Genomic DNA, 1,151,669 nt, shown 5'->3' with positions numbered 1-1,151,669 from the left:
TCTTAAAACACTTTCTGAGCTACTCTGGTCTAGGCCTTGCGCTAGATGACCAACACGATATAAGGAACCAACATGGTTCCCTGCCTGTCCTGAGTGAGCCAAAATCTTGAGCAGGAGATGAGTCTTTACAACACCATGGGTGCAAGGGCTGTGACCACAGGGCCATGGGGAACACAGCCACTGCCCAGATGGAGAACACTTCGCTGGGTCTGAAGGATAAGCAGGAGTTAGAAGAAAAGGTGGGGGTGGAGGGGAGGGAAAGGCGGGTGGACAGTGCCACAAGAAGAGACCGCTGCAGGGAGATGAAAAACAGCTTCTTACAGGGAGGACCACAAACAGTTCACTGTTGCTGGATAATAAAATGTGAGGCAAAGAGCAGAGGGAGGTGAGGCTGAATACCTAGCCGAGAAGCTTTGGCATCACCCCGAGGGCAGCAAAGAGCCCTGGAAGGGTTTCAGTGCTTCGGTCAGGTTTGTGGTTTAGAAAGCTGGCCCTGCCTGCTGGTGAAGGGCGGGGTGGAGGAGTGAGACGGAGACCAGGTAGGAGGCTGTTGTGGGATCCATGGAAGGGAGGACAGTGCCTGGGCAGGAGAGAGGTGCTGGGGCTGGGATGGACGTTGGGCTGAGGAAGAGGGGGGAGTCTGGTGGAGCTGGTGCCTCATGGAGTGACTGAGGGGAGAACCCAGGAGTTTCAGCTGAGCTGAGTCTCAGGCGAGAACCCCAGCCTTTGGGTATATTATGGTCTAGAAATGAGGCTGGGCCAGAGACAGAGATTTGGGAGCTGTTGGCCTGCAGGTGGTACCTAACACCTGGAGATGGGAGATGCTGGCCTGGCAGAGACTATAGACTGAAAAGAGAAGGAGGGGACTGGGACAGAGCCCTGGGGCATCAGCAGAGGAACCACATGGAGGCGAAAGAGAAGTCAGGAGAGTGTGTGGCTGAGTACAACAGATGAGACCTGTAAAGGGCTCTCCACGGCGAGAGGGGGCTTCTGGGGACCGTGGCAATGGGCCGTTTCAGGGGAGCTGGGAGGCAGGAGCAGGTTGCAGGTGGCTGAGGCAGGGTCTGGGAGGTGAGGAAACATTGAGTGGTGAAAGAGGGGAGAGAGGCAGGGCAGTGGCTGGCAGTAGACATAAGATAGAAGAAGGGGGTTTTTCAGACAGGATTTAAGCAAGTCTTGGTGATGAGGAGACCTCATGGGAGAGGAAAAAGTAGAACAAACAGGAGTGAGGATGGAGGAAGGGAAGGTTTAGGAACAAGCTAAGATCCATTCATACCAGGGGCTTCCCTGGTAGCTCAGCTGGTAAAGAATCCACCTGCAATGCAGGAGACCCTGGTTCAATTCCTGGGTCGAGAAGATCCCCTGCATAAGGGATAGGCTACCCACTCCAGTATTCTTGGGTTTCCCTGGTGGCTCAGCTGGTGAAGAATCCGCTTGCAGTGTGAGAGACCTGGGTTTGATCCCTGGGTTGGGAAGATCCCCTGGAGAAGGGAACAGCTACCCACGCCAGTACTATGGCTTGGAGAATTCCATGGACTGTATGGCCCATGGGGTCACAAATAGTCAGACACGACTGGCGACTTTCACTTTATCAAGATCCATTCTTCCTCAGTCACTAACTCCCTGCCTGAGAAACTCATGGCTCCCCATGAGTGTGATGGGGGAGGGGGATGGAGTGGTCTCCTGGGGCTCCCCAAGACTGCTGTAGGTAGTCCCATGGGATCTGCCATCCTGCTTGGTGGCCAGGCTGGGCATAGCCTGGGCTCTGGATGAAGCACGTACATCCCTTCCCACATGCACGGTCAAGTCCAATGTCTCATCTGATGCCCAGGACGACCCAGTGAGGTAGAGACTGTCAACTACATAGTGAAGAAAAAGAAACCTCTGGGAGAGGAAGTGACCTAATCAAGATCACACATTAGTAAATGGCGGGGGTTGTTGGTGGGGGTGGATTCTACGGGAAGGTCTGGGATTCTGCACCTGAAGGATCCCAGAGCACTGGAAGGGCCAGGTCTTGGGCTAGGACAGGCACAGCCTCTGCTCCACTCAACTTTCTCACGTAGCTTTCTGGCCTCCAAACTTGATCATCCTGTTATAAGGCCAAGCCTGGCCTCCAGGTTTCCTGGAGAGGCTCCCTCCTCCTTCTCCTCCTCTCCTCCTCCTCTAGCAACTGTGAAACCACCTCCCCTTGTCCCCTCACGAACCCTGGGCTCTGGGAAATGGCAGTATTTCTGAGAAACAGGACGTGGCCTGTGGTTTGGGGCTGGCCTGGGGGTGAGGGAAGGCCTGGGGCCCCACTAGGCACAATGGCATCTCTCTCCAGGGCAGGCCTGGCCACCCTCCTTCCCCTCACCCTGGTCCCTGGAATAGACCCACTGCTGGTCTTCTTCTCCTGCAGGGTCAGTTTGTGGAAGATGAACAGGAAGTGCCTTAGGAGGTCGGCTAAGGTTGGGAAGGGGTGGGGTGGCATGGGTTTCTACGCACAGGAGTTATCTTCAAAGTCAAAGTGTTAGTTGCTCAGTCATGTCCGACTCTTTGTGATCCCATGGACTAGAGCCCGCCAGGCTCTTCTGTCCGTGGGATTTCCTAGACAAGAATACTGGAATGGGTTGCTGTTCCTTTCTTCAGGGGATCTTCCCAATCCAGGGATTGAACCCGGGTCTCCCACATTGCAGGCAGATTCTTTACCACGTGAGCCATGACCTTCTCTAATGGGAACTGGGATGAGGAACTCTGGCCCCTAGCTCAAGGCTATTTGAATGACCACATGACATCAAATGTCTCTCTCCACATTTATCCATCGCCAGCACAAAACAGAGCCCACATAACTCGCCCAAAGTCAAAGAGCTATGAAGAGCTGGGGCTGTGACTGGAACCCACAGGGTCTGACCTCAAAGTCTGCCCCTTCCCTCTGGCCCATAATATCTGGGGTGAGGATGAGATCAGTCTTCTCACCAGGCCCCTGTCTTCAGCCTCTCCTCTTCACCCCTTCCCCTTCCTAGCAAGTCTTGCCTCCTATCAAAACAGAATGATCTTAAAAACACAGATCTCACCTTGTCTCCCTTCCATTAAGTACCTGCTTTAATGTCTTCCCTTTGTCCTCAAAATAGTATCGAAACTCCCTCTCCTGGCCCTTGGGGATCTGGCTCCTGCTGCTCCAATTCTCTCACCTCTTCTCCCAGCTACATCCCAGGGTCCAGTTTGCTGCTTCATCTGATCAAGCTGGGATGAATTTGGGCTCTAGGGAGATTTGGGTCACAGGTTTCAACACCATCAGGGTGTTCTCTCTCTCTCTCTATTTCACCCTGCATATCAGCACTTCCTTTCCAACCAACTCTTTTAAGAAGCAGACATACTGTGAACTGTTCAGCATCCTGATAGCTCCCAGTCAGATAATATACAAAGGCTCCTCCCTTCCAATTCCAATAGAAAGATCCTAGGAAAGGACTCAGATGGTCTATCTTGGGTGATCAAGAAGGAGGTATTAGAATCCTGTGATTGGATTGGAGGAGTAGCCTCCCCAAATAAGAGTGTGGATAGCACACACAGGGTCAAAAGGAATCCCTGTTTCCAGGCTATCATTTCTTGAACTACTGTCCTCTCTTCCATAACTTAAACATGCTGTTCCCACTTTTTGGAATGCTTTTCCCTACTCTCTGCCTATAGTGGCCCAGCTTAGATTTTAAGCCCTCCTCTGAATAGCTCTCCTGGTCCCCTCTGCTGCCCCCAGCATTGTACGTTCTTTTGTAATTCAAACTTTTGTATTGCGAAGATCTGTTCCTGAGCCTTTATCCCACTGGTCAGTAAGCTTCTTGAGCCAGAGACCACATTGCAGTCATCTTTGCATTCCCAGCCCCTAACACAGCCCCTACAATACATGCTTTTTGAAGAAGAAAATGGGGGAAATAATGATGGTGAAGACAATGGTGATGTGATGTGGTTGACTACTGACCTATAATGGATGTTCAATAAATGTTGAGCCTTCAAATGATCACCACCACCATTTTCACCATCATCACCACCATTTCCACCACCATTGCTGCTCCCTCCATCACAAAGACCACCCCTCTCATTTGCAGGGTCCAGCCAGGAATACAAATGGAGCCTACTTATCATATCCTAAATATTTAAAAGCTATAAATCAAACTAAACAAACTATTAAATAAATATCTTCTCTCTTCCTACTTTGACAAACGTAATTTCTTAATGACCTGGAAGGCCAAATTTTAAAATATCTGACTTCTCTGAATTCTTTGCCAGAACATAGAAGCACAGGAAGGGCAATCCCCAGGTTCCAACTCTTGACCCACCTCTCTTCTCGTTCCAGCTCTGCCTGAACTGTGAGGGGGCCTCATACACACACGGACTAGGTGGAAATACCTAGCCTGCATGTCTTTGGTGGTTTTAAAACATGTCTAACATGTCTATAAGTGCTTTTATACTGCTCTCATTGAGAGGTGTGGTCCATGTCCCCTCCCCTTACATTTGGGTAGGCTGTGACTCATTTGTAACCAACAGATAATGCTGGGTGACTTCCAAGGCTATGCCAGGAAAAGCAATACAGCTACTTCTCTGTTTACTAAGATACTTGCTCTAAATAAGAAGTCCAACTACTCTGAGGCCACCATACTGTAAGGAAGCCCAGAGCACAGGGGGAGGCCATACATAGATGCTTCAGTCAACAACCCCAGCTGACCTCCTAGCCAACTACCAGTATCAGCCATCAGATATACAGATAAAGACCCCTCCAGATGACTCTACCCCCAGTTACTGAGTCGTCCCAGCTGAGGACCAGACATTATGGAGCAGAGATGCACCATTCCTACTGTGCCCCATACAAGTTCTTGACCCACAGAATTCACAAGCATTAAAAAACAATTGTTTTACAAATAGTTCTGAAGTTTGTATTGAAATAGAAAAAACCTAATAGACAAAACAATCTTGAGAAAGAAGAACAAAGCTAGAGGTATGGTGCTTCCTGATTTCAGACTATACCACAAAGCTACAGTAACCAAAACCAAACACAGACACATAAATCAGTGGAACAGAATAGAGAGAATGAACTCACACTTATATAGGTAATTCAGTTCAGTCGCTCAGTTGTGTCCAACTCTTTGTGACCCCATGAACCACAGCACGCCAGGCCTCCCTGTCCACCACCAACTCCCGGAGTTTATCCAAACTCATGTCCGTTGAGTCGGTGATGCCATCTAGCCATCTCATCCTCTGTCGATCCCTTCTCCTCCTACCCCCAATCCTTCCCAGGATCAGGGTCTTTTCCAATGAGTCAGCTCTTTGCATCAGGTGGCCAAAGTGTAGGAGTTTCAGCTTCAACATCAGTCTTTCCAATGAACACCCAGGACTGATCTACTTTAGGATGGACTGGTTGGATCTCCTTGCAGTCCAAGGAACTCTCAAGAGTCCTCTCCAACACCACAGTTCAAAAGCATCAATTCTTCGGCGCTCAGCTTTCTTCACAGTCCAACTCTCACATCCATACATGACTACTGGAAAAACCATAGATCTGCCATATGACCCAGCAATCCCACTGCTGGGCATACACACCGAGGAAACCAGAATTGAAAGAGACGCGTGTACCCCAATGTTCATCGCAGCACTGTTTACAATAGCCAGGACATGGAAGCAACCTAGATGTCCATCAGCAGATGAATGGATAAGGAAGCTGTGGTACATATACACAATGGAATATTACTCAGCCATTAAAAAAATACATTTGAATCGGTTCTACTGAGATGGATGAAACTGGAGCCCATTATACAGAGTGAAGTAAGCCAGAAAGAAAAACAACAATATAGTATACTAATGCATATATATGGAATTTGAAAGATGGTAACGATAACCCTATATGCGAGACAGAATAAGAAACACAGATGCATAGAACAATTTTATGGACTCTGAGGGAGAAGGTGAGGGTGGGACGTTCTTGGAGAATAGCATTGAAACATGTATATTATCATATGTGAAACAGAACACCATTCCATGTTCGATGCATGAGACAAGGGCTCAGGGCCGGGGCAATGGGATGACCCAGAGGGATGGGATGGGGAGGGAGGTGGGTGGGGGGTCCAGGAAGGGGAACACATGTAAACCCATGGCTGATTCATGTCAATGTATGACAAAAACTATTACAATATTGTAAAGTAATTAGCCCCCAACTAAAATAAATAAATTAATTAAAAAAAAAAAAAAAAGAAAGAAAAACCATAGCCTTGACTAGATGGACCTTTGTTGGCAAAGTAATGTCTCTGCTTTTTAATATGCTGTCTAGGTCGGTCATAAGTTTCCTTCCAAGGAGTAAGCGTCTTTTAATTTCATGGCTGCAATCACCATCAGCAGTGATTTTGAAGCCAAAAAAAATCAAGTCTGACACTGTTTTCACTGTTTCCCCATCTATTTGCCATGAAGTGATGGGACTGGATGCCATGATCTTAGTTTTCTGAATGTTGAGCTTTAAGCCAACTTTTTCACTCATCTCTTTCACTTTCATCAAGAGGCTTTTTAGCTCCTTTTCACTTTCTGCCATAAGGGTGGTGTCATCTGCATATCTGAGTTTATTGATATTTCTCCCAGCAATCTTGATTCCAGCTTGTGCTTCTTCCAGCCCAGCGTTTCTCATGATGTACTCTGCATATAAGTTAAAATAAAGGAGGCAAGAACGTACAATGGGGAATAGACAATGGTATTGGGAAAACTGGAGAGCTACATGCAAAATAATCAAACTGGACTATTTTTTCATACCATACTTAAAAATAAAGTAAAAATGGATTAAAGAATTAAATATAAGATGTGAAATCATAAAACTCCTAGAAAACATAGGCAGTACCCACTCTGACATCTGTCCTAGCAATATTTTGGGGGATATGTCTCCTCAGGCAAGGAAAACAGAAGCAAAAATAAACAAATGGGACTACATCAAACTAAAAGGTTTTGCACAGCAAAGGAATTTATTAACAAAATGAAATGGCAGCATAAGTGAATGGAAGAAGATATTTGCAAATGATACATCTGATAAGGGGTTAATATGCAAAATATACAAAGAATTCACATAACCTAACATCAAAAAAAAAACCAATTAAAAAATGAGCAGAGGATCTGAATAGTCATTTTTTCCAAAGAAGATAGACATATGGCCAGCAGACAAATGAAAATATGCTCAGCATCACTAATTATCAGGGAAAAGCAAATCAAAACCACAATAAGATATCACCTCACAACTGTCAGCATGGGCATTATCAAAAAGACAGCAAACAACAAGTGTTGGAAAGGATGTGGAGAAAACTGAACATTTGTGCACTATTGCTGGGATGATAAATTGGTGCAGTCACTATGCAAAACAGCATGGAGATTCCTCAAAAAATTAAAAGCAGAACTACCATATGAACCATAATTCCACTTCTAGGTATTTATCCAAAGAAACAAAAATACTCATTGAAACATTATTTATAATAGCCAAGATATGGAGACAACCTAAGTGTTCATCAACATATGAAAGGATAAAGATGTGATATATATACATATACACAGAACAGAATATTTCTCAGCCATGAAAAAGAATGAAATCTTGCCATTTTTGACAACATAAATGGACTTAGAGGGCATTATGCTAAGTGGAATAAGTCACACAGAGAAAGAGAAATACCACATGATCTCATTTACATGTGGACCTAAAAAACAAAACAAACAAGATAAAAACAGACTCATAGATACAGGGAACCAATGGGTGGTTGCCAGAAGGGAGGGACGTGGGTGGTGGGCAAAATAGGTTTAGGGGATTAAGATTACGAACCTCTAGTTATATAATAAATAACTCACAGGAATGTAATATACAGTACAGCATAAAGAATACAGTCAACAACATTAGAATAACTTTATATAGGAACAGATGGTTACTAGACTTATAGTAGTAATCATTTCATAATGTATACAAATGTCAAATCATTATGTAGCAACCTGAAACTAACATAATATTGTACATCAATTACATTTCAATAAAATATGTAAAATCCCCTCCAAAAATATTTGTTTTAAGCTAAGCTTTGGCATAATCTGTTATGTAGCAATAGTAACTAGAAAACTGTCCAAATTTCATCCAAACCCTCTTCCCTCTGCCCATTCCCCCCAAACAAACTCCCCTCAGGCTTAGAGAACAGACCTGGGGAAGAGGACTGCACCGTCCTGGAAGCAGACTTGGGCTGTTTGGGCAGAGAATTCCAGAATCCTGGGTTCCCTGATCTAAAAGCGTTGAAGGGTAAATATCCTTTTGAACCTATGGATTCCTTGCACTACATGGGTAGGGGTGCAGCTGAAAGGGGGTCAGAGTGGGGCCCTCTAGAGGGTGTGGTCCAGGATGGTGGTCCCCCCTGCCTGGATCTAAGGGTGGTCCTACCCTTCACTATCACCACCAACATCACCACCCATTACTACCAGCACTGGTGATGTAACTGTCCACCGTGTCCCAGTGTACTCTCAAAAATATCCCAGTCTGTTGAGGAAGAAAGACATAAATATGACAGCTGAAGGTGACAAGCACTCTGATAGAAAAAAGCACCAAGGGGCTGTGAGAAACCATGGTAATGGGGGAGGGGGTTCAGAAAAAGCTTCCCAGAAAAGGGGATACCCAACTAGTGACTTTAAGGGAGTAGCCAGAGAAAGTGGGGAAATCACATTCCAGCCCTAGGAAACAACATGTTCAGAGGCCTGGAGACAAATAAGTGTGGTACATCTGGGGAAGTGCAAGCAGATCAGCCCAGCAAAGCAATCGGGCTGGGCAGTGGAGGTGGGTGGTACAGGCAGCCGGGAGCAGGGACAACAGGCTCTAGAGGGAAGCCTGGAGAGGTAGGCAGATGCCAGCCCTTCCAGGGCCCTCGGAACAGGGATGGGGCTCAGGGAGGATGCCTTCCCATGGCTGTCAATGCTGGTGCCTATTCTGATTGCCCAGAGCCTATGCCAAATCAGTAGTAATTCTGAATATCACCCCCATTTTTTTTTTTAAGCCTGGAAGTGTTTTCAGCAAAGAGGTGACTCAATCAGATTTGTGTTTTACAATGATCCCTCACGCTTCTGTGGGAGAAAAAGCCTTGGAGGGAGCCAAGAATGGAAGCAATGCCATCCATGAGTAATTTATCATAGCTATCATGAGAGAGATGATGGCAGCCGGGACTAGGGTGTGGCAACAGAGATGGAGAGAAGTAGATGGGGTTAAGCACCATTCAGAGGGTAGAATCAAGGGAGGCAAATGTAAGTGAGACATGGCCTTTATATTCAGTGAGTTCACAGTGCAAGAAAGAAGAAACATGTGGACATGCATAGCAATTAAAACCAGTTCATTTCATCCTCATCATGAATCTCAGAGGCAGATACCAATATTTCTCTTTTGTAAATATTCTGTGGCAGATGCTGTTGGTTGCCCCCTTGGCAGCCATTCCCAAACCTCCTCTTTGCTAACAGAACCCCATTTGTTCAGGTGTTCAGCAACTGGAGTGAACCATGACTGACCAAATGCAGCTTTGGCAACCCAACACTCCTCTGTCAGTGACTGGTCTAGGGTTTGGCCTCAACCCCATTTCTGGTGGGATGTCAGTGGTGGGGGGGGCGGTAACAGGGATTTTCCTCCACATTGTAGAGTCACAGGAGAAGAAAATCTTCTTGCTGCTGCCCTCCCTCTGCTTCTTGCTTCAAATGCTATCAGTTAAGGACATAAGATGTGGAGCTGAAGCAGCCATCTTGTGACCATGAGGCCAAGGATTATGAAAGTCAGCAATGCTGAGGAAGGCTGTAGGTAACTGAATTGATGAACCAACTGAGCCAATCTGGGGACCACTTACATTTTTTTTATTAAAAAAACAACATATATCCTCATAGCTTAGGCCACTGTAGCAGTACTGCCAATGACCCTCTCATCCCTTCCATATTTTCATACTTATACACTTCCAATGTGTTTTTACTCCCAACAGTCAGTATCGATTTTTTCTTATCAGAAGACTACCCTCAGGTTGCTGGAGCCCACATTGCCTGTGAGTGTGGAAAGCCAGAAAGTCTGGGAATTTACACACCCCCTCCCACTCAAAGGTGTCCCTTAACCAGTGATGGATGAGTATGGAGGTATCGGTCCTCCAGCTTCCTTGCACTGATCTGTATAGCTCTGAGGAGAGGTCTGTACTATCCCCAGAAATCCTCTGCAAGATGGCATCAAAGTTACCTTTTGTGGGACTTGGCCTGATATCATACTTGCCCTCTCAGTCCCACTTCTCTACTTCCTTACTACTGGTTTGTCTTGGAAATACTTCCTAATACAACATTTTCACTCTACTTTTCATCTCAAATTCTGCTGCTGGAAAGCCATCATTAGTCAAGTTTCTGTACTTGCAACCTAAAGCATCCTAACAGATATAACCCAGCAAGGTGAAGGTCTCATAGCAAGTTTGCTCAAATGTAGGTTTCCTGCTTGCAAATTCTATTTTTTAAATTCACTAATTAATAAGGGGAAGATTAAAAACTTAATTTTGTAAAGTGCTATATTTTAAGCATAATAACAATGGCAACTAATTACAATCATTTACTGAGCATCTCCCATGAGCCTGGCACCAAGCTAAGGCTTTACGTTGTGTGTGTGTGTCAGGTCGCTTCAGTCGTGTCCAGCTCTTTGCAACCCTATGGACTGTAGCCCGCCAGGCTCCTCTGTCCATGGGATTCTCCAGGCAAGAATACTGGAGGGGTTGCCATGCCCTCCACCAGGTGAATCTTCCTGACCCAGGGACTGAACCCATGTCTCTTGCATCTCCAGCATTGGCAGGTGGGTTCTTTATCACTAGTGCCACCTGGGAAGCCCAAGGCTTTACTTTAGTGACCTCTTGATCTTTACCAGAACCCCACAGAGTAGATACAATTTATATCAGTTTTTTAGACTGAGTAACAAACTACCACAAATTTAGAAGCTTAAAACACATTTATTATGGATGGGGCAATGGGCAAAATAGGTGAAATAGGTGAGAGGGATTAAGAGATACAAACTTCCAGATATAAATAAATTACAGGACATAATCTACAGCATTAGGAATATAGTCAGTAATACTAATAACTTTGTATGGTGGCAAATGGTTACTGGACTTGTCAAGGTGATCATTTTGTAATGTATTTGATTGTCAGGTCACTATATCATACACCTGAAACTAACATAATATTGTACATTAACTACTCTTTTAAAAAAAATACATTATCTCACAGTTTATATAGGTCACAAGTCTGAACACAGCTTTGCTGGGTTTTCTGCTTTACAGTCTCACCAGTTCATAATCCCCATGTCAGTAGGGGCTGAAGTCTCATCAAAAACTTGACTGGGGGAAAGATCCATTACAAAGCACTCTTGGGTTATTGGCAAAACTCAGCTCCTTGCGGTAACAGGATCGAGGTCCCTGTTTTCATGCTCACTCAGCTAGGGGCCACTCCCGGTTTCTAGAGACCACCACATGCCCTTTACATGGGCCCTCTTACAACACAGGGCTTCCCTTGTGGCTCAGCTGGTAAAGAATCCGCTTGCAATGCGGGAGACCTAGGTTCAATCTCTGGGTTGGGAAGATCCCCTGGAGAAGGGAAAGGCAACCCACTCCAGTATTCTGGCCTGGAGAATTCCATGGACATATAGTCTCACAATATAACAACTTACTTTTCAAAGTCAGCAACTAAGCGTCTGACTCCAAGGAGAGTCTAGTTCCTTTTAGGAACTTTTACTTTATTAAATTAGGCCCAGGCAGGATCATCTTCCTTTTGAGTAACTCAAAATCAACTGATCTGAGACCTTAATCACATCTGCAAAATCCCTTCACCTCTGATATACTCCACTGGCCAGAAGCAAATAACAGGTTCCACTCACACTCAAAGACGGGCATTGTACAGGGTATGAAATCACAAGGGCCATCCCACAGTCTATTCGCTACACGAATATTATCCAAATTGCATAGCTGTGGAAACTGAGGCAAAGAGGGATTTTAGTAATCTTACCCTAAGTCATAGGCTTCCCAGGTGGCTCGGGGGTAAAGAATCCACCTGCCAGTGCAGGAGACTTGGGTTTGATCCCTGGGTCAGGAAGATCCCCTGGAGGAGGAAATGGCAACCCACTCCAGTATTCTTGCCTGAAAAATCCCATGGACAGAGTAGATCCATAGAGTCACAAAGAGTTGGACACAACTGAGTGACTGAGCATGTACCCAAAGTCATACTGCCAATGAGTGGAGGTAGAATGTGGTTTCAAACCCATGACCTCTAGTTCAAAGCCTGAAGCCTTAACCATGACACTGCAGTGACTGCCCCAAGCACTTGCCCTTTCCTTAAGTCCCTGAATCCCCTCAGTAATCACAAGGAGGAACTAGAGGCTCAGAGAGGTTAAGGAACTTGCCCAAGGCCACACAATCATGGCAACAAATCAGGTTCATCAAACTTCCAAACTCAAGGTCTTAACCAGTGTAGATGGTAATTAGTGCTTTAACAGAGGACTAAATAAAGAGTGCTGGAGTAGTTCACAGAAGACTGACGCAGGGGCAGGGTGGGGCAGGAATGGAGGTTGCCCTTCAACAGGATAATAAAGCAATGACAGAATTTGTCTATTTGAAAATGGGGGAGATGAGAGAGGGAGGAAGTGTTATGTCCAACTGGGACAAAGGCAAGGAAGCAAGAAAACACAGGTGTCTGGGACAGGGTAGGGATGCTGTTTTGGACCAAGATGGGGGACTGTGAGAAAGGAGGCTGGAGATAAGGACATGACCCAATTTAGAACGTTAGGTTGAGGAGTCAGAGTCTTAATTTGAAGGCAGTTGGGATTCACAGAAGGGTGTTGAGCAGCATCAGTCATGCACACACAAAAATGCCTTTAGAGGGGTTGATTAATGGCAGTGTGTGGGAGAGGGGGCTGTTTAGAGTTTCCTTGCCGCTAATACCCTTTCCCACAAAAGGGCACCTTTACTCCTCCCAGAGCCCCAAAAGGGAGGGTGGATGAGCCAGGCTGTGCCCATTTTACCGGCAAGGACACTGAGGTCTAGTGAAGGACATGCTGCTCTATGAGGGGAATGAGGGGCTCAATGTCCCACTTCAGTCATGGCGCTGGGGGAGTGGGGACCAAGGATTACATTTTTTCCTGCAGACTATGGAACTCATAGTCTTCATTCACCCTCTGCACATCCCATATTCGCCCACAAGGACCAACATGGGGACTGTTCCAAGCGTGGGTTCTGGAACCCCAGGCCATAGGTTGAGATTCAGCAGGTGTGGAGTAAGGCCAGGCGTTGGCATTTTAAACAAGCATCCCAGGCAGACCTGAAGGTCCTGGCTACTCTTTATGAGGCCTCAAGAGTATAAGGGTCAAACCTCAGGTAGTAGAAGGCTGCCCATGGTGGGACCTTCCCCCTCAAGTCCCACCAACCCCCCCCACCCCGGCTCTGGTGGCTGCCTCAGCCCCTCATATGGGCCCTCACAAGCCACTGCCTCCAGTCCCAAGCCTTCAACTCCCTCCGCTATAGGGCAGTTCCCAAGTGAACTTTCCAAAGAGCCAATCTGCCCTTTCTCACCCGTGTACACACACACACACACCCCACCACCACACCCCCCAACCCCTTTCCTCAGCCTCTTCTCTAAGAAGGGTTTTCGGTGCCTTGCTCCAGGGCTAGCCCTCCTATTTTCTGATGTAAACCCTCCCAGCTCCCACTTTAAGAGTAGGCTGACCGGGTGAATGCTATTATTTATGGACACACCGAGGTTCAGAGCGCCAAGAACGTGCCCCAGGTCCCTCCACTGTAAAAAGGCGAGATTCGAACTCAAGGCGGCTGCTCGGGAAGGCTCCAGTTCCCGCAGCAGCCAGCAGGGGTACGCGGAGCCCGGGGGATCCGGGAGGCTAAAAGGCGGGGGTCGGGGCGGGGACGCTGGAAGAACAGGGGCTTTGATTCCCATCTCCCGGCGCAGACCCAGACACTAATTAAAATCGCCTGGGCCGCGGGGGCGGCGGGGCGGGCACAAAGCCGGCTTTGACCTGGCGGCGGCGGCGCTGGCGGGCGCGGGGCCGCGCGGCACAGGGGCCGCTTGTGGGACGTGTTTGTTTTCGCTCGTAAAGCGCAGCAGCCGAGTGGTGCCCTGGCGGCGAGGGGGGCCGGGGCAGGAGAGGGCCCCTGAGGCCACGACCGCCCGCCCCTGCCCGGCCTGCCCCCCGATCGGCGGCTCTCGCCACCCCTCCACCCCACCCCAATCGGGGGGCCACCTAGAGCCCCATCTCTTCCCGCTCGGAGTGTCCCCATGCGGTCCATGGTAAGGATGGTAACCTAGTAGTATCACTAAGAATTCAAATTTGTTGAGCGCTTACTGTATTCCAGGCCCTGGGCTAAAACTTCTCCCACTTTACTTTATGTCTCCAACCCTCATAGCTCAGTTGGTAAAGAATCCGCCTGCAATGCCGGAGGCCCCGGTTTGATTCCTGGGATGGGAAGGTCCCCTGGAGAAGGGATAGGCTACCCACTCCAGTATTCTTGGGCTTCCCTTGTGGCTCAGCTGGTAAAGAATCCGCCCGCAATGCAGGAGACCTGGGTTCTAATCCCTGTCTTGGGAAGATCCCCTGGAGAAGGGAAAGGCTATCCACTCCAGTATTCCGGCCTGGAGAACTCCATGGGCTGTATAGTCCATGGGATCACAAAGAATCGGACGTGACTTTCACTTTCACTTTTCAACTCTATTAATAGCCCCATTTTATAGATGGAGCCTGGGGAGATTGAGTGCCTTGCCCAAGGTCGCAGAGTTCTAAATGAAGAGCCAGGCCTGGAATCCAAGACCGGTGACTCCAGAAGCTACAGGAGGCTGCCTCTCAGCAGAGGGGGACCAAGGCTCGGGCTAGTGGGGAGTGTCACAGGACGATGGGTTTCAGCAGGAAGTATTTTCCTGGTCAGAACCTGCTCCCTGCCTGTCAAGCCGCAGGTCAAAGTGAGCTCCCCAGTGCTGGAGTATTCAAGCAAAGACCCAGCAGGAGCAGGGCGGCTGTCTGAGGTCCCTTCCAGACCGGTCACTAGGATCCCCTGAGAATGTACCAATGGCACTGCCCTCCAAGTGAGTCTTTCATCCTGGGCTGTCCTGGGTGGTGGGGTGGAATGGAGTAGTGTGTGTGCCTGCAGGGTTGTAGGTCGGTGTGGGTGGGTGGGGACCAAGGAAAGATGGGAGCCTCCTCCTGGGGAACCCCTGTGTTTGGAAGGTTCCCCTGGCCGCTCAGGTCACAGAATCACTGAACGCTAGGCCCACTCGCTGGGCCTTTACACCAGGGCCTCCTGTGATGACAACTTGCTCCCACCATGTAGAAGTCCCTTCCAACCACTTTTTCACCTGACTTCTACTCATCCTTCAGTTGTCAGCTCTAAGCAGGTGGCACCCTCTCAGCACCCTGGGAAGATACACTGATTGAGCAGTATGTCAATTCAAGGCATTTCTGGTGCCTCGGGATCAGAATTCAGCCTCAGTCAGAACAGACTCAGTGAAGACCGGGGAGGGGACTTGGGGTGAGGGTGGGTGCCATCAGAGAGATACAGAGCCTACTGGGGGTCTGGGTTCATCACATGCATGCAGTGAGGGGTTGGGGGGGATGACAGACCAGGCAACTGACAGTTTCCATCCAGTGACATGAGCACTGACAGAAGGGTCCTGTGTCTGGGACCTTCCCCTCTCAGACTGGGCCTCTGACGATCCCAGCTATAAGCCTCTTCACCTCCCTTCCCCCACATCAATCCCCCCGCATTTGCCCTGTGTCTGCAGATGGCTGGCTGGGGAGGGCTCTGATTTGGTGGAGTCCTCCACTGATCCCAGGCACCTGTGTGGAGAAGAACACTAATGAGGAGGAGGGGAGGAACAAGGAGGGAGGGAGTTCTTCTCAGACTCTGCCTCCCTAAGCCCTGGGAGCCAGAGTTTGGACAGAGACACTATTAACACAAAATTTGCAAACATGGCTTCTAAAAATAGCCCCAGCTGGCAAGGCCCACCTGGCACATGCTGCACCTTTGCGGCTGCTGGCCTGCTCCCCTCAGAGCGCCGCCTTGGTCTGTCAGCAAGCGTGTCACTCTGCCCTCCCCCCACCCAGGGTGAGGGCAGCCACAGCCCCGGGTCTCCAACCCAAGGGAGAAGCTGAGACTTGTCCCAGTCTGATGGGGGCTTTGGGGATGTGCAGGCTGAGGGGGAGGACAGTTTTGCCTATAAGGTGGTTGGAGGACACGGCGCAGCCTACAGGGAGCTCCCCAAACCAGGGTAGAGGTCAGGGATGGGGGTGAGAGGTGGGGGAGTTAGGACTCATAAGTACAAAGAGACCAAAGTGGTATTTAAACGCCTACAAAAGAAAACAGCCCGATTAGAGTAAAACATACCAAGAAGATGAAGGAAGAAAACAGGAGGGGAGGAGGGCGGGACCAGGAGAATGGTTCGTGGATGCAGATGCGGGTGAGTATGTGGTCAACTCCCAGCAAATCCTTAGGCCCTCAGAACTGAGAAGCAGCCTGAGGGCTCTTCTTATCCAACCCCTTCGTTGAACAGATGAGAAAACTGAGGCACAGAATGGTAGTCTGACTTGCTCCAGGTTCCTTAGCAAGCCAGTGGCAGGACTGGGTCTGCTGGCCCAATGCCGTTTCCACAAGGCACCTTGGTCTCCTCTGTTGGCTGATGGAGTGACCCTTGTTAATAATGAGTCTCAAAATGCTCCTTTCCCATTATTGGCTTGTTCAGTAAAGATTTACTGAGCACCTGGTGCATGACAGACTCTGGATTCACAAAGGTGAACTGGACAGGCAGGCCCCTGCTTTCTGGTAGTCCTGTTACACTCTAATGGCCAGAAGTGCTCAGGTGTGCCCAGAGCTCTGCTGTGTTCAAGGTGCTTTCACATGAACTCACAAAACAGAATCCATATTGTGTTTCCCAGGTGACAGTTGAGGAAACCGAGGCTTGGGACAGTTAATGTCTTGTCCAAGGTCAGGCAGTAAAGTTGGGATTGGAGCCTCTGCATATTACCCCAGGAGGCCTTGGATTCCTTCTCTATCAGCAAAGACAGCCTGTAGGAGGCGTCACTTGCCTCTGGAAGCCTTCTGTCCTGGATGTCCGTGTGGATGAGAGCTGAGAGGGCACTGGGACGTCCTGTGACTAGAAACACCAGATTGCCCTCAGTGCCTCGTCTTTGGCTGGATTCAGTGGCAGCCTCTGGACACGTTACACAGGTCGATCCCGGCCCTCAGAGAGTCAGGCAGAGCCTGGCTGCTCCTTACTAGTAGCTTCTCCCTGACGCCCCCATGAATCAGACCAGATGCGAAGGCCTTTTCCTGGAATAAAAGCCAGAGCTGTAATCTTCCTGGCCCTCACACAGGCCACACGCAGGGTCTAGAGCAGGAAGGGCCAGTGGTCAGCAGCGCAAAGACACCTGACTTCCCTCCAGGGGGCCTGACTATGCCGGGTCCCTCACCAGAGCCCTGGGCATTGCCCTCTGTGGTCTCTAGAACCCCAGGCTCATCTGGGGTGGGGGTCCTGTGTACCATTTCTTCCTCTTTTGATCTTGCCACAGTGAATTCTACTCTGCAGTGGGCTCGTTCCAGGTGAGCTTCTCTGGGGCCTGCACATTCACTCTAGCCATTCCCCTACACCCACAGGGGCACCTAACCACATGTGCACCTGCCGACTTGTTGCCTAGAACTTTCCAGAACACCTTGATGCCACAATTGCCTGGAGCCCTCATCTATCACACATCTGGTTGGCTGACAGGGCTCTGACCGTGAATCCAGGGAGTCACTGACTCTTTCACTCTGCTCACACTCTGAGACTCATCTACAGTGAAGAGATAACTCCTGCCTCGGGGAGCCTGCTACTCGCATAGCCCCTGCTGACGAAAATGGCTCCTGTGGACATATAAATTTCCTGGTTTGAGTTATATGCCCCTTCTACCCACTACACCTCAGGCAAAAAAAAACGCATCAGTAGACTGGACCTCAGAGAGACTAGTGTTCACACTGGCCTGGGAATCCTGCTCCCTAAGGGCACTCCAGGATAAGTAGTTGTTCAGTTGCCCATTCGTGTCCGACTCTGCAACTCCATGGACTGCAGCACACCAGGCCTCCCTGTCCCTCACCATCTCCTGGAGTTTGCCCAAGTTCATGTTCATTGCATCAGTGATGCCGTCAAGCCATCGCATCTTCTGAAGCCCTCTTCTCCTTCTGCCCTCAATATTTCCCAGTTTCAGGGACTTTTCCAATGAGTCGTCTGTTCACATCAGATGACCAAAATACTGGAGTTTCAGCTTCAGCATCAGTCCTTCCAGTGAATATTCAGGGTTGATCTCCCTTAAGATTGACTGGTTTGATCTCTTTGCTCTCCAAGGGACTTTCAGGAGTCTTCTCCAGCACCACAGTTGAAAGGCATCAATTCTTCGGCATTCTGCCTTCTTTAAGGTCCAGCTCTCAGAACCTTACGTGACCACTGGGAAGACCATAGCCTTGACTATATGGACCTGTGTCAGCATAGTAATGTCTCTCCTTTTCAACACACTGTCTAGGTTTGTCATCACTTTCCTGCCAAGAAGCAATCGTCTTCTGATTTCATGGCTGCAGTCACCATCCACAGTGATTTTGGAGCCCAAGAAGAGGAAATCTATCACTACTTCCACATTTTCCCCTTCTATTTGCCATGCAGTAATGGGGCCAGATGCCATGATCTTAGTTTTTTTAATATTTAGCCTTAAGCTGGCTCTTTCACTCTCCTCCTTCACCCTCATCAAGAGGCTCTTTAGTTCCTCTTTCCTTTCTGCCATTAGAGTGGTATCATCCACATATCTGAGGTTGTTGATGTTTCTCCCGCCTATCTTGATTCCAGCTTATAACTCATCCAGCCCCCTCATGATGTGCTCAGCATATGGGTTAAGCAAACAGGGTGAGAGCAGACTGCCCTGTCGTACACCTTTCTCAATCTTGAACCAATCAGTTATTCCATACAGGGTTCTAACTGTTGTTTCTTGACCCACATACAGGTTTCTCAGGAGGCAGGTAAGATGGTCTGGTATTCCCATCTCTCTAAGAGCTTTCCAGTTTGTCATGATCCACACAGTCAAAGGCTTTTAGTCAATGAAACAGAGATAGATGTTTTTCCCTTGCTTTCTCTATATGCTTTCTCTATGAAATTCCCTTGCTTTCTGTATAATCCACCGAATGTTGGCAATTTGATCTCTAGTTCCTCTTCCTTTTCTAAACCCAGCTTGGACATCTGGAAGTTCTTGGTTTGCATAATACTGAAGCCTAGCATGCAAGATTTTAAGCATGACCTTATTAGCATGGGAGATAAGTGCAATTGTCCAATAGTTAGCATATTCTTTGGTACTATCCTTCTTGGGAATTGGGATGAGGATTGACCTTTTCTAGCCCTGTGGTGACTGCTGGGTCTTCCAGATTTGCTGACATAATGAATGCAAAACCTTGATGGCATCCTCTTTTAGGGATCTGAATAGTTCTGCTGAAATTTCATTGCATCCACTAGCTTTAATAACAGCACTGTTTCTTAAGGCCCGCTTGACTTCGCACTCTAGAATGTCTGGCTCTGGGTGACTAGCCACACCATCAGAGTAATCTGGTTCATTAAGATCTTTTTTATACAGTTCTTCCATGTATTCTTTCCATCTCTTCTTGATCTCTTCAGCATCTACTAGTTCTCTACCATTTTTATCCTTTATTGTGCCGATCTTTGGGCGCAAATCTCCCTTGATGTTTCCAATTTTCCTGAAGAGGTCTCTAGTCTTTCTCCGTTTGTTGTTTCCTTCTATTATTAAACACTGTTCATTGAAGAAGGCCTTCTTGTCTCTTCTAGCTATTCTTTGGAACTCTGCATTTAATCAGATATTTCTTTCCCTCTCTCCCTTGCTTTTTGCTTCTCTTTGTCTTTCGCTATTTGTAAAGCCTCCTCAGATAACCACTTTGCTTTCTTGCTTTTCTTTTTCTTTGGGGTGGTTTTGTTTGCCGCCTCCTGTATAATATTACGGACCTCTGTCCATAGTTCTTCAGGCGCACTGTTATCTAGATCTAGTCCCTTGAATCTATTCATTACCTCCACTGCAAATTCATATGGGATTTGACTTAAGTCATACCTGACTGGCTTAGTGTTTTTCCTGGCTTTCTTTAGTTTAAGTCTGAATTTTGCTATGAGAAGCTGATGATCTGAGCCACAGTCAGCTCCAGGTCCTCTTTTTGCTGACTGTATACAGCTTCTCCATCTTCAGCTACAAAGAATGTAATCAGTTTGATTTCAGTATTGACCACTTGGTGATGTCCATGTGTAAAGTTATCTCTTATGTTGTTGAAAAAGGGTATTTGCTATGATTAGTGCATTCTTTTGGAAGAATTCAGTTAGTCTTTGCCCTGCTTCATTTTGTTCTCCAAGGCTGAACTTGCCTCTTACTCCAGGTATATCTTGACTTCCTACTTTTGCATTCTAATCCCCGATGCCATCCGGTCCCATCACTTTATGGCAAATATATGGGGACACAATGGAAACAGAGACTTTATTTTGGGGGGCTCCAAAATCACTGCAGATGGTAACTGCAGCCACAAAATCAAAAGACACTTGCTCCTTGGAAGAAAAGCTATGACCAACCTAGACAGCATGTTAAAGAGCAGAGACATTACTTTGCTGACAAAGGCCCATCTAGTCAAAGCTATGGTTTTTCCAGTAGTCATGTATGGATGTGAGAGTTGGACTATAAAGAAAGCTCAGCACCAAAGAATTGATGCTTTTGAACTGTGGTGTTGGATAAGACTCTTGAGACTCCCTTGGACTGCAAGGAGATCCAACCAGTCAATCCTAAAGGAAATCAATCCTGAATATTCATTGGAAGGACTGATGCTGAAGCTGAAATTCCAATACTTTGGCCACCTAATGCAAAGAACTGACTCCTTGGAAAAGACCCTGATGCTGGGAAAGATTGAAGGCAGGAGGAGAAGGGGACGACAGAGGATGAGATGGTTGGATGGCATCACCAACTTGATGGACATGAGTTTGAGCAAGCTCCAAGAGCTGGTGATGGACAGGGAAGCTTGGCATGCTGCAGTCCATGGGGTCGCAAAGAGTCAGACGCGACTGAGTGACTGAACTGAACTGAATCCCTGATTATGAATAAAACATTGTTTTTTAGTTCTAGGAGGTCTTCTAGGTCTTCATAGAACTGATCAACTTCAGCTTCTTTGGCATTGGTGGCAGAGGCATAGATTTGGATTGCTGTGATGGATAAATAGAGACAAAGTCGATCTGAAGGCAGTAAGGATGTTCATACTGGCTCAGTGGTAAAGGACCCACCTGCCAATGCAGGAGACTCAGGAGACATGGGTTTGATCCCTGGGTGGAGGAGATCCCCTGGAGTAGGAAAATGCAACCCACTCCAGTATGCTTGCCTGGAAGATTCCATGGAAGAGCCTGGTCAGCTACAGTCTATGGGGTCACAAAGAGTCCGACCTGACTGAGCACATGGATAAGGATGTTCACAGCCTAACCTGTCCAACATTTTCTTCTAGTAAAGCAGTTACCCTGAACTCTTTCGAGAAAGTACTGCTGGGCAGGTGTTTTTGTCCAAGGAAGGCCACCGATCCATCGAGAGGTCAGGAAAGCATCAGCTCCCAGGGTCCCTGGGTCCCTAGTTGGTGTCTGAGAAGGGTCGGCTGGTGAGATGATTAAGCTCACCAGTGGTGACTAGCTCGGCCTGTCTGCATGTGCCCTGCAGGGGTCTGGACTGAGTGTGTTAGAGCAGTGGTATGTGAGAGTGGAGTGGGTGGAGGGCTGCCTTGGTGCCTGAGCTCTTCCCAGTTCCAGACCATGTGTCCCCCCAATGCAGAAATGGATTCCTAAAATGGCCTGAGAGAACTGGTGCTCCTTGCAACCAAAACGCTTGTCTAGCTAACAGATTCTGTGTTTTCAGGTCAGTTCAGTCGCTCAGTCATGTCCGACTCTCTGCGACCCCATGAATTGCAGCACGCCAGGCCTCTCTGTCCATCACCAACTCCCGGAGTCTACCCAAACCCATGTTCATCGAGTCGGTGATGCCATCCAAACATCTCATCCTCTGTCGTCCCCTTCTCCTCCCGCCCCCAATCCTACCCAGCATTAGGGTCTTTTCCAATGAGTCAACCCTTCGCATGAGGTGGCCAAAGTATTGGAGCTTCAGCTTCAACATCAGACCTTCCAATGAACACCCAGGATTGATGTCTTTTAGGATGGATTGATTGGATCTCCTTTCAGTCCAAGAAACTCTCAAGAGTCTTCTCCAACACCACAGTTCAAAAGCATCAATTCTGCGGCGCTCAGCTTTCTTCACTGTCCAACTCTCACATCCATACATGACCACTGGAAAAACCATAATCTTGACTAGACGGACTTTTGTTGGCAAAGTAATGTCTCTGCTTTTAAACATGCTATCTAGGTTGGCCATAACCTTCCTTCCAAGTAGTAAGCGTCTTTTAATTTCATGGCTGCAGTCACCATCAGCAGTGATTCTCGAGCCCAAAAAAGTAAAGTCTGACACTGTTTCCACTGTTTCCCCATCTATTTCCCATGGAGTGATGGGACCAGATGCCATGATCTTAGTTTTCTGAACGTTGAGCCTTAAGCCAACTTTTTCACTCTCCTCCTTCACCTTCATCAAGAGGATCTTTAGTTCTTCTTCACTTTCTGCCATAAGGGTGGTGTCATCCGCATATCTGAGGTTATTGATATTTCTCCCGGCAATCTTGATTCCAGCCTGTGTTTCTCCCAGCCCAGCGTTTCTCATGATGTACTCTGCATATAAGTTAAATAAGCAGGGTGACAATATACAGCCTTGACGTACTCCTTTTCCTATTTGGAACCAGTCTGTTGTTCCATGTCCAGTTCTAACTGTTGCTTCCTGACCTGCATACAGGTTTCTCAAGAGACAGGACAGATGGTCTGGTATTCCCATCTCTTTCAGAATTTTCCACAGTTTATTGTGATCCACACAGTCAAAAGCTTTGGCATAGTCAATAAAGCAGAAATAGATGTTTTTCTGGAACTCTCTTGCTTTTTCGATGATCCAGCGGATATTGGCAATTTGATCTCTGGTTCTTCTGCCTTTTCTAAAACCAGCTTGAACATCTGGAAGTTCACGGTTCACGTATTGCTGAAGCCTGGCTTGGAGAATTTTGAGCATTACTTTACTAGCATGTGAGATGAGTGCAATTGTGCGGTAGTTTGAGCATTCTTTGGCATTGCCTTTCTTTGGGATTGGAACGAAGACTGACCTCTTCCAGTCCTGTGGCCACTGCTGAGTTTTCCAAATTTGCTGGCATATCGAGTGCAGCACTTTCACAGCATCACCTTTGAGGATTTGAAATAGCTCAACTGGAATTCCATCACCTCCACTAGCTTTGTTCGTAGTGATGCTTTCTAAGGCCCACTTGACTTCACATTCCAAGATGTCTGGCTCTAGGTGAGTGATCACACCATCGTGATTATCTGTGTCGTGAAGATCTTTTTTGTACAGTTCTTCTGTGTATTCTTGCCACCTCTTCTTAATATCTTCTGCTTCTGTTAGGTCCATACCATTTCTGTCCTTTATCGAGCCTATCTTTGCATGAAATGTTCCCTTGGTATCTCTAATTTTCTTGAAGAGGTCTCTAGTCTTTCCCAATCTGTTGTTTTCCTCTATTTGTTTGCACTGATCGCTGAGGAAGGCTTTCTTATCTCTCCTTGCTATTCTTTGGAACTCTGTGGAATTCTGTGTTTTAGGGGGTTTAAATGGGAGGTACAGAACACAGGCAGGAAAGAGAAGCAGAGACTGCAAGAGGCTGGGTCATGGGACCAGGAGGGACCTCTTGAGGGGGCTGGAGGGGCTGCTAGGCCAACAAAGCCACAGTTCAGACCCTGGTATCAAAAAGGCCATTCCTCCTGAGAAGTCCCATGCTCTCTCCCCACAATAATCAATGTACCCACAATAATCAATGCCGTGTACCCACAATAATCAATGGGTCTCCATTCCTTGCAACCTGGAGCAACCCACACTTAGCACTGGACTCCTGCAAAAACCCTCGGGCTGGAAGGGAGAATGCCCCAGCCATGGCATTAACTGCCAGGTGACCCAGATCAGTCACTTAGCCTCTCTCAAGCTCAGTTTTCCCATCTGGAAATTGGGGCGACCAATCCCCATTTCTCCATATCCTTTTGCAAAACATGATGTTAGCAGGCGGCGGGGCTGTGCAAATAAAATGAGATCACAAATTGGAAACCACACGGAGATTCAGCATCCAGTTACACGTGATTCATCGTTTATGACCTCAGCCGCGTGAAAACACCAAATGGCAAATCCTTGCCTTCTTCCCTCTCTCAGGTTAGAAGATTCTTCAGTCACTTGGTCAATGGTTCAGAAAAAAAAACAAAAAAACCTTGGGAGCCTGGCACCATTTGGGTCTGACGGGCAGAAGAGAAAAAGACCCTAGCACAGTCCTCCAAGGGGTCATTGTCTGGGAAGATGGGACTCACACAGAACATAACTGCCACCATTTTGGAGAGCACCCACTGTGCCAAGCGTCATGCAGAGGGTGTGCTCTGTACATGATATTTCATGGAATAAATCAACCCCATCAAGAGACTACCCCATCAGATATTATTCTCAGGCTGCGGATGAGAAACAGATTCAGCAAGGCCACTGGGAGGCTTGTCCCACTTTGTACTGTTAGTGGCAGAGAAGCTGTGCTGTGCCCAGGAGGAGCTGTCTCTGAGTATGTGGTCTTTACAGCATCCCTGTCTGCCTGTGGATTATCTTGAGAGGGGTCTGGATGAAGCAGAAGGGGCTGCCCACTGTGACTCCCTAATGTCTGCTCTACCCTGGCCTTGTGCTGGGAACCGGCATCCAGAGCAGAATGTTGAACTTTTACCCCCAAAGAGCATGTGGATCTGCTCCCGTCCTAGCATATCTGATCTGTCAACAGTAAGAATCACAGCATGCACACCGCTAGCTCCTCAGAAAGACTGTGAGTTCTGTGACAGGTTAGAGAGAAGGAATCCCCCTCACTTTTGACCCTCCATGGTGTCAAGCCCAGAATGGGACATGCTTATTAAGGTCTAAGGAATTGGGTACAGCTCAGGGTCTTGGCAGAGCACCCAGTGTGAGCCCAGGACATCTGCTGGAGACACACAGGTGCCCCTTACTGTAGGTAAATGTGTGTGCCAGGCTCTGTGCTGGGTGCTCACTCTACACCATCTTATTTAACCTGCACATTATATGTCATTGTGATCCAATTTTACAGACGAGCGAATGAAAGCTCAGGGATGTTCAATGACTTGCCCAAGGTCACACAACTAGTAAATGATGGAGCTGGGTCTCCATCCTGTCTCTTGACTTGCTACACCTCACAGCATCCTTTTGGGTAAAGATCAAATTCATCTGGCATTCGCGACCTTTTGCAGAAAGACCTCTAAACCATGCGGCGGTCTGGTCTCTCTCATCACTGTACTCAGGCAGGCCCGCTCATTCCCACCAACACACATCTGTGTTTCAGGAAACTAGAGAAAGGGGACATACGAACACTGGAGGAGAGGGCGTGTCTCCTTGGGACTCGTGAGTTTCTTTCTCCCCAACAGTATGCCAGTTTGGGCAGACAGTCAGTAGGAATCAGGTGACTGAACGCCACAAACTATGCGTGTCATCCTGGGCAAGCACAGTCCCTCTGCGCTCTGGCTCTCTTCTGTCTGGAAGGAGTGGGCTTCAGATGATCTGAGACCTCACCAGAGCTGAACCTCTTCCCCTGAATGGATGCAGCTCCCAGGTCTCGGCTGGTCCCCGTTCACACCTCTGCTGCAGGCGCTCCCTCGCTCCAGACACATGACAGTGGCAGTGACTGACACCCCATCCTCAACACACAACACACCAGTTCCCTGGAAGCAGGTTTCTGGGAGTGGTCCAGCTCTAGTGGGTGGTGCCCCATGAGAGAGGTCTCAGGAGCACTGAAACAAGAGGTAGGAACATCTGCTTTCTGTTCTCTGTTATCTACTCTGCAAAATGATGCCAGGCAGATTGGTTCTCCCCTCTCAGCCAATTTCCTCAGTAAACTGGGGGGAACAGAGGATACTGGATGGTCTCTTAAGTGTGCTTTCAGTCCTGATCACCAAGGAGTTCACTGAAGTGAAGACATTTCAGACATCAGTGGGGAAGATGGGAGGGACTTGGCAACTCTTGTGCAGCAGGACTTCTGCTAGGAAGCAGAGCTGTTCTGTCCACCTGGGCAGCTGCACGGCCCAGCTGAGCAACTCAGTGAGGAGGGGCAGTGACCTAGAAGAGGAGAGGTGCCCGAGACAGGTGGGACAACCAGGGGAGGGACTGACAGGAGAAGGCAGTGAGGCTGCGAGGGGAGAAAGCAGAGAGGTGGAGCCGAGAGGGAGGATGGAGAGCACAGAAAACAGACAGGAGGGGAGGGAATGGGGATGGGGCTGCACTGAACCAGGTCCTCAATGGCGCACTTGGGGCAGGAACCACCAAGGGTGACGTGACATTGCTGATCACCCAGAATCAGATGTGCAGACGTGGAGCCGGTCCAAAGCCACTTTCTGTTTTCCATAAGAAAAAAAAACTCAGAACCACTAACTGAGGGAAGGTTGGAGACACTCTGCTGTCTCTCCTAAACTCTTCTGGAACAAAATTGTAAAATCACAGTGACATCAACTAACTGAAAACAATATGCATGAGAGAAGCCTGGAAGGACCTCTTGTCAGGGAAGGAAGAAATACAATGGGAAACAGATACACCAGACTTCGATTATATACATAACTGTTTATTTCTCAAGCTGGAGGGTGGGTACATGGTTGTCAATAACATTACTCTTACACTTTTTCATATGTTAAAATATTTCATATTTTAGATCTCCTTGTAAGGAAATTGGGCTTCCCTGGTGGTTCAGACAGTAAAGAATCTGCCTGCAATGCAGGAGACCTGGGTTTGATCCCTGAATCGGGAAGATCCCCTGGAGAAGGGAATGGCTACCTGCTCCGATATTCTTGCCTGGAGAATTCCATGGACACAGGAGCCTAACAGGCTGCAGTCCGTGGGGTCACAAAAGAGTTGGACATGACTGAGCGACTAACACTTTTCATAAGAAAATTTGCTAAAATCTTAACAGTGAGTGGTTCTTTGGGACTATGGAATTATTATGATGGCTTTTTTTTATGGTAAACATCTCCATTTATTTAGGTCTTTAATTTCTTTTAACAATTCACTCTAATTTTTAGTGAAGTTTTTCCTTATTTTGTTACATTTATTTCTAAGTATTTCATGTTGTTTTGGTACTATTATAAAAAATTTTAAAAGCTTTTGATTTTATATTGGAGTATAGTTAATTAACAATGTTGTGATAGTTCCAGCTGAATAGAAAGGAACCCAGCCGTAAATATACACGTATCCATTCTCCCCCAAACTCCCCTCCCATCCAGGCTGCCACATGACATTGAGCAGAGTTCCTTGTGCTGTACAGTAGGTCCTTGTTGGTTATGGAATTATCATGATTGTCATATCTTCTTTTTGCTTTTAGTATTTTCCAAATGTTCTACATTGAGCAGATATGGAAAAAATAACTAAACCTTTTAAAATAAATAGATACACTCCTCCTGCCATGACCATAAGTTTAATCTTTAGTGGAAATTAAACACAACTGTTTGAGCCACCTCATCCTCACGTTCTTTCCCTCAAAGATTCCCAGGCTCAGTAAATCACTAGCTTCCTCTTTCGCCCTCCATTGCTACCCTAAAGCTGATATTTCTCCAAAGTAAAGCTTCCAGGCCTCTTATTTCTCCAGGCCAATAACCCTTTAAGTTGAGAGGAAAGACATTAGGTTTATAATAAGAAAGACACAGGTTTGAAACTTAGCTTTGGTAGCTACTGGTTGGTCATTTAACTACTCTAAATCTTAGTTCCCTATTTTTAAAATGATCCAAGGTTTTCATGAAGATCAAAGGAAATCATATATATAAAATACCAGCACTAATTAGCAGTGCCTGGAACATAGGAAGTATTTAATAAATTATCATTATCATCATCATCATTACCATCATCATTGTTGACTGCCTACCACTTCCTCCAGGAAGCCTTCTTGACTTGATGAAAGAAAGACTTCAGTCTGACTTGAGCACCAAGCTGGCCTTCTACTGCAAAATGTCTGGATTCCAATCTCAGCTCCATCACTGTGTGACAGGGAGGGTAAGTTCCTTCTCTTTCCTATGTCTTCATTTCCTCATCTACAAAATGGTAGGCTTGGACTTCCTGCTGTAATAGTCTGTGACTGGGGTAACCATACAATTTATCCTTCAAGCCAGAATACTTCCAAGAGTGAAAGGGGTGTTGTTATCAGTAATCACCCTGGGATGACAGGTTTAAGCCAGGATAGCTCTGGGCACAATGGTAAGTCTGATCACTCCACCCTGGACAAAAATCCATTACCTTCCTGCCCACCAGTGTGATAGGCAGAATAATCCCGCCCCTCCCACCCTGTCCCCACACAAATATCTGCTTCCTAATCCCTGGAACCTGAGGGTTTGTTAGATCACATGGCAAAGAGAATTAAGTTTGCAGATCAGCTGCATGAGATGAGAGATAATCCTGAATTATTTAGGTAAGCCCAATGGCACCCCACTCCAGTATTCTTGCCTGGAAAATCCCATGGACGGAGGAGCCTGGTAGGCTGCAGTCCATGGGGTCGCGAAGAGTCTGACACGACTGAGTGACTTCACTTTCACTTTTCACTTTTATGCATTGGAGAAGGAAATGGCAACCCACTCCAGTGTTCTTGCCTGGAGAATCCCAGGGACGGCGGAGCCTGGTGGGCTGCCGTCTATGGGGTCGCACAGAGTCGGACACGACTGAAGCGACTTAGCAGCAGCAGCAGCAGCAGCAGCAAGGTAATCATGTGACCTTAATACACTGACATAGGAGGCAGAAGAGGAAGAGTCAGAGTGATGCAGTTTAAGAGAGACTTGACCAGCCATTGCTGACTTGAAGATGGAAGAGGGCCTTGAGTCAAGATATAGAAGTCTCTAGAAGCTGGAAAAAATAGGAAAATGGGTTCTCCCCTAAAATTTTCAGACAAGAATTCAGAACTGCCAGTGTCTTAGTTTTAGCCTAGTGAGACACATTGTGAACTTCTGATCTCCACGACTAGAAGATAAAAAATATGTACTATTTTAAGCCTCTTAAGCTTGTGGTGATTCATTACAGCAGCGATAGGAAACTGTATACACCCAGTGTGGCTCAGTGGGTCCATTTGGCTGGCTGCTCCAGCAATTCTGTCCTTGGAGTGTGAGAGAACTAAACTCCAGGAGAGTTGGGTTCTAGTCCCTGCTCTGATCCTAACTCATCCTGGGACCTTGAATAGCTCAGGAATTCCTCTTGGGACTCTTGTTTTCTCTCTGTAGTATGGAGGTTAACACTCCTGCCTCATCTCTCTTTATGGTGGGTGGGAGGAAGGGTTGTCAAACATTCAGTGGCTAAAGCTATGGTCAGTTCTGTGCTCAGGCTCAGCTCTGTGCTGGGGAGGAAGGCTCCTAAGTGAACCAGATCTGATCCCAACCTCAATCCCTGCTCTTGAGAAGCTCCTATTCTAGATGGGGGAACAGACAGACTTGTAAGCCAGTAATTAAAATACAGTGTGATGAACACAAGGATAGATGATTATGAGCATGCAGAGAGGACATAGATAGACCCACCTGCTGGGAGGATGGTCAGGGAAGGCTTCCTGGAAAAGGTGACATGGGAACTGGGCCTTAAAGAATGAGTAGGAGTTAGCCAAATAAAGGAGACAAGGAAGATTGGGAAGAAGGAGAAAAGAACAATCCAGGGACTTCCTTGGTGGTCCAGTGGCTAAGACTCCTTGATCCCAATGCAGGGGTCCCAGGTTTGATCTCTGGTCAAGAAATTAGATCCCACATGCTGCAACTAAGAGCTTGCATGCTGCAACTTAAAAAAAAAATCCCATGTGCCACAACTAACAGCTAGCACAGCCAAATGAACAAATAAATATTTTTTAAAAAGAGAGAGAACAATCCAGACAGAGGAAGCAGCAGAAGCAAGACCCCAGAGATGTGAATCAGCACGGCGGGGGAGACAGAGGTACAAACAGCCTGGTGGTGTTGACTCGGAAAGCCTGAGTGTAAACGGGATGCCACAGGGATTAAGTGGGATGACGGGCGAAGGCATGACGTGAGCATAAGGCTGCATTATGGGTCTGTGTGTCCCCCAGACCAGTGCTGGGTCAGGAGATGGTCTGTAACATACAATTCCCTTGACCTGGCTTGAAGTGATCCCTTCTGCTCGTCTCATCCTCACATTTCCTCCAGACGGGTGCCAAAGCCTGGCAGCTTCCCCAGTCTGCTGGGGGGGGGGGGGCGGGGATGGTGCCGTGCAAAATTACAGCCACTGCAGAGAGGCCGGTGTGACCTTAGGAGATGGGTTTCATCACTCTGAAATCATGCTCCTGGCCTTAGCCAGAGCCAGAGAGGAGGGGAGGGGAGGGTGGGAAAGCAGAGTGGGTGGCAGCAGGTTTGGGCAAGGTGCCGGGGCTGGAGGAGAAAGCAGCTGGGACCAGCGGGGGGTGAGACTCCAACTTGGGTGCCATCCATTGTGCTGTGTGACCTCAGGCCACGTCCTTGCCCATTCTGGGTCTCTCTGGGTAGTACAGGTCCTAGGTACCATTCCCAAGGCCCATGTCCCCTGGAGCCTCCTTGCAAAGGGCAAGAGGCTTGGACTCGTGAATTTAGGGGGGGACACATCTTAGCCCATAACACTGGGCTTTTCCAGTATTTTCTGACCACCAGTGGTGCCTTTTTTTTTTTTAATTGGAGAATGATTGCTTTACAATATTGTGTTGGTCTCTGCCATATTATCAGGTCTTCCCAGGTGGCGCTAGTGGTAAAGAACCTGCCTGCCAATTCGGGAAATGTAAGAGATGCTGGTTCGATCCCTGGGTTCGAAAGATCCCCTGGAGGAGGGTACAGCAACTCCAGTATTCTTGCCTGGAGAATCCCATGGACAGAGGAACCTGGCAGGCTACAGCCTGGCGACCATAGGGTCACCAAGACTCGGAAAAGACTAAGCGACTGAGCCCGCCCTCCCATATGTCAACATGAATCAGCCATAGATATAAGTATGGCTGAACCTGCCTCCCACCTCCCACCCCCAGTGGAGACTTTCTAAACACAGATGTCTAGGTCCCTACCCAGAAAGTCTGAGTGTAAGCCCCTTGTGGGCAGGGACTTAGCACATGGCTGCATTCCTACTGCCTAGAACTGTGTCCAGTATGTGGAAAGTGCTCAGTAAAAATTTGGGGAATGAAGGGATGGTTAGTAAGTTTGGGATGAGGCCCACATGTTTGCCAGTAGAAAGTTCCATGGTTGATTTTGATTCATCTCAGGGTGAAATCCCCTGAAATGTGATTGGGTTTCATCCTTCCTGTTGCCGGATGGGAAGCCTAAGGCTCAGTAAGGAACAGAAATACCAGGCCTGGCATCCCAGGGAGAATGTGGGCTCACTGTACCTACCCAGTACCTCTCCAGAAGGCCTTGGCATCTGAGGAAAGGAAAAGGGTTGGACTTGATAACCCTAGGCTCGCCAGCCCCAGTCCCCTTGAGTTTGGCCTTTACCCCATAAGCCAGAAGGGTGTTTCTGGAATGCATGTTTGATCATTTCCCTTCCCTACTCAAAACGTTTCTTTGGCTTCCTAGTCATTAACAGGGTCAAGTTCAAACACCTGCTGTGATGCTGTGGTTTATCATAAGAAATATATATTTGATCTTTATCCCTATTTCTGGCACTAAAATCCATGGAATTTTCTAAGAGAGCTGCAAGTGTGTCTTTTATTATTTATAACAAGCACCTTTCCAGCACACCTGAATTGTTGCCAGAGGAGCCCACCCTAGATTTCAGGGTTTGAAACTTTCAATCTCACTACCCCCCATATCTGACCTCTGGGGAGGGGACGCGGGTTAGGGTTTGAATCAATCACTGATGACCAATGAGTCAATCAACTGTGCCTCCATAATAAAGCCTATATACAAAGCTCTGAACTACGGGGTTTAGTGAGCTTCTGGGTTAGTGAACATGTCCACATGCTGGGAGGTGGGGATGGGACACCCCAGTTCCATGGAGACAGGAGCTCTTGCACTTGGGGCCTTTCCAGACCCTGATCTTTGTACCTCTTTATCTGGCTGTTCATTTTTATCCTTTATAATGCCCTGTCTAATAAACTGGTGCTGTGCTGTGCTGAGTCGCTTTCAGTCATGTTGACCCTTTGTGACCTCATGGACTGTAGCCCACCAGGCTCCTCTGTCCAAGGGATTCTCAGGTAAGAATACTGGAGTGGGTGATAAGCTGGTAAACATTAGCGAATGTTTCTCTGGGTTCTGTGAGCCACTCCAGAAAATTAAGTGAACCTGAGGAGGAGGTTATATGGACCACCCACTCTCAGCTAATCGGCCAGCAGCACAGGTGGGGGTGTTCTTGTGGATCGGAGCCCTTCACCTGTGGGATTTGACGGTAGAGGACTTAAAAATTGCGTTAATTGTTTGGTGATGTTGGAAAACACATTGTGGACCTGCCAACAGCTGTCTTCTATTCCCGTGGCCTCAGCCTCACCCCTGCTCAGCCTGTGGATCGAGGCACGTGAACCCCGCACCATCCCCTGAGCCTGTCCCCCTCCTCACCTCACTGTGCCCTAGGAATTGTCTCCTCAAGCTCCCACTGAACTTGAGGCCTTCCCTCATGGGCTGGGCTAGGGGCAGAGGGGCCATCCCCGGGCCTCTCCGCTGTTCTTCCCTCCCTCATATACTGCTCATGCTGGCAGCAGGGCATTCTAGTGTCTCCTCAACCGGACAGACTGTGCTGGTAAGTTGTGTCTGTGTCTTGGTGCATGCAGGGGGCATGGCGCTGGGTCTAAGTCCTCAGCCGGGCTTCGGGGAAGGAGGATGAACTTTGAAGGGAAGAACAGATGCTCTGGGAGGTAGCATCAGGAAGGGCAGAAGAAATTCTAGCACAGGGCCTCAATGGAAGAGTCATTCTGCAGAAGGTGACATTCCTTCTGTGCCTGTTCCTCCTCAATAGTGGCAGAAGTGGACCTGGTGATCAGGGGCTCCTGACCCCCACCCCTTCCCCTGCGTCATCTGCCCAGGGAGGCCTGTGCACCAGACAGGTAGGGAAGCAGAGGCTTAGCCTCAGGCTGGTAGGGATGGCCAGGCAGCTCAGGGAGGTGAAAGAGCAGTGGTCTTGAGGGAAAGAGGCTAGAAAATAACAGTAATGGGGAGAGGTAGATGGCCAGGGGTGCTGGAGTCCTGATTTCTGCTCTCTGCACCATAGTTCAGCCTCAGAGAAGCTCCCCTGATCTGACCTTCCAGTAGGTTCTTGTCTCTCCAGGCCTCAGGTCTTCAGCTGAAAAAGGGGGCAAGTGGGCTGGACTAGGTGGTGGCTGAGGTTCTCTCTCGCCCTGGCCTAGAAGCTTTGCAGAGAGTGTGACTGCCTCAGAGGTGCTGTTTGAGGGGACAGTCTCCAGGCTGGCACATAAATTACCGGGGCTCACATCTCGCCAGGCATTGGGGAGACGTGTCTCTGGGCCTGGAAGGAACTGGAAGCAGCTCCCTCAAGCCTCCTGCACTGGACTTTGTCCCGCAGTGCTGGCAGGCCCAGGGCGGCCCTGGGCTCTAATGAGACTGGCCACCTGGAGAGTCATAGGAGCCCAGCTTGGCCTATTTCATGGTGAAGCCATGGTCATCTCTCTACCTAACCCTGAAGTGGTGCTTCCAAACGTGGCCTTAGGGAAGGGCAGCACCCTTCACGGGCCACCTGGGACCCTAAGGAGGACATCTGGCTGGGCAGGGCCTGCCGGAAGCTCCAACCCACAGGGTCCCAGGGACCAGGTCTCTGGCCATGTGGACAACCTCCATTGGCCCCACACTCCCTGGGTCCCGCCTGGCCAGGACAGAGCCTGCTGTCCTGGGCCCGTGCCTGCAGCCATTCCTTGGGCCATGATTTCAGATTCAATTGGTGAAGACAGGCCTCCTGGGATGAGCCAGTTGGCCCCTGTCTCTTATTTGCTTCTCAAAGTTGGAAAAACTACGCTGTGCACCTGGCAGTACTTGCTGCTGCTGGTTTTTCTTTCTCCCCCCCCACCTTTTTTTTTTTAAGAAACAGAAAGTAACCCCTGTGCTTACTGCAACCAAATCCATTTTATTGGCCTTCTGCATCTCCCACTGCAATAATAATAATCCCTTACATTTGGTGAGTCTTTTACAGTTTACAAAGCACTTTCTTATGCTTTCTCCCTTTTTAGTCCAGGCAACAGTTTGGGGAGGGAGAGAGAGCTGGCATTATTGTCCCTGATTACAGGTGAGGAAACTGAGCCTCAAACAGTAAGATCAGCTTCCCAAGGTCATGTAGCAAGATAGGTCCTCAGACCCAAGCCCTGGGTTCTGTCCCCTGCACCACACATCCCTCTTGTCACTTGAACGCCCAGGGTCTCAGACAACTTCTTCCAAAAAAAAAAAAAAAGGGCAGAAGGCTCAGGTGCACCCCTGCCCCTGGCTCTTTTTATTTCTGAACTTTTTGCCTTGGTAAACTTAACCATCATCTAACCAAGACTATCACCTGTAAGTCAATGACTCCAATCTGTGCTTCCCTCTGAGACTCAAGATCTCCAGAGCCTACTAGGTCTCTCCAGGTATCTTTCATGCTTCCATCTGCTCCTCATTCACCCAGCTTAGAAAACTCAGCATTACCTTAGTTTTTTCTCTTTCATCTTCTAAATCCAGTTGGCCAGGTTCTGGGCATTTAACTTAATTCCTTTATTCATTCAGCAGATACTGATTGTATGCTATACCTTTTCAGTCTACTCTGCATCCCGTTGTTACATAATACACAGTCTCGTGTTCCTGTCTTCTTTTGCTTAGTATAAGATTTATCAGATTCATCCATGTTGTGGCATGTATTAATACTTCATCCCTTTTTATGGCTGAATAATGCTTTGTTGTATGGATATGCCACATTTTATTTATCTGTTCATCAATTGATGGACATTTAGGTTTTTCTACTTTTGGGCTATCATGAATAACACTGCTATGAACATTTGTGTACAAGTTTGTGTTTTGACATAAGCTTTATTTCTTCTGGATATGTATCACTACCTAGGAGTAGAATTTCTGGGTCATATGGTAACAATTATATGTTTAACTTCTTGAGGAACTACCAAATGGTTTTCAAAATGGGCTGCACCATTTTACATTTCCACGGGCAAGGCATGAGGGTTCCAAGTTAATCCATATCCTCAACAACACTTGTTATTGCATTTTTTATTAAAGCTATTCTGGTGAGTGTAAAGTGTTTTCTTATTGTAATTCTCATTTGCATTTCTCTAATGACTAATGATGCTAAGCATTTTTTTTATGTGTTTATTGGCTGTTTGTGTATTTTCTTTGGAAAAATTCTATTCCTATTCTTTGCCCATTTTTCAGATAGGTTATTCATTTATTGTTGAATTGTAACAGTTCATCATATATTCTGAATGCAGTTCCCTTATTAGATAAATCATTTACAAATATTTTCTCCCATTCTGTGGGTGATCTTTTTATTTTTGAAAGCATCCTTTGAAGTCCAGTTTAACTATCTTTTCTTTCATCATTTATGCCTTTGGTATTTTAAGCAGGCTTTATTTAACCCAAGTTTATAAAATTTTAAGAGTTTTATAGTTTTAGCCCTCATATTTAAGTCTATAATCCCCCTTGAGTTAAATATTTTTTATTAAAAACTTTTAAATTATAAAATATCCATTACATAAAATTTACTATCTTAACTATTTTAAAGTACACAGTCCAGTGTGTTAAGTACATTCATACTGCTGTGCAATCAATCTTTAGAACTTTTCATCTTGTGAGGCAAACTCATATTAAAGAATTCCCCATTCACCCCTACCTCCAGCCGCTATTCAGTTTGCTTTCACACATAATGCAGGAAAGGGACCCAGGTTTATTTCTTGGCATGTGAATATCCAGTTATTGAAAAGACTATTCTTTTCTCATGAAGTGTCTTGGCACCCATGTCAAACATCAGTTGACCATAAATATAAGCATTTAATTCTGGACTATGAAATCTGTTCCATTGATCTATATGTCTATCCTTATGCCAGCGTCAAGCTGTCTTGATTGCTTTATCTTTGTAATAAGTTTTGAAATCAAGAAATTTGAGACTCCAAACTTCACCTTCCATTTTGAGATGGTTTTGACAATTTATGGCCCCTTATATATGCATATAAATTTCAGGATTGGCTTGTCAATTTTTGCAAAAAAAAAAAAGCCATCTTTTGCTAAAAGATTTTGATAGAGACTGCATTGAATCTGAAGATCAGTGTAGAGAGCATTCCCATGTTAACAATATTAAATTTTTTGACTTATGAGAGTGGGGTATCTTTCCACTTACTTGGGTCTTCTTTAATTTCTGTTGACAGTGTGTTATGGTTTTCAGAATACAAATGTTACATTTCTTTGTTAAATGTATTTCTGTTCTTTTTGATACTTATTCTAAATGGAACTTTTCTAATTTCATTTTTAGATTGTTCACCTCTAGTTTGTAGAAATACAAAAATTGACTTTTGTATATTGATTTTGTATTCTGAAATCTTGCTGAACTAGTTTATTAGGTTTAGTTTTTTAGTGGATTCCTTAGGATTTTCTACTAGAAGTTTATGTCTTCCGGATATAGAGATAATTTTACTTCTTTCTTTCCAATATGGGTCCCTTTTATTGCTTTTTCTTGCTTAATTGCTCTGGCTAGAACTTCCAGTACAACATTAAATAGAAGTGGTAAGAGACATCCTTGTCTTGTTCTTGATCATACAGGGAAAGCTTTCAGATTTTCACCATTAAATATGATGTTAGCCATGGGTTTTCGTCAGTGACTTTTATCAGGTTGAGGACGTTCCCTTCTATTCTTTTTTTTTTTTTTAGTGTTTTTTATTTTTAGATCATGAAACAATGTTAGATTTTGTCAAATACTTTATCTGACTCTATTGAGATAATCATGTAGTTTTTAACCTTTATTCTAATGACAAGATGTTATAGTAACTGATTTTCAGATGTTTAATCAATCTTACATTCCTAGGATAAATATCACTTGGTCATGGCATGTAATTCTTTTTATATGTTGCTGATTCAGTTTGGTAGTATTTTGTTGAGGGTTTTTGCATCTTTACTCATAAGAGGTACTAGTCTGTAGTTTGCTTGTGATGTCTTTGGTTTCTGGTAGTAGGGTAACAGTGATCTCATAGAATGAAATGAGAAGTGTCTTCTCTTTGAATTTTTGGAAGAGTTTGGCAAAACTGGTGTGAAGTCTTTAAATGTTTGGTAGAGTTCATTCCTTTCTATTGGTGAGTTGTATTCTGTTATATGAATATAGCATAATTTGTTTATCCATTCACCTGTTGATAGATATTTGGGTTGTTTCCAGTTTTGGAATAAAGCTGCTATGAACATTAGTGTAAAAATCTTTATATGGACATATGTTTTCATTTTCTTGGGTAAATATTTACAAGTGGAATTGCTGAGTCATTTGCTAGGTACATGTTAACTTTATGAGAAAGTTCCAGACTAATTTTCAAAGTGATTGCATCACTACACTTTACACTCCCACCAGCAATGTATTTTGCTTACTCTACATCCTCACCACATTAGGTGTTGCGAGCCTTTTAAATTTTAGCCATTCTAGTGGGCGTGTTGTGATATCTCAACGATGTTTTCACTTATTTTATTGATAAATAATGATATTAAGCACTTGTTCATGTGTTTATTGGCCATTTGTTTATCTCCCTTTGTTTAGAGTCTGTTTATCTTTTGCCCACTTTTTAAAAATTGGATTTTAACTTGGTGTTCTTAATGTTGAGTTGTAGGAGTTGTTTATATATTCTGAATAAAATTCCTTTGTCAATATAGATATGGCTATAGATAAATGTATAGTGACTATTTACTCTATGGCTTTCCTAATCATTTTCTTAATGGTGTCTTTTGATAAGCAGAAGTTTTAAATTAAACTTTTAAATTTTGATGAATGCTATTTTATTGACTTCTCTTTTATGATTATTTCTTTCTGGGACCTGCCTAGGAAATCTGTGCCTAGCCAAAGATCATTAAAATAATCTATGTTTTCTTCTAGAAAACATTTGCATAGCCAATTGTTTCAGCACTGTTTGTTGAACAGACTTCTTTCCACATTGAATTGCTTTTGCTCTTTGGATGAAAATCAGTTGTACGTGCTACGTCTCTTCAGTCATGTCTGACTCTTTGTGATCCTATGGATTGTAGCCTGCCAGGCTCCTCTGTCCATGGGATTCTCCAGGCAAGAATACAAGAGTGGGTTGCCATGCCCTCCTCCAGGGGGTCTTCCCCACACAGGGATTGAACCTGCATCTCCTGCATTGCAGGCAGATTCTTTACTGCTGGGGAGGCCTGAAAATCAATTAACTACTCATTATTTCTGGACTAAGTATTCTGCCCAATGATCTATTTTTTTCATCTTTATACCAGTACCACACTGTCTTGATTACTGTGGCATTACTGTAAGCTTAGAGATCAGGTAATGTAAATTCTTCAACTATGTCCTATTTCAAGATTGCCATTTGTGACAACATGGATGGGCCACAGATTATTCTAGATCTTTTATATTTCCATATAAATTTTTTCCCAATTTTATTGAGAAATAATTGGCATATATCATTGTATAAATTTAAAACATATAGCATGACAGTTTGATTTACATATATTATAAAATGATTATTGGAGAAAGAAATGGCAACCCACTCCAGTATTCTTGCCTGGAGAGTTCTGTGGACAGAGGAGCCTGGTGGGCTGCTGTCCATGGCGTCATATAGAGTCAGACGCGACTGAAGCGACTTAGCATGCATGTGTGCATTGGAGAAGAAAATGACAACCCACTCCAGTATTCTTGGCTGGAGAATCCCAGGGATGGAGGGGCCTGGTGGGCTGCCATTTATGGGGTTGCACAGAGTCGGACACGACTGAAGCAACTTAGCAGCAGCAGCAGAATGATTATACCACATTTCATTAACATCTATCATCTCATATATATACAGTAAAAAGAAAAGAAAAAAGTAATTTTTAAATTTATAAATGTTATAGGAGATAAAGACTTAATAACTACACCTCTCCTTCCTCATCCTCTTCTCCAAATTTTATCATAATTTTAATTATATTGATAATTAGCTTTTGCATCATTATAACAATGTAAATATTATTTACTGTAGAACATCTTAGAAAACAGTGGTTACATGTCCTTTTTTGTTGCTGCTAATTGAAGTGTAATTGATCTACAACACTATGTGAATTCCAGGTACACATTATATGATTTGATATTTCTATAATTACAAAATAATCACAGTCTAGTTACCATCTGTCACCATATAAAGTTACTATAATATTATTGACTATATTTCCCATGCTCTACACCTATGACTCCTTTATTTTGTAACTGGAAGTTTGTACCTTTTAATTTCTCTTGCTTATTTCATTCATCCCCCTATTACCTCCCCTCCGGCAACCATCTTTTTGTTCTCTGTATCTGTGAGTCTGCTTCAGTTTTGTTCTATAAAACATTATAGAACACACACCACATCTTTATCCATATATCTAACAATGGACACTTAGATTCTTTCCAAATCTTGGCTTTTATAAACAATGCTGCAATGAACAGTGCTGTGCCTATATCTTTTTGAATTAATGCTTTTATTTTCATCGGGAAAATATCCAGAAGTGAAATTACCAGATTGTATTGTAGTTCTATTTTTAATTTTTTGCGAAACTACCATGTTGTTTACCATAGTGGCTACGCCAATTTGCAATAGCACCAACAGTGCACAAACATTCCTATTTTTCCACATCCTCACTGTTATGTATTATTTGTTGTCTTTTTGAGGATAGCCATCTTGACAGTGTGAGATGGTATCTCATTGGTGTCTCATTTCCCTGATGATTGATGATGCTGAGCATCTTGTCATGTGTCTGTTGGCCATATATGTGTCTTTGGGAAAATGTTTAGTCAGGTCCTCTGCTCATTTTTTAAATTGGTTGGTTGTTTTTTTGATGCTGAGTTGTATGAGTTCTTCATGTATTCTGGATATGAACCCCTTGTCAGATATATCATTTGCAAATATCTTCTACCATTCAGTAGGCTGCCTTTTCATTTTGTTGGTAGTTTCCTTTGCTGTGCAAAAACTATTTAGTTTGATTATTCTCATTTGTAATGGTAAATTCTTTACCTCTGTTCTATTTCAGGATGGCTATATTCTAGATCTTCTATATTTCCCTATAAATTTTAGAACTAACTTGTCAATTTCTTAAAAGAGGATTGCTAGAAATTTGATATTGCTTTGAACCTCTTTATCAATTTGGGGGGAACTGACAAATTAACATACTGGGTTCTTCCAATCCATGAACATGATATTTCTCCATTAATTTTGAATTTAATTTCTCTTTTCAGTATTTATGGTTTTTGATGTAGAGGTCTTGCACATATTTTGTTATATTTATTCCTAAATATTTTGTTTCAATGGTATTATGGATAGTATTTAAATTTTTAAAAAATTTAAGTTGCTTATTACTAATGTATGTTAATACAATTGATTCTTGTATGTTGACTTGGTATCTCACCACTTTACTAAATGCACTTAGCTCCATAGTTTTTTTTTGTTTTTCTTGGTTGTTTAGAGTTTCTTAGGTTTTTCTATGTTCATGATCATGTTTTTTGAGAATAAAGAAAATTTTACTTCTCCGTTTTGAAGGCATATTTTCCTTTTTTATGTCTCTTATTTAGTTGTTTTATTCTATTGGCCAGAACCTCCAATGATAAAATATTGAATGAATTAATAATGGCCAATATTACTACCTTGTTCCTAAACTTAATCAGAAAGTGTTCAGTATTTCACTATTAAGTATATAATTAGCCACAGGTTTTACATACATTCTGCTTTACAGATTTAGAATGCTTTGTTCTTTTTCTAATTTTTGGAAAATTGCGGGTATTTTTTCCCTTTTTATCAAGAATAGGTGTTGAATTTTGTAAAAAGATGCATGGCTTATTTTCCATGCACAGTTGAAAAGAACAGATATTCTGCAGTTATTGAGTGCAGTGTTCTGTAAATGTCAATCAGGTAAAATTGGTTGATAAGGTTTTCAAATCTGTGTATTGTTGTATTGACTGCTTTTCCCCCGTGAATATGGATCAACTTTCCTATTTCTTTGCATATCTCATTTCTTGTGTTTGTTAGATAATATATTTTAGCAATTCTGAAATCTGTTCTTTCTTCTTTTAGGGGTTGTGTTGTTTTTGGTGGTTTAGTAATTTGCCTGGAATAAATCTGTGGAACCTATAGTGTACAGCCATTGGTATCTGTCTTATTTTTGTTTTGTTTCTTGAATTCTTGACTTTGTTTTTAACCCTTGCTTCCTAGGGATTGCCTCTGTGTCAGCATTGCTAAGTAGTCAACCAGTGACTGGTTAGAGGTTGTATTCAAACACCCTAAGCCCATAAGATTTTTGTTTTCTTCACTGGTTCTATGATGAATCTAATGTGTGGGTTAGAAAGTACATCCAAAATCATAGCAGTTTACAAATCTGCCCCAGCTCTTACTTTCTGTTGAGTGTGCTCATGTCCCCTCTACCTGTTTACATGGCCTTAAGTTCTACCAGGAATATGTGCATGGCCAGGGCACTCTTTGGTCTTTCCTGTGTTTTGGTGGAGCTGTTTGGGAGTTTATCAAGGCCCACTATATTGGCTCATTCCTGGTATATCCCTATTAAATTTCTGGTCCTTTGCTTGCCCCAACCAACACTGCAAACTCAGGCCACCTGAGTTGTTGGCTTTCCCTGTTTGTGTGTGTGTGTTCAGCCACTAGTGTCTTTCTTATTTTTTGTTTTGTTTCTTCCTCTGCATGACCTGACCTCCTTTTAAACCTCTTCAGCCTTGAATCTTGCCACTCTGAGCTTTCTTGACTTTGCTTCAGCCATATTGGACTATTTTCTTAATCTGTCCAGGCCTTTACACTGCCTTCTTCTCTGTATGAAACTTTATTATTATTTTTTTAATTAATTTATTGAAGGATAATTGCTTTATAGAATTTTGTTGTTTTCTGTCAAACCTCAGCATGAATCAGCTGCAGGTATACATATATCCCCTCCCTTTTGAACCTCCCTCCCATTTCCCTCCCCATCCCACCCCTCTAGGTTGATACAGAGCCCCTGTTTGAGTTTCCTGAGCCATACAGCAGATTCCTGTTGGCTATCTATTTTGCATATGGTAATGTAAGTTTCCATGTTACTCTTTCCACACATCTCACCCTCTCCTCCCCTCTCCCCATGTCCATAGGTCTATTCTCTATGTCTGTTTCTCCATCGCTGCCCTATAGATAAATTCTTCAGAACCATTTTTCTTGATTCCATATATGTGCGTTAGAATACGATATTTATCTTTCTCTTTCTGACTCACTTCACTCTGTATAACAGGTTCTAGGTTCATCCACCTCATCAGAACTGACTCAAATGCATTCCTTTTTATGGCTGAGTAATATTCCATTGTGTATATGTACCACAACTTTTTTTATCCATTCATGTGTCGATGGGCATCTAGGTTGCTTCCATGTTCTAGCTATTGTAAATAGTGCTGCAATGAACAATGGGATACATGTGTCTTTTTCAACTCTAGTTTCCTCAGGGTATATGCCTAGGAGTGGGACTGCTGGGTCATACGGTGGTTTTATTCCTAATTTTTTAAGTAATCTTCATACTATAAAACTCTTAGAGGAAAACATAGGCAGAACACTTGATGATATAAATCTAAGCAAGGTTCTCTATGACCCACCTCCTTCAGTAATGGAAATAAAAACAAAATTAAACAAATGGGACCTGATTAAACTTAAAAGCTGTTGCACAGCAAAGGAAACTATAAGCAAGGTGAAAAGACAGCCTTTGGAATGGGAGAAAATAATAGCAAATGAAACAACTGACAAAGGATTAATTTTCAAAATATATAACCAGCCATTGGAGAAGGCAATGGCAACCACTCCAGTACTTTTGCCTGGAGAATCCCAAGGACAGAGAAGCCTGGAGGGCTGCAGTCCTTGGGGTCACGAAGAGTTGGACACGACTGACTTCACTTTCACTTTTCACTTTCATGCACTGGAGAAGGAAATGGCTCCAGTGTTCTTGCCTGGAGAATCCCAGCGACTGCGGAGCCTGGTAGGCTGCCGTCTATGCGGTCGCACAGAGTCGGATACGACTGATGCGACTTAGCAGCAGCAGCAGCATAAGCAGCTCATACAACTCAATACCAGAAAAAACAAACAACCCAATCAAAAAGTGGGAAAAAGACCTAAACAGACATTTCTCCAAAGACATTCAGATGGCTAACAAACACATGAAAACATGTTCAACATCGCTCATTATTAGAGAAAAGCAAATCAAGACCACAATGAGATATCACCTTACACTGGTCAGAATGGCCACCATCAAAAAGTCTGCAAACCATGCTGGAGAGGGTGTGGAGAAGAAGGGACACGCTTGCACTGTTGGTGGGAAGGTAAGTTGATGCAGCCACTATGGAACTTGATTTATATCCACAACTTGGCTTACTGATTTAGAAATCGGCATCACTTTATTCACTTCTCCTTTTGTTTATTCACTAATCAAGTGTTTATGGAGGCCCATCATATAGCCCCCCTGGAGGAGGGCACGGCAACCCACTCCAGTATGCTTGCCTGGAGAATCCCATGGACAAGAGGAGCCTGGGAGGCTACAGTCCATAGGGTCGCAGAGAGTCGGACATGACTGAGCAACTAAGCAGAGCACAGCATCATGTAGCAGGTGCTATGATCTAGCAGTGAAAAAGGTATACATAGTCCTTGTCCTCACTGAAATTTCCCCTGCATCCTTACCATATGCACCAAGTCTCGACTTGAGGCCCCTTCTAATCAAGAAGTTTCATGGTGTCCTGTACTTCTCTCTCATAGCCCTTCTCTTAAATATTGTAATTATTATATTTCTTACCAACAGTTAACCCTCACTAGATTGTAAACTCTGTAGAGGCATGAACCATGTCATCCTGATCTTCAATTTATTTCCCCTAGCACCACATTAAACATTTGTTCAATCAACAGTAAATTGCTGAAAAGTCAGCTTGGCTCTGAAATATACCCAGAGCGTAGTCTGCAGGGCCCTGTAGGAGACAAAAATACAGGCCTCTCTCACCAGCCAAGTGTGGGTAGTGAGCACCAAGATCTCTGACTCTTGGGCCCATAACCCTACTCGGGGAGCTAACAAGCCCATTATGATACTCTCTTGAGTCTGCTGGCAGTGGTCACTCATGCTGATCTCCCTACCAACTCAGCTTCTACTGGAGTTTTCTTCCTTCCCAGTACTTACTTTCTTTATGACTGTGCTGGGTCTTCATTGCTGCTTGTGGGCTTTCTCTAGTTATGGTGCAAGGTCTTTTCATTGCAGTGACTTCTCTTGTTGCAGAGCATGGGCTATAGGTATGGAGGCTTCAGTAGTTTCAGTTTATGGGTTCTAGAATGTGGATTCAGTAGTTATGGAGTACAGGGTTAGTTGCTCCATGGCATATGGGATCTTCCCTGACCAGGGATCAAACTCGTGTCCCCTGCATTGGCAGGAGGATTCTTAACCACTGGACCATCAGGGGAGTCCCTTCTTAGTACTTTTTTGCCCCCAATCCACAGGGTTCTATCAGCTTCACAGACCCTCCACTTATATCTGCAGGAACCACACCACATTCTAAGAGGCAGCAGCCACACACCTGAGTACCTCACTGTCAGTGAATGACCAGACCCCATGTGAGGCAACTTTCAGCTTCCTCCTAGGCCTCGGCGAGTTTCCTGCTTCCTATAGCTGTTCCTGTTCCCTGTCCCTGTAGCTATAGAGCGAGGAGTGGACTGAAAGGTCAAAGATGAAGTTTTGCCACTGACATGCCCAGTGGTCTTGGTAAGTCACCTGGCCTCCCTAGGCCTGGTTCCCTATCTACAAAATGGGGTGCTATCTGTCCACCTATCCTAGGATGGAAGGAAGGGGTACAGATTTCCCTTTTGACTGTACTAGGGCTCTCTCTGTAATGGCAGGTCTTGTCTTCCATGGTTTCCCTTTGCCTTTAGAATGACACAGTCCTTTCCACAGTCACAGGCTTCTCAATAGTCTGGCTCAGCCTACCTCTCTGGCCTCAGCTTGGGTACAATCTTCCTGTCAATCACTGCACCCCAGCCACATTCTCCCACCAGGGCCTTCACATGTGCCTGAAATCCTTTACCCCCTTTGCCTGGCCAACTCCTACTTATCTGTAAAGTCTGAGCTTAAATGTCACTCTTGCTGGGATAGCAACCTGGATGATCCCCAACATAGTTGGGCCCATTACATCTTGTCACAGTGGCCTCTAGAGATCCTTTGTGGGTCTTATCACAGCAGTCCTTAAATACCTGTGCATGCCATAATTTATTTGGTCGCCTCTCCCTTTCAAAACTCTATGAGGGCAGGTTCTGTTTCTGACTCATTCATGACTGCATATTTTCAGGGATTGGCAGAGTGTCCATCCCAGAGATACAAGGTAACTTTATATATATATATATATATATATATACATACATATATATTTGGCTGCACCCGATCTTAGTAGCAGTACATGGGATCTTCTGTCTTCATTGTGGTGTGTTGGGGTTCTTTAGTTATGGCCTGTAGGATCTTTAGTTGCAGCATATGCAAACTCTTAGTTTTGGCATGTGGGATCTAGTTCCCTGACCAGGGATGGAACCCTGGCCCCATGCTTTGGGAGTGTAGAGTCTTAGCCACCAGACCACCAGGGAAGTTCCAAAGTAACTTTTTTAAATGAACGAACTCTTATCATCTTAGAGCTTCAGGGATAGAGATCTAATGGCTTCATTTTACAGCTGACAGAATGAAGGCCCAAGGAAGGTAAAATGACTTTTCCCAGATCACATGGCCAGTGGGTGGAAGAGGTAGTTTTAGAATTCATTCATTCAAGAAATCTTCTCTAAGAGCCTACTATGTTCCAGGCACTGTCCTAGGTGCTGGAGATGCAACTATGGCCAAAGTAGGCCCTGACCTCCTAGGACTGACAACATTGTGGTGGAGGAGATAAGCAGATAAACAAATAGCACTTATCATCATTTCAGGTGTTATATATCTGTGAGGAAAGAGGTGCTCTGAAGACAAAATCCCATAGGCAGCGAGGACTCAAACCCATGTTTTCTGCTTCCAAGTGCAGACTCTTTCCACTACACCACACTGCCTGCCCTAAGTAAACAAACAAAACCATAATTTATGAGGCTCCTTCAGCTGCCTGTGTGTGTGCTTGGTGGGGTGAAACCCTCATGAAGTCCATGAAAAAGGGCCAACATCATCAGAAGCAGCAGCTGACTGGCTTGCCTGCTAAAGCAGGTGTTCCAGCATTAGCCAGCCTGGCCTCTACTGCCTTGAAACTTCACATCTGGCGCCCAAAGAGAGAGGGAGTGTGTTTAAATAAGACAGTTATTGACCAAGTGGATTGAGGAGGTTGGAGTTGGCTCGTCTCTGGGAATGATGCAAACCACAAGGGGACAGTACTCAGGAGGCAGACAGAAAAAACAGATGGGCTCAAACTGCAGGCGTGACTGTGCGCATCCCAGCCCCCATCACTGGAGGAGGCAAGAGGAGGCCTCTTCGCCGCCGGAGATCTGTTTACTTTTCACTTATAAAAGAGCCTCTGATGCCTGTTTTTGGAGAAATAGAATATGCACTCAGACCCCTGGCTTTCTTCTAAACTGTTTCAAGTAGAAGAGTGGTTGAAACAAGAGTTCAGAACATATGCAGAAGGACACGTCAGCCCACCGAGAGGGACAGGTGCTGGTGGCTCAAGGATCGGACAGGTGATCGGAATCACAAGGCCGACCACTCGAACCACTCCCTCCTCACTTTGGCAGAGCACCAGATGTGATAGGCCAATGTGTTTTCTATAAAAAAGGTTAGCTGAAAAACAAACAAATGAAGGATGACAACTCACTTTTCTCACATAGGTAAGATTAAAGTCCAAAGCACTGCTTTGAAAATAATGATAATTATTTACTGACCAAACACTATGAACTGGACACTTCCTGGTCTCTCACCCTCATACTGATCTGCTTATAGATACTCATATTATCTTCATCTTACAGATGAGCAAATCAAGGCTCAGGGAAGTTCAGTGACTTCTGAAAAGTCACACTGGTAGTGAATGGGCATTCAGCTTCAGTCTGTCTCAACTCTAAAATCCAAGTACTTTCTATTAATACAAAACCAAGAAGTGACATTCACTTGCTTGAAAGCAAAAAGTGACACTTTCTAGCTGCTCAGCTGCTTCTAATGTGTCATTGGCTAAGAAGTTTCACAACTTAAGCTGTGAGTTACACACAATTCTAAGTAAGGGTGGGGGCTTCATGCAAAGGCTTCAGGATAGCTGGTCCCTTATTTTAGGGTAAACCTAGGACTTTGCAGCCAAAACTCCTCACTGCTAGAGTAGAAGCCTATCATTGTCCAGTCCCAAGCATAATGGCTGTTCAGTGAATGCCTGATGTGAACCCTCATTACAATACGCAAGACGGCTTACTGTGTTCCATCCCACTGGAAAAGAACTCATGTCAGGAGAGGATGGTGATGGGACCCTCAGTCTGCCCCTCAAACCCCAGCTCTGCCAATGCTAGCCAGGTAGCCTCTCTTAATTTCTTAATTCACAAAATTGGGCTGATATCTATACTTCACAAAATTATGAGTAAATGATAAAGTATATGAAAGCACCTGGTGTGTAATAGGTGTACAGTAAATACAATCTTAGACATATTTATTCATTATTCATAGGAGATGAGTTTAGTTGACCAGTCTGGGACTATGGGTCATTTTGGCCCAGAAAATTCCAGGGAGATACAGTCAGTTCCAGGTCTAAATCAGAGTGTGTGTTCGTGCGTCAGAGAATGGCCTACATGGTTCCTTAGTGGAACCGTGGAACCAATCCCATCTCCATGGTTTAACGAGCACCATGGCTCAGGCAAAAGCCAGAGAATTTCCAAGCATGAGATGACCCAGCAAAAGGCTACTCAGTCCACATTTGAAGTCACCCCAATCCTCTCCTGTCCTGAGTTTCCAAGGGGATCACAGAAATTTGCCTAAAACTGAACTAAATCCAACTTCATATTATGTTTGTCTGCTTGTTCTATCTCAAGATACAAGTGCAGTTTGGCTTTGATTTATGAGCTATTTCAGATTGGTGATTCTCTCTTCAGGCTACAAAGGGCGATTTTTCTAATGTATGAATATCAGATGTTACAATTTATCAATGGCTTTCTATTGCCTATAAAGTCTAGACTACTTAGCAAGCCTCTGTGATGTGGCCCCTACCTACTTGTCTCAAAACCCACTATTCCGTCCCTCACTAAACCACTTGTGTCTGTGTTCTCAGTCACATCTGACCCTTTGTGACTCCATTAACACACTGTGCTTTCTCATGTGTCTGTGCCTCTTATGCAATATGTCCTGTTCCTTTCGCCTGGGGTGCCCTTCACTTTCCCATTTGACAAACTTTTATTCTTAGTTTAAGAACTTCATCCTGTGAACCCTTAATCCCTAAGGCAGTCAGAGACAACCCTTCTCTGGGCCCACACCGACCGTGGGCATATACTTCCTTTACGCAGCGGAGGGAGGACATGACACAGTGGAAAGAAAATAGGTTTCAAGTCAGAAAGCCTAGAGTTTAAACTCTGGCCCTCCTCCCGGACCAGCTGGAGAGATGTGGCCTTCCAGCCTAATGTATAGTCCACTCATGTAGTTCCCCTTATGTAAAGACAGATGCAGGGGCCTGTAGCCAAAAGATTTAGTGACCTGAACCACCAGTAAGGTCATCTCTATCTGACAATTCTGAAGTTGTAATTCATTTTACTCCTTTTGTTCCAGACTCCACATTGGCCCACACACCCATCTGACAGGGAGTCAGCTTCCTATACAGGTTTGCTAATCGCAGTCACTCAAGTATTCTAGTTCCTCCAATTTTTCATTATAAATTTATTATTGAAAACAAATGCATCTCACCTCAGCCACTTACTGGCCAAATCATTTAAACTCTGAGCCTCTGTATCCTTTGCAGATGAAAAGTGTTGTGAGGATTAAAGAAAATAGATATAGCACAAATTCTGGCCCACAGTAAGCACTGTTTTATCATTATAGCACATTTTAACATTTGTCTATGTCTCTCCCTCCACTAATTCCTCAAGGGCAAGAAATTCATCTTTGTATCCCCAGCATCCAGCACATAGTAAACATTTGATAGAAGTCTGTGAGATGCACAAGACATACATGTTTGGCCTTTACAATGACTTTCAGTTCCAGCAAGCAGAGAACTTGTCATGTGCTTTTCTTTTATCTTTCAAAGCAGCCATGACTGTTGGGCAAATCAGTAAGCATTCATTCAAGGCACATTCATGAGAAGACCAACACATTCTTCTTAGCAGTTGCTCTACAGTGGAAAAGTTACATGATGTGAAGTCTGAAGACCTTGGTTCTAGCCTTAGTCTGCCCCCTTACTGGGAAGGGGGTTGAGCATACTTGATAAATGACCTGGGCTTGTTTTCTGCAAAGCAGGGGAGAGAAAAACCTTGAGGTTTATCACAAGAGTGAAATAATATCAAGTGAAGCAACATGAAAAGGTGGAATATAACTAACAGGGACAAGGGAAACTCTCCTATCAGGCTTCATGGTTTCAGGAAAATGGTTCTGCTTCCTGTACCTCCCATACCAGGAGATGCTAAAAAAAAACCCCCACAATACCAGATTATGCTGTTTATGTAATCATCACATATCTTTTAGGAAAACCTGGTTTGGGGAAGACTCCCTTGGTCTAATCCAGAGCCATCAGAGGCTAACAAATGTCCTGAAGCCATTTTACTACCTGTGAACTCAACATGGCTTCAACAGGGCAAAAAAATGCCAAATTTCTTGATTTTCTTACAGAGGTTAAGTCAAAGGCAAGGCCAAGAATTGGCCAATCTTTTCCAAGAAAAAACAGTGTTCTTGATTTAGACTAAAAGCAACTAAATGGATTACTTAACAAACTATGTTCTATTCAGAAGAATTTCCTGATGATCTAAAAATTAATCATAAAATTTCATTCTAGCCTCTCTTTAAATTCTTCCTAACATTTATTAGTTTACTTATCTAACTATGTAATTTAGTAAGTATGGTATACTGAACATAATTGAATCTTTGTTTATAGATTCAAGACCACTTGGCAGGAATGCTATAGAGAAGACTCAGGCAGAAGATGGGTGGTTGAGTTGGATAAACAGTAAGATCGCCTTCAAATCTGACAGCCTGGGATGGGATCTGAACAACCTAACTGTAGTTTCACTTGTAAAAATGAACATGAATCATAATCAGGCAGTATGGAAGTGTGAACTAATATAGAGCCAAAAGCGGTATAGCATAGTGGTTAAGGCTGCACGCACTGAAGCCAAATTGTCAAAAATGATAGCTTGCCTGTCACTTGCTGACTCTGTGATCTTGAACAAGTTGCGTTATTTCTGTTTCAGTTTCCTCATGTGTAAAATTGGAATAAAAGAAAAAAAAAGTACTTGTCTCAGGGTTGCTGTAAGGAATTAAGAATTAATATATCCGGGAGGAAGAGGCAAGATAGGAATAGGAGATTAAGAGGCACAGACTACTAGTATAAATAAGCCACAAGGATTTACAACACAGGGAATATAGCAAATATTTTATAATAACTATAAACTGTAACTTTTAAAAATTGTGAATTACTATATTGTATACCTAATATTGTACATCAACTATACCTCAATTTTAAAAAAAGCTAATACATTCAACATTCTTGGAACAGTAACTGCCACACAGTAAGTGTCCTGTTTTGTGTTAGCTAAAGTGGAAGTGAAAGTTGCTCAGTCGTGTCTGACTCTTTGCGACCCCATGGATTATACAGTCCATGGAATTCTCCAGAATACTGGAGTGGGAGCCATTCCCTTCTCCAGGGGATATTCCCAACCCAGGGATCAAACCCAGGTCTTCTTCATTGCAGTCAGATTCTTTACCAGCTAAGCCACTAGGGAAGCCCTTGTGCTAGCTAAATATATGTCAAAACGGGGCTTCCCAGGTGGTGCCAGTGGTAAAGAACCCACCTGCCAATGCAGGAGACATAAGAGATGCTGGTTCGATTCCTGGGTCAGGAAGGTCCCCTGGAGAAGGAAATGGCAACCCACTCCAGTATTCTTGCCTGGAGAAACCCATGGACAGAGGAGCCTGGCAGGCTACAGTCCATAGCATCAGAATCAGATACAACTGAAGCGACTTAGCACAGTATGCATGTCAAAATACTAGGGTCTAACTGCCCATGCATCATTTTATTAGAGCCTGAAAACAACCCTTTACGGTAGATGGTATAGCTCATTCTAAAGATGAAGAAACAAGTTCTTGGGAGATGAGTACCTCATTTGATGTCAGTGCCTGGCACAGGGTTTGAATCCAGAGCCCACTGCCTCCCAACTTGTGTTGCTTCCATGACAGCTCCCTGCTTCCCCAGTATGTCAAAATTGTTTTGTGTGTGCAAAACTTGAGTTGAATTTACACTGATCCAATATGTGTAGATCCTGCCTTTTGGAATAATCCTGGGTACATGCTTGCTATCTTGTCAATCTTCTCACTTTTAAGGCAGGGCGGAAATAACCCCAGTAAGGATTCACTTTATCATGGTTTACTGACACCATGATTATGTAAGTGGTCATGTTCAAACAGCTAGATAAAAATCCTCTAAAGTGGTGAACCTCCCTCAGCCTGTTTCTTGTCTTAAATCCTTTGTTATTCTTTACACGGGACTATAAATTTTGCCCATTATGATTATCCCGGTTCTCTTCTGAATTAAGTCCCTCTTCCCACTCACCTAAGCACCATCTCAGCTGCTATACAATGCTATTTAGTGTGCTTATGCTCCACTCCAAAATGCTAACCTCTGATCTCTTGCAATCCCTCAAGTACCTTATCTAGGACTAAATATAACTAGTATTCAACAACTCCTTGACCCCTTGGATTTGAATGACCCAAAGTAGATGCTGAACAATGTGATTTTTTTCCATTCTTCAAGAGCAGTTCGGTAGTAGACATAAGAACCTTGAGAAAGCAAGCCTAAAGGACCGAAAAAGAGACTAGCCGTGAAGAACTTTGAGTGTTAAAAAAAAAAAAAAGAGGGGGAGAAGCCAAAGTGAAGCCTCAAGAAACAAGAAGTCTGGCAAAGAGCAAATGAGAAAAAAGAAGGGCAGAGGTGGTGGAGGAGCCAGACGATAGTTAGGGGTTGAAATGAAGGGGAATTCTAGAGTTAAGGTGGGTTTGGATCAGAAGCCTTCCCAAGTTTCTCAGGCTCAAGAGCCTGGGTGGCAATCTGTGGGTGGCCCTCACTTAAGAACACACGAAAAAAAACTGGACACAGACACAAGTGGTGAGAAGTGTCAAGCAGCAGGGAGTGGCAAGAGTCAATCCTAAATGCAGTCATTTGGGTACAATGTGCCCTTCAGAGAGGGCATGGTGACAACATGGGCTGATTTACAGAGCCGCCAGGGTAATAACTCAGAAAGCAATACTGCCTTTTCCCAACAAAACGAGGCAGCCCCAGAATGTTTCATGGTGGTAAAAAGCTGCATGACAGCATAGTGAGGTCCCAGAACCAATGAAAGGAGACAAGTTTACCAAAACGAGTCTTGACACAGAGTACGTTTCTGGCAAATACGTTATTATGCACTCACTCTACTCAGGTCCTGGAGCAACTATTTTGTTTCCTTATATGGCCCTTCTCTGCAGCTCTCTCCTGTATAATAACTGATGTCTTCTTAGAGAAACAAAGAAAAGGAATAGAACTGTTCCACTCGTCCTCTGTTTTTTTCAGGGAAATGAGTAGAGGCACATATCACTGAGATGTCAGAGGAGGACTACCAGTTTTTTAAAATCACTTTTTAAAAACTTGAAATCACTTCTGCTAGAGAAAGCTGTGTTGATGCAGGAAGACAAAGGAAAATACTGCAACTGCCTATCCTGACTGCCAGAATTAAGCAGTCTTACTTTAACCAGGACATTTTTCTTTAATTCCATTAGAACTTTAAATACCACTAGAATTAAGATACAATGTGAGAGCACGGGTAGAAACACTCCCTATATGGCACACAAAATCAAAGAAAATGCCAGCTGTCATGCTTAAATAAAAATCAACTTCTAATGTTACTCTTCTTAAAGTTCTTCAGTTGGCCCCCACAGTTTTCAAATAAAATCCAAATTCCTTAGCAAGACCCCGACTTCACTTCTCGGTGTATTTTCCTCCCTATTCCCAAATTCTAACAGTTCATTTTCCCCTAAAAGTCATGCTCCTCTGCCTGGAAAATCCTTTCATCTTTGCCTGGTAGAATCCTACTCATCCTTCAGAAAAACTGCTTAGTTTTCTCTCCTTTGGGAAGACTTCCCCAACACCCACCCTCCCATGGGCTCTCAGAAGACCCTGTGCTCATTTACGATTGCACTCACCATGTGATGCTATAATTTCATTTTACTTCCTTCTTTCTTCTACTAGTTCCTGAGGACAACTAGTAGAAGAAACTAGGATTTCTATAGAATTTCTAGGATTCTATATTCTAGTGGTCACAACAGAAGCCTGACATGATGCACAATGTTTTCATGAGTAGTAAAGATAGTCATTTGTGAATCTTACTTTCTCTCAGTAGGAAAATATACTCTCTAAAACCTTGCATAAAACAGTATAACAATCTTCCTTCCCTCTTTGACTACATTTACAGCCAGAATGATGATTTTGAAAGAGTACAACATCTGGGTCATATCCTCGATAACACTTCAGGAAGCTGGTGGCTAATTGCATCATTTATGACATCAAGAAGGAAGCCATCATTTGCAAAGCACCTACGTGTTCTGAATTTATTCTGTATATAAATTACTTCACTCTTGACAATCCATGGTAACTTGTCTGAGCTCTAGTTTGATAAAGAACCTGAGGTTTAGAAATCTGCCCACGGTCATACAGCAAGCGGTGAAGCCAGACTAACACAATGTGCAGGATCAGGACAAGATTTTCTTCTGAAGGAACTAAAAAATGAGGTTGGCTGAAACTAAGATTTCCCACAGGGCTGAAAGTGATGAAGACAGCAAATAACTTGTCCATCTCAGACCATGGGTATGCTATTTTAACAATATAAACTGAAAACCAGCCTTCTTCCTGTTCAGAGTTTGAATAATTGCATGCACTGTTGCCGTCCTGTCAAATAACAGACTCATCAGACATTGAGTTTGAAGCACTGTTTTAAAACAACTTCTCAAATTTATTTAACTCATGTGATAACATGGTAGGTTTTTTTTTTGTTTTTTTTACAAAAAGAAAAAAAAACAGCCAGTACTTACTACTTAACAAGCCTCACAGACGGCTCAGAGTGTAGGCAGCATACTGGGCACAGTGATCACAGGATTTGCATTATCCTTGCAAAGACAGAATTCCACCAGCACCAGAGTTTTCCAATTCAAAATGTGATTTTATTAGAGATCCCAATGTAATTTTTTTTTAAATGATTGGATTGTTGCTTTTTTCTTTAATTTTCCATTTCTAGTTAGAAAAATGACTAGAGGCAATGACAAAAATAACCATTTAAAAGGGATTCCTCTCCAGAAATCTTTTTGTAAAGGTTTAAGTTCAGCCTTTCCAGCCTACTCTCTGTCCTTTTATGCTTTAAAAAGAAAGGAGTTTGGAATATGTCAACCTTTACTCAGCTTGCTCACAAAACCTCTGTCTTCTCAAGTTGTAGACATAACGCCGAGACTCATCTCCCAAACCTCTGGTTTTAATCAAGTCCATGGGGTGCCTGGCTGGAGGGGCCTGGGTGACAGCTGCTTAAAGAAGCTCCTATTAAGTCAAGGTCAGTCACAAACCTATCCTTAAACAGTAGATGGCTGACTGCATCACTTACGACAAACACCAGGCGAAGGTGGAAGGAGCAAGAGGCAAGTCAGACATCCCTCCTCGGTTAGTCATGAGTCAGGCCAGCAGCTGAGCCTGTGTTCCTTCCCTCAGAGCTCACTGTGCAAGGTCACTGCCACACCACCTCCATTCCCCAAGCTCACTGTCCAGCCATACAGGAAGTTGCTACCAAGTTTTCACTGGAATAAATGATTTTCCACAAGTAAAAAATGAAAATGTTTAGATGCACCAATGACTTGGCTCTCTCCATCTCTTCTTGGGGAAACTCTACTTTTAAGCACGTGGGGAGTTAAAATTACAGAGGAGCGACACTGACAGACAAGGTGCTTTACCTCTTCCTCATTACCTTTCTGGAAAACTGCTGTTTCTAACATTCAGGTTCCTTGAAAAGGAGAAATTTTACTTAACTGTTGTACACTGTGTGTAAGAAGGGACTTCTCTTTTTAGCCTTAATTTCACTGTGTGGCTTTCCCTCTCCAGGTCTTGAGAGTGGGAAAGGGAAAGCGGAGAGGAGACAAAAATCACAAAGAGCAATATACAGCACACCTTATGTCAGCAACATGACAAGTCCTCTAATATCATCAGTGCTGACTCTAAGTAATTTCTGGTGGGGTTGAATACATCATTACTTTCTATTTGTGCTCTGCCTCAGGCTTTTCCCTAACCACTAATTGCAAGTAAAGGTCTAGAGAGTAAGAGCTTTTGTGAAAGGGCTAGAACACAAGTAACATGCTGGTCTGTGGCCAGGTGTCAGTGTACTTTATGATGGAGGAAAAGAGGATTACAGGCAGATTTTTGTTTCAGCCTTAGTCAAGACTTAAAAAGACTTACAGAAAATACTTCACACAGAAGGGTGGTAGTGGGGAAGGTAGGGTGGGGGAATGATAGACACACCCAGTAAAATTCAGGGATAAAAGAATACCTGTACAAGTCGGAATACAAAAGAACAAGGAGGATCACTTCCTGAGCCATACATGGATGGATAAGGGCAGAGGATGGGTAGGACACAGTGGATTAGCCACTAATGGCTTCAGTGATAATTCAGAAACCCGTTCCAATTTATTTTTGGGTGAAATCTTCTCTTGGACAGGTCAAAATTGTGCTTAAAAAGTCATTAGAAGGTAACAGCTTTTCAAATATTCTTTTGCCTCTTGCGTCCAGGTGATTTCTTTTTTGTTGAAAACCAGAAGCCGTATATACCTTACAGTGTGGAAGAACAGTCTTTTGACACAGGTGAGGCGAGGCGCTGGATGAACTTACACAGTAAGTGAGAGTCTGTACGTCCTGGGCTTGTCCCTTGACCACACCACATCTCTGACCTAACAGAGATGGCAGTTCACTTTCTCTGGAAGAAGCCAGTAATGGCCACTTGTCTATTGGCTTTGCCCATAGCAGCAGTTCCCTTCTTTGGGCCCTTTCGTTCCTCTTTGGGTTCCTTTTTCACAGCCATGGCAGGAGGCCTATGGACAGAGGAAGTCTTCATCTTAAGCTCTTCTTCACTATCTGTGCAGGATTCACTCTCGTAGACTTTCTCAGTCACTGGCAGAATGAGGGGAAAAACAGGATATGAGTGGGTTGAGTCATTCAGAACACTGCTCTCGCGAGAGAATAGGCTCTCTGGTTCACTCCAGTCCCCTCAGTCCCACTGACCAAGGGAGGTGTGCTCACCAATCACCGCAGCTTAATACTGCTGGGAGATCAGATCCCACCTCAGGTAGGAGGTAGTATCTTGAGCTCACAGCCTCAAGCTGTGGCTCAAAATCAACATTACCCCTTATTCTGTCACTGCTGTGTCCCATGACTTTAAGTGGGCCAGTATCATTGATTGCCCAAATCCTGCACTTGGGCCTTGGTCTGTGCTACCTAACTGCCTGAACTCATATCAGAACTATCTGCTTCTGTATCTCAAACACCTGCTTCTACCTCCATGCTTTCGCTGACTTCTTCAGTCTCACCTCTCTGACCCACAGTGCTGCCATTTCCATCTCTGGTTTTCCTGCTCTTAATCTTGGTTGTACCTGCTAGTTCCCATCCTGTCTAGCTAGGCTCACTGCCATGGTACCTCCTGGCTAGCCCTGCCCTGATGTCACTGAGGGTCCGCATATCCTAAGTACACAGAACTGAAGATTAGTTAGTTCCTCCCTTGTTCAGGTCTTGGTTCACAGTGACCCAAGATTTAGTAGTGGTCTACATCATGAAGATACTATCTCAGGCAAACTCAATCAGATGACAAACTTGATAGTTTTAAGGAAAGACAATGATAAAATGAGAAAGTTACCAGTGCTTTTACTCCTTGTTGGCCAAGGGCATATTTTGCCTTTTCTCCTACCAAAAAATTCACTGAATTCTTCCCACAGGAAACTTTAAAAAAGTTTACACGAGTGAGGAGTCACTATAAGAAAGCTCCACAGGGCACAGGCAGACAATGGCTTCCAACAGTGATGTTCCAGAACCGAAGAGGTTCTTCAGTACTACTGCAGTGTACACGGTGCAACCACAAGAAATAGTACAATGCCACCCTCCTGTGACTTCAGAGAGATGCAGCAGCTGTACAACCAACATCATCTAAACCCTTTCTCAGCAAATGATGAAAAACAGAGAACACCTTTTCTTAGCGGAACAGAGTAACCTAATATGCATAATAAATATTAAAATGGAGCAAAGTGAGGTATTTTTTTCCCATTAAGGAACAGTGGTAGTTTTAAGCTCTCAATTATTGACCATTTCTTTCAAATAAAATATGTCAGTCACTGTTCTAGAGGCACAGACTTTGGAATCAAATACACCTGTGTTCTAATACCTAGTCTGTCACTTACCTAACCTCAAATTTTAATGTGTATCAGAATTACTTGAAGCCTTGTTTAAACATGGCTGGCTGGGCTTTATTTCCAGAGTTTTAGATTCAGTAGGTCTGGGGCGGACCTGACATGTTCCCAGGTGATGCTGATACGCTGCTGGCCTGGGGACCACACCTTGAGAATCACTGTTCGTTGCTTCCCCGTAAAAGGTCATTTGCTGCCTCAGAGAAAGTACAAATACATCCAGTAATCTCTGGCAAGCTCTCTTTATTGCTATATTTTCCCCTCACAATTGGCCATGCTGGAGATCAACTGGCTCTAGCAGTGGCGTATTCCTTCACCTTATCCATCTATTCTTATTAAGACTGCATAATTAACAGTAGTCCTCCCACCCCCACCCCGCAAGAGTTCCTAGGATTTATCATTACTTTCAAGAGCCTAGAATTCACTTTGGCTGATTCCTGCCAACTTAGAGGCTAAATAAACACTAAAAAGTTTTAAATATATATTGAGCGTTCTTGGAGGCCTTAAGGCTTCCCAGACCAGAGGCATTAGCATCTCCCATGAGCTTATTAGAAACACAGAATCTCAAGTCCTACCCCCAGGGCCTACTGAATCAGAATTTGAAATGTGGCACAATCTTCAAGTAATGTATATACTCAGCAAAATATAAGAAATGTTGCTCTCATATTTAGAGAACTTCCATGGTAGGCCTATAGTACAACAATTATGATCGCAGAACATCATCCCCATCCTGATGCCAAAGTACATAACTGGATTTTGGAACAAAATTATGAGCTGTTATTTACTCAATACCTCAAATCAGTCAAGTCTGAAGAGCCATCTACCCATACAGAAAAGACAGGACTTACTACAAAACTTGTTACTCCATAAGCTATATTCTGTATTAAACTGGTGGCATGTCTATAATATGAAACTTCAGCATCAATTAGCTCTTTATTTCATGACTAACCACTGGCTGTCTCATTGCCAATTCTGTGCAATCCATTGCTTAAAGGAGTTAAAAATCAGTCAGGGCAGCATCAACAGAATTTCTTAAGCAGAACACTTGGTATAGCCCTTAAGAGCTAAAAGGAGCATTTCTATATTCAAAGCTGTAGCTACTTCAAACTACAGAACAAAGGAGATTTCAACTTAAAAATACAGGACCTTTATTTTAGCTGAACAACATGCCACTTTTCTGGGCTGCCATAAAATAAAAAAAAGGCCCAGTTTGGGGGGGTAACAGAATTCTTTTCCACTCAACTGTTTTGCTCTTATAAATCTACCCTGTCCAGAAGTCCACCCCACACATATCTCAGGGGCCCAACTCCCCAGTCCCTGCAGTGAACTTACAGAAAGGGAAAGATCAGCTTTTTAAATCCACAGAGTAACTGCTATCCAGCACAGGACAGGACAAGCCCCCTGAGTTGGTACGTTTGGAACAGTCTGAGCACAGAAAGGAAAGCAGAACTCTTTTGTTGGTTACAGGAGCCAAGATTCATTAAGTTGAGCTTGGAATAAAAACTTTTAAAAAAAAATGTGCTATGTGAGCACAGTTTTCATTGTTGCATCCAAGGCTCTTAATAGGCCTGTCTGGAGACAGAAATACAAAAAAGTTCACATCCCATACCTGGCCAAAACTTGAGAACTGTGTTTTGAACAAAGCAATATGTAATTAGCCACAAATTCCCAATGAACTCTTATAAAGGTATTTTTGATGCTTTTCTTTTGGGGTAGCAGGAGGAAAAAACTAGCACTGATGCTTCTGTCCTCTTAAATTTAAAATGAAAATGAACAAAAAAATTCAACAGTAAATACATAAATTACCATTAACAGTCAAACCAAGAGACTTGAAATTCATGACTAGAAGACTGAAAGCAAAAACAAATAAAATAAGACCAAAGTCCAGAATTCATAGGCTCACAAGAAAGTTAGCATTGCAAAGACAAAAATTTCCTGTGTAAGGAATTTTACTCCCCAAGCATATGCTACAATGAAAATGGCAGAGGCCTTTTCAGATGAGTGAGGTAGGGAACCCGACAGGCTCAAGATCGATGAGATGTCTTCACTAGTTTTAACAACCACACTGTTTGGAAAAGTTGATTCTTCATAGTCAATTAAACCTTTTTAAGACAAAAATGTGAACCAGAAAAGGAAAATCAAGAAAGGGAAAAAATACTTCTCTACAAGAGCCGAGGTGTGGCAGGTTTCACAGGAAAAGAGAAGTGACACTTACGAGCTATCTCACCAACCAGAGGTGGAAGAGCCTAAACCCACAACTCTTCACAAACACAAAAGATAGTACCAGGATTTGAACATTTCATCGGGACTCAAGGGATGACTCAAAGCCCGAATTCCATTTTCCCTCTGGATCTCTGTAAAAGGAACATGCTTTTATCTAACATGACTTACAAACCAGGAAACACACAGGAAGTGATATGGAAGTCATATCCCTCTACAGAACAAATGGGACAAAATATGAAGACGACTCCTGACACTCTCTTTAGAGTCTAATCATCTGCAGGAGGCTCTTTTCCACAGTTCAAATGTATAAAACAAATGTTCAAAACAACCCCACCTGTTTCTCACTGTCTTTGATAATACTTAAAGTTGGTATTGTGGTTTCCATCTTGAAAGTGTTTTTTTAAATCTATTACTTCACATGAATCTTCACAACAATCTCACATGTAGGCAAAATGGCTATGTTCCCCTCCACGCCGCAGATCAAGAAACTCCCCAGCCAGAAACGCTGCAACTTTTCTCCGTATGAACCAAACAGGAAGCACGTACTCTGTAGTTGCAGTGTTCCTCGTACTCAGCTACTCAGTGTGGGCCACAGCCAAGCAGCACAGCTTCACATGGGGATGAGGTGCCCTGCTCTGTGAGGGATTAAGGTGCTCTCTACGGTCATAACTCTATCCCTGGAGCCAAAATTTTTTCTTACCCATGCAGCCCTCTTCATCCATAAAGGTTTTAGATTTTAGCACGCGTTTTCGTTTTCTTTTGTTTTCTCCATTGGAGCCCTAAAAGGTCACAGGAAGATCAGAGGATACAACATTAAACTAACAAATCAAGCTGTAGAGAAGAATAACAAAAACATTTTTATCTTTTAACAATCACCCTCCAATATTTTATGAGGATAAAAAGTTAAACAAGGTATCTACAAATTTTCCTTTAGGGGACCAGCCCAACCACAGACAAGTTATGCTCACTGATACCTCATTATGAGAAGAGAAGCAGCATGTTGAGCAAAGAATTGTGTTCATTCAGTCAACAAACTTTTGTTGGAGAGAGTAGGCACCATGGTTAAAAAGACCAATAGGACAATGGCCTTAGTTGGAGGAGAGAGACAAGGAAAACAGACCACTGCAGTCCACTGTGGCAAGGGCTTTAATGGAAGGCCACAGCAGATACTGGAAGCGCCCAGGGAAGGCCTCTAGACTGCAGGTCTCCAAGACATCCACCCTTGCTGTGGATACCTGCTAGTTCAGCCTCGACACTGCAACATTACAACTGTCTAATTTAGCATCAAAAAGGTTTTACTTATACCAACTTCTTTTTCTCTCCACTGGTCTTTCACTCCATTTTCTTTTAAGCTAATGAGGAATTTAATGCAAAATTTAAAAGACAGTCAATGAATTAAGGAAAACTAATAATCATAAAGGAAAAAAAAAACCCATCTTCTCAATCCTTCATTATTTACACTCAAAGATGCAGACAAGACCCAGCTGAAGATTACTGAAAACTGTATTTCCCTATGTGCAGCCCTTTTCTAGAAGAGCAACAAACACACATAAGTTGTTTGTTCTACCCTGTCTTTCACAAACTCTGCTACACTTAACTGTGCACAATGCCAACAGAAGTTGGATAGCACAGCTGCTCTGAAACTGGAAGTCATGAGAAACTTAAAGAGACCCCAGGATTGACCTTGGCTACATTCCTGAGATGATGCCTTATGGCTAAACTTGCCCTTCCTGTGAGAAGAGAGGGAATGCCCATTCTGTACCACCTACAGGAGAGCAGGGTGAGACAGGAGCCAGCTACTGCCACACGTGAAGTGAAGAGCAGAGAACTAACGCAGCAGAGTGGCTTCATCCTTGGGCGATAAAGGACACATCCCAGTAAAGTTTTACCTTGACGGGAGAAGGCTCCAGCTCAGTCTTCAGCACTGGTTCAGGAGAAGGAGAAGGAGGAGGTGGGGATGGTGACTCAGCTTCATAAGCTCCAGGAGAGTCTGGTATGACTGAAATAGGGGAACAAGCTTAGATAAGAGAACCACGGCAGTGTCTGGTACAATGTCCTCTCCACTAGTTCTCTACACTTCCATGTCCAGCAAAGGGTATTTTGCAAGCAGTAATTCATGATAATCAAGGACTCTGCAGTTATGTATCTATCTATTAATATATAGATAACTAGACAGATATCTTTAAAATACACATTTTATCAATTTTCATACAAAGAGAATCAAAGAATCAAAAATTATTAGAGCTGACATCATAAAGCAATTATAGTTCAATTAAAAAAATTATTAGAGCTGGAATGTGCCTTAGAGATCATCTTAGCTAGCTTCTAATTTTATAGATAAGTCAGGGTATACAGTTGTTTTAAAAATATCCACTGATTATCTACCATGTGTCATCTATTTCACCGACATTACTTCACTTTCTCCTCACAACAAACCTAAGAGACAAATACTATCATTCATATATTAGAGTTGGGTAAACAGAGGGTTCAGAGAGGTTGATTAACTTGCCAGGGGCACAGAGCTTGCAACTGAGGCAGGAGGTTTTAAACCCCAGTCAGTCTGATTCCACAGCCTGACTATTTCAACTATCCCATGCTGCCTACCGCTCAGGGAGAGACATTTTCTTAAGATCAAGTAAGTGGAGAGAGTCCTCAGATTATACCAAGTGTGAGCACCTTTCAACTGAAGAGCTACAAATCCATTACAACTACATTAGAAACACACCAACACATCCATCATTCCTTATGCTTCTGTCACTAAAAGCATACTGAAGGAGAACACTTGGGTTAATAATAAAGACTAAGACAGACCAATATGAATCCTAGCATACGAATGTGGGCAAGTTTTTAAAAAATCTCTTTGAGCTTCAGTTGTATGCAATAAATAATAGTAACAATGATTTTGTGACTGTGATTTAAAGATTATTTGCAATCACCTGAGATGTCTGTTAGACTTAAATTTTTCAGCTGACATTGAACAGCATAAACCATAGAGTTGTGAAATCATCTTTGAAACGATGATCACAATTATAGCTCTAACAACTAAGACTTGCTTATTAATATGATCAGCAGGAAAAGAATATCTTAAGGAGAGAAATATCGCTATGGAAGTGATACCACCTGAAAAGAGAGCACCACCAGAGGGATCCCATCAGTTCTGAACAGTTCCAGGAACAGTGGTCTTAGTTTAAGGCCCATGAGAAGGGAAGTGAAAATCCTCAGCTGACCCATTGCTTAATCACCGCAAAGAAACTGCTGGTCAAGGGACTGGGGAGCTGCTTAGCCTCACCTGCTCCCTGAATCTCCTGGCTGTATTCAAATTCTTAGCACAAGTCTTGGATCTGAAATTCTCCCAACTCATTAGGTCAGTGTTAAAAATTATGACAGTGGAGAGTTCAAGGCCAAATGACCTAAAGAGGTGAAGCAGAACAACAGCCAGAAAGAAACAGTAAATTATACACTTCAAGTATGAAACAGGCCCCCAAACTTTATAAACTCTAGGAAATAGAAACATAAAAGCAAAGTGGTCCAGCTATTAACCAGCACTGGGAGGCTAAAATATGATGGGAGCTTGAGGAAGAAAAAGTCCAGTCAAACCACCAGAACCAAGCACCCATTTTCCTGAAGGTATAGCTATTAAGAAAGCTGTGAAGCAATGAGTTACAGTGGTAGGAGAGAAGTTTACGCAGTGAGGATGCCCAAGAAAAGGAATTTTGAGTACTCAGTCATAAATTTATGAGTTCTTATTCTGTTTCCAGTTCTGCAACCACGACTTAACCAAGGAGAAAACATAATCCCAGTGGCACCTTCTAAGACCCCCTCTCACTGCATGTATAGAGCTGTTTAGAGTCCCCCTTCAGATTCCAAGCTCCATACAGGCAGAGGCGCCACCATTTCCCTAGCACTGAATATACAGTAACATTTTTCTTTTTAATAAAAGAATCATTTTCTGAACTATATTTGGGATGAGGAGCTTCTAAGTCAAGGAAGATTCAGCATATGCCTCCCTCTCCCTTCCACACACCCTCACTGAGAAACTACAACAATAATAAAGGAAAGAAATGTTGTAACCCCCTCATAATAGGGAAGAGAACATCACAGGAGCCAAGAGCTCTTAAGGAATAAGAAATTTCAACAAACCCTTGGAAGATGGAAGACGGATGGGAAAAAGTTGACAAGAGAAGCATCAGTCAATTAGGTGAGTCTGATAGGAGAGGTTACTATTAATATATAACACTTGTACTTTATCTGATTTTTGAAATTGTATGTATGTATTACTTAAATTTTTTAAAAAATTATAATATTTTAAGAAAGGATAGGGAAAACAACTAGAATTTTCTGGGCTTACAAACAATCATTCATTTTTATAATAACCCCACAAAAATCACTATTACTATGTTTTATACAAGCAAGGTTCAAAGAGATTAAAAAAAAAAAAAAACTTGCCCACATTCATATGCTAGAAGCCATGTCTGTCTGCCTTAGTCTTTATTACCAAGACGACTGTACTCCTTCAACATATTTTTAGTGACATAAGCTATGAAATGATGGATGCGTTGGTGTGTTTTAAATATATTTGTAACTGATTTTGCAGCTCTTCAGATGAAAGGTACTCAAGTAGTGAAACATCACTTATTCCAGGAAAGCACCCTTCACTTGGGCAGAATAAGAACTGTGGTAAAGATAATTGCAGGGATCTAGCAATGTAACCACTATTTATCAGTTTTCTGGAAGAGATGGGTAATTAGAATTCCTGGAAACCATTCATAGCTTCCTAAGAAATTTTTTAAACTACTTATCTTAACCTTCAAAAAAGGGGTGGGGATGGATCATTTGCTTACCATTCTCTATAAACAATTTGCAAGGTCTGAAAACGGTAGCAAAGACTAAAACATACCAGTTAAAACTACTTTTTCCTAGCAATATAGATATTACTCTTAATGTTATTTCTTTCTGGGTCTGGCCTTTCTTTACAAAGAGAGTATACAGAACTGCTAACAGTGCTTATCATTCTGCCAGAGAGAAAGAGAAAGGAATACTTTCTCGGGTATACAGTTAAGAATATGAAGTTGAAGGGAATTTTCTGAGAGAAGGTACTTTCAAGTATATTATTACCATTAAAAGCTTACTAAATTTCAACAGGAAAAGTGGGGTGAATATTAAAACTGATTATATGTTAAGCATTGTCCTGGCACTTTGGAAACAGCATTTTATTTGATGTTCATAAAAGGCCTATCTTATGTGATAACATCCTATCTTAGAGAAGAGAAAACAAGGAACTGAAGAAGTTAAGTAACATGCCGAAAGTCACACAGTCAGTAGTGGAGGTAAGATTTTAAACCCAGGTCTGTCTGACTTCAAAGTCTCTGCCATTTGCTCCATTCTTGTTGCTAACTTCTAGCTGAAGATAGCATACTGAACTAACAGCACATATTCAGCATAGCAGAAATAAAGCAATAATAGGTTAGATACTGTATGAAGGTTTAAAGTAAAATCCAATTGGCTCTGAGACAAAGAAGAAATTTAGGAATAAAATGGCAATAGTTTATAAATTTAGTCAGATGCCAAAAATTATCTTTCCCAGAAAAAAAAATCTGAGAGCCTCTGTTCTATATCATGTTATTATAGGTTGTCCACCTCTTTCACATTTCTTCTCCCTTCCAGACTAAATAACCCCACTCTTATTTCTAGTCACTTAAGAGTATCATTTTTGTGAGCTAAGGATCAGAACTACAGAGAGAATTTCAGAAGTATGTAAAGAGTATTCAATCAATCACAGGATTACAGCTGACTCCTTCACTAATACTAGAGTATCTGCTGCTGCTGCTGCTAAGTCGCTTCAGTCGTGTCCGACTCTGTGTGACCCCATAGACGGCAGCCCACCAGGCTCCCCTGTCCCTGGGATTCTCCAGGCAAGAACACTGGAGGGGGTTGCCATTGCCTTCTCCAATGCCTGAAAGTGAAAAGTGAAAGTGAAGTCGCTCAGTCGTGTCCGACTCTTAGCAACCCCATGGACTGCAGCCTACCAGGCTCCTCCGTCCATGGGATTTTCCAGGCAAGAGTACTGGAGTGGGGTGCCATTGCCTTCTCCACTAGAGTATCTAGTTTATTTTTTAATGTATATTAAGGCTGATGGTTTCAAAGACTTATCTAGAATCTTCCTCAAATTCTTTTCCTGGTTGGAATTAGGGATGACTGCTCCAGTTAGCACACATTCCTAAGTTACCTCCTAAGTTATTTTCCTGTGTGTCTGCAGAGTTGCCTCTATTTCCTCAACTCTTAACCAGTCAGAATGTTCCTTGATGGTTGTTTCATCTACACACTTCAAAATCTTCCTGTCTTGGTTAAAGCATTTTGATAAATGATATGGAACGAGGATTCAGCATCCCACTGGGATGCTCACAATACCATATCCCTATCTGTTTCACAGTCAACAAAAACCCTAAGTCCAAGGGAGGAGTCAAAGGTGCAGCTCTGCCATAGACACAGTCAACCTGCTTGTACAGTTTCTTAGGTCTGTTCATTTCCTTTGTGTGACTGTCATCTATATATATAATTTGTTTTTCAACTCACTTGAGTTAATACCCCCCAGTTTGGGTTGCCTCTGTTACCACTTTTAGTACTTCTTACAGTAGTTTCTGGTAAGACTGGAGTTTAACAAGTTTAGCTTTGCCCTTCAACAGCATAGTAGGTTTCTTTTTTTTGCATTCATTTTTCTTTAATCTCTTAAAGAATCTCTCAGTTTGTTTGCTTTCGTCTACCTTTATATGATGCTGAATCCCTTTGGATGAGAGTTCTGGCCATTTTCCTAAAATGCTTTCTACGCCATGAATTCATGGAGAATCAATCATAGCAGCTCAAGCTTTTCACCACCAGTTCTCAGAGCAGGCTTTTCAGAGTTGAAGTCATATGGCATATCAGCCCAACCCAGGTATCTTTCTCTTTGGTCTTTTTTTAAAAAATATTTACTTGGCTGTACTGAGTCTTAGTTGCAGCACTAAGGGATCTATATTGCCATGTGCATGAAGAATCTTAGTTGCATGTAGGATCTAGTTCCCTGACCAGGGACTGAACCTGGGCCCTGTGCACTGGGAATGCAGTCTTAACCACTGGACCATCAGAGAAGTCCCTCCTTTTTCTATATATTTTCGTTTACACAATTTGGGAAGAATACTTGAATTGGCTCTTAGACTACTTGATATTCTCTTAAAAGGCACATTAATTTTCCAGGCAAGATTCTTGCCCTTACTCTGTTCACTTATTTTACAACAGTGTCTACAGCTTAAAACTAGGAGGGTCCACAGTGTCATTCCTTTTCAACAACAACAATGCAGATTCATCTTAGTGTGGTTTTACTTATGTGGTACAAAACAGCACCATTACCCCTGATGCCTACAATCACACCCATTTTATAAGACACACATGAAGGTACCCAGAGGAAGAGCTCCATTTTATTTTTTAAAAAAGAAAATGTCCTTGATAATAAATATAATAATAATCCTTATTCTCCTCCTCTTTGTGTTTGCTACTTTCACAAATTACCAGAAGATTATGGTTCTTGTTAAAAGGTAAAACTTGGTTTTGAACAGAAATAGGTACACTGTGTCTCTCAGTCCTAGGATTACTATTGTCACTGCAACCCATAATAAGCAACTTTTTAGCTTCTTGAGCTAAAGTCATCATAAGAAGAATTGACCCTTCTGTGGACCGAATATTTGTGTTCCCTCAAAATTTATATGTTGAAGCCCAAATCCTCAATAGTAACAGGAAGGGGACCTTTGGGAGATAAAACGAGGACAGGATCGTAATGAATGAGATTAGAGACCCAAAGAAGATGATTTCCTTCTCTACCATGGAGGAAACAGCAAGGAGGTATTCTTATACAAGTGAGGAAGAGAGCCTTTCCCAGGAACTGAATCAGCTTGTACCTTGATTTTGAACTTCTTAGCCTTCAGAACTGTAAGGAATAAAGTCCTATGGTTTACGCCTCCCAGTCTATGGTATTTTTATAACAGCAGCCCAATTTGACTGAGACAATCCCACTGGCCAAAAATTTAAATTTTAAATTAAAATTTAAAATAAAAAAATTAGGAATGCCCACCTTCATCTTCACTGCTATCAGACTCAGGAAGTTTGATTCTTCTCCTCCTTTTCTTCATGTTTTCAGTTTCTTTTGTCTCATCATCAGATAACTCCGCTTGTTTCCTCCTGTTGCCATTTGGGAATAATTTAAGCATGTTACACAAAACAAAAATATAAGTATTCGTATGCTACTATTGGCCTTGCTTCATAGTTCATGAACTTAATTCCAGAGGGTAGAAAATAAAAGTCATAAAAGACCCAAAGGATACTCTGCTAACTGACCACACACAACTAAGTCACTTCAGAATAAAAACTTCCTCTAGCTCTCTAAAGACCACTGTAAGCTACTTACCAGGTTATTGAAAATTTCTCTAAATTCCTTACTTCTCCTACTTTTGATTCATTAATTCAACAAGCATTATGAATGCAACAGTTGAATGACTGTTGATTCAGTCATTTAATAAGTATTAAATAAGCAGCTACTACTTACATAAAGACTTTTTGCTAAACACCCAGATGCAAAGATCAAAAAAGTACCATTGTTCTCAAGAAGCTCTGGCAGGAAAAACAGATACAAATACCACTGACTATAAAATACAATATGATAAATTTTTCTGAACAAATAAATGTTAAGTGACATGAGTCTTATTTTAAAACTTCAAAATCTAAACAGTTTATCAGATAGAAAAGGGAGACATAATTTTAAAAAGAAAGAACAATATGAACAAAGGCACAGGCAGGAAATATTAAGGTAATTCTAACTCTAAAGATCACTGTGGATAGTGACTGCAGCCATGAAATTAAGATGCTTGCTCTTTGGAAGAAAAGCTATGACAAACCTACAAAGTGTATTAAAAAGCAGAGATATCACTTTGCTGACAAAGGTCCATATAGTCAAAGCTATGGTTTTTTCCAGTAGTCACATATGGATGTGAGAGTTGGACCATAAAGAAGGCTGAGTGCCAAAGAATTGATGCTTTTGAACTGTGGTGTTGGAGAAGACTCTTGAGAGTCTCTTGGACAGCAAGGAGATCAAACCAGTCAATCCTAAAGGAAATCAACCCTGAATATTCATTGGAAGGACTGATGCTGAAGCTGAAGCTCCAATACTTTGGCCACCTGATGCAAAGAGCCAACTCACTGGAAAAGACTGACACTGGGAAAGACTGAGGGCAGGAGGAAAAGGGGACGACAGGGGATGAGATGGTTGGATGGCATCACCGACTCAATGGACATGAGTCTGAGCAAACTCCAGGAGACAGTGAAGAACAGGGAAGCCTGGTGTGCTGTAGTCCATGAGGTTGCAGAGTCAGACATGACTTAGCAACTGAACAGCAGCAATGACATAATAAAAAAACCTAAATCCATCTTGACATTATTTAGCTCTTCTATCTAGATACTCCACCACACTATTCATTCAATCAACAATAATTTATCAAGGGCCTACTGTGTGTTACAGACACAAATAAGGACAAGACACAGTTTTTGCCTTCAACCATATTTCTTATACAACAAATATCAATACATTTTTTAACCTTAAGCTAGAAAAAGAATAAACCCAAGAAAAAAGGAAATATTAAAGAGCAGAAATCAATGAAATAGAAAATTTAAAACGGTAAAAATTATTTTTCAAGAAAACTAGCCTGGATCCACTGGTGAATTTTATCAAATTTTTAAGAAAAAAACAATACATATCTTACATAAACTCTTTTGGAAAACAGGAAGAAGAAACTCCTCTTAACTAATCACATGAAATGAGCATAACTTTGATACTGAAATCTGGTAAAGACATTACCAGCAAAGATAATATAACTGATTATACCCCCATAAACGTAGATGCAAAAAATTCTTAACATTAACAAATCAAATCTAGCAATATATAAAAAGGATAATGCATCATGACCAAGTGGGGTTTATCTCAAGAATGCAAGGTTGGTTTAAAATTCAAGAACCAGTCGGTGTAATTCACCACATTAACAGAAATACCATACATTTACCCCAATAAATGTAGGAAGAGTATCTGTCAAAATTCAACACTCATTTATAAACACCATACATTCACCTCAATAAATGTAGAAGTATCTGTCAAAATTCAACACTCATTTTATAAAACATCAAACTAGGAACAGAAAAGAACTTTCTGAATCTGGTAAAGTTGATGTGTTAAAATGCCGACTCTTTGCGACCCCATGGACTGTATAGTCCATGAAATTCTCCAGGCCGGAATACTGGAGTGGGTAGCCTTTCCCTTCTCCAGGGGATCTTCCCAACCCAGGGATTGAACCCAGGTCTCCTGCATTGCAGGCGGATTCTTTACCAGCTGAACCACAAGGGAAGACCATGTGTTAAAAACATACAGTTAACATCCCACTTCGTGGTGAAATACTGAATGTGATCCTAGCAATAACCATCAATGAGTGTTGTACTCATGGTAGGAGACATTTTAGTCCATCCGTATCACATATTCTGAGGAGGTGAGGCCCACTGGACAGAGCTCTGACCCTCTGAAACTTCAGCATTTTGTTTATGTTTTCTAATAGAGTAGCTGCAACCTTGCCACAAAAGTCAAGTATTTCTGGGCCTATCAGTGCTGACAGTGTCCTTTAGAATTTCTTTCAACAGACTAGTTCCTACCAACTATGAGGTAGTGTCTCAAATTCCTGGATTCATTTTTAACAGCTTGTGTGCTTTTTATTTTCTTTTCTAATTACATTTTACCACTTGAAAAATAAACTCATTGATACAAAAAGAAAACAAAGAACTTTTTCTCTTAAATTTCACTGGAAATAGTAACCCCTCATTTGGCAATCTAAGGTGAAAAACAGACACAGAGATATATACTCAGGCACACTTATGCCATGTCCACGAATATAAAATGAAGTAAAGGAGAAAAGACAATCAATTTAGATCAATGGGGCCCAAAAAAACTGGCTTTGGGCTCTACATTATCCGAACTGGTTGATTCAAGTTCTGCTTCACTAGATAAGCTATGGAGCGTCTCTCTTCATTTTGGTTATACAGCTGTATCCCTAAGGCATTAAGTAGGATTTAGTACTCAACTGAAAACTGCCTGCCTGTCAATAAGCCCAAACAGACCTTTTCACCCCCAGCAGAGACACTCTTCCCTCACAAGCAACAAAATTTTCCTACCTTTTTTTTTCTTTCTGTTGCATCTTAACAGGCTCTGCTTTTTTGCTAGATTTCTTCAGACCCACAGGGGCTGCCAGCTTTGGTTCAGTGACAGACAGTGGAGGTTGCTCCATTTTTTTTTCTTCTTTCACTTCTTGTTCTGAATCCAAATTGACTTTAAGTTTATCTATAAATAAAGTATAGCAGATGATATATAACCCCGTCATGCAATATTAATTTATCATTCCTTTGACAGTTTACTAAGTGCCAGGTAATATATTAGGAACATGGGCTAAAGGGATGAAAAACAGTCCCCGTCCTAAGAGAGCTCATGGTCTAGTCAAGAGAACATTTCTCCTTTCCAACTACCACTCTAGTTGAAACTGTTTTCATTTCTGCCTCCTGCTAATCCCTCATTATATCATAGCCCCCAGGCCAAATGATAGTAAAAGTAGGACTTAGAAAAAAATCAATACAAATTTATGAAGTACCAACATTCTCATTTGTTAGATGAGGAAATTAAGAGTCAGAGGGATTAAAGATGTTTCCCAAGAGTATGCAGCTTATGAATTATGACAGCAGAAAAGCATCTCCTTTTTATACTCAAAAAAATATGAAACACCTTTTTAAGCAAAGAAAGATAACAGATGACGACTTTCTAATTTGTCACCAATGCTGCAATTTGTAAAAATACATAAAACATTAGGATGTTTGTTACTGAGACAGAATTCATATATCATAAAATTTACCCTTATAAACTGTACAATTCAGTGCTTCTTAATTCCAACACCACTATCCAATTTTAGAACATTTCATCACCTCTAAAAGAAATCCTATACTCCACAAACCATCCCTTAACAACCACTAATAGACTTTCTGTCTCTATAGGTTTGCCGATTCTGAACCTTTTGTATAAATGGAATCATGTAACATGTGGCCTTTTGTGTTTAGCTTCTTTTATTTTGCCATTTTCAAGGTTCATCTATTTTGTAGCATGTATCAGTACTTCATTGCTTTTTATGACTGAAAAATATTCCATATATCATATATTGTTTACCCATTCATAAGATGATAGACCTTAGCATGATATGTTTTCACAGAAGGAGGGAACCCTCCTTATGCATTGTGTGTACATGTGCTCAGTCATGTCTGACTCTGTGCAACCCCATGGACTGTAGCCTGCCATGTTCCTCTGTCCATGGGATTTTCCAGGCAAGAATAATGGAATGGGTTTCCATTTCTTCCTCAAAGGAATCTTCCTGACACAGGGATCAAACCCGCATCTCTTGTATCTCCTGAACTGGCCTTATGCATTGGGCCTGAAATAATACAATCATGCTTTCCCAGTAACCTGAAAGTAGCAAATTTTCATTATTTTTTTCAGAATATAAAAATGTTTTCTGATAGCTTTTATGGAAAATAAAAAAACTATCACCCCAATCTATCCTCCAACTACTATTTTGACCATCACAGAAAAGCAGATTTCTGACTAATATGCTTGCACAGGCATGTAACAAAAATGCTTCCCACAAAATCTTTGTAAAGCATTATGCTCCAAGAAGTGTGCCATAATTACCCTGCAACTCCTGCATTCTTCCTGGTATTCTGGCCACATACCCTCAGGGGATGTGTATTTGATACGAGAAGAAAGGAAATATGTGATTATTGGTTCTTTTTGTTTGAAAGAATTCTCATCCAAATATATATTTTTAAATAAAGGAGATTTGCTTTCTCAAAATGTAAATATTTATAAATGGCCATTACTACCTGGGCCCTCCTAATTCAAACTGAGGTCTAGTTCATTACTGTAAGTAATCTGCAAAAATAAGAAAGGCAAAAATTTGTTTTTGTAGCCCCTTGGGAAACAGAGGTAAAAATGGTTATACCAGGCAAACTGACAAAGCATCCAAGATATTAATACTACATTGTTTAACCAAGCAACTTCCCTTTTACTTTAATGACTTATTTTCAAGAACCCTATGAAACAAATATTTAATTCTCTTTCCAAGGCAGGAAGTAAAATCAGAAATTAGTCAACTATCCTTCAGGAGATCGCAACCAAACCCAGCTCACCCGTAAAATCCATTGTTCCAGTTGGTTATGTTCATCAATACACAGGTTTGTAGACTGCAAATTTATGTCAGGATGTAGGAAAACCACATAGTAGTGTGTTAGATGGGTAAAAACTGGACAAGGTGGCCTTCACCTCAGATAAAAGGTCATTATATTAACATTTATATATTAGTCAAAGGAAGGTAAGAACATGCTTACTCATAGCAGCTTTTCCAAAAAAATTGCTTATGACATTCCCTTTCCCTGGTGCTTTGGGGCCTACCGAAGATGCCTGAAAGCAAAGCAAAAGAAAACATACATGATTTTTTTTTTCTATGTTTAGGCTGTTCTTCAAGAAACGGTCAAAAATGTCAATAGTAGAACACACTGTCGTGATCATAGAGCCTCTATATTATCATGCCAAAATGTGTACAGACACTAGGTATAAGAACAAAGCCAGACCATATAGCGTTTGGTATTCATCTCCAAAGCTTAGTTTCTCATAGTTTTTATAAAATTATTATCCATGAATGTGTCTAAACATTTTTTCATTATATTTAAAAACTACTTACTTTGACAGAATTAAAACAGATCAGAGGCAGTATGGTACAAAACGGGGAAAAACCTCCAGAACATTACATTTGTAATCATAAGTGGAACTGAATTCTGGTTCCACCACTTAACAGCAACATGACATCCAAATTACTTAACAAGATGATCTCTCCCTCATAGAACGGAAAATGAGGATTTAAACAAAGATCAAACTATCGGCCCAAGAATTAAACGATTTACACCAAAGTAGAAAAAACTAGAACTAAATATCAGAACCTTATATAATTAAACTACAAACACTGGAATTATTAAATGCTTTTCTAGTTATCCATTCTGAGCTGTAAAAGCACATTTTTATAAAAGACTTACATTCGTTACTTCTTTAGCCTCTGTTTTGGTTTCCTTACTGGCATCTTGGGCTTTAGAAGCAGCTTTAGAAGCAAACATGCCCATGATTCCTTTGGGCTGCTGGGAACTCTGTTTGGGAATAGGTGGGCCATGACCATTGGTGGTCAACTCATTACTGGCTTGTGTCTCAGGTGATACCGGAAGATCTGACTGCTCAAACTTTTCAGAAGATGGGGATTCAGCAGTAGCTCTAGGGACTGCGGCTGCACACTGGATGGCACTAAACCTGAGGACAGAAATGTTACATTAAATTAACTGTCAATATCAAACCTTATTTTCAAACTCTTGCTTCTTCTACACAATACTTTCTAACCCTAATACTATAAAATTAGGAAATTTTAGAACTAAAATGGATTTTAGAAATGAGTTTGTGCAACAAGTACTGGAGAGATATGAGTGAAGTTCTAGATTATATACATTGTTGGTAATAAAACTAAGACTGAAAACAGGTGTCTTCTACCAAACTGTATGGGTATTTTCGCTTTTTTGAAAAAAGCACACTAATTCAAAATAGTAAGAATATACCAAACAATAAGAAAATATTAGTAATTTCACCAACTTTGGTAAACCAAATGGTTATCTCTTATTTTTAAAGACCTCCACCTTTTAGGGCTAGATATACCATAAATATTGACTGAATCAAAATTAAAGCTTTAAATATTAACAAATTTCCTGGCAACTCTCCTGACCAGAATGGATCATGCTTTAGAACACGAAATAAGCTGGGAACAGAGCCACTAGCTCCTGTGGCTCCTTTATAGTCATTTGTTAATAATTTATAATAATCTCAACTAACAGCACCAGAGAAGTATGCCCATAGCCAAGTGAAAAATTTGGCACAATTTGCATGCCATATTAAAAGGAACATTCATCTCTTCCTCTGTAATCATTGTAGATGTGCCTGTTTCACAAAAATCCATAATATAGTGTTCTATGTTATAAATGGGTAACTGATCCATCCTTCTCAAATGGTTGTACTTAAAGCAAAGTTTTCCAACATTTCCTGACAAAGAACATTTTATTTCCCTCAGTCTTTTGCTTATTGAGGATAGGTGAGAGCTCCTTGAAGTTAAGTGTATTATTCATCTTTTGTATTTCAGGTACCTAGTACAAGACCTGGCACATACAAATACAGATTCAAAGAGAGATTATTTAAGACACTGAAAGTGAGTCTTCTGGCTTCTCTGCCTTCTTTAGTGTATCATCTCAACTTGGGATGGGAGAAGATGGAGGTTAAGAAACTACACGATGATAGCAACTACCTTAGAGATCAACCAGGCACAACTTTGAGATTAACTGGCCTAAGGAAAAAAACCTGGATAAAATCATTTAATTTTTGAAGTAACTTTAGGCTGAACAGCCCCAAGCTAGAGTTCACAGCTCCAAAAACCTTCCACTGATTTATTACAGTCTACATAGAAAAACCTCACATTAACACAAATATTTTGTGCATCAGAGTTAAGAACAGACGGAAATCATTTCCTTTCACCCACCATTCTTCCTCTCTGGCCCTGCAATGCTTCCATGTACAAGGAAAGAGAGCAATGTTTTATTTCATTGTCAGCATCTAAAGTTGGCCCCAAGACAACTCTTTCTCCATTTGGTCTACATTTCCACACCTTAGGGTCAGGACCAGGAACTGGCAATGAGGAAGAGACCAAGTTAGACTGGGACATGTCTGAAGAGAGAAGAATCTGCTCAATCTAAAATTTCAACTTTCTTCCTGTCATAGCACTTCTTAAAACACATGAAACAATGAGTCAGATCTCAGTTGACCCATAATTCTCAGGACCAAATACAAACTTCTTTATTGGAAATAAATTCTTCACATTTCTTTTTTATTTATTTATTTTCTTCACATTTCTACTGAGGATATTTAAATACTTAAGTATTTAAGTAAAGTTTTATTAAAGGTGCTTCCTAGTATCACATTTCTACTTGCCATGTTTATTTTAGTGGTCTCTATGCAAATTTAATTTTGGATTTCTGTGTCACTTTTATTCTAGTTTCCTTACTTGCTAAATACAATAGAATTGATTTTTAGAGCTTGACATGCCAAAACTAGATTTTAATACAGATTATTTTTGAAATCTAATAAATTACATAAACATATCAGGGTGTTTATGTTTTTTTATAATCCTTCTCTAAAAGACACCAGACATAAATTACTCTTTAGCAGTATAATTATATTTATTTATCTAATAAATATTTGTATGCCTATTACATTCAAGGTTTTAAGCAGAAGGAAAAAAAAGAGTCAATGTCTACCATTAATTCACTCAACAATTACTTATTTAATAGTTACCAGGCTCAGATGGTAAAGCGTCTGCCTACAATGTGGGAGACCCAGGTTTGATCCCTGGGTTGGGAAGATCCTCTGGAGAAGAAAATGGCAACCCACTCTAGTACTCTTGCCTGGAAAATCCAACGGACGGAGGAGCGTGGTAGGCTACAGTCCATGGGGTTGCAAGGAGTCAGACACAACTGAGCAACTTCACTTAGGCACCGTTTTAGGTATCCAGTGGTTAACAAAATAGACGATCCCTATTCTCACGGAACTTACAGAAATTATTTTTGGCAATTCTATATCCACCTGGATACAGACCCAACTGTATCAGTTAATCCACCTCTGTCAGTATCTTCAACCATTTCTTCTTTTTATGGCTCTTTACTAATAATACAAGTTCAAGGCATTCTCAGCTTTAAAAATGGATACATTTCCCCCATCTCCAAGTCTCAATTCCTCTGTAGCAGGTTACTTCTCTTTTTCCTCTGTTTTACCATCAAATTTCCTAGAAAGTTATCCCTATTTGCTATCTCATTTCCTTATATACCCATCTACCCAGGTGACCAGAGTCTGGCTGCTCCACTGAAACTGCTCTTACTAAGGCCATCACTTTTCAGTTCCTATTACATTCCACTTCTCAACAAGGTTTGATACTGTCAACTAGTCCCTGCTTCTTGAAACTCTCTTCTTAAGTTTTTAGAAGTCCATACATTTGTGATTTTCCTTTTATCTCTGGCTGCTCCCGCTTCAGTTCAGTTCAGTCGCTCAGTCGTGTCCAACTCTTTGCGACCCCATGAATCGCAGCACACCAGGCCTCCCTGTCCATCACCAATTCCCAGAGTTTACCCAAACCCATGTCCATCGAGTCGGTGATGCCATCCAGCCATCTCATCCTCTGTCGTCCCCTTCTCTTCCTGCCCCCAGTCCTTCCCGGCATCAGGGTCTTTTCCAATGAGTCAACTCTTCACATGAGGTGGCCAAAGTATTGGAGTTCCAGCTTCAACATCAGTCCTTCCAATCAACACTCAGGACTGATCTCCTTTAGGATGGACTGGCTTGATCTCCCTGCAGTTCAAGGGACTCTCGAGAGTCTTCTCCAACACCACAGTTCAAAAGCATCAATTCTTCTGCACTCAGCTTTCTTTATAGTCCAACTCTCATATCCATACATGACCACTGGAAAAACCATAGTCTTGACTAGACGGACTTTTGTTGGCAAAGTAATGTCTCTGCTTTTTAATATGCTATCTAGGTTGGTCATAACTTTCCTTCCAAGGAGTAAGCATCTTTTAATTTCATGGCTGCAATCACCATCTGCAGTGATTCTGAAGCCCAAAAAAATAAAGTCTGACACTGTTTCCACTGTTTCCCCATCTATTTCCCATGAAGTGATGGGACCAGATGCCATGATCTTAGTTTTCTGAATGTTGAGCTTTAAGTCAACTTTTTCACTCTCCTCTTTCACTTTCATCAAGTGGCTTTTTAGTTCTTCTTCACTTTCTGCCATAAGGGCGGTGTCATCTGCATATCTGAGGCTATTGATACTTCTGGCAATCTTGATTCCAGCTTGTGCTTCTTCCAGCCCAGCGTTTCTCATGATGTACTCTCCTTCTTTTTCTGTCCACCCCTTAAAAAATAGCTATTACTTAAATAGTGCTTACTGTGCTAAGCACTGTTCTAAGTGCTTTACATGTATTTATTCACTTAATCCTCTACAGCCCTGTTAGTCACTCAGTCGTCTCCAACTCTTTGTGACCCCAGGACTATAGCCCACCAGGCTCCTCTCTCCATGAATTTCCCAGGCAAGAATACTGGAGAGGGTTGCCATTTCTTTCTCCAGGGGATCTTCCCAACCCAGGGATCAAAGCCGGGTCTCCTGCATTGCAGGTAGATTATTTCCTATCTGAGCCACCAGAGAAGCCCCTACAACCCTGAGGTTGATACTATTATTAGTTTCATTTCAGGAAAATGAAGCAGAAAGGTTAAATAATTTGCCCAAGGTTACACAGATAGTAACTGTGGCTAGAGTTTAACTTTCTGCTCTTCTTTCATCCTATACATTCTCTCTGCATGACTGTATCTACTGCTGTAGCCCAATTAATTACCTCTTTTCTCTGATTCCAAAATGTCTATCTTTACCTATTTCTCTCCTTAGCTCTAGACCCTGTATCTACTGCACTGGACATCTCCACTTGGACTCCCCATCCAGTACTCAAACTCAACATATCCAAACCCAATTCATCATTTTTCCCTTCTCCCAAAGCTTGCTCCTCCTCATATATTCCCATTCTTAGTGATGGTATCATCACCCATCCAGCAATTCAAACCAGAAACATGGCCATCATCCTTAATGTCATGAACCCTCCCCCCATCTCCACCATAACACACTCTCTTGGTCCCTAACCACTACCATACTATCCAGGTTTTGATGGTATGACTCTTTAACCTATGTACCTCTCTACTCCCGTATCATTATTTCCTGCCCCTCACTCTAGTTTTCAGGTATAGAAAACTACTGTGGTTCTGCATAAGCATCATGTTTCCTCTCAGCCCTGTCCTTCCTCTCCTACTTCCCTCTGACTGGCTACTTCTACTAGGCCTTTAAGCCTCAACTTAGATGCCATACCCTTCTACAAGCCATCTCTGTCTTGACTCCTCATTCCACCCCAACAAAAAAGGCGGGGACGAGTGGCCCTTCAACATCCTCCTACACATTTATTCCTATTGTAGCACTGTCACACTATACCATAACTGCTTCCCCATAAGACCATCAGTTCCATAAGCAGGTACCAGGCGACAATCACTCTACAGTATGTGGCAAGTCACACATACTCATCAGATCTTTGCTGAATTAATTCAAATTATCTTGCTTAGTGCATGTCAAAGTAGTAGGTGTTCAATATATGTCTGAGAATCTGCTCTGAACCCTCCCTACCACCTCACAAAGTAGGCATTATTATATCCAATTTAAAAATGATGAAACAAAAGCCCAAAAGAGTTTAAGTAACTTGTCCAAAGCCACTGGGCCATTAGCAATGAAGTCAAAACTCCAGCCCATGATCATTAATTTCCAAAACCACGTACATTATAGACCACCTCCTCCCCATGCTGTGAAGGATACAAAAGATGAATAAGATCTGATACTGGCTGTGGAAGATCAACTGATTTTGGATGGAAGGTAGAGGGATGTCAAATTAGGAATAGTTTTTTGAAGGACAACATGTCAACTGGTTCTTGAAGGGTGGGTAGGAATTAGACAAGCAGAGACTAGGGTAAAGGAGTAATGAGGGGGCACGACAAACAACATTTCTGGTGGCAGTGACAGGATAAATACATGAGAAGTAGATTTATGGGGAGTCTACTGGGGTTTTCAATATGGGTTGTGGCTATTTTTCACCTTATGATGTACTAATAAAACCAGGCATGTGTCTTACTGCAAGATAAATGAGGTTTTACTAGACTTGGCGTTCACTCTTAAGAGGCAGCCACTGTGTAAACATCTTACAAAATCAATTCGTAAAGAAGCCCACAAGGAACATTAAGGAGCTCACTTGCTGCAGTTCTGCAAGTTGCTTTTAAGGATGTCATAGTCGGTATTGAACAGAGGCCCACTGTCCTTTAGCATGGCTTTCTGGATGCTGTACACATGTACGCTGGCAGTCACCGCTAGCTTGGACTTCACTGCTACAAGTCAACAGGAAAAGCAGTCTGTTAATACACAAACTTCATAGCATGTGGGGACTTTAACAAGAAACCCTTCTGCATTAACACCATTTGTAATCGGTGGTGGTCCAAAAAGGCTCTAAAAGGCCAAACAGTCATATATACAGTATAGTATCAACTCTTCTGTCTGTGACAAGGACATAATGATAGGTAGGTGATGGTGAGTCAGTTCTAAGTACAGTACTGTGAGGGTATCACTCATCCAGTGGACACTCAGTAAATATTAATGAATAACTGATGATACTATGATGTGTGTGTGTGTTTTTTTTTTTTTCAGTCAGGGTAGAATCTTAAACTCTAGCGTATATACATAGCAACTGAGGAATAGGTAATTTCTACCCGAGAAGTCTTCAGTTTTAGTTTATAAAAAGAAACTCTATATAACAATACTACTACTAATCAGATAAGTCTTCAGAGGAAAATCACAAGAACAAATTTTAGGTTCCATGACGGAAGGGACCATGCCTCACTTGTTCCAAGTCCCTAGTGCCTAGCATAGAGCTTGACATAGAGTAGATACTTACTATGTATCTATTGAATGAATAAATCTACCACTGTGGGAATTCAGAAAGAAAATATTGGACATTTTCACTATCTTGAGTAATTCAGTTAATTTATAAGAAAACACTTCAGTGGTAGGCACCTTTATATACAAAGTATGACAGTAGGTTTTGTCTTGAGACATCCAAGATCATGTGGCTGTTACAAAATTCCTTTGACTTGGGTATTAAAAAAATAGAACAGTAGCATTAACAGTCTTGAAATGGGTAGACAAATTTACCTTAGAAGTTGTACTACACCTTTCTGACTTTATAAAATCATTCTTTAATTTTCTTCCTAAAAAAATTGCTAAGGAATACAACACAATATTTAGAGATCATTGTCTTTTTATAGTTAATGAGGTGTTCCTTATGGTATTCATAAGTGTTTCACATGTCTATCACGAGTTTTGAAATTCTGTGATAAAAGTGCTTTATAAATGTTAGCAGCTATTGGCCTTAAAAATGGGAAGTTAGTGTAGTATCATATTTTAACATGTTTCAGAAACTACTAATAAAAGAATGTATGGCTCTCCAGTAAAACAGGTAAATATATATATGCGATGTTAATGACACTGATGCCCTAAGAGGAAAAACTTGCTAAATCGCTAAAATACTTACCTTCCAATTTATCTTCTCGCACTACTGCAACCTTGTGGCACTGTAAGGAAATAACACTTCATTAGTATTTAAAGTATTAATAGTGCAACTTGCAGTTTTAAAGTTTCCTTACCAATAATTCCATTGCACTGGGATGTAAAATTAGAAACATTAGGTTCCTCTGAAAATATATGTTCCAGACTCAATTTTAACTTGCTTTCTTTAAAACTTCTCAATCAGGTTAAGGAAAATGAGAGAGTATACATATATCAGTAACAAAAACAAAAAAACCCCAAAAACCCAAATTTAAAAAACACAGCATCTTAAACTCGCACTTTCCCTACTGCAAGGAAAAGAGGAATTTTCAGTAAGTAACATAATGAGAATTACTGTATAATTATATGGAACCAGTTAAAAATTGGATCTGTCTCATACCATACAAAAAAATAAATTCTAAATGGATCAGAGATCTAAATGTAAAGAATTAAATCATATATGCACAAGAAGAAAACATGGGTGAATTCTTCTACAAACTAATATAACCTGAGAATAAAGAAAAGTTTCTTGACTGCAACTCAAAACCCAGAAGTAACTGAAATAATCCATAAAAACTAACAAATCATTTTTGGATAACAAAAAACCAACAATTTTAAGTAAAAAGATAAATGGTCAAGCGGGAAAAATATCTACAACTTACATCACAAAGGGCTAACATACAGCTTCTAAAATAGAGAAAACAAAGACTAACAATCCTTTAGAAAATAGGCAAGAAGTATGAAGACACAGTTCACAAAAAAGAAATGCAGATGATCCTGAAACAGGACCACAAGTACTGTGTAGAAACAGGTGCTCTCATACATTGCTGGTAGGAATGGAAAATGGAGAGGTATTTGGCAATATTCAGCAAAGTTCATATATAGCCTACCTCTAGGCACATAACCCTAAAACACTCTGGCAAAAACATACAAAACACATACACATTGAGATATTCACTGTGGCACTGTATGTAATAATCAGATTGTAAATAACTCAAATAACTATCAATAAGGGACTGCTGAATACACTAAGGTATATCCATCAATGTAGGATCATGTGACTGTAATGAGGAATGAGAAATATTTCTATAACTGCCATATCAATAAGGGACTGCTGAATAAACTAAGGGATATCCATCAATGTAGGATCATGTGGCTGTCATGAGGAATGAGAAATATTTCTATAACTGCCATAGAGTAATGCTCGGGATCACTTACAAACCTTAAACTGTCTTTAGTCATCATATTGTTAGCAAAATTATTGGTTTTACTTTGCTAAATCTCATGTATCTGGCTAAAGCAAATACATATTCATTTTAATGTTAGAACAAGCAAAGTTCACAACGTAAGAAAAAAAGAGTATTATAAAATTGAATAAGTTTTAAAAAAATGTAATTGTAAATTTGAACTGAAAATATTGGTATGTCTTCATAATGCATTTTCTCTTAGAAAAAAAAAACAAGCATTCTTAAAAAATGTCATGTTCTACAAAATTGTACAATAAAAATTACAGAGCTTATGAGAAAAAGAGCATTAGGAACTAATCACTCAAACCTATGTAACAGGAGCCCTAAAAACAATGATTGGTACCCTCAGGAGAAAACATGGCCACTGAGACAGTATAGTTATCTCTAAACGCTGCCTTAGGGGATGTTAGAAATGCATAAAAACAACACAGTGGAAATGCCAATGCTAAAACAATGTAAATGAGAGTAGAGCTCTGATTCAGTGGGTTCCTGTCAAGGGCAACACAGGAGTAAGTTCAGCATCCATAAACCCAGAGCCTGGCTGGGGGTAGGCCCCTTGAGCTGTTTATCAAAAAAAAAAAAAAAAGGAAAATATGGCTAGTTGATGAGAGAAAGTTTCTCTTTATAGAAACATTCCAGTGAGTAAATCCAGAAGGAATAACAGAATTAGAACATCACCATTTTGTAACTCCTAGAGAAATAATGATCAAGGTAATGATAAAAATCAATCTCAGCTAAAATCATTATACGAAAAGCTAATGGAGAACCTAATAAAAACTGGATCAGGCCAACAACCTCTAACATCACAAAAAAAATCAACCAAACATTTCCTTGAAACATACAAATAATCTTTTGGAAGACTCTGCAGGATGACATTAGAAGGAGATTTCTACTTTCTATGTATTATTAAGCAATTTTTATAATAATAATAATCACTAGAAAAATAAAAATTACTTACATGTTTAAAAAGCCATAGAAAACCTATGCATCTTTGAATCAGGTCTGCTTAATCTTGTTTCTGATATATAATGACATCTGATTTCATCTACACTTGCAAATATCTAATTAACATCTGGCTTGCCAAACAGCTTACCAATAAGGAAAGAATATGCTAGTCATAGAATCTAAGTATCTGATTGCCCTAGCAGTTCTGTTTCTCCTTGTAAATTACTAAATTGCCATTCCAGTCTGGAACTTAGATTCTTAAGACTCTATTGATACAAGACAAATCCAGTAAGTATTTTGATAAATCTGGCTTCTGAACGTATGCGTCACAGGGAAGTCAAAAGAGAAGAGGAAAACATGCATCAGTGATTCTCTGAGGATCTTGATCCTTGGGCTAAATTCTCTAGGGCTGGTGGTATGGGAGCAAAAGAACCTTCAGGTGAGGTTTAGGAAGTGAGAACAGAAGAGGTGTTCCTCAGTTTGGGGAGGAAGCGAGAAAGAAGGAATTAAGTTCCCAAGAATCAGTCCAGTACAGGAGAAGGAATGGAGTTATTTCAGCAGAGTTTCTGGGGTGAAAGCTCAAACTAAAATCAAGTTCACTTAAAAAAAAAATTGTCATTATCCTGCTGAAAGAAAACCTGTTGATCGTTTCTTGATTTTGCCATTTATGGGGGTAAAATCATGACGGATTGACATGAACAGTTGATGGAAAAAAAAAAAAATTGTACTTGCTGAACACCTGTGTGGCTTGACATTTGAACAGGCTGGAAATTAACCACCATTGTCCCCAATATAGCTTCAAAAAGGAGAAAAAGGAATAGAAGCAGTCTGGACTGTCTTGTTGCCTAGGGAAATTGTACAATGATGATAATAATCTCTGTATTGATATTACCCAAACTTCTCGAGAGTTTAAGGTTTAGTCTAAAAATTCAAAATAATCACTGTCTTCAAGTAGTTTTTAAATGTCCATAATACTGGATCTTGTTGTTTTTGCCCTGTGTTATGTTACATAACATTATTAATAGCTCAAACACATTTAAACTCATTATAAGATTCTGAGAACTTACAGAATGTCCATTCTGAATGAGACTGCCAGACACTAAATAGGTGACATGCAGTTGGGCTCCTGAATTTTCCTTTCGCTTCCTTTCAACGTAATCATAGAGCATCCTGTTACAAACAAAATGCACAAGTAAGTCATTAGTAAAAGTTTACCTTACCAACTCTTAATTCATGACTTAAAAGTTAGGTATAGTAAATCTGACAGTCCATCAAACATTATACAGAATATTTTTGCTCTGTTCACGGACAAAGAATTAAAAAAAGATGAATGGAACATAGAGGGTGGGGTCAACTTGTATACAGCCAGCACAGTGACCAAACAACTGAAATAAAAGAAATCTAATAATCGGTCAAGTGAGACTGAGCCTGCATTAAAGTGAAGTGAAGTGAAGTGAAGTCGCTCAGTCGTATCCGACTCTTCGCGACCCCATGGACCATAGCCTACCAGGCTCCTCCATCCATGGGATTTTCCAGGCAAGAGTACTGGAGTGGGGTGCCATTGCCTTCTCCGCATTAAAAGAAGACATAGAATGGCTAGAATAATCAATCAAGAATAAATTCAGTCACTATCTAGCCATGTGACCCTGGATAAAATAGTTTTTCTAGGCCTCTTTATATCCTGAGGTATAATTACAGAGGGCTGTATGAGATTGGCAGTTCTTTTACCCTGGGATTCATAACCCTTCACCCCTCAATATTGTAAGCAGAATGTGTGTTTTGCAAGGGTAAGGAAGTGGGGAGAAGGTGGAGATAGTTCAAGGTTTTCAACAGATTTGCAGAAGGATTACTCCAAAACATTAAGAACCATCTTGTAGATGATCACAACTGTCCTGCTCTGAAATTCCAATTTTAGGATCATTCAGAATCAATGCTGTTTCAAAACCACAAAGTAACAGTTTACTCACACTGCCCAGTATTCATTAACCTAAGACTGCCAAATATTCAATATAGAAATAATGTTGCTTTTAGTAACATTCCCTAAATCCGTTTTTATCCTTGCAATCTGACTGGCATCAGAAGCTGACTCCCCTCAATAACTTACAGTTTAACATCAAGGAAAGAGACATCATTTGCGTTGTTTATTTCAAGAAACATTTACCAAGCCTCTATAACATGTCATACTTCTGCCAAGGAAGGTTAGAAACAAAAGTTCCAAGAGAAACTCAGCCTATACTGTGGACTACTCTCTTGGCTTCCTTGATCCAATGCCTCACTGATCTCCTGCCACTCTTGAACTGGCTCTGCTCTACTTCCTGCACAGACTTGACTTCCTCCTCCTCTTCTGAACTGCTGGGGTTGTCTTCAGCTACTTTTTCACTCTATATTAGAGTGACCAATCATCTGGGTTTGCCTGGATCTGAGGTATTTACTGACATGGATTTTAGTGCTAAAACCAACAGTCTTGGGCACACCAAGGATGACTGGTCACCTTACGACATACTCTCCTTGACCCATTTCATTCATCCTCCTGGCTTTGTTTATTCCCAACAACATCATATGCTCAAACCATCCAAGCCAGAAATCTGGGAGTCATTATCCCTCACTTCTCCCAGTCTGATGAGGTGCCAAATCTTGTCAGTTTTACCTCCCAAGTAATTCTTGACTCCCTGCCCTCTAAATCTCTTGACTGGACTATTTCAATTCCAAGTGTCAATGCCTTCCTCACACCCCCTTCCCATTCACTATCCACAAGGCTGCCAAGGTGAAGTTTTAGAAATGCAAATCAAGTCATCTGTCAACAAAACTTAACTGGGTGGCTACTTCATGCTCTATGCCTTGGGGATAGAATAGTGAACAAAGCAGTCAAAGTTCTTACCCATTTAGAGTTTGTACTGCAGAAAAGAGAGACAAATAATAAGCAAACAAATAAGAAGTCAGATGGTAGTAAATCTATTGGGGGGAAAAAAGACTAGAAGAATAGAGTATCTAAGAAGTTTTGCTATTCATGTAAGATTAGGGAAGGCCTCATGAACAGAGCCCTGTGGGAAGTTACAGAGCCACCAATGTGGATATCTCAGCAAAGAATGTTCTAGGTAGAAAAAACAACAAATTCAAAGGTTCTGAGGCAAGAATGTAAGCAAGGTGCAAGGAACAGAAAAGGTAAGTGTGCTGAATAAGGAAGAAGGAAAGAAGAGAGCCAAGCGCCAGACATGTAGAGCTTTATGGCCCATCTAGGAAGGAAGTCATTAGAAGGTGAGGAGCACAAATAACATGATCTCACTTTTTAGGAGGATTTCTGACTGCTGTGTGGAGAATATACTATTAAGGAGCAAGGAAGGAAGCAGGAAGACCAGTTACAAGGCTACTGCAGTAATTCAGGCTAGAGATGATGGTGGCTCAGACTAGGGTGGTAGTAATTAGTGGATGAATTCTGGGTACATCTTAAAGGAAGAAACAACAGAATTTGCTGATGGACTGATTGTGAGGTATGAGAGAAAGAGAAGTCAAGGATGACTGGACTAAGCAACTCAAAGAATGAAGTTGTCATTCACTGAAATGGAGAAAAGCAGAAGGAAGTGATGGAGGGGGTGGGTGGAGAATAATTAGGAATTAAGTTTTGGGGCATGTTAAATCTGAGATGCCCATTAGCCATTAAATGCTGTTGAAAAGGTAGCTGGTTATTCTTATCTGAAGTATTACTCTTTGTTCAAAAGTTTTCAGTAGCGCCCTATCCCCTAAGGAGCCACAGGTCCATCAGTGACATGTAAGACTTTTCTTCTTCTGGCCCCTGTATTTTTCACCATTCTCCCATACTCACACTGTTTTCAGCCTTATGAAACATTCTGCAGTTCTCCTAGCTCTTTTGTATGCCCTTCCTTCTGCCTAGAATGTTCTTCTCAGACCTCATCTACCTAATTCCTCATCAAGACAGCAGCTCAGTTATTATCTCCTATGTGAAGCCTTCCCTAACACCACTAAGCGGGCAGGGCAGCCTTGCCTTCTAAGTTCTAACAGAAGCTATCCCACATCTGTTATTATAGCACTTACCACACTGTATTCTAATTGTTTATATATCTGCCATCCCCACTAGACTATAAACACCCTCAGGGGAAAAAAAAATCAGCATTTTTGTTGATTCCTCTCTCCTGTTCTCTTTAGTATTTCCTTCCATGCAGCAATTATGTTATAAAAGATGAGGAACACAGAGTCATGAACATTTTGGTTTATTTATGCTAGTTAGGACCATACCAGCAGAAGAAATGGTAGGCAGGGACTGTACCAAGATACTCTCAGCTTGCTGGTGAAATGCGTTGCCTTTTATCAACAACTCATAGTCTTGCTTGCATCATTACAGTCATTGTCCTCTCTCACCAGATCAACCAGTTCTGTTTTATATTAACAAGATGGTCAACACTGCACAAACTCTTTAAAATTTTCTGCATGTCTTTTGAATCTCTAAAACATGTTCATCTAATTTGATTATGTCAAACATCTCAGCAACTAAACATGCAAAATATTCTTAAATATGAATGACAATAAATATGACTTCCTACGAGATGCACTTCCTACCCACGATTAACTATACACCTTCTCATCCCTCCTGATCAGTTCCACCCATAATTTTCCCTAAGATATATAAGGTGTATAGTCTATATTGTCTTCTCTAATCTAATTCCTTCACAGCATTTTTACAGCCTGAAATTATCTTAAGTCAATGATGGGAAAGACCTTATCTGTCAAGTTTGCTGTTTTATAACAGAGCCTAGAATAATGCTAAAAATTACTAAAACCTGAAAAAATATTTCTTTATTGAATCCAGGCAAACAGTAACAACCATGCCCAGTCACTGCCCTCAGTGCCAACAATGATAATTTAAATGCTCTCACTACAGATAAGAGAAAAAAGGATGACAGGACACTCTAAGTCTGTTTTCTCATGTGTTAAAAGAGACTGATAACACCCATTATATTGGATTGTCATAAAGATTACATGAGATAAAGATTTGTGAAAATATCTACCACAGTGCCCAGTACTCACTCAACAAATATTCACTGGCACCTATTATGAGCTGGGAAAGATGGAAGACAAAAGGAGAAGGGTGTGGCAGATGATGAGATGGTTAGATAGCTTCACTGACCCAATGGACATGATCTGAGCAAATTCTGGGAGATGGTGGAGGACAGAGGAGCCTGGTGTGCTGCAGTCCCTGGGGATGCAAAGAGTTGGACATGACTTAATGACTGAACAACAATATTATGAGCCAGGTGTGAAGATACAATGATTGTGGCAGATTGTATTTTCCAAAAATGGCTGCCACAACATCTCCCATCCTTCATGCTCTTCTTCATCTTCCCACAGACAGGTGGAGTCATCCTCTCCCCTTGAATCTGGGAAGGCTAGAGATTCATTGTAACCAAAAGAATGAAGCAGACACACACTGCTTGACTTCTGAGGCCAGTAAGAAAAGGCAATCGGCTTCTGCCTTGCACTGGAATGTGAGTTTTTACAGCCATGAATTGCTGGGTAAGAAGCCTCACTACCTGAAAATATGCTCTTAAGAAGCCCAGGCCATATAAACAGGTCACACACAATGACTGGTCAATAGCCCCTACTGAAGTCCCAGCTGACAGCCAGCAACAACTGCCAGACATGAGACTAAAGATGCCTACACATGATCAGGCTTCAGTCACTGACGCCTCTCAGCTGAGGCACCAGACATCATGGAACAGAGACAACCATTCTCACTGCGCCGTGCCCATGTTCCAAACCAGAGGAATCTACGAACATAATAAAATGGTTGTTTCAAGTTGCTAAATCTGGGGGCAATTTGTTACAAAGCAACAGTAACTGGAACAGTGATGAACCTGACAAACATGTTCCCTGCCTTCATGGAGTTTATATTCTAGTGAAAGGAGGACATACAGTAAGCGAGAAAATGTCAGCTGGAAATAAGAATTATGAAATGCTGGAACACTGGATATCCACATGCAAAAGAATGAAGCTGGGCCCTTTCCTTACACCATATGCAAAATGATGCCTGAAAAAATAGTTATTATTTATAGTCATACCCCAGAGATATTGTAGGTTCACTTCCAGACCACTGCAATAAAGTGAATATCAAAATAAAGCAAAGCAAATAAATTTTTGGTTTCCCAGTGAATATAATAGCTGCTGCTGCTGCTAAGTCACTTCAGTCATGTCCAACTCTGGGCGACCCCATAGACGGCAGCCCACCAGGCTCCCCCGTCCCTGGGATTCTCCAGGCCAAGAACACTGGAGTGGGTTGCCATTTCCTTCTCCAGTGCATGAAAGGGAAAAGTGAAAGTGAAGCCGCTCAATGGTCCGACTCTTAGCGACCCCATGGACTGCAGCCTACCAGGTTCCTCCATCCATGGGATATTCCAGGCAAGGGTACCGGAGTGGGCTGCCATTGCCTTCTCTGTAATATAATAGCTATGTTTACATTATACTGTAGTCTATTAAGGGTGTAGCACCATTATGTCTACAAAACAATGTATACACCTTAATTAAAAAATAATTTATTGTTGACTTCCCTGGTGGTCCAATGGTTAAGAATCTGCCTTGCAATGCAGGAGACACATGTTCAATCCCTGGTAGGGTAAGTGAGATTCCACACGCTGCAGGGCAACTAAGCCTGCACATCACAACTGGAGAGTCTGAGCGCCACAACAAAAGAGCCCATATGCCACAAGTTAAGACTCGATGAGGCCAAGTAACTAATTTTTTTTTTAATTTATTGCTAAAAATGCTAGTCATCCTCTAAGCCTTTAGCAAGTCATAATCTTCTTGCTGATGGAGTGTTTGAAACATGATGAGAATTACCAAAATGTGACACAGAGACAAGAAATAGGCAAACGCTACTGGAAAAATGGCACTGATAGACTTGCTCAACTCAGGGTTACCACAAACCTTCAATTTGTAAAAAAAAAAAGAAAGAAAGAAAAAAATGTAGTATCTGCAAAATGCAATAAAGTGGAGTACAATAATATAAGGTATGCCTATACACATTTTAGGGCTTCATTTATAACCTACCTTGAACCAACATCTAATTTGAAAACTATAGTGTACTCTTACTGTGAGGAAGTATAATAAGAACAAAATATGTAGAAATGTTAAAGTGATAATTACTGATTTAAGAGCTAAGACTATAGACTTCTCAGAAGAAAACACAGAATTAAATCTTCATGATTTACTTGGGTTAGACTAAGCCGCCTTAGATACACTATAAAAAGCACAAGCAACAGAAGAAAAAAAATTGGACACTACAAATAATAAGAACTTCTGTGTTTCACAGGACACCATCAAGAAAGTGCAAAGACAACCCACAGAATGGGTGAAATCATTATCTGATCAGGGCAGTGTATCTAGAATATGTAGAGGGACTTCCCTGGTGGTCCAGTGTCTAAGACTCAGCACTTCCAATGCAGGAAGCTAGGGTTCAATCTCATATGCAGCAATTAAGAGTTTGCATACCGCAGCTAGGAGATCGCATGCTGCAACTAAAAACATCCCACGTGACACAAACAAAAAGGATCCCTCACGCTACAACTAAGACTCAGCACAGTCAAATAAATAAACAAATCCGGACTTGAATACATAAAGAACTCTTACAATTCAATAACAGTAAAGACAAAAAAAAAAAAAAAACCCATGGAAAAGAATGGGCAAAGGATCTGAACGTGTATTTCTCCAAAGAAGATACATGTATGGTCAATGAGCACAGGAAAACATGATCAATATCATTAGCCATTACAGAAATGCAAATCAAAAACATAATGATAAAACTTCATACTCACTAGGATGGCTAAAATTAAAAGACGGATGGTAGAAAGAGTTGACAAGAATGTTGAGAAAGTAAAACCTCATACCTTGTTGGTGGGATTGTAAAACAGTATAGCCACTCTGAAAAACAGTTAATCACCTCAGCTCCTCAAAATGTTACATATGACCCAGAAATTCCAATCTTAGGTATATACTAAGAGAACTGAAAACATATGTCTACACAAAAACTTGTACACAAATGTTCACAGTAGCATTATTCATTAAAGCCCCAAATGTGGAAACAATCCAAATGTCCATCAGTTGATGAATGGACAAATAAAATGTTGTATATCCATATGTTATGGGTTGATTTGTGTCCCCTCAAAAAGATATGTTGAAGTCCTAACCACCAGTACCTCAGAGTATGACCCGATTTGGAAACAGGGCCTTTGCAGATGTAATTAGTTAAGACAGGTCATACTGGAGTAGGGTGGGCTCCTAATCTACGACTGTATCCTTATAAGATGGCTATGTGAAGAGACAGACACCCAGGAAGAATGCCAAGTGACTATGAAGGCAGACAGTGGGGTTACACAGCTACAAACCAAGGAATGCCAAAGACTGCTAGTAAACCACCAGAAGCTAGGCAGAAGCAAGGAAGGATTTTTCTCTACAAGTTTCAGAAGGAACATGGCCTGGCCAACATCTTAATTTTGGACTTCAAGCCTCCAGAACTGAAACAATAAATTTCTGTTGTTTCAAGCCACCCATTTGTAGCACTCTGTTATGGCAGCCGTAGAGAACTTACACCATATAACGGAATGTTATTCAACCACAAAAACGAATGAAGTACTGACACATAGACAAACCTTAAAGATATGCTAAGTGGAGGGAATCAGACACACAAGATTGCTTATTATATGACCCCATTTATATGAAATGTCCAGGACAGGCAAATCTATAGAGAGAAAGTATATTAGTGGTTGCCTGATGCTGGGGGGTTGGAGGACAGGAATGATGAAGGACTGCTAATGGATGCAGGGTTTCTTTCCTGGGGTGATGAATATCTTCTCAAATTAACTATAGTGCTGACTGCACAACTTTGTAAATATATTAAAAATCACTGAGTTGTACAGTCTAAATAGGTGAACTGTACAATATATGAAATATATCTAAAGAAAGCTTTTAAAAAAATAATTATAAAAAAAATTAACAGAGACAGAGGAGTAGAGCATTAGGAAAGAGCTGTTACACGAAGTAATGTGTGAAATATGAGCTGAACCGTGTACAGTGAGGACAGCTGTGAAAAGAGTATTCCAGGCAGAGAGAATGGTACAAATTTCCTTGGGTGAGAATGGGCTTGGCATATCTAAGGAACAGAAAGGTAAATATGGCTAGAGTATAAGTGAGGTAGAAAGTGCTATGGGATAAAGTTGGTAGACAGGCAAAGGCTAGAATGTGTGTATTAATTCCATAAAAATTATAGGAAATAAGGGTAGCTACAGTAAAATTCCAGGCAACTTTATTTCATCTCCAGTCCTCAACATGCACCTTTAATCTCAATAGGCTTATATATTAGTAGTAATAGTTACCTCATTTCCTATTTAAACATTTATAACCGTAACAAACAATTACTCTTATGGGTATCCAGTCCTAAAGTTACCTGAACCTGCTAGGTTTGGGCCTGGACTAGTTTTAGCAAGAGCAATGTCAAATAGTCAAAATCAGTATAAACCTAGCCCTGAGCCAAGAGTTTTGTCTTGAAGGCATAAACATCTCAGTCAAAACTAGGGGACTTCCTTGGTGGTCCAGCGATTAAGAATCCATCTGCCAATGCAGGGGACACAGGTCTGATCTCCGGTTTGGGAAGATCCCACATGCTACGGAGCAATTTAGCCTGTATGTCACAGCTACTGAAGCCCTCATGCTCTAGAGCCCGGGCTCCACAACAGTGAGAAGCCTGTGCACTGCAACCAGAGAGTAGCTCCCACCTGCAGCAACTAGAGAAAGCCCACGCGCCAGCAATGAGGACCCAACACAGCCAAAAATAAATAAGTAAAACCCCTAGAAACTCTGTAAATACTTAACTGTTGTGCTGAGGAGCTGAGGAGGGACGTGAACCTCAAATACCTGCTTGGACTGGAGTGAGGGAGAGGGGCATGGGTCTAGAAATCAAGTTTCTACCTATACCTTATGTAAGGTAGACCCTCCTCTCAGCTAGTTTACCTCAGTTCCACAGGCAGGAGAGCTGGCCCAGGAGCCCCCTGAAGCGGGTGTTCTGGTGTGGCCTAGGTGCAAGCACCTGAGAGCGGGTGGCCACACGTATGTACACTAGACAGGGACATGAGGTTGGGGCTTTCCATTACAAATAAAGACTGAATTCCTAGTTGTAATTTTTAGTATGAATGTGAGATTTTTCTCCCTGCTTCTGTCACTAAGAATAAAAAAACTGCAATCTATCATAAAATAAACTCCTAAATCTGTCAAACAGCAAGCCAAATCAACCCATTCTAGAGATCAAGGATTTTTCTAAGACTCACAGAATGTTCCTATGATTCAAGGAATAGGGAAAAATCAGACCACCATCAGGAATAAAGCAAATGAAATGAGTATTTAACTCAATATATGTGCTCTCAGTCTATTCACCAGTTCCTACCCACTGGGCATTTGCAGGTGAAGAAATTTTGAAGTTAATCCAAAAGCCTGCCTTTTCCATTTTGGTTCCAAGTTGGACTACAAGTTTCAGCAAGGAAGGTGATAGGGCAAAATTCAAGAAGGGTAATACTCGGGTGTCATCCTAAACCCTCCCTTTTTAGCTTCTCTTAAATGTTCTCCCTGTCTTATACTGTTACACAGCCTGCGTCAAACACCTGTTGACCTCATTATGGAAGTATTTCAATAACACCCAGAGATGGGCCTAAGAAGCACATGTGAAAACGCAAAGAAGACGTTTGAGATAACAGACATATAAATCTGAGATGTAAACAGAACTGGCTAGACCATTTAATAAATTTTTTGAAATAACAAAGTGATTAACCAGAACGCAAGGCTACAAATAAATCCAATAAACATATCACCACACGTTTGTATACAAGTCCACCCATCTCTTAACTAATAGACAAAAGCAGTAAAAGGCAATAGAAACACTATGCTTTCCCATTTCCCTGGGTGGGGGATGGGGAGGTGGGGAGCAGAGTTCTAATCAAGAGACTCTCTGTAAAGCGAACAACAAAGTAAAAGAAAACAAACAAGCAAAACAAAAAGTTCCAATCTGATTAAAGTTAGTAATAAATTGTACTTACTGTTTGGCCTGATTAACATGAACCCCTAGTGTATAGCTCAGCCATTTGTATGTCACCTGCAAGAAGGAGTTTTTAAAAAAATTTCGTTAGATGACTGCAGAGTGCAGGTAAGCCCAAAGGGCTCCTAAAGATTCTGAGGCGATTATGCCTTATAAATTACATTAAATGCCACCCCAGTTTTGCCAAGAACCATCCATCTGGGAAGGTAGGACTCAGACATTTATTTTACAAAGAAGTCTGTATCACAGATTAATGCAAGAATCTAAAAACGTTGAATATACACAGAAAAAGCTCTCAATTTCCTTACAGTCCTTGTTTCACCTTGGTCCTTCTTTTCACATTTCTGTCCTTTTATGGGGCCACCACCAAAAACTGTCCTCGAACTCACTCAGAAACTAAGTTACTTTGGAGTGTACAACTCAGAAACTTCTGAAGCAAGTTGCATCCACATAAACATTAAAGGGCACAGGTGGTGCAGGGGTCAGGGAATGAGTGAAGTGGATGAATACTCTCTCAGAGGTTAGATTGGGAATTACTGGCATCAAGCTTTGCTCTTCCTTCCATCCTTCCTTGAACTGTCATTTGCCACTTCTTGGTAACCTGTCACCCTCTCGTCAAAGTTTTCCAACTCTAAACGCTGAGTTTCCAGTAATTAGAAGACTTAGCACAGGTTGGGCAAAGGCAGTGAGATGTAGAGGAAAGCACTACCAGAACAGAGAGAGACTGGAAAACTGATTATCCCTTGTGTGTGTGTGTTAGTCTCTCAGTCGTGTCCTACTCTGGGTGACCCCTTGGACTGTCGCTCCCAGGCTCCTCTGTCCATGGAATTCTCCAGGCAAAAATGCTGGAGCGGGTTGCCATTCCCTTCTCCCAGGAGATCTTCCCAACCCAAGGATCAAACCTAGGTCTCCTGAAGGCGGATTATCCCTTACTAACCACAAGTTATTTGGCCCCTCTGCTTTAACTACCTTTTCTAAGGCTATTTGCACTGACCTATGGGTCATTGTAAAAACATAAACGCAATAATGTATATCCAAAGCTCACAGTAGGCACTCAATCATCACGATTTGCAAAACGCTCTCACATCCATCGTCTCACTTGATCTTTACTTCCACCCCGTGAGGCAGGTCAAGCCTGAATCAGTAACAAACTTCCAGGAAAACGAAACCAACTGACGGTCAGATTAAACAACTTGTTACTTAACCCGGTCAAAACACAATTTCCTCAACTGTAAACTTGAGACTTCAAACGCCAACCACCTTGCCGGAAACGTGTAGAGACGCCTTAGAAACAACATCAATCAAGGCTCCTCCCTCCCCGCCCGACCTCCGTGGTCCATGGTCTGCGCAGAGCCCAGCACACCCACCCGAGGAACCTGGATCTGCCGGAGGGGCAGAGGTCCCCCCCGGCGAGTCCTCGCTCTGCCTGGGGCACCAGGAGTGGGGACGATCTCCACTGGACCAGCCCCATGCGGCCACACGCAGAGGGATCAAGGCCCCTACAGCCCTCGCTGGGCCCAAAACCCCAGTCGCACGCCCGCATTCCCCAGTCCTAGCTCCTCACGATCTTGTTCTGGTCCGTGACGAACTCGTCTATATTTTCCAGATAAAACTGGTCCGCCATGGTACCGCGGCCGCAGCTGAGCTCCGCTAGCCGCCACAACCGCAGCTCCCGCCGGCGGGAAACGTCTTTTCTCCCTCCCAGGTCCCAGGTCGTTTCCCACGGCAACGAAGGCGACGCGCTACGGCGGCCGCTCGAGGGTCAAACTAGTCTCGGAGACGGCGCAGGCTGAAGTAGGTGGAGCTAATAGGAGCTGACGGAAGTGAGGAACGAGGAGCGCAGGCGTGGTCTGGAACGGTTGACTGTAGAACCCTAGTGTCAAACCCAGGCTCTGGCAGTCCGTGGCTGACGCACCGCAAAATACCTCACCTCTCTAGGGACTGCGGTCTTTCCACCCGTAAACTGATAAAATAATCCTTGCCCTGTCACACATTTAGTCAATGAATATTAATTAGGTACCTAGTCTGTTTCCAGCCACTTCCTAGGCACTAGGACACAGCAGTGAACAATAAAGACAGAAATAAATATTTTAGTAAAGTCCTGCCAGCTGGGATAAAGTACTGCCTGTTATAATCTCTCAGAATTGAGAAATTAGGGAAAGTTTTCCAGAATGGATGAGAGAGGGGGTGTTTGCTGGGAAGAGAATAGTTTTCATTATAGTTGAAATGTTGGAGAAAAGGACACGAGGAGAGATGAGACGAAGGAAGAAGCCAAACTATGCTGTGCCTACAAGGTTGCGTGAAGAGGCACGTGAACTTTATTCTCAAGAATTGGGGGATTTCAACTAAAATTTCTTCTAACATCAGCTAAAAAAAAAAATCCTTCCGTATAAGTTGTGTATTTCAGTAGGGCAGCACAGTGAATAATAGAGCAGGCACTAGAGTTAGACACTGGATTTGAATCCTGGTTTTGATATTTGTTGTGTGAACTTAGGTAAGTTGCTTAACGACTGCAAGCCTGTTTCCCCATCTATAAGATGGATATAGTAATAGCACCCACTTCAAATGTTTGTTGCAACATGCATTCATTCAGGATATAGTTAGCAAAAGCCTAGTAGGGGCCAGGCATTGTTCTGCAGATACAGCTGTGATCAATAACACAGGGAACCTGTCCAAATGTAGCTTACATTTTCTTGGAGATTTTTGAGTGAGGGATAATAGTAGCTTAAAATAGTATCATTTGTACTAGAAATTGAGAACCGAGTAACTTGGTTTCCTTTTGTTTTTGAGTCAGCAAAACCCGCTAAGGAGTTAGATGAGTACAGAATGAGAAAGACGGTAATAAAAAATGCCTAGACTTGGAACCTAAATCTATATGTCACTAGTGATGTCTTTGACTGTGAGATATGAAGACTGAGAGAAAGTGCAGATGAGAAAATTAAAGAATTTTATTTGGCCAGAGTTATAAACCAGATAGTATATACATAACCCTCGTGCCATGCCTGCACACAATGAAATCAACAGTTAGTATCTGTACTTGGGATTGGCGGGCATCTCGGTGGCTCAGATGGTGAAGAATCCACCTTCGATGTGGGAGACCTGGATTCGATCCCTGGGTCAGGAAGATCCCCTGGAGAAGGAGATGGCAACCCACTCCAGTATTCTTATCTGGGAAATCCCATGGACAGAGGAGCCTGGAGGACTCCAGTCCATGGGGACGCAAAGAATTGGACACAACTGAGTGACTAACACACTCTCTGGTGACATTGGGCAGAGGAGTGAAAGAGGCACAAAAGCCAGATTTCAGTGGGTTAAGGAGTGAGGAAGAATGAGAAAAGGAACTGAAGATAGAGCGTAGAGACAACACTGGCTAATTAACTCTGTAAAACAGAGAGGAGAGTGGGGTGAGGATCATGACTTTCACAACAAGTCTGCCTAAACAACAGGGGTGGGAGGTGGTGGTGGGTGTTTGTCTGGGAAGGAAGTATGATAGGCCTTCTGGAGTCTTTTCTATGTGGAAGATCCTCAGTCAGGATTGCCTCAGAAACTGCAGGCCTGAATCTGCAGGAGGAGAGCATGTGACACATCCTCAATTCCCATTCAATGGAAATTTTTCCAAGGGCCTTTTTCCCCCTGGATTCCCAGCACCCAGCATGGCCATCGCTGGCAGAGCATAGGCCCTTAACAAATATTTGTTGACTGATAACTAAATGGAAGAATGAGTAGATGGATGGATGAATGGAATTGAATTAAACATCGTTCTGCTCTATAATCCCTTTTGTTGATTTTTCAGAACATTGTTTGTGGAAGGTGTTGTCTTTCCTTTCCATCCACCTCTGAAATGGTTACAAAGTCTGTTATCAAAGGGATCATTAGTGATAAGTTAACTGGGGAGATTCAGCTGCCTTCAAAGTCCCAGTGATCAGAAGTAGGGCACAAGGGGTGAACTTTTGTGGACAAAAGTCAGGACCAAGCCCAGATCCTAAACAGGCTTGAGACTTGCAAAGAACACTGCTGCTGGAGACCCCAAAGGGAGTAGCCATGCATTCCTACATGTACAATCTTTATAGACAGGATTTTATCTAGTAAACACTCCATATACTTTGGGTTGACTAATTTGAAGCATCTTACCTTTCAGTATTTCTTCCAAGACTCCACAGAGTAAGAGACAAAATCAGATGGTAGTCTCTCCCCAAACTGATTCTCCTCATCTCCCTGTTCCCTATCCCACGAGGAAATGCCTCCATCATCCTTCTTATCTCCCTGGACCTGCTCTGTTTCAGACCTTCCTTATCATCAGTCTGTTTTTAAGTTGTTTTTCATCATATAAAGGAAATGCATGCTCACCCACATCTTCTCTAGCCTGATCTCTGTTCCAATCTTCCCCCAACCCCCATCCAGGTCCCTCTTTAACACCAGTTCCAGGATGACATTTCTAAAACACAGAACTGATGATGTTGTTCCTGGCTTAAAAAACCACAATCCAATTTTAAAACATTGCCCCCCAGAAGTGCTCTTGTGCCCTCATTCTCTGCTTACCAAACAGTCCCTATTCTCACCCCCAATACCAGGCAACCATGGGTCTGCTTTCTATCTCTATAATTTTGTCTCTTCTATAAATTTCATATAAATGGAACCATAAATATGTAGTTTTCTGGGTAGGGTTTCTATTATGGACTGAAGTGTTTCCCCCCCCCCATAAATTCATATGTTAAAGTCCTAGCCCTTAGTAGCTCACATTATAACAGGGTCTTTAAAGAGATAATTAAGTTAAAATGAGGTCATTAGGGTGGGTCCTAATCCCTGGTGTCCATATAAGAAGAGGAAACTAAGACAAGCAATCCACTGCAGATAGAAGACCATGTGAAGACACAAGAAGAAGATGACAAGATGACCATCTATAACCCAAGAAGAGAGCCCTCAGAGGTCAACCCTGATAACACCTTGATCTCGGACTTCTAGCCTCCAGAGTTGTGAACAAATAAATTTCCATTGTTTAAGCCTCCCAGTTTGGTACTTTTTTATGGCAGCCCTAGCTCTCTCATTAGCAAACTAATATAGCTTCTTTCATGTAGCACAATGTGTTTGAGCTTCTTTTAAAATAGTGTAAATATTAGTAGTTCTTTACTTTTTGTGCTCGGTAGTATCCAATAGATGTACCATATTTTGTTTATGTATTCACCAGTTGATGGAAATTTGAATTACTTCCAGTTGTGGTGCTAAAACTCGTGCTAAAAATTTGCATACAGGTCTTCACATGAACATATGTTTTCATTTCTCTTGGGTAGATCCAAGAGTTTTCAAGATCAAGTTTAAGTTTATTACTTCTTCAACCTCACCTCTCATCCTTCATCACTTCTTACCTTTACTTCAGCACCAGAGATTGCTCATAAGTCCTTGCATATACTATTCTATTTCTCACTTATAAGTCTTTACATCCATGATATCCTCTCTGGACTTTTGTTTCCTCATGGTAAAATGGAGATAATAATCAGACATATTGAGTTTGAGATGCTAGTGGAATAAAATCTAAGTAATAGTACCTCTCATCTACACAGTGTTTTACACAAGTTTTCAAAGCTTATTTACATCCTTTATCTCCTTTGATCAACCCTGTCCAATAGTCAGGGATTATAGGTTAGTAGCTATGACTGTGAAAGATAGTGAAAGTTGCTCAGTTGTGTCCAACTCTGCGAGCCCATGCACTATACAGTCCATGGAATTCTCCAGGCCAGAATACTGGAGTGGGTAGCCTTTCCCTTCTCCAGGAGATCTTCCCAACCCAGGGATCCAAACCAGGTCTCCTCATTGCAGGCAGATTCTTTACCAGCTGAGCCACAAGGGAAGCCCAAGAATACTGGAGTGGGTAGCCTATCCCTTCTCCAGCAGATCTTCCTGACCCAATAATCGAACTGGGGTCTCCTGCATTGCAGGCGGATTCTTTACCAACTGAGCTATCAGGGAAGCCATGGCAGACTGTAAAAAGGGCCAGAAATTACTCCCTTCCCTCTGTCTATACCTTTTGAAAGCATCCTCCTACCCTGATTCTGGTTTGGTTTTGTGATTCTCTTTGACTAGAAACATGCTTGAGTACAGGGGCTTCCCTTCTCTTTATTGCATGAGGAGTCCAGAGACCATCATGGGGATGAGCCTAGATTAGGCTGCTGGAGGACAAGAGGCCCCCCTGGAGAAGAATGAAGGTACTCCAAATATGTGAGTGAGGTGACTACCCAATTCACCAGTGGACCATAGATCCAAGGAGGAGCCTAGCATAGATGTGTTGAGCTAACCAACACCAGGTGACGTATAGCATCTGAGCTAAATAAAGTGATCATAGATTTTAAGACACAATGTTTCAGGTTGAGTCATTTTATATCAATGCTAATTGATACAGATATTCAGTACAATAAAGCTTTGAAGCTAAGCAGTCTGGGTTTGAATTCTAGCTCTGCCATCTACTAGCAGCATGGTCATGGGCAAGCTATTCCATCTTTCCAAGCTTCAGTGCCTTCATCTGAATAAAGAGGGTAATGGTAGTGCCCATCCCTTGGGGTTGCAAAGATTCAGTAAGATGATAGATGTCAGGCATTCTCTCACGTGCTACTGGGCTCAGTATAACTCCGAGAGGGAGCTATTGTTCATATGAGTAACTAAAGATTAGAAAACTAAACTCCCAGATGTTTAGTGACTTTCTCCAAGATCACACGGCCAGAAAAAGACTGAACCTGGGGCTCACACTAGGACTTCATGACATCCGCCAAGTTTAGGATTCATGATAGATAGTGGAGGAGATTGACTGGTGGTTGGGAGGGTCATTCACTGTCCACTTGATGACAGATTTCATACTAGTCTCAGTATAAAAGCCAAAATAGGCCAAAGTTAATGAATGATCAAGCTGAAGTTTTATGAAGATGAATTTGGTAACACAAAGTACAATTCACTAGCAGGCATTGATGGTCCCATATCTTCATTCTCTGAATTCCATGTCTATCCAGGTCTGTGTTTTGTTGGCACTGTTTCTCAAATCCACTCTTTTCTTTCCATTTTCTTACCTTAACCTGTGCCCCTTTCTGAAGCTTAACTTCCTATGGTGTGTCCTGTTCCAATCCTTTCTCTTCTGCCTGAAACTTCTACACTTTGGGCTCTGTGCTAGTACGTCACTGATGCTCACCACAGGACAGATTCTGCATGTGGGTTTTACCCAGCAGCTGGCTAGATGGCTTCCAGATATGAAATGGAAGACCTCAAGACATCTCATTCAGAAAACAAAGGGCCTACAAGGATCTGACCAGTTCTGCAGGCAGTATCCAAAGCCTAGTAAAAGACTGGCAGGTACGTACCATCACTGAGCAGCAGATGGCAGTGTCAGCCCTTCGTCATCTCCCATCAGGAGCCGCTGGTGCTCCTTTTCACAGGAAGAATAACAAGGAAGATAGGGCCTTAACAATCAATTAGAAAACACTCTGTGGTCAAACTTTAACTGATTTAATTGCCTGAATTGAAAGAAAAAGGGATTTCATATAAAAATAGAGTTTCAGGCTTTATTTATTAATTCAAACATCCAGCTGCCATCTTTTGTCCAGCCTGTGCTACCCTGTTCAGTTCAGTTCAGTTGCTCAGTCTTGTCTGATCTGTGGCTCCATGGACTGCAGCACGCCAGCCTTCCCTGTCCATCACCAACTCCCGGAGCCTGCTCAAACTCATGTTCATCGAGTCGGTGATGCCATCCAACCATCTCATCCTCTGTCGTCCCCTTCTCCTCCTGCCTTTGATCTTTCCCAGCATCAGGGTCTTTTCCAGTGAGTCAGTTCTTCACATCAGGTGATCAAAGTATTGGAGCTTCAGTCCTTCCAACGAATATTCAGGACTGATTTCCTTTAAGAGTGACTGGTTTGATCTCCTTGCAGTCCAAGGGACTCTTGAGTCTTTTCCAACACCACAGTTCACAAGCATCAATTCTTTGGTGCTCAGCTTTCTTTATAGTCCAACTCTCACATCCATACATGACCACTGGAAAAACCATAGCCTTGACTAGACAGACCTTTGTTGGCAAAGTAATGTCTCTGCTTTTTAATATGCTGTCTAGGTTGGTCATAGCTTTTCTTCCAAGGAGTAGGCATCTTTTAATTTCATGGCTGCAATCACCATCTTCAGTGATTTTGGAGCCCAAGAAAATAAAGTCTGTCACTGTTTCCATTGTTTCCCCGTCTATTTGCCATGAAGTGATGGGACCAGATGCCATAATCTTCGTTTTTTGAATGTTGAGTTTTAAGCCAGCTTTTTCACTCTCCTCTTTCACTTTCACCAAGAGGCCCTTTAGTTGTTCTTTGTTTTCTCCCATAAGGGTGGTGTCATCTGCATATCTGAGGTTATTGATATTTCTCATGACACTGTACAGGAGGCAGTGATCAAGACCATCCCTAAGAAAAAGAAACACAAAAAGGCAAAATGGTTGTCTGAGGAGGCCTTACAAATAGCTGAGAAAAGAAGAGAAGTGAAAGACAAAGGAAAAAAGGAAAGATATACCCATCTGAATGCAGAGTTCCAAAGAATAGCAAAGAGAGATACGAAAGCCTTCCTCAATGATGAGTGCAAAGAAATAGAGGAAAACAATGGAATGGGAAAGACTAAAGTTTTCTTCAGGAAAATCAGAGATACCAAGGGAATATTTCATGCAAGTTCAGTTCAGTCGCTAAGTTGTGTCTGACTCTTTGCAGCCCCATGGACTGCAGCACGCCAGGCTTCCCTGTCCATCACCAACTCCTGGAGTTTATCCAAACTAATGTCCATTGAGTTGGTGATGCCATCCAACCATCTCATCCTCTGTCGTCCCCTTCTCCTCCTGCCTTCAATCTTTCCCAGCATCAGGGTCTTTTCAAATGAGTCAGCTCTTCGCATCAGGTGGCCAAAGTATTGGAGTTTCAGCTTCAACATCAGTCCTTCCAATGAATATTCAAGACTGATTTCCTTTAGGATGGACTGGCTGGATCTCCTTGCAGTCCAAGGGACTCTCAAGAGTCTTCTCCAACACCACAGTTCAAAAGCATCAATTCTTCAGTGCTCAGCTTTCTTTACAGTTGAACTCTCACATCCATACATGACTACTGGAAAAACCATAATAAAGATGGGCACAGTAAAGGACAGAAATGGTATGGACCTAACATAAGCAGAAGGTATTAAAAAGAGGTGGCAAGAATACACAGAACTATACAAAACAGATCTTCATGACCCAGATAACCACGATGGTGTGATCACTCACCTAGAGCCAGACATCCTGCAATGCGAAGTCAAGTGGGCCTTAGGAAGCATCACTATGAACAAAGCTAGTGGAGGTGATGGAATTCCAGTTGAGCTATTTCAAATCCTAAAAGATGATGTTGTGAAAGTGCTGCACTCAATATGCCAGCAAATTTGGAAAACTCAGCAGTAGCCACAGGACTGGAAAAGATCAGTTTTCATTCCAATCCCAAAGAAAGGCAATGCCAAAGAATGTTCAAACTACCGCACAATTGCACTCATTTCACATGCTAGCAAAGCAATGCTCAAAGTTCTCCAAGCCAGGCTTCAACAGTATGTGAACAGAGAATTTCCAGATGTTCAAGCTGGATTTAGAAAAGGCAGAGGAAACAGAGATCAAATTGCCAACATCCGTTGGATCATAGAAAAAGCAAATGTCTATAGCAGCATTATTCATAATGGCAAAAATATGGAAAAGACCTTTAAAAAAACAAAAATCAACAGAGTAAACTTGAAGATCTAATTTGCTTTATTCGATTGTTCTCCTGCCAATGCAGGAGACATAAGAGAGAGGGGTTTGATACCTCGATTGGAAAGATCCCCTGGAGGAGGGCATGGCAACCCACTTCAATATTCTTGCCTGGAGAATCCTATGGACAGAGGAGCCTGGTGAGCCACAATCCATGGAGTCAGAGTCAGACACAACTGAGTGATTGAGCATGCATGCAATGAATCATGAATCCAGCAGCAAATAGCGTATTTACTAGATAGGATGCACTCCAAGGAGTTGTACAAAATGGAAGGTCTTTTTAGGTAGAAAAAAAATGGGACAGGACAAGGAAGTTATTTCCAAAGGAAAAGAAAGAATTGTTTCAGGCTAGGTCACCTTCCCTTGGTGAGCAGCACAGGGGGAGTCTTATCACAATTATTACCTCACTAGTGTTGACGGGAAATTCCAGATTGACAGGTTTACAGTTCCACTCCTGGGTATGGTTGAAACTGCATTCAGGTTAGGTATACACGCTTGGTGAGGTTTAGCAGAAGTGACTCCATTTTGGGCTTATTTATTTTTAACAGACCCAAATGTCCATTAACAAATAAATAAATAACAAAATCTGGTATGCAAGGGAGTAATATTCAGCTGTAAAATGGAATGAAGTACTGATACGTGCTACATCATGGATGAACCTTGAAAACATTATGCTAAATGAAGCCAGTTACAAATGACCACATACCATATTATTTGTATGAAAGTCCAGAGTAGGGAAATCTGGAGACAGAAAGTTGATTAGGGATTGCTGTGTCCTGGGAAGGGACGAGCGACAGGGGAATGATAGTTAAATGATATAGGGTTTTTCTTTTTGAGAAGATAGAAATATTCTAAAATTGACTGTGACAATGATTGCACATACCTATGCATATATTAGGGCTTCCCACTTGGCTCAGTGGTAAAGAATCCACCTGCAGTGCAGGAGTTGCAGGAGACAATGGTTGGATCCCTGGTCAGGAAGATCCCCTAGAGAAGAGAATGGCAGTCTGCCCCAGTATTCTTGCCTGGAAAATTCCATGAACAGAGGAGCCTGGTGGCTACAGTCCCTGTGGTCACAAAGAGTCTGACACAACTAAAGCAACTAAGCACGCACACATGCATATACTAAAATGTGAACTGTATAATGTAAATGGGTGAATTATATTTCAATAAAGCAGTTAAATTGGAAAAGACTCTGATGCTGGCAAAGATTGAAGGCAGAAGGAGAGGAGGGCAACAGAGGATGAAATTGCTGGGTGGCATCACCAATGCAATGGACATGAACGTGGGCAAACTCTGGGAGATAATGAGGGACAGGGAGGTCTGGCATGCTGTAGTCCATGGGGTGGTGAAGAGTCAGACACAACTGGGCAATTGAACAACAACAACAACAAAGCTGTTAAAACACTGGCAGAAACAAAGGGAGCCAAGGCAGGTACAGCCTCAGCCCAGATCATGCTACAGATGCAATTCAATAAGAACAGCTCTGCCACCCATACCCTTGCTCTGAATATTGGACCCAGAGGCCACTATTGACTGTTGATCTTGCTGCCCCCAAACCTAGATGTTACAACTACTGCCCCCACCACTACCAAAATGAATTCTCCATTGTCCCTGCTTACTTGGAATACAAATGTCTTATTCTAAGTTCTGGGATAATGTACCTGATTGATTGAGTCTGGATCATATGTGCATACCCTAGCTGTAAGAAGGGACTGGGAAAGCAAATATCTGGCCTTCATCACTTCTATAATAGGAGATAAGGTCTGCCCCTTCCAAGATTCATATGGTAGACAACTCTCCAAATACAAGAAAAGGGTTTCAATGTTGGGCAAATGAGCAAACCAAACAAAAATGAACATCTTGGCCTCTGTACATATGTATGCTTGCTAAGTCACTTAAGTTGTGTCAGACTCTTTGAGACCCTATGGACCGTGGCCCTCCAGGTACCTCTGTCCATGGGATTCTCCAGGCAAGAATACTGGAGTGGGTTTCCATGCCCTTCTCCAGGGAATCTTCCCAACCCAGGGATCGAACCTGTGTCTCTTACATCTCCTACATCGGCAAGAGGGTCCTTTGCTACTAGTGCCGCCTGGGAGATAGGTGTGAAAGTGAAAGTCACTCAGTCATGTCCGACTCTTTGTGACCCCATGGACTATGCAAACCATGGAATTCTCCAGGCCAGAATACTGAAGTGGGTAACTGTTCTCTTGAAGCCACCTCAGTTAATATGCAAATATTCCAAGGGACTTTCCTGGCAGTTCAGCAGCTGAGAGTCCTTGCTTCCACTGCAGGGCACTTGGGTTTGATCTTTGGCAGGGAAACTAAGATTCTGCATGCTGCAGGGCGCAGCCAAATAAACAATTCTGATATTCCAGATTAACTTGTCTTTTAAATGCTCATTCAGTCATGTATGCCTGCAATCACTGTGAGAATTTATTAAGAACCTAAAAACTCTTTGTTAGCTCCATGCTAAGTCTCATGGAATCAGAAACAAATAAAACACTGACCTGGACCTCAAGATGATCACTGTGAGCAGGAGAAAAAAGATGGAGTGTTATGGGTCACAGGCTAAAAGTACAAGGAGTGAAACAGGGGTGCACAGGAGAGACTGGTCAGCTGTCCTTGGGGAGAAGGTTAGAGAGACTTCACAGAGGAGATGACCTCAAGGAAAATCTTAAGAGGTGGGTTGATGCCTTACTAGGTGGAAGGGAGTATAAAGGGGCCTTGTACACCAAACACAGGGGGAAACCAGGAACAATGCTAGGCTGAAAGTTTGGGGTGACTCAGGGCACAGCAAGAGCAAGTGGAGAAGTCACTGGGACCAGATCAGACCAAACAGTTTGGTATTCCCTCTTTTCAACAGAGAGCTTCTAAAGGATATTTTTTATTTTCAAAACTTTGTTTTGATGCTGTGTAGAAGGTGAACTGGAGGAGAGAATGAGGTAAAGAGGTCAGATGCCACTGCCATGATCTCATCGTTAGATGGCAAAAGACGATCTAGCCCAGGGTGGTAGCAGTGGCCATGAGAGGGACAGAAACGGATATGAGATACGTGTGAGTCACTCAGTTGTGTCTGACTCTTTGTGACCCCATGGACTGTAGCCTGCGAGGTTCCACTCTATCCATGGGATTCTCCAGGCAAGGATACAGGAGTGGGTAGCCATTCACTTCTTCAGGGGATCTTTCCAACCCAGGGATTGAACACAGGTCTCCTACATTTCAGGGAGATTCTTTACCATCTGAGTCACCAGAGAAGCCCTAGATATGAGATAATGGGTTAGGAAAAATTTAGTTTACCTTATCCTTGCAGAACTGCCTAAGGGGGACTTCCCCAGTGGTCCAGAAGCTAAGACTCTGTGCTCCCAATGCAGGGGGCCTGAGTCGTCAGAGAACTAGATCCCACATGTCAAAACGAAAAGATCCTGAGTGCTGCACTGAGTCTCAGTCTCAAAAGAAAAATGAACTGTTTAATAGAGAGAAGGACCCTGATGACCTTCAGGATAAACCCATGCACCCATCTGCCCCATCTACACACTCACTCCCTCCTACCCCAACACTTATTTCATCAGTGCTGGAGATACAGAAATGATTTGCAATTTAGAGGAGCCCTATCTGGAGAGGAGACAGGAATCGAAACAGACAGTTGTGAAGAGTGGGATGGTTGCTAGGAAACTGATGGATGGAGGGCACTATGGGAGCATTGTGACTGGGGATTTCAAGGAGGACTTCATAGAGAAGAGTTGAGACCTCTTTTAAAAGATCAAGAGGAGTTGGCCAAAAAGAAAATGCTGGGAAGGAGGCAATGGAGGCAGAGAGAAGAGCTTGTTCTGCAGCCATGAAAAAGTGGCTTGCAGTCCTCCAACTAGAGGAGTGTAATAGACCAAAGGCAGATGGTACCCAAATGGTACTCTTTAGAGTCCAGGATCCAGGTTTGTGCTGAGACATCACCTTGCATGAGCTGTTCTCAATGGAGGACAGGGCACGGCAGGGAGACTAAGGCAGGTGTATTCCTAAGAAGCAAGGGATTCCTCTGACTTCTGACAGCCATCTTTGGCTTCAGGATAACACAAGCTTTCTTAGACCAGATGGCCATCTAGGACACTTGAGGGTTCACTCAACCCACACCTCCCTTCTGCTCACTCAGGGTCAGACTTGAATGGAGGATTCATGATTCAGCCATACTCTCCCTTCCCATTTTTGTAAAATCTTGCATGCCTAGTGCTTGCTTGGCTTTGCTTCTTGGAGAACCCAGATTAACACATTTGTGTAAAAGTATACATTCTTGAAGGACTTTGGACTTCACTCTGGACTAATTCATAAGACTAGGGACACTTTTAGTAAAGTATAATGAGACAAAATAAAATTTGAAGCTTGGAGGTGTATGGCCTAGAGGTGCAGAGAGAATGGAGAAGGTATGAGAGAGCGAACAGTTGTACAGTTGACCTTTGAACAATGCAAGAGTTAGGAGTGCCAAGCCTGCACAGTCAGAAATCCAAGTATAACTTTATGGTTGGCCCTCCATATTCATGATTCCTTCTTATCCACGGTTCCTTCCCATCCAGTTTCACATCCACAGATTCAACCAAACACAGATGGTGCTGTACCTGTAGATTACTATTGAAAAACATCTGTGTATAATTGGGCACATGAAGTTCAAACCTGTGTCAGCTCTGAGGACCTTTTCATGTTTGGAGAGTTTCTCATCTTATGACACAGACAGAACTGGCTTTTTAACTCACTTTCCCAGCATTCCCTACAACTAAGACACAGCACATGACGAATGCCCTGCCAATTAGATATATCTGCCCTGGGCTTTGGAAGCTTGTGAGGTAAAGAAGCAGGAGTGTACAGAATCAGTGTTAGCCATGGCTGGCAACAGCAATAGCAGCTGTAGTGGCAGAGTCCAGGATCTTGGATTGGTCATCTTGATGGTACTTGATGGTACTTGATGGTATAGGGACAGTCAATGTGTTCACTGGACCAGTTCTATATGGTAAATTTGGGAGTTGATCCTGGGATAAAGTTTCGAGCCTGGTTCTTCACCTTTCATAACAAAACTGTGTTGTTCAGCCGCTCAGGTGTGTCTGACTCTTTGCAACCCCATGGACTGCAGCACGCCAGGCTTCCCTGTCCTTCACTATCTCCTGGAGTCTGCTCAAACTCATGTCCATTGAGTTGGTAATGCCATCTAACCATTTCGTCCTCTGTCACCTCCTTCGCTTCCTGTCCTTAATCTTTCCCATCATCAGGGTCTTTTCCAATGAGTCAGCTCTTTGCATCAGGTGGCCAAACTATTGGAGCTTCAGCTTCAGCATCAGTCCTTCCAATGAATATTCAGGATTGATTTTCTTTAGGACTGACTGATCTGATCTCCTTGAGGGACTCTCAAGAGTCTTCTCCAACACCACAATACAAAAGCATCAATTCTTCGGCACTCAGCCTTTTCTATCGTCCAGCTGTCATATCTGTATGCGACTGCTGAAAAAACCATAGCTTTGACTATATGGACCTATGTCAGCAAAGTGATGTCTCTGCTTTTTAATATGCTACCTAGGTTGGTCATAACTTTTCTTCCAAGGAGCAAGCAGCTTTTAATTTCTTGGCTACAGTCACCATCTGCAGTGATTTTGGAGTTCAAGAAGATAAGATTTGTCACTGTTTCCATTTTTTCCCATGAAGTGATTTTTCCCATCTATTAGCCATAAAGTGATAAGAACGGATGCCATGATCTTTGTTTTTTGAATGTTGCATTTTAAGTCGGCTTTTTCACTCTCCTCTTTCACCTTCGTCAAGAGGCTCTTCAGTTCCTCTTCACTTTCTGCCATAAGGATGGTGTCATCTGCATATCTGAGGTTATTGATATTTCTCCCGGCAATCTTGACTCCAGCTTGTGTTTCATCCAGCCTGGCATTTCACAGAGGTACTCTGCATATAAGTTAAATAAGCAAGGTGACAATATATAGCCTTGATGTACTCCTTTCCCAATTTTGGACCAGTCCATCATTTCATGTGTGGTTCTGTTTCTTCTTGACCTACATAACAAAATCCATGGACTTAAACAGCGGAAATCTACTCCTCATGGTTCTGAAAGCTGAGAAGTCTAAAATCAGGTCGCCAGCTGATTCAGTTCCTGGTGAGAGTCTTCTTCCTGGTTTGCAGAGTGTCACCTTCCTGAGGAATCCTCACATGGCAGACAGACACAGAAAGAGAGCTCTGGTCTCTCCTGATAAGGGCACCAACCCTTTATAATGACCTCTGCTCTATGCTGGCTCATTTAAACTCAATTACTTCCCAAAGGCCCCCCTTCCAAATAATATCACAGCTGGGATTAGAATTTTAACATATGAATGGCAGGGGTAGGGGGACAATCAGTCTACAGCAACCTATTCACTGAGTGACCTTGAACAAGTCACTCATCTTTCTGAGCTCCAGCCGTCTTTTCTGTAAAATGGGGATATTGAGTTTTACCTCCTTCATTGTTGTTACTATCTGGCATGTCTGACTCTCTGAAACCCCATGGACTATAGCCCACCAGGCTCCTCTGTCCATGGGATTATCCTGGCAGGAATACTAGAGTGGGTTGCCACTTCCTCCTCCAGAGGATCTTCCTGATCCAGGAATCAAACCCATGTCTCTTGTATCTACTGCATTGCAGGTGGATTCTTTACCACTGAGCCCTGTGAAGCCCCCTTACCGCCTTCATAGGGCTACTATAAAGATTAAATGAAATAATAGGTACAAAAATACATTGTAAACTAAAAAGTGAGCTCTACAAATGTTCATAATTTACTCTAATAGGGCCAAGCACACAGTGTGTTCGACAGAGGTGCTTTTTAAATGTTTCAAGTAAGAAGAAAGGATAATAATTATTTTTAGAGCAATTACTGTGTCCCAGCCACCATAATAAATGCTTTACTAAAACTATCTTTCTAATAGCCTAAGGTGATCATCTTCCCAGTTTGCCTGGGACTCCCCTGAAACGCACACATCCTGGGAATCCCCTGAGATCTGAACATAGTTTTGAGTATCAGGTCCATTTTGTAGATAAGAAAAATAGGGCTTAGCAAGATTATGCAACATGCCCAGAATCACATTTAATAAGTGACAGAGTCAAAATTTGAGCCCATGAACTTCCCTGGTGGTCCAGTGGTTAAGAATCTGAGCTTCCCATGTAAATTATCATATGTGAAACAAATCGCCAGTCCAGGTTCAATGCATGATACAGGGTGCTCGGGGCTGGTGCACCGGGATGACCCGGAGGGATGGGATGGGGAGGGAGGTGGAAGGGGGGTTCTGGAGGTGGAAGGGGAAAACATGTACACCCATGGTGGATTCATGTCAATGTATGGCAAAACAAATACAATACTGTAAAAAAAAAAAAGATAGAATCTGAGCTTCCAATGAAAGGGGTTACAAGTTCAATCTCAGTTTGGGGCACTAAGATCCCACGTGCTGAGGGGGCACTGTCAAAAAGTAAGAAAAAAAAAAAAGAAAGTAAAGAAAGAAAAAAATTGTAATCAGAGCTATCAAAGAGGAAAAATGAAAAGAGAAGTCTTTAGAATGAAAGACAGAGGGTATCAAAACCTGCTCTTTTAACCATATGACTCTAGCCCAGTTTGGTCTCAGTGGCTGGTGCTGGGAAACTGTTTAGAGAAGGTCATAAACTGGGCCCAACCCCAGGTCATCTGCTCCTACAGAGCAGTTCCTGGCAGATCACAGTACTTTGTTTTTTACTTCTTAGAAAGTCTCCTGTTGTATAGGGTAATTAAACCCTCATGCTTCATCCTGTTTATATTTTGCATTTGTCTTTTGTTTGAATGAAAGAGCTAGTCAACCTTCCTAATCCAAACTGCTTATCCTCTTAAAGCAGGTGTTTTGGGTCTTACTATAAATATGTATAGGGCTTTCCAGGTGGCTCAGTGGTAAAGAATTTGCTTGCCAATACAGGAGACACAGGAGATACATGTTTGAGCCCTGGGGTGGGAAGGTCCTCTGGAGGAGGGCATGGCAACTCACTCCAGCATTCTTGCCTGAAAAATCCCATGGACAGAGGAGCCTGGCAAGCTACAGTTCATGGGGTCACAAAGAGTCAGACATGACTGAGCAACTGAGCATGCAACATAAATAGCTATACAGAGGTGGAAGGATTCTGTGTCCAGCCAGTGTCAGAAGCAGACCATTTCTTAGATGCTAATGGGTAAGTTTTGCTCAGGGTACAGAGGAAGGGTGGTCAGGAGAGAAAGAAGTTCTGGTTAACCTCAAGATCAAGATTCCTTCCTGTTCAGATACATCTGAAGTGGCCTCATCTTGTTGTTGTACAGATGCCCAGTTGTGTCCAACTCTTTGCCACCCCATGGATGACAGCATGCCAGGCCTCCCTGTCCTTCATCTTGAACTTTGCCCAAGTTCATCTCCATTGCATCAGTGATGCCATTGAGCCATCTCCTCCTCTGATGGCCTCTTCTCCTTCTGCCCTCAATCTTTCCCAGGATCAGGGACTTTTCAAATGAGTCAACTGTTCGCATTAGGTGACCAAAATACTGAAGCTTCAGCTTCACCATCAGTCCTTCCAATGAGTATTCAGGGTTGATTTCCCTTTAGATTGACAGGTTTGATCTCCTTGCAGTCCAAGAGACTCTCACGCATCTTCTCCAACACCACAGTTTGAAGACATGGATTCTTTGGCGGTCTGCCTTCTTTAAGGCACAGCTATCACACCTGTTTGAGACCACTGGGAAGACCATAGCCTTGATTATATGGACCTTCGTTGGCAGAGTAATTTCTCTGCTTTTCAATACGCTGTCTATGTTTGTCATAGCTTTCCTGCCACTGGAGGAGGGAATGCAAACCACCCTAGTATACTTGCTGTGAGAACTTCATGAACTGTATAAAAAGGCCCCATCTTATCTCCCGTCAATTCTGTCTCATGCTGTGCTGTTAAACTGAGAGTCCAGAAGCTGGCATGTGGCCCCAACTCTGCCTCTAGTGAAGTGTTTGCCCTAGATAAGTCTCTTCCTTCTCGGAGTTTCAGTTTTCTTATCCGTTAAACAAAGAGGAATCATGTTACCAGATTAGGTACTTTCCTATAGAATTCCTATGGTGTTGGTGTAGACACCTATGATACTATAATAGTACATATAACTGAACTGCTTCTTCAGGATGAGGATATTAAATTGCTTATTTACCAAAAAAAAAAAAAAAGAACAAAAAAAGCAACAGTTAGAACCGGCCATGGAACAACAGACTGGTTCCAAATTGGGAAAGGAGTACGTCAAAGCTGTATATTGTCACCCTGCTTATTTAACTTCTATGCAGAGTATACCATGCGAAATGCTAGGCTGAATGAAGCACAAGCTGGAATCAAGATTGCCAGGAGAAACATCAATAACCTCAGATACACAGATGACACTACCCTTATGGCAGAAACAGAAGAAGAACTAAAGAGCCTCTTGATGAAAGTGAAAGAGGAAAGTGAAAAAGCTGGCTTAAAATGTAACATTCAGAAAACAAAGATCATGGCATCTGGTCCCATCACATCATAGATGGGGAAATAGATGGGGAAACAATGGAAACAGTGACAGACTTTATTTTCTTGGGCTCCAAAATCACTGCAGATGGTGACTGCAGCCATGAAATTAAAAGATGCTTGCTCCTTGGAAGAAAAGCTATGACCAACCTAGACAGCATATCAAAAAGCAGAGACATTACTTTGCCAACAAAAGTCCGTCTAGTCAAGACTATGGTTTTTCCAGTGGTCATGTATGGATGTGAGAGTTCAACTATAAAGAAAGCTGAACGTCAAAGAATTGATGCTTCTGAACTGTGGTGTTGGAGAAGACTCTCGAGAGTCCCTTGGACTGCAAGGAGATCCAACCAGCCCATCCTAAAGGAAATCAGTCCTGAATATTCATTGGGAGGACTGATGTTGAAGCTGAAACTCCAATATTTTGGCCACCTGAGGGGAAGAACTGACTCCTTGGAAAAGACCCTGATGATGGGAAAGACTGAAGGCAGGAGGAGAAGGGGACGACAGAGGATGAGATGGTTGGATGGTATCACCGACTCAATGGATATGAGTTTGAGCAAGCTCCTCTGGGAGTTGGTGATGGACAGGGAAGCCTGGCATGCTGCAGTCCATGGGGTCCCAAAGAGTCAGACACAACTGAGCGACTGAACTGAACTGAATATCCTCAAACTGACAAAAGAAGAAAATGTTTCATTTACAAAATATAAGGGATTGCAGAACAAAAATAGGTAGATATGAAATAAAAGCAGCTTGATATGATAAAATTGTAAATGCTAGAAATGAAAAAATATATATATCAAGGGAAGAATTTAGAAAATATAAGCTTCAGACTGGATCCAGTTTAAAAGTTAGTTATTGAACCGCTGGGGGGAGTGTACCCTTGTATCTTGTTTTTCCCCAGTGAATTGCTTCTGAAGGCATGTCTGGCTAGGTTGTGTATGGGGGTAGATGTGAATGTGTGCAAGTGTGTTTGCATGACTATGAGTGAGAATGTGGGTGTGTATACAGGTCATTCTCAAAAAAGATAACCTCAGGGCTTACATGCAATTCCAGATCTGGTGAAAGCCCTTCACCCATCCCTGCCTGACTCTCCTGAACTGGCTTTTCCAGACTCAGCTCCCCCATAAAGTGGGACATAAAAGCATTTCTCTTCGTGAGACAACACTGTGGACAGGAATGAACACTAATGCTGGAGTTACACTTGGGCTTGGATCTTAACTGCACCCTGTACTTGCTCTTTGACCTTAAGCAAGTTACTTACCTAACCCTGAATTTCATCAGTGGTGACAAAGAGCTAACAGTCCCTAACTCAGCATAGAGACTGGAATGGAAGGAATTATGTCAAGTACCTGACTTAGAAACTAATGCATTAGACACCTACATCGGGATCAGGTATGCAATTTGTGGGTCCCAGGGTGAAAAAGAAAATGTGGGCCTTTTGTTCAGAAATTATCAAGAATTTCAAGATGGTAAGAGCAGAGCATTAAACCAAGCACAAGGCCCTTCTAAGCACAAAGCCCTTCTAAGCACAAGGCCCTGGGCATCTACACAGGTTACATCCTCTTGATATTAATTTTCTTTCAGGCAGGTTAGCTAAGCTGTCAGAAGAAGAATGATGGATGGAAGAGGGATGTCATAAGTAATTATCCCCAAGTAACTCAGGAAGCATTAATTGAAGCTTGGAAATCTCTCCATTCCCACCCCCTCCCTGAAGCTGCCCTGGCCATGGGAAGGCACAGATGAAGGTCAGAGCAGGTGAGTCACTTGTTTCCTTAACCACTGAGAATAATTTTTCCCACTCTGTGAATTCAGCCTCCCTCCCTTCCAGATGCAGAGGCTTAGCTCAGGATAAGACAACATGCATCCTTTCCCAGAGAGTCAGTCTTCACTTCTTTTACGTCACCTAAGTCCTTCTGGATCCCCTGGAAAGGAACTGAGGGCTTGGGGCCCAATGACAAGGGAAGGAGTGGCTGAGGGAAGTCACTGTCCATTGGGCAGAAAGGATCCTCCAGACCAAAGTACTGCTGAACACTTGGAAGCTGGGAAGTCAGCCAGCGTTTCATCTTTTGTTTTTTCCTCCTGGGGCTTCCTGTCCCAAAGGTGGATGGAGAGGGGTCATGGGGGACTTCCTGACCTCTACAAATAAATCTTTCCATTGTCGTTGGCCAGGCAGTACTTCCAGGCCAGACAGACCAGGTAGATGGGCAGTAACAGAGGGAGACAGCAATGCTGCCTGCAGAGGAAGCTCACCCCTAGTTCCATCAAAGTTCTCAGCAAGAGGAGGCTACACATTGCTGGGTGGAAAAAGTGATCATGGAAAAGGCCAGGACTGACTGCCTACAGCGGGAGCTGGGGTGTATAGAAACTGAGTTGAGGGGAGCATCAGAGAATGTGAGGGCAGAAAGGGACCCCAGAGTCATCTAGCATGTTCTCTGTTGACTCCCAGTATCCAGACAGTTTCTGGCACATAATAGGGGTTCAGTTCAGTTCAGTTCAGTTCAGTCACTTAGTCGTGTCCGACTCTTTGCGACTCCATGAATTGCAGCACGCCAGGCCTCCCTGCCCATCACCAACTCCCGGAGTTTACCCAAACCCATGTCCATCGAGTTAGTGATGCCATCCAACCATCTCATCCTCTGTAGTCCCCTTCTCCTCCTGCCCCCAATCCTTCCCAGCATTAGGGTCTTTTCAAATGAGTCAGCTCTTCGCATCAGGTGGCCAAAGTACTGGAGTTTCAGCTTCAACATCAGTCCTTCCAATGAACATCCAGGACTGATCTCCTTTAGGATGGACTGGTTGGATCTCCTTGCAGTCCAAGGGACTCTCAAGAGTCTTCTCCAACACCACAGTTCAAAAGCATCAATTCTTCAGTGCTCAGCTTTCTTCACCGTCCAACTCTCACATCCATACATGACCACTGGAAAAACCATAGCCTTGACTAGACGGACTTTTTTTGGCAAAGTGATGTCTCTGCTTTTAAATATGCTATCTAGGTTGGCCATAACCTTCCTTCCAAGGAGTAAGCGTCTTTTTATTTCATGGCTGCAATCACCATCAGCAGCGATTTTGGAGTCCAAAAAAATAGTCTGACACTGTTTCCATCATTTCCCCATCTATTTCACATGAACTGATGGGACCAGATGCCATGATCTTAGTTTTCTGAATGTTGAGCTTTAAGCCAACTTTTTCACTCTCTTCTTTCACTTTCATCAAGAGGCTCTTTAGTTCTTCTTTACTTTCTGCCATAAGGGTGGTGTCATCTGCATATCTGAGGTTATTGATATTTCTCCCAGCAATCTTGAGTCCAGCTTGTGTTTCTTCCAGCCCAGCGTTTCTCATGATGTACTCTGCATATAAGTTAAATAAGCAGGGTGACAACATACAGCCTTGACGTATTCCTTTTCCTATTTGGAACCAGTCTGTTGTTCCATGTCCAGTTCTAACTGTTGCTTCCTGACCTGCATACAGGTTTCTCAAGAGACAGGTCAGATGGTCTGGTATTTCCATCTCTTTCAGAATTTTCCACAGTTTATTGTGATCCACACAGTCAAAGGCTTTGGCATAGTAAATAAAGCAGAAATAGATGTTTTTCTGGAACTCTCCTGCTTTTTCGATGATCCAGCAGATATTGGCAATTTGATCTCTGGTTCCTTTGCCTTTTCTAAAACCAGCTTGAACATCTGGAAGTTCACGGTTCACGTATTGCTGAAGCCTGGCTTGGAGAATTTTGAGCATTTCTTTACTAGCATGTGAGATGAGTGCAATTGTGCGGTAGTTTGAGCATTCTTTGGCATTGCTTTTCTTTGGGATTTGGATGAAAACTGACCTTTTCCAGTCCTGTGGGCACTGCTGAGTTTTCCAAATTTGCTGGCATATCGAGTGCAGCACTTTCACAGCATCATCTTTTAGGATTTGAAACAGCTCAGCTGGAATTCCATCACCTCCACTAGCTTTGTTCATAGTGACGCTTTCTAAGGCCCACTTGACTTCACATTCCAGGATGTCTGGCTCTAGGTGAGTGATCACACCATCGTGATTATCTGGGTCATGAAGATCTTTTTTGTACAGTTCTTCTGTGTATTCTTGCCACCTCTTCTTAATATCTTCTGCTTCTGTTAGGTCTATACCATTTCTGTCCTTTATCGAGCCCATCTTTGCATGGAATGTTCCCTTGGTATCTCTAATTTTCTTGAAGAGATCTCTAGTCTTTCCCAATCTGTTGTTTTCCTCTATTTCTTTGCATTGATCGCTGAGGAAAGCTTTCTTATCTCTCCTTGCTATTCTTTGGAACTCTGCATTCAGATGGGAATATCTTTCCCTTTCTCCTTTGCTTTTCGCTTCTCTTCTCTTCCCAGCTATCTGTAAGGCCTCCTCAGACAGCCATTTTGCTTTTTTGCATTTCTTTCCCATGGGATGGTCTTGATCCCTGTCTCCTGTACAATGTCACGAACCTCTGTCCATAGTTCATCAGGCAACAGAGGTAGGTTACCTTTATTCAGGCAAGGAGGGGCGACAGTAGGCCTAACGCAGGCTGAGCGCAAGAGGGATCAGGGAGGCTTCATATTTAACGGGGGGTTTGTGGAAGTGATAAGGGAACTTTAGTCAGGTGGGAGGTTTTGGGTAATCTTTAGTTGAGATGGCATTTGTGGTTGAACAGGGGGTGGGAGTTTTAGGGCAGGGGGTGATAAGTCCCACGTAGCTGTAACTGGCCCAGAGCATCAGGGCGGGACTTAAAGTTCAGTTTGATTTTCCCCGAAGTTAGATGATTCAGCAAGGGCCTTTGAGACCATTGTTTTCTTTCCTAGGCCCAAGAACTCCTTCAGAGACTTCGTTAAATTGGGAGTTGGAAGACTGAAAGTAGAGAAAAAGGCGAGAAAAGAGAGAATGACTGGGACTTCCCTGGTGGTTAAGAATCTGCCTCCTAATGCAGGGGACACGGGATCAATCCCTGATAGGTGAGCTAAAATTCCCCACAAACTGTGGAGCTACTGAAACCACTCACCACAACTACTGAGCCCGGGATCTGCAACAAGAGAAGTCACCATGATGAGAAGCCTGTGCACCGCAACTAGAGGAAGCCTGCGTGCAGCAGCAAAGACTCAGCACAGCCAAAATAAAGAAGTAAATAAAGAAAATAATGACTGCATTAGAAGTTACCTCCCCAGGCATGGGGGAATACAGAGAAGAGTCATCAAAATCTAGAAGTTTGGAGTTTAGATGTGTTCTGAGAGGACACCTTCCCCAGCAACCCTCAACTCTGGAAACTGGCACCAACTGCTGCTGTCAAGGTCAATGACTTTGCCAGGGAGACACTGACAGGAACAAGAAATAGACTGAAAGGAACAAGTCCTGTCTCCCTTCTGCAGTGTTCCAGTCTTCCTCCAGTGCCCCCTGCAGGGAGAGCTTCACAGAGGACCAGGCTGGCAAAGGAGAAATGAGGTTTGCAGACTTGCTGCCCATCTCAGGGTTTGGAAGGGTAGATTGGCAGCTAAGAGATTGCCACAACTTCTTCAAACCGGCTTTCTTTAACTATTGTTCTACAATTAGGTAAGAGGAAGTGTAGAAAGGAGGACCGGAGGTGGTAGGCTAATCCTCACCTTTATTTTCCAGGGCGATCCAGCTGTGAGTCAAATTTGCTTACTCCTTTCCACAAAACAAAAGCCCTTGTCGGTCCAATCCAGACTCCTCAGGAAGCTGTTGAGTGAGCATTCGTTGTTATTCATCCTTATCTTAAATTAATCAAAAGTGTCTTTACAAGGACTGGAATTCACTGTCCTAGAAGGGCTCTAATACACACACACAAATTTTCCTACCTTGTTCAACTTCCTGCAGTGTTTTGGTATCCAAAGATGTTTGTACACGCATGTATGCTCAGTCGCTCCAGGCGTGTCTGACTCTCTGGATTGTAACCTGCCAGGCTCCTCTGTTCATGAGATTCTCCAGGCAAGAATACTGGATTGGCTTGCCATGCTCTCCTCCAGGAGATCTTCTGGACCCAGGGATTGAACCTGCATCTCCTGTGTCTTCAGCATCACAGGTGGATTCTTTACCTCTGAGCCACCAGGGAAGCCTACCCAGAGATGTTTGGGCTCGCCTTATAAGCCAGAGTTTTATAAACTGGAGCAGCTGCCTACAGCTTCCTCTAGGTCAGATCACCAGCAGGTCACTTTATTTCTTTGGGTCCTGTTTCCTCTTTTAAAATAAGAATTTTAGGCTCCATATCCCTAAAATTCCTCACAATTCTAGCATTGTATAATTTTGCCTATTCTACGAACAAAATGAAACATGGCTATTCTTTTTTGAAGATTAATAAACTAAAACTGGGTTTTCAAGAATGTTAGATGACTCAGGCTAAGCTTAGGGTTTATTACTGCTATTACATCTACATTAAAACTGCACCTTGACATTAAAGAGTTGGATACTTTTGCTGAATCTAGGTATCAAATGTCAATTAGATTTATTAAGGGCCGACATGGGCTAAGTTCTACAATGGAGATCCAGAAGAAAGATAAAATATCACTTTAACTCCTGACGAAGTCATAACTGTAAGAATAATTAACTAATAATGAAACAGGAGGGAAGGGGCTGGGCACAACCTTTGAAAGAATAACATAACCCAAGGACACAACATAAACTGGTTAGAACCAAATGGATCCAAGATGGCAGACAGGTCAACTTCCACTAGACTTTGAGCCTCAGTATATGCTCACTGTAACACATCACCAAGCTGTGACACATCCACAGGTGCCATGGCAGTTCCAAGGCCGATCATCAAAGACCAAAAAGTGGGCAGTGGCCCAATTCCTGGAAATCTCTGCCCCATCCCCAAAAGAGTTGGAACAATCCTCCCATTTATTAGCCTATGAAATTACCCAGCCCATAAAAGCTAACCACACCATATTTCAGTGCCCTGTCACCTTCTCAGATGGCCCATACTCTGTCTATGGAGAATGCTTCTCTCTAAATAAATTGACTTCTTTGTCTCTCATTGCATTCTTTCTGCAACGAGACATCAAAAACCTGAGCTTCATTAAATTCTGAAACCATGAGTGTGATCTCAGTTGGAAGACTGTGGGTTTTGGCTGGGTTCAAGTCTCAGCTCATGGGTTCAAGCCCCAATCTGAGGTGCATGGTTTCAATAAGATAACAAAGCAAAAGGTCAATACTCGAGTAATGTACCAAGTTTTGTTCTGAAATGAAATTGGCTTGGTGCATTGAACTGCTTTGTTGGTTCGTGATACAAGAGTAGGGAGGTTTCTCAAAGGAAATGAGCTGAGTTTTTTTGTATTTTATTGTTGTTGTCCAGCCACTAAGTCATGTCCAACTCTTTGTGACCCCATGGACTGCAGCACACTAGGCTCCTCTGTCCTCCATGATCTCTGAGAATTTGCTCAAATTCATGTCCATTGAGTCTGTGATGTTATCTAACCATCTCATCCTCTACTACCCTCTTCTTTTGCCTTCAAACTTTCCCAGCATCAGGGTCTTTTCCAATGAGTCAGCTCTTCGCATCAGGTGGTCAAGGTATTGGAGCTTCAACTTTAGTAAAAGTCCTTTCAATAAATATTCAGGGTTGATTTCCTTTATGATTGGCTGGTTTGATCTTCTTGTGGTCCAAGGGACTCTCAAGAGTCTTCTCCAGCACCACAATTTGAAAACATCAATTCTTTGGTATCCAACCTTCTTTATGGTCCAACTCTCACATGACTACTGGAAAAACCATAGCTTTGATTATATGGACCTTTGTCAGCAAAGTGATGTCTCTGCTTTTTAATACACTGTCTAGGTTTGTCATAGCTTTTCTTCCAAGAAGCAAGCATCTTCTAATTTCATGGCTGAAGTCATCACTCGCAGTGATTTTGGATCCCAAAAAAATAAAATCTGTCACTGCTTCTACTTTTCCCCCTCCTATTTGCCATGAAGTGATGCGACTGAATGCTATGACATTTCATATCTACCTCATTTATTTAAAAAGAGGGAGAAAAGCCCTCTGGCTACTAACAGGGCAAGCAAACTTGATAATTGGCTCAAAAAGACATTAATCATGGTAGAGGAAATGAAGAAAAAATTAAAAATTAAAACTGATCTACAAAATAAAATTTTGGATGGAGTTCTATTAGGTACTCCTATAATATATCAAATAGTGCTTGGAGCTGGGTGATCAGACTGAAAGAGTGGATTAATCCCCCCATTCCAATTCTGTGCTTGTAGTGCTATGTCTAAAATGCTAGGAGTGTATTTTGGAAGTCACGAGCACACCAGAAAAAAGTAGTTCTGCTTTTCTTTACTTATGCCACTGGTCCAGCCTCAAGGCCCTTTTCATGGCTTGTCTGAATATTTCTCATCTTCTGTCATCCTCCAGGATCTACACAGTCTAGCTCAGCTCCTATCTGAAACCTTGCCAGGGTATGAAACATTGGCTTACAGTCATCTGTCCTCTCTACTGAATGGACAGGGCTGACTTGAACAATATCTGACTGTATCCCATCTCCTATCATCCACAATTACAACCTCTCACAAGAACATCTGCTTCTGAAGATATCAGGTCCTAATCTTTGAAACCTGTGTTACTACCTTATGTAGAAACAAGGCCTTTGCACAAATACGTAAAGACCATGTTACAGGAAGATTATCTTGGATTATTAGGGTGGGCCCTAAATGCAATGACACAACACCTTCTTAGAAGGAGAAAGAAGGAGATCTGATGACTTGCAGTTGAGGAGGAGCCACTCAGTGGTGGCTCTCCTCTGTATACTAGGACTAGTGGTAGGAGAAACTGTTACAGAACTAGGCACAGTGAACAGAAATGATCATGTTAAAACCGCAAAAATAATAGAAACCAGGTAGCAGTACTTCACCACTAGATTATAGAGGTGACTAGAAACCAGGTGGATACAATTTAAGATCTTTGAAAGAGTCATTGAAAGTTCTGGCCCCAGTTAAAATTTGATCATCCTGAGTCATTTATTCCCCAGGGCATTGATGAAGCGAGTAGATCAATCGGCCAGCAATTAATGGAGCCAAACATCTTGATGTGATATCAGTGAGGAAGACAGCTTAACAGAGAAATCAAGGAAAAAAGACAAAAAGAGCCCTGATAAAACCGCAGTTAACCCAGGGTGATAGAGCACATATTGAAGGCTGTATCATCTGAGAAGTGACATCAGAGGCTTCACACTATGGAGGAAACAGACTTCACTAAATTAGTGCAGCCAAACCCTTAAATGAATGAATAAGCAAACATCAACAAAAGCCTCAGAGAGGAGAGGGGGGAATTAGGACCCAAAGTGGCTACAATATATTACCTAAATGTCCAGTTTTCAACAAAAATTATGAGACATACAAAGAAACAGGCAAGTGTGGCCCATATGCTGTTTTGTTTTAAAAGCAGGCAACAGAGACTGCCTATGAGAAGATATTGATGTCAGACTGAACAAATATTTCAAAGCAGCCATTATGTTCCATACATTCAGTGGTCAGCATTAAAAGTTCAAAGAACTCAAAGAAACATGTTTAAAGCAAAGGAAGATAAACTGACAATGTCTCATCAAATTGAAAATGTTAACAAAGAGATAGAAATTATTAAAAAGTAACCAAATGGAAATTCTGGAGTTGAGAATTACAAATCAGTTCAGTTCAGTTCAGTCGCTCAGTTGTGTCCGACTCTTTGCAACCCCATGAACTGCAGCACGCCAGGCCTCCCTGTCCATCACCAACTCCCGGAGTCCACCCAAATCCATGTCCATTGAGTCAGTGATGCCATCCAACCATCTCATCCTCTGTCATCCCCTTCTCCTCCTGCCCTCAATCTTTCCCAGCATCAGGGTCTTTTCCAATGAGTCACCTCTTCACATGAGGTGGCCAAAGTATTGGAGTTTCAGCTTCAACATCAGTCCTTCCAGTGAACACCCAGGACTGATCTCCTTTACAGATAAGTAAGTAGAATATTTAGAGCAAAGAATAATATAAGTACCAAAGAGGATCATATCATAATGATAAAGGCATTAGTTCATCTAGAGCAGTAGTCCTCAACCTTTTTGGCACCAGGGATTGGTTTTGCGGAAGACAACTTTTCCATGGTCAGAGGAGTGGGAGGGGAGGGGATGGTTTCAGGATGATTCAAGCACATTACATTTATTGTACACTTCATTTCTATTATTATTACATCAACTCCATCTCAGATCATCAGGCAATAGATACATTGGGGACCTCTGATCTAGAGGACATAACAATCCTAAACTTAATTAAGGCAACTTAATAAAAAAGTTTAAAAATATAAAGCAAAAACTGATATGCCTGCAATAACAAATCCACAATTGTAATTAGGCTTCACTTTCTCTCTCTAAATGATTGAAAAAAGAATAGACAGAAGATGATTAAGAATATAGATTTAAACGATAATATTAAACATTTAATTGATATTTATAGTAAACTCCATCCCAAATACCAGAATATCCATTCAGTTCAAGTTCATATGGAACATTTCCTAAGACAGATCACATTTGGGACCGTAAAACAAGTCTTAATAAACTTAAAAATATACTGAGATCATACGAAGCATGCTGTCTGAATTCAATACAATTAAACTGAAAGTCAATAATAGAAAGATCTCTGGAAAATCTCCCAATTATTTGAAAACCAAATAACATGCTTCTAAACAACCCATGGATCAAAAGAGATGTCAAAAGAGAAATTAGAAATTATTTTGAACTGAAAGGAAATAAAACACAAAATATCAAGATTTGTGGGGTAGCAGTAAAGCACTAAAGCAGTACTTAGAATTGTACAACACTGAATACATATATTTAATAGATATATTATGTATGTAATATATATATTATGTGTATATATGTATATACACAAATACACATATATGTATATACACATGTACACAAGAAAAAGAAGAGAGGTCTCAAAAGAATTATGTCCTTTTCCACCTAAAACTAAGAAAAGGAAAGGCAAATTAAACCCAAAGAACATGAAAAAAAATTAAGAGCAGAAATAAATGAAGTCAAAAAGAGAAAAATAGAGGTGAACAAAATCAAAAGAAAATTCTCTGAGATCAATAAAATCAATATATCTCTAGACACACTGATGAGGAAAAAAGAAAGACGACAAAATTATCAATATCAAGAATGAGACCTGTGACATCCTTACAGATTCTATAGTTATTGAAAGGACAATAAAAGAATATTATGAACAACTTTGTATCAATATATTTGACAACTTGAGTGAAATGGACGATTTCCTTGAAGGCACAAACTGACAAGGTTCAGTCAAGAATAGACATTGAAAGCGCAAACTAATCTATAGTTTCAGAGAGCAGACTAATATTTGCCTGGGAAAGGATAAAGGGGTCAGAGGAAGGGATTGACAAGGGGCATGAGGAAGTTCGGGGAGGTGATGGAAATGTTCATTATTGTGATGATGATCTCAAAACACATATGTCATATGTCGAAACTCATCGAATTATAAACGTGTAGTTTGCCTGAGTGCATGCTAAGTTGCTTCAGTTGTGTTTGACTCTATGCAACCCTATGGACCATAGCCCGCAAGGCTCCTCTGTCCATGGGATTCTCCAGGCAAGAATACTGGAGTGGGTTGCCATACCCCCCTCCAGAGGATCTTCCCGACCCAGGGATGGAATCTGCCTCTCTTACATCTCCTGCATTGGCAGGCAAGTTCTTTACCACTAGCACCACCTGGGAAGACCACGTGTAGTTTATTGTATGTCAATTATATCTCAATAAAATGTTAAAGAATAAAAAGTAAAATGAATCAATTCTTCATGCCATATACTGCAGAAATTCTTCCTTCCATATACTGTGGAAGATCCCTCTTCCACACCTTCAAGGGTTTGGGAAGATGTCTTAACCTTCTTCTCCATCAGTCCAGGTTGCACTGGACTGTTTTAGCAGCTCTACTGTGTCCTGCTTCTGACTGTTGCCTTTGGTCCTTGCTGTTCTATACCTGATGCCCTTTGCCCCATGCTGGACACCAGCACCCCCTTTCTTGTCCTTTTTTCTCCCAAAGTGGCATTAACACATGGCTATTACTAAAGAATTACAGGTGATGGAGAGCAGTTACATCATAGACAAGAAAGAAATTGAATGTCAAATATCACTTCCCCAAATGTTTATTTGGAGTAGGAAATGGCAATCTACTCCAATATGTTTGCCTGGAAAATTTCATGGACAGAGGAGCCTTGTGGGTTACAGTCCACGGGGTGGCAAAGAGTTGGATATAACTGAATGACTGAGCACAAAAGTTTATTAGCTATCTGTATCAGAAGATTCTTTTCTGTTGGCTACATCTCTCAGTAGGCTCTTTTTCTCTCTTTAAATTTCATATATTTCCCCTCTCTCTATTCTTCTTTGGTGTTTTGGCAGGGAGGCATGTGAGATCTTAACTCCCTGACCAGGGAGAAAGACTCACCTTTCACATCCCCAAAGGCTGTTGTGGTATTTTTCTAGACATATACAATCTTTTCTCTACTGATGAAAATGGCATTCCCTGGAAGGCAAATAAGACTATGCTAAGTTTGCCTATACTCCCTTAGCTTCACAAATTGCTATGGAATCTGGCCACACACTTTTTGAGGGGCTACTTTCTTGTCTAGGAGTAGAGTTGGAGCCAAGAGAGATCACACCACCCTGGGTTCCCTCTCTTGGTTAGTGGCTCCATCATCCTTGGACATCTTGTCCATTTTAACTGCTGAGCAGTATTTCATTGTATGAATATATCACATTGTATTAGTTCTCTTACTGGTAGACACCTGGGCTGTTCCCAATTTGGGAATATTATAAATAAAGTTGCCGTGGACTTTGCTGTACAAATCTTTTTGTGGTATAAATGTTTTCATTTATCATGGGTAAATTCTTAGGAATAAAACTGGGTCATGGGATAGGCATATATTTAATTTCACAAAAAATGTCAGACCCTTATCACAAGTGTTTATGCCATTTTACACTATCACAAGCAACATGTGACAGTTTTGGTTACAACCTTGCCAACACTTACTGTCTTTAGTCTTCTTAATTTTAGCCATTCTGGTGATGGCGTAACAACATTTCATTGTGGTTTTAATTTACATTTCCCCGATGACTAATGATGTTGAGCACAGAAAGACAAGAAAAAGAAAACAGACAAATAATAAACAGAGAGAACAAACAAAAATAAAATAAAGGGTCAGACTTAAGCCTTAATATGTCAGCAGTCATGTGCTGTGAGCTCAGTTGTGTCCAACTCTTTGTGATCCTATAGACTGTAGCCTGAGACTGGCTGCACTGAGTCTTAGTTGCAGCACACAATATCTTTGATCTTTGTTGTAGCCTATAGGATCTTTAGTTGCAGCATGCAAACCCTTAGTTGTGGTATGTGAGATCTTATTCCTTGACCAGGGATTGAACTGTCCCCCTGCAATGAGAGCACCGAGTCTTAGCCACTGGCCCACTAGGGGAGTCCCTAAACTCACTTTAAATATAACAATAAAGGCAGATTAAAAGTAAAAGAATGGAAAGATAAATCATGCAAAATTAATCAAAGGAAAGCAGGAGTGGCTAGAGTAATATCATATAAAGTAAACTTCAGAGCAAAAAAAATTATCAGAAACAATTACATTATAAAGTGATAAAAAGGGTCAATTCATCAAGAATATATAGAAATCATAAATGGATATGCAATAAACAACAGAGCTGAAAACCATGAAGCAAAAACTGATTAAACTTAAGGAAGAAATAGGTAAGTCCATAGTTAGGTAAGTTGGAGACTACAGTACCTTTCTCTGAACACTTGATAGAATAACTAGACAGAAAGTCAGCAAGGATATAGAAGAACGCACCAGCACCACTGACTAACACATTCTAATTAACATTTATAGACCACTGAACCCAACAACAGCAGAATACACATCCTTTTAAAGTGACCACAGAACATATACCAAGACAGACCACATGCTGGGCCTTAAAATTTTTTTTTTTAAGAACTGGGATCATACAGAGTATGTTCTCCATCCACAATGGAATCAAATTAGAAATCAGAAAGATAACAGGAATACAACATACTTCAAATTAATCCATAGGTTGAAGAAGTCTCAAGGGAAATTTTTAAAAATATGTTGAACTGAATGAAGGTGAACATAGATCATATCAAACTTCGTAGGATACAGCTAAAGTCACACTGAGAAGGAACAGTTTAGCACTAAATTTAGCACTAAATTCATACAGTAAAAAAGAGGAAAATAATCTCAAATCAATTATTTAAGCTCCCACCGAGAACCCACAAGAAAAGAACCAAATAAAGCAACCAGAAGGAAGGAAATAATAAAGATAAGAGCAGAAATAAATGAAATTGAAAACATAAAAACAATAGAAGCAGTAAAACAAAGAGCTGATTCTTTGGAAAAAGTAATGAAATTAACAACATCCTAGCAAGACTGACAAATGAGAGAGAAGATGCACTATAGACTATGTAAACACAAAAAGGATGACTAACTGAATCCCACAAACAACTCTACACACACAAATTTGACAACTTAGATAAAAGGGACTAATTCCTTGAAAAACACAAACTACTGCAACTCACCCAATATGAAACAGATAATTTGAATAGCTCTATAACTATTGAGATAATTGAAGTTGTAGTTTTAAAACTCCCCCAAAGAAATTTCCAGATGGTTTCACAGAGAATTCTACCACACATTTAAAGAAGAATGAAGACAATCTACGCAATAACTTCCAGAAAACAGAAAAGGACAAACTATCCAATTCATTTTAGAAGCTAGCAATACCCTAAAAACCAAAGGACAAAGAAGAAAACTATAGACCAATATATCTCATAAACTTAGATGCAAAAATTCTCCACAAAATACTAGCAAACCAAATACAACAATGTATAAAAAGAATTATTCAGCACAACCAAATGGTATTTATTTCAGTTGTACAAGGTTAGTCAATATTCAACAATCAATCCAAAACATCAATCAATGCAATCTACCACATTAACAGGCTAAAAAGAAGAAAAATCACAAGATTATATAAATCATTGACCAAAAAAAAAGCTTTGACAAGAGTCAGTTCAGTTCAGTTAAGTTGCTCAGTCATGTCCGACTCTTTGAGACCCCATGAACCACAGCACGCCAGGCCTCCCTGTCCATCACCAATTCTCGGAGTTTACTCAAACTCATGTCCATTAAGTTGGTGATGCCATCTAACCATCTCATCCTCTGTCGTCCCCTTCTCCTCCTGCCTTCAATCTTTCCCAACATCAAGGTCTTTTCAAATGAGTCAGCCCTTCGCATCAGGTGGCCAAAATATTGGAGTTTCAGCTTCAACATCAGTCCTTCCAATGAACACCCAGGACTGATTTCCTTTAGGATGGGCTGGTTGGATCTCCTTGCAGTCCAAGGGACTCTCGAGTCTTCTCCAACACCACAGCTCAAAAGCATCAATTCTTCGGCACTCAGCTTTCTCTATAGTCCAACTCTCACATACATACATGATTACTGGAAAAACCATAGCTTTGACTAGATGGACCTTTGTTGACAAAGTAATGTCTCTGCTTTTTAATATGCTGTCTAGGTTGGTCATAACTTTCCTTCCAAGGAGTAGGCATATTTTAATTTCATGGCTGCAATCACCATCTGCAGCCCCCAAAAATAAAGTCTGCCACTGTTTCCACTGTTTCCCCAACTATTTGCCATGAAGTGATGGGACCAGATGCCATGATCTTAGTTTTCTGAATGTTGAGCTTTAAGCCAACTTTTTAACTCTCCTCTTTCGCTTTCATCAAGAGGCTCTTTAGTTCTTCTTCACTTTCTGCCATAAGGGTGGTGTCATCTGTATATCTGAGGTTATTGATGTTTCTCCTGGCAATCTTGATTCCAGCTTGTGCTTCATCCAGCCCAGCATTTCTCATGATGTACTCTGCATATAAATTAAATAAGCAGGGTGACAATATACAGCCTTGACATACTCCTTTTCCTATTTGGAACCAGTCTATTGTTCCATGTCCAGTTCTACATCCTTCATATTAAAAACTCTCAGAAAACAGGAATAAAGGAAAACTCCCTCAACTTGATAAAGATCATCTACCAAAAAACCTACAACTGACAGCATACTTAGCAGTGAAAGACTGAATGTTTTCCCCCTAAGATTAGAAAAAAGGCAAAGATGTCTGCTCCTACTACTCTTGTTCAACATAGTATTGGAAGTTATATTCAGTGCAAAAAAGGCAAAACAAGGGAATTAATTAGTTCTGATGCATACTCATCAGAAAGGAAGAAAATAGGACTGTCCCCATTTGCAGATGATAAGATTGTCTAAGGAATCTACAGAAAAAAAAAAAAAACCTCTTAGCACTAATAAGTGAATTCAGCAAGGCATCTTGCAGGATGCAACATAAACGTACAAAAATCAGTGGCATTTCTATATATTTTCAATGAACATATGGACACAGAAATTAAAAATACAATACTATTTATATTCACTCAGGAAAGAGAGAAACACTTAGGCATAAATCTAAGAAAGCACATGTAGATTTATATGTTGGAAACTGCAAAATACTGATAAAGGAATTCAAAGAACATCTAAATGGTGAGATGTAGCATGTTTATGGACTGGAAGACCCGGTGTAGCAAATATGTCAAGTTTTCCCAAATTGATACATAGGTTTAATGCAGTTTTTCTCAAAATTCCATCAATATTTTTTTCAGATATAGACTATTCTTAAATTTATATGAAAAAGCAAATAATGAAAACATTTTGAAATAACTAAAACAACTTTGGAAAGAGGAAGAATAAAGTTAGAGGAATCAGACTACCTGATTTCAAAACATTATATAGTTATAACAGCCAAGAATACATGTGGAGGGAATGACGCACAGATTAACGGAAAAGAACCCAGAAATCAGTCCACCCAAGGACGCTCAACTGATTTTTGACAAAAGTGTAAAAGCAATTAAATACAGGAAACATAGCTTTTTGAACAAACGGTGCTGGAGCAAAGGGACATTCCTAGGCAAACACACACATACACATACTACAAAAAAAACTAAGCCAAAACCAAACAAAAAAAAAACATGACCAAAGTTTCAAAACTTAGGGGGAAACAGGAAAAAATCTTAGGACCAGGCAAAGACTTCTTGGACCTAAAGCATGATCCATAAAAGGAAAAGTGGATAAATTTGACTATCACAACTATAAACTTTTGCTCTGCAAAAGACCCTGTTAAGAGGATGAAAGTACAGGCCATAGAGGGATAGAAAGTATTTATAAACCAGACGTCAGTATTTAGAACACATAAAGAACTCTTAAAACTCAACAGTAAAAAAACACTCAATTGGAAAATGGGCAAAAGACATGAACAGATATGTCACTGAAGAGGATATACAGATGGAAAACAAACACATGAAAAGATGTTCAACACCACTAGCCATTAGAGAAATACAAATTAAAAATCACAGTGAAATACCACTATACACCTATCAGAATGTCTAAAATAAAAAGCAGTGGTAAGGTCAAACACTGGCAAGGATGCAGAAAAATTATATCATTCATATATATATTGCCAGTGGAAATGTAAAACAGTACAGCTACTCTGGAGAGCAGTCTGGCAGTTTATTGAAAAACTAAACAGACAGCTACCACATGACCCAGCAATTATACTCTTGGGCATTTATTCTAGAGAAATGAAAACTTATATTCACATTAAAAATTTGTATAAAACTATTGGTAGCAGCTTTATTCATCTGACAACTGGACATAACCTAGCTCTTCTTCAGTGGGTGAATGGTTAGATACAGTATATCCATATCATGAAATACTGCTTATCAATAAAAAGAAATGAATTATCGATACATACAACAATCTGGATGAGTCTCTAAAAATCATGTTGAGTGGAAATAAAAGCCAGTTCTCACAGTTTATGCACTGTATGATTCCATTTATACAACACAGACTATTGTTTGCTGGGAGTCAAGTAGTAGTGTAGCTATAAAAGAGCAACATGGGAGATCCTTATGGTGGTGAAAATGTTCTGTATCTTGACTGTATTGCTACTAATCTTGCAGTTGTGACACTAGCAACACATTACCTTTGAGGGAATCTGGGTAAAGGGTACACAGGACCTCTCTGTATTATTCCTTACAATTGCATGCGAGTCTACCACTTTCTGAAAATGAAACATTTAATTAAAATATTACCTGTGCGGTTTTTCTCTCATCTAAATTCTGATTGATGCAAAACACTTCATCAAATTAGGGAATTTCTCTTTTCTTCCTACTTTTATGAGAATTTTAGTTAGAATAGCTGTTGATTTTGCCAACCGCTTTTTTTGTGTCAATTTATTGAAAGCAATCATATGGTCTTTCTCCTTTTTTGGTGAATTATATTATTTGATTTTAGAACGTTAAGCCAATCTTGCATTCCTGAGATAAATACTACTTCATGATGATGTATTAATTCTTTTACACACTGCTGAATAAATTTGCTAATATTTGCTTAGGAATTTTGTCTACATTTATGAAATGTCTTTCAGACACCTATGAAAGTGATCAGTGTTAATAGCTTTGAAAACTAAAAGAGACTTGAGCAAAAGTAATAAAATATTAAAATTTGATAAGCCTGGATGGTGGGTAAATAGTAATTTGTTATTTTATTCTCTATACTTTTCTGCTTTCTTCTTTTCATTCTTTCAATTAAACAATCTTTGGTTGCAGTTTAGAAGACAGATTCAGAGGATAGATTGAGGACATTAAAAACTGGGTTCGGTATGCTATTAGGATTACAGAGGTAGGATAGCTTGGTGTAACCTCTTCACATAGCCTAACACATAGTTATGCTGTGCTGTGCTAAGTTGCTTCAGTCGTTTCCAACTTCCAACTCTTTGCAACCCTATGGACCCTAGCCCACCAGGTTTCTCTGTCCATCAGATTCTCCAGGCAAGAGTACTGGAGTGGGTTGCCATTCCCTTCTCCAGGGGATCTTCCTGACCCAGGGATCAAACCTGCATCTCTAAAGTCTCCTGCTTTGGCAAGCAGGCTCTTTACCACTAATGCCACCTGGGTACTCAGTAAAAATTTATTGAGAGGCTTCCCCCGTGGCCCGAGTGGTAAAGAACCTGACTGCCAATGCAGGAGACGTAAGAGACTCAGGTTTGATCCCTGGATCAGGAAGATCCCCTGGAGGAGGGCATGGCAACCCATTCCAGTATTCTTGCCTGGAGAATCCCATGGACAGAAGAGCACGGTCCATAGGGTCACAAAGAGTTGGACGTGACTGAAGCAACTTAACACACATACACACAAACACACACACACACGAGTTTATTGAATGAATTTAGATTTGTTTAAATCACACTTCAATACAACAAAATGGATACCAGATCCACCCTCAGGATCTAGTCAGTCATCCCCCCAATTTCTGGGAGTAGGTTGCTCATAACTCCTAATTCCTCTCTGGAAATTGCCCTCTTCGAAAGGAAACAGTCTTGTCAAAATTTACAGTACCTTTCCAGATATAGCCTCAATCACTGATCAATACAAGGATATAAATTTATCACTCCCTTCCTTAATTTGGAATAATTCTGAAAGGTCATCCCAGGCTCAGAGCATTCTTTGGGACTGGTAGAGGCTTCTGATGAGATAATTTCACAACTTAACCTCTCCTTCTGCCCAATCCTGCTTCCATCACTACCTTACAGGCTTGGCCTTGATAGTAACTTCTCCCCAGCCCACCCCAATTAACCTTCTGAATGTTAATCTCACTCTTCCTCAGGGAACTCCATTCAGGATACACATTATCCTATTTTACTTTTCTTTTCATAGCAGTTATCAAAATGTGAAATAACCTATTTACTTAATGCTTTCAGTTCAGTTCAGTTCAGTCGCTCAGTCGTGTCCGACTCTTTGCCACCCCATGAACTGCAGCACACCAGGCCTCCCTGTCCATCACCAACTCCTGGAGTCTACCCAAACTCATGTCCATCGAGTCGGTGATGCCATCCAACCATCTCATCCTCTGTCGTCCCCTTCTCCTCCCGCCCCCAATCCTACCCAGCATCAGGGTCTTTTCCAATGAGTCAACCCTTCGCGTGAGGTGGCCAAAGTATTGGAGTTTCAGCTTCAACATCAGACTTTCCAATGAACACCCAGGATTGATCTCTTTTAGGATGGATTGATTGGATCTCCTTGCAGTCCAAGGGACTCTCAAGAGTCTTCTCCAACACCACTGTAATATTTGCTTATTGTCTGCTGTAGGAATATAAGTGTTACAGGGCAGATTTTTTTTTCCATACAGGGTGCACTATTCTATCAAGCACATAGGGCAGGGCCTGCACAACACCAGTAGGCCCTAAACACTGGTTGTTGGACTGAATTAAATGAGACACACCTTGCGTTACATTCAATATCACAGTAATCCAAGGCTATGCCCCAACCAGTAATACTGAAGAAGCTGAATGGTTCTATGAAGACCTACAAGACCTTCTACAACTAACACCCAAAAAAAGATATCCTTTTCATTACAGGACACTGGAATGCAAAAGTAGCAAGTCAGGAGATACCTGGAGTAACAGGAAAATTTGGCCTTGGAGTACAAAATGAAGCAAGGCAAAGGCTAATAGAGTTTTGCCAAGAGAACGCACTGGTCATAGCAAACACCCTCTTCCAACAACACAAGAAACAACTCTACACATGGACATCACCAGATTGTCAATACCGAAATCAGATTGATTATATTCTTTGCAGCCAAAGATGGAGAAGCTCTATACAGTCAGCAAAAGCAAGATCGGGAGCTGACTGTGGCTCAGATCATGAATCCTGTATTGCCAAATTCAGACTTAAATTGAAGAAAGTAGGGAAAACCACTAGACCACTCAGGTATGACCTAAATCAAATCCCTTATACAGTGGAAGTGAGAAATAGATTCAAGGGATTAGATCTGATAGACAGAGTGCCTGAAGAACTATCCACGGAGGTTTGTGACATTTACAGGAGACAGGGATCAAGACCATCCTCAAGAAAAAGAAATGCAAAAAGGCAAAATGGTTGTTTGAGGAGGGCTTACAAATAGCTGAGAAAAGAAGAGAAGAGAAAGGCAAAGGAGAAAAGGAAAGATATATCCATCTAAATGCAGAGTTTCAAAGAAAAGCAAGGAGAGATAAGAATGCCTTCCTCAGTGATGAGTGCAAAGAAATAGAGGAAAACAACAGAATGGGAAAAACTAGAGATCTCTTCAGGAAAATTAGAGATACCAAGGGAAAATTTCATGCAAAATGGGCTCAATAAAGGACAGAAATGCCATGGGTCTAACAGAAGCAGAAGATAATAAGAAGAGGTGGCAAGAATACATAGAAGAATTATACAAAAAAGATCTTCATGACCCAGATAACCACAATGGTGTGATCACTCACCTAGAGCCAGATATACTGGAATGTGAAGTCAAGTGGGCCTTAGGAAGCATCACTATGAACAAAGCTAGTGGAGGTGATGGAATTCCAGCTGAGTTGTTTCAAATCCTAAAAGATGATGCTGTGAAAGTGCTTCACTCAATATGCCAGTAAATTTGGGAAACTCAGCACTGCCCACAGTACTGGAAAAGGTCAGTTTTCATTCCAATCCCAAAGAAAGGCAATGCCAAAGAATGTTCAAACTACCACACAATTGCACTCATCTCACACACTAGCAAAGTAATGCTCAAAATTCTCCAAGCCAGGCTTCAACAGTATGTGAACTGTGAACTTCCAGATATTCAAGCTGGATTTAGAAAAGGCAGAGGAACCAGAGATCAAATTGCCAACATCTGCTGGATCATAGAAAAAGCAAGAGAGTTCCAGAAAAACATCTCCTTCTGTTTTATTGAGTATGCCAAAGCCTTTTAATGTGTGGATCACAACAAACATGGAAAATTCTTCAAGAGAAGGGACTACCAGACCACCTTACCTGCCTCCTGAGTAACCTGTATGGAGGTCAAGAAGCAACAGTTAGAACCGGACATGAAACAACAGATTGGTTCCAAATTGGGAAAGGAGTAGTCAAGGCTGTATATTGTCACACTGCTTATTTAACTTCTATGCAGAGAATATCATGAGAAATGCTGTGCTGGATGAAGCACAAGCTGGAATCAAGATTGCCAGGAGAAATATCAGTAACCTCAGATATGCAGATGACACCACCCTTATGGCAGAAAGTGAAGAGAAACTAAAGAGCCTCTTGATGAAAGGGAAAGAGAGTGAAAAAGTAGGCTTAAAACTCAACATTCAGAAAACTAAGATCATGGCATCTGGTCCCATCACTTCATGGCAAATAGATAGGGAAACAGTGAGAGACTTTATTTTTTGGGGCTCCAAAATCACTGCAGATGGTGACTGACGCCATGAAATTAAAAGACGCTTGCTCCTTGGAAGAAAAGCTATGACCAGCCTAGACAGTATATTAAAAAGCAGAGACATTTCCCACAAAGGTCCACCTAGTCAAAGCTATGGTTTTTCCAGTAGTCATGTATAGATGTGAGAGTTGGACTGTAATGAAAGCTGAGCGCCAAAGAATTGATGCTTTTGAACTGTGGTATTGGAGAAGACTCTTGAGAGTCCCTTGGACTGCAAGGAGATCCAACCAGTCCATCCTAAAGGAAATCAGTCCTGAGTATTCACTGGAAGAACTGATGCTGAGGCTGAATCTCCAATACTTTGGCCACCTGATGGGAAGAAATGAGTCACTGGAAAAGACCCTGATACTGGGAAAGATTGAAGTCAGGAGGAGAAGGGGACGACAGAGGATGAGACGGTTGGATGATATCATCGACTCGATGGACATGAGTTTGAGCAAACTATGTGAGTTGGTTGTGGACAGGGAAGCCTGGTATGCTGCTGTCCATGGGGTCGCAAAGAGTTGGACACAACTGAGCGACTGAACTGAACTTACATTAGGTATCATAACACTCTCTCAACAGCCAGTAACAAGCATTTAGGGGCGGAGGCTTCGAGTCCCCGCCCCCCCCGGCCCGCCTCTAGCCCCAGAAAGGAGGCGGGGCCCCGCAGACGCCGCGGAGGGCGAAATGTTGTTACCGGCGGTACGACTGGTGTGGCTGAGTCAGGTGCCCTACGACGAGTTGCTGGCGTTGCAGCAGCGCTGGCTGCGGCGGCTACAGGCCGAGCCAGGGGCCGAGGCGGGCGCGCTCCTGCTCTGTGAGCCCGCTGGGCCCGTGTATACCACCGGCCTGCGCGGCGGCCTGACGTCCGAGGAGACGGCGCGACTGCGGGCCTTGGGTGCCGAGGTGCGCCCCCTTGGCCGGGGCGGCCTAGCCACCTTCCACGGCCCGGGCCAGCTGCTATGCCACCCGGTACTCGACTTGCGACCCCTCGGCCTGCGCCTGCGCGCCCACGTGGCGGCGCTGGAGGCGTGCGCCGTGCGCCTGTGCGAGCTCCAGGGCCTACCGGGCGCCCGCGCGCGGCCCCCACCCTACACCGGAGTTTGGCTGGGCGAGCGCAAGATCTGCGCGATCGGTGAGCGCCCCGGGGCGGGGCCTGGCGGGGCCGGACCAATGATGGCGAGGGCAGAGCTCCGGGCGGGAGGGGGAGTCACTGGCGCGGGCTTTGAATCATCTGCCCACTGCCTTTAAGAGTTTCTAATGCTCTCCTCACCGATATCTTCAGAACCAGAAGGTCACGTCAGAGGTCACGTGGTTCAACACACTCATTTTTAGAAATGGAGAGACACGAGAAGTGAGTTGCCAGTTTACTTCACAATATCTGGACAATAAGGGTGAAAATTTCTTTTCAAACTTTTTTTAAGCAGTGGAATCTCTGTTAAAGGAGATTTCTGTAATGTCCATAGTAAGTGCAGCCACTGTGGAGCCACAGGCATCTCCTCTCATTTTGTCCTCCTCCCCTGATCTCTGTACAACCCCTTGGGTGCTCTAGAAACAGTTGGAAAATCAATGGTCTAGTCGTTTCTTCATCTCACTGAGGACCATCATGAAGCCTGGGGAGGGAGGGTGTCTATTCTAAGCCATTGGTTTGCCTTGCAGGTGTCCGCTGTGGAAGGCATGTTACGTCCCACGGCCTGGCGCTGAACTGTTCTACGGACCTCACGTGGTTTGAGCACATTGTGCCCTGTGGGCTGATTGGGACAGGCGTCACTTCACTGAGTGAGGAGCTCCGGAGGCATGTCACTGTGGAGGAAGTAATACCACGTTTCCTTGAGGCCTTTAAAGAGACCTACAAGTGCACGTTGACCTCAGAGGACAGCCCCAGCTGAAGGGCTTTTATATTATCTCACCCTGGAGGTCTTGCCTTGGAACGCACCGCACCAGCCTTGGAGTCACTGAAATCCAGATTCTAGAACTGGCCGTCATTCACACATCATGAGACTGTGGGCAGATCATGAGCTCTGGGCCCTTGGTTCCATATGTATATGGTTTATTTATATCTTTCCAACCTACCTCAGATATAGATATGAAAACATTGTGAAAAGCATACTATATAAATATAAGGCATTAGCACTACTGTCGACACCCATTTCTCAGCTCAGAAAAACTCAGGTATCATAGGGTGTCATTTCTCAAATATTTCCTCAATACTGTATTTAAATGTGGAAATCTGGGCTCCAGTTCCTTTGATTTTTGTAAGAATCATTTTCAGGATCATCCAGGTGAAGGTGATGTGCTGTGGATTTTTTTCCTATTCTTAGGAGACCTAGGAGCTTTCTGCAGTAACAGGGAAAGGGAAAGGCTTCTTCAAAGAGTAATATGGGATTCTGTCTTCCTGGGTTGGATTCCTCAAGCCTGATGGCTTTTTTAGTTAGGTGACCTGAGCTAGGCCAAAGGCTAGGGGAGAGACAATAATAATTTCTGACCCTGTACAAGTGCCAAAAATAGAAGGTGTTTTTTTTTTAATATGAGATCTCTATAAAGGTTGTATGTTAATTATCTATAACAAGTCACCCCAAGGCTTAATGACTTAAAAGAATAAACATTTATTATCTCATATACTGTGGTTTGGATATTTGGGAGAAGCTTAGCTGAGTGGTTCTGGGTCAAGGTCTCTTCTGAGATGCAATCAAGATGTCAGCTGTCGGGGGACTTCCCTGGTTCTCCAGTGGTTAAGATTCCATGCTGCCAATGCAGAGGCCACAGGTTTGACCCCTGGCTGGGGACCTAAGATCCCACATGCTGCATGGCGCAGCCAAAAGATTAAAAAAAAAGGATGTTAGCTGGGGCAGCTCTCATCTGAAGACTTGACTAAGGCTGTGGAATCAGCTTCCAAGATGACTGACTCACATGCTTGGTTGGTACTTGTTATTAATAGGAGGCCTTAATTCCTCTTCACTCTATGTTGTTGTTCAGTTACTCAGTAGTATCTGACTCTTTGCGACTCCATGGACTGCAGCACACCAGGCTTCCCTGTCCAACACCAACTCCCAGAGCTTGCTCAAACCCGCATCCATTGAGTTGATGATGCCATTCAACCATCTTGTCCTCTATTGTCCCCTTCTCCTGCCTTCAATATTTCCCAGCATCAGGGTCTTTTCCAAGGAGTCAGCTCTTTGCATCAGATGGCCAAAGTATTGGAGCTTTAGTTTCAGCATCAGTCCTTCCAATAAATATTTAGGATTGATTTCCTTTAGGATTGATTTGTTTCATCTCTTTGCAATCCAGGGACTCTCAAGATTCTCCTCCAATACCACAGTTCAAAAGCATCAATTCTTTGGCATTCAGATTTCTTCATGGTCCAGCTCTCACATCCGTACATGCTACTGGGAAAACCATAGCTTTGACCAGAAGGACCTTTGTTGGCAGTGTCTCTGCTTTTTAATAGGCTGTCTAGGTTGGTCATAGCTTTTCTTCCAAGGAGCAAGCGTCTTTTAATTTCATGGCGTCAGTCACCATCTGCAGTGATTTTGGAGCCCCCAAAAATAAAATCTCTCCCTGTTTCCATTGTTTCCCCATCTATTTGCCATGAAGTGATGGAACCAGATACCATGATCTTCATTTTTTGAATGTTGAGCTTTAAGAATCTAGTTCCTCTTCATTTTCTGCCATAAGGGGGAGTGTCATATGCATATCTGAGGGTTTTGATATTTCTCCTGGCTATCTTGATTCCATTTTGTGCTTCATCCAGCCTGGCATTTCGCATGATGTCCTCTGCATAGAAGTTAAATAAGCAGGGTGGCTATATACAGCTTTGATGTACTCCTTTCCCAATATGGAACCAGTCTGTTGTTCCATGTCTGGTTCTAACTGTTGCTTCTTGACCTACATAGAGGTTTCTTAGGAGGCAGGTAAGGTGGTCTAGTAGTCCCGTCTCTTTAAGAATTTTCCACAGTTTGTGGTGATCCACACTGTCAAAGGCTTTAGCATAGTCAATGAAGCAGATGTAGATGTTTTTCTGGAACTCTTGCTTTTTCTATGATCCAGCAGATGTTGGCAATTTGATCTCTGGTTCCTCTGCCTTTTCTAAATCCAGCTTGAATATCTGGAAGTTCACAGTTCACATACTGTTGAAGCCTGGCTTGGAGAATTTTGAGCATTACTTTGCTAGTGTGTGCTCATTGCTCAGTCACTTCAGTCGTGTCCGACTCTCTGTGACCCCATGGACCATGGCCTGCCAGGCTCCTCAGTCCATGGAATTCTCCAGGCAAGAGTACTAGAGTGGCTTTCCATTGCCTTCTCCGTGCTAGTGTGTGAGATGAGTGCAATTGTGCGATAGTTTGAACGTTCTTTGGCATTGCCTCTCTTTGGGATTGGAATGAAAACTGACCTTTTCCAGTCCTGTGGCCACTGCTGAATTTTCCAAATTTGCTGGCATATTGAGTGAAGCACTTTCACAGCATCATCTTTTAGGATTTGAAACAGCTCAGCTGGAATTTCATCACCTCCACTAGCTTTGTTCTTAGTGATGTTTCCTAAGGCCCACTTGACTGTGCACTCCAAGATGTCTGGCTGTAGGTGAGTGATCACACCATCGTCATTAACTAGGTCATTAAGATATCTTTTGTATAGTTTTTCTGTGTATTTTTGCCACCTCTTCTTAATATCTTCTGCTTCTGTTAGGTCCATACCGTTTCTGTCCTTTATTGTGCCCATCTTTGCATGAAATGTTCCCTTGGTATCTAATTTTATTGAAGCGATCTCTAGTCTTTCCCATTCTGTTTTTTTCCTCTATTTCTTTACATTGGTCACTGAGGAAGGCTTTCTTACCTATCCTTGATAATCTTTGAAACTCTGCATTTAGATGGATATATCTTTCCTTTTCCCTTTGCCTTTCTCTGCTCTTCTTTTCTCAGCTATTTCTAAGCCCCCCTCAGACAACCTTTTTGCCTTTTGCATTTCTTTTTCTTGGGGATGGTTTCATTTTATAAGGCTGCTTGAGTATTCTCATGGCCTGGCAACTGGCTTTCCCCAGGGCAAGTGATACCAGAAAGAGACAAGGTAGAAGCCACAATGTCTTTTATGACCCAGCACTGGAAGTCACACAGTCATTTCTGCAGTCTCCTAATATGTGAGCCCTATTTATTCAGTATGGAAGGGACTACACAAGGGTGGTAGGAGGTGTAGATCATTAAGGGCCATTGGCTACCACAGGCAGTTAGGGTAGAAGGAGCCTTGAATAAGAAGTCACGCAACCTCAGTTCCAGTCCTGGCTCTGTTGAACAGTAACCAATGACATTCAAGATGGCAGTTGCTTCCTGAGGGACTGCAGGGAACAGAGCTCCCTGCTGTTTGTTGATTGAAGTTTACTTGAGGTAAGCCATCAAAGTATTCGTTTGTGCCACAACTAATGAAGCCCACACACTTTAGAGCCTGTACTCCACAACAAGAGAAGCCACCACCATGAGAATCCTGCTAGCTGAAGACCCAGAGCAGTCATTCATAAATGAATGAATAGTTAAGATGGTAAATTTAAAAAATCCAAGAGTGGAGCTGCAGCTGGCTCTTGAACAAAACCAGAACTTGTAGTTCTTAGGAACCCACATGGTCTCTTCTGTTCTCTGCCATGCTTCCTGGTGTGTTTGCTTCATTCTGTCTTACTCCAGTCCAGCCTTCTCTGTTTCCCAGGCCATGTGGTAGAAGATGGCTTCTGCTGCTGTTACCCATGAATGTTGGAGTAGAGTCAAGGAAAATCCCCAGGTTTCTTTATGCTAGAGGTATTGCTGGAACAGAGAACACTGGATGATGACCATGTTTGGAGAGGATGATAATGAGTTTAGTTTTTGATGAATCAAGGTTGAGATACTTGTGGAAGATGCATGTGAAGAGGCCCCATTGGGTCTGTGGATCCGGAGCACAGCTGTCATGAGTGACAGTTTATGCCTGGAAGCCCAAAGACAGAAGGGGAGGGCAGAGGGCTGGTAAGAGCAACTGCCAGGCCAAAGAGACCGAGAAGCAGTCTAGGCAGAGATGTAGCACGGGACCCAGAATGAGACAATACACCGATCTCAGTCATTCTTCTGGCTGCATAGCAAGATACGGAGGTTTATTTTACGGATGAAAAAACTGGTTTGGGAAGCTAAGTGACTTCTATGAGGTCAGGCACTTAGGGCCAGAGTCAGTCCCTGGCTCCTAAGCTGGGTCTTTCCGCCCTTGCACAGCTGTCTCTGAAGGGTGAGCAGGGAGAGCCAAGGAGGTCGCTGGGCCTGTGGAACTGGGTCAGGCCACTGCTGCGGGTTCCTGACTCTCCTTCCTTCCTGGTCAGAGCCCACCTCCGGTTTCCCACCGGGGGCCCTTCCTCAAGGAAGGAAGCTCGGCATACGAAGGAGGGTCGTTAACACCCTGGCTTTCCCACCTCCAAAAAGTCTCTTCTTGTTTATGCACAGTCTTTTCCTCATAAATAAACAGGCTGTCCAGGGTCTGGTAAACGAGTGCTAAGTGCGAGGACGTGACCAACTGCAGTGACTTTTCCAGCATCTTGTTTCTCAGCGAGGCTGGCAGGAAACCAAACAGGACCTGTTCTGGCAGTGCGACCAGGTGCACCTCACTTCATGAAAAAAGCCTCTGTCTGAAAACCTTTATGGAAATCAGATATTTGCAATCAAAATATGATTTTTTTCACTAAATTGTAATTTACATATTATCACACCATATTATAATAACTATACAGTTTTAAAAATCAAAAATTTCACTCCCACCTAAAAAACATCCTTTCCATTTGTGTGTGTTTCCAGTACTTGATCATAAGCCAACATCTTTTATTATTCTAGTGCATTATTCTGTTTTATAATTCTATTATTATAAAGTATTATGTGGATAAAATTTTGTATACTCTTTTAAACCAAACATAATATTACAAACATTTTCCTACATTGCCAGATAGTCTTTATATTTTTAATGTCTTAATCTTATTTTTGTTTCTTTTAAAACAAATCTTCTAAAAAATATATCGGTAATGCCTGCACATGGAATAAAGTTTAAAAGGTACAAGCAGGCTTTCCTGGTGATTCAGTGGTTAAGGCTCCAAGTTCTCAATGCAGGGGGCACGGATTTGATCCCTGGTCAGGGAACTGAGATTTCCACATGCTGCATGCGCAGCCAGATAAATAAAAGGTACAAAATGCTACTACTGAATTGTAAGTCTTACTCCTATCCCTTTTCCCTGTAAACCTAAACCCTTTCCTAGAGGCTTAAATGAAGGTAAATGTCTCATTTATATTCTGCACATGTATTTTATACATATGTAGGCATACACGCATTTTCATGTAGTAGCATACTATACACACATCCCTGTACGTTGGAGATTGCGTCAGGTCAGTATATAAAGAACATCCTCATTTTAAAAACGACTGGAGTATTCCATTCAGTGGATTTATCATGACTTATTTATCTAATCCCCCATTAACGATGTTTAGATTATCACTAATTCTTTCTTTTACAACTAAAGCTACAGTGAGAATCCAGGACTTCCTTGGTGGTCCAGTGGCTAAGACTGAGCTCCCAATGCAGAGGGCCTGGTTAGGGAACTAGCTCCCACATGCCACAGAAAAGATCTCGCATGCCACAATGAAGATCAGAGATGCCATTGCCACAACTAAGACCTGGTGCAGCCAAAAAAAATAAGTGTATGTGTGTCTGTTTGTATATCTGCATATTGTAACACACGTGGTGAGCACAGAGTTTGCATTTCTAGAAGTGATTTTCTGAGTCGAAGGATATGTGCATTTTTATTAGATATTGTCACATTGTCTTCCATAAAGCTTGCCAATTTATATTCTCATCAGCAATGTACAATGCCTGTTGTATTTGAATTTTAACTATTTTAGCATCTTAGAGTTTTTCATCATTAAAGCTTTTTATTATAAAATCTTTCTAAGGTACAACAATGAATCCCGTGTACCCATCATTCAGGTAAAACAATCAACTCATGGCCAATCTTAGCTTATCTAAACCTGAGCCCATTTCCTGCCTCCTCCCTGGATTATTGTGAAGCAAATCACAGATACCGTATTATTTCACGAATAAATATTTCAGTATATATTCTCAAAAGATAAGGACTCAAAAAATAACCACAATATATTAACACATATAAAAAGTACATCTTCAATATCAACAAATATTCAATTAATACTCAGATTTCTCTCTTTTTGCCCCTCCCTCTTCCTATAGGTGATTTGTTCAAACCAGAATTGAAACAAAGTCCACACAATGAATTTGGTTCATAAGGCTCATAAATGTCTCTTAAGTCTCTTTTCACCTTCTCCCTCTTTTGAAAATCTTTTCCTCCTGTATTTCCTGAAGATTAAAAAGTAGATCCTGATATTTGGTCTGATTCAGATATGATTTTTTTTTTTTTTTTAGCAAGTCTGCTTCATAGGTGATGGTGTGTTTTTACATCAAGTGGCACACAGTATCTGATTTGGGGTTTAATTTTTTTCCTCTTTCTTGTGATGGCTAGACTCTAGATCTATTATTTTACTGAAAGTGAAAGTGAAAGTCACTCAGTTGCGTCCTACACTTTGTGACCCCATGGACTGTAGTCCATGGAATTCTCCAGGCCAAAATACTGAAATGGGTAAACTTTCCCTTCTCCAGGAGATCTTCCCAACCCCTGATTCTATCATTCCTTCTTCATTTACCATTAGGAATATGTCTATAGAACTGGCAGCTTCAAAAGAACTCAATATGACCTGTAGCATTAGTGCTAATCAATATTAGCATTTTATTAGCTTATTGTTTTGTCCATTTTCATTAAAATGTGTACTTAAACACTATATAAAGGAGTAGCTTTTACAGCTGCCTTGAGTTTAAACTGAGTTTAAATTTGAAACATTTAGATTATTATCTCTGAGTACTTTCTTTAAAAAAGGGGGTTCATAACATCATTCAAGTTCAAGAGACACTAGCATAAGGCTACAGTGTTACATTTTTTCAATTTACCTAAACTGTGAGCTTTTTTAAGCCAGAGACTGTTTCTTTGTTTTGTTTTGTCTTTGTATCCTGGCATGTGAAAGGAAAAAGTGGTTCAATGACTTGTAATTATGAGGAATTCCTGTAGACTCCCCTTCAGTCCTTCTGTTGACAGATGTCAGTGTCCATTCTATGAAGTGGTCATCCCAGCCCCGCTCACACAGCCCCAGATGCAGAGCATTCTTTATAGTTCTGATTGTTAGAAATTTCCTCATCCCAAACTGAAACTTGCCCCCAAGCATCATAATTCTGCCCTCCTGCAAGTTCTCTTCTGAGAGCCCTTCCCTGGCCGCACCCTGCACCCCCCGTCAGGTGGCACTGGCCCCTGGGATGTAGTTACTTGTTTCCAAGTCTGAGCCTGTCCAGACTGTGAGCTCCCCAGGCAGGGACTCTAGCTGTATCACCCATGGCCCCCTCAGGACCAGCCCAAGGCCTCACATGCAGATGCCCAGTAATGGCCTGTTGAGTCAGCAGATGAGCTCTATCCTAAGAGCAGTCTCATCTTCTCATTACACTTTCCTGATTTTTCTGCTCTTCATAAACTGTGGCCTCCAGACTCTACCCCACTGCCCTCATCTCAACAGGCTCCACGTGGCTAACATGCCCTTAACCTGTGTTGTTTGACGATAACATGCCTGGTGTGGTCTGACCAGTGCACGATGTGTTACTAGGGACACGGAGATGTATCAGACTTGGTTCCTGTCTTCAAGGAGTGTCACTGGGGACTCGGAGACGCATCAGACTTGGCTCCTGTCTTCAAGGAGCTCACAGCTTTGTGGAGGAGACACACCAGTAAAGAATGTTCACAGCAACCAATTATAAGGACCATGAGAGAAGTTTGCATGAGTACTGTGGAACACAGAAGTGACTTATCTTAACAAGGAACAGGGGAAGAAAAGGCTCAAGTGACTCCTAAGTTGTAAGTAAGAGAAAAATCTAGCTCTAACTCAATGAAAAACAGTATCTTAGATCTGGTAACTAAAGAGCCTGGAGACAGACTTTAGCACAGATTCATCCTGGGAGTCAGACGCGACAGAGCGACTTCACTTTCGCTTTTCCCTTTCATGCATTGGAGAAGGAAATGGCAACCCACTCCAGTATTCTTGCCTGGAGAATCCCAGGGACGACGGAGCCTGGTGGGCTGCCGTCTATGGGATCGCACAGAGTCGGACACGACTGAAGCGACTTAGCAGCAGCAGCATCCTTGGAGTAGAAAATAGCAACCCACTCCAGTATTCTTGCCTGGGAAATCCCATGGACAGAGGAGGGAGCTGGTTAGGCTTTCTTCACTTTTTTCACCTTCCCTTTCACCCATTGCCCAGAGGAGACTGAAAAGGAATGGGAGGATCCCACCCATCTGACTGTTGCCACTGCCTCTGCTTGCTCCTCCCACCTGCCCCGCCATATGCTCACGGACTTCTTCACCTATCAAGGGCCTCACCTCCTTGCTCTTGAGTTTCCATCTGGGTTGGTGCATAAAGAGGCACCGTAGGGTGGGAAGAGACAGAATGGAGGGAAAGGAGGGGGATTCCTACGCGATGTCACAGTTCCAGCCTGGCTGCCCTCCCTGGGTTCCAGTAAACCCACCCCACCCTGGCCCTCCAAACGGAGCAATGCTTTCCCTCCTCACTGTTGCTACCAGAGCTGCTTCCATTCTCTGTCAATTTCCTAAATCGGCCTTCATGCTCTCTTCAGAGTATCTAGTTGCAGGGTGCCATCTGACTCCTGCCAGAATGCTGACTTATACACAGCCCTGATTTGCAGTCAGAGGCTGGACTGGGAGCATGCTATGCCATGTGAGATGTTGGGTGCCAGCAAGGAGTTCCTGTTATTCAGCTCAATTTCACCCCTCTGGTTCAACCCACATGGGCACAGGGCTATACTAAGCACTAACTTTACAGCCATTACTTAATCATCACAGCAAATAACAAACCCACAAGGTTGTATTGCTGACTGTGTTCTGAGAAGAAGAAATCAGCTCAGATGAAGATTCACCCAAGTTCATACAGTTAGCTAGAGGCAGGTCCATGATTTGAACTTAAAGTCTGGACTCCAAAGACTGTACAATAAACAGCACCCCTACTGTAGGGGAAAGAATCTCTTTCTACTGGCTTTATTCACAGAATATAGTGTATACATGGAACAGCAGGCAGACCATGTTGTTACCACAAAGTGGGATCCTGCCTGAACATGGGACATCAGTAAGAAAAGCAGAGCCCAAAGATGCAAAAAGACCGATTCCTGAAAACATCATCTGAGCTTCTGGATCCAGCTATGCCTGAAGCTACATATGTCAGGATATTAAAATTTTGTGCCACGTGCTCAGTCATGTCCAACTCTTTGTGGCCCCATGGACTGCAGCCTGCCAGTCTATTCAGTATGTGGGATTTTTCAGGCAAGAATGCTGGAGTGGGTTGCCATTTCCTCCTCCAGTGGATCTTCCTGATCCAGGGATTAAACCAGTGTCCCCTGCATCTCCTGCATTGGCAGGCAGATTCTTTACCACTTATGACCTGATAAATTCCCTTTCCTATTTAAGTCAGTTTGAGCTGGGTATTCTGTCCATTACAGCTAAGATTCCTAATTGATACACCTACCTCCCGTATAAACTTTAGTCCTCACTGAACCCACATTCTTCTGCATTCACATAGTCCTTATTGTTTAAACCATTCAAAAGGCCATATTTATACAACCATGAGCACACATACCCTTTTAATTTTTTTTTTTTTTTAACTTTTGCCCATGTTGCATGACTTTCAGGATCTTAGTTCCTTGACCAGGGATTGAACCTATGCCCCTGGCATAGGTTCCTAACCACTGGACTGCCAGGAAGTTTCCAATAGTTATTCTTTATAAAACACTTGCTATGTGCCAGGTACCAGGTGAAGCACTTTAAATATAATATCTTACTGTAATCCACACAACTATAAGATGCAATTGTTTTTATACCTATTCTACAGATAGGGAAACTAAGACTCAGAGGGGTTAAACTCTTACAGCTGATATTAATAATTGGCAGGGCTAGGATTCAAACCCAGCTCCACTGGACCCCAGAAGCTGGTCTACCTTGCTGGCCAGAACCCAGCTTGTGTGAGGGTGAAGTAGAGAGAAGAGGCCACTGAGATGTTCAGTCTCCCGACACTGCACCTTGCTCCACCTCCTCCAGAGCTCTTTTCACTGCTTTTTGCTGCCTGCAGAGGCAGAAGAATGGTTAAGCTCAGAAGGAGAAGACAGGGACTTCCCTGGTGATCTAGTGGTTAAGACTCCACAGTCCCAAAGCAGGGGGCCCAGGTTCGATCTCTGGTCAGAGACCTAGATCCAACACACTGCAACTAAAGATCCTGCTTGCTGAATCTAAGACCTGGTGCGGCTAAGTATATATATATTTATTGAAAAAAAAAAAAAGAATGAGAAAACATGTGTTCTGCAGGTTAAACTGACAGGCCAAAATGAGACAAGATTGCGGAAGCACAGACACAGCCTCCTGATGAGTAATGGAATAAAATAACTTGATGTGACGGTTAAACTTCCTCTGTGATTCATGCTGTATTTTCCTTGGTAACCCAGGCTTCTGAGACTGTTGATGACAGATATCGTCCATGATCAACTCCCTCCCAACGCTTGTCCCACACCTCCTAGATAGACACTGAATTATATCCTGGGTATTCCATGGTGAAAAAGACATACCTGCTCTGTGTTCTTATAGTGCTTACAGTCTAGCAGGAAAGGCAGACCCCAAATCAGTACACTAAAGTGAAAAAAGTGAAGTCGCTCAGTTGTGTTTGACTCTTTGTGACCCCATGGACTGTAGTCCCCCAAGGCTCCTCTGTCCATGGGATTCTCAGGCAAGAATACTAGAGTGGGTTGCCATTTCCTTCTCCAGGGGATCTTCCCGACCCAGGGATTGAACCCAGGTCTCCAGCACTGCAGGCAGATTATTTACTGTCTGAGCCACCAGGGAAGTCAAATCAGTACATAGATAAATAGAAGAGAGGCAGTGGAGAGGAGGATGATGGAGGATGAGATGGTTGGATGGCATCACCCAGTCTATAGACATGAGCTTTAGCAGATTCCAGGAGACGGTGAAGGGCAGGGAAGCCTAGTGCGCTGCAATCCATGGGGTCGCAAAGCATTGGACATGACTTAGTGACTGAACAGCAACAACATATATATAAATATATATATGTGTGTGTGTATGTATATATGCATATGTGTATGTATGTATATATATATATAAATTTTTTATTTAAAAAATTTTTATTTTTGACCACATGCAGGATCTGTTACCCAACCAAGGATCAAACCTGTGCCCCCTGCAGTGAAAGCATGGACTCTTAACCACTGGACTATCAGGAAAATCCCTATTTTTTGAAGTTGAGTGTTGATAGATTAGACGATGTTAGGTGTTATTGGAAAGCAAGGCAGGGAAGGGCTTTGGGAAGGGCAGGAAAAGGGAGGGATTAGAATTTGTAAATAGATGGTCAGGGAAGGCCTCACTAAGAACGTGGCATTTAAACAAAGACTTGAAGGAGGTGTATCTCTAGATGAGTCTTCAGTTGGCCCACTCCACTCCCTCACTCGCCCTGTTTCAAGGTCCAGACCTAGTCCCCAGCCTCTCTGGATTAGAGAGTTCCCTGAAGGTCCTTCTCAGGTTTGTCCAGAATAGGAGTTCTGTTTCATTCTTCCTTTTCTCATCTAATAGTAATGGAAGCTGCCATTTACTAAGCATGGACATAATACTCTTGTCACGTTACACATCAGGTCATCTAAGCCTCATAGTAAGACTGAAAGTCACAGATGGGGATATAAGGCAGTCTACACTACTTTCCATTGACTCTTTGGCCAGCTGCCTTCCCTGACAGGGTTCCTGCCCCATCCTCACTCCAAAGGAAGTGGAAGATAGTTCTAAAGTTTTTGAAGAACTGAAAAAAGGAACAAAGCATGTACTTGATGTCTCCATTGCGCACAAGGACCAAAGGGTCCTTAGAAGGCAGCATTTGTTAAAATGTGAGAACATCCTAACATTCAGAGCCTCAGATCCCTTGGAGGCAATGAGCTCCTAGTCACTAGAGGTGTGCAAGAGAAGCTGATCAATCTGTTGTCAAAAATTAACTCCAGCCCATTCCCCAGCCGCCAGTTTCACATGCCCCAAGGGCTGGGGGCATGTGTGTGACTCTCCTCTGCCCTATGAAGGGTGTGCCTCCTGCAGCTAAGAGCTTTGGAGCCACTGCCTTCGTTTTCTCTTGTTGTCTTGAATATAGTCCAAGGGAGGTACCCTGCAGCCAGCATGTTGAGTGCCAGGAAAGACCAGGAGATGGAATTGGAGGCACCATGTGCTATTTATGAAGGAGATGAAAAGTTTCCAGGAATTAAGTCCAGTTTCATTTCGGTATAGGGTAGTAGAAAATGGTGATCCCAAAGTCTTTTTCATAGAGGTTTCCTGGACAAAACAAATCCTCAAACACCTCAAATCATGTCTATGAATGCATCTTTTAACACCATATCATCAGGTATAAAGCAGAACTTATCAGCCAAGTTACAGGAAGCAGTGAAAGTTAATCTCAGGACCGCCGTGAACTACATGTTGTTTGAACACACCAAGGATAATAAAGAGCAGTTTATGGAGAATCACCATCCCCATTAATTCTACCACATCCAAAAGCAATAACATCCTGGTTGAAAATCCTAACACAGCCCATCAAGTGAGAAAAAAAGGATAAAGAAAACAACTTTCAAAAGCCCAGAGGGAACTACATCCAATCTCTTGGGATAAACTATAATGGAAAAGAATATAAAAAGAATGTACATACGTGCATAACTGAGTCACTTTGCTATACAGCTGAAATTAGCACAACATTGTAAATCAAATATATCTCAATTTAAAAAAAAATAGTGAATAAAAAAGAGAAGTCCAGAAACATAAGTTAGCAGGTAAAATAAACCATAAAGGAGAACTTCCTCAAGGATGGAATTGGATTGATATAGGAAGAAAAGTTATGACCAACCTAGATAGCATATTAAAAAGCAGAGACATTACTTTGCCAACAAAGGTCTGTCTAGTCAAAGCTATGGTTTTCCCAGTAGTCATGTATGGATGTGAGAGTTGGACTATAAAGAAAGCTGAGCGCCGAAGAATTGATGCTTTTGAACTGTGGTGTTGAAGACTCTTGAGAGTCCCTTGGACAGCAAGGAGATCCAACCAGTCCATCCTAAAGAAGATCAGTCCCGACTATTCATTGGAAGGACTGATGCTGAAGCTGAAACTCCAATACTTTGGCCACCTGAGGGGAAGAACTGACTCCTTGGAAAAGACCCTGATGCTGGGAAAGATTGAAGGTGGGAGGAGAAGTGGACTATAGAGGATGATATGGTTGGATAGCATCACCGACTCAATGGACATGAGTTTGCGTAAAAACTCTGGGAGCTGGTGATAGACAGGGAGGTCCGGTGTGCTGCAGTTCATGGGGTCACAAAGACTTGAACACAGAGTGACTGAACTGAACTGAACTGAGTCAAACAAAACTGGCTCTACAGATGATGAATGGCACTTGGAATTTGAGACACGGGAAGAGAATCCTTTAAAAAATAAACTGCGTTCAAAATCTTTTATTATTCTTTTCTAGGACCTAAGTGGCTTTTTATAAAACAGATTTTGTTGGTCTATTTTTTACATTAAAAATATTTTAAGCTGAAAGTCATGAGGATATCTGCTTGTATTAATTCACAAACTTGCCTTAATAAAAGGTAAAAATGTTACTGATTGATATACTTTATGAAGCCATTTGAGCTTTGTAAATGACAAATATAGGGAATAATAATCAGTGTTAACTTATGTGATCTTAATCTGCTGCTGCTGCTGCTAAGTCGCTTCAGTCGTGTCCGACTCTGTGTGACCCCATAGATGGCAGCCCACCAGGCTCCCCCATCCCTGGGATTCTCCAGGCAAGAATACTGGAGTGGGTTGCCATTTCCTTCTCCAATGCTTGTCTAGTGGATGTTATTTTTTCTAGAGAAATATAAAGCTGTTTTCAAACTCTCATCCCAGTGGAACAGAATAATGAGTGAATTAGCCCACAGCATGATGCATATTAATAGGCTCCTCATTTTAATAAAGTCTTCATCATTTCTTTCTCTTAATTACTGAAGCATAAATTGCTTCAGAGAAACTTAAATACTAGTATTTGTACTTTAAACATAATATTCTTTGTAGTTCCTTTTTCTTTTCAAGGGCAAACTGCTTCTTTATAATAAATGAGTATCTGTTTATATTGATACTTTTCTCTTGGTTTGGGTCACAATGTTCAATTATGAGAGCTTTCAATGGAATGTTGAACAGGAGAATATAAAAACAAATCTGCCAAATGCATCAGAAAGTATTTGAATAGAAGTGCTGGTTCCTATTTAAAATATTCTCTTTGCTGCAGGTAGATGGGAGTAAAAGATGCTTTAATATCTAATTTTTGTATTGTTAGAGACCATGGTTTTAAGAAATTCTTATTTATCTGTTGTTGTATATTTTTAGTTGTTTGGTAACTGAGGTCTTCTAAAATTTTTAACATAAAACCACATTTCCAGTCTTGCTTCTTTTCAAGTATCCAAATGTATTTCTCAGGGACTTCCCTGGTGGTCCAGTGGTTAAGAATCTACCTGCCAATGCAGGGAAAGTGGGTCTGATCCCTGGTCTGGGAAGATTCCCACATACCTCAGAGCCACAAAGCCCATGCACCATATCTACAGGGCCCACACAAGGCAACTACTGAAGCCCACGTGCCTAGAGCCCATGCTCTGCCACAAGAGTAGCCACCACAATGAGAAGCCCTCACACCGCAACTAGAGAAAGCCTGTGCACATCCACAAGACCCAGTGCAGCCAAAATAAATAAACAAATACATTAGAAGTTTTAAAGAACCAAAAGAAAAAAACAAATGTATTTCTTAGTACCTTTGTAATAATAGATACAGAAGTCTCTCAAATGCTGAACTGTAGTATATACTTACTTTAAAAAAAATCATTCATAGGGGAAACTATTGGTGTAGTTTTACCAGGAAGTTTTTAATATGCATGTGTGATTCATAGGGATTCTGTATGTGCTCCCCAGCTAAAAAAACACATAGGACCACTGTGGTGGTATCTGGGAGAGTTGCTTGTTGGTTCATCAAGTGACAGCTTTGCAGCTTGGGCCTGAGTTTTTAACGAATAGCTAACTTATTAAGGTGTTTCCTTAGCAAAAGAGCAGTTGAGCTGTGTCCATGAATTTTACTGGGCAAATGTTGGCATCAGTTAAATCGTTTGAATTATGAAGTATAATTACAACAAAGAAGTTCAGCCTCGTGTTTGAAAACTGAGTCACATTTCTTGAATTAGTATGATAGAAACATTAAAATTCAGGACCATTGGGATATTTTGATTTGTTTGCTGTTTTTTTTTTTTTCCTTTTAAAGGAATTGAAACTAATACATTTGCTAGTGGAAGAAAATGGTTTGTTTTGCTTTGAAGATTCTGAAATTGTTCAGGCTTATCATGGTTCATAGATTACAAAGAATAATGCTAGCGAAATGCAAATCTACTATTTTTACTCGTTTTTTTACATGAAATGTACAAATTTCAGCAGAGTGGTGATGGTGGCAGTGGTGCCTCTTTACTACCTTATGTAAAATAGTTGAACATTCTCATCAATAGTGCCATCATCTATTTAACACTCCCAGTACATTTTCTAAGTTTGTTTACTTAAAATTGTATGAAATGACATAATTAACAAGCAATAAAATCTCTATTCAATACACACAGATACACACAACACAACTTAACACATACACACAGATACAAAGAAATGTAGGGAATTCTTCAGTTCAGTCACTCAGTCGTGTTCGACTCTTTGCAACCCCATCGACTGCAGCACGCCAGGCTTCCTTGTCCATCACCAACTCCCAGAGATTGCTCAAACTCATGTCCATAGAATCAGTGATGCCATCCAACCATCTCATCCTCTGTCATCTCCTCCTCCTCCTGCCTTCAATCTTTCCCAGCGTCAGGGTCTTTTCCAATCAGGGGGCCAAAGTATTAGAGTTTCAGCTTCAGCATCAGTCCTTTCAATGAATATTCTTGGGGAATTCTTGGGTAAGAGATTTGACTAGATAACTCTGAGAGTCCTTTCAACTTAGGTTCTATTACTAAATGATTCTAGAACTCTAACATGGTATGATTCTAAGGCTGTGATTCCAAAATTTTATTAGGACAAGAAGCAGTCCCTATTTTCAAAGAACTCACAGCCTAGCAGATGAAGTAGACAAATAGTTACTTTTGATAACTGGAATAAATAGTCCTATAGATTAGATGCAAGGCCTTGGCAGGATGTGGGAAGGAAGGCTTACTGAGGCAGGGCTTGTTTCCTCAAGGCTGGTTTCAAGAACCACTTGCATCACAATCTTTCTGGAAGCTTTCTTTAAAAAAAAAAAAACAACTAATTTCTGGGCTCTATTCCAGATCTCCTGAATCAGAAACTCTGAAGTGGAACCCAAAAGTCTACTTCACTTAAAATAAGGGCCAAGGTAATTCCTAAGTAGACTGAAATCTGAGACTGTCTGTTAAGTGATTTCTCTGAGAGATGATATACAGACTGAGAAAAAGAAGTAGCTGGGTCAAAATATGAAACTACAGAAGTCACACAGAAGTACGATGTTTTGATGAAGATTTTGTACGATTTTGTACAACATTCTCTCCATGGGATAGACCTTTTTTGGAATGATAGCACTTCTTAGATAGAATCTGAGGTTCTATGGAGGGTATATGCCTCAGATGTCCTAGGACAGAGTTTTCTTTGCACAGGAGTCAGAGCTGACCTCAGTTTGTTAATAACTATCCCAAGGCCATAGGCTGGCAAAGAGGTCTCTGATGCAGACTCCCCACAGAGTCCCTGAGAGTCTACTTCCTGCCACCGTCCACTCCATTGCCCCACTCCATTGCCGTGGCCTCCTGGCCCTCATTTCCCAATTGTCCCTGGCTGCTGCTTTTCTTTGGAATCTGCAGTGTCTGCAGTAAGGAAGCAATAGCTTGAGTGAGGGCCTGATGGCCAGAAAGCACATGGTGTGTGGGATAGCGAGCAGTGAGATGTGTCTGGACTCCAGTTGTCTGCATATGTGAGGGACTGCTGAGACTTGGAGGAGACACTGGTTAAGGGGAGAGAGTGGCCTAGTGGATTTTGAGTCTGAGCTCTGCCAGCGACTTCCTTGGTGAGCCTGGGGCAGTCCCCTTTCCCAAACTGGGCCCCTTACCCAAACTGTATCCTGTCTGGAAAAGAGGGTTTGTGTTAGAATCAGATGATTCTCCAGTGACCATCTGGGTTTAGTATTTTGGATTCTAAGATCTCTGATCCTAACCATCACCCTGTGAAGAATGCATGCAGGAATTGTACTCATTTTACTGCGAGGAAGCCGCGGCTCAGTGAGGAGCAGTGACTTGTCCACCACCACACAATCACGGAGGAGTAAAGTCGGATTCCACCAGCACCCGGCTCTCTGCCTCCTCAGACCCAGCAAGCTGACGTGAAGCAAGAAAACAGTCGGTCTCCGGTCCAGGAAGCAGGCGCTGCAGGGGACGGAAGGGTCGGAACCCATAGAGCTGTGAGGCCAAGCAGCTGGGCGGAGGTGCCCAAAGCCAGCTCGGGGAGGAGAAGTGGGTGGGTTAGGGGCCGGGCGGGGCAGGGGGTGGGGACGCCCGGGGGAAGGGAAAAGGCTGCAGAGCGCGGGTCGGAGCGCGAAGCAGAGGGGGCGCAGGCAGTGCTGGGCGCGGACTGCGAGCAGAGGGGCTGGCGGAGCACCTTGGGGCGCAGTGAGGGGCACCCGCGAGCCCAGGGCGAAGAGTCCAACAAACAGACTGCGCTCCTGGGAGCCTTACAGATGGGCAGGTAAGACGCGCTCGCCGGGTCGGGAAGGCCGAGCCGGCGCCGGGGATAGAAATGAGCGATCCGACCGCCTCCCTGGAGGCCGGCGACCCGACCTTGGGGGCGGCTCGGGTACAGACCCCTCCTCTCCAGGACCCGGCCACGGGGATCCCGAGGCGCACGTGGCGAGGCTGGGCCCCTGGCACGCCTTGCCCGGAAATCTGGAGTCTTGGGTCCGCACTCACAGGCCGCGGGAGGGCGGCACCAAAGCTCCTTCCACATCCACAGATGTGCGAGCGAACACCTGCGGCTCCGCCGCGAGCGCACACGCGCGTCTTCTCGCCGGGCGGGAGCCGCTTGCTCTGCGAGTGGACTTGCCAGTTCGCCACTTCATTGTGCCTCTCGTTCTAGGCGCCCCAGTCCCGGGAAAAGCCTTGGGGCCCCCTTAGCCATATTCTAGCGCTAGTAACAGATCTAGACTGGGAGTCAGGATACTTGCGTTCTAGTTTACAGGTTGTGTAAAGCTGTGCCAATCGCCCACCTACCTGGTCTATGCTTTGCGCCTTCTCTTCTTGGGTCACCGCTTGTAAGATGGGCCTCCCGGTCCTGTTGCCCATGTACTCCACATGGCCTTGTAGGGAAGGGGGACTGGACCTGGGAGTCTCTGGTGTAGAAAGTACAGGAGTTCAGACCCTTGTGTGAGGGCTCATGGAGCAGTATCTCCTCCTCTCCCCTCTTCCAACTTATCAACAGTTTGCCTATCAACAGTTTGCCTATGGGGAAACAGGTCCAGAGAGGAGATGGCTTGCCCAGAGTCACAGACAGAAGTAGAACACAATTCTCCTCACTCCTAGCTCAGGGCTGACTCCAGTTCAGCAAGCTGTTGTTGTTGTTCAGTCACTAAGTCGTGTCTAACTCTTTTGCGACCTCATGGACTGGAGCCTGCCAGGCTCCTCTGTCTGTGGGATTTTCCAGGCAAGAATACTGGAGTGAAGAATACCCCATATCCTTCTCCAGGGGAATCTTCCCTAAGCAGGGATTGAACCTGTGTCTCCTGCAGTGCCAGGCAGACTGTTTACCACTGAGTCACCAGGGAAGCTCCTTCAGCTACAAGAGTGCATTGTAGATGTGTTAGCTGCTCCTTTTCCTCTGGTATCCAACCAGTTGTTGGCTTTAAGTTGGGGAGAGCCATACTGGAGGCAAAAAAACTGCTTTCAGATTTTCTTGATTCCTTGAGATGATAACAAACAACCTTCTTCATTCCTTTCTCACTCCACACTTTGCAAAACACATTTCTACCTATAAACTGGATAGGTGAATGCTCCAAATTCCTACTAAGAGGTTGAAAGAAAGCCCATCTTAGTGATGGGGAGAATGAGGTCCAGAGTGAAGAAATGACTTAACCAAGACACACGGCTAGACACACCTACAAAACAGGACAGGTCTCTTGACTCCAATTCCATTGTGTTCTCTATCACCAGCAGGACTACAGAATAGTACCCCTAGATGGAGAGAGATTACAGGGCTGATCAGAAAGGATGAGAAACAAGAAAGATACTCTTTATTTCTGAAAGAGGTAAGTGTATCTGAGAATCAAGAATAATAAAGAACCTCCTGGCTTCCTCTGAGGGTAAGAGAAGGAAGGGAGGGGAGAGAAGACATAGAGTTGGCTTGCTTGGTAATGCTGGGGGGCAGGGTGGGGGAGGTAGATAGGGGAACAGAAAAGCAAACAAAGTGACCGGCTGCCCAGTAATTCTCTCTAATGTTTATATGATATGTTGCAAATTTTTTTGTTTGTTTTCTAAATATTTATGTATTTGACTGTACCAGGTCTTAGTTGCAGCAAGTGGGAACTCTTAGTTTCGACATGTGGGATCTAGTTCCCCTATCAGGTATCCATCTGGGGCCATCTGCATTGAAAGTGTTTAGTCTTAGCCACTGGACCACCAGGGAAGTCCCTGAAATTTCTAAAACAGTTTTCCCCCTATGGTCTCTCTCCAAATGGCCATGTGAGGCAAGTTGGGAGTTGGGTAATTATCCTCATCTCATAGATGAGATTCAGAGGAAATAAATGCAGTGCTCAAGGTCACAAAGCCAGACAGCTGAGATTGGAACCATGAAAGGCACACTTGAAAGGCAAGATTAGAGGCTGGGAGACTGGGATTTGGACTGTGTGTGTGCAGCAGGTGGGTGTGTGTAGCCACACCCTGGGTAGGTACACAGGGAAGAGGGTTGCAAAGCCACTGCTGGTGTTCCAGGCCAAGAATGTTTGCCCTTTGGATTGAATGGGGTGCAGGTGCAGGGAAATCTGTGCTTCCAAAGGCAGCTTAGAATGCCTCCTCCCCGACCTCACTTCCCCCACCTGACCAAGATGGTGTCTTTTCTTTGAGCTTCCCCTTCCCATGACCGAAAGGAATCTATTTCGGCTTGCCTTGAAGTTGCTTTGTAAGTGCTTTCATGAATGTGTATTTGTGTGTGCAGGAGGGACTAGTCTAATAAGAAGAGGTATTTATCCATCTGTTCTTGAGTGCCTACTATAAAGGCACAGGTCCCTCCCCTCACCCCTCCCAGCTCACAGTTTAGCATATATATCTATATCTATTTATATTTATATAGATATACACACCCATATCAGTATAGTATAGTGCTCTAATAGGATTTCATGCAAAGCCCTTCAGGAACAGACAAGAAGAAGAGACTTAACTGGCTAGGGAGTGGAGAAGAGGATGTCTCAGGAGAGGGTCTACCAAGGTGACATTGGAGCTGGGTCTTGAAGGATGTGTAGGAGTTCGCCAGGCAGATAAAAAGAGGATGGGCATTTCTGCCTTAGCAAACAATGTGAGCAAAAGCAAGAGGGGGCAAAATGCAAGGAATGTTTGGAAAATGGCCTGTAGCTCAGCATCATGGGGCATGGGCAATGGGGAGAGATGTGGTGAGATGAGGCTGGAGGCAGGGTCATATCTAAAGGAGCTTGAATGCTGATCAGCAGAGGTTAGACTATCTTATAGGTAACAGAGAACTTATAGTGAAAAGATACGGAGATAACTGTTTTTGGTCCCAGTTCCTAGGCTGTGAGACCTTGAGCAAGTGACTTCCTCTCTGGGGGGTGGGGGATAAGTATATGGTTTTTCCCACTGGTTGAATGAGGGGGTTACACCAATGACATGACTGTTAAGATCCCTACCAGCTCAGATTCTGTTTCTTTGTCATCTTCTAACTATATGTTAAGCTTCCTTTCACACCAGCCCATGGTGGTGATAAGACCACCAGGCGGGCCAGAGGCAAAATTTGCAGTCCCAGGAGTTATCTTTGGATTCCCCACCTGCTTTATGTAACCCCTTTCCCTTGCCTTTCTACCACACTTCCAAGCACTTCAGACACTCTTTCTTGAAGAGTAGCTGAAACAGAGCAGTAGGGAAACCAAAAGAACCAATAGTGGAGTTTACTTCTCCCCAGAGAAACCTGAAAGAAAACCTCACTAAAATAGCCAGTTTATCATTCAGGTCACAGCTTTATGCCTCCACTCCCAAGAAAGAGGTCAGGCGAACTGAAGTCACTTTGGGTGAGCCTGTTAATGTGCAGGAAAGAGTAGCACCAGGGTGTGGAGGAAGAGGGTGTACTTGGTTTGTATGGGGAAGCAGAAGTACATCTGGAGCAGAAAGGACCATGGGAGACAAGACTGTAAAGGAAGGTTAAGTGTTAGTCGCTCAGTCGTGTCTGGCTCTTTGTGGCCCCATGGACTGTAGCCCGCCAGGCTCCTCTGTCCATGGAATTCTCCAGGCAAGAATACTGGAGTGGGTAGTTATTCCCTTCTCCAGGGGATCTTTCCGACCCAGGGATCAAACCTTGGTCTCTTCCATTGCAGACAGATTCTTTACCATCTGAGCCATCAGGGAAGGTTAACTCCTCCCAAAGCCACCAACTGCTGCCTTTATTGGATCCTCAGTTATGACTGGTGAGAGGGACTTTTCTTGTGGTCCAGTGGTTAAGACTCCACGCTTTAATGCAGGGGGTGCAGGTTCTGTCCCTGGTAGAGTTACTAAGATCCCACATGCCAGGTGGTATGGCCAAAAGGAAAAGATTCATGAGAGTCTATAGGGCAGGAAAAAGCAGTAGTGGTGGACTTACAGGAGATGATGCCCCAGGACACGAGGAACCTGTGTCTGGTGGGAAATACAGCTCAGATGCCAGAAGAATTGCCATTTGTAGTGGAAAGAGCACCTAAACATCACCCCAAAGATGTGGGTTCTCATCTGAGCTCTCCCATTTACCAACCATGTCATTTTGGACAAGACTTCCCCTGTCTGACCTTTAGTTTTCTCAGCTACGAAATGGAAGGACTGACTGAGAATCTAGATTCTAAATGGTCTTTAAAATCTCTTTTCAGTCACTGTTCATCTTCCTTCCTGATTATCTCCTGTTTCACGCCAAGGACTTTCAGGGCAGGAGCTCTGTCTCCCCAATCCGAACAGCTTCATAATCGGTGATTATTTTGAAGAGGGAAGCCAAGGAGCTCAGAAAGGGGAACAGAATTCCCCATGTTGCCAATTGCCAATCCCTGCCTTGGGACCTGGAGGCAGGTCATAGAGAACCAAGCTGTCCTTTTAAGAGCTCTCTGCCTCTCCTGAAGCCACAGGATGCCCTTGCACACAGGCCCTCCCTCCCACCTCAACCCAGCTTCTAAAGACATGCAACTATGGCTCTTTTGCACCCTCCATCAGAACCACAAATATCTAACCAGTTTGTCCAGAGAGGAGCTGGAAGAAAGTCTGAGGAATGAATGGTTTTGTGAACCTTTACTTTCCTCATTAAACCTCACCTCAGAGCCCACCTTGTCCTCCATGCTTTCCCCCTAACCCCACTTTCTAACACAGAGTTTATCTCTCCCAGGCTAGATCTCACTGGCAGGTGAGCTATAAAGAGGAAAAATGAACAAGTCAACAGATTTGGCCTTCAGTTTATCTGGGCTGGAATATTAAATGTAACAGTCCCAGGACTCTGAAGAATCTTAACCTTGGAGGAAAAAGTCTGCAGTCTTCTTTATCTTGTCATCTGTGGGACTCTAGAGAGCCCCCCAAACCCTCCCCCATCAGCCTACTGAGTCTCCCAAATCTCACAGTGTGATTTTATGGTATCTTCATGGGATGTTAGAGCTGATCGGGACCTTACAGGATCACACAGTAAAACTCTTTCATTTTACAGATACACACAGGAGCTGGGGCCCAGAAAAGGAAAGTCACATACCCAAAGTCACACAGGTAGCAGCTGAACCAAGACAGCTCTTTGGTTTTCATTTCTTTCGCTGTAAAATGAGGGAGGTTAGACTAGATGGACTCTGAAGGCCCTGCCAGCCTCTGCTCTGCACAAATAAAACCACCACCACATCTGTGCAGTGTGTAGTGCCATGCACTCCCTCATTTTCTCCTTTAATTTTCACAACAAAGCTATGCTACAGTGTTGATGTCATGCATGTGTTTATACCCCGTCTATCCAAATAGGCAGATTGGTAACATCGTTTTTTCCTATGTAAAACAGCAACCCGATTCCGGCTACCATTCTGCCACTCACATCATTTCCTAGGGTCTCAGGTCCTTTCAGCCTTTTAGAGGCTCCTGATGAGATGTCAGTACTCTGGGGGAAAGGGAATGTTTTAATTTTATTTATTTATTAGACTGCATCAGGTCTTCGTTGTGGCACTAGGGATCTCTTTTGTGTCATGGAGGCTCTTTCATTGCGGCACATGGACTCTCTAGTTGTGGCACACAGGCTCAGTTGTCGCATCAAGTGGGCTTAGCTGCTCTGAGGCATGTGGGATATTAGTTCCCCAACCAGGGATCGAACCCACATCCCCTGCATTGCAGGGTGGATTCTTAAACACTGGACCACAGAAGTCCCAAAAGGGGATGTTTTAGACCACACTGTTAGCTGATCCCTGAGCAGCAGCTCATGTGTTGAACTGAGGTTTCTGATGAAGTCACCCAGTTGAGACATTGTGAACCTGGTGTTGGGGGACAGCAATCAGGGGTCCCTTGGCTGTGACACAGTTCCCTTAACTACAACCCTAGGCTGGCCTGACCCCGCTGCTGCAGGAAGGGGAGGGGAAGTGGGAGGGAGAGATCACCAACAGTAAAGTTATTGCACAATTCTTGGCGCTTGGCCTTAGGTGATCCACCCTGGTTCTGAGGGGTTTTTTTCCTGTGTGTCTAGTTCCTTCCTTTTCTGTCCCCAGCCCCCCAGATCTGGGCCTTCCCAGCTTCAAAGTCCATGTGTTGCAGGAAAGGGGACCCCTTCCAGGGCCTGAAACTGGGCTCTTGTCTAACACTCGGAAATGAATTGTCCGAGGAGACACATCTGCTGACAAAGCAAGAGATTTTATTGGGAAAGAGCAGCCGGGTGGAGAGCAGTAGGGTGAGGGAACCCAGGAGAAGAGCTCTGTCCCAAGGCTTGCAGTCTCGGTTTTATGGTGATGGGATTAGTTTCCGGCTAGTCTTTAGCCAATCATTCTGACTCAGAGTCCTTCCTGGTGGTGCATGCCTTGTTCAGCCAAGATGAATGCCAGAGAGAAGGATTCTGGGAGGTGGTTGGACATATGGTGTCTCCTTTTAACCTTTCCTGAACTCTTCCTTTTGGTGGAGGCTTATTAGTTCCATGTTCATTACCAGAATCTCCTGTCCTAAAACAACTCATGCAAATAGTTACTATGGTGCCTGGCCAAGGTGGGCGGTTCCAGTCAGTGTGCTTCCCCTAACACATGCTGAGACCTCAGATGTGTCCAGGGACATCCTGAAGAGGCTGAGGGGCTAAGGAGCCTTGGGGCACCCACAGGGAGATTCCTGGAGCTGCCGAGGAGCTAGTGAATTTGCCTGCTGTTCCGTGAGCCCTCCCGGTGGAGGTGGCCCTCCACCTTCCCTGTCAGTTCAAACCCCCTCACAAGGATATCTAAGAGAAGTGGTGACAGTATCTGCCCTGGGAAGGAAACCTGGGCCACTGGGAACAGAGAGACTGCATTTTCATTGTGCATACTGCTTCCGGTTTTCATTGTGTATATGTATTTACTTCACAAAAACAAGTAGATTTTCATTTTTTTTTAAAATTAAAATGTGTTTCAAATATCCTCTTCACCATAATAAATGTATATGCTCAAGCAAGCCTGAAGAGGGGGCAGAGCAGGAATAATAATCATCTTCTTTCTAATTAATAAAATTTTTAATGTGGTTAAAAAAAGCAACGTAAATGTTAGCATCTCAACCATTTTTAATGGCACATCTCAGTAGCGTTCATTGTTATGCAACAGATCTCGAGATCTTTTTCATCTTGCAAAACTGAAACTCTACCCATTGAACCACAATTCCTGGTGACAATCTTTTTTGATAGATGAGGAAACTGAAGCACAAACAGGGCTGCTGCTGCTGCTAAGTTGCTTCAGTTGTGTTAAACTCTGTGCGACCCCATTGACGGCAGCCCACCAGGCTCCTCCATCCATGGGATTTTCCAGGCAAGAGTACTGGACTGGGGTGCCATTGCCTTCTCCAGCAAACAGGGCAAGAAACTTATTTTACTCAAAGTGAGTTCTTCTAGCATTTATGCCATCTGTCTGTTGTCTGCCTATAAAACTATCTGAGGCCCCTTTTTCCTTCAACCATTACACTAGCCATCCCCTCCCTCAAGTGCCCCTCACATCCTCTATCTGTCCCTGCCCCCACCTTGTCATCCCCTCCAGCTCAACTCAGGTCTCAGCATCTTGAACCTAGACTATTTCACTTGTTATGTGGCTCCCTGCCTCCATTCTTGCCCCTTTCACTCCACACTCCACATGGCAGCCAGAGAGTCCTTTCCAAGTACAGATCTGATCATTTAACCCCATCTTTAAAATGTCATTCCGTGATCCTTCTCCACCTACACGATAAAGTTCCAACTCTGCAGCCTGGTACTCAAGGTCCTCCCTGATCTGGTTTGGACCAGCATCTCCATCCCACATCTTATCCTTCCAGGCATATTACACTCTTTTTTGCTACTTTCCATTCTTCAAAACATGCTTTCTTGTTATCATGCCTCTGTCCATCTGTTTCCTCCCTTTGCCTCCTCTACTTCCAAAATATTCTTCAAGGTCCAGTTCAAATTCTTCCCTTGCTGTGAACACTCTCCAAGCACCAATCAGAATTCACCCCTTCTTCCTTTAAGCCCCAGTAGCTCCTAGGTTGTCTCCCACATTAAGAACTAGTGATGTGCCCTGAGTGTAGGGACTGGCCTCCTGGAGCTCCCAGGATGAGGCTCCCAAGAGTGAGCCCCATTAGTGATGACTGGCCAGATGATTCATTGAGCCATTGATTTCATTGTGCTGCTCCTGCTTTCCATTAGCCCATATGAGAAAAGAGGAAGGCACAAATTTCTTGCCTGATAAGTGGGATAGTACATGAGAACCTATGCCTCCCGGATCTTAACTCTTCCCCTCCTCCAACCAGACAAGGTTGTCCAAGTTCTAGATGGCAGAGGGCACCAAACGCCTTGCACAAAATGTGAGCCAGTCCTGGGTTATTGCTGTATTACTTAGATTCTTTCCCCCAATGTCTACATTCATAGCATTGTTCAGGAATATTTATTATGAACATAACTAACTGTCAACTTTTCCGGGGAAAAGACCTTATGGTTAATAGTCAAGTGTGTTAACTTTGATTGGTTGACAGCACTACTTTAGATAAAGGAGTTGGAACCAGTTCAGTGAACACTGAGTGCTTGGCCTGTGAAAAATCCAAAGTGGCCATTTTTACTGGAGACCACCAAGGGAAGGAGAGCTAAGGTAGTCCTCTCAGCGTGGGAGAGAGTATAGCCTTGCTGACCAGGAGCATGTGGCTGCTGACAACCCTTATCAGTAACAAGAGGACAGCCTCACATTGCCTCATATGTAAGTGCTGGGGCAAAAGGAAGGCTGTGATGATAAAGCTTGTGGATTATGGTGGGAGCACACAAAGGCTTCCTGAAGGAAGTGAGTGTGGAGCCTTGTTTAAAAGGAATGATATGTGTTTTTTCAGAGACTAGGATGCAAGGCTGTCTTTGGCAGTTTTTCTAAGCTGTAGACTAAGGGTCTCTGAGAATAAGGAAAAGGAACATCTATTATCACCTATTATGTGCCATGTACACACACAGTGATGTTGTTTTGGAAGGCAGAGTAGTGGAGGTGGCCAGTGTCTTTTTTCTCTGAGGTAGGTAAAACCCCAAACCAAACCGAGTATTCCTTTCACTCCACTCCCATCAGGCCCAATGCCTGCCATGGTTTCAGCCCCTCCTTGCTTCCCTAGCCACCTCTTTTCCAACAGAATTTCCCCTCAATAGCTATGAATACCTAGAGTGGGACCTAGGATACTTTAGTGGTCAAAAGACCCAGTGTCTGCTCCTCGAGGTAGGGGGAAATCTAAGCCATCCCCAGACATCTTCTACGTGGTGTCCATGGAGCATAGAAAAGAACTGAGCTGTGGTAGAGTTCTGAGGCATGTCTTCTCACTGTGCTGCATGGTCCTGCCCAGAGCTGGCGTAGGGGCTGGAAGAGCTCTGAGCTGGTCATCAAAGAGCAGGGCTCTGCCTCTGCTTTACCTCCAGTATTCTCTGTGATCATGGACAAGCCACCTGGTCTCTGGGCCTCAGTTTCCCTATGCGTAAAATGGAAAGAATTATAATGTTAAATAATTCCTAAGGTCCTTCTAGCTTAAAGCTCAGTGACTTATAGAGTCCCCAGAAAAGGATAGCTCAGCATGGTTATAATGCTCAAGGAAGACTTCTTTCCACAGGTATTTATTGAGCACCTACTGAGTGCTGTCGTGAGTGCTCATATATAGCAGTGAATAAAACAGACAAGAGCGGGACTTCCCTGGTGGTTCAGTGGCTAAGAGTCCATGCTCCCAATGCAAGGGGCGTGGGTTCAGTCTAGGGAACTAGATCCCACAAGCTGCAACTATGAGTTCACATGCCACAACTAAAGATCCCACGTGCCACAACAAAGGCCTGGCAGAGTCAAATAAATAAATGTTTTTAAAACAACAAAAAACCAAAACAGACATGGTCTCTAACTTCCTTGGGCTTGTAGTCTAGTGGAGAATATAGGTAAACAAGTAGTTAGAATAAACTGTGAGGCTGAGATTTTAGCTGGGGTCTGAAGAAATGGTAGGGTCATCCAAGCTGTAAGTAACAGAAACCATCTTCTCTCTTTTCTGTCCCTGCCAGAGCATCCTCCGATTCTTCCCCCACCTCAATCCCTGTTGCTATGGAGACCACCAATGGGACTGAGACCTGGTATGAGAGCCTGCACGCTGTGCTGAAGGCTTTAAATGCCACCCTTCACAGCAACTTGCTCTGCCGGCCAGGGCCAGACAACCTGACTGAGGAGAAGCGGGCCAGCCTGCCTGGCCGCAATGATAACTCCTACATGTACATCCTCTTCGTCATGTTCCTCTTTGCCGCCACTGTGGGCAGTCTCATCCTCGGATACACCCGCTCCCGCAAAGTGGACAAGCGCAGTGACCCCTATCATGTGTACATCAAGAACCGTGTGTCTATGCTCTGATGCTAAGAAGCCAGGGATGGCAGAAGATCAAGATTCCTGAGGATTATCTTCTGGGGCCTCCAGAACTCAGCTATGGGCCATATCCACCCTCTGTGTCCTTATCTGTAAGATTAACAAGAAACAGTGCTGAGGGAGGTCATTGTCAGGGTGAGGAGAAGATCTGGCAGACCTGGGCCTTGTGGATAAGGATTTTTTCCAGCAAAGACAGACTTTCTAGCCAGTGGGTGCCCTATAAACAAATACATAGACACAGCAACATATAATAAAAAATGAATGGCCTAGTGGCCAGAGTGTTGGGGGCTAGGGGCTCAAGGAAGGAGAAGAGGAAGTCATAGCAAAGGGAAATGAGATAGGAAGATACCCTGAAGACACAGGTTTTTGATGTGTTATCTTCAACAACCATGAGAAGCGGTGATGATTATCCCATATCACAGATAGGAAATCTAAGTTATGTTGCTTTTTCATAGTTGTTCGCATTTTATGTTTTTCAGCCCATTCAACATTTGTGATGTTAACCCCCTGTGAGGGAAGGAGAGCAAATGCTCTTCTGCCCATTTGGGCCAGAGTGGTGCCATGACTGGAACCCAGGATCTCTGGTCTCCTTGCCTAGTGCTTCGCAAAACTCTGTGCTACCTAAGAGTGGATCTAGGCCTGAAATTTACATAATTCTAGGGAGTCCTACTTAAGAAAAATAATTTTCAAATATCTTATTTTTGCGAATATTCCAAAAGCATATCAGCATGTTAATACATTGTTAATACCTCCTAAGACCTTAAGAAGGAGCCATGCAAGTACAGAACCCTGAATGTCAAGCCTCATTAGCTCCATGGTTCCTGTACCCTTCCAGCCATGTCCCCCTGTCCTTCCCAGCCCCATTGCCAGTCCTGGGGACTTCACTACCTCTAAGGCAGCTTCTAACATTTTGATTGAATTCTGTGAGAAATTTTCTGATACCAAGTTGAAATCTTGCTTCTAGAAAATTATTACACCGAGAAGATGTCATATTAAAAGAAGCGGACACCTGATTTAGTGGAAAGAGAACCAGCCCTGATTCTGCTACCAGTGTGGTGTATGATCTGGCTAGACACTTTTTCTGACTCTTGTCCTACTTCAGAACTGTGAAATAGTAGGAAAATTGAAATAGTTGAAAGTCTCTAAGGGCTCAATCAGATCTGACAGTCTAGGTTTCATGTACATTGATTTGAACCATATAAAACTGCTGTGCTCGTAGATTAAAAAAACAGCTGAATATTAGTAGTTTCACGTGGTTCAGCTGAATACATCAAATGTGGCAAGCTACAAATCCCAGACTGGAACCTTTCACTCTTCTGTTTCATTTCTGTTTTTAAGGGATCTCCATGGGGTCTCCAGAAAGCCCTGTCAAAACATACATATTTGTGTACCAAAAAAACTTTGAAAGAATATTTTGATAGAACTTATCACTGAAGAGGAGAATTATGGGTGATTTCCCCTTTCTACTTTAAAATCTTATGTAATATTTGATTTATTTGACCATAAGTATGTTTCTTATTGGAGAAGGAAATGGCAACCCACTCCGGTGTTCTTGCCTGGAGAATCCCAGGGACGGCGGAGCCTGGTGGGCTGCCGCCTATGGGGTCGCACAGAGTCGGACACGACTGACGCAACTCAGCAGTATGTTTCTTATACGATAAGGTCAGGGGTGGGGGAAGGAGCTACTTCCACTTTGAAAAAATAAATGCCTGTGTGTTCCTTGAATGGAGGATCACAGAACACCTTTGCTCCCTTGAGCAGTTAGTTATGTTGGTTCCATGCAAATTCACGTGCTCAAGCCTTTCCTCATATCTTCTCGAGGGAGAAGGTGGAGACCTGATTAAGAAGATGTGATGTAAGAGTGTACAACGGACTTGGAAGTCTACAGCTGGGACTTAGGCAACCACCCAGTCCAAATGCCCAAATAACATACAGAATCCCATGAAGTATGAGAATGAATGTCAAGTGATGGATGTTATCAGGATTTGGGGAGATGAGATTGAGTAGATGTAGAGGAACCACAGAAAGGTAGGATTTGAATTGGGCTTTGAGACAGGATAGATCTCAGTGGACAGAGTGAATGAAGGGAACAAAACAAGGAAGCTTGGAGGCAGAAATGTGGCGAGACCACCCCTCTGAAGAGAGCGAGGTCAGCTATTGGATGGATGCACCCAGAGTGGCTGCATTGGGAGTTCAGTGTCCCCATCGATGGGGGAGACTCCCCTTCACACCCCTGGAGAAGGAAATGGCAACCCACTCTGGTACTCTTGCCTGCAAAATCCCGTGGACAGAGGAGCTTGGCGGGCTGAGTCTATCCGGTCGCAAAGAGTTCGACACAACTGAGCACGCACACATGCCCCTTCACACAGTCCTTACAACTCACAGGGCTTAATAATAAAGTAATGCAAATGCTTTTGATTGTGAATTACAGAAATCCAGTGTGTATTAGCATAAGCACAACAGAGGATTTACTGAGAGGAGTATGAGGTAGTCACCATTTCAAAAGAGGAGCTATAGACACTAGGGCAATTCCAGGGATCTTGGGGCCTGGAACTACTTAATTGTATGGATTTACAAAGTAGGGGCTCAATAAACTTCATTGTGCACACCCACGGCTGGACTAAATAGAAATCTAGGATTTTGAGGTATAATTTAAACATTCTAATATTTTATGATGTAGGTATACCCCGGCCCTCCCCACAGCTCTATCTCACTAGCGATCCCACTACCTCCTTCAGCCCACGTGCTCTTTTTGGCTGCGCTGGTTCTGCCCCCTGCTGGCCAGATCACAGCACATCGCCTCGAGCCTTCAAAGCAAAACGTCGATAATCACAGTGGCTACTACGTGCCATCGACTCATCTAGGCACACTTGAAATACATAAGGAAACGATCAAAGAAATCCTGCCCTAATACTTAAGAGAACTTAGTACTTAGGATACGGACTGTGGCCTCAACGTTTTAAGGACATTAGCTCATTTAGCTGTTAAAACCTTCATAATATCCCTATGTGGGGCTTCTCAGGTGGCACAGTGGTGAAGAATCTGCCTGCCAATACAGGAGATGCAAGAAACATGGGTTCGATGCCTGGGTCAGGAAGGTCCCCTGGAGGAGGGGAAATGGCAACCCACTCCAGTATTCTTGCCAGGAGAATCCCATGTTCAAAGGAGCCTGGTGGGCTACAGTCTATGGGATGGCAAAGAGTTGGTCACAACTTACCGACTGAGCATGTACAACATCCCTATGTAGTAGGTATTACAGCTACTTCAATAGAGCCCATTTGCTCATTCAGCCCCTCAGCCCACTTTCAGCACCATAGCATACCCAGCCCAGAGCACGGGGGTCTGAACAGTCCCCGGAGATGAATGGGAAAATGATTTGGGAAGATGACGGCAGAGTATTGACACCAGTAGACTGAAATTGGGTTCCCTAGAAGCAGAGTCTGAGACAGGCATTTACTGAGGGAGCACTTTTGGGGAAAAACAGGCAGTGGAAAGAGTGAAGTAGAAAAGAAAGGGAACAAGACAAACAAGGTGTGTGTCGGGTCACATCTAGCCTGGGCCTGACCCTCAGGGAACTGGAGCATAAACCACATGGCAGAATTACACTGACTTGAGGCAAGAGGGGCGGGGTTTTATGCCTCATATCAGTCAGTCATTGGTTGTGGGCCACCCTGGTGGGGAGGGCGATGAGAGGAGGGGTACAAGGAGTTTCCGTCAGCTGAGAGCAGGTCTCTGAAATAGAGTGGCACCTGTGAGCAACTGCAGCCTAGAGCAGTTGACTTGGTTGGAGATTTGCAACAGCCTAGTTCCTCAGGAAGGTTCAAAGCTGAATTTTCATCACAGGATCAGTCTCATCTTTTGTGACTGTTTCTACCGCATGTCACTCATCATTGACTGCTGGATGCTGGAGGGGCATGTAACTTCCCACAGATGCTTACATCTGTCTGAGACCAAAACTCGGGAGAAAGGGCGCCTCTGAGCTGATGGCAGCCAACACTCATGGCAGCTGGAGAAGGGGGCTGCATGGGGACTCTGTCAGCACCCACAGCAGCTGTGTGGGTGGGGAAATGGGAGCAGAAGCAGAGTGTTACATCTTGGGATCTCCTTCTAGCTTAACAGCCAAGAAGTACTCACTGAATAAAGAACAAAACAAGATAACACCAAAAAGAACCAAGTAGGAAACAACACAGCTAAGTATCAGAAAATGTAGGGAAATGGTATTAAATGTAATGATCAAGAAGAGGGAGAGAGACATACTCATGAGGTTTCCTGGAGACAGGATTTGATCAGAAGCTCTAGTGTGTATGGTCCAAGGCAGCATTCCAAGCAGGTGAATGGCTGTCCTCTATGCGGTCATTTAGGGATTTGGGATGATGACTGCCATTCTCAGCATGTAGCTTCCAAGTTTACTCTGTAGAAGCACTTACAGTTGGTGAGGAGAGAGGAAGAACAGAATTCAAGGGCCAGAGATTTCCTCTTAAGCCAGCAAGGCAAAAGCTGCCCATATCCCATCTGCTCACATCTCTTGACAAGGTTTCGGTAACACAGGCACAACTGGATGCAAGGGGAGCTGGCAAATGATATTCCTGTCTGGGCAGTAACGTCCCAGTCAAACCTCAATTACTATGGAAGAAAAAATGGATTTTGTGGACAGCTAGTGTTCTTCACGCCATCCTCCTCACTTTCCCCAGGACAGGTCATGATCAAAAAAAAGTGTCGTCCTGGACTTCTCTGGTAGTTGAGGAGTTAAGACTGTGCTTCCACTGAAGGGGGCATGGGTTCAATCCCTGGCCGGGGAAGTTCCACATGCCATGTAGAAGGAAAAAAGAAAGAAAAGAAAGAAAACGTTCAGTCCTGCCAAGAAGGAAGAAGTGTTGTTTACTCTGATTCGATCATGTTTTCTGAGGGGCGCAGGTGGGAGCCTTGTAGGTCTAACTAAGCGTGTCCTGGGAGTGTGACTTTTGCATTGGTGAGTCTGGTCTCAACTGGCATTGGAGTGGTAATACCCAAGGTATTTGTTTAGGCAGAGGGGAAATAGACAAAGTAAGGCTTTCAGCCAGCTTTGTGTAGGATAAAGAATCCTCTTTCAGGTGCCACTAAGAAACCGAGAACATGATCTGCCTGGATGAAATCAGAGAACCTATCTGTGATTAAACTGTGACAGAGAATCAGGTCTGGGAGCAGGAGAGAAAGAAATTTAGTGAACAGGAAAGAAAATGGGAAGAAACACTAATATTTGATGAGCAGCCTATCTCTGCCAGGCACTGTGCTGGGAAACTCTCGAGGTGATTATTTTTTTAACCTCATTTTATAGATAAAGTAACAGAAGCTCAGAGGTGAAACAGCTTGTTTAACATTCACTTAATTATTATGTAGTGCTGCCTAAATTTTAACACAGACCTGCCTGAATTCAAAGCCCATGTTTTCCCCACTATAGCTGGTCCCTTTGAAAGTCACATTAGATCTCTTCTTGAGACTCGTGGTGGTGATTTAGCTGCTTAGTCGTGTCTGACTCTTGCAACCCCATGGACTGTAGCCTGCCAGGCTCTTCTGTCCATAGGATTTTTAGAATAAACATTCCTAATCTCCCAGCAGATTCTGCGGCTGGCCTCTCTGCTCCCCTTCCTGGTTCTAGGAGAGCAGCCAGGATCTTTCCTCACCTAACTCCTTCTACACCCAAGCAAGATGAGTTGAAGGACAAAGAGGGCATTATCATAGTGGGGGAATAATAAGCCAACTGGGACAGCTTTGGGGTGAGAGTCCTTAAGTCCCTACTGTGCTAACTCAACACAGGGGACAAGAGAAGAGACCACCCACAGAATCTGCTTGGAGATTAGAAATGTTAAACTTCAAGAAAAGGTCTAACGTGAATCATTGGTGACTCTCCCTTAGTTGGAGAGAGGATGAGATTATTTAAATACATTTCAAAAGATCTCTGTTGGACAGCTACAGGCTTACTTCTGCTCTTGGTTTATCATTCGTTCATTCAAGAAATATATTAAGTACCAAGATGTTAGGCAATGTGTTTGGCAAAAGAATACAGCAAACGTGAAAGGTACAGACTCTTTGTGGGCAAGGATTACTTACCCACTTCAGGTTTTCTACCTATAAAACTCTTCTGTTTCTGTGAAGCTCTACTTTGAACTCCCTTCCTCTGCACAGGTCAAGGCTTCTTTCACTCATGTTATGGCCCTGCTTACAATTCTTTGATAATTTTTACCACATTATACTCTCCAGGCATGTTTTTTCCCCACCTAGAAACACTGCAAAGATGCAAGTAGGGACCATGTCTAATGCATCTCTCTACCTTCATCAACTAGGCTAAGGCTTGGCACAAAGTGTATGCTCCATAAATATTGGTGAAAAGAATCAGCATGATTATGAGTATTGTGCTACATAATCTCACACATGCGTATGTGTATGGTGCATCCAAACTTTCAAGACATTTCCATCTCTATTCTTTCATTTGGTTTAGAGAGTTTGGTCTGGTGGATTCCGTGGATGTGAGAACCCCTTGTAAAATATGAATGGTAAGGATTGTTATGAACCATATTGAATATGACTAGCCCCGAGGCCAGGATACTTTAGGTACCATACTTAAGGTAATGCAGCAGGAGTCTGTGCTAGAATCTGTGTCTCATGACATCTATTTCTGGACTTCTCCTCCCTGCATCAGGGATCATTGACAAAAGAAAGGAACAGACACAGTACTCAGGAACCCCCTAAATTGCAAACTCCCAGGAGTGGAGATAGTGGTGCTCTGCCCAGATCTTTGGGGCCAACGCACCCATCATCCAGCTGCTGAGAACATGGGCTACTGACAGCTCACAGCTGCAGCCCTCACTGTGCATTTTCCTGGGCACAGGGAACTATTTCATCCAAGGCTATGACCCCTCCTGGGGAGCAACACATGACCAGTGACAGACTGATGCAAGGATACAAAGATCTGGTTCCATCGTATCAATTTGGGACAACTCTGAGGAGCCATCTCAGCTTCAGAACTCCCAGGAGGATCAGCTGAGGTTTCAGTTGCAACCACGTTGTGGGTTAGCTTCTCTCTCTGCCCACTCTGGCTTCCTCACTTCCTTATTGATGTGTCTCCCAAGAGTGCGCTCCAAAAGACCTGCAAGCCACTCTCCACCTTAGTCTATTTCCCAGGGAATTGATCTCTCCCTCAAGAACTCTTCCCTGGCACTGAGCCTGTTCCAAAGTAATTGTCAGTAATAATAGAGAACTGGGATGATAGAATATAGATGGAGACAGTTAGTGTTTCTAGCAAATCCAAATTGAAGACAAGGCAGTTGGTAAGAGACTGGCAGTGTAGGAAAAGACAAGCTATGGTCACTGAATAAGAACTGGCCACTAGAGGGCTCAGCACTACACTTCTATAGCTCTGCTACTACTATAGAGCAAAATTCTAATGTTACCCCTGACTTGGCAGATACCACCTAACTGTCTACACTAGGGGGGAAACTGCTGGTCCAATGCTTCCTTCTCTTTTATCTGAGCCATGCACATCAGTGTCCTAGCCTGTTCCAATACCCTGTCACCATCTATACCATTACATATAAATATGTTTCCATAAATCATAGCTTCCAAAACCTGTGTTTTTCCCACCCACTGCTCTCATTGTTCCCATGGGGTTCCAAAGATCAGAAATGTGGAATTCCAAACAGTTGACTGTTGCAGTTCTTACCCAGAAATGGAGAGAATCAGCAACATAACCTGTCTAGTCCTGTCACACCCCCTTCCCCACCCTGCTTCCCCAGTTTACAGTAAAGACACACAGGATTACACATGTATTATAGTGGCCAAGGGAGAAAGGTGTCATGGGAGTCTTCACAGAACATGAAAACGTTTGAGAACATTGTATATGAATTAATGATTAGTTAATTAAATCAATGATTTTTTTTTTCCTGTGTGGACTTAGTGAAAAGATTTAAAGAAAAATTTTCTCTATATCCTTTATGGAAGGACAGTTAGTCCTTTGTAGGCTGGGAGGCTTTCTTTGAGGAATGGGGAGGGAGGGTCTGGACTATTTAGAGGTCTCTGTTTCCAACCTATACATGCTTTTTTTTTAATGTATTGTTTTTTCAATTGAATAAAAATTATTTAAAGTCTGTAGCGTGTTTTACAATTTCCAAAAGTTCCCCACACATAATTTCATGTAATCCCATAAAAACTTTTTCCCCCTACTCCTGTATTACCCTTCCCCCTCTCTTCTCTCCACTGGTAGCCAATAGTTTGTTCTCTAAATCTGTGAGTCTGCTTATTTTTTGCTTTATTCACTAGTTTCCAACATATACATTCTTAAAAGGACAGAGCTGGGTTGTTTGGGCGGAGGAAAGCTCTGAAGATTAAAGGAGAGCAGACTTGGAGTCTACACAGGCAGGAGGATGGAGGCGAGGGGAGGACCTGAACTTGGCTCTCTTCCAGCACCCCTGGGGAATGAACACTAAGCCATGGCTTTGGGAGCATACAAGAGTTCTTGGTGACTTGGTTTAGAACAGAACGATCAGATGCTTTGAGCAACTGGGTGAGATACATCTGACTTGGAAAAATGAGCTGCAGCTTCAAAGGACTGAAGATAGTTTCCCAGGTTTTCTAGATTGCGTAAGCCCTGAAGGTGTTTGCTGTTTTTAATCCCCATAAAAGTTCTGATACTGAATGTCCCACCAACCTGGTAGGTGAGGCCGAAGTTAAATTTGAATTAGAAAAACTAAAATTTAATTTGATTCAGAAAAAAAGTAAACACATCTAATGTCTTTGCACTTGTTATTGAATAAGTTAAATGGGTTCGACTAGTTGGAGCTCTGATGTGTGTTGGTCACACAGTCATGTCCAGCTCTTTGTGGCCCCATGGACTATAGCCCACCAGGCTCTTCTGTCCATGGAATTCTCCAGGCAAGAATACTGGAGAGGGTTGCCATTTCCTTCTCCAGGGGATCTTCCCAACCCAGGGATCGAACCCTTGTCTCCCACATATCATGGAGCTCTGATATCACAATAGCAAATTTAGCCTGGGTAGGTTAATAAAAGAATAGGAATAATGTTTTGAGAGACTATCATGTGTTAGGCAATGCACTATTGCACAGCAGTCCTCAACCTTTTTGGCACCAGGGACTGGTATCGTGGAAGACAATTTTTTAACAGACCAAGGTGGCGGGGATGGTTTCAGGATGATTCAACTGCATTACATTTATTGTGCACTTTATTTCTATTATTATTATATCACCTCCACCTCAGCTTACCAGGCATTAGATTCTGGAGGTTGAGGACCCCTGATATTACATTTAACCCTCACACTGTACCGATGAGGTAGGCTGAGACCAGGAAAACTTGACTGGGTCAACCCCAGGTCACATAGTTAGTAAATGGCAGAATCAGGTTTGCTGGACTCCACTTCTATCTAGCTTCTATAGTCATACATTCCCCGTCATCTAGCCAAGCATTCACAGACATCTAGTCCATTGCTCACTAATTCATTTAGCCAGATATTCACTTGGACAGTGAGTGGTATCAATATAGTTATTCTGTTATTTGAACAGTAAGATAGATCTAGTAGTAGCTTGAAGAACAAAAGTATCTTCGAGTTATAGAATGTTTGCCCTGATAGCTGGTGTAGTGGGAAGAGAAAAATCTTTAGAGCCCAGTGGACTCACTTGGAATCCTGGCGCTGCTATTCACTCCCTATGTTATCTTGAGCAATTTATTTCACCTCATTCATTCTCAGTTTCCATATCTATATGTTACAAACACTAATACACATATATTAGACTGATGTAAAGATGACAGATATATCTCTGTCTCATACACATATATATATGCACATAGAACAAGCTACAAAATTTGCTACATTATTTTATGAGATCCAGTGCAAAATGAAAATGCAAAACCCCTTGTTTAAAAATTATTATGAATTTCAAAGGACTTCCTGGTGGTCCAGTGGTTAAGAGTCTGCCTTGCAATGCAGGGGATGCAGGTTTGATCCCTGGTCAGGGAACTAGGATCCCACATGCTAAGGAGCAGCTGGACCTTCATGCTGCAACTCCTGAAGCCTGTGTGCTCTGGAGCTTGTGCGCTGCAACTGCTGAGCCCATGTGACACAACCAGAGAGCCTGCACTGCAGCAAAAGCTCACAATGATTTAATGAAGATCCCACATGCCACAACTAAGACCTGACGTAGCCAAATAAATGGATGAATGAATGAAGAAAGAATTTCAAGATGATGATAGCAGATTATACAAAACATGGGGCCCCTCTAAGGACCCTGATGGCATGTCAGTGCCTGGCACAGAGTACACGTACAATAAATGGTAGTCCTTTTTACTCTCCAGATTATTGATTGCAACCCTCTCCTTTTGCAGCTGAGGAAACTAAAGTCCAAAGAAGATGAAAAATGAAAGTTAACAGCGGAGCCAGGACCACAGTCCAGACCTCCTCTCTTCCCAGTTAGTAGTCTTCACCTCAGCATTTCCCAAGTGTTCTCTGTACAGTAACAATAGATACTCCATGAATAAAAGTTTCCATCAACAAGCAAGTTTGCAAAACACTGGGTTAAGGGTAAGGAGACATCTTTTGCAGAGCTCTTCAAGACTTTTCCATGAGCGACATGAATCTCCATGACAAAGATATAAAATGGAACATCCCGCCACCACCCATCCCCACTGTATGGGTATGGAATCCTTTCTCAGGAGCATGTTAAATATCTCTTAGAATGCTTTCTTATACATTGCTGCAGGGCAGTGGAAGTTTCCATGGATTTTGATCTTGGGGGTGTGGTTGTTCTTATTCTAAATTAGAAGTAAACATATTCCTTCCATTAGGCCTTTCTGTTCACGTCTCTGCCTCAGCTGACTTGTGAGCCTGAGGATGTAAAAATAATGAAAACCAGACTCTAGAAAGAACATATTTATTTAGAGTCACCTAATTGCATCCAAAAGGCAGATCCATTCTGCCTCTCTCCCAGGAGTAGGAATATAGAGAAAAAACATACACCATGACCCCTGAATTCTTTCCGTTCTGGGTCATTTGCTCACAGCTTCCACATCACAAAAGTATCAGTTATAGTCCCTTATGAAAGCACACAGGAGGCCAGGAATGCATGATTCTAATGTTAGCTTTTCCTCTATTAGCTGCTGGACCTAAACTCATTCATTCATCTGCAGAGTGAAGGACAGGGAAGCCTGGTGTGCTGTAGTTCATGAGGTCACAGAGTTGGACATGACTTGGCTACTGAACAACAACAACAATCCTCTTATTCTTATTGAAAACCCTCTTGCATCAAATTAACCTCTAAGAGGCTACCATACACTTATATTTTGTCTGTAGCACTCCTCCCCCTGGGCCCTTGAGTATGTCTTTGGGGCACAGTTGGAGAATCAGCAGACTAAATGATATCCACAGTCCCTTTCAGTTCTGATAATCTGTAATTCAAGTTTGTATGTAGTTTTGCAAGCTATTGCCTCCACCTGTGAATAAAGGACCCTAGCTCCTTGAGAAATGTATCTCCTAATTTCTAGGAGGCCCAAAGAGTGATTCTCACTCACTGGGTTGTGAGATGCCCGGTGATGCTAACCCTTCTTGAGTACCCAATCTACAGAATCCATTATATGAATTGTGAAGAGGAGAGATAATCACTTTTCTTCCACCATTGTGCTACATGAGCTTTCAGTAGGTATTTTTTATGCCTTTTGCAGAGGCTTCCCTGGTGGTTCAGCTGGTAAAGAGTCCGCTTGCAATACAGGAGACCCAGGTCTGATCTCAGGGTTGGGAAGATCCTCTGGAGAAGGGAATGGGTTGCCTGGGAAATCCCACAGACAGAGGAGCCTGGTGGGCTACAATCCATGGGTCACAAAGAGTCAGACATGACTGAGCAACTAAGCATGCATGCATGCATGCCTTTTTGACTTGCAGAGTTTTTAGCGAAGCAGCTCTTCTATGTTTTGCTGATTACTCCTCACCCCTAACCCCCACCATAAATTACTAAGCATGAACCAATGGTGGGGTAGGGACAGGGCTGCAGCGAGGCCAGGAAGCAAATGTGAGTGATAAACCTAGCACTGATTGAACTTTGACCCACTTCTGTTTGATTCTGATGATTCTGTTGCTGGACCCAATTGCCTAACTCCTTGCTTTTTTTAGGATGAGTTCCTGCCCAAAGAGACCTAAGGTCTTCATGAAAAATAGACTTTGTGAGTTGGGCCCACTAAGGTGGAAGTGCCTATTTGGGTCCTCTGGGAAGCAGATGTCAAGGTGGAGCAAGAAATGCAAGAGACATACTAGGAGAAAATATCTAGGAAGGATACAGAGGAGAAGGGGGAGTAGGTGGGAGAGCCATAAACTGCAATGCAAGAGTGATGCCTTTGAATGGAAGGGGAGAAGGAAGGAGGCTTGGGCAAGAAAAGACTCAGACTGATGCAGCTCTGAGACAGTCTGAGCCAGGCCAATCAAATGCCACAGAACAAGACTGACCATTGGAGGAACTCCATGTTAGGCAGCAATGGCTTGGTTCTACCATGTCTGCAGTGCTCTTTGACAGAGAGAAGAAGAAGGAGAGCATGACTGTGGTGTAAACACAGCAATACACTGTGAAGGTGTTACAGCCAGAGGCTGTCAGCTAACAGCACTCTTCCCAGCAGGCTCTCTGTGTGGAAGATCTGAGCAGGGTACTCCCTATTCCTGCCACACTAGGCATGTACACACCTGTGTGAATTCAAAAAGTGAATACAATTTAAGCTCAAGCTTAGGCACATTTGACATATTTATTACAAATATTTATTGAGCCTATAAAAAGTATTACACTAGGCACTATAGCAGCTCTACCCTCTCCAGTGGAATGACTGAGTCTGAGAAGGTTTCAGATATCCTGGTAAGTTTTTTATTACCATTATTGTCAACACAAGGCATGTTTTATTTTTCTGGGCTCCAAAATCACTGTGGACAGTGACTGCAGCCGTGAAATTAAAAGATGCTTGCTTCTTGAAAGAAAAGCTGTGACAAACTTAGATAATGTATTAAAAAGCAGAGCCATCACATTGCCAACAAAGGTCTGTATAGTCAAAGCTATGCTTTTTCCAGTAGTCACGTATGGATTTGAGAGCTGGACCATAAAGAAGGCTGAGTGCCGAAGAATTGATGCTTTTGAACTGTGGTGCTGGAGAAGACTGAGAGTCCCTTGGACAGCAAGGATATCCAACCAGTCAATCCTAAAGGAAATCAATCTTGAATATTCATTGGAAGAACTCATGCTGAAGCTGAAGCTGAAGCTCCAATACTTTGGCCACCTGATGCGAAGAGACAACTCATTGGAAAAGACCCTGATTCTGGGAAAGGTTGAAGGCAGGAGGAGAAAGGGACGACAGAGGATGAGATGGTTGGATGGCATCACGAACTGAATGGATATGAGCTGAGTCAACTCAGGGAGACAGTGAAGGACAGAGAAACCTGGCGTGCTACAGTCCATGGGGTTGCAAAGAGCTGGACATGAATTAGCAACTGAACAACAACAAGGCATGTTTTACTAGCCTCCATTGTAAGTGGTGCTAGTGGTAAAGAACCCGCCTGCTAATGCAAGAGACATGAAAGACATGGGTTTGATCCCTGGGTCATGAAGATCCTCTGAAGGAGGAAAGGGCAACCCACTCCAGTATTCTTGCCTGGAGAATCCCATGGACAGGGGAGCCTGGTGGGCTACAGTCTATAGTGTCTCAAAGAGTCAAACACAACCAAAGCGACTTAGCACACATTGTGTACTAACACTGGGTCAAACTTAATATAACAAAGAAAACTCCTTAGGAAGCTCAAGATAAGGTTCCAGTATAATATCCCTCCCCCTTAGGGAGCTCAGAGGAGACTTTTGAAGATTTCTTTCATGCCAATCATCAGATGTACCAAGGAGGAAGGAAACTTTTAGTAGAATTGACCTTGGAGTTTACTAGAGAGACCTTGAAACTGATCTGGCAGCCAACCGGGTGGCACAAGGGCTTGCTCCACCCCCAGGACCATGCCAGCGAAGAGTCAGGATTTGCTGAGAGGCAGGCCCAAACACCTGTTGTAGCTCCTGGATCACAGTCAAATTTGGGAGGGAAAAGGGGGAAAAGAGGAAGGAACTGGGAAAGAGGGATTTGTAGTGGGAAGAGATAAGACAGCAGGCTTTTTAGAAGCATGCCAGAATTCATCTCAACCTCACCACCTGGCAAAAGAGATAGTGTCTGTGGCAGAAAGAATACTGAGCATGACACCCAAGCTCTGCCTCTAACTCCCTGGCTGACCTTTTTAACTCAATGCCCCTGTGGGCCTGTGCTCCTTGGCTATAATCTGCAGAGCTAGGCCAGACACTCCTTAAAGTTCTTCCCATTTTAACACCCTAACATTCTTTTCTCCCCCTAAAATGGATTTTTACTGTGTCTACCAACAAAATGAATCAAATACTATTTTTCATTTTAATCTTACAGTTTTTTTGATACTCAAAAAAATTTTAACTAGAGGATAATTACTTTAAAATATTGTGATGGTTTCTGCCATACATTAACATGAATCTGCCATAGGTATACATATGTCCCCTCCCTCTTTAACCCCCCTCCCACCTCTCTCCCACCTAAACAGACATTTCTCTAGAGAAGACATACAGATGGCTAATAAACACATGAAAAGATGAACAGCCTAACATTATAACAGCTTCCAGAAAACAATCCTGGAAGAGCCTGCAGAGAGGCATGAAAAAGTGGGGGTGTATGATGAAAAGAATTTCCAGTGAACTCAGGAATAATACAACACAATATAACATAAAGAAACATAACATAACAAGCATTGTGATAGGTAGCAGAATGCAGGAAAGTAGAGAGTAAAAATCTCTAAAGTTGAGTTCATTTCATGATCAAGACATTCAGGACATCCAAATATGACTCTACCTTTATATAGAGGTACAGCTGAGGTACAGTTTACCTTTATACAGAGGTACAGTTCCCAGGGGGGAAAATATTTCCCCCTGTCAGCCAGTTCTAAAAGATCTGAGATTCATAAATATTCCATCAATACATGAACTTTCACTACTATTAAAACACAGAGAAAGCACTGTCCCTGTCCTTTGCTGAACACTTCTCCAGTTTTCTCTTATAAAAATGAACCATTTCTACTCCCCTTTCAATCTACATTTTCTGTTTGTTTTCATACAGATAAGAACACTGGCAGAGGAGAGCATACTGTGAGGTTTTTCCCCAGGCCTAACACTTCAGGATTCTAAGAACAGGATTCCATGCTCCCTTCTCATCTATCTCTCTTATTGAGCTAAGAAAACACCACAGTTCAAAAACAAAAACCAAAACCCTGCAGTTCAAGGAATGGCATAATTAGCAGCCAATCAGGAGAAGGACTCAGGCCTTCAGATACCGTACCTTCCAGGCTAGCCCCTCCCAGAGAGGATCAGGTTTTCTCTTGGGGTTTTATCCCTTTTGAATTAAGCACGACTGACGGCTGCAGTCCAGAAACACAAACCCTAAACCTAGTCTCCGGTAGACAAACAGGTCTGGGGAGATTGTATGACCTGCAGGGATAGAGTGCGCTGGGCTCCCCAGGAGACCAGGCTGTGGTGAAGGGAAAAGGTGTCCATGGGGACGCAAGAGCAGCCATGGGAGGACTGAGTTACCTAAATAAATAATGGCGTGTTTGGCAGCAGACTCAGTTTATGCCTGGGCCTCCAGGTAGGGATTCTGCTAACTCAATCTTAGCCTTTGGGTCTCAGCTTAAATTGTATTTCCTTGGGAAGCAGGGTGCCTCACAAGGTTGTGCAGGTTGCACACTGCACACACCTAGGATGTGTCACAGTATAGATATTACAGATTTACATATTTTTATGACAATTTCTCAGCAGTTGGTCATCAAGTGTTTTGAGGTAAGGCATTGTGCTTTGCTGATTCATAAAATGGTGCCATATGGGCTGGCAGTGATCCTGCTGAGAAGCCTCTCCTAACTCAGCTCAGGTTCAGTGCCCCTCTTATCAGTTGCAGAAGGACCCTGTACTTCCCCTACTATCACATCGACCACACTTTATTCTAAACGCCTGTTTAGTGGTCTTTTCCATTTTGGATCATCAGCTTTGTGCAGGCAGAGTCTGTGCCTTGTCCAACAATGTACCCTGTGCTGAAAAGGGTGCTTGGCTTAGTGCAGGCTCCATGGTATTTGGTGAATGAATGAGCAACATATTCTGAGCCAACCCAATGCTCTTGCCCAAGTGGACAGAGAGCCTGGCATAGTAGAAAGAGTCCTAGCCACATCTTGGGTTCAAGACCTTGCTCTTCCTCTCCCAAACTATGTGATTTTGGGCAAGTAATGCTATGACTTTACCCCAGTGTCCTTAATGCAGAATAGGGATAACCCTGCCTTGCCCTGTCCACCTCAAAGTGTCATGGTGAAGGAAAATTCAAACTTCCAGTTGGCAAACTATAAAAATAGACGAAACAATGTGTGAAGTAAACGGCTGATCCAGGGAAGCTGGACCTTTGAGAAGCCCAGGACCAGGAACAGCCTTGTATCTGGACACAGTGGCCTCCAAGAGAAAACTCAGGATTTCTGGGTCAGACAGTAGTTTTTCAGTTGCTAGGAACAGAAACCCAAAAATGTTAAAAGGCAAATGCATTATTTCATATAACGAGGGGAAAGTTGTAGCTGGGCCTCCAGGACAATGGAAATAGACACAAGGATGCCTCAAGGGAGACAGCCTTCTTTTTCTCCTCCCCTCTATCCTTTTCCTCACTGCTCCCACCTCCACCCCCCACATCTGTCTCCCTCTCGTTTCCACCTGCCTACTATAGACGGGCTCACTTAACATAGCAAGGGATGTGGCTATCTGTAGTTTCTGGCTCCATCTCACAATTTTGCCATCTGGGAGGGTTATTGCTGTTTAATTGCAAGTCAAATCCGATTTTTTGCAACCCCATGGACTGTAGCCCGCCACGCTCCTCTGTCCGTGGGATTTCCCATGCAAGAATACTGGAGTGAGTTGCTTTATCTCATTTAATTCTTACAACAGCCCTAGGAAGAAAGTTCTATATTTATTTCCTTTTAACGATGGGAATACCAAGACATAGGGAGGTTATACGACTTATGCAAAGACACAGAGCTATCACCTGGAGTATTCAAACCCAGCTCTTGCTCTTAATTGCTATAAGACCCTTCTTTCTAATAGTTCATGGACAACAATCTTCCATCTTTCTTAGAATGGCCTCCTCCAGTTATCCAAACACACCTAAGGCAACCAGCTAGGAACTGAGGTAGATTAAGTATGGCCACAAATTCTTTTCAGTTCCTTTTCCAACTCCATGCATCTAGAATATAATTATATTAAAAATTTGAAGAAACCTGTTGGACTATCTTATTGAATAATCCTGTGGTTCAGATAATAAAGAATCTGCCTGCAATGCGGGAGACCCAGGTTTGATCCCTGAGTCAGGAAGATCCCTTGGAAAAGGAAATGGCAACCCACTCCAGTATTTTTGCCTGGAGAATCCCATGGACAGAGAAGACTGGTGGGCTACAGTCCCTGGGTTGCAAAGAGTCAGACATGACTGTGCTACTAACACTATGCTATGCTATGCTATCTCTGACAAAGAGTAGTATGTATCATGGAAAGAATACCAGCTTTGGAACAAAGAAGACCTAAAGTCAAAACTTGACTGTTTTTGTTACCTGTGGTTGTGTAACAAACCACTCCATAACTTAGCATTTAGAAAAACAGCAATTTATTATTTCTCACAATTATGTGAATCAGCTGGGCAGTTCCTCTGAGGGTTTCACTTGAGCTTATTCATGGATTGGCAATTAGTGGGATGGAATGTTCATCATGGCCTCATGTCTGGCTTTGCTGGGGTGCCTGCCACATGGCTATTCATCTTCCAGAAGGCTTGACCAATGTCCATAAATGGTGGTGTTGGTGTGAGGAACTGAAAAGAATTTGTGGCCATACTTGATCTACCTCAATTCCTAGCTCTTTGGCCTTAGGCAATTTATTTCTCCTGAGATCAGCTTTCTTATCTGGGAAATTTTGAAAGTAATCCCAATTGTCTTGGGTTCTTATAAGTATATAGGATAACATATGTCAAATACCTAGGAAACTCCCTGCCATTAAACGACTGTTTATCCACTGTTATTTTCACTTGCTCTAAGTCTTATAGTTACTCAGCATTTCTAGGGTCTGGAGTGAATGCTTCCTCCCACTCCCCATCATCTCTGCAGTCTGCTTAAATTCTATACTTCAATCAAAACCCAGTTCTGGTCTCATTTTCACAAAAATTTCCAAAGTCAGTAGGTTTCAATAATTGTCCATATTAGGAAATTCCAAAGTTCTATTTATAAATTAATTGTTCCCAGCCTTTCCTCATCCTTACAGAAAAAAATAGATAAATTACATGTGAAAGAATTTATTGTTGTGCACAATTTGTAACTTCTGGCTAGTTGGATATATTCTACCCCATTTCCCCCAATTGAAGAAAGTATACTGAAATGTGTATAGAAATGTCTTTATTATCCTAATTTATTTTATAAAGGTAAATTGTTTGCAAAATTTACTCGGTTATTAGCAACAACTTACTAAATCACTCACTTGGCACTAAGCATATGCCCCTTTATTTTTAAATCTTTTTAAAGATATGTCCTGTCTTCTAACTAGGTTAAAAACACTAATAAAAGCAAAGACCCTGATACATATACATATACCTATATAAATATGTGCATATATATATATATATTTAATTTATCTTGTGGTTCTATCAAAGTGAACTGAATGTACTAGAAAGGCAGTACATATATCCCAAACCCTTCCTGTTGAGATTTGTGTTGAGAATGAGCATGAAGCCGCTTGGACAGTGAGAAAGAAAATTGGATTTAGAAGCACAGGTTCTGGGCTTATGTGCTGGATTCTGGACCAAGAAGTACCTATTTATTCCTTAAACTTGATTTGTTACAATATAAGAAAAAATTAGATGAATAGAATGGGGGCCCTTGGGCACTCAAAACTCATGGTCTTAGGCCAATAATTCTCAAAGATCAGAGGGGAGGCCTGTTTAATCAAAATACACAGGCTTGATCCTTCCCTTCTCTTGCTCATTGATGTACTCTTGGATGGGAAGGCAACAGAGAAAGATGTATTTGGGAAATGGTCTCCTGCTGAGAACCACTATAGTATTAGACTCAGATTAGTCAGTGTAGTTAGCTCCAACAGCTTTGTGCAATGGCAGGGAGAAAGCATCTTTCTCCATCAGTTCAGTTCAATTCAGTCACTCAATTGTGTCCGACTCTCTGAGACCCCATGGACTGCGGCACACCAGGCCTCCCTGTCCATCACCAACTCCTGGAGTTTACCCAAACTCATGACCATTGAGTCAGTGTTGCCATCCAACCATCTCATCCTCTGTCGTCCCCTTCTCCTTCCGCCTTCAATCTTTCCCAGCATCAGGGTTGTTGCAAATGAAGCAGCTCTTCACATCAGGTAGCTGAAGTATTGGAGTTTCAGCTTCAGCATCAGTCCTTCCAATGGACTCTAAGGACTGATATCCTTTAGGATGGACTGGTTGGATCTCCTTGCAGTCCTAGAGACTCTCAAGAGTCTTCTCCAACACCACAGTTCAAAAGCATCAATTCCTCAGCGCTCAGCTTTCTTTATAGTCCAACTCTCACATCCATACAAGACTACTGGAAAAACCATAGCCTTGACTAGACGGACCTTTCTTGGCAAAGTAATGTCTCTGCTTTTTAATAGACTGTCTAGGTTGGTCATAACTTTCCTTTCAAGGAGAAAGCATCTTTTAATTTCATGGCTGCATCACCATCTGCAGTGATTTTGGAGCCCCCAAAAATAAAGTCAGCCACTGTTTCCACTGTTTCCCCATCTATTTGCCATGAAGTGATGGGACCAGATGCCATAATCTTAGTTTTCTGAATGTTGAGTTTTAAGCCAACTTTTTCACTCTCCTCTTTCACTTTCATCAAGAGGCTCTTTAGTTCTTCTTCACTTTCTGTCATAAGAGTGGTGTCATCTGCATATCTGAGGTTACTGATGTTTCTCCTGGCAATCTTGATTCTAGCTTGTGCTTCATCCAGCCCAGCGTTTCTCATGATGTACTCTGCATATAAGTTAAATAAGCAGGGTGACAATATACAGCCTTGACATCTTCCTTTTCCTATTTATGACAGTCTGTTGTTCCATGTCCAGCTCTAACTGTTGCTTCCTGATCTGCATACAGATTTCTCAAGAGGAAGGTCAGATGGTCTGGTATTCCCATCTCTTTCAGAATTTTCCACAGTTTATTGTGATCCACACAGTCAAAAGCTTTGGCATAGTAAATAAAGCAGAAATAGATGTTTTTCTGGAACTCTGTTGCTTTTCCGATGATCCAGCGGATGTTGGCAATTTGATCTCTGATTCCTCTGCCTTTTAGAAAACCAGCTTGAACACCTGGAAGTTCACGGTTCACATATTGTTGAAGCCTGGCTTGGAGAATTTTGAGCATTTCTTTACTAGCGTGTGAGATGAGTGCAATTGTGTGGTAGTTTGAGCATTCTTTGGCATTGCCTTTCTTTGGGATTGGATGAAAACTGACCTTTTCCAGTCCTGTGGGCACTGCTGAGTTTTCCAAATTTGCTGGCATATAGAGTGAAGCACTTTCACAGCATCATCTTTGAGGATTTGAAATAGCTCAACTGGAATTCCATCACCTCCACTAGCTTTTTTCGTAGAGATGCTTCCTAAAGCCCACTTGACTTCACATTCCAGGATGTCTGGCTCTAGGTGAATGATCACACCATCATGATTATCTGGATCATGAAGATCTTTTTTGTACAGTACTTCTGTGTATTCTTGCCACCTCTTCTTAATATCTTCTGCTTCTGTTAGGTCTATACCATTTCTGTCCTTTATTGAGCCCATCTTTGCAGGAAATTTTCCCTTGGTATCTCTAATTTTCTTGAAGAGATCTCTAGTCTTTCCCATTCTATTGTTTTCCTCTATATCTTTGCACTGATCACTGAGGAAGGCTTTCTTATCTCTCCTTGCTATTGTTTGGAACTCTGCATTCAAATGGGTATATCTTTCCTTTTCTCCTTTGCTTTTTGCTTCTCTTCTTTTCATAGCTATTTGTAAAGCCTCCTCAGACAGCCATTTTGCTTTTTTGCATTTCTTTTTCTTGGGGATGGTCTTGATCCTTGTCTCCTGTACAATGTCATGAACCTCCTTGTATCATGACTGTTCTGATTATTAAGAGCTATTTTTATTCAATTGACACCAATAACTGTTTTTTCAAAGAAGAGTTACGAACTCCAGGGGACTGAAGAGGGAAACACAGAGATTCTTGTGTTCCAAGCTCTCTACAGTCTACTCACAGAACCCACTTGGACAAATTGTAACCATATATAATCATTACCTTCAGTGCTTTCCCTCTTGTCATGGCCAACTCCTAAAAGCTCTTATATTGGTAAGAGTTTGCATAATGCCTAGAAGATAGCACAGTAAATGTTTGCTGCTTCTCCAGTTATGTAGAGGGACTACTCTCTCTGTAATAATTCATATTAATAATTTGTTATTCTTATGGTGGGTCCACTCAGTTGTGTTCGACTGTTTGCAACCTCATAGACTGTAGCCTGCTAGGCTGCTCTGTCCATAGAATTTTCTAGGCAAGAATACAGGAGTCAGTTGCCATTTCCTCCTCCAGGGAATCTTCCCAACCCAGGGATTGAACCTGGGTCTCCGGCATTGCAGGCAAATTCTTTACCATCTGAGCCACCAGAGAAGCCCCAACAATTTGTTTTGGTTATACTTATATCTAGCACAGTAGGAGATACCAGAAATTGCTTAATAAACGTTTTTGGATTGATTAGAATGACCTGTACATCTTGGTTCTTTTCCAAGACAGTCGGTGGAATCCTCTTATTTAATACCACTCTGGATCTTAGTAGCTCAGAGAAAAGTCTCTAATGAAAAGGAAAGAAAATGAAACCTTAGGAAAGTTGTAAGAAATATAGCATTACTGAGTCAGGTGGGAATGTTTATTTTGCCTGCTAAAGAGAGCAGCATGATCTCCAGGGTATGACAAGAACAAAGCTACTGCTAATAAAAAGCCTTCACATTTGTTTAGCTCTTTATATTAGGTTACAAAGTGCTTTCATAGTGCTCATCTCGCTTGAGCCCCCAACAACCTTGTTAGGTAGATGTTACTCATCTTAATTTTATAGAAGCAGAAACTAAATCTTAGATGGCTTCTGCAACATACCAAAAGTCACAGAAATAGGAAATGAAGCAGAGCTAAGACTATTCCAAGGTTTTCCTCGTTGAATTAATTAGGGCTTTTTCAAAATGAGAAAGAAGTTTAACATAAATAGTTTAAGCAGGAAATGGTTTAGATAGCTAATAGGGTATAAAAGATATGTGATTATCTCCCCAATATCTATTCCCTTTTCTCTTGGTATCTCCCCTGTTTGTTGTTCATTCTCTGTTCTCCCCCTCCATCCCTACTGTGAAGCCCACGTGCTTTGGGGAAAACTGACCCACCCCTGCCTGACTCAGAGAGGAGCCTATGCTCAAGTTTAAACTGATCAGCATAATCCCACCTCCTGGCCACAGTTATCAGTTCAAGGATGAGCATGTGACAGACAATATATAGACCAATGAGAAGCAAGGAGAGGTTTGCTAAGAGTTTTAGGGAATTTAATGAGAAAGTATATGGAAGGAAATGTCTTCCATCAGATATGAGGGGAATGGACACAACTTCCTTTTTACTATGTAGAAAACCAGCCTTAGAACAAAAATGTCAATGTGGATGGCAAACAGGGTCTTTAGTAACATTATTAACTACTAGATCAACTGTTTTGAAAGCCCAATATATCTCTGAACTTTGCAGTTTCATAACCCATGAACTATCTTGGTATACTTCATGGCAAGTAATAGAAAACTCAACTCAAATTGGCATAGACACTCACTGGCTTCTTGTTACTTGCCTGTTTGCCATGGAGTTTCCTAAGGTAACTGAAGAAGTGGAAGGAAGAGCTGTAGAAACAAGTGCTCCAGGGGCTGAAATTCAATTCTTGGTGGCATCAGGGTTTTCCTTCTTCATCTTGTACTTTCATTCTCTCTCATTCTCTTCTACTTGAGACATACCTGTTCCACTATATGGCAAGTAAATGATCACCTGCCACCTCAGGGTATCAGAGAGAGTGCTGACAGGAAAGAGAGGCCTTTCAGTTTGAGTCATGAGGAGAGTACAAAGAGATTGCACACAAAAATATGAGTAGAAATACCACAAAGGATAATGTAGTGCCCCAGGCTAGAAACAGCCTGGTGGGGAGATGTTACCTCTCCAAAGCCTGACAGGATAGGGGAGGTAACAGTTACTAGAATCGAGACCAAAAAGCTGGGTGAAGAGGGTCACCTGACAGGAGTTGAGCTGAGGGATAAATCAGATTGAGTTCCAACCTAAATCTCCTCCTTCCTCTAGTTAGCTGTTGGTGTTCTCCCTTGCCCAAACAGACTGGAAGTGGAGGAGAAGGAACCCTGTGGATGAACTCCATACAGGTCAACCCCATGAGGCAGAGTGAGCTGTGGAAGGGTGGAGGGTGGATTTAGAGGGGCATTTGGGTGGCCATACAGTAAACAATTTGTCTGCAATGTGGGAGACCTGGGTTCCATCCCTGGGTCAGGAAGATCCCCTGGAGAAGGAAATAGCAACCCACTCCAGTATTCTTGCCTGGAGAATTCCATGGACAGTACAGTCCACGGGGTCACAAAGAGTCGGACACAACTGAGCAACTAACACTTTCACTTTCATGGAAGAATCCAGTGCACTAAGTTTAGCAGCCTCTGCAGAATAAGAGCATTTCTTTTCCTCATCATCTGAATGTTAACATATAAATAATTCCTTACTCTCAACAAATACTCTATAGAGTTGACCTTGGAAGAGTATATCAGGGAGAAGTTTATTATAAAACATAAATATTACCATGGGTGGGCAGAATATTTAGATCTTACTTGATTTTCCACTGATCTTTTTAATTTATGACATAAAATACAAGGCTAGGCTATTATAAACATCTCAGATCAATGTAGCAGTTTTATGATGGCAATCATGTCATTTCTTAGTAGTAGTACCACTAGATTAGAGCGTTATTTTTACTACTGTTAAAACAATGTATTATTGTTAAATTATAGCCTAATGGTTAGAAGTTGGACCTTTGCTCATAACAGCAAAACTGAAAACAACCTAAACTTTCTTATTATATGCTTACAATGGAGTATTAATCAGGAATGAAAATAAAGTGACAAGAAAACTTTAGTAACTCAGAAAATCCTAAAAGATAACATAGATTATTAAAATCTTTTTATAAGAATAAAAAATAAGTAAAACAAGCAGTATGTGATAAAAAAAAAAATACAACTCCTCCCCTAAAGTAATGATAAAAACAAAATCAGGAAGGTGGGAATCTAGGGGAATCTAGCTTCTTCTACGGAGGAAGCTAAGGGTTGGGATAGGAGTGGAGAACACAGAAAGATGTAAGTTAATTTTTGTTAGCTTGGATGGTAGATTCATGGATGTTTATTTATTAGTACAGATAAAAAATTGAAAAGAAATACACGAATAATAGGTTTCTGCATTGGACCAGTGATGACATTGTATCATAAACCAAGGATCGTATTTAATCCAATACTCTCTTTACCAAGAATAGTGTTCATAGCAGCTTTATTTGCAATAAAGAACCTGAAAATAAACCAAACATCTAACCCAAATAACACCAACTAAAGTAGTGAAAGGTTAAAGAAAACCTGGTACCTCCATACAGTGGAATACTACTCAGCAAAAGAAAAAAAAAAAAAGCAGAGGGAGGGGCGGGGAACTAGTGATAAACATAATAACCTGGATGGATATCAAAGGCATTATGCTTAATGATAAAAGCTAATTTAAAAAGGCTATTTACTGCATGACTCCATTTAATAACATTCTCAAAATGACAAAGCTATAGACATGGCAAACAAAGTGGTTGTCAGAAGCTTGACAAGGTGGGGTAGGAATATTAATGGGTAGCACCAGGGAGTTCCTTTGTAGTTATGAAACAGTTTTACATGTTGAATGTGGTGATGGTTTCACAAATATACATACTGGATAAAATTGCACAGAGCTACACACACACACACACACAGACACACACACAGTATTTTTAAAGATACAGTATTCTATGCATGTGGGCTTCCCTGGTAGGTCAGCTGGTAAAGAATTGACTGCAATGCAGGAGACCCTAGTTCGATTCCTGGGTCAGGAAGATCGCCTGGAGAAGGGGTTAGCTACCCACTCCAGTATTCTTGGGCTTCCCTGGTGGCTCAGATGGTAAAGAATCCATCTAAAATAGGGGGAGACCTGGGTTCAGTCCCTGGGTTGGGAAGATCCCCTGGAGGACGGCATGGCAATTCACTTCAGTATTCCTGCACGCATGTTGGTACAGACACATGAATGGACAAAAAAGATCAATGGAATGGAAAACATCAGTTACAGACCGCAAAACATAGAGAGATTAAGTATCTGATAAGATATTTCAATCAATGACAAAAAGATGGATTATTTAATAAAAATTATCTGCCCTAAATAGGTCAAAGATATATGTAAGTAAAAAAGAAAAAAAGCAAAAGAATTAAAGTGCTAGAAGAAAGCATGAGATAATTTTTCTTAAAATAATCAAGGAGAAACTCTGAAAGCATAAAGTAAAATACTTTCATAGATGACTACATCAAAATTTAAATAATACAATAAAGTCAAAAGATAAATGACAAGATGGAGAAAATGCTTGCAGGACATGTGACAAATAAAATTGATCTTGATATACAGAGTTCTTACAATAAGAGACAATCAATAAAAAATGGAAAAAAACACAAACAGAAGTTAATAACAAGCTTAAAAATGGCTGCAAAATATATATGATGTGTAATCTCATTCATAATTTTAAAGATAGAAATTAAAATAAAAGATTCTTTAAAAAGTTGATATTAATTGTATTGGCCAAGGTTTAAGGGGAGAAAAAATGAACTGATATCTTAGAAGTCCAGAAACCTTAAACCTTACGAGTAAGTATCATTTCATTCATATAATTATTCATTCAACAACTCACAATACGTAGCATCTACATGTGCCAGGTATTTTTTATACTGAAAGTGCAGCAGTGAATAACATAGATTTAAAAAAAAACACCCTGCCCTTATGAAGCTCACATTCATTCTGGGAAGGAATGGAGAGGCATGCTGGGAGGAAGCTTTGGGGGAAGAAAGGAGCAATATGTGAGAGACAGGGATAAACTTGACCTATTTTACACCTCTATATATGAATCTCTTCTCTCTCAACTGTCTAGCAATAGCCTACCTATCTATATCAGGGTTCATCTCTAATGAATCTTACTGCCTTCTTGACTGCTTCCCATCCACCCCATGTTGTAAAAACTATTTTTTAAAAATTATAAAACAGTATATAACATAGTGTTATTACATTTCCTGCGATGTGTACAATTGTGTTGTGGACATATCAGATGTCAGGTAAACGAATAAATGAATTTTTGTCAAAGGCAGCATGTAGGATATGTAAGCAGTAGAGCTGTCACAAGAGAAAGCAGATGGCTTGCAGAAAACAGGCAGAAGAACAGATGACCAGGCTGCTGCTTCCAAACGCAAAGTATACCTCATATTAACTGTGTAATAAATGTGAATCATCAGTACTGTGTCAGCAAATATGACATCATTTTTAATAGCTCATAGTGTAGCTAAAAGAAGTAATTAAATACAGTAAAGACAGTCTAACATGCACACACATTTTTTCATTTTTCTTTTTTTTTAAATTAAAATATAGTTGATTTACAATGTTGTATTAGTTTCAGGTATATAGCAAATTGATTCAGTTATGCATATATCTACCTACTCTTTCAGATTCTTTTCCACTATATGTTAATACAAGATATTGAAATATAGCTCCCTGTGCTAGACAGTAGGTCGTTGTTGTTTATCTATCTTGTATATAGTAGTTTGTATCTGTTAACCCCAAACTTCTAATTTATTCTTCCCCACCTTTTCCCTTTAGTAACCATAAATTTGTTTTTTGTGTGTGAGTCTATTTCTGTTTTGTAAATAAGCTCATTTGTATTATTTCTTATTTTAAATTTTTTCCTTTTTTAAATTGAAGTGTGGTTTGTATCATTTTTTTAAAATTCCACATATAAGTGATAGCATATGATACTGTGTTTATCTGATTTACTTCACTTGGTGCGCTAATCTCTAGGTCCATCCATGTTGCTGTAAATGGCACTGTTTGATTCTTTTTGAGGGCTGAGTAATATTGATGGCTGTGTGTATATATACACACACAAAACATCTTTATCCATTCATCTGTCAATGGACATTTAGGTTGCGTGGCTATTGTAAATGGTGCTGCTGTGAACATTAAGGTGCATGTATCTTTTCAAATTAGAGTTTTCATCTTTTCCAGATATATGCCCAGGAATGGGATTACCGGATCACGTGGTAACTCTATTTTTAATTTTTAAAGAAACCTCCATACTGTTCTCTACAGTGGCTGTACCAATTTACATTCCCACCAACAGTGTAGGAGGGTTCCCTTTTCTCCATACCTTCTTCAGCAGTTATTTGTAGGCTTTTTGATAATGGCCATTCTGACCTGTGTGAGGTGATACTTCACTGCAGTTTCAATTTGCATTTCTCTGATAATTAGTAATGTTGAGCTTTTCAGCTTATGCATTTTTGTTTGTCTATTTAAAAACAAATATTAGTAGCTAACTTGGTGGCTCAGTGATAAAGAACCTGCCTACAATGTGGGAGCCACAGGAGATGTGGGTTCGATCCCTGGGTAAGGAAGATCCCCTGGAAGAGGGAATGGCAACCCACTCCTGTATTCTTGCCTGGAGAATCCCATGGACAGAAGAGCCTGGCAGGTTATGGTCCATAGGATCGCAAAGAGTCAGACACGACTGAAACGATTTCAGTTCAGTTCAGTTCAGTTCAGTTCAGTCGCTCAGTCGTGTCCGACTCTTTGTGACCCCATGAACCGCAGCACGCCAGGCCTCCCTGTCCATCACCAACTCCCGGAGCCCACCCAAACCCATGTCCATCGAGTTGGTGATGCCATCCAGCCATCTCATCCTCTGTCATCCCCTTCTCTTCCTGCCCTCAATCTTTCCCAGCATCAGGGTCTTTTCCAATGAGTTAGCTCTTTGCATGAGGTGGCCAAAGTACTGGAGTTTCAGCTTCAACATCAGTCCTTGCAATGAACACCCAGGACTGATCTCCTTTAGGATGGACTGGTTGGATCTCCTTACAGTCCTAGGGACTCTCAAGAGTCTTCTCCAACACCGCAGTTCAAAATCATCAGTTCTTTGGCGCTCAGCTTTCCTTATAGTCCAACTCTCACATCCATACATGACCACTGGAAAAACCATAGCCTTGACTAGACGGACCTTTGTTGGCAAAGTAATGTCTCTGCTTTTTAATATGCTGTCTAGGTTGGTCATAACTTTCCTTCCAAAGAGTAAGCGTCTTTTAATTTCATGGCTGCAGTCACCATCAGCAGTGATTTTGGAGCCCAGAAAAATAAAGTCAGCCACTGTTTCCACTGTTTCCCCATCTATCTGCCATGAACTGATGGGACCGGATGCCATGATCTTAGTTTTCTGAATGTTGAGCTTTAAGCCAACTTTTTCACTCTCCACTTTCACTTTCATCAAGAGGCTCTTTAGTTCTTCTCCACTTTCTGCCATAAGGGTGGTGTCGTCTGCATATCTGAATAGCTAAAGCTATAAATACCATGAAAATACACATAATTGATAGCTAAATAAAAACTATCAGGTCAAAGAATTACTTTTTAGGCTCTTCATCACCCTAACTTTAACTAGCTACAGCTCTTTTGAAGTAGAGCCTATTCAGCATTTTTGAAATAGAATATATTCCCTAGTGCTATTATTATAAAGCTGGAACACAACATCCTTGCCTTAGCATGTCATAAAAGCCACTTCTTTTGTGTATACTTGTAATTCAAGCAGGCAGTAAAGAGAGATTGCAGAACATTCAGGAGTAAAAACTGAGAACAAGTGGAAAAGAAACATAATAAAAAGCCAGGATCATACTGCTCAAATGATGTGGTACTGGGAGCCTTAATGAATGTACTTTTCAAAGATTACACACCACCAAACTCCCTCTTCACTAACAGGAGGCCAGGGAGATAGAGGAAGTAACACAAAAGGCAGATTTACAATAAAGGCGTGACATAATTTAAATCAGCGATTCATTATGGAAGAGTTCCTGAGGGTCAAATGACATCAATTTTAGGCAGTAAAAATTTCCAATTCCTATTTTGGGGAATAAGCACTTACTCTATCCCTACTTGGAATCAGTATTGCAACAAACAAAAAGGCATGATTAAAAAATATTTTTAAAATATAAAAAGCTTTAAAATGAAAAACAAGGGAGGGGTTCTGCATCTGTGATGGACAGAAATCAGAAATCAGTTCTGAAACGGTCCCCTGTGGCAGCTGAAGCCCAAGAAGTGGCTGTGCCCATGGCAGAAGTAGAAGAATGAACTGCCAAGAATGGCATCCTGTGTGAGCGCCAGCCTTTACCAATGTGTACCAAATCAGGCCAGGTCCAAATCAGGGCATGTCCAACTTGGGAACACAAGCCCCCTTCTAAGTTAGTCTCAGCTTGCCAGTTGCCAGTACCGATCCCCAGTGTCCCTGAAGTGGATGATGTTCCCCCACACACCTTGGCTGATCCATGAGTGAGGGAATTGCTAACTTCTGCACTTTGGAAAGGACTTGTCAAGGCCAGCTCCTGCTACTCTGCCACCAAGTCCCTTCCCCAAGGGCACCTCAGCAAGACAGCATCAAGATGTATTCTTGTCAAGCTGTATTCTTCTGCTCAAGATGTCTTGATAATGGGGAGTGGGGCTGGGGGAGGAAGGATTTTTATTTAGCTATTAAATAGATATCTTTTCATTGTGTTAGTGCCTGGCTGATGAACCGGGTAGATCAGGCACTCATACCCTGGGGTGGATTAAGGCACAGAATCCGTGGTGAGAGAGAGCAAGGGACCATGTGGCTACACAGGAATTTTCTGCTCCACTGCCTCTAGGTTTTCCATGTCTTACTCAAGCACTCTGCATTGTAATTTACTCAGCATCATGCCTGTCTTCCCTATAAAATGACATAAAAATGCTCAGCAGTCACACCCACATAGCTCCCAGCTCTTATTGTTAGTGTGTTTGTTGCTCAGTCGTGTCCAATTCTTTGTGATCCCATGGACGGTAGCCCACCAGGTTCCTCTGTCCATGGAATTTTCCAGGCAAGAATACTGGAGTGGGTTGCCACTCCCTTCTCCAGGAGATCTTCCGAATCCAGGAATCGAATCCAGGTCTCCTGCATTGCTCAGTAGAGACACATCCACATAGTCCCCAGCTCTTATGTTCCCTGATCTAAATCCATGTTTATACACCTGTTCCAACTCTTCCTCCTACTCAGTCCAGCAGTCAAAACAATCTTTCTCCCCGATGAGCTCTCCAGTTGTCATGGTAACCAAGACAAGTGCAAAGAAAGAATCTGGTAGCAAGCATAGATACAAAATTTGAGCTATTCCCAGGTGAGTGGCTAAGACCACTTCATTTCTTTTTATCTTGAATACATGTAATAAATAAACTACAGTCTGTGTGGTTGGTTTTAACTGTGAAACTTGACTAGCTAAAGAAAGGAGGTGGGGAGTGAGGACTAGCTCACCCTATTTTTTTAGAAGCTTTTTTTCCCCCTTAATTTATTTGTCTGCCTCCGGTGTAGCTGCAGCACTCTAGAGATCATCGTGTCCTGTGGGATCTTCCACATCCCCTGCATTGCAAGGTGGATTCTTAACCACTGAACCACCAGGGAGGTCCCTCTCAATCTATTTTAAAGAGGCTTCTTGCCAACATTTAAGGTAGCTTGCTTTAACTACTTCAGGTTTTAAAGACCTCATGAAAAAAACTTCAAATGGACTCACCAGTGAAATTAATGAATTCCACTCCAGACAAATAATATTCCATCTTTTGATGATAAAGAATGCTTTAAGTAAAAGCAAGTAGTCTACAGCACTCCATCCTAGCTTACTTTGCTTTAAGGTCAAAGATAGAAACAATTTCTCTAAGTATTCCATAACTCCATATCATAGGGAGAAAGGACTGCTCTTGGGACAGATCTTATGCCAAATATTTGAAAAAAGTGTTTCATGAGGTCAGTTATTATTTTCTTTAATGTAAAAGTCCATACACCAAAAAAAAAAAAAAAAAGAATGGAACACCTGCTAATCTCTACATTAACTTGTCTCTCTCTTGAGGACTCTGTGGAAAATATACGACGTTTTGATGCCTTCCTCCCCCAGGAAATGTTGATGTTACTGTGCATTCAAGAGCTTAGGATTGTATAGCCTCTGCCTCTTGCTCTCTCTTTTATGACTCTGTCTCTGTCTCCTTGTTGTTACTTTTCCCACCTTTAGCAGATATTGTTGAAGCTTTTCCATATGCCACTTCTTCCCTTTCTCATGCCAGCAGACCTCCACTTTTGAGTAGATTCCATCTTCCTGCCCCAGGCTCTCCAGTTTCTGCCTAGGCCAGGAGTGAAGGATGGTGATCCAAAGCATTCATGTGGTCTCATTCTCCTTGCCAGGGACTGATTAGGCATGTATCTAATTTGGGCAATTAGATATGAGTAGAAAGCTGCCAAGGACCTCTGGAAAAGTTTTCTCAGGCTAATAAAAAGATATACACAGTCCTTTCATGCTCTTAGACATTATTGGATTCAGATGTGATGACTGGAAATAAATTAGTCCCTTACAACTATGAGGATAGGAGTGACACGCTGAGGATGGCAGAGTTCTGAGCCACTGAATGAATCAACCTTGTTGGGGTCCCAGTGCAGAACTTCTAGTTATGGGAAATAGTACATTCCTCTAAGGTCATAACCAGTTAAGGTTTGTTGTTATTCACAGCTGAAACATCCTAACAAAATTTCTCACAAGTTTCCCATGGATAGCTAAGAAATGAACACACACTATCAAATTCTATTCAGTTTGTAATAACCATTCAGTTCAGTTCAGTTGCTCAGTCCTGTCTGACTCTTTGCAACCCTATGGGCAGCAGCACGCTAGGCTTCCCTGTCCATCACCAACTCCCGGAACTTGCTCAAACTCATGTTCATCGAGTTGGTGATGCCATCCAACAATCTCGCCCTCTGTTGACCCCTTCTCCTCCTGCCTTCAATCTTCCCAACATCAGGGTCTTTTCCAGTGAGTCAGTTCTTCACATCAGGTGGCCAAAGTATTGGAGCTTCAGCTTCAGCATCAGTCCTTCCAATGAATATTCAGGACTGATTTCCTTTAGGATGGACTGGTTGGATCTCCTTGCAGTCCAAGGGACTCTCAAGAGTCTTCTCCAACACCATAGTTCAAAAGCATCAATTCTTCGGCGCTCAGCTTTCTTTATGGTCCAACTCTCACATCCATACATGACTGCTGGAAAAACCGTAGCTTTGACTATATGGACCTTTGTCAGTAAAGCAACGTTTCTGCTTTTTAATATGGTGTCTAGGTTTGTCATAGCTTTTCTTCCAAAGAGCAAACATCTTTTAATTTCATGGCTGCAGTCACCATCTGCAGTGATTTTGAAGCCCAAGAAAATAAAGTCTGTCACTGTTTCCATTGTTTTCCTATTTATTTGCCATGAAGTGATGGGACCGGATAACCATTACTGTTTGAACAATTAACACCAGACTAAAACTGACAACGGCTAAAGTTGCACACAGTAAAATTTGTTGTTTCCAGAGAATAAAATCTTCTTTTCAAAGGATTTATCTATCTCATTTTTTTTTATTGTGAAGAAATTCAATATAACTCAAAAGAACAGGAACTAGTATAATGAAGTACCATGTACTTATCACTTAACAGCAACAACTGTCAACTCAAGGTCAATTCTGTTTTATTTATACTTGCACCTACTTGGCTCACTTCTGGAATGCACGAGTATGTGCTAAGGTGCTTCAGTTGTGTTTGACTCTTTGTGATCCTATGGCCTGTAGCCTGCCAGGCTCCACTGTCCATGGGATTCTCCAGGCAAGAATAATGGAGTGGGTTGCCATGCCCTCCTCCGTGGGATCTTCCTAACCTAGGGATGGAACCCATATCTCTTTTGTCTCCTGCCTTGGCAGACAGGTTCTTCACCACTAGCACCACCTGGGAAGTCCCCATCTCTGGAATTCAGTTCAGTTCAGTCGCTCAGTAATGTTCGACTCTTTGCGACCCCATGAACCACAGCATGCCAGGCCTCCCTGTCCATCACCAACTCCCGAAGTTTACCCAAACTCATGTCCATTGAGTCGGTGATGCCATCCAACCATCTCATCCTCTGTCGTCCCCTTCTCCTCCTGCCCTCAATCTTTCTCAGCATCAGGGTCTTTTCCAATGAGTCAGCTCTTCACATCAGGTGACCAAAGTATTGGAGTTTCAGCTTCAACATCAGTCCTTCCAGTGAACACCCAGGACCAATTTCCTTCAGGATGGACTGGTTGGGTCTCCTTGCAGTTACTTTGAAGCAAATCTGGAGACCTCATATTGTTTCATTAAGAAATACCTCTAAGATTAATAATTTTGTTCAAGATATACGGACTTGTAAATAGATAACAGAAAGAGCATTATCATACCTAAAAATGAATGACTCATTTCCACCATTTTATTTTATTTTTGGCTGTGCCACATGGCTTATAGGATCTTAATTCCCTGACCAGGGATCAAACCCATATCCCCTGCATTGAAAGATAGATTCTTAACCACTGCTCTACCAGGGAAGTCCCTGAATAACTTATTATTACCATTATATACCCTGTCAATATTAAAATATTAAAATTTCCCAAGCTGTTTCATACTATATATATATATATATATATATATATACACACATACGTATAGTTGTGTAATTTCCAACATTTCATGTATAATTTTAATTTTGTTCATTTCCTTTACAGTTGAATGACTTGACTCCTTTAAGTTGTTTCATAATTTTGATGGACAATTTATTTAAATCAGGATCAAACAAGTTACACAGATTGAATTTGAATGACATGTTTAAGTTTGTTTTAATCTACAGTTTTTCCTCTCCCTGTTTTTCCCTTGTAATTTATTTGCTTCTCAAAAAAAATAGCATTTAAAATATCAATACCATAAAAATTAGATTTTGTGGAAAAAATGACCACAAAAGAAAATGCACAAAGGCAGAGGTTATGGAAACATTTGACATGCATGAAAGCTTATCAGTGAATCAAATCTTTGTTGTAAAATGTAAAGGGAAAATAATTCATTTTAAAACAATTTTAGACAAGATAAAAATAAGAGAGAAAACTAGGAAGAAATAATATAAAATATAAAATTTATCATGCCAATAAATTAATTTGATAGAATTTACTCCAAAAAATATTTTCTTAATGAAAATTCATCATATTAACCTAATTCTGATGAGATTCTTTACTCTCAAAATGTCTTCATGGTTAAAATAGTGGTGTTAAAATAGTAATAAAATAATGGAATCAGAATACTTAATATTTGTCTATGAGATATCCAAGTGAAAATACTTGATAGGATTGGGAGGCCAGAAGAGAGACAAAGGCTTGTGTCCTTGGTTGACAAACATGATCAATTAATTCATGATTGAAGCCACAGGAACATAAAAAAAAAAATCACCCAGGATAAATGTGAAAATTAAGAGCTTCAAAGAGAACATGGATTTAAATAATGGACTGATAGAGAAGAAAAGACAGAAAAGAATGTCACAAATTGTAGAGGAAAAAAATAGGAGAATGTGATGTTTTGAATGCTACGGCAGCCTAGAGAATGTACCTCTAGACTTCCAACCATAGGGAAGGTAACTGATCAGGGTTCCCACTACCAGACTCTAATCTGCTGCTGTATTTGCCACAGAACCATGCTAGGCATTGATCTAGATGTTGTCTAAATCATGCTGATATGCTCATCAACTTTCCAGAAAACATGCTATAGTTTCTAAGAGGTTAAGATGATAAACCCCTAATTACACATTATATAGTTTGTAGATTATCAAGGTCTTGAGCCTCTATTTGCCACTTCTGCTAAATACCTACTGAATACCCATTCTTCTTTTTCCTTATCATTAGAAATTTGATTTCCCAGGTGACATACTTCTAACCAATCAGATGTAAGGGGAAAGTCTACTGGGTAGGGGTCATGGGAAAATAACTGCTTTTCCTGTGTTAAAAGAAGATGGGTGGGCAAACTTGACTGACATATACTTTAAACCCTTTACCTTTCACTCCTCTTCTTATATAGAATTCAGATACAGTGATAAGGTGGTTTAGTGATCTTTTAAAAATAGTCTCTTTTTTCAAGAGAAATTCTAGGTTCACAGTAAAATTAAATGAAAGAGTCGGACACGAAGATACACAGATTTCCCTAATACCCCTGCCTCTATACACATAGTCAGCCTCTCCAACTATCCACATCCCCCACCAGAGTAGTAATTTGTTACAACTGATGAACTTACATTGGCACTCTTACTCACCTAAAGTCTATAGTTTACATTACCTTTTACTCTTGGGGTTATATATTCTATGAGTTTGGACAAATGTATTGTGACCTATATCCACTGCTACAGTATCATATGGAATAGTTTCACTGCCCTACAAATCCTTTGTTCTCTCATTCCTCTCTCCTCACTAACTCCTAGCAAACAATAGTCTTTTTACTGTCTCCATAGTTTGCATTTTGGAATCATACAATATTAGCCTTTTCAGATTGGCTTCTTCGGGCTTAAGTTTCCTCCATGTCTTTTCATGGGTTGATAGTTCATTTCTCAGCAGGGAATAAGAGAGTTGATTCTTGGACAACACAGATTTGAATTGTCAGGGTATGTTTATATTGCACATATAATTTTATATTGTGTATATATATATATATATAGCTTTGACTAGAAGGACTTTTGTTGGCAAAGTGAACAGTGTGAAATCTGCAAGGTGGAAACACAAATATAGTGGGCCAACTATGGGGTTCAAGCATCTGTGGATTTTGGTAACTGTAGTTAGTCCTGGAAGCAATCCCCCGCGAATATCATGGGATGTACTATGCGGTCCAGATAATACAAGTGTTTTTATCCATTCACCTACTAAAGGACATCTTGGTTGCTTTTAAAGTTTGGCAATTACAAATAAAACTACTGTAAACATCCATGTGCAGGTTTTTGTGTAGGTATTAGTTTTCACCTCCTTTGCGTAAATACCAAGGAGTAGAATTGCTGGATTTGATGGTAAGCATATGTTTAGTTTCATCAGATACCACCAAAACTGTCTTCCAAAACAGCTGTACTATTTTGCATTCCTAACAGCAACGAATGAGAATTCCTGTTGCTCCACATTCTTGTCAGCATTTGGTATTGTCAGTGTTCTGAATTTTGGCCATTCTAATATGTGTGTAGTGGTATCTCATTGTTGTTTTAATTTGCATTTTCATGATGACAAATTATGTGGAACATCTTTTCATTTGCTTGCTATCTGTGTATCTTCTTTGGTGAAATGTCTGTTAAGCTCTTTGGTCAATTTTTTTTTGGGGGGGTCCATTTTTTAAATTGGGTTGTCATTTTCCTATTGTTGAGTTTTAAGAATTCGTTGTATATTTCGAATAACAGTCCTTTATCAGTATGTCTTTTACAAGTATTTTCTCCCAGTCTGTATGTTTTCTTTTCATTCTCTTAACAGTGTCTTTCACAGGGCAGAAATTTTTAATTTTAATGAAGTCCAGCTTACCAATTCTTTCCTTCAGGGATTGTGCCTTTGGTGTTATACCTAGAAAGCCATCACCAAACCAAGGTCATCTGTCATGGCAAGGTGTAGAGGGAAAGGGAGTGTTCTGTAGACCTAATACTAGGTTGCTGTTGTTTAGTTGCTCAGTTGTGTTTGACTCTTTTGCGACCCTGTGGACTGTAGCCTGCCAGGATCCTCTGTCCATGGGATTTTCCGGGCAACAATACTGGAGTGGGTTGCCATTTCCTTCTCCAGGGGCTCTTTCTGACCCAGGGATGAAACCTGCATCTCCTTCTCCAAAAAGCTTAAACTAAGTCCTCAACTTATTAGATATTACTTTTCTCTTGTGAGATAATAATATCCACCCAATAGACATTATTAGATATTATTACAAGGTTTATAATCCCTGTGAAGGCAGGGGCAGAGGTTGGAGTAATGCAGCCATAAGCTAAGGAACACTTAGAGCCACCAGAAGCTGAAAGTGGCAAGGAAGGATTCTCCCCTAGGGCCTTCAGAGAGAGCATCCTCTTAATGACACTTCAACTTGGACTTCAGCCTTTCAAATTCTGAGACAATCAATTTCTGTTGTTTCAAGACAAAAACAAATACACACATGGCCCAAAAGTCAAATTCCTGCTCTAAAATTATAGCTTGCAGCCTTGGCTACACATTGGAAACACCTGGCAGAGTTTAAAACAAAAAACAAGCAAGCAAAAGTCCACTTGTTATCATGCTCCAACTCAGATTACTTGAATTAGAATCTTAAGGGGTAAGGCCCAGGAGTCAGTTCCTTAAAATGCTATGCATTCAAGTTTGGGATCCATTACTCTGGGTCAGGAATGGGTAAATGGTGGCTCAAAGGCCAAATCTGGTCTGCCACTTGTTTTTGTAAATAAAGTTTTATTGGAATGCACATACACAAAACCCAAAACCCACCCAGTTTAGTAGATTACATGCTGATGAAAAGAGAATTTGCAAATTAGAAAAAGAAAAATAATACAGATCAGACTGGAAGTAATGAAGTAAGGAATAGAAAAGAAATTGAGAAAATCAACAAAACAAAAACTCAGTTCTTTGAAGACAGCAACAAAATGGACAAATTTAGTGAGATTAACCAAGGGGAAAACAAAAGAAAACCCAAAAAACAAACAAAAAAGACTCAAAGTACTAGAATCAGAAATGAAAGAAGGGACATTATCACTGAACTTACAGACAAAAATGGGGATTATAAAGGAACACTATAAACAATTTTATGCCTACAAATTAGATAACCTTGATAAAATGGATAAATTGCTACAAAGACCCAAACTACTGAGATAGAGTCAAGAAGAAATAGATAAATGAATAGATCTATAAAAAGTGGAAAAATTGAGTCAATAATTAGAAAACTACCCACACAGCCCAGACCCAGATGGCTGCACCACTAAATTCCACTAAAAGTTTAAATAAGAATAAATGCCAATGCTTCACAAACTCCTCTAAAAATTAGAAGAGGACAGAACAGTCTCAACTCATTTTACTAGGCCAGCATTACCCTGATACCAAAGCCAGAAAAACACATCACAAGACAACTATGGACCAATATCTATTACTGTTGTTGTTATTTATTCACTAAGTCATGTCTAACACTTTGCAACCTCGTGGACTGTAGCCCACCAGGCTCCTCTGTCCATGGAATTTCCCAGGCAAGAATACTGGAGTGGGTTGGCATTTCCTTGTCCAGGAGATCTTCCCAACCCAGGGATCAAATCCTCATCTCTTGCATTGCAGGTGGATACTTTCCCACTGAGCCACCAGAGAAGCCCAGTATCTATTATGATGTGGTCAAATTAATCCTCAACAAAATACTAACAAACCGAATGCAGCAACATATAAAAACAATGCTATACCACCACCAAGTAGGATGCACTCACAATGAATTATCAAGAAATGAAATTAAGGGACTTCCCTGGGGGTCCAGTGGTTAAGAATCTGCTTTGCAATGCAAGGGATGTGGGTTTGATCCCTAGTTGGGGAACTAAGATCCCACATGCCTTTGAGCTACTAAGCATGTGCACCCCAACTACTGTGTCTGCGTACCACAACTAGAGAGTTCGTGGGCTGCAACAAAACATCCCCCATGACACAGTGAGGATCCCATGGGCTGCAGCTAACACTTGGTGCAGCCAAATTAAATAACATTACGAAAACAACTATATTTACAATTGCATCCAGAAGAATAAAGTATTTAGGAATAAATTTAATGAAAAAAGTACAAAAATTATACTCTGAAAGCTACAAAACATTGTTGAAAGATGTTAGAGAAGATTTATAATTGGAAAAATATCATGTTCATCGATCGGAAGACTGAATCTTGTTAAGACAATAATATTCCTGATCTGATCTATAGAGTCAATGCAATCCCAGTCCCATCTGGCTTCTTTGTAAAAATTGGCAAGCTCCTTGTAAAATTTGAATGGACTTGTAAGGGACCTAGAATAGTCAAATAGTCTTGAGAAGGAAGAACAAAGTGGGAGTCATACTTCCTGATTTTAATTTTTAAAATTTTTATTTTATATTGCAGTGTAGTTGATTTACAATGTTGTATTAGTTTCAGGTGTACAGCAAAATGATTCAGCTATACATATACCTATTCTTTTTCAGATTCCTTTCCTATGTAAGTTATTACAAAATATTGAGTAGAGTTCACTGTATTATACAGTAGGTCCTTGTTGATTATCTAGTTTATACATGTGTATATATATATATACATAGTGTATATATGTTAATCCCAACCTCCTAATTTATCCTTCCTGATTTCAAATCTTACAACAAAGTAGCAGTAGTTTAGACATTGTGGTACTAGCACAAGGATAGACATAAAGATGAATGGACTAGAACTGAGAGTCCAGAAATAAACCCATATGTCTACAGTCAACCAACTTTCAACAAGAATGCCAAAACCAGCCAAAATCATCCAATAAGGAAAGAATAGTCTTTTCAACAAATGGCCCTGGGACAAATGAATAGCCATATTCAGAAGAATGAAGTTATATCCTTTCCTAATATCATATATAAAAATTAACTGAAAAGGTGAAAGTGAAAGTGTTAGTTGCTCAGTCATGTCTGACTCTCTGCAACCTTACCCATGGAATTCTCCAGGCAAGAATACTGGAGTGGGTTGTCATTCTCTTCTCCAGGGAATCTTCCCGACCCAGGGATCAAACATGGGTCTCTTGCATTGCATGCAGATTCTTGACCATGTGAGCTCCCAGGGAAGCCAAGGACCTAAAAGTAAGAGCTAGAACTATAAAACGCTTAGAGGAAAATAACGGGTAACTCTCCATAACCTAAGATTTGGCAAAGGATTCTTAGATATGACACCAAAATTATGAGCAACAGAAGAAAAAATAAACTGGACTTCTTCAAGACAAAAAAATTCTGTTCTTCAAAGAGTATCGAAAAGAATATGGAGAATTCCCTGGGAGTCCAGTGGTCAGGACTCTAAGGTCTCACTGCCAAGGCCCCAGTTTCAATTCCTGGTCAGGGAACTAAGATTCCACCAGTCATTGCCAATAAATAAATAAATAGGGATACTTAAAAATATATGTATGAAAAGACAACCCCCAGAATGGAGGGGTGTATTTTCAAATCATATATCTGATTTGGCTCAGCGGCTATGTCCAGAAACATAAACAAAGCTTACAACTCAATAATTAAACAATTTAAAAAGTGGGCAAAAGATCTGACTAGACATTTCTCCCAAAAAGACAAATGGCCAACAAGTACATGAAAAGACACTAAACATGATTAGTCTATAGGGAAATGCAAATACAAACCGCAATGAGAATCCACTTCACAGTCACTGAAATGTCTAGAATCAAACTGAGATAATAACAAGTGTTGGAAAATCTACGGAGAAACTGGAACCCCAATACACTGTTGGTGGTAATGTAAATGGTGCAGTTACTGTGGAAAACAGTCTGACTGTTTCTTAAATGATTAAACATAGAAGTTAGCATATGATCCAGGAAATTCATTCTTAGGTATATACCAAAGGGAAATGAAAGCATTCTACACAAAAACTGTACATAAATGTTTATAGCAGCATTATTCATAATAGCCAAAAGGCAGAAATAACCCAAATAGTCCATCAATGGGTAAACAGACCAATAAAATATAGTAAACCTATATAATGGAATATTATTCAATTACAAAAACTAATGAAACACTGATACATCTACAACATGGATGAACTTTGCAAACATTAGGCTAAGTAAAAGAAGTCAGTCACAAAAGACCCCATATTCTCTGATTCTATTTATACGAAATGTTCAGAACAGGGAAACCAATATAGAAAGTAGATTAGTGATTGCTTAGGTCTGGGAGTGGGAGATAGGGCAACAGGATAGCTCCAGGTGATAAAGATGTTCTAAAATTTACTGTGGGGATGTTTGCGAATAAAACAAACAAACAAAAAACATTAAATTGTATACATCACATAGGTAAATTGTTTGCCATGTGAACTATATCTCAGTAAAGGTGTCTTTAAATCTGTAATGAGACACATCCTCAGGTGCCAATTCTACACTTCCATAAACCTACTAGGAAGTGCCTCCTTAGATTTTGCACCCTAGGTTCTTTGCCTTGCTTCATCCTAATCCCGGGTGTGCTCTGTATCTTTCCCCTTATACAAAGAAAACCACTTCTTATTTGTTGTTGTCATATCCCTTGTCTCAGCAGAGGTTTTACGTAAAGGAGCTAAAAGTAGAAAATTGCTTGAAAGATAACTCATTTCCTTTCCTTCCTTTTTTTTCTTTTTAATACAGCATTCACTAGAATTTATGACAAGCATCTTTGGGAACAATAAGAAAATATTTCTCTTCTCAGAGTGATCACGAGCAGAATGATAGATTTCTTCCAATTTTGAAGTTTTAACACAGGAGGGTAACAAGATCCGAGCTCCGCTTGGTGGCAGTGTTTCAAGGAACTGGTAGGATTTAGAGGGGATGGCCATGTGCCTGGGCAGAAGCTTTGGGGTTTGTAGCCTCAGTCAAGTTTCCTGGCCATACCTGAGTGGTATGCAAGGAGAAAGCTGTCAGACTTCAAGACCACCATGACCCTGGACAATATAGATGTTAGCAGAAACCTTGATGATCTAGAGCTACCTGCTCGTCTTCTTTCCCCAGTATCATTTAAAGCCTGGGCTGGAGATGAGAGACTCTGATATTGATGAAAATTTAATTTCTTGCTCCCCGGACCAAAAGAGAGCTTTGAGTATCTTAATCAGATTTTTTTAAACAATAAATAAAAGGTGTATATTAGGACCAAGAGAGATATTCTCTTTCATAACCACAGAGTTGTCACATTTAGCAAATAATACAGGACACTGGGCAAATTCCAACAGAAATGAAAGCTTCTCAGCTTCCCTGACTAAGAAAACTATTATACTCCCTCTTCTGGACACACTTAGATACTGTTCTTGGATCTGATGAGTTCTGGGTCCTCTTGGTTACCCTTCAAATCCTAAGCATCAAGTTGGAGATGCTGGGCAAAGTTTCTGGTAACTAGTTTACGTCTGTCATGATCTTGCTGATAAAAATGGGGACTAGTTGATTCTGGTATTGAATTAAAACTTGCATTTCTCCCATCCTTTATACTTGCCCTATACAGTTTCACCTCTTGAAAGTTCTGTTGACTCAGTAGTGTTTCTCAGAATTGAATTAGGGTTGTCTTATAAAAACCACTGCTTAATCACATTTAATATATATACAAATCATCATTGGATCTTGTTAAAATGTAGATTCTGATTCAATAGAATTGGGATGGGGCTTGAAATTTTTTTTTTCTTATTAAGCTCCCAGAGGACTAACCGACTGGTCCTCCTATCACACTTTGAGTAGCAAGATTATGACCACTTACATCACAATCAATAGGTATTTGTTAAATATGCAAGTACCTAGGCCCTATCCCAATGTACTGATTCAGAATCTCTGGGGCACTGTCCCAGAGGACAACTCCTAGGGAGACCCTGCCCTCTACTGTTTTCTCTCCTTACTAATTTTTTGTTCTTTAAGCCTATTGCTAGTCCCTTCTGCCACTTGATGCTCTTACCGACTACCTCACACTCTAAATTCTTAACAGTTGTCTGCGGCAAGCACTTGCTGTTTATCATGAGCTCTTTTCTTGTATACATATGGTCTTCCCAGACAGATTTCATTCTTACTTTCATTTTTTATTTTGAAATGAACACTTTTATTATATACTTTCTCTTAGCCTCAGCCCCTAGCATAAAACTTCGCATGGAGTACATGTTTACTTAACGTTCATCACGGACAATAATGGTGACGATAGTGAATGATGAATTTTTCTCCAGGACTCATGTGTATTTTCCAGGCCTAGTGTGAATAAAAGAACCTGCTGATTCTGTAAAGGAAATACTTAACTGACTAGCAAGAACTGTAATTCCCAACTATGGCACACTATTTTTCAGGGATGGGTACTACAATCCTTCTATACCTTGGTATTTGGGATTTTATGATGATAAATGGCATTTTTAAAGCAAAGTAATACTTTGAATTTATTATATCTTTTATCTGTGAACCTCCAAGTACTTTTAAGCCATTTAAGTTACTGCAGCCAAAGTGTAAATACTATTACACTCTCTTTGCAAAAAAACTGACGAGAGAAAAGAGTCACTTGGTTAAAATCGTAGAGCCACTGTTTAAGAAGCTACACCAAGAGACTCAGGAGCAGCTGTGTTTGACAGGTAAGCACTTGTCAGCATCTCCCACACCTGTTCTGTGACTTGAAAGGTGAACATTCTGTAGGAGAGAGGAGGCCAAAATAAGGAGAAATTTAAGACTGTTTCTTTTCAATCTTTCTTCTTGCTCCATATTCCTATTGCCAGTGCTTTTTGCACGCTAACATTTATTCATTCTTGTGTTATGGTTAAATGCTGACACATCTTCCCTCTTTCACAACTTGGTTGTTTTTTTCCCCAGTTATCTTGTTCTCCCTACCTTCCTAGTCCACTGTAGCAGCAGAGCAAAATGAGCTCCTATCTGAGATCTGAAATGAGGCTGGATTGCTCTTCGGCTACTTTTGAATTCCGCCTCTTTGAAAAAGTCAGTTCACTCAGAGGCAGCTTCCTCTTTGTAAAATGAGTATGGATCACGTCCTTTTTCCTGTCACACGATGGTTTAGACGACAGAAGGCGATTCGTAAACTGTAAAGCACTGAATAGATATCAGCTGTACCCTTCCTGCACCTGCCCTTGTTTAATTTAATTGAAGCCCAGGGACACAACTGCAGTTGACCTAACCCGGATCGGGCGTTTCTATAGGGAACAGCCTAGAGGTGTAGCTTTTTTCCTTTGAGAAAACGCAGGGCAAGGAGCTGCTGGGAGTTGTAGTCTGCGGTGGTCTTTACACGCCTCGGGGGGGGCGGGGGGAAAGAACTACAACTCCCGTGAGGCCATGCGGGGACAGCCCTCGCACTCTCCCGCCAGGCGCGCTCCCCAAGACGAAACAGGAGGGGGCCTTCTCGCGCCATGGGGATTCACAAAAGCGAGCCCCGAGGCGGGCGCCATGGACATGGCGTCTGATGCAGAAAAGGAGACGCGTGGGGGTGGGTGGGGACTGTAATAAGAATAAGACACGCGGAAAAAGGCAAATTAAGAAATAAAATGGCCCTGCCCCTACTCCTCACCCGGCAGCTGGGCCCTAACTCGCGCCGCGGGGAAGGCGTCGGGAGCGCGCTTGCCGGCTCGCGCCTCGAGTCCCAGCTTAAATCGGCTGGGAAGGGGCGGGGCCAGAGGCGCAAGGGCGGGGCCTAAAGCTGCGAGGGCGGTGGTAGCAGCGGCGGCCACGACCCCGACATCTGGGACTGTTGTTCTCTCGAGGTGGGACCGCCTCAGTCCGTTCGCCCAGAGAGCCCAGGAGCTCGTCTAGTGGGAAGGAGGCGGCCGCGTCCCCCCTCTCTCTTGTTTCCCCAAAGCTGCGGCAGGACCTGGCACAAACGTCCTGCGGTTGGTCTCCGATGCCTTTCAGTGAGGAAGGGGCGTCGAAATCCCGGTGAACGCACGTCAAGCTCCTCCAGCTCGGTGTCTTCGCTGGATCCTCAGTCACGCACCCCAGACTGGCTGCCATGACTGAAAACGCAGAGGGGGACCTGAACTCCAACCTGCTCCACGCCCCCTATCACACTGGGGACCCTCAGCTAGACACAGCCATCGGACAGTGGCTCCGTTGGGATAAGGTGGGTACCTGGTCAGCAGGGCATCCTCCCCCTCCTCCTGCATGCCCTCCCACACCGTGTACACCCTTGCCCCTCCCCACCCGGTGCTCGGCAGACTGTGGGGGAGATAGCTCAGGCCATGCGGCGGGAGCTAGCGGAGCTGGGCGTTGCCACCCACCTTTGCCTGGGCTGCCTCCCTGGGGCCGTCTGAGCTGGAAAAGGACGCCTGTAGTCGCTTCCTTTTGCAGGGCGAGAAATTGCTACCTTCCTTCCTCCTCTTCCCTTCCCGCCACCCTTCAAGTGTATGTCATGTCTCTTTTCTCCAAAAAAATAATAATAATTAATCATTATCATCGTAAGTTATACCCTTAATAGAGATATTTCCTTTCCCCTTTCTTCTCACTTGACTTCCTTCTCTGCAAATCTGAAAGTGGGTGTTTTTTGTTGTTTTTTTCCACCTTCTGAGACGATATCTAACCAGTATCTGCTTTAGCGCTGGTCTGATGTGTTTCCACCTTACGTCGCTAGGTAGTCACTGGTCTTTTATCGCTCCCGCTCCCGTGTATTCTCTAATACCACCTTTTGCTCTTCAGAAAGATAAGGTTTCTCTTTTTTCCGCTGGCCAGAAGTTATTTTCTGAAGTATCCTCTTCCAAAAATCATGTTTTCCAGGTTTCATGCGATGCTCAGGGTACAGACTTGTATCCATTCCTCCTCTGTTCCCCGACCCGTACTCTCTCCAAATTGTTGCAGTGTTTTCATCTTGTGGAGGCATATGGGATGAATATATGAGAGCCAGAATTAAAATGCAGCCATCTCACTTGTAAAAGAGGCCCTTAGCTCCAACAGAGGAAGATGATCCAAGCTTTTGCTTTGTCGAGTATATTAAATGCATTTGTTGAAGTAGAGACGGCAACGTATTTTAAATGGAATTAATAATACTGAATTAAAGAGTTAATGTGGTCGTATGTGAAATCATGTTATTCAACGTCCTAAAGGATTATTAGCCTTCTGAAAAAGTTTTATTTTCACTTTGTTCAGTCATTCATGCATTCAGCAAAAATATCCATTGAGCATTGGGTAATGTTTCGGGGCCTGTTGGGTCCAGGGTATGCTAGTGGTGAGGAAGCTAGAAAGGGTTCCTACCCTCAAAAAGCCTTCAGTCAGCAAATAAAGATCAACAAATAAGCAATTACTTGTTTAGTATTATGTGGTCATATGTATCTTGGACATTCTAATTCTTCCTCTGGAGTCTAAACCAGTGCATTTCAAACTGTTGAAGTGCATGCAGATCACCTGGAGATCTTTAAATGCAGATTGTGATTTAGGGGGCCTGGGGTGGGGTGTGAGATTCTGCTTCATGATGAACTCCCAAGAGATACCAATGCTGCTGGTCTGTGGAACACACTTTGAGTAGCAAGGCTCCAGAATGTTCTGAATGAGCTACTAGAGAGCTAACACCCTTTTTGTAGGATTTGACCATTTATACAAAAAATACATATGTACACACACTTTTTTCAGTCATGTGCAAAATCTGTGGTATCCCATTGATTACAAGGATGTGAAAAATGCGAATAACTTTAAATCCATTTTGCCAGTTTTTATTATTGCCTGCTGTGAATATAGTTCCTTGTTGTGGAAGGATACAAAAGAAGTGAAGATTTACAGATTACTCTTCTGCTTTTGGTTCATTAGGGAGGAGGAAGCCTAGTAGGAAAAAAGAGCTAAGGCTTAGCATACTGTGAAATAATATATATTGTAAACTGACCATATATATCTCTTCAGCAGAGAAATCTAAATTAGAAATGAATGTTATCTTTATAGGTTTTATATAGTTAATTGCTATTGTTTAAAGCCATCTGCTGTCAGTAAAGAAATGTGATTGTACTTGTGTCTCTGTGAAGTGAAAGGAAGATGTAAGATACTCAAAGACACTTGTAGAATTCCAACACAATTTAATTTACTGGTAACTATTATGTGTGTCAAAGCCTTTGGCCCTTCAACAGTAGGAGTTTGTTTCATTGCCAGGGGTGAAATCTTTTGTTCTATTTAGGTGCCAATTTTGACTATATTTTTCCTAATGGGTCTCTTGATAAAAATATTGGCTGAGTGAATTAATATTAATTGTCCATTATGTACCTAGATATTGTTGGGTATATTGAAATGTGAAAAGACTATGAAATACATATACATGTAAAAAGATAATGCTGGGATGGTATTGGTGGCAATTTAATGGTTTATAGGCAGTCAGTTTTTATAGGAGTTTAAAAGCAAATGACCTGTGGACTGGGATAGTCAAGGAAGACAATAAGACGATGGGATACATATAAAAAGAATGGGGAGAGCCCTCACCGAAAGTGGAAGAGAAATTAATTTATATTTAAAAGGCTTTCCATATACAAGGTACTGACTGAAAACCTGTGGGAGACACAAAGATTGATTAGATATGGATTGTATCTTCAAAGAACATAGAAGGGCATATAAAACAAAAGCTTACAAATATAATACAGGGAGCAAGTAACAAGTGCTTTTAACAGATTTAAATAAGTTTAATAATTATTTAATAAAAATAATATTTACTTAACCAATCCCTCTCTCAATGGGAAAAATGCTTTTAATTAGTAAGGAAAAATACATCTATTATAGATTGATAGTGTAGGTAAGCTAGGCTGTGGTGTCCCAGGGCACTGAAATGTGGAGTGCAGAAATGTGAAACAATAGTTTGGATTTATTGCATTACATGTTGGTGATGACATGTGTGGTCTTCCAGCATGGAGAAAGTGAGATAATACCTGATTAATACCTATTTATTTTTTATAGTGAAGAAAAGAACCTACCAAATGCCCTGATCCTTGATGACTCTGGTGAGATACATAGTACTAAGTCATAAGTTGATCTAAAGGCAATTTGTTACTTGCCCAGGTCACCAGTATTGCTAGTTTTAGTCATGGTGGGTGGTGTTCTTTGAAATTTCTTCATGAAACAGGTGTTATCTGTGCTAAACCCTTCAGAATTAGTTAAAATTTAGACTTGACAACATTGAGAGGAGGAATATTCCAAGTAGAGAGAAAAACATTAATGTGTGTACTTAGAAAATTTGTTTCTGCAGTAGCTTAGTGTACATAGAAACTGTTGGAAAGGCATGTAGACCAGGTCATAGAAAGGCATCAGTATGTGGTTAGTGGCCTTGAATAAAGGTATATGAAAGTGTTAAAACAAAAATAGTGCAATAAGACAGGGTGTTTATTGGGGAGGTCCCAGGTACCCCTTGCTCTTGCTATGGAGTGACATTCTTTTGTTCCGTTTACTATAGTCCAGTATCTGACCCTTGATTCTTATGCCTTCAGACTAATTTGTTAGTCTGTCTTGTCTCAGGATGGACTCATGCTGCTCAAGGTCACAGTAACTGATGTCAGAATTCAGAAAGCTGTTTTATTAATTTATGGTACAGATGTAATATAGATGAATTTGTCTCAGTCAGGCCATTTTCTAGATGCACCATAAGGGAAGTGAAAGAATCTAAAGATTTGTAGTGATTATGAAATCAAATCACAAGGAGTCAAATATATGGCATAAATGTTTAACAGCATTAGCCTGTGATAAGTAAACGCATCCATCTCTCTGATGGGACTGTCCTACCACTGGAATCCACCAAGTCTGTGGATCAAAGTGTTCCTCTTCCAGCCAATGCACAGATGACACTGCTATAGTGCTCTCCCCTTCTATCTTTTAGAGCTAAAGCCCCCACTTCCTTCCTAATGCTTTCATACATTCTATCAAATTACAGACAAGTCTTGCTGGCTAGAAGCTAGGTTCCGTATAAACATGACAACTCTCTCCTGTTTTTGATATACTCTAAATTTTACCATTTTTGAAAACAGTCTTATCAAAGACATTAAGCCCTGTCCAAGTTTGGGTGTCTAAATGTGGGTAGGGAGTGGGATGGGACCCAGGGCAGAGCTGCTCAGCCAGCGGTAGTGGCAACAACTCTATACCTATTGACAACAGTGTGGAGGCAGGAATTGGCCATGGCATTTTGAGAAATAACGAGTGCTGTTGTCTCTGAAGGTAGGTTTATGTTGAGAAAGAGTAGAATGTAAAGATAGATTAATTAGGTTATGGTTATGAAATGCCTGAAAATAGAAATAAAAGACTTCATCCTAAAGTCAGTGGTTTTCAAACATCTAGCAATGAAAGTTTTCAAGCAAAATACAGTCCACATTTTTTTAAAAGTGTTGAATGAATTTCCTTTTAAATCATCATTGTGTGATGGAAAACACACCCATGAAGCACATCTACAGAGGTTGTCTAGTCCAGTTTCATTGTGCAGAGACCCAAAGAAGTGAAAATTATCAGTGGTGGTGGATAGAACCTGAATCAGAACTTGAATCTGCCACCTAGTTCAATACAGTTTTTATAATGGTTTAGTCGCTAAGGCGTGTCTGACTCTTGTGACCTCCATGGACTGTAGCCTGCTAGGCTCCTTTGTCCATGGGATTCTCCAGGCAAGAACTCTGGAGTGGGTTGCTATTTCCTCCTCCATTTTTTTTAATAATACTAGTCTATATTACATTTTTTGTTAACCTTTTTCTAATACTTTACATAATTTGGCATTTTATCAATGAAGAATACTTATCACCTTGTTAATTTTGGAAAATATTAGTGGTTATTACTTAAATTTATTTGTGTAGTGTTTCAAACCTTGATGATCTAAATAATTTGATATTCACAGCAACCCTGTATGGTAGGCAGGTTAGGTGTAGTTATCCCCACTTTTACTACTAAAGAAACTTAGTTTCAGACAAGGAAAATGACCTGCTCAAGGACATATGGCTTTTAAGTGGTAGACTTGGAACTAAACCTAGGATATCTGATCTTTACTCTAGCTTTCTTATCACTGTACTAGACTCTGTAACTGGAATGTTTAATAGATGTTAGTGACATTGTAAATCAAGTTTCAAGGACCTCATTAAAACCATTTTATTGGTTTTTGTATAAGCTGAAGTAGACTGTAATATTCTGCAGAATAAATTGCCATGGAATTTTTTTTTAAAGAGCTGAATTTGCTGCTTAACAGTTGCTTTGGTTTCCTTAGCAACAACATTCTCCCTCTGTCGAAGACATTTAGTATGTAGAAATAAGGGTTTGGAGAGGTATATATACACACATATATATATATATATATATATATACACACATTTATTTTTTCCTTTTATATATTTCCAAATTTCTTACATTTGCTTTTTAGTTTCTACAATTTTATTTTTAAATTTATTTTTATTTATTTCAAAGAAATACATGCTTATGGTTTTTTTAAAAAATAGTAAAAAGAGATTATAATGGAAATCAGTATTCCTACTTGCCTCTTCTCATTCTCAGTTTGCTCCTTAGAACCCATTTCTGACTTCTTAGTTATTGTCGTGGCCTTAAAAGCTAGTACCACTATTCCTGGATTTATTTTACATATTATCTGTCAGATACATGCTGTGAAAAATGAGAGCTCACTCACCCTGTTCTCTGTCCTGACTAAATTACATTATGCCATTAGTTTTAGTTATTCTTGTGAAAACTTAAATAATTCAATTAGTGCTAACAAAGTCTCCAGAACCGTAAGCCCAACTCACAAACACAGAGCTCCCAGTTAGCCATTCTGTTTGAGAAGAGACTAGCAGAAAACATGCCTATGTATTAAAAACCAGAGAAAAGCCGTACCCAGCTTCCCAGAAAAATTGGTGGATATCAGTGACTTACCAAGGATCAAGTTATGTAAAGAAAAAAAGCAGCATGAAGAGTAAAAACAAAGCAATGGGCCCAGAAAAGAACCAAGGTAAAGGAACATAACAACTTAAAATCAATTTTAAAAGGTGATTATTTTATCAAATAAAGAAAGATGCTATATAAAAGGAACAGCAAAGAAGAATGAGCTCTTGGAAGTTAGGGGGGGCAAAAAACTGTATTCCTCCACCCCCCTGCCAAATGCAATAGAAAATATAAAAGTTTAAGTTGAAGAAACCTATAGCAAAAGGAAATAGAAAATATGAGAGAAGCTGACATGAAGGAACCACCCCAGGAGTCCATTGTAAAGAAATCACAGATGACAACTGTGCACTAGTTGGACACTGGGCTTTAAAGAAATGTATCTTAAAAAAGAATGCAATGTCTGTGCCATGAAAGAGAGCTGGAAGATGTTAATGATAATGATGAAGATTTCTGGCAACAGCGACATCAAAAAAAGAAAAGCAGTTAACCACAGATGGAAGAAAGGGAGGAAGGGGAGGAGGGAGGGCAGGGAGGAAGGAAGTAAGACAGACTTGAATAAGCAAGTTATGGTTCAAAAGTGAAGCAAACTAAAATAGGGTGTGATTTTTGAAGAATTAATTGATGGAGCTTAAGGGGAAAAAAATCCATTTGATCTCAGCACCTTCAGGCGACTCAAGGTAAGCCTGGAAAGATGAAATTTTATCTAAGCCCAGCGTCTGTAGTGAACAATATTTAGATGATCTTAACCTAATACTTGCAGTATTTTCAGTTTTGAGGATTAATCTGAAGACAAAACAGAAAATTTAAATTTTTATTGTGGTTAAAAACACATAAAATTATTTACCATCTTCACTGTTTTTAAGTGTGCAGTTCAATAGCATTAATCAGATTCTCATTTTTATGAAACAGATCTCCAGAACGTTTTTGTCTTGTGAATCTGAAACTCGGTACTCGTTAAAGAAGTCCCCTTACCTCCATTCCCTCTAGCCCCAAAACACAGTGTTAACGACAGGGAAAACAGGTGGGGTAGGAGGGTTTAAGGGAACTCCCTGTACTATCTGTTCAATGTTCTGTAAACCCAAAATTTTTCTAAAAATGCAAGTCTTTGATTAAAAAAAAAAAAATACTTGAAAGGGAAAGGATTCTTATTTGAAAGCAACCTCTTCTTTCCCATCTGAAAATGTCAAAATAGGTAGACTGACTACTTCTTCCTTTTATTTAGGGTCGTCTTTGCCCTGTTTTTTCTTTCAAAAAGGATTTTTGTTTAGTTCCTTTAAGTTTTCTACAAGGCCATTAGAAGTCTATTTGGTTATATCTTATATCTAGAATTGCTTCTTCCCCATCTCTTCCTTTCCTCCTATTTGAAAAACCAGAGAGCCAAGAGAAGCTAATGAAAAGGAATTTGTCTTTATTTGGCTCTTCCAAATTATACTTACAAAAGTGAAAGTGAAAGTGTTAGTTGCTCTATAGTGTCTGACTCTTTACGACCCCATGGACTGCAGCCCACCAGGATCCTCCGTCCATGGGGTTTCCCAGGTAAGAATACTGGAGTGGGTTGCCATTTCCTCCTCCAGAGGATCTTCCCAACCCAGTGATTGAACCCAGATCTCCCACATTGCAGGCAGATTCTTTGCCGTCTGAGCCACCAGGGAAGTCATGGGTAAGTTGTAGTCGCTTAGTCATGTCTGACTCTGTGACCCCATGGATGGACTGTAGCCCACCAGGCTCCTCTATCCTTGGAATTCTCCAGGCAAGAATACTGGCGTGGATAACCATTCCCTTCTCTAGGGAATCTTCCTGACCAAGGGATTAAACCCAGGTCTCCCGCATTGCAAGCAAATTATTTACTGTCTGAGCCATGACTGGGACTGCCACAACAAGAGAAGCCTATGCTTATAAGATACATTAAATTGACCAAAGAATGTAAATGCTATTAAATTCCACTAACTCGGATTTTCATGGTCTCTCCAATCTGAATTTGATTTATCTATCCTTGTGGGAAGACAGTGTGTTTTGCTTATTTAGTTGTTTTTATTTATTTAATATGTCTGTTCTATATTTTAGAAACACTTTTTCCCCCAAATAAAAGGTTGGGTAGTAATTTAGTGTAGATTTTGCTAAAGGAATATTTTTTTCCATTAGTTACTCTCTGCATTATTGCTAATTAGTGCTGAAGCTGCTGCCCTCTGGTGTTGGGAGTTAATGAAGAAAATGATTAATGCTAGTGGAAAGGATACAGATAGTGTATCCAGTCTTGCATAGGATCTCTTATACCAAGTAATTTAATGAGCACTATATCTTTCCCAACAAAACTATGAAAGTGGTCTTATTGAATGCTCAAAAGAACATGAAAATTATAATGTAAATGAAAAATACTGTGCTTCTTAGATGCAAAGTCATCTTAGCTCTCAGCGCACCAGACTTTGTTAGAAAATCTTTTCAGTGTAAGTGGTAGTTTTGTGGTTTCTGCTTCAGAATTTTCTCATGTAATTTTCCCTCTGAAATATTCATTATTTATTACAGGTAAAAACTATTAAAAACCTAAATGCCTACCAATCAGAGAAAGGATACATAAGCTAGAACACTTCAGCAGTTGAAAACCGATCAAGGGAAATTAAACTGAACAGGGGACATGCAATAACAATGAAGAGATTTTTTTAAATTGAGGTATAGTTGGTATACAATGTTATATGTCAGATGTACAGCATAGTCATTCAAAATTTTTATAAATTATATTCCAGTTGAAGTTATAAAACATTGGCTGTATTTCCTGTGATGTCTTTTTCAATGACGCAGTTCTTCACATCAGGTGGCCAAAGTATTGAAGCTTTCAGCATCAGTCCTTCTAATGAATATTCAGGACTGATTCCTTTACGAATGACTGGTTTGATCTCCTTGCTGTCCAAGGGACTCTCAAGAGTCTTCGCTAACTCCACAGTTCAAAACCATCAGTTCTTCGGCTCTCAGCTTTCTTTATAATCCAACTCTCACATCTGTACATGACTACTGGAAAAACCATAGCTTTGACTAGACAAACCTTTGTTGGCAAAGTAATGTCTCTGCTTTTTAATATGTTGTCTAGGTTGGTCATCTCTAATTTTCTTGAAGAGGTCTCTAGTCTTTCCCAATCTGTTGTTTTCCTCTATTTGTTTGCACTGATTGCTGAGGAAGGCTTTCTTATCTCTCCTTGCTATTCTTTGGAACTCTGCATTCAGATGAGAATATCTTTCCTTTTCTCCTTTGCTTTTCGCTTCTCTTCTCTTCCCAGCTATCTGTAAGGCCTCCTCAGACAGCCATTTTGCTTTTTTGCATTTCTTTTTCATGGGGATTTTCTTGATCCTTGTCTCCTGTACAATGTCACGAACCTCTGTCCATAGTTCATCAGGCATTCTGTCTATCAGGTCTAGTCCCTTAAATCTACTTTTTACTTCCACTGTATACTCATAAGGGATTTGATCTAGGTCATACCTGAATGGTCTAGTGGTTTTCCCTACTTTCTTCAATTTAAGTCTGAATTTGGCAATAAGCAGTTCATGATCTGAGCCACAGTCTGCTCCCGGTCTTGTTTTTGCTGACTGTATAGAGCTTCTCCATCTTTGGCTGCAAAGAATATAATCAATCTGATTTTGGTGTTGACCATCTGGTGATGTCCACGTGTAGAGTCTTCTCTTGTGTTGTTGGAATAGGGTGTTTGCTATTACCAGTGTGTTCTCGTGGCAAAACTCTATTAGCCTTTGCCCTGCTTCATTCTGTACTCCAAGGCCAAACCTGCCTGTTACGCCAGGTGTTTCTTGACTTCCTACTTTTGCATTCCAGTCCCCTATAATGAAAAGGACATCTTTTTTGGGTGTTAGTTCTAGAAGATCTTGTAGGTCTTCATAGAATCGTTCAACTTCAGCTTCTTCGGCGTTACTGGTCTGGGCATAGACTTGGATTACCGTGATATTGAACAGTTTGCCTTGGAAGCGAACAGAGATCATTCTGTCGTTTTTGAGATTGCATCCAAGTACTGCATTTCGGACTCTTCTGTTGACCATGATGGCTACTCCATTTCTTCTAAGGGATTCTTGCCCACAGTAGTAGATATAATGGTCATCTGAGTTAAATTCACCCATTCCAGTCCATCTTAGTTCGCTGATTCCTAGAATGTCAACGTTCACTCTTGCCATCTCCTGTTTGACCACTTCCAGTTTGCCTTGATTCATGGACCTAACATTCCAGGTTCCTATGCAATATTGCTCTTTACAGCAAGATACCAAGGGAATATTTCACGCAAAGATAGGCTCGATAAAGGACAGAAATGGTATGGACCTAACAGAAGCAGAAGATATTAAGAAGAGGTGGCAAGAATACACAGAAGAACTGTACAAAAAAGATCTTCACGACACAGATAATCACGATGGTGTGATCACTCACCTAGAGCCAGACATCTTGGAATGTGAAGTCAAGTGGGCCTTAGAAAGCATCACTACGAACAAAGCTAGTGGAGGTGATGGAATTCCAGTTGAGCTATTTCAAATCCTCAAAGGTGATGCTGTGAAAGTGCTGCACTCGATATGCCAGCAAATTTGGAAAACTCAGCAGTGGCCACAGGACTGGAAGAGGTCAGTCTTCGTTCCAATCCCAAAGAAAGGCAATGCCAAAGAATGCTCAAACTACCGCACAATTGCACTCATCTCACATGCTAGTAAAGTAATGCTCCAAATTCTCTAAGCCAGGCTTCAGCAATACGTGAACCGTGAACTTCCAGATGTTCAAGCTGGTTTTAGAAAAGGCAGAGGAACCAGAGATCAAATTGCCAATATCCGCTGGATCATCGAAAAAGCAAGAGAGTTCCAGAAAAACATCTATTTCTGCTTTATTGACTATGCCAAAGCTTTTGACTGTGTGGATCACAATAAACTGTGGAAAATTCTGGAAGAGATGGGAATACCAGATCATCTGACCTGTCTCTTGAGAAACCTGTATGCAGGTCAGGAAGCAACAGTCAGAACTGGACATGGAACAACAGACTGGTTCCAAATAGGAAAAGGAGTACGTCAAGGCTGTATATTGTCACCCTGCTTATTTAACTTACATGCAGAGTACATCATGAGAAACGCTGGGCTGGAAGAAACACAAACTGGAATCAAGATTGCCGGGAGAAATATCAATAACCTCAGATATGCGGATGACACCACCCTTATGGCAGAAAGTGAAGAAGAACTAAAGAGCCTCTTGATGAAGGTGAAGGAGGAGAGTGAAAAAGTTGGCTTAAAGCTCAATGTTCAGAAAACTAAGATCATGGCATCTGGTCCCATCACTCCATGGGAAATAGATGGGGAAACAGTGGAAACAGTGTCAGACTTTACTTTTTTGGGCTCGAGAATCACTGCTGATGGTGACTGCAGCCATGAAATTAAAAGACGCTTACTACTTGGAAGGAAGGTTATGGCCAACCTAGATAGCATGTTTAAAAGCAGAGACATTACTTTGCCAACAAAAGTCCGTCTAGTCAAGACTATGGTTTTTCCAGTGGTCATGTATGGATGTGAGAGTTGGACGGTGAAGAAAGCTGAGCACCGCAGAATTGATGCTTTTGAACTGTGGTGTTGGAGAAGACTCTTGAGAGTTTCTTGGACTGCAAGGAGATCCAATCAGTCCATCCTAAAAGAGATCAATCCTGGGTGTTCATTGGAAGGTCTGATGTTGAAGCTGAAGCTCCAATACTTTGGCCACCTCATGCGAAGTGTTGACTCATTGGAAAAGACCCTAATGCTGGGTAGGATTGGGGGCGGGAGGAGAAGGGGACGACAGAGGATGAGATGGTTGGATGGCATCACCGACTCGATGAACATGGGTTTGGGTAGACTCCGGGAGTTGGTGATGGACAGAGAGGCCTGGCGTGCTGCAATTCATGGGGTCGCAGAGAGTCGGACACAACTGAGCGACTGAACTGAACTGAGGTTGGTCATAGCTTTTCTTCCAAGGAGAAAGCGTCTTTTAATTTCATGGCTGCAGTCACCATCTTCAGTGATTTTGGAGCTCAAGAAAATAAAATCTGTCACTGTTTCCATTGTTTCCCCATCTATTTGCCATGAAGTGATGGGACCATATGCCATGATCTTAGTTTTCTGAATGTTGAGTTTTAAGCCAACTTTTTCACTTTCTTCTTTCACTTTCATCAAGCGGCTCTTTACTTCTTCTTTGCTTTCTGCCATAAGGATGGTGTCATCTGCATATCTGAGGTTATTGATATTTCTCCCAGCAATCTTGATTCCAGCTTGTGCTTCATCCATCTCGGCATTTCACATGATGTACTCTGCGTATAACTTAAATAAGTAGGGTGACAATATACAGCCTTGATGTACTCCTTTTCTGATGTGGAACCAGTCTGTTGTTCCATGTCCAGTTCTAACTGTTGCTTCCTGACCTGCATACAGATTTCTCAGGAGGAAGGTCAGGTGGTCTGGTATTCCCATCTCTTTAACAATTTTCCACAGTTTGTTGTGATCCACACAGTCAAAGGCTTTGACATAGTTAATAAAGCAGATGTTTTTCTGGAACTCTCTCACTTTTTCGATGATCCAACGGATGTTGGCAATTTGATCTCTGGTTCCTCTGCCTTTTCTAAAACCAGCTTGAACATCTGGAAGTTCATGGTTCACCTATTGCTGAAGCCTGGCTTGAGGAATTTTGAGCATTACTTTACTAGCGTGTGCTGCTGCTGCTAAGTCGCTTGAGTCGTGTCCGACTCTGTGCGACCCCATAGACGGCAGCCCACCAGGCTCCGCCGTCCCTGGGATTCTCTAGGCAGGAACACGGGAGTGGGTTGCCATTTCCTTCTCCAAGATGAGTGCAATTTGAGCATTCCTTGGCATTGCCTTTCTTTGGGATTGGAATGAAAACTGACCTTTTCCAGTCCTGTGGCCACTGCTGAGTTTTCCAAATTTGCTGGCACATTGAGTGCAGCACTTTCACAGCATTGTCTTTTAGGATTTGAAATAGATCAACTGGAATTCCATCACCTCCACTAGCTTTGTTCTTAGTGATGCTTCCTAAGGCCCACTTGACTTCACATTCCAGGATGTCTGGCTCTAGGTGAGTGTGATTGATCACACCATTGTGATTATTTGCATCATGAAGATCTTTTTTGTACAGTTCTTCTGTGTATTCTTGCCACCTCTTCTTAGTACCTTCAGCTTCTGTTAGGTCCATACCATTTCTGTCCTTTATTGAGCCCATCTTTGCATGAAATGTTCCCTTGATATCTCTAATTTTCTTGAAGAGATCTCTAGTCTTTCCCATTCTATTGTTTTCCTCTATTTCTTTGCATTGATCGCTGAGGAAGACTTTCTTATCTCTCCTTGCTATTCTTTGGAACTCTGCATTCAAATGGGAATATCTTTCCTTTTCTCCTTTGCTTTTTGCTTCCCTTCTTTTCACAGCTATTTGTAAGGCCTCCTCAGACAGCCATTTTGCTTGTTTGCATTTCTTTTTCTTGGGGATGGTCTTGATTCCTGTCTCCTGTACAGTGTCACGAACCTCCGTCCATAGTTCATCAGGCACTCTGTCTATCAGATCTAGTCCCTTAAATCTATTTCTCACTTCCACTGTATAGTCATAAGGGATTTGATTTAGGTCATACCTGAATGGTCTAGTGGTTTTCCCCACTTTCTTCAATATAAGTCTGAATTTGGCAATAAGGAGTTCATGATCTGAGCCATAGTCAGCTCCCGGTCTTGTTTTTGCTGACTGTATAGAGCTTCTCCATCTTTGGCTGCAAAGAATATAATCAGTCTGATTTCAGTGTTGACCATCTGGTGATGTCCATGTGTAGAGTCTTCTCTTGTGTTGTTGGAGTTCAATTTGTGTCAAATGCTTTTTCTGCATCTACTGAGAAGACCATGTTTAGTTTTTTTTTTTTTAGTTAAAGCTTTATTTTTTAAGCAGTTTTAGGTTCACAGCACAACTGAAGGTAAAGTAGATATTTCTCATATTCCCCTTACCCTCACTCATGGATAGCTTCCCTCATTATCAACATCCCCCACCAGTGTGGTACACTTGTTAGAATTGATAAACCTACACTGACACATATTAATCACCCAAAATCCATTGTTTCCAGTATGCTGTTGGGCTTCACCCCACAGACCTTCATGCCTTGTATTTGCCTAGCCTCAAGACTGAAGAAAGAGCTCACAGTCAGCAACAGAGACATCAATGATTTAATGGACAGGGGCATCTTACATGTCTGAAGCGAGGTCCTGGAGCAAAACTCCATCATGTATGTCAGATGGCATGGCAGTAGAATAAGTTATTGGGGAAAGCAGTGAAAGAATTTACCAGTTACAAAGGAAATTGATGTCAGGTTAGTACATCAGTTACCAGGGAAACCAGCAGAGGAACATCACTGCCCCTTTGATAAACTATCATATTGGAGCTGTTCTGATCTGGAGATTAGAGCAATAACTAGCTGGGGATGGGGGCAAGTATGTCTCTGTGATTAGGAAGGACGGTTAGTCATGTGAGTAGAGTGTAGGTGAAACGGAATGATCGAATAGGGTGTATTCAGAGAGGAAGAGAACAGCTATCTTGGCCAGCCTTATTATACATATGTTTTATTCTTAGTAGTGTACATTGTATGGGTTTGGACAAATGTGTAATGATGTGGTCTACCATTATATTGTCATGCAGAACAGTTTCACTATCCTAAGAATCCTCTCTCTCTCTGCTTAGTTGTGTCCAACTCTTTGTGACCCCATGGACTATAGCCCACCAGGTTCCTCTGTCCATGGGGTTTTCCAGGCAAGAATATTGGAGTGGGTTGCCATTTCCTCCTTCAGGGCATGTTCCTGACCCAGGGGTCAAACCTGCATCTCCTGCATTGGCAGGTGGGTTCTTTACCACTGAACCACCTGGGAAACTTTATGTTCCACCTGTTCATCACTTCCTCAACTCTCAACCTTTGGCAGCCACTGATCCTTTTAGTTTCCACAGTTTTCCCTTTTCCAGAATGTCACATAGTGGGAATCACACAGTATTTGGCCTTTTCAGATTGGCTTCTTTCACTTAGTAATAATATGCTTTTAAGTTTCCTCCATGTCTTTTCATGGCTTGAGAGCTCATTTCTTTTTATCACTGAATAATAGTCCATTGTTTGGATGTACTATAACATTAAACAGTTTTTTTACTTTGTGATATCATGAATTATAGTGATTTTTGAATGTTGATTCAACTGATTTTCCTCAGTTGAATAAATACCACCTGGTCATAATGTATTATTCTTTTTATATATTTTGTTAAGGATCTTTTTGTATATTTGTCAGATTTTTGTATTAGGATTATGCTGGCCTTGTAAAATTAATTGAAATGTTCCCTGCTTTATTTTCTGAAAACCTTTTTGTATGATGGTATTATTTTTTCTTTAAATGTTTGATAGAATTTGCCACCTAACCCATCTGGGCCTGAAGTTTTCTTCATGGAAAGCTTTTTGAGAACAAATACAATTTTTTTAATAGATATTGGACTTTGGGGATTTTGTTTCATTAGTTTCAATTTTGGAAAATTAACTTTCCTCAGTTTATTTAGAGTTACTATTATACCACTTATTGTAAGTTCTTGCAACAGTGTTGGCCCGTGTTTTATCATCAATATCACCTCCATCCTTTATCATTTGTATCACTTTTTATAAAAGTGTTATAGTTTTTGCTTTAGTCAGTCCCCTGCGTTTTAAAGACATTAAGAAGAAAAAACAGTCTGTTTATATTTATCCAGCTTTCTACCATATCCAGTGCTCTTCATTCTTTCCCCAAAATTCAAGTTTCCAAATAATATCCCTCCCCTTCAACTTAAAGAATTTCCTTTAGCCTTTATTATAATACAGATTCACTGGCAATGAATTCTCTTAGTGTTCTTTATACATATGTTAGATTTCTTGGTATTGTCTTGGATAGACCCCTGAGACTCTATTAAATTTATTTTTATCTTTTTCTCTCTGTATTTCAGAATAGATCATTTCTATTGATCTGTCTTCTAGTTCATGGACCCTTTCATCTCCATTCTGCTATTAAGACCATTCAGTGAATTTTTAATCTCAGATATTGTATTTTTCAGTTCTAAAATTTCCATCTGGTTCTTTTGTATAGTTTTCTTCTGTGAGATGTCTCATCTTTTCCTGCATTCCAAGAGCATTTTTCTTTAAGTCACTGATAATAGCTCTGTTAAAATCCTTGTTGGCTAATTCTAACATCTGGATATGTTAGAGTTGGTCACCACTAATTATCTCTGCTCTTGAGAATGCATTGCGTTTCTCTAATTCTTCATTTGTCTGGTGATTATGGATTGCATCATGGACATGATGAGTGTTATATTGTGGAGAGCCTGGAATCTGTTTTTCCTTTGGAGAGTGTTTATTTTGTTTATTTTAGTATGTAATTAACTTGGTTGAACTCAGACTGTACACTCTGTTTCCTGAGAGGCTTCTCAAATCCATTTGTTTTTTTATCCTTAGCTGATGTCTATCCCACACTTACGTAGTAGAGGAGTCAGCTAGAGTTCTGGACAGAGTTTGTGGACAGAATGTGGGGTTCTTCCTTTCTGTATCTCTCCTTTCTTGGATGTGTACTCCAGTGGGCATGGTTGCCCTGAATCCTGTGCTCTGTTTCTTCGGGCCGTAAGGACCGTGGGGCTTCCATTGGTATTTCAGCCACCGCACAAGGCTCTGACTACTGTCTGTTCTCAAAAGCCATAAAACTAGGAAACTCATCTGTGCTGGTTCCTTCTCCTAAGTATTAACTCCCTTTTAGAATCAAATCTGTATTTATTCACTCTCTCGGACTTGAAGGTCTTGTGGATTTTGTTTTTGTTTCTTTGTTTTTTATTTGGTCTAAGAGGTTACAGTTGTTATCTGTAGGAAGGTCAGATATGGTTGGAATTTACTTGGCCATACAGGAAGCAGATGGTACATGATATTTTTTGTGCCATTTAAAGTTATTTCTTTCTGTTCACTGGTATAGAGAAATACAGTTATCTTTTGAACATTGACCTTGTATCAAAAAACTCTACTATATTCTAACAATTCTAAAAATTATTTATTCTCTTAGATTTTTTAATGTGCCCAATCATTTCATCTGCAAATTATGTGAGTTTTATTTCTTCTCTATTCTTGTACTTTTTGTCTGTTTTTCTTGCTTTATAGGTTTGGCTAGGACTATAGGATTTTCTGTCTTGCCACCCCATCCCACCCTGCCTTTCTCCTTCTTATTCTCCTCCTTCTTATAGCTTGCCATTATCAGATTCAGGAAGTTCCTTTCTATTCCTTATGTGCTGAAAGTTGAAAGTTTAAACTTACTTATATGTATCTTAGGGTTTTGTTTCCTAGAAGCAAAGAGGAATTTCTGTGCAAATGATTTATAAAAGAAACGCTCTCAGGAGAAACCTGTAAAGGAGTGAGGGAATCAGGATAGGGAAAGGAAAGAACTAAGCAGTGATATAATTTCAGGTGAAGTTTAATTAATCAAGTTTAATCAGCTTGATTCTATGCTTTCTGGAGTGTTAATTGCACAATAGAGTTATACTCCTGCACTAAATATCATTAGCTGTTGGTCATGAGGGAAAGGTGTGTATAACTCTCAGGTCCTCTGCATAAGCTGGTTCCAGTCATCCCAAGGAAGTTCTCCAGAGAATGTTGCATGTGTGAACTCATAACAGTAGTACCTATAGCTGCTAGAAATGGACACAACTATCCAGTTAAGAGGATCTCTGGAGAATCTTAATGGGATCTTAGCACACACATCCTGAGTTTTTATATATTCCTTGTTTGCTAAGGTTTCAACATATGTAGTAAGTGTTTTACTTTACTAGGTGCTTTCTCTGTTCAGATTGTCATTTGATTTTTCTTTTTAAAACTGTCAATGTTGTGGATAACCTTGATTAATTTCCAGATATTATACCAACATTATATTCTGGCATAAAAACACTTTGTCATGATTTATTATTCTTTTTATTTATTTCTGGATTTGGTTTGATAGATTTTACTTAGGATTTTTGCACCTGTGTTCATTGGTGAGGTCAGACAATGATTTTTTTCTTTCTGATGATGTTTGTTGTATCTAGGTTAAGCTAGACACAGGAAAAGAATTGATAGGTGTACAGTATTCTCTGGAAGAGTTCTTTCAAGATTTGAATTATTTATTTCTTAAACATACTTGGGAACTTGCCAATAAAGTCAACTGGGGCTGGAGCTCTCTTTGTGGGTACATTTTATGATTTAATCTCTTGCATGTTTATAATTCTAATCAGGTTTTTTTTCCTTGAACAAAATTGTCTATTTGTCTGAATTTTCAAATTAGAGTTTTTGTCTTTTCCAGAAAAGTGGGATTATGTATACCAGAGAGTGAAATTGCTGGATCATATGGGTTTTTTTTTAGTTTTTTAAGGAACCTCCATACTGTTCTCCATAATGCCTGCACCAATTTACATTCCCACCAACAGTGTAGGAGGGTTTCCCTTTCTCCACATCCTTTTCAGAATTTATTACTTGAGGACTTTTTGGTGATGACCATTCTGAATAATGTGAGGTGATACTTCACTGTAGTTTTGCCTTTCTCTAGTGTTTAGAGGTGTTCAGCATCTTTTCATGTGTCTGTTGGCCATCTGTATGTCTTCTTTGGAAAAATGTCTATTGAGGTTCTCTGCTCATTTTTTTTTATTGCGTTTTCACTTGTTTTGATTACAAATGTTTTTTTCCTCAATTTGTCTTTTGGATCTATTTATGTAATTTTTATCATGCAGAACATAATTATAATTTTATTGACAGATAATACTTGGGAGATATGTCACACTTAACATTTTCTGTTTGTTGAACATATTAAAGTGTTTCTGATGTTTGTCCAGTTTTTTTTTTTTTTTGAGAAATAATTGATATACATCACTGTATAAGTTTAAGGTGTACGGGACTTCCTGGTGGTCCAGTGGTTGAGTGCATGCTTCTGCTGCAGGGGGCACAGGTTTAATCCTTGGTTGGGGAACTAAAATCGCACATATCTCATAGCAGTATACGGCATGATGGTTTGATTTACATATACTGTGAAATGATTACCACAGTAGGTTTAGTTAACATCCATCATCTCATATAAATAAAATAGAGTATTTCTGATTTTTTAAAAGCTATTTTAAATAATACTGAGAGCACTGTTTTGCATATAGCTTTTTTCCTCTGGTTTATTTCTGTAGCATATGTAAAGATGACACATACATGAGATAGAGCTATTAATTTTTGACCATAGACCATTAATCAGGCCGTAATTGTAGCATGATTTCAGAAGAATATGAAAATTGGGCTTTATTAAAAAAGAAAAAATCCATCTTATTGTTTCCTTTATTGATAGTTTTCATTCTGATGGGAAAGTTTCTCCTGATTGTTAGTAGTACTTTTACGACTTCAAAATATATATTAAACATCAGGCCATGAATCTTTTTCTGGTACAAATTGAATTAAGTATAGTTACAGAATCTCAATTGACAGGATTCTAGATATCATCTTGTTTAAGCTCCTACTCAGAATTAAAATGTCTAAAATATCCCTAATAGGTAACTTCATTGTCAGAATATCCCTGGTATAGGGGACTCTTGTCTTACTTTGGAGCTAGATTCTAAAGTCAATAAATAATGAAAATTTCATAAAGTAAAAAATTATTCTTGGAAACTCTTAAATTGCCTATGAACTATAGAATATGTGACTTCAAGTATCTATCTTTATACAGTAATATATAATAATAATAGTAATTCGGACTTTCCTGGTGGCTCAGTGTTAAAGAATCCACCTGCCAGTGCAGGAGACACAGGTTTGATCCCTGGGTTGGGACGATCTCCTGGAGAAAGGAATGGCAACCCACTCCACTTGCCTGTGAAATGCCATGGACAGAGGAACCTGGTGGGCTACGGTCCATGGGGTTGCAAAAGAGCTGGACACGACTGAGTGACTAAACAACAACATATAGTAATTCACTATATATAATGGAGCACATGCACAAAATGTAATTTTTAGCAATGCTTTGGGAGGTAGGGCTAAGTACATATAGTTAACTATGTGTAAGTTAAGTGTATATGAAACTAATGTAGTACAATATTGTATAGTAGAAGGACTTCTGGTAGCTTCCCTGGTAGCTCAGCTGATAAGAATCCACCTGCAATGCAAGAGACCTGGGTTCAATCCCAAGGTTGGGAAGATCCCCTGGAGAAAGGAACAACTACCCACCAGTATTCTGGCTTGGAGAAACCATGGGCTACAGTCCATGGGGTCACAAAGAGTCAGATATGTCTGAGCGACTTTCACTTTCACTTTCAACGACAGATGAGGTAATCTGGACAACTTACCTCTAACAGCTAGAAAAGATAGGCGAAGTATAGATTTATACGTTTTGATGACTCAACAGGTTACTCAGGAACTTTCAGTTCAAGATTTGAAAGAAGATAAGAGATTCAGAGAGGTTGAGTTTAGAATTTAGGGCCATTTTTGACCTGTATTCATTTACTGATTCAGGATGGGCAGCCAAGAAGTTTAGGAGTCCGTTTTTGTTAGCCTTGCCAGGATACAGAGACCAGTATTGGAATTTAGAGCCTACCATAGGTGGGGACCCTGAAAATACTTTGGCTTTAGGGCTTCCCTGTGAACACTGGTGAGCTTGAACTAAACACCCTGCACAGAGGCTGCATGCAGCTCTGAGTCGTTGGGAGCCTGAAAAGTAGGTTAAGGTAAACCCAGATTACTAGTGTCTTCAGGAGTCTGGGAGAAGCAAAAAAAAAAAACAAAAAGTCTTCCCTAGAGGGAAGTACCTTAATCCCAAGTTTCAAATTATTCCTACTAATAATATTTCAAATATAATACTCAATACAAAGATAACCAGACACACAAGGAAACAAGTCAACATATACAAGAACCTGAAGAACCAACAGATAATAAAAGGGGCTTCTCATACAGCTGTTATCAAATGCAGACTTTAAAATAACTATGCTTGTCAACTTCTCAATTAAAAATTGGGCAGAGAAATGAAAATGATACAAAAAAGACACAGTAGATTTTAAAAGAAATTACAGATTTGAAAAATTGCAGTAACCAAAATCAAGAATTCAGTGAATGAATTTAAGAACATTTTAACCAGAATTGAAGAGAGAATTACTAAACTAGAAGATGGAAAATATATAGAATGAAGGATGGATTAACCAAAGGATGGAGAGGAAAAGAAAGGAGAATGTAAGACTTAAGATCATACAGTGAAAAAGTTCTAGTTCAGTTCAGTTGCTCACTCATGTCCAATTCTTTGCAACCCCATGGACTGCAGCAAGCCAGGCTTCCCTGTCCATCACCAACTCCCGGAGCCTACTCAAACTCAGGTCTGTCGAGTCGATGATGCCATCCAACCATCTCATCCTCTGTCGTCCCCTTCTCCTCCCACCTTCAATCTTTCCCAGCATCAGGGTCTTCTCCAGTGAAGCAGTTCTTCATGTCAGGTAGCCAGCATATTGGAGTTTCAGCTTCAGCATCAGTCCTTCCAATGAATATGCAGGACTGATTTCCTTTAGGATGGACTGGTTGGATCTCCTTGCAGTTCAAGGGACTCTCAAGAGTCTTCTCCAACACCACAGTTCAAAAGCATCAATTCTTTGGTGCTCAGCTCTCTTTATAGTCCAACTGTCACATCCATACATGAATACTGGAAAAACCATAGATTTGACTAGATGTTTAGAATCAAACCCCATACCCTCCAGAGATATTCAGAGGGCTTAAACAAAACCTTGTGTGAAAAAGTTCTAACATACATATAATTGAAATCTCTTAAGAAGAGGAAAGAAAATTAACTAGAAACAATATTTGAAGAGATAATAGCTTTGAATTTTCCTAAGCTGGTGAATGACACAAATCCACAGATAAAAGACTTTGGGGTTGATTTGTATTGTCTAAACTTTTCCCTCCGATTATGTGATCCTTCCATATAAGGAAATAAAGAAATAAAAAGGTTAATCACCACTAAAAAAGAATAGTCTGTTTCTTCTTAGTTTTATTTTTCTGTGTATTGGTATGTATCCATTTTATAAATCTGGAATCATGTTGCACGTATGGTGTATATACTTTCCCCCTTAATATATCATGAATTTTTTCCCATATCCTAGAATTCTAAAGTGATTTTTAGTATACTATTCTAATGTACTGTTACATCATACTTTTTATTTAACCAGTTTTCTATTGGATATATAATTTGCTTGTAGTTATTTTTATTATTGACAAAATAACAAATTTTATATCTTCATGACTAAATTTTAACATGCATCTATGATTTTTCCCCCTTGGGATAAATTTCTAAAAATAGAGTTAATGGATCAAAGGCTATTTAATATTTAAGCTGTTTATAACATTGGTAAATTGTCATCTGAGATATTATATCAACTTACAGCAGTAGAATGGGAAAGACTAGAGATCTCTTCAAGAAAATTAGAGATACCAAGGGAACATTTCATACAAAGATGGGCTCAATAAAGGACAGAAATGGTATGGTCCTAACAGAAGCAGAAGATATTAAGAAGAGGTGTCAAGAACACACAAAAGAGCTATACAAAAAAGATCTTCATGACCCAGATAACCACGATGGTGTGATCACTCACCTAGAGCCAGACATCCTGGAATGCAAAGCCAAGTGGGCCTTAGGAAGCATCACTATGAACAAAGCTAGTGGAGGTGATGGAATTCCAGATCCCAAAAGATGATGCTGTGAAAGTGCTGCACTCAATATGCCAGCAAACTTGGAAAACTCAGCAGTGGCCACAGGACTGGGAAAGGTCAGTTTTCATTCCAATCCCAAAGAAAGGCAATGCCAAAGAATGCTCAAACTACTTCACAATTGCACTCATCTCACACGCTAGTAAAGTAATGCTCAAAATTCTCCAAGCCAGGCTTCAACAGTACATGAACCGTGAACTTCCAGATGTTCAAGCTGGTTTTCGAAAAGGCAGAGGAACCAGAGACCAAATTGCCAACATCTGTTGGATCATCGAAAAAGCGAGAGGGTTCCAGAAATTCTGAAAGAGATGGCAATACCAGACACCTGACCTTCCTCCTGAGAAATCTGTATGCAGGTCAGGAAGCAACATTTAGAACTGGACATGGAACAATAGACTGGTTCCAAATCGGGAAAGGAGTACATCAAGGCTGTATGTTGTCACCCTGCTTATTTAACTTATATGCAGAGTACATCATGAGAAACACTGGGCTGGATAAAGCACAAGCTGGAATCAAGATTGCTGGGAGAAATATCAATAACCTCATATATGCAGATGACACCACCCTTATGACAGAAAATGAAGAACTGAAGAGCCTTTTGATGAAAGTGAAAGAGGAGAGTGAAAAAGTAGGCTTAAAACTCAACATTCAGAAAACTAAGATCATGGCATGTGGTCCCATCACTTAGTGGCAAATAGATGGGAAAACAATGGAACCAGTGACAGACTTTTATTTTGGGGGGCTCCAAAATCACTGCAAATGGTGATTGCAGTCCTGAAATTAAAAGATGCTTGCTCTTTGAAAGAAAAGCTATGACCAACCTAGACAGCATATTAAAAAGCAGAGACATTACTTTACCAACAAAAGTCTGTCTAGTCAAAGCTATGGTTTTTCCAGAAGTCATGTTTGGATGTGAGAGTTGGACTATAAAGAAAGCTGAGCAATAAAGAATTGATGCTTTTGAACTGTGTTGTTGGAGAAGACTCTTGAGAGTCCTTTGAACTGCAAGGAGATCCAACCAGTCCATCCTAAAGGAGATCAGTCCTGAGTGTTCATTGGAAGGACTGATGCTGAAGCTGAAACTCCAATCCTTTGGCCGCTTGATGTGAAGAACTGACTCACTGGAAAAGACCCCGATGCTGGGAAAGATTGGAGGCGGGAAGAGAAGGGGACGACAGAGGATGAGATGGTTGGATAGCATCACCAACTCGACAGACATGAGTTTGAGTAGGCTCTGGGAGTTCGTGATGGACAGGGAAGTCTGGCGTCCTGCAGTCCATGGGGTCGCAAAGAGTCAGACAAGACTGAGCAACTGCACTAAGTATATTCCGGGTATGAAAGATTGTATTTTACATATATATATTTTCCATCCATATATATGAAATGTTATATTGCTCTGTATCATTTTTTGGTATCCTATACATTTTTTTTGTGTGTCATATATACATATCCTATCTCACATGCTGTACCTTTGGTGCACCTTATTTGATAGGTAGGATCTTTATTTCCTCCCCTGACACCCGGGGAGACTTTTGTAAGTGTCTCCAGAAATACAGAACAGTGGAAGTGAAGCTACCTGAGTTTCTTTTTTTGTTATTGTTTTTTAATATTTATTATTTATTTATTTGGCCTTCCCAGGTGGCGCTAGTGGTAAAGAACTCACCTGCCAACACAGGAGACACAAGAGACATGGGTTCAATCCCTGGGTCAGGAAGATCCCCCGGAGAAGGAAGTGGCAACCCATTCCAGTATTTTTGCCTGGAAAATCCCATGGACAGAGGAGCCTGGTGGGTTAGAGTCCATGGGGTCGCAAAGAGTCAGACATGACTGAGTGACTGAGCACAGCACATTTATTTATTTGGCTTCACCTGATTTTTAGCTGTAGCATGTAGGATCTTTAGTTGCAGCATGAGAACTCTTAGTTGCAGCTTGTGGGATCTAGTTCCCTGACCAGGGATTGAACCCACGCCCCCTGCATTGGAAGTGTGGAGTCTTAGCCACTGCAGCACCAGGGAAGTCCTCGAAGCTTCCTGACTTCCAAGGCTAGATCATAAAAGGTAATGTAACTTCCCCCTGGCTTGCTTGTTCTTGAGATATTTGCCCTTGGAGCCATGTCACATATAGTGACCACTATAAATATGCAGTTGACAGCCCCAGCTAGCCCCATCTTGACTGTGCCCTTTCTGAATTCATGACCCACAGAAACTATGAGAAATAAATGACTATTGATTAAGCCACTAAGTTTGGAGTGGTTTGTTATTTCTTCCGTTGTAATTAATATACCCTCCCTTCCCAGCACCGGGCTTACAATTTTGAAAACTCTTAATAAAATTTCTAGTTTGATGCATGATATAGGGCACTCGGGGCTGGTGCACCGGGATGACCCGGAGGAATGGGATGGGATGGGATGGGGAGGGAGGTGAGAGGGGGGATCTGGAAGGGGAAAACATGTACACCCATGGTGGATTCATGTCAATGTATGGCAAAACGAATAAAAATAAAATTTCTAAGTGAAAAATGGTGTCTTATTTCAATTTTTATTTGCTTGATTACTGGGAAGAAGCTATTGGTTAGGGAAGTAATAGTTGGCATGCTAGCTGTAGATATCATTTCAAACTTAATAAATAAGTTTAATGCTGAAGTCATTATCTCTCTACCCTCAACTTGATCCTCACTCTTTTCCCTCCAATTTCTACTCATATTTCAGTTCAGATAGTACTTCTTCAAGTTAGCTTTCCCTGGCTCTGCTCTCTATCTTTCAATCCATTTGGGGTTAGAGGCTTATCTTATGTGCTCCTATAGAACCCTGTTACTTACTCCTGTTTTGCTGCTGCTGCTGCTAAGTTGCTTCAGTCGTGTCCGACTCTAGGCGACCCAACAGACGGCAGCCCACCAGGCTCCTCTGTCCCTGGAATTCTCCAGGCAGGAATACCGGAGTGGGTTGCCATTTCCTTCTCCAATGCATGCATGCATGCTAAGTCGCTTCAATCGTGTCCGACTCTGTGCGACCCCATGGACAGCAGCCCACCAGGCTCCTCTGTCCATGGGATCCTCTAGGCAAGAATACTGGAGTGGGTTGCCATTTCCTTCTCCAACTCCTGTTTTAATACTTTTTATATTTGATGTGGTAATTGCCCTTTTACTTATTGTTATGCTTCAGTAGATCTTGAGCTTTACAAGAGCAGAGACACTATCTTCTTGTTCCCTATAGCATTTGCTGTGCCTAGCATATAGTGTGTGCTTAAAAAAGAGATATTTTTAATTAATTCAACAAACATTTGAGTGTCTACTGGGTACCAGGTTCTGTTCTTGATAGTGAAGATACAGTAATAATTAAAGTAATATTTTGATTGACCACAAGTAGTATATATTTGTGATTTAATTTAACCTTAAAGATAACATGAAATTATTTTTCCAAAGGCCTTTATCTTAAAAAATATATCCACTTAATTAGAAAATTCATTTCAATTGGGAATTCTGTTTGATTGCATGGTTACTTAAACCTGTTCTAATATTTTCTTTCTCTAATATTCATGTTTCCTGAAAGAACATGGCTATTTTATCACTATTTATGATTCTGAGTCAACACATCTTCTGTGTACAAGGTACAAGTTAGCTACTGTGGGAGATATAAGGTTGTTGAAAATATGGTCATTGCTATCAACTATGAAGGTACCACCATTACGTAGTTGGGCTTCCCTTGTGGTAAAGAATCCACCTGCCAGTGCAGGAGACCTGTGTTCATCTCTAGGTTGGGGAGATTCCCCTGGAGAAAGAAATGGCAACCCACTCCAGTATTCTTGCCTGGGAAATCCCATGGACAGAGGAGCCTGGTGGGCTATAGTCCATGGGGTGGCAAAAAGTCGGACACAGCTTAGCAACTGAGCACACGCCACCATTATGTAAGTGATTACTCTTTTTAAGGAAATTTCTACTATCATCTGTTAACTTTTATATTTATACTTACTTTTGAGTGACATTGCACTTGGGATTGTAGCAAAAATATAAAGCATAGTTATTTTCCCCATAATGTTGGCAAAATAAAGACTTTGATGAATGTTGGTTTAATGTATTAATGGCAAGAATGCTTAGATAGGTAGGAGAAGGAAAAATGATAGGGGATGGAATTCAGTGTATTGAAAAACTACTTTATTGGGAGTCAAGAAGGCTCAACCTTATTACACATCAGGACACAACCATCACCTACTGTATTATGGTACAGTCAAAGCTGTGTAGCAAAGACTATGAAATGTAATGGCTCAAAGCAGAGAGAAGATAATTTCTCTCATAACCTTCAGAGGTCAGTGGCTGACCAGGGCTGGTGGAGGGGACCTGTGCTATCCTCAAAATGTGACTGCCGCTACTGATCCAAAATGGCTTCAACCTATGGGAAGAAGAATAAGATCTAGGAGAGTGTACACTTAGTCCTTTTCAGGGAAAGACCTGAAAATGGAACATATCATTCCCACTTTCATGTCATTGGCCAGAATTTAGTCACATGGTCACACTTATCTGTAAGGTAGACTGAAGTATAGCCCTTAGCCAGGCTGCCATGTAAGTACCCAACTATATGATTAAAGGAGAGAGAAATATATTGGGAGGCATCTAGCAATTGGGTGCCATTACCAATCTGGGATCTTCAGATTCCTGACTTAACTATCAACCTTGTAAAACACCTTGGGAAACTTATGTATGTGTCTGTTTATCATCCATTTGAAATACTAAGTTCTTTTTGCTTTTGATTGAAATTAGAAGTATATGTGGTAGTACTTGAGGAGAGCATGGCATCCTGCTCCAATATTCTTGCCTGGAGAATCCCCATGGAGAGAAGAGCCTGGCGGGCTATAGTCCATGTGGTCGCAAAGAGTCAGACATGACTGAAAAACTAGGCACATGGTAGTACTTAAGATACGTTTAATTTTTAGCAATTGGCAATTGTCCTTGATTTAAATTTTTTTAATAAACTGATATATTTTGTTGGACAAAAATATTTCCAAGTATGAACTTCATTGGAGAAATAATTAAATAGAGAGCAATGAAGAAGTTAAACTATTGACTAGATTCCAAAGTGAATCTAACAATCAAAATGTTAGAGTTTGAAGGGATCTTTTCTTTTGTCTTTTTTTAAAAAAAATACATATAGAGAAGCTATATACCAGAATGAGGTCTTTTCAGATTAAATTCCAACCCCTTTTCAGATTAAATTTCAACCCCTAAATTGTAGTGATGAACTTCAGAGAGAAGTGACCTGTCCAAGGGCTCATAGTTTATTCAATATAAGAGACTGAGTAAAGAACCAGGCTTCTAAGTTTTAGTCTGTTAGAGAAACTGACAACAATATGGAAAGAGTAAGCTCAGCCAGGATACTGCATAAGCCCTGAAGATACAGAGTAAGGTAATTTCTTTCAGTACCACTAAAAAAAAGTTTTGAGTGGTATGTGATATTCCTCTGTGAATACTAAACTAGGGCAGGTTAACTGTAGTAGCAAATACTCCAAAATTTGTTGGCATATTTGTGAGGTAGGAGGTGAGAGGGGAATTTTACTCTGTGAATCATTTATTCCATCTTGATGCTACATATTCCTGTAAGTCCTTGGAGCCCTCTCTCTTTTGTGGGTTGATGGGGAAAGAGAGGATGGGGAGGGGGCTGAAGTGGCTGGTGGTAAGGGAGTGTTTAATGGCCTGGATTGACACACATCTCTTTTACTCAGATCTGTTGACCAAAACTCTGTCACATGATCTCATGTAACTCTGAGGGAGGCTGGAAGATATATTCTAGCTGTGTGCCCAGGAAGAAGAGCAGAACATCATTCCTATTTCTTGCAAGGGAGGATACTAGAGTAAAATTATCTGTTCAAAGTACGAGTAATAGATGCTACTGACTGGAGATTTAATATAGTCCCTCACATGATCTCTTACTGTAGAACTTGAAAAGATAATCTAAAAAGTTATCACACTCTACTGAGAATATAAGGTCTAGGAGGAGGTCAGGTGATTTGTTCCAGATTATCTAGCTAACCAATTACAGACTCGAGATCAGAACCACTCTTCCTAGAATCGTAAGGTCTGTGGTCTCTTCATTACCCTGCCTCCCGAACTAGTTGACCAACAGTTGGGTTCTTCATTTGTCAAAAGAGGTGAGATGTATCAGAATAAATAAAACAGCAACTATCTGAAATGTTTTATTAACATTTAAAATATATATATATATATATATATATATAGAGAGAGAGATATTACTATGTCACTGAATGGTCAACTTCAATTCAGTGTATATGCTTTGTGATAAAAAAAAAACCCAGGAGTTAAAAAAAAAACTGTTTATGTAATCTTAAGCTTTGAAATAAACTGATTGTTTTTATATTTCACACTAATCTTGGCATAATCAATATTATACTTAAATGGTAACAATGTATTTTTTAAATTTATTTTCTACTTTTGGAGTAGTTAGCATCTTTATACACTGGATATGATTTTTATATTAATTTAGTGATGATTATTCAGATTTTATTAGCCAGTTGTTATTAAGTAAATATCATTTTTTATGACAAGTGTAGTCATTCAAGTTTTTTCCTAAACCAACTTAGTTTACATTTATTTCCTTAATTTTTTAAAGATGGAGAAATTAAATTTAGAATTAAACCAAAATTAAAGGGAAAAAAATTATTTCTTTAACAAGAGTGTATTTTAGACTCAGTCAGGAAGCATCTGGTTTGGAAAACATGTTCTGCTTCAGGACTCTACACTTGGATCTCCAAGCTGTCTGACCCTCAGAAGTAAATGTCAGTTGTATTCACCCTTCAGATTTTCAGATTGCAGTTTCCTATTTTAACTTGCCTAGAAATGAACTAGAAAAAAATAAATTTTTTTCTCTGTAGTTAATATAAAACTGATGTTTACTGTTTAGACACTCATCTCTATCAGAAACATTTTAAAGTGTTATTTACAGTTTTATAATTTTAGATATATTTGAGTTACTAAAAAATCAATTTTATATATTGTTTCCTGTTTTGATGCTTAACAATATTAAGATTTGGAATTGTTAATATATCTATTCTTTCTTCAAATTACAGGCTTCCTAAGAACCAAAAATTAGGTTAGAACTGGTTGTGATGTATAACAGAAAATACTTTTAGGCTTTATTCTAGTAGTTGTGCAATTAAATATTAGGACGTGTACTCAGTGACCTAATAGCATTAATGTCTGGTGATCATTTTTATATAGCTATAATAAAAAGGAATATTGTTTGCTTTGTAGCTGGAGTTAATTATTGTTAGAAGTATTATTAACCTGCCCTACATAATTATTTTATTTATACTGAGATGGTACAGGCTTTAGAAATAGAGGAAAACAATAGAATGGGAAAGACTAGAGATCTCTTCAAGAAAATTAGAGATACCAAGTGAGCATTTCATGCAAAGATGGGCACAATAAAGGACAGAAATGGTATGGACCTAACAGAAGCAGAAGATATTAAGAAGAGGTGGCAAGAATACACAGAAGAACTATACCTTCACGACCCAGATAACCATGATAGTGTGATCACTCACCTAGAGCCAGACATCCTGGAATGCGAAATCAAGTGGGCTTTAGGAAGCATCACTATGAACAAAGCTAGTGGAGGTGATGGAATTCCAGTTGAGCTATTTCAAATCCTAAAAGATGATGCTATGAAAGTGTTACACTCAATATGCTAGCAAATTTGGAAAACTCAGCAGTGGCTACAGGACTGGAAAAAGTCTGTTTTCATTCCAATCCCAAAGAAAGGCAATGCCAAAGAATGTTCAAACTACCACACAATTGCACTCATCTCACACGCTAGTAAAGTAATGCTCAAAATTCTCCAAGCCAGGCTTCAATTGTATGTGAACCGTGAACTTCCAGATGTTCAAGCTGGATTTAGAAAGGGCAGAGGAACCAGAGATCAAATTGCCAACATCTGCTGGATCATCAAAAAAGCAAGAGAGTTCCAGAAAAACATCTGCTTTATTGACTATGCCAAAGCCTTTGACTGTGTGGATCACAACAAACTGTGGAAAATTGTTAAAGAGATGGGAATACCAGACCATCTGACCTGCCTCTTGAGAAATCTGTATGCAGGTTAGGAAGCAACAGTTAGAACTGGACATGGAACAACAGACTGGTTCCACATCGGAAAAGGAGTACATCAAGGCTGTATATTGTCACCCTGCTTATTTAACTTATATGCAGAGTACATCATGAGAAACGCTGGGCTGGATGAAGCACAAGCTGGAATCAAGATTGCCGGGAGAAATATCAATAACCTCAGATATGCAGATGACACCACCTTATGACAGAAAGCAAAGAACTGAAGAGTCTTTTGATGAAAGTGAAAGAGGAGAGTGAAAAAGTTGGCTTAAAGCTCAACATTCAGAAAACTAAGATCATGGCATGTGGTCCCATCATTTCGTGGCAAATAGATGGGGAAACAATGGAAACAGTGACAGACTTTATTTTGGGGGGGTCTCCAGAATCACTGCAGATGGTGATTGCAGCCATGAAATAAAAAGACGCTTGCTCTTTGGAAGAAACGCTATGACCAACCTAGACAGCCTATTAAAAAGCAGAGACATTACTTTACTGACAAAGGTCCGTCTAGTCAAAGCTATAGTTTTTCCAGTAGTCATGTATGGATGTGAGAGTTGGACTATAAAGAAAGCTGAACACCAAAAAATTGATGCTTTTGAACTGTAGTGTTGGAGAAGACTCTCGAGAGTCCCTTGGGCTGCAAGGAGATCCAACCAGTCCATCCTAAATCAGTCCTGAGTGTTCATTGGAAGGACTGATGCTGAAGCTGAAACTCCAATACTCTGGCCACCTGATGCGAGAAACCAACTCAGAAAAGACCCTGATGCTGGGAAAGATTGAAGGTGGGAGGAGAAGGGGATGACAGAGGACAAGATGGTTGGATGACATCACTGACTCAATGGATATGAGTTTGATTAAAGTCTAGGAGTTGGTGATGGACAGAGAGGCCTGGCATCCTGCAGTCCATGGGGTCGCAAAGAGTCAGACACGGCTGAGCAACTCAACTGAACTGAACAGGCTTTAGAGCCGGATCAACCTGGATTCAGATCCTGTCTAGACCGGCAAAATTAGCTCAGTGTTATGAGGCTCCCTCTCTAAATCTTAATCTCTTCATGAATATGATGGTAATAATACTACTAGCAGTAAGGTACTGCAGTGGATATTCTTGTATGAATGAATCTTGTTCATTTGAACGTATTACTGTGAACAGAAAAATCTATGGGCCAAAAGGCGTATGCAGTTTGATATTGATAATTGCTGCAAAATCTCTCTGAAAAGACTATCCTAATTTCAGTGTAACTAACTGTATGATACTGCCTTGTACCCTCTATAGTACTGGAGTTTTTCAGTCTTTTCATTTTTGTTTTTCTTATGCCTATTTTTAAATGTTAATCCTCGTCAAATCTCTTTGACCTCTGTATCAAATTTGGTGGTATAATACAGACATTGGAATAATATATAGTAGCCCAGATAATTTTATTGTTTAGATTTTTCTCTTAATAGCTATTCATATTTTAATAGTAACTCTGTATTTGTTAGTTTGTGCCATTTATGAAATAGAGACTCCTTGAGTCAAGGCATGCTCACATTCTCTATATATACATATATGTATATATACATACATTTTTATCATCCATCTAGTTTAAGCAGGTTACAATTTCAGTTAATAAAAATTCCCATGTCTTCTCATTAGCTTTTGGCATGTATCCCAATAACTTTAATTTTCCTATTACTAGAATACTTTTTGGTTAAATTATATATTAACATGATTTTATTTCTCTATAAGTGCAAATATAGTCTAATATTTAGTATCTTTCATATGCCTTGGCTTATCATTCTGAATATTCATTATCATTGTATAGACTGTAGATGTAGACAATCTAAGAAGTTAGTAAGGACTAAATCCATATTATGTGTGGTAATGGAAGAAAGAAGTTATGGTTTACCTTATTTTCTTATTTTTGACTCTTTCTCCTAAAAATAAAATACTGGAAAATTCCATTTAAGTTTTATTCTTCCTTATAATTACATTTCAATTCAAACCTTGCTACTTACTTGTGAAGCACTATTTTCAGTTATAGGCATCCTGAGCTTTATGAAAATAACTTGAAGTATGTGCTAATGAAATAGGAATCCTAAAATGAAGATGTTGGCAAGTCTTGCTTCACAAGCCAAGTTTGAACTGAATTTTCATTCTCATTCTTAATCAAGTCCACATTTAAACTTAAGACCTTTTTATGGTCAGCTTTTGCTATAGATAAATTGAACAGTTTTCTGTGATTTTAAAGAGCAATAAGGCTTATCTGCGACTTCCCAGTTGGTGCAGTGATAAAGAATCCACCTGCCAATGCAGGAAATGCAAGAGACGGGGTTCAGTCTCTGAGTGGGGAAGATCCCCTGGAGGAATAAATGGCAACCCACTCCAGTATTCTTGCCTGGAAAACCCCATGGACAGAGGAGCCTGACAGGGTATAGTCTATGCGGTGTCAAAGAGTCGGACGTGACTGAGTACACACGCACACACACAAGGCTTATCTGATCATTTTGACTTATAGATGTTTAGGAAGTATTTAATAGGCATGTTGTGATAACATTTATTTAATAGCTCCCACATTTCTTTTAAAACTTAACATAGTTGGTAATAATTGATGTCATTTTTGACTAAGTTTTAGTTTGGGTCCATAGCTCTTAAGGTTGTCAGTTTGTTAAAAATTTCTTAAATATAGTATTTTAAAAATATGATTAGAGATATATAAACCACCCTCAATAGGGTCTGGCCACTTTGGGGACTCAGTAAATAGCAGGTGTTTTTTATTACTGTTGTTGTTGTTCAGTTGTTCAGTCATGTCCAACTCTGTGACTCCATGGACTGCAGCATGCCAGGCTTCCCTATATACTAATATTATTAAGTAGCATTGTGGAATTTATAGTGAATGCAGAACCTTGTAATATATGAATAAAAGTTATTGGCTCCTCAGAAGGGCTTCCTATTAGGACTCTACTTGTGATCCTGATTAAGTTTTAATGCATTTTTTTTTTTAATAGAATCCGAAAACAAAAGAGCAAATTGAAAATCTGTTAAGGAATGGGATGAACAAGGAGCTGCGGGATAGGCTTTGTTGCCGAATGACTTTTGGAACTGCAGGACTTCGTTCTGCTATGGGGGCAGGATTTTGCTACATTAATGATCTTACAGTAATACAATCAACACAGGTAAGTGTTATTAAGTATTATATGTGTACTTTTATCACTGCTTTTTGCTTTATAAATTAGGTTTTTAAAAAAAAATAGTAAAAAAGCTTTATATCCAGCAAGATACTTTCTTACAAATGAAAAATGTAATATAAATTCTGACCTTTGGTCTTACACAAGACTCATCTTAGAGGTCATGTATGTATCTTTAGGATTACAGACTGACTTTCTGGTTATTTTGGTTGCCATCGTCAACTTCTTGACAGTATTACTTCGCATTTCAAACCAGGAAATGGTTATTGACATTTCCATTTAATACAAAGAAGCAAACTTAGATAGAAGGTGATCTGTTTTGGCATGGGGCCTCTGATAAAGGTTAACCAGAGTATTTGGAAATTTTAGTTGAAAATATTTCCCTTTAACATGGCTTTCCATATAATTTGAGAGTTAAGAGAGTGTTGATATGATTCAATTTGTTTTATTTCTCCCCATTTTTATGCAATTTATTCTAGAAACAATTCTCTTTCCAGTGAATCATCTTTAACTGTTTCAGGGAACTCCACTTTGGAGACCAAAATACATTTAGCATATACTAAAAATAGTCCTAAACTACAGAATTGCTCAGTAGATATAATTCTAATCAATACTGGCAAACAATAAATCTTATTCTGAGGAAATTTCTTTAAATTCAATGGCTAATGCAGGGGTTTGGGAACAAACAATGACAAGATGACTGAATAGTAGAATACTTGCTAGCTCCTGCCCCCATCCCCTTTCTTTTCCTGGTTCAGAAATGATGCTTCAGTTAGATATTTTTTATATGTTGGGCTTCTTCATAAGATTTCGTTTTGACTGAAGATTCCTTGGCTTTACAAAAAGGAGTGGAGGAGGTATTTGAAAATCAATTTCCACAGAAGTGCAAATTTTTACAGGAGCTGAGATTCCATCTAATACGTGAAGTAGAAAAGCCAGATTGAACCTGATTCTTAAACTCTAGCTTTTTTCAGAACCTAGGTATAGTGGGATAAGATAAGATGGATTTTTACATCAAAGTGTGAGATTCTGTGAGATTTTAGGATAGCATCATCATTAGAAATAAATAAGTTGGTAAAATTTGTCAATTTGGGCTATATTGCATGTGTGAGTGCACGTGCACACACAGACACATTCACTCATAAGGAGTAGGTTGGGAAGAATAATTATACTTGAAAGAACTGTGAAAGAAAGATCCGGAAGTCACTGGGACCTCATTTGGTACTGGCACCATAGTTACTTGGCAGTGCCTGCCATATCGTAGGTCTTCATTAAATCAGTATGACATCATGAATGAATGGCCTTGGGCAAGTCATTAAATGGAGCTTCAATCTTATTTTGTCTTCTCTGTTTTGGAAGAGATGTTGAACAACAGAGACAAAAATAAAACTGGTATCTGCATTTTTTTCTTTCTGGGGTTATTATGAGGATTAAATGTGGCAACATTCGAGAAAGTAGTTTTAAAAGTGTTAGTTTTGTATAGTTGAATGTGTTTATTAAAGTTAGCAAATCATTCATAAAATAGTTAAATGGCTTTGGCTTATTGTGATATTTTCAATATTAAATACTTTATTCTACTTTTTGTCTCCTTTGGCACAAATTTTCCTTGTTTATAAGATTTTCTTTGTGATTTTAAAACTAAGGAATGGCATCAGCCATCTTAAGAAATATTCTAATGAAAGTTTATATTGCTGATTTAAAATGCTTATGTCATAAATAGATCAACTCTTATGATTAGCTTCAGTCTTATGATTTAGTAAGACCTAAAATGGTCAAACTTCCATTCTCTAGAGCCTTAATGCAAACAGCAATTTCTTTTGATTCTTCTAACAGTTTTTCTTTTTTAGCATACTGACTTTCATGTCCCATCATTTTTTCCCTAATGTTTTATGCATTGTATTAGATTTAACAGTTACTTGATATTTCTGTGTATCAAATGTGTGCAAAACTTCAGGAAATGGGTGTTTGTCACCTCACATTTGACGATTGAAGATTGTTGCTCTCATGTTGGTGAACACGGGCAAAATGAGAAGCCCAGTACCCTGGGAGCCAATTAGCTGCACGCCACACATAAAAAGCATAGACTTTAAGTCATTGAAAATGCAGGCATTACTCAGGAATTAATCTTTTCTGTTTATCTGCTTCAGGGGATGTACAAATACCTTGAGAGATGTTTCTCAGACTTCAAGCAAAGAGGCTTTGTAGTTGGGTATGACACCCGGGGTCAAGTAACTAGCAGCTGCAGCAGCCAGAGGTACAGTATTAATTGTTTCAGAGATTAAGCTGGATTGGAATAAAATCTGAAAAAAAATTTTATGCCCATTAATAGGAGTTCTGAAACAGGAAACTGTCCAAAAAATGTGATCACATATTGGTGTTTATTTAGAGCTGAAACATAAGCATTTCAAAGATAACCTTTGGTTTTTTTCAGAAAAGAATAAATTTTTTAATATTTAAAGTTAGTATTTAGAATGACATCTTATGATTTTATTATTTTGGCAAAGGCACTGGGTAGCAATATTATGTAAATTGTATTCTCTCACTATAGTCTCATTTTATTAGATTTAGCATATTTTCACACATAGATAATCATGATCTAGTGATACTTTTTTTAGGGGGTAAATAGGTATTTTGTGTTTATCAAAGTCTCTGGTTTCACTTTCTTCCATTTTTTTGCCTTTTGCAAAAGGCAAATTTTATTTCTTAGTAAAATAGCCACCAAGAGCTGAATCAGGAAAAAGGAGGAAATTAAAATGTCAATTCTGTTCCTTGTTAAAGTTCCTTTTAAAAAATCTTGTTTATTAATATTTTAAAGTTAGAGCATGAAGCTTAAATAACTAGTGATTATAAGAATTGGTTGGATTAGATTGCTGTATATTCAGAACAATTGTAATGAATTTAATTTGTGGGAGGTTGGTTTTTTAAGTATGCTAAGCTAAGGACCAAGTGAAATCTCTGTCCCTTTTTCAGGCTTGCTAAGCTCACTGCTGCAGTCTTACTGGCCAAAGATGTTCCTGTGTATCTTTTTTCAAGATATGTTCCTACACCTTTCGTAGTAAGTGTGTTATATCATTGATCATACAGATTGCTGCTCTTGAAAAAGTATTTCTTAAACAGGGTTCAAATGTTTGTCATGCATAAAGTTCTATATTAAATGATATGAAGGACCTAAAGAAAACAAATATTGCTCTGACTTTATTTTCATTCAACACACATGTGTTGAACCACCTAAGAATATGATCTATAACAAGTTGATAAGTCTACAGTCATGGCGGGATATTTTAATATTCTTCTTTCAGAAACTGATTTATCAAGCAGGCAAAAATTATTATAAAACACTCACTTGAGTGTTTTATTTCTTCTTTAAAAATTCAAGAGTGTGAACAGTGCTTGCTTCTTGGCATATAACTTAACAATGAGTGTGCATCTTTTCTATGCCTTGGTAAATTATCAAATTCCCTTCTAAGTCTGGGTTAACTTTCCACATTTTATCTTTTGCACATTCAATATCATAAAATGTTTTTGAGAATAGCTTTTTTGCCAGTATCACTTACTCGAGGACAACCTCATCGTTTTCATCACAACCACATCCTTAACTTATATCCATACATTCACCTTCACTAAGCTGGTCTGATTGCCTATCTAGAGTCTCTTGAATGACAGCAGTGTCAATATTCCCAGTTATTTTTCTATAACTCCATTTATGATTGATTCAAATGTCACCTCCACCATTATCACTTTTTGCTTCTTTGCTGCACTTTCATCTTTATTGGCCATTTCCTAATTTCAGTCATCCAGTTTTGCAAAACTGTCACATGAGTTATCTCTGGGAGGTAAAGAGGCAACACAACTACATGTTTTGCTGTCTGTGCAATAGCTCACAGATGCACAGTGACCAACAGTGACATGATCAGTTACTAATCATGATGGATCTCATATATACATAGTTGTTTCAGACTGAAGAGCTAGCAGCCAAGTTTTTACTTGATATAGTTACAGCATAGGCAACTGAAATTTGAGCATGTTTTTGGGAGACTGGTATTATTTACTTAAACATGGTATCAGAAATTCATGTGTATTGGAACTTTGCAAACCAAGGATTATATGGATTTTAAAATGAGCAGCAATGAAAACACTAAGTAGCAAAAAAACCTATGAGATATAACTAAAGCTCTACTTAAAGGGAAATTTATAGTCTTGATGAATATATTAGGAAAAAAAATTTTAAGTAATGAACTAAGACTTTAATTTAGTATGTTAGGATAAAAACAGAATAAATCCAAATAAAATTTAAAAAATAATAACGATACAAGGAAAAATCAACTAAATAGAAAATAAAGAAAAGGAGGGTATCAACAAAAGCAGGAGTTGGCTTTATGAAGAGACAAATAGTAAAATAGGCCTTTTGGCAAAGGTGCTGAAGAAAAAAAGAGAAAAGACAATCTCTGGTGGCTCAGACGGTAAAGAATCCTCCTGCAGTGTGGGAGACCTGGGTTCGATCCCTGGGTTGGGAAGATCCCCTGGAGGAAGGCATGGCAACCCACTCGAGTATTCTTGCCTGGAGAATCCCCATGGACAGAGGAGCCCGGGGTCCATGGGGTCGCAAAGAGTTGGACATGACTGAGTGACTAAGAACAGATTAAGAAAACCACAATATTCTGAACATGATGCAAATAAATGTGAAACTTAGGAGAACTGGCCAATTTTCTTGAATAATTAATATGTCAAAACTGGTAAGAAATAGAAAACCTGAATAGACCTGTAGTCATTAAAGAAATTGAACTGATTTTTATTAATCTTCTCAAAATAAAAATGTCAGGTCTACATGATTTTGTTGGCAAGTTTTACCAATTGTTAGATGATTAGATAATGTCTCCATAATCTGTTGCTAGTGATTTATTGGACATATACAGAGTGGATCAAAGAATTGAAGGAATTTTTAAACAATTAGCTCTAATGAATGACAGAAACCAAGGAGGGCCCAGAAATGTTGAACTTTTTTGTAGGAGTTTGCCTCTGGGTTACCATTTCCAATTGTAACTATTACTTGGCCTTCCTCTCTTATTGCAAGTGGTTCTGCTCTAGCTTCTAGGGAAGTTGTTTTTGGCACTCTTTATCACCATGTCTTTGAGTCAGAGGAAATCTACTTACAGCAAAAACATCCTGGAGAAGAACTGGGTCTTATAAGCCAGTCTCTGAGTTAAATCATCAAAGGAATAGGTTACTGTAGTCAGATCAGTGTCATGTGCCCATTCCCCCATGGCCAGGAGGATGTGATGGTAGAATGGAGGAACATCTTAGGCAAATAAATAATAACTGTAATGAAAAAGGGAAATTCAATCTGGGAATTAATTTTGGGAGAAATGGTAAATTGATTTTTATATGCCATAGAGGCCACAGAGTGTATGTAAAGATCTTCAAATCAAAAGGCAAGAGACCTATGTTCCATGCTTATATAATTCTCCCTTATGATTACATAATATTGAATAAACAGTATACAGTGTGTAAAATATGATAGATTTGATGATTTCTAAATTTACTTCCAGGTCTAATATTTTATGATTAGATTCCCCTCTCATATCTCCAGAGTCTGGTGGAATATCTGGCATATAGTAGCTTTTTGTTAAATATTTGTTAAAGGAACAAAATAATTATAAGACTAAGTTAAATGAGACTAGGGGGAAAAAGCATTCAGTCTAACACTTAGGTGGTTACTGATGACCTAATAGTTAGGTGGCTTTAGTTATATCCCACCTAGTGAACCTGGAGTTGATTATTAAGGTTTTAGGCTATTTATATCTTAATGTCTTTTCCACTTATTTAAAAAAGTTATTCTTGTGTCAAATGTATGAGTAGCTAGGAAATAGAATTACAGTATTATTGCTTTTTTAGCCATATGCAGTCCAGGAACTCAAAGCAGTTGCAGGTGTGATGATTACGGCATCTCACAACCGCAAAGAAGACAATGGATACAAGGTAAACCTTGGACTCTTCATCTTTGGTTATTTCACAGTTCTTATTTTATTTAAATAATACGTGCTGAGTATATTCTACAATGGGAAGCAGGGTTAGACATTGGAAACAGGAAGATGAAAACACTGAGGCTGCCCCTCAGAGAATGGCTTCCCAGGTGGCTCAGTGGGTAAAGAATCTGCCTGCAATTCAGGAGACACAGGAGATGTGGATTCGATTCCTGGGTCAGGAAGATCACCTGGAGAAGGGCAGGGCAACCCACTCCAGTATTCTAGCCTGGAGAATCCCATGGACAGAGAAACCTGGCAGGCTACAGTCCATAGGGTCACAAAGAGTCGGACACAATTGAAGCTACTGAGTACCACCACCACTCAAAGAATGTGTATCCTTACTGGCCCTTATTACATCTCAATATGTATTATTGTACTTTATATTCTTATGTACTATTACAAAAGTCTCTTCAGTGGTCTTTTTACTTCTGATATCTTACTGCCCTTGATTCCCCCAGCCCATCCCAAATCATCCTCTCTACCATTTCAGAGATAAAATCATTTTGTACCAAGAACTTGAAGAATGAGTGGGAGTTTGAAGGAAGAGAGCTGGAGGAATGGTACTTTGACCTCATTCTCCTTCTTTCCCTCCAGTCTTCTGCTGGGACTCCCTACTGGCCACAGGATCTGTTTGCTATGTCAGGCTTCATGGCAGAAAGCAGGGTGGGGAAGGGTGAAGAGTGCTCAGAAGGGGCAAACAGAAGATACAGCAGTGTTGAACCAGCGTTTGAGGTTCCTGGCTCATGAGTCTATGATCTTATATTTCTTTTTCTTCTTGTGTGGCAGGGGACTCCAGGCACACTGAGCTCTGGTTTACTGGGGAAAAGAATATTTTATACTAATCTAAGATTTTGACCCTTGCCAGCTAAGTGGGGAGTATTACCATTTACAGAAGCAGTGAAGAAGCCTAATTCATTAGTTTAGGACATAATTAAGTTTGAGGGATTTGTGGGTCAATCAAGCAGCAGCAACCTGTAGGCAGTTGAATATGCAGATCTGTTGTTCAAGGGAGAAATTTGGGATCACTGTACATATTATGTTAGAGTATTTAAGAATATTTGGAAGTTCTTTATTTGGATGGGCAGCCCAGAGACAGTGTAGGTTAGAAAAAGAGGTCAAGAATGGATCCCAAGGGAATATCAACTTCAAATGAAGGGAGAAAGAAGAGGATCTGGAGAGAGGACAAAGACAGGAAGAGACTGATGTTACAAAAACCAAAGGGGTACGAGAGTTGCAAGGAGGGAGAGCTCAACTGTCAAAGAGAGTAAAGAACCCAGATCTGTCCTCTGATCATCAGACTCCTATGTCCAGCTGCCAACCTGATACCCATTGGGATGCCTACTATGTCTCAAAATTAGTATCTCTAGAACAGAGGCCTTGATTCTTCCACAACCTGCCATGTATACACTCAAGTGTGTTCCTCCCCAAGTCTTACCCATCTCTGTAAATTCAAACTACCACCCACCCAAGCAAAAACCAAAATTCATTCTTGATTACTCCCTTTCCTTCACTCAAGACATTTAATTTACTAACAGGTTCTACAAATTCTGCATCCAAAATCTATGTAGAATATGTTTACTTCTGCCCGTGTCTTCTACCTCCACGGTTCTAAAGCATTGTCTTTGCCTGAACAACATCGTCCTAGTTGGTCTCTTCCCTGCTTCCACTGTTCTTCCCTGCAGTCCATTCTCCACCAAGCAGCCAGAGGATCTTTTAAAATATAAACGGGTCATGTTAACTTTCCTGCTAAACCCAATCTCCTTACCTTGGGGCTTACAGGACTCTGTCTCCTGCCTGCCTCTTCCGCCTCATTCTATTCAGTCCTCTTCTGTGCTCACTGTGTCCCGGTCACACTGTAGCTTCTTTCCATTCTCCCAGTTCCTCCAGTATACCAAACCCTTTCCTGCTCTGAGCCTTTTGTTTGTTCCTCTGCTTGGATTACTCTTCCCCAAATCTTGCAGACTTGCTTATTTTCATCCTTAAGTTTCCTTCCCAGATGTTGCTTCCTTGAAGAGACCTTCCTTAGCCACCTTATCTGAAGTGGCTTCCCTCAGTGATCTTCTCTTCATTTTATTTATTTTCTTCACAGAACTTATCACTATCTATAACTACCTGCTTTCTTTATAATGAATTATCTTGTTTGTTTATTGACTTGCTTGTTTGATCCTCTTTCCCCCCTAATTCCCCAATATAAGCTCATGGGTGGTGGGACTTTGTTTTGATATTTATTGTTATTGAACATACTTGTCACAGAGTAGACCCTCAAAGGTTTTTTTTTCTTAAAGTATAAGCACAAGGTAAAAAGTATAAAAGTTAAACATTATAAAAAGTTAAACAGTAAAGAGTATTTTTCCCACCCCTTTCCCCGAGTATCCTTTTTCAGAAGCAAATACTGTTTCTGGTTTTAGTTTCCTTCCAGAGGTAATCTATGCCTGTGTAATCATATGTGTAGTATTGATCAGTCCCTCTTTTTCCCCTCATAAATGTCAGGGTATTATATATAGTGTTCTGCACCTTGTTTTTTTCACACAACAGTGTGAAACAGTCTTAGAGATCATTCTCTACATCAGTCGATCTATAAATAGGTTTGCCTCATTCATTTTTAAAAACCTATATGGATGAGTCCTAATTTATTTAACCAATCCCTGTTGATAAACATTTTATTTTGTTTCTAATCTGCTACTGCTTACAAACAGTGCTACAGTGAATGTTCTTCTATACACATCTTTGTTCATATACACAAGTAGATTTATAGAGTCATTATAGAATAATGGCTAAGAGTGTTATGGACTGGGTTTGAAACTTACCTCCACCACTCAGAAGCTTTGTAACCTAAGATAAATTACTTAATTTCTCTATGCTTTGGTTTCCCCATCTGTAAACTGAGAGTAATAATAGAACCAGTATTTTAGGGCAAGAGTTAGGATTAAGGGAGACAGTGCATGAAAAATGCTTTGTATAGTATCTGGCTCTGATAAATACTCAGTAAATGTTACCTGTTGTTTTCATTCTTATTCTCTGTAGCTGCACTATCCAATCTGATAGCCAACAGCCACCTATGACTACCTAACACTTAAAATATGACTAGTCTGAGATGTGCTGTAAATGTAAAATACATACCAGATTTCGAAGACTTAATACAAAAAAGGCATGTGAAATATGTGGCTTGCATTGTGGCTCACATTATATTTCTGTGGCCTTGCTGAGCTATAGAATAAGTTTCTAGATGTGAAACTTCAGAGTCAAAGGAACTATGAAATAAAGTTTGTCATTGTCTATTCAAGGTGGTTGTTCCAACTGCTACTCTCACCGGCAACATAGAAGGATCTTTATCCCACACTGTCCATTATTGTTTGTCAACCCTTTTCATCTTTGCCAGTCAGATATGTGGAAATGTTATCTTGAATCTGTACCTGTCTTGTGAGTGAGGTTGAGCGTCTTTTCATACACTTATAAGATATTTGTGTTCCCTTTCCTGAAAAGTCTATTAAAGGCTTTACTCATTTTTGTCTTTGGTAGTTGCTCTTTGCTCTTTTCTTTGTATAGTTGTGAAAACTCCAAAGTAGCTCTTGGTCATCTGTCTTTCAGGTATTTCTCCCCATATTATTGTTTACCTTTTGACGATTTTTCCATGCATGTTATTATGGTATTTTTCTCCATCTGGAAAAATTATTTCAGCATTTTTATTGGTATCATATTTCACTTGTACATTACTTTAGACAGCTTCAGTATTTTTGTAATTTTTGAGTCTCTTTATTCAAGAACAGAATGTATCTTTCTATTCTTCCAAGACTTATTTTAGACCCTTTAGTAACATTTTAAAGATTTTTCTATCTTTCACATTTCTTTTTAAATTTATTCCTGGGTATATTTTTTTGCACAGATTTCTCTGCTGCTGTATCAGGGAGGGATGCTTTATGCTACAGGTTCAGAAAACCCACAAAAGTGGCTAAAGTTGATAGGAGTTAATTTTTCTCACATAACAAAAAATCCAGAAGCATGTGGCAGCTGGTATGGTTCTATAGCTCAATGTTGTTGGACCTAGCATCCCTGCAGTTTTGTTTTGGCCTTTTCTTTAAGTGCTCATTGTATAAGGGGTGCTATACCTCTAGGCATCACATTCACTTACAAGGCAAGAAGACAGGCAGGGAGAAAGGCCAAGATTATTTTTCTCATGTTAAATAAATTTTCATGGAGAGCTTTCAGGGCTCATGAACAGGATCTTGTTGGTTGCTTGGAATGTGGGAGCATCCCTTCAACTGGATTTTTGGTTTTGTTTTTTAAATTTCTGCAGGAACCTCAGGAGTTTCACCATTTCACCAACTGGGAGCAATTTTTATTATGCTAATGTAGACCTTAGATTTGAAATTTTTTAATTACCCAGAACTTGAGAAGAGAGACATGTTACCTTATCATCTTTCAGTAATAGTGGGCAGAGCTTTTTCTATTCTATATTTCCACTAAGAAGGGCATCTTCCTGCTTTCCACCTGGGCATTACAATCAAGAGCCAGATAAATGGCCAGTTGGCCTTCTCAAAGGCCAGTTGGCCACAGCATTAGTGCACAGCTTTGTCATTCAAGTTTATCATTCTTTAATTTTTTCCCACTGCCTGGAGTTTTCTCTTTCCTTCTTGTGAACTAAGCTATGCATTTTAGACAATACTTCTTCTACTTTAGCTTTTTGAGTCGGGGTCGCTAAGAGTCGGACACAACTGAGCAACTTCACTTTCACTTTTCCCTTTCATGCACTGGAGAAGGAAATGGCAACCCACTCCAGTGTTCTTGCCTGGAGAATCCCAGGGACGGCGGAGCCTGGTGGGCTGCCGTCTATGGGGCCGCACAGAGTCGGACATGACTGAAGCGACTTAGCAGTCTACCGTATTGCTTGGCACAGAATTTAGTACATAGTGTATATTCAAAAGTATTCTTCTTTCCTTCATTCAGGATGTGGTAGAAGGGATTGATGTCAAATACATGGGAGAAGTTGGTATAGATGAGTCCCTTCTAATTTTGAGATCCTGTGAATTATAGAAATACATTTTCTGCTTTTTTTGTTAACTATTCCTAATGTCTTGTTAATTTGGCTACTTGACAAACTGACAACTTAATGAAATGTATTTTCATTAAATACTGAAAATACATACACCAAAATGTGTATGGAAAAATTAATATGTTGTCTTCCCTGGAATAGACTTTATTTGGTGTGACATAAATTCTAGTTTAATTTATAGCTGAAAAATAAATTCTTCTTTATCATATAACAGAACCACTTTATAACGCTAAAATTTCATAGTATCAAGTTTTTTCCATGATTTCTTGGATCTTCTTTAGTATATAGTTATAGATCTAAGATTATGATTGGACTCTGTGATATATGCATATTTTAACAAGTCATAATGGTGCCCTGATTATATTTTACTTGCATTGTTATTAAAATATACTTCTAAATGAGAAAATAATACAGAATCATTTTGTTGAAAAGTCCCTGTGGAATCATTGCTATCAATATCCTTAGGTATTTATTAAGTTAGTCCAGTGTTGACATTTTCTACTTGACTAATTTGGTATGCTTCTTTGTAAAGTCAAATATCCCTACTGTAGCTAAGAAAACATATGGCCAACATTTCAAGTGCTTATAGCTGTGTTTACCTATCTTCTAGGTTTATTGGGAAAATGGTGCTCAGATCACATCTCCTCATGATAAAGAAATTCTGAAATGTATAGAAGAATGTGTGGAACCCTGGAATGGTTCCTGGAATGATAATTTAGTGGATACCAGCCCACTAAAGAGAGATCCTTTGCAGGACATTTGTAGGAGATACATGGATGATCTGAAAAAGATCTGTTTTTACAGGTATCCAAGGGGGAATGTAGGATAATATTACCTTAACATAAGATTAACAAATAAGAGAAAAAATAAGGATAAAAATGTGTTGGCTATTTATTATATTAAAATTATAGCTAAATAATACAGTTCATAGTAGTCAAAAAGTAGAGATAACCCAAATATTCAAATATTCATCAATAGATGAATGGCTAGAAATATATTCGTAGTATATCCATACAATGAAATATTATTCAGCAGTAAAAAAGAAGTACTGTTGCATACTACAACATGGATAAATTTTAAAAATAGGCTAAGTGAAGGAAGCCAGTCACAAAGAACCACATATTGTATATCAATATTTCATATCAATAGATATGAAATGTCTAGTGTAGACAAATCTATAGAGATAGAAACAGAAAGTGTATTAGTGGTTGCCTATGACTGGGAAAAATGGGAGGGTTAGGGTGTGATGGCTGTGGGGTATGGAGTTTTTTGGGGGATAATTAGAATTTTCTAAAATTGATTATGGTAATGGTTGAACAACTCTGTGGATATAGTGAAAACCATTGAATTGTGTACTTTAGAAGGATGAATTTATAGTATATTGATGGGTTTCCCTGGTGGCTCAGATGGTAAAGAATTCACCTGTAATGCAAGAGACCTGGGATCAATCTCTGGGTCAGGAAGATTCCCTGGAGAAGGGAATGGCTACCCACTCCTGTATTCTTGCCTGGAGAATTCCATGGACAGGGGAGCCTGATAGACTACAGTCCATGGGGTCACAAAAAGTCAGACACGACTTAGCCACTAACACTTTTAAACTACTTTTTAACTACTGCTAATTACCCTTAATAAAGTTGTTAAAAATTATAGCTTAATATATGTATTCACTGTATATAAGATAAGGAAATTTCCTCTAAAATTTGATTTTTCCTTACCAATTTCCATGTTTCTATAACTATTCCATAAATAGCTACCACTGTTTTCAGAAAACTTTGTGGTTTGTTGAGTGTAATTTTCCTATCCTGACAAAATAGGTTTTAGCCTTTTCTTGAGATTATTTTAATTATACCACAAGTAATGAGTTTTATGACATTGATTGAATGATATTTTCCTTTACAGGGAATTAAACTCAAAGACCACCTTGAAATTTGTACATACATCTTTTCATGGAGTCGGACATGACTATGTACAATTGGCTTTTCAAGTATTTGGTTTTAAGCCTCCAATTCCAGTACCAGAACAAAAAGATCCTGATCCAGACTTTTCTACTGTTAAATGCCCAAATCCTGAAGAAGGAGAATCTGTGCTGGTATATTTTTTCTGTATTTAAATTATGATTTAGTATATTAAAGTTGATCGTGTGGATAGGACTCTCACAATTCAAAGATTACTTACAGAAGCAAAAACTACTTTAGCTTACATCTTTTAAATTATATTAGAGACATATATTCCACTTTGTTTGAAATCCCTATGGTGGATTTTGCTACTTTCTAGTCTTATTTTCAATTTAGCCAAACTAGATTAGCAGATGCAAACTATTACATAGGGAATGGATAAACAACAAGGTCCTACTATATAGCACAGGGAACTATATTCAATATCCTATGATAAACCATAGTGGAAAAGAATGTGAAAACGAATGAATGTATATATGTGTACCTGAACCACTTTGCCATACAGCAGATATCAACACAACCTTGTAAATCAACTATACTTCTATGAAATAAAGTTTAAAAAAATTAGCCAAACTATATCCCTTCTAAAATTCATTATCACTAACATAGTGCCTGCATTTAGGAATATGAACATGGAATTTAACATCTTCAGTGTAATTCAGCTTTTTGGGTCACTATTTCAGGAACTTTCTCTGAGACTGGCAGAGAAAGAAAATGCCCGGATAGTGCTGGCTACAGATCCTGATGCAGACCGACTGGCAGTGGCAGAACTTCAGGAGGAGTAAGTAGAGACTGTTATCTGATTAAAATCTTAAACTTCGAAAACCAGTTTTTGATTTTAAGTCTTACAGGCTCATTGGAAATAATTTAAAAAAAAACAGAAAGAAAAGAAATCTCCTGTAAGCCCACTATCCAGAGATAGCCACCTAGGTTGATATTTTGACGTTTCCTTCCTATGTTTTCTTCATTCAAATATTCAAGATATATTTGTTTTTTTATAAAATTGTGATCATCCTATGTATATATTAATACTTTTGTGTCTTGATTATTTTCCACATAATATTGTACTATGAGCATTTTTCTCTATCTTTAAATATTGTTTAAAATATTAATTTTTAAACTAGTGTAGTATCTCAACAGATTGCTTTATGAATGTAATCATTTCCTAATCATGGTTCTTTGGGTTGTTGTGTATTTTTGCCATTATAATGTCATGACAAATGTCCTTACATAAAAAGGACACCATATTGTAACTTTTTTCTCTTTAAGAAAATACAAGTAACAGTGTCGTAGCTTTTCAAAGTACATTGCTGCCATTCCTACCCTAAGCTCACCCTGATCAGTTAGAAAAGTAATAGTAAATGTTTTCTCAAAAATCCCATACAGTAGTTTTTAGGTTTTCCTTTGTGAAGGATGGTAATTTGTAGGTCCTGGGATCAAGAAGTTTTAATGAGAAATTGCAAAGATCTTGACTTGAATTTTCATTCTCTCTACAGTGGTGTTTGGAAAGTTTTCACAGGGAATGAGTTGGCAGCCTTGTTTGGGTGGTGGATGTTTGATTGCTGGAAGAAAAGTAAATCAAGAAATGCTGATGTGAAGAACATTTATATGTTGGCCACCACAGTCTCCTCCAAAATTTTGAAGGCAATTGCACTAAAAGAAGGATTTCACTTTGAGGTAAGAATAGGTAATATCTGCTGCTACTGCTGCTAAGTCGCTCCAGTCTATGTGCTCCTTTGTAAGCTAAAGCCATCTCCCCACCAAAGTTGACTTTTATTGATTTCATTTCTAATTCCCTCTTTTTTTCAGATTCTATTAACACTTCTTAATCTTTTTGATAGTTTGGAAACCTTGAGCCAAATTCATCCTATATGTGAGTTCCTGAAACTAAGATAAACATTCTTACAAATTGCATTAATGCTTATTTTTCCATACAACAGCCTCTGGCTTTCTTACCAAGAAAATCTGGCTCCCAGTGACCTCATAAATAACATAAACTCCACTCCAAAAAACTGTAGGTGTCATGACCGTTTATTTAGCCTCTTCAGGTTCAGTCTTAAGAAACTTTTAAACAAAAAAAAAAAAAGAAAAGAAACTTTAAGTAGTCTCCTAAATTACAAATTGAGACCCAGTGATCTACATCCAAAAAACATAATGATTCTCTTTCAGCACAGATCATTAACCTTTGTGAGCCTTGGACAGTTAAACTGACCCCTTTTATAGCTACTAGGACTAATGCCAATTAAATTGCTTTTCCTCTGCCCACTTTGCCAAGTATCAGTGAAAAAGTCACCTCTGGGCGTTTTTCTTGAGCCACAGTCAAGCTATTGGTCTTAACACTGATAGGCTAACTAAAAGAAAATTGTACCTTTCTTAATGAAATAGAACTTTCAATCTCTGGCTTTCTAAATTACAAATAGCAAAATAGAAGAAATTGAAAATTCATTCAAACCTAAAATTATGAATTACTGTTATTGTTGTTCAGTCACTCAGTCATATCCAACTCTTTGCAACCCCATGTACTGCAGCATGCCAGGCTTCTCTGTCCTTGACTATCTCCCGGAGTTTACTCAAACTCATGTTCATTGAGTCAGTGATACTATCCAACCGTCTCATCCTCTATTGCCCCCTTTTCCTCCTGTCGTCAATCTTTCCCAGCATCAGGGTTTTTCCTTGTAGCAAGAAAATGCATAATGAGCACAAAAGAGAAAAAACATGATTCTAAAGACCAATATTATATATGTGCTTTCTTGTTTTTATTTCAGGAGGTGGTGCTGCAGAGATTTGGGGCTTTTTTTTTTTTTTTTTTCCAGTGAGGAGGTGGAGAGGTGAATGAGAAATCTTAAATTAGTAAGAGAGCTCTAGAGTCACTATGTATCACATGCTCTGACTCTAAAGCAGTTCATGTCTTTAAAATGAACATTAGCTCATCAGATGAAAAGTCCTCAAATCTAACCAAAGAAGAGCCTAGTAACTTTCTTGATGGTTTTATTTGGGCCATGGTATTATGGTAAAAGTATACTTGGTTCAAGTATATGTTGTGATAATGTTGAAAGTGCATTGTTAAAAAGTTTTGTGGCCTTTGGTTACTCAGAGGGACTAAATTACAACCTTCATAGGCACTTTTACATTAGTGCTTATAATGCAACTTAAAGAGCGGTTTCTGAGAAGTGATATTGAATCCTCGCTCTCTCATATGCAGGGTACTCTTAGGCAAATTTGCTGAACTTCTGAGCCTCTGTTTCAGTAACAGAGTTTTTTTGAGCATTGAAAAAGATAATGATGTAAAGCAACTATTACAGTGCTTGATAAATAGTGTATGATCATAATATATGTGTGGATTTATGGTACTTTGTAACTATATACATCACCACTTATTGGATTATATTTGGTGAATTATATCACTATTATTATGCTCGATAAATAGCAGGTCATCAGTCGTGACAATTTATATATCCATGCACTTTATGACTATATGTTTATCACTATATAAATCTTTGTGGACTGAAGACCATAACAGAAGATCATTATTGAAGTGTTATGTGCATTTAGTGATGGGCTTTTCTCTAATATATATTTTTTTGAGAGAGTCACTTAACTAGAGAGGCCTCTTCTGCATTTCAGGAAACATTGCCAGGTTTTAAATGGATTGGAAGTAGGATAAAAGACCTCCTGGAAAATGGGAAAGAAGTCCTTTTTTCATTTGAAGAGTCTATAGGTATGTAGTAAATATTAAAATATTTGAAATATGAATGAGAGCACTTTTTTCAAATATAGTAATTCTGTAGAGAGGAATTTTTGTCATCTAGTTTTACACTTTGAGTTATAAAAACTATCAAGAACTCAGAAATGTGTAGATACATTTCTCATCAGAAAAAAGATAAAAACCCTTAAAGGTCCCCTACATATGTTCAGTATCAGTGGGTTTCCTTTATTACCAGGCTCTTAAATGCATTGATCCTTCTGAAGAAATATGAAACTACTGAAATTATATGTAGGCTTATGTTTTCCTCCTTTTTAAAGGTGTTTTTTAATTCTTAGGTTTTCTGTGTGGAACTTCAGTTTTGGATAAAGATGGTGTGAGTGCAGCCGTTGTTGTTGCTGAGATGGCATCTTACCTGGAAACCATGAACATAACATTGAAACAGCAACTGATTAACGTTTATGAAAAGTAAGTTCTACTATTTGGAATTTCATGTTCTGATTTTTTTGGTGCTACTTTTAACTTTATAAACTTGTTTTGAGGAATAGTCATTCCTTTTTAAAAAATACTAATATTGTCTGCATTAAGAACTGCCACTCTCTGCTTAACACAATAATAGGCTTATCTTTAATTTGTACTTTTCTAAAGAGTGACTTGGGAGAAGGCAATGGCACCCCACTCCAGTACTCTTGCCTGGAAAATCTCATGGACAGAGGAGCCTGGTAGGCTGCAGTCAATGGGGTCGCTAAGAGTTGGATACGACTGAGCGACTTAACTTTCGCTTTTCACTTTCATGCATTGGAGAAGGAAATGGCAACCCACCCCAGTATTCTTGCCTCGAGAATCCCAGGGACGGTGGAGCCTGGTGGGCTGCCGTCTATGGGGTCGCACAGAGTCGGACACGACTGACATGACTCAGCAGCAGCAAAGAGTGACTTGAAATCTAATTTTAACACTTTAAATCTTTGTACAGATATGGTTATCATATTTCAAAAACTTCATATTTCTTATGTTATGATCCAACTACCATCAAAAGTATATTTGAAAGACTTCGCAATTTTGATTCTCCAAAAGAATACCCAAAGTTTTGTGGGACATTTGCTATATTGCATGTACGAGATATTACCACTGGATATGACAGCAGCCAGCCTAATAAGAAATCAGTAAGTACCTATATTTTTAAGTTTTTAACAATTTGTAATAATTCATACTACAGTAAAATGTAAGGTCAAGCCTGTGAGTTTCTTAAAACTTAGATCCTTGTTTTCCTCCAGAGCAGTTGTAAGTTCACTAACTGGCTCTGACTCTCACCCATCCTGTCCTCATCACTCCCCAAAGGTATAGTACACCCTGAGGGTGGGGAATGAGAAGGAGGATGAGAGACAGAATGAGGAAGGGAGGGTGGGAGGGAGGGAAAAAGTGCGATAATGCTAAATAATGTTGAAAACTTTTTAAGTCTAAAAGCCTATAATTTCATCATATGATATTGCTTTTATGTGGAATCTAAAAAATTATACAAATGAACTTATTTACAAAACAGAAACAGACTCACAGACATAGAAAACAAACTTTTGCTTACAAAAGGAGAAAAGGGATGGGGGATTAAGTAGGAGTTTGGAGTTAAAGGTAGCTCAGTCAGTAAAGAGTCCACCTGCAATTTGGGAGACCTGGATTCGATCCCTGGGTCAGGAAGATCCCCTGGAGAAGGAAATGGCAACCCACTCCAGTATTCTTGCCTGAAGAATTCCATGGACAGAGGAGTCTGGTGGGCTACAGTCCATGGGATTACAAAGAGTCAGACACGACTAAGTGATTAACTTTCTTTGGAGTTAAAATATACACACATTAAATAAAGACCAACATGGACCTACTTCACAGTATGAACTATACTCAATATCTTGTAATAACCTATAATGGAAAAGAATCTAAAAAAGAATATATATATATATATATAGATTGCTATATACCTGAAACTAACACATTATAAATCAACTATATTTCAATTAAAATTTTAAAAATAGAATATAAATTTTTAAAAGATGAATGTTTTACTAATAATCTTAGCACCTAAAAAAATAAATGAATAAATAAATAAATGCCTATAATTTCAAAGCTATGTGTCTTTCTAGTTTTAACTTCCCTTTCAACCTTATTCCCTATGAATTTGTGGCTTTCTAGGTGGCTCAGTGGTATCCCTTTTCAACCTTATTTCCTATACCTCCAGCCAAATGGAATAACTTACATATACTTCTTACATATATACATTAAAAAATTATTGTTCTGTTTTTGGTCAAGCTTTTTCCTTAGTCCACCGTTTCTTCCTACTGCAGCAGATTCACACTTTAGCTGTTATTTAAGACTTCATGTAGATGTCACCTCCTCCACATACCCTCCAGGTCTCATAATCAGATATCTCCCTCCTGAGGTTTCTTTATATATTGTGCCTTCCTCTGCTCACGTATCACTTTCTATGTCATGTTACCATTGTCTTGTGCATGGCAGGTTCATTTCTAATATACCTTTATGCCTCTCAAAGCTCTTGCCTACACAGTAGGTGCTCAACTAACATTTAAATGCCATAGATTGCTGATTATATTACTTTGTTATTGTTATGATTGTTATTATTAACCTAAATTTCCATGTATAATGGTCTGATATTGTCTCAAGAGTCTAGGAGCATAATATATTTTGGAAAATCTGCAGCCTCTTATGTAGAATACTACCCATATTCCCTTTGTGTATTTTCATCCAGTCAACCAAAATTGGTTCTTCGCTGTTGTTATTCTGTCTATGCACGTATGTTTTTCTGTGTTTATAAACTACTTGAAAAGAAGAACCAAATGTTTTGCTTCTTTTTATTTCTCTAGTGTTGCTATGGTTAGAATAGTTCTTGGTATGATGCTTTTTCCCTCTTGACTCCCTTCAAGGTGTATGATATTTGTATTCCAAGTGCTTTCCTATCTATTCTCCACTGTTGCTTACAACAAGTTTTCTAAGGCTTGTAGTATGGATATTTGTTAATCCCCTGGGGTCACATAGTGACTGTCAAAGACTTCCTGAGTTCTTTCTTCTCCAACTTCAGATTGACATTCATCTGTGTGTTCAACAGGCATTTATCAAAACCCTTCTGTGCTACACTGAGAAGACAGTAATGACAAAGACACTGTAGAAGTCTAGTAGGGAAACAGTCAAGTAAACTGATTACAAAATGATTAGAGGGTACGTAAGAGTGCCATGAAAGCATAGGAAAGACCCTTACTCAGATTTGAGGGGCTCATGCAGGGCTTTGCAGAGGACTTTTGTGAGCTGAGTCCTAGAGTTTGGGCAGGAGTTATCCAGATGTGGGAGGAACAGAGAATGTTTGAGGCAAAGTGAGCAGTAAGCACTATGTCTGGAGGTGAGAAGTCATGTTTTCTTTCAAGGAACCGCAAGTAGTTCTCTACAGCAGTAGTACGGAGTGCGAGGAAGGATGGCATGTATGGTGAGTGGGTTAGAGAGGGGTGAGAAGAAGATCAGTTAGTACGCTGTTTCAGTAACGGAGATGAGAGACGACAGGAGCCTGAATGTAATATGGTAGCAGTAGTGAAGGAGAGAGCCTGACAAAGTTGAGTTAAATAAAGGATAGAATAGCCAGGACTTGCTAGTTGATGGTCTGTGAGTGGAACAGAGGGAAGGAAAGTCTCTGTCTTGAGCAACTAGTAGTACCACTCACGGAGAGGACCAGGCTCAGGGCACCTGAGCAAAGGCTCCACTGCCCCGCCCTAGTACAACCCCCATGGTTCCCTCGAGATACCTTCACAGACTGATTTGTCGTGCAGGAAGAGTACCTGTGTTAATCTATATATTTATGTCAGTAAAGCTTCATTCTTGTTTAATTTTTAGGTAATTATATGTATTTGCACCCCAGTGGATTATTTTGCCTGCCCTCTAGGATGTGTGCATTCTGCTTTGGAGACTGTTAAAAAACTATCTGTGAAAGTGTTTTGAAATTGTAAAGCACTTTGCAAAAGTAGAGGTAGTTTGGACTTTGGGACAGATAGGCCAGGTTTCAAATTCTTGCTCTGCCACTTAGCTGATTACCTTGACCAGGTCGTTTACCCTCTTTGAGCCTTGTCTGTAAATTGTCAGTAATATTTACTTTGTAGGATTATTGTTGAGGCCTGGAGATCATGTGTATAAGGTATATAATCCAATGCTTCTACAATTATAAATAGTCAGTAAATGGTACAGTTATGAATTATTATGAATGTAATCTTTTGTATTTTAAAGTTCCTTTAAAATATTAAAAAATTTTTAATTGCAGTAAAAAAAAAAAAAAAATGCAGGGTCTTCCCAGGTAGCTCAGTAGTAAAGAATCTGCCTGCCAGTGCAGGAGCCACAGGTTTGATCCCTGAGTCAGGAAGATCCCCTGGAGGAGCAAATGGCAACCCACGCCAGTATTCTTGCCTGGATAATATCATGGACAGAGGAGGCTAGCAGGCTACAGTCCATAGGGTCTCCAAGAGCTGGACACTACTGAATGACTGAGCACGCCAAAAAAAAAAACAACATAACATTTATCATCTTAACCATATCTAAGAGCTCAGTAATGTTAATAATCACATTGTTGTGCAACAGATCTCTGGAACTTCTTCATCTTGCTAAACTGAAACTGTATACCAATTAAATAAGTCTCCATTTCCCCCTTCCCCTAGCCCTTGGCAACTGCCTTGCTGCTTTCTCTTTCTGAGTTTTACTGCTTTACACACCTCATATAAGTGAAATGTATTTTACAACTCTTGAAAATGAGAAAGGTACCAAGTGTAATTGAGCTGTTGTTGCAATTGTGCCTAGGTGCTGCCTGTAAGTAAAAGCAGCCAAATGATTACATTTACTTTTCAAAATGGCTGTGTTGCTACTCTTCGGACTAGTGGAACAGAACCAAAGATAAAGTATTATGCAGAGATGTGTGCATCACCTGACCAGAGGTAGGAATCAACTTTTAAAATATTATGTATATATAAAAGCTTTATTGATTTCAGAACTGATTTCACTTTGCTGTACCACAGAAGCTAACACAACATTGTATAGCAATGTACTCCAGTAAACATTAACTAAAAAATGCTTTATTGAGATGTAACTCACATACCCTATAGCTCACCCATTTAAAGTGCACAATACAGTGGTTTTTAGTATATTCAGAGTTGTGGAAACATCACTATAATCGATTATAGAACATTATCATCACCTCAGAAAGAAAGCCCCTCCCAATTAGCCGTCACTCCCTATTCTCCTTTTTCCCAGCCCTAGGCAACCACCAGTCTACTACTTGTCATTATAGATTTTCTTATTCTGGACATTACATATAAATGGAATCACACAATATGTGGTCCTTTGTGACTGGCATCTTTTATTTAGCATAATGTTTTCAAGGTTCATCTATGTTAGCATGAATCAGTACCTTATTCCTTTTTTAGAAATTTTGTTTTCGTGGCCCAGTGATATTCCACTGTATAGATACACCATATTTTTAATCTATTTATCAGAGGAGGGACATTTAGGTTATTTCCATATTTTGGCTATTATGAATAATGGTTGTCTGAATGTTTGTGTTTAAGTTTCTGTGTGGACATATATTTTCTCTTAACTTGGGTATATACCATACTTATATAAGGAGAACTGCTGGGTCATATGGTAGTTCTATGTTTAACTTTTTGAGGAACTGCCAGACTATTTTCCAAAAAAACTGCATTATTTGGGAACTGAATCTTAATTTTTTTAGTGAATTTATATTCCTAGAAGACTCTTTAAAGCTTGAACTATTTAGGCTAAGCATAAAGAAATGATCAACAAATAATTTGTTCATTGCCAAATATTCATTTTCTACATTTAATATGATTTGACTTAATCTGCTGAATTAATACCCTTTTAAGAGTATAAATTGTGATTAAAAGTGGTTAAATTAACTTAACTTTAATAACTTTTAGAGGGTATTTAAACTTTTATGAGTAGTAATGTTGTCATTGATCAATATCTATTTGGGAAGGAGATTTTTTTTTTTGGAATTGACTTCAGAGCAATGTACATTAATTATTTAGTATTTCTCTAAATCTTTGTGTTTAAGAGTAGATTTTATTTCCTCTAGGGGGAGAAAATGACCTCCTAAAGTCATTCAGAGCAGAGTTTAAAGTAAAGCAAATTGAACAGTGCTATCTTTGGTTTAAAATGAAGGGCAATTATTAAAGTAATAAAAATTAAATTTGTTGTGTAGCTTGTAAAATGACTGTGAAGGCAGTTTTCAAGAGGCTTCCGAAAAGAGAGATGTTTGGGGTAATGGCAGCTCTTCAGGTGACGACTTCGAAGGGAATACTTGTTATTTTTTTAAACATCTTATTTTTTTAGTCACACTTCTTTCTTTACTTCCTAAAAGATATGCTGTATCATCCCATAATAATCTATAAGAGGTATGCCTTGAAGTATTCAGGAAGCCAGTTTATCTTAATACCTGGTATTGGTGTTCTGAGCCATTTAAATTGCCTGCTTTAGGAGCAATCTTTAGATATACTGTAACTCATCCATGTTTCATGTACCAAGGACCTCCTTTTAATGCAGTTCAATTTCAGTTTGTGAGAATGAGTGTGATTCCCCTCTTCCCACTTTTGGTCTTGTTTTGTTCTACCTGAGTGAATTTCTCTCTTGTTTACCAGTTATTTAATCATCCCATAAAGTATATGCACTCTTAAAAAGTTACAAGAATTTAAGCACATTTTAAGGCTATAGGAATAAAGAATTTCAAAACTCTTAACCTTTTTCCTCAGTGACACTGCCTTACTAGAAGAGGAATTGAAGAAACTGATTGATGCTTTGATTGAGAATTTTCTTGAGCCCAGTAAAAATGGACTTACCTGGCGCTCTGTTTAGCATTCACCAGAACATTGTTGCTTTGCCCCGGTCCATGGAACAGAGCAACCAAGAACTCCATGCATTGAACTCGCGTTAGCATTCTCTGTGTGTGTCATCTGGCCAAGTATCTTTTTCCTTTATTTTGTTTCTTTCTGGTTGGCTAGGTAAACAAACTGTATAAATATGAAATGGCTGGAAAGAAATGATTCAAATGTTTTCATAAACCTGAACAAAAGTCATTACATTAAAAGTATTATGGTAACACGTCATTCTTCCTTCAACAGAAACAAAATACAAATGTGAGTTTTCTTATTAAAGTGTGATTAAGCTTAGTTATATATTCTTGTGATTGTGTATAGCACAGTTTTTCTTGAAGATAAATGTTGTATAGTTGTAGAGTTAGTTAAGGAAATGAATCCATAAGATTGGCAAGAAAGTGGCACTGCTCCCAGAATACTGTGGAAAAGTGTCATTGTTACATCGCAGGTATTAACTTACAAATTAGAGTATTTGAAATAGGATATTGAGCATTTCTAGGTTAGAACAGGTGTTACAATTTGTGGTTTCAGCACCTCTGTTTCAGGTGCTCTTGGTGCAGTGTAAATTTATTGTATTTATTTAAAATTCTAACACTTATCAAACATGAAACAATAGTGGCAACACTCCTACTGGCTTGGTTCTTTCTCAGTGCCTTTTCAGGGCATGGTTTGAATTGAAATAGTGTTCTTCCATTGAGTATAATTTAATCAGTTAATTGGCAGACAGTTAAAGAAAGTCTTCCAAACTATATAGGTACTTCTCCTCTATTTAAAATCGATTGTTGATTTAAAAATCTTATGAATGTAAGTAAAAATCTTAATAAAAACAGGCTCAGTATAACTAGCTAAGGATCTTCATGTTAGAATTGTGTAGGTTATCACAGCCTCTAAGTAAAGAAAAATATTAGAACTAAGAAAGGAGCTGTGAATTTTTAATTTAAAAGTCTGACATTTAAATTACATTTTTACAAGAATATTTGTTTCTTTATCACATGAAGTAGTGCTCATTTTACTATGAAATAAAACATCCAGATTTTAGATCTTACAAAACAAGCTACATGTTTTAAAACTAAAGTCCAGTTTATCCTAACGTCTTGCTGACTTCTGTAGAGTTTTTGATCATGAGTACTATTTATCTCTTTTAGGGGGGAAAACTTGCGGGGAGGGGAATGTCACTTTTGGTTGATTCTGCATCTCTAAAAAAGAGTTAATAGAGAAGTGTTGTTTAATCTTCTTAAAGTGTATTCTGTCCTGTATTGCTCACAGATTACTTAGCACACGTGGTATAGTTAAGAGTTAACAATAATGAGGCCTTGGATGTACATAATTATACTAAACAAATTGCCTGTGGGAGATAACTGGTATGAGAGAATTTATTTCCTAGAAAAATAATAATATAAAATTAAACAGACTAGAATATTTATTAAATCATGGTTTGATTTATTGCAGTTATCAGCTAACATTTGGCTGACTCCAGATAATCCAAATGTGATTTTCAAATTACTGTATTGCCACTATTGTTCATTTGTTCCTTCCTTCCTTTCTTATAGCTGAATCTTGTGTGACTGTAGATAATAGAGTTAAATGTAGAGTACTATTCCTGAATAAGTTTGTTTTCAAAGGCTTTGCACTAAAGAATAAGTGTGTAGAATGTTTTGCTTTATTTGCTTTTAGGAATGTAGATTGTTATTTAGGAAATGGACTATATTTTACAAAGTGGTATGAACAATGCTATATATATATATATATATATGAAAAATAATGTATATTCTGTTTTAGTATCTGTGTTTCAGTGACTGAAGAACAAAGTGGAGCTAAAATGATACAACAGCTCATTCATAATCACTAAAGCCGTGCTTGTCATTCTATTATAAAGAGAACAGTTTTGAATGCAACAATATAATGCAACAGGAGTCATTTTAATCAAGGTGAAAAGTCATTAAGGCTTGGATTCTTATGTCAAAAATTTAAATATCCAAAGTTAAAATTTTACAAATGTTCTCAAAGAGTATAGATTGAGGGAATTATTTGATTCTAGACAAGCTCCTGAGTGTGATATTTAATAAGAGCTTGACATAGTGGGTGTACACTTGTCTAACAAAATAAATTCAGTAGCCCAAGACAACCAAGAAAAACAGAAGTACTGGCCAGTAGGGCTCAGCCTTAGGAGCTACATTATCTTCTTCTTTATGAACAGTATCATGGAAATGAATGCCTTCTCATTAAGTGTGTAGATCAAAACTGATATTTTCTAGAGCTTTGGGGAAAAGAAAATAATTAATCAGGCAAGCTTAAAGCACTGGAAATAAACAGTAGAAATAAACAATAGAAAAGTCAGTAAAGTAGCAGAGAAAATGCTTCATGTGAAGAGCAAACTTATCACCTGAAAAGTGGGAAATGAACTGTCTGTGGGCAAGTTGTTTATTTGTTGTTATGATGAGCAGATAGTGATGCTTTTGTCTCCTTCTATTGGTGACTGCTAAGAAGCAGCCAGGGAGGCCTTTGAGGAGGTGAGAAAAAGTACCCCTCATAGGATCAGTTCCTGTTAGGATGTTGTGTTTTCAGATCATATGGGAACTGGGGAGGGGAGAATAGAGCAGAAATAAAAAGGAATGAAATATAGATTGAAAAATAAGACCTATAAGAAAAAGCACAAAAGATTAAGATCATTTAACTCTGGAGGGGAGGAAGTTGTTGAGATAGTTTAGTAACTCTTGAGTTATTATTTAAATCTTTTATTGAAGAACTCAAGTAATATGACAGACTGTTCTCCATCTCCAGCAGGGACAGTATACGAGGGAATAAGGACTTTCTTTAATACAATTAAACATTTTAGTATTATGGCATATGCTAAAAAGCTATTTAGCAACTTTTTAAAGTTCCTTCATTGAAATCTCAGGTTGGGACAAAGATGATATCATAAAGAGCATTGAAAGTAACATTTGAGTTTCACTCCATATCTGGAAGAATTTAGCTCACAAGATAGTTTTTGTATATGTTGAGTAGTAGATGCATGAGTGTAGTCTTTATTCACTGTATAAAGACCTGCTTAATTAAACCTGTAAATTAAGTGCGACTTGAACACAATTCCATTCATCTTGAAGAATGTATAGGATATTTGAGGAGTTTGTTTTAAATATAAATTATTATTACTTGGATGTTGTAACTTCAGCAGACAGAAAGGTTCTAAGAGAGTGGATGCTTTGGAATATCTGTATAGGGAATAGACCTCCTGTTTCTTAAGCAAGTTTCTTCTGGAATTGATACAACAAAGATAGTAGCTGAAGTTTAATGGAGAAATTGTTCTACAAACTGCTGCTATTGGTGTTTCTCTCAGATGTTTTCCACTGATGTTTGTGATGCTTGAAAAATCCAAATTCTGCTTGGATGCATTTGTTTCATGCCTTTTTCTCTCTACCTCCCTCTTTCCCTAGGTGCCCTTCCACATTCTGTTACTGTGAAAAACTGTTGCCCTGTTACCTCACTTATAAGAAATCTTAACTGTATTCATTCAGAATGCTTTAAATTTATTCCTGAACTGTTTTTGTTTATGGACTTTTAGTTATTTTGTTATTACTGTGAGAATATTTAAGACACTGAAAGAAGTAATTTTAAATCTATTGCATAATCTTTTTTGGTCTGCTTGGATACTACTGTATATTAATTTATTATGGCCTTTTACAATTCACTTGTTTTCTGAGATTGCTCTAGAAACTGATGAAGAAAGACTCATACTAACCAAAATCAATGGTCAATTGATCTGGCATTTTATTTCCGGTTTCCTTGTACTTTGGGCATCCAAAGCACAAGATCTGAGGAAATAAATTTTTTTTTACATTTGTCCCTCTTACCATCTTACCATAAACCGTAAAGAGTCTAAGTGGAAAGGAGGGAATATCTCATTGTTGGACTCTTTACACAGCCTAAGTTTACTCCTAGTTGGAAACAAAGTTAGCGTTTTCTGTTGGTTACTTTAAAATATTCACCATACTATTACATTCATTAAGACATATCTTCTCTTTGTTAATTCAAGACTGTGTACTTAAAAAAAGAGAACATAGAAGAATGACTAAAGTGACCAAGATAAGGGCAAAGTGGCATATCTTTAAAGTTGGCTTCTCGAATTTTTCCACCAGCATAATCCTAAAGCAGAGAAGCATGAATGTTTGGGGGGAAGGGGCCTGAGAGCAAAATCAGAAGCAGCCTGCACTCGAAATTTCGTGTTCTGTCTTAAAAATGTGATTTTTGCATTCTCCATAATAAAACTGTGTTAGTGAAAAATGATACCTTCAGCCTTCATGGAAACTGATGCCACCAGAAAGAGGCGCCATGTTTATCATGTGGGCTCTCAGTTTTCTCCCCCATCCCCGGCCTCAACTGCTATATATCCCTGAGGGTACAGACACTGACTCGAGTGTGACAAATATACATAAACATACGTAAGATATTCCCTTTAGAAGGTGACCTTTGAAGGTATTAATGCCAAATTGAAGTGACCTGAAACAGTTTTAGTACCACCGAACCTTATAATATAATCCAAGGCGTTTACCAGTTTGTTCTCGTTAATTATTAGCATCCCTTGACTAGGAAGGAGCACCTGACTCTCAGCTCCCTGAGAGCAGGGATCATGGTTTATTATTTTTCATATCCATACCACCCACCACCTGTTATAGAATACTTAGTTGGTGAAAATAGGAATTATGGAATTTTATTCTAAAGAAACATAGTTTAGGCAATCAAAAACATTACTTTTCTGATTCAGCTTTTAAAACAGTTCTCAATACTGATATGTACACTTTGTCATGTTTACTAAGCATGCACACTCTTAAATACTCTGTTTCTTTGAAGACAGCAGAGCATATTCCTATTTTGAAATTGTATGTAATGCCTACTATCTTATACTCAAAGCAAGATGTTGGCCAAGAAGGTTAAGAAAGTGTCTGTGTAGACTTAGTGTCACTAGTATTAGTGCTGTTATAGGCCTACTAATGCTGCCTTCCAAGTGAGTCACAACTAATTGGATACTGTTTGATAAATTTTTGTCCAGTGTATGATTCATCATATATCTGAAGAGAGCCACCCAAACAAGATTTGCACCTGTATGTGATGAGGCCTTGTGTTATAGGCTGAAACAAACTCTTTGTATACATTATTGAATATGCCAGATAAAATATATGCAGTTAAGTTAATTATTTTTCTGTATGCCAGTAGTTCAAAATTGTACCCTTGTTTTAATAGTTTCTGTCAACATCTTCTCATTTTTCCTTACAGACTGCCAGAGTGTATCAGAAATACTGCCTATGAGAATTTGCACTTTAAGTATTTGTGTGCGTGGTTTTAGCCAAATGAAGTGTTATCAGTAATAAACAGGTCTCTTCATAGGCATAAGTTTCTGTGTAATTTTTTTTATCTTAGAAATCACGTAGTTTATAAAGTTTGTTATCCAAACTGAACATGTTCTTGAAATATATACATGATATACCCTAGAAACTACTTTGACCCTAAATGAGTAGTGTAGCTCATTACTCAGTAAATATTTCTTGACTGGTTAGCCAGAAGTCCCAGAAGAAAGAACTAATACAAAATCTTTTTCCACCTTATTTTTCTCCTTCTCTCCTTTAATTGACCTAATCTGTCTTCCCATGTTAGCATCAACTAACATAATAAAAAGTTAAAGGTTTGGAAATCCCTCAAAGAAGTAACTATGTATCTGTGATAGAGCAGTGGTCATGCAGTTAGTTTCCAGGGTTGTTAGGACTCTGTGGTCCTGGTCTCTACTGCCTGCTTCCTCTGATCAGGTTCAAAGGTAAGATGAGGGAGAGTAACATTCTACAAGATCATTTTATCACCTTCCTTGTACATTCTGAAAAGCATGCTAACCCCAGTCTTACCTTTTCCTCTGTTTTATTGTTGTTTAAGCACATAAAAAATACAGCAAATTTAACTAGTATTATTACCTGTCTCTGTAGTCTCCACAAGCATAGTCTTTTCACTACATTACCATTGCCTAGAAGAGTGCATGGCACATAGAAGGTATCCAGTAATATTTACTGGTTGAATGAACCCATCTCACATTTCTGCATGCAGAAGAAAAGCCCTGAATTCTGCTTTGATTTTATACATGCACAGGGTTGCATGTGATGAGAAATATGCAGCAGTGATTCCACCCCCTTTAGAGATTTACAAGCCCATTAATCAATATCTCATTCAGGCAACACGTACTTCTCACTACCTCTGGGTCATCTCTGCCCATGTCCTGCTGAAATCTCAAGCTAAGCGTTTTCTTCCCACTTTCCTGGCCCCATATTTTCCTGGCTTGAAACCTCCAAGTCGTCTTCGATTTATCGTGCCACAGGATATGTACTAATTGACAAGTTATTTTTTTTTTAATTGGAGTACTATATTAGTTGATTCACAATGTTGTTTGTTTCTGATGCACAGCGAAGTGATTCAGATGTGTGTGTGTATATGTATATATATGTGTGTGTGTGTTTTCTTTTTCATATTCTTTTCCACTGTGGTTTATTACAAGATGTTGAATATAGTGCCCTGTGCTGTAGCGTAGGACCTCGTTGTTTATCTATTTTATACATTGTATCTGCTAATCCCAAACTCCTAATTTATCCCTCCCTCACCCCTCTTCCCCTTTGGTAACCAATTAGTTTGTTCTCTATGTCTGTGAACAAATTTCTGTTTTTATAAATAAGTTTATTTGCATCATTTTTTAGATTCCACATAGAAGTGATATCATATGATATTTGCCTTTGACTTCACTTAGTGTGATAATCTCTAGGTCCATCTACATTGCTCCAAATGGCATTATGTCATCCTTTCTAATGGCTGAGTAATACTCCATTTTATATACATACCACATCTTCTTTATTCATTCCTCTGTCCATGGACATATAGGTTGTTTCCATGTCCTGGCCATTGTAAATCGTGCTGCTATGAACATTAGGGTGCATGTATCTTTTTGAATCCGTTTTCTCCAGATATATGCTGAGAAGTGGGATTGCTGGATTATATGGCAACCCTATTTTTAGTTTTTTGAGAAACCTCCAGACTATTTTCCGTAATGATTGCACCAATTTACATTCCCATCAACAGTGTAGGAGTTTCCTTTTTCTCCACACCCCCTCCAGCATTTATTATTTGTAGACTTTTTGAGGATGACAGTTTTGACCAGTGTGAGGTAACTTCATTGTAGTTTTGATTTGTATTTCTCTAATAATTAGCAATGGTGAGCATATTTTCTTGTGCCTATTGGCCACCTGTGTTTGACAAGTTCTTTAACAGTCTCTGAAGGTAAGGACAAGTCCATTGGCCTGAGACCCACCTAAAACAGAGACCAAGAAGCTAACTCAACATAAAATAGCAATAGGACTGTTATCATCCCCAAGGGAGGATTCATGTGTATGTAGATAGAGATGTATTAGAGGAGGGATTATAATAAAAAGGCTTCCCTGATAGCTCAGTCTCCTGCAATGCAGGAGACCCTGGTTGGATTCCTGGGTCGGGAAGATCTGCTGGAGAAGGGATAGGCTACCCGCTCCAGTATTCTTGGGCTTCCCTTGTGGCTCAGCTGGTAAAGAATCCACCTGCAATGCAGAAGACCTGGGTTCGATCCCTGGGTTGGGAAGATCCCCTGGAGAAGGGAAAGGCTATCCATTCCAGTATTCTGGCCTGGAGAATTCCATGGACTGTATAGTCCATGGGGTCACAAAGACTCAGACACAACTGAGTGATTTTCACTATAATAAAAATGTTTGTTTATTCTCCATCTTTCCTCTCTTGTCTTCTCCAAACTAGCACTTCTTCATTCCTGTTAGACTGTTCTCCTGTTTATCTTTATTTCTCTCTCTTTACCTCTGGTTCTAATCATTAAATAGTCCAGTCTTGCATATGATTTGCTTTAGATTATGTCTTTGATCTTTATCCCTCTGCTTTATTCATTCATTTTATAAATATTTGTTGACCCAGAAATATGAAGGAACCAAGGGCACACAGCAACCATGTTGCTGCTGGAACAGCAGGTTCAGAACACTGTTCCCACCGCCCCACACCACCAGATCACCTGTATCTATTCTTGATGTCTTTGAATTCAAAGCACCTGAAGAGACGGCCTCAGTGGGCTGGACTCTTGTCACATGCCTGCCTCCTGGCTGAAACTAGATCCTGGTAACGGAAGGATTTGACCCCTCAGCTTCCTTCTGAATGGTAGCAGGACACAGAGTGCTGCAGTTACCCTTCCATCAAGACACAGTGACAGGAAGTTAACTCACCAGTTGAAAATTGTGGTGCAGACAAAAGGTGACAAACACACTACAGTGCCAGACAGAGTATTGGAGAATAAGTAAAAGCTTGGGCACAGGAAGAGGAGGGACATCTTAAGCACAGAACACAGCACAAGCATGCAGAGAACCACGAGCAGGTTAGTATTGCCATGTTGGGAACAGGGATGTGAGCAGAGATGGGGGAGAGGGCCCTGTGTGCTGTGCTGCAGAACTTGGACTTCAATCAGTAAATAATGAGAGTCATGGGAGGGTTTAAGCAGAAAGTCTCCAAGAGATGATGGTGGGGGCAGGGAAAGTATGAGAGAATCCACCACTGGAAAGAACCTTGAAGGTCATCTTATCCAATCACATCATTTTCTACCATATGACTATCCAATGGGATAAAGATTTGAACTCCAGTGACAAGTTGCCAAGACAAGTTATTCTCTTTGAAAGAAAGACTAGTAGAGAGTTTTTATGATGTTCAGCTGAAATCTGCCTCCTCCAGCTTCTATTCTTTGGTTGCACTTGGAAACTCAATGTTATCTAAAAATCTGTTTCCTTGTCACTTGAAGGCTTTTCCCCTCAGTCTGAATATGCATTAATTCAGTAACTGTTGCACATGTGACCTGATTTTTAGATCCCCTTCACCTTCCTAATCACCCCATAGACAATTTCCAAAGAGCTGGGTCCAACATTAATATAATACCATATGGACTCTAGCCTGCCAGGCTCCTCTATCCATGGAATTCTCCAGGCAAGAATACTTGAGTGGGTACCATTCCCTTGTCCAGGGGATCTTCCAGACTGAGGGATCAAACCCAGGTCACCTGTGCAGACAGATTCTTTACCATCTGAGCCATCAGGGAAGCCCCCATAATACTATATAGATATATTTATATATAAATAAATTTAATATATAAAATTTATAAATATATAATATAAATATATTTATAATAAATACATTTCTATTTTAATATAAAATTATGTTTTATATTTATATACATTTTATAAAATTTATAAAATATTAATTTTATAAATATTAATATATAAATTTAATATAGAAATAATATTAATATAATATAAATGTACAAATACATACTTATATATATATAAAATGCCAGCCCAGAGTAGAAAAAGGTGAGATTTCTAACTGATATGGGGGCAGCACAACAGGTGTCAGGAAGAGGGCTCTGCCTACAGCACACTCTTGTTGCAGGAAGGGGGACCCCTTCCAGGGCCCGAGAGTGGGCCTTTGTCTAACAGTTGAAAATGAATTGTATGATGAGACACACAAGCTGACAAAGCAAAAAACTTGATTGGGAAGAGGCGCCTGGACAGAGAGCAGGAGGTTAAGCGAAACCGGGAGGTCTGCTCTGCCATGTGGCTCACAGTCCTGGGTTTTATGGTGGTGGGCTTAGTTTCTGGGTTGTATCTGGCCAATTATTCTGACTCAAGGTCCTTCCCGGTGGCGCATGCATGGCTCAGCCAAGATGGATGCCAGCGAGAAGGATTCTGGGAGGTGCTAGGACACGTGACGGAGAAGGCAATGGCACCCCACTCCAGTACTCTTGCCTGGAAAATCCCATGAACGGAGGAGCCTGGCGGGCTGCAGTCCATGGGGTCACTGAGTCGGACACGACTGAGCGACTCCACTTTCACTTTTCACTTTCATGCCCTGGAGAAGGAAATGGCAACCCTCTCCAGTACTCTTGCCTGGAGAATCCCAGGGACGGGGGAGCCTGGTGGGCTGCCGTCTATGGGGTCGCACAGAGTCGGACACGACTGACGCGACTTAGCAGCAGGACACGTGACATCTCCTTTTGCCCTTTCCTGAACTCTTCCACTTGGTGGCGGCTTATTAGTTCCATGTTCCTTACTAGGACCTTCTGTCATAAAATAACTCAGGCAAATAGTTACTATGGTGGCTGGCCAGGGTGGGCGGTTTCAGTCAGTGTGTTTCCCCTAACACTTTGACATCTTTTGCTTTAGAAACAACTGCCCTCTTAATCCTCAGCTCAAGCATCATCTCTTCCAAAAAGCCTTTCCTGGGGACTTCCCTGGTGATCCAGCAGTTGGGACTTTGCCTTCCAGTGCAGGGGGTGTGGGTTTGATCCCTGGTCAGAGAGCTAACATGCCTCTCAGCCAAAAAACCAGGACATAAAACAGAAGCAATATTGTAACAAATTCAATAAAGACTTTAAAAATGGTCCACACCAAAAAAAATCTTTAAAAAGGCCTTTCCTGCCTGTTGCCCACCCCCACCCCATCAACCACAGTGGGCAGGGCCCCACTCCATCCTGCCAGAACTCCCTTTGTTACAGCACTTCCCATGCCACGAGGAAATGGTTTCTGAGTGTGTTGGACTCTCCCAGTGGATTGTGAGCTCCCCAAGGGCTGGAATTGGCTGACTTAGTGCAGTTCCCCAGAGCTCAGAACTGAGCCAAGAGGATAATGAGCCCTCAGGGGAAAAAAATGTTCAGCTGAAGTGAACTGAATTGGAATTTGAGCTGCATTACAAGGGCAAGTAGGGATGAGGCGTACTTGGTATATGAATAAATTCAACTCAAAGCAAAGAAAATCTATGGGTGACAACTGGGAAGCAGGGAGACTTGAGACTTGCTGGAGGCCTTCCTGCCAGACTGACTGCAGTGAAGTCATGAGCTGAAGTTGGAAGGGTGGGTAGACATCAACCTGAGGCTAAATTAGGAAAGTTGGAGTAGGAAAAGGGTAGGACAGTGGGCAGGGAGCAAGGGCAGAAAAAAATAGTAACTGGACCAGAGTTTTTTTTCAGTTGTTTGCTGTTCCCACATCTGCATGCTTCCCCCTAGTGGACAGGGATCAGAACCTCTGCCCTGGAAGGAACCCAAATTCAATGCAAGCATCTCTACAGTTAGTAAAGTCTGAGGGTCAGTTGGGGATCAACTTGAGTCCACAGAGTGGATTCCTGCAGAACCCAAGTCATCTTCTTCCCCCTGCTCTCTTTCCCCCATGACCTGAGGGTGCCTGGTTAATATTCATTCAGTGAATCTTAGTCTTCAGCCAGAAGGAGTCCTCTCTATTTGTATTCAGAGAAAACTAAGGTCCAGAGAGCAGTGATCCTTTGATTTACAAAGCATTTCAGGGGCAAATCTGGGACTAATACTCAGGTTTCCCAACTGGCAGTCCCTTTCTCCTTCTGTATAAATATTTAGTAACCAGAGCTTCCCAGGTGGCTCAGATAGTAAAGAATCTGCCTGCAATGCAGGAGACCCAGGTTTGATCCCTGGTCAGGAAGATCCCCTGGAGAAGGGAATGGCTACCCACTCCAGTATTCTTGCCTGGAGAATTCCATGGACAAGAAGCCTGGTGGGCTACAGTCCATGAGATTGCAGAGTTGGACACGACTGAGTGACTAACACTTTCACTTTCAACCTACCAGTAGCAGGACGCTGAACAAAAAGTTGGTAAGATGTAACCCACATATTTTAAAAGACAAAAATAATTACAATGCAATAGAATTTTAGTAGTAAAAGTAAGTATAGAATGCTGCAGGAATAGAGGGGTTATCTGTGCTGGATCCAGGAAGGGCTCTAAACAATTGCTGGGAGCCTTGAAAGAATTGCTAGAGGTAGAGAAAAGAGGAAAGACCTTGCAGACACAAGAGACAACAAGAAGAAAGCAGGAAGAAGCATCCTGCAGAGGCTGGAAAATAGGTTTCTGATCTCAGCCAATGGCATAGATTGTACACACTTTTTCTGGGTGAAATGCCCAAAGTTCCAACTATCACTCTGAAGTTGGTGACCTACATACAGGTCTATGTGTTTAGGCCAGACCTTTGCAAGCTGCAGAGCCACACAGGATTTCAAGAAAAAGAACTGAAACATGCTCTTGAGGCATCTTGAGGCTTAATAGTGCCACTGCTTCATTCCATAGGCCAAGAATGTCACAAGGCCACTTCAGATTTAAGGAATGGAGAAATCATCTCCATCTTTTGATGGGACGAACTGCAGGGTCACAACTCAAAGAGTATGGATTCAAGGAGGATTGAAAGATTGTGACCATTTTTTAATCCACCACAGTATGTACTCTCTGACTGTAACTGTTCACATTCCTTCCACAGGCAAAATATGTTTACCTCCATTTCAGAACACCTAAAAGTCTCTTGCTGTTATGTCATCAGGCTGGAAGTCTAGAATCTTATCATCTACATCAGGTTTCTAGGTGACTTGATGAATGTTGTTCTTTCTGATCTTGATACCTATGAATTTAAAAGACAGCAGACATTTCCATTCAAGAAGGAAAAGCATAAGAGATACATAATCATCCTTAAACAGAGGCAGTTTTGGACTCCGAGTTGACAAAGTTTGTCAGGTCCCCTCTCCTGGGAGAGGGAGTCTTCCTTTCTGAGGCCTAAATTCTGCTCCCTGGGAGTAGTTCCCTAGTCTATTGATCTCTGTGCTTCTTGCTCTGCCCTCTGGACTATGCGTTGTCCATCACCTTCCTTGGCTACTTCTGAAGAAGTGGCTCATATTGGCAGCTGAGTGGCAATTCAAATTATTTAAGTCCTTTTAGTCCAGGTTGGTGGTACTCTCACATGTGCAACCAATTTAAAATTTTTGTGGGTCTTCTATGTATCTGATTGTAGTCTACTCCATACTCCAAATGCCACATTCACGCAATTGTTTTTGAGACATCTCTCAACTTTATCATTGCTATTTTGGCATTAGGTTTCTGTGGATATTGCTCTTAAGATTTCAAGAAGTCTTTTTGTCTAGGAGTCTACTAGACATCACTTTAATTCTCTCAAAGGTGTGTTACACAAAGTGTGTTACAGCCACACCTTTGTTGTGATTCACATCTCTAGGCTATATTTCCCTGTAAGAATTCTTCACTGGCTAGAGAGCCTCAAGATGAAGTTTTATTTTTTAACGTAGTAAGTCCTGGCCCTCTCTCTTCTCTCTAAATTCATGTTTCAAGCAGGGCAGTTCTTTCTTTAACTCATACCTCTCTTCCTGTTATAAGGTTATCACACACAGCTGGGAGCACCCAACTGACACAACATTCTCCATAGAAATTTCCTTAGTTGAATCAAAATTTTAGCATTTTCCCCCATCTTCCCCTAGTTACCACAGGCAACAGTTTTGCCAATTGTTTTACCACTATAAAACACAGATTACCATTTTTCTAGCCAGTCACAATTTCCTCATCATTTTCCCAGATTTCACTGTTTACTTGCCAGTTTTCCAATCTCCACTCATCCCTGATCCCAAAGCCAATGCCGTGAATTTTGGGGCCTTTTTTAAAAGCAGCATTTCAGACACCAGTTCTGTAACAGTCAACTTTTGCTGCAAAACAAACTACCCACAACTTTAGTCACTTAAAACAATTATTTATCTATCTCACAATTCTGAAGTTTGGACTAGGATCAGCAGGCTGGTTCTTCTGGTCTTAGTTGGGTTCACTTTTCAGATGGAGATCAGCTGCCAAGTCGCCTGGGTGCTGGTTAGCTCACGATGGTCTCAGCTGGGTTGGCCAAGCTGTGCCATGCTCCAGCAGGTGAGCCCAGACTTGTTCACATGGGTGCCTGCATGGGGTTCCAAAAGACAGGACTGAAGCATGCAAGGCCTCTTGAGGCCTAGGCTCAAAACTGGCACATTGTCCCTTTTGTTGTATTTCATTGGCTAAAGAAAATAATAAGGGGAAATTGACTCCTTAATGGAGGGAGATGCAAGCTCACACCACAAAGGGTGTGGATACAGGGAGGAATAAGGATCATGGCTGTCTTTATAGTCTACTTTGCCTTCTCAGAGGCCATCATTCTCTTAAATTTTTTGTGTCTGTCCCTTCCAAATTTTTAAATTTATGTATGTGTACATATATACATGCACACACATGGTATTATTTTGTCAGTTTTCAGTTCAGTTCAGTTCAGTCGCTCAGTCGTGTCCGACTCTTTGCAACCCCATGGACTGTAGCACGCCAGGCCTCCCTGTCCATCACCAACTCCCAGAGTTTACTCAAACTCATGTCCATGAATTGGCGATGCCATCCAACCATCTCATCCTCTGTCGTCCCCTTCTTTGACTTTAAATGAATAGCTTCATATATACTAGAGAATTTATGTAACCTAAGTGTAAAATATAAAGAATATAATACTTATGTACCTTCCACTCAGAGAAAGAAATGGAATTTTACCCATACATTTAAAGCTTCCCATGTACACCTACCTCCTAACTAAACATTTATTTCATACCTGGATTATGCAGCAGCTTCCTAACTGGTCTTTCTACCTGTGACCTTGCCTCCTCTAATCAGTTCTACCCACTATAGTCAGAATGATCTTTAAAAAACAAAAAATCGAATTGCATCATTCCTCATCATTCCTCTACTTAAAACTGTTCAGTTGCTTCCCATTGACCTTAGTGTAAAAGTAAACTTAGAGTAGGCCCTTCATCATTTGGCTCCTGCTTTTACTTCATGCCTCATTTTTGCCATGCATCTCTCCATGTGCTGTGCTTTTTTCTCAAAACTGTTCATTGGTTTTTAGCCAAATGGCTACCATAGTTCCTTGCACCTCCCCCTACATGGCATATATCACCATTGTTTTTGACTGTTTACTTGTCTGTCTCTAATACTTGCTATAAGGACTCCGAGGACAGGGAAGTCATCTGGCTCCTCTGCTGTATTGCTGGTTACCAGGAAGAGCACCTGGCACAATGGATGCTCAGTAATAGTTAAATGAATGAATGGATGAGTGGTAGGCTCTGAGGACAAAGAGATGCTCCACAAAAAGCTAGTCCCTAGTCTAGGGGCTTCCCTGGTGGCACAGTGGATAAGAATCCACCTGCCAATGCAGGGGACACGGGTTCAGTCCCTGGTCCAGGAAGATTCCACCTGCCGTGGAGCAACTAAGCATGTGAGCCGCAACTACTGAGCCTGCACACCCTAGACCCCGCATGCTGTAACTACTGAGCCCGTGTACTGCAGCTACCAAAGCCGGCGTGCCTAGAGCCTGTGCTCACCAACAAGAGAAGCCACTGCAATGAGAAGCCCTCACACAGCAACAAAGAGTAAACCCCACTCACAACAACTAGAGAACGCCCGTGCGAAGCAGCGAAGACCCAGCATAGCCATAAATAAATAAATACTTTTTTAAAAAAGCTCCTAGTCTATTGGAGATCATACATTGAGAAATTAATCTTGTTTCTAAGCAAACAGCAAGTGTTTGACAAGGATTATGGGTTTGAGTGGGCTTCTAAATTTCACCAGGGGGCGCCATAGGAATGCCTCAGGTTTCTTAAAAAAAATCAGGTTTCTATAAAAGAGCAAGTAGGGTCTTTTCAAGGAAATACGATTTTCAGAGATGGTAGTGGTTGTTTTGTGTTAGAATAAACTCCCTATTCTGTCCATTTGAAAGAGCTATAACTGAGCCATCTGCAAATTTGAAGGACTGAAGTAACCTCTCTTGGTGTCCATTTTATACCTGTAGTGGTTCTTCAACTTGGAATCACAAGAGCTTTGAAAAACATGATTTAATTTATCACCCATACCAACTACTAGAAGCCAAAATAGGGGTTGTTGTTATTATTTCCATCTTAAAAGATGATAATTCTAAGGCTCAAGAGGCGAAGTAATTTTCCCAAAGAATCACAGCTGGTAAATACCCAAGCAGGGACTTGAATCTGTCTTCCAAATTCAAATGCATTCATTTATGAAAAATAGTATGTACTGAGTTCACAGCTCTGGAAAAGATGATAGGGCTACATAAGCCTGGCCTCCAAATTCAATGTCTTAGAAGAAAAGACTGTCAGAGCTGGAGGGAACTTTGGAAATCACCTAAGGAAGTGTTCTCAACTTAAACATGCACACGAATCCCCTCATGAGCCTGTTAAAAATGAGTCCTAGACTTTGCCTCCCCTTCTCCTACATTTTGATTCAATGAGTCTGGTAGCACTATGTCTCCTAAGCACATCCACTTTCCCCACTATGATTCTGGAGCAGATGTACTGTGGACCACACTGATAGAAACATCAGTCTATTGGTTTAATCCTTTCATAACACAAAGGAGAAGAGAATGAGGCATGAGTATCCCAGAAACTCTTCTTGAAGGGAGACTGAGCCAGGAGCTGGTAATGAGCACCTGAAGTAATGATGTAGTGGAAAGGGTACTCAGCTGAGAACTGGAGCCCCTGGGTTCAATTTCAGGCTTTACCATCTTGCTGCTGAAACACTAATCTCAATGAACTATCGTTTTCCCAACCATAAAATGCAAAGGAACAATACATACCTCGTAGGCTTATTGTGAGGCTAAAGGAGATGAATATTAGAAGAGACCTGGCAAAGGACTGTCACATAGAGGACCCTCAATAAACAGATTGAGTAGTAGGATTATTTTGAATGCTTTATTTGCTCTATTCATTCTTTTTAAATGAGTACCCACTATTGCCTGGTACTCTGCTAAGCACAGTCCTACCTACATGAAACTTATGCTCTGGTAGAATAGATAGACATGAATTATAGAAAAAAGAAATTACAATTGTAATAAGTACTACCAAGGGAAAATATAGAGGGTGTTTTGAATATTATGGGGATTCGACCCTAATCTGCAAGCAAATGAAAGATTCTTGAGGAAATGAGTCAAAGGATGAGCAGGAGTTAGTCAGAAATTACACATGAATCAGGAAAGAGGTTGGCAGGAGCAGGAAATGAAAAGGCCAAAGGCCAACGTAGCTGGTGTGGAGTGAGCAGGGGAGAGTGGCATGACATGAAGCTGATGCTGATTTATGGGAAAGCCTTTCTCTCCTCTGCCTTGATATTTATTTTGAAAGTCATGATCCTTTTATTTCTTCTTTAACTTTCTATTTTTGCACTTTCAAAAACTAAATAGTAACATTTCTTTAAAGCTAACATCATTTTTTAGTTTTTAACATTCCAAAATAGAAATTGTGTAATAATACAGGTCAAAAAACAAACAAACACCTTACTGAATACCAAACAGAAACAAAAATTGAACCTCACAAACTTAGCTCTCTTGGAAAAGACAAATTCTATTGTCACATAATTATTTGTCTTTGTAATATAATTTAGTTAAAATTCAGTTTGGCTTTAGTCAAACTTGGAACCCTGTTATTTAGAGTGACTTAAAGTCCTCTCTGATGCAGAATTAAAATAAAATATTATAATGCAGGAAATTCTGTTTGTTGGAAGATGTCTTGCCCACTGAATGCAGCTATAAAATCTAGACAGAATAGAGCAGGCGTTTGAGGACTCTGTAGTCAGACTGGGGGGAAAGGCCAGAATTTGAAGCACCGCTGAACTGGCAGTGAGTTTCCTCTTTTTGATCCTCAGTAGCCTTAAACCTGTAAGTGGACCCCAGGTTGAGGACTGAGAAAGCTACAGGGGAAGCACTCTAGCTCCAGCTCAAGAACAGGGAAAGAGGACCCTCACATTGATGTGTAGGGGCGGGGTGGGGGGGGTAACATCCACTTATTTTTATCTTTTGTTCTCCGTCCTCCTGCACCCCTCCCACCAGGCAATCCTGTAGTGATGGGCCACAGTGAAAGTGGTGGTAGTGAGTGCCTATGGCCACCTAAAACTTCAAGGTATCTTATGTATTCCATTCGCGCACATTAAAACTGTACAAAATAATCTGTAATTTTTTCTTTCAACAATCCCAGTAGGGTGGGGTAAACCCCTGTTGAATTTTTTCCTCCCTCTATCCTCCTGTGACTTGGCTCCAGATACATGAAAAATACACAGGAGAGAAGAGTAACTGAACCTCCAAGTTTTTTTGCCAGAGGGCTCAAAAGTGGGGGGTTCAAAAGACTGGAAAGTATCAGAGAAATCACAAGAGAGGGAGGGGTTCAGGAGAACAGCCCCATAGTTTCTGACCTCACCCCTGAACTGTGCAAGCATCCATCTGATGCTAAATAGCATACCATGTACTTGAGTACTGAGTATGGAATAGACCACTGTCCAGATCTGAAACTGGCCACTGGGTGGCGTACAACCAGGACAAATCTGAATAACATTGTAGAAGCTTTGAAAACTGGATGACATTTTGGAACCACAGAAGCAGGTAAGTACTTCTGAATCAAACTGGGTGAGCTACATGCTAAAACAAACAGCAAAAAAAAAAAAAAAAATTATTATTATCCATTAGATTTAAACGAGATCTAGACATCTATAATATAACATTCAAAATGTCTGGGGCTTCCCAGGTGGCATTAGTGGTAACTAGAGGTATGAAAGTTAAAGTGTTAGTTCTTCAGTCATGTCCAACTCATTGTAACCCCATGGACTGTCGAGCACCAGGCTCTGCTGTCCATGGAATTCTCCAGCCAAGAATACTGAGTGGGTTGCCATTCCTTCTCCAGGCAATCTTCCCAACCCAGGGATCAAACCCAGGTCTCCTGCATTGCAGTCAGGTTCTGTACCATCTGAGCCGCTGGGGAAACCCAGTAGTGGTAAGAACATCCCAACTAATGCAGAAGACAGATATGGATTCAATCCCTGAGTCAGGATGATCCCCTGGAGGAGAGCATGACTACCCACCCCAGTATTCTTGCCTGGAGAATCCCAATGGACAGAGGAGCCTGGAAGGCTATAGTCCATAGGGTTGCAGAGTCAGACATGACTGAAGCAACTTAGCACGCATGCACACATTCAACATGTCTAGTATTTAATCCAGTGTTACTCAGCATATAAAGAACCAGGAAAATCTCCATTAGTATGAGAAAAGACAATCAACAAATGTCAAGGAAAAGATAACACAAACGTTTAAATGATTGACGATCGTTATAAAATGCTCCAAGAAGTAAAGGTGAACGCTCTTGAAGTGAATGGAAAGGTAGAAAATGTCAAGAAAGAAGAGACATAAACAGGAGCCTAATGAAAATACAAAAACCAAACTAAAAAATTCACAATTTACTCAACAGCAAAATATACCTGACAAGGAAACAACTCAGTGAACTTGAAGATAAATCCATTAAAATCATCTAACCTGAACAACAGAGGGAAAAAGATTTTTAAAAAATGAACAGAGCCTTAATGACCTGTGAGCCAGTACCTAATTTATGTCATCATAATTCCAGAAGATTTTTAAAAAGAAATATTTGAAGAAATAATATATGGATATTTCCCAGATTTGACAAAAGACAAAGTGAAAAGTTCAGTGAAGCACAAATAGCAAGCTGAATCCAGCAACAAAGAACAAGGTTTATCCCATAATGCAATGTTGGTTTAACAAACAAAAATCAATCATTATAATACAAAATATTAACACAACAGATAAAAACCACATGATCATCTCAATAGATGCAGAAAACATGTTTGACAGAAACATGAAAAAAATTAGGAACAGAAAAGATCTTCCTAGTTAAAGCATTGACAAAAACTCACAGCTAACATCATACTTAATGGTGAAAGACTGAAACCTATCCATCTAGGACCTGAAACAAGACAAGGCTATCTTCTCTTGTCACTTCTATTCAACATTACACTGGAAGTTCTAGTGAAGTGTTGATAAATTAGTAAAAAAAGACATAGCATCCAGATTCACATGGAGGAAATAAACTTAATCTTCCAATGTTTTGATCTTTCATGTATATGATTATAAGGAATACACACAAAAACACGATTAGACCTAATAAGCATTTTCAGTAGAGTTGCAGGATACAAGATCAGTATACAAAAATCAATTGTATTTCTATATACTAACACTGAACAATCTAAAAAAATGAAATTAAGAAAACGATTTCATTTACTGTTCAATAATATCAAAGGGAAACTATTTATATGAAGTATGTATAGTAGGTAAATCCATATAGACAGAAGATAGGTGGTTGTCACACGGAAGGGGGATAGAGTGACAGCTAATGGGTATTTTGGGGGGTGTGAAGAAAATGTTCTAGAGTTAAATAGTGGTGGTGGTTGTACAACCTTGTGACTATGGTAAAAATGAATGAATTGTACACTTTAAAATGTGGATTTTTATCGTATGTAAATTATATCTCAATTTTTAAAAGAAAAAACACTTAGGAAAAGTTTAACAAAGTTATATATAATTATCTAGTTCTGTCTGCCAAAAGAAGCTGGGAGCAGAGACATTCCAGTTGCAATGAGCATACCTAGCACCCAGATCTTGGTTTCTGAATGCAAAGAACCAGGGCTCATGGGGGGAATGCTTGATTCCAGGACAGGAGAAGGGAAAGTACAGACAGTTTGGAATATCTTGGAAGTAATAAAGTATGGAAGTCCTCAAGGAATAAAGGGAACATATCAAAAGGACACAGGAGCCAGATTGAAGGGGCTGCTGCTGCTGCTGCTGCTGCTAAGTCGCTTCAGTCGTGTCCGACTCTGTGCGACCCCATAGACGGCAGCCCACTAGGCTCTGCCGTCCCTGGGATTCTCCAGGCAAGAACACTGGAGTGGGTTGCCATTTCCTTCTCCAATGCATGAAAGTGAAAAGTGAAAGTGAAGCCGCTCAGTCGTGTCCGACTCTTTGCGACCCCATGGACTGCAGCCTACCAGGCTCCTCCGTCTATGGGATTCTCCAGGCAAGAGCACTGGAGTGGGTTGCCATTGCCTTCTCCTATTGAAGGGGCTACCACTGGCCAACTCTAGGGCAATTTGAGTTTCAAAATAAGCAAGTAATGAATTATAATTCATTCAATGAAATTCATGAGCCCATATTGATGTCAAATAAGTGAATATGTAACTGGGGCATCTCAGGATCCTTAATCACACCTGCAAAGTTCCTTTTGCTATATGAGGCACCATAGTCACAGGCTTTAGGAATTAGGACATTAGCTTACGGCCATACCACCCTGAACACGTCCGATCTCGTCTGATCTTGGAAGGAATCAGGACATTAGCATCTTATAGGAGGGAGGGCATTATTCTTCCTACTACAACGCTCAACCTTCTATGAGCAGAAAGCAGGCTAAGATGACTACTCAGTTGCAGATACAGACCCTTGGCCATTCCAACATTCCCACCATAAGGGGATGTGTGATAAAGAGGAATTCAGAGTGGAAAGAGAAAACTTAAACAATTGTGGTTAAAATAGCTTTATTTTGCAAATTTTACAAATACATATAACAATAAGAAAATAATGTTGGGTTCTGCCACCCATCAATCCTGAGGGTGTTGGAAAGGATTTGTGCAAGTTAGGAGCCTTGAAACTTAAGCTTCAAAAGCTTCATGGTAAATCTGCCTCTGGTGTGATTAAGAAAATGGCACCCACACCCACACCACCTGGATTCAGGCTACTGCTCTGGACTTATCAGCTGTGTATGTTGATTGTGTTGCTGTTACAGGCTGGGTTCTCCAGAAGCAGATGCTGAGATGATGCTTCAAGTGCAAGATATTGCTAGGGATCAGGGTCTGTGAAAGCACAGGAAAAGCAGGAAAGGGCAGAGGAAGAGGTCAAAGAAGCTTAACAAAGCCTTGGTCTATGTGGCAGGAGGACTAGAGCCTGTCAGAGCTGTCTCATGTTGGGCCTAAATAATTGGGCTTTTATTCCCTCACCTTGCTCAGTCACTGGACGACTATTAATGCCCTTAAAAACTTCCACTGGTGGGATGCAGAGGGAGGAGAGAGGGAGGTTAAAAAAAAAGAAAAAGTTTCTGCTGGATTTTCATAGCAAACAGGCTAAATTTCTTAGTATGACATGCAAAACCCCTTCACAATCTGACAGTCCCAGCCCCAAGGAATTTTTCATCATTTCTGCAACTCAAACTATCTTCCATCTTCAAACCTTGGTATAGGTAAGTACCTTCTCCAGGAAAGCCCATCCCGCCCTTGCAGTAGAACAGGTGCTAAATATTTGTTAAATGAATGAATGAGTGAATCAACATTGCCTGGTAAAGAGAGGGAAAAGGTAAGTAGTAGCATTAACAATACTTTTGTTTGCTTAAATGAACATGGGTATGTCGTGCAGAGCAATGATCCAGGACCCCAGAAGTTTTGGTGGTATAGGTCCTAGATTTGTCACGCACTGACCCTACTGGCCTTCACCCTCTTTACCTCCGGTCAAAATTCTACTCATCCTTGGAGATAGTTCAAACGTCAGGTCCTGTGTGAAGTGTTTTCCTCCCCCCTGGTCTGTCACAGCTCTTCACTCACACCGCTGTTATCATACCACAACGTTTACTCTCCTGATTTGTCCATCAGAATCCAGTGATGTTTCTGTATTTCCACCCCTTGATGCAGGGAGTGAATATTTTTGAATGACGTTGTACAGCCATAGACTGATGAATTCATTCCTCACCACACCCGTTGCCTTAATATCCCCAAGTGTGAAATAGGCACAGTGGAAATGCTTCCCCAGGGATGTGATTAGGGGATGGAGGGGAACACTGAGGTTGCAGGCAGCCCACACGCAGTCCGAGGGGCAGGAAGGTGGAGGGTGGAGAGCGAGAGAAGGGGTTAGCGAGGAGTCGGGGGCGGGGCCCGGGGGCGGGCGGGGCCCGGGGGCGGGCGGGGCCCGGGGGCGGGCGGGGCCCGGGGGCGGGCGGGGCCCGGGGGCGGGCGGGGCCCGGGGGCGGGCGGGGCCCGGGGGCGGGCGGGGCCCGGGGGCGGGCGGGGCCCGGGGGCGGGCGGGGCCCGGGGGCGGGCGGGGCCCGGGGGCGGGCGGGGCCCGGGGGCGGGCGGGGCCCGGGGGCGGGCGGGGCCCGGGGGCGGTGAGAGCACTGCCCGGCGCGACGCTCGGAGAGGACGCGCGCGACCGCCGGCGATGGGCCCCGCGGCGCGGCTGGCGGCGCTGTTGGCGGTGCTGGCGCTCCGGGCAGGGGACCCGGCCGAGGTCGCGGCGCGCGGGGACACGTTCTCGGCGCTGACCAGTGTGGCGCGCGCCCTGGCACCCGAGCGCCGGCTGCTGGGACTGCTGCGGCGCTACCTGCGCGGGGAGGAGGCGCGGCTGCGGGACCTGACCAGGTGAGGGCACCGGGGGGCGGGGTGTGAGCCGGAGAAACTGAGTCTCGGAGGACGGACGAGGCCAAGACTTTGTGCCGCGGGGTCGGGGGTAACTCAGGTTCCTGGTCACCCTGCTGGGACTTCGGACGCGGTGTCCAACCCAGAGACCAAGGAACCGTGGCCCAGTGTGACTCCCCAGAGCCATCGTCATCCCGAGGGGCACCCCGAGACACCGTGTCACACTGCGTGGAACCTCAGACTCCGTGCCTCGCACACACACAGTGGCACCCCCATCCAGCCTCACACCACCAAGTTGGTCCGCTGTGCGAACTTGTGGTGGAGCGACTCTGGGGCGGAGTAGAGCTTCAGAAGGTACTGAGTCAAGTTTTGTGGGCCCCGAGGTTCTCTGTTACAGAGACACAGCGACCCTGAGAGAGTGAAACGGAGAGAATACGGTGACACTGTAGCCACACATGTGTTGACCATGTGACCCAGGGAACTGATGTTTAGTATGGGGGGACATTCTGTGACTGTGTATGAGATTTACATGTCATTCTTACTGGGTGGGCACAACCCTATGGATATCATGCCAAGTAATTGTCCAGGTCTCTATAGGAATAATGCTTCTGGTTTATCAGTTCATTCAACATATATGTTTGAGCGTCTACTATGAACCAAGCACTGTTCCAGGCTCTGGGGAGAGAATGGTGAACAAGACCCTACCCTGCCCTCTAAGAGCTTGGAGTCTGTAATATCATGATTGTTAATCTGAGATGTCTTCTCTTTACACACACATAAGAACTCTAAATACTCTCACTGAGATGTACGTGTGTATGAAAGTATTTGACAGCAGGAAAACAAAACCACTGGGCAAAACCATACTTGATGCTTGGAGATGCTGAGTGTAGCACACACTAATAGATGCTCAACCAATATTGTTTTGCTATACAGTCAACCAGAAAAACATCTGCTTTAGTGACTATGCCAAAGCCTTTGACTGTGTGGATCACAACAAACTATGGAAAATTCTTAAAGAGATGGGAATGCCAGACCACCTAACCTGCCTCCTGAGAAATCTGTATGCAGGTCAAGAAGTAACAGTTAGAACTGGATATGGAGCAACAGACTGGTTCCAAATTGGGAAAGGATTACGTCAAGGCTGTATATTGTCACCCTGCTTATTTAACTTCTATGCAGAGTACATCATGAGAAATACTGGACTGGATGAAGCAAAAGCTGACATCAAGATTTCTGGGAGAAATATCAATATGCAGATGACACCACACTTAAAGCAGAAAGTGAAGAAGAACTAACAAGCCTCTTGATGAAAGTGAAAGAGGAGAGTGAAAAAGTTGGCTTAAAACTCAACATTCAGAAAACTAAGATCATGGCATCCGGTCCCATCACTTAATAGCAAATAGATGGGGAAACATTGGAAACAATGAGAGACTTTATTTTGTGGGGCTCCAAAATCATTGCAGATGGTCACTGCAGCCATAAAATTATAAGATGCTTGCTCCTTGGAAGAAAAGTTATGACCAGCCTAGACAACATATTACAAAGCAGAAACATTACTTTCCCAACAAAGGTCCATCTAGTCAAGGCTATGGTTTTTCCAGTAGTCATGTATGGATGTGAGAGTTGGACTATAAAGAAAGATGAGTGCTGAAGAATTGATGCTTTTGAACTGTGGTGTTGAGGAAGACTCTTGAGAGTCGCTTAGACTGCAAGGAGATCCAACCAGACCATCCTAAAAGAAATCAGTCCTGAATATTCATTGGAAGGACTGATGCTGAAGCTCCAATCCTTTGGCCACGTGATGTGAAGAAGTGACTCATTTGAAAAGACCCTGATGCTGGGAAAGATTGAAGGCAGGAGGAGAAGGGGACGACAGAGGATGAGATGGTTGGATGGCATCACCGACTCAATGGACATGAGTTTGAGTAGGCTCTGGGAGTTGGTGATAGACAGGGAGGCCTGGAGTGCTGTAGTCCATGGGGTTGCAAAGAGTCGGACATGACTGAGCAACTGAACTAAAACTGAAAATACAATCAACAAACTCTACTGTAAGACTTGGAACACTGAGGCACTGTAATCATCTATTGACTCTCTCAAACAATGAAAGATGAATGAGTGGATATAACACCATGGTATGAATATGTGCTGTGCACCTTCTCTTGGGACACTGAGTAACTCACAAAGTGAGAAATGGGTGTAACCACATAGTTACTTGAATATCTAATGCTGTATTTATATCCTGTGACCCTCAACTGAGCTAGGACAACAGAGGGTTATCTCACAGTGTGCTGCTTATAAAACTGTGAGTGAGTGTATGTGGTAGTAATACTGTTTCCAGGGCATATGGGAAGAAGGTGTGAGGGCCACTGTGGCTATGTGAGAGAGCCCATGTAGAAGAGAGTCAGTGAGTGTGAGGAAGTATGTATGAGAGATCTTGTTTGTTACTCAGTGGTAACTGAATGATGATGTAATTTGGTACATGCTCTAAAGTATGTAGCTTGCATATAAGCAGTTATATGCCTGTTTAAATTTACTGTTAGTTTGATCTCACAAACTAAGATCCCACAAGGTGCATGGTGTGGCCAAAAATAGCATGATCACACACACACATACACACATACACACTATATAGTGTATATAAGTGTGTATTAATTATAATAATCTGCTGTGCTCAGTTGCTTAGTCGTGTCCGACTCTTTGCGACCCATGGACTGTAGCCCGCCAGGCTTCTCTGCCTATGGAATTTTCCAGGCAAGAATACTGGAGTGGGGTGCGATTTCCTACTCCAGGGGATCTTCCCAATTCAGGGATCAAACTCAGGTCTCCTGTGTCTCCCAAATTAGCAGGCGGATTCTTGACCACTAGCGCCACCCCGGAAGCCCAATTATAACAATAAGTGATGATAATTTTAATAATTCTTGTCACTCTTTGGAGTAGCATAGTTGCCTAGTATTCTGTGGGCCCATATTTACAGAGTAAAATGATTTAATTTGGGGAATCCTTGATGGTCCAGTGGTTAGGACTCTGTACTTCTGCAGAATCCTGGGGGGCCAGGATTCAATCCCTGATAGGGAGAACTAAGATCCTGCAAGCCACGTGGTGTGACCCAAAAAAAAAAAAATTTCATTTTGTTCTTAATCCATATTCATTGGAGTCCAAGTTTATTGGTGGAAATAGAACATACTGTTTCCTTTGATTTGAGGCACCATCATGCTCCCTGCTACCCGTGTGCTTGTTCTCATAACTACTAATCTCTTTATTTGGGTGGCTCTGATTGAGATGAGGGTCAGAATCCTGATGATAGGCTTAATAGGGAATAGAGTTGGAAGAGAGAGCTCATGATGTCGATCAGAGTGGTTGGCTAGAATTCCCCTCTCCCACCTCCATGCTGGTCTCCTTTACCGTCTTCTCACCATTATTATTGTCACAGACTTGTCACAGTGGGAGGTCTTGAACAAACCTTATCTCATTTGATTCTCTCTCACACACAGTGTTTTGAAATAGATTTGTATTACTCTTTTAAGCAAATGAGAAATCATTTTAAAAGTGTGAAAACTACAATTTAAGTACCTTAATCCAAGATTATAAAATCTAGTAAGTAGCAAGGACTTCCTGGTGGCTCAGCAGTGAAGAATCTACCTGCAATGCAGGAGACATCCTGCATTCCCAGACCAGTTTGATCCCTGGGTTGGGAAGATCCTCTGGAGCAGGAAGTGGCAACCCACTCCGGTATTCTTGCCTGGGAAATCCCATGGTCAGAGGAACCTGGCAGGCTCCAGTCCATATGGTCACAAAGAGTCAGACATGACTTAGTGACTAAACAACAGCAAAAAGTAAGTAGCAAAGCTAGGACTAGAACATAGTTCCTTTGATTGTTTCTTTCTATCACGCTATAATGTCCCTACTGCTTGCTTTGAATGATATACCAGGACGCTGACCAAGCCCCATAGCTGTTGAGGTTTAATGGGCAGCTGGAGTACATAGTGGTTAAGAGTCTGGGTTCAGGAATGTAACGTTTGTTAGAATGCTTGGCTCTGACCTTGGGCAAGTTCCTTTACCTCTGTAAGTATTAGTCTCCTAATCTGTAAAATGATGATAAAAATAGTACCTACCAACATGGGTTGTTGGAAGCATTAACTACCATGTAAAGGAAAGTAGTAACATTTGCTCTACAAATGTTAGTTCTTTATGATTGTTGTTTAAGACTTGCTGGTGAAGCTAGACATAACTTTTGGCTCTACACAGTAGCTAGGATTGTGAGAGCCCAGATAATAAAAAAGAATCAGAAAAATTCTAGAGTCTTTTCCCATATGACTTATGAGCATTTAATTTCAGAAAGCTTAGTTTGATAACTTAGAGACTGTCTGTTCTCTAGTCACTGCTCTAAAACCTGGTGAAATGTTTGCTTTTTAAAACAAGAATTCTGGCAGTTCCTGCTCATTTTCCTATAGTCACAATCTGGTGATCTAATGTAACTTGAGATGTTATTTCTAAGGGGCCTAAGCTGATATTCTTTGAATTTCTAAAGTTAGAAATTAAATATTTTTGATGTTGAAACTATAGTCCCTACCCCAAATTGATGAATAAAAATTATACTAGTTACAATATATATAGCTATGTACTAATATAGTATTATGTATACTAATCATATAATATTTAGATAGTTAACCCCTAGCTTCTTTTGTTGTTGCAGTTTTTTAAAAGTACCAAGATTTAGAAAGTAGTATCATCAGCAATGACTTCTGTGCTAGGAATTAAGCGTTCAGAATGTCTCAGAAGAACTGAGACAAAGCCATTTCTGAATTCCAAAGGAAAAACATATTGAATTAAAACAGCCCGTGTATTGTGGTTGGGTAACCTGTCCCAGGCTATGTTTAATGCAGGGATTGGGTTGCAGCTTTTATGTGCAGATTCTTGAAGGAAAGGATCTGATTTTCCACTCTCAGCAGCATTTGTTAAAGCAAAAAAGCTGTTTAGGAAACCCTGAGGTTTGAATTCAGCATCCAGTAACTCGGTCTGAAAACAAGCTATTGGCTCAGAGGCTGGGCATAGGGCCAACGTTTGGATTCCAAACCAGCCTCAGATATCAATTAATAGGTTTTTTTCTTTTTTCTTTGTGTGACAGAAAGATGACATACATGAACACTGAATTGAATTATGTTCTTCAGTAGAGATCAAACCTCTGTCCTAAATAAATTGACGCCGTAACCCAAAGTGGGATGTGACGAGAACAAGGAGATGGTACCTTTGATCTTCACCCCTCTGTTGTGCTTCCTTTGTGCCTCAGTTTCCTCTGAGGCTTGTTATATTGGGTTGGCCAAAAAGTTCGTTTAGGTTTTTCAGTCAAGATGTTATTTTTGGCCAACCCAATACATTAGGTCTCAAGCACCAGATGAGTTTATTTGGTTGTGGGAAAGGTGATGGAAAGAAAGAACAGAATGGTTGTGCTGAAAGCATCCATAGAGATCTTCTAGACTAGACCAGGTCTACCGTTTTATAGGAGAGGAAACTGAGGGATAGCTAGAGGCTGGGTCAGAATACCTCTCATGTCTCCTCCCAGCTCCTCCCCATGCAACTGTCTTGTAAAATCCCTGCCACTCAGCCTCAGTTGTCCCTCGACACTTACCCTTCAGCCTGAACTCAAGCCCGAGTCTCTGCTTGTATTTTCGTCTAGCAGTGGAATATCTTTCACTAAGTAGTTCCATATGGAGCTGAAGCAGAAAATAATGGGTATTAAAAAAAAAGTCCCACACCCTGGAGGCTGGTTTAGTTTTAAAACCCTTGAGTAGGTTTAATTTTAAAAACCCCCTGTCTTGGGGATCAGAGATATCCTGGGACTTAACAGGCTTCCTGTTTCCTCCCTGGGGCACCCAGGAGCAGACTATTTGTCTTAGTTTATGCTTGAATTGAATCTTTGGCTCACTAGAAGCATCTCTACCCAGAGCAACTATTCTGTTTCAGGCTGTGTTTATAGTTGAGGCCCCACCCTTGAGAAATCCTGAAGTCAGACTGTTTCAAGGGATTGAAATCCTGCACCTTCCCCCCACCGCACCACTCCCTCTATTCCTCACTTCCATCCCTTTCCACTCACTGAAGTCCTCCACTCTGGCCAGAAAATTCTTCTGTTCTCAAATGCTCTTCATACATTCACTTTGGACTATACACAACTTTTCTTTTATTTCTATTGTTGTTATTGTATTGTTTTTGAAAATAATGTTTAAAACAAAGGGAAAAAGTCTTAGAGGGCAGGACTAGAACTCTTAAGTCTGCCTTACTGTAACTAATAAGTTTCAATAATATAAATCCCAGTAGGGAATTAGAAATGGGATAACCATAGTATGCCAGGAAAGTAAACAGTTATTTCTTAATTGTATTAACACTCTTATAGGACATTGAAGAGGAGAGAAATTAATGAAAAAGATGATCACTTCTGGCCCCTACATTTCTGCCCCTTTACTGCAAATGTTGGTAAACCAGAAAGGTTGGAAGCATGCTGAATAACCCACCTGTTCATTCCCCATTACAATCTTCCCAGTTTCTGTATGATTTGCTTCCTAAATATCTCTCTTGAAACCATTCCATTCTCTGCCCCCACTGTCACTGTTTTGGTTCAGACTGTCCTGTCTCTTGCTTACAGCTTTGAAATGGCCTCCTAATTGGTCTTTCTGCTCTGGTAGTAACCCTGCCGCTTCTAACCCCTCCTCCTCACCCTCTCACAGATTTATGTATGTAACGTATCATAGTCCATCCCACTCTCACTTAAAACTTTTTGCTACTCCTAATTGCACTCAGGGCAGAACCCAGATTTCTCAGCAAGGTCTATGAGTTACTCCTTGCTTCTCCAGTCTAGTCTCCCCATCCTCCTAATACACTGCGTGCTCTAGCAATACTCAGTGGTTTGTAATTTCCCTATTGCTTCTCTCTGTACTTTTACACATGTTGAACTGTCTCTGCCTGCCCAGAAGGAGACCTCCTTCTCCCTTCCTCATTATTTGCTTTTACCCATCAGGTCTCAGTTTATTATCTCCTCTGTGATACCTACTGTGATCTGCTCTGGCAGATCTGTGTGCTTTCTCTAAGCTTTGTTCTTAAATCTGGGGTTGCATCTGTAATGTAATTATTTGTGATCTCAAACGTTTTGAGATCAAGGTTATTGTCTTATTCAGAATTTTGTACCTAGCTCAGACACGACTGAGCGACTTCACTTTCACTTCTCCCTTTCATGCACTGGAGAAGGAAATGGCAACCCACTCCAGTATTCTTGCCTGGAGAATCCCAGGGACAGCGGAGCCTGGTGGGCTGCCATCTATGGGGTCGCACAGAGTCAGACACGACTGAAGCGACTTAGCAGCAGCAGCATAGAAGAATATATTTCATTCATTCTTTCATAGAAATATATATCGAACTTAGGAAAAGGGTGATAAGAGGAAATTCCCTGGTGGTCCAATGGTTAAGACTCGGTAATACTTTCACTGATGTGGCCCAGGTTCAGTTTCTGGTTGGGGAACTAAGATCCCACACACTGCACGACGTGGCAAAAAAAAAAAAAGTGATGAGAAATCAGCTGTTTTTTTTGTTCATGAAATTCTTGATCATTGGACCCTGTCTTGCCTTCTTATCCCCAGCTTCCAGCATGGAGTTTGACTTCTAGCAAGTGACTTACTGAATGATTAAATATATGTCAAGCCTCTGCGCCTTTGGATACATTGGTCCTTGTTGGCTTAAAAAACCCACTCTCCTCCCTTCTTTGTTCTGACTCCATGGAAAACAGTATGGCAAAATCTGTCAAGAACCCCAGCTTCAGAGTCAGAGAGGCTTCAGTTCATTCCTGGCTTTGTTGTTTACCAACATCATAGCCTTGTTTCAGTTTCCTCTTCTGTAAAATGTGCATGATAGTATCTATTCTGAGCATTTGGGGCAGGGGGAATTAAATGAGACAATATGTTTAAATCACTTAACAGGATGCCTAGTACATGGTAAAGACTCAATAAGTAGTAGCTATCAATATTTTAACCAGTCCTTCCAAACTCAGATTAGGTACCATATCCTATGTAAAGTCCTCCCTTACACCTTCTAACTCCCACCTGGGTCAGGTGCCCTGCTTACAGATTGCCAGAGCATTTCATAGCATTATATGAAATATATGTGCTTCTCTCATAGCACATACTACAGTTATTATAATTAATTCAGCCATGTTTTTTAAGCTTCTATCAGATTCTAAGTTTTGATTATAGAATAATGAGAGAAAAAAAGATTTTCTTATTTGTAACCTCCTTGAGAGCTCCACTCTCTCTTGCCTTTGGGTCTCTAGTATCTAGCATGATGTCTGACATACAGTGATTGACCAATGGAGACCAACTTGAATGAACAAATGAGTGGACCTACTTTTGTTGTGTTGGTAGTTTTCATCCTCTTTGTTCATGTTTCTTAGAATATTAATGAGTCTCAAGGGGTTCATTCAGCATTTCATTTTTAGCTACTCTAAATGTGCCTTCACTTGGTAGAGCGGTTGTATCAGTGGGTGAGGTCATTCTACTCCTCTCTTTCAGATTCTATCACAAGGTGCTATCTTTACATGAAGATTCAGCAACCCCTGTGTCTAACCCTCTGCTTGCATTTACTCTCATCAAACGCCTACAGTCTGACTGGAAGAATGTGGTACATAGTCTGGAGGCCAGTGAGAACATCCGAGGTAATGAGGAGGAGGGCTGGAGGGTAAGAGAAGATTCTATCTCCTGACTCAGTGGAAAGGAGAGAGATTCTCATGGGATGTGATGAAGGATAATGAAGTGGGTAGGTATTACTTGATCTCCTTAGCTCTGTTACAAAGAACTAGGTTCTTTTTTAATATGTTTATGCAACTATAATTAGAAAGCAATTTTGTATCCATTATCTCATTTTTTAAAATACTTTTTTGCCTATACTACATGGCATGTGGGATCTTAGTTCCCTGACAAGGGAGTGAACTGTGTCCCCTGCAGTGGAAGCGCAGAGTCCTAATCACTGGACTGCCAGGGAAGTGCCTCCATTATCTCATTTGATCTTCACCCCAATCCTGTGAAGAACTATAGGTTATATCATCCCATTTACATATGTGTAAAAGTGATGTTGTCTATTAATTTCTGTTTTATTAAGTTGCCACTACAGTGTTATCTGTAGTAAGATCACTTTCCTAATTTACGTTGTACTTGAAAGGCTTCCCTGGAGGCTCATCTAGTAAACAATCTGCCTGCAATGCCGGAGACCTGGGTGTGATCCCTGGGTTGGGAAGATCCACTGGAGAAGGGAAAGGCTAACCCACTCCAGTATTCTGGCCTGGAGAATTCCATGGACTGTATAGTCCATGGGGTCGCAAAGAGTCGGACATGGCCGAGCGACTTTCATTTTCTTAATTGAAGAAGTTTGTCGACTTTGGGGAAGTTAAGAAGGAGAAAAGTTTTCCCCTCAAGAGGCAAGACTCCCAGAGACAGATAGAATGGAACGACATGATAAAGATGCTTAGTTTTTACTCTGGAATGTTTATTTCTCATTCAGAAGATTTTATTACCCTGGGAACAAAATCAGATAAAACATTATCTTTGCTCATGAAAATATTACGAGCTTAGTGATTATAGTAATTAAGGTGATGATGCCTCGCTATATCAAATGCTCACCACCTGTGTTTTGAGCGATGGATTGATGCTTTCATGACCTCCACAGCTCTCAAGGATGGTTATGAGAGGGTGGAGCAGGACCTGCCAGCCTTTGAGGACCTCGAGGGAGCAGCAAGGGCCCTGATGCGGCTGCAGGATGTATACATGCTCAGTGTGAAAGGACTTGCCCGAGGCGTCTTCCAGAGAGTCACAGGCTCTGCTGTCACTGACCTGTACAGTCCCAGGCGACTTTTCTCCCTCACCGGGGATGACTGCTTCCAAGTTGGCAAGGTGATGGTATTCAGAGAGAGGGCAGATTGCTCAGCTCTCTTTCTCGGGGAGTAAATCACTATACTCTGATTGCTGTTATTAATACATATTTCTAATCCTGCCAGCAAAGTTGGAAATGGGGCATTATTCTCCATTTTCAGATGAGATGAAGAAACTGAGGTTCAGAGAGGGTAAATGACTTGCCTAAGGTTACACAAGTTTAAGTAGAACTAAATTTTGAACCTGTGTCTTTTAACTCTGAATCCCATGCTGTCTCTATAATAGCTAGGGTAATCACATTCTTAAGACACTCTTGAGAGTGAAGGAAGTGTTATTAGCCAGGCTGACAGACATAAAGTGGGACTGTCTTGGGCAAAATGGCCCTTTGGTCACCATAACCATAGCACTCCACCAGTAGAGGGACAGCCAGGTGGAAAGGAGAAGCAAAGTCAAAGGATGGGGAAGAGGAAAGGAAATGGTGATGTGATGCTAAGATCATGGAAACTCAACCTCCTGGGACTTTATGAAATCCCTTGCAACATTTCCTAGCCACTTAGAGATACTAAATTAAAGTAGTGTCAAAAAACAAACCATTTGAGAATTCCCTAGTGATCCAGTGGTTAGGACTCCATGCTTCCACTGCAAAGGGCATGAGTTTGATCCCTGGTCAGGGAACTAAGATCCCACAAGCCAAATGATGCAGCCAGAACTAACCCCATATTGCTATAAAATTGTTTGAGAAAATAGACTTTAGGAACCTTTCATATGAGATATTTAACTGATCTTTGTTCAGAAGTTTTGAGCACTCCTGAGGTTATTTTACAATATACTCTCTGTTAGCCTTTGCCCGGGAAGTAATGGAGTAAATCTTTTTGATTTTGAAGATGCCTACTGCAGGAACGTGAATTTTCCTCAGCCCCTGCATTGTTCGTTAGCCAATCTGAGAGTGGGCCTCATGTGTCCTAAATCCAAGTTTTGAGGATACATCCTCCAAATTAACACAGAGTAGGTTGCCCTACACCTCTCCATGTATAACTTTTCCTTTTCTGAGATCCTAATAGAATCAAGCTCAATCTTCATGTTCATGGCTAATTTAAAATGAAGTCAGTTAAAACAGTTCCATATATGGTACCAGTATATGCTTCCTTAGGCTTTTCTGAGACTAAAACCATATGTTGAAAATTCAGTTAAGTCATTTCCTGAAAGTCTCACTGACAATCATTATTTCTGTATTTATTTACTTATTTTGAAAGATAAAACATTTCAAATATAAGAAAAGTACATATAAAATAAGCAATTTTATCTATAATTGAGATGAAATATATGTTCAAATTTTGCTGTATTTGTTTCAGATTTTTTTTCCAGATTTTTAAAAAAGAATGCAAAGATAGCCAAACACCCACTCCTTTTCCTTCTCACCACCCCCACCCTTTCTGTCCTCCCCTTGCCCAGGTACCAAGCGACCACTGTCCTAAACCAAATAGTAAGTGCTCTTGAGTCACTTAGCACCTTGTATCTGTGACATTTTGTCCATGTTACTGCATTTATCAGTTCAGTTCAGTCGCTCAGTCATGTCGAACTCTTTGTGACGCCATGGACTGCAGCACGCCATAGACTGCAGCATTTAAGTAGTTCATTCTTTTCTATTGCTGAATAGTATTCTGTTGTTTGAATATAGCACAAACTGTTTATCAATCTCATGTTGATGGATTCTTAGATTTGTTTCAGCATCAGTTGGAATAATGCTGCTGCTTTATTGATGTATCTTTTTGTGGACATTTGTGTTCATTTCTCTTGGTTAAATACCTGGGTTGAAGAATAAATGTAGATAATTATTAGCATGTAGACAAGTCTGTTTTATCTACATGCCCTCAGTTCCCTCCTCTATTGATTAAAGCAGATCAGTCTTTTCTTCTGAAATGCTTAATTGTCTAGTTCTTCTGTTCCACTGTTGTATCAGTTGACTCTTGTTCACAGTCTGTTATTTCCTGACATAGCTTATCATATTTGATTGTGAGCTTATTTTTAGCAGGATTCCTCCCCTGCCCCCAAATAGAGTCTTTCTGCCCAGAGTTGTGGGAATATCCCTTCATAGAGTTTTGGGTTTTCTTCTTTCAGGTACTCTGGTATCACTAGCCTTAGAGTCCTTTCTTTTTCCCCCTCTATATTACATCCCCACGACTTCTTTATTTTATAACTGGAAATTAATACCCTTTGATCCCCATCATCCATTTCACCAACCCCCTACCCTGGCCTCTGGGAAGCAATCTGGTTCCTATATTTATGGGCCTGGGGGTTTTTGTTTCTACTTTTTTTTTTTTAAGATTCCATATGTAAGTGAAATCATATGGTATTTGTCTTTCTCTGTCTTATTTCATTTAGCATAATGCTTCAACATACATCCATGTTGTCACAAATGGCAAGATTTCATTATTTTTAATGGTTGAATTATATATGTGTGTGTATATCATTGTATTCATTCATTCGTCTATTGATGGACACTTAGGTTGTTTCCATTATTTATTTCTCTGAATTGAAACCAGACAGAAACAAACCAACTTTCTTGTCTCCTTGTGGCAGTGGATAGATTTTTTTTCTGGTCAGTTCTTTCCCTTAAAGTGTAGTTTTTCATGGTTTTCAGTTTTATTAGTGTGTCTATCCAGTTTTTAAGTTTTTTGAGGTCTACAAAAGGCTCATGTACTGTCCTCCTGTGGACATTATAACCTCAGATTACTAAGTACGGAGGTTACTAGGACTAACACCCACCCCACCGCAGGCAGCTTCAGCATCTGCTCATCAGCTTGTTACTTGGATTTTCAGCTTCTCTTTTATTTCTGGTACTTGGATATTTCCCAATATTTCTAGAAAATATATGATTAAATACTTTTTATATTTTACTCAAAATTTCTAAATCTTTGTGGTTAAGGATGGATTCCAGTTATCTGTCTGCCATGTTGCTAAGACTTAAAGTTCCTCATGGAAATATTAATTAAATAAATTGTTAACTTAGCAGGAAAAATTCAGTCATTTTTTGGTTATTCTTCAACTCAGTGTTTCAAATAGGAAACTTAAGGACCAGAAAGATAACACAGCAGGCTAATGGCAGATGGGGGATAGGAATGGACTTGCTGTTTGGGCAGCAGAATTGCAGTATCTCCAGGTTCTGCTGTTTTTCTGCCTGTGGGGAATTATGCCTAAATTAGATCATTTTGCAAGAAGCCTTCCAAATCTGTGACTCTATAATTCCATGCTGTTTCCGACATCAATTTCCAGGAAATTCCACCTTCAGGTCTGGTATTCTAGTTAACTGTAGGCTCTTAGGAGACAGGAGCTATGTCTAGTGCATGTCGCCATAGTCCCCACATTCTGACATTTAACGAGCTATGAGAGCTGTTCACTGAGCTCTCATAGCATTCCAGTGTCCACCTTCATTAAGGTGTCTGATGCATTATATCACAATTACTGGTTTACTCACGTGCCCCTTGGTTGATTGCAAGCTCTTTAAGGGCAGGAACCTCCAGGTACATTATAAATACAGTAAATATTAAATAAATAAATGCATTTAATTAATAACTCACATTGCTCCCAACAATATCTTCCTAAAGACATGACAGTCACAACTCTAATTAGTGTAGCCCATATAGCCTTTTTATGTTTATTCCCTGCTTTGCTTTGCCTTAGACTATAGTCACAATATACTACTTAAACACATTCTTGATTTTGGCTTCTGTTTCTACCATTCCCTCATCATAAAATGCCCTTCATCCCAATCTCTGTTCATTGAAATTCTTTTCCTTGTTTAAGGAAGACTCAGATGGCATTTTTTTTCTTAATTTCTATATATTTTATTGGAGTATAGTTGATTTACAGTGTTGTGCTTTTTTCTTCTCTACAGCAAATGAATCAGTTATACATACATATATCCATTTTTCAGGTGGCACTTCTTCCATGAAGCTTTCTGAGATTCTCAAGTCTCCTCCTCTCTTTATGCCTCCACAGCACATCATACATATTTCTTTGAAGTAATCGTGCCATTCTGCTCAGTGTTCTAGTTACTTCAGTTCATATTTCTCACTTCCCATTTTTGGCTGTGCTGGGTCTTTGTTGCTGCACCTGGGCTCTCTCTAGTTGTGACGAGTGGGGGCTACTTTCTAGTTGTGGCGTGCAGACCCCTAATTGCAGTGGCCTCCCAGGTAGTGCAGTGGTAAAGAATGTGCCTGCCAGTACAGGAGATGCAGGAGACGCAGGTTCGATCCCTGGGTCAGGAAGATCCCCTGGAGTAGGAAATGGCAACCCATCCTGGTATTCTTGCCTGGAAAATTCCATTGACAGAGGAGACTGGTGGGCTACAGCCCATGAGGTCACAAAGAATCTGACACGACTGAGCACACACATACCCTTGTTGCATAGCATGGGCTCTAGAGCATGTGGGCTGCAGTAGTTGCAGCTTATGTGCTCCAGAGCATGGGCTTGGCAGTTGTGGCGCATAGGCTCAGCTGCTCCTCGACATGTGGAGTCCTCCCAGACCAGGGACTGGGCTGTGTCTCCTGCATTGGCAGGCTGGTTCTTAACCACTGGACTACCAAGGAAGTACAATATAAATTTTTTAAATGTGAGAATACTTCAGTATTCTCTGTACTTAGTCACATTGTCTTGTATATAATAGATGCTTAGTATATTTAACTTAGATGAGTTGGAAAGAAAACTTGCCTTCTTGGGTTTCAAAGGCCCCTCACGTTTTTGCATTGTTATTTCCTTTCTCTACCCATGGACTAAACTTGATGGTACTTATGTTCCCTGCAGGTGGCCTATGACATGGGGGATTACTACCATGCCATTCCATGGCTGGAAGAGGCTGTCAGTCTCTTCCGAGGCTCTTATGGAGAATGGAAGACAGAGGATGAGGCAAGTCTTGAGGATGCCTTGGATCACTTGGCCTTCGCCTATTTCCAGGTAGGGGAGTAAACAAGAGACTCATTCCTTTCTTCACAGTAAGCATAATGCTTTATATCTGCTTTACCACTTTTTCAACATTTTCATGTCTCTTAATTTATTTCATCTTCCCAACAGGACTAAATGTGTCAGGCAGGGCAGTTGTTTTATTATTTCCATATTTCTTATGTGAGTAAACTGAATCTCCAAAGAATTCCTAACTTGTTACAAAGTTCACAGAGGTTAGATTAGAGCCCGAGTCTATTTCTTCCTCAGTACTCTTTCCAATGTGCTGACTACTTTAAAATCATCATCTTCAATGTAGGAGGCGGTTTCTCACCTGTATCAGCAGCAGCTGCATTTACAAATGTTTAGTGGCTTCATAGCCAATGCAGGTCACTCTTTTGAACTCTTGCCATGATATTGCCAATGTCAAGGAAGAAGTTTGATTGTTATCTTCTCCCATCTGCTGTCAAGTCCAACTGTGATGTGAGTCGTGTCCAGATACAGAGCCGGTGTCATTGGTCCAGAGCATCAATCAGTTCATTGCCTCCTGTAGCTGTTGTTTTTCATTGGCACCATTGACCTGTGATCTGTTGTGCCCCTCATGAAAGCTCATTTCTCTTCTTGTGGGAGCTGCTATCCCACGTCCACTGGAGTTGTATAGTCTTTAAGAATAGGCTGGAAAAATCACTACAGAGTCATTTCCCTAGAGTTTCCAAAACTAATAAACCATTTCTGCTCCACACATTCCTTTTCCTTTCCCCCTTTTCCTGAGAAAGGGAGGAGGATGTGGGTGGTCCAAACCTGTGTGTTGCTGCCAAAACAGATTTATTCTCAGTGCTGCAAATGGTCCTGTTCTTCTCATAGAAGTTCCTGGGAAGTTCCTGGCTCTTTGTTGTAAAACTTTCCAGGGTGGTCTTCCTATCTCTCCTGCTTAATTGCTATTAAAGCTGAAATAGAATCACTGTGATGCAATAAAGGGTGAGAAGTAATTGAATTTTAGTAGAAGAAAATGGAGAATTGATATGGAGACTCAGAGAAGATAAACTAAAGCAGCTCATTCTGAAAGATAGAGTTTTAGATGCAATGTTTAATAGTTTTGGGTTTTTTCCCCCTATGATGACTTAGATTTCTCCTCTTGTCACTTGTAAACTCTCCCATTCTACAGTTGTGCTTTGTCTGGTAAATATTATTCACCTTACCAGGTGTAGTTCAAATGTCTCCTATTTTGTGAAGCCTTCTTTAATTCTCTTTAGACCCCTCAGACTCTCCTTCTTTGTGTCTTATAGTGTGTGTGTGTGTTTATGCCACAGTAATAAAACACATTGGCATTGTCTTATAGGCAATTTCTGGTCCCCTTTTTACCACTGGTAAATTAGGGATGAATGTTCCTCATGGATCTTTCATTATCATATAAAATTGTATATCTATATACACCACAAAAAGTATAATATATCATATTATATGTAGTACTATCATTTAATACATTTTCAGGATATGTTTTAGTAAAAAATCATTTCAGTAACTACAAATAATAAGAGACAGCGTGTAGTAACTAAACCATAGGCTCTGAAGTCAGGCAGACCTAGGTTCAAGTTCTGTGTAAACTTGGGTAACTTACTTAACCTCCCTAGACCTTAATTTTCTTTCTTTTTGTTTTAAAGCTTCATTTTTCCCTATGATCAGACTTCTCTTCTTCTTTTTTAAAAAATACTTATTTACTTTTATTTATGTGTTTATTTGGCTGCATTGGGTTTTAATTGCTGGACTTGGGATCTTTGGTGCACGGGCTCAGTAGTTGCAGCCCGTGGGCTTAGTTGCGCTGCAGCATGTGGGATCTTAGTTCCCCGACCAGGGATCAAACTTGTGTCCCCTGCATTGGAAGGCAGATTTTTAACCACTGGACCACCAGGGAAGTCCCTAATTTTCTTATCTTTAAAGGGGAATAATAATGATAATGTGGGAGTGTGGAAATAATTTTCCCAATAACCTTCTGAGTTTTTGGCTGAGACCTCCCTGTAGTATAAGACAGATTAATAAGAGGAACAATAAACGTAAGTTAACTAACACGTATACCTCCTGTAGACATGGGAGATATTGGGGGGCAGGGGATGAGTAACTCTCTGAGAGGATCTAAACCTTCATCTTAAATATGATGTATCCAGCTAAAGACAAAAGAAAGAAAGGTATGGGGGAGCCAGTTCTGGGAGGTGACCAGACCAAGCAAGCAAGAGTAAAGCTGTTAGGTACCAATAGATTTAGGGTGCCTTCCCCACTGATAAGATTTTCTTGTGATGCAGCGTCATCCTTCTCTTTCGGGTACATGGGGGAGATAACCCTCACAAAAGGAGATTTCCATTGTAAATATAAATTTCCCTTATGAAAACGCTTCTACTCTGGTTTAAAAAACTTCTCCTGTATCTCTGATGTTTCTCAAAATAATTAGCTCAAAATAATCCTTATGCCAAAGAGGCATATTTGGAGGTGGCATATTCTGCGACCCTTTGTTGTCTTAAAAAAAATGCACAATGTGAGAGTTGTGCATCAGGTTTTATTTGGGGCAAAATGAGGACTATAGCCCAAGGGACAGCACCTCAGACAGCTCTGAGAAACTGCTTCACAGAGGTTAGGGGGAAGGTCAGTATAGATGTGATTTTAGTGAAAGAGTACATGCAATCAAACATTTTTTCTGCGGAATGTTTCGTTAGTCTTGAGGGGCAGTTGTCACCATGAAAATTTTTAGTGCTTTTCTAGATATGAGGAAATACAAGAATTGGGCTTATAAAATCAGCTTCTGAAAATATCTAACTATATGAAGACCTGTTCTGCCAGTTTTTCCCAGTACACAGAGTGCCTCATTTCTGCTCTCCACCCTGAACTATTTTCAGGGAGGTGTTGAAAGCCAGTAGCTGCAGCAGGTCGTGATTTAATCCTTGTGGACATAGATGGAAGTGCCCATGGCAAGTGCCAGTTTGTAGTTGGCACCTTCAGTGCTCACCTCAAAGGGTCAGCATGAGGATTAAATGAGCTAGTACATTTAATGTATTAAATGTAAAGCCCTTAACCCAATTCACAACACATATGTTCTCAATTAATGTAAGCTATTTTTACACTATACACAAGTGTGTGTTCTCCTTTTTCATTGAACATTATTTACTATACACATTTCCAGAGAAATTTAACTGAGATATCAAAAGTAGCTCTAACTGTTCTTGATAAAACATAATTTTATCCCTTGATAAAGCCCTTGAGTTTAAAAAATATATAAAATTAATATTTTAGCTTTCTTCATCTCAAAGGGTTTGAAAATCTATAACCCTGAGTTAATATCTGACACTGTAAGATATTAGTAGAGTAATTAACTACCCCTCTGTTAAGTACAGAACAGAATAATTATGATATTAATTAATTAGAAACAAACTATATGCCTAACAGTGGTGGAATGGTTAGATTGTCTTTGATGGAGCTTCTGGATGGAATGATATGCAGCCATTGAAACTGCTGTCTTTCTTGTACACACATGTTCATAGCAGCACTGTTCACAACCGCCAGTAGGTGGGAAGCTTTCCAAGTATCCATCAGTGGGTGAATGGACAAGCAAAAGTAGTGTATATGTACAGTGGAATACCATTCAGTCTTTAAAAAGAAGGAAATTCTAATACATGCTACCACATAGATGAAACTTGAGGACATTATGCTAAGTGAAACCAGTCACAAAAAGACAAGTATTGTTTGATTCCATTTATATGAGATTTCTAGAAGAGTCAAATTTATAGAGACAGAAAGTAGAGTGATGGCTACCGGGGGCAGGGGGGAGGAAATAATTGGGAGTTGTTGTTAATGAGTAGAGTTTCAGTTTTGCAAGATGAGAAAACTCTGGAGGTCTTTGTACAACAGTGTGAATATATTTAGTACTACTGACCTGTACACTTGGAAATGATTAAGATGGTAAATTTATGTTTACCATCAGTAAACATAAATGGTAAATTTATGTTTACTGCAGTGAAAAGTACTAATTAAAAAATGCTGTTTCTGAGGACTATGTAAAAATATAGAAAGTACTCCTGATTACACTGTAGAGGGAAACAATCAGGATATGAAAATTTGTAATAAATTTGACTGTAACTGTGTACACACTATGTATTGTTCCAAAGGGCTTGAAGTGCCTGGGTTTCAGTGGAACCTTTACCCCCTATTTGTCATATGTTTTATAGCGTCCTTCTTCTTGCTTTTATCATTAAAAAATGCATTTTTTTAACATGCAAAAGCGAAATGATTAGAAGGAAATATAGGTCTAGTGACTTATCATTTCACAGTACCCAGAGTGGGATGACAGCCCACCCGCCCCGAGTTCTGTTCCCCAGGCTTGTCTGGAAAGCCTGTGTTTACTTTCAACCGTGTGTAGCCCAAGGTTGAATGGCTGCAGGGAGAGTTATTGCTATGCAGTGGGAATGGTTCAGGTTTAGCTCTTCCTTTTTCTTCCTCTCACTGACTTTGTGGATTCTCATAAGTGCTGAACCTGGAGAACACATCATGTTCTTAGTAGAATTGTTGCAGTTCCATATTAATGTTTACTAATAAAATATACCAAAATAACAACACCCTACAATTATATGGTTTTGCATGCTTTGAAAGATTTGAGGGCATTTTAAGAAAGTTTATTTTCATTTATTTTTCTCCCTTCCCTGGTAAGGGTGGTAATAAGTCATTTGTAAATGAGGAAACTGAGGAGACCTGATTTGCATCAGGGCTGCAAATCCTGAATTAGGACAGAGAACCTCTACATTTTAGTCTGCAGCTCATTTCAGTGAGTCTTACTATCTACTATTGGTAAGCTTATTTTAGAGTTGTTTTTTTTTAATCCATTTAATGGTTCATTAGGGGAGCTATCCTCAGTGCAGTTAACTCACTCTTTTCCTTTTCTTTCTTTTTTACAGGCAGGAAATGTTTTGTGTGCCCTCAACCTTTCCCGGGAGTTTCTTCTGTACAGTACGTAATGATAAAAGATAACCACAGGTCAGACCTGTGGGAAATCCCTCTTGCTCTTGGCCTTTCATCCCTGCAAATGAAGTATAGCTGTCTATTTTTATTTTTCGAATTTCATAATCCAAGGCACATTTCTAATTTTTTTTTATTAAATCTTAACATACTGTTCAGTGCACCAGGGGGAGTTTTTAAGTTCATTGGAAGTGCTAAGAAAAAGATACCAGCTTGTGCCTTCCTCCTCCACCCCTACTGAGTCATGCGTATTAGTGTTGCTTCAGTGGGGAACAAGTTCTAGGTTGCGAGCCAGTTTCTTCAGGGACATTTGAAGATCCAGGTTTTGGGAATAGACCTGGGAACGAGTGCAATCAATGAGAGCTGTGTGTGCAAGAAGGAGAGCGACTCAGCAGGGTTGTTCACTTTGGCTGCTCACAGAAAGATAGCAATTCTTCTCTTTATACTGGAGCTCACTTTGCTATGCAAGCCTCCCGCCCAGCTGGCCACAGAGTTCAGCTTCAACCCTCTCAGGCAGTGTTTCACCAGAGTTAAACTGGGAGAGAGATTTGCTAGTTTAACTCTGCCTTTGATATTTTTGCTTAAAATTTTGGTGGTAGATGGCTTCCCCGGTTTTCTTTTAATAAGTTGGATACTAAAAGATAGGTACATGTTACAGATATGTGGATATACAGATATGTATATGTATCAGATATGTTAAGATACGTAATAACCATTCACAAAATTAGGTTGGCCAAAAAGGTCGTTAAAACCCCAAACAGACTTTTTGGCCAACCTAGTATTTATCAAGTATTTCCTGTAGGACTTCACAAATGTATGTATCACTTTTTAGTGAATCCATTTAGTAACATTATTCCTTTCTGCTAGTTTGGCAAACAGTAGGATAAGGCAGTAGCTGTGTGGTCTGGAAACATGTGGACAGTTAGTGGTACAGACAAATTGATAACCCAGCCCCTCTTTATTTTTTGTGCTTGAACTATTAAAATCTCTGCATATCCCAGAGAACATAAATTGTGCACTATTAAAAGTGAATAAGTAGACACAGCAAATTGAAATTCCTCGTTCCATAAGTGGTCTCGCAATATTTTCATTGGTATTTTGGGCCCACTGTTTCTATTCCTCCAAATTTTATTTCTCCTTTGGTTAAAAAAAGGATGATAATTTCTGTCCCTTCGTTTGCCAGAATGATGGTAATGGTGGAAGTGGTTAGAAGCACATTGAGTTCCTCAGAGAAAGATGCTTTGTGACCCTTACAGCAATGAAGCACCTCCTTCCGAGATGCACTGAGATAATGCAGAGGCTAGCTGGCCATGGGTAGCTGCCAACTCATGGGGGATCTGCACCCAAAGTGGGCACAAACAAGACACAGGATCCCTGTCGAGACCTTGGCTAGAACTGAAGTCTGGAACCCCTTTGTCCCATAGTGCTCTGTTGTGTCTAGGCCAGGTAGGGATTCTGAGGAATCTAGTAGAGTTGGGAATAATTTAGCTTCCAGTTCTCTAGGGAAGAATAGAGTGAGTCTCTGTGTTGGCTCTCTGGACTTCTCTTTCATAGCACTTTCTTGTTGTGTTTTGTTGTAAGTAGTTAGTTAATGTGTCTTTTCTCTGAGAAACTCTAAACTCTGAGAGTTTAGCTGCTAGCACAGTGTCTGGTACATGTTCACTGGAGAGTTACTGAATGGACGGGTGAATGAATGATTGAAGCTTCTTCCCTATACATAAAACTGATCATCACACTATCCTGCAGCCCCATCCTCATGATCCCTTGGTCTAAGAGTGTTCCTTCAGCTCTACTAGGCCCTACCTAATCCTTTTTAATACCTGGTACTCTAGGGGTGAGGACCTTACATCCTCCTGTGCATGGACATAGGAAATTGTCCAAGTGTCAGGTGCTGGTGGTGTGTAACAGTGAAGCTGCAGGAAATCTTGGCAGCACTCCCTGGGACCATTGTTTGTTAATCTGTTAATTTGTATTTTTCCCTGCTGATTTCTTTCAGGCCCAGATAATAAGAGGGTGGCCAGAAATGTCTTGAAATATGAAAAACTCTTGGCAGAGAGCCCTAACCAGGCTGTAGCTGAGACTGTCATGCAGAGACCCAATGTGCCCCACCTGCAGACCAGGGACACCTACGAGGGTTTATGTCAGACCCTGGGTTCCCAGGTACCACTTCTCATGGGAAGAAAAAGGGGCAACCAGCTTGGGGGATGGGAGAAAAGGTAGAATTGGGACAATTTGAAGGGAAAACCTGATACGTTAAAAAAAAATAATAAAGCTCACTTGGATAGCATCAGTGACTGAATTCTGAATCTCCTGAATTTCAGGTTTTTTATGCTAGAGTTCCCGTAAATTGATTTCCACTCCTAGACCCTTCTTCTAAGCTGATTCTAGTCTTTCCTTTCAGCCTACTCACTACCAGATCCCCAGCCTCTACTGCTCCTATGAGACCAGTTCCAGTCCCTACCTGCTGCTCCAGCCGGTGCGGAAGGAGGTCATCCACCTGGAGCCCTATGTTGTTCTCTACCATGACTTTGTCAGTGACGCCGAGTCTCAGAAGATCAGAGGGCTTGCAGAACCATGGGTGAGTGTCCCCAAGGCCTGCCGAGAACCTCCCTTTGTTTCTTTGCATGACTGATGTTCAGAAGTGTGAGAACAGGCAGCCTGAACAACTAGATACTTCATCTGTTCAGGAGTTCAAAATACCAGCCATTCCATAAAACTAATCAGCAGTGAAAAAACGCACAGTCGTGGCTGCTTCTGGCTGAGAAAGGGTACAAGGGGATTTTCTGGGGTGTTCACAATGTGCTTTCAATATCTTGTTAGGGATGTGGAGTACATGGTTGTATGTTTGTGAAAACTCAGCAAATGGTACTCTTGAGATCTATGTATATCACTGTATGTAAATTTAATCTAAAAAAATTAAAGGAAGCTCCCCATCCCCAATATCAATCATTCCATATAAGTGATAGAAGGAAAAAAAGGGTGAGAGAATTCTCTGGTGTTTCAGTGAAGACTCAGAACTTTCAATGGTTGCCTGGGGCCTGAGTTTGATTCCTAGTTGGGGAACTAAGATCCCACAAGTTGTTTGGTGTGGCCACAAAAAGAAAAAGGAAGAAAAGGGGTCAAATGACAGGGGAAAGGAGAGATTTCCTAGCACAGAAAAAGAGTGTGAAGATTATTTAGTTAAACTTCATTATTTTGTTAAAGAGAAATCCGAGGCCCGGGGAGGGGAAGAGACCTCGGGTCACAACCCAGAGGTACACTGATTGCTGCTCTGCTATTCGGCCTTCATGTATCAGTTAACTTAGGCTGTTACATTTGGTAATGTTGCAGGAAGTGTGGGGACCCCCTTCAGGGCCTGAAAGTGGGCTCTGGTCTAACACTCCCTAATGAATTGTCCAAGGAGATACACATGCTGACAAAGCAAGAAACTCTATTGGGAAAACGTGCTTGAGCGGAGAGCAGGAAGGTAAGGGAGCCCAGGAGGACTGCTTTGCCATGTGGCTCGCAGTTTTGTGTTTTTTTTGGTGATGGGATTAGTTTTCAGGTTGCCTCTGGCCAATCATTCTGACTCAGGGTCCTTCCTGGTGGTGCACACTTTGCTCAGCCAAGATGGATTCCAGCAAGGAGGATTCTGGGAGGTGGTAGGACACGTAGCATATCCATGTGAGAAGAATTTTCCCAAATTCTTCCAGTTGGTGGTGTCTTGTTAGTTCCGTGTTCCTTATCAGAACCTCCTGTTGTAAAATAACTCACACAAATGGTGCCTACAGAGTAGGCAGTTACAGTTAGGGTTTCCTCTAACAGTAACAAGCAGCCCCCAAATCTCAGGGAGGACAACAGCAGTAGAGGTTGGCTTGGTCCTCAGGTTATGTGTCTGTCTTGTGCTGTCTGCTGCTCTGCCCCATGCTGTCTTTACCCTCTGACCCAGCCCAACAGAGCAGCCTCGGTTTGGAACATTGCCCTCATGGGAGAGGAAAACGGCAAAGATGGCAAACTACTAGCCGGCTCTTAAAGCTTCTGCTTGGAAGCACCAGGCATTACTTCCATCCACATTTCCCTGGTTAAAGCAAAGCATGTAGCCAACACTGCAGCCAGGTTGGAGGGTATATCTCATTCTTCCATGGGGAAGGCTCTGCAGCCACTGTGTCAAGCTTTACGTTAATGTGGAAGGGAGTTAGTCCTCCAGAAAGTGTTGTTTTCAGTCCCTCAGTTGTGTCCAACTCTTTGAGATCCCATAGACTGCAGCACACCAGGCTTCCCTGTCCTTCACTAATTCCTGGAGTTTGCTCAAATTCATGTCCATTGAGTCGGTGATGCCATCCAGCCATCTCATCCTGTCACCTCTTTCTCCTCCTGCCCTCAATCGTTCCCACCATCAGAGTCTTTACCAGTGGGTTGGCTCTTCACATCAGGTGGCCAAAGTATTGGAGCTTCAGCTTCAGCATCAGCCCTTCCAATGAATATTCAGGACTGATTTCCTTTAGGATTGACTGGTTTGATCTCCTTGCAGTCCAGGGGACTCTCGAGAGTCTTCTCTAATACCATAGTTCAAAAGTATCAATTCTTCGGTGCTTACCCACTCCAGTATTCTGGCCTGGAGAATTCCATGGACTGTATAGTCCATGGGGTCACAAAGAGTTGGACATGACTGAGCGACTTTCACTTTCACTTTTCAGCCTTCTTTATGATCCAGCTCTCACGTCCATACATGACTACTGGAAAAATCATAGCTTTGACTAGACGAAACTTCGTTGGCTAATTAATGTCTCTGCTTTTTAATATGATGTCTAGGTTTGTCATAGCTTTATTTCCAAGGAGCAAGCATCTTTTAATTTCATGGCTGCAGTCAGTCACCATCTGCAGTGATTTTGGAGCCCAAAAAATAAAGTCTATCACTGTTTCCATTGTTTCCCCATCTATTTGCCATGAAGTGATGAGACCAGATGCCATGATCTTAGCTTTTTGACTGTTGAGTTTTAAGGCAGCTTTTTCACTCTCCTCTTTTCACCTTCATCAGTTCAGTTCAGTCGCTCAGTCGTGTCCGACTCTTTGCGACCCCATGAATTGCAGCATGCCAGGCCTCTCTGTCCATCACCAACTCCCGGAGTCTACCCAAACCCATGTCCATCGAGTCGGTGATGCCATCCAACCATCTCATCCTCTGTTGTCCCCTTCTCCTCCCGCCCCCAATCCTACCCAGCATTAGGGTCTTTTCCAATGAGTCAACCCTTCGCATGAGGTGGCCAAAGTATTGGAGCTTCAGCTTCAACATCAGACCTTCCAATGAACACCCAGGATTGATCTCTTTTAGGATGGACTGATTGGATCTCCTTGCAGTCCAAGGGACTCTCAAGAGTCTTCTCCAACACCACAGTTCAAAAGCATCAATTCTTCGGCACTCAGCTTTCTTCACCGTCCAACTCTCACATCCATACATGACCACTGGAAAAACCATAGCCTTGACTAGACGTACTTTTGTTGGCAAAGTAATGTCTCTGCTTTTAAATATGCTATCTAGGTTGGCCATAACCTTCCTTCCAAGGAGTAAGTGTCTTTTAATTTCATGGCTGCAATCACCATCAGCAGTGATTTTGGAGCCCCAAAAAATAAAGTCTGACACTGTTTCCACTGTTTCCCCATCTATTTCCCATGAAGTGATGGGACCAGATGCCATGATCTTAGTTTTCTGAACGTTGAGCTTTAAGCCAACTTTTTCACTCTCCTCTTTCACCTTCATCAAGAGGCTCTTTAGTTCTTCTTCACTTTCTGCCATAAGGGTGGTGTCATCCGCGTATCTGAGGTTATTGATATTTCTCCCGGCAATCTTGATTCCAGCTTGTGTTTCTTCCAGCCCAGCGTTTCTCATGATGTACTCTGCATATAAGTTAAATAAGCAGGGTGACAATATACAGCCTTGACGTACTCCTTTTCCTATTTGGAACCAGTCTGTTGTTCCATGTCCAGTTCTAACTGTTGCTTCCTGACCTGCATACAGGTTTCTCAAGAGACAGGTCATGCAAAAAATCAAAACGGCTGTCTGAGGAGGCCTTACAGATAGCTGGGAAGAGAAGAGAAGCGAAAAGCAAAAGAAAGATATCCTGGGCCTTAGCATCACCTTCATCAGGAGGCTTTTTAGTTCCTCTTTGCTTTCTGCCATTAGGATGGTATCATCTGCATATCTGAAGTTATTGTTATTTCTCCCAGCAATCTTGATTCCAGCTTGTGATTCATGTGGCCCAACATTTCACATGATATACTCCATATATAATTTAAATAAGCAAGGTGACAATATACAGCTTTGATGTACTCCTTTCCCGAGTTGGAACCAGTCTGTTGTTCCATGTCCAGTTCTAAGTGTTGCTTCTTGACCTGCATACAGGTTTCTCAGGATGCAGGTAAGGTGGTCTGGTACGCCTATCTCTTTAAGAATTTTCCAGTTTGTTGTGGTCCACACAGTCAAAGGCTTTAGCATGGTCAATGAAGCAGAAGTAGATGTGTTTCTGGAATTCTCTTGCTTTTTCTATGATCCAGCGAATGTTGGCAATTTGATCTGTGGTTCCTCTGCCTTTTCTAAATCCAGCTTGTATATCTGGAAGTTCATGGTTCACATACTGTTGAAGCCTAGCTTGAAGTATTTGTGCAATTGTGTGGTAGTTTGAACATTTTTTGGCATTGCCCTTCAGTGGAGAAATAGTTCCAGAAAGAATGAAGAGCCTGAGCCAAAGCAAAAAACGATGTCCAGTTGTGGATGTGTGTGATGGTGAAAGTAAAGTCTGATGCTGTAAACAACAATATTGCATAGGAACCTGGAATGTTAGATCCATGAATCAAGGTAAACTGGAAGTGGTCAAACAGGAGATAGCAAGAGTGAACATCAACATTTTAGGAATCAGGGAACTAAAATGGACAGGAATGGGTGAATTTAATTCAGATGATCATTATATCTATGACTGTTGTCAAGAATCCCTTAGAAGAAATGGAGCAACCCTCATAGTCAACAAAAGAGTTCAAAATGCAGTACTTGGGTGTAGTCTCAAAAATGACAGAATGATCTCAGTTCATTTCCAAGGCAAACCATTCAGCATCACAGTAATCCAATTCTATGCCCCAACCATTAATCCCAAAGAAGCTGAAGTTGAACAGTTCTGTGAAGACCAACAAGACTTTCTAGAACTAACACCAAAAAAAGATGTCCTTTTTCTCATAGGGTGCTGGAATGCAAAAGTAGGAAGTCAAGAGATACCTGGAGTAACAGGCAAGTTTGGCCTTAGGGTACAAAATGAAGCAAGGCAAAGGTTAACAGTTTTGCCAAGAGAACACACTGGTCACAGCAAACACCCTGTTCCAACAATACAAGAAATGACTGTACACATAGACATCACCAAATGGTCAATATTGAAAATCAGATTGATTATATTCTTTGTAGCCAAAGATGAAGAAGCTCTATACAGTCAGCAAAAACAAGACCTGGAGCTGACTATGACTCAGATTATGAGTTCCTTATTGCAAAATTCCGACTTGAATTGAAAAAAGTAGGGAAAACCACTAGGCCATTCAGGTATGACCTAAATGAAATCCCTTATGTTTATACAGTGAAGTGACAAAAAGATTCAAGGGATCAGATCTGATAGAGTGCCTGAAGAACTATGGACAGAGGTTCGTGCCATTGTACAGGAGGTGGTGACCAGAACCATCCCCAAGAAATGCAAAAAGGCAAAATGGTTGTCTAAGGAGGCCTTACAAATAGCTGAGAAAAGAAGAGAAAGGCAAAGCAGAAAGGGAAAGGTATATCCATCTGAATGCAGAGTTTCAAAGAATAGCAAGGAACATGTACACCCATGGTGGATTCATGTCAATGTATGGCAAAACAAATACAATATTGTAAAGTTAAAAAATAGAAAATAAACTAATAAAAAAAAAAAAGAAAGCCTTAAGTGAACAATGCAAGGAAATAGAGGAAAACAATAGAATGGGAAAGACTAGAGATCTCTTCAAGAAAATTAGAGATACCAAGGGAACATTTCATGCAAAGATGGGCACAATAAAGGACAGAAACAGTGTGAACCTAACAGAAGCAGAAGATATTAAGAGGTGGCAAGAATACACAGAAGAACTATACAAAAAGATCTTAATGACCTGGATAACCACGATGGTGTGATCACTCACCTAGAACCAGTCATCCTGGAGTGCTAAGTCAAGTGGGCCTTAGGAAGCATCACTATGAACAAAGCTAGTGGAGGTGATAGAAATCCAGTAAGTTATTTAAAATCCAGGAAGTGTGACAAATATTTAGAAAGGTCATGCAGTTGACCTCACTGCTATAAGTATGCTGCCTCTTTACAAATGACACATAAGACAGTTTCAGAATTCCTGTGTCAAAGCAGACATCATGCCCTTCATGGTGTGCTGTTTGCCCTGGCAGCCAGACTGTCATTCATCACTAGAACAGAGCATGCTGTGTGCTAGATGCTGTACTGGGTTCTGGGCTGTTACACGGAGGTTAAGTATTGCTTCCTCTGATTTCAGAGCTTCCTGAAGAAGGGGAAAGATATATTTACAGTGCACTGTGATATGTCCTGTAATAGCATAGGTGTGCTACAGCAGCATAAAGAAGAGAACCTTCCTCCAAGGGAAAGGCAGCCAAGTGAAGAGCAGATAAGGGCAGGGGAGAGGAAAAACAGAGGCTTCCCCGTGGATGTGAGATTCATTCGAGTGAAAGGTGACAAAGGATATTCCAGGAAGACAGGCAGTCTGTGCACAGGCTTGCTGTGTGGTGTGTTCAGAGAGTAGGGGGAAGCTAGGGGCGGAAGTGGGCAGGGGCGGGTATGGGAAGTGATGGGAGATGCAAGGTGAGACACAATTAGAAGCTCCAGAACTACCACACTGGGGAGTTTGGATTTTATCCCAAAAGCCAGGGGAAGCAGTGGGACAATTTGAAATTGGAGTGTGACCTGATCAGGTCTGCAGATTTTGAGGGAGACTTTGGCAGCAGACATGAATTGGAGAATAGCAAAAATAATTCCATCTAAAAGCACTTCAGTCGAATCTGGAATCTTTGTACAGAAGGTTTTTGAAGCCATTAGGCTCCCCGTGAATTGCAACAATGTGTTCTCAATAGCTTTGGCTTCTCAGTGAGCCGGCGGCAGCATTTGGCTTGAAGCGCCCTTTTCCTCAGGACAACTCTGTTGCTGTGGTAACAGGACAGGCAGCCCACTTGGAGGTGTTCATTTAATCCCCCGTGGCCAGGTCATCTGTCTGGCACGCACAGACCTTGCCACACTCCCTTCCCCCAGAAGTGTCTTGCCAGGGTTGCTGGTCCCTGTCTCGCCTTTGGCTTGCTCAGGAACAAGTCCTGGGTGTGTGTGGTAGTGGCTGCCCCACGGGAACCAAGCCACCTCAGTGGCTTGTGTTGAATTTCTCTGCTCCTGTTCACTGTCTGTTTCTCAAAAAGGAATTTCTTTGCTCTCTCATCATTCCTCCCCCATCAGCATTCTGCCCATTCTTGAAGACTCAGTAGAAACCAGACGCCTCTTTTGGCCTCCTAGCCCTTACCACTTTGGCCCACTTTCATAGATTCTTTCAGTAGGAACATTTTTTCCAGAGCACTTTTTGGGGCCACCTACAATAACCTTCCTCCTCTGAACTCAAGAGTTTTTGTCTCCAGTTGTTTGGTACTTTGATTTATTCTGCCATTTACATGTTGTCTGGAATCACTCACAGTTTCAGGAGTTAGTCCCTTGTCCACCTCAACTAGACTGTAAGCTAGCAGGGATCATATGTTGTCCTTGAAATGCATGGCCCTGTATTATGCCTGTTGCAGCCAGAGCAATCTGCAACCAGTCACTTGCAACTGAGTCAAGTCCTTGCTTAAACTCTTTAATGGGTCCCTTTTGCTCTCAAATGATTACAAAGCCCTTTGGCCTGGCTACTGCCACCCTTTCTGCAGCATGCCCCTGTTACACTGACACCCCAGAAGCACTAAACAACTTGTGTCTCCATGAACAGGCTTGCTCTCACTGGCCTCCCCACACACTCCTCTCTCTGCCTGAAGCACTCTTCCCTTGGCCTCTTTTCACCTGTGTGATTCCAGCTGCCTTTTGGGCATCCTGGGAAGCCTTCTTGTCCTTCATAAGAATGGCTGGTTGTTCCTTCTGTAACCCTGTACTTTTCCAGTAGGGCCCCACTGAATGACTTATGGTTATCCTATATTGTGTTTACAATGTCTAGCACAGTGCTCAGTCAGAGAACAACCAGTAAGTATTTGTTCCCTCAAATGAATGACTTGTAGATGCACAGTAAATAATTGGTATGCAGTGTGTATAATGCAGTATACAGATAATTTACACAAATAACTGTGTAAATGCAGTGTGGCTTTGGAAGGGAGGGGGCTGGCAGAGTGGAGTGGAGATTCTGTAGGATTTGTTTTTAAACCGTTGATATTGTCCCAGAAGAGCAGCAGGGACTCTCTCCTCACTCTGAAGGCTCGGAAGAGGAGCTAGACAGAGGACCACTCAGAGACATTATCAGTCACTTACCGATTCTCTGCATCCTAGTATTGTAGAGAGAGAGGCTGAGAAGGCCTCCAGGAGTGTGTTGTTCACATGCTGCATTTTATAGCTGAGGAAATGGGTCCAGGGACTGGAAGAGCCTTTTCCAAGGCTGTCTACCTGGTTTAGCAGCAGGAACAGTAATATTGTTGAAGCCTCTGAGAAAGGAAAGGGTGCCCTTCATTGCTCCATGCTCTACTCTGACTGCACGTGAAGCACTGGGACTGTGTCTTTAAGCTCAAGACTCTGGTTCATTCACTCCTGGATGCATTTCACCAGTATTTAGCACCTACTTCCTGCCTGGCCTTTTCTGCACCCTGGGGATACAGCACTGAAAAAGGACCAAATGCTTGCCCTCGTGGAGCTGACATTCTGGTGTCAGATGCAGAAGCAGGCATCCTCATGGAGATATTATTCCTCTTTCTGTTCCTGGTACAGTATTTTTGCAATTAGAGGCTACTTTATTTAAAAATAATTTAAAATTTCTATCCAGACATTCAGAACAAAGTAGAGACATTCAGTTGAGTTAGTGACTTCAGACCTGTTTGGTGTTTTTTCCCCATAACCCAGGCAGCTGCAAGCAAAACGGATTTTGATTCTCTGTAAGGAAAGGATTTTATCTGAATTGTTCAGAAGGAGCAGGCTGCCTCTGAGGGTAAAGAGTGTCCTGTCACTGTCATTTAATTTGACAAACACTAAAGTCAAAGCTTAGCTGACCCTTAGTCAGGCCCTGACCCAGACACTGGGATATAAAGATGAATAAGAAATAACCCTTAGGGACTTCCCGGGTGGTCCAGTGGTTAAGAATCCTCCTTTCAGTGCAGGGGACATGGGCTCCATCTCTGGCTGGGGAACTGAGATGATCCCACATGCCATGAAGCAACTAAACCCATGTGCCACAACTAGAGAATCTGTGTGCTGCAATGAAAGATCCCACATGCCACAACTAAGACCCGACATAGCCAAGTAAATAAATATTTAACAAAAAAGAAACAGCCCTTGTTCTTACAGAACTTACAGTCTTGCAGATGCAAAAGGGATTAAAAATCACTTTTATTTTAGTTCCAACAGACTTTTTTTGAGCATTTAGTATTTACCAGATATGAAGCGCAAGTTTATTGTCAACTTTGAGTTTTTATGTCACTTATTATTTTTTATTTTCAAGATCAATGGCTATCACTAAATTAGTAGCGAGTGCAAAATATCCTTTAATTAAGGAGAAACTGGTGATTGTTAGGCTTATGCTAAGAGAGGGGCATGTCTGTGCAAATGAGAGTCCTTCCCTTCGCATGGTAACCACTTGGACTTTCTCTTACATCCTTCACACCAGCTACAGAGATCTGTGGTGGCGTCAGGTGAAAAGCAGTTACCAGTGGAGTACCGCATCAGCAAGAGGTAAGAGGGGTCCTTCCTTGGCAAGAACTCTGGTCACACCTGCTGGCCGCCCTGGCACAGGTGACTGAAGGTCAGCAGCAGTCATTCAGGTGCCATCAAAGATGCCACCAGAGAACCTATAGTTTAGGTTTATACCTGTGCATTCTTGCTGAGAGGGAGCAATATCCACTCCCCTCACCCAAGGGCCTTTCACAGGCTGTTACATGGTCTGAGGACTTAACTAGGAGACCATTAGGGAAAGAGATGAAAAAGCTCCTAAGCCCTAGACCAAAAAATAAGTATGTAGTTGTTCTCCTAAACAGGCTTGCTTTTCCAGAAAGTCTCTATTCGGAATTTGACTTTACAGAATTCTAGTTCTACCTGATTCATATTCAAAGAATATGAATTCATGACTTGCCACCACTCAGGCAAGAGGGAGGGCCAGAATCTCTGGATCTGGTGGCTTCTCTAGAGGGGAAGATCCAGCTGCATTCCCTCCCCTGCATCCCTAATCAGCCCACTGCAGCCCTTGTTTTGTGCTATAAGGACAGTATGGATGATACAGTAAGAGGAGGATCCTCACCGGAGCCATGGGAGACAGTGAGGACATCCTTGAGGAGAGGCCAGACCTCAGGCTGGGTGGATGGTTTTTGCAGTCTGGGAAGTGAAGTGAGTGATGAAAGCTTTGATTCAGAATCCTTTGGCTTAACTTACTTGGTCTGGTTTACATTAGGAAGTTATTTTCTAAGTTTTGAAAGATCCATATAACTTCAGCTTCATTGCTTTGCTAATCTTTCTGACATTGTAGTGTCAAGGAAAAAATTCAACTTTCTATTTAGATTCATTGCTTTTAGGGGAAGGAGGTGGTATTCTCCTTACTTTTCAGGTAAAGAAACTAAGACCCTCATTGCCTCCCCTCATTCGCCACTCCCAACCCCAGCCACCTCATTGCACTCATTTGAATTTTGGTTCTGTCCTCACACAGCTTCCCTAGTGGCTCTCATGGTAAAGAATCTGCCTACAATGTGGGAGACCAGGGTTCAATTCCTGGGTGGGAAAGATCCCCTGGAGGAGGAAATGGATACCCACTCCAGTATTCTTGCCTGGGAAATCCCATGGACAGGGGAGCCTGGCAGGCTACAGTCCATGGGGTCGAAGAGTCAGATACAACTGAGTGACTAACCCTTTCACTTTCTGTCCTCACAGAATCACTAGAACTTGTCCCTCAAAGGTCACCAGTGAACTCCTAATCACTAAATTTTTTACCTGCACAGAAACCTCCACTGACTCTTTGTTATCCACTAAGACCAGATTCCTGAACCCAGGGTCTTCAGCTTACACAACATGCCCCGAGCCTGCTCTTCTAGCCTAATTTCCTGTTACTTCTCTCATAGACCAGATGCTTTCATGTTGATATATATTATGTCACCCTGCCACATCTGCACTTACACTATTTCTTTAGCCTGAAATACCCCTATGTTTTTTCTATTGAAATTTTATGCACCCTTCAGAATTTGGCCTACATGTCCATCTTACTGCCATGTGCAGTCAAAATTAACATCTCCTTCCTCTGTGCTCCTCAGGGCTTTAAAGGCTGGTTCTCATTTTTCTAGTTCGATTTATACTCACATTTGTGTATATTTGTGTGTCTCTTCTAATGAGTTCTTTGAACACAGTAGCTTTGTCTTGAGTACCTTTGTAAACCTTAGCGCCCACACCTGGGACTTCCCAGGTAGCGCTGGTGGTAAAGAACCTGCCTGCCAATGCAGGAGAACTAAGAGGCGCGGTTGGATCCCTGAGTTGGGAAGATCTCCTGGAGGAGGAAATGTCAACCCACTCCAGTATTCTTGCTGGAAACCCCATGGACAGAGAAACCTGGCAGGCCACAGTTCATGGGGATCACAAAGAGTCGGATACGACTAGAGTGACTTAGCACAGAACATGTATGCACTCTATACAAAGGAATAAACAAATTAACCCATCATTTATAGACCCAGATGTGCCAGGGTACTTCCCTTAAGAGCCCTCATCATCTCCCTAGGAGACTCACTGGTTTGCTTCCTTACTTCCCAGGGATGTACATTCTGATCCCAAATCCTCCACTTTACCAGAACCTCAATAAGACATTCAGGAAAAAAACTGAACTTTGCTCTTTGGCCTTTGACTTATTGTGATTTGTCTTGGAGTAGAGCAGAAGGACAGAGATTTTTCTGCGTTTTACAGCAATCACCAGCATACAGCCTGCAAAGCATTTTCATAAGCATTTGTCTGTCATGATCTTCGTAAGTCTGTGTAATAGATATTATCACCCCCGTTTGATAGATGAATGTATTTCCTGTCCTCCCTGCCTGCCTTCCTTCTGGCAGTTGACATCATTCACTCATTCATTCATTCATTCACAGTTAGTCATTTCTGGCATCAGATCACTAATGCTTCAACTTGTGGTGTGTTTTAGTGCCTGGCTGAAGGACACCGTTGACCCAGTGCTAGTGACCCTTGACCATCGCATTGCTGCCCTCACAGGCCTTGATGTCCAGCCTCCCTACGCAGAGTATCTCCAGGTGGTGAACTATGGAATTGGAGGGCACTATGAGCCTCACTTTGACCATGCTACGGTAACTATGGGGTCAGTGACCATCTCCTGGGGGTAGGGAAAGAGGGTATTATTTATTTCTCTGAGGCAGAGCTCTAATAGGGCCCCCAGGGAACATTCAGTGAAATCTTAGAACAAAGGTTTGTGTTCTAGGTAGATCTGAAAGTCTTAGTTTCAAGCTGATAGCTGCTGACTCATCTTTTTACTAAAACTCATTGAAAAACACTCTTACAATGACTGGATTTTATGACATGTAAATTATATCAGTTAAACTCTTCTGTAACAAAAGAATACGTCTTTTTGGCAAATAATTAGGAATTCCAGTCTTATAACTTGGCATGTTTACAGGATAATTATCTGTAACATTTTATATATTAATTTATTTCACTAAAAACCTGAAGATACAATGAACCAACCACTCAGTCCTTTCATTGAAAAGTGAAAGTAAAAGTCACTCAGTTGTGTCCGACTCTTTGCAACCCCATGGACTATACAGTCCTTGGAATTCACCAGGGCAGAAGACTGGAGTGGGTAGCCTTTCCCTTCTCCAGGGGATCTTCCTAACACAGGGATCGAACCCAGGTCTCCCACATTGCAGGTGATTCTTTACCAGCTGAGCCACACGGGAAGCCCAAGAATACTGGAGTGGGTAGCCTATCCCTTCTCCAGTGGATCTTCCTGACCCAGGAATTGAACCGGGGTCTCCTGCATTGCAGGCGGATTCTTTACCAGTTGAGCTATCAGGGAAGCCTTTCACTACTAACAAGCAATTTAGTTTGATTAGTATACAATTCACTTATATGTGTATCTAATAAATTGGTAAAAGGAAAAAAAAGTATATTGAGGAACTGCCAGCAAAGACAGGCACATACGTGACCAGGTATAGCTCAAGCTCTCTCCCATCTGTGACTCCCCCAGTTTTCTCCTCCCTGTATTGTGCTGGAATATGGTACCTTCTGGTTATCACTCTGGTGCCTTCTGCATGAAATAATGATGTGTTCTATTTTTGTCTCAGTCACCAAGCAGCCCACTGTACAGAATGAACTCTGGGAACCGGGTCGCAACATTTATGATCTATGTGAGTCTTCCTCTGGAGGGACCGAGGTTACTTACTTAATGATTATTTCTCTTTTATTTTATGGTTTTCAAAGCAATATAAGATACTGATTTTATGTGATATTCACAGCAGAAAAATCTCCAGGATGTTTGTAAATTTCATATAGCACTCTCATTAGGCACCATAGGAAGAAGAAAAAAATACATGTCAGCTCCTGCCCTCAAAGAACTGACATTATGTGGACCTAAATGTGACCGTGTCGTTGGCTGTGATTAGGATAGGAAGTGGCCTTACATGAAGGCCAGGAGATCCTGGGACCTGCACAACACGGGAAGGGGATGTGGTTCTCTTTCTTTGAGGTCCCATAGATTATTTGCTGTTGAAAAACATGGACCTATAGATGAGGTCGTGGAGCTGTCAGGGTAAGAGAGGAGAGAAATGAAGCAGCTGAGATTATGAGAAGGAAGAACAGAGATACCTACAGAGAAATTCAGTAAGTGTGGCTCTCTCATATGTAATGAAAAATTTCTTCCTTATTTCCTTATAAAGTCTTCAGTTAACTCTACATTACACCCCCTTAAAAAAATAAATTGGCCTCTTCTCCTAGTTCCTGACCTGACCCTGTAGAATTTGGACCAGGTCTTTATTATCTCACCGATCCTCTTCCTGTCACATCATGTGGTTTTGCCTCCTTCTCTTTGGACAAGTCATAGTATCAGTCATCTGTCATTTAAAGCATAAGAGGTGTATTACACTGTTAAATATAAATACTCTACATTACACCCTAAGATGAGGGCCTGGTTTCAGGCTCATTAGAGTAGCAGACACCCCTACCCTAGCATCTCTTCTTTCCTTAGTCCTGTATCTGGTCTCCATGGTGCAGCCAAGAAAGGACAGAGGCCAGCACTCTGTAGTCTTATCGCTGGCAATCCCAACATGGCTTTTTTCACATGGCTTTGTTTTAACTTTCTGCAAAACTGGAAAGCTGCTACCGCCAGTGGTGTCTGGTCTCTTGTGGTCATTCTGAACATTCTGATCAGGCGGAGGGATGGCTGACGTCAGCTCTCCAGGCAGGGCACATGGCTTGGATCAGCAGCTAGTGCATCTCTGGGTGATGACTCAAGCTGGCATGGGAGGTCACAATCTGTGAAGTCATAGATAGTTGATGTCTTTGGACATCAACCAAAGAATAGGACGTCCAGGGGCCACAATCTCTCTGTTCTTTATCCCCCTAGTGTCTTCTGCAGCTGACTCCCTGATTACAGAGGCCTGGTTACTATGGTAAGGGTAGCACATATGCAGGAGTCTAGCAGCTTTAAATGACAAATGCAAGAGTGTGTCTGTGTTTGGATTTTAAGCCTCTGATACACAGTGGAATGGCATGCGTTTGGGTTTGGAGTCAGTTGGCCTGATTTAGGTTCTGCCACTTAACATGTGGCCTCAGCACAAATCACAATTCTCTGAGCTTGTTTTCTTGCTCTGCACCTGCTCACAGGGCTGTCAGGAGGACCTCATGAAGTCAGGTGAGGGGATATCTCTCTGTGAAGTTTCATACAGTATGTTTTTATCGTTCTATCCTAGAAAGCAAGTATAGGACTCCATAAAGGGGACTGTGGGACCTAGGAAGTGCTAGCTTATTCTCAGTTCTTTCATCTTCAGATTAGGGTTAAAGACCATCATAAACATTTCTGAAGACAAGAGATAAGGTTTGTGGAGAATATAAGAATAATATTATAGAGGGAAAATAATCTTTAAGAAGTAGAGGACTGAGTTGAAATCAGGTTAGTGATTTTCTGCTCAGACTGGATGTAAGATCAGTCCCAGTACAAAGCAGTGGAAGGTTTACAGAGGGAAGATTTCCCTGCCCTCCACCAAGCTCACAATCCATGCCCTGTTCTGGAGCCTCACAGCACACTGACCCAATTCTCTTTTCAATCTGTTGTTTAAGTCCTTCCACCCCACTGTGCTATGATACCACAGGTAGTGTGCAAGAGTGCCATATAATGGTTACCAGCAGGGTCTTCGTAGTCAGATAGCATTGGCTCAGCTCCAGTCCTGGCTTGGAGTTATGTGACCTTTTGTAAACCACTCAGTCTGAGACTTGGCTTCCTTATCCCTAGACTGTGAAAAACAACAGTCCTAACTAAGGATGATATATTTGTTGTGAGGAATAAGGACTTAGTGTGATGCCTAACATACAGTCACTGCTCAATAAATGTCAACTATTATAGTTAAACTATAACAGTGCTTTTTTTTTCTGAATGGTAAGATGATGAATAATATAAAGTATTTTAAAGTATTTTCCAGTATTTTTCAAAATGTTTAGGTTGTGTATTTCTTTGAAAATCAGTAAAAATTCTTCAAATTAAGTAAACATATCTATAATTCTAGAATATACCAGTGGTGAAGCTCTTTAGCTGAGGTTACCTGGAGAGGGTCTGAGTGATCTGGGAAACACACCAAAGGGGCAATCAGTAGTTCCTATGAGGCCCAGCTTTCAAAAACAGTAAGTGTTCTGTAAGCCATTGGTCATGATGCATTACTAGGCTGTGAAATCAATTTAGTGGATCTGGTCAGCATTTAAGAAATCTGAACTAGAAGAGAATAAAATAAAATGGAAAATACCAGACAGTATCTCATGTAGTAAGAATGTTCTATGAAACTTAGGGACATGTCTGTGTGTCTTGGGCTGTGATATAAACTAAATTTATTCCTGAGGGTCTCAAAGTTTGGACCTACTCGTGGTAACACTCAATAAGGATGTTAGCTGGAAGGGTAAAGAAAGGGGAGAATTTCTAAATGTTGTCCTCTCGTGGCCATGCAGGCAAACACTGATGCCACTGAGTAGGCTGTCTTCATTCCTAAATTGGGTGATTGTCTTTCCATAAGTATTTCTCCTAGAGTCAAAATAGGGGCACACAGGAGGGAAATTTATGCAGAAATGACATCAGATGTCACATGGAGCAGAGTAAGGCAGTCGGGCTATTTCAATTCAGGCTTTCCCTTTGGCCTTGTAGTTGAGCTCGGTGGAAGCCGGAGGAGCCACAGCCTTCATCTACGGCAACTTCAGCGTTCCTGTGGTCAAGGTGAGTGTGGGTCTGATGCCAATGGATGATTTTTAGGATTGTTGGAACTAACACCTCAACTTCTGTGCTGTCTGTGCTTGCACACCTGTCCTGGGAGGGGGGCAAAAAAGAGGTCTTTCTTGATTCCCAGAATCAAAGATAGTTCCTCAGTTTTCTTGACTACTGCATTTACTTGTACCTCTATTTTTTTAATCTTATTTACACTTTTATTACAAGTAGATGATTTCATGTCTGCCTTTCTATTACAATAGAACTCCTCAAAGGTGAGAAATCTTGTATTCCCCTTCAGAATCTCAGCAGCATCTGGTCCCTTCAATCATTCTTTGAGTAAATACTGGGGGCTAGAGGCACTCAGAGTACAGAGGAAAGGTCATAGCCCTTGCCTCCAGGAGCTCAGGGAGAGGTTAACAGGCAGTAATGGGATAGTGCAAGAAGAGCTCTCAAGTCAACCTAGGCATTAGAGGAGGGCCAATGTGGTAAGAGGTTTACTTAATGAATGAGTATCTCCCCCAAATTTCAGAGCAATCAATCAGTCAATCAGGGATGGCAGCCCTTAATTACTTCAGGAATGAAATGAAGACAAATAATTGAGATTGTGCCTCCTAGCCCTTAGCACAGTACCCAGCACTTCCTAAGCATTCAATAAGTAAATGCTGGGTATTTATCAAAATTCCGGGGTTTGGCCAGGGTTAAAGTAAGTGTGTAGGAGAGAAATCTGAGTATAGGAGGTAGAAAGAACATAGAAGATTTGGAGTCAGAACACCTAGGTTTGAGTCCTGACGTTGATCCTTCTTAGTTCCGTTATTTAAAGCCCCTAAGCCTCAACTTCCTTGCTGCTAAGGTGGAAATGACAATGATGCCTGCTTCCTGGGGGTGTTACTAGGAAGTGCCTAAGGAAGGCTAAGCATGGAATTAAGTTCTTACTTGTGTGAGGAATATTTTGCTCCCCCTTGTGCTTTTTGTTGAGTGCTTGTCCTCAGTGATCCCGTGACACTCTGTGCTCCCCTTTCCCCTGGCACCTGTCAGTCTCCTGGTTTGTTTTTATGTCTCTCTCCCACAAGACTATGAGCTCCCTGAGAGCAGAATTGATCATGATTTGTCTCTGCATCCACAGGGTCTGGAGTAGGGCAGGGCCCTCAATAAGTAATGCATCAGTGAATGAGTCAATGGTAGCTTGTCTACCATTTTGTGCCATTTTATGTATTCCTTGCCCCCATCTGCATGGACAGTTTTCCTGGTTAATGACATACACCCATTTGCCCTCAGTCAAGTGCCTCCCTAGGACTGAGATTCTGGGCTGACCTTTCCTGGGGCGGGGTCTGCTTGCTTTCAGAATGCAGCACTATTTTGGTGGAACCTGCGTCGGAGTGGTGAGGGGGATGGTGACACACTTCATGCTGGCTGTCCTGTCCTGGCAGGAGATAAATGGGGTAAGGCCTGCCTTTCTGGGCACAGAAGAGGGGTGAGGGGTTCAGGGGAAAGTGAAAGCGGGGTTTGATAGAAAATAACATAGCCTTTCATTCCAAAAGCTTCGTAACAGGGATTCCCTGGTGGCCCAGTGGTTAAAACTCCAAGCTTCCATTGCAGGGCCCTGGATTTGATCTCTGGTCTGGGAACTCAGATCCCACATACTGCATGGCCAAAAGAAATAAAGAAGAAAATTTCTTGAAGTGAATAAAAATGAAAATACAACACATCAACTTAAAAAAATTAAATGGAAAATAACAAAATTAGGGGAAAAAAGGCTTCATAACAATGCCACATCACATTGAGGTGATCAAATTCTGGGCTAGCGGTCACCAGGACATTGGGAGCCCATAAAGGGGAGGCTTCTGTCCTATAGCTGGTGTCAGTCAGTTGACTGGCCTGACCAGACAGGCCCTGATTCCTCAGTATAACTAAAGAAGAATCGGTGCAAAGTCCCACTCCTCTGTTCCAAGCAGAAAACCATCAGGTGCTTTCCCATGAGGAGAGGTCAAACAAGGAAGAGATAGGTAAGTAAGGGACACGCTCACATCATACATGTGTCCACAAGAACTTAGCTCTTAAGACAGAAAAAGGAGTAGAAGAGGGACTCTTGTGCTGAGGGGGACCTGACTAGGGGGATCCATGCCTTTGCTCTCCCTACCCTGAAATGATACCCTGTGGGAGGAGGGGCTTTCAGGAGCTACATGAAGGGTAAGTGATCACAGTACCCATGGGTTTGAAAATTAAGTCTCTAGTAGACAGGACCTGTGGGGACTTTTTCCAGGGGCCACTGCCCTTCTTGCTCTTTATTGCTGCTGGAAGCAACATCTTGTAGTCTGTGACAGGCCTGGGACCAAGGTGAGGCAAGCGAGTCACCAAGGGTATCGAATTTCATGACCGTGTGAGTATCGCCTCTCTCTGATCTGCTGAGCCTGCTCTTCTTCCTCCCTGTTCTCCCCCAGTGGCCAACAAGTGGATACACGAGTACGGACAGGAATTCCGCAGACCCTGCAGCTCGAGACCTGAAGACTAAAATGTTGGCAGAGAGAAGCTGGAGGAGTCCTTCGGCTTTCCAAAGAAGCCAGAAGTCAAAAACTAGGGTAAGAGAGGAGAAAGGGGAGCAAGCTTCTGGAGGAGGCCCTTGTCAGCATTGTCTGTACCTTGCAAATGGGAGACAAGGAAGTGGTCTCTAGCAGGGGTCACATTGTTTCTCCTCAAGCCATGACTCACAGCAGAATGAACAAGACAAAGGAGGGCACGAAGGCTGGAGAGGGAAGTTTCTGGAGCTCAGACTGTCTGTTGGAAACAGGGCATATCAACAGTCTCCAGGGTTTGGTCAGTGGGGCTTTCGCCACTTGAGCCTTGACCACAGGGGCCCAGAAGTGGCAGTGAGGACCCCAGCAGGTGGCACCTGACTCCCACGTGCCCTTCTGCCCACTGACTCCTGCTGAAGGCTGAGCAGGGGGTGTCTCTGTATCAGGAGTGTACCTCATGTGATGACTTTTTTAAAGCAGACAGTAACTTTTTAAAAAAATACGATTTTTAAATACAGCCATTAAAGTGTTTTAATAGTCATCAAAAGTGTTTACAGATCATTTTCCACAACTATGAACATTCGTACATTGTAACGTTATGTGAAAACAGCAGAGCAAAATGTTTTATTTATGTATAATCTCATCTTGGCTCATCTCCCACCACTCCCCGCTCAGTGCATTCCAGACACATTCTTTCTATTTCTTAAAACCGACATCGGTCCCACTCTTCAGGTCTCTGGACTCACTGCTCCCACTGGGGCTGAGCCCTCTTCACCATTCCACTCTTGACTCAGTGTTGCTTCAGAGAAAACTTGACACCCATCCTTCTAGCCATTTTGTTCACATAGGCCAACTTTATTTTCTTCCTAACACTTTTCTCAAAGTTACTGTATTCATTTAATTGTGGTCAGTTGCCTGCCCTGCATGGTAAATGCTTTAAGACCTCTCTACTTTGTAAATGCCTCTATTGTAGTCCCCATCTCACTGAATTTTTCAGTAGTTGTTTATTTGCTTGGCTGCTTGCACTCCTTATACCTCTTGGTATCCCCCATAAAAAGGTCTGTTTCAAATAAGTAGGCATTCAGCAAATATTTTTGGATAAATGAGTAAGAAGGCCTCGTTTGAGCTATGCTTTGGAGGACAGGTAGGATTTTTATAGGCAGAGGCTAATGGGGAGAAGCACTTCCCAGCAGGACTAGCATGAGCTAAGGCTGCAGTGATAAGTGACTGATATTTGAGCACTTGTGCAAAGTGAACATTCTAGGCAGCTTGGCTCAGTTTCCTCAAGAGATGGGGGTGTATGTTGTGCTCACAGAGAAGCCACACAGGTAAAAGGCTAGATGCTTAGATGCTGTGCTGCCTCTGCCCCCTCCCTGTACCACACGTCAGGATTTCTGCCTCCCAGAGCTCTGGGGGCCCCAAGGAAAAGGTTCTGGTGTGCTGATATCCGGGGTCCAGCAGAGCCTCTGTGAGCACCTGTCACCAATATTTCTGCTGAGTGCATCAGGACTCTGGAAGCCCTCTTACTAAATTACTGTCACATAGGTGAGGAAAAACACTTTTCCCCTCCAGAGTTCTTAGGAGTTCTGAGTTCTTATAGAGGTTCTGAAACCTCTATAGTAAAAGACATATTAACAAGAGGAAAATAAAGAAGTTTGTTAACATGTATATATCATGTATACATGGGAGATACCCAAGGGAAAATGAGTAATTTCCTGAGGTGGCTTAGAACTCAGAATGAAATACTATCTTGAGAGAGAAAGGAAAGAGGGGAGGTAAGCCTCTTAGATTTTTAGGAACAATGAAGAGCCCTTAGAAAAGGGCCCATAGACGGGAGATATGATAGTGATTGTTTGTCTGGGTGTGGTGTCCACTTGTGGTCCCTTCTCCTGTGCAGTTTTCCTTGGTTGGTAAAACTCTTGAGGGAATTTCAGACAATTGAGTTCCTTTTGGAGCATCTGTCTTCAGGCAGGTGAGGGGAGTTTAGAGAAAGGGGTGCAGCTGTGGGGTCCCAACAATGCTTAGTATGTAGGTAGCTATTTCTAAATAGGACTGACCAAGGCTTGGTGCATAGCTTGTTTATAATTTTGCTTTTCTTTCTTGTGCTATTCTTCAGACGTTTTTCTAACAGCTTTCTCTCCAAACTGGGCTCCTGGTGTTGCACTTGTATCCTCACAAGACTTGCTCTAGGGAAGATTCTTTACGTTAATGACCATTATCATTGTCAGTAGTAACATACTGACCACGTACTCTTGGCCAGGCACTGTGCTAAGAATTGAGGTAGGTGTACTTGCCTCCTTCAAGCCTCACAATGAACAGGTACTATTATCATCTCCATTTTATAGATGAGGGAAACTGAGGCAGAGAATATGTAACTTGCCTGAGGTTACATAGCTATAAAGTGGCAGAGGTAGGATTCAAAATACAGGTGTCTCCCCAAAGATCTTTTAAAATTTGTTTTAAGATTCATACAACACTGTAAAGCAACTATATGCCAATAAAAATTTTTTTATAGCAAAGAAAAAAATTTTTAATTGAAGTATAGTTTCAGGTGTACAGTGAAGTGATTCAGTAATATATATATCAGTGATTCAGTCATACAGTCATCTTTTCAGGTTCTTTTCCCTTATAGATTATTACAAGATATTGAGTATCCCTGTGCTATACAGCAGGTCCTTGTTGGTTATCTATTTTATATATAGTAGTGTGTCTATGTTAGCCTCAGACTCCTAATTTACCCCCCGCCCTTTTCCCCTCTGGTTACCATAAGCTTGTTTTCTATGTCTGTGAGTCTGTTTCTGGTTTGTAAATAAGTTCTTTTGTATCATTTTTTTAGTTTCCACATATAAGCAATATCATGAGATATTTGTCTTTCTCTGTCTAGCTTACTTCACTTAGTATGATAATCTTTAGGTCCATCTATGGACCTAGAAAGAAATAGAAAATATGAATTACCAATTCATATTTACCAGTACTGAAACTGAATCAGTAATTTTAAAACTCCCAACAGAACTCCCAGGTGGCGCCAGTGGGAAAGTGCCAATGCAAGAGACATTAAGAGACATGGGTTTCATCCCCAGGTCAGGAAGATCCCCTGGAGGAGAGTATGGCAACCTACTCCAGTATTCTTGCCTGGAGAATCCCATGGACAGAGGAGCCTGGTGGGCTGCAGTCCATGGGGTCAGACAGGACTGAAGCGACTTAGCACACACGCAGCAACAAACAAGTCCAGCAGCAGAGGCCTTCACAGGCAAATTCTACCAAACATTTAAAGAGTTAACACTTACCCTTCTGAAACAATTCCAAAAAAACTGCAAAGGAAGGAACACTTCCAAACTCATTCTGTGAGGCTACCATCGCTATGATACCAAAACCAGACAAAGATATCACAAAAAAAGAGAAAATTACAAGCCAGTAGCACTGATGTAGATGCAGAAGTCCTTAATGAAATGCTAGCAGACTGACTCCAGTAAAAAGGATCATACAACATGATCCAGTGGGATTTATCTCAGGGATGCAAGGATTCTTCAACATCCACACATCAGTGTGATACACCATATTAACAAACTGAATAAAAATTATGTGATCATCTCAATAGATGCAGAAAAAGCTTTTGATAAAATTCAACATTTATGATAAAAACTCTCCAGAAAGTGGGCATAGAAGGAACCTACCTCAACATAGTAAAGGCCATATATGACAAACCCACACCTAACATCATACTCAGTGGTGAAACACTGAAACATTGATTATAGGGGGAAAAAAAACCTCTCTCCTTGTATTGCTCAGTTAACTACCCAGTTAACTGTTTCCTCCATCCACCTCTAAGGCCAGCCACTTGGCTTGTCTCAGGTTTCAAGGTTTTGCCTGGCTACCAGCTGGGGTTTCTAGCAAACTGCTGCGAGAGGAAGCCAGCTCTAGGAATATGGGAGCCTCTTGAGTTTACATAACTTTCTGAGCTCTGGACCCAGACTGAGAATGTGTTGACTCTGGCCACTGATGGAGCAGCCAGCTGGGGCAGGAGAAGAGTTGGCTTGAAGATTACAAACAAAATACTGTCCCTTCAGGAAATGGTATGACTGCTGTTTGCTTTCTCAACTCCTGTTGTAGATTCTTTTCTTGCTTTCCCCTTGTTAAAAGTCATGACCCTCTAATTCCCCAGCTCCAGTTCTGATGATACAGGCCCTTGATTCCAACTTAAGTGTTCTTGGCACCTCACTGTCCAAATCAGTTTGTTTTCTCCATTCCACCTCTAAAATATCAAGCCTTTCTCCTCCTCTCATCCCTGCAGCACTTACCTAGTTCAGAATACCTTTGCCTTTTACCTAGACTACCATTGCCTCTTTACTACTATCTAGTCCAGTGCCTGCAGTCCATTTCCACAGGTACCAGAGTGACTTTCCTTAGTGGCTGGCAACTCCCCATCTTGCCACTATAGGCCTTTATATCCTGCCTCCTTCAACCTCTCCTGTCACAGCTTTTACTCCAGCCACACTGATCATACTAGTCTACCAGCTGTGTCAGACTGACCTTCCTGGGCTTGTGCATGCTGCCTGCTTTCCCTGCAGTGTGTTTCCCTTCTCCACCTCCACCCTGTGACGATGCTTCAAAGCTCAACTCAAATGCTACCTACCTTGTGAAACTATCCCTCACCTGTTTCCAAAGAGGTTTAGTTGTCCCCTTCCCTTTGTACAGTGTGGTCACTGTTTGTAAAATGGTCTCTAGACTATGAGCTCATCTGAAAGGCCTCATTATTTATATCTGTCTCCAGAGTCAATTGGAAGCTTGGCACAGAGAAACTGCTCAGGTTTGCTTAATCAGCAAATAAATGCTTGTAATAGCAGCTTTAGAAGAGGATAATAACAAGAAGTCGTGCCCAACTCTCCTCAGCCCTTTGAGTCTTCTCAATCTCAAGATTCTGACCCCAACATTAGATCTGTGTCTACCCCATTTGCCCACCTTCTTCTTTTGGGAAGTTCTCCTTGGACATTCATAATCTATGTGTCTGACAGAATGGCCTCTGGTTTGACCCAAATATGTTCCTTCTGGCTTTGTGGAAATCCTTCATTCAAAGGGTCCAAGGGTCTCCTTTATTTTCTTCCTGAGTTTGGAGTGATGATCTGTAGGCTTCACAAGGATGCTACATCCAGCATATAGTAGGTGCTCCTTAAGAGTACATTATGTGGAAACCAACACAATACTGTAAAGCAATTACCCTTCAATTAAAAAAAAAAAAAAGAATACGTTATGGGAACATATGAATGGTCTCTTCTCTACTAGGATATAGTGGAATGCTCAAAGATGCTCCCACCTCCTAGCCATGTCTGTGGGCAAGTCATTTCACATCTCTGAAATTCAGTTTCTTTGCCTTTAAATTGGGGAAAAACTGGATAGCTACATGTAAAAGACTGAAATTAGAACATCCTCTAACATCTCAAAATGGATTAAAGACCTAAATATAAGACCAGATACTGGGCTTCCCTGGTGGCTCAGTGGTAAAGAATCTGCCTGCCAAAACAGGAGACTCAGGTTCAACCCCTGGTCTGGGAAGATCCCACATACTGTGGAGCAACTAAGCCCACATACCACGACTACTGAGCCTGTGCTCCACAACAGGAGAAGCTACTGTAATGAGAAGCCCATGTACTGCAACTCAAGAGTAGCCCCTGCTCTCCACAACTAGAGAAAAGCCTGTGTAGCAATGAAGATTCATCACAAAAATAACAAATAAATTATTTAAAAAAAAAGACTAGATACTATAAAAACTTCTGCAGGAAAACATAGAACACTCTTTGACATAAATCACAGCGCTATTTTTTTGGATCTTTTGCCTAAAGTGATGGAAATAAAAGCAAAAATAAACAAATGGGACCTAACTAAAGTTAAAAGCTTTTGCACAGCAAAGTACAGCATAAACAAAATGAAAGAACAACCTACAGAATGGGAGAAAGTATTTGCAAATGATGTGAACGACAAGGAATTAATTTCCAAAATATACAAACAACTCATATAGCTCAGTATCAAAATAACCCAATCCAAAAATGGGCAGAAAACCTGAATAGACAGTTCTCCAAAGACGACATGCAGATGGGCCAATAGGCACATGAAAAGATGTTTAGCGTCACTAACTTGTCAAGAAATACAGATCAAAACTACAGTGAAGTATTACTTCACACCAGTCAGAATGGCCATCATCAAAAAGTCTACAAATAATAAATGCTGGAAAGGGTGTAAGGAAAAGGGAACCCTCCTACACTGTTGGTAGGAATGTAAATCGGTGCAGCCGCTATGGAAGACAGTCTGGAAGTTCCTTAAAAAACTAAAAATAGAGTTGCCATATGATCCAGCGATTCCACTCCTGAGCATGTATCTGGAGAAGACGAAAACTCTTAATTTGAAAGATAACAGGCACCCCAATGTTCACTGCAGCACTATTTACTGTAGCTGAGACATGGAAGCAACCTAAATGTCCATCAACAGATGAATGTATAAAGATATGGTGTGTATGTATACACAATGGAATACTGCTGCTGCTGCTAAGTCGCTTCAGTCGTGTCCAACTCTGTGCGACCCCATAGACAGCAGCCCACCAGGCTCCTCCGTCCCTGGGATTCTCCAGGCAGGAATACTGGAGTGGGTTGCCATTTCCTTCTCCAACGCACGAAAGTGAAAAGTGGAAGTGAAGTTGCTCAGTCGTGTCCAACTCTTCCCGACCCCATGGACTGCAGCCTACCAGGCTCCTCTGTCCATGGGATTTTCCAGGCAAGAGTCCTGGAGTGGGGTGCCATTGCCTTCTCCGCAATGGAATACTACTTAGCCATAAAAAGAATGAAATAATGCCATCTCCAGCAATGTGGATGGACCTAGAGATTATATCCAGACAAAAAAAGACACATATCATGAAAGCACTTCTATATGGAATCTAAAAAATTGATACAAATGAATTTATTTAAAAAACAAAGACTCACAGACTTCAAAAACAAATTTATGGTTCCCAAAAGGGAAAGGTTGGAGGAGGGGTAAATTAGGAGTTTGGGATTAATGTATACACAAAATATTGTGCATAAAGTAGATAAACAACAATGACCTATTTCATACAGGGAACTATATTCAATATCTCATAATAACCTGAAATGGAAAAGAATCTGAAAAAGAACATATATATATATATAACTAAACCACTTTGCTCTACACCTGAACCTAACACATTGTAAATCAATTTAAATTAAAAAAATAATATACTTAAATTTAAAAAATAATGACAATTTATGTGAACTTTAAAAAAAATAATAAGTTGGGAACAATAATGCCCATACTTCACAAGGATACAAAAAGATTAAGATGTGACTAGCAGAGTATCTAATATAAAGTTAAGTGAATGTTTCTTAGTCTTCATCCATCAAGCCTGGTCATAATGCTCTTGCCAGGTATCTGTACCAAAATGACTTCTGCCCAGGGTCCCCTATATTGTCCAGGAGGCAGTGTAAAGAGGAAAAAACCCTAAGTTTGAATTCTGACACCACATCTTCTGAGCTATATGAATTTGGACCTAATGCCTGCCTGTCATATGACAACATCACCTACTTCATAGGGTTGCCATGAGGATTAAATAGTTGTGTGCAAGGTGAATTAGCTGCTCCACTTTGATGACTATTATGACTTAACCTGGTGAACAAAATTGGCTATGTCCCTGAAAAACACATTTGACCATGCTGCCCCCCTGTGGACAGAGTGCAAACAGCCCAGCAAATAGACCTTGGTAGGCCCCTCCCTCCCCCAGAAGGGCTTGGTGGAAGCACACAGAACACACAAGGGACTTTTCTTCTCTGCTAGGGAGCTCATGCTTTACTCAGATATATTTAGTGAACATCCAAACAAGAACTTCTCAGAATAATGTGCTTGTTGGAATGCAGATCAGTACTGACTCAATAGGTCTGGGGTAAGGACAAAATCTTGAACAAGCTTCCAGATGATACTTAATGCTACTGACCACAGGCTACTCTGAGTAAAGAAGGTCTTAACTATAATATGGGAGTCACATGATAGGAACTATTTATTAGGTGCTTACCCTACGTCAGTTACTGAGAGAGTTAACCTATATTAACTTAGCCTGTAGTCCTCAAGACCCTATGGGGTAAATACTGTTGACCTCTATTTTTCACATGAGGAAACCAAAGCACAAAGAGAGAAAAGTACTTAGCTATCTCATACATCCAGTAAGGGATGTGCCTTAGGTTCTAATTTAGGCAGCCTAGCTCCAAAACCTGCTAAGAAGGGGACTCCAACAATGTGTAGAGAATAGCCAGGGGAGGGGCTGTGGCAAGGAGAGGAGGAGACATATAACAGAGAATGGACAGCAGTTGTGAATATAAGAGAGGAAGCCATCAAGGACACCTTGGCTGCCTGGTTTAGACCAGTGGAGAGATGGGGGAACCTATCACTACTGAGCCAGGAACAAGTTTTAGGGGGAAGGTAAGTTCAACTTTAGGAATGGTCAATGTGAGTGGCTTTTGGTCATCTGGACAAGTAGACAGACCTAAGTGTCTAGAGTTGAGGAGGTGGCTTGAGCTTGCAGACAAACATTGGGGATTAGCAGATGCAAAACTGAGAGCTTAAGGTCATGTGGACAATGCACAGACTGTCCTGTTCTAGGTCAAAGTCAACACAGTACATAACTAGAAGAGAGAGGATTGGAATCTAGTCTCCCTGGCTGCAGTGGAGGCTGGCTCTGTCCATTCTAATGGGCATTCTGGCTCTGGGGAGCAGGCAGAGCATAAGATGTTGATGGGCTGCAGGAAACAAACAGGCTTTTCTGGAGCTCTATGGTGACTAAATCCAATGAACTGTCCCCAACCCCTAGATCAACAGAAATAAGGACAACTCCATAGAGAAAGATCAGATAAAGGTTGAGAGATATTTATTTTCTTTAAACAAGGTCATAAACAACAAAGAAACAAAGAAGGTCCCAGACTTCGACCCTGCAGCAGGACAGGGATAGGAAGTTGTGGGGTCAAAAGGTGGAGGGGGCTACGCATCACTTAAGACAGTCACAGAAAAGATGGGCTGCAAGACTGCCCCTCCCTACCCTTGGAAATGGCGTGCCTGGGCAGCAGGGAGGCTGAAGTGCTGTGATGAGGCAGCTGGAAGAGGGCAAATGTTGAGGATCCTGGACTGTACTGTTTCTATAAAGGGTGACAAGGAAACCACAAACGACTAAGATAAGCTGTGGGTCTAGAAAAGGCAAGCGGGCACTCTGCATACCTCCAGGGACCAACTATGAAAATGGTTAAATCTGCTTCTTAAAAACAACTCCACAGGCCTTAGCCTGTGGCTTTGTGCATGGGCTGTTGTCAACCTGGGTTGCTCTATGGCAGGTGAGGGCTCAAGAGGCCCCTGGAGCAGCCTGGCCTCAGCCCAGGGCAGGTGCCCAGACATGTGGGAGTGGGACGTGGGCCCTCCCCAGATGGGAGGTCATGTGCTTGGACTGGCTGAGCCTGATTTTCAGGCTAGTTTCTTGTGATGCTATCTACCACCCCTCCCTCTACCTAAGGATGAGATCCTGACCTCTCTGGGTCTTCCAAGCCTAGAAGAGTAAGATGGGGATAAAAAGGTACCTGACTGTTGTTTTATTTAAAAGGGAAAAATAAAGACCATCTTGCACATGGTCCAGCCCATAAGGCAGGGCAGGACCATGGCAAGAACAATCTTAACCAATGGAGGTCCCTGTACCTGGGGAAACATGGGGACCCAGGTACATTGCCTAATGCCAGGAACAGGGGCCCGGAGTGGCGTTTCTGATGGAGGCTTCACCCAAGGCAAGGCAGGGAGGACAGGCAGGAGCTATCCCTGAACAGGGAAGGGAGAGGAGCTGGGGAGACTTAGACTGGGGAGACCAATGCTGATCAAAGACCTTGGAAAACAATGCTTTGGGCAGGAATACAGGAAAGGGTTTGTACATCTGGGGACGCCCGTCTACAGGGAGCCGGTGTCACATGGTCGGGCGGGATGGTGAGGAGGAGACAGCGGCATCACAGTGGCCTCTGGTGCGATGTATTTACAACAGAGCTCAATGTTGAGGGAGGGAAGGAGAGCAGGTCACTAACAGCCAGGAAACACACTGTGAAGAGTGGAAAGAGAATGGAAAACAAATGTGACTGTCACTAGCTTCCCCCGCTTACGCTGTCTCATCCAAGAAGCCCTCCCTAGTGATCACCAAGGCCTTTGCAGATCTCTCCACCTCTTCTCAGCCCCATCCAGGGCTAGACACAGGGTGTGCTCTCAGTGGATGGCTGACCTGACCACAGCTCCAAATGGGCTAGGGCCCCCAGACACTGCTTACTGAGAGAAACTAAGTATTGTTGATTCCTGGGATCCATCAATGGTCAGTTGCTTGAGGGGTGGTTTGACATCAGGGAATCACTGTGGCTCACTGTACCAGGCTCCTGTCATCATTTTCAATGCCCATCTTGCTCTGTCATCCACACTGCTTACACCCTGGCATTCAGAACTCCCTGATGTAGCAACTGTTTCTGTTTCTTCAACATTTTTTCTTCAAACTTTCTGAGGGTGGGGAACAAGTTCCCCTGGACCATCATCAGAATCAGAAAAGAGACTTTCCAACTGGCAGGCATGACTCTTCATATGGCCTGTGGGGCTCTGTGAGGATGGGGCCTTCTGCAGCAAAGACTGGGATCTCCTTGAGGTGGGACCAGGACCATGTGGTTTGGGTCACCATGCCTCTCTTCCTCCTCCTCCACAAAGAAATCTACTGTGTCTCCCAATCCGACAGAGTTTCCTAAGATGAGAGGCATCCTTTTTCCTCTAGACCAGTGGTTCCCAACTGGGAATGCCTTTGCCTCCCTTAAGACATTAGGTAAAATCTGGGAACATTTTTGCTTGTCACAACTGTGTGTGTTGAGAGGGTGCTACTGGTTCCTAGTATGTAAAGTCCAGGGATATTGTTCATCATGCTACAGTGCACAGAACAGCCCCACCACCACAAAGGATTACCTGCCTCAAATGTTAACAGTGCTGAGGTTGGAAACCCTGCTCCAGATCTCTACATAGCCTCAAGGTCTGCCTCACCTTCCTCGACAGCAGGGCAGGAGAAGGCATATAGAATTTTTCTAAGAGCCCGGAAATGGACAATTCCCATCCCAGCCTCCACAGGAAGGGGCATCTCAAGAAAAACTACACATCACAAAGGGGGTAGGGGACTAGGCACCGTTTAATGTTAGTTTAGCAACAACTCACTGGACCAGAGCACACGGAAAGAACCAACCACGGCTTTGCAGAAACATACACGCTGGGCTCTGTGTTGAGGAGGAAGAAGAAAAGCATGATGACCTAAACCAGGCAGGGGTAAGGCAGAGATATTTACAACCTTGCAAATATCTCTTTGTTGGGGTACTGCTGGGCTCTTTAAATCTTTGTACTTCCTTACCACTGGAATCCACCGATAGGCTCTGCAAACCTGTGCCGAATCAGGAAAGTGGCAACAGCTTCAGCTACCTGGAAAAGGGAGAGATATTCCAGGCCGTGTTAAGGGCAGCTACAGGGTTCAGCCTTGGAGGTCCTATGGGCTTCTGTTGGAAGTTGAGGCGTTATAGTGGACTCATGGTCCTGCAGTTCTGGGGAGCCTGAAAGCAAAAGGACCTGAGTCCTGCAGAGATGGCTCCAGAAAAGTCAAGAGGAATGATGTGAAGGCTTGGTTATCCCCTTAAGAGTTACAAAGCAATTTTTTCCTACAGGAGGAGCACATATTAGTTCCTAACTGTGCATGTGTTTTAGGGAGCAGTTTCTACCACAATTATTCCTTCTTCCGTCTGGATTTTGGGGATAATGGAAAAGTAGAGCTTACAATCTTAACCACAGTGTGTTAGTCGCTCAATCGTGTCCGACTCTTTGCGACCCCATGGATGAGGCTCCTCTCTCTTCGTGGGATTCCCCAAGCAAGAATACTGGAGTGGGTTGCTATTCCCTTCTCCATCTTAACCACAGGGCCCTGGGTAAAACAGCAGGGCACTAGTAGCTCCTCAGCCCATACACAGAAAGGCAAGACCAAAAGCAGCTGCCAGGCAGAGGTCTGGGGGGCTGGTGGAATTGCATGTGTGTAGGCTCCACAGCAGCTGCTGCGGGCAACACAGGCTGACTCAAAGGCTTATGCTGCCTTCTGTGAGATCCACAGTTACTCTCTCAGTTGCCCTTTTACAGGCATCCAGCACCAGACTCACCTTGTCTGGAGCATCCTCATGGACTGCGTGGCCACACTGGGGCAGGACCTGCATCTGGAACTTCCCTGGGGAAGATATAAACCAAAGCCACCTCAAGGACTAAAATGGTCCTCTTCTTACCATCTCTGCAGCCTCACAGGTCACGCTAGCAGGCCAGGACCTCCCCATCACTCCACCCCAACAGTCTGGACCCAATTAACAAGCCTGTGAGGAAGATGGTAATACTTGACATTGTAACCTTGAGCAAATCATTTCCCTTCACTTCTTCCTTCTGCACCTATTTAATATGCATTTATTTTGCGCCAGACACATAGAAACAGTTCCTGTTTACACTATAGTCTAGTGGGAGAGCAAAACATAAAACTCAGATTTTAATGCAGCATGTAGTTCCTAGGATAACACTAAGCACATGGAACTGGAAAAACACAGGAACTGGGTCTTTGCAATAAAACAGGGATCCAGGAAGGCTTCCCACACAGAAAAAGTAACTTACACAAAGAAACGGAGGATGAAATGGTATTTGCTCCTGAGAAGATGGTGTTCATGAGAGTTAACAATGAGGCTGGAGATGTAAGCGGGGGCCTTATCATTAAGGGATTTGTAAATGAAAGATTTTGAGATTTATTATTACAATAATAAGTTACCATCTGAGTGCTTAACTATGTTCCAGACAGTACTAAACACTTTTTCACACTGTCCTGTATAACACTGTAAGCTCAAAACAAATGTGATCATTTTATTAAGAATGCACAGAGATGACTGATAAAGCAAGATCTCTAAGGAGACCAAAGAATATGGAACCCATCCCTGGTCATCAAGGCCATAAGACATCCAAGCAGAGATGTCCAGCAGGTTTGATATATGGTCCAGGTCTGGACCTCAGGAGAACGGTATGAGTCAGAGGTTTAGCTTTGTGAGTTATCAGGATGTAAATGGGAGCCATGAGATTGCCCAGGGAGAGTAAGTAGAAAAGAAGGAAAGTCAAGAACAGAATCTGCTTAAGCCTGAAACCTTGGCCCTGGAGTTGGCACCTTTTTCCTATAACCCACAGTTGCCAATGCCTACTGACTTCATCTTCACCAAGCCTTTCATCTGCACTAAAGCCAAGAGCTTCCATGAAATTGGTTCCACTGCCTCCACAGTCATCTGGCCAACACACCTGAACGTGAGCACATGTCACTTTCCTACTTATTACACCTCACAATCCCTGTGAGGCTCCCATCAATTTTCTCATTCTACAGATTGAGAAAATTAAAGCTAAGGCAGGTCAAGTAACTTGCCCAGGGTGAAAAAAAATTAGTAGGAAAGTAGTAGTACTCAAACACAGTTCTCCCAACAGCAGAGTCCTTGCTTTTACCACCTCATCATGTTGTCTTCTGAACAGAACTTGTATCTTTTTGTATCTGGGTTATCTTGGACCTTTCCCTTTCCTAAGAATTCTAACAATAATAAAAATACTGACCAGTATTCAGAATATCTCCTTTCATAATATATCTGCACACAGTACTTTACAATGCCCCTTTCAAAGATACTGCATCACTTTAATTCTTACAACTCTGAGGTCTATGTGGTAATATAATTCCCATTTTTAGATAGAAAATTTCCACATGACTCTGCCCATTTCTCTGCCCTCAGGGGACCTAGGAATGTAATTTCTTCGTAACTTACCTTGCATTTGGCCAATAGTCAGATCTTTATCCAATCTATCAACACCTAGAATAAAATAAGAGAATCCACAAGTAGCTTACTTGAAAAGGCTGTATGAAATAGGTTTTGCTGTTATGAAGTAAAAATTGTTACAAAGTGGTAAACATGATGACATCCTCAATTCATGTTAATGCCAATCCTAACTTCCTGAGGGTATAGTCTCACCACATAAAGCTTTCGAGGCTGAGGTTCCCCATAATCACTTTGCTTATTTAAGCTGCTTTCTGAAAACAGGTTTTACTTTTTAAATTTCCTTTTTACTCAGAATATCCTTATACCACTCAAGGAGAAGGACTTGGGCTTGACCAGGTACAGAGACCAGGCCAGAATTAGGTCATCTCTGGTGGATGCTCATGCTTAGTTAGTTACGGATTTGTCAAAGGAAGGAGAAAGGGCACAAATGAGTAAGGATGGTACTTCATTTTGGAAGTTGCTACCCATATGGTAAACACTTTTAAGAAAGACAAAACTGAGATGACAATATACATATGCTGCTAGGGACTGAATTGTGTCCCCCCTCAAAATTTATATGATGAAACCCTAATTCACAGTGGGACCATATTTGGAGATATGAAGGTAATTAAGGTTAAATGAGGAAGTAATTAAGGTTAAATGTGGTCACAAAGATAGGGCCCTCATAAGACAAGATTAGTGTCCTTATAAGAATAAACACCAGAGAGCCTGCTCTCGCACTCTCTGCCACATAAGAACACAGTGAGAAGGTGGTTGTTTGCAAGCCAGTAAGAAAGCTCTCAGCAGAACTTGACAGGCTGGAACCCTTATTTCAGACTTACAGCTTCCAGAATTGTTTAAGCCACCCAGTATTTTGTTACGGCATCCCAGGCTGACTAATACATACACATGCACACTTACCAGCCAGGAGCAGCAATTTAGGAATAGGACAACTAAGAAAGAGATTGGATAAGCCTCGGAACCAGCCATCCCAGTATTTTTCTGTTTTTGCCAGTTCAATTCTCCAAGTGTATGGATGGTCTTTCTTGGTCTGGAGGAGTAAGAGCAAGTTTTGAGTCTCTGAGGGCAACCCCAGGAGGAACAGGATAAAAACTAGGTCCTTGGGAAAAGGAAAGGGAAAGAAACTAGCACATATTAAGGGCTTACCATGTCCCAGACATTTTAATATACATTTAATCCTTATAACAGCCTTGTGACATTTAGTTATTGTTGTACTTCCATGTTTAGATGATTAGAAGTATACTTTTTACTTTTATTAGTTTCAGTGAACCTAGGAAACTTTCTTAAGATCACAAAGCTAGTAAATTGGTATAGCCAAGATTGAGCTTCTTATACTCATCTGGCAAAAATAACACATTATCAAAAGAATAACTACAAAAAACACACTGCAGTATGGAAAAATGCTTATGACATAACATTAAGTGAAAAAAGCAGAGTACAACATGTCATCTAAGTTAGGATTACTACTGGAAAAATATGGTATGCTTTGAGAAAGAACTAGAAGGGAAAACTGAAAATATGTTGATAAAATATTCTTATATTTTTATATATGACAATGATATGATGTAAACATGTATGTTAGTGTGTGAGCATGCTCAGTCATGTCCGACTCTTTGCAACCTCATAGATTGTAGCCCACCAGGCTTCTCTGTCCATGGAATTCTCCAGGCAAGAATACTAGAGTGGGTTGCCGTTTCCTTCTCCATATGTATGTTTATATAAACAGTAATTTATATATAATTTAAATAGTAATTTTAAAAAGGAAATGACCAAATATAACAAAATCTGTTAAATCTCAATATAAAGTAGATGGCACAGAGTATGTGCTCATCAAATACAAGCTGAACAAATAAAATGTTCTCTATACTTTTTTGCATCAAGAAAATTTTGAAATATTATAACTGAAACAAGTAACTGGAATACCACATCAACCACAATATGAAAATCTAGAAGTGAACATGAGACAGCATATATTGTGTTAAAGATCACCAGATGGTTAAGATGTTCATGTTACCCAAAGTGATTTGTAGATTTAACACAATCACTTTCAAAATCCCAATGGCATTGTTTGCAAAAATAGAAAAATTTATCCTAAAATTCATATGGAATACTAAGGGAGTAATATTTATTAATTTATCCATAAAGTTCATATGGCTATTAAGGGATCCCAAACACCAAAACAATTTTAACAAAGATGAACAAAACTGGAGGACTCAAACTCGATTTCAAAATATATTACAAAGTTACAGTAATCAAAACAGCACAGTACTGGTATAAAGATAGACAAATAGAGCAATGGAATAAGCTCAAGAACCCATAAATAAACCTCACATATATGGTCAAGTGATCTTTGATAAGGATGCCGAGACCATTCAATGGGGAAATGACAGTTTTTTCAAAAAACAGTGCTGGGGAAACTGAATACCCACATGCAAAAGAATGAAGTTGGACAATATATAAAAATGAACTCAAATGGATTAAAACCTAAATATAATAAGAACCTACAACTATAAAATAAAGTTGTAGGTTCTTATAAACTTTTCAATAAAGCAGTTTTAAAAAAGAGATTTATGCATAAAAAAAATATCTCTTGGACAACTGAAGCTTATTCAAGAACCAAAATAATGTTTTCCCTTTTTTCCCCTGTATTTTAACCATTATATATTGGAGTCCCCTCATCCCCAATAAAAATGTATAGCTTGTTTTCTTTTACAGAACAGAATGGATGCAACTGACCTCTTATGTATGTCTCAGGGCCATTTCAAACACAACTTTTTATACTGTGCTAAACAGAGATGCCCCTAAGAAGCTGTGCCTGTTTTTTTGTGTTGTTGCTACATTTAATTGCCATTACTAACATTATCTCCATCATTTTTATTTATTTTTCCTTTACTGAGGTATTACTGACATACAACATTGTTGAAGGTGTAAAACATGTTGATTTGACACATGTGTACACTGCAGTGATTACCACCATAGCGTGGTAACCACCACTATCATGTCACGTAATTATCATTTATCTGTGGTGGGAACAATTAAGATCTAGTTGCTTAGCAACTTTGAAGTTTATAATACAGTATTGTTGCCTATAATTACTATGCTGTGCATTAGATTTCCAGGACTTATCCACTAGCTGCAAGAAGTTGTGACTATTGGGGTTTCTCTGTGTCCTTCCTCAGGTGGAGACTGTCTAGCTATGTTCCTCACTGATTGATGTGCCTCAGTTTGTCCTTCTAACAGAACTGCTGGAGTTCATAAAACCCCATATATTAGGGCCTATAAAAAATGATAAGAAAAATACTCTGGTTTCTCTTCAGATTGAATAAATCTTTCACCTTTTACTAAAAAAAAAAAAAAAAAATGCTAAGAAAAAAATGAGTTGGAATTAAAAATCAAAGGATCTGGATGTGTTTTAGCACTAAAATTTACATGTGACCATAGGCAAGTACCTGCATTTGAGTCGCAAAACTTAATATTTAAAATGCAGAGCCAAAATGAGAACTAGAGATGTTAATGTGAATCATTCAGTATAGATCCTAGCACACAAAAGGGAAAAAGTAACTGACAATTTGTATCAGAGTCTCAAATCTACTAAACACTATTTGATTACCTTGGACAAGTCTCTTCATCTCTTGAGTCTCAGTTTCTACACTGTTAACATGTGAGAAAAGATCTCTCCTCACCTCAGAGACTGTGAGAGAGCAAACTGATCGTGCATTATTCATAATTTTGTGAACTCCAAAAAGGTACAAAGTATTATCTTAAGGATGACAAGAAGATCCTCACTAAATTAAAAATACTGTTTTAAAAAATGTACTCTCCTCCTTGCTGACACTAGCATCTCCAAATGCAAAGGAATATGTGGTGTACACTGAGTCCATTCCCTGTCATTAGTAAGATATTCATAATCCATCCCTGAAAGTCCGTGGCTCACACTCACTAATCATTTCTCAGAAAAAGCACCCCTTCCCACTACTATCCTCAAATCAGTTGCTCAGCAAGTTATCACAGAACACTTACTATGCACACAACCTTAAGCTCTATGTTGACGGAAATTCACACATAACAGCAGTTCCTCCCCTCCAAATACACAGGTTATTTTTGTTGGAGACAATGCTTGTTATTAGAGGACACTGAACCTGTATTACAGGGATGACTATTAGAAAACCATATATTATGAGTGTGGCTTAAGAAAATCAGTTCTATGACTCAGTCACAACTTCAGAAAAGAAAGCGCTAAGTTGTGTCCTAGAGACTCTCAGTGCTATGCTGCAGAGGGACTAATATAAACTGAGGTCAGAAAGCTTCCCAAGGACATACACCCTGAAAGATGGGTAGGATCTGATCGGTTTTGTGTAGATTGGTGGTAGGAAATGGGATTTTCTCATGAGATAAACCACAGGAACAGAAGTAGAGGTGAGAATGGGCCTGATGAGAGAGCAGTTCTCTTTGAAGGTAGGATAATACTGTGAGTTTTATGTTCCAAATTTCAGAGTTACCAAGAAATGCTTTATGCTTTCAGCCAGAACCACCATCTTCCAGCAATTCGCCAAAATGACCAACACAAAGAGAAAGAGGAGGGGCACCTGCTACATGTTCTCTAGGCCTTTTAGAAAACATGGAGTTGTTCCTTTGGCCACATACATGCAAATCTACAAGAAGGGTGATATTGTAGATATCAAGGGACTTGGGTTCAGCTGAAGCACTAGCCTGCTCCACCCAGAGAAGCACACTTCATGAGGACCAATGGAAAGGAGTGTGAACTCCTGGAGCCCATTCCCTATGAATTCATGGCATTCTGGGTGTAAAAATAAAGACCTGGATTGTAAAAAGAAAAAAGAAGTGCTTTATATCTTATAGTTAATCTAAGTATCTATTATGATAGTATCTTTGTCCCTTAAAATATCTAATGATGGACAAAAAGAAAAATGTTACCTTCCTTTCCCCACCTTACACACTATCCCATCCTTCTAAGAATACCGACTTTCACTCACCTCCATGTCCTCTTCCTTTTTCCTCTTGTTTACTGACTCACTTCCTTCTTCGTCTTCTTCTTCTTCCTCTATGATTCCTTCCACTATAGACTTTGAGACTTCTGGACTTGTAATTCCTTCACACCTGGGTGTTAAAAAAAAAAGTGCTATCACACACCTCTCTTCTACACACAAATTTCCTTAGAGAAGCTGATATTTATGGCTTTTTATAATCAAATACTAGTTAAAACTTAACAATGCTCCTGGGAGGAGGGTGTGAAAAATGTACACTTAAAAGTGTACAAAAGTAGACCAGGGCTGTGGACGGTCATGGCCAACGTCTGACTGTACTCCAAGGGCTGGTTTCTGGTTCTTGCCCCGATGCATGTTTTGTCCCTCAGTCATGTCCAACTCCTTGTGACCCCAAGGACTGTGACCTGCCAATCCATGATCCACAATCCATGGTCCATGGGGTTCTCCAGGCAAGAACACTGGAGTGGGTTGCCATTTCCTTCTCCAGGGGATCGTCCCCACCCAGGGAATGAACCCAGGTCTCCTGCATTGCAGGCGGATGCTTTACCGTCTGAGCTACTATTGACCCACAGAAGGGAGTAACCATTTCCTGAGGCATGGTGACAAGAGTTTTATTGGCATTATCTTATATAATCCTCATAGCAATCCCATAAAATAGCTCTGAAGAGTTAAAAAATTGTCCAGGATCACTTAGCTCATGAGTGGATGAGCCTGGGAGGCAGATCCAGGCCCAATTAACTCTAAAGCATGGTGCTCTTCTACTGTACCCTGTTTATAGTACAACAAGGCTGCAACAGATTGGTAAAAGGTCTCCACTTTTAATTAGCTGACAGAAACTGGCAATTACAATAACCAGGGCCAGATAAACCTTAGAGATTAGTGCATCTGATCCAACCAATTCTTGTTGTTTTTCATCTAAAAATAATCTCTCTTTATTTTATATAATTAGGTAGAAAAATTATTACAGGAACAGCTGGTACCATAATTTCTTTTAAAGAGGACTCGTTGAACAAAAATACATTGACAGGTGTTAAAAGTAAAACCTCCAGAGCCTAGGTAGCAGCTAGGGCCAAGGTCTGCTCTTCATGATAATTTGTCATTTTGCCCTTGAAAAAGGAGAGAGAAGGGAGACGAGGAGAAAGAACAAGCAAGACAGAGAGACTGGGACAAATTGAAGGGTCAGTCAAACTTCGGTTGTAGATTTTTTAAGAATGGTTAACTTCTGTCTTCTCTACCAAACCTTCAGGGATGTTTATGTTCACAAGTGTTTTGTTAAGTGGGGGTTTTCTTAGGAACTTGAGGTGTCAAGTTTCACAATTAGGTCAAAGTATTAGTGAAACAATATGTGCTTTGGGCTTCCACAGCAGTAATTTGGGAGGTTCAGGGAATTATACCTAGATCAAGAAGGGCAGGAAGGTTCCAGTGGGCATCTAAGTGACCATTAAAACACAGATTCTTACATACATAGTTTTACATATTTAGAGAAAACATCACTTGAAGTAAAAATGTAAAGATAACTGAACTACCTGAATACAAGCCATGTAACTCTTCACTGCTTAAACAAATCAGACCTCAAAATATTCAAGCATTGAAAAGTGAGCAGTCTCACAGCTTATTTAAAGCCTCTGCATTGTGCCTGCCAGATATTACTACTCAAACTGCTCTTTCGGATATAAAATCCATAATGTAGGTCTTAAAGTCAAATACATAGGAGTTTGAGTTCTAAGAATATGAGTTCTATCATTCATTAGCTATGTGATCCTGGGAAAGTCACTTTACCTTTCTGAACTTTCAGTTCCTCCCATATAAAACAACAGTTACCTTGAAGAGGTATTGTAAGGATTAAATGAGATAGTGCAAATGAATGAATGAAATGAATGAATGAATCCCGGTAGTTATCATCAATGGCTACTAATATTAAAAAAAGAAAAGACAACTAGACATTATGTGCTTCCTGATGGCAGTACACAGTATCACCTATTGCTGTTGCTGTTTAGTTGCTTAGTTTTATCTGACTCTATTGTGACCCAATGGACTCTAGGCATGGTATTTCCCAGGCAAGAATACTGGAGCGTGTTGCCATTTCCTTCTCCAGGGGATCTTCCCAACCCAGGGATTGAACCCAAGTCTCTGGCACACATCTCCTGTGTTGCAGGCAGATTCTTTGCGAACGAATAAAAAACCAAAATAACAACAAACAAACCTGAATTTGATCAAACCTCTGACCTAACTAACAATTTACAGAAAATACAAGGAATAAAGGAACATGTTAAATTACACCTTGAGGAATCAATCAGCAAATCCAGGTTGTGGGAAATTCTACAGAGCAAACAACCAGGTTTCCTCAACAAATAAATTGCCAGGGGAAAAAAAGAGAGACAGAAGGGTAGCCTATAGATTAAAAGATACTTAAGAGATTTATCAAATCAATTGCTATGTAAATTCCTATTACAGTTCTGGTTTGAACTAAAAAAAAATTAAGACAATCAGATAAGTTGATACCAAAGACATTTGATGATGTTGAGGAATTGTTAATTTTTTTAGGTGTGATACTGGTCTTGTGACTGTGCTTAAAGTGTCCTTACCTTTTAGAGCATACTAAAATTTTGCAAAGGAAATTATATCTGAATTTTTTTTTCAAAATATTTTGTCCTTAGGGGAGATAAATAGGGGCACAGATGAAACATGAGTTCATAACTGTTGAAGATGGGTAATGGGTACACTGGGTACACTGGGATCATTCTATTATTCTACTTGTGTATGTTTGAGAATTTTCCATTATACAAGGTTTTAAAATTACATAGTGTATATAAAATGCCTTGCACAATGCCTGGAAAAGAGCAGGCATTTAATAATGCCATTATCATTTTCATCAACCCTTGTACTCCCTGTCTGTCCTGGTGGGAAACCTTTTCCCAATTTACCTGAAGTTTATTTTGTGACTACACAGCAATACCCAGGACTCATGTAACCCTATCTAGGAGGATCAACTGGACTAAATAATCTTTTGAAGTCAAGTGTTAGTTGCTCAGTCATGCCCAACTCTTTGTGATCCCATGGACTATAGCCCGCCCAGCTCTTCTCTGTCCATGAAATTCTCCAGGCAAGAATACTGGAGTGGGTTGTCATTTCCTTCTCCAGGGGATCTCCCCAACCCAGGGATCAAACCCAGGTCTCCCACATTGCAGGCAGATTCTTTACCATCTGAGCCACCAGGGAAGTTAAATAATAAATAATTTTAGCTCACCCTTAAAATCTGACTTTCACTCAGGCTATGCCAAAGCTTTTTATAACATAATTTCCTCACAACCAGGCTTGGCTTAGAAGGAGGCTGTTACCAGAATGAAACCATAGCTGCCAGCACCAGAGTGAACATTTAATGTCCTTTCTCTGGTATTCCTCATCTTTTAACACCTATAGTTGCGCTAATAAGGTAATCCATAACTATATAGAACAGGGGTCCCCGATCTCCAGGATCTAATGCCTGATGATCTAAGGTGGAGCTGATGTAATAATAATAGAAATAAAGTACATAATAAGTGTAATGTGCTTAAATAATCCCCAAACCATCCCCCTGCCCCCCAGTCCATGGAAAAACTGTCTTCCATGAAACCAGTTCTTGGTTCCAAAAAGGCTGGAGACCGCTGATATAGAAGACATTATTTGGCTTTGGGATTTCTGCAAAAAAAAAAAAAAAAAAAGAGAAAACCTATACAACTGGCCAAACTGAGTTCTCTTATAAAAATTATCTAAAATAATGAAGGTATTCACCAATATGGTAGAATAGATGTATGACCAAAAAAGCAATCTATAATTCCTCATTATGTTTCAGCCTCTAATCAGTGCAAGGGGGAAAAAAATAAAACCTACTGTTTGACTTGGCCAACCATTGAGACACGGGCAGACTCCAGATTTCGAATCTGGCCACTCTTCACACTAGAAAAGTGAGATAGCAGAGAGAAGGTTATTCATCTTTATCTTATCATATCAGCAGAGTCAAATCAATAATTTTGCAATTCTGTGGGAGCTACTAAAAAGGTGTGGTTATCAATGTAGCTTACTATGGAGATTACCACTTTTTCCCACTTCATTATTATGGCAATAAGCAAAGCAGTAAAAATTAAGGCACTTAAGTCACTTAAGTCCTGCCAATATTTACCAAGAGGTAGATACCATATCCCATGCCCGAGCTCAAGAAGCACATAGTTTAGTGGGGAGAAAGAAACGAAATGAATAATTTTAATAGAGTAAGCTTCAAAGGAACCTCATTTATTACGAATGAAGTCAGAGAAAACTTCCCAAAGTCTTGCCTAAACTGAGCCCTGAGGATAAGTGGAAGATAAAAGAGGGTGGTCAGAGTAAAACAGACAGAAGGCACACTGAACGAAGGTACTGTGATGTGAAAAAATCAGTAGGACGATGATCTTAGAGGGAAGAGAGCGAGGAGGAACAGAGGAGAGTAAGGGGAGAGTGTGACAGAACAGGACGTGCAGAGGTTAGCTCCTGGAGGGTCTTACATGCCATGATATAGAGGCTTAGGAGCTCAGACTCTATAAATAGAATAATCTTCTCGGAGTTGACTAAGGGCCAAGAAAATGACCGCCCGTCCCAGGGGACCTGAAAACACTGCCTGAAGCAAGCCAACAGAACACATTTCTTTAAATCTCATTTTTTAGCTTAAAAAAAAAAAAATAAAATTTTATACTGTAACCCCCTTTAGATAATGATTTTGTTTCTTATTTTAATGATAAACAGAAGCAATCAGAATTACTATTTCATTTTTCTACCACCAACTGAATCTACGAATCCACCCGTATTTATAACCATATACTCTACCTTGAAGACTACTGAATATATGAAGTTATCTCTGTTCCTATTCAAGCCCAACGTTGGGCACTGGTTCAATCCTCTTTTGTTCATGAAGACCTTGTTCCTTTACTTGTCTCTTATTTGTGTCATTTTTTTCTCTAGTAGGTAGTACATAAAACACCTAGTGGATATTATAAAACATCCTTTAAAAACATCTTCAACCCCACATTCACTTCTAGATACTACCTTACTTCTCTGCTCTTCTATCTCAAAAAAGTTATCTTACTTGCTTTCTCCACTTTGTCACCTCCAATTCTTTCCTCAACCAACATCCCCAACATACATCAGCTTTTTATCTCCTACTTACTTTCAGAGATTTCCTTTGTCAAGGTCACCTTCATCAGGCCAATCCTAATGGTCATTTCTTAGTCTTGACCTCACTAGATCTCTCAGCAGCATTTGACAAAGATCATTTCTTCTTCCAAGAGAGTGCTAACACTCTCTTGTTTTCCTTCTATCTCACCAACTGTGCCTTTTCAGTTTCTTTTGATGGATACTGCTTTCTTCCCAAGCTCTAAATACTGTAGCGTATCCCAAAGCTCAGTACTTGGATCTTTTTTCTATCAACTAGATGATTGCATTCAATCTTTTTTTTATATTCAAAGAGAGTATTTTTATTTGACTATGTGAATAATTTTGGAAATGACAGTACATTCAATATAAGCAATTTTAATACTGCCATCTTTTTTTTTTTTAATCTTACATTTCAAAGAGGCAATAGAGAAAAGAGTATCATGGGTATTTTTATTACAGAGAAATGGTTTACCACAGCCCTCAAGAAACTGCATGGGGAGTCACCATGAGGAAAGAAGTTGGAAAAAAATCTCATTCCTGCAGCTTTGAGAATCCTTAGGTGGGGCCTGTGGAGGCAGGTGGTGGCCATGGAGACTAGAAAACAGTGCAGAAATGCACCATGGTCTGTTCCGCCATCTTCTTTTGGTCTTATATTCACAATGCGACCGTGGTTCTCTCGTGCTAAGACATTTGAGAACATTTCAAGATAAGGAGTGATATCCATTTAATATGCTTTTAAATACTTTAGCTTCTTTCAGCTTCTCTAAGTTTCTGTTTTGTGCTTCAGTTTCTTCTGTTTCCCCTAAAGTTGAAGGCAACTCCAAACTAGGGTCTCTCTTGGGTTATGTGCTGTCACAGACCAAGTCTGTAAAGAAACCACATGACGACGCCAGGCGGTTAACGGCTGTCCTAGCTCTGAGCTTGCGGCTCGTGGTGTCCGCATTCAGTCTTTTGGCTTGAAATATTATCTATGTGATGATGATTCTCCTATTTATCTCTAGCTCAACCTCTTCTAACTAGTGTATACAAGTGCCTATTTAACAGTTTCACTTAGATGTGTAATAAGCATTTCAGCTTACCCAAACCAAAGTCCTGATTCCCTGCCCCTTGCCTGCCCTCAAATCTGCTGCTCTTTGTCTCTATCATTCATCAATTGTTGGGTTAAAAACCTAGTAGTCATCCTTGAATGCTGCATCTCCCCTCACCTGCTCTCCCAACACACAATCCATAAGGCAATCCTCTCAGCTCTACCTTCAAAATACATTCCAAATATGACCATATAACTTCCTCTGTTGCCATCACAGTCTATGCTGACCAGCATTACTACTCTCTTCTACAATTGTTTCCTAACCAATTTCTCACTTGTGTTATCACCCTTCCTCCCCAACTCCTTCCCCTATTCTGCTTTCCTCAGAGCATCTAGGTGGTAGAACCAAGATCATATCCATTTCTGACTTCAAATCCAAGGCTTTTAATGACTACACCCTACTGCCTCTTATTTGCATGACCAAGAGAACAAAAGCAGAAATTCACTTTGCTTTAAATCTTTACTGGATTAAATATATTGGTCTCGTATTTCAACATCTTGTCCTCACCTCAAATCTGGAATAACCAAAATGGCCATGAGTCATAAACTATTCAGATATCCCTCAGACACAAAATAAAATTACCAAAAAGCTGGTAGTATTCTTTCTGATTCTTATGCTCAGAAGGTATCTAAAAATCAGTGGCTCCAGTCATCAAGACAGTATGGTACTGGCACAAAGATAGAAATATAGATCAATGGAACAAAATAGAAAGCCCAGAGATAAACCCACGCACATATGGACACCTTATCTTCGACAAAGGAGGCAAGAGCATACAATGGAGAAAAGACAACCTCTTTAACAAGTGGTGCTGGGAAAACTGGTCAACCACTTGTAAAAGAATGAAACTAGAACACTTCCTAACACCGTACACAAAAATAAACTCAAAATGGATTAAAGATCTAAACGTAAGACCAGAAACAATAAAACTCCTAGAGGAAAACATAGGCAAAACACTCTCCGACATAAATCACAGCAGGATCCTCCATGACCCACCTCCCAGAATATTGGAAATAAAAGCAAAAATAAACAAATGGGACCTAATTAAAATTAAAAGCTTTTGCACAACAAAGGAAACTATAAACAAGGTGAAAAGACAGCCTTCAGAATGGGAGAAAATAATAGCAAATGAAGCAACAGACAAACAATTAATCTCAAAAATATACAAGCAACTTCTGCAGCTGAATTCCCGAAAAATAAATGACCCAATCAAAAAATGGGCCAAAGAACTAAACAGACATTTCTCCAAAGAAGACATACAGATGGCTAACAAACACATGAAAAGATGCTCAACATCACTCATTATTAGAGAAATGCAAATCAAAACCACAATGAGGTATCATTTCACACCAGTCAGAATGGCTGCTATCCAAAAGTCTACAAGCAATAAATGCTGGAGAGGGTGTGGAGAAAAGGGAACCCTCTTACACTGTTGGTGGGAATGCAAACTAGTACAGCCACTATGGAGAACAGTGTGGAGATTCCTTAAAAAACTGGGAATAGAACTGCCATATGACCCAGCAATCCCACTGCTGGGCATATACACCGAGGAAACCAGAATTGAAAGAGACGCGTGTACCCCAATGTTCATCGCAGCACTGTTTACAATAGCCAGGACATGGAAGCAACCTAGATGTCCATCAGCAGATGAATGGATAAGGAAGCTGTGGTACATATACACAATGGAATATTACTCAGCCATTAAAAAAAATACATTTGAACCGGTTCTACTGAGATGGATGAAACTGGAGCCCATTATACAGAGTGAAGTAAGCCAGAAAGAAAAACAACAATACAGTATACTAATGCATATATATGGAATCTGAAAGATGGTAACGATAACCCTATATGCGGGACAGAATGAGAGACACAGATGCATGGAACAATTTTATGGACTCTGAGGGAGAAGGTGAGGGTGGGACGTTCTGGGAGAATGGCATTGAGACATGTGTATTGTCATATGTGAAACAGAGCACCATTCCATGTTCGATGCATGTGACAAGGGCTCGGGGCCGGGGCAGTGGGATGATCCAGAGGGATGGGAGGGGGAGGGAGGGGGGTGGGGGGTTCGGGAAGGGGAACACATGTAAACCCATGGCTGATTCTTGTCAATGTATGGCAAAAACTATTACAATATTGTAAAGTAATTAGCCCCCAAGTAAAATAAATAAATTTATAAAAAAAAAATAATAAAAAAAAAAAAATAAATAAAAATAAAAATCAGTGGCTCTCATAGAACCCAGAACATTTTAACATTCAACAAACAATGAATGCTTATTCTATCCCACATCTGACACTAGAATCAATACTCTATCTCCCCTTAAGAGAAGGTGCACCATGACCCTCAGACTGGTTTGGGTACTTGTCTTCTGTACCTCCTTTGTTGTGTTGTGTTTATATAATTACTTGTATGTATTCCAGTTTTTTGATGAAAGGAACTAAGCCTAATTCATCCCCAGTTCTTAGATCAGGTACTGATACATCTTAGGTACTTGGAAAAAAAGTGTTAACTGAATAAATTTTAAAAGTTATCTGTGATAATTTTTTCACTGGTTGTTACTGGGGAGGCAGGCAGGATGCCCAAGGTACATGTTGAGCTAGGAGCAGCTGCATTCTCAGTGTGGCTGCTTAAGTGATCTTTGGTACTTCCAAGACAGCATCTTACATCATGGTAGTGAACAGGGGAGGCAGAAGCAACCATATCAAACACAAACATCACTCTGGCAAGCCATATTTGGCATGAGATCCTTTGTCCTAGGAGGAATCCCTAAGATACATTTGCCAGGTCCTTAATTCTCATTTGATATCTCTGACTCAGTAAATAGATACATTCTGCCTGCTAAAGCCACCTGCAGTATGGTATATGTTATATGAAAGTACAAAAGAAATAGAGAATAGCTTCTGATCTTATGATGCAGGAAGAGCATTAAGACAGAAATAAAAATTAACAATATAAGCGTATCTCTTAAAGAAGGATTAGAAGACTTAAGGGGTAAACAGTACAATGTAATATAGACTTGAAGGTTTTTAGCAGTTTTGCTGAGGGAATGACAGGGGTGGTTTGGAGGAGTTATAGGAAGTGTTCTGGAGAGGGGACTAGAAATGGATTTTGAGGAATATGTAGGAAGAAAGGATACCGAAGATGTTTTATCCCAAAACTGATCTCTGTAGGGGAGGGACAATGTTTTACTCGTCTTTGCATCATTACCCTTTAGCAAAAAGTGTTCAATAAATATGTGTTTAATAATTGGTCAAATAATTTATTGAATTAGTGAATAAATTAATGACTGAACAGCCTTTACTTAAGTGGAAGCCATAGCCAATTCTGTCAGTAATTTTTATGAAAATTATTTAGCAAAGGGTTTTTATTTAGGCTAAATGCAAATAAAAACCAAGAAGGGAACCTACACCCATCTGTTTCTCCACCTTCTCTGGAACACAGAAAGTGAATCTAGAATCATGCCACAGAGGTAGAAAAGGCCTTACAGTCCCATTTAGTCCAAAATCTCACCTTAGAGATGGGAACAACTAGACAGCAGATAATCCATAATTGTTAAGATTCTAGGAGGTACTATAGTATATTAGAAAAAGGATGGGTTTTAGACAACTGAGCCAAATCCAAAATGTTTATTTTTTAAAACTGCTCTTTATATAAATATTTCCATACATGATATTACAACAAAGCTAAGGCTTGGAAACTGAACCATTCCTTTCAACTTGGTACTTGAGCTAATGAAAAAGAAAAGCTAAAACCCAACATTTAAAATATAAACAATATAAATTTGTGGGTTACCTCCATTCAATGGCATTCTCCAGGGACTTGAAGGTTTTAGGACGACCACGTAAGAAATTCTGCATGCTATTAAGTGCATCCATGGCTGTACCTAGATGTTAAACAAAAAATTTTAACCACAGCACTTAACATATTCTGAGTCAACATAACTGAAAGAGTCAACTATATACTATATATCTCCCCTCAATGACAGAATTCAGTGATGCATGGAAGGAAAAAGCAGTTTAAGAAAATTCTGAAGACTGATGTGATTGCCTCCTTCTAAGATGTCCTCCAATGGTTTTTGCCTCCTGGTATTCAGCAGTCCCTCCACACTGAATAGAGCTGACTTACACAAGCAATAGTGTGACTTCTGAGGCTGGATCAGAAAAAACATGGCAGTTTCTTTTTAAATAGTAAATAAAACTGTGGGATGTACATACAATTGAAATATTATGCAGCCATAAATGATCTTTTGTAGAGTTTCTGATGGCATGTAAAATGATTATATAACGTGAGGTGTGGACAAAATGAGTGAAGGTGTGAAAAGTACAAACTTCCACTAATAAAATAAGTAAGTCCTAGATATGTAATGTATAGCATGGTGATTATAGTGAATAATACCATATTGCATATGTGAAAGTTGCTAAGATAAGTTCTCATCAAAAATCTGTAACTTTGTGTGATGACATATATTAACTAGATATACTGTGGTGATAATTTCACAATATACACATATATCAAACATGATGATGTACATTTGAAAAGTTAAATGTCAATTATATCTAAATTAAAAAATACTTGGAATGCCTTTGCTACAAAATAATATTAAAAAAAAAAAGATACAAAAGACAGAGGGACATACTTCAAGATGAAAGAAGTCAACAATAAATAAAGACAAGAACAATAATCTACCATGGATATCTTTTACAAGTCAAAGATTTTCATTTAGTCAGCACTAAGAAAACTTACCTTCCACAACATCAATCATGCACAGACCCAAGAGGCTTGGCACCAGGTTGGACGACGCTGTGTGGACTGCAATAGCACCGCCCATGCTATGTCCAATGAGCATAATTGGAGGAGGGAGGTCCCCATACATGGCTTCAACCACATTGCCAACATCTCTGCAGAGAAGGAATTAAAGCAGGGAATATTACTCTCTAACAACACTGTAAAAATAGTTTTCTTTCCTAATTCTCTCCTTTGGTCTGTAACTAATAATCCCAGGACTATAAACGTCTAATAGACCATCTTGCAAATGCACCTAAGTAAACCTTCTAACACAGTCCCCAGTACCTATACAAGAAGAGCTAAGAACCAAAACTTTGATTTCCCTTTACATCACACTTTCACTGTTCCACACATTTAGTACAATTACATAAATATCTACCTTTATTTCAAACCTAAAATAAGCCTGAAACTCTGAACAAATCATTCAACTGCTCTATGCCTCAGTTTCCCAATCCATGAAACAGGAAAACAATTTTTTTAAGCATTATAATGTAGCGGTTTGATATCAACTGCAAGATGAACTGCAGACCTAGTTTATTTTTTGTATGAACCTGGATTAGCTACTTAATCTCTTAGAGTTTCAACATCTATAAAATGAAGATAAGAATATCAATTACTATTCTAGATTGCTCTGAGGATTACTGAGACACTCAGTGGTGAAAAGGGTACTTTCATCACTTTACTTTGAAAAGAGTAAGGTGTTATACAAATATTAATTATTATTTACAATTTGTCATGTAAAGTTTTTTGAAGTATGAATGCAAAGTGTTCTGAGTGTTCTTAGTGTTCTGAGAAACCAGAAAAATGTTCAGAGGTAATTTTTACTGGCTTCTGTTGCAGACTTTAATTATGAGTGAACCTATTTAACAAAGTCAAACCCCAGAGCTTTGAAAAGGAGAAGTAAAGCAGAAACTTTGTTTTTCATTCGTGTATGGACCTTCTTTGCTATGGGAAGAGTAAGGTGTGTTTCTAGAGACCACTGGCTCTACTGTCTTCTAGGAGTAAGTCAATCAGTCAACTTCAAGACAGTTTTGTCTTGCTGAATGTCACTATATACCTCAGGCACTGTCAGCCATATAGCAGCTGTGAATGTAGGGACACAGTCTTTCAAATATGGTTCTCCACAGTATTCAGAATGGCAAAAATAAATGTTATTATTTCTGAAGGAATTAATCTTAAAAATCTCATACAACAATTATAGATATGAATAGGATAGTTGCAATATCTACAGACAATGTGAATGAGAAATAAGCAGGCCACTCAATTTTATAAGCAAAAACAAATAATTTTTAATATTCCCTCAGTTAAATTTAAGGCTAAAAGTTTTGGTTTGTTAGGTATAATGAGTAAAATAAAAGGATGCTATGAAAGATTATCTAGTTTGTAACTGGATATACAATTTTGGTAGATGCTATCTAGGGGGATCCTGTCATATTTATTAATACTAGTTCATTTCCTGAGAAGCAGTATAGTGTATCACAGACATAACAGAAAAAGGAGTATCAGAGTAAGCCCAGCGTGAAGCTTGGCTCTTCTACTTTCAGTGAAGTTTCATTTTACATAGAGTTTAGGTTCTAAGTTGATGTGAAAGGCAAAAACCATGCTGTCAGGGCTACTAGAAAACCTACCAGTTGCCCATTAAAATGCTCATTTTAAGATTTTTGTTTCACAGAGTGATTGAATTCAGAAACAATATAAATGTTTTATTGCTTCACCTATTTCAACAAGAATCCAACTTGTTGGCTCTTCTGATTCTTGGTAATTATCTTCAGCTCTTACAGAAGGTTTTAATCATTTATTTTCTTTTGAACTTTTGGTGTGAGCTATCAACTTATTATCTCTTAGTTCTTATTCACCTTTTACATGTTCTGCAATAACTGGATGAGGTCTTTAAATATTTTTCCTTTGCTAGCTGGCAAGATGTCAAGCTATGCTGAGGGCAAAGGAGAGATACTGCAGAAAGAGAGGGTTTTGTTCCTGGTGTGCACTGACTCCACAAGCTCCTGTAGCTTCTCTAGCATCCAGGACCTGCAGCACACAAAGCTTTTCCAGTGACCAGCTCTTGCAACACAGAAGGTTTCTCCAAACACTCCATCCCCCCATCCCTAATGTTCTTTTATTCTCCCTAGATTTATTGAAGTATAATTGGTATATAAAAATGGTACATAATTAATGTATACAATTTGGTAAGTATACACTCCTGTTTTCATCACCATGATCAACTCCTGTTATCATCACCATGATCAAGGGAATAAATACATCCATCACCTTCAAGATTCCTTGTGCTGCTCATGTGTGTGTGTGTGCATGCACATGTATGCGTGTGTGCATGCACATGTATGCATGGTAAAAAAACTTTACATGAGAGCTACCCTCCTAACAAACTTCTTAGTGCACAGCATCATTAACTATAGGCATTATGTTGTACTGCAGATCTCTGGAACCATTCCTGGTAATTTTGCTGCAGAGTGCCTCTGGTGAGACAACTCCATGTGAACAGCTTCCCCTGAACCTGAAAGGGCAGATTTCTGGCAAGTTCTGCCAACACCGCATCAAAGTGACTTCTATACCTTCAGTAAGCCATCACTGTGCCCTCTCCAACAAGGTCTAGATCTCAATCTTTTAGACTCAGGTGCTGTCTCGGTCTGCTACTTCTAGTCTTTCCTTCTGTTTTTCAAACCTGTTCCCAGCTTTACTGAGATGTTACTGATAAATGAAATTATAATATACTTAAAAAGTGTACAATGTGATGATTTGACATACATATACACTGTGACATTGATTCCCATAATCAACTTAATTAACCCTATATTCTTTAGCGCTCTCTTTACTTTTTACTAGCCAATTCCTCATTATTCCAGTCCCCTATTATAATTAATAAATCTTTATATTAAGCTTTCCTTGTTTATTACGATGTGATTTCTCTCTCCTGATTGTCCCAGATTCATACATGATTAGGCAATATTTCCTTAAGGTCATCATCTTTAATTTCTTCTTGAATGTCAGTCAAGCTATCACATCCTTGTCTGGCTGCTTGGCCACTTACATGATATATTTTACTTTTTTGTACCCTTTAAAAATCATCTGCAAATCTTTCTATGGGTTACTAACATGCTTGATTATTTCAGGCATTACTGTTCTCACATTACAAAGGAAAAAATGAGGGAGCAGATTCTTGGCTCTCCTTTCATGGTTTCTCAAGCACATGATTATTGAGTGGAATGGTTCTCACACATTGTTATTTCTCTCTCTTTGCCAAGCACTATGGTTGAATGATCACAGTTCAGGTCAATTAATTGTGTGACCTCACACAGTTAGTTACTGTGCCAGTTTCCTCATTGATAAAAAGGTGACAATATTTACACTATGGATTAAAATGAATAATTTATTCTAAAAAAATGTTTAATTTACACTTAATAAAGCCTGGAAGATAGAAATCACATAAATAACATCTACTATAACAATACAATTTTGGCCACATGAATTTGGGTTCCGAAGGAAAAATAGAACTTATATCCAGATTCAACTTTACTCATATCCAGATTCAAGCTGCTAAAGTAAGAAGGGACAAGGTATTTTTGGTGCCAAAAAAATACCTGAGAGAGCATGCATTACACACATGAGAGAGCACGTATTGACAGCAAGGCAGCTTGACAAAGCCTGTTTACAATACAGAACGCTGTATGTGTATGGACTCAGTTGTGTCCGACTCTTTGTGACCCCATGGACAGTAGCCCACCAGGCTCCTCTCTCCACAGAATGTTCCAGGCAAGAATACTGGAGTGGGTTGCCATTTCCTACTCTAGGGGATCTTCCTAACCCGGGATCAAACTTGTGTCTCCTGCATTGGCAGGCAGATACTTTACCACTGAGCTACCAGGGAAGCCCATACAATACAGAATAGTGGTTCCCAACCACCAGTCATGGGACTGGCTGCATCAGATTCCTTTATAGAAATTTATCAAAACATAAATGCCCAGACCCACTGGTAGAAGGATTAATTCAAAAGCTGTGAGGCAGGGGTGAAAGCTCTGTACTTTAAATCATTTCTCAGGTAATTCTGATGAACGGCCAGGTTTGAGAGCCACTGTAGGTGCTATACTCATCTTTTACTTTACGGTCCAGGGTATAATCAGTTAATTCTTTAACACCTTGTTCCCATCTTACTATAAAGCTGGAAAAAGCATGTGGGCAGAATATCTTAAGAATATCTTAGAGGGCCTTTTGTAAACAACTATTTTTCAAGCTTGAGTCCCCAGTAGATATTCAGATTCTATTCAACTCTGTGAACAGAAGGAAACTTTTCAAAAGCTAACACAGACTAAACTGTTCCCTGAAGAATCTTCAGGGCATCATTTTAAATGATGACCATCATATTGAATATACCAAGAAATTGGAGGTTTCTTTCAATATTAAATAGTAAAGAAACACCATATACAGAGGGGAAAAAAAAAGAAGTAAAATGTTCTCTGTTATTTACTGTTCAACAATCTCACCAGGAGAGCCATAAAGATACATTATTATTTATGGTAGTAAACAGTATTACTTACTTTGCCATTGTTTCTGCAGACAGGTCTTCAGAATTCCTGACTTTTGTTTCACCTAAAAAGAATACATTTTAAAAATAAAATTCCCAAGGAGATAAATGATAAAATCAAGAGTACTGTCTTCCAAAAATCTCACTTTAAGATAATGAAATGGGGACTTTATAATTGTACATGATAGGCACAGCAAGGATTTTCTGTTACAGACATATCTTTATGAAGGATAATTACAGTAGCAAAGGAGGAAGATAATTACAGTAGCAGATTTTTCCACATTCCTTATACACCACCAGCACTGGAATTTGGTTACACTAGTAGACATTTTCTCAACAAGATACATATGTGTATGAATTTATAAAATATTTGTGAAAACTAAAAGCTAGGATTTCCTTCAAAATGCCCAAATGGAAATGACCAGACCCAGTGAACTTTTTAATACTTTACACTATTCAAAAGAGTTGGCAAATATGTCATTGAGTCAGTGAGTAATTAAGAACTTCACTCACCATGACCTCGAAGATCCAAAGCCACAATCCTACATTGAACTCTACTAATGATTGCTGCCTAGGAGGAAAAGGAAAAGTATTAAGATACATCAGGGTTAGCAAATCTTTCCCCATTACCAATGATAACTTTGTTGGGTTAACTGCCATCAGAATTAAAGGATCCCAAGAGAGTCAAAGGAATTCCCCTTTAAAGAAAAATTTTAAAAATAATGACTCTGTTTTTTTGGTACACGTTCTGGCTCTATCCCAACTTCAAAATATGAAATCCCTCTTTAAAATTTAACTCTTCCTAGCTTTTCATGTAACAGAATAAGCACCTCTAAGCAAAGCCCCTCTGAACTCTGCTATCACCTATGATTTTCATCCATACTCACTGGTTATCTTTTCCCTATTCTAGAAGGGAAATTCTCTAGATAAGAACTGTGAGTCAGTCTATATCTTGGTTCAGCATATCACACAAATGTGACACTCAGATAATGAAATAACCTTGAATGCAGCACAAGTCATAAAATCTACCAAAGATTCATTTAAGATAGAGCAGCAGCACACATAAGTTTGTGCCAATTAAAAATATATTGAAAAAGAAATCATAATAGTATGAGCAAGTACAATTTTATTGGTTTAAACAAACCTGAAATTGAGGATCTTCTTCCTCAAATGAACTAGACTCTTTGACAGTAATACATCACAATTAGTGTAAGTAAACTCATCAACACTTTTTTAACTTTTAAGAAAAAGACAGGACAACTATATAGGCTAACGCCTACATTTCATGAATGAGGAAACTGAAGTCAAGAGAAAGGAAATTATTTTCTCAGGATCATACAACTAGCAGTAAAAATAAGACCAGAACCAAGGTAAGCTACTAACCTAATAGTCAATGTATAACATAAAACAAATTAAAGCTCTTAAATCACATTTTCTCATTTTATTTTTAGTTGACTAAACATATTTTGAATATATTCACATTGTAAAAATATAGAAAATTAGTAAGAAAGAGAGAAGGCGGCTCATACGATTTGCCATCCAAATGTCATCTCTTTGGAGGTTTCCTATGATCTTTTCCCCCAATTCTGCTGAAATATTGACATATAACATTAAGTTTAAGGCATTGGATGTGATCATTTGATACATGTGTATATGCAAAATGGTTATCACAATAACCTCCAGCCCCTCACATAATCATCATTTGTGTGTGTGGGTAAGATTTAAGATCTATTCTCTTAACAACTTTCAAGTATTAATACCATGCAATTAATTAGAGTCACCATGCTGTACATTTAATAGATTTCCAGAACTAATTCATCTTACAGCTGGGGGCTTGTACCCTTTGACCAACATATTCCCACTTCCCCCACCTCTTGGCCCTTGACAATCACCATTCTAATCTCTATTTCTATGAAGTGAGCTTTTTTAGATTCTACATTAACTGAGAACATATATTATTTGTCTTTATCTGACTTATTTCATCTAGCACAGCGCACTCAAGGTCCTCCATGTGGTTGCAAAAGGCAAGATTCCTTTCTTTTCATGGCTGAATATTCCTGTGTGTGTGAGAGAGACATGTTTTGCATGGAGTTATTCAGTTTTCCCAACACCATTCATTTTAGAGATTATTTTTTCCCCATGGAGCCTTCTTGGAGTCCTTGGAGGTTTTTGTTTCAGTAAAGGTGAATTTATTAACCTTTTTTTAATGGCTTCCACTTCATGTGGCTGCCCCACCACCATATATTAATGCTATTGTCTTTTTAAATTCAGTAGTTTAATCCATTTGGATTTTTTATATTAACTTATTTTTATACATGGGCTTATTTCTGGATTCTTTCTGCCAATACCATACGACTGATAAGAGTTTTAGAATATGTTTTGGTTCATGTACTGTTGAAGCCTTGCTTGCAGAATTTTGAGCATTACTTTACTAGCGTGTGAGATGAGTGCAATTGTGTGGTAGTTTGAACATTCTTTGGCATTGACTTTCTTTGGGATTGGAATGAAAACTGACCTTTTCCAGTCCTGTGGCCACTGCTGAGTTTTCCAGATTTGCTGGCATATTGAGTGCAGCATTTCACAGCATCATCTTTTAGGATTCGAAATAGCTCAACTGGAATTCCATCACCTCCACTAGCTTTGCTCGTAGTGATGCTTCCTAAGGCCCACTTGACTTCACATTCCAGGATGTCTGGCTCTAGGTGAGTGATCATACCACCGTGATTATCTGGGTCATGAAGATCTTTTTTGGACAGTTCTTCTGTGTATTCTTGCCACCTCTTCTTAATATCTTCTGCTTCTGTTAGGTCCATATCATTTCTGTCCTTTATTGAGCCTATCTTTGCATGAAATGTTCCCTTAGTATTCTAATTTTCTTGAAGAGCTCTCTAGTCTTTCCCATTCTATTGTTTTCCTCTATTTCTTTGCATTGGTCACTGAGGAAGGCTTTCTTATCTCTCCTTGCTATTCTTTGGAACTCTGCATTCAAATGGGTATATCCTTCCTTTTCTCCTTTGTTTTTTGCTTCTCTTCTTTTCACAGTTATTTGTAAGGCCTCCCCAGACAGCCATTTTGCTTTTTTGCATTTCTTTTCCATGGGGATGTTCTTGATCCCTGTCTTCTGTACAATGTCAAGAACTCCCATCCATAGTTCATCAGGCACTCTGTCTATCAGATCTAATCCCTTGAATCTATTTCTCACTTCCACTGTATAATTGTAAGGGATTTGATTTAGGTCATACCTGAATGGTCTAGTGGTTTTCCCTACTTTCTTCGATTTAAGTCTGACTTTGGCAATAAGGAGTTCATGATCTGAGCCACAGTCAGCTACCAGTCTTATTTTTGCTGACTGGATAGAGCTTCTCCATCTTTGGCTGCAAAGAACATAATCAGTCTGATTTCAGTGTTGACCATCTGGTGATGTCCATGTGTAGAGTCTTCTCTTTTGTTGATGGAGGAGGGTGTTTGCTATGACCATTGCGTTCTCTTGGAAAAACTCTATTAGCCTTTGCCCTGCTTCATTCTGTACTCCAAGGCCAAATTTGCCTGTTATTCCAGGTGTTTCTTGGCTTCCTACTTTTGCATTCCAGTCCCCTGTAATGAAAAGGACATCTTTTTTGGGTGTTAGTTCTAGAAGGTCTTGTAAGTCTTCATAGAACCATTCAACTTCAGCTTCTTCAGCATTACTGGTTGGGGCACAGACTTGGATTACCGTGATATTGAATGGTTTGCCTTGGAAACGAACAGAGATCATCCTGTCGTTTTTGAGACTGCATCCAAGTACTGCATTTCGCACTCTTTTGTTGACTATGATGGCTACTCCATTTCGTCTAAGGGATTCTTGCCCACAGTAGTAGATATAATGGTCATCGGAGTTCAATTCACCCATTCCAGTCCATTTTAGTGTGTTGATTCCTAAAATGTTGACGTTCACTCTTGCCATCTCCTGTTTGACCACTTTCAATATGCCTTGATTCATGGATCTAATATTCCAGGTTCCTATGCAATATTGCTCTTTACAGCATCGGACTTTGCTTCTATCACCAGTCACATCCACAACTGTGTGTTGTTTTTGCTTTGGCTTCGTCTCTTCATTCTTTCTGGAGTTATTTCTTCACTGATCTCCAGTAGCATATTGGGCACCTACCGACTAATCTTTCAGTGTCCTAACTTTTTGCCTTTTCATACTGTTCATGGGGTTCTCAAGGCAAGAATACTGAAGTGGTTTGCTATTCCCTTCTTCAGTGGACCACAGTTTGCCAGATCTCTCCACCATAACTCATCCATCTTGGGTGGCCGTACACAGCATGGCTCATAGTTTCATTGAGCTAACATTAACTTCCACTATCAACTACTTACTTACCGTGAACACAGCCCAGGAAAGTGCAGAATGGCCTCCTCCGTGCAGAAGAAGTAGGACTGGACCCTCTGAACCACTCTTGTAAACTCGAAAAGTGTATGAATAGTTAAAGATAACATATCTAAGCTTTTGCTCACTGAAATTTTTGATTAGTTATGATACCAATCAGAAAATTCAGACAGGACCAAGCTACAAGCAAAGCTACAGCCTTCCAAGCTTAAGAGGCACTTATGGAGAAGTTTCTGAGACACCAGACCTGTTTTTGAGGAATGGTAGCTGTATGACCATTTTTTCAATGGAAAAAAACCCAACAAACTATTCCCTTTGCCCTAATGAGGACATAATTCCTGGTTTCTAGACACTAAACTGGTTCAACTCACTTGACTCATGAAACCATCCCCTGGGACCTCAAAAGATCTATCAGTTTCAGGAATTTAATTCTTAATCCCTTCCCCATGTATTAGACAATTATAGCCAAATAAGATATTAATAGTCTTACAAGTAACATCCGATGTCATGCAAGGAACAGAGGGAATAAAAATGAAATAAACAGCAAAAATAAAGAACATTTTAGAAACTATACAACTCTTTGTAGACACTATAAACTTATTAAGGAATAAGCCAGTTTGCAAAGGATATATCCTTGCCAGTTTCATTCTCTACTTCTACATCTTCCATGGACTCAAAGTACTGACTCCAAGGAACAGGAGAAAAGTCCCGCTTTCTTCCAGGGCTAAGGATAAGAAAAAGAGAGAGATTTCAAATAAAACATAGTCATGCATGAAAAGATAAAATCTTGATCAAAATATTAAATGTAAACCTGAAATGAAAACAGCAAAATATTTTCTCATAAAGATACGAAGTTTTTATACAGTAAGTATTACATTAAAATGTTTTAAAAAGCTCAAATATGTATAAAAACTTTAGGATTTTAGGAAATTCATTATTATATTTTAATCACAAATATATTGCATGTATATACACAAGTTCTCTCACCTTATTCTTGGCTATAGGCTCATTCCTATCCTTTCAATCCAGTTTAATATTGTTCCCACTACAATAGTTTTTGGTCACTATTGTTTCTTCATACCTTTAATCTTCCATATATTTTCATGCTTCTATGTCATTTCCCAACCAAATGGCAAACTGGTCATATCAATACCTTGAATTTCTGGGCATTATCTCAAGATAAGCTTACACAGAACTGAAATGACTTATCTAATCAATGTACCATTGTCTTTAATAGAGAAAAACTGAAGATAACCTAAATATCAGCAGGTAATTGATTAAAATAAATTTTGGTATATAGTTATAAAAAGCAATTATATATTAATAAAATTCCCCATTTATAGATATGATACACTGTGAAGTGAACAAACATGATGCACATACTACCATATGGGTAAAAATGGGAAATACATATAAATGCAATTCCTTATGTATGTTCAGACTATCTCTGGAAGTATATTGATATAACATTGATGGTAACCTGGGAGGGGAACTATGACTAGGAGGTGAGAGGGACAATTTTCAATACACATCCCTTTCTTTCTATTTTTGAACCATGTATCATTTAAAAATATTAAATCATTTTAAAACAAAGCTAATCAATAAATATCTACTTACAACCTATGTCTTCAACTTTGGATGGAACATAAGAAAGAAACCCTGAGTCTTCCTCTATTTCCATATCTACTCTTCTTTCCAGTAATGAAGGAAATTCAGAATTCTATTAGGAGTAAAACATTAACTACTGCCTGAGATCTTATACATGCTATGGGACCAAACTGCGGGTATGTATAAAAGTATAATATAAAGCCCCTTTTAAAAATTTAAGTGAATACAAAAGTACTCTAGGTTGACTATAATACCAGAATGAATTACAATGGGGCAGCTGCGCAATCAAGGATGTATTCTCTCAACAGTCAAGTATTTATTGAATATTTATTGAATAGGCACTGAAACAGATTAGTGGGTCTCAATCCGTGTAATAAAATTACCTGGGAAGTTTATAAAAATACTGATGCTTAGGTCTAACTCTAGAGGTTGATTTAAATCATCTGGGATGTGGCCTAGGTACTGATAATTTTTAAAGTTTCCCAAGTTGAGAGAAGAGGTGCTAGAAATACAAAGGAGAGTATATGGTTTGGAATGACAGAGGAGTTCAAACTCCTCATAGTTCCCACCATTTCCCTATAATTCCTAACACAGTATGAACTTGGGCAAATTCAACGCATCTAAATTCTTTCTATCTTAAATTATAGTGACTAAGTAAAATAAGATATCTTTTAAAAGAATCAAATAAATCTGGTAGTTGCTCAGTAAATGTGTAAACCTACCTTCTGATAGAAAAACTTCTTCTGTGGAAGTAAACTACAACTTTAGTCTAGACCTATTTTTCTGGTTGCTGGTTACACTTGAATTCCTACTGGAAGACTAAAAGCAGAACTCTTTAATTTTACTTACACTCACAAACTCCTTTATGCATATATTAATTTGAGTGTATATAACAACAATAACATGGCATGCCAAACATAATAGATTTTAAGGATCTTGAATGAAATTTTAATGTCTAGACCTAGGATATGGTAGCAATAGTACCTAACATTTGCTGTACCCAACAGTGACTCACTGTTCCAATTTACAGGCATGATTCTAGTTAATTCTTACAAAACTTTGAAAGTTATTTTTATCCCAATTTCACAGATGAGAAAACAGATTAGATACACAAAGCAACTTGCCCAAGGTTATACAACTACCAAGTGGCAGTAACAGGATTCAACTCCAGTTCCATCACTCTTCAAAGTCTCTGTTCTTTATTCTAATGCTGAACTAATTCTCAGATTTTTAAAAAAATATATTTATTTGGTTGTGTCAGGTCTTAATTGTGGCACACAGGATCTCTGTTGCATCATGCAGAACCTTTCATTGCAGCACATGGACTCTCTAGTTGTGGTGCAAGGGCTCAGTTGCTCTGTGGCATGTGGGATATCAGTTCCCTGACCAGGGATCAAACCTGTGTTCCCTGCATTGCAAAGCAGTTTCTTAACCATGGAACACCAGGGAAGTCCCCTCAGATGTTTTTTTTCTTTCTCACTCTCTCATTTATACTTCTGAAAAGTAATAAGGCTTTATTTCAGGCATATTATCAAAGGTTTCCTGTTCAGAATCTAAATATGATTAACTTTGCCAAGGCCACAGAAACTTTCCGAGTTGGCTGGGCACAAGTTAAAGAAAAAGTACTTTCTACAATCAGAAATTATTGCCAGGAGAACAGCCTCCACTTCTATCTAATCTTCCTTTAAAAAAAATTTTTTTCAGGGACTACCCAACTTTACCAACATATGAGTAATTCCCATTTAGTTTAAAAGGCAATAATCTACACCTCAAAATGCTGCTCCTACTACCACAGAGATTTTTCTGGCATACTTCTAACATCTGCATTTCAACACATAATTGTTTATACACTCCAAGACTTGAGGAAATTTGGTAATTCAGGCAAGAAGTAAAATAGTAGGGACCTTGTATGAAAACTAGTTCTAAAAAATACATGCACCCTAATATTCATAGCAGCACTATTTACAATAGCCAGGACATAGGAGCAACCTAAATGTCCATCAACAGAGGCATGGATAAAGAAGATGTGGTACACATATTCAACAGAATATTACTCAGCCATAAAAAGGAATGAAATAATGCCACTTGCAACAAGGATGGACCTAGAGATTATCACACCAAGTGAAGTAAGTCAGAAAGAGAAAGACAAAAACACCATATCACTTATATGTGGAAACTAAAAATATGACACAAATGAACATACCTATGAAACAGAAACAGACTCACAGATACAGGGAACAGATTTGTGGTTGCCAACTTGTGATTGGGAATGCAGGGAGTAGGGGGAGAAAGGATTTCAAGTTGGGGATTAGCAGATGCAAACTAGTATATATAGGACAGATAAACAAGGTCCTATATATTCCATGATAAACAACAGAAAAGAATATATATTGATAAATCAGTGACCGCTGTACAGCAGAAATTAATTCAACATTGTAAATCAATTATAGATTAAACAAAAAAAAACCTTAGCCTATATGTTTTCCTTAACAATCTATGTCCAGCAGAAAGTAGAAAAATTTTAAAGAGGATGAAAAGAATGAGAGGCTACTACACTCTTAAAACTTTTAAAATCTAAATTAATTTTCCATTTGCTAGAGACTAAAGCTTTGTTCTGCCATTATTAATTGTGTGACCTTGGGCAAGTCACTTAACTTCTCAAGGCCTGAGTTTCTTCATGTCAAATAGGTTTGTAGCATCAGTTTTATATGCTTTGTTATGAGGATTAAAGTAGTCCTTTGGTTACTCTCAAATTAGCCTGTCCTATTCTCTGGTGGCTGAAACGGCAAAGAATCTGCCTGCCAAGCAGGAAGACCCAGGTTCGATCCCTGGGTCAGGAAGATTCCCTGGAGAAGGTTATCTTTTCCATGGCAACCCCCTCTAGTATTCCTGCCTGGAGAATTCCATGGAATGATGAAGATGAGCCCAGTGGGCTACAGTCCATGGGTTTGCAAAGAGTCAGACACAACTGAGCAACACTTACTCTTTTTGTCATGGAGCCAATCATTTTCAAAAATTAGTTTATTCCTTGGATGTATGGATACCAGTGAGGCTGCAGAAGGAGAGGGTGGTGAACTGGGAGAACAGGACTGACATATACACTATCTTGTATAAAGTAGGTATCTAATAAGAACCCTACTCTAGCACAGGGAACTCTACTCAATGCTCTGTGGTAACCTACATGGGAAGGAAATCCAAAAAAACTCCATCTTATTTGATGGAACACATCCTCCATTAGCTTCCTGAGAAAGGGGAATTAATTTTGAAACTTTGCATGTCAGAAAATGCTGTTACCCATTTTTACACTTGACTGACAGCTTTCTTTGATATTGAAATTTTATGTTACGGACCATTTCCGTACTGTGGAAAGAAGTACCTTGATAGATTCAACTTTGGAAGGTTGGCTAAAATTATATGTACATTTGTATAAAAATAGGTGTATATGTAAAAAATATATGATATAAGATCACATTTATATAATTATATTTCAAAAACATATATATGGAATTCCCTGGTGGTCCAGCGTTCAGTAGTTGGCGCTTTCACTGTGGTAGCCTGGGTTCAATTATTCGCTGGGGAACTAACATCCTACAAGCTATGCGGTGTGGTCGGAAAAAACACAAAAACAAAAAACAAAGGACACCACTGAAAATATGAAAAATTATAGATCTGATAAGGAACTTGTATCTAGAATATATGAAGAACTCATAATACAAAGACAACCCAATTTCTTAATGAACAAAGGATCTGAATAGACATTCTTCCAGAGAAGATATACAAGTGGTCAATAAGGACATGAAAAGATATTCAGCATCATTTAGTTATTAGGGAAATGCAAATCAAAACCACAACAAAGAACAACTTCACATCACTAAGACAGCGTTTGCCAAAAAGACTGCCAATGACAAGTGTTGGCAAGAATGGAGAGTTATACATTGCTGATGGGAATATAAAATGGTACAGCTGTTTTGAAGAACAGTTTGTCAATTCCTCAAATGGTTAAACAGAGATATATGATCCAGCAATTCCACGCCTAGGAAATTTCCCAAGGAAAATGAAAACATCATGTCTACGTAAAACTTGTATAACAATGTTCACAGGGGCATTGTTCATAATAGTTAAAAAGCAGGAACAACTCAAGTCTCTATTAACTGTTGAACAGATAAATAAAATTTGGTATAAATCCATACAATGGAATACTATTTGGCAACAAAAAAGGAATAAAGTAATTCAACATGCTACAATAAAGATGAACTTCAAATATTATGGTAAGCAAAGAGGTCATTCACAAAAGATCACATATATTGTTTAAGTCCATTTACTATAAATGTCCAGATTAGGTACATCTATTGAGAAAGAAAACAGATGGCTGCATAGGGCTTGGAGGTTTAAGGGAAGTCCAGCCCAGTCCAGTCGCTCAGTCGTGTCCGACTCTTTGCGACCCCATAAATCGCAGCAAGCCAGGCCTCCCTGTCCATCACCAAATCCCGGACTTTACCCAAACTCATGTCCATCGAGTCAGTGATGCCATCCAACCATCTCATTCTCTGTCATCACCTTCTCCTCCTGCCCCCAATCCTTCCCAGCATTAGGGACTTTTCCAATGAGTCAACTCTTCGCATGAAGTGGCCAAAGTACTGGAGTTTCAGCTTCAACATCAGTCCTTCCAATGAACACCCAGGACTGATCTCCTTTAGGATGGACTGGTTGGATCTTCTTGCAGTCCAAGGGACTCTCAAGAGTCTTCTCCAACACCACAGTTCAAAAGCATCAATTCTTTGGCGCTCAGCTTTCTTCACCGTCCAAATCTCACATTCATACATGACCACTGGAAAAACCAGAGCCCTGACTAGACGGACCTTTGTTGGCAAAGTAACGTCTCTGCTTTTAAATATGCTATCTAGGCTGGTCATAACTTTCCTTCCAAGGAGTAAGCGTCTTTTAATTTCATGGCTGCAATCACCATCTGCAGTGATTTTGGAACCAAAAAAAATAAAGTCTGACACTGTTTCCACTGTTTCCCAATCTACTTCCCATAAAGTGATGGGACCAGATGCCATGATCTTAGTTTTCTGAATGTTGAGCTTTAAGCCAACTTTTTCAGTCTCCTCTTTCACTTTCATCAAGAGGCTCTTTAGTTCTTCTTCACTTTCTGCCATAAGGGTGGTGTCATCCGCATATCTGAGGTTATTGATATTTCTCCTGGCAATCTTGATTCCAGCTTGTGTTTCTTCCAGCCCAGCGTTTCTCATGAGGTACTCTGCATAGAAGTTAAATAAGCAGGGTGACAATATACAGCCTTGATTCCTTTTCCTATTTGGAACCAGTCTGTTGTTCCATGTCCAGTTCGAACTGTTGCTTCCTGACCTGCATACAGGTTTCTCAAGAGACAGGTCAGATGGTCTGGTATTCCATGTCTTTCAGAATTTTCCACAGTTTATTGTGATCCACACAGTCAAAGGCTTTGGCATAGTCAATAAAGCAGAAATAGATGTTTTTCTGGAACTCTCTTGCTTTTTCACAAGTGAGGACTAAAACAAAAGACATACTGCTCATGGGTATAAAGTTTCTTTTGGGATGCTAAACATGTTCTAAATTGACTATGGTAATGGTTGCAGAACTTTGGGCATATGCTTAAAAAACATTGACTGTACACTCTAAATGAGTCAGTTGTATGGTATGTGAACTCTATCACAATAAAGTTGTTACCAAAAAATGAGAAGGGGAACATTTAAACAATAGATTACATCATTACTACCCTAATAGAGAAAAAAATGAAATGAGAAAAACACAGGTCAGATGAGACAAAATAAGATGGCAGAAATAAATCCAAATGTATCAAAAAAAAACTAATTACTCTAGGTCTGAAATATCTTAAGATGAGATTTTTTTTTTGAATTTCCAACTATATACTTTTTAAAAAGAGACAAAAAGTTGCAAAATAAAAAAAGATGGACAAAAACATAATAGGTAAATATTAGACAAAACAATTTTACATTATTGTTTCTCAAACTTTAGGGCATTTTTCTATCAACTTCTAATTAAGGTATTGCTGTTGAGTTTTTTTAATTTATAGATTTTCTGTCATTTCATACCATTATATATTTTTTAAATTTTATTTTATATTGCAGTTGAGTTTTAAAGAATCTTTTTATCCCCTGCATTTCTAAACTTTAATCTTAAAGTAGAACAAGTTTCTTCTTAGGAGATCCCTTAAACTTTCTCTTCTATTGAATTATATCTACTATACATGTTTTTATTCTCAACATTTTACATTTTGTTCTCTGAAACCAGGTTCCTTTTTTTTTTTTTTTATAAAAGCACATTCTCTTCTTGTTTCACAGATGCCATACTGTCTCGTCTCTTAACAAGAGATGTGTTGGGGGAGGGGGGATGTGTTTGGTTTTCTGTGTTTTTTTTGGCTGTACCCCAAGGCTTGGCTTGCAAGATCTTTGTTCCCCAATCAGGGATTGAACCTGGGCCATAGCAGTGAAAGTGCCAAGTCCTAACCACTGGACCACCAGAAAATTCGAGATACTTGCTTATTTAGTATTTTATTTTGTTCTATGCACTACAGTTTCCTTTTCTCATTTTGTTTTGGTTTCTGTCTTCTGTGTTAGAGGCTTTTCCTGGATTGCTGGTGCTTCTGTGAAAAGGAGGGCTTGTTGACTATTGATTAGCACTGTACAGTTATCAAGTAGAGTCCCAGACTTTTAAAAGACAGACAGTTCAGTTCAGTCACTCATTCGTGTCCGACTCTTTGCGACTCCATGAATCGCAGCACTCCAGGCCTCCCTGTCCATCACCAACTCCTGGACTTTACCCAAACTCATGTCCATCGAGTTGGTGATGCCATCCAACCATCTCATCCTCTGTCGTCCCCTTCTCCTCCTGCCCCCAATTCTTCCCAGCATCAAGGTCTTTTCCAATGAGTCAGCTCTTTGCATCAGGTGGCCAAAGTATTGGAGTTTCAGCTTCAACATCAGTCCTTCCAATGAACACCCAGGGCTCATTTCCTTTAGGATGGACTGGTTGGATCTCCTTGCAGTCCAAGGGACTCTCAAGAGTCTTCTCCAATAGCACAGTTCAAAAGCATCAATTCTTTGACGCTCAGCTTTCTTCACAGTCCAACTCTCACATCCATACCTGACTACTGGAAAAATCGTAGCCTTGACTAGATGGATCTTTGTTGGCAAAGTAATGTCTCTGCTTTTTAATATGCTATCTAGGTTGGTCATAACTTTCCTTCCAAGGAGTAAGCGTCTTTTAATTTCATGGCTGCAATCACCATCTGCAGTGATTTTGGAGCCCCCAAAAATAAAAGTCTCTCACTGTTTCCACTGTTTCCCCATCTATTTGCCATGAAGTGATGGGACCAGATGCCATGATCTTAGTTTTCTGAATGTTGAGCTTTAAGCCAACTTTTTCACTCTCCTCTCTCACTTTCATCAAGAGGCTTTTTAGTTCTTCTTCACTTTTTGACATAAGGGTGGTGTCATCTGCATATCTGAGGTTATTGATATTTCTCCCACCAATCTTGATTTCAGCTTGTGTTTCTTCCAGCCCAGCGTTTCTCATGATGTACTCTGCATAGAAGTTAAATAAGCAGGGTGACAATATACAGCCTTGATGTACTCCTTTTCCTATTTGGAACCAGTCTGTTGTTCCATGTCCAGTTCTAACTGTTGCTTCCTGACCTGCATACAGGTTTTTCAAGAGGCAGGTCAGGTAGTCTGGTATTCCCATCTCTTTCAGAATTTTCCACAGTTTATTGTGATCCACACAGTCAAAGGCTTTGGCATAGTCAATAAAGCAGAAGTAGATGTTTTTCTGGAACTCTCTTGCTTTTTCGATGATCCATCGGATGTTGGCAATTTGACTCTTCACCTTAAATATCAATATCTGCATGTCTTTTCTCTTACGCCAGCCATTTCTCAGAGATAAATCCTTCAATCTTCTGCTTGGGGACATAAAACTAGCTGTGAGCCTTCTGAAAAGGATCTGAAGAGTCTCATTTTTTCACTCAACAAATAGGCATTAATAAGCACCTATGAGATATTATTTTAGGCACTGGGAATACTGCAGTGAACAAAAGACAAAACCCCTACTCTTGTGTTTACACTCAATAGGAGACACGAGCAAAAATTTGCAAAGTGGCAATAAGGGCCATATAAAGTCAGGAAGGGGGACACTGAATATCAGAATGGGAAGGAATGAATTTTAAATCAGGTGATCAGGGAAGACTTCTTTAAGCAAAGACCTGAGGAAAGTAAAGGAGAAAACATAAACGTATTTAGAAGACACAATTATGTACTTTCACTTAATACCTGTTTCATCCAGCTGCTTTATCTTTGCCCTCATATCCCTACTGTCTCTAAGTCCAGAGCCACTCTGGTTCAATTTTTCCAGAAGTTAACCTGTCTCCCACTATTGAGAAATTTATTTTCAATAAACAGAGGGAAAGGAAAAGATCTGGGAGTCTAATGGAGTCAATCAATCCTATTTTTAGCACCCTTTCAGAGGTACCTAGCATCTACAATTCCTGAATCTTTATGGAGTTTACATATGGATTAACTTCAACTTTCATTCTCTTTCTACAGACAGTTTGCTCTTCCCTGTCAGTGAATTAACAGTCTTCAACTTGCCATCTTCCTAAATCCTGCTGGTATCTTACCTTCCCTCCTCGTCTTTGTCCTTTGATTATTCCTTTTTCCAAGTTACTTTACTATAATTTCAAGGGGCTTGAGGAGAAAATGGAGATGAATTAATGAATTAATTTTAAAAACTCTCTAGGGTAGCTGCTATTATTCCTCTTTTGCAAATGAGAAAGCTAAACCCGAGAGGTTAAATAACTCATCCAAAACCATAGAAAGTACCTCAGCTAGGGTCACTTCCTTATTAGTTTTTAATACTACCCTCAAAATAACATTAGGTTCTCTCTCCATTCTTAAAATCATCAAAGCTAACAATAAGCACCCAGAAATCCCCAGGAAGAAGTGGAAGAGGATTGGTTCCTGCCATAGGGATAATGATTGGTAGAGGACTCTCAAAGCAAGCCTGAGTACCATGGAGACTAAGAAGAAAGTCAAGGTTTACTACTATAATTATAATGATGGGAGAGAGCAGAAGGGTGGAGTGAAAAGGAAGAACCCAAGACAATTCTCAATTTTCTCTGAAGTCGTTCACAAAGAAAGAACAGAGGAAACCTTTAAAAGAGTTCCAACTTACAAAACACTGATTTACCAGGTGCTTAAAAATTCTACATCCTACTCCTAATACTTCTCTGCGTTGGCCACTGATGAAAATGTTCCTTATTAACTGGGCATCATAGAATCCAAAAATGGAAATAGTAGGATTTTACACAACGTCCTGCATTAGACAAGAAAGGATATTTATGTCCCAATACACGACGTGGTTGTATGAATGAAACCTTACCTCACTTGAAATCACTTTCAGATAAGACAAGTACTTAGTCTATGGGAACTTCCAACCTGCTGAGTCAGATCACACAAAAACCTGCTTTGTTCTAAATGGATGGATAAAGACAACTGCTGCACCACAAGAACAACTCTAATCTTATACTTATGATAATAAAGAACTGTGCTTTACCCAAGTTAGAAATTTTTCTAAATTTTATTTCTACCACTCACCCAATATAAGAACAGCATAATAACATCTTTTTCGAAAACACTAAAAGTAAACAGAAAAAAGGATATAAAGTGATCTGGCCTCAAACGAAAACACAAGCACTGAGACATCAGTAATGAAAGCAAAGCAGACAATAGAACACTTTATGATATTCTAGAAAGATCAACTGGAGTTGTTCACTCTCATCACTGATGCGTCGCCATACTCAGTCATCAGAACACATGTAAGCTACTATTCTGCTTAGACGTATCACAATAGGAAGAAAGAGTTTTGAGGTCAGAGCTTAAAGGCCAATAAAATCCTTATAGAAAACCAATAATATTTCAGAACCAATGGTTCTATAACCCCTTCCCTAGACTCATCTAAATGCCATGACGATCCAGGATAAAAGACAAACAGCAAATATCTTTAGGGCAATTATTTAAGGGATTTTTTTCCAGTCACAACTTGCTTATATAAGCAGCTAACTTAATTTCAATTAAAGAGACCTTTGGGGATGCCTTGTATGGCAGGCCCTGATACACTTTCTGGGCATGAGCAGGCCTGAAATTTTCATCAATGAAAACTTGGTTCTTGACCTCAAAGAGCTAATGCTTGGAGGGACATAGGCAAGTAAACAGTCACTGTATACTATAGCTATGACAGAAATAAGCCTAGGGTATCATGAGAGCTCACAGATGCGACACTCAGTCTTGTTCAGGACATTTATGGGGATGGAACCAGGTCAGAGAAGGATTCACAAAGATTACATCTGGCGGGAAAATTTTGTTAAATCAAATGCTATAAAAATTAGAAGTACTATTTTTATTAAACAATGACTTGGGTAGGGAATAGGCAAAAGTACAAACCTTCTAATTATCAATAAAAAAGTAATTTCCCAATATTCAGTGGAAAAAAATGTTAGTGTATTCTCCAACCTAAAAATGGGCTTATATTCCAAAGGTTTGTAAAGTAAGTTGCTGGAAAAACTGAAGTACATTTCCTCTGATTAACAGTATTATAAAATATTCATAGATTCTCTGAGAAGCTCCACCCCCAAGTCTATTTAGCCATAATATGTTACAATGCTATTTGTGATGAAATTCAGTTAATAATAATGATGTAGTTCAGGTGACTCACATAGAAAACTGAATTTAAATTGACATTAATATATCTTGAACCATGATTCTTATGCTTAAGGAAAAGCTGGTTTAATTAAATGCATGAGAAGGATTAAATGAAACAAACCAGACACATGTGTATTTGTGCTGGGCACTTGACATGCATTATCTAAATTTAATCCCCACAACAACCTGGATTGCATTTTCTTAACAGGATAAACATAAAGGGATATAAATATGGAATCATAGAGGGATATAATAGGGTACAAGTTCATTTTTATATACTGTTAATAATCACAGTTTTAAAATTTCACTTCTATGCTTAACAAGTCTGGCTCTTCCCTCACATTTACTTCCCTACTAAATTCAGGGTGCACAATTCTAAGCTGATGGAAAAAATGCAGTATGTCCACTGTATCTGAGCATCATTCATTCATTGATCAAATGTTTACTGACCTGTGTGCTAACCACTTTGGGGCTAAAACACAAAAGGAGATTACTGTTAAATTAGTGAAGACTAAGCAAAATAGATCACAATCAAGTTGTTAGAACAGATGAAATATATAATGTACAAGGCACCACTGACTTATGATAAACCATGAGTTTTGTAACACTAAAAAAAAGAGCTACTAGTGAATTCCCTGGTGGTCCAGTGGTTAGAACTCTGCACTTTCACTGCCAAGGGCTCAAGTTCAAGCCCTGGTCAGGGAACTAAAAATCCCACAAGGCATGCAGTGCAGCCAAAAAAACAATAAAAAGAGCTACCGACTAAAGTATGACACAATACTTTATCACGTAGAATTCATTTTACATTTCTTTTTATAACTTTGTATCTTTAGTTAGTTACTTTTGGCTACTCTGGGTCTGCATTGCTGGGTGTGGGTTTTCTCTGTTGTGGCGAGTGGGGGCCACTCTCCAGTTGCAGTGCATAGACTTCTCATTGCAGTGGCTGGCTTCCCTTGGGGCAGAGTACAGGTTCTAGAGTGCAGGCTTAGTAGTTGTGGTACAAGGACTTAGCTGCTCCATGACCTGCACAATCTTCCTGGGCTTCATAGGTGGCTCAATGGTAAAGAATCCACCTGCCAAGCAGGAGACCTGGGTTTAATTCCTGGGTCCGGAAGATCGATCTCCTGGAGAAGGAAATGGCAACTCACTCCAGTATTCTTGTCTGGGAAATCCCATGGACAGAGGAGCCTGGTGGGCTACAGTGGATAGAGTCACAAAGAGTTGGATATGACTTAGCAACTAAACAACTAACTACTCTTATAGTAAGGACTTACTTCAGTTTTGGAGAACGAGAGAGAAAGAGAAAAAGTGTCAAGTTTTGTTAAAGTAAAACTAAGCAACAGGCATGAATCTTTACATACAAGAGACAAACTCCAAGCGTGAGTTTCAACCATATGAGCATTTTAAATCTCAAATTAGTCAATGTATTTGTAAACACTCACAACACACTCAGCCTAAATGCTTGGTGTTGAAATAAAGTATTGATTCTATTTATGAACTGAAACAACTTTCAGAAGAAAGGGAGTATCACTTAAGTTACCCCATCTTAATGGAACTGGTGAGGAAATAAGGTTTCTTTACAGAATGAAGCTAAACAGGTCTAGGATTTCAGTTTCTCATTCAGTCAGCACTTAAGCAGCCAGCATGTTAGACACCCAGGAAATTAAGACATGATTCCTACCCTTAAGAAGCTCACAGTCCTGAGTAGACAGCAGATCAATAATTACAGGAGTAAAAGGGCTAAGTGTTATATCTACAGAAGACTATGGGGACATAGAAGATGTGCTCCTTGACTACTATGTGATAATGCCTACTAGGAGATAATAACCAAAACCAATGAAACTGTATGACCACTATGCATCAACTGTTAAGGAAATAAGGGAGAGGAGGAAGAAAAAAAGAGAGGAAAAATTTTTCCCTGCCTAGAGACAAGGAATAAGAAATAAAAGTTGTATGTTTTTAAGTGAATGTCTCAAATCCAAATAGATATATTAATATTTCAACATCTACTAGGCTGCTTAAATCTGTTAGGAGGGCAAGTAATGAGTCATAAGCTGCACAGTAGCAGTCCTAGTCATCGTTGTCACAAATTCTCCAACTTAGGAATCTCCTGGTGGGGACAAAATACTGAAGTTTAATTGCAGCCAGCTATTTAAAGCAAAGCACCATTGCTCTTATATAAAAAAAAAAAAAGAAAAGTTCTTATTAGCAACACTGAAGAGAATGGAAAGAATGGAAAAGAAGGCAACCAAATGGCTGTCTGGGATCATGAGAGTTCATTACTATTGATAAGGGCATCTTATTAAAGCAGATGACTTAGATTCTAAAAACTGTGTACTGGATCAGGCTATTAAGAGATCATCTAACTCAAATCTTACTTTATGGGAGGGGATAATTAGCTGTCTTATTATGTAACAAGCCAGATTTTGAATTCAGCAAGAAAAACATTTCCTTTTAAAAATGTGAAAGACTCAAAGACATAAATCTCCCAGAGCCACTTTCCATAGCGCTGGAGCTTAAACTCAAGTATATCTGGTGCCAAAGAGGTCTTTATAGTACACCTCAGAGCTCCTTTTGAAGCCCCGAAAGAGGAAGACTTGACCAACTCAGATGGCTTATTAGTGGCAGAGATAGGATTCCCACTTACACCTGGAACAAGTCCATGGCAAGGACACACACAGAGATGCAGCAAAAAAGACTGGCAGTAACCAGCTTTAGCCTTCTGCCATGATTTAGAATGACTAACATTTTCAACATAATCTCTTATTCAATCTTCAAAATACAGAGTTGACCCTTGAACAACATAAGAAGAGGGGCTGGGTTTGGCGGGGTGTGTGTATAACCCTTCATGCAACTGAAAATTTATGTATAACTTACGGTTGGCCCTGCATACCTGTGGACCCTCCATATTTGAGATTCCACAGATGCAATTTCAACCAATCGTCAACTGTATTAAGTGTAGTACACCTGACCCTTCCACAACACACTATGAACTGCATGGGTCCACTTACACAAGGATTTGTTTTCAATAGCAAATGTTACACAAGTGTAACGGTAAATACAACACAAGTGGAAGTTGGCTGAAGCTGCAGACACTAAACCATGGAATATGGGGGGCCAACTATAAGTTATACCTGGATTTTTCACTGTGGGGAGGGTTGGCACCCCAACTCTCTGTTGTTCAAGGGTCTATGGCATTCACTATCGAAAAAAAACCCATGTATAACAGGACTTGCTCAGTTCAAACCACTGTTGTTCAAGGGTCAACTATATAGGTAGTATGTGCTTGGGACTGGTTGTCGATACTGAATTTGAAGGACATCTAAGTGTGGTATATAAGTGGACCATCCTTTTAAAAGAGCTATTTATTACTTAAAAGTTTCTTCTCTAAAAGTAACTATTTCATAGTATAAAGGAAAAAGTTTTTCCTAATCAATCAAAGGTGTTTCCTCAAATCTGACATCAAGTAACATGACAAGAAGTCTTGTCAGGTTAAAAAAATTCCAATTACCCAATTTTGGAGAAATACATTTGCTGGCAATAAGTCTAGCAAAAATGGAAAAATGGACATTAACTCAGAAGTGCTCAGGTCAAGGGGCTCAAAAGTGGCATATGGGGGAGAGGGAGAAAATGGGGGAGGGAGGGAAAGAGAGAAACCACTTCCTAAACCTGTGCTGTAAAGAAAACAGTAGGGAATCTGAAGTCAGATTAGCCTTTTCCTCTTGTTAATATCAGGACTTAGAGTAGTTGCTATTTACTCTCTACTCCAGACTCCCTTTCCCACTTCCCATCACTCTCTATTCCCTAACAGAATTCCAAATAAACAGTAGCTAATAGAGATCTTTGTTCTCTCTCCTCCAGCCCAAAAGAATGAATCAGAATTGGTCTAAACCAGTCACAGTAATCCCATTCCCTACTGCCAGCGATTAGTTTTAGGATGTACATGTGAACCAGTTCTAGACACAGACTTAAGGGAAAAACCTGCTGGGGAGTTTCCCATTCTAGGGAATAAAAAAAAACAGGGACAAGCTAAGTCAGGAAAAGGTCTTTGCCCTTGTTTCTTCCTTCTTATTTGGAAAGACAGAATAACGGTAAGGTGCAAGCAGAGTTGCAGCAGCCATCCTGCAACCATAAGGTGACCAGTAAGAGAAGGAAAAGCCAACATTTCTAAGGATGTCAAAGGAAAGGATGCAAAAAGTCTGGGTCCTGATTGATACAGCTGAATAACTGAATCAACCCTGAACTTCATATTTATAAAAAGTATCACTTCAATAAACAGTGTTTCTGCTTAAATCATAACAAGTTGTTAACAAAAAATTAATTATTTCACATTAATGTAATATTGTTCATCTGAATTTGAGGAATTTTGTAGGCTGTGTTTAAATAGTAAATATATTTAAATAGTTTTCTAATTATATTACTCTTATACATAGGAATTAATCCCTTATTTTAATTTGTACATACTTAAGTAATATTAAATACAATATTAAACATGTCTACATTATGTAATATAAAATATTAAATGTAACATGTCAGCACTTTCCATCAGAAATATTTTTCGTTCAAAAGGGATTTATACAAATTGAAGAACATACTTCAAGGAAGACTCAACATCATCAAAATGATTCTAAGTTAACTTACATATTTAATATAATGCCAATAAAACTACTATTAGGCACTAGTCTAGTTGATTAGAAAGTTTACATGTAAAAAAAAGTAACAGGAAAAAAAAAAAGTAAGAGGAGCTAGGAGAATCCTGAAAGAGATGAAGGGGAAGCTACCCCTACCATTTATTAAACATATTAAAAATGACTCTCCGATTTAAAGCATAGTAGTGGCACATAAACAGGCTGATGGAAAAGGAAAGAAAATTCATAAGCAGACTCACATCTACATAGAAATTTGGTGTATGATAAAGATGTCATTTTAATTAGTGGGGGAAAGGACTAGTTTTTACTGAGGTGAAATTCACATAACGGGATAAAGACTTTTTAATAAATTGTGTTACACAATTCGATAGACTATGAATAAAGATAAAAATGGCTTCCTAGGTGGCGCTAGTGATAAACAACTCGCCTACCAATGCAGGAAATGCAAGAGACGTGGGTTTGATCCCTGGGTTGGGAAGATCCCCTGAAGGAGGAAATGGCAACCCACTCCAGTATTCCTGCCTGGAAAATGCCATGGACAGAGGCGCCTGGAGGGCTACAGCCCATAGCATTGCAAAGAGTCAGAGGCAACTTGGCATACAAGCACGAAAAAGATAAAAAAGATAGATCTGTTCACTTTGCATATCAAGATAAACTTCAGATGGATGTAAAAAAGAAAGCATACAGGTCTCAGGGAGAAAAACATATGAATTACTTTATAATCTGGAAAAAGGAAATATCTTTCTGCAATCCAAAATCCAGAAGCAACGGGTTTTTCTAGAGAGGTTTGAGTATATTAAAATTTTAAAACAGAACTTTTTACATGGCAAAAATTATTATATGCAAAGTAAAAGGGCAACTTGGAAAAATGTTTTTTAACACTTATAAGGAAAAATCCCCCTAATATATAAAAAACTTCAAAGCAATTCCATTCTTAGCTATATATCCAAAGAAATACAAACATTATTTCCACACAGAGATTTGCATGTGAATGTTCACAGGATCATCATTCATAAGAGCAAAACACTAGAAACCCAAGTCCAGCAACTGAAAAATAACTAAATCAATTGTGATATATCTATACAATGGAATACCATTCAGCAGAAAAAAAAAATAAATAAATGAAGTACTGATAATGCTACAACACAGATGAAACTTGAAAATATTACACTAAGTGAAAGAACCCAGTCACAAAAGGTCACATATTGTATGGTTTTATTTATATATCTCCAGAACAGGCAACTTCATGGACACTGAAAGTAGATTAATGGTTGCCAGGGGCTAGGAGAAGGAGGGGGGTGATGTAAACAGGTACGTAGTTTCTTTATGGAATGATGGAAATGTCCTGGAATTAGTGATGATTGTACAACCTTGAACATACTAAAAATCACTGAACTGTATACTCTAGAAGGGTGAATTCTACAGTATGTGAATTATAAATTAACTGTTTGAAATTGATAATTAACAAATAGATATACTCTTTTAGTAACTTAAGATTTAACTCTTTTAGTAACTTAATATGCAACCTGAGCAAATCACTCCACTTTGCCGTTATTTCTCTATCTGTGGTGAACAGTCCCTTAAAGCCTTCCTAAGAGGCCCTGATATTTGTAACACATTTAAGAAGCTGAATGAAAAACTGTCTGACCAGATATGAATAAATACACAGCTTGAAGGGGAAAAAGCTGATATTATAAGATACTGAAAGAAGTGTTTCTATTTCTTAAAGAATGAGCCTTTCTCATTGTTCTTAACATAATCTACTAGTTACCATTCCTTAACAGCTTGTGTGTCAGGAAGCATAACTGCTTTTCATATATTATCTCATTCTCACAGCACTCTAAGGTAAGCAAAAGTATCCTGGTTTTAGAGTTAAGAAACAGACTATGCGAGGTTAAATGACTTAACTAAAGTAAATACTCAAGCTAGCCTTCAAATTCAGATCATTATCACTTCAAACGATCATTATCACTTCAAACAACGATCTCTTTCGCACCAAAGTATAATGAGAACTGGGCTCCAGAATCACTGTGGACGGTGATTTCACTGCAGCCATGAAATTAAAAGACAACTGCTCCTTGGAAAGAAAGCAATGACAAACCTAAACAGTGTATTAAAAAGGAGAGACATCACTTTGCCTACAAAGGTCTGTATAGTCAAAACTGTGGTTTTTTCCAATAGTCATGTATGGATGTGAGAGTTGGACCATAAAAAAGGATGAGCACCAAAGCATGGATGTTTTTGAACTGTGGTGCTGAAGAAGACTCTTGAGAATCCCTTGGACAGCAAGGAGATCAAACTAGTCCATCCTAAAGGAAATCAACCCTGAGTATTCATTACAAGGACTGATGCTAAAGCTCCAATACTTTGGCCACCTGATGTGAAGAGCCAACTCACTGGAAAAGATCCTGCTGCTGGGAAAGATTGAAGGCAGGAGGAGAAGTGGGTTGCAGAGGATGACATGGTTAGATGGCATCACTGACTCAATGGACATGAGTTTGAGCAAACTCCAGGAGAAAGTGAAGGACAGAGGAGCATGGGGCGCTGCAGTCCATGGGGTCACAAAGAGTCAGACACAACTTAGTGACTGAACAACAACAAGTAAGAACAACAATAGTAACAAAAACCCAATATAAATCTGGGTTTCTGAAGTCTTGTTTTTGCCACTTAAGGATTCTGTGATATTAGGCAAGTCAATGAACATTTGAGTTTTCTCAATAAAAGAAAATATTAACTTTCGCCCCAATTTACCTCATGGAATAACATAAAAAAGGGACTAATATATGTGTCATTTAAAGCGCTATAAAACTGTAAGAGATAATTGTAGAAACAAAGTAATTACTATTGATGAACCAAAACCATACTGAAAAATGACTTACAGTCTCTCTAATCGTAATGGAATGTACTAAAATAGTGACTTTCAAAACACCCATAAGTACACTACATGATATAGACTAAATGTTTGTGCCCCCAAAATTCATGTTAAATCCTAACTTCCAATGTTACTTTTGGGAGGTGATAAGGTCATGAGGGTGTAGCTCTCATAAAAGTGACTAGTAACCTTATAAAAGAGACCCTACAGAGCTTCCTTTCCCCTTCCCACAGGTAAGGACACAGTGAGAAGACTGCCATCTATGAACCAAGAAGCAGTCCTCACCACACACGGAATCTGCTGGTGCCTTGATCTTGGACTTCTCAGTCTTCAGAACTCTGAGAAAAAAAATATGGTATTTGTTTTATGGCAACCCTGACAGACTTAGACCAGTTGCAAGCAGGGCTCTACAGTCAAAGAGTAGCTCCAAAAGCTTTAAAAAGTTCAAAACCACTGTTCTGGGTATCATCTTCTGGCATCTATCAGAGAACAATAAAACCAGGACTTCAGGCCTTACCTGAGAAATAACATACATAAAGCTACTGCCACAATGCCTGGCACACAGTACTAACAAAAAGAAAAAACTAATTGCTATTATAGCTTTATCCAGTAATACTTTGGAATTACTAAATCCAATTGGAAAAAAATAAATTATGGAAACTCAAGAAAAACCAAAATCTCAAAACCACCCTGAATATGCAAACACAGCTAAACAAGGTTTACTGAAACCGAAGGCAAGAGATTATGAAAAATAGTTGAAAGAGTAAGTCATATAAGATACTGTCAAAGGAACAGGTCCAACCTGAGAGTAAAAGAAAGGCTGGGGAGTGGAAAAGATGGGAAGATTAAAAAAAGCAAGTGAGAAGAAGTTAGAAATAAAGGATGATTCGAAACTGGAAGAAGTGAGACTTTATAAACTAGGACTGACTAAAAGAAAAGGAAGACTGAATTCTAGGGTATTTGCAAAAAAATAAGATACATAACTCAAATTAACTATTGCCAACAATAATAATGATGAATCCAAAAAACACAATGGGTCTCAGAGTCCAGAGATCCAAGTCCTTAGTGGCCCTATTGCCAAGCTTCTAGGAAGTGTAAGTGTGAGGAAGATTTGCATTTCAGTTTTCTCATTTATTAAGAGAATATACTACTCCCTGCTCCCTAGTTTACCTAACAGAATACAGAATTCTCCAAGTCTCAGTTTCCTCAACTATATGGTGAAGCAATAAGACCATTTCAAAGCTCTCTTCCAGTTTGATGATTCTAGGGAAGCAGAGTCTATATTACCACTAACATTAGGGTTACATGAGGCATGTCTATGTTCCAATAAGGAAGTAAAAATTCAGGAAAATAAGCCCCTTGAGGAACACATAAAATTCACCAATATATGCTCTTCTTTTCACAGTACTATAAAGAAACATCTTTCTAAAGAACTTTATTTTCAAGAATAAGTAGTTAACCTAAATTAAGAGAACCAAAGCATCTATTTAAAGAGGTTAAAGTGAAAGTCGCTCAGTCGTGTTCAACTCTTTGTGATCCCATGGACTGGTCCATGTAATTCCCCAGGCCAGAATACTGGCCTTTCTGTTCTCCAGGGGATCTTCCCAATCCAGGAATCAAACCCAGGTCTCCCACATTGCAGGCGGATTTTTTACCAGCTGAACCACAAAGGAAGCCCTTAAAGAGGTTAAGTTACTAACAATTAAGCTAATCAGTAGATTTTAGTACATGTGCTGTCAAAGCGGGCACTAATCAGTAGATTTTACTTTCTCTTAGCATTTTTCTTCAGTTCTTCATCTTCAGAGAACTTGTTTTGCCAAAGTGAGAAGCTAAGCTCTAAACTTATCTGAAGCACACACGGTTATTAAAAAGCTAGTATTTTTCTGTATTTTCACAGAAGAGCACTGGAATACTGAAAGACCAAAGTTTAGATTAAGAAAGGCAGCAACTAAGATACATATCAACAATAAATGCTACATTAATTTTAGTGTCCAGGTTAATTTTCCCCAAATTATCTACTACACATCAGCTTCCAGATCCTCCATAATCATGTTACAGCCCTACCTTTGTCTTCCAAAGTCAAAACAATCTTCATTTTACCTTACATGCAGCCTTCTGCCACCTCTTTGTACTGTGTGCATCCACTGACCTACCTTCTACCTTCATCTGTCAATGTTTTCTCATTTTTCTACTCTGTCTCATGGTCAGGTCTCCACTTAAGTCTTTGTTTCCTTCCCCGGTTTTTCCAACCATTCTCACTACCCCTCTACCCTACTGTTTTAATTTATAGGCTTCTCCTTTCTCTCCATTCCTAGGACCTGTTTCACAGCACTGTATCTCCTATCTTCGTCTCCTTTTGGTAAGTTTTTGTACATGTTACTTCTTCAGAACCTAAGATTTTTCTTCCCTAGTCCTTATTCCAAGAGTATCTATCAATCCATCTCTAGAATTCCAAACACACACTCTTGATTACCACATACCTAAGTACTTTTTCTATCCCTTACAGTCACTAGTCTCCAGAATCCTGTCTGATACTGCAAACACACCTCAAAACCAACTACCTAATCAATTACCTATTTTCGAGCAATTATCTCTCTCAGGTTCAACTCACTACACTCTCTCTCCTACATCTTAGATAACCCAACCTGACCCAGTTCATTCAACAATCTAAAATTTCAAAAGCCAACACAGCTCCTCCCATTCCAGTAAATGGCGGTTTCCCCAAAAACATTTTAAGCTGCTACTCTGAATACTTCACTGAGTTTTATCAGACCAGTACATAACTTCCACCAGACCTACTTGCCCTGCAAAAATCAACTGCCCAAATCTTCCTTTTTAACCTTTCCAGATCTTCTCTCTGCAGTAAGCCATTAGTTAAACCCTATTCTTACTCATTTCTCAATCTCTGGAGCCCACAGTCACTCTCTAAACCCTGCGCGCTCTCCCTCATCACTCTTCCCCTTATTCTCTACCCTCACTTCTCAGCACATTCCTATCACCCCTAACAGTCTTCCTGGCTATGTTCTCCATCTTTCCTTAGGCTTATTCCCCACACTTTCTCAGCAACCCTTAAGAGACCTAATCTCCAAGTCACTTGCTCACTCCCTGAATATGCCTCTTCACCTTTAGAAACTCTCTCCAGAACCTTCTGCTCCCTAGTTCTCTTTCCTTCTCCAACCCTGCCTCAGGTGTCCCGTTTCCCCCAGCTTCTTTCAATTATCTAGTTCTCACTGAAACTAGATAGGGATTTACTCCTCCCAAATCTTTCCCTAGTTCTTCTCCTAATTTCCCTCAACTTTTCACTTAGTCATTTCCCATTTCCCTCAACCATTCCTGGAAGATTTCCCCCCACCTTTGTCACAACTCTTTTTCCTTTTCTCAAACCTCCATCCGTTCTTCTGAGGTGCCTCCTACATCTCTTAAACTATCTTCTCAGCTTCCTAAATCTCTGCCTCATTCCCTTCGCCCTGCAATACTATTTGTCCTCTAATTTCCAGTGACTTGGCGCCTCCCCTAGCCCCCAGATCTGCCTTCTACTTCATGTAAACGTCTCCAGGCCGCCGCCAACATTCTCTCAATCCTTAGCCTCCCTTGCCATGCCACTCTAAACGCCGAGAGCCACCATCCTCCAACGGTCGGGGCCTGGCCTCTAGGGAGAAGGGGTACGGGTCACGTACCCCATTCGCATCTTGGCTCCGCTCTGACTGCCCCCGCTGCCGGGTAGTGGAGGGCGAGAGGGCAGGCGCCCAAGATGCATACTCTTCTCGAGGGCCGACATGAAGGGGAGGCCGCAGGTAGTCGAACAGTAGCCGAAGCTTCGTCCCACGCTAAGTGCGGCCCAACCGGTCACAGCTCGCTCCCCTAGCGACGCCCTGTAGCCTTCAGACAGCACCCAGCTACCGGCAGCACCGCCCACCGGCTCTATAAACTCCACCCCCTCGCCCCAGCACTTCCACCGGAAGTGCGCAACAACACTCCACAAAGGGAGCTGGGTAACGGAGTCTCTGACCCTTCAGACCTCTACCGGAGAACTCCACGACCTTCGCTGGAAAGAGAAGCGCTCCTATGTACCCTGGGCAATGGAGTCCTCAAAGAGCGCATCCTGCGCTTGCGCAGTTGGAGGCGACCGTGTTCAACCCTGCAGAGGTAGCGTAGCAAAGCATCCTGGGTGTTGTAGTCTACTGGTGGGAAAGAGTCTTGGCGCCTTCCTTTCTCACCGCTTCCCAGAAACTGTTAAAGAAAGAACCACTTCTTCCTGCCTCCCAGGCTGCCCAGCGGCGCCGGTTGCCGGGGAACGCCAGCGCCTTGGGAAGGGATGGCGGGAGGCTACAGCTTAAGTGCTGGAGCCTTAGTTGAGTTGGTGAAGAGCTCGGGGTCATCATGAAGCAACGGAAAGCTCAAGGGCCTGGGGGCGGCTGTAGCCGCAAGAAGAGAGGTAATCTCAGCGACCAAACGTGGAAGCAAGTGTAGTTGGGCGACTGGGCGGAGTTCGGGGAGCGGGGGCCCTAGGCATTCTAGGAAGACCTCCCACAGCTGCCTCTTGAAAAAGCGGGGAAGAGGATTGCGGAGGGAAAATAAACCAGGGCAGCAGAAGGTTAAAAGAGAACATTTGGCCCTCCCGCGAATGGAAACGGTATAGGGGCTGGGCTAGGGGGCAAAGTGGGTGAATAAATGGAATGAGGGGAGGGCTAAAAGGAAATGCTTGCAAAGGAAGAGAACGAAAAAATTGTAGGTTTTGTTTTGGTTTTTACTATTTAAAAATTGAGATATAATTAACATATAACATTATGTTAGTTTCAGGTGTACAACTGATTGGATATTTGTATATATTTAGAAATGATTGCCAGTGGTCTTGTTAGCATCCGTCACCATACGTAGTTACAGTTTTTTTTCTTTCGAAGAGAACGTTTAAGATCTTTAGCAACCTTCAAATATACAGTACACTACCATTATAGTCACCGTGCTGTACCTTAAATCCCCGTGACTTAGGAATGTTTTTGATAAACGTGTGGGGGCAGGAAAAGGGGAGGTAGAGCTTTGCAGGTCCTTGTGGGACTGGAAGAAAAACAAGTTGGAGAGTATGTCGATAATCCTACTAGGCAAGGATCACGTCTTAGGCCTTACTGAATCCCCCAAAACTAACACACAACAGGACTTGATAAATGTTAGTTGAATGACTGAGGCGTGAGGCAGTCATGAATCATGAAGGGCTACAGGTGGGAGTAGGGAAAAGCCAGTTATGGAGGAGAGAGGAAGAAAGACTGGGGATTGACCGTGTGGTAGAGGGTGAGGGTATGAAGATCTCTGAAGGATTTGAGATGGTGAAAGTGTTTAACAGGAGGACTTTATCAGGTTAGTCCACTTAAGGAGACGCAAGCTCACCAGGAGACCAGGGGAATGTTAGCTTCAGCAAGAATAGTCACCCTGGGAACCCAGGGCAGATCAGGAAACAAAATTGAATCTCTGCAGAGCTGCCTCGAAACAAAAACTGGGTGACTCTGCCTTTTTACATTATAGGCAAAGAGATATTTGGAATACTGATAGTGCATTAGGCCACTGGGTTGAGAACTAAAGCTGCAGTCTAGGAATGAATCTTACCTGCTGCTTAAAGATAACTAAGGCAGTTTTGAGGTAATGTGTTTCCTTCCAGGAATAATGCCAGATATGAAACAGAAGTGTGGAAGTGTTCAGTGCTGTGCTACCTACGTCAAACCAGTCAAGTATATTTGGTTGATAGGAGGAAAATCAAAATAGAAATAACATGCTAATGTCCTTCTCACTATACCATGTGCATATGCAGTAATAGTTGTGCACACACCTGTGTATAATTTTTATGTTGAAACTGGTTATTCATAAATATTATGGTGGATCCTCGCTCAAGAAAGCAGAGAGAATGTTCTGTTAGAAATCCAAAGAATTAGTTATATAAATTTCTGATCTGATAGACTTCAGTGTATTTTCTTCTTGAGGCTTGACCACTCTTCAAAGGAAAAATGAGAAGAATAGAAAGATGTGTGTAATATTGGAATGAGTTCTTAAACTTCCTATAAGTCATGGTTAAAAGATACTATGAGGGGGAAGACAATCAGGGATATTAAAGGAAAGCTTTATAGAAAGACATGATTAATTGCCATGTTTACATGTTATTGTCTGTCTAAAAGCCATAAATATTATGAACACAGCACTATGCTAAAGAATAGTGGCAGAATCTAAAGGTGATACTTTCTGTCCTCACTGATTATATGATATTGTCAGGAAGAAAAGACACAGGTTAAGGTGGTTTTTATGGAAGCACTGAGTTGTTTGGTGTACATTTCATTTGTGAATTGACAGGAGTTGATGCTGTTTATATTTAGTTACAGTTTTAAAGTATGAGAATTAGGTAAAAATAACATCTTTAAAACTGGACATTGCCGTAATCAGAATAGCAGTACTTGGAAGAAAAATTTCAACTACTTCAGAGGTTTTTTTAAATCTATATACTGTATCATTGTAGTTTTCATTTAGCATCTTTCAGTTAAAGAAGTGTTTATACTAGTATGTCTTAAGTTGGTGTGTTCTTTCCGTACAGTAACCTGAGTCCAATCCTGAATACTAACTAGTTTTCAGGGTGGCTTAAGTGACCACATAGGTTACTTTGTGGTCTGGTTTGCTAGTTACTTCTCATATATTAGAATAAATAGAATTAGCCTTCTCTCTATAGAGATTAAAACATTTTTATGTGTTTTTCATTCAAAAAGCAGATTGTATGTTTTCTATATTTAGACTAAATTTTGACTTTGTATTCTTGGATTCCTCCACAGGTTTAAGTGACATTTCTCCATCTACAAGCTTGCCACCCTTGGTTGAAGGCCAGCTACGCTGCTTTCTGAAACTTTCTGTTAGTAAAGTCATATGGAAGATTGCAAAGCCTCCTGCTTGTGTACTTGTCCGGGTGAGATGGTGGGGAGAAACATCAGAAGGAACCTTCTTTTGTCCCAGAGATGCATTGCAGACTGAACCAAAAGCTGTGAGAACAACTACACGTTATGCTATTCGCTGTGGTCCAAAGCAGTTTACCTCTTATCTAACAGGTATGTTTTTGTCTTGTCATTGCATCTGCAGGCGTAGTAAGAAGCATGCAGTTATGTCGTTAACAGTAGGTATTATTATGTTCTAGTAGCTGTGGCACTGTTAGTTATTGAGGATTCAGAGGTGTTATAATTGCCACCATTATTTAGAGTATACTATGTGCTACCAGTTGATACATATTATTTCTAATCTTTAATAACCCTGAAAGATAGATATTTTCTCTCGTTTTATAGACAATGAGACCAGAGTTCAGAGAGATGAAATGAATACTCTGTATAAGGTTCTATAGTTGATAAATGGCAAAACTAGAATTTGAACCCACTTCTCTCTGACACCAAAACTCATTCACTTGTCACTACATTGTATTTCTTTAAGTAATAACTATTATCTCTACTCTGGAACTTCCATTATACTCAAGGAAAAAATTTACTAATAATACAGATATAAAATTTACTAATAAAAAATTTACTGATAATACGTGCTAAATACCAATTGAGTGTTTTAGTTGAGTTAGTAGTACAGGTTTTCAGAGAAGGGAGGATCCCTCTACTGGGAACCAAGAGCCAAAATTTCATTTCTGTTCAAGGAAGGCATTCTGAATATACTGTGTTATTTCTCTATTCAAGTCAAACTTTCATATAAACATTTTAGATGGTGGACTTATCAAATCATTTCAAGTCAATAAAAAGCATTTCTCATGTAAGTATTGTGGGCTAAGAATACAAGAGAGCTAGAGGTGAGTTAAAGATTAGCTTGTGCTTAAGTTTACATTCTTTCCAGAAGAAAATTTTGAAGACATCAAAATATGAAGAAAAGAATTCAGTTATTCAAAAAATATGTATAGAATACTTAGCGTGCATCAGACATTGTGCTTAGGTGCTGTGGAGATTACAAAAATGAATCAAAAGATTTAATCCAAATGGTATCTAATTCTAACTAAATTCACAGAGAAGTTTAGTTATGATATTAGGTAGAAAGTGATAAGAACTTTTAAAAGAAACCCATAGATATCTGATTAAGAAAATTAATGAGACATAGGTGAGCCTGGCTGTTACTAAATAAGCAACAAAATTGTTGATGCATTTCCCATATTCTATATATGCACGTTATTTTATACTCTATAAAGCACTTTTAGACCTATTAGTTCATAGAATTTCCAGGTAACTTACATGATTAGGTAAGTCAGGGACTGTGATATGTTAAGTAATTTGCCTAAAGTCATATAACAACCATTAAGCAACTGCCATATAAAAGGATTCTGTGCTATGTATTTTATTTACAATACTACCATTCCTCACAGCCATGATATAGATATTATGATACCTGTTTTATAGACAGCTGCAGCTTTCACCGAAGAAGACAATGGCACTCCACTCCAGTACTCTTGCCTGGAAAATCCCATGGACGGAGGAGCCTGGTAGGCTGCAGTCCATGGGGTTGCAAGAGTCGGACATGACTGAGCGATTTCACTTTTGCTTTTCACTTTCATGCATTGGAGAAAGAAATGGCAACCCACTCCAGTGTTCTTGCCTGGAGAATCCCAGGGGTGGGGGAGCCTGGTGGGCTGCCGTCTATGGGGTCACACTGAGTCGGACACGACTGAAGCAACTTAGCAGCAGCAGCGGCTTTCACAGAAATAGACTGTGACTATCAGAGCCAGAACACAATCACAGATCTTCTAATTGTAAATCCAGTACTCTTTTCACTACAGTATTCAACAGATGGTGAAAATAAATCATTTTCTGAACTTTGGTAAGAAAATATTCAGAAGTTACACTGTTCTGAAATAATCTCAAATTGCATATGCATGCATTGTATTTCTCCTGCTATAAATTGGGACCATGCAGGTGTTAAGTCAAAGCCATTGAAGAATCCAGTTAAGGAGTTAATTTCTATTCCTTTTGGTTCTGAGTGCTCTCAGCATTTCAGTCCTCCAGATATTATTGAGGAATAAGTAATAAAATACTCCTGAGAAACAGGGACCAGCTGCTGCATCTATATAAGAGAAGCCCTTTGTCCAGTTCACAACTAGATATGGTGAGAATTTAAAAACTGAGAATTGTTGCTTTTTTATTTCAAAACTAAAGCCTGAATCCTTGCCAAATATGTAAAAAAAAAAATACTCTCTTAAAGGTATTTTCCTTATCAAATAGTTGATATGCTAACTATTTCTGTGTAATTTTTTCCCTCCATTTGAGATATTTGTCATTGCTTTTCTCTAAGCCTTTGTTGTTTTGATCTTGGGTTCACTCTTTCCACCCCCTGAATGATATGGTAATATATAGTTTACTTGAAAATAGAGTGATTTTTTTTTTAAGTAAAAACATTTGGTAATGTGTACTTCTCTGCCCACTTCCAAAAAAAAAAGTAAATGAAAAATGTCTGCTGATGTTGTAATTGTTTCTGATTAGATATGGGTGTGCTGGTGCTGGAAGTAATCACCAAACTTGAACATCTTCCTGTTGGTAGAGTTCAGATCAGTGGACTAGCCCAGCTTTCTCCAACCCATCACATCGATGGATTTTTTACCATTATTTCACCAACATCTAAGAAGCTTGGAGAACTCCAGGTAAAAATATCATAATTCTCTGCTACGTAGAGTAAAACTTTAGGGGCACAAATATTTGAGTCTGTAGAATGGGAAGGTACGTGACTCCCAAATACCATGCAAATACCCACTCCTTGCCTTTGTTCTCGTTTTTACCCAATGACTGTTTTGTACTTATTTCCCACTTATTAGTATCTTCTTAGTTCTTTGCTGCCCATCTCAAGTTCCAAGAATCCTTCACAGCTCCTACTGCACTCATTCTTCTCTGTGCTCTCTATTAATTTTATAACATGAATTACATAATCATTGTTCAGTTATAATCTTACATAGTCTCCAAAATCATGTATCTGTAGTTTCCTTTTAATTTCCTTTCCTTTTAGTTTATAGATTCCTTGAGAGACAGGACAGTATTTTCTACTTTCTTTGTTTTTCCCACAGCTCCTAAGGTAGTGCCAAGCAGTAATAGCTTGTTTGACTCCTTTAAGTAGTATCTTTGATGTTCATTCATTGATTCAGCCTACATTTTTTTGATAGTCTGTTATGTGCCACTAATTTAGGATACGGAGATAAGAGATCGTCCTTTCAATTAGTTTTCCAAAGTCAGGTAGGATGAAATAGAAGAGAGGAACGCATAGAACACAGTGTGATGCATGTGTAGTAAATATATGTACTGGATAGTGGGAAGGAACACAGAAGGGTCCCCTTCTGAGGGAGACTCGGGGAGTTCTTCCTGGAGAATTCTGAATATTCAAATCCTTGAGAAATTTGGTGAGTTTAATACTTTGTCAAATATATTCTAAAATATGTATAGAAATTTAAGCAGATATTTAAGAAAGCAGTTCAGAAAAGATGAAGAAAGAACATATAACATTACCAGATGTAAGAACTTGTTATGAAACCAAAAGCACATAATTGTGTCAAAGGAAGAGAGTAAAGTCCAGAAATAGATTTAACTAAGTGAAAGAACTTGGGCTTCCCTGGTGGCTCAGTGGTAAAGAATCCACCTACAATGAAGGAGCCTCAGAAGACTCAGGTTCGATCCTTGGGTCAGGAAGATTCCCCTGGAGAGAGGGCATGGCAAGCCACTCTAGTATTCTTGCCTGGAGAATCCCATGGACAGAGGAGCCTGGCGGGCTACAGTTTATAGGATCACAAAAAGTTAGACACGACTGAAGAAACTGATTGTGCATGCACGCAAGTGAAAGAACTTAGCATTTTCTATACTCTTTATCATTTTTATTTATAATATTTAAAGATAGTGACACCTTATAGTGGTAACTTTGTGATAAAATGAGACTGGATTACTCCTACTCTTCTCATATGGTACAAAATTGTGTCAGACCGGCAAAAACGGTTTCGAATTGTGTTTCAAGAGCCATAAAAATGATCATGTATCATTTACCTGAATAATTCTACTGCTGGGGACTTAAGGAAATACCATAAAAATAGAGGAAAGTAATACACTTAGGACTGGTTATGGAAATGCACTTCTAATATTGAAAAAATTCAAACAATTTCATTAGACAATATTAAAACCACAGTCTATTAGTGGAATATTTTGTTTCCATAAAAGATAAAATTATGTAGTCATGATTGTGTAGCAACATGGAAAAATTATTTTTGATTGATTACAAAGAGAATTGAAAGTGTACTCACATATATGCATATGATCAGTGACTAGGGGGAAAAAAACAAGGGAAAATAAAAACAGTTGAAGTATAGAATTCTAGGTGGGTTCTTTTCCTATTTTTTAAAAAGTTTATTCGTTTATTTTTGAGTGTGCTAGGTCTTCATTGCTGCACACAAGCTTTCTCTAGTTGCAGTGAGCGGGGGCTGCTCTCTAGTTGTGGTACACATGCTTCTCATGATGTGGTGGCTTCTCTTGTTGAAGAGAACTTCTCTTGCTGAAGTGGGCTTTTGGTACACGGGCTTCAGTAGTTGCAGCAGTTGAGCTCAGTAGTTGTGGGTCAGGGGCTCTAGACCACTGGCTTGGTAGTTGTGGTGCACAGATCCAGTTGCCCTGTGGCATGTAGAATCTTCCTAGACCAGAGATCGAGCCCGTGTTTCCTGCATTGGCAGGTAGACTCACAACCACTGGACCACCAGGGAAGTCCTCTTTTCCTATTTAAAAAAATTAGATATAATTCACATGCCATAAAATTCACCCTATAAGTATACAATTCTGTGATTTTTAGTATATTCATAAGAATGTGCAACCATCGTGATTATCTAATTCCAGAACATTTATCACCCCAAAAAGAAACAATATACCCATTAGTAGTCATTCCCCTTTTTACTTTCTCCAGCTCCTGGCAACCACTGATCTGCTTTTTGTCTCCATAAATTACCTATTCTGAGTATTTTGTATAAATAATGTAATCTGTGACCTTTTGTATCTGGCGTCTTTCACTTAATATAATGTTTTAAAGGTTCATCCATGTTGTAGCATGAACCAGTACTTTATTCCTTATTGTAGCTAAATAATATTCTATTGTATGGGTATATCACATGTTGTTTATCCATTCTTCAGTTGATGGACATTTGGATTGTTTCAGCTTTCTGATTTTTATGAATAATGGTGCTATGAACATTTGCATACAAGTTTTTTGTGAACAGACGCTTTCAGTTCCTTTGTATATACCTTGGTGTAGAATTGTGATCAGGTGGTAGCTATTTTAACTTTGAGGAACTGCTGGACTGTTTTCTAAGGTGTTGGATCATTTTTTCCCCTTATTTGAATGTCAGCTGATGAAATAATACTCTATGTTTTTATTTAAATATCATTGGATTTGTTGGAGAATTATTTTTATAGAGTCTTGGAGACAGAGGTCAGATTTTGAAAGATTATGGAATAAGTAAATACATGTAATTACAGTGAGGAAGTAGAAATAACAGAGACTTCTATTTCCCAGAGAGAGGTAGTGTAACCTAATGGATATAGCACCAGACTCGTACATGGAAAAATTGGTTGGTGTTCATTTGTACTCTAAGTTTCAGTGTCCTATCTTGTAAAATGAAGACAATAACTTTTACCTTATAGCCTTGTTGCAGGGATTAAGTGATATGAAAAAAAAAAATGGAAGCACTTAACATGGTGCTCAGGCATATGAGAGGCACATATAAAATTTACTTGAATTATAGAGGAAAAGATTGATAGGGAGTGATAGAATTGAGAAATTTGCTGATACTTTAGAAGAGGAATTGGCACACTTTGCCTAGTGGTCTGAATCTGCCTTTCTAACTGAAAGTTTTCTTATATTTTTAAAGGGTCGTTTTAAAAAAGAAGATTGTTCAATACACCTGAAAATATTTACCCTCTGCCCCTTTACAGAATGAGTTTGCTGACCCTTTGTAGAGAGTAAGAGACCTGATTTATAGACCAAGAGAAAAGCAAGTGAAGAAAGATACTGAAAATAAAAGAGGATAATTGAGCAAGGTTAATTATCTGGAAAAGGTCAGTTTTCATTCCAATCCCAAAGGCAATTTCAAAGAATGTTCAAACGTACAATTGCACTCATTTCACACACTAGCAAAGTAATGCTCAAAATCCTTCAAGCTAGGCTTCAATAGTATGTGAACTTAGAACTTCCAGATATACAAGCTGGATTTAGAAAAGGCAGAGGAACCAGAGATCAAATTGCCAACATCCATTGAATCACAGAAAAAGCTAGAAAATTCCAGAAAAACATCTACTTCTGCTTCATTGACTACTGTAAAGCCTTTGACTATGTAGATCACAACAAACTGTGGAAAATTCTTAAAGAGATGGGAATACCAGACCACCTTACCTGCCTCCTGCAAACCCTGTATGTAGGTCAAGAAGCAACAATTAGAACCGGACATGGAACAATGGACTGTTTCCAAATTGGGAAACGAGTACATCAAGGCTGTATATTGTCACCCTGCCTATTTAACGTCTATGCAGAGTACATCATGCAAAATGCTGGGCTGGATGAAGCGCAAGCTGGAATCAAGATTGCTGGGAGAAATATCAATAACCTTAGATATGCAGATAACACCACCCTAATGGCAGAAAGCGAAGAGGAATTAAAGAGCCTCTTGACGAAGGTGAAAGAGGAGAGTGAAAAGGCTGACTTAAAACTCAACATTGAAAAAACTAAGATCATGGCATCCGGTCCCATCACTTCATGGCAAGTAGATGAGGAAACAATGGAAACAGTGACAGACTTTATTTTCTTGGGCTCCAAAATTACTGCGGATGGTGGTTGGAGCCATGTAGCTCGCTCCTTGGAAGAAAAGCAATGACAAACCTAGACATCATATTAAAAAGCAGAGACATTACTTTGCATACAAAGGTCTGTATAGTCAAAGCTATAGTTTTTCCAGTAGTCATGTATAGCTGTGAGAGCTGGACAGTAAATAAGGCTGAGCACCGAAGAATGGATGCTTTCGAACTGTGGTGTTGGAGAAGACTCTTGAGAGTCCCTGGGACATCATGGAGATCAAACCAGTCAATCCTAAAGGAATTCAGCCCTGAATGTTCATTGGAAAGACTGATGCTGAAACTGAAGCTCCAATACTCTGGCCACCTGGTGTGAAGAGCTGACTCATTGGAAAAGACCCTGATGCTGCAAAGGATTGAGGGCAAGAGGAGAAGGGGACGACAGAGGATGAGATGGTTGGATGGCATCACCGACTCAATGGACATGGGTTTGAGCAAGCTCTAGAAGTTGATGATGGACAGGGAATCCTGGCATGCTGCAGTCATGGGGTCACAAAGAGTTGGTCGCGACTGAACTGAACTGACCGAAATACAAAAATGAATTTGTAAAAGAATATCTTAGATGTATAAGATATTAAAAACAGTGAATATTCGTTGGCTCCTCAACCAAGAGGGATTAACATTTCTTAAAATGTTAATAGGGGGAAAAAGAAATATTAACTGGAAGAAGCCAGGTTTGAGAGTCATCCATATTTATGTATCAGTTCAGTTCAGTTCAGTCACTCAGTCGTGTCCGACTCTTTGCGACCCCATGAATCGCAGCACGCCAGGCCTCCCCGTCCTTCACCAACTCCCGGAGTTCACCCAAACCCATGTCCATCGAGTCGGTGATGCCATCCAACCATCTCATCCTCTGTCGTCCCCTTCTCCTCCTGCCCCCAGTCCTTCCCAGCATTAGGGAGTTTTCCAATGAGTCAACTCTTCTTATTAGGTGGCCAAAGTATTGGAGTTTCAGCTTCAACATCAGTCCTTCCAATGAACACCCAGGGCTCATTTCCTTTAGGGTGGACTGGTTGGATCTCCTTGCAGTCCAAGGGACTCTCAAGAGTCTTCTCCAACACCACAGTTCAAAAGCATCAATTCTTTGGCGCTCAGCTTTCTTCACCGTCCAACTCTCACATCCATACATGACCACTGGAAAAACCGTAGCCCTGACGAGATGGACTTTTGTTGGCAAAGTAATGTCTCTGCTTTTAAATACGCTGTCTAGGCTGGTCATAAGCTTCCTTCCAAGGAGAAAGCGTCTTAATTTCATGGCTGCGATCACCATCAGCAGTGATTTTGGAGCCCAAAAAAATAAAGTCTGACACTGTTTCCACTGTTTCCCCATCTACTTCCCATGAGGTGATGGGACCAGATTCCATGATCTTAGTTTTCTGACGTTGAGCTTTAAGCCAACTTTTTCACTCTCCTCTTTCACTTTCATCAAGAGGCTGTTTAGTTCTTCACTTTCTGCCGTAAGGGTGGTGTCATCTGCATATCTGAGGTTATTGATATTTCTCCCAGCAATCTTGATTCCAGCTTGTGCTTCCTCCAGCCCAGCATTTCTCATGATGTACTCTGCACAGAAGTTAAATAAGCAGGGTGACAATATACAGCCTTGATGTACTCCTTTTCCTATTTGGAACCAGTCTGTTCCATGTCCAGTTCTAACTTGCTTCCTGACCTGCATACAGGTTTCTCAAGAGACAGGTCAGATGGTCTGGTATTCCCATCTCTTTCAGAATTTTCCACAGTTTATTGTGACCCACACAGTCAAAGGCTTTGGCATAGTCAATAAAGCAGAAGTAGATGTTTTATGTATCAGTACTTCTCTTTTACAGAGTTGTGTTCCATTATATGGATATTACACAATATTTATCCATTTGCCTTAGATAAAACAAGGGAGATATCTTTGCCTTGTTCTTGTTCATGAGAGGAAAGCATTTGGTCTTTTCACTATTAAATATCATGTTAGATGCAAGTTTTTCATAGATGCCCTTTATCGTTGAGAAAGTCCCAAGTTTTCTGATGATTTGATCATAAATGAGTATTGTATTTTATCAAACTCAGTTGTTGCTAGAGGTTAAAGGTGAGAAGGTGTGACTACAAAGGGAGTGTTTTAGGGGTGATACAGGTGTTCCATATCTTAAATATGGTGGTGGTCACATGCATCTAAACATAGTTTTGGCCTTCCTTGTTGGCTCAGCAGTAAAGAATCCACCTGCCAATGCAGGAGACACTGGTTCTATCCCTGGGCCAGGAAGATCCCCTGGAGAAGGAAATGGCAACCCACTCCAGTATTCTTGCCTGGGAAATCTACTCCAGCTAATTTTTCCCACATTGGAATGGAGACCCAGGATTGTTGGAACTTCTGATTTTTCAAGAGAAGCCAGAAATTCAAATTTTTACTTAAATCTGTTTTTTTTATCACTGTTAAATAATTTTTAAATCTTAACAAATGCTATATTGACTAGCATAAGTCTGAAAAATAGATGTACTAGTTTGCTGTCTCCAATACTGATAGATGTTATAAATGTAGAAGATGACTGTGGGCAGCCTAGTGCTAAAGAGAGCTTTTAGTAATTGAGAGAACACTGATTTGTGTTTTTAAGGATATTTTATTACAGATGTGTGAATCATGTGGTATATTCAAGGTATTTGTGGATGGCATGGAATTCAGAAAAGATGTGATATATTTGGGCAGTAGAATGATGGTCTCGCAATGGCACCATAAAGAATAAGTCAATCTCCCTTATCCTAGCTAGTAAAAGAAGTAGTTTCCTTTGGAGAAACTTTGGGGGAAATGAGGACACTTTAAGAAAGAGATGTTCAGTTAAAGTGTAAAGTAGTAAGGTAGTTTGTATCCAGTAGAAACTCTGCAGGGCTCAGTGAAGGGGTTGTCAGAGGAATGAGCACAAGGGTGAACTTTGATTGGGGCAGAGCATAACTGCTCTGTTGTGGACTGAAACAAGGATCTGTGAGATGAACACAGGAGTGTATTGGGTACACTGTATGGAAACAGGGGTTAGGAGTGGAGATCACTTGGACTGGTAGGAATTGCTGGAACAGTATTCTGTTTTATACCTGCAAAACTTGACTCATGCTTTTTTCTCTGCCTGGAATGTTTTACCTCAGTCCCCGCTCAACTTTATTGCTCACTCATATATAAGATTCTGAACTCGAGTATTTATTTTCCAGTCCTGGAAGCCATCTCTGGCCCTTCTTCCTCACCTCTTCCCGAAGCCCAGACCCCTCTTTTGTGTTCCTGCAGCACCCAGTACACATACTTATTCTTAAAACTCATCATTTTATATTAAAATTACTTCTTGTTAAATTTCCCTACAAGATGGCTTCCCTGGTGGCTCAGATGGTAAAGAATCTGCTTGCTATGCAGGAGACCCAGGTTCAATCCCTGAGTTGGAAGGATCCCCTGGAGAAGGTAATGGCAGCCCACTCCAGTATCCTTGCCTGGAGAATTCCATGGACAGAGGAGCCTGGTGGGCTATGTAGTCTGTGGTGTTACAAAGAGTTGAACACTACTGAGCAGCCAACCCTTTCACTTTCACAAGATACTCTGATCCGGTGGGTCAGATTCCATGTTTTATTATCTCTTTGCCTCAGGCAAGTAACACAGAACTTGGCACTGAGCTGATCTCAAAAAATACTTGTTAATTGAACAAAGGAGTTAGACCAGCACCTGTATTTTCATTGTAAAGTAGGTGTGGCAGGTACCTGGACTTGCTTTTTTTTCCCCTCACTGGTAATAGACCTTTGAGTTGTTTTGTAACTAGTTCGAATTTTTTAAGGAAAAAGCAAAACTGTGACCAGCCGGTAAGTCATTGTTAAGGCCAGGGACTCTATCTTTATTCTCAGTGTCTCCTTTGTTTACAGTGGCAGTCTTTTGGCAAGTGATGAATGGTAGGGGACAATTTTCTGACACGTTTGCGCAGCCAGGATTTTATGTGATCCTCTTACAGCAGTGACTGCACGAAGTATTTATCCCACCTCATTCTGGTCATTTGTAGAAAATCTTGATGAATAGATTTAAAGGACTTTGTGCTACCTGGTTCGTGAACAAAGTTCTCATCAAGACCCAGGTGTGTTTATTGAGTCTCTGCCTTGACAATTTCTCCACACAAATTACTCCATTGACCTTCCCAGAGACTTCTTAAAATGTTTAAGTGCAATCTTTCATTTTTGCCTTAGGCCATTTATCATTATGTGACTCTCTTCAGCTCCTTTAACAATTCCTTCTGCTTTCTATGTCATTGTAGCCTAACTTTCAACACTGCTCTTCTTTTCTTTAGGAGTACATTATTCAGTTTCTTCTCTAAAGTTTTGCTTTAGGCTCTGTTTTACTTTTTACTCCCCCATTAGACTTTGTTTAGCTTTTCAGAAAATGGAGAGTTTTTCAGTAGAGTGCCTGAATTCAGTGGAGTGAGATGATAAAGGAAACTTCAAGAAAACTAAAACTTTACATCTTACTGTTCCTCCCTCTTCACCCTGCCTCCTCCCCAGCATAGAACTAGGGCCTTATTTTTCTCAAATAACTAACAATCAGGATGCAACAAGTTGTCTTTTTATTTGTCAGACCATTAGTCATTATTATGCATACTTGATGTGTGCACTAAGTGTGTACTTATGCTGATTAGTGTACAGAAAAATGAATGAGACCATGCCTTCGAGAAATTCATAATCTAATTAGGATAACAAATAAACTGAAAGTACAATTACCTCCTTTAAGCATCTGCTTTTTTTTTTAATCTTCAAATTAGGATAATATGCTTTCCTGACAGAATTATATCATTGCATCAGCTTCTCTATGTGAGGAATGTAGCACAGTTTCTGGCCTCTTATGGTATTCAGTAAATGGTGGTTATATGAATGGATAGATACAGAGTAAGTAGAAACATGGAAAACGGAGTGGCCATAACATCTCTGCCTAGACACAAAAAAGTTTTCATAGAGGAAGTGATACTGGAGGAAATCTGCATATAGTGGCATAAAGGAATGAAATATAAGGTAAATTTAGAAAACTCTTAAGTAATAAATCTAGGAGAGAGATAGGGAAGGCAAGCACAGTGAGAGATGAGACTTCTGATGTAGGCAGGAATTTGAACTTGATCCTATAAGAAACGGGGGTCATTAATTTATATTAAACAGAGTTTAAAAACTAATGCTAATCAGTGCTAAAAAATAAAACTTCTAATACATTGCATGTCTCTTTCAGGTCTCACTTGCCTTGGAGCCTTTGTCAGAAACTTATGATAGCTACAATCCTCTTTCCACCACTAACATGACAGAAAATGTGCTTTTATCTGAGCAAGGATTCAGAGAATATTCTGAAGCAAGCAATACTCAATTTCTGGTTCCATCAAGGCTTCATAGGATCCCTACTACCAAAATTGATGGAAAAGATTTAGCAGCTAATAGCAGTAGGTCAACCCCGCCAAGGTAATTACCACACCTAATACCCGTCAGTCTGTCAGCTAACTCCCACTGAACACATAATTTTTGTCTTTCATTTGTGGTTGCTTAAAAGACTAAAGGTAGTCATTTCACCAAGTACGTATTAAGTACTCACTGTTTCCTGGTGCTGGGCATAGAAATTAAGAGGCAATTCCTGTTTTTGAAGATGGCTCATAATCGGAGAAGGCAATGGCACCCCACTCCAGTACTCTTGCCTGGAAAATCCCACGGACAGAGGAGCCTGGTAGGCTATAGTCCATGGGGTCGCTAAGAGTCGGACACGACTGAGCGACTTCACTTTAACTTTTCCCTTTCATGCATTGGAGAAGGAAATGGCAACCCACTCCAGTATTCTTGCCTGGAGAATCCTAGGGACGGCGGAGCCTGGTGGGCTGCCTTCTATAGGGTCGCACAGAGTCGGACACGACTGAAGCGACTTAGCAGTAGCAGTAGCATAATCTAGTGAGGAGGCCAATACACAGATAAATAAGTATGTCTAAGTCATATAGAGATGCTATGATAGATGTGCAATGAAGGGAAAGAGAAAAGGCAGTGTTTTGTGAAAGGGATTGAAGGAAGAAAGATAAATTTTGATTTTAAATAATTATCAGGCATTTGCTTTGTGTCAGGCTCAGCACTGAGCTCTTTGTTTCATAGTCTCACTTTAGCCACAACCATACCATAGGTAAAACATCTATTATTTATTTCATTTGGGAGATGAAAACAGATTTACAAAGTCTGAGCTACACTGCCATACACCACTGATCCACTTTCTGTCTCTGATGAAGTATAATGTTACCATAATGGTTAATATACTGCTGAAGTTCTCCTTTATTTTAAAACAGGGGGAAAGATCACTTGTACTTTGCAGAGAACTCTGATACAATAAAGGACTCTTTCTGTGGACTACAGCACCATCTTAATTCAGGACAGAGTTTAGAGTCTGTGACTCTGAAAGGCAAAGCCCCACGGAAGCAGATGTCCCTTCTCAACAGTTCTGAATTCCAGCCTCAAATTAGCACAGTTGCCAAGAGTCACAGTGACTCATGCATTCTTTCTTCAAACAACCCCCCTACCAAGGACCTTCTTTCGGGTATGTATATATTTGTGAACTGAGACTAAGCTATATTTATTGGGACTCTGCTCGTTAAGGAACCTACAAAGAGAAGCAAGACTTCTGTTTGAACTAAATAGGCAAATAAAAGTGAGTAATCTTACTAGAGTCTAGAATCTCTAACCATTGAAGGGCAGCTCTATTAAACCACTGAATTACTTCTAAATAATTATTGGGTGCTTATAATTTTAAGTATAGAGAAGACCATTTAAAGTGAACCTCAGTATGCAAGGAAAGTCTTTATCACAGAAAAATATTAGCCCAGATAATTGAAAGGGAATAAGAATTTTGTCTCTTCATCAGAATTTACTTATACCATTGTACAGAGGCTAGTACTAAATCTTTCATATTCTGAAAATCGTTGGTTTCACTGGGAACATTCATTGCACAAAAACTGCTAATCTTAAGCCTGGGAGTTAAATATGACTGACAGCCAAACAGAAATAGAAAGGAGTCAGTTTACCTGTGTAAGAACTTAGACTGAAATTTTAAAAGAAAATAGCAACTGGATCGGATTACCTCATGTTGGAGAGTGGTATTATAAAAGCAGTTTTGGTACCTTGTGTTGCACTGTAATGGTCAGCCATATATCTCTGTGACATCAACAGCATGACATGAATTTGTTGCCATCCTCACAAGTAAAATTTCCAAAGTAGAATATCTATGACAGTAGTAGAAAAGTGTTTTAAATTAAAACTGCTTGGGTACATAATTTACATTAATAAGGATTTTTTTAAATGAAGAAAAACATTGTGTTCATATTTTCCAACTAAAGTGTCTGTGATCCCCTATTTTAAAAAATATACCCTGATTATAATATGTTATTTTAGACTTTAATCCAACCCTAGGCTGCATTAACAAAGAAAATTGTCTCACTATACTCAGCACTTGTCATCTCACACCTGGAATATTTTGTATAGACCTGGGAACCAGACTTGGAGAACCAAGCTTTCATAAGCAGTTACTTATTCAGCACTTATGAAATGTCTGACAGTCTTCTAGGTGTGAGGAATACAGCAGTTTATTTTTTTTTTAAAGGCCCAAAATCTTACCCTATGGATCTTCTATTCTAGATGGAAACAGATGATAAACTAGGTAAGTATATAGTGTTAGGGGGTGATAATGGCAGTGAGTAAAAATGAAGCAGGGAAAAAGAGAGAATGCTGTTTTATACATCTTGGTAAAGGAAGGCCCCTTTAAGAAGTTAATATTAAAGATCTATAGAAGAGGAGTTCCTTCTAAGGGGAGTACGTAGACTAGAGTACTCATTTCACATGCTAGCAACGTAAGGCTCCAAATCCTTCAAGCTAGGCTTTAGCAATATGTGAACCAAGAACTTCCAGATGTACAAGCTGGATTTAGAAAAGGCAGAGGAACCAGAGATCAAATTGCCAACATCCGTTGGATCATCGAAAAAGCAAGAGAGTTCCAGAAAAACATCTACTACTGCTTTATTGACTATGCCAAAGCCTTTGACTGTGTGGATCACAACAAACTGTGGAAAATTCTTAAAGAGATGGGAATACCAGACCACCTGACCTTCTTCCTGAGAAATCTGTATGCAGGTCAAGAAGCAACAGTTAGAACTGGACATGGAACAATGGACTGGTTCCAAATTGGGAACGGAGTGCATTAAGGCTGTTTGTTGTCGCTCTGCTTATTTAACTTATATGCAGAGTACATCATGAGAAACGCTGGGCTGGATAAAGCACAAGCTGGAATCAAGATTGCCAGGAGAAATGTTAATAACCTTAGATAAGCAGATGAAACCATCATAATGGCAGAAAGCAAAGAGGATCTAAAGAGCCTCTTGATGAAAGTGAAAGAGGAGAGTGAAAAAACTGCCGTAAAACTCAACATTCAAAAAACTAAGATCATGGCACCTGGTCCTATCACTTCATGGCAGATAGATCGGGAAAAAATGGACAGTGAGAGACTTTATTTTCTTGGGCTCCAAAATCACTGTGGACAGTGACTGCAGCCATGAAATTAAAAGACACTTGATCCTTGGAAGAAAAGCTATAACAAACCTAGACAGCATATTAATTAGCAGAGACATTACTTTGCCGACAAAGGTCTGTCTAGTCAAAGCTATGGTTTTTCCAGTAGTCATGTACAGTTGTGAGAGTTGGACCATAAAGAAGGCTGAGCACAGAAGAATGGATGTTTTCGAACTGTGGTGCTGGAGAAGACTCTTGAGAGTCCCTTAGGTAACAAGGAGATCAAACCAGTCAATCCTAAAGGAAATCAACCTGGAATATTCATTGGAAGGATTGATGCTGAAGCTGAAGCTCCAATAATTTGGCTACTTGATGAAAAGAGCTGATTCATTGGAAAAGACCGTGATACTGAGAAAGGTTGAGGGCAGAAGGAGAAGGGGGTAACAGAGGATGAGGAGTTGGATGGCATCACTAACACAATGGACATGAGTTTGAGCAGACTCCAGAAGATAGTGAAGGACAAGGAGCCTGGTGTGTTGTAGTCCATAGGGTCCCAAAGAGTTGGACATGACCGACTGAACAACAACCACCTAGACTAGGGAAGGAACCACCACGAGATATTTAGCCTTAAGAAAACAGCTAAACAGCTACCATTTATTGAGTATTCATTATTGGTGGCTACTATTCCAGGTGCCTTATACATATAAACCTAACAAAAACCGAGGGAGGTTGGGATTGTACAGTTCAGTCGCTCAGTCGTGTCTGACTCTTTGCGACCTGGTGGACTGCAGCACGCCAGGCTTCCCTGTCCATCACCAACTCCCGGAGTTTACTCAAACTCATGTCCATTGAATTGGTGATGCCATCCAACCATCTCATCCTCTGTCGTCCCTTTCTACTCCTGCCTTCAATCCATCAGTCCTTCCAATGAATATTCAGAACTAATTTCCTTTAGGATGGACTGGTTGGATCTCCTTGCAGTCCAAGGGACTCTCAAGAGTCTTCTCCAACACTACAGTTCAAAAGCATCAATTCTTTGGCACTCAACTTTCTTTATAGTCCAACTCTCACATCCATACATGACTACTAGAAAAACCATAGCCTTGACTAGACAGACCTTTGTTCACAAAGTAGTATCTCTGCTTTTTAATGCTGTCTAGGTTGGTCATAACTTTTCTTCCAAGGAGTAAGAGTCTTTTAATCGGATTGTTATCCCTTTTACTGGGATCGTTATACCTATTTTAAAATGAACACACAGGCTCACAGTCAGGGAGTTTCTGTTCTATCAAGGGGGGCAGCTGCTTCTTGGCTCCAGTTCATTGTTATCTTAGACTCTAAGGCAAAGTCCTTTGCTTCAGTCCTTTTGTAGGTTCATTGTTTTCTTAGACCTGCTTTAAAAACAAAAATCAAGAACTCTACTGGCCAACTGTTCAAACCAAATGAAGTGTGCCAGGTGCAACCCATGGGCTGCCAATGTGCAAATCTCTTCCTTCAGGGTTACTAGGATCATTGGGTTTAAAGATAAAACATGACAGATTGTGACTAAGTCTGAGTTAATAGTCCAGTATTCCTACCTGTGCAAAAATGGGAAAGGATAGCTTCAAGAGATAGTGACTTCTTTATCACTGATAATGGTCAAGTGAGGGCTGGATAACTTTGTGATGGGATTCTTACAGATGGGATTAAATCACCAAGTAGACATCTATCTTTAAGATCCCTTCCAACCATGAGACTGTGGAGAATGAAGGTTTAAGTGGACCACTTTAGTAAGTAGGTCTAGAGCTAAGTTCATGGAGGATTATAATGAATACATAAACCTAACCACCTTCCTGGTCTTTATTAAACTGACCTCATGAAAGGGGATACAGAGCTAAATTAGTCATCAAGCTAGTATTTATGAGACACTAAGTACACCTCCTACTTATAAGAGTTGGGATTTAGAATAGATAGCAAGGAGTAGGAGCAAAAACCAGAAGCTGTATACCTCCCTCTTTAGCAAAGGCTGTGTCCATGACATGTAAGAAATAAACAAGGGAAACATTTGTCCTAAACTCACGTAAGTGCCTTTCCTTTGTGTTCAGAAAATGATTATTGAGTTGAGGTGCAGGAAGATCCCATGATAGCTTTTTTAGTGTAGAAACCAGCTTCCTCTTATGAAGAGGAGTTAAGGTGTTTTTGTTGCCCTGCCTTAGACTTTACAGAAACTTTTCTGAGAGTGCTTGTTTCAAGGAAGAAACCACTTGAAAGCCAATGAATGGACCATCCTTGCTCAGATTTGTTCCCTTGTTGCCATCAGTGTTTATTTCTTTTTTAAAATCTGCTATTGGAAAGAATCTTCAGTGCCTATTCTTATTCAGATGTTAATAACTAATTAAGTCACTCTTAAAATGTTACCATTCCGGGGAAATTTTTATTTAGCTGCTGCTGCTGCTAAGTTGCTTCAGTCATGTCCGACTCTGTGCGACCCCATTGGCGGCAGCCTACCAGGCTCCTCCATCCATAGGATTTTCCAGGCAAGAGTACTGGAGTGGGTTGCCATTGCCTTCTCCGTTTTATTTAGCAAAAACTGCAATTCAACAGATGGCTTTTGAGTGCCTGTTCCGTGTCAGCCACTGTTTTGAGCATTGGGGTTACAGTGAGAAGTAAGTCCCTGACCTTAATGAATTCATTCTAGTAAGAGAAATAGACTCTAAAGCAGATACAGTATAATTATATATGATATATACAACAGTAGAAGTATTTATTAAAACATTTAATGAGCACATATAGTATAATTATGTGTGATATATTACAACAGTGGAAGTATTTATTAAAACATTTAAACAGGGAGGGAAATGGGAAGAAGGTTCAAGAGGGAGGGGACATATGTATACCTATGGCTGATTCATGTTGAGGTTTGACAGAAAACAACAAAATTCTGTAAAGCAGTTATCCTTCAATTAAAAAATAAATGAAGTGAAAGTTGCTCAGTTGTGTCCAACTCTTTGTGACCCCGTGGACTATACAGTCCATGGAATTTTCTAGGCCGGAATACTGGAGTGGGTAGCCTTTCCCTTCTCCAGGGGATCTTCCCAACCCAGGGATCCAACCCAGGTCTCCTGCATTGCAGGCGGATTCTTTACTAGCTGAGCCACAAGGGAAGCCCCCCCCCCCAAAAAAAAATCAAATTCCTGATACGTATCAGGCAACAAGGATGCAGAGACTAACAAAAGCCAGTCCCTTTAACTTATCACCTCAAAGTTGATTGGATGAGATAAACGATTTTAATACTGCATGATAATTCTTTGATGGAATCCAATACCTAGAACTTTGAGAGCACAAAGGAAGTATTGTGTTTAAGGAATTAAAAATAGTTGTGTATGGTTAGATCATAAAGTACCAAGACTATTGTCTCTGGAGACATTTTCCGTGTCAGTAGAAAAACTATTTTTGTACATGGCCCTAAAGTCAAATGAAGTTTAATATTGACACTGCTTTTCATTAACTACTTTATTCATAAAGCATTTATTGAGTGTGCCTACCTCCTTAAAGATCTTTAAACCATATCAAATTAAGCCAAGTATTAACTGGAAACTAAAACAAGGAGGACTTCCATGTCATATAGCAAGCTTCTTTTTCTTTTTTAAATTAATTTATTTTAATTGGAGACTAATTACTTTACAATATTGTGGTGGCTTTTGCCATACATTGACGGGTGTACATGTGTCCCCCTGTCCTGAACCCCCCTCCCACCTCCCTCCCCATCCCATCCCTCTGAGTCATCCCAGTGCACTGACTTTCAGTGCCTTGTTTCATGCATCAAACTTGGTCTGGTCATCTGTTTCACGTCTGGTAATATACATGTTTCAGTGCTGTTCTCTCAAATCATCCCACCCTCGCCTTCTCCCACAGAGTCCAAAAGTCTGTTCTTTATATCTGTGTCTCTTTTGTTCTCTTGCATATAGGGTTGTCGTTACCATCTTTCTAAATTCCATGTAGATGCATTAGTATACTGTATTGGTGTTTTTCTTTCTAACTTACTTCACTCTGTATAATAGGCTCCAGTTTCATTCACCTTGTTAGAACTGACTCAAATGCATTCTTTTTAATAGCTGAGTAATATTCCATTGTGTCTATGTACCACAACTTTCTTATCCATTCATCTGCCAGTGGACATCTAGGTTGCTTCCATGTCCTGGCTATTGTAAACAGTGCTGCAGTGAACATGGGGGTACACGTGTCTCTTTCAATTCTGGTTTCCTTGGTGTGTGTGCCCAGTAGTGGGATTGCTGGGTCGTATGGCAGTTCTATTTCCAGTTTTTTAAGGAACCTCCACTCTCTTCTCCATAGTGGCTATACTAGTTTGCATTCCCACCAACAGTGTAAGAGGGTTCCCTTTTCTCCACACCTCTCAAGCATTTATTATTGTTTGTAGACTTTTTGATGGCAGCCATTCTGACCACCGTGAAATGGTTATTTCATTGTGGTTTTGATTTGCATTTCTCTGATAATGAGTGATGTTGAGCATCTTTTCATGTGTTTGTTAGCCATCTGTATGTCTTTGGAGAAATGTCTGTTTAATTCTTTGACCCATTTTTGATTGGGTCATTTATTTTTCTGGTATTGAGCTGCATGAGCTGCTTGTATATTTTGAAGATTAATTCTTTGTCAGTTGTTTCATTTGCTGTTATTTTCTCCCATTCTGAAGGCTGTCTTTTCACCTTGCTTATAGTTTCCTTCATTGTGCAAAAGCTTTTAAGTTTAATTAAGTCCCATTTGTTTATTTTTGCTTTTATTTCCATTACTCTGGGAGGTGGGTCATAGAGGATCCTGCTGTGATTTATGTCAGAGAGTGTTCTGCCTGTGTTTTCCTCTAGGAGTTTTATAGTTTCTGGTCTTACATTTAGATCTTTAACCCATTTTGAGTTTATTTTTGAGTATGGTGTTAGAAAGTGTTCTAGTTTCATTCTTTTACAAGTGGTTGACCAGTTTTCCCAGCACCACTTGTTAAAGAGATCGTCTTTCCTCCACTGTATATTTTTGCCTCCTTTGTCAAAGATAAGGTGTCCATAGGTGTGTGGATTCATCTCTGGGCTTTCTGTTTTGTTCCATTGATCTATATTTCTGTCTTGGTATAGCAAGCTGCTTTAACCAAATTTTCAATGCTAGCAGACCATGTTTTCCTCATCCTTTCTCTTTGAATAAACAAGATAACCATTTTCTGGCTGAATCCCAAAGAGGTTTCTTTAAAAAATAAAAACAAAAATTCATACAGTGATTTCTGAATGGAATGTTGTATAGCCATTATTTATATAGAAAAAAAGTTGATGCATATTGTTAAATGAAAAGGCAGTTATAAAACAGTATACATAATATACCATTTTTGCAAAAGAAAAAATTTATATATATATATATATATATATATATACACACACACATACACATACCTATACAGGAATGTGTATGCATAGATTAAAAACTATACAGAATATATCAAAATGTAAATCAGTATTCATGGGTAGTACCATTAATGGGAATATTAATTTTCTATTGCTATATAACAAGTTACACAAACTTAATGTCTTAAAAATAATACCCATTTATTAATCACAGTTCTCTGGATCTGAAGTCCAACAAAGTATGGTTGGGTTTTCTCCTTAGGGCATCATAGGCTAAAATCAAATTGTCAGCCCAGCTAAATTCTCATCTGAAAGCTCTGGGGGGAAAATTCACTTCCAAGTTCATTCTTGTTGACAGAATCCAGTTCCTTGCTGTAATAGGACTAAGGTCCCATATCCTTGCTGGCGGTCAGCCAGGGTCCAGTCTAAGCTTCTAAAGGCCGTGTGCATTTCCTGCCATGTGGCCACCTCCATCTTCAAGACAGCAGTGATACATTGCATCCTTCTCATGCTTTAAATCTCTGACTTCATATCCTGCAAACAGCCAGAGAAAACTCTGCTTTATAATGGTTTGGGACGACCAAGATAATCTCCCAGTCTTAAGGTAGATTGATTTGGAACCATAATTACTTCCATAAAATCCCTTTACAACATTGTCTAGATGAGAAAATCACTAGGAAAAGGCATTTGTATACCAGTGGCTGGAAATCTGAATGGAACTGTGTTAGAATTCTACCTACATCATTTCTCAGCCTTTTGGCTAAGATCAAGTGAAGAATTCTGCCTACCATAACTGGTAACCTTTATTTTTCTTTTACTTATATTTTCACATAACACATTGAACATATGATATTTCAGGGTTTTCTTGGGTTTGAGTTTTGAGTTTTTAAGCTATATGTTGAATTCTTTATACTAAAAAATGTTGAATGTTTATGGATCTGTTTCGGGTTTTTTTGGCATGACTACTGTATCTTCTTTATTTTTAGAAGCTATAAAAACTCTAGATCAAGATAGACAAGCACTTGGTATCTAGACTTACTTTACCTCCTAAACAACTGTGGAACCTCAAGAAAATAATAATTCTTCCCAGTATTCCTTGAAATAATGCCAGTGGTCCTAAGCTTTTAAAAAGTCTAAAAAAACGTGGGGTCATATATGTATAGTGATGTAGAGTCATCCTACATATACTGCATGATATATTGGGCAAGTTACACATCCTCTGTGCCTCAACTTTTTCATCTGGAAAATGAAGGAAATAATAGTACCCATTTCAGAGGATTGTTGGGAGCGTTAAATCAATTCCTATATATAACATACCTAGAGAAGTGCCCAGAAAGTGGTAAGGGTTCAGTAAATGTTATCCACTGTAATTGTTGTTGTTGTTGTTACTTAAGGATGGGAAAATTATTTTACTAAATTTATTATGTACAACCACCAGTTGGAAGAGTCAATGCATGTATATAACAACTGCAATAAGGAGGTCAGTCTCTAGGGAATAGAGAGACTCCATTCACTGCTGTAATGCCAACATCTAAAACAGTTCACATAATAGAAGCTCAGTAAAAATTTGTTGTAAAGTGAATGTCCTTAAGGGATTCTCAAGCTAGTGGGGAAAGTACAGAAATAAGTAATTATAGTACACTATGGTAAGTTGTGTGATAGAAGAACAGAGGCTAAATATTGCAAATATCTCTGCTGGATTTAGATTTCTTGTGTTCTGCTTTTGCCCTCTTCAGCTCTGTTAGAACAAGGCAATAAACTGCGTAATGCCATGGTGATTTCTACAATGAAATCAAGTCCAGATACTAGCATGTTGTTGGAAGAAGTTCATCCTTCTATGAAGCAAGATTTTCTTAAAGCATCATCACAGTAAGTTATGGGATAAACATGAATTCCAATAGTTCATTGCTTAATAGTTGTTAATGTATCTTTTTTGGTCAAGATATGGACTAAATAATCTTGGAAATGTTCACCAAGTAATTTTTTGATGTGTTGGGAAAGAAGCCTAAACTAGGAGTTAAGATACTCAAAATCTAGACCTAGAACTGACACTTGCTAAATATATAAATGGCTGAAGTCCTGATCTTTCTCAATCAGCATGCTTGTATATAAAATGGGTATTTTTTTCCTCCCTCTCTTGCATAAATGAAATGAGATTCTAATGTAGGAAAAGGCTTTGTAAATTGTGAAGTTTTATATATATTTAAGGTAAAGTCTAAAGCATTTTAAGTCTTTCATGTTGAACTGTCTCCATGTATACTTCTTAGCTCATTAAATTCTGATTTAGATTTTCCCATTAGCCACTGAAAACAGTTTTTTCCTTCCTTAGAATCAAAGCCTTATCTAGGAATCAAGTTAAAGACCACATTGAAGATCACCTCCTCCCTCCAACTGAGAATACACTTTGGAAACATGACACAAAGACTGATACCAGAGCCATACAGCTGCTGTTGGGCAGGTAAGAGCTCTTAACTCTCTTTTCTTTTAAAATTTTCCTCCAATTTATTGTGTATATTGTTAACAGATTTATCTTCCTAAAGCAACAACACTTCTTTAGAATAACTAAGTCATTCCCTTGTTATTCATTACATATTAAATCATTATTCATTATCTACTAAATAAAAATCCAATCTTTAGCCTTTTAGTCTTAGCTTCACTTACAGAATTGTCTCCAGTCTACCTTTCCATTCTTATTTCTCACCTGTTTCCTTAACACCAGTGTCAGCAGTGTATAATAAAAAGAGCATGGATTTTAAATAGACACAGTTGAAATTTGGGGTCTATCTCTTATTATCTATATGGCCTGCACAATTAGTCAGGAAAAAAAATAAAAGGGTTCCAAATTGGAAAGGAAGAAGTAAGACTGTATTCACAAATGACATGATCTGGTATGTAAAAAATCCTAAAGAATACACTGTGAGACAGATTGCAAGATACATGATAAGTCAATTATGCTTCTATTTACTTGCAGTGACTAATCAAAAAATAAGATTAAGGGAATTACTTGGCAATCCATTAGTTAGGACTCAGCGCTTTAACTGCCAGGGCTAGGGTTTGATCCCTGGGTCAAGGAACTAAGATCCTACAAGCCATGCAGTAAATAAATAAATAAAATTAAGAAACAATTCCATTTATAATAGCATTGATAAGAATAAAATACAAATAAATTTACCTGAAGAAGTTTAAAACATAACTGCAAATTGTTGATAGAAATTAAAGGAGATCTAAATAAATGGGGAAAATCTCATGTTCAGGATTCAATACAATCCCTTTCAAATTCATAGCTGACTTCTTCATAGATACTGACAAGCTGATTGAAATTGCTATGAAATTACAGGCGACCCAGAATAATCAAAAGAATCTTAAAAAAGAAAAAAACAGAAGGATTCACACTTTGCTATTTTAAAACTTACTACAAAGCAAGAGTAAGCAAGTCAGTTTGGTACTGGCATAAGGATAGACATATAAATAAATGGAATAGAATTGGTAGTCTAGAAATAAAGCAGTATCAACTAATATTCAACAATGGTGTCAAGACCATTAAGTGTAAGAAAGAATTGCCTTTTCAATAAATGGTGCTGGGACTGCTGACTAGCCACATGCAAAAAATGAAGTTGGACCCTCAAACCATATTAAAAAAATTAATTCACTATGAATTAGATAGCTAAATGGAAGAACTAAAACTATAAAACTCTTAAAACAGAGAGAAGTCCTTGTAACCTTGAATTTGTAAAAGGATCCTTAGATATGCATCAGAAGTACAACCAACAACAACAAAAAATAGATAAGTTAAACTTAAGAAAAATTAAAAATGTTTGGGCTTCAAAAGATACTATTAAGAAAGTGAAAAGATAATCACAGAACGGAAGAAAATATTTACAAATCTTATATCTGATAAAAGACATATCTAGAATATGCAAGGAACTCAACAACTTAATAACTAAGGCATAAATAATCCAATTTAAAAGATAGGCAAAGTTTCTACATAGAGATTTCTCCAAAGAAGATAGTCAGGTGGCTAATATGCATATAAAAATTGTCAGGACTGTTAGTTATCAGGAAAATGCAAATCAAAACTGTAAACAAGATACTACTTCACACCACTAGGATCAGTTCAGTTCAGTTGCTCAGTTGTGTCCAACTCTGAGACCCCATGGACTGCAGCACACCAGGCTTCCCTGTCCATCACCAACTCCCGGAGCTTGCTCAAACTCATGTCCATCGAGTCGGTGATGCCATCCAACCATCTCATCCTCTGTCATCCCCTCCTCCTCCCGCCTTCCATCTTTTCCAGCATCAGGGTCTTTTCAATGAGTTAGTTCTTCACATCAGGTGGCCAAAGTATTGGAGTTTCAGCTTCAGCATCAGTCCTTCCAATGAATATTCAGGACTGGTTTCCCACTAGAATGGTTAGAATCAAAACATCATATTAAGTGTTGGTGAGGCTGTGGAAAATTTGGAACCTTCATAGATGGGTGGTAGCATTGTAAAATGATCCAGGCACTTGGGAAGATAGTCTGTCTGTTCCTTAGATTGTTGCACATCAAGTTATCATGTGATCCAGCAGTTCAACTCCCTAAGTATATATCCAAGGAAAATGAAAATATAAGTCCACGCAAAAAACATGTACATGAATTTCAGTAGTCATAACAGTAAAAAAATTGTCCATCAGCTGATTAGTAGATTTTTTAAATGGAGTATTATTTGGCCAGAAAAAGGGGGAAAGTACTGTAACATGCTGCAGCATGGGTGAACCTTGAAAAATTTTGCTAAATGAAAGAAGCCAGTCACAAAAGAGCACATAAAGATCAAGAATCCAGCACAGGGACTTCCCTGATGGTCCAGTGGCTAGGAATCCATGTTTCCAATGCAGGGAGCCGGAATTTGATCCCTACTTGGGGAACTAAATCCCACATGCCACAGCTAAGAGTTGGCATGCTGCAATTAAAGATCCCACATGCTGCAACCTGAGTGCCACAACCAAGATCCAATGGAGCCAAAAATAAATAAATATTTATATATATTTTTTAAAAATACTTTTCCACCAGCTCCATGGAAGGCACTGGAGAGTTACTTTCAGGAGTCTGAAAACTCTTAATTATCGATCTCAAATTCCATTTTCAGTCAAACTATCAATCATGTGAGGGCAGGATAAAAATATTTTCATACATCCAAGGACTGAAAAGATTGCCTCTCTTGCACTGGTTTTCAGGAAACCACAGGCTATTCTCTGCCACAAAGATAATCTAGGAATAAAGAGCAAGGCTTGGAGTCCAAAAAGCAGGGGATGTAATAGAGAAAAAAGAGAAATGGAGCTTTATGGTCTGTGTCCATATTTAGAGAGCAGACACGGCTTGTGGAAGCAGGACAGGGCTTCTGTAGCGATACTTCTAAGAAGGGGAAGGGATAGGTGGAAACACATTTCTCCTGTGTTTGACCAGATCGAGAGGAAATGTTCAATTTTCTTGGAGAGTTCAATAATGAAATAATAATTGGCACATAGAAGGCTACTTTAAACAAAAATTAAGGCAGTTATTAAAACAAGAAAAGCTAGAAGGTTGTAAAGAAAGTGTAGTAAATTATACTTGGCTCTGATATGATGTTAACCCTGAAGATTAACAACAGAAAACTGTAATATAAATTGAGAAGATGGGGGAAAGGGAAATCTGTTTTGAAGAATAATGATTTAAGAGAATGGATCTTTCATTTTTTCATAATACAAAGTCTATAGATCATTTAGAAAAGTGAAAAAATCAGAAAATAGAAACACACATGTGTTACTTAGAAATGTAAAGGTAAGTACCAGCAGAAACAAGGAGTTGAAAGTGATTACTTCTAAGGAGGCAGGCAGCTACTGTTTCTCATTATGTCTTATGATCCTATTTGACTTTTAAAATATGTACATGTTTTCCTTGATTAAAACATGATTAAGAAGAAAAAGAAAAGAGTGGACTTGTCTTGTAGCCAAAGAATACAGACAAATTCCAGGCCCCCTCTCGTTTTTTCAACTTTTATATTTCCTGCCCTCCCAACAGGAACCCCAGGCCACTGGCCTGTGCAGAATAGCTCTGACCTCTCTCAGTTTCTAGTTGTAAGTATGTCCTAAGTATTGCATGGAGGGAAATGGCATGCTTTTTAATGTATCATAGACAAGAATACATTCAAAGAAACGTTAATTTGGAAAAATAAGTAAAAACTGGAGGACTATATACTGAGCAGTAGAAGTATTCATAACTTTAAGGGTTGCAAGGAGGGGAGAAAAGCGACTAGAGGGAAGTGGGGATCCATAAGTGGCAAATGAGACTTGTGTAGAACATCAAGAAGTAGAGCTTCAAATAGGAGCAGTGTTCACAAGCTGCAGAGAAGTTGTGTGGGTTGTGAAGTTGTTAGTTGGATTTGAGCAGTTAGGAGGTTGTTCTTAACCTTTGAGAGAGAGATTACTATAGATCAGTGGTTCTCAACTGGAAGCCAGCTCCCCCCATCCCCACTGTATGGAACATTTGGAAGTGTCTGAGGATACTTCTGGTTGTCACACCTGGAGGGATTGCTTTCAGGCTATTGACTTCTGATGAGTAGAGTCCAGGGATCCAGAATGCACATGGTAGCTCTCAGCAACAGTGACTCATCTGACCCAACATGTCAGTAGCGCTACGATTGAGAAGCTCTGCTATAGGTTAAAGAAAGGAATATTTATTGAACATCTATTTGTTGAGCATCTCTGTTCCAAGAATTTTAGGAACACAGTCTAATTTGAAGGTGAAAAGTGAAAGTGAAGTCGCTCAGTCGTGTCCGACTCTTTGTGACCCCATGGACTGTAGCCTACCAGGCTCCTCCGTCGATGGGATTTTCCAGGCAAGAGTACTGAAGTGGGTTGCCATTTCCTTCTCCAGAGGATCTTCCTGACTCAGGGATTGAACCCAGGTCTCCCTCATTGTAAGCAGGCACTTATAATTTGAAGGTAGTGATCGTGTATTATTTTCTCGAGAAAGAAGGGGGAAAAAAGTATAGCAGCTGGCTTGAAAGGGAAGCAGAGTTGAAAGAATTAATTGAAATGCTTAGCGCAGTGTTTGGCACATATTCAATAATTAACATGTTCATTAAGAATCAGTAAGTTCATTTATAGATGTTTATTAAATGCTAATTACTATAGGAGAAACTAAAATTAAATATACATGTATTTGTATGCTTATCTTTCTTATTAGTTTACAAACTCTTTACAAGTAGAGTATCTATTTTACTTATTTCTCTACTCCACATAGACCTGATCTTGCCATAAATAACCTAAATACATATATTTTTGCTTAATAGAAGAAGGTATGTTTGTAAATTAGTCATTCTTCACAAAAACAGTATATGACATTTAACTCCATTGAATTATAGTCAGTTCTTTACTTTTTTTCTCTCCCTACTAGACCATGAGTAGAACAAGAGTAGAACAAGAATGGCTAAGTTAGCTTAGCCATTTCTGTATCATTCAGGACCTAACATCATGCCAGGCACATAATAGGTGCCCAGTAAAATGTTCAGTAAATGAATGAGATCACAATCAGTATCTGTAATGTATTTTTTGAGTGCTAGTTGTTGACATCCTGGAGGAAGAGGAATATGATATAAAAGTATTAGATAGTCTTCTATATAATGTAAGTCTTCTGTTTCATGTATTTTCTTCCATGTTTAGAACTTCAGAATGTTTACCAAAAAAAAGAATAACTAAGATGAAACTTCGTTTAAAGTCCTGTTTTGTTTTTCTTACTTCTGCAGTGCTGAATTGTCCCAAGGTCGCTATTGGGATGGCCTAGGCTCTCCTCCAGATTCCCCATCTCCTGGGAGTGATGTGTATTGCAGCAGTGAGCCCAGTGACCCTCAGTATGACCAGAGTCTCCTGGAGAACTTATTTTATACAGCACCTGTAAGTTACTGAATCTGAAAGCTTAGGAATTGGAGAAGTTAATTAAACAATTACTTCTCTTGAGTTAATCATAGAGTTATTAATAATATTAGTGGGTGTAGGCACATTACCACTTGCCAGACAGAAAGCTATTCATTTTACATACTCTAATTATAACAAGTCTGAAGAGTAGGGTATTATCTTCATTCTACAGATGAGGAGATAAGACTAGTAAGATTAATTATTTTGTCCAAGTACACACACAAATAAGTGTTAAAACCAAGATTCAAATTCACGTTTGCCTGAGTCAAAAGCCTATGGTCTTAATATATTGTATGGCTTCCTTAGAGCTCTTTGAAGGAAGAGCCAATGTAGGTATACCCTCAGAACCACCCTTGACTGGTATCTTTTCAGATACAGATGTTCCAGAAGTACCTCTATTCATGGGGAACAAATATCCCTACTGACCCTTAAGAAAGAACATTCTCTTTTCAGGCAGTTTTAGCATTTTCAAAGTTCTTTCTTATATCAAGCTATATGTTCCATTCATTGGTTTAGCATCTTCTAGAGTATATGGGGCTTCCCAGGTGGCGCAGTGGTAAAAAGAATCCACCTGCCAGTACAAGAGATGCAAGAAACTAGGGTTTGATCCCTGGATTGGGAGGATCCCTTGAACTAGGAAATGGCCACCTGCTCTAGTATTCTTGCCTGGAAAATTCCATGGACAAAGGAGACTGGCGGGCTACAGTCCATGGATTCAGAAAGAGTCGGACACGACTGAGCCCACACAGAGTATATACAAAATAAGTTCATTCACTGTTCCACAAATAATACTTTATATTTGTGAAGATTGCTATCGTATTCCCCATTTTCTGTTTCTCTAGGTCAGCACAGATACCTGAAATACAGTGTAGTTTATACCAGCTCAGTGGAAAGACTGAGAGCTACCAGGGTACAGAAGAAACAGGGAGAACCTTTATATGAGATTGTCAGGAAGGAGCGTCATGAGGGAGAAGGGATTTTAACTGAGACTTGAAAGATAGTTTCAGAGTGATAAAGGATGTGAAATAGGAATAGAAGGAGTGACCTGTTTAGAGAAGCAGTTTGTGTACTACCAGGCATCTAATTTGATTGGGTAAGAATTCATGTGGCGGGGATATCAACAAGGTGAGCTAGCACACTGAAACCAGTCTGTGAAAGTATTTGAATATTAAGTGAGGAGGAAATAACATGACCTAAATAGTGTTCTAGCAATGTTAACCTAGCGATTATGTAGGAGGCCAGATGAGAGGAGAATAACAGGAGCAGATAGGAAGCCATTTTTGGTATTGGAAGCATGAGACAGAGAGAAAGACAGAGGCAGAAAGAGCCAGAATGAGAGAGGTAGCTAGCAGTGGGGTTGGAAAAGAGGAAATGGATTTAAAAGACATTGTGAATTGTTAGGATTTCATGACTTTCTACAATAAAAGTCATCACTGATACTGTTACCAGTAGGAGAAGAGAAAGGGAACTTACTTTGTTTTTTAATTGGAGGAATATTGCTTTATAACGTTGTGTTGGTTTCTGCTGTACAACAACATGAATCAGCCATAAATATAAATATATCCCCTCTCTCTTGAGCCTCCCTCCAACCCACCCCATCCCACCCCTCTACATTGTCACAGAGCACCAGATGGAGGTTCCTGTGTTTTACAGACACTTCCCACTAGCTGTGGGAACTTACATTGATTACATATTTTCTGTGTGCCAGAGAATTTATGTTACCTGTTATTAAGAACTGTCCAAAATGTTTTAAATTCATTATTTCACTTCTTTTCCTAGCCCCATGAGATAGTGTCATCTCTTACATATCATGAAATAAAAACTTAAGAGACATTAATTGCTAGTAATTATTAATAGGTGGCAGAACTAGAATTCTTACCCTGGTCTGGCAAAAAGCCCGTGTTTTCCCCCCTAGAACATATTACCTCCTAAGCCTTGAGCACTGCATTAGAGTGGTGAAAAAAATTAGTCTTTGCACCCATATAGTTAGGTGATACTGTACAATCATTTTGCCTCAAACTGTGGTAAAAATAGAGGCTTTGGAACCCATGGAGATCAAGATCTGCCTTTACTACTTAGAGCTGTGAATCTTGGAGAAGGAAATTGCAACCCACTCCAGTATTCTTGCCAAAGAATCCTGTGGACAGCGGAGCTTGGTGGGCTGCCGTCTCTGGGGTCGCACAGAGTTGGACGTGACTGAAGTGACTTAGCATGCATGCATGCATTGGAGAAGGAAATGGCAACCCACTCCAGTATTCTTGCCTGGAGAATCCCAGGGACAGAGGAGCCTGGTGGGCTGCCGTCTGTGGGGTCGCACAGAGTCGGACATGACTGAAGCGACTTAGCAGCAGCAGCAGCTGTGAATCTTAAAGGTGCCTAACTTCTCTCAGCGTTCATTTTCTCATTTGTACAAGTTGAGATAAGGATACCTTATAGGAATGTAATAAGTACTAAAAATACACATGCAGCATTTAACATAGTACCAGATACATAGTAGGCAATCAGTAAATAGTCATTATTATTGAGAATTTGAAAGAAGAATCTAATTTTATTTCATTTTCTTTGAACTGACTTGTAGGTTATTTTTGTGAATTTTGGGTTATTTTTGTGTAGCCAAGAGAAGCATAGGATTGTCTCCTTAGTATCAGTTCTTTCTTGATTACTACTTTCAGAGAAATATTTTCGTTACCTCTATCCCCAAAGCAGTTATCTTTTAGTGCCTCTCTTCTCTTTTCTCCCCCTCAATAGAAATCTGATACCAGTGTCAGTGATATCTTCAGTGAAGATGATGATGTCCCTTCTAAAACAATGAGCCAGTCAAAAGCTCTTGCCAGATCTCCTAAGGTTCTAGAGTCAAATGATCATAAGTCGAAGAAGGAGATGGGTAAGAAAAATAGGTGAGGCTCTTTATGAATGCTTGTTTAGAGGCAAAAGCAAGGAAAGATTATTTTCACAAGATCTCCTCATGTGAAATGACCTGTGTTTGCCAACACTGTCAGACTGGTTAAGTGAATTACAATAATGCATTAAGTATTGCAATCCTTAAACATGTAATAACATGAAAGATGGATGTAGTAAAATGGTTAAGAAAGAAAGCAGAATTATGGGTTGTATTTGTACTCTGTTACACTTAATGTAGAAAGTATACATAAAGAAAGCAAATGAAAAGGAATACACTAAAGTGATGATAGTAGTTTATATTAAAGTAGTAACTGAAGTAAAGTCTTATTGAAAACCTGATTCTATCATATCAGTTTCTATACTTGTGTGGAGATAAGCCTTTGGATTACGACAATGTTTTTATGGTTTTTGAGAATTTTTTCACTGTAAATTAACACTAAGGCCATTTCTCAGTCCTTGATAACTTGTGCATTAAGATGCCTGCTGCCCTTCTTCTTTCCTCCTGTTGCCTGTACAAACTAGATCATTTCATATTTGGCTTCTGACAGTCTGCCTCACTACCTGTATGAACTCCTTTCAGAAATCTTGTTGAACAGCAGATGCTATCGGAAACTCCAGAAGATGCCCAAGTGATGACACTAAGTGTGGATAAACTGGCCCTTCTGGGTAGAACACATTCAGTCAGAATCATCATCGAAACAATGGGAGTTCCTGCAGATAGTCCTCAGGATACCTCTGGCAAAAAAACTTTTCCTGGGAGACCACCTAAGCTGACATCAAAAAAACGGTATGTCTCTCACATGGGAAAACTAAATTTGACATTTCTGAAAAGTGTTTGTGATGAGAAGAAATAATTATATTGTAGTTAGTGTTTTCATATGCTTCATCAATCAATAAAATGTGCTAAATCTCCCACTAGGTCCCAAGCACTAAAAGTCTGAGAATAAAGAAACTTAAGAGCCAGACTCTGTTCTTCCATGCCTTACAGTCAGCAGGAGAGAGAAACATTTAAATGGCTGCTATAATAGGGCTTTAGGAGCCGAAAGAGATGTTGTATATGAAAAGTGCTGTAAGAACACAAGATTGGTGAAGGCTTTGAAAAGAGGAAGTCCTCTGAGGGCCTTGAAAGATATGTAGGATTTATCAGAAAAGAAGTTGGTTATTTGGTTTGTTTTTTAATTGTTTTGATTTTTTTAGCACCTTCTTTGTGGAATATCACTTTCCTGTGGGCTTTTCCAAAAATGGATTGACAAAGACCTCTTTGATCACTGAAGTGGTTCGACTTGCATCCAGTAAAATTATAGATGGAGGTAAGAGAGAATTTGATTTCTGCTCCTTAGACATTTTTACTTTGGGAGGGTTTTTGAATCTGTAATTACTCATATATTCCTATATTATCATAGAATCTTAGAGGTAGAAAGAATTTTGAGGTGACTTTATCATATTCCTTTACAAGTGAGGAAACTGGCTCAGAGGTTTATCCTATCCTCAGACTATCCTCATGCAAGGCAGTGACATAGCTGAAACTATAGCTCAGAACTTGATTTTTATTTATTTATTTATTTTTTTTCTCTCAAGCCTCTTACAGAACTTGATTTTTAAATCACTTTCTTGCCGCTATTATCATTTTTCTTTTCTTCCCTTTTTAAAATATCTATATCAAGATACAATTCACATACCATGTCATTCATCCATTTGAAGTATACAACACAATGATTTTTAAGATATTCACAAGTTGTATAACCATCACCACAATCTTAATTTGAGAGCATTTTTATCCTACCTAAAACAAATCCCATACTTACTAGCATTCATTCTTCAGTTCCCTCTTTGCCCCCTTTCACTAAGCAACTCCTATCCTACTTTGTCTCAATTTTCCCATCCTGGACATTTGATTTAAATGGAATCATACAATATGTGATTTTACTGACTGGTTTTTTGACTTGCAATAATACTTCAACTTTCAATATTTAAGTTGCTTTCTATATGTTGCTATTAAAAACAGTGCTTCAATGAATAGTATTGCACATACGTCATTTCTTATTTGATGTATTTCCAGCCCAATCATTAAAAATAAATACCCTTAAAATAAATCCTTATTTATCCTTAAAAACAGCACCTAAAGTAATTTAAAATACTGTTTTACTAGAGTCATTTGTTTCACTTTCTCCATCACCTTAAGGAAGAATTAGGGCACTTACATTTTTTCATATGTTTATTTTCTGTAACTTAAATTATTGATAGCAACAAAAGGTACTCTGTAGGTTTGTTCAAAGCATTCGAGAGTGTATAATTGATTCTGCTGGCTGAAGTATGTTTGAGAAGCTTTAATGCAATTAATCTGTTTTTATCAAACCCCAATGCAAAGAAAAATGTTGGATTCTTTTCTCAGGTCTTCCCTCGTCTACCTCCTTCTATCCATATGACATTTGATGAGCTCCTTAAAACTTCTCTGAGCCTCATGTTCCCCATCTATCAAATTGGATATAGCAAGGACGTGGTTCTGATATGCACGAGTTTCAGTTAACATAGTATCTACAAAGCAGTGACTGCCTGTATTACACAAGGGCTTAATGTACAGTCAGATAGGATAATGAATGTAAAAGCATTAAACTCTAAAATAGCATGTAACTAATAGTAGTTTACATTTGGGGGGCACTAAATTATCAGTGTTTCACATACATTAATCATGTGATCCTTTAAAACACATACATATAGGTGAGGAAAGAGGAGGCTAAGACATAAATCAATTAAGTAACTTGTCTAAGATAATACAACTGATTTATGGTTGAACTAGAATTTGCACCTAGAACTTTCTTGATTCCAAATTGTGTGCACTTAATCTGTATTGCTTCTCATGCATTATTATTGTTGGCCACAGAGACTGAGTTTTCCTTTTGTCATTCTGAGAAGGATAATAGGAGACATATGGAATAAGCATCAAGTCAAGAATTGGAAGAGTTCTAGCTCTGGTTATACCAGACACTTAATTCTGTGACCCTGGATACAATGGCCTTTCCATCTGTGGGCCCCTGTCAATAATAACATGCAATGGACAAGATATTTTCAGTATCTCCTTCAGCTCTTTAAAAATAAAAGTCTTTTAGGGATATTGCTACTAATTTGTTCACATGAATTTATTCTTCCATTATTGCCTTAACTCACTTTTAGTTTAAAATAATAATGAGCTTAAGAAACAGAATTATATAAGAAATAAAATAACAGTGCTAAGACATACTTAAGTAGTAAGGAGAAATCCAAGTAGCATCAGGCTGATATAGAGTTCTCTTTGTAAAAGAGATTTTATAGTGTTTTAAAGGTTTCATAGTGTTTTAAAGTTTTAAAGTGCTTTTTTATCTGTTACTTCAGTTGATCCTCTCAGCACTCCAATGAGGGGTAGGTGTTATCCTACTTCTCTTTCCATGGTGGGAGAAGCAGGGAAACTGGTCTAATGAGTGTGGGCTTGCTGGGACCAGACCTTTTTTTAACAGTTCCTGTGGATGGATCCAAATAACAAGGCCCAGATTCTGTCCATAAGTATTTACCAAGAGAAATAAATAGTCAAGAATTAAGATGGCAAGGATAGAAATCAGTAGATCAAGTGGTTTGTTTGAATGAATATTAGAGATCGTGGATTCCCTGTATCTGGGCATTTTTGTGTGGGTTCTTCAGATCCATTTTAAGGGTCTAGAAGTAAATGAACTGGAAGATCATTTTACAGGTGATAAATTGTGGCTGAAGTGGTTCATTACTAAATAACAGAACTTGCTCATCTATCAAATGATTCTACCCCACATTCCTGTTTTAAAAAACCTGTTAAAGCCCCATAGCAGGGAGCACAGACTCAGATACTACCATCATTTTATCCCATTCACACTTGCTATTACAGCAGAAACCTTTTCCTTTCTATCTAAAAGACAGACTCCATTCTGCCCAACACTGCAAACGAACATCACACTTGTCCAAGTGTGACAAGAAGAGTCCCCTAGTCTTCAGTCAGAAAATAAACTCATTTTCATTATTATAGCTTTTGATTGAGTTCTTCTCTTCATTTATCTCTCATTGTCCAGCCATCTCCCTTCTTTCATTATACTGCCTATCAACTTGTCTTTTAAAACACTAAGCCATATCTTACACCCAGTGAAGTGTATGGTATGTCTCTTTACACATCCAGTGCTCATATGCTTGACACTGATGATTTCTCATAGCAAAGTAGAGCAACGTAGCCCTGCTTATCTTCTCTGTACTGTACCCAGGATTTTCTCTTTGTCTTTGTTATTTGAGTCCTATAGTGACAGTTGCTCAGTTGTGTCCGACTCTTTGTGACCCCGTGGACTGTAGCCCGCCAGGCCCCTCTCTCCATGGAATTCTCCAGGCAAGAATACTGGAGTGGGTTGCCATTTCCTTATGCAGGGAATATTCCCAATCCAGAGATCAAACATGGGTCTCCTGCATTGCAGGCAGATTCTTTACCATCTGAGCCACCTGGGAAGTCTGTTAAGAGACATTTCTATGTATAAAGACAGGTCAACTTAAAATGGCTGATTCATGTTGAGATTTGGTAGAAAACAACAAAATTCTGTAAAGCAATTACCTTCAATAAAAAAATTTTTTTTTAAGTATCAGCAGATATATCCTTGCTGCTGCTAAGTTGCTTCAGTCATGTCCAACTCTGTGTGACCCCATAGAGAGCAGCCTACCAGGCTCCTCCATCCCTGGGATTCTCCAGGCAAGAATACTGGAGTGGGTTGCCATTTCCTTCTCCAATGCATGAAAGTAAAAAGTGGAAGGAAGTGAAGTCACTCAGTCGGGCCGACTCTTAGCGACCCCGTGGACTGGAGCCTACCAGGGTCCTCCGTCCATGGGATTTTCAGGCAAGAGTACTGGAGTGAGTTGCCATTTCCTTCTTCGATATATCCTTGACTTTACAATCTGTAGACAATACATTAGAATATGTAATGAATCTGTACACCTTTTCCAAAGGAATACCCAAGACAGAAGTAGCAATAAAGTCATAAATGACAGTCATCAATCATATGAAATAATTTAGATGAAGCTTATCTCTCTTGAAGAGATGGGGACTGGGAAAGTGGTCAGGAAGGAAATACAATGTGCTTTTAACTTTGTATGAAAAATAATGTTCAGTTCCATGTTGCTGAACATTGTTCTGTTTTGACAAATAAATCATCTACTTCAAAGTACTGTCTGAGTGCTTTATTAAAACTCTACTTCTGGCCTTTGTTTTAGAATCTGTTACTTGTGTAGCCAGAGAAGGCAATGGCAACCCACTCCAGTACTCTTGCCTGGAAAATCCCATGGACGGAGGAGCCTAGTAGGCTGCAGTCCATGGGGTCACGAAGAGTCAGACATGACTGAGCGACTTCACTTTCGCTTTTCACTTTCATGCATTGGAGAAGGAACTGGCAACCCATTCCAGTGTTCTTGCCTGGAGAATCCCAGGGACGAGGGAGCCTGGTGGGCCGCTGTCTATGGGGTCGCACAGAGTCGGACACGACTGAAGCGACTTAGAAGCAGCAGCAACACTTGTGTAGCCACCTCCTGCTCGCTGTTCTCTGAAGCTTCTACTTCTCTCCTGCTGTTCCCTGACACCTCGGTTGCCCTCATGCTGTGCCCTGAAGCCTCAATTGCCTTCCCGCTGTCCTCAGACGTTGTGATAGCTTTCCCGTGGTCCTTCCAGCTCTGGTTGCTCCATGGCCACAGAAAGCTGCCAGCACTGTGAATCATGCCACTTGTCCTGTACTTCTGTTGCTGATGCGGTAGGGATATCAAAGCAAACACCCTGCTTTCCTTTGAGAAAGACCATTCCCTTCACTTTGGAATCAATATCCTCACCCAGTTGCTCTTCAAGTTCTTTCCAAGCATAACTAATGTTTGGCATTTCCTTTGAGCACTGCAAGATCATGGTCACAAAGCCCGCATCTCAGTTAAGGAGCACTGGTCTACCAACGTAGCACCGAAATGTGGGCCAGGGCTGCTGCCAGGGCTTCCACGGCTCCCTTCTCAATCAGCTTCTCGGCTGACTGCTTGAAGTGACTAATCACGGTGGGAGGCACAGAGTCAAAGTCCTATAACCCTAACACTTCTGTGAAATTACACCGACTGGATTCCTAAAAGAGATTTTAGTTAGATTTGAAAGAGAGGTGGGTTATATCAAGGCATGAATTGGTGAAATGGCTCCAGTTGGATGGTATGACATGTGCTTATGTGTCTGGTTCTCATTACAGTGGTGAAATTCCAGCAAAGATCTGTGTTTCCAGTACAGTTTGGTGGCCCAATGATCAAACACTGGTGGAATTCCAATCTTACTTTCCAAATATACACAAAGAAAACCCCACAGAAAAAGGTACTTCAAGTGATTGTGACTTTTGCCTTACCATTTAGTCACACCAGGGATTTGGAGCATACTTAAAATTATATTCGTATCTTAAACTAGAAATTTCTCCAGGCTCAAACAATAGTAATGCTTATGATTTATTGTCTGTTATTATAATTTTAAATTTCTGTTTAGTATTTATCATAAGCTAGATATTATGCTAAAGGCTCTGCATGGATATTATCAAATTTAATCATTAAAACAACTCTGTGAATTAGGTACCTGTTATCTTCAATTTGATGAAAAAAACTGAGATTTAGTGAAGTAACTTAACTTAGGTCTAAGGTCGCCCTAATAATAAAGCTAATAAAAGACAAAGCCAGGACTCTATCCCAAGTCTTTATAGGTCCTAAGTTCTTAAGCTCTTTGCTATGCTCCCTGCTATGGAGAGTTGACTGTTTGGATTGATACAGAATAGCAGCCTTAATTTGAGGCTCTGCTTTCTTTTTTTAGACAGAATATATAAGGTATCCATCCCATATCCAAAATAATATATTGTGGGTAGCAGTTTTATCAGCTACTTCCAGCTTTATAAAATCCACTTGCAGTTGGTACAACAAAAATCAATAATTATGGCATGAGCAGTTTTTACTTCCTTCAATTAAAAGAGTAGTTTTTATAATATTTGACCTCCTTGCTATGGATAGCATGAGGAATGCATCTTGTTTTCTTTTTGTTTGTATTTTCAGGGGATTTAAATACCATAGGTTCATTTTGGAAAATACAGCAAAATAGGAGAAGGAAAAACATAATTTGACAACCTCTATAAGCATTTCAGTGTATTTGCATTGAATCAGTAGTTAATGGCTTTTTCTAATTATAAAAGAATTATGTTTTTAATAGAAAAATATTTTTAAAACACAAAAATCACCTATAATTTCATCACCAAGAAATAGCTGTTGTTAATATTTATGTATATCATTTTTATCTTTTTCAAATGAATACAGTATATGTATAAATCTTTGACAGTATTAGGATAATTTTATATGCAATTTTTATCCTTTTTTAATTTAACATTGTCTTAAGGATTTTTATTCATTTTTTTCAAAAATACATATTTACTCTTCCACATAATTTTATAAATATGTGAAGGTTTTACTATATATATATATAACTTAATACCATATTTCTCATAAACATAACAAAAATTGTTCATATTATTTCAAATTTTAGTAAAAAGCATTTTAACAGCTATGTATTCCATTCTAGGAATGTGGTATAATGACTAATTCCTGATTATTGAACATTTAATCATTTCTCATTGTAACTTAAAATATACGTTTCCATATAAAATTGTTAAGTATTATTATTTCTTCAGTATAAATTTCCAGAAGTGAAATTACTGGGCCAAAGAATATGAATATTAAACACTTTTTATATTTTTTGCTAAATTTGCTTTCAGAAGTAATGCTGCCAGTTTATATTCCCAACTTCAGACACATGACAGCCTCTGTTTCTCCATAACCTTGACAGTATTGGATATATTTTATAGTTTTCCTAGTTTTAATGGCAAACATTTGTATCATCTTAATTGCACTTTTTATTTTTTAGAGTGAAGTTAAACATTTTTTGTGGAGAAGGCAATGGCACCCCACTCCAGTACTCTTGCCTGGAAAATCCCATGGACAGAAGAGCCTGGTAGGCTGCAGTCCATGGGGTCGCCAAGAGTCGGACACGACTGAGCGACTTCACTTTCACTTTTCACTTTCATGCATTGGAGAAGGAAATGACAACCCACTCCAGTGTTCTTGCCTGGAGAATCCCAGGGACAGGAGAGCCTGGTGGGCTGCCGTCTATGGGGTCGCACAGAGTCAGACACGACTGAAGCGACTTAGCAGCAGCAGCAAACATTTTTTGTAAGGACTAACTCTTAAAAAGAGAAAAAAATAGTCTCCTAACTTCTTTCTGACTCCTGAAACCCTCTCTAATCTTTCACGGAGAAGTGGTGAAACCCAAAAAGGAGACCACAATGGCAAAATATAGGCTCCCACTTAAGAGTTGCTTCAGTCAAATAATTAAGCTATTGACTTCATAAAGCATGGATTCCTTTATAAGTCATCATATGTTGTCATTTTTAGTCCCTGTGGCTCCTCTTTAATTTAACGTAAACTTTTTCTTTCCTTCTTTTCTCAGCCAGAAGTCATTGGTTCTGCATCGCTTCCTTTACGAACTGTCATTCAGTCTGAGCTGCTTTCTTTCAGTGACCAGCTTCCAGTACAACAGGAGAATGGTCAGACTCCTCTGGGCCCCATCAAGGTAGGTAGATACACATTCAGGTAGTCAAGTATGTATGGAGCATGTGTTACTGGCTGGGCCTGAGAATGTAGCAGTGAAAGAGAAGATCAGCATCTTAACTTTTGCAGCTTATGTTAGAATAGAATAACACAAGTTCTGCGAAAGAGCTAAAAGGTGTGCTGTGTGATAACCTGGAGGAGGGCATGGCAACCCACTCCAGTATTCTTGCCTGGAGAATCTCATGGACAGAGGAGCCTGGTGGGCTACAGTCCATGGGGTTGCAAAGAGTCGAACACAACTGAAGCAACTTAGCATGCACACACATGTGATAGTAAGTACCCGGGAGGAAATAGGAGATGGAAAGATGTCTCCAAGGAGGTGACATTTAGGTGATAATTGAAGAATGAGAGGAAGAGACCACCAAGTAAAAAGCATGAGGAAGATCATTCCAGAGAAAAGAATGGCACATGCGAAGACCCTAAAGTGAGAATGGACTTGACTTCATCAGGGGACAGAATGTTGCCACAGGACAGTGAGCCAAATGGGAGATTGGCTAGACAGGCAGGAGCCATATTGTTCAGAGTTTTGTAGTAGGAGTAAAGGTCTTAATTTTATCCTAAGAGCCAAGAAGGACATTGAAACAAACATGAAAGTAATACCTGATTTACATTTTAAAAAATGACCCTATGGAGAATATTGTAAGGTTCGGGAGGGAAAATAGGGAATCTATTGCATCCAGAGAAGAAATGATTGATGGTTAGGGTTACAGTAGTGGAAGTCAACAAGGAGAGAAGTGACTGAGTTTGTTCCTGGATGCTGAATGTAATTCATCAGAGCAAGAGTTCTTTCCTTTTATTCAGAAGCATCAGTTTCTTAGGTGGAAGCAGTTTTTTTTCTTTTTAGAGCTTACCCTAATCATTTCTTTAATTGAAGTATAGTTGATGTGTGATATAAATTATAGGTGTACAGTATAGTGATTCATGATTTTTAAAGGTTATATTCCATTTATAGTTATTATAAAATATTGACTATATTCCCTGAACTGCACTGTTGCTTATTTTACATTGTACATAGTAGTTTGTGCCTCTTAATCTGCTGCCTCTGTTTTGTTCTTGCCCCATCCCTCTCCCCACCACTAATTTGTTCTCTGCATCTGTGAGTCTGTTTTTTTGTTATATTCACAAGTTTGTTGCATTTTTAGAGTCCACATATAAGTGATACAGTATTTGTCTTTTTCTGTCTGACTTATTTCCCTTAGCATAATACCCTCTAAGTCCACCCATGTTTTTGCAAATGGCAAGATTTTTATTCTTTTTTATGGTTGAGTAGTATTCCATTGTATATACAACATCTTCATTATTCATTCATCTGTGTTGGATACTTAGGTTTCATCCATATCTTGGTAACTGTAAATAATGCTGGTATCATTGGGGTGGGTGTATTTTTTCAAATTAGTGTTTTTGTTTCTTTCATATATGTATCCAGGAGTGAAATTGCTGGATCATATGATAGTTCTATTTTTAGTTTTTTGAGACACCTCCATATAGTTTTCCACAGTGGCTGCACCAGTTTACATTTCCATTAGGTGGAAGAATTTGAATGTGTGGCTTCAGTATAGCTTTGTCCTGTTGTCCTGGTGGGCTTTTGAAATCATCACAGCCATGCTTAAAACATTTCCATGACTCCTTATCACCCAAAGGATAAAAGGGCCCATCGTATGACCCCAGCCGACCACTGCAGCTGTCTCTCTTGTAGCTTCTCTACCAATAGCCATGTCAAACTATGTAAAGAATTGCCAAGATGTCATGCTGGCTTATGCATTCATGCTTTTGTTCCTGATTTTCATGCTGCTTCTCCTTGGAAGCCCTCTCTGCCCTCTTTCTGGCCTTCTTAGTAATAAATACCATTTAAAGACTTGTTTCACTTATCATTGAAAAAAATCAATATCACATTATTCTTCCCCTACCAGAGTCTTATTTTTTTGCTTTCCTAGTCCATTCTGGACTGTAAGGTTTACAATCAGAAAGGAGTAATAAATAGAATTGATGGACTAGAAATTGTTTCTATCCTGGCTTTGTTGAGAGAAGTACTGTTCTAGATAGATTGCTATCTGTATTCAATAGAGCAAAAGAATTTTGCTGTGGATTTCAAATAAAAGGTACAAGTCCCCATTATCTCTAGTAATTCAGTCTCATAAAATAGTGACCATTTTCATTCTTCATCATTTATCCCACATCCTTTTTTACTTTTTAATATTTTTAAACTTTGAAAAATAATTTCAAACTTAGAGAAAAATTGCAAAAAATAGTACAAGGAACTCATATACCCTTACTACCTGAACTCAGCAATTATTCTTCATATTTGCTTTATAATTATCCACCTCTTCTCTCTCTCTTTTTGTCTCCTTCCCCACTCTCTGTCTCTGTACACATACACAATTTCTTTCTGAACTATTTGAGAATATGTTACAGACATTAAACCTTTCTCCCTGAATTCTGTGTGTTTTTCTTAATAACAACTAGGAAAATTATTATTCTTGGGCTTCCCTGGTGGCTCAGCTGGTAAAGAATCCTCCCGCAGTGCGGGGGACCTGGGTTCGATCCCTGGGTTGGGAAGATCCCCTGGAAAAGGGAACAATTACCCACTCTGGTATTCTGGCCTAGAGAATTCCATGGATTGTATAGTCCATGGGGTTGCAAGGAGTTGGACACAACTGAGAGACTTTCACTTCACTTCCTAATAACAAAGGCAGCATCATACATAATACTGTACAGTAATAAAGATCAGTTTAACAGCAGTACTATATTCTATCTGTAAGTCCATACTCAGATTCACCAACTATACCAATACTTCCCTTTGTAGCATTTTTTTTCCATTCCAGGATCATCTGCTACATTTATTTATTTATAATGAATTAAATTTTGCTTATTACCTTTATGCATATGATACATAAGAGAGCTTACATGTCTTACATGATATGTAAGATAATAGGGTAGCTGATTCCGAAGAAGGGAAGAACCTTTAAACAATTAATTAACCTCAGTTTACATAATGGTCTTATTTGTGTAACGAATAGGTAGGGTTTGATTATAGCCCATATAGAGTCATTAATAAGTGAAACTGTGTTAGAAATACTACTTGGGTTTGTATTTCAGACTCAAGAACCAAACATCTGTTGCATTTAAATGTTGTTATCTCTCTAATCTCCTTTAGTCTGGAACGATTGTGCTGCCCTTCTTTGTCTTTTAGTACTTTACTGTTTTTGAAAGGAAGGCCATCTAATTTTCTTTGTTATGGCTTCTTAGATACACCCAGCATTTAAAAGTGGACATTTCATTTCCAAATACATGGGCTTTTGTTTAAAGTATCATTAATAATAATTTCTCATTTTGATATTAATTTCTCATTTAAATGCTTTCTTCTCTACAATCACCCTCTGTATAGTTTTGGGGTTTTTTTTCCAGTAATAAAGATATTTTATTACTTTTGATGAGGCTTTTGATGCCTAAGTTAAAGATCTCTCTTGGTAAATGTCACATTATACTTGAAAATATGGGGGTTATTTTCAGATATCTTTTGATATTGATTTCTAATATAATTCCACAGTGATAAGAGAACAGACTCTGTTTGATTTCAATACCTTTAGACCATGAAATTTTTGCACTTTGTTTTATGTCCCTGGATATGTTCCAGTGTCTCCTAATTTATAGTCTATGGGAACATGAACAGAATTTGTATCCTACTGTTGTGTGAAAATTGTATAAATCTTAATTATGTTAAAAAAAAAAAAGTAAAGCCAGTTACTTTGTACAGTGTCCTCCATTTGGGGTTTATCTGAATGACTTATTACTATGATAATTGAAAGGATATGATTTTATATGGTTTTCTAACTTCACCATTAACTCTACCATTCCCTGTGCATTTATTAATTGGCATTCTATACAGAAGAGTTGTCCCTTCTCCCTTATTTGTTGATAGTTGTATGGACTCATGGATTCTGACGTTATTCAAAAGCTTATAACCCACTACTATTATTATTCGTTTTGAAACTCAAATTGTCCTATATTTGTCCAATGGGAGCCCCTTCAACTGAATTCTGTCCTTTGAGTATGTCTCCATTCTTTTCCGAGCACTTCCCTTATTTTCTAGCACAAGATGATGTTGTAGGCTCATCTTGTGTTATTGATGCATTATCTGCTTAGCTTTTCTTAATCCTGGTGAGGTAAGGCAGTCTATTAGTGTTCCTACTATTGCAGTATTGAGTATGGATTAATTTATATCCTTACAATCTGATGCTGCTTCTAGCTCCAAAATTCTAATTCCGATTCTAGAAGATATCCCTATTAACTTTCTTCCTTTTATGTTTTCTAGGTAACTGTGGAGCTTGTTTTAGATAACAAGGATTTCAGTACAGAGTTGAATAGCAATACCCAACACACCCCACTTCGTGCTCTTACAAATCCAGATAAGACACTGCCAGAAACTATTCAAGATGTTACTTGTACCAAAAATCCACAGACCCTAAATCAAATTCATGAAGAAACTGTAAAGAAAATGCAGAATTTGATGCCGCCCACCCCAAAGTCACCTAGCCCTTTTATACCAAATTCTTCATCCTTCATGGCGGTGCCGTCCTCTCACGATTTGGTAAATGAGATGAATGGGTCAACAAAAGAGAGTGCTTTGCTATTACATGTGCTGTTGATGGTGCCAGATGGAAAAGATTTCGTTACTGGAGAATCTGAGAAACAACCATCAAGCAATGTTTATTTAAATTGCAAACTCTTCAGCACAGAAGAAGTCACCAGATCTGTCATTGCATGGGGCACAACAAAACCAGTCTTTAACTTTTCTCAGGTAACTTTGTACATGTCTTAATGTTCCATATGCATTAAGGATGAAGATGGGAGTTGGGGAGGGAAGAGAAGTATGTTTCCCAAATAATTACATTGTAAAGGAAATAGAGAATGTTCAGACTGGAGGGACTTTTATAATTATCTGGTGTGCAGATCCAATCCCACTATTGAATGGGAGGAAAAAAAGACATTGCCAACATTTTAAAACATTTTATGTCTTTCTTTCTTTCTGTTCTGTCTGTTTATATGGTTTCCTCCTATTTCTTTTGCCTGAATTCTGAGTTCTGTTTCTTTCTGTTTCCTCTAGGACTTTGATCATTTAAACTTTTTTCTTTTCTGTTTCCAGTCTCTCAATCTTTATCTTACTTATTTTTTCTTAGACTCATTTATTCCTCCGCTGATTTAAATACTCATCTTACTTGATTTCTCAATAGAGTTTGATGCTATTGCTTGAATTGTTTCCTCCCTTGATGTCTGTGATTCTCCCCTCTTACTTTCCTTCTGACTCAACAGCTGTTCTTTTTCAGCCTTTGAGCTATAGTAGGAAAACTGGGAAAGGGTTGTGACCCCCGCACTTCTCCCTCTCTCCTACCTTTAATTATTAGTATTCCTGTTCATTACTTTGTACCTAGCATTCTCCAAACCAGCCCTCTTTTCCCCATGGTCGCCTCATCTACTCCCATAGCTTCATTTGTGTGAAGATGACTTCCAAATCCACACTTCTTTGTAGGCCAGGCATTTCCCTCTAGTTGCAGATCTCTGTGTCTAACTGCCTTCTGGTCGTCACCACCTAGATCTCTCAAGAGCCCTTTTCCTCTTGGCACCTAACACGTCCCCTGGCAGATTGCAAGTATTCAATAAAGTTGTGTAAATGGAAAAGTAATTCAGATGTATTCAAATCTGAATTTATTTTTCCTTCCAAATCTGTTCCTCTTCTTCCTGTCTGCCCTAATTCATATTATAATTCACTTAGAAACCCAAGCAGAACCTAAAAGTTGACCTTGAGTCTTTCTTACCTAATGACTTACCAAATCCAGTAGATGCTACAAACTTAATTATCTCTGGAATAAATTATCTTATCTCTACTCCATTGCCACTGCTTTCATTCAGGCCCTCATTCCTATTCCAAATAGCTTTCCGACTGTCCTACCTGTTTGTCTCTCCCTGTCCATTCCTTCCTCTGTGTACCAACAGTAATGATCTTTCTAAAACACTAACCTGTATATTTTACTCCCCTGCTTAAAACATTTCAGCGAGTCCCCATGGCCTTCAGGCTAGAATTCGGATCCTAATTTGGACTCTAAGATCCTGCCTGTGCTTCTCCAGTGTCCTCTTCTCCGCACACTAGATAGTCCAGCTGTGCTCAGCTACTTGCAGTTTTCTAAATATCCTCTTCTCCCACCTGTGCCCCAGAAGCCCTATCTAGATGAGCTTTGTCATCAGAGAATTCATGCTGTTTCGTATTTGGCCTTTATGTGTTTGTCTCTAAACAAGGCTGCGGCTTTAGACTGAGGATACAGAGTGGGTTTTATTTTGATGTCTTCAGCTCCTAGCACTGTGCGTGGCAAATAGGCTTTTAGTAAATGCTTGTTGAATAAAAGTATAAGTTAATACTTTGTCTCAGATGTGGGGTTTTGCTTTGTTTTGTTTTTTGGTTGTCCCTCTCCCCAGGTGATTCCTGTCTCTCTGTCTTCCAAATGTCTGGAAAGACTTAAGAACAATGTGATGATAATTGAAACTTGGAACAAGATGCGGAGCCCAGGACAGGACAAGCTTCTCGGGCTGGTGAAACTCCCCCTCCATCAGTTTTACGTGTCATTCAAGTAAATAGGACCTTTTGAAGTATTCTTTTTTTACTTTTTTTTTTTTTTTTTTTACAATTTTATTTTATTTTATTTTATTTTTTTGACTGAGCAACAACAATACTTTACTTTTTTAACTTTATATGAACTTGAATAGGAGTATTTGCAGTTTGCAAACATATCCAGCCCAGTAATTCCTGGGAGGACTTTTCTCAATTTCACTACATTTGCTGCTCTTTCTCCTAAGTTATAGCAATCATACAGATACTGCTTTCCATGTTTCAGGCCCTATGTTAAGAACCTTACATACATCAAGTCCTTTAATCCTCACAACAATCCTCTGAGGCAGGTAAATTTTATTTCCCCTGTTTACAAATGAGGTAACAGAGGCACAGGAAAATTAAATAATTTGTAATATGTATTAAACTGGTGGAACTAGGATTAGAACCCAGAGAATCTGTCTCTCTAGTCCACTCCCCTCACCAAGAAGCTCAGCTGCCAAAGTTTATCACCTCACAGAACTGATGGTTTATCTCTGTCACAAACTTTAGTTAGTATTGTTCACACACGTTAGTTAGTATTGTTCACATCAACCATTTGCAAGATTTCTATACTGAGCATTGTCTTTTAGACCTTCAGATTTTATTGCTGTACCTCATTTATCACTACTCAAACTTAGATGGGATATTGATTTATCTGAAAATCATTTCTATCCTCAGTACAAACTGTTCAGTTTTTGTTTCAAGGTACTGATTTTTAATTATTCTAGAACTGACCTCTTTCCTAACAACCTTCTCATGGTTCTGTGTTTTAAATGCTGTACCTTACACTTTGCAAAGAGCACTATTGTGGGCAGTGTCTCGTATAAGCCTCTCTATAACCCCAGGAAGTATTATCATTATTCCCTTTTTGCAAATGAGGAAGCTTATCGTTTAACTTGGAGATGTCAGCCTCTCTGGCTTTCTTTTTATCATCTGTAAAATGAGGGTGATGACAGATATCCTACCTCCCTCTTGGAGCAATTGTGAGGATCCAGTGAGACAGTAAAGGAATAAGCCTCCAGTGAACAGTTTAGTACTTACATGATGGTAACATTGGGAAGCCTGGTCAGGGTAAGGAGTTCTGCTGAAATCATGGATGTCGTTGTCAGCCGTAGGTGTTTGGCTTTTTCCTCTTTTTTGTTGTGGTATTAGACTGGTCTGATATTCTCCTTTCCTTTTCATTTCCTTAGACCCCTTTCATTGCTGAGTGTGTAGAACAGTAATAGCTATCAATTACTAAGCACTTATCATGTTGGCATTTTATATCGGTTATCTCAGTTTAGTCCTAACAGCAGCCCTTTGATGCAGGTTTTCTTACCTACAGTTTACGGATGTGGAAACACTTTAAAAGTTATGCCGATTACTTAGTCATACAGCAAGTAAGAGGGAGATGTAAGATTCAGCATGGTAATGAAGAGCATTTAGACTTTTTTCTCATCTGTGAATAGTGAAGAATAGCAACCTTGGCCATGTTAGAAGGAGTAAAGAAACTAAAGTGCTTATGACATAGTAAGTACTCAGTAATTAGCAGATATTATTTGTAATATTACTCAAAATTTATCTGCCGGACTCCAAAATTTATATACTTTTCCTAGTTGACCACAGTGCCTACCTCTAAAATATGCTCTTCAGCAAGCCTTGGGGCCATGATGATACAGAGATAAGTTAGACACATCCCTTCCCCCTCAAATTGCTGCATTTGGAGCTTATCTGCCTGTCATTTTACTTGATGGATTATGGATAGAATCCTGTTTTTTCAAACCACCATTACTTTTCTAGTTGTAGGTCCGTTTTTAACAAACTGAGAAAACAAGTAAGAAATGAAGCAACTCTATGGCATGATTGATGATTGTTGTTTGCTCATGCACAACTTCTCTCTCTTTAGAGATCCCAAGATTTCTCGCCTGCTGCTTGATGCTCGGTATCCAGTTGTTGCTGTCGACAGCTACATGCCTGTGATTGACGTGTTCTCAGGCCACCAAAATGGGAGTCTTCGAGTCTTTTTAGCTATGGGCTCTTCAGATCAAATAATAGCATTACAAAGATTAAAGAATGAAGAAGGAACACTTACTCCCTTCAACCCCAAGCCAGCCCATTTCCTGGACCAGCCATCTGTAGCATCTGTTGCTATGGTAGTGACCAAACACTTGATTGTTTACAAAAAACATAATCTTATTTTAAGGCTTACAAGGTGATGCTTTGATAATTGGAGTGAACCTAAATCTGCCCTAAAAAAAAAATAGTCTCAGTGAAAAAAAGAAAAGGTAATCTGGGGGAAAAAATGGGAATGGGGTGAAGAGTGATCCTAAATGTAAACCAGCAAAATATTCTGTTTCTTGACAAAATCCATGTTGCAAAGTTTTCAAGTGATATTCTTAACTTTTCTACTCATAACTTAAAAGTAATTTGTTCTGTACAGTTGTTCAGTTAAGAGAGCACATTAACATACTTTATTGTGTTTATTCCCTTATACATGAGGTGGGTCATTATCATTCTCTTTTTTAGGTAATGAAGTAGAATTAGAGTTTATGTTACTCATCCAGGGTCACGTAGCTGAGAATGGGAGAATTGGTGTTCAGACGCAGGTCTTCTGACTCTTAAGTCCACTATATCATGTCCTCCTGTATCTTACATTTGATGTCTTTACTAGAATAGCCAAATCTCAGTCTCCACTGTATGTTATGTTTTTTAATCTGAATCTAAACGACAAATTGATTGTCTCTAGCAGAGAAAGAACTATTAGGAAAATATCTATTAGTAGGCTATTGTTTATTTGTTATGAACGCTGAACTTTTTCTATTATATATTCATGTCTATCAGTAGATAATAGTGAAGGGAGTTAATTTAAAAATGACATAAAAGCACAAATAAAGTCATCTCTTTAATATTCCCAGGTCTTTTTTAGGTGTTATGTGGTCCTCACATTGCAATGTAAACTTAGATTTTGTTAAATTTCATACCAAAGGTTAAAAAATGTTACTGTGAGCACAAAATAAATCTTTATAAAAGGTTCAGTTCAGTCGCTCAGTCATGTCTGGCTCTTTGCGACCCCATGGACTGCAGCACGTCGGGCTTCCCTGTCTATCACCAACTCCCGGAGCTTACTAAAACTAATGTCCATTGAGTCGGTGATGCCATCCAACCATTTCATCCTCTGTCGTTCCCTTCTCCTCCCACCTTCAATCTTTCTCAGCATCAGGGTCTTTTCCAGTGAGTCGGTTCTTCACATCAAGTGGCCAAAGGATTGGAGTTTCAGCTTCAATGTCAGTCCTTCCAGTGAACACCCAGGACTGATTTCCTTTAGGATGGACTGGTTGGATCCCCTTGCAGTGCAAGGGACTCTCAAGAGTCTTCTCCAACACCACAGTTCAAAAGCAACAGTTCTTCGGTGCTCAACTCTATAGTCCAGCTCTCACATCCAAACATGACTACCGGAAAAACCACAGTGTTGACTAGACAGACTTTTGTTGGCAAAGTAATGTCTCTGCTTTTTAATATGCTGTCTAGGTTGGTCATAACTTTCCTTCCAAGGATCAAGTGTCTTTTAATTTCATGGCTGCAGTCACCATCTGCAGTGATTTTGGAGCCCCCAAAAATAAAGTCTGCCACTGTTTCCATTGTTTCCCCATCTATTTGCCATGAAGTGATGGGGCTAGATGCCATGATCTTCGTTTTCTGAATGTTGAGCTTTAAGCCAACTTTTTCACTCTCTTTCACTTTCATCAACAGTCTCTTTAGTTCTTTGCTTTTTACCATGAGTGTGGTGTCTTCTGCATATCTCAGGTTATTGATCTTTCTCCTGGCAATCTTGATTCCAGCTTGTACTTCATCCAGTCCAGCATTTCTCGTGATGTTTTCTGCATATAAGTTAAATATGAAGAGTGACAATATACAGCCTTGACATACTCCTTTTCCAATTTGGAACACAAATACAGTTGTTTCTGCTTCTACACTCAGTGTCTTATCCAATTCAGTGTCTGAAAAACTGAATTACTATAATACTGCATGGTTATATTAAGAAGCTGCTATAATTCTGAGAAGTTTTTTTTTTTTTTGCCTGTACTCTTCTTCTCTAGAGAATCAAAGTACAAGTTTTCTGTTTCCCTAAGGAACTTTTTTGAACAGCTGTCACTGACATACGGTTTTAGATTCCAAGGCAAAAACCTAATGTGATCTCTGTTACACATATTTTGGATTAGTAGTTAGACACTTAAACGCATAAAAATCACACAGTCTGACCCTTATCTGAATCCTGAATTTCCCTTTGGTGAGTATTCCCAATAATCACTTATCTAGTGTCTGCTGAGGCTGTCTGCAATTGAGGTAAAGAACACTGACTGTGGAGTCAGTCTACCTGAGTTCAGACCCTGGTTCCACTATTACTGACTATACATGTCAAATTAATAAGTGCAAGGCTCAGAGTAAGTAATAAATACATTACTGTTATTAGATGTACCTTCAGTAACAGTGTATTTACTATCTCTCCACTAATAAACATTCTGTGTTACTCCTAGCGTCATTAAAAAGAATAATTAACATAATTAATCCTTAGCTGCTTCAAATATGTGTTCTTTATCCCGTTAAGGAAATAGCCTTCTATTCTTAGTGTATGAAGAATCAGAAACATCTGATTAAATTTTATCAAATATCTTTTCAGCCTTTATTGAGGCAGTCACTTTTTTCCTTCCTCTATTAGTGCACTGAATTACATTTATGGATTTCCTAATATTGACCAAGTCTCACAGTGTAGAGTAAATGCACCCTGATCTGATTACAGTGAGCAGTCGTGAGATTTATACACAAATGAATGTTAAGTATCTGTTTATTTCTTCATCTCTTCTCAGACTGTACAGATAAGCATGAACACTCTATACAAATTACTCTTTAAAGCTCACCAGCATCTCTGTTTCATTTCATAGGCAAGGGACCATGGAAGTGGATTGATGGAGCACCATTTTGAACTCCTTGTAGACAAGGTTAAAGGGCTCGCCCCTCTTCAGGCCACAGTCTGGGGAGAAGCAGATTGTTATGTCCAGTACTACTTTCCAGTTCAAGACTCACAGTCCAATGTGCTGAAAGCACCTGAGTTCCTTGAAAATGGTAGGTTTGGGAGATTAAGCCTTCTCATTCTTGTGTGGCTCTTTTGTTGAATATACTTAGAGATTTTTCTTCCTGAGTGAGTCTTGTGTTCCTCGGTATTTCTAGTCTTACCTGGGCAATGCAGGAGATAGCCTGAGTTTTTGCTTTTCTTACATTATTTTTGTAACATTTTATTTTGATTTGATTTCAAATTTATGGAAAAGTTGCAAAAATAGTACAAAGAATTCTATATACCCTTTACGTAAATCCATCAATCATTTACATTTTGTCTCATTTAACATCATTTACAAGCCTATTTACTCTTATCTATTAACTTACAGTTGATTCTCATTATCCATCATAATTATATTCTGTAAGGTCATCAAGAGCGCTAAATTAAGAGAATACTGAACCATTGTTTCTAGGGGAAATATGTACATATACATATCTCACATAGATCATAATCTTAAATCCTAAAGCAACTTACCCTGGTAGATTCTAGTGTCTTTATTTTACAGAAGAGAAAGCAAGGTTCAGAGTGTTAGTAACTGCGGCCACCCCACTAACAAGTGCCAAGGTTGGCATTTAAACCCTGTCCAACTGGCCTTAATGTAGAGCTCCTGCACTACATTGTACTGTCCCTTACTATCTCCATCCTCTGATCATCTCTGAGAGCCAAAACAAGAGGACAAAGTGTCGTCTTGTTTGATCTCAGCTGAGAATGAGCAAGTTGGGTGACTCAAATTTTCTGTCATTCTGAGTGTGTCCTTGAGTAACTGTGAAAGTGCTGCCAGTATTGGTTTTGAGGTTCAAATAATGGACTTGTACCCAGGATATAGAAAGCACTCTTAACAAATCAGAAATAAAAAGACAACCCAATTTAAAAATGGGCAAAGGATCTAAATAGACACTCCTCTATATAGAAATGGCTAATAAGCACATGAAAAGATGGTTAACATTATTAGTCACTTGGGAGATAAAGATCAAAACAGTCATAAGGTACCACTTCATACTCACTGAGATGGCTATATATATATTTTTTTTAAATAGATTAATAAGTGCTGGTAAGAAAGTAAAGAAAAGAAAGTGCTGGAGCTCTCACACACTGTCCACCAACAAAGGAATCTTTTCTGTATTATCATGGCACCTTAGGGGGTACCATAGCTACTAGGGAAATGGACCTTGGTAGGAGTAATGCAGTCAGAAGATACAGATTCTGGTTCCAAGTCTGTGACCTGCTAGCTCTAAGACCTTTGGATTTACTGTGTAACCTCAAGGTATCCATATCCTCATTTGTGTAGCAGGAGAAATAAATACCTGCTTTCTTTTCCCCTGGAGAAGGGAATGGCTACCCACTCCAGTATTCTTGCCTGGAGAATTCCAAGGACAGAGAAGCCTGGCGGGCTACAGTCTATTGTGAGGATAAAATTGAACAATACTGGATATTAACATTCTCTCTTACTACATTTAAGACACTTGATGATGTGTTGAATTATTGTGAACTTCTTTTCTTTTCCAAAGGAATCACCCTGAAGCCTTTCAGATCTGCAACCACACTCTGTGTTCCAGACCCTGTCTTTAACAGTGAACACCATCACTCTCTCCTGTTGCCAGCTGAAGTTCCAGTGCAAAGACTCCTGCTCAGTGCCTTCTCTGCACATGGGCTTGTCCCTGGAGGTGGAGTCCAGTTTGAAATCTGGTGCAGGTACAGTATGGATAATCCATTCCTGTGCACAGTCATAGAGCATCCTTCCCTTAATTAGCCCTGGTTGAATTGTAAGTAAGCAAAGTGACCCCTTCTGCCCTGTTTAATATTATTTAAGAGCTTGGTAGTGACTGTTATCCAGCTTTTACCATAATCTGTTAAATTATTAGGCTTTTGGGAGCAGTTTGTATCTCTTGCTTCTAACCACTACTTACATTTGGAAGAGAAGTTTTCATTTTTATCTCCTACTGTCACTTAACATGTATTAGTCACCTTTCTTCTGCTTCTCTTTTTGCCTTACGTTGTTCAGGCCCTTGCTGTATCATGCCTCAATTATTGTAATACCCACCTAACTGGTCTCTCCACTTCTAGACTCATTTCTTGTAATCTGTTCTTCCCACCACCAGAAGACTAGCCTTTGTGAAATAATAATTCCACTCATGGCACAGAACCACCTGTGCTGCAAGATGGATGTTGTCAGGAGCGGCTACTCCCAAAGGGCAAAGCCAGATGCTGATTCCTCAACAGAAAACCTGTGAGAAGCTGAGCTTTGTCTTGAACACAGAGTATAATTTATGGGGTTCCTCCTGCAGGTTATGGGCAGTAAATCCAGCCAGACACAACCACAGCTGCATACCACAAATATAGAACAATCAGGCTCCAAAGAAAACTAGATACTGAAAGCTTATCCCAAGGACAGACTGAATCATTCGTCCACCTAATTCTTTCAACTGACAGCTTGTGCTTTTGTGGCTTACAGATACTATTATCCTAATGTGAGAGACCAGTTGGTCGCCAAAGGAACCTTGCCATTATCGAGGATCTGTGCCTTGGTAACCATGCAGCACTGTGAGGATGGGGGCATACAAATCTTTAATCTCCCTTTAACCCCTAGGCTTGAGAATAGGAAAGAACTGAGGAACCAATCATCAGGTAATTGAAGACATTTACCTTTCCCTTTCAAAGGCAGTCTATATGAATATCCCTTTTCTCTCTAAATTAGTGATTCTTCACATTTTGTGGTACTTACCCTTTTAAGAATTTGATAAAAACTGAGGCACCTTCTCTTAGAAAATGAGTAGATTACATACTGCAAATTTTGAATATAATTTTAGAAAATTCATAGTTATGTAGACTGTACATAAATGTTGGTTGTCTCATCTCACCTTTAACTTCAGTAGCATTTGACAAGCCCTCATGACACAAATCCCAAGTATTATGTAGGTATACTCAGAGAATTATCATTCCAAGGCAACATGATGTAGGATTGGAAGAAAATAGCATGAACTGGAAATTCACTATGAGGGAGGAGAGAGTCAGGATTTAAAGTAAGAAGGGATTAGTTAGAATTGGAGTTTTGAATTCTGTCCTAATGGTTCCAGCAAGATGAACTATCCTCCAGATACATCATGAATAACTAGCATGAGCCTCATAAATCAAGTTACTCTTCCCTCTTACTGGAGAGGATCTGCCCAAACAAAAGGCTTTATCTTGTTAGATTGAGATTAATTTGTTCCTCCTGACCCTCACTGATCAGCTTGTTCTGTTGTTCCTTAAAGCTTTGCCTGAGGACTTCTCTGGTGACACAATAGATAAGAATCCACCTGCCAGTGCAGGGGATATGGGTTTGATCCCTGGTCCAGGAAGATTCCACATGCTGTGGAGCAAGTAGAGCCCAAGAGCCGGGACTACTGAGCCCACACGCTGCAACCACTGAAGCCCATGAACCTAGAGCCTGTGCTCTGCAACAAGGGAAGGCACCACAGTGAGAAGCTTGCGCACCATGACTAAGAGGAGCCCCCACTCTACAACTAGAGAAAGTCCGCATGCAGCAACGGAGACCCAGTGCAATCAAAAATAAGTAATTTAAAAACAACCCAAACTTAAAAAAAGCTTCCCCTGAAATGTGATAGAATTTTTTTCTTTTTTAAATGTTTAAAAAAATGTTTATTTTTATTTTTGGCTGTGCTGGGTCTTCGTTACTATGTGGACTTTTTCTCTAGTTTCAGCAAGTGCTTTCTTAAGAGAAAAAGAAAAGAGCAGAATTGTGGTTGATAAATGTGGGCCCTCTTGTTGCAGAGCATAAGCTCTAGGGCACATGGCTCAGTAGTTGTAGCACTTGGGCTTAGTTGCCCTGCAGCACGTGGAATCTTCCTGGACCAGGGATTGAACTCATGTCCCCTGCATTGGCAAGTAGATTCCCAACCAGTGGAATACCAGGGAAGTCCAGGAGAATTTTTATTAAAAGATGGCATGTGAAGGTGTTTCAGGTGGTGGTAGTAGGAGGGTGATAGAAATGTGTGAGTGTAAAAACCTTTTAAAGATTTAAAAAAACAAAGGTTAGAGTCCATCTCAATTCTGTAAAAATAACAAGGATTACATTCTGCCTCTGTTAGTTATGTGATTTTTGACAAGCAGTTGAATCTCTGAGCTATAGTTTTCATAGATGTAAAGTGAAAATTGTGACTTCTATTCTGCTTTATTAATTCTAAAGTACAATAATATAATGTGATTCTGACCATAGACAGATTGTTTCACTGCTAAGGCCCCTTACTATTCATTAGGATTATAGTGTTTAATCTCTTCCTTCCTTCCTGACTAGGACTTAGGGTTTGGTAGAACAGAAGATTATTTCAACCAACCTTTGATTTTTCCTTTCACCCTCATTCTTCAGGTTTACTGGATGTGGGCCTAAGGTACAAGCGTACTCCAAGGACAGCAGAGGGAGTTCTCGCTACCCGAACCATCTCCATCTCAGTCCAGATTATCAGAGCCTGTGGTTTGCAAGCAGCAGCCAAGTAAGTTCACCTTAGAAAAGCAATTCTCAAACCAAACCTTTCTCCACTGCAGTCCACATGATTTGTGATGCTCAAATAACATAAAACTTCCTTGGGTACAATCTTCAGTTTATTAACCACAATTCTGCTCTTTTCTTTTTCTCTTAAGAAAGCACATAGGAATATAAATGAATAAATCACTTGCAAATGTTGCTGTTTTAACTGTTATTAGCAACTTAGTTCCTTGACCTTGTGCAGCAATTTGTCCTGTACCCCGCCGCTGCTGCTGCTGTTGAGTCTTGTAAGTCATGTCCGGCTCTTTACTACCCCATAGACTGTAGCCCACCAGGCTCCTCTGTCCATGGGATTCTCCAGGCAAGAATACTGGAGTGGGTTGCCATTCCCTTCTCCAGGAGATCCTCCTGACCTGGGGATCGAACCCAGACCTCCCGCGCTGCAGACAGATTGCCATCTGAGCCACTAGGGAAGCCCTCTACCCTACTCACCCCTTAACCCAAGGTCAGACCCTATGCCTTCCAACCATGCCAAGACCAATCACTATTACAGATCCTCTATAGCCTCATGTTCACTCTGAGTACTACCTTCTGTTTTTCTGGCTCATTCCCCTTTAGTCTGTTCTCAGTACAGAAGCCAGTGAGCTTATGAAAACTTAAATAGATCTTGACACACATCTACTTAAAACCCACTGATGCCTTTCCATCTCATTTAGAGTAAAAGCCAGAGCTTTTAAATGGCTGTAAGACCCCACGTGATCTGACGCCATTATCTTTATGATCTCCTCTCCTCCTGGTAGTCACTGCTCTGCTCACTCCACTCCAGCCACTGGCTTTCTTATTGCTTCTGCACACATGCTCTTCTTTCCCTCGGGGCCTTTGCATTGCTGTTTTCTCTGCATGAAATACTGTTTCTCTGTATAAACAGCATGGCCCTCTCTTGCCTCCTTTGCTCATTCTTCTCTCTACTTTGGATGTTCTTCCTTATTTTGTCCTCTAAACAAACTTCCGTTTTCGTCAAGGCTTTGCAGCCTTCCTCCATCTCTCCCTACATGTTGATAGAATTAGTGCTTTGTCCTTTGTCTATTAGCTCCATTTTCCAGCACATAGCAGTCTGTTTCCATTATTTGCAGACATGAGTTTTCCTCCACTAGGCTGTGAATTCCTCTGGATGCACACACTGCCTGAACTCTTCTCTGTACCCCCACCACAGAGCATTGTTCCAGCACATAACAAGTGCTCGGCTAAGAAGGCGAACTAGGGACTTCCCTGGTGGTCCAATGGCTAAGACTCCATGCTTCCAATCCACGGGGCCCAGGATAAGTCCATGGTCAGGGATCTGGATCCTATATTCCACAAGTAAGAGTTCAAATGCTGCAACTAAAGAGCCCATATGCCATGACTAAGACCCAGTGGAGCCAAATAAATCAGTTCAGTTTAGTCGCTCAGTGGTGTCCAACTCTTTGTGACCCCATGGACTATAGCATGCCAGGCCTCCCTGTTCATCGCCAACTTCCAGAGTTTACTCAAACTCATGGGCATTGAGTCAGTGATACCATCTAACCATCTCATCCTCTGTCATCCACTTCTCCTCCCACCTTCAGTCTTTTCCAGTATCAGTGTCTTTTCCAATGAGTCAGTTCTTCCCATCAGGTGGCCAAAGTATTGGAGTTTCAGCTTCAGCATTAGTCCTTCCAATGAATATTCAGGACTGATTTCCTTTAGGATGGACTGGTTGGATCCCCTTGCAGTGCAAGAGACTCTCAAGAGTCTTTTCCAACACCACAGTTCAAAAGCATCAATTCTTTGGTGCTCAACTATGTTTATAGTCCAACTTGAACATCCATACATGACTACTGGAAATACCACAGCTTTGACTAGATGGACCTAAGTAATGTCTCTGCTTTTTAATATGCTGCCTAGGTTGGTCATAACTTTTCTTCCAAGGGTCAAGTGTCTTTTAATTTCATGCCTGCAGTCACCATCTGCAGTGATTTTGGAGCTCAAAAAAATAAAGTCTGCCACTGTTTCCATTGTTTCCCCATCTATTTGCCATGAAGTGATGGGACCAGATGCCATGATGTTCGTTTTCTGAATGTTGAGTTTTAAGCCAACTTTTTCACTCTCCTTTCACTTGCATCAAGAGGCTCTTTAGTTCTCCACTTTCTGCCCTAAGGGTGATATCATCTGCATATCTGAGGTTATTGATATTTCTTCCAGCAATCTTGATTCCAGCTTATGCTTCATCCAGCCCAGCATTTCTCATAATGTGCTCTGAATATAAGTTAAATATGCAGGGTGACAATATACAGCCTTGACATACTCCTTTACTGATTTGGAACCAGTCTGTTGTTCCATGTCCAGTTCTAACTGTTGCTTCCTGACCTGCCTACAGATTTCTCAGGAGGCAGGTCAGATAGTCTGGTATTCCCATCTCTTTCAGAATTGTCCAGTTTGTTGTGATCCACACAGTCAAAGGCTTTGGCATAGTCAGTAAAGCAGAAATAGATGTTTTTCTGGAACTCTCTTGCTTTTTCGATGATCCAGCGGATGTTGGCAATTTGATCTCTGGTTCCTCTGCCTTTTCTAAATCTAGCTTAAACATCTGGAAGTTCATGGTTCTCATACTGTTGAAGCCTGGCTTGGAGAATTTTGAGCATTACTTTACTAGCTTGTGAGATGAGTGCAACTGTGCGGTAGTTTGAGCATTCTTTGGCATTGCCTTTCTTTGGGATTGGAATGAAAACTGACCTTTTCCAGTTCTGTAGCCACTGCTGAGTTTTCCAAGTTTGCTGGCATATTGAGTGTAGCATTTCACAGCATCATCTTTTAGGATTTGAAATAGCTCAGCTGGAATTCCATCACCTCCACTAGCTTTGTTTGTAGTGATGCTTCCTAAGGCCCACTTGACTTCGCATTCCAGAATGTCTGACTCTAGATGAGTGATCACGCCATTGTGATTATCTGGTCATGAAGATCTTTTCTGTATAGTTCTTCTGTGTATTCTTGCCACCTCTTCTTAATATCTTCTGCTTCTGTTAGGTCCATACCATTTCTGTCCTTTATTGTGCCCATCTTTGCATGAAATGCTCCCTTGGTATCTCTAATTTTCTTGAAGAGATCTCTAGTCTTTCCCATTCTATTGTTTGCCTCTGTTTCTTTGCATTGATCACTGAGGAAGGCTTTCTTATCTCTCCTTGCTATTCTTTGGAACTCTGCATTCAAATGTGTATATCTTTCTTTCCTTTTCTCCTTTGCCTTTCACGTCTCTCCTTTTCACAGCTATTTGTAAGCCCTCCTCAGACAACCATTTTGCCTTTTTGCATTTCTTTTTCTTGGAAATGTCTTGATCCCTGCCTCCTATACAGTGTCATGAACCTCTGTCCATAGTTCTTCATGCCAAATAAATATAAATATATTTTTTTAAAAAGGAATAAATAGATCATGATCCTGAAGCAAGCTAGCTCACTTTGGACATGAATTCAAGAAAGAAGCAAATGCTCCTTAATTTGGTCCCTGTTACAACTTAAGAGTCAGAATATTTACCTTTAACTTCATAGTCGCTAAATAACTATTGGGATTGCTGCCATGTGAGATCTGATGTGAAAGTAGCTGGTAATATGTTCAGTCTAATTAATACTTTTCCTCACTAAATTTTCCAAATAGACTTTTCCAGTAACCACTCAAAACATCTTAGTGTTAGTGAGATACCAAGGTAGTTTTTTAATCATGTTCTACTATATAGTCAAACTTCTGGCAGTTTTTTAATCATGTTCTACCATATAGTCAAACTTCTGATGGTTTCTCATTGTCAGTAGCAGTGGTTTCCTAATTTTAATTCTACATTCCTATTAATAAAAAAAAATTAGCATACTCTTTAAGTATGTGGATACTTATTCATTTATGAGTCATCTTCATGTACTGCTATACTAATATATATAAGACTAGTAAAAGTTTAATATATGAAATAACAACTCTAGAAATTTTAATAATTTTTTTCCTATGCCCAAATAGCTTACCCTCTGAACCCCCTAGATGGTACTCACTACGTTCTAGGGTAGTGGTCCAGAGGATAAGGTCCAACCTGCATTCGGGGCCCTTCAAAATATCTTAATCTGAGTCTTAAAAGTAGGAATTAATCAAAATGCCCAAGAAAGCCGAAAATCATTCCAGTCAAAGAGAAGAACATGTGCAAAAGCCACGGAGGCATGAAACTTATGTATAATAGAGTACTTGTTCTGGGTAAGACCCAGCCCATGTCACAATCATAAACATAGTGTTAAATAAATTAATTACTATGTAACTGACATATTAAAAAGCAGAGACTTTACTTTGCCGACAAAGTTCCGTCTCGTCAAAGCTATTGTTTTTCCAATAGTCATGTATGGATGTGAAAGTTGGGCTGTAAAGAAAGCTGAACACCAAAGAATTGATGCTTTTGAACTGTGGTGTTGGAAAAGACTCTTGAGAGTCCCTTGGACTGCAAGGAGATACAACGAGTCAATCCTAAAGAAAATCAGTCCTGAATATTCATTGGAAGGACTGATGCTGAAGCTGAAACTTCAGGATTTTGGCCACCTGATGCGAAGAACTGACTCATTTGAAAAGACCTTGATGCTGGGAAAGATTGAAGGTGGGAGCAGAAGGGGACAACAGAGGATGAGATGATTGGATGGCATCACCAACTCAATGGACATGAGTTTGAGTAAGCCAGGAGTTGGTGATGGACGGGAAAGCCTGGCGTGCTGCAGTCCATGGGGTCACAAAGAGTTGGACACAACTGAGCAACTGAACTGAGCTGACAGAGAAGGACTCGGAATTTCAATACTCAGATCTCAGAGAGACTTAATGATAGATAAGAAATTCAGTAGTTTCTCTCTCTGGGAACTCATGGGGAAAGTCAGATTAGATGGCAGGCAGTTTTTTTAAGTCCTGCATCTGATCTGTGTTGCACTTTGAAGAAAAAGGGGCAAGAAGCCAGACCAGGGCAGTGGAATGTCCTTGTAGTATCACTCTAGTAGGCAGATAAATATTGTCTCCTTCATACACACGTACGCTGTGACATCGCTATTACTTAAGAAAACACACTGTGGCACTGCCAAAGCCTAGATAGGAAATATGGTCTGTGAGTGTTCTTGGTGGCCTTGTGGAAATGGTGATGTTTCTTAGGCAGTCTACTGATTTCTGACACTACATCCTTCTCATTTCTGATATTCCCACCCTTCTCCCCTACAGGGCTTTGGCTGAGCAGGAACCTGCTCTGCAGTTCAGTGCCACAGTCGGGGTTAATGCCTTTGTCACCACTCATCTGTCCTTCCTGCCCAAGGGAGAACAGCGCCAAACCCGCCCTGTGGCCTGTTCCTTCTGCCCTGAGTTCTCCCATCACAGTGAGTTCTCATGTAACTTGGTAACCCAGCACTGCAGTGGAGAAACCTGTTTCCTGGCAGAGCTGTTAGAGTTTGCAGAAGTTACTTTTGCTGTTTATCATGAAGATACCAAGTCAGGTGAGGACAAATGGCTCATAGTCACAATTAAAAAGAGTTCTGGTTTGAATGGTATAGCGCTTCCAACTTACTTCTAAAGGGTATAGCAAAAATATGTAGAATATGTATTGAGTGTGTTTAAGAGAATGTAGAGAAGTAAAGCAAATGTGTCAAGTTGTTAGCAAGTGAATCTAGGTGAAGGATATATAGGAGTTCGTAAGTATTCTTGTAACTTTTCTGTATGCCTGAATTTTTCAAAGTAAAATTACTTAAGTGTGGGTATACACATACTTAATGATTTAATTTAAATGATTTAAAAAGTATTCAAGGTTTCACTGGAGCAAAATGATCTCTAATGCACCTTCCAACACTGAAATTCACTGAGTGTAAATGGATTCTCATATGGCTATATTGTAACACAAGCCCTTTAGTCAGTAGACCACCAACTAATTTCCCTTTTTTTCGTTTGATTTAACAGCCAGTGATATAACCAGTATCCACTCATTCAAAGATTATCTGCTTGGAGTAGTAAAGATTCCAACAAAAGATCTGCTGATCAAGAGATCTGGTAGGGATCCTGGGTTATCACTTTCTAATACTATCCTTTCCTGTTCACTTCCCTGCTCAAGATTATCTTGTTTGGCTCTCTTGCAAGATATGGGCAGGGCCGGGGGGAGACCCCTTAGGACATACTTCTGAGTTCTCCCAAATACCTCAGAAGTTTTCTCAAAAATATTTTAAATCCTTTGCTAGTTATTTCATAAGTCTTCTAATAAAGCAGAGAAGCTCAAAACACTGTACTGTCATCTTCCCCCAGGAAAGGGAATGGTGATGATACTACTTATAATAAATATGGCAATACCTATTGCATTATATAGCACTCTGTAAAATATTTTCTCAGATCTCATTTGAACCTCAAGGTAACTCTTACTGTCAGGGATACTAGGATTATCTTCATATGACAGATGAGAAAATTTTGGCTCACAGAGCTTAAGTGATTTGTCAGAACCACACAGCCACGTAGTAGAGTCCTAGAAATCAAACCCAGGTTTGCCCATTCTTTTTCACTATACTCTTCTGTCTCACTGAAGAAGGAATGAAGCTGTGAGATAGAGACCTGAAAGAAGGTACAACCACCACGACAGCAGTCTGGAAATATTGGTCCCATCCTGCTTTTTACTAGCTCAGTGACCTTGACCTCTTGAGTCCCACTTACCATATAGGTGGAGACTGCTAATGGTAACAAATCTACGAGGTAGGACTCAGTGAGATAGGATATGTAAAGTACCTAACACATAGTAGGCACTCAGTAAACGTTAACTTTCCTTCTTTTGCCCATCTTCCTCCCTAGGATTATATGATCTATTTTCCAAAATTTTATCACACATCTCCCAGTTTTAACTGTGAATTGAAATTTGAGCAATACTCAATAAGCAGATACTATGTGCCTGCCAGAAAGAAGTCTCTACAACTTGATAAAGGGTTCAAATCTCACTTCTGTCACTTTTTGTGATCTAGGACAAGTCACTTCATCTCTCAGCTCCCTAAATGTAATCTCTAAAAATGGAAGTAATAAGATCTTTGCAGGATTAGTGAAGCATTCAATGAAGTTATACATATAAAAGATCTCTGCACAGGGCTGGCCACATGGTTTCTTTCCTTCTGAAACTTACTACCTAGTTTGTCAGCGAATAGGCACCATCTGAGAAATCCCATCTTCACAAATTAAATTTAACCACTTGGAAATAAATCTTTTGACAACTTGGAATGTACCAGTTGTCTTTATAGTCAGTTATTCTAAAGTGAACATTCTGTTTTGTTCAATCCTGCCAGTAATCTCAATTATAGAATCACAGAGCCAGAGGAACAGTCCTATGCAGCAGTTCTTAAGTGCTAAAATGGTGTGAAATTCTTTGTGTATTTATATTTGAGATTTTTCTGGGCCAACTTTCATTACCACCAAAGGGATCTGTGACCAAATAATGTTAAGAACCACTTGGTTGTGAGGAAATTAATACCCAGTGATGAGAAATTACTAAACCAAAGCTGTAGGTTTTTAGACTAAAGTCAAAAGGAGTCTCGGAGATCTACGTTCTCGTTTCAGCATTCTCATTTTATAAATGAAAACTTGGCAAAATTAAATGCGTTAAGTCATAACACCACAAGTGACCTTTGGGAAATTCATCTCAATAAGTCTGAATCATCTCATCTGTAATTTTAATTAATAAAATCTCAGAAAATTGCTGTGAATATTATACCAGTCTATAAACTGCTTTACATAATTATGAAATCAAAAAATCTCAGAAAATTATGTTTTTTTTAATTAGTTAAGCAGCCAAACCTGCCACCAACTGACATGAGACTGTTGAGTATTTTCTGACTTAGGCCACTTCCTGATTATATAAAGTTTTATTGGAGCACATTGTGCCCATTCATTGACATATTGTCTATGTCTGCTTTCTCACTACAACACAATTGAATAGCTGCAACAGAGACTATATGGCTGAAAAGCCTAAAATATTTACCATCTGCCCTTTTACAGAATAAGTTTACTAACCCCTGACCTACGTGACCACTGACTAGTACATAGTATTCAATTTTATATACCATATTACCTTTCTAAAATCTGAAAAATTTTTTAATTGTAAACAAATCTGATCCTGAAGATTCTAGACATTATGAATTTATAATAGGTGGATTGTAGACTTTAAAGCCAGCTATACCTGGATTCAAATGCTAGCTATACAGCCTGGTAGCTGTAACAACTTGGGAAGGTCTCTGAGCTTTCATTTGCTCATCTGTAAAGTGTGGATTAGTGTCCTATTTAAGGGACTAGACCTGATAGACAGAGTGCCTGATGAACTATGGACAGAGGTTCGTGACATTGTACAGGAGACAGGGATCAAGAAAATCCCCATGGAAAAGAAATGCAAAAAAGCAAAATGGCTGTCTGAGGAGGCCTTACAGATAGCTGGGAAGAGAAGAGAAGCGAAAAGCAAAGGAGAAAAGGAAAGATATTCCCATCTGAATGCAAAGTTCCAAAAAATAGCAAGGAGAGATAAGAAAGCCTTCCTCAGCGATCAGTGCAAAGAAATAGAGGAAAACAACAGATTGGGAAAGACTAGAGATCTCTTCAAGAAAATTAGAGATACCAAAGGAACATTTCATGCAAAGATAGGCTCGATAAAGAACAGAAATGGTATGGACCTAACAGAAGCAGAAGATATTAAGAAGAGGTGGCAAGAATACACAGAAGAACTGTACAAAAAAGATCTTCACGACCCAGATAATCGCGATGGTGTGATCACTCACCTAGAGCCAGACATCCTGGAATGTGAAGTCAAGTGGGCCTTAGAAAGCATCACTACGAACAAAGCTAGTGGAGGTGATGGAATTCCAGTTGAGCTATTTCAAATCCTCAAAGGTGATGCTGTGAAAGTGCTGCACTCGATATGCCAGCAAATTTGGAAAACTCAGCAGTGGCCACAGGACTGGAAGAGGTCAGTCTTCGTTCCAATCCCAAAGAAAGTCAATGCCAAAGAATGCTCAAACTACCGCACAATTGCACTCATCTCACATGCTAGTAAAGTAATGCTCAAAATTCTCCAAGCCAGGCTTCAGCAATACATGAACCGTGAACTTCCAGATGTTCAAGCTGGTTTTAGAAAAGGCAGAGGAACCAGAGATCAAATTGCCAACATCCGCTGGATCATCGAAAAAGCAAGAGAGTTCCAGAAAAACATCTATTTCTGCTTTATTGACTATGCCAAAGCCTTTGACTGTGTGGATCACAATAAACTGTGGAAAATTCTGAAAGAGATGGGAATACCAGACCATCTGACATGTCTCTTGAGAAACCTGTATGCAGGTCAGGAAGCAACAGTTAGAACTGGACATGGAACAACAGACTGGTTCCAAATAGGAAAAGGAGTCCGTCAGGGCTGTATATTGTCACCCTGCTTATTTAACTTATATGTAGAGTACATCATGAGAAACGCTGGGCTGGAAGAAACACAAGCTGGAATCAAGATTGCCGGGAGAAATATCAATAACCTCAGATACGCGGATGACACCACCCTTATGGCAGAAAGTGAAGAAGAAGAACTGAAGAGCCTCTTGATGAAGGTGAAAGAGGAGAGTGAAAAAGTTGGCTTAAAGCTCAACGTTCAGAAAACTAAGATCATGGCATCTGGTCCCATCACTTCATGGGAAATAGATGGGGAAACAGTGGAAACAGTGTCAGACTTTATTTTTTGGGGCTCCAGAATCACTGCTGATGGTGATTGCAGCCATGAAATTAAAAGACGCTTACTCCTTGGAAGGAAAGTTATGGCCAACCTAGATAGCATATTTAAAAGCAGAGACATTACTTTGCCAACAAAAGTCCATCTAGTCAAGGCTATGGTTTTTCCAGTGGTCATGTATGGATGTGAGAGTTGGACGGTGAAGAAAGCTGAGCGCTGAAGAATTGATGCTTTTGAGCTGTGGTGTTGGAGAAGACTCTTGAGAGTCCATTGGACTGCAAGGAGATCCAGTCAATCCATCCTAAAAGAGATCAATCCTGGGTATTCATTGGAAGGTCTGATGTTGAAGCTGAAACTCCAATCCTTTGGGCACCTCATGCGAAGGGTTGACTCATTGGAAAAGACCCTAATGCTGGGTAGGATTGGGGGCGGGAGGAGAAGGGGACGACAGAGGATGAGATGGTTGGATGGCATCACCGACTCGATGAACATGGGTTTGGGTAGACTCCGGGAGTTGGTGATGGACAGAGAGGCCTGGCGTGCTGCAATTCATGGGGTCACAAAGAGTCCGACACGACTGAGCGACTGAACTGAACTAATCCTCAGAACTTGACAGGGTTATCAAGAAAATTAAATGATGTAATATGTATAAGGGCTTCCCAGGTGGCGCTAGTGATAAAGAACCCGCCTGCCAATGCAGGAAACATAAGAGACATGGGTTTGATGTCTGGATCAGGAAGATCCCCTGGAGAGTGGCATGGCAACCCCTGAAGTAGTCTTACCTGGAGAATCCCATGGACAGTGGAGCCTGGCGGGCTACAGTTTAGGGTCACAAAGAGTTGGACACAACTGAAGCAACTTAGAACACAATATGTATAAAGCATAAGAGAATTTCTGACACATAGTGGATACCCAGTAACAAGTAGCTAGTATTTAAAATTTTTATTTTGAAATCTAGTGCCTGGTCCTTTGTATGTTTTTAGTAAGTGGCAGTTCCCTTGGTAAAAGACCCGTGGCTAGACATCTCTCAGATCTCCGGATCCTGTCCCATGCCTTCTCCATTGTACTCTTCGTATCATAATAATATTTCACATTTTTAATTCTCTTTCAAAGCTTTTCCAGAACAATTATCTCATTTGACAATCATAATAACTTTGTCTGGTAAGCAAGATTGGCACTGTTTTTCCCATTTGTCAGGTAATGAAATAAGGCTAAAAGAAATTAATGGCTTACCCAGACTGAACCACTAGTTTGGGGCTGAGCCAAGGAGAAAATTCAGATCTTCTGGCTCCTAACCTTTGTTCTTCCACCTGATTTCATTGTGTCTCAGTGGTCAGATGAAACAAACTTCAGTGCACTGTGGGTTTATGTTTTCTTTTCTACGTTGGACCTGGGTGATGGTGGCTCTTAGGAAGAAAGTGGGTTAGTCTTTTTACTTTTAAAACAATAATTGAAAATCTTCCTTTTCTCTCATAAGGGATCACAGGATGGTATCCTATCATTTTCCCAGAAGAGGGGGGCCTGCCTCATGGCTTGGAACTCATGCAGAAGATTGTGGGTGGTCTGGAGCTTTCAGTTTCCTTCACCCATCCTGGAGACAGAGAGCGGGTATTGGAAGCTGCTGAGCTGTTGGGCTGGAGCTTTGAGAATAATCTGAAGAATTTTGTCAAGATGGATGTAGAGGAGCCAGCCACTGTCACCATCTCCACCCCGAGGCTCTGGCTGCCCATCCATTGCGTGCTGCTTGCCGGCCACAACCACATTCATAAGAATACATATTGCTACCTCCGCTACAAGCTGTATGATCATGAAGGCTTTTGGACCCCTCTCAAGAAGCCTAAGGAATCTACAAACAAAAAGCAGGTCTTGGTTACTTTCAAGGCATCCAAAAGAGCAGAAGTCACTAGGAACCCATCACTGCTTTGGTACTTCAGAGAGGAGAGGTTAGAGATCCAAGTGTGGCGGGCTTATGGCAATGAGAGTGTGGAGAGGCCCCACCGGACAGACAGCTGGATTGGCTCAGCCTATGTGGACTTGACCAGACTTGGGGAGAGGTCAGCAAGAACACTCACTGTCAGTGGTAAGTGATGAACAGCCTTAGCTCTTGTGGTTTGAGCACTTCTGCTCTGTGACAAGCACCATGTGAGATAACCTCTCTGACATTATTTTATTTGGTCCTCCCAGAAACCTATAAGATAGATATCAAGCTCATTTTTCAGTCATGAAAGTGGAGGCTCAAGTAGGTTGGGTAACTGCCCAAGGTCACATATTAGTAAGTATTCTGTCCATTATTGCATGTTGAAAAATTAACAGTAATTTAGTAATGCTTCTTGAAAGTAAAGAGATTTCCGAAAGAGGTCTGCTGACTGCTTTAAGAAGGGCATTATCTAGTGACAGTATACCTTAGTGGAGCCTAAGGTATACTGTCTAAGATATAAGAACTGGCTCTGAACTTTGTAGCCTTAAAGTACATCCAAATTCATCAGATTGTTGCACCTAACACAGTGCCTAGAACACTGTAAGTCCTCAGTTAATACATGTAAAATAAGAATGAGTGAATTTAGGATCTACCTTTAATCCCATGTATAAGAGCCTATATGATAATCTAAAATGTTGGTTTTTAAATACACTGAGAAGTATACCTGCTAATGAGATAAGGATATCCTTTCTCTCTGGTCAACACATCTTGGGATCAGAAAATCTACATGGTAATTAACTGGTTCACAAGACAGAAAGGAAAAAGGTAGTATTTTGCAAGTGGCGTTATGGGTGCTTTTCTTTCAAGCATTTGTTCAGTATTTGCTCTATGTACATGACCCTGGGAATTCAAAAGATGAGTCAAAAATAGTTAATGAGCTTGTTGTCTAATGGGAGAGTGGAGTAGTAAATACATACAATGAAGTATAAGAACTATGAAAAGGTATTCTCAGTGGCACTGTGGGAGCACAGGGACACAACAGATCTTTGATCCAAGGATGACATGTCAGTGGAAGTGATGACTGACCTGAGTTTCAAAGGATTTAAAAATAAGTCAAGAAAAGGGGGAAAAAACAGTTTTCTAAATGCGAACAGCATGGGTGAAGGCACAGAGGCAGGAAGCAGCCTGATACATTTTACGTGTTGTAAGTAATTTGGTGCTGTTGGATCACAGGATATATAGGTTGGGAAATGGTGGGGAATGAAGCTAGAGAGGTGAGCAGGAGGATTGTGTGGGAAGCCTCGTCTAAGCAGGAGAGTTTAAGCTTTTTTCTGAGAGCTCTGGAAAGCTATTTTAATGAGTTCTGAATAGAAGAGTGACATAGCTTTACTTTCTAGAAAAATAAGTCTGGCAGCTGTGCTACAGAATGAATTGAAGATGATTAGGCTAGACTCTTTACAAATGTCATATTTATATACCTTAACATTCATGTAAGGTAATTTTCCTCACCATACAGTTGAAGAAACTGAGTCACAACCCTGTCTTAGCTCTGTTAGCCTTGTGCTCCTACCCTGTTACTGAGTAGGTAGCCCAAGTTAAAGGAGGACTGAATATCAGGGTGATTATCCTAGCTTCTCTGATTCTGTCTGGACCCAGCAGGTATAATTCTGACTCTGGTGAGCACCTCATCAAATGCCGTGTGCCCTATTTTGTCTGGGCTGGCCTAGAGTCACTTCAGAGAGACTACAAAAAAAATCCTTGAAGTATGCAGAGCTCACTTGAACTAAAGTTCATAAAAACAGGCTTATAACTTCACTGTGCTAAAGCAGGTAGGTCTGGGAAACTGAATATAGATTTAAGGATCAGAACTTGAACATAAATAACTCTTCCCCCTCCCCTACTCCTGTCAGCTTTTTATCCACTTGTAAAAGGGCCTTATACAAAGTGTAGCATTTTATGTTTATTGAATGGGTTGCAATCAGTTCATCTAATCATCCATCCAACAGTCTTTCCAAGTACTATTAAATTTCTTGAGGATAAGGATTTAACAGTTTTGCTTTTGGTATCTTCCTTTCTATGACTTGCCCTTATTTTGTGCCTGTGATAATCATAATAATCTACACATTGCATGGGAAAAAAACAGGTTGCCTAAAAACAAAAAGACAGGAAAGACTCCCTCTTATTGCAATCTGTGAATCAGTAAAGTCCATTTTCCTGAATTGTTTGTTGTTGTTCAATCTAAATCATTTCCAGCTTTTTGTGACCCCATGGGCTGCAGCACATCAGGCTTCCCTGTCCTTCACTGTTTCCTGGAGTTTGCTCAGATTCATGTCCACTGAGTCTGATGCTATCTAACCATCTCATCCTCTGCTGCCCTGTTAATTGGAATGAGTCTTATGAAGCAAACTTTGAGATTCTAAAAAAACTATTAGTACCCTCTGCTCTGTAAATAAAATCTCATTTTAGTACCCAGCAAACCAGAAAAGTTATATCCCTGGGTTTAAATCTGCCACTTATTGGAAAGGTCATCTCACCAGGTTACTTAACCCCTCTGAGATTCTAGCACTTGAAAAATACTTAACAGATACTCCCTTTTCTTTTTGCCTCCTGCCACCACCTCCTCTTTCCCTTCCAGATGATTTTCAGGGCTACTGTCAAAACCTATTTATTTGGTGAAACAGGCTAAATTGAGCATCAAGTCAGCTTCCTAATAACAGGCCTAAGAAGAGGAACTAGTGGGACTTATGGAAGAAAAGACAGGCTACTCTTGATTTCATCAAATGTTAAACTTTTAAGAGACTCCAGAAGTCATTTAAGTCTAGCTACCCCCTCAGCTCATGAATTCCTTCTATAGCAGCTGTGCCTGGTAATCATTCAGCTTTGGCTTGAAATCCAGCCTTCTCATTGCTTTCCATTATTTCAGATAGAGTTGGGGGGTTGCAGGGGAGACAGTAAAAACTCTCACAGTGTATATTAACCTCACAGTTCCTTTTGCAAATTGATATGTTAGGCCCTGTGGCCCTACCAAACGAGAGAGGACCACAAGTACCCTAGGTGAACATCTCCAGGTTTAGAAAATGTTCCTGCTTGCCTTGATTTATTCTCTTCCATCCTCTTGCAGGTGTTTATCCCCTATTTGGACGAAACGCTTCCAACCTCTCGGGAGCTGCCTTGAGAGTTCATGTGGTTCTTTCCTCTCTTTCTTCACATCCTGGGCCCACCCATGAGCTGGACTCCATGGACTGCAGCAGCCACAGTGAGTCTGAGCAGGTCCCCAGAGGAATTGATGAGATCCAGCTCTCTCCACCACATGGCCACCAGAAGTCTCTAGCCTCCACCCAGGTCCCCTGCAACAACACCACAGCTGAAGTCTGCCCAGCCCAGGAGGGCCCTCCTGAGTCAGATGGAACTTTCACAGTCAGCATTCTGGTAGAGAGAGCAATGCACTTAAGCTTGAAAGGTATGTTCTTCTCACTTATCTATCAACAGATATCTGACTCTGCAGGCTACAGTCCTGTCTTCATAAATCTTTCTAATCATGACAGGGTCTGGAGGAATTGCTAATCATCTTAATCAGTAACAATTATATTTCTCAAGCCTAAAGGTTTAAGCAGTATGAAAGCCTTTCTGAACCTAAGTGGGCCTTGTCAGTTATCTTAATTTTGTATATCATAAATTCCTCAGTCCAGAAACCAGAGTATCAGCTTAGATACACCTCTTTTCCTTTTTCACCATCAAATCCTCATATCCATTAAATTGCTGTGTCTCTGAAATTTCTGTTAGATCTCTACCTTTGTCTCTATTTATACCAACTTTGTCCCTCTTCAGTATACACCTAGGGCCAAGGATTCTTAGCACTGGATCCATAAGCCCTCAGGAATCCAAGGATTAAAGTCAGGGTAGGTGATCTTGGATAGAAAAATAATTACATGTTTATTTTTATTAACCTCTAACTAAAATTGAGGCTTTCCAGGTAGCCCAGCGGTAAAGAATCTGCCTGCCAAGCAGGAGACATGGGTTTAATTCCTGGATCAGGAAGATACCCTGGAGAAGGAAATAAAAACCCACTCCAGTATTCTTGCCTGGGAAGTCCCATGGACAGAGGAGTCTGGCGGGCTGCAGTCCATGGGGTCGCAAAGAGTCGGACAGGACTCGGCAACTAAACGGTAGCACAGCAGCAACGAAAACTGAACATTTCTTCCAATTGTGAGTGTAAGCACTAGAGCCTAGTGATATTGACAGTACCTGTGATGCTGTCAACTATAGAAATCACAGGTATTTTCATACCCCATTTCAGTTACTGAAGATATCTTGGAATGTCGTTTATTCCTGTCATTACTTCAAAATTACAGTAGTTATTAAACCAAAGTAATTATTAAACCTGAAACTTAATCTTGTTGTATATTAATAAAACACATATATTGCTGTGTCACAGTTTTTTAATGTTTTGATAACTTTTATTTCTTTGTAATCTTATGTATTTTACATTATTCATTAAAAAAAAAAAATACTACTAGAAGAGGCCCATAGACTTCCCCAGATGGCCAAAGTAATCCATGGCACAAAGAAACCCTGCCCTACATTTTTTTTGCCCTTGCCCTACTTTTATTCAGCCTTGTAATCTCTCCTAAAGTTTTCCCTTTTGCCATCACCCTTCTCTTTTGCCTGCTTAATTCTAATTCCTCTCTCAAGACTCAGCACAAACATCACCATTTACCAGAGTTCCCTTGATGTAAGGGCCACCACCTATTTGCTCTCTTAGCACTTTTACCCTTTTTATCATAGCATATATTGCATACATTGATGCTAACATTATTTGCATGATTTTCTTCTCCACTAGGTAGGAGCTGTTTAAGAGCAGAGACCTTATCTCATTCATTTATTCATTCATTATTCATTCATTCAGCAACAAAACATATCCTATTGTCTGTGTGAGCACTGTCCATGGTGCTGGGGATAAAGTAGTGAACAAAATGACAATAATAGTGCCCTTATGAAGCTTACATTCTAGTAGGAATATATTCAGCCCTGTATTTCCAGGCAATAAGTTGTGTATGTTTGTGACTTTGAGCAGTTATTGTCTCCCTGTGTCTTGAATTTCTCATCTGTAAATAGCTGTGATTATCAGTTCTGAGATGTGTGATTATTCTGAGAGCTAAAAATCCATAGCTTTGTGAGTCCAGAAGATTTCAATATATATCTTTTGATTTGGCCTTCCTACTTGGCTCCTACAGATTCTGTGTTGCCTCTCAGTTTTTGCTGTGTATCCTTATTACTTTGGAACAGAAACAAAATTCATGCTCACAGTAACTATTGTCTGTCTTTTATTTCTATTTCTCCATATACATACTACCAACAGATGTTACTTCCAGAATTATAAGCTTCTACAAAGACCCTGAGGTTCTCAACCTTCTCATCACCTTTGTGTGTCAGAGACCTTGAAGCGTTCTGTCTCAGGACAGAGTCTTCTCCACATACAATCTTGCTGTGCTGTATTAGAGATACTGAGGTCCTGTATGAGTCACAAAACTGGGAAACAGTTTTTGCTTTTTGACTGCCCTACCAATGCAGCCCATCTGTGACAAGTCTGATAAGGAATGAATTTAAGGAAAGCACAAAAAAGCTTTGATTTTTGCAAAAATTGTTTTGGTTTTTTGTTTTTGCATTGAAAATAAAATTTAATATGCAAAAACATGGTTATCTTCCGTTTTAGGGGTTGCCTCCATGTTGCAAACAGCAGAATATGCTTGTAACTTCTCAGTTAGACAACAAATTGCATTTTTTAAATATGGCTTGACAATTAGCAGTAATTTATTGAGCATCTCTTTGTACCAAATTCTATTCTCATTTTTGTACATTAATTATCTCACTTAATCCTTACCACTATCCAGTATTCTTGGGCTTCCCTTGTGGCTCAGCTGGTAAAGAATCTGCCAGCAAAGCAGGAGACCTGGGTTCTATCCCTGGGTTGGGAAGATCTCCTGGAGAGAAGGGTAAGGCTACCCACTCCAGTATTCTGGCCTAGAGAATTCCATGGATGGGGTCACAAAGTCGATACAACTGAGCGACTTTCGCTTTAATCCCTACCACAAAGGATTATTTTATGAGCAGATTACAGTACACACCCATTTTATAAATGAGGAAACTGAAGCTCACAAAACTGAAATGACTTGAGTTACACAATTGATAAGCTCTACAGAGCTGGAATTTTAATCCTAAAGCCTGACCTAAAGGAATTTCACCTAAAGCCTGTGCTCTTTGGTCTAAAGACACAGAGTCTCTACCCTGCCTCTCAGGATGTATTTATCAGTTTATCTGTGTTTATCTGTGTTTATCATTTAGTCCTGCTTACACTCTGTATTACCAGGGTAATTATGTACTATATGTCCAGTCCTGTGCTTATGTTGCAAGAATGGTAGTTCAGTTCAGCAAGTAGTGAATCTGTGCTAGGCCAGTACCAGGTACAGAATGTGCAGAGCAAATGGCATACGGTTTCTGTCCTCTAAGAGCGGATAACCCAGATAAGGGGATATGATGAACTGACATGATTTTAGAGGGGCTGTGGACACAGTGGTGGCACTATGGTGACTTTCTTTCCCTTCTAGTCATAATATATAGCAAGCCAGTCCCTGGCTCATGTACCTTTCTTAGCCTAGATTCCTTTCTCCCTTCCCCAGTTACCAGATTCTCCCCAGCATCCTGCTCTTTCTCTCTGTCACCTTGTTCCAGCCATGCTGGCCTCTTTGCTTTTTCTTGAATATATAGGCAGATTCTTGCTTTGAGGCTTTTGAATCTGATGTTCACTGTGTGCCTGGAACATTCTTCACTTTTGGCCTGGCTTTACTGAAATCACTGGCTCAGCTAGACCTTCCTTGGCCACCCATCTAAACTTACAGCCTCTCCCAACAATACATATCCCTTTTTCCTGCTTTATTTTTGTCTATATCCTTTAAATAGTGTATTTTGTTTATCTTCCATCTTTCTAGAAAAAGATTAAGTCCTACAGAGACAGCAATTTTTTGATTTATTGACTGCTAAATCCCCAACACCTCGAACGGTGTCTAATACATAAGTAGTAAATGTGAAATGAGGAAGCAGATGAATCTGAGACCTTGTTCAAATGCCCTGTCTCTCCTTTTAATATGTTCTCTGATTTTCTACTTTGCCTCTCCTGCAGGAAAGTTGCTTATGTGGAATTTAACAGAAGATAAGTTGCAGGGATTAGTAGATTCGTTCAACAAATAGGTATTAAGTTCCTGCTGTATCCAGTACAGGGTATAGGATCATGTCCTCTTACTCAGAAAGTTTTATATCACCTTTTCTCTATTCTCACTGCTTCCTTGCATGTTCAGGCTTCAGGAACTTGAATTAATGGAATTGCCCTCTCAACGATTGCTGTGAACAGTATTCTCTTTCAGTATCGTCTTCATTCTACTACTGAGATTATATTATGTCTGGTCAACAACTGTGACCTCATCTCTCCACTTAAAATACTTTGTTGACTTCATGTCACTGCAGTCACAGTGGCCTAGCACACAGAGTACTGCCATGCGACCTAATCAATCTTTCCAACATCATCTCTCACTGTTTCTTACATCAGGCAGTTTGCTTTTTGCCAGTGCCCCATCCTCTATCATGTGACCCTTGATCATGGTCTTTCCTCTACCTGTAATGCCTTCTCTCTTATTCAGTGAACTTTCTCCTCATGCTTCAAGAGTAAACTAGATGATACTAACACTTTGCAACCTCCTGACCACCTCTATCTGTTCCCAAAACTTCCTTATTCCACCACCATCCCTACGCAAGTTTCCTCCTTCATATCACTTATTATTCTGTACTGAAAATGTTTCTTAATGTGTCTGTCCTTAGGCTGCCTGTTCGTTGGGGACAGGGACTGTGTGTTTATTTCTGTATCTCAGTACCCGTGTCTTCATGATGCAACTAAGCAGGCATAATGTCCTTTTGTTTGTGAATACGATACTCACTGTCTCTTGTATTTCTGGCATGAGCTACAAATCTGTAAATCACTTGTTATTTTGTTTCTTTCTGTTTAGCCAGGGCAGATTAAGCATCAGAGTGGACACTTTCAGAGGTCTTTTGTCTCCCAAGTCCTACTGTCACAGTGATAGGCCCATGTAGTCCTTCCCCGCAAATATTGATGGTTCACTCAGACCCTGTGCTGGGCCCTGAGTGTACAGACCTGCACATCATCTCTCTGAAATGTGCTTCCAAATGATGATATAATAGGAAGACTTCTGGAATGGGATTCAGAAGACTAGCTTCTGGCCCTAGCTAAGCCATTAACTTGTATACTGACTTTGGGCAACCCATTTCTCTTTTCCTCGACTGTAAAATATAATAGTCTTATAAGATCATCTCTAAGCATAGGGAGCCGAGGGTAGCATATCCCACACTGTGAGTCAGCTATAAATTGCCAAGTTCTTATGAAAATCCTGGGTAGATGCTTCCTTAATATCCATATTGACTGTCCTGCCTTCAGCAGTGTTCTCAGTGTGTCTGTCCCTCTCATGCCTTAGAAGCGTCTTCATTGATGAAGGAAATAAATGATTCTTTAGTGCAAAGCTGCATGCAGAGGCTTCATAAACAGCCCTGAATTATGCCTTACACCTGAGACAGTGTAGTCCCCACTGTGGTCCTGGTTCTAAAATACAAGAGTTTCTTGGATACTTTTGTTAGAAAAAACTCTGAGGAACCTTCAAGAATCAGCTTCAGTACTCATAAGATTTGTGTACTTATACTAGACATGACCAGTATCTCTAGCGCTATCTTACAGATGAAACCATCAAGGAACAGAGAGGTAAAGTGATTTGAGATCATCTAAATTATACCCAGTGAAAGCCAAAACCATCTTCAGTATCATCAGCCTTTAGAGGCTCTCTTTCAACTACCCAGACAGGGTTAGGGGTCCTTCTGTGTTCCCACAGCCCCCTGTGCTTTTGGTATAGTCTTTATCTTATTGTATTATAATTATCTGTTTGTGTTTACCTCCAGATCAAGAATCAGATCTGACTCATCTGTGCATGTAAGCCATAGAGCAGGTGTCAGTTAATGATAGCTTAACAAAGCTGAGCTAGGTATTTATTAATGTACAAATCTGGGCACTGCTTGAGGGAAAGTTTCCATCTATTGACTCCAGGCCAGAGGGAGAGCTTTTCTTTTAACCAGGTAGAATTAATTAGAACTATTGCAATGGAATATCCATTACAATGGAATTCCCTAGGAGTTAGGAAACCTTCCAGTTTCCCAGATGTGCGACAAGCAAGCCACTTTACCTCTCTGTTCCTTGGTTGCCTTGTTTGTAAACTAGAGATAGAAACACCATCTTCTGTGATTATCAGGGATGTTATCAGCACAAATTTAGTGTTGATAAGAAAACTTATCAACACTAAAATAAAGAGTTATGGGACTTCCCTGGTGGTTAAGATTCTGAGATGCCAATGCAGGAGGCACTGGTTCGATCCCTAGTTGGGGAACTAGATCCCACATGCTGTGTGGTACAGCCAAAAGATTTTAAAAATTAAAATTAAAAAAATAAGGAGTTATTATTTTAATCTGATTGGAGAAATTATACCATTTTTGATGCATAAAACTACTACTTTTCCACACTTAGGTGAAACACAGGAAATTCAGTGAAAACTCTTAAACGGTAGAGGTGGCTCATTTCAAGTCCTCTTAACTGCTCTCGGTGTGTGTCCCAATTCAATAGGAGGTATAACGGTTTTCATCTCGGCTGCCTCCAGAAGTATTTCAGAACTTGACCTTTTTCAGGAAGGTAAACAGGCCCAGCCAGATTTCCAACTGCAAGGGGATAGCCAGGGAAACCTGATAGACTTGCTCTCCCAAGCTGATTTCTTTATCACCTGCCTGTTTGGCTGAAAGGAGTGTTTCTGTTCAAGACTGAATAAGGAACAGTTATTTTCCAAAGTAGAAATAGTACTTCTGTTTCACAGCCTCTAGCAAATAGCAGCCTCAAAAATAGTGAACCTAAAAAGAGAGGGTTGAGGTATGAGAGAGAGATCTGGGCAGTATTGGTAGGTATCTAGAATCATAGAATTTATCGTAGGTAATTATCAAAGTAATTTGAGAGTATATGTTTCTGATGAAGAAACTTGTTGCCCAGAGGGTCAGAGTGAAGCACCCAATACATCACACTAAATCAGTACAGAGTACACCAGAACTGAGAAGTCCTGTCTCTCAGCACTCCAGGTGGTCCTCTCTGCTGACCTCTCTCAGTACTGTCCTGAGCAGAGGCTGCTATCCTCTGCAGGTGCACCCAGCACACACACAAGGCAGCTTCTTTCTCTTCTTCTCTCTCTGTGTCTCCCATATTTCTTAGTAGATCTCAAGTTTAGTAGGTCTCTCTTCTTCAACCCTGATGACCCTCTCAGACCAAGGGCAGCAGGGAGTCTGCAAACCATTAGTAAGAGCTGTGGGCCTACTCTGTGCATTTAAGAGACTCTTAGTTTACTGAGGGAAACATAGACACAGATTATTGTAGAATCTCCCTTACTGTGAGGATTTGTGACATTTTATTGGAAGAAATCAGTTGAGAAACTTGAGACCTACTAAAAAAAAATGGGACACAGAGAGAGGAGTGAGATTGAGAAAGAGAGAAATGGAAGCTACGTTGGGGAGAGTCTAGTTGCCAGAAACAACTCACTTCAGCTGTTTTAAACGGAGAGAAGTTTAATGTAGAATGTTAAGATACTTCCAAGTTACTGGAACGGCTCAGGGAGTTGGCTGTAGGCTAAGCTTTTAGGAAAGAACCAGTAGATCTTTTAAGTTAGAAATAACAGTGCCAACAGTGCAGTCCAGGGATCGGGAACTCATCTCTATTACCATTGGGCCTCTGGGGACCCAGGGACACAACCCCTGAGCAGGAAACTCAGTGTCATCCTTGCTAGTAGCAAATGGAAAAGGAAAATGACCTCTGTGTCCCATCTGCCTTCCAATTCTTTTGTAATGGCACCTAATACATAGAGGCCAGTATGTATCCATCCATACTCTAGCACAGCAGAGTCGTGACCCTTTCAATCTCTACAGTAAAGGAATACAATACAGTAAAAGTAAGTGAGGGTGGATTCTGAGCAAGTCAGTCTATGTAATACTGTTAAGTTTCACAAAAATAAACTTTTAAGAAGATAGCTCAGTAATGAGTGAAAGTCTCTCAGTCATGTCCGACTCTTTGCAACCCCATGGACTATACAGTCCATGAAATTCTCTAGGCCAGAATACTGGAGTAGGTAGCCTTTCCCTTCTCCAGGGGATATTCCCAACCCAGGGATCGAACCCAGGTCTCCAGCACTGCAGGCAGATTCTTGACCAGCTGAGCACAAGGAAAGTCCAAGAATACTGGAGTGGGTAGCCTATCCCTTCTCCAGTAGATCTTCCTGATCCAGGAATCAAACCGGGGTCTCCTGCATTGTAGGCAGATTCTTTACCAACTGAGCTATCAGGGAAGCCCATATCTCAGTAGATAAAGGTAATATTAGCATTATTCTGTACATTTCACATTAGTAATGATGCTGCTGCTGCTGCTAAGTCGCTTCAGTCATGTCCGACTCTGTGCAACCCCTTAGATGGCAGCCCACCAGGCTCCTCCGTCCATGGGATTTTACAGGCAAGAGTACTGGAGTGGGTTGCCATTGCCTTCTCCCAGTAATGATGAGTGCTATTTTATTGATTTCTATTAGCTGTTCTTTGATTATTGCCATTTTATTAGAATCATTTTTTCCTGCTCTTTCAAGAATATGCTTGTAAACTGGTTTTACCAGTTTGTAGCCAGTCTGTCTGTACCTCAGTTTTTTTCATCTATATAATGAGAATAATAATATCTTCCTCATAGGTTTGTTGTAAGGATTAAATGAGTTAATACATGGTAACAGTTCAGTTCAGTCGCTCAGTCGTGTCCAACTCTTTGCAACCCCATGAATCGCAGCACGCCAGGCCTCCCTGTCCATCACCAACTCCCGGAGTTTACCCAAACTCATGTCCATCGAGTTGGTATAGTTCTTAGAAAAACGCTGGCACACAGCAAGTGATACATGTTATCTACTATTATTATTTTTTAAGTTTATATACTGTGTGACTTTTTTAATAATTTTATTTCTATTTATTTTTGGCTAAGCTTCATTGCTTCATGGACTTTTCTGTAGTTACAGTGAGCAGGGCCTCCTCTAGCTGCCGTGCGCAGGCTTCTCATTGCAGTGGCTTCTCTTGTTGCAGAGCACACAGACTTCAGTAGTTGCAGCTGGTGGGCTCAGTAGTTGTGGCGCATGGGCTTAGTTGCTCCACAGCATAAGGGATCTTTTCAAACCAGGGATCGAACCTGTGTCTCCTTCATTGGCAGGCAGATTCTTCACCACTGAGCCACCAGGGAAGCCCTGTTATTTAATTTTAATCCTCAAAACATCCGAGGAGATGTAAGTATCATACAAGTCGTTTGAAGAAGGGGTGGCCTAGATAGGCCTTGCCCAAGGTCACACATTGCCAAAGTCACACAGAATGTGTGTGGCAGAGCTATCATTGATCATCTGACTTTTAAGTCCAGGCTCTTTGCAGTTCTACCTTTTTCCTCTTAATCCAGTGTTTTCCATCATCCCACAGAGTACAAAAAGATGGGAGAAGTTGTTTCTTGCTGGGTGGTATTTATGAACTGAACCTTGAAAGAACAGTTGCAATAGCAGAAACATTTCAGACACAGGGAATAGCTCAAAGACCCAAAGGTAAAAGATAGGAATGGTTCTTCTTGTACCTGTGTAATGAGAGGCTTCCAGCACATTCTTTTTTGGTAGCCTGAAGTTTAGTCATTCACTGTTTCCTATTTCAGGGAGCCCCTTGACACAGCGGAAAGTATCAATACCCAGTTGTTGTGTATCCTTTGTAACAGCTGATGAGCCATCTCCTGTCTACACCCAAGTGGTTGAAAACACAGATTCCCCCATCTGGAATTTTCAACAGCAATCAAGGTTTGTATTTTGTGATGTACCATCAGCCTTCCAGAATCTGCTTTCTATTCCAAGAGATAGACTCAAAGTGAGGAATATAACAGACACTACAATACTGAGCAGACTTGGAGAATGCTTTCCTTATCAAACAATTATTTAATCCTAGTCTGTATTTCTCAGAAAGAAAAAGGAAATAATTACATATATGCATTAATGATAAACAGAACGCAGAGTTTGTGAATTATGAATTCATAATTCATAGTGCTTATGAATTCACAGCTAGTGGTGGTTTAAAGGTTTTGTTGTGGTATTTTTTAACTCTACTCAGTACAACTCAAAAATTATTCAATGGAGTCCTCTTACTTGCTCTGCTGTGTTCTTGGGCAGTGGGAATTAAAGAAAATGGATTAAGACAGTCCCTGTAGATACCTCAGCTAAGTGTGAAAGAATGTATACAAGTTATCTAGATGAAGAAGGTGGAGATCTCAGGAAAGGCTGTGGATTATGCATCTTTGGGAAAGATTTCTGGTGCAGTAGGAAGAACCTGGGCTTTGAAACTAGAGAGACTTGGCCTCCAACCCTGTCTCTGTCATTCACTAACTGTGTGAACAAGTTACATAACATTTCTGAGCCTCAGATTCATCATGTGTAAAGTTGAGGTAATTTTTACAGAGTTATTGTGAGGTCCAAATTATATGACATTTAGGAATATTACCTCATGGTACATGGTAGGTACATAATAAATGTCAGACCTGATTTGAAAGCTCAAAAACAGAGGAGGTGGAGGAGTCCTGTCAACCATGTGGCCTGCAGCTCAGAGGTTGGGGGCTGGCACAGAGGCCTGCTGCACAGGGCTCTCCTCCCTTTTCTGCTGTTACCTGTTTCATCGTTATTAAAAGTGTGAGTTCTGTTACTAATTATTGTTATTATCTTTACACTGCATCACCTTTTGTAAAGTTTAATTCTTGTCCACCAACACTAGCCACGTACATGGTATCTGATCTGCTATTTTCTCACAGTGTTTATGTACCTAGTTGAGTCTCAGCAGTTGCTCACATGTTCAGTGTTTTGAAATTTGAAAGGCTGACCTGAGTCAGGAGCTCTAACTGCAGTGGCAACTCAATACTGTCTGTGGTGAGCTACTGGAAATTACAGAAATTCTGGCCATAGTGGCCAGTACTTTATCTAAAATATCAAATCTGCTTCCAAAGGTAGGTGATTGGAGGGCTAAACCCAGCGTAGGTGCTCAATAAATATTCTTTTCCTCTCTTCTCACTGCCTCCACCTACCACCACAAGGCAGGAGAAGAATCCTTACCTGTTCCATGGGTGTTAGGGGAAAGAATACCACATCAGGGTTGCATGTTTTCAGTTCTTGACAAGTTACTAGTTACATCACCTCTCTGAACTTCCATCCCCTGCTTTTAGAAGATAAAAATATATCCTAGAAGATGATCATGAGCTTGAAGGGAAAGTGTTACAGAAAGTAATTTGCAAACTTTAAGATACCCTTCAAGTCTGGGTTTCATACTAGAGAAGCTTCCTACACAGTTAATTTATGGTGCTTGTTTTTCTTGCTAGGCTTTCGAAAGAGCTTCTTTTGGACCCCCAACAAACTCTGGTCTTCAAAGTTTGGCATAAAGGAGGTATGAACTGTTTCTTTGGTTATAACAATAAGTCCACATCATGTTAATTTGCCAATCTTTTTCTTTTTTTAAACCAAGTAAAACCATGGCACTGATGGTGCTGGGAACACATATGTGTGTTAGAGGTGATCCCATAGAATGGCATGTCGTTCTCTGGTAGAATTTAAATCCTTAGAAACCATATCATTTTGTTTGACTGCTTGCTTTGTTTTTATTAGTGAATGGCAGTATACTTTTATACCTTTAGAAATATCTCTAATCTTGTAAGGTACAAATATAACTAGTTAGATTTTAAATATATAAAAACTGAGGCCCAAGAAAGTTTAGTGGGTTGACTAAGGTTATATACCTATTAATTGATGGGGCTAGGATTCAGACTGACTTCTTTCTTTTTTTCTTTTTTTGGCCACACACAAGGTTTGCAGTATCTTAGTTCCCTGATCAGGGATTAAACCCAGGTCCCGGCAGTGAAAGTGCCAAGTCCTAACCACTGGATAAATAGGGCATTCCCCTCAAACCCAGTTCTGACTGGCTGTTTAGCCTTTACCATTTGTACTTCACCAGTCTAGTAAGATTGGAATGACTCAGAAAAATAAGGTGATTAGGACATTCAACTATCTCAGAGCTCTTAGAAAATTTTGTCTCACTAAATCCCTCCTTACAAACCTAGCTCTTTTAAGATTCTTGCTGGGTCTTGGTTTCCAAACCTTCAGTGGTTTTGAGTTATCTATAGCATCACAGTGTTTTCTTGCCAGTGGGTAACCCTAAAACCTAATCAAGATCTGAGAGTAATTAGGGGGTAAAGGAGATCAACTTCCCAGGCTCCCTTCCTGTGCTTCTCTTTGGGAGTGATGCCTCAGATCTGGTTTTGATGATTGGTCCCATGCTGCTGCTAAGGATTCCCAACCCTGCCCAGCCTCATTAGTGGGTCAGAAGCTGACCATAATTCAGTTTTCTCTGAATCAGTACAAGGAATTCCTGCTATATTCAGCTCAGCACAACACTCCTCTCTTGTTTTCTATTCCTGTCTTCTCTCTAAAGTATTCCAGAGATTGTCAAGCAGACCAGACTTTGCTTCAATTCAATACTTACTTCAGCAGGAAAAAAGAATAAACTTCAGTCTTATGCAGATCTGTATTCAAATTTTGGCTCTGCTATTTACAGACTGTGTGACCTGAGATAAATTGCTTTACCTCTTTGAGTCTTTGTTTCCTTATTTATAAAATTAGGATTAATAGAACCCGCAATGCAGGGTTTTTGATGGAGAAGGAAATAGCAACCAACTCCAGTATTATTGCCTGAAAACCCCATGGACAGAGGAGCTTGGCAGGCTACGGTCCACAGGGTTGCAAAGAGTTGGACACGATTTAGCAACTGAACAACAACAACAACAGTTTTTGTAAGGGTTAAAGATAATTATATAAAGTATTTGGGACAAATTGGCACTTAATAAATGGAGCTGTTTTTATTACTATGCCTACTATGTGTCAAGTACAGTGCTAGGGCTGTTAGGTACGGAGATGAAGAAAATGCATTCCCTACATTTCAGGACCCCTAGACAGTCATGTAGACCCCAGTGTAAAGAGGGACAGAGCTCATCCAGCTCTGTCTCTCAGTGTATGTAGACTTACTTAACTCCATCCTTTCCACATAGATTGAAGGAACCTTTTGTAAAAGGTACTCAGACCAGACCAAGCTGTGTTCAATACTTGAGTTCCTACTCTATGCCAGGTACTGTGCTGAGTGATGGAGATACAGAAGTAAAACGACATGTAGGGTGCTCTGGTAGCAGACATCTAACCCAGACTTAGGATGTTAGAGAAGGCTTTGAGGGGCATACCTCCGATAAGAAATGAAGGGACTTGACAATTGTATGGTCAGAAGGAATAGCAAATACGAAAACCTAGAGTAAAGAAAGAGTACAAAGGAAGTTCAGGATCACTGGAACATAAAACTGCAAAGGAAGAATGAACGGGGGGTTGACTGCTAAATCTGATATTAAATTTAACTTGCAAGGGACTTCCCTGGCAATCCAGTGTTTAAGACTTTGCACTTATACTGCAGAGAGTGTGGATTTGACCTAAGATAACTGCATGCAGCACAACCAAAAAAAATTTTTTTTAATAATAAATAAATTTAACTTGCAGCTTGTGGGGGGGGGTCAGTTCACTGACCAGGGATTGAACCTGGGCCACAGCTCTGAAAGCCCAAAATCCTAATCCTTAAGCAACCAGGGAACTCCTGATCTTTTTTCTTGATGATCAATTTAGCCAGATTTCTCCTCCACTATGTTTAGGATGAAGTGCTTTCATGTTAGGCAGAACCTTCAAGTGGGGTTGCCTAAAGTTATTATATAACAAGAACAGGTTACATCTTTGATAACCAAAGAGAGCAAGATTAGCTTTCTTTGAAAAGCAAGAATACCTTTGGAGAACAAATCAATGGCTCTCTCCATCATTCTTCACCCCCAGTAGGTAAGAATTACATGACCCCTACTCAGGGGAACACAACTTCAAGTGTCCCTACAATCTAATCCAATCCTACAACCTAATCCAAGTTAAAGAGAATCTTAAATCTGGTTCAGTACTTCTCCTATATATGAAACTTGAGGCCCAGGAAATTAGAATAATGTGTTTTCAAGTCAAAGCCACATTTAGATTTGCTGTTGTAGTACACTGCTTCTTAGTCTCACCCTACGGTGGCCGGTTCACTCATGCTCTCAGTGGATGTCTATCAAGTTCCTGTAGTGTAGGAAGATGTTATGCCAGGTATGGAAAGTTTAGGGCACAAAATACTTAGTCTCAGCTTTCAGGTAGGCTCGGTCCCAGTCTAGAGAAGAGCAAACTGTGTAAACGAATGTTAGACAGTGTGTGATGAGCCCAGTGTCGTAAGGAATTGGGAAACTCATCACCACCCTTCTTGAAAATTTGCATTCCTTGATTTATTCAGCAAATTGAAAACTGAGAATTGTGTCCATGTTTGGCAGAATCAGTCCTTGATTCAATGTAGGAAGTGGAGCCTATACAAAACAGGAGCATATAAAGGGACAGGGGTCTGTTTGTCCTCAGCTACTTTCATGTCAGAAGTGAGAAGCAGTAAGTATGAGAATAAAGGTCATTGCATGGTAGCTCGTCCAACCAAGAAGGGGTCTTCTCTGTCATTAAGAGCAGCCTGAGCCCAAACTCCTTTTGTACCCTGTACTGGTTTTTTAGGGGGTTATTTGTCTTCTGTGTGTGTACGTGTGTATGTGTGTGTGTTCTTAATTAAATATAATACAGTGTATGTTATAGAAAATTTGAAAAATACAGACAACTATAAATAAAAAAATACAAATCATTCATAATTCCAAGTGTGATGGTCTTTCAAGTGAATTTTTTTCAAGACCCACTTCCCTAAGGAAAATCAGTGAGACCTGGTGCCCTAGGGAGAAGAACAAGTGTCTCTTATGTTTAAGGGATATTTTCCAGTTGCCTATATCAAGAGGACAGAGCTCAACCCTGCCAGCTTTTCCCTACCTTACAAAAAAATATACAGTAGTTCGAAAACAGGCTATGGTTGCCAGTCTCTTATCCTCGTTATCTGTATTCTCTGTTGATTGTGGAATCACTGAACCCTCCCACCCCCTAAATCACCTTTTTCTCTGTGCCACCTCAAAGCCCAGTGGCAAGACATGCCTGGCCACACTGCCCAGCTCTTCTTTCTCCCCCACAGATGAGGAGAGGGTGATTGGCTTCGCCTCTGTGGACCTCTCCCCGCTTCTCTCTGGCTTCCAGTTTGTCTGTGGCTGGTACAACATCACAGACTTCAGTGGAGAGTGCCAAGGGCAGATAAAAGTTGCTATCTCCCCTTTGGAGAATTTGATTCATTTCAAAGAAGAAAGACAAGCAAGACGTGAGGTGAAGAACCTAGGATCACTGGTATGTATCTTTATTCACATCCTTAACCAATAGGGTTCTACTGAGCAAAACCTATAAGAACATAATTTACATGTGTTTGGTACTTTCCAGTGTACAGAAAATACATTTCTGTCTTATAATGACTTCATGACCTTTTGGGGTGAAAATGTTCTGAAATTACATGGTGATGATGGTGCTATTGAAAAACCACGGAATTGAACACTTACTTTCAAAGGGTGAATTTTATAATACATGAGTTAAATCTCAATTTTTTAAATAAAATAAGGTTAGATACAGGGTGGAATCTGAAACCACATTAGATAAACTTTAAAAATAAAAAGTTACATTAATATCTTTGGTCTCTTAAAAAAAATTAAAAGAGAAAAATGTGAAGAGGGAAATTGATGATAGTAAGTATAGATAGCTGTTTCAGGGAGTTTAACCGTAAAGGAAAAGAGAATTTTCCAGACTGTCCCAGATAGGGGAGCTCTGTCAAGGGAAGACTGTGTCACGCATGCCTGAGCCAGGGTTTGGCAGAGTGGGGTTCAGTAAATATCAGATGAGTTACTGAGTGAATAAATGCATGCATTAGAAAATGATAGTTTAAATAATCCCCTTTGTAGGAGGGCCTTTTCTTCACATCAACTCGAGTAATCATGAGATAAGAACTATCACAGCCAGATTATCCTCACATGTAAAGAAAATGTAAGATATCCAGCCAGGGGTTCACAAACTGGATGGAGGAAACAAGAGCATAAATAAAAATAAAGCAACTTTTAAAAAGCAGTCTGACATTGTGGTTTGTAAAATGGGGATGATAATAGTACCTCCCTCATAAGAGTGTGATATTTAAATGAGAAAATGCATATAAATTGCTTGGTACAGTGTTCAACAGAAAATAGTAAGTTATAAATAAACAATAAATTTTACAAATTTATTTATACTGCTTTATTCCAAAAGGATTTGTGACATCAAGCGTGCCATTTTTCTCATTGCTTCCGCAGATCCCAGTATACAGTACCTTCTCCTTCCCTGCCTCTGCTGTGTATGCTGCGTTCCCTGGCTGCGCTACAGGACAGACTCCAGAACTGCCTGCTCACCCCTCATCAAAGGAGGCTGATTTCTCCTCTCCTGGGAGGTGAGTGATTTCTTGATGACAGGAAGAGATGGGGTCTGGAATGGAAGTGTGCAAACTAGGTTGTCATTTCTCTTTCCTTTATTAGAGGAAGAAATGAGAAACAGGGAAAGACTAGTGACCTTCTTTCATAAGCCCAGGGAACCCCAAGATCATATGAAAACAACATTTTTATAAAATTAGATACTAGAAATTTTACTGATATCAAAAGTGTAGCTTCAGTGCAAGGGACTCTTTTCTCCTCAGAGGTCTTTAATCTTCATGCCTAAAATCAATCATCAGCTATGTGAGAAACATATCATGACTTTTCCCCTCCCAAATCTATGTGCCAGGTTATTGTGTAAAAAGCACCTGGCGTTCTCATTTCACCAAACTAACTGGATATGCTTATCGATATTAGGGCTAGAGTACATTCCATCCTGTCAAAGGATAGAATGTAAGATTTAAGATAGCTTCTTTCCACCCCACTCTCCTCAGGCCCTAGTACCATTTGGCATCCCTCTGCCTCCATCAGTCTTTTCCATGTCTCTCTCTTCATTTCAGGGAGAAGGCAAGGGATCATGTAGCCGCCACTCCTACAGTAGCAGTTACTGAGGAGACCATTTATTCCAGGAAAGATGCTCTTATACTGCTTGGCCACGCAAAGGCCTGTCTCAGTGCTATGTAGCTTTTCTACCATGTGAAGAGAGCCTCTACATAAAAGGAGCCTATGCATCTGTGAAGCCCTAGTTTAGGAAATTTCTGTTACCTGTTCTGTAGATGTTACATTGCCCACAGCTAGTCAATGAGACAGTCAAAGGAATCTCCAAATAATTATGCTGAGAGAGAAAAGGTAGACAAAGAGTACATTGCATGTGATTCGATTTGTATAAAATTCTAGAAAATGTGTACTAATCTGTAGTGACAGAAGGCAAATCAGTCTTCGGCCATACCACCCTGAACGTGTCCGATCTGGTTTCCGATCTTGGAAACAGCTTGAATGGGAGAAAGCAAACCAGTGGTTGCCTAGAGACAAAGCAGGATGAATGGAGCAGGAAGGAGGGAGGAATTATGAAAGACAGGAGGAAACTTTTAGAAGTGATGGATATGTTCATTATCTTGATATGGTAATGGTTTCCTTAGAGGTACATTTGTGTCAAAGCACATCATACTGTACACTTTAAATATGTGAAGTTTATTGTATATCGGTTATACCTTAATAAAACAATGGTTCTCAGACATTTCCACTTCAAAATCCTTTTATACTCCTAAAAATTACTGGTGACCTCAGAGAGGTTTGTTTCTGTAGGTTTTAACTATCAATTTTTACCATATTATAAATTTAAACTGAGAAACTTTAATGTCTTACAATTCTTTTAATTTTTATTGAAATATAATTGATTTACAATATACAATTTTATTGAAATATAGTGGATTTACAATATCATGTCAGTTTCAGGTGTACAGCACAGTGATTCAGTTATTCCTTTGCAGATTCTTTTCTCTATACGTTATCACAAAATGTTGAGTACAGTCCCCTGTGCTCTACAGTAGGTCCTCACTTTTTATTTATTTATTTATTGACTGTGGTAAGTCTTCATTGCTGCGCATGGGCTTTCTGTAGTTGCCATAAGTGGGGCCTACTCTTTGTTGCAGTGTGTGGGCTTCTCATTGTGGTGGCTTCTCTTGTTGTGGAGCACAGGCTCTAAGTGCACTGGCTTTAGTAGTTGTGGTGCATGGGCTTAGTTGCTCCTCAGCATGTAGGATCTTTCTGCCTACTAGGGATTGAACTGGTGTCTTACATTGCAAGGTGGATTCTTAACCACTGGATCACCAGGAAGGCCCTATCTCTCTCTTTTTTAATGTTTTTATTTTTTTGGCCTCACCATGTAGCACATGGGATCTTAGTTTCTCAGCGAGGGATTAAACCCGTCCCCCCTGCATTGGAAGTGCAGAGTCCTAACTGCTGGACCACCAGGGAATTCCCAGTTATCTATTTTATATATAGTAGTGAGTATATATATTAGTATGCTAGATATATATATATTAGTTTTATATATATTAGTGTGCTAATCCCAACCTTCTAATTTATCCTTCCACCACCCCCCCAAATTGAGAAACTTTAAAAACGTAATATATAAAATCAGTTGTGTTTCTATACATCAGCCATGAATGATCCAAAATGAAATTGAAAAAATGAGTAGATTTACAATAGCATCAAAAAAATAAAATACTTAAGAATAAATTTAACCAGAAAAGTACAGAACATATTCTCTGAAAACTATAAACCATTGTTGAAAGAAATTAAAGTTCTAAATAAATGGAAAGATATCCATGTTCATGGAATGGAAGACTTAATATTGTAAAAATGGCCGTATTTCCCAAATTGAGCTATAGATTCAACATACTTCCTATATCATACAGTCCCTGCTGATTCCTTATGGAAATGGGCAAGCTAGTCCTCTATAAATATTGTGGCTACTGTTATTTCAGATCTGTATTTTTAAAAAATCACTGAGGCTATAAGGTAGAGAATATATAAAAGGAGAATGAATAAAAATGTAGGCAGAATTACTCAGGAGGTAATTGTAATCCAAACAGTTGAGCCAGTGAAGCCAGAACTGTGGTGGTGGGGATGGATCTGCAGTGCCATGTCAGGAGGGTGAGTTGTTTGTTGTCACAAATTTATTGTTTTCTCATCGATTGGGAATATGTTTTGCACCCACTTATTCTCAACAGAAGTGGTACCACAAGAAGCCAGGCATCTCGCCATGAAGAGCATGTGCAGAACATCCGCCGATTCCATGAATCCCTGCAGCAGGCAGAGGCAGTCTTGCCAAGTGACGACAGACTGGCCACATCACCCTTGTCCTCCCGTACCTCCATTCTGACTTCTCTCAGGTGAGGCTCTCCACTGAGAAAAGACACAGAGAACCGTAGTGGAGCACAAGGTGAATGGGCAAAGGCAGCCTGCAGTTCTGCTTTCCATCAGCTACCACTGCTCTGGGATGTTTTGCAGGGGCTTTCGTGTATGTTAGTGTCAAAGTGGACCTGGAACCTCACAGGATTCTTCACAGATGAATCTGTCTCAGCTTGGGGCCTTTCATTCCTTCAGGGGGCTATAATACTGGCCCACCTATAAATACAGAAATTTAAGATGAGTCACCAAATAACCACCCTCACATCTACTCTACAGTTTACAAAGCCTCGTCCTGCCCACTGCCTTTATCCTCACAACCACTGGATTCTTCCAGACCAGCATCTGCCCTGTTAATGCTTCCCTGTCTCTTTCTTAGCTCAGTCAGCATCTGAGCCAGAAAAGCACTGTGAGAATTGAAAGGATCTTTATAGATCATCTGGACCAGCCCCTGGATTACCTAGTAAGAAGGGTGGTACAGTGAAAAGGATTTGGCTTCAGAGTCAGATAGACTTGATTTCCAATCATGGCTCTGCCATTCCCAGCAGAGGGGACAGCCATGTTGCCATTATACTTATAACCATGTATGTATGATAAGAGTTCCAGATTTCCTGGCCAAGAGTACATGGAAGAATGCATAACATTCTAGGTTGGTCATGGAAAGATATAAAAAAAGTCACATTTGAACTGGTCTTTAAAGGAACAAGTCAACAAATGTGAAGGGCATTCTGTTCAGGAAAAAAATGTTTTAAGGAGCATGAAAGAATAAGCCCAGTTTGGGAAAGCAGTGAAGTTAGAGTGAAGCTGAACATAAGATGTAAGGAGCAGGGCAAGTTCTGGGGGAGGCAAATCTTGAAGGGTATTGAGCGTCAGGCTGAGTTTGGACTTGATTCTCAAATGGAAAGGTATGGGGCTGGGAGGAAAAGAATGTGTAAAATTTGACAAAACAAATATAAAAAATGATTTTTTTAAAATTAATAACCTATTTGATTTCATAAAACAAGCTCAAAATGAAAGATAAGCAAAATCTTTTCTGGTGGGACATGGGTTAGAATGGACTGAGCAGTTGCGCTATAGACTGGGGAACTGCTCAAACTTAAAAGGAAGTAATATGTTCAGTTTCTCAGTTTAGTAAGATGCTGGAGACTGCCGGCCAAGTAAAACTATCAACAGTTTGGCTGCATTTTATTAGATCGTTCACATGACACACTGTGGAACCCACTGAAGAAAGAGAAAAAGGAACTCTACTTTGCCCTAGAGCAGTTTCTCTCAGCCTCAGCACTGTTGACATCTGGGCCATGTATTTTGTCTGTGGGGGCCTGTCCTGCGCTTTGTAGGATACTTAGCAGCATCCCTGGTCTCTATCCACCAAATACTAGTAGCACTCCTCCCCCATTTGTGACAACCAAAACTGTCTCCATACATTGCCAAATGTCCCCTTGGGGCTAAAACCATCAGGCTACAGACCACTGCCCTAGAGGAGTGGTTCTCAAAATTTAGTGTGTATCAGAATCACATGAAGGGCTTGTTAAAACAATGATTGCTGGAACCCAACCATAAGTTTTTGATTCAGTAAGTCTAGGATGGAGCCCAAGAATTTGCATCACTCAGGTGACGCTGATACCGCTAGTCCTAGAGCCAGGTTTTGAGAACCACTGCTGTAGACAGATTCTCTACAAAATAGAGATGAAACAAGATAATGTCAATTTTGCATTACTTCTTTGGATTCACAAAGCCTTAATACAAGTGTTTCATTTGAGTCACAGCAATCCTGTGAAGCCTGCAGGGTGAGTATTACCACTTTTTTCACAGATGTGAAGAGTGCAGCTTGGTATCAATAGGTTCCATACCCAGAACCTCAAACAAGGGCAGTTGCGTTGGCATATTTTCTAAAGCTTCACCAAGTTTACATGTGTCTGCATGCTCCTACTGCAGGTAGCATAAACCCAGATGTAAACACCTAAGTACATCTACTGTGATTTGATCGAGTTGTGGCTTCTATTGATAGAGTAAGGATCAGCTTTGTCCTCTCATTTAATTTAGATTCGACTGTAAGATACGCAGACTGTTCTTAACAAAAGGATAGAAAGACTTTCGGTTTACTTCACAGGTGTTTAATGTCTGTGTTTTGCCAGTTGTGCCAGGCACATTGAGAAACCTAGAGAAATAGAAAAGTTTGATATACTGTCTTCTGTTACCAGATGCTCACGGCCTAGTTAGGGAAGCTAAACTAACACATAATGAAAACACTAAGGGAAAATTTAAGGCAGAAGTTTAGATGCCAAGAGTGAAGGAGTTGAAGGGAGAGGTGGCCCACTCATTTGGGGCAGTGGACTCTGAAAGGGAGAAATATGACCTACACCTTAAAAAGTGAATAGGACAGGGACAGAGAAGAGAGCAGCTTGAACTCACGTTCTGGCATGCAGAGGTATGAGGCAGAAATGAACCCAGTTGGAACAGAGCCCACTTACTATAATGGAAAAAGCATAAGTCTTGGAGTTCCAATTTCTGAGTAATTGTGCTACTGCATATCTGGACAAATCATTTAAATTCTCTGAACCTCACATTCCTTATTTGTAAAACAGTAATTGCTGACCTCATCTGGTTGGATGAGTATTAAACAAGATAATGTATTTGAAAGCATAAAACATAAAATCCTATGCAAGTGAAGGTGATCGTGGTTGGTGTGATTTCTCATTGGAATAATAAGAATGAATGTGGCCCCATTAAAGTCTTTTGAATTAAAGATTTTTAAGTCATTTATTCATGTCTGTTTATCCATTCAGCATTCATTTTTTGTGCTAAGCACTGTCCTAGGTACAGTAGATACAAAGGAGTCAGCACAGAGTTCACATCACATTAGGGGAAATTGATGTGAAAAAAATCATGTGGTTGAAGAGTACAGAAAGAACTGTAGAGCACAGAGGAGTGGCCCTTAATCCCACTTAGAGGGTCAGGGAAGGCTTGCTATAAGAGGTCACTTGCTTGCAGGATCAAGAATGGTTGTTGTTGTTGTTCAGTCACTAAGGCATGTCCAACTCTTTGCAACCCCATGGACTGAAGTATGCCAGAAATGGTTTTAAGGTAGTACAGATCAGTGCTAGCCCAGAGTTAGGGAAAGTGAGGACTGGAACGATGATAAGAATGGTTCCCTATAAGGAGGTAGAATATTTGCTAGACATGAGGAGAGGAATTACATTAGCCAGACAGAAGGAGGAAAATGTCCTCGGCAGTGGGATTGTAGTCGGTGAAGGATGAATTGGTGGATTAGAGAGAGAGGGGCCCTGCTGTTAATAGATCAAGTGAGAGTAAGTTCCTAGCTCAAGCAATAGAATGTCAAGGGAACATAAAAGATCCTCGTAATCCTAGTAAATGACCCTTTTGTCTTCTCCCTCTCTTCTTTTGCAGGAGGAATCTGAGTGAGCTTGATCAGATGCAGCGGTACTTCAGCCAGAAGCTCACCAAGCCTTTACTTCCCCTCAGCCCTCAGACCCACACTGCCATCTTGCAGTGCCAGGAGAGTCAGACGGACCGTCTTCGGCCAGCAGCCAGCAGCCTAGACCCCGAGAGCCAGTGCATCCTGGAGAAATCCAATAACCTGGTGTTGCAAGTCAGCTCCTTAATCACGGGTATGGCTCTTGTTGAGTTACTGTCACTGGGTGCTTATTCAAAAAGCATTTAAATGTGTGCAGACAAGCCCTTATGACAGATAGAGACCAACAACCGTCGCCATCTTACTTACTTGCCATCTTCCTTTTGGAAAGAGAGAATGTGTGCAATGGAAAGAACATTGGACTAAGAGGCATGAGACCCAAGTTGAGTCCTTGGTGGGTTTCTGGCACAGACATACTATTTGACTCTGAGTATATACTTTCCCTTCTTGAGCTTCAGTTTCCCCAACCAGCAGAAGGGTAGAGGGGAGTGGGTTAGGTGGTTTCTGCAGTGGCAGTTTCTGAACACATGCCACTATATTTTCTGAAAAACTCAACTACAAATATTAAAAATTTTCATTCTCAAAGGCCAGAAGACTGCATTTTTAGCAAGCACCCCAGATGTTTCTAGATGTTGGTGGTCCACAGTCCACCCTTTCAAAAACCCCTTAAAATGGTAATTCTTGCTTTACTACATTAAAATTACTGAGAGAACTTTAAAAAATCCAGATCCCAGGCTGCACTACAGGTCAGGTGTATCAGAATCTCTGAGGGTGGGGTCCAGGCATCAGGATTTTTCAAAACTCTCTGGGTAATTCTGTTGTGCAGCCCAGACAGAGACCACTGTAGAACAAGTATTTCCAACTTGCCTAAGCAGAAGAATCACCTGGGACACTTATTTTGAAATACGAATTCCTGGGCCCTGCTGTGCTCCACTGAATCAGAATTTAGAGTTAAGGTCTAGAAAACTGTACGAAGCACACCCGGGGGAATACTGAGAAATCAACTATATCAGCATCTTTAGCCCTCACTTGGTAACACTTTTGTTCAAGCAAAATGTGTAGATTCTACAAAGGGGTGAGTAAGGTCAGTTTTTTTCCCTTTAAAAGGAGAAAAAAAGCCACCATGATTGCTATTAGGCACAAACCTAATCTTCTCCCAGATATATAACCTGTTGGTAACCAGGACCACAGAAGTATACTCTGTATTTGGCTTACACTTGCTTGGAAATAATCAGTCAGCTCTTTATTGATCACCAACTATGCCAGACATTATTGTGTTTCTAGTTCCAACAGTATACAGTGGTGGACAAGACAGGCATTGTCTGTGCTTTCATAAGCATACATTCTATAGTCAACCAAAGAAGCTGCCCCCCAGAAAGAAAGCATAAGAGCACAACAGAGGGAGGTTTGTTTGAGGTGGAGGTGAGAGTGGATTAGGGGAATCCCTTTACAGGTTAGAGGTGAAGAGAGCAAGGAGAATCAAAGGCTTAAAGCCGAAGGGCCTTAAAGGCAAGCTTGGGGATTTAATCTTTATTCTGGAAGAAAATGGGGAGTTGTAAGCAAGGAATGACAGAAGGAGAACTGATTTTCACAGGGAGAGAATGAATGTTGAAAGGAGCTACTGATTGCCTGTGTGTGGGCTCATTTATGTTCATTCATCTCATGTATTTTTCACCATAACCCTGTGAAAAGGGTGGTGTTTTATCAAGTTGTAAAGATAAACAGACTCATGATAGTTTGCTCGTAACTGCAAAGTTGGCAAGTGACCGTAGAGATTTGAACCCAAGACTGGCTCCAAAGCCTGTGCTCCTTTCACACTGCCTCCATTCTCTCTCCGTGTATCTCCCTTGCCTTACCATTTGGGTGATAGGTATTTCCTTGCTTTTATTTTCCAAGTAAAATAGTTCTAATAATTGTCGTCAAATAGGTAAATAAGTGGATTCTCATTTTGGTTTTTGATATAGGTAATTACTGAAGTAAATGGAAGCTTGAACATGCCCACCAGGACTCCCAGCTCCCAAGAATTCCTGAGCATGAGCAGATAGTGTCTGAAAGCGTTTCCACAGATGTAACCACAGCTATAAATTAGATTTTGGTCCTCTGATATTAGAATAAAGTGCTAGAAATTGTATTGCCTTGAATATAGTTTCACTGATTCTTAGGGAGTGAATTAACTGTTATCTTTGAGGTTTGTTTGAAGTCTGATTGCAAGACTCCATCTGAAACTAGAAGCTGGTGTGGGAGAGTTGAGTGGTCTGTGGCCATACCTTGTAGTAAGAATGATATCTGTTACTGTTCAGATCTGCAGACTCTCACCAGGAATTCTCAAGGATCTTTGAGTTCTCACCAAGCCAGGACTAGAAACAGAGAAGTCACCACCCTTCCAGATGCTCAGGACAGAGGGACCATGCAAGAACGGAGCACAAGTCCAGACCTGCCATTGGCAGGAGCTCCAGATGAGGGCAGGAACTCCCCACCTCCCTCTGCTCTTGAAGAGACTTCAAGTGGAAAAGGAAAGCTTCATGAGGCCCTGGAGCACATGGTACCCATCACAAGAATGCAGAGCACTGAGGACACCGAGGCAGGCCTGGCCTTCAGTGATGAGGACTGTGAGGAAGACATCATTGAGCCCAGGACCCTCAATGAGATCACCACTGTGACAGACAAAACTAGCCCGTGGTCCAGTTTCATGTCAGATGCAAGTGAGGGCATGAGCCCTCAGCCTGATGAAGTCCAGAGGGAAGGCCCCTCTTGTCCTTCAGAGTCTTTCCCCAGAGAGGAGCTCAGGGTCAGAAGTAGCTTTCTGTCCAGCCCAGAAAGGACTGTCAATGCTTATTCGCATAGGCAAGGTTCTCCGAGCCAAAGTACTGTGTCTTGTGAGGGTGTGGCCTCTAAGGCCAAGGTTGGAGAGCCTGCCTCAGCAGACCCACAGCTCACCTCCCACATGACCCTCTCAGGAGCCCAGCAGAGTGACACTTGTATTGGATGGCGCTCCCCAAAGGGAAACCAGGACCAAGGCCCCAAACCAAAGTCCCAGGCTAAGAAGGAAGTGGCCTCCGATGAGCTAAGTGACTCTGCTGATAGCTCCAAGAAATTCCCTCTGAAGCCAGCCTCCCAAAGCAGAAGGGAAAACCATAAGGAGCCACCTATCACCTGCCCTGACATGAGGCAGAAGCAGACAACCTCTGGGTCAGAAGTGTGCACGAGGCAGAGCCTCCTCCTGTATCCTTTGGTGTTTCCCCCAAATAGCCCCTTAAGCCATCTTTAGGCATTTTGGATGCTGGTATTTAGATCAGCCACGTGAGTGTGAGCAGCAGTGCCCCCGCTCTCAGTCAAATGCACTCAGAGGCATAGGAATCCCCTTCCTACTGAAAACTCACCTGCACTGATCAGGTGCTATGATTCTACCATTATCATCAGGCCTCTGAAGCATAATGCTTTGCACTGGGTTTAGATGTTGGTAGTACATTCATGGGAGAGGGCAATGGCACCCCACTCCAGTACTCTTGCCTGGAAAATCCCATGGACAGAAGAGCCTGGTAGGCTGCAGTCCATGGGGTCGCGAAGCGTCGGACATGACTGAGTGACTTCACTTTCACTTTTCACTTTCATGCATTGGAGAAGGAAATGGCAACCCACTCCAGTGTTCTTGCCTGGAGAATCCCAGGGACAGCGGAGCCTGGTGGGCTTCCGTCTATGGGGTCACACAGAGTCGGACACGACTGAAGCGACGCAGCAGCAGCACATTCATTGGGCTTCCCTCATGGCTCAGTCGGTAAAGAATCCGCAATGCGGGAGATAGGGTTTGATTCCTGGGTTGGGAAGATACCCTGGAAGAGGACATGGCAACCCACTCCAGTGTTCTTGCCTGGAGAATCCTATGGACAGAGGAGCCTGGCGGGCTACAGTCCATGGGGTCACAAAGAGTTGGAACGACTGAGCAACTAACTACAGCACATTCATTAGCCTATCCTAGCCTAATTTATCTGGTTAATTTCAGGTATTTTACACCTGAAGGCAAAGCTCTGCATCTAAGGTATTCGACCATTAATCTCAGTTGAAATTTCAGGGGAGGGTATAGAGAAAGGGGAAAAAGAGTCCTACCAGTGAGTGATTGAGCATTTACCATGTGCTGGGTGCTTTACATACATTCCAAGCTCAGTTATCACAAGTCTTTAAAGTCGGTATCATTTTTTTTTTTTTTAATATTTGTTTATTTTGGCTGCACTGGGTTTTAGTTGCAGCATGAGGGGTCTTTAATTGTGACATGTGGAATCTAGTTCCCTGACCAGGGATTGAACCCAGGCCCCCTGCACTGGGAGCTTGGAGTCTTAGCCACTAGACCACCAGGAAGTCCTTAAAGTCAGTATCATTTCTGTTTGGCATGTAACGAAACAAAGACTCAGAATTATAGTGACGTCTACTATTTAATTTTTTTTAAGGCAAGGGATGGGGCCAGATATAGGGGAAGTGAGTACCATTGAAATGGTCTTGCCCACACCCCCCAGGATGGCAGTGTTGGTCAGGAGAAATGTATCTAACAATCTCTCTCTTCCTTCTTTGAAATGCAGATGGGCATTTTATGGGGAAAGGAAACCACTTAGGACCATCAGTAACCCTCTCATCCATAGCATAAACAACTGATTGATCGGCTCACATGATATACCAGTGACAAACGGGTTATCGCATGGCCAGCGGGGAAGCAGCCTGCCTTTTTGGTGTTTTGCAGTGCTTTCTCCACTAGAAGTCAGGGGCCTGGCTTTGAGCCTTCAAGACCCAGCTCTTACTACTTGTGTAACTTTAGGTATATAGTTTAACCCTTCTGAGCCTCGATTTCTTCACTTATAAGATGGAGGTAATAATTCCTTACCGGGATTATTACAAGGGCCTTGTCATTCTCTGTGTCCCCAGACATTGCACACAGAAAAGATCAGTAGTATAGACTGAAGTGAACTATCAGTTTCACAGGATTCTTGAGAAAATCAAATGAGTGGGAACATTTGTACATCCCACACAGATGTGATTCTGGATGCAAGACAGAAACCTGAAGGTTGGGGGTATGGGCTCAGGAGAGACTTAAGCATGAAATGGCTGGAGGCTGAGCACTGAGAGCAGACTGCTGGAGGTTCTTCCCTGCCTCATTTACCCTGGCTTCTGACGCTTCTGCCTCTGCAGTCAGTTTATGTGTGCTCAGAATTTATGGTCAGTGGAGGAGCAGTCACATGTGCCCAGGTCCTAAGGGTACTGCTTTAATTTGGGCCTTCCAAACTACTCATTCTTCGAAAAAGTATGTATAGCCAGGCCCTGTGCTGTGTAATTGCAGGCCCAAAAGCACAATTGTTAAAGTGCACTCAATATGCCAGCAAATTTGGAAAACTCAGCAGTGGCCACAGGACTGGAATAGGTCAGTTTTCATTCCAGTCCCAAAGAAAGGAAATGCCAAAGAATGCTCAAACTACCACACGATTGGACTCATCTCACACGCTAGCAAAGTAATGCTCAAAATTCTCCCAAGCCAGGCTTCAACAGTATGTGAACCGTGAACTTCCAGATGTTCAAGCTGGATTTAGAAAAGGGAGAGGAACCAGAGATCAAATTGCCAACATCCATTGGATCATAGAGAAAGTAAAAGAGTTCCGGAAAAACATCTGCTTTATTGACTATGCCAAAACCTTTGACTGTGTGGATCACAACAAACTGTGGAAAATTCTTAAAGAGATGGGAATACCAGACCACCTGACCTGCCTCCTGAGAAATCTGTATGCAGGTCAAGAAGCAACAGTTAGAACTGGACATGGAACAACAGACTGGTTCCAAATAGGGAAAGGAGTATGCCAAGGCTGTATATTGTCACCCTGGTTATTTAACTTATATGCAGAGTACCTCATGGGAAATGCTGGACTGGATGAAGCACAAGCTGAAATCAAGATTGCCAGGAGAAATATCAATAACCTCAGATATGCAGGTGACACCACCCTTATGGCAAAAAGCGAAGAAGAACTAAAGAGCCTCTTGATGAAAGGGAAAGAGGAGGGTGAAAAAGTAGGCTTAAAACTCAACATTCAGAAAACTAAGATCATGGAATCTGGTCCCATCACTTCATGGCAAATAGATGGGGAAACAGTGGAAATAGTGAGAGACTTATTTTGAGGGGGCTCCAAAATCACTGCACATGATGACTGCACCCATGAAATTAAAAGATGCTTGCTTCTTGGAAGAAAAGCTATGACCAACCTAGACAGCATATTGAAAAGCTTTGCCAACAAAGGTCCATCTAGTCAAAGCTATGATTTTTCCAGTAGTCATGTATGGATGTGAGAGTTGGACTACAAAGAAAGCTGAGCACCAAAGAATTGATGCTTTTGAACTGTGGTATTGGAAAAGACTCTTGAAAGTCTCTTGGACTGCAAGATCAACCAGTCGGTCCTAAAGGAGGTCAGTCCTGAATATTCATTGGAAGGACTGATGCTGAAGCTGAAACTCCCAATACTTTGGCCACCTGATGTGAAGAACTGACTCATTTGAAAAGACCCTGATATTGGGAAAGATAGAAGGTACGAGGAGAAGGGGACGACGGGATGAGATGGTTAGATGACATCACCGACTCAATAGACATGAGTTTGAGCAAGCTCCGGGAGTTGGTGATGGACAGGGAAGCCTGGTGTGCTGCAGTCCATGGGGTTGCCAAGAGTCAGACACGACTGAGCGACTGAACTGAACTGTGCTATATAATAAGGACAGAGGTTTGAATCAAACCCTACCTCAAGAAGTTCCCATATGAGGTAGGAGACAGGTAATGACAGTAGCAGATTAAAACAGTACTTTTCTTGTGGGAGTTTTGTGCAAATTAAATTAATGTAAACTACTTACTATAGTGCTGGTAGGTAAACAGTATTCAGCAAATGTTAGTGGTAAGCAAGTGTATGGTTGGTCATATTTATACATTAGAGAATTCTCCCAGTGCTTTGTAGAGGGTGGATTAGGTCAGAATAGACCAGAAGCAAGGAGACCGGGTAGGAAACTTGCCGTAATAATAAGCTCTTCTCCCCACAGTATCAGGCGACTCTCAGGCAGAGTCCCGAGCAGTCAGAGCGGCAACAACAGCTAGGCCCTACGTCACTGAGGCCTCTGAGGAAGTCTGAGTTCAAAGGGCTCTTTCCTTCAGGGTCTCCAACTCCACTCCCACTCTCTCTATAGAAAAATCGTAGAAAAATCAGGAACTTGAGCCAAAGCAGGAAATGATGCCTTTCACTCATTCTATAGATATTTATTAAACATTTATTGTGTCTCAGGTACTATACTAGGTGACAGGGATGTAGCATGAAAAAGAGCTCATATTTGCTCTCCTCAAGTTCAAAGTCTAGCATTAGAGCAATATTAAACCAGTTTGCATCAGAACCATACTTAGATTACTTAACAGAAACAAAAATGTAGACCATCAAGAGAGTCCCTCCCTGGAATTCCCTGGCAATCCAGTGATAGGACTCAGTGCTTTCATTCCATGCTGCTGCTGCTAAGTCGCTTCAGTCATGTCCGACTCTGTGCAACCCCATAGATGGCAGGCCACCAGGCTCCGCTGTCCCTGGGATTCTCCAGGCAAGAACACTGGAGTGGGATGCCATCTCCTTCTCCAATGCATGAAAGTGAAAAGTAAAAGTGAAGTCACTCAGTCGAGTCCAACTCTTCGCGACCCCATGGACTGCAGCCTACCAGGCTCCTCCGTCCGTGGGATTTTCCAGGCAAGAGTACTGGAGTGGAGTGCCATTGCCTTCTCCTTTCATTCCATGGCCCAGGTTCAATCCCTAGTTGGGGAGCTAAGATCCTGCAATCCTCGAGGAGGGGCCAAATAAATAGTCCCCTCCCAAACTCAATCAGTGCTTTGAACCAATGGTACTAGGTATCTCCAGAGGATACAGAGAAGTGCAAGTACAGTACCTGCCTTCTAGAGCTCACGTCACGATGGTGGGTCAGCTGTGCCCACTCAGAGCCATTTCTGAATGTGAGCACAGGACACCCAGTAGGACAGGCCCTCCTTCAGTGCCCGGCACCACTTTCCAGCCTAAGGCACTGCCCTGGAGCCACCTTCCCACCCCCACCCTGTCTGTCAGGTTCTGACCAGCAGGCCCTCAGCAAGAATCATCCAGTGCTTGCTACCTGCCAGCCTCATGCGGGCTCTAGGGAGGTAGTGAGGTGACTGAAGGAAGTACAGTGCCTCAGTCCTTGAGAAGCTTAGTGAATATTGAGGGAAACAAACGGAGAATCATGTCAGATTAAGTAAGCATTAGCCTTTGTTTCAGACTATTCTTGACTAGGAAGGGGGGATCACTGTGGGCTATGATTTAGAGAAGGCTTCCTGGAGAAGGTGAGATGTGAACTGACCTGTAAAGTATAAACTGATCTGTTACAAGTTCACAGGACCTTCTAGGCAGAGGGAACCACTTGAGCAAAGGATTCATGGACAGGAGTAAGTTGGGTGGGGCTGGGGAAATAAAGGAATGGTTGAGGTCAAAGTATACTGGTCAGGAGACGATTTCCAGGTATTTGTGTCCCTTAACTACCTTTACAGCCCAGAGCCCATTGTGGTCCCCAACTTCTTTCTACCTCCCCAACAGTTGGAGGCCTCCCTGCGGATGCTCTCCGTCTCCACAGCTTTGCCACCACCAGCCACAACAGATCAGGTAAGAGGATACCCGGCTGACCTGTTTCCTGTAGAGTCATTATCTCTCCAGTGAAAGTGTACAGAATGCAGAGTGGCCCTGGCCACACTCCTGGAAAGGTGATCACAGTGGTCACTCTTGCGCTGAGCTTACCCTGTGGGCCCAACAGTGAAGGAGCTTGGGAAAAGTGAGGAAGAGCAAATGTGTAAAGAGCAAGGGCATTGTTAGCTAAGATGACAGGTAGGAGAATTAGCACAGAAGCGTAAAAACAGGACTCAGCTAAGATACGCATACTGAGTGCTGTGGAAGCTTCAAGCAGACGATACAGAGACCAAATTATTCATCACGCAGCCAAGTTAGGTTCTTAGAACCTTGGTACGAATCCTAGCCGTCATCTTTTCTGCCTTGGCACAGCACCTCACCTTTCTAATATCTTCTTCTCGAAATCATTCAGCATATGTTTACTGAGTACCTGTGCTGTATCAGGCATTGTGCTAGGTGCTGAGTGTACAGTAGTAAATAAGGCAAATTCCCTGTCTTAATGGAGTACAAATCATAAACAAAAAATATTTACCACTTGTGACAAGTACTAGATGCTCTGAGAAAGAACAGGCTGTCTCAAGAGGCACTGTTGAAGCTGAAAATGATGCTGGCCAGGTACCCCACACTGTTTGAAGCAATTTATGTTAGCTCCTTTACTTCAGAAACCTTATGAAGTACATCCTTGAATCTCTATTTTAAGATGAGAAAACTGAGGCACAAAGAGGTTAAAATAACTTGCTTCACACAAGTAGTGAAGTGGTAGAAACAGAATTGGAACCCAAGCATTCTGATTTCAAAATCTGTGTTTCTAACTACTGTACTCTGCTGAGGAGACACAAAACCCCTGCCTCGTGGAGCTTTTATTTTTAATTCCCCTTTTTATTATTTGGGCACCCAATTTATAAATGAAATCTTGGAGTAAATTTCTGTTGGTTATACAGTCGCAATGGTTAAGGTCATCTCACCTACAGTCCAGTGAAGACTTTTTTTTAATTTTTATTTTATATTGGCGAATATTTGATTTAAAACATTTCAGGCATACAGCAAATTGATTCAGTATCTCCATTCTTTTTCAGATTCTTTTCCCATATAGGTTATTACAGAACATTGAGTAGAGTTCCCTGTGTTATACAGTAGATCCCTTGTTGATTATCTGTTTTATATTTATTAATAGTGGTATGTATATGTTAATCCCATACTCCCAGTTTACCCCTCCCACACACACACCTTTTGCCTTTGGGAATCATAAGTTTGAAGTCTGTGAATTTATTTCTGTTTGGTAAACAAGTTCATTTGTATCATTTTTTAGATTCCATATATAAGTGGAATGATATTTGTCTTTGACTTAATTCACTTCGTATGATCATCTTGGGTACATCCATGTTGCTGCAAATGGCATTGTTTCATTGTTTTCTGTGGCTGAGTAATATTCCGTTGTGTATATCTACCATACCTTCTTTATCCCTTCTTCTGCCGATGGGTGTTTAGGTTGCTTCTGTGTCTTGGCTGTTTTAAGTAGTGCTGTAAGTGAACCCTGGGGTGCGTGTATCCTTTCGGATTATGGTTTTTCCCTTGATACAAGCCCAGAAGTGGAATTGCTGGCTCTTTTGGTAGCTCTGTTTTTAGTTTTTGAGGAACCTCCATACTGTTCTCCTTAGTGGTTGTACCAATTTACATTCCCTTTTCTCCACACCCTCACCAGTATTTATTATTTGTAGACTTTTTGAGATCCAACCAGTCCATCCTAAAAGAAATCAGTCCTGAATATTCATTGGAAGGACTGATGCTGAAGCTGAAACTCCAATACTTTGGCCACGTGAGATGAAGAACTGACTCATTTGAAAAGACACTGATGCTGGGAAAGATTGAAGGCAGGAGGAGAAGGGGATGACAGAGGATGATATGGTTGGATGGCATCACCGACTCAATGGACATGAATTCGAGTAAACTCCAGGAGTTGGTGATGAACAGGGAGGCCTTGTGTGCTGCAGTCCATGGGGTCTCAAATAGTCGGAAATGACTGAGTGACTGAACTGAACTGATGATGGACATTCTGACCAATGTGAGGTGATACCTCATTGTGGTTTTGATTTGCATTTCTCTGGTAATTAGCAGTGTTGAGCATCTTTTCACGTACTTTTTGGCCTTTTATATGTATTGTCTGGAGAAATGTCTGTTTAGATCCTCTGCATTTTTTGATTGAGCTCTTTGTATGTTTTGGAGATCAATTCCTTGTCAGTTGCTTCATTTGCAAATATTTTCTCCCATTCTGTGGGTTGTCTTTTCATATTATTTATGGTTTCCTTTGATGTGCAAAAGCTTTTAGGTCACATTTGTTTATATTTATTTTTATTTTCATTACTGTAGGAGGTGGATAGTAGAGCTTTGAAAAAAGCCATTTTAGAGAATAATACATGCTGTGAGCAAAATGTATTAGCTTATTTGTCAATTATAATGGCTAACTCCTATTTAATGCTTACTATGCACTAGACATTATCCTAAGCACTTTACTTGTATAAACCAATTTAATTCTCCCAAGAACCCAACAGGAGAGGTACTATTGTTATCCCCCGATTAATAGATGAGAAAACTAAGACTCTAATACAGAACTTCCATACAGACCTACAAGGTATTGTAGTTTTTGTTCTGTAGAAATTGAGACACATAAAGTTAAGTATGTTCTCATCTGCCCAGGGTCTCCTAACCAGTAAAGAAAAACGTATGACTCCAAATTGTGCTTTCCATTGCACCACTTTAAAATCATGACATTTGGCTTACAGTATAGTTTTCTACCTTATTTATCTTCTTTTTATAGGTCACCTTTTGCAGTTAACATTTGAACATTTTGTGTGCTCTTCCGGAGCCTACTTTGATGACAGATGGAGTCAGTACAGAAGTATCCTGGGAACCTGGGGTATAGTCCTAAAGAGATGTCTATTCTTTCACTGGTTTCCTTCCCCACTTCTCCTTCATCTACCCCAGCTGGGCGGGTAGATTGTCCATTTTGAGGACACCTCATTTATTTGGCACATGGATCAGTCTTCAGTTCCCACACATCTCAGTTTTTATCAGATATGTATTCCTATCCTAGAGGAGGAGAAGTGCCAGTCCCCACCAGGAGTTCTGCATTTCTGGGGCCTTATTTCTACCCTGGCTCAGGTCACTGGTTCATCTTCTTCTGCTCTGCATCTCCCCTTGCATGTCCTTTGTATGTACATCAGCACTTGTGCCAGCGTAGCAGGGCCGTGTCCAGCACCAAGCACAAGCTTTTGAGCAAGACCACCTATGAAGTGCCATGAATCTGCCATGTAGCTTAGTGATCTTGGGCAGGTGACTTGACCTTTCTCTCTTTTTTTGTTTTCTTAACATCAGGCTAATATAATTCTTACCTAATTAGAAGATGATAAGAATTGCCCTAGAGAAAAAAAGCAGACACTTTCCTTTCCCTCTTCCCCTCCCAGCCAAGTGGGTGAAATGTGAGTTGTGCCCTGTAGGAAGGGAAGCCTGTGAGTCACTGTGTCCAAGCCAAACAGAACTGCTCTTCCTGCTTTTGTGTTTCTGCCTTCATGATGTGCCAGCTCCTGGGTGACTTATTGTCTTTAATCTATTAAATATAAATACAAAGGATGGGAGGGGAAGATATAAGAATGCTTGCTTCAGTTAAAGGACATGTCTAGATCTGAAAACACTTTTCAGCCTTTTTTCATTGTTATTTATTTTGGGTTGCATTGGGTCTCTGTTGCTGCACGGTCTTTCTCTGGTTGCGGTGCACAGGTTTCTCATTGCCGTGGCTTCACCTGTTGCAGAGAAGCTCTAGTGCACATGGGCTCAGTAGTTGTGGCACAAAGGCTTAAGTTGTCCTGAGGCATGTGGAATCTTCTCAGACCAGGGATCCCTGAATTGGCAAGTAGACTGGTAACCACTGGACCACCAGGGAAGTCTGCCTTTTTTCTTTCTTGCCCACAACAAAACTCCATTGTTTGCTGCTCTCAGAACACCTGTCTCCTCAGAACCTCATCTTGGGTCCTAGTTAGGGTAGCCAGTCATCACAGTTCACCCAAAATTGTCACATTTTCAGCACTGAAAGTCCCCAGGACCCAGGCAACATCAGGATGTTGGCCATCCGCACTGGTTATGAGCCTCTCTCACTACTTGATGTGTTTGTAGCAGTATATTTTCTCCATCCTATACTCTTGGCTTCATTCCTTCTTTACACCCTGGCCTCAGCCTATTACCGTTTCCCTTCAGCCTGAAGAACTTCCTTCAGAATTTCATGTAGTGCAGACCTATGGGGAACTGATGCTCTCAGCTTCAGTTGGCTGAAAATATATTTTACCTTCATTTTTCAAACTTATTTTTTCCCACTAAATACAGAATTCAAACTTGAATTGTGTTTGTTTTAGCATTTTACTTATTTATTTTTGGCCACTCGAGGGATCTCAGTTCCCTGACCAGAGATTGAACCCAGGCCCTCAGCAATGAAAGCTCTGCATCCTAACCACAGGACCACTAGGCAATTCCATTTAGAATTGTCCCTCCACATTTAGAACTCTCTACATTTAGAACTATCCCTCCACATTCTACTGACTTCCATTGTTTCTGATGAGAAACAACTATCAGTCTCTTTGTTGCCCCAGATGTTATGTGACCTTTATTCTTTGGCTGCTTTTAATATTTTTGTCTCTAGTTTTTAACAGTTTTGACTACAACCATTCATAGTTGTAGAGGCAGGGGATAGGATGAGGAAGAAGAGCACGTAGTCTGTTCAACAATATTAATGATGCTTTAGTTCTTAGGTTGGGTGTTATGGGTTTATAGATGTTCATTTTTATCATGCTTCATAAGTTACATATGTTACGTATTCTTGGTTTGTTACACAGTGAAAACACAAAATCATATGTAATTTAAATTTTAAGAATGATTGAGTGGTGACAAAATGGAGACACCAGCTTCTTCCATAGGTTTGGCTATGAATATGGATCAGAAGTATAGAGTAGTGGGTGGAGTAGCATCTGAGATGGGAAGTTTGTTTTTTGCTTTTATGAGAAAGGCTACAGCTTTCTTTGAGTGCCCAGTGCAGTGACCAGTAGAGAAAGAGAGTAGAGGAAGATGCTAGAGAGGGAAAGAGAATAGAGAAACTACACCGTAGGTTGTAGAGATTGCATGGGATCCAGAGCACGAGTGGGTTAGCCTTTTGAGAAGTAGAAAACTCACCCTGCAGCATCCAGGCAGGCGAAGAAGGTGGGTGCTAAAGCAGATAGGATTAGATGTGGTCATAGAGTTTCCCATTTGATGAAAGCTTATGTTTTCTTGTCTTCTGTTTTTGGTTAGGTTTTAAGCAGTCAACAGCTCAAAGTGAGAGGTAGGCAGGGGAGGGCAGGAGCCTTGTCCTGTATCCCCAGATTGAGGATTCCATCTATTTTGCCTCTTCCTAAGGCCCTGATGGCTGAAGAGGAGCCTTTGAGAGGCTGGACTCTTCTCAAGCAGTGTCCTGGGACAGCTATGCAGTAGCTCACTGGCTTCACAAGGTCTAAGGGAAGGCCTAGTCCTTCTTCCACACTGAAACAGTGCACCTGAACCCAGGAACTTCCCCGACAGTCTCCACTGCCAGCATTTGTGAGACTGGTGTTTCCCTCTGTCCCTCACAGTTTAGTGGATACAGGACTCTGTGTGACCTTCGTCAGATCTTCTGATCTTTCTGAGTCAGTGTCATCTGTCAGATGAGGTTATAAGGCCTGAAAGCCTGGTTGTATTGAACAGAACCAGGTGTCACACAGAGAGGATAAGGGGCGCTCTCACCCCTCCTTCCTCATGACTGTTTGATCTTCTGGTTTTCACCTCTTCAAGAAGCAAAAGAGAGAGAAGGATGGTGGGTCTGGCAGGAACACTCCACAGCCATCCAACGGCACATTTGAAATTATTGGGTTGCAAAAAAAGTTTATTTGGGTTTTTCCATAACATCGTGCAGAAAAAATCCAAACAAACCTTTTTGCCAACCCGATACTTATGAATCAGTCAGGTTCTGCTATTTCTGCTTTCTCTTCCCTCTTTGTGATAAAATACCTCTTCACCAGGACAGCTCCCTGGTTTTATTTATAGTTACATCTGATTCTGTTTGCTTAGTTGCCAGGGGCAAACTAATTTTATCAAATTCCCTAAAAGGGAGGTAGCGGGTGCAGCAGCATTAATGTGTATGTTGTTTCCCCCAGGCTTACGTCTTCTGCTCTTGCAGATGTTTCTTTGGGAAAGTCTCAACCACTTCAGTTATTTCAGTTATTATTACAGTTTGACTCTCGAATCCTTACTTTCAGCCTAGACTTCTCTGCCATGCTGTAGACATGTGTGGGTCCAGCAGCATCCTGAAGTCTTTTAGTTGATGTTACAAACAGTTCAGCACATCCAGAACTTGAGCCTATTATCTTCCTCTGCACACCTGCCCCCTACTGCATGCATCCTTTATCTCAGTAGATGCGACCACCATCCTGTAGTTACTCTGCCAGAGTATATATGTGTCATCTTTCCTTCCTCCCCGCCCCCCTCCTACTCTTTATCCCCCACACCTACAGCCAGTCTATCACCAAGGCCTGTTAATTCTGTCCCCTAAATATCATTGAATCCACTCACTTATCACCATTCCATTATCTTGTCCCAATCATCTCCTCCATAGCTGTTTCTAACCAGTCTACTCATACCCACACCCTCCCACCACTGTGCCTCTCCATACTGCATCTCCACCGGGCCTGCCTGCTGTAATCGACTTTTACCACACTCTACCACCAGAGGATGGAGGGATTCTTCAAGGTTGTCAAAAAAAAAAACAAAAAAACTTCCATATTCCTAAACCAGTTATTCAGTCCAAGTGCCCAGTTTATTTGACCTCTCAGCAGCATACGACACACTTGATCTCTCTCCTTTAAACAATTTCTTCACTTGTTTCTAAGGCATCAGTGCTTCTCAGTTCTTCTCCTCCCTTGTTGGCAGCTCCTGCTCAGCCACCTTTGCTGGTTTGCCTCATTTCTTCTACTTGTGAATACAGGGGTGACCCAGGATGTGGTCTTATACTTCTCTATTTACACTTACTTTCTAGATGACCTTGTCTGATCTCAAGGCTTTGAATCCCATTTATACATTGAAGATTCATAATGACCATCTTAGCCCAGACCTATCCTCTGACTCTAGGCTCATATGTCTGACTGCCTATGTAGCATCTCAACTTGGATATCTAATAGGTATCTGAAATTCAGCATACACAAAACTCAGCTCCAGAGTATTCCTCAAATCTGTTCTTCAGTCTTTTCCATCTCAGTTAATAGCTATTCTCTCTTTCTGGTTTAGTTGTTCCTGCCAAAACCTGTGGAATCCTCCCTGATGCCTTGATTTCTAGTCCACCAGGAAGTTTTGGCTGCTCTGCCTTTAAATTCAAATCCAGCCACTGCTCACACTCCCAGCATTACCTGGTCTAAACTGTCATCATCTCCCACCTTGAAGCCTCCTAACTGCCTTTCTGCTCCTGCCCTTGCCCCTGGCAACCCACTCCCCATACAGTATCCTGTTAAGTTTTTAAGATGTTAAGTAAATCATGGGATGAGTCATGTGACTCCTCCACTCAGAACCCTCCAGTAACTTACCATTGATGACTAGAGGGCCCAAAGTGACCGGAGGACAGGCAGGCCAGAGAGTAGGAAAGTAGTTAGGGCCTCAAACTTGAAATGTACATCTTTAAGCAAATTGCGAAGTCCTGAACTCTGTACACAAGTAGAGAAGGAGCTATGGCCCCTTCCTCACCCCCACACTTCCACACACCCCCACACCCGCCAAAGCTTACAGTTCCCCAGGGAGCTTATCTGTGTATGTTAAGTTCCACCAACTCTATCAAGTTCGTTTGTCTTATGTAGAAATGCTGGACCTGGTGCCATGGACCCTGTCTTCAGGGAGGGCACAGTTCCTTGAGAGGCACTGGCCACCAAACTACTCAACTAACTTTCTCAAATGCCATTAAGCCTAATGGCTTAAAGAGAATGAGTACAAAACAAAGAGAATGAGTACAGGGAAAGGCTGACAGAGCCATGAAGGGCGGCATGAGTAGAAGTCAGCAAAGATGAAGGAAAGGCTTTGCTGGCTGTGGGTATGGAGAAAAGAAACCTCTCAGAGAATCAACAGAATGTGGTAACTGGGAGGTACAAACAATATGTGCTAGAGAAGAGGCCAGAGATGGGGCGAGATCTGCCTGGGTTGAAGCAGTCAGGAGAGAAAAAGAGCAAGAATCAAGCTGTCGTCTGAGTCCTGGAGTAACCGCAGGCCTGGGGTCAGGTGCTGTTGTTCATGAGGGGTCCTGTAGGAGGCGGAAGTCAAGGCCAGGCATGAGTGTCCCCTTGAAAGCCTTCAGTTGCCCAGCCCCCTCCCACCCTAGAGGTTTCAGACATCACAGGGATCAAGGTGCTCCAGGCCAGCTGGGGAGCTGGGAGCAAACCTGGTTTCTTGTCCTGGCTCTGCTGCTGGCCTTCTGAGGTGCCATACACAGTCTGGGGAGGTAATATGGACCTAATTTGAAGCTGTACCTCCCTCTTCTTTACTCCCATACAGTTTTGTATAGCAGTTAGGTGCATGGCCTCCAAATAAGACAGCCTAAATTCAGAGCTCAGCTTTGCCGCTTTCTAGCTGTGTCACCCAGCACAAGTTACCTAACTTTTCTGTGCTTCAGTGCCTTTATCTGAAAAGTAGGTGTAATAGTACCTGCCTCCTAGAGCTTGTGTAGCATTAACTGAATAAGATGTTAAGTGCTTAGAACAGTTTTTAGCACATGACATATGAATGTTAACTATTTTTGTTTTTAATCATCATTATTATTGAGACAACTTCCCCTCTTATGCTGTTACATTTTCGGAGGACTAGTAAGAAAGAAATACAGAGAGATAGGGACATCAGCAGAAGCTTAGCACCAGGAGCAGGGAGATGAGATGTTAGACCCCACAGAGCAGCTCCAGAAGGATGGAGAGCAATGGTCAGGGCCCTGGCAATTGATTGTGTGCCCAGTTCAGACCCTGAGCTAGAGGTCAGGACAACCCACCGCCCCTACCTCAGGGTGACAGAGACCTAGCCTCAGAAGTCTGTGGCCTGCTTATCTCTTGAGTCCTGAGGCAGCTTCTTTTCTCCCAGGAGCTCAAAGAATTTTTCTGTCCCTTGGTTTCCCTTCCCCAGCCCAGAGCCATTTAAGAGAAACACAGTCTTGGTGGAGGAACCCAGCCTACCACAAGATCACCAGACTGGATGGTTGGAGTCCAAGGGAACTTCCTGGCTGACCTGCCCTTCTTGGGGCAAAAAGCCTGACCTATTGCCTCCCTCTTTCAGCTACTGAGTCCCTAGCCCTCTGCAGAGCCCCAGGAGGAGACCCAGAGGTCAAAGCGTTTCTGATTAAGGCCACACAAAGCTTTAAAGAGGAGAAGAGCTCTGTGGCCAAGGGTGTACAGAAGTCAGGGGACACAGCCACAATTGGCGGTGGCCCACCTGGCCCACATGCAGTCAGCAGATACCGAGAGGGAGAGGGCCTGCAGGGCCACAGAGAGGTGCTCGGCTCAAGTTGCCTGAGCAGCTCTGAGGCCAGAGTCTTCCGGGAGTGTCACTTTACCCTTTCCTGCCCAGGAACCGGACTTCTGAGCCCTCTCCTCGGCAGGGCTTGGGTTCAGAAGGCTGAAGCATCTTGATCCAGCCAAGCTTCCTCATTGTGCAGATTAGGAGACTGAGGCCTGGGCTGAGAGATAACCCAGGGCCTGTGGAATAGGTCTGTTTTCAGGGAAGCCTTCTCGGACAGAGGCATCAGGGCATGAGGAAAGGTGGGAGTGTGTAGGTAGTGAGAGCCACATGACCAGAGCTCTACGGCAGGATTACAGGGGCCTCTTGGAGCACGGAGACCTGCCATGCTGCAGCCAGGCTCAGTGGTCAGATTTAGGACTTGCCTGTCAGGGCTGGGCCCCCGGCCTGCGCATCTTGTCCTCACTTACCCCCTGCTCCGACTTGCAGCTGCTGTGTCTGCTACTTCCTGCAGCACAAGGAAGTCCTAGTCTCAGCCTTCAGACGGGACTCTGGGTGCTGCCCCAGGGGAGGCAGCCAGCCAAGGGGGTGAAAGGTGAACAGGCGGCGGCGGTGCTGAGCCTCACTCAACTCTGTCACTAGCGCTATCCGAGCCAGAACTGGGTGCTGTTTACTTTCAGTTTTCAGCTCTTTGGAAAGTTTTACTTCTGGCTCCTGAGTCAGTGTTTATGTCATATTAAGGATCTGCTCTGGAATGAAAAGCAACTTCAGCCCTGTTGCTAGGCCCAGGGGCTCACTGATTGGGGGCAGTAGGAGGGGAGCGTGGCCAGTGCTGGGCTTGGCTTGGGAGGTGCCACACCCGCTCGCACTGCACCTTAAGTGCAATCTGAGAGCAGCAAGTCTTCGTTCTGCTCTCCGCTCTGGTACCACTTAGCCCTTCTTTGAGAGGATGGCATATCGGACCAGAGCCTTGGTCATGTCTGAATTGTATTTCAGCTTCACAGTAGACGTGGGCAAGGAAGGGGAGTTCTCAGCTCCACTTGGTAATGAAGGTACCAGGACCCAGAGAGAGTTTTGGCCTCAAGCAAGTGAGGCAGTTGAACTGGGCCGCAGCCCAGTGTTCCTTCCACTCCACCCCAGCACCTCCCCTCTGAGAAGGTCCAGGGACACCCTGAGGCAGGGGTAAATGGGGGTACCTCCACCCACCACACTCCAGGGAACATGTGGCCTATTTAGGGACATCCATCTGGGGACTGGATGGAGGGAACCCAGAACACAGGGGCTTTGATCAGATCACATTTCAGACCAAAGAAGAGGGCTAGAGCGTTCTGAGAAGACATTGCATCACGGGGAGGTGGCCAAACAGGAAGCCATGGACCAAGAGAGGTCCCTGGGTTACAGGGCGGCTCCTCTTGTATTATCTGCTCATCTTGATCTGTTCTCAGATGAGGAAACCAAGGCCCAGAGAAGAAGTGACTTGCCCAAAGCCACTTGGCCAAGAAGTGGTAGAGCCAGGACTAGAACCAGTTCCCTGGCCAAGGTCGGAGAGCCCCAGCTCCTCACTTTGAGGAGCCCCAGGAGGCCCCATGTTTTCCTGCCACCACTGTTACTTACTTGTTCCCTGATGCTTTATTTTCTCCCAGTGGAGTTCTACCTTTGACACTGAAACTCCTTTGAGACATCTGTCTCAAACAACAGACTGAAAGGCCTATCCATGTTCATGACCTGGGTGTCCAGGTGCCCAGAAAAGAGCAGGTCTCCATATTTGGAAGTGGAAGAAGTTAATGGCAGACCTGCGTAGATTGGATGGAACATTCAGACCCCTGATGTACTGCTAGGCTTAACACACAGATCACTGGGAAGTCTAAGAGGAATACGGTCAGTTGCTCCCCAGACATTCAGGAACTGTAGCTCCTTCTCTCTGGGCATTTCTTCTGCTCTCCATTTCTGCAGTCAGCCAGGCCCACCCCCAGTTTTCCCAGCAAAGACATTCTACACCTTTGCTCAAGTTGAGTCTCCACCTGGAACATCTTTTCTCATAGGCTTTGTTCAGATTCCACCTTCATGTTGTTTTAAGTCCCTCATCTGGAAAGGACCCTTGTGGGGACTTCACCCCCCATATGACATCCTCAGTCTGATGATCCTGCTTCCATGTGGGTTCCTCCTGCCTCCCCAGGAAGGCTGAGACTCCTCAAAGCACAGGCCATAGTGCCAATTTCCCAGTGCCTCCAGAGCTCCAGCGAGGAATAGTTGTACATGTAGGGGTGTCCTACTCTGGGCAGCTTCAATTATCTGGGAAGGAGACTGCCTCTTGCGGCAAATATCTCATTCATTTTTTCATTCATTCCAGAACCAGTGATGGCTCAAGCTGGAGGGGAGACAGATGCTGATGTACCCCACAACCACAGAGATGAAGCTCAGAGCCTGGGAGCTTGCCCAGCCCCTCTAACGTTGTATGTCCTGGGGTAGCAGCCCTGATGAAGAAGGAAACTTTACTGTTAGGACGATTTTAGACTCTTTGGAGGTCAACATAAGCCAAATGCTGCTGACCTTCCACAGCTCTGCCCTGCCCAGGACACAGAGCCAAGCCCCGTCCTGTCCGTCTCTGGGTCTGGGCCTTACAGATAAGCACCCCCGCCCCCCTGCAGGTTGCTGGGCCTGGGTGTGGGTACTGGGAGGTTGCCTGTGGCTGGTTCACAGATGTGGGCCCAGCTAGCAGGTACAGGCCCCACTCATGCTGCTCCCTCCAGTGGCATGACCTCACCCCCACCCTAGCTGTGCTGAAACCCTGTGTGTCTCGGATACCACCTCTGTGTGAAGCTGCCCTGTCCTTCCCACTCTCTGTGCTCCCAGGTTCTGAGCTTCATCTCTGTGGTTGTGGGGTGCGTCAGCATCTGTCTCCCCTCCAGGGTGAGCCATCACTGGTTCTGGAATGAATGAGATATTTACTGCAAGAGGCAGTCTCCTCCCCAGTTAACTGAAGCCTTTGGTCACCATGGCTTGACCCATTCACTGGTCTGGCAGCCCTCAAGCTCCCATCTCAGGCCTGTCCCAGTGGGAGGCACAACATCAGAGTCCGGTATGTCCTGCAGGAGCACTTAGTCTGCAGGGAGAGGGCCTCAGGCAGTGGCTGGGTGGCTGGTCTCCCCAGCCCGAGGCATTAGGGGGTGCAGGTACCACCAGCATAGGGTAGGTTTCCTTTTTCCCCTTTTAGCCTCGGTCTGTCTGGGAGATTGGGAGCAGTACGCTCTCACCTCTGCTGAGCATGCCCAGCCCCATGCTCCGTTCTGCTCTCAGTTCTCCAACAGAGAACCCACCTGTGGCCTCTCAGTGCTGAGAGCTTGTCAGGGTGTATGCCCTCCCTTGGCATTTAGAATTCCAGGTTGGTGGAGACCCTCAGGGTTGCCTGACTTCCATTCCCCCTATCATATCCAGGCTGCTATTTTAATTCTTGGAATAGTTCTCTGTCTTCCCCGCTTAACTCTGAGCTCTGGAGGTCAAGAACGGTTGGTCTCTCTTCCTCTCACAGTAGACAACAAGGTGGTGAAATGAAGGAAAGAAGGGGTTACTCAGTATTACTGATCCCAGAAGCAACTGGAGCTGGGCCTCAGTTTCCCACTAACAGAACTACTAAGGAGCAGGGAAGTAGTCTCCACCTCTAGGATCTCCACCAAGCTGGTTCTTGGTGTCTAGGGAGTGGTAGTGTGCTTCCAGCATGTGGGGACAGGGAGGAGATACTCATCCACGGGACAGGCTGCACACTGTGAAGCCAGCCAAGTTCACCTGCCTCTTCCTCTGCCAGGCCTCCACCCCCGCCCGAGGGCCTTGCTCTCCGCCACCAGCCTGGGGTGGCTTTCCTGTATCCTTCAAGCTCCTTCAGTGTAGGAACCCAGCACAGAAATAAACAAAGGATTGATTAAACAAATGGATGAGGCATAACAGAATCCAAAGGACCATGATGCCATAACCCAAAAGCACTCACCTTAAAGGAGGAATTAATGGGACTTCCCTGGTGGTCTAGCGGCTAAGACTGCTCCAGTGCAGGGGGCCCAGGTTCGATCCCTGGTCAGGGAACTAGATCCCACATGCTGCAACTAAAAAAAAAAAAAAAGATCCTGCATGCTGCAACAAAGAAGACTGAAGATCCCACGTGCTGCGACTAAGACCCAGCGTAGCTGAATAAATAAATAAAAATAAATATTAAAGGTGAGGGGATTAGTGATAGCCATCAGCCCAAGACAGGGAAATGTTTGGTAGCAGGGCTGTGGGTATGTGCTTCATGTCACCTGGCAGGTCAAACACAGGACACCCACATTTCAGAGGACGAATGACTTGCCTAGATTCATGCAGCAAGAGAGAGACCACCCCTGTGCTGGAGGAGACCACCCCTCCTTCTCCAGAGGCACAGGAGGAGTCTGAGCAGGGGTTCACAGCTCTGCTCCTCTGGGGGGGTGTATATATCCTGAGTTTATTGCACCTAAACTGTCGTTTCCTCATCCATCCATGAACCACATACCAGCCTGCAGGGTCGAGGTGAGGATTAAACACACTCAGGTGTGTAAAGTGCCTTGTAAATGAGTCAGCTCTATATCAGTATCAGCCGAAGGAGCAAAAGACGAGAGGAGTCTCATCTCTAGGCTGTGCCATGTGCGCAGTGCTAACCTCGCTGACCTCTTCCTCTCCAGGACAAGAGCACAGCCACCAGAGGATCCCTGTCCCAGAGGCCTTGTCGCCCCAGACCCAGCTCACTGCCGCCCACCCTGCCCGAGGAAGAAACTCGCAGGATTGCGCGGATATTTTCTTCCCAGTTCTCCCAGAAGGACTAATACAGCCCAAAAGACTGAGGGAAGGACGACCTGCCACTCACCCTCAGCCTTGTCCGGCTTCCTTCAGGGCTGTGAGAGCCCTGAGACCACCACCAGCCTAGTCCCTGGACACCAGTCACCCCAGACTAGAGGAGCATCCCAAACCGGGGCTGTGTCCACCTGCCAGGAAGGACTTCACCTTCCTCCGATGGTGAGGCAAAGGTGGGACAGTGGATTCCAGTGCCCACGTGGCCCACCATCTTTTGATCAAGGGACCCAAGCAGGCATCCTTGGGCTGGGAAACTCCTCCCAGTGTCCTCAACAGAGCCTCCTGCTGACACGAGCCTACCCTCTGCCTGAATATGATAGGCACTTTTGCCTTAAGGGTTGGGGAAGGTGGGTGGAGAGTTTGTGCATCGGGCATCGCAGGGAAATCCTAGGACCACTTCTAGTTTATTTGCTTGGGAATGAGGATATTTTATAGATAAAATTATTTTTATGCTGTTTTGAATTAATCAGTAGGAAAGGAGGGGGAAATTACCTCCTTCGAACTTTTTATCCGATTGTCTGAAATCCTAACCATGCTTTTAACTTATTGTTTTTACTCAGCTCTGAAGGTCATTGTTCCTGCCTGTGTTTGAATAAAATGATACTGATATTTGTATTCTGTGCACAAGTGTTTACTGGGTTGGCCTCTGGAGTGTTAGGAATTTGTTTGTGCTCTAACAGCCAGAGAGAAAGCTTGACAACCATACCGGCCCTTGGAGAAGCTCATGTGGAACCATGGGGCCAGGGTCACCATAAGCCCTCTGACTCCCCCAAAGATTAGTTGGTCCAGATTGGGGTGACACCTAGTATTTCCTCTGCTGGTCCCTCAAGTCTGTCAGCCAAGTAAAGGGGTCTCATGCCACAGGCCTGCTCAAATCCCCCGTCTCTCTGGGATGAGTACATAGGTCTGGCTTAGACTGTCAGACTCCACACATTTGAGCAGCTACCACAGACAGGGCCTGTGTGGAGAGGATTAGAGAAGGGCAGAGGGGAAGGGAGAGGAGGGAACAACATGGAGGGCCCTGCTTTCCACCCCCAAGCACAGGTCATCTCAATCCTCAGAGCAACTCTACAACCCACATACTATGATTCGCATCTTACAGTTAATCTGAAGCTTAACAAGAGTTATGTGACTTGCCTCTGTTCATGTACCTAGGAAATAAGTCGCCACATGAGACACCTCCAGACACATCAGAAGGCTTCTGTGCCCAGGGTACAGTCAGGTAAATATGAATTCAGGGAGTTTGGGGAGGTTGCAGGGGGTTTCCATGTGGACTGGAATAGTCAAAGAAGGCTTCCTTGAAGTCTGGGGGTGAGTCCAGGGCGCAAGCCAGCAGCACATTTGGGGCCATGTGCAGCTGCGAGGGAGAGCAGAGAGTGGCCTGGTTCTGCTGCTTCCTGATAGGTGCCCTCAGGCCTGACAACGCCTCTGTCTGAGCCTCTGTCAACTCATCTGCAAAGCAAGATAACAAGCCACTGGGCTTCTGTGGGTTGCTGCGAAACTTAAATGAGATGACATTTGTGAAAGTGCTTCGCCTGCACTTGGCCCTTGGTGGAAGCTCAGGAAATGTCAGCCCCACCCACCCTCCCCCACTGACCAGAGCAAGTCAGTAGACAGGCGAGTTCACCACTAACTGTGAGACAGGCAGGACAGGCCCCAGAGGGGACCCGGAGGAAACACAGGCTGCCCTCCTCATCCATCAAGTGCCCTCCGACCAGCGTGTCCCCTTCAGCTGTTCATCTGGGCCCCTAACCTTCAGCCTGCCAACTCACCCCCTCCCAAGCGTCTCCCTCTCAGTTCACCAGCTGCCTGCCTGCCAGGAGATTTCAAGGCCCAGGTCTCCACCTTGAAGCCACAGAGAACCTACAGAGGGGCCATCAGAAGTCCAGGCCTGAGGGGTTTAGCCTCAGGTGAAGAATATTCCTAAATCCTGCTCCAACTCCTGTAAATAACTCGATGGGGTTGAGTTAGGATAAGGACTCCTACCAGACCCGAGAGAAGCCTCTGATAACATGGAGGCACCCTGAGGGTCTGAACCCCCTCTACTCTTACAGATACTCTTTACCAGCATCTTCTCCCCAGAAGGTGGTTTTCTTTCCCAACAACAGCTCAGAAGCACCTTGCCGAGCATGCAGCACAGGGTGAGGGAACAAGGTACATGCTTGTTCCCACCACAGCCAATAGAACCAGCCGGTGTCTCCCCGCTTCCCTCTGAGCAACCCCTCCCCACCACAGAGCCCTGAAGATGGCTGCTTCTGATCTCCCAGAGGCTGGTTCATTTCAACCCATAGCAGCCAACTTTGGAACTTCTAGCACAGGCTGGATTCTGGGGAAACGGAGCCGAAGTAGACAGGGCTGACCCTGCCCTCAGAGAGCACCCAGGCCCACGGGAGCTCAGCTACCCACACTCTGGGTTTCTCCAGGACCCACTGCCCCTATTTACCCCTCCACACCTCCTGGCTGCAATTCCCCCATCACCTCCAGACTGCCATTCTCAGGTGGAGCCAAAAACCTCCTTCCAGAGCCCTCCCCACCTCAGTGACCCGAGCAGCCGCCCCCCTTACAGGACTAACCCAGCTGCCTGTTCTGTTGACATTAGGGCAGGGCCTGGCCTGAGGAGGAGGATCTTGGTACTTGAGTGTCTGGACCCGTAACCACTTGTACCGTGGCCACGGCTCTGCCCCCAAGTCTAGAAGTAGCCTCTGCCCCACCAAGTTAACTCCCATCCCTCTCCACCTCTCCCTCTCTCCTTCCCCCCTGCCCCTTCCCCTCCCTCTTTCCTCTGTCACCTGGTTCCCAGGTTCAGACTTGCCCAACCCTTACCCTCAGTGCCTACCACTGGCTGCTGCAAGGAACCCTCCCCTCCCTTCCCCACACACCCTTCCCAGATCCCTGTAGCTCCAGTGGTGTCCATGCTGAAGCCTCCAAGTGTCATGTCATAAAGAATAGTATTCACAGCTGCTGCTGCTAAGTCACTTCAGTCGTGTCTGACTCTGTGCGACCCCATAGACGGCAGCCCACCAGGCTCCGCCGTCCTTGGGATTCTCCAGGCAAGAACACTGGCGTGGGTTGCCATTTCCTCCTCCAATGCATGAAAGTGAAAAGTGAAAGTGAAGTCGCTATGGAGAGTGGGTTGCCATTGCCTTCTCCAAGTATTCACAGCAGATAGGTCCAAAGTACATTATCATTTACAGGCTGGAAGTCAGGCCCTGCCACATAGCTGTGACCTGGGCAAGTCCCTGTCCCTCCCTAACAATCAGTTCTCTCCTCTGTACACTAAGCATTAAAATGCATGAATCCTCAGTCATAAAAAGGCATGAAGTGCTGACACATGATCCAGCAAGGATGAACTTGGAAAGCACTATGGTAAGTAAAAGAAGCCAGTTACAAAAGGTCACATATTGTGTGATTCTATCTGTATGAAATGTTCAGGATAAGCAAATCTATAGAGACAAAGAGACAAAGTAGATTAATGATTACCTGAGTGGGGTTGGAGGGAAGGGAGAACAGAAGTGACACTTGATGTGTATGGAGATGTGTGGGAAGGGAGGTAACAAAAATGTTCTAAAATTGTGATGGCTGATGGTTGCATAACTGTGAATACACTAAAAACCACTGAATTGTACCAGTTAAACAGGTAAATTGCATGGGAATTATATCTCAATAAAGTTTTGAAAAAAAAAAATACTCCTAATTGTACCTACCTTGTAAGAATTGTGAGAGAAATAGTGTATGTGAAGTTTCTAGCACATAGTAGGCACCAAGAAATGAGTTAGCATCACCATTGTTACTATTAAGAGGAGGCCCAGGGGAGCCCTGACTAGACCATCGTGGCAGCCTTGGCCTTTGGACTTTCAGAAGTGACAAGTCCAACCCCCACCACCCCATATACACCCTCATCACCCAAAGGAGCTCTTCCTTCATCAGCTGGAATGGTGTGTTTTAAAGAAGCCCAAGTCAAGGGAACTGAAGCAGGTCTGGAACTCTGACCTCCCCCCTCGCCTCCCTGCCCTGCACCAGCCGCCTCTAGTCAAGTGACCAGGCTGTCAAGTAGCTACTCCAGGGTAAGGTTTCAGGTCAGCCAGAGTGTATAAAGACAAGTGCCAAGCCAGAGGCTGCAGAGACTCCAGCAAATGGCAAAGGGGCGATCAGATCCCTGCTGCCGCCTCCTGGGATGGAGCCCTGAGGAGGCTTAAAGAGGCCCCATGCTTCCGCCACCCTGGCTGCCCCTACAGGTAAGACCCTACCCTCCACCCCACCTTCCTCCTCCATGTTCTCCCCAAAGGCAGCGGCAGCCAGAGCTGGTAGCACACAGCTGGTAGCACACAGCGGGTAGAGACTGAGTCAAGATGAGGGAAAGGCAGCCCTGATGAGGGCACTGTTGGGGCTGGGACTCCACCCCCTACTCCTGTCACTCACCAAGGACTAGCTTCCCTTTTGCTCTGCTGGCGGCCTCTGCTGTGATTTTGCAAATCCCCAGAGATAAGATGTGACTTTCTCCTTAGTCTGGCCCAGAGTCCCCACAATTCCTCCAGAGCATAAAGCCCTTTCCCCAGGAGGCCCCCTCTCCTGAGTGGAGGGGCTCCCCGGCTCAGCGGGCATGCAGGAGAGGCTTTGCCGGGAAGGTGGGGTCGAGGGCATCTCAGAACAGGGCCTCTGATCCCTGCTCCAGAGCCACCACGGAGAATTTGTTTCTAATGCAGATTCCCAGGGCTCTGGCTCAGACCTGAATCTCCGGCTGAGGGCCAAGAATCCGGTCCGTAAACAAGCGGCTCCAGGTACCCTGAGCTCGCTCTGAAGTCTGAGACTCTGGGAGGTGGGACTGGAGCAGGTGCCAGACGGACTGGGCTCTAATCCCTCTCCATCCCTGTAGCCTTGTGACTAGCTGAAGCCCTCAAAGCTTCGGGGCCCTTGGACCTAGACAGTCACAGCAGACAATCACAGCAACTATCTTGTAGCCTTATAAAGGGGTTGAATTAGTCACTGCCTCTAGAGCCCTCAGCGCAGTGTCTGGTGTGGGAAGTGTTCAGCAGATGTTAACGGGGCACCACTACTCTGGGTGTGCAAGGCTGGAATGCTCCATTCCTCATGACTCAGCAGAGCACAGGGAGGAACTTCTGCTCTACACTTCACCTGTGTCGGTGGGATAGGTCTGCTGACCACTAGGGCTTCCCAAGTACCTTTTCAGGAGACTGGAATAAAGGAAGAGGTTGGGGAGCACCAGCCTCAGAACCCCTACCTGTGCCCACCCTTGTGGCCTCCCCCTGTCCCGCCCCCACATGACCAGTGAAAGTCTAGAGCCCACCCCACCTGAGTCCACGCCCATCCACTCCACCCCCATAGGGGGCTCAAGACAGCCTCTGGAACAGGCTTGCCTCCTGGCTGCTGCTCCTGACCAAGGCCAGGCTCCAATACCTCCAGTGCACCATCCCTTCAACCTCACTGGTCTCAGAGCCTCCACTGGCTCCCTCCCTGTCCAGCCCCGATGACTACACCAGCCTGACCTGAACACAGGTCTGATGGTGTCATCCTTCAACTAGAAAACACCAGCCAGTCCCCATTCTCGCTAGGTTAAGTACAGCCAGGGCCTTTGAGGCTCTCCATCAAAGAACACTGTGGGCGTCTCAGCTTCTTCCCCATTTCCCCACCTCGGCCCGTGGGGTCCCTTGGTCAACTGGTCCTCCCGGCCCCTCTGGCCCTGGGCCATCGGGTACCAGGCTGCACAGAGAATCGGGATAAGTAGCTCCTGTCCTTGCTTTGGGGTCCCCTTCTAGGGAGAAATCACAGCAGTTAATGAGCTAATTCTAGGGACTTCCCTGACTGGTGGTTAAGATTCCATGCTTCCACTGTAGGGGCCACAGGTTCAATCCCTGGTCAGGGAACTAGGATCCCACATGCCATGCAGCCAAAGGAAAAAAAAAAAAAAATGAGCCAATTCTAAAGATGGTCTGGGACAGAGCCAGCCAAGGAAAAAGGAGGTTCAGAAGGGAAGCCATATCTGATGGTTCAGCCCCCTGGCTAGGGACACAGGCTCCCCAGGGAGACAGACCCAGCTCAGGAGGCACAGTTCATGAAATGCTTAAAGCCACCCAGTGGGGCCTGGCCCATCACAAACACTCCACACCAGGGGGCAAGGAACATGCAGTCACACGGCTCTCGGGGTCCCACCTCTGCTCCTCAGTTCCTAATTCTGAGAGAGGAGTAAAAATACCTAACTTGCAGGGTTCTTCTATTAGAGCCTGGGTGGCCAGCAAACATTTTGGAAAAGGGACACTCATATAACCAATAAGAGACAGTAGAGAACACACCACCCAAGGGCTTCTCCTGCCCTGGGAGTTGGGCTCTCAGATTCCTGAAGCTGAGGATCTCGGCAGCTTTGCTCCTGTCAGAGGAGCAGGGGAAAGGCCAGGGCCTGAGGGAAGAGAGGCTGATGGGATGTGAGCACTGGGAGCTGCTCCTGCACTCACCCGGACACATGCATTCCAACCCCAAAAGAGGAGCCAGAGCCTCCCCACCAGGGACCAAGCCTCCTGGCAGCTGCTGGGCTTCTGTCGGACGAATGGGAAGGAGGACGGTGTTCTCTCGGCTGGGCTGCCATGCTGTCCCCTCAACCAGGCTCAGCTCCACACCAGCCCCTCAGGTAGCAACGCAGAAAGGCAGGCAGATAGGCTGTGGGATGAGTGCTGCGGAGGGAGCCCAAGCCCTGACTGTGACAGGCACCGGTCTCGGCCTCCCTGCGTGCACTGTCTTCCTCTGCCAGCCTGGACAGCAGTGCCCACCAGACCTCCTCACCAAGCTGTTGTTGCACATGCTTAGCACTTAAGTCCCAGAGAGGGGGGTTGCATATAATTCAAAGGGCTTTGAATACCCACAACAAAAAGGCAAGATGGTGGACATCCATTCTACCACATCCATTGGGGCCGCTGAGTGGAATGAACAGTGAAGGGAGTCTTATTGCCACCACAAGAACCTGGCTGCAGTTCTGTGAATTTGAGGAAGTCTCTCTCCATCTTAAGCCTCTCTTTTCTCACCTGTAAAATAGATTTAAATGTCATCCTGCCCTCTTTCCAGCACTGTTTCAAGCCCAGCAGAGAGGAGCAACTCACGCTCTGACACTGGTGACTCTGAGCAGGCCAACATCTCTGAGTCCCCATTGGATCAGCCCAAAGCGGGGAGAGGAGAGAAGCTACTGCACAGCCAAGTTGTGAGAATTCAGTGAGACAGTGTGTAGAGCTCTGCCACCAGAGCCTCATGCCCCATAGCCATTCCCTCCTCCTCCTCTAAGCCTGCCCTGGACTGTCTCACAGAGCATGCCCTTTCCTGCGCCTGGAGCCCCCTCCCACTTCTCCAGCTGCGGCAGTCTTGCCCACCTTCCCAGGCTCTCCTCCCACCCCTACCATGTTGATTTGGGATGGCAGGACCTAAAGTGATAAGGCTGGGCGAGCTCTCCATACACCAGTGTATTAAAAAATAGAGACATCCTTTGCTTACAAAGGTCCATATAGTCAAAGCTCTAGTTGTTCCAGTAGCCATACAGATGTGTGAGTTGGACTATAAAGAAGGCTGAGCACTGAAGGATTGACATTTTCGAACTGTGGTGTTGGAGACGACTCTTGAGAGTCCCCTGGACAGCAAGGAGTCAAATCAGTCAACTCTAAAGGAAATCAACCCTGAATATCCATTAGAAAGACTGATGCTGAAGCTCTAATACTTTGGCCACCTGGTGTAAAGAGCCAACTCATTGGAAAAGACCCTGATGCTGGGAAAGACTGAAGGTGGGAGGAGAAGGGTCAACAGAGGATGAGACGGCTGGATGGGATCACCGACTCAATGGACATAGGTTTGAACAAATTCTGGGAGATAGTGAAGGATAGAGAAGCCTGGTGTGCTGCAGTCCATGGGGTCACAAAGAGTCGGACACACTGAGCAACTAAACAACAACCATACACCAGGGAACAGGCCTTTCCTAGAAAGCAGCTTGAGGCTGGGGAAGGAGAAGAGGGTTGTGGTGTGGAGTCAGAACAAGATCTGTCTCTGCCTGAGCCTTTATACAATGAAGACCACTTCCAACAGGGAAGGGAAAGGGCAGTGAGGATGGCAAGAGATTAGGGAGGAAAGCGACCTGTTCTTATAAGTCAAATCCACACAGCTAAGACAGCCCTGCTCAGGCTTTTCACTTACAAACCCACTCCTGGTGCTGAAGGGAACCTGGGGATGGGCCTGGAGGGCACGGGTCCCATCCCCTTCCCTGGTCTGTCTCCTGTAGCCTCATCCATGCACTGAAGCCCAAGGCTGGGCAGCAGCCTCTCTCCTTGGACCTCCACTGGGCCCTGGAGGGACAGGGCAGAGCCTCTGGGACCATGGTTGGACTGAAACCTTCAGAGAGGCCCCCTACAACGGCTGTGAAGTTCCTGGGGGCAGGTACGGCAGCCTGCTTTGCGGACCTTCTCACCTTTCCACTGGACACAGCCAAGGTCCGCCTGCAGGTAGGTGCCCTTTGGCCAAGGGTCATTGTTCCCAACAGCAGAGGGGCTGAGTTCTCCACCAGGGCACATGTGGTATCTGCCCGCCTGCCCTTCCTCACAGAGAACGCTGAGCAGGTCACTCCCCCCACTACACACGACCCTACCTCACCATCCCCTCATTACCAACACCTAAGATCTTAATTCCTTGGCAAGATGTGCTAGGGCCCTCATGACCTTACTGTACTTTGTAAGCCATAAAGTGAGAAGTAAGGAATTACCGTGTGAGCTTGGGCAAGTCACAGACAACTTGTAACGAGAAAAACCATCACCCTCCGTTTTACCACACTACGTAAAACAGTTTGTGAGCTGGAAACTGCTACACAGAACTGTGATTTTTACTGAGACGTGACACTGTGACCATGCTTGTTCCGAGGTCCAGCCCCAGGCAGGGCCCCTTGCACACAGCCCCGCCCATCCCCCACCTAAGTCCTCATACTCTGCGGGGTGTCCCTCAGATCCAGGGGGAGAACCAGGCAGTCCATGCTGCCCGGAGTGCCCAGTACCGCGGGGTGCTGGGCACCATCCTGACCATGGTGCGCACTGAGGGCCCCCGCAGCCTCTACAGCGGGCTGGTTGCCGGGCTGCAGCGCCAGATGAGCTTCGCCTCCATCCGCATCGGCCTCTACGACTCTGTCAAGCAGTTCTACACCCCCAAGGGATCGGACCGTGAGTGCTGAGGGGTGGGTCAAAGCAGGATCTAGGCTGTGGGTCAGATCAGAGCGGTGCAGACTTGGAGGCAGAGCTGGGGCATGGGAAGCTGGTAACAGAGGCTCATGAGGAGACTGAGCCTCCATCAAAGAGGATCCAGAACCCTGGCCTGGGAGAGGTGGGCATGGGGCAGGGGCAGCCCCCAGAGACCAGCATCAGGCCCGCAGAGGTGTGGGGTAGTGCAACACTGGCCCACTTGCTCTCCTTCTCTCCAGACTCCAGCATCATTACCCGGATTTTGGCGGGCTGCACCACTGGGGCCATGGCAGTGACCTGTGCCCAGCCCACAGACGTGGTGAAGATCCGCTTTCAGGCCAGCATGCACACTGGGCCGGGGAGCAACAGGAAGTACAGTGGGACAATGGATGCCTACAGGACCATCGCCAGGGAGGAAGGGGTTCAGGGCCTGTGGAAAGGTAGGTCTGGACTCCAGGCTTAAGGGTCTTAGGCAGCGCCTTCTCCACCCTAGGGCTGGGGCAGGGAACTGAGCAAGCAGGGAGTTCCCATCATGAGTATCCCAGCAGTTCTAAAGGAATATCCTAACATATCCCAAAGTTCCAGCTGACCTGCCATATTGACCCAAATTCAGTTCAGTTTACCAACCCTTCACCATGTGCAAGGCTGTGAGGGAGACAGAAATGAACAGAGGATACCCTCACGGCTCACAGTCACAGAGGAGAGGGGCCATGTCAAGGAGCAGCCATTCCACAGGGCAGGATGTGCTGGGTTCACACAGAGGTGCAGGCCATGAGGGCTTGTGGGGTTGGGGGGCAGAGGCTATGTGAAAGCTGGGCCTCAAAGTTCCAGTGAGCTCCCGGTGTGTGGAGAGGGAGGGAAGGGCCTCCCCAGCAATGGCCTATGAGGGGTGACTGCTGGGCATGGAAAAAAAACAGAGGCCACTGGGGGAAGCAGTCATGAGGAGGGGGCTTCCTTGGGAACAAGGCTTTAAGGTTCCCTATGTGTCTAAGTGGTGACTACCTCGACAAATAATGTTGTCTCTCCCACATGTGGCCAGGGCTCACATGAATCTTACAGAAGAACACAATGACCCAGTGATGGTTAAAGGTAGGACACCTAAGTCACAGCCTTACTTGCTGTGTGCCTTCCTGGAGCCCAGCCCTCATCTGTGAAACCAGCAAGTGGTCTCGACCCTCTCCAAGGGCCCTGCCATGGCTGCATCCTGTCACTGTTTCATAAGCCTACCATTCCTCTCCCAAAGAAAGGCTTCCTTTTCTGGCTCTCACCAGGTCTCAGGGAGGCATATTTTAATTTTGATGGATATTGCAGTTTAGCCTCCGAAATGTGGCCCAAACACACACAAGAGGGTCTCTCTGCTTTTTGTCTCTAAGATGGACATAGATAATCTGAGAGTTTTTAACATCAGAAAGGAAAGGGTAGGATCTGCCCATCTAGGGCTCCTCTAGACCACTGGAAAGAGGCACCATATCCCCCAACTGGACCTGTGGCCTTGCAGCCAGTGGGTCCACTTCTTCTACTTCCCACTCATTAGCCCCACCCCCTTCCTGACAGGAATTCTGCCCAACATCACAAGGAATGCCATTGTCAACTGTGGTGAGATGGTGACCTATGACATCATCAAGGAGAAGCTGCTAGACTACCACCTGCTCACCGGTGAGGCCCTGGGCTCCAGGCAGATAGCCCTCCCACAGTCTGGAGGGGACTGAGACTCCACAGAGTGGGTACCACCCACAGGCAACTGGGCTTTACAAGGAGTGGAGGGAGGCACGGTGCCCAGTACATCATTAGGATGAGTAAGGAGGAACCCCAGACAGGAGGCCAGAGACCTGGGTTCCAGCCCAGCACCATTTCTCCCTGTGCACCTTCAAGCAAGGGTCACCTTCTCTGACTTCAGTTTCCTCTAATGAGGTGGTTGGGCTGGATTAGCTTCCAACTCTCGGACAGCCCAGTTTTGTGAGTCCTTACCAAGAGCTCCACCTTGGCACTGCAAGAGATTTGGAAAACACTATCCTCAAACTTGGGCTTCCCTGGTGACTCAGACGGTAAAGAATCCACCTGCAATGCAGGAGATACGGGCTCTATCCCTGGGTTAGGAAGATCCCCTGGAAGAGGAAACGGAACCTACTCCAGTATTCTTGCCTAGGGAAATCCCATGGACAGAGAAACCTGGTGGGCTACAGTCCAGGGGCTCGCAAAGAGTCAGACATGACTGAGCACAAGCGCTAGACTATACTAACCTCAAGGAGTTCAGTTTCATTAGGGACAAACAATGAACACATGTGAAACAGAAAACAGGGGCCCTCTTCATCTCACGGCCCAATATCTATCTGCTCTTCCCCACCCTGTGACAGACAACCTCCCCTGCCACTTTGTCTCTGCCTTTGGAGCTGGCTTCTGTGCCACCCTAGTGGCCTCCCCAGTGGACGTGGTGAAGACACGGTATATGAACTCACCCCCAGGCCAGTACCACAGCCCCTTCGACTGTATGCTGAAGATGGTGACCCAGGAGGGCCCCACAGCCTTCTACAAGGGGTGAGCTCCCCTCCTGCCACCAGCACCCCCTCCTAGAGAACCAGGCCTCCCTCCCCACCTTCCTTTCTCCCCTCCATGTAGAGTGTCTGCCATGGGTTCACCCAGAAACGTAGTAGTGTTGAACAGCACAGATGTAAATGCCACAAAGGAAAATTACAATAGTTTTTTTGAAAAGAGGGGACCAATTTTGATTTGAAGATCAGGGAGGCTTATCTGAGAAAAAAAAGGGGGGTCTATGCATAGATCCAAGTGCATCCCCAAACACACAGGCAGGGGAGGAGGAGGGAAAGGTGCTTGGTAATCCTGAGGCTTTTCCCTGACCCACCTCCATCACTGCAGATCACCACTGCCGACAGCCCATGTGCACGATGTGCTTCACATGTTCTTGGCATTTACCATTCCCTCTGCATGGAAGCCGTTCCTGCATCATCCACATGCTCTACACCTTACCGTCCTTCAAGACTAATTCAAATACCACCTTCTCCCTAACACTCTCAGGTACAAATATTCCCCCTCTGTGAACTTCAGCAATACTTCCCTGATACCATTTTTATAGTACCCACCACTTCCTACTTTGTAGGATAGTATTTGTAAGTTTAAATGATCCCCCATGCTACAGTACAAGCTCCTTGCAGCTAAGGACTGTGGCTTATACAGCTGACCCTTGAACAAATGCCAAGGTTACAGACACGGACCCAGTGCAGTTGAAAATATCAATACATGTACAACTTATAGTCAGCCCTCCATACATGCGGTTCCTCTGTTGCCATGGTTTCTGCACATCCCTTGTTCCACATCCACAGATTCAACCAATCTCAGATCATTAGTATTTAACATTAAAAACAAACTGTATAAGTGGACCCACACAGTTCAAACCTGTGTTGTTCAAGGGTCAACTGTATACATCTTTCACTTCCCAGAGTCCCCAGCACAAAATCAGCTCTCTATAATAAATGAACAAAAAGTTATGAACAATCACCATGACCACCAAGGCACTAAGCATGAGGACTTGGGTTAACACTTCACATAGATTATCTCCACACTCCCCCTGAACTGGGCCATTTCTCCACATTTACTGAGGAGGAGAATGAGACTTGGAAAGGTCACAGAACTTGTCCCAGCTCACAAAGTTTAAACGGCAGAGCCACGGCTCAAACCCTGACCTTTAAACACCACCCACTTCATCCCACACTGAGCTTTTTGCTTGGCCCTCGTACTTCCACCACTGAGGATGGTTTTTTGGCACCCAGCATTGGATTAGGCCCAACAATCACACATGTCCTTGACCCCAGGATGATGTCACGAAACTTGAGTTTCAGCTGACAGTTCTTTTCCTATAAGTGCCGCCATCAGAAGGTTCTTCATCCCACTTGTCTCGGTTTGTACTTTCACTTGGCAAACATTCCCTGAGCACTTCGTGGGTGCTGGGCCCTGTGCTGTGCTTCTTTTGAAGAGAAGCTAACAAGCAGGGGACATTTATTGAGGATTTACTAATACCAAACCCTGTCCATTATCACTGAATCCTCTCGACAATGTCCTCCAGTTACAGGTAAGTAAACTGAGGCTGAGAAAGATTAAGAAGCTGGTCAAGCTGGGATTTGAACTCAGGACCATCCCCAGAGTTCACATTTGTTGCCCCCGTGCCATCCTCCCTGTGAGGGGCCCAGGCTGAGGGTTCAGGAGAGGCCCTGGTGTGAGATTCTGGTGCTCAAGCCAAGTCCCACAGAGCCAAGAACAAACAGCCTGGCAAGGAGAGGAGCAAACAGAAGGAGCAACATGGGCAAAGGTGTGGGAGGAAGGGTCTGACAGGAGCTGAGAGAACCAGGAGGGGATTACCAGAGAGACGGGCTGAAGTGGAGAGCAGGAGCCAGGCTCCTCCCCGAGTCGGTGAACCATAGCTGAGGTGAGGATTCTCTCCCTGCTGCGTGGTCACAGGACAGGCAGGCTCCTGGGAGATAAGCTAAATTTGGAGTCAAGTTGTTTTCACCTTGTGATGCCTCCACCTGGAGGCAGGGGCCGCCTCAGGGGTGACTGCTTAGGTTGTAAACAAGCCCAGAAACACTCAGCAGCAGAGTGGAGTCAGGTGATTTCAACTGAGCTATCTCACCCTGGTCTCTGAAGAGAAACTGGCAACAATCATAGCTACCTGATAAAACTGTGAGAATTAACTGCCTAACACAGGAACTCGGCTCAAAGTGCTAGTTTTCCTTCCTTGCCTGACTCCGACTTCTGCCTAAATTCCTTCAGGAAAGAAAATGACAGAACAGTCTCAGAAGTGCTCGTGACTAACAGAAGTTCAGCACCAGCACCGAGTGGGGAGGGCACACAGATCTATGCGGGACTCCAGTCCACCCACCTGACCATATGGTTGTCTCTCTCATCAGATTTACACCCTCCTTTTTGCGTTTGGGATCCTGGAATGTGGTGATGTTCGTCACCTACGAGCAGATGCAACGGGCCTTGATGAAAGTCCAGATGCTAAGAGACTCTCCATTTTGACTAAGATGAGGCTACTTAGTCTTTAACTAGGACAAAACCAGTTAAGGTTGGAATAAAGCAGTGGGTCCACACCACAGGGACACAGACCCACACGTTTGTTTACAGAACTGTTTACTTGATGCTGACTCAAGAGACAGAAGAGGAGGAAGGATTGTGGTCTTCAGTGCTTTGTCTTAACAACAGCTTTGTTTTGCACTGACAAGATGGAAAATAAATTATATTAATTGTGAAATCCATCAGGTCGGATGCCTAACATTTAGGCAAGGAAAAATAAACCAAAACAGATCTATTTGGGTAAAATGGAAGTTTGTATACTTATATGCCCTGGAAAATCTGATTAGATGATGAATTATAAACAGGAAAGACTGCAAGCATGGAACAAGAGTGGCATGCATGTCCCTTGGAAATCAGCTGAGGAGTCTAGTGGGACACCACCAAAGCAGCGCAAAGACTTTTGGCTGCAGCTTCAGTTAGCCACAGATCATCAGCTGTATTTGTTATGTGTCTGCGTGCAGAAACCACTGGGATTGTGGGAAATGTGAGAGAGAAAAAGGAGAGAGAAAACCTAGAAACTGGGTCAAAGGAGCACAGCTGGGCCAGTGTGAGGCTGAGACCCATAAGTGTTCGCTGACAACACTGGAGAATCAAGAGGGCAGCCTCGGTCTCCTTTCCCGTAAAATGGGAGTAATAATCCCTTTCCTCCTACCTCACTTGGGGTGTTTATGAGGATCAACTGAGAAGCTGAGCAGAAAAGCACATTATAAAAGCAAAAGCTCTGGACAAGTGTGCACAAAAGGACAATGCCTCGGAAAAGATTTTGTCGATTAGTGAGGAAGTGCCAGGGAAGAAGTTTTTGAAAGACACAGTTGCCTAGAGGTGAGACCAAAGGAACCAGGGACTCAGGGGCCAGGGGTGACGGAGAATGGTGTACAGCTGCTGGAGCCACACTCCCAGGCAGCCCCCACTCCTTCATTGGACTGTGAGGCACCTTGGAGGGTGTGGAGTCTGGGGACAAAGAGGTAAAAGCTGGGCTGAGAGTCTAAAGTATCAGGACTCAGAATTTTTGAAAATTATCATGACTCAATAAAGGAATTCACACCTTGAGTGTGGGAATGAAAATAGCCACTTTTCCGCCTTCTCCTTCTTAGATGGAATTTCCCTTTCTCACTTCAGGCATCCTGTTCATCAGCGCAGGGCCATGCCTGGCCCCTCACACATACACTGCCTTCTGAGCTTATGCAGGCTGGCTGCTCTGCATTTTAAGGGTTTGGCGGCTCCATCTATAAAAGGCAGGCTTGAACCAGATGACCTTCTCCTAAACTTAACTGGATATATTTCACGTTGATAACTGAGATCCAGGTCTTTTCTGGTTCTTAGCAGCTTATGCGGCTCTGATGAACAGAACTGGGTTCCAACCTCACTTACCCTCCCACACACACACAGTTACTAGCAACCTAACCATGGGGAATCCTTGCATCATAGAGTCCTACAGAGAAGTGGGAAGGACAATCTGCACCTCACAAGAAGGGCTCAGTGATGTCACCCCTCCCTCCCCACTCTGACTCCTCTGCATCCTGGGGAAAAATGAACATCCACTTACCCTCAGCACTTTTCTATATCTAAATCATAACTTGAGATCATTTACATATACAAACTGGAAAGTCCAAGCAAAAGCAAAAAAGTAAAAATATTTTGATTTAATGCCTGGTTTGGCTTTCAAATAAAAACCACATTTAAAACTTTTTCTTTTCACTTGACAGCAAGTACAAATCATTTTAAAACACTTGCTCTTGATTTGTAAGTTGCTAGAGGCCAAGGACTATGCCTTCCATGAATTTCTATCTGCCAATATTAACCCATCATCTGCCAGAGCATACTATTTAGATGCTGCTGCTGAAACAGGATAAATGCTTCTGAGCGATATTTTGATTGGGATCAGAAACTCAGTGACTTTCAGATTTCTGAGGGAGGGAAAACAAGACTGGTGGGAGGTCATCTAAGGTTTTCTGGGCAAAATTCTAGATCTCCTTCCCTACTTCTTAAAGGTGGAAGTGGAACCAAGTGACCTCAGAATAAAGTTCTGTGATTTTAAGAACCAAAAGACAGCTTCTGCCAGCCACTGCCTGCCGTCTCTGCCACCAGGAAGCCATGGATGCAGACTCACAAGGTCAGATCATCAGCTGAGGCCCACACTCATTCCCTCACTGCACACTCACAGACACTTACCTCCATCAAGTCATTCGAAAGGTTACCGAACTTGGACTTCCCTGGTAGCCCAGCGGTTAAGAATCCTCTTGCCAATGCAGGGGACATGGGTTCAATCCCTGGTCCGTGAAGATTCCACGTGCTCTGGGGCAACTAAGCCCACGTGCCACAACTGCTGAGCCTGCAAGCACCTTAGAGCCATGCTCCAGGCAACAAGAAAAACCACTGCAATGAGAAGCCCTTGCGCACTGCAACTAGACAGCATTCCCCTCTCAACACAACTAGAGAAAGCTGGCATGCAGGAATGAAGACCTAGTGCAGCCAAAAATAAGTAAATAACATTAACAACAATTTTTTAAAAAAGGTTTACCGAACCAAATGGGTCCTCTTGCCTGAGCAGTAAAGGTGATATACTGACATCAAGATGTGGTGAGGGAAAGCGCAGCACTTATTGCAGGTACCATCAACAAGTCCAGAACAGCTAGTGCTCAAAAAGCTCAAACTCCCCAGTGGACTTCAGCAGAGCATTTTGAAAGGCAAGGTGAGGGAGGGGCATCCCAGGGTCTGCGATCAGCTTGCGCACAATTCTCTGATTGGCTGATGGTGAGGAACAGGGCTGTGTCACTGGTGTTAACATTATCAATCCTTAGGCACCAGGTGGCCTGAGGGTAGCATGTTCATTAAGTAGTTAATTCCTTCCATTTGATGGGGGGTATCCACATCTATAAAACAACTCAAGAAATGTGCATCAGATACTATTATTAGGTAATATTATCTAGGTACTTCAGAGAGAATCGAAAGCAGATGATATAGGGGAGGGGTCTGTCCCAGGAAGGCCCCATGGGGTCCCGCTGGGTTAAAAAAAAATCTGCTTTCTCACAAACTCTTCTAGTATATCAGGAAAAATGAGATAGTCTGGCCCAACTCAGTCACATTAGTGACATAGTGGGATTACTGACTTCATAGAAGTCTTATCAGTAAAAGTAATATGTTTAAAGGAATATTTTATTCAGGAAGAATGGATGTTAAGTACAGAAATATAATTATACCTCTACAGATGAGTTCATTTGTGTCAGGACACTTTGAAAACTACAGAGTGCTATACAGTGAAAGTATTCATTGTGCCTACGTTGTTAGCCACACATTGGACTAGGTGTTGAGGTGAACGAGGCCAGTGCTGCCTTCAGGGAGTTCACTGGGGTGGTGGATGGTCGAGCAGAAGAGACAAATAAACGGTACAGCATGATGAAAGCCACTGTACAGAAATGCACAAGGCACTCAAGAGCAGGAACACAGATGAAGGATACCTAAGCCGGTTTAGGAGCCAGGAAGCTTCTTTGGAGAAGATACCTAAAGGACAAATAGGAGTTATAAAAGCAAAGGAGGGGTAAGTCCTTCTAGGAAAAGGGAATGACTCATACATACAAAGGCCCAGAAAGAGGAAAGAACTAGGGGCAATCAAGTATTGCCAGCTGTCAGTATGGGTAGGTTGCAGAACTAAAGGGAAGCAGTGAGAGAGATGGGCGTGAAGAGAAAAACAGGGGCCCTGAAAGGCTAGAGAAGTCACATATTATGGACTGAATATTTGTACCCCCAAAATTCATCTGCTGAAGCCCTAACACCCAATGTGATGGAATTTGGAGTTTGGGCCTTTGGAAGGTAATTAGGTTCAGATGAGGTCATGAGAGTGGGGCCTCCATGATGGGGTTAGGGTCCTTATAAGAAGAGGAAGAGAGACCAGAGCTCTCTTGCTTCTGCCACGTGAGGACATGGTGAGCCGACTGTCTGCAAGTCAGGAAAAGGACCCCCCAAAGGGGGAGCCTAAAGGATGGGCACCTTGATCTCAGACTTCCCAGCTTCCAGACCGATGAGAAATAAACTCTTGTTGTTGAAGCCACCAGGTCTGTGGTATTTTGTTATGGTGTTGGACATGACTGAAGCGACTTAGCAGCAGCAGCAGCAGCCTGAGCTAAGGCACCACATTAAGGAGTCTGGAGTATTTTGAGGGTAATGTGGAACCACTAAAGTGTTTTAAGTAGGGATGACAGACTGCAGTGCAGAGAATGAATTAGCAGAGTGGACTCTGGTCATAGGAAGATGAAACTATTGTAACCCAAGCAAGAGTACTGGAAGTGGAAATTAAGTGAACAGGATAGTAATAAAATCAATAAAAGATTCCATTTGGAAGGAGTAGTGAGATCCTGCTTTCCATGCTTTCGAGTATAAACCCAGAAGTGGAATTTCTGGATCAATTGCTAAATCATTCTACTTTTCTATTTTTGAGGGACTTCCATACTGCTTTCCACAGCAGCTGTACTATTCTACATTCTCACCAACAGTACATGGTGCTGCAATTTGTCCCATCCTCACCAACACTTATTTTCCATTTTTAAAAATAATAACCATCCTAATGAGTGTAAAGTGGTATCTCATTGTGGTTTTGATTTGCATTTCCCTGTGATTAGTGATATTGAACATCTTTTCATGTGCTTATTTGCTATCTGTATATCTTCTTTGGAGAAATGTCGATTCAAGTCTTTTGCTCACCTTTGAACTGGATTTTTGTTGTTGTTTTTGAGTTTTAGTTCTCTACATATTCTGGACATTAACCTTTCATGAGATATGTGATCTCAAATATTTTCTACCATTCTGTAGGTTGTCTTTTTACTCTGTGATTGTATCCTTTGATGGACAAAAGTTTTTAATTTTCATGAGCTCCAAATTGTCCATGTTTTCTTTTATTTCCTGTGCCTTTGGTATCATATTTAAGAAATTATTGACAAATGTAATGATAAGAAGCTTTTATCCTGTTTTCTTCTAAGAGTTTTTTTTTTTTTTACAGCCAGAATGCAAAATTATTAATGGGTTTTAACAAGAAAATGAGTGGGTATACCTAGAAACATGGACAGCATCACCCCCAGGAGCAGGCAGGGTAGGAAAAGAAGGTGGAGGTGAGGGGGTAGGCCCAGGGGATTCCCCTCTCTGCTCCAGCAGCCGTGGATCCCAGGGTCAGGGCCAGGTTCCTCCCATCCAGCTGCAGGCCCAGGGACTGCCTTGCCCAGGGAAGCCCAGCACTGCAGCAGACAGCAGGAGGCTGAGCAGCCACGGGTGAGGCCTAGGGCAAGGTGGATAGAGGGGCTCTGGATGTGACCCCTCTAGGCTGACATCACCAGGGGGGCATCATGAGCTGAGGGTTCTGCAGATATGACATCACCACAGCAGAGATGGACAGCATGAAGCTACTCATCATCTGCTTCGTGTCTTCAGAGCTCTGGGAATCGGCAAAGCTGATGAAGGAGCAGTAGACAGCGACCCAAGCTCACCATTTCAGCTTAAGCATGAGGCTGCACATGCTGAAGATCATGCCGAGCAGGTTCATGTAGTCTGGTGTCAGATCATCCAGGGCTGAGTTACACTCGTTCGGTGGGGGCTTGTACCTCAGCACTTTGTTGGGCCTCCGTGGGTCCGACATATTGTTCGTGGACATAGCAAGTCAGAAGTCCTTCTAAGAGTTTTGTTTTGTTTTTTTAATTAATCTATTTTCTATTTTTTAACTTTACAATATTGTATTTGTTTTGCCATACACTGACATGAATCCACCATGGGTGTACATGTTTTCCCCTTCCAGAACCCCCCTTCTACCTCCCTCCCCATCCCATCCCTTCGGGTCATCTCGGTGCACCAGCCCCGAGCACCCTGTATCATGCATTGAACCTGGACTGGCGATTCATTTCACATATGATAATTTACATGCTTCTATGCCATTCTCCCATATCATCCCGCCCTCGCCCTCTCCCATAGAGTCCATAATACTGTTCTATTTATCTGTGTCTCTTTTGATGTCTCGCATACAGGGTTATCTTTACCGATTGACTAAATACCATATATATGTGTTAGTATACTGTATTGGTGTTTTTCTTTCTGGCTTACTTCACTCTGTATAACCTTCTAAGAGTTTTATAGTTTGTTGTTTTGTTTGGTTTTGGCTGCACAGCATGCAGAACTTCCCCAATCAGTGATTGAACCCAAGCCCCCTGTATTGGAGGAACAAAATCTTAACCACTGGACCACCAGAGACGGTCATACAGATCTAGATCTTATGTTCAGGTCTTTGATCCATTTTGAGTTAATTTGTGTATATGATGTTAGGTAAGGATCCAAGTTCTCTCTAAATAAATTTTTAAGAGATTAAAAAAAAAAACTTCCTAAAATAAAGCTTTGCCTTTGAAACCTAAAAACAATGAATAATCTATTTTTGCAGGGGGTGGGGCACAGATCTCTTGAGTATTCAAGTATACATCTCAATTCATGTAAATGAAATGAGTATGAACCTTGTAATTAAAAACCAAAGTTAGAATTCCAGTTCTGGTACTTATTAGCTATGTGACATGGCTCAAATTCTTGGTATTCTTAAGCCTCAGTTTATTTACCTATGCTAAGTCTTCCAGGCTCCTCTGTTCATGGGATATTCCAGGCAAAAATACTGGAGTGGGTTGCCATTCCCTTCTCCAGGGGATCTTCCTGACCCAGGGATGGAACCTGCATCTCATATCTCCTGCGTTGGCAGGTGGGTTCTTTACCACTAGCACCACCTGAGAAGCCCCCTTATTTACCTATAAAATATGAGTAATAATTTGACAGAGAGCAAAAATCTGCAGTTTTGTCAACTAAAAATGGTAAACTTTGTAGGAAACAAACTGGATTCCCCATGCACTGCTGGGGGAAATGTAAGATAGTAGGGCCACTTTGGAAAATTTGAACTTTTAAAAATATTAAATACATATTTACTATTTGATCCAGTCACCAGAGAAATGAAATTGTAGATCCACACAAAGATTTGTACATGAATTTCCATAACAACCTTATTATAGCCTCAAACTGGAAATATGTAATCCAAATGCCCATCAACTGGTGAGGACACAAACAAAATGTTCTGTATCATTGTGATGGAATACTACTCAGCAATAAAAAAGGATTAAACTGCTGATACATGCATCAACATGGATGAACCTCAAAAAACATTATATTATATGAAAGAAGCCAGACACCAAAGACTACATCTCACTTACTATAAAAATTTTAGAAAATGCAAAGCTAAAGAGACAGAAAGTAGATCAGTGGTTATCCAGGGCAGAAGGTAAGAGAAGGAAATGACTGCAAACAGATAAAACACAACTTTTGGGGTGATGGAAGTTTTAGGGGTGATAAAACTGGATTGTGGGGACTTCCCTGGTGGTCCGGTGGGTAAGAATCCACCTTTCAAGGCAGGGGACACAGGTTCAATCCCTGGTCAGGGAACTAAGATCCCACATTCCACAGGGCAAACAAGCCCATGCACCACAACTAAAGAAGCCCACGTGCCAAAACAAAGACCCAGCACAGCCAAAAATAAAAATAAAAAATTGGATTGTGGTTATTGCTACACAACAGTATAAAATTACTAAGAATTAACTAAATCATACACTTAACAATGAGTGAACTGTATGCTAAGTTATACCTCAATAAGGCTGTTAAAAGTGAAAAAGGTTATTCTTAGCTCTTGGCAGTACTACTGTAATAGACAAAAACTAGACACAACTGAAATGTCCCATCAACAGTGGAGTGAATACATTGGATATACTCACACATAGAGACTATACAGCAGTGGCAATTAAAGATCAACTTCATGTAACTTGGGGCTTCCCTGGTGGCTCAGGTGGTAAAGCGTCTGTCTGCAATGCTGGAGACCCAGGTTCGATCCCTGGGTCGGGAAGAGCCCCTGGAGAAGGAAATGGCAACCCACTCCAGTACTCTTGCCTGGAAAATCCCATGGACAGAGGAGCCTGGTAGGCTATAGTCCATGGGGTTGCAAAGAGTCGGAAACGACTGAGCAACTTTACTTACTTTACTTCATATAACTTGGATGAATCTCACAAATACAATGTTGAGTGAAAGACACAATACAGTACAACTCCATTTATATGAAGTTTAAGGACAGGCAGTGGCCACAGGACTGGAAAAGGTCAGTTTTCATTCCGATCCGAAAGAAAGGCAATGCCAAAGAATGCTCAAACTACCGCACAATTGCACTCATCTCACACGCTAGTAAAGTAATGCTCAAAATTCTCCAAGCCAGGCTTCAGCAATACATGAACTGTGAACTTCCAGATGTTCAAGCTGGATTTAGAAAAGGCAGAGGCACCAGAGATCAAATTGCCAACACCCGCTGGATCATCAGAAAAGCAAGAGAGTTCCAGATAAACATCTACTTCTGCATTATTGATTATGCCAAAGCTTTTGACTGGGTGAATCACAACAAACTCTGGAAAATTCTGAAAGAGATGAGAATACCAGGCCACCTGACCTGCCTCCTGAGAAATCTGTATGCAAGTCAGGAAGCAACAGTTAGAACTGGACACAGAACAACAGACTGATTCCAAATAAGAAAAGGAGTACGTCAAGGCTGTATATTGTCACCCTGCTTATTTAACTTATATGCAGAGTACATCATGAGAAACGCTGGGCTGGATGAAGCACAAGCTGAAATCAAGATGGCCAGGAGAAATACCAATAACCTCAGATATGCAGATGACACTACCCTTATGGCAGAAAACAAAGAACTAAAGAGCCTCTTGATGAAAGTGAAAGCTACTGCTGCTAAGTCACATCAGTTGTGTCCAACTCTGTGCAACCCCATATGTAAACCCCAGATGGCAGCCCACCAGGCTCCTCTGTCCCTGGGATTCTCCAGGCAAGGATACTGGAGTGGGTTGCCATTTCCTTCTCCAATGCATGAAAGTGAAAAGTGAAAGTGAAAGAGGAGAGTGAAAAAGTAGGCTTAAAGCTCAACATTCAGAAAACTAAGACCATGGCATCTTGTCCCATCACTTCATGGCAAATAGATGGGGAAACAATGGAAACAGTGGCAGACTTTATTTTTGGGGGCTCCAAAATCACTGCAGGTGGTGACTGCAGCCATGAAATTAAAAGACGCTTGCTCCTTGGAAGAAAAGTTATGACCAACCTAGACAGCATATTAAAAAGCAGAGACATTACTGTGCCAACAAAGGTCTGTCTAGTCAAAGCTTTGGTTTTTCCAGTAGTCATGTATGGATGTGAGAGTTGGACTGTAAAGAAAACTAAGCACCAAAGAAAAGAATTGACGCTTTTGAACTGTGGTGTTGGAGAAGACTCTTGAGAGTCCCTTGGACTGCAAGGAGATCAAACCAGTCCAACCTAAAGGAAATCAGTCCTGAATATTCATTGAAAGGATTGATGCTGAAGCTGAAACTCCAATACTTTGGTCACCTGATGCAAAGAACTGACTCATTGGAAAAGACCCTGATGCTGGGAAAGACTGAAGATAGGAGGAGAAGGGGACGACAGAGGATGAGATGGTTGGATGGTATCACCGATTCAATGGACATGAGTCTGAGTAAGCTCCAGGAGTTGGTGATGGACAGGGAGGCCTGGCATGCTGTAGTCCATGGGGTTGCAAAGAGTCAGACATGACTGAGCGACTGAACTGAACTGAACTGAACAGGCAAAACAAATATTTGGTGTTAGAAATTAGTATAGTAGTTACTCTTTGGGTAAATAATGACTGAGAAAGAACATGAGAGTTTGTTTCTGGGCTGTTAATAATGTTTCTGTTTAAATTATTTTAATTTTGTTGAGGTATAATTTGACATATAATTAAATAATGTTAATTATGTATTAAATAATGTTAATAATGCTTCTTGATGTGTGCAAATTATATAGAGACATTCACTTTTTGAAAGCGTATCCAGCTGTACACCTATGACTGTGCACTGTTTAATACATATGTTATACTTCTATAAAAAAATTTTACTTAAAAGTGCACTTAACTTGGAGAAGATCCCTGGTGATCTCCAAGGTATATGTGTGTGTGTGTGTGTATCTGTGTGTGTGTAGGGATGATGAGAGGTGCTAGCCAGGTAAAGATCTGAGGCAAAGTGTTCCAGGAGAAGGGAACAAGCAGTCCACAGGCCCTACAGGAAGGAGCTTGGCATGTTCAAACAGAAAAAAAGACCTGTGTGGCTGGCATACAGTGAATGAAGAGATGAATGTGATATCATTCATTTATTCATTCATCAGATATGTAAAAGTTGTGCCAGAAGCTAAGCCAGAGGATAGCCAATTGTTCAAAAAGTTTGGCAGAGAAGGAAAGGAGAAAAAATAGCCACTGTAAAGGGGTAGGAAAGTCCTAAGAATGTATTTCACACACAAACACACACAGTAGAAGAAAGGAAAGACTGAAGATAGGGGGGAAAGTCCTAGAAAACAAAGAAGCATAGAATAACGGGTGCAGGTGGGAGGGATCACTCTGGAAAGGATATGGTAAACCTAGAAATAAAATAGAGTCACATAGGCAAGAATTTTGAAATGGAGAGAAGCAAAATGAAAGCATTCTCTATCCTTTCATTGAAATTTGAGGAATAGTCACATGTGAGAGTAGTGAACCTGAAGAATTATTTACAAAAATGATGATTTTAAAAACTCTTTTTTCCTTAAAGTATAATTTAATGAAGAAACTGAGATCTTCTGATGCATCCCTGACACTGTCCCCTGCCACAGTGAGCTGTCCAGAGCCCTCACCGTGTGGCAGCCCAGGCAGGGAGTTCTAAACTGTAAGGCACAAAGCCTCCAGCAGGCTCCCCACCAGCTGTCCCAGGGCCTTCCTAGACAGGAAGTTGCACATCAAACACAGCCACTCACAGAGCCAGCTGCCCGCCAACACATGATAGGGTCTTGGAACTTCATCGAGGAAATATGCAAAGCAGATTGTCCTCTACATACTCACAGTCAGTTATGATACAGAAATATAACTTTAACATGTCAAGAAAGATGAATGCAAATGCTTTGAGGAACTATTTAACAGTCAAGATTATTTCAGGCTGTACATTTTACCATTTATTGAGTATTAGGGTAAAGGGCCTGAGGTTAACACTATTATTATGTTATACTGAGATTATAAAGGACGTTATGAACAATGTGAAAAGCTATGCTTTAGGAGTTCCCTGGTGGCCTAGTGGCTAGAATTCTGGGCTTTCACTGCTGAGGCCCAGGTTCCATCTCTGGTCATGAAACTGAGATCCCACAAGTCAAGTGGTGTGACCCCAAAAAAAGTTATGCTTCATTGCCCATTTTAACTGGGACTGACAGTTTAAGTTTTCTTGGCATAAAAAGATAGCAGTTCATTGTATTCTGAATTAATGTAGATCATTACTTGTTTTGAAATCTGAGGAATAGTCACATCTTCTACCAATAAAGTCAGTGTGTTCATGTGTGCTCAGTCGCTTCAGTCCTGTCCAACTCTTTGCAACCCTATGGACTGTAGCCTGCCAGCTAATACTGAGAGTTAATGATATTTTGGAGTCACAATCCTGAAGTAATTCCTATTTCAGATTAGCTCAGATGTTAAATGACAGGATGAGAAAACCTTTTTCCATTTGATTAAAACAGAACTACAAGGAAAGTTTGCTTGCATCAATATGAACGTTCATCAACCACTGCAAATATTAAGGAAGAAAGTGGGCTTGCAAGGGTTTCTATGAATATGTCACCACATCTAAGCTTCTAGTCAACATGTAAACAGAAAACTTGGTGATGCTTCTGAAGAGAAAGGAGAACCTGACTTAACTTATTTAACTTCTGGCTCAGAGCAAAGGAAGAATCCTGTGAAACAGTCATTGAGGAAGCCACAACAGATACAACAACAAAACAGGACTCTGATGTTGCCACAACAAAAGTGACTGTTTTCCTCTTGAGCTGTGCTTTGAAATTCCACTATTTGGCTCTGCATTAAATAAGTTTGCAGAAAAACTGCTACATACAACCAGTGCAGAAAAGAAAGCTTTTAAAGACCCTGACATTCCAGCAGAAAATTCTCTCTACTTGTCCTTAACTTTGTTCATTCATTCAAGGAAGGTGTTTCAACACTGGATATTCACACTAAAGTCAGCTCTCTTCAAGACTGCTTTACCATCTTATGCTGATATGCGAGTTCCACTTCTTGGAAAGATTGTAATATTAGAGATGCCATCTTAGCAGAATAGTTTAGAGGGTCATCTCCCTCACATCTCACTGCTAGTCTTCATTAGCTGTAATTCAGTTACCTCATTTGTTTGTTGCACTTGGTGTCTTTTTTTTTTCTTAGAGTGCCAGTTGCAAAAACCATTCTGCTGGTGCAGTATAACTTACCATTAAATGATGCCAAAAGTGTGTTGTATTGTAGTTTGACAAACATTTAATTTGCCAGGAGTCTTGCTCATTACAGCACATCCTAATGCAACAAAGAGCTCCCTTTTTTGTTGTTTAAATTGATCCCTAGGTTGTTGGTTTCTTTTTAACACAGAACTTTTTAGCAATCAGCACTGTATTTTTATTTTCAGGTAAACCTACTTTTTTTCCCCCCTCAGCAAGCAGCACAAAGGATCATTGTTCCCAGATCAGGGATGGGACCCAAGTCCCCTGCAATGAAAGCACAGTCTTAACCACTAGACCACCAGGGAAGTCCCTGCATTTCTTTTTCTCAGTCTTAGGATAAACCTTGTAGTCTTGATGATAACTGTAAACATTTATAAGCAGTCACTGAATATTGTAGTGGAGATTTTATATAACTTTAACAAACCTTGTTTACTTTTATATTTTATTATCTACACTTTTGGGAATAATGGAAAGGGATTTGACTCTTCCTATGAACAGACTTTTTGGTATTTAGACTAGAAAGAGTATAAAACAATAAACACCCATTACTGCCAGAAGATTTGATGACACATTAAGAATTCCTGTGGAGGGAATTCCCTGGTGGTCCAGTGGTTAGACTCGGAGCTTTCACTGCTCCCTGGTCAGGGAATGAATATCCCACAAGCCATGCAGCTGTGCATCGAGGCAAAAAAAAATTTCCCGTGGATACCTGATAAATTATGTATATCAGCTGAACTTTGTTGAAGGTATGCAAATCAGTATAGTTTAACTTTGTTTGATATAGTGAAGGTATGTAAATCAGTAAAATTATGTATAATTTGACTTTGCTGTATAAGGTCTTAATTCAGACTCTAAGAGTTCACTGATATTTCATGAGAAGTTTTGGAAAACATTCTTTTTTTAATGCATTTAAAGAATCTGCCTGCCAAGCAAGAGACGTGGGTTTGATCCTTGGGTTAGGAAGATCCCCTAGAGAAGGAAACAGCAACCCACTTCAGTTTTCTTGCCTGGGAAATCCCACAGAAAGAGGAGCCTACTGGGCTACAGCCCACGGGCACACAAGACGCAGAAACAACTGACCAACTTATCAACTAAACAACATCCTTAAAAGGATATTAACATGGTTTGATTTGCATTTGGTTTTGTCTCTCTTTTTGGGGGGGGGTAGCAGCATTATTGATATATAATTCACATATCACACAATTCATCCATTTAAAGAGTAAAATTCAATGCTTTTTAGTAAATCAGAGTTGTGCAACTATCACTACAATCAATTTTAGAACATTTTCATCACCCCAAAACAACCACATCCCCTTAACATGTTAGCTGTCATGCCCAAATCCCCTCATCCCCCCAGCTCTACTTTCTGCTTTCTCTATAGATTTGCCTATATAAATGGGAACATACACTATGTGGTCTTTTGTGACTGTTTTTTTACTTAGCATGTTTTCAAGACTTATCCATATCATAGCAGGTATCATTACTTCATCCATTTTTATTGCTGAAGAGCATCCCATTGTTTGGGTAATGACATTTTATTTATCCATTCAACAATTGGTGGACATTTGGTTTATTTTCTATTTTTGGCAAACATTCTAGTTTTAAACAAAGTTTATGTGTAGACTTTGTCATGTAGGGTTTTTCTTTTCATAGACTGTCTAAGGAAAAATAGAACTTTTTCATTTTGGTAGCAGTGGTTGCTCCATGCTATCATCTTGATTTAAGAAGTTTTGTTTAGCTTCTATACCAACTAACATAAAGTTGAATTTGATGTTTGAAAACCAAAGACTCTGATGTGAGGTTAAAGTCACACACTAGAAGCACTGAGGCTATGTCTTCAGGTCAAAATACTCTAGTGATAAATCTACTATGAAGACATTATTTTAGGCAATCTAGATATTAAACTGGGGCTTCCCAAGTGGCTCTGTGGTTAAAAATCTGCCTGCCAATGCAGGAGTTCAGTTCAGTTCAGTCGACCCCATGGACAACAGCACACTAGGCCTCCCTGTCCATCACCAACTCCCGGAGTTTACTCAGACTCATGTCCATTGAGTCGGTGATGCCATCCAACCATCTCATCCTCTGTCATCCCCTTCTCCTCCCACCTTCAATCTTTCCCAGCATCAAGGTCTTTTCCGATGAGTCAGTTCTTCGCATCAGGTGGCCAAAGTATTGGAGTTTCAGCTTCAGCATCAGTCCTTCCAATGAATATTCAGGACTGATTTCCTTTAGGTTGGACTGGTTTGATCTCCTTGCAGTCCAAAGGACTCTCAAGAGTCTTCTCCAACACCACAGAATCCTTTGGAGCTCAGTTTTCTTTATAGTCCAACTCTCACATCCACACATGACTACTGGAAAAACCATAGTCTTGACTAGATGGACCTTTGTTGGCAAAGTAATGTCTCTGCTTTTTAATATGCTGTCTAGGTTGGTCATAGCTTTTCTTCCAAGGAGCGTCTTTTAATTTCATGGCTGCAGTTACCATCTGCAGTGATTCTGGGGCCCAAAAAATAAAGTCTCTCACTGTTTCCATTGTTTCCTCATCTATTTGCCATGAAGTGATGGGACCTGATGCCATGATATTCGTTTTCTGAATGTTGAGCATTAAGCCTACTTTTTCACTTTCCTCTTTCCCTTTCATCAAGAGGCTCTTTATTCTTCTTTGCTTTCTGCCATAAGGGTGGCCTCATCTGCATATCTGAGGTTATTGATATTTCTTCCAACAATCTTGATTCCCACTTGTGCTTCATCCAACCCAGCGTTTCTCATGATGTACTCTGCATATAAGTTAAATAAGCAGGGTGACAATATACAGCCTTGACATACTACGTTCCCTATTTGGAACCAGTCTGTTGTTCCATGTCTAGTTCTAACTGTTGCGTCTTGACCTGCATACAGATTTCTGAAGAGGCAGGTCCGGTGGTCTGGTATTCCCATCTCTTTAAGAATTTTCCACTGTTTATTGTGATCCACACAGCCAAAGGCTTTGGCATAGTCAATAAAGCAGAAGTAGATGTTTATCTGGAACTCTTTTGCTTTTTTGATGATCCAGTGGATGTTGGCAATTTGATCTCTGGTTCTGCTGCCTTTTCTAAAATCAGCTTGAACATCTGGAATTTCACGGTTCACGTATTGTTGAAGCCTGGCTTGGAGAATTTTGAGCATTTCTTTACTAGCGTGTGAAATGAGTGCAATTGTGCGGTAGTTTGAGCATTCTTTGGCATTGCCTTTCTTTGGGATCGGAATGAAAACTGACCTTTTCCAGTCCTGTGGCCACTGCTGAGTTTTCCAAATTTTCTGACATATTCAGTGCAGCATTTTCACAGCATCATCTTTTAGGATTTGAAATAGCTCAGCTGGAATTCCATCACGTCCACTAGCTTTGTTCGTAGTGATGCTTCCTAAGGCCCACTTGACTTCGCATTCCAGAATGTCTGGCTCTAGGTGAGTGATCACGCCATCGTGATTATCTGGGTCATGAAGATCTTTTTTGTACAGTTCTTCTGTGTATTCTTACCACCTCTTCTTAATATCTTCTGCTTCTGTTAGGTCCATACCATTTCTGTCCTTTATTGTGCCCGTCTTGCAGACGAATGTTCAATCCCTGGTCTGGGAGGATCCCACATACTGTGGGACCACTAAGTCACTGCACCACAACTACTGAGCCTGTGTGCTGCAACTACTGAAACCCAAATGTTCTAGAACCTATACCCTGCAACAAGAGAAGTCACAGCAATGAGAATCTCCTGCATTGCAGCTAGAGAGTAGCCCCCGCTCTCCACAACTAGAGAAAGCCTGCAGAGCAACAAGGACCCAACACAACCAAATAAATAAATAAAATTAGTTTTTAAAATAATCAAAAAAATTATTTTAAAAAATGACAATATTTTTAAAAAAGACATTTTTTTAAATGTATGGATCAATTTCATCTCTTAAATGTTTTTAAAGAAATTCAGCTTTTATATCATTTTTTAAAAGTATGATCATCAAATTTCCTTGATTTCTTTTTTTAAAAAATGCAATCAGATAATTTTGTATTTGTTTTGGGAGGGGAGTTAATATGATTAACAATATTTTTGGCAAAAAAATACCAGAGACATTTGAGATCTTTTTTTCTCATGTTGGTTTTCATTACCTGATGTTTTCAGCTTTCTCTGTCATTCTTGCTTTTTTCTCATTTTCAGTGTTTCAATTTGTTTTTAAAACTTTAAATTTCCAAAACTATAAGTACAGTGGATTGCTTTCCAGCATGATATTAACATTATAAACTGTGTCAAATTGATTACTGGCATGTATAACATGCGGCTTTCCAGGTGGCGCTAGTGGTAAAGAATCAGCCTACCAAAGCAGGAGATGCAAAAGAAATGAGGGTTCGATCCCTTGGTTGGGAAGATTCCCCTGGAAAAGGAAATGGTAACCTACTCTAGTATTCTCGCCTGGGAAATTCTATGGACAGAGGAACCTGACGGGCTACAGTCCATAGGGTTGCAAACAGTCAGACACACATATACAACATGTGTGTATATACAACAGTTTACAAATAAACTGGGATATATATTTTCTTTTCAATAAACTAGATGTGCAGCAGGTTTTAAAATGCACTTATCTGTACTCATTGTACATCCTAAAAGATGATGCTGTGAAAGTACTGCACTCAGTATGTCAGCAAATTTGGAAAACTCAGCAGTGGCCACAGGACTGGAAAAGGTCAGTTTTCATTCCAATCCCAAAGAAAGGCAATGCCAAAGAATGCTCAAACTACCACACAACTGCACTCATCTCACATGGGAGCAAAATAATGCTCAAAATTCTCCAAGCCAGGCTTCAATAGTAAGTGAACCATGAAATTCCAGATGCTCAAGTTGGTTTTAGAAAAGCCAGAGGAACCAGAGATCAAATTGCCGACATCCAATGGAATATCAAAAAAGCAAGAGAGTTTCAGAAAAACATTTATTTCTGCTTCATTGACAATCCCAAAGCCTTTGACTGTGTGGATCACCACAGACTAAAGAGATGGGAATAGCAGACCACCTGACCTGCCTCTTGAGAAATGTGTATGAGGTCAAGAAGCAACAGTTAGAACTGGACAAGGAACAACAGACTGGTTCCAAATAGGGAAAGGAGGCTGTATATTGTTACCCTGCTTATTTAACTTATATACAGAGTACATCATGTGAAACACTGAGTTGGATGAAGCACAAGTGGGAATCAAGATTGCTGGGAGAAATATCAATAACCTCAGATATGCAAATGACACCACCCTTATGGCAGAAAGCGAAGAAGAACTAAAGAGCCTCTTTATGAAAGTGAAAGAGTAGAGCAAAAAAGTTGGTTTAAAGCTCAACGTTCAGAAAACGAATATCATGGCATCAGGTCCCATCACTTCATGGCAAATAGATGGGGAAACAGTGGTAACAGTGAGAGATTTTATTTTGGGGGGCCCCCAAATCACTGCAGATGGTGCTTGCAGCCATGAAGTTAAAAGACACTTACTCCTTGGAAGAAAAGTTATGACCAACCTAGACAGCATATTAAAAAGCAGAGACATTACTTTGCCAACAAAAGCCCATCTAGTCAAGGCTGTGGTTTTTCCAGTAGTCATATACGGGTGTGAGAGTTGGACTATAAAGAAAGCTGATCACCGAAGAATGGATGGTTTTGAACTGTGATATTGGAGAAGACTCTTGAGAGTCCCTTGGACAGCAAGGAGATCTAACCAGTCCATCCTAAAGGAAATCAGTCTTTTATTGGAAGGACTGATGTTGAAGCTGAAACTCCAATATTTTGGCCACGTGCTGCGAAGAACTGATTCATTGGAAAAGACCCTAATGCTGGGAAAGATCGAAGGCGGGAGGAGAAGGGGACACAGAGGATGAGATGGTTGGATGGCATCACCGACTCAATGGACATGAGTTTGAGTAAATTCCGGGAGTTGGTGATGGTTAGGGAGGCCTGGCGTGCTGCAGTCCATGGGGTCGAATACAGTCGGACACGACTGAGCGACTGAACTGAACTGTACCCATTGTGGACAAAGAATGTCTGCCTACTAGAGGAGTAAACAGAGGATGTTAAGACCATCAAGCCACCCGCCACAGTGCACCCTGAGGGGACGCAGGATGGAGAAAAACAGGATACTGTCCCTATATAGTTAAGGTGCATATCAAAAGAATAATTTCATTAAGTCCAGACTGCTCCATCTTCCTATACATAGAAAAGTGCTAAATTCATTAATTTGAGATGTCTGGTTTTTCTTAATTAGTTGTAATCTTTTGAATCCGCCTGCCAATGCAGGAGACGCAAGAGATTCGGGTTCGATCTCTGGGTGGGGAAGATCCCCTGGAGAAGGAAATGGCTACCCACTCCAGTATTCTTGCCTGGAAAATTCCATGGACAGAGGAGTCTGGTGGGCTACAGTCTATGGGTTTGCAAAGAGCTGGACACGACTGAGTACTGAGCACAGCCTGTATACCCTGGCTCCTCCTCTTCCTCTTCAGAATAGTTCCTCAGAGATATCTGAGAGGCTGTATCCCTGGCTCACATCCTCAGTAATGCCCCAAATAAACATCATTCTCAACTTTTAGGTTGCTCATTTTTTTCAGTTAATACTATACATTCTTCTTTCTCCATAAGACATCTTCTGACTTGGATAAGTTGGTTGCTACAAGTCCAGAGGTACAGTGTCTGTAGCATTGTTCTCATCTGCCTAGCCCATTCTAAGGAAAAGAGAATTTAACAGGACTTCTTAAGAAATCCATATTGAATCCTGGTGATACCTACTTCCCCTTTTTAAGTGTCCACATATCATCCTTCTAACGGTCCCTTGAATTTTGCTAGGGATGAACAAATATCTCACAGGTATGGAGCTTTTGACATACAGACTCTTCCCTATTTTGACAATCAGGGTAACACTTTTATTTCCTGGCTTTTGGTTCTACTCTATTTTTCATGTCTCCTCAAAGATCACCAACCAGCTCAGTAGTCTCCCCACAAATTTGCAGAGCATCCTGGGAATTTGTTCATCACAGCCAAAGACAGAAGCTCATGTACAAAACCTAGGCCAGCAGTGGATGGGAGACTCCAGTGCCAGAAATAAATTTTTTGCTTGATTTCAGTTTCCTCCAGGAACATGTGTCAATGTGTTTTTTCTTTTCTGCTATAATTATCCAATCCCGTTTCAGCTATAGTCTCCTGGCTGACAATTCCCTCTGCTTATGGAAAATACCCGAATGGAGCTGATTGAGTTGGGCTTAAATCATGGTTCACCATTTCCTAACGGTGTGACCCATGTGGCTCAGTGGTAAATTAATCTGCCAGGGCTTCCCTGATGGCTCAGACGGTAATGAATCCGCCTACAATGCAGGAGATATGGGTTTGACCCCTGGGTCAGAAAGATTCCCTGAAGGAGGAAATGGCAACCCACTCCAGTATTCTTGCCTGAGGAAATTCCATGGAGGAGCCTAGTGAGCTACATTCCGTGGGCTGGCAATGAGTTGGACACGACTGAGCACAAGTACTAGACTTAGAAACGTGTGACATCAGGGAGATGATTTAACCTCTCTGGCACTCATTCGTAGATCAGAGGTTAATACCAGCCTCACAGGGTTATGCAGAAGTATCCACAAGGGACCTGAACATAGTAACTGCACACACTAAATATTCATCTTCCCAGATCCTCCCATTACACTTTCCAAGGGCACTCTCAACAGCAGGCCAAACAGCTGCAACTGAAGAAAAACACACAACCTGAAAGTAACCAGTTAAACTTTACTCGGGAATCTTACTGAAGAAGATAGCCCATGAGAGGGCCTCTCAGATACCTTTGAGGACATGTTTGAAAGAAGTTAAGAGAAAACCCAGGATAAATATTTTGCTGGGAAAAAAAAATGTAGTTGAACATCAAAAAATTAGTCAATCATAAAGAACAGACATCTCAAATTAATGATTTTAGTGGTTTTCTGTCTATAGGAAAATGTAAGAATCTGGATTCATTTAAATTATTCCTTAGGTATGCATCTTAACTATGGAAGGCCAGTAGTACCCAAAGCACAGAATGCTTTCTGTTTGCCTCCATCCTGAATTCCTCTCAGGGCTCACCCGTGGTTGGGTGGTTACAGTGGCTAATGGCAGAGCATTAGAGAACTGAGATGGTTGGTGGGCAACTTTGTTTACTAGAATGGCAGACAACGTCCACAGTTTTCTCACAACAGTCCCAGACAGCCTACCAGGCTGAAAAGAGGCAGTGGGGGACAGAAGGTACACAAAAGTAGGGACACAAGAGTCCTAGGGCGAACATAGAGTCCTTCTACACTCCATGTGCACGTGTTCGTCCGGCCACAGGACACAATTACCGCTTATTTACATGTCTGTCACCCCCAAAGACCACCAGCCACCTGAGGGGCCAGGTTCCTCGCCTACCATCCCTTTCTCATGCTGGGGCCTAAGCATGCAGCAAATCCTGGCCTTGTTCGGCCTTCTCACTTGGGCTTTTCACTAGAGGGGCGCCAGCCCGTTGGCTCGACTGTAAGTGGGGTCGGGAGCGCCACGCTCGGTACCCTCGCCCCGTGCATAAGTCCCCCGGGCACCCAGGACACAGCCCTCAGGCGGCAGGAAACCCAGCTGCGCCCAACGACCGTTGGCGGTGACAGGCCACCTGCTGCTGCGAGGCCGGTCGGGAGGCCCCGCCCCGGAGAGACCGCGTTCGCGCCTGGGGAGAGCGAGCGGTTGGCGGAAACACGGGTGGCCGAGTTGGGGGCAGCGGACTGGGCCCGTGAAAGCACAGAGTGCTCTTCTACCCGAGCCTCTGGGCGCTGTTAGAAAGAGCCCCGGCTAGGGGCCAGAGGCGTGTATGACCCTGGGCAGCCTCTGCTTCTTCCCGAGCGTCAGTCCTGCCATCCTCACAATGAGGTTGGCGGGGCGAGGGGAAACCCTATGGGGTACAGAAGGGCTGACGCGGGGACCGAAGCCCGGAAATGGGAGTGGAAGAAGGCGCGAAGACAACCCTGGGCGTGGCGGGTTTTGCTGCTCAAGGGTCGCCGCCCAGTCCGCGGAGCCCGCAGGCCCCGCCCCCCGCCCAGAAGGCCCCGCCCCCGAGATCTAAGTCTCTCGGCACCCTCCTCCTACCTCTCTGCAGCCCCGCCGGCCGCGCCTTCGGATCGAGTACTGTCTGCGCTCCGTGGACGCGCCCTCCGCCCGCCGACCGCCACAACTGCTTGTACCCGCTTGTTCTCCTTGCGGCCGGGTAAGCCTGTCCCCGGCCCGCCCCAGCCCTGCACCCGCAACACCTTCCCTCCTCCGCTACTCCGGCAGAGGGGACCCACGCGCCACCTTTAATTTCCCTCCTCGCCTCCCACCCTATTTTGTATTGTACTTTTTTTTTTTTTAATCTCTCTTCTTTCACTCTTTTCCTGTCTTGCCTTTGTTCTTTACCTCTCTAGCTCAAAAGGCTGTAATATAAGCCCTCTCCTCTGCCAGGGTTGGGGGCCCTCAGCGATGATCATAAGGACCTCTCCCATTCCAGGCGGCTACAGGCCTCCTGGGGCTCTTTCTGCTGGCAGGAGGCTTTGAGCTGCTTGATACGGCCTCCCCAGGGCCCATTCCAACCTCTCTAACCTCCTCACAGCCCTGCTCTGGGCCCTAGTTTCTGAACCATCCTGATGCCCCCCCACCTCACTTCCAGCACTCCCACTCACCAGAGTCTGCTGTGTTGTGGTATGCTTCCCCAGAGTACTGAATTACACTAATGCAGAAATCTGAAAGAGAGCAATGTGGGATACTAAGAGATCAGACTGGGGAGGGAGGACTTCTGGGTTCATCCCTTCCTCCCATGTGTCTGTCCCTCCCTCCACTGTGTGGACTTAATTAGTCCCCAGCTGCCCTGTGGGAAATAGACTCTGTTCCCTACCCCCACATCTCCCAGGCAAGGACTGAATACGCTAATGTGCCTTGGGCAGATGGCCTATTCCTTGCTGGGTTTGTAGACCTTTTAAGGTCCATTTCCCTCTCTAAACTCTCCTCCTCTGCTCTACAGGACACATAGTATGACCATTAGGTATTTCGTCTACCAACCATTTTCTATGGAAAACCAAAGGGATCAGGCCATGATAGCCACTGGCAGCTTTGAAGAACGGGACATCTTTAGAGAAGCTTGACCTTGAACGCCTCAGCGTGGGACCTAACAAAGCCGAGTAAGAGTCCGGTCTAAGGGCGGAGTCTTCTACTGCTTCAGCCCTGTGATCTGGGGGCAGGGTCAGCAGGATATTAACAAAAGTAACTAGCACCACCATCCCAATAAAGTCACTCTTAGAGTTCACAAAGCACCTTCCTATATCCTTGGTCTTCTTCTGGCCCTTAAACTGACCCTGACAAGCCAAGGATGGTAATCCCCATGTTACAGAGGACAGTGAGGCCCCAGTGGGACAGTGATTAGCTCTAGGAAATCAGCAACAGAGGAGAACCTAGTGTTCTAAATATATATTGTTGACTCAAAGCTTTTGACTACCCTTGAGATTTCGATTAGGAATCAGATGTATGTTTTGCACTGTTCCTGAGACTACGATAATCAGGTGAAACTGGTTATTTGCTGGCTAGTAATATATGATTAATTCTTTCCAGTCAGACCTTAGTTTAATTTAATCTTCTTAGTAGGGTCTTTAGCACAGGGACCTTTGCTTCCCTTACCTATGCCTCTGAAGGACCTGACTTATGGCAAACCCAAGGCAATATTCAAAATGGCAACTTAACCTTTGCACTTGTCTCCAAGATGGGCTGGGTCTTCTATTTCTCTGGCCCTCACAACACATTGCAACCTAGATCAAGGTCAGGACATGATTGACTCATGTTATCATGTCTCCGATGCCCAGGAGGGATGCCATTTTTGCCCGAACCTTCTCAGAACTGTCATATTGTCCCAAAAGAACTGGGATGCTGGACTTCCTCATGAAGGGCCCTGCCTGTGCCTTGGGCTGAGAAAACAGGAGAGAAACGACCTGGGGACCAGTGTAAAGCATACTGTATAAGCTTTGGAGCCCACAGACAGGATTCTTACTAAGTTCCCTCTCAGGGCTGCTCTGAGAAGTAAGTGAGCTAATAGAATGTGCCAGAGGGGTGAGGAAAGGTGTGGAGCACTTCCTGGGGGATGAGAATGTCAGGGCAGGGACACTGGGGGTTCCGGAACACCTGCATCAACCCCTTCCGCTGCCTGAGTGCAGCCTTCACCGAGCCTCATGTGGGCCAGGCTCCAGGGAAACATGAACAAGGCCAGCAGCCGAGTGGTGAGTAGCCTTTGGATTTCCCGTTTGCCCAGCCACCTGGGATGAGAGGCCCAGGAGGAAGAAGCCTGGTGAACATTTTGTTTCCATCAGTCTGTGTGTTCACTACGGTTACCACATCACTACTCTGTTGGCCAGCTCTTTCCTCGCAGCCCCAGCAACAGGAGAGAGAAGCAGGTCACCCTCCCCCACTGGGGTGCTGGGCTCACTTCCTCCCAAGGCAGGGGAGGAGGGTGTTGTTACAGTTCTGAGAACAAAATGGAGGTTTTGGTTTCATTTGTCATTCTTTATAGCTCTGACCTGCACTATTTCCCCATCCCCACCTCTCATGAAGACGTGGCTCCCCCTGTATTATAGGATGAGAGGAAACTGGCCAGAGATGGAATAGTTTTCCCTGTGTTACACAGGAGGCTGGGGGAGGGAGGAAGATACTCTTAGCCCTAAGAACTGCACAGCATCCTTCAAGGCCCAGCTAAATGTTACCTTTCCTAAGTCTTTTCTGACTACCCACCCTTCTCTCACAGTGGAGGTGGATGTTCCCTCCTTTGAATTTTGAGAATGTTTCTGCAAGCCCCAAATGCAGCTTGAAACACCTGCCCACCCCCAGTGCCAGACAATAAGCCTCCCTCTTCAGTAGATATTGTCTCAGTGAACGAGCGCCCAGCAAAGTGAACTCATTGAAAGAGTGACTCTAGAGAGCCCAAGTTGTGTGTGGGCTGGTGGGGAAGAGTGAGACTGAATTGAAGGGGCTGAATAGGTCTTGTTCACTCCTTTTCTTCTAGACTTAGACAGTTCCAGACTAATAGGAACCTCTTCTGCTTAAGACATCCAGGGCATAATGCCTGTGGGTTTGTACCTGTCAGGTCTTAGTCTGGCTGAAACCTTTCCCCCTCGTCTGCCTGTCCTCTAGACAGAGTTACAGAATCAGGAACATGGGCATCAGTGAAATCTCTGTAGCCAGCAGACAGAGGGCTGGGCCAATGCCTGTTTGCGAGGCAGTACTAGGACATCTGTGATCCAGATACTCCACGTGGTGAAGGAGAGGACTTCTCAGGCAGGAATACTTCTCCAGCCCCTGTTTGAGTACCTGTGGAGCTCACTCCTATTTGCCCTCGAGGGGCAGCTCTGAGCCCTTGCTTAGGGGGGTGATGCTATCAGAGAAGGTAGGGGCGGGATAGTAAGAAGAGAAGGTCTGGAGGTTCGGCTGCTGATGGACTTTATCTCTCCTTGGCTTAGTCTCCGGCAGAGTTCCTCTGTCTCGTCTTGTTGCTGACAGAAGGTGCCCCCTTCTCCAGTTTTTGTTCATCTCCTGGGAGGTTGCAGGAATCATCATTATGGTTGGGTTCAAGGCCACAGATGTGCCCCCTACAGCCACTGTGAAGTTCCTGGGGGCAGGCACAGCTGCCTGCATTGCTGACCTCATCACCTTTCCCCTGGATACTGCTAAAGTCCGGCTACAGGTGAGCAGATGAGTCTTTGTTTCTGAGGGTGGCTAGTCTGCTCCCTCCCCAAGACACAGAATCCTCAAGGGCCAGTGGGGTTTTGGGGACAGTAAATTTTAGAGCACAGGGATGGCAGGAGATGGGGAGGGCAACCACCTGCCTTGGCCTTGCAGATCCAAGGAGAAAGGCAGGGGCCAATGCAGGCTGCGGCCAGTGCCCAGTACCGCGGGGTGCTGGGCACCATCCTGACCATGGTGCGCACCGAGGGCCCCCGCAGCCTCTACAGCGGGCTGGTTGCCGGCCTGCAGCGCCAGATGAGCTTCGCTTCCGTCCGCATCGGCCTCTACGACTCCGTCAAGCAGTTCTACACGAAGGGCTCTGAGCGTGAGTGTGGAGCTGGGCCATAGGCCTACTTGGCCTTCTCAGTGATGGTCGATCCTAGTTCTTCCAGCCGCACAGTTCCTTTAGGCCCCAAGACCTCTAGGAGGAATTTCAGATCAGAGGAACTGAGAACTACAAGTGTCCCTGATTCTTCTGATGATTCCCGGGCTGAGTCAGGCTCTAAGCAGGGCATCAGCTTGTGACAGTCTTCACAACCACTTTGGGAGCAGGTGGTATCATCCCCATGTTCCAGCTAGAGAGGCTGAGGCTTACCTGGGGTGGGGGAGGGGACTTGGCCAAAGGCTCACAATGAAGAGCTGCAGAATCAGGGACATGGGCATCAGTGAAAACTCCCAGGACTTCTGCTTTCAAGGCCAGTGCTCTTCCATTTCACCTTCTCAGCATGCCATGTCCACCCTCCATTTTACGTTTGTGGAAACTGAGAACCCAGATTGAAAGCTTTTCTTTTCCTAAGATCACATGTCAGGGAAAAGTAGATGAGGGATGAGAACCCCAGTCCTGTGAATCCCAGTCTGAGAAAGCCTTTCATATTTGTCAAATGGAAATGATTCTTGGGAATTCCCTGGTGGTCCAGTGGTTAGGGCTTTCACTGCTGGGGCCTGGGTTCAGTCCCTAGTTGGGGAACTAAGATCGCACAAGATGTGCAACGCAGACAAAAAAAAAAGTTTCTGATTTCTCAGTGCCATTTAGCAGGTGAAATGAAGTGAATAGAAATGCTTTATGAAAGAAAATAGCATTAAGTCTCATTTTGTCCTGTTCCTCGCTCTGTCCCAGTGCCCAGCACATAATAGACACTGCATGATGCAAGACGTTCTTAGAGCAGAGCTGGTCTCATTAACGAAAGAGGACAGCGAAGACAGATTTCAGTGACATGGTTTTGGTGAGGAGAGGTGGACACTAGTGGAAGCCCAGCTGGCCACTGACCCCCATGGCTTTCCGACAGATGCCAGCATCGGGAGCCGCCTCCTGGCAGGCAGCACCACCGGTGCCTTGGCTGTGGCTGTGGCCCAGCCAACGGATGTGGTGAAGGTCCGGTTCCAAGCGCAGGCCCAGGCTGGAGCTGGCCGGAGGTACCAAAGCACTGTTGAGGCCTACAAAACCATTGCCCGAGAGGAAGGGTTTCGGGGACTCTGGAAAGGTGCGTACCAGCGGTTTTCTCTTCCCCGTCTTCCTTTTCCCCTACTCCCTGGTTTCACATAGACACCCTTTTCTCCCATAGGGACATCTCCCAATGTCGCTCGCAATGCCATTGTCAACTGTGCTGAGCTGGTGACCTATGACCTCATCAAGGACACCCTCCTGAAGGCCCACCTAATGACAGGTAAATTAGGGGAGATGATGCTGGGTCTCACCCTTCCCCCAAACCAGGAGCCAGTGTGGATCTGCCTGGAGACCACATCCTTCATCCCATTTCCCCTTTGCTTATGCAGTGAGTTTCTCTCACTGAATTGAAGCCAGCTGGGGTAAAGTTGCCACCGTGCACCTTGAGGCCCTGAGGCTACATGGGCAAAACAGCTCTCAGAGGCACTGGGAGAGGTCCCCACTGGAGTCTCTGGGTCTAAAACCACGAGACCGTAGTTACTTCAATCATCTCCTTCTGGGATTATCGGGGGAGGAGTCCTGATGCCTCCTACTCTTCCTTGGCAGACGATCTCCCTTGCCACTTTACTTCTGCCTTCGGGGCAGGCTTCTGCACCACTGTCATCGCCTCCCCTGTTGACGTGGTCAAGACGAGATACATGAACTCTGCCCTGGGCCAGTACAGCAGCGCTGGCCACTGCGCCCTCATCATGCTCCAGAAGGAGGGACCCCGAGCCTTCTACAAAGGGTGAGCCTCTAACCTGCCCCTCCCAGTTCCAGGCCTCCTGCCCCCTGTATCTGTCACACAAACGGGAGAGAACCACTGGGACTGAGTGGCAACCACATGTCAACAGTTTCTGATCCTGGTCCTGGCATTCTCATGCTCTTAACTCCTCCCTCCTGGAGCTGCTATCATGCCTGTTTCATGGGTGGCAACAGGGGACTGTTACCCACAGCCCACAGCTCCATTTCTTGGGCCATCCTGACTTCCTGGGAGACAGGGCATCTGTCAGGATGCCAGGGTGAACTAGAGATGACCTGTGTTTTCTCCCCTTCTAGGTTCATGCCCTCCTTTCTCCGTTTGGGATCCTGGAATGTGGTGATGTTCGTCACCTACGAGCAGCTGAAACGGGCCCTCATGGCTGCCCGTGCTTCCCGGGAGGCTCCCTTCTGAGCAGCTGCTGACCTGATCAGCTTTGGCTCCAGCTGCAGCCTGGCCCTGCTTCCTTTTTCTTCCTCCCCTTCTCCCCTTCCCTCTCTCCCCATCCCTCTCCCACCACCTCCCTTCCCCCTCCCCACGTTCTCACCCCTCAGCTCCCCGTCGCCTCTCACAGTCCAGGTGGAGTTGACCCCAGCTGACACTGTGGAAAGCCTGGCACTAGCCAGGATCTCAAGCCCCAAGTCCCCTAGAAAGCCCTCAGCCTGACTCTCCATCCTGCTTCCTGCCCCCGAGCCCAAGTAGCACGTCATCCATAAAACAAGCTCAACCTTGGCGTCTCCTCCCTCTCTATCACCACAGGTCTTGGTCTACTGGGCCTTTTTGGCACCTGGTGGGCAGGGGAGGAGCCACCTGACTTGGAAAGGGGGGTGGGCCCATCTTCCTCCAGCAGTCCACTCTGGGTGGAGGCCATCTGGTCCACCTGTCTCCAGACCAGGCCAGGGCTGAGATGGGAAGTGAAGGAGCAGCCTGGAGTCTGTAGTTGCCTGGCTCTCTCGCCAGACCACTTGAGCTTTCAATTCACCAGCTCCTGGTACTCCAGCACCTGCCTCCAACCCCCCAGCAGGCCCTGGGCCTGTTATTCTACAGAATGAGTGTTCCTGTTTGCCCTGCATCTCCTGTGCTGCTTGGAAGATTTAGAGGAACTTGGGGATCTTGAATGCTGTGACTTATTTTATTCCACTTTACAAATGGGAAACCCACCTCCCCCAAGTCCGAGGCCTAGTGAGGGCAAGTCCATCCTCCACAGTCACACCCTTAGGAGGCAGCATGGGCTACAGCAGGCTGCAGAGCAGACATCCAGCCTCAGCCTGAGGAGTCTTTCCATTTAGAGTCTCACCCTCACCCCAGGCTAGAGATCCCAGGCAGGGAGGTGGTGACAAGCAGGAGTGTCAGCCTCCCTGCCCCTCTTCCTGCTACCTGGCCTCAGTCAGGAAAACAGATCGGCAGAGCTATTTCTGTTTCAAGGGTTTGGGGACTCTGAGGTTCCAGAATCTCGAGGCATCTCATGCACAGCTGGGCCCTTAGAATTAAGCCATCCAAGCCCATTTTATAGATGTCTGAAGAAGATGAAGGCTGGGACAGGTCAAGCAGGCAACATAGGAGATCCGCAGCTGAACTGAGTCTGGGAACCAGATTCCTCCCTCCCCCTGTGCACCCTTCCCTCGGGAGCCACTGCTGAGGTCCTTCGGGAGTCCTGTTCGGCGGCTGTGGAGCCAGGCCCAGAGACCTTCCTGCTTCAGTCAGCTGGTGCTACCAGGCCTTCCCCACCAGTCAGAGTTGGAGGCTGGGCCCTTCAGTGCTCAGGCAAGGTGTTCCACATGTTAGGGTTGTGGAGAAGGAAGAGGGCCCAGGATTCCTCACCTTACTTCTGAGCTGAGGTCTCACAGTCCCCAGGAGGGACAAGGTTGGGTGTCATGAATCAAGCCAGGGTGGCAAGGGGTCAGCCTACCAAGGGATCCAGTCAGTGTGCCTAATGCACCCTAATTCTCACATTAATCCTGTGAGACAGGCTATTCACTGTTTTGCACCAGAGGAAACTGAGGGGCAGTATGTTGCCCCAGGCGTGTTTGTCAGCTGGCTCACTGACTAGTCTTGGGTTTCAGACACTCGCTTGGGCATGAGACCACCAGACTTCATTGTTCTAGGAATGATCCTGAGACAGGAGCTGGGAAAGGTTGTAGGAACACTGAACAGCATACCAGTGGGCCTCAGTAACTCCCTCACTGCCTGTAAAATACCAGACACACAGTGGCACTGAAGACCACACTGACCTAATAACAATCTCATCAGTGGCTCTTATCAGGCCTGAAACCAGGCTTCCCTGAGAATCTCACCGTGAGGAAGAGGCTAGGAGCAGGCCTTGCTGCTGGCCTAGAGGAGAGCTAGACTGCCAGAGTTTCACCGGGAAGGTCCTCACCCACTCGCTGTCAAACCAGGGCACCTAGTACCACTTCTCCACCTAGGTCCTGCCTCATGGCAGTCTGCTCCACTCCTCTGGTTTCCACCCATAACCTAACCCTGTCCTTCTTGGGGACTATAAGACCTTAGCTCAGAAGTAAGGTGTGGAATCCTTGGCCTGCAAGATAGGGACTGTAAACAGCTTCGGAGAGGTGAAGCGATTTGCCCAAGGGCACACAGCTGGCAAGTAGAACCCTTGGGGGTGTATCTAATTCTGAAGCCCACACTCTTTAATGAACTGTGGGTCAGATTCTACATCTCAAGGTCTGCAGCCTTCTCCTGATGGTTTAAAATGGCTTAAGGTAATATGATATTTTGAATGGTGGGATTGAAGCAATATCTATTCTACGGGGCCTTTTTCTGGCCCACCTCTTTTTTGGGGAGGGGGCTGCACCATGAGGCTTGTGGGATCTTAGTCCCCCAACCAGGGATTGAACCTGCACTCTTGACAGTGAAAGCGGAGAATCCTAACCACTGGACCACCAGGGAATTCCCTCTGGTGTCTCTTAAGTCACTTCATATAAGTGACCACCCTCTCTGTCATAAGTTTGAATCTCTCCTAGCCCAAGCCCAGACTTCAGTGAGGGGTGCCTCCTCGGGCACAGAAGGCAGACTGGGGAAGCAGATGTGGTCTGCACAAGCCCAGGTGGGCCTGGAGGCTGGCACTTCCATAGGCCACATTGGCAGCAATGCTGTAACCCTGATACCTATGCTGTGAGTTCACCAAGCACCTTCACATCAGTGAGCAGCCTGAGGACGGTTATGGGCTCTGCTTTACTAACAAGATGGATAATAATGTCCAAAGGGGCAGGGGCAGGATTGGAAGCAGAGCCCAGTTCTAAGAACCTGCCTAGTTCTAGCTCAAGACCCACTGCACAGAAGCAGCAATGGAGACTGGCAAGGCAGAAACCTAATCCATTTCTGGCACTGTGTCCTTTGTGCTGCCTCTCAGCAGAGTGAAGTTGTGAGAAGTGGCCTTCAAGGTTCTGATGTAGCTTTGCCACTGAGCCCTGTGTGACCTGGGACAAGTGTTTTGTTCTCTTTGTGCTTCAGTTTTCCTGAGTACACTGTGACTATATCACACTAGAGACTGCCCTTCCAGAGGGCATGTGTCATGAGAAATAGATCTGGGGACCCTCAGAGATGATGCAGCACTGCACCCCACTATCAAGTGGCACTGAAGACCACACTGACCTAATAACAATCTCATCAGTGGCTCTGAAGTGGCACTGAGTGAGTCCCACCTGGCCAGGCTCACACAGCAAGGATGGGGTCCCAGCTCCTCAATTTCTTGGGCCCTGCCCTTGCCTCTGCTCCACGAGAAGGGCTGTATGAAGCTCTTCTCCATCTAATACATAACTCCTGGGTGTAGCTGGAGGACAGGAAATAAAACTTTATTGTGTCAGTTCAAAAGTCCCATGCCATCCAGTCCTCATGTCCTGTCTGTGCAGTGGGCGGGCTCCCCTGCACACCCTGAGGCTGGGTAGGGGTGGGGTCAGGCTCCCGCTCACCTTCCCCTCCCCCTGCTCAGGCCCCAGCCCACTTGAGTTATGAGTTACTAGTTATGTCAGCAATGCCTGGCGCAGCATCTGCTTCTTCTGGGGTGTGAGGTGGGTGGGGAACTGGATGTCGAAGAAAATGAAGAGGTCCCCCTTCTTGGTGGGGTCCTCCGGCAGCGGCATCCCCTCCCCTGGCACCTTCTTGAAGTACTTGGGGCTGAGACAGGGGAGGATGAAAGAAGGGAACTCAGAGGGCACCAAAGCCAGAAATCTGCCCCTGCTCACATAACCTCTGGCATGCAGCAGTCACCAGCTTCTAGAACCAGTGGCAGGGGAGAGGAGACTGGCTTGTTCCAGACAGCTTGCTCCCTGGAAATCTATTTACACTGAGTCTCTGATGGAGGATTCCAGGAATCTCATTTAGATGGAAAAAAGGACAAGGAGGAAAGGAAAGTGAGCAGAGACCCTGGGTTGCAGTGGGGAGTGCTTGGTTGCCAAGCTTCCTACACAGAGGACCTTGCTGGGGAAAGGGCTTGGGGGATGCAACTCAGAGCTCTGGGAATTCTAAAAGATGAAGACAACAGGGGATTTCCTAACACTGGGGGCCTCTAGCCTCCACGATGACTTCATGCAAGTAAGAAAAAGGCACTCCATTTGTCAAGTGAATGCAGCCCACAGCTTGGCCAGAGTTGGGGCTGGATTTCAATCCCTCTCACCCTCTTGTGCTGGGTACCAGCTGAACAACTGTACCAGGCAAGCCTCTAAGGACCCAGGAAGCCCTTCTCCCATCTATTGGGGCCCAAGTAAATGGACTCACTGGACGATGTCATTGATGGGGATGTTGAGCAGACGGTCATCTAGGGTCTTCACCTCTACGGTGCAGCAAGTCAGAGCCTAGGGGACATGAAGGCCAAAAGTGGGAGTGGGGAAGGTCCCTATGTCCATTCTGTTTAGAAAGTACTTTATGAGACTATCCGACGCCAGGCTCTAAGCTGGACCTCAAGGAGACAAAAGGATGTTCAAGGGCTAACAGGTGAGTCAGCTGAGCAATTACCTGCCCTCAGGAGTTCACAGTCTGGGAGAAAAGAGTGACACTGATACATGTTATGATAGAGGGAGGTAAAGAGGTTGGTGGAGCCCAGGTGATCTGCCCACCCTTTGCTCCTCCACTTTGCCCACTCACCTTGCCCAAGGGGATGGAGTTCACAAAAAAGAGGTTGTCATTCTCCCTGCGGAAGCGAGGGTGTAGCTTCTCTTTTACAATGAAGATGATGTCGGCTGGGATGATGTTGGGACCCTGGGCAGGGGAGGCCAAGGGGTGACAAGGACTAATTGGCTATGTGACCTTGGCCAAGTTCCTGTCTCTATTGTCTCCAAATCTTCATCTGAACAACAACGAGATTAGACCAGTTTTTTCTGGAAGGGCCTTTCCATTTTGGCCTTAGAAAGAAACCTACCCCAATGACTACACACACGCACTCCCCGCCCTTCACCCTCCCCTTGCCATTACTCTGCAGCCCAAGTAGATGCAACACAGCTGGAGGGCAGAATACTGGGTTGGGGTCAGAGTACTGCCTGCATGACTGTCCTGCCAAGCTTCATTAAGTCCAAGAACTCTGCTGGAACTCCTGTGGGCACTCGGAACAGAGGAATCAGACTGGCCCCTACCCACCAGGGCTTCCAGTCTGGGGGAAACAAGGACACAGTGAATCCTCAAGACTGAGATAAAGCAAACCCAGAAGTGGGAGCTCAGAGAGGTCAGGGAAGGCTGCCTGGAGAGGGGAGCATTGGAACTGGGTGGGTTTTGTTTTTTGTTTTTTCAGTATTTTATTTATTTGGCTGTGCTGGGTCTTGGTTTTGCGACATGTGGAATCTAGTTCCCTGACCAGGGATGAAACCTGGGCCCCCTGCACTGGGAATGCAGAGTCCTAGCCACTAGACCACTAGGGAAGTCCTAGAGGTAGGTCTTGGAGTGGGTTTTCGGAAGTAGGTGTTTCATAAGTGAGAAAGAGGCAAGAGATACGGGCAGAGGAATTCATCTCTCTGGCTCCAAAGATACCATCATTCCTTCTCTTTTCAGAACTTGAGGAATCAGCATGCTTTTGGACAATAATTTTATATTTTTATTTAAATAAGTATTTAATTTAAAATTATTATAAATAAATGGCTTCTGAATAGCTCCTACAATTGGGCTTTACTCATAGAAGCACACAAGAAAATCAGGAAGGGTACTTCCCTATGGTCCAGTGCCCAAGATTCCACATTCCCAATGCAGGGTCCTGGGTTTGATTCTTGGTCAGGGAACTAGATCCCACATGCTGCAACTAAGACCTGGCACAGCCAAATAAGTAAACAATTTTTTGAAAAGAAAATCAGAGCACTGATGTTAGGACTGGGATCTCCTTTCAGCTCTGGTGCTCTTGCCCTGGGCAAGTCCCTTCTCTCTATGGGCCTGTTTCTCACTCTGCAAAATGAGAAGTCCTGGGTGACCCACGCACCGAGGCACTGTGGGAGGCTCTGCCCTCAGAAGGGTCATTAGGGATCAGCTCATCTCCCCTGCAGACTGGTCTCCCTTCCAGACTAGGGCTCCCAGGGGCCTCCTTCCTCCTCAGTCTTCCCATAATATGAACCCAGGTGATTGACCTTAGACAGCTTTCCCAACCCTCACCTGATCCCCTTCCTTCTCGAAGGTGATACGTGTGCCCTGCCTCCAACCAGGCTTTACGTCAATAGTGAGGATCTTGTCTTTGATGGTAGAGGAGTACCCATCCTCGTTCAGCACCTGTAGCGAGATAATGGGGAAGGAGGTAGGCTCAGGATTTCCCAGCCGGCTTTTACACACGTGAAAGATGCTCCATGGGATCTGCGCGCAGCTCAGTCCTCCAGCACTGGGGAGAACCTGTCTGAGCCATCCCCACTCCCATCCTATTCCACTGGAATCAAGAACTTATGATTCCAGGACGGCAGGACATGTCATGGGGATGGGGCCTGAGGTGCCAAGCAGTCCCCATAAGTTGATCAAGGTCACAACTCCAGCCCTAGAAATTACGTGGTCTTAGTGACTAACAGACACACAGTAAACACACACTCACTTGCTCTGACCTGAAGGCTCTGGCCTGGAGCCTCTGGCAGATCTCTTAATCCCAAAGGGAGAAAAACAACGGAGGGCAACATGTCTTGGCCTCTCCCAAAGCATTCCTCCGTCATCCATCTATTTCCCAGTCACATGCCCATATGGTGCCCTCCCTCCATGGAAAGCATGGCTGCAGCTGGCATCTCCTCTGCTGGGCAGAGGTGTGAGGGGTCTTGCTTGGGTGCCTAGCACAGAGCTGGACCAAGGGACAGGGCCAGGGTGGGGTCTGGGACCTGAGGCACTGAGGGTCTTCTTCAACCAGTCCCCTTGGGAAACGTGTCCTGGCCCACCCTCCATGCCCACACGGCTCCTTCTTACTCCTGAGGCGAACACCCAGATGAAACCTGGAGGGGACGGTCAGCAAACACCCAGAGGGCAGAATTCACAGGAGACGCCTCCCTTCCAGAGCCTTCCCACTTCCCTCAGGGATAGGGCTGAGCTGAGAAGGGAAAGAGTTGGTCCCAGTTAGGAAAGCACACAGAGGGGATTCCTACAGGAGGAAAGAACCAGGCTAAAACCCTAAATTGTCCCTTCCAAACTTCAGATTTTAGAATTTGACCATCCTAGGGCTCCAAATCTAAGATTCCATGCTTCTGGGAGACCATAGGTGAGGTCTCCACTTAGGATCAGGGAGGAGGTGACCAGTAGGGTTGGAGGGGATAGAAGATGGCTCACAAGTACTCACCCTTCGGGAGATCTTAATTTTCTTGGTGCAACCAAAAAATAGGTCCTCCAGGGACAGGTAGAGGTCTCGTTCAATTGGAGGGTCCTGTTTCTTGACCCCTCGGCCCCGGAGCCCCCCAAATGTCAAGTCTGCCTCATTTCCTTCTGCATCAAAAAACTCTGCAGGAGGTGGGAAGAGGTGAGGAGTAAGAGAAATTGTGTCCGGAAACTCAGATTCACAGACTATTCCTCACCTCTTCATTCCCCAAGTGTAATACCTAGCCTCCCATTCCCACCTCGCAGACTCGAGGCCTGTTTGGCCAGGCCAATGTGCTGCCCTTGTAATAGGAAAGCACCTTTGTATTCTATTACAAGGTAATCACTAAAGGGATATTGCCTATAAGCTTAAATTATGCATAAAGACCCATCTCTGGGAGAAGGCAATGGCAACCCACTCCAGTACTCTTGCCTGGAAAATCCCACAGACGGAGGAGCCTGGTAGGCTGCAGTCCGTGGGGTCGCTAAGAGTCGGACACGACTGAGCGACTTCACTTTCACCTTTCAATTTCCTGCACTGGAGAAGGAAATGGCAACCCACTCCAGTGTTCTTGCCTGGAGAATCCCAGGGACGGGGGAGCCTGGTGGGCTGCCATCTATGGGATCGCACAGAGTCGGACATGACTGAAGCGACTTAGCAGCAGCAGCAGCACCCACTCCAGTATTCTTGCCTGGGAAATCCCACAGACAGAGGAGCCTGGTGGGCTACAGTCCATGGGGTTGCAAAGAGTCCGACACAACTTAGCAACTAAACAAATGGGAACCCTGCCTCCCAGGTGATGAACATTAAGCTAAAATGCCTTTGCTCCGCTCACAGGAGACATGCTGACCAGGCTCACCTATGAATGACTGCAGGGAGAAAGAAATGAACACATCCTCTCCCAAGGCTGACCGAAACTAGGAGATGTTTGACTTTCAGTTCAGTTCGGTTGCTCAGTCGTGTCCAACTCTTTGCGACCCCGTGAACAGCAGCACGCCAGGCCTCCCTGTCCATCACCAACTCCCGGAGTCTACCCAAACTCATGTCCATTGAGTCGGTGATGATATCCAACCATCTCATCTTCTGTCGTCCCCTTCTCCCACCTTCAATCTTTCCCAGTATCAGGGTCTTTTCCAATAAGTCAGCTCTTCGCATCAGGTGGCCAAAGTATTGGAGTTTCAGCTTCAGCATCAGTACTTCCAATGAACACCCAGGTCTGATCTCCTTTAGGATGGACTGGTTGGATCTCCTTGCAGTCCAAGGGACTCTCAAGAGTCTTCTCCAACACCACAGAATTCTTTGGCGCTCAGTTTTCTTTATAGTCCAACTCTCACATCCATACATGACCACTGGAAAAACCATAGCCTTGACGAGACGGACCTTTGTTGACAAAGTAATGTCTGCTTTTTGATATGCTGTCTAGGTTGGTCATAACTTTCCTTCCAAGGAGTAAGTGTTTTTTAACTTCATGGCTACAGTCACCATCTGCAGTGATTTTGGGGCCCAAAAAATAAAGTCTCTCACTGTTTCCATTGTTTCCTCATCTATGTGCCATGAAGTGATGGGACCAGATGCCATGATGTTCGTTTTCTGAATGTTGAGCTTTAAGCCAACTTTTTCACTCTCTTCTTTCACTTCATCAAGAGGCTATTTCTGCCATAAGGGTGGTGTCATCTGCATATCTGAGGTTATTGATATTTCTCCCGGCAATCTTGATTCCAGCTTGTGCTTCTTCCAGCCCAGCGTTTCTCATGATGTACTCTGCATACAAGTTAAATAAGCAGAGTGACAATATACAGCCTTGACGTACTCCTTTTCCTGTTTGGAACCAGTCTGTTGTTCTATGTCCAGTTCTAACTGTTGCTTCCTGACCTGCATACAGGTTTCTCAAGAGGCAGGTCAGATGGTCTGGTATTCCCATGTCTTTCAGAATTTTCCACAGTTTGTTTGATCCACACAGTCAAAGCCTTTGGCATAGTCATGTTTGACTTGACTCCTCCCCTTTTAGTATAAAGGAAAGCTGAATTCTAACTCAGGCAAGATGGTTCTTTGGGACAATGGGTCCCACCATCTTCTTGGTCTGCTGACTTTTCAAATAAAGTTGCTATTCCTTGCCCCAACAACCCATCTCTCAATTTATTGGCCTGTCCTGAAGTGAGCAGTACAAGCTTGGACTCAGTAAATCCTCAATCGCAGATCCAAGGATTACCAACTCTTGAGGCTCTCCACTGCTTCATCCTCCACTTTGGACTCCCTTCACCCACACTTCCCTACCTCCCGTCCCACCCCTCCCCTCCCCCAACTTCGGGACGTGCTCCTCAACTCCAGCTGCCTCAGGAGAGAGAGGAGTGTCCTCTGGTGGCAGTGGTTGGTAGTGCCAGAAATGACGTGTTAGCTTTTGTGGAAGATGGGTCACAGCATGCAGTCCTCCCTACCCTCCCCCAGACTTCATTTCTCCTCACTGTTCAGCCCAGCTCAAGACCACTACAGATCTCAGACTCAAGTTCCTATAAAGTCAGCAACTGAGACAGGGGAGAGGCAGGGTTAATCACTAACTAATTAGAGAGGTCACCAAGATGTCCCCAAACTCCTCTTTCCTCAACTTCTTCTACCCCTGCCCAGCTCTATGCTGTACAATGGAATCTTATGCAGCTATTAAAATAAATAAGGTAGATCTGTATGTAATATAATGTACAATAAGATAATCTTTAAGATATAAGTGAAAAAAATCAGTGTAAATAGTGTGGTCCCATTTCCTTAACAAGATGAAAGGCTATGTGAAAATAAATATAAGCTCATAAATGCACAGAATATTTCTAGAAAGATACATAAACTGTAACAATGAGTGGGTACCTCTGGGGAAGGAATGGAGGGCTGAAATCTATTTCTTTTTCAATAAATAGGGTTTTTTTAAAAATACCATGTACTATATATATGGGGCTTTCCAGGGGACTCAGTGATAAAGAATCCACCTGCCAGTGCAGGAGACAACAGGAAATGTGGGTTTGATCCCTGGGTCAGGAAGATCCCCTGGAGAAGGAAATGGCAACCCACTCCAGTATTCTTGCCTGGGAAATCCCATGGACATAGAAGCCTGGTGGGCTACAGTCCACAGGGTCGTAGTCGGACATGACTTAGCGACTGAGCATGGATGAGCATGCACACACACTATATATATATTTCTTAAAGTAAACAAAACTACTCAAAGAAAAGCATCTTCTATAGCTACATCCTTCCCTAATAAGGCAGAGGGGCAGGCAGGGCCTCTTACCATTAAAGGGGTTATCTCCTCCAAAGAACTCATGGAAAACCTTTTCTGGGTTGCCATGGAAGACGTAACCAGTTGTCCATGGGGTCTGTGATCCAAACTCCAGAGGAATTCCGCCCTTCAGACCCTCCTCTCCAAACTTGTCATAGATGCCTCTTTTCACAGCTGTGGATATGCGTCACCTTGAGAAGGGGCCAGCATGGGGGCTAAGAGAGCTGGAGGGCTGGGAAGCCAGAGGATATGGGGCAGAGGAAGAAGCAGGGTGAAAACAGCCTTATTTCTAAAGTGCCTGCTGTCTGGAAGTCTTTGGAGGGAGACACTAGAAGTTAGGGATTTAATTTCACCCTGGGTGGACCTACGTATGGCCCCATAACCCAGAGGAGAGATGAGAAAAACTGAAACTTGCTGGGGAGGGTTGGAGATTGGAGAAGAAACCAAGAGACAGAGGGTCAGGCTATTATCCTGGAGTTTGGTTTAACTCAATCATCACAGCTACTGTCTTATGTGGGTAAATACAATCCTAGTGCCTTGAGACTGTAGGATATAAGAATTCAAGAGCTGCCAAATTCTAGAGCTTGGAAATCTTAAGAGTCCAAAGTGCTGAAAACTTGGGGCTGGGGAAACTTTAGTGATCTTCTGGCTACTCTTCTGCACAGTATCCACACAGCCTCCAGGACAATATTTAGGGAACCCACATGGGCACTCACCCCACAGAGGCGAGGATCTTTTTCCCCAGGCTTCAGGTTGCCACAGCAGAGAGATTTCCTAATCTGCCCTGGGACCTGCACTGCTGAGACTCAGGAAGCAGGTCAGCTTAATCTGGGGGCTCTCCACACTATGTCCTCTGCCTTAGCTTGTGTCTACTTTTCTTAGATTCTGGGCCGGGAAAAGGAATGCTTGCTCTCCATTGGGCCCCCTCAGAAAGCCTAACACTCTTCTGAGTGAGGAATGACATTAAGGGAGACGGGGGACAGAGGAGCCACCCTCACGCTCAGCCCCAGTCACTCACGGTCGCTCAGCACATCGTAGGCCTCTGCTATTTGCCTGAATGTCTCCGCTGCACCTGGCTCAATGGACCTCAGTGGGTGGTTCTTAAGGGCAAGTTTCCGGTACCTAAAAAAGAAGGATTAATACCTTAAGGCACAGTCCAAGGCTCAGAGCTGGCACTGCTGTCAGCTGCCTGCCATTTGTACAGAACCTAAGTGGAAAAGCTGAGTATCTTTGGCTCCAAGTTTTCCTTTGTCCCTTATACCCCTGTTCCAATGAAAACTCATACTGGCTTTTCGTTCTAGATAATGTTTTCTTCTTGCCTCTTCATTTCCACAACGATTGCAGAGTCATGCCTTCCTATTTCCAGTATTCCACGCCCCCACTCCAGTTTATTCTGTGTGCTGCCACCAGTTTGATTTCTTTTTTGTTAACTTGCCCTTTTAAAATGCTCCCTGACCAAGTCATTTTTCTGCCTAAACCCTTCACTGGTTCCTCCTTTGTCTTTTTTTTCTTCTTCAAGGAGTCAGGATTCAAATCTCATGCAGCTCCAGAGTTTCTCTCTTTTTAAAACAAAAATTTTTTTAATATTTATCTGGCTGTACTGGCATGAGAAATCTTTGATCTTCATTTTGGCATTTGAGATCTTTTAAATGATGCTTTGAAACTCTCAGTTGCAGCCTGTAGGATCTAGTTCCCTGACCAGGGATCAAACCTGGGCCCCCTGCATTGGAAGTGTGGAGTCTTAGCCACTGGACCACTAGGGAAGTCCCATAAAAACTTTTATTTTTTCTTTTTGGCCATACTGCACAGACCAGGGATTAAACCCAGGCCACGGCAGTGAAAGTGCTGAATCCTAATCACTAGGCCACCAAGGAAATCCCTGCCCTTTGAATTCAGTATAAAACCCAAATGTCTCTAAGATTCGACGACTCCTTCTCACTCTGCCCTTCCCACTCGCTCTCCTGCCCTGCTGCCACAACCTCTCCTGTTCTTCTCTCCAGGCTCCATACTCTGCACACGGCACTGCTCATGCCTTCAACACTCTCCTCCTTTTACCTGGAATGATCAACCCTCTCAAGCCCCCTTCATCTCCTCCTGGCAAATATTTATTCATCTTTCCACATTCAACTCAGGGGTCCGCTCCTCAAGGATGCCTTCCCTGACTACAGCCTCCATTCTAGATTAGATTTCCTTTCCAGCAGCACCACTGCCTTTGATGCTGGTATTCAGCACACACTGCTCCTGCTGTTTAATGGGTCTGTCTCTCCCACCAGCCTGTGAGTGAGTCTCTCCAGCTGCTGTGTCCGGATCTGTGTCCTCAGTGCCTCTCACCAAGTGCAATGAGTAAATGAATGACATGAACTCACCACTCCACAAGGCAACCCATTTTGCTATGGGACCACTCTGACTCTTAAGTAACACTTTTCTCTTACTGAGCTGGGTCTGCTGTTCTGCAACTCTGTCTCTATCCACAAGGGTCATAGTTCTGCCGAGGCCTTACAGATAGAATCTGCTCTACCTTGAAAGACTTGAAGGCAACTGTCACAACCTCCCTGAAAGTCCTAAACCAGCCCTTTTCACTTACAAAGGTTGTAGTTAAGTATGAGAATTGCAATAAAACTCTAACAGTGAGTAAAAGTAATGAGGTTTGAGAAGAGTTTAGTTTTTCATATAAACTTGAGGGATTTTAAGATGATTCTTGTGGCACCTGCTTTCCTGAGTGGGAGAGAAAAGGGTGAAATCACAGCCTAGATGTGGCAGCCTAAAATGAATGAGAAGTTAATAGCTGGGTAATTATGAATCACTTTGGTACTTTTCTTCATTATATGTTTAGTCTTTTGGGGGGTGTGTTTCAAAATCTAGGTACTCCCATAAGGGAGTGTCTCAAACATGTGATTCATGCTTTAAGAGTTGTTTCAGGAAAGAAGGCTTAAAAACTGTTTAGAACATAAATGTTTTTTTAACCACTCTTTATAAGACATGGTTTCATATGCAAATGACTGCTCTGCATTTTCATCTCATTATCTCATATAATTCTATTTCAGTACCACAACAACTTTTTTTTTTTGAGAGATGGAAAGACTAAGGCTCAGAAAGGTTAAGTAATTTGCCCAGTTCCTACAGCTAGCAGGTAAGAGAACCTAGGTTCAGACCTGGATTTTTCTAATGCTTCAGTCAGTTCAATTCAGTCGCTCAGTCATGTCCAACTCTTTGTGACCCCATGGACTGCAACACGCCAGGCTTTCCTGTCCATCACCAACTCCTGGAGTTTACTTAGACTCACGTTCCTTGAGTCAGTGATGCCATCAAACCATCTCATCCTCTGTTGTCCCCTTCTCCACCCACCTTCAATCTTTCCTAGCATCAGGGATCTTTTCCAATGAGTCAGCTCTTCCCATCAGGTGGCCAAAGTATTGGAATTTCAGCTTCAACATCAATCCTTCCGATGAATATTCAGGACTGATTTCCTTTAGGATGGACTGGTTGGATCTCCTTGCTGTCCAAGGGACTCTCAAGAGTCTTCTCCAATATCACAGTTCAAAAGCATCAATTCTTCTGCGCTCAGCTTTCTTTATAGTCCAGGTCTCACATCCATACATGACTACTGGAAAAACCATAGCTTTGACTAGACGGGCCTTTGTTGGCAAAGTAATGTTTCTGCTTTTTAATATGCTGCCTAGGTTGATCATAACTTTCCTTCCAAGGAGCAAGCATCTTTTAATTTCATGGCTCTAGTCGCCATCTGCAGTGATTTGGGAGCCCCCCAAAATAAACTCTCACTGTTTCCATTGTTTCCCCATGGAAACAATGCTTCTAATGCTTAGGTTGGGCTTATCTTTCTGCTTTCCAACTGTCCTTTCTCCTTGTAACATTTCCCTAGACAGGTCTCACTGGCCAACCAAATGTTATGAACAGTGGGTGACATCACAGACTGTCCTGAATTGTTCTCTAATTGATTCATGAGTTTGTGTCTTGTTTCTCAACCACACTGTAGACTCTCTCCAGTTAGCTCACTGAGATCCCCTACTGGATGTGATCCATGGTAGGCAACAATAGTAGGCAAGGTGTCTGAATACTGGCTTTGCCGGTTATTAGGCACATGGTCCTGGGATAATAATGGTATCTACCACTCAGGGTGTTGTGAGGATTAAATGAAATGATAGAAGGTTCTCAGAACAGCATCTGCACAATTCAATGGAGTGTAGCTATTGTCACTAGTCCATTAAATTGTCCTAGATTCCTCCTTTTTTCTTTACCCTATGATGATCCAATTAATAACTAAGTCCATTCTCTCTTCTCTCTCCAGCTCACTGCCCTGTTTCAAGCCTCATCTTTTTGCCTTGATTATCATGACAGCCACTGAAGGGGTGTCTCTCCTTCCAATATTAGCTTCCACATTCCCTGTATGTCCCCTTTTGTAACATTCATCAAGCTTACTGTGACTTTTTCAACATCTGTATTCATCAACAAAATTAAGCTGCACATCTGATTCACAATTGTATCTCCAGCTGCTGAGACCGCACTGAACCCACATAATATTCAACAAAAAACATTTTTTCAGAAAAATGTTCTGATTCCTGCCCCAGATTTCTCAGAAATACCACAAAGTCCCCGAGACTTGATGGAACTATTCAGAGATGGGATTTATTCAATACCAAAACCCCATGTGACAGCAGAATAAAATTTGTAATACATCTATCTGGCCAGGTCACTCTCCTGTTCACAATCATGTGGGTCTCTACAATATTAAGGATAAAGTCTCCTTTGTTCTCATTTTATTGCTAGGAAGACCACGGTACCCAGGGAGCAGACAGGGCAGAGAGGGTAAGGGATGATGAACTGGGAACCCTGATGAAACCCAAAGCCAGGATGTGGGTGTGCAAGAAGTAAGAGAAGGAAGATGATTTACCTTGCCTGCCCTAAACTGTGCAGGAAAGTTCAGTTTGGAAGAGATGAGGGTGGGGCCTGTCCCAGCACAACCCAAAAGCTTTGCTCCTGCCCCAACTTACGCCTTTTTGATCTGAGCATCTTCTGAATTGCGAGTGATTTGGAGCACAGAGTAATAATCCTGGCCCATGGCTGGCTGGTTGTCAGTCGGTGGATAGTCCTGACTCCAGCGGCAGGTCTGTTAGTCTGCATTCCTTGGTTGCTCCTGACAACTGCACAGGGGCACTCTGGGAGTTGTAGTCCTTCCTTCCTAAGCAAACCTCCTTCTCACCTGTGCCTGTAGAGGAGGGATTGAGAGAATGAGGACTGATTCTGTGAGCCTGATAAGAAACCAGAGTTTCTAGGGAGAGTAGAAATTGGTTTTAATTAAAAGTTTTCAGAACAAACAGATTTGGCTATTTTTAAAAAATAAATATTTATTTTAGAATGTTTTCAGATTTTTAGAAAAGGTGTGAAGATAGCATTCTCATATGCCCCACACCAGGTTTCCCTTATCATAAACACATTACACAAGTATGGTACGTTTGTCAGAAATAATAACCCATATCCATACATAATCTATGGGGGCTTCCCGGGTGGCGCCAGTGATAAAGAATCCATCCACAAACGTAGAAGACACAAGAGACACGGGTTCGATCCCTGGGTCAGGAAGATCCTCTGGAGTAGGAAACAGCACCCCACTCCAGTATTCTTGCCTGGAAAATTTACATGGGCAGAGAAGCCTGGTAGGTTTACAGTCCATAGGGTCACAAAAAGTCAGACATAACTGAGCGACTGAGCACATACATAATCTATAACTAACTCCATACTTTATTCAGATTTCCTAGTTTTCACCTTAGTGAAAAAAACCCTAGTATTTTTTTTTCCTCCTGTTCCAGGATCTGATCCAGGAAATAACATTAAAATTACTTGTCATGTTTCCTTAGGCTCCTTTCGTTTACAGCTATTTCTCAAAATTTCCATGTTTTTGATTACTTTGACAGTTTGAGAGTATTGGTCAGGTATTTTGTGGAATGTCTCTCAGTTGGGATTTGTTTGATGATTTTCTTATGATTTAGACTGGAGTTGGGGTGCTTTTGGAAGGAAGACCACACAGGTGCTATCCTCATCACATCAGGTCAAAGGTGTGTACCATCACGACTTATTGCTGAAGACACTGACCTTCCTTGATCACCTGCTGAGGCAGTGTTTCTCAGGTTTATCCATTTCTGGCTTGTACTCTTTGGAAGGAAGTCATTTCATAACCCACCATTAAAGAGCGGGGAGTTCCACTGAGGGACCTCCTTGAGGGCAGCAGTGCCGTTTTCCTCTCAGTCACCCATACCCAGCCACCAAGCTCAGACCATTTTACCTCCTAGATGTCTCTCAAGCTCCTCCTCTGCTTGTCCTTCTCCTAGCCATGGCCTTGCTTTGGCTTTCTTCTCTCAGCAAGGCTACCACAACTTCCTCGCTGTCCCGCCACCTTATCTCTACCCTGCCAAGACCTCACTCCACTGACTGCCCAGTTAATCCAAGCTGTTCATCCTGGCACACAGGCACTCTGTGATCTGTCCCCTTGTACCTGCTCTTACCTCTCACACCCAACTGTAGCACCAGCAATTGCCCAACTAACCATTCTCTCTCTCACACTCACCTGTGCTGCCTCGTCTGCTCAGACCCTCCCCACCATACCCACCACGGACCCTGGCTTCAACCCAGGTATTTTTTTCTTATGAAATAGTCTACATGCACAAGAGTAGCATTGGAGCATTTGTTACTGAAGGACAGTTGCCCCTGTGTTCCCCTCCCTACTTATCATTCTCTTGTTCTATTATTTTATTATTGAGTTGGCCAAAAAGTCTGTTCAGGTTTTTCCAAACCATTGAAGAGAAAAACTAGAATGAAGTTTTTGGCCAACCCAATACTATGCCATGTATCTTGTTGCATACTGGTAAATGTTTAACAGGCTTGCCAGAAGGAAAAAAAAAAACAGCCCTGAATTATAGCACTTACCAATTCCTCTAAGGTTGGCACAAACCATCTCCACATACCACTGCATGTATCCTAAACATATTTACCTTTTCATATTTTTAAACTTTCTAGAAATGGTATAATCTATGCAAATGGTATGTTGGTGCATGTATGTGACATCTTCATAGTAGCTGTTTAGCATTCACTGCTGATCCGGAATATTTGGGCATGTGTATCAACTCTGCAAGATAATGTCAGTTTTCTGATGTCAAGATTCTAATTTACAATGGCAATGTAGTAGTATGTGTGCGTTCCTTTTTGCTCCACATTCTCACAATTCTTGGTGTCAAAGTTTTAAATGTTTGCTGATATAGGTGTGAAATAGCATCTCACTGTGGATTTTAATTTGCATTTCTTGGTGGAGGTCTTTTCATTTTTATTGCCAATTTTTTTCTTCGTTGTGAAATGCCTATTTACATCTTTCGTCCATCGTCTTTCTGGGCTGTCCTTTTTTAGAAAATTGATTTGTGACTGTTTATGTTTTATGTTTCTTTGTTGATAATATAAAATACAAACCCCTTCCACCTTGGAGCTTGTCTTTTTACCATTTTTTTTTTAATGGGTTCAAATTTGTCAATCTGTTTCTTTTGGGTTATACTTTTTGTGTCTAGTTTACGAAATATTCCCTATACAAGGTCATAAATATCTTTACCTGTATATTCTTCCAAAAGTCCATTTGACTTTTAAATCTTTAATCCACTTAGAACTTACTTTTCTGTATATGGTTCCATGTAGGTTTTTTTCTTTTCTATATCCCATTGTTCAAGAACCATTCATTCAACAGTCTGTTGTTTTCTCACAAGTCTGTATGACTGCTGTGTTATATACAGATATTACATAAATGCATGGTTTGTATCTGTACTACTGCTACTGATCCATGGGTCTGTCCCTGAGTCAGCACCTCACTACAGCCCTTTCTCTTCTCCTCCTTCTTCCTCAGGAGTAATTTCTCTAGGTACTTAGCCTCCTATTCCTCTCAAAGGGAAGTGTGTTCTTAAGAAAGGAACTAATATCAGTCATACAGGGAAAGAGAGGTGCTACATTTGAAAACTCATCTCTAATAGTGGATGGAAAATCTTGATGGTTCCCTGATGACATTTCAGATACTAATGACTGAAAGAATTCTCCTGGGTTCTCTGAAGCCACACTACTACAGTGGAGGGCCTGCCTTAACATATTATAGAACTTTCATGTTGTTTGAAGCAAAAGATCTATTTTAGGTATATTTGGAAGTGACAAAACACACTTTTGCAATTGGGTCAAAGGACAGAGAAATCAACTAGAAAGCTAAGAAGTGTAGATGTTGGGTGAGTTGGGTGGTCAGAGTGATCATGTATTGATGTTGCTGAGCTCACATGCCATCTGTGTGACTTGAAGGAGGTTTACTTAGTGGCCTCAAGTTTAATTTTACTGGAATAAATAGGAGTATTAACTCTACCACTGAGTTGGTGTGAAAATATTAAATAAAACTATACAAAAGCATGTATCACATGGAAGATGCTCCCTTAGCACTGACGCAGCAGAGTCAGAGCCAAATCCTGTTAGCTCTTAGTTTTATGACCTTAAAACAATCATTTCTTAGCTATAGTTGTCTGCTTGAAAAATGAACATACAAACATACATACAAATATACATAGTTGTCTGCTTGTAAAATGAAAATGTGGAATTACTGTTTATATTTTTTGCATTTCTGAGCTTTCTCATGTATTTAATTTGCATTTTTACTTAACTAGTAATATTGAACATTTTTTCTTGGGTAATGGCCATTTGTTTTACCTTTTTTTTTTTTCTGGTCATGCAGCTTGTGGGATCTTAGTTCCACAACCAGGGATCAAACCTGGGCTCCTGCAGTGAAAGTGCTAAATCCTAACCACTGTACTGCCAGGAAATTCCCTGCTTTACCCTTATTACCAGAAAAAAAAATGTTATTAAACTCAGAGGGTTGGGGGAAGGCTTTGCTTTATCTGGGACTGGCTGAATGGAGAGGAAGGAGACTCTAGAGGAACACCAGGTGTGCAAGGGCCGTGGTGATAGGGAAGGAGATGACCTGGGTGGGTGGAAGATTGGTTATTCACAGTGGTATTGAGCAAATAAGTGAATATACTGAGAATTATGAGAGCCAAGCTTCTCTTTGTTGGAGAAAGGAGGTATATATGCAGAAGGTGGAGCTGGATTGAAATTGGTGACATCAGTGTGAACTCATGATTTTTAATATATATAGAATGATGGATGTAGAAAGAGAGATGTATAGATGTACTATCTTCTGACAGGGCCTAGAAGCAATAATACCCCAGGAGTAAAGAGCATACTATTGCCCAGATCTTGATTTCTGAATACAATTATCCACTAAAAGAAACCAGGGCTACTTAGACAAATGATTGATTTCAGGCCTGGGGTGGGAAATCATAAGTTGAGGCTTGACTATCTTATGGGGCCAGAGAATGTTCAACAGCTAAAAGAAGGATGGAAAAATGTTAAAAGGACATAAGATACAGCTTGGAGGAACACCCACTGGCCCAAATAGGACAATTTAAATACCAAAATAAATCACAGTAACAATGGATTATAATCTATAGAATAAAAGATGAATCTATGAGTTATCTATAATAATATATCTATGACGAATGAGTGAATGAATAAATAAATCAGGGAGAAGGGAATGTTCTTCCTTACAGTAGAATGCTGCTTATAAATGTAAAGAGAATAATGGAATTAGAAAATCACCACTTGGCAATTATCATAGGAATAACTGATTCAGACAGAAATCATTAAAGAATGCTAAAACTAGTTGATACAAGATTGTTGAGGAATAGGATATTTATATAGTCTCAAAGTAGTTCTTCCTCAAATACTTTTTAACTTTGCTGTGGAGAAATCTCATAGATACCATTTTAATTGACTTAACTTATCTAACTAAAATAAAAAGGATGGACAAAAATAAGAGTTGGCAAGGACATGGAAAAATTAGAACCCTTATGCTGGTGGGAATGTAAAATGGTGCAGCCACTTTGGAAAATAGTTGGCAGTTTCTCAAAACATTAAACCTAGAGTTACCATATGACCAAGCAGTTCCACTGTTAAGTATATATCCAACAGAACTAAAAACATATGTTCATAGCAGCACTATTCATAACAGCTAAAAAATGTAAACAGCCCAAATGTCTATCATCTGATGAATGGATTAAAACACTGTAGTATATCCATATAAAGGTGTATTAGGGTTCTCCAGAGAAACAGAGCCAATAAGATATGTTTGTGTGCATATAGAGAGATTTATTTTAAGGAATTGGCTCATGTGATTATGGAAGCTTGAAGAGTCCAAAATCTGCAGGACAGGACTGCAGTGCAGTAGGAGACCCAGGGAAGAGTTGCAGTTCAAATCTACTGCAATCTACTGGCAGAATTCCTTCTTGCTTGGTGGAAGTCAGTCTTTCTCTATTAGGGCCTTCAACTGATTGGATGAGGCCTTATATTATGGAAGGTAACCTGCTTTACTCAAAGTTCACTGATTTAAATGTTAATAGCACCCAAAAAACACAGAAACGTACAGAATGTTTGACCAAGTATCTGGGCAACCTGGCTCAATCAAGTTAACACATAAAATTAACCATCATAAGTGGGTTAAAAGAATGAAGTACTGATGCATGCTATTAATGCTATTAATACACCATTGACGAACCTTGAAAATTTTATGCTAAGAAGCCAGACATAAAAGGTCACATATATTCCGTTTATATAAAACATCCAGAATAGACACATCCGCAGAGACAGAGTCCACGGATCAGTGGTTGCCAGGGCTGAAGCATGGGGAGTGACTGCTGAAGTATATGGGGTTTCTTTCTGGGGTGATGAAATATTCTGGAACCGGTGGTGATGGCCGCACTACCTGGTAAATAAATATACTAAAAACCACCAAATCGTGTAACTTAAAAGGGTGCATTTTTTGGTTTGTGAATTATATCTCCAAAGGAAAAAAAAGTTAACATCACCAGCAGAGAGACAAATCAACATTGCCTGGCTCCCAATACCATGCTCTTAGGATGGAGAATTACTTTGGGAATATTCCTGCCCAAATATATAACCTGAATCTAATCATGAGGAAACATCAGACAAACCCATAGTGGCCTTTGTTCCAAAAATATCAGGGTTATAAAAGGAAAAACTGAGGAAGCACTCTAGACAGAAGCCAAATAAATGTAACGTGTGATCCTGGATTAGACCCTGGACCACAAAGGAAAGAGTGACTATAAAAGACACTGTTGGGAAAACCAGCAAAATTTGAACGGGGTCAGCAAACTGGATGGTAGTATAGGATTAATGGGGGTTTCCTTGTTTTGATAGATGTACTGTGGTTATACAGGAGTGTCCCTGATTTCAGCAAATGCATACTGAAGTAATGAAAGCTGAAAGGATATAACATTTGTGTATTACAAGTGATTCAGAAAAAACATGTATATAGCATATATAACCTGTGTAAAAAAAAAAAAAAAATATATATATATATATATATACATATATATATATAAAGAGAGAGGGAGCGAGAGGGTGATAAAGCAAACATAATAAAAAGTTAACAACTGGGAGATCTGTGTGGGGATATACTGGAATCCTTTGAACTATTCTTATAGCTTATCTGCTAGTTTGAAATTATTTCAAAATAAAAAGTAAATTTAAAATATATCCACAAAGAGATCTGTTCAAGAAAAATCAAACTTTACAAGGCTATTGTGAGGATTGCGCCTGGCACACAGTATATGCTCAAGAGCCACTGCCACTGCCAGTTTTTCAGGTCCGAGAAACAGCGGTACTTTCACGAGAAGTCACAAGGGGACATCTGAAAACCAAGAAACAAAGTCTAAGCACAGAGCTTCCCTGGGCCTGCAGTGTTCCAGATGGGGGTTGTCAATACTTCCTCACCCAGAATGCACTCCTCAACCCAAAAGAAAAAAACTCTGCTGCAAACTGGGGATGATTCCATTCACAGTAAATAAGGCTTGGGGTACCTGAAAGCTAGCCTTTGCTCCTTCTGTTTGGGTCTGGATTTCAGGACAGCTGTCAAGAGTCTGCATCCATCACAATCAGGATGTCAACTCTGGAGACCTGTGAAAAGGGGTTCGTGAATGTGATGGTAATAAACAAGAATGAGTCCTGGAATGGGAACTCAAGAGAACCACTTGCTGTGTGAACTGAATCAAAATCTTCCTCCTCCGATTTTGTTAATCTGACTTCTTAGAGGTTCCCCCAGACCTCCTAGCTTTCAATGTTTCTGAGCTCTGGAATATGTCCTCTTGAGTCTACCTGACCCTATCACAAATCATTCTGTGAATGAAATTGCTCTAGTCCCTCAGGTCTCGTGACCACACGGTGTAGTGGAAGGAGCATAGGCCTTGCAGACACAATGAGAAAGGTCCAAATCAAGGCTCTGGTACTTCATTTCTTGAGCCTCAGTTTCTTTATCCTTTAAACAGGAATAATACCATGTTATGAGGATTAAGTATCTAAATACAGTAACTAGAACAGAGTAGATATCCAGTAGATATTCAATGAATTACAGTATTTTATTTTCAATTTGGTTTAGGCAAAAGCAACCAGAAGGAAAGTATAGGATTTAAAGTTCAACTGTGTTCAAGTTCCTACTCTCTATGACCTTTGGCTAATTACTAGATCTCTTTGAGTCTCACTAGCAGTCTTTTTTTTTTTTCGGTTGTGCTGGCGCAGTATGCAGGATCTTATTTCCCAAACCAGGGAACAAACCCATGCCCCCTTGCAGTGGAAGTGCAGAGTCTTAACCACTGGACTTCCAAGGAAATCTACACTTTTTATTAAAAAGAATGAGGAAAGTCCAACTGTATTGAGATGGAAAGAACTCAGAGACACTAAGTGAAAATAAACCATGGAATATATATAATTATGATTCCATTTTTATGTTTAGGGAAAAAAAGAAGTGACCATGTTGTACCCATGCTTAAAAAAGTGTTCTGTGGTTCCCCAATGGCAACCAAGTGAAGCTCAAGCTCCTTACCTGGCATTTAAGTCCCTTCACTATTTGGACCCTGTCAACCTCTTCAACCTCATCCATGAGCACTGAGTTTCATCTATGACTAAATTGCCCTTCACCATCTCTTTTTGTCTCTCATATTTTAGCAGGAATTAGAATCACCTGGAAATCATTAAAATACTGATTGTGGGCCCCATCCATAGAATTTCTGATTTAAGTCTGAAAAGGGAAGGCAGTTCCCATAATTTCTAACAAGTTCCTGAGTGATCTGATACAGCTATTCTAAGAACCACACTTTAACAGCTGTCACCTTTACAATGATATGATTCAACTTCATCACCTGTATAGAAGCTGACCAATCATATCAGTTTGCCCAGGACAGCAAGTCCCATGTAGCAGAAAACCCTTTAATCTGAGGAAAACTGGGATGGTGGTTACTATCCTTCCTGTTTAAGAATCTTTCCCAGGTTGCACATGGGATACTTACTGCTACTGTCAAGTAGCCCTTCCCTATAGCCAGGCTGACAGGAAGTGCCTGAAAAAGGAATTCCATCACCATGACTGACTTTTTGCTAGAGCAAGAATATTTAACAAAGTTTCTCAAATTCAGACTCCTCCATATTCTCTTTATTTCCTCCAGAGAACAAGCTTTAGTCCTCCAGTCCTTGTAAACACTGAACACAATCGGTGTGGAATCACACTATAAGCATCCATTTCCTTGCCCTATGTTGCTGGGCTGAGTTTAAGGAAGAAGTTGGGACAGATGCAGCGAGCACATGTGAGCTTCTTACTCAGTTCAAAGTGGGTCTTGTCATGGAATGACAGCTCCACCTGGGCCAAAGCAGCTGACTTTCTATTGTTTCCAAAGGGTACCCAATACAACAAAGGTCACTCATGGTCCTTCCATGGTCCCTGATGATGTTTCTGCTCACTGTTGATCAGAGTCAATCTTTTTCATTTACTAGGACTCCTCTTCCCAAGGGGTCAGAGGTCGGAGAGCTGATAGCGTCGCACAAGACCATCTCTACAACATGTGTAGATCTGCTTCTCCCATGTGGCTACCTGGAACACAGAGAGTTCACAGCTCAAAGGAAGCCTGGGATTCTTCCACTTCAAAAACATAAGAGTCTTGTCATTGACCCCTATTAGTACAAGGGAGTCTGAGAAGATTTACTGACTCCAAAGATAAGAATTATATCCATGTCATATATTTAAAAAATAGCTGACCAGAATCAAGGGAGCTCATGAGTACAGAACCGAGAAACTAAGTGGCCAATTGGAGAGAAAACACACTAGTGTTGTGCATGGTTTAGAGCAGAGGGGTCTGTACAGGGGAGCAGGTGGTCCACAGAAAAGCCTGGGGAGAAGGGGGCACAGAGGATGAGATGGTTAGACAGCATCACCAATTCTACGGACTTGAGTTTGAGCAAACTCCGGGAGATGGTGGAGAACAGGGGAGCCTGGCATGCTACAGTCCAGGGGTTCTACAGTCAATGGGGTCATAAAGAGTCAAACGTGACTTAGGGACTGAACAACAACGCTGCCTCCTCCAGAAGAGGGCGCTGTCACATTAAACCCTAAAATCGCCTTTGACAGAGCTTAGGGATAGAGTAGGCAACGGCACCCCACTCCAGTACTCTTGCCTGGAAAATCCCATGGATGGAGGAGCCTGGTAGGCCACAGTCCATGGGGTCGCTAAGAGTCGGACACGACTGAGCGACTTCACTTTCACTTTTCCCTTTCATGCACTGGAGAAGGAAATGGCAACCCACTCCAGTATTCTTGCCTGGAGAATCCCAGGGACGGTGGAGCCCGGTGGGCTGACATCTATGGGGTCGCACAGAGTCGGACACGACTGAAGCGACTTAGCAGCAGCAGCAGCAGCAGCAGCAGGAATAGAGAGGTTAGGAATAGAGAGAGGGTGCAGCTAAAATTAAGTTGGTCCCTTACATCTGTTATTAAATTATACTTGGAAGCCTTTGGCGGAGGAAGAAAAAAAAAGAAGGCTTTGGTATCCCCGAACCTCATAAAATTATATGCAAAGAAGTTCTCAATATGTGCCTTTTTTTCCTGAGAAAGATTTCATCAAATTCTTGAAGCAGTCTGAGACAAAGGAGATTAAGAACCATTAACTTAATGCAAATGCATGAATTCTGGAGTTAGCTTTAATCACAGGTGTGCCAATATGTAGCTGCATGACCTAGGGCAGCTTTCTCAACCCCTTTGGTCCCGTTTCTTCATTTATAAAATGAAAATGATGTGTTAATTCACAATATAGAACACTATGTAGGAACTTTTTAAAATGAAGTATATCTATAACCATTTGTCTGGAAAGAGCTCTAAAATGTTAAGTAAAATAACCTAAGTCATACAGCAATACATAACAGAATGATCCCAATTATGTATAAACTAAAGACAAAACTATATTATTTACATAACTACATAAACAAAGGTGTAAGTACAAATTCTCCAAAAACAGTCATAAAAGATACATGACAAACTATTAATGCTAGTTACTTTAGGAAACAGTGGAACCAGAAGTCTTAAAGCAGACTTTTAAGTCTGCACAGTTCTGCACTGTTTGAATTTTTATACGCGTGTATAAATTATGAAATTTTTTTAAATATAAGAAAATAATAGGAATAATAATATCTATACTTCAAGGTATGATAACAACTATTAAATATGATATGTAAAACAGCTAGAACAATGTCTGGTCAACAAACATTATTTCCCCTTTCATTTTTCTCTTTCTTCAGTTCAGTTCAGTAGCTCAGTCGTGTCCAACTGCGACCCCATGGACTGCAACACACCAGGCCTCCCTGTCCATCACCAACTCCTGGAGTTTACTCCAACTCATGTCCATTGAGTCAGTGATGCCATCCAACCATCTCATCCTGTTGTCCCCTTCTCCTCCCGCCTTCAATCTTTCCCAGCATCAGGGTCTTTTCAAATGAATCAGCTCTTCGCATCAAGTGGCCAAAGTATTGGAGTTTCAGCTTCAACATCAGTCCTTCCAATAAATATTCAGGACTGATTTCCTTTAGGATGGACTGGTTGGATCTCCTTGCAGTCCAAGGGACTCTCAAAAGTCTTCTGCAACACCACACTCTAATCAAATCAGTCTTGAACTTAAATAATAGCAACAATAAAAGTAATATTTACAGAATAGTTTTCATATGCATTATTTCACTGTTATCCTCACTTTACAGATAAACTGACAGACTGAGGAAGTAAAGTGACTTTTTCAGCTTCTAGAACCAGCAAATGATGAAGACACTCTGACTCAATTATTTTTCTCTGTCCCACTCCTAAGTATTGTATTACCCCTAGTAATCACAAAGTTTCTGCATTCAGTCCCCTCCAAAGCCCTGGGTCCCAGGTGGAAATCACCCAGGCCTGGTTTGGTCTCAGGTCTGTACCTTGTACACAGGGTCACAGTCAGCCCCAGTGAGCTCAATCACATAGTCTAAGTCTTGCTGGACAATGAAACAGCTTCCATCACCTAAAAGACAGAAAGAAAACTTAGTTAACTAAAGAGAAAGCTGCATGCAAAGTTACCCTCAATATTTTAATTTATTTCTGTACATCACTAGCCTAAAGAAAACTGCCTTAAGACCCAGAGTGGCAGACAGGACTCATGGTGGGCCAGATATGAGGTCCTACAGTGACTCCCTAAAATGCTGGCCTCAAGAGGATTTGAAGGCCAAGTGCAAGCTCAATGGGAAGAGTTGTCTTTGATTAGCAATAACTGCCAAAAGCACAGAGCAAGCAACTACAGGCTTATACAAGTATTTGCAAACTTATCCTAGAGAATGATTTTTAACAGGGAATTTCCCTATATAAATGTTTTCTTTAAGACAACTATGTCCCAGGGACTTCCTTGGTGGTCCAGTGGTTAAGAATCTGCCTTCCAATGCAGGGGATGTGGGTTCAACCCCTGGTCAGGGAACTAAGATCCTGAGTGCTGAATGGCATGGTATCCAGAAAAATTAAGAAGAAAAGTAAAGAAACAGAAGTCAAAAAAATCATCCATATCTACCACTCAAAGATAAATACTATTCACAATTTAATGTATTTTTCTAACCTTTTCTGTACAAATTTTTATTTTATATGGTTGAGAGCACATTGCATAGAAGAATATCTTTAAGCATAAAGTTTTTTCTATATTAAGACTATGACTTTGTATAGAACTCTGGAAAAGAATCAAAAGATATTAATTAACCATTTCAAACATTTAAAATTTGAAAAACTGCTTTCCAAAATTATATATAAGTTAATTTATTTTATCTGTTAATCAATCTATACTGTACCCAGCAGTATACAGAGGATCTTCTTTCCTGCATTCTCATTATTAAAAATAATCTTTTCCAAAACAGAATCCTTGTATTTTAGAGGTATAGGGAGGTAAGAAAGTACAATTACTATAGCTCTTCCCTTGCATTCAAGTTTCCACACACAAACCTACTTGATAAGCCCAACCTTCATTCCCATTCTGTTTAGGAAGCCATCTCTAACCACCCCATATAGTAAACCCTTTCTCCAGTCGACCTCTTGTAACACTTACTATTGCTCTGACACTTACACGTATCTTTCCCTATACCATAATTCTAATTTTGGTGAGTGTGTGCTTCACCACTGGATCATGATGATCAGAAACACTTTTTTAGGAGGGCAAGGGTTATGAGCAGGGCTTCCCTGATAGCTCAGTTGGTAAAGAATCCGCCTGCAATGCGGGAGATCTGGATTCGATCCCTGGGTTGGGAAGATCCCCTGGAGAAGGGAATGGTTACCCACTCCAGTATTCTAGCCTAGAGAATTTCATGGACTGTAGAGTCCATGGGGTGGCAAAGAGTCGGACATGACTGAGCGACTTTCACTTCACAAGGGCAAAGGTTAGTTACAAGAGTAAGAAGAAACTATCACTTACAGAATATCTACTTTATGTCGAGTACCTATTTTATCTAAGTAGAGACTTAGAAAAGTGAACCAGCTCACCAAAGATATAGGACGATTAGATTAAACCATACACAACTGCCATTTTTTTTTTACAACTGCCATTTTTACATAAATATAAACATAAATTAACAAATAAATGAAGACCTATTCACTAGGTCTTCATTGCTGCCATGTAGGCTTTCTTGAGTTGCAGTGAGTGGGGGCTACTCTACATTGCAGTGCTCAGGCTTTTCATTGCAGTGGTTTTTCTTGTCGTGGAGCACAAGTTCTAGGCGTGGGGGTTTCAGTATTTGCAGCATACAGGCTCAGCAGTTGTGACACATGGGCTCAAGAGCACAGGCTCAGAAGTTGGGGCGCATGGGCTTAGCTGCTCTGGAGCATGTGGAATCTTCCCAGACCAGGGATCAAACCTGTGTTTTTTTATCCACTGGGTGACCAAGGACGTCCAACACCACATCTTCTTAAGCAAGTCACCTGTTGACGGACACCTGGATTGTTTCTACATCTTGGCTATTACAAATATTGCTGCTATGAACATGGGGTTACATGTATCTCTTTGAACTAGAGTTTTTGTCTTTTCTATATATATGCCCAGGAGTGAGTAGGATTGCTGGATCATATGGCAACTCTATTTTCAGTTTTTTTAAGGAACCACCATACTGTTTTCCATGGTGGCTGTACCAATTTAGATTCCCACTAACAGTGTAGGAGGGTTCCGTTTTCTCAACACCCTCTCCAGCATTTATTCTTTGTCGACTTTCTGACTGGTGTGCAATGATACTTCATTGTGGGTTTGATTTGCATTTCTCTAATACTAGCATTGCTGAGGATCTCTTCATGGGCCTGTGGGCCACCTGTATATCTTTTTTGGGGAAATGTCTATTTAGGTCTTCTGGGCACAGCTTTTATTACATAATTCTGATCAATGACGTAGGAGATTAGTTAAGTGTGCCGAGTTGCTCCTGAGGAAATGTTTCTCATTCTTAAAAAGGATAACAATATGCATGCTATGTGACGATAAGATTTGCTGCAGCTATCCTGCACTGTAACCTTGAGGGAATAAGCCTGAGGACAAAAGCCAGTATGCTAAGGAGGAGAGTGCCAAAAACAGAGAAAAGCTGTGTTCTTGATTTTATTTCTTCTCTTCTTGTTAAAGCTTTCATTTATTTTTTTAACTCAATACTGTTTTGGATTTTACCAGTCTTTAAACATCCTGGATACAATCCAGGATACCACATTGAGTTAGCTGTCAATTTTCCTTAGTTTCTCCACTGAATTTGTTTTCAAATCACTAAATTAACATAATCTGGAGCCACCATAAATCTGGATGTCTTATAAATGAAGCACTGCATTTTCTGAATTATTGAGGCCATTTTCTGTTGAGTCTCCTGCTACTAACAGCCAAAAACATCCTAACTGATAAACTGAAGTACTAAGGTAAGATGGTCCCTCCAGGCCTATAGGCCAGTCCTCCTCACCTAAATCATTCCTATGAGGATTCAGCGTCCCTTAATGGACACCTTCTTCCATGCATTTCTCCCAACTCCACTCCCAAACACCATTCCAAATATTCTGTACTGCCTATACCAAGGTACTCACTCACTTTACCCAGTCTGTCTTTGTAAAGCATCGAACACAGTACCTACTGCATGGTAGGTAGGCACCTAATAAAGGACAGATCCCTTCTTTCTGCCCCCTTTCACTCATAAAGACTTTGAACACACTACAGCTTTGGCCATCAATGTGCATCTTTCTCTCTCCAGTTGGTAAAACAGTCACTGGATTACATGTCACTTAGTCCATGAAGGGGCTTCCCAGGTCGCTCAGTTGTAAAGAACCTGCTTGCCAATGCAGGAGATGTGGTTCAACCCCTGGGTGAGGAAGATCCCCTGGGGGAGGAAATGGCAACTCATTCCAGTATTCTTGTTTGGGAAATCACATGGACAGAGGAGCCTGGCGGGCTACAGTCCATGGAGTCGCAAAGAGTCGGACACTTAGCGACTAAAACAAGCAAACAAGTCCACAAAAACATGCCTGCAGTATTCCTACCACTCAAGTTAGCTGTTCCCCACATTCCCATACAGTATTCTGCTGCAGTACTTATCAAACTGTATTCAAGCACATGTCGACATGTCTATCTGCCTTACCAACTATGAGCTCCTTTAGAGCAGGGACTGTAACTGATTTGTTAACTGAATTCTCAATAATTTGTAATAAAAGCCAGTATATTTATTCTGACAATGTTTACTGAGCACCAGTTACATGGTAGACACTGAACTAAAATGCTGGGGGTAACGTGATAAGGCACAGCCACTACTCTCAAGGAGCTTAGATTGGAGGGGGCACAGATAATTACAATTAGGATGTTAAACGTTATGTGAAAAAGCACAATATGCCCAAGAATCATGGAGGATGATGCCCCTAGCCCTGTCACAGACCAGGAACTTAAAAACTTATGTTTCACTTAATGATATAGAACCACCTCCCTCAATTGGCCCCTGGACCCACCTTGGCTAGCAATGAATCCATCTCTGAAACTCAGCAGAGACATAACTGGTGCTCCTGATCTGTGGATGACTTGTACTGGAGTCCTAGGATACAGAATAAATGGAGTGATTTTACTATTTCCCTTAAAAAGCAATACTTGACTATATTCAACCTACAGTACTAACTGCATAACAGCACACTGGACAAATGTGGACCGAGATTAAACACTCAATGGTTTCTTTCCTGGCAAGATCCTTAGACGGTAGATCAAAGTAGTCCATTCAAAACCACCTTGGAGGGAATCTAAACATGTTTCTAAGTATGTTAATGAGCTGAATGAACTAAGTAACCGCTGATATTTCCAGTTTTTAGGGGAAGTCTGACAAGGGTTTAAGATAACAATGTTAACAATATGTTAATCTCTTTATAGACAGAATTAAGTCAGCTGTGATATATTAAAATTGTTAGGACTCTGTAAAATCAGACAGAAAGATGAGAATCAATTTTTATAATTGATGATTTTATAATTTTTATAATTATGAGATTTTATAACAGTGATCAGATTCCCTATTTCTATGGAAGCAAAAACAAGTACAAAAATAAAGTAACTTAAATTATGGAAGAAAAGGTATATGCTAGTCACTCTTCAGCTGGAATTTTTTCACTGCTCTTGGAATAAAGTCCAAACTCCTTGGGATGGTATATAAGTCCTTCTAAGCAAATTCCAGTTCTCCTGTCTGGTATCACTTCTCATCACTACTCCACTGTCAGGGTATATACTTGTCCTGTCAAACTACTCAGAGATACCTTACAGTGCCATACTTTCACATGCCTTCATGCTTCTCCATATGCTATTCTATCTAAGGCAGGTCCTTCTTTTCTCTAGTTGGTAACTTCCTGCTAGACAAGATCGATTAAAGTTGCATTTCCTCAGAGCAGTCTCACTTTCTTTTCTCTCCTTCTTGGTGCTTCCTCAAATTCTTGAGATCACTGATCACACTGTATCCTAACAGTCTTTTACTTGTCCATCTTTATTATTAGACTCCAAATGCCTCAAAGGCAGAGTCTTTATCTTTTATTTCTGTTGTCTGGTGCCCTAAACAAAGCCTAATGCCTACAGGAGCCATTCAGTAAGTATCAGTTGAACAAAGGAAGGAAGCAGAAAGAGAAAGTGACAGTAGAAAATGTTAAGTCCTGGGACAAACAGGTTATGGATTCTTTTTGGATATCTGTAAGACCAGGATAAAGCCTATATAAGTTAGGTTATGATCACAGCCAAATAAAGAATCAGAGCTGGCTTACTTGAACTATATAAATGATCAATCAATCTCAGGCCAACCCAGATGTAATACCATGAAGAAAATTACTAAGGTCCTTAAAATTAAAGGTTTTATACAATTATTGTAAGTGAGATGTTAGTTCATTATTTAAGCTTAATTTACAAAGCAATCATGACAGTATGAATCAAATTACCTTTCAATGTGATTCCGGGAATAATAAGAACAATCAGACAATTCACACTGGAAAGCCTTTATAAATGGAAAAATATACCCTTGATTCAACAGCCATCTATATGCCAGATTAAATCACTGTGAAAGCCAATAAAAATTTCCACTCTGCAGAAGACCTGCAACATGCAAATGAATGGTGACTCACCTTGGACTCCTTATATCCAGCTGATAAATGTTTCCATCCTGTGTCCCAGCCAATAGCAAGAAGCCAGAGAGAAAAGTACAGCAGTTGAAGGCATCTGAGCCAATAAAGAGGAACAGCTGGGAACAAGTAGGAGACAAAGATGCTGTTTAAAGATTCATTTGTTTCCAGGAATAAACAGGCACCAAGAAAAGAAGAATTTTACTATTTTTAGTACAGAATTTCTTTCTTCTCCTTTTAAGAACTCCTGATCTAAACTAAGTATTCACCAACAACTGAGGGGGAAGCACTCCCAGGATTTCAGGAACCTGAGGCTGGCTGAGGACTTAAGCAGGTTATATAATATCATAGTCTGCTGCTGCTGCTAAGTCGCTTCAGTCGTGTCCGACTCTGTGCGACCCCATAGACGGCAGCCCACTAGGCTCCCCCGTCCCTGGGATTCTCCAGGCAGGAACACTGGAGTGGGTTACCATTTCCTTCTCCAATGCATGAAAGTGAAAAGTGAAAGTGAAGTCGCTCAGTCGTCCGACTCTTAGCAACCCCATGGACTGTAGCCTACCAGGCTCCTCCATCCATGGGATTTTCCAGGCAAGAGTACTGGAGTGGGGTACCATTGCCTTCTCCGATATCATAGTCTAAGGTAGCAGTTTTCACACTATTTGCCCTCAACACATTGACTCAGGGGATCCTCAACACCAAAAATCGTTCTTTTCCCTGTTTTCAGCACAACCTTCCATTTGCTAAACACTTGCAATTCACACATTTAAGTTTTGCTTCAAGACACTAGTGACAATCTTTTGAAGGTAAAGAAACACACTTAATGTGGCAATTTAAGAAATCACAATTTACCCATGTACTTAAGAAAATGAAAAACTATTAGATTTTAATTTCTTACTATTAGTTCAAAGAGTAAAGTTTGAATGTTCTTAAAAAAAAAAAAGAAACAAACAAACAAAACAAACAAAACCCTCTGACTTTCCTTTGGAAGTAAAAGCCAGCATGGAAATTCAGAGTGCAAAGGCAATATGATCAAAAATAGCGATGCTCCCAGAATAAACTTTGAAAATGAAACATCACCAGCACAATGAAGTAATGAGACGAAATGAAAATACAAAGTCTGTGGCCAAATCAAATCATTAATGTTGTCTGGGTGGTGATGACAGCAATTGGAAAGAAATTTAGAAAATCTAATCTCAAGAAACTCCAAGTTTAATTAACAGCATAGCCTGCTTGGCAAAATCCCAGGAAATGAAGGAAGAAAACCCCATTCTTCTATAAGAGACATTCTGGTCACTAATTAATTGAGAGCCCTGAATGCATGAGATCTTTACTCAAAAAATCTCCACATTACCTTAGAGGAGGAAGAAAATCTATAGAACCTCATCATTTTACATATAGCACACTAAGGGCCAGTGGGAAAGTGACTTAAGAAAGGTCACAAAGCAGTAGGTCATTTAATATTATCACATAACCCTACGTATAAGTCCTACTATGACAAGTTCAGTGATGAGGAAACAGGCTCAGAGAGGTTAAGTAATGAGTCCAATGTCATAGCCATTAGGAAGAGCTAGGATTTAAATGTTGCCCTTATCCCATACGGAGAAGGCAATGGCACCAACACTCCGGTACTCTTGCCTGGAGAATCCCATGGACTGAGGAGCCTGGTAGGCTGCAGTCCACGGGGTCACTAAGAGTCGGATGCGACTGAGAGATTTCACTTTCACTTTCCACTTTCATGCATTGGAGAAGGAAATGGCAACCCACTCCAGTGTTCTTGCCTGGAGAATCCCAGGGACAGGGGAGCCTGGTGGGCTGCCGTCTATGGGGTCGCACAGAGTCAGACACGACTAAAGCGACTTAGCAGCAGCAGCTTATCCCATACCACATGCTCTTAATTACTATACTGTACTGCCTTTCACACATGTAGGTTCCACAAAAGGTGGACATATAGAGAAATTTGAAATGTTTTCAAAGCAGCTTTCCAAGAACCCTGTGACTCAGGTTGCCCCAGTGTTCAAAGGTCTTAGAGGAAACCACTTACCGGCTGCCTGCTCTGCAGTCCCAAGCACTGAAGTTTCTTATCTTCTCGGGCCAACAGCAGCATTTTCGACTCTGTTCCAACCTCTCGTTCACCTGCATGACAGATGAGCTATGTCAATAATGGGCTAGGATGATCAGCTGGCAGTATTCAGAAAGCATAGCTATTGACAGCTGTTCACTGAATTACTCTGTTAGTCATTCACTTAATAGTTTTAAAAAACATTTATTATGTTCTATATCTTGACATTGGTATTGTTTATATGACTGTACATATTTGTCAAAACTCACAGAATTGTGATTAAAAAAAAGTGACTTTTACTATATGTAAAATATACCTCAATAAACCCAATTTTAAAATATTATGATTATCAAATCCTTCATAACATGGAAAGATACCATACTTGGAACTATGTACAGAGTACAATGCTAAACAAAGTAGGGCCAAACATATGTAACAATATAAAAGGAGGCTGCTGGAGGAGAGGAGGGACACAGGAGAGTGATACAGCTCAATTTACATTTTTTAAAAAGTAATTTTATTTATTTTTGGCTGTGCTGGGTCTTTGTTGCTGCGTGGGCTTTTTCTCTAGTTTTGCCAAGCTGGGCCATCATCTAGTTGCGGTACGTGGGCTTCTCACTGTGGTGGCTTGTCTTGTTGTGGAGCACAGGCTCAATAGTTGTGCATGGGCTTAGTTGTTCCACAGCATGTGGGATCTTCCCAGACCAGGGATCGAACCTGTGTCTCCTGCATTGGCAGGTGGATTCTTCACCACTAAGCCATCAGGGAAGCCCTGGACTTATGTTTTTTAAATGAGTGTGATGATTCCTATAAGAATGGATTACAAAACAGAACAGGCAACAGATAACAGCAGACTGAATCAGGATGCTGGCAGGAAGAAGAGAGACCTGGAGGGAGAGGATGAGGTGGAAAAATGAGAAACATTCTGAAGGTAGAGATGACAGACTTTGCTGATGTGGGACAAGAGGAAAGGTGGCGGTGGATCTTGAATGAACCTTAGGCTTTGGGCTTAAGCAAGGAGATGGTGGTGCCATTTACTGAGATAGGAAAAAACAGATTTGGGGTTGGAAAGAATCAAACACTCTATACAATAAGTTCAAGCTGTTTATTAGACATTTAAATAGAGTCTAAAATGCAAGTAAAAGATCTATGCTTTAGATATATTTCTGGAAATCACCAGCTTAAATACAATATTGAAAGTCATGGAAATGATAAGATCACTTAAGAGAGTAACTGCAGGGCTGAGGGCCCTCCAATATTTAAAGGTAGAATAAGGGAAACATACAAAAGGAGACTAAGAAGCAGTAGCCAATGAGCTACAAAGAAAAGCAGTATCGTATGGTGTTACAGAAGCCAAGAAAGAACAGTGTCCTGAAAAGAAGAGTGTACTATGCTGCAACCTATTGAGAATTTGGAAAGATAACCACAGAGAAGTAACACTGGATTACACAACATGAAGTCGCCGGTGACCTTGACAAGAGCTGCTGCCGGTTAAGTAGCTGGGGCACAAACCCACCTAGGACAGGCTGAAGAGTAAGCAGGAAGTGAGGAAATAGAGAAAACAAGAATACCTTCATTAAAATTACTTTAAACGAACTGATTTTAAAAAACTCAACCTTATTTTAAGTAATATCTGTGAAATCTTAGGTTTGAAGTGAGATGTATATGTATTAATATATAACTTAAAAATGAGTACTGCCTGAAATGATCTTGTTTACCACTAGCTGCACATGCATCACACTTTGGGGAATAGACTTTTCCTAGTAATCCACTGTGGTGCTAGTAGTAAAGAACCTCCCTGCCAATGCACGAGACACAGGTTTGATCCCTGAGTCAGGAATCTCCTCTGGAGAAGGAAATGGCAACCCATTCCAGTATTCTTGCCTGGAGAATCTCTTGGCCAGAGGAGCCTGGTGGGCTACAGTCCACAGGGTGGCAAAGAATCGGACATGACTGAAGCGACTTAGCACACGCACATTCCATGGCTACTCAGTTCCTGTCTCTTGGATTTCCTTTCACAATCCATTAATTCCCAAAGAGGGGCCAGGCTAGTAGTCATAACAGTTTTAGTTCTTGGACCATAGTGCATCTATATGGGAAGTTTAAGAGAATGAAGAGAATACTGTCCATAATGAGGGGCAAAATTAACCCAAATGTACAGAGGAATACTGAGAGCAAGTTTTATTCATAATTGTCCAAACTTGGAAACAACTAAGATGTCCTTCAGTAGATGAATGAATGAATGAATGAAATGAGGTACATTCAGACAATGGAATACTGTTCAATGCTTAAAATACTGTTCAATGCTTAAAAGAAATGAGCTATCAAGGCACAAAAAGACCCAGAGGAACCTTAAATGCATATTACTAAGTAAAAGAAACCAATCTGAAAAGGCTACATAGTTTATGATTTCAAAACATTCTGGAAAAGGCAACACCATGAAGACAGTAAAAATATCAGTGGTTGCCAAGGGTTATAGGAGAGAAAGGAACAAATTGGTGGAGCAAAGACAATTTTTCAGATAGTGAAATTTCTGCATGATACTGTAATGACAGATACATGACATTGTACATTTTTCCAAACCCACAGAATATACAACATCAAGAGTGAATACCAATGTCATCCTTGAACTTTGAGTGTTAATGATGTATCAGTATAGGTCTATAGACATAACAAATTTATCACTCTGTGGGGGATGCCAATAATAAGGGAGGGTGTGCGTTTGTAGGGGCAGAGGGTCTACTAGAACTCTATATTTTCTGCTCAATTTTATGTGGACCTAACTGATCTAGAGGCAGAGATACTGGGAGAAAAACAGTCCTCTGTTTCCATCAGAGAAGCAAATATGTTATAATCACAGGATTATAAGAAAAGAATGCAAGTTGCCTTATTAGGACCTTTATCATTCTGACTCACCAGAACTATCCTTCTACTCACCTATTTCCCCCTATGAAGCTTACACCAACTTCTGGCCCAGCCAAGCATACCTTTACCCAATGGATAATTTTACCTCCATACTGTTTTTTAATGTGAACTGACTACCTCTACCCTTGCCCTAGGTCCCATTCTCCCATCTTTCCCAGTTCAACTTGAATCCATCCTGCAAGGTTCAAGTCAACTTCTTTTGTGACTCCTTTCTCATCTATACTAACCTAAAACACTCTCTTCTTAAAAAAAAAAAAAACCTATTATATTTGCATTCAGTGAATCATTATTTTAGCCAAAACTGCATTGATCTGTTTTACAGGCATTAGCCTCAACTGCTAAATTAAACCATACTTACTCAAATGTAGTAACTATGACATATACTTCCTTTGTAAATTCAAAGCAACACTAACATAGTAAGATATGCAATAAATATAAGTCTTACGATGAAAACAGAAATATCTACAGAGCAGGAAAGGAGGAGGAAGAAAAGGAGAAACTAAGGCAAACACTGAAGGAACCTAAGGAAACAAATTCATATACTGTCATCAACTCACTGGGCATCTGATCAGGGGAGCCGAGGTTTATGGAGTTGTCAGCAGCACCCACAGCCACTCCATTGATGGAAGAACCACAGTCTGCAATGACTCCCAGGCAGGCTGAGCGCCCACAATCCCAAAGTCGTGCTGTCCCATCGCGAGAACCAGATACCACATTCTTCCCCCGATCAATAATGGCTGTATCCAGGATACCTGGCGAGAGAAAAAAGAAAAGACCGTAAGAAGCAGTAGATAGTAAAGGAACTAAAGGGCAGAGTACATTGCACGGATCTGCATAAATGAGTATTTCTTTACAAATGAGTACTGGATATGTACTACATGCTGGGCACTTTCAAGTGCCAGAAAAACAGAAATAAATAGAACAGAGTCCCTATTTCCCAACAGTTGAAAGACTAGCTATGAGAAACAGACATGGAAAAAGGAGCTTTGGATTTAATTTTTAGTGGCATGTTCTAGAGCCGTGGTTTTCCAGGGTTTTTTTTTTTTTTTGGCTTTAAAATGTTTCTTAAAAACAAAAGTTAATAAGTCATTTTAGGCAGTTCAGTATGAAAATTACTGTCTTAAAAGCTCCTGCTGCTTCCATTGAGGAGTAACTGAAAGGGTTAGTCTCCCCTTCATAAAAAAGGATGTGACTTCTTGTCTGGCCAAGATCAAATAGCTCCATTCCTCCTAGGTCCTTCCCTTAAAACTGAAAAAACCTGGACATAAGACAACAAGCCACCTCAGGAAGGTTGAAAGATGTAAGAAGGAAGTTCACCTAGGGACCTCAGGACTTGAAGAACAACAGGGAAATGAGTTTCCTTGCATTTCCTTACTGCCTCTCATATATCCTAGACAGGACACCTGCTGAAGCCTCTAACATAGAACCGATTTTTTTTTTTAAAAAGGCACAAATTAAAAATAACAGCAAAAAAACACCAATCAAACAACTCCAAGGAAAGTCTGTTGCCTCAAGGCAGAAGACTGAGGAAAGGGTGGCCTAACAGAATAGAAAACATTTTGGCAATATCTATCTTCCTCAAACAGAAAAGAAAACTGCTACCTCCTCTGTTTTAAGTTTCAGTGGGGCTGAACAGGGAGTGATCTTCTATCCCAACCCTGCAAAGAAGCAGGAGACAGAACTCCAATTTTCCCCACCCAGCAATGCTAAGCAGGTCCAACAGGGTACTGTCAGTGGGGAACTGAGCCTCTACTCCCACCCATGGGGGAAAGAGGTAATCCTTCCTGAGGGAGCAGGAAGTACCACTCCACTATCCCCAACCCCTCCTTTGGTGTCAGTCCACAGGGAACAGAGCTTATAGGCCCATGGGGAGGCAATGAAGTGGTGTAAAGTTAAGGTGATGCAAGTTGGTGCCCCACTTTCACCAGGAAGGCATCAGCATGGTCAAAGGGAAGCTGAGCTTCTACCTCACCTGTTTGTAAAGAGATAGTACGAGCCAGTGCTCCACTTTTGCCAGAGCAGTGTTATTAGAGCAACCCAGCAGGAAGCTCAGTATACACACCTCCTGGGCTCTTGCATCATACCTTGACAGGGGACTGTCTGCTAAAAAAGATCAAACAAGATCCAGGGTGGTATAAGATCCAAAATGTCCACAGATTTTATAACTTTCGAAGCCCATGTTACCTGTTATCTATTTGCTATGATCCTTGGCATCAGGCGCACATAGCATAAAAAGGTAGAGACAGTCATAGGCATGAAGAGCTACAATTCAGGGACATATGTGTGGTAACACAGGACTGCAGAGTAGAAAGGGAATCCGACCCTATGGTGATACAGGCAGGGCTAGTACTTGCTTTATTAAAACCCATTTAATTATCCTATTATCAGTTCAGTTTAGTTCAGTCGCTCAGTCGTGTCCGACTCTTTGCAACCCCATGAATCGCAGCATGCCAGGCCTCCCTGTCCATCACCAACTTCCTGAATCCACCCAAACTCATGTCCATCGAGTCAGTGATGCCATCCAGCCATCATGCTCTGTTGTCCCCTTTGCCTCCTGCCTTCAATCTTTTCCAGCATCAGGGTCTTTTCTAATGAGTCAGTTCTTTCCATCAGGTGGTCAAACTATTGCAGTTTCAGCTTCAACATCAGTCCTTCCAATGAACACCCAGGACTGATCTCCTTTAGGATGGACTAGTTGGATCTTTCTTCTTGCAGTCCAAGGGATTCTCAAGAGTCTTCTCCAACACCACAGTTCAAAAGCATCAATTCTTTGGTGCTCAGCTTTCTTCACCGTCCAACTTTCACATCCATTGATGACTACTGGAAAAACCAAAGCCTTGACTAGACGGACCTTTGTTGGCAAAATAATGTCTCTGCTTTTTAATATGCTATCTAGGCTGGTCATAACTTTCCTTCCAAGGAGTAAGCGTCTTTTAATTTCATGGCTGCAATCACCATCTGCAGTGATTTTAGAGCCCAAAAAAATAAAGTCTGACACCGTTTCCACTGTTTCCCCATCTATTTGCCATGAAGTGATGGGATCAGATGCCATGATCTTAGTTTTCCTATTATAGGTGCCCAATAAACACTTGCAGGCTGAGTGATGAGTACCTGACCAAAAGTTACTGAAGTAAACACGTGTTCTTTGGCTTGTTCCTATTTCTCTCAAGATGAGACGACTTCAGATATACAAACCTTGACAAAAACTCAACACAAGGCACAAGAGATGGATGACCCATGCGGTTAACAAAAGGCCTCAACTCCTACTGGAAATTTTACTCTAAAAGCCTTTTCCAGAAAAAGATGAATTTATAAAAAATGCCACAAATTGAAAAAGTAGCCAATTTGGGGGCTGTTTGAGAAAATATGATTACAGACAACTCAGGTAGGACCTAAGTCACAGGGTAAGTTTCCAAATATAGCCAATTTAAAATAAAAATCAAATATAATTTATGTAGCTGGTTATAGTTGTTGAAAAAATAAAATGTAATCCTCATAATTATTTATCAACTAGATAAGGGCCAAATAGATAAGCTTTTAAAAATAGCTTTTCCCTTAGAAGTAGATCAAAGGAGGCAACATGTCTTATTGCTATTTTACAGTTCTTATTTATAACATATTTTGTAATGGTAAAGTACCTTAACTTTAGAAAATTCACCTTTCCACTCTATTTTGTAAAGTACCTTAACTTTAGAAAATTCACCTTTCCACTCTATTTCCATAACACAGCATTCTAGCTAGAAAAGGATTTTAATCTTTTTAAGAATCATGAAGAATCACCAATAGGAACATAAGGAAGGGCCTTCAGCTCTTACCAAGAAATCAAAGATCTATTTATATCCTTATTGGAAAGTTCCAACCACTATTTAAAAATATTGAGTTCCATGGAAGTGATACAAACTTAAAAGAACAAATAGTTAACGAAAAGTATGTACCCAAGGAGGATGCTACTGTGGCTAGGGAGCTGTGAATCGTATTAACTGTGTACAAATTTCAACTAATACTCAGTAAAGAGGTTGAAAGTCTTCCCTTTTTATGAAAAGTAGAGTGGAAAACTATCACCCCCTCTCTAATAAAATGTCACTCACAACATAGTGGCATCTAGGGTGGGTCTCTTCACTCTTAGATGGGAAGAATAAAAGAAAGAGAAGCCTTATAGGAGCAGGAATCTGTGAGGAATGACTTTAAGAAAAAGCTATAAAAGGAGTAGGAATGCCTTTGTAAGAGGAGTAGCCATACTTAACAATGTAACAGAGATGCCAAGGCTTTAGTTATCAAACCAAACAGACACAGGTCTTCAACATATAAACCAAGAAGAAAAAAAAATTGCATTCAAGAAAAGATTCAGCTGATTGACATATAAGCATCCTAGCCAAAGTCTGGGAAATAAGAATAAGTTAGATTAAACTATGCCTGAATAAATATTAGTAAGAAACAGAGCAAATTTCGTATTTCTATACAGGTTTCTAACAAGTTTAACCAATTCAGTTCTCAGAAAATAGTAAGTCTTGAAGCATCTTCTCTTACTTGGAGGCAGCATATCCTATTTCAAAGAAAGTATATTAGAGTTTGAAAAGAATGGCCCGAGTGCTGAAAATGTAACTTGGTTTCTCAAATGTAAGCATCTTTCCTACATTTGTAAACAAAAAACCTCAAACAATCAACTGAAATGGTGCTTCATTTGTTCTCAATATTTTCAAAGATTATGAAAGATCTGGTGCTTACTAGAAAAAATTAAGATTATGAATATATATATCCAAATTCAGCAACCTTAATTAAATGGCCTGGGCAAGTAAAAAACTTCTAACTGATTAAAGCACACTTTAGAGCTACTTAGTAAATTCATACAATACAAACAGAACACTACTTTTAGTTTATCTTTTCATTAGAAAAATTTAGAAACACACACAAAAATCTTACCTCTGTTTGTTAATTAAATAATGAACACACTAATCCTTTAATTAAATATAAAATATGTATCTAAAAGTATTAGAAAAGACCAATTACATAACAACTAAGATCAAAAATGTCTATTTTTCTATTAGAAATAACAATTTCTGCTTTTCACAGTTGATAAGCATGTTACAACATCACAAGGTTCAACTTGCCTGGCAAAGTTTAAACTGCAGTGTTATATTTTTAATGAACAATAATAATAATATTCACTGTGCATTTATTTTATACCAGGGATTATGCTAAATCACTCATATGCACCATCTCTTTTAACACTACTATCCCCATTTTACATATGAGGAAATAAAGACTCAGAAAAGTTAAGCAACTTCAAAAGGCTTCACAGGCTGTTAAGTGGAAGAATTAAGATTTAAACCAAGATTTGTATTCTCAAATCCTAAGCTTAACCACTCTACTATACTGCCTCCCTTACTATCATGTTTCCATATACTAGAAGTAATAAACAAGCCAGGGACGTAAGCTAACAAAAGATTATCCTTTATAGCAGACCTTTATACAAAGCTGCTCTATTAGTGTCCTAACGATTCTTTGCAGTAAGCATCAGGGGATGTTCAGTCAAGTCTTCCTTTCATATCTTGCTTGCCAAACTTACCTAGGCAATAAAAGACCATGTTCACTTTTGCTACTATTTTCTGCTTTTCTTAGTCATCAGTTGTGAAACTACTTAAGATCACAAATGCAGGTAATAATTCTTTATTCTGTTTTTTTACATGGTAATCTCAGAACTAGAAAGACTGTAGAAAAGTAGTCACACAGAGCAATCTGGAAGTCAACTGGGTAAAGACATCCCACACATGCTGCTAAATTACTGGAGATTAATCCTGATTTTGGCTCCATACTTTTTAAGAATTGGTGGTGGTGGTTTGTTTAGTTGCCAAGTTGTGTCTGACTCTTTGCAACTCCATGGACTATAGCCTGCCAGTCTCCTCTGTCCATGGGATTCTCCAGGCAAGAATACTGGAGTGGGTTGCCATTTCCTTCTCCAGGGGATCTTCCCAACCCAGGAATCGAACCCAGGTCTCCTGCATTGCAGGCAGATTCTTTACCAACTGAGCTATGAGGGAAGCCCTTTTTAAGAATGAGCAACCCCAAACCAGTCAGCTAAACAGAACTAACTGGAGAGGAGTATTCAAGACCTGACAGACATTAGCCTGGATCTGACTAATTTATGCAATTTCCCCTAAAAGTTTATTTCTGTTCAATCTAATTAAAAAAAAGATACCTCTCAAGGAAAAAGAGTTAGGGTTATTATACTCTGGAGAAGCCCCCACCCCATAACTTTTCTCTCAAAAGAATGGAATAAAAGCTTAATTTAGATCAGTGAACACTCTATATAGTTCACTCTGAGAGACATGCATGGATTCTTAAGGAGAACTGGGAGACTTAGGATTCATGTGGAGGGCACAGTCCATAACTGCAGTAATCCAAAGGTATTCTGAAGTTGAGCATGCACTGCTGCTGAATATACATCTTGTTAAGTTCAACATGCAGGGCCATGCCTTGTTTCACTGGAAAGTTGCCCAGTGCCTCACATCTTCAAGGTGGCCAGATCTGAGGTGACTGTGCAGGCCACTCTGATGCCTCAGACCTGTCAGTTCTTTGGCCTGAATGTGAGGAAAGCTCTAAATATCCCTTTTCCCTCTCCACACCCATGTACTTGAGTCTAAGAAGAAAATTCATTTATTTGCCAAGGTTAACATATGTGTTTGCTAGACGATCTGTATGTAATCTGACAAACCACTATAAAGAAAAATATCAAAACTGAAAAAAAATCAACACACAAGTTATTTATAATATAGTCAGATGCACAAGGCAAAACACTGGGTTAAATACTGTAAGTATAGGGTGATACGTAATGAATTCTCAAATGGGTGGTGTACATGATGTGTATTACGGTCCCAAAGGAGGGATCAAGGTAAGAAATTACTTGAGGATGTTTTTACAGTTTCAAAAATATCCAAGCCCGTAAAAATTAGAACGACATATTTATCACTTTTTTTTTTAACATTCCTAATTAAGGATAACATGTCTAAATTATCTTTTTTCCCAAAAAACCAACCAATCATTTAAAGAGGGAAGATGTTCTTACTCTATCTCTACAATCTGATATCAGCAGGTTAGGACCAAGGTCTGACTCATGTTTGGTGAGGTAGCCATTTGCAACCCAGCTTTAATCTCAACTCAGCCAAACAGTGGGCACACTCTCTTTCTTTTTTCCCAGCACACAGTAGATGATCTCCTGTGGTGGCTTTTTTTTATCTTATCAATTGCGGAAAACAACTATCTATGTAGGGCAGTTAGTTCTAGATAGCAATAACAAAACTGGGTAGGAAAGGAATTTTTAAACCCTGGGGAAATACCAGTTCACTTAAATAGCCAGTTAGATAAATTATTTGTTTTTTTGTGGATAACTAGATTCTATCTTTTTGGTGCTTCACTTCTGGGGATCCAATTACAGAAGGCTTTAGGAAAAATCACTCTTCATACCTCCTTTGTGACCTTTGAAGGTCACCACGCAGCTAGCATCTTCAGCTGACCAGATCTTCAGCTGGGCATCCATTCCCCCACTCAGAACCACAAGGCCTGATGGGAAAAACCTGCAACAATTCACATCAAACACATGTCCTTCCAATACTCTCTGGAAAAACAAAAGAGAATTCCATGCTAGTTCTCTTGTCCATCCCTTGATGTCCTCTTACCTCCCATATCCTTGGTCTCTTAAATGATACATCTACACGCTGGATTTTTAAGACAAAAGAGATCCAAAGAATCTGTTCAGTTCATCTGTCTACCAAGTAATGTTATAGGGGCTGTTGGCTCCCTTTCCTGGACTTTGGCTGTAGATGTTGTGAATTTGAACTCCAAAGCTCTCATAGCTATTCATAAGTCTATTTCTACACATAAGGAGCTGAGGAGGTTTGAGGGTTCTTTTACTTAAAATTCTCTGTACAGGTTGAGGGGCTCAGCCATACAGTCAGTGTAACAGCCTAGCTACTCTGTCTTAGAAATGTATCACTGAAGGCAGTTCATATCAAGGTACCATTCAGACATTCACTAGCCGGGCTCTCCCACTGTTTCAGCCCCAATTTGTTCTGGCAAATCATCAAACCTGAGCCTGGTTCTCATATTAACAAGTGGAAGAATAAAGACCAATCGAAGTGCAGTGTTCCTACATTTTCAGAATGGCCCACTCTTCTTCTTCTTAGGCCCAGTCTAAGGTTTCTCAGACCACCCTAAAAGTGTATCCAAAGCCTTTACTCTGAGCTCTCCATTGGAAGCCTGCCAGATCTTCATGCTCCCATCGGTGCTGGAAGACACACCAAGGCCTCCTCCGCTGGAAATGTCCAGGCAAGTTATCTGTTCAAAAGACAAAACCAGTGTTGTAACCAGTGTTACAAATAATGAAATGCTCTTCTTTCCTTGAAATGTTATAAACCTCTCTCAGTTCACACTCCTCTAAGACTTCTTCAAGCCTATGCTTCCCAACCCAAAGAACATGTATTTCATATGAAGGCTGAGTTATCATCACTGATCTCCCAACAAGGCTAGAGCCAAAACTCTTTATTTTTCAAAACAAAAAGATATTCCTGTAGTCATACATAACAGTTTATATGCAGTTTATATAACTGTAAAGTCCCTTATTCCCATATCATTTCCATAGCTTCCACCTTTTGCTATTTTACTTTAAAATTAAGATACCTCTCCTGATTCTTAGGAACCCACTTACACAAAAGACAGACTTCCAAGATGCACCAGGATTCAAGGAAAAGCAAAGATGCTTCCAATTCGCTACTTCACACTGCTTCTGTAAAACCTTAATTGTGTTTGTGTATTTCAGAAAAAGTAACAGAAAATTCTCAGATTCACTTATGCAATTTCAATATTAGGAATCATTTCATGAATAAGCCATGATTAGAATGCAAAGTCTTTTTCATATACATGCATATGTATTATCCCCTTTTTACTAAAAAACACCCAGTTGCAAATATTCCAGAAATGTTAAGACTGAGATATATAATTCCAGCCATATTCCCAGCAACTACTCATATGACCTAAATTATTTTTTAAAAAGTAGGAATTTTGGCTTTAATTATTCAACTTTCTAGTTTACATTTCTGTGCCAATTAAGCCATAATGAATAGGTGTGGCAAAACTAAAGGGATTATATAGGTCAGCTCTAACACTAAGATTTTTCTTCTTTGATTCCTCAATGAAAGGATTGTTAACTTAATTGTAGTTCTTCTAATTTAAGGATTATGACAACAATTAACATTTATATCATGATTCATCATTTATAAAACATTTTCAAATACACTGAATCATTTGATCCTCATAATAATCTCATTATGCTCCTAGCTTCTCATTGGTGGATACTACTTTCACATTCATGTCTAGGAGACATTTCTCAGATCTTTCTTCTCCCACCGCTACCACCCTAATCCTTGCCCTGACAGTGACTAGCAGTACTGTCAATTTCAACTCTGTTCTGGCTTCCCAACTACATGATGAGCTTTATAAGTGTCAGAACCATGTCCAGCACCACTTTCTTACACAAATCACAGGCTATGTACATAGTAACTATTCAACAAATACCGAATACCGGTTTGGGAATAAGGATGAAGCACCTCATCAACAGATCAGAAAGTAAAGCCATCTGACCTATATCAAGGAGACCAACTATTGTCCGCATTCACAGGGTCTCAGAAACAAAACTGGAGAAGGCGATGGCAACCCACTCCAGTACTCTCACCTGGAAAATCCCATGGATGGAGGAGCCTGGTAGGCTGCAGTCCATGGGGTCACTAAGAGTCGGACACGACTGAGCGACTTCACTTTCACTTTTCACTTTCATACACTGGAGAAGGAAATGGCAACCCACTTCAGTATGCTTGCCTGGAGAATCCCAGGGACAGGGGAGCCTGGTGGGCTGCCGTCTATGGGGTCGCACAGAGTCGGACACGACTGAAGTGATTTAGCAGCAGCAGCAGCAGAAACAAAACATATTTAACACTTTCCTACTCACTCTGAAATCAATTTAATTCCTAAAGTAACACAGCCAAACCTCTTTCCTGACTCAGGTGGCATCTATCTTTGGCTTTATAAAAGATACCTGAAATTTAACTTGTCCAAACAGAACCCTTATTTTCCCCTGAAAGAGAAAATCGCTCAGTCGCGTCTGACTCTTTGCGACCCCATGGACTGTAAAGTCCATGGAATTCTCCAGGCCAGAATACTGGAGTGGGTAGCCTTTCCCTTCTCCAGGGGATCTTCCCAATCCAGGGATCAAACCCAGGTCTCCCGCATTGTGGGTGGATTCTTTACCAGCTGAGCTACAAGGGAAGCCCTCTGCTCCCTACCAATACAACTACTTGTCCCCTACTTAGTAAATGACACCAGAATTTACCCAATTCTCAGGCCAAATCTTTGGGATTATCTCAACTCCTTATTTTCTCTCTCTCATATCCACATCATTGACAAATCCTATCTGGTCTCACATCCTAGAATATAGGCTCTACACCACCATTCTATTCATTGCTATAGCTCCAGTGCCCAGAAGAGTATCTGGAATGCAGTAGGTGATTAGTAAATGGGTGAACCACCTAATAATGAGTTCAAATAAGAGAAAGGGAGAATAAGAAATAGAATAAAATAACAATTAATATGTTTTGTTTTTTTTTAAATGACCTACTCCACAAAAGATAAGCAGTTCTCCAAACACCTGAAGGAGTTCACCACTTCCTCCCCTGAGGTCTTCAGTTCTATATTTATATATTAAGTGGCTGTCAACAAGGAGCAATTTGTTTCTGGGGGGACATGTGGTGACACATAAACATTTTTAGTTGTCACAACTAAGGGCGCTATCTAACTGGCCACTTGTAGGTAGAGGCCAGGGATGCTGCTAAACATCCTATAGTGCACAGAACAGCCTCCTATGAAAAAGAATTATCTAGCTTAAAATGTCAATACTGCCAAAGTTGAGAAACTCTGACATACTGTTTGGTACCCTCTCAGTTAATAAACTCTCCCTGGAGGGGATGGGGACATTGTGTTATCATCTCAGTTATAGATCTTTGAGGCCCTAGTTCCTCAACCTAAAAGGTAATTAAGTCTGAACTATCCATTTCTTCCAAAGTGATAGAACACTGAAAAGTAGATTATAGATCATACCAGCTGTCTCCTTTCTCCAAATTTTCATTAAAGGAGGAAAGAGAATTAACATTTACTGAACAGCTATTATATGCCAAACATGTAACAGACACTATTCTCATATAATCCATTCAAAAGTCTTTTAAGCATTAGTGAGAATCAGATGAGAAACCTAAGGTTTAAGAGGTAGTTAAGTAACTTCCCTAAGAGCCAGGATACAAACCTAAGTCAGAGTCTAAAGTTAAACATCTATTCCTTAGTTACAGCAAAAGAACAGACAGATCAATGGACCAATTATAAATATTGGATAAAGATGACAATTCACGTCCTTGAGATAAAGGATGGATTATTTTGTAGTACTGTAACATGCTAATCATTTCAAAAAGAATTGTTACACTGTAAATCAAATATACTTCAATAAAATAATTTTAAAAAATTAAATTAGACCCTTACTTCAAATCAAATAACAAAAATAGTTTGAAATGTAAAAAATAAAACATAAAAATTCAAAAATTATCATATTTATAATTATATTTAACAAACACTATTTATATTGTGTTTGCCATGTTCCAGGCCCAATTCCAATTGCTTCAATCCTCATAACAACCCTAAGAGATAAATACCTTTACTCCCACTTCACAGATAAGGAACCTATAGCACAGGAAGGCTAAACAACTGGCCTGAGGTCACACAGTTAAAGTGGCAGAACCGAAATTCAAATCTAGGGGATCAAATCCAATGAGCCTGACTCTAGAGTCCCTGCTCTTACCCATTACACTGTGTAATTTAAAGTATGTGTGTGTGTATATATATTTATATATATATAAAATCATAGACTACCCTAAGCAGGAACCCAAAGGCAGTCATCATAAATTGATTAAGTTTTATTATCTAGAAAATTAAATATTTGATATGTCAAGACACCATAAACAAATAACAATGAATGATAAACTAGAAAAAACCTATCTGCAAAACACATGGCAAAAGATCAATACCCTTAATATAAGAAGAATTCTTATCAATAAAGGAAAAACTTCACACTTAGAAAAATGGGCAAATGACATGAAGAATGGTCAATAAGTATATGAAAAAGTGGTCAATTCATAATTAATCAAAGGAAATGTAAATTAAAATAGCAATGAAACATCATCCCTCAATGGTAAAACTTTAAAAACTCTGAATAGCCAGCATTAGCAGAGAATGTCAAGTCAGTTCAGTTCAGTTCAGTCGCTCAGTTGTGTCCAACTCTCTGTGATCCCATGAATCGCAGCACGCCAGGCCTCCCTGTCCATCACCAACTCCCAGAGTCTACCCAAACTCATGCTCATTGAGTCGGTGATGCCATCCAGCCATCTCATCCTCTGTAGTCCCCTTCTTCTCCTGCTCCCAATCCTTCCCAGCATCAGGGTCTTTTCAAATGAGTCAACTCTTTGCATGAGGTGGCCAAAGTATTGGAGTTTCAGCTTCAACATCAGTCCTTCCAATGAACACCCAGGGCTGATCTCCTTTAGGATGGACTGGTTGGATCTCCTTGCAGTCCAAGGGACTCTCAAGAGTCTTCTCCAACACCACAGTTCAAAAGCATCAATTCTTCGGTGCACAGCTTTCTTCACCGTCCAACTCTCACATCCATACATGACCACTGGAAAAACCATAGCCTTGACTAGACAGACCTTTGTTGGCAAAGTAATGTCTCTGCTTTTTAATATGCTGTCTCGGTTGGTCATAACTTTCCTTCCAAGGAGTAAGCATCTTTTAATTTCATGGCTGCAATCACCATCTGCAGTGATTTTGGAGCCCCCAAAAATAAAGTCTGACACTGTTTCCCCACCTATTTCCCATGAAGTGATGGGACCAGAATGTCAAGTTGGACTGGCACAAAAGCGATACAGTAAAAAAAGTCTTTTTAGGCAATAGGTAGGGCCCAGTTGTAGGTCAATCAATCAGAAAATTCAGTACAAGTAGAAAATAATAAAAAAGGATATAAAAATACCCCTACATTTTATTTTAACTCAAACATTGATCTTTTCATGAGTCCTCTAATTACTATAAAGAAACTTTATCTTGACTTTCTTGTAAAAAACTATAACCAAAAGGTACACATCTTCCAGTTTCTTGAAAGCAAGGCAAATCTTTAGTCACACTTACAAAGCAACCTAAAGAACAAAAATTTTTCCAGGGTTTTTTAAAGAAATATTTTCCCTAATATTGTACTACATTTATTTTGTCCAAACATACCAAAATAGCAGGTTTTAAAAAACTCTTCTTGGGAATTCCTGGCAGTCTAGTAATTAGGACTCCACTCCAGGGGGCACAAGTTCAGTCCCCAGTTGAGGAACTAAGATTTTGCATGCTGTGTGATGTAGACGGAAAAAACAAAAACAAAAAAAAAGCCATCCTCTTCTGTATCAAGTCTCTATAAAGTAATCAAATTTGGTTTCCAAAGACACAGTCACCCTGCCTTTCACACTTATATTTCACTGGCTTAACATATTTCATTAACATAATTTCAAAAACAGTACAACAGACATTGTAACTGACCCTTGGTAAGCATTCAACTTAACCAGTAGTGTCAGCATGCAAACCTCAAAGACCTTACAAGCTGCAAATGTGCTGTGAGCATGAATCAGAATGGTTTACAAAGGAAATGCAGAGCAACAGTTGACTCAATAAATCAGTTAAGTGGAAGCCAGGTAGAACATACCAAAAGCCTTATAATGTACATTCCCTGTGACTCAACAATTCTACTTATATAAATGTACTCTAATTTTTTCTTACCTTTGTGAGGAAAGGGTTAGCTATATCATCAAAACTATGAAGTCACAAAATTAGAAATAAATAAATGCCCCATAATGTAAGATGAGAAAAATAAATTATAGTAAAGTCATACAGTGGAATACTATGTGACTCTTAAAATAATACACATAAAGTAAACACAGAATGATGTACATATTAAGAAATAAAAAGTAACTTATAAAACAGCATGTACTATAAAAACCTATTATGGTAAAATATTTAAAGAAAAAAGATTGGATCAAGTAAAATAATGATATGGAAAATATGGTGCTGGCATATGTCAGGCAATCAATAAATGTTAGCTATTACTAATATGATTATTATTAATTTTACTTTTTAAAATTGAGATATAGTTAATAGACAATATTAGAAAGTTACAGTATACAAAATAGTGATTCACAATATTTTAAAGGTTATGTACCATTTGTAGTTATAAAATACTGACTATAGTCCCTGTGTTGTCCAATATATTCTTATAGCTTATTTATTTTATACATAATGGTTTGAACCTCTTAATCCCCTACTCCTATTTATATCCATTAGTTTATTTCCTAAATCTGCGAGTTTGTTTCCTTTTTGTTATAATGACTAGTTTTATTTTTCAAATTCCACATCATATAGTATTTGTCTTTTTCTGTTTAACATATTTCACTTAGCATAACCTCCAAGTCCATCCATGTTGTTGCAAGTGGCAAAATCACTGATTATTATTAGTAAGTGCTATATAACAAAAGCTCACATTATCTTTATATTATAGAAATGAATGATTTTCACTTTCTTTTGTATTTCCTAAATTTTGATCACTAAATATATATTTGTTTTGTAATAGGGTAAAAACAGCTATTTTTGAAAATGTATCACACAATAAGAACCAGTAGGCTTTAATATAATCCATCATTTCTGCTTCCAAAAAGCCTATGGTACTAGAAAGGGCTTTAACAAAAAGATCTCTGAAAATTATCCCTCAATATGCTATTCTCGGAATTTTGAGAAAATGCCCCTTTCTATAGGCAAAGGGAGAGAAATATAAGCAGTAGCAAATTACTCAAACATCAAGTACTATCATCATTATCCAAAAGTCGGTAAGTGGCACTAGTAAAGCATATATAAGAAAATTTCAAAAAAAAAGAAAATTTCACACAGTTCCTCTCTTTAAGATTACCAGTAATTGCATGTATCGCTTTGAATTATAGTTTTGTCCAAGTATACGCCCAGGAGTGGGACTGGTGGATCATATGGTAATTCTATATTTATTTTTCTAAGGAACCTCCACACTGTTTTCCATAGTGGCTATACCAACTTACATTCCCACCAACAGTGTAGGATTCCCTTTAATAATAATAATAAAAATTATCAGTGAGTGGATGTGTACATTTATTCTAAGGACCCAAGTACCAGTTTTGCCAAACATACTGCACTTTATTGGCTGTGTTGTAACACAAAGTAAATGAAAACCACATTGATTATTAATATGTTTATAGCACTAGACAAGCAGATAAAACGAAAAACATGTTATTATGTTTTCTCCTCATTTTATCAAAATACTTACACTCTTCGTATGAATTCTGGAAAAAATAGTATATGGTGCCAAAAACTTTGAAGATACATTTTCCTTTGGACATGAAACATGAATGCTTTTCTAAACAGAGAAGGAAAGATGAAATCCATCAGTAAAGCTACTCCAATGGAACTAAATAAAGCTTCTTAAAGAAAACATTAGGATGAAAGAAACTCTTACCTTTTAAGTGTACCCTCCCTCTCTAATCCTCTTTCCCCAACCCATAAAACTATCACTCCCCTATAGATAAGCAGTCCTTTTACTGCAGAGGGTTGCAATGTAATTTGATATTGCTGAGCCATTATGTATTTATGTTGAAGTTTCAACCAAAGACAAACCAAGAATAAGATACAAATGACAAACATGAGAACATTAATTTCCATTAAGAAAATCCAATACCAGTACTTTCAATCAGCAGTGTGGCAAAAAACAGGACCAACAGCCAGTAGAAAACAGCATCGGCCCCCAGGCCTAGGGCCCAAAAGACTTACCTAAAAGTAAACTTGTCGCCTACAAGAATTTTCAGAAAGAATGTTAGACTACTGACATGTATAGTTATCAGCGTAAGAAAGTAGGTAAATTATGGTATGCTCATACAATGTGTAGGCCCTGGTCAGGCTTGTGGTGCCCAATCCCACCTAGGCTTAAACTGACTATATATGTTCATAGACTGGTCACTACCAAACAGCTGTCTTAGGGTGTCCCATGTGTTCTGCCTAATCATTACCACATATATTTCAGCTACTGTAGCAAGAAACCACTAGTGACATAGTATTAAATTATACCTAGGACCAGACATTAGATTCAAGTGACATGACTTGCTAAAGGTAGACTATAATCATTTAAGTATGTTGGTGTTTCAAGGCCAAGATATAAAGGCTTGGTAAACACCTCCTCAAGGATTCTTGCAATACAACAATCCCTTACTCTAATCGGCAGAACACTAACACTGTCCCTAAGTGTGTATCTCCTATATAGAGCTGAGGAGCTGCTCTTACCAAATGGACCCTAATCTGTTATCCCTTATGCAATAGTACTTAAAAGTTTCTGAAAATTCTTCTGGACAATGAAAATGTCTTCAATAATCAAGACTTTCTAAACCTCTTTATGTACAACAAGCACAGTCTTCACAGTTCATGAGAAAGAATAGTTTCAAAGTTAAAATATTCTCATCACTGAAAATCAATATTTTCTTATTACAGATCTTCTATTCCTTTAAAAAGACAATTAGGTTATCTATACAGACCATTCTTTCTTAGCCAGCGTATCTATGCCTGGCTGCCTGCAAGCCTTTTATTAAATGAGTTTTTGCTTCTAACCGCATGACAAAGCCCATACAGCTGCAAGAGAGCTGACCTGGATTTGGAATTGTCTCCTGTACCCGAAACTAAAGTGTCAGCTAAACTTTCCTGGCTAAATAGTCATACCAAGAAAGGACATGAGGAGCTCTAAAAGCTTAGTGTTCGGGCCTCTATAAGAACTGGGTTTTCTCTCAGAAGACTTTATTTCTTTGGAGTTAATTATATAAAAGATTTCAAGAAATGAGTGGCTTTCTCCTGCTCATCAATCCTGCAAATCACACTTTAATCCATAAACAGACTATGAAGGAAGATAAATGTTGAATTATCTTCCAGCAGTAGAAAATGTTCATGCTGTTAATGAAAAGATTTAAAAGAAAAACTGCGGGAAATATCAAAACAGACAAAATTCAGTGTGAAGGGGAAGAGTGAATACTCCACACTAAGATAAAATTAAACGTCAAAACTTCTATCTTTTCAGGGGTTAGGTTTTTAAGCATAACGACAGATCTGTTTTAACAGGACAATGCAGCAACATCAAATAGCAAAGTGACTCATGGTAGTTAGGAAACATGAATGTTCAACCATAAGCACTTACTATCTGACCCAGCAGGTATTCAGCAATAATTAGCAATGATGTGGGAAGGGCCTGAGTACAAAGGGAAGAAAGGAAGTCAGCACCCAGGCTGTGAATGCTACTGCTGCTACTAAGTCGCTTCAGTTGTGTCCGACTCTGTGCGACCCCACAGACGGCAGCCCACCAGGCTCCTCCATCCCTGGGATTCTCCAGGCAAGAATACTGGAGTGGGTTGCCATTTCCTTCTCCAGTGCATGAACGGGAAAAGTGAAAGTGAAGTAGCTCAGTCGTGTCCGACTCTTAGCGACCCCATGGACTGTAGCCTACCAGGCTCCTCCGACCATGGGATTTTACAGGCAAGAGTACTGGAGTGGGGTGCCATTGCCTTCTCCAATGCTGTGAATGGATATTGGCAAACCACCTGGGGAAAATGTAGGCTTGCAAGATGGTGTTATACTTGAAGTTAATAGAAATGTGTTTCAATTCTGACACAGTCTAGCCAGTTTTGATTATTAAGGGTTAATTAACCTCTCTTAGTCTGTTTGCTTATCTGCAAAATGGAAATTTAAAATGCTAATCCCACAGGATTGTTATGAAAAACAATAACTCACTTTTGAAATACCTTAGTTTCTTTTATATGCATTCTCAATCCCCACTAATCAGCCTATGAAGTAGAATACAGTCTCTGTTTTATAGATGAGGAAACTGAAGCTCAGGTAACCAAGTTAATTGTCTAAAATTATACAGCTAATAAATGTCACAGTAACTAAGACTTGGACTCAGATCTTTTGGCACTTTCTACAATACTGTTTATGAAAAACAAATATAAAAATATATAAAAACATGTAGCTTATTTTGCACAGAGAGTAGTAAATGAACATTTGCTAAAAATCTTATGTAAAAAACAAAGTATTCTCTATTCTTGTCAGTACACCTGAAACATCTTATAACTAAGAAAGCTTAATTACACTAAAAATAGGAAAAAAAAAAAAGGCTGTTTCACCCTTTGGGAATCATCTCACTAGAGCACACTGACTGCAGCCATCAGAATGAGAAAGGAAAGTCAGATCATGAGTTTCTGCAACACTTAGATGGCCATCTACTCACCTCAAAGACCGATGAGAAAAACAATACATTAAGTACCATTAATACAGGTCTTCATCAAGGTGTGGCCAAACACATAATGCTATATTGTACAATATGGGGTACTAGCTACATAAAGCTACTGAGCACTTGAAATGTGGCTAATACAAATGAGTGACTGAATTTCTAATCGTATTTAAAGTTTAATTTAAAAACTGATACTTGATCCAATTATTGGAAAACTTTTTAAGTATGTTTGCAACTACTTAGGTACATGAACCATCTGTTTTCAACTGTAAATTTTTTTAAACCTAAATACATATCAAGTATTTCCAATTAAAAAATTAGAGGTTGAATTGAGATGTTCTCTAAATTAAAATATACAAAGCAATGCAAAGACTTAATAAGCAAAAAAAAAAAGAATATGAAGAAAGAAGTGTAAACTATTTCTAATAATTTTTTATATTAATTACAGGTAGAAATAACATTTTAGATATATTGGGTTAAATTAAATATACCATTAAAACTAATTTCACCTATTTTTTTTTTTTTACCTTTTATATGTGGCTACTAGAAAATTTAAAATTACACATATGGATACATACTGCTATATATAAAATAGATAAACAAAAGTACCTATTGTATAATACAGAGTACTATACTCAATATCTTGTAACAACCTATAATGGAAAAAATCTGAAAAAGAATACATATATAATATGCCTATACATATATACATAACTGAATATCTTTGCTATACACCTAAAACACTGTAAATCAACTAGACTTCAATAAAAAAAATTATACACGTGGCTTACTAGTTAACAGCACTAGTATAAGGGAAGTAAGAGAAAGTCTGCATTTAAAACCATGTCTAAGTATAAAAGAAAAACTCTTGACATTCAAAGGCAGTAAAAATTATGATTATTATAGAATGGAATGGAGATGACAGTGATACACAGATGAGTATAAATATTTAAAGTAGATATATAAGGTACTACCATAGTTTTGGACATGATGCCATCTAGAAGACATAAAAACCTACCTTGTTTATTTCATTCACAATAAATCCTTCAGAAGCTGTAACCTCTGGGATGCCATCAAGGCCAATTCCTTGACAAGTTAGGCTGCCATACAAAGTTGGTTTCCCTATATAGACAAAGATGCATGTTTCAAAAAATAAGAAGAATTAAACATATTTCTCCTTGAAGGCCCAATTCAGGCATCTGTATATATAGGAGGAAACTATCTCATGAAAGAAAAGCAGGTACTTGGGTTAGTAGTGAGGTGAGTAGAAAGAAAAATAGCCTAGATGAACCTAATTTGGAAGAAATATACTCAAGGGCTAAAAGCCAGGAACAAAGATTTTGAGATATAATATAGTATTTGTAAAGCTACTAGAGTAATCTCAACCTCAGTTTTACTGCCAAGATGAAAGATGAAGATCAACATGAACATATGCATTTATCCACAGTACAGACCTATTAACACAGACTAAAGAGTTAAGCTTCAATAACTGGGAAATCTGCTTAAGCAGGACACTGCTTTTGCAGTAATATGGGCTAAATAAGATATTATCCTGCATGTAAATATTAAAATGTTCTCTTCCATTCTTCTTCTGCACTATATATATATATATGTTGTTCTGAAACAGCCCATAATATGTTGTTTACATTTCTGGGCTTCCCACCAGAATATGAAGTCCTTGAGTTCAGAAAACTAGCAAAGTGCTCAAATTATTCAGTAAATAACTGGTACACCAAACTTAAATTCTAGGAGTAAAAGGGAAGTAAAAATCATCATGCAAAAATCATTCATGCAGAGTAGGAGAGCTTCCTAGAGAGGGTGGGACTTAAGTAGGATCTTGAAAGATATGACTAGGCAGAAAATAAGGGAAACGAGTGGGGAACGAAACGGCAACCCACTCCAGTATTCTTGCCTGGAAAATCTCATGGAAAGAGAAGCCTGGTGGGCTACAGTTCATGGAGTCAAAAAGAGCTGGACACGACTGAGTGAGCACAAGGGAAAGGAAACTCCGTGTCAGGGAAGGGCATGTCAAGAATAAAGAACAGCCACACAGGAACAAGGGAGGAGGAGGCATCAATTAATTTGGTAGTTCAGTCACTGAAAGATATTAATGGAGTAACTCACAATCTAGGGTAGAAGTTTGGACTAAAGAAGATCTAGTGAAGAAGGTGTGGCAGGGAAGTGGCATGAAATGTTAGTTCAGAAAGATGCCACAAAAATAGGGTTGAGTGAACTCTGCTTTTTCCATGATTCCCTCCTGGCTTCAAATTATCCTAGGAAGTCTGGCCATTTGGGTATATTATTTCTACCAATCTCCTGTCAGCACTGTCAATGACCTCTCTACATTTACAAAGTCACTGAAATGACCTCAGGCTCAGTATCTTGTCTGTGTAACAAAAGTGGGATTAATCTAACCATTCACCTTTCTACATTTCTACATATAGGCTGCTGAGTGCAGATACAGAACAGGACACAACTGTGCAAACCGGCACCGCTACAACTTTCCAATTTTCAAACTCTGCATAGTTTTGGAGTCCTTTTGCCCCTTTTGTTCCCAGAGCAGCCAATTCTCACTATACTAGCCTATCATCAAAACCTTCTTCCTTCATAACAACCAAAAACTGGAAACAATTCAAATGTTCATCAGCTGATGAATGGACAAAAAATGTGATATGTCCTTACAACAGACTATTACTTGGCCATAAAAACATATGAATGCCACAAAATGGATGAACCTTGAAAATGTTATGTTAAATGAAAGGTGCAAAAGGCCACATATTATGACTCTATTTATAAGAGATGTCCAAAACAGGCAAATCCACAGAGAAAGTCAATTAGTGGTTGCTAGAAGCTAGGAGGAGGGTAGAATGTGGAGAGACTGCTAAACGGCATAAGGTTTCTTTCAGAGGTGATGAAAATGTGTAGAATTACTGACAGACATACAACTCTATGAATATACTAGAACCCACTGAATTGTACACTTTAAAAAGATAAACTTTACTGTATGTGAATTATATCTGAATATAGTTATTATCTTAAAAAAAAAATCAGAATCCTAATAGTACCTACATGTTATGGTTGACATCTAGCACATAGATAGCACACATTTTATTTCAACAAAACTGCTATTTCAGGGGAAAACAACAACAAAAAATCCTCTTCTTTAAGAGCTGACCCTAACTCCAACATCACAAAGAAAACTGAGGCTATAAGAAAATTTCACATTTCTATATCCATATCAATGCATGTATCTATTACAACATCTACACTTACCCTCACCTTCTTTCATCTTAGTCTTTTACACTTAATTCAATCTCTTTCTCATCTAAGACACTGATTTTTCAGTTAGTCCTCTTTTCTACCTACAACCTATACATATTTTTTTCTTTTTTAAAATATATTTATTTACTTTTAAATAAGGGCTTCCCTGGTGGCTCAGATGGTCAAGAATCTGCCTACAATGCAGGAGACCTGAGTTCAGTCCCTGGGTCAGGAAGATCCCTTGGAGGAGGGCATGGCAATCCACTCTAGTATTCTTGCCTGGAGAAACCCCATGCACAGAGGAGCCTGGCAGGCTACAGTCCATGGGGTTGCAAAGAGTGAGACACAACTGAGCGACTAAGCACAGCATTTTTAAATGAAACAAAGATGAATATGTTTAATGTATAACCTGTATTTTAATTGCTCTACAATTAGTTCCCATCTTTAAAAATAAGACAAAAATCCTTGATTCTGAGAAGTTCCAGCTACCACCTTTCTTCGATGCAGCACCAATTTCCTCAAAAGAAAACTGTTTAAAACTCCATTTCTCCTAGAATATCTTATTATGGAGAGACATCAAAGGTCTCTGAAAATGAAAAATAATTAGCAAAACAAAGCTTTCTCACAAATTTAAAAGGAAAAAAAATTTAATGTTACCACACTAACTGAAAACGAATGGATGGGAATAATACAGGAATGTCACTGAAAGGAAAAATTTGGAAGACTTGGGAACTAACTATATATGGTAGGGTGAGGTGACCAGGTTTTTCACTCTGATGTCTAGATGGTGATAACTTAAGAACTGAGAAAATCTAGAAAGAAAACCTGTTTGACAACAGAAGTGCTCAGCTTCAGATTTTGGATCTGATAAGCTCAAAACGGCAGTGAGAGTTTTAACCAGAAATGTTTAGCAGGTAACTATTCAATCTCTGCTTGAAAATGAAGAGAGGTCAGAACTAGAGCTCTAGACCCAGTAATTATAATCAGGAAGGTCACAACTGAAGCTACAGAACTGCTTAGAATACAGTAACATATGGCAAAGACACTGATTAAGATGCAGCAGCAATGTCTCCATAAATGTCTGTGGCTCCCAATGGAACACCAATTGGAAGCCCTTCCCCTAGAATGGAGGAGATGAAGGGACATCTTTACAGCACAGAATGGTCAAGAACATCTGAAGACTGAGCACTGTGCAAGTGGTCTGGGCCAGGAGAAAGTAGGAAGTGCTTTCCTAGGGGTTGTAAACCCTCCTTCTCTAAAGGGAAGGCATACAGATTTAAGGGTATTACCTGGGGGGTGACAGCTCAGCCAGGCCTCCCCTTCGTCCTTCCTATGAAGAGAAACAAAAACCTAATTAGACTCACTCAATGTCAAAATGGATGTTATTGATGAAGGAGAGAAAGAACATATAATTTCCAGTTTAGCCACAGCACTTACACTAATCAGTCTAATACCTTATCCAGGCATAGACAAATTTTATTGGTTGAAGAAATACCTATGGATTGTGTTTAATGCATAGACCTGTTAGTTAAATGAAGCTCAAGTACTTCATCATGAAATACTTACTAGTTGCACAATCTTGGGCAATTTATTTCTTGATTCTGGACTTGTGTTCTCTCAAAAGTGGTCCTCAATAAACGTCAGTGTTCTTCCTATTACATATCTGGTGTTGTAGTAATAAGGTTTATTTTATTTCAGCCCACCTAGTAAGGCATTAAGTTTCTTAAACGCAGGAGACTATGTTTCATTCATCTTTACCATCGTTTCCATTTTAAAAACCTATTAGTATAATAGTTGCCATTCACGGCACTGCTGTTGCAGAAGGAAAAGGCAACCCACTCCAGTATTCTTGCCTGGGAAATCCCAAGGACAGAAGAGCCTGGCCGGGTGTAGTCCATGGCAGACACGACTTGGCTGCTAAACACCACGGTACCGCTGTAGTCATTCTGGTGCCTAGCAAAATAACTTGCACAGTGTATGATCCATAAATATTTGCTAAATAAATGGTTTGCTGTGCATTCCAATTAAGCTGTTAGTGTATTGAAAGCAGGAGCCACCCCTTAAGTTAGTACACATCTGAACTCCGCCGAGAATCTATCTAGGTCAGAATCTGGACATGGTAGGTATTACCTGAAAAGACCTGTGAAGTGAAGTGAAGTGAAATTCGCTCAGTCGTGTCCGACTCTGCGACCCCATGGACTATACACAACATGACTAACACACCACTAGGGGTCGAGAAGCATGCCAAGACTCCTCCTGATGCATTCTAGTGATGCATGCCCAGCATCCTGGTGATGCAGATTGCTGGGACTTTTGGAAATAGCTGAGGACCAGTAAGTATTTGCTAAACGACCATGACTACTTGGCCAAGAGTCTTCCTGCCTCTCAGTTTTCCTGTCTTTCTCCAACTCATTGATCTTATTCTGCCTCTGCCATCACACGACGCATACGTGTTTCCTGGGATTCAGCATAACTCTTCCGAGAATGAAAAACAATGACCATGTGGATTTGAGACGTCTTTTTCTAGGCCCAGGGTTCCCTCAACAGTTGATGAGGCAACCCCTATGGACATCCTGGGTCGGGGATGGAGCTCCTTAACGTAAAGGCAACATCCGCTACCCGCCTCCTATGTCCCAGTTCTTGACCTGGATTCACCTGAGAGCCTGGGCCCAGTCGCTCTGAATCCTCAGAGGTGCCGCCATCTTGACCCGCCTCCACCAGCCCACCCCTTCCGCTCTCTACCGGAAGTAGATTCCCCATAGAAGCTGCGTCGAGAACGAAGGGCGGGATCTACCCCGAAAAGCCGCTAATGAAAATACGCGGTGGATTGTCTTTCTCTCCCCGCCCCTTTGCGCGCGCGCTGCCTGCAGGAGGCTGGTTCCTGACCTTACGGTGTAACTCGGTAACTCGGCAGAGTTACAACTGCCTGCAAAACCGACGCTGCTGTGCGGCAGCGCGCGTTCGAGTCCTCCTGTCCGCCTGTTCGGTGAGCACTGTGTGCCGCGATCTTACGCGGTGAAGCCTAGCGGGCACAGCGCGGGCTCGCGAGTGCGCATGCGTCCTCTCCGGAAGGTGGTCGAGGAGGTTTTAAGTGACTTGGCCGCCTGGGTTTTTCTGCTTACCCGTCCTTTCAGTGCCTTGTTAGTCCAGGCTGGCCTTCGCGAACCAGCTGCCGACCATCCAGCCTGCCCTGGTCTCTGAGCGAGGGTCTTCCACTTTTTACTCATGGGAGACTGAAGCCAGGTTGTGGTGGGGAAAGAATATGACAGCATTTACTTAATTCCTTTTGTAGCCCCTGCACTTGTCCCTTATTAGCATCTTATTCCTTGCAGTAACTCTGTGAGTTAAATATTACCTTAAGAAGGAAACTAAGGGATTTCCTGTATGGTCCAGTTGTTAAGATTGCCCTTCCACTGTAGGGGACACCAGTTTGCTTCCTGGTAGGGGAACTAAGATCCCACATGCCAAAAAACTTTTAAAAAAAAAAAAGAGTGCATGCTAAGGCGTGTGCATAGTAAAACAAGGTGCCAGTATTTGAATCCGGATTTCTTGGCTTAGAATCCAAGGCACTGTTCTTTCCACCATAATGTTTAAAGAGGCTTGCCCTTGCCTTTAAAGAGCTCATAGTATATTTAGAAACAGGAAACATGTATACTAGTAGGAGTTATCATTTATTGAACTCTGGACATGCCAGGCTCCTTACATGCCTTATCTCTTTTAGTCTTCAGTCCTGTGAGATAGATTTGATCTCTGTTTTTCAAGAGATTGTAAAGTGTAATTTGCTCAAAAGTATCCCAGTGAGTCAGTGACCAAGCTAACTTTCCAATCCAAGTTTGTTTTCAAAGCCCATTTTCTCCCTCCTCCCTTGCCTTCAAAGCAAATGAATTTTGTGTAGGACTCTAGAGTTCTTGGGCTTTCCTGGTGGCTCAGAGTGTAAAGAAGCTGCCTGTAATGCAGGAGACCTGGGTTCAATCCCTGGGTCAGGAAGATCCCCTGGAGAAGGAAATGGCAATCCGCTCCAGTATTCTTGCCTGGAGAAATCCATGGACGGAGAAGCCTGGCGGGGTACAGTCCATGGGGTATCAAAGAGTCTGGACAGGAGTGAGCGATTAACACTTTCACTTTCATAGAGTTCTTAAAACCTTTTTGTGACTTCCCCATTGCCCTCTTGACACCTTAACATGCGGTCTTCCTATGATCAGATACTTTCTCAACTCATCAATTTCATTAATTTTCCTGTTCTCACACTCTCTTCTCCAGTCATGTAAAGCTTTCAGTTCATCTCATGTCAAATTCTGTCTCAAATCCCCACCCTGCTCTTCCATTGACCAGGAATATTCTTTACATCTCTGGCTCTTCCCTTTTCATCTTTCAAGTCTCAGTTTAGAAATCACTTTCCGCAAGAAGGCTTCCCTGCCTGTTTGTCCCCTTGTTTGGCTTAGGTAGTCTCCACTGTCTTCCCAGTTTTAGCTGTTTATACACACTGTACACAAGTAAACAGCCTTTTAACTTACCTAAATTATAAACTCTTTGAAGGCAGGAACTGTATCTGTCTTGGTCACTCTTGTATCCTCAACTCTAGCATAGACCTTGGTACATGATAGATAATGATAATTTGTTAAATGAATCAGAGACCCAGCAAAGGCATTAGGAGTCTTAGCTTATTTGTAGCCTCTCATGGTTAAATTTTGTACAAAGGCTGTCATTTATCTTCAAACCTCTCTTAAGTTCCTTCTATATGCTACCTTGTGCTGGGTGCTCTGAAGCAGGTGATCGTGGAAAGGCAATGTGGGCAAGTACACCTCACATTAAGTATTCTCACACCTTACAAACTTAGTTCTTGCCCTGTACCTTGTAAGCTCTCTGTTCTCCACACAACTCTCCATTCTCCCAAATGTCAAACCCTACCCATATATGGTTACTCTCTCAAGTACTAAACTTTGTTCTTCTCCAGCCATAGAATAAGGCTAATTGGAGAAAAGAAGATTGCTTCTCCAATAGGAGAAAAGAGATAGCTTCCCCAGAAATGTGACATTTCACCTAATTCCAATTCTATTAGTAGAATCCATTTGAGCTTATTAGTGCTGTGCTGAGCGTTCTCACATACTTTATCTCATTCTGTTCAGTTCAGACCATTTTGCAAGCCTACTGCTGGGGGTACCAGGATGAATCAGGCCCAGTATTTGTCCTCAAATAGCTCACAATCTCCAAGGGGAGACATAGGCATAAATAGGCTATAACAGTGCCGTGGTCAGTGTTGTTTATAACAGAGGAACATATATAAATATGTCCCTACTCTAACCTTGCTCCCATTGATGTTCTAGAGACTCCAGAAGATGTCAACTCAAGGCCATGCATGGTCCCGACAGGTGAAGAAGGAGGATGAAGAAGAGGACCCACTGGACCAGCTCATCTCCCGCTCAGGCTGTGCTGCTTCCCACTATGCAGTGCAGGAGTGCATGGCCCAGCACCAGGACTGGAGGCAGTGCCAGCCACAGGTGCAGGCCTTCCGGGACTGCATGAGTGAACAACAGGCAAGGCGACGGGAGGAACTGCAGAGGCGGAAAGAGCAAAGCAGCGCCCACCGCTGAGACCCCAAACCATCTATCCCCAGAGGATGGCCCTGCAGAAACTAGCACCCAGACAGATCATGGGAGAAAGAAATCCTGAACAGTGGAAGTGTGGGCCAAGAACTGTAAGACTTGGGGATAGTATTTGGGCCTGGGGCTGAGAGCCAGGTAGCCATGGGTTTGGACATGACTGCCACAATGAGCTGTCATATTGAGATCCCACACATCCTCACCCATATTGTGTCACCAAGATTAAATATTGGCCAGTATTTGCCATGTAAAACAGAGTGGGCTTAAGGGATGCTCTCCTATGCTACATCTTGGGTCAGTGTGCCAAGTACTGTGCTGATTACATGGACATTTAATTTTAAATTCACAATCTAAAGGTAAATTGGTTACCCTTAATCATTTCTTCATTTATTCGGTCATAGGTTCAAAACCAGCAAGGTTTATGAGACCTCATGTGCCAGGCCCTATGTAGGAAACTGATGTAATGCAAATATATCTCCCTTCATATTGCTTTAGTCTGGTTTGAGAGAGAAACAAAACACTAGAACAACTAATTTCTGATAATGATACAAATGACTTTATCTTTCATCAATTGTTCAGGATATTTCAGTCAGTCTAATGGAAGGAAGAAGGCAAATGGGAAAACAAATACTAAGTGCCTCTCATATGTCAGACTCTGTTGTATTAACAGATACAGAGTCTGATTTGAACATGCTCCCAACCAAAGAAATACATAATGTTGACTTGATGTTTAAAAAGTACATTTAACATAACATACAGATTTTCAGTTTTTGAAAAGTTTGGAGAATCTGTCAACATGGAGCTTATATTCCTACTTTAACAGCAGTTTGCTGGAGCTGAATGAATGATTCTTCTTTTAGGTGGATGTGTACTGCAGCTTACAACAGTTGCCATTGCTTTCCATTTTTCTTCCATAGAAGTGCATTACCCATTCTATTATTTTGTCTCTGACATTTGGGAGTGGGAAAGGAGTTGAGAGGGTGACCATTGCTATAGAACTGGAATGCAAAGGGACATATGCTCTCATCATCATCAGAAACATTTCTTGAGCATATATATATATTAGAAACACAAATCTGAAATAGAATAGGCCCTAAAACTACTTTGAGCCTTTCTGTGGGTATTTGGGAAGGAGAAAAAGAGAAAAGAGGAGAAGATAAGAGGAATTCAAGTTCAAAGAACCATAAAATCCCATTTCAAGCAGAAAGGGATGACTCTGTATATGTGTGTAAAAGGATGAATGAATCTGTTGGGCCATGTGTGCTGTGCTGTGGGTCACAGCAGTGTGAACTACATCTGTCAGCAAGAATCTCAAAGAGAAGGGAGGTAGTTGACACTGTTAAAGACGAAGTAAACATTACATGTTTGTAATATATATAGCAGAAAGGATTACAATCTACAACAAATAAAAAGTACCTAGAGGGATTTCCCTGGTGGTCCAGTGATTAAGACACCATGATTCCATTGCAGGGGCACAGATTCGATCCCTGGTCAGGGAACTAAGATGCTGCATGCCACTTGGGACAGCCAAAACAAACAAAAAAAAATGTACCTAGAAATCAGTAAGAAAAAGCAAATAGCCCAACTGAAAAGTGAAAAAAGTTAACTATGCCCCCAAAACATAGGAAAATGTAAATATATTCTACATCACTTATAATCAGAGAAATACAAATTTTAAAAACAAGTACAATTAGGTCATCCTGTTGACAAAAATTAAAAGTATAATGACCAATGTTCTTGGGGATGGAGACAGACACATTCACACTATTGTAGGGATCATAAGTTAGTAAAGTTTTTTCAGGGCAATTTGGTGAGATCTACAAATATTTTAAATATTTAAAAGCAATTCCTCTTTTAGGAATCCTCTTAAACATAAAATGCGTACACTATTTTCATTGCAGCATTGTGTTTAATAGTGAGTAAATGGTCACGGTATGAAGTTCCATCAGTGAGGACTATTTGCTTATACAAACATTACAAAAGAAACATACCTATTTATTAATTTGTATGATTACAATACAAATAATAGGTCATGGGGGCAGGGAATTCTAACAGAAAGAGTAGGAGAACCTTCTCAGCAGGAGGAATGGCTTTCACACCAGCTAAGTGGATGGAGCAGGTTTGGAAGGATTCCATTCTAACAGAGAGCCAACACCGGGAGGGTCACAGAATGTGTTTGGGCAAAGAGGGCTCTATTGACACCCAAGCCTGTTTCCTTAAGTATAATAAATGGGGATAATTCCTATTTAATAGACATACTAGGAGAACTAAATGAAGGGGAATATGTAAATATCTGGTAATAAAAGTTGTTAGCTTTTATTGAACTATTATAACTAATATATATGGAGCATTTAACTCTGGCTATCTGATTGGAGTCTGTACTCTCAGTCCTTATGATATGCTCCTTTCAATCCCACTATGCCACTTACTAGATTTGGGGTTAGTATGGTTTGGGGAAAACTACTTAACATCTCAGGATCTGTTTTTTTTTTTTCTGTAAAAATGCAGTTAGTAATACCTTCCTCAAAGGCATCAAAGCTAATAAGTGTAGATCTTCTCCATGGGGTTGTTGAAAGAATGAGTTAATATTGATAGAGAGCTTAAAAATAGCATCTGGCACATAGTAAACCTTCACTAAATGTTAGCTATTATCATCACTATTGTGTGCTAGTCACTGTCCTGAGTTACATTACCTCATTTAATCTTCATAACACTACTGACTCCCCTTTACAGAGGAGGAAGTAAAAGGCAGATTGCAGATCAGACTCCAAGTATGTCTTAAGCCTATGTATGTTATTCTCCACTGTACTCTCTCATAAGGATCTTGTGCCTAGCACAGTGCTTAACACAGTAAGTAACCATACTTACTGTGTAAATACTACTTTGCTTTTTCTTAGTGCTTCATAAAAAGTACATTAACCAGTGCAAGTTGCCCACAGTGTTCTAGATTAGTATGGTGTTTTTAGTCTCTCAAGGCTTCCCTGGTGGCTCAGAGGTTAAAGCGTCTGCCTCTGATGCAGGAGACCCAGGTTCGATCCCTGGGTTGGGAAGATTCCCTGGAGAAGGAAATGGCAACCCACTCCAGTATTCTCGTCTGGAGAATCCCATGGACGGAGGAGCCTGGTAGGCTACAGTCCATGGGGTCGCAAAGAGTCGGACACGACTGAGCAACTTCACCTTCACCTTCCTTTAGTCTCTCAGTTCTGCAGCCCACAGCCATGGAGCTGGAGTTTAGGGTGGTCCATGCATGTCCCTGTACACTCTATACCTACCTCTGCAGAGAGGCTCGGTGCCACAGATGAGCAGAGAGACCTGTTGGCTGGGTGCCACCATTGGCTAGGCCTAAGGCAGCCTCATGATTTGGCTATTCCCTGCAAGGTCCTTGGCTGGGGACGTGGCCAGTGCTGTGTACAAAGGTGCACTGCGAAGTGTTCTACTAGATGAGTAATCAGATACTCCTCCCACTTTCCTCCCTCAAGGTAAAGTTGCCAGATCAAGTCCTGAGCTGCTGACTTTAGAAATCCAAGGAGAACTGGAGGGAGTCCAGGTTGAAACCCTGTACTTTCCCCACTGTTTGGAAGGGTAGGGCTCCCGGCTCTGCTCCAGCAGGGACTTGAAGCAGGCAGAGGAAGCGGGGTGGGGGTGGGGGTGGAGTTCCTTTGCTAGCAGTTATCTTCTGAAGAGTTTTCATTCCTCAGAGCCTGGACGTCTTGCAGAGCCTGGCTACTCTGTCTTAACGTGAAGCTGATTCTCTAAATTTGAAATGTCTGAGAGTGAAAGTTACTCCAAGGGGAATATGAGAACTAAATGAATCATTTCAGATTCTCCAGGGAGATCAGACATTTGAAGACAAAAGTGGCATAAAGAGATCAAAGTACAGATTGAACAAGTACAGGACACACTGGCTGCTTCTACCTGTAGAGCCTTGTCACCAGGTCTAGCTCCAAACATGTCCAGTGCGTGCTCAGAGACCTTTCCTCCCCTGAATATACTTTACATCCTAGAACAGTGAGGACTGGGGTCTGTGAGCATTGTTCCAGTGTCTGAATGCCCAAAATACCCAGATTCCATTTCTCTGCAACTAAAAAATACCCTTGCAGAATCCACAGCTGGCTTGATGGCGGAGGAGTAAGGCATCCTCAGCCAGAAGAAAAGGACTAACATGAAGCTGAGGAATCTACCGCCTTCATGAGGAAAACTGCCCATTTAAATTGGGCATTCTGTCCTTGAAAGTTACTAATCTACATAAGAATCCATTTCTAAAACTTTCAGCAATGTGTACTGAACCAGGAATCCAGTGACTTAGAGCTATCCCTGAGTGACCTCGGACAAGTCTCTTTCCCTCCTGGGCCAGTTAACTCATCTGTAAAATGAAAACCAGAACAGATTATTTTAAAGATTATATATTGATAGAGCCAAAACTAGAACCCAGCTACTCTGATTCCTAATCCATTGACCTTTCCTTTCTTCTCTCCTGCCTAGCCCTCATGTTTTTGCAGCAGTAATATATATATTTTAACCCTAACTGGGTCCAAAACTAAAAGTATGCTGAAGGAATGAAGTACAGTTACATGCAACAACATGAGTGAAAACATCAGAGTAAGTGAATGAAGTCAGACACAAAAGGGTATATACTCAATGCTATTTATATAGTTAGACAAAACTAACCTATGGCAATAGAAATGAGATTACTGGTTGTTTCTGGGAAGAATGACTATCAAAGAATGTAGGGGAACTTTCTGGGGGGTAGAAATGTCCTTTAACTTGATAAAAGTATAGGTTTCATAGGTGACAGCATTTTCAAAACTGATCAGATATACACTTAAGATATTTGTTTCACCATATATAAATTATACTTCAATGAAAAAATAATCTTTTAAAAAAGTACACTGAAGTTTAGATGGGAAGGTAATCTAACATTTACTGAGCACATGCTTGCCCACATTATATCCATCTCAAGTTCCTAAAAGGGATTACCCCCATTTTACACATCAAAAAACTGAGGTTTGATGAAATTAAAATAACTCACCTGAGGCCTCAAAACTAATAAATGTAGAAATTAAGAATATCTCAGGTTTGTCTGCCTCTTTTCTTTATAATAGGTTCTTTCAGGAAGGCAGGAGAAAGAATTAATATTTTCAGCCTAGAGCCCAGAGACTTGTATTCCATTTGATTTCACTGCCATGTGTTTCTAGGGAAGTTCACTTCCCTCTAAAGAGTCAAATGAAGCTCATAATTGTTTGGTTAACTCTGAGGTTCTAGCAATCAGAATATCTGTCCCTTTTACCACGATAAGGCATGATGAGTAATTTTCATCTGTTTCAGGGCAGACTAATCACGAGCAACAAAAGCCCTTTGGCTCTGGTGAGAGGATAAATCACTAACTAGGTCAGTGACAAAAGAGCTCCAAGGTGACAGAACCCAGAAGCCTCCTGTTTAAGAGGGAAGGCTGACTCATCCCTCATGATGTAATGGAAAGAGATGGACTGGGAATCAAGAGATCTAAATCCTGCTCCCAGCTCTGCCGATGAGGTGCCCTGTCGCCTTGACTAAAGCACTGCCCTTCCTTGGCCCTAACCTGCACTTGCAGAATAAAAGAGGTTAGGGTGGCTGGGTCCCAAGTCCCTCAGCTCTAGTATCTTGTCGATTTGTGAAACTTTGCATCTTGCTTTCACAAATTATTAACGAGGAAAGGTGGGCAACTGGAAAATACCACTGTATTCTAGGTTCCTAAATGGGGCCCACATGACATTGCCCATTGCCCATTGCCTGTGTGATATGGAGGCACTGTGTGTCTGTGTGTATGCATGTGTGCTAAGTCGCTTCAGTTGTGTCCAACTCTGCGACCCTATAGACTGTAGACCCCCCAGGCTCTTCTGTCCATGGGGATTCTCCAGGCAAGAATACTGGAATGGGTTGCCATGCCCTCCAGGGGATCTTCCCAACCCAGGGATCGAACCCTTGTCTCTTATGTCTCCTGCATTGGCAGGTGGGTTCTTTACCACTGGTGCCACCTGGGAAGCCCGTCTGTGTGTATACATGTGTTTATTCACCTTATCTTCAAGTCACTACACATCCTCCAACTTTACACTCATCCATTAGCTGTTGCTCTCTCATATTCCCTAAAGGAAACTCAGCAATGATTAATTCTCCAACCAAAATATCAGTCTTCACCTGGCAAATTCTGCTCATACTCCCAGTGGGGTTCCTTTCTAAGTCCAGGCCTGCTGAACCTTCAATTTTAATTCAGAAAAGCATTTTAATTGAGGGTACCTGCTATCTTGACAGCCTTCCCCAGTGTTATAGCTTGAGAAGAATTCTGAGTTTCCCCTTGTTGCTTTTGGAAACCAAGTCAAAGAAACCAAAATAACTTCAGAGCTGAAAATTTATGAAAAGTTTCAGGAAAGTACATGCAATGCTAAGAATGCTCTAAGCTCTCCCAGACCTCTGTATAGGTTATCCAAGAGAAGTAGGGGTAACAGAGGGGAGAGGTGTGCCACTTACTAGCTGTGTGACCCTAGGATGTCGATTCAGCTCTCCAAACCTGTTTCTTCACCTGTAAAATTGGAAATAATACCATCAACCCCAAGGATAATCTGTATAAAGTATAGAGCATAATTAGAGTTCAATAAGTGTGAGTGAGATGCACTCACACATTTTCACACATGGTTACCATCTGAATGCACACATATCAAGTGAAGTCGCTCAGTCGTGTCCAACTCTTTGCGACCCCATGGACTGTAGCCTACAAGGCTCCTCCGTCCATGGAATTTTCCAGGCAAGAATACTAGAGTAGGTTGCCATTTCCTTCTCCAGGGGATCTTCCCAACCCAGGGATCGAACCCAGGTCTCCCACATTGCAGGCAGACACTTTACCGTCTGAGCCACCAGGGAAGCCGTTAAGACTAATGGTTCTCAAAGAGGCAACAGACCAGCAGCAGCAGCACCCTTGCTCAAGATCTAAATCAGAAAATCTGGGAATGGAGTCCAGTAATTCGTGTTCTTAAAAGCCTTGCAGGTGATCCTGACACATGCCTAAGTTTGAAAACCAATGACTTAGATCCATGTTTGACAAACTATTTTTATAAAGGGCCATGTAAAAATGTTTTAGCTTAACCGTCTCTGTCACAGCGACTCAACTCTGTCATGGCAACATAAAAGCAGCCACAGACAATATATAAATGAATGAGCAGGGCTCTGTTCCCATAAACCTTTGTCTATGAGGTTTTGAAATAGGGTTTTGGAACTGGATTAGAGGTTGCATAACATTGCAAATGTATTAAATACCATGCGATTATTCACTTTCAAATGGTTAGTTTTGTGACACATGAATGTCACCTCAATAAATTATTTTTAAAAAGCAAATAGGCAGTTGATGGGATTTGGCTCACAGGCTGCAGTTTCCTGACACCTGACCAAGATCAACCATTAATTCTTTGCTTAAACTTATTCCAGGCAACTCTAATTTGCAGTTATGTAACATCTACCTGCATACTTATGACAGGTCACTCACTACCCCACAAGGTAATTTTTTTTCACTTATAAACAGACCCTGATTCTATCTGGAGGGTTTTTTCATATACAAAATCTCCCTCCCTGTGCCTTTTATCCATGGAGAGTTTACTTATGATTGTCTGCCTCATTAAAGGGACTCCATGCCAGGTTGATTTAAAGGATGAGTTCACTCTTAATTGGAGAAATTCTGAAAGGGAACACACTTGTGTGCTAAAGCACCAGGCAAAGAGAAATCCAATCCCTTAGTTAAAGATACTCCAAAGGATGGACTGGCTTCTCACATACATACACACATCCATTAGCAGCAGCTTTTTATTAGATGGAGGATACCCAGGGTTGGCTCAAAGAAAAGTGGTGACAATTGGTAAGCAAGGAGAGGAGACACTCCTGGCAGTGGAGATGGGTGCTTATGATGTTGAGGGTCAGGGTCTCCTGCTCAACTCTGGCCACCCAGAAAGCTCTTCCCCTTGCCACTCAATATCACCAGTGCTGAAAGGCATGAAAGGGTCTGCAGTGTGCTAGTTCAACTTGGCTAACAGTTCTTCCAGTTCTGGCCGAGCTTTGAACCTTCCCTTGAAGTCTTCTTCAGTGTGCTGTGGAGAAGAAAAAGAAAATAAGAGGGAATTACTAAAGAGTCACTCAAATATGCCCAGCATCAGAAAAGGATACATCAGCCAACTCTGTAGAAAATTATTTGGATTCAACTAACTGTTACTGAGTAGCTACTATGTACCAGGGTTCGATCCCTGGGTCGGGAAGATCCCCTGGAGGAGGGCACAGCAACCCACTTCAGTATTCTTGCCTCAAGAATCCCCATGGACGGAGGAGCCTGGTAGGCTACAGGCCATAGTGTTGCAAAGAGTTGGACATGACTGAAGCGACAGCATGCACACACGCACTATGTACCAGACTTATTTTAGGTATCAAGGACTCAAAGTTGAATTGGACTTCCTCCTTGCCTTAGTACATTTCCCTATTTGTGTTCTGATTACTTACACTGTATGTGATCTTAAATCATATTCTTTCTGCTATACAGCTGCCTCAAGGGAGGAAATTTGAGGGTATAATTGGATACCCCTAACATCAGGATGCTCTGACCGAGTTCAGCTTTCATGGTCTATGAAGTATCATCCCTGATATATTGCAACAATCAGAGTAATGATCACGGTAAAGCAGCCTGCACACCTTTCCTGATTGTTATCTGGGTTAAGTTATCCACATGCCTTTGCTGTTTCTAAAGTCAGCCAGTCCAGATTTTCTTATCCATATTTTGAGCCCACCAGTGGGCCCCTTCTCAAATTAGCACCTACCTCCCTCACGGACAATTTGACTCCTTCAGGAAGATTGCTTTGGATTATTTCCAAGAAAATCTCTGCAAACGTAGCACTCAAACCGCTGATCTGCAAAAGGAAAGAAGATGCTCGAAAAGAGTCGCTGAAAGCTAGGTGGTTGGGCAGAAAGGGCAAGGGCTCAAATGTCAGCTCCAGCAGAGCCTAAGGGCCTTTGGGTGAAGGATTAACACCCAGAGCTGGTTTTGGAGCTCAGACTTCACAGGATTTCGATTTCTCTTGCTGATCTGCCAAGTTGTCTGATTACTGAGATGGTCATGGCCAATATCTGCTCTTGTAGGCAGCGAATGTCATAACTGGATCAAGAAGTTAAGTCCAGGATGACTTTCTGAGTCAGCTCAAGTTTACCCACATAGACCACCACCTGATTGTCGTCAGACCCTGTGCTGAGAATCCAAAGATAAATCAGATGTGCGGAAGAAGGGCATGCAGGGGGTTGGCAGAACCCAGAAGAGAAACATCTACCTAACTTAATCAGGGAGGTTAAAAAAAAAAAAAAGCTTCCAAAAGAGGTAACATCTGGTCGGAGCCTTGAAAAACAAGGGTAAATTGGGAGAATTCAACTGTAGTGTGGAGTTGGTTTTTTTTTTTAAGGCAGAGGAAATAATATTCAGTAAAATGTGGAGGAATAGCACAGTACTAGGGAATTAAAACTAGTTCCATGTGTGGCTGGAATGAATGAAGGTGTGACGAGGAAAAGCTGGAGAAGAATCATGAAGCCACTTAGGTGCTAATCAAAAGAGTTCAAACTTTATCCTATGGGCCTTGGTGGCAAGTTAGATCTGTCATAAAATGAAGCTCAAATAACTTACTCCTGATAATATTTAAAGAACCAAGATTGTAAGTACTTTAATCATTTAAAAATTTAACATAGATTTAGGGTGTTATTACCTTAACATCCTGCTGGTTATCTTCCTGATACATTTCTTGAGTTGATCAAAAAGGGTGAAGTCCATGTGTTGGAATATTACTTGGCAGTAAAAAGGAATGAAGTATTGATATGTGCTACTACTACAACATGGATGAACCTAGAAAACATCTAGCTACGTGAAAGAAGCTAGATATAAAAGGCCATATATTATATAATTACATTTGAAGAAATGTCTAGAAGAGGTAAAACCACAGAAATGGAAAGTAGATTAGTGGTTGCCAGGAGCTAGGGGAATGGGGAAAAAGGAGTGACTGCTAATGGATACAGAGTTAAAGGGAAGCCACTGAGGGGATCTATGTGGAAAAATGACATGATCACATTGACATGAGTGTAAAGCAAAGTGGATGGATCCGAAAGGTTTTTAGGGGTAGAAACCATAGAATCTGGAGAATGAATGGATACCCAAGGACAAAGAAGGGTCAACCATTAAGCTCAAAGGTAAGGAGGATTATAGGGAAAAAAAAACAGTCCTCCTACAATTAGTCTTGTATACACTGAGTGTAGGGCACCTGTTGAACATCTTGGTGGAGAAACCCAGTAGACAACTGGATATCAGTTTCGAAGCTCAACCAAGAAAGAACCAGGAGAGGTAGAGACATTTCGAGTTTCTTCCAGAGTACCTACCTGAACCACTCGCTCATGGGTGGTAAGAACTGAGTCCAGTACCATTTTGTTGCCTTGGTCCTGAAGCTGCAACACCTCCATGGTTTTGGTGGGCATCGCATAACTGTGGGAAAGAAAAGTCAGCTATTGGGAGGGTTCCTTTAAGCCAGCCACACCACTTCAGTCAGGGTATCCCTGAGTGCAGCCACTACTGCATGCAGGTTGCTCCTGCAACCTTGGGCTGTCTATCTGCAGCCAGGGGCAAAGTAACCAGATCCTCTTACGCCTTCTCCAGAAGTCTTTACACTCAGTGAGGCGAGAGACCACATCTAATACTTTTATGCATCCCTAGTCATGCTTAATATAACATTCTGAATAAAGCCTGGTGATTAACAGGTATTTGCTGCTACTAAATAATAGCCAGTTCTAAAAGAATTAAGCTCACCACTAGGTACACTCTGGAGGCTAACTTTGGGTATTTCATCTCTTCTGAAGAAATGAGGCATGAAACCCAATTCTGCTCCAGTTGTATTTTTATTTTATTTTACTTATTTATTTTTTAAAAATTTTGACCATGCTGTGAGGCATGTGAGATCTTAGTTCTCTGGCCAGAGACTGAACCTGTGCACCCTGCAGTGGAAGCACAGAGTCTTAACCACTGCACCACCAAGGGAGTCCCCTGCTCCAGTTCTACAGCAGGATTTCTTAATGTCAGCACTATTGACCCTTTAGAACAGATAATTCTTGTTGTGGGGGCTGGCCTATGCATCCCTAACCTCTATACCCAGCAAATGCTAGTAGTACTTCCAAAGTGATAACAATTAGAACTATCTCCAGACATTGTTAAATGTCTCCAGGTTGAGAAACATTGTTGTAATCTATGCTCACTATAATCAGCTTCAGTAGATCTATATACCACAATGAAAAGAGTGCTGGACTTGGGGTCAAGTCTTAGCCCTGCCACTTATTAGCAATATTTACTTAGGCAAGTCCCTTTCCCTTCTTGGACTCAGTTTCTTCATGTATAATGGGGATTACAATCCAGGCTTATATCAATAGACAATTATGAGAATCATATATGGTGATGAGATAGAACTGATGACTACACAGAAATATGATATTAGTATTGTGTTCATCTTATCAAAAAGTTCCTCAAACTGAAGATAAATGGAATACTAATAACAACAGTAGGATTGTTAAATTTTCATGCTACACAAAACGTCATGAATTAAGAGTAAGGAGCATGACCCTCTACAGATGGACTGCTACAAAAAGAAGTCTCATGTAATGGAAAGTGTTTTGGAAACATGAGAGTCAGTACTGGATTTAAATGTTGGCTCTGTCATTTATTACCTATTTGACCTTGGACAAACTAACTCAGCTCTCTGAGTCTTTGTTTCTTCAGCTATTAAAAGATAATAACACCTAGTTCATAGGGTTGTAGCAATAATTAAATAAGATTACAGAAGTAATTTGCTTGGCATACTATGCCTACAAATGCCAATTCCCTTGCCCTTACAACAGTGAGTAAATGCTAGGTATTGCAAACTTCCAGATAAGCTGCCCTAAATAATATCCCCTTCCATTTTATAGCACAATCAGAGGATCACTTCAAATTTACACTTGGCAATAACTTCTTTATAAAAAAATCAGGGACTTCCCTGGCGGTCTAGTAGTTAGGACTTCACACTTCCACTGCAGGGGACATAGGTTTGAACCCTGGTCAGAGAACTAAGATCCCACATACTGCATGGCACGGCCAAAAATGGGGAGGGGGGCACATTCATAAACTTGTTATGGAAAATCAAAGTAATTATGTAAAAGCTTTCAGAAAAGTAAACAGCCTCTAAAGTGTTCTTTTTCTTTTTTGACATTCCACAGATAAGACTGAATAAAGTGGGACTTGTTCATTCCTGCCACTGAGCATGCATTTTATTCAACACTTACTTCAGCAAGATTTCATTGATTTGTTTATTTATTCATTCACTCATTCAACAAACATTTACTGAGATCCTGTTCTGTCCTAGGCAGTCTGATGGGCACTATGCAGTTTATGCTTTGAAGGAGCTTGCTAAGAATGTTTTGGAGACAGGTAAGTACACAAACATTTGCACTATAGGAAGACAAAGGCAATATAGGTATATACCAAATATTACAGAGACAAGAGGGAGAAAAAGGGGAGAGCCTGGGGAAGGCTTCATAGGTGAGGCAGTGCTTTATCAAGATGTAAAGAATGAACATAGATTTTTGCCTGGAGGGCATTCCAAAAGAGGGCATTCTACAAAGGCAAGGAGGCATGAGGCCCTCAAAGAGAACCAATAGAAAAATCAGATATAGTTTTATTAATAAAAAAAAAAATACTAGGAACTCTAGTCATTTTAAAGTAAAATAGACCTTTGAGTCATAAGAGTAAAGGTTATTTTTCTTTAGTATCTACATATTTCCGTACTTCCCCAATTTTCTGCAATAAACATTATTTTATTAAATGTGTGAAGCTTTAGTGAAAATAGAAGGGAAGAAATGAAGTAGTTGAATTTCAAGAGTCAACCTAACATGATAAAATAGTGCTGCTTTTGAGGAGTACTGCTGGGATAGGACACAAGGGGGCCTGCTAGGATGCTAGGGAACTTAGAATCTGTGGACTCTACTATATATGTTATACCTCCATTTAAAAAATGTAAGTGGATTTAAAAAAAAAAGGAAAGAGCAGCCTTACAGAGAATGATGCTTTCACTCTCCACAGACAACAGGAGCTGGTCAGCTTCAGGCTTGGAAGCTGCTCCCAGATAAGTAAGATTTACATCTCTTCAGACAGCTGCTCAGCAAGGGAGACAGGAAAATTAAAGGACCCACAGGAAAGGCTTCTTCCTCTCCTCCTCTGGGTGAGCTGCAGCTGCAGTGATGCAGACCATTTATAGAACAAAAGCCAGCACACAGCTCCCTTGCTGAATTCCATCTCAAGGTCAGAGCCCTATTCCCAACTCCTAAAGGAAAAATGGATCAAGGTAAAATGAAAATCAGAAGAAAAGAAGATCATTTTATCTCTGAAAAGCTGGGCAGCAAGAATACCTGATATAATGGTCTGAAAACCTCAATTAATGCAAAGAAGTAAATTGCTAAAAGTGAACATTTCTTTATGCTCTGCACTATTTGGAGCAAAGAACAAGGAAAGAGGCAAAAAGCAGCACATCGTTCATCCTGTTATTCTAGGAATTTATGTTTATGCCTATTGAAACTAAATCCAAGGCAACAAGTATTCATCCAGTGCCCACTATGTGTCAGGTACTGTGCAAGGTCTTGGCATGACTGCTGATAAAGACAGAAATAGTCCCTGCCTCACAGATCTTAGAGTCTAGTAAAAGTCAAGTAATTATGAGGGTATGGAATTAGCATTATAAAAGGGAAGTTTTATACTCTTTACTTCTCCTAAATATATAACATAAAGACCTAACTTAATGAGGTTCTCTGAAGAAGTGACATTTAAAATAAAGCCTAAGAAAAAATAGGGGTTGATTAGCTGAAGGGGAAAAAGTATTCCAGGCGTTAGAGAGCATATGCAAAGGTCCTGAGGTGGGAAAGGACAAAAAATATAGTGTAACTGGAGCTAGAAGGAGGAGAGAGAAGTGTGAGTTAAGGCAAGAGAGACAAGCCCAGGCAATGGAGCACCTAGCAAGACACGTGAGCAACTTTTATTTTGATCTTAAAGGAATGGGAGGCCATGGAAGAATATAAGCATGGGAGTGACATGATCACATTTCCATTCTAGAAAGATCATACAAATAGCAGTGTGGAGAACCAGTTAGAGGGAATTAAGAATTTGAAGGAAAAGAAGTGGGTTCAAATCAAGACCTTGCCACTTATTAGATGTATGACTATAGGCAAGCTTCTATTATACTACTACTAATAGCAGCCAACAGTTTCTAAACTTAATTGTAAGCATTTAAAATATATTAACTCCCTTAATTTTCACTACAGCTTTATTAGATAGGTACTTTTATCAACCTCATTTTACAGATGAGGAAACCAAGACACAAACAGGTTAAAAAAACTGCCCAATGTCTGTCACACAGTAAGAATGTAGCAGAACAAGGGAAAAACTGAAGCAGTCTAGCTCCAAAGTCAATGCTTGCATCCACTATGGCAAGGTGCTTAGGTGCTTATATGAATTAAATAAAATAATATACAGAAAAGTATTTGGCAGAGTGGCTGGCTGATAGTAGGTGCTCAACAAATGCTACTGCTTCCTACCTTTACTCAAATGTAGTCAGAGCTTTTCACAGCCAGTTTCTAAAAACAAAATATTTTTAAAAGTTCTTCTAAAAATTTAAAACACTACTCCAAGGAGCTGATTCACTGAAGGTATGATAACATTCTGTAAATGGCATTTAATGCCCCTTTGCCACCACAGCTTCTGAGATGCTACCCATGCCAGTTGAAAAAAAATCTCATTAATTATTCATAACAATAATATTATTTACAGGGTGTTTACAAAGTGCTGGTCTGTTAGGTGCTATCATATATTTTCCTATTTAATTTTCAGAACTCAAAAAAATACGAAAATTATCATCACATTATGGAGACAAAGAAACCAAGGTTCAGAATTTCTCAAAGTCATCTTGATAATAATGGGTAGAACTAGGATTTCAATGCAGGCAGTTTGATTCCAGAGTTTTCACTCTTAGCCATTTGTTACTCAGTATGATCCAAAGACAAGCTGCTGATAAGCAAACTTGTTATCAATTCAAGATAAGATAAGAAGCATGAAACAGACACTAAACACACTTTTATTCAATCAACATTTTATATTCAATAGCTTCCAATAGAAAGTCTTTCAATAGCAAGACTTTTTTGATGAAGGAAGCAAAGTGTTAATGTACATTTTGGCACAAGCTTGTAATAGCTTCACGGAGTAGTACTTTGAGAAACATAGCCCTAAATTATTATGCTACTCTGTCTCCTTGAACTGACATTAAACTTTATCTTTCACTTACCACCTTCTACATTATAATTATTTTTATGTGTGTGTATGTGTGCACACACATGTATACACACACACTCTCCTTGAAATCAGGGGCATTTACCTTTGTATCCTCCAGACAAAAGATACAAAATGCCTACACTACAGAGCAAGAAGTCCAGTGCCTTCTCGTCCACTGAGCATGTGGACCACAGAGCAAAAAGAGGCTCAGCCAGTAGATTTTTGATTAATTAAAAATATGTTCATTAAACTTTAGGAAATGTATACACAACTGGATTGTGCAATCATATTCAAGGACCTGTCATTCTTTCCAGAATGGCTTAATGTCCCCCATGGGACAGTCTTTATGCTAGGTACTAAAGAAATAAAGAACATAAAAAAAAAAAAAGAAATAAAGAACATAGTCCCCATGTAGTCAGTGGGGAAGGAATCTGACACATGAATAAATCATTACAGCCCAGAGCACTAAGTGACATGATAGAGATATGTATCAAGTGCTGAAAGAGCAACCAACTCTCCCAGGCATCAGAAAAAAGATAAACCACATCTATAGGCCTAAAACAATCGAAGTACTATCAGCTATGAGCGCTTAAGTCACAGCTGACTATCCAATCTTCTAATTAGCACATTTAGCACAGTTATACTGTAAGTAATAAGGGTTTAAAAGTTCAAATTAGTTTAAGGAGCTTCTTGATGAAGGTGAAAGAGGAGAGTGAAAAAGCTGGCTTAAAACTAAACATTCAAAAAACGAAGATCATGGCATCCGGTCTCATCACTTCTAGGCAAATAGATGGGGAAACAATAGAAACTGACAAACTTTATTTTCTTGGGCTCCAAAATCACTACAGACGGTGACTGCAACCATGAAATGAAAAGACACTTGTTCCTTGGAAGAAAAGCTAAGACAAACCTAGACTATGTATTAAAAAGCAGAGACATTACTTTGCTTACAAAGGTCTGCATAGTCCAGTTAAGTCGCTCAGTCATGTCCGACTCTTTGTGACCTCATGAACCACAGCACGCCAGGCCTCTCTGTCCATCACCAACTCCCGGAGTTTACCCAAACTCATGTCCATTGAGATGGTGATGTCATCCAATCATCTCATCCTCTGTTGTCCCCTTCTCCTCCTGCCCTCAATCTTTCCCAGCATCAGGGTCTTTTCTAATGAGTCAGTTCTTTGCATCAGGTGGTCAAACTATTGCAGTTTCAGCTTCAACATCAGTCCTTCCAATGAACACCCAGGACTGATCCCCTTTAGGATGGACTGGTTGGATCTCATTGCAGTCCAAATGACTCTCAAGAGTCTTCTCCAACACCACAGTTCAAAAGCATCAATTCTTTGGCGCTCAGCTTTCTTTACACTCCAACTCTCATATCCATATATGCTGCTGCTGCTGCTGCTAAGTTGCTTCAATCGTGTCCAACTCTGTGCGACCCCATGGACTGCAGCCCACCAGGCTCCTCCGTCCATGGGATTCTCCAGGCAAGAGTACTGGAGTGGGCTGCCATGCCTTCTCCACATCCATACATGACTACTGGAAAAACCATAGCCTTGACTAGATGGACCTTTGTTGGCAAAGTAATGTCTCTGCTTTTTAATATGCTGTCTAGGTTGGTCATAACTTTCTTTCCAAGGAGTAAGCGTCTTTTAATTTCATGGCTGCAATCACCATCTGCAGTGATTTTGGAGCCCCCAAAAATAAAGTCAGCCACTGTTTCCACTGTTTCCCCATCTATTTGCCATGAGGTGATGGGACTGGATACCATGATCTTAGTTTTCTGAATGTTGAGCTTTAAGCCAACTTTTTCACTCTCCTCTTTCACTTTCATCAAGAGGCTCTTCAGTTCTTCTTCGCTTTCTGCCATAAGGGTGGTGTCATCTGCATATCTGACGTTATTGAAATTTCTCCCAGCAATCTTGATTCCAGCTTGTGCTTCTTCCAGCCCAGCGTTTCTCATGATGTACTCTGCATATAAGTTAAATAAGCAGGGTGACAATATACAGCTTTGACGTACTCCTTTTCCTATTTGGAACCAGTCTGTTGTTCCATGTCCAGTTCTAACTGTTGCTTCCTGACCTGCATACAGGTTTCTCAAGAGACAGGTGAGGTGGTCTGGTATTCCCATCTCTTTCAGAATTTTCCACAGTTTGTTGTGATCCACACAGTCAAAGTCTTTGGCATAGTCAATAAAGCAGAAGTAGATGTTTTTCTGGAACTCTCTTGCTTTTTCGATGATCCAGCAGATGTTGGCAATTTGATCTCTGGTTCCTCTGCCTTTTCTAAAACCAGCTTGAACAGCTGGAAGTTCACGGTTCACGTATTGTTGAAACCTGGCTTGGAGAATTTTGAGCATTACTTTACTAGCATGTGAGATGAGTGCAATTGTGTGGCGGTTTGTGCATTCTTTGGCATTGCCTTTCTTTGGGATTGCTTAGAAAACTGACCTTTTCCAGTCCTGTGGCCACTGCTGAGTTTTCCAAATTTGCTTATATACTGAGTGCAGCATTTTCACAACATCATCTTTTAGGATTTGAAATAGCTCAACTGGAATTCCATCACCTCCACTAGCTTTGTTCGAAGTGATGCTTCCTAAGGCCCACTTGACTTCACATTCCCGGATGTCTGGCTCTAGGTTGGTGATCATACTATCGTGATTATCTGGGTCATGAAGATCATTTTTGTATAGTTCTTCTGTGTATTCTTGCCACCTCTTCTTAATATCTTCTGCTTCTGTTAGGTCCATATCATTTCTGTCCTTTACTGAAATGTTCCCTTGGTATCTCTAATTTTCTTGAAGAGATCTCTAGTCTTTCCCATCCCATTGTTTTCCTCTGTTTCTTTGCATTGATTACTGAGGAAGGCTTTCTTATCTCTCCTTGCTATTCTTTGGAACTCTGCATTCAAATGGGTATATCTTTCCTTTTCTCCTTTGCCTTTGGCTTCTCTTCTTTTCACAGCTATTTGTAAGGTCTCCTCAGACAACCATTTTGCTTTTTTGCATTTCTTTTTCTTGGGATGGTCTTGATCCTTGCCTCCTGTACAATGTCATGAACCTCCATCCATAGTTCTTCAGGCACTCTGTCTATCAGATCTAATCCCTTGAATCTATTTGTTTTACTTATTTATTTTTATGGAATCTATTTGCTTTATTCATAATTACCAATAAACTAGAAACAATCCAAATGTATATCAACCGGTGAAGGCATAAACCAATTAAGGTTTACCATTTAATGGAATACTATTCAGAATTCTGAATAGATATTCAGAATTAATGGAATACTGAATAGATATTAAGTATGGAACTCTGAATATCTATTCAGAATTAATGGAATACTATTCAGAATTCTGAATAGATATTCAGAATAAAAGAATGTTTGCAAAACCCCAGATAAATCTTAAACCCATTATGCTAAGTGAAAGAGGCCAGAAACAAACAGCTACATACTGTATGATCCCATTTATATGATATTCTGGAGAACTTAAAACAACAGGGACAGAAAATCAATCAGTGGTTGCCAGGGACTCTAGAGGCAAGACAGAGGAGATTAACTACACCTCAGGCACCAAGGAACTTTTTAAAACTTAATGGAGCTGTTTTGTATTTTGATTGTGGTAAACTACATACCTAAAAGGAGTGAATTTTACTACATGTAAATTATTTCTCAAAACAAAAATTATATCTACATGCTACCCACACCAAGAACATCCCATGCAAAGGCATCTTTCATACCTTTCCTCGACTTTAATGGAGAGATGATTGCAGAGGTTGTGAATATACTGGGCATAACTCTCTGTCAGGGCCATGTCATATGCAATCAGGTGAATGTTTAAAGCCCCATATTCATAATCTGTCCCCAAATTAATGGGTCTCACTTCCACTTTTCCCTTCTTCTTTTTGGGCTGAACAGAAAACAAAAGAGAAAGAAAAGTCAAAGTATTATACAAGAAATTCTAACAATACCATCTTGATATATATATGTATATATATAAATCAGTCTTTCAATTAAATTTGTTTACCATGTTTCTCTCTGATTACCCTACCTACAAACTGAACTTTTCCTGGGTAGGAATGGGCAGCCTCCCTTGTCATTCTGGGCTGTAGCATCAGTCAATGAAAGGAGAGGAAATATTGCTGGCAGTTATTTAACATAAATACATGTGACTGTCTTCTGCCATTAACTAGTTTTGAGACTCACTTTCCATCTCTGGCCCTCAGTTTCTCAATTTTTATATCATTGGGGTTATACTAGATAACAGATTCTTGAGGAGTTTCTCTTTTTTTGGCTGCCTGTGCAGCTTGTTGGATTTTAGTTCCCTGGTCAGGGATTGAACCTAGGCCCTCCGGAGTAAGAGTAGAGTCCTAACCACTGGACCACCAGAGAATTCTCAACAGATTTTTTTTTTTTTTTAAAGAATTCTTTCTCTTTTTTAAAATTTTATTTATTTATTTCGGCTTCCCTGATACTCAGTTGGTAAAGAATCCACCTGCAATTCAGGAGACCCTGGTTCGATTCCTGGGTTGGGAAGATCTGTTGGAAAACGGATAGGCTACCCAATCCAGTACTCTGGCCTGGAGAACTCCGGGGTCACAAAGAGTTGGACATGAACCTAGGCCCTTGGCAGTGAGAGCACAGAGTCCTAATCACTGGACCACCAGGGAATTCCCAACAGATTCTTTTTCTTTTTTAAGAACGCTTTCTCTTTTTTTTACATTTATTTATTCTTGGCTGCGCTGGGTTTTCACTGCTGCATGCAGGCTTTCTTTAGTTGCGGTGAGCTACTCTTTAGTTGTGGTGCATGGGCTTCTCAGCGTGGTGGCTTCTCTTGTAGAGAACGAGCTCTAGAGTGCAGGCCCAATAGTTGTGGCACAAGGGCTTAGGTACCCCATGGCATGTGGAATCTTGCAAGACCAGGGATTGAACATATGTCCCTGCACTGGCAGTGGGATTCTTAATTGGATCACCAGGAAAGTCCCGAAAGATTACTAATGTAGAACCCATAGAGGAATTTTAAGGGGTTTGTCAACCCCAAAACTTATATGTAAAATTTTACATATGTGTGTATTTTTCTAAGGAGAAAATCCTTAATTTTCATCAGAATATTAAAGAAATCAATCACAAGAAAGCACAGAATTAGTTCTCTGCCAGCCTTCCTAGCTTTGAAATTCTGCAGTCCAATTATTTAGACAGCCTTTTTTTTACAAGTTTAGAGGTAGAAAAATTATTTTATTTCTATCCCTTTATTTCATATAAAGTATTGCTTTACTACATATCAACCTGTTCAAACTGCTATAAAAAGTTAAAATGAGGCCTGGAAAAATAGATATGTAACATGACATAGATCATGATCAAGAAAGCTTCTCAACCAGAAATAATTTAACCTAAATGCCCATCAGGAGGGGAATCTATTAAATAAATCATGGCACATTCTTTCAGTAGTGCATTATGCAGCTATAAGAAGAAATAAGGAACTTCTTTACATGCTGATATAGAAAGATTTTTAAGATAAATGACAAAAGCAGACTGTAGAATAATGTGTTCAGAATATTGCCATACATATAAAAAGGGTAAGTAGGGAAGAATAGATGTGTGTATGTTTAACCACTTACTTATGTATTTCCTTGCATATTAAAAAATAACTCTGGAAGGATACACAAAAAGACTAATACTTTTGGTTACCTATGAGGAAGGGAACTGGATGGCTGGGCAACAGGGGTGGGAAGCAGATTTTTAAACTATTTCCCTTCTATATTTTTTGAATTTTTAATAATATGAATCTTTTATCAATTTAAAGTTAGAATCTTAAAATCTACCTTGTTTTTTAAATTTTTTAGTAAAAATGTTTTTACAATATAATATTCTTATGATATTAAAAGATGCTTGCTCTTTGGAAAGAAAGCTATGACAAACCTAGACAGCATATTAAAAAGCAGAGACATCTCTTTGCTGACAAATGTCCATACAGTCAAAGCTATAGTTTTTCCAGTAGACATGTATGGATGTGAGAGTTGGACCATAAAGAAGGCTGAGCACTGAAGAATCGGTACTTTCGAATTGTGGTACTGGAAAAGGCTCTTGAGAATCCCTTGGACTGCAAGGAAATCAAACTAGTCAATTCCAAAGGAAATAAAAGTCTGAATATTCATTGGAAGAACTGATGCTGAAGCTGAAGCTCCAATACTTTGGCCACCTCATGTGAAGAGCTGACTCATTAGAAAAGACCCTGATGGTGGGAAAGACTGAAGGCAGGAAGAAAAGATGGCAGCACATGATGAGATGTTTAGATAGCATCACCAACTCAATGGACATGAATTTGAGCAAACTCTGGGAGACAGCATTGTACAAAAAAGTTCTTCACTACCCAGACAATCACAATGGTGTGGTCACTCACATAGAGCCAGACATTCTGGAATGTGAAGTCAAGTGGGCCTTAGGAAGCATCACTACAAACAAAGCTAGTGGAGGTGATGAAATTCCAGTTGAGCTATTTCAAATTCTAAAAGATGATGCTGTGAAAGTGCTGCACTCAATATGTCAACAAATATGGAAAACTCAGCAGTGGCCACAGGACTGGAAAAGGTCAGTTTTCACTCCAATCCCAAAGAAAGGCAATGCCAAAGAATGCTCAAACTACCGCACAATTGCACTCATCTCACACACTAGTAAAGTAATGCTCAAAATTCTCCAAGCCAGGCTTCAGCAATACGTGAATCGTGAACTTCCAGCTGTTCAAGCTGGTTTTAGAAAAGGCAGAGGAACCAGAGATCAAATTGCCAACATCTGCTGGATCATCGAAAAAGCAAGAGAGTTCCAGAAAAACATCTATTTCGGCTTTATTGAATATGCCAAAGACTTTGACTGTGTGGATCACAACCAACTCTGGAAAATTCTGAAAGAGATGGGAATACCAGACCACCTCACCTGTCTCTTGAGAAACCTGTATGCAGGTCAGGAAGCAACAGTTAGAACTGGACATGCAACAACAGACTGGTTCCAAATAGGAAAAGGAGTACGTCAAGGCTGTATATTGTCACCCTGCTTATTTAACTTATATGCAGAGTACATCATGAGAAATGCTGGGCTGATGAAGCACAAGCTGGAATCAAGATTGCCGGCAGAAATATCAATAACGTCAGATATGCAGATGACACCATCCTTATGGCAGAAAGCGAAGAAGAACTGAAGAGCCTCTTGATGAAAGTGAAAGAGGAGAGTGAGAAAGTTGGCTTAAAGCTCAACATTCAGAAAGCTAAGATCATGGCATCCAGTCCCATCACTTCATGGCAGATAGATAGGGGAAACAGTGGAAACAGTGGCTGACTTTATTTTTTGGGGCTCCAAAATCACTGTAGATGGTGACTGCAGCCATGAAATTAAAAGACGCTTACTCCTTGGAAGGAAAGTTATGACCAACCTAGACAGCATATTAAAAAGCAGAGACATTACTTTGCCAACAGAGGTCCGTCCAGTCAAGGCTATGGTTTTTCCAGTGGTCATTCATGGATGTGAGAGTTGGACTACAAAGAAAGCTAAGCGCTGAAGAATTGATGCTTTTGAACTGTGGTGTTGGAGAAGACTCTTGAGAGTCCCTTGGACTGCAAGGAGATCCAACCAGTCCATCCTAAAGGAGATCAGTCTTGGGTGTTCATTGGTAGGACTGATGTTGAAGCTGAAATTCCAATACTTTGGCCACCTGATGCAAAGAGCTGACTCATTGGAAAAGACCCTGATGATGGGAAGGATTGGGGGCAGGAGAAGAAGGGGATGACAGAGGATGAGATGGCTGGATGGCATCATCGATTCGATGGACATGGGTTTGGGTAAACACCAGGAGTTGGTGATGGATAGGGAGGCCTGGCGTGCTGCGGTTCATGGGGTCGCAAAGAGTCGGACACGACTGAGCGACTGAACTGAACTGGGAAATAGAGAAGGACAGGGAAGCCTGGCGTGCTGCAGTCCGTGGGGTCGCAGAGAGTCTGACACAACTTAGCAACTGAACAACATTCATATGCAAATTGCATAAATAAGTACACAGCTGAGTGAATTTTCACAAACTGAAAACACCTGTATAAATAGTATCTTGAATAAGAAACAGATCACTACCAGCACTCCAAAAGTATCCTGTCCCCTAAACTGGCAAACCACTATTCTGACTTCCAAAACCAAAATGTTATTTTGTCTATTTTTTAAATTTGTGAAAATGGAATAATATACTAGGTTCTCTTTTGTGTACAGCTTCTTTAACTGATTATGTTTGCAAGATTCGTCATTTTTAGGTGAAACAGTAATTCTTCACTTCCCATTGCCCTAGTAGTTTATTTATATGAATATGCTATAACTTATTTATACTTTTTACTGGAGGTAGAAATTAGAGTTGTATTCCAGTGTGGACCAGTATGAACAGTATTGCTACTAATGTTTCTGCATGTATCTTTCAGTGAACATGTGTATGCATTTGTGTTGGGGATATACCCAGAACCTGAAACTACTGAGGTATAGGCAATGCAGAGGTTCATCTTGAATAGTTCTCTCAGTTTTTTAAAATAGTTTCCAATTTAGACTCCACCAGAGTACATAAGAGTTCTAGGTGCTTTACATTCTTGCCAGTACTTACAAAACCTAGTATAGTCAGGTTTTCTGGTTGGTTTCTTTTACCCATTCTGGTTGGTATCAAGTGGTAATGCACAGAGACTTTACCTTGCATTTCCTTTAAGTCTACTGAACTTGAGCACATTTCCATTATGTCCACCGGCCATTTGGATATTCTCTTTTGTAACCTGTCTATTCAAGTATTTTGCCCATTTTTTAGATTGGGTGGTCTTCCTTTCTCTTACTGATTTGTAGAGGTTCCTTCTATATTCTAGATATGATCCTTTGTTATATGTAAATGTTGCAAATATCCTCTTCGTCCCTGTATCTTCCTTTTTCACTTTTTAATGGTGCATTTTGAGCAAAAGTTCTTGTTTTTTAATGTAGTCCACTTTACTCGTTTTTTTCCTTGTATAGTTGTAATACTTTTGTGTCCTATTTAAGAAATCTTTGCTTAGTTTAAGATCATGAGTATATTCCTGTATGTTACCTCCCCGAAGTTTGATAATTATAATATTTACATTTAGAGCTACAAAAATTTTAAATGCTTTTTGTGTACAGTGTGCAGTAGGAGTCAAGTCAGCTTTTGCCACATGATTGTCCAATCCAGTTGACCCAAGTGCCCTGGCACCACTGCACTGGTGTTGTCATATAATGAATGGTCATATGCTAAATGTTCATAGATACTTGGATCTGTTTCTATATTCTTTATTCTGTTCCAGTGGGCTATTTGTCTATTCGTGAGCTAATACCACACTCTCCTAATTACTAGAGATTTAATGTAAGTCTTGCTATTTGGTAGAAAAAAATTTTTTTTAAGAAATAGTGGGGAGGGGCAATCTATTTACCTGTCTTAAGTTACCACTATTATTAGCCAACAGCCTAGATATTGCCACAGCAGAGTTGTTTCTGGCTGAGCACCTAGAATGGGTCTCTCACATTGCTGCTTTCCAGATCAGTCTAAGAGAGCAGGGGCCCAACCTGGGGGAGCAGGGGGAGGACCAAGAAATGGCCCTTTCACAGGGCCAGTAAAACTTATGACAAACCTAGTCTCATAGGGATATTCTGAGAACTGAACAAAACATTGTATATACTTAATCTGTGGCATATATTTAAACACTCAGTAAGCGTTAACTTTTATTATTATTTTTTTGTTTTCATATTCCTCATATCTAGCACAGAGGCCAACAGAGACAAAACGTGCAATAAATCACTAGTTTAGAATTTTAGAACAAGATGGCATTTAGAGATAACTTTGTCCCAGTTCTTCATCTTTGCAGGGAAAGAATATGAAGATTATAGAGATTAAATATATCCCCCAGAGTCACAGTGCCACACAGGACAGATCCTAGGAACTAACCCAGACCTCCTGACTCCCAGTGCAGAAATTTTTCCGTTGTAGCCTCTGCATTATTAAAGTTCTTAACAGGGTAGTCACCCCAGAGTCCTAAACTTTGCTATGAGTGAGAGGCCAACTTCTATCAACCAACCATCAAGGTGCAGGCGTGATGGTGCAGAGCCCACCATACCTGAGGCCAAATGCAGCAATTCAGACTTCTCATCATGACAGCACTGCAGTATGAGCTGTGAAGAATGCTAAAGTCAGAATGCAATAAAGTGCAGCTGAAATTTTCCAGCAAAGGGAGGAGCTTCTTTGAAGCCTCCAGGAGGCTTTTCTTAACCAGGGAAAATGCCAGGGCTCTTCAAAGGTGTCGCTTTAGGAGAACAAAAAGAAGGTTGATTCTAGTATCCCTCTTGGCATCTCACTTGCTTTTCCATGTTAGCCTAGATCTGCCTGGACCAATCCACACCATCAGGAGTCCATTGTGATATTATATTTCAGTTCTGAGCCAGGGCACAACATAGCCAGCAAGAGTTTGAGTGCATGAAATTTCAGATACCAGTTCCTATCATTTTACCTTCACAATCTTTCTTATCCTTTCCTTTCTATTCTTACTGCCTGAGTTCAGACCTTCAAGACTGTCATGGGGAGCTATTAAAGATATCTGTGCTAGGGATGTATATGACTAGAGCTGTGTTTTGGGAAGATTACCCTGCCTGCCCGTGAAGGAGAATTAGGCAGGAAATGAATGGAGGCTAGGAAAAAGGTGGTAGGGAAGATGGACTGCTATCTACCATCAAACTGTATACTGCTGTGACTGACCTGGATTCACTGTGGGATGGCCCAGGGCAGACATCCTTAGATCCCTGTAGGAGTACACTATGATGCCCCAAATGGGTCATGGGATAAATCACTGAATCATTTTTGTACATAAATATCCATATTTACTCCTATTTTACAGACAGAAAACTGAGGTCCTCTGAAGGGTCCTCTGAAAGGATGTTGTATTTGGCCAGGGTTACTGGGAAACTTTGCTGGCAAAGAACAGATAGAGAAAGGAGTCAGATTAGAATCACAGACTGTTATAGCTGGAAGGTATCTTAGAGATAAATTAGTCTCTCCTTCCTTTCTCCCCTAATTTTATATAAGGGGGAAGTCAAGGTCTAGAATGGGGAAATGACTTGTTTAAAGGTTACAACAGTAAGGAAATGGAAAAGGCAACCACTTTATGTCTAGCCATGGCTAGAAGCTGAGACTGTGGCCGCAAACCCAAGCTGTCTCCTCTAGCTTCCGCAAAAATTATAATAATAGTATCCACCTATCACTATACACAGCATTTGGAGGGTGGGAAAGTTGGGAAGAAATTGTAGCTTCTTAATCCTCAAATGAAAAGCTGACAGGCCTGCAGCATATATAGTTTCCAGGAATTCTAGTGATGGAAATTTTAAAAATTACACCTGGGACTTAAATGATTTTGGTGATGGTACTCTGAACAGTCCATAATAAGCTGTAAGGTACATATCTATCAAGTGGTTATGTTTATAACTAACATAAACATGCTAACTTGAGTGTAGCACACTCAAGAAACATACACCAGACAGAAGGCATGGCCCTGACAGGGTTGGCAGCCTGGTGCTGCATAAAGAGCACTTGACTAAGATGGAAGCCCAAGAAAATCTGGGGGCTTCCCTGGGAGTCCAGTGGTTAAGACACCATGCTTCCACTGCAGGGGGCATTGGTTTGGTCCGTGGTTGGGGAACTAAGATCCCACATACTGTATAGCATGGTCAGAAAGAAAGAAAGAAAATCTTGGCTCAAATACTGTCTGCTTAGTCACTACATGACTACATGACTCTCTAGGTGTCAATCTCAACACTTAAGGTTCCTGTGAAGCTCAAAATAGTGAATTTTTGTGAAATGGAAATTGTGTGGACATTAGATGGATTCTGACCATCCTTAGTTCAAATATTGGCTCTGGAAATTATTGTCACTTGGACAAGTCATTTAATCTAAGTCTTAGATTCCTCAAACAGGGTCCTTAATAACCACAGTATATCTGAGGATTAAATGATATCATTTGTAATACTATAAAATGAAATAATGCTTTTAAAAGCCTGGCACATAGTGATGACATGATCTGGTATATAGTAGTTGCTCAATAAATGATATCTTTAAAGAAAGACTGAGTAATGTACACAGATAGGACATTATTATTATCATAATTGGACATAAGCATGCTCCTATTGGTATGCTTTACAGAATGAGGCACTCATTAAACCCCTGTTGTATGCAAAGTACTGATTCGACCACTCTAAGGAAAGACACCAAAGAGAAAACACAGTCCCAACTCTAAAGGAGCTTACAGTTGAGAGAGAGAGAGATACACACAAAAGAACCAACCCTCTCAATTCAATCATGATGAGTAGGGCACCTCCCATGGCAAGTTCAGCACAAGCTACGTTGCTGCACCATGGCAATTAAAACCCGAAAGCAATGACCTCAGGTGGCTGAGCCTGAAAGGGCAATGAGCAGGTCAATACTCCTAGGTTTTTTGTATGACATATAAGAGTACAGAGCAGTTACTAAATATAAATGGTATCTTTTAAAAAAGTTGATCAAGACATGTCTACTTCTCAGGTCTCATGTCCCATCATCTTCCACATGCCTCCTCAAGATTCCAGGATTAACACAAACTGCTTCAAGTTTCCCAACTGCATCTCCAGGATCAATGACTTCCCACTTTTGCCCAGAATGTTTCCCCTTTCTGCAGAGAGTTTGACTCTTCACCCAACACCCTCAATGTGAGGAACTCCTAGTCATTTTTTCCCCCAACCAGAGATGGAACCTGTGCTCCTTGCAATGGAAATGCAGAGTCTTAACCACTGGACCACCAAGGAAGTCCCTCCTAGTCTAGCCATTTTTTAAGACTCCATTCACGCTCTTTCAGGAAGGCTTCCCTCATTCCTCATGCTGAGGTAGGTAGTATGCTTACATGTTCCCATAGCAACCCTCTTTGCCTTAGACACACTATCACTTAGCACATGTATCCATTTATTCAACAAATATTTTCCAACCACTAAATGGCAACCCACTCCAGTGTTCTTGCCTGGAGAATCCCAGGGATGGCGGAGCCCGGTGGGCTGCCATCTATGGGGTCACACAGAGTCAGACACGACTGACGTGGCTTAGCAGTTAGCAGTGATAAGCCAGGGCTTCCCTGGTGGCTCAGATGGTAAAGAATCTGCCTGCAATGTGGGAGACCTGGGTTCAATCCCTGGGTTGAAAAGATCTCCTGGAGGAGGGCATGGCAACCCACTTTGGTATTCTTGTCTGGAGCATCCCTATAGACAGAGGAGCCTGGCAGGCTACAGTCCAACCCATGGGGTCACAAGAGTCAGATAACACTGAGCAACTAAGCACAAGTGATAAGCCAGACCAGGGTTAGCAATGGGGATATAAGAGTAAATAACACAGCCATAGTTTCTGCTTGCTGAAACTTGCAATCTATTGGAAAAGGCATATATATAACAAGTAATTATAAGAAGATGCATAATTTGAGGGAGGAAAATAGAGTACTATGGGATTGTAAAAAGGACTAATGCTATCATCAACATCGTCATTATCACCACTAGTAACTACTCATAGGCTCCATGTTTCAGACACTGTGCTAAGTACTTAAAACTTTCTTTTTTAACTTAATCCTTACAAAACATTTAAATAACATAGCTATTTAAAGGCAAGAAAATTGCAGCTTGGAAAAATAAGTAACTTACCCAAGGACATACACTAGTAAGCAAAGAACTGAATCATTAACTTGGGTCTGCCTAATTCCAAAACATTTCTCCTAGTCTCTACCTTTCCCTTTAAGGATGGTGTGCAGAGCCTGCCAGTTTCCTCAATAGTCTCTCTTTTCCCTTTAATCGTGGAACTGCTGAATTTTTCCTGGGTACATGACCATTCATAATAAAAATTACATTTCCCAACCAATCCTGCAGCTGGGTATGGTTCCATGACTGAGTTCTGGCCAGTGGGATATTAACTCATGCACTGCTTTCCCCTTCCCCTGCCTGCAGGCTGGAATGTGGACATGCAGGCTGAAGTGGGAGCAGCCATCTCAGACTACGAGATAAAAGCAGTATGATACGTTTACAAAACAGAAAGCTGGAATATCTACCTATACTTTATATGACAGAAAAACAAACTCTATCTTATTTAAGCCCCTTGATTAAGTGAATTTCTACTATGACAGCCAAATCATTATCTCAACAAGAAGGTATTATGTCTCATTCATTTCTCTTTCCTAGACTCCAGCAACATTAAATGTTGAGTTGAACTTAATTAAATTCTGGTTCTAGTTTGGTTATTTACTGGCAGAATATATATATTGTCAGAGAGAAATCACTTATCCTCCTCAGTTTCCTTTTCTGCTCTGTCTACCTCACAGGATAGCTGGTGAATCAAAAAGCATGGTTTTCAAATTTGTTGGTTACAAAGGGCCTAAAAAAAAAAATCATGTTTCCCTTTGTGAAGCACATGAAATACTTATCAATGTGCTTTCATCATATAAAACAAGAATGACTTAACTAGCAGAAAATATATTATATTATATAAATGGAGTTGTCTGCATTTCAAAAAATACGAAACCATATGAGTTTCTCTCTTAACTTTATTTTCATCAAATAAAACTGATGGGAGAAAAACTTGAAATTTAGAAAACTCTATCCATTAGCTTAATATCTTCTAAAATATGGCAGATTGCCATTATTAAACTTGAAGAGGGGTTCCACTCTAGCATCACCAGTGTTCCAAGGGCCTATGGTTTGACAGGCCATGAGATAATGGACGTGAAAGCACTTTGAAAATGGAAAGAGATCATTACTTTTATTCACATCAAATATGAATCTCTCTAAAACTCTGACACTGTTGTAATTTAGCAGAATAGGCAAGGCAGGATGAGAGCCCACTGGGCTGGAGACCAGGTGCTCTAATGGTGCAAGCTAGCTAAAAGTCAGGTCTTCATTAGACCAGGTGCTCTAATGGTGCAAGCTAAAAGTCAGGTCTTCACAGAAATCACTCTGTACCTGGAAAAGCTCTGGAAAACTCTAAAATAGTTTTTACAGCCCCAGTGTTTCCCGCTACCCCAAGCAACTGGATACTCCTAAATGAGTGTCAGTTCACTTTATGTACTCAGTGCAAGAATACAAGTGGTATTTAATAAATGTTTGTTGAGTAATTAGCCTCCAATTAAAATAAATAAATTAATTTTAAAATAAATAAATGTTTGTTGAGCTGAACTCTGTAAGACCTCCACTGACCCTTTCAGGGAGAAGTGCTTCTTTAGCTTTGCTCCACAGATATTTAGTTCATTCCTCTAGTAAAGCATTTCCCACATGTATTTTAGTTACATTTTTGAGCACTATCCTTCCCAGCCCACTTTATAGTTTTTGTAAGAAGAGACTGTGCCTCACTCACCACAGCATCATCTGTGCAAAGCACTGTGCCTGGCACACAGCAGATGCTCAATGCCGGTTGTTCTTTTCAGTGAGTTACAAGAGGCAGACTTGAGGGAAAACATGGATGCCAGTTTAAAACAGCTCTCTGTAAGCCAGTCCTAAAATCCATGTCTAGCCCTACAGTCACTAGGCCAGCAAAACCAATCTTTCTGTTTCAAGGAAGCTAGGACTGTCACCATAAAGTGGTTTTGATCTGTTGATTTTTCTGGGAATGATGCCACAATCTCCTCACAGACTTGTGGCTGTGAGCGCTAATCAATCTATGAGTGCTACAACAAAATAAGTAGGTGTCAGAAATGGCAAACACCTCCGCTACGTCAACAGTCAAAACAGCATGAAGTTTCCAAGAGAAAAGACATCTTGATTTCCTAGGGGACATTCTACAAAGAAGAAGTAAATTGTCTGAGTTCAAAAATCTTACTCTCTTGCCCCAGAGCCTGAAAAATAGAACGTATAACAGCTAAAACTGACAGCCATTTATGCTGCCTCTATTTCATCCTCCCACATCTTCCTCTTGGCATTGCTTTTATTCTTGGGCTGCTATTACCCTAGGATTGGAGGTTGAACAACAGCTGAGGGCAAGTAAGTAAGTGGTCTTGGGAGATATGACCTAGCACTATACAAATGTGAAGGACTACATTCTTTTTATTTTTATCAAATAAAAATCACTCTAAACAATCTGAAGCCTTTTAAATTTTAACAGAATGATGCAGGGCCCTTGAAGGAATAATGAGATCTACACACTGAGACACAGTGCTACGTCTGGAGATATGCTTTGAAGTATGGTCCCTCAATGCCATAAGTCAAGGTGGGTCTCACATGATGAAAGGGAAAAAAAGGAAGATATGCATGTACAAGGACACAGAGGCATGAGCTAGCATGGACGTATGAGAAAATGCACCTGAAGCACAGGGTGAAAAATGGGAAATCACTGAGAAAGAGCCTGGGTCTGTGCTGAGAGACCTGGAATCCCATGATTTGCTAGCATCCTCATGCTGCCACCCAGGGGGAAGCTTCGTTTTCACCTCTGCTGTCACTAACTCCTCAGAGAGGCATCAAGGACAGGGCACAGGATGGAGGGATGGGAACAAACCTAGAGTTATAAACCAGGCCATGCAAGAGAGAGATAAAACCAGTATTGAAAAGGAAAGCTGAGTGAAGTAGATGTGCCTTTTCCTTCCCAAGGTTCAGGAGTCATTAGACTGAGTGTGGGACCATTGGAAGGAGGAATGAAGAGATTACACCAGCAGAAAAGGGGCAAACGCTAGCCACTTTGTACATGAGAATTAACTCTTGTCTTAGGGCCACAGGGTTCAAGAGAGTAGAGGAGTCAGCCTGAGTCAGAGAAGAAAAAATGGAAATCTAGCTGTTTATTATTTTTTATAGGTTCTTACTTTAGGGAAAGAAAGGAGGCCAAAGATGCCTTCTAGCTTTTCCAGTCCAGTTTACCAGGGGTACAAGAGACGGGGACTTGGGACAGGACCTCTGAGAGCTAGTAGATGAAAGTCTTCATTGTGCTATTCCAAGCGCAAAGTAAGGAGTCTCGAGCAGCTTCCACCGCATCCAGCACTATTGTGCTAGCCACCCTGGAACATGAATAGTATCCGGAGAAAAGCCTACAGCCCTAACAAAGGGGTGCATCACTCCCTTCAAGCAAGCAAGGTCAGCTGGAGACAGCTGTTTACAGAGAGTGGGTCGTGTTTGCCAGTTCTGATTTACAAAACCTCCAATAACCACATTTAGGTTTAGCTCAATCAATGTTTATCGTCCTCTACTTGATGCCAGGCCCTGGGCTGGACACTGAGGATACAGAAGAAACATGAGACAAGGCCTCTGCCCTAAGGATGCTCATTGTTTAGGCGTAGAAACAGTCATCAAAACAGGGTTAAAATAGAGCAGCAAGTCCTACAACAGAGGAAGCACAAGGAACCCCTTGTTCATGGTAGGAGAAGTAACCCAGTGCAGGGAATTGGAGGTTTCTCAAAGAGGGAGATTTGTTTTCCCCTCCTCATCCTATCTTCCTCAATGGGATTTAAAGGTTCAAGATGTATTAACCAAGAAGGAAAGTCTTACAAGTAGACAGAACAGCATGTGAGAGGTCTTGAAACAGTATGATGATCCATGAGATGGGAGAGGAAGCTGGAGAGAAAGATGGGACAGATGGCATTAGACATGTCATTAAGCTTCCTTTTATAAAAAGCCAAGGAGTGGGTCAGAACATGGTATACACAGAAAATTATCTATGAGAGAGGATCCCAAGAAATTTAAAAAAGCAAAAAACTCACACCCAAACAAAACTAATTTTATTTCCTGCTAATTTATGTAAGACTTTTAGAAGGAAGATATCCCAAAATAAAACAACTCCAAGAACTTACTCTAAGGCACCATAACTCAGAAAGGGTGTAAATCACTCCTTCTTCTGAATTTTAAAAGCATTTTGTATCCTCCTTTTAGCACTTGTCACTTTCTGCTTGGGAGCATAGTTATTTGTGTCTTATCTCTAGTGGTTTATCAGCTCCCTGTGAGCATGAACCAGGTCTTGCTCTTTTATACTATAAAACTTTATTGCAACTCAGTCTGAATAGGCAAGGTACCCCCAACAGTACCTAGCACATAATAGATCTTGGAAAAAGATAGCATTATGGACTTACATGATATCAGAGCTAAGAGATTCTTGAAGATATTCTAATCCAGAGTTTCTCAAACTTTGTGAAGAATCTGACAAAAGCTATGGATTCTCTTCCCAGAAAAACTCATACATAGAAAACATTTTACATACAACTTCATCGCCAGCCATACCCAGAGAGGTAAGGTTAACTTGCCCCAAATCACAAAGCTAATAAGTAGCAGAACCAAGCCTAGAATACAAGTTTCCTGGTTCCCAATTCAGTACTCTTCTCATTACAAAGGAAAAAATTTGGTAGAGTTGTTTCCTGCTGGGAGGGTGCCTGATACAAGCCTCAGGTGTGGCAATGTTCCTCTTACAAAATTCCTTGATATAAGGACGATGCTCAGAAGAACGTGGCAAGTTTAGTGGCTTCTGAGGTCCAAATGCAGTGGTCCTGGACCTCTGCTAAGGTGAGAAACAATGGGAGATGTGCAGGGTTTAGTGGGACCATCGAACTAAGCCAAAGAACCAAAAATGACATTGAAATCTCCCCAAGTAAGAACAGCAAAATCTTCCTAACTATACTGTTTGCAGGTCAAAAAGCAACAGTTAGAATGGAACAACAGCCTGGTTCCAAATTGGGAAGAGTACGTCAAGGCTATATATTGTCACCCTGCTTATTTAACTTACATGCAGAGTATATCACGTGAAATCTGAGCTGAATGAAGCACAAGCTGGAATCAAGATTTCTGGGAAAGATATCAAAAATCTCAGATATGCAGATGACACCACCCTTATGGCAGAAAGTGAAGAGGAATTAAAGAGCGTCTTGATGAAGGTGAAAGAGGAGAGTGAAAAAGCTGGCTTTAAACTCAACATTCAGAAAACTAAGATCATGGCATCCTGTCCCAGCACTTCACAGCAAATAGGTGGGGAAACAATGGAAACAGTGACAGACTTTATTTTCTTGGGCTCCAAAATCACTGCAGACGGCACCTGTAATCATGAAATTAAAAGACGCTTGCTCCTTGGAAAAAAAGCTATGACAAACCTAGACTATGTATTAAAAAGCAGAGACATTACTTTGCCGACAAATGTCCATCTAGTCAAAGCTATGGTTTTTCCAGTAGTCATGTATGGATGTTAGAGTTGGACCATAAAGAAGGCTGAGCGTGAAAGAGTTGATGCGTTTGAACTATGGTGCTAGAGAAGACTGCTGAAAGTCCCTTGGACAGAAAGGAGATCAAACCAGTCAATCCTAAAGGAAATCCACCCTGAATATTCATCGGAAGGACTGATGCTGAAGCTGAAGCTCCAATATTTTGGCCACCTGATGCAAAGAGCTGACTCATTAGAAAAGACTGATGCTGGGAAAGATTGAAGGCAGAAGGAGAAGGGGATGACAGAGGACGAGATGGTTGGATGTCATCACCAACTCAATGGGCATGAGTTTGAGCAAGCTCCAGGAGATGGTGAAGGACAGAGAAGCCTGGCATGCTGCAGTTCATGAGGTCACAAAGAGTCGGACACGACTGAGCAACTGAACAATACTGTTTACAGGAAGTGATAGAATCCTGACTCAAAGACAGATTGACTTTCAAGCCAACATTGTGTCCATCTTACCACAAAGTCCTCTTCAAATGCACAAAAATCTAACTACCACAGAAGCAATCCTGCAGCTGGAGCCAGAGCAGTAGACTAAATAATCCTAGAAATAACTCCCAGTTATCTGTGATAATAGATTCAAGAAACACACACATCTTTTAAATCTGCTAACACACAAGCAAAAAAAATTAGCGCTTTGGCTGAAAATGTTAATCCACTTCTATATGCCACAAACCATTCATTCAACTAAACTAAATGTATCATTTTCATTGTGAGGTCCATATTGAACGAAATACTAAGACTGTATTTTCCTTAAGTGTCAAAGATAATAAAACCAAATCATTTGCTTTTCCCTGTGATAATCTCGCCTAGGGACAAGATTGGGAACTGGCAATAACATCTCCACTCTGGATCATATCCAAACTTCATAACTGGAGAGAATTGAGGGACGACCCGCTATCCTTTCTGGCTCCAATATAATCCAATCTATGCACATCTGATCGTCTGGGTCTTTGCAAAAGCTACACACTATCCTTTTCTAAAGGACCCCTAGGGACTTCCCTGGCAGTCCAATGGTTAAGACTGCACTTCCACTGCAGGGGCACGGGCCCAATCCTTGGTTGAGGAACGAAGATCCCACGTGCCTCGGCCAAAAGAATTTAAAAATACATAAATAAAGGACTTCTGCCCCCTTTACCTCCTCTGGCTTAACCAGGTGCTTGTATCTTCCAATGCCATGCGTGGGCTTTGACCTGTAGTGCCGACTGGTGGTCAGCAGAATGCCACCTGAAAGAAAAGAAGACAAACCCGTTTCAAAATTCCTCAGGGACAGACAGATCGTACATGAGGAGATAAATTCTCCACTGCAAGGTGGAATATCTGGGGACAGCAAGCCTCTTGTTGGTTTCAAGAACCAGAGTTATTTCTTGAGCCTGAGCTGACATTCAGTTTACCCCTTTTCTCTCTCCCTTCGGCCCCTGGACTACATCTAGTCCCTGCTTTGAGAAATTCTCTCCTGTTAGAGCCACTGGTGGAGGGGAACAAAATACATCCTCACAGGACTCTCATTTTCTCTTGCCCCTCAACAGGCAATAATGCTTTTGAAGTTTTCCAGTGAGGATTGTCCAGAGAGAGAGGTGGCAAAAATAACCAGCAGAAAGGACGACAAAGTTGTTAAAACTATCCAATTTGCTTTATTTATGTTGATATATAATGATCTCCAACAGACTTCAAATGAATAACAATAAAAACTAAAAACATAAGGTACAGAACAGTGCGTACGTAAAAAATAGAATCGCTATATATTGATACTCTACATTAATACTCTATATATTATTTATTAATACATATTCATTGTGGTAGAGCCAGAGATGTGTCACCCAGATCCCCTTCAAAGAAGGACTTGCTAATATATACATACTCTCCTTTAATCCCCATTATTTTTATCTTCATTTACAAAGAAACTGCAGCTCAAAAAGTAGGAATTGGAGGGAAAGCCAAGGTGATCCAGTGGTTAGGACCCTGTGCTTCCACTGCAGTGGGCATAGGTTTGATCCCAGGTTGGTGAACTAAGATCCTGCATGCCATGCTACAGCCAGAATAAATGAATAATAAAATTAAAAATAATAATCAATTAATATAATAAATAATATACTAATAAAATATTTAAAAAAACAAGAATTGGCCAAGGTCATCCAGCAAGCAAAAGGCAGAACTGCAATTTAAACCCAGGTCTATCTCACTAAACAGCCTGTGCTAAGATGTGTTATAACATCTGAATTTCTAGAATACAAAATCTAGCTAGACTTGATCATTCCCATATCTGATATCAGTTCCTTATTTTTACCCTTCACTGGAACCTGCTCTGTTCTGTCTGTGTATCTCTCTTGCTCACTCCCCACCTTCTGGAAAAGCACTGGTCCTAGGTTCTGCTCTCTTTCCTCCTAGTTCCTGTGGTCCTGCCCTCATCTCCCCAAAGTCACCACTTTGTGGGGTGCTAAATACAAAATGTGTGGAAAAGTTTAATGACATCTAGTAAAATATTTAAGTTTCTCTTTTCTAAAATGTGCTTCCAAGTAGTCTGCTCTGTGTCAGGCCAATCAAGAGTTATAGCTTCAACTATGGAGAACAGTATGGAGGTTCCTTTAAAAACTAAAATAGAGCTACCATATGATCCAGCAATCCCACTCCTGTGCACACATCTGGAGAAAAACATGGTCAAAAGGATACATGGACCCCAATGTTCATTGCAGCACTATTTACAACAGCCAGGACATGGAAGAAACCTAAATTGTCCATCAACAGAGGAATGGATAAGGAACATGAGGTACATATATACAATGGATTACTGAGCCATAAAAAGAATGGAATAATGTCGTTTGCAGCAATAGTGGACCAAAGAGATTGTCATACTGAGTGAAAGAAAGTCAGAAAGAGAAAAACAAATATATATCTCTTATATGTAGAATCTAAAAAAAAGTACAAGTGAACTTATCTACAAAACAGAAATAGACTTACAGATGTAGAAAAACTTATGGTAACTAGGAGGCAAGAGTGAGGAGAGGTAAATTGTCAGATTGGGATTGACATATACACACTACTATATATAATATAGATAACTAATAAGGACCTACTATATAGCACAGGGAACTCTACTCAGTATGGGAAAAGAATCTAAAAAGCAGTGGATATATGTGCATATATAACTGATTCACTTTGCTGTACATCTGAAACTAACACAACATTGTATAAATCAACTGTACTCCAATAAAAAGTTAAAAAAAAAAAGTCATGACTTTTTTTTTCTGAGTCATGGCTTCAGAAACTTTCCCTGCATTCACAATCCACAATATTTCATCAAGACAACCCTAGGATATCATGGATCCCTTCCATGATATGCATTAGTCTGCATTTACAATTACATGCCAACAACTGTATAAATAATGGGACAGTTACAAAGATGACTATAATATGCTACTTTCCCTCGAGACACTCAGTACATACTGGCGAAGGATAATGGGAAAGCAGATAACTACCTTATGGTGTACAAAATACTTTAATGGAGATAAAAGCAAGGAACCTAGAAGAAAGAACTAACTCTGTCTGGGGCATGAGGTGGGGGCATGGGAGTGAAGGAGGGCGCAGGGGAAGGGTTCAGAGAAGTAACAGCTGCATTCTTGAAAGAGGAGTTAGAGTTTACCATGCAAGGCAGAAGGAAGTATTTTGGGCAGAGATTTCCAAATAACTGAGGTATCTTCTGGTCATGGTCCCAACTGACTCTCTGAGCCTTCAGGTTCCAGACTCTGCAACCGAGGGTCCCACCCAAAGAGCTAATATGCAAAACCCCTTGATGGGTACACAATCATACTCAGACCACAGCTTTGAAAAATGAATCCATCCACCAAGATTTTACTATGACTTTAATACATGACCTCCTAAAAAGTACTGAACTCCCCAAAGCATGTTTATTCATTCAACAAATATTTATTACTACCCAATAGAGTAGACAACAACAATTATACCCTCTCAACCATGTGACTTGCACATACCAAGAGTTATGCAGTGTACAAACCACCCAATATCCACAGAAGGCCTAGTTGGTACTGCCCTAGATGCTGGAGCTCTAACAATGGACAGAGACAAAGCCTCTGCAATACAGAACCTATGATCTGTTGGCGAGACTAATATCAACCCTGGGTGAAAAGGGCTCTCTATGATAAGAGCCATATACATGGGATAGGCATTAAGACTGGACTTGTGGTGTCAGGAAACGATTCTTAGAGCAGGAGGCTTTTAAGTAAAACCTGACAGGTGGCTTGGAGTTAATGAGGTGAGAACACAGTATGGGGAGAGGAAGAGCCAGAGAGAGAATTTCAAGGCAGAGTATGAGGAGAAAGGTGGCAAGAGACGAGCTTACAGAAACAGGCAAAACTTAGGAACAGTTTAATTATTCAGTACTTATGATGTACCAGACACTGTGCAAAGAGGTGGAGATATAACAGGGGATATGACCAACAAAACTCTGCTTATGGAGCTTATAGTAGTAGGAGGAGGGAAGAGTCACAAAATAAATATTAAATTACAAACTGTGAAGAATGATAAAAAAGGCTATGGCAATTCAATCGGTGGATCTATTTTAGACTGAAATATCAGGAAAGGCCTTTCTAAAATAGAACAACCTGTGAACTGAAACTAGATGTCAGAGGAAAATAGTAATAGTGGTTATCCCCAGGGAGATGTGGCTCGACGGCAGGAGAGAGAGACTTACTGCTGACTTTATACTCTTGAATCTTTAAAAATTTTTTTCATGTACATGCATTATCTACTCAAAAAAATAAAATAAATAAATTGAGACTCGAAAGACAGATATGGAGTTTGTTAGGTAAAAGATAGAGTGAATGTTGCAGGCAGAGGGAATAGCATGTGCAAAGGCCCCAGTAGGTGACACAGATTGGCATAGTCAAGGAACTAAAAAGGCTGTCCATGTGGCTGAAGCAAAGCAAGAGGGACTACATGCACCAGAGATTAGGGTGGTGGGTTGGAACCCACCACTTTGGGCCTTGTTAAGGGTTTGTATTTCATGCTGAACATCAGAGAAATTATATGCCTAATGTATTTTTAAAAGATCACTTTGGTTGTTGTGGGGGGAAGGCGAGTGTGAACAGAAGTTCAAGCAAAGATTCAAGTAGTAGCCTTAGCTGAGTTGTTAGTCTTCCTGTATCCACAGCCCCATCTCTATTCCATCCTCTAAAGCTGACAAATGAATCCTTCTAAAACACAAACCTAATCATGTTATTTTCTTTCATTAATTCAACCATTTATCCATTGCACACACACAATTTTTGAAAAGATCTTTGCTGTATTTCAAAATGTTTGATGATTTTCCACTGTCTGGAGTTCGTACTCCTTAGGCAAGCATTTAAGAACCTTAATTTTGTAATTTAGTTCCAACCACTTCTTGTCCTTACTCTCCATCCTCCAGGCCTTTATAACTTTGCTTCTCAGCCACAGAGCTACACTTGGCATTCTGTATAAACCATGAAGTTCTCCTGCCTCTGCGCTGTGCCAGGCTGTCCCCCATGCCAGGACTGCACCTCTCTGATTGGTGATATCCTTCATTGCCTCCAAGACCAGCTTAAATGTCATCTCTGTGCTTCCCTAAACATACAAACGTCATCAAGAGTTTACTTTATGGTTACAGCTCTCCCATGCCTCCATTGTATAGAAAAATATTTGGTGTAAATTAAAAAACAACAACCCAGGTGCTAGTAACCATCTTTAAGTACATAGAAACTCAATCACCCACCACTGGTTTTAAATAACAGAACCAAAAGTGATCTTTGAGATGATGACACATCTTAGGTGAAAATGATGCCACAAATGCTTGCCTCAGCTTCTCATCTACTGGAACTCCTTGGCAAGGAGGCATTTTCAAATTCAGTTTGGGGCAATTCCTATAATTAGAGCAGCTGGTTAATTAAGAAGTTAGTTCAAACTACTGTTAAATTAACCATTTTCTCTCTTAAATAAACAGTTTTGGTCAAATTACCAATGGTTAAACTGCTTAATTAGCCAGTTGTTTTAATTATAAAATGTACAAGTTTCAAAGCCTCTGATTTCCATTAAGTTCAACTGAATTTTTTCCCCCTGCTTGTGTCATTAAGCTGGTTTCCTGCTGTCATATTAACACTGCAGCCTCCTGAGAGAAAAGGCAACTCTTTTCATTGCAGAAGACAAAACCCCAGGACTTCAAAAGGAGGCTTTGAAAATCTTTCAGTTGGTACAATTATAGAATGTAATCATGTATTGAGTTTTCCCACAACACGTCCCTTCCCTTTATATATGCCAGCGTCAACTGTCCTTCATTGTCCTTGTTTACTAAACTGGGAACTAAACTCATCAATCCAGGATGAGGATAAACAACTTCATTTTAATTATTTCTCTTTCAAGATTGGAACAAGCATTTAGAGCAGGGCTATGCAGGAGGGAAAGAAAGAAAAACTGGGTAACCCCAGCCAAGAATCTAATTACAGGATATTTTTTTTCCATTCCATAGACCACAAGTCCCTGAAGTGCAAATACAACCCCGAGCACCTGGCAAACAGTGTGTGTTCAGTAAGTGTTGGGGTGCTTTTGTTTGCTTGTTTTGAAATTCTAGAGATATTTTAACAAGGCAATCTGCAATGATTTGGCTCTGGCAGCTACCCACTTTTTTCAAAATCTCTTTTCAAACTTCTTTCAGTTTTTCTAATTACACTGAACTACTTGGACCTGAATGTACCATGCTTTGCTGACTCCACCTTTTTGCTCATGCTATAATAAGAGGAGTCTGAGTTCCCTTCATTTAACCTCCGTATATATTTACCTCTCCATGTACATTTAAATCAGTAAAAAAAAAAAAAAAAAGATGGTCACTACAATCAGGCTTTTCCCTTAGAGAGAGCAGCTGGGATGGTAGCCAGGACCCACAAAGTATGATGGGTAAAAGGTAGGAAAGGGACACTGCTTCCTCCTCATTTTTTCTGAACACCATCATAATTCAATTTTAAAATGTCTGACTTTATAGAAATGTCAAAGACCTGTGAAAAATGCCAACAAAGCTGTGTCCTTTCAAAGAGAATTACCTTGGCATGCAAGGTAAGTTACCCTGGACCTGGGAGCCTTCTAGGTACTGAGATTCCACAATTGAAATGGGCAAAGGAAAGGATAAATGGCCAGTAAATGTTTGAAAATATGTTCAACCAACTAACTAGTAATTAAAGACAAATTACAAATAAAAGGGATGGCATTTTTTTTAACTTATTATTATTATTATTAATAGCAGTAAACGTAAAAAACAACACTCAATATTGATGAGTATATAAACAGTGATTCTAAAATACCAAAAAAACCCTACAAAATGGTGCAATCTTTCTGAAGAGCAATTTGGTAACACACATCAATAGCTGTAAAAACGTGCATTTTCAAGGACTTCCCTGGCAGTCTAGTGGTTAAGACTTCAAGCTTCCAATGCAAGGGGCTCAGATTGGATCCTTGGTTGTGGGGAAATTAAGATACCAAGCGCAACCAAAAAAAAAAAAAACCATACCTAAAAATGTGCATTTCTTTTGGCCCAACAATTAGACTTTTAGAAATATATATCCTATGTAAATAATCACACAAGGGCACAAATACTAATGTGCAAGTATGTTTATCATACATTTACATTTCAAAATTTTGGAGACAACTTAAAATTTGTCCAGATAGGAAGCTAAGTAAACTGCTATTGTCCATCTTTCTTTTCAAAAGGATCTTTTTTTCAATTGGACTTTTTTCAATAGCATTTAACATGCCCCCATTTGATCCAGCTTAAAAAACAAGAATAAAACAAAGTTACCTCAGAATTAGGTAGCTATCAGATACAAAAATATATTTCAAAACTTTAGTAACCAATAGTATTAAAACAACTTGGTACTGCTATCAAATACGCAGATAGATCTATGAAACAACACAAAGTTAAAATACAGTAGGTTCTACATCTATATGGAAACTTAGTATATGACAAGGTGACATCCTCAAATATATGGGGAAAATGTGGATGTTTCAATAAATGTTAAAATAACTGGCTGCCCATTTGCAGTGGAAAAAACTGCATCAATACCCACTTCTAATTCCAGATGGACCACATGTTAAAAAAAAAACAAAAACAGAAGATAAATGAAGGATTTTTAAAAATAATCTTGAGGCGGGGAGGAGACATCTTTCTAAGCATGAAGCAAAATCTAGAAATCAAAGATAAATGAACTTAGCTACATAAAAATTTTAAACTTCAATTCAGCAAAAAGCAAAAAAACAAAAGTCAAGGAATAAATGACTAGAAATAACACAAAGCATTTATGATAGGAAAATGCTTATTTCCTTACTATATGAAAGCTATATAAAAGTTCTTACAGATCAAAAATGAAAAAGCATACAATTCAAAAGAAAAATGCGCAAAAAATATAAACAGGCAGTTCACAAGAAAAGAAATACAAATGGCCAAAAAAAAAGGAAAGATGACAAACTTTCTCAAGAAATGCAAATTAAAATCAGACATAATTTTCATCAGCAAAAAAGTAAGATGTTTTGTAAAACCCAGTTTTGGGCCAGAAAATAGAAATGTAAATTAATACAACTTCTCTGAAGGGCAATCTGACAATACTTACCAAAATTTTCAACTCACAACTCATTGACTCAGCAATTTCAATTCCAGGAATTTATCTTACAAATGTACAGGAACAAGTTTACAAAGATGTATAAAAATGGTTGCTGCAGCATTTTTGAAATAACAAAAACTGAAAACAAGCTAAATATCCAGCATTAAGACATAGGAATATACATACATAACATTAATGTTCATATACCATAAAACTTTCCTGAAGAATATACAAGAAACTGCCATCAATGCATACCACTGAGGAATAAGACCTGGAAACAAAACCTTTCATCATATACCCTTTTGTACAATTTCTATTTATTTTTAACATCTGCATGCTTTTATAATTTTCAACAGTTGATAACTTAAATGTATTTCTAAAACCTTCCTCAGAATACACATCAATTCAAAAGAACTTATTATCTGGTTATGGGATAAGAGATGAGTCCAAGACTAGGGGACAAACGGGTCTTGAACATAATCCTTATTTTTTAATATATAAGAAAAAAATAAAACAATGAAAGTCTAACAAAATGTGCAGTGCTTAGTCGCTTAGTCATATTTGACTCTTTGCGACCCATGGACTGTAGCCTGCTAGGCTCCTCTGTCCATGGGGATTCTCCAGGCAAGAACACTGGAGTGGGTTGCCATGACCTACTCCAGGGGATCTTCCCAATCTAGGCATCAAACCCAGGTCTCCGGCATTGAAGCCGGATTCTTTACCATCCGAGCCACCAGGGAAGCCCACAAACAAAATGTGAATAATTGCCAAATCTGGGCTCACTGACATATTACCTTTTCACTTTTCTATAATTTTTTATATCTTTCAGAATTAAAAGTGTCATTAAGAGAAACATAACCATTAAAAAAAATCTTTCCAGACCTCCCTGGTGGGCAGTGGATAAGAATTCACCAGTGGATGCAGGAGCCATGGGTTCTATTCCTGGTCCAGGAAGATTCCACATGCTGTGGAGCAACTAAGCCCCTGCAATACAACTACTAAGCCCCACTCTAGAGCCATCAAGCCACAACTACTGATCCTGCAGGCTGCAACTACTGAAGCCCAAGCACCTAGAGCCTGTGCTCCACAACAAAAGAAGTCACTGCAATGAGAAGCCCGTGCACCACAACAAAGAGTAGCCCCCACTCGCTGAAACTGGAAAAAGCCCACACAAAGCAAAGACCCAGTACAGCCAAAAATAAACAAACAAATATATATAAAATAATTTTTTTTTAAATCTTTCCTTAACCCCACATCCCTCTCCAGCTCCTGCCAGTTCTCTCTCCTCCCATTCAAAAACAAACTTCTTAAATACATTGTCTGTAACAGCTTTCTCTAACTCCTGAATTCCCATTCACCTGTCAATGTAGTTGATTTTCACAACTGACCTCACCACACCTACACAGATACTACTCTCCCTAAGGTCACTTCTATGTTGTTAACACCAAGGGATATCGATTAGTCTACATCTTTTGCAAGCCCCTCTCAGCAGCACACAGCTGAAACTGGTTAACCACCCTCTCCTTCTTAAAGCATTATCATTTTGGTTGCCATGAAACTATATCATTCTGGTTTTCTCCTACCATGCTGGCCTCCCTTTTCAAGCTCATTAGCCATCTCTTTCATCCTCTACCCAATTGTTTAATGTTGGAATTCCTCAGGGCCTGATCCTTGGGCCTCTTCTCTACTTGTGTTCCTTGGATAGTCTAATTCATTCTCAAGAAAAATCAACAGTATGATGACTTTCAAATTCAGTTTCAACTCAGACCTATATTTTGAGCTCAAGATCAGTGTCTCCAACGGACTACTTAGTATATTTTCCTCATAAGCACTCCAACTTAACATATTCAAACATCAGACTCAGATTTTTACCCTACAGATTGTTCCATTTAAGGCAGTATATTCAAAACAAGTATGTAGAATATTTATTTATTATAGTGGAAACATATTCACCATAGATTAAGTGGAGGGAAAAAGCAGATTATGAAGCGTTATATATAATTTGTTCCCATTACTGCAAGACAAAAAAATACATATATACACACAGAGACAGAGACAGAAAGAGAAAGAGAAAAGGCTAGAAAAAGATCTGGTAGGATATACACCAAAATGTTAAGCAATAATTTGTGGAGGATAGGATAGGATTACAAGTGATTTTTATTTTCTTCACCTCCTTCAGTTTCTTCGTGTGTGTGTGTGTGTGTGTGTGTGTGTGTGTGTGTGTGTGTGTGTGTGTGTGTGTGTGTGTGTGTGTGTGTGTGTGTGTGTGTGTGTGTGTGTGTGTGTGTGTGTGTGAAGTATTTATTTTCTGTATTCTCTAAAATGCATGCTTTTCACTTTTACAATCAGATTTTCTTAGCTCTTTTTTCCTTTCCTGATAGGACGTAATATAAAATTCAGAGCATCAATTATTAAGTTTTCTTGCTAAAACTATTTAATTTAAATCTAGTAAAAATTTTAGCTCTAACTTCCAGTTTGCAGGAAGGGGACAGAAGAACATGTCATAAAATACCACAAGGAAATAATCAGACAAATTAAAAAGCAAGGACATTCTATAAGTCAAACAGTCTAGCCTAATCAAAAAGCATCTGTTGCAGAAATAAAATAGTGAAAGAACTGTTCTATATTAAAGGTGACATTATAGCAAAATGCAAAGCATGACCCTTCTTTGGGCTCTTGGTTATAAATAATCTCATAAAAGACTTTTGGGGGACACCCAAGGAAGTAGATAGAGTATTAAATGACACTGAGGCATTATTATTAATTTTCTTCAAGGAGATAATGCTATTGTGGTTCTTTAATAGAATGGAAAGAATATCCTTGTTTCTAGAAATGCATGCTTAAGTATTTAGGGGTGAAGCATCATACATCTGATCAAGAAAGCTGAACCTGACAAAATGTTAACAAAAGTTGAATTTAAGTGATGGGTCTAGAAGTGTTCATTATATTATTCTTGGGCAAAAAATTATTTCTTACAACACTGTAAGTTTTCAAATGGCAAGGACCATATCATCTTAATTTTGTACCACCAGCACCAAAAACGCATCCTAGTCCAATAAATATTTGTTGAGAGAATGAATAAATAAAAAGAAGCACATATTTTGAGGGGTTGGGCTTTAGGCCTAGTAGAAGTGGTGATTCTCTCTACACATTGCTGCCATTGTCTGAAATAATTAACAGATGTAAAACTTATGTCATGCATGGCACATAATAAGCACTCAGTAAATGTTAGTTCCCATCCTTACTTCCATTCTTTTATTTCTGATACTTTTTTTTGGCCACACCATGTGGCTTGTAGGGTCTAATAAAGTTCCCCAACTAGGTATCGAAACCATGCTCCCTATAGTAGAAGTGAAGATTCCTAACCACTGGACCACCAGGGAATTCCCTGTTTCTGATACTCTTTAATCATAAAACAGATGTCATTATCTAATGGCTGCTTTGAAATCTGTCACACAATAAAGTAAAAATGGCAAGTAATAGGATTGAAACATTGAAATTCATTGAGTTAACTAGATTGAATGGATTTATTTTGGATAAAATCCTGTAGAAAAAGCCTTAGCCTGGTAGATAATGGACATGAAAGACAGGTCTGGAATAGTAGCAAAAATAATAATAACAACAGTTAACATTTTTGAGCACTTTATATGTTTTACCTCACTGAATCTTCAAATAATTCACTGTAGTTTTACTATAAATTCCCCTCATTTTTTAAAGTGAGAAACCAAGTCATAGAGAGGTAGTTAAAGGTCACAGAACAGTATGTGGTAGAGCTGGAATCCAAACCTACTACAGAACTCTTGCTCTTAACCCACAATTTATGTTCTTGCCCATTGTCCAATTCCATGTGAGAGGTAGGACTTGGTCCTGGCCAATCTTCCCAAAGATATATTTGGCAACTTTTCAGACAAAATTATACTAGTGCTAGAGGGTCACTTAAATCAACAAGACCACATTAGGAAATAACTGCTTACCTGCAGAACAGATGGGATTCTCTCCTGAAGTTCTGAACCTAAAAAGAGGGAGAAAGCATGTTCAGTACAGTTAGATACGCACATTTTATTTGCACAGCTACCAAAACTTGTATGCTCTTCATTATAGATATGTCAATACTACACTTTTCCTTATTCTATCCTTCTCTTCTTTCCATAAATATTATTAAGTACTTACTATGGGTCAGACAACGTGTTAGGTCCTGAAGATGCAAAAGTAAGTAAAACAGCTCTATCTATGGTCTAGTTGGAAGAGAGATGAGTAAACAGATGTGAGCCACAATACAGTCCTGGTACAGAACAAAAACACATACAAGATTTAATGGAATACACAGGAAGTGTGACGATTTCCACCAGGGGATGAAACTACTGGAGCGGAGTTTTTAAAAACAAAGAACTATTCTTGATTGTTTAGCCTTACAGAAAAAGCATTCTAGGCAGATATGAAAGTAGTATATCTGGAACAGCAAGCAGGTGGGTGTGAGTGGCACTTCAGCAGCAGGGAAGGGGGCAGGGCAAAAGAGGTAACCAGGGACCAGGTTATGAAGACCTCATAAGCTGTGGTAAGGAATTTGGTCTTTGCTCTGTGTAGGCAGTAAGGAGCTCCTGGCAGAGTTTAATCACAAAAGTGAGGTGATCAGGTTTAAGTTTTGGAAAGTTAACTCTGGTGAGTAATGAATGGGAAGAAGTGAAACTGAGACAAGAGAAACTACCAGTAAAGTGGTTCTTACAATAGCCTTGCGTTATTAGAACATATTTCAAAAGTAAGGCTGATGGGATTTGTCCAGGAATTAGATGTAGAGTAACAGAAACAACAGTATCAAGAATGACTCCAAAGATTCTGTCCCATGCAACTAGATAATTGGAGTTGTCATTTACCGAGAATAGGGAAGGAGTAAGATGGCAGGGGAGTTAATCCTTGAGATGCTTAAAAAACATGTAAGGGGAGATGATGAAAGAAGAATGCTGTGTGAACATCCTAGTGGGATGCAAATATTAGCTATATTTAATTACTGTTATTAACATCCTTACCTCAAGAGGGAAAAGGCTTGCTTAAAAATGGTGTCATTCTTCAGACACAGCACCTATAGCAAAACAGCCACATTAGACCAACCATAAGCATTCACAGACCTCCAAGTACCTCTTCACCAAGAGGCTAGAAACCCACAGTACACAAACCAAAACAAAACCCAAGTCTCTTGTCTAGCAAAGAAGCTTCCCTACAGTTAATACCAAACATGCAGGCAAACCAAGGCCATGTTCTTTCCTATTTCACCCACTACAGAAAAAGCTGGAAAAATAGAAGCCCCTCTTTTTGGGGCTGCTTTTTTTAATTCACTCTATTTCCCCTTTCTAATTTGATTTATATTTTCTAATACCAACAACCATTATGCATGTGTCAAGCACAGGCACCATGCAAGGGACTTTCTGAATTCTAATTCTCAAAACACTGTAAGGCAATTCTACAGGTGAAGCAACTAAGGCCCACAGAAGTTATATTCCAAGAAATTACAGCTAACAAGTGGCTAAAAGGACTGCTTTACTCCAAAGACTATGTCTCTATTACAGCATACTGTCTCTTTTAATAGTAACAACAATAATAACAACTATACCAACATGAACAAAATAATAATAATGAAAGGAGGTAGTTGCAGTCACAGCTTCCCTTCCCAATCTTACCCCTAATAACCCAGTTATCTCTATCTCACTCTGCCCTGCTGGCACTCACTCAAAAGATCACTGGTATAGCTTTGCTAAGGTAGTCCTTAACATAGAGGAGGTCTTTTTATAAAGTAGCTAGATAATAAGTAATAAATGACCTTAAGGTTCCATTATATAAAGAGAAAATCCTGTCCACTATGATAACAATTTCAATTCCTTCAACATGTATGTGTTAACAGCCCATTATGTGTAAAAGCCTTCAGAAACAAAGGAAAGTCTGAGCAACTGTCATAGACAAGAAGAGTCTAAGGAGACATGACTAAATGTAATATACTAGGTAGGATCCTACAACAGAAAAAGGACCCTGGATTTTTAAAAAATGAAAGAAATATTAGTAAAACATGGACTTGATAATAATATATCAATATCAGTTCATTAATTATAAAAAGTATACCATACAAACAAAATAGGGAAAATTGGATATGGAATTGGATAAAATTGGATATATCCAGTATTGTCTTTGCAACTTTTCTGTAATTCTAAAACTATTCTAAAGTTTTGTTTCGCTTTTTTGGCCATGCTGCATGGCATGTGGGATCTTAGTTCCCCTACCAGGGATCAAACCCCTGTCCCCTGCAGTGGAAGCACAGAATCCTAACCACTGGACCGCCAGGAAAGTCCTCTAAAGTTTATTTTTTAAAAGCCTATTAGGTGCCAACTATTGTGGTGACTATGAAAGGGACTATAAGAACAAAATGTAACAATATGAATGAACTTGGAACCTAAATAAAAGAAGGCAGTCACAAAGGGCCAGAATTGTATGACTCCATTTATATGAAATATCCAGAATAGCAAATCTATAGAAAAAGAAAGACTAGTGGTTGCCTTGGGTTGGGGGGTCTGGGAAGCTGGGGATGACAACTAAGGGATATGGGACGTCTTTGGGACTTCTTTCTGAGGTGATAAAAAAGTTCTAAAATTGCTTGTAGTGACGGTTACACAACCCTGAATACATTAAAAGTCATTGAATCATACACTTTAAATGGGCAAATTGTATGGTATATGATATATCTCAATAAAGCCTTTTTAAAAATGCAAGCACGACCCCCGTTTTATAGGAATTTGAATGGCTGGAGATATGAACATACATTTGTATTAAACAGCTAAGTAATACCACAGCATCATATGATTAAGTCAAAATAGGTGGCACAAACAACTGACACCTCTAGCAGGAAATCCAGGTGTTAATGGCAAGAAGTTCTCTAACTTTGGAGAGCTTACAGATATTGCTGAGAATCTGCCCAAAGTCATGAACCTTCTCCCCAGACATATATAGACACAAATATGCAAAAGGCTGCATACTGAACACAGAGAATTATAATCAAAATCTTCTAATAAACTATAATGGAAAAGAATCTGAAAAAAATGTATATATTAATATACATATATAACTGAGTCACTTTGCTATACACTTGAAACATTGTAAACCAACTATACTTCAATTTTAAAAAATGCAGAAAGAAAATGCAGGATGTAGAACCAAATAAAGTGAGGGAGGAAAAAAAGTTTGCATACTACTTCAAGAGATTCACTGAAACTCTTAATATCCCCCACAGAACACTATGCTAAAACAAGAGATCCTCAAAGGCAAGAGTCATGTCATCTTCCTCTCAGGCACACTGTTGTTTTAATAAATAAATAAATGATTAGGAAGAAGTGAATGACTGCTAATCATTGCTACCATTTGTTACTACCCACATCTATTTTGCTGAGCACTTACTATGTGTCTAAATCATAATTTCATTACCAGATAAGTATTATTATCCCATTTTACCGTTGAGGAAACAGATTAGGTACGATTAAGTAACTTCAATTGTAACAAAGTCAAACAGCTACTATCAGAAGGAGCATAGGATATTAGGTTTCTGACTCCAAAGCCTGTGATTTTCCCCTATTCTACACCCTTTCTCCCATAAATGAAGGTGTTAATGCTTAGGAAATCAGGAGGGAAATGTTCAAATTTAGGAAAAGTCTCCCACAGAATGTGAGGTCATGAAGATTGGGATATGAATAGACAGAAGGAAGGACAAAGTATATAGACAATCCTAAAAATGACAATTAAATCAGATACTAAAAGACTCTGTAAACATGTGTACAATATTCTTAACCTAATGCTGGCCAGCATAAAAGAGCAGAAATAGGGGGTCCGGCTGGCTCCCCCACCACTGGCCACCATACCCTGGTCAGTAATTTTCCCCTCTGGAGTTAGAGCCAATGACACTAAGGTCCCTCCAGGGCCAAGATCTATCAACCAAGACAAACAGAACAGAAATCAGACTGAACAGAATGTACTCTTAAATGGGTCACTTCATACAGAAGAGGTATTGGATGGGAAGAAAGATCTAGATAAGACTGATTTTTCTTCACTTTAAATGTTCAGATTTCTGAGTCTCCACAACAGCTATGAATTTAATTATCTAAAAGCTAACCCTTTTTAAGGGTGGACAACTTTCTGGAAGACATCCAAATTCTGGCATGATCTCTTCCTTTCAGCTCTGGGAAATGTGCTTCCTCTTCCCTACAATGCTCGGCATTATTTATCAGGACAAAAGTCATCTATTTGGGGACTGTGTCCATAAATACTCTCTCTCCCCAGTCAGCAAAGGAAGAGCAGCTCCAGCTCTGGAGCAAATGGAAGAGGAGGCCAGTGACTCTAGTGAATGAATGAGCACATAGCTGCTGCCGCAGGTTACAAAAATACTTGTCCCATAAGCTTGGGAGTCAGGAACCAGGAAAGGACTACACAGCAACTTAAAAACCAGTCATGAGGCAAAATCTATAGCGTGTGAGTAGCTTCAGACACCAGAGTCCTGGGGTGGGTGGTGACCGTAGTGGGTAAGGGTTCCAGGAGGCAAGCAACTGAGAGCTGTTCTATGAGTATTAGCAGAATATATTTGTATACTAACAAATATTACTTAAAATAGCATTGTTACTATCACTTACAGAGTAATCCTTTGTTCTAAGTACTTTGCTCAATTTTTCATCAATCCTCTAATAGAGGCATTGAAATAATTGCCTCTTTTTATACAGGAAAAATATAATTTATATAATGATGTCCTTTTCATTATAGGGGACTGGAATGCAAAAGTAGGAAGTCAAGAAACACCTGGAGTAACAGGCAAATTTGGCCTTCGAGTACAGAAGGAAGCAGGGCAAAAGCTAATAGAGTTTTGTCAAGAGAATGTACAGGTCATAGCAAACACCCTCTTCCAACAACATAAGAGAACACTCTACATATGGACATCACCAGAAGGTCAACACCGAAATCAGACTGATTATATTCTTTGCAGCCAAAGATGGAGAAGCTCTATACAGTCAGCAAAAACAAGGCTGGGAGCTGACTGTGGTTCAGATCATGAACTCCTTATTGCCAAATTCAGACATAAATTGAAGAAAGTAGGGAAAACCACTAGACCATTCAGGTATGACCTAAATCAAATCCCTTATGATTATACAGTGGAAGTGAGAAATAGATTTAAGGGACTAGCTCTGATAGACAGAGTGCCTGATGAACTATGGAAGGAGGTTCGTGACATTGTACAGGAGGCAGGGATCAAGACCATCCCCAAGAAAAAGAAATGCAAACAAGCAAAATGGCTGTCTGAGGAGGCCTTACAAACAGCTGTGAAAAGAAGAGAAGTGAAAAGCAAAGGAGAAAAGGAAAGATATACCCATTTGAATGCAGAGTTCCAAAGAATAGCAAGAAGAGATAAGAAAGCCTTCCTCAGTGATCAATGCAAAGAAATAGAGGAAAACAATAGAATGGGAAAGGCTAGAGATCTCAAGAAAATTAGAGATACCAAGGGAACATTTCATACAAAGATGGGCTCAATAAAAACAGAAATGATATGGACCTAACAGAAGCAGAAGATATTAAGAAGAGGTGGCAAGAATACACAGAAGAACTATACAAAAAAATCTTCATGACCCAGATAATCACGATGGTGTGATCACTCACCTAGAGCCAGACATCCTGGAATGTGAAGTCAAGTGGGCATTAGGAAGCATCACTATGAACAAAGCTAGTGGAAGTGATGGAATTCCAGTCGAACTATTTCAAATCCTAAAAGATGATGCTGTGAAAGTCCTGCACTGAATATGTCAGCAAATTTGGAAAACTCAGCAGTGGCCACAGGACTGGAAAAGGTCAGTTTTCATTTCAATCCCAAAGAAAGGCAATGCCAAAGAAGGTTCAAACCAATGCACAATTGCACTCATCTCATACGCTAGTAAAGTAATGCTCAAAATTCTCCAAGCCAGGCTTCATCAATACATGAACCATGAACTTTCAGATGTCCAAGCTGGTTTTAGAAAAGGCAGAGAAACCTGAGATCAAATTGCTAACATATATATATACATATACAACAAATACTCAGAAAAGGAAAGGCAGTGGGGTTTTAGGAGGGATAGAAAAATCTAGGCTCCAATCTCAGTGCTACCACAAAAGAGACTATTGACCTGTAAGCAAAGCATTCATTCATACACGCATTTGGTAAATCATTTGAGAACTATTATATATCAGGTATTGTACCAGTACTTTCCATCTCCTTATTTGTTGTGCCTGCCAAGATTATCTCATAGGGAGATTAAATGAAATTATGAAAATGAAAGCAGTTCATTACCTGCAGAATAATGTTAACATTCCTATTTGTATAGTTCTTCAAACAAAATACTCTAACATTATTTTCTATAATTTTTATAATTCCATATAATGGTCATTATCACTCGCATTTTACATATAAGAAACTGAAGCAGAGAGGCCAAATTACCTGCCTAAGGCACACAGCTAGCAAGAGGTAGAACACACCTCTGATGCAAATCCCATAAACGTAAAGTATTAACTAACACTTCAGACAGGCAAATACAAGACTGCAAATGATTAGGTGCCAAAAGATAATACCAGCTAGGAGTTCAAAAAATAAACAAGCACTTTGGCTAGAATGGTCTGAAAGGTTTTAAGGAAAAGATGAGATCTGAGGTGGGCTTTGAAAAATGGAGCATTTGGAGGTGGTGAAAAAGTAAGAGCATTCTGAGAAAGCTCCTGAAGATCAAAGATTCGGAATTCAGTATTGGGTAAATAAACAGGACATTACCTGGTCAAAAGCGACAGGTCAGAATAGAAGAGGGAAATCAGTAACAAAGGAATCTGGAAGGGAAAAGTGGCATCGGACTCAGAGGGGCCCTATACGCCCTTATACCTTCAGGTGATAGCCTATGACAGATTTCCATGGGTTCTTCAGGAGTATGTGTGTTGTGTGCTGCGCTTAGTTGCTCAGTCGGGTCCAACTCTTTGCGACACCATGGACTGCAGCCTGCCAGGCTCCTCTGTCCATGGGGGCAGAATGGCTAAAAACAGTACTCCTTGAACAATGATCCCTCCCTTTCAGCAGCATTCCTCAGACTCAAAGCTTTTAGAGTAGGAGCTTGGAGTCACCAATTTGACCATCTTTAACAATTAAATTTAGAAACTTTCCAGGTTTTTTTTTTTCCCCTATAATTCCTTTCACCAGATCTAGTCAAATTCTCACAATCTGGCTAAAGTGAACAACTGGGAGTTATTTCGTTAAGAATAAAGTGAGGTTTGAGATCTTAAGGAAACAAAGCTAGAGACATTCAGGGGTTGCCCCAAAGTAAGGACTAGTAGATCCGTGAGCGACAATGATCATGTTGCTTTATGTATCATGGAGGTATAGTCTCCAAATTAATTCCTCAAATAAAATTTTAACATAAATTGCTTAAAAAAAAGTCATTACTCTAAACAGTATGATACAACCGAAAAAGCACAATTTTAATCTGTTAAGAGGACAAAGGAAAGCAAAGGAATGCTTTATGGTGGTTCATACGGTTTTACTGCAGTTACGTAACTAAGGCTTCCTAAGTCAAAACGTTCTTTTTATTACGCTTCCCTATCGCCAAGTAGCCTCACATCCCAATCTGTTCAACGAGTCAAAACGGTATTCTTAGAAAAAAATCGGGAAGTTGATGACTTAGAGCAAAAATAAAATGACCTGCTCAAGGTCATAGATACTATCCGGACCTATACGGGTGATTCCCATTGCAGGTCTCCTCTCGTTCCAGGCCAATGTGCCGCGAGGGTAGCACGGAGGGGGCGTGGCGCGCGGGTTACCGCAGCCCAATCCTCCAGGGAACAGTGGAGAAAGCGCAACCCTTTGACAGGGCGCCGCACGAGCTGCCGGGAAGAGCTTGTTCTTGCCCAAGTCTCTTACCCGGATGTCGGCAGCCGCGTGATAGCCCCTCCGCCCCCTCCCAGCTCCGCTCTCCTCACCACCTCTCCCGCGCCCAGCTTGGATGGACTGCGTTACCTTTCCTAGTGCTCCGTTCATCCTTGGCGGCAGCGCGGCCCGTACTTTTGCCAGATGAAGATGGGCGCAACAAGCCGCGACCCCAGGGTGTCTGAAAACACTGACGGAACGCCCTCGATCCGGTCCGGTAACAATATCCGACCGAGACTCACTCAACTCCCGCAGCACCTTGGTTCCGGCAGCTTCTGAGACTCAGTGTCTAGAAATCCCCTCAGTCTCCGTTCTCATTACAGCTCAAATGTCACTTTCACTGCTACTTCTTCAGGCAGAAATAACTGCCATCTCTGTTTTGCCCCAATAATTTGCAGACAATTCTGCTATTTGATCTGCCATACTATATATTATCGGTCTCCCTGATAGCTCAGTTGGTAAAGAATCCGCCTGCAATGCGGGAGACCTGGGTTCTGTCCCTGGGTTGGGAAGATCCCCTGGAGAAGGGAAAGGCTACCCACTCCAGTATTCTGGCCTGGAGAATTCCATGGACTGCATAGTCCATGAGGTCTCAAAAAAGTCGGACACGACTGATCGACTTTCACTTCACTCACTATATGTTAATTATTTGTTAATTTCTCTTTCCCGTGATTAATTGCGAATTTCTCACAGGTAACTCTAGAGGTAAAGAATCTGCCTGCCATTGCAGGAGGCGGAACCGCAGACGCGGTTCTATACCTGGGTGGGGCAGATCCCCTGGAGAAGGGAATGGCAACCACTCTAGTATTCTTGCCTAGAAAATCCCATGGACAGAGGAGCCTGGCAGGCTACAGTCCTTGTGGCTGCAGAGAGTCGGACACGACTGAGCAACTAAGCCGCAGCAGGGACTGAAATCCTGCCTGATTAATTCATTCCAGGGTCTAGCACAGGACAGGAAATCTGACTTCTAACCTCTATTTAAAAGCTGAATGACCCTAAGTGAGCCTTCCTGACATTAAGTTGCCTCATAATAATTGATAATAGCTATTTTTTAGTGTGTGACCACTGTGTGCAGCGCATTATGCTCAAAGCATCAATTTATTCCTTATAACAAGCCTATTAGTGAGATATTATCACTGGATATTACATATAAGGATTTTGCAAGAGGTTAAAAAGGCTTGTCTGAAGCCAACCAACCGAGGCAGAACTGAGTTTCAAACTGTCTCCTTTATGCAAAGTGTTTTCCCTCTGACAGACACCTTCTCACGAGATAATAATGTCAAAGCACACATTTATTTACTTATTTACATACATCAACCATTTACTTAGTATGATTTTGTGCCAATCCATTGCTTGAACATTAGGAAAACAGAGATGAGTATTATACAGTCCCTGCCCTCAAGTGAGAGCTTCCCAGAGGGCACAGTGGTAAAGAATCTGCCTGCTAACGCAGGAGGTGCAAGAGACGCGGGTTAGATACCTGGGTGGGGAAGATTCTCTAGAGTAGGAAATGGCAACCCACTCAAGTATTCTTGCCTGGAAAATTCCATGGACAGAGGAGCCTGGCAGACTACAGTCCACAGGTCACAAAGAGTAGGATGCAACTGAGTATCCTACTCTTGTAGAGATTAATGAGCTTCCCTGGTGGCTCAGTGGTAAAGAACTTACCTGCCAAAGTAGGAGAAGCAGCTTCAGTCCTTAAGTAGCTGATAGAGGATTGCATCAAACTAAAAGTTTTCTGTGCAGCAAATGAAACAACAGAGTGAAGAGACAACCTACAGAATGGGAGAAAATCTTTCCAAATAATACATCTGATAAGGAGTTAATATCTAAAATATATATATAAGGAACTCAACTTGATAGCAAGAAACCTGGTTTGAAATTTGACAAAGGATCTGAAGAGCCATGTCTCAGAAGACATACAAATGGTCAATAGGTATATGAAAAGAGGCTCAACATCACTAATCATCAGCAAAATGCAAATTGTAACCACAATGAGATACCTCACACCTGAGTGAATGGCTATTATCAAAGAGATAAAAAATAAACATTGGTGAGATGTTGAGAAAAAGGAACCCTTGCAGGTTGTTGGTGGAAATGTAAATTGCTATGGCCATTATAGAAAACAGTAAAAACAGCATATGTATAATGGAATATTACAACAGCATTTAAAAAGAAGGAAATCTTGTAATTTATGATATGGATGAAACTGAAGGACATCATGCTGAATGAAATAAGCCAGGCACAGAAAGACAAATACTCCATGATCTCACTTATGTGGAATGTAGAACAATCAAATTCGCAGAAACAGAGTATAGACTGGTGGTTACCAGGGATTGGGGTAGTGGGAATGAAGAGGAGAGATGAGGAGATGTTAGTCAGAGGGGACAAATTTCCAGTTATGTAGGATGAATAAATCTAGAGATCTAATGTACAGCATGATGACTATAGTTGTTAACACTGTATTGAATATTGGAAATGTGCTAAGGGTATTTCAGGTGCTCTCATTACAAAAAAAGCTATGTGAGGAGGTGGTTAACTAGCTTGACTGTAGTAATCAATTCACTAGGTATACATATATTAAATTATATTTTACAATTTTTAAGTGGCTTGTAGAAATTATTGAGCTTCCCTGGTGACTCAGTGGTAAAGAACCCACCTGCCAAAGTAGGAGAGGCAGCTTCAGTCCTTGGGTCGGGAAGATCCCCTGGAGAAGGAAATGGCAACCCACTCCATTATTCTTGCCTTGAAAATTCTATGGACAGAGAAGCCTAGCAGGCTACAGTCTATAGGGTCACAAAAGTGTCGGACAAGACTTAGCAACTCAACAACAACATAGAGATTAGTAGGGAGGCCAAGTTGTAAACAGACAATTATAAAGCAATGAGGAATTCCAATTACAGAGATACACACATAAACTCTGTATATGAAGGGAGTGCATGGTCACAAAGTCAACATCAAGTGAAACAACCAATATGCAGTAATTTTTATTGTTGCTGTTATTATTACTTTGCTTCTGTTTTTGTTGTTATTATTTTTGTTCTTAGCAAGTAAAAGATGTAAAAAACTGGTAAATATGAATGGGTCTTCAGTAAGTCAGAGTTTGCTTTGTTGTCAGAAACCCTGCCAAGGTACCTTATCCTATTGCTTTATCAGTCCTTCCTATGCTGAAGTTCTAAGGAGTTACAAAGGGCTATTGTAGGTAGTTGCTCAGCAGCATGTGAGGTCTTTCCTGACCAAGAATCGAACCAGCGTTCTTTAGATTGCAAGGCAGATTCTTAACCACTGGAACACTAGGGAACCCCAGAAGCGAGCCTTCAAATAGGAAACAAAACACTTCAAGTTCTTAGTTTGTACAAGGTCAGATCTCTTCAGGTATGTTTATTTGATTCTCCCAATAACCCTGTGAAGCTGGGCATCATTATACCCGTTACATAGATGAGGAACAGAGGTATGAAGAAGTTACCTGGTTAACATAAGTCACACTATAAGTGATGAGCTGGCTGACTTCATCACCTGGACTCCTTCTACTCCATAGAACTGCAACTGCAGGTTTCCAAAAGGGCAGTCTCAGCTGGGGAAGTCCTGTGATTGCTTCCCCTTTAAAATGATTTGACAAATCCCCCTTTCTCTCTCCTCCAAGCCACTCAGTGTTGCCATCAGAGTGATGTTTTTAAACACAAATATGACCATATCACTCCTCCACCCAAGGACATTTTATACTTCCCACACATTGCCTATAGCAGTGCTATCCAACAGAACATCCTGCAGATATATTCATGTACTATATCTGCTCTGTCCAAAACGGTAACTACCAACCACTTGTAGCAATTAAGCCCTTGAAATGTGATTAGTATAACCTAGGAATTGGATTTTAATTTAATTTTAATTAAAATGTAAATAGACTTCCCTGGTGGTTCAGATGGTAAAGCGTCTGCCTACAATGTGGAAGACCCGGGTTCAATCCCTAGGTCAGGAAGATCTCCTGGAGAAGGAAATGGCAACCCACTCCAGTATTCTTGCCTGGAAAATCCCAAGGATGGAGGAGTCTGGTAAGCTTCAGTCCATGGGGTTGAAAGGAGTCGGACATGACTGAGTGACTTCACTCACTCACTCACTCAGCAACATATGGCTAGTAGCTCTCTGGAGTAGTCTATAGGATCAGGTCTCAATTCAGTTCAGTCACTCAGTCCTGTCCGACTCTTGAGACCACATGGACTGCAGCACGCCAAGCTTCCCTGTCCATCACCAATTCCCGAAGCTTGCTCAAACTCATGTCCATCAAGTCGGTGATGCCATCCAACCATCTCATCCTCTGCCATCCCCTTATCCTCCCACCTTCAGTCTTTCCCAGCATCAGGGTCTTTTCAAATGAGTAGGATCTTTGCATCAGGTGGCCAAAGTATTGGAGTTTCAGCTTCAGCATCAGTCCTTCCAATGAATATACAGGACTGATTTCCTTTAGGATGGACTGGTTGGATCTCCTTGCAGTCCAAGGGACCCTCAAGAGTCTTCTCCAACACCACAGTTCAAAAGCATCCATTCTTCAGCACTCAGCTTTCTTTAGAGTCCAACTCTCACATCCATACATGACTACTGGAAAAACCATAGCTTTGACTAGATGGACCTTTGTTGGCAAAGTAATGTCTCTGCTTTTTAATATGCTGTCTAGGTTAATCATAGCTTTTCTTCCAAGGAGGAAGTGTCTTTTAATTTCATGGCTGCAGTCACCACCTACAGTGATTTTGGAGCCCCTAAAAATAAAGTCTCTCACTGCTTCCATTGTTTCTCCATCTATTTGCCAAGAAGTGATGGGACCGGATGCCATGATCATAGTTTTCTGAATGTTGAGTTTTAAGCCAACTTTTTCACTCTCCACTTTCATCAAGAGGCTCTCTAGTTCTTATTCACTTTCTGCCATAAGGGTGGTGTCATCTGCATGTCTGAGGTTATTGATATTTCTCCTGACAATCTTCATTCCAGCTTGTGCTTCATCCAGCCCAGCATTTCTCATGATGTACTCTGCATAGAAGTTAAATAAGCAGGGTGACAATACACAGCCTTGATGTACTACTTTCCCAGTTTGGAACCAGTCTGTTGTTCCATGTCCAGTTCTAACTGTTGCTTCCTGACCTGCATACAGATTTCTCAGGAGGCAGGTCAGGTGGTCTGGTATTCCTATCTCTTTAAGAATTTTCTACAGTTTGCTGTGATCCACACAGTCAAAGGCTTTGGCATAGTCAATAAAGCAGATTTTTTTTGGAACTCTCTAGCTTTTTTGATGATCCATTGGATGTTGGCAATTTGACCTCTGGTTCCTCTGCCTTTTCTAAATCCAGCTTAAACATCTGGAATTTCACGGTTCACATACTGTTGAAGCTTGGCTTGGAGAATTTTGAGCATTATTTTGCTAGCCTGTGAGATGAGTGCAATTGTGCAGTAGTTTGAGCATTCTTTGGCATTGCCTTTCTTTGGGATTGGAATGAAAACTGACCTTTTTCAGTCCTGTGGCACTGCTGAGTTTTCCAGATTTGCTGGCATATTGAGTGAAGCACTTTCACAGCATCATCTTTGAGGATTTGAAATAGCTCAACTGGAATTCCATCACTTCCACTAGCTTTGTTCATAGTGATGCTTCCTAAGGCCCACTTGACTTCACATTCCAGGATGTCTGGTGAGTGATCACACCATTGTGGTTATCTGGGTCATGAAGATCTTTTTTGTACAGTTCTTCTGTGTATTCTTGCCACCTCTTCTTAATGTCTTCCGCTTCTGTTAGGTCTATACAATTTCTGTCCTTTATTGTGCCCATCTTTGCATGAAATGTTCCCTTGGTATGTCTAATTTTCTTGAAGAGATTGCTAGTCTTTCCCATTCTATTGTTTTCCTCTATTCCTTTATATTGATCACTGAAGAAGTCTTTCTTATCTCTCCTTGATATTCTTTGGAACTCTGCTTTCAAATGGGTTTATCTTTCCTTTCCTCCTTTGCCTTTAGCATCTCTTCTCAGCTATTTGGAAGGCCTCCTCAGACAACCATTTTGCCTTTTTGCATTTCTTTTCCTTGGGGATGGTCTTGATCCCTGCCTCCTGTACAATATCACAAACCTCCATCCATAGTTCTTCAGGGACTCTATCAGATCTGATCCCTTGAATCTATTTGTCACTATCACTGTATAATCGTAAGGGATTTGATTTAAGTCATAACTGAATGGTCTAGTGGTTTCCCCTACTTTCTTCAATATAAGTCTGAATTTGGCAATAAGGAGTTCATGATCTGAGCCACAGTCAGCTCCCGGTCTTGTTTGTGCTGACTGTATAGAGCTTCTCCATCTTTGGCTGCAAAGAATATAATCAATCTGAATTTGGTATTGACCATCTGGTGATGTCCATTTGTAGAGTCTTCTCTTGTGTTGTTGGATCCAGATCAGGTCTAAACTCCAGAGTATAAGAGTATAACATACTAAGTCCTTCACTCTCTAGAACTTGCCTATCTATCTAGCCTCATTTCTCACCCCTTTCAACACAAATATTACTCTCCAGTCAATAAATTCCTACAATTCCTCAATCATGACATACTCTCTCACACCTACCTGCCTTTGTATCTGCAATTTCCTCTGCTAAAATGACCTTTCTTTACTCATCCTCCTGGAAAGTATCTACTCATCTTTCAAGACAGAAGTTGAATGTTACATTTCCTATTTAGCTTCTTGCATTCATTTCACAGGAATGAAATGAATTATACTCTACTATACTTGTCCAGCCTATTTTTCATGCCCTCAACACAAGTGTATTGTAATTATTTATTCACTTGTATATCTTTCCCACTAGATTGTAAGCATTTTTAAAGGAGTATTTTTTCCACCTCAAAGATTAACACAGATATTATTTTGTTTATTGGTTTGTACTTTCCAACCCATCAACGTGAACATTATGTAGTTTTATCACAGATAGGATAAGTATGTTTTCTCACTTTGTACATGACAGAACTGAAGGGAAGAAGAAGATAGGTAGCTTGCCTAAGCTTAAATAGTTTGTACATGACAAGGTTGCCAGGAGAAATAACAACCGTAGAAATGGAGATGATACCACTCTAATGGCAGAAAGTGAAGAGGAACTAAAGAGCCTCTTCATGAGGGTGAAAGAGGAGAGTGAAAGCTGGCTTAAACTCAACATTTAAACAAAACATTAGTTTTAGCTTAAAACTAAGATCATGGCATCCGGTCCCATCACTTCATGGCAAATAAATGGGGGGAAAAGTGGAAGCAGCGACAGGTTTTATTTTGGGGGGCTCCAAAGTCACTCCAGATGGTGACTGCAGCCATAAAATTAAAAGATGCTTGCTCCTCGGAAGAAAAGCTATGACAAACCTAGACAGCATATTAAAAAGCAGAGACATCACTTTGCCAACTTTGTTGGCATGTAGTCCAACATGTAGGACAACTTTGTTGTCCATGTAGTCAAAGCTATGGTTTTTCCAGTAATCATCTATGGATGTGAGAGGTGGACCAGAAAGAAGGCCAAGCGCCAATGTTTTCAAACTGTGGGCCTGGAGAAGAGTCTTGAGAGTCTCTTGCACAGCAAGATCAAACCAGTCAATCCTAAAGGAAATCAACCCTGAACATTCATTGGAAGGACTGATACTGAAGCCGAAACTCCAATACTTTGGCCACCTGATTTGAAGAGCCAGCTGTTTGGAAAAGAACCTGATGATGGGAAAGATGGAAGGCAAAAGGAAAAAGGGGTGGCAGAGGATGAGATGGACATGAATTTGAGCAGATTCCAGGAAATAGTGAAGAACAGGAAGCCTGGCACGCTACACTTCATGGGGTCATACAGAGTCTAACATGACTAAGGAAATGAACAACAGCAACAAAAACACATGACAAAAACAGGATAATGACAATAGATTTTTTTTTTTTTGCTCTGAAAGTCCCTTTTATGGTCAAGAGCAAAAGCAAACTAGAAGCTCTGAGATCTTCTCACTGCCAATCCCAAATCTCAAACCAACACTTGGTGACTTGGCATTTACACTACAAATTAATTTGGCCACAAGCAACTTAACTGAGGAACTAATAATGAGGTCAGTGTCTTCCCAAATAAGAATGGAGGCTAAATGCACTGAAAGACCAACTTCTGCTTCAGCTTTGTAAATTTCTCTTCCCTCTCAAGAGAGATGTCTCCCAATCTTTGTCAACTTAATATTATACTTAGTCCTGTGTAGCATATCCATAAAGGAATATTCTTTACTTTTGTTTATATCCCCAGCATTTGACACAGTTCATAGAACATAATGAAGCTCCTAAAATGTTGAATGAAATAATGAATGAGTATTTAAAGGTTCCTCAATGGTTCTTATGGATTTAGATTTTTCTCCTGATCTTGCACCACACACACACACACACACACACACACACACACACACACACACACACACACACACACACACACACAAAGCATGGAGAAACTTTTGCCTTTCTGGCTTTATTTTTACAGGCCAGCTGTCTTTAGAAGCTTTTAAAAATACTTTTCCAGCCCTCAGCACAACCACATCAGAGAAAGCTTTAGGGAATAAGAGAGGATAAAAGGAAGCCCTTTAGAAGAAGATGTTTGATCTCAGGTTAAACTTCCTTTAAAGTAATAATTCTATGGACCTATTATAAAAAGTTTCCCAAAAGTGCAAATAGCTCTAATTTTTGACTTACGTGAAAAGATATGCATTAAGCTGCCTCCAACTGAAAATTGTTTTAGCTTCAGTAGGACTCTTCTGCTTCTATTTTTTGGTATGATTTTGGTACAAAGAAAAGCATACTTGAAAGGGGAAAAAAATAAAATAAAAGGCCGGAAGTGGAACAGAACTGGCTACCTAAAAAAAGCCAGAAAGAAATGGTGCTGACTCTCCTGCCTATACTTTACCTGGAGTTTTCTGCTTGTGCAGGGCTGGGCTGGGCTGAGTGAACGGGAATTACCTAATCCTGAAGAGAGGGAGAAAGGATGATGAAACAGGCTGCAAGAGGAAACCTCAGGTGGTTAGTAGGATCTTAGAAGCCCACAAAAAGGGAGAGAGAGGGTGCAAAGAACCTCTCACCAAGCAGCTAGATGTGCAACTCAGTTGAGAATCTCTCTTGAAGCCTGGATCCTGTGTTCAGGTTGGTCCAACCCAGCCTCCAGCCCAGGGATACTGGGAGAGTTCCTGCTGCACACAGCTCCTCTGGATACCTGAGATGGCCTGCACAAAACCACTTCTTTAGTTCACACCATTACTCAATATAAGAAAACTCTTTTTTTTCACTTTCAAATATTTTAAAGACATAAAATTACATCTGAATAAACAGAATTGAAACAAAAAACATAGATTGAAAGAAAAAAACTACAAAAACTGCACTTTGTTCACAGAAATTGTACATCTAGGTAATTAATATGGACAATTGCTAATACACCCTTAATTTTCTATCATTCCATGGTCACAAGTAAACAAAAGGTTGGTCGTGAAGTAGCAATTTTCTATATTAAATACTACAATAATATTTAATATTTACAAGCAAGAAGCACATTTGTCATGCTAAAAATTTTAAAGATTGAAAAACTCTTCTTATGGACTAGGAAGAATCCTTTGTACTGCTGCTGCCCAAGCCCCAGATAGCATGTGGACTGAAAAATAGAAAAACTGTAATTTCACTCTAGCAAACTGCTCAGTTTCAAGTGTAATTCTCCTCCGCAGCAACTTGGGATCAGAGACACAAGTGCAGATTTTATAAAATCATGATGTGAAGGCTCATTTTAAAATAAATTCCTCAGAAAATAATAATACTTCCTTGACCTACTGAGATAGGAGCTTCTAACCTTCATCTCCAATTATCCTGTCCCTGACTTTATTTGAATGCCTCCTCCTATTTACCGCCACATCTACCTTCCAAGATCTACTTTTACTGTCTCTCATCTGAACATCTGGAGAAGGCAATGGCACCCCACTCCAGTACTCTTGCCTGGAAAATCCCATGGACAGAGGAGCCTGGTGGGCTGCCATCTATGGGGTCGCACAGAGTCAGACACGACTGAAGCAACTTAGCAGCAGCAGCAGCAGCATCTGAACTATTGTGCTGGCTTCTTACAGCCTTCAGTCGCATCCCCATTCGGGTTTATTTCTAAACGCTGTGTTCCTGAAGTACGTGTCATGGAGATCATAATTTTAAAAACAACATTAGGGCAATTCCCTGGCGGTCCAGTGCCATGCTTCCACTCAGGGGGCACTAAAGAGTCTGGTTGGGGAACTAAAGATTCTGCATGCCTTGCAACACAGCCAGGAAAAAAAAAAACAGAAAGAAAAAAAAGTTTTAAAAAAAGCCCCAAATTTCAATCACCACTTATAGCCCTCCAGTTTAACAACACACTCTTTTCCCTGGAATTCATAACTCTCATGATCTATTGCCAATTTGCCATTCCAACCACTCCTATTTACATACTCATTGCTTCTATTACACTGAAATTCTGATCTACCTCTTTTCCTATACCTCCCTTTTGGACTTCACCATTTGTATTATAGTTGTTTACAGATGTGTTTGACCACTAGATAATGCTCTTTGAGAATCCCTGTCTGATTCAGCATTGTGTTTCTCTCAGCAACTTGATTGTATGTACATATTGAAGGCACCAGAAAATATCTATGGACAAACACTGGGCCTGCAGAAGAATACTAACATCTTTGGCCCCAGGTTTTCTAATCAAAACGTGTGTGTGTGCGCTTAGTCGCTCAGTCATGTCTGACTCTTTGCAAGCGCATGGACTGTAGCCTGCCAGGCTCTTTGTCCATGGGATTCTCCAGGCAAGAATACTGGAGTGGTGTTGCTATGCCCTCCTCCAAGGGATCTTCCCAACCTAGGGATCAAACCCACATCTCCCCCATTGCAGGCAGATTCTTTACCATCTGAGCCACCAGGGAAGCCTAATCAAAACATAGTTCTAATGATATGCTACTCTTATTTGGGTCCCTGAGAGCCTTTTCTTAAAAGGGTGGGGAGGGCATACTTACTGCAAAACATTTGCATAGAAAATTGAAAGCAAATAAAGAAAATCATGACTAGCCAAAGACAGCCAGTGTGTTAACATTTCATTATATTTCTTTTTTATCCATGTATTTTGAAAATAATTTTGACATAATCTGCATCCAGTTTTAGAGGTATTTTTATTTCCAGTATAATATAAACCATACCCTAGTTTATTAAAAAATCTCATTGCAAATATCATATTGTAGCTGCATAATATTCTATTACAAAGATATTATCATTGGATCCTAAATTGTCTACTTTTAATATTACAGACCATACTAAATTTTCATGTTAAAATTACTTCCTTGAGACTTCCCCTGGTGTTCCAATGGCTAAGACTCTGAGCTCTCAACGCAGGGGGCCCAGGGTGGATCCCTGGTCAGGGAACTAGATCCTACATGCCTCAACCAAGAGTTCGCATGCCGCAGTAAAAAAATCCCGCATGCTGCCAAGAAAATCAAAGATCCAGTGTGCCACAACTAAGACCCTACATAGCCAAATAAATATATAGATTTTTTTCTTACGTTAAAAAGTTACTTCCTTATGATAGTTATCATGAGAAGCAGAATTACTTCTAGATAGATTCATTTTGAAGTTATTGGTATATTTTGTCAAATTGCTATCACTTTATTTTTTTGTATTTCCTCTTTTTACCACATTTCGTGAAGCACTGAATATTAATATATCTGAAAAACTTTTCAAAGCTTGTTAAGTAAAAAATTTCATATCAAAAATCCTCACAAATTTGATAGTTTATAAATTGCATAGTTTTCATTTTCTATTGATAGTATGATTGAACCTTTCCCTATGCTTGGTTATGCAATTTTATTTCCTTTGTGAATTGCTGGTTATCTATTTATCCTTTAGAGTCTTAATACTTTTATTTCTGCCAAGTTCAGCCTTTTATACATACTCTTATCATGTTTTAGGAAGCAGCTTATAGTCAGGGAAAGAAAACCACACTAAGCTTCAAGAAATCTGGTTTCAAGCCCCAGCACTACCATTACATGACCCAGAGGAAGTCACTGCTCTCTAGACCTCAATATTCAAAACTATACAATAAGGGTGATACACTAGGAGCTGTAAGATCAAGGGCAAGACCAAGTGGCTACCATCCAAAACTCCTGCCTTCTTTAACTAGAACAGCTCTCTTTTAATCTATTATGTAGTGAAGTGAAAGTCTCTCAGTCATGTCCAACTCTTTGCAACCCCATGGACTACACAGTCCATGGAATTCTCCAGGACAGAATACTGGAGTGAGTAGCCTTTCCCTTCTCCAAGGGATCTTCCCAACTCAGGGATTGAACCCAGGTTTCCCTCATTTACATACAATTCCTAAGGCCCTTTCATCTCTAAAGGTCTTGGATTCCATTATTCTGCCATACATAGGCAATTTGTTGTTTTTTCCATTTCATAGATGAGGAAACTAAACCCAATGGACAGATTATTCTTCAAGTTTGGCTAAGAGGAAGCCAGACCTTCCAACTCTATTGTGGTCCCCAGCCCCTTCTTGAATCCAGAACCACTCTCTTCGTGCATTCCAACTCTCCCTGAAACTGAGCTGCTCAGCATTTCAGGGTTCTCCAGCACGTGACTCCTTACCATGAAATGCTCAACAAATCTCTACCCTAAATCACTTGAAGTAACTCTGTCCCTTCCAAGTCAAGGAAGCAAATTCTTCAAAGTAAAACAGAAGTCACCCCTTGCTGATAATGCTGTCATGACAGAGGAAGTGGGCACTGACCTTAGGAAGGACTCCCCTACATGCACAGCCATATAGGCCTAGGGGAGTTACTACGCCACCTTACCTTTGCCACATCTCCTCCTCCAATTTTTCTGGATTATGATTCTTTAAAAGTTTTTCTTTAAAAAAGTATTTATGCCATCTAATAATAACAATACAGTGCCTTCTTTTTTCTATTAATAAAACAACTTCACAGACATTCTATCAATTATCCTTCTATATACAATCTTCCTTATACACAATCTATAAGGAAGACTTACATCTTCACCACAAGATGAGGAAATTAAGACTCAAAGAGGGGACTTCCCTTGTGATCCAGTGGCTAAGACTCCCTGTTCCCAATGCAGGGGGCCCAGGTTCAGTCCTTGTTCAGGGAACTAGATGCTGCATGCCTCAACGTAGATCAAAGATCCTGCGTGCCACAACTAAGATCTGGTACAGCCAATTAAATAAATATATATTTTTAATAAGACTCAGAGAATTGAAGTGACTTGCTCAATACTACACAGCTAGAAAGTGGACTCAGGTTTTAATCTCCTAGCCCAACGATCTTTTCATCCAATTTCTACTGCTCAACATTATGTGTGTGCTCAGTCGTTCAGCTGTTCTGACTCTTTATGATGACCCCTTGGACTGTAGCCCACCAGGCTCCTCTGTCCATGGGATTGTCCAGGCAAGAATCCTGGAGTAGGTTGCCATTTCTTACTCCAGAGGATATTCCCACCTAGGGAATTCCCAACCCGGAATTCCCAATCTGGGTCTCTTTCCTTTCCTGCATTGGTAGGCGGATTCTTAACCACCATGCCACCATCACTATATCATTTGAGAATTGTTACTTGGAGACTCACATTCAGGCCAGTTTATCTTTATTACAGGATCCCTGAGCAGTCAGTCTCTCTACTCCTATGGAAGGTCCCATGGAAGGGAACAAAAGAGATCAAAACTTATTTCTCTCCTATCAAATAAATAAGTGAATAAAATCATGAAAAACTCCCCCTTCCTATCCTGCTTATCTGCCTAATTAGAAACTGCAGTGTGAGACAGATACCTAGAAAAGCTTATAGGTAGGAACAAGTTGGGGCTACACCACCTGATATTTCTTGACCAGGCTGTGAAGAGTTGTTAGAGCCATTTTAACACAGGAGAAATACTGAGTATATCTAGTAAGAGGTGTCATTTTTTTGTTTTTTTTTTTGGGGGGGGGTGTATTTTGGCTGCATCTTAAGGCATGCAGAACATTCTGGACCAGGGATCCAACCAGAGGCCCCTGCAGTGGAAGTTCTGAGTCCAAACCACTGACCCACCAAGGAAATCCAGAGGTGACATTTTAAATGTAAAGCACCCAACTTTTGAGAAGACTCTGACTGTTAGATATTCACCATTTGTGAAAGTTTGGATTTGTTTCTTCAGAGATCCTTATCACTCAAGATACTATGATTCTGAGTCTCTCAAGATTGTAACACTCTAGAATCCTAAGACTGTAAAGTCTCTGAAGGCTCTACAATTTTGTAATTCTTACGGAAGAACTTTCCAAAGGAAAAATCAATTTGTGGACTAGCCAGTTCTTAGCTGTCTCTCCTTCTCTACCTGCCCCACCTCCAATCTGCTTTTCACTTAAAGTCTCAGGTGTTTATTGTGGTCCAGTGGTTAAGAATCTGCCTTCCAATCCAAGGGAAGCAGGTTAGGACAGGGTTAGAGCCTGCCTTCCTTGCCATTCAACCTGGCAACTAGGCCACAACTAAGACCTAAAGCAGCCAAATAAATAAACATTTAAAAGCCTATTGGTGGAATACAAAAATTACAGCACATTCATCCACGGAGTACTTTATACTATGTATTCAATTAAAATAATAAAAGAAATATTTACTTTGTAACAAACAATACATAACTTTATACTACATTGCCCCGATTGGGTACACAGAAGAAAATAAAAGGAAGAACGACAAAAATCAATCATGATTATTTCTGGTCGGTGGATTTTTCTTTTCATTATTCTTTTCCCAAGTTCCCAGTTTTCTAAATTATGTATTTGTTTTCACAATCATAAAAAAACCTTTTAAGTTCAAATATGTTAGGCCACACCTGTCGCCGCCAATTTATTGTTGGGATATAGAGATGAATCACCTCAAAGGCGAGGGAGGGGCCAGCGGGGCAAGGACAAGGGCTGGCTTTGAAGGGGAGGGACAAGCACTGGATAGGGTGGGGACTGATCAGCTAAGTTTGAGTCCAACCCGGAAGCGATGACTGTGGCACCCTACCGGGCAAAATCCAGCGGCAAAACCTGGGAATAACGTGGCAACCGCAAAACGCCAGCTGGGCTGGCCTCGCCCAAGTGGTCCCGGAAGGCCTTCTGGCCCACGCCCTTGGCGAGCTCCCGCCCTTTGCTTCTCCCCATTGGTCCACTGAAACTTATTTGGCTTCTAGAGCCCGCCCCCCTGGGCCTGCGAAAGGTGGTGCGTCCCTCCTCCACTTCCGACAGGAGTAGCCATACTGAGTGTGGCGGGACGTGGAAGTGGGTGTGGTTCGCTCTTTGGCTTTTACCCCTCCCTGTGTTTCTCTGTAGTCTCGGGTTATCAGGACCCAGAGGAAAGGGCAGTTTGCCCAGTTGGTAGCGGGGCGTTCGTGTAACGTGCAGAGGTCTCCTGCCCTGCCTCCGTTTCCCGGGATTCCGGTGGGACTTTAGTTTTCCAGAGGTGATGTCATCGCAAAACCGTTCCAAGGTCCTAATGCCCCGTGGTTAGGGTCTCAGAACCTTAGATCATTAGAGACCGGGTGACCGAAGAGTTTATTGTTCAAACTGCGACAGCTTTGAAAGACTAAGGGGATACTGTGAATAATTAGCATTGACACAACAGTCATAAATGTGAACTGTTTGGGAATTTAGAGCCACCCTACTCCAGATCATCAAATCCTAGGCCCGGTTCTTTTGTTTGTGGTGCGTGTGTGTTGAAATGTATGTAACAAACACTTCCATTTTAACTTTTTTTTTTCATTTTTATTTTCTAATTTTAGTATAGTTGATTTACAATGTTACATTGGTCTCAAGTTTATAACATACTAATTCTATATTTTTATAGCTTTTACTCCATTTAAAGTTGTATCAGCTGTACATTACATATTTGTAGCACTTATTTTATACCTACTACTTCATGCATCTTAATCTCCTTAACCTGTCTTGCCCATTCCCCACCCTGCTTCACAGTGGTAACCACTAATTTGTTCTCCGTATCTGTGAGTGTGTTTCTGTTTTGTTATATATATTTTTTATTTATATATATATTTGTTATATTCATTTGTTTATTTTTTAGATTCCACGTGTAAGTGAGAATATACAAGATTTGTCTGTGGTTTATTCACATAACATAATACCCTCCAGCTCCAGCCATGGTATTGCAAATTCTTTTTAACCATTTTTAAGTATTACAGAGAAGGCAATGGCACCCTACTCCAGCATTCTTGCCTGGAGAATTCCATGGACGGAGGAGCCTGGTAGGCTGCAGTCCATGAGGTCTCAAAGAGTCAGACACGACTGAACGACTTCATTTTCACTTTTCACTTTCATGCATTGGAGAAGGAAATGGCAACCTACTCCAGTGTTCTTGCCTGGAGAATCCCAGGGTCAGAGGAGCCTGGTGGGCTGCCGTCTATGGGGTTGCACAGAGTCGGACACAACTGACGTGACTTAGCAGCAGCAGCAGCAAGCAGTATTAGTTACATTCACAGTGCAACTATCACCATTATCTGTTTCCAAAAACTTTTTATCATCCCAAGCAGAAACTCTACCCATTAGGCAATAACTCCCCACTCCCCCAACCCCAGCTGAACTAATCCCTGATAGTCTGTTTGAATTTGCCTGTACTAGATATTTCATATAAGTGGAATCATGCAATGTTTGTCCTTTCAGGTCTGACTTATTTCCTCAGCATATTTTCACCCATAGTGTAGCATGTATGATTACTTCATTCCATACAATGGAATAATAACCTTACATTGGTTATTTGTTGTTGTTATTGAGTCATTAAGTTGTGTTTCGCTCTTTTGCAATCCCATGGACTGTAGCCCACCAGGCTCCTCTGTCCATGGGATTTCTCAGGCAAGAATACTGAAGTAGGTTGCCGTTTCCTTCTCCAGGGGATCCTCCTGACCCAGAGACTGAACTCATGTCTCCTGCATTGGCAGGCAGATTCTTTACCATTGAGTGGCCAGGGGAGCCCTGCATTGGTTATACCACCGTTTGTTTATCCATTTATTAGCTAGCTGATGGACACTTCACTTGTTTCTACCTTTTGGCTATTGTGAATAATGTTGCTATGAACACTCCCATATGCATTTTTTGTTTGATTCCACACTTTCAATTATTTTGAGTGTATACTTAGGTGTGCGATTCTGGTTCGTATGGTAATTGTATGTTTTAACCTGTTGAGGAGCTGTCCTACTGTTTTCCACAGCAACTGTACCATTTTACATTCCCATCAACAATGGATAAGGATTCCAATTTCTCCACATCCTCACCAACACTTGTTATTTTCCAATTTTTGTTTTTACTTTTTATAGTCATCTTGTGGGTATGAAATGGTAGTTCACTGTAATTTTGGTTTGCATTTCCCTGATGACAAATGATATTGAGCATCTTTTCATATGCTTACTGGTCATTTGTGTGTCTTCTCTGGACAAATTTCTATTCAAGTCCTTTGCCCATTATTTTTGAACTGTTGAGTTGTTGGGGTTCTTTATATATTCTGAATATTACTCCTTATCAGCTATAGGATTAGCAAATATTTTCTCCCATTCTGTGAATTGTCTTTTCCCTCTCTTGATATATTTGTTGGTACGCTAAAGTTTTTAATTTTGGTAAAGTCCAATTTATCTATTTTGTTGTTGTTGCCTGTGCTTTTGGTATCATACTTAAGAAATCATTGCCAAATCTAAGGTCATGTGGCCCTTCTCACTTTAGATATGAAGAACTTGAAGACTACGTGGGGAAAAGCCTGAGGGCTCAATGTTGCCATCAATTAATGACAGGTGGGACTAAAATCCAGCGTTCCATTCAAAACCATCAATTTTTAAAAATGCTTAAAAATTATTGAGGGGAATTTTGCCTTCAATAATAAAACAGTATAATAAGTAGAACCTTCAGAATAACTTTGCTCCTAGAATAAACAGAGATGATTGCATATATAGTTCAAATTATTGTGACAGTAGACAGCTCTGATTGAGTCATATTTTGGAGTTGGTATTAGACAAACAAATAAAAATTGATCTCTTTGAGAAAGAAACAAGCAAGAACCTGGCTTACTTCAGGACATAAACTTTATAGAATGACCTTTAATTCATGGCCTTGTATACTAGGAATTTAGAAATCTAAATCTTTACTGGCTGAGTTACTTGAGGGGGCTCCCTGTTGAGGCCAAGAGCCAAAATGTCAATTTCACTTAAATTTTTTTACCAATGTACATGAATAGAAATGCCTTGCAAAATTGCCTTAAAAATTGAGCACATATGTCTGAAGTTTAAAATCATTTTATTCAACAAATACCTATGGAGAACTTTAGGTCTGTTAGGGTCTTTATTCTTATTTTTCTCATTAATTTGTAAGTATTATGAATTTCTCTTTCTCTGAAATTTATATGGTGCTCTCTATTAGGGCTTGAACAAGGCTACTCCTTCTAGCATGTATACAAGTCAAGAAGAAATGTGGTGTATGTGTAGTGTCAGTGCTTCCCCATCATGTTCATTTCTGGACATCTTAGTAGCACTATTATTTTCCCTTGAGACTATAAGGTTTGGAATAGAGATCAATTAGAAATCACAGGAATAGGAGGGATCTTAGACCTTGTCCTAATTGAAGTAAGTGGTAAGGTTGGTGGGGTCATATTACGTTCTTTTTTCTTCAAATCATTTTAATACTCTGGCAGTGATTCAAAGTATGAGGATGCTACCTTGCCTTACAACGAGCATGATCAAAGGCAATGATGAGACCAGATTCCGAATAGCAAGAGTTGTAGGAAGGCTTCAGGGCTCACGGATTGAAGAGCTTGGTTTCAGAAAGTCTCTTGAGAGCTAGCAAGTAACAGAAGGGACATGAAATTTTAAGAGCTCCTCAGAGGATGGGGGAATGGTTACTGAGTCATGAGTACCTTGAAGCATTCCTTGTTGGTAGTTGGGTGTCAAGAGTATTTGTGGTCTGGGGTTAACAGACCAGAATGGGCTGAGCAAGTCTGTTGTCCCATAGGGTCAAGCTTCTTCACTGTATAGACCCAGTCTCCTTGATCCTTGAGGTAATACTTGAAAAACATGATCACACCGAAGTCAGAGGTTCCAGTTCCATCTGTCCATATTATGTTGTGCTTTAAAAAAAATATGGAAGTTTTTACTTTGGGAAATTTTTAAAACATTGTCCAAAATAAATGTTGCATCCACTAAGCATTTAATTTAAAAAGTGAAGAAATTGCCAACAATAATACTGTCTCTTTCAAACCTTTCCACAAACCTTCTCACCCTTCAGCCCATCTTCTATCAGAACTGCCTTTAAAAATAAACACACATGAAAGAAAAGTGTGTCTAAATATGATTTTTGTACCTGCAGAGCATATGTCTTCTCAGGATATAAAAAGGCATAATAATTACCTCCTTTGCTCCTTCCCAATTTTTCTGCAAATAAGAATTATAGTATTTTAATCTATTTTTTATAAAATCTGACCATTATAGTACGTGTGTTCTATTTCAGTCTCTCTGTTGAGCATGTGAGATTGCTTGGTTCTAAAGCTTTCAGATTAAGGCAGAAAGAAACCCTTAGCCAATCTGTGGGAGTCCAAGATCTGATTTCTTACTAAAGGTTACTCATGGTGTTGCAAGATTTAGCAAACAAAAATAAGGATGCCCAGTTAAATTTGAATATAGAATTTTAAATTCTAATTTAATCTGGTATCAAGTGTTTCATCTGGCAAGATAATCCAATTAATACACCAATATTTTGCATTCATTATTTCAACTTAATATGTTCTATTGAACACCTCTATAGTGAAATGTTGGGCTAGGCTTTGTAGGTCAAACTGAAGGTAAAATGTGTGTCCTCAAAGATTTTATAATATTGGAAGATACCAGGCAGACACTGAAATTATATATAAGCAAATGAAAATTACATGTATAGCAAAATTAATATATAGAACTGACTGTCAATCTCTCTGTAGTTTGATTCTTTGAATGGTGAGTATTGGTACTTTTCAGGTGTTTGTAAGAACAACAGAGTCCTTCCTCTGTAGTGAAGTTCTATCTTGAAATTAGCATGGCTTTTCCCTGTTCGCGTTGCTACCAAAGCATAAATATTGGTATTGAACAGGGCTGTTGGAGAAGGCAATGGCACCCCACTCCAGTATTCTTGCCTGGAAAATCTCATGGATGGAGGAGCCTGGTAGGCTGCAGTCCATGGGGTCGCTAAGAGTCGGGCACGACTGAGCGACTTCACTTTCACTTTTCCATTTCATGCATTGGAGAAGGGAAATGGCAACCCACTCCAGTGTTCTTGCCTGGAGAATCCCAGGGATGGGGGAGCTGGGTGGGCTTCCATCTATGGGGTTGCACAGAGTCGGTCACTACTGAAGCGACTTAGCAGCAGCAGCATCAGTCCAATATTTTAATTCTCTCTACAGTAAAGTGAAAAATTAGAAAGCTATACACTTAGATGCTCTTTTTTCATTATAATTTCAAACTTGCTTTATCTTCATTTGTGATTGATATTTAATCAATAGTGGTTTGTTATACTTGAGCTTTTGGTTTGCCTTCTGTTAAGAACTTAATAGAATTTGACGATCTCTAAGCAAACACTTAAAGGGACTTCTCTGGCAGTCCAGTGGTTAAGACTCCATGTTTCCACTGCAAGGGAATGGGTTCAATCCCTTATTGGGGAACTAAGATCCCACACTCCATGTGGCAAAAATAAATAAATAAAATAAAAATAAATAAACAAACACTTAAGATGGTACTAAAAGGAAGTCTGTGACCCCTTTGCAATGGATGGATTGTTTTGCAATATAAATAATTTCACTGTCCAATTGATGAGTTTATAAGTAAAATGGGTTAGTAGTTCGTACTAACATTAACTTTTCTATCAGTACAAAAGGGATGTTATCCCATGGAGAAGAGAGCAACATCTCTACATAAACATTTTTTTATCTTTCCCTCTAAATGGTAACTATTTATTGAGTTCTTTCTCTGTGCTGGTATACTAAATGCTTTACAGATATTATTTAATTTAATCCTGATGGAGAAATCAAAGCTTTGATCCAATATTTTTGTAGGCTATTTGGCAGTCTTTTAAACACTAACAGCAGAAAACACAACAGCACACAACATTTTTCTTAAATGAAGAGTTTGAAAGCACTTAATTTTGAAAAGAGAGAGCTGAGTTCAATACAAGTAACAACTTCCTGATAGTGAAGAACTGGAATGGGGAGGTTGGAGAGATTTTCTTTACTATGTAGTATACTAAAGAATCAGTTGATGTTTATATGCCTAGAAACTGATAGAGATGAGTAAATCCTACAGATATTCTCTGAGCTCAGTAATTATGGGAAAGGGAGTTTGCCTGGAGATCAGAGAGGGGAATTTTATGTGGTTGCTCCCTTTCCAGCTTCAATCCTAGTCCACCTATTGTGGAAACTTGTACTACAATTCCTACTTCTAAACAAAAACTAATAATTATCTACCTCTAGCTATTTGGATTCTTACCTCAAATGCAATATGTGTAAAATTAAACTCACTATATTCCTCCCTTCCTTGACCTTGTATGTCTCACCTCTTTATTTGCTACCTTTTTGTTTCTTTCCTTTTCTTCTGAACCAAATTCCTTAGATGAAAGAGCCTCCATTTGCCTCGATTTCCTCTTCTCTTTATTCTTTTTTTGTTGTTGTTGCCTCCATTTCTTAATCTACCATTTCCTCCTAAACCCAAATATGGCTTTTGTCCTCCTCACTCCATTGAAACTTCTAACCCAAGCCAATGACCCTTTAAAGAAAAGACAACTTCATTGAGATATAATTTACCTATGATAAAAGTCATTCATTTTAAGTGACCTAATTATAATCCAGTGATTTTTAGTAAATTTACAGCATTGTACAATTATCACAATAAAATTTTAAAACACGTGCAGTTACTTACCTTTTGAGAATCAATGAATGATTTTCAATCCACAAGTTACTTAACTGCTCTGAATACATTTGGTCCTACTGACCACACCTTTCCTTTTGAAACTTTCTCTTCCCTTCTTTTTAGCCATCACTTTCTTCTGGTTTCCCTCCTAATTTTTTGCTAGTTCTTCACAGATTACTTCCTCTGCGTGACTTCAAATATTGCTATTCCATCCAGTTCTGTCCTCACCTTTCAGTCTACTCTTTACTTAAATGATTACATTCATCTTTATGGCCACAACTGCCATCTGTAAACTTATGACTTAAAAAATTTCTATTTCCAGCTCAGACTTGTGCCCTGAACTCCAGTCTCATAGAGTATAGTAGTAAAATTGCTTATCATCAACAGTGGCTCTTCTCTGTCTGTAATAAAATGCAACAGAAAACTCATCAAATTAGCAGATAAATACTGTTCCTCTTGGGAAAGGAAATTAAGATTCACCCATACTGTGTTAAGTTTCAAAGTGGTGGATGAAATATGGAATATATGTATGATCTCCGAAGTCTATAAGACTATATGTAAGACCATAATATACTCTTCTCAGCAGATTGTGTATTTTAAATAGAATTTTAATGTACCTGCAACTCTATTACTTCATTCTAGTTAACACTTTTACATATGTGTCTCACCAGTCAATTGATATAAACTCAAGAGCAGGGACCAAAACTTTTTCTGCTTTGTCTTTCCAGTAGGAAAGCACGGTGCTTGGTATAAGGTAGGTAGAAGTATCTGTAGAATGAATAAATGAATATGTCAGGGCAGAACATACTTGAAACTGAAATGGTGTGTTAATGTAGTGCACATTGGTGGTGGACTGCCAAATGTCATTTTCCATCTTTTCTTCCTTACTAGAAAATTGTAATTTTATTATAATAACCCATGTCCCTCCACATAGCCATACACATGTATTTATAAGAGTAATCCTATTTCTCTTGCTGGGGACAGATTTAGGATGGGTATATAAAGAAATTCTGGCCAGTGAGATGTAATGAGGTGTCTGCTGGGGAGATTCTGGGGAAAGTTTCTCACTTATAAAGAGATGCATTGGGGAATTCCCTGGCAGCCCAGTGGTTAGGACTCCATGCTCTTACTGCCCAGAGCCCAGGTTCAGTCCCTCGCTGGGAAACTAAGATCCCACAAATCACACGTGGAGCCAAAAAAAAAAAAAAAAAAGATACACAGAAGTATCTTCTTTCTTGGGACTTTATACTATCTAGAACTACCACAGCCATGTTGTGATTATTTGGTAAGCTAGTATCTAGGGGCAAAGTCAATATACTGAGGAAAGCAGAACAGAAAGGCAGAAGAAAGTAGTCTTTACAGACCTTGTTGGATAGAAATTAACCAAGTCTGAAGCTGCCCTAACTTGGGACTTCTTTATGTGAATTGCCCCACGGTTTAAACTATTTAGAGTTGAGTTTTCTATTTCTTCCAGCTGAAAGATTCCTAACTGATAATTTCAGTAAAAGGATAACATAGTAAATAACCTATGCCTTTTCTTTTCCTCGTTAGACTACGTGGACTATGGACAAAGAGCACACGTTGACTCTGTTGTCTGTGTTGGACTCAAGCTGCAATGTAGATGTTCTTGCAAACCTCCTCTGAAAAGACTGTTTGCATATTAACCTTGATAGTCTCAGATCTAGACAACAAAAACAATAATTTGCATGTCAAGTGAAGCTAGGAAGATGTATTTTAGGATCAGTGATATGGAAACATCTTGCTTTTACTGATGAAAATAATGAGGATTTTCAGCCTGATTCTACCACTCAGTGCTGGAATTTTCTAGCCTAAGGGGAGAATTCTAATGGTAATTATATTGACACTGGTTCTCTGCAGTTATTACAATATTATTTATACAAATTTCAGTACTTTTACTTTTTTCTCCACCCTTTTCATCTATTCAAATTCTGCCAGTATGCAAAAATGCAGCTGAGATTTCACCCTTGTCAGAAACGCAGTGACTCATGATGTTAACTCTGATGCACCAAAATACCTGTATTTCTGAACATCAAACACTAGAAGACCCTATAAGTACATTATATACACAAGGTACAACTCTACCTTGAATAGCTTATGATCTAATTGGAAAACTAGGACACAAAGAAAGTACGGAATAGCATATTGATTCTCAAACTTAGGGTGCATAAAAATCCATTTAATAAACTTGTTAATAATAGATTTTCTAGGCTATACCTTTAGAGATTTTTGAGTCACTAGTTTCAGCCTGGGGCTCCCTAATCTTTATTTTTGAGAGATTCCTTAGATTGATTTTGATTGTAGGTGTAATGAGACTTTCTATTGGAGAACACAGTAGAGTGGAGAGGGTTATATTTTTTGTTTCTTTGGACTGTGGTGCCATGCTGAAATGGGCCTGTGGTAGGAGTATAATTATAAAGGCCTAGATTCACTCATATTATCTTAATAGTGGTAACATGGCATCCAGTCCCATAATGGCAAGTAGATGGGGAAACAGTGGAAACAGTGACAGACTTTATATTTTTGGGATCCAAACTCACTGCAGATGATGACTGCAGCCATGAAATTAAAAGACACTTGTTCCTTGGAAGAAAAGCTATGACCAACATAGACAGCATATTAGAAAGCAGAGATATTACATTGCCAACAAAGGTCCGTCTAGTCAAAGCTGTGGTTTTTTAGTAGTCATGTATGGATGTGAGAGTTGGACTATAAGGAAATCCAACCAGTCCATCCTAAAGGAAATCAGTCCTGAATATTCATTGGAAGGACTGATGCTGAAGCTGAAACTCCAATACTTTGGCCACCTGATGGGAAGAATTGACTCATTTGAAAAGACCCTGATGCTGGGAAAGGTTGAAGGTGGGAGAAGGGGAGGACAGAGGATGAGATGGTTGGATGACATCACCTACTCAATGGACATGAGTTTGAGTAAACTGCGGGAGTTGGTGATGGACAGGGAGGCTTGGCGCACTGCAGTCCATGGGGTCGCAAAGAGTCGGACACGACTGGGTGACTGAACTAAACTAAACTGAATAATGTTAATGGTGAAGATGGAACTAATTGTAACAGAGGGATGTTGAAGAGATAGCTATTACAGGGTTTGGTGACTAATTAAATATGAATGATAAGGAAGAAGAAAAGGTCAAGGATGACAGTAAATATTCTGATTTAAGTAATTCCCAACTCTTGTTAGCTCTATGACTGATTCTCTTATTCCCTCATCTTTAAATGAAGATAATAATATCTACCTCACAGCATTATTGTAAAGTACAACAGCTAAATTAGGGTGCTTAATAGACACTCAAATATTTAGTTTTATGAAAGAAATTTAATAACAATAGAAGATAACATATGGTTAATGCTTAATGAAGGACTGGCACAAATTTTAAGAATGAAAATGGATGTGGAATAGAAAAGATCATTGTGGCCTGGCATTAAGCATCTCAGTACTTTAAAAGAGTCACTTACATTTTTAAATTTTGATTTATTTTTTTATTGAGGGAGCATTGGTTTATAACATATAAATTTCATGTGTAAAACATTCTATTTCTATACACCTTACATCACTTCCTTCTGTCACCATAGAAGGTGATTCCCTTTATCCATTTCTCTCTCCCCTCTGCCACTTCCTCCTTGGTAACCATGACTATTTTCTTATCTATGGTTTATTTTTGTCCGATTTAGTTTGCTCACTTATTTAGTCTTGTTTTTTATATTCTACAAATGAGCGTAATCATACAGTTTTTGTCTTTCTCCATCTGAGTTATTTCACTTAGAATATCACCCTCAAAGTCCATCCATGTTGGCACAAATGGCAAGATTTCATCTTTTTATGACTGAATGCTGCTGCTGCTGCTAAGTCACTTCAGTCATGTCCAACTCTGTGCAACCCCATAGATGGAAGCCCACCCGGCTCCCCCATCCCTGGGATTCTCCAGGCAAGAACACTGGAGTGGGTTGCCATTTCCTTCTCCAATTCCTGAAAGTGAAAAGTGAAAGTGAAGTCGCTCAGCCGTGTCCGACCCTTCACAACCCCATGGACTGCAGCCTACCAGGCTCCTCCATGGGATTTTCTAGGCAAGAGTACTGGAGTGGGGTGCCATTGCCTTCTCCATATGGCTGAATAGTATTTGATAATATATATATATATATGTATGTATATATATGTATCACATCTTCTTTATCCATTCATCCATTGATGGGCACTTAGTTTGTTTCCATATCTTGGCTATTACAGATAATGATACAGTGAATATAGGGGTGCATATATCTTTTTGAATTAGTATCTTCATGTTAATTGCCTCTTATTTGGATAAATACCCAGAATTGGGATGGTTGGATCACGTTAGTTCTATTCTTACTTTTTTGAGGAATCGCCATACTGTTTTCCATAGTAGTTGCACCAATTTACTAACAATTGTGCAGCACAAGGGTTCCCATTTTTCCATATCCTCACCAGCATGTGCTATATCTTGCCTTTGTTATAATAGCCATTTTAACAGTTATGAGGGGCTTCCCTGGTGGCTCAGTGATGAAGGATCTGTCTGCCAATGCAGGAGATGCAGATTTGATCCCCTGGAGAAGGAAATGACAACTCCAGTGTTCTTGCCTGGGAAATCCCATGGACAGAGGAGCATGGCAGACTAGTCCATGGGGCTGCTAAAGAGTCAGACATGATTCAGAAACTAAAACAGCAACAAACAACAGTTGTGAGGTGGTATCTCATTGTAGTTTTCATTTGCATTTCCCTAATATTTAGTGTTATTGAGCATTTTTTTCTGTGCCGGTTGGCCATCTGTAGGTCTTCTTTGGAAAAATGTCTATTCAACTCCTCTGCCCATTTTTCAATTGAGTTGTTTGCTTTTTGTTGTTGAGTTGTATTAATTCTTTATTATTTTGGATACAAACCCCTATTGATGCTTCATTTGCACTTAACAGGTTGTTTTGTTGTTGTTGTTGATAGTTTTCTTTACTGTTCGGAAGCTTTTCAGTTTGATGTTGTCCCATTTGTTTATTTTTGGTTTTGTCTCCCTTACCTGAGTAGACACACCTAGAAAGATATTACTAAGACAAATGTCAAAGAAAATACTGCCTAGGTTTTCTTCTAGGAATTTTATTGTTTTGAGTCTTACATTCAAGTCTTTAATTCGTTTTGAGTTGATTTTTGTATATGGTGTGAGATAGTGGTCTAGTTTCATTTTTTTGCATGTGACTGTCCAGTTTTTCCAACACCATTTATAGAATTCAATTACATTTAATCAAAATGTGTATATGTATAGTTTTAAAAAGTCTAATAGTGCTATATTCTCTTTTCATTTGTCTAGTGTTTTTTTTTTTGCACTTGTTGGTAAGTTTTCCTTCAACTCCATTTACCATATGGTCAAATTTAACTTCATCATTCTCAGGACTTCTCTAGCAGTCCAGTGGTTAAGACTGCACTTCCAATGCAGGGGATGCAAGTTCAATCTCTAGTAGGGAAACTAAAATCTCACAGACTGTGTGGCGCAGCCAAAAAATAAAAATAAAATTAACTTCATTCTTCTTTTCTGTCTGGGTTGGTTACTCTCTAGATTTTATTTTTTTGGCTTTTCCTAGGAATATCTTTTACTTCTTTCGTGTGTAGGTCTACTATATCTAGATCTGTAACTTCCTTTTCTTTGGTTTAACTCGTTATTTAGTTTGTTCAATGGCTTTTTTGACAAGAATGAATTTTTGAGACCTTGTATATCTGGAAATATTTTACTCTACCTGCACATTTAAATGATAGTTTGCTTGGGAATAGAATTCTAGGTTGAAAATCTTTTCACTTAGAAGTTCCTTCATTCCCCCTCCCCCTCCCCCCAATTTCCAGTGTTACTATTGAGAATATTGATGCCATTCTGGATTTTTAATCTTTTCAACATGTGCTGTTTTAATTTCTGGGAACTTTTAAGATCTTCTTTTGTCTTTGATATGGAATTTCATAATGATGTAACCCGAAATATTCTTCTTTTATTTTTGCTGGATGTCTGACATACCCTTCCAATTTGGAAACTTATGTTTCCCAGATGTGAGAACTTACTTTATATAATTTATTTTATAATAATTTCTGCATTAAAGTTTTCTTTATTTTCTCTCTATAGAATTTCTATTTTTTGTATGCTGAGTCTTCTGGATTAATCCTAGATACTCCTCAAATTATCTAGTGTCCATTTCTTAGCTTTTTGCTGTGCTTTCTGGAACATTTCCTTAATGTTATTTTCCAAATATTTTATTTTTAAACTTTGGCTATCATAATTTTAATTTCCAAGAAAGCCTGTTTTGAAAGTGTCCATTTTTAAAAATAGGATCTTGCTCTTCCTTCAAAAAATGCAATAGCTTTTATCATACATTTTCCTTTTTTTCCTGGTTTATTTATATTCTCTATTTAATATTGGCTGCTGCTGCTGCTAAGTCGCTTCAGTCGTGTCTGACCCTGTGCGACCCCTCAGACGGCAGCCCACCAGGTTCCCCCATCCCTGGGATTCTCCAGGCAAGAACACTGGAGTGGGTTGCCATTTCCTTCTCCAATGCATGAAAGTGAAAAGTGAAAGTGAAGTCACTCAGTCGTGTCCGACTTTTGGCGACCCCCTGGACTGCAGCCTACCAAGCTCCTCTGTCCATGGGATTTTCCAGGCAAGAGTACTGGAGTGGGTTGCCATTGCCTTCTCCAGATTTAATATTGGAGATTTTATCAAATATATAGGAAACCTTTACAGCTTGTTCAGATTTAAGAGAAGCATCAAAATAATCAGAAGCTCAGTGTGAGGGGGTGGCATTTACTGATTAGAAGGGTTCATTATAGGATAATCTGATGGTGAACTGGCTGAATTTACCTCTATATTCAGAATTTACTGGCCCTTTCTCTGAGTTGTTTCAGATTATATAAAGGAGGATCTTCCCATCTCTTTTTTAGACTCATAAGTTGCTGCCTGTGTTATGAAAGGTGCTTGGAGAGAGACCATTGGCTATCAAGCCCCATATCTTCTGACAGCACCTCACCTAGTACTCTATGTCTGATATGTATATGCCTAGAGCCTCTTATGTTCAATTCCTCCATGTTTAGGCATAGGTTTTTAACTACTGTTTATATGATCTTTGATACAGTTCCCTTGTTTTGGGTCCCTCTTCTCCTCCCTAACTTCTGTGGTACCTGAAACTTCACATTCCTGAGCCTTTCTAGTGTTCTGCTTGGCTGATTGACTTGCTTCTTGTTACTTTCCCCTTCAGTAAGCACTTTCTATCCTCTGTTCAGTCAGCTACCATTGTTCTTTGTCTCCTAACTTAAAATATTATGGAACTGGGTTAGAGATGTTAAAGCCAGAGTTTGCATTTTATTTTTTTCGTTCTTGTTTTGGAACAATTTCTGAGAAGGAAGAAAGCAGAAACAAGTTTAATCTACTGTGCTAAAACTGGAAGTTTGTTCAGTTTTTCCAAATGATATTGTAGCTTATTACCTCACTGGATACTTTCAGCTACAAAATAATGATTTTGATATCTTCTGAGTTTTGTATAAAATTCAAAAATCCAGAAAAATGTTCATGAAGAGATGGTTTCTCTTGGCGTTTTAGGCAAGTTACAATTTGGCTGTACAGTCTGTTGGCATTTCAGTGCAAACAGTATTGGTCTCATTTTTCTGTCCTAAGATACTCTGTTCTTTACATAAACAGCAGTAGAAGCAGTTGTTCTCTTCTTCTGTGAGAGTGATAATCTCTTAGTAGCAGGTGGGATGATTCATTCTCCTGCACATCTTAGAGGAGACTATTATTTTTAGAGGAGACTATTATTTGTGGGGGATAGAGTGTGGGGAGTCGAGAGCTCCAGCAATGTGTCAGGTATTACACATTCTGGACTAGTTTTAAAAGAAGCAACTTCTTCCCCCACTGCATTTCAAAGCCTAGAAGTAACATCTCACATCTAAGGCTCTGAGAAACCGCATTATTCATAACAGGGACCATGATTCACATGAACAGAACAAAATGGAACTATCAAAAATAGATTGTGTAGATCACTCTGTAGCAAAAATATCTTCTGACTTAGCTTATGAATTGGCCATAATCATAGGAAGAACCATTCCATTGAGATTCTAACTGCCTTCTCCTCCACCTTGACTGAATAACCTTTATACTACTCCCACAGCACATAAGGTATTTGGAAAACAGGTTTTGATATGAGGCCTCCCACTTCTTTTTTTTTTAAATTGTAGTCCTTTTGAAATAGGACTTGCTTAAATATATCTTGTGTTAATTGTGGTAATTTAATTGGTCACCTTGAATTACTGGGCATTTGTCATTTTTATGCTTTGTAATATTGATCCACTAGCAATGATTTTAACAACTTTCAGAATAGGTTAGAAGGGCTTCACATTTGATGGAATTTGAATTCCTGCCAGAGTTATTATTTGTTTCAAATATGAGCAATATGAATTCAGTTCTTTTACCTGGGTAGTTTTTCTCCTTTTATTGATTTCCTGCCTCTCCAAGAGTAATAAATTCTTTTTAGGGAGTAGTAAGCAGAAAAAGGCATTCCAGTCTGGTAACTATTACTGTATTATATATACATACACACGCACACAGTATTGAGTGCCTAATGTTTAAGGAGTTGTGTGAGGTATTTTAAGGGATCTAAAGATGAGACTATCAGATGCTTCCAGCCACAAGTAACAATGACAAAGACATATTGTGAAAACATTAATACATATAAAGACATTTATTATTTTGCTAAAAAGAAACCCAGAGGAAGTGCAGTGATACGATGATGCCTTTTAGATTTCTGCTTAGCCATTATCAGTGAGTTGACCTTTTTCTTCAGGATTATATATTAATGTTCACATAATGTGTTTGCTCTAGATGTCATGTCCTTATATAACCATACTCGGTGGCAGAAAAATGTCAGTTTTTCCTCATCTATCTCTTCTCATCAAGGAAGAAAATTTATCTTAGAAGTCTCTGGCACATTTCCTTTGTATCCCATCAGCTCAGATAAAGTCAGGAGCCCATATAGCTTAGCTGAAGGGAAGGTGGAAAAGTATTCATTGTTTCCAATGTATATTGTGGGAGTGTGTGTGTGTGTTGGGTTGCATAGGCAACAAATAGTGTCTGTCACAGGAAATAAGATGAAATCTCTGTCCTCCCTCAGGAGGTTTTTTTCTCTAGGGGCAGAAAGACAAGCTGTAATTGTATTACAATTTCTGTGTGTTAGATTCCTGGTCACACTCATGGGCTTCAAATTAGCAATCCTTTTTAAACTAATGAAAGAAAACTGCTCTGGTACTTTCCCAATGGAGCTGCCAAGGCTGTCCTCTCCCACTGTCCCCAATTTTTAGTCAGGAAATTCCGATCTGGGCATCTTTGCCATAAGTGTTTTAAAGGAATGCAGTATCCATTTACATCACACGATTTTAAGTGATGTTCTCTTTCTCCACAAAGCTCTTGCCCTTCCATTTCCATATGCCCGAATCGCATTCACCTTTTGAAGAAAACTAATCTCTCATTTATTTCACAAAAATTTGTTACACGCTTACAGTGGAGCAAGCACTCTGCAAGTGTTGGGAATACAAGACATGAGCTTTTACCTCATTAAGCTTGTAGTCAGGTGGGGAAGACTGACAATTAACAAATACAATTAAGTGATGGGGAAGAATAGGATACAATGGAGGGCTTCCCAGGTGGCGCTAGTGGTAAAGAACCCACCTGCCAATGCAGGAGAAACAAGAGGTTGACCCCTGGGTTGGGAAGATCCCCTGCAGGAGGGGGGATCCCACTCCAGTATTCTCGCCTGGAGAACCCCCAAGGACAGAGGAGCCTGGCAGGCTACAGTGTATAGGGTGGCAAAGAGTCAGACCCGACAGAAGTGACTTAGCATGCACACAGGATACAATGGGAGGACAGGAAGGGTATTTACTCTTGGTGGGAATGGGAGCAGACTGAGAAGTTTTTTTAGAACTTTTTAAAGGTAATTTTAAAGAATGAGTAGGAATTGGGAAGAGGAAGGAAGGTGTTCAAGGTAAAGAGAAATCATAGAGGTGAAAGTGTTGGGGAAAGCACCCTTGAAAAAGGAAACTTTAATTCCTTCTTCTCCCAAGTAATTTCTCCATTTGATGAATGGAGTTGCATAGTACACACTATGCAACTTTTAGACCATAAGATCTCTAAAGATAAAACATATTACTTACACAGAGCACTTGATAAATATGACTTTAGCTTCAGAAGAGAAAGAGGCTGTATATGTGTCAATGCAAAGTGCCAAGTTAAAACATTAAAAACATCTCAGGTAAGAGATGCCTATGTAATATCGCTCTTTAGAATGGTAGGAATAGTCACACCCACCCAGGTGATTACAGAGATCAAAGCAGCAGGGAAGAATTGATTCATAAAGTTCTGGAGAAAGCACAAAATAATTATAGTTCCAATCCTCAGATGTTCCTTTAAAGGTTATTTTAGGAAGCATAATGAAAACCTGGTACACATCAGAAAGAAAAAATCGCCACTCATTTTTGTTTGCAGAGTTTTTCTATTTGGTATTAGCTACTCTTTCTGTGTACTAACGTTCTGGGTTACTGATGGGGAGAGACCTGACAGACCTGACAAATTACTTTTAAAATCAAATATTAAAAAAGAAAAATCAAAGTTGTGTCCATGTCACAACTGAGGTTTTTACCATTTAATTTGAGATGTGTGTTCTAAAATCTTTCTGCTGCTTGGTTGACAGCAACTAGACAGAAGTGAATTTTGATCGAGAAGGAAATTCGAGGATGTATCTGTTGTCTTGATAGGCCAGAATAATTGAAAAAGCAAGAATCTCTTTTCCTCCCCTCAATTTATCCTAGTTCATTCTGCAATTCATCCCTGGGTTTGAGAAGGCAATTGTTTGATCCTGTCATTTCTATAGCTAAGTAAATAACCCTCAAATAAGGAGAAAATGTACATAAATGTGTTTTGTGAATGGTATGGCTCTATACACAAATTTAATAACTTATTTTTTATTATTAATTTGGAAGTATTTTTGATACCAGTTTTCAAAAGTGTCTCTTTCAAGGGCAAGGATTATTTTTTCATATGCTGTCCTATAGTATGGTGAGTTGTGACTGAAGTATGGTAAGGAGTTGATGCCAAATTCTCTAATTTGACAATTTGTTTATTTGATAATTCTTAACATTTATTTATCTTTTATTAATAGACTATTTTTTTAAAGTTTTAGATTTACAGAAAAATTGAGTAGAGAATACAGGAAATCCCCATACGCCTCTCCTCACTCCCAATTCCTCTATTACCCTGCATTAGTATGACACGTTTGTTACAATACACTAATATTGTTACACTGTAATTAACTAAAGTCCATATATATTCAGATTTCCTTAGTTTTTGCCTAATGTCCTTTTCCTGTTCCAGGATCCCATTCAGCCTTAACAGTTTAGTTATCATGTTAGTTGTATCCACATTACTCTTAGTTGTCACATTTTCTTGAGCTCCTCTTGCGTGTGACATTAGTTTTGGGGGTCATCTTCATTTTGGGGGTCATGAACTGGGTTGAAAATTATGGATTTTCTCCACAGAAAAATAGGCAAGCTGTAGATGGCTTATTTAAGGGAGGTCTACTCACAGCAGATTCGGAAACCCTGCTTTAGAAGAAACGGATGATCTTTAGAACGTCCACTTCCCCACATCAGGGCCATGCTCTACTTCCAATCTGCTGTGTGATCTTTCTGCAAACCCATTTCCTACATGAGCCTCAGTTACACCATCTGTGAAATGGGGGATTTAGTTTACCTGATATCTAAATCCTTTTCTATCACAATAGAAGGTGGGATCACCCAGGGCTGTCCACATCTGAGCAACAAAGATTGGTAACAGAAGACCGTAACAGGTCAGGCTAAGAAAGTGAATAGGCTTATCAACAAGGAGTTGTGGAGGTTCAATGGGGGAAAAGACAAAACCTGGGTTCCACTTTATGACTGTGGATTTTGTAAGTCATTTCCTTCCCACGAGCTTCTGTTTCTTCATCTGCAAAAAATATGAAAGCCCTGCTTCTGGTAGTTATGAAACTCCTTGGAGCAACAGCGGAGAATGTACCAAGAAGGGTATCATGTGAGGAATTATAAGAAAGAAAATGGAGAAAGTGGGTGAAGGGCGGATGTGAGGAATGAGAAGTAAGGGTGAGGGCTCAGGAAAGAGGAACTGTCCGCACACCTTTAGGCCTTCCGACTTCCCCTGCACCTGTTTGGGTCAATTCCATCTCCTTTCCGGCCCCGCCTCCGCCCCAATTCCCTCCCCTCCCCTCAGGCTGCGACTGGCCACACTTCGCATGGCCGCCACGCTCAGCCGCTTTCCACCACGCGAGGGTAGCGCGTGCGCTCTGGCGCCGCCACCTCACTCCCATCTATGTCTGCCCTTGACCTCTTTCGATTGGTTCATCCAGTAACTGACGTAAGTACTCTCTATTCCACCTCCAACAGTTCCTCCAGCCTCCGCCCCACCACCTCCCTGCATATCCCCAAGCCAGTGGAAACCTAACCTCCCCTGATCTCCGCGGAGCGGGTGGAGCCGGGAAAGGGGGCTGAACCAGGAAGGCGCAGTCTGTGGCGCGCACGCGCACGCACGCACGCCGGGGCTGGCTGGGTGGCAGGCTCGCGCCCGGGCTCGCCCCGCGCCGCGCCACAGGCTCGCGCACTCAGCAGGTTGGGCTGCGGCGGCGGCAGCTGTGGAGCTGAAGCGCTGCGTGTGAGAGGTCCCAAACGCTTCTGCGGGGGCTCCCACTCCGCCACCCTCACCTCAGTTTCGGTGCCGGGTGCTGAAAGGGGAAAGGCTCTAGCCTTGGGATCCCCCCCCACCCCTAGCACACCCCTGGCTGCTTCCGACACCGCCTTCATTCCCTTTCTAGCTGCGGGCCTCGCTAGGTGCTAGGCGACTCCGAGGGGAGGCGACGGCGACGGCTGCCTGTCTGTGTGGAGGAGCCCTGCTCTCCAGCCTTGTTCTGCCGCCGGGCCCTGCAGGGGCCGAGAGAGCTCGGCGCCGGCCCTTCCTCTAGCCTCTTCGTCAACCGGTTGGAGCAGCGTCGGTCCGGGAGGTCTCTGGGCTGAGGCGGCGGCAGCTTCTCCGGCTCCATCATGTCCGCGGGCGGAGACTTCGGGAATCCGCTGAGGAAATTCAAGCTGGTGTTCCTGGGGGAGCAGAGCGGTGAGTGCGCGGCTCCCCCACTCCTGGCAGCTGGCCGTGGCTTCCCCGCACCGCCCCCCGATGCGGCCCTTCAGTCCGTGGAGGCTCCCTGCGGGCCTCGCGTTCGCGCTTGGTTCTACCCCCCGCAGCCCCTGCCCGTATTCGGTTCGCCGACCCCTCTTCGCCACCCGTTCCTCTTCCCATGATCCGTCGCTCGTATTTTGACCCTTCCGTCCCCGACTCCGCCGACTCCGTTCCCCGCAGCCCGGCCCTCTCCGGTCGATCTGCCCTCCCCACTCCTCACCCCGCCCAGCCCCAGCCTCCTTGTCCATCCCTTTCTTCCTCCGGTCTCCGTCGTCTCGCCAACCCCAGCTCCCTCCCTTGAACCCCACCCTTGTTCCTTGCTCTTATCCCAGTTGGTCTGCTCTGTGAGGCCCACCCGGGAAGCCCCACGGTGGGTAACCGGCCCTCTTCAATCTTGCGCTAGGAGGGTGGGATCTGGGCGTTGTTTCCCCCAGAGGTTTAGCCGCGAGAAGTACGGGTCTTACCGAATTTGGGATGTTGGGGGGGGGGGTCCTAGGAAATTATTGGATTGTTTTCACCTGGGTGGGGAGCTGGTCTGGGTTTTGGAGGATGTATATCTGAATTGGAGGGGACTTGAGGATGGAGTGGTTGGTGAGTGAGGGAGTGGCGGCGGCAGTGGCGATTTTTGCCCCTTGGGTTAGGCTGTGGCTCGTTGGAAAACCTCGTTTTCTTCTCTTGACTCTCATCCCTGACGATCCTTTTGGCAGTGTTCATGCCCTTCCAGTCTCTGCCAGATGCTATGTCATGATCGTTTTACTTGGAATTTTTCACATCTCACCTCTCCTTTTTCTGCTTCAACGCGAAGCAGTATCTGATTCTCCTCACGGTGGTGCAGACAGGAATTACTGGGGAGATGTTAATTATTCCATTTCATTAGTATTTTCCAAATATATATCAATATTTAGGATTCCTTTGAGAGATGGGTTTAGAATAACGAACATCTTTGTTTTGTAGGATTTCATTTGGGCTTTGGGAGTAACAGAGTAGAGAAGAAATAGATTCATCCACTTGTTATCTAAATTAGATTTGAATATATAATATCATTTTGGCTAAATGATTCTTGTATAGTTAATATTATTTAGTAACTGATGAGTGAAATTGTTATGTCATTTATCTGGTCAGACTTGTGCTGTCATTGTACTTTGTTTTAGGTATAAGGTTCTAATTTTGTGATGACTGTCTCTAAAATTACTTCTTATGATAATTCCAATTTTATGCTATATTATGCAAACTTCATACTCTGTAGTTTAGCGATTACCATGCTCTGTTGTTTTTCTCACACTTTTCTTATCTTTAAAATTGAGTCATTGGGAGATTTATTAGTTTCTCCGGAGTCATCAGACAATTGAGTTACCTGGTAGATATTTTAGGTTAGGCTATAGAAAACATTTACTTCTTTTGATAACAGAAGATAACTGATAGCAAATAAATTCGGAGCTCTTATTACTACTTTGAACTATTTATACTAATTGGAATGGCATTGAAGTAGGTTAATAATAGTTGCAAAATTGCTTCCAGTTGGACTTGAAGAATCATTTTTCTCCTTTCATAAATCATCTTTTCTCCATGACCTCTTATCAGGTCTCCTCTTTTCCTATTTTTCCTGAAGTAAATATAAACTTGCTCCTTTAAGTAACTTAGTGAAACCTATGAGATTGATCCCTGTCTAGGTATTTTATGACAGTTTCAAGACAGTGCCATACATAAAATACAGCTATTGGTCATTATCGATAAATAGGACACACATACACACACAGGAATTGCTTATGGTGCACTCTAGGGATTTTATTGCCTGCCTTACATTGTGGTGCAGAGCTATTTAGTTTGCATGAAAAATACATTAATCTCTGTCTTAGGAAGATTTTAGTATGAATAGAGACCATAATTTAAGAATCTGCAAGTTTCCTTTGAATCTCTTGAGTATTTATATTCTAATTCACATTGCAGAGTTTTATGGCTTCTCATTTAATTTCTTTTAAGTCTAAACTAACTCCCCTTCCTTCCACCGTCTTAATTTTTTTGTAACTAGACTTGATTTTTTAGAACAGTTTTAGATTCATAGAAAAATTAAGATCCTGCAGAGTTCCCATCTAGCCCCACCTGGTTTCCCCTATTATTAACATCTTATATTTCTGTGGTGCATTTGTTACCGTTAATGAACCAATATTGATACATTATTAACTAAAATCTATGGTTTATTCAGGTCTTCTTAATTTTTATCTTTTTGTCTTTAAACATTCAATTCAGGATGCCATATTACATTTGGTTGTCCTGTCTCCTTAGGCTCATCTTAGATTTTTTTTTTAGCATTGTGTTTACATGCTTTTTAACTCTGTAGGACTGTGAGATTAATTATCTTTTGAGACCTCTGTATTGCTCGGTAATACTGTCCATTGGCTTTGGAAAGATTGACCTCTGTTTTCACAGGCAGTGTCTGTAGTTTTCTTATGCATTAGCAAAAGTCTGTATAGTCCATGTCATCTTGATTTAACTCATGAATTTTTTATTTTTAGGTTTTAGAATTCCACAATTCATCTTTCAAAGACTAATCTGTGGCAAAGCTTTGTCTCCTTAACGGCATTTACCACATTTCTAATTCTTACTTGTGTTTATTTTTGTCTTTTTCCCACAACAGAATGCAAATCCCATGAAGATTAAAAATTATTTTTTTGTTCATTGTATTCCCAGTGCCTAGAATGGTGCCAGGCTTATAGCAGGTACTCAGAATGAATGATGATTGAATTTAATAGTAACCAAAGCTAGAGTCATGTTTGTTATGCTGAAGTCTACATTTTTTTCCTTATGCAATTAATAGTTTAACAGTAACTCTTTTGGGAGAGGGGAGGCTGCATTGCATGGTTACTGGACCCAACCAGAGATTGAACCCAGGCCAGCCAGTGAAACTGCAGAGTCCTAACCACTGGACTGCCAGTGAATTCCCAACAATAACATTTTGTACTTACATAATTTGATTGTGTGTGGGGATAGTCCAGATGCTCAGGGGGCATGGATTCCAATAATTTACATACAGCCTTTACCATGGCACTTAAAAAAAAAGACTGACCATAATTTTATACAGTTTTTAGTTGAACAAAATTAGTTTTGTATTGTTAAAGTTATTTTAAATTATTTTCTTTTATTATAGTGCCTAAAATATGTCAAATGATTATTAAAGACAGATTCATGGAACAGATTTGAAGTTAGGTAAACTGTTTTATTTAGCTTTTCAAAAATTTAAGGATCTGTACTCTATAGTGAAGATGAATTGTTTAGTATTATGAAGTCTCATGTTGAATTAATGACATCAGTCTCGGTAATCTTACTGTAAACTTTTATGGTTTCTTTGTATTTCAGTAGTATAGATGATTTAATAAAGAAATGTTGAAATACATATCTTAAATCTGTGTATTTAAAGTTTTATTTGAGGAACCTCTTTTATTACTACTTTTGATTATTGTCTTGAAATGCAGAGGTACTTCTAGGGATGTCATGATAGTTTAGAGTAGAAAATAATACAAACAAATGTTATGAGTTACAAATTAGGAAGTGTAATCTCAAAAAGAAGCGCATACCTGGCTTAGTACTGCTTATTTTTTTACTTTGTATTACCTATTTTACATTAGTTCTTTTGAATTGTAGTATGCAATGTTGGAAAAAAAATCTTAATATCAGAGACAAAGAATACTGAACAGTTTCAACTGGCTAGGTCGGTGCTCTTTTTTCTTTTCAGAATCGTGTTATGCTTTCACAAATTGTTGAGGCTTCTAAAGAGCTTTTTATATCCCTGTTTATTGCATCAAAAGTTAACTGAGAAAATTTTAAACTATTTATTTCATCTAAAAATAATAGTATTAAATCTATTACATGTTGGCATAATCATTTTAATGAAAGAGAACTATTTTCCAAACAAAAATTTAGTGAAAGAGTGGCATTGTTTTGCGTATTTGCAAATCTCTGTAATGTCTGATGTATTAAATGTCATCTGGTTCTAGTAACTGCTTCTGCATTCAATCTCTTATAATATCACACATCACATAGGCTCTGGGAAACTCCACTATACACTCATGAGAGAATGAAAGTGATAAAAAGCCAAATAACATCTTGATATTACGAAAATGGTTTTGACCCTCAGGAGAGTAGTGGGCCCAGCCAAAGGGTCCTAGAGATCCTGGGAGTTGGTGGACCATATTTTGAGAACTACTAGGTTCTAGATAATATTAAGCCATTTGTATCTTATAGCTTCATATTGTATTTAGAACAGAAGGAATTTTTTCCATGTCTTGTTTTGAAATGGTAAAGCTAATCAGTAGAGCTAGTAATTATGAGCAGTGTCTGGGTTTCATATTTTGACTCTAATCACTGATGTTGGGCAAATTATTGACGTCTTTATCTATAAAATAAAAATAATAGGACCTATCATATACAGTTATTGTGGAGGTTAAATTAGTTAATAAAATGTAAAGCATTTAGAAGACTGCCTGGCACTGAAAACTGCTATGCTGTCAAGTAGTTTAATATGAGCCTACTCTTAAGAACTATTACTGCTACTCTTAAGAAATAAACAAACATATCAGGGCTGGGGCAATGGGATGATCCAGAAGGATGGGATGGGGAGGGAGGTGGGTGGGGGGTCCAGGAAGGGGAACACATGTAAACCCATGGCTGATTCATGTCAATGTATGGCAAAAACTATTACAATATTGTAAAGTAATTAGCCCCCAACTAAAATAAATAAATTTATAAAAAAAAAAAGAAATAAACATATCATCATGGAAGAAATATATAATGGGATTCCCAGATGGCTCAGTGGTAAAGAATCCACCTGCCAATGCAGGAGACACAGGAGATTCAGGTTTGATTCCCTAGGTCAGGAAGATCCCCTGGAGGAGGAAACAGCAACCAGCTCCAGTATTCTTGCTGGGAAAATCCCATGGATAGAGAAGCCTGGTGGGCTACAGTTCTTGGGATTGCAAAGAGTCAGACATGACTGAGTACACACACATGCACACACAGTATAGTGTGATGAGTGCAGTTACTTTGAAAGGTAGAGTTAAAAGGTACAGAGAAGTGACAGAGGAGTATGGTGTTTCACGGAAGGTACATTGTAAATATGACTGACTAATATTTTAAGCATCTTCTAGTTGAAATTCTTGAATTAGAGCTTTCCAAAGTTGAAGGAGACATTTAAGAAGTCACTTAATCCATTTCTCTTAGGACTTTAAACTGGACCACTTTTTTTCTCCCCTAACTTGATTTTTAACTGTTAATACAATCACATATTTCACAAATCAAAATTATGTAAAATTATATTCTTCAAAAAAAACTTACTACTGCTCCTGTTCCTATGACCTCATTCCTTATTTCTTCCTCCATTAGTAATTATATATATATATGTTATGTATACTCTGGGATTTCTTTATGCAAGCACAGGCAAATATGAATATAATTTTTTATTCTTCCTTACAGAAGATGTATCAGATTTTCTTCTGAACTTGAATGCATCAGGTTTTCTCTCAGTTTGATCTGCCTGGGACATCTCCCCCAGAATCTTACGATCTTTTCTAATTTATACTAGTTACCTTCCCTGAGTGATGTACAGCTGTCAACCTTTACTTTTATTTTGAAGTTTCCTTGTCTCTCTTGTGCGTGGATTCCTTGTTTCTCAGATTACATTTTTCTTTTTTATTGTTCACTCCCTCATTATGTAAATGTATCTACCAGTAAGTAGCTTCCTAATAAAAGGAACATGTTCAGTTCAGTTCAGATGCTCAGTTGTGTCTGACTCTTTGCGACCCCATTGACTGCAGCCCGCCAGGCCTCCCTGTCCATCACCAACTGCCGGAGCTTACTCAAACTCATGTCCATTGAGCGGTGATGCCATCCAACCATCTCATCCTCTGTCGTCCCCTTCTCCTCCTGCCTTCAATCTTTCCCAGCATCAGGGTCTTTTCCAGTGAGTCAGTTCTTCGCACCAGGTGGCCATAGTATTGGAGTTTCAGCTTCAACATCAGTCCTTCCAATGAATATTCAGGACTGATTTCCTTTAGGATGGACTGGTTGGATCTCCTTGCAGTCCAAGGGACTCTCAAGAGTCTTCTCCAACACCACAGTTCAAAAGCATCAATTCTTCAGTGCCCAGCTTTCTCTATAGTCCAACTCTCACATCCATACATGACTACTGGAAAAACCATAGCTTTGACTAGACGGACCTTTGTTGGCAAAGTAATGTCTCTACTTTTTAATATGTTATCTTAGTTGGTCATAACTTTTCTTTCAAAGAGCAAGCGTCTTTTAATTTCATGGCTGCAGTCACCATCTACAGTGATTTTGGAGCCCCCCCAAAATAAAGTCTCTCACTGTTATTGTTTCCCCATCTATTTGCCATGAAATGATGGGACCAGATGCCATGATCTTCGTTTTCTGAATGTTGAGTTTTAAGCCAACTTTTTCACTCCCTCTTTCACTTTCATCAAGAGGCTCTTTAGTTCTTCACTTTCTACTGTAAGGGTGGTGTCATCTGCATATCTGAGGTTATTGATATTTCTCCTGGCAATCTTGATTCCAGCTTGTGCTTCATCCAGCCCAGCATTTCTCAAGATGTACTCTGCATATAAGTTAAATAAGTAGAGTGACAATATACAGCTTTGACGTACTCCTTTCCTGATTTGGCACCAGTCTGTTGTTCCATGTCCAGTTCTAATTGTTGCTTCTTGACCTGCATACAGATTCTCAGATGAGCACACGTCCTTCTACTCCACTGTCTTGGAGAAAATCCCAAAAAGGAACATGGGAGAAAGTTTTTTTAGACCTTGTATATCTGAAAATGTGTTTGTACAGCCCTTACACTGAAGTTTGGTGGTGTTAGAATTTTAGGTTGGATGTGTTCTTTCTTCAGAAATATGAAGACATTAATATATTGTCTTGTAGTGTATAGTGTTGCCATTATAACTCTTCGTCTTTTGATCTTTTACGATGATGTGTTTGTTTTCATTTTATATGCTGAGTAATAGGTATAAATCCTTTCAAATTGGAAACATAAGTTTAGTTTCAGGAAAATTTCTTGACTTAACTAATGTGATATTCTGTTCTCCATTTTCACTCCAATCCTCCTGGATTGATCCTCTAATTGTATCTTATCTTGCCCGTTTTTCATTTCTTTGTTTCTGTTTTAGTTCTCAAAAGATTTTCTCAGCTTTCTTCTGTTACATTTTATTTGTGCTATCATTTTAATTTCAAAGAGCTCTTCTTTGTTTTCTGATTGTTTCTGTCTGTAGAATCTTTTTGAGCCTAGCATCTTCTCGTCATTAAAAATTTTTTTATTAAAGTATAATTGATTTTCAACGTTTGTTGATTTCTGCCGTATCTCTTGTCATTTTGAGGATATTAAAGGGATGTGACTTTCTCAGTACTCAGTTTTTTGTAAATTGCTTTTCACTTTTTATTCTAGTTTTTTATTTCTTTGATGTGGTCCTCAGAGAACTAGTAATTCTTGACTGTCTGCCTTTTTTTAAGAGTTAAGCACAAGAATTTGCTTTTAAGCTCTTATGTGGGTTTATTGGACTTCTCAGTAGGACAATCTGCCTAATTTCTTTTGGGGGAAAGTCTCTGATGTTAGCTCTTTTAAGTCTTTTTGCCAGTCACATTTCTTAAAGAAGAGTTGTCCTGTGTTCTGCTGGAGAGGATAAGCTTGGTTGCCAGCTTTCTTGAAGCTGAATGGAGACGTGTACTTCAAATTAGAAGGTGAGTTAAGTTGTTTATAACAGGGAAGTAGAGAATATGATTTAGAAAGATTTTAGGCCACCTCTGGACTAAAGATATTTTGACCTATAGTTCCTCTTCACAAAAAGACTGAGTTCGTTTAGTTTTAGATAAAGCATTCCTTTTGTACTTCCAAAATTCTTAAAACTTTCCTCTCCAGAATATTGTACATTCGTTTTCAAAGTTTTTACTATAATATTTAGTCTTTTATGTAAACACAATCAAAATGGTTACTTCAGTCTCAATCTGATAGTTCTTAAGGCTGCACAAAATCCATCTTAGATCTTTTAAATTTCTGTCCTTGGTGTCTAGCATAATGTCCTTCATATAGGCAACCATAAAATATTGAATCTGTCCAGTCATTAGGAAACTGAGTAAATAGGTCTTTCTTTCTTTAAGAAGATGACATAAGCACCAGCACATTGACATTAAGTAAATAGAACAAAACTGGATGGCTATTGCAGTTATTAATTTGCAAACTTCTAATGTTTGTTTATCAAGTTGTTTAGTGTGGAATGTTTATTTCCTTTGGTCCATGAAATTTTTATAGTTAATGTGATATGGGGGAAAAGTTGAAGGGCAAGAGTTAGGGATACTGAACTATGATCTTTGGTCTACCACCTTATATATTATGTGCCCTTAGAGTTTATTTTAATCTCTATGTAAAATGAGAAGAATCTACCCATATGATGTGGCCTGCATAGATGATCCTCTGTAGGCTCCACGCAGGGATTTACTGTCAGCACCCTCTCATATTCCTACTGATTTAATCCTCACAAAGCCTCCAGAGATTGAAAATAGTTCCTCTCCACAGAAAGACTGAGTATGATTAGTATTAAATAGAAGATTCCTTTTGTACTTCTAAAATTTTTAAAACTTTTCTTTCCAAAATATTGTACGTTTGTTTTCAATATATTAACTGTAGTATTTAGTCTTCTATGTAAAAACAATCTAAATAGTTAGGATTTCAGTCTCAGTCTGATTGATATTCTTTCTTTATATGTTTGTTTATTTGACTGTGTCGGGTCTTAGTTGCATCATGCAGGATCTTTTGTTGTGGCGCATGGACTCTCTAGTTGTGACTTGCAGGCTCAGTCGTTGCAGCCCGTGGGCTCTCTAGTTGCAAGGCATGGCCTCTGGAGTGCTCAGGCTTAGTTGCTCTGCAGCATGTGGGATCTTAGTCCCCCACGAGGGATTGAACTTGCCTCCTCTGCACTGCAAGGTGGATTCTTAACCACTATTTATTCTCATTTTACCATGAGGAAATTGAGGCACAGATAGGTTCAAATAACTTATCTCAGTAGTGTTGAGTTGGCCAAAAAGTTCCTTTGATTTTTTTAAGTTAAAAGACACATTTTTCATTTTCACCAAGAACTTTATTGAACAACCTATTCACTGTTTTGTTCCACTACCTTCTACCATTTTTAAGGCAACTTCATAATTCCATCTTCCCAAACTTTTTATCTTTTTGAACAAAGAACTGTTCTAGGTGCCTTTTACAGTCTTCCAGAGAGTTGAGAGTTTTTCCATTAAGAGAACTTTATAAAGACTGAAATAAATGGACATCTGAAGGTACAGTGTCTGGTGAATATAGCAGATGAATCAGAACTTCCCAGCTAAGCTGTAGCAGTTTTTGCCTATCATCAGAGAAACATGCAGTCTTACATTATCTTGATGGAAGATTGTGTGTTTTCTGTTGACCAATTCTGAATGCTTTTCCTTAAGTACTGCTTTCAGTTGGTCTAATTGGGAGCAATTCTTCTTGGAATTAATCATTTGGTTTTCCAGAAGGAGCTCATCTATTAATAGAGGACCCCCTTCTGATTCCACCGTGTATACAACATCATCATCTTTGAATGAAGACCAGCCTTTGGTGTGGTTGGTGGTGGTTCATTTTACTTGTTCCACAATCTCTTCCATTCCACATGATTGCACAGTATCTAGTTTTCATTGCCTGTCACAGTTTGTTTTGAAAACAGAACATTTTCATAGAGATTTGCATGCAGAAATACAGTGAACTTATATGGAACCCAAACATCAAAGTGATAACATAACCAAGCTGATTTTCAGCCCATGGTTTTCAGTGCTTGATTTAGATATTTTGAGTATATCAGCTATATTCCACATGGTATAGCATTGATTGTTCTCATTTAATGTCTTTGCTTTGATTGCTATCAACTTCAACTGGTCTACATAACCGTGGAGCATCATCTATAGAGAAATCTCCAGCATGAAGCTTTGCAGACCACTTTTGACATGTTCCATCAGTCACAGCACCTTCTCCATACACTGCACAAATCTTTTTTGCATTTTAGTTGCGTTTTTACCTTTATTGAAATAATAAAGCTTAATATGGCGAAAATGGTCCCTTTTTCTTCCGTCTTCAATATTAAAATGACTACACAAAAATTCATGAATTTTGATAAGTTTGTTTAAAAAATGCACACTGATATGACAGCTGTCACAATACAATCTAACAAAATTGTTTTGAATGAAGTTAAAGATAGCTGAGTGCTACTAGAGCCGTCTTAATGGGGAAAAGAAGAATGAACCTTTTATTTGGCTAACTCCAATATATACAGTTTAGTAACTGGCCACACTTGGGTTTCGGCTCAACAGTCTGGTTCTGGAGCTCTAGTACTGAAACACGAATCTGTACTATCTTTCCTTGATAAATTTTGTATAGGTGAAATATGTGCAGAAAGTACAGGATACTTTGGTGTTCCTGAAACAGTAAGAATGAAAAAACTAATCATCTGTGGAAAGCTGAACTATATGAACTAAATCTGTTACATAAATTTAAGTGTTTCTCAGGTATTTTGCTGTACTGGAATTTTGTGATTTATATGACAATTTTTAATACATGGAACTTACTGTTAAGTAGATAGTAAGATAAACAAATTAGTTGTAAAATTAGGTGGCTTTGATAAAATTTGCTTTGTTGATGATTGTTACTGGCTAATTATCAGAATCACTTCAAAATGTTGCTTATACACAAGGAAAATTATAGGTTTATTTAATAATGGAATTAAAATGTGATAGTCAAATGAGAATTGTTTAGTCACCTCAAGAAGCAAGGAAAGAAAGTGAAGTCACTCAGTTGTGTCCGACTCTTTGCAACCCCCTGGACTTTAGCCCTCCAGGTTCCTCCATCCATGGGATTTTCCAGGCAAGAGTTACTGGAGTGGGTTGCAAAAGTACAACTGAAAAAAGTCTTTGCTTTTGTAATATCTTACAGAAAAGATAATAGCTTGTTAATTTTCAGTTCTAAGATCTGAACAATAGGAGAAAGGCTTAAGCTAAAACATGTGAATTTATGTCATATATATGGAAGAATTTCCTGACTGAAAAAGTTGTAGAAGCACTAAGAGTGGGTTATGAAATGACCTGAAGATACTTCCTTTTTCGAACAGAGAAATGATTTCTTGGGAGAGCTAGGCGTGCTCAGACAGAACCAGAAGTATAGCTACAATGCTTAACATTCTATTTTGTGTTTTACAGAACCATATTCGTTGATAATTAAATGTTCTTATTTGTTAGTTTTAGTTGGTCTTACCTCAGTGTAAGCTGAATTTTATCAGACCTTCTGGTGATGGACTGAATAAATTTATTTATATAATATAGAATAAATTACATGACATGGGTTGGGAGTGGGATAGAAAGAAAAGTATTAGACTGTAATGCTATATGAAGTTTTGTGTGTATGGTTGCACAAGAGTGTTAGGCACAAATGCTAAATACCATTGAACAAAAAATGAATAGCCACAGTGTTCAGTATGAGATTGGTTAGTGTTTGAAATGATCATTTAAATTGCTTTTATATGGGAGGATATAATGAATGTTGTTGTATAGTCACTAAGTTGTGTTCGACTCTGTTGTGACTCCATGGACTGTAGCCCTCCAGGCTTCTCTGTCCAAGGGATTTCCCAGGCAAGAATAAGGGAGCAGTCACCATTTCCTTCTCCAGGGGATCTTCCTGACCCAGGGATTAAACCCACATCTCCTGCATTGCAGGCGGTTTCTTTACTGCTGAGCCACCAAGGAAGGCATGTAATGAATGTACTATTAGGGATTTTGAAAACTGTTTTGGAGAAATAAGCTTAGCTGAAGAGCTCTGAATGAATACAGAAGAAATGCAAATACAGAAGAAATGCTGTTTTAAAATTATATTTGTTTAATCTTTGTATGAAAAGGAGCTATTCTAATTTCTGGAAATCTTGTGATCATAAGTGGGTAGGAATATTTGGGAGAGTACTAAAATATGTCTTTAGACAATGTAAAGGAACAGCTAAGTGGACTATATTCTTTCTCTGAAATTTTGGGGTACTGTTGTATGAGGAAGGTACAACAACTCAGTGCTTGACCAGATGAGTCATTGAGATCCTGATCTACTATTTGGAGATTCTGTCTTTAAAACAAAACAAAAACTAGTTGAACTAAAATAGTAAAGAATTTACGTTTATTTATTTATGTTTATTGCCGGTTTTAAACCCTATGAGAGCAAAGCCTTTAGTTTTCTTATTTCTTGTAACTTTTTAAAGAATTGGTATGCTGGAAATGTGTTTCAGTAGAGTTGAAGGGAGGGTATTTTTGAGCTTTGCTTTTTTCCTTGGGTTTTTAGTTTTGGTTACTTTACTATTATATTATCAGGAGTATTTTTCCAAATCAAAAATTATTTGCTTAAATTCTGCCATGGACAGAAAAGCTAAGGTGCAATTAAAGAGACTATACTCACAGTTTAAAGAAAAACTTTAAGTCAGTGACAAACACTGTGATGTGTGGTAGTCTTAAACTGTTGCTTCATCCTCCTTCAAAACATATGTCCTTTATTCTCCATAAAGAAAAACAAAACGTGTAATTTTTTCTTCTAAAGAGACCAACTTATGCTTGCTTGCTTTTTTCACTCTTAATGACAACTTTTTCATAGAAAATGTTAGTTTTAATGTAGATAGATGTATCATTCTATAAAAATCTGAATTTTGTGTCCCATTTTAAGTAGTTTTTCCATAGTGTGAGTAATGAAGATAGCTTCCCGTATAATACTTGAGAAATTTTGCTTTGTTTTTTGTGTTTTGTTTTGTCTTTCACATTAGGTTTATAATCCACCTGAAATTAATATTTATGTGTACTATCGCATAGATGTCAGGTTTAATTTTTTTCAATATGGATGTGTAATTATCCCAACATCATATATTTTAAAACATTTCTTTTCCTCAGTGCTCTGCCATGTCAATTTTTTAATGAATGTCTGTCTTTAAATTCATTTTACAGACAGTCTGTTTCTGGAATTTCTGTTCTGATAATTGCTTTGTCTACTATTGCAACAATACAAAACCTACTCAGTATAACTTAATATAAAAATTATTGATTTACCAGAGAGCAAATCCTCCGACCTTATTCTTTTTATTTAAGACTGGCTTGGCAATTCTGGACTTTTGCAACCATGGGGAAATTTTTTAAAATAGAGCTTCAATTTTTTAGTAAGATTTGAGATTTTCTTTTCCCTTTCTTATTTTTTCTTATTTTTCTAGGACTGTGTACATTTCATCTAGTATTTCAAATTTATTAGCATAAATTATTCATGTTCTAATGTCTGTAGGATCTGTCTGTAGTCATGCTTCATTAGTTTCTAATACTCGTTATCTGTACCTTTCATTTCTTGGTAAGATTTACTAAAGGTTTATAAATTTAATCCTGGAGAAGGAAATGGCAGCTCACTCCAGAATTCTTGCCTGGGAAATCCCATGGACAGAAGAGCCCGGCGGGCTACAGATCATGGGGTGACAGAGTTGGATGCAACTGAGCACATGTAAATTTAATGTTTTTTTTTTCCCAGAAAACTATTGACCAGCCTTGTTGATTCTCAGTCATGTGTTTTCTGTTTTATTTCTGCTTTTTGTTTCCTTTCTTATGGTTTCTTTGGTTTATTTGCTGATGTTTTCCATCTACTTGAGAGAGAAATATATAGCTCTGGGTTTTATGTTGTTGTTGTTTTCCTAATGTATGCTGCATATAAGTGTGTGTGTATAATTGTATAAATTTCCCTTTAAGTACTATTGTAGTACTGTTTTGGAGATTCGTTATGCAGCATTTTTGTTATTCAGTACAAAATGCTTTCTAATTTCTGATTTCTCTTTTGACTCATTGGTTATTTAGAAGTTATTTGCAAACACTTGGGGAGTTTTTTTATAATTTTCTTTATATTTTTGATATCTAATTGTACTGTGGTCAGAGAATATATTTTCAGTGTTTTTAATTTTCTTGAGACTTTATTTATGGTCCATATGTCAGTTTTAATAAGTATTCCCTGTGTGATTGACGAGAATGTGAATATGTTAGGTGCAGAATTCAATATATGGTCACTGGATCATAATCAAGTGGTTCAAATATTCTGTGTCTTTATTCAGTTTTTGCCTGTTCTATTATTGAGAGAGGTATGATAAAATTTCTCATGATGATTGTGTCTCTGTATATTTATCCTTGTTTTTCCATTTTTAACTTGTGTTTTTGAGCCTTTGATGTTAGATGTGCACAAATTTGGAATTGTTGTTATGGTCTTGGTGACTTGAACCTTTTATCATCATCAGGTGTTCCACTATTTCTACTAATGCTTTTTGCCCTTAAGTTTACTTTGATGTTATCCATCTGCCAATGCAGGAGATGTGGATTCGATCCCTGTGTTGGGAATATCCCCTGGAGGAGGAAATTGCAACCCACTCCAGTATTCTTGCTGGGACATCACGTGGACATAGGAGCCTAGTGGGCTACAGTCCATGGTGTCGCAAAAGTCGGACATGACTGAGTGAATGAGCGCGTACTAATATACTTACTCTGATGTTAGTATAGGTTTGATTGGAGGATAATTACTTTACAATATTGTGATGCTTTCTGCCATACATCAACATGAATCAGCCACGGGCGTACCCATGTGCCCTCCCTCTTCAGGGCTTCCCAGCTGGTGCTAGTGATGAAGAACCTGCCTGCCAATACAGGAGATGCAAAAGATGCGGGTTCAATCCCTGCATTGGGAAGATTTCTGGAGAAGAGCATGACAACCCACTCCACTGTTCTTGACTAGAGAATCCCATGGAAGGGGAGCGTGGTGATCTACAAGTCCATAGGATTGCAAAGAGTTGAACACAATTGAAGTGACTTAGCACACACACTCCCTCTTAAATCTTTCTCCTACCTCCCTCCCCATCCCACCCCTCTAGGTTGTCACAGAACACTGGCTTTGGGTTCCCTGCATCATACAGCAAATTTCCACTGGCTATTTTACATATGGTAATGTATATGTGTCACAAGCTGTAATCAAAGATTATCTGGAGAAATATCAGCAACCTCAGATATGCAGATGATACCACCCTTATGGCAGAAAGTGAAGAGGAACTAAAGAGCCTGGATGAGGGTGAAAGAGGAGAGTAAAAAAGCTGGCTTAAAACTCAGCATTCAAAAACTAAGATCATGGCATCTGGTCCCATCACTTCATGGCAAATAGGAGGAGAAAAAGTGGAAACTGAGGCAGATTTTATTTTCCTGGGCTCCAAAATCACTACGGACAGTGTCTGCAGCCATGAAATGAAAAGGTGCTTGCTCCTTGGAAGGAAAGCCATGACAAAGCTAGACAGCCTATTCAAAAGCAGAGACACCCCTTTGCCGACAGAGGTCCGTGTAGTCAAAACTATGGTTTTTCCAGTGGTCATTTGTGGATGTGAGAGTTGGACCATAAAGAAGGCTGGTTGTGGAAGAATTGATGCTTTTGAACCATGGTGCTGGAGAAGACTCTTGAGTCCCTTGGACAGCAAGGAGCTCAAACCAGTCAGTCCTAAAGGAGATCAGCCCTGATTCATTGGAAGGACTGATGCTGAAACTGAAGCTCCAATACTTTGGCCACCTGATGCGAAGAGTCAACTCATTGGGAAAGACCCTGATGCTGGGAAAAATCGAGAGCAGGAGGAGAAGGGGGCAGCCGAGGATGAGATGGTTGGATAGGTCACTGACTCAATGGACAGGAGTTTGAGCAAACTCCAGGAGATAGTGAAGGACAGGGAAGCCTGACACACTGCAGTCCATGGGGTCACAAAGAGTCGGACCTGGACATGACCTAGCAACTGAACAAAAACAACAATAATGTATATGTTTCACTACTACTCAAATCATCCCACCCTCTCCCTCCCCCACTCTAGTCTGCATCTCCTTTGTGTGCCAAGTCACTTCAGTCATGTTCTACTCTTTGCTACCCTATGGACTATAGCCCACAAGGCACCTCTGTCCATGGGATTCTCCAGGCAGGAATACTGAAGTGGTTGCCATTTCCTACTCCAGGGGATCTTCACCAACCAGGATCGAACCTACCTCTCATATGTCCTGTATTGGCAGGCGGGTTCTTTACCAGCAGCATCACCTGGGAAGTGTCCTTTGCTGCCCTGCAAATAGAATCATCAGTTCCACCTTTCTAGATTCCATGTATATGTGTTAATATATGATGCTTGTTTCTTTCTGACTTACTCATTCTGTGTAATAGGCTCTAGGTTCATCCATCTTATTAAAACTGACTCAAAGGCATTCCTTTTTATAGCTGACTAATAGTCCTTTGTATATGTACCACAACTTCTTTATCCATTCATCTGCCAGTGGACATCTAGGTTGCTTCCGTGTCCTAGCTATTGTAAACAGTGCTGCAGTGAACATTGGGGTACATGTGTCTTTTCAGGTATGGTTTCCTGAGGGTATATGCCCAGTAGTTCGATTGCTGGGTCATATGGTAGTTTTTTTCCTAGTTTTTTAAAGAATCTCCATACTGTTCTCTATAATGGCTGTATCAGTTTGCATTCCCACCAACAGGAGGGTTGCCTTTTCTCCACACCCTGTCTAGCATTTACCGTCTGTAGATTTTTGATGATGGCCATTCTGACTGGTGTGAGATGATACCTCATTGTAGCTTTAATTTGCATTTTCCTAATGTTGAGCATCTTTTCATGTGTTTATTAGCCATCCATATGTGGATGGAGAGTCTTAACTGTGGGACTGTCAGGAATGTCCCTCTGTCTTTTTACATTCATCATTTTTGTATTCTTATGTTTCAGATGTGTCTTAGTAGTCATCTAGTTAGGTTTTGTGTTTGTTCACTTTGGTAATTGTTTTTAAAATTGGAACATTAGTACATTTACATTTTTAAAAAATATTTATTTATTTATTTTTGGCTCTGCTAGGTTTTCATCGCTGCACGGGCTTTTCTCTAGTCGATGCAAGCGGGGATTAATCTATAGTTGCAGGGTGGGGGTTTCTCATTGCAGTGGTTTCTCTTGTTGCAGAGCACAGGCTACAAGGAGCTTGGGCTTCAGTATTTGTGGCACATGGAATCAGTAGTTGAGGTTCCTGACCTCTAGAGCACAGACCCAGTAGTTGTGGCACATGGGCTTAGTTGCTTTGCAGCATGTGGGATCTTCCCTGGATCAGGAATCGAACCTGTGTCTCCTGCACTGGCAGGCAGATTCTTTACCGTTGAGCCACCTGGGAAATCTAGTATATTTACATTTAATATAATTATATATTTGGATTAAAAATAAATCTACCATAGTCTTAATGTGCTTTCTTTTTGTCCTGAATATTTCTTTTTTTCTCTTGTGTTATTTGGATTTGTGGTCTTTTAAAAAATTATTTCATATTCTTTATTAATTGGGATGTTATACCTTTTTTTTCTTTTTATTAAGTGATTACCGTAGAAGTTGTGGCAACAGCCATGACTTACAAGTCTACAGGTAAGTGATTCCTTTGTCCTTCTGGGCAATGTAAGGACCTTGGCACTCTAACTCTGCTTACCATTCTTCCTTCTGACTTGACTTACTGTGTGTACTCTAAGTGTGTGTGTGTGTAAAACCCCATAAGATGTTACCATTTCAGGCAATGATTTAGATTTTTATTTTACAAGGAAACCTTTTATTGAAGTGCAACATGTAGAAAAGCATATAAATTGTAAGTGTCAGCTTGAATAAGAAAATTTACTAGTCTATTGACCTGAATATTCCCATCCTTATGAAAGCTATTTCTTAAATTAATTAGTAAATTTGGCCTTCTCGTTCTAAAACCTGTTTATTGAGTTTTATGATGTGTGTCCCTGTGAGCTATATCTACTTTAACTTGCCAAAAATGCAGACTCTTGACAACCTTAGTGAATGCTGCCTGTTTGATGGTTTCTTTCATTATTTCATTTAGAGCAGGCAGGTACCAAAATTCTGAGTATAGCTGTGATCAAGATAGACAAGGTTCCTATTCTGCAGCTTATCATTTATAAGTTGGGAAAGGTAAAATGGTAAATAATGCATAAATAAGGTAATTTGAGATGTTTCTTATATTGCCATTTTTTCTAGTTTTCTCCCATTATAAAAAGTGGATCTTGCTTTTCCTTACCTTGTGTGTGTGTGCGTAGTCACTCGGTTGTGTCCCGACTCTTTGCGACCCCATGGATTGTAGCCTCCAGGCTCCTCTGTCCATGGGGATTCTCCAGGCAAGAATACTGGTGTGGGTTGCCATGCCCTCCTCCCAGGGGATCTTCCCAACTCAGGGATCGAACCCAGGTCTCCCGCATTGCAGGCGGGTTCTTTACAGTATGAGCCACCAGAGAAGCCCTTCTTTACCTTAAATTTCTACAATTAGACTTTAAAAGTTCTTGAGTAAAGCTAATGTAAAACTTATGCTAGAATTTTGAACTTTCCACTCAACTGTTCTTTGAGGATAAAGATTTTTTCCAGCTTGTCTTTTTAAAATAATTTTTTTAATTGAAGTATAATTGATTTATGTTAGTTTCTGGTATACAGCAAAGTGAATCAGTTTTAGATATATATATATGTATATGTAAGTGTGTATATATATATATTCTTCTTCATATTCTTTCCCACTATAGTTTATTATAGGATATTGAATATAATTCCCTGTGCTATAAATAGCACATTTCTATATACTATTTTCTATATAGTAGCTTGTATCTGCTAATCTCAGACTCCTAATCTATCAGTCCCCCACCTTCTTTTCCCTTTGAAAACCATGTTTGTTTTCTAAGTCTGTGAGTCTCTTTCTGTTTTGTAAATAAGTTCATTTGTATCATATTTTAGATTCTATGTATACAGTTTGGTATTTGTCTTCCTCTTTGTGACTTCCTTCACTTAGAATGATAATCTCTAGGTCCTTCCATGTTGCTACAAATGGTGTTTTTTTTCATTTTTTTTTGATGACTGAGTAGTATTTCATTGTATATATACACCACATCTTCTTTATCTATTCCTCTGTTGATGGACATTTAGCTTGCTTCCATGTCTTAACTATTGTAAATAGTCTGCTATGAACATTGGGATGCATGTATCTTTTCAAATTAATTCAGCTCATTTTATCCTTAAGATACATTTATAGATGGATGTTGACTCTGTTGTGAGAATAAGTTAAAAGCCCTGGTGCCATCTAAAATACTTCTCGAAATACAATCTTAGGCTGAAAGTAATTTTTTTTTTCACTGCACCACGCAACTTGCACAGTCTCAATTCCGTGACCAGGGATTGAACCTGGACCACAGCAGTGAAAGCCCAGAATCCTAGCCACTTGGCCACCAGGGAATTCAGCTGAGAGTAATGTTGAGAGGTAATTTAGTTTTTCTCTCCTCCAGGCAGAACTGTATCTGATATTGAATTCATAAGTTCAAAATGTAACCAGAAAGAAAAGTTCCACAAAATTAGGTTACATGAGCAAAATGTCAGAGGCTCAAAGGAACATGTTATGCAAGAAGAATAACGAATAGCCTTCCATCACTGTCAGATGTTTTTTATGTTTGGCAGGAGTAGATGACAGTAGAAAGGCTAATCTCCAGTTTGAGTGTCTGCTAAGGATCTTTAGCTTATGGATACTGGGGAACATTAGAATGTTTATAAATTGATGGAAATACCAGACCATCTGACCTGTCTCTTGAGAAACCTGTATGCAGGTCAGGAAGCAACAGTTAGAACTGGACATGGAACAACAGACTGGTTCCAAATAGGAAAAGGAGTCCGTCAAGGCTGTATATTGTCACCCTGCTTATTTAACTTATATGCAGAGTACATCATGAGAAACGCTGGGCTGGAAGAAACACAAGCTGGAATCAAGATTGCCGGGAGAAATATCAATAACCTCAGATATGCGGATGACACCACCCTTATGGCAGAAAGTGAAGAAGAACTAAAGAGCCTCTTGATGAAGGTGAAAGAGGAGAGTGAAAAAGTTGGCTTAAAGCTCAACGTTCAGAAAACTAAGATCATGGCATCTGGTCCCATCACTTCATGGGAAATGGATGGGGAAACAGTGGAAACAGTGTCAGACTTTATTTTTTTGGGCTCCAGAATCACTGCTGATGGTGACTGCAGCCATGAAATTAAAAGACGCTTACTCCTTGGAAGGAAGGTTATGGCCAACCTAGATAGCATATTTAAAAGCAGAGACATTACTTTGCCAACAAAAGTACGTCTAGTCAAGGCTATGGTTTTTCCAGTGGTCATGTATGGATGTGAGAGTTGGACGGTGAAGAAAGCTGAGCGCCGAAGAATTGATGCTTTTGAACTGTGGTGTTGGAGAAGACTCTTGAGAGTCCCTTGGACTGCAAGGAGATCCAATCAATCCATCCTAAAAGAGATCAATCCTGGGTGTTCATTGGAAGGCCTGATGTTGAAGCTGAAACTCCAATACTTTGGCCACCTCATGCGAAGAGTTGACTCATTGGAAAAGACCCTAATGCTGGGTAGGATTGGGGGCAGGAGGAGAAGGGGACGACAGAGGATGAGATGGTTGGATGGCATCACCGACTCGATGGACATGGGTTTGGGTAGACTCCGGGAGTTGGTGATGGACAGAGAGGCCTGGCGTGCTGCAATTCATGGGGTCGCAAAGAGTCGGACACGACTGAGCGACTGAACTGAACTGAAATTGATGAATGATACCTCTGGCAGTGGGCTTCCCAGGTGGCGCAGTGGTAAAGAATCCACTTGCCAGTACAGGAGACACAAGAGATGTGGGTTTGATCCCTGGGTCAGGAAGATCCCCTGGAGGGGGAAAAGCAAACTTATTCCAGTATTCTTGCATGGAAAATTCCATGGGCAGAGGAGCCTGGTGGGCTACAGTCCATGGGGTCGCAGAGAGTCGGACATGATTGAGTGACTGAGCACAACATAACAACAAACTCTGGCAGCGTAGAGAATGGACACTTACTTTGCACGGTGCTTCTTGTTCACTCTCTTGTATGTGTGCATTATTTGTGTCTCAGTGCATCGCAAACTTCTTTTGTGTTCAAGGCCTTACTCTTATTTGGTTTTCAATCTCATTCTCCAGCCTTCTTGTTTCCTAGCAGTTGGTAGTTTTGGAATGAAGTGAGAAATAGTAGCCGTTAGCCGTCCAAGTATTAATATATTTATGTTTTATTCATCAGTGAGTCTTTACCTTTATGTGAATATCTTTTCTGTCTTCTTGTGTAATTAACTATTTTTTGCTTTTACTTTGGATATCTCCATTTCATCATCCTGGAAATTGATATCATAGATATAATGCCTTTAACATAAATATTGTAAAGAAATAAAACATCTTTGTTAAAAACAACTTTTGAGCCATATTGTGAAATTACTTATTTTGACAATTAATTTATATGACTAAATTCATTCTCCCTGTTTTTTTAATGTGATTGTACAAGTGTAGTTGTAGTTTTCTTCTTTAAAAACTTTAAGAGAAACAATATCTTTATTCAGTTTTGGTCTTTAGAGAAAGATTACTAGCTTTATTGAACTTCAGTGTTGTTGATTAGGTTTGCTACATGAGCATAGTGTTAGCTTGGTTTAATTGATTTTCTGTTTTGCTATAAAATTGCATCACCTAGGTGAGACATCCTGGGTATGGTATTGCAGTGAGTTTTGCTTGCAGCTGAGCTTTTTTGCTGTGGTCCCTAGGTACCTTTTTCAGGTGTCTTTTTACCATGATAGATTACAGATACTGTTGTGGTTTGTTGTATTTTTATGCTTAACTCTGTTACTAAAATCATAGCATCTGATTTAAACTTGTATTGTCATAGCACATTAATCTTTTATAGTGGTTTATTTTTGTGGGGAAAAGTTAGAAAATCTAAATATCTTGTTGTCTCTTTCAGTGTTACCCGGCCAATATAACTGACAAGGTTCGAAGCAGTTCATAAATGTTCATTTATATAGGTTGTAGAATAACTGAGACTTCTCTTTTTATGCAAACATTAGTCTTATATTCTTTGAATCCTAAGTATTCTTGAAGAATATATTATGTAAGGAATTACTTTGTAGAAGTTAACTTACAGAAGTTCTCTCTTAAATTAGTATCCCTTGGTTTTCTGGAGGCCCAATAATTAGTTCTCTAATCTGTAGTAATCAGCGCCTTTTTTTAGTTATCTTTGGTGTTCTAATATTAGAATTATTATATATAGCAAAATTTACCATTTTAACTTATTTCTATTTATACAGTTCAGTAGTTGTTCAGTTGCTAAGTTTTGTCTGACTGTTTGCGGCCTCATGGACTGCAGCGCACCAAGCTGTCCTTTACTATCTCCCGGAAGTTCCTCAGATTCATGTCCATTGAGTTGGTACTACTATATAACGATCTCATCCTCTGCCACCCCCTTCTCTTTTTTACCTTCAATCTTGCCCAGTATCAGGGTCTTTTCCAGCTTGTCAGCTCTTCGCATCAGGTGGCCAAAGTACTGGAACTTTAACTTCAGCAACAGTCTTTCCAAGGAATATTAAGGGTTGATTTTCTTTAGGATTGACTGGTTGGATCTCCTTGCAGTCCAAGGGACTCTCAAGAGTCTTCTCCAACACCACAGTTCAAAAGCATCAATTCTTCGGCGCTCAGCCTTCTTTGTGGTCCAACCCTCAAATTCAGTAGATTCACCTTGTTGTACAGTAATCGCCATCAGATATTTTTAATCACAGCTTTATTGAGATAAAATTGCATACCACACAGCCTGCTTGCCTGTGGAATCTGAAGGAACTCGCTCATATTTTTCCCCTCTAGAACCGATACCTAGGTTAGGTCATCATGGTGATTGGAGAGAGGTTGATGAGAGCTGTTAGTTTTTAAATTTGGTGGATCAAAAGTGCTGAAACTCCAGTCAGATTCAGCAAGATCATTCTGCAAGACCATCAGGTTCTAGTCAAAGTCCAAGCATGTGATGTAAACCTAGTGAACACATTTACTTTGGTACTCCTGGTTTAGTTTTAGTTGAGATAATAGAAGCTGTTGGAGGACATGTATTTGCTTTCAAGAAAGCTGACAGAGTTTTCAGTACCAGCACATTTGGGGGGCTATGCAAAGTATGGTCTGGCAGGCAGTCACACTTGTTTACACACTGCCAGAAAAAACTGGACTTTAAACAAGGAACTCCTGTATTTTACTGCTTACTGAGCTCTGCTCCACAGTACCCATGTGAAAGCTGGAGGAAGTATTCAGGTTATGGGGTTGGTGGAGGAGTAGGGTAGGCATTGTGCCACATTGCTAGAGCTTATGGCTTAAAGGTTTTGTGCACAGCTGGTTCTGAAGAAGGACAAAACATTGTTTAGCAAAATGGACCCCATGAAGTATTTTATCAGAAAGAAACTAATTAAGTTGATAAAATTAAGAAATCTGTTGGTGAAAAGAAGTTGATGTGATTATTGAAATGTTAGCTAATGTAAATCTTAGCAATGATTTGAATCTTTTGTCACATGGAGGACAAGTAATAGATGTTGGCAGCAGAGGTCCTTTGAAGTAAACCCATGGGACATCATGGCAAAGGAATCTAGCATAATAGGAGTTGCTCTGTATTCATCTACCAAGGAGGAATTTCAGCAGTTTGCAGCAGTCCTTCAAGCCAAAATGGAAATTAATTGGTTAAGATCAGTAATGGGTCCTCAGTATCCATTGGAGAAGGTGGCCTAGGCTCATGAAGATGATATTCATAGCAGTGGGACTACTGGAAAAATAATTCTCTTAAAATGATTGATCCTTGCATAGATTTCCTATGTCATTAGAGGTTTCTTACTTCAGTTTTACATACACTACATTTTCTTTAATTACCATTCATTTGACACAGTGAGTTTTCTAATATTAAAAAGATTTATCTTTAGAGATTATAGGCATTGGAGTGCAGTTTATTTAATACTGGCAGTATTCTTTATGCTTTCTGTCTTTCATCAAAGTACCATCATAGTAGGAAATTCTTCATACTTGATCATTAATTCCATACCTTTGACTAAAACATCAAAATAAGACTGCTTGATTTCCAAGCCTACTTCTTTGTATAAAGGTTCTTTAGCCTCTGCGTGCATGCATGTTCAGTCACTCAATTGTGTCTGACTCTTTGTGACCCTATGAACTGGAGCCCACCAAGTTCCTCTGTCCATGGAATTTTTCAGGCAGGAATACTGGAGTGAGTTGCTATTCCCTTCTCCAGGGAATCTTCCCAACCCAGGGATAGAATCCTCGTCTCCTGCATTGGCAGGCAGATTCTTTATCACTGAGCCACCTGGGAAGCCCTTAGCCTCTGATTAATTCTGAAGATTTTTTGGACTAAACAAGACCCCCTTTCAAAACTAATCTCATGTAGATCTATAAGTCTTTGAGAAGGGCAAGATAAACAGTATCCAGATAAATTTGTTAGTTTTTCAATATTTCCCAATACATTGTGACATTCACTAGTTTAATGGTTGATTACCAACGATTCATATATTCTATGAGGACAGCAGCCTTATCTTTGGTATGATATGATACCAGGTATGTAGTTTCCAAATAGATAATTATTCATTGATTCAATTTCAAGGTAGATTTAGAATTATCTTTTTATGTGATTGGGATTAAATATTTTTACTTCATTAATGAATTTGGCACATTAAGAATGATCTGCTTTTGTTTTCATAACATGGTAGCTGTAATAAATTCTAGAGGATATTTAAAAAAAAATTTAAATCATATACCATACAGTTCACTCATTTGAAGTGTACAACTCCATAGTTTTTAGTATATTCAAGAGTTTTGCAACCATCACCAATATCACTAATGAACATAGATGCAAAACTTCAACAAAATACTAGCAAACCAAATCCAGCAATACATTGAAAGGATCATACATTGTGATCAAGTGGGATTTCTCTCAGGGATGCAAGGATTTTTCAATATCAACAAATCAATCAATGTAATATACCACATCAACAAATTGAAGAAAAAACCATATGGTCATCTCAGTAGATACAGAGAAAGCTTTTGACAAAATTCAACACCCATTTATGATAACAACTCTACAGAGAGTGGGGTATAGAGGGAACATATCTCATATAATAAAGGCCATATATATGACAAACCTACAGCTAACATCATAGTCAACAGTGAAAAGCTGAGAATGTTTCCTCTAAGATCAGAAACAAGGATGTCCACTCTTGTCTCTTCTGTTCAACATAGTTTTGGAAGTCCTAGCTTTGGCAATCAGGGAAGAAAAAGAAACGGAATCCAAATTGGGAAAAAAGTGAAACTGTCACTGTTTGCAGATGAAATGATACGATACACAGAAGATCCTAAGATGCTACCAGAAAACTGCGAGAGCTCATCAGTGAATTTGTTGAAGTTGTAGGATACAAAATAAATACACAGAAATCTGTTGCTTTTTTTTAAACTAATTAATTTATTTTTAGCTGTGCTGGGTCTTTGTTGCTGCGTGTGTGACAGATTTCTCTAGTTTCGATGGAGCAGGGGCTACTCTCTAGTTGTGGTGCTTGGGCTTCTCATTGCGATGGCTTCTCATTGCAGAGCACTGGCTCTAGGACACATGGGCTTCAGTAGTTGTGGCGCATGGGCTTAGTTGCTCTGCGGCATGTGGAATCTTCCCAGAGCAGGGATCGCACCCATGTCTCCTACATTGGCAGGTGGATTCTTTACCACTGAGCTACCGGGGAAGTCCTCCATTGGCATTTCTATACACTAACAATAAAAGATCAGAAGGAGAAATTGAAGAAACAATCTGGACTGCTACATGTTTTAAAAAAAAGACATTCTTTAATACCATAAGCAAAAATAAACTCAAAATGAAGTAAAGGCCTAAATGTAAGACCAGATACTATAAAATCCTTGGAGGAAATTATATGCAGAATGCTCCTTGACTTAAATTGCAGAAATATCTTTTTCCAGTTTGTCTCCTAGAGTAATGGAAATAAAAACAAAAATAAAGGATATAATTAAACTCAAAAACTTTTGCACAGAAAAGGAGAGCATAAACAAAATGAAGACAACCCACAGAATGGAAGAAAATTTTTTGCAAATGATGTGACCAACAGGGGATTAGTCTCCATAATGATACAAATGAACTCAATCAAAACAGAAAGAGACTCACAGACTTGAGAAGGAACTTACAGTTGCGGGTGTGGGGGGGAGGGGGGAAGCGTGGATGAGTGGAAAAATTGGGAGTTTAGGATGGACATGTACACATTGCTATATTTAAAATAGATAACCAACCTCAGATATGCAGATGTTATCACCCTAATGGCAGAAAGTGAAGAGGAAGTAAAGAACCTCTTGATGAAGGTAAAAGAGAAGAGTAAACAAGCTGACTTAAAATTCAACATTCAAAAGAAAACTAAGATCATGGCATCTGGTCCTGTCACTTCATGGCAAATAGATGGGAAAGATGGAGACAGTGGCAGATTTTATTTTCTTGGGCTCCAGAATCACTGAGGATGGTGACTACAGCCATCAAATTAAGACTTGTTCCTTGGAAGGAAAGCTATGACAAAGCTAGACAGCGTTTTAAAAAACAGAGACACCACTTTGCTGACAAAGGTCCATACAGTCAAAGCTATGGCTTTTCCAGTAGTTATGTACTGATGTGAGAGTTGGACCATAAAGAAGACTGAACACCAAAGAATTGATGCTTTTGAACTGTGATGCTGGAGAAGACTCTTGAGAGCCCCTTGGACTGCAAGGAGATCAAACCAGTCAATCCTAAAGGAAATCAACCCTGAATATTCATTGGAGGGACTGATGCTAAAGCTCCAATACTTTGGCCACCTGATGCTAAGAGCCGACACACTGGAAAGGACCCTGATGCTGGGAATGATTGAGGGCAGGAGGAGAGGATGAGATGGTTGGATGGAGTCACCGACTCAATGGACATGAGTTTGAGCAAACTCTGGGAGATAGTGAAGGACAGAGAAGCCTGGCATGCTGAAGTTCATGGGGTCAAAAAAATTGGACACGACTTAGTGACTGAACAGCCACCACCAACAAGGGTATATATACTATGTATAGCACAAGGAACTCTGCTCAATAGTCTGTAATAACCTAAATGGGAAAAGAATTTGAAGAAGAATAGATACAAGTATATGTATAACTGAACTACTCTGCTGTAAACCTGAAACTAACTCAACAGTGTTAATCAACTCCAATATAAAATTAAAAGGAAAACATGATAATAAATTCTACTGGAAATAAATTCTGCAATAAATTCTACTGGAAATTTTAAAAAAGCAAAATGCACGCATTTGAAGTGTAGTTTGTAGTTTTTAGTATATTCACAAAGTTGTGCAACCATCACCATAAGCACTTTTTTAAATTTATATTGGCTGTGCTGGGTTTTCATTGTGGCCCACAGGCTCTTCCTTGCTGCATGTGGGATTTCTGTTTTGTCAAATGGGGCTACTCTAGTTGCGATAAGAGAGCATTTCATTGCAATAGCTTCTCTAGTTGCAGTTGCACAGGCTCTAGGGCTTCAGTAGTTGTACCGTGGCCTCAGTAGTTGTGGCACATACGCTTACTTGCCCCATGGTATGTGGAATCTTAATTTTCCAATCAGGGATGAAACCCATATCCCCTGCATTGGCACAAAGATTCTTAACCACTGGACCACCAGGGAAGTCCCACCATAAACAATTTTAGAACATTTTCATCACCTCCAGAAGAATCTTTGCATCCATTAGCTTTCGTCACCCAATTCCCCTACCCTCTCCAATCCTTAAGCAACCACTTATCTACTTCGTGTTTCTATACATTTGCCTATTCTTGACAATTCATATAAGTGGAGTCATATGTGGTCTTTTGTGACTGGCTTCTTTCACTTAGCATAGTGTTTGTAGGTTGATCTTCTTTGTGGCATGTATGAGCACGTCTTTCCTTTTTATGATTGAATAATATTCTATTATATGGGTATATCACATTTTGTTTATTCATTCATGAGGTTATAAACATTTGACTTTTATGAATCATGCATAACATATAATATTTTCATTATCATTTAGTTGAGATTATTTTAAAATTTCCATTGTGATTTCTTCATGAGCCCATGGGTTATTAGTGTATTAGTTTATTTCCAAACATTTTGTGTCTTTCTAGATATCTTTTGTTTATAAATCTCTTTTTCAGCTTCACTGAGGGCAGAAAATATATTCTGTGTTTCAGATCTTTGAAATTTGTTCAGGTTGCCTGATAGACCAGTATTTATTTTCAGTTAGAGGATAATTCGGAGAAGGCAATGGCACCCCACTCCAGTACTTTTGCCTGGGAAACCCCACGGACAGAGGAGCCTGGTAGGCTGCAGCCCATGGGGTCGCGAAGAGTTGGACACGACTGAGCGACTTCACTTTCACTTTTCACTTTCCTGCACTGGAGGAGGAAATGGCAACCCACTCCAGTATTCTTGCCTGGAGAATCCGAGGGACGGAGGAGCCTGGTGGGCTGCCGTCTATGGGGTCGCACAGAGTCGGACACGACTGATGCGACTTAGCAGTAGCAGTAGCAGAGGATAATTAGATTCTAGATTCATCTAGAATTATTCTCATCCTTCTGTTGAAATCTTAAATCATTATGAAGACAACTGTCTTCTAAAATGCTTCCTAATAATTGTTTATATTCACGGAACATACTTTTTGTACGTATTAATAACCACCCTGTGATACAGGAGTTATTATTATACTTATTTTATAAATGAAACTGGGGCACAGAAAGATTAAGTAAACTGTATAGGTTATGGAGAAGGCAATGGCAACCCACTCCAGTGTTCTTGCCTGGAGAATCCCAGGGACGGAGGAGCCTGGTAGGCTGCCGTCTGTGGGGTCGCACAGAGTTGGACACAACTGAAGCGACTTAGCAGCAGTAGCAGCATAGGTTATGTAGCTGGTAAAAAAGTGGGCTGGAGAATAGGCAAATCCATAGAGATAGAAAGTAGATTAATGGTTGCTAGGACTAGGGTTTTGGGGAGTGACTGCTAATGGGTATGGAATTTCTCTTTTGGAGTGATAAAAATGTTCTGGAATTAGTGGTGATGGTTGTACAACTTTGTGAATATATTAAAAACTTGAAGTTTGTACTTTAGAGGGGTGAATTTTATGATATGTGAATTGTATCTCAGTTTCTTTTAAAAAGACAGCTGGAATTCCAACTTAGGAGTTATTTCCCCTAAACTGCTTATTCACTCACTCAGACTTTTGAGGTTGCTATAGGTTCAATATTAGAAGTAAAATCTCATCAGCCTGTAATTTAAGAGTTATATCCTATATATGGCTTATTGCAAATGCTCTTTTCTGATTTGTTTTTGAAGAATTCAGGTACTTCTATATAGAAATGGAGTTGCATATTTAATTCTTTTTAGATGTATTCCAGATAAGGTTGGAAAATTAAATGAAGCTCCACAAGTAAGCTCTCTAATATAGGGTAGTTCATAATGCTTGTTAAGGTCTGAGATGCCATCTTCTCTCTCTCCTAGCTAATCTCTTTCCCACCTCGGCTTTAAAGATTTTCTCTCAGAGGTTTTTCTTGGTCTTCCAGCCTCATCGTGTAAGACTACTCCCACCCACAACAGTCTATACGTGTTTCTACTTTTTAATTACACTGCAATAGTTTTTTCTGTCTTCCCTAGTTAATTTGAACAGGGACACCATTTGAATTAGATTGCATACCTAAATTGTTCTCCAGTGATTGTTACAGTAAAATAAAATAGGAATCCCAATAAGAACTTATCAATGCCCAGTCTTTAGTGAACAAGAGAGTATAAATAATGCTTTGCTGATGGTCTGATTTCAGACACGTTGTTATAAGTGTTGGAATTGAGCTAGAATTTCTGTTTCTGAAGGTGGCATTGATGCAGCATTTTAAATGCATTGTAGTCTTTTTAGAGATTACTTGAAAATATATGTATCAGAATGGGACATTTGGATATTTCATTTGTTGTTGTTCAGTCGCCCAGTCATTTCTGACTCTTTGCGACCCCATGGACTGCAGCATGCCAGACCTCTCTGTGTCTCTCACCATCTCCCAAAGTTTGCCCAAGTTCATGTTCATTGCATCGGTGATGGCATCCAGCCATCTCATCCTCTGATGACCTCTTCGTCTGCCCTCAATCTTTCCCAGCATCAGAGACTTTTCCATTTAGTCAGGTGTTTGCATCAGACGACCAAAATACTGGAGTTTCAGCTTCAGCATCAATCCTTCCAACGAGTATGCAGGGTTGATTTCCCTTAAGATTGACAGGTTTGGTCTTGCCGTTCAAGGGACTTGCAGGAGTCTTCTCCAGCACCACAGTTCAAAGGCATCAATTCTTCGGTGCTCTGCTTTCTTTATAGTCCTTTATAGTTCTTCGGCCCCCGGCCTTCTCTACGGTCCAGCTCTCACAACTGTAAGTGACCACTGGAAGACCATAGCCTTGACCATACGGACCTTTATCGGCAGAGTAATGTCTCTGCTTTTCAACACACCGTCTAGGTTTGTCATAGCTTTCCTGCCAAGATGCAAATGTCTTCAGATTTAATGGCTGCAGTCACCATCTGCAGTGATTTAAGAGCCCAAGAAGAGGAAATCTGTCACTACTTCCACCTTTTCCCCTCTATTTGCCATGAGGTAATGGGGCCGTGGTTGTTTTCATATTTAGTTTTAAGCTGGCTCTTTCACTCTTCCTCCTTCACCCTCAACAAGAGGCTATTTAGTTCCTCTTCACTTTCTGCCAGTTGAGTGGTTTCTTCCGCATGTCTGAGGTTGTTCATGTTTCTCCCACCTATCTTGATTCCAGCTTGTAACTCACCCAGCCTGGCATTTCTCATAATGTCCTCAGCATGTAGATTAAACAAATGGTGACAGCAGTCAGCCCTGTTATACTCCTTTTTCGATCTTGAACCAGTCAGTTGTTCCATACAGGGTTCTAACTGTTGCTCCTTGACCCGCATACAGGTTTCTCAGGAAACAGGTAAGATGGTCTGGTATTCCCATCTCTTTAAGAGCTTTCCACAGTTTATTATGATCCACGCAGTCAAAGGCTTTGATGTAGTCAGTGAAACAGAGGTAGGTGTTTTTCTGGAATTCTCTAGCTTAGCTTTCTCTGTGATCCAACGAATGTTGCAATTTGATCTCTGGTTTGTCTTCCTTTGCTAAACCAAGCCTGGACATCTGGAAGTTCTTGGTTCGCATAATGCTGAAGCCTAGCATGCAAGATTTTAAACATGACCTTACTAGCATGGAAGATGAGTGCAATTGTCCGATGGTTAGAAAAAAAATTTTTCGTTTCTTCCTGGGGGTCTCTGATTGCATTTCAGTCTTAATTGCATAACAGTACCAATTTTAGTTTCTTAAAGCATAGTGATATTTGCTACTTGAGAAAAAATTAGTGTATTTAACTACCTTGTCCTCCAATATTTTATAGTTGTCTTATTCCCACTTAATTTCACTCTGAGAGAGCTTCTCTCCTTCAGTTGTTTATTCTCCTCTTAGATTTTTACTATTAGAAATTGTTTTGCTTTTATAAGTTTTAATTATTGTAGATGTAATCTTTCTGGATTGTGAATAATTAATACATATGTTTGCTTTACCAAAATTAGGGTAATAAAATTATACAGATTTTTCTTTTACAACTTTATTTTACCCATTTCCTCTGTCACTAAGATTTCTATAGCAGAAATTTGAATTAGATACATAGCACTGTGGACCTTAGGAAGGTGTTATAATTAATAAACCATGGCTAGCCCTGTTGAATAGCAGGCTCTTTCTAAATTTTACTCTTAAAATTTACTCTAAATTTTACTCTTAAAATACTCTATACTATTTTAGGGACAGTCTTATACCTAAATTTTTGTGCATATGTCTGGTTATTTTCTTACTTGTTTAGATCAAACTGCATGCTGGATTGAACTACACATTTTGCCTTTTAATTAAAATATTTTGGCTGTGCCGGATCTTCATTACTGTGCTCAGGCTTTTTCTTGTTGAGGTGAGCAGAAGCTTCTCTCTAGTTGTGGTGGGTGGGCTTCTCATTTCAGTGGCTTCTCTTGTTGTAGAGCATGTGCTTTATAGAGTGTGAGGGCTTCAGTAGTGGCTCAGGGGCTTAGTTGCCCTGCAACATGTGGAATCTTCCTGGAGCAGGAATCAAACCCGTGTCCCCTTCATTGGCACTAGGATTCTTAACCACTGGACCACCAGGGAAGTCTGAGCTGCATATTTGATAAATACAGCAAACTGGCTCTATGGGAAAGGTTGTCCTTATATTCCCAACCGTGCAACATTTTGTTAGCTTTGCTAATACTGGAATTTGAAATAAAATACCCCAAATGCTTCTCCCATTTTAAATGAACGTACTTAGGTGACCTAACGCTGTTGTGCAATCACTCAGTCGTGTCTAGCTCTTTGTGACCCCGTGGACTGCAACAAACCAGGCTCCTCTGTCCTCCACTATCGCCTGGAGTTTGTTCAAATTCATGTCCATTGAGTCAGTGATGCTACCTAACCATCTCATCCTCTGCTGCCCCCTTCTCCTTTTGCCTTCAATCTTTCCCACCGTCAAGGTCTTTTCCAATGAGTTGGCTCTTCATATCAGGTGGCCAGAGTATGGGAGCTTCAGCATTAGTCTTTCCAATGAATATTCAGGATTGATATCCTTTAGGATTGGCTGGTTTGATCTCCTTGCTGTCCAAAGGACTCTCAAGTGTCTTTCTCCAGCACCACAATTCAAAAGCATCAATCCTTTGGTGCTCAGCCTTCTTTATGGTCCAACTCTCACATCCATATGTGACCACTAGAAAAACCATAGTTTTGATTATACGAAGCTTTGTCAGCAAAGTGATGTCTCTGCTTTTTAATACTCTGTCTAGCTTTGTCATAGCTTGCCTTCCAGGGACAGAGCGTCTTAATTTCATGGCTGCAGTCACCATTCTCAATGATTTTAGAGCCTAAGAAAAGAAAATCTGTTACTGCTTCCACTTTTTCTCTATTTGCCATAAGGTGATGGGACTGGATGCCATGATCTTAGTTTTTTGACTGTTGAGTTTCAAGTCAGCTTTTTCACTCTCCTCTTTCACACTCATCAAGGGGCTTTTTAGTTCCTCTTTTCTCTATGCCCTAACCTAACCCTAACCCTAAGAGTGGGATCATCTGCATATCTGAGGTTGTTGATATTTCTCCCAGAAATCTTGATTCCAGCTTGTAATTCAGCTTGACATTTTGCATGATATACTCTGCATAAAAGATACATAAGCAAGGTGACAATATACAGCCTTGTTGCACTCCTTTCCCAATTTTGAATCAGTCATTTGCCATGTCTGATTCTAATTGTTGCGTTTTGACTCACATACAGGTTTCTCAGGAAACATCATAAGGTATCTGGTATTCCCATCTCTTTTAAGAATTTTCCACAGTTTGTTGGGATCCACATAGTCAAAGGCTTTAGCATAGTCAGTGAAGCAGGAGGAGGCGTTTTTCTGGAATTTCTTTGTGTTCTTTATGGTCCAGTGAATGTTGGCAACTTGATCTCTGGTTCCTTTGCTTTATCTAAACCAACTTGTACATCTAGAAGTTCTCGGTTCACTACACCATACTATTTAGGATTTATAGCCTTTGTAATATTACTGTCAGGACCATTCATTTATTTGTCTTTCCATAGAAGGATCCATTCTACCTAAGGAAAAGGGTTGTCATTAAGGCTGTATTTACTGTCAGGAGAGCATAGAGGATGAAGCTGTAAAGACTTGGATAAAGATTTCATGTGAAATGATATTTGAACTAATGACAGAACTTCCTTTGATTCTTTATAATAATTGTAACATGCTGATTTTCACATTGGGGCCATGATATGTTAGATTATGAAAATATTTTCAAATACTTTTTATTATGGACTTTTTCAAATGTATGTCATATAATACAGATAGTATAATGAACTCTGTTCGGTGCTTACTCCCTGAAAATAGCACAACACAACCTGTTGTTAAGGTAAGTCTGAGTTTATTGCTTACCATTTAAGGTAATGCTTTATTAATTTCTTAGGACTGCCATAGCAATTACCACAAATTAGTGGCTTTAAACTACAAAAGTTTATTATCTCACAGTTCTTGGAGGCTAGAAGTCCCACATCAACTTATCAGGGAGGTCATTCTCCCTCTGAAGGCTCTGTAATAGAAACCATCCTATCTGTTTCTCTTAGCTTCTGATTATTGCCAGAACCCATTCTAATCCAGCATGAACAGAATTTAACTTGATTGTATCTGCGAAGAGCTGTATTTCCAAAGAAGGTCACTTTTCAGTTTGCCAGTGAACAGGAGCTTTGCTATGCTATGCTATGCTAAGTCGCTTCAGTCGTGTCCGACTCTGTACGACCCCATGGACGGCAGCCCACCAGGCTCCCCCGTCCCTGGGATTCTCCAGGCAAGAATACTGGAGTGGGTTGCCATTTCCTTTTCCAGTGCATGAAAGGGAAAAGTGAAAGTGAAGTTGCTCAGTCATGTCCGACTCTTAGCAACCCCATGGACTGTAGCCTACCAGGCTCCTCCGTCCATGGGATTTTCCAGGCAAGAGTACTGGAGTGGGTGCCATTGCCTTCTCCGGAACAGGAGCTTTGGGGATACACTATTCAAACCAACATTGCAGCCTTTTGGTGAAGGAGGAGGGCAAAGTTGGGATGTTTATGGTTTTGGGGATTTGATTTAAGGAGGCTATATTAATATGGAGGCTTGATTAGAATTGGGTAAAGACTGTTGTAATCATTTAAAATTTGTGGGCATGACAAAGTGTGAGCATTTTGAGACAAAGTTCAAAGAATCTGTGAGAGACTTCCCTGGTGATCTAATGGCTAAGACTCCAAACTCCCATTGCAGGGGGCCTAGGTTCAATCTCTGGTCAGGGAACTAGATCCCATATATGCTGCAACTAAGAGTTCTCATGCTGCAACTAAAGATCTTGCATGCCACAACTAAGAGCTGGCGCAGACAAACAAGCAAACATCTTTTAAAAATCTGTGAGAGTAAGCAATCATTTTATGCTATGTTACGACTAGATGGACAGTTTTATGTTAATTTGATAGACTTTGGGGAATTTCCTGAAGGAGCAGTAGTTATTTGCAATTCTGTTTCCCTAGATAAGAATTTCCAGGTAGCGATAGTGATAAAGAACCCACCTCCAAGTGCAGGAGACATAAGAGTCATGGTTTCAATCCCTGAGTTGGGAAAATCTCCTGGAGTAGGGCATGGCAACCCACTCCAGTATCTTGCCTGGAAAATCCCATGGACTGAGGAACTTGGCTAGTTACAGTACATACGGTCACAAAAAGTCAGACATGACTGAATATAGTAAGCTGTGTGATTGTAATTGTTTTTGGTTTTCAGTCCCCAAGTACCATCAAAGAGCTTTGTTACTAATGTTTTGCCATTTCTTGTTTTATTTCTCTCATATGCTCCTTCTCTGCTACCCTGAAAGAGTAGCAATCAAGCTTCCCTCCCTATGGTCCTTTCTGTCTTTGTCCCTCTTTCTGTCAAGCCTATAGATTTTTATTAACCACTTTTTATCAGGAAGACATAGAACTCTTCATACAGTCTATGTAAACTTTATGAAGTGTCCCTGTTTTCTGATCTTTATGATGATTCCATCCAACTTAAATGAAAGGTGTACTCAAGTGGATATGAGTGTACTCAGTTCCAGGATACTGTTACTTTTACTGTTTAGTGCCAGTTAACCAGAATCCTCTGACCCATTACAGATCTCCTCTGATCCCCCTTTTTAGGGATCAAGCATGTACAGGCTCTGAGGCTTGTTAGATTTTTTTTTTTAGATTAAACATAATATATATACAGTAAAGCATACAAGTCTTTTAAACTTTGAATTCAGGGATTTTGTGTGCATGCCTTACCTTTGTTAATGAACTTTTTATTTCAGAATAATTTTAAATATGCAGAAATATTACAAACATAGTACTAAATTCCCATTTAACCCTCTCCTAGTTTACCTCAGGTTAACATCTAAAATTACTACGGTACATTTGTCTAAGAAACTGGCATTAGTATATTACCATATGTAACCAAACTCTCCAGACATTATTTGAATGTTACTAGTTTTTTTCACTGATACCCTTTTTCTGTTACAGGATGCAGTCTAGAGTGCCACATTGCATTTAGTTTTCATGTCTCCATAGATTACTTTGGTTTGTGACAATTTCTCACTCAGCCTTTGCTTGTTTTTCATGCTCCATCTTGAGGCAGGGTATCCTTTAGAGCAGCAGTCCCCAACGTTTTGGGCACCAGGGACGAGTTTCTTGGAAGATACTTTTTCCACGGATGGGAGTGGAGTGGAGTGTTTCAGGATGATTCAAGAGCATTACATTTATTATGCACTTTATTTCTCTTATTACTATATCAGCTCCACCTCAGATCATCAGGCATTAGATCCTAGAGGTTGAGGACCCCTGCTTTAGATTGCCCCCAGTTTGGGTTTGTCTGTTGTTTTTCTCAGGTGTAGGGTAGACTGCAACAGAAGTAAAGACCCTTCTTAATACAATAGATCAGGATTACATGATATCCACATAAATATATGCAGTTTTTATTGGGAATCACATATATATAATTAAGTATTTTACTTTTTTTAAAAAAAATTCTTTTTGTTAAAGTGTAATAGCTGGTAAGGTCATAAAGTGAAGTCGCTCAGTCGTATCTGACTCTTGGCAACCCCACTCCTCTGTCCATGGGATTTTCCAGGCAAGAACTGGAATGGGTTGCCATTTCCTTCTCCAGAGGATCTTCCCGACCCAGGGATCGAACCCGGGTCTTCCACATTGTAGGCAGATGCTTTACCATCTGGGCCACCAGGGAAGTCCATAAAGTAGACAAATTTTAAATGTATGGCTTGTTGAAAATTTTGCATATTAATACGTTCTTGTAACTACTCCTCAGATAAAAATATAGGTCTTTCTAGCAGTCAGAAGTTTCCCTGACTCCATGTTCCAGTTAGAAACTACAGAAGTTACTACTATTTTGACTTATATCTCTACTGATTAATTGTGCCAGTTTTGAACTTCATATAAGTGGAATCATACAACATATATATTTTTTATATCTGGCCCCTTTCACCCCATGTAATGCTGTGAAATTTGTCCATGTTGTATATATAAGATGTTATTTTTGCTTGTGTAATATTTTGTTATTACTATGCCATAATTTATCCATCCCCCCTTTTTTAGTCCCAGGGTATGTGCGATTTTAGTTCCCAGACTAAAATTGAATCCATATCCCCCACAGTGGAAGCACGGAGCCCTAACCACTGGACATCCAGGGAATTCTTAATCCATTCCCTTATTGATACAGATTTGGATTACTTCTGGTAATTGGCCATTATGAATAAAGCTGTTTTTAACATACTTGTACATGGCTTTTTTATTGTTGTTCAAATACCACAGACATTCTTTTGTTACTGAATTTTAGTATATTTTCTTGAGTAAATGTTCATTTGCTTTATGCCTTTAGGATTATTTCCAGAGATTTTAAATGCTTTTTTGTTTTGTTTAAATTCTTACCAGTTTCACTGGGAAGTTGGTGTATGTAGCTCCTTACAGTGTCATGCTGAAATTGGTTTCCCTTTCACATATCTCACAATCTGGGTTTTCCTTTTCACTCCCTTAATTGTCTGTCTCTCTCTTTTTAGAGTTATTTATTTATCTATTTATTTTTGGCTTTGCTGGGTCTTTGTTGCTCTGCACGAGCTTTCTCTAGTTGCGGTGAGTGGGGGCTACTCTTTGTTGTGTTGCTCTGGCTTCTCTTTGTGATAGCTTTGGATTGAATCTGTGTTCCCTGCATTGGCAGACATATTCTTAACTGATGGACCACCAGGTAATTCCAAAGCCTTTTTGTATTACAGGTCTGACAAGGAATTCTCTCACTTTTGTTTGTCTGTAATCTTCACTTGTCTGTGGACTTCCCTGGTGGCTCAGATGATAATTACATCTGCCTACAATGTGGGAGACCCGGGTTCGATCCCTGGGTTGGGAAGATCCTCTGGAGAAGGAAATGGCAACCCACTCCAGTACTCTTGCCTGGAAAATCCCGTGGACAGAGGAGTGTGATAGGCTACAGTTCATGGGGTTGCAAAGAGTCGAATACAACTGAGCGACTTCACTTTATGACCTTACTTTATAATCTTCACTTAATCTTCATTTTTGAAAGGTAGTTTTATGAGATATACTATTTAAGTGTTGAAAAAATGTGTTTTCTTTAAGAAATTTAAAGATGTAATTCCATTGTCTTGTGTTCTCATTTTCTCTGTGGAGGAGTTCATAAAAATGTATATTCATTCTCCTACCTCTTCTCCCATCCGCCTCTTATGTGTAGTACATTTTTCCTGGATATTTTCAAGGGTTTTCTTCCTTTATCCTTGGATTTTAATAGTTTGTCAAGGTATGATTTTCTTTGTATTTGTCCTGTTCATTGAATTTCTTGTATCTGTAAGTTCTTAACCTTTCACTATATTTGAAAAGTTTTCGGCTATTATTTCTACAAATATTTCCCACTAATTTCTTCTATCTTAACCAGTGGGAACTTCTTTTATATATATGTTAAACTATTTGATCTGTATTCAGCTTCACTTCTTTCTTCTGCCATTTCCATCAGCTGTTAAAGCCATACAGTTACTTTTCTGATTACTTATTGTAAGTACTTGCAATTTATGTTTGGTTCTTTTTTCTCATTTTTGTTTCTCTGTGGAAATTTTCCTTTTATTTATTTCTTATACATATCTTCTTCCAAGGTCTAGAATATGTCTCTGATAGCTGCTTTAAATCCTTGTCTGCTAACTACAGAATCTGAATCATGTTGGAGTCTGTTGGTTTAATTTTTTTTTTTTACTTTTTATTTGTATTGGAGTATAGCTGATTAACAATGTTGTGATAGTATCAGATGAATAGTAGAAGGAATGCAGCTGTACATACACATGTATCCATTATCCCCCAAACTCCCCTCCATCCAGGTTGGAGTCTGTTTTTTTACTACTTTTTTTTCTTGAGTATGAATTATATTTTTTTATTTCTTTGCATGTCCACACTTTTTTAATTGGATACAAGACATGATGAAGAATACATATATACAGACTCTAGATTTTATTGTTATTCCTAAGAGTTGTTTTGTCCTAGAAGGCGGTTACCTTGGCTGGATTCAAATTCTGAACTATGTGTTGGACTCTTTTAACATCCATCTGCTGCTGGGAGCCCTGAGGTCTCCCCATCAAGTCCTCATAGATCATTGAGGACGTCAGCTAAGAATTTGGACACGTTTTAAATGCAGATCTCTCTTTCTTGCAGAAGTCTACTTTCCCAATTTTCTAAGTGGTCTTTGAGCCCTGAACTTTGTCCCCAACTCCTCAAACCTTTTAGGAATTGGGTCTTCTGCTACCAGAAACATGCCCATTGGGTTGTGTTTCATTGTTTGTTGTTTAGTCGCTAAGTCATGCCCAACTCTTTTGTGACCCTTTGGCCTGTAGCATGCCAGGCTCCTCTCTGTATATGGAATTTCTCAAGCAAGAATACTAGAGTGCTGGAGTGAGTTGCCATTTCCTTCTCCAGGGGATTGTCCCAATCTGGGGATTGAACCTGTGTCTTCTGCACTGATAGGCAGGTCCTTTACCAATGAGCCACCAGGGAAGCCCTTATGTTTCCTAGTGCTTCAGGAAGAAAGTTACTGCCTGAAAAATTTCATTCTTTGCTGTTTTTTCTTTCAAGTATATACTCCCTTTCATTTTCTATTTCTTATGATCTATGTTCAGGTTCTTTAAAACCTGGAGGCTAGGTAGGTAGTAACAATAGCTTTTCTGCCATGGTGACCATGGGTTGTTTTTGGGGGGTGGGGGGGGCTTGTTTTAAACAGCAAAAGGAAGTAGTATATTGAGAAGAACATGACCTTTCGTTAGAAATGGAATGGAGTCATATTGTAATAGGGAACTGAATTACCTTAGGCAATTTTCTAAACTCCTGAGCATGTTACCTTTTCTTGAAAGATGGAAATAAAATTTCACTTCTTGCAAATTAATGTCAAGGTTAGCATTGTCCTGTAAAATACCCAGTATAGGATCTGAGGCAGAAAAAGATAAGGTATTCCCTGCTTTTCACAAGTCTGCTTTATGCCACTTTACTTTTGTGTAAGACCCATCAGTATTTGTTTTCACTACCTGAAAGAAATCTGAAGAGGATTTTTGCTTTTACCAAAAAGTGAAAATAGCATTCAGTGTTGTTTGCGTAGAGGGATATTGTTGAGGCAGTACGTACCCCAGGCAGCAAAAGTGGAACCTCCAAGCTCCTTCCCTGGGAACTGTGCTTAACATCAAACCATTATAGATTTGAACTGTGTGGGTGAGCATCTGTGCTTTAACTTGATTTTATTTTGTGGATCCATTTAGCAAGATGCGTCCTAAGGTAATTGCTGCTTTGCTTTATGCCATTTGGGCTTAGGAAAGGTTTCATAGGAACACTCTATTTTCAGATAGTGGGAGAACCTGGTGGTTTAAATTTTTTTGTCATTATTATACATAGAGGCAAACCCATTGCCTTGGGTTTACAAACCATAGGGTTTGTTATTGTATTTTTCATATAACTGGCTTTATTGCAATACTCACTTTATTGTAGTGCTCTAATATGTAGTCCTTGTACTAAACAAAAGTTATTCTCATTAGGCATCTTTAAAAATATAAAGTATATTATCACTTTGTTGTATTTTGTAGTATAAGTATTTATAACAAAATAACTTGTTTAATTAAAAATAAGATTTATTTTCAAGAACCCTAGACATGTATTTTTTACCTTCTGGAAAATTATTATCAGTTCAGCAAAGGTGTGTCAGACTCTGATGATGTGGACTAAATAAGACAAATATGGGCCTTACATTTTATCAAGGAAAGCAAACATTAAGCAAATCATTATAAGTTTACATACCATTTTACAGAAGGTTTTGGGGTGAACAAGAACAATACATTTACAAAGATCCTATATTGAAGAATCATATTTAAAATGCTTAGTAATGAAATTTTAATCTTTTGAATAGAAACTGTTTTAGCAAGCTACTTTGTATTTCTTCACTGTATATTTTATATGTTCCTTGACTTTTCTCTACCTCTCTTTCCCCCATCACAATTTTGCCTTTTATCTCTTTAGATTTTTAGATTTACTTTTTATAGATTCTGATCGGTGTTAAATAATAATAGTAGTATATGTATTGTTCCTGACTTTACTATGAATGGTTCTAGGGTTTTGCCTTTAAGTACATATATATTTTTATATATAAAAAGCATTTTATAAAAATATATACTAAAGTTATAACATTAGTTATATATAGGTGGTAGGATATACATAATTTTCACCTTGTTTTTGGTCTTTTCTGTATTGCCTGCTTTGTAGCATGCATTTTACTCTTTTTATAAAGAAGGAGGGACATTTTTCAAAACGAAATAAAAACTCTACTATTGGTGATGGACAGGGAGGCCTGCTGTGCTGCAGTCCATGGGGTCGCAAAGAGTCAGACACGACTGAATGACTGAACTGAACTGAACTGATCTATTAATGAAAAAATGCATCAGTTTACTCATTGCTCCAGTTAGAGACGTCTTCTCAAATATTAATTTGCTTTTGACCATGATCTAGGGAAACTGGCTTTAGCTCTTCTACTTACTATTTTAGATTCTTTGAAATAAGACATTTGGGAGTAGGTGATTTTATGGGATTCTTATCTCTTTGGCCCAGTTTTCCTCATGTTTTCATATGAAACATGGATGGAGGATGCAATAAAGAGGCCCCAGATCAGGTCTGTTAAAAATCAGAAGTTGAAATCAAAAGTTACTTAAATCCATACAAAAATATGAATGACCAGGTATTGTTTTTTCTTCCCAAAGTATTTACATTTTGGGGAGCATTTGAAATATATTATTTGCCCAATTGTTTTCTAATTGATAAAATTTATTGTATTCATTTAGTATTTATTGAGTCTTGGCCAAGCTACTGTAGAAATAGGAAAATTAGATGTGGTTCTTGCCCTTGAACAGTGTGCCTGTGGATAAGGATATTGGCAGTATACCACTGTTTTTTCCTAGTGGCACTTCCTTGTGGATTAACCTAAAAATATCAGTACAAGATAATGTTATGAATCTTTGGGACTGCCCTGTCAAAGAAATATAGAGATCTGATCCTGAGATGAATTTCAAAACAATTTTCCAGGTCACTTCATTAAGCAGTCTAGTTTTTACAGCCCTCATACCCCTCCTGGAACTCTTCATCTTTAGTCTTCATACTTCCAGAGATTAAGCTTTGATTCACTGAATGAAGTGGATCTGACCCTCATTTTCCCCAGGTTACTGTCCAGGAAGTTACTATAATTTCTTCCTAGTACAATCCTAGTTCTTTTTGTTAGGACCCAAGTAAGTACCTGCTTGCCTTTTGTGAATTAGAGATGTCAACATAATTGATTGTTTTCCTTCATATTTTCTATTTTCCTCAACTCTTAACTAAATGAATATGCTTTATTTGTGCTCTCAATTTGAGAGATTATCTGTTACTAAAGAAAGACATTTCAACAAACTCAGGGCTATATGTTTTTAAATTATCATTAGTAGAACCACTGCAGATATTTCTCAATGAATTGAATTGCAGTTCTCTGTAGAAAAATTGCTTGAGAACCCAATTTAATGTGCTAACTGAGTGAATCTTTTTTTTCTTTTCTTTTCAGTTGGAAAGACATCACTGATTACCAGATTCATGTATGACAGTTTCGACAATACCTATCAGGTATTTTTTTTTTTTTCCAACCTACTAGTTGTCTTTATTTTGTTTGCAGGTAATATTCAAGGTGCTTTAAAAAATTCACGTTTTTACATTGTCATGGATATAAAAGCACTTTCTGTAATCTGTAAAATGCTATATAAAGTATAACTGATTATGTTCATAGTACTCAACTTTTTCATTTGATTTCCTTAGCTTCTCTTCCAGAATCTATTGAAAGGTTATTGGTAATACCATCTAGAATAGAAGTAAGAGTGATTATATTGATAGATATTCTTTTGGAGAGATTTCTTCCAAGTCTAGGGTTCTGTGACATTTTGGTCTATACTTGAAGTCAAGAATAAGTACTGTAATTAAAAATCATTAATAGAAGGAGATTTGGGAGTGGGTCGAAGACAGTCACAAGGGAAATTAGGAAGTATTTTGAGATAAATGAAAAAGAAAACACAACATTCCAAAACTAATGGAATGAATATAGCTTAAAGCAGTTCTATAAGGAAAAGAAGAGATATATTAACTCAGTAATTTAATCTTCTACCCTAAGAAACTAGAAAAAGAAAAGTAAGCTTAAGCAGAAGTAAGAAACTGCTTTAAAATGTAGGTTTTATTATTATTATTCATATATGATGAAGCCAACAGATCAGGAGATGATTGCTACTGAAAAGGCTGTTATACTCACAGATTCCAAGAGGAAGGGACACTCCAGGCCATAGTGGGAGGGCACATGAAAGCAGTACTGATATTGATCAGGAGATGGGGTAGGGGGCAGGAAATGTAGGTACTAGGGTACTAGCTTTATTGTGATTTTTTTTTTTAATTGTGATTTTTGTGAGAAGGATGGGTAAGACCAGTAAATACAGGATTGCCTAGTTTTAATAATTTCAGTGCTCCCTGGGCTGTGGTGGCTGTTCTTGGTTTTCTGGTACTTGGCCCTGGGGTGATTAGGGCAGGGGCATAGTGGCTCTGAATGTGATAGAGGAGATGGTTGGGGTATGGGTCTGGATTGGTTGGTTTTCATATGAAAGTCCCTATTACATGCAAGTTTACATCTCTAGGAACTGGCAAACTCTGGGAGGGCCAGTCCCTCTAGTGTTAGGAAGCTCCCAGATACCAGGACAACAAAAATACAGAAAATAAAGACATGCTTAATTCAGAAACTAATAAAGATTAGAACAAAAATATATGGACAAGAGAACAGAAAAACAAGAAATTCAGTGAAACCAAAAGTGGTTCTTAGGAAAGATCCACAAAATTGACAAGACTTTAGCTAACTAATCAGAGAAAAAAGAGAGAGAGACTCAAATTATTAAAGTCAGGCTGCTGCTGCTGCTAAGTCGCTTCAGTCGTGTCCGACTCTGTGCGACCCCATAGACGGCAGCCCACCAGGCTCCCCCGTCCCTGGGATTCTCCAGGCAAGAACACTGGAGTGGATTGCCATTTCCTTCTCCAGTGCGTGAAAGTGAAAAGTGAAAGTGAAGTCTCTTAGTCATGTCCGACCCATAGCGACCCATGGACTGCAGCCTACTAGGCTCCTCTGTCCATGGGATTCTCCAGGCAGGAGTACTGGAGTGGGTTGCCATTGCCTTCTCCGATTAAAGTCAGGAGTGTAGGAGAAAATCTTATAACCAACCATATGGAAATAGAGATTACTATGAGAGAATATTATAAGAGAATAAAATGGTTATATGCCAACATATGAGATAACCTAGATGAAATGGACAAAGTCAAAGATACACTACCAAAACTAACACAAGAAGAAATAGAAAATTTGAACATATCTGTAATAAGTAGATAGAATTAGCAATCAAAAAACTTGTCACAGGACTTCACTGGTGGTCCAGTAGTTAAGAATTTGCCTGCGAGTGCAGGGGACATGGGTTTGATCCCTACTCCAGGGAGATTCCACATGCCACAGGGCAGTTAAGCCTGTGCGCCACAACTACTAATCCTGTGCTCTAGAGTCTGTGCTCCACAGCAAGAGAAACCATTGTGATGAGAAGCCTGTGCACTGCAACTGGAGAGTAGTCCCTGCTCACTGCAACTAGAGAAAGCCCCATGCGCAGCAACAAAGACCCAGTACAGCCATAAATAATAGTTTTCTTTTTTAAACTCACAAAGAAAATTGCAGGACTAGATGGCTTCACTGATCACTTCTATGAAATATGTGAAGAACAGCACTAATACTTCATAAATTTCCAAAAATAGAAGAGGTAGAAACATTTTCCAACTTATCCTATGAGTATACCAAAACCAGGCAAAGATATCAAAACTAAAACTACAATGTATATCCTTTATGAATATAAATACAACAGTCCTTAGCAAAATACTACCAAATTGAATCTGCTGACTTGTAAAAAGGATCTATGCCATTTACCAGGTGGGATTGGTAGATGAGTTCCAAAATTGCGAGGTTGATTTAACATACAAAAAGTAATGGGATATGCTATATGAATAGACTAAAGGACAAAATCGGGGAAATTCTCTGATGGTTCAGTGGTTAGGGCTCTGCACTGTCACTCCTGAGGGCCCAGGTTTGATCTCTGATTGAGGAACCAACACCCCACAAACCGTGCGTTGTGGCCACAAAAAAAAAAAAGGACACAAATCACGTGATCATTTCAGTAGACACAGAAAAAACATTTGACACAATCCAGTAGCCTTTGATGATAATGATAGCTTAGGGTGAACGATGTCTGATCCGTGATCTCTGAAGAAGAAGATTTAGCTTCAGGACTAGGGACCAGGCTTGATCACTCAAGAGCTTTTGTGTAGCAGAGTTTTATGAAAGTAAGAAAAGGGACAGGGAAAGCTTCTGACAGACATCAGAAGGTGGCCGGAGAGTGCCCCGCTGCTAGTCTTTAGCAAGCTGTTTTATGTCTATTAGAAAGCTATTAATCAGGTAAGAGAGACACCTCAAGCAAGGCTGAGGGAGTTTCACCAGGCCCCTCTCCCACAATATTCATTTTTGAGATAGGATGGCACGAGGAGTGTCATTCCCCAGCCATAAAACAATTAATATGAGTACTGGTTTGTTGAGCTATTATCAGCCCAAGGTTTGAGAAAAGAAAAAAAGTTAATATTGGGTGGAACCATTTTGAAGAAAGGCAAATTCCAAAGCAAATACGTAGTTTCATTAACATAGCTTAAGAAAAACATTTCCATAGAGAAACCTGCTTTTAATTTTGTATGGAGAAAGAAAAAAAATGTGACACTTGTAGTTTGTTTCCTCCTGCCGCTTAAGGGAGAGATAAAAAATGGCTGTCACTTGCAGCCTGTTTCCTCCATTTGAGGATCCCTGGCCTTCCTGCCTGTTAACCTTCTCAATAGTAAACACTCAGCAAGCTACAAATACGAGGGAAGTGTCCAAACATGATAAAGAACATCTCTATGAAAAACACACAGCTAATATCAGACTTAATGTTTGAAGGCTGAATGTATTCTCTAAGATCAGGAACAAGACAAGGATGTCTGCTCTCAGTTGAATATATATCTGGTTTTATGAATATATAACCCTAACCCTATATATATATAACCATATATATGTATATAAATATAGCCATATATATCTGCATATATATGGGTGTCTAAGTTATATATGTATCTTAGTTTTAAATAGCTTAACTGTTAAACAAAAACCAAAGAATAAGTTAAAAAGAATAAATCAGTAATCTTCAAACCAGGTACTTTCATTTTCAAACCAGGTACTTTCATTTTCTGAAGTATTTCATTAAACCCAAGTTCTGTGTAAAATTAAAGAGATCTTTAGGTGTCTGAAGTACTGTTGCTACTTGTTCATTAAGACTATTGCTGTTGTTCATGCAGACATTGTTTAAGGGAGGTGATGTTGATGGAGTGAGGTTACATTTGACAAATGAGGAAAGATTTTGATTCTTTCTAAAATGTTGTTGAAGCCAAAATACCATTAATTTGAGACATTTGGCATTAATAGGAGACACTGATTAACCATGTAAGCTACAAGTTTTTATAAAAATTAGGCAGAGTCCTAGATATTATCTTACTTTAACAGGGGAATTAGGGTAATGTAGTACCCCACATCCTTACCTAGGAAAATTATCTTGACAGTGTATTAAGTATTACTTTGGAATATGAAGAATTGACCATATGTAGTTAGCTGCCAACTTAGTTATCAGGTGAAGAATTCTTCAGTGGATTATTTTTTAAGATTCCCTATCTTATGCCCTTCACTTCATGGGAAATAGATGGGGAAACAGTGGAAACAGTGTCAGACTTTATTTTTTTGAGCTCCAGAATCACTGCTGATGGTGATTGCAGCCATGAAATTAAAAGACGCTTACTCCTTGGAAGGAAGGTTATGACCAACCTAGATAGCATATTTAAAAGCAGAGACATTACTTTGCCAACAAAGGTCCGTCTAGTCAAGGCTGTGGTTTTTCCAGTGGTCATGTATGGTTGTGAGAGTTGGACGGTGAAGAAAGCTGAGCGCTGCAGAATTGATGCTTTTGAACTGTGGTGTTAGAGAAGACTCTTGAGAGTCCCTTGGACTGCAAGGAGAGCCAACCAGTCCATCCTAAAGGAGATCAGTCCTGGGTGTTCCTTGGAAGGACTGATGTTGAAGCTGAAATTCCAATATTTGGCCACCTCATGCAAAGAGTTGACTCATTGGAAAAGACCCTAATGCTGGGAAGGATGGGGGCAGGAGGAGAAGGGGACAACAGAGGATGAGATGGCTGGATGGCATCACCAACTTGATGGACATGGGTTTGGGTAAACTCCGGCAGTTGGTAATGAACAGGGAGGCCTGGCGTGCTGCAATTCATGGGGTCGCAAAGAGTCGGACACGACTGAGTGACTGAACTGAACTGAACTGATCTTACGCCCTGACCATACACACAACAGAAAGACTTCTGAAATAATTGAAGAGCTAGTCTCATAGCTAGAAATTTATTATTGAGCAATATGTAATGTATATCTGAAACTTAGTTTAAGTGAAATTTTATTTCACAAGAAAGATAAACTTATATATAATTCGTAATTCATGCTATTTATGATTCCTTTGCACTGAATTAATTCCATTTGAAAAAGACTAAACTGGTTTGCCAGAAGAGTCCTTTATTGACCATATTTAGTCAGTTATTTCAAAGTAAAGCAAAAATCCTGAGTGATCTGGTAAACATTTGTAGCTAGAGGCTGAAAGTGATTCTCTTAAGTTGCTCTAGTTTTTCACCAGTTTTTTGTTTTTGTTTTTTTTTCCAATTGTAAATTTTTCAGTAGTTTCAAATGTATCAGTTTGAACCATATTACATAATTGCTATTTTTATCATTCAAAAATGATAGAATATTGGCAGTTTTAGATTATGTGGTTCAACTTAATATAAATAAGCTCAAGAAAGATTCCCACAATTGGAGTAGATTCTTTTGAGGAAGATTACGTTACTCAGGGTAACCTTTGGGATTTCTTTGAATTTAGAGGATTTCTTATTCCAAGGGCTGTTACAAATCAACAGTTAAGTTCAGGATGGCATAGATTTAAACAGTCGGTTTTAGACACTGATGAACTTGTCCAGAAAGGTGATGGTGGTGATTAAGTATATCCTTAACCTGTATAAGTTAAGGCTCTAGATTGTTCTATTCAAAATTCTGGTTATCAATAGAACCAAAATCCTTAACTAGATGGACTGTTTTTCTTTTTAAAATTATCGTTATTACTTTTATTTTTTGGCCTCGAAGTATGCAGGATCTTAGTTTCCCAACGGGGATGGGGCCCTTGCCCCTTGCAGTGAAATTGCAGAGTCTTAACCACTGGACTGCCAGGGAGGTCCCAGTGGACTGTTTTTCTGACTCAGTGTTTGATTTGTCTTTTTATTTTCATTTAATTTTTTAATGACTTTTTTCGGGATTTTTGCCTTTTCCAGAAGTGTTGTCATTTTATTTGGGGTAGGATTCTTTTTTTTATTGTGGTAAGAACACTTATATGAGATTCTAACTTTTTATTATATTTTAAAGTGCACACAGTATAGTGTTGTTATCTACATGTACGTACAGTGTTCTGCAGAAGATCTCTTGAACTTGTTCACCTTGTATAACTAAAATCTTATGCCCATTATAATGACTCATTTTTAAAATCCACAGACTGCCTAGTTTCTGTCCTAATGGACAGAAATGTAATATGGCAGAAAGATATATGTATGTGTATATATATATATATATATATATACACACACACATTTTTCCCCCCACATATGTACATATAGGTAAGGATATTTTTAAATGGGATTCTATTCTAAATCAGATTATGTATCAGCATCTTCTTTCTGGGGTTCTTTCTTCATTTTTAAAATTATTTCTGTTAATTTTAGATTCTTTAACTTATCCACTCTTTTCTTTCTTTATAGTCATTGCCTCTTTTAACTCCTTCTCTATTTTCTCTTGCTAGAGAAGGCAGCGACCAGGCAACAGAACTTTATGTGTGTTTGAACCACAGAAGGAAGCTGATTATCATTGCTTTGTACAGAAGAAAAACTTGTTTTCCTTTCCGAGTTACTTTTGTAATTGGGTAAAACACATTTCCCATGTGAAAATCATGTTTATGGGTTTCTAGCTTCTCTGGCATCAGGACAGGGGACGAACCACTATATACAAAGTCAGACAGAATTGTGACTTATATCTGCAATCTTTCATAAATTAGCTGTTGGGGTAAATAAGCACCTTTCTGAGTGAAGAGCATCCAAATAAAACAAACAAATGGCAGTTATCATCTTGACATCGATATATTTGGATAAGCTATTGTGCAGTCTTGATTTGTAACCTCCTGTAAAAGTACTGTTTACTTTTTTTCTTTTTTTTTGCAGAGTAGACACTCCCCCCAACATCCATGAATTAGTTAACATTTAAAATAATATGTAACTGTAAATTAAAGTGCATGAGAGAGTTTTCTCTTTTAATTTCTTCTGTAATGATTGCTCTTTGCATTTCTCTAAGAAGATGAGCAAAAGACTGCACTAATGTCTCATCTGTCTTTTATGAAAGTTTGAATTAGTTCCACTCGTAGCATTCAAGATGCTGAAATAGTTGATAATGCTTAGTTTCCCAGCCATCTCCTTTCTGTTCTTCCTGCTGTTGGCTTAATTCTTATAGCTGATCAACTTCTTTGCTGTAGTAGCTCAGCTTGAAATAAAATTAACTAAAAAGAAGAGCAGCAGCAGGCTATTTTTCAAATTAGTTTTGATCTTTATGAGTTCAGTGATATAAATGATGCCCCAAAACTTGGATAGTATAGTGGAAGGAGGGGACTGTTGTAAAGTCTGACTTTGTACTAATTGTAAAAACATTTATGTCTTAACTGTGAGATGTGAAAATGCTTGTTTCTATTTATAGCCATTAAAAATTATTTTCAGCTGTTTATAACAAACACAAAATAACATTGATAAGTGACAGGAGAATTTTTTTTCATGTAAAAGAAGTGTAAAGGTAGTGTGTTTCAGAGCTAGTGCAGCAACTCCATGGTCATCCAGAACCTAAACTCCTTCTATTTTATGTCTAACCTAATCTGATCTATGATTTCCATATTGAATTTTGCCTCATGGTTACTGAATGATTCCTGGATTTCAGCCTTGGTATCCACAGTTCAGGAAGGAAGAAGGATGAAAGGGGGAAAAAACAAGAATCTACCTCCCAACTGAGTTAACCCCATTTATTTAAAGTTCAAAGAAGGCTGGAAAGTGTAGTTTTTCAAATGGGAAAAGTATGGATTTAAATAAACGTTTGGTTGTGTTAGTAAGGAAGAAGGAGTAGATGGATATTTGTGTAGGTAGCTAACTACTTCTGCCACACTGTCTGAGTAAATGAGGTTCTACTAGTCAGATTTCTTCAATGCAGCCATGCCACTCCTGTACATTCCTGAGGTTTGTCAATTAGATTCTCTTGCATAGTAATTCAAGTTTATAAGCCCATTCCACCATATGAAAGAGTGGGATATAATTCTCAAATTGAATGTCATAAGGTAGAATTAGTATGTTAGCCACATAGTTTGGGGTAAAGGAGGAAGCTGGTTCTTTTGTTGTTAAGTCTGTGTGAAATTGAAACCTACAAAACTACTCAAAAAAATAAAAGACCTGATTAAATGGAGAGACAACCCAGGTAAATGAATCAGAAAACTTAATGTTGTTAAGATGTCAATACTTGGCTTCCCTGGTAGTTCAGTGGTTAAGAATCCACCTGCCAACATAGGAGACACGGGTTTGATTCCTGGTCTGGGAAGATCCCACATGCCATGGAGCAACTAAGCCTGTGAGCCACAACTATTGAGCCTGTGCTCTAGAGCCCAGGAACCACAACTGCTGAGCCCACACACTGCAACTACTGAAGTGCAAATGACCTAGAGCTCGAGCTCCTCAACAAGAGAAGCTACCACAAAATGAGAAGCCCATGCACCACAACAGAGAGTAGCCCCCACTCTCTGGAACTAGAGAGAAGACTGTGCATCAGCGAAGACCCAGAACAGCCAAAAAATAAATAAATATAAAATAAAATGAATCTCTCTGGAAAAAAAGATGTCAATACCAACTACAAGCTACAAATTCATTGCAATCCTTTTGAAAATTCCCATGCTGTTTTTTGTAGATATGAAGAGGCTAATGATAATTTGCAATAGCCAAGACATTACTGAAAAATTTGAAAAAGTTGGAGGACTCACACTTCCCAATTTCGGAATTTCATACGAAGCTACAGTAATTAAAACAATGTGGTAATGGCATATAGACACATTGGAGTAGGATCAGTGGTGTCCAGTTCTTTGTGACCCCATGGACTGTAGCCCACCAGGCTGCTCTGTCCATGGGATTCTCCTGGCAAGAATACTGGAGTGGCTTGCCATTTCCTTCTCCAGGGGATGTTCCTGACCCAGGGATCAAACCTGTGTCTCTTACGTCTCCTGCATTGGTAGGTGGAGACTTTACTACTAGCATCACCTGGAAAGCCCCATGGAATAGGATAGAGAATCCATGTATATATATATGTGTGTGTGTGTGTATGTAAGTATATAAGCACACGCACAATTGATTTTCAGCAGAGACACCAACCTACAGAATGAGGGGAAATATTTGAAAGTTATATATCGGATAAGGTTTTAATATCCAGAATATATAGGAACTTGTACAAACCAATTACAAAATGGCAAAAAAATTTTTTGGCTGCACTGGGTCTTCGTTGCTTTGCGCAGGCTTTCTCTAGTTGCGGAGAAAGGGGGCTGCTCTTCATTGAGGTGTTGTGCACAGGCTTCTCAACGCGGTGGCTTCTCTTGTGGAGTGCAGGCTCTAGGGCACACAGACTTCAGTAGTTGCAGCACACAGGCTCAGTAGTTGCGGTGCACAGGCTTAGCTGCTCTGCAACATGTGAAATCTTCCTGGACCCGGGATCTTGAAATCTTCTTGGACCTAGGATCTAACCCAGTTCAGTTCAGTCGCTCAGTCGTGTCCAACTCTTTGCAACCCCATGAACCACAGCACGCCAGGCCTCCCTGTCCATCACCAACTCCCAGAGTTTACCCAAACTCATGTCCATTGAGTCGGTGATGCCATCTAACTATCTCATCCTCTGTCGTCCCCTTCTCCTCCTGCCTTCAATCTTTCCCAACATCAGGGTCTTTTCAGATGAGTCAGCTCTTCACATCAGGTGGCCAAAGTATTGGAGTTTCAGCTTCAACATCAGTCCTTCCAAGGAACACCCAGGACTGATCTCTTTTAGGATGGGCTGGTTGGATCTCCTTGCAGTCCAAGGGACTCTCAAGAGTCTTCTCCAACATCACAGTTCAAAAGCATCAATTCTGCAGCGCTCAGCTTTCTTCACCGTCCAACTCTCACATCCATACATGACCACTGGAAAAACCATAGCCTAGACTAGACGGACCTTTGTTGGCAAAGTAATGTCTCTGCTTTTTAATACGCTTTCTAGGTTGGTCATAAGTTTCCTTCCAAGGAGTAAGCGTCTTTTAATTTCATGGCTGCAATCACCATCAGCAGTGATTTTGGAGCCCAAAAAAATAAAGTCAGCCACAGTTTCCACTGCTTCCCCATCTGTTTGCCATGAAGGATGGAACCAGATGGCATGATCTTAGTTTTCTGAATGTTGAGCTTTAAGCCAACTTTTTCACTCTCTTTCACTTTCATCAAGAGGCTCTTTAGTTCTTCTTCGCTTTCTGCCATAAGGGTGGTGTCATCTGCATATCTGAGGTTATTGGTATTTCTCCCAGCAATCTTGATTCCAGCTTGTGCTTCTTCCAGCCCAGCATTTCTCAAGATGTACTCTGCATATAAGTTAAATAAGTGGGGTGACAATATACACCCTTGATGTATTCCTTTTCCGATTTGGAACCAGTCTGTTGTTCCATATATCACTAGTGGGAATTTAAAACAGTGCAGCCGGGAACTTCCTTGATGATCTAGTGGTTAAGACTCTGCACTTTTCATTGCAGGAGGTGCGGGTTCAAACCCTGGTCTAGGAACTAAGATCCCGCATGCCATGCAGCATGACCATAAAGAAAAATGAACTGATTAATTAATGAATTAAAATAGTGCCATTGCTGTAGAAACTTTCCTCACAAAGTTAAAAAGAATCACCATATGGCCCAGCAGTTTTACTCCTAGTTATATACCAAAAAGAGTTGAAAACAGAAACTCTTAATAGCCAAAGTGTCAATCAGTGGATGAATGGATAAACAAATGGTATATCCATACACTGTAATTTGGTATTGCTTAATGGGTGCAATATTTCTGTTTGGGGTGGTGAAAAACTTTTGTAAATATTACTGACAGTTACACAGTTGTGAATGTAATTAATGCCATTGATTATATACTTAAAATAGTTAAAATATCATATTTTATGGTGTGTATATTTTTGTTATTTAGTTGGTAAATAGTGTCCAACTCTTTGCGACCCCATGGACTGTAGCCCACCAGGTCCCCCCTGTCTATGGGATTTCCCAGGCAAGATTACTGGAGTGGGTTTTCCTTCTCCAGGGAATCTTGCCGACCCAGGAATCAAACCCTCATCTCCTGCATTGGTAGGCAGATTCTTTACTGCTGAGCCACCAGGGAAGCCTGTATTTGTTTTACCACATTTTAAAAACAAAGCTTGTCTTTAAAGAATTACATCACTGTCAGTGTAAGTTCATCATTCGTAGCAAATGTACTACTACTCTGCTGGGGGATGTTGATAATAGGGATGCTTTGCATATGTGAGGGCAGGGGCAAAAGGGAATCTCTGAACCTTCATCTCAGTTTCGCTATGAACTGAAAACTACTCTTTAACCCTCTTAACCATTTTTTGAAAGACTTTTTAAAAGAGCAGTTGTGTATTTTACCACAAGTATATGTATAAAGTGTATATAAAATGTATAACATATATGAACTATATATGATACGTGAAATTATAAAATATGTATATAAAGATAGATTTTTTAAAGTATATATATAAAGTGAATATAGAATTATGTATTAAAAAGAGCTAGAATTTTACTCCCAACTCCACAGCAGAAGTTGTGTGTCCTTAGACAAGTTATATAACTTCTCCAAACCCTAATATTGTTTTGTATAAAATCAGAAAAATAATGATGCTGGTAGCTACTTTGTAGGGATGTATTAGGATTAGAGATGATCATGTAAAGGGCCTAAAAGAATCTCTAATGTACAGCAAGTGCTCAATAGGAAAAAGCCATTATCACTGAAAATTTTGTTCATTTATTATTTGGCTGTGATAGTTTATATATTTATTCATTTTTTCTGCAATCATAATGCCCACTTGAACTCTAAACTGCTGTCATTAAATTATTACTATTTTTAACTTCTTTGTTTTGTTTTGTTTTATAGGCAACAATTGGTATTGACTTTTTATCAAAAACAATGTACTTGGAGGATCGAACAGTGAGTAATGTTTTCAGTGTGGAATTTTCTGCATCACTCCAGGACAGAATATCATGCTTAAAGCTATAATCAGTGATTGTTGCCATAAGAAGTACTTAGTAAAGTTGCCAAAGTTAGTGTACAGACATTGAGAAAAACTGTTATTATAGAATGAATAGTACTTAGCACTTTGAATTTTTTATCCTCAAGTAGACTCCAAAGGGGAGAGAAAGCCATTATTTGTAATACTCTGATAGCCCTAGGCTTGTTAAACAAAATTTATTGTCTTGACTTGGAATATTATAACAAATAGCATTGAGATAAGAATATTTTCATGAAGAAATTAGAACTGCTAAAGACCCTTTGTGTACCACTCTGAACCATTCAAACATTTCATCTGAATATCACACAATTTGTTAACTTCCAGGCTTTGTCGGAATATGGTATATACCAAAGTGACTGTGAATAGACAAAAGTAATGTGTATCTCTTTGTTAGATTTTTGTCTTCCATCTTTTGGAATGCTCCCTTTAAGCGCGATATAAATTCTGTATTCTAGCCTGCTGTCCCTTGAAGAGATTCCTGTCATCTAAACAGTAACTCTCTTAAATGCATTATTTTGGGACCTATACCCAAAAAGCATTATCTCTAATGCCATTTCTTTAAGTTTGTAAGTCTTTTTCTTTTGGATGTTCTCTTTTATGTTTTAATATATAGCATTCTATTTCTTAAAATTTGAAAACAGAAACTGCTTTATGATGGTAAAAGAACTTAATGCTTGTTTTCAGGCTTTTCTTCCTGGAATGTAGATGTGAAGAAGAAAGTAAAGACACATTTAAGTAGGGTTGCAAAAAGATATTTCTCCTTTTTGCTAGATTATATGTAATGTTCTAGAAAATAAATGTGTGGGAGAACAAGCACAGTAGTCAGAGATCCAATTTCAAAGTGTTCTGAATCCAGTAGAGAAAAGAGACATTTTATTTTCATTTCAGAGGGGCTGATCATTGACATTTACCTTTGTTTTTCTCTTTTATTTTCACTATTTGAACATGAGCAGTCTACTTGTGCTGTCTGGAAGGTATAGGATTCAAAGAGAGGTTGTAGAGAGGGGGCATAAAAAGGAAGCAGTACTTCTCGTCCTGTCAAATCTTCCTGTTGCTTTTTTTTTTTTTTTGAGTTATGTACCTTCAGAGCAAGCAAATTTTAAATATTACTCCCTTTTGAAAAAGGAAAGGAATTTTATGTTGTTTCCATTCCTCACATCCCTGCAACCTTTTGCATGAGTTTCCTTTTTACCTCCTTGCCACCCTCCTCCCTTTAAAAACATTATTTCTTTTTTCTTTTTAGTATGAGTTTTGTTTTTTGTTTTTTTTTTTTATTTATTTTTTCCCATCCCACAGATCAGGCTGCAGCTGTGGGATACTGCGGGTCAGGAACGTTTCCGTAGCCTCATTCCCAGTTACATCCGTGATTCTGCTGCAGCCGTAGTAGTTTACGATATCACAAGTAGGTATTTTGCAACGGGTTGACCTTTCTTATTTTTCTTGCTTGTTTGACTGATTTTATTGTTAGGTACGATTGCAATTATGGGACACAGCAGGTCAAGAGCGGTTCAGGAGCTTGATTCCTAGCTACATTCGTGACTCCACTGTGGCAGTTGTTGTTTATGATATCACAAGTGAGTGGGGGGGGAATTACGCATTTCTAATCTTCTCTCAACCTTTAGCTTAGTTGCATGCATGTTCTTGTTTTGTGCTTGTTTTCTATACCGGCATGTAAAATTTGAGTTTTATCATACCAAACCTTGTCACAGACCAGCTAGGTCAGAGTATTTGCTTCATTGTTTGTACCAAGATATCTTACTTCTACTGTGCCAGGGTTTTTTTGCCCCAGAAATTTTCATTTGGGTCTAATTATGAACCCTCTCCAAGGCTTTCTTAGTATCCTATTATCCCTAAGCTACACCATAATTGTGGTTGAAAGAGTGTCTCCTTTTTTATTTAATTTGATTTCAGATTTCTCTAAAATAAAATAATCTGCATTTATGTCTCTCGCCAAGTTTTCCACATCCTTCAAAGCTTCTACTGAGGCTGTCAAAAGCTTCTGATAACCAGCTTTTCTCTGCTTTCACCTTCCAGCCATCCTCTATAGAGGAAGAGCAGAGAAAACTTAATTTCTATTAATTATTTTCATTTAAGTGAAATCTGAATTCTCTGACTGGTTTATTTACTTTGTTGCTAGCAGATGACACTTTTCATTTCTCTCTAAGAAAAACATTTAAATCAGAGACTAAAACAAGTGATGGTCTTCCTTTTTCTTTTCCCTCAAGATTGAATAATAATGCCTTTGGCATTTTACGTGTCTGTAAATTTTGAATAGAGCATTGATGACTGACAGGGAAATGCTATCTGATTAAAATTGTCTTTGTAAATTGACTTATGATATATTAGGCAATATTAAGTATCATTCCATATAGTGCTCCATAATTTATAGGAAAACCAGGATAGTACCACATCTTGGACTTCTTTAAAAACATAAACTATAATATTAGCATACATTTTTACAGATTTGCTCAAACAGAAATCATATTTACTTAAGAATAATTACAATGGCAGAATTATAAGTTAGAGGTTTGCATTCAGAAACTTTTTATTTTGGTTAGGTGCCAAATGCAGTCCTTGTTTTCTTGAAGCTTTTCTTTGGGTTGCTACCTGTTTTAAAAATGTATGTTCATTATTGTGCTGTCACAAGTTTTGCAGCTTTAAAATGTTTGTGCTTACTTTAACCAAATCAAGTAAAACCTGGTGTATTCTTTGAAATTTGTGCACATGTGGTTAAAATATTAGCAAATTGTTTTCTTTAGCTGCTGTAAGAATTATTGAAGTACTCTACTTAGAATCCAGGGCTGGAGAAGATGGGTTTTGTTATAAGTGATTCTCGTACATTAAACTAATAAACTCCAAGTTAAAGTGATCACAAACTGAATAAGCCATGCAAACAGAGTGGTGTTGAAAGCTATTGAAAGGCTTTACAAATTTTGTGGATGTGTTGGGACTTACTGGCTGATGTACTTTTGGAGATGCTTTCTTTGTCATGTTTGGTATGTGTAAGTAATCAAAAGAGCATTGTGGCAACATGACACCATATTATCTGCCATAGCTATCCTTTCATTGTTTAAATATTTTTTTTCAGTTACATATAGTATATTATACTCACCTGGTCATGTCCAAAAATTTTAAACTATTATAAAAGGTACCTTGTGGATTTTATTCTTGTGATTTGTTTAGATCACTGATATTTGTACTCAGATAAAATGGAGTTATGTTGCAGGCACATTAAAGGTGGGTTCTAATGTGCCAACTCCCTTCCAACTTCAGTGCTTTTTTTTTTTTTTCCTTTTTTGGTCCTTCACTTGGGAAGTTGCTTGCAATAATACTAATCTCTGTCCACCTTCCTATATACCAGATGTTAACTCCTTCCAGCAAACTACAAAATGGATTGATGATGTCAGAACAGAAAGAGGAAGTGATGTTATCATCATGCTAGTAGGAAATAAAACAGATCTTGCTGACAAGAGGTATGGAATGATTTCATATGTATATGGAATGTTTGATTTCTTTGTTAAGCAGCCTATTATTTTTGTTAGTGTATCCTATTATTTTTGTTAGTTTTAAAAGGAGACTTGTTTAAACCTTAATCTTATGCCCCCATCCCTTTTCTTTAATGTAAGAACCTGAAATAGGTAAACTCGGTCCTGGAAATGCGCTGGTTGTCCAGTGGTTAGGATTCTATGCTTTCACTGCCAAGGGGCATGGGTTCAATCCCTCATTGGGAAACTAAGATCCCACAAACCCTGCAGTGTGGGGGGAAAAAAAACCCATTAAACTCAGTCCTTAAAGGAAAACAATTTTTTTTTGTTTGTGTGAGCCCATATATAAATAACTCGTGCAAGATTGTTTACACATGAAGCTGATAGCTATTTTGCACTTTTTAGGCCTCATATTAACAAATAAAAGCAGTATTCTGTTAGAGAACAAAATGTATTTTAAAATAAATCCTATCTTTAAAAAAGTATTCATAATGATTAAATGCATACTCTTTTGCTAGCCTTATAAATATTCATTATAATTCAGTAGTGTAGTTTTTTTCTTTTCTTTTTTTTTAATTGTATGGTTGAGCCAGACTGTGAGGTTGAACTGAATAGCTTGATTGTGATACCTTAGTCAAATGAGCAAAGACTTATTCAAGTCACAGGATGCAAAATGTATTAACATTCACTGTAGAACCCATGGCTTGAATATCTGCCTTTAGCATTCCTTAGTGATCTACTATTCTTTCTGCTTTAAGTAATCTTGATAATTTAATATTTGAAGTTTTTACTATTTATTATTTGTTTATTCATTAGTTGGATATTGAAATTCCAGCAATGAACTTTTGCTGTTAATTTAAATGTTATAAGTATGTTCAAAGACTTATGAAATGTAAAGCCTATTTCTGCCTACAGTACCTCATTTGGAATTGGCAAGAAGGTCTTTCTTTATTTAAAAGTAAATTCAGCATATGACTTCATCTTTTCTTTATGAAAATCATTTTTTGGATGTCGATGCCCTTATATAAATTTTCATTATTTATCTTCACTATGAGAATTTGAAGATCTTATATGTATATATTCTTGTAGTGGAGAGTCCCAGGATACCTTCACTATTAAAAGAAAGATTATATATATATTTGTTTCTCTTTATAGCTGGAGTTATCTAAAAGGATGAATACAAGCGTCTCTTCTTTTACTGCGTAATAGTTGAGTATATGGAGAAGGCAATGGCAACCCACTCCAGTACTCTTGCCTGGAAAATCCCATGGACGGAGGAGCCTGGTAGGCTGCGGTCCATGGGGTCGCTAAGAGTTGGACACAACTGAGCGACTTCAGTTTCACTTTTCCTTTCATGCATTGGAGAAGGAAGTGGAAACCCACTCCAGTGTTCTTGCCTGGAGAATCCCAGGGATGGGGGAGCCTGGTGGGCTGCCGTCTATGGGGTCGCACAGAGTCGGACACGACTGAAGCGACGTAGCAGTAGCAGCAGTTGAGTATACAGATATAGAAAGTTATCTAAATTATGTTTATAGTAATTTTTCTTTAAGATAATATTTGTCCATCGCTTTAGAACTTCTTTCTCAGTAATTTTTGCCAGACTATTGCCTATTAGCTTTCACATTTAAAAGAATTAGTCTTAAAAAAATTTTAATTAAAAAAATAAAAGAATCGAAGTCTTGTTCATTCCATTAAAATAATTTTATTTTTGCATCTATTTTTATTATTATTTATTACTTCATCTATTTTATTTTATTAATGTAACAGTTGCCTTGTTTTTTTAATTGAAATATAGTTGATTTATAGTGTTTCAAGTACGTAGCAAAATTATTCAGTTATATTAATACATATATATGTATTTATCCTTTTTTTAGATTCTTTTCCATTATAGGTTATTATAAGATATTGAGTATAGTTCCCTGTGCCATACAGTAGGTCCTTGGTGTTTATCTGTTTTACGTATAGTGTATATCTATTAATCTGAAATTCCCAATAAAATAATTTTTAAATGAGGAAAAAAATTTTTTTTAAATGTTTACAGCATTAAAAAAAAAAATCTTTGGTAGTAGGTGGCCTTGCATAAGCATAACATGGAATCCTAAAGCCTTAAAGGGAAAGATTGATAAGTTTGAATACATAAATATAAAAATTGTATTCACCTATTAGTTTAGCTATTATTCAAAAGATTGATAATGCACTGTATCATTAAGCGTCTGAATAGATAAGAGCTCTCATACACTGAAAATGTAACTAATACAATTTTTAGCAGAAGCAGTTTAACATCAGTATTTAAAATACTTTTTGACTGAAATCCACCTCCAGTAACTTATTCCATAGATATACCCATAGAAATGTGAAAAGATGAACATACAGGAATTATTATTGCACCATTATTTGTAATATTAAAGAATTAAAATCAGTCTAAATGACTGCTAGTAGTAGTAGTATTTTATTAATATAAATGAAATTCTTCTAGTCAGTAAAAAAAAAGGAATTTATTGCTGGCTTACACATGAAGCTTAAGAAAAACCCTTGATCGATGCATGTACCTGAATCCTTTGTCTTTAAAACAAATAAATAAATAAGGTGGTTCTTTGGCCTAGAACAAATCTGTGTAAGAATACATGAAACTTAACTAGTATTTTTTGGGAAGCGAGAGGGATTATATAGGAGTTTATTGTAATGGTCTTTTAAAAATTACTTTTGTAATCAGCAAAAATTTTAATAACAGCAATTTAAAGTTAAATGACCTTTTCCACTTTCTTTGACAATTAGTTTTTTCATGAAAACTTGAAGGAAAGACCAGAATATATCTGTTACAGTGTCTTAGCACTTAGATGCTCAGTATTCTTTTTGTCCTCTGTAGCCCAGTGCTTCCAAGATGTTTCAAACCTGAGAATCACTTGGTAAACGAGGTATATTGGACCCTTTCTTAAGATTCTGGCTATAGAGGATTGTGATCAGCTTTAAAATTTTTGAGCCTCCTTCCAGATTCAGTTAATCTAAAGTAGGTCCCGTGAATCAATGTTTTAATTAATCTTTCTAGGTATGTGCGTGCTAAGTCATTTTAGTCATGTCTGATTCTGTGAGACCCAGTGGACTGTAACCTGCCAGGCTTCTCTGTCCATGGGGATTCTCCAGGCAAGAATACTGGAGTGGGTTGCCATGGCCTCCTCCAGGGGATCTTCCTGACCCAGGGATCAAACCTGTGTCTCTTGTGTCTTCTGCATTAGCAGGCAGGTTCTTTTCCACTAGCACAACCTAGGAAGTCCCAGTACTTCTAGGTGCTTCTGACAAATCCAAACCACAGTTGTGAACCTTGGTATAGCTAACTTTCAACCATTTTATTGATGTGACTTATATTTCTACAACTAGTTAGAATTTCTACCGGGAATCCTTCACATGTAGGGTTTATGGACTAATAATCATTGATTCAGGAGATGTTTATTGAGTATCATGTATGTTTCAGAGGATGCTACTCTTACGATAGTGAACTAAAATCTTCAAGGAGATTTTATTCCAGTGAATAAACCAGGCAATAAGTAAATAAAGAAAAAAATAGCATGTTTGATAGTGATACATGCTAAGGGTGAAAATAAAGCAGGGAAAAGGAATATGAAGTGTTAAGGACAAGTTTGTAATATTAGATGGAATAGCAGTGGAAAACCTCCCTGAAAAGATAACTGGTAACTTTTGAGTAAAGAAGCTAAGGAAGTGAGGGAGTTAACTATGCAAGTATGTTGAGGAAGAAAAGGTCCTAGGCAGATGACTCAGAAAATACAAAATTACTGAGTTGGAAATACACTTATTTGAGAGACAGCAAAGAAACCTATATAACTGATAAAGAGAATGATGGAAAGAACAGTATGGAAATGAAATGAAGCTAAAATAAAATGAAAGATAATGAAGGCCATATCATGTAGCACAAAGTAAAAACTTTCTGGATGAGATTGGAGGGTTTAAGCAGAGGAGTAGCTTCTCATAGGTCACTGTTTGCTCTGTTGAAAATGCATAAGGGGAGAAGAGAGGAGGATAAACTAGACTTTATTCCAAGCAAGAAATAATGATGACTTGGACCAGGATAGTGGTAACTTGTGTGGTGATCAGTGGTCAAATTTAGATATTTTGAAGATAGAACTGACAGGATATACTGATGCAATGGACAGAATACATACTGATGGATGGAATGTATGATGTTGGGGAAGGAGTCATCAAGAATGACCCTTAGATTTTTGGCCTGAGAAACCATCATTAACTGAGACAGGAGAGACTGCGTAAAGAAACAATTTGGGAGGGAATATCATGACTTCAGCTTTTGGTCATCTTAAGTGTAGAATGGCTGTTAGCTATCCTAATAATTAGAGGTCAGGTAGGCAGTTGGCTATGAGCCTGCAGTTCAGAGCAGCAGTCCAGGCTAGATATATAAGTCGAGAATCATCAGCATATAGATGATATTTAAAGCCATGAGACTGCATAGGATCTCCAAGGCAGTAATTGTAGATAGAGAAAAGGTCCAACGAGTAAGTTTTAGGGCATCTGAAATCATTGTTTTTCGGAAATCCATACTGCTGAAGTGTTTAAAATTCTGCATCTGATTGTCAGCTTACTTTCAAATGGTTAAAAAAACGTATTTTCAAAAATTTATACCTGAATACATAGACAATGAGTGGATATAACAAGAAGATAGAATAAAGCATTAACAGTTGAAGTATCATTTATAAAGAATGACTTTGCTTTAGAAGGTGGAGAAATTGTAGAATAATATCTTCTTGTAGACAAGAAGATGGAGAAGGCAATGGCACCCCACTCCAGTACTCTTGCCTGGAAAATCCCATGGACGGAGGAGCCTGGTAGGCTGCAGTCCATGGGGTCGCTAAGGGTCGGACACGACTGAGCAACTTCACTTTCACTTTTCCCTTTTATGCACTGGAGAAGGAAATGGCAACCCACTCCAGTATTCTTGCCTGGAGAATCCTAGGGATGGCGGAGCCTGGTGAGCTGCCGTCTGTGGGGTCGCACAGAGTCAGACACAACTGACACGACTTAGCAGCAGCAGCAGCAGACAAGAAGAGAGTGGAATCGACTACATTGATATAAGTTTGAGGAATAAGGACAGTTCTTCCACAGTCGTGGGTCTAGAGGTAGAATATGAGGCACACACACAAGTAAATTGTAGGATAGATGTGGTGCAAGCTTGTAGAAATTCTCTTACATTGCTTTGGTTTTCTGTTTTGTAAGAAGCAAGATTTATCAGCTGATAGTTTAGACCCATTTAATTAGAATAGTTGCTTATTCATTAAACACCTATATGATTGCTGGGCAGTAGGAACTAGGACAGAGGTTCGTGACATTGTACAGCAGACAGGGATCAAGACAATCCCCATGGAAAAGAAATGCAAAAAAGCAAAATGGCTGTCTGAGGAGGCCTTACAGATAGCTGGGAAGAGAAGAGAAGCGAAAAGCAAAGGAGAAAAGGAAAGATATTCCCATCTGAATGCAGAGTTCCAAAGAATAGCAAGGAGAGATAAGAAAGCCTTCCTCAGCGATCAGTGCAAAGAAATAGAGGAAAACAACAGATTAGGAAAGACTAGAGATCTCTTCAAGAAAATTAGAGATACCAAAGGAACATTTCATGCAAAGATAGGCTCGATAAAGGACAGAAATGGTATGGACCTAACAGAAGCAGAAGATATTAAGAAGAGGTGGCAAGAATACACAGAAGAACTGTACAAAAAAGATCTTCACGACCCAGATAATCACAATGGTGTGATCACTCACCTAGAGCCAGACATCCTGGAATGTGAAGTCAAGTGGGCCTTAGAAAGCATCACTACGAACAAAGCTAGTGGAAGTGATGGAATTCCAGTTGAGCTATTTCAAATCCTCAAAGGTGATGCTGTGAAAGTGCTGCACTCGATATGCCAGCAAATTTGGAAAACTCAGCAGTGGCCACAGGACTGGAAAAGGTCAGTTTTCGTTCCAATCCCAAAGAAAGGCAATGCCAAAGAATGCTCAAACTACCGCACAATTGCACTCATCTCACATGCTGGTAAAGTAATGCTCAAAATTCTCCAAGTCAGGCTTCAGCAATATGTGAACCGTGAACTTCCAGATGTTCAAGCTGGTTTTAGAAAAGGCAGAGGAACCAGAGATCAAATTGCCAATATCCGCTGGATCATCGAAAAAGCAAGAGAGTTCCAGAAAAACATCTATTTCTGCTTTATTGACTATGCCAAAGCCTTTGACTGTGTGGATCACAATAAACTATGGAAAATTCTGAAAGAGTTGGGAATACCAGACCATCTGACCTGTCTCCTGAGAAACCTGTATGCAGGTCAGGAAGCAACAATTAGAACTGGACATGGAACAACAGACTGGTTCCAAATAGGAAAAGGAGTACATCAAGGCTGTATATTGTCACCCTGCTTATTTAACTTATATGCAGAGTACATCATGAGAAACGCTGGGCTGGAAGAAACACAAGCTGGAATCAAGATTGCCGGGAGAAATATCATTAATATCAATATAATATCAACCTCAGATATGCTGATGACACCACCCTTATGGCAGAAAGTGAAGAAGAACTAAAGAGCCTCTTGATGAAGGTGAAAGAGGAGAGTGAAAAAGTTGGCGTAAAGCTCAACGTTCAGAAAACAGATCATGGCATCTGGTCCCATCACTTCACGGGAAATAGATGGGGAAACAGTGTCAGACTTTATTTTTTTGGGCTCCAAAATCACTGCTGATGGTGATTGCAGCCATGAAATTAAAAGACGCTTACTCCTTGGAAGGAAGGTTATGGCCAACCTAGATAGCATATTTAAAAGCAGAGACATTACTTTGCCAACAAAAGTCCGTCTAGTCAAGGCTATGGTTTTTCCAGTAGTCATGTGTGGATGTGTGAGTTGGACAGTGAAGAAAGCTGAGCGGTGCAGAATTGATGCTTTTGAACTGTGGTGTTGGAGAAGACTCTTGAGAGTCCCTTGGACTGCAAAGAGATCCAATCAGTCCATCCTAAAAGAGATCAATCCTGGGTGTTCCTTGGAACGACTGATGTTGAAGCTGAAACTCCAATACTTTGGCCACCTCATGCGAAGAATTGACTCATTGGAAAAGACCCTAATGCTGGGTAGGATTGGGGGCGGGAGGAGAAGGGGACGGCAGAGTATGAGATGGTTGGTTGGCATCACCAACTCGATGTACATGGGTTTGGGTAGACTCCGGGAGTTGGTGATGGACAGAGAGGCCTGGCGTGCTGCAATTCATGGGGTCGCAAATAGTCGGACACGACTGAGCGACTGAACTGAACTGAGGAACACCAAGAGAAATGAGAGAATACTGCTCTTGAAGAACTGACATCTTGAGAAACTTCCCTGTAAAAGGATCATTAATACTGTGTATCAAGAAACTTTAACATACGTGTCTTTGATTCACTTGTTCCACTTACAGAAATCCATAAAATCCAACCTAAAGAAATGATCCAAAGTGCTCAAAGCACAAAGTTGTCCATAGCAACATTTTTTACAGTAGTGTAAAACTTGAAAGCAACATACATTTTTAATACTTGGAGACTGGTTAAAATCGATAAATGTCTAGCCATTAAAAATTATTTTACATTAAAATTTTTTAATCACAAAAAAATTTTTATAATCTGATATTAGAAAATATTGGGTTGGCCAAAAAGTTTGTTCAGGTTTTTCTGTAAACTGTTACAGGAGACCCAAATGAACTTTTTGGCCAATCCATTAAGCTATTAAAGTTTTTAAAATTTAAAAAATAAAAGTGACCTCAGCAGGTAAAAGCAAATAATTAAAAAAATTGCCTTTAAAAAATGTTTAGTTGGGTGAAAATATGGAAGTGGACAGATTTTAAGTGTAGTTGATTTATAATGTGTTAATTTCTGCTGTATAGCAAGGTGATTCAGTTATATATGCATTCTTTTTTTATATATTCTTTTCCATTATGGTTAACCATAAAATATTGAATATAATTCCCTATGCTACATCTGGTTCTTGTTGTTTATCCACTCTGTATAGTTTGAATCTGTTGACCCCAAACTCCCACTCCATCCCTCCTTTCCTCAGCAGCCACAGATTTGTTCTTTATGTTTATGAGTCTGTTTCTTTTATATCATATTTTAGATCCCACATATAAGTGATATCATGTGGTATTTGTCTTTCTGACTTAAGAAGTGCACAAATTTTAAGTATATTGTAGTTTGATAAATTTTCAAACTAGTCTTACCTGTATAACTGGCACCATATTAAGAAAAGTTCAGAACCTTGTTTATAATCTTCATATCATCATCTTTCAAAAAGGTGAAGTTGGTTTTTTTAATTTTTCTACAGGCAAGTTTCAATTGAGGAAGGAGAGAGGAAAGCCAAAGAGCTGAATGTTATGTTTATTGAAACTAGTGCAAAAGCAGGATACAATGTAAAGCAGGTAAGTTATTTGAGAATGAGTGAGTTGAAGTTATCAAATTGAAAAAATATATTTTAAAACAATTGTATGAGTTTTCTATTCTCTAGTGTAAGATTTTCTTCCAGTTGACAGTAGCAGGCCTCATGAATTAGCAACATACTACAGTGAACAGTAAAAAATCTAAATGTGGCATAGTTTGGGAAAAAGAGAGAAGAGACTTGTCAAACTTCAGGTTGTTCATAGAATGAGCATTTCATTATGATTACAAAATGATTGCTGGGTTGTAAACTTGCCATACTCTCACTGCATCCCTACTGCCTTGTTTTAAGGTGAATTTTCTTCATTTTAGTGTTTGATGATAAGATTATGATAAAACAAGTATTTGCTTTCAGGCTTTGTATTTTGCTTATTATAAAAATACATTCTGATTATTTTATCCTTAGTAACTGCTGGTATTAACAGTGTTTGTAACAGTGTTTATAACAGTGTTTATTCCTGTTTTGGGTAACAGGAAAATATGAGGAGACCTCAGTTTATCAAGCTGTTACCTTAAAGATGGGGTAACCAAAAACTTACCTGCTTAATTCTTCAGGTCTACATACCATATAGAGTACTGGTCCCAGATTTATAGGCTTTACCTCCCAATAAATTATGTTTTAAATTGTATGTTATCAGTAAAGGGTAATTAAATCCTTGAAACTGAGTAAGTAGAGCTTTATGAAAAATTGTCTATGTTGTTTTCATTTTTGGCTCTTCCCAGTTCTCTTTACCTTGAAACATATGTAACTAATACTGAATTGTCACTAATTCCCTCCTCATAGTATACTGTTTCATGGCTCCATATCTGTATTCATCCTGTGTTCTCTTTGCTTAGAATACTCATTTTCTTCTTTCCTTACTGATACCTACCCATACTTTTAAGTTTCAGTTTAGATGTCAGCTGTTGAGAGGTATTTTCTTTTCATTCTCCACCGTGCTGTTCTGTGCTTGGTTGCTTGATCGTGTCTGACTCTATGTGACCCCATGGACTGTAGCTTACCAGGCTCCTCTGTCTGTGGGGATTCTCCAGGCAAGAATACTAGAGTGGATACCATCTCCTCCTCCAGGGGATCTTCCCAACCCAGGGATCGAACCCAGGTCTTCCACATTTCAGGTGGATTCTTTACCATCTGAGCTACCAGGGAAGCCCATTCTCCACCATACTTCCAGGTATTATCACTTAGTGATAAATGACTCTCTTCTGTGCTTTCACGGATCCTTGACCCCTGTGATAATACTTACCACATTGCATTGAAATTGCTTTCCCATCAAAATTATATATTCTCAGAGCCTGCCAATATATAAGGAATTTATTAAACAGTTTGAGTAATAATAGTTGCCGTAATATTATCATATGTCACTGTATTAGGACAAAGAAGTGGGTAGCTTCGTCTACCTTTCTCTATTACAGATATTTTGATAAGGATGTGAAAGAGTTGCTTATATGTTAGAGTATGGACTTCTCCAAGACATCTTTGGATCTGGGTTAATGTCTAAGGAAGGGGTTGCTGTGGTCCCCTAGTCCCAACCTTAAGTAATCTCATAGGTTTAGAAACAGCTTTCTTGAGGTATAATTTGTGTACCACAAAATTCACTTGTTTTAAGTGTACGATTCAGTTATTTTCAGTGAATTTACATCATTGTGCAACCATCACCATAATTCAGCTTTAGAACATTTTCATCACTTGCCATGCAGTTTTTTCTAGAAGCCTAATCTGTACAGACAGACATTGGTAGCCACTGATAATGAAGAGAGACTTTTTACAAAACAATCTTATCCTGAATTTAAAACCCATTTGCTACTTTATTATTTCTCCTTATTTAGATGATATGTCTGAACGTGTGGTTTTGCTAAAGTTCCTGTTCTATTAGGACCTGATTTTGTTATTTTTTAAATATAAATGTGACTAAAATTGCTGTTTTCAAACTTTGGAACAGAACTGCCTTTTAACTTTTTTGTAGCTTCTTAACTCACAAAAAACCATTACTTTTTATTTTATAGAGAGTACCACGATGTGTTAGAATTTTATTTCAATATTTAAAGACCTATGCTTTGTCAGCTTATATAATTAAGTTGAGGAAGAAAGAAATCCTGGGGTTCTCACATGCCCATGAAATAATGAAAAAAATTAAAAAAACACACAATTAAAATCTTATGTTAATAAATACATTTAAATAATAGATTTAAAATCTTCCCCCCTAACTGTAGATAGTTCATCATATAGAATGCATTTCTGCCATGTGTGAAAATTACTGACTGATTTTAACTTTTAGATAAGAAATAAATCATAATCCATTTTTTTATAGATTATCTATTCCTTGAGTTAGGTTTTATAAAGGAACTTAAAACTAATCAGCTAGAGTATAACTTCTAAAAACTTAATTTTTTAAATGACCAGTGTTTTTTAAATGGAAGTGTTTATCTTTTTAGTTGCACTACAAGTCACCCCAATGTTTTTTAAAAAAATAGTCTTTGATACCACTTGGTATATTAGCTGTATAGAAAAATTCAAATTTTCCTAAGTAAAATCTTTATCAAATCTGCCCAGTAACCATTGCCCAATTCTTGACTGGACAATGCAGCTTGTGTGGTTGGAGTTCAGTGCTTATTTTCCTAGGATTAGAGATTAATGGTTCTCAGTTTTAATGTGCATCAGTTACTTGAAAGTTTATATAAACTACTAGTTCCTGAGGCATGACTTATGGATATTGATTCAGTAAGTCTAGGTTAGTATCCTCAAATCTACATTTTTAATAAGAATACCAAGGGATTTCTCATGCAAACCATACTTTGTAAAAAGACATAGAAAGCCACAGAGATGGTTTGTCAATTATATCAAATATATTCAGTGTGATAATTGTTTGAACAAGTATTAATTCGCTAATCCCTGTTAGATACAGAAGACAGGGCTCCTATACTCAAACCCATCAATCTTTTGTAGAAGCCAAATTCAAAACATGAGGAATTAAATGTCATGTGTCCCAAGTGTCAAAATGCGTCTTCATAAAGTAAGAGGACAAATGTAGTGAAACCCAGAAGCTCTTTTGATTTGGTTATATCTACACTTTAGGACCATCATTTAGATACCAAGTCTTGTTGATTCTCCTTTCCCCATTGGTGTATTAAGGTACTTGTCTATTGCCTTGCTTGTTCCCATAACTTAACTGATAGCTGCTCCAATGTTGCCCAACTTTAGTTTACTCTCCATTCTGGTGCCAGAGTGATTGTTTTAAAATACAGATCTGCTCAGGTTACATCTGTGAATTTTATCCTGAATTTTAAGCAAACTCCTTAGTATGCTACGCTCTCGTGTTCAGAATATGTGATCTGGCCCCTCCATATATCACAATCCTAATCTTCGGCCACCACATACCCATACAATACTTCTTAAAGTGCCTGAAGTTTACTGCATTCTCACAGTTTCATTGTATGTGATTGTCCTTTCTAACACACTCCTTCGTCCCTATATGCTATCTGTAATTAAAAGCCCAGTTTAAACATCATCAAATGTAGATTAAGTGCCTTTCCTAGTTGTTGTAGTAGCACTTTTAATATTGAAGTTTTTTGTCAGTTCTGCCTCCCATTAGACTGAACTCAGTAAATGTTCATTGAATGAAAGAATAACATACTGAGCTTGATTAATAATTTAATGACTGTGCTTGACTGTGTCTTAAGAATTTGCTAAGCTAGACTAAACAAGCTTGAAAAATCTAGGTTACATGGGGAATTTTCCTTCATTCAGTACCTTGACTGCAACTTAGATAAAGATACATTGAATTTGTTTTAATTTAGCTAAACTTATATTGAACTTTTTTCCATTAGTTTATTAAGATAAGTATTTATGTATAGTGATATATACACATATTGAGTTTATAATTAGATGAATTTTGATAAATGTAATGACCACATTAATGAAGATATAGAAAAAAGTTGTTTGATTTCCAAATATTTGAGGCATTTCTAGATATTTTATTGTTACAGCTTCCAATTTAATTCTGCTGTGATCAGAGAATATCCTCTGTAACATTTCAGTTATTTGTAATTCATCAAGACTTGTTTTATGGCCTGGCCTGTGGCCTATGTTGATGAATGTTCCATGTGCCCTGGAAAAGAAAAACATTTCTGCATTTGTCAGGTACAGTGTTCTATAAATAATATCAATTAGGTCAAAACAATTGATAACATTGTTCAAATCTTAGATAGCCTTAGTAATTTGGGGAGGTAGGTAGTTCAATCAATTACTGAGAATGGGGTATTAAATTTTTCTATAACAATATTTGTATTCATGGGAACTTAGTTCCCCAACCGGGGATTGAACCCAGGTCCTCAGCAGTGTAAGCATGGAGTCCTCACTCCTGGAGCACCAGGGAATTCCTTAGTTCATGTGTTTTGAAGTTTTGTTATTAGATGCATGCATGTTAACATTGTTATCCTCCTAATGTGTTAATTTTTAAAATAATGAGAAATATTGCTCTTTATCTCCAAAAATACTCCTTTCCATTATCTGATCTTAATATGGCCACAGTAGCTCTCTACTTATTGTTTATTTGGTATCTCTTTTCCTTTGTAAAGTGGGTCTCTTGTAGATGTTATACAGTTGGATCTTTTTTTCCCCCTCTGGTTTGACAATCTCTTTTTAATTTGAGTGTTTGGTTTATTTAGATTTAATTGTAGTTAGGTTTATTTCTGTCATTTGCTCTTTGTTCTCTACTTGTCCCTCTGTCATTTTTGTTTTAATCAAATATTTTTATGTTGTATTTTAATTCCTCTTTTGATCCTTAGCTTTTGTTCATAACCTTTCTAGTGGTTGCTCTAGGGGTTAAATTAGAGTTAGTATTGTGCCATTTCGTGTAAGATTATGCACCCTGTCCTTTGTATTCTTGTTGTCACATATTTTGTATTTACATATTTTATAAACCTCCGTATTAAATGGGTGTTTTTTTAAGATTCACTTCTTTTATTTTTTGACTGTGGTGGATCTTTACTACTGCATGTCGGCTTTCTTTAGTTGTAGCTCATGGGGGGCTACCCTCTAGTTGTGGTGTGTGGGCTTCTCATTGCAGTGGCTTCTCTTGTGAAGAACTGGCTCTAGGTGCATGGGCTTCAGTAGTTGCAGTGTATGGGCTCAGTAGTTGCAGCTCATGGGCTATAGAGTGCAGGCTCAGTAGTTGTGGCATACAGGCTTAGTTGCTCCACAGCTTGTGGAATCTTCCAGCATAGGGATCTAACTAGTGTCCCTTGCATTGCAAGGCAGATTCTTAACTACTAGATTACCAGGGAAGCTCAATAAATATTTTAATTTTCACTTTAATTAAGAGAAGAAAAAAGATAATCCTTTCTATTTACCTATATATTTACCATTTCCAGTGCTCTTCATTCCTTCTTACAGATCTTAAGTTTCACCTGATATTTTTCTTTAGCCTAAATAACTTCCTTTACTGTTTGTTTCAGGGGTCTCCTAGTGATAAATTCTCTCTGCTTTCACATATGCCAAAAGGCCATTTGTAGAATAATTTTGAAGAATGTTTTTGTGAGTTTTTAAATTTTGTTTTGAAAAGAGATTTTTCTCTTCCAGTACTTCAGAGTTGCCTTTTTATTGACTTCTGGCTTCCATTTGTTTTTAATGAGAAGGGAACTCTAGTTTATATCATTCTCTGTTGGTAATGTGTTGTTTTAAAGTATTTTTCCTGTCCCATTTTCTTATTTTCTCCAGTGGCACATCTATTAAATGACTTGATATTATCCCACTCATTGTTTTTTTAATCTTATTTTCCTCTCTTTTTCAGATTACATATTATTATTGCTGTGTCTTCAAGTTCACTGGTCCTTTTTCTGCCGTATCTAAAGTGTTATGAAGTCCATCCAGTGAATTTATTATTTCATATATTTCAGATATTGTAATTCAGTCCTAATTTTTTTTATTTCTTAAAATTCCCATTTCTCTGTCAGAATTCCCCGTCTGTTCAGTCATTATGGCCATCATTTACCTTCAAGTTCTTGAACATATTTGAGTAATTGCTTTGAAATTCTTGTCTGCTAATTCCACCATGGGAAGTATCTGATGGCCCAGCAGTAAAGCATCCACCTGCAATGCAGGAGACGGCAAGTTCAATCCATGGGTCAGAAAGATCCCCTGCAGAAGGAAGTTGCAACCCACTCCAGTATTCTTGCCTGGGAAATCCTATGGACAGAAGAGCCTGGCGGGCTACAGTCCATGGGGTCGCAAAAGAGTCGGACATGACTGAGTGACTAAACAACAACAAATTCCAATATCTGGGTCAGCTAAGAGCCTATTTCTGTTGGCTGTTTACTTTTTCTCTTGACTCTAGGTAGATTTTTCTTTTCTTTTTCATGTATCTAGTAATTTTTGGTTGTATGCTTGGCATAGTGTATACATAGAGATTCTGGTTTCTGTTATTTTTCTCTAAAATTCTGGATTGTATTATGGCAGGTTGTTATATTGCTGGCTGATCATCATGAAGTTGTGTAGTCTTGATAGTATGCATTGTTTGGGTGGGCCTGTAGAAAGCCTGAGATGTTTAGCAAGCTTTCCTGTCTTGGTGAGCTTCAAACTCTAAACTATATCCCTGATGCAGGCAGTAGCTGAAATCTCTGCTCATTTCTTTCAGCATTCTTTCTAGCTTTTGCTTTCAAGTAGCTCCTTGAAGTCACCTACATGGTGACTCCTTAGAGCTTCTCCTACATATGTACCATTAAGGAGTTAACTGAGGATTTGTAGGAATTTTATGTGTAGATTTTAAGGCCCTTCCTCTTGGCTCCCTCCTCTTTGTTATTTCCTTCGTCAGTACAGCCATCCTGATAGTCAGTTGACACCTCAAACATGTAAAACTCTAGTTTTTGCTTGAGTTCTAACCACCCTTTGTTGTACAAGCTAGGATTGGCTCTTGGGAAAACCTGTTAATAAGCATGACTCTCACCCATTGAGTGTGGGTTCCGTTTTTCCCAGGATTGAATTACTTCTAGTTTGCATCTCCTCTTGTTGCTCTTCAAAGTCTTCAAATAGTCGTTCAGAGTTAATAATTGCTGTCTGCAAGAGTGTTGGTCCTGTACAAGCTGCTGTGCTGTTACCAAAAGTGGAGTCTATCTTGAACTGGGGTAAAAATTAAAATATCTGATAAATAGCTGAGACTATTTAGCATGTACATAGTTAGTCTTATTTAATATTGAAAGTTAGTTTATTCCTGGATTCTGTATGTTGTTGCTTATCTAAGATCAATATAAGTAGATTTTTGAAGTAAATTATTTGGTCAGTGAGTAACATATCAACAGAAATGATTTTGAAGAAATAATGTCAAATCCCTTCCGAGTTTTTGTTGTAGGTCAGTCACAATTTAGAAATGGTGCTGGTATTCAGAAATTTACCAGGTAAATTTTACAGTCCAGTCACTATCCTGGAACACATTGGGAATTACACTCTTGTGAGCTATTCAGTAACCATTTGTGTGTGTTTATTCAGCCATGTGTTTGCAAAACAGAGTTCCTTTTGATGATTGTGCATTGTATTCATTTTATTTGACAAAATTATGCCTTTTCACTGAAGGTACACAGAAGTCATTCTGTATGTAAGACATGTTTATCAGTACTAAAGGTACCATCTAATTGTACTTTACAGATACAGAGATGTCTTTTTAGTTTTTTCTGCTAATTGGATTCCTCCTCCCCACTCCCTCATGTACTGGCTTATAATACATATACTAAAAGCTTAAAATGGGCTTTCTCTATTGCTTGTTTTCCTTTTTAAACAATTCTAGGAGAGATTTTACTAATGCATCATTTAATATCTAACCATGGTTCAAGTAATTGGATCTTAGTGCCTGAGAGCTTTGGCTTAAAATAAATTTATTCCTACTCAATAGTGCTACTTATTCTTATTTAAAAATGATCTTTGCTTAAAACCTTTTGCTCTTTAGTTTGGTTTAAGCATTTAACTCTAAAATCCTCATGGAAACACAGCCTAAGAAAAAAAATTTACCCTTAATTTTTCTAAATTTGTTCTTAAAAAAAACAGTAATATTGTTTTCTTTGTGAAAGTGGTCTGATATTTAAATTGCTAAAGGAAATGGTAATGATAAGGTAATATTTAAGGTTCCACCTCATTTTTCATCTGATAATTAATACATTCTTTTAGTAAAGTATTCAGTGTGTGGGTGTTACCCTTCTTGCTATATTCTGTAAGTTTGCATTACTGGAAAATGAAATAGAACTGAAACACTCCTTGATCTTTATCTTCTAAAATCATCAATACTTATCAGAAGAAGAGGATTTGTTTGAAAGAGAGAGGAGGACTTTGTGAGAAATTAATGATAACTGATGGGCATCAGCAATAACAACTCAGTGAAAACTTGTGTACTGTTCACAGTGGAGTTGCATGTGTATGTGAAAAAAATTGTTTTATATGTGCTGAGAAGACATACTTACTTTAAGCATTAGGTAGAGATGGTGTCTCTTCCATACCACGTCTCTTCCATATTCCATGTCAACCATAGTTCTTGACTCATAGCCAATCTTAATCTTGTACTTTATCACATACCTTATTCCATAAGTATCAAGGGCCTACAGTATGTATTACCACTGTAGGTTCTTTGGAGAATATAAAGTGATATAAAATATGGTTCTCAACTTCAAAAAATTTATAGCTGAGGAAAAGAATCACATTCTCATGAAAGGTAGGTCAGTTTAGTTCAGTCGCTCAGTCGTGTCCGACTCTTTGTGACCCCATGAATTGCAGCACGCCAGGCCTCCCTGTCCATCACCAACTCCCGAAGTTTACCCAAACCCATGTCCATCGAGTCAGTGATGCCATCCAACCATCTCATCCTCTGTCGTCCCCTTCTCCTGCTGCCCCCAATCCTTCACAGCATTAGGGTCTTTTCCAATGAGTCAACTCTTCGCATGAGGTGGCCAAAGTATTGGAGTTTCAGCTTCAACATCAGTCCTTCCAATGAACACTCAGGATTGATCTCCTTTAGGATGGATTGATTGGATCTCTTTGCAGTCCAAGGGACTCTCAAGAGTCTTCTCCAACACCACATTTCAAAAGCATCAATTCTGCGGCGCTCAGCTTTCTTCACCGTCCAACTCGCACATCCATACATGACCACTGGAAAAACATAGCCTTGACTAGACGGACTTTTGTTGGCCAAGTAATGTCTCTGCTTTTAAATTAGTATTATGATAAAAGATGCAAATGCTACGTGATAGTAAGATTCACATAATTATTGAGATGTAAAATGAATAGTGACACAAGGATATATATTTGTTACAGAAATGAATAAGATCATATTCAGATAGGATGATCAAGGAAGACTTTGTTTATAAATGCCACAAAAGGGACTTCCTTGGTGGTCCAGTAGCTAAGACTCTGTGCTCCCAACACGGGGGCCCCAAGTTCAATCCCTGTCTGGGGACTAGATTCCATGTGCTGCAACTAAGCCAAATATATAAATAATTATTTTAATGCCATAAAAGAAGTTAAATCCTTGAGAAGTATATTTGAGGACCTCCCTGATGGTCCAGTGATTAAGACTCCGCACTTCCAATGCAGGGGACATGGGTTGAATCCCTGGTCAGGGAACTAAGATCCCACATGCTGTATGGCTCAGCCAAAAAAATAAAAAGGAGTATATTTGATTTAGATACATAAAAGACAGATGATACTCCAAGAAAGAAGAGCAGTTAACATATAGTACAAGACTACCTATTACACATTGTATAAATACTTGTCATAAGTTATAAATACTAAGTTTAAAACATTTCTTTGTTGTCTTCTTACCAAGTACTTTACATACAGTATGTAAGTGCTTAGATATTTTTGAATACAAAAATGAATCCATGTAACAGTCCTCTAAGTCTGCTGCTGTTGTCCTGATTTTAGAAGATCTGAGACACAGAAATTATACAGTTTTCTCCGAATTACCCAGCTACTATGTGTTAGAACCACTTAATGTACCAAGTGTTGATCTCACTTATTCTCACAGTATCCCTGTGAAGTAGATAGGGGTATATCCATCTCACTGAGAGGAAACCAAAGTTTTAGAGGGTAAGTGACTTGCTTAAGATTATAGCTGAAGCTAGAATTTGAACCCAGATCTATTTAATTCCAGAATTTGTGCTGTTAACCCTACACCATTCTGCTTCTTTCATATTTAACCTTACCCCTAATTTATCCTTTTGTGCTTTATATCCCTAACACGGTAGGACTTTAATATCACTGAATGGTCAGGATTCCATATACAAGTGGATATGAACTGGTTAAATGAGAAATTATTATATTGACCATGTTCTTATTAACTGACTCATCAGATATTTATTGATCCCCTTCTACATGCCTAGTTCTGTTGTGTTATAGGCACTGGAGATAACAATAATTAGCAAAATATCATAATTCCATACCATTATGAAGTTTGCATTCTAGTGTGGAAAGTTAGGCAATAAATGAAAGTACAGTACTTCATGAGGCTGTAAGTGCCATGGAAAAAAGTAAAAGTAAGGTCAGGGAAATAAAGAGTAGTAGTGAACATGTTAGGATATTGATGTTTTATGAAAGATAATAAAAAAAAGCCTTTCTGATAAGGATATTTGAACAGATATCTAAAAGAATTGAGGAAAGTATGTTGTTTATGTATTTGGGGAAGAACATTCCAAGCATCAAGTGCAGTGAGAAGTTCAAAGGTACTTGGCATGTTTAAGGAATAGTAAGGCTGCCTCAGTTACAGTGAAGTGAAGGAGGGGGCAAGTGATAGGAAATAAGCTTACGGAGGGGTAGTACTAGGGGACAGAGGTCCACATCCATGCAGGCTGTAACAAGGATTTAGGCCTTTATTCTGAGTAATATGGGATTCCCTGGTGGCTCAGTGGTAAAAAAAAAATCGCCTGCCAATGCAGGAGACAGGCGTTCGATCCCTGGATATGGAAGATCCCCTGGAGGAGAAAATGGCAACCCATTTCAGTATTCTTGCCTGGTGAATCTCCATGGACGGAGGAGCCTGGCCAGCTGAATAATCTGAGTAATATAGGAAGCTATTGGAAAGTTTTGATCAGAGATTTGACATGCTATGGTTTAGGATTTAAAAGAAGTCACTGGCTACTCTGTAAAAGTAGACTGTAGAGGGGTAAGGGTAAAAGCAAAAAGATTATTCAGAGTAATAAAAAAACCCAGGTAATAAAGTAACTTTTTGTTTAAGAAATGCTTGACTACCAAAATTAAAATAGAAATCTAGCAAAAAAAATCAAAGTTAACAAATACTGAGCACTCATGTGAGAATTATAGTGATGTATAATACACTCTGTGCTCTTACAAAGATTATGTTCATAATGGACAAATTTTTGTATGTTAATGGAACTGATTAGGATAGCTTGTGGAATGGAGTTTCCTCTTGGTTATAAAATACTTACTTTTATAATAAAGGTAAGAACTGGTAACAACAGTGATTGTACTTTGAGATCTCCATATTACCCCTTTAAATTAAATACCTAAAATTATAGCCCAAAGTATTCAACTTTAAAGTTTCTGTGGCGAGCCAATATTCAGCTTGTCATCATCCCCAAAACTAATTCCTGTAGCTGTCACTGCAATTTAAAATGTCTGTTTCCCCCTAGAAATTACAAGTAAAATATACTATAATACCTGGAGGTCCGAGTGGAATTGATAACCATTTTTTCAGGAAAAGAAAATGTCCTAGTAAGCATCCTGGCAAGGATGTCCCAGAATGTCTGTAGAAAGTGGATTCTTGGAACTTCCCTGGTGGTGCAGTGGTTAAAACTCCATGCTTCCAATGCAGGGCGTGTGGGTTTGATCTCTGGTCGGGGAACTAGGGCCCAACATGTCACATGGCGTAGCCAAAAAATAAAAACAAAAAACTTAGAGAAAGTGGATACTCAGTAAATACAAGTGAGGATTTTTTAAAAATATTACCAACAGTACTGACCCCATAGTTAGTCAACTGTGATTTCTAATTTAGCAGAAGCCTCTGTTAGCATATTGTTGGCATTTAAGAAATAGATTTTCCTTTAATAATTTAAAACAGCTTAAACCTCTAGAATTTTTTCCTTCTTGTCTTTAACATATATTTATGTAAGGGTTGAACTTGGTTTTTGTAAAGCATTTTCTTGGCCCATTTTGGGATGTCTTAAGTTTAGTATAGGTTAGTGACGTTGACCTTTTTAATTGACTCTTTTAATTGAAATATTTTGGAGGAGAACTAAATTTTTCAAATACATTGATTAAAGCGATAGGTAAAAATTTTAAGTTATAGAAAATGAATTAAATTTTTATGTCTATAATTTGTATATAATCAGTGTTTCATAAAACAAATTCCTATACCCAGAATCAATTGTTAGCTATTTCCTAACACAGCTTTTTGCACAGAAGAGACAACTTCCATTTATACTAGGCAACATAAGATAATAGGGAAAAATATGAACTTTAGAATCTTGGCTCTGCTATTCATTTGGTGAATGGCAAATACTCTCTTTAGCCTTAGATTTCTGTAAAATGGGGATATTAATACCTTTCTTACAAGTTACTGCAAGGATAAAAATGAGAAGTTAAACACTTCTCATATGTGAAGTTAAACACTCAGCATTAGCTTCTTTCTTGCCTTACTTGATTTGATTACTTCACACTCCTTACAGGTTATTGTTAGAGCATTGGCCTTTAACTTTCACAGTACATTAGAATCATCTGGAGATTTTTGAATGAAACACTAAAGATCCAGCCCCACCCCAAACTAGCTTACTCTGTCTTTGGGGGTAGAACCCAAGCATCTGGTGTTTTGTTTGTTTTTAAGTTTCCTGGATAATTCAGATGCACTATAGGTGTTAAGAAATACTGGTCTAGAGCAAAGGACTTCACATATAACCTTTCAATAAAGCTTTCCTGAAGTATTTAGTTCTAATTACTCTCAAAGTTAAAAATAAAACAGTGGGAAGAATCTATGGGATCATGTTAACCTATTTACTCTTCTGTGTGTAATATATTTAATTTTGTAGATAATGGAGGCTTGTTGCTTTCTTTAAGTGTATATTTCTCTGCATGCGTGTGTGCTCACTCAGTCATGTCCAACTCTTTGCGACCCTATGGACTGTAACCCACTAGGTTCCTCTATCCATGGGATGTTCTAGGCAAGAAGACTGGAGTGGGTTGCCATTTCCTCCTCCATAGGATCTTCCCGACTTAGGGATCGAACCCATGTCTTCTTCATTGTGGGAGGCTTCTTTACCGCTGAGCCAATGGGGAAGCCCATATTTCTCTGATCTACCAGTTGTTGTTCTGGTTCCTCTTGTCATTTTCTCCCATTATATTTTCTTGTGTTAGTCAAATCCTAACTTTTTTAAAAAAATTCTTTTTCATATTTGATTGGAGATACTTAGAGGCGTTTGTTTTTCATCAAGCTGAAGTTTGTCAGTGTTTTCCTTCACTGTCACTCTGCATATAAATTTAAATTTCCTTTTATATTTCCTTTTTCTACAAGAAACTGAATACATTAATTTCTTTTGTTGCCTTTTTTGGGAGTTGGGAGAATTTGATGGGCATAAGTATTGCTAATTTTTCTTTCACTTGATTAAAAAAAAGAGGCTTTCTCAGATCTGTGGTCATGTGCTAAATAGTATTATGGATAGTCATGCCTAAAGAATTAGCTGAGAATTCAGATGCAAGTGAACTCAAAAAAGTCAGTGGTTAAAGGCACTAACAACCATTTGTACTGTACTCTATGTTTTCTAATGTGTTTTCACATGCATTAACCATTCTTTCAGTTAACATTTAAAAAAGAAATCTATTGCGTGTCACGTACTAGGATAGCAAAGATGAAATATGAGCCTTGTCCTCCAGTGGTTAAAGTCTAGAGGGATAGACAGGTAAATAGGCCATTGCAATCAGTGTATTAAAAGTTCTGAAAGAAGTACAGGGTGCTATTAGAATATATAGAAGTATTTAACTGATTGTAAGATGATGGGATTGAAGAATTCTGGTAGTGGGTTAGGGTGGTTTTTCTCAGCAGTTATCAGGAAATGGATCCTCAAGGATCTGTCAGCTAGACTGATTGGGCTGTGAGAAGGGGAGGATATTCCAAGGAGAAGCAGCATCATTATGACCTTTGAACTGCACAACTACGTCCCCCTTTTATTAGAAGGAATCTTGAGGATTAGAGAAATTCATATCCTTGAGGTCACAAAACTTGTAATAATGGGGTAGTTAGTACCAGAGTTTCTTGGCTAAAATTCTGTGTCTTTCTATAAACACATTAAATACTGTGCTATGATGTATTATGAGAATAGGTAGTTGACTGTAATTGTAACAGTATCCTCCTTGAAAGACCTCATTAGTTATCTGCTTTTCACTAATTCACTTCAGTTCAGTTCAGTTGGCGCAATCGTGTCTGACTCTTTGCAACCCCATGAACCGCAGCATGCCAGGCCTCCCTGTCCATCACCAACTCCCTGAGTCCACCCAAACCCATGTCCATCGAGTTGGTGATGCCATCCAACCATCTCATCCTCTGTCGTCCCCTTCTCCTCCTGCCCTCAGTTTTTCCCAGCATCAGGGTCTTTTCCAATGAGTCAGCTCTTCGCATCAGGTGGCCAAAGTAGTGGAGTTTCAGCCTTAACATCAGTCCTTCCAATTAACACCCAGGACTGATCTCCTTTAGGCTGGACTGGTTGGATCTCCTTGCAGTCCAAGGGACTCTCAAGAGTCTTCTCCAGCACCACAGTTCAAAAGCATCAATTCTTTGGCACCCAGCTTTCTTTATAGTCCAACTCTCACATCCATACATGACCACTGGAAAAACCATAGCCTTGACTAGGCGGACCTTTGTTGACAAAGTAATGTCTCTGCTTTTTAATGTGCTGTCTAGGTTGATCATAACTTGCCTTCCAAGGAGTAAGCATCTTTAATTTGATGGCTGCAGTCACCATCTGCAGTGATTTTGGAGCCCAGAAAAATAAAATCAGCCACTGTTTCCCCATCTATTTCCCATGAAGTGATGGGACCAGATGCCATGATCTTAGTTTTCTGAATGTTGAGCTTTAAGCCAACTTTTTCACTCTCCTCTTTCACTTTCATCAAGAAGCTCTTTAGTTCTTCTTCACTTTCTGCCATAAGGGTGGTGTCATCTGCATATCTGAGGATAGTGGTATTTCTCCTGGCAATCTTAGAACTTATTTTAATTTTTTTTTAAGTCTCAAAACTTGTAAACTTCATTCCATTTTCATGGAAGGTAAACAGACCTCTGTGCCTCCACCATGAAAAAAAAAATTTCAGTTTCTAAGCTAGCACATAATAAAATATCCTTCAGAGCCAAAAAGATTATGTAGATTATAAACAGGCAGTTAATTAAATAAATATTTCATGTCCAACCAAGCTATGAGATCTTGGGGGGGGGGGTAATTTCTAGATTTTCCTATGTAAGGACATTTCAGTTCTCCTTAAATATTTTCAGACGGTTTCTCCCAACCCCTACACCTTTCCTGTCAGTTTTATATTGTTTCTTAAAGCAGAATTTTGTATCTGTTGGTGTTTTGCTGTAGTCCTCAAATTCTTGCAGAATTTCATAACATTTGGAAAAACATTCTGTTCCCATAGTCCACAGGACCATGGATGGTTGTGAATGATATTCTATTCTAATAGAAATAGAGCTACTGTATATGAAAGACTTTCTATATAACAGATCATCTTTAAGCAGTTTACATAATGATTTCACTTAATTTTCATAGTAATCTAGTTGGTTACATGTACTATTATCTTAAGTCCATTTTACAGATAAGAAAATTGAGGAACAGAAAGATGGCCTGTCAAGTAAGTGACCTACCCAGAATGTAAAAATTTCACTTTTTAGTTTTTAGCCATCCACCTTAGTATCTTTTGTTTTCAGTATGTGATTTATATGACTTTATAGTCATAGTAAGATGCTGGAATTATAGAAAGAAGTCTTTTTTTTTTTTTTTTTTTTTAATAAATTTATTTTAGTTGGGGGCTAATTACTTTACAATATTGTAGTGGTTTTTGCCAAGCATTGACATGAATCAACCATGGGTTTACATGTGTTCCCCATCCTGAACCCCCCTCCCACCTCCCACCTCCCTCCCCATCCCATCCCTCTGGGTCATCCCATTGCCCCAGCCCTGAGCATTTGTCTCATGCATCGAACATGGAATGGTGTTCTGTTTCACATATGATAATATACATGTTTCAATGCTATTCTCCCAGAACGTCCCACCCTCACCTTCTCCCTCAGAGTCCATAAGACTGTTCTATGCATCTGTGTCTCTTATTCTGTGTAGAAAGAAGTCTTAATGCATGCTTTTTTTAGCACCTTCCTTTGCTAGGATGAAGTCCACATTCTTTGCAGGTCTTTCTTAGGCTGGCCTTCAATATATATAGCTTTATTCTAATTCTTTTACATATTCTGTGTTCCAGCTGGTCTGGACTACCTATCCATTCTTGAAAATCATTGCAGCCAAAACGGAGTATCATCATTATAGAATGAATTTCTGAGATACAAGATTTAGTGCCACATTGTCAGCCGCTAGATTATTCCAATAATCACTATACAGTATACTGGTTTGCAGCCCTAAATAGGTGATTGTTTTCAGTTGACTTTGGCAGGGGAACGCTTTTTTTTTTTTTCAGTCTTTCTTATTGTCTATAAAATGTTTTCCTTCATACTCTATATATTCTTTACCTCTGGGTGAAAAGTGATTTTTAATGGGTATTAGATTTTTCCTGATGCATAAAATTTTGAGCTGACAAAGTTGGCGTTCTGCTTTTAATGTTATCTAATACTAATATATAAAAACTTCAGAAAGATTATAATTATTGTCCAACTTTGCATGCATTGATTATAAACACTTGATAGTTTTGAAAGGGCATAATACTTCTCCTACACTTATCTAAAGTACTATGTCAATGTATTTCTCTGTTCATTTTGCTTTTGTAAATTTTAAGTTATTTTTGTTCATAACAGCTTTCACAGACATTAATTGTTGCAATATTTATTCTTTTTTTTTTTTTAAATAAATTTATTTATTTTAGTTGGGGGCTAATTACTTTACAATATTGTAATAGTTTTTGCCATACATTGACATGAATCAGCCATGGGTTTACATGTGTTCCCCTTCCTGGACCCCCCACCCACCTCCCTCCCCATCCCATCCCTCTGGGTCATCCCATTGCCCCGGCCCTGGCAATATTTATTCTTGCATCTATATCTAGAGAATGCTGATCTTTATTTGAGACTGAGTATTCATATATTAATCAATATTGACTCACCGTATACATTAATTAATGGCTTAATTAATTGTATAATTAATTAATAATTAATGGGCTTCCCTGATAGCTCAGTTGGTAAAGAATCTGCCTGCAATGCAGGAGACCCCAGTTCAATTCCTGGGTCGGGAAGATCCTCTGCAGAAGGGATAGGCTACCCACGCCAATATTCTTGGGCTTCCCTTGTGGCTCAGCTGGTAAAAAATCCACCTGCAATGCAGGAGACCTGGGTTTGATCTCTGGGTTGGGAAGATCCTCTGGAGAAGAGAAAGGCTACCCACTCCAGTATTCTGGCCTAGAGAATTCCATGGACAGTGTCCATGGGGTCGCAAAGAGTCGGACACGACTGAGTGACTTTCACTTTCACTTCACTATACAGTTAATGTTGCATTGATTTGATTGATAGTAATTTATACAATTAGGCGTGATCTTTGGTCATGCACAATTTCTTGAGTAGCAGAAATGATGTCAAGGTAAGCATTCTGCAGTTTCAAGCCTAATAACTGATTTTGGTTGAATATTGAGGCTAATGCCTAACTTTGGCACATCTTTAAAATGCTACTAAATGTAGCATTTAGACCAAGCAATGTAGACCAAGACAATTATACTTTTATTCATATCTTCCTTAATCCTACCCCATCAAACTATTGTCTACAGATAAAGATTTGCCCCTTTTCTATACTTCTTTCCCTAAACAGATTATTTATAGTTCCATTCTTTCATCTCTGACCTTGTTTCTGTTTCTCATTTTAATACAGCAACATTTATGGAACGCTTAGACTCTGAGTGCTTTCCGTGGTATGGTTTTCCACTGAGTGAAATCTTTAAATCCCAACTCAAATGTCATTGCCTAAGAATTTTTCTCAGCTGCTTGAACAGGGCCTTCTTACAGCTGTGTAGCCTCTCATTTTCTACTTCCTTAGTTTATAGCACTCATAACATTGTATCATAAGGAATGGTTTGAGTCTATATCCTTTGCCAAATTGTGAGCTCCTTGCATCTAAAGGCCACATCTTGTTCATTTCTGTGTCTCTGGAGAACTTTAGACAGTGCCTCAAGTAAACAAGTACTTATTTATTTAGTACAAGGTAGTTACATCATATGTGCATTTTAACTTACAGAAATTTTGCACTGAATGCCTAACAAAAAAGAGAAATGATTGAAATAATATGGCAGTTTCACCTGCCATTCTACCCGGTAAGTGGATAGCTAAGTTTGGGCACAAAGTAAAAGGTATAAGTCATTTTTTCGTTCAGTCAGTTTCTGTTCCCACATGTCTCTCAAAGTGAACATCTCGCCCAACTTGAGTGTGGTGTGGTGGTTTCTAAGATAGTGATTTCCGACTAGACTGACCTTCTCATAACTGTACACTAACTTTAGAACCTAACTCATTATAAATAAGAATGCCACTATACAGTTTAACTAAATTAATATTCTGCCCATAATCTGAATTCCTATAGTACTTTGTTTATGTGACTCAAATGATATTTTTACTGCTAAATGATATTTAACTGTTCATGTCTAATCTCACTTGTTGGAAAGCAAGAGTCATATCTTTATCCCTCTTTGTGTTTGGCATATTGGTTTTCATATAGCATTCGTTTATAGAATAAATAGACATTTTAATGTGTTTTAATTGTGCTAAGGTCTAAGGAATAACCCAGAAGCCATATCCTTTAACTCAACCATCCAGTGGTCTTGATGTCATTTGCTGAATTTTCCCTCCCAATTATCATGTCTTTTTTTTCCCCACAGCTCTTCCGACGTGTTGCAGCAGCTCTACCTGGAATGGAAAGCACACAGGACAGAAGCAGAGAAGACAGTATCCTTTTTGTTTCATAAGAAAATTTTGTTGTTAACATAGGCCTTTAAAGCCCCACTTGGTTGACTTAGGAATATTATGCCATTGCCTTTTAGAGCTAAGAATTGATGGTTGAGGAACAAAAAAGCTCCGAGTTTTTCTATAGCAAATGCAGTCTGGTTATCCAAGTGCACTCTTTGCAGCCTGCTGCTCACTACAATTAATCAGTGACAGGGTTTGTGTTTGTTTGCTTGCTTGATTTGTTTGTTTTGCCTGCTTGGTTTTTCATGAGCAGAAAGCTGGTAGCATCCCACCCTGCTGCTTCTTAATTTTGACTCCTTTTGACTCTGGGCTTTTTCACCACAGTATATATCTTACTTTCTTCCCCTGTGTTTTCTAACATTTGAGCTTTCTACTTGGTATAGGCAGGAGATAACTCAGTCTGGAGCTTTATCACAGCCTCTGCTTTCAGAAATGGGGACAGAACAAAGCACATGTAAATTATTTATTTAAAAGAGTTTTTATATTTTCCTTATTTGTCACATATTTATCTTCTAGTGTTTTGCTGTATGCAGACATTTTTATTAAAAGCCATGGAATTCATAGCACTTTATATTCAGCTCTTCCCACTTCTAAATGTTATGTGTTTTCTAAGCCATTATTAGTAGTATGATGTGTTCTATCGAGTTGAAGCCCAATTGTTTATTAAATTCTATCCCTATTTTTGGAACTCTCTTGTAGGCTGTTTTCAGATTTTTGTTACAGATAATTCCTTAAGGAACATCATCTTTATATGATTTCTTTTTCCTGTAGAATAATAATTACCTTAGGATAGATTCCAATGAATAGGAATTAACCTTGTTCAGAACCTTGCTGCATATAGGAGATACAAACACATTTATTTCATATGAGTACCTCATGTGGTAGACTAGCTATATAGGAAATAATGGAGGAGTAGGCTCTGAAGCCGGATAGAAATGGGAGAATCGTTGGTGTCCAGTAGAATCAGAATTGTATTTCTCCATTTATGGTTCCTTAACTTTTGTTTCAGTGATTGACATAAAACTGGAAAAGCCTCAGGAGCAGCCAGTCAGCGAAGGAGGCTGTTCCTGCTAATCCCCCATGGCATCTTCAGCTTTCCTCCAGAAGCTCACTGCTTTGGCCCCCTTACTCTTTCATTGACTGCAGTGTGAATATTGGCTTGAACCTTTTCCCTTCAGTAATAACGTATTGCAATTCATCATTGCTGCCTGTATCGTGGAGATGATCTATTAGCTTCACAAGCACAAAAAAGTCAGTGTCTTCATTATTTATATTTTACAAAAAGCCAAATGATTCCAGCATATTCCAGTGATAACTTTAAAAATTAGATACATTTTCTTAACATTGTTTTTCATTTTAAATGTTACGAGAATGTACTTCAAAATGATGGAACTCTCAACAGTATGTGGCTTGGTCACAGAACAGTTGTTCATAGGAGCACTTGCCTATGCCGACTTACTTGATCTCTCCCTGCTGTACTCACTTCTCCTTTACCCCATCTCCTACTCTTACCCACCCTCCCCCAAAACTAACAAGAGGGGGCAAAGCCAGACCAAGTCAGACCAAGCCCACTGAAATTACCTTGTATTTTAGCGATATCACTTGCTCTAGGCCTTGAGCCAAGATACCCAAAATTATTCTTGAGCACTGATATAAATTACTTAGACCTTAATTGAGGTCAAAACTTAGCTATCATGGAAGGCAGTGCTGGAATAAGGAAAGGGTTTCTGATGTGTCTTCAGAATGAATCCTAATGACCATACTAAGTACTTACAAGTAAATGAACATAAAATATATTTCTGACCAAAACAAATGATCCTTTCACATGTTAGACTCTGGGAGAGAGAAATAAAAGTGCTTCAGAACAAGTTTTAAATATTTAATTCTTCTAAGAGCTAATTCTCCCAAGATTTTAAAATTATCAAAATAGAGTTCTGTTTGAAAAAGAAGACTTTTTTAAGCAATAGATTTCTCTTGAGTTTATTTCTTACTTTGTTTCTTTTTTAAAAAATGCTATGCAGGCAAGTCACTGTAGAAATCAAATTCCTTTAAGAAGAACCAGTGCAAGAATTTAAATTTGACATCTTGATCAAAACTACTGTAACAAGTGGAAACAATGATATCTAAAGCTTACCAACTATAGATTCTTCAGCAGAACAGCAAATGCTTTGCCCAGGACATTTGAGATCAAATTGAAGATGAAAAGTTTTCTTATAAGCCCTTAGAGGCAGATCTGAACAAGCATACATAGAAGAGGCAAAAGAGAGAATGAAAATAAAACAACATGCAGATTTATGCCTTATTTTTCAGCATTTTTTTTATGTTGGTTCTCTCAACCTGGTTTTGCTTTTTATTAGATCTGTATAGTTTGGTTAATTAGTGATTCGGTTTTATATTTAAGCTACAATTAATCTTTTTTCTTTGGTGATATTTATTTCTTTGCCTTTTTAACTACTTTCAATTTTTAGATGTTTTATTCAGTCTTTAGAGCTTCATCACAATGGCAATATGTATTTCCCTTAAAACACTGCAAACGAATATACTAGGAGTGCACCATTTTAATCTTTACTAGTTATTGTGAGATTGCTGTGTAAGTTAATAAACACATTTGTAAATACATTGTTTGCAGGAAGTAAATTTCTGAGTTACAGCTCAGGAAAAGCCTGCTGAATTTATGTTGTAAGCATTACTTAACACAGTATAAGGATGAAAAGACAACAAAAATATCTTCATACTTCCTCATCCCCTCATTGCAACAAAGCCCTTAACTGGGAGAACCTTATTCCCCTCTCTTTCCTCTTCCTCCTCCACTTCCCGCTTACTATATCACCTTATAATATTCAGAGAGCACTTGGATTATGGGTCCGAATAGAGAAATGCTTTCAGATAATCATTAGCCCACATACCCCAGTAACTTGTACTCAAAGATGGGATGGAGTTGTAAAGTGCTTTTGTAATACAATATTATTGTTAAAGGCAAGGGTTGACTCTTTTGTTTTATTTTGACATGGCATGTCCTGAAATAAATATCAATTCAGTATGGCAGATGGGTCGGTCATATTCTTTATTTGGAAAAAGTTGTGATTTCTGATATGGGGATGATTGTCTTCCTACACTGTAGCATTTGATGTATCTCTAAGGCAGTAACCAGTTAATGCTGCTTTTAATATTGGTCTTTTTATTTGGCTTGAGGTTCTTCAACAGAAGCAGTGAAGTGTGTTCATAGTGCAGATTTTCTGTTTAATAAAGTTTTGCTGCCAAAAAAATGTATAAATAAACACAAAAGAAAACAATTGTTGACTTGGTTTCCCATTCCTGCCAAAGTAATGAATTACCATGTGCTACTTACTTCCTCCCTAGGACTATAAAGGGAACATGGAATCCAGATAAGTAACAACAAAACTGAGAAACCTCAGGGGAATCAGAAGACTTTTCAGCTGTTGAGGATGAGGGAAAGTGGCTGCAACTTGAAAGATAGGGTCACTGGTGGAGGCAATAATAAGATGTCTTAAGGAAAGCAGTTTAAGTTCTGCTTATGCCACCTCACTCTTAACTCCACCTTTGCCTTGAGACAGGAGTGACAAACTACCCTTCCACCAAATCCGGCCTGCTACCTGTTTTTAAATTAAAGTTTGTTAGACCTCAGCCATACTCAACAAAGATTGGGTTGAGTAGTTGTAACTGACTTTTTATGGCCCCAAAAGCCAAAAATATTTATTATCTTTTACAGAAGAGCTGATCCCTGCCTTAGGGCAAACCACAACTAGCCCCATTACTATATAAATGGAGGTCACATCTTAGATTACAGGTGCAGATATCCACAGGGGTAAAGTCAGGGCAGAATAGAAGCTGTGAGCGGGAGTTCCCTGGTGATCTAGTGGTTAAGATTCTGGGCTTTCCCTGCCATGGCCCAGGTTAATGTCTGATCAGGAAACTGAGAATCCCGCAAGCTGTGCGGCATGGCAAAAAAAAAAAAAATCCTTGAGTAGTGAGAATGAAATTAGGTGGGAAATACCTACCTTAGGCCTTTCACCCACTCTTTATCCTTTGAAAACATCAGTTAGTGGTCTATAATCTAGGGAGACTGCCTCCTGCAAGAGTTGCTTCTTCCTAGACTGGATTTAAAGGTTTGGTTTGGTGGGATAAAACTGAACGGAAACAGTTACATGTGGTCTTGTGGTTCCTAGAATGCTGTGCCAAGGTTTGTCCCTTCCCTACCTTAATACTTGACATTCTGGTCTTTGGCTCTTGCCCAGTATACCTTCCCAGAGTTATAGCCCAAACCCAGGAGAATTTGGACTCATAAGCTAGAGTAGTTGGATATCTGAAAACGGTCTCAAAAGAAAAAGTGAATACCATTTGAAGCAGAAATACTTGAAAAGACAACCAATAATTTAAATATGGCATGATAAATATTAAATAAGGTAATAGTAATATGTGGAACAAGATGAAAAATAACCAAAAGTACAACTATTAAATGAAAAATACAATAGCTGAAATAAAAAATACAGGTAAGTAGTAGACTGGATTGCATTGATTGAATTAGCAAATTAAATTGAGGAACTCTTTCATTAGACAGCAAAGAAATAGAAAAGTAAAGATTAAGAATAGAATAATATACATAGCAACATTCAGAAATTCCAGGAAGATAAAAACCAAGAAAAATTATAAAGTACTGAAAACAAAGAATTTTGAAGATAATATTTGTATAGGCATCTGTGTATCTTCTGAAAATGGTATCTGCCTCTAGTATTCATATTCATACATTTCATTATCCTTTCCCCTAGAATATAGTCTGCACCTGGTGACTTGCATCTAAGGAATAGAATACAGCAAGGGTTGCATCATCACTTTGAAGGTTAGATTATGAAAGATTGTGGCATTTGTCTTGTCCACACAGTCTGACTCCTCATTTGCTTCTATGCAGCAATCTGCCACATTTGAGCTGCCTGTGGAGAGGCCCAGCAATGAGTTGAGGACAGCCTCCAGTCAATGAGGAACTGAGGTTCTTAATTAGGCAGGCTGAAACGAACTGAACAAAAAGTAAACTACAAATTGAGAAAATATTTGTAGATTGCATACTTGATAAAGGACCACTATTCAAAATATATGAAGAACTCTCATAAGTTGATAGGGAAAAAAACCATGAAAACTGTTTGACATAAGTAGTCATTTGAGAAATGCAAGTTAAAACCACAATGAAATACATACATATCAGAAAGGCTAAAATTTAAAAGATTGGTCATACCAGGTGTAGGTAAAGATGAGCAACTGGAATTCTCATACTCAGCTATCTGAGATTTTGGAAAAACAGTTTGGAAATTTCTTTAAAAGTTAAACATTTGTATAAAGTAGCCATTTCATACCTAAGTACTTACCCACAAGAAATGAAAGCTTGTTTCTATGCAAAGACTTGAACACAAATGTTCATAGCAGTTTTGCTTGTATTAGGCAAGAACTAGAAATAACCCAAATGTCCATCAAAAAGTGGCTATGTAAACAAATCATGGCACATACTACGGAATCATATACAATAAAGCAGAAGGAACTGTTGATACCCACAACATAGATGAATCTCTGAAACTTATCCTTAGTGAGAAAAAAATTATTCAAAAAGAAAAGTATGTATGTTTTCATTTATATAAAATTCTAGTAAATGCAAACTATTCTAAACAATAATCCATTTCTCCCTTTCCTCAGTCCCTAGTAACCTCTATTCTGCTATCTGTGTATTTGCCTATTCTGGGTACCATAAATAAGTGGAAGCACAACATTTGCCCTTTTGTGTCTGGCTTCCCTCACTTAGTATGATGTTTTCAGTGTTCATTCATGTTGTAACATGTATCAGATTTGCTTCCTTTTACTGGCTAACTAATATTCCACTGTATGTATATACAATATTTTGTTTACTCATTCATCCACTACTGATGGACACTTGTGTTGTTTCTATCTTTGGGCTATTTTAAATAATGCTGCTGTGAATGTTAGTGTACCAGTCTCTGAGCCTCTGTTTTCACTTCTTTTTAGTATATAACCTAGGAATGGAATTGCTGGATCATGTGATAATTCTATATTTAACTTTTTGAAGAAATGCTAAACTACTTTTCACAACATCAACACAATTTTATATTCTCAAGCGGTGCATGAGGGTTCCAATTTCTGCACATCCTCAACACTTTATGTTCTGATCTTTTAAATGATAGTCATCCTAATAGGCATGTATTGGTATCTATCTCATTGTGGTTTTGATTTACCTTTCTTTAATGATAAGAAAGCCTTCCTCAGCGATCATTGCAAGGAAATAGAGGAAAACAACAGATTGGGAAAGACTAGAGATCTCCAGGAAAATTAGAGATACCAAAGGAACATTTCATGCAAAGATAGGCTCGATAAAGGACAGAAATGGTATGGACCTAAGAGAAGCAGAAGATATTAAGAAGAGGTGGCAAGAATACACAGAAGAACTGTACAAAAAAGATCTTCACGACCCAGATAATCACGATGGTGTGATCACTCACCTAGAGCCAGACATCCTGGAATGTGAAGTCAAGTGGGCCTTAGAAAGCATCACTACGAACAAAGCTAGTGGAAGTGATGGAATTCCAGTTGAGCTATTTCAAATCCTCAAAGGTGATGCTGTGAAAGTGCTGCACTCGATATGCCAGCAAATTTGGAAAACTCAGCAGTGGCCACAGGACTGGAAGAGGTCAGTCTTCGTTCCAATCCCAAAGAAAGGCAATGCCAAAGAATGCTCAAACTACCGCACAATTGCACTCATCTCACATGCTAGTAAAGTAATGCTCAAAATTCTCCAAGCCAGGCTTCAGCAACACGTGAACCATGAACTTCCAGATGTTCAAGCTGGTTTTAGAAAAGGCAGAGGAACCAGAGATCAAATTGCCAATATCCGCTGGATCATCAAAAAAGCAAGAGAGTTCCAGAAAAACATCTATTTCTGCTTTATTGACTATGCCAAAGCCTTTGACTGTGTGGATCACAATAAACTGTGGAAAATTCTGAAAGAGATGGGAATACCAGACCATCTGACCTGTCTCCTGAGAAACCTGTATGCAGGTCAGGAAGCAACAGTTAGAACTGGACATGGAACAACAGACTGGTTCCAAATAGGGAAAGGAGTACGTCAAGGCTGTATATTGTCACCCTGCTTATTTAACTTATATGCAGAGTACATCATGAGAAACGCTGGGCTGGAAGAAACACAAGCTGGAATCAAGATTGCCGGGAGAAATATCAATAATATCAATATAATATCAACCTCAGATATGCTGATGACACCACCCTTATGGCAGAAAGTGAAGAAGAACTAAAGAGCCTCTTGATGAAGGTGAAAGAGGAGAATGAAAAAGTTGGCTTAAAGCTCATCGTTCAGAAAACTAAGATCATGGCATCTGGTCCCATCACTTCATGGGAAATAGATGGGGAAACAGTGGAAACAGTGTCAGACTTTATTTTTTTGGGCTCCAAAATCACTGCTGATGGTGATTGCAGCCATGAAATTAAAAGACGCTTACTCCTTGGAAGGAAGGTTATGGCCAACTTAGATAGCATATTTAAAAGCAGAGACATCACTTTGCCAACAAAAGTACGTCTAGTCAAGGCTATGGTTTTTCCAGTAGTCATGTATGGATGTGAGAGTTGGATGGTGAAGAAAGCTGAGCACCGCAGAATTGATGGTTTTGAAGTGTGGTGTTGGAGAAGACTCTTGAGAGTCCCTTGGACTGCAAGGAGATCCAATCAATCCATCCTAAAAGAGATCCTGGGTGTTCATTGGAAGGTCTGATGTTGAAGCTGAAACTCCAATACTTTGGCCACCTCATGCGAAGGGTTGACTCATTGGAAAAGACCCTAATGCTGGGTAGGATTGTGGGCAGGAGGAGAAGGGGACGACAGAGGATGAGATGGTTGGATGGCATCACCAACTCGATGGACATGGGTTTGGGTAGACTCCGGGAGTTGGTGATGGACAGAGAGGCCTGGCATGCTGCAATTCATGGGGTCACAAAGAGTCGGACACGACTGAGCGACTGAACTGAACTGAACTGAACTGAATGACTAATGATGTTGAACATCTTGCTTACTTGCCATTTGTATACATTCTAAGTTCCTTGCAGGCTATTTTACTGAGAGACTTCGGAGGTATGTCTATTGAAGTCCTTTAACCATTTTCAAATTGGGTGGTTTATTAACATTTTTTGTTGCTGTTGAGTTAGGAATTCTTCATATAGTCTAGATATTAACTTGATATATTGATTTACAAGTATTTCCTCCCATTCTCTGGGTTTTCTTTTCATTCTCAAATAGTGTTTTCTGATGCCCAAGTTTTAAATTTTAATCAAGTCCAATTATCTTTTTCCTTTTTTGCTTATGTTTTCGGTGTCATATCAGAAAATCCTTGCCAAATCCAATGTCATGAAGATTATTTCCTACGTTCTAACAGTTTTATAGTTTAGCTCTTAAAGCTTAGATCTTTGATCCAATTTGTGTTACTTTTGTAAATGGCATAACGTAAGGGTCCAACTTCATTCTTTTTTGCATATAAATAACTTTTCATAGCAACATTTGTTGAAGACTGTCCTTTCCTCATTGAATGGTCTTCACACTCTTGTTGAAAAGTGACCATATATGTGAGGGTTTATTTCTGTATTATCTGTTCTTTTCTTCTATGTGTCTGTCCTTACGCATTACCACACTGTTTTCATTACTGTAGCTATATGGTACACTTGGAAGTCTGGATGTGTGAGTCTTGCTTCTTTGTTCTCATCACTTTGGGTCATTTGTCATCTTAAGGTTTCCAGTCCATGAACACAGGATGTCTTTTCTATGTTAGTCTATTCAGGCTGCTATAACAAAATACCACAGACTGGGCAGTTAATAAACAATAGAAAATTTACTGCTTACGGTTCTAGAGACTGAGAAGTCCAAAATTAAAGCACCAGTGTGATCACCTGGCGAGGTGCTAGTTCATTGCCAGCACCTTTTTGCAGTGAACTCACAGGATGAAAGGCTTGAGGGATCTCTCTGGAATCCCTTTTATAAGTAGTTCTGTTCATGAAGGTTCCACCCTCATGACTTAAGCATGTGCCAAAGCCCTGCTTACTAATACCATCATCTTTTGGAGGATTTAACATATAAAATTTTGGAGGGACACAAACTTTCAGACCATAGCTTCCTGCCCCTGGCCACCCAAAGTTCATATCCTTCTCACATGAAAAATACATTCATTCCATCCCAGTAACCCCCAAATCTACCTGTTCAAATATTGACTAAAGCCTAAATCTGTGAAGTTGTTAGTCACTCAGTCGTGTCCGACTCTTTGCAACGCCATGGACTGTAGCCTGCCAGGCTCCTCTGTCCATGGAATTCTCCAGGCAAGAATCCTGGAGTGGGTACCCACTCCCTTCTCCAGGGGATCTTTCTGATCCAGGGATTGAACCTAGGTCTCCTGCATTGCAGGCAGATTCTTTACCGTCTAAGCACCAGTCTCATCCAAATTAGAAATGGATGTTGACCTAAAACAGACTGCGAGTTACTTCTCCGGGGAAAAAAAAAAAAGGCTTTATTCAGAATCAGCAGAGAATTGCAGTTTGGGATCTGCGTCTGTGGCAAGTCCCTGCATGGCAAGGGAAGGAGAATGCTTTTTTTAGTGGGGAAAAGAAGTTAGGAGGACTAGGAGAAAGTCCATCCATGGCTTTTCATTGGCTAATTCCTTGCCAGGGTAAAGATGATCATTGCAGAGTCTGAGCGCTCCCTCTTCTGGTCTCCGACTCTGAAGCTTCTGTTTATTAATTTTTTTACATGGGTGAGATTCAGTGTTGATTCAACTTATGAACCCATTAAGTCAAACAAGTTGTGTGCTTCCAAAATACAATGGTGGGACAGGCATAGGATAGACATTCCTACTTCAAAAAGGAGAAATAAAAGGAGTTCCCTTGCGGTCCAGTGGTTAGGACTTCACGCTTTCACTGCCAAGGGCCCCAGGTCAATTCCTGGTCAGGAAACTAAGATCCCACAAGCCACATGGCATGGCCAAACAAAAGAAAGGGGTAACAAGTCCTAAGCAAGTCCAAAGCCTTAAGGTACACTGGAGCATGGACCTGCACTTTGGACTAACTGGAGTGGCCCCACCCCAGCTCTCATGGGTTGGAATCCTGTGCTTGTGGCTCTGGAAGTGGAATCGCACACTCTTAAACTGGCTCTACCAGTTTGGGGGTTCGAGGGCAGTCCCACCCCCACAACTCTGCTGGGCTTGGCTGTCATAGCAGCTCTCTGCTGTACCCTAAAGTGGTTCTCTGGGTTGTGCACCAGAGGCCCCAGAAGTGTCCATTCTTTGGAATCTGGGTGGATGTAGCTACTGTGGACACTGCCAAGATTTACCACCTGTGCCCTCTGAAAGAACTGCCACCATGGCCTGCACTACAATAAGGGTAGCTGAGGGGCTAGATGCCAGAATTTTGGGGATCAAAGCCTGCAATGTGAAAGGGTACCAGGCAGCAGAAGCCCCTCCTTTGAAATAATCTGCCCTAGATGCCCTTTCAGTTTGGGGCTGTGATGGCAATCCCTTCGGGGTCATTCTTCTATTGCCTTGGACAATAATAGGTCCCATCTTTAGATGATCAACCAATCTCCCCATTGTCTAGAATAGCTCCTAGCTTCTGTTGAAATGGTAGCTCCATATAAATCTTAGCAAATCCTGCCACACCCTTTGTATTCTCTCTTAAATGAACTCTCTCATTCAATATGAATAGGATGAGAGTTTTTCAAATTTCAAGTTCCTGTTTCCCCTTTGATTAAGAATTTCACCTTTTTGTTATTTTCATTTTTATTTCATTTCAGTGCACCACATGGCATCAGGTATCTTAGTTCCACATACAGGGATCAAATCTGCACTCCCTGCAGTGGAAACACAGAATCTTAACTACTGGACTGCCAGGGAGTCCTAAGAATTCCACCTTTTAAATCATTTCTCTCTTCTCACATGTTAAAAAAGAAAAAACAAACCGAAAATGGAGTCACTTGCGCTAAGCCACATATCAACAGGACTTAATACCTAACCTAATTGCGGTTTCAGCTTCTTCTTGAAATGTGACCTTTAACCACTTGACCTGGAATTACCTGGTCAGCACTAGAGAGATAACCCACCCAATAGATCCCATTTGTCCCCTCTAGGAAGGTCAATCCGTTCTTTACTAGAAACTTTTTTTTTTTCCCCACCCCCTGTTGCCTATAAAAGCCTTCTGTTTTGTACATGTCCTCAGAGTTCCTTTCTATCCACTAGATGAGTTATTATTAATGGATCATTGAATAAAGCCAATTAGAGCTTCAAATTTACTCAGTTGAATTTTGTTTTTTAAACAGATTTGCTGGCAGCAATTGAACTGAAGGATACTTCTGATGGCTTTGGGGATGACAAGAAACACAGGCAAATCCATGAACTCTTTTGAGTTCTCTGTCTTTGTCACCATTTCCAAAGATGGTGGGTAAGTTCCTCTCATTTCTGAGCTCTGCTCTCTGCATGGAGCTCCCAATCTAATTGGCTTTCCATCATTCCCTATTTTGAGTGGAAAACCCCACCATTTGGTTCTATCCCCAGATTCCACATCAGGGACTATTGGTGGTTACTGACCACAGTCCAACTGGGTCTGATTTAAAAACCAGACTGGGTCCATTGTGTTTTGTGTAGGTAAAGGCTATTGCTAATGGAAATCTTGGGAGCAGCCATAAAATTGTTGGGGATGGGTTGAGCATTTAAAAGCTGATAGAGTACTTGCTACCAATGCAAAGACTCCTTTGTTAGGATAAGCTGGTCACAGAACAGGTTACACTGACAACAGGTCACCTGCCAACCTTAAGAAAATTTCTGTGCAAAAATACACTGTAAAACATCACACAATTCCCAACTCAGCTGCACATCCTTTTTATTAAAATTAATTTTTCTTGACATATAACTGATTTACAATGTTGTGTTCCTGCTATACAGCAAGTGTATCAGTTATACATATACATATATTCACTCTTGCATTTTTATTTTTTAATGTTTTTGGTTTTTTTAATATTTATTTATTTTTGAAATTTATTATGGCTGCGCTTGGTCTTGGTTGCAACATACAGGACCTTCAGTCTTCATTGCAGCATGCGTGATCTTTTAGTTGCAGTATGCAAGCTCTTATTTGCAGCAAGTGGAATCTAGTTCCCTGACCAGGGATCAAACCCCACCCCTTGCATTGGGAGCATGGAGTGTTAGCCACTGGACCACCAGGGAGGTCCCTATCCAATCTTTTTTAGATTCTATTCCCATAGAGGTAGGGCTTCCCATAGAGGTAATTACAGAGTACTTTAGTAGAGTTCCCTGTGCTATATGGTAGGTTCCTACTAGTCATCTGTTTTATATATAGTAGTGTGTATATGTCAATCCCAATCTCCCAGTTTATCCTTGCACATGCCTTGTATTGTTTATTTTAAATTTGTTTTTGACTGCGCTGGATCTTTGCTGCTGCACGCAGACTTTGTCTAGTTGCTGTGAGCAGGGGCTACTCTATAGTTGTGGTGCATGGGTTTCTCATTTTTTGTTGTTGCAGAGCACAGGCTCTAGGGTGCAAGGGCTTCAGTAGTTGTGGCACTGGGCTCAGTAGTTTTGGCAGTTGGGCTCAGTAGTTGCAGCTCTCAGGTTCTAGAGTGAAGGCTCAGTAATTGCAGCTCAGCTCTCAGGTTCTAGTTCTAGCCCTACTAGTGAGGGCTCTAGTAGTTGCAGCACTCTCACCTCTAGAGTAAGGGGTCAGCCCTGAGGCATGTGGAATCTTCCCAGACCAGGGATCAAACCCATATTTGCCACTTTATAATAAGAATTGCTTTTTCTCCTGTTTCCAGTAACACATTCTTTATTTCCATCTGAGACTTCATTAGAATGATTTTTTCCATCTGTATTTCTACCAATATTCTGGTCACTACCACTTAAGTATTCTTGAAAAAGAGAGGCTTTCTTTAAGCTCTCCTCCTTCTGAGCCCTCCGAGTCCATTCTTGACAGTATAGGCTTTTTTTCTAGCACATACTTCCAAATTCTTCCAACCTCTGCTTATACCCACTTCCAAAGCTCTTTTCTGTATTTCTAGGTATTTGTTATAGCAGCAATTCCACACCTTGGTATTAATTTTTCTCTCTTAGTTCATTTAGGCCATTATAAAAAGATACTACAGATTGGGTAGCTTATAAACAGCAGGAATTTATTGCTCACAGTTCTGGAGACTAAAAGTCTGATGAGATCAGGGTGCCAGCATAGTTGGTTGGATGAGGGCCCTCTTTTGTGTCACTGACTTCTTGTAGTATCCTCACAGGGCAGAAAGGGCCAGAGATCTCTCTGGAGCATCTTTTATAAAGGCACTAATGCCATTCATATAAGGGTTCTGCCCTCATGATTAAAGCACTTCCCAAAGCCCCATCTACTAATACCATAACCTTTGGGGTGTTAGGATTTTTTTTTTTAATTAAAAAAATTTATAGTTTTTTTTTAAAAATTGACATATAGTTGATTTACAATGTTGTATTAGTTTCTGGATGGAGGAGCCTGGTAGGCTGCAGTCCATGGGGTCGCTGGGAGTCGGACACGACTGACCGATCTCACTTTCACTTTTCACTTTCATGCATTGGAGAAGGAAATGGCAACCCACTCCTGTACTCTTGCCTGGAGAATCCCAGGGATGGGGGAGCCTGGTGGGCGGCCATCTCTGGGGTCGCACAGAGTCGGACACGACTGAAGCGACTTAGCAGCAGCAGCAGCAGCATTAGTTTCTGGTGGGATTTTAATGTATGAATTTTGGGGTACAGAAACATTCAGACCATAGAACTTTGCATTTGTTTATGTCTTAATTCTTTTCAGCAGTGTTTTAGTTTTCAGCATACAAGTCTTTCACCTCCTGGGTTAGGTTTACTCCTCAATATTTTATTCTTCTTTTAACTAATTAAAATTTTTTTTTTGCTTTACTGCATCTATGTTGCTGTGCACAGGCTTTCTCCAGCTGTGGCAAGTGAGGGCTGCTCTTCATTGTGGTGCATAGGCATCTCACTGTGGTGACTTCTCTTATTGCAGAGCATGGGCCTTAGGGTGTGTGGGCATCAGTAGCTGCAGCACATAGGCTCTAGAGTGCAGGCTTACTCAGTAGGCTTAGTTGCCCTATGGCATGTGCAGTCTTCCTGAACTGGGGATTGAACCCATGTCCCCTGCATTGGCAGGTGGATTTTTAACCACTGGACCACCAGGGAAGTCCAGTGTTGTGTTCTTTTTGATACTATTGTAAGTGGAATTTTTTCCCTTACTTCTCTTCAGATTGTTTAGTACTAGTGAATAAAATGCAACTGATTTTTGTGTTGACTTTGTATCCTGAAACTTTGCTAAATTGGTTTATTAACAATATTTTGTGGAATATATAGCATTTTCTACATTTAAGATCATGTCATCTGTGAACAAGATGATTTTCTTTCCAATTTGGATGCCTTTTATTTCTTTTTCTTGCCTAATTGCCCTGGCTAAAACTTCCAGTAGAAGTGACAAAAGTAGGCATGCTCTCGTTTCTGATCTTAGGGGAAAGCCTTTGTCTTTCACCACCAAATATAATATTTGCTGTGGGTAGTATATGTAGTATTTATCATGTTGAGGAAGTCCTATTCCTAGTTTCTTGGGTGTTTTATCATGAAAAACTATTGAATTTTATGCTTTTTCAGCATCAGTTGAGATGATCATGGGTTTTTCCCCTTTATTAATAATGCTGTTGCTGCTTAGTTGCTCAGTCATGTCTCTTTGTGACCCCATGGACTGTAGCCCTGCTGGCTCCTCTGTCCATGGGAATTTTCAGGCAAGAATACTGGAGTGGGTTGCCATTTCCTTCTCCACAGGATCTTCCCAACCCAGGGCTCAAACCTGCATCTCCTGTGTTTCCTGCATTGTAGGCAGATTCTTTACTCACTGATCCACTGGGGAAGCCCTTATTTTATTAATGTAGTATATTAAATGGATGAACTTTCATATGTTGAATCATCCTGGCACTACAGGAAAAAATCCCACTTGATCGTTGTGTCTATTCCTTTTAATACACTGCTGAATTCAGTTTGCTAGTAATTTTCTGAGGATTTGTACATGAATATTCATAAGGAATATTGGTCTGAAGGTTTCTCGTACTGTCTTTGTCACGCTTTGATATCATGTAATACCACTCTCGTGGAATGTTAGGAAGTGTTCCCTCTTCATTTTATGCAAAAGAGTTTAAGAAGTGCTAGTGTTAATTATTCTTTAAATATTTGGTAGCATTCATCACTGAAGTCATCTAGTCCTGGACTTCTCTTTATTGGGAGGGTTTTGATTACTGATTCAATCTCCTTACTATAGATCTATTCAGATTTCTTATTTCTTTATGACTCAATTTGGGTAGGTTGTGTGGAATTTTTCCATTTCCTCTTTGTCATCCAATTGGTTGGCATACATATTGTTCATATTATTCTCTTATAGTCCTTTTTATTTCTGTATGTCTCCACTATTATTTTCTGATTTTAGTAATTTTAGTCTTCTCTCTTTTTCCCCCTTAGCTAAAGTTTATCAATTTTGTTGATCTTTTCAAAGAACTAACTTTAGGTTTCACTGAATTTCTCTATTTCTTTTATCTCTGCTTTAATTTTTATTATTTTCTTCCTTCTCCCAGTTTTGGGTTTAGTTTGCTCTGTTTCTGATTCCTTAAGGTGTCTGGTTAGGTTATTGAGGTCTTTCTTCTTTTTTAATGTATGTATTTATAGGTGTAAATCCCTCTCATAGAACTGTTATCATCCTCCTGATGTATTGGCTCTTTATGAAATGCCCCTCTTTATTTCTGATAATAGTATACTTTTCTGATATTTTTGCCTCCCAGCTCTCACTTATTCATCTACTTCTGGAAACAGTGCCCTAAATTTCCTTTGGGACACTACCCCAGACCTGCTCTAAGCTCTGTTGTTTTAGACCGTCTTTTCTTATGGTCTGTTTTGTCTAATACTACAATAGCTACTCCAACTTTCTGATAACCTACTTTTTCCATGGTATATCTTTTTTTTCAGCCTTGCTGCGCAGCTCAGGGATCTCAGTGCCCTGACCAGGGACTGAACTCAGGCCCCAGCAGTGAAAGCACTGAGTCCTCACCACTGGACCGCCAGGATTCCCTGGCGTATCTTTTTCTGTCCTTTTACCTTCAACCTATTTGTGTATTTTAAAGTGTATCTTTTGTACAAAGTTACATAGTTGTGTCTTGCTTGTTTATTCTGATAATCTCTGCCTATTAATTTATGCTTTTTGTCCACTTAAAATTAATGTAATTATTAGTATGTTTGAATATGACTCTGCTGTGTTGGTGTTTGTTTTCCTTGCTGCATCCACTCTTTAAACTCCTCTATTGGCTTTTTTAGCTTAACCTCTTCATATTATATTTTCATTGGTTGCTCTAGGGATTCTAGTGTGCATCTTTGATTTATCAGCATATACTAAAGTTGATATTACACAACTTCAATAAGGAATAGGAAACTTGTCATAGTGTAACTCTGTTTTCCCACTCCCACCCCCATTCCCCTTATCCTCTCTGATTTTTTTGATTCACTCATGATTTTGTGTATACTTTTGGATAATTAATTCTTATTGACTAGTATTCCATTCTGTGAATGGACTATACCAATGAATCCACCTATTCTAGAATTTGAGTTTTTTTCCAGTGTTTCTATGACACTTTTGTACCTACTATTTTTAGGTGAATACATGAATACTTTTGTTTGAGAGTACCTAGGAGTAGAATTGATGGGTTAAGATATATGCATATGTTTGGCTTACCTGATCAGTTTCCAAAGCAGCTGTACCAGTTTACATCTATATGAGATTCCCAGGGGTGTTCCACATCAGTATTTAATGTTGTCTTTTTTACCTTTAGTCATTTAGTTTGGTATGTAGTGATATCATATTTTAATTTGAAACTTTAAAAAACCACTGTGGTGACCAGATAATATGTGGGCCAGATGTGATCCTTAGGCCAGCCACCTTCAGATTAAACTGTGTTGTCTGTGAGAATGACTGTTTGTCTTAATATGTGTGTGAATTATTTAATAATTGTCTAGTGAACAACTGGAAGATTAATTCATGCTGCAATCATTAATGGAGAGATTTTGAAGGGAAGCCCTCGTGGCTTAGATGGTAAAGAATCCACTGCACCTGGAACATCCATATGCATCTTTCTCACCCTGTCTGTGGGAGGTTCTCAGTAACCTGGCCCACCTACTACCGCTTCTTATCATGCAGCTTGCTGTGACATCAGACCATTGCCTGAATTTCTCAGTACTCTCAAATCTAAAGTGTTTTTAGGCCTTTACATGCCATTTCTTCTATATGTTGTTCCTTTCTGTTTGCAAACTCCCACTCATCCTTCAAGGCTCACCCTAAATTTTCACTTCCTATCCCAAAGCTTTCCCCAGCCTCCTCGGCACAGTTGGACACCTCTTCCTCAGAGCTTCCACTGTACCATGTTCCTATCTTACTTCATGGAATCATTGCTATTTGTTTATGTATCCCTCTTAAGTTCATGTCTGGAAACATAACTGAGGTGGACATCTGATATTTTTGCCTCCCAGCTCTCACTTGATGAAACTACTTCTGGAAACAGTGCCCCAAATTTCCTTTGGGACACTACCCCAGACCTGCTCTAAGCTCTGTTGTTTTAGACCATCTTTTCCAGATCACAGTAGATTCAGTGGCTGTAAAAATGGAAACGAAGCAAAGTTTAAGTGATAATATTCGTGTCCCTGGACCACACAGTTTCTGGGTTCTCAGGTTTGTGGCCCAGTATTTCCCCTTGTATGTGTGTGTGCTAGTCGCTCAGTCTTGTCTGACTCTTTGCGACCCCATGGACTGTAACCTGCCAGGCTCCTCTATCCATGAAATTCTCCAGGCAAGAATACAGGAGTGGGTTGCCATTTCCTTCTCCAGGGGATCTTTCAAACCCGGATCTCCTGAATTGCAGGCAGATTCTTTACCATCTGAGCCACCAGGGAAGCCCCCTATATTTTCCCTTCTCAGGCTTAAATCAGTTTGAGAAAGGGGATTTCTGTTACATAACAGCCTGAAAGAGCCTGATTTAAGATGTTTGTTTCCTTCCGTGGGCACCTTGTCTCTATGAGTACAACTCATTGTCTCAATTCTAGAAGGATGGGAACCTACTGGAAAAGACCCTACCCAGTACCACAGGATGCTCAGACAGGCAGGGCATGGCCTGGATCATGCATCAGCTCAGATGACAGAGATTCTCATGCAGCCTCTCCTGTCAAGCCCTCAAGGATGGCCAACTTCAACCTGCCAGCTTATAGTAGAAAGCAAGGTCCAGAACGATCAAGTGACTTGCCCCAAATTCCTCATGGCAGCTAACATACTGCCACCAGTTCTGCCTGACCTCAAAATCCACACTCTTCTCACTATACCAGAGAAGGCACTAGTCAGTGCTGAGTCATGGAATGTCCCCGGGAGCAGGGCACCTTGGGGCCACAAACAAAGTCAGAGTCAGGGCGAAAGCCAACCGCACCTTTATTAGTTTCTGCAGCAGGGCAACTGGAGCCCGTATCTACAAGGGAATTTTAGCATGCTACTCTGGCTACTGGGCAGGAATGTTAGTTAGCATTTCTGCTAGTGACTGGGACAGGATGGGAGAGGAGACTAGAAGGGGACCAAATGAGGAGACTGCTGGGCCACCTGCGGGAGGCACATGTGGGGCCTCCTGGACTGAGACAAAGATGGATCAGGTCCCAGAGGTGAACACTGCCATCTCTCCCAGAGTGAAAGAAGGGACAGAGCCTGAGATGGTGATATCCACAGCTATGGACAGAGGGCCAACCTCCTGGGGAGTAGAAAATCATTTATTGTTGGAGGCACCAACCTAGGTGCAAGTCACAAAGAGAGCTCACCTGCCCCCTAGCAAGGGGACCTCAGGTTCAGCTCAGTTGCTGCCCCAAGTACCCTGACATGGAAAACAGGGGCTTTCTGAGCACTGGAGGAACAAGGGACCCAGAAATCTAGTAGTGGGAAGGATGGGGCTAAATTCAGGGAGTGTTAGGGTATTAAAACAGGCAATATGTTCATTTTAAGTGCAATCATGAAACTTCCCTCCAAAAGGCTCACATCTCCCCCTTACTCAGCACCTTCTTAGCCTGGAGGACCATCATGATCTGGCCCCTGCCCACACCCCAGGCCAAATGACTCCCTTTCAATTCTTTGGACATGCCATTATGTTCACAGCTCTGGACTCTTGCCAACAACTGCAGTCCTAGCCTACCTTCCTCACTCTTTGCCCTCATACTGTCAAAAGATTGATAACTCCACCTTGTCAAGTGTTTCTTTACTCCTGTTTGCCCCCACCAAGCCTGGAGCTGCCAGAGGAGAGAACCTAATTCTTGTGTCTCCAGTGGCTGAGGAACTTGAAGCCCCATGAGTTGCGTTTTCTGTGTCCTGGTGTACTTGGGAGAAACATATCCAAATGTGTCTATAATGGATTTCTGGAGTGTCTACCAGTAGATAGAAGGATGTTGAGCTATGTTTGTGCCTGGGATAAAAGCTTCCAAAGTGGGAGAGGGCTTGGCTAGTGAAAGGTGGGACCAAAGAGAAAGGGGGTCTTTTTGGTCTATGCGCAGGGTCCAGGGCTCAGAACCAGCAGGGCGACCACATGAGCGAGCCAAGTGCGGCACCTGTGGCGGCTCCCGCAAGCATGCCCATGGCCAGGGGGGCGCCCGCGCTGTAGCAGGGATCCTCCCGCACCACTACGTGCGTCACTCCAGGCCCTGCGGAGAGAAAGCCTGTGAGGGCCGGGGACTCGAGAGAGCAGAGAGATCATCCGCCCCCTTCCAGTAAACCCCGGCCCAAGATAAGGTCCTGAGCCCACTCTCTGGCTCTCCAGTCGGTAAAACTGAGGCCTTGAAACAGGAAGGACGCGCGCTCTGTCCCCAAGGCTTCTATTCCCTGGATCTGCTACGGACGTTCTGGGACCATGGGGTTAGGGTGGAACGGCGAAGAAACCATGGGGTCTCAAGAATCGCTGGACCACACCTGAGGATGGGCCTTCCCAACTGCTAGACCCTGGAGTGAGGGGAGGCCACTTCTCCAGCATTAGCCACCAGGGGTCGCTACCAACTCAGGGACGGGTATTGCTGGGCAGCCAGGGAATAGGGGCCGGCCTAGAGAAGAGGTCGGCTCTGGAGTGGGGAGGGGCTCTGATCCCAGAGCTGTTCTGATTTATGGGATGGGGAGGGCCTTGCAGAGGGTCCCGTTGGGAAAATATGTGGTCACTAAAAGGAGCCCTGATCCCCATTGACAGACCGTGGATGGGGATATAGGCAGGGGCAAGGGTGGGCCGGAGACTTACCTGCGTAGGGCGGTCCATAGTAGCTGCGGACATATGTGGTCTCGTGCGCGTTGGGGGGCACCACCTCATAGTAGTCCTGGTACGGGCTGTAGACGCGCACCTGGGAAGCCCTGCCTGGTCAGCTGCCAGAGATCTGGGCCAGGCTTTGGTCCCCTACCCCTCACACCTGGTTCATACCCTTCTGGGCCCACAGAGCCACCTCGCCAAATTTAGAAATGGGTCTCCAGATACCAGCAAGCTCCTGAAGAAAAGTCCCACCTCCCCACAAGACCGTTATTATCTAAAACTTCAGCTCCCAGTGATGCCATTTTCCTGCCCCTGTTTTCCTACCTAGCACTCCCCTGATCAAAAATTCTCCATGGCTCCCTACTTCCTTTGATAGATTTGGTATTATTTGCTAGCAAATAGCAGCTTTCCAGTGGTCACACTTGAAGAAAGCCAATGGATTTCTCTCCTCTCCTAGTCATGGAGAGGAGGGCCTGGACAAGGCCCAGGAAATAAAAGGGGGGTGTGGAGGAAGGAAGGGAAAGGAAGGATAGAGATGAGAAGTAACTAAAGTATCATTAAGCATCTGTCACGTTCCAGGTCCTGAGGCAGGAAATAATATGTTATTTCCTCTCATCCTTACAGCAGGCACTGTTCTCCACTCTAGCACACAGCCAGGGATGGAGGCTCAGAGGAGAAGGGTCAGCATTCTCTCTGGGAGAGAGGAATAGATGTCCACCTTCCCTCCCTCATTAGACTTTTATCAATCCCTCAAAGCCTGACTCAAAGGTCATCCACTCCAGGAAGACCTTCTGGTCTCAGAAAAAATCCTTTCTTCCTGAGTTCTTTGTGACCTGTGCTTGTGCCTCTTCTTCCTGGCCTTCCTCCTGACCTCTCCTGCCTGCACCCCGGACGTGAGCTGTAGGCAAGGATTTTAATTCATTTGTAATGCCATCAGGGCCTAGTGACTAGCATGGAGTAATAAATATATGCTGAATTAAACAGAAGTTCCTAACCCAAGACCCTTTTACCCAAAGGGAACAGACCTGAAGAGGGGGCAGCATCCCCTTCTCTTCTGGCTCCCTCTTCTTAGCCATTTGCACCTTATATCTCTGAGCTTTACACCTAAATGGTCCAGGTGGTCCCTTGGAAGCTCAGGTGTCCAAACTTAACCCATCTCACAGTGATTCCATCATCCTTCTATTCCCCCCAAACCTGCTCTTCTGTAAATGCTTTTCTCTAAATGCCACTACCATGCACTTAAACCAAGACAGCAGGTTGGCCCTTTTGTCTTCACACACATCTCCCACATCACATTATCACCAGATCTCATGATTTTATCTTCTAAATATGTTCTTCTGTCCATTCTCTTGTCCAGTGCCAAGAGAATAAGCCATTGGTTTTGGCATCTTGGAAATTGTGGGTGACTTTGAAAACACTTTTCAGAGGAGTTGTTGGAGGAAGAAGCCAGACTATGGAGGATTGAAGAATGGTTGAGGGGTGAGGGATGGAGTCAACATATCATGACATCTCTTTCAAGAAGTTTGGTTGTAAGGAGAAGTCCTCCAAGCACACCTTGTGATTTCAAATATCTATGCCATTTCTCTTTGATAAGGATGCCTTTCTCATCTTTTTTTATTCAACTACCTAGCTTGTCTTTCAGACTCAACTCAACATATCACTCTCTCTGAACCTCAGGTTCTGTTAGGGCCCCATCTGGGCACCCACAGCCCTTAGACTTCCCTCATCACAGCACCAACCACTCTGTGGTTTTATTGTTGGTATCCCTGTGAGGTGTCTCTCCCATCATACTTGAAGAAAACACCCCCACCACCACCTGGGTCTAAAACAAGCCTGACTGGAATATGGCAGGTGTCTTAATATATTGAATCTATCTCGATTCAAATACAGAGTCAGACTGGAACCATAGTCACCCAATTCTTAAGTCCAATTTTGAGTTAGGGACAATGACCAGACGCAGAGCAATGCAGAAGGCTCAGACAAACAAGGCTCAGTCTCAAGTGACTTCCCTACTGTGCTCCTTCCCCAAGGGTGATCCAATAGGGGTTTCTGCTGGAGGTGACCAGGATCTGAGCTCTAAGCCTAGAAGGGACTAAAGAGATCTTAAGCTCTCAGATCCCCAATTTTACTGGTTGGGAAGTTGAGGTCCAGAGCCCCCATCTGCCCTGCAGTTGCACTGTGAGCCAGTGGCCCTCCCAGGCCTGAAGAAAGTGGAAAACACCACCTCATGTCTCTGTGGAGCACTTGTTTCTGTCCTCCATGCCTAAGAGGCCCTGAGGTAAACTCATGTGGGTCACCTGGCAACGGGGCAGGGGACTCCCCAGAGACCTCCCCGACAGACCCGAAGGGTTTGATCCCAGATCCTCTCCCTCTCTGCAGGTCCAGGCCCTTTTGTAGATGGGAACAGGGTCAATCAGGAGGTCACATGCAAATAGACCTCTCCCCTCAGAAAAGCTGTTGTACATTAATAATCATTTTACAATATACAAATATATCAAATCACGTTGTACACCTTAAACTAATACAATGTTATATGTCAATTATAACTCAATAAGAGCCTTAAGCAATTCTAATACACAGCTACATTGAGCGTCACTGTGTTAGAAAAGTTCACAGTTGACCGCAGGTACTCTAACCTAAGCCCCCTCACTGTGCCTACCCCATGCCAGGCTGAGCACTGGGGACAGAGAGAGGATTCGTCCCCAAATCCTGCTTTCTGGAAACACTGGCTGGGGTGTGTGGCAGGGAGACAGACATGGACTAAACTATAATATGCAGTAGTGAGGCCATAACAGGTTTTTTTACTCCTTCCTTTCTCCCTTTCTTCATTCATTCATTTGCCCATTAAGTGAACACTGCCTGAGGCCTACTTGTGCCCCAACTTCATGCACCAGGAGTAGGAGAGTCAAAATAGACTGCCCCCAACACTGAGCACTCATTGCACACCTGCTGTATACCTAGCACTGTGCCAGGCTCCCAAGGGGCAGAGCTGACCTAACCTGATTCTTGCCTTGAAGGAAGTTCCAGGTCTCACGGGAGACTAGAGACAGAAATGAAGGAACTAGAAATCAGGCAGAATGAAGACAGTACCAAGCACTAGTGCAGTGGGAGGGAGTGATGATGCCTGGAGGTTTGGGAAGTCCTCCCTGAGGAGGTGGCAGTCTTTGAGGGGTGTCTTAGAGGATTCTGTCAGGTGAGTAAGGAAAGCAAGGGTCTTTGCAGCAGAGAGGGCAGCATATACGGAGGCTGGAGAGAGGGAAAAGGCCTGGCAGAGCTGGGAGCAGAGGATAGAGCAGAGCAGTTGGAGCACAGGGGACAAGCGGGAAGAGGTGAGCGAGTCTGGCCCAGGCCAGATCCGAGGGGCCTTGAAAGCAGGGTTGGTTGTCCTACGAATGGTTGGGAGCCATGGAATGTTTGTGAGCAGGGAGGGGATGTGGCTGGGCCCACTTTGGGAGGCACATCCTGGTGGCCAGAATGGTGGCAGGGAGGGCTGAACCAGCACTTACCCAGATCCGCCTCTCAACCTGACAGGGGCTCCACGAGCGGGTCACACACCTGACCTTGGGGCAAACCCGGCGGCTCCTGGGAGGGACGGTGGCTCCAGCTGGGGCCTGCTCAAGCCACAGAAACCCAAGAAGGGGAGGGAGGGGGGGTGTCAGAGGCCCTCTACATCTGGAGAGACTCAGAGCTCCTCACAGGCCCTAGAGGGGCCCTCTGCCAGCTGGGCAAGGGAACGGCTATCCTCTTCTTCTTCGGCCCACGGTAATGATGGGGGGCTCAGAAGAGGTGGTGAAATTGCCAAAGTTACACAGAGAAGAAAGATCAGTAGTGTCTCTCCAGAGCTGGCCCGCCTTCATCTGTTCCAGGCCACTGAGGCTCCCAGTCTCCAGGGAGTACAGAACAGCTCTGATCACTGACCCATCCACCTGTACCCATCACCCATGACTGTGCCCCCCACCCCTGCATTCCCTGGAACAGCCAGGGTCAGGGGCTCCTCCTGGAGCCTCCACCCAGAGTAGGGTATAAACCTGCAGGATGTAGAGGGACAAAGCAGAGGTCCCTCCTATGTAGGCACAGGACAGACAGACACACGCGTGAACACTCAGAGGTGGGAAGACACTGGTATGAAGACACAGAGGCACAAATACACCCAGTTTGAGCAAGCCTAGGGACCAGAGGAGTGTGTGTGTGTGTAGAGCAGTGGGAGGTGGAGTGGAGGTTCTGAGCAGAGAGATGTAGGAAGCAGAGCAACAGGAAGGTGGACAGGCAGAGAAGGGACAGGTAGCTTCATAGAGTCACAGAGTGCAGACGGCCAGCCCTTACCTCCTTCTTTCTGACCCTCTTGGGTGAGACAATGGATCTGCCCTGCATCAGCCAGATCTGGAGCTCAGAGGCCAGGTAATTCTACCCTGCTGACCACCACCCCAGCCTCCTCTTATATAGCCTCTACCCAGAAGCCCGAGTCTGCTCCCCAAAGCCTGACCACAGCCCCCCTGCTTAATGCTCGTTATAGTTCCCTCGGGATAAAGTTCACTCCTTCCTGGACTTCAGGGCATTTGTGATGTGGCTCCTCAGAGGTCACATCTCCTATTTCTTTCCCTCCACATTTTATCCTCCAGCCAGGCCAGACTCCTGGCCTTTAGACGTACGTGTCTGCACATACACATTTGCACACACCACTTACCCACCTTTGCTCATGTAGCTTCTTCTGTGGATAATTCCCTTCCCTCAAATCTCACTGACCTGGGTTCCAATAAAGGTTCTTCCACTGATTTACGACCATGAGACTTTGGACAAGCCAATTGCCTTCTGAACCTCAGCTCCCCTATCTGTAAAATGGAACTAAGAATACCAGCCCCTCTTTCTTATTGAAGATTAACTGATACAATGGATGCTAGGTCCTCAACCACAATGCCCATCCCTCAGCAGGCGGATGATGAGGGAGTTTCTAAATGTGTTCCAGTCTTCCCTGCCACTTCCCAGCAGACTTTTTCTCCAGATAAGAAGGGGCTCTACTGTGCCACAGGTAGAAGGAACAGGCACAGAGTTTGGGGTCAGGCAGATGGGGGCTGAGGTCAGGCTGGGCCACCTTAGAGCTGGGGGCTTTGGGCAGCTCCTCAAAACCTCACCTCCATCAGTCACTGAGCTCTGTTGACTCCACCTCCTAAATGTGTCTTGTCCTCATCAGCTTGTCTCTGCCAGCAAGGCGTTAGTCCAGACCCCCAGCCAGATGCCTTGTACCTGTTCCAGCCTTCTAACAGATCTCTGGGCATCCACTTTGACCTTCTTCCGTCCATTCCCTACCTCCCAGCCAGACTACCTTTTTAAAACTACAAGTCTGGTCTTTTTAAAACTTTCAATGACTTCCAGTGTTCTCAGCAGAAACCACTATCCTTAACACAGCTTTTCATGCATGGCCTGCTAACCCTCCTTTCCCAACTGCTCTCTCGCTCCCTGAGCTGCAGTCACCCCAGCCTTCCATTTGTCAACTTGCCAACATCATAACCTTTCTCAGGGCCCTTGCACCTGCAGCTCCGTCTGCCTGGAAAGCTGTTGCCTTCATCCCACCCCTTTCACCCAGTTGATCTCTGTTATCCTTCAGGTCTCATCTTGAGCCTTGTCTGGACTCCCACCTGGATCAGGCCATCCACCAGGTGGATGCACACTGAATGCACTCTGCCGTCTGTCTAAGCAGTTCCCATCACTGCAATGGAATCACTAACTCTAATTTGTGACTTCACATCTAGCTCCCCACTAGGCTGAGTCCAGGAGGGCAGGGCCCACATCTCCTCTGCTACCTTCTGATTATGGTCCCTGGCACATAGTAGGAACTCAGAAAATATTTGTTATGTGAATGAATAAAGCTCAACCTTATCATCTGCAGAGAGGGAACAATAATCCCAACCTCACAGGAAGGCTGTGAGAGTAGCTGGTATTACAACTATACCATACCTGACACATAATAGTTGCTGCGTAAAAGAGGGTTCCTTTCCTCCTGCTCACATGCCACTCCCTTCAATAAGCCTTCTTGGAGGCCTCTCTCTCCTTCCTCCAAACACCCATTGGCCATATTCTGTCCTTTTCCACTTGGGACTCAGGGCCTCTGAGTCTGCACAAGTCTATTCACTCACATATATGGAAACTGAGAACTGCTGGCAGGCGGAGACTAAGTCTGAGTCACCCATGATTCCATGGCAAGTAGGGGTGGGGAGGAGACAGGGAGGGAAGGGGGCTCACCGGGGTGGAGTTCGCCTCCAGCAGTGCCGTCTTCCACGCTCTGCAATGCAAACCCATGAGACCATGAGGAGGGAGTTCAGAAGGGAGATTGGGCCCCACATTTTATTTTTTTATTTTTTTTTTTTTATTTTTTTTTTTTTATTTTTATTTTTATAAATTTATTTATTTTAGTTGGGGGCTAATTACTTTACAATATTGTAATAGTTTTTGCCATACATTGACAAGAATCAGCCATGGGTTTACATGTGTTCCCCTTCCCGGACCCCCCACCCACCTCCCTCCCCCTCTCATCCTTCTGGATCATCCCATTGCCCCGGCCCTGAGCCCTTGTCACATGCATCGAACATGGAATGGTGCTCTGTTTCACATATGACAATACACATGTCTCAATGCCATTCTCCCAGAACGTCCCACCCTCACCTTCTCCCTCAGAGTCCATAAAATTGTTCCATGCATCTGTGTCTCTTATTCTGTCTCGCATATAGGGTTATCGTTACCATCTTTCAGATTCCATATATATGCATTAGTATACTGTATTGTTGTTTTTCTTTCTGGCTTACTTCACTCTGTATAATGGGCTCCAGTTTCATCCATCTCAGTAGAACCGGTTCAAATGTATTTTTTTTATGGGCCCCACATTTTAGATTTTCCTCCCCTACCCCACCTCTAGCCCCAGTCCCTTGTGAAGGGGGAGAGCCTCTTCACTCCCTTGGGAAGACAAAGGGGACCCTCTCAGCTGCCCCAGTCACACAGACAAGGCCCCAGCTGAGCTGCTACAGTCTTTCTTAGACCATAGTCTTCTCACCGCTGGGGAGATTCCAGTTTCCCCATCTAGACAAAAGACGGGCTTGGGTGGTCCTTTAGTGGTTCAGATTCTGACATGCCTAGGCTGGTTCTCTGGCTGCAGCCTACCTCCACATCCCAAACCTACGAACTCGGTTCCCCCACACTCTGACCCCAGAGCCCCAGGAACGCCTAGTGGACACCGGACAATTGAGCCTTTGTTGGTTGCCATGGCACCTGGCTGGGGTGGACAAGGAGGCTCTGTGCTTTGTCTACCCCGAGCTCAACTTCCCCTGTTCCCACACATCGCATCTCTTTCACTCTCCTACAGCATGAAGTCCAACTGACCCTCTGCCAGAGAGTAGGAAGGGAAAGAATGTGAGTGAGCAAAAGCCGCCTGAGGAAGACACACCCAGGCTCTCGCAGTATGGATCTGCATCCAAAACAGGATGCCCCATGGGCTACCTCTGTTAGGCACATTAGCGTCTATCCCTCAGATCAGAGTACCCCCCACCCCAGGCCATCTTCTAAGAAGGGAGCGAGAGAAGGGTTCTCTGAAGATGCCACAGGGCTGTCTGTTTCTGTGTATCACCCCAAGTGAGGGCTTACCTCAGAGGCTGTTAGATACCTGACCCTGATGAATGACCAGGGACCACACCTGAGGCAGCTGTGCACACACGGCTCCCCAAAACAGCCTTGAATTCATTGTGGACCATGTCAGGAGTTTACCGGATACCATACCAATCACCATGAGTCATTCAAACCCACTCTGCCCAGTCTCCACTGAACCACCATGCTCACTGGTCTTTGTCCTGGTTTCCTACCTTTAGGGTGCTAGAGGCTCGATGAGAAGGAAGTCATTGGTTATATTCCCGAGGTCCCACCCCATCGTCTCCTGGGAGCGACTCACATGGCATCATCTCTGGTCTCAGCACACAGGTGCAGGCGGGAGCCCTCCCGCAGGGTCACAGTCAGCAGGCCATCTCGGCTCCGGCCTTCTGGGGGCTGCACATCTAAAGGCGCACACACACGTATGGGGTTTCCACAGGGCACAGGCCCCAAGTCTCCCCAATAAACTGGAAACAAGAACAGGAACTGACTTCTCTGGGTCCTGTTAACTGGCCACTGCTGACCTCCTCTGATTTCACATTCTTTCCTTGGGATTTTACTCAACTCTTTAGGCCCTTCCACCTTTCCACATTGCCTGCTTCCCTAGCTAGGTACATCTCTCTCCCAGTTTCCCTGTTATAATTATGACCTGAGCCTTGGTCAAGGAGATTTGCTGGGTAACTCTGGGCCAGTCACTTAACTTCTCTGAGCCTCCTTACTTCATCTCATTTTTTTCCATTCCTAGCACTGGAGAGGGCAGGAATTGTGTCTGACTCATCTCTGTGAGCCCAGCATAGGGCCCAGGTTCAGCACAGGGTAGGAACTCAAGTAAGGAACTCATTTCTTAACTTACATCACATGAATTGGCATTGATAGAGGCCCAGAAGCAATGTCTGTGGAAGGCCTCTGAAAGCTGCAAAAAGCCCTCCACCTGAGAATGTCAGGTGTTCTCAGACACAATGGGAGGGCCGTGCCTGTAGTCACAGTACCAGAGAGGAAGAGGCTCACCGTGGCACTCTTGGCCGATCTTTATGTCGCGGACGTTGAAATGGATGAGCACGCGGTCCTCCTCATCCTGGGCAGTCTCATCGTGGTAGTAGCCCAGGGTCCCATCCAGCCACAAGGCAAACCAGTTCCGCTTCCAGCGGCGGAGGATGGAGCCTGTGCGATATTCCAGACCCATAATGCGGGCTGATCACAGAGCCTGAGTCGGGGCAGGAGCCGTGGGTAGGCTCCCAGCATCCCCTTATCCCCAGCCCCCAGTGTGTAATCACCCTTTCCTTGTCTGTCTACCCCCTGAAATGATGGCAGGGCCTCTCTCTGTCTTGCTCACCCACTGCCTCCCATTGGGCCTAACAACATAGTCGAAGCTCCATACACGTGCTGAATGGTAAATGAATGATCAGATTCCTTCCTTGGGGAAAGCTGAAAATCTTTTAAAATCACAAGACATGGAGCACCTCCACATGTCCAACTGAACATTTGTTTCTATCTGTACAGTTTGTCAGAGAAAAAGCATTGTTTTTGTATGAATGCAGAATAGGATTTATGCCAGAGTTAACAGAAAACTAGTTGTCACATGCTTGCCTTAAGAAAACCTTCAGTTTCCATTGTATCCATTCTGCTGAGGGTTGTACAGTTATTGTGTACTTAAAAAACAAAGGCCCTGGGGGACAGTCATTTGTGTAATGTCTGACTCTTCTGCCAAATGGAGAGCAGAGGGATTGTCCATAGCTCACCTCACAGGTCCTAGAACCCAGCAGGACCTGGACTTAGTGTCTGCTGGACTGAATGAACTGAGGATGGGTCATGGGGTGTCGGGGAGCTCCTAGCCCAGGACAGCTCTTATTCAGACCATGACTGGTCAGAGGTGGATCTGGAAGCCTGATACCTAGCGTTAGACATTTCGAGACTGGAAATCTTAACAGGAAAGGGTAAAGACTAAGAGAGCTTCTTAGAACTTTACACATTCTGAAGAACAGAGGCATTTTTCATTTTGTTCTGTGGCTAGCCCTGGGCCACAGAGGGTTAAACCCAGTCCCTGCACTTGGGGCGCTCACAGTCTGGAGACAGTATGAGGTAGGGGACTGGTGAGGCCCACAGGTAAGGACGGTTAAGTATTGATCAGTGCTATAAGAGGGGTATGTATGAGGCACTGGGAACAGAAAAGAGAGCTGCTAACCCATCTTGGTGCTATAGCAGGGGCTGGGGTGGGGAGCAGAGAAAAGGCAGAGAAAGCTCTTTTCAGAAAGGGACACCTGAGCTGGATCTTGAAAAATAAGTAGTTTACTAAGCAGTCAGGAATGTGAAAGACATTCCCGGCAGAGAAAAGTATGGACAAAGGAGGGAAGGATAAAAAGGGCATGGTTTCTTGAGAGAAGGGTTCACTGTGCAGGTCCATCAGGCCACTTCCCTCACCCCTGGCCCCAGACAAGGTACAGGACAGAAAAGGGCTTGGCCCAAGGTCACTCACTCTGTCTCCACAGCCAGCCACCCCTCACCAGGGCCATTTCCTCAAAAGGACTTTCCAGGGTGGAGTCAGGCGGAACCTGTCAGAGGAATCACAGACTTCATCAGCTGCTCCACAAAGGCTCCCCGGAGAAAAACCCCCACCCTGGTCCTCCCTGGGGGAGCCACTGAGGAAAGGTTTAAGGGAGTGTGAGTAAACAAACAAGGGCAAGCCTGTCTGTCTCCTCTCCATTCTTGGCTCCAGGCACATAATGGGAGCACTGTGCTTGTGGGGTCAGCAGGGCAGCCACACTTTGCAGTGGGGTGGGGGTGGGGGTGAGAAGCCTGGATTTCAATCTCAGCCCCATAATCTTGACCAAGTCCCTTTTCCCAGCCTCCACATCTAGATCTGTAAAAGGGTGTCCATCAGGCAGGTAGAGACTGGAGTGAGGAACTCTGAAAATGTTAGAAACCCTGGAATATTGAAATGCTGGCAGCAGAGAAGAGTAGAATCATGGCAGTGAACAAGGGACTTTCATGATAAGAAAGCCCTCCTCACATTTGAACCCCACTAGGGTTTCCCAGGTGGCTCGGTGGTAAAGAATCCACCTGCCAGTGGTAAAGAATCCACCTGCCAACGCAGGAGACGAAGGAGATGCAGGTTTGATCCCTGGGTTAGGAAGATCCCCTGGAGAAGGAAATGGCAACCTACTCCAGAATTCTTGCCTGGAAAATTCCATGGACAGAGGAACTTGGCGGGCTACAGTCCCTGGGGGTCGCAAAGAGTCAGACACGACTGAGCATGGGCACACACACACAAAGAACCCATTTACAAAGTGCATAGAACAGTAGTTCAACAGCAACTATGATTTATCGAGCACTATATGCCAGGTATACTTCTAAAGTGGTTTCATCTATTACCTCACAATATTCCTTGTTATTCCCAGGAAACTGGGGACTGGAGAGGTCCAGTCACTTGCACAGATCTTCTTGATTAGTAAGCAGTGGAGCCAGGATTCACACCCAGCAGTCCTGTCTTCTAAGCATTATCCCAGTAGGAGTTTTTAAAACTCCCAAATATCCAGCCCATATACCATAACAATAAAATCAGAATGTCTAAGGGCAGGAGATAAGCACTGATAGTCTTCAAAGATCCCCAGGTGATTCAATGTACAGGAAAGTTTGGGCCCCACTGCAACTCTGTCCAGTACTTGGGTGATGGAGCTTGGATTGGAATCCAAGTGCCCTCCCCCACTAACTCACACCTGTTGTTGCGTAGCAAGGGCTGGCTGGCACACCTTGGGTGGAAGGCCCGGCCTTGTCCCTGCTTCTCCGGCCGCTCCCTCCCATCTTCACGCTCTGACATAGGTCAGACAAGAAGGCCAGGTGTAAACTCCCTCTCCAGACCCCCTTAATGCACCCACCTGTCTACACCTGTTGCGGTGCTGCTGCCAAAACGGCCGGCTACTTGATGCTGCTGCCGCCCAACCCGCTGCGCCTGCGCTTTGAGTGCCCCAGAGTGCTTGGGGCAATTCACTCATCCCGCTGCAACCCAGGGCCTAGCTGCCTCGGGGCCCCGCCCCCAGGGAGGGGGCGGGGCGTGTGGCGATGGGCTGACAGGAGTCCTTCTGGGACTTGTAGTCTGTAGGCCTAGACCTGGGAAGGACACAGCCTCTCGTGGGAGGTAGCCCTGTGCCCACTCGGAGCACAGGTGAGAGGCTGCATTTGTGATTTTATTTTGCTATTGTCGTTATTTTGTTCATTCATTTAGCATGAAATACTTTTCCCCAAGAATCTTGAGCTCTAATTTTCTAGAAAAATGTAAAACTACAGGGAGAAAACCAGGCTCCTAGTTTTGCCATGTTTTCTTGATACTCAGTTTGTGCCTGGCACTGGGCATTAATGGAAGGCACAAAGAAACATCCGACAAGCCCCTTCATTTCCCAGTTTCCAGTCTGGTGGGGGACGCAACACAAACACACAAAGTACAGAGTATGATCTGACAATGGGAAAGAAGAGTTTGACTTTGATGAAGAGGTTCAGGAAGGCTTCCCAGAGGAGGCTGCAGGGTCTTGAAGAATGAATATGAGTGTCTCATCACTTTATGGCAAATAGAAGGGGAAATTGGATACAGAGATTTTATTTTCCTGGGCTCCAAAATCACTGTGGATGGTGACTGCAACCATGAAATTAAAAGACACTTGCTCCTTGTAAGAAAAGCTGTGACAAACCTAGACAGCATATTCACAAGCAGAGACATCACTTTGCCAACAAAGGTCCATCTAGTCAAAGCTATGGTTTTTCCAGTAGTCATGTACAGATGTGAGAGTTGGACCATGAAGAGGGCTGAGTGCCCAAGAATTGATGCTTTCAAATTGTGGTACTGAAGAAGACTCTTGAGAGTCCCTTGGACAGCAAGGAGATCAAACCAGTCAATCCTAAAGGAAATCAGTCCTGAATATTCATTGGAAGGACTGATGCTGAAGCTGAAGCTCCAATACTTTGGTCACCCAATGGGAAGAGAGGACTCACTGGAAAAGACCCTAATGCTGAGAAAGATTGAGGGCAGGAGAAGGGGTCAACAGAGGATGAGATGGTTGGATGGTATCATCAACTCAGTGGACATGAATCAGAGCAGACTCCAGGAGATAGTGAAGGACTGGGAAGCCTGGTGTGCTGCAGTCCATGGGGTCGCAAAGAGTTGGACATGACTGAGAGACTGAACAACAATGAATGTCTAGTATTTCAGTGTTTGGAAAGCAGAGTGCAGGGGTTGGGGTGGGAGGGCATGGGGATCGGTGGGTGATGAAGCTGTAGGGGTTGCAAGGATGTAACATGAAGGCCTTGGAAGACAGGCTCAGGAGCCTGGGCATTTTATGACATAGTGACTGAAGCTTGGGGTTGGATGACAAGCTAGGTGGTACAATTTGTGGCCTGGAAAGGTATTTCTAGGACAGTCAAAAATGGATTGAAAGGGGCCCAACTGGAGAGAGAAGACTATTTATCTACCACCATGGTCTGTTCCTCCAGGATCATTTCCTTGAATAGTTCAACCCCACAAAGCCCCACCTAGGAACAGATCCAGGATGTCATTCGAGAGGAGATAGACTGTCCAGGCCTGAAAGATCCCTTGAGAACAGAACCCACCCTGCCCTGGGTCCTTTGTCCTGTCCCAGGGACCTCTCTTACCGGAGCTGCAGGACTCATGGTTCCTGGGCGGTCAGAGCAGCATTTCCCAGAAGGCTCCTGCAAGGGGGCATATCCTTAAGAGCCTTTGAGATAAGGGGATCAGGAAGGTGCTACCAAGTGGAAACCGGAAGGGGGTGGCAAAAGGGGGCACACAGCTCCTAGAGAAAGTCGTCCTTTCTCTCCAGTCCGCTCCCCAAACTCACCGATGGATCCCCTATTTGACCTTCAGTTCGCTGGATAACAAGTCATCTGTGATTCGGAGGTGGTGATGCGCTAGCATCGCTAAGATTCCCGGGGTGGGAGGCGGGGCTAGCCCTCCCCTCTCGGTCGGGGGCGGGGCTAAATGTTCCTTCAGCCTGGCTTGACCGTGCAGTCACCTCAGTGCTGGAGGTAGGGCTTGGCTCTTTAAGCTTCCCCGTCTTGCTCCTGGGTTTCTGTAATCCTGACCTCAGCTAATCCTATGCCTCGGCCCTTCGTGCAGTGCATGCCTTGCTGAGGGATCCACCAGGGCTGATCCTACTTGCCCCGGAGCTCATCCCCTCGTGCAGCCCCAGAAATCAGTTCTCCCAAATCACGCTTTTCATTCCTGTGTCCTGTATGGACCGTCCCACCCCTACCTTCTCCAGACTACAGTTGCCGCCTCTTCTGTAGAAGGATGGAAGGGAGGAAGGGAAGGGTGAAGCTGACCTCAAAGAATCTGGGTGCTGCCGCTCTTCCCAGCTTGCCTTGCTCCCCTGATAGGCTCCTTCATAGAGTGATGGTGTGGGGGAACAGTGCAGACAGCTCCAAAATTACCTTCTTTGGATTTAGTAACAGATGAAAAGAGAAGATTTTCCAGCATCAGTGTGGAGTTCATAAGAAGGTCTCCCTATTCCCCAACCAAAGAGGGGGTGCTATGACAAGAAAAAAGGGAAGGGATGCTCGGCAAACTAAAACCACAGATTCCACTACAAAATCCAAACGCAGCATGTGTGTTAGTCGCCCAGTCATGTCCGACACTTCGCGACCCTGTGGACTGTAGCCCGCCAGGCTCCTCTGTCCGTGGAATTCTCGAGGGAAGAATACTGGAGTGGGTCGCCGTTTTCGTCTCCAGGTGATCTTCCCAACCAAGGGATCGAACCCACGTCTGCTGCATAACGCAGCATGACCTGACATCAATCTCTGAAATGCTGGTCAATGACTCTTTGAGAAGCTGATAAATGTTGTGTTCTGCCCAGGAAAAAATGCACACACGTGTCACATTTTACTTATAATTCTTAGGACTATATAGATGTTTGAAGCTATGATGATTGCTATTGAGATTGTTTTTAATGTTCACAGATGTGCAGATGAGTGGAAAGAGTATGGACTGACAAGCGAGAAGCTCTGAGACCATAGTAGGAAACGTAGCTCCATCAGTGATGGCTTTGAGAGACTGTTTAACCAACTAAAATATATTAAGACTAACAAGCTGATAAGTAACTTTTACATTTCTATTGTAACTGTGGTACACAGAACCATTGGCAGAGAGAAAGTGTTTTGTTATTTCAAATGTCTCTGGTGGATGAACAGCTCTCAGATAATATATTGTTTAGAGAATAGTGGGCTGGCTTATCAAAGTAAAATTTGCTACTTACATTTTCTAGAAAGTAGTATAATGAGAATGATTTATATCATCTGCTTACTAAAAAAAATTCTGAGATATCAAAATGCAACTGGAGCAAAAGTAAAACCTCTTATGTAAAAGTTTAATAATAATTTTAGTGGGATATAATTTACATATTATGAAATTCACTCTTTTAAAGTACACAATTCCCTATTCTGATAAATTCACAGAGTTGTGCAACCATCCCCCACTATTTAGTCTCAGATCATTTTCTTTCTTTCTTTTTTTTTTTCGGCAGCACCTCTTGGCTTGTGGAATCTCAGTCCACAACCAGGGATTGAACCCAGGCCACAGCAGTGAAAGGCCAGAATCCTAACCACTAGGCAACCAGGGAACTCTCTCATATCATTTTCATCACCCTTAAAGGAAACTTATATGGTTAAGACATTCAAGATGGCTGTTCTCTTGCTCTCTGTATATCCCTTGCCTCACCAGTGCCTGCTTCACCACTCAAATCTTGGTCCTTCCTACCTACTTGCCCCAGGCTCCAACTGGTGATTGTTCTTAGCAAAGAGGCGGTGAGGGGCGTGCCCTTTACTGGTTTCCCTGGTAACTAATGAGCCCACCTGATATCAATTCCCCTATAATTGGTAACCTTCCCTTCCCCTCTGGAGTGAAGATTGCTCCAGGTCCTCTCCAGCCTATTTTCTGCCACACATCGTGGGGTACCGCTTCAGGACCTTGCGTCAGACGTGTAAGCTCCCCTCATCCTTAAACCACTGGTGTTTCTGTTGCTGACTGTGGGCTCTTTCTTCAGTCTTGAAGCTGGGCAAGCACAGGCCTTGTAGGCCTGTAAAGTGCAGCCCAAAGAAACTCTGTATCTTCTAGCAGCCAGTCTCAAGCCCCTTTCCCCCAAGTCCCTGGCAACCACTACTTGGTTATGGTTGCTGTTGTTTAAATATTTATTTATTTGGCTGCACTGGGTCTTAGTTGTGGCATACGGGATCTAGTTTCCTGACCAGAGATTGAACCCAGGCCTCCTGCATTGGGAGCGTGGAGTCTTAGCCACTAGACCACCAGGGAAGTCCCATGGCAACCACTACTTTGTCTGCATTTGCCTATTTTGAACATTGCATATGTGCATGCATGCATTCTCAGTCGTTGAGTCGTGTCTGGCTCTTTGCGACTCCATGGACTGTAACCCATCAGGCTTCTCTGTCTATGGAATTTTCCAGCAAGAATACTGAAGTGGATTTCCATTTCCTACTCCAGGGGATCTTCCTGACCCAGAGATCGAATCCACATCTCCTGAGTCTCCTGCATTAGCAGGCGGATTCTATACCACTGCACCACCTGAAAGGCCTTCATATATGTGACCTTTCATGATTGGCTTCTTTCATTTAATGTTTTCTTGGTTCATCCATGTTATAGCAGGTATCAGTACAGTTGACCCTCTGTATCTGTGGAGAATTAGTTCCAGGATTCCCCATAACACACACACTCAGATGCTCAAGTCCCTATATAAAGTGACATAATATTTGCATATAGCCTACACACATCCACATCTGTTTACTTTAAATCATCTCTAGATTACTTATAATACCTAAAACAATGTAAATACTGTGTAAATAGTTGTAAATACAATGTAAATGTTTTTACAACTATGTAATATTTTCCTGTCCTAGACAAATATTTTGCTCTTTGAAACTTACTGGAATTTTTCGGAGTATTTTTGATCTGTGATTGATTGAATTCCCAGGTGCAGAACCTACTGATGTGGAGGACTAACTGTACTTCATTTCTTCTTATTGGTGAGTAGCATTCTAAACCATGTTTTATTTATCCATTGATTAGTCGATAGACATTTTGGGTGGTTTCCATCTTACAATACTGCTGTGAATATTTGTGTACAATTTTTGGGAGAAGGTATGTTTATATTCCTGTTGGGTATGATATTGCTAAATCATTTGGTAACTCTATTTCACATTTTGAGGAACTGTCAATCTATTTTCCAAAGTGGCTGCACAATTTTACAATTCTAGCAGCACTCTGTGAGCTTTCCAGTTTTTCTCATCCTCACCAACCCTTGTTATTGTCTCTCTTTTAAATTTTATTTATTTATATTGTTAATTTTTTGGTTATGTGTTGTGATATGCAGGATCTTGGTTCCCCACTAAGGGATTGAACCCTGCAGTGGAAATGGTCAGGGGGAGGAGGATCCCACCACTGGACCCCCAGGGAAGTCTCATATTATAACATTGTCTCTCTTTTTGATTATAGCCATCCTAGCAGGTGAAAAGTGTTGTTTTGTGGTTTTGATTTGCACTTCCCTAATGATCAGTGGTGTTGAGCATCTTATTAGTCACTATATTTGGAGAAATGTCTGTTTAGGTCTTTTTCCCACTTTTTGATTGGGTCGTTTGTTTTTTTTCTAGTATAGAGTTATATGAGCTGCTTGTATATTTTGGAAATTAATCCTTTGTCAGTTTCATTTGCCATTATTTTTCTCCCATTCTGAGGGTTGTCTTTTCACCTTGTTTATAGTTTCCTTTGCTGTACAAACGCTTTTAAGTTTAATTAGGTCACACTTGTTTATTTCTGTTTTTATTTTCATTATTCTAGGAGGTGGTTCATAGAGGATCTTGCTGTGATTTATGTCACAGACTGTTCTGCCTATGTTTTCCTCTAAGAGTTTTATAGTTTCTGGTCTTACATTTAGGTCTTTAATCCATTTTGAGTTTATCTTTGTGTATGGTGTTAGGAAGTGTTCTAACTTAAAAAATGTAGATAGTTCTCAAATAATTTTGGAGAAAAAAAAATGAAATGGCCTTGCAGTGTTTCAGGGGTTTGAGTAGAAGGGTTATATGCCTATTCAAACAACCTGGAAAGTAGTGTACTTCTATTTTGTGGACAGGCATGTCCAGAGAAAAACCCAACCCATGAGGAAAGATAAGGGCCACAACCTCTTGGGGGAAAACCAGCTCCGAGGCGTTCGTCCAGGCTTCTTTTATTTATGTCTAGTCTATCAGTTCAGTGGCTCAGTCGTGTCCGACTCTTCGCGACCCCATGAACCGCAGGACGCCAGGCCTCCCTGTCCATCACCAACTCCCTGAGTCCACCCAAACCCATGTCCATCGAGTCAGTGATGCCATCCAGCCATCTCATCCTCTGTCGTCCCCTTCTCCTCCTGTCCCCAATCTTTCCCAGCATCAGGGTCTTTTCCAATAAGTCAGCTCTTTGCATAGGGTGGCCAAAGTATTGGAGTCTCAGCTTCAACATCAGTCCTTTCAATGAACACCCAGGACTGATCTCCTTTAGGATGGACTGGTTGGATCTTCTTGCAGTCCAAGGGACTCTCAAGAGTCTTCTCCAGCACCACAGTTCAAAAGTATCAATTCTTCAGCGCTCAGCTTTCTTTATAGTCCAACTCTCACATCTATACATGACCACTGGAAAAACCATAGCCTTGACTAGACAGACCTTTGTTGGCAAAGTAATGTCTCTGCTTTTTAATATGCTGTCTAGGTTGGTCATAACTTTCCTTCCAAGGAGTAAACGTCTTTTAATTTCATGACTGCAGTCCCCATCTGCAGTGATTTTGGAGCCCAGAAAAATAAAGTCAGCCACTGTTTCCCCATGTATCTGGCATGAAGTGATGGGACCAGATGCCATGATCTTAGTTTTCTGAATGTTGAGCTTTAAGCCAACTTTTTCACTCTCCTCTTTCACCTTCATCAAGAGGCTCTTTAGTTCTTCACTTTCTGCCATAAGGGTGGTGTCATCTGCATATCTGAGGTTATTGATATTTCTCCCAGCAATCTTGATTCCAGCTTGTGTTTCTTCCAGCCCAGCTTTTCTCATGATGTACTCTGCATATAAGTTAAATAAGCAGGGTGACAATATACAGCCTTGACGTACTCCTTTTCCTATTTGGAACCAGTCTGTTGTTCCATGTCCAGTTCTAAAACTGTTGCTTCCTGACCTGCATACAGGTTTCTCAAGAGGCAGGTCAGGTGGTCTGGTATTCCCATCTCTTTCAGAATTTTCCAGAGTTTATTGTGATCCACACAGTCAAAGTCTTTGGCATAGTCAATAAAGCAGAAGTAGATGTTTTTCTGGTACTCTCTTGCTTTCTCGATGATTCATCGGATGTTGGCAATTTGATCTCTGGTTCCTCTGCCTTTTCTAAAACCAGCTTGAACATCTGGAAGTTCACGGTTCACGTATTGCTGAAGCCTGGCTTGGAGAATTCTGAGAATTACTTTACTAACATGTGAGATGAGTGCAATTGTACGGTAGTTTGAGCATTCTTTCGCATTGCCTTTCTTTGGGATTGGAATGAAAACTGACCTTTTCCAGTCCTGTGGCCACTGCTGAGTTTCCCATATTTGCTGGCATATTGAGTGCAGCACTTTCACAGTGTCATCTTTCAGGATTTGAAATAGCTCAACTGGAATTCCATCACCTCCACTAGCTTTGTTCATAGTGATGCTTCCTAAGGCCCACTTGACTTCACATTCCAGGACGTCTGGCTCTAGGTGAGTGATCACACCATCGTGGTTGTCTGGGTCATGAAGAACTTTTTTGTACAATTCTTCTGTGTATTCTTGCCACCTCTTCTTAATATCTTCTGCTTTTGTTAGGTCCCTACCATTTCTGTCCTTTATTGAGCCCATCTTTGCATGAAATGTTCTAGTCTATAATACTGTTATTCAATCAAACGCTAATCTAGGTGTTACTGTGAAGCTATTTTGTAGATGTGGTTAACCTCCACAGTTAGCTGACTTTAAGTAAAGGAGATTATCCTTAATAATCATCCAATTAGTTGAAGGGCCTTAAGAGAAAAACAGAGATTTCCCTGAAGAAGCTGACTGTATGGTCTGTGGACTGTAGTCTCAGCCCCTGCCTGAGAGTTTCCAGTCTGCTGACCTGGGCTACAGGTTTCAGACTTGCCACCCCTCACAACTGCCAATTCCTGGAGATAAATCACTTTATATGTATGTATAACCTACTGGCTATGTTTTTCTAGAGAACCCTAGTACAGGGAAGAAGGTATCTTCTTGTCAGAACTCCCCATTTGAAACTATTGGAAATACCAGATTTTGGGAACCTGGCAGCCCAGGAGAAGATCTGAGGGGAGGGGTGTTGAGACCTTCCTATCTCAGAAGAAACGGTACCCCATACCCAGAGATGAGGGGTTGCAAATGCTCCCTGGAAAATGCTCCATCTGGATCATGGAGACGTTCTTTTAGCTTCCTGTGCTCTTGTCCAATGGTTGGGACCTTTTGGTTCAAGGGAAATAATTTGATTTTGAGAACAAATGATGCTTTCCAGGTTTTTGTAACTGTCTTTGACGTGCTGTCTGAAAGTCTTTAGCTCCTCATTCCGTGTGTTCACCTGGTCATTTGCTTCAGAACTTGCTTCCTCTTGCTCCAAGTAATGACTTTCCTGGAAAGGTAATTTCTTAAGAGACTCCATTTCTTTCTCTTGACAAAGTTCAGTCACTTCATTTCCTCTTCCCTGAAGACTCCGCACTTTTTCAAAAGTCAAGATTTGCTCAGCTTGACTACTTCTAAGATGATTAGCCTTTGATGATTGTGTTTCCTTCTTTAGTGATGTTGTTGTAGAACTGATTTCTCTCTCCATGTTGGCTGTTTAAACGCACACTTGATTTTTCAACATCAGTCAGTTTCCTCTTGGCTCTTCTGGTCTGGTCATAAATACTGTCTCCATTTCCCAAGTCCAAGTCATTACCTGTGTCTCTTCTCCAAGGGGAGCTGTTAGGTCTTTCATCTTTAGCCAACATTCCTCCAGAGACTTGATCTGACTCTTTACAGATGTCCTGGAGTTCTTTATGAAGGGCTGGGGTCTTAAGTATTACTTTTGCTTTTTCTACTTGTATTTTTTTTTTCCACACTGTCCAGCATATGGGATCTTAGTTACATGACCAGTGATTGAATCCATGTCCCCAGCATTGGAAACGTGGAGTCTTAACCATTGGACCACCAGAGAGATACCCCACTTGTATTTTATTTATTTATTTTTGGCTGTGCTGGGTCTTTGTTGCTGCACAGGGTTTTCTCTAGCTGTGGCAAGCAGGGGTTCCTCTTCCCTGTGGTGCATGGGCTTCTCATCGTGGTGGCTTTTCTTGTTGTGGAGCACAGGCTCTAAGATGCACGGGCTTCAGTAGTTGCGGCAGTGACACTTAGTTGCTCTGGGACACGTGGAATCTTCCTGGACCAGGAATGGAACCGGTGTCTCCTTCACTGACAGGCGGATTCTTTACCACTGAGCCCTCCCACTACCAGGAAGTATTTTACCACTTGTATTTTTGATGGCTTTAGTTTCTGCTTCTAGAGACAGGATCTTTCTCATGTTATAAGAGATTGGCTTATCTTGACCTACATATTGAGGTTTTCTTTCCCTAGCTTGTTTCCTGTTAAGCCATAAGATGGACCAAATCATGTGGTTAGGCATTACCAGGGTATCAGACACTTCTTTCAGTCTCACAAGGGTCTTTGATGAGGATTCAGGCAGATGGTGGCTAGGGACGGAATATCCAAGATGACTTCATTCACATGTATGGCACGTTGGTGGGATGGCTGGAAGGGCTGTGACTGCTTTCCCCATGTGCCACAGCTTGGGCTTCTTTACACAATAGCTGAAACCCAAGTATGCAAAAGTAAAATCTGTCAGACTTTCTTAAGGCTTTGAAGTGATTCACTGTGCCAGCCCAGATATAAAGGGAGGGGACTGGGAATTCCCTTGGTGGACCAGTGTTTCCCTGGTTGGGAAACTAAGATCCTGCAAGCTGCAAAGCATGGCCAATAAATAAATAAAGAGTACTATATAAAGTTGTGAATCCTGGGAGGTGTGTTTCATTGGAGGCAATCTTCAGACACTCACTACCTCACCTTGGGAGGCATGTTATGATCTCATTGAGGTTGTAGCAATGTGATGTAGCAATAGAGAAAGATGGGGAAATTTAGAATGTTGGTGTTTTCTGGCTCTTTTGTGCTACTTTTAGCAAAGTCCTACCAGAGAGAGATAGAGAAGCCCAAGCTATATCTAGCTACTCTGTACAACTTTGCTAAGGGAGGAACTTTTTGCTATAACCTGTAATCTAGGTTGACTGAGAATCTTGCAATTTTAAATTTTGCAGAGTTTAAAAAGCCAGTTGCTTCCTCACTGAAGCACTTATTTGTGGTAATGGCAAAATGGCAGCCTTAGGAGGAGCTGAGACTAGTGCCCTCTTGGAAAAGTTGTGAGCCTGTTGGTGAAGAATGATGCTGGCTTCCCTGGTGGCAGAGAAGCCACCACAATGAGAAGCCCCATACCACAGCTAGTAGTAGCCCCTGCTTGCTACAACTGGAGAAAAGCTCTCACAGCAATGAAGACCCAGCACAGCCAAGAATAAATAAATAAATAATTTTTAGAGAAGAAGAGGAAGAACGGTGCCGAAAGGCCACCCAAGTCTGTTGTTTCAGATGGCCTGAAGAGAGCCATCATTCAGTTGAAGAAATGGCAAGGAAGTAGAAGAGCAGAATGTTGGGTTTGAAAACCATGTCTGGATAAGATCTTTGACTATAGTTACTCAGAATGGAACTGACCAGAACCAAGTAGACCAGAGGTCTACTACATTTTTGAGGGAATCTTGCTGTTAATGAAACTCAAGTGAAAAGTAAAAGTTGCTCAGTTGTGTCTGACTCTTTGTGATTCCATGGAATTCTCCAAGCCAGAATACTGGAGTGGGTAGCCTTTCCCTTCTCCAGGAGATCTTCCTAACCTAAGGATTGAACCCAGGTATTCCACATTGTAGGCAGATTCTTTGCCAGCTGAGCCACAAGGGAAGCCCCAGAATACTGGAGGGGGTAACCTATCCTTCTCCAGCATATCTTCCCGACCCAGGAATCAAACCAGGGTCTCCTGCATTGCAAGCAGATTCCTTACCAACTGAGCTATCAGGGAAGTCCATGAAACCAAACCCAGCCTGAAAAACCCTGTGATTGCTCAACCTTCAGAACACTTCTCGGGTCCTTGAACCCCGCACGAGCAGGAAGTGAACTGATGATGGTGAATTTCCCAAGAAGCGTCTGCTCTCTCCTATCTTTCATGGATGTGGCTATCCATCCTTGAGCTTGTGTGCTGCTTCTCAGTAATGTGGTCAATCTAGGAATTAAGTGATGACTGTTGACTTACTCATGAGTTCAACTAATTTTTACCAAATGCTTCTATGTGTCTTGTATGGGGTTAGTGTTGGGGATGTAGCTGTGAAGCGAGGGAGAGGCCGTTGAGTCCAGAAGGTCTGGGGGGATTCTCATTCCCTCAGCACATCGTCCACAGCTGTATCTCCTCAGTGAGGCCCTTTGGAAGGGCTCCAGAAGTTCCCACGTCTGTCCCTGTAGCTGATACTTGGTGCTCTGTATCTTGGCTCTACCAGCTTCCTTTCATTTTCTAGATAAGTCAGTTCTGTCAGATCTCCCTAGGTCATGTCTGTATCTGGGCCTCCTGCTGACATTTCCAGTATACTGGTTAGATAGATTGCACAGGGTAGGGCTCTTGCCCTGGAGCCCTGAGACAGGGATGCCCTCAGTTGCAGAGAAGATGCCCTGCATCCCCAAGAGTAAACTGTGCAAGGCACTGTATTGGAAGGCCACACTCCTCTTGCCTAAGAAACCCATCCCAAGTAGGAAGAAAACCTTGTGATAACAACAAGTATTTTTGAGACTGTATTTTAGTTTTATGCTTTAGCAATAGGGGCATGAATAATTTAGACATGAATTCTAACATACACTTATCATCTAGTCATAAAAATGTCATAAATCCCATCCCATTGCAGATAAGAGTGCCTGATCAGGAGAAACTTTAAAAAAATGGCCTGTATTAGGCAGAGCTTCTAGTTGTACATCCAGAAAGCTGGGTCTAGCTTAAGCAAAAAGTGTCTTCTCTCTCTCTACCTCTGGCCTCTGTGTGTCTGCTTCATTCTTTCCTACCTGCCAGCTCCAGAGGAAAACGTTCCAGGGGCCGGATTCTGACTGGCCAGCTTCTGTCATGTGCCCATCTAGGGCAGATTCTGTTTCTGAAAGACAAGCTAGGAGGGGAGGAAGGGCTGCTGGGAAGACAAATGATAGACTTGGTTGCCTACATTTGTAATTGAAGGGAATGCTAAATTACATTAAGGGTTAATGTATATAAACATATATATTTTACTACACAGACCCCATGAATTTTATGGGTCCATGGACCTCAGATTAAAATGCACTCTTCTAGAAAGAAACAAAAACAGTTTCTAGAATGGGTGCTCATAAGTACTACCGCAGCTTCTTCCACTTGTTTTAAAGTGATCCATGAGCCAACATACACAGATGTGTCTCTCTAAACACAGCTCAGAGACTTCCACCCCAGCCTTCCCTGAACCCCCAAACTGAGTCATGAGCTTCTTCCATTCTCTCATAGTTAAGGGCCTCCCTCCCTATTAGAGTCTATCACATCCATGTCCTCCTTAACCTTCTTTGTTCGGTCCACACATGCTTACTGAGCTCCTGTTATGGACCATACATTGTGCTATGTTCAAGTGATCCATTAATGAAAAAACAAAGTCTTCACATTCTAGCAAGAGGGGAGAGGAAAAATACAAGAAAAATAACAAATAAGCAAGACAATAGGATAAACTCCAAAGGAAGTAAATAGTGTGCTGTAGTAGAAACAATAGTGTAGGTGGAAGGGGGAGTGCTGGTTAGGGTTACCTCTAAGGGAGTTAATGTCTAAGCTATGTCAAGAAGGAGGAAAAGGAGTCAGACCCTAAAAGGAAAAGCATCCCAGGCTGAAGAAACAGCTGATGCAAAGGCCCTGGGGCAGGGAATAACCTGGTGTGTTTGAGAGCAGAGAGGCTGGGCCTTAGTGAACAAAGAGGGAAAGGTTGGTATGAGAATGTCCAGAGAGCAAACATACACTGAGTGAAATGGAGCCCTTGGAAAATCTTTGTCAAGTAAATGACGTGATGTGATTTATATTTTTAAAAGCTACCTGCTAGATGAAGAGTCTTCAAGTGGGACAAAAATGGAGCAGGAAGACTAGTTAGGAGACCATGCCAAGCACAAGGAGGTGGAAGTGACTTTGAAGGGGGAGATGGCAATAGAAATGGTGAGAAGTGGATAGATTTTACGTAAATTTTGGAGATTGTACTAACCTGCCGATGGACTGAGCGTAAATCTTGAGAGGAGAGAGAATTTGGGGAAGGTTCTCAGGCTTCTAGCCTGAAGTGGAGGCATTTGCATATATATGGAGATATATATATATATGCACATGTATGTATGATTTGTTTAAATATGTACAAAATATTTCTAGAAGGCTGTACACATGGGAAGCAAGTGTGGTAGATTGCAAAATATGGCCATGAATTTCATCCAGTCTCTGTGTGCATACCTTTTGCTATGTGACTTTGCTGTTCCTACCATCAAGAGATGGAGTCTGTTTCTCCTCCCTCTCACAGCTGTCTGGCCTGGTAACTTGCTTTGACCCATAGAATGTAACTGAAGTGAAGTTTGAGTTTGGGGCTGAGGCCTTAAGTATCCTTATAAATTCTCTCCTTTCCTTCTTCTTGCCCTGAAACCACCATGTGAAGGAGCCTCCCTGGGAATGAGAGCCCACAAGGAGAAAGAGGCCCAGCTGGCAGACAGCCTGAACAACACACTGAGAGTGAGGCCATCTGAAAGCTAGAGCCACAGTTCATCTGCCAAGGGAGAGAGCGGCACGGTTCACCCCGGGGGAGACCAGCAGAAGCACCACCCAGCTGGGTCCAGCCCAAATCACTGACCCACAAAACTGTGAGCAGACAAGTGGTTGTTGCTTTAAGCCCCTAAGTCCTGGAGTGATTTATTGCACAATAATAGATAACTGTTACAGGAGGGAACTCAGTGGCTGAAGAACAGGAATGGGAGAAAGCTTTTCATTCGCCTTTTTGTAGGATTTGAATTTTGAACCTTGTGAATATATTACCTATTTATTCTCAAAAACTTTTATGCTACATTCAGTGTATAAATCACTTTATTTTGAACAAAGTAAGTACAGTTTTTAGTTGACTTATCATTACCATGGATGTTTGATTGATTTTTCTTGAAGCATAACATATCTACAGAAAAGTACATGTATATGATAATGGTCCAGCTTAGTGAACTTTCACAAAGTGAATATGACTGTGTAACTAGCACCCAGAGCAAGAAAGAGCACCAGCCTCCTTCAAGCCCCCTCCTAGTTGCTGACCACAAGGAATGTATCTATGCTTATATATTTACATATGTGTTTGTTGTTATTATTTTTATTTACATATATTTATTAACGGAAAAGTAGTTTCTTTTCCTCCCCACTAAATGCATTTAAACAAGTATTTAAAGAATGCCATTTTAAAGGCACATCAGGTTATTTGCCTTCACCAGGGTACCCACAGATCTCCATCTGGCTCTTCTGCTGTTGCAGGGTGAAAGCATCTTAAGGTGTTCCTGGTTGTAGCCAAACCCCTCCAGTTGTGAAGGTGTGCTACTGCCCTCTTGTGGTCATATTTGGTTGCTGCACCCAAGCAGGCACCCAAGTCAGTATAGGACTTCCCAGTGCTTTAGCTAAGATGAAGAGTTAGATAAACTGGGCTCCATTCTAGACTGGCATTTTATTTATTTATTTATTTTTGGACCTGCCGCATGGCTTCAGGATCTTAGTTCCCTGACCAAGGATTAAACCCAAGCCCTAAAGGTGAAAGCACAGGCTCCTAACCATTGGACTGCCAGGGAATTCCCTGTACTGGCATTTTATTTCATTTATCATTTATTTATTTGGCTGCTCCCAGGTCTTAGTTGTGGCTTGTAGGATCTTTTTAGTTGCCTCACTTGGGATCTAGTTCCCTGACCAGTAAAGGAACCAGGGCCCCTTGCATTGGATGCTTGGAGTCTCAATCACTAGACCATTGGGGAACTCCCTGGACTGGCATTTTCTTTATTTTTTTATACTATATTTATTTACTTGACTGTGCCAGGTCTTACTGGGTCTTAGTTGTGGCATGTGGGCTCTTTAGTTGCTACCTATGGTATCTAGTTCCCTGACCAGGGATTTGAACCCGGGCCTCCTGCATTGAGAGCTCAGAGCCTTAGCCACTGGACCATCAGGGAAGCCCCTGGACTGGCATTCTAGAGCAGCCCTTCTAGTTGACAGTCCTGGGCTTGAGTAGCACCTCTAAAGGTACTGTAGCAGCTAGTAGATAATTGACATCAGAGCCTGTCCTTCATGGGGAGAAGAAGGGTCAAGATGGGGAATAGGGAAGTGCAGCTGAAGGTCCCTCCTGAAACAGCAGCAGCTGCTAGAGACTGGCCTTGACATTCTAGAACATAATACTTGGGAGGGCCCTGGGTGGGCCCACATGGCTGAAACCCTGAAGGCCCACTTCTCTGGAGCTTCTCTCCCTTCTCAGGTCCTGTGGGAGAGGTGTGGGAAGTTTCTGTGAAAACCAGGGGACATGGCCACAGATGCCCTGGACTTCCCAGGCTCAGTTCAGTTCAGACCAACTCTTCACGACCCCATGGACTGCAGCATGCCAGGCTTCCCTGTCCATCACCAACTCCCGGAGCTTGCTCAAACTCATGTCCATTGAGTCAGTGATGCCATCCAACCATCTCATCCTGTCGTCCCCTGCTCCTCCTGCCTTCAATCTTTTCCAGCATTAGGCTCTTTTCCAATGAGTCAGCTCTTCACATCAGGTGGCCAAAGTATTCGAGCTTCAGCTTCAGCATCAGTCCTTCCAATGAATATTCAGGAGTGATTTCCTTTGGGATTGACTGGTTAGATCTCCTTGCAGTCCAAGGGACTCTCAAGAGTCTTCTCCAGTACCACAGTTCAAAAGCATTGATTCTTTGGTGCTCAGCTCTCTTTATGGTCCAACACTTCACAAGGTAGGACCCACCAGTGTGAGCAGCACAGGGAGGAAGATAGGCATGAACACACAGAGTGGGATGGAGAGTGTTGGAGAGGTTTCGACAAACAGACAACATCATGTGATTTACATGGGAAGAGGAAAGAACTGGGGATTTCTTGAGATGAGGCCTGGTAGATGAAGGGCCATGCAAAGTGGATCCGTGGGGAGGTCTCCATGAGTAGACGGTGCTGCTGGCGCTGAAGGCTTTGCCTCCCACCTCTCACACCTGGAACTTTACCCTGTATGTAGCTTGAGGAGCAGGTCTAGTTGAGAGGACAGAGCTGGCTGCAATCAGTTGATGTTGACACTGGTCAATTCTAGTTTATGGCTACTTTTGTTGTTGTTGTTCAGTCGCTCAGTCGTGTCCCACTCTTTGCGACCCCATGGAACTGCAGCACACCAGGCTTCCCTGTCCTTCACTATCTCCCTGAGTTTGCTCATACTCATGTCCATTGAGTCGATGATGCCATCCAAGCATCTCATCTTCTGTCAACCCCTTCTCTTTTTGCCTTCAATCTTTCACAGCATTAGAGTCTTTTCCAATGAGTTGGCTCTTCGCATCAGGTGACCAAAATATTGGAGCTTCAGCATCAGTCCTTTCAATGAATATTCAGGGTTGATTTCCTTTATAATTGACTGGTTTACTGGCTACTGTCCCTATCTTACAGTCTCCTCTTTGCCTAATGCTTTGTCACACAAAGAAGTTATGGGACACACACCACTAGCCCCACTCAGCAGGGCAGGTGTATAATAGGGGAAACAAACAAGTAGAGAAATCAGGTACAAGTTCCAATCCTTGGAACTCTCTTTACCCCACTGCACCATGGCCAGACACCCAGTAGACAGGGCCCTGTTCCTGCAGTGCTGAAATGGAGAAGGAACATATTCTGCTGACATGAATGATTTTAAAAGAGTAACTTTTAAGTAGAGTGGGGTCTGGGAAAGGGAATAGCTATGGGTCTGTGTCACACTGGAAGCTCCCCTGTCAAGGGAGTAGACTCGTTAAAAAGGGGGAGCTGAACCCAGCGACTGACACCACTGGGCTCACACAGACATGCTAAACTGGCTGTCTAGGGGGTGTAATGAGCCTCCACCTAAGGCCATCCAGTTATGTCTCTCTGTAGACTTAAAAAGATATTTCATGTCAATTAGGATGTTTGGGGCTTTCCCAACAGAAAGTGATTTAAGCCATAGAAATTTTATAATCTTGTTTAACAGGAAATCAACTGAACAGCCCCTAGTTTGACTCAGTGGCTCAACCTGTCACTCAGGACCTTGCTGTCTCTCCCCTCAGCCACCCTCCCTGGCAACATCTTCCTTCGAGGTTATAAGATGGCTGCTGCAGACGCAAATTATCATAGCATTACCCAACAGTGTACAATATCTCCCCCACCCCTATCCTTGTCTTTTTCTATATATTCTTCTTTTTTATCAGCAAGGGAAGTTTTTCTTAAAATTCTGCTCCTACTTCCCAACACCAACAGGCCTCCACTTTCATCCCACTGGTCAGTAGTGGGGCACACAGGCTCCACCAAACCAACTGCAAGGGACAGAGGCTGGTTCGAACCAGTCATGATTCATCCTACCAGTCATGATTCATCCTACCAGTGGGGAAAAAGAGAGTAGGCCTGTTGGGAAGTGACTGCCTTTGTTTGCCATTGTATTTTTTGTTCTCATCTCTGATTACAAAGGTCATATATAAACATTTCAGAAAATTTTGGGAAATCCAGAGAAGGATAAAGAAAAAAAGAAAATCTCCAAATATTCTACCACCCAAATCCAACCACTGGCTTATCCATTTTGCACTGGTTTTGTCCTTCTCTTTGCTCCACTCCTTACAGCCCCCTCCGTCCTCATTTTGCACCAGCCCAGTAATCTGCCCACCCCCTGAGATACATAAAAGGTTGTCGTAGGTCTTGGCCCTAAACTTGTTGTTACTTTTTTTTAAAACCAGTTATGTATGATGGATATGTATGGCTTAAAGAATGATGATGTGATGAATACTTGTGAACCCACCACTTGGCTTGAAAAGCGAAGGATTGCTAATACCTAAAAGCCCTGATCGTATCCCCTCCTTTCCCTTCCTGAATTTGTTGTTGCTACCTGTATTGGTTGGTTGTTCTCAGAAAATTCCACATATGCCTCAAAATCTAATGAGCATTATCTTACTCTCATGCTTCACACCAACCTAGGCTGGGCTTCCCAGGTGGCTCAATGGGTAAAGAATCTACCTACCAATTCAGAAGATGCAGGAGATTTGGGTTTGATCCCTGGGTTGGGAAGATCCCCTGGAATAGGGCACGGCAACTCCCTCCAGGATTCTTGCCCGGAGAATCCCATGGACAGAGGAGCCTGGGGGCTGTAGTCCATAGGGTCGCATAGAGTCAGACACAACTACAGTGACTGAGCATATATGCGTCCACAACCTAGGCTGGGTGTGGTGTGGTGTGGACCTGCTTCATTTAATAATAATTTTTTAAAGTCTATAGGGCTAGGGTTTGAGAAAGCAACTGTGGGGTTCTCCCCAGACCAGTTCTATATGCTTCAGGTTATGGATTGGCTGGATTTGGATCCAGTCTGCTCTACATGTCTCATCCTATTTGGATCAAAGTCTACCTGGGGCCTATTCTTCTGGCAGCTCAATGAAATGTGAGAGCCACATCGGACAGTACAAGCACATGTAAGGCACTGCTCCTGGCATATCTGCTAACATCCCACTGGCCAAAGCATGTCACGGGGCTGAGCCCAGCCTCAGTAGTGTGGGGAAGTACTGTCCTTCCCAGCAAAGGGAGGTGCAGTGAAAGTTTGCTAATCCATAATCCAGACTATCACAAGTGTACCTTTTGTTTTCTTTATGGTTTTACCAAACATGAATGTATCTTTAAATTACATTACTTATAATATAATATAATATATAATACATGTATATCAGTTGTTTTCCTCTGTTTCTGAACTTTGTATAAGTGGCTTCAGAGTGGATTTTTTTTCCCCCTCACTTGCTCTCTCCCTGTCTTATCAGTCAGGCTGCTTGGTTATGATTGCAGACATCAGACTCAGCTCACTTAAAAGAAGGGGACTTATTAGAAAGGTGATAGGTGGTTTATAGAACTGATGGAAAGGTTGGAGAACCAGGCTCAGAAAGTGGACAGGATGCAAATCAGTAGTTGCCTGAGGCTGGAGATGGAAGAGGAATTCCCTATAAAGGAGCACAAGGAAACTTTGGGCAATGATGGAAATATTTTGCATCTTTATTATGGCAATGGTTACACAGGATTTTTGCATTTGGCAAAGTTCATCAAACTGTATATTTTAAATGGGTACAGTTTTTTCTCCAGGCTAGAATATTGGAGTGGGTAGCCTTTCCCTCCCACTCTGAATCCACTTATACAAAGCTCAAAAACAGAAGAAAACAACTGATATGCAGGTATTATAAATAATTTAAAGATATAGTCCTATTTGGTAAAACCATGAAGAAAACAAAAGATATACTAAATTATACATTTTTTTAATATATATATATATATATATATATATACACACACACACATATATATATAGACTTCCCTGATAGCTCAGTTGGTAAAGAATCCGCCTGCAATGCAGAAGACCCTAGTTTGATTCCTGGGTTGGGAAGGTCCCCTGGAGAAGGGCTAGGCTACCCACTCCAGTATTCTTGGATTTCTCTTGTGGCTCAGCTGGTAAAGAATCCACCTGTAATGCGGGATACCTGGGTTTGATCCTTGGGTTGGGAAGATCCCCTGGGGAAGGGAAAGGCTACCCACTCCAGTATTCTGGCCTGGAGAATTCCATGGACTGCGTAGGGGTTGCAAAGAGTCGGACATGACTGAGCAACTTTCACTTTCATGTATATATATATATGAGGACCTGGTTCATTTAATAATAATTTTTAAAAGCCTGTAGTGGCTAGCGTTTGAGAAAGCAACAGTGGAGTTCTCCCTAGATCAGTTTTATCTGATTTGGGGTGGTATTTATGCCCCCATATCTGGTTTTACAAACCTCTTATTAAATCTGTGAGATCCCTGATAGCATTTTTTGTTTTTAAAATATAACAGGTTTATTGATATGTCTCAATAAATAATTCAATGGTTTTGAGTATATTCATAGAGTTGTTCAACTACCACCACAATCAATTTTATTTGTTTAAAATTTATTATTTAAATTTATTTAAAATGTATTATTTTTTGACTGCACCGACTCTTTGTTGCTGCACATGGGCTTTCTCTAGTTGCAGTGAGTGGGGGCTACTCTTTGTTGAGGTGCGCAGGCTTCTCTTTTTGCAGAGCACGGGCTCTAGGCAAGTAGGCTTCACAAGTTGCAGCTCAAAGGCTCAGTTGCTCCGTGGCATGTGGAACCCTCCCAGACCAGGGATTGAACCCGTGTCCCATGCATTGGCAGGCAGATTCTCATCTACTATGCCACGAGGGAAGTCCAGCACAATTTTAGAATATTATCAACACCCCACAAAGAAAGGCCAGATCCTTTAGCAGACCCTTGTCATTTCCCCTGGGATCCCTGGATTCGTTTGCTGGGGCTGTCATAACTAAGTACCATAAACTGGGTGACTTAGAACACCAGAAATTTATTCTCTCACAGCTCTGGAGGCTAGAAGTCCAAAATCAGGGTGCTGGCAGCACCACGTGGTCTCTGCAGCTCTCTGTGAGCGTCCGTTTCACACTTTTCTCTTAGTTTCTCATGTTGTCGGCAATCCTTGGTGTTCCTTGGCTTGTAGCTGCATCGCTCCAATTGCTGCCTCTGTTGTCACATGACATTCTCCCCATGTCTTGTGTTTTCACATGGTGTTCTTTTTCTGTGTGTCTCTTCTCATAAAGACACCAGTCATTCTTGATTAAGAAGCCGTCCTACTCTAGTGTGACATCATCTTAATTTACATCTTAATTATATCTGCAAAGACCCTGTCTCCAAATAAGGTCACATTCACAGGTACTAGGGCTTAAAACTTTGACATGTCTTTGTGGGGGACAATTCAACAACAACCTCTTATCCCTGCTGCTGCTGCTGCGTCGCTTCAGTCGTGTCCGACTCTGTGCGACCCCATAGACGGAAGCCCACCAGGCTCCGCTGTCCCTGGGATTCTCCAGGCAAGAACACTGGAGTGGGTTGCCATTTCCTTCTCCAATGCACGAAAGTGAAAAGTGAAAGTGAAGTCGCTCATCCTCATCCCTAGGCAACCACTAATCCACTGTCTGTATTCATGGATTTACCTACTCTGGACCCTTCACATTGATCTCGGGTGGCCTGAAGGATCTTGGGTGGCTTGAAGCAGGATCTCAGTTCCCTGACCAGAGAGTGAAGCCAGGCCACAGGCGAGGGAGGGCACACTGAATCCTCACCACTAGACCACACAGGCCAGTGGCTACTGACCACGTCCTGGCTTGTCTGTTTTGGAGAAATGGATCTCAACAAAGACAGAAAGTAGTGAAACAAGTCAAGTGTTTATTAGAAGGAATAAACTACATTGGGCAGACATACACAGGCAGGCTCAGAGAGAGTGCCACCTTCGTGATAGTTTAAATCACTTATATGGGGCAGTTCTTCTGGGTTTTCTCTGACCAATCATCTTACTTGGCCTGTCTCTGAGTCCACATTTGGTTTAACCCAGGGTCCTCTCCTGAGTGAGTACATCTCTTAGCCAAGAATGATTCCAGTGGAGAGGCCTATAAGAAGGTTGACATCACCTATTATGGAGTGATACCCACTCCCTTTTTGACCCCTGAGGAGCCTTTCTGCACATGTGTAGTCAGGGAGGTTTCCTTACCTCAAGCACAGGAAATATGTAGTCTCTTTATCTCTTATCTGATCAGGACTCAGCTCCTCTTTGCTCCTTGTTGTTGTTGTTCAGTTGCTGACTCTGCAACCCCATGGACTGCAGCACACCAGGCTTCCCTGTCCTTGACTATCTCTCTGAGTTTGCTCAAACTCATGTTCATTGAGCTGGTGATGCCATCCAACCGTTTCATCCTCTGTCGTCCCCTTCTCCTCCTGCCTTCAATCTTTTGCAGCATCAGGGTCTTTTCCAGTGAGTCAGCTCTTCACATCATGTGGCCAAAGTATTGAAGTGTCAGTATCTTTGCTCCTGCCATTATCTTTATCTTGGAGTATTTGTCCATAGGGGACAGATTCCAGCTGCTCAGCCTGGGGCCTGTCTATCTCCTGCCTCAGTATAAGTGTAATTATTCAACGTATAGTCCTTTGTGATTAGTTTCTCTCACATAGCTTAGTATTTTCAAGGTACATCCATGTTGTGGCATGTTGTATCAATACTCCATTAAATTTAGTTCCATTTGGATACATTCCATTGTATGGCTATATCACATATATATTATTCATTAGTTGATGGGGTTGTTTCTACTCTTCAGGTGTTATGAATAGTGCTCTGTGATTATTCATGTACACATTTTTGTGTGGACATATATTTTAATTTCTCTTGATCACAAACCTAGGAGTGGAATTTCTGAATCATGTGGTAACTCTATGTTTAACTTTATGAGGACTTGCCTGATTGTTTTCCGAAGTAGCTACACCATTTTCATTCCTGTGAACAATCTATGGGGTTTCCAATTTCTCCACATCCTTGCCAGCACTTGTTGTTATCTGTCTTTTTACTTATTAGCAATCCTAGTGAGTTTGAAGAGGTATCTCATTGTGGTTTTGACTTGAATTTCTCTAATGAGGAATGATTTTGAGCATCTTTCCCATATTCTTAGATAAATTTCTTCTTTTAATGACCAGAAATTTTGTCATATTTTTGTTGCTTATAATTGTGAGCCCCAGAAATGTTCCTGAAGTTTTCCTTGAGAGGTGTCTGTTTTCTGAGTTGGTTGTGGGCATAAGAGTTCTCTAAGGGTCCTTTGAGTCTTCAGTAAGGTCCCTGAAGATCTCATCGGTACAGAAGTTTCATTCTACAGAGGCCCTCCAAATTCACCAAGGCCATCAGGGGTGAGAAGTTGTTTCCTAACTCATTCAGTCATTTAGTAAACACTCACTGACTCTCCCTACCCATCCATGTCTGCCTTTGTGCCTGGGGTCCTGCCTTCAAGAACATTATCATCTCCTACAGAAGGCAGTTGTGGACATAGTTTGTCACTACTCAGGGTGACCAGTGCTGCCACAGAGGATAGTGCAGGGGCTCTCTGTCCATCCTTGGAAACAGGAGGCTTCTTAGAGATGGAGAGACAGCTGAGGTAAGTCCTGGAGGATGAATGGGAGACAGCCAGGTAATGTGGTGGGGAGAGTGTGGTGGAATTCAAGGAAGGTCTCAGTCAGAGGGACAGCTTTGTATTAGCAGTGATAAAAGTTCAACTGCTATGTGACATAAACAGATCATCTTTTATTATTATTATTATTTACTTACTTGGTTGTGTCGAGTCTTAGTTGTGGTGCTCAGGATCACATGAATCTTTGCTGTGTAATGTGGGGTTTTTTGTTGTGGCACACGGACTCTCTAATCATGGTGCTTGAGCTCAGCAGTTGTGATGCATGGGCCTAGCTGCTGCACTGCATGTGGGATCTTAGTTCCCCAACTAGGGATCAAACCCATGTCCTGTGCTCTTCAAAGCGGATTCTTAACCACTGGACGACCAAGGAAGTCCCCTAAACAGATGATCTTTAACAGTTCAAGGTAAGCAGTCCAAGTGGGAGTTTAAGTTACCTATTTCTACGTAAGAAATTACCCCAAAACTTAGTGGTTTAAAACAATAGACATTTATTATGTATTTTCTGTGGTCAAGAATTTGGGGACTTCCTTGGTGGAGCAGTGGATAAGAGTTTACCTGCCAACGCAGGGGATATGGGTTCGATTCCTGATCCAGGAAGATTCCACATGCCACAGAACAACTAAGCCCGTGTGCCACAACTACTGATCCCATGAGCCACAACTACTGAAGCCCATGCCCTAGAACCCCTGCACCACAGCAAGAGAGGCCACCGAAATGAGAAGCCCAAGCACTGCAACAGAGAGTAGCCCCTGCTCACCACAATTAGAGAAAGGCTATGCAAAGCAACAAAGACCCAGAGTAGTCCATCAAAATTAAATAAATAAGAATTTGGAAGTGGCTTAATTAGGTGATCATGGCTCAGAGTTTTCATGAATCAAGACATCAGACTGGGCTGCAACATCTGAAGCTTGACAAGAAGTTTGGCTGTTGGCAGGAGGTCTCAGTTCCTAATGCTGGGGAACTGTTCTCATGACATGGCAGCTGGATTCTGCTAGAGTAAGTGATCTAAGAGAGAGTGAGACAGAAGCCACAATGCTTTTAATTAGTCTTAGAAGTCACACACTCTGCAGGGCTTTGAATACCTGGAGGTAAGGATTATTGGAGACCATCTTAGAGGCTGCCTAATGTAATCTGCCTTCTTAACCCCAGTGACTTAAAACTCTCCTACACATAAAATACTCTCATTACCCTCCAAGACCCTCAAAAGTCTCATCCCATTACAGCATCAATATGAAACACAGAATTTTGTCATTTTAGTCAATTTAGATGAAAATGAGGCTCTTTAGAGATAGTTCCTTAAGTTCAGTTTAGTTCAGTCACTCAGTCGTGTCTGACTCTTCACGACCCCATAGACTGCAGCACGCCAGGCTTCCTTGTCCATCACCAATTCCTGGAGCTTGCTCAAACTCATGTCCATCGGGTCAGTGATGTCATCCAACCATCTCATCCTCTATTGACCCCTTTTCCTTCTGCCTTCAATCTTTTCCAGCATTAGATCTTTTCCAATGAGTTGGCTCTTTGCATCAGATAGCCAAAGTATTGGAGCTTCAGCATAAGTCCTTCCAATTAATATTCAGGGTTGATTTCCTTTAAGATTGACTGGTTTGATCTCCTTGCGGTCAAGGGCCTCTCAAAAATCTTCTCTAGCACTGCAGTTTGAAAGTATCAATTCTTCAGTGCTCAGCTTTCTTTATGGTCCAGCTCTCAGTTCAGTTCAGTTCAGTTGCTCAGTCATGTCCAACTCTTTGCAACCCCTTGAATTGCAGCACGCCAGGCCTCCCTGTCCATTACCAACTCCCGGAGTCTACCCAAACCCATGTCCATCAAGTCAGTGATGCCATCCAACCATCTCATCCTCTGTCGTCCCCTTTTCCTCCCGCCCCCAATCCTACCCAGCATTAGGGTCCTTTCCAATGAGTCAACTCTTCGCATGAGTTGGCCAAAGTATTGGAGTTTCAGCTTCAACATCAGACCTTCCAATGAACACCCAGGATTGATCTCTTTTAGGATGGATTGATTGGATCTCCTTGCAGTCCAAGGGACTCTCAAGAGTCTTCTCCAACACCACAGTTCAAAAGCATCAATTCTTTGGCACTCAGCTTTCTTCACTGTCCAACTCTCACAACAATACATGACCACTGGAAAAACCACAGCCTTGACTAGATGGACTTTTGTTGGCAAAGTAATGTCTCTGCTTTTAAATATGCTATCTAGGTTGGCCATAACCTTCCTTCCAAGGAGTAAGCGTCTTTTAATTTCATGGCTGCAATCACCATCAACAGTGATTTTGGAGCCCAAAAAAATAAAGTCTGACACTGTTTCCCCATCTATTTCCCATGAAGTGATGGGACCAGATGCCATGATCTTAGTTTTCTGAACGTTGAGCTTTACGCCAACTTTTTCACTCTCCTCTTTCACTTTCATCAAGAGGCTCTTTAGTTCTTCTTCACTTTCTGCCATAAGGGTGGTGTCATCTGCATATCTGAGGTTATTGATATTTCTCCCGGCAATCTTGATTCCAGCTTGTGTTTCTTCCAGCCCAGCGTTTCTCATGATGTACTCTGCATATAAGTTAAATAAACAGGGTGACAATATACAGCCTTGACGTACTCCTTTTCCTATTTGGAACCAGTCTGTTGTTCCATGTCCAGTTCTAACTGTTGCTTCCTGACCCACATACAGGTTTCTCAAGAGGCAGGTCAGGTGGTCTGGTATTCCCATCTCTTTCAGAATTTTCCATAGTTTATTGTGATCCACACAGTCAAAGGCTTTGGCATAGTCAATAAAGCAGAAATAGATGTTTTTCTGGAACTCTCTTGCTTTTTCGATGATCCAGCAAATGTTGGCAATTTGATCTCTGGTTCCTCTGCCTTTTCTAAAACCAGCTTGAACATCTGGAATTTCATGGTTCACGTATTGCTGAAGCCCGGCTTGAAGAATTTTGAGCATTACTTTACTAGCATGTGAGATGAGTGCGATTGTGTGGTAGTTTGAGCATTCTTTGGCATTGCCTTTCTTTGGGATTGGATGATCTTAGTTTTTTGAATATTGAGTTTTAAACCAGCTTTTTCACTCTCCTCTTTCACTTTCATCAAGAGGCTCTTTAGTTCCTCTTCACTTTCTGCCATAAGGGTGGTGTCATCTGCATATCTGAGATTATTGACATTTCTCCTGGCAATCTTGATTCCAGCTTGTGCTTCATCCAGCCCAGTGTTTCTCATGATGTACTCTGCATATAAGTTAAATAAGCAGGGTGACAGTATACAGCCTTGATGTATTCCTTTCCCAATTTGGAACCAGTCCATTGTTCTATGTCTGGTTCTCTAACTGCTGCTTCTTCACCTGCATACCGGTTTCTCAGGAGGCAGGTAAGATGGTCTGGTATCCCCATCTCTTGAATTTTCCACAGTTTTTTGTGATCCACACAGTCAAAGGCTTTAGCGTAGTCAATGAAGCATAAGTAGATATTCTTCTGGAATTCCATTGCTTTTCCTATGATCCAACACATATTGGCAATTTGATCTCTGGTTCTTCTGCCTTTTCTAAATCCAGCTTGAACATCTGGAAGTTCTCATTTCACGTACTGTTGAAGCCTAGCTTGGAGGATTTTGAGCATTACTTTACTAGCGTGTGAGATGAGTGCAACTGTGCGGTAGTTTGAGGATTCTTTGGCATTGCCTTTCTTTGGGACTGGAATGAAAACTGACCTTTTCCAGTCCTGTGGCCACTGCTGAGTTTTCCAAATTTGCTGACATATTGAGTGCAGCACTTTCACAGCATCATCTTTTAGGATTTGAAATAACTCAACTGGAATTCCATCACCTCCACTAGCTTTGTTCATGGTGATGCTTCCTAAGGCCCACTTGACTTCACACTCCAGGATGTCTGGCTCTGAGTGATCACATCAAAGCAAAATACCTAGAAGAAAATAGTAGAGCTGGAAAGGAGGGAGTTAATCTGGAAGCACAGATTTCTCATTCTCTTTGAAAGCAGTTTTGATGGACAAAGGATGTTTGCTCACAATATATAAAGACTTTTTAAAATTAGAGAAAAAAGAACCATTCCCTCCTCTCCCCCTTAAGACTGCAATGAGAGCTGACTGGTGGGTACACAGGTGGATGTTATTCTCTCCTAAGAGCTTTTCTATCTCTTGGACTGTATTAACAACAGTGTAGCAGGCTCTAGGTAATTTGCGCAGAGCCCTGGCCTTTGATGGAGAAGGCGATGGCACCCCACTCCAGTACTCTTGCCTGGAAAATCCCATGGACAGAGGAGCCTGGTAGGCTGCAGTCAATGGGGTCACAAAGAGTCGGACACGACTGAGCGACTTCATTTTCACTTTCATGCATTGGAGAAGGAAATGGCAACCCACTCCAGTGTTCTTGCCTGGAGAATCCCAGGGATGGGGGAGCCTGGTGGGCTGCCATCTATGGGGTCGCACAGAGTCGGACACGACTGAAGTGACTTAGCAGCAGCAGCAGCTGGCCTTTGAGGGGTGTCCTAGTTTCTAGGCCTTTCCCTCCTGGAGGTTTTCCTGCCTCCATTCTTTCCTCTGCCCTCTTTTGTTTGACTAATGTGTATTCCCTGAGAAGCCTAAGATGCTCCATCCTGAGACAACTTCTCCTGATCTTGTCACTCTGCTCCATTCATCACTGTCATTCACAAGTGCCTTTTGCCAACCTTTCTGGAACTTCCCTTCTTCATAAAGAACCAGAAGAGGGACTTCCCTGGTAGTCCGGTAGTTAAAACTCCTGCTTCCACTGCAGGGGGATGGTTGGATCCCTGGCAAAGGAACATCCCTAGTTAAGGAACATCCCTGAACAAGGAATACTGCAGGAATCATGGATTGGATCCCTGGATCTCTGGTCAAGAAATCCACATGCCTTTAGGTTTGGCCAAAAAGTAAAAACAGAACAAAAGAATACAGTTGTAAACAAACAGCAACGTCAAAATGCAAAATCCTTTTCTCTGTACAGAGCTTAAGGGTTAAAGAGATGTTTACATTAGACTCTCAGAGCGATCCTGTGAGTCTGTGTGAGTATCTGTATTTTGCAGAAAGGTAAAATGACTTGCCTAAGGTCACACAGCTTGGGGTAATGCAAGGATGGAGAAGGGGAGTTCAGTTCTGGCTGACTCCTTAGTCTCTGCAACTTCATCCCACTACCTCTTCAACCCCATACTCCTTTGAAAATTACTCTCCCAGACACAGCCTGCCAATCTTTTCATCCCTTTTGACATACTTTATGCTGTAGTCTAACTACTTGAGAGAGAGGTTCTTATCCTGGCTCCTGAGAGTCCTTTGGGGGGGTCTGTGATCTGGATGGGAAAATTACATTTTTATATTCATTAATCTTTACAGAAACTTAGTGTTTTCTTCCATTTTGCATACAGATCACAAAGTACAGTAGAATTAGCAGTAACTGTGACTTTGTAACCAACAAAAATCACACGTTTCCATATCACATTTCACCTGTTACAGATATCTTGAAATATTGTCTGTGAAATTTGAAATTGAGGCAGTTATTAAATAGGGTGTGACATTCTGTTATCTATCAACAAACATATTGCTGATCAAATTTTAAAATATTTTGATAACTGTATTTCAATATAAATGGTTTCTTTTGTAATCTTATGTAATTTATGTTATGCAGTTACAATCATTATTTTGAGAGGGGTTCATAGGCTTCATCAGCCTACCTAAAAGGTCCATGAAAAAGATTGAGGACCGCTGACTTCAGTTTTCCTGAACTCAGGGGGTGCTTCTTTTGCCCCCTACAGGGCCCTCCACAGTAGAATTCAAGAGTCTCCACTGTGGTAAATTTTCCCAAGGGACCTCAGTCTAGAATGGAATTTGATGACTAGAGCACCAATGACCCCTGTCTTGCCTCTGCCCTTGAGCAGCCATTGCAGGTGTGGCTGTGCAGGGCAGCCTATTTCTTTGGCAATGCAAGGGGCTTGCTTTGCTGGTGATCTTTGATGGAAGAGGTTAGCAAGGCCAAGTCAGAAGCTGGAAGGGGCCCTTGCTGAAACTCCAGGTACAAGAGCCCTGACTGCCTTGGGGTCCAGGTGAGTGCACAGCACAGAGCTGGGGAGAGGACCCCATCTCTCCTCTGCTGAATGGAATCTGGTGCATACTGGAGGCCTGAGGCTGAACTAGGGGGACGCCAACACAGGGCACAGGGGAGCTGGGCCAGGATTGAATGGGCAAGGGGGTTACGTAGGGAATTTTTTGTTTTGCTGGACCATGGATTTCATCTTATAATTAAAGACTTGGTGGTCCTGTAAAGAGAAATGATTTTCCCAATGTCACAGCCTCTAAGTGACTGAGTTGGGTTATGAACCCAGGTCTGGACTCCTCTTATCTGTGTATTTTGTATGACCCCAGAGTTCTTCACACTGATTCAAACTATGAGCCATCACAGAAGGCAAGGCAAGAATTAACAGTGCAAAAAGGATTAAGAAGAGAAAAGCCACAGATTCAAAGACAATGGATGTTAACACCAATTTTCCATAGCTGCTGTTAGAGATGACAGATGAAGTGAAACTGAGAAACATTTCCTAAAATAGGCTCCTCTGAATCTATTTGGGGCACTTAAAATATTTACTAATTACCTGACTATGTGGGTTTTTTAATTGGTATATTAGTTTCCTAGTGGTATCTTAACAAATTGCCCCATACTGGGAGGCTTAAAACAACAGAAATGTATTTTCTCATAGCTGTGGATGCCAGAAGTCTGAAACCAAGGTGCTGGCAGCGTTGGTTCCATCTGGAGGCTGTGAAGTAGGCTCCTAGCTTCTGGTGGCTTCCGGTGAGCCTCGGTGTGCCTCAGCTTAGGGCTACATGCCTAATCTCTGCCTCTGTCCTCACGTGGCCTTCCTCTGGTGTCTCTGCATCTCAGATCGCCTCTCCTTTTTCTTATTTTTTTTTTTTTTTTACATTAGAAAATGTCAACTTTATTGAAAAATGGGCTATATATACCATCACCACCTTCTCTTCTGTTATAATTTTTTTCCTTTAATTTATTTTTTTTTTTAATAAATTCATTTATTTTAGTTGGGGGCTAACCACTCTACAACATTGTAATAGTTTTTGCCATACATTGACACGCATCAGCCATGTCCTTTTTCTTATAAAGACATCATTCATTGGATTTAGGGTCCATCTAAATCCAGAACTGATTTTGCCCTGCCTTGTCCTCAATATTTATTTATTTGGCTGTACCAGGTCTTAGCTGTGGCATGCGAACTCTTAGTTGTGGCATGTGGGATCTAGTTCCCTGACCAGGGATCAAACCCAGGCCCCCTGCATTGGGAGTGTGAGTCCCACTAGACCACCAGGGAATTCCCCCACATTCTGCCTTCTTAACTGCCAAGACCCTCCTACCAAATGAGGCCAGAATGCCAGGTATGTAGATGGGGGTTAGAACTTGGGACATATCTTTTATGGGAGACACAATTCACAATTCAACGCTCTGTATTTGGTATCCTTTTTTGGGGGGGGGGGTTAAGTTTATCAGCTTGAGCAGCTTTATGTAAAAGAATCCTCCTAGGGTGGGAGGGAGCTTCAAGAGGTAGGGGACCTATGTATACTTATGGCTGATTCACGTTATTGTATGGCAGAAACCAACACAACATTGTAAAGCAATTATCCTCCAATTAAAAATTTAAAAAAAGAATGGGAAAAAAAAGAATATTCTTAAATGTAAACTTTCTTCCAAATTTTCTTCTAACCTTTGTCAGTAACAACCCTCACCTCTGTCAGCTTGTCATAGCTTGCAAAGCATCTGGTACCTTAATTACTCTTGTATTTACCCTGGGAGTTCTGCAAGGTCAGATATTTTCCAGATATGGAAACAGGTGCAGGAGGGAAGGGACCGTAAGGACACCCCATCCTGGCTGAAGCGGCATTTGAACCCAGGACATCAAAGGCTCTTTTCTCACTGCTGCAGCTGGGCTAGAACTTTGGCAGCAGTTCCTGCACGTTCATTTGTGATTTACTTGTGCCCTAAATTTTATTTAATGTGCACTTTTCCCTTGTCATTAATTTTTCAGCTTTATTGAGGTATTTCCCTTGTCATTTTAATTGATTATCTATAGCATCTATATATTTGTCATGTTAATTGATTGATTGATTGATTTATTCAACCACCATTTACAGGAGCCTTACCTTGAGAAGCTTCAGGCTGAACTGAGCTCTGAACCACAGAGATGAACAGGACCACCTTGGTCCTTGTCCTTGAAAAGGCAGTAAATTGACAATGAACATCCAGTGAGAGCTGGCTGGGGGAGCTCAGTGGGCTCCTAGCATAACTGGAAGATCAGGAGAGGCTTCCTGATGTCTGAATTGGGTCTTAAAGGATAGGCAGGATGCAGTCTTATTCCTTCATTGTTGTTCAGTTGCTAAGTTGTGTCTGACTCTTTGAGACCCTATGGACTGCAGCATGCCAGGCTTCCTTTTCCTTCACTATCTCCTGGAGTTTGCTCAAACTCATGTCCATTGATTATCTAACCATCTCATTCTCTGCTTCCCCCTTCTCTTATTATTAGCTATTAGAATTAAATATTAGCATGAGCACTTGATATTCATCTACTGAATGTCAGAAGGGTGCTATTAGTTTTCTAGCATTCTTCCAAGCTGGCATAACAGGTTTGTATACCAGCCTTCATCACAAATGGCAGAAACTTCCATTTGCCCAGTGTTGTGTCATTTACAAAACATTTTCACACTCTTGGTCTCATTTGTTGTCACAAAAAGCTCTTTGAGAATGCTTTGTTTATATTGATATATTTCTTTTGTTTTGTATCCTAGTGGAAGTCAAAATTTTTAATTTTCTAACAAGATAAAATGCAGGGACTTCCCTGGTGGTCCAACAGTTAAGACTTTGCGCTTCCACTGCAAAGGGCACAGGTTCCATCCCTGGTTGAGGAACTAAGATCTCTCATGCCATGCGGCTCAGCCAAAAACAAAAAAACAAACAAGATGAAGTGCAAACATTTGAAAATTAAATTAGGTAACTTTGGAACTTATAAACATTCAAATTGCACTGAGAATTAAACCAGGGCCTGGTTTCTGATCCTTAACTTGGCCAATATCTCCCTCTCTCTGGGTCTGAATTTCCTCTACTATAAAATGGGCTTGTGAAGAAACTTTTAGGCTATAGGATTAAATGAGAAAATGGATCTTAGACACCAGCACAGCACCTGGCTCATTCAAGATTGGTTCTCCTAATATGGTGTCTAACATCCATTTTCCTCTGAGACATTCTGAGACATTCTTAAAGTAATATTCCAGCCCACACTGTGCGCCAAAGCTCCTAAAGAGGTGCTTTGAGAGAAAGAGAGAGCTCAAAGCCAGCTCATTAACAAAGCTGGGACAAAACCATTTCACAGTCTCAGTTAATCAGATAGTAACAGGCAAAGGACAGTGTTTTGACACTGTCATTTTGTCCGAGTTTGTTTTGGTTAGGGTGCAGAAAAAAAATCGGATGGGTAGAAATAACACACAAAAAAACTGACAATGGCTAAAACGACACGTGGTAAAAATTTCTTATGGATGGAAAAGCAAACTGAATGATCCCATCTTTGTTGGTAACATTGAACGTTGCAAAGTTGACCCCTGGGAAAATTCCACTTGGTAGAAATAATCAACACAAAATAAAACTGACAATGGCTCAAATTGCTCCCGAGAAAAGGTGGACTTGGTGCAAATAATGATGAGAAATTTCATGACAGCTGAAGCAATAATCAGTAAAAATTGATAAAGAGAAAAGATAACAGATGAATCAGATCTTTCTTGTAAAACTGATAGAGAAAAGGATATATCTTTATGAAATTTCAATTTAGAAAAAATTTAGAAAAGCCAGAAATTGTTTTAACTGTGCTATACAGAAAATTTATCAAGGAATTAAATTGGCTTAATAGAGCAAATTCCTTAAATATTTTAATAAATTCATTAATAATAATATAATTCTGAGTAAAAGGTTTACATTACAGTCCCCACGACTTAGATGTGGGGATTTGGAGAGAGAATTCCCAAATTAGATGAAGGGTTGGACTGTAAGTGGCAATTTACAGTCTTCAAAGCACTTTCATACCCATTGTTTTATTGGATTCTCCTAATAACGTTATGAGGTGACAGGCCAGGAATCATCTTTCCATTTATAGACATAAACATGAGGTTCAGAAAAAAAAAATTAAAGGACTTACTAAAGGTCACCCAGCATGTTCATGGCAAGGTCTAATTTAGGATCTGATTCCCAGATTCCTAATCTGGTAAGCTTCCTCATACCTATTCCCCTAGCTCAGATATGCTTTACTGGCTGGATAGACTCAACCCTTTTCATTTTGACTGCCCAGCCTCCACTGTCGGCCAGTTGGCGAAGAGGAGGAGGAGGAGTGAAGCAGGTTTAGAAGGTGGGATTGTCAATGCAACACTCAGACAGGGGAAGGGATATAGCCCACATTTCACAGGCACATTTCTTATTATTCTCAGAAAAGGGAGAAGAGAGTCTACGATTTTGGGGGCAGGGAGGCCACTTGGAATTTTAAGGCTAGGAGAATAGGATGAAAAGTGAGGTGGTTTGAAAAAGATAGGGCCTGATGCATTTGGGGAAAATGAGTCATTAGGCATAGGAGTGTAATTAGATTTAGGTGGGGTGAAGCTGCTGAAGAGATTGGCTGCAGCAGGACTATGGACCAAATTAAGCTTTGATTCAGACAACCTGGGCTTTCTCTGGTAGGCCTGTGCTTCTCATATTGGCTAGCTCGTGGAGCTGGAATGTTCTGGTGTTTCTTGCAGAACAGTGAGGAACAATTACATAAGATCTAAAATGCCGTAACATTTTTCATACAGGATTTATGTTAAGTCAGAGGTCATCTGATACCATATTCCATATTCTAGAAGAACTGGGCATAGAAGGAAACCATTGGTTTTTTTGGCAGAGCCACTCAAGATCTTAGTTCCACAACCAGTGACCCAACAGAAGCCCCCTACAGTGGAAGCATGGAGTCTTAACCACTGGACTGTCAGGGAAGTCCCAGAAACAATTTTTAACTGTAAGATTTATTTTATTCGGTTTATAGACGATGCTTGAAGTGTTGCTTTGTGGTCCCTTTACAATAACTTTATTCCTCCCTCCTCATTCCTCTCCCTAATAGTGATCTCTGGCCCACAGATTAGAAACCATTGCTATAAGAATTCAAATAAAAAGAAAATCAGTATGTCTAAAATATGTTCTTGGGAAGGCAGGACTTTGGCTTGAGTTTCAAGAATGAGTATGAGAAAAGGAGGAAATGGGTGTAGAAAGACCAGAAGATGGAAACACAATGAAAATTGAGAAAATACTCTCTACTAACTTACTATTCTTTTATGAATTGTTAAGTGATCACTATTATTTGTTTTAGTAGTGGAAATGCTGGGCTCCCAGAAACACTAGATAGTCCTCCTCTTGGAGCACCATTGAGGACAACAGAAAGCCATGAAAAGCTTTTAGGTAGGAAAAACAGGTTGTTGTTAGATTTGAAAATTTTATTTTTTGAAAATAGTTTATAGCTTAAAAAGTTTGTTCTCTTTTTAAACAATTCAGGCAGTATGAAAATAAAAATTACTTTAAATCTGACACACTTTATTCTAAGGTTATTACAGATACTATTTTGGGGAACCTTTTTACTGAAATCTTTCTATGCTTATAGAATATTGTCTCAAGTTTCACATAAATTAGATCACTCTAAACATGTTGTTCTATTATCATTTGAGAATAAATTGTGAATAGTTTTTGATGTCAAGAAATAGACCCATATCATTATTTTAAACAGCTGTTTAATGCATTGTTTGTATATATAATTTAACCAGCTTCTAGTGATGGATACTTAACGTTTACCCCAGTATAATCAACAACCTGCGATAACAACCTTGTCCATTCATCTTTTCCAAATTGATTATCTTTCTAAGGTAAATTCTTAAAAGTAACGGAGCTGGGTCAAGAAGTACCCTCTTTATATTTGGGCTCAAGCTGCCAAGTCGTCTAGTTTTGCAGGGAGACCAGGAGGAAGCTGCTGCATTAGTTCTGGTGCCAGACAGTGGCAAACGGTTATTGCGAGGAGTACAGACTCGCAGGTGATCTTGCCCATCTAGGCCTGTACTCGGCGGGGTGGCATATTTCCTTCCCTTTCCTCTCTCTTTCACTTCTTTTTCTTAACATGGAGGAAGAACTGAGAACTGCATCTCCCAGCATTTCGCAGGGACCACGCTCCCTGGGAACTGTAGTACCAGGTCTGAGAAGAGTCCGGAAAGAGGGCGAGAGGCTGTGAGACATGCTGGGAAATGTAGTCCAGCGGGAGGAGGTCTTGGGGTTGTGTGGTGGTGTGTGCGCGCGCGTAAAGAGGTTGGAGACGCCGCTAACATCGTCCCTTGAGGATGGGGCTGCGGGGTGACCTAACTTCCTTCCTGTGTGGTCTCTGAGTCTACAAAAGCCACCCGCGGATGGTTGGCTTTACTCCATTGTCTGTGACGGAGTAGAGAGCGCTCCCTCCGCTTAGGGCGCGCGGTCGGAGGCGCAGGCGACGCGCGGGGCGGAGCGGGGCATGCCGGGAGTTGTGGTCCCGGCGAGCCGAGGCGGTGGGACGTGTCGCGGCGCTGCGCCGGCTGCTCTTTCCCCTCCCTTCTCAGCGGTCCCCCGCCCCTTCCCTCAGCCTCCTCCCTCGCCCGCAGCCCAGCGTCCCCTGCCCCCACCCGTCGGGCTCCTCGGCGGCTACTGCAGAGGATTCTGAGCCGAGTCGCTGAGGAGGAGGAGGAGGCTCCTAGTCCCTGCGCGCCATCCGCCACCGTACTGGACACGGGCGACGGAGCGAGAGCGTCCCCTCTGTAGCCTTCAGAGAAGACAAGGGCATCGCCGCCTCAGCTGCCGCCGCCGCCGTTTTCGCCTGCAGCGGCTCGCCGGTGAGGAGATACACCCCCACCCTACCCGGCTCGCTCTCGCTGAGCCTGGGCCGGTGGTACTGGGGAGAATGAGAATGGGGGCTGCGGAGCCCCCCCCACGGTTTGGGGAAGGGGGTTAAGGTCGCGATGGAACGGCGGGCTGGCAAGGGAGACTTGTCCAGGCGCGGGCTGGGGGTGGGGTGAGGGTGGGACACGAGCAGGTTGCGGGGGGAGCGACGAAGCAAGGGGACTTTTAATGGAAACGACCTGGGACAGGAGCATGGGGTTGTAGGGTTGGGATGGAATTTGGATGGTTTTGGGCGAAATGGATGGTGAAACTGGAGTGGGATGGCTTTTAATGGGGGAGGGGACTGAATGAGGGTGGTGGATTTGGGGTTGGCCTGGAGCAATTGACAGCTTGGGATCCGGGCCGGGTTACGGGGTAAGGGGTGGATTTCAATAGAAAGTGCGACTGCAGAGTTGGATAGGACCCTGGGGGGTGATTAATTCTGTAGTGTGGCGTGGACCTTCGTCAGGCTGATAGAGGAGGTAGGAGCTGGGGGTGAGGGGCTTGGCATGGGTTGAGACCTGAGCTTGAAGTGGTTGCTTGCCATCTGGGGTGGTGGAATTTGTTGAGACTTAAGGAATAGCGTGGTTTAGGAGAGCAGAGGAGGTAGAATTTGGGGTTTTCCTGGGGAGTGCTTATGGAAGTTGTAATAGGAGCTGGTGGGGGCGGGACTTTCAGTGAGGGGAGTGTGAGGGTGAGCTGGCAGGAGGGGGTAAATTAGTAGAAGTTAGGCCTCAAATGGGGGGTGGGAACACAGCAGGATGGTATTTAGAGTGATGTTAGAACCACTGGTGGCTCCCTGGATACAGGATGGAGGCAGAGGGCACAGAAGATGCTTCGGGGTTGGACTCACCAAAAGAATAGTGGCAGGTGGTGAGCAAGGTTGGGGGATGGTATCTTGAAGAAAATGTCCCTTGGCCAAGGTGGCAGAGGCAGTTTGGGAGAAAGAATGTCTGAGATGAATTAGTAGGACTGGAGAGGTGGTTGCTGATAGTGAGGTAGCAGGTGGGGCTAATTAAGGAGTGGGAAACCTGGGAGTATTGGTATGGAGTGGGCAGAGAGGATGGAGAGGGGCAGTAAGCAATATTGGGAGGAGGTTGATTGGATGATTCTGCAGAGGAAGGATTGGGAGGGCCTGCAAGAGACAGGAGGGGGTTACGAGTGGACTTAAACGGATAGCTTTGGAGGCTATGATTGGGTGACTTTTCAGGGGACAGAGAAGGTACATGAAAGACTGGTTTCTAGAGGACTTCTTAAGCTGTTAGTTTTTGTTTCATTTGTATTAGTATCATGTGGAAGTAAACCATCACAAAGGGTAAAGTTGAGTGGGGCTTCAGTTAAGGTATAATTGAGGAGGGGAAGGCATCTTCTATTATTCATGTATTTTAAAAAGAGAGTTGAGGGAAAAACCCACTCATAACTGAAGGTGAAGAAGATGAAACTGGAATGTGATAGATACCTTTCTGTTTGATGTTTCTGCCCAAGGTGTGTTTTAAAAATTAGTCCTGAAATTTGGTATTAAATAGATTTGATGAGCTTAAGTAGTTAAGGGAACATTCCTTGCTTGAGAACTGATGAATGAGACTGAAAAATATGAGGCTGAATTTATTTCCTAGTCAGGCAACGTGCATGTATTCAGAAAGAGCTTAGGCCTTTTTTCCCCCTCTTAAAATTGATTGCTTGAAGACTCCATTTATTGGTGTCCTGGTTTGCAAGGCAATTAGGCACATCATTGTATTGCAGGCTAATAATCCTGAGATGAATCTTGGCACTACCGCTTTATGTAAACAGAAGACAGGAAATATGGAAATGTCATAAATATTCATTGGTGAGATGGTTTGCTATTGATGGAGTTTTTCATTTGATTCTCTTTTGACATTACTTGGTAAGATTTAAAATAATTGGATTGTATTTCTATAGATTGAATTTTCTTCCAAAGGAATTCAGGTGGTTAGAATTCTGTCAGATGTAGATAAAAACATAGAATCATTTTTATTTTATTTATTAGGAGATAAGCATATTGCATTAACTACAAAAATAATACATCCATCTATTTATCAGAAATTTTATTTAAAGCTTAATGATATGCTCATTCTAATGGCAGAATAGTGATGCTGGAAGGTAGAGAGGGATGTTAATGGAGGAAACATCTTTAGGGAAATAGTTTTCTGGACTTAATTGCATTAACTATGATATGTCAAACATGAAGTGGCTGTTGATTAGTGCTCAGACTGGGGGAAAAATGGGGAGAGATGTAAAAGAGGATAAAATTGGCACCAGTGGGATCAAAATAATTCTAGTTTTTGGTTCAAGCTTCAGAGTTTAGCTCTTAAACAAACCATTTTCCTTGGCTTTCACAATTGAGCACATAAAAATACCCAGTATATAGCATCTTTTTTTGTCGTTCCGAAATGGGCAGAATGATTGAAGGTTGGACTTCATCGTTGGAATTGAAAGTGTTTTGTTATGAGGAGGCTTTCTGTGTTACAATGAAAATCAGGTTTGAGCAGTTACTGGTAATTTGATGAGAGTGGACTCTAACTAATGTAAGCGTTTCTCCTCATAACTTTACTCTGGGGTCCATCCAGCCATTGCTTTTGTGCAACTGCAGGCTTGATCTAGAGGTGGGACATTTATATTAAAGCTGTAGCTTTTGAGAGCTCAAAATGGAAAATAATCACTTGGGAGAAATGTCTTGGTGGATTTTTTTTTTTTTAATCACAAATGTGTTCACCTGTTCAGTAGAAATGTATATAAAGTGTTTTAGTATCTTTACCTCATTTGATTCTCCCAATATTCTGGTAGCAAGAGGAGCAGTGGAGGTATTGATACACAGGTACATTGGTAGAATGAATAGCTTGTGAATTAAGAGGTTGAGAGTCTTGGTTTCAAATCCCCTTTCTATCACTTGATAGCTGAATAATTTTAGTAAAGTTATTAAAAACTTTTCATACTTAGTGGTAATGGTTAAACAACATTGTGAATGTACTTACTGCCACTTAATTTTACAATTAAATACAATTAAAAATGGTAAAAATTAAAAAAAAACTTTTCAGAAGGCTGTCAAAGGGCAACAGATCAGTTCATATCCTGAAATAACTTTATGTCCTGAAAACACTGCACATATGTGAAATATTTGTTCACTATTTATTTACTTATTGCCTGCTAAGTGCCAGGGGAAATGAAAATTAACAAAAAAACTGTTGTCAGGGAGCTTTCAGTGTCTTAGGAGAGATAGATGATTTAAATGTAGTGAGAAGGGACTTCCCTGGTGGTCCAGTGGTTAAGACTCCACACTCACAATGCAGGGGACATGGGTTTGATCCCTGGTCAGGGAACTAAGATCCTGAATGCTGCAAGGTGCAGTCAAACAAAAAAAAAAAAGTAGTGAGAAAAGTGAGGCAAAACTAATATGGTGGTCAAGAGCGTGGATTCTGAAGTCTGTCCACCATTTACTACTAGCAATGTGACCTTGGGCACAATGGTCTCATCTGTAAAATGGGCATAAGAGGACTAATCTCACAGGTTGTTTTGAGGATTAAACAAACTAATCCATGGAAGGCATTTAATACAGTGTGTTAGATAATACACATTAAAAAGTATTAATTGTTGCTATAATTATTAGACAGGAAAAGACTAAATGTGAATAGCCTCTTGTGTCCTACCATTGAATTCTTAGTTATTTATGTTCTGTTATTTATTAAGGAGGTATTACTTTGTATTATTATCTCAGTTTATCTACATATACATGTTTGCATGTTGGTACTATAGTCTAGGAACTTTAAACAGTAAAGTACTAAACATATGTTAGGTGTTAGCTTTCTCATATAAAATAAGAACTGCTCTGAGAAGAGTAAAAATTAGTCTTAAGATTATACAGTAAGTGGAAGAGTTTGGGTTACAGATCTGAAGTTCTAATTCTTCAATCCTATTTATATCTTTTCAAATTGTGAAATAAATCATATGTATAAAAGCTCGTGTAATATAAATCTTCAATTTAAAGAATGATAGGAAATTGAAGGCCTCAGTTTTTGCTACTCAGCTTAATGAAAAGGAGATTTTTAGTATCTTTAAAGCTTCTTATGATTGATTCCTTTCCTTCCTTCTCTCTCAGAAGTAACCACCACTTTCCTGAATTTTGTGTGAATCATTCCCTTCTAAAAATAATTTTAGGAAACAAATATTTATCCTAAACAGTATATTTTATACATTTACAACTTTATATAAATACAAAAATGTGTAAGTATTTTTCTGTAGCTTGCTTTATTCTTATTTATTATCCTTATTTTTTAATTTTAAAAGAGCTTTATTTCTTCCACCATTAATTAAAATAACCTGCTCATGATAGAAATTGGAAATTACAAAAAAGTAAAAGGAAGCAAAATTATTGTCTGTAGTTCCTTTACTCAGCAGCATTTCTTATTTGTATGTATATTATATGTGCTTAGTTGCTCAGTTGTGTCCAACTCTTTGTGACCCCATGGACTGTAGCTTGCCAGGCTTCTCTGCCTGTGGGATTCGCCAGGCAAGAATTGTGGACTCCTTCAAGGGATCTTCCCAACCCAGGGATCGAACCCAGGTCTCTCACATTGCAGGTGGAGTCTTTACCATCTGAACCACCAGGGAAGCCCATGTATATTATATATACATGTTTAAAAATGTATATTCTTCAGTAACTGCCTGTAAGTGTGCACACACATACATATATGGGTAGTCTAGATGGCAAGAGGAAGCCAGTTTGCATTTATGGATGACCAGATTATCCAGATATGGATCAGTCATACTTGGAAATAGGAATGGGAGTGGGTAGTAGCAACCTTTGTGAGCTGTGAAAGAACAGCATCTTAGATTTATTAGATACTAATTCTTTGTAGTACCGACTTAGAACTTCATGTCATGTTTTGGCAAGTCACTTAACTCCCTTCTGATCAGAATTTTTGTGCATCTTTTTGCAAAAAGGCAGCTCAAATGAGATAATAAATGTGAAACTACTCTTTAAACTGTGAAGGATAATGTAAATGTTAATTTTTTTTTCTCTAGTTTACAAAACTGAAATCAGACACCCACACAGAGGTGAAAAGCTTGTCATATTTGGTTTATTGCCTTTCCGAAGGGTTCTTCTAGTGGAGGAGGAATACATGAAGAGCAGTTCACAGTTTCTCCCTTAAAACTTGAAGATTGTTAGATACAGTGGGACAGAGAGGGTGTTAGAGAACTTTCTCCTAGTGAGTTTATGGGACCTGGTTCTACGTTAACTGTGCTGGCTTGCTCAAAATGGAACAATTGAGACTTTTTGAAGTGGAGAATGTGGTGTACAATGTTTGCTTTCCGCTATCCTGACAAATACAGTCATTTCCCTCTTAGTTTTCTACCTGTAACTTGTTACAGAGATAGAGTACAGTGAGATGGATCCTTTGTGCATATGTAAAAGATAATATTCAGTTGTTGGGTTGTTTAATGGATTATATGAGATAAGAGGTGCTTCTCCGGTGGCTCAGATGGTAAAGAATCTGCCTGCCATGCGTAATAGTACAGCTTGCTAGCATGTAAAATGAAAGCTGCTCAGTCGTGTTCCACTCTGTGACCCCATGGATCTTGGCTCACTGGACTTCTTAAGATTCTTTCTTTGAGTAGTCTTGCCCACTCTATTGGCTCTAACTGCTATTATATGCTGATAACTCTCAAAATTTCTGTCTCCAGCTCAGACATCTTTCCTGATCCCTAGACTTGTGTATCTCACTGGCTATTGATAACCTACATACATCCATTTTGATGATCCTTAAATTCAGTAGGTCCAAAACAGAACTCATTTTCCCCATCTACTTCTTCTGACTTCTCCCTTTTTATCTCCCCTAAAAGTTAAAATCATCTCTTCCTGTAGTTTTGTCCTAACTTAAAGGCACTGCTGTCCATCCAGCCATTCAAGATATGAATCTGTGCTATTAGTCTTTTCTTGTCCCTTATCCTGTAGCCCCAAATAAATATTCCTGAAATTCATCGCCCCTTTACTACTATTATCACCTTAGTTCAGATATTAATCTTGCCTATACAAGGGCAGTAGCCTCCTAACTTGTTTTTTGATCACCCGTGTGCAATAGTAAACATGTCTTCCACTAAGCAGCAGAATGCCCACATCACTCCTTTGCTTCAGTCCCTTCATTGGCGCTAAAGTCTAAGCTCCTTAGCATGACATATTATGCCTTCTGTTATGACCTGTCCTGATGTACTCCTTCTGCCTAATCTCCCATCACTGGTAACACTGAGCAGTATGTAGTTTATACAGATGTTTTACAGTTTTACACCTTTGCTCATGCTGTTTCTCCTTTTATTCATTCCTCTGGGTTCTTTCAGCACCCTTAAAGTTTGTCATAAGTTCACAAGGAGCACCCAGTGTGGGCCTCGGTTATAGTACTTGGGCTGTTTCAGAAAAATTGACTGTTTCTGTCTGCTCCTTCACTTAACTGTAAGTTTCTTGGAAGCAGGGACTGTGTTCTAGTCATCTTTATAGTCCTTGCTCCTGGAGGGTGCCTTGCAAGTAGTGAATGATTAATTTTTGAGCTGAGCATAGAAGAGATGACAAACCTATAGTATGATATTCTAATGAGGAGTAAGATGATGTGTGTTTTTCCAGATGTAGATTTTTATTTATTTACAGTGAAATTTAGGATTTAATTGGATTGATTAAAGTCTTTGGTAATAATGATATATAACACAAGTTTCAAAAGTGGAAGACAGCAGGATGTGCTCAGCGGTTAGCAAACACTTCTGTAAAATATTTTAGGCTTTGTGGGCCACATACAGTCTTTATTATTTTTTTCTCCTCCTTCTCTTTCCCCTCCACATCTCCCTTCTTCCCTCCTCCTATGTTTCATTCTTAGTTAACAGGCTGTACAAAAACAGGCCGTGGGTGTGCCATAGCTTGACAATCCCTGGTATGTTATCAGAAATCAGACTTAAAAGTTGTAAAATTTTTATTTTTTTGGCCCTACCACATGGCATGCAGGATTTTAGTTCCCTGACCAGGGTTAGAACCCACGCCTCCTGCAGTGGAAGTACAGAGTTTTAGCCACTAGACTGCCAGGGAAGTCCCTTAAAGTTGTAAAATATTGAAGAGCTTAGAGACTAAAGCAAGCTCAGTTTTCATGTTTTGTTTATTATAAAATTTAGTTCCTTTAGGCAATTATGCATTTCTTTAGTATGACAAATAATTTTACAGTCTTTTTTGTCAAAGTACTCTGTTTATCTAAAAGTTTGACATTTTGTTAAATGGGCCATCGATTTCTGTATAAAGATGCTTTGAAAACATCTTGGTTTAAAAAATTCCAGTACAACTCCCCCACCTTTCTCAGTTTAGGCAGGTGTCTGGGTGCTTTCAGAATGCCTGTTTTTATGATGATATAGATTGTGTTGTTTCTTAGATGCAGACATTTTGAAGGAACCGTAGGCTGATCTGTTTTTCACAGAAGGTTCAATCCCTGGTGACTAGAGATTATAATCTTGATTTTGCTTCTGATCATGTCCTTCAAGCTTGATAGTTTCTGCTGATGCTCGTTTTCTAGTCTCTGTGTTATAACTTTTTATACATATCCTAGTTTTTTCTTTTTAGGTATCTTGTTATTGTTTCTGTTTTTTGGCTGTGCCATGTGCCTTGTTGGATTTCAGTTCTGCCACCAGAGATTGAACCTGATCCTTGGCTGTGAAAGCCTGGAATCGTAACCACTAGTTCACCAGGGAACTCTCTGCCTTAGTTTTCTAATGTGTTGTCTATCTCTTTTATTTTGAATTGATAGCAAAAATCCCCATCTGTATATATATAGTTGCATTATTTATATTTCTGCAAATATAATTATACTGTTTTATTTGATCTACAGTGCACAGGTTAGTCATGCAGCATTATTTTCATTTTAAGGATTAAGTAATCAAGACTCAAGGGGGTTATTTATCTTTGGCCATAGGACTAGTAGGAGATGAATGTGAAAAGACGAAAAGGACTTAATATTTGATTATCTGGGGTAGGGAGTATGCTGGGTGCTTACTCTCTCTGAGTATATAATTTAATTCTCTTATTTACCCATTTTAGGGTATTGTGCCCATTTTATAGAAGAGGAAGCTGAAGAAACTGAGACCTGCAGGGACTAAGTAGCTTACATTTGGTTATATAGTAAGAGAAGAGAAGCTTGTATTAAAGACCTGATCCACCTTACTCCAAAGCCATTATTCTTTTTACTGTACTGTATATAAAGCTCCCTTGTTTTAAATTCTTAGATCAGTGTTTTTCAACCTACTTAAATGAGTTGTAGCTTGGCTACACATTCAACTTACCTGAAGATCTGTTTTAAAAAACTGTGCTAATTCTACTCTGACCAGTGCTAATGAAACTTCTTCAGGTGAGTCTAAAGCAGGTATGTGTATGAGAGTATTTTTTTAAGCAAATATAAATTAAAAAGAAATTGTATTGCTTTATATATAACATATGAAGAAAAAGTGCACAAAAATGTAACCAGCATTCATATCAAGAAATTTGGGAATTCCTGGTGGTTCAGTGATTGGGATTGGGTTCTTTCACTGCTGTGGCCCAGGTTCAACCCCTGGTTGGGTAATGAATATTCTAACTTCCAATACCATAGATTATTTTTTGCCTCTTTATGAACTTTTATAAGGTACGACTAGCTTTTTGCATTCAACTTTGTGAGATTCATTTATGTTCTTGCATTTAGCAGTGGGCTTCCCTGGTGGCTCAGAATCTGCCTGCCAATGCAGGAGATTTGCGTTTGATCCCTGGGTTGGGAAGACCCCCTGGAGAAGGAAATGGCAACCTGCTCCAGTATTCTTGCCTGGGAAATCCCATGGGCAGAGAGGCCTGGCAGGCTACAGTCCATGGGGTGGCAAAGAATTGGACCAGACTTAGCAACTAAACAACAATAACAATGTAAGCAGTAATTATCCTTCTCATTGCTGTGTAACAATAGTTCTCAAACGTTTTGGTGTCTTCACTCTTACTTTTGAAGACCCCTAAGAACTTTTGTTTGTAGATTGCATCTACCAATAATTTGCTGTTTTAAAAATTAAAACTGTGCATTTAAAAATAATAAACATATTAAATATTAGCATATTTTAATGAAAATAGCTATATTATTTCCCCAAATAGAAGAGTATTATTTAAAATTTTTCCAAAGCTTTTCACTGTCTAACTGGATATATATATCTGCTTCTACATTCAATCTGTTGCAGCTGGTTGTTTTGTTTATGGTATATAAAGAATATCCTGTTCCATATATGAGTGAGTGTGCATGCTCAGTCGTGTCCAACTCTTTGTGACCCTGTGGACTGTAGCCCACCAGGCTTCTCTGGTAGGATTTTCTGTAGGGTTTTCTGGTAGGATAGTCTGTAGGGTTTTCCAGGCAAGAATACTGGAGTGGGTTGCCATTTCCTTCTCCAGTCCCATATATATGTGGCTAGAAAAAGGAGGAATGTTTTAATTGACTTTTTTTGGCTGTACCACAAGACTTGGAGGATCCTAGTTCCCTGACCAGGGATTGAACCTAGACCCCGAGGCAGTGGGAGCGTGGAGTCCTAACCGCTGGACTTCCAAGGAATTCCCTTTGTTGACTTTTTAGATAATTGATGGATATTCTTTTTTTTTTTTTTTTAATACTACACTGAAACTTGTCTACTGGTAGTTTCTCTAGAGGTCCATTATCTTATGGAATCTGAAGCTATACAGTGAACCTTTCATACTCTGTTATAGTAAAGTCTGCTGGTCTGTTTTGTACTTTGAATGGGTTTTCTACTCATGCATAATTTTGTGTCACTGTGCTTTGGTCATCTGGAGAATATTGACTCATTGAGTTATGCAGATCTTGTAAAAATGTTGACATATTTTATTATACAGTGTCAAATATTACATTTGTTAATATCGCCACCAATTCTATCAGACAAGACTTCTCTAGTTTTTGCTTGAAAGCTCAAATTTTGTCATTGGCAACAAATACTGACAGTTGTTTTCCTTGAAGTGACAGTCTCACATTGTTCATTTTTGAAAAAATGTCTGCCAAACATCCAAGTCTGAATAATCAAGTTTTTCTGGCAGTTGTTCTTTTAAGTTAAAATGGTATTTCATGAAAAAAAAAAAGGTAATTCAGCTTGCAACTCAACTGCATAAGTGCCTTAGTATTTTTCCTTGAGAAAACTCTTGTACTTCATTATGTATAAATATTTATAGGTAAGGAATGAGATTTAATAAGATTCATAATTTTTGTGGCTTCAGCAAGGCCTCAAAATAGTTTTTTTTGGCATTGGCTATGAAGAATGCAATGACAGTGGCACAGTTTGGTGTCATTGCCTTAATTCAATTCAAGATGGTATAGTTTTATTTATTAGTATAATTATGTTTCCAGGCTTTACTTATTTCTTATTGGAGAAATAGGTGGATTTCTTAGTGAAAGGGGCTTCCCTGACTCAGAGGGTAAAGAATCCGCCTGCAGTGCAGGAGACTTGGTTTCGATCCCTGGATCAGGAAGATCCCCTGGAGAAAGGAATGGCTATGCACTCCGGTATTCTTGCCTGGAAAATCCCATGAACAGAGGAGCCTGGTGAGCTGCAGTCCATTGGGTCGCAAAAGAGTCAGACATGACTGAGCGATTTGTTAAAACTTTATTAAAAATACTGCTTTGAAAGCTAGAATGAATATAACTGGTTTTTCCTTCGCTTTAAGTGTTAGTCGCTCAGTTGTGTCCAACTCTTTGTGATCCCATGGACTGTAGCCCACCAGGCTCCTCTGTCCATGGAACTCTCCAGGCAAGAATACTGGGGTGGGTTGCCATTTCCTTCTCCAGGGGATCTTCCCAACCCAGGGATTGAACTCAGGTTTCCTGCATTGCAGGCAGATTCTTTACCTTCTGAGCCACCAGGGAAGCCCTTTCCTTTGCTTAGTAGAACCAAAACACTTCAGAGTTGAGCAGTTTTACAACTTTATCAGTATGTTAGAAAATCATTGGGCTTGATCCTTATTCTTTACTATTTGTGTTGAAAGAAAGGTGTGAAGTGGCTTTTAGTGAACTGTGCATAGCTGTGTATAAAAGTGATTCTCTGTCTTCCTACCCTTAACCAGGAGTATTTGCAGTAAAAGAAAACGATGCAGATGAAGCCACAACCAAGTGATCCTGTTGTGTAATGACTGGTTTTTCACTGTGATTGGGCAGAGGCGGATGGAGGAGGGTAGGCTAAACAAGTTATAGTACTGAGCATTATTTTACCTTTTAGCCAACATCCGCATACAGCCTAGAACCTTAGGGGAAGGAGAATCAACTTTCACTGTGTGCCTACTTTGTGCTAGGCTGTTTAAGTATGGTAACTTATTTAAATACACAGTTCTCCTGTAGGGTGGCCATAATTATTTTATTTTGCATATGAGAAAACTTTGGCTCAGAGATGTAGAGCCTACTCAGGCCCACTGGCCAGTGATAGGGTGGGATTTATCCCCAGACTTTTCTACCTCTAAAGCCTATGAGTGGTCTTTACTATATTCTGTGCTATTGTCCAAGGACAGTGTCTCACTGATTATTTCTGAATCCTTGATACCTGGAACCTAGTAGGGTTTAGTAAGTTTCTGTTGAATACTTGAGCTGGTGCTAAATAAGTGAACCAGTGTTTACAGAGTAGGATATAACCCATCCCCTCTGGGCTGTGTGTAGCTTGGCATGGTAGAATCTGGTCACCATTTGTTGTTGTGGGGAAAGGGTCAATCTTCTTAATGATAGACACTATCCAACTGTTTAAATAATTTGGAAATTGAGGAAATCTAATGGGATGAGTTTTCATTAGATTGTCAATGATTTCTTCAGGAATAGATAATACATCTATGCTGCCTCTGATTTCCCCCTTAATACCTTTGAGACCTTGTGCAAGTTACTTTACTTTTCTGTACCTCATTTTTTAAAATCTTTAAAAAGGGAAGGACAGCAATAGTAGTACATAATTCCGAGGTAGTTTTGAGGATTAAATGAGACAGTTCATGTAAAGAAATGATCACAGTGCTTGGTATATACTACTGTCAATAAATAAGAGCTATTATTATCCTTCTAGAATGAAGCATGAATTTAATATGACTTTTAGCATGTTAAGAAGGAACAGTATTTTGGCTTCTAAAGCATTTTTGTTAGAGAAATAAAGCACTGAATTTATTGGTTTTTGTATTTGGGAATTTGTTTTCTGATTGCAGTTTGCTTGGTCTTCCTGGCAGCCAAGTTCTGTTATTTTGGTTGTGTGCCTGGGTTTATTCATGAACCAATACAGGTGTAGTATGACCTTTGGCTCTCCATCAACTTTTTAAAACTTTTTGGTGTAGTTGAAACGGTTTGAATTGTTCTGGAAAATTCACTGATGTTGATAGTTCTTTCTAAATTAAAAATGTCAGTGAATGTGAGAAATGCCCCTTTCTAAATTTTTTTCTAACTATACTACTCATTACTGAGGGGATCAAGTATTTCTCCATAGTACTCTGCCCCAGAACCAAAGGAAGAGTGTTCTTTGAATTTTTCTACATTTATTTTTGTTGGTGGTAATATCATCCATACTTTTGAGACTTATGTCTTTGACAGCACTTTTTTTTTTTTTTTAAGGTATAGTTGACAGTACATTTTGATCAGGCTGTGAAATTAGGGAGGAGAAAACTAACTATCCATTCTAAATGAACATATCTGAAAGCCAGCCTGCCCTTCAATCACATGTCAATGTAGGTATACTGTCTCCTAGATGGAGTTCTCTTGGTGGTTTAGTCACTAAGTTGTATCCTACTTTTGTGACACCATGGACTGTATAGCCTGCCAGACTCCTCTGTCCATGGGATTTCCCAGGCAAGAATACTGGAGTGGGTTGCCATTTCCTTCTCCAGGGGATCTTCCCGACCTAGGGATGGAACCGGAGTCTGCTGCATTGCCAGCGGATTCTTTACCGCTGAGCCACCAGGGAAGCCCCAGAGGGAGCTCTGGTATGGTGTTTTTAGTAAGAGAGTTAGCTCAGTGTTCTCCCCGTAACTCTGTCCAGTGTCATTCATTGTTTGTCTCTCCTCCTAGCTTGCACATTTTACCTCTAGTTCTAATGAAGTGTACATTGTTGGGTGTTTGCAATTCTCCAGACGTGCCATTCTTCTTGCTTTAATGTCTTTACACGAGCTTCTCTCTGGGCCTGGATGTCTCCTTTTAACTTTTAATTGGTCTAACTCCTGTTCAGCCTTTAAGACTCAGCCTAGGAGTTAACCTTTTCCAGAAAGCTTTCCTTGACTTTCCTGGGTTGGGATTGGGTGCCCCATCTATGGGTTGCCTCATCTCTGGGTTGTAATTATCCATTTCTTATTTATTGGTCTCCTCTACTTTGCAGTGAACAGGGATTGTATGTAATTATCCTTTTATTCTCTAGAACTCATTTTTCAACCTTACACAGAGTAGGCATTGGTAAGGTCTTTTGAGTGAATCCATAGTTTCAGGCTGATCTGTTAGCATTGTAATGTCCCAACCCATGTTATTCTAGGCTGTTTTAGTAGAATGGTTTTTCTTTTGTGGCCATTAAACCTTTCCTTATGTTTTCTTCATTACATTTCAGCTCACACTCATCCTCTATTTTTTGCCCATAGGTAGGTCAGTGGAACAGTCTACAATACGGTAGACATGTAGATCTTCATAAAGAACTTGATTTGTGACAGGTCCTGAATCTCACTTGTAATGAATGAAATTACATTGGTAAATGGAAAAGTTGGGATCTTATGATTGCTTTTTAAACTCTTAGTTCTTTTCTCTGCTTCCAAGTTTTCCTCTTTATTAATTTTGTGGTCAATTTTAACTTTTAGGTAACATAAGATGAATGCTCCAGTACCAAACCACAAGTACCCTGCTTGTGCGTTTGATTTTTTTGAGCCTACATATAGGATTTGACTTACCTCTTATGGTGGTGGGATGACTGAGACTTTAACAACTGTGGGGGTTTTAAGCCTTGTTAAGAACTTAATAGTTCCTGACAGGTGATTTAAATTATAGCTTCCCCAAAATATTTTGTTTAGAGTCTCAATAGACACATAAATAATCATTTATGCCTGCATTCATTTAGTTAATATGAATGTCAGGCTCTATGCTAGGTAGGTTCTGATGATACACAGAGCTGAGTAAGATGTGATCTCTGTCTCCAAGGAGCTCCCAGGTGCAAGAGGAAAACTATACACAATTTCAAATGAGTGTGTTGTACAAGCTGTAAAATAAGTAGCAGAGAGGGAGGTGTTAATGTCTTTTTCAGGGAAGAGATCTTGGAGGAATAGATACCTGAGCTTATTTCTGAAAGAAAATAATGTCTTTGTGTGTGGAAGATTCTGGATGTATGCTCAAAACCTAGATTTGAACCCCAGCTTAGCCACTTATGAGCTGTCTGACTTGGGGCAAGTTGTTTAAGCACTCTGAATCTCACTTTTTTTCCCCCTCTAAAGTGAGGATAATCATGTCTGTCTGTTTTTGAAAGTTGTGAATATTTAATATATGTGAAAGAGTTTTGTAAATGTGCTAAACAAATATTACATCCTGGTTTTTGTTTTTCATTTTGACAGATTGGAGCATAAGTTTTCTTACTCAGACCAGAAATGAGAAAAAAAAGACTGGGTATATTACTGCATAGATATTAATTATAAAGTGTTAACACTGTAAGCATCATGATTTAGAGTAAAGAGTTTTAAGCTCAGAATCCATGAAACTTTGGTTCTGTGCTGTTATGAAAGATATTGCTTAAGATGCTTAAGGAGTGGTCTCTGAAAATGTACTGTGTGTAGTTCGAGTGGCTTGGATGGCAATAAGCCAACCTGGAAAGAGCTCTATTGCTTGTCAAAAGACTTATATCTGTGCCACTATTAAAAAGATTATTTAACATTTCAGAATTACATTTCCCTCATCAATAAAACAGAGAAAAGTAATAGTTAATTTACAGACTGAGAATTAGAGATAAGTTGGGTAAAGTGCATACTATTAGTCATAATCAGTTAAAAGTTTAATTTGTAAAATATTAAAATAAACTTTCTTGTCTTTCAGTATGAGAGACTTCTTTTAGTGAAACTTGCTTGAAGAATAGAGAGAACGTACTAGGTGGTGCTAGTGGTAAAAACTTGCCTGCCAGTGCAAAAGACCTGGGCTCGCTCCCTGGGTCGGGAAGATCCCCTGGAGAAGGAAATGGCAATCCACTCCAGTATTCTTGCTTGAGAAATCCCATGGACAGAGGAGCCTGATGGGTTGCAGTCCATGGGGTTGCAAAGAGTGGGACACGACTGAGCGACTTATACACACAAGATTGTATTTTACTTCTTTCTTCAAGTTCATTCATCAGAATAATATTGCAAGGTGAGTTTAAATCCCAGCTGTTGTACTCACTGACTGTATGACCTTCAGTTCAGTTCAGTCGCTCAGTCGTGTCCAACTCTCTGCGACCCCATGAATTGCAGCACGCCAGGCCTCTCTGTCCATCACCAACTCCCAGAGTCTACCCAAACCCATGTTCATCGAGTCGGTGATGCCATCCAACCATCTCATCCTCTGTCGTCCCCTTCTCCTCCTGCCCCCAATCCTACCCAGCATTAGGGTCTTTTCCAATGAGTCAACCCTTCGCATGAGGTGGCCAAAGTATTGGAGCTTCAGCTTCAACATCAGACCTTCCAATGAACACCCAGGATTGATCTCTTTTAGGATGGATTGATTGGATCTCCTTGCAGTCCAAGAAACTCTCAAGAGTCTTCTCCAACACCACAGTTCAAAAGCATCAATTCTGCGGCGCTCAGCTTTCTTCACCGTCCAACTCTCACATCCATACATGACCACTGGAAAAACCATAGTCTTGACTAGACGGACTTTTGTTGGCAAAGTAATGTCTCTGCTTTTAAACATGCTATCTAGGTTGGCCATAACCTTCCTTCCAAGTAGTAAGCGTCTTTTAATTTCATGGCTGCAGTCACCATCAGCAGTGATTCTCGAGCCCAAAAAAGTAAAGTCTGACACTGTTTCCACTGTTTCCCCATCTATTTCCCATGGGGTGATGGGACCAGATGCCATGATCTTAGTTTTCTGAACGTTGAGCTTTAAGCCAACTTTTTCACTCTCCTCCTTCACCTTCATCAAGAGGCTCTTTAGTTCTTCTTCACTTTCTGCCATAAGGGTGGTGTCATCCGCATATCTGAGGTTATTGGTATTTCTCCCGGCAATCTTGATTCCAGCTTGTGTTTCTTCCAGCCCAGCTTTTCTCATGATGTACTCTGCATATAAGTTAAATAAGCAGGGTGACAATATACAGCCTTGACGTACTCCTTTTCCTATTTGGAACCAGTCTGTTGTTCCATGTCCAGTTCTAACTGTTGCTTCCTGACCTGCATACAGGTTTCTCAAGAGACAGGTCAGATGGTCTGGTATTCCCATCTCTTTCAGAATTTTCCCCAGTTTATTGTGATCCACACAGTCAAAGGCTTTGGCATAGTCAATAAAGCAGAAATAGATGTTTTTCTGGAACTCTCTTGCTTTTTCGATGATCCAGCGGATATATGACCTTAGTTACTTTCTATTTCTGTAACTTTTTTTATTCATCTATGAGATGGGAATATAGTGGTATTTACAACATATAATTGTTGGCAAGATTAAATGAGATAATTAGATAAAGTGCTTTGATTGGTGTTTGGCACATATTTGTTGTTTGGTTGCTCAGTTGTGTCTGACTCTTTGTGACCCTATGAACTACAACACGCCAGGCTTTCCTGTCCTTCACTATCTCCTGGAGTTTGCTTAAACTCATGTCCGTTAAGTTGGTGATGCCATTCAATCATCTCATCCTCTGTTGCCCTCTTCTCCTCCTGCTCTCAATCTTTCCTAGCATGAGGGTCTTTTCCGGTGAGTCAGCTCTTCGCATCAGGTAGCTAAAGTATTGGAGCTTCAGCTTGAGCATCAGTCCTCCAGTGAATATTCAGTGTTGATTTCCTTTCGGATCGACTGGTTTGGTCTCCTTGCTGTCCAAGGGACTCCCAAGAGTCTTCTCCAACACCACAGTTCAAAAGCATCAATTCTTAGGCGCTCAGCCTTCTTTTTGGTGCAACTCTCACATTCGTAGTGGAAAAACCATAGCTTTGACTATGTACATAGGCACATAGTACGATATTAATAAATGGTAGCATTGTTATTATCACTTCTATTTTATAAATGAGAAGCTGAATACAGATTTAGCAACCTGAATAGATTCACTTGTAAGAACCAAGGATGTGTTTCAATACAGATTTGTGCAATGCCATTACTCTATCTTTTTATCAGACTACATTTTGTAATTAACATTTTATTTGTTAGGATATGCATTCTGAAGTGCTGTAGAGTGTTTGGAAATAGTTTGTGACTCTTAGATATTTAAAACTATCTTTCTGTGATGTTTTACTAATAGTTTACATAAACTCAGAACTAAAATGGTTAGAGAAAGAACTGTTTGGCCTGGTTTTCCTGTGATTAGATGGAATTTAAGGGCAAATATTCTGGGGTCATGGTCAGTGGTTAGTAAAAAGAACAATGTATTTTTCCTACCTAAACAAGTTCATTGAGTTGAAGCTGACAGACAATAATGACACAAATTTAATATAGTTTGCTAAGTTTTAGCATGTGTAAACATCTGTGAAACCATCATTGTAATTCAAATAGTGAATATATCCCACAAATTGTGGGAGGAATCACCTCCCACAAGTTTCCTGGTACCCCCTATGCAATCCCTTCCTCCTGCTCTCCCTGATCCCTCACCCACACAAACATTGGTCTGCCTTCTATTACTTTTTACTTCTATTATTCTTATAGATTAAACAATGGTTTTGAAGTCATAGCAGTCAGGATTTAGATCCCCTATTCTGTCACTGTGTTAGTTGGGTGACTTTGGGGAAGTCATTCCATCTCTCAGCCTGGTTTATTCACCTGTAATCTAGGGATTCTATCACCAGCCCAAAGGACCATGAGGAAGAGGAGAACAGTGCCTAGAAAGAGCCTCGAATGGTGCCTGGCTCACAGCTGGTCTTCAGTCCCTGGAAGGCACCAGACCAGCTTTCAGTTGGTGGCTCAGAGTACATTTAGGAGTTCAGTGCTCCAAAATGCTCTTCTGTCACCTAGACCTTGTGTTCTGTCTTACTGAATGAGCTTTCTTGAAATAGGAAAGTTTAGATTAGACAACTTGAGGCCCTAGGGCCCTCTGGTACTTCTTCCTTCCCTCCTGCATGCCCAGTGTTCCACATGCTATTTTAATTATAAACAGATGTTCTTCATAAATAAGCAAAGAACTTCATCACAGATTTCTGAGTTCTTTATGCCTATGTTTAAGTCTGGCATTGTGATAAAACTGCATGCTCAATGAGCTTGTAGTCAAAGTCCTGGATTTTAGTTCCCATGCTGCCCTGGGCAAATTGTAAAATCTTTTTGAGCCTCAGTTTTCTCAGATATAAAGTTGAAGAGTATCATACCACACAAATTTGTTGGGAGGATTAAAGGAGAATTTTGAAAATGAATTGTATGATGACATCATAGTTCATCTGCATTGTCCTGTGACTGGCTTGCAGTGTAGTATTTAAACTTGATATTCTAGAATTCTTTTTGAGTATATTTTATTAGGTTTTACTAATAGGTAGCACAAGAAAGCAAAAACCAAAGGTTAAAAGTGCTTAGAATTTAAAGTCAGAGAAACTTTAATTCAGATATTAATTTAGTAGCTGCGTGATCTTGGGCAAGGTATATAATTTCTCTGAGCCTTAATAAGGTATATCTGGTCTTCCTCAGAGGGTTGTTGTGAGGAATAGAAATAAAGTGTGTACAGTGATTGGCAAATAGCAGATACTTAGTGGTGCTACTTTTTCCCTTCCATTTCCAAAATTGGTAGATTTGTGGAGTTCAGTGAGCTATCACTGAAGAGATTACGTCTGTCATTCCCATTCCATGATACAATTTGGCCCAGGATAGCCATTAGGTGGTGTCTCAGATTTCCCATTTAAGTCTGAAAATGCGATTCGAGGTTTATGATGCCAACAGTTATTGTAAAGGGATTTCTCCCCCCTAATAATGGGAGGAACTGATGCCATGTTTTTGTATTTTCTCATTAATTCTCATTGCTGTAGCTGGAGGTACTTTGCACTGTAGGAGCCAGGGAAATTGGGGGCCATATTGTCTCTTCTGTCTGTGTTTATTTGGATTGGAGAATTGTCTGAAGGCTGCTTAGTGAATAAAGTAGATTTGCTAAATTCAGATTCTTCCTTCCTGAGTGAGCCCAGAAATGACCTACTGAGAGAAAAACATAGGAAAATGGGGGGTGGTACCTGGTGAGTTCTGCTTGTGAAGTTGTCAGGGTCTTTGAGTTGGGGGCAGTGAAGAAGAGTTTATTCTCCCTTCTCCTCTTACCCTCCGGAGCGTTTACAGCCCAACACAAAGGAAGCTTTAAGATGGAGGTCTGTATTGTAATTTCCTAGAAATTGCAGCTTCTGGTAACCGCTCATTCAGTTTGCACCTCTTTGCGCAGTAGATGAAACAATAGAGACAATAAAGCCTTTTATCGGATAGCTGTAGCCTCAATGGGATGTTTGTTTTAATAATGGTATAATTTGCAGGGCTCATAAATTGTGATTTTATTCTCATGGAAATAACTGCCCAGTGGTATTTGGATTCTCAGGTCTCCTGTTGTGGATAATTTCACTAACATTCTGGCTGACAGTTCTCTTTATTTTGCACTTCATTTTAGACTGTTCAGGCTGGTTGGGTAATTAGACCAGTGCAGAGCCAATTTTCTTTAGTTTGAGGCTGGCAGGTGGTTACTAGGTAACTAGAGGATCTTCTGAACAGGCAAGAAATTCTGCTTAGGGATTCAAGGCAAAAAAGCTGAGTTTGCTTTTGATTGTCATCTGGAATTTTTTTTTTAAGGTTTTATTTATCTGATGCCAAAATATCTAAAAGAAAAAAATTATTTTTCAGTCATCTGTGTGTTTACTTTCCATGGTACCGAACAGCCAATTCTATTTGGAATCGTATAGTTCAGTTTTTAATTTTCATCTACTTTTTTTTTTTTCTGGGAATATCCACAGAGGGCTAAGGATGAGACTAGGTACCATGTGCTAGACATTGTCTAGGTTTTCATTGTTTAGGTTTTTACACACATTATCTCTAAATCTTAATTAGAACCCTGAGAGGTAGGTATTGTTTCTATTTTACATACGTGGAAACCTAAATTCAGAGAATTTAAGTAACCAAATTAAGATATCTCAGTTAATAAGGGGTGGGCAGCCGTTTACCAGACTCAAAGCTCATGTTAGGTTTTCAATTATAAGATATTCTGAAGATACATTGAAGTTTCTCTTACCTTCTTAGATATTACAGTGATTGGCTCAGTAATATATTGTACATGAATTAGTGTCATCAAATGTATATCTGGTTGTTCTTCCTGTCATCTAATTTTTTAAATTTAATTTTTATTTTATATTGGAGTATTACAGGGTTGTGTTAGTTTCAGGTCTATAGCAAAGTGATTCAGTTATACCTATACTTAAGTCCATTCTTTTCCAGATTCTTTCCCTGTATAGTTTATTACAGAATATTGAGTAGAGTTCTATGTGCTATACAGTAGGTCCTTGTCTATTTTGTATATAATAGTGTGTATATTGGAGAAGGCAATGGCACCCCACTCCAGTACTCTTGCCTGGAAAATTCCATGGACAGAGGAGCCTGGTGGGCTACAGTCCATGGGGTCTCTAGGAGTCGGACACGACTGAGTGACTTGACTTTCTCTTTTCCCCTTCATGCCCTGGAGAAGGAAATGGCAACCCGCTCCAGTATTCTTGCCTGGAGTATCCCAGGGACGGCAGAGCCTGGTGGGCTGCCGTCTATGGGGTCGTACAGAGTCGGACACGACTGAAGTGACTTAGCAGCAGTGTGTATATATGTCATCTAACATTATTCCAGCAGTTAAGGTACATGGAGTATTTTGATTATCTTTCCAAAATTAAAGGCCTTCCAGACATACTCTGTTTCAGGAATTCTTTAAAAGTTTGGCACTATATATCATGTGCCAAAACATGATATAGTCACTGGAAATAGACTTGAAGTTTGGGAACCGGGTTTTAAAATCTTGGCACTGCCACTTCTTGGATAGTCTTGGATAAACCCTTTAACTGTCTTTGGCTACCCTTACTCCTTGCCTAAGCCTTGTTTTACTCATCTGTGAAATAGAGATAATACCCACATTATATGTGGTAGTGACTCGTATATGCCTGTAACACGGTAGGGGCTCATTAAGTGTTGGTTTCCTTCCTTCCTTTAAGTCTTCTAGGAATGTATACAGAAGTAGAATAGATTTTGTTTCATTCTCAGCTCTTTCTACTCCCTAGCAGCTAAGTGGGTCCATTACTGAACTATTGGAATAATTTGATGCTTTTTTCATCACTGGCCATAGGATTTATTAAAAGATGATCAACTTCTAGTACTGTTTTGTTACATTTCATGTTGATGCTGTTAAACTGATGGAATTCATTTTCCTCTAGGAACTTGCTGTAAGGGACATTTAGACATCTGGTTCATTGTTTATACTCTCTTAGTCAAGAGAGTGAGTACATATATGGAAGGGGCATTGACTTGTGATTTTACAAACTTGGTTAAAGTTCTAGCTTTGCTGCTTACTAGCTGAGTTTCTTGGGGCAGCTCATTTTCTCTAGCTGAGGCTTGGAGGAGGGATAATAATAGCTGACCTGTTTTGTTGTAAGGATCAAATAAGAATGGATTTGAAGATGCCTTTTAAATTGAAAAATGTTAGGTAATCATTATGTGACTTTCATAGTTAGACTAGATGGGAATTTAGTACTGTTTTAAGGGAGATTTTAAAGTTCAGTTACACTGTATAAAGGAAACGTCTTGATGAGTTTTATGTTAGCTCTTAGGGACAGCTGAGGAGAAGAGGCCAGAATGAGGTCCTGAGTAGAGAAAGGATTGAGTGAATATAATTGAATGGTAGAGGTGAGAATGGAGTGTGAGTGGTAGTAGACTGGTGAAGCAGGCCAAGGGAACTTAGAGAATAATTTAGATATGACATTTGGATCTTGGTCTAATCTTGATCCATAGAGCAAAGAAGATGGATGCTTCTTGATTAGAAAATCTTAAAAGACTGAGCAGTGTGTGGAGCACTGGTTGAAAGAGTAAGGATGGAGGTAATAGCTGTAGGTTCTCTCATGAGGACTCTGAAGTTGAAATCCCGGTTTTAAATCTTCAGGAATATGTACAGAAGTAAAGTAGATTTTGTTTCATTCCCAGCTCCTCGTAGCCCCCAGCAGCTAAGTGTGTCCATTTAGGGGGGACTGTTCCAAGTAAAGCTTGTGCTTATTGTATGTGAATCACCTAGTGGCTCTCAGGTGGGCATAGAGGCATATTTTCATGTAAAGAGGTGCAGGTGGCTGGCAAGTGGGGGATCTACTTTTACAGACTAGAAAGCTTAGTTTTATGCAGTCATATTCAGGTTATCTCTTCCCTGAAAATTGGTTCTTTTATAGCATTTCAATAAGGCAGATGGTGTTTTTCCTAAGTGGAACATCAACCAAAAATTTTACTGTGTTTAATTATTGATATGTCTGAGTGGTGCAGCATATTGGTTAAAATAAAGATTTTTTTATATGAAGAAAGCCTTCTGGCTTTGGATTTTGGTACTGCACCAGTTTTTTCATTTTTCTCTCAGGGGGATGTAATCTTTTTCTTTACTACAAGTGGCTGTGTTATGCTTTCTGGATCATTGCCTTCTCTGTTGAGTACTGGGGTACAGTAGTGGTTGTACAGGTTAGTTTCACAGTCTCCATTTTATTTGATTATAAGAACTCCTTTAGGCTTCTGTCTTCTACCCCCTTTGCTACTGGTATGAAGGTGTTGCAGTGATTAGGTAGGAGATGGATTTCTATAGGCACAGAATCAATCTGAGTTACTTTATCATACTAGCTTCATATATAATAAACTGATATTTGCATAATTTTTTAGGTAGGTATTTTGTTATTAAACGTTTTTCTACTGATCTATTCTTTGCACTAAACTGGTAGCTGTTTTGGGGCAGGTTCGTGTATTTTTTTTCATCTTTGCATTTACTGTGTTCAGTACAGATCTAATGATGTTGATGATGGCTACACTGTACTGTATGTCTGACATTGTTTCAAGTGCATGCAATATTTGTTTTCATCCTCATCCCCATTTTATAGAAGAAAAAACTGAGACTTGGAGAAAGGAAGTAACTTGCTCAGTGTCACAAATAATGAAGGGATATATCTGTGGTTAGAACCCAAGCAGTCTGACTTCAGAGCCTAAATACTTAACCTCTACCCTAAATTTTCTCAGTAACTGCTTTATAAGTATATATAAATATATATAAAAAATATTATGTCTTGTCTGTGCCTTAAAATTCTGTGAAGCAGATATGCTGTATCCATTTTATAGGGGAGGAAAAATGAAGTAAATTAATCGTACAAAGTTGCACATTTGTTGAGTGGCAGAATCTAGAGTCTCAGTCCTTGGCTTCCTGACTCCAATTCCCCTATTTTTTTCCCCTCTATCATTACTATAGACACTGGTTAGAGCTATACATCTATTTTAGGAATAATCTTTTTAGATATGGAAAATAGATTTCTTTATCTGGACTATTTGGAGATAAGTGGCAGGTTTTAAAAAGTCTTCTGTTATATCGTCCTTCTTTTTCAAACCCAAGGAGCAAAATTCCCTGGTAGAAAGATTATGAGAGCTGCGTGAGAGTAGATAGGACAACTCTGTGTGTGTGTGTCTGTGTATGAGAGAGAGAGAGAATCTGTTTTTTGAGTACCTAACACAGAGTATGTTTTCTGTAAAGATTACTGAGGACTGCAGAATTGAAAGAGTTCAGGCTAAATCTAGTATTATTAAAGAGTGATGATGCTAAAATTGCTAGATTACTTTTATATTCTGTGCTTTCTCCTGATTCCTTCATTCTTGATCACTGATTATGCTTGAGAATTACAGTAACACTAATGATAGTGGCATTTAATATATATTTGAGCCACTATGTGGTCACTGTCTATAACAGAGCCTTCATATGAGAGAGGGATTACAGTTACGCATTTGGAATATTTGAAGAGGCAATTTTTCTTTTTCTTTAATATTTATTTATTTATTGGCTGTTCTGGGTCTTCGTTGCTGCATGGGCTTTTTCTATGGTTTCAGTGAGTGGAGGGCTACTCTCTAGTTGTGGCAAGTGAGGACTTCTCATTGCGGTGGCTTCTCTTATTGTGGCGTGTGGGCTTCAGTAGTTTCTGCACCTGGGTTCAGTTGGGCTCAGTAGTTGCGTCTCCCAGGCTCTTGAGCCCACGCTCAATAGTTGTGGTGCACAGGCTTGGTTGCAAGAAGCAGTTTTTCTCATGTGAATTTTTTTTAGGTGAACTTAATTGTACTGAACTCTTTCTGATTGCCTTGTCAGATTTTCTTTTCATATTTTTGTGAAGAAGATATGACAGTGGCAAATTAGTTTTCCAGTTTTTTTTTTTTTTGCTTATATACATATTTTAAATAAATTGAAGTGATGCTCTATTGTGACTTTCGTTTTTTTTTACATTGAGGTATTAACATTAAAATAATAGGAGGCTAACTCAGTAATATATCATTAGAATATTTAAGAACTTTGGAACTTCATAGAGCACCCTCACACTGTCCTATGTTACAAATGCGGACTGGAAGCCCAGGGAAATTAGTTAATTGTCCAAGGTCATACAGTTTGAAAATGGATAACCTAGGACTAGAACCTAAGTTTCTCTTGTTTTTTCCATAGCACACTTTTTTCCTTTTGAAAATGATTTTTTTACTTTGGTACTTATGAAGCTGGATATTGCCCTAAAGGTGACATCATGGGTCAAAATCACAAGCTCAAGAGTTTTGGTTCATCTGTCCTGTAAATGAATAAATAGATAAATAGATTATGTGGCTTTTGATAGGAACAGCCTAATGTCAACAAACATCAAGGAGCTAGTTCCATTAATAGTCTTCTTCCAGGTCCTTGAAGCTGGTTTTGTTTCATTTAGCTTCTAGGCAATACAACATTCAAATACAATCATGACATAGTCTAGCTACTTGATTTTCTGGGTATGTCGCTCTGCATTATTTTTTGTATATGATTATAGTACAAAATGCTTGAGAATTCCTAAGCCTCTCTTACTTTAGTCTGACATGATTGTTATATTCGTGTAAATTACCCCTTACCTAGGAATGTCATAATTGATTCCTTTGTTCTAGATTGTAGATTTGAGTGTCAGGTAGTAATTTACATATTACTTTATCTTTTAAGAGTTAGTGGTTTTATTGTGGAAATTGTATGAGATCAAAATTTGAGCTTTCAGTCTTGATCACTTAGCTGCAAACTTGGTCCTGCTCTGTCACTTGGCATACATCAGTCCAACTGTTATCTCATTTTATGTCTGTGAGTGCACATGTGCATATCTACTCATGAAAGTTCCTCTCTGATCTTAAAGGTATTACTAATGTGTAGTAGATTTTTAGGGTCCTATGATTTGTCTTGCACAGTTTCTTTCAGGTTTTTACAAGTTTAGAAGGTATATAGTTAGAGTACAGGATACCTGCTGAAACAGACACTCAGAAATTCAGTGGCTCAAACAAGATAGGCATTTATCTTTTACATAACAGTTAAGAGGTAGGTGTGTTATGGCCAGGGTGGGCAGAGGTTCTCTTCCAGGAAATCACCCAAAGATCTAGACTCCTTTTATCTCTACTTTCCCAGTATGATGTGCTTATCTGCATGCCAAGTTCAGTTAGTCACTCAGTTGTGTCCGACTCTTTGTGACCCCATGGATTGCAGCACGCCAGGCCTCCCTGTCCATCACCAACTCCTGCAGTTTACCCAAACTCATGTCCATTGAGTCGGTGATGCCATCCAATCATCTCATCCTCTGTCGTCCCTTTCTCCTCCTGCCTTCAATCTTTCCCAGCATCAGGGTCTTTTCAAATGAGTCAATTCTTCACATCAGGTGGCCAAAGTATTGGAGTTTCAGCTTCAGCATCAGTCCTTCCAATGAATATTCAGGACTGATTTCCTTTAGGATGGACTGGTTGGATCTCCTTGCAGTCCAAGGGACTCTCAAGAGTCTTCTCCAACACCACAGTTCAAAAGCATCCATTCTTCTGCGCTCAGCTTTCTTTAGAGTCCAACTCTCACATCCATACATGACTACTGGAAAAACCATAGCTTTGACTAGAAGGACCTTTGTTGGCAAAGTAATGTCTCTGCTTTTTAATATGCTGTCTAGGTTGGTCATAACTTTTCTTCCAAGGAACAAGAGTCTTTTAATTTCATGGCTGAAGTTACCATCTGCAGTGATTTTGGAGCCCCCAAAAATAAAATCCATCACTGTTTCCTCTGTTTCCCCATTTATTTGCCATGAAGTGATGGGACCAGATGCCATGATCTTTGTTTTCTGAATGTTGAGTTTTAAGCCAGCTTTTTCACTCTCCTCTTTCACTTTCATCAAGAGGCTCTTTAGTTCCCCTTCGCTCTCTGCCATTAGGGTGGTGTCATCTGCATATCTGAGGTTATTGATATTTCTCCCAGCAATCTTGATTCCAGCTTGTGCTTCATCCAGCCCGGCATTTCACATGGTGTACTCTGCATAGAGGTTAAATAAGCAGGGTGACAATGTACAGCCTAGACATACTCTTTTTCCAATTTGGAACTAGTCTGTTGTTCCATGTCTGGTTCTAACTGTTGCTTCTTGACCTGCATACAGGTTTCTCAGGAGGCAGGTAAGGTGGTTTGGTGTTCCCATCTCTTTTAGAATTTTCCACAGTTTGTTGTCATGCACACAGTTAAAGGCTTTAGCGTAGTCAATGAAGCATAAGTAGATGTTTTTCTGGAATTCTCTTGCTTTTTTTCTATGATCCAGCAGATGTTGGCAATTTGATCTCTGGTTCCTCTGCCTTTTCTAAAACCACCTTGATCATCTAGAAGTTCACAGTTCACGTATTGCTGAAGCCTGGCTTGGAGAATTTTGAGCATTACTTTACTAGCGTGTGAGATGAGTGCAATTGTGCGGTAGTTTGAGCATTCTTTGGCATTGCCTTTCTTTGGTATTAGAATGAAAACTGACCTTTTTCCAGTCTTGTGGCCACTGCTGAGTTTTCCAAATTTGCTGGCATATTGAGTGTAGCACTTTCACGCATCATCTTTGAGGATTTGAAATAGCTTAATTGAAATTCCATCACCTCTACTAGCTTTGTTCGTAGTGATGCTTCCTAAGGCCTACTTGACTTCACATTCCAGGATGTCTGGCTCTAGGTGAGTGATCACACCATCGTGATTATCTGGGTCGTGAAGATCTTTTTTGTACAGTTCTTCTGTGTATTCTTGCCACCTCTTCTTAATATCTTCTGCTTCTGTTAGGTCCATACCATTTCTGTCCTTTATTGAGCCTATCTTTGCATGAAATGTTCCCTTGGCATCTCTAAGTTTCTTGAAGAGATCTCTAGTCTTTCCCATTCTATTGTTTTCCTCTATTTCTTTGCGTTGATCACTGAGGAAGGCTTTCTTATCTCTCCTTGCTATTCCTTGGAACTCTGCATTCAAATGGGAATATCTTTCCTTATCTCCTTTGCTTTTGGCTTTTCTTCTTTTCACAGCTATTTGTAAGGCCTCCTCAGACAGCCATTTTGCTTTTTTGCACTTCTTTTCCATGGGGATGGTCTTGATCCCTGCCTCCTGTACAATGTCATGAACCTCTGTCCATAGTTCATCAGGCACTCTGTCTATCAGATCTAGTCCCTGAAATCTATTTGTCACTTCCACTGTATAATCATAAGGGATTTGATTTAGGTCATACCTGAATGGTCTAGTGGTTTTCCCCACTTTCTTCAATTTAAGTCTGAATTTGGCAATAAGGAGTTCATGATCTGAGCCACAGTCAGCTCCTGGTCTTGTTTTTGCTGACTGTATAGAGCTTCTCCATCTTTGACTACAAAGAATGGAATCAGTCTGATTTCAATGTTGACCATCTGGTGATGTCCATGTGTAGAGTCGTCTCTTGTGTTGTTGGAAGAGGGTGTTTGCTATGACCAGTGTGTTCTCTTGGGAAAACTGTTAGCCTTTGCCCTGCTTCATTTTGTACTTGAAGGCTAAATTTGCCTGTTAACTCCATGTATCTCATGACTTCCTGCTTTTGCTTTCCAGTCCCCTGTGATACTTCTCTTCAAGTGGTTGTTCTTTTATCACCTTGTCAAACACAGCCCTGTTGTATTTTTAAAAATCTGACACCAGCATCACTTCCTCTATAAAGCTATTGCTTTTGACTGTTTTTCTTCATGCTTCTCTGTGCTGATGCCTGTGATAGACCTGTAATGCTTTATAGTATTCATTTATGTGTCTTTCTTGAACCATCAACACAATTGCTAGAATGAATGGAGTATACTGCTGGAGCTCATATCCAAAATCTGTGTTTTTCTTATTATAGTGGTTCATCCTACGTGTGTACATATTTCGAGGGAGTTGCTTCCTAGCCCCAAATTTGGAGATCTGACCTTCTGGGAACTCTTTGGCAGCCAGGGGCAAACTCTGCTTGAAAAGGGCTATTCTAACAAATGGGTGCCTTTTTTGTATCATCATTGCCCTGTCACATGTTTAGAGTTCACATAAACAGTTTAATTTGTAAGAGTCTGTCTCTTTGAAAGGTCACACTTTGACCTTAGAATAATCAAACTTGGTGGGAAAATTATTTTTCCATTTGGGTTTTGGGGATGTGTTTATTTGGCTTTTAATGCAGGTGCAGCTAATACAATTGTCGGTGACCTGCAAAATAAATGTTGAATGTTTGGGTTTAATTTTATTGATTAAATCAAGGAAGAAGAGAGGTTTGCTGTACATCTTGGGGGAAAGGTAGAAAGTTAGAAGAAAAATGCATCTCCATAAATGTGGTTTTAGTCATTATCATTTCTGATCACTGAAGCTTACTTATTATGAATTTAAACCATCTGTTTTGGTGTTAATCCTTTAAAACTCAGTTGGTGGATGTTAACATGATAAAGGGTCATAAAGTTTGAAATATGGTAGTCATTTCATCTGGTGTACTTTTCAGCTAATTGCATGCAAACTCAAGTGTCTGGGGGAAAAAAAAAGAGAGGAATTAATGCTGTAGTCAACTAGTTTGATCTCAGCTTGAGCCCTGCACACCTGTCACTGGCTTGTGGAAGTTTTCCTTTGTAATTAAGAGCTCCTCTCTCATATTATTACTTAATTGGATGCCACTAGAGCCTGGTGAAACAGTGGAATCCTCTTAATTGCATGCCAGCTCTTAAAACAAATCACCAATGTTTAATGTGGCATTGTTTTTATAAGCCTTTCCTGGAAACAGTTTTGATTTTCAAGTCAGGAGGATACGTAGTCCCTATATTTTGAAGTGTTGAGGATTCTGCTTTTTATAGACGTAGAAGTCGTATAATACTTTGAAACATCTTTCCAGAAAGAGTTAAAGAACATAATAACTAATGTTTTCACAGTGGTTTACAATTTTATCAAGTGCTTTTCCCTTGCTCTATGTTTTTCCTATAAGAGCTTCATGAAGAAAGAATATATTCATGTTTCTCGTTTTACAGGCTAGGAAACTGAGGGTCAGAAAAGTGACTTGCCCATCGTTATGCAATTAGTAACTGGTGGAGACTGATGTAGACCCCAAACCCTGCCTTCTTTTGGGTATCTCATGCTGCCGCAATGAGCAGAAAGTGCATGTGTGGAAATGTCAGTTTTATGGGTTTTTCTTTTAATTCCATTTTATCATATGATAATGTGGTCTCAGCTTAGTGGGTTTGGTACTTTCCTCCTGATCTTTCAACCCTTAAACATACAGTGGGAAGAGGCAGCATGGTAGCAGGTGAGAAAGCTAAAATGCTGGGAAATGATGGATTGTCTAGTTCCATGTTCGAACCATGACTGTATCTAGCTGAAACATCTTTCTGTAGGCTTGGCCATGGTCTTTGCATATAATGACAGTTACCCTTTGTTGACACCTGAGTGACAAGAGATCCATTAGCTCCATGGCAGCAGGTATCTTGAGTACAGTAGAACCAAGTGGCCCCAGGAAGATTCCAGGCACCATGAGGACCCTGGTATACATGCCCCTACAGGAAGAGATGGGAAGGTTGAGCTTATGTGGACAAGGCCTTTGCAGTGTATCTAAGTGTGAAGCAGTTTTGACAGCTAATTTAAGGGAGCTTCTGTGGCAGTCACCTCCATTGATGCCCCAGTACCCATCTTCCTCTCCTACCATTAGGAGGAGAGCTCTTGACAGAGAATAAGGAAACCTTGGTTCACCTGTGATGGCTGAGTGATTTGCTACCTGACCTGGTTAGTACCACCTCTGTGAAGGTTTCCCTGAGTCCCTGGTGGCCTTAGTGCTTTGCTTTTCTGGATGCTTTGACGGTCGCTGTAGCACGTACTATTTTGTGCTGCAGTTATGTTTCTTTCTTTTCTATTGGAACCGTACCTCTAACCCTTTTTTCTACCAGACGTTTGCACTTGTGAATCATTGCCCTAAATTCTAAATTGCTGAAGAGTGCAGTCACAGGGTTCCTTGTGGTGTTTTGTAGTTTGCTTCTTTAGCTTCTCCCCCTTATCTTGATAATGGCCTCAGATGTTGGTTTAGGAACTATACCTCATTATTTTGTGGTTTGAGTAGGAACTTTTTAGCTCTGGTGTGCCTGAACTAGGCCCAAGCTAACCAGCACATCACATTCCTCTAGCCACAGTGATTGATTTAGGAGTAAAAATATGTTCTAAGGCACTCTACACTGGATGTTCAAGACTTTTGTGGAAGTTACAGAAACCCTCTGTCAATCCTACTGGGCTGGAAGGGTGCTAGCTTCTAGAAGGTCTAGAAGATGCTAAGCTGTTTTGCCACTGTCAGAGAGGACTCTGGCTCATGATATAACCAACACTGAGGAAGCAAGGCTAAAGAGATGGAGGTAATGACTTGGAGCTCTGAATTAGAGGCTCTTACCTAGTCTTCCCAAATCCTGGCCGTCAGTTAATTAGCCAGTAATTAGACCTTTTGGTTAAACTAGTTTTGATTAAATTTTCTGTCATTTACAATGAAAAGAGCTTTAACTGATCTGTTTGTCTTCTGCATCTAGCAAAGTTCATGGCCTAGAATTTGTTAAATACATCAATGATCTCTATGAACATGAACAGGGATTTTTTCTTTCTTAGTCTCTCTGTTTTTTGATAAAATGAGAATAGTAATTTCTGCCCTACCTGATTCAAAAAGTTTCTGTGAATTAATAGAAGAGGAAGCTTTCTGGTCTCCTTCAGCACTTAGTCTATGCCAAATAATTTACCATGTAATTATATGATTGTTTGTAACAGTTAACTTGTTTGCTCTCAACTAGATTGTTGGAGAAGGAAATGGCAACTCACTCCAGTGTTCTTGCCTGGAGTATCCCAGGGACGGAGGAGCCTGGTGGGCTGCTGTCTATGGGGTCGCACAGAGTCGGACACGACTGAAGCGACTTAGCAGCAGCAGTGCTTAGCACAGTGTTGGGAGAATAGTGGGTACTCATGAATGCTTATTAACAATGACTATAACAGCTATACTTTATTGCATAGTTTCTTTAGGCCAGACATTGTGTAGGCATTCTATGTAAATTATCTTTAACCTTTACTTAGCTAATAGCACTACCTGTTAGATAGCTGTTAGATAACTATTAATAGTATTGTCTTCAGAGGTTAGGTCTGAGGAGTCTGGCTTAGGTGAATGATAGAGATGAGCATCAGGTAAATGCCTGACGGGTCTGGAATTGCTTCAGAAGCCACCTTTGAGTCTTTTCTTGGCATAGTTTCATTGATTTCACCAATTTTATCAGTATTAAATAACAAAAGATATAGAGAGTTGAGGCATTAGCAGTTCTGATTGTGAATGTAGTGTATAGTATGGTGATGCCCCCTCCTTGGGTCCTTTGTGAATTAATGCTTTGACAAATGTGCTTGCCTGGTGCCCAGGGAGTGTTTTGCTAGGTTCTGGAAGAACCACCTTGCTGATAGGTAACCTTTAGTTTTTAATAAGCTTTAAAGCCAGAAACCAGATTAAGCAAGACATCAAATGGAAAAAGTTCAGCATTATAGGCTTCATTCTATGATACAAATTACTGTAACCATGAAGCAAACCATGTGAATGGTAGACTGGGTCTGAATCAGATGATACTATTTATTGAGGACCTACTAGATGATTTGCATATATTGTCTTATGTAATCTCCAAAAGAGCCCTTCAAAGTAAGTACTACTCTCCCCATTGACGATGAGGGTCAAAGAGGTGAATAGAGGTCACACACCTGTAAATATTCCCCTGTAATATTCTCTGTTACAGTCCTTCCCAAGATTGCTGTATTGAACCTCAAAGCAGAAATCATAAAAGAGAAGAGGATACTTAAGTTATCCAAAGATTTAATTTTTATTGTTTAAAGTGTGTAGAGTGTCACTTTTTACCGCTTGGTTAAATTATACAGATATAAGAATAACTTTAGTAACGGAAGGAGGCCTGATAAAGACTTTGGTTTATGGATTTTTCTTTTACATGAATGGCTTGACCATTTCCAGTCTTGTATGCCATAATTTTAATATAATTATTCAGGATATAGTATTAACCAAACTTGTGTAGTCTTTGTGTTCATTTTACAAAGGATTTAGGATAGGTTACAACTTAATAAAAAGGACGTTTTTCAGTGCTAATGAAAATGGGATAATATATGTGTCTTCCTGCTTGCTGTAGGTGAGCTCCAGATTTACTTCTGGATATTCCTAGAAAATTTCCTAGAAACCTTTTCCGATGACTAAAACAGTCATCAGAAATAAAGATGACTTTTAGAAGGAGAAAACAAGGAAGTTGCCTGGCAGCCCGGTGGTTCGGACTCTGCACTTTCACTGCTGTGGGTCCAGGTTTGATCTCTGGTTAGGGCACTAAGATCCCTCAAGCTGCACAGTGCTGTCAAAATAATAATAATAATAATAAAAGGAGAAAACAAGACAGTTTCTTGTTTAACATTCAACTAAGTTTATCATTCAGGCATAGAGAACAGCACACACATAACCATGAGCCAAATGCTCTTTGTTTACATGTTTCTGTCCATTTTTAATGTAGTACCTTCTTGTAAGGACCTGCCCTTAGGGGAGATGGATTAAAATGTGCAGGCTATAGTTTAAGGTAGTATAGGGTAAGTTTTCAGTGAAGTGTTGGTCACTCAGTTGTGACCAACTCTTTGCGACCCATGGACTGTAGTCTGCCAGGCTCTTCTGTCCATGGGATTCTCTAGGCAAGAATACTGGAGTGGGTTGCCATTTCCTTCTCCAGGGGATCTTCCCAACCCTGGGATTGAACCCAGGTCTCCTTCATTGTAGGCAGATTCCAGTTCCCAGAGGTGGGATTAATCTACACTTCTGTGAATATAGGAGCTCCAAGGAGGGGGAGACCTCTTTTGGCTAGGGTAACCAGGAAGGACTTCCCATGCAGAGCAGTGGGAATATTGGGAGTCCAGCAGTTAAGCCTGTCTGGCTGGAATGGGGACTTCATATAGGAGCCCAGACCATTCAAAAACACAGGTATCCAGACATTCCTGTTGCAGTATAGGTTTCAACCTCTTCACCCTTTTCAGGACTCAGAGGGTCCTCATTTCTCTATACCAGTTACACCTTCTGCCAAGGCCCTCCTTTGTGGTCTGCTTAGTTCCATTTCCCAGGATGGATATACTCTAAGAAGCTACTTTATCTCCTATATGTTCAAACATACTTTCTCCTCTTTCTTTCTTTTTTTTTCCGAAATGACTTTTTCCTCAGCTTACATGTTTCTGCACTTTTCATGCTTTTCACTGGAAAAAGGAGATCTGGTGATACATCCATGAGCTCCTGATATACTTATTAATGGTATTAAAAATGTGCTTTGGCATGTAGAGATAATAATGTACTTCTTAAATATGTTAATAATAAATTGAGGTTAGGATAATTTCCATATTAAAGAAAATCAATAGATTAGTCTCAGCCAAAAGTATCTTAATTTTAAAGTGGATAAGCCAGGGATATCAAAATTGAAAAAAATTTGGTTTCAGACAAGAGCATACTAGATAGTTTTTTTGATGCCTTGTATTACACTACAGAATATCCTTACATAGTACCTGACATATTTATTATAGATTTTCAGTAAATGTTTGTTGAATTGTGTTTGTTGTTATTTCAGTCATGCAGTCATGTCCGACTCTTTGCGACCCCATGGACTACAGCATGCCAGGCTTCCCTGTCCTTCACCATCTCCCAGAGCTTGCTCAAACTCATGTCCATTGAGTCAGTGATGCTATGCAACCATCTCATCCTCTGTCTTCCCCTTCTCCTCCCTTCAATCTTTCCCAGCTTCATTAGAAAGGGTCTTTTCCAATGAGTTGGCTCTTTGCATCAGGTGGTCAAAGTATTGGAGCTTCAGAATTGTATTACTTAACAACAAAAAAGCTTTTTATTCTGAAATAATTGTAGACTAACAGAAAGTTGCAAAGATAGACATAGAGTCCTGTGTAACCTAACAACTTTCCCTGTTGATGGCATCTTATATAATGAAGAAAATGTCAAAACCAGGTAATTGACATGGGTACAATATGTTTACTAGACTACAGACCTCATTCATTCTTTTTTTTTTTCTGTTTTTTTTTAACATGCATTCCTTTGTGTTTGTGTGTGTGTAGGCCTATCCCATGTATAGATTTGTGTAATAGCCACCACAGTCAAGATACAGAGTTGTTCTGTCACCTCAAAGGAACTCCTTGTACTAGTCCCTTTAAATGTGTGCACACATTTCCTTCTCTCCCTCAGCCTATTCCCATCATCTCCATTTGTAAACTAGTTTTGTGATTTCGAGAATGACATATAAATGGAATCAAATAGTATATAAAGATTATGAGATTGACTTCATTAAGCAGAATGCCCTTGAGAGTTATTTAGATTGTTGTGCATATCATATTTTGTTGTCTTTTTTCACTGAATAGAATTCCATTGTGTGGATGTTGTTGTTTTAGTCACTAAGCCCTGTCCAACTCTTTTGTGACCCCATGGACGGTAGCCTGCCAGCCTTCTCTATTCATGGGATTTTCCAGGCAAGAATACTGGAGTGGGTTGCCATTTCCTTTTCCAGGGGATCTTCCCAACCCAGAGATCGAACCCTGATCTCCTCCGTTGCAGATGGATTCTTTACTACTGAGCCACGGGGAAGCCCGGTGTTGATGTACCGGTGTTTATTTAACCATATTTAATCACTCAACTTTTGAAGGACATTTGGGTTTCCAAGCTTTTGCTATTACAAATAAATCTGCTATGAGCATTTGTATACAGGCTTTTGTGTTTTTATTTGTCTGGGATAAATACCTAAGAGTGTGATTGCTGGGTTGTATAGTAAGTGCATGTTTAATTTTATAAGAAACTACCAACCTCTATTTTCTAGAATGACTGTACAACTTTACATTCCTATCAGCAATGTATGAGAAATCCAGTTTCTCTGCATCCTTGCCAGCATTTAGTATTATTATTGTGTGTGTGTGTGTGTGTGTTTTCATTTTTATTTTTGGCTGTACTGGGTCTCATTGTTGGGCAGGGGCTAGTCTCTAGTTTTGTTCCCTGGGGCTACTTTCTAGCTGTGGTGCACAGGCTTCTTGTTGCAGTGGCTTATCTTATTGCAGAGTACAGGCTCTAGGGCATGCAGGCTTCAGTAGTTGTGGCCCGCAGGGTCTAGAGTATGGGCTCAGTAGTTGTGGTACATGGGCTTAGTTGCTCTGAGGCATGTGAGATCTTCCCTGACCAGGGCTTGAACCTATGTCCCCTGTGTTGCAAGGCAGATTCTTAACCACTAGACCACTGGGGAAACCCCTATCATTGTGTTTTATTTCAGCTATTTTAATAGATATGTAGTATTTATTTGGGGCATCGTTGGTGGCTCAGATGGTAAAGAATCTGCCTGAAATGCAGGAGACTTGGGTTTGATCCCTGGGTCAGGAAGATCCCTTGGAGAAGGGAATGGCTACCCACTCCTGTATTCTTACCTGGAGAATTCCATGGACGGAGGAGTCTGGTGGGCTATTGTCCATGTGGTTGCAAAGAGGTGACATGACTGAGCAACTAACACTTTGACTTCTTTCAGTTTTTCTTTGATTAAAGGTATATTTGTCTTTTAGTGGTGGGTTGATAGCCTTAGTCAAGGCTAGCTTTTCAAATTTGTTGTTTGTGCCCACTGCACTTAAGTTTTTTTTTAATGTACTTTTTTTTTTTTGGCCGCATGTCACAGCTTGCAGGATCTTAGTTGCCCAACCAGGGATCAAACCTGGGCCCTGTGCAGAAACACAGAGTCTTAACCATTGGACTGCCAGGGAATTTTCAGTGTACTTTCATTTTTTTAAAAAATGTAGACCTGCAAAACTGTTTAAAACTTTTCCCAGTATTTTGGTTTTCTCTTTGTCTCTACCTGTCTCCTAGATCCTGGCAACAGGTGTCTTAGCAACAGTGCTTTCACTGGTCTTTGCTGAGTGAGACTAATTCTATAGACACAGCTACTTGGACTTATTTAGTGTTAGTGTAGTGCAATTGAGGATTTTGTTTATATTCTCATTTGTGGCAGCTCCCTAGAGATATTTTCTTTCCTGATGAGAAATCAAGAAATGCCTTCTGTCTTTTGTTATTATTTGGGCCATGGGAAGAAAAGGCAATACATAGTTAAATTTTGGGAATGTGCTTGTAAGGGAGGATTCTCTTATATTATGAATGACTGAGGTGAAATTCTCATAACATGAAATTAACCATTTTAAAGTGAATAATCCTGTGGCATTTAGTATGTTCACAGTGCTGACAAGTATTTCTATCTAGTTCTAAAACATTTTCATCACCTCAGATAGAAATCCATACCCATTAAGTAGTCATTCCCCATTCTTCCCTTCCCCCAGCCCCTGGAAACCACCAGTCCGTTTCTGTCTCAATGGATTTACCTGTTCTGGATATTTCATGTAAATATGTGGCCTTTTGTTTCTGGCTTCTTTCTCTTGGGGTAGTGTTTTTGAGGTTCATCCACATTGTGGCATGCATCAGTGCTTCATTTCTTTTTATAGTTAAGTAATATTACACTGAATGGATATGTCACAATTTATTTATCCATTCTCCTGTTGATGGACATTTAGGTTGTTTCTACAGTTTGATTATTGTGAGTAGTACTGCTGTGAACTTGTGGATATGTGTATTGTTTGAGTACTTGTTTTCAGTTCTTTGGGGTCTATACCTACCTCATACAGTAATTGTTTAATTTGTTGATCTGCCAAACTGTTTCCATAATAGTTGGACCACATAACATTCCCAGCAACAATGTATGCGAGTTCAAGTATCGCCACATCCTTGCTAACATTTCTTTTATTATCCTTTTTTTTTTTTTTAAAAAAAGGCCTTGTTATTGGATGTGATGTAGTATCTCATGGTTTTGATTTGCATTTTCATTTTAACTAATGATGTTGAGCATCTTTTCATGTGCTTGTTGGCCATCTATATATCTTTTAGATAAATATTCAAGTTCTTAATCCATTTTTAAATTGGATTGTTTGTCTTTTGGTTGTTGAATTATAAACATTCTTCATATATTCTGAGTACCAGACCTTTGTCAGATATATGATTTCTAAATATTTCCTCCCATTATGTAGGTTGTCATTTCACTTTCTTGATCATGTCCTTTTTTTGCACAAAAATTTTAAAATTTTCTGAAGTCCAGTTTGTCTGTGTTTTCTTTTCTTACTCATGTTTTTGGTGTTGTATCTAAGAATCCATTGCCAAATCTAGGATTATGAAGATTTACCCCTGTTTTCTTTTAAGAGTTTTACGGTATTGACTTTCATATTAGGCCGCTGATCTATTTTGAATTAATTTTTATATATGGTTTGAGCTGAGCATCTAGCTTCATTCTTTTGCATGTATTAATAAATATGCAGTTGTCCTGGCATCATTTGTGGAAGACAGTAGTCTTTCCCCATAGACTGGTTTGACATCTTTGCTGAAAATCAGGTGGCCATAGATGTTTGGGTTTACTTCCGGACTCAATTCTGTTTCATCAATCTATGTTTCGTCTTATGCCAGTACCATGTTGTTTTGCCTGCTCTAGTTTTGATGTCAGTTTTGAAATTGAGGCTTGAGTTCTCCAGCTTTGTTCTTCCTTTTCAAGATTGTTTTGGCTGTTAATATTTTGAGCTCCTTGTAATTCCATATGAATTTGAGAGTTGGCTCTTTCATTTCTAAAAAAAAGGCTGTTGGATTTTGGGGCTTCAGTCTAGGCTCTCTTTCTTATAGATTGTATAACATTGTGCAGTATAGATATTGTGTTAGCAAAAACAGATATCATTCCCATAAACTTAAGGAGCTTATAGTCTAGTGAATGAGACATTGATCAAATGATCATACACAGAATATGAAATTATAACTGAGGTAAGTACTGCCAGTTAGTGCTTCATGTTGCTGTGGGTAAATGTCATATGGGAATCTGACCTAGTTAGAAGTTCTGTGAAAGCTTCCCTAAGGAAGTGATATTAGATGTGAAGTCTGAAGGAAAAGTTGGAGTTTTGGGGGCAAAGACAGGGTGAGTATGGTGAGTAGAGTCTACTAGGTAAAGGGAACAGCATATATAAAACCTCAGTGATAGAAAAGAGGTTGCTGTATTTGAGAAAATGAAATAAGGACAGCCTGTTGCAAAGTGTAGAGCTAGAGGGGGAAACATAAATAAGAAACACAGAAGACCTGAAGTTTTCTCTATATAGAGAATAATTGGAAACCATTAAAATTTTTCAAGATAAGTTATTATAAAATATTGACTATATTCCCTGTGCTGTAAAATATATCTTTATTGCTTATTTATTTTATACATAGTAGTTTGTACCTCTTAATCCCCTACTCTTATTTTGCGTCTTCCTCCTTTTCTCTCCCCACTGGTAACCACTAGTTTGTTCTTTATATCTGTGAGTCTGTTTATGTTTTGTTATATTCATTTGTTTTATTTTTTAGATCCTACATATAAATGATAACATGCAGTGTTTGTCTTTCTCTGTCTGACTTATTTCACTATGCATAATGCCTTTCAAGACCATCTGTGTTGCTGCAAATGGCAATTCCTTTTTTTATAGCTGAGTAGTATTCCATTGTGTATCTATACAATATCTTCTTTATCTATTCCTCTGTTGATGGACACTTAGGTTACTTCCATATTTTGGCAGTTGTAAATAATGCTGCTATGAATATTGGACTGTATGAATTTTATTAGTGTTGTGGGGGTTTTTTTTTGGTAATATACCCAGGAATGGAGTTGCTGGATCACATGATACTTCTATTTTTAGTTTTTGGAGGAGCTTCCACAGTGACTGCACCAATTTACACTCCCATAAACAATGTACAAGGGTTCCCTTTTCTCTGCCTCCTTGCCAACATTTGATATTTGTGGTCTTTTTTATGATAGCTATTCTGATAGATGTGAGGTGATATCTTATTGTGGTTTCAATTTGCATTACACTAATGATTAGCAATGTCTAGCATGTTTTCATGTGCCTGTTGGCCATCTGTATGCTTTCTTTGGGAAAATCTTTATTGACGTCTTTTGCCCATTTTTAAATCAGGTTCTTTTTTTTTTTTGATACTGAATTGTATCAACTGTTTATATATTTTGGTTATATCATTTGCAAATACTTTAACCCCTTATTGGTTATATCATTTGCAAATACTTTCTCTCATTCGGTACGTTGTATTTTCATTTTGTTGATGCTTCTCTTTTGTGCAAAAGCTTTTAAATTTAATTAGGTCATGTTGTTGTTATTGTTCAGTCGTGAAGTCATGTCCAAGTCTTTGAGACCCTATGACGGTGGACTGCAGCATGCGAGGCTTCCCTGTTCTTCACTATCTTCAGGAGTTTGCTCAAACTCATGTCCATCGAATTGGTGATGCCATCCAGCCAACTCATCCTCTGTTGACCCCCTTTTCCTCATGCCCTCAATCATTCCCAGCATAAGGGCCGTTTCCAATGAGTCAGTTCTTTGCATCAGGTGGCCAAAGTATTGGAGCTTCAGCTTCAGCATCAGTCCTTCCAATGAATGTTCAGGGTTGATTTCCTTTAGTATTGACTGGTTTGATCTCCTTGCTGTCCAGAGGACTCTCAAGAATCTTCTTTAGCACCACAATTCGAAAGCATCAATTCTTTGGCTCTCAGCCTTTCTTATGGTCCAACTTTCACATCCAGGAAAACCATAGGTTTGACTGCATGGACCTTTGTTGCCAAAGTCGTCTCTGCTTTTTAATACTCTATCTAGATTTGTCATAGTTTTTCTTTCAAGGAGCATGCCTCTTTTAATTCCAAGGCTCCAGGTTCGATGCATGAGACATGGTGTTCGGGGCTGGTGCACTGGCATCACTCAGAGGGATAGGATAGGGAGGGAGGTGAGAGAGGGGTTCAGGATGGGGAACACATGTACACCCGTGGTGGATTCATGTCAGTGTATGGCAAAACCACTACAATATTGGAAAGTAATTAGCCTCCAGTTAAATAAATTTATTAAAAAAAATAATTTCATGGCTGCAGTCACGCTTACTCCTTGGAAGGAAGGTTATGGTCAATCTAGATAGCATATTTAAAAGCAGAGATATTACTTTGCCAACAAAAGTCCGTCTAGTCAAGGCTATGGTTTTCCAGTGGTCATGTATGGATGTGAGAGTTGGACGGTGAAGAAAGCTGAGTGCCGCAGAATTGATGCTTTTGAAGTGTGGTGTTGGAGAAGACTCTTGAGAGTCCCTTGGACTGCAAGGAGATCCAATCAATCCATCCTAAAGGAGATCAATCCTGGGTGTTCATTGGAAGAACTGATGTTGAAGCTGAAACTCCAATACTTTGGCCACCTCATGCGAAGAGTTGACTCATTGGAAAAGACCCTAATGCTGGGTAGGATTGGGGGCAGGAGGAGAAGGGGACAACAGAGGATGAGACGGTTGGATGGCATCACTGACTCAATGGACGTGGGTTTGGGTAGACAGACTTCGGGAGTTGGTGATGGACAGGGAGGCCTGGCGTGCTGCAATTCATGGGGTCACAAAGAGTCGGACACGACTGAGCGACTGAACTGAACTGAACTGAGTCACTGTCCACAGTGATTTTGGAGCCCAAGAAAATAAAATCTGTCACTGTTTCCATTTTTTCCGCATTTATTTGCCATGAAGTGGTGGGATGCCATGATCGTAGGTTTTTGAATGTTGTTTTAAGCTAGGCTTTTCACTCTCTTCTTTTACCTTCATCAAGAGGCTCTTTAGTTCTTCTTCGTCTTCTGCCAATTAGGGTGGTATCAGCTGCATATCTGAGGTTGTTGATATTTCTCCTGGTAATATTGATTCCAGCTTGTGATTCATCCAGCCTGGCATTTCACATGATATACTCTGCATATAAATTAAATACACAGGTGGCAATGTACAGCCTTGATGTACTCCTTTCCCAGTTTTGAACCAGTTCGTTGTTCCATGTCCAGTTCTAACTGTTGCTTCTTGACCTGCATACAGGTTTCTCAGGAGGCAGATAAGGTGGTTTGGTATTACCATCTCTTTAAGAATTTTCCACAATTTGTTGTGATCCAAACAATCAAAGGTTTTAGCATAGTCAGTGAAGCAGAAGTTTTTCTAGATTTCTCTTGATTTTTCTATGATCCAGTGAATGTTGGCAATTTGATCTCTGGTTCCTTTGCCTTTTCTAAATCCAGCTTGTACATCTGGAAGGTCTCTGTTCATGTACTGTTAAATCATAAATTGTAGTTTGAAGGGTTTTGAACATTACCTTGCTATCTTGTGAAATGAGCACGATTGTGTGGTAGTTTTAACATTCTTTGGGATTGGAGTGAAAAAATGACCTTTGCCAGGCCTGTGGCCATTGCTGAGTTTTCCAAATTTGCTGGCATATTGAGTGCAGTAGTTTAACAGAATCATCTTTTAGGATTGAAGTAGCTCCATTGGAATTCCATCACCTCCACTAGCTTTGTTTGTAGTAATGCTTCCTGCTGCTGCTGCTGCTAAGTCGCTTCAGCCGTGTCCGACTCTGTGCGACCCCATAGATGGCAGCCCACCAGGTTCCTCCGTCCATGGGATTTTCCAGGCGAGAGTACTGGAGTGGGTTGCCATTGCCTTCTCCGAGTAATGCTTCCTAAGGCACACTTAACTTCACACTTCAGGATGTCTGGCTATAGATTTGTAACCATATCATCATGGTTATCCAGGTTGTTAAGACCTATTTTGTATTGTTCTTCTATTGTATTCTTGCCACCTCTTCTGAATCTCTTCTGCTTCTGTTAGGTCCTTACCATTTCAGTCCTTTATTGTGCCCATCTTTGCATGAAATGTTCTCTTGGTATCTCTAATTTTCTTGAAGAGATCTCTAAATTCTTTCCCATTCTATTGTTTTCCTCTGTTTCTTTGCATTGTTCACTTGAGAACTTTCTTAGTTCTTCTTGCTATTCTTTGCAACTCTGCATTCAGTTAGATCAGATTAGGTTTTTTTGTTTTGTTTTGTTTTGTTTTGCTTTGTTTCCTTTGCCTTAGGAGATAGATCCAACAAAAATACTGCTACAGTTTATGTCAAAGTGTATTCTGCCTGTGTTTTCTTCTGGGAGTTTTCTGGCTGTACATTTAGGTCTTTAATCCATTTTGAGTTTATTTTTGTATATAATGTGAGAAAATGTTCTAATTTTATTTTTGACATGTAACTGTTAATTTTACTAGCACCACTTATTGAGAGGCTGTCCTTTTCCTATTGTACATTCTTGCCTCATTTGTCATATGTTAGTTGACCACAATATATGGGTTTATTTCTGAGTTCTCTGTTCTTTTTCTTTTAACTATGTGTCTATTTCTGTGCCAGTACCATACTTTTTTGATGATTGGAGCCTTGTAGTATATACAGCGTGAAGCCAGATAGTGTGACACTGCCACGTCTGTTCTTGTTTCTCGAGATTACTTTGGCTAGTTGATCTTTTATGTTTCCTCAAGAATTTTAGAATTATTTTTTCTAGTTCTGTGAATAATGCCATTGATATTTGTATAGAGATTGCATTGAATCTATAGATTGCCTTGGATAGTATGGTCATTCTAAGAATATTCTTCCAATGCATGAGCATGGTATCTTTCTTTAAAAAAAAATTTATTTATTTTTGGCTGCGCTGGGTCTTGGTTGCTTTGTGCAGGCTTTTTCTAGTTGCAGTGAACAAGGGCTACTCTTCATTGTGATGTAAGGGCTTCTCATTGCAGTGACTTCTCTTGTTGCAGAGCACAGGCTGTGGGTGCATGTGCTTCAGTAATTGCAACATGCAGGCTCAGTTGTGACATGTGGCCTCTAAGGCATGCAGACTTCAGTAGTTGCAGTGCACACACTCAGTAGTTGTGGCTTGTAGGCTGTAGAGCACAGGTTCAGTAGTTGTGATGCACCAGTTTAGTTGCTGTGCACATGCTCTGCATTTGGGATCTTCCCGGACCAGGGATCAAACCCGTGCCCCCTGCATTGGCAGGCAGATTCTTATCCACTGCGCCACCAGGGAAGTCCCACAGTATCTTCCGTTGTGTTGTCTTCAGTTTCTTTCATCTGTGTCTTATAGTTGTTTCAGTACAGATCTTTTACCTCCTTTGTGAGATTGATTTCTAAGTTATTTTGTTAATTTTGATGTGATGGTAAATAGGATTGTTTCTTTAATTTCTCTTTCTGATAGTTTGTTGTTGTATTTTAGTTTTATATCCTGTAACCTTACCAGATTTATTGATGCATGCTAGTAGTTTTTTGGTGGTGTCTTTAGGATATTTTCTATGTTTGGTATCATGTCATCTGCAAACAGTGACAGTTTTACTTCTTTTCCAATTTGGATTCGTTTTATTTTATTTTATTTTTCTTGTCTGATCGCTGTGCCTAGGGCTTCAGGGTTTTATGCAAGGGAGAATTGCATGATCTGAATTTGGAAAAGAGCACTTTGACTGTGATGTAGAGAAAGAATTATAGAGGAGTATCAGTCAGTGCAGGTATGCTCTTGCATAGGTATGATCCATGTGAGAGACAAGATGGTAGGTTGCATGAGGAGGATGGTAGGCAGAGTTGAGAAATGTTACAGATGTATTTCAGTTCAGTTCAGTCACTCAGTCGTGTTCGACTCTTTGTCACCCCATGAACTGCAGCACGCCAGGCCTCCATGTCCATCACCAACTCCCAGAGTTTTTTTTTTCCCAGCATCAGGGTCTTTTCAGATGGGTCAACTCTTCACATCAGGTGGCCAAAGTATTGGAGTTTCAGCTTCAACATCAGTCTTTCCAATGAACATTCAGGACTGATTTCCTTTAGGATGGACTGGTTGGATCTCCTTGCAGTCCAAGAGACTCTCAAGAGTCTTCTCCAACACCACAGTTCAAAAGCATCAATTCTTTGGCGCTCAGCTTTCTTTATAGTCCCAACCCTCACTATACATCCAGATTATTTAGTAGGTTGAATTGATAGAACTGTGTAATGAATGTTCTTTGGCCACATGATACTTTGGTCACCTGATGCGAAGAGCTGACTCATTTGAAAAGACTCTGATGCTGGGAAAGATTGAAGGCGGGAGGAGAAGGGGACGACAGAGGATGAGATGGTTGGATGGTATCACTGACTCAATGGACATGAGTTTGAGTAAACTCTGGGAGTTGGTGATGGACAGGGAGGCCTGGCGTGCTGCAGTCCGTAGGGTCGCAGAGTCGGACACGACTGAGCGACTGAACTGAACTGAACTGAATGGATGTTACAGATTATTTAGTAGGTTGAATTGATAGAACTGTGTAATGGATTACATCCTGGGGATAAAGGAGAAGTGGTAAGAATGACTCCAAGTTCTTGGCTTAATCACTAGGAGGTGGATGGTGGTACCTGTCACTTGAAGGCACTGGAAAGAGACTGGCTTGGGATGGAATATTATGACTTCAGTTTTGGACATGTTGAATTTGAGGTGATTTTAAGACATCTGACAGATGATGTTGAGTAGGCAGTTAGATAAATGTGCCTGGAACTTAGAGATAAGGACTAGAGGAAAATTTGTTGTATGTTTGGTGTTTAGATGGTAAATAAAGTCATGGACATGGATTAGATTGTCTAGGGAGAGAGAATGGAATGAGAAAAGAATAGAGAATAGTGTGATCTTGACTGTTTAATCACTGAGCAGAAGAGGATAACCTTGGAAAGCAGGCAGTGAAGGGGCAGGTGGAGAGCTAGGAGGAAAACTAAGAGAATGTGATATTCAGAAGTCAAGCGATTAAATTAAAAGGAAATGAACAACTATGCTAAAAGATGCTGAGAGATCAAATAAAAATAAGCTCTGTTCATTGGATTTATCATTGTGAAGGTCATTCATAATTTAGTGAAATATAGTGAAGTGATTAATGGGAGATTGTTCAGCTGATAACCTGTTTTATTGAAAAATAGATTGTTTACCTAGAAGAGATGTTATTGATCGTGTAGTTTAGAGAATTAAAAAAAATATTTTAAGCACTTAGAACCCTTTTTCTACCAAATATTACATGAGCCTCAATACAAAGAGATCGAATGAGCTATTCTAATTTAAGTGGGATTGTAACACTGCTCCTTTGTATCCCTTCTTCTGTTTACTTATGGTCTTGGATACCTTTTCATAACCCTTAATACTCTGAAGATCAGTTTGAAAACACTTATCTAGATGGTCTGTCTTTACTGAAGGAGAAACTGAGGGTTGGGGAGAGGTAGTCCCTTAGCAAAGCATATACTTAGCAGACTTTAAGTTTAGAACTAGTATTAGTACTAGTTGCTATACTAATAGTACTAGTACTATTTTGGACTGTTACTGAAACTAAAGTTCCTAGATCCTCTTCCACAGCATGTGCCACAGACTCTGGACTCGAGCAAACTGTTCTCTTTTCCCCAGGCCAGCAGTTCTTACCGCTTGAGTCTTCAGGGTCCCTATGACTTGAAGAAAACATACTTAGAGGGGTCTGGAGACAGCCTGCTTCCCCAGTTGTTTCATATTTGTGTCCTCAAAGTGATGGGCCCTGTGATGGTTTTGTGTTTACCAACTTCCATTCCAACCAAAGGAATTAGTTTGTGAGTTGGCAGTGGTAATACCATGCTTCTTGCCAGTGAATGACTTTGGGTATGTGTCCAAATTCTGGCCAGCGAGACATGACAATAATGCTGCTGGAAACTTTTGAGAAAGTTTCTTGATATAAAAAAATAAACAACAACAAAAAATGATACCTGAAAGATGGCCTCTTTTTCTGGTAGTTATTTTCTACTACTTATTTAGAGTAAACTGAATCAGTTTTGTCAAATGGAGATATTAATACTTATCTCTTAGAGTTGTTGTAGGAGTAAATTATTTAATGTTCTTGGACATACCTGAGAACTGTTTGTTCATTGGATAATAGACCACCCAGCAGAGCTAGGTAGAGGAGTGAGCCACAGGTTTCTGGAATGTTTTAAAAAGTATGAAAAGTGAAAGTGATAGTCACTCAGTTGTGTCCAACTCTGTGCAACCCTATGGACTTAGTCTTCAAGGCTCCTTTGTCCATGGAATTTTCTAGGCAAGAATACTGGAGTGGGTAGCCATTCCTTTCACCGGGGGATCTTTCCGACCCAGGAATCAAACCCTGGTCTCCTGCACTGAAGGCAAATTCTTTACCACTGAGCCACAGGTATATGGAGAAAGAAAAGATCTTATTTAAATTAGCCTTGAACTTGGTGGTGCTGGGAGTGGGAGAGGTTGAGGGAAATAGGCCAAAAGGTGACTGGAACTGGTAACAATTTCTAGGGCTGGTCTGGGGGAGCTATTAATCAGTGAAACATTGTTAAGCAGTGGCAATATCTTGGGCAGTGCCAGTAGAGTGTTTATATTCCTTTAGGAAACATTGTTAACAAATGTCTTAAGTGTCTGTGTCCTGCTTGGTCAATTTGAGGTCTTAAAGACCTGTGGAGAGCCAGAGCCACTTCTTTTTTCTCCTCTAGTGGCTCAGTGCCTGGCCACTGGGGATTACCTAGAAAAGTATTAATGCTTGGTAATGACTCAATCTAGGTACTCCTAGCTGAAACTTCTAGCAGAGCTGGAGGGGAGGATAGGTCAGGGGCCTAGGACCCGGTAGAGGCACAGGAGAGGTACCTGGTTTGAGACAACAGTTGATCATTCTTAAAGTATTTTGGAATCAGATTAACCACGATTCTAAATTTCATCTTTACCATTTATATCATCCTAAATAAGTCAGTAGAAATACAAAAATGTAATATTTACCTTTCAGAATTACTGTTATGATTAGAGCTAATGTTTATAAAGTTCCAGTCATAGCTCCTGCTGCTGCTAAGTCGCGTCAGTCGTGTCCGACTCCGTGCGACCCCATGGATGGCAGCCCACCAGGCTCCGCCGTCCCTGGGATTCTCCAGGCAAGAATACTGGAGTGGGTTGCCATTTCCTCCTCCAGTGCATGAAAGTGAAAAGTGAAAGTGAAGTCGCTCAGTCATGTCCGACTCTTCGCGACCCCATGGGCTGCAGCCTACCAGGCTCCTCCGTCCCTGGGGTTTCCCAGGCAAGAGTACTGGAGTGGGGTGCCATTGCCTTCTCCGTCCGACCATAGAGCCCCATGCATATTAAGCGTTCAAGTACATGATAGTTGTTTCTGCTCTTACTAACAATTAACAAGGTTAAGTCAATGAGACTGTGCTTTCCTTAACACATCTCTCAGATTAACCATGGATTTCCTTGTTTGTGACCCCTTTGGGGTTCTATGCTTAGTATTTGTTTTAACTGAGACTCAGTTACATGTAAAATTACTAAATTGGATGTAGATGAAAATGGGAGTCAGAGGGATGGAGGAGACATTGCTGTTTTCCTTTGGCTCCAGATTCCTAAGTGTTGGCCTTAGTCTTCAGAATTATACTCTTACTTGTTTATCTTTTATTCCATGTTTTCTTTGTTTTCCCCAGTTTTTCCTTTAAGTAACTTTTTTTTTTTGCATTTTGTAAGTTTTGAAAAATTGTGGTAAAACATACACATGTAAAATTTACTGTTGTAATCATTTTAAAGAGTACAATTCAGTGACGTTAAGTACTTCACATTGTTGTGCAACCATCCTACCACCCATCTCCAGAACATTTTTTTGTGTTGCACACCTGAAACTCATTAAACAGTAACTCCCCATTTCCCTCTCCTTCTAGCCCCCAGCAACTGCTTACTCTACTGTCTGTAACTGAATTTGACTACTCTAAGTAACTCTTACAAGTACTTAGAATCATACAGTTTTTGTGATTCTATGAGTGGCTTTCACTTAGTATAATGTCTTCATGGTTCATCCATGTTGTAGCATGTGTCAGAATGTCCTTCCTTTTTATGGCTGAATAATTATTCAGTTATATGTATATCTCAGTTTTAAAAACCTATTCATCTGTCAATGAACACTTAGATTGCTTCTACCTTTTGATTATTGTGAATTTCCCATTGCTTCCCCTCTTTTTCCCATTGCTTTTTAATATAACAGAAAGCCCCCCTCTCTTTTTTCTTTCCAAATACTTATAGAGCACCATCTTCATGCTCACTATTTTTAGTGTTGGAGAAATGGCAGTGAACAGGACAAAGTGTTTGGAGCTTACATTCTGCTAATGAGACTGGGTCCCTCTTTGGAAGTCTTGCAGGGGCTGGTGCTCTAATTTGCAGAATTGTATCAGGCCAGAGTTTGTATCAGTGGTGTCTTACCATCTTGAATGTCAGAAACCTTAGACCAATTTTTCCTTTGGTTTCAACTTTGGCAGCTTTTCTCGAGGCCTTTTATGAGCGCTGAGGCTGAATTGGTTGTTCCTTCTCTTTGCTAACCACCTTTCACTCATCTTTACCATAACGCTATCTGTCTCTTCTGCTGGACGGGTCTCCTCCTGGACTGGTGCCTTGGTTGACTGGTTCATGTGCAGCTGCTTGGCTAACAGTATTTCAGGCATTCAGCTTCTTTGAGACAGGCCCCTGATGACTTCTGCAGCCATGTCTTTACCACTGCCTGCCTTGCACTTTGTACTCTAGCAACACTAAAATGAATGGCATTTTCTCAGACATGTTAAATTGTTTCTGTTCTCTGGGCTGCCCCCTTTTCCTAGAATGCCCTTCTACCCTATATCCAGGTTCATGCCTTTTCCCTTTAAATTAATCGTCTTCTACAAAGCCTTTGTGGACCCTCTCTAGATTATTTTGTCACATTCTGTTGCTGGCTTCTGTCATGGTCTTTAAAATACTGTATGATAGTTAACGGGTTCCATGCCACCAAGAAACTCACAGATTTTAGCACTAGATGTTAGTTGGATTCCTGCCATTTTCTCCCAGCCATCAAGCTTCATTTCTCACCTCATTCACTGAATTTGACTTTGCTGTTGACAGACATTCTGGAATGAAAGTGACCTCCTGGGAATCTGATTGGATTTCCTCTTTATTGCTCTCCCGTTGTGTTTTATTCACCCTTGTAGTTGTGTCATTTCTCACTAGGATTAACATAATCCTTTTGTATAGATATAATATGTCTTTTATATTATTCTCACCTAGCAGAGAATCTAAAGATCTCGATCAGTCCTGATGGTATTTAATATTCTCACTTTTCTTCTGTAAATCTCTTCCACTCTGTTTTTTTTTTTTCTTCTTTTTAATGCCTGTTATGGAAAATTTGAAAACTTGGCAACATCTCCCTATAGGGTATTCTTCTTATAGCATACCATGTAGAAATTAGCTTTGAAAATTTTCAACATTTAAAAAATTTTTTTTCCTATTTTATATAAAGATCATATTATATATACTGTTTGTGGAGTGCTTTTAAATTTAATATTAGGTTATAAGCATTTTTCAGTGTCACATTTTTTGTTCAGCATCTATGACTATGCTATTTGATAGCATTGCATGATGTGATTTATTTACTCATAATCTTATTGTTGAACATCTAGGTTACTTTCCATTTTTAGATATTGTAACATTGGTAAACATCTTTGTAAATTTTGGTCTTTATTTTTTAATAGCTTTGTTCAGATAAAAATGTAGGAATCTAGTAATTGGGATAAAAGTGTAAATTTTTTTAGGTTCTTGCTGTGTACTGTCAAAATTGTTCTCCTAGTTCATTACAGGGACTCAGTTAGTATTTGTTAAATGAAAGAATATCTGCTCCCCCAAAGACTGTACCTAGTCATACTTTCAACAAGAGGGGATGAGTACCCATAACCCCCATAATGCCTTTCATATTTGACCCTCTAAGTGTCCTCTATCCTCATTTGTTCATAGTAGGACTTTATTCTCTTATTAGTTTCAGATTTACTTGCTTTATCTTTTTTCAGGTCAAGTAAAATCAGGTCTTTTTGCTCCTTCTCTCTCAAGAAGAGATACTGACTTTCTCCATATTTGGTCATATTCCTTCTTCATTCTCCCATCATTCATTAGTGGCATCTTCTGACTCAGGCAGAGATCTCTTCCTGCAACCATAGAGTATGGAAAAACTTGACCAGTCTCATAAGAAATGTTTAAAATATGGAAAGAGAGGAAGCCCTATTAGAAGAAAAATCTAGTACTAGTTTCTTAAAGACCAAAGGGGATTCTTGTTTCTATCCGAGCTGAGTAATCTTATTTAACCTTTAATCTCTTTTGGAATTCTTTATCTGTCAGACTGATCTACAAGAATACTTGCCACACAAGGCTTGGTAAGATTAATCGATTCTTGGTATGATTAGTCAATTCACAATACATCCTTTTTTTGTTCTGTTTTTTTTTTTTTTCAAGAAAATATCAGCGTTGATTTATATTTCTACATTTATTTACTGGACAGAAAAAGAATTGTTTATCTTGATTCATTTTTATACAAGTTAACTTCTAATGGTTTTTTTTTTTCCCACAGTACCGTCTTTTTGAATGGCTACTTGTGAAATTGCGTAATAAATTCAGAGAGGTGTTCTCTTGTCACAGAACTATGATACCTTCAGTTCATTCATTCATCTAGTCATCCATTATTTATTCAGCTGATCAACAGAGGCTTAATGAGCCTCACTTATTGTGGCTTTATGCTAAATATTAGGGAAGAAGACAGCAAATAAGTTGTAATTCAGTGTTGGTGGTAATGATGACAGCAACAAACAACAGTTCCCTACCATGTACTGAGCCCTTGACCTATGTTAATTCATTTAATTGTCATAGTAAACTTTTAAGGTAGGTGCATAATTACTGTTCTCTACAAATTATAGTGAGGTACAAAGGAAAGTATAAAAATAGTTACCATTTAGTGAATACCCACATGAACCAAATGTTCCATAAATATTTGATGTACATTTTCTTTCATCCTCACCACAACTCTGAAGGTTTAGGGGAGTATCTTTTGTACCTAAGGAAATAGAGTCTCAGGAATATTAAGAAATGTGTTAATAAGTTCATATAGTTTATAAGAAGTAGAGTTGGAATTGAACCCACTTTTAGTCTTGGTTTTTATGATTTTGTTGGTTCAAAGCAGGAGGGTGGGTAAAGCTCTTTAGGCTAAGGAATTATGGGATCAGAGATATAAGAGTCGATTGCCTTTTAAGAGAATTGGAGGTAAACTGAAAGATACTTCCTTAAAATTGTGAGATTGTGTCTTCCATTTCCTCACATGTCCCCACCTTTCCAGGACAAAGTAATCCTCTCATACCAGTGTGACTATGTAGGTACTTTTTAAGTACCATACTAGTGGCTTTTGCTGTTCGTTGATGGCACATGGCGGTTCTGAATGCTTTAGCCAAGTGCCTAATAACTGAAAATGTTATATTCATTCAGGACAGCTGCACCATGAAACCAGATGGGATTTTAAATTGGCATGTGCATATTTTTAAACTAATTTAAAAATGTCAGTTTGCAACCTGATGTTGCCATGTAGATTGTTAAATATTTTTCTCCAATAAAGAATAGGAAATGTTTCATTAAACTCCTTTTAAATTGTTCACACTTGTTGCACACTGCACAGATGTGCTCAGCTGGGTGAAATGGTTTTACAGGATTGTTATGTGGTAGAAAAGAGAAAAATGTTCAGTTTTAGTTTGAAGTCCAGAATGGCTATTGAGTAAAAGGAATGAGTATAGTTTTTTTAGAGTTTATGTAACTGACTTCAACAGTTGCTTTTGTAGTTGTTCTATATAATTGAACCATGGTGTTATAACTTTGAGAGGCATAGGCTAATGGAGAGACCCATTTAAAACAGGTTGTGTTTAAAACTATTTGCATTAGATGAGCCCTGTCTTGTCACTTTTTTCTTGCCATTTTTGGAAAAAAAAAAAAAAAGATTGTGGTAAAATATACTTTCTCTTCACGTTTTGCAGCAACTTCCTGACTAGTCTCCCTGCTTCTGTCTCACCTCCCCCAGATCATCTTCCATACTGCTGCTCTGTGAGCTTTGTTAAATGTAGATTTTCACTCCTATTTCCTTTATTAAAACTTTCAGAGGTTTCCCATAGCCTTGAGGATAAAATTCAGGCTCCTTAGTTTAGCTTGCAGAACTTTTTCATGGTTTGGTCTCTATCTGCCTCATTAGCCTCAAGTCATCTTTTTCATGTTGTTCCAGCCAGCCTAAGCTACTTGACATTTACTGTCAAGTTAAATTCCTGTACCTTCATCAATGCTGTTGTCTCTGTTTGTGACACCCTCTCACCCATTCTTCATCTCTCAACCTTTTAATTTCCTTTCAGAATGTAGCTTGGGCTCATTTCTAAGCAGCCTCCCTTGTGGTTCCCTCACCCTATGCCACATTTCACCATGGAGTTCTGAGCCTCTCCTTTTGTGTTCTTCATAGTTTCTGGTACTTCTCTTTATCATAGAGCACATAGCAATTTGTATTACTCCAATTTAAATTTCTATCTGCCAGTAGAATTTATTTCTCTTTAGCTCCTAGCCCTTACTAGATGTTCAGAAAATGTGCTAAATGACTATTTTTAACACAAAGAGTATATTTTATATTTTTATATAAAGGGAATATATTAATTTGTCACCAAAAGTGTGATGAATTTTGAACAGTGTCTTTGTTTTTATTTTTGCTGAGTTGTGAAATTGTTCCAATATTTGAAAGAAGTTCCTTATAGAATCAACTGTAGTTTAATTACATGCCAAACTTGAAACAGAAAATAAACCCTCTTCTTCATCAGTAGTGGAGCTTTGGTTTGGAGAGAGCGACTGAACAAACACTTTCTGATTGTCTCTAGCTATTGTGGTTCCTACCTCTTTCCTCAAGTTGGGATGATGGTGGATAATTATATTGATTCTAGCCTAGAAGGGAGCAGAGACTCTGTTGGCCTGTGTTAATAAGAAAGGTGGAACAAGCTCTCTGTTATCTATTGTCATTCATAAGAGACATTTACGGGGAATTTAATAAGTGTGAGGTGCTGTGATACAGAAATAAGTTAGCTAGGCCTCCTGCCAAACTGCCCTCTAGACTGTGTGTTACTCAGAAAATACATATGATCTAGATACAACCCTGTCCAACTGAACTTTCTGCAGTGATGGAAATACTCTGTATCTGGGTTGTCCAGTGTGGTAGTCATCAGCCATATGTTGCTCTTGAGTGCTTGAAATGTAGCTAGTGAGGCTGAGGAACTGAATTTTAAATTTTATTTAGTTTTAGTTAATGTAAATTTGAATTGAAGAAGATACACGTAGCTAATGTATGGGAAAGCGCACATCTGGAAAGGTGAACCAGTAGGTAGACAGACATGTAAATAAGGAAGTATAATTAAGTGTAATAGGTGCTATGATAGAATTATATCTAATGCTCTGTCTAGGGTTGGGTCAGGTAATATCTCGGAGAAGGCAATGGCACCCCACTCCAGTACTCTTGCCTGGAAAATCCCATGGACGGAGGGGCCTGGTGGGCTGCAGTCCAGGGGGTCGCTAAGAGTCGGACATGACTGAGTGACTTCACTTTCACTTTTCACTTTCATGCATTGGAGAAGGAAATGGCAATCCACTCCAGTGTTCTTGCCTGGAGAATCCCAGGGACGGGGGAGCCTGGTGGGCTGCTGTCTATGGGGTCGCACAGAGTCGGACACAACTGAAGCGACTTAGCAGCAGCAGCAGTAGCAGCAGGTAGTATCTGCAGTAAAGTGGAACCCAAAGAAGAAGTAGATTAGTCAGTTCTGGGAGTGGAGAGCGGGATTCAAGAAAAGTTTCATACCTTTATGGTCTTAAAAGATGAATGAATATACTTGATTGTCACCTGGTAGCTTAAACAGTTACCACTATCTTAGAGCGTTCACAATTTACTAGTTTTCCAAGAATCAAGGCATAGTAAAAACAGTTATGCCTGAAACCTCACTATATACAATGTAATCTTATCTTTGATTCCAAAAGAAGTTTGGAGATAAAAACTTGTAAATATTTCTGGCCATTATTATTAGAGCACTTATTGTATAAAATTGATGAAAAAGCTGGTAAGCTGATAATTCTTTTATTATATAATGATATAATGTTACATTAGTTGGCATTTGCACTTTAAAATGGGGGAAAATGTTCAATTTTTGCATGAACAAAGAGCATTTCTATATACAGGCTAGTTTTCTAGCCACTGGCAATAGAGTAGCACAGGTATGTTATTGCTATTATGAGAGCTATTGATTGGAGAAGCACAGCATACCCTTGTATTAATCTGTATGTGGATGTATGCCGTCTCTATAAAGATAACAACATGGTATTGTTGAATATGGGATGGATGCTATGGATATCACTACCTCAGGTCAGGAAAGGAGAGGAATGCTGTGGTCTAGGACGATTATAACAGATTTTGTAAAACTGAATGAAACTAGAGTTGTTTCATGTATGTGGATGGAACCTAAGTAGACCAAATTTTGGTGGTGGTGAGTCTCACTGAAACTACAGCAACAAAGGTGCTGAAGCGGGAACACAGGCCATATTTAAGGGGCAGCGGGCTTCCTGTTTGGCTGGTGCTCAGAGTTCTTGAAAAGGTGTATTTGGAAACAAAGGCAAGAGCCAGTTTACAGAAGGGTCTTACATGCTAATGAAGGTGTATAGTCTTTATTCTGAAGGTAGTGGGGAGCTGCTGGAAGGTTTTATTTGGGATTTGCTGTCTTTCTTTTTTTCCCAGAAACAGCTGTGGGTTATCTTGAACTTTTGGGTGGATGGCCTGCAGATGCACCATACTTTCGTGTGTGTGAGTGTTTATGGATGCTTATAGGAACCCTCCCTTGTGAGATGGATAAACCCTTTCAATCTGACTTTATTCATTTATGCAGTCATTTATGTATTCAAATATGAGTGCTTCTCTGTGCCAGGTTCTATGCCTGGGGATGTAAATTATAGATGTAAATATAATTTCTGCCCTCAAGGAGCTCATAATCCGACCTTCATCTGGTGTGAGTTTTTGTGTGATAAATCACCTGCCCCACCCTGAGGACTAGGGAAGAGGGCCCCCATGGTTGGTGCTGACCGTCCATTTTAGACATTCCCTGGTTCCCAGCACATGGCAGTGACTTCTTTTTTTTTTTTTTTTTTTAATAAATTTATTTATTTTAGTTGGGGGCTAATTACTTTACAATATTGTAATAGTTTTTGCCATACATTGACATGAATCAGCCATGGGTTTACATGTGTTCCCCTTCCCGGACCCCCCACCCACCTCCCTCCCCATCCCATCCTTCTGGATCATCCCATTGCCCCGGCCCTGAGCCCTTGTCACATGCATCGAACATGGAATGGTGCTCTGTTTCACATATGACAATACACATGTCTCAATGCCATTCTCCCAGAACGTCCCACCCTCACCTTCTCCCTCAGAGTCCATAAAATTGTTCCATGCGTCTGTGTCTCTTATTCTGTCTCGCATATAGGGTTATCGTTACCATCTTTCAAATTCCATATATATGCATTAGTATACTGTATTGTTGTTTTTCTTTCTGGCTTACTTCACTCTGTATAATGGGCTCCAGTTTCATCCATCTCAGTAGAACCGATTCAAATGTATTTTTTTTAATGGCTGAGTAATATTCCATTGTGTATATGTACCACAGCTTCCTTATCCATTCGTCTGCTGATGGACATCTAGGTTGCTTCCATGTCCTGGCTATTGTAAACAGTGCTGCGATGAACATTGGGGTACACGCGTCTCTTTCAATTCTGGTTTCCTCGGTGTATATGCCCAGCAGTGGGATTGCTGGGTCATATGGCAGTTCTATTCCCAGTTTTTTAAGGAATCTCCACACTGTTCTCCATAGTGGCTGTACTAGTTTGCATTCCCACCAACAGTGTAAGAGGGTTCCCTTTTCTCCACACCCTCTCCAGCATTTATTGCTTGTAGACTTTTGGATAGCAGCCATTCTGACTGGTGTGAAATGATACCTCATTGAGGTTTTGATTTGCATTTCTCTAATAATGAGTGATGTTGAGCATCTTTTCATGTGTTTGTTATCAGCACATGGCAGTGACTTCTTTTCCTCCCTAGTAGATGCGTGTTTCTCCTCTCACTTTGCCAGCCAGAGAATTCTTGCTTCCCCTGCAGCCTGTTGCCTGGCTAGAACACTGTGGCTTTTTCTATTTCTGTCACTTTATGTTAATTAAGCTAATTATGGCTTAAAAAATTTTTCCACCTGCATATGTGTCTGTTTGTCTAAGGGAGAATAGAGGAGAGGAAGTAGATTTTATGCAAGTTTCCGAGCAGAAAGAGCTCTGCTACAAGCATCCCAGCTGCTAGGTGAGCCAGAACTGCTCCTGAGATATCCCTGGATTATGAACATCCTTGTGAGGACCAAGACAAACCCAGTTAACAAGAGAGCTAAGAAAAATAAAGTGTAAACTTTAAAAATTGCTCTTTGTTTGAGATAAGCCAATAAATGAGACATTTCAAGCATGAAGGAAGAAAGGGGAAAAAACCCAACATTTGTTGAGGAGCAGCCACTGATCTGAGTGCTTTTCCTATAATTCCTCCGTCAAGTCTTAAAGATAGATAACATTTCTGTTTTGCTGATGAGGAAATTGAGGCTCAGAGAGGTGAAATACAAGGTCTGCGTTTTAATCCTGGCTCCTCTACATTTTTTCCTCTTTGCTTTTTAGTTGTGAGATTTTTGAAATTTAACTGCATGATTCTCATCTTAATTAGTGGTTAAAAAAAAAAAGGGTGGCAGCCAGTAATACTTAAAGGATTCTTTTTTAGGATTAAATGAAAAACCTCCTGTGGAAAAATCTAATTCAGAAACATAGTAGGTGCTCAGTTAAGTTTGGTTGAAATGTGAACCTCTTGTCACTTTATTTAATCAGGGATTCTGTTTAAAGAACGGATTAAAATTCCTGGAAAAACGAAGATATTTTTACAAAGAAACATGGAGAATTAGATGTGGCCTAGGGTGTAATAAGTTCAGCTAAAACAAGAGAATGGGAAATACTAGAGATCTCTTCAATAAAATTAGAGATACCAAGGGAACTTTTCATGCAAAGATGGGCACAGGTATATTTATTATTTGGGGTATTAGGTTTATTTGACAGAAACAACAGGAGAGAAAGGAACTCATGGGCTGAGGAGTCTTCCGTTGAGTAGTGAGTACCGATTATGCAGAAAATTAGGTTAGTTCCATGTACCCTCTCTTCTGTCCTCAAGTTCTCCTTAGGCCCCCGTTCATGCTGTTGGCACTTTAGTTTGGCTTATTGTGCTTCCTTTTCTTTTTTAAAGTTTCTACTTTTCAGATAAATCAGCACTGGCACATAAGTCTTATAAACTGTGAGATATGAGGGAATAAATAACTTAAATAGAAACAAGGGAGATTTGCTTAGTATTGGGCATGGAGTTAAGTTCTAGCATATGTTTGTGGAGTGGAGATACAAAGTGTGATGTTTGTTCTGCAGAGTCTTGGGCTAAAGGGGACAGTCCTTTGCCCAGAGTAAATATGAAAACTACTCAAAAGTACAAAATGCCACCAAAGTAGGATGATGGCACTTGAGTCTACGGTATTGGAGGCAGTATTGAAATTGGGATGCTGGAGACTGGGGTCTTAGTAGATGTGTGTGTGTGTGTGTGTGTGTTTCCTGCCTGTGATGATATAGAACTGCATTATTTTGCTTTGGGGCATGGAGTTATTGTAATTGTGGAACCAATTACATTTAATGATGTACTTTTTATTTTTTTTTTACAAGAACAATTTTGATGTTTCCACAATGTTTCTATATTGGTTGTACAGTCTGTTTGCTTCTAATGTGGATCTCTTCAATTGAAAGCTTAGGTTATCAGGACTAGCCTGAGTAGTTTTCTTTGTCAACCTCTATCTGCAATATTTTATATAGTATTTTATGTTGTACTATAGTGGTTAAGAGCCTGGGCTTTGGAGTCAGATTGCCTGAGTTTGAATTCAGTCTCAGGGAACTATTAGGCTGGTGCAAACGTAATGGCAGTTTCGGACCATGATTTTTAAATCATTATAACGAGGCTCAAACACATCTTTATTAATCAAATTAGGAACCATTATAATCAACACATTTTTGCCAATGAGAAATAAGTTTGTTTATTCCTGTAGCATAAAAATCCATGCCTCGGATTCGATGAACTCTTGAAAAGCATTTGCTGCCTTCTGCGGATTGTGGAAGCATTTTCCCTGCAAAAAGATTTTGAGTGCTTGAAGAAGTGGTAGTCGGTTGGCAAGAGGTAAGGTGAATGTGACAGATGAAGCAAAACTTTGTAGGCCAATTCATTCAACATTTTGTTTTTTCCAAAGTGATGTATAACTTTTTTTTTCAATATGATGTATAACTTAAAAAAATTTTTAGTTAGAGTATAATTGCTTTACAATATTGTAATAGCTTCTATGCCACAGGTATACATATGTCCTCCACCTCTTGAACCCCCCTCCTACCTCCCTGCCTATTCCACCCCTCTAGGTTGTCACAGAATGCTTGGCTTTGGGTTCCCTGTGTCATACATCAAATTCCCACTGGCTATATGTTCTATGTACAGTAATGTGTATGTTTCAGTGCTTTTCCCTCAAATCATCCTACCCTCTTTTGAAGCATTGGTAGTGCGACGTTCTGTCGAGAGTTGTCATAGAGAAGTGGGCCCTCTCTGTTGACCAATGCTAGCTGCAGGCATTGCAGTTTTTGGTGCATCTCGTTATTTGCTGACCATACTTCTCAGATGTAATGGTTTTGCTAGGATTCAGAAAGCTGTAGTGGATCTGACCGGCAGCAGACCACGAAACAGTGACCATGATCTTTTTTGAGGCAAGTTTGGCTTTGGAAAGTGCTTTGAAGCTTCTTCTTATTCTAACCACTGAGCTGGTCATTGCTGGTATCATATAAAATTCACTTTTCATCACAGATCACAATCTGATTGAGAAATGGTTGGTTGTTGTGTAGAATAAGAGAAGAAGACACTTCAGAATGATAATTTTTTTTTTGATTTTCAGTCAGCTCATGAGGCACTCAGAGAAGGCAATGGCACCCCACTCCAGTGTTCTTGCCTGGAGAATCCCAGGGACGGCGGAGCCTGGTGGGCTGCCGTCTATGGGGTCGCACAGAGTTGGACACGACTGACGCGACTTAGCAGCAGCAGCAGCAGCAGCATGAGGCACTCACTTATCGAACTTTTTCACCTTTCCAATTTGCTTCAAATGTCAAACAACTGTAGAATGGTTGACACTGAGTTCTTGGGCAACTTCTTTTGTCATTCTAAGAGGATCAGCTTCGATGATCCTCTCAGTTGGTCGTTGTCAACTATGATGGCCAGTCACTGCACTCATCTTCAGGGCTGTCGTGTCTTCTGCAAAACTTCTTGAACCATCACTGCACTATATGTTCATTAGCAGTTCCTGGGTCAAATGCATTGTTGATGTTGCAAGTTGTCTCCCCTGCTTTACTACCCATTTTGAACTTGAATAAGAAAATCGCTCAAATTGGCTTTTTGTCCTAACGTCATTTCCCTAGTCTAAAATAAATCTAAAATGAGCAGCAAGTAATAAGTCATTACCAAAAAAAAAAAAATACATAAAGTAAGAAATGCTCATTAAAATGATGTATAACATAACCACATTTATTTAAGAATATATTCCGGTATCAAACAGCAAAGCTCAGCAGTGCAAAACCGAAATTACTTTTGCACCAACCTAATAACTATGTGATCTTGAGCAACTGGGTTGACTTTACTTGGCTTAGCCTTCTCATTTGTGGAAGAGAGGTCATAATAGTTGGAATTATGGTTAGAGTCAGGTGAAATAATGTGCTCACTTATAGTAAGCACTCATAAACATTAACTATTACATTTTACTTGAGGTAAGATTACCACATGTGCTAGCTTGCTTATTTATTTATAAGTTGTGGCAAAAAATACATGTCATAAAATTTATCATCTTAGCCATTTTTAAGTGTACAGTTCAGTGATATTAAGTACATTGGTATTCTTGTGCAACCTTCCCACCATCCATCTCCAGAACTCTTTTCATTTTGCAAGACTGAAACTTTATACCCATTGAACCAGCTATCCCCCAGTGATCCTTCCCCCAACTCCTGGCACCCACCATTCTGCTTCCTATCTCTGTGATTTTGACTACTCGAAGTACCTCATATAAGTGGAATCATACAGTATTTGTTTTTTGTGACTGGCTTCTTTCTGTTAGCATAATGTCCTCGAGGTTCATCCATGTTGCACCGTGTGTCAGAATTTCCTATCTTTTTAAGGCTGAATAATTGTGTGTGTGTATGTGTGTGTATGTATGTGTATATATGTACACATATACACACATACCAAATTTTGCTTATCCCTTCACCATTGATGAATACTTGAGTTCCTTCCACATTTTAGCTATTATGAATAATGCCACTGTGAACACAAATGTACAAACATCTCTCTGAGACCCTGCTTTTAGTTTTTTTGAGTATAAACCCAGAAGTGGAACTGCTAGATCATAAGTAATTCTGTGTTTAATTTTTTGAGAAAACACTATAATGTTTTCCATAGCAGCAGTACCATTTTATATTCCCACCAGTAGTGCGTGAGGATTCCAATTTCTCCACAGTGTCACCAACACTTGTGATTTTCTGTGTGTGTGTGTTTGGTAATAGGCATCCTAATGAGTGTGAAATAGTATCTCATTGTGGTTTTCATTTGCGTTTCCCTAATGTGGTATTGAGAATCTTTTCAGTGCTTGTTGACCACTTGTATATCTTCTTTGGAAAAATGTCTCTCCAGATTCTTTGCCCATTTTTGAATCAGGTTTTTCTTGTTGTGAGTTTTAGGAGTTATCTATATGTTCTGGATTTTAATCCCTTATCAATATATGATTTGCAAATATTTTCTTCCATTTTATAGGTTGCCTTTTTTACTCTTGATAATGTCTTTCGATACATAAAAGCTTATTTTTTAAAATATATATGCAGTTTTTATTAAATTCTACTTTTATCTTAATAAATTTGACCTTTTTGTGTCATAGTTTAATCACAGGTTTGTGTAACCACTACCATAGTCAAGGTACCGAATAGTTGCAACACCCCAAAAAACTTCCTTGTTACAGCTAGCTTTTTAATAAGTGCTTTTTAGTAGTGTTATTAAGATGTCTTGTTTGGGAATCACCAAGGTTAGGTGCAAATCCTTCCAAAGTGCTAATGACTTTTCACTGGCTTGCTGGGGGATGCTGTGGACTTTTTTTTTTTTGTCTTTCCCTCTTTCTTTTTCCCCACATTGGTGACCTTGGAAATCAGATCCAGCCAACTCTTTTCATGAAGCATAGCACTGCTGACCAAATAGTTAAATGTAGGGATATTAGATTTTATGATACACAATTTTGATAATCATTCTGTTAAAGGATGATTTTAAATCTTTTATTATGATCTCTTAGTCCTTAGCTTATTAATTTATGACTTTTATGAATAAGTGCTACAGCTAGGTCTTAATTATATTTCAGTTAGATCTGATAGAGTACCTGAAGAACTATGGACAGAGGTTTGTGACATTGTACAAGAGGCAGTGATCAAGACCATCCCCAAGAAAAAGAAATGCAAAAAGGCAAAATGGTTGTCTGACGAGGCCTTACAAATAGCTGAGAAAAGAAGAGATGCGAAAGGCAAAGGAGAAAAGGAGAGATACACCCATTTGAATGCAGAGTTCCAGAGAATAGCAAGGAGAGATAAGAAACCCTTCCTCAGTGATAAGTGCAAAGAAATAGAGGAAAACAAGAGAATGGGAAAGACTAGAGATCTCGTCAATAAAATTAGACATGCCAAGGGAACATTTCATGCAAAGATGGGCTCAATAAAGGACAGAAATGGTAGGGACCTAACAGAAGCAGAAGATATTAAGAAGAAGTGGCAAGAATACACAGAAGAACTGTCCAAAAATGATCTTCATGACCCAGATAATCACGATGATGTGATCACTCACCTAGAGCCAGACATCCTGGAATGTGAAGTCAAGTGGGCCTTAGGAAGCATCACTACGAACAAAGCTAGTGGAGGTGATGGAATTCCAATTAAGCTATTTCATATCCTCAAAGATGATGCGTGAAAGTGCTGTACTCAATATGCCAGCAAATTTGGAAAACTCAGCAGTAGCCACAGGACTGGAAAAGGTCAGTTTTCATTCCAATCCCAAAGAAAGGCAATGCCAAAGAGTGTTCAAACTACCGCACAATTGCATTCATCTCACACGCTAGTAAAGTAATGCTCAAAATTCTCCAAGCCAGGCTTCAAGAGTATGTGAACCATGAACTTCCAGATGTTCAACCTGGATTTAGAAAAATCCAAAAAGCAAGAGAGTTCCAGGAAAACATCTAGTTTCACTTTATCGACACCACCAAAGCCTTTGACTGTGTGAATCACAACAAATTGTGGAAAATTCTTAAAGAGATGGGGAATACCAGACTACCTTACCTGCCTCCTGAGAAATCTGTATGCAGGTAAAGAAGCAACAGTTAGAACCGGACATGGAACAACAGACTAGTTCCAAATCGGGAAAGGAGTACGTCAAGGCTGTTTATTGTCACCCTGCTTATTTATTTAACTCACGTGCAGAGTACATCATGTGAAATGGCAGGCTGGATGAAGCACAAGCTGGAATCAAGATTTCCAGGAGAAATATCAATAACTTCAGATATGCAGATGGCACCACTCTTATAGCAGAAAGTGAAGAAGAACTAAAGAGCCTCTTGGTGAAAGTGAAAGAGGAGAGTGAAAAAGTTGGCTTAAAACTCAACATTCAGAAAACAAAGATCATGGCATCGTGTCCCATCACTTCATGCAAATAAATGGGGAAACAATGGAAATAGTGACAGACTTTATTTTTTTGGGCTCCAAAATCACTGCTGATGGTGACTACAGCTGTGAAATTAAACAACACTTGCTCCTTTGAAGAAAAGCTATGATCCACCTAGACAGCATATTAAAATGCAGAGACATTATTTTGCCAACAAAGGTCCATCTAGTCAAAGCTATGGTTTTTCCAGTAATCATGGATGGATGTGAGAGTTGGACTATAAAGAAAGCTGAGTGCCAAAGAATTGATGCTTTTGAACTGTGGTGTTGGAGAAAACTCTTGAGAGTCCCTTGGACTGCAAGGACATCCAACCAGTCCATCCTAAAGGGGATCAGTCCTGGGTGTTCATTGGAAGGTCTGATGTTGGAGCTGAAACTCCAATACTTTGGCCACCTGATGCAAAGAACCAACTCATTGAAAAAGACTCTGATGTTGGGAAAGATTGAAGGCAGGAGGAGAAGGGGACGACAGAGGATGAGATGGTTGGTTGGCATCACCGACTCAATGGACATGAGTTTGAGTAGGCTCCAGAAGTTGGTGATGGACAGGGAAGCCTGGCGTGCTGCAGTCCATGAGGTTTCAAAGGGTCGGACATGACTGAGCGACTGAACTGAACTGACAGCTCGGTCTTAATTATACTTCCTAGCAAGAAGTTGGGGATGAGAGTGAGAAAGAGCCCTAGATTTGGAGATCATGAATGCAGGACCAACTCTTGTCTCTGATAATTTACTCTAGATCTTGTTGTTCAGTTGCTCAGTCATGTCTCACTCTTTGTGACGCCATGGACTGCAGCATGACAGGCTTCCCTATCCTTCACTATCTCCTGGAGTTTGCTCAAACTCATGTTCATTGAGTCAGTATTGCCATCCAACCATCTCATCCTCTGTTGCCCCCTCTCATCTTGCTCTCAATCTTTCCCAGCATCAGGGTCTTTTCCAGGGAGTCAACTCTTTGCATCAGGTGGCCAAAGTATTGGAGCTTCATCTTCAGCCCGGTCCTTCCAATGAATATTCAAAGTTGATTTCCTTTAGGGTTAACTGGTTTGATCTCCTTGTAGTCCAAGGGACTCTCAAGAGTGTTCTCCAGCACCACAATTTGAAAGCATCAATTCTTGGGCAATCAGCCTTCTTTATGGTCCAACTGTCATCCATACATGACTACTGGAAGAACCACAGCTTAGAGTATACGGACCTTTGTCAGCAAAGTGATGTTTCTGCTTTTTAATATGCTGTCTAGGTTGGTCATAGCTCTTCTTCCAAGGAGAAAGCGTCTTTTAATTTAGTGGCTGTAGTCACCGTCCACAGTGATTTTGAAGCCCAAGAAAATGAAATTTGACAGTGTTTCTGCATTTTCCTCATCTATTTGCCATGAAGTGATAGGAACAGATGCCATTATCTTCATTTTCTGAATGGTGAATTTTAAGCCAGCTTTTTCACCCTCTTTCACCTTCATCAAGAGGTTTTTTAGTTCCCCTTCACTTTCTGTCATTAAAATGGTATCATCTGCATATCTCAGGTTGTTGATAATTCTCTCTCTAGATCTTGTTATTGTTGTTCAGTTGCTCAGTTGTGTCTGACTCTTTGTGACCTCATGGACTACAGCACGCCAGGCTTTCCTGTCCTTCACCAACTCCCAGAGCTTGCTCAAGCTCATGTCCTTTGAGTCAGTGATGCCACCCAACCGTCTCATCCTATATCATCCCCTTCTCCTCCTGCCTTCTCTCTTTACCAGCATCAGGGTCTTTTCCAGTGAGTTGGCTCTTCACATCAGGTGGCCAAAGTATTGGATCTTAATTCATTTAATTTTTATGAACTGCAAAATGGGTGAGGTGACAGTTCCTATTTCACGGGCTTTTTGGTTGTGTTGAGTAAAGAAGCAGTTATCTGGCTTTCAATAAATGTTCATTTGAATGTGAATAGTAAGAATGTTGATAAACGGAACCTGATATAACTCCCAGATTACATTTTTAAAGTTTTTTAATAACAGCTTTATTGAGCTATAATCCATATGCCATACAGTTCACCCATTTGAAACATACAACTCAGTGCCTTTTTATTCACGAAATTGTGCAGCCATCATCACAGTCAGTTTTAGAACATTGTCATTATCCCATAGAGAAACATATACCCTTTAGCAGTCACCCCATGCTTCTCCCATCTCCACAGCCCTAGGCAACCACTTATCTGTCTTTTACAGTAGGCTTGCCTATTCTGGATATTCCATATAAATGTTATCATAAAATATTTGGCTTTTTATGACCAGACTTCATTCATTTAAGCATTGTAATGTTTTCAGGGTTCATCCATGTTGTATTGTGTATCAATACTTCATTCTTTTTTGTTGCAGAGTATTCCAGTATATGGATATTTATCTATTCATCAGTTAATGTTAAATCAATAAATTAATAAACTTAATATAAATTAATATATATAAATATTATATAAATATATAAATATAAATAAATTTAAATTAATAAACTAATCAGTTTATTTGTCTATTCATCAGCTAATGCTTTTTGGCTGTTGCAAATAATGCTGCTGTGAACATATGTATCTGAAAGTTTTGTGTGGATATATGTTATATGTTTTCATTCTCCTTAGGTAGAGAAATTCTAGGGGTGGAATTGCTGGATCATATTATAAGTTTATGTTTAATCTTTCAGGGAACTCCAGGCTGTTTTCTCAAGTGGTTGTACCATTTTATTCCCCCAGCAGTATATGAGGGTTTCACTTTCTCCACATCCTCTCCACCACTTGTCTGTTTTATTTTAGTCATCCTGGTGAATGTGAACTGAGTGGTATCTTGTGATTTGATTTGTATTTCCTTGATGGCTAATGATGTTATCTTTTCATGTGTTTATTGTCCATCTTATTACTATTATTACGTATCGCTCTGTGTTTTACTATGTAGCTAGGTTATATTCCTCTTCAATAAGATGACGGTCTGAACCCAAAGGTGTGCTTATTAATACTTGCTGATTTGTTAGCTGATTATAAGAGGAACCCAGAGGAAGAAAAATAGGGCTTCATTTTATCTATCTCTCCTTTTTTAGTTACTTCTACATTATCACTAGTTAAATTGAAAGTTCTCAGAGAGGGTATCTGGAATAGAGATTGTCATTTAAAAATAATGTTTAGTCTGTTTAGGGGAAGGCTAGATTGAGGACATAAGATATTAATTAAAAAATAATTAATGGTTAAGTTGTTAATGTTATGGGTTATAGAGCACATACAATTTGATCTTGGCACTGGGGATATAGCAGTGAATAAAGTCCCTGATTTCAATGGCAATCTAATGGGCGGAGATGTGAAAAATTAGGCAATATATGGGGAAAGGGAGTTATTGAAAGGAAGGGATCTATTTTATTTATTTATTTTTGGCCATGTTGCATGGCTTGTGGGATCTTAGTTCCCCAACCAGGGATTGAACCCAGGTCCCTGTCAGCGAGAGCGCCAAGTTCTAACCACTGGACTGCTAGGGAATTCCTGGGAGGGATCTATTAATAGTTAAGATATGACTGATTGACCCAGACCTTTTTGGTGAAGTGAAATTTGAGCAGATATCTTATGAAATAAAGAAACTCGTCATATTGATAGTTTGAGAGAAGAATGCTTAGGCAGAGAAAATTATGAACACTAAATCCTTGAAGTGGGGTTATGCTTAGTTTGTAAATGAACAGCAAGGAGGTAAATAATATTCCTCACTGAGTTAAGAAAGTAGTCAATGGAAGGTTTTTGCCTTGAGCAACTGTAAGATTAGAGTTGCTATTTACAGAGATGGGAAAGACTGGCAGGTGCAGGTTGGTAAGGAAGGGTCAAGTATTTGGTGTTAGACATGTTACATTTCAGATGGTTGTAAGACAAACAAAAGGAGATGTTGAATAGGCTGTTGAATATGCAAGTCTGAAATTCAGGGGAATTCAGGTCAGAAATGGAAGTCAGTATATGTAAAGCCTTTGAGTAGATGTTATCATCCAAGAAATGTGTATAGAGAGAGCAGAAAAGAAATCTGACATCTGAGCCCTGGACATGCTGACATTGGTGGGGGGTGGTATTTGAGAAGATCAAAGGAGTAGCCAGTGAGGTGCAAGAAGAATCAAGAGAAAGCAAAGTAGCAGAGGTCAAGTGATTTGTAGGGGTAATGGCAGGTGTCCCAGCTTGGTTGCCTGGGAACCTAGAGTCTAAGTATTGTTTAGTTCTAGATAACTGTCGGACAGTTTTGGGGGCCTTAGGGTGATCTTTAAAGCGAAAGCCTTGACAAAATTGTCTCTAAACTTTTTCTCATTGTAATAATATCTCATCATATATTTATATAACACATTATAGTTTGTACAAAGCATTTTCATGTGTTTATTGCATTTAATAATCATAGTAGATCCATGGGACTTATACCCATTTTACGGATGAGAAGGGTAAAGAAGTTTAGAGACTTGTCCAAAGTCACACAGTCATAGTGTTAGCAACTTGAACCCAGATCTGCCTGATCACAAGGCCTGTGCTTCTTATAATATGTAACAAGTACTTTTTTTACAGTAACATTCTAGAGCTCTGTGATTTCGATCACATACAATTCATTCATTGATTCATTGAATATTTGCTGAGCACCTGCAATGTACTAGTTATTGTTCTAAGCACAAGGGATACAGTTGTGACCAAGAAAATGTCCTTGTCCTCAAAGATCTTTCATTCTAGTGGAGGAGACTGACAGTAAACAGATAAATAAGCTAATAAATAATATAATGTTAATGTCATAATAAAAATAAAGCAAAGTAAGGGAACAGTATATGTTGGGGTGATGATCAAGAAAAGCTTCTCTGAAGAGATGGCATTTGAGCAGAGCCCTGAATGATCTAAAGTAGAAAACAATGAGAAAATAGGAAGATAGAGGGAATAGCAGGCATAAAGGTCCACAGGTGGGAGTGCACTAGATGTGTTTGAGGAGCAGTAAGAAGGCTGTTGTCTGTTGGACAAGAGGTTGACAAACAAAATGCTTAGAGCTTTGAAATCATTTAGCGCTGGTGAGTCATTTCTGATTCCCGTCACTTAATTTACTGTGTGATTAGGCAGAATCCTTGACTTTTCTGAGTTTTAATTTCCTTATATACAAAATGGAGATAATAAAATAAAGCCTATTGAGAATTAAATGAGAGAATGTATATACAATACCTGGAATGTTGTCTGGCACATTACTTTGTTAAATATATATTTACTGCACATCTTCTATTATGTCAGCTGTGTCATAGAAACTCATTTCACTGTCATCTGGTAAATTCAGTTTGTTTTTCTGTTTATTTTTGCAAATGGTAGTCAGCAGATCTTAAAGTTGTATTCCTGTGCCTGGCCTCTGCTAGTCACTCTCCCTGAACTCACCTTTGTATTGAAAAATTGAGGAAGAGTGTTGGACTGAAAAGAAAATGATTTAGAAGTTGATGAATAGGTATAAAAATAAGGGTTTGGGATTCTGGTAATTACAGCCTCTAATATATTCATTTATTATGGAAAGAAACTGCATGTGCATTTCTGTCATCTTTCCTCATTACTGAATGCTAGCTCTACTCCAGCACTTCCCAGCCAGGCTTCCTGCTGACTCAAACCTGCTTGCCTTAGGAGAATCAGATAGGAGCCAAGTCCTCCATCCTTGTACGACCATCTGTTTTCAAACCCACAGCTGCTGCCCTTACAGTTGCAACCCAACACAACTGGAATGATTTATTCATCTACAGGTAACATTTGTGCACCAGCCTTCCAGCAAACTATGGTATCAGCTTTATGCTTAATGAAGCATCCAGCACAGGTGGTAAGCTGTACCATAAAGGACGCTTCTGGCTTACAAATGGCTGATGGACAGATGGAGGTAAACTGTTAGTCCTGAACATGTAGCAGAGTTAAGAGCAGAGGAAGAGCAGAGTGAACACTGGACAATAAGGGAAAATTTCTTGTCCAGTAAAGAGTCTCGATTATATATACGATATTCATGGCATTTCAAGATAATTTAACTCATCTTTAAGTTAAATGTTGTACCACTGTTAAGTTAGGTGAGAAAATTAAAATCCAGAAAGGGGAAGAGACTTAAACTGCATAGCAATTTGGCACAGTTAAGACCAGAACTCAGTCATTCCAATTCTGAGTCCACTGTTTACCTCCAATTGTTTTATTGTGCAGTGAAAAACTTTAAAACAAATATGAATGGCATTATTTATTTATTGTTGCTCAGTTTGTAACTTTCTGATACCATGAACAAATCCCAGCTTTTTGTCCCTTAATAACTAAATGACCAAGACCAAGCAAGTTGCTTAATCTTTTTGAATGTCTTATTATATATAAAATGAGGGTAATTAACACTTGTTCTGAATTGTTTTATGGATTAAATGAGGTAAAGTATACAAAAGCTGTTTAGGTCATTTTTATTAATCAGAAGATACTAAACGAATACTAATTTCTCTTCTTCAGTTCACCCCAGCAAACACTGATTAAGCATCTACCTTGTCCCAGCTCAATTTCTAGACTCTTTACTTAAATTTTCTTGTTTAACCTTTTAAGTTCTCTCTCTCCTTATTATATTGAGGATCTAATTGATATGTAATCTTTTTTCCATAACAAGATCCTTCTATAATGAAATCTCCATAACCAAGCAATTATTGTAGCAAACAAGTGATTCTTGCTCTTAGAAAAATCTACAGTGTTAGTATGAACCTGTGATAATATCTTTGGACCAGTGCAGCTAGAGCTAGTCTTGGCTTCTGCCCCTGCTGCAAGGTGCTTTGGGACGCTGTGTTTGGAGGGCAAGTCATATAACTGTTTCAGCACTCTTTGTCACCTTAGAGAATGTGGTTTCTGTTTTGGAAAGCTTGGTTTTAGTGAATTGCTTCCTTTTCACCTTAGGTTTTAGGTTCTTTGACAAGCCATCTGCTTCTCAAATCCAATTTCCCTTTACCACCAAGGGCTTGTAGACAGTTGTTCAGATGGAGAACAAAAGCTTTATCTAGTGGTTCTATAAGAGCGGGAAGACCTCAGGGAGAGATTGCGTCTGCTTATTGGAATTCATTTTGTGATGTGTGCCTGACTGGGCACTGTGCTGGGGCTGGCTATGGAAGAGATAAAATTTAGAAATGGATATTTGTCACCATGAGTTTTGGCTATATCTATACTTGCTGGTATCACCTAGGGCTCCTAAGAGCTTGTTGGAATCAGTGTTGCTGCTGCTGCTGCTGCTTATTTTCTTTTTCATTTTTCTTTTTTTCTTCCCACTTTTCTTTCTGGTAACTGTGTCTATTGCCCAAGCTTTCCATTTGTACCTGGTTCTTCTGTTTGGTTGTTTTTCCAGATCTTTGATCTGTTCAGTGAGTGGCTTGGTATAATGCAGTTCGATGACTGAGTTAAGTGGAGATTTAGTAATGAATAAATAAGGTACAGAGAAACCTAGAATGTGGTGGTAGAGAAGCCTTGGTGAACCCATAGACATGTGGCTTCAAATCTCACCTTTGCCTTATACTTGCTCTGTGATCTTGGGTAAGTCATTTATTCTCTTAGCCATAGTTTCTTCGTCTCTAAAAATGAGAATATAAATATTTACTTTGTTCAAGGTTGTAGTGAGTACTGAGACATTAAATGAAAGAAATGAGGAAAGAATCAAGCATTAAGTTGGTGGCTGTTAAATATTCCTTTCCATCTTTCCTCCTATCTCCCTAAAGAGTATACATGGGAAAACTGGACATATATATGAATAATTGTGTGTTCATGTGTACACGTTAGTTTATGTGAGTGTTAGTTTAATATAGCTCTGAGAAGTGGCAAAAAAAATTGCTGTAATCATTGGGAGTTGGGAGGTAGGAGCTTGGGATTGATGCATACCTTCCTTAAAACCAGGTTGAGAGACATACTCTGATACAGTGTAACCTAACAGTCTTTGTGCCTTTAAAGAAGACCTTAGGAGAGAAAAAGAACCTGGTTGTGGAGGCCTTGAGGGGCTTGTGTCCTCAGGGGGATCATTAGAGTGTCTCTAGTATCTACTGGTATCAGAGATAGAATAATCTGCTTCACAGTAAGCTGAGGGCAGAACCTGAGTTTGTAAGCACAAGAGCTGCCTTTTAGAAACAGTTAGTACATAACTGGGAAGGTTGCTGCCACCAGCCTTTCCCTTTCCACCCCTAAAATCTATTATATCATCATCAGGGTGATATTTTCCAAAATTAGAATCTAGTCATCTTAATTTGCTCTTAAAACTCTTCATTGGCTCCCAGTTGCCTTCAGGTTAGTCTGAACTCCTTCTGTCACATACAAGGTCCTCCTTGATTTGAGCCCTGCCTCCTCCTACTTCTCTTACTTTTGTTGTAGTGACACTGCGTTATTTGCAGCTTTTTACCTCTCCCCCCCACCCTTATGTACGTTCTGACCCATGATAGTCTTTCTGCTATGAGGTACTCTTTCCTGTTCTTCTGTTTTGCTTGACAATCTCTACTCTTTCTTTAAAACTCCTCAACTACTGGGTTTTCCATGAAATCTTCCCTGACTTTTGAAGGTGAGGTGCCATGGGATGGGAGACTTCCCTCCTCTAGGTTCATCTAGAATTTTGTACATACAGAAGTCTAACAACATGTAGCATCAGTGATTAGTAGGCATCAGTGATGTCTCTTAATGCTTTTATGACCCATTGATTTCATTATTTTAGTGCCTTCATTGGGATACTCAAACCATCTTTATGTAGATATATTCAACAACTGATATCTTTAGAATTAGAAAAATAAAATGCAGATACAATATTACGCCTTGCCAGACTTAGCAAATTCTATCAATACTTTGTCATATGCCTCTTGTCCCTGATGAAATGAATAGCCATCAGTAAAATGAACCATTAAGTTTGGAAGGAGCTATTTATTAATCAGCTTGATGGCATAAGTCCAGCTGATTTTTTTTTTTTTTCTCTTTTGGCTGTGCTACATGGCTTGTGGGATCTCTAGTTCCCCAACCAGGATTCAAACCCAGGCCCCCTTCAGTAGAAGCACAGCTTCCTAACCATTGGACCACCAAGGAATTCCCTGATCTGATTTTTTAATCATTGGCAAACTGGTCAAGATAAGCTAATTATTATGCTGCTTTCAAATAACTTTTCATTTGAATCCTCAGATTTCTTCGCTATAAATAGGATCTGAATTCTGCTTTGCATGCTGCGTTTTCCCAGATGTCTGACAATCCTTGACTGTTCATATTTTAAAAGGAGTTATTAAAAAGCTAATTGAAAATTTTAAATACTTGGGTGGAGTTTACTGATTTTGGACCTCATACTAATGGTGATCTGCCTGGGCTGTTTGTGGAGCAACTACAATGTCATTAGGTCTTTCCACTAGTGCTGGTCAGATCCTCTAGTCTCCTTCCTCGAGGTTATAGCGCTGGATACCCGTGATCTGGAAGCTGAGTGGAGGAGAAAGGCTGCGGGTAGGCCCTCAGTGTTCAGTTTACTTAACACTCTTATTTTCAGTATAGTAACCCCGCCTTCAACTGTGGTGCTCCCATATTATGAGTTTACTAGATATTTTTAAAGGAAGAGGGAGGCTCCAGAAATTCTACTTGTGTTAGTAATAAAGTGTGAAGAATTAGAGGCAGTTATTTGGGTCCTGAAGAGGCTTTCTTTAAACTTACTTCCTAGTTCTCTGTGTGTTCCAGAAAGGCAAGGTTAATTCATTAGATTAGAGTTCAGTGCAATAAGGAATAGTCCTCATTTGATCCTTATGGTAGCCCAGTGGGACAGGTAATAGTTTTCCTATTTCCCACTAGGGGAAATTGAAGCTCAGTGAGATTAAATGACTTGTCCAAGGTCACTTAGCAAAATAAAGAGTGGCAGAGCTGGTCTTATTCTCTACCTTTGACTCTAAATCCTACTCTTTGATTGCAACAGATACTTCCTCCCCTAATATGAATGGGCTGCCAAAAGAGAAAATATGCTAGCCACATGGGTATTAGACAGCAGTAGTTTGAACTGGTAATAAACAGCAAAGTCTTCTTCCCTGGGAAGAGTTCAGCTAATTGGAGTTCTTGGTCTATTTTTTCAATTTATGTAAAGGAGGTTAGAAAACTGTAGTGTTTGGACTTGCAACAAGCTTTAATTCCTGTAGTGGAAGCCCTAAAGATACACAGTTGCATTGCCAGTTTGGCACAAGGAAATACTTAAGCTCTCAAGTAGAAAGAACTGAGTTTCTAGTACAGTTGAAATGTTCTGAACTCCAGGAATCCGTCACTAATCAAGGAATGTTAAGGCTCTAAGATCCATTCATTCTTGGGTTTGAAGGCTAAGCTTGTGTAGACAATTCATAGAACAATTTTGTGTACCTTTATTGAGCTGCTGCTTACTAGGAACAATAATAGATCCTGGGAAATATCTTGCTTAGGAGTTTCATAGTCTAATTGGGAAGGGATATGCAAATAATAACATTATGTGTAAGAATGCTATAATTGAGAGATATACAAATGCTCATCAGGGAATGATTCATTCTGCTCAGATCAAGAGTACAGGGAATGACTGGAGAAAACTTTACCATGAAGATGATTGATTTGTATCTTGCAGGAAGGTCAGATCTTTAGATAGACAGGAAATGAAGAGCATTGTGGGCAGAGGGAACAGTTGGTGCAAAATCCCAGAAAGGTGAAAGAGCTTGTTTTGAGGGAAGCAGCAGGCAACTTGATTCAGCTAGAACAAGAAAGTAACATAAACCAGACCTGTTCTCTGGTCTAGGGCTCTCAAGGCCCCTTTCTGTCTATCATGCTGTGCCAGCATCTGCTCACCATAGGTGTAACCTTCCTACTATGCAAGTGTTCTCTGAAGCAGTCTGTATCTCCTCTCTAGTCTCACTCACCTTTCTTCAGAGCTTAGTTAGTATAATGACACTCTCCTCTAAAAAGTCTTTCCAGGCTGATCCCTGATACCTCTCTGAATCCTATTGCCCTTTAAAAGCCAGTGCGGTTCCCTCCTAACTTAATACTAACAGATGTTCATCCTTAATTTGTTTCTGGAAGAATTTGCCATTAGTGATATTTCTGATTACGCCCAGAATGGATGTTTATTGTTTGGTTACTTGCATTTCTTGAACCTTGATTATAGATTTATTTTCAAGTTAACTTTCCATTCATCTCAGGAATCCTTCAGCTTAGAGAGTAAAGTGTGGTAAAATGAGACCACTTAGGATGCATCTTTTACTAGCCTCAAAGATCTAGTAATTTCTTTTCTTTTTGTCTTAGTGCTTGTCACCCCTCCCTAGAGTGCTCTCTTTTTTTAGTGTCTGTCTCCCTGACCAGATAGTGGGCCATCTGAGAGCAAGGATTTGTTATAGTTCATCTCTTGTGTTTTCAACAGCCAACATAGAGCCTGGACACAGAAGTATTTGATACATATTTATTATTTATTTAGAGTCAGGATACAGGAGTTCTAGTTTCAGTTCTACCACTGTGTGACCTTGAGCAGATTACATTCAATCTTTGAAACTGTAGTTTTCTTATCTGTAAAATGTAGAGGCTGGACTCCGTGGTCAGTATCATAGCATTTCTCCTACTTATAGCAGTCAGGGTCTGGTTGAAATGATAGAAGTCACACCACCAATTTGAATGGGTAAAATTTAATACGAAGAATTGTTAAGTAGGTAAAAAGTAGTGAACTACTAACAGTACCATCGTTAGGGCTGAGGGAAAAGCAAACAAAGAAGGAACTTAAAAGCTTAAGGAAAGAGAGCTCCACAAGGCCACGATTCTGAAGAGAATGTATGGAATACAGTCATAGGAATGTGCTACTTATTGCTGTAGAGAAGAAATTGCCTGGAGCTTGCTTACCTCAGAACCTGGAGAGCCACTGTTTTGAAATCTACCATGGCCCTCTGTGTGCTAATTTGCTTGCTGCCGTATAGAAAAACCAAACACTAGACAAAGCCCCTTCTTTCTCTCTTAGCCTTGTTCCAGTACCTTCTATTGGCAGAATCTGATGGGAACCAGCTGAGAAAGGAGAAATGCAGTCTGCAGAGTCCAGTCCACTGTCACTGAGTAGGACAATGAATTTAGAGCTATAAGGCAGAAATTAACGATTTCTATATTGTAATAATCTGTTTTGATATTTGTCTTCCTCATTGCTTCATGAGCTTGGTAATGGCTGGAAAGTTGTCCTATTTGTCTCTGTATCTGCATTGACCCAGAAGGGGCCTGGCACTTAAGAGTTGCTTAGTAAATACTGTTTGAACGAAGGAAAGTCTCTGTAATACAGGGAAAATTATGTGTTGCTCTAGGTTGACTTCAGTCTTACTGTCTTGAAAAGGATTGGGGCCAGACATCCAAATCTTATTGAGTGCTATTGTCCTGTACTTATCATGCGTATAGTTGCATTAGATACTAGAGTAAGGACAGGAAAAACATTCTGCTTTTAATATTCATATATTCTATAAAATTAAACTCTTGAAAGTTCCTTGAATAGCAAGGAGATCAAACCAGTCAATCCTAAAGGAAATCAACCCTGAATATTCATTGGAAAGGACTGATGCTGAAGCTCTGATACTTTGGCTACCTGATGCAAAGATCTGATTCATTGGTAAAGACCCTGATGCTGGGAAAGATTGAGAGCAGGAGGAGAAGGGGTGACAGAGAATGAGATGGCTGGATGGCATCACTGACTCAATGGACATGAGTTTGAGCAAACTTCAGGAGATAGTGAAGGACAGGGAAGCCTGGTGTGCTGCAGTCCATGGGATCGCAAAGAATCAGACACGACTTAGCAACTGAACAACAATGAAATTAAACATATTCCCTTTTCTAAAGGGTGACAATCTGAAATCTAAGTTAGGTACTTTGCACTTAAGTGAATTCCTCAGGAGAAAAAGGAGACTAAGCTTTATTGTTGTTATATGGTCCAGTGGTTAAGACTCCATGATTCTGCTGCAGGGGTTGCAAGTTAGATCCCTGGTTGGGGAACTGCCGCATGCCTCACAGCAACCCCCCACCAAAAAATCTCATTTACAGATAGAGAAACTGATGCTGAGGGTCTTGACCAAAGTTATACAGCTAGTAAGTAGCAAAGCTAGTCCAGGCTTGACTGTTCTAAAACTTGAACAGGACAGTACTCTCTCTTTCTCCAGCATATGACAGCAAGCACAGAGTTTTTGTTAGCAGATAGCAATAGAAATCTGTGAAACTGATTTCTGTTTCTGGTTGTTTAGGGCTGGACAAGTAACAACAGAACAAAATAGCAATCCTTGCAAGGCTACAATCATAGAGTTTGCTAGTAATTGGCCTTTTATGTAAACCGGTTTGAGCCTGTGCTTCAGACACCTGATTTGTGAAGCAGTTAGTATCTGGCAGCAGGGTATTCTTTCTTCTTCCTCTTTTTTTTTTTTTTAAATCCCACACTAGCAGTTTACAGAAGAGTTCTGATACATTCCCTGAAACATTAAGCTTCGTTTCTCTTGCTCTTCTAGGTTTCTTCCCTTTTCTGAAACCTAAAACTAGATAGACCAATTTATTATGAGGAAGCAAAATTTATGAGGCTGATGTGTTTCTTGCTTCTGGGCCAGCACACACAAAGCCTTTAGGTAAGTTACTTAGGGTTGAGAGTCAGTTGTTCTTTCTCAGGTCATCAGCCAGGCAGAGCTGAGGACCCTGATGCCAGTCTCACTGCTTGAAGGGTCAAAGTATTGCTCATGGCCTGGGAGAGACACTGTTACAGGAAAAGCTTTCCATTAAAAGCACTAGAAGAAGCCAGTGATGTCAGGATTTGCTTATCAAATTACTCTACTGGTTATTTTATGATTATCCATTGGGATGCCCCCTGAGATTGGTTGACATGGGAGTGTGATTTCATCATGACAGTGAGAAGCCCTTGGACCAATGTCACCTATCCTTGATATCTTTTAGTACTTCCGTTGACTAGGGGATCTTAGGATTTCCCCTTTGACTTTCTTGGCAGTAAGGCTGCTGCTTAACTGCTTTTCAGAAATGATGACATTTATTCTTTAGAAGGAACTGAAGAAGGAGTCTGTACATGTCATTTATTTTTAACTGCATACTCAATAGAGTTGAAATCTTACTTTCATTTTATGGTTTAGCATCAAACAAGAAAGGGGATGTAATGGAATTAGTATGGGCTTTAAAAACAGAGCCTCCTGGCAAAACCCTATTCTTCTACTTAATAACTTAATAGGTCTTTATACTGCCTGAGCCTCAGTTTCCTCATCATTAAAATGAGAATAGTAATACATAATAACAACAGTAATAGCAATCCACCATTTTGGATAAGTGAATTTCTGTGAACCTCAATTTTCTGTGGAATGGAGGCAGCAATTCCTCAGTAACAGATTTGGTTTGAGAAAGAAACTGGCTCATATAAATGAAATGCAGGTAAATGGAAGTGCTAAGTAAATGGCTATGACTATTCGTAGGAGATCTGAGAGAAAAGATCCCTGAGGGTAGCATAGTTCCTGTGGGATGGGTCAGGGCTTAATAAATACTCATTGATTAATTCTTTCCGTAGGGAGCTCTTATCATTTCCTTTTCTCTTGCTTTGCTCTGCTGGTTTTCTTTCTCCTACCATCATTTTTGCAGACACAGCTATGGAGTTGTTCTCCCTGAGAATCTCCTTCCTGTGCTATAGTCCTGATTTTGTTGTTCCAAGTTGCTCTCTGTAGAGAAAGTAGGGGTACAAACGCTGAGTTAATGGTTCACGACTTCCAGTAGCATGTATTTCCGGGTCTAGTGTTTTGTACATAAGATCAAGGAGGGTTTGTCAAAGGTCTTTAAGGAGATGTGATCATGCTATTATTTGCTGTTTCTTTGGTATATGCCAAGAAGGAGGGCTGGCCAGTAAAAAAAATGTTTTATGGACCAATAAACTAGATATCTCTGCAAAGCTGGCCTGTGATCTACTCAGGCTCTTCAGGCAAGAGACTCTGGCAAGTTTAAATTCCAACTGTTTCAGTACAGGGTTTCATTTCTCTTTTTGGTCACAGAATTATAGAATCAGAAGCTGACACAAAGATGTTAGAGGGCTTGTTTAAGTCATATGGTAAAGCCAGAACCTAGATTTCTTCCTTTTAACTCTTCCTGTATTTCTTTGGAAAAGTAGTTGTTCATTTCCTAGGATGGCTAACCAGCCAGCTATTTTGAGTTTATATTTTTTAGTTTATTTTGAGGATACTCTGATTTTCCTTCTTACAAATGCTACAAGATTGTATTGAACTGTGAAGTTTATTAGGTTCTTTCAAGGCCGGTGTTGCTTTTTTCTTTACATCTCTGTGAGATATGCAAGTCAGATACTCCTAATGATTTGGGTTTTTTAAAAATCTTTTTTTTTTTTTTTAAAAACCTAATGAGAAAATTAAGGCCCAGAGAGGGGGACATGAGTTGTTCAGAGTCATATAGTGAGTGAATGGCAGGGTTAGAATTAGCAAGGAGGCTCTTTTATTTTAAGGTTTTTAATAATCACTGGGAATATTATCATACCTTATTATCAGTGGATATTATCACTTTCTACAGTTTTTGCCTGTCTGTAAGAGAAAAATGTCTTATTTTAATTTTCATCTCTACTTTTTCATGGCCATTTGTAGTTCTGTGAATTTTGTGTCATTTATTGCACATTTTCTACTAGGTTGTATTTTATTAATTTTACAGGGTATGGGAGGCTCTTTGTATATCAAGGTATTCAGCTTTTGGTATATATGCCACAAATATTTTTGATGTTTTATTTATGAAACTTGATGCCTCCCTAGAGCACCCAAAGAGAAAAATCCTTTATATTGGAATAGCTATTTAAGAAAATAGCATACCAAAAGAAAAGTAAACAAAAGATTAAAAAAAAGAAAAAAAAATTGCATACTACTGCTACCACTAACACTACTACTGAAACTTTTACTTTATAAGTTTTCCAAAAGCTTTCATATTTTGTATTTTGTCCTTTTAGTAACTACGTCAGGGAGCTTATGATTAAAATAAGGTGGATTGAACACATACTTTTTAACTTTCTCTCTTTTTAAAAACTCCATTGAAATGGCATAAAACTAGTATTAACTCACACAGACTAAGAGAATAGAGAAGATGGGAAAGTGAAAAGTGAAAGGGAACGTTGCTCAGTCGTGTCCGACTCTTTGCAACCCCATGGACTATACAGTCCATGGAATCCTCCAGGCCGGAATACTGGAGTGGGTAGCCATTCCCTGGAATTCTCCAGGCCAGAATGCTAGCTGTTCCCGTCTCCAAGGGATCTTCCCAACCCAGGGGTCAAACCCAGGTCTCCTGCATTGCAGGTGGATTCTTTACCAGCTGAGCACACTAGGAAAACCCTGAGAAGATGGGAAAGAGGCACAGATGAGAAATGATTTAGTGGACTAGGGAAAGCAGAAACCTGAAGCTACAGAGGGAAATTAATCTGAATAAAGTCATCTTTGTCATACAGAACCCTAGAAAGTCCTTGGTATTGGAGATTCTTGGCACCTTGAATGTTAGCATGAGAGATGGGGCCGAAAACAGGAGTTCAGAGGTATATAAGGAACATTTAAGCTATAACATCTTTTTGTCTATTTCAGCAGAACATTGGAGGTTTATCCTCTAGAGAAATAAAATCAGAGAGGCCCTGGATTTGGGTTTACCAAATTTAGCTGAGAGTAAAAGAGAGGTGACATTCTAAAAACAGGGATTATACGAAGGGCTCCACCTAGTTCTTATCTCTCACACATAGGTAGTCAGGTTTATTCTCCTCAGGTGGGAGATTAGAGGATTCCTCACTGAGAAACTGACTCTCAGACATTTGGAGACCTCTTTAGTAAAAAAAAAAATTGGCTTGACATTTTCTCATTAACTCTGAAGCCTAGAAGTTAACATGCCTTGCTGCTCATGCAGTGTATCTCTGTGTGTCTTCCTCCTAAATACGAAAAAAAAAAAAGAGGCAAAGATCTCCTGATGTTTGAGAAAAATCTCTTAACAGAAATGAAAACAAACAGAAAAGGAACCTCCCCCACCCCAAAAGAGAGCAGTGGGGAGAGAGACAGCACAGGAGACAATGTAGGGAGCAAAAGAAAATTTGAAAAAACTCAGACCAGAGAAGATACTGCCTCAGTGAAATAAGAATAGGTCCTACATGGAAGCAACCTAGATGCCCATCAGCAGATGAATGGATAAGGAAGCTGTGGTACATATACACAATGGAATATTACTCAGCCATTAAAAAGAATACATTCGAATCCGTTCTAATGAGGTGGATGAAACTGGAGCCTATTACACAGAGTGAAGTAAGCCAGAAAGAAAAACACCAATACAGTATACTAACGCATATATATGGAATTTAGAAAGTTGGTTAAAGATAACCCTGTATGCGAGACAGCAAAAGAGACACAGATGTATAGAACAGTCTTTTGGACTCTATGGGAGAGGGTGAGGGCAGGATGATATGGGAGAATGGCACTGAAGCATGTAAATTATCATGTGAAACGAATCGCCAGTCCAGGTTCGATGCATGATACAGGATACTCAGGGCTGGTGCACCGGGATGACCCAGAGGGATGGGGTGGGGAGGGAGGTGGGAGGGGGGTTTTGGAAGGGGAACACATGTACACCCATGGCGGATTCATGTCAATGTATGGCAAAATCAATACAATATTGTAAAGTAAAATAAATAAATAAATAAAAGAAAAAAAAGAAAAATATGAAACAAAACAAAACAAAAAGAATAGGGTCCTGTTTAAAAAAAAAAGGAATAGTCAGACAACAAAAAAGACATTTTGGACACTTGAAAAGATACATCAGAATAAAGAATTTAAAACAAGTAGAAAATAAGAGAAGAAATAATAATCCTAAGAGGATCAGTTTTAAGATTTATTTAAATATAAAAGTTATTTAAATTTAAGAAAATTGGTGTAATTATTTTTGATGAATTCATTCTCTCTAGTTCCTCTAGTTTTTTCCCCTTTAGGTCTCTGGATCTTCTGATAGTAAGATGTAGAGTCATAGAGGGAAAGAAATCATCAAAGAAATAATACAGCATTTTCCCAGAACTTAAGTACACATATATTTATATTGGAAAAAAACCCATCAAGCGCTCAGTACAATGAATTTTCAAAAAGAAACACATCATTATAAAATTTTAGAACACTGGGTAGAGTGAGAATATCTTAAAAGCTTCTAGAGAGAATGAACAGGTCACATAAAAAGGCATTGGATTTCTCAAAAGCAGTATTGGAATCTGGAAGAAAGTGGAGGAATTGCCTTACATTCTGAAAAGAAATTATTTCTAACCTAGCATTTTATACCCAGTCAAAACTAACAATAAAATAAGAAATTGGAGACATTTTCTGACGTCTCAAAAGATTTGTTTCCCATGGATGCTATCTCAGATAACTTGGTTGTTTGATATAGCATAATGAGGATAGGGACGAAGTAGGAAGGCATGAACCCAGGGAAAAAAGGAACCCAGCATAGAAAATGAATATAAGTTCCAAAATGATTAAGGAGTATTCTAGGACTGCAACTATGCAGAAGGCCTAGAAACTAGAGAGAGCTGTCAGATTTGAACAAGAGGCTCGAGATCTCCAAGAGATGCTTTAAAGAAAAAACCAAACACATAAGTAAATTATCTAACATGTTCAACCATTTTAAAAAGAACCTTAAAGTTGTTTTGGAGAACCTGAAGATGACTTGGGGGAAAGGACATTAAAATCAAGCAAATTTAAAATGAGACAACTGTTAATTCTAGGAAGACCAGAATTCTCGTTATTCAGGAGAGGCAATGTAATCATAATACACTATGTGGCTTAGCTGTGAAAATCATTATATTAATAATAATATAGACCCTGAGTATTCTTGAAGAAAATAAAGTGTTGGAATATTTGTTCCTCCAGATAACATAACTTATTTAAAAGCTTTGGTAATCACACCTTGGTGTATTCCCAAGAGAAATGAAAGCAGCTAACCACATAAAAGGCTTCCCAGGTGGTGCTAGTGGTAAAGAACCCACCTGCCAATGTAGGAGATGTAAGAGACCTGGGTTTAACCCCTGGGTCGGGAAGATGCCCTGGAGGAGGGCATGGCAACCCACTCCAGTATTCTTGCCCAGAGAATCCCTTGGACAGAGGAGCCTGGTGGGCTATAGTCCACAGGGACACAAAGACTAGGACTGAGGCAACTGAGCACAGCACTGAACACAGCCACATAAAGGCTTTTGTACAAATTTTCATAAAAACATTGTTTATAATAGCTAAAATTTGAAATCAGCCTGTTGTAGGTTGAATTGTAGTCCCTCTAAATGAATCAGTTGTAATCCCCCCAAAATAATATAGACTCTGAATATTAATTTATTTCATTTTTATTGGGGTGTAGTTTATTTATGAATATTAATTTTGAACAGCATTTTAATTTGAAATAATTGTAGATTTACAGGAAGTTGCAAAGATAAACAGAGAGGCCTCATATATTATTTACCCAGTTTCCTCCAATGGTTAGATCTTGTGTAACAGGAGTATAGTATCAAAACCAGGAAAATGACATTGGTGCAATGTGTATATATAGTGCCATTTAGTCACATGTGTAGATTTGTGTAACTACCACTGCAGTCATGATTCAGCATTCCATAACTACAAAAATTTTCCTCTATAGTCACAGCACACCTGTTACCCTCCTCCCTGACTGCTGGAAACCACATTTATCTAACAGTTGTATAATTTTGTTTTTCAAGATTAAATCTATAAGTAGAATCAAACAGTATGCAAGTGGTTGTATGTATCAATAGTCTTTTTTTTTTTTTTTTTAAAGGTTACTTATTTAGTTTATATTTTGGCTGTGACAGGTCTTCCTTGCTGCACTCAGACTTTCTCTAGTTGTGGCGAGCATGGGCTACCCTTTGTTGTTGAGTGTGGGCTTCTCATTGCAGTGGCTTCTGTTGTTGCGGAGCACAGGCTTTAGTCATCTAGGCTTCAGAGGCTGTGGCACTCAGGCTCAGTAGTTGTAGCACACAGGCTTAGTTGCTCCAAGGCATGTGGAATCTTCCTGGACCAGGGATCGAACTGGTGTCCCTTGCATTGCAAGGCAGATTCTTAACCACTGAATTACCAGGGAAGCTCTCTGAGTGAAAGTCACTCAGTCGTGTCCAACCCTTTGCAAGTCCATGGACAGTAACCCACTAGGCTCCTCTGTCCATGGAATTCTCCAGGCAAGAATACTGGAGTGGGTTACCATTCCCTTCTCCAGAGGATCCTCCTGACCCAAGGATTGAGCCTGGTCTCCTGCATTGCAGGAAGCCATCTGGTTCATTTTTTTGTTTGTTTGCTGAGTGGTATTCCATGGATTGGGCATATCCTAAATATTAATGTAACTAAAAATTGTGATGTGACTATATTAGTGGAATGGGAAGTGTATGTACATGTGTGTGTATGGGTGGTCATGGGAGTGATGATAACGATATGAAAGAGCAAATCTTCATAACAGAAAGATGATAAATAATGACTAAAATTGATCCCCAAAGAGCCAGTATAAGTGTATTTTTGGAAATAAGGAGAAAAATACTAAAAGAAAGAGCTAAAAGTTGAAAGTGATTGCCTTTGAGAAGCAGAAATTCACAGTAAGGTAGTGGATTACTGCTTTTTGTTATAGGACTGAAATGAATAATTACCATACTTAAAAATAAGGCCCAGAGACTTACGGGCCCAAAGTTTTAGAATGAATAACTAGAGAAGCTGAGCCTTCAGCTCTGGCTCCCTACTCTCACCAGTGACCTTTCTGCCTCACCCTGCCTTGGAATATTTGCTGATGTTCCTAGGAGTGAAAGCTTGTGCTCCCAACAGAGCCCTCTCAGTATTTTTATATTGGTTGTTATAGCCTCTGCCTTTGGGATACTGCAAAATATGTGATACAGCAAACACAAGAGTCCTCATGACTCAGTTCCTAAGTGACTGATGCTGGGGTAAAAAATCACCATAAAACTGCTTTTTTGAAATGCCAACTTGACAGCCATGTCCATTTTCATTTCTTTTGATGGACTAGGGATAGCTCTTTTATAGGAATTCTATGGACCCACTTTTTGGTTTTGTTTTGTTTTATGTTTAAAAATTGGTTGCTGGCCCCTGACAAAATACTCCTGTCATGAGAGAGGGAAGTCACAGCTTAGGCTTAGGAGTCGGAGAACTTGAATGCAATCTACTGCTACTCTCTGTTTTGGTTTTTGTTTTGGAAGGAGATGTTTGTTTCTCCTTTAGCAAAGTATAATTCCTTCTTTTCTAAGCTACAATTTCAGCTTCCTTGAAACTTCCCTCCTTGACGTCTTTGCTGAACTGTAGTATTCCCAGATTTCCTGTGCCCATGATAGTGGGTTACTTCCGCAAATGATTTATTGCTCATTCATCATGCATGAGAATTTTATTTTCAGTGAAGAATCCCATTGCCTAGTGCTGGGGAATCATTCTTTGCCTGCCTGTGCCAACTATAAGGTACAAGTCCAGAGTGAAGGCTTCAGAATGAGCCAGTGCCCTAGTGGTAAAGTTAAAATATTAGGTTACCTCCTTCCCCACTGTTACTACAATTACAGCTTTCTTGTCCACAAGCATTAGCCACAAGATCCTTTGATTTTCTTTGCTTGCTTACTGATGAGGCTGCTCTGTGGTTGTTTTATCCAGTTGAAGACTAATTTCCTAACTGTGAAGATGTTATCACGACCAGAGCAAAATGTCATGACCAAATATGAGCAAAACCATGAGCAGAGGTTCATTTTTATTACCTGCCACCCCCTGGGCTCAGGGATGAGGAAGAGGGGGGCCCTTGGCCTGGTCAAGTGCTCTTGATCTGAAGGTGTGTAGAGGTAGATGTGTCTCAGCTTTTTCCCGAGGAGCAATCCCTATGGAGGGTTCCACAGGTGTTGTCACAACAGTACAAAGAATTTAAGAGTGCTGTTATTCAAACTGTCCTGGAGAGGGGGCCAAAGGACTCCTTTTATGGCTCCTGCTTGAGAGCCACAATCAACATTCATAGGCTAGGTTGCACATGCAGAAAAAACTATCAATTCTTTCAAATTATAACTCTACAATCAATCTTATTATTAAAATAATAGCACATATATTTCCTAAAACTACCATAATAAAAAGTTATCAGCTCATTTAGAGCTTGATACTTGCTGGGTTTAACTAATGTTAGAGATAGGCTTCCAGACCAAAGTACCTTGCTGTAAAGTGGTGTTTGCTGGGAGATCCCAGGCCTGTGAGGTGGTTTTCTAGCAACAGTTGCCAGTAGTGTTTTTTTTTCAGCTGATTATTTCAGTTGTCTTTGGGTGCAGGGATAGATGTTTGACAGTAATATGAAATAATGTGTAAACCCAACTCTTTTTTTCGTGAGCTTGACAGGTGATAAGAGGACAAAGACTTTGGGCAGACTAAGCCTTTGGGTAGCGTATGTAAGGAGCCACTTTCATGTTCTGAATTCTATAAAGGAGCCATTTCTTCTTTTTAGACAGGGGCATCTTTTGGGGATAGGCTTGATCATCCTCCCCATTTAAGGATTATAGTTTCAGTGAAACATTTTGAGATGTCTGCTAAAAAAAAAAACTAGGTCAAATCAGGTATGATTTATGAAATGCACCATTAATGAGACAGTGAAAAAGTCAATTTTGTCTTTCTGTGTCCTGAAATTCTAAAAAGGTTAATTACAGGAAGTCCTTCAAACCATATGGTTCTTTGTCTTGGAAACGTTCCTATTTTTTAATAACATGCTTGCTATTTGGCTATCTCTGGTCATATGAAACTCTCATACTTTGGCCACCTGATGGGAAGAACTGACTCATTGGAAAAGACCCTGATCCTGGGAAAGATTGAAGGCAGGAGGAGAAGGGGATGACAGAGGGTGAGATGGTTGGATGCCATCGCCGACTCGATGGACATGAGTTTGAATAAGTTCCAGGAGTTGGTGGTGGACAGGGAAACCTGACGTGCTGTAGTCCATGGGGTTGCAAAGAGTCAGACACGACTGAGCGACTGAACTGAACTGGTCATATAGTATCAGTATCAACATTTATTGCTTGAGTTCTTCTGTTTTATATCTGAACTTATGTAAAGCTAGCTTCAAATAATATTTAAATTAGAGTTTTGAGAGGTGAATATACTGATGTGCTGCACTCATTGATCTATGAGTAACCCAACAGTGTTGCTTCAAAAATCTCTTGTCTGGTCTTTTTGCCACTCTCCACCTTGTTCATTCTATACTGTCCACAGTCTTCTCTTAAAAGAATGTTGAGTTCTTTTCTGCCTCAGTACCTTTTCCCATACTGTTACTTTCCCTGAAATGTTTCCATGTTCCTCCCTCCAACCTGGCTAACTACTCCTCTGTTATGACTCATTTAAATGTCCCCACCTTAGAGTATTCTTTCTTGACTTGCCATTCTTGAGAAAATCTGTTTGCCTCTTTATGAGCATCTCTTACATGTTGTAATGATAGGATGTATTAGTTTTTCTCACCTACTGTTTGTCTTTTTCCTCCTCTGGAGTATAAATTATGTGAGGACAGGGATAGTGGCTGAGCGGTTCACTATTGCATTCTCAGTGCCTAACACAATGTCTCGGGTCTGACACACAGTAGGAATTTGTAACAAATATTTGTTGATAGCCAGAATGAATGAATGAAGGAGCCCCTTCTTCTGGGGGAACATCTAGGAGAATCAGGCAAAAACTAAATGGCCTGTAGTTGACTATATTTAGGGGGCCCACTTTTTACTTAGCTTTGGAAGTCACACAGCATTACTTCCCCTGCCTTCTATTGGTTGGACTAGTCCAGTTCAGATTCTCTGAGAGGAGAGTTAGGCTGTACCTCTTTGTGGCCTGTGGCAATCTTTGGAAAATACAGTCTGTCACAATACATTATTCTGAGCTGTGTATTGGCTATCACCTCTGAGAAATGGATGTAGCTCTATTATTGGCATTTATACTACTCTGATATCCCTGGATAAACACCCCTGGAATATAGAGACACAGAGGTTCAGATCATGATTCTGTCACTTGCTAGTGATAGAGAAAGAAAACCATTCAGAAAATGTAAGTGGTTTTTACATTCATTCAGGTTTTCAATAAATGTATTTTGAGTACAGTGTGCCAAGACTTGGACATTGTGTTAGACATTGAGAACACAGTAGTGATCCATACAGTATTTGCTACTGCCCTCAAAGCAGACAGCCCCCTAAACTCCACTGCCTCTTTTTTTTTTAAAGACTTTTCTTAGAACAGTTTTAGGTGTACAAAAGAATTGAGAGGGAGGTACAGAGATATCCCATATACCTCTCCCCTAACTTGTACATGCATAGTTTCCCCCATTATCAGTATCGTTCATCAGGATGGTGCATTTGAATGAGCTTACATTGAAACATCAAGATTACTCAAAGACCGTAGTTTTCCTCAGGCTTCACTCTTGGCATTGTACATCCTATGGGTTTGGACAAATATATAATGACATGTATACATTATTATTGGGCTTACCTGGTGGTTTAGATGCTAAAGAATCCACCTGTAATACAGGAGTCTCAGGTTCGACCCCTGGGTCAGAAAGATACCCTGGAGAAGGGAATTGCTACGCACTCCAGTATTCTTGCTTGGTAAATCCCATGGACAGAGGAGCTCGGGGATCTATATAGTCCACGGGGTCACAAAAGAGTCAGACATGACTTAGCTATTAAGTAACAACAACAAAAAAACAAGGACCTTCTGTATCACACAGGGAACTGTTCTTAATATCTTGTAATAACCTGTAAAAAAAATCTGAAATAATATATATCTGAATGATTTTGCTCTACGCTTGAAACTAACACAGCATTGTAAATTGACTATCCTTCAGTTTAAAAAATTTTTTAACTATTCAGACAATAAAAAGATCAGTGGTTGGTGGGGATGGGAAGGGGAGAGTAGGATAAATAGAAGATATTTAGAGCAATGAAATATTCTGTAAGATATTATAGTAATGTATAAAAAATATAGTCACTCAGTCTTCTGACTACAGAGCATCTTCCTGACCCAGGGATTGAACCCACATCTCCTGCATTGGCAGGTGGGTTCTTTACCACTGAGTCACCAGAGAAGCCGCCTGGTTTTTTTCACCTATGTTATATATAGTGTATGTATGTTAATCCCAAACTCCTAATTTATCTTCTCCTCCCCCACCCCCTTTAGTAATCAATAAGTTTGTTTAAGATCCATCTTCATACTTTTTGCTTTTTCTAGAATGTTGCATAGTATCGTAATCATACAGTATGTAGTCTTTTAAGATTATGTATTTAGTAATATACATTTAAGTTTTCTCCATGTATTTTCATGGCTTTATAGCTTTGTTTTTTTTTTTTTTTAGTACTAAGTGATAATCTATTGTCTGGAGGTACTACAGTTTATTTATCCTTTCACCTATTGAAGGACATATTGATTGCTTCAAAGTTTAAACAATCATGAGTAAAACTATTATAAACATCTTTGTGCCAGTTCTTTTGTGGACATGAATAACAAGGAGTGTGGTTGCTGGTTTACATGCTAAGAATATGTTTAATTTTGTAAGAAACTGACAGACTGTCTTCCAGAGTCGCTGTACAATTTTGCGTTCCCACTAGCATTGTACAAGAGTTCCTATTGCTTCACATCCTCACCAGCATTTGGTGTTGTCAGTATTCCAGATTTTGGTCATTCTAATAGGTGTGTAGTAGCATCTTGTGTTGTTTTAATTTGCATTTCCCTGATATTTTTATATGTTTATTTTCCATCTGTATATCTTCTTTGATCACATATCTGTTAAGGTCTTTGGTTCATTTTTTAATTAGGTTGTTTGCTTCATTATTGTTAAATTTTAAGAGTTCTTTGTATGTTTTTGGATAATAGTCCTTACCAGGTGTGTATTTTGCAGATATTTTCTCACAGTCAATAGTTTGTCTTTTAATTATTTTGAATAAGAGTTTTGCAGAGTACAAGTTTTTAATCAAGTCCAGCTTATCGATTATTTCTTTCACAGTTTGTGTCTTTGGTGTTATATTTAAAGATGCATACCCATACCCAAGATTACTCCTATGTTATCTTCTAGAAGTTTTATAGTTGTATTTTACATGAAAATCTATGGTTGGTTTTGTGGTAATTTTTTGAAAGATGTAAGATCTGTGTCTGGATTTCTTTTCTTTTTTTTTGCTTGTAGATGTCCAATTGTTCCAGTGCCATTTGTTGAAGAGACTGTCTTTGCTCCATTGTATTGCCTTTTTGCTCCTTCATTGAAGATCAGTTGACTATGTTTATGTGGCTCTATTTTGGGGCTGTGTGTTCTGTTCCATTGATCTATATGTCTGTTCTTTCACTGGTACCACACTTGTCTTAGTTACTGTAAGTCTTGAAGTTGGTAGCATGATTCCTCCAACTTTGGTCTTCAGTATTGTGTTGGCTATCCTGGGTCTTTTGCCTCTCTGTATAAACTGTAGAGTCAGTTTGTCAATATCTATAAAATAATTTGTTGGGATTTTTATTGGAATTGTATTGAATCCGTAGATCAAGTAGGGAACAACTGACATTTTAACAATATTGAGTCTTTCTACTCCTAAACATGGAATATCTTTCCACTTTATTTAGTTGTTCTTTTATTTCATTCATCAGAATTTTGTAGTTTTCCTTATGTAAATCTTGTATATATATTGTTAGATTTATACTTAAGGATTTAATTTTCTTTTCTTTTGTAAATGGTATTTTGTTTTTAATTTTGCATTAACTTGTTCATTGTTAATAATAGAAAAGCAGTTGACTTTTGTAATTAACCTTTTATCCTGCAATCTTGCTATAATCACTATTAATTCCAGGAGGTTTTTTTGTCAGTGTTTTTGTATTTTCTACATACATGATTATTTCATTTGTGAACAGATACAATTTTATGTCTTCCTTCCCTACCTATGTACCCTTGTTACTGAACCCAGGTCTAGCTGCTCGCTGCTCAAGAGCCATTAAAGAGACCAGGTTGGTGGAAAGGAAAGTTTGCTGTATTTCAGATGCTGATGACCAGGGTTGGGGTGGTGGTGGACGTTTGTCCAAAGGCCAACTCCCCTTGATGGTCAGGGGCAAGAGCTTTTATAGACACAGGGTGGGGAGTAGGGCTACATGCAGAAACAGCAGTCATCTCTGACAGTCATCTTAAAATTGGTCATTGGTGGTCTGAGCAGCGTCACTGTTTGTGAAGTGAAAGTCGCTCAGTCGTGTCCGACTCTTTGTGACCCCATGGACTATACAGTCCATGAAATTCTCCAGGCCAGAATACTGGAGTGGGTAGCCATTCCCTTCTCCAGAAGATATTCCCAACCCAGAAATCGAACCAGGGTCTCCTGCATTGCAGGCAGATTCTTTACCAGCTGAACCTCCAGGGAAGCCCTTTAACTGTTTTAGGTACTGTTAATCTTCAGTTCCAGAGTCAGTTTGTCTTCATTTCTTGAGGCCAGTTCTTGGAATTGGTGGCAGCTTATGTCATGGCTACAGTCTGGTCATTGTTAGTTAACTTCTCCACCTGGTGGGAGTTTCAGTGTCTATAAGACAGCTCACAGGATATGGCTTAGAATTTGCTCCTTGAAAAGGAACTAAAGGTCCTTGACTCTGCTTAATGACTACATTATTATTATTTGGTCTCCTTTGACTATTTTCCTTTGTTTCTGCACTTTTTTAGTTCTCTGATTAAACTTACTCTTCGGCTGAAGTTTTTCTGCAAACAAAAGGCTGAGTGAGAATATGGGGTGGGTTCCTCCTTTGTTTCACCTTTTATATCCTTTTCTTGCCTTGTTGCATTATCTAGGACTTCCAGTATGATGTTGAAACGAGTGGTGAGAGGGGATATCCTTGCTTTGTATGGGATCTTAGTGGGAAAAGTTAACAAGTTTCTCAACATTAAGTATGATGTTAAACTGTAGGTTTTTTGTAGATAGTCATTATCAAGTTAAGAAAGTTCTCCTCTCTAGCTTACTGAGAATTCTTATAATGAATGCATGTTAGATTTTGTCAAATGCTTTTCCCTGCACCTGTTAATATGATTATGTGATTTTTATGTGTTTCAGTTCAGTTCAGTCGCTCAGTTGTGTCTGACTCTTTGCAACCCCATGAACCGCAGCACGCCAGGCCTCCCTGTCCATCACCAACTCCCGGAGTTTATGTGTTTACTAATATTTATTAATATGATTATGTGATTTAATTGATTTTTGAATGTTGAACCTGCCTCGCATAGCTGGGATAAATCCCACTTGGTCATAGTATATAATTCTTTTTTTTTTTTAATTGGTAAATTTTTGGCTGCACTGGGTCTTCATTGCTGCATTTAGCTTTCTCCATTGCAGAGAGCAGGGGCTACTCTCTAATTGTGGTGCCTGGGCTTCTCATTGTGGTGACCATTCTTGTTGTGCAGCAAGGGCTCTTGGTGAATAGGCTCAGTAGTTGTGGTGCATGGGCCTAGTTGCCCTGTGGCAAGTGGGATCTTCCCAGACCAGGGATCAAATCCATGCCCCCTACATTGGCAGGCAGATTCTTAACCACTAGACCACCAGGGAAGCCCCTATAATTCTTTTTATATTTTTTTAGATCCAATTTACTGATATTTTGTTGAAGACTTTTGTATCTGTGCTCATGAGGAATATTGGCTTATAGTTTTCTCTTTTTGTAATGTCTTTGCCTGATTTCAGTATTAAGGCAATTCTGGACTCATAGAGTGAGTTGGAAAGTATTCCCTCTGCTTCTATCCTCTGAAAGAAATTATAAGAATTGGCATAATTTCTTCCTTAAATATTTGGTAGAATTTACCAGTCAACCCACCTGGGCCTGGTGCTTTCTGTTTTAGAAGATTATTAATTATTGATTCAACTTCTTTAATAGATACTGGTCTATTCAGATTGTTTCTTTTCGTTTGAGTTTTGGCAGATGGTCTTTAAAAGATTTGGTCTGTATCATGTAGAGTTGTTCATAATATTCCTTCATTATCATTTTAATTTCTATGGGATCTGTAGTGATATCCCTTTTTAATTTCTGATATTAGTTATTTGTGTCTTTTTTTCTTAGCCTAGAGACTTACTGATTTTATTGATCTTTTTGTTTTTGTTGGTTTTTCTCTATTGATTTCTTGTTTTCAATTTCAATGCTTTCAGCTCTAATTCTTTTTTTTTTTTCCTTCTGTTTATTTTGTATTTAATTTGCTCTTCTTTTTCTATTTTCCTAAGGCCCACTGCCTTTTTCATAGGCATTTATTACTATCAAGTTGTGACCTATGCTGAAAGGAATGGTTCCAAATCTTATGCTTGTGTAATTCATCCCCAACTTGAATGGCTTATGCTTCCTATCTTATGTTGAAAAGGTACAGAATATGCCTTCATGTTAAAAAAAAACACCCAGGGTCATGTCAGGTATTTCAAAAAGTGATTCCTTGAGTCAAAAACCAAGATTTTGCAGTATAAAAGATCCTTACGAGATGTTTTCCCCCATCTCCTTGAGGGACAGAAATGTTTATTTTTGCATTTAGGAGTGTACTTTCAAAGAACTAATGGTCAAGCATGCTCTATCATGATACACATGACTTCTGTCTCCACCCATCCCTCCCCCCTAAATAAACACTGGTCTTTAAATGTTAATATATAGCATATATTTCTTTGGGATTTAGAAAGCTATAAATTAAAATAGTAAAAAGAGCAATAGCCTTTAGCAGTCAGCTGACTTGGATTATAGGCTAACTGCATGAAGGGTGGTAAGGGTGTACAGAATGGGATGGGGAGAAATTATTTACCACTCAGTTACATTTTTAAAAATGTATATGGACTCATTGACCTTGAAGGTGCTTTGCACTCTAAGTTTTCTGTGACCACATGCTCTTGCCTCTTCTAAGTCCCTATAGCAATCTGTATTTTTAAAAAATAATTTATCAGTATACTTCTAATTATTTGTTCCATGTATGTCTTCCTCACTAGTCAGCAAACTCCATGAGGCAGGAATCACATCTGTCTTGTTCATTGTTAGGCATAGAAAGACTTAAATATTTTTGGATGAATGAATGAATGAAGAGTTTTCTACAAAGCAAACATTCTGTAAAAGTTCCAGAAGCCCATTGATTCATTCAGAGGTTCTTCAGACATTTACTTCAAGGCACTGATTTGGAGGTGAATTGCCCTTGATCTCCGCCCTGAAGGCACTTGAAATCTATTAGAGGAGAGGGGCATGGAAAAAAAAAGTTGTAGTACAAGTCTGTATGAAGTTCTGCAGCAGCCTAGAGAAGGAGGTGAATAATTTACATTTAAAAATTAAACTCAATTTGGTTTGCTGTTTGAAATATATTATTGGAAATATAATAGCATTCAATTCCAGCAATAATTTAAAGTTGGAAAATTACTTAAATTTATTCTATCATGGTACAGGAATGGGGAGCTGTTAATCCCAAGTATATTCATTTTGAGATGTGTTCTATCAATATCAGTTTATCAGGCACTTTCTCAACCATTTATTTAACCACTTATCTATTATTTAATTCTTTCAACAATCTGTTAAGACAAATGGTACAATTCCCCATTTTATAGATGAAGAAATTGAAATCAGAGCGGTTAAATAACTTCCTTGAGGTAGTACAGCTGGTAAAGAATGAAGCCAGGGCACATTTAAGTCTTTTGTCAACAAGCTCAGAGCTCTTTGTATTATCTTATAGGCTCATTTTCTAGAGCTCTGTAGTGTTCCCTCAAAGGCCCAGAGTTCCTAATGCTTGTGAGTTTTCTAAGATTCTGCTTCTTAGGACTCAGCCAGAATGCCATCTTTCATGATGCCTTTCCTATGAGAAGTGATTTCTTCAGCCTCATTTTTCATTTATTAATATTCTTATGGCAGTTTTACTTAAATGCTGTGTTTGGCTAACTTTCATCATTTCTCCTACTTAAAAGCCTCTTGAGGACAAGGCAGCTATTCTGAATATTTCTGTGTTAATCAGCACATGTTCATTGAGCCCCTGTATTAGTTCATGGGCTTTTATAATTTATATATCATGAATGGTTATAGTTTTTCATACCTTCACTAGAATTCTTTTGTTAATTAAATAGATTGAGAGTGGCACTTTCCTTCTTTTATTAATTATATAGTTGTTTTCTTTGGTTTATAAGAACATAACTGTTGAAGTGTTCTCCCTTTCTGGAATAAATATCTTATAGAAGTCACTATAATTGGCCAAAGGGAGCTATTTTGAGGCAGAGTGAATTATGGTACCTCTTCTTCATACCTGGAGGTAGTGTCAAGGAAGTTGCTGACAGGGAAGTACTTTTTCATTCTGTTTCTTTAAAAGGACATTTGTCTCTTCCTACTAATCTATAAGTAGGTACAGAATTAAGCTTTGGGGGCTTGTATTAATCTTTCTTTGATCAGAATATTTACCTTACTGGATTCTTGTGAAGATCAAATGTATAGGAGGAGCAGTGTATAGAAGATCATTTGGACTTATAAAGTGCTGTGCAGACAGGAGTATGGTTTTTTATCCTCCAGAGTAATAAGTAACTGCTATTTCTGAACTAGCTAAAGCACAGTTCTTCACCCAAACCGTGTGCCTTTTCTTGCCTTTGACAGCATAGACTCCTGTTAGAGTTTCTCGGTCAACCAACAGGTTCAGTGTCACATTTTTTCCCCAAAGGCAGTTACATTACGCCAGGTGTTTTCATATATTTCATTTAATTATCGTAACAACTGTAAGGATGCTATTGCTGCCTCCATTTTAAAGTTGAGTAAATCAAGGACCATTAAGTTCGAATAACTTAGCCAGAATATTAAATGGCAGAGTGCAGATTTTATTTCACATATTCTGGGTTCATTTTTTGCTAACCCTTATATTAATCAGGACACAAAGAATTATACTGTGGTGTCAGATTGGCCACAAGATTTGAGTGGCATAACATGACAAAAATTTGTGGAATTCTTGCTCATATGAATTCAGTTTCAGGCCAGGTGACTCTGGAGGGCAGTTGTCCTCCAGGAAGTGATGACTAGCGCATTTATGCTGCTTTTGTCTTGTGCTGCCACAATCCCAACTTAAGACCTCTAGGATGTCTTTACAGAAAAGAGAGAGAGGGCGGGAGGGAGGAAGTCCATGCCAGAGCTGGAGGGTCATACACCAGCTTTTGAATACTTCTCACAGAGTGTGAGACATGTTACCGTCATTCACAGATCATTAGCGCTACCTAACTACAAGAGATCTGGGAGCTATGGGGGTCTGCCAGACCACTTCACACAGATGTTTCCCAGGGGCGGTTATTTTTACATAGTACATGTTTCCCAGGGGCGGTTATTTTTACATAGTACATGTTTCCCAGGGACGGCGGAACCTGGTGGACTGCCGTCTATGGGGTTGCACAGAGTCGGACACGACTGAAGCGACTTAGCAGTAGCAGCAGCAGCATGTTTCCTTCTAACGTGCGTTAGGGATAATTTAACATGTCTGAGCCATGTATTATACTGTGAGTGCCTCGAGGTCAGGAATTAAATTATTAAATAAGCTATAGAAATGATCCCTAAAAGTATAGTCTTTAAATTATTAAATGAGTTTATTTTTCAGTTCAGTTCAATTAAACATTATTGAATACCTGCAATTTCAGGCCCTGTTTTCTTTCCAAAATATTTAGCCCATGTCTATTGTCTATATTATAGGTAAGAAATAATAGCTAGATAGTTTTAGATTTTACGTTCCTTGAGAGCAGTATAGAACGGTGTTTGAAAGCACTGATTTTGAAAATGTAAAATTCTGGGTCTGTCACTTCCTAACTCTCTGACTCTCTGCAGATTTGTTTTGGTCAGACTGCATGGCTTGTGGGATTTTAGTTCCCTGACCAGGGATTGAACCTTGGCCCTTTGCAGTGAGAGTGCAGAGTCCTAACTGATGGACTGCCAGGGAATTCCCAAGTTTTTTTCTCTTTTTTTTAGCAGTTTTATTAAGGCATAATATACAATAAAATCCACTCTTTTAAAGTATACAATTGTACCTTTTAGTATATTTACAGATTTGTGCAACCACTATTTCTAATTTAAAACATTTTATTATATGGGAAGGAACCTTGTACCTGTTAGCACTTAATTCCCATTCTCCCCTCCCCTAAGCCCCTGGCAAACACCATACTACTTTCTTTCTATGTGGATTTACCTGTTCTGGATTTGGGCAAGTTATTTAATCTTTTTGTGCCTCGGTTTTCTCATTAACAAGGTAGGGACAATAATACTTAACCTTATCAGCTTATTATAAGTGTGATATGGGAGCAGGAAGAATCAAAAGACTTGGAATTGTGTCTGACACATAATAAATGCTATGTGTTTGTTATTGTTAGGTCGTATTATTATGTTCAACATTATCATGATCATTATTTTGTTCCCTTATAGAGTTGGACTCATGGTAGACACATTCATCTGATTTCCTCTGGCTCCTACTTTGTGTAAGGCACTGTTTTAGGGAATCTTAAATATGGATTAAAATCCCTAGTAGTTGACAGTTTTACAGCAGAGACAGATATAGAAAGAGTATATACATATATTCTAATACAGGCTAACCCTGCGAGGTAGGGATTCTTAGTCACATGATTATAGATGATAAAACTAAGACCCCGTAATGTTAAATAACTTACCCAGGGCCATGTAGTTAATAGGTAGTTGAGCTGGGATTTGAACCTGAGTCTGACTGATTGCAAAACCTATTTTTACTATTTCTGATGCTTACAAAACAATTTACTGCTTCTTCTCTAAAATTTTAAGCCCTACAAAACAAAAACTGTTTTCAGCTAAAAGAGCTTGAGACTCAGCACATACTTAAAAAAACTCAACTACTGGAGCCCTGCTGTTCTATTCCTTCCTTTACCTGCTCTGGCAAGGAAAAATAAAAAGAACAAACCAAAAGAAAAATAACTGAGGACTGAGAAGACCTAAGACCTCAGCTTTGGGTGAGACAGGCTGTCTCATTCGGCTTTGTTCATTGTCTTTCTTGCCAGGCTCCTGTCTAGTCCCTCTCCCTTCTCTGGTCAGTGAGGCTCCATTGTATCGGCAGGGACTTTAGGACCTCAGTGGAGAGTTTTGCAGAGCTTCCTGTAAGAAATGTTCCAGTAGTTAGCCGTGGCCTCCTGGCAGCAGTTGTATTCATCATTAGGCTTCAACTTTCCCTTCCCCCTTTTGAGGTTCCATTGAATCTGCTGGTCACAGAGCAGCTTCCATTGAATCCAGCAGCCTGTTTCTGGTTATGTTAGGCATTATCTGTATTGCACTTTCTGGCTCACCTCATTAATGAGCTAGTTTTGTGCTTATTTTCTACAGAATATAAAAAGTGACAGAGCCCTTAAAAGCCCCTAACCTAGGGAATTCCCTGGCAAGTGAAGGGTGCTGGAGAATAGAGGTTGGGGCTAGGTTTTAAAAAGCTTAAAATTTAGATGTGAAGATTTTACTTTTATTTCCATTAATACCATGGTTTATGTTTACTTCTTCTTTGAAGATGAGTTGTGGGAACCCTGGATGGCAGCTGAGCAATGAACTCTGCCTTTTTACACTGTACAGATTGGAACTTTGTTTTAAACATTTCACTTTGATGAACTTACCATATGTAGCTGTGGCTGTTCTTGAGTGGCCTCAGAGGTCCATGATATGTCATCATTTCCCACTTTCCTGAGGTGAGCGTTTGGAAAGTATTTGATGAGGCAGTGGTGGCATTTCTAAATTTGAGGATTCTTAAGCCATCTCTGGGGATTTGTGCACAAATGATATGGTTTTTTAATATATTCCCTTCCCATGTACTTTATACAGTTGGCCTATCCTGGGTTCTGATCGCAGGGCTATTCCCTGACTTGTCTGTATGACCACTGATAAGTCTCTTTCTCTTAGTTCTTGTATCCATAATAACAGTGATGCTGACTGCATAATCTCTAAAGGCTCTTGTGGTTCTGATATTTTAGGACTCTGTATATGGGATGCAGATCAGCCTTTTCTTTGACATTCTTCATGTACACAGACCATAATGTATTAAAACGTATTTGTACCACAGTGACTACACACATATTGGCTTATTCATCACATGCTTATGAAACAGATCCCGTTGATGATCCTGCTACTCTTCTTTTGAGTATTTTTCTTGTGTCTTGTCCTTTTTATGTTCTCTTCTGCCTTCATGTTCTGGCTGCACCTTCTGTCATCCTGTGGAGAAGGCCAGGCCCAGATACCACTGTGTTCCAGTAGTATCAGAAAAGCGTACAATAGAGAAACACAACCAGCTTACTTCAATTTAAACTGACCTTCCTACTAGCTACAGATTATCAATTCCTGCACAAGGAGCCTGCAGGGCTGGAAGGAGGACAAGGCAATTTTGTCCTGACTTGGTGGAAAAACCCCAAGCCTTGCCTCTCCTGTCAGTTGCAAGTATATAGCTTGCATTTCCACTCCTGCTTTACTGCAGTATTAAAGATGTTTGAAAGGAGGCCAGAGATGCAAAAGAGGGAGCTAGCTATATTTAGAAAAATGTTGTTTAAGATAGCTGTCTTTGGACATGTTTTTTCCTCATTTTTATTAATTTGCAGCATAGTTTTGAATATGCGTAATAGTAAAAAATATTCCAAACATTTCATAGCAGTTTAAATTTCAGAGCTATTTTTCTCCTTATCTAATACATCTTTATAAACAACCTAGAAATGATGCATACTATGAAGTTACTTTTTATTGAGTACTTGCTATGTGCCTGACAAGTGCTGAGTGCTTTACATGATTATTTAACTTTTATATCAGCTGTAAAAGTGGTTTTATTACCATTTGAAGCAGATGAAGATACTAGGAACCAAAGGGATTAAGTAAGGTGCCCACACAGTTAATATGTGATGGAGTTATGATTTGAATCTAGCCAACAGTGCCTGGCTTCACAACTGCTGGTTCTGTTAACTTCTGAGTTTTACAGGCTCTTTAGGAGGTATAGCTGGAGAAGGGCATGGCAACCCACTCCAGTATTCTTCCCTGGAGAATTCCGTGGACAGAGGAGCCTGGCAGGCTACAGTCCGTAGGGTCGCACAGAGTGGAACATGAGTGTCCCATAGCACGCAGCATAGCACACAGCACAGGAGGTATACCACTGTATTTTTCTTAGTAGAGAGATTATACCTTGTCAAGAATCACATGGCATATATGTGGTAAATGCAGGACCTGAAGTTTGATCATTTGATATAAATCTATACCCCTGTTTTTTTTGCTTTTATTTTTAGCTATCTTATTTTTATATCTTAATAAGATGAACCACTTAATGTTCTTTTGGATTAGTCTTTATAATTTATAAATAAATTATAAAAAGGGCTTACTTAAGATGCAAAGAAAAATAAGATGTTCTTAAGGAACTAATAATGGATTGTAAGAAAAAGAAATGCAAAAAACAAGTATTTTTTAGAAGTTAAAAAAATTAAAGATTAAAAAAATAAAATGAAAAAAGATGTTTTAAATGAAGAAAAATTAGGAAAAAAAAATATTGAAAAAACACAGGTATAGAATGAGAAGTTCTCCCACTATATATTAAGTGGGGGAAAACCTCTGAGTGGTTTGGGCTATGAGTGATTTAAAATAAGGGAAATATAATTGTGAGGTATGGTTTAATAGGGAGAGGGTTTATTTTGGGGGAGGGTGTTAAGTGTAGTATATAATAAACACAAAACTCTCAAGTATGAGTAGGAAAAAAATTTTTGGAGCTGTGTTTTGTTTTTGTAGGAACACAACTCTAAAATGTTTATGTGACTAGGAAAAGCAATGTATGTGAAACTTTCATGAATTTATCATTTAGTATATTTGTGTTTTCAGTGCCTAGCTTACATAAATGTTTATTGAAAGAATGAATTTTGGGTCTGACTCTGAAGGTGCAGGGGTGCTGTGTCATTAGTATTGTAATACAAAGTGCTATAAAGGGCTAAAGATGGAACCTTTAATGAATACCTAGTCTAGCTGCTGCTTCTAACTGATGTGAGAAGTGGGATCCAGGGAGTGGAAGTGACTTTTCTGGTAAGTTATAAAGGAGAACTAGAATTCACTGCTCCTGGCAGTACTAATGATTTTCTGGAATAAATTGCCAATATTTTTAGAGATTTCATGAATACAGGTAAAATGTATAGAGTAAATATTATTGAAAGTATTTTGATTTACTGACTTCATTACAGATAAAGTTAGGCTGTAATGGTTGTTCTTTTCTTCTTATTCCTGTAGTTCTGTATTCAGTTCAGTCACTCAGTCATGTCCGACTCTTTGCGACCCCATGGACTGCAGCACGCCAGGCTTCCTTGTCCATCATCAACTCCCAGAGCTTGCTGAAACTCATGTCCATCTAGTCAGTGATGCCATCCAGCCATCTCATCCTCTGTCATCCCCTTTTCCTCCTGCCTTCAATCTTTCCATCAGGGTCTTTTCCAATGAGTCTCCTGCATTGCAGGCGGATTCTTTACCGACTGAGCTATCAGGGAAGCCCATAGTTCTAGATTAGACAGGTTCAGTAGGTTGAACCTAACTTTTGATCATAGTTCTCGTGCGGTGCACATACAGCAGAGCTTTCCCCCTCAAAGTCCTGGTTGGAAGCAGTGGCCTTCATTTCTTATGTATAATTTACCTCTGCTTCCTGGTGTTTGAGTCTTGTTGGTCTTGATAAATGCCTGTTTTCTATGCACAGCATGCAGTTAACATGGAGTCCTGGTGTGGAGCTGCTTAGAAAGCGGTGGGTGAGAGCACGTGTGAGAGGGGGTAGTTAAAGGCAGCCTGTGCCATTAACTCCTTTGCTTAATACAGCCAGAGAGCTTGTCTGATCATAATGAGTCTGTGAATCTCAGTGCCAGAAGGGGAAACTGATGTGAAAAGGATTCATTGGTCTTGTTTCACCCCAGAAAGGAATAGAGGTCAAAAGGGTCCAGACATGGAGGAGAAATTGGAGTCAGTAGTCCCAGATTTGACTCTGGGCTCAGTCATTTATAAGCCATGTGACCTTGGACAGGTTCCTTAGTCTGAACCTCAATTCTCCCATCTATAACATGGTGTTAATAATACCAAGTATCTCAGAAAATTCAGTCCTTCCCCAGGTATCTGTGAGACTTGCTCTTCTCCTCTTCTTTCAGACCTTTCCTCAAATATCACCTTCGTGTGAAGCTTTCCCTAACTATCCTCTTAAATATAATCCCTATCCTGACACTCCTTGTTCCCTTACCCTGTGTTTTTTTTTTTTTGTCATATCACTAAATGGCTTTTTTTTTTTTTTTTTTTTTTTTTGCTATTTGTTGATTGTCTTGCTCCCACTCATAGCAACAACAAAATATAGCAATAGTAAGAGCTAATTCTTATATATGGGGCACTGTTCTAAGCACTTTACATATATGTTAACTAATTAAATCTTTATAGAAAGCTTATTAGGCAGTACTATTGTTATCTCCATTTTATAGATTAAAAAACTGAGGATGGAGAAGTTAAGTAATTTTCAGGGAACACATAGGTGGTTAGCAGTGGAGTCAGAATCTGAATCTAAGCTCTCTGGCTCCAGAGTTCTTGCTTTTAACCACTGTCCTACACTACCTCACTGGAACATAAGATTCTTGAGGACAGGGATGTTTGTCTTTTTATTTACTGTTGCTTCCCCAGTACCTAGAATAGTACCTGGCACATAGTAAGCAAGAATATTTGTAGAATGAATGAACACATGGTGATAACATGTGAGGGAGAAAAGGGTAAATGGCATTGTTGTGAGTTTCAACCTTGGCCCATCTTTATCTTCTGGGGTCCTAACTATTGCTCTATTCCTGTTGTGTTCAGTACAGGAGCCAGTAGCACATATCAGGTGCTCAGTAGCCACATGTGGCTGATAGCTTCTATATTGAACAACACAGATGTAGAACATTTCTGTCACCGTAGAAAGTTCTGTTTGGACCAGTCAGTGGGTAAGTAAGGTGAAGCCTGAGGAGGAGCAAGTGGTGAGAATGGAGAGAGAGAGAGGGATGGGCTCGTGGAGGGCTGTGGATGCTGACATAAAGTTTGGACTTTATTTTGAAGCCAGTGGTTCCTGAATTTGTCATAAGTGTACAGTGCAATAGTGTTAACTATATGTACCTTGTTGTTCAGCAGATCTCTAGAACATTCCTCTTGCAAAACTGAAACTGTATCCCTTAAACAACAGCTGCCCATCCTTCAACAGCCCTGGCAACTACATTCCTTCTAAGAATTTGTCTGCTTTAGATACCTCATATAAGTGTAGTCATGTAGTATTTATTTGCCTTTTTGTGACTGGCTTATTTCACTTAGCATAATGTCCTCAAGGTTTATTCACAGGGTAGCATATAACAGGGTTTTCTTCTTTGCTAAGGCTTAATATTATAATATTGTATATATACACCAATTTTCTTTATTCATCTGTTAGTGGACATTTAAGTTTCTTCCACCTCTTTGTTATTGTGAGTAATGCTTCTATAAACATGGGTGTGCACATATCTCTTAAAGATCCTGTTTTCAGTTCATTTGGAGCTAGACTCTGAAGTGGGATTGCTGGGTCATATAGTAATTATATTTAAAAATTTTTGAGGAACCTCCATACCATTATTTCCATAGTGGCTGCACTATTTTACGTTCCCACAGATAGTCCATAAGGGTTCCAGTTTCTCTGCATCCTTGCCAGTGCTTGCTATTTTTTGGTCTTTTATTTTTTAATGGTGGCTATCCTCACAGATTTGAGGTGGTATTTGATTTGTATTTCCCTGATGATTAGTGATCTTTTCATATGTGTGTTGGCCATTTGTATATCTCCTTTGGAGAAATGTCGATTCGTATTCTTAAATAGAGTTATTTGTAAAACTCTGTTGTAAATAAGAACCCCAGGTGACTCTGAAGGAGAGTGGTGGTGAGTGGGTCAGCAACTGTGGTAGAAAGTGAGGAGGCTTGAATCACTCAGGCTGCATTTTTCTTGACTGGGTTATTCTTGGCATCACATGCAGTCTCCAGGTTGATTCTTTTGTGATGTCTATACTATTAAGTTTCAAATTAGACAGATTCCCTGGGGAATCTTCACTGTGTCCTGATATTGTCTGTGCTTCCATTTTCTGATCTTTTAGCTTCTTCTATTACAATCTCTTTCCTTTTCATCAAGAGTGCTTTCTCAAGAGTGTTGGTGCTGTTGGGCAAGAATCTAACTCTCCTTTGCTCCCATCCTCCTTTTTTCCTTTTTTCTTCCACCTTCATCACAGTAAATCTCTTACTGATCCTGTGCGCAGGACTGTAGCCCAGAGCATCCTGGGGCCTTCAAACCTAATAAGGGTGGTTCTGCCAGGTTTTTCTGAACCTTTTTGTCCTGAGACAAAGGATTTGGCCTGGTATCTATAGTCTTAACTGTTTGGATGCAGCAGCTCCTGATTCAGAGTCTTTGACCTTCCATTGCCAGGGCCCAGTGGACTTTGAACTAACCAGTAAACAGAGGAGATCTCTTTTCCTTCGGGTAGAAAAGCAGCCTCATTGTCACTCTTCTGCCTGGGAGTCTGGAGGCCTGACTGGATCTGTTACTGACTTGCTGTGTGTCTTTGAGCAAGTTACTGGGTCTCTGTTTTCTCTGTTGCAAAATGAAAGGCTTGAATTAAATGATCTTTGAGATCCTTCCAGTGACATTTGGAATAAGATGTGATTTGCTGGTTAAAAAAGAATCCATGTGATAGATAAAGGTGTGGTACATACATACAATGTAAATATTACTCAGCCATTAAAAAGAATGAAATAATGCCATTTGCAGCAACACGGATGGACCTAGAGATTGTCATACTGAGTGAAGTAAGTCAGACAGAGAGGAGAAATATCATATGACATCCCTTATATGTGGAATCTAAAATGATACAAATGAACTTACTTACAAAACAGAAAGAGACTCACAGACTTGGAGAATGAACTTACCATTGTTTGGGAGAAGAGATGGTTAAGGATTTTGGGATGGACATGTACACACTGCTATATTTAAAATGGATAACCAACAAGGACCAACTGTATAGCACATGGAACTCTGCTCCATGTTATGTGGCAGCCTGGATGGGAGGGGAGTGTGGGGGAGAATGGATACATGTATGTATATGATGGTTGAGGCGCTTGCTGTTCACCTGAAACTATCACAACATTGTTTGTTAATTGGTTATACTCCAGTACAAAATAAAAAGTTTAAAAATATAATCCATGTGAATAATATAAATCAATGTGAATAATAGAAGTTTCATTTGCAAATGTTAAAATCTGCTACTTTGTTTTTTTGTTTGTTTGTTTTAAATATTTATTTTTGGCTGTGTTGGGTCTTAGTTGTGGCACGATGTCTTCCCTAGTGCCAAGAGGGCTTCTGTCTAGTTGTGATGTGCTGGCTTACTTGCCCCCCCCTCCCCCACCCCCGCCAACAGCACATGGAATCTTAATTCCCTAAGACCTACATCCCCTGCATTGGAAGGCGGATTCTTTATTTTTTTCAGGGTATTAATAAATTTATTGAGTATGAAAACCTAGCTATAAAAAAGCAACTGTGTGTTTAACACACGACAAGTTAATCTAGTGTATATTAGGAAAGCACTGTGAAAGTACTAACACAGCGATTGACTTATGCCCCAAACAGCCACCCCACCAGGGTGCCTTTCCTGACACCAAAGCTTCCCAGGGACCACTGGTTCAGGACCACCTGCACCCCAGAGATGCTTGCTCCCCTTGTCACCAGATGTCCCGCACAACAGCTCAGCAGGCAGTGTGGGGATCTGCAGACCCTTCCTCCTCTTTCCCAAGTCTACATGTCTGGCCTGCCACATGGAAGGCGGATTCTTAACCACTGAACCACCAGGGAAATCCTCCAAAACATGCTACTTTGGAATAGCAAACGTTTATATCAATAGGCGTATTATGAAAAACAGACAGATACATACTTGTCCTCCTGCCTAAAAATGTTTGGTAATATCAATGCAGATCAGTATCTCCTTCTAAACATTAGTCTTCTTTATCCAAACAGTGATATAATATTGCATTTTTTATTAAGGGTCACTTTGCTTCCTAATGAACATGTTGGAATTTATTTTCAGAGTAGCAGGTAACTCCATCCGAATGACATGTAGTTGGAAATACTTGTGTAAGAGTGCAGATCAATTTGGAGATCTCAGTGGAACTGGAAGGAAAAAATTCCTACAGTGAGCTTTTGAGTTTATCTTGAAAAGCTAAGTAAATGGTGGTCAGCCTTATAGTTTGTGATCAACTTTATCTGAAATTAAAAGTCTGGAATGTTTTAAAAACTAGTATTTTCATGCTATAACATGGATAAACCTTGAAAACATTATGCTTTAGTGAAACAGAAAATAGAATGGTGGTTGCTGGGGAGCGGAGAAAATCAGGAGTTAGTGTCTAAAGGGTACAGAGTTTCAGATGGGGAAGATGGAGATGTTCTGGAGATAGATATCGGTGATTTGCATAACAATGTAAATGTACTTAATGCTGCGAAATTGTATACTTAAAAATAGTTAAAATGACACATTTTATGATATATATTTATCACCACAAACAAAAAACCCCTCCAGTGTTTTAAGTCCAGTGCTTATAAGACTGATTGCCTAAATTTTGGTCAGCCATCCTTGCATTATATTACAAATGATGAACCCCTTTTTCCTCAACACCTTGCAGTGCTGTAGTACTCTGCAGTTTAGGAAATACCTTCTCCTCTGCTTTCCCTTTGAGTATTCAGAGTAGCCACAAGAAGTGGGTAGAGAGAAGTAGATACGAGATCCTAAGAGGTTTGTCATTGATAGGTCAGGGACAGAGATAAGAGCCTAGACCATATGGTCCGTCTAGTTCCAGAGCCTCCCTGCCCATCAGTGCAGGGGCTGAAAACTTAAAGTGGGATATTTTTAAGAATGGGGCCTTGGCATCTTTGAAGCAAGATAGTTCCTCCAGCGAAGAGTTTCTTGATTAGAACTCAGCAACAGAGCAGTTGAGTGCTGCACTGCTGACTTGCTAGGGGGGTCTGGTTTGTCTCCAGATCTTCAGCAGAGCATCTTGACGAAGGAGACTGATCACATCACATCATCTCATCAAAGTTTGATTGATTTAATACTACATACTCAACGTTTCTTTTCCCTAGAGGGAATTAGTTTTTAAAATATGCATAATACAATAGGATCAAAAGTAAATAAAGAGATTCATAATGAAGGGGGAAATAAGGAAAACAGAATAAGTGAAGCCAGAAGTTCTTGCTTATTACTAAGGTTTAGTTCAACCCTGAGTGTCCTAGTGGCCATAGCAATGCCTTGTCTAAGGTTCACAGTATCCATCATTCATTCATTTATTCTTTCAACTGATAGTTTATTCCTGTTGAGTGTTTGAATAGTCAGAAGGGATATCTGGGTGTAATATCTGAAGAAAATATAGATCATCTTAAACAACAGACAACATTTATGGTTTTGCCACAATAAGCTTGATGGTAGGGTCTGTGTATGGTTTATTTCTGTTTAGTCTATACCTGGCACCAGTAATTGACTTAGAGTAAATGCTTACAATGAATCTACTGAATAAATAAGAAATGATTTTTTTACAAAAAAATCATTGGAATATAGTTGATTTACAATGTTGTGTTACTTTCTGGTGTACAGCAAAGTGAATCAGTTATAAATATACATACACCCATCCACTCTCTTTTAGATACTTTTCTCATATAGGTCATTACAGAGTCTTGGTAGAGTTCTCTGTGCTATACAGTAGGTTCTTATTATCTATTTTACATAAGTAGTGTGTATATGGGGCTTCATGGGTAGCTCAACTGGTAAAGAATCTGCCTGCAATGCAGGAGACCCCAGTTCGATTCCTGGGTCAGGAAGTTCCCCTGGAGAAGGGGTAGGCTATCCACTCCAGTATTCTTGGGCTTCCCTGGTGACCGATTGTAAAGAATCCTCCTGCAATGCAGGAGACCTGGGTTCAATCCCCGGATTGCAAAGATTCCATGGAGGATGACATGGCAACCCACTCTAGTATTCTTGCCTGAAGAATCCCCATGGACAGAGGGGCCTGGTGGGCTACAGTCCATGGGGTTGCAAAGAGTCGAATACAACTGAGTGACTAAGCACAACACAGTGTGTATATGTCAATCCCATATACATATATATATATATGTCAATCCCCTCCTTTCCCCCTTGATAACCATAAGATTGTTTTCTATATCTGTAACTCGATTTCTGTTTCATCAGTAAGTTCATTTGTACCATTTGTTTTAGATTCCATGTAATAAGTGATATCATACAATATTTGTCCTTCTCTGTGTCACTTATTTCAGTCAGTATGACAGTCTCTAGGTCCATCCATGTTGCTACATAGGATAGGTTTTCATTCTTTTTTATGGCTGAGTAATATTCCATCGTGCACACGCACGCGTGTGTGTGTGTGTATACCACATCTTCTTTTTTTATATTTTTAATTGAAGGATAATTGCTTGTTGTTTTCTGTCAAACCTCAACATGAATCAACCATAGGTATACATATATCCCCTCTTGAACCTTCCTCCCATCTTCCTCCCCATCCAACCCTTCAAGGTTGATACAGAGCCCCTGTTTTAGTTCCCTGAGACATATAGCAACTTCCCATTGACTATCTCTTTTACGTATGGTAATGTAAGTTTCCGTGTTACTCTCTCCATACATCTCACCCTCTCCTCCCCTCTCTTCGTGTCCATAAGTCTGTTCTCTATGTCTGTTTCTCCATTGCTGCCCTGCAAATAAATTCTTCGTGTACCACATCTTCTTTATCCATTCCTCTATCGATGGACAGGAAATGATTGCTGTAGAATGATTTACATTATAAAGGATATAATGTAAAACTTACACAATGCAATGACTTCATAACAGTCATTTTGATGTTCAGCAAATACTGAATACCTGTGGCATATACTTGGTCCTCTGTTAGGCCTTGTGGGAGATAAAGACATGAGTAAATTATAGCTGTGTCCTTAAGGGGTATTTTTTTAAAAAACCAAGGATACAAAGTACTGTGTGATAACATAGAATGCTTTGGGAGGACAGTGAGAACTCAGAGGAGGGTTCATTATAGGCTGTCCAGTTTTCTCATGGGTAAGATGGAGTTAGTAAATAATGGCTACTTCATAAGGTAGATGTGAAAATTAAATAACATGTAACATGTAAAGCTCCAAGAAAAATTCCTCTCATAGTTAAGCAATTCATAAACATTAGCTAATATAATATTCAGGGAAGATATCCTGGAGAAAGGGTGCATGGAGTTAGGTTCTTTACACCCCCATGCGCCTCTCTACCATAGCACATGGATATCCTTATTTGACTCTTTACTTGTTCCCCTTCTTTGCTAGCTCCAGGGTCCTTAAAGGCTTGTACCATAACTTATTCATCTTCATATCGCTAATGCTGGTATATGGGATAATAATGCCTGGTATAAAATAAAGACCTAGTGAAGATTTATTGATGGAAAGAAGGAAGCAAGCGAGCAAGCATATTGGGAGCCAAGCAGGCCTGCTTCTTTAGCAACTGAGAAAGTTCTAAAGACATGCTTTATGGGCATCCATTTCTGCTGTGAATTATATCTGACAGCATATTTTGCCGTGCTGTTATTCTGCCTCCACGTTCCTTCATTCCTTACTGCCTTTATACCCCTGCTGGACTACTTCTGCTGAACTCTAAGCAAATGGACATAATGGTTGGTGGGTAATTAGTTCATAGCAGTCATAGGCCCTCAGATCAATATTTCCAGATTCCCAGTTGTTTATTGGCCATCTCAACCTCTGCTTGTTCAAAAATGAATGCTATGTTTCTTTGCTTACCTTAGAAACCTCTTATTTCCCCACATCAAGCGCTGCATACAGAGAGTTTATAAGAGAGTTTCTAAATCCTGTCAGTTATTACTCTATAAAGTATTTCCTATATTCTTTCCTTCTTTTTTATTTTGGCTCTTTCTAGTTCAGACCTTCTGTTTCTCTTCTGCCAGTCCATCATCCATCTTCTCATGAAATATTGTTCTAAAACACAGATAGGATTATGTCACTTTGTTACTATAATCCTTCATGGCTCCCTATTCATCTGCATAACAATTCTTTTTATATTAAATGGTTGCTGTTCAGTCACTCAGTCATGACTGAACTCTTTGTGACCCCATGGACTGCAGCACACCAGGCCTCCCTGTCCCTCATCATCTCCCAGAGCTTGCTCAAACTCATGTCCATTGAGCTGGTGATGCCATCCAACCATCTCATCCTCTGTCATCCCCTTCTCCTCCTGCCTTCAATCTTTCCCAGCATCAGGGTCTTTTCCAATGAATCAGCTCTTCGCATCAGGTGGCCAGAGTATTGGGGCTTTAGCTTCAGCATCAGTCCTTCCAATAAATATTCAGGGTTGATTTTCTTCAGGATGGACTGGTTTTGATATTCTTGCAGTCCAAGGGACTCTCAAGAGTCTTCTCCAACACCACAGTTCAAAAGTGTCAGTGCTTCGGTGCTCAGCCTTCTTTATGATTCAGTTCTCACATCCATACATCACTACTGGAAAAACCATAGCTTTCCCTAGACGGACATTTGTTGGCAAAGTAATGTCTCTGCTTTTCAATATGTTGTCTAGGTTTGTCATAGGTTTTCTTCCAATAAGCAAGCATCTTTTAATTTCATGCCTGAAGTCACCATCTGCATTGATTTTGGAGCCCAGGAAAATAAAGTCTCTCACTGTTTCCATTGTTTCCCCATCTATTTGCCATGAAGTGATGGGACCGGGTGCCATGATCTTAGTTTTCTGAATGTTGAGTTTTAAGCCAGCTTTTTCACTCTTCTCTTTCAGTTTCATCACTCTTTAGTTCCTCTTCGCTTTCTTCCATAAGGGTGATATCAACTGCATATCTGAGGTTGTTGATATTTCTCCCAGCAGTCTTGGTTCCAGCTTGTGCTTCATCCAGCCCAGCATTTCACATGATGTACTCTGCATATAAATTAAATAAGCAGGGTGACAATATACAGCCTTGATGTACTCCTTTCCCAATTTGGAACCAGTCTGTTGTTCCATGTCCAGTTCTAACTGTTGCTTCTTGACTTGCATACAAGTTTCTCAGGAGACAGGTAAGATGGGCTGGTATTCCCATCTCTTTGAGAATTTTCCACAGTTTGTTGATAGTTTCCATTTTATAGATGAAGAGGTAATTGCCTTCTTGTAGCAGGTAGCCTCAACTCCCCAGGTGGCGCTAGTGGTAAAGAACCCGCCTGACAAAGCAGGTAGATGTAAGAGATGAGGGGTTCAGTCTCTGGGGCAGAAAGATCCCCTGGGAGAAGGAAATGGCAGCCCACCCCAGTATTCTTGCCTGGAGAATCCCATGGACAGAGGAGCCTGGTACAGTCCATGGGGTCTCAAAGAGTTGAACACAACTGGAGTGATTTAGCACAGTACAGTAGGTAGCCTCAAGTTGACTAGTACTCCTCTTACTATTTTGAGTAAGATCTAAAACCGTACACCTGGGAGGATAGTCTACAGTCCTGGGGAAACCTATGGACGTTATGGATCCCAGGTCATTGAAAATCGTGTGATGAGGATGTTTCCTCAGATGAAATAATGATAAAGCCACCATTTGTTAAGTGTTTACATGTGTTCTGGCAAAACATGTGTTGTCTCATTTAATCCCCTCAACAATCCTAAAATGTAATTACCTCTGGTATTTCCACTATACAGATGAGGAAACAAGTAAGCCATCTAAGGCTTCACAGCTGCTGTGGCTTAAAAACCTATGTTCTTAACCATTCACCGTATGAAATTGCTCAGCAACACTTTTGCACATGTTACTTCCCCAGGAAAGGTAATAACTTTGAGTGCTATAAACTTGCTGTTGAGAATTCCCCATATAGTGGGCTTCATGGGTTTGCTTCAGAGAACTAACATATTCTGATTACACTTTGACTGAATGGGTTCTTCAAATAAATACCTGCATTTCTTTATATTCCCTTAGTATCCTATGTTTCATGACAGATGGATCTAAAATGCCAAGAAAGATACAGGACCAGCAAAAGGGCAGAAGGGCATTCCTGGAAGTGCATTATGATACACTTTATTTGTTCATTTGTCTTTCCATCTCATTGTTTGATTATCTGTCTATCCAGAGGATGGTAGCAAGGTGATACGATGGGAAGTCTCCAGTTTAAGGGCAGGAGACTTGGGTTTTGTTCAGGGCACCTGTCCACAATCCTGACTTGCCATGTATTTCTAGCGTAGTCTTTTCCTTTCCCTGTGCCTTAGTTTTCTCTTCTAAATAAAATAAAAATAAATAAAATAAGTAAAAATCAGTAAAGCTATTGAGTGTTGTGACCATAATCCTCTTCCGGCTTTCTCTCTCCACCTGAATGTGATGGGTAATATGGCACTTGTACTTTTTAAAGGGAGCACCACTATTTTTTTACTGTGTCACAGGCCTTATCTAAGAAGATAAAATTTGGTTTATATTTTTGCATTGCAAATCTAGCCTCTTGTAAACATTAAAGAGGGGCTTTCTGAGCATTGTTGATTCATAGTCTCTCTAGAAATGCCTGATCACTGTTTCTTAGTTTGGGATAGCAAGTCTGGCCACAGCAACCCATTTCCAGCAAATTACAATTTTGCTTTAGAGTTGTGCGATAATTTAAGGTCATTGTATTATGTGGTTGTGAAACTGTGTTTATTCAGCAAATATTTTCAAAGTACATACTTTGTGCGTGACTTTGTTCTAGGTATCAGGAATCTCTGCATTTCATTTACAGGTAGGCACAGAGGTGGTATTAACCTTTTACATGAAAAGATCTGTTATCTGTGGAAGCCTTTTTGATACTGAGATCCTCGTGGCAGATTCCTGGAAATAAGAGTGCTCCTCCATTTCATCTTTAAATTGAAGTATTTTCTGAGACGAAATGATAACGTACACAACTGTGAAATGTAGTAATATAATGTGCAGTCTGAATACATTTGGCAGACAGTTATAAAGAAATAGATAACTATGATAAAAATGGGCTTCCTTGTGTATAGAATTAAGGAGAACTAACACTGAAACAGTTTTCCTAAATTTGGTAAGAACTAATGGCACCCCACTCCGGTACTCTTGCCTGGAAAATCCCATGGATGGAGGAGCCTGGTGGGCTGCAGTCCATGGGGTTGCTAGGAGTCGGAGATGACTGAACGACTTCACTTTTCACTTTTCAGTTTTCACTTTCATGCATTGGAGAAGGAAATGGCAACCCACTCCAGTGTTCTTGCCTGGAGAATCCCAGGGACGACGGAGCCTGGTGGGCTGCCGTCTATGGGGTCGCGCAGTTGGACACGACTGAAGCGACTTAGCAGCAGCAGCAGCAACGTGATATTAAATTGTTGAATTCCAATAAAAGCGTTCTTTTAATTTACCCACTAGTTAATTCACTCATCTAGTCGAAAACCTTTACTGAGCACCCTGCTTTATACCAAGCCCTTTACTGGAAATTCAATGGTGAATAAAACAGATATGGTCTCTTAACCTTATGTTGCTTAAAATGTAGCAGGAAGAAAAAAATTGTGCAGGCAAATTACACAAGTATTTATAACAAAGAAGTTTCAGAGAGTTCTGGGATCATAAAATGGCCTGTCAGTCTGTTCAGTCGCTCAGTCGTGTCCGACTCTTTGCAACCCCATGAACTGCAGCACGCCAGGCCTCTCTGTCCATCACCAACTCCCGGAGTCTACCCAAGCCCATGTCCGTCGAGTCGGTTATGCCATCCAACCATCTCATCCTCTGTCATCCCCTTCTCCTCCCGCCCCCAATCCTACCCAGCATTAGGGTCTTTTCCAATGAGTCAACCCTTCGCATGAGGTGGCCAGAGTATTGGAGTTTCAGCTTCAACATCAGACCTTCCAATGAACACCCAGGATTGATCTCTTTTAGGATGGATTGATTGGATCTCCTTGCAGTCCAAGGGACTCTCAAGAGTCTTCTCCAACACCACACTTCAAAAGCATCAATTCTTCGGCGCTCAGCTTTCTTCACCGTCCAACTCTCACATCCGTACATGACCACTGGAAAAACCATAGCCTTGACTAGACGGACTTTTGTTGGCAAAGTAATGTCTCTGCTTTTGAATATGCTATCTAGGTTGGCCATAACCTTCCTTCCAAGGAGTAAGTGTCTTTTAATTTCATGGCTGCAATCACCATCAGCAGTGATTTTGGAGCCCAAAAAAATAAAGTCCGACACTGTTTCCACTGTTTCCCCATCTGTTTCCCATGAAGTGATGGGACCAGATGCCATGATCTTAGTTTTCTGAATGTTGAGCTTTAAGCCAACTTTTTCACTCTCCTCTTTCACCTTCATCAAGAGGCTCTTTAGTTCTTCTTCACTTTCTGCCATAAGGGTGGTGTCATCCGCATATCTGAGGTTATTGATATTTCTCCTGGCAATCTTGATTCCAGCTTGTGCTTCTTCCAGCCCAGCTTTTCTCATGATGTACTCTGCATATAAGTTAAATAAGCAGGGTGACAATATACAGCCTTGACATACTCCTTTTCCTATTTGGAACCAGTCTGTTGTTCCATGTCCAGTTCTAACTGTTGCTTCCTGACCTGCATACAGGTTTCTCAGGAGACAGGTCAGATGGTCTGGTATTCCCATCTCTTTGAGAATTTTCCACAGTTTATTGTGATCCACACAGTCAAAGTCTTTGGCATAGTCAATAAAGCAGAAATAGATGTTTTTCTGGAACTCTCTTGCTTTTTCAATGATCCAGCGGATATTGGCAATTTGATCTCTGATTCCTCTGCCTTTTCTAAAACCAGCTTGAACATCTGGAAGTTCACGGTTCACGTGTTGCTGAAGCCTGGCTTGGAGAATTTTGAGCATTGCTTTACTAGCATGTGAGATGAGTGCAATTGTGCGGTAGTTTGAGCATTCTTTGGCATTGCCTTTCTTTGGGATTGGAATGAAGACTGACCTCTTCCAGTCCTGTGGCCACTGCTGAGTTTTCCAAATTTGCTGGCATATCGAGTGCAGCACTTTCCCAGCATCACCTTTGAGGATTTGAAATAGCTCAACTGGAATTCCATCACCTCCACTAGCTTTGTTCGTAGTGATGCTTTCTAAGGCCCGCTTGACTTCACATTCCACGATGTCTGGCTCTAGGTGAGTGATCACACCATGGCTTGTAGCCATGCCCAATCTGGCTTTCTGAGATTTTTTTTTTTTTTTTTTTGGACTGCGCCACACAGCTTGTGGAATCTCAGTTCCCTCACCAGGGATTGATCTTGTACCCTTGGCGGTGAAAGCATGGAGTCCTAACCACTGGATAACCAGAGAATTCTCTGAGATCCTTCATAAGAGTTGAGAGGACACAATTGAGAAATGGGGACAGGATGAGAATATTCCTGCCATGTTTTCCCTACAATTCTATGTTACAGCTTTTCAGAACTATCCAGTGTTCTCTGAATGTGCCTTGCTCTCTCGTTGTATAATTTCACAAATGACCTTTCCTTCTCCTCCCTCTGTAGAATTCCTGTCATCCTTCAAAACATAGATCAAATAACATTCTTTTGAAATCTTACATATCTCTCTCCTCAATTAAATAAGATTAGGTTCAGCTACATATAATAAATCTAAAATAACAATAGTTTAAAAACATAGGGTTTTATTTTCTCGTGTAAAACAGTACAAAGGTAGTCCAGGGCTGAAATGATCAAGGAGCCAGGCTTCTTCTGTCATCCTTGGTTTGAGACTTCCATTCTCAAGGTCACTTCACAGAAAAGGTTGATGCGCTCCAGTCATCATGTCCTAATTCCAGATAGCAGGTATGAGGAAGAAGAGAAGGAAAGACATCTCCCCCAGCTAACAGTGATCCCTTTAAGTAGCCTTTAAGTTTAAGTCCTATACAATATTTCAGTTGTATCTCATTGAGCAGAACTAATCACATAGCCTCACTTAACTATAGGAGAGACTGGGAAATAGAATCGTTTAACTGAGCATACTGCCATCTGGTGGCAATGAGGACATCTCTCCCATCCACCACCCCACCACCCCTACCCTTTAGTAAGCTGTTCGTTCTTTAAATTCTAGCATTCGGTATAATAACAGTACAGTTTTGTTGTTGTTAGTTTTTGTGTTTTTCTCCCTCATACAAACCCCTCAGGGACAGGAATTATGTCCTGTTATCTCTGCCTTAGTAACACTTTGCCCAGAGCTTGTCACAAGAGATTTCGGTTCATGTGTATAAATGGGGATATTGAATTAAATGACTTAATTCCTTTTAGTGCATTAAAAAATTCTATATTTTTTCCTTGATGATTCAAGAATCACAAATTTGTGTTATTTTAATAGCTTTATAGAGGTATAACATATATGATAAAATTCAACCATTTTAAGTATACTATTCAGTGCTGCTTAGTAAATTTACTGAGTTGTGCAACTATCACCAAAATCCAGTTTAAACCATTTTTAATTACCCCAAAGAGATCTCTTGCTCTCATTTTCTGTCAACCTCCATTTCTGCTCCAGGTCCTAGGTGACCAAATATCTATCTGCCCCATGATTTGCCTTTTCTGAACATTTCGTATAAATGGAATCACATAATATGCTGTCTTTTAATAAACTTTGGAAGTTATTTTCTTAGTGGTTGTTTTGGGGATTAAATATATATCTTTATTACACATTACATATTATAACATACATATTATAATCTACTTCATGTGCAAACAATCTGGGACTTCCCTGGTGGTCCAGTGGTTAAGACAGTGTTGCCAATGCAGAGGGCACAGGTTTGATCCCTGATCAGGGAACTAAGATTCTGCATGCCTATGGCGCAGCCAAAAGAAGAAGAAAACACATATACAATCAATGTACTTCACATTATAAACTAGCTTAATTTCAGTAAAATTTAGAAACTTTGTTCCAGTGTAGCTCCATTTTTCCTCTCTTTTACTTTGGGCTCTTGTTTTTCTGTACAGTAAATCTTTGTATGTCATAGATGCAACAATGTAGTTTTAAAGTTCTTGTTTTACATAACTGTCTTTTAAGAGAAAAAGAGAAAAATATTTATGCTATTTTTATTTTTACCTATATAATAGCCTTTACTGATGCTCCTTTTCTTTTCACGTGAATTTGAAGTACTCTATAGTGCCATTTCCTTTCAGCCAGAAAGCTTTAGTATGTCTTTAGGGTTTTTGGAAAGGCAGGTTGCTATCAGTGAATTATCTTAGTTGTTAGTTATTTGGGAATGTCTTGATTTTTGCCTTTAATTTTGAATGATAGTTTTATTGGGGTCACAAATTGTGGTTGGTAAACTTTTTTTCGTTCAGTGCATTTGATTTATTATTTTACTGCCTCTGGCCTCCATTGTTTGTAATGAGAGGTGAGCTGTTAACCTTAGTCTTATTGTTGTCCCCTTTCATCTCATAAGTTTTTTTCTCTTGCCACTTTTAAAATTTTCTCTTTGGCTTTCAACGGTTTTTACTATGATGTATACAAGTGTGTCTCTTTTTGTGTTTAGCCCACTTGGAGTTCACTGTCTTGGGTGTAGTGTAATGTTTGTTTTTAAAATCAAATTTGGGAAGCTTTTGGTGATTATATCTTCAGGTATTTTTTCTACTTCTTTCTTTCCTCTCTTTAGAAATCCCATTACTTGTATGTTGGTTTGTTCCATAGTTTCCCACAGGTCTCTGACTTTATTTTTCATTTTTTCTTTTTGTTTTTCAGATTGCATTATCTGTATTCATCCATCTTTGAATCTGATGATTCTTCTGTCGCTCAGATTTGTTTTGAGTCCTCTTGAATGTTTGATTTCAGAATACAATTTTCATTTGGCTCTTTTTATAATTTCTGTTTATTGATATTCTCTGTTTAATGAGTAATTATTATCATACTTTCATTTAGTTCTTTAAATATGGTTTCCTTTATTTTAAAAAATATTTCTAATAGATGCTTTAAAATATATATCTGCTGATTCTAATATCTAAGTCTCCTTGGAGACAATATTTATAGTCTCCTTTTATCCCCCCTGTAAATGGGTCGTCCCAGTGTCTTTGCACGTTTTATGATTTTTTTGGTTGAAAAACTATGTTGTAGATAATATAATGTAGCAACTCTTGATTCGGATTCTTCCACCACTAAGGAATGGGAGGGCTGTTGCATTTGTTTTTTTAACCTCTTTTTTTGGTTTCTTTAGTACATGCTCATACTACTTCATAGTGCCTGTCTTTGTAGTGTGTGACTGCTGATGTCTCTTTTTTTAACCATGAACATTTATTTATTTATTTAACATGCAAGTAGTTTATTCTGGTCATATATTTATTTAAAGAAAGTCTCTGTGAAAGGAGTTTCTTTCTTTCTTTCTTTCTTAATCTTTATGTATTTGACTGTGCTGGGTCTTTGTTGCCACACATGGGATCTTCAGTCTTCCTTGTAGCATGCGGGTTCTTTTAGTTACAGCAGTCAGGATCTCTAACAGCATGCAAACTCTTAGTTGTGGCATGTGAGATCTAATTCCCTGACAAAGGGATCAAACCCAGGCCCCCTGCATTGGGAGCGTAGAGTCTTAGCCACTGGACCACCAGGGAAGTCCCTATGGTCATATTTTTTAAAATATTGTTTTAATTTTTAAACTTGGCTTCCTGAAGGTCACCCCTGGGTCAGCATAGATTAGTGGTCAACAATGACTGGCTTCAGTCCTAGGCCACGAAATCTTCCACCCTTTGTTGATGGATTTGTTTGTTGATGGGAGAATGCATTCAAAGTTCAGGCAATTTTTGCAATTCTGCTCCAGCCTTTACTTTCAGTGTGTTCAAGGCCTTATATTAACATTGAGTCTATAGATACCTAGAACTGCTCTAGTTTCTTCTTAGCATGTATGAAACCTTACACATCACCAGGGATCCCATAGTGGGTCTCATTTTTTGTTCCCTAGAACTCCCTTTAAAATTTCTGGCTTATCTGCAGGCCAATTGCCTGCCCTAACTATTATTACAACCTTAGGCCAGCTGCAGTAGTGGCCTTCCTGGATAGTTTACTATTGTTCCCGAGATTGTCCCTCTGTTGTTTTTGACAATGACTCTGGGCAATATCCAGAGAAAATTTTCTACACTCAGTGTCAGTCCACTCTGGCAAGTCATCCTTCTGGCCTGGCCTGATGGAATTATTCCCAGGGATTTGGGGGCTAGAGAGTAGGAGCAGCTTGAGCCTAAAATGCTACAGATTCTCACTGTTCTTGATATTGTTCAATAATTTCTCAGTTTGATGTATACCTTTGGTTAATTTTTAGAGGCCCAAAATAGTTGTTTTTGACAGTTCGTTCAGTTTTATTGTTGCTTTTAGGGAAGAGGGTTTGCTAAGCAATTTAGGTATTCCGGAAGTTCCACCTCTGAACTTAAAAGTTCCATTATTTTTGGCATGTTTATTTTTATTTAACTTTTAAAATTCCCCAACTAGACCATAGCCTCTTTTGGGCAGACACTATTTTTTTTTTTAACATTATCCATCCTAATATACATTAAACCTGTAAGCTTTAATTTCTTTATCTGTTGAATGAAATTAATAATCCTTGTGTTGCTTACTTCAAAGGATCAAGTGAGATAGTGATTAAAGTCTCATTGTAAACTAGATCTTCCTCAACTTACAGTGAGGTTACATCCCAATAAACCCATTTTAAGTTGAAAATACATTTAATGCACCTAATCTACCAAACATCATGGTTTAGCCTAGCCTACTTTAAGCATGCTCAGAACACAATAGCCTACAGCTGAGCAAAATCATCTAACACAAAGCCTATTTTGTAATGTTGAATATCTTGTATAATTTATTAAATACTATATTTTAAGTGAAAAACAGAATGCTTATATGGATACAGAATGGTTGCACATGTAAATTGGTTGTTTACCCTTGACTGACTGGGAGCTGTACCTTATTGTTGTTGCTTCCAAATATCATGAGAAAGTATTGTGCTGCATACACTAGCCCAGGAAGAGCAAAATTCAGAATTCAAAGTATGTTCCTACTGAATGCATATTGCTTTGGTACCATTGTAAAGTTGAAAAATCTTAACCTAACTCTCATGATTTGGGAACCATCTGTATAAGCTTTGTAAATGGTAAAGTTCTTTAAAACCTTATATAGGTAGTTTGTAAACTATGTTAATTTTAAACACTGCAACCTATTGTGCATATGGTACTTCTAAGTGTTTCACTCTTTACCCCTGAAATTTTTCTTGTCATTTTGTACTCATAGATTTTGCTATTGATTTGAAAGGTTGTTCAGGGGGGCAGCAGCAGCAGGCTACTTGTCAAACAGACTGGGAATGAAGTCCAGCTCCACGAGGAGGGAAGTCTTTAGCACCTCTGTCTGTTTTCCTTAGTCATCATGCTGCCACCCAGCTCACCATTGCTTGTACTGCCCAAGATGAGTTATCAGTAGAGGCTTCTCTGAACATTGGAAGTAAATGCTGGAGAGATATGAAGCCAACTTGTTGACTAAATATGCCAAGAAGTGCCAAGCACCTTGAAACTATTCCAGAGTTGTTTTTTGAGGGAAGCATGAAGGATGGTTCATTATGTATTCAACTACTATGCATTTAGTGACCATTATATATATACTAGGTAATATTTTGGGTATTGGGGATACAAGAAAAACAGAATCCTTGTTCTTATGGAACTTACAACTCTAATGGGGGAAAGAATAAACAAATAGACAAGAAAGGATATCAGTTAGTGATTGGAGTCAATAGGAAAAGTAAAACAGAAATTGGAGACAGAATAACAGTAGGAGTTATTTTTAGATAGGTTGGCTAAGGAATTAACTTCAGACAAGGTGACATTTGTGCAGAGACCTTAATGAAGTGAGGGAGTATGTCATTTGAATATCTGGGGAAGGGCATTTTAGGTGTGAGAAAGAGCAAGTGCAAAGGCCCTGAGGCATAAGCATATATGTGTGTTCAGGGAACAAGAATGTCATTGTGATTGGAGTATAGAAATCAAGAGATAGTAATAGGAGTTGCAACCAGAGTGGTGGGCATGTGAGACCAGATCATATAAGGCCTCGTAGACCTTTATAGGGGCTCCCCAGGTGGCGCTAGTGGTAAAGAACCTGCCTGCCAAGAGACATGGGAAGGATCCCTGGGTGGGGAGGATCCCGCTTGGGTCTTCTGGAGGAGGGGCATGGCAACCCACTCCAGTATTCTTGCATGGAGAATCCCATGGACAGAGGAGCCTGATGGCTACAGTCCATAGGGTTGCAGAGTTGGATACGACTGAAGCATGTAAGGACTTTGGATTTTATCCTGAATGAGATGGGAAGCTATTGCAGAGTTGTGTTTGCTGACACAAGTAATGTAGACTTACTGTGGTTCAACCCCAGGGAGCAGGGCCAACTCCATACTCAGCTCTAGAGAGAGAGCTAGATGGGACTTATACCTCAGGCACTTATCTTACTTAAGAAGTGAAATCAGGTTGGATTGATAGCATGTGGCAGCTAATATCCTATACAGCTGGCAGAATAGAACTCAGTCAGTGCCTTTATTTTCTCATAACTGCCTGTGGGTGTCCAGCAAGGACCCAGTAGGTAATTTGAATTGCCTCCATGGTGGGATCTCTCAGGGACTATTAGTATCATAATAAAGACACCATTGCTAAATCCAAGATCATAAAGGTTTTGCAGTCTTTTCTTTTTTCTTCTAAGAGTTTTATCTTTTTAGCTGTCTCATTTAGGTCTTTGATTTGGTATGCTAGTCTTAACCTTGTCCCTTACTTACTTTGTGACCTCGGATTGTTCATCTGCTATTTCTCAGCCTCACTTTTTTCATCTTGTTACAATAAAAGTTGATATTTGAGTATACAAAACAACAACAAAAAACAGATTAGAGGTTGCCACAGGTAGGATTTATGGGGAGGGTGTTGACCCCAAAGATAGAGAACTTTTGGGGATGGTGAAAATACTTTGTATCCTAATTGTGGTCGTGTTTGTACAACTATATACATTTTTCAGAGCTCATAGAACTGTATACTTAAAAGGAGTAAATTTTACTACATGTAAATTGTACCTCAATAAACCTAGCTTTAAAAAAATACCTACAACAACTCTGCAAAGTATGGGTTATTCTTTCCCATTTTGAGTCTAGAGGGAACTGAGGCTCAGGAAAGCTAGTGGACTTGCCTGTGGTCCCACATTTGGTATGTGGCAGTTCCAGAATTTGAAGCTATATCTGCTTGATAATAGAGCTTGTGATCTTCCTACTCATTTTTAGCCTGTCCCTGAAACTATTAGTGTGTGGATTCTGTTGTAAAAGGCTGACCTTCCATTGAAAGCAAGGAACTCTGTCTGCCTGCCGTATTCTTACTCCACATTTTGAACCCATGGCAAATCTCATTTCTGCCAGTCATGAGTTGAGATTGGAGTCCACGCTGTTGTGGAATGCTACTCAGGCATGGTCTCCTTCAGAGGCTGTGACTCTCATTTTTGAGCAGCAGGAGACCAGTTTCAAACCTGATGAGTTTCTTTGGTTATGAAGAGCAATTTCAAACTTTGTCCAATCAGCAACACAGAGTAGCTTCTCAGTAGGAGAGTGCTCAGATATTTATAGGACCTGTTGTGCTGCTTAGCAGCCTTCCTTACCCTGGCTTATTTAACAGAGAACCCGTTGGGTAGAAGAGAGATCCAGGGCTGTTACCATCATTATTTACACCTGCATTCCACTTTGTAGTTTGCAATGTATTTTAACATCTGTGAACTCTCTTAGCACCTTGCCAGGAGAGTGCTTACATTTAGAGAGAGAATGTACTTGATTGTGGACTTCCCAGATGGTGCAGTGGTAAAGAATCTGCTTGCTGATGCAGGAGATGTAGATTTGTTCCCTGGGTTGGGAAAATCCCTGGAGAAGGAAATGGCAACCCACTCCAACATTCTTACCTGGTAAATGCCATGGACAGAGAAGCCTGGTGGTCTACAGTCTGTATCACAAAGAGTTGGACACAACTGAACACGCATGCACGTTTTTGGCAATATTCTTGAATAACACTGGCTGCAAACATGTTTTTTTCTTAATTTGTGCCGGAATGTGTATATTTCCTATAACTTTCATCAGGTTGTTCTAGTTTCAGTTTGTCAACTGGTGATAGTTTAATCTAGCCTGTTGCCCTGGGGTGATTTGCCAGGGCTACACATTGGGTACATTTCAAGAAGTTCTGTCGTCTGAATTTGACCAATGTCATTTTCTTTTTGACCTGTTTGCCCCGCCTTCCTCTCTTTGGGAACCCATCTTTTCTCCACCTCTCATTCTGGAACCCTGGACAGGCTAATTAATCTCAGAGCAATTGTCATCAAGCCAGCTGTTGACTTTAACTGCTTGTCTTCAGCATTTGACTTGTTTCCTATCCTGAGGTGCTATGGAAGAAGTTAATGACCTAAAAAATTGCCTTTCTATCATGTGAGCCTAGTTAGGAGGAAATAGCTTGATTTTTATGAAGTGTAAATAATATATTTGGAGACATGTTTTCAAACATGTGTTGGCCTATGTATCAGAGTTGGTTCTCTAAACAAGGTGGGACAACTTGGCTGGCTAATAGAGCTTAATATTCCATTAATCAGAATGGAGAATGTGCTTCATTAAGGTAGTTAACAGAGCACTTGTGCAGGTGATACTTATTGCACACAAATTTCCAAGTTTATTTCTTTCCCTTGAATAAATGTTGAAAGAGACCTTGGCTGTGTTTCCTTGTTTGCATTAAAATGGTCAATGGCAATAAATTCCCATTTTCTCCCAAAACTGCTAGTAACCAGTATCTTGTCTTCTGTAAGTACAAAGGGTGGATAACACACTTCCTGCTCTTCTTCCAGCAGTCTGTGTGCTTATTACCAGACACTGGGGCTCCCCTGGTGAGCAGTTGAAGTGTATCCTTTCCCAGCTCATGGACAGGCATCCTTAGAATTATTAGAAAGGACCACAGAGAACCTGAAGTAATTGATTTTATGTTAGGACATTGAAGGCCAGAGAGGGGAAGAGACTTGGCCAGTGCCACACAGTATGCTCATGGTAGCTGAATTTATGGGGTAGTGGGACTAGTACTGAACTGAGAATCAAAAGGCTGGGGCTGACATTAGGCCAATTGTGTCACTTCTCTGCCTCTCAGTATCTTCATGTGTACAGTGGGAAAAGTGTCTAGCAAAGGGCCAAGTACAAACAAGTGGCTTTTTTTTTTAAGTCCTCCTTCTGTTACACTACGTTGCTTCTCTGTGTCACTTGAAGATTATAGATCTGAAGTTGATGTCAGGGAGAATGAGCAATCAATAGTCAATGCTGATTTTTTGTTTGTTTTTCTGTAGGATTCTCAGTTGTCCACAATGAACCCTGTTTATAGCCCCGTGCAGCCTGGGGCTCCTTATGGCAACCCGAAGAACATGGCCTACACAGGTGAGTGGTGTGAGAATGACTCTGAGTTTGAGAAATGGTGGTTAAGGACCCTACCACATAAGGTGATCAATGACTTCTGGCATACAACACCTCCAAAAGCCCTTGTAAAGCTTGGAAACTTGTAGAAGGGAGACATGTCTGGAGTTTAGTGGAGATGAAAATGATGTTCTTAAGACCATGGATTATTGAACTGCTGCTAGGGGAAAGGAAGGGAGGTAACATTTATTTATTACTGAGTACCTACCATAGGCCTAGTCCTGTACCGGGCACTTTTACATATCATGTTTAACTTTAATCTTAATTATACACGGTGAAGCTTATTATCACCATTTCACAGATGAAAAAAATATAGTTGCAGTGAGGTCACAAAACAAAACTAGGTGTTTGAACCAAGGTCTGCTGATTCTGAAGGCTGATCTCTTTCCTGACTGCATACCACACTGTTTCCTATTGCACTGCCTTTGTGAATGTCCTCCCTCTGTCTAGAATGCCATTGTCCCCTGACAGCTTCACCCTATCCTTTAACATCTCTTCTCTGAGCTCAGACAGCACTTTTCCAGGGGGTATTCTCTCCCTTACCTGGCCTTGGGCAAGTTTTTTAACCTTCCAGAGCCTCGATGTTCTCATTATAAAATGAGAGCAAATAGTGTTACCATGTTTCATGGGCTGCTACAAGGATTAAATGAGCAGTGTGAGGCACTCATCATATAATATATGGCACCAAGTAAGTACTTAATAATGGTTATTATTTACAAATAACCAAGAATGGGTAGGATATATCATAATGGAAGTAAATGAGTACTTGAGATTAGCTGGACTAAAGAGTAGAAATGGGGGGGGAAATGGGAAATGGAGCTTAAAAAGTAGAGTAATGATGGTCTTGGCAGAATCGGAGATGGGAGGATAAAGAGTTTCACCCTGGAAGGGAGAAGAGGGTATGTGGAGCGTACTGGTTCCTTTTTAGAAATTTGCACTTTACTATGTATGCTGTATAGCCTCCTAGATTGAGAATAGAGGGATCTCTGAGAACTTTTTGTCTGGTTTTCCAAATTTTTGTTGTGGGGTGCGGGGCTTCAAAAATCTTCAAATATTTGATATGATTTTTGAAAAATATTTAGAACTATTTTTATAAAACCTGCACACACACAAGATGATCAGTGTGTGCTAACACATTTGCAGCTATTTATGCTTGTAAATCAGAATTTTCTCAATGCTGTGCAACCCAAATAAGATTTAGGAATATATTGAGCCTGATGTGACTAAGCTGTCATCATTAATTTTCAATTTCACACATTTGTGTTTATCACAACAGCTTTATTATCCTGACTTAACTCCAATAGTAAACACATTCTGTTTGGGCTTCTGTAGTATGTTTATTCTAATACCGTTAATATCAGTAACCAGGATCCATTTGGCAGTATCCTATGCCCCACTAGCTCAGGGATCCTGTGGCTTTTTCTCTTCCTGGTTCAGAATATTCCAGCAACCTACGTCCTTTGCCAGAGGGGACCGAGCTGCTTTGGCAGACAGAGCCGGAGAGAATCCTTCAGGTTTCATGTGATCCTGGCAGCCTTCATTCTTACTGAGTTGCTAAACCTGAGAAAGAAACAGTTGCATTTATCTATTGATTTTCACAAAGAAGATTAGCAGTATAACATACTGATAAATGTGTTTCAACTGAATGAACAACAAGCAAATTTAAATCCCAGCTTTTTCAGATAATAGCTAGATGACTTTGGACAAACCACTTAACCTCCCTAAATTTGAATTTCTTTTATAAATTGGGATAGTACTATTTCATAGGATAGTTGTGAGAATTAAATGAGATAATTAGTACTCCTCTGCAGGGAGAGAGGGAGGATTGTCTTTGTTTCTACTAATCACCAAGGATTATTATCAGCCTGGAACTACATTTTAATTTTTCTGCTGGGATTCTAAGACTGCACAGATGGTATAAACTCCATATAAGTAGAATAAATTTAAATTTTGCACAAGCCAAGGTTTCAGTTCTTAAGGAAACTTTCTTTTTTAACCTGAGCTTCCAGTTTTCTCTCTACTTTGCAGACTGTTTTTATTTTTTTTTTCCACCCCCCGCCCCCTTTTTTTATTTTTTAAACTGATGGATGATTTCTCTAAATTCCCAGCTTTATGCAGGGGAACTTGAGTTCCAGCTCTTGGCTTCTCCAGGGCCCGGAGCCTCATCTCCCATCGTCCTCCTTCATAGCTGTGAAAAACAGGCTCTTTGACTGCCTAGACCAAAAACTTTCCCAGAGCATCCCAACATCAGCTTACTCTGAGAATTCCTGATTTTTAATTTCCTTTTCATTTTTTGACCTCAGGAGATTTCTTCTCTTTCTTAAAATCTCAAGTCTGCCTGTATTTATTATATAACATAAAATGTTTTGAATTATACTTTTTATCCAGCTTTTCTAAGTGTTGTGGAGTAGGCAAATTTTCAGATTATCTTTTCTTCCAAATTGCAAGAAATAAAGATCCAAGTGAGGTAACCTGTAAAACAGATGTCAAATACAGTGCATTAGAGTAAACATTCGCTATTATTGTTAGTAAAAATAATGGTTATATTAAAGAGTGTTAATTACCATTTGGCAAGTACATACTAGATACTTCATTAATTATAATCTTACTAATCATAAACTCCATAGTACTCTTCTTTTAAGTTAAAGTAACTGATAGTTTAATTCATGTTGTATTACTTGGCCAGTATATATAGCTTCTGAAGGATGAGGAAAGATTTGAACTCGGGTCTTTATTATTTCAAAGTGATAATGCTTTCTGTTATAGCAAGCTGATTTGTCTTAAAATATGTGCTTCTTTCACTGCTTCCAATGATAAGCTAGGGGAAAGGATTGTGTTTTCAGCTTCTAGGAGTAGGGAGCCTCATGTTTCAGGAGCAAGCAGCTAGCTCCTGACAGCAGTTTGGGGTAGGCTCAGAGTGGGGGCAGTGTAAGTGGAGGGTCAAGTCCATTGTGGTATTGTCTGCTTCAGAGGTAACAGGGTGGTGGCTACAGGGAATAGAGAAGTTGGAAAAATTCTTGATTTAAAATTCCCTCTGAAATAGGGAAATAAAATATAGCTTTGCAGTTACAATTCTGACACCAATTCCAATGTGTGGATTCTTTCCCCACACCAAGCTATTCTCTGACACCAGCAGGGTGCCCTGCAACTCAACTCAATTCTGACACAATTCAACTCAATTCTGACACTATGTACTTGGAGATAATGTCAGATTCCACAGGTTGAGAGCTCAGTCCCACAAAACTGTCCTCATGTCAGATGCCAATCACAAGTCCAGGTTGTAACCTGTGCTTCTGACTGACTGGCTGTAAATCTGAGGTTCCTATAACTCCCTCCCTGGGTTCAATTAATTGCCAGAGCAGCTCACAGAACTTAGGAAACCAGTTTATTCACTAGATTATTGGTTTATTATAAAAGGATGTAACTCAGGAACAGGTGGATGGAAGAGATGCAGCTGACAGTGAATACAAAAAGGAATGTGGATCTTCTAGAGGGCACCACTCTCCCCATACCTCTACATGTTCACCAACCTAGAAGCTGTCTGAACTTTGTCCTTTTTGATTTTTGATAGCTCAGTTGATAAAGAATCCACCTGCAATGCAGGAGACCCCGGTTCGATTACTGGGTCGGGAAGATCCACTGGAGAAGGGATAGGCTACCCACTCCAGTATTATTGGACTTCCCTTGTGGCTCAGCTGGTAAAGAGTCTGCCTGCCATACGGGAGACCTGGGTTTGATCCCTGGGTTGGGAAGATCCCCTGGAGAAGGGAAAGGCTACCCACTTCAGTATTCTGGCCTGGAGAATTCCATGGACTGTATGTATAGTCCATGGGGTTGCAGTAAGTCAGACACGACTGAGTGACTTTTGCTTTCTTTCTTTCAGTATATAGGTATGATTGACCATTGGAGATTGATTCAACCTGCAGTCCCTCTCCTCCTGTTTGGGATGTAAGATCTTGCATGCCGCATAGCATGGACCCCCCCCCCCAAAAAAGGCATCTTTATGCTTTTATCGCTTAGGAAAATTTCAAGGGTTTTTAGGAACCCTGTGCCAAGAACAGGAATGAAGACTAAATATTTGCTTTTTATAAATCACAGTATCACAGCAATACAGTGTATTCCAGTAAACAGCTGTCTTCTAGCCAGTTGACAGTTCTCTCTCTCTTTATATCTCCTTTTTAAAGCTCCTTTACTGAGCACTTACTGTGTGCCAAAAATTGAGCTCAGTGTTTTACAGACTATTTATTTTTATATTTTCAGTAATCCTATGAAGTGGTTGTAACTAGCTCCTTGCACATCTTGGAAAAGTTAATTTAAAGAACATAATCTGTTCATATACTTTAAAATACTGAAAGTATAGGTAATGTTGTAGACTGTTTATGTCCCCCCAAATTCATATGTTTGAAACCCTGGCCCCCTGGTGTGATGGTATTTGGCGATGGAGCCTTTGGGAGATAATTAGGTTTAGATGAGGTCATGAGGGGAGGGCCTTCACAGTGAGATTAGTACCTTTATAAGAAGAGGAGGAGACAGCAGAGTTCTCTCTCTGCCATGGGAATGATCTTGGGTGGCCTTGGCCTGCAACGGCTTGTAGCAGGGCTTTGGTTTCCAGCCAGAGGTTGAGGCCAGGTCATGGTGGTAAAGGTACCAGATCCTAGCCACTAGGCAGTGGTCAGTGACAAGGGCCCTGGCCCTTTGACTTTCAGAAAAGATTTTCCACAAAGACGGAAAGTACTGAAGCAAGTGAAGTATTTATTGAGAGGAAAAAGAGTACAGTATGTGTGGATAGACACATGGGAAGACTCAGAGGGAGACTCCCTGACTTGCTAAGTTGCACCCTCAGTTTGAATTACTTTGATGGAGCATTTCTTCTGGTTTCCTTTGGCCAATCATTTTTATTTGGCCTGGTTCGCAGTCCGTATTTGGTATATCTCAGGATCCTCTCATGTGTCCCTTGACAGTATCCCTCTTTGACCTCCAAGGAGCCTTTCTGCACATGTGTAGTCTGGGAGGTCTTCTGACTTCGAGAGTGAGAAATACGTAATCTGGGCAGGGCCTAGCCTTCTCCCTTAATTGTCCTGCTATTCTTGTTCTGGAGGTTAGGTCTATAGGGAATGAATTTCCAGTTGCTTTGTCCTGGTGGTGGGGGGTGGGGTGGGGTATTTCTCTCCTGCCTCAGAAGGACACAGCAAGAAGGCTGCCATTAGCAAGCCAGGAAGAAAGAGCCCTCGCTAGAACTCAGCCACGCTGGCACCCTGATCCACGTACTTTCAGGCTCCAGAACTGTGAGAAAGAAATGTCTGTTGTTTAAACCACCCAGTCAGTCTGTGTTATTTTTCTGTGGCAGCTCCAGCTTACAGTAAAGATAGTAAGTACAGTGAACACTTGAACATGCTTTACATAGATTGACCATGAAAATGGGCTCTTTACAGACTGGGACATTTCTTTTTCTGAAAGGTCTCAGAAATGTTTCTCTGCCAGAAGTTTGAAGTGTAGTTAAGATCTAAACATTGTCTACTTTTCTTTTTTTTTTTCCTTTTTCTCTTCTTTTCTTAAAATGTTCTAATGGTGAGAGTGTCCAAGTGTCACCAGAGGCCTGGTATATGTGCTGAGAGGACAGGTTTTGGATTCTGTCGGATCTGGAGTAGAATCTAGGCTCTGCCACTAATTAACTCTGCAAGCTTGAGCAAGTTATTTAACCTTTCTGAATCTCAGTTTCCTGAACTGTAAAATGGGATAATGATCTATACAGATGGTTGGTTCACCAGTCCATGAGAATGTTTATAAAGCCTCTGGCACCGTGCTCATCATTGATGTTCAGTTAATGGTTATCACAGTGCACAGCAATGAGTACACCATATAGGGAAAAGAATATGGGATATGGAGTTAGTGACTTAGATTGTAGACCTGATTCTGCCACTGAAAAACTATGTGACATCAGATAAATTATTAACCTTTCTGGGCTTCAGTATATCCTTTGCAAAAAGAAAAAGGACTGTGAATGCCGCCTTTACAAGACAGCTGGGAGTAATAAATGTAATGGGGCCAACCATTGATGTGTAGTAGAATTTCAAAAATCCAGTTAGAAAAGAATTCTGAAGTGTGAGAACACTTACTCATCATTTTATAGGTGAGACAGTGAAGAACTGTTGAGGAAGTATTGAAGCTAGGCTGGTACCTAAGTCTACCTATCCTGGGTCTGTATATTCATTGTCTCGCTACCACAAAGAACAACCAAGTTTTTATCCTTGAAAACCTTCCTTCTCTACATCCTTTCTTGGCCATTTCCCCATCTTTTCTGGGCCACACCAGCTCACATGCTCTCCCCACTCCTGTGCTGAGCCCTAAATGAATTTCTTGGCTTCAGCATACAACAAATATGTTCAGTATGTCATTTACCCCTTCCCACAAAAGACATGGCCTTCAAGGTTGCAAAGCTAGGAATTGGTATGGTCAGACTTTACTAGCATTTTCCACCAGTTTTATGCTTTCTTTACTTAAAAAAAAAATTAGTCAATTTAAGAAGCAGATTTTTTTTTAAATGTCTTTTAATTGATTTATTTTGGCTATGCTACATGGCATGTAGGATCTTAATTTCCCAACCAGGGATCAAACCCATGCCCACTGCAGTGGAAGTGTGGAATCTTAACCTCTGGGCTACCAGAGAAGTCCCCAGATTTGTATTTGACATGGCAGTTTGTCAGCTAGAGGACCTTAATAAGTAAGCTGATAGCCTGAAAATACAATGAAATAATCTGAAGGTTAAAAAATAATCTTTCTCTGCAGTGACCCGACCCCTGCATGTTTCACTCCTTTGTAAGGACCACCTGGTGGAGGTTTTAAGACTGACATTTGTACTTTGGTCTTTGGAAAGAACTTCCATGGGTTTTTTCCCCTCATATTTATTTCTTATAACAAGTCTGGGGAGATAGCCCTTATTTTCCAGACGAAGTGACTGAAGATCAGTTTTCCCAAGGTCATAATACATGGCAGAGCCCCCAAGCACCAGTTTTCTGCATTACAAAGCAAGAGTTTTTAACTGCTGTAGCATAGTTGACTATTGTCTTGGAAACCACAGTGATTAAGATCAGAGATGAGCCTGGAAAATGGATTGATTCCTGAAACTACTCTATGAAACCCCCTTCTGATATTACAACTGTACTCCACTCAGAAAAAGTCTCAGGTCACTTAGTTACTTTTCCACCTTTGATTGAAGAATAGCCTCTAAGGAGAATTCTTATCAACTTGTCTTGTTATAGTAGTTATTAACAATCTCCCTGTTGTTAAGCCTTCATCCTATTTGACCTCTGTATCATTTGACACTCCTGACTTCTCCCTTCTTGAAATTTTTGTTTCCTTGCTCTGCTTTGATTATACTGTAATTTTTCTGCTTATGGGCTCTCTTTATGAGTTATGTAGAGACTGCAGAGATCCTCAGAGAAAGCAAAAGGGAACTTTTTCTCTTGCATATTTGGTTTATAGCAAATTTTCTTTTTTAGAACAATGATAGTTGAAGTCTAGCAATTCCTTTGAGTTTCTCAGCAAGGAAGAGGTATGCTCGAACTCTTCCATTGTCTGTGTAGTCAGCTTGGACTGGTTTAATTTGGATCTCAGCTTCTTTGCTAACAAAGCCAGATTTGACTTCTAAAAACAAAATTAACTTCCAGTTACAAGATAAATAATTACTAGGGACATAATGTACAGCATGATAAATATAATTAACACTGCTGTATGTTATATATGCAGTTTACTAAGAGAACAAATCTATCACAAATAAAAAATATTTTTTCAAGACTTCGCTGATGGTCCAGTGGCTAAGACTGTTCACTCCCAATGCAGGGAACCTGGGTTCAATCCCTGGTCAGGGGAGATCCCACATGCCAAAACTAAGATCTGCACAGTCAAATAAATAAATAAAAAGAATAGAAAACAATTTTTTCTGTTTCTTTAATTTTGTATATATATGAGATGATGGATGTCCACTAAACTTATCATGATAACCACTTCATGATGTGTGTAAGTCAAATATTATTCTGTACACTTTAAACTTATACAGTGCTGTATGTCAATTATATCTCAACAAAACTGGAAGAAAAAATTTAACTCTCCTATGCCAAATTTTCTCTGAAGCTTAAGAAAACAAGGGTCCACAGAACCCCATGTAATAATAGATAAGAAGTAAAATACTTTACAACTTTACCATTTGTAATTTCATTGAATGTTTATAACAGTTGTATGAGGTAGAAGTTTTTATTAAAATATTCATTTTATAGATGAAAGTCTAAGAAAGGTAGTAAATGTGTACAGGATTTTATCGCTTGTAAGTGGCAATGCTAAGACTAGAGCTTAAGTTTACTGGACTTCTAAATCTAATTCCAGTTGTTCTTCCCACTCCACCAGGCTGTCAGGCAAGTGCTCTCGGGGTTTTAAAGGGAACACAAGCAGTATGTCTGCCTCTGATACATTATGTGTGATTTCGGTACAAAAAGCAAATGGATTAAATCTTGTCTGGGCAAGAATCATGTGCATTAAACTAATTTTCTCTTTGCTTGTAACTGATCTACTTTCTTGGATCACAAGATAATTTCCCATTTTGGTAGGAAAGAAAGCAGTGTTTTTGCCCAAAGAAAGAAGTGTTGGTGTTGGGTTATTCCCTGTTCCTCTTGGCTCCCTGTTCTCCTGTTCATTTTTTTTCATGTCTCCTAGACTGAGAACTCCTTGAGGAAGAAAGTTAGGAACCTCCTGTGCCTGGAAGACAGCAGGCAGTTAGTTACTCATTAAATATTTTTTGAATTCTTATTATGTTTATGTTAATTATAAATTACTGTTGCTGTAGGTAATTATTTTATAGTAAGAACTATCATTGTGTGTGTATGTGTGTGCGTGCTTAGTCATGTCCAACTCTTTGTGACTCCATGGACTGTAGCCTGCCAAGCTCCTCTTTTCATAGAATTTTGCAGCAAGCATACTGAAGTGGGTTGCCATTTCCTCCTCTAAATAACTATTGTTAATGACTAACAAATAGAGTACCAGACACTTAATAAACATTGTCTTCAATTCTCATGATAACTGTACAAGGAAGAGCTACTTCATATGAGGGAATAAAGTTCAACTATGTTAACTTTTCCAAGGTTTTATAGCTTGTAATTGTTAAGTGAAAAATAGGCATATGTAAAAGAAAATAATTTTTTTACTTTATTGTGGAAAAATATACATAAAATTTACCATTTTAACCATTTTAAGTGTACAGTTTAGTGACATTAAGTTCTTTCATAATGTTGTATAAACATATTATTTTCAGAACTTTTTCATCATCCCAAACAGAAATTCTGTATCCATGAAATAATAATTCTCCCTTTTCCTTCCCTCTAGCCTCTGGTAACCTCTAATCTAGTTTCTGCCTCCTTGAATTTCCCTATTTTAGATATCACAAGAGTGGAATCATACAATATTTGCCCTTTTATTTGGCATATGTCACTTAGCATAATATTTTCAGGGTTTATCCATGTTGTAGCATGTATCAGAATTCATTCCTTTCGATAGCTGGGTAACAGTTCATTTATGCCACATTTTGTTTATTCCATTCAACATTAGTCTCCTTAAATCCTGTGGAATAAATTTTAGCCCTTGGATGCTGAACCATGGCTGTCAGCCTCTGTGCTGGTCCCTCAGCCAGCAAAAGCAGCTATGAGCAATCAAACACATAAATAAACCCTGTGGAGGAACAAGGTTCTTATGGCCATCTCTAGCTCCAGCAGGCCATACCAGCAACTCAGGGCTTCACTGTCGCTGCTGTCTGAGTGTGGGAAAGGGCATGGGCTAGGCAAAAGACTGAAAGGAACTGTTTATTGACTAGACTCCAGTGTTCCAAAGTAGTTACTACAGAGAATTTCTGCTAGTTCAGGTTTGGTGGAGAGATGGGTTTCTGGAGCTTCCTGTTCTGACATTTTCAGGACGTCACTCCCAATATAGGTATCCTTTAACAAAACCTGGTGTCATAAAAAAGATTTGTTACTATTGCATAAAAGAAAGTATCAGGAAAGGATTTTTTTTTTCTTTTCCAGGTAAGGTCCTAATACTTCCAGTATTCTTTGCAAATAAAAAATAGCATTGTCCTGCTTGATGGTGTGTGATATGTGCTTTCCATGTATTTGTTCACAGTGACAGATTCTCAGAAATAGCTGAGGTAACAACAATGTATTCAGTCATTGGCATATTTCTGTTAAATGATGGAAGTATTGTCCTGTAGCTCACTTGGTTTCCTGTCTTCTACTCTGGTGGAAAAAAATCTTTATTCATTAGCATTCTGAGAGCTTTGAATCAAGATTTAGACGCTTTCTTATGCCTGAAGAGATTTCATTTAAGGTTTTGCTTTAAGGTATTTCAGACTTGCTTTGCTTCCCTGGTGGCTCAGATGGTAAAGAATCTGCCTGCAGTGCAGGAGACCCAGATTCAGTCCCTGAGTCAGGAAAATCCCCTGGAGAAGGGAATAAAAACACACTCCAGTATTCTTGCCTAGAGAATCCCAGGGATGGGGGAGCCTGATGGGCTGCCATCTATGGGGTTGCACAGAGTTGGATACAACTGAAGCGACTTAGCAGCAGCAGCAGCAGCCCTTACTTCTTTACTCTGCTGATACCTTTTGGATTGGCAGCAGGATTGCTGGACAGAGCTCTGGGGAACACCAGGTTCCACCCTTGAATCTAATAATAGTAGTTCTATTAGTAACTATTCATTGAGTAATAAGATATATGAGATATGAGCTGGGTGCTTTATATAGTTCATCTCATTTAAGCCTCCTAATATCTCACAAGATGGACATTATTGTTCCATTTTATAGATGAAAAAACTGATGCAGGGAGGTTAAATGAACTATAACTTTAAAAATTATGACTCACTATATTGTACACTTGTAACTTACATACTGTATTTCAATAAAAGAATAATAAAATTTTTAAAATGAGGTGGTTGCTTCTCAAGATGCCTTAGAAGCTAGTAAAGGGCAGGGTTAAGCAAAATAGGTGTTCTCTTCCCATCTAGTAAACGTCTGCTCAGGCCTATTTTATATATAAACTTCCAGGTGAGATTTTGTTTGAAGGGAGGGTTCTCCTGCCACACGCAGAGGGAGGTAAATGAACTGATCAGGATGAACTCTGACCTTCCAGTCTCTTATATATGCTATTCTTCAAATGGTAAGATTATCGATTTTGTGAAGACACATACATGCAATGACTGTGACGTTTGTGTATGTTACCTCTCCATGGACTTCCTACCTTAACCAGCACAGATTGTAAGGAGAAAAAAGACACAAGTAAGGAGGTAGTTGCAGTAGTGAGACATGCTGTCTCAGAGGGATATGCCACTCTATTCCAAGAGCTTAACATAATAAATGGATGTACTGACAAACTGCTGTGGAATAAAGTGGACATAGGGGAAGGGCCATAACTCTTCAGAGGTTGTTATCAGGAAAGCCTTCTCAGAGGTTAAGCATGGAACTAGGTCTTGAAGCACAAGGTGGAGTTCTCAGTTCCAGGTCTGGTTCTGCTGCTAATAACTGCAAGACACTGGGAGAGTCTTGCTTTCATTTCCTATCCAGGCTATGAGGAGCTTACATGAGTGGTTCAGCAATTTCCCTTCCAGCTCTAAGATCCTGGACATTAATCTGTAAATTTTCTTTAGCTCTCTTTCATTATCAAGCAACTGGCTAATTCATACCCTTAATCTATTTCTTTTGCCTCTTCTTGAACACAATTTTCTATGCCCCTTCTTGGAATCCCTGGCCTTAATGAAAGGTTGAGAAACAAGGAAGGTGAGGTGAACTCAGTACCCTTACTCAGAACCTCTTCTGCAGCGACTCTTGTCAGTCCAGGTCTTCTTGCTCTAGGGCTCCTGACCTTCTTGGGCAAGACCAATAGGAAACTATGAAAAACCTTTACATAAGGATCCTCCTGAAAGAGAGTAAGGATAAGCCATGTGAGTTCGTTCCCTTTTCTCACTAAATAAGTTCATGCAATTTAATTTTCTATTAGTCGTTTATGATGATTCCTATGTGTGTGTGCTTAGTCTCTCAGTCATGTTCAACTCTTTACAACCCCATAGACTATAGCCCACCAGGCTCCTCTGTCCATAGGATCCTCTAGCCAAGAATACTGGAGTGGGTAGGCATTCCCTTCTCCAGAGGATCTTCCCGACCGAGGGATTGAACATGGGTCTCCTGCATTGCAGGAAGATTCTTTATGGTCTGAGTCACTAGAGAAACCCCCATTATGATTCATAGTTAATGGAAGTATAATTTAGTACTTACATTAAATTGTACTTAGCCCTGAATGGTATTGAGTATAGTATTTATATTAAGTTTCTTCTAGAAATTTAATTAGAAGAAATGGAGTAGCCATCATAGTCAACAAAAGAGTCCAAAATGCAGTACTTGGATGCAATCTCAAAAACGACAGAATGATCTCTGTTTGTTTCTAAGGCAACCCATTCAATATCACAGTAATCCAAGTCTATGCCCTGACAGTAATGCTGAAGAGGCTGAAGTTGAATGGTTCTATGAAGACCTACAAGACCTTCTAGAACTAACACCCACCAAAAATGTCCTTTTCATTATAGGGGACTGGAATGCAAAAGTAGGAAGTCAAGAGATACCTGGAGTAACAGGCAAATTTGGCCTTGGAGTACAAAACAAAGCAGGTCAAAGGCTAACAGAGTTTTTCCAAGAGAATGCACTGGTTACAGCAAACACCCTCTTCCAACAACCCAAGAGAAGACTCTACACATGGACATCATCAGATGGTCAATGCCAAAATCAGATTGATTGTATTCTTTGCAGCCAAAGATGGAGAAGGTATATCCAGTGAGCAAAAACAAGACTGGGCGCTGACTGTGGCTCAGATCATGAACTCCTTATTGCCAAATTCAGCCTTAAGTTGAAAAAAGTAGGGAAAACCCTGGACCATTCAGGTATGACCTAAATCAAATCACTTACAATTATACAATGGAAGTAAGAAATAGATTCAAGGGATTAGATCTGATAGAGTGCCTGAAGAACTATGGACAGAGGTTCGTGATATTGTTCAGGAGGCAGAGATCAAGACCATCCCCAAGAAAAAGAAATGCAAAAAAGCAAAATGGTTGTCTGAGGAGGCCTTACAAATAGCTGAGAAAATAGAAGCGAAAAGCAAAGGAGAAAAGGAAAGATATACCCATTTGAATGCAGAGTTCCAAAGAATAGCAAGGAGCCATAAGAAAGCCTTCCTCAGTGACCAGTGCAAAGAAATAGAGGAAAACAATAGAATGGGAAAGACTATAGATCTCTTCAAGAAAATTAGAGATGTCAAGGGAACTTTTCATGCAAAGATGGGCACAACAAAGGACAGAAATGGTATGTACCTGACAGAAGCAGAAGATATTAAGAAGAGGTGGCAAGAAAACACAGAAGAACTATACAAAAAAGAGCTTCATGACCCAGATAACCATGATGATGTGATTACTCACCTAGAGCCAGACATCCTGGAATGTGAAGTCAGGTGGGCCTTAGGAAGCATCACTACGAACAAAGCTAGTGGAGGTGATGGAATTCCAATTAAACTATTTCAAATCCTCAAAGATAATGCTGTGAAAGTGCTGCACTCAATATGCCAGCAAATCTCCAAAACTCAGCAGTGGCCCCAGGACTGGAAAAGGTCAGTTTTCATCCCAATCCCAAAGAAAGGCAATGCCAAAGAGTGTTCAAACTACTGCACAATTGCACTCATCTCACACACTAGCAAAGTGATGCTCAAAATTCTGCAGGCAAGGCTTCAACAGTACGTGAACCATGAACTTCGATATGTTCAAGCTGGATTTAGAAAAAGCTGAGGAACCAGAGATCAAATTGCCAACATCCGTTAGATCATAGAAAAAGCGAATGAGTTCCAGAAAAACATCTACTTCTGCTTTATTGACTATGCCAAAGCCTTTGACTGTGTGGATCACAACAAACTCTGGAAAATTCTGAAAGAGATGGGAATACCAGACCACCTGACCTGCCTCCTGAGAAATCTGTATGCAGGTCAGTTAGAACTGGACATGGAACAACAGACTGGTTCCAAATCGGGAAAGGAGTACATCAAGGCTGTATATTGTCACCCTGCTTATTTAACTTATATGCAGAGTACATCATGAGAAATGCTGGGCTGGATGAAGCCCAAGCTGGAATCAAGATTGTCAGGAGAAATATCAATAACCTCAGATATGTAGATGACACCACCCTTATGGCAGAAAGTGAAGAACTAAAGAGCCTCTTGATGAAAGTGAAAGAGGAGAGTGAAAAAGTTGGCTTAAAACTCAACATTCAGCTAGTGCACCAGGATGACCCGGAGGGATGGGATGGGGAGGGAGATGGAAGGGGGGTTCTGGAAGGGGAAAACATGTACACCCATGGTGGATTCATGTCAATGTATGGCAAAACAAATATAATATTGTAGAGTTAAAAAAAAAAACTTTAATCATTAAAAAAAAAAAACTCAGCGTTCAGAAAACTAAGATCATGGCATCCAGTCCCATCACTTCATGGCAAATAGATGGGGAAACAATGGAAACAGTGACAGACTTTATTTTGGGGGGCTCCAAAATGACTGCAGATGGTGACTGCAGCCATAAAATTAAAAGATGCTTGCTCCTTGGCAGGATAGTTATGACCAACCTAGACAGCATATTAAAAAGCAAAGATTACTTTGCCAACAGAGATCTGTCTAGTCAAAGCTATGGTTTTTCCAGTAGTCATTCATGTATGGATGTGAGAGTTGGACCATAAAGAAAGCTGAGTGCCGAAGAATTGATGCTTTTGAACTATGGTGTTGGAGAAGACTCTTGAGAGTCCCTTGGACTGCAAGGAGATCCAACCAGTCCATCCTAAAGGAAATCAGTCCTGAATATTCATTGGAAGGACTGATGCTGAAGCTGAAACTCCAATGCTTTGGCCATCTCATGCGGAGAACTGACTCATTGGAAAAGACTCTGATGCTGGGAAAGACTGAGGGCAGGAGGAGATGGGGACGACAGAGGATGAGATGGTTGGATGGTATCACTGACTCAATGGCCATGAGTTTGAGTAAGTTCCAGGAGTTGGTGATGGACAGGAAAAGCTGGTGTGCTGCAGTCCATGGGGTCGCAAAGTGTCAGACACAACTGAGCAACTTAACTGAACTGAACTTATATTAAATTATAATTTCCCTGAATTCAGCTGAAAATGGGTGGGGTTTGATAAAGGACTGGAAGAGCTTTTGCCTATGCTGTATAGATTCTCATTGGAATGATTTCTGTTGCTTAGTGTAGTGGGGAGAGCTCCTGCTTGAAGTCAGAAGACTTGAACTTGAATCCTAGCTCTGCCTGTATCTAAAAACTTCAACTGATTTTACTTTGAAAGCCTCAGTTTCCTCCTCTGTAAAGTAGGAAAGACAACACCTACCTTATCTATCACTTGTCTGTGAGATTTTAAGGAAATAAGTGATCTCTAAGAACTTTTAAAATGAGAACACAGCTAGTCAGGAGTGGTGCTGGATGAGTGATTAGGCTGACTTCTTATCCTGGAGTTAACTGCAGCAGGCTGAGGGCTCAGGGGAGGTCAGGAGGTTGATGAAATTAGCAACTTTACTAGTGCTGATCTGTTCTTGTTTGTGTGTTTTGAAGGTTGCTCCCTGGCATTTGGAGGCAGAATTGGCCTGCTTCCTGGACTTGTACTTCTCAAATAATCATAAGGTTTGGGGATAGGAATGGAAGAAGTCTAGAGCTTGGGAAAAAAGGATACCTGGGTAGAGATGAAACCCTCTTATGCCCCATACACTGCAGAGTTGTTTCTCCTGTGGGTGGGTTAGTAATAATAGCTATCTCTTATTAACTTGTGGAATAAAAATAGAGCTTCCCTCGTGGCTCAGATAGTAAGGAATCCGCCTGCAATGTGGGGAGATCCAGGTTCAATCCCTGGGTCAGGAAGATCCCCTGGAGAAGGGAATGCCTACCCACTCCAGTATTCTTGCCTGGAGAATTCCATGGACAGAGGAGCCTGACAAACTATAGTCCACAGGGTCAAAGAGAGTCAGACATGACTGAGCGACTTTCACTTATTAACAGATGGTTGGATGGTGTCACTGACTTGATGGACATGAGTTTGAGCAAACTCCGGGAGTTGGTCATGGACAGGGAAGCCTGGCATGCTGCAGTCCGTGGGGTTGCAAAAAGTCGGACACGACTGAATGACTGAACTGAACTTATTAACACTAATGGTTGCTCTTTGTTGAGCATCCTTGTCAGCCACATGCAGTGTTTGGAAACTTTCCTAGTGTTCCTGACATTGGAAGAGAGCAAACTCAGCCTGAAAATAGCCCAGAGAGTTAAACTTTATTTGAAGTCTGTTTGAAGTTTATCTTCAAAATTCATAAGAATTTTACCTTAAATCACCTTTATATAGTCATAGTTGTTTTCTTTAAAGTAAATACTTTAAGTTGTTTGGTAGCTTTTTGTGTTTGGTAAAAAATTAGCATTTCAAGAAAGTGCATCCTGTTTATTCAATGCTTTCATGTACCCTCTAGCGCATTGTTGAGTAACGACAGAGGCTCCTTTATCCAGTTTGAGAACTATGTTGTCATTATTTTATTTAATCCTTATTAAAATATCTAAATTTTGATAGATGTAGATATAAGTCAAGAAAGATCGAAAGACTTGTCCCTGTCACAGAGCCATAGCATGATAGAGCCAGAATCATATCTAAGTTTGGATGCTCCATGTTAAGCACAGAGCTACATATTGTCTGTGTTATTTACTGACCTTATGCTTGTTTATATTTTAGTAACCCTCACTGTTCTTGGGGCTTCTCTTGTGGCTCAGCTGGTAAAGAATCCGCCTGCAATGTGGGAGACCTGGGTTTGATCCCTGGGTTGGGAAGATTCTCTGGAGAAAGGAAAGGCTACCCACTCCAGTATTCTGGCCTGGAGAATTCCATGTGCTGTATAGTCCGTGGGGTCTCAGAGAGTCTGACGCTACTGAGCGACTTTCACTTTCACTGTTCTTGCAGACACTCACGGTGTCCTCAGTGTTTAACCCAGCGCCTACACAGAGTAAACTCTGAGTATTGACTGACTGAATGAATAAATGACTAAAGCATTAGGTCCCTAATAATGAAACCTTTTCAGAGATCCGTTAAGTGTCCGGCAGATTGACCTCAGAGTTTAGAATAAACATTTTCGTTCTGAGACTTTCCTTCTAAAGCAGTGATTCAGTTAATGCTAAGCCAGTTCTTCTACACAGAAAAGAGTATTTGTAGAGAATTCTAGATAAACAAGACTGTCCAGGAACTTTTGTTCTCCTCTCTCTTCCCAGACATTTCTACTGAGCTTCCCAAACATTTCTTCTAGCAATTCACCTGTGACTCACTGACAGTTCCTAAGCCATCAGGAAAGTTATCTCAGAATTAGGTGGGTTTTTGTTTGTCTCCTTACCCTGTCATACATACACTCATACACACTCTCTCTTCTCTTTCCATGTACCCATCCATCCCTGATCAGTACCGTCAAGTACAGGTGTATTGTGGACAAAGCTTGAGAGTCATTGTCATAACATTGTTGTTTTCCTAATGGCAGCTGGTTGTGAGTAGTCTGTGCATACTTTGGGAGATTGGTGAACCTCTAGTGCTAACTTGTCCTTTCTTCCAGAATGTATTGCCTGGAACTCCTAGGAGAATTTCTCTTCTAAAAACCCATTGGCATTGTCCATTGATCTGAAGCATTTGGAATCTAGTCCTTCCTTAAAGAGAAATCTGTAGAAACCTGTTAGTAGTTGCTTTTAGGGGGATTTTGGAGGGTGGGGTGGGAAGGATTGTTTTTTGTTTGTTTGTTTAAAAGATGTAAGCAAGATGATATCCTGATAGAGTGGATCTCTTCTTAGGACTGAGAAACTTTTCACAAAAGGTAGCCAATTGTGAGTTTTCAAAGATTTATACCTTCTAGCAGTGGCTTCTAAGTGTAGTCACCAGGCCTAAGAATTTGTTAGAAATGTGAATTCTTGGGCCCTACCCCGGATCTGCTGAATTACAAACTCCAGAGCTTCCCCAGGAATCTGTGTTTTCATAAGCTCCCTGATTCTGATGCTTAAATCTGCCATTTAGTTAAATGTTTAATAAATAGTTCTTTTCTTCTTTCCCAATTCAGTGAGCTTGTCTAGGAATCTTGCCATCGTAAATGTCATAATTCCTCTAGGAAGTACTTTTTGGATTCTGAACAGCTGTAGAAACAAAGGCCATGTGTTAGCTTGGAGACATGTCAGCTATGGCACCTGTGTCAGCTGTGATGGGAGTGGCTGGCCCCCTCCCAGACAGACTGGACGGTCTATGAGCAAGCTGCTGTAAACCCTGGACAGAGGAGTAGAAGCTACAGTTTTCAGGAAGATGGCCAACAATTCTTCCTTTCCCCTGTACATCTTAGGAAAACTAAATAATTGGCCCAAAAAATGGCTTTAAAAGGACACATGTTGGGTGAGGTCAAAGGTGTGATTACTTGAAAATTGCTTAGCTGGTGGAGAAGGTACTTGAATTTAAGTGTCTAAATCAGATTTTTGCTATTACCGCTCTCAGCAGGAAAAGAGGCAGAAAAATCAATAGCCCTTGGTCTTGTTTAAGCTACAGAACCACACTTCTTGTTATCTCCAAAGGCCTCTGGCTGCCAGAGAGAGAAGCTTGGGCCATCACTGTCACAACAAATGCTGCCAGGATTGTAAGTTTCTCCTTAGTTCTTTGAACTCTCTCATCTTAGACTTGCATGACAGGGAGTCTGAAATCTTTGTGGCCCATGAGATAAGTGGGGGTGAGCAGCCAAGACCTATCTCCAGACCTTCCTTCCTTTTACCCTCTTTAGGATGGCCCCTGAGCTGGAAGAACTGAATTCAGAAGTGCAGACATGAGGGGTGGGCAGGTCCAATAGAGTTGGCCTGTTCTGAGCAACTCTGTTGTGGTTTAGGTTACTGACAATTCTGCGTTTCCAGAGGAACATGGAGGCCTTGAAGAAATACGCTGAGTGATAGATATTATTATAATCATTTTCATCATTTGAGTACCCATGCTCAGCCAGGTCCAATGCCAGGTGTTTTTCATATAGCTTAATGATCGACTCCCTAATTTGGAATCTTATTAGCTCTCTCACACGCTAGCAAAGTAATGCTCAAAATTCTCCAAGCCAGGCTTCAACAGTACGTGAACTGTGAACTTTCAGGTGTTCAAACTGGATTTAGAAAAGGCAGAGGAACCAGAGATCAAATTGCCAACATCTGCTGGATCATAGAAAAAGCAACAGAGTTCCAGAAAAACATCTACTTTTGCTTTATTGACTACGCCAAGGCCTTTTACTGTGTGGATCACAACAAACTGTGGAACATTCTTAGAGATGGGACTACCAGACCACCTGACCTGCCTCCTGAGAAATCTGTATGCAGATCAGTTAGAACTGGACATGGAACAACAGACTGGTTCCAAATTGGGAAAGGAGTACGTCAAGGCTGTATATTGTCACCCTGCTTATTTAACTTATATGCAGAGTACATCATGAGAAACGGGCTGGATGAAGCCCAAGCTGGAATCAAGATTGCCAGGAGAAATGTCAATAACCTCAGATATGCAGATAACACCACCCTTATGGCAGAAAGTGAAGAACTAAAGAGCCTCTTAATGAAAGTGAAAGGGGAAAGTGAAAAAGTTGGCTTAAAACTCAACATTCAGAAAACTAAGATCATGGCATCTGGTCCCATCACTTCATGGCAAAAAGATGGGGAAACAATGGAAACAGTGAGAGACTTTATTTTGGGAGGCTCCAAAATCACTGCAGATGGTGACTGCAGCCATGAAATTAAAAGATGCTTGCTCCTTGGAAGAAAAGCTATGACCAACCTAGGCAGCATATTAAAAAGAAGAGACATTACTTTGCCGACAAATGTCCATCTAGTCAAAGCTATGGTTTTTCCAGTAGTCATGTATGGATGTGAGAGTTGGACTATAAAGAAAGCTGAGCACCAAAGAATTGATGCTTTTGAACTATGGTGTTGGAGAAGACTCTTGAGAGTCTCTTGGACTGCAAGGAGATCCAACCAGTCCATCCTAAAGGAAATCAGTCCTGAATATTCATTGGAAGGACTGATGCTGAAGCTGAAACTCCAATACTTTGCCCACCTGATGCGAAGAGCTGACTCCTTGGAAAAGACCCTGATGCTGGGAAAGATTGAAGGTGGAAGGAGAAGGGGACGACAAAGGATGAGATGGATGGATGGTATCACCGACACAATGGACATGAGTTTGAGTAAGCTCCAGGAGTTGGTGATGGACAGGGAAGCCTGGCGTGCTGCAGTCCATGGGGTCACAAAGAGTCGGACACGACTGAGCAACTGAACCGAACTGAGCTCTGTCATTTGATTACTCTGTACCACGTATAAATGCTTGAAGATACTACTGGAAGACTTGACTAACGGTAATTTAAATAAATAAAAGTGTATTTTTCTCACATAAAAAAAAGTCTGGAGGTCAGTGGCAGATAGCATTGATTTATTAGGTCTGTGATTTCAAGACTGGTATCCCCTGAATCTTTTGGCTTTTCCCACTTGTTCTAGCATGACTGCTATAGGTACAGGCATCATGTCTGTGACCAAAGTAGGAAGAAGGTGAGGGAACAGAGAAATACTTTTCCTTTTACTAGAAAAACAGTGGCTTTCCCACAGTTCCCCCAGGAGACTTAATGTGTATATTTCCTTGATCAGAACTGGGCCACTTGGCTAGTCCTAAGGAATAGGAAGGCTGAGAAAGCGAGTACTTTTCCAGCCTCAGTAGGGCAGAGGGGGTTGGAAATGGGCATTGAGTTAGCCAGCCCATGGTCTACCAAAATGACCTGGATGAGTAAGTTAGCTTTTCTAGTTGGTTTCCTCATCTATAAAATAAAGGTAATAGTGGAACCTACCTCATGAAGGGGTTATGAAAATTAAATGAGATCAATGTAAAGTATTCAGTAGCATAATACTTGACACACAGTAAGTAATAGTATTATTTTTTTATTGCTAGTATTATTATCACCTCAACTCTGAAGAGTTATTATTGTTCCATTTTATATGAGGAAGCCAAAGCTCAGTAAGTGGAAATAATAGTTTGCCTCGTGCTTGCTTAGGCAGCACATATACTAAAATTGGAACAATACAGAGAAGATTAGCATGGCGCCTACGCAAGGATGACATTCAAATTTGTGAAGCCTGCCATATTTTTTTTTTTAAAGATAGTTTGCCTGAATTCACAGAATTTGAAATGATGAAACAGATTAGAACCCATATCTGAATCTAAAGTCCATGCTCCTTTTTTTGCAGTGGCAATTGAGTCAGCAGAGAAATGGTGGTTAGCTGGTAAGTCCTTTTTGGCCAGACACATGGCATCAGCCATATAGGCTGTGTGATTAGGGAAGGAGGGAGACTAAAAATAAAAAGTAGATTTGCACCCCCCAGAATAATGGAAATGAAAACAAAAATAAACAAGTGGGACCTAATTAAACTTAAAAGCTTTTGCACAGCAAAGGAAACTGTAAACAAGGTGAAAAGACGACCCTCAGAATGGGAGAAAATAAAGCAAATGAAACAACTGGCAAAGGATTAATTTCCAAAATATACAAGCAGCTCATATAACTCAATACCAGAAAACAAACAATCCAGTCAAAAAGTGGGCAAAAGACCTAAACAGACATTTCTCCAAAGAAGACATACAGATGGCTGATAAACACATGAAGAGATGCTCAATATTGCTCATTATTAGAGAAATGCAAATTAAAACTACAATGAGATATCACCTCACACCAATCAGAATGGCCATCATCAAAAAATTCACAAGCAACAAGTGCTGGAGAGGGTGTGGAGAAAGAGAGAACCCTCTTGCACTGCTGGTGGAAATGTAAATTAATACAGATACTATGAAAAACAGTATAGAGATTCTGTAAAAAAAAACCTAAGAATAAAACTGCCATATGACCCAGCGATCCCACTTCTAGGCTTATACCCTGAGTAAATCAAAACTGAAAAAGATACATGTACCCCAGTGTACTGGGAGCACTGCTCCATGTACATTGGAGCACTGTTTACACTAGCTAGGACATGGAAGCAACCTAGATGTCCATCGACAGATGAATAGATAAAGAAACTTTGGGTGTGGGTGTGTGTGTGTGTTAGTTGCTCAATCACCGATCCAACTCTCTGTGACCCCATGGACTGTAGCCCGCCAGGGTCCTCTAAGAAGCTGTGGTACATATATACAATGGAACACTACTCAGCCATAAAAAGGAACACATTTGAGTCAGTTCTAATTAAGTGAATGAACCTAGAGCCTATTATACAGAATGAAGTCAGTCAGAGAAGAACAAATATCATATATTAACACATGTATATGCAATCTAAAAAGATGGAACTGATGAACCTGTTCACAGGGCAGCAATGGAGATGCAGACATAGAAAACAGACTTATGGACAAGGGTGGGGAAGAGGAAGGAGAGGGTGAGATGAATGGAGAAAGTAGCATGTAAGCATATACACTACCATATGTAAAATAGATACTCAATGGAAATTTGCTCTATGACTCAGGGAACTGGAACTTGGGCTCTGTAACAACCTAGAAGGGTGGGAAAGGGTGGGAGGTGGGAGGGAGATTCAAGAGGAAGGGGACATATGTACACCTATGGCTAATTCATGTTGATATATGGCAGAAATCAAACCAAATATTGTAAAGCAATCATCAATCAATTTAAAAAAAAAAGAGTACGTTTGGACAGTGAGAACACAAACAGAAGCCCTTCCTGGGACATATAAAGACATATAAAGACCAATGACTGAAGATATCATCATTGGATTGATACTAGATCCACCATATTGAGAGATGAGGACTTGAGAAAAATGGAAATATAATTTGATAAGAGCTTTAAGAAAAGTCAGTTAGAAGAGTAGCTAGAGGGACTTCTCTGGTCCAGTGGTTAAGAATCCACCTGCCAATGCAGGGGACATGGGTTTGATTCCTGGTCTAGGAAGATCCTACATACCTCTGTGACTAAGCCCACAGGCCACAACTGCTGAACCTGATGCCCTAGAGCTTGTGCTCCACAACTAGAGATGCCACCACAGTGAGAAGCCTGCACATTGCAACTGGGCACCCCATCTGAAACTGGAGAAAGCTCAAGCACAGAAACGAAGACCTATTGCAATTAAAAAAAAAAAAAAAAAAAAGAGTAGCCAGAAGCGACCCCTAATCAGGTCTGGAGAGATGAAGATTATGGGAGACTTCTTGAAGAAGGGAATGAAGTAAAGGGCAAGGGAAGGACAATCCGAGCATTGGGGATAGCCTGAATAGTGACATGGAAACAGACAGTTGAATGGAGTATGCTAAAATAGTTGTATGTTCGGTATTGGTGAAGTACCAGGCCAAGACTGGCAAAAGAGGAAACAATAGGACATCCAGATGAATAGGAGCCAGAATTGGAGAGTCTTTATGTCATACTAAGAAAATTTGTAACTTAATCCTTAGCAATAACCCTTATCCTTATTTGGATACTTGTTTGAAACTTTATCTTTGACCACCAGAGTAGCAATTTTGAAAGATCTCTCTGGATGAAGATGGATGGATTGGAGAGAGAGAAAATAGAGGTCAGAAGATAAGTTAGGAGGCCCTAAAAATAGTTCAGTCAAGAGATGTGAACAAGGAGTGGTATTTGGGATGGAGAGGAGAGGACATCTTTGAGACGTTTTTAGACAGAACAGTGTCTTACATTCAGTAGACATTTAATATGTGTAGAATATAAATTAGTAAGTTAGGACTGGATATTGGGTTTGGGCAATAAGAGAAAGGAGGAATCTGGACTTACCTCAAACTTCCTGTGGCTTAGGTGACAGTTTGCACGGTTATGCCTTTTTCACTGAGTTCTTGGCAGTACTGAGGCCAGTGTGTGTCCTTTAAGACATTCCTCAGATAATTTTCTCATAACATTTGAGGAATCTGCTTTTATTCTAGTGCTGGAATTTCTAAATTTAATACAACTTGGTAATTACATGGCAAAATGGTGCTATTCCCATTTTACAGATTTGGAAACTGAGGTACAGAGTAGTTAAGTAACTTGCCTGGGATCATTCACCTACTCAGAGTTGAGAGATGTTCTTTTCTCTATAACATGTAAGGCTCTTGAACTTCCCCTTGTGATTTCAACTGATTATAGGCCACAATAAAACAAACCATAAAATTTAGATTAGATTGATCTGGTTACTCAGCTGTTAAGATGAGGCCATGAGTTAATTGTAAATCAGTGCAAGTTCTAATTCAATCCAACAGACTGTACAGTATCATTTTCATTATACAAAGAAAGGTCTACTGATGCCTCCTTTGTGTTAAGAGGAAAAAAATTAAAACTCACAAACAGAGTCCACCATTTCTCTACCATTCTTTTTCTTTATCAGATCTGGATTCAGTCTTAACTGTCACTAAGATAACCATGAGCAAATTACTTATTTTTGCAGAGCCTCAGTTTTCTCACCTCTAAAAATATGGAAAATGTTCATTTAATAGTTGCTGTTATTATGATTTTGCAAATGCAGAAAGAGATTCGGGATTTGATAAGGATTATAAGGGTTTTGCCCAGCTCACATAGTAATTTAGTGGCATCTCTAAATAAGAAATGTGTTGAAATGGAAGCGTTTTCTGGGGATCCTTGAGCTGAGACATGGTCCATATTTTAATTTATTTGAAAACCCAGTCCTGATCCAGTGACAGTACACTGTCTCTTTTTTCTACACATTATTTTTCAACAAAAATGAAATTATATGCTATGTTCTGTCCTGTAACACCTTAGTTTGTTTAAGGAATTATGAATTGTGTCATTTAGATTTGTTTTAGATAATGCCCTGTTAATCGATATTGTGGAGAAGGCAATGGCACCCCACTCCAGTACTCTTGCCTGGAAAATCCCATGGACAGAGGAGCCTGGTGGGCTGTAGTCCATGGGGTCACTAAGAGTCGGACACGACTGAGCAACTTCACTTTCACTTTTCACTTTCATGCAATGGAGAAGGAAATGGCAACCCACTCCACTGTTCTTGCCTGGAGAATCCCGGGGATGGCGGAGCCTGGTGGGCTACCGTCTATGGGGTCGCACAGAGTTGGACACGACTAAAGCGACTTAGCAGCAGCAATCGACATTGAGGTTGCTTTAACTTTCACTATTAACCAATAGCACAAAACAGAAATAACAGACTGAAAATAATGGAGAAATAAAATGCAAAGTGTGGGGACACTGATATTGATACATTTTTAAAGAGACAAAAATGCTTTAAAATGCACAAAAGGTTGTAATACACAATATACACACAACTGCACACACAAAGTTTCCTATATTCAAAGCATAATAACTACCTGTATTCAAAGGCATCACTGACTCAATGGACATGAGTTTGAGCAAGCTCAGGGAGATGGTGATGAACCAGGAAACCTGGCATGCTGCAGTCCGTGGGGTCACAGAGTCAGACACGACTGAGTGAACTGAACTGAAAGCATAATGACTGGTTCAATGTTTCTACAAAAAAACACACTACGATTGCTTTTGTCTAGCCTCTGCTTGGCCAAATAGCGATAGGTCTACTCACCTGGAGCCATGTAAGGGAAAGGGAAAAGCATGAGTGAGGGACATGATTGAAGACTGAGAAGCTTTTCATTAAGTAGTCTTAAAATCTATAGGCAAACAACCATTTCCAAAAGGGGTGGGGGACTAACATTTATTAAAGCACTTACCGCTCTATGCCAAGTATTTATGCTAGGTATTTTGCATGCTACCTCTTTAATTTTGAATCCACACTTGCCTGCCTTCAGAGCCCCTGTTCTTCCTACTGGATTATGATGGCTACCATAGGATGTCCAGAGCAGGAAACTCCTTCTCCTGTCAGTAGGAATATTGAGATGGGTGTCTACAAAGCAAGTTCAGGACTTCCTTGCTTTCTTCCCTAGCCATCCACATGCAGATACAGGGGAAGGAAAAAGAGGCAGTGGTCCCAACATTAAGTGTTGTTGTTGTTCAGTCACTCAGTCGTGTCCAACTCTTTGAGACCCCATGGACTACAGCATGCCAGGCTTCCCTGTCCTTCACTATCTCCCCGAGTTTGCTCAAACTCATATCCATTGATATGATGCCATCTAGCCATTTCATCCTCTGTCACCCCCTTCTCCTCTTGCCCTCAATCTTTCCTAGCATCAGAGTCTTTTCCAGTGAGTCAGCTCTTTGCATCAAGTGGCCAGAAGTATTGGAGCTTCAGCTTCAGCATCAGTCCTTCCAATGAATATTCAGGGCTGATTTCCTTTAGAATTGACTGGTTTGCTCTCTTTGCTATCTAAGGGACTCTCAAGATGAGTCTTCTCCAGCACCACAGTTTGAAAGCATCAGTTCTTTGGTGCTTAGCCTTCTTTATGGTCCGACTGTTGCATCTGTACATGACTCAAAAAACAAGTAAATAAATTATTTACCAGACAAGTAAATAAATTATTGTCTATTTTTTTAAATACCAAAACAGAGACTCTGAGAGTTGATTTGCCCAAAGTCACAGAGCTAATAAGTAAAAGAGCTGGGATTTGAATCTAGGTCTACCTGTAAATGAAGCTCCTGCTGTCTCTAAAACACTGTGCAGTTTGTCTCACATTTGACACCTCCTCTAAATGTCCACAACAGTGTTACTTGTTTGAATCAACAGTAGGGGAAGTTACATGGTCTGAGCAAAAATAACACTCTACTTAAAGTCTCTCTTGTAACTAACTCAGAATTGCAGCAACCTCTCCATTCCAGAAGCCAGACTGAATTGGAGGGAAAGGGAGTCAGGTTAGTTGCTAAAATTCATTTTGTCCTTCTTCCCTGTTCTCCTACAGCTCTTTGTATTTTCCTCTTTGACAGCCTTTATTGAAAGATACCAAATACCAGGGTTACTTAAATGTTTGTCTTTCTCATAGAAGACAAAGATTGTCTTTTCATTTTGCACTTATTGTAGTACCTAAAGCGTAATAAGTGTTAAAGTACTTATTTATTTAATTGAGTTGACCACAGCTTGTTTATTAGCTCACTTTTGAAGGCAATCACTCGGGTATTAACTTTTAATATATACACAATTCTAAAAAGGTTGAATTTCTGGCCTTCTAGCCCACAGCTAATTCTAGCACTGGGAAAGAGCTAGCTAAGAAAGTCTAGAAGGATGCAGGCTTCAGGATGATAAAATGAATGTAAGAATGTTAACTACCTGAGCACAAATAAAGATACATTTAGATCTATGCCCTTAATTTCCTTCATTTTTAAGGAGGAGAAATGTCTTTCCTTCATTTGAAATGGAAAATTCCTCTGTATCCTCCTACTTCTTCAGGCTATCATAGCCACTCTGTTCCTTTACTACCAACATTTTTACTTATGTTTTAACACAGGCTACTGTTCCAATAGCTTCACTAAATCCACTCGTATCCAGTTAAAAAGCAGATATTGTCATAGTGAATTTTTTAAAAAGATTCAAGAATTTACTATCTATCGGAGATATATTTTAGTTTCAAAGATACAAAAAAGTTGAAAGTAAAAGGATGGGAGAAGATGATGTAACAGGAACCATGAGAAAGCTAGGGTGGGTATACTATTATCAGACAGAATAGCCTTTAAAATAACAATAACAAAAATGTTACTAGAGTTAATGAAGGACATTTTATAATAATGAAGGAGTCATTCATGAAGGTAAAACGTTATAAACATATACTTCGTAACAGAGCCCCAAAATACATGAAATAAAAGCTAACGGAAATGAAGGCAAAAGACAGTTCAACAGTAGTAGTTGAAGACTTCAGTACCTCTCTTTCAATAATGGATTGACCAACTAGGCAAAAGATCAACAAGGAAATAGAAGACTTAAACAGCACTGTACCAACTACACCTAGCAGATATCTGCAGGACACCCCAACAACAGGCTTTGACAATCAGAAGAATTTAATTATTTTCCAGTACACATATAACCTTCTCCAGGACAGACTATGTGCTAGGCCATAAAACAACTCTCATTTAAAAGAGTGAACTCATACCGATTATGTTCTCAATCACAGTGGATTGGAATTATAAATCAATAATAAGTTTACAATTTATAGTGACAATTAAATAACATGCTTCTGAATAATCAGTGGGCCAAAGAAGAATCGCAAGGGATACTAGAAAATACTTGGAGATGAGTGAAATACACTAGACCAAGACTTACGGGATATAGCTCAAGTAGTACTTAGAAGGAAATTCATAGCTATAAAAGCCTATATTAAAAATGAAGAATAACCTCAACTCAGTAACCTAACCTCTCACCTTAACACTCTGGGGGAAAAAAGAGCAGACTAAACCTCAAGCAAGACAGTTTAGTTCAGTCGCGTCCGACTCTTTGCGACCCCATGAACCACAGCACGCCAGGCCTCCCTGTCCATCACCAACTCCTGGAGTCCACCCAAACCCATGTCCATTGAGTCAGTGATGCCATCCAACCATCTCATCCTCTGTAGTCCCCTTCTCTTCCTGCCCTCAATCTTTCCCAGCATCAGGGTCTTTTCAAATGAGTCAGCTCTTCGCATGAGGTGGCCAAAGTATTGGAGTTTCAGCTTCAACATCAGACCTTCCAATGAACACCCAGGACCGATTTCCTTTAGGATGGACTGGTTGGATCTCCTTGCAGTCCAAGGGACTCTCAAGAGTCTTCACCAACACTACAATTCAAAAACATCAATTCTTTGGTGCTCAGCTTTCTTTATAGTCCAGCTCTCACATCCATAGATGACTACTGGAAAAACCATAGCCTTGATTAGATGGACCTTTGTTGACAAAGTAATGTCTCTGCTTTTTAATATGCTATCTAGGTTGGTCATAACTTTCCTTCCAATGAGTAAGCGTCTTTTAATTTCATGGCTGCAGTCACCATCAGCAGTGATTTTGGAGCCCAGAAAAATAAAGTCTGACACTGTTTCCACTGTTTCCCCATCTATTTCCTATGAAGTGATGGGACCAGATGCCATGATCTTAGTTTTCTGAACGTTGAGCTTTAAGCCAACTTTTTCACTCTCCTCTTTCACTTTCATCAAGAGACTCTTTAGTTCTTTTCCACTTTGTGCCATAAGGGTAGTGTCATCTGCATATCTGAGGTTATTGATATTTCTCCAGGCAATCTTGATTCCAGCTTGTGCTTCTTCCAGCCCAGCTTTTCTCATGATGTACTCTGCATATAAGTTAAATAAGCAGGGTGACAATATAAGCAAGACAAGGAAATAATAAAGATTAGAGCAAAAATCAGTGAAATTTAAAAAAAAATTTAAATCAATAAACCAAAAGTTGTTTCTTTAAAAAGAGCAACAAAATTAACAAACTTTTATCTAGACTGATTAAGAATAAAAGAGAGAAGACTTAAATTACTAAAATCAGGAATGATATAGGGAACATTACTACTGACTTTACAGAAATAAGGATTATAAGGAAATACTATGAACAGTTATATGACAACAGATCAGATATCTAGGTGAAATGGACGAATTGTATATGGTCCCTGACTTAATAATGATGGTTTGACTTGGGATTTTTCACCTTTGCAATGGTGTGAGAGTGGTACATATTCAGTAGAAGCTATACTTCAGATTTTGAATTCTGACATTTTCCTGGGCAAGCAACACACAGTATTGTAGTTTCTCGTGATGCTGGGCAGCAGCAGCGAGCAGCAACTCTCAGTCAGCCACATGATCATATGGATAACAACCAACACACTTAAAACCATTCTGTACCCACACAACCATTCTGTTTTCAACTTTGAATACAATATTCAATAAGTTAAATAAAATATGTAATACTTTATTATAAAACAGACTTTGTGTTAGATGATTTTGTCCATCTATAGGCTAATGTAAGTGTTCCAAGCATATTTAATTGTAGGCTAGATTACGCTATGATGTTTGGTAGATTCGGTATATTAAATGCATTTTCAACTTAAAATATTTTCAATTTATCAGGATGTAACCCCATCATAGCACAGGGAAGATCTGTACTAGAAAGACAAACAAACAACCAACAAAATTCCCACAAAGAAAAGCCCAGGTCAGATAGCTTCGTTGGTGAGTTCTAACAAATATTTAAATGAGAATTAACACTAACCCTCCTCAGACTCCTCCAAAAAATAGAAGAGGGGGAAATCATTCTATAAAGCAAGTATTGTCCTGCTACCAAAACCAGACAAAGACATCATAAGAAAACTACAGACCAATATCCCATAAATGTGAAAGTCCTCAACAAGATACTAGCAAAATGAGCAATAACTTATAGAAATGGTTATGTTATATACTACAACCAAGTGGGATTTATCCCGGAGGTGCAAGAGCCACTCATAATAGGAAAATCAATCAGTGCAACACACCATATTAAAACATTAAAGGACAGAACTCACATAATCATCTTTATAGATGAAGAAAAAGCTTTTGACAAACTCTGATACCCTTTCATTATTTAAGAAAACAAAGAAATAAACAAGCACTCCAGCAAACTAGGAATAGAAGGAACTTCCTCAGCCTGATAAAGGACATCTGTGAAAACACATGGCTATCATAATACTTAACAGAAAAGGACTGAATGCTTTTCCTGTAACATTGTGAACAGGACAAGGATGTCCAGTCTCATCACTTCTATTGAACATTGTGCTGGAGGTTTTAACCAGGGCAGCTGGGCAAGAAAATGAAATAAAAAGTCATCCAGATTGGAAAAGAAGCATTAAAACTGTCTGTATTTGCAGATGAAGTGATCTTCCATATAGAAAATTCTGAGGAATCCATGCAAAAACTATTATAACTAGTAAATGTGTTCAACAGGGTTGCAAGATACAAGATCAATACACAGAAGTCAATCTATACAGTTGTAAACAATCCAAAAATGAAATTATGAAGTAATTCTGTTTATAATAGCATCAAACAAAAAATGAATAAATTTAACAGAAGCATAAAAATGTTTACTCTGAAAACTGCAAAACATTCTTGAAAGAAATTATAAATCTAAATAATTAGAAAAATGCCCCATGTTCATGGATTGAAAGATTTAATATTTTTAAAATGGTGATACTTTCCCAGTTGATCTCCAGTTTCAACACAATCCCTATCAAAATCCCAGCTGACTTATTTGCATATTTTGACAAGCTGTTCCTGAAATTCACATGGAAATTCAAAGGATACATATTAGCCAAAACAGTCTTGAAAAAGTACAAATTTGTAGGACCCACACTTCCCAGTTTCCCAGAGTTATTAAAACGCTAGAATAATCAAGACAGCGTGGTTCAGGCATAAGGACAGAGGTATGGATCACTGGAATTGTGTTGAGTATCCAGAAATAAGCCCTTGCATTTACAGTCAATGACTATTTAACAAGGGTACCAAAAACAATTCAGTGAAGGAAAGAATAGTCTTTTCAACATATGGTGCTGGGACAACTATATATCCACATATGAAAGAACAAAATAGGACCTGTGCTTTACACCGTGAGCAAAAATTTACTCAAAATCGTTCAAAGACCTAAATATAAGAGCTTGAACTATAAAATTCTTATAAGAAAACTTGGAGATAAATCTTTGTGACCTTGGATTTGGCAAGGGTTTCTTAGATATGACACCAGTAGTACAAGGAGCCAAAGGAAAAAAATACGTAGATTGGATTTCATTAAAGTTAAAAAAAAAACTTTTGTACTTCAAAGGACACCATCAAGAAAGCAAAAAGACAGTCCACACATTTGGGATAAAATATTTGCAAATTACCTGACTAATAAGGGACTTATACCTGTGTCTATATGTCAAGAAGTCTTACAACTCAGTAATAAAAAAACAACCCAATTAAGAAATATGCAAAGAATCTGAATGGGCAGTTATCCAAAGATGATGTACAAATGGCTGATAAACAGGAGATATTCAACATTAGTCATCAGGGAAATGCTGATTCAAAACTACAGTGAGATTCTGCTTAATACCCTTAAAATGGCTATAATTAAAAAGGCAGGTAGTAACAAGTGTTGGCAAGCATATGGAGAAATTGAAACTCTCATATACTGCCTGTGGGAGTGTAAATATGGTAGAGCCATTTTGGAAAATAGTATGGCTGTTCCTCAGGTGATTTCTTATCTCTATGGCCTTGCTTATACTGTTCTTTTTATTTGGGAATGCCAATCCTTTTGTCTTTGCCTGTCAGAATCCTGCCTATCCCACAAAGCCGAGCTCAGATTACAATTTCTCAAGCCTATATTCTTAGAAACAGATTCTGCTAGGTTGTGTATCTCTTTTTAGTATTATAAAATTGCCTTTCAAAATGCTTTTACTGAATCCCATTGTTTCAGATTCTTCCTAACACTCAATACTGTCAGACTTATTTGTTAATGTTTGTTAGTCTGATAGGTTTGAAGTGATATTATATCCCATCTACTTGCATTTTGCTGATGACTAGTGTCTTTGAACATCTTTTTCTTTTCTCCTCCATCTCCCAAGTCATTTGAGTGATTTTTTTCTGTGAATTGCATGATGAGATTCTGTTGGCTTATTTTCATTTTCTTATTGATTAATATGAGTTCTTTATTCTGTATACTAGTTCTTTTCTGGTCCAGTTCAATCGCTCAGTCGTGTTCAACTCTGTGACCCCATGGACTGCAGCACTCCAGGCCTCCCTGTCCATCACCAACTCCTGGAGCTTATTCAAACTCATGTCCATTGAGTCAGTGATGCCATCCAATCATCTCATCCTCTGTCGTCCCCTTCTGCTCCCACCTTCAATCTTTCCTAGCATCAGGGTCTTTTCAAATGAGTCAGTTCTTTGCATCAGGTGGCCAAAGTATTGGAGTTTCAGCTTCAGCATCAGTCCTTCCAGTGAACACTCAGGACTGATTTCCTTTAGGATGGACTGGTTGAATCTCCTTGCAGTCCAAGGGACTCTCAAGAGTCTTCTCCAACAACACAGTTCAGAAGCATCAGTTCTTTTTTAGATGTGTGATAAATATCTTTTCTCACTCTGTGCTTGTTTTTTTAACTGTTTATATTATTGTTATATATTATAATAGCATCTTGTCATACAGATATAAATTTTGATAAGTTAAATTTATCAACCTTTTATGTTTTTTTGTTTGTTTGTTTTGGTCTCATCTAAGAAATGCTTTCTAATCCCAGGGTCAAACTGATATTCTACTATTTTTTTTCTAATAGTTTTAAACTTTTTGTTTCTTTAATTTAGGTCTTTGATCTTTCTGGAATTGGAGAAGTGTGAGGTGGGGATCTAATATTTTTTTCTTCTCATGGAAAACCAAGTATCCCAGTAAATTTTACTGAATCTGAGCAAGATTCTTCCCTTTACCAGATCTTGTGAAACACGACAGTGAAATGAAAGAGTGAATTGATCTGGGAGGGAAAGGGATTCATGGACCAAATCATCAATTTGCAAAATTTCAACTGCTTTTTTCTCTCTTTTAAAAGATAAGTGCAGGGAGAGCAGAAATCTTGCGCCAAACAATCTGTAAAGTGCTGACTGCTTCCCACCTGTCTTATATCAATAGGTTTGGGGTGGGGTAGGGAGCAGCAGCAGCACACTCCTGGATTGGTGATTGAGACAGACTAGGTCATCTATTTTCCATTAAAATTTCTCTCATACTGGCAGATAAGGAACTTTGGAAATATTTTTTAGGTTTGTAAAAGAATGTTTTATCCTGAGCAACAGCACAGATTTACCTTATATGCTTCCTTAGGAACAATTTTATTATTAGCTTTAATATAGCCCATTTTCTTATCTCTGTTTTTTGTGATTTTTTTTTTTTTTCCCCACTCAAGACTTTATCAAACTAAGCATGGTCTGGTTTTAGCAACCTTTCTCTTCTTGGCTAGGGCCCAGCCGATGTGGATGACCCACAGGTTGGTGCCTCTCACCTGATGGGTGAGTTCTCCCTGAAGGTACAGCATAACTGGAGCACAGTTGATTACTGGATAGTCCCCCCCTTTCTTGTTACCTCAGGGGGAGTTGCCTTGCCACAACTAAGAACAGTGCCTCACTCACACCCTTATATCGCCCTGGGGCTCAGCAGTGGGAGGCTGGGCGGGTGGGCTTTGAATCATAGTACAGGCAACCTCAGATCCAGGTTAATGGGCTGGTCTGGAGCCAGCACTGCAGAGCTGCTGCCTCCTTCCATCGACCTACATTCTCACCAGGATAGCACTCTTAGCAGCCAGGCCTCCAAACTAGTAAGAGCAATTAAGATTTAGGCCTTTTTTCCCCCTGGAACTCACAGATTCAAGGGTCCATTTAATTTTTCTTTCCTCCTGCTTATTAAAGAAAAGAGAGAAAAAGCCCACAAACTGCAATTAAAATATTCCCCATCTTTACTTTGTAGCCTGTCAACTCAAAGCAATAAAAATGATTTTGTTGTTAGGATGAAGTTTTGTGAGCTCTGTCTCCTAAACATCTTTTTAGTTTCCCTCTCTTTGTCCGATTGTTACTGTTTTAGCTTTGCCTTTGGGCTGTTGCCACAACTTCCCATCTGGTTCCTCCTCCTCTGATCTCATCAACTCCGAACCCCTTTCTATATTGCTACTAGAGTAGTTTTTATAGAACACAAATCTGAAACTCCCCAGTTTAAAATCCTCCAGTGGATTCTTTTTATAAATTAATTTAATTTTGGCTGTGCTGGGTATTCGTTGCTATGTTCAGGCTACACTTCATTGAGGTGCACAGGCTTCTCATGGTGGCTCTCTTGTTGTGGAGCACAGGCTCTAGGCAGCACAAGATTCAGTGTTTGTGACATGTAGATTCTAGAGCTCGAGCTCAGTAGTTGTGGTACACAGGCTTTGTTGCTCCTCAGCTTGTGGAATCTTCCTGGACCAGAGATCGAACCCGTGTCCCCAGCATTCACAGGCAGATTCTTACCCTCTGTACCACCACCTTCAATAGATATTTACTGATAAATTCCGTTCCTTAGCCTGGCCTTCAGCTCTCTTCACAACCTACCCCCAGTGTATTTTTTTAATCTTCATTTCCTGATACTCTTACCCACACTCTATAAACCCAGTCATACTGAACTGTTTGCCATTTGCCTGATATGGCATACATTTTCATGCCTTCATGCATGAAATTAATAAGTATTTCTTTATCCCTACCCCACACACCTGACAGGTTCATCTTATTCTTTGTTCAAGGCCAACTAAAATGTTTCTTCTGAAAAGCTATTCCTAGCCATCCCAGACCTGTTCTTCACTTCCTCCTCAGCATTTCAATAACACTCCAACTTTCGCTGATTTTATATCATATATATTGCCTATAGATAGATTAATATAAATTGCCTATATTATTTCCCTGTTGAACTGTAAGCTCTATGTAGAGAGCCTTGTACCATGCCTAACACATTAAGTGTTTGCTCAATGCTAACAGTGCTGATGGGTAATGATGAAGAAATCTGCATTAAGTCACTTTAGGCCTTCACTGACCACTTATTACCAGTCTTATTATGTCAATTCAGTTTTTTTTTTAAGGGAAAAAGTGATCAAGGCAGAAAGAAGATGAAATTATTTTAAGGGAAGGTGATTTATAAATTGGGAAGTCTAGCCAAAAATGGGTGGTCAGGATGGGGAAGAGTTGAAAGAATTGAGTCTGGATTTGAACAAGAAAAAATTCAGGAAGAATGACTGATATCATATCTGTGGATTGTTGTGCTGGAGCAGGGGAAACAGACATGTTCCCTGAGGGTGGAACTAGGACCTTTAGTTTGGAAGCTGTTCAGGGTTAGATTCCTTCCAAGGTTGATTTTTAGTGCAAAGTAAAGAAATTTCTTAGCTTCCAGAGCTCTTCAGAAGAAGCTTTGATTGCCTGAAGAGGTTCTGAATACTCCATCATTAGGAGGTGTGCCAGCATAGGCTGTGTGACCAGCCATATGGGCCACTATTGAAGATATTCCAGTGCTGGATGGAAAATTGGACTCAATCACCTCTAATATCTCTTTTAACTCTGTAATTCAGTGCTTGTGTGATGCTTTTCAGTAACGTGAGCATGGTCTATATTAGGACACCGAGTGGGAACAGAATAGCTTAAAAAAAAAAAAAAAACCTGAACCATCTTTTATCAAAGCAATTCTCCTGAGTAATTTCCTGTTTTCTCAGGTTTCGAATCTGAAATAAGAATGTTGGTGAAGAAAATAGCAGCCAAATGCAGAGGTTTACGCAAAGCAGACTCGTGTTTTGAGGGAGGTTGGTAGAGTGGACTTTGTCTCATTCAGCCAGCCCAGTTCTGTAGCCACTCTCTTTTTACTAGTTGTGTAAGATAAATCTAAGCTTCAATATCCTCATCTATAAAATGAGACTAATAATATATTTCATAAAGTTAGGGTAAAAAATTAGATAAAGAAGTGCCTGATACAGTGCTCAGAACATATTACAAATTCAAAATATACCCTTCCTTTGCCCTCTTCTTTCTCATTTTAAGAGAATTAAAGTGTTTGAGGTTTTTGTTTGTTTTTATTGTTTGGTTGTTTTGCTTATTTGGTTTTTGGTTACCCCTGGGGTTAGAGGGACAGTTTTTTTTTATTTTATTTGTGAGTTTCAGACCTGGAGTATCTATCTTCACTGCGTAAGTGTTCCCCCGCTCACAACAACAAAATCCTCTTTGACTTCCTGACCCAAGGAGTTAGCCTTCTACTAGCTTTTTGATACACTGCTATTTTTACTTCCTAAAGATCAAGTCATTTCAGAAATGATTTCTCTTGAAAGTAATTTCTAATTTCCATATTAATCAAAAAATAGCTTTATATTTCTTCAGTCCTAATCCTAGTAACAGTAAAAGGGATTAGATTGTATTAACATCTATAAAGCAGTTAAAATGTATACCTCAGAATCCCTGGAAACTTGATCACTACTGAAGCCTTTGAGGTACAAGGGAGAAAAGCTTATTTGTGTCCATTTATTCTCGTCACTCTTGACCTTCAAAAAATATAAATACAGGAGGGGCATACTTATTTCCAAGGAGCAAGTCCTAGTTATTTGGTAGGTGTGGAAAAAGCCAGTTCCCACTACTGATTTGGGCTTCTTTTGTGGCTCAGCTGCTAAAGAATCCGCCTGTAATGTGAGAGACCTGGGTTCAATCCCTGGGTTGGGAAGATTCCCTGGAGATGGGAAAGGCTACCCACTCCAATATTCTGGCCTGGAGAATTCCATGGACTGTATAGTCCATGGGGTTGCAAAGAGTCAGACACGACTGAGCGACTTTCACTCACTCACCACTGATTTACTAAATAATCTTAGCCAAAAAATCACTTTACCTCTGTGAGCCTTGATTTCCTTATCTACAACATGTGGGAAATAACGTTAGTTTTGTTTTGAGACTTGAGTGACATAGCATGTGTTCACGTATCTTTTGTCTGAGTGGTGGATGAAACATCCATGTTGTATCAGCATGCACTTCAGCAGATACAGGCAGTCTTGGGGAACTGGGACTTGGAATGCACTCTGCTCACTTGGATGGGGCAGAGCCTGTCCAGAGTCTTGGGAGTATGCTGAGAAGACTTGAGCAGGGAATAATTGCAACCTAACAAGTGTTATTATGTCCTGAAGCTTACATTCTAGTGATAGAAGATGGGCAGTCTCCTGTAAGTAGGTCAACATATAGTATGTCAGGTTGTTAACTGCTGTGAAGTTAACAAAGCAGGATAAGAAGCACAGAGAGTAATGAAAGTTGAAGGTACTGTTTTAGAAAGAATGTATGATGACCTTTGAACAGAATTCCAGAAAGGAGGAAAAGGGAAGAAGGCTCTGAAGTGGGGAAATGATTGACACATTTAAAGAACAGCACAAGAGGCCATTGTGGCTGGAGTAGATTAACATGGAGGCAAGTAGTAGGGCTTTCCTGAAAGCTCAACTGGTAAAGAATCCCTGCAGTGCAGGAGATCCCAGTTTGATTCCTGGGTTGGGAAGATCTGGAGAAGGGATAGGCTACCCACTCTAGTATTATTGGGCTTCCCTGGCTCAGCTGGTAAAGAATCTGCCTGCAATGCGGGAGACCTGGGTTTGATCCCTGGGTTGGGAAGATCCCCTGGAGAAGGGAATGGCTACCCACTCCAGTATTTTGGCCTGGAGGATTCCATGGACTGTGTAGTCCATAGGGTTGCAAAGAGTCAGACGTGACTGAGCGACTTTCACTTTCACTCTCAAGTAGTAAGGGAGGAAGTTAAGAGGTAACTGAAGTCCAGGTGGGTCACTGAAAGGATTTCTCTGTGGTTGTCATGGGAAGCTATTGTGGAGTTTAAAGAGAGGAGTATTGTCATCTGATTTAACATTTTAAAGGGTTGTTCTGGCTGCTGTGGGAAATAGACTGCATGGCAACAAAGGTAGAAGCAGAGAGACCAGTTAAGAAGCTATTGCAATAATCTAGGTGAGAAATAATGATGACGTGGACTAGGATGGAAAGTATATAAGTAACGAGATATGGTCAGATTTTGAGTATTTTCTGAAGGTGGAACTGAAAAGGAGTTGCTGATGAATTAGATGTGAATAGGAGAAAAAAGTAGAGTCAAAGATGGCTGTAAGACTTTTGGCCTGAGGAACTAGAGGAATGAATTGTCATCTACTGGTGTGGAGAAAAAGCTTGGAGAACAGATTTGGAAGGTAAATAAGTGTATATTTAGAAGATAGAAAGTAAGTATTTAATTTTGAATCATAATTTAAAATAATAGTTCCTAAGTTTTTGAACTCTTAACTGTTTGCCTGGCTCCTAGCACTTTGAGGTCTTACTAATTTAATACTTATACCAACCTATTAGGCAAATAATATTATTATTCTCATTTTATAAATGGGAAAACTAAAGCACAGCAAATGGCCCAAGGTCACACAAATAGTGATGTTCCTGGAATTCAAACCTAAAGCTTAGATGTAGCTCCAGAGACCATACTCTTAGCCACTCTGCCATATAAACTTGATGTCTAGCAAACATCCAAGTGGGGATGTTGAGTAGGCAGTTAGATATACTATATGAGTCAGGTGTTCAGGAGAGAAGTCCAGTCTAGCTGTATGAAACTTAAGCATAGGTAGTGGACAGTGCCTTCTGAAATCAGATTGATGATATTCTTTGCAGCCAAAGATGGAGAACCTCTATACAGTCAGCAAAAACAAGACCAGGAGCTGACTTTGGCTCAGATCATGAACTCCTTACTGCCAAATTCAGACTTAAATTGAAGAAAGTGGGGAAAACCATTAAACCATTCAGGTATGACCTAAATCAAATCCCTTATGCTTATACAGTGAAAGTGACAAATAGATTTAAGGGACTAGATCTGATAGACAGAGTGCCTGATGAACTATGGACAGACGTTCGTGACATTGTACAGGAGATAGGGATCAAGACCATCCCCAGGAAAAAGAAATGCAAAAAAGCAAAATGGCTGTCTGAGGAGGACTTACAAATAGCTGTGAATAGAAGAGAAGCGAAAAGCAAAGGAGAAAAGGAAAGATATACCCATTTGAATGCAGAGTTCCAAAGAATAGCAAGGAGAGATAAGAAAGCCTTTCTCGGTGATCAATGCAAAGAAATAGAGGAAAACAATAGAATGGGAAAGACTAGAGATCTCTTCAAGCAAATTAGAGATACCAAGGGAACATTTCATGCAAAGATGGGCACAACAAAGGACAGAAATGGTATGGACCTAACAGAAGCAGAAGATATTAAGAAGAGGTGGCAAGAATACACAGAAGAACTGTACAAAAAAGATCTTCACGACCCAGATAATCACGATGGTGTGATCACTCACCTATAGCCAGACAGCCTGGAATGTGAAGTCAAGTGGGCCTTAGGAAGCATCACTACAAGCAAAGCTAGTGGAGGTGATGGAATTCCAGTTGAGCTATTTCAAATCCTGAAAGATGATGCTGTGAAAGTGCTGCACTCAATATGCCAGCAAATCTGGAAAACTCAGCAGTGGCCACAGGACTGGAAAAGCTCAGTTTTCCTTCCAATCCCAAAGAAAAGCAATGCCGAAGAATGCTCAAACTACCGCACAATTGCACTCATCTCACACGCTAGTAAAGTAATGCTAAAAATTCCCCAAGCAAGGCTTCAGCAATACGTGAACCATGAACTTTGAGATGTTCAAGCTGGTTTTAGAAAAGAGAGAGGAACCAGAGATCAAATTGCCAACATCCGCTGGATCATTGAAAAAGCAAGAGAGTTCCAGAAAAACATCTATTTCTGCTTTATTGACTATGCCAAAGCCTTTGACTGTGTGGATCACAATAAACTGTGGAAAATTCTGAAAGAGATGGGAATACCAGACCACCTGACCTGCCTCTTGAGAAACCTGTATGCAGGTCAGGAAGCAACAGTTAGAACTGGACATGGAACAACAGACTGGTTTCAAATAGGAAAAGGAGTACGTCAAGGCTGTATATTGTCACCCTGCTTATTTAACTTATATGCAGAGTACATCATGAGAAATGCTGGGCTGGATGAAGCACAAGCTGGAATCAAGATTGCCAGGAGAAATATCAATAACCTCAGATATGCAGATGACACCACTCTTATGGCAGAAAGTGAAGAAGAACTAAAGAGCCTCTTAATGAAAGTGAAAGAGGAGACTGAAAAAGTTGACTTAAAGCTCAACATTCAGAAAACTAAGATCATGGCATCTTGTCCCATCACTTCATGCCAAATAGATGGGCAAACAGTGGAAACAGTGTCAGACTTTATTTTTCTGGGCTCCAAAATCACTGCTGATGGTGACTGCAGCCATGAAATTAAAAGATGCTTACTCCTGGAAAGGAAAGTTAAGACCAACCTAGACAGCATATTAAAAAGCAGAGACATTACTTTGTCAACAAAGGTCCGTCTCGTCAAGGCTGTGGTTTTTCCAGTAGTCATGTATGGATGTGAGAATTGGACTATAAAGAAAGCTGAGCACTAAAGAATTGATGCTTTTGAACTGTGGTGTTGGTGAAGACTCTTGAGAGTCCCTTGGACTGCAAGGAGATCCAACCAGTCCATCCTAAAGGAGATCAGTCCTGGGTGTTCATTGGAAGGTCTGATGTTGAAGCTGAAACTCCAGTACTTTGGCCACCTGATGTGAAGAGCTGACTCATTTGAAAAGACTCTGATGCTGGGAAAGATTGAGGGCTGGAGGAGAAGGGGACTACAGAGGATGAGATGGTTGAATGGCATCACCGACTCAATGGACATGAGTTTGGGTGGGCTCCGAGAGTTGGTGTTGGACAGGGAGGCCTGGCATGCTGCAGCTCATGGGGTTGCAAAGAGTCAGACATGACTGAGCAACTGAACTGAACTGAAATGAGTGGACATGAAAATGAAAAGATACGTTATATCCCATAAAGGTGTATATAGTCACAAGAAGAAAAAATGATGAGATCAAGCTCTAAAAGGCAACCTAGCTTTCAGGTGTGGTTAACCCATCAGTCCTGCTTCTTAGAACCAGGGAGGGAACAAGCCAAGCTTCTTATGGATGTCTCCAAAATGCTACCATTCATCCTTCTGCCTAGAATGTTCTTCCTCCCCTTTTTTCATCTACACCCAGGGACACCTAGTACCCAGTATAATCCCTGGCAGACAATAGGTACTAAATAAATGTTGGTTGTTGAAGGCCCCTTCTCTGCTCACTTGACAGCCTTGTCAGGCACTGTTTGGGGTGCATTCCAGCTGTCCACTTATCTGTTTTTCTCCTTCATTACTTGGTGACCTTTTCAAAGCCAGGGATCCTCTTGGATTTGTTTTGTTTTTAAACCTTTCATAGCTCCAAAGTACAACCCCTGAGTAATCTCTTTATTGAGTACCTATTCTCTGCCTTGGGGCTTTCTGGATGTCTCAGTTCAGTTCATTTGCTCAGTTATGTCCAGCTCTTTGCGACCCCATGGAATACAGCACACCAGGCTTCCCTATCCATCACCAACTCCCAGACCTTGCTCAAACTCATGTCCATCGAGTCAGTGATGCCATCCAACCATCTCATCCTCTGTTGTCCCCTTCTCCTCCTGCCTTCAATCTTTCCCAGCATCAGGGTCTTCAGGACTGATTTCCTTTAGGATTGACTGGTTGGATCTCCTTGAAGTCCAAGAGACTCTCAAGAGTCTTCTCCAACACCACAATTCAAAACATCAATTCTTCGGTGCTCAGCTTTCTTTATAGTCCAACTCTCACATCCATACATGACTACTGGAAAAACCATTAGCTTTGACTAGATAGACCTTTGTTGGCAAAGTAATGTATCTGCTTTCTGATATGCTGTCTAAGTTGGTCATAGCTTTTCTTCCAAGGAGGAAGCATCTTTTAATTTCATGGGTGCAGTCACCATCTGCAGTGATTTTGGAGCCCCCCAAAATAGTCTCTCACTGTTTCCATTGTTACCCGGTCTATTTGCCATGAAGTGATGAGACATGGCATCCGGTCCCCGGTGGCTCAGCAGTGAAGAATCTGCTGAGTCAAGAAACACGGGTTTGATCCCTGGGTTGGAAAGGTGCCCTGGAGAAGGAAATAGCAACACATTCCAGTATTCTTGCCTGGAGGAGCTTGACGGGCTACAATCCATGGAGTCTCAACGATGGGACATGACTTAACAATGGAAGCACAACAAATTCTCGGCCTTATCTGTGCTAGGCGCCAGAGATCCCAGCAGCATCAAAAGAGGCAGTAGGATGAGTAATACGAGTTAGGGACAAGGAAACAAAACAAGGAGCAAAATAAAACCAAGAACGTTGTTGGGAGGATGCCCAGCTTACCTGTGATGCTCTTTCTGGACAGAGGAAGTTGATGGTGGGGAAGGGCTATTCTCTACTGGCCACAGAGACTATTCATCCTTAGCCTGTGTTTGAAAAGCTTGGATGCTTGCTCTCCAGGCTGAGGGGAGGAGGTGGTGGTTTGCTCAAGGAGTAGGAAAGAGGAGCTGATCAAGCACTATTATATACAGGCTAAGGAGACATAGCTATGCCTTCAAGAAACTTACAGGTTGGGGAAAGGGGGAAAGACAGGGAATGTAAAGAAACCATTGAATACACTGTGATAAGTTCTGTAATTGGGGATCCATGTGTCTCCAAATTTGTTCTGTTCTACAGGGTAGAAGATACAGATAGAGTTCGGTGAAGTATGAGAAGTCAATTTCAGACAATCAGAGCAGTCTCACAGTGGAGGAGGGTGCTGAGTCTCAGGAAAGGAAAGAGTTTGTGGTCAGTAGAGATGTAAGGGCAGGGATGAATGATGCCATGAATGTGTTGTAGAGGAGCCCTAACCTCAAATGTGAGGGTGGACCAAATGACCTTGAAGTTACTTCTAACCTCTGCAAATCTGTGACCCTAAGTCCCTGCCTTTCTCTCAGCCTGAGAATGTCACCTAGAAAATGAAGGTCTTTCTAATGCTGCCGTTCTTTGATACCTGGCAAATTCAAGTGAAAAAAAATTCTTAGAAACACTGAAGGAGGATTCTATAATTGCCCCTAAAAGTAAAAGACATCTGAAATGATGTAATAGGGGCATGATTACTCTTGGCCGTGCCATCTCTCACGTGAAGCTGGATACAGATTTCAGCCATGAGACCAGATCACTTTGTTTTCCAGATTAAACCCTTGACTTTAACAGACCTCCATATTGCTAATTAAGTAACAAGTTGGCTGCCTTGGCTCTGAAGTCAGAAAATGATTGGGGAGTAAAGAGAGATGAATTTTCTTTGGAGTTGGAAAGGATTTAGGGAAAGGCATATTAACAAAGATACATTATTAAAGCTCAGTATTTACAAATCCCAAAGAAGCTTTTAGGGATTTAGGGATTTAATCTTTGACTTTTAAAATCAGCTTTCCATTGTCAGAATACCAATGAGCATTAAAAAAAACTGTAGCGAGCAGTGAGACAGGCACTTACACACTGCTAGTGCGAGTACAAATTGATAGTCTTTCTAGAAAGCAATGTGGCAAAGTATGTGAAGTCTCTTAGCGTGTCACTTCTCATCATTTCTGCTGCTGTTTCCCTGATCTGAACCCCATCATCCATGCAAGGAGTTTACAGTAGCTCCTAACTGGTCTCTAGGCTTCTCTATTCTTCCCCCATTATGGTCTGTTTTTTTTTCCATACAGCAATCAGAGTGACGTTTTTCAAACCTAAGTCAGATTATGTTATTATTCTGCTCAAGATCCCATCATGGCTTCTCATTTCACTCAGAGTAAAAGTTGAAATCCTTACAGTGCCTATAAGGCCCCTACGTGAACTGCCCAGCCTTTTATCTCTCTGACTCATCTACTGCCTCTTCCCTCCTCATTTGTTCCACTTCAGCTACACTGGCCTCTTCACTGTTCCTCAGACATGTCCCATATCATATACCCACAACTTAGGGCCATTGCGCTGAGTATTTCCTTCATCTGAAATGCTCTTCCTTCAGCCATCTGCTTGGTTAACTATTTCCTTCAGGTCTTTCTGGAAATCTTACTTTCTCCGTGGCATTATTCACAATATCCAAAAGATGGAAACAATCCAAGTGTCCACCAACAAATGAATAGAAAAACAAAATGTGTTTGTGTGTGTGTATACACACACACACACACACATATATGGTGGAATATTACTTATCCATGAAAAGGATTGAAGTTCTGATACATACTAAAACATGGGTGAGCTTAATTCTGTTAAGAAGCCAGACACAAAAGGATAAATAGTATTTGATTTCCTGTATATAGCATATCTAGAATAGGCAAATGCATAGAGACAGAAAGTAGATTAAAGGTTAATACAGGTTATGGGAAGAGGGAATGGAGTGTTATTGCTTAATAGGTAGAGTTCTGTTTGGAGTAGTTAAAAAGTTTTAGAAATACATAGGATGGTTGTACAACATTGTGAATGTAATGAATGCCACTGAATTATACACTTAAATGGTCCAAATCACAAGTTTTGTTACATATATTTTGTCACAATAGAAAAAAACTTTAATCCCTATATATACTATGAGTGGTGGACTAGATCAGGCTTGTGTGGCTCTCTAGGACCATGTGTGAGCATCTCTTCTCAACTATTCATTTGATGACGTTGCTGGCTTGAAACTGGCCATGGTGGGAGTATTTACAGCATGGAACTCAGCAAGTGCTACAAAATAGGGCTTCACCGCAGTTTCCTTGGGCCAGTTGTTAAATATTTACCAGCACACCACTGAATATATGTGTATAAAAATGCATAGAAAACTATCCGGAGACTTAAATGCCAAACTGTTACTGTCTCTCTGGAGGAGAGTAGTGTTGTGGCAGGAATGTGAAAGTAGAGTTACACCTTTTACTATATATACTTATATAGTGTTTCAGTTGTGGTTTTTTTTTTTACAGTGAGCATATAGACATATATATCTTATCCTGCTTTTAAAAAATAGAAAAATATGTATATATTTTCTATTTTTCTCAGAAGGCTAAAACCAGTGGCATACACAGTCTGAAATGGCTCATGAAGAGGCTGAAGGCCTGGGACTTGGATTCCATTTCCTCAGAAATCTCTTGTTGCCCAACTAAATAGGGTTTGTTTTTTTTCTGTCTTTTCATAGGTTACCCTACAGCCTATCCAGCTGCGGCCCCTGCCTACAACCCCAGCCTGTACCCTACCAATAGCCCCAGTTATGCTCCAGGTAAGGAGAAAGTGGAGACAGTAGTGATGAGTGGGATGGGAGGTGAGGCTCTACTTGGGAAAAAATAAACTCAAAACACCTGCTGGCCTTTCCATGTCCTTAATTGCTCTGGGCTCAGCTTGTCCATGATTGATTGTCCAGGGAGTCCCCTCTGGGAACTGGGGCAGTTCAGCTCCAGGTTGGGGCAGGAACAGAATTTCCTCTATTCTCTTTGTAACTTACAGTGACTCATCTCTCTTCTGCTAGAATATCTGAGACATGTATCCTCCTCACAGAACCTTATCTGCTCTCCTAATGTCCACACCCAGTGTTTGCTCCTTTTCCCCTGAGGCTGCCATTGACATACACACACTCACACACACCGAACACCCACTTACACAGCAGACTTCCTGGATGTGGACCTGGAAGAGAGTGAGAGACTTGCCACCAGACATAAAGAGCTGGTTTTCAAGCTGAAGCAAAGAACTTGTTTTTCAAAACTAACAAAGGGCCAACACTCCTTGGTTGGAAGTTGAAACAGATTTGAAAGTATTGAGGAAGTTTGTTTCAGTTTGGGAGCAATGCAGAGGTCTTACCACTGATGTTAACTCCCATACCACCCCCCCCACAAAAGCCACTCTCTGCTGGTGCTTTAACACTCAAGGGGCAGGAGAAAGATTGTGGGCTCTGCAGTTTGTAAGTCTTGGGTTTAAATCCTGATTATTCAACTCACTAGTTGTGAGGCCTTAGACAAGTTACCTCACCTCTCTGAGAAATGTGCTACCTACCTCACTGTTGTAGATGGTTTTGTGTAAGCTCCTCTTCATTTATTCAGCCAGTATTTGTTGAATGCCCTCCACACTAGAACAGAATAAAAGGAAGGATATTATGTTTGCTTAAAGTAGCTTACAGTTGATTTAGGAGCTGACATGTAAACAAATTCCTGGCTGTGTGGTGTGATGAATATTGTAAAAGGAATACATACAAGAGGAGAGGAAGCAAAGGAGGGAACAACCTCTGCTTGGGGTTCAGAGTGTAGAGGAAGGCTTCACAGAGGACCTAGCAATGGACACTTGAGAGAGAAGTAAGAAGCATTCTTTTTTGTTTGGTTGGTGGAGGAGTTTTGTTGTTGTTGTTGTTAAGAGGCATTCTTTTTTGTGTGTTTGTTTTGGTTGGTTGGGTTTTGTTGTTATTGCTGACAGGCACTTTTTTAAACATACAGAGGAAAAGTTGGGCATTCTAGGTGGAGTAGAGCCCGGGCAAAAGCACAGAGCTGTGAGGAATGACACTGAAGAACATCAAAGTAGTGAGAACGATTGAAGCATAGGCTCTTGGGAGGGGCAGTCCAGAATCTGGATTACAGATGTTCGAGGGCCAGATTTGGAAAGTCCTTGAATGTCATGATAATACCCTCATTTTCATACTTAGTAATTATTATTCTAAAGTGAGAAAGCTTGAAAAGGCGTTAGAGAGCCTCCAGTTCAGTCCCTTCTCTTGACAATGGAAATGCAGAGAGAAGCAGTGTTTTATCCAAGTTACCCAATGAATCAACAGGAACATATGGACTAGAACCCTTGGCAGATCTAAGGGTTCCTGGTCTCATGCTTTGCTGTGCCAATCCAGTACTCACTCCACTGTCGTTCCCTTTCTTCCGGGATGTTTAAATGAGACAAACATGGGCTGTGTCAGAAGACCTCGATTTACGTTCCGACTCTGTCACTTCCTAAATTAGCGATCTTAAAGTCTCCTGACCTCTGAGCCTCAATTTCCCCTCCTAAAGTAGGGATAATGTCTTGATCATATACTCACATGCACATGCATATCATGAGCCCTGCTCTTTTTTTGGTAGATAAGAACTATTTTATGCAAATAAGTGATGTTAATCCCTAAAGTGCTTACATAGGTACATTATTCCACTTGCCTTTGGAACGCCAAGGGCACTCTGGAAGACACTGTAGATGATTCAGATGTGTGAAACTGCCAATGCTCTCAAAGAGCTTGCCTTCAAAGAGCTTGTGAGGGGAACAGTGACACACAGGCTAAAAAAAAAAAAAAATCTATAATGGTATCTCACCACTGATATTTTATTCTATACTCACTTTAATCAATAAGTTATATATTTCCCCAAACACATATACTAGGAGGCAGAAGCAACAAAAACTACAGAGATTCTCTCTTATAAAAGACTTAATCAAATTTGATAAGTTCTATCTTACTTAAAAACTATGATGGTTTTGATACTAATCTTACAGTATAAAAATGATTTCAGTGCTATGAAATCTGAATTGTCTTGGTAAACTACCTAGTCTAAAACACAATGAGATGAGTAGTGTAGAAGGTCAGGTAAGATCCAGGGTGAAGGAGATGCATTATCTTCATAGTCAGGAGGCCATCAGTGACCTCTGCGAAAGTGGTCAGGGAAGGGAGGCTGGGAGTGAAGGAGTGGATTTGGCAGATGGAGCCTGCAGTTACAAGAGGCTTGGCTACTAGCGAAAGGAAGATGGAAGGGGATTGAGTAGAAGGGGAGATGGGATTAAATGAGGGTTTTTGTTTTTGTTCTTTCTGGAAATGAGCATTAAGTAAGGACTGATGAGAAGGAGCAAGTGGAGAGGACATTGAGACACAGAAAAAGGAGTATCAGATGGAGCCAGGCTTCCAAGGAGGCTGTGGTGGTGTGGGAAGTCCAGAGCTCGATTCTCTCTTGTTTTGGGGAGCTGGTGGAGTGGGGTACCTCCCATGGAAGAGCAGCTCTTCCTCTCAGACTAAAGGAAAGGTCACAGGTGGATGCGCTTAGAATAACTTGACCAGTGGGAAGTGCAGAGTTCTTATCTCCTGATCTTGATTTGCTGAGACAAGTGAGCAAGGAGAGAGGGAGCATTCTCAACGAGAGAGGTCAGGGATGAGCCTCACTGTGAGAGGTGGGAGAGGAGACTCGAGCAGTAACATGGTCATGTAACATTGGAGGTGCAACTGAGGTGGAGACTGTGCTTTTCTCAAGGCTCTCCCCCAGCCCTGGGATATTCTGTCATAATGTTCCAAACTTCTGATGATAGATTTAGGATTAGTTTGCCAAGAAAGCAGAAGGACAGGGAATAAATAGCTAACATTAGTTGAATGGTCCCTATGTGTCAGGGGCTACTTTAAGCTCTTTATGGGTATTAACTTGTTTTATATCACAGCAGACCTTTGAGGTCGTTACTGTTATTCCCATTTTTCTAAGTGGGAAAACTAAAACTTAGAGAAGTTAATGGAACTAGCCCAAAGATCCCAATCCAGGCATCCAGCCACCACATCCACATGCACTCTTAACCACATTATAGTTGCAGTTGACTAGAGAGAAATTGAGATGTTAGAGCAGTCAGGTGAGAGAGGGAAGGGAGAGCAGATAGAAAAAACCTGAGACTGGGGTGGTGGGGTGGGGGAGAATGGATAGATTGGAAAGCTCCTAGCGTGTATAAAGTACTGATTAAGTTTTAATTTTAAAGCACACAAAATATCAACCCACATCTAACTTGATTTTCCCCAATTTTGCATTTTTAAAAATCAACATATTTCTAAGCTCTGACTAAATCATTTTCTCAGAAACCCACACAGTCCACTAGACAGGGTGATATTAGCACGCTGTGTCAGAAAGCCCCAAACTGGGAGTTGGAAGACCAGGGTTGTAGCACTAACTCTGCTACTGATTCTGGTGTGACCTTGGGCAGATCCTTTTGTCTTTGGAGTTACATATGCACACAGCTGGTCTGTGGCATACAGTGGGAGGCTGGCCTCTGCGTTTCCAGGTCTCTTGACTGCGGTGGAGGCGCTGACTCAAGGACAGTGAAGATGTTGTAGGTGCTCTCAGCTTCCTGCCAGAGCTGCCATTTGTGATGCTGAGAGATGCTGCAGGATAGAAGCCTGCAGAGGAGCCAGGCTCTCAGGTTGAAATTTCTCTCAGCTTCTTCAAGGAGACAAAGAAGCTGCTTCAAAAAGAGCTATTTTTAGCATCACTGAGTACCCTACGATGTCATCTGTCCAGAATGCAGGGAAATGTTTTACTCCTTCATTGGTTTTGAAAGCAGCTTGGGTACTTGGAGCTTTTTTCCAAGCTCTAACGACTTGAGGGATCTTCTTTAAATTTGGCCCCGCAAGAGGTGTAGCCAACAGAGACTTGTTTTCAGAATCTAGAAACCAAAGGATGTGTCATATTAATGGTAATCTGACTTGAAAATGAAGCGAAAGGAAAAACAGAATAACTAACATAGGTAAAAATGAAGTACCTCCTCACAAAAAATCTTTATAAATCATTGTCATCTGTTGTTGCACTTGATTTCATAGCAGCCTTCTAGAGTAGATACATTATTCCCATTCTGCATATGATGAACCTGGGAAGGGGAAGGAATTTGTGTTTTCTGAACATCTGCCATGATCCAGGCACCATGCAGGTCTTGTCACAATTTTTTTTTTTTTCCTACAGTCTTGTGAGTTAGAGCTTCTTGTCTCTAGTTTTGCTCAGAGAGGTAAAATTACTTGTGCAAAGTTGCACAGCTAAAGAGCAGTGAAGCTCAGATTCAAAGCCAGTCTGACTGCCCATAGTCTATGCCCCTTCTACAGCAGCACACTCTCCCCGAGATTTTAGGGAATAAAGTGCCTCTACATTGGTCCTAGCCCTCTAGCACTTTATAGAGAGCTCTTCAGAGACCAAAGATGGTAGTTTTATCCCTAAACTTTTAGCTTTTTATCCAGCACATACCGCCTCTGTCATGTGTGAAGTCCCTCTGCAATGCTTGGGAGAACTGAAATTTACTCTTAGCATAAACAAGCAAAGAGCAGGAACTTGGGTGTATGCACTTCCAGGCAGCTCTGGGTCAGCTGCCTGGAAGATGTCATGGCATCCAAAGGGTACCCCTCCCCAGTGAGTGGACTTTCCTGGATGGCAAGTCTGTCACCCTCTCCAGGGTGGAGGTACTTTGTACCTTCTGCGTTCATGGTTTTCTTATGTAGCCCTGGGGAAACTGCTATTTTGATACAAAGTCTGTTTTTGTAACTGCAATATGTACTACTTTGCACAGATTCTTAGTGGTAATTTCAACTAACATTTCTATCCAACAGAGTTTCAGTTCCTGCATTCAGCTTATGGTAGGAAAGCTATTTTTCCTCATCTGTATTATGGCCTATGAATGTGTTATCTCGTAACAACAGTAGATCCCCTCTCCTTTCCTCCCCAAATCCCATCCCCTAGGCTTGGGCTCCCCCAGGTGGCTCAGCAGCAGTTCCTAAAGCATGCAGGAACATGTCTGATGGTGCAAAATCATGGGTTGGAGACACACATGAACCGTCCCCTAGGGCAGCAGTGAAGGATCATGGCACTAAAAGGCGTCTCTCCCTTTCCTCACCTCTGGGGTCCCACCTGATCTAAGTCAGAAACCTTCACCCTGTGACTGCTGAATTCAAACCAATGAACAAAAATTCCTGGGCCTCCATGGCTCCTCTATTAGTTGTATGGCAGCCCCTGTGGAGGAGTACCTGGATTATGCCTGTAAGAACGCAAAAAAACAGTCTGCCCCAGGATCAGATTTTTCCATCTCCATTGGCAGTCTCACATGTTTAAAGATCTGGTTGACTTTAGATGCATCTACTCCCTCAGCCCAGATCTTGAGCTCTGGCTCATCTGGAGGCATTTTCCTGGATGGTGAGAGGTGAGGGTCAAGTGTGCTAATAAACCAGGGACCAGAGTTGGATTCTCTGGGCAGTGTGGACTCCAGGCCCAAGGCACCACGGGAACTCCTGGGCACCTGTGAGGGTCCCAGCAGTGTAACTTGACTAGGTCCTTTTTTGTCATAGACAGGAAGGGACCATAGGCGGAACTTGTTGCTTTCACCACCCTTGCCTGGGCTGCTCAGGACAATGTTTTTGTAAAGTCTCTGCACACTTTCTCAACTTTTAACCTTGAATTATTTGGATGTTGAAAATTGAATTTGTTTGTGGCCCATCTTTTAGGAGATGAGCTGTGAAAATCTCTCCTTTATGCTGCTGTGGGCTGCGTGATCTTGGGCAATTTGCTAATATCTCCAGGCCATAGATAAAGTGTTTTATTCCAGATGATCTCTGAGGTCCCTTTAAATGCTAATAGAGGGCCCTCTTAAAATCTTATTATTTTATTTTTGCTAGTCACAGACCTGATTCTCTTATTGTTTATGGGGAGTCATTTTTGTTTGCCTCAGAATATATGAACTTGAACAGAAGGCTCCATAGAAAGTGAGACAAGCAGTCCTGCTTCCTCTCCCCTCCAGCTATAGCATCTGAAATATTAAGAGTAGTATGGAGCTCTTCTCTTCATAGATTGTTCTGTTCCAGACCCTAAGCCGGGTCCCTTTGAAGCTGTAGAGTTCAGTAAGACAGAGTTCTTATTTTCAAGGAGCTCACAGTTTAACAGGGGAGATAGACAAACCAGCAGGGAACTTCTAAGAAACACAGGAACTGGGATAGTGAACCAAATGGGGCACACGAGAGAAGTATGGTCAAGAATTGGGGGGAGAAAAGGACCTCATAGTGGAGGCAAGTCTTTAGCTCATGGTTGATGGATTAATAAATGTCTACCAGGTGGCATCTGGGGAAAGACGTGCCAGGAAGAGTGAGCAGTGTGAGCAAAAATACAGAGGAGTGATGCTTCTTGCATAGTCTGGGAATGGTGAGCGATTTGTGTGGCTGACATGTAGGGTTTGAGAGCGAGAACAAAAAGAATCTAGAGAGATCATAGGACTAGATCTTGAGGGGCCTTAAGTGCCACACAAGGAGTTAGGTAGTGGAGGACCAAAGGATGTTTTTAAGAAAGAAGGTTTTGTGATTAGATATAGGTCTTAGAAATATCACTCTGATTGCAGCTTGGAGATTGGAGTTAGCAGGTTTAAAAACAGAGTGAGGAAGCAGTTGCAATAATTCAGGTAGGAGGTGATGAGAGCTTTCATTGGAGCTGTCCACACCTGTGAGGATGGAGGAGTGGGCAGACACCAGAATTAGAAACTGTGAGACTGAATACTTGATTTTTGATCCTCACAATCAGTGCTATCAAGCAATCAAGTAGTGGTTATTCATTGTCATATTGTAAGACAACAAACCTGAAGTTTAGAAAGGTGTAGTGACTTGCCCAAGGTCCCACAGCTAATAAGTGGCACAGCCCAGGCCAGAACTCAGATTTCCTGACACACTACATTGTTCAGGATGATGGTCCCTTGCTGCCTCTCCTCCTTGTAAGTGTGCTTAACAGATTGTTCAAGTGTCAGAGGGTGTGAGGGCCCCGTGTCCAGGGATGTGAACAACCCAGCACTTGGACGTGGGCAGCATGCTGTGACTAGGCCGTGGCCCTTCACTGCCATGGGTTCTTGCTCTCTTTTTAAATTGAGGAATAGTACATATACAGCACTCAATAAAGTGCACCAGTCTCAAACGTGCACCTCAATAATATTTGACAAATATATACACATGTATTTATTCAAAATATAGATCATTTCTACGAGTTGGTACCTTTCACGGCACCAGGAGCAGGCATGCCTGTCCAAGAGCAGCCTTCTCTGTTACCACACCTCTCAAAGCTTCAACTGGATTGTCTTCATCCCACAACTGAGTTCTGAATCGCTACCAGCAACAGGTTACTTTAGAATTACACATGGACAGGGAAGATCATATGGTATATCTAACTAATGAGGAAAGCAAATTGACAGCTGCTATTTGTTGTTTTTAGTCTTCATATTTATCCAGTTACTTAGATTATTATATATTCATATATATAGAAGACTACAGAAATATTAGTTTTTGTTTTCTTTATAATGAAACCAGAAAAAAATACCCACTTCTTCATTTCTTCACAAACATGTATGGTTTAGTTCACTAGCTCAGTTGGGGAACACATAATCAAAGGCACAGTCGCACTTGCTTCTTTCCTGGTTAACCTGGAACATTATTTTGCTGTGCGTGATGCTGTCTTGTTCACTCTCTGGTTGGCGTGTGGCTGTGTTGCATCCCCAGCTAGACCATAAATAACCTTGTGTGCGATGCCCGTGACCCACGTGTGTTCCTGTCCACCGTGGCACTCCCCTCAGTGCTGAGTGCAGTGTAGGCCTCAGTCGCTCTTTGGTTGATTTTGACTGACTTTAATTGTCACGTGGTCCTTCAGGCTAATGTCAAACTTTTGGTTTATGGTTAAAATTATGGTAAAGATTGCACCATTTGGGTTAAAAACTGGGCCAGAATAGGACATCCAAATTCTCCACAGTCAGATTTCAGGCTCCTGCTCTCTGGTAGATTCCTGTGGGGTCTTGAGGGCCTGGGCTTACTCTATCTGACTTCTTAGAGCTGAATGTTTTACTTTTTTAGAGAGTTGATTTAGGTGGCCGGGTGTTCTAGCCAAGAGGAGTGGCAGGTTCTAAACTTAGAGCCATCTTAATAGGATTTTTCAACACTAATTGGTTCCTTTATTAATCCCCACCACTCCACCCATCCCCACCCCTCAGGAAAAGAAACTCAAGGTAATTGTTTAAAATTGACTGCCCTCCTCCTGTGTTGTCTGCAGAGTCATGATCTAACGTCCAGCAAAGGCCCTGGACTCTGCATAGAATTCTGCTGGGTCTCCATTTCTTCTACCAGAATTCTCCTTTTAGTGTCACTTCCCTGCCCATGATTTCCTTCTCATTTCTCAGCATTTGCTGTATATATTGCGGGCCATTGATGCAAGCTCAGAGTCAGCCCAGAGCAGCTACACTCTTCCTCGGTTCAGCTAAAACAGCAGAGTCTTTGACCTCCTCCTCTGGCCCCAGTACTTTGATGACTGAAGGACACAGAGGCGTTTCCAGTTACCTGGACAGGCAGAGGGGTTTATGGGAATCTGTCTGGAGGTGTACTATCTTTGTCCTGATGGAATGAGAGGGTAAAGGCAAATTTGCTTCTCATACTACCCTGTCTACCTCAGCCCCTTGTTAAAATGTTTCAAGTATATCCAACTGTTGCCAATACTAATATACTTTGAAACACCCTATATCTATGACTCCCAAGACCTTATTTGAGTGGGAAAGATACTGCTAAGATCATTTTTTAGTCGTAAGTAGAAATTTGGGTCAGGAATATTTCTCCTCTAGTGTTTGAAAATAGATCAAGGGAGATAAAACGTTAAGCATCCCCCTCCTTTGAAACTGTATTTCCTCTCCTTCCCTACAGGACACATGAAGGTAAGTTTTGTGAGTCACTCCCCACTTCTAGAACATAGGAAGCATCATCCTTCAAATTTCTCAAGCTGAGCTTTGAGTCAGCCTGGAAAGTCTCTGCAGATTTCTTTCAAACTGGGCCTCGTCTCTTTTTCACATCTACTCTAAGTTTGACAGTTGCTTTCTTAATGGCCCAGAAGACCATCTCTAATTCATGAGGCCGTGTCTCAGCAGGAGGTATAAAGGGTGTGCCAGAGGTCTGTCTGCCTGGTCCCCGCCTGGTGCACAGAAGAAGGAGTTTGCAGGGAGAGTCCCGCTGGACAGCCTATGCCTTCCAAGCTGTCAAAGCTCAGTCCCTTTACAAGAGATAGCAGTCCAGCAAGGTTCACATCAGGTGGTAATTAGCATCCTGGGGTCTCTCTTTGAAAACAGTTGTTAAATACACCTCCAGCTAAGATTTCAGGTGTGAAAAAGGAGTACTCAGTTGATCTGGCCCAATACACAGTCAAAAGTTCCGAGTTGCTACACATTAACAAGAAAGTGGCTAAGGCATATCTCAGAGCCTTAGCCCAGAATGGCAGACAGTAGAAGGTGGTATTCATAAGCATTGTCATGCTTTTAGTAGTGGGTAGAAAATCCCAACTCTCCTGATTAGTGTAAGGTTGGATTTCCTCAGCTTCAAATCATTTAGAAGCTCATTTCAGCACTCCTCCCAACCACTCACCCATCTCAGAAAGGCTGAACCATCCTGTGTGTCTGAACGGGGCCCCTTGGGTTATATGTTTCCATCCAGCCCAAGACCCTTGCTTTGTGTCTGTGATTGGTGGTACCACTTCTTATTTCTGCCTAATGCCATTCTTGTGTCTTCCCTTAAGCAACTCTGCTGATGAAACAGGCCTGGCCACAGAACTCGTCTTCCTGTGGCACTGAAGGCACCTTCCATCTCCCAGTGGACACCGGGACCGAGAACCGAACTTACCAAGCATCCTCTGCGGCTTTCAGTAAATACAGCCTGTCTCCTCCTTTCCTTGTTCCCCTTGGTTGGGACTGATTTGTCTCTTAGGAAGAAAGGAAAGGGAACTTTAAAAACTGACATTTGTAAGACAGTGTTTTAAGAGGTTCTCTCTCCTACCCACCGAAAAATTGGCCCTCCTCATACAGGAAAGGTCATCCTCTTTAATCATGCACCCCACTTTGAGGAGACACAAAGCAGTGAGGGAGAGAGAAGGAAGTACTCATCTGCCAAGAAGTTTGATGAGGGAAGGACTGTTACTGCATTTCAGGGGAAAGGACAGAGGGCAGTTTAAAGGCTTGTGGACTTTTGGACAGAGGGCCCTCCTCCAGCTAGCACAAAGATTTTCAGCTTCAGCATCGTGGACATCAGGAGCAGATAATTCTTAGTTGAGAGGTGGCTATGTTGTACAAAATTGCCCCTTGCTTGAGAAACACTGCCCCTTGAATGGAAGCTACACTATGGGAGCGATGTAAGTGCAGGAGGTCCTGGTGGAGGCCGGAAACTGGTCTGGCTGGTCAGATGGGTCCCATTCACTCCAGGCTCAGTGGAGTAATGGATGGTTTCACTTTCACCTCTGATTTTTAACACAAAATGACTCCACTTGGTAAAATAAGGGCCAGTGTTCAGAAATTACTGAGTGGCATTTTGACTCTGTGTAAGGAAAATCTTCATGTTTTCTTGGAGCTGTCCAAAAGAGGAACAGCTGGCTTTGCATGTGGTCAGCGCCTGTCTCTTAAGTTGTGCCAACATGGGCTGATCAGGCCCTCAGAGGGATGTCGCAGACTAGGCCCATGGTCTGGGGTTCAGTGACGTATCACTCTATTAAGTAAGTAAATTAGAAGAATACATTGTATTTAAAGTTTTTCATTAAAATGTTGTTTTATCCTTAGTTATCATTGCCCCTTCGTGTCAACATAAACTAGTTTATACAACATAACTCTCACCTTTTGAAGAATATGCTTTCCTGATCACCCTCTCATTTAATCTACACGATAGTCCTATTTGGGTGGATTTTTATTCTAGTTTGAAAGCTGAAGCTCAGAAAGGTAATATGCCCAATGCAGTACAACTGGAGAAAGGTATCACCCAGGATAAGTTTCTATTACTGATTTTTTTCTTGAGATTAATTTTACTGTTTTTTAAGAGAGAGACAATAGCAGTAGGGAGTTTTTCCAGATACCTATGATATGATATATATGCATGGGCATATAATACATATTCTCTTATATCTGCACATGTGGAGGTACATGCATACAGACACACGTACTGTAGTGTAGCAGAAAGAAACCTGGAGTGGAAGACCAAAAGACTTGGATTCTAGACTTGGTTCTGTGAAACCTTGGATAATTCCCATGCTTTGGACCTTATTTTTTCTAAAGGTAAAATGAGGGGGCTAGACTAGGTCATCTTGGTGCTGTATACCCAATATCCTCCACCCTGTCAGGGGCCTTCTCTCCAGCTGCCAACTAGCCTTTGTTCATACGTCTCAAGTGTGGAGTATTCATTCCCTCCACAGGCAGTCCTTTCCACAGGGAGGAAGTCTCTGTATTAGAAGGCCTTGCCTTTCACCATGCTAACCTCTTCCTAAAGTTCCACTTAACTGTCCAGTAACTATAGCCCACTGTCCTCTCACAGGCTGTCACAGTCACTAGAAAGGGCCAAGGTGTACTCCCTTTCTTATAATTTATAGATAGAGGTAGGATTGACCGATCCTCCCATATCCCCCCAGGGTTTCTCCCAGCACACAGATTTTGTGGCTTCTAATACCAGAGAAAACTCAGGACACTTTGAAAAATTCAGTTTAATTTCACTAACACTTGCTAAGCCTGTTTGTAATTAGGTCTCCCTCCTACTTACTCAGCACTCTCTTGTTCAGCTGCCAACAAGGAGACTTGGGGGTCAAGGCAAGTCTCATACATAGAGCTTTGTCCAGACATATAAATCTGATAGTCAATAAACCGATTAGTCTAAAAGGCATCCTTGATATGAGCATCAATGCATTTGAAAGTGGTAGGGGCTCTCCAGCTGAAAAAGATTTATGACAGTGCAGAAGGATTAAAGAGAGGGCTAAAAAGATTTTATCTTGCTAATATACACACTCTCTTTATTATGCTATTTGATGGAGTTTAAAATTATGGTTAGGAACCTGAGAGAAAGAATAGGGTACCATAAACAAAGCCTTTTTCAAAAGACAGGGCTGGGACTGCTAGTGATTGAATTCCTTTTTTCTCTCACAATATTGCCTTTAATGAAATGGGGACACAAAGGCCAATATACCAGATGTCCAAGATTGGCCTACAGAGGCAGACATATGATCCAAAAAGGAACTCTGCCCAGGGCATGGTAAGCCCTGATCTCTGGGCCCAGCTCTGCACTGATTTGCTGTGCAGTTTTGGGAAAGTTGCTGCTCCCCTGGGCTCTAGATTCTTCACCTGAATTGGAGAGGATTGAATTCAAGTCTCTAATGTCCTTAAGGTATAGCATTCCAAAGTCCTAGTTCTGTAACCTTCAGACTTAGGTAGGACTCTTTTCAGGAGACCCAGGCCTCAAGTGATGAGTGTAAGTTCATTTGAGCAAAATCAATGAGTCTTTGTTTTGACTTGGTTTTGTTTTGTTTGTATCAAGTCCAACAGCTTTTTTTTTTTTTAATTTAGGTGCATGAAATAATAAACCCTGAATTCTGTGATACTTGAGTTAGCCCAGGCTACAGGCCCAGGGGAATTTCCAGTGATCCTCAAGGGTATGGACAGGACAATCAGTCAGTTACGGCATGTCCTCTGCAAGGATTTTCTCATAAAAGTCTCACTGAAATACTAAGAGCTTAGAGGATCAGCACTGGAAAGATCTTCTGCTATTATCTAGTCCAGTGAAAGTATTCCTTGAGAAAAGAATTGACCTGACTCACTGACGGAGCCCAGGACTTGGGACTGTAGTTAGAGGAGGGAGCACCCAGTCCTGGGTGCTCATGAGGAGTCACGCACTTGTCTTATCTGTGAAGTGTTTGTGCTGGTCTTGATAACCTCTAAGATCTCTTCTAGCTCTGCATTTCTGCTTCTCCCTTCTCAACCTCTCTGGACAGATAGGCAAGGCCTTCTTCTCCAGCATCATCATTTTGGCCACCAAGGGTGTTTTGGCTAAACTGATTTGTATTCTGAGTTCATGTGTGTCTATTTCATAACATGAAGAAAGAAAACACTCTCAGACAAGGTTATTCTTAGATGTGGAAACCAAATTTTACTGCAGTCTCTGGGCGCCTCTTGATTTCCCTCAGAGGGACAGTCTCAACACTTTGTGAGATGTGGTTGTCCTTGTGACACAGAAGGTGAGTGCCGGCTTCCCAGGGGATAGAACTTGAGCACACATTGTCTGGGAGCATAAAGGAGAGTCTAGCACCACTGGCGTGTTAAAGAATCTTAAAATCATGGCATTTTAAACCATTAAATTTAAAAATTTTAGAATCCTGAAGTCTGTGTTCCAAGTTGGATCCCACCATGAAAGTCATGGTTTAGCTTCCTGTCTACTGTCATCTTTCAGACCAGTCTCTGCTTGTACACTTCCCAGGACAGGAAGCTTACTGTCTCTCTATACAGGGAGAGAGAAAGGAATAATAGGTAACCTATATGAACTATTCTTACTGTGTCAGGCGTTCTTCTAAGGGGTTTGCACTTATTCATGTATTCATCACTATAACCCTATGAAGTAAGTGATATTATTATCATCCCCATTTTATAGATGAGGAAACTGATGTATTCTACAGCTGTTAAGTAGGAGAGGTGGGGTTTGGACCCAGACAGTCAGTTTGGCTCCAGACTGTTCATCACCATAACACTATGCTATATAGCTTTCAGAGATAGGGATTCTTAGAATTCGGGGGTGTCCTGCCCTCCTGCATGGAAGAGGGGTGCTCTCCATTCTGGCAGGACTCCCCATAGTGTTTTATTCCTTTAAGTCAGGAGTTAACAGGCTTTTCCTGTAAAGGGACAGATAATAAATATTTTAGACTTTTCAGGCCTTATGGTCTCTGACATAACTACCATTCAGCCAGTAAAGCAGCCATAGTCAGTATGTAAATGAATGGGCATGGCTGTGTTACAGTAAAACTTGATTTACTAAAACAAGCTGCAGTCACACACACAAAAATCGTGGTTTGCGTGTTTCAAATGTAAATAGTATGAATAAAAGATCTTGTGGTAAATCTGGAAATAGTCTCTTGCATATGCCTATCCTTTTGAGATTCACAGTTCATCCTATCACTTTAAAACTTGTCACTGTCATGGAATAAAACCTATTTCTCTCTTATATTTCTCCTCCTCCTCTCCCTCCTCCCCTCTTCTCTTCCTTTCTCTCCCACCTTCTCCTTCTTTGGGGGGAGGGGGCAGAATAGCAGTTAGGCTCCCTTAGCATTATACTCCATGCTCTTGGGACAGACCCGTCTTGAGAATCCCCTTTGTTCTACAGACAAGTAAACTGTCTCTGGTTGAAGTACAGCTGAAATGGCTCCTTCTAGACATGTGCACAGAGAAGGCAATGGCACCCCACTCCAGTACTCTTGCCTGGAAAATCCCATGGACGGAGGAGCCTGGTAGGCTACAGTCCATGGGGTCGCTAAGAGTCGGACGACTGAGCGACTTCACTTTCACTTTTCCCTTTCATGCACTGGAGAAGGAAACGGCAACCCACTCCAGTATTCTTGCCTGGAGAATCCCAGGGATGGCGGAGCCTGGTGGGCTGCCGTCTATGGGGTCGCACAGAGTTGGACACGACTGAAGCGACTTAGCAGCAGCAGCAGCAGCAGACATGTGCAAACCTATGCTTCTTGACTTCCCCTACAGTATCTGCTTCTCCTGGGACCACATTTCATGATTAGCTGTACAATCTAGAATCTTGGAGGAATCTGCTATAGACTTCTTCCTCAACTGACTCACATCTCCACTTCCAGTTAGTTTCTAATTCTTATCAATGCTCTCTTCTTATTAATGTATTTTTCTCCATTCTATCCTCATTGCTACTTATTTCCCAAGCATGTTTGACCACAAAATCAATTTCTCCAGTTTTTCACAGAACAGACTATGAATCTACAGATGGAAAGATAAATGGCCTGATTCCAGGGGAGAGGACAGGACACCTTTTGGTAGTGCCCTGTGTGGAAACTACACAGTAGCTCTCACATCCTCCTGAGTACTTCATCAGGGTATGCCCAAGCTGTGGTGTGACCTGAGAGAGGTTTGTGACTGTATGGTAGCCTGCTTTAAATGGGGGTTAGGGTAGAAGAGACCCACTGTCTTTAAAACAATGGGATTTTAGTTCAGGAAGAGATCTTCATTCTTAGCCTTCTAATTTTACAAAATAAGAAACTAAGGCCCAGAGACTTGGCAGTAGTTACAGCAAATTGGAGGAAAGCCTGGACTGAAGCCTGGACCCCTTCTCTTCCAGTAAAGCACCTTCTTTACGCTGCTTCCAGTTCCTTCTTGTAAAAACACCTCCATGTTACTGAATGGGTCCTTGTTGAGCATCTTGTAGGCAAGAGACCTGAAGCCAAGAGAGGTTTCATGATGTGTCAGCCATACCAAGTCAGGATGGAGGACCACAGGGAAGAATCTCCAGCAACACCCCATTGGAGATCCAAAGCCAAGGTCCCCTGGCACTGTCCCTTCAACTCAGAGAGAAGGTGATGTTCCTAGAAAGACTTGCCCTTTCTAAACCCCAGGGTCCCCTTGTATAAAGTAAGAGAGTTGGGCTACCTGATGATCGCTCAGGTTCCATAGAATCATTCCATGTTGTGATTCTCTAAGGACAGTCTTATTCCTAAGTGATTTATGTTTCAAGTTTTTCCTATGAACTTAGGATCTGACTCTCTTTTCCATAAATTCAAAGGCAGCATAGTTTGTGAGAATGGCTGATTGTGAACTTCTTAGAGCCTAACTTCTCAGCCCCCGCCCCAGTTTCTGTCCACCCTGCTGACCAGACATGGCCTGGGTTCCAGGTCAATGTGAATCTTTTTGATCCCGACTTAAGTCTTTCAGGCAGCAGTGGCCCTCCCTCAAGCCCCAGGAGCAAGGGAAAGGCCAGCCGTGTAGAGCAAAGGTTTTTAGCATCTCAGAAGAGGAGGATCTCTTAATGGTGTTTTGTAGGAGGTTTCCACCTTAAAACTTGACAGGGAAGAAGAGGAGTATGGTGGAGAGCAATTCATAAAGGGAGAAAGATATAAGGAGGAAAGAGAGAGTAAGGGAGAAAGCAAGACAGAAGCAGCAGCAGCAGATGCCCCAGGGTACTGAGTGAGGAGAATGAAAAGCAAGAAGAGAGAGTGCAGTATAGAGCAAGCAGATTGAGGGTCTCCTGTCCACACGTACCTGCCTGTCTCATGGTACAGGGCTCAGAATCCCAGACTGTCCAAGTTTCAAGGGCCCCTTAAGAGATCATCTGGTCCCAGCCTCTTATCTGTGTCTCAGAGCTCTGAGACACAGAGAAATAAAAGATGCTACACATGCAGCCCTATGCACCAGGACTGAGGGAGCTGCTTCTGGGGCCAGGGCTCTCTGGGCGGAGCCCTGTACTCTGTCTGTTCTCATCTGTGTTTCCAGCCTGGATTCGGCCTATGCTTGTCTGGGGAGTCGTGACTGGGACCTGCTGCCTCCCAGCAATGCTGTTCTGCCAACTAATTGGAAGTCTCTCTTATTGCCTTGGTACAGGATATACTGCGGGGACACCATACAAGGTCCCACCGACCCAGAGCAATACTGCTCCGCCCCCCTACTCCCCTTCACCCAACCCCTACCAGACGGCCATGTATCCAATCAGAAGTGCCTACCCCCAGCAGAATCTGTATGCCCAGGTAGGTACATGTAGAAGCCGGGGTCCACCTCTTCTGCAGGTAAAGGAGCCACCAGCCTGGGTGGGTGGGGTGGAGGGGGAGGAAAAGAGAGTTCATGGTTCTGATCAGCTATCACTCTTGTGTCACTGAAGCAGTAACCTTGCAGCCTATACACACCCTCACTCTACCTCAGTCCACAATCAGAGGCTCTTGTTATTATTTAGTAGAAGCATTTGAGAAGCTCTGGATTAAGATGATCCAGGCCCTCTGTCTACTCTGCCCAGAGGTCAGCAGACCTGTGGGCTGTGACGGCAGAATACAGTCATGTGATCCAGGCAATGAGGTGTCACCTCAGACCATTGTCTCCATCTTCAACCTTTTTGCCTAAAGGGAAATAGATAGTAAGAGACATTTGAGGAAGTGCTCTGCATTTAGGACATTTTTCCAGTATATAAAATGGCAGCATTCACACCAGCCTGGTACTTCCATGAGTAGAGCCCCAGACCTTGTGTCCCTGGGCCAGAGATTCTCAGACACCATCCCTTAGGGTTTGAGACAGGTTCCCCTCCCCTTTCTCCCCACCTCTCCAAAAGCCATGTGACCTCAGCCCTTCTTCCCCCAGGGAGCCTACTATACTCAGCCAGTGTATGCTGCCCAGCCCCATGTCATCCACCACACCACGGTCGTCCAGCCCAACAGCATTCCCTCTGCCATCTACCCAGCGCCTGTAGCCGCTCCCAGGACCAATGGTGTGGCCATGGGAATGGTGGCCGGCACCACCATGGCGATGTCAGCAGGTAAGGGCAGCATCTATGTCAGTGTCCATTCCCTTCCTCCAGGAGCTCATGACAGTGGAAAACACAGTCATGGAATCAGCTGTGGCATAACATGAAGAATCCTGTGCCTGAGAGTTCTAGGGACCCTCTAACTCTGTCCACAGGGCTGCAGAAGATTTCACCATAGAGGATGTAGTGAGCTAGGCCTTAAGAGGTGAACAGAGGCTAATCAGAGAGATGAAAGAGGGAAGGGCAGTCCAGGGGAGAGAACATGAGTAAAGCACATTCACAGAATGGACATGGTGTAAATCGCTTAGAAAATGAGAGCATGGAGTTGGAAGGGTGGCTGGAGCAGTTGTCAGAGATAAAGTGGTGGAGAGTCTTGAATACCTAGGTAACAGGGAGCTAGCAAAGAGGTTTAAGCACGGAAGAGATAGGGTTTGTCTAATTATTCTCTCTGACTGCAAGGTGGAGACAAGCGGGTGGGGTGGATATGGGGGAAAGCTGTGGTTTAGAGGAGAGATGATGATACTAGGACTCTGCTAGGAGCAGAGTTCCAAACAGGAGGGCACAGGGCAATGTCCTTTAGCAGGCAGGAGCTTCGGGACCTGTCCAGTAATTAATTGCAAATCTTGGGAGAAACAGGAGTCCAGGAGGACCCCTTCTCCTTTTCTGGCTTACTCCAGAAGCCCTGAGGATGGAGTTAGGGAGAGACACCAGAGGAAGAGCAGGTTTGGGGAAGTCTTTGGATGAGTTGGCACTAAAAGAAGAGCATAAGAAGACCAGAGGCCTCTAAATAACCTTTAGAGACACAACTTTCAGAGAATCAGTGAGGTCACCTTCTGGGGAAAGAGAGTACAAGGGCTTGAGTGGGCAGGAGGTGGGAGTTGGGATTTTCCTCTGCCTCTAATGTAAGCATTGAGGCCTCTCATTCTCCAGATCAGGTCAGCAAGCTGATGCAGATCTGCTGGGTGCCAGCCTTGTTGTTTGGGTCCTGGGGACCAAATACCAATAGATCAAACCAGAGGCCTACCCTTAGGAAAGCTAGGTTAGTGGAATGACCATAACCACATAAAGCAGCAGACACCTCTCAGTGTGCTGTGCATGGGAGGAGCACACGGAGAAGAGCGAAAGGAGGCCCCTGACGACTGACCGTCCTGGAGCATCAGGAAGGTTTCCCCTGGGAGACGCTTCCTGGCAAGGTGGGGAGGGGCGGGCGGGGAGCAGCTGTGTGAAAGATCGTGGCTCATCCTCTTCATCCCAGCACCTGGGCCAGCCTCATCAGATTTCCTCTTTTCCTTCTGGATGCTCAGGTACCCTGCTGACTGCACCCCAGCACACAGCGATTGGGGCACACCCTGTCTCCATGCCAACATACAGGGCCCAAGGGACCCCTGCGTACAGCTATGTGCCCCCGCACTGGTAAAGCCTGCGCCCATCCAAGTGAGTGGGGCCCAGGTGGGAGAGGTGGGAGGGTGACCAACTAGCAGAACTGTCTCAAAGCCCCTGGCTTGGCCTGCAGCACAGTGTCAACAGGGGGTAGGTGACAGTTACTAGTTGCTTTCCTGCTCCAGGTTCAGCAGTATCACTCTTTATGATAGCTGTCATTTTCTATATATTCTAGATACTTTACATGTGTTATCTCATGATCTGCACAGTAGCTCTGTGATGTAAGGATCATTACTCTATTTTACAGATAAATATATAGTTTAGTATCACCTAACTAGTAAAAACTAAGCTGGGACTTGAACTCCAATCCTCTAGTACTAAATTTTGTGCTCTTTACTGTATGGTCTTGACTTCTTCTAACTGTGGGCCTATCCTTCCAATGAACTTTTATCTCAATCAGATGTTGGCTCTGACTGGGGCCAGGCAGAAACCCTGGATCACCCTCACCACCAGGCTCCCCTTGTCCTCTGCAGATCCTGAGGCAGTGCCAGTGACCTGTAGAGCCCCAGGGATGTCACTGACAATCACTGCCATGCCTCCTTGTCTCCCTCGCTGCCTTCTCTAGAGCTCTCGGCACTGGATGGGAAATGGGCCGCTCCACTGGGAAGGCAGAGAGGACTCCATTTAGGGCTCTCAGCATGAGAGGAGGGGGTCCAGGAGCTCCCCGAAGGGCCTTAGGAATACCGCTGTCACTAATGGCTTTCCCCTTCCTCCCCTAGACCTGGAGTCACACATTGTATGCAACTACTCAAGTCTTACACAGGTGCTGGAGCAGCTCCCTAGCAGCACCACCTCTATTTGCAAGAAGAGACAACGGAAGTGCAAGGGTCACTTTATGCATCTTTAACGGTTTTGGTTTTTATTTTTGGTTTTTGTAAAAGCTGCTTTTTCTAATCTCCTGCCTCTCCCAACTGTCCCCCTCTGAGCCGCTGCTCTCCCAGCTCCACCCTTCTCCTACCTGACCAGGCACATCCTCTCTGCTCCTTTCCTTCCCCAAGCATCCAGTCCTGGGAGCCTAGTCTAGCGGCAGGCAGAGAGTGGGGTCTGTTGCAGTGGTTCAGCTGAAGGTGTGATTTCCTTTGAAGAGCATAGCGGATGTGACCCTTGGGTCCAGGGTAGGAACTCAGAACTGTTGAGCAAGCCACATCTCTGAGGGATGGTTTCTTTTTTGATCTTTCTCAAGCAGGATTAGTTTAAGACATTGCTGTATCCTGACACAAATGAAATATCTTCTGATATTTCTGAGAACCATCGCAACAGACCAAGAACAAAACCACCTGATTAGGTAGGAGTGTTCATAGCAGCTTAATAATACCCTAGATGAGAACCTGGGAAAACCAGATTCTTTCTTTGGGAGAACTTGAGGGAGGGTGGGGGGAGGGGGGCACTGTGGGAAGGCAGAGGGAAGAGAGTCAGAGGCCCTTGCCTGCTGGCTTTGGCTTGTAAGGTCTCTGGCCGAATTGTCTGGGCCTGGACCCTCTAATTTGCACAGTGATGTTAACTGACCTGGCACTTCCTCAGAAGGTGATTTTTGACCTCAGACCTGCCAAGCAGCTGCAGGATGGTGGGATCCCAGCTTCCCAAAGCCTCGGAGGCCAAGTGCCCAGTGTAATCTAGACCTTGGCCTCTGAGCCTTCATGGATCCACTCTGGTGAGGAGCTTGCTCCTGAGTAGAGTGGAAACCTGTGGCATTTCTCTCCCTTCCCTTTGCCCTTCCCAGAGCCAGGGCTCACCTGTCTGTCTATGGCGCTGGCAGACAGGCCAAGTTCTTGGTTACCTTGTGCCATTCGTGGCCAAAGTGAAGGAACCACATTCCAGGTGGGTGCTGGTGGCTCTGGAGGTCAGGATAGTGAAGGAAAAGCAATAGCAATAAACATTTCATCAACTCATGGAACTGAAGGGACCTTAGCAATCATCTCATCCATTCCCCTATTTGACAGATGAGGAAGCTGAGGCCCAGAGAAGAGGAAAGGACTTCCCTAGACCTTGCAGTAAATTAGCATTAAATGCAACCTTCCTGCCTGGGGCATGTTGCCCACAAAAATTACCTAGGGATGGGTTGGCTTGGCTTTGTAAAAATGAAGCCAGCAGTGCCCACACCTGATGAGCTCTGGAATAGTCTCTGGGCTTTTGTTTCTGCTCTTTTCCTCCATGGATTCCAAAGGCAGAGGTTGGAGACTTGGCCGAGGTCACATGGGGGCAGATGGCAGGAACAGAAATTGCAAATGAGGAAATAGCATTTGGAAATTCTGTGAAGACATCTGGACCTCTCATCCTGTACCTGACTCCAGCCCTTGGAGGAGCAGGTGGACTGGCTGAAAAGGAGTCCATGCTGTTAAGACAGTAGCCCCTTATCCTGAGAGGAGAGGAGGAAACATGGGCTCTCTGGGGAGAAGAGGCCCATTGGTCTCAGCCAGGAGCCCAGCTGTCTAATACTGCCCCCTGCACCCGGCACTTGGCTGGGCTAGCAGCCCCTTTGGGGATGGTTGGTGGGGGGCGGCGTGCAGAGGAACATTTTACTGTACAAAATGGGATCATTGATAACATTTAGAACTTCTAAATAACTCTCTTCATTTTAAATTCATGCATACGTGGATATATCCCTACCCCTACTTCCCATGTCTCCCTAAAGGAGAAAATAATCAGGAAACCCCTGGGCCAGGAGGACCTCAGAGGCTATCTGGCTGTTCCCAGGGGTGCACAGCCCAGCAGCATCCTTGACCTGGGAAATGCAGGACCAGTAAGGAGAAGCCCCACTGTTCTAAACGGTCTGCTCGGGGTTCTGAAAAGGTTTTGTTTTAAAACAATAGAAAGTTTTACAGTGTTAATCCTTCTTTTTCTTTTTTTGGCAAATACCTCCTCCTACTCTCTGGTTGTATAAGGGTGGGTGAAGGTTGTTTTAGATTATGTCATACATGTTTAGAAAAGGCCAAAATAATAATAATGGTTATAATAATAATAGGAAACATTTGCATTTGTCAGGTGCTTCATAGACTTCAGAGCACTTCACAGCCTTTAATTTACTGACCCTGAGGAAAAGACAAGGTCAGAGTTATTTCACCCATTTGACAAATGAGGAAACTGGTTCTATTTAATAGCAGGAAAGGGAACTTGCCCCAAACTGAGCAGAATGCTGGCATCCCAGCAGGCTCCCCTGAACCCCGCTGCCTCCAGATGGGCTGGGGCAGAACCAGAGGAGGGGAAAGGAGATCTAGGAATTACCTTTTTACCTTTGTTCATTCTGTACCAGTATGTAAAAACTAACATCTAGTACCTCACAGTTTTTCACAAAGCAATTTCATATCCATCATCTGGTTTAACTCCGTGAAACAGATGATTCTCTCATTTGATCCATGAGGAAAATAAGACTTGGAAAAGCAGAGTGACTTGCTCGTAAGCGGCAGAGCCATTTGAATCCCAGTCTGCGGTCTCTTTCCCTCCAGTCTGACTCCACACGTGGGCTTGTGGACTGAAACATCGATGCTGTGCACCCTCTCCTGGCCCTTGTATGTAATTCAAGATCAAGGACAGATCCCAAGGCAAAAACAAGGTGCGGAAAGGCTGGGGTCTGGAAGAACCCAGGCACAGCACCCCTTTTGTGGTGTGAGCACCGGAGCCCCAGTTCAGCTGGCCTCACCCTCTTGCTTTGACGGAGATCCACAAGCCTGGCCAAGCTTGGGGAGTCATTGCAGAGGGACTGAGCCCAGGAGAATGAGGCAGTAGTGTGCCTGTGGTAGGATGAGCACACGTGGTAGGATCACAGGCATCCATCAGGAGGTACCATGAGCATCATCCACAGATACTGGATGGCCCAGTGGTCAAGCTGTACAGAAGGTCAGAGCTTGAGGGGCCCTGTCATTTTAGGAAGTCCGGCAAGCCAGAGAGGACAAGGGGTGTGCCTGCATGACATTCGAGCTGCAGCGGGGCACCAGCAAAGCCCTCTCTCCACCCCATCCCACTGCTTCTCACCAGTGCCACAAGCTTGGTGGGCAGGGTTAGGGGTACAGGTGGTTCCAGTCACCAGCCAACCCTCTCGGCTTCCCGCACTTCTACCTGCCTCCCTCTCCTTAGCCTGGGGCCCAGGAAGCTGGAGTCTGGAAGCTGGAGTGCCCCCAAGTGGTAAGAGCCTGAAATTTAATCTTTCTGCCACATTTTCGAAAAATTTATTTCCTTTCTTCCCTGTGAGACAGGACAGTTGCTGCTCTTCCTCTCTCTCTCCTGGCAGTTACTGTAACGTGCATATCCCCCTCCCTATATATTGAAAAAGGACACTCATCTGTCCAGAGTTTATTGTCTGTGTACGAAGTACTTTGACATTGATTGCCAAAATTCTCATTTTATAGATGGAAAAAACTAAGTCTCTGAAGGCTTAAGAGATTTGCCAAAGGTCACACAGCTCATCAGAGAAAGAGCCAAGATTTGAACTCTTCAAATCCTCTGGTCCTTCTACTGATACTTGCAGGCCTTTGTGGCCAGCATGCAGAAGGGATGGGCTACCTGTCTGCCCCTAAACAGAGGAAGACTCCAGGGAAACCTTCCCCGCTTAGCAGATTTTTATGAGGAGCCCTGGGAACCCAGCGGCATTTCCAGCTGGCAGCACTCGAAAGACAGGAATTTGCAATAGAGGCCTAACTTGAGCAAAGCACTTTAGGGTCATGATGCCTAGGACTGAAGACATGTTCAGGGGCAGCCTCGGGCACCTGTCCATTGAAAGACCTATGTCGTTAGGAAGCTTGTGTAGCCTTGCTTTCTGACCCTGGAGAGCCTGCCCACTGTCCAGACCCAGTGAGTTGGCACTTCCGGGGGACCTGGTGTAGCCCTGAATGGCCAAAAGTACATCTGAATCCAGTCCCTGGGTTTGTTTTTCCCAAGAGTGAGGACCAGGATCTAGAGAGACACTGTGCAGTCCTTCCTCCTCATCCCAACTCTTACCCTTGGCCATCCAAAGTGTTCCAGAGATCTGGGAGTGTGTCTTCAGAGAGGCTGGCTTTGTTCCAAGTACCCTTCAGAAATGAATCACATGGAGCATAGGAGTAGTGCAGATCCTTTGGTCACTAAGTTCTGATGTCCTCACTGTGCAGACAGGACTCGGCCAGAGGTCCAGAGAGGCACTGGCTGAATCAGGCCTGGAGCCCTGCATGTCAGACCCTCAGCTCTGCTCTGAGGGAGGCCCTAGAGGGCACGGGTCTTAGTCACAGCACTGTGGCTGGATCAGTCACTGAGATGTCACCATGGCATTTGCTCCTCAATTGCAGTTGAAAGTACACGTGGAAGCTCTGCTTTTCACCCTGTATTCCACAGCACTGTAGGGCATGTGGTCGTGAGCTGATTGCCAAGCCTGGGAATCCAGAGGGGGCAGGTTGGGCAGTGGAGGGGCAGGCTCCATGCCGGTGTCCAGCCCCAGGAGAATCCAGGCTAGACTTCCCTCCAAAAGCTGGATCACAGTGGAGACCCAGTCAGGCTAACATCAGATTCCACAGCTGAGCCTCTGAGAGCTCAGCCTCCTTTGGGTGTGCCAGGTTGGCAGCAGGATTGGTCCTTTACCTGTCCACGTCCCCTTCTAGAAAACCTGTTTCTGAAATTAGGCATTACATGGTTCTAGGGCCTGGCCTTTAAATTTCCTGGCAGGCCAGTTTCAACATTCCATAACCAACCTTGCCTGAGCCAGACTTGGGTCTCACTCCCTCACTTTATCCAATGGGTATTTTCTACCTTGTGTGCTGTTGAGTCCAGCCCAGTGGCCAGGTGATTAGGACTGGCTGCCACAAAGCCAGAAAGGGAAACTAGAATGCCTGCTTCCCTGTGGCTGCATCTGTAGTCCCTGGGTCTTTTTGCTGTGGCAGTGAGGCCCTGTACCCAGTCTGGCTCCTGGTAGAGGGGCTATTTTCCTTTTTTGAAGAGAACACATACCAGCCCATAGGTCTCAAATGGGTGAAGTCATCTTTGGGCCTGACCCCAGCAAGACCAGCATCTCCAGGCTCCAGCCTTCCTCCTCGTGCCTGAGAGTCAGGGAAAGAGTGGGACTGGCCAGAGACCACCTTCTTGGGTCAGCCAGCTTATCTGGATCAAAGGTGGGACTACAGCTCTTCCTTACCCAAGGGGAGGTAAGGCCAGGCCTCTGGCAACGTGGCGTTGTCTGTCATGACCTTCAAAGGCTCAAGGGCCTGCCCCCGTCTCCTGACTAAAAGGCATCTGCATTCCTGTTCATATCACACAACGGAGAAACTTGTTCTCGTGGCATGTACCATCCCCGTGAGAGAGCGTTGTATATGATTTTGTATTTTTTAATTCATTTTAATCTACAGGTTGGAATCTAGTTTTTAAATTTTATTGGAACTCACATTTTAAAAAGAAAAACATTTAAAATAATAATAATAAACCTTTGACCGGTGTCTTCCAAGTAGTTTGAGCAAAGAACTTATAGGTGTTTTCAAAACACAGCCTGGAGTGTAGAGTGGAAAGCCCCGCGGCCTCGCTTGTGTGTATGAAGTGTAAATCTGGTTTTGTTCTGTTGTTTTGGATTCTTTTGGGTTTTTGTTCCGTTTTGTTTTGAAGATCAGATAGTGATCACTCTGAAAGATTGAAGCCAAGAATTTGTAACTATGATATTTACTGTAAGCTGTAGAACATTCAATAACTATTAAAAAAGTTTCCAAAAAGTCTGGAGTGACCAGACTGGTGGTTCTTGGGAGAGGGAGACACAGACACCTCTTGGGTCGGTGAGTGTCCCCTGGGCTTCTCCTAAGTTGATTCTAAACTTGTTTTCACCAGTCAAGTGATACCTACGCTGCATCTCCGGGACAGCCCCAGCATTCACAGTTCAGGGGCCTGGGGAAGTGGCCATCAGCACCTGGGCTAAGGTGTGTGATACAGGAGTGCAGGGAAGCCATGAATGATGGAGGCTGCATCTACCGAGTGCCCACCATGTGGCCGGTGCTGTGCGTTATGCTTGGTAACTGGTAATCCTCACGGCAGGACGGGAGGTGAGCCCTGTGGTTAGCCCTATCCTTGGGCGGGGGAGCAGCTGAGGAGAGTGAGTACCTTGGCCGAGGTTACAGAGCTAGTGAGGGGCAGAGCTGGAACTCACACTTGGTCTGGCTCCAAAGCACAGGTACCAAGCCCCAAGTTCTCTTGCCCACCCTGGAGGAGGCAGTGCCTATATCCACTTAAAAGGAAAGGCTAAGCAGTTTATAGTCCCAGAAGGACAGCTGAAGGTGATAATATGGTCTCCATCCAAATGTTCATCACATGCTGTCAGTTTTATTTATGTCCAAAACATCTCTCATCTCCCTTCTGGGCAAAGCCACTGCCCTGGTCCAGGCCTGGATTTTCCCCCCCGGTCATCGTGGCCACTGTTCCCTCCTAGGGTCTGGCTCCCGCCATCCACGCTCTACCAGCCTCCCAAGTATTCAGCTTCCTCAACTGGGGAGAATCCTTGAGGCCCAAAGAAGCTAAGTGACCTGGCTGTAACGAACACTCTGGAGCCCTCTCCACCAGACTACCCTGGGCCTCCACAGAACCTCCCTCCCCTATGGTGGCAGAAAGCTCTGTCAGGTGTGGTAGGGGACGATGTTCCTGGGCTCTGTCGCAGCAAGTCCTCCGCTCTGTCACTTTGTCCAGGGACTCAGCTCCAGGTCAGTGGCAGGGCTGGGGCCAGAAGCAGGTGGGAGGCGGAGACCTGGGCCCCGGCACCCACCATTCGAGCCCATGGGGGAGGGGAGGTGGAGTGAGACGAGGTCAAGCTCAGAACTGTCCTCAGTGGTCACCCAGGGCCCCACCTTGTCCTCCAGCTCCCACCCCTGCCAGCAGCCTTGGCCTACCTTCAGCTCAAGAGTAGGCTTTAGAGCCAGAAAAGCTTCCAGGTGAGAGTGGGGGTCCTAAGGGTCAGCCACATCAGACACACCCCTACCTGGTCCTCAGATCCTCACCTCCCTCTTTTGGGAGGTGGCTTCAGGATCCCCCAAGGGTCAAATGAAGAGACTTGGGCCAGAGCCATTCCTTTTTCTTACCTTCCAGCAAGCAGAAAATTGGGGTGGTAGGAGTGGTTTGGAGGTGACGAGTGCTTATTACCCCAGGGGCCAGCAGTGAGATGGGTGTCCATTACCTCACCTGGGAAGCCCAGACCCAGCCTCAATCTCCACCCTCGCTGGCCTCTGTATGTGCCTCATCTCAGAGGCCAGAATCCAGCTTCCCTCTGGGAACGGAGGCCAGAGGGTGGGAGGGTCAAGCCTCCCCTTCACCCAAGGCACTGTCTCGTCCTCATCTCAGTGTCGTCACCCAGGCCCTCAGTGAAGTGGGGTTGGTTGGCTCAGGGGGCAGCCCAGTCTAAGAAGCCACACCCTGGCAAGCAGGGACACCAACAGCACCACGGTGGCCCCAGGGAACATTCCTGGGGTGCACTGGTGATGCTCTCTGGTCCCCTACAACACGGTTCTAGACTCTGGAGCTCCAGATGATGCTGATGCTCTGATGCTGAACCTCTGATGCTCCAGAAAGTTCCTCCTGATGTCCAGCCTGTATCCTTCCCTCCCCTCTTTAAGAGCAGGTGATGCTTTGTCTCCTGGATCCTCAGAGGTGCCCTCCCTTTCCTGCCCACCTGAGAAGATGCAGAGAGAAGCCTGGGCTCTAGAGAGGTGAGAGGAAGGGAGAGGTTGAATCTCCACTCAAATCTGCCCAGCCTCCCATCGGGGCAGGAATTTTCTCCATAGCTGCTAGGCCGGGCCCCGCCGGGGCTTCTGCCCCATTTGAAGTCAGGCTTCAGGCAGGCCCAGCATGGCTGCTGCTGTCTCCCAGGTGCAGCAAGCCTGAGCCTTCCCAGGGTGTCCCCTTCCACCACCACCACCCCCCCACCCCAGGTTCCAACAGGCATCACTTCTTGGTTCTTCAGCCTCTCCTTGAGCCTCTTTCCCATTAGTGTTTAAGTATGTCTCCTCCTTCCACCTTTAAAAACCATACCAAACACCAAAAGAACCTGTAACTAAAAACCCCCTCTCCCTGAAGCCTGTACCTGTGGTTGGGCTGCAGCTCTTCCTTACCCAAGGGGAGATAAGGCCAGATGATCTGCGAGGCCGCCTCTGGCCCCACTTCACCTGGTGCCCCACCTGCCAAACAGCAGACACTGCCATGGGAGGGATGGCCTATCCCACGCACAGGGCCCGACACAGAACCATTCAGTGAATGGGCAACCTGGGAACAGGCACAAGGACCAGAAGCGTCTCCTGACGCTACTTTCCCAGGTTTTTATTATTCAACAAATGGAAGGGTATGGAGACACAAGGATGGACAACAGCCAAGTTTCAATAAATAAGAGAAACGGGGACAGCTGTGGGCCCGTGCCCGCACAGCCCCACATAAATAACGAGACTGCTGAGCCAGAGTGGAGAGAGGTGGGGCAGTCGCCCGCACTGCCCAGGCCAGGGGACAGACACCAACACCGCAGGGACACAAACCACCGAGGCCAGAGGCCCCTCTCCAGCCCTGTCACACACACCACTTTCCTTTCGAAGCGCCTGAGATCTTGGGGGGGCTGGGGCTCTGCACCACAGTCCTGCCCAGGTCAAGTCTGTTTCTTCAGTTTCAATAAAAACGGCAGGGGCAGGCACATGCATTAGGCCCCTTATGTATGCAGAGCCATGTTCAGGCAGCCCCATAGGAGACTTGAAGGTGGAGGCCCTGAAGCAGCAAAAACGGGGTCAGATAAAGCTACTAGTGGGAGGGGCGGCATGGAGTTGAGCTCTCCACCCCCACGACCCAGCCCAGAGCCTGCAAGGTGGGAAGGCCCTGAGCGCTGAGACGCCACTACCCCCACTTCACAGTCAAAAGAACTGGGACCCAGTAATGGCGAGGGGCTTGCCCTAGATGAGAACCCAGAATGCAGCTCCCAGCCCAGGTCCTTTACAGGACCTGTCAGAAAAGGAGGGAGCGGTACCCCCTACAGAGGCAAGGGGTGGGGCCAGGGGTGCCAGGCAGAGGGCCCCTCCCCACCACCAAGGCCTAGCCATCCAGTGGAGCAGAGGTCAGGGCAGAGCACAGGCTCAGGGACCTGCGGGGAGGGAAATGGGCAGCAGGGACGGGAGGGGGCCTCCACCTGCTCCTGCACACAGCCACCCGCCGGCCGGCCTGTCCATCTCCTCACCGGGGTGGACACTCCCACCTCCAGGCCTTGGCGGTTTTGTCTGCTGGGCCTTTCTGGATCCTCACGGGCCCAGCTGCAGCTCCACCTCTTCCAGGAAGCCTTCAGAACCGCCCAGGGCAGGGCTGCAGGGTCCTCAGATGGGACAGCCCCTCAGATGACCAGGTTGCTCTCACTTAGCCGGATCACATAGCGGTTCTCCTAGGGGACAGGGGTGAGGGGTCAGAGCTGTCAGGGGGCTTCTGGCTCCAAGAAAGCAGCCCCTGCCCAGCGCCCTCTGTACCTCCACCCCTGCCTTGTTGGCCATGGGAGTGGCCCAGGTGTTGACGCCTTCCCACTTGGGTCCTCACCTCGGCCTTGTTCTCTGCTGGGGGCTTCGGCCACTTAGCGTGGCTTCCACCACTTCCCAGAAGTGCCCACTGCTCACTGGGGAGGCCAGGTCGTGGGGAGCTGGGGAGCTCACCCCCTGAAGGCCCGGCCTCCGTGATGGTCTTCACCTCGGAGCCCACTGAACTCATGCGCTGCTCGGGAATTCGGGCCACGCGGAACCTGTGAGGAGCGGTGATGCATGCCATCTTCCCCCGTTAGAGGGGGATCCCCAGGCGTGGAGAGCACAGCACCCACCAAGGTCACACAGCAAGTTCCTGGAGCAGAGCCTGAGCTCTCCCCATGTCTTCCCGCCCACTGCCGGGCTCCCAACTCTAGGCTGCATGTGGCCAGGCTCTTAGGTGTTATGGGGGTGAGGACCCTGGCCACCCCCACTGCAAAGAGAGGCCCACTGAGGCCAGGAAGGGTGGGGCTGCCACCGAACTTGCTGTTCACCGATCGACCTAGGGCCCTGCCTCCCCCACCCCGGGTCACCTGCAGTCTGTGCCCTCCTCACCTGCCCACAGACAAGATGGTGATCTCGCCCTGGCGTCCGGCCTTGGCCCCAGCCTTGGGGGTCCTGGCTGGGTTGGGCAGGAGTCTGGGAGTGGGCGTGGTGGCAGCTGCGGCCTCAGGGGACAGCAGCACCTCGGGCCACTTCTTCTGGCTACAACGGGAGCAGCAGGGGCCTGAGAGTGAGGCCAAGCCCTGCACGGTGTGGAGGTGGTGGCGATGCAGGCAGACGTGCGGCATGCTGGGTGGGCCCGGCGGCAGCCTGTGGGGGACGCAGGTGGGAGGGTCACTGGAGCGGGGCAGGCCCAGGAGACCCCGGGAGGTAGTGAAGGGGAATCAGGGTGACAGGAGGGGAACCACACCCCAGGGGCGAGTATTCAGGTAGGCTGAGTATCTGTGGTCTGGGGCCCGCCTGCCTGCTCACCTGGGCAGAGGCCGGTGGCTGGTCTGCACCAGCTGTCGGCTGTGGTACTCCTTCAGCAGCTCCTCCAGTGCCGCTGCATTCTCTGTGGGCAGCTGCTCTCAGAACCTCACTCTGGGCCACAAGGGAGAACCCCACCGCTCCAACCCCCTGCCCCGGCACAAAGCCCCCCACCCACTCGCCCCTCCCCAGCCCGGACTGTGTGCCTTTTCCTCACCCCTCACCAAGCAAGAAAGGGGGCAGCACTGTCAGCCACACTGGTCAGAGGGCCAGGCTGGCCTGAGGCATCACGGTGGGAGGGGCAGAGCAGCGCTCTGGGACAGGGCTGGGGTCAGACCTTCCTCCTCACCTTTCTTCTCTGTGATCAGGCGCACCAAGACCCCAATGGTGTCCTCATTGGCGTCCTCAGTCCGGTAGGCAGGGTTGATCCCTGGAGAAGAGAAAGAACCACCATGACTCTAGGGAAGAAGCGGGTGGAACGCTCCTGGCTCGCCAGCTACACCAGGGTTTGCAGCAGAGGGCGCCCCAGGCCTGGGTGTGCACGCCTAGGGCCTCAGCTCTGGCTCTGAGCTGTTACCACCTTCATTGCTCAGCACCACTGCTCCCTGCACCCAGCAGCCCCAGGTGCTGAGCGGTTTCAGGGCCATCTGAACTCCACCATCCTGCACAGAGTGTGTGGGGCGGGGGGCCAGCCTCTCCCAGGGCCTGCCCTCTCCTCAGCCTCAGGGAGCTGTGGGCTGCCTCTCTGCCCAGAACCCCCGCCAGCCCCAGCACACTCTGCCGTTCTGGGCCTGTCATGCCCTGCACACCGCCCTGTATTCATAACTAACTGAGGGCCCAGACCTCTAGGATTTGCACCCAGGCAGCAGCCAGCAAGTTAAAGGGAGTCCTAGGCTAGGAAAACAAGTGCAGTTCCAGGCTAAATGTCCTGCCCAAAGTTCCTGTCCTGTCCCCCTCCTGGCCCTGCAGAGTCGGTGGCTGGAAAGGGGACTGGCATGGGAGGCACCATTCGATCTGGATTCAGCCACCCTATTCTGTGAACAGAACTGTGTGTGTGTGGAGTCCCTGCTCTGCTGGCTCTCAGGGGACAGCACGGGCGGGGGCGGGTAGCGGGAAGAAGAAAAGGGCTCTAAGGCCCTAGGGGAGGGCCAGGAGGAACATGTCTTTCCCTCTGGTTCCAGGGCTTGTAACTCAAACCACAGCCTGGAGCTGAAACCTGAGCCTCTCATGGTGCCTGTCCAGGTCAGCTGCCCAGCCAGCCCTTCAGGCCAGAGGCCAGAGGTCACCCAGAGTACCCAGGAGGCAGTCTAACCTTTGAACTACACACACAACTGTAGCCCCAAAGGGGTCCAGACTCCTCCAGCTGGGAGGGAATCCCACTGCAGCCACTTGCCCTCCTCTCTGCCTGTTCTGCCCCAGTTGCCACCTTGGGCCATCTCAGCCTTCCTTCCACTTTATCCGTTTGCCCATGTGCCGCATCTCCAGGAAACTCTTCTGATCACCCTTCCAGGCCAAGTAGATTCCCTCAAGTGACCCCAAGCTGAGCTAGGCTGGGCCAACCCGGGCCCTCTGGCCTCCCCACACGACCCCCAGCTGGGCCTCACCGCTGCCTCCGCCTCCAGGGCCAGGCCCGACCTCCTTCTGGGCTGTGCAGTGGTAGCCCTTCCGCTTGAGCAGGTTGCACACCAGGATGCCCAGCAGCCCCATGAGACAGAAGATGGGCACGATGGCGATAACCGCGTACTGAGCAGCTGTCTCCTCCGGGCTGCCCGCCCGCGTGCTGTTCCCAGGCTGCCGCGTCTCCCCTGCACCGCCGGCCCCTGCCGCCACCTCCACGCCACGACGGGCCCGTTGCCCTCGTTCTGAGCACCACGGAGGACGGAGGCAGGACAGAGGCAGAGAGAGGCAGACACTCAGAGAGGCCCAGGGCTGAGTCCCGGAGCAGGGGTAGGGTTTGTGGTACTGACATGTCCACAGCCACCCGCTGTCCACCACGTTGGGGAAGCCAAGGCAAGCTCATGCCCCTCCTTTTTGGCAGACCCTGAGCCCCCCATCTATGCCAGAGGGGTAAACAAAAGGCAATGGTGCACATGTGCCTGGGCACAGGGACACCAGATCCTGCCACTCCACAAGCCTGGCCCATGAGTTAGTTTCCTCAGAGAGTGACCAACTCAACGGGTAAGAGGAGGTACACGTGTGTGAATGTGTATGCTCACACTCGTCCATGTGGGTCGTTTTAAGGGGGAGAAGGAAGGACGGGAAACGGCTTGGGATGTGAGCCCCCAGCTGTGACAGCACCTGCTGGACAGTCTCTGCCCCTCAGAGGCAGAGAAGAGACAGCCAGCAGACCAAGTGACCACGTCCTGCTGGATACCCTGGGCTAGGGGAGTGAGGATCCCACTGCCCCAGATGACACAGAGGGGCCCTCGGGCTCAAGCCCACCAGACCCCTTCCCACACATATTCCCACCAGTCCTAGCCCCATCTGCACTCACTGTAACAGCTGCGGGCACCCAGAGGGGTCCGGGAGCATGGTTGACAGGGAACGCCGGGGACCTCTGAAGGGGAAAACCACCTGCAGGGAGGGAAGATGTTACCGAAGCCCAAAAAGCCATCCTTAAGAGAGGCTGGACCTTCCCCGTGGGCACCCTCACTGGTCCTGACCCATCCCATTTCACAGATGGGAAGTCTGAGGCCCACTCAAGGGGTGAGTGAGGCTGGGACCCCAGGATCTCAAGTCCTGGTCACCTGGTCATGAACCCCTTCACTCCACCTCATGGCTCACCCAGGCTGGCAGTCTCCACATTGTGCATCTTGAGTTGCCGTGCCCACCTGGGCCTCGAGCCTCCCTCGAGGGCTGCAGCGTGAGTAGGGCTGGCATGGGCGAGAGCCCCAGGAAGCTGAGAAGGTGCCTGGGGGGCAGGACCTGCATAATGTGCCCTGCCCTGGTTCCTGCAAGAGGGAAAGAGTGAGAACAGAGCCAGGAGCCAGGCCTGGGGTCCCTGCCCCTGGCCCTCGACAGTCTTCCCAGGAGAGACCGATGGGCAGGGCGAGCTCACCAGGTTGGGCTCCTCCCCGGGTGGGCACTGCCAAGGGGTTGTCGATGTGGCAGTGGCCGGAGGCCAGGGCAGCAGCTGGAAGAACAGAGGCCAGGACACACTCAGGGGGCAGAAAGCACTGGGGCATGGCAGCACCGGGCCCAGCGACCCACCACCAGGCACCCCAGGCACAAGGACCTCTGGTTACTGGGCCGCCCCCGGGCTTCAGGGACACTCTCGAGCCACAATCCCTTGTGCTACAAGTCAAATCTGCCTGTCTCAGCCCTGCTGCATCGCCACTGCCCAGGCAAGGAGGGAACCACATCTGCTTCTGGAAAGCGCCAGAAAGCCCCCAACAGGGCCAGGTCAGGGTCTCGAGCCCTTGGGTCTTTGAGTCACACCCTTCGAGCTAACCTGGACAATGAGGAGGACATTCTTCTGAATTCCTCTCTCAAGTTCTGCCCCACTTCCTGCTTGCTGCCTTGGCCCCCACATCACAGCTGAAAATGTCATTAACCAGCTTCATTTCATCATCCCTGGGGCCGAGTCTACAGGTGGTGCTTCTGGGCCCTTGGCTGAGGCTCTGGGTCCATATCTTCATCTGTGACCTCCCTGCCATGCAAGGCCAGCCCGTTCACAGCCTGGCACCCACACAGGGCATGACAGGTCCCAAGGGAAGGATCTTCTCAATTTGCTTCCCACCCATTCTTCTCGGAGTGCCCTCTTTTCCCATTCCAGGTGTGAACTATCTGCCCTGAATCCCCCTCCTTCAGTCCTCTGATGGGGCCCCAGCTTGCAACAGGTGCAGAGTAGAGCCAGCTGCCCTGAAGGGCAGAGGGAATGTCACATGGGGGGCGCGAGGGACCTCCTCAGGCTCCAGACCTGGTTCCAGCACATGCCAAGCACTGGGAGGCCAGGGGCACCAGGACAGGTGCGGGTCGGACTGTCTCTGCTCCTCAAAGGAAGGGCTGCGTAACCAACCCCAGCACCCACCACAGCACGAGGCTCCTGAGGGCTCAGGGCACGCCTCCCCCACAGTCCCATCCCCACTCACCACGAGGAGACAGGAGAGGGGCCAGGGTGGCGGGCTCAGCTTCATCCTCAGGCCCCAGTGGGTGGCCAGCCTCAGGCAGACGGCGGCTCCAGCCGGAACAGAGAGGCGGCTGCTGTCCTCCCACTGTGTGTTCCTGGACGGGGCTGGATGGGAGGGAAGGTGGGGAGATGGTGCTGGGCAGGCAGAAGGCTGGGGCAGCCTCCCAGGGCAGCACGAGTTTGGAGGGCTTCCCAGGGGAGGAGGGCTTCCGGCCTCTTCCACGAACAGCCAGCTGCCCCAGGCCAAGCAGGGAAGCGTGTGAGGAAGGGACCGACAGCTTCGGGCCGGCGTGGGAGGAACAAGGGGGCTGGCAGCGCCCCCACGCCCACCCTCTGTGCTCGAATCCTCAGCTCTCAGGGCTCCCGCCTCTCAGAACTCCAGGGGCCACAAGCATGCCTGCCTCTCCTGCTTGCCTGCCTTCACTCTTGCTGTTTCTGTTCCAAGGAAGGCCTGTTCTGTCACACTTCAAAGCCCAACACTATGGCCTCTCCTGCTGGAGGCCCCTCTTGACTTCCTTTCCCCCAAAGCCCCTGTGCGTGCCCTGCCCCAGCCCAACCCCATCACAGCCCCGGTCCTCCCGCGGGCCCCACAGTCCACACTCAGCTGGCTTCTCCAGAGCACCGGGCTGCATCTCTACAGCCCTGGGCAGACCTGCGGGGGTGGTTGTGGCAGCCCACATTCAAGTCTTCTGTCTTCTCCCAGGCACCTACTGTGTGCTGGGCACTGCCCTCAGCATGGGAAAGGGTACAAACGAGACAGACACTGCCCCTGTCCTCGGAGTTCACGCCCCAGGGAGACCTACGACCAGCAGATCAACCGTGCCGGGTGGAGGGAAGGGCTAAGACACCAAGTATGGCACACGAGGGCACGGAATGTGATGGGCACTGGCCTCGCCGGGAAAAAAGTCTCCAGCCGGCAGGCAGACGAGGCTGAAGAGCAGGGAGGAGGATTTGGCTTAGACAACAAAAGGGACAGCAGCAGAACCAGGGAGTCCCGTGATGTCCCCCGAGGAGGCTGCGCTCCAGGCTCAGGAGGGAGGGAGGGAAGGAGGGTCTCGGGCAGCCTGTGACCCCCACGGGCCAGCCTCGAGCAGCCAAGCCCAGCACGTGGAGGGGCCCCACCTGGAGCCTCGGAGTCTGACGGGCAGCCTGGCAGAAGAAGCACTGCCCGAGGTAAAGCCCAGGTCACAGGAGAGCCCCTCGGCCTACGAGTGGCCGGGACTTCCCACCCGGAGGAGGAGGCAGAGGAAACTGATCTGGCCGCGCCGTGGGCCCGGCCTGGCACAGACCTCGTGGGACCAGGGCTTTGAGTTACACCATCCTCGGGACTCTCCAGGTCACTGGCAGTGGCTCTCGGCCCAAGGCCAGCTCAAGGGAAAAACCCAGGACAGAAGGTCCAGCCACGGAGCAGAGTGAAGGCTGCACCCTGGCCGTCAGCACCTGACGGGGGGCATCCTCTGACCCACCCTCCACTGGTGCCTCCTCCAGCGTGGTGACACGTGTCCCTGTCCCCTACCCAGACCCTGCTCCCACTCAAGCCCATCTCTCCATGGCTCCCTCCTTCGTTCGTCACGGAGCTCACCCACAGCCAACCCCAAGTCCCAAGGCCTCAATGCCAGCCCCGCAGCCCCGTCCAGCCCCAGCGCCCCTCCGTACCCACAGGGTGGGCCCAGAGGGCTGGGGCAGGCGTGGAAAGTAAGAGGCTGGTTGGGAGGGCTCCCCCTACCCCCCGCCAGAGTCCCACCCCGTGACTGGCACCTGCTGGGTGACCTGAGCCCGCAGGCAGGGGCTGTGCAGCTGCTGACAGGCAGGGAGCTCTGATCTTGAGACTTCCAGGAGGAAAGTAGGGTCCAAGGGCCCAGACTCAAAGCCAGCGAGGGCCCACTCTGGCACATTCACCAACACTCACCGCCTCACGCCTGACGCCTTCTAATTATGTGCCTTCTAATTACCCCAAACCAGCACTTACTCCAGTCTGACTGCCCAAGTCTCTGCTTACTAGCAGCTCCCCGAGCCCCCACACTCAGCCTGAGCCCCCAGCAGACCTGTCCAGTCAGGCAGCTGCTGGCCGCCACCCAGAACCCCCTGCACACGTGGACACCTGCTGCCCTGACTCCCGTCTGAGCTTTCTCCCCACCAGGCCTCCAGCACCTATGCTGGGAGCCCTGGAACCTTGACTGAAAAGCAAGTTCTGATCAAGCCCTTGGCCGGGTGGGCGGGGGTGGGTGGTGGATGAAGCCTCCACCCCCCCACCCTGCCTTCCCGTAGGCAGGGCAATCAGGGACCTTCCAAAGCCGAGCACCTCAGGGCACCTCCTCAGGGCTTCCTGGGGGGAGGGCTGTCAGAGATGGGCAGACTGAAGCCCTGAGGAGGGTGGCAGGCGGTGTGATGGTCCTCTCTGGCCCCAGGGCTCCTGGCAGAGGAGAACCACCCTCAGGGTCCCAGGGGCACAAAAGGAAGTTAGCTTAGAGGCCACTCCTCCCCGAGAGCTAGCCTGGAGCCTGTTCCCAGTCACCAACTCCCTGTGGGACCTGAGCCCCTCCTTCACCTTGCTGGGTCTCAGTTTCCTCATCTGTAAGTGGGAGCTGTTTGTCCCCCAGAGCAAGGCTGTCATGAGGTTTAAATGAGGTAACCTGACATGGGTCCTGTGACTTCCTCCCATCACCCCTCTTTCCCTCTGCACCTCCCACCAGGGTTTGTAATTATTTGTTTGCTTGCTTGTTTATTGTTTGCCCCCCTGCCACCAGACAGCAGCAAGGGCAGGGATGTCTGTCTCGTTCACCACAAAACCCTCCCCCGGCCAGCGTCTAAAGCAGGAGGCCTCCATGGAACACAGGGATATGCGAGGTGGGCAGAGGGTTCCTCACACACGGCCCGTCCCCACCCTCCTAAAAAGGCCCAAACAATTAGGACCAGAAATTCCCTGGAAGAAAGCCAAGGAGGAAAGCTGCAACCAGGGCCCCTTACAGGAGATGCCAGAGCCTCAGGGCGGCGTAGCCCTGGAGGCCTCGGAGAAAGAGGAAGCTGTGTCCCCACCCAGCCTCCTCAGGCCTCAGCAGCTTCCCCTTTCCCAGAATTGAAGCTCAGGGGGTCACTGGGCCCCAGGCAGGCGCCCCACCTCCGTGCATTCACTCTCCAGCCTCCCCCGCCGCCTCTGCAGAGGCTCCTCTGACAGCTCCCTCCACCCCCACCCCCGCCCCCCCAGTGGCCTCCAGTGCAGCCTTACTTGCAGCTTAGATGTCTCAACACGGAGGTCTGGGCCCTGTCCCTCCCCACAGCTCCAGCCACTCTGAGCTACTTTCTGTCCCCACATCTGCCTCTCTCACTGGCACTGAGACCTGCTGCTTCCTCTGCCCAGAAACCTCTCCCATCGCCTGACACCCGCCCTTCAGAGCTTAGCTGGAAGTCGCTTCCCCCTGGAAGCCCCCAACCACTACCGACATGTGTGTTTGTCGCCCTGGGTGTGACCATCCCATTTACCCAGCCTCTTCCCCACTGCCGTGCTGTCCGCCACCCCCATGCCCGGCACCCAGCACCCCAGGAGGTATGTGCCAAACCAGGGGATCAGAAGAGGTGCTCAGGAGAGGGGCCAGCTTCTCCCAGGGTCAAGAGGGCCAGAGAGCAGGCCGACGGCTACGGAGACCAGTGCTTGGGGTTGGGGTGGGGGGCACTGAACCCAGATTTGAACCCCCTGCCTAACTCGGGGAGAACCAGCCTTCTTGTTCTGCTCTTCACTGGCTCTGTGGCTGTGGACCCCACCCCCGTTCCCCATCTCTCAGAAAACTGTTGTCAGGACAAGAGGAGAGAATTCACATTAAATACTCAGCACAGGGCTTCCCAGGTGCTGCCAGTAGTTAAGAGTCTGCCAGCCAACAGACTCTTGCAGGGGATAAGGGTTCGATCCTGGTCCGGGAAGATTCCACATGCCGTGAAGCAACTATGCCCGTGTGCCGCAACCACTGAGCTGGGGCTCTAGAGCCAGCAATCCGCAACTACTGAGCCCAGCACCACAGCTACCGAAGCCCGTGCGCCTAGAGCCTGTGCTTCACGGCGGGACAGGCCACCGCAACGAGAAGCCCGCGCCCCACAGCGAAGAGTGGCCTCCGCTCGCCACAACTAGAGAAAGCCCGTGTGCAGCAACGAAGACCCAGCACAGCCAAAAACTAATAAATAAATAAATCTTCTTTAAAAAAAAAAAGTACTCAGCACACAGCCTGACGCAGAACAAGCTCTCAGTAAGCATTCACCATGCCTCAGTTTCCGGTGTACATTGTGGAGGGGGTTACAGCACACACCTGATGTGTGAGGTACAGATGAGATTCTCTTACATTCATGTACAATGCTTGGCATAGAGCTTGATACACAGGAGGTGCTCCATTAGCCACACTGACCATCTGGGGAGGTGGTGGGAGGGTGCAGGAAGGGAGAGGAAAGGTTTGTGGGCGGAGCCCAGGTCACACCATGTCCCCGCCCCCCGGGGCCTACGGGAGCCTTGAAGGGTAAGCAGGGGAGCGAGAGGCAGGGAACAACTCATGTCTCAGAGGGCTTGCTGGGCTGCCGGCCAAGTGAGGCAGGGCTGGAGAGACGGAGGCGGGAGGCAGGTTCCCACCTGGAGCAGGGGGTGGGAGACAGGTATTTGTTTCCCGGACAGTGGCTTTATGGCCTGTGGACCTCCTGCAGCCTCCAGAGGATAGGGTTGCCTGGAAACACAACTGGACACAGGCCAGGCCTCTCTCGGCAATGGCTGCACCCAAGCAGGAAGACAAAGGCCTCCCATCGACAGAGAAAATGCAGGTTAGCAGGAACCCAGTGGTTCCCTGGCAACTGGGGCTGAAGTAGGGCAGTGCCCACAGCTAGGTGCTGTCTCCTTTTCATCCTCCACCCTCACAGGGAAGGGGACAGACCCTCATTCCCTCAGGCCAGGCCTTCATCCGGGGTTGCCTCCACTCCTCACAGGAGAGGTGAGCACGCCTCTTTCATCCCTAAGGAAACTGAGGCTGCAGGAAGTCACCCCACCCAGCTAGGGAGTGGTAAAGCAGAGATGGAGGCCAGGTACCCACATCTCTCTGGCCCCTCCTTCCCAGGAGCCTGGCCCAGGGCCCAGTATAAGACAGATGTTCTGAGAGTTTGCCAACCTAGTGGCAGAGGCTAGGGAGCTGGCAGCACACAGGAGGTGGTTCAGCTGAAAGCCTATCACAAAGCACCCAGGAGGGCCCCCGGCTAGGAGGTACTGCCCCCAGTGGGGGCCGCTCAGGTTTCCTGCACATACTCGCCTACTGCCCTTGTCTACACCAGCTCCAGTAGGAAAAGGCACTGGGACCTGTGGAAAGCAGGAAGCCCAGGAAGGAAAGCCTGGGGATTCCCAGGGTGAGGAAGAGCCCAGGGAGGAGGCCAGCTCCTCAGGACTGTTGAAGGCCGGAGCCCAGACCTGCCTCAGGGCCACTCAGTGAGAAGGGCGCCCCCATCTCCACCCCCGCATCAGGCTGCCAAGCTCTCCCAGGTCACAACCCTGGGGTGAGGACGCCAGGCAATGCAGAGCCCCCAGTCCCGCCCCAGCGCCACCAGGCAGCAGCTGCACCCCGGCCCACCCCCAGGCCTGCGCTTGGGAGGCTCAGGGGCGTGGGTGGGGAGATAGGGAGGGGGTGGAGGCAGGGGGATGGGGTTGGTTAATTGGCCCTTGAGGATAAGAAAAGGGCTGAGACAGCCAGACAGGGCCCACCCGCCCCTCCCAGTCTGAGTGCAGAAGCAATCCCTGCCCCTGGGCTGAGCCTGGGGCCCAAACGAGACAGTCATATCTGAAGCAGAGCTGGGGCTCCCCTGCCCCCTCCTAAGAATCTATTATATGCCCATTCCCTTACCAGGAAGAAGATGATGCCGGGAAAGATTGAAGACAGGAGGAGAAGGGGATGACAGAGGATGAGATGGTTGGATGGCATCACCGACTCAATGGACATGAGTTTGAGCAAGCTCTGGGAGTTGGTGATGGACAGGGAGGCCTGGTGTGCTGCAGTGCATGGGGTCACAAAGAGTCAGACACAACTAAGCGACTGAACTGACATGCCCATTCCCTTACCAGGCCTCTAAGACAGGGTTCCAGGCTTCACAAACGAGGAAACCGCAGGGCAGAGAGGCTGAGTAGTACCCTGTAACCACTTGGTCTCAAAGGAGACAGGTCCCCCTGTGAGGAGTGGGGACAGGCGGCGGGCAGCCCCTGCTCTTGCCGCCCCAGACCTGGCATTCCCCTGCTCCCACGCACCCTGCTCCAGCCCAGCCCCCGAGCATTCCCGCAGGGACAATGCACCTGTTCCCAAGAGAGGATGGCAAAGCGCGAGGACAGCCCCCTGCCCCACCAGCTCTCGCCACTGCCGCCCTCTCCTCTGAGAGGCCACCTCTGCCTCCTGCACGGGCCGGGCATCTGTACCAATCACTACTGTCCCAGGATGGCCTGTAGTTCTCAGCACAGGCCCGGCCCTGTCACCCTGACCAGGCTGACTTGGGCGAGGCTTTGAGAACCAAGGGGAGACCACAGGCCCAACCGGCCCTGTTCTCCAGCTTCTCCAGACTCAAGGGGCTGGAGGAAAGAGACTCCATGGCCCCAGCAATCTGTCAGGCCTGAACAAAGCCTGAGGATGGAGGTCACAGGAGGCTGGGCCCAGAGCAGTCACACCTGGGTTCAAGCTCTAGCTCTTTGCTTAGGAGCCCTGTGACCTTGGGCAATTACTTACCCTTCCTGAGTTCCAGGGTCCTCCCCTGCAAACAGGGGTTCCAGTCCCTGTCTCCAGGGATGCTGAGGGGATAACTGGAGCCACTGCGGGTAGTACTGGCCAGGGCCTGGGCTGACCAGGCCTCTCCTGAGTACAAGTTCTCAACAGCCCACGCGAGCCAGAGGAGGAGCCAAGCTCAGAGCAGAGCAGCATCCAACCGAGGTCACCCAGTGACTCGGGAGCAGGCAAGAGAGCTTGGGGAACCCGACATCAGTCCCAACAGCGTGGGTGACGAGTCTTGGACTCCCCAGGTGGACCCTGGGTGCCCATCTCCCAGCTGTTACACAGGCCTGTGTCCACCTGCCCCCCACACCAGCTGAAGTCACAGTAAGGAAGGAGAGGAGTGCTGAGTAGTCATGACCCATCCCTACATCTCCGAGCCTGTTTCCTCTAATTTGGGACAACTGTGCCAGTCCAGCTGAGCTCTTGGCATGGCTGGAGGATCCACGGTTCATCAGTGAACAGTGGCTCTTCTTACAATCAGACCTCAGCCCAGGTGCCACCTCCTGCAGGAAGCCTGCCCAGCCTCCCCATCCTTCTCCTGGCCCCCTCAGCCATCATTGGTCGTGTCTCCATCAGGGAGGAAGGCAGCAGGTGCTCCAGGAGGTGGGACATCCCTGTGCTCACCGCTCCTTCTCACCGTGAGGGTGTGAGGTCCAAGTCAGGTCTCTCCTTCTGGAAGCCCTCCTTCCTTCTCTCTTATCACACACTCAGACCCTGCCTCTATCAGCTGCAGAAAACCCCTCCATCCCTCTCCTGTGCCAAGCAACCAGGGCACATGTTCACGGCCACACGGGCAGCTTATTTACGGAGCCCTCATCTTTCCCAAGGAGGCCCAGGAAAGAGCTCTGGTCTTTCACCAAGCAGACCTGTTAGGATCCCAGTGACACTGGAATCCTGCACGTCCCTTCCCTGGTCTGGACCCTCTTTTCCAGTCTGGTACCTGGAGGGGGCGCTGATGGGCCTCAGGGTCCTGCCCAGGGCTGAACATGCAGCACTGACTCCACCATCTTCCCTGCCACCCCATCCCCAGCTGGGTGCTAAGCTCTGCCAGAGATCACATTCCAGCACCCCCAATCCTGAGTGGGGGGCCCTGCTGTCTGTTCTCCAGCAAAACTCCTCTCCCTCTGGAGCACCCTCACTGCCTACCTGGCAGAAGGGCTGCCCCACAGGAGGCAGTGGGCCTTGCCCAGCCAGGCCAGGGGCTGGGCAGCAGCACCGCCACTCCCCGCTCCCCTTACAGGTAGCCAGCCTGGTCCTTCTTTGAAAACCGACGCCAGAGCTGTCAGACAACCCTCACCTCTGTCTGGCGGAGATGGGACTGGGGGTTGGGCGGGAACTGGAGTGCCAGACTCCAGCACCAGCCGCTGTGGGACTCAAACTCAAACTCGGACTGGACCCCTCTGCCCTCAGAGTCTGGGCTCCCCAGGGCAGCTTGGGGAGCAAGGGAACATGTTGTCAGTGCCACTGTCAGGAGCCCTGCACCCAGGGCCTGACACACAGCAGGGCCTCAGCGGGGAGCTTCCTCTGCTGGCCTGGGATGAGACCCTTGCCTGAGGAGCCCATAGCAATCACCAAACTCACCCCTACACACAGGGGTGGCCTTGAGGATTCACCCTTAACCCCCAGCACACACCTGGGAGCACTGAAAACCCTGGGGACAAACCTCCCTGTGTATCTTGGCACACAGTAGGCCCTCAGCCTACAGTGGCTGCCATTCCTTCCTGCCTGGCCAACACAGATATGACCACGGGAGAAGAGAGGATAAGGGCCAGGCTGGCCCCACCCAGCTGGGCATGCGGGGCCCATGAGGATCCACCTTCCTAGAAGCGAGAAGGGGGGGCAGGTAGCACGTGGACCACACAACGAAGGACTAACATTGGGCTGGGAGGGTTCCTGGGAGAGGGGGTGGTGCTGTACCCTGAATGATCAGGAAGGTTCTAGAAAGGGGAGTCAGCAGAAGGAAAGGCAGAGCACAACCACAGCATCTGGTGGAGAGAGATAAGGCTGAAGATGTAAAGTTCAAAAAGGCCCTGGAAAGAAAACCTCAATGACAGGGTGATGAGTCTGGACGGTACTTTGTTGGCAAAAAGTACAGGTTGCTTTAGGGAGGCCCCTCTGGCACTGGGCGGGGATGGGGACTGGAAATGGAGGCAGAGAGGCCAGTACAAGAGTCTGGGCAAGGGCAGCAAGACCAGAACTGGAACATAAGAGGCACCCTGGTTTTGTGAAGGCATGTCTTGGGCCTGTTCCTAGTCCTGGGCCATGTCCAGCCTGCTGGGGAACATGTGGCAGGATAGAAGGTAGGTCCCCTGCCTGAAGGGTGAGAGCCAGAGCATCAGAGTGGTGGGGGCCTTGGGTAAATTCCAGCACTTCTCAGTCTCTCCCACTTGTAAAATGAGGCTGACCCTGTGAGCAGTGGCTGGGGACTGAAAGCTTCCCCTCCTTGGCCAGAAACAGGCACCTCCCTCCAGCAACTGTTGCACCAATCCCAACTGGGGCCCCACTGGAAACCCAGCCTGGCCCCACCATCCCTGTCATTCAGGGAGCCCAAGTTCCCAGAAAAGTCTGGCTTGGGCAGGGCACAGGGTGGAGCTGGGACCAGAAGAAGAGGTTAACTCTTGGTTAACCCTTCCCCTCGCCCTCGCCCTCCCCTTCCTAGGCCCTGAGCTATTTCCACCTCTTTGCTGGGGATGGAAATAACCCAGGCTCAGTCCCAAGAGACCAAGACCGCTATTCTGATCAGCCCCAAGAAGCACAACTCCAGTCATTCCAGAGAGGACAGAGAGACACCCTCATTCCCAGCTTCAGCTCAGCCAGACAGCAGCGGGGTCTCTGGGAAGAATGTGGACACTGAGGCCTGGAGAGGGTAGGCACAAGCTCAAGGTCACTCTTGGCCTGTCCCCCAACTCCTGCAGCATGTGGGTGGTTTTGGAACTACTACGGGTAGGGGCATAGGACCTCACAGGTATGGTGAAGGTCAAGTGGGACTCCAATTCTCCTGCCACTCTTGGAGCCTGGGCTACGCTGCTGACGCCCAGCACTCCTCAGAGCTATACAAACACTTCTCAAGAGCTACACAGACTCTCCCCAAACCAGTTACAGGCTCTAGAAGGCAGGAGACAGGCCTTTCTGGTGACCTTTGGCTAGGGGCTGAGAGGTAGGGGGAGGGAAGAGGAGGAGGAACAGAAAGGCCACATAATCCACCCACCCATAATGTTTTAGACATGTATTCAAATACACACCATACTCAGAACTCGCATTGGCATATACCCTGCCAAGGCCACGGTGCCTGCCCAGGTTGAGAGAAGGAAGCCCAAATGAGCCATGAGCAGCTTATTGTGAAAGGAAGTGGCCCTCGCCAAGCATCTCACAGGGCTTCAGGAGTAGGAGACCTGAATTCCAGTCCCGGCACTGTCCTGACTCTGTGTGACCTTGGGGAAGTCACTTTGCTTCTTTGAGGTTGTTTCCTTCTCTGGAAGTCACCGCGTCTCAGAACCACTGTGAGGATTCACCAAGAGCACACCATAAACCATTCAGCATAGCACCTGGAACCCTTGCCCCCAATCAGAATGCAATCAACATTTTCAAAGGGTGATAGAAGAGGAGAGAAATTCCAGATCCCTCAGCAGGTGACCCTTTACCTCTCCTAATTTCCATTCCACCTTGCAGGAACCTAAAAGACCCTCTTGTGGGGGAGGGGGCCTCAGGAGGGTCTAGCCCAGATGGTGAAGAGGCCCTGTTCCAGCTCTCCAAATCAGAGACCACTCACGGGGAACCTGCCTCCTCTCCCCCGCATGAAGGGAACTGAAGAAAGGAGATGGGGACCAGAGAAGTCCATGTCTATGGTTCAGAATTTTCAGCTTTGTTCGAGGAGGTGTGCTTCCAATCCTGTCACCAGCACCTGGGTGCAACCCCTGAGCCACTTTGTCCCTAACAGACAGCCTGCCCCCCATCCCCCACTGCAGTCTTTCCGCCTGAGGGAGGTAGGGGAGAACAGAGACAGTTGACCCAAAAACAATAGAGGATCCCAAAGTGATGATTCACAGTCTGTTCACAGCCCAGCACCTCAGTGTGCAGACAGGGAGACTGAGGCCCGGTGAGGGTGGGATCTGAGAGGAAGACTATGCCTGGGGCCAGTTACCAAGGGGCAGAGCTTTGCCAGGCCTCCCAGACTCTGTGTGTGTGTGTGTGTGTGTGTGTGTGTGTGTGTGTGTGTGTGTGTGTGTGTGTGTGTGTGTGTGTGTGTGTGTGTGTGTGTGTGTGTGTGTGTGTGTGTGTGTGTGTGTGTGTGTGTGTGTGTGGTGTGTGTGTGTGTGTGTGTGGTGTGTGTGTGTGTGTGTGTGGTGTGTGTGTGTGGTGTGTGTGTGTGTGGTATGTGTGTGTGTGTGTGTGTGTGTGTGTGTGTGTGTGTGTGTGTGTGTGTGTGTGTGTGTGTGTGTGTGTGTGTGTGTGTGTGTGTGTGTGTGTGTAAGACAGAGAAGGGTGGAGCCTGAGGCTGAGGCTACCTCAAGGGCCCTCTGCTGCTGCCAGACTTAGCACCCCAGGAGATGCCGCTCAGCCTTGGCCCCTCTCCTTCTGCCAGGGCAAGTCACTCAAGACACAACCCCCTCACTAAACTGAGCTCCTGGGGGGGTGCCCTCTTGGGGATAGTCCTGGAGAGACTCTTGTCCCTTCCCTTGAGCCCCCCTCCTTCCAGCCCCTATCTGCTAGCAGGTGTTTGAGGTCCCTCCTTTCCACCTTGTACTCATCTCCCTGAGGTGCGGAGGCGCACACAGCACAACTTGACCCCACAGCACACTCTGCTCCGGGGGCTGGTTCTCACAATCACCTGGGGCCCCTCTCCCTCTATTCCACGCTCACCCATGTTAACGAGGGCCCTGGTCCTGCCCTGGTCACGCCCCAGGCCATAGACACACACTCAGTGACCCCAGGGACCCGGGGTCTCACTCACAGCAGGCGGGGGGGTCACAGTCACCCGCAGTGACCCGGGGTGTCTCACACACAATCACACGCACACACTCTGCCTGTCACAGACACACAGAGCCCCTCTGTGTCTCCCGCTCGGCCCGGCGTCACCGCCCAGTGTCCCGGCCACACGTTCGCCCCGGCTGGGCCGCCTCACGCGCCGTGTCGCCCACAGTCACGGGCTGACACCGCTCAGAACCCCCTCCGGCCGCCCCGCGCCGCAGCCGCACTACGGTGCCGCCGTCCAAGTTTCCCGGGCCGGGGGCGTTTCCGCGGCCCGCTCGCTCCTCAAATGCAAGTCCCGCCGCCGCTTCCCCACCGCGCACAGCCGGGCCTGGAGCCGCGGCCGAAGGACGCACAGGTCCCGGGGCAGGGGGGCTCAGAGACGAAAAGACGCGAGGGCGGGGGGACGCGGGGCCCGGGCTGCGGCATCCGCCGCGCCGGCGAACTTCCTCAGAGACGCGGGGAGGCAGGGGGAGCCGCTCGGCTCCGCATCCCTCTGGCCCCGGCCGCGGGGAACGAACTCCGAGCTAGGGCTCCGCGCAACCTCCTTACCTGGCCGCCCCCTCCAGCAGCCCAGCTCCCGGGTCGACTCGGTACCCGGGCCCGTGTCGGTGAGCGCCCGGGCGGCCGCGCAAGCTGCGCGCCTTTTGAATGAATCGCCGCCCAGGCCTGGAAGACGCACGACTCCGCCCCCGCGCGTCACGGCCGCCGGCCCCGCCCCCGACGTCAGAACCGGGCCCGTGACCCCCGCCCCTGGAAGCTGCCTCGGGGCGAGCTGGCGCTTTGCGGCCCGGCCGTGCTGCTCTGTGTCGCCATCTCTCGTATCCCGCAGGAACTGCAGGGGCTGTGCCAGACCAGCCCCTTCTGGGGTCAGCCCCTTCTGGGCTCCAAACCAAGAAAGGGGTTGCAAGATAGACTGGAGACTTGGATGCTACTCTGAGACCTGTCATCATTGCCAGTGCAAACGGGGCCACCGCTGCTCCTCACTGGGTCTCGTTTTCCTCCTGGAAATTGGCTGCCAAGGTGAACGACCTCACTTTGTCTTGTTGAAGAGGCCCAGGCCCGCCTCCAAACACCCCACCCATTTGGTGAGAAAAGGCCTGGTGAAAGTTAATCTATAGTGGAGGCCCACTAGGTAGGCTTCTGCCATTCTTCAGGGCCCAGCCTGAATCTCCTTCCTCCAGGAGGCCTTTCCTGTCTCCACTCCCCACCCCGCTACACTCCGCCGGGATAGTTAGTCCCTCCTTCCAGCAGGACAGGTGACACGATGCTTTCCAGTTTCCTACCGCCAGCCGTCCCACCCTGCAGATTCCCAACCTCAACCATGGGGTGCCCAGCAGGGGGGCACCAATCATATTGTATTTCTAGCTCTGTGAATCGTGCCCCTTGGAGCTGTGCCTTATGGTGGGCCAGAACTGAAGGCAGCAGCTCAGGGGCCAAGGTTCCCCCGACTCAGTACCATTCAGGGGTCCCCAGCGGCCCTCCCAGGACAGCGGGGCTGGATGGGGATGCAGACAGTAGGGAAGGCCTTGTGCTGGAGGCAGAGGCCTGGCCGGAATTAGGATAATCACAGCTCATGGCAGAGGTGGAGGAAGGCAAATAAGTTGTTAGGGATAGATTGTGAGGGGAGGTGGAGAATTCTAAATAAATTGAGTCAGAGAATCTGAGCCATCGGGTGAGGGGGTGGAAAAGGTCAGGTCCCCAGGGTCCAGGAGATCCAAGGAGGAGAACTGGACACCTGCAGAGGGAGGGGGACAGGAAAAGAGTTTCCATTTCCTTGGACCAAGCCCAGGTTCTGGGGGAAGGGCAGAAGAACCTCCAGATGACTGATGTTAGGATCATAGCCCCAGCCAGGCCCCTCTCATGACTACGGAGACCCCCAGGACTAGATCAGGGTTGGTCCCAGGGTCACATATCCCACATCCGAGCCCACAGAGGTCCATGCTGGGGACCTAGTGAGGGAGCTAGAGCAGCCCAGGATGCCCTTAGTCCTGCAAATGTTTTCTTTGTAAGGGGAACGTCTATTCCCCCGTTCCAAGTTCTGGAGTTAAAATGGTGGCATTTCACATGCACTCAATAGGCCAAATGGGGATATGCTTTTTGGTCAAGAACTGGCCATTAACCAGACATCCTATAGAGCAGGGATTCCCAACCCCTGGGCCACACAGCAGGAGGTGAGTGGCGGCGAGTGAAACTTCATCTGTATTTATAGCCCCTCCCCATTGCTGGCATTATCATCCTCCCCACTTCCACCCCCTCCCCTGGTCCGTGGAAAAACTTTCTTGAGACCAAAGGGGACTGCCACTGTAGAGGGTCCGGACCCATCTTTGCTACCAGCTCCACGTGAGGCTTTGGTCAAATCCCTTCCATGGGGAAGTTCAATTTCCCCATCTGAAAATGAGGCTGCCTAACTTGTTGCCTGGAGGTCATACTAGTTCTCTCTGTGAGGAGGCCCAACCTGACTGTGTGGGAAGGGTGAGCAGCCACCAGAGCCCGGAGAAATGACCAGGGATGGAGGAGCTGAGCAGTCCCTTCTGTCCACCGAGCCACAGCAAGCTGCACCTGGAACACTGCCCAAGAGTCTGGGAACATTCAGCTGCTACAGAGAGGAGACAGGGAAGGAGTTGTGGAGAGGTTTAGATCGGCTTTTTATGGAGCTTGGAGAACCACAGGCTCAAGAAAACAAAGGACTCTTAGAATCACAGGCTTTTAAAACTCCTGGCATCTCAGATGGGTCCTTGGAATCTTAGCATTTTAACCCCTGAGCTCAAGCACCTCAGAGATAGACTATCTTGTTGAGCCTCTGATAGGGAAGCTGGAGGACTGAGCCCAGAGAAGTCCTGCACCTCATCCTAGGTGGCACAGCACAAGACTCCAATAAGCTGGGTGAGCTGTGGTGATCCAGAGGCAGGGACATGGGCCCCACTGAGACTTTGACTGAGGTGGGGTGGGTATCCTGGGCCGCAGGATCAGAGAAAAGGGGCTGTTTGCAGGGGATCTGAGCAGATGGCTGCCTCTGGGGTTATGAGGGCTACCTAGGTGGCGCTAGTGGTAAAGAACTTGGTTGCCAGTGCAGGAGACATGAGACCAGGGTTCGATCCCTGGGTCAGGAAGATCACCTGGAGGAGGGCACGGCAACCCACTCCAGTATTCTTGCCTGGAGAATCGCAGGGACAGAGGAGCCTGGCGGATTACGGCAAGAGTCAGACAGACAGGACTGAAGCGATGTAGCATGCACAGGGACCAGAAATAGTGGCGCCCTCTGTGGATACCCTTAAATTCCAATGTGACTGTCCAAAGCAAGAGGAAATGTCATGGCTCAGACTTAAATTTCAAGACTCTGCACTTGGCTAACCCCCTAACTGGCCAGGTTCTATCCCTCAGAAGGCAGGCTGTCCTCTTGTGTCTGTTCCTAGCCTCCAGTGGGAGGGTGAGCTTGGTTTAAGGAAAAACGGGCCGGGAGGCCAGGTCAAGGCAGGAGCTGAACTGAGGCTGCCAGATTTGAGAGCTGGGCTCTGTCCACATTTATGTCCAGACCCTGGCTTGGGTCTGGAATCTCACTGGGATGGGGCTTTGGTGTCACACAGTTAAGAATCAAGTCCTAGTTCTGCCATTGTCAGGCTACATGGCCTTAAGCTAGTGACTTCACCTGAGTGCAACTTCACTCTCAGGGCATTGTGAGGATCTGCTGAGACCCCACATGGGAGGCACCAACTTATTCTACGCTGCAGGCTCAGAACCTGCTCCTTCTAGTCCCCACGCCCTGTGTCCACTCCACAGCCCAGTGTCTGGGCTCTACCCTTTCTCCCCAATGCCTGCATATTGCCCCCTCCCCATTCAGCCCTGCATCCTGCCCCTGACCCAGCCCCTTCACTTGCCTTTGCCAGGCTAAGCTCCTTGTTGGCTGTAATGGGCCCAAAATAGTACTTCCCCTTGCTGTTTCCTGCAATCTGGCCTGTGGCTTAAGGTCTGTGAGGACAAGAAGAGAGACTTGGTGTTTGGCAGGCATGCAAAAGATGTGAAGAGCTCTCGGAGGTCACCTGGGTCATTTTTTTTACTTTTCTGACCATAGGAAACCTTCCTGCCCGGTTCTCCTCTACACCCACCCCCAGCTTCAATGCTGCCTTGCTGTGTGACGTCAGGTAAATCTGTCCTTTTCTGTACCTCATCTTCCTTGTGAAGCAGATGTCTAGCTAAACCCTGCTATTTGTATCTAGCCCAAGGAAACACCTGGAGAACCCACCTTGGAGAAGAGGTGGCTTTTCCCTGACTGTCTCCTCTGAAGTCAGGATGTCCTTCCCAGGCTGGGTATGAGGAACATGAGCCAGATACGTCATGAGTGGCTGGATGTGTCTTCGGCTGCTTGGACTGTCTCCTGTCCTCCAGCCACCCCATGTCACTGCCCTTACTCTCCTCCATGAGGCAGAGACCTGAGCAGACCAATCACATGCACATCCCAGCTCTATTGCTTAGTAGGCAGGCAAACTTGAGGAAAGCGTTTAACCTCTCTGAACCTCAGTTTCCTCATCTGAAAAAAAGGATAATGGTACCAACCTCCCAGGACCACTGAGGATTAAACTGGATGATCCAAGCTCCTGGCTTGCAATAAATAAATGGGAGCTGGGGCTATTATTTAGTGACATTCAAGACCTACAGGGGAACCTCAACTGAATTCTCTAGAGTTAACTAAACAGATATTTATTGAGCACCTACTTTGTGTCAGGCACTGCAGGTGGCCTGGCGATGGAGCAGTGAACAAACATCCCCCTTGCAGAGCTCACATTCTGGCTTCCCTGCCTTTTCCTCTTTCCCCACTGCTCCAGCTGGGCCTACACCTCAGACCTCTTGCTCCGGGTTTCCCTACCCCTCTTTGCATTGACTCAAGCTGTTCCTTCACTCCTCACATCAAACCTGAGTCCCACTACCTCCACACCAGTGGCATGGCTTGCAGGATCTTAGTTCCTCAACCAGGGATCAAACCTGGGCCCACAGCAGTGAAAATGCAGAGTCCCAACCACTACACTGCTGAAGGTGCCCTTTAAAGCCTCACTAGCAGAACTAAACCATGGTGTCAGAAGCCAGTGTGGTAGTTACCCTAGAAGGTGAGAATGAGTGGGGGTACGTGGGAGCTTTCAAGTGGTGGAATGTTCGGTTTCTTAATCTGGGTGTGTTTATTAATAAACTTATCTAGCTGCCCACTAATGACTTGAGTACCTTTCTATACAAATATTATACTTAAGTTTTCCTACAAATATGACTGACACCTGGGTCCCACCTTCAGAATTCTGATCTAACTGTCTGGAATGTGACCTGGACCCCTCAGGTGATTTGAATGTGCAGGCAAGATTAAGAACCACTGCTTTGGAGGAGCTGATCCTTCTAGGCTCTTCCCTGGGCCGGGTGCCTAGCGATCAGTCGTGCATCCCAGGACTGCCCTGTCCACAGCTGACCTGCTCAGGGCTGCACATCTCTCCACAAGCTGCCCGGTGTCTGGGGATGTGGCCTTCTAAGGAGCAGTGGGCTGGGCTGGGCCCATTCCTACCGAGGCATATTAGGGAAAATGCTGAGGATCTGGCCTTGGGTAACCAGTGCTGAAAGTGAAGTCTGTCCAGAGGCGGAAGAGGGCCTGAGGCAGCAGAAGTTGTGAAGCAGAGAATGGCAGCTAGCTGGTGGTGAGGCAGGAATCAGAGACTCAACATGGAGAGTCCAGGGGTCTTAAGATGGGGCAGCAGTACACGGGCCACTGTGCTAACAGCTATTTGATTCTAGTTCACGTTTCCACTAGTAAGCACCCCCTTTATTTCTGGGCAGAATAAATCTCTTCCTTGCAATCCAAAGATCTGTGCACACCAACTAACAGTCCAGTGGGGGAAAGGATTATCAATCCCAATTTACAGATGACGAGATGGAGGCTCAGAGGGAATACAACTCATTCAAAGCTGCATAGCCAGTTAGTGGCAAAGTCAAAGTTTCTGTTCAGCTTCAAAACCTGTGCTCCTTCTATGCTATTTCATCATAAATTCCACGTGAATGTAGCCTTCTACTCTGTGATGTATCTATGTTATCTGTTACCCTCTCCTCCAGATCATCCCAGTAGTGATGCTGCCAGATGTTTCATGCCCGTCCCATGGCATCAAGGGCCTGGCAGAACTAAGATACGTGAATACCAGTGTGCAAAGTGTAAGCCTGCACTCCTCTTTAGCAAATGATTTCCGTAAAGTCTTAATTGTTCAGGTTGGAAAATGTTCAAACGTGTGTTCAAGAGAGCTGAAGCCTGATTTGTTCTTTTTCTAGAAGTCATCACCTTGCATCTTGCTGGTGAGCCCTGGTGGAAAGGGCTCTGAGCCCCTGCGAAGAACAGTCCTGTGTTATCAGCCTTTGCATTCTCATGTCTTATTTAATGACCAGAAATCACAGCAACTTGGAGTCTACCCCTGGTCACCTTGGCCTCTGTCAAATTCTGAGCCTCCTGAGGCTTTGCTGGAGAGCACCGATTCTTGTAGGAGCTGTAGACAGGCTCACATTCACCTAGTTTTTCCTTGTAGCATGTGTCAGCTTCAGATTCCCAAGCTTTATCCCAGGCCTACTGACTCAGGAGCTGGGGGAGCCTGGGAATGTGTATTTACATACACATAATTTATATATCATGCTTTGCATTTACAATGTAAACCTGTAAGGGACTCTAAAATGCAGCCCTGGTTATAAAGCATCTGACTAGCACAACTCCTGGTTTTCCTGACAAGGAAGCTGCAGCCCAGAGACACACAGTGACCTGCCTGAGATAACACAGCAAGTCAGTGGCCGCCTTGCCACTGCAGCACTCTTCTGGGTCTCTGAGTCCTACTCTGCCTGTCCAAGTGGGTGGGTGTCGGGGAGCCCACGCAGCTGGGGAGCTCGGAGGTTGCTGGCAGGAGGCCTCTGTGGCTGCTGATGGGGACAAGTTGTTTGGTGTTTCTATTTATTGACTCTTTAAACTTCATCATCCAAGGAAAGTTAATACACGACTGTTTGGTAGCAAGAAAAACATAATCTAAGACCGCAATGACCCACCCACCCCAAACAAAAACAGAACCAAACAAACCCCATCTGACACCAGACCTTTGGAGCTGCAGCTGAAGAAGCGTGGGGGCTGGGGTCAGACTGGCTTCTGCGGTTCGGGGGTGGGGATGGGGTGGGGGCAGGGGAAGCTAGCCTCCGGAGTAGCCTTCTCAGCCAGGGAGGCCATGTCTGGCCCCTCAGCTTTGGGCGTCCTTGGAAGGGCTGCCCCTGCCAGGGGAGGGTGTAGAGAGAGGGAGTCAGTGGTCAGAGTGAGGGGCCCCTGGGCCCACCCTCTGCGGTGACCATGTGTGCCAGTGCATGAGACACAGGGGCTGGGGGGCAATGTGCGGACAGCGAGGGCCCCTTCCCTGCTCAGGCCAGGAGAGGGCCCTGGACGAGACCCCGACAGGGTTCCCACATTCGGAAACCACTAAAGGCACTGCCGACAAGCAAGGAAACGCCGAGGCCTGGGGAAGCCCCCTGGATGGGAGTCACTGCCCCCCCCATGGTCATCGCCTTGTTCTGGATGACTGAGGGGACTTGGTCCTTTGCTCTGGATACTGGAGGGCAACCCAGTCACGACAAGGCCATGGACAGTTTATGTTAAGGGGCAGTGTTTCAGTGCCCCAAACATGCAGTGTGTGTGCGCATACATAATGAGGGGGGACTGGTCCCTCCAGGAAGGCTGGTTGGGGTCCCAGGGTGACTCCCAGGGCAGGAATAGGGTTTTTTTTTTTCCTTTTCTGTCATTTTCTCCAATCACTCCCTGCCCCAAGTCATTGCATAAATAAGTGCTTGGGAAGGTACACATCTAAAAAGAAACATAAATACTGTACATGGGAAAGGATTCCATCCCCCAGCCCACCCACTGCCCCCAGGAAAACCCTCCAAATATTGCACATGGCCCTCCCCAGCCCCGTGGGGTCCAGGCCCGGCCGTGTCTTTGGTAGAAGCTCCAGGGACAGAGGTCCTGGGCAGCCCACGTGCCCCCCGCCTCCACCCCTCATCATGACTGGGTGCACTGGAGCAGCCAGAGGGCCGGGAAACGCCTAGACCCCGCTGGCCAGCAGGTGCTCCATTGGGAATGCTTCCGCAAGGATGGGAGGCAGTCTGTGCAGGCACGGGTGTGCCCCTGGTCAGACACTCGTGTGAGGGTCTGCCGGTGGGCTTGGAAGAGGCAAGCAGGTGGAGGGCGGGTGGGTGGGCGAGTCCTGGGCCACCGTAGGCAGGGTCACACCCTCCATAGGAGGAGGTGGTTTGTGCTGTCATCTCGGCCCACGGTCTCGCTGCTGCCGCCGCCCCCACTACTGAGTCGGAAGTCCTCGTAGCCGTCGCCTCCACTGATCACCAGCATTTTGGGCCTGGCCGAGGCAGGGCCTCGGTGCCGAGGGGAGTCCCGATGTTCCAGTGAGGGCAGCTTCTCCAGGCCTGGGGGGCAGAGGGGAGGAGCCATGAGCCGGGGGGTGACTGGCGGCAGCACTATCTCAACATAGCCCTCTTGGTACTCATCTCCTGCTTCCAACAGCCCTTTCCCAAGTAGGCAGCTTAAGTCTTCTCTGGACCCAGACAACCCCTGACCGAGGCCGCCCTGCTTCTGATGCCCACAGCCACTTCCTCTTGGGAGTACGGCTTCCTGTCCTGCCAGAGCAAGACCTGGCCAAATGCAACCTCCTTAATGTACATCATTACCTACTAGGTTTTACTTTCTAATCCTCACCGTCCCTTTCCTATCCTATCTGCCATTCTACGTTCTGCTTTCTGGTGCTATTTCTGTTTCCCACTCTGCCCTATACATTATTTCTAGTCCTGTTTTATTTCCTGTTGTATATATTCCTTCCTGTGCCACATTCTAATTCTTAGTTCACTTCCTCATCTTCATGACATTCTCTGGACAGAATTTTACACACACACACACACACTCACACACACACACCGAGTATCCTAATAGATATTTAGTTTGGGTTTTCTATAGCCTACTTCCTGTAATATATGCCACTTCCACACCTGTATTACATTTTCCCTCCCTCTTAACCCTCTTCTGGTAGGGCAGTGGGGCATCCTAAACCCAAAGCCCAGGTCCCTGGAATGGCATAGGATGTGTAGGCCCACCTGTGTCTGGGTGAGGTGGTGGAGTTGGGCAGAGCAGGTTGAAGCCGTCTGGAAGTTGGACTGCGGCCAAGAAGCGGACGTGGCCAGTGTGTCCCTGGCCAAGGCCAGCAGGGCTGAGAGGTGCCCGTGGACAGCTGATGGTACTGGGTGAGGTGGGCATGGTGAGCACCACACCAGCACTGGTGCCCACCCACAGCAGCTCTTCACACACCAGCAGTGCTGTGATCCTCAGGCACGCAGCCTTGTGCTGCCGGATGATGGCGTCTGAGCCTGGGGTAGGAAACAGACCAGCGCTGGGGCCGAGTCCTGGCCCTGGCTTAGCATCCTCACTGCCAGGGACAGAAAAGCTCCAAGGGAAGGGGCAGTAGGAGACTGAGGTCAGTACCTGCCAGCATCCTGTGCACAGGAGGTGTGACATCTACCTCTGCCAGCTGCTCAAATGTGTCTGGATGGTAGAGACACACGTGAGCACTACCTTTCAATGTCACCCACACGCCCAGGCTGGAGTCCACCATGCAAGCCACGCTGCGACTGGAATCCTGCCCCACGGAGAACGTGTGCTGGGGTGAGGGTAGAGAACAGATGGGTGACTGACAGGCCTGCCTTCACTGGCCCCTCCCGGCCTTGTGCTTCACCAGTGCCCTTTCCCCGCTCCTTACAACTCAGGCCAAATCTCTCCAGAAAGCCCACTGGATTGACAGCAAAGGCAGCCTTGCTCCTTGACCTGGATGATTAACCTTTCAAATCTTCGTTTCACTGGAGCCTCCCCACTTAAACCTCAGGAACTAAAATGGAAGTGCCTTTTCCCCAAGGAAGTTGAGTGAGTTAATGATCAGAGAAGTTCAAAGCCTGAAGGGTCTTAAGAGCAATCACTGGCCTCACCCTGCACAGCTGGGAAACGAGTCTAGAAGGGGAGGGAACCTGCCCAAGGGGATCGGCAAGTCAGTCACAGACCTGGGCCTGAACCTGGGCTCTCCATCTCTTCACTCCCAGCCCCACCAACGATGGGCCCAGTGAGAGGGAAATCAAGGGAACTCATTACTTCTGGATACTACCAGGCTGACAGCTACTGATGTATATGTAAATGAAATCAGGACTAAAGGCCAGAGTGATGATAAGGGATGATGACATCAGAAAGGAACTCTGTCCACCCACCAAAGACCTCAGTACCTTAGTTGAGAAATAGGGCTGGGGGCAGGGAAGAGGACTAAAGAATTCTAATTTATATGTACCTGTAGCCTTCATCAGCTAGAAGGAAATAAGAATTAGAGAAGGCCAAGGGCTGGCCCGGATTCACACAGTGGTTGGGGGAAAGCCCTGACCTCTCAGCTGGTTGCTTTTTTTATGGCCCTGTGGTCTCACCTCCTCTCTCATGGGCCTGGCTCACCCCAAGTCACCAATTCCCCGACCCCACCCACATCCCCACTACCTCCAGCTGCAGCGTGTCAGGGCTCAGGACAAGGACTCGGTTCTGGCAGCCACACCACAGCCGCCCACCCACAGACACCATCTTGGTGATGGGGCTCCCCTGAGCGCCCAGGGTCACCGATTTGAAGTTATGGGGGTCCCAGAAATGGCCTAGAGTGGGAGTGGGATAAAGAAAACAGCAGATTCAATCTTATATTGCATTTGAGCCTCACCCTCCCCTGAAATAAGGTGCTAATAAATAACCTCATTTATCAGTGAGGACACCAAACCCCAGAAAAGACCCAGGAGTTACCGAAAGTCACATCTCCAGACTTGTGGTCTGGAGGCCCCAGCTTGCTCAGGAGGGAGATTCTATTCACGGGGGAGGGTAACAGTGGGAGGGGGACACTCACCTGCTTCTCTTTGGTAGACTACGAGCTCTCCATTGGCCAAAGACACAAACACCTGGTTATTCAGATACCTAGGGAAGGAAAAGGAGTCATGAGGGGTTTCAGGAAGCCAAAGGAGGTCACCTGAGCCCAAGGAATCAGACAGAATGACTATGGCTTCCGAAAGACCACCTCCTCCCACCCCTTGTTCTCTAGGTGGTGGGCACCTGAGTCTAAGAAGACACAGTGATTTGCACAATGACGCACGGTGTGTGGGAGACACCGTTAGCCTAGGGCACGCCTCTGTGCTCTGTGCCCAGGGGGTCCAGGTGAGCAGAAGGAAGTCTACAGGTATAGCTGAGAAGAGGGTGAACCAGAAGAGCCATCTGAGGGGCCTTACAGGATGCAGGTCACAGAGGCCGAGTGCTGGAGCTTCAAGCTGTTCCTGCGATCACGGATGCTGTCGGAGGACTGGTACACGTGGACACTGTGGATCAGTGGTGTGTACCTGTGACAATTGCTTGGGCACACTAATCCCTCCACCTAGCTGCCTCCACCACCATCTCCTCCACGGCACATGCCACCCCAAGGTACCAAAATCCCACGGCCTCCCTGTGGGTTTCAGACCCTCTGGCAGCCCTGGTTGGCAGTATCCTTGAGATCTGACCCAAAGCCCTCCTGCTTCTGCTTCAGGATGCGATATGATTTCTTAAACAGGGACTTCAGGTTCTGGCATCAAGACTGCAGCCTCTCCTGTGCCCCTACCAGCCATCCTCAGTGCCCAGCCACACAGAACTCTGGTAGGCCTCAGGGTCAACGCTCAGCAGGTCCTCCAGGCTGCCACGGGTGAAGGAGCCACGACTGGACCGACGAAGGGCTCTCCCATCCATGGGGCTGGTGCCGCAGGGACCGCCAGGCCTGAAGGAGCCAGACAGTGGCAGGAAGCCAGGCTCCTGTTCCTCCTCTGAACTGGTGGTCTCTGCTGTGGCCTCCTTGGAGCTCGGGGTCTCCTCATCTGATGGAGACAAAGGGCTCTTTCTCCCACTCTGCCAGGCCCAAGACGTGGTATCTTTCTAGGCCTCACTCTCCCCTCAACACACCCTTCTGGGCCAAGGTCTTCCACTCCTGTTCTTCCTGCCCTCCAGCCTCCACCATGAGTTCAGCCCTTGTTATCCTGATGACTGACAGCTCAGTGCTACAGGCTCCTGGTTCCAGCCTGGCCACCTCCAGTCCACCACCATGGACCAATCACCACTCCCCCCTCAACAACTCCATCTTCCTTAACTGGCCATTGCAGGAGCCTTAGGACCAGCCTGACTACCCACTGCCCCGGGGCCCTTGGTGTCACAGCCCCTGCCCACCTTGCTGGCCCCCAGCGCTCTCTGCGCTAGTATCCTGAGACTAGATTCCATGGCTATGCTTATCCCCTCTCTCATCCAATCAGCACGGGCTGGGCTACCCTTCCCTGCCCCAAGCTGGGCACTCACTGCCAAAGCTAGAGGAGATGGTCGACCGGCTGGCCTGGCTCTGCAGGGTCCCCGAGGGGCTTGGTGAAGACTCATCATCCGAGTCGCTGTCAAAGGGCACTAGCTCCGGGCGGGGGTCACCCTCGGCGGGGCCTGGCGCTATCTCCAGGCCTGAGCCCGCTATGGAGATGTGCAGGCATGGCTGGGGCCCTGGCTCGGCCAGCGTCGCTGCTTCCTCGTCCGCCGCCTCGACGTCCAGGTCTGGCCCGGTAGGCTCGGGTGCCGTCTCTGGGGGGTTCCTCAGTGACGAAGTCTGTTCCCTGGGGGACAAAGGATTGGGAATGAGTGTCACTAGGAGCTGCTGCTAAGTCACTTCAGTCGTGTCCGACTCTGTGCGACCCCACAGACGGCAGCCCCTCAGGCTCCCCCGTCCCTGGGATTCTCCAGGCAAGAACACTGGAGTGGGTTGCCATTTCCTTCTCCAATGCATGAAAGTGAAAAGTGAAAGTGAAGTCGCTCAGTCATGTCCCACCCTTAGCGAACCCATGGACTGCAGCCTACCAGGCTCCTGTGTTGCCATTTCCTTCTCCGCCCTAGGAGCTAGAACTGCCCTACACGTCCTCATGCCCCCAGGCCCCGCCCACACCCACAGGACACCCCCACCCTCCGAGTCAGGGGCGGGAATTCTGCTCCCATGCCCCGCCCTCCACCCCCGCCTACCCCGTCCCGGCGGGCCTCACCGGTGGCAGCAGCGCTGCAGGCCTGGCACCGCCCCGATGCAGAGGATGCGGGCGGAACAGACTGCGATGCAGGCCTCCACATCGGGCTCAGCGCGAAGGCTCAGCAGACACACCTGGCCCACGTAACCGTCGCTGTTGCACACCCACACCTCGGGTGCGGGCTCGGGACAGCTGCTCAGGGTCGGGGCTGCGCATGAGAACTGCGGAAGGCACCAAGGGACAGGGGAAGGTGAATGGAGGAGCTGCTGCCAGCTCCATACCACTCTCCAGGCCCTCCTGGATTCTCAACACACCTTCTGCATACACATGCACACATACAGCACACGTGACTCTTTACACACCAAATGCAGACATCCCTCTGTGACATACATTCATATATGTGTGTGTACACATATATCCATACACATATATATATACCCCAAATATGATCACACATACAGGTATATGTGTAACAAATGAAAAAATGGTAACTGTCCATATGTATATAGACTCATACAAGCACATGAATCAGACACTTCCACATCAATGGTATAGCCTTTGTTCACATGCAAAGATACATACATGCATGGATGTACCCATATACATATGACACATAGTGTCCATGTGCTTCTGCAGAGAGCTATACCCTCAAAGACATAGGGAACCACTGCAATGTTCAAGACGTACATAATGCTGTACAAAGAACAAAAACACATGAACACATGCTGGCTTAGAATACATGCACCCAGGTACCCAGGTGCATACACACCTGCATGCCGCTGCGGGTTTTCATGATGGGGATGGCCTTCAGGAATTCAGGGTCTAGACAGCTTTTGCTGGAGGCTGTAGTGGAGATGGACAGACAGACACTGCTTAGCATCCACCTCACCCTGGTCCTGACCTTGCCCATTTCCCTTCCTCTCCTGCCCCTCAGGGTCTCTCTAGGGAGAATGAGGTGGCTGGGGGTTATGTCCTGCTTGTCCTTGGCCTCAATTTTCCCATCTGTTCAATGTGAGAGGTAGACCCAGAGATCTCTAAGGATTTTCTACCCGATCAACAGTGCTCCCTGATCTAGGCCTGCTGTGTGTGTGTGTGTGTGTGTGTGTGTGTGTGTGTGTGTGTGTGTGGCCAGAATACTGGAGTGGGTAGTTGTTGATCTAGGCCTGCTGTGTGTGTGTGTGTGTGTGTGTGTGTGTGTGTGGCCAGAATACTGGAGTGGGTAGTTGTTCCCTTCTCCAGGGGATCTTCCCAACCCTGGGGAAGTCCTATATTTCTCTACAGAAGTCTCAGTCCTCCCTTCCACTGGCAGGGATGGAAACACAGGACACGGCAGTCATGAGATTTCTGGCTCCTGATGTCGCACGCAGCCGCAGGGTGCTGTCCACTGCTTGAAGGCTCTGGGAGGAGGGCACCGGCCTGGGCCCTGGCTTACCCAGTTTCCTCTTGGCCTCATCAAAGGCCTGCTCGAAGCCAAGCCGGGCATCAGGGTGGGGAAACTCAAAGATGAAGGAGTCAGTGCCCTCGGGCCTCGTGGTGCACAGCTCCAGCTTGGTAGGAGGGAAGGAAAGCGCGTAGCACAGGGCCTGCTTCTCCGACAAGTCCCGGTGCATGGCAGCCGAGAGGTCCCGCAGCGCATCATCCAGGCTCTGCAGGGATGAGGGTCCAGGCCTCAGGGCCTCACTTCCCCGCTCAGCCTACTCCTGCCCTGGGTATGGGACTGGGCATCTGCCTCTTCCCTCAGACAGAAAACAGGACTCTATTTCCCAGAGACTAAGAGGTAGCCTGGATCCCGCACAGACATGGTGGGCCCTCCCGCCTCCCTCAGCTGGGGATGCAGCTGGGTCTCCAACCCGCAGGCCTGGAACACGACTTCCTTCAGAGACGGGATGAGGCTGTACTCTCCCCCTCAGATAAATGACAGGGATGTCCTCGCCCTCAGGCAAACGACAAGGCTGTTCTCTCTCCCTCAGACGGGGCGAGGGAATCTCAGGCAGAAGACGCAGACCTGGTGGGGGAAACCGAGGCTCTCCGAGAGCTTGCTCATCTGGCCCAGGGTGGTCAGGTCCTCATCCAGGCGGCTGATCGCCTTCTGGATGTTCTCTCGATTGGCAGCTTGAGATGCCCCTAGTGGGGACAGAGGGAGGCCATGGGCAGATCCAGAGACAGACAAGGTCAGGCATGGACAGACACTCCTCCCCTCCCCTCCCAACTTGCAGTTGGGTGCAGGGAGCAGCCTGACAAACTGAGAGCTTGTAAACTGCCGGACCACAGGTTAGCATTAACCCCAAAGTTAATGGGCAGCTTGGAGAGAAACTCCAAGCCCAAGAGCAGGGGACTGGGCCTGATTCACAGCCACCGGCCACAGGGTGTCGTCCCTTGGAGAACTCCCTGGAAGAGCACAATGAACAAACAGTAGACAGCTCCCAGGTTATGCAGACTCCAGTGGATGCTGGGCCGCTGTGGTGGTGCAGTCTCCCACAGGGGAAGTCAGCTGGGCAGGCAGAGCCTCAGGCAGTCAAATGTGCTGACCCAGGGACTCAACTCCCCCCGACAAAGGAGGGGGCAAAGGGCTGATGACCTAGATTTCCCTGGTCCTGTCTCATACTTGATCACTGCCAAGTACTGGCCCCACAGACCAGCTCAGCATCCTGCACACTCCACACTGCCTGGCTAGGGGCGAACGCCCCAGACCAGTGGCCCACAAATGGGCTGAGTAGACAGCAGTGGAGTGGACTAGACAAGAGAGGCCTGAGGACATCTGCTCCTTCCGAGGGAAACTGTCCCCCCACAACCCTCTACCACCCCTCTTTCTTCCCTATGCCCCTCTCTGGCCATAGCTGACTGGACCAGGAGTAGACACCTCACCTAGAGGTACTCATTTTATCCACTGGCCTGTTCTCTAGTGAGAAGAGATGAACTGGACCAATAATCAGCTTGCCTTCCTACGTAGGGGCCATTGTGGGGCAGGCCTGAGTTCACCAAGGGGCTGAGTGAGCCCCTGCCTCACTGGGTCTGACCTGACCTGCCGGCCGGTCCTGAGGTGCCCTTACCACCACATGACCACCCTACTCAGGAGGGTGGACTCCACCTCCTGGAGCAACTGGGGCTGAGAGCTGAGGGTGAAAGGCCACGACGCAGACAAGGCCTTGATGGATCACGGGAGTTCCGAGGAGGCGGAGAAAGCTGAGAGCAGCGAGGAGAACTGGCACAGAGGGGGCGGCAGGTGGGGTAGGGGTGGGGGGAACACGTTCACACAGCAGGAGGAGCGGCTCTTTGAAGCTGCCTCAGCTCCAAACAAAAGGATCATTCTAGCCAGCTTTTTGATTGGCCTGAGTTGAGTGTGTCTGTTCCCCAGGCACCAAACTGCTGGACCAGAACAGTGCGCCATTATCTAAGGTGAGGTGCATAAATGCATCTGTGCAGTTAATCAACCGCTACGGGTGTGTCTGTGCTCCCTGCAGCACCGCAGTCCCAGTCCACCTGCCAGTCCATGGCAGGCCCCTGCCCAGTCAGAATGTGGTTGGTCTGGCTCCGTGGGACACAAACTGGATCCTGCATGCCAGCACCCCTGGACAGGATGGAAAAGTGAGGCCCGAAAACAGAAGAGCAGGTGCACAGCCAGCCAACCTAGCCATGGCTCAAATCCTCCAGGTGGGCTTCTCAGAGGAAGACCCCCTAATACCCAGCACCCCCAGTGGGCCCGAGCCAGCCCAACCTTTGATGATGTCCGCGTCGTCCAGCGGCAGCTTCCACAGCAGCTTGTACTTGCTGGCCGTGTCGATGACACTAGCTGCCGTGTACCTGTGGGGAGCAACGGGGGTGCTCTGGCCAAGGCAGGGGAGTGGGCCCAGAGAGGGACAACGGCCTCAAGCACCCTGGCCACTCACAGGCTCATGGAGCTGCGCCGCAGGGAGCCCGACTTCCGCTTCAGGGTGGTGCAGACGATGAGGTCCGTGAACAGGAAGAGGGACCGGTCCTTCTTGCCACCTACTGCCTTCTGTGGGGCCCGAGACAGGATTCAGGCCCAGAGGCCCTCCCTCCTGCCCACCGTGCCCAAGGGGAACAACCAGGCCGAGGGATGGGAGGGCCCTCCAGATGCCCAGAGGCAAATTGGGACTTGACCCTGGGCTGCTGCTGGGGTGGAAGAGCAGGAGGCCAGAGGGCAGCAGCTGTGAGCAGAGAAGGTAACCAAGCAGGGAGGTGGGGACAGGTGGGCAGACAATGGGACACTTCTTACCACTTCAATGACCATCTCCTGCCTCAGGAACCGCCGCAGAGGGGCCTGGAGCTGTGGGGCAGGAGGGACAAGGTGTCCTGAAGGCTCATTATGAATCCTTTCCCCTCCCCAGACCCCAGTGACCCTTGGCCCCACTTGTGGGCCAAGTCAGTAGAAGCAACACATCGTCCATCCTCTCGATGCTGTGTCATCAGGCCATGGAACATATGGCCAGAAACAGACATGGGGGAGGACACAGATGCAAACCGACACGGATGCAAACACACTGCAGCCACGACCATGGTTCCAGGTGACCACAGATGCAGACAAAGTCATGGGTGGAGCCGGGCGGGACGGCACTCACATCCTCCATGCCCTCGATGTGGGCCTCAATCTCCTGCAGCACGCGGGCGTGCCGCTCTGCCTCCTCGGCACTCCGCACACCCTTGTTGATGCGCTCGGCCACCTGCTTGATGTTCCGCTGCGCATCCAGCAGGAGAGGGTAGTCCGGGTGGTCCTCAGGTGTATGCTTCAGGAGGTCCTGGGTGGGAATGAGCGGTAAACCCCTGTTTAGCCACCCCTGTCAGGCTCTGGGACCCCACAGTGACTGCTGGAACAGAAGAGACTGTGGGTAGACTCTAGAGAGGACTTTCTTTCCTATCTGGCCCCTGTGGCTCCACTAGGTGGGGGCCAAAGAGCCCTCTGCATCCCCACATGCCTCCAGGCTTTGCTCACCTGCCCACCCAGCCCCATGCCCTCCTGCCCACCCAGCCTCATGCCCACCTTCACCAGAAGTTCGTAGCGTGGGATCCGCTGCACAGGCTTGATCATGAGGTCGGACAGTGCTTGCTTCTCCTTGTTCTCACGCATGCTTTGCTGAAACAGGGTGGATGGACACCCAAGTGAGGCATGACAAGCAAAGATGGAAATGTCCAGGGACAGGCAGGTCCCTGGTGAGCCCCTCCAGCTCTGAGGGGAGACACTAACCGACAAGCTAGGGCTCTGGTGTCCAGGCTGGGGGATCCTGGGACCCCCAAAGCTGGCCCAAGAAGGGTGGCCTCCATCCCCCTGCCCGGCCCTGGTACCTCCAGAAACTTGAGAAAGGCAGGCCTCGCCTCCTTAGCCACACGCACGGCGTCCTTCGCATTGAGAAAGTTATCGATGTAGGCAGAGTAGATGTTGACCAGGATGTCCTTGGAGAACTGTGGGTGAAGAGGCAGGTTGGGGACCCTCAGGGTGTCCCCTGCCCACCTCACCCTGGCCAGTTTCCACTGATTCACGAGCCAACACCTATCTCTTCTCTCCATCTGAAAATGACACACTCTCTAAGGGATCGGGCATGTGCTACTACTGCGGTGTCTGTGCATGTCATATGTATGACTGTGTGATTAGGCATGTGCATGTGCATGCAGACACACATGTGCACTCAGACCAGGCTCTCTCCCTCCCAACGGGGCACTTCCATCCTCTGGTCTCCAATCAGGCAGGTCTCCCTCCTTGCTGTCAGTCGAGTGACACAAACTTGTTCCTGCTGCTTGGCTTTTGCTCATGTAATTCCCTTCACCAGGAAGGCCTCTCCCCCATCCAAATCTTATCCACCCTGGCAAGGCAGAGCTCCAGTTCTGCCACCTCCAGGAAGCACTCCTACCCTGAAGAGGGCTCAGCCTGGAACTATACCTGGCCTCTGGCTTCCCTGACCACCCAAGGCAAATCTGCCAGCTCCAAGGAGTAGGTGCTCCCATCCCTCCCAGTATGGTCTGCCCGGTGGCTAACACCTGATGATGGGGCTCAATGTGGACATTCTCAGCAGAAGCCCTGGCTGGGCATTAGGACACCCCAGTACCTGTCTCAGCTGCACCATGGAAGGACTAGGGGACCTGTGGTGGTGTTTCTGGTCCCCTCTGGGTCTCCAAATCCATGTTTCTAGGTTCTTGATGCCAATCCCCAACCCCCATCAGATGTGCTGCAGGGCAGAGGCTGAAGCAGCTCAGGGATAAAGACAGCCTCCCCTGAACTCCCCCCAGTCCTGGGACAGGACATCCCACGCTGACCCCTCCGTGGGGACCAGGGCTTCCACTGCTACCCTTGATTAACATCAAGGTCCAGACAGGGAGGGGATAAACCCAGTGACACTGAGGGCTGCGATAGACTGGAGATGTCAGCACTCAAGCTGGGGTCCTACCACCACCAATCCAAGGTTCCTCTTACATCAGTTTCCAGGTCAGCAGGCACCTTCCAAGACCTTCTTAGTAAGCCCAAGGCCCACCCCACCACATCACAAACACATGCAAACATACCCACATCCCATAGAAATAGATAAGGTGTTTTCTACTAGCAGAATTTTCTGGAAGGAGTTTTAGAGTTTTATTTTTGAAATTATTTGGCTCTGAGTAAGCATTTAGTTTGTGTTTCGCTATGATTTCTCATTCATCATCGTGCTTTTTTTGGAATTCTGGCAAAATAAAATGTAACTGAAATTTTTTCAAATGTAATTAAACTCATGTAAATGAATACTAAATTTAACAATTAAAGAAAATGGCATGTTATGTTTTGCAGACATTTAGTTGAATGTTTATTAGTTTCACTTTTACAGTCCTTTTTAAATTCTGAAGCCAATGCCTTTCCTAAGGTCTCAATCACTACTGCAGGATTTTAAAAAGCTCACAGGTGGAAGTCTTGTCTGTGGTGAAAGGGACAAGGGGTGGGGTAGAGCATGGGTGCTGGAACCAGGTTGGTTGAGTCCTCTACCACTTACTGTGATTTTTTTTAAAAATATCATTCATTTATTTATTTGGCTGCACTGGGTCATGGTTGCAACATGCAGGATCTAGTTCCCTGACCAGGGATTGACCCGGGCCCCCTATATTGGAAGCATGGGGTCTTAGACACTGGACCACCAGGGAAGTCCGTTATTGTCACTTTGATCAGGTTATTTTCTCTCTCCACTTGGCAGAGTCATCAACTTTATTTTTTGATTGTGGGGTTTTTTTTTTTTGGCCTCGCCCCACACAGCTTGCAGGATCTTACTTCTTGGATGAGTGCTTAAACTCAGGCCCTCAGCAGTAAAAGCATGGAGTCTTAACCAATGGACGGCCAGGGAATTCCCAGAGTCATTAGCTTTAAACTTGGGAATAATCAATCACAGCTACCTCCTTAGTGTCATTGATATATATACTGAATTTAGAATACCTAGCACATAATAAGTGCCAAATAGCCATTATTATTAAAACACCTGATGGAGAAAAGAGCTAGTCAAGACTAGACCGGTGTCAGCATCAAGCCCAAGTCCAGGGTCAGGACCAGGACAACTGTTTACATTCAGGTTAAAGTAGGGGTTGAAGTCAGTACCAGCATCCATTTGAGGTCTGGGTCATAGTCGGTGGCCGCTCAGGGTCAATACTAGGGTCAGGTCAGTGTCAGCAATTGGTTTGGGGGTTTAGTCGTGTCCGACTCTTTGCGATCCCATGGACTGTAGCCTGCCAGGCTTCTCTGTCCATGGGATTTTCCAGGCAAGAATATTAGAGTGGGTTGCTATTTCCTTCTCCAGGGGATCTTCCCCATCCAGGGATCGAACCTGGGTCTCCTGCATTGCAGGCAGATTCTTTACCAACTGAGCTACCAGGGAAACTGTCAGCAACTGGGGCTGGGTCCAAGGTCAGGGTCCGTGTCTAGCTGGGGTTGGGATCCACACCAGAGTCCAGCCAAGCTGTGGGGTTGGGCAGTGTCAAGGTCAGTCCAGGATCTGGGGTCAGTGCCAGTGTCTGGTCAAGTTCTAGGGGTTGGATCAGGGATCAGAGTCCGTCTCGGAGGTGGGGCTGGGGTCCAAGGCCGCATCCGGTCTCTCCTAGGAGAGGCAGGGACATGGTGTGGGGGGTATAGCAGTGGACAGCAGGGCCACTCACCGACTGGACAAGCAGGTCTCCCACCTTCTGCTGGGCATGCCAGTTCTGCACACAGTGCCGCACCTGCTCCAGGAACTGCTCATGGTGCTCCAAGAGCTCCGGGATCTGGTTGAAAATCTCATCCACCAGTGACGGGTCACAGAGCAAGGAGTTCTCCGGCTGCTTCAGTGGCTGCATATAGCCCTGGGGGGGGGGACAGGGTCGGTGCCAGTCCCCTCAGAGAGATGGCACCCCAACCCACTGGCCCAGGTATACACAAAATCACTTCGGCCTGCTGCTCAGTGGCCCTGCCTCCAGATCTCCCTCATTAAACTGGGAGCTCCAGGAGGGAGATGGGAAGATCTAGCCCCACGACCCTCACTCAGCAGCCAGGGTCTGGCACAAGTTGGCGGTGAGGGGTGTCAGGAAAGATTTGTTGGATGCGTGAATGAACAGAGCTTAGAGTGAGGAAAGCAAGAAGACTGGGCTCCTGGGAGATTCCACACACTAATTCAGCAAATATTTTATTGAGCATTTACTATGTGCCAGGTACTATTCTAAAACTGGGAGACAGCAGTGAACAAGAAAGGCCAAAATCCCTGCCCAGATCGAGCTTACAATATAATCAGATGAAACACACAAATTAAATATATAAATAAATAAAAACCACGTCACTGAATCTAAGATGCATCATTACTCTTATTTACCTCAAAAAAAAAAATGCTGTCAATTAAGTCATTATAGGCCATCAACTATGGGATGAACCTGGATTTCAGAGATGGTAAAATGTGAAGAATGTGTCTTAGAATCAATTACGTGCAGATATCCTGTGGTAAATTAAAAGACCTTAATTGCTGTGGGGTAAATAAAGCAGAAAGAGGTCCGGAGGGGTATATGGAAAGTTATTGAAGGCTTATTTGACAGTATCCGAAACACTGTTTTCAGATCTTCTGGTCAATTAATGACTAAAACTCCCATTTTTCACTTCAAATGTGCATTCAGAGGTATTTCTTGAGCTTGAATAGCCCTGCTCAGTGGCTGGTGGCTCATGTAGATGTTGCCCTCTATTGGCCTAAACTGTAACTACAAGCCAAAGAAACTAGGCTGCTTGAAAAAGTATATGAAATGCTGCAATAAAATTTACATCAAACATTAAAAAAAAAAAACCTAGCTTGTTCTATAACAAGTTTTAGAAAGTAAAGCTCAACAGAATCCTCTTGCCTGGTTTGAGATTCTGGAAAGGCGGAGGGGGCGGGGGTGACAGTACACATGCAGCCTTTCGCAGCTCCTAGGCTAGTCTGAGCCCCTGCAGGATCTCTGCCAGGGTCTGTTGCCCAAGGAGTAGGAGTTAAACCGCTCACTTCTGGGTCCTAGCGCCTCACACAGAAGCCTGCACACCAGTTGGAGGTAAGAATAAACAGAGACAGGGAACTCGATGCAGAACCTGCTAGGAGCCAACATCTGCACTCACCCACCACATACTTGCTGAGCAACTACTGTGTGTCCTGCTTTCTAAGCATGAGCTGCATCTGTGGGCAGACAAAAGTCCCCGTGCTTGTGCATCTGACAATTAGTGGAAGGAGGGAGATAACAGTACCCTAAATGACAAAATTATTACACAGTGTATTAGAAGGTAGTAAGTGCAGTGGGAAATAAGACAGAGCAGTCGGTCAGGGAAAGCAGTGTTGTTAGCTGGGAATTTGTAGGTTGAAGAAAGACTCAAAGAGTGATGGTGACACTGAGGAAAGGGTGCACCCTTAGGACCTGGGTTCAAATCCCACCTCTTTCTGGCTGTTAACCTTGGCATTTAACTTCTTCCTTCATTGTGAACTCCTGGCCCTCAGGAATAATACAAATCAACTTGAGTGGCAGCAGTCACTGCGAGGGATCACCAGGGCTGTAGAGTCCAATCTCTACCCTAGAGTGAGACTAATAGGGATTCAAACCAGGCTATGGCACTCGTTCCCACTGTGAACCTGAATGAGTTGCTTTACCTCTCTGTGATCAGTTTCCTCATCTGTAAAATAGGGGTCTATAGTGAGGTTTATATAATTAACTTCTATAAAGCACACATATTAAGCACCCAATAAATGTTAGCTCTTAGTATTACTGCTTGCTATGGTCTGAATGTGTCCCTCCAGAAGTCATATGTTGAAACGTAAGCCCTGATGTGGTGGTATTTGGGGGTGGGGCCTTTGGCAGGTGAGCAGGTCATGAGGGTGGAGCTCTCATGAATGGGATTTGTGCCCTTTGAAAGAGAGTTCCCTCAGCCCTTCCACCACAGAAGACACAGTGAAAAGACAGCTGTCTATAGACCAGGAAGTCAGTCCTCATCTGCACTTAATCTGCCAGCACTTTGATCTTGTTCTTCCCTGCTTCCAAAACCATGAGAAGTAAATTTCTATTTGTTTAGGTTACTCTATCAATGGAATTTTTACTATAGCAGCCCAAACAGACTAGGATTTCATGTAATAGATAGATGACTCTTGGCAGGTTTCTTCCTCTTTGAGCCTTCATTTCCTCAGATGAGGAAGAGCATTGTATTATTATAATATCTGCCTCACAAGGTTAATACAAGGATTAAAGGTGATTTTTATAGATACACACACACACACACACACACACATGCACGCATGCAGGCTGAATTGCCAGGCAGTATGTTAAATTATACATGCATCTTGTAATCTGCACCTGACACAGGTCTTATTATTATTCCCACTCAACAGATGAGGAAACAGAGGCAGAGACTGGATATATAACTTGCTCCAGATCATATGGCTGGTCAGGAGGTAGTGCCAAGTTTCATCACCGGTGGCCTGGCTCCAGAGCTGTGCTCCGGACCCCTGGGCGGGACCTCAGTCCTTCAAACACACCAGGGCTGCATCAAGTGACAGCTGGTCTCAGCTGACACTGTCTTTCCTGCTTGCACCCTTCCCCACTCAACATTCTCAACTGGTATCCTCAGCACAATTCTCCCTTAGCTCTTCCACTCACAGGCCCTGCAAGCCTCCACGTGTGCAGCCTGGCAGCCCGGAGATTCAGAGGTAGAGAGGCACGCTCACCCCATCACCTTTTAATCTTCACACTGAGAGGAGGGTATAATTAGTTATATTTGCAGAACAAAAACACGGAGGCTCAGAGGAGTGAGATTATTAGGCTAGGTATCACCCAGAAGGGAGCAAGTGACTAAACCCCTGGACTGATTCCCACGCCTTTGACTCCCACTTAGGGGACAACCAAGGGCGCCCCGAGACCCCTGCACATCTATTCCTGCCTGGCAGCCAGGGACACCTCGTAAAGATGGAATTCCGGTTGTGCCCCTCCTGTGACTTCCTTGTGCTCACAATAAAGGCCAGCTCCTTGCCCAGCAGCCACACTGGCCACCTCCCTATTCCTAGTTGTTCTAAGTTTCCTCCAGCCACCCAGCCCTGTTCCTGCTGTGCCCTTCACCTGGAACAAGTCCCTCCAAGCTCTTCCCTTGCTTAAATCCTACCTACATGTCAGGTCTCAGCTAAACACTCCATACCCTGGCCCCCAACACCAGGGCAGACCCCCATTCTGTGTTCTCACCACTCTATGCATCTTAAAAAATGCAAACACACACACACATATATAAACAATGTATTTTTGTCGTGCAATATATATATATATAGAGAGAGAGAGAGAGAGAGCATAAAATTTGCCATTTTAATCATTTTTAAGTGACTGGTTCAGTATACCCATATTGCACATTATGTACCCATAAAGCACATTCATGTTATGGACTATCACCACCATTCATCTCTGGAACTTTTTTTCATCTTCCCTGACTGAAACTCAGTACCCACTAAATACCAACTCCCCATGTTCCCCTCCCCAGCCACCAGCAGTCCCATTCTACTTTCTGTCTTTATGAATTTGGTTGGCCATTCTAGGTACCCCATATAAGTGGAATCATTCAGTATTTGTCCTTTTGTGACCTGCTGAATTCACTGGCATAATGTCCAAGAACTTGCTGTAGCATGTGTCAGAACTTCCTTTTTGGCTAAACAATATTCTGTTTTAAAAATACTCTCCATGCACTTTTACATCACCATGTGTCCTCACGCATAGTCTGTCTGGTTACTGTCAGTCTCTGCCACAGACTGTGAGCTCCAGGAGACAGGACCTCATCACTCACATTCACTGCTGAACCCTCCAGAGAACACTGCCTGCTCTGTGGTGGATTTGTTGAGTGAATGAATGAATCCTTGGGATGTTTCCCCAGGCTCTCCCTTCCACCCTTCGCTCTTGCTCTGCCTAGGTGGTTTGAGAAAATCTGTCCCCAGTTGTGTCCACCAGGTCCCAATTTAGCTCAGACCCACACTCACTATCCTGGGCTCCAGACCCTGGGCTTTTCAGACCCCCACATCTGAACCTCAACTTACCATCTCACCCCCTTTTTTCACAGAGGGCTCCTTTAGTGCCTTAGTCACCTAGGCCTGAGCCCAGGCCACCATCCTGGGCTTCCCCATCTTGCCCCACGGCCAGCCAGTTACCATGTCTGGCTCGATCGGTCCACTTCCTAAATATCTGTCCCCAACTGCCCTCTCTGCAGTCTCCCCCCGGGTGGTGGCCTCTCCTCCCTTGCCTGGCCTCAGTGGCCCTGGCCTCCTCTTCTGCTACCCTCCTCCCAGCAGTCAGATAGACTTTATAAAGCATGAGTCAAACTACACACAGCCCCTGCTCAAAGCCTTTCAATAGTTCTAGGACCCTTGGTAGAGTCCAAATTGTCCTCCTGGTACTGAGGGTCCCTACCACGTGAGCTCTGCTGGCTCCCTCAGCATCACCACAGGACTGACCCCTGTGCTCTGTGCTGGCCACATGGACTCCTGAAATGGCCAGGTCTCTCCTTACTCGACCTTGCACCTGCTGTTCCTGCTGCTGAGAAGACAGGGCAGAAGGAAGCCAGCACCTCCTCCAGGGAAAATTCCTTGACCTTTTACCTCCCAGGTGCCCCCCACCCCAACCTGATACCTTAAGAGCCCATATATTCAACTGTGTCCCTAGCAGGACTGTCAATTCCTGCAGCAGAGGCTTGTCTCTTATTTGTCCTGGTGTTTCCTGCACCTGGAACAGGGCCTGGCACATAGCGCATGCTAACATTTAATTCCATTCAACCAACATTTTTCCAGTCAATGAATGAAGTGAAGGTGGGGGCGGGGCAGGGTGGTACCATAGGGGGTTCACAGATCTACGCTCAGACCCAGCACTGCCAGGAGAGGTGGAAGGTCAGTAGGGAGCATCTGCCCTGGGTGCCCCAGTCTGGCCTCGTTACGGCCCCTCTGTTTTCTCTCTTGCCCTGGAGGGAGCTTCGTCCATAGATAGGTGGTATGCTCCAGGGTCATTCCTCTCTAACGTTGGTCCCCAGTGTTCCCACATGTCCAACAGCCACCTAGACTCAAAATGGCTGCATTCAGGGACCCAGACCACCCCAAGTCTCACCTGCATCAGGGTGCGCAGTGACTCCACATATGACTGCTCTGTGTCCAGCAAGGTCATGGTCACGTGCTTCCGCATATCCTGGGAGACAGAAGGCAGAGGGTGAGCAGTGCCTTGTTCCTCTCACACGCTCCACCTGTAGTCACACGGGCCCAGAGAGCCCATCCACGCCCTCTCCTAGGTCTTCAACGTCTGTCCTCCCCAAAGCACCTTGGACCTCCACTCTACCAGGTCTGTGCTCACATGCTCCCCCTGCAGGCAGTACCTCTCCCTGCAACTCACACGCCTGCCTCCCCAGACTGTGCTCCTCAACTCTCATCCCTCTGCTCCCCTCTCCAGGGCTATTGGCAGCTCTGGAGATCTCCTGTTTACTTCTTGGCTCCCCTGCTAGACTCCTGAAAAGGACTCAAGAAAATCAATAGCTTCTCACATTTGCAAAGGGCAATGGCTTCAGGCCACCCCTACTCCAGCTGCCAACTCTGAAAACCCCACCCCTGGGCTGAGTACTGTGGGATCAGACCCTACCTTGGGCTTCACATCATCCCAGAAAGTCAAAACTGTCACCTCCTGCTACAATAAAGAAAAGGTGGCCCAGAGAGGCAAGGGTAGTGCTAAATGTCATGCAGCAAGGCAGGGGCAGGGCTCAGCCCCTCTCAGACAAGGCTGGGTCCTGGTTCACTCAGTAAAAGAGGTTAACTGAGCCTTACTCCATGCCAGGCACTATTCTAAATGTCGTGCACTATTTTCTCCTTCTGATCATCCTGTGAGGTATGTGTGATTATTCTTCCCATTTTAAGGAGATCCAGACAGCGATATCTCCATTCCAAGGCTCTGATGATCTGCATTATGGAGACTCCGCATGCACACCCTCAAGGACAAGGTGCACATTCCTGACAGGGCAGTCCCTGTTCTCTGGCAAGGTTTTTCTGGAAGTCAGTTTAGGGATGCCCTCTCTGTGATCCACCCTGGGACTCAGCTTCCCTGTCCCTTGCCACCAGTTCCTATGCCTCTGGCCCACTCCTCCTCCAGGAAGCCTTCCCAAATGACACAGCTCTAAGAGCTTCCCTCCCCAGGCAAGGACTCCACTTGAGGTTTCCTCCAAGCTCCTGGAGTGGTCCTAAGCCAAGTCCCAACTCCGCTGGGCCCCAGATCTCTAGGGCTTATTCTCCCCTCTCCACTCTCCTTCCCAGTCAGTCCTCAGCTTGGCCTCAGCAGAAGCTTGGGCTCCAGCCATGAAGGCCTGCCAGTCCGTGTGGATGCTTTTCATGTGTGACAATGCCATGGTGGGTGTCTGTGTCTGTGGTCTCCCTCTAGTCCCCACCCCGGGAGCCTCTCAGGGTTGGGACTCAGCCGGTGGAGCAGGGCTGACCACTACTGTGCCCACGGTCTGTGTCTGCTGAGCGGCCTAAGCAATGGGCTTGCCCAGTTGGCCTGATTCAGCCACTGCTCACCCCTCTACTCGTAGACACCTCAGGTTCCCCCTCCCTTTGACTCAGGAACTTAGAGGTCAGGCCTGTCCCCCAAGCCTGTACTACAACAAGGCATACTTTAAAAAGTAGGCTTCTATGCTAGGAACTCAGGGGTGGGGGTATGAACGGCACCGCCTAGGGGGAGGGGAAGAGGCTGGCTTGCCCGCTCCTCAGCACTGTGCTCTGATGGGTAAGAAGGCACTGGATTCTGTCTCAGAGCCTCCAGCTACAGCCAGACCACCTATGCTCAGTGCTTCTGAGGGCTTAAAAAAAACCAGGGCAGCTTCCAGTAGGAGGCAGCACCAGCTAGGCCACTCTAGGATGAAAGCTTGGGAGGGAGGGCATCAGGGCCAGAAGGGCCTCCCAAGGAAAGGCCCGGATGCCCAACCTCCCGCAGGGAAACACCTCAGCGTGTCACAGACGTGGCCTCACTTCAGCCTCACACTCACAGCTCTATGACAAGACTTGTCATCTCCAATACACAGGTGAGGAAGTCAAGTCAGAGAAGTGGCCTGATTTGTCGGAGGTCACACAGCCAGTGACTGGCAGAGTGGGTAACAGTTTCTTCAGCCACCTCATGCTGAGTCTTAGGGCCCAAGAACTCGGAGTTCTCACTCAGACTGCCCAGCCAGCCATGAGCCACAGGGTCCCCCAGCCTGGCCCCTCCCAGCTGTGTGACCATGGGTGGTCACCTAACCGCCTGGACTTCTATATTTTCCTCTATGAAATGGAACAAATAACACCTCCCTCCCAGTGCTGGGAAAGTGAGGACCTGGGGAGCAGGGCAGCTCTTTGCAAACACTGGGTCTTTAAGGTCCATCCTCACTGTGTCTCGGCAAGGTTGTTTATCTACATCCATCTCCTTGCTGGATAGGGAGCTCCGACTGTAGGATCAGGCCAGACTTGGCCCTGGGTGGCACAGCCCCCTCCCCCACCACTTCCCCAGCCCAAGCTGCCAGACCCAGCAGTGAGGGTCATGGACAGGGAGGCCTCCTGAGGGAGGTAGGGCGGGTGCTGGGCCTGATGGCCCAGAGCTGGGGTTAGTAACTCATGCAGGGAGGCTGACGCTGCAACAGCCGCCTTTCCAGCCTCCTCCCTGCTCAAAAGCACAGCGGGCCGTCACTCAGCTGTCAGGTAGAGGTACGGAAAACAAGGCCAGCTCCCTGTCACTGCTTTGAGCGCCCCTTCCGCACGTGCCCAGACACGGGTGTGAGTATCGGTGGGGGTGGGGGCCAGGGGAAGCAGGGGACAGGCAGTGCAGCTGTCAACCAGATCAGCAGGCACACCTGTTCTGGGTGGGACAGCCCTGTAGGCCCAGCCTCCCCCAGAGCCTCTCACCCCTAAGCAGCCCTAACCCCAGACCTTCACTACACAGGGCACTGAAGGGGGAGGGGACGTGGGGCCCAAAAGATACAGCAGGAGGACAGAGGGGCGGGGGACCTCTCGACCAGTATAACTGGGACATCATGACCCAAAGCCCGAGACTCCTACATATGTGGCGTGAAGACAGAGACATGTGTACAGAGAGAAGCCGGAAAGGCCAGACACCCCGCAAAGAGAAAAAATGCACCCAGGTCCTTAGAGATACACACAATACGGCATAGGGAGGAGGACAAAACCACAGCCCCCACTGGAAACCAGGAGAGCGGGACAATCAGAGTCCAGGCCCAGAGAGACACACAAAGCAGAGACAGCGGGTGGAAGCCTCCCCTCCCCCGCAGGGGAACACACACTGAGCCAGGAATGGGGACACCATCACTGCCACCCCAGCATGACACCTCCCAGGCCCAGTGACTCCAGGGAGAGGATGGCAAGGAGGGGAGCAAAACTGACCACCCCTTACCCCCCAGCACATACGTTCATCCTGAGACAGAGGCTGGAAAAACCTCCTCTCCCTGAGCCTGTGGACCCAGGTGACAGCCTCAGCCTCCAGGCTGACCTGTATCAGCGCCCAGTACAGGATTGCCAAGCACTGCTGGGTCTCAGGGTGCAGGCCTGCTACCCAGCTGAGCTTGCCAGCCCTTCTGCCATCCCTAGTTTGCATTCTGGTGGCACTAAACCTCGGCATCTTGCCAGCCACACCACCCCTGCCAGGACTTCTCACACACCCTCCATCTCCCTGCCACCATCACTGATCACTGAGTCCCCATCCCCACAACCAGGAGGCTGCTGGGCCCCATCATCTCTGCTCGTGTCTCCCCCAGTCCGGGGCGCCAGACTTCTAAGCCTTGGCCCAGGTCCCCCATTGCCCCTCCCCCTCCCCCGTACCTGGGCCTCCCCGGGCTCCTCAGGGTCAGCGCTGTTGCTTCCCCCGGCGGGCTCCCCGGAGGCGGCGGCCGGGCCCAGATCGCGCATGTCTTCCAGCGCGATGGTGAACTGGGCCAGGGTCTTCACCATCTGTAGCATGCGGCCGGCCCACCGCCGCCGCCGCCGCCGCCGCCGGGGCGGGGGCGCCGGGAGTCGACGGGCCTCCTCCCTCTCTCCCACCGAAGCTCCCTCGGCGGGGCTCAGCCGGGCCGCGGCGGCGGTCGCGCGGTATCAGTTCCAGCGGCGATCTGATGGCGGCCCGGCCCGCGGCGGCGCTGTTGCCTCCTCCGCTGGGCAAGTGAGCCCGGCGAGCCCCGCGCGGCGCCGCCGGCAGCGGAGAGGGGAGGAGGGAGTCCCCCGCCCCCGGGCCACCCCGCCCCCTCCACTCGGGCCCCTCACCCCCAACACACCAAAGGCGCCCCACCTCGCCCCCGCAGCTTCGCCACACGGCGGCCTCCGCCTGCAGGCCTATCTCCCTCTGTGGACACAAGTCTGCGCACACCCGCGGACAAAGGCAAGTACACTTTTTTTCCACACCTGTATGCACGGAAGCACACGCAGGGGCAGGCAAATGCCCACATCGAACCAGCCCACATACATGGATGCCTGCCCTCGGTCCTCGATTAGTATACACGCGTGGGTCAGAGCCAAGGACACACACAACAACATAGTCCCATACAGACCTGAACCCTGACACACATGTGAAACCGACCCAGTGCTGCACGCAGCCACACATGCTTCCGTGTTCATGCAACTATAACCAGGCACAAATAGGCACACAAATTTAGAGATGTGCACACATACACATCCCTGGAAATTGCTGCTGTCCTACATCCAGGGACAGAGCACTTGGACCACGGAGGGGACTACCAGGGAAAGGGCCTACCCTGAGTCACTCCTACACCTGCTCCACCCAGTAGACCTGTGTCCTGTGCTTGAGACAGTCCGAGAGGCTTCCAGTTCTATTCCTCTCCACCCCATCCCACTACCCCCCAGGGGTAGGGGGCTCAGGCATTTATAGGCACCGCCTCCCCCCCTCCAACCAGACTGTCCTCCAGGATGCCTCCTGGCGGGATCCTCAGGAACTGTTCCCTAAATACCAAGTGGTGCCCAAACCTATTCCAGGCTGATTTAATCATGAGGGGCACACGTGAGCTTGGTTTTGTACACAGTTTCTACCTCACCATGGGGCTCTGATGTACCCTGCAGATGCCTGGGGAACTCATAATTCCCTAGTGTACTGAAGGCTGCCACACTCACCACACTCCTAACAGATTCCCTCCCCAAACCTGGTTCCCTCTGGGTTTCCTGCACAGTGGAGAACTTCTGATCCCATCACCAAACCAGTCCCAGTTCCCACAGTTCCCCCATGCTTGAAAGCCCCTTCTCCTGCCACTTCTGTCTTAACTGCGAGAAACAAACCAGGCTCCCTCCTGCCCCAGGGCCCTGGCCCATGTCTCTTTTCTCTCCTACAAGTGCTTTTCTTTTTTCAAATTTCTTTGGCTGCACCAGGTCTTAGTTGCCACAGGAAAACTCTTAGTTGCAGCATGGGGGGTCTAGTTCACCAACTAGGGATCGAACCCAGGTCCCCTGGATTGGGAGCGTGAAGTCTTAGCCACTGGACTACCAGGAAAGTCTCTACAAGTGCCTTTTCTTTTCCTTTAAGACTCAGTTCAGTTCAGTTCAGTCGCTCAGTCGTGTCCGACTCTCTGCGACCCCATGAATTGCAGCACGCCAGGCCTCTCTGTCCATCACCAACTCCCGGAGTCTACCCAAACCCATGTTCATCGAGTCGGTGATGCCATCCAACCATCTCATCCTCTGTCGTCCCCTTCTCCTCCCGCCCCCAATCCTACCCAGCATTAGGGTCTTTTCCAATGAGTCAACCCTTCGCATGAGGTGGCCAAAGTATTGGAGCTTCAGCTTCAACATCAGACCTTCCAATGAACACCCAGGATTGATCTCTTTTAGGATGGATTGATTGGATCTCCTTGCAGTCCAAGGGACTCTCAAGAGTCTTCTCCAACACCACAGTTCAAAAGCATCAATTCTGCGGCGCTCAGCTTTCTTCACCGTCCAACTCTCACATCCATACATGACCACTGGAAAAACCATAGCCTTGACTAGACGGACTTTTGTTGGCAAAGTAATGTCTCTGCTTTTAAACATGCTATCTAGGTTGGCCATAACCTTCCTTCCAAGGAGTAAGCGTCTTTTAATTTCATGGCTGCAGTCACCACCGGCAGTGATTCTGGAGCCCAAAAAAGTAAAGTCTGACACTGTTTCCACTGTTTCCCCATCTATTTCCCATGGAGTGATGGGACCAGATGCCATGATCTTAGTTTTCTGAACGTTGAGCTTTAAGCCAACTTTTTCACTCTCCTCCTTCACCTTCATCAAGAGGCTCTTTAGTTCTTCTTCACTTTCTGCCATAAGGGTGGTGTCATCCGCATATCTGAGGTTATTGATATTTCTCCCGGCAATCTTGATTCCAGCTTGTGTTTCTTCCAGCCCAGCGTTTCTCATGATGTACTCTGCATATAAGTTAAATAAGCAGGGTGACAATATACAGCCTTGACGTACTCCCTTGCCTATTTGGAACCAGTCTGTTGTTCCATGTCCAGTTCTAACTGCTGCTTCCTGACCTGCATACAGGCTTCTCAAGAGACAAGTCAGATGGTCTGGTATTCCCATTTCTTTCAGAATTTTCCACAGTTTATTGTGATCCACACAGTCAAAGGCTTTGGCATAGTCAATAAAGCAGAAATAGATGTTTTTCTGGAACTCTCTTGCTTTTTCGATGATCCAGCGGATATTGGCAATTTGATCTCTGGTTCCTCTGCCTTTTCTAAAACCAGCTTGAACATCTGGAAGTTCACGGTTCACGTACTGCTGAAGCCTGGCTTTGAGAATTTTGAGCATTACTTTACTAGCGTGTGAGATGAGTGCAATTGTGCGGTAGTTTGAGCACTCTTTGGCATTGCCTTTCTTTGGGATTGGAACGAAAACTGACCTTTTCCAGTCCTGTGGCCACTGCTGAGTTTTCCAAATTTGCTGGCATATCGAGTGCAGCACTTTCACAGCACCACCTTTGAAGCTTGAAATAGCTCAACTGGAATTCCATCACCTCCACTAGCTTTGTTCGTAGTGATGCTTTCTAAGGCCCACTTGACTTCACATTCCAGGATGTCTGGCTCTAGGTGAGTGATCACACCATCGTGATTAAGACTAGTCGTAGTGCAAATGTCACCTCAGGGAAACGTTCCCTGAACCTCTGATTAGGTCAGGTGCAGCTGCTCTATGCTTTCAAAGAGCCTCAGTTTTTCTTAACCAGGTATTACAGTTTAAAATTATACATTTGAGCTAGTTTGATGCTCCTCTCTTCCCAAGAGACTGTAAGTTCCTTGAGGGCAGGGCACACGACCCTTTCATAAGCCATAGCCCTCTGCACGTAGATGCTGGCTAATGAAACAATAAATCCAGCAATTCTTCCTCCTCCCTTCTCCCCACACACCAAGCAGTCACCACCTAGAGGCAAAGAGCCCATGCAGGTCCCAGCTCATGAAACTTTCCTGGCATCCCCACGGCACAGGCTCAACCCTTCCTGCCGGCCCTTGCAGCCTCCTATCCTGCTCTGCCCCACTGCCTCCCCATTCGCCTGTTTGGCCCTCAACTAAGGTGAGTCCACACCCCACACCCTTGGCCAGTAGTAGCATCTTCAGAGTCCCCAGATATCCAACACTAAAATTTTAACTCCCCAACAGACCAACCCCACGTAGCCAACAATGAAAATAGGCATAGGGAATTCCGAGAAAGTTGCACGAGAAGACCGGTGTGACCTGCACCTGGCAGGGGTCCCAGAACAGTGAGCACTAACTACCCAGAGGTGGAGGGTACTCCCAGAGGCTGTGCTAGGGGGCGGAGCCTGACACCTGATGGGTGCTTGCTAAGTCTGCCCTTCATAATGAGAGAACCACCGATGAACCCATCTGTCTCTTCTGCCTCTCATGAGAGCCCCACCCTGAGCAAATCTTGAGCCAGTCTGCTGAATGAAAGAACGAATGCAGGCAAGAGTGGGGGCTCTGCATGAACTCCCTTCCTGGTTCCTCTATAGCAGTGGTTCTCAAAGTGCATCCCTGTGCAACTCCTGGGGCTGTGTTAGAAATGTGCATTCTCAGCCTCCCTGACACCACCCAAGGAGGCTCTGGGAGAGCCCAAGCCCTCTTCTGCCTCTGGTTTGGGACCAGTGAGTCTCCCCACTTGTCATCTGCTGAGTGACATGGACTGTGGACTTCCCTAGGGGCAGGGCCTGCTCCTCTTCCTCCTCCTCTTGGGCTCATAACATTGGGGGGAAGGTTGGGAACAGCCAGACCAGTTAACTGAGTGATGGTTTGAGCAAGGACGATGGACACCAGTCCAAACAGCTAGGTCCCAAAGCTAAACCCACATGAGTAAAAGGGCCGGTGGTCCGAAGGCCTCACCCCAGGCCCATTGCTTGATCACTGTAGCTACTTAATTCCACATTTGGCTCTCTGAACACCTCCTTCTCTATTTGACCCTCTCTCCAGCTATATGACCTAGGCCTTATTTCCTCTAAGTGGCTGGGAGGCAGTGCAGAGCTGGGGCTTGTTAGTGAGTTGCATTCATTCCCTCCCTCACTCCAGCAAGACCAGGCCCTGCAGAGATGAATCCATTCTGGCTGGCACCCAGGGGCTCCCAGGCAACACACAGGGCTCAACAGAGGGATTCACTCATGCCTCAAGAAATGGGGGGTGAGGGGTATTCAGGGAGGGCTTCCTGGAGGAGCCAGGCAGGTCCCAAAGTCAAGAGATCCAGAGGCAAGTGGGTGCCCAGAAGGCAGAGTTCACCAGAGGCCCCCGACCTGGAGAGCGGGGTGAAGCCTGGTGCTAACAGCATGGCACTGCGTGCTGTGGCTGCTTCATTAAAGACGGCTAATTAGATCCAAGTCGATTGCCGTGGCAACACAGGGGCTAGTGGGGGTGGGGAGATGAGGGAAGCTGAGAGAAGGAACAGGAGTGCAGAGCTGCTGCATCAGGGTGTCCAGGCATCTCCCCTACAACAGCACAGATATCAGAGCTCCTCAGAGTCCAGTCAGCTGGGGTGGAGGCTGAAGACACCCCTGGGCAGCTTGGATTCTGTTGGAGCTCCTCTGAGTTCCCATTTCAGGCACAGATTTCTTTTCCTTTTGGGTATCTGCAGTTGTTTCAAGCGACTCTGGCTCAGAAGAGTTTTTGTTTAATTGTTCAGGTAGTTGGTAAAGGCCCATCTAGCCCCTCTCTTCATACCCTAAAGCCCACCACACCCCATACACCACCCTCCCCAGAGGCAGGAAAGGGCTCTGATCCATGAGACCACCGCCTCACTCCAGGAGGCCAGCTGGGCACCCCTGCCAGCCCGGGGCGACACCAATCCTCCCGACCCCGACCTAGTCTGTGACCACTTCCCCAGCTCTGAGGGAAGTTTAACTTGCCAGCCTGACTCTGGACACACTCCCACCCTGAACCCCACCAAAATCACCTGCAAGACCTCTAGCCCACCTAGGGCCATGTAAGCTGGACCAACTGGGGGACCAGTGATGAAAAAGGACATATAGATGGACAAATGGATGGCTAATGGGTAATGGCTGAAAAAATAACAGGATGGATTGATGATGGATGAATAAATAAATGAGTGGAAGAACAGAAGGATGAATTGATGACAAATGAGCACAAACGGACACACAGACACAAGATCCAATGGATGAGAAGTTAACTGAGTTTTTATTTTATTCATTTGTTGACAGTTTAACAAATATTTATTGAGTACCTTCCAGGTATCAAGCACGGTGCTGCGTGGGACTTAGAGAAAAAAAGAAGAAAAAGAAAAAAAGTAAGAAAAAAAGTCTGTGCCCTATTGGGCACCACAGTCTGTGTGGGAAGATAGGAACTTGAAAACAAAAATGACAAGTACAATGCAGGTTCAGAGGTGGTGGGTCCCATCAGGCTCTTGCAGGCCGAAAGGGGTCTCCAGCCTTTCACATGAGCACAGACACATAATTATTTACCAGCAGAGTGTCTGGGCCCCAGAGCTGCTCAAATCAGAACACTGGGAACTCCATAATCTTAGAATCTTAACCACCACTAATGCTATTTAAACACTCTTCAGGTGCCAGGCACCCCACCCCTGCTTTCCAAGCCCTGGCTCTTTTGATCCCCATGGCAGTCCTACATCAAGGGTTTCGATACTGTTATCCCTGCATTTTACAAACAGGGGACCTGAGACTCAGGGAAGTCACCTACACGGTAAGGAGTGGAGCCTGGGTGGATGCTTTCAGGGCCCATGCTCTTAAACCACCACCTCCCCTGGGAAGAGCCCCCTCCATTTCCCCTGAGGCTCACCTGCTTCCCTGGTGCCCTAGTTGCCTGAATTGCCTTTCTGCAGCCTCATCTGTACTGAGACAATGACACATTCTCCTGACCCAGGTCAGAATTGGTAGAAAACAAAATGCTGTCCATCCACAGGCAATGCTGGGATCACAGAGGCGCCTCTTCCCTGGGAACTGAGCCCTGGCTAATGGCCCAGATGGACTGTCTGCGTTCCTGACCCACCAATGTCCATGGGCATGGAGTTAGTACTGGATGTTCCCAACCTAATGGGCTATCCATTTCACTGATGGCTGCTATCCTTCTCAGGTCCTCAGGTTCATCAATGAAAGTTCCAAAAGAGGGATTTCTGGGCATAGCAATTAGGAGTGCAAACAGTGAAGCCAGATAGTTTGGGCTCAAATCCTGGTTCAACCAGGTAATATGACCTTGAGCAAGACTCTTTTCCCTCTTGGGGCCTCGGTCTCTCCATCTGTTCCTGTTTGAGACCCCTTCCCTCTTCCTCCCATCATCCATCCCTTCCCACGTCACAGCCTGTCCCTTACAGACCCTCCCTTCTGGGAGGAGGAGCCTCTCAAGGCTCCACAGAGTTCCCAGGCCTCAGGCAGCTGCAAGGGCAGTATCCAAGCCACAGGACTCCCTCGGGACTGGCTGCTCTGGATGGGCCCCAGAATTCTGGGGAATGTGCTTTGAGAACAGGAAGGGGAGAGATCAAGGGCCTAAGGAGCCTCAGGTCCTTCCTGCCACAGGGTCACTGCCCCACTTAGGTCAGACAGTGTGCACTTGGAGGTGGGATTGTGAGAGACACGATACGTGTTTCAACTGTGCAGGCTCATGCATGTGTCTGTGCGTCCCTGTCAGTGGTCTTCTGCGGCCACGTGACTGCACAGCACCTCTGTGGGTGGTGATCCCTATGGTTCTTGGCAGAGGTGGAAAGTGAAGGGGCCACATCGATAAAAACCAAAAACAGCTATAGCTGAGCATTCACCATGTGCCAGGCATGGGAGAAGTACTTTACATCACTGTCTCATTGTATCCTCATAAGCAGTCCAGGGGCGTGTGGTAGCTTGCACTTTTCAGATAGCTATCACAGTATCTTCCATGACACATGGTCTTCTTACAATGTGGCACTGACACTCTTCCTATAGAGTGATGAGGTTTATGCTCCCTACCCTTGGGTGGACCTTTGTGACTGCCCCAACCAACAGAGTACAGCAGAAGGGATATTACGTGACATCCAAAGCGAGGCCAGGGACGTCCCTGGTGGTCCAGTGATTAAGATGTCACCTTCTGATGCAGAGAATGCCAGTTCAATCCCTGGTCGGGGAGCTAAGACCCCACATGCCTCATAGCCAAAAAACCAAAATATAAAACAGAAGCAATATTGAAACAAATTCAATAAAGACTTTTAAAAAATGCTCCTCATTAAAAAAAAAAAAAATCTTAAAAAAAAGCAAAAACAAAGCTAGGCCATACCCATGCCATGCTCTTCTACCTTGCTCTCGAGTCACTCATTCTTACAGCCCAGCACCATGTTGTAAGGAAGCCCAGGTCACATGCAGAGGCCATGTGCAGGCTACCCCAGCTGACAGCTGATGAGGTCCGACTCAAATACCAGCAGAAACTGCCAGATTTGTGAATGAGCATGACTTCAAGGTGAGTCCAGCCCGGCTACTACCTGACTGTGATTGTGCAAAAGATTCCGAGTAAGAGCCACCTAGCTGAGAAAGCAGGCCCAGAGAAGTGAAGAAGTCATAGTTATGGAGTCAGTAAGTGGCAGAGCTGGGATAAGAACCCAGGGTCCTTAATGTCCTGATGGGAGGGATGAAGTAAGAGGATGATTTCTGCACAGATACAGATTTCACTGTTGGTCCAGAGGGGTCCATCTGGGACCCCAACCTCTGTAGCACTAGAAAATCTCCCCACCCTTCCAGAAACCACCTCTGATGGCTGAAAGGATTGAGGGGGCAGCTCTCACTCTCTATGCTGGGGCTCAGGCCCAGCTTCTGGCAGCTCAACCACTCTGCCCACCTTTCAGCCCAGAAGGGACACCCCACCCACTGTACTCCTGACTCCTCATCTCAGGGAATGTCATGCACTCCGTATACCCTTGGTGGGGACTTTTACTTCCAAGTCATGTTCAGTGAGGCACTGTTTCTTATGTATTATCTCATGTAATCCTCACACCAATTCTGAGTTACATATTACTATTACTGCCATTTTACGGGCTTCCCTGGTGGCTCAGAGGTAAAGAACTTGCCATCTTACGGGTGAGGAAACAAAGAGCTAGGAGAAGTGAAGCAACTTGTCTGAGGTTATGAAGTTGGATGTGGCAAAACTGGCTGGAATTTCGCAAAGCTAGGGTCTGACCCCACATAATCAGCATATCAGAGGAGTTGTGTGACTTCACCAGGGTCACAGAAAACATAAATGAGGAGTTGGACCAGGCCTAGAGTAACTTGAATTAGGTGGTTATGGGCTGTGTTCTCTATTCTGTCCCCTGGATAATGTCCATAAAAGCAGAGACCAGATCTCTCTACGTTTACAGCTGTGTCCCTGACATACAACAGGTGCACCATGCATATCTGTTGATTGACTTGCTCTGTGACTTTAGTCAAGTTGCTCCCCACTCTGGGATTCAGCTTCTTCCCCTGTAAACAAATGGGGGAGGAGGGAAGGTACAGATGGACTCTAAACTCCTCACCAGGCTCCCTGAGGAAGGGGGATAAGTGAGGTCATGCCCGGAGATGGGGGGTGGACAGTTTGACCTTTCTCCCTGATTTCAGTACCAGGATCGAGTCTTCTGGCTTGAGTGAGGAAGTTGGAACTCCAGTAACTGCACTTCCTCCAAACACCCACAGGAGGCAGCAGAGGCCCGCATGGCATGGGGCTGCGGTGCATGTGGTTTGAATTTAACTTCAGTCTTGTTTCATGTGGGTTATTTCCCTTTCTTCTTCCACGGATCTCCCGCAACCACGCCCCCACGCCTTAATTTGAAGAAGATACAGCTGGATCTTCCAGCCTGGGAAGGAAGAGTTTCTTAACACCATGGATAATGGCCGGAAGCAGGAGGTGGGGGTTAGGAGGTAGGTGGACAGACAGACCCCAACAGATGTGAAAAACATCTCCTGAAGAGCTAGTACACTCTGAATGAACTCATCTCCAGGGCCCAAGAGGTTGGGACTGTCACCACCACTTTATAGGCAGGGAAACCAAAACCCATTTTCTGGGTCCCATATCTGAGTGGTGATGCATGTGCATGTGTGTGTGCTTGTGTGGTGTGTGTGTGTGTGTGTGCCCGCTTGTGGTGTGTGTGTGTGTGTGTGTGTGTGTGTGTGTGTGTGTGTTGGGGGGGTGGGTAGTGGGCAGGAATACCACTGGGAATCTGATGAAGTCTCAAGTTCGTGTGCATGCTCAGTCGTGTCCGACTTCTCAACCCCAGGGACTGCAGCCGGCCAAGCTCTGCTGTCCATGGGATTTTCCAGGCAAGAATACTGGAGTGGCTTGCCATTTTCTTACTCCAGGGGATATTCCCAACCCAGGGCTCAAACCCATGTCTCTTGCGTCTCTTCTATTGGCAGGTGGATTTTTCACCACTGCACCACCTGGGAACCCCAAAGTCTTAAAGTTGTTGTTGTTAAGTCGCTCAGTCATGTCTGACTCTTTGCGACCCCACGGACTGCAGCACACCAGGATTCCCTGTTCTTCACCACCTCCTGGAGCTTGCTAAACTCATGTCCATTGAGTCGCTAAATCTAGCAACCCTAGCTCCCTGGAAATGTACCCACCCACCCTGTGCACACTGCTGCTCACAACAGTGGTCTGGCCCCTGGTCCCAATCCTGGCTCAGAACTTGTGGATGAGGTCAGCTTAAAGAGCCCTTCCCTACCAGCTCTAAAAATTATTCATTCAAAATATTTAAATCTTGCTCAGCACAGAACACTGCACAGAGTATCGGGCCCATATGCGCTGGGCCCAGCACCACCATCTTCTGCTGTTGCAAACATCCCTTCCCCTCAGCCTTGGTTTTTTTCACTTCAAAAATGAGGGTGGGGCTTCCCTGGTGGCTCAGTGGTAAAGAATCCGCCCACCAATGCAGGGGACATGGGTTTCATTCCTAGTTGGGGAAATCTCACACGCCGTGGGACAACTAAACCCAAGCAACTAACCCCAGCTCTAGAGCCTGTGCTCCGCAACAAGAAAAGTCACTGCAATGAGAAGCCTGCACACCACAACTAGAGAGTAGCCCCCGCTCACCACAACTGGAAAAGACCCGTGTGCAGCAAAGACGACCCAGGGCAGCCATAAATAAATAAATCTTTTTTTTTTTTTAATGGGGGGGGCATCTATTGCAGAGTGAGTGCTCTGCAAAGGAGAGCTTGCTTCCCTCACCTCCACCCATTCTCCAGCATGCAAGCAGGCTGGGGTGAGGGATCGTGGGAACGGAAGTTAGCCAGTGCCTGTTTCCAACCCATCCTGTTCCCTCCCTCCTTCCCTCGAACCCAGGCACAGTTGTGGGGGGGAGCCTCCATTTGTGTGTGCTCTCGGGGTGGGATGGGGTGTCCTGCCTCTAGAGCGGAAGATGACTCACTAGGCTATGGGCCAGGCACCCTGGGAAAGGCCAGGCCAGCCTCAGGCCAGAGCCTTGGGGAGCCAGGAGGCAGGGAGGAGGGGGGGGCAGGGCTTGCCTGAGCCATAGACATCATCATGGGGGCTCTCAAAGCTCCGCAGACAGAAGACCCCATCTTCCCTACTTCCCACAGTGCCAGAAATTATACTCAGACCAATGAAGGCCCAGGGAAACTTGAGGGTCTATCAGTTCCTACAAACCCACTAATCTGGCCTCCGTTCTAGACATGGATGCTGCTTGAAGGCAGAGATGCTCCCTTCCCTTCTGAGCACACAAACCATGCCTAGAGCAGAGCCAGCCCATGATCAGTAAACTCCATGTATGTGAATTAGTGGATGAATGAAGCAAGAGTGTACTGAATGTGCACAGCACCTTTAGAATGTCCACGTCCAATCTTCCCTTGAAGGAGGAAGCCAGGGAAGGGTCTGTTCCTTCCCATTTTACATACGGGCACTGAGGCTCAGAGAGAAAAGTGTCTCCTGACCCCCAGGGTAGCAGGCAGTCAGTTGAGGCTGGAACCAGGCCCTTGGGGCTCCACTACCACAGCTTATCCAAAGGGGCCCAACCAGCTGGGAGGCCTCACGGCCCCCACCTCTCATGCCCCTACCCTATTCCACGACCCAGAGGACACTCCCAAAAAAGGAGCAAGTTCCATCCGTTACTCTGGCTCTGAAGTGAGCCCTGAGCCCTGGTGACACTGGCCCAACCCAGAAGCCAGGGAAGTCCCACCCCCCCGACCCCACCATCACACCAGACAAGCCGAGGGTGGCCAAGATGCTCAGGGACAGTGAGCAACTATACCCTACTCAATGACTCCAACCCTACCTCAAGGGGGCTGTCACTGGGCTGGGGCCATGCTGACAAAAGTGGTCTCTGCCTTGACTGACCAGAGGCAGCCATGGCTTCTAAGCCTTTTTGCACTGTATCGGCATCTGTATCCAGCATTAGGGTGGCCAGCCCTAATGCCCACGATATGTGTGTGTGTGTGTGTCTGTGTCTGTGTGTCTGTGTGGTGTGTATCTGTGTGTAAACATGTTTGTGGTGGGGGGTTGCAGTACACCACAAGATTTATAGCTGAAGGTCAGACTGAGCCAAGTCTAGGTTCTGAGCCACTCTCCCAAGGCATGAGAATTGGGACCACCACGTCTCGGAAGCTGTCTTGACAGCCCAGATCTGTCAACTCCCCGCTCCTTTTCTGAGCTCCTCGGGCTTCTGGTGTTGCAGCCTTAAAATCTCAGAGTTTCTCTGGGCTTACTATTGTGATATTGACAATAAGAGGCACCAACTCAGCACTTTAGTTTACAAAACGCTTGCAGGGCATAATGTCATCAGATCCTCACAGCAACTCAGTGAGGAGATCAAGGCTCAGTCAGGAGCCATAACTTGCTCAGGTTCTTGTGAGCAGGAGGTTGTGGGGCTGGGCTGCAAATGCCCCTCTTCCACTGAACTGCTGTGGCACTTTGGGTAAATCGATTAACCTTACTGTGCCTGAAGACAGGAAGAGAGCAATGGCATACAAATAGGACTTGATCTCCCTTGAGAGGTTCATAATGTGCTGCTTACAGGTATTTATTTTAACCTTCAGATCAGCCTCCTGGGTTTGGCCCTATTATTACCCTGCTTTACACAAAAGGATGGTGGGCACAGCGAAGTCAAGGGCCTGGCTTAAGGTCTCACAGTAGACAGGATTTGTGCATCTGGGGAGCCAAGGAGTCTGGATATCCACACCTATTCCACAGTGCAGGAGAGGGGGTCCCTTCCAGCCCAGTGGAGAAACTCAGATAGCAGGCCAGGCCCCCAGCACAAGGAGGGCACTCATACTGCCTTCTTCACAAGATGGGAACTGGCCACAGAGTTCTTTAAAATGCCATGGAGAAATGTTCAGTATAATATTAAATGAAAAAAGCAAGGATTTCCCTGGTGGTCCAGTGGTTAAGAATCTGTCTGCCAATGCAGAGGACACAGGTTTGATTCCTAGCTCAGGAAGATTCCACATCCCACAGGACAACTAAGTCTGTGCTCAAACGACTGAGCCTGCATGCTGCAACTACTGAAGTCTGCACATCCTAGAGGCTATGCTTCGCAAAAGAAGCCACCGCAATGAGAAGCCCAAGCACTGCAACTAGAGAGTAGCTCCCATTCACTGCAACCAGAGGAAGTCCATGCACATCAATGAAGACCCAGTGCAGCCAAAATAAATAAATAAAATTTTAAAAAAGAGGCCAGAAGCATGTAGCACACCATCTCAGCATCATGAACTATACATAGGACTATGCAAGGAGAAAAGCCTGCACTGATGGCTGCCCTGGTCACTCGGAGGCCCACAACTGTGCCTCAGCTGCTTCATCTATATAATAGAGAATTTAAAGGACTTACTTAGCATAGGACCTGGAACAAAGAGCTCTCAATAAATGTTGGCTGTTATGAATAACCAGAGAAGCTTAGAAGTCAGGTCATCTCAGAGGTAATCTTGACCGGCCCTCTTCCAGGGCAGGCAGCCCTTGGCAGTCCTTTCTTGCGGCCCCAGAACCAAGCAGCTCCCTTACAATGGTCCCCTGGCAGCTCCTTGTACTATGGGCAGGTCTGTGCAGGGGAAAGGCCAAGCTGGACTGGGTCCCTCAGTCCCTGAGTGGTCTTAGTATTAGACAGTGGTGACCTTGGGAAGAATTGTCCATCTCCCATCCTAAATCCTCTGGCCTTAGACCTTTCTATGGGGGTTATTTTCCAGCAGCAAGGTTGGGAGGGGCTTCCTGGGTGTCTCTCTTGTCCCCAGCCCAGGTCACCACCTCTGTACCTCCCACTGTCTCTGGGATAACTGAGAAACCTTTACTGCAACACTTTGTGCCTTTTCCATGTTCTCCTTTGGAAAACAAATGAGAGCCAGCTGGGTCTGACCTCCTACCCACCCCACCGCCAACCCCTCCACCTCCCAGGGGCTAGAGGCCCTCTCTGTCTCCTCCCTGGACTAGCAGAGAACCCCCAAGAGGAGGGGCCCTGTGAGCTGGGTGTTGCCATGGCAACGGAGCCCTGGAATTTGACCACTGGGGCCCAGGAGTGGGGGTGGGGAGTTGGTACAGGCCATGCTGGGGGCAGGGAGGAGGGTCCACAGGTCCAGGAAAGCCAAGAAGAGCAAAGGCAGAGCGGGGGTCAGGTCCTTCCATGGCCTCCATTTCCCCTTCTGTAAAGGGGAAGAGGCATGGACCTCAAGATCTCTCTTTCCAGCTCTAATCAAAACTGGAATTTGGGTGAGGGTTAGGGGTGGGGGAAGTAACCAGAGCAAGGCCAGTTGTCCCTTTGATGGATAGAGACTCTAGGGAACAGGGACCCACCCCAGTAACACAGGAAGTCCAGAGCAGTGCCAAGACTAGACCCTGGGTTGGGGTGGGGGGTGGTGTCTGTCCACTCTGACTTTCCTATTTCTCTACTGGTGAGGACAAGGATGCCTGTTTCATGTCTGGGGGTAGAGGACCTCCAAGAATGGCTATGACTGGCTCAGCCCACAGCCCTGAGACAACAGACGATGTGCCTGCCCCCAGCAACCACCTGCATTCCTGGATCTGGTGGGCTGGCAAAGGGCCTGCCCCTACCCCTGCCTGCAGTGTCGGGCCGCAGAGGGTATTTTTAAATGGGCGCCTGCCCCTCTCACCTTCCTGCCTGCCCACTCCAGGAACACAGTGATTTCTACTGCTAGCTCCCCTCCAGTTCAGCCAAGCCTGAGTGGGAGCTGGATTGATGGCCATCCTCTATGCTCCTGCCTCCAGGCAGCCCTCTCTTGCTGGCCTCCTCCTTCCTTACAGTCAACCCTGGGATCAGGGTGATCTCCAGGGCCCCTTCATCTATGATACTCTAGGCCCAGAGAGGAATGGGACTTGTCCAAAGTCACACAGCACAGATGAGGATTTGGGAATGCGGTGCCATCAGCCTGTGCCCCGTCTCCAACTGTCCATCAAGTTATTCCATGTTGCCCCAAGAATTCCTCACCTCTCGGCCACTGATCTGTAACAGCCACAGCCCTGTTCCCCTCCCACTCCAAAAAGATGCTCTCATTCTGACCAAGTAACACCTGAGTTGAAAATGCCAGCCATCTGGAAGAAAAATCGAGTTGGAACCATAACTCACACTACACAGGAGAAATTCCAAGTGGATCAAAGATATAAATGTAAAATAAAACAAGAAAACATAAAATATCAATACCAGAGGAAAACACGGGAAAATGGCTTTATACGCCTGGACAGGGAAAGGCCTTTCTAACCATGACTCCCAACCCAGAAGCCATAAAATAGAAGCTTGATAAATTAGACCACACAAAAATTAAAACTTCTGCATGGCAGAAATATACCATAAACAAAGTCAAAAGTCAAGTGACAAGTCAGGAAAAAATATTTGCAATCCATAACCTAGACAAAGGACTAACCTCCCCAATATTTTAAAAGTCCCTAGTAATTTAAAAAACAAAAGGCCAATAACCCAACAGAAAAATGGGCAAAGGGTGCAAAGAGTTCACAGAAAGGAGAATCCAAATGTCTCTTAGACAAGTGGAAAGATGCTCAGCCTTACTCATTATAAGATAAATGTAAATTAAATACACTGAGATACCATGTCACCTACCACATTGGGAAAAACACCCAAAGGTCTGACTCGGTGAGGCTGTGGGGAAGAGGTATCTTTTTCAGGTAGTAGACCCCTGTGGATAGCATCAAAATTAAAATCACACGTATACTCTGTTCCAGCAATTCCACTCCCAAGAAATTGCCCTAAACATACACCAGTACCCATAAAAATGAACCTACAAACAAGTTCATTCACTGCAGCACTATCTGTAACAGCAAAAGACTGAAAATGACCAAAATATCCTTTAAAATGTGGCTAAATACCGCTTGGTAATCTGTGCAGTGAGACACCGTGTGGTACAAGAAGGAATACGGAAGCTCTCAGGGCACTGATGAGGCAGCCTTCCAAGTGATATTCAGTGAAGAGAAGTGTGGACTGTGAGCCACTATCTGTGGGCAAAGTCAGTGAATTTGCTGGTATCTGCATATACAAGGATTCACAAGATCTAGTAACTCAGTTCCCGGGATATGGCAGGGAGGCTACTGGTAGGGAGGAGATTTTTTTACCCATTTTGATTTTTATTAACCATGTGAATATATTATCTATTCAAATTTTCAAATATATACATTGAATTTGTTTTAAAAAAAACCTTCCCCTCACAGTCTGGCTCCTAAGCCTGCTCCAGGCTCACATCTCAGTTCTGAACAGCCTTTGCAGCCCTTATCCTCCTTCTCACCCATCAGAGGCCTCAGCCTCTTCCTCGTGAACCATCCCTTCTGTACACTCCCTCCTGGGTATGGACCCTCTGGGCTCCCAGCCACTGTACATCTCGGTCCCAGTCCTGATCACCCCTGCGGTCACTGTCCCTGTGTGTGTCTGCACAGTGACCTGTTTCCGCCTACACACAGCACCAAGTTTGTAGAGCGGCTCCAGATGAATGAAGAAGGAATGAAAGAATGGTGGGCTGCTCTGGGCCCTGGGTTTGGAACCTTTGTCTTCGCTTTCTCTCTCTGCTCTCCTAATTGGTCTCTTGGACAATTCCAGTCCCACCTGCCAGCTCCTCCAAGATGCTCTCCCCGCCCCCCTCGCAGTCATAGAGGAGCTTGACAAAGTCCTTTCTCAGAAAACTGCTAAATTTCTCCTTCGAAGGCCACCTTCCCACCCACACCCACTCCATAGGTTGAGGAACCTCAGGGCTGGCCTTTGACGGAACCAGAGTTTGGAAATGAGTCCTCAGCCTGGATTAAGGTCCAGGGGGCTGGAACTCTCTGGGCAACTGTGAACAATCCTGCTCCTCTCTGGGCCACAGATACTCTGTAGAGAGAGGTTGGCACCAGGCAGCTTCACAGCAGGGTGAGGATTTCTGCCACTGAGAAGCCGGCAGACCCTCAAGCCCACAGGATCCCACCCCACCTCTGGTAGCCCCTTAGCTCTACTCCTAGGGCAGCTGCCTGGGGGCAAACTCTGAGCCTCTCTTGGGAAACTCAGCTTCTCCCTCCTCTCACAAAGATGACTCTCTAGGATATTCCTGAGAGTGTAACTCCATCCACTCTCTCCACCCCCGGGAACCCTCCTCAGCCAGGCCAGGCTACTATCCTCCCTTTTCTTTCCAATCTGCCTTATGACTTCCTACTGATCCTCAGTGGTCAGTGGTCCAGCCCCACCACCAGATACATTATCACATTTCTCACCAATTATGTGCGTGCCATCATAATTATCCCCATTTTACAGATGCACAAACTGATCCACTGAGGGACTAAGTACTTGTTCATTGTCACAGAGCTAAGAGGAAGATCAGGATTTGTGCCTTAGCCATCTGGCTCCAATCTGTTCCAACCATTACACCAACACAACTGGATGCAGGGTCAAGATCAAGCACTCAGGCTGGCCCCCGACTTCCTGGGTGACCTGGTCCTTACTGACCCACCAGCATCAAATTCCCCACTGTATCACAGTGACTGCATCATGCTCTGGCTATTGTTCTTCCTCCAACCCATCACACTCTTCTACACCCTAGACTTTGGCATGTGTTATGTTAGTCTCTCTGCCAGGTGCAGCCTCCCCTATGTTTATGCTTGGCAATTTTCTACTCATTTCACGTTTCTGGTGGCCAAAGAAGTGGAAGCACAGGCTATGTGTCGGGCCAGGTTAGGCCAGTGTCCAAAGCGGGCAAAGCCTGGCTCCTGAGGCCTTGGAATTGCCATGCTCAGAGCTCAGGCTTCCCCCTGCCAACACCTGTTCACACTTCCTTTTTACTCACTCTCAACTCTGGGGAAGTCTCCCTGACTCTAACCTAAATTACCTCACCCCAGAGGTACCAGTGGGATTCCTGGACCTCTAGAGGATCTGCCTCCACCAGACTCCAGGTGAGTGAGTGAGCCGGGCCAGAAAGCATGCCAGCTCCCACCTCCCACAAAGGGGCGTGCACCTTCCCAAGCAGCAGCAGTTGGCAATCGGGGTCTTTCCATCATTCCCACAGGTCATCCTCCTGGTCAAGTGGAGCTCTACCCGGCTCTAGAGGCTCCTGGTGGAGAGAACTGCTTGCTCACAGGAGCCCCAGGGTGGGGTGCTCCATCAGCCTGGCTCCCCCTGGAGACCTGGCTTCCAGTGGGGTTTGTCCCTGCCCAGGGAGCCTGGCTGGGCTAAACTTGGTTTTTTTGGGGGGGGTTGCTGAACTTCTGAGCCTGCAGAGAAATTGAAGGGAGAGGTTGTTCAGCTCTAAACCCTATACTGCCCCAAATAGGGATTCTCTGCCTGAGTCCCAGGGGGCTCCATGGAAGTACATCATGAGAGAGATGTGGTCAAAGGGCAGCCATGGCCCCCACCTTCACTTAAATCAACAAGGTTCCAAGTTGACCTAGTTTATAACTCTGTGTCAAGATTCTCCTAGAAGAAAAGGTTCTACTATTCTTAAAAGCTTGGAAATTACTGCCCTGGGATCAAATCCAGACTTTTAGTGCTGGCCTTCCGGACTCCCTAGGACCCACCTGACTTCTTCAGAACCAGGGAGCTTTCATGGTACCCCAGATGCACCAGACTTTTCCATCACAGACCTCTGCCTTCCTGGTCTTTCTGCCTGAAAGCCCTTGGCCCCATTTCTGTCTGTCAGGGCCCTAATGGTTCTTCAAGGCTCTAGCCACTGCCCACATCAGCCTCCCTCACCCTCCTTCTGAGTCTCAGTTCTCAGATGGGACTCCCTAGGGCAGGAACCCCTTCCTGTTTGTCCTATAGACCACGCACTCACCCTGAATATACAAGCACAATATATAGTGGATGGAAATGGAATTGAATTTTAAAGGTTACCCCGGGCTTTCTTCAAGCACATTACCAGGCTGATCCCACAGTTCATTACCCAGGGCTAATTATAAAAGCCAGCAGCAGCTGTGCAGTCAGTTCAGTTACTTCACCGGTGACAATGAGCACCTAGTCCTCAGTCAAACTGCTGGACTTTCCCCCTAGGAGCGAGGTCCTGCTCCAGACAGAAGGTAAGTTGAAGCCCTCTCCCCAGACACCTGGTTCCAATGTCCACTGTCCAACTTAGCCCCATGTTGGACACTCAGGCTTCCAGTGCAAGGAAGAACTGCTCTGTTCACGTCTCCCCAGATGGGTAACACCAACTCATCCCTTGTTGACACCTGGCCGCCTGTATTGATTCCCACTTCACTGTCATTAAACCTTGCTCCAGGCAAGGTATGAGGGGTACCCAGGCTAGGTCCTCACTTTTGATTATCTGCCCAGATGTCTCTGTGGGGATAGAAGTCCGCTGGGGAGTGTGTGTGTGTGTGTGTGTGTGTGTGTGTGTGTGTGTGTGTGTGTGTGTGTGTGTGTGTGTGTGTGTGTGTGTGTGTGTGTGTGTGTGTGTGTGTGTGTGTGTGTGTGTGTTGTGTGTGTGTGTGTGTGTGTGTGTGTGTGTGTGTGTGTGTGTGTGTGTGTGTGTGTGTGTCTACATGTTGTGACTTCAGGCTGTGCTCACACTGGGGTGGATGGGGGTCTACAGTCAACTCCCCCACCTCACGGGAACTATTGGTTTTATGTCCCCATCCAGCCCGCATCCAGAGGGCTCCTCTGCATCTCAGAGACCAACACTGGGTGTTTTTTCCCCAGCACACACGGCCCAGGCCTGGCCACGCAGAAGGTGGCCTGATGACAGAGGGGAAGGGGCCACGGTGCTGCCTGAGGACCAAGAATTAAACTCATGGGACAGGGCTCAGGGCTAGGGGCCCAGGGGGAGACAGGGCGGGAGGCTGGGGGTGGGGGAAACAGCCTGGGCTGGCTGTGGGTCCGGGCCTCTCTGGGCTCTTTGTCCAAATATGGAAGGTTTTTTTGTCTCCATTTGAGTCACGCCGGCCATGGCCCAAGAGATCTGCTTTCCAGATACTGCAGGCGGGACTGCGCCAGCCCTGCTGGGCCTGCACTCCGCCCCCACCCCCCTTCTCCTGCCTGTGGCTCAGCTCGGCACCCTTCCGACCTCCTGGGCCTGAGCTTTCTCCACCGGCCCGGAGTCCAGTACTCACCTCTGCGGCTCTCAAGCACCAAGAGAAGGTGCCTGGGCCCAGGACAGAGAGGAAACATTCCCTCTGCCTGCACATCACCAACTCTCACTCCTCAAGGACCTCTCCTATTCAACTGAGCCAGGCAACTAATATTCACTGAGCAACTACTATGGGCTAGTTCTGAGGACTAGGACTGTGGACTGTGTGTCCCAGGGGCTCCCTATGCCCAGTGAAACCCACCCTTCTCCTCCCACATGCCCACCTTGGCAACGGCACCACCCCCTAACCCTGGCAGTCCTGAAATCCAGGAGCCCAAGTAACACTCACATATCCCGGAACCAGACTGTCTGGGCTCGGATCCCAACTCCTAACTTGCGCCTCAGGTTCCTCATTTGGGAAACAGGGAAACAGCCCCTCCCCAAAGACAGGTCATGAGGATTAACAGAGGGAATATGTGGAAAGAGCTCAGACCAGTGCCAGGCACATGGGAAGAGCTTCCCAAGCTCTGTGGCCGTGACTAGTGACTTTCCACTCCCTTGCCTGCACCTTATTCAGGCAGGTGCTGTGGACTAGACCTCCTCAGACTTTCCATCACCTCCCTCCGGTTCTCTCTGCATTAGACAAGGTTCTCTCCTGCATCTCCTGGAGGGAGGTCAGCCTTGATTCCTCACTCCTGAGCTCTGTGATCTGAGCTTGGTATCTCACCTACTCGGGGCCTCAGTGTCTAGTTCCCACCTTCATCCCCAATAAGTTCGGGGTCAGGAAGTACCCTTTGCCCCTCAGCCTGGTTGCTCAGGCCTGTGATCCCCAGGGAACAGCCCACACAGGGCTGGACACAGGTGGTGAGGAAAGCTCAGAGCAGCCTGGGAACTCCCCAGGGGCAGCACCCGGCTCTCCTCCTCCTGCCTCCCCACTCCCTCCGTGTCATTTAATGTGTTCTGATGCCCCACCACGTGCCTGCAACAGGAGAGCTTGCCACAGGTGGACTCACCTGACCCGAACCAAGCTCTGAGTCACAGGGTAAACTGGAGGCCCCACCCCATCTTCACACCCCCCAAATTTTTTGAGACCTGTCTACCCCCATGAGTAGAGAGGAGCTGCAACAGCTCTGAGTCCTGAGTAGGGGAGGGGTCCTGAGTCTCAGGCAAGGACGCTGAAGGAACATCACCCTATACAGGGCCCTCTTCCTGAGGCCTGGTCCTGGCTGGGCGCCTCCAGCTTTGCTGGAGGCAGGGAGATGCAGAGGGGCAGAGGAGACATGAGACAGAGGAGCAAGACCGAGGGAGGAGCTCAGGATGAACGACAAAGGAGGGAGGAGAACAGAGAGCCAGTGCCCACACGGAAGGAAAGGCCTGGGGTGAGTAGAAGAAAGAGGTGGAGGCAGGAGGCGGCCCTCCCAGCCCAGGCCCAGGGTCCAGGTGAAGAGACGGGGCAAGCGGAGGAGCAGCTCGGCTGCTCTGCCCTTCTCCTCCTCCTCCTCCTTCAGCCTCTGGGCCAGGCCCAGACTATTTTTAGCCAGGACTGAATTTAGCTGTTCCCTCGGAAATTCCTCACCCGCCCCAGGCAACGCCTCCGCTGGCCTTGGGGAGAAGCCTGGAAGCTCTGGTCCAGGCAGGAGCAGAGAGCTAGAAGGATACTTAGGCCTCTGATGAGGAAACTGAAGCTCAGGAGCAGGCCCCAAATCTGAGTTACTCCTCTTCCTACAGCCTCTGCCCTCCTCTCCAGGAAGGCCTCCAGGACTGCAGGGCCACAGCATTTGTCTTGGGGTCTATGACACAAACATCATAAGGATACTTTGTCTGCAACTACAGGACCCACTGTGAGCACTGGCAAGGCTGTCAAGTGGGCTGGCAAGGCTGTCTGCCTGTCCACCTACCAGTTCCTCTTCCCCCAGCTCCCAAGAGCCTGCAGAGTCCAGAGCTCTTCTGGGCTCTGCCACATCTGGGACTTCCACTTTACAGATGGGAAGACTGAGGCCAAGTGCCTTGTCTTGGGTCCTAGCCAGCCAGGGAGCACAGGCCTGCTCCTTTTCTCTCCCACACGCTCCCCACCCAGGTTGCTCCCAGAAGGGCTGGCTGGGAGTGTAGCCTGGAGCTCTGCTGTTCTCTGGTGAACCCACTGAGAAGCAGGGCACTTCCACTGAAGCAAGAAGATCTGAAGTTAGATGAAAAGCACATGGAACACAGAGGCAGGGACCCAAGCTGGCTCAGAGCTCCCTCGCCCTTCCAGAAATGCAGAGCGAAGTTCTGCCTCGAGGCAGGGGGTTGATTCAGTTGACCCTGCACCCTGTCCACTGCCTCATTCTCTAACTCCAATAAGGAATGTAGGCCCTACTCCCCCACCCCAGCTTCGGACAGGGCCTCTGAATTTAAGTTTCAATTTTACCTCCAAATTATTGCCCTAGTAAGTTTCTCTCCATCCCTATATTACCTGCTCCCCTAAGCTCAGGTTTCTAACCTCCCTGCTCCCCAGTCCAATCATCCCCCCATGAGCAGAGAATGCTTTCCAATGTGCCCATCTGGCACTCCTCCTCCTCCTCAGCTCCTTATCTTCCATGGCTCCCCACTGCCCACAGGACAAAGCCTCTGCGGTTTCACTCAGCCTTGAGGCTTTAAACCTGGCTCCTGCACACACAGCCCCTCCCCATGCGCTCTGGTCAGAGATCTCCCTGCCCTCTTGGCCCCAGACATACATCGAGGCTTCTCTTTCCTGCCTGGTTCAGGCTAATTCTCTAAAATGCCAAGGGACTATGTCCCCTGACCTCTTAAGAATTCCCCAGTGTGGCCCCTTACACCCAGCTGTGAGGTGCATGGGCAGATGGCTGGGCCTGGTCCACTACTGCATGGCCTTGGGCAAGACCCCTTCCCTCACTGTGCCTTAGTTTCCCTGCTGAATAATGCAGGGGTGAGGGGTGATGGGAAGACACACTGGTTTCTAAGGGTCTTCTCAGGTGGGCCATCCCGGCATTCAAGGCCCTGCCCCTCTTCTTCCCTCTTCTGCCTCCTGGCCTGCCAAGAAGCTGGACATCTCACACCAGGTCCCACCCCAGGGACACAGGGAGAGACAGACAGGGACAGTGAGGAACCAGGAACAAGACCGCAGTGACACAGGCAGTCAAGAAAGATGGAGCCAGTAGGATTTTCTGAGGGGAGTGGGGGAGTCCTTTCCCGTCCTTCTGCCCCTTCCCTTCACATCTGCTCCTTGACCTCCAATGCCCTGTCCTGGGAAAGGACTGGATGTTTGTCCAAGGGGGCTTGGGGGAGTGGGGGGGGTCTCGACAGTCCCAGGAGGCCAGGCTGTGGGGCTGGCTGGCAGCCAGGACCCCAGGCCTCCCTCCCTCCTGCTCCATGCTGCTCGGGGAGCAGGGCCTGCTCACCCCCTGGGAACCAATAAACAGGAAACAGACACCAACCTGGTGCTTGCTCCCTCAGCCTGGCCCCCACCATCACAGTCCCCCAACTGCTCTCCCCCTGGCCCAAGACCGCCCCACTTCTCCCCGGCCCCAGAATCTCAGAACCAAGAAGTAATAATCTCAAATGTATGAAAAAAATAAGTTAAAAGTTACATCTTCTGCAGAAAAAAAAAAAAAACTCAGACTCCTTCATCTTGAAACCATGAGATTTTGTGGTCTGAACTGGCAATCTCAGAAGTATACACTTTAAATTGGCCACAATTCTGAGAGCTTCCAGACCTGGGGTTATGGGCTGAGGATTCGTTTCATACGTTTTCTCTCTGGCCTTCACAGTAACTGCTTAGCATTCCCACTTTGCAGAGCAGGAAACTGGCTCAGAGCTGAGGTGCAATGACTTGTTAGATACCACCCAGCTGTGAGAACAAGGGTCAGGTCTGAGATGTCAACCCTTATCTGTCTAACCCCAAAGCCCACCAGGCACATGGACCTCAGACTTCCCACCTTGAAGGGCCTCTCAGCCCAGGATGGGTAGCAGAGGGGACTGAGATCCACTTCACAGGCTGGTTCCAATGGGTCTGGGACCCCACTCTGCTCCTAGGCTGGGGCTGGTGGTGACAAAATGAGTGAGGGAGCGGGAGACAGGAGCCAGGTCAGTGCGCATTTGGCTCCACCTCACTGCCCAGACCCTCTCCCTCTGCCCACCTCCAAAGGCCCAGACTGCTGGGTCACCCACCCTACAGATGTAGCCAGGATCCCACCACCCCTCCTATCTAGAGCTCTGTCCTCTGCTTCATGGCTGGAAAGAGATGCTGAGAACCTGAGCATTTTGGAATCAGGGTCTCTTAGGATCACAGAATCTTAGCATCTCAGTTACAAGGGGAGGAACTAACACTTCTTGAGGAAACCCTCCTGGCATGATTTCATTCAATTTTAATCATAATCTTTCATGGAGTGAGGGGATAATTCACCCACTTTACAGATTCAGAGGGATCTGAAAATGCTTGCCTTGGATCCCAAAGCCAGCCCGAGAAGGGACACGGACCATGCTTCTTACCCTCCACGTGCCACCCTTCAGGGCCACCTCTTAGACAGCACCTCAGCCCTTCGGGGCCTGAAGGGACCTGACAGGCCCTCTGGTCCAACAGCACCAGGGTCTCTAGTGCCCAACACAGAGCTCCCAGCACAGCGGGAAGGGGAGCTCCTGGACATCTGCTCTGAGCCAGTCCGGGCCAGTGCAGCAGAGATGTGATTTCCACCCTAGATCCCACTCTTCTCTCTCTGCCCTGGCTCTACATTCTCCTGCCGACTGCCCTTCTTGGGAGCTACTTCATCCCAATTTTTAGGCAGTCACTCTAGAAGCCAAACCCATCCACAGGGGACGTGCTGGCTCTTCTGTCCCTCTCCCACCAGAGCAGGGCTCAGCCACCCTCTGGACCTCACCCACGTCAGTGGGCTAAGACTGTTGTTGAGAACCCCTGACAAGCAGGGATGATGTCCAAGCTTTCCTTGTGTGTTCTTATTGACCATCAAGGGCTCAACAAATGACTGCTGAATGAATGGAGAAGTGAAAGTGACAAATGATCAGGGAAAGAAATGAGTGCAGGATAAATGCAAGGGGCCTGAGTTCACCAGATCAGTTCTACCCGGTGACCAGCACCTCGTGGGGGCTCTGGCTTCCAGAAGTTGACAGCCTGACCCCTCTGCCCACCTGTCAAAAGCAGAGTAACGGCCAAAGATGTCTGCGTCTGAACCCCCAGGACCTGTGACTATGTTATCCTACATGATCTGAATCCCCACGACTTGTGACTATGTTATCCTACATGGTCTGAATCCCCAGAATCTGTGAATGTTATCCTACATGGCAAGGACTTTGCAGATGTAATTACAGATTCTGAGATGGGAAGATTATCCTGGATGATCCAAACAGGCCCAGAGTAATGACAACAGTCCTTACAAGGGAGGAAGGAGGTTTGGTTCAACGTGAGAGAGAGATCTGAAGACACTACGTTGTTGTTGTTGTTGTTGTTTAGCCACTCAGTCGTGTCTGACTCTTTGTGACCCCATGCACTATAGCCTGCCAGACTCCTCTGTGCATGGAGTTTTCCCAGGAAGAATACTGGAGCAAGTTGCCATTTCCTACTCCAAGGGATCTTCCCGACCCAGAGATCGAACCCACATCTCTTATGTCTCCTGCGTTGGCAAGTGGATTGTTTACCACTGCACCACCTGACTGAGAGCTTTGAGAATGGAGGAAGGGGCCATGAGCCAAGAAGTGCCAAAAGTCTCCAGTGATGGAAAAGACAAAGGGCATAGTTTTTCTCTAAAGGTTTCAGAAGGAATTCAGCCCTGCTAACGTCATAATTTTAGCCCAGTGAAGCCCATTTTTTCTGACCTCCAGAACTATAATACTTGTATTAAGTCACTAAACATGTAGTAATTTGCTACAGCAGCAATAGGAAACTAATATACCACCCATCTGCCAGCCTAGACCCTGGAATTAGCTCATGTTCCTCCCACCTCAGGTACCTCTGGAGACTCCCCTCTCCTCTTCTCCCTGCCCCGGGAGTGTTTCAGAGCTCCACAACTGCCCCAAACCCCAAAGAAAGTGCTAACATCACACAGCAGCAGCATCAACACTTCTGTGTGCAGGCCCCAGAGTGAGCCCCACAATCTGCCACAAGTGTGTGGGAGAGGCCCCCTCTATATGTGTGGAAGGGTGCAAAGCGGCAGCTGGTCATAGGGAACAGGGTCCCTGGGGGCCAAGCCTGGGTGAGTCCCAGCCCCACTCTGAGCCTCAGTCTCCTCAGCAAGCTAAAGGGGACTGTGAATCCCACCCACCAGCATTTCAGTCTATTAACACAAGCTGGAATCCTATTAAGGACAGCTGTTACCTCTCCCAGCAGGAGAGGGAGTTCTTGGTGCCCAAGAACATGAAGGAACCTATGGCTCAGAGAAGGGAAGGGACTTACTTAAGGCCACACAGCAGGAAAACAGAGAGGCCAAGCCTAGAACCCAGGTCTCCTGATGCCTAGAGCCAACCTCCATGTGTCATACCACGTCATCCCTCATGAGCCCCAAAGCTACTGGAGGGGGCTCAGATATCCTGGCTGGGTCCCTAGGCCCCTGCCTGTCATGGGCTGGGGACCAGTCTCAGCTCAGAGCGTGGCAGCCTGGCAGTCTTCCTCTGCCTTTGTCCACCCCTGGAATGCCCCAGAGGCCTAGGGGTGGGGGTGGGGGTTGCCTGGAGGATCAACTCCCATGGGGGGGGCATGGTTCTAATAGGCTCCTGCTTCCCAAGAGACCCAGCGCCCCCGTTTCAGGGCCTGCCAGCCAAGGCGCCAGGCTGCCTGGGCACGTTTCCCAATAAGTACGCCAGGGCTGCGAGCCTTTCTGGGAAACATGGGCTCCCCCTTCCCCCGCCCTACCACCATCATCCCTGCCAGCTCTGCTCAGTGGGAACTCTGTGGGGCCAACGTATGGCCCGGGAGTCAGGACACCTTGGGCCCAATTCCATACTTGAGACCCAGGACCTGAGGCAAGTCTGTCCACCCTGGTCCTGCTTCATCTATGTACTGGGATGCCCCCCCAGCTGGAGGACCAGATGGGAGGGACAGCACTGCCTGTGGGTGGCACGAGCTCCCTGTCTCAGGTAACATGCAAGCTGGAGCTGACAGGTGTCACAGCGGCTGCAGAGGAGACACCAGTGGGATAAGGCACTGCCGCCTGCCTCACTGGGGCCCTGAAAACCTCCACCCTCCTAGCCTTTGAGCCACACCAACAGAGGTCTACAGGGGCGGCTGGTGCAGCCTACAGCTCCAGTTGACCCTGGGGACTTTGTCAATCGCCCTCTCCCCACTCTAAGTGACCCCTCACAGCCACAAGGAGCTGCAGCAGAAACCCCCTACTCTATTGCCTCTGCCCCAGCCCAAGCCCCCATTATCTCTTACCCAGACTGTTCCAGTGGCCTCTTGATGCCCCCTCCCCTGGGCCTTTGCAGTCTACCCCCATAGAGTAGCTAGAGCAGACTTGTGAAAGCCTAAGTCAGATTAGGTCACTACTCTAACTCAGAACCTCAAAATATGGCCTGCTGTCTCACCTCAAGTAAACACGGAAGACCTCCTACTGGTCTCTGAAATCTACCTCATCTGGCCCCAGCTCACTTCCACCCTCCCTGAACTCTGACCTCATCTCCTACTTAACTCCATTCACACTGTCCTCTTGACTTTTACCCCAGGGCCTTTGCACTTGCTGTTCCTCTCTTCCCCAAAAGACAGCTGCCTGTCTTGCTCCCACCAAGCCTCTGCTCTCCAATCTCACCTCCTCAGTGAGACCTTATTCAGATTTCTTAATTTAATATAGCACCTCCCTCACCATGTCATCCTCTAGTTCCTTATCCTGGTTTCTTGTGCTTCCCAGCCCTCATCTCTCTCTGAAGCACAAGGTATCCATTTACAGATAGATCTCCTCACTAGTCTGGAAACGTCATGAGGTCAGGCCTTGTTTTGTTTGCTGCTGTATCCCAGGGCCTAGAAGAGTGCCCGAGTGTCCAGGGGTTCAGTAAGCATTTGTTGCAAGGATGAATGCATTGCCTTATCAAAGCTCACCCAAGTCTCTGAAACAAACTCCTAGGACACACAGTTTAATCTGTTCTTTCCCACCTACTAGCCTCTGCCATGCTGTGCCCTCCTCCTAGAACCTCTCCCTGTCTTCTCTGGATATTCAAAGCCGAGCTCCAGACAGAGCCTCCTCCAGGGAGCGTCTCCTGCCAGCACCCAGGCTAGTCTCTCAACATCCCACAGCCCCTTCCAGTCAGCTACTAGATCCTGAATTCTCTGAGTGCTTCGGCAGCCTGGTGGTGCCTCCACCCCATTGCCCAGCAGCACGTGTAGCCTGAGAGATCACAGATGGGCGGGAAGGAAGCAGGAGGGGCAAGTCCTGGCACTGGGAGGGGGCTGGGGACAGGATTAGCAGCAGCTTCCCAGCCTCCCAAACCCAGCTGGTCCTGAAAATTCAGGGCTGGAAAATGTCAGACGCAACTCTGGTCCATCCCCCAGCTCTTCCCTGTGGTGGGGGGAGGACAACCCATTCCTGGGCCACACTCCCCTAAGAGCCCAGGACCCTTAGAAAGTACTGGGGATGGGGGTGAAGACAGGGAATAAACAGACGAAAGGGACAGCCGTCTGCATGTTCTCCCCTTCCCAACCTCCTCCTGCTGGGTGACAAGACATTTAATTATAGATATTTGGTACTGTTCAGAATTCCAAATGTCCTAATCGCCTCCCCTCCCAGAGCCAGTTTCCATGGAAAAATCAGAGTGAAGAGCCAAGGAGGGAAAGGAGAGAACCCCCACCCCGTGGGTTCCCTGCCAAGGAGAGACAGAAAGAAGAAAGGTGACAAAGAGCTGTAGCCAGGCGGTCCTCTGCAAGGTAGGGAGCTGGCTGGGAAGGAGGGGAATAGGGGCCATGTCTGCTGGGGGCAGGGGGTGTGGGCAAGGTCAGGCTGGTGCATGGGCCCAGCTCTGCCCTGCCATACTAGGTGACCTCAAAGTCAGCATTCTCCTTTCTGAGTCTTGAAGTTCTTCCCACCACAAACCCTGGCCCCAGAGCATTAAATAACTACCATGAAAGTGTTCAAACAGTTGGGGGTGCAGGAAAGGCCCCTACTAACCCCTGACCCTACCCCATTACACAGATGGCAGCCTTTTCCATCAAGAAATTCCATCAAGAAACAGGGACCCTCAGGCCCCTTCACCTCCAAGACACTGACATTCTAGGATTCAGTGGGAATCTAAGAGCCTGCAATTCTAAGAATTCAGCCTTGTGAGATTCTCACAGCTTTCATTTTTGAAGACTGAAACATTCAGAGAGTCTGGCATATGGTGGTGGTGGTTTAGTCGCTAAGTCATATCAGACACCATGAGCTATAGCCCGCCAGGTTCCTCTGTCCATGGGATTTCCCAGGCAAGAATACTGGAGTGGATTGGCATTTCCTTCTCCAAGGGATCTTCCCAACCCAGGGATCGAACTCGCCTCTCCTGCATTGGCAGGCGGATTCTTTATAGTATGCACTTGATAAATGTCAGCCGCTGTTACTGCCATTTCAGTATGCTAAAGTTTTCTGAGTCCATCCATCTGATTCTGAGACACAAGCCACTTCCTGTTTCTGGACTAGAGTTGCCACTTCTGTCAAATGGGTATCAAGTACTTGAGGACAGAAGGTTGGATCAACTCTGTACTTTAGCGCCAGGACAGGAAAGCCTTGGGATGAAGAACTGCTGATCTTCCAGGTTACTGTGGGCCTAAATGGAGATGACAAGGCATGTGGGAGGGGGCAGGGCAGAAATGCTCCACAGCTGGGCCTCCTCCACGCAGTACATCTGCAAGCAGGCATTTACGGAAAGCGACCATGAGTTATCCCTTATTCCCTGGGCTCCTAGGTCCTTACAGCTGTTGCATAGGGCTGCCTTTCTCTCCCTTCCAGCCATACCCTGACTCCTTCTGTTTCCCTTGACCACTCTATAGGCTGAGTCCATCCTATAGACTTTCAAAGACCAGGCAGTCTAACCACCCACTGTACAGATGGGAAAATTGTGAAACCCAAGATGACTCTGTTCAAGTCTCAGAGGAGCTGGGCCTGGTACCAGGCCTCCTGCTTCCAACAGCGGGGGCAGCACCACACAGAGGGCAGAAATGGGACTTTGGAGTGGGAGAGGCCTGACTTTGAGGGACTCCTCGCAGCCCAAGGGTGGGGTAGGAGCCCCCTCTGTCCCTGGAGCCTCTCCTGCCGGCCCCCTGGTTGGGCTCACACTGGTTTCTGCCTCATCAGCAAAGCATGACAGCTTCTTCCCTTTTTATTCTGGAGCCCACACCACACCATCTCCACCCACAGCCTAGGGAGCGTGACTGCAGCCCCAGGCCTGAAACAAGGGGGACATTGTCTCCTCCATGGAGGCCAGGAGGAGGGCTGGACAGCTGCTCCCCATCTTCCTGGAGCCAGAAGGAAGGGGACAGCAGGAGGGATTCAGGCTAGCAGATGGGAGAACTTCCAGGCTTTATGAGTGAGTTGGGAGTCAGGGGATGGTGAATCTCTTCTGAGCTGACTGAAGTCCACCAGGTTATACTGAGGCCAGAATGCCTAGTCCTGTGCTCAGAAAGCAGTGGGGCGCAGGGAGGAGCGGCCAAGGCTGGTCACTGAGAAGCAGCTGAGACAGTGAACCCTGTTTTTTTCCCCTTTCTCCTGCCCTCAGGAAGGGCACGATCATATCACCCACGCACAGTATACACAAGCCTGGCAGGTAGATACCATTACTTACAGAAGGGGAAAGTGAGGCACAAATCAGGGACGTGACTGATCCTAGGCCACACAGGGATCTGGAGCCGGGGCTCAAACGCTGCTTTTCCAACTACAGACTCACCAGTTCTCTATGGGGTAAGGGGGGACACTAAGCTGGGCCTGGAGAGAGAAGGGGACTGAAGCAAGCAAAGGCTTGGAGGCTGGAGAGAGCCTCCACCGAGTACAGGGAGAAGCCTGTGTTATGAGCAGGTATGTCCCACCTCATACCCCTCTGGGGGCAGCATGGAGCGTGTGGGGCGTTGAGCGGAGTTAAGCTTCTCCCTGAGATCAGGCAGGACAGGAGGACAATGTGATGAGAGGAGACCTGGAGTCAATTCCGCAAAAACTCCAACCTCCTCTCACTGCCTCTTCTTAGGAGCAGCGCCCAGCTCCCCCTAGTCCCCCCAAGTCCCTTGATTCACTCCCCTAACTTACTCCTCAAGGCTCCCAGAGGAGATAATTATATGAGAAAAGTATCTGGGGAGGGGGTCCCTGGCAGGAGCTGCCCCTGCTGTCATCCCTCCCCACCCCCACAAAGACAATAGGCACCTGAGCTACCCTACCAAGCTCTGAGAAGGAAGGACAGGTCCTAAGTGTTTCCCCTCTCTGCCCAAAGACTCTGCAGCCTCTGTGAGAGACACCAGAGTCAGGACTAGGAAAAACTAGAGACAGGAGGGAGAAACAAAGAGAGAAAGAGAGTTCAGAGAAGCCCATGAGAGCACTGAAAACCGGCAGTGACCAAATTAGTCCAAGGTTTAGGGTTTTTAGGTTCCTCACTCTACAGGGAACACAGTGGGTGTGCGAGCCATGGTTGAAATAACCCCAGGCCATCTCCACTTCAGACTCAAAGCCAGAGCCTCAAATCTAGCTTCCAACTGAGATGCCAGGCCATCACCCTGCCTAGAACCCATGTGAATCCAACAGCCCAAACTCCAAAAACAGCTAAAGACAGAAGGCAGAGAGGAGGTCTCTGGGAGAATGAGTCCCAGGGCCTGGGGTCTGGCAGAGGAAGGAGGAAGCATCTCAGAGTCACCAGGAAGGGGAGGGGGGAGAAGATACAAGCCTGCAGGATGAGGGACAAGTGCTCCCAAGTCTTGTCTGCTGACAGCCCCTCTGTTGACCCTATCCTCCCCGAGAGGTCCTCATTCTAATCAGAGGAGGCTTTGGCAGATTTCAGGTCCAAAGAGTGTGCCAACTCCAAGCCACAGACTCCCCACAAATCTGTATAGCACAGCTGGAAGGAGACAGAGGCACCACCTTGTCCAAAACCCCCAATTTTTACAGATGGGGAGGTTGAGTTACAGAGAAAAGCCAGGGCTGCCAATTTACCTTACGAAGCCCTCTCCACTTTATGGAGATTAAGTCATGCCTCGTACCTCTTCAATTCTCCCAGGCCCAGGCTCAGACCCAGATTTTGACCTGCCACAGGCAAGCCACATGAGGAAGGGCAAACCCATGTCAACTGTGGGCCTCCAAACTTAAACATCCTACAGGAGGTCAGCAAGGCGCTTGAGAAGGTGCCACTACCCTCACAGCTCCTCATGTATTGATAAAAAAGAACCAGATATGAATCTTTAAAACTATTCCCTGAAAAACATTGAAAGTACCAGATTAGAACCCTTTGTAATTATCACCCAGAATACACTGGAGCAGATAAGAACCTCTGATGTTAGCACCAACAGAAGCCTCTGGGGCCTGAGTAGACAGGAGCCATGTATCATTAACACTCTTAAAACTGCCTGGGCACTTCCAGGGCCTGAGAAGCTCCCTCACACCTGGGCACCTGCCCAATGAGCACACTCCTGCAGAAGTCACATCCATGGCCCTCCTTCGCCCCGCCCCAAAGGCCCCCCACTAAGACTCACCACTTGTGGCTTGCTGCAGCACTTGCTGGCTGGGGCAGGCTCATCTGGAGCCCGGGCTGCCTCTGGTGGCTTGGCCTCCGCAGACGGTGGTACGGTCGGAGTCAGGCATGGCATATCCATAGGCACTGGGGCAGGGACCCCACTGGAGTGGAGGGTCAGCATGTACTGCTTAGAGACGTCCTCAAGAGATGGTGCCTGCATCGTGGGGTGGGCTTTGCCAGGGAAGCCCATGGGCTCTGGCACAGCCACAGGGGGGCCAACGGAAGTCGGTGTCTCAGGTACCATGATGGGTGTGAAGGTGGCAGGCACACTGGCATGGCGAATGTGTTTGGAGGAGGGTCGGGCCAGAGACTGGCTGCCAGCCTGGTCCTGATTGCCCTCCTCTCTTGAGAGCTCCTGATGACTGCTCCGGGCTGGGCGCTTCTTGGAACCACGGCGAATGAGCCGTGGGGACAGAATGTCAGCAAGTTTCGGGTCAAGGTGGAAGTCATGGTGGGCAGTGGAAGAGGCAGGCGGGGCCTCAGGTAAGGCCCTCTCAGACTGTGCCCGGCCCTTGGCAGGATTGGGCTCTTCTGGTTCTGCCCGCCGCTCAGCCAGGATGGGCTCACTGCTCGACGGAGGCAACATGGGCTCGACTTCTCTGATGGGCTCCCCTCCAGGGCCCTCGAATCCAGGCCCAGCCAGCTCCCCACGGCGGCTGGGGTCACTCAGAGATTTCTTCTTGGGGGCTTTGCCAGCAACCCTGTCATCCACCACACACCCTAAGGCACCTGGCCCCTGAACAATGCTCTGAATAACCTCGGGGTACCCCTTGCTCTCTTCACTGCCCACAGACCAATCACTGTGGCCGCTGATCAAGCCCTCATCCACAGCTGGGGCTGTCGGAAGCCCTGTCTTGGGGCTCAGCGAACCCAGGAGGTTGCTATCCACAGAGAACCCAGAGGGCTCCTCAGAGGTGGCGGCCCGGTGGCGCTGTGGAATTGGGTCACTCAGAGACCTGTAGGCCTCACCTGCCTCCCCATTGCTCAGTTCAGTCCCATTAGGGCCTGAAGGTGGGATTTTGCGTCTGCGGCGGAGGGCACCAGGTGTGGGAGGGGTATCAGGGGACACCAGGGCCCATGCTCCCAGACTCTCTTCAGCCCCAGGACCATGGTGGTTAGTCTGGGCTGAGGACGAGGAGAGGGGTCGCCACACTCCTGTGGGACCCAGGCTGCAAAATGTTGAAACAGAAGGCTCAGGGTCCGCTCCAATGCCCTCATCTGTCAGACTTGACTCAGGGCCGGAGAGTTCTTCTTGAGACCGCTGCCCTCCAGTCACGTCTCTTGCCCAGTCAGGACTCCCAGGGGGGACATCACTTCCATCATCCTGCTGGGCACCCATGCGCTGGATCTTCTCAAAAACCTGACGAGCCTCTTGAACATACTGATCCTGGATGACGAGGGGCAGTGGGTCCTCCTTGGCACCTGGCCCTGCCAGCAGGAGTTCAGAGGAGCTGGGCTTCAGGACACCGGTGCGGGATAGGCGGCGGGCCATGGGCTTCTCGGAGCAGGTAAATGACTTTGCCCTTCGGAGGGTGGCCGTCAAGTCCTTCAGTGTGGGTCGCGTGCCAGATGATGCTGGGGCTGGGGAGGGCATGGGCCCAAGTTGCCCCACTGAGCTATCTGCCGATGGTGAATCTCTGCCATCCACCGGGCCGCTTCCAAGGTCTCCAGGTCGCCCACCAGGCTTTCGGACCCTCAGCTCTGAAAGGTCTGAACGTAGAAAACTGAGTAGTGTCAGGGTCTCTGAGGCAATATCTGGATTCGACAGGGACTTCCGTTGCCGGCTCTTGTCCAGGTCCAATCCTCCATCCCTCAATACCCTCGTGGTGCCCACAGGTCCCTTGATGCGGGTTCGCACCTGGGGCCTGACGAGCCCTTCCCCGGCTCCAAAGCTGGGGGAGCGATACACGCCCCAGTTCCCAGAACCCCGGCTTGCCCACAGCTCCTCATCCTTGAGAGTCTCTGTGCTGGAATAACGGCTGCTACCACGGGAGCCTGCAGGGCTGGCCAGGTACGCGGGAAAGCTCACCTTGGCCACGCGGAACGTTCCCCCCACAGTGTCTGACAAGGGCCGAAGTCCTTCCTGGGGACCTGGTACACAGGGAGGAGAGCCAGTACCCCACTCCTGGGGTCCTTCCTCGCTTGGAGCTCTTGGAGGAGTTGGGGGATCGGGGCTCCCAGATCCCCCTGCCGAGTCCATACTGCTCGGATTTAACCCATAACTGTCCGGCCTACAGTCCTTATCCAAAGAGGAGCTTCCAGGCCTGGGCCCCGTCCTCCCTCCCCGGCAGTGGCCACCCTCACGGTCTTGGTCCTCGTCACTGCCTGAGGAGTGGCCGCCGTGGTAGGCCGGACTCTGCGCCCCGGGCAGCGGCGGTGGCGGTCCCTCCTCTTCCTCCTCGCTGGAGCTGGCAGCCCGGCTGCGGCTGACAGGATAGGAGGAAGCGATTGAGGAGGAGGAGGCCCGGGCCCAGGCCTGCGGTTGGGAGAAGCTATGCCAAGAATGTAAACCATCCGCCGGACGCTGCGCTCGCTCCTGTTGCTGCCGCCGCCTCCTCCCCTCGGTCCCCGGGCCGGGCAGCGGCCGCGCCGAGCGCAAGCCCGCCAAAGGGAAGCACGTCCGAGGAGGTGGCGTCGGGGGCTGCCGGGGTTCCCGGGTCGCCGGCTCCCACGCGGCCCCGTCAGGGCTGGGCGTCCCCGAGGCCTCTGAGTCGGCACCGGGCCGCCTGGAGCCAGGGCCCCCGAAGAGCTTGCGCATCTCCGTGACGCTGGGCCAGGCTCCGCGCGCGGCTCCCTCTGCCGCTTCTTCCGCTGCTGCCGGGGAGACGCCCCCGTCTCGGGCCCCGGTGGAGTTGTCGTCCAGACACTGTGCGTCGAAGCGCCGGGAGAGCTGGCGCACCGACGGCGAGAGGCTGCGGAGCGGGCGCGGCTGCGCGGGGGCGGCCGGGGGCCCCGACGCCAGCTTGGACACGCGCCGGGAGGGCTGGGCCGGGACGGCAGCGACCGGCCGGCACGAGGAGCGGCGCCGCAGTCCCGGAGCGTCCGTGGCCTCTTCCCTCGGCCCGGGCCCGCCACTCCAGCGCTCCAGGAGCTTGAACGAGACGCTGCGATATAGCTGGGGCCGGGGCGCCCCGTCCGCCATGGTGGCGGGACTCACTCTGGGGGGGCTGGCCTCGGGGAGCCGTGGCCAACCCCCCCTGCGCCCCCGTCCCGAAGGAGCGCAGCGGCCGGGGTCCCAAGGCCGGGGTCTCGCAAGTCGCAGTACGAGGCGATTAGCGGGGTAAGGGTGCAGAGACCCGAGCAGAGGTTTAGCTGCGGCGGCTCAAGTTTCTGGGCGCGCGGGCCGCCTCGGCTCCATCCCGCGCGACCCCTCCCGCCTCAGCGTCGACTCCTGGGCCCAGCCCCCGCCTTGCCCGGTGCGGCCTGGAGCATCTCGGCCCGACCCGGTCCCGGCAGGATCCCGACGCTCCGTTCCTCGGCTCTGCGCCCCCTCCTCAGCCGGCTGGCCTGCCTCCCCTCGAGCTCCTGCTCCCGCTCCCTCCCTCTGGGCTGCTCTCTCCTAGCTCCCTTTTGTTGCAAATAAACTTTGTGGCAGTGGAAAGGGGGTGGGGGGCGGGGCCTCGCGCCCAAAAGAGGGGGTGGGCTCCGGGAGCGCGCTAGGCTGGGAATCGGGAGTTGTGGGGGGTGGGGAGAGGAGGGACTCGGGGAGGAGCCGACAGACCGCTGGAGCAAAGGCTGACTGAAGCAGCCCTCCAGATGAGCCCCTTGGGAGCTCGGCGGGCAAGCTACCTCCCCCCAGCACTCGCTGCAACATGAATCGTCCGAGTGTGGTCAGCTCCGCGGGCGTAGTCAGGGTGGCGCACCCACTGCTTTCGGGCGGAAACGCCTCCTGCCCCAGGGACCCCCAACATGGCAACTTCAGACCCACAAACACCACTGACACAGGTACACGGAGAAACACTCCGCCAGCCGAGAGACCCGCCACCAGGGGGAGCAGTGCGCGCCTCAGGCCAACCTGGGCGCTCGCTGCTCCCCGTCCCGCCCCTTCACCCCGCCCAGGACACGCCTCCTATCAGGTCTTTCGCGGCGAAGCCCATTGTAACTGCGACCGGGTCCAAACGCCCCGCCCCTCCCACCTCTGCAGCCAGTCCAGTTCTGACCGCCCCCCAATCCTCCCCAAGCAGCTCCAGGAGCCCCACCCTTTGTGACTACGCCCCCACTTTTCCAGAGGCCCGCCCTGCGCTCCCTCGCCCCCTCCTTCTCTGGCGGCGCTCTGGGTTACGCGGTTCTTGCGCCCTCTGCTGGCCGGTTTTCCCCGATCCCCCCGCACCTCCCCCCTGTCCCCCCCGCC

General features: G+C 42.0%; 19 protein-coding genes, 4 long non-coding RNA genes, 4 other non-coding genes and 4 pseudogenes across 109 annotated transcripts; 18 read left to right on the top strand and 13 right to left on the bottom strand.

Annotated features, from left to right (window-relative positions):
- The first annotated feature begins 32,370 nt into the window (after window positions 1–32,370).
- LOC145525807 (uncharacterized) lies at window positions 32,371–57,778 on the top strand. Its single transcript, XM_081539616.1, has 8 exons — window positions 32,371–32,685; window positions 32,874–32,911; window positions 33,128–33,215; window positions 49,051–49,102; window positions 50,366–50,437; window positions 54,942–55,058; window positions 56,282–56,383; window positions 57,478–57,778. The coding sequence occupies exons 1-8, from the start codon at window positions 32,599–32,601 to the stop codon at window positions 57,516–57,518; spliced, it is 597 nt and encodes a 198-aa protein (XP_081395742.1). The 5' UTR covers window positions 32,371–32,598; the 3' UTR covers window positions 57,519–57,778.
- Window positions 54,438–137,487, bottom strand: POLD3 (DNA polymerase delta 3, accessory subunit). Of its 5 annotated transcripts, none has more exons than XM_081539609.1 (12): window positions 137,207–137,487; window positions 94,852–94,907; window positions 84,832–84,934; window positions 81,559–81,598; window positions 80,227–80,359; window positions 74,350–74,614; window positions 73,648–73,720; window positions 71,398–71,563; window positions 68,267–68,373; window positions 62,055–62,164; window positions 60,866–60,944; window positions 54,438–56,659 (listed from the first exon to the last, which is right to left on the bottom strand). In XM_081539609.1, exons 3-12 carry the CDS (start codon window positions 84,931–84,933, stop codon window positions 56,457–56,459), a joined length of 1,278 nt encoding a protein of 425 aa, XP_081395735.1. In that variant the 5' UTR covers window position 84,934; window positions 94,852–94,907; window positions 137,207–137,487; the 3' UTR covers window positions 54,438–56,456. The 5 variants fall into 5 exon arrangements, with proteins under 5 accessions (XP_081395735.1, XP_081395736.1, XP_081395734.1 ...); XM_081539610.1 differs by lacking the exon at window positions 137,207–137,487 and adding an exon at window positions 96,218–96,517; XM_081539608.1 differs by lacking the exon at window positions 137,207–137,487 and adding an exon at window positions 96,415–96,517.
- LOC145528063 (small nucleolar RNA SNORA69) lies at window positions 84,352–84,468 on the top strand. The gene has a single exon (XR_014070135.1). It is a non-coding gene; the product is annotated as a small nucleolar RNA SNORA69 (small nucleolar RNA).
- LOC145525809 (uncharacterized) lies at window positions 108,362–121,194 on the top strand. The gene is made up of 4 exons (XR_014068422.1): window positions 108,362–108,548; window positions 115,730–115,900; window positions 118,951–119,584; window positions 119,756–121,194. It is a non-coding gene; the product is annotated as an uncharacterized LOC145525809 (long non-coding RNA).
- LIPT2 (lipoyl(octanoyl) transferase 2) lies at window positions 137,178–139,126 on the top strand. Of its 2 annotated transcripts, none has more exons than XM_081539614.1 (2): window positions 137,178–137,644; window positions 138,169–139,126. In XM_081539614.1, the coding sequence occupies exons 1-2, from the start codon at window positions 137,197–137,199 to the stop codon at window positions 138,396–138,398; spliced, it is 678 nt and encodes a 225-aa protein (XP_081395740.1). In that variant the 5' UTR covers window positions 137,178–137,196; the 3' UTR covers window positions 138,399–139,126. The 2 variants fall into 2 exon arrangements, with proteins under 2 accessions (XP_081395740.1, XP_081395741.1); XM_081539615.1 differs by having other exon boundaries at window positions 137,178–137,663; window positions 138,150–139,126.
- An 11,700-nt stretch (window positions 139,127–150,826) lies between these two features.
- On the top strand, window positions 150,827–152,183 carry LOC145526635 (RWD domain-containing protein 4 pseudogene; annotated as a pseudogene).
- A 4,110-nt stretch (window positions 152,184–156,293) lies between these two features.
- Window positions 156,294–169,597, top strand: KCNE3 (potassium voltage-gated channel subfamily E regulatory subunit 3). Of its 3 annotated transcripts, none has more exons than XM_081539617.1 (2): window positions 156,294–156,442; window positions 166,634–169,597. In XM_081539617.1, the coding sequence occupies exons 1-2, from the start codon at window positions 156,435–156,437 to the stop codon at window positions 166,971–166,973; spliced, it is 348 nt and encodes a 115-aa protein (XP_081395743.1). In that variant the 5' UTR covers window positions 156,294–156,434; the 3' UTR covers window positions 166,974–169,597. The 3 variants fall into 3 exon arrangements, with proteins under 3 accessions (XP_081395743.1, XP_081395744.1, XP_081395745.1); XM_081539618.1 differs by lacking the exon at window positions 156,294–156,442 and adding an exon at window positions 157,905–157,994; XM_081539619.1 differs by lacking the exon at window positions 156,294–156,442 and adding an exon at window positions 161,627–161,676.
- Window positions 169,598–211,634: 42,037 nt separating this feature from the next.
- Window positions 211,635–274,880, top strand: PGM2L1 (phosphoglucomutase 2 like 1). Of its 3 annotated transcripts, none has more exons than XM_081539605.1 (16): window positions 211,635–212,079; window positions 245,665–245,832; window positions 247,992–248,098; window positions 248,815–248,899; window positions 251,737–251,820; window positions 257,528–257,721; window positions 258,817–259,006; window positions 259,556–259,653; window positions 260,369–260,549; window positions 262,497–262,590; window positions 262,914–263,043; window positions 263,549–263,738; window positions 267,409–267,542; window positions 269,373–269,756; window positions 271,275–271,423; window positions 274,767–274,880. In XM_081539605.1, exons 1-14 carry the CDS (start codon window positions 211,969–211,971, stop codon window positions 269,473–269,475), a joined length of 1,869 nt encoding a protein of 622 aa, XP_081395731.1. In that variant the 5' UTR covers window positions 211,635–211,968; the 3' UTR covers window positions 269,476–269,756; window positions 271,275–271,423; window positions 274,767–274,880. The 3 variants fall into 3 exon arrangements, with proteins under 3 accessions (XP_081395731.1, XP_081395733.1, XP_081395732.1); XM_081539607.1 differs by having other exon boundaries at window positions 274,543–274,880; XM_081539606.1 differs by having other exon boundaries at window positions 272,930–274,880.
- A 17,562-nt stretch (window positions 274,881–292,442) lies between these two features.
- P4HA3 (prolyl 4-hydroxylase subunit alpha 3) lies at window positions 292,443–366,530 on the top strand. Of its 12 annotated transcripts, none has more exons than XR_014068409.1 (15): window positions 292,443–292,687; window positions 301,234–301,376; window positions 302,384–302,607; window positions 307,390–307,539; window positions 312,459–312,510; window positions 314,516–314,679; window positions 314,921–315,097; window positions 324,397–324,461; window positions 326,896–327,055; window positions 328,049–328,111; window positions 331,108–331,176; window positions 332,510–332,606; window positions 333,606–333,743; window positions 345,891–346,128; window positions 352,113–352,429. XR_014068409.1 is itself a non-coding variant. In XM_081539566.1 (14 exons), exons 3-14 carry the CDS (start codon window positions 301,459–301,461, stop codon window positions 333,674–333,676), a joined length of 1,311 nt encoding a protein of 436 aa, XP_081395692.1. In that variant the 5' UTR covers window positions 292,443–292,687; window positions 293,864–294,816; window positions 301,234–301,458; the 3' UTR covers window positions 333,677–334,224. The 12 variants fall into 12 exon arrangements, 5 of the variants coding, with proteins under 5 accessions (XP_081395692.1, XP_081395693.1, XP_081395689.1 ...); XR_014068411.1 differs by lacking the exon at window positions 352,113–352,429 and adding an exon at window positions 330,482–330,596 and having other exon boundaries at window positions 345,891–347,377; XR_014068407.1 differs by lacking the exons at window positions 345,891–346,128; window positions 352,113–352,429 and adding an exon at window positions 366,064–366,530.
- Window positions 316,417–320,475, top strand: LOC145525803 (uncharacterized). Its single transcript, XR_014068421.1, has 2 exons — window positions 316,417–316,931; window positions 317,759–320,475. It is a non-coding gene; the product is annotated as an uncharacterized LOC145525803 (long non-coding RNA).
- PPME1 (protein phosphatase methylesterase 1) lies at window positions 342,573–396,698 on the bottom strand. 10 transcript variants are annotated; one of them, XR_014068414.1, is made up of 16 exons: window positions 396,097–396,309; window positions 373,167–373,260; window positions 372,531–372,623; window positions 368,681–368,738; window positions 368,181–368,232; window positions 363,589–363,743; window positions 362,638–362,728; window positions 356,467–356,532; window positions 352,585–352,708; window positions 348,491–348,620; window positions 347,579–347,623; window positions 345,911–345,975; window positions 345,121–345,188; window positions 344,931–345,023; window positions 343,588–343,794; window positions 342,573–342,859 (listed from the first exon to the last, which is right to left on the bottom strand). XR_014068414.1 is itself a non-coding variant. In XM_081539573.1 (15 exons), exons 2-15 carry the CDS (start codon window positions 373,203–373,205, stop codon window positions 343,776–343,778), a joined length of 1,098 nt encoding a protein of 365 aa, XP_081395699.1. In that variant the 5' UTR covers window positions 373,206–373,260; window positions 396,491–396,698; the 3' UTR covers window positions 342,573–343,775. The 10 variants fall into 10 exon arrangements, 7 of the variants coding, with proteins under 7 accessions (XP_081395699.1, XP_081395695.1, XP_081395696.1 ...); XR_014068416.1 differs by having other exon boundaries at window positions 344,931–344,989; XR_014068415.1 differs by lacking the exon at window positions 344,931–345,023.
- On the top strand, window positions 396,434–517,212 carry C2CD3 (C2 domain containing 3 centriole elongation regulator). Of its 9 annotated transcripts, XR_014068403.1 has the most exons (34): window positions 396,434–396,565; window positions 399,223–399,492; window positions 401,902–402,059; window positions 411,494–411,717; window positions 412,578–412,825; window positions 421,901–422,033; window positions 422,494–422,622; window positions 427,926–428,073; window positions 430,843–430,991; window positions 431,576–431,782; window positions 432,193–432,305; window positions 437,241–437,359; window positions 439,523–439,645; window positions 443,996–444,481; window positions 446,152–446,303; window positions 448,209–448,455; window positions 451,243–451,423; window positions 452,924–453,107; window positions 453,868–454,040; window positions 455,782–455,905; window positions 461,134–461,402; window positions 461,860–461,949; window positions 467,103–467,705; window positions 470,665–471,003; window positions 480,394–480,532; window positions 482,092–482,156; window positions 485,868–486,073; window positions 487,057–487,190; window positions 489,906–490,067; window positions 493,492–493,712; window positions 495,817–496,738; window positions 502,083–502,194; window positions 516,429–516,770; window positions 517,158–517,212. XR_014068403.1 is itself a non-coding variant. In XM_081539557.1 (33 exons), the coding sequence occupies exons 1-33, from the start codon at window positions 396,499–396,501 to the stop codon at window positions 516,567–516,569; spliced, it is 7,038 nt and encodes a 2,345-aa protein (XP_081395683.1). In that variant the 5' UTR covers window positions 396,434–396,498; the 3' UTR covers window positions 516,570–517,212. The 9 variants fall into 9 exon arrangements, 5 of the variants coding, with proteins under 5 accessions (XP_081395683.1, XP_081395688.1, XP_081395686.1 ...); XR_014068404.1 differs by having other exon boundaries at window positions 495,481–496,738; window positions 516,429–517,212; XM_081539557.1 differs by having other exon boundaries at window positions 516,429–517,212.
- Window positions 403,253–574,335, bottom strand: DNAJB13 (DnaJ heat shock protein family (Hsp40) member B13). Of its 6 annotated transcripts, XR_014068419.1 has the most exons (12): window positions 574,224–574,335; window positions 570,233–570,336; window positions 569,227–569,388; window positions 565,941–566,098; window positions 564,791–564,904; window positions 563,306–563,419; window positions 562,940–563,016; window positions 552,944–553,003; window positions 533,067–533,767; window positions 530,178–530,289; window positions 515,726–515,837; window positions 403,253–404,159 (listed from the first exon to the last, which is right to left on the bottom strand). XR_014068419.1 is itself a non-coding variant. In XM_081539598.1 (9 exons), exons 1-8 carry the CDS (start codon window positions 574,289–574,291, stop codon window positions 552,991–552,993), a joined length of 810 nt encoding a protein of 269 aa, XP_081395724.1. In that variant the 5' UTR covers window positions 574,292–574,335; the 3' UTR covers window positions 534,033–534,395; window positions 552,944–552,990. The 6 variants fall into 6 exon arrangements, 4 of the variants coding, with proteins under 4 accessions (XP_081395724.1, XP_081395723.1, XP_081395721.1 ...); XR_014068418.1 differs by lacking the exons at window positions 403,253–404,159; window positions 530,178–530,289; window positions 533,067–533,767 and adding an exon at window positions 509,065–510,547; XM_081539598.1 differs by lacking the exons at window positions 403,253–404,159; window positions 515,726–515,837; window positions 530,178–530,289; window positions 533,067–533,767 and adding an exon at window positions 534,033–534,395.
- UCP3 (uncoupling protein 3) lies at window positions 520,717–531,959 on the top strand. Of its 7 annotated transcripts, none has more exons than XM_081539588.1 (8): window positions 520,717–520,832; window positions 524,864–525,083; window positions 525,578–525,788; window positions 526,046–526,246; window positions 527,361–527,462; window positions 528,161–528,341; window positions 528,681–528,839; window positions 530,726–531,959. In XM_081539588.1, the coding sequence occupies exons 2-7, from the start codon at window positions 524,958–524,960 to the stop codon at window positions 528,805–528,807; spliced, it is 948 nt and encodes a 315-aa protein (XP_081395714.1). In that variant the 5' UTR covers window positions 520,717–520,832; window positions 524,864–524,957; the 3' UTR covers window positions 528,808–528,839; window positions 530,726–531,959. The 7 variants fall into 7 exon arrangements, with proteins under 7 accessions (XP_081395714.1, XP_081395716.1, XP_081395719.1 ...); XM_081539590.1 differs by lacking the exon at window positions 528,681–528,839 and adding an exon at window positions 523,669–524,437; XM_081539593.1 differs by lacking the exon at window positions 525,578–525,788.
- Window positions 536,212–536,532, bottom strand: LOC145525801 (PAT complex subunit Asterix pseudogene; annotated as a pseudogene).
- On the top strand, window positions 552,381–558,937 carry UCP2 (uncoupling protein 2). Of its 4 annotated transcripts, none has more exons than XM_081539583.1 (8): window positions 552,381–552,492; window positions 553,282–553,438; window positions 555,758–555,981; window positions 556,137–556,347; window positions 557,309–557,503; window positions 557,585–557,686; window positions 558,013–558,193; window positions 558,505–558,937. In XM_081539583.1, exons 3-8 carry the CDS (start codon window positions 555,856–555,858, stop codon window positions 558,617–558,619), a joined length of 930 nt encoding a protein of 309 aa, XP_081395709.1. In that variant the 5' UTR covers window positions 552,381–552,492; window positions 553,282–553,438; window positions 555,758–555,855; the 3' UTR covers window positions 558,620–558,937. The 4 variants fall into 4 exon arrangements, with proteins under 4 accessions (XP_081395709.1, XP_081395710.1, XP_081395708.1 ...); XM_081539584.1 differs by having other exon boundaries at window positions 556,137–556,351; window positions 557,316–557,503; XM_081539582.1 differs by having other exon boundaries at window positions 553,282–554,524.
- Window positions 574,224–620,972, bottom strand: PAAF1 (proteasomal ATPase associated factor 1). Of its 6 annotated transcripts, none has more exons than XR_014068417.1 (13): window positions 620,629–620,697; window positions 619,263–619,303; window positions 615,731–615,834; window positions 611,719–611,808; window positions 604,485–604,583; window positions 603,714–603,864; window positions 596,810–597,004; window positions 593,310–593,401; window positions 591,272–591,387; window positions 591,089–591,144; window positions 589,637–589,719; window positions 585,592–585,674; window positions 582,775–583,231 (listed from the first exon to the last, which is right to left on the bottom strand). XR_014068417.1 is itself a non-coding variant. In XM_081539581.1 (13 exons), the coding sequence occupies exons 6-13, from the start codon at window positions 604,518–604,520 to the stop codon at window positions 583,154–583,156; spliced, it is 834 nt and encodes a 277-aa protein (XP_081395707.1). In that variant the 5' UTR covers window positions 604,521–604,583; window positions 611,719–611,808; window positions 615,731–615,834; window positions 619,263–619,303; window positions 619,540–619,636; window positions 620,629–620,697; the 3' UTR covers window positions 582,775–583,153. The 6 variants fall into 6 exon arrangements, 5 of the variants coding, with proteins under 5 accessions (XP_081395704.1, XP_081395707.1, XP_081395706.1 ...); XM_081539581.1 differs by lacking the exon at window positions 591,089–591,144 and adding an exon at window positions 619,540–619,636; XM_081539578.1 differs by lacking the exons at window positions 582,775–583,231; window positions 591,089–591,144 and adding an exon at window positions 574,224–574,438.
- Window positions 620,817–653,220, top strand: COA4 (cytochrome c oxidase assembly factor 4 homolog). Of its 3 annotated transcripts, XM_081539601.1 has the most exons (4): window positions 620,817–620,959; window positions 623,298–623,507; window positions 636,003–636,063; window positions 652,956–653,220. In XM_081539601.1, the coding sequence occupies exons 2-4, from the start codon at window positions 623,310–623,312 to the stop codon at window positions 653,021–653,023; spliced, it is 327 nt and encodes a 108-aa protein (XP_081395727.1). In that variant the 5' UTR covers window positions 620,817–620,959; window positions 623,298–623,309; the 3' UTR covers window positions 653,024–653,220. The 3 variants fall into 3 exon arrangements, with proteins under 3 accessions (XP_081395727.1, XP_081395728.1, XP_081395729.1); XM_081539602.1 differs by lacking the exons at window positions 636,003–636,063; window positions 652,956–653,220 and having other exon boundaries at window positions 623,298–624,998; XM_081539603.1 differs by lacking the exons at window positions 620,817–620,959; window positions 636,003–636,063; window positions 652,956–653,220 and adding an exon at window positions 621,048–621,216 and having other exon boundaries at window positions 623,298–624,998.
- On the bottom strand, window positions 625,463–630,240 carry LOC145525802 (uncharacterized). The gene is made up of 2 exons (XR_014068420.1): window positions 630,078–630,240; window positions 625,463–627,936 (listed from the first exon to the last, which is right to left on the bottom strand). It is a non-coding gene; the product is annotated as an uncharacterized LOC145525802 (long non-coding RNA).
- Window positions 626,552–626,623, top strand: TRNAQ-CUG (transfer RNA glutamine (anticodon CUG)). Its single transcript has one exon. It is a non-coding gene; the product is annotated as a tRNA-Gln (tRNA).
- MRPL48 (mitochondrial ribosomal protein L48) lies at window positions 631,387–678,940 on the bottom strand. The gene is made up of 8 exons (XM_081539600.1): window positions 678,820–678,940; window positions 671,807–671,859; window positions 670,757–670,794; window positions 659,306–659,394; window positions 642,683–642,852; window positions 633,993–634,095; window positions 632,399–632,488; window positions 631,387–631,681 (listed from the first exon to the last, which is right to left on the bottom strand). The coding sequence occupies exons 1-8, from the start codon at window positions 678,838–678,840 to the stop codon at window positions 631,607–631,609; spliced, it is 639 nt and encodes a 212-aa protein (XP_081395726.1). The 5' UTR covers window positions 678,841–678,940; the 3' UTR covers window positions 631,387–631,606.
- An 18,696-nt stretch (window positions 678,941–697,636) lies between these two features.
- Window positions 697,637–697,813, bottom strand: LOC145525611 (H/ACA ribonucleoprotein complex subunit 3 pseudogene; annotated as a pseudogene).
- A 15,555-nt stretch (window positions 697,814–713,368) lies between these two features.
- RAB6A (RAB6A, member RAS oncogene family) lies at window positions 713,369–803,079 on the top strand. Of its 6 annotated transcripts, none has more exons than XM_081539551.1 (9): window positions 713,369–713,422; window positions 713,583–713,878; window positions 756,679–756,737; window positions 768,575–768,628; window positions 770,179–770,284; window positions 772,072–772,183; window positions 780,544–780,637; window positions 799,699–799,765; window positions 800,796–803,079. In XM_081539551.1, the coding sequence occupies exons 2-9, from the start codon at window positions 713,809–713,811 to the stop codon at window positions 800,858–800,860; spliced, it is 627 nt and encodes a 208-aa protein (XP_081395677.1). In that variant the 5' UTR covers window positions 713,369–713,422; window positions 713,583–713,808; the 3' UTR covers window positions 800,861–803,079. The 6 variants fall into 6 exon arrangements, with proteins under 6 accessions (XP_081395677.1, XP_081395680.1, XP_081395679.1 ...); XM_081539554.1 differs by lacking the exon at window positions 770,179–770,284 and adding an exon at window positions 770,007–770,112; XM_081539553.1 differs by having other exon boundaries at window positions 713,369–713,429.
- Window positions 736,769–739,918, top strand: LOC145525787 (zeta-crystallin pseudogene; annotated as a pseudogene). The gene has a single exon (XR_014068401.1). The product of XR_014068401.1 is annotated as a zeta-crystallin pseudogene (transcript).
- A 15,280-nt stretch (window positions 803,080–818,359) lies between the features above and the next one.
- Window positions 818,360–833,801, bottom strand: PLEKHB1 (pleckstrin homology domain containing B1). 6 transcript variants are annotated; one of them, XM_081539537.1, is made up of 8 exons: window positions 833,680–833,801; window positions 833,477–833,533; window positions 830,313–830,388; window positions 828,848–829,000; window positions 828,141–828,243; window positions 826,448–826,487; window positions 820,205–820,304; window positions 818,360–819,623 (listed from the first exon to the last, which is right to left on the bottom strand). In XM_081539537.1, the coding sequence occupies exons 2-8, from the start codon at window positions 833,492–833,494 to the stop codon at window positions 819,487–819,489; spliced, it is 627 nt and encodes a 208-aa protein (XP_081395663.1). In that variant the 5' UTR covers window positions 833,495–833,533; window positions 833,680–833,801; the 3' UTR covers window positions 818,360–819,486. The 6 variants fall into 6 exon arrangements, with proteins under 6 accessions (XP_081395663.1, XP_081395662.1, XP_081395660.1 ...); XM_081539536.1 differs by lacking the exon at window positions 833,477–833,533 and adding an exon at window positions 823,717–823,821 and having other exon boundaries at window positions 833,680–833,781; XM_081539534.1 differs by lacking the exon at window positions 833,680–833,801 and adding an exon at window positions 823,717–823,821 and having other exon boundaries at window positions 833,477–833,494.
- A 34,196-nt stretch (window positions 833,802–867,997) lies between these two features.
- FAM168A (family with sequence similarity 168 member A) lies at window positions 867,998–1,063,513 on the top strand. Of its 10 annotated transcripts, XM_081539543.1 has the most exons (11): window positions 867,998–868,212; window positions 876,339–876,645; window positions 879,369–879,475; window positions 991,846–991,933; window positions 1,037,565–1,037,645; window positions 1,042,719–1,042,745; window positions 1,047,679–1,047,804; window positions 1,054,508–1,054,650; window positions 1,055,252–1,055,426; window positions 1,056,719–1,056,848; window positions 1,057,574–1,063,513. In XM_081539543.1, exons 4-10 carry the CDS (start codon window positions 991,864–991,866, stop codon window positions 1,056,829–1,056,831), a joined length of 735 nt encoding a protein of 244 aa, XP_081395669.1. In that variant the 5' UTR covers window positions 867,998–868,212; window positions 876,339–876,645; window positions 879,369–879,475; window positions 991,846–991,863; the 3' UTR covers window positions 1,056,832–1,056,848; window positions 1,057,574–1,063,513. The 10 variants fall into 10 exon arrangements, with proteins under 10 accessions (XP_081395669.1, XP_081395665.1, XP_081395674.1 ...); XM_081539539.1 differs by lacking the exon at window positions 879,369–879,475; XM_081539548.1 differs by lacking the exon at window positions 1,042,719–1,042,745.
- LOC145528013 (U6 spliceosomal RNA) lies at window positions 1,013,131–1,013,237 on the top strand. Its single transcript, XR_014070093.1, has one exon. It is a non-coding gene; the product is annotated as a U6 spliceosomal RNA (small nuclear RNA).
- Window positions 1,019,059–1,026,759, bottom strand: LOC145525791 (uncharacterized). Its single transcript, XR_014068402.1, has 2 exons — window positions 1,025,951–1,026,759; window positions 1,019,059–1,021,246 (listed from the first exon to the last, which is right to left on the bottom strand). It is a non-coding gene; the product is annotated as an uncharacterized LOC145525791 (long non-coding RNA).
- Window positions 1,063,514–1,064,094: 581 nt separating the features above from the next.
- Window positions 1,064,095–1,084,821, bottom strand: RELT (RELT TNF receptor). 5 transcript variants are annotated; one of them, XR_014068400.1, is made up of 13 exons: window positions 1,084,703–1,084,821; window positions 1,072,378–1,072,520; window positions 1,071,345–1,071,419; window positions 1,071,071–1,071,237; window positions 1,070,781–1,070,860; window positions 1,069,891–1,070,148; window positions 1,068,636–1,068,716; window positions 1,068,290–1,068,371; window positions 1,067,870–1,068,127; window positions 1,067,337–1,067,535; window positions 1,066,990–1,067,187; window positions 1,065,862–1,065,955; window positions 1,064,095–1,065,450 (listed from the first exon to the last, which is right to left on the bottom strand). XR_014068400.1 is itself a non-coding variant. In XM_081539528.1 (11 exons), the coding sequence occupies exons 2-11, from the start codon at window positions 1,072,420–1,072,422 to the stop codon at window positions 1,067,140–1,067,142; spliced, it is 1,293 nt and encodes a 430-aa protein (XP_081395654.1). In that variant the 5' UTR covers window positions 1,072,423–1,072,520; window positions 1,084,703–1,084,821; the 3' UTR covers window positions 1,066,029–1,067,139. The 5 variants fall into 5 exon arrangements, 4 of the variants coding, with proteins under 4 accessions (XP_081395654.1, XP_081395655.1, XP_081395656.1 ...); XM_081539528.1 differs by lacking the exons at window positions 1,064,095–1,065,450; window positions 1,065,862–1,065,955 and having other exon boundaries at window positions 1,066,029–1,067,187; XM_081539529.1 differs by lacking the exons at window positions 1,064,095–1,065,450; window positions 1,065,862–1,065,955 and having other exon boundaries at window positions 1,066,029–1,067,184.
- Window positions 1,084,822–1,091,094: 6,273 nt separating this feature from the next.
- ARHGEF17 (Rho guanine nucleotide exchange factor 17) lies at window positions 1,091,095–1,151,279 on the bottom strand. The gene is made up of 21 exons (XM_081539527.1): window positions 1,147,278–1,151,279; window positions 1,110,839–1,110,916; window positions 1,105,397–1,105,579; window positions 1,102,580–1,102,696; window positions 1,102,278–1,102,370; window positions 1,101,859–1,102,035; window positions 1,101,516–1,101,566; window positions 1,101,166–1,101,275; window positions 1,100,994–1,101,079; window positions 1,099,284–1,099,402; window positions 1,098,711–1,098,924; window positions 1,098,048–1,098,121; window positions 1,097,300–1,097,499; window positions 1,096,581–1,096,879; window positions 1,095,859–1,096,108; window positions 1,095,494–1,095,580; window positions 1,095,118–1,095,185; window positions 1,094,727–1,094,875; window positions 1,093,683–1,093,857; window positions 1,093,298–1,093,567; window positions 1,091,095–1,092,616 (listed from the first exon to the last, which is right to left on the bottom strand). Exons 1-21 carry the CDS (start codon window positions 1,150,458–1,150,460, stop codon window positions 1,092,420–1,092,422), a joined length of 6,180 nt encoding a protein of 2,059 aa, XP_081395653.1. The 5' UTR covers window positions 1,150,461–1,151,279; the 3' UTR covers window positions 1,091,095–1,092,419.
- On the bottom strand, window positions 1,105,048–1,105,119 carry TRNAC-GCA (transfer RNA cysteine (anticodon GCA)). Its single transcript has one exon. It is a non-coding gene; the product is annotated as a tRNA-Cys (tRNA).
- Window positions 1,151,280–1,151,669: the final 390 nt, after the last annotated feature.

The sequence above is a fragment of the Giraffa tippelskirchi genome, chromosome 11 (assembly GCF_054371585.1).
Source record: "Giraffa tippelskirchi isolate mGirTip1 chromosome 11, T2T-mGirTip1v1.2.pri, whole genome shotgun sequence".
Taxonomy (NCBI): Eukaryota; Metazoa; Chordata; class Mammalia; order Artiodactyla; family Giraffidae; genus Giraffa; species Giraffa tippelskirchi.
Note: the sequence above shows the minus strand (reverse complement) of the source record. Positions and strands in the feature narration are given on the sequence as shown.

Bases quoted from the DNA above. Each gene is read 5' to 3' on its own strand.
- PGM2L1 (XM_081539605.1), top strand. From the start codon at position 211,969: ATGACTGAAAACGCAGAGGGGGACCTGAACTCCAACCTGCTCCACGCC. The intron at 251,821-257,527 runs GTAAACCTTGGA...CCTATCTTCTAG, and splicing joins AAGAAGACAATGGATACAAG to GTTTATTGGGAAAATGGTGC. The intron at 263,739-267,408 runs GTAAGTACCTAT...AATTGTGCCTAG, and splicing joins GCCAGCCTAATAAGAAATCA to GTGCTGCCTGTAAGTAAAAG.
- C2CD3 (XM_081539557.1), top strand. From the start codon at position 396,499: ATGGAGTCCTCAAAGAGCGCATCCTGCGCTTGCGCAGTTGGAGGCGAC. The intron at 431,783-432,192 runs GTATGTCTCTCA...TGATTTTTTTAG, and splicing joins AAGCTGACATCAAAAAAACG to CACCTTCTTTGTGGAATATC. The intron at 467,706-470,664 runs GTAAGTGATGAA...ATCCTCTTGCAG, and splicing joins AAGAACACTCACTGTCAGTG to GTGTTTATCCCCTATTTGGA.
- PPME1 (XM_081539569.1), bottom strand. From the start codon at position 396,197: ATGTCGGCCCTCGAGAAGAGTATGCATCTTGGGCGCCTGCCCTCTCGC. The intron at 372,624-373,166 runs ATATCCTTTGCA...AACTATTCATAC, and splicing joins AGAATGAAACTGGCAAGGAT to ACTTTTCGAGTTTACAAGAG. The intron at 348,621-352,584 runs GTGAGTGAAAGT...TTACTCCTCCAG, and splicing joins AAAAGGAAGAGGACATGGAG to ACCAAGAAAGACCATCCATA.
- LOC145525807 (XM_081539616.1), top strand. From the start codon at position 32,599: ATGTTGGAAAACACATTGTGGACCTGCCAACAGCTGTCTTCTATTCCC. The intron at 32,912-33,127 runs GTAAGTTGTGTC...CCTCCTCAATAG, and splicing joins CAACCGGACAGACTGTGCTG to TGGCAGAAGTGGACCTGGTG. The intron at 50,438-54,941 runs GTAAGATCGCCT...TGTCTTCTCAAG, and splicing joins GTGGTTGAGTTGGATAAACA to TTGTAGACATAACGCCGAGA.
- PLEKHB1 (XM_081539533.1), bottom strand. From the start codon at position 831,828: ATGAGTGAATTGCCCCAAGCACTCTGGGGCACTCAAAGCGCAGGCGCA. The intron at 830,389-831,711 runs GTGGGTGCATTA...TTCCTCTGACAG, and splicing joins ACCGCAACAGGTGTAGACAG to GTTCCGCCTGACTCCACCCT. The intron at 819,624-820,204 runs GTAAGTCTCCGG...TTCTCTCCGCAG, and splicing joins CTATGGACCGCCCTACGCAG to GGCCTGGAGTGACGCACGTA.
- P4HA3 (XM_081539563.1), top strand. From the start codon at position 292,488: ATGGGCCCCGCGGCGCGGCTGGCGGCGCTGTTGGCGGTGCTGGCGCTC. The intron at 292,688-301,233 runs GTGAGGGCACCG...CCTCTCTTTCAG, and splicing joins CGGCTGCGGGACCTGACCAG to ATTCTATCACAAGGTGCTAT. The intron at 307,540-312,458 runs GTAGGGGAGTAA...TCTTTTTTACAG, and splicing joins TGGCCTTCGCCTATTTCCAG to GCAGGAAATGTTTTGTGTGC.
- COA4 (XM_081539601.1), top strand. From the start codon at position 623,310: ATGTCAACTCAAGGCCATGCATGGTCCCGACAGGTGAAGAAGGAGGAT. The intron at 623,508-636,002 runs GCAAGGCGACGG...TGTCCTAGGCAG, and splicing joins ACTGCATGAGTGAACAACAG to TCTGATGGGCACTATGCAGT. The intron at 636,064-652,955 runs GTAAGTACACAA...CCCTGCCTGCAG, and splicing joins TAAGAATGTTTTGGAGACAG to GCTGGAATGTGGACATGCAG.
- MRPL48 (XM_081539600.1), bottom strand. From the start codon at position 678,840: ATGAACGGAGCACTAGGAAAG. The intron at 642,853-659,305 runs GTAAAGGGGGCA...TTTTCTGTTCAG, and splicing joins ACCTGGTTAAGCCAGAGGAG to CCCAAAAAGAAGAAGGGAAA. The intron at 634,096-642,682 runs GTATGAAAGATG...TCTTTCCCACAG, and splicing joins TCCATTAAAGTCGAGGAAAG to TTATGCGATGCCCACCAAAA.
- UCP2 (XM_081539582.1), top strand. From the start codon at position 554,389: ATGAGAATGTCAGGGCAGGGACACTGGGGGTTCCGGAACACCTGCATC. The intron at 556,348-557,308 runs GTGAGTGTGGAG...GCTTTCCGACAG, and splicing joins CTACACGAAGGGCTCTGAGC to ATGCCAGCATCGGGAGCCGC. The intron at 557,687-558,012 runs GTAAATTAGGGG...CTTCCTTGGCAG, and splicing joins GAAGGCCCACCTAATGACAG to ACGATCTCCCTTGCCACTTT.
- DNAJB13 (XM_081539595.1), bottom strand. From the start codon at position 574,291: ATGGGCCAGGATTATTACTCTGTGCTCCAAATCACTCGCAATTCAGAA. The intron at 570,337-574,223 runs GTAAGTTGGGGC...CTTCTTTTTTAG, and splicing joins GATGCTCAGATCAAAAAGGC to GTACCGGAAACTTGCCCTTA. The intron at 569,389-570,232 runs GTGAGTGACTGG...GCATATCCACAG, and splicing joins CTACGATGTGCTGAGCGACC to CTGTGAAAAGAGGCATCTAT.
- UCP3 (XM_081539587.1), top strand. From the start codon at position 524,958: ATGGTTGGACTGAAACCTTCAGAGAGGCCCCCTACAACGGCTGTGAAG. The intron at 525,084-525,577 runs GTAGGTGCCCTT...GGTGTCCCTCAG, and splicing joins CAGCCAAGGTCCGCCTGCAG to ATCCAGGGGGAGAACCAGGC. The intron at 527,463-528,160 runs GTGAGGCCCTGG...ACCCTGTGACAG, and splicing joins AGACTACCACCTGCTCACCG to ACAACCTCCCCTGCCACTTT.
- RAB6A (XM_081539551.1), top strand. From the start codon at position 713,809: ATGTCCGCGGGCGGAGACTTCGGGAATCCGCTGAGGAAATTCAAGCTG. The intron at 780,638-799,698 runs GTAAGTTATTTG...TTTTCCCCACAG, and splicing joins CAGGATACAATGTAAAGCAG to CTCTTCCGACGTGTTGCAGC. The intron at 799,766-800,795 runs GTATCCTTTTTG...CTTTTGTTTCAG, and splicing joins GGACAGAAGCAGAGAAGACA to TGATTGACATAAAACTGGAA.
- LIPT2 (XM_081539614.1), top strand. From the start codon at position 137,197: ATGTTGTTACCGGCGGTACGACTGGTGTGGCTGAGTCAGGTGCCCTAC. The intron at 137,645-138,168 runs GTGAGCGCCCCG...TTTGCCTTGCAG, and splicing joins GCGCAAGATCTGCGCGATCG to GTGTCCGCTGTGGAAGGCAT.
- RELT (XM_081539528.1), bottom strand. From the start codon at position 1,072,422: ATGAAGCTGAGCCCGCCACCCTGGCCCCTCTCCTGTCTCCTCGTG. The intron at 1,071,238-1,071,344 runs GTGAGCTCGCCC...TCCCTCTTGCAG, and splicing joins CCGGGGAGGAGCCCAACCTG to GAACCAGGGCAGGGCACATT. The intron at 1,067,536-1,067,869 runs GTGAGGAGGGCA...CGCTCCTCACAG, and splicing joins ACCATCTTGTCTGTGGGCAG to GTTCCGCGTGGCCCGAATTC.
- POLD3 (XM_081539608.1), bottom strand. From the start codon at position 96,474: ATGGCGGACCAGTTTTATCTGGAAAATATAGACGAGTTCGTCACGGAC. The intron at 71,564-73,647 runs GTAAGCATGTTC...CTTTATTTATAG, and splicing joins TTTTGGAAAAGCTGCTATGA to ATAAACTTAAAGTCAATTTG. The intron at 68,374-71,397 runs GTAGGAAAATTT...AAATGGCAACAG, and splicing joins CAACAGAAAGAAAAAAAAAG to GAGGAAACAAGCGGAGTTAT.
- FAM168A (XM_081539539.1), top strand. The intron at 1,037,646-1,042,718 runs GTAAGGAGAAAG...TCTATCCAACAG, and splicing joins TAGCCCCAGTTATGCTCCAG to AGTTTCAGTTCCTGCATTCA. The intron at 1,047,805-1,054,507 runs GTAAATACAGCC...GCCTTGGTACAG, and splicing joins AGCATCCTCTGCGGCTTTCA to GATATACTGCGGGGACACCA.
- ARHGEF17 (XM_081539527.1), bottom strand. From the start codon at position 1,150,460: ATGGCGGACGGGGCGCCCCGGCCCCAGCTATATCGCAGCGTCTCGTTC. The intron at 1,095,186-1,095,493 runs GTAAGGCCCCTC...TTCCTTCCCTAG, and splicing joins GCCTCTGTGACCTGCATCCT to GTATCTGAATAACCAGGTGT. The intron at 1,094,876-1,095,117 runs GTGAGTGTCCCC...CTCCCACTCTAG, and splicing joins AGTCTACCAAAGAGAAGCAG to GCCATTTCTGGGACCCCCAT.
- PAAF1 (XM_081539577.1), bottom strand. From the start codon at position 620,675: ATGGCGGCACCTCTGAGGATTCAGAGCGACTGGGCCCAGGCTCTCAG. The intron at 597,005-603,713 runs GTATGAAGAGTG...TTCTCTCGCCAG, and splicing joins CTTCAAAGGTCACAAAGGAG to GTATCCTGGATACAGCCATT. The intron at 589,720-591,271 runs GTGAGTCACCAT...TCTGTATCCTAG, and splicing joins CTGGATATAAGGAGTCCAAG to GACTCCAGTACAAGTCATCC.